The 1083142-nt window shown below is 39.3% G+C and overlaps 4 protein-coding genes, 3 long non-coding RNA genes, 2 other non-coding genes and 3 pseudogenes across 33 annotated transcripts; 7 read left to right on the top strand and 5 right to left on the bottom strand.

Annotated features, from left to right (window-relative positions):
* The first annotated feature begins 100303 nt into the window (after positions 1 to 100303).
* Positions 100304 to 100375, top strand: TRNAS-GGA (transfer RNA serine (anticodon GGA)). The gene has a single exon. It is a non-coding gene; the product is annotated as a tRNA-Ser (tRNA).
* Positions 100376 to 129015: 28640 nt separating this feature from the next.
* Positions 129016 to 129162, top strand: LOC139183341 (small nucleolar RNA SNORA62/SNORA6 family). Its single transcript, XR_011566936.1, has one exon. It is a non-coding gene; the product is annotated as a small nucleolar RNA SNORA62/SNORA6 family (small nucleolar RNA).
* A 45803-nt stretch (positions 129163 to 174965) lies between these two features.
* Positions 174966 to 319985, bottom strand: LOC109559204 (uncharacterized). The gene is made up of 4 exons (XR_011566596.1): positions 314245 to 319985; positions 194891 to 195037; positions 179202 to 179354; positions 174966 to 179002 (listed from the first exon to the last, which is right to left on the bottom strand). It is a non-coding gene; the product is annotated as an uncharacterized lncRNA (long non-coding RNA).
* On the top strand, positions 207102 to 270701 carry LOC109558387 (NADH dehydrogenase [ubiquinone] 1 alpha subcomplex subunit 12 pseudogene; annotated as a pseudogene).
* An 18711-nt stretch (positions 319986 to 338696) lies between the features above and the next one.
* Positions 338697 to 573771, bottom strand: LOC139183114 (uncharacterized). The gene is made up of 3 exons (XR_011566597.1): positions 572995 to 573771; positions 571107 to 571250; positions 338697 to 347499 (listed from the first exon to the last, which is right to left on the bottom strand). It is a non-coding gene; the product is annotated as an uncharacterized lncRNA (long non-coding RNA).
* Positions 573772 to 595292: 21521 nt separating this feature from the next.
* On the top strand, positions 595293 to 595972 carry LOC139182988 (actin-related protein 2/3 complex subunit 3 pseudogene; annotated as a pseudogene).
* Positions 595973 to 600334: 4362 nt separating this feature from the next.
* On the top strand, positions 600335 to 713152 carry PRICKLE1 (prickle planar cell polarity protein 1). 6 transcript variants are annotated; one of them, XM_070789246.1, is made up of 9 exons: positions 600335 to 600554; positions 605240 to 605362; positions 701387 to 701571; positions 703252 to 703365; positions 704154 to 704291; positions 704877 to 705080; positions 706335 to 706521; positions 707420 to 708283; positions 710850 to 713152. In XM_070789246.1, exons 3-9 carry the CDS (start codon positions 701437 to 701439, stop codon positions 711710 to 711712), a joined length of 2505 nt encoding a protein of 834 aa, XP_070645347.1. In that variant the 5' UTR covers positions 600335 to 600554; positions 605240 to 605362; positions 701387 to 701436; the 3' UTR covers positions 711713 to 713152. The 6 variants fall into 6 exon arrangements, with proteins under 6 accessions (XP_070645347.1, XP_070645348.1, XP_070645346.1 ...); XM_070789247.1 differs by having other exon boundaries at positions 701390 to 701571; XM_070789245.1 differs by lacking the exons at positions 600335 to 600554; positions 605240 to 605362 and adding an exon at positions 689042 to 690921.
* Positions 633227 to 647693, bottom strand: LOC139183116 (uncharacterized). Its single transcript, XR_011566598.1, has 2 exons — positions 647175 to 647693; positions 633227 to 633476 (listed from the first exon to the last, which is right to left on the bottom strand). It is a non-coding gene; the product is annotated as an uncharacterized lncRNA (long non-coding RNA).
* A 7730-nt stretch (positions 713153 to 720882) lies between the features above and the next one.
* Positions 720883 to 892764, bottom strand: PPHLN1 (periphilin 1). Of its 12 annotated transcripts, XM_019960772.2 has the most exons (11): positions 892641 to 892764; positions 876847 to 876938; positions 854687 to 854851; positions 852025 to 852086; positions 820574 to 820782; positions 812641 to 812697; positions 810082 to 810161; positions 795023 to 795142; positions 781003 to 781143; positions 777915 to 778031; positions 723106 to 723236 (listed from the first exon to the last, which is right to left on the bottom strand). In XM_019960772.2, coding segments are annotated over exons 1-10 (1011 nt in total). In that variant the 5' UTR covers positions 892642 to 892764; the 3' UTR covers positions 723106 to 723236; positions 777915 to 777947. The 12 variants fall into 12 exon arrangements, with proteins under 12 accessions (XP_019816330.1, XP_019816325.1, XP_019816326.1 ...); XM_019960771.2 differs by lacking the exon at positions 777915 to 778031 and having other exon boundaries at positions 720883 to 723236; positions 820574 to 820692; XM_019960766.2 differs by lacking the exon at positions 777915 to 778031 and having other exon boundaries at positions 720883 to 723236.
* On the bottom strand, positions 795149 to 810075 carry LOC139183115 (sorting nexin-4-like; annotated as a pseudogene).
* On the top strand, positions 892732 to 910785 carry ZCRB1 (zinc finger CCHC-type and RNA binding motif containing 1). Of its 4 annotated transcripts, XM_019960778.2 has the most exons (8): positions 892732 to 892941; positions 894520 to 894605; positions 899604 to 899632; positions 905375 to 905486; positions 905831 to 905938; positions 909019 to 909131; positions 909217 to 909292; positions 910022 to 910785. In XM_019960778.2, exons 2-8 carry the CDS (start codon positions 894522 to 894524, stop codon positions 910151 to 910153), a joined length of 654 nt encoding a protein of 217 aa, XP_019816337.1. In that variant the 5' UTR covers positions 892732 to 892941; positions 894520 to 894521; the 3' UTR covers positions 910154 to 910785. The 4 variants fall into 4 exon arrangements, with proteins under 4 accessions (XP_019816337.1, XP_070645356.1, XP_070645355.1 ...); XM_070789255.1 differs by lacking the exon at positions 899604 to 899632 and having other exon boundaries at positions 892733 to 892941; XM_070789254.1 differs by lacking the exons at positions 892732 to 892941; positions 894520 to 894605; positions 899604 to 899632 and adding an exon at positions 900589 to 901947.
* An 83368-nt stretch (positions 910786 to 994153) lies between these two features.
* On the top strand, positions 994154 to 1081102 carry YAF2 (YY1 associated factor 2). 6 transcript variants are annotated; one of them, XR_011566599.1, is made up of 5 exons: positions 994154 to 994336; positions 994782 to 994907; positions 996448 to 996826; positions 1019733 to 1019865; positions 1019959 to 1020063. XR_011566599.1 is itself a non-coding variant. In XM_070789260.1 (5 exons), the coding sequence occupies exons 1-5, from the start codon at positions 994311 to 994313 to the stop codon at positions 1072907 to 1072909; spliced, it is 615 nt and encodes a 204-aa protein (XP_070645361.1). In that variant the 5' UTR covers positions 994179 to 994310; the 3' UTR covers positions 1072910 to 1081102. The 6 variants fall into 6 exon arrangements, 3 of the variants coding, with proteins under 3 accessions (XP_070645360.1, XP_070645361.1, XP_070645359.1); XR_011566601.1 differs by having other exon boundaries at positions 1019794 to 1019865; XM_070789260.1 differs by lacking the exons at positions 996448 to 996826; positions 1019959 to 1020063 and adding exons at positions 1071723 to 1071875; positions 1072672 to 1081102 and having other exon boundaries at positions 994179 to 994336; positions 1019794 to 1019865.
* The last annotated feature ends 2040 nt before the right edge of the window (positions 1081103 to 1083142 follow it).

The following is a 1083142-nucleotide window of genomic DNA, read 5'->3' on the forward strand; positions in this document are numbered from 1 at the left end:
TCACGTCCATCGAGTCAGTGAAGCCATCCAGCCATCTCATCCTCTGTCGTCCCCTTCTCCTCCTGCCCCCAATCCCTCCCAGCATCAGGGTCTTTTCCAATGAGTCAACTCTTTGCATGAGGTGGCCAAAGTACTGGAGTTTCAGCTTTAGCATCATTCCTTCCAAAGAACACCCAGACTGATCTCCTTCAGAATGGACTGGTTGGATCTCCTTGCAGTCCAAGGGACTCTCAAGTGTCTTCTCCAACACCACAGTTCAAAAGCATCAATTCTTCAGTGCTCAGCCTTCTTCACAGTCCGACTCTCACATCCATACATGACCACAGGAAAAACAATAGCCTTGACTAGATGGACCTTTGTTGGCAAAGTAATGTCTCTGCTTTTGAATATGCTATCTAGGTTGGTCATAACTTTCCTTCCAAGGAGTAAGTGTCTTTTAATTTCATGGCTGCAGTCACCATCTGCAGTGATCTTGGAGCCCCAAAAAATAAAGTCTGACACTGTTTCCACTGTTTCCCCAGGAAGTGATGGGACCGGATGGCATGATCTTCGTTTTCTAAATGTTGAGCTTTAAGCCAACTTTTTCACTCTCCACTTTCACTTTCATCAAGAGGCTTTTTAGTTCCTCTTCACTTTCTGCCATAAGGGTGGTGTCATCTGCATATCTGAGGTTATTGAGATTTCTCCCAGAAATCTTGATTCTAGCCTGTGTTTCTTCCAGTCCAGCGTTTCTCATGATGTACTCTGCATATAACTTAAATAAGCAGGGTGACAATATACAGCCTTGACGTACTCCTTTTCCTATTTGGAACCAGTCTTTTGTTCCATGTCCAGTTCTAACTGTTGCTTCCTGACCTGCATACAAATTTCTCAAGAGGCAGGTCAGGTGGTCTGGTATTCCCATCTCTTTCAGAATTTTCCACAGTTTATTGTGATCCACACAGTCAAAGGCTTTGGCATAGGCAATAAAGCAGAAATAGATGTTTTTCTGGAACTCTCTTGCTTTTTCCATGATCCAGCAGATGTTGACAATTTGATCTCTTGTTCCTCTGCCTTTTCTAAAACCAGCTTGAACATCAGGAAGTTCACGGTTCACATATTGCTGAAGCCTGGCTTGGAGAATTTTGAGCATTACTTTACTAGCGTGTGAGATGAGTGCAATTGTGCGGTAGTTTGAGCATTCTTTGGCATTGCCTTTCTTTGGGATTGGAATGAAAACCAACCTTTTCCAGTCCTGTGCCCGCTGCTGAGTTTTCCAAATTTGCTGCCATATTGAGTGCAGCACTTTCACAGCATCATCTTTCAGGATTTGAAATAGCTCAACTGGAATTCCATCACCTCCACTAGCTTATTCATAGTGATGCTTTCTAAGGCCCACATGACTTCACATTCCAGGATGTCTGGCTCTACGTGAGTGATCACACCATTGTGATTAGCTGGGTGTGAAGATCTTTTTTGTACAGTTCTTCTGTGTATTCTTGCCACCTCTTCTTAACATCTTCTGCTTCTGTTAGGTCCATACCATTTCTGTCAAGCCCATCTTTGCATGAAAGGTTCCCTTGGTATCTCTCATTTTCTTGGAGAGATCTCTAGTCTTTCCCATTCTGTTGTTTTCCCCTATTTCTTTGCATTGATCACTGAAGAAGGCTTTCTTATCTCTTCTTGCTATTCTTTGGAACTCTACATTCAGATGCTTATATCTTTCCTTTTCTCTTTGCTTTTCACTTCTCTTCTTTTCACAGCTATTTATAAGGCCTCCCCAGACAGCCATTTTGCTTTTTTGCATGTCTTTTCCGTGGGCATGGTCTTGATCCCTGTCTCCTGGACAATGTCATGAACCTCATTCCATAGTTCATCAGGCACTCTATCTATCAGATCTAGGCCTTTAAATCTATTTCTCACTTCCACTATATAATCATAAAGGATTTTATTTAGGTCATACCTGAATGGTCTAGTGGTTTTCCCTACTTTCTTCAATTTCAGTCTGAATTTGGCAATAAGGAGTTCATGGTCTGAGCCACAGTCAGCTCCTGGTCTTGTTTTTGCTGACTGTATAGAGCTTCTCCATCTTTGGCTGCAAAGAATATAATCAATCTGATTTCGGTGTTGACCATCTGGTGATGTCCATGTGTAGAGTCTTCTCTTGTGTTGTTGGAAGAGGGTGTTTGCTATGGTCAGTGCATTTTCTTGGCAAAACTCTATTAGTCTTTGCCCTGCTTCATTCTGTATTCCAAGGCCAAATTTGCCTGTTACTCCAGGTGTTTCTTAACTTCCTACTTTTGCATCCCAGTCCCCTATAATGAAAAGGACCTCTTTTTGGGGTGTTAGTTCTAAAAGGTCTTGTAGGTCTTCATAGAACCGTTCAACTTCAGCTTCTTCAGCATTACTGGTTGGGGCATAGACTTGGATTACTGTGATATTGAATGGTTTGCCTTGGAAACGAACAGAGATCATTCTGTTGTTTTTGAGATTGCATCCAAGTACTGCATTTCGGACTCAAACAAATTGGACCTAATTAAAATTAAAAGCTTCTGCACAACAAAGGAAACTGTAAGCAAGGTGAAAAGACAGCCTTCAGAATGGGAGAAAATTATAGCAAATGAAGAAACTGACGAAGAAGTAATTCCAAAACATATACAAGCAACTCCTGCAGCTCAATTCTAGAAAAATAAATGAACCAATCAAAAAATGGGACAAAGAACTAAACAGACATTTCTCCAAAGAAGACATCCAGATGGCTAACAAATACATGAAAAGATGCTCAACATCACTTATTGTCAGAGAAATGCAAATCAAAACCACTATGAGGTACCATTTCACGCCAGTCAGAATGGCTGCGATCCAAAAGTCTACAAGCAATAAATGCTGGAGAGGGTGCGGAGAAAAGGGAACCCTCTTACACTGTTGGTGGGAATGCAAACTAGTATAGCCTCTATGGAGAACAGTGTGGAGATTCCTTACAAAACTAGAAATAGAACTGCCTTATGATCCAGCAATCCCACTGCTGGGCATACACACTGAGGAAACCAGAATTGAAAGAGACACATGTACCGCAATGTTCATCATAGCACTGTTTATAATAGCCAGGACATGGAAGCAACCTAGACGTCCTAGACGTCAGCACATGAATGGATAAGAAAGCTGTGGTATATATACACACAATGGAGTATTACTCAGCTATTAGAAAGAATACATTTGAATCAGTTCTAATGAGGTGGATGAAACTGGAGCCTATTATACAGAGTGAAGTAAGCCAGAAAGAAAAACACTAATACAGTATACTAATGCGTATATATGGAATTTAGAAAGATGGTAACGATAACCCTGTATGAGAGACAGCTAAAGAGACACAGATGTATAGAACAGTCATTTGGACTCTGTGGGAAAGGGAGAGGGTGGGATGATTTGGGAGAATGGCATTGAAACATGTATAATATCATATGTGAAACGAATCACCAGTCCAGGTTCTATGCATGATACAGGATGCTCAGGGCTGGTGCACTGGGATTACCCAGAGGGATGGAATGGGGAGGGAGGTGGGAGGGGGGTTCAGGATGCGGAACACGTGTGCACCCGTGGTGGATTCATGTTGATGTATGGCAAAACCAATACAATACTGTAAAGTAATTAACCTCCAATTAAAATAAATAAATTTATATTAAAAATAAATAAATAAAATGTATATTTCTTTCTATTGTTAGCTGTAATCCTGTCATCTTAAAATTTAAATTGTGGGAGTGGGCCTAGTAAATCTTGACAACCTTGAGACATTCTTTTGATTTATTGTAATAACCAATTAAAAAAACATATAACTCCTTTGCTTAGACTAGCGTGGGGGCACTCTCCATCCCCCTTCTGATGTCTGTGTCAGACACTTTCTCTGTTCCTTTTCATACTTTAATAAAACTCTGCTACACAAAAGCTCTTGAGTGAACAAGCCTGGTCCCTGGTCCTGAAGCTAAATCTTCTTCAGAGATCAAGAATCTGATCAAGAATTGCTGTGAGAATGTTTATTTATTACCACTTTAAAAGATTATTATTTTAGAGAAAAATTGAGCAGGTAGTGCAGAGTTACCACATAGCTCTGTCCATACTCATATAGCATCATCCACTAACAACATTCACCCTAGTCGTACCTTTGTAACAGTGGATATATTGACACATTATTATCAACCAAAATCTATAGTTCATTTTGGTGTTGTACATCCTTTGAGTTTAACAAAGGGGTAATGATATATATCAACATGAATCTGAGCAAACTCCAGGAGATAGTGAAGGACAGGGAAGCCTGGCATACTGCAGTCCATGGTGTTGCAAAGAGTCGTATATGACTTAGAGTATGAACAGCAAATAATGATACATGTATCCACTGGTATAAAATCATAGTTTTATTGCCCTAAAAGTCCTCTGTGCTCTATTCATCTCTCCCCCGATCCTTAACCCTTGACAATCACTGACTTTTTTATCATTTTCATTGCCTTTTGCAGATGTCACATAGTTGGAATCATATAGGATGTAGATTTTTCATCCTCTTTGTTCACTTACAAGCATATATTAATGTTTCCCCATTTCTTTTATTTTTTCTTAGCTTTAATGAGGTATGACTGATAAAAATTGTACATATTTAGGTTCTACAATGTGATGATTTAATACACATATACACTGGGAAACAATTACCACAATTGAATTAATTAACTCTACTCATTTATTTTTAATTAACTTTTAATTATCTCTTTAATTAAGTTAATTCTACGTCATACACTATCTTTGTTATATGTGTAGGGAGAAATTAAGATCTACCGTCTTAGCAAATTTCAAGCTGTCAATACAGTATTATTATTTTTTAACTTTATTTTTAAAAAGTCTTTATCAAATTTGTTACAGCATTGCTTGTTTTATGTTTTGTCTCCTAGACCCCAAGGCATATGGGATCCAGATTCCAAAACAAGAATCAAACCTGCACCTCCTTCACTGACTTGCAGGATCTTAGTTCTCTGACCAGGGATCAAACCTGTGCCTTTGTCAGTGAAAGTACAGACTCATAACCACCAGGAATTCGCTCTTCTATTCTGTAAGTTATCCTTTCATTTTGTTGATTATTTCTCTGGCTGTCCAGGAGGTTTTTAGTTTGATATAGTCCCATTTGTGGTTTCTTTTCTTTTTTTTTTTTGCTTTTGTAACCTGTGTTTTGGTGTCATATTTAAAAACATCACTTTCTCGAAAAGTTTCAAGAAGCTTTCCCACTTGTTTCTATTAGAGTTTTATAGTTTCAGGTGTGGTGTTTAAGTCATTAGCCCCCTTTGAGTTAATTTCTTAATGTGTGGTGTAAGATAAGGGTCCAATTGCCTTCTTTTGTATATGAATATCTAATTTTCCCAACACTACTTATTGAAGAGACTAAACTTTCCCCCATTGTATACTCTTGTCAAATTCATCAAAGATTAGTTGACCATTTGCACGAATTTATTTCTGAGCTCCTAACTGTGTTCCATTGGTTTATGTGCCTGTTTTTATGCCAATACCATACTGCTTTGCTTACTACAGATTTAAAGTGTCATTTAAATCCAAATGGGTGATGGGAATGAGACATCTTGCTTGCTTCCAAGTTTTGCAATTATAAAGAAAGCATACTATAAGCATCTATGTGCAGGAATATTTGTAGATATAAGTTTTCACCTTGTTTTTGTAAATACCAAGGAACAATATTACTGGATTATATAGTAAGAGTATATATAGTTTTTCTAGAGACTGCCAACCTGTCTTTTGGATTGACTGTGTCATATTTTATTTCCACCAGCGATTAATGAAGGTTCCTATTAATTAATTAATGAAGGTAGAACCACACCTTCACCAGCATTGGGTGTTGTCAGAGTTTTGGACTTCTCCCATTTTAACAGATTTGTAGTTATATCTCATCATTTTTAATATTTTTTAAATTTTATTGAAGTGTAGTTGATTTACAATGTTGTTAGTTTCATGTGTACAGCCAAGTGATTCAGTTATATATACATAAATCTTCATTCTTTTTCAGACTCTTTTCTCATATAGGTTATCACAGAATATTCAATAGATTTCCCTGTCCTATACAGTAAGTCCTCATTGGTTATCTATTTTATATATAGTAGTGTGTTTATGTTCATCCTAAATTCCTTATTTATCCCTACCCCTACTCCCATGTTTCTCCTTTGGTATCCATAAGTTTGTTTTCAATATCTGTAAGTCTGTTTCTGTTTTGTAAACCAGATAATTTGTATCACTTTTTAAAATTAGATCATATGATCAAGTGGGATTTATCTTAGGGATGCAGTGATTTTTCAATATCCACAAATCAGTTAGTGTGATATACCACATTAACGAACTGTAGAAGAAAAAGTATGATCCTATCAATAAATGCAGAAAAACCCTGTGACAAAATTCACACCCATTTATGATAAAACTCTCCAGAAAGTGGGAATGTAGGGAACTTGCTTCAGCATTAATAGATGTCATGTATGGCAAAACTACAGCTAACAGTATTTTCAATGATGAAAATCTGAAAGAGTCCCTCTAAGGTCAGAAGCTGGAAGCATTCCCCCTAAGATCAGGAATGAGACAAGGGTGTCCATTTTCAGCACTTTTATTCAACATAGCTTCGGAAGTCCTAGCCATGGATATCAGAGAAAAGAAATAAATAAATGGAATCCAAATTGGAAAACAAGTAAAAATGTCACTGTTTGCAGATTATACGAGTCTAGTATATAGAAAACCCTAAAGATGCTACCAGAATATCACTAGAGTTCATGAACACATTCCATAAAATTGCAGGATACAACATTAATATACAGAAATCTCTTCCATTCCTATACACTAACAACAAAAGATCAGAAGGATAACTTAAAGAAACAATTCCATTTACCATTGTATCAAGAATAATAAAATACCTAAGGAGACAAAAGACTGTACTCTGAAAACTATAAGATTCTAAAGAAAGAAATCAAAGATGATACAAACATATGGAAAGATATAACATGTTTTGGAATTGGAAGAATAAACATTATGAAAATGACTATACTACCCAAGGCAATCTACAGAGTCAATGCATTCTTTATCAAATAACTATTGACATTTATCACAGAATTAGGATTTTTTAAATTTATATGGAAACACAAAAGACTCCTGAAAAGCCAAAGCATTTCTGAGAAAGAAAAATGACACTGGAGGAATCAAACTCCCTGACTTCAGACTATACTACAAAACAGTATGGTGTTGGCACTAAAATAGAAATATAAATCAATGAAACAGGATAGACAACCCAGAAATAAACTCATGTAGCTGTGATCAATTAATCTACAACAAAGATGTTAAGAATACTCAGATAAAAAACAGTCTCTTCGACAAGGGATGGATTTCATCATTTTAATTTACAACTTCCTTATTATTTATGATGTTGAGCATAGTCAATGAAGCAGAAGTAGATGTTTCTGTGGAGTTTTATTGCTTTTTCTATGATCCATTGGATATTGGTAATTTGATCTCTGGTTCCTCTGCCTGTTCTAAATCCAGCTTGTACATCTGGAAGTTCCCAGATCATGTATTGTTGAAGGCTGGCTTAAAAGATTTTGAGCATGACCTTGCTAGCATGTGAAAGGAGCACAATGTATGGTAGTTTGAACATTCTTTGGCATTGCCCTTCTTTGGGATTGGAAGGAAGACTGATTTTTTCCAGTCCTGTGACCACTGCTGTTTTTTTGCAGATTTGCTGGCATACTGAGTGCAGCACTTTAATGGCATCATCTTTTAGGATTTGAAATAGTTCAGCTACAATTCCATCACCTCCACTAGCTTTGTTCATAGTAATGCTTCTTAAGGCCCACTTGACTTCATAGTCCAGGATGTCTGGCTGTAGGTGGGTGATCATAACATGGTGGTTATCTGGCTCTACATGGGTGATCACAACAGGTCATTAAGACCTTTTTTGCATAGCTCTTCTGGGTATTCTTGCCACCTCCTCTTAATCTCTTCTGATTCTATTAGGTCTTTGCTGTTTCTGACCTTTATTGTGCATATCTTTGCATGAAATGTTCCTTTGGTATCTCTAATTTTCTTGAAGAGATCTCTTGCCTTTCCCATTCTATTGTTTTCCTCTATTTTTTTGCATTGTTTACTTAAGGTTTTCTTATCTCTCCTTACTGATATTTGGAATTCTTCATTCAATTGGGTGTATCTTTCCCATTTTCCTTTGCCTTTCACTTCTCTTCTTTGCTCAGCTATTTGTAAGGCCTCTCAGACAACTATTTTCTCTTGTTGTATTTCTTTTTCTAGGGGATGGTTTTGGTCACCACCTTCTGTACAATGTTACAAACCTTTCTGTCCATAGTTCTCCAGACACTCTATCAGATCTAATCCCTTGAGTCTATTTGTCACTTATACTATTTAATCATAAAGGATTTGATTTAGGTCATACCTGAATGGCCTAGTGACTTTCCCTACTTTCTTCAATTTAAGTCTGAACTTTGCAATAAGGAGCTTATGATCTGAGCCACAGTCAGCTCCAGGTCTTATTTTTGCTGACTGTATATAGTTTCTCCAACTTCAGCTGCAAAGAATATAATCAATCTGATTTTGGTATTGGCCATCTAATGATATTCATATGTAGAGTTGTCTCTTGTGCTGTTAGAAGAGGGTGTTTTCTATGACCAGTGTGTTCTCTTGGCAAAACTCTATTAGGTTTTGCCTTGCTTCATTTTGTACTCCAAGGCCAAACTTTCCTGATACTGCAGGTATCTCTTGCTTCTTACTTTCACATTCTAATCCCTTATAATGAAAATGACGTTGTTTTTGGCATTAGTTCTAGAAGGTCTTGTAGGTCATCATAGAACCATTTGACTTCAGCTTCTTCAGCATTAATAGTTGGGGCATAGACTTGGATTGATGTTGAATGGTTTGCCTTGGAAACTAATGGAAATCATTCTGTCGTTTTTGAGATTTCACCCAAGTACCACATTTCAGAGCCTTTTGTTGACTATGAGAGCTACTTTATTTCTTCTAAGGATTCTTGCCCATAGTATTAGATACATAAATGTTCATCTGAATTAAATTCACCCATTCCCATCCATTTTAGTTCACTGATTCCTAAAATGTCAATGTTCACGCTTGCCATCTACTGTTTGACTATTTCCAGTTTACCTTGATTCATGGACATAACATTTCAGGTTCCTATGTAATATTGTTCTTTACAGCACTGGACTTAACTTTCACCACCAGACACATCCACAACTGAGCGTAGTTTCCACTTTGGCTCACCCTCTTCATTCTTTTTGGAGTTATTTCTCCATTTTCCCCAGTATCATATTGGACAGCTAGCAACCTCAGAAGCTCATCTTCCAGTGCCAAGGCAAGAATACTGAAGTGGTTTGTCAATCCACTGTCCAGAGGACCACAATGAAATTTAGCTTATCAATTATTTATTTCAAGAATTGTGCCTTTGGTAATTTGTCTTCTCAAAGCCTGTTTAAGTCTTATTTCCTTTTGACTTGAGTCTAAAAATAGTAATGTTTTTCTCACTTTCAGAGGTTCCATATTTCAGGACTTTCTCTACTTCTTTCACTTACTGCTTGTATAATGATTCTTTCTTGTCTGACCACATCTTTTTCCACTCATAACTTGTTAAAGTTAACCAGTAACAATCAACAATTGGTACTAACATTCTGTTTTCCAGTCTTTGCTCCTACAACTACAGAGAGGAGCCTTGGATGCCTTCCAAGTTAGTACAAGAAATACTTCCAAATATTTTACTACTGTGTGATTTTGTCAACATCTTACTATACTCTGATATTGATTTCCTATTGCCTGCTACCCAAATACTAAACGAGTTCCACATATTCCAAGTTTTTCAATTATAACACTACACTTCAAGTTTCTAACATATATTAGAATAACATTAGCTACTGCAATAAATAAATCCCCAAATTTAAGTGGCTTAATACCATGTAAATTTATTTCTGAGTTACATAAATGTCAAACATAAATGTCCCTAGCTGGTGTTTAGTTACATGCTGATTATGAATTCCATGTTATTTCAGTGTATGGTTCCATTTTCTCCCAGGAAAACAGGAAAGCCAGAAGAGGTTTTGTTTGTTTGTTTTTAGTTTCCTTGGCCTAGAAATGACTTATTATTTCTCTTCATAGTCTATTGTCATGAATTGGTCTTTTGCCCTCTCTGGGATTTAAGGGGGCTTGGTCTGAGAAATATGATTATTAAATGGAAAATCTCTCTGGATTATGGTAGAGAGATTTTGTAGGACATATATTAATAAGTTATTAGTATAAAAGTGTCATAGAGTGAAAGATTTCAGCCAGGAGAAATTTGAGAACAGAAATAAGTGAAAAAGCCAAAGATGAATTCCTAGAGCATACCAACATTTAAGAGACTGGCTAGGGAAGAGACCATTGGGAAGAAGACAGAAAAAATCATTAGCCAGAAAGCAAAATCAAGCAGACTAAGCAAAGAGAACTGTTTCAGGGAAAAAGAAATCAAGATCTAAATGAAGAAGATGTGAAAGGTAATAGAGGGACTCAAAAGAATTTGTTGTATTTGGTATTAATAGCACATGCACTCACACTCAAAATCAGTATGGATGGTGACTGCAGCCATGAAATTAAAAGATGCTTGCTCCTTGTAAGAATAGCTATGACTAACCTAGATAGTGTATTAAAAAACAGAGACATCACTCTGCAACAAAGGTCCGTATAGTCAAGGCTATGGTTTTTCCAGTAGTCATGTATAGGTGTGAGAGTTGGACCAATAAAGAAGGCTGAAAGCCAAAGAATTAATGCGTTTGAACTGTGGTGCTGGAGAAGACTCTGGAGAGTCCCTTGGACTGCAAGGAGATCCAACCAGTCAATCCTAAGGGAAATGAACCCTGAATATTCATTGGAAGGACTGGTGCTGAAGCTGAAGCTCCAATTCTTTGGCCACCTGATGCAAAGAGCCAACTCATTGGAAAAGATCCTGAAGCTGGGAAAGATTGAAGGCAGGAGGAGAAGGGGATGACAGAGGATGAGATGGTTGGATGGCATCACCGACTCAATGGACATGAGTTTGAGCAAATTCATGGAGATGGTGAAGGAGAGGGAAGCCTGGCATGCTTCTGTTCATGGGATCGCAAAGAGACTCAACTTAGTGACTGAACAACAACAAAGTGAAGTGGTAGACATAGAAGTCAGTTTGAACATGATTGTGAAGTCGATGAATTTTGAACAAGAATTTGGGAAAAGGAACTAAAACTCTTTCTTTTAAGAACTTTGCATTTGAGGAGGATAAGAAATCTAGAAAAATTCCTCCAGAGAGACAGAGGGAAAAGGAAAGAGTTTGTTTTTGGATTTGTTGTAAAAAGTTTTGTAATAAAAAGACTAAGTTTTGTTGCAAAATATTATTGTATTTTGAGATGGGAGAGACTTAACCATGGTCATGTGCTTAAAAGAGCATTTATTTCCTGCTAATATTAAAAAAAAAATCCCTTCTCTGAACACCCTATCAATATTTAACTCTATCACAGTAATATGCACAGGTGTTGACACATTTCCCCTACCAGACTGTAACATTCCTGTGACAGAGTCCAATTCTAATTTATATTTGCATTTGCAGATGTGTTTTAGGAATATTCAGTGTCTACTTTCTGTATATACAATAGGTGTTGAGAAATATTCTCTGCATAAATGTTGTAAGAAATCTTCCAATTCCAGAATTATTTGTTTATTGAAGTGCGGAGAAGGCAATGGCACCCCACTCCAGTACTCTTGCCTGGAAAATCCTATGGATGGAGGAGCCTGGAAGGCTGCAGTCCATGGGGTCGCTAAGAGTTGGGCACGACTGAGCGACTTCACTTTCACTTTTCTCTTTCATGCATTGGAGAAGGAAATGGCAACCCACTCCAGTATTCTTGCCTGGAGAATCCCAGGGATGGCGGAGCCTGGTGGGCTGCCATCTATGGGGTCACACAGAGTCGGACATGACTGAAGTGACTTAGCATTAGCATTAGCATTGCTTCATGGAAAGATAGATGACGGTCCTATGACTACCCACCTTCTGTGTGCTCCATAATTTTCTTCTCTTCTTTTCATATTCTTACTTCGTTTTCTCCCATGTACTGTTAAAGAACAGACACAGCCATCACAATTACAAAAAAAATCCAACATGAACTACTTCATAAAGAAACATTATTTGTGTTTAATATAAAGAGATTAAAGAATCATAATGCCCTTTGGAGCCATCCAACCTTATTTTCTGTGATATTTGCATAATATATCAATCATATCTGTAATACTTTATTCTCTTTGGTGGGTGAACTCCCTATTCCCTTTCATTAAATCGTTAATGGCTTCCCCAGTGATTTGTCATTTGCTTTTGCCTCGATGATTTTAGATATTTGTTTAGAGCTTTTTATTTAGTTTCCTAAATTGATAACTTCATAGGAATATTGACTATGAACAGGAATTCATTTGAAAAATCATTTACTAATACATCTAAGTTCTCAAATTCAGTGTACTGTCTAAATCTAATCTTGCTTACTCACACAATATTTATAAATCAAAATATAATACAGTTTTGTCTTCTAGACTTAATCAGAGACCTGAGATTTCACTTGCCTTGTGGTATATGTATATATCACATCTTCTTTATTCATTCATCACCAGTGGGAACAAATTGTTTCCATATCTTGGCTGTTGTAAATAATACTGCAATGAATATGAGTGTGGTGGTGGTGAGATATGTGTGTTTTTTCAAATTAGTGTTTTAATTTTCTTTGAATAATATCCAGAAGTGGAATTGCTGGATCATGTAGTCCTATTTTTAAATTTTTGAGGAATTTCAATACTGTTTCCATAGTGTCTGCACCAATTTACATTGCCACCAACAGCAATGATTGTTCCCTTTTACCACATCCTCACCAACACTTATTTGTTTTTTCTTTGAAAATAGACATTATGGCAGATGAGAGGTGTTACTAGTGCAATTTTGATCTGCACTTCTCAGATAATTAATGGTGTAGAGCATCTTCTCATGTACCTACTGACCATTTGTATGTCTCCTTTGGAAAAATTCAGATCTTATGCCCATTTGTTAATCAGATTGTTCACTTTTCCACTATTGAGTTGTCTGAGTTATTTTTATATTTTGAATATTGACCTTTTGTCAAATATATGATATGCTATTATCTTTTACAATTTAGTAGGTTACCTTTTTGTTTTGTTAGTTAATGGTTGCCAATTCTGTGCTGAAGCCTTTTAGTTTAAAGTAACCCTTCTTATTTATTTTTTTCTTTTGCTTCTGGTATCAGATTCAAAAAGTTTTGCAAAGACCTATGCCATGGAGCTTACCACCTATGTTTTCTTCCCTGGTTGTATGGCTTGGGGTCTTACATTCAAGTCTTTAATTCATTTTGAGTTAATTTTTTGTGTATGGTGTAAGATAATGTTCAGTTTCATCCTTTTGCATGTGGTTGTCATATTTTCTCCATACCATTTATTGAAGAAACTATCTCTTCTCCCATTGTATATCCTTTGCTCTTTTGTTATAAATTAACCAACCACATGCTTGTTGGTTTATTTCTGCATTCTAACTATTTCATTGATCTCTGAATCTGTTTTTATGCCAGTACATATTGTTTCAAATACTATAGCTTTGTAATATAATCTGAAATCAAAAAATGTGATGCCTCTGACTTTGTTCTTTTCTTCAAAATTGCTTTGACTACTCAGAGTCTATTGTTGTTCCTTGCAAATTTTAGGATTGTTTGTTCTGTTTCTGTGGAAAATATTGTTAACATTTTGATAGTGATTGCATTGAATCTGTAGATTTCTTTGGGTAGTACAAATATTTTAAAAATATAAATTCTTCCAATCCATAAGCAAGGAATATTGCTCTACTTCTGTGTATCCTCTTCAATTTTTTTCATTAATGTCTTATAGTTTTTATTAAACAAGTCTTTTGCCATCTTGGTTAGATTTATTCCTTGGTATTTTATTCTTTTTGATGCCATTATATATGGGGTTATTTTCTTAATTGCTCTTTCTGGTTATTTTCTTTCTGCTTTTTCATTACTAGTTTAAGGAAATGAAACAGGTTTTTGTGAATTGATTTTGTATCCTGGAAATTTGCTCAATTCACTTATTAGTTTTAATAGTTTTTTAATGAAGTCTTCAGGGTTTTCTATATATTATATCTTGTCATCTATGAATAGTGACAATTTTACTTCTTCATTTCCAATTTGGATACCTTTCATTTCTTTTTCTTGCCTAATTGTTCTGGCTAAGATTTCAATATTATGCTGAATAAAAGTGATGAGAGTAGACATCCTTGTCTTCTTCCAGATCTTAGAGGAAATATTTTCAGCTTTTCACTATTGAGTTTGATATTTGCTTCAAGCTTGTTACATTTAGCCCTTATTATGTTGAGATGTTTTCCTACTTTACCTGCTTTGTTGAGGGTTTTTAACAGAAATGAATGTTGAATTGTGTCACATTGACTGATTTGCAGATGTTTAACCATCCTTTCCAGAGAAGGCAATGGCACCCCACTCCAGTACTCTTGCCTGGAAAATCCCATGGACAGAGGAGCCTGGTGGGCTGCAGTCCATGGTGTCACTAAGAGTTGGACGGGACTGAACGACTTCACTTTCACTTTTCACTTTCATGCATTGGAGAAGGAAATGGCAACCCACTCCAGTGTTCTTGCCTGGAAAATCCCAGGGATGGTGGAACCTGGTGGGCTGCTGTCTATGGGGTCGTACAGAGTCGGACACAACTGAAACGACTTAGCAGCAGCAGCAGCAGCAACCATCCTTTCATTCCTGGAATAAATCCACTTGATCATGATGGATGATCCTTTTAATATATTGTTGAATTCAGCTTACTAATATTTTGTTGAGGATTTTCTCACCAAGGTCATCAAGAATATCGGCCTGTAACTTTCTTCTGTGGCATACTTGTCTGGTTTTGGTACAGGGTCATACTGACCTCATAAGGTGTGTTTGGAAGAGCTCCCCCTGATTATCTAACTTTTCACATGGGTCTCTCTCTCTCTCTCTCTGAAAAACAGTGACTGTATATTTTGCTTCTTTGAATATTTACACATAATAGATTCTCACTGATAAAATGTATTGGTGATAAATAATTTCAAATAGAGATGAAATATTCTAGTAATAAGTATTCAAGATAAGAAAGAAATAAAGGGATTGTTGTGTCATATCTTCATGGGGGGATTGTATGGGATGCTTGTTAACAACAGCAGATTTTCAGAAGAGGGAAAATAGGCAAAGAGATTGAGCTGTTGATGTGAGGTAGAGTGAAGACCTTTTCACAAATTCAAGGGTAAAGTGTGCATCAAGAGGATAGACTGGCAACTGTGGTAAGTGCTGGTGAGCAGTCAAATGATAATTATGTTTGACAAGACAGAAATCTTTGCAGAAATTGATGAGAGCTATTTCAGCAGAGTGCTGGGTCCAGGAACCTGTGTCTTTAACAAGAGCCTCAGATGAGTTGTGTGCAGGATGACTCCAGACAACACTGAGCAACATTATCTTATATTATTTTTACAAACTAGACACAAAATCAAATGACTTGATTATTTGCCTAAACAGATTATTTATTTAGATTATTCTAGATTATTCTGCCTACGTAAATGGTCTCATTGTAACTGGAAATAACCTGAGATTTAGGTGTTTTCTGTTTAGTGAAAGGAACTTCAATTAAAGCATTAGTAATAAACATTCTAAGTTCCAAAATGTGTCTTTCTATACTCATTTCATGAATGCCAGATGTAAGAGAGTTTTTATTCTTGTTGAACAAAAGGATTATAATAAAATAAAAACTTCTCATGTTTTCCATATAAGACAAGGAATAAAATATTTTAAGTACAAGAGTAGAAAGAAATGTCAGGTATATGCACAAGAATGGATTTCCAAAGGATAAGCATTATAAGAAGAAAATTTTATGCATATCTCACTGTGTTGAAAAATTATATATATATATATATATATGTACATATATATATATGTTCAACTAGAAATTATGCTTAAAAGGTGTTTTACAAAGATTTAATGCAAAAGTAAGGATATTAAAATAATCTCAAAAAATGTTGTAATATTTATTTGACACTTTCCACAGGAAATAGAGTTTTAGTAATAATTAAATACAAATAGCATCAACTAAAAGAGGCTTATAAGTGGTTTTATGTAATACCAGATTTAAAATTGGAAGCTTCCTGCTCTCAGCTCTACTTTTGAGAATAATAGTAAAATAAAAATATAACAAGAGACTATTACTTAAGAAAGATAATTGTGTTTCTGTGTGCATTCACACGGATTACAGAGAGACTTACTGTATAGGAATATAATTTTTATTATGTAAGATAATGGGTTCAAGAAAGTCAGTTGGTAATTAATAACCCTCAGGGGGTTTAATTGTTATTTTCCATTTTTATGAACTTGTTTCAGATGCCCAATAAATATCTGATGAATCATGCAGAAGCTAATGGGGAAAAAAACTATATGAATCAGTGCCCTTTGTACAGAGTTGGGTTTTTATTGTGACACTGATGTTTCCTGACACCAGGAAACAGTACCCAAAGCAATTCTAACATAATTTACTAATGGAAATGAATATATTCAGCAGACTAAAGTGTGATTTTGGAACTCTCAAAGGGAAAGTAGATGATTATTTTAGAACAGGTCATCAAGAAAAACATCCTAGTATTTAAAACTATTCAGTGATAAATGCTTCAATTAAGTGTGTTTCATTTTTAAAGACACAAGGAATGGAATTATTTAACAATGTGTACAGTAACTGGATTTCTGAATTCATTTAAAGAATTACACATCACAATTTCCAAAGAACGATTTATATAGTTTACACAGAATAGTACACATGCATTCATCTTCTTCCCTTCTCCTTTTAATTTTCCAAATCTCATGTTCTGGTTGTAATGTGTTCTAGCCATTTGCTGTATGTACCCTTTCACAAAAAACATAGTTGACTTAAAAGAGTGAAAAATTGCACTGTCTGGTTTTCAAATTTAACATGAAATCAAGGCCATCAGGCCTGGAAAGTCTAGGTTATGAAGGCAGAATCATTATAATTGGTGAGACGAGCCCATCACTTATGGCAACTCAGGATCTGAACTTTCAAAGGTTTACAAGCAAACTTCCCTACCCACGGAGGTCTAGCTTCACTGTGAAGTGATCTTTAGACCTTTGAGTCTTTAAAGTGAAGGTTTTTTGTTGTTGTTATTGTTTTGTTGTTGTTTTTACTTCTTTACCATTTTGAATTTGACCCTTCAGAGAGTCAAAAGGCACAAACTCAGTGTCCCATGGTGAATATCTTTCCACAGAGCTAACTCAGTGCCACAGCCAAAGTCAGTAGTATTGGGCAGAATTCATTCAGAGCTCTCAAGGTCTGTCAGAGTTCTCTCAAAAGTATATTTTCATATATAAGATCAAAATGAAATTTTGTGTGGGAGAATAGCTCAGAGAAGAAGTGATAAAGTCATTGCCTTTTGAGGGAGGAACTCATGAGGAAGTAGCTATAACCTGGAAGTTCAGGTATCTCCATTCTGTGTGTGGTCATTAATTTGGAGGTAACTACTTAAGTCTTACAACTGCCAGATCCCAACTCCATACATAGACTTTCTAAAAACTTATATATTTTAAAATATACTACATTTTAAAGCAGTTTTAAGTTCATAACAAAACTGAGCAGAAAGTATACCCATATATCCCCTCTTCCCACACGTCTGTAGCCTCCTGACATCTACATCCCCCACCACAGTGGCACATTTGCTACAAGGGATAATGTACATTGACACATCATTATCACCCAAAGTCCAATTTCTTTCTTTTTTTCTCTCTTCCTGCTTTTTAAGAAATCTTTTCTGTTCCCTTGAGGACTAAATTTATTTCAATGTTTCAGAAGTTTCCAGTTATTTAAAGGATAGGTTTTGACAGCAGGATGAAATATTATACATCCCTTAGCCTTGATATCATCACCCACATTTCTTCAAACTGACAAATGCAGAGAATTATGGGTACATTAGTTCAATATATAGAAATGCCTGTTAATCTGCTGCTTCCCAACCAATGTGATTGGCCAAGAAACAGAGTACAATCAATATATATCTATGATCTTTATATCCTTTGGTGAAAAAAATATATTAATGCATTTCAAGTGTCAGAATTGCATGCTAAAGGGCCCACTTCTTCCCTCTGCCAATTAACTAAACTGAAAGCCCAGTACTACTGACATTGGCCATGGCACCGAGTTAGCTCTGTGGAAAGATATTCACCATGGGACACTGAGTTTGTGCCTTTTGACTCTCTGAGGGGTCAAATTCAAAATGGTAAAGAAATAAAAAACACTATTTCTCCATAAGCAAAAAAACACCAACAAGAAAGATTGCCAAATGCTAATAGTGTGCTTTACAACTGAATTATCTTTGTAATAGTTTAAATTTCAGAGAAGGCAATGGCAACCCACTCCAGTACTCTTGCCTGGAAAATCCCATGGATGGAGGAGCCTGGTAGGCTGCAGACCATGGTGTCGCTAAGAGTCAGGCACGACTGAGCGACTTCACTTTCACTTTTCACTTTCATACATTGGAGAAGGAAATGGCAACCCACTCCAGTGTTCTTGCCTGGAGAATCCCAGGGACAGGGGAGCCTGGTGGGCTGCCGTCTGTGGGGTCGCACAGAGTTGGACACGACTGAAGCGACTTAGCAGCAGCAGCAGCAGTTTAAATTTCTGCTCCTCTCCTTTTTCCTCTGCCTTCTCTCCTTCTCTGACAATGCCATCTTAGTGAGACCAGCCCTAACCTTTCAAGTGCTGTATAGAGGGCTTCCCTGGTAGCTCAGCTGGTAAAGAATCTGCCTTTAATGTAGGAGACCTTGGCTCGATTCCTGGATTGGGAAAATCTGGATAAGGGAACGGCTACCCACTCCAGTATTCTGGCCTGGAGAATTCCATGGACTATATAGTCCATGGAGTCGCAAAGAGTCAGACATAACTGAGCCAATTTCACTTTCATAGAAGATTCAAAAAATAAGGAAAAATGAAATGTAGCACATTCATTGTCCTATAGTATAAGTCTAATAAATGAAAGTGGCTTCAGTAGCAAATTTGCCTGTTGGATTTTTGTTGTTGTTATTTGTGTTTCATCACTCAACCAGCAGTCACCAATGGGTGCAGAATTCCACATTCAATATGCTGAGGTTCCATCAGAAGTGACCCAAGTGAATTCCACTGCTGGAACCTCATTCTACTCTTCTTCCTTAGTCATTAAATCATATCCACTCACTCAGTCATTAATTCCATCTCCAGATGGAAGCTCATCTCCAGACTGTGCTTAATCACTCAGTCCTGTCTGACTCTTTGCCACCCCATAGCGTGTAGCCCTCCAGGCTCTTCTGTTCATGGGATTCCCCAGGCAAGAATACTTGAGTGGGTTGCCATTCCCTCCTCCAGGGGATCTTCCCAACCCAGGAATTGAACCCAGGTCTCCCACATTGCAGGTGGGTTCTTTATTGACTGAGCCACCAGGGAAGCCAGATGGAAGCACCCACTGTGTGCCAAACACTGAACCATGATCACTGAGCAAACACTGGTAAATACAGCAGACATGATCCCTGCCTTTGAAGAGATTTTATTCTTTTGGGGTAAAATGTAATCAAAGTATTAAAAAATAAACAAAATAGCTACCAGAGCAAATAGGTTAATCTTTATAAGCTGGTCAAGAAAAGACTTTTTCAAGAGGATAGTGTTAATCCTACATACCGTCAGAAGGGCTGAAAGGCCTTTCAAGAAAGTACACCCACAGAAGAGAGAACTACACACTTTCAAACAGAAGAAAAACACTTTAGGAGCATGGGGATCATGGTTTCTTATAAATAACTTGCTTCTGAATTTATTTGAATATTCACTAATAGCAGAAATTGTTATGAAAATGACATGGTTTAGCAAACTTGCTTCCCTAAAAGTATACATTATAAATGGTAAAAAGGAAGAAAGCTTTAGACACTGGTTACTTAAAATATTGAAAAACTCCCTTTACTTTTCTTGTCCTCAAATCCTTCTAAAAATAACAAAGACAATAAAAATATCTACCACATCAAGCCCTAGGGTTATCATTACAATGAAACTATGGGATGCTAGTCGAAAATATCTAATAATAGATTCAAAAAACACTTTGTGAAAAATATCTACCCTAGTGATGTTAACCTGATAATAATAGAATTTAAAATATTAAAGTCCCAAAGACTAAAAGTCTCAGAGCATTTTAGTTTATGGTAACATATTACTCAATAAAAATTGAGATGCAAGTTAGGTTCCAATCGTACATCAATACAATCTTACACTCTCTGCCTACAAAGAGGACACAGAAGAAAGGAAGTGTATTGCTACCCATTAGTTGGACACCAAAATGTGTGGATGTGACTGGTGATGGAAGCAACGTCCAATGCTGTAAAGAGCAATTGCATAGGTACCTGGAAAGTTAAGTCCATGAATCAAGGCAAATTGGAAGTGGTCAAACAGGAGATGGCAAGAGTGAACGTCGACATTCTAGGAATCAGTGAACTAAAATGGACTGCAATGGGTGAATTTAACTCAGATGACCATTATATCTACTACTGTGGGCAGGAATCCCTTAGAAGAAATGGAGTAGCCATCATGGTCAACAAAAGAGTCTGAAATGCAGTACTTGGATGCAATCTCAAAACCTACAGAATGATCTCTGTTCGTTTCCAAGGCAAACCATTCAATATCACTGTAATCCAAGCCTATGCTCCAACCAGTAACACTGAAGAAGCTGAACTTGAACAGTTCTATGAAGACCTTCAAGACCTTTTAGAACTAACATCCAAAAAATATGTCCTTTTCATTATAGGGGACTGGAATGCAAAAGTAGGAAGTCAAGAAACACCTGGAGTAACAGGCAAATTTGGCCTTGGAGTACAGAATGAAGCAGGGCAAAGGCTAATAGAGTTTTGCCAAGAGAACACACTGACCATAGCAAACACCCTCTTCTAACAATACGAGAAGACTCTACACATGGACATCACCAGATGGTCAACACCAAAATCAGATTGATTATATTCTTTGCAGCCAAAGATGGAGAAGCTCTATACAGTCAGCAAAAACAAGACTGTGGCTCAGACCATGAACTCCTTATTGCCAAATTCAGACTGAAATTGAAGAAAGTAGGGAAAGCCACTAGACCATTCAGGTATGACCTAAATCAAATCCCTTATGATTATACAGTGGAAGTGAGAAATAGATTTAAGGGACTAGATCTGTTAGAGAGAGTGCCTGATGAACTATGGATGGAGGTTCGTGACATTGTACATGAGACAGGGATCAAGACCATCCCCATGGAAAAGAAATACAAAAAAATGAAATGGATCTCTGAGGAGGCCTTACAAATAGCTGTGAAAAGACGAGAAGTGAAAAGCAAAGGAGAAAAGAAAAGATATAAGCATCTGAATGCAGAGTTCCAAAGAAAAGCAAGGAGAGATAAGAAAGCCTTCCTCAGTGATCAATGCAAAGAAATAGAGGAAAATACCAGAATGGGAAAGACTAGAGATCTCTTCAAGAAAATTAGAGAGAGGGTGGGATGATTTGGGAGAATGGCATTGAAACATGTATAATACCATATATGAAACGAGTCACCAGTCCAGGTTTGATGCATGATACTGGATGCTTGGGGCTGGTGCACTGGGACAACCCAGAAGGATGGTATGGGGAGGGAGGAAGGAGGAGGGTTCAGGATGGGGAACACATGTATACATGTGGTGAATTCATTTTGATATATGGCAAAACTAATACAATATTGTAAAGTTAAAAAAATTAAATTAAATTTAAAAAGAAAATTAGAGATACCGCGGGAACATTTCATGCAAAGATGGGCTCAATAAAAGACAGAAATGGTATGGACCAGATAGAAGCAGAAGATATTAAGAAGAGGTGGCAAGAATACACAGAAGAACTGTACAAAAAAGATCTTCACAACTCAGATAATCACAACGGTGTGATCACTCACCTAGAGCCAGACATCCTGGAATGTGAAGTCAAGTGGGCCTTAGAAAGCATCACTACGAGCAAAGCTAGTGGAGGTGATGGCATTCCAGTTGAGCTATTTCAAATCCTGAAAGATGATGCTGTGAAAGTGCTGCACTCAATATGCCAGCAAATTTGGAAAACTCAGCAGTGGCCACAGGACTGGAAAAGGTCAGTTTTCATTCCAATCCCAAAGAAAGGCAATGCCAAAGAATGCTCAAACTACCGCACAATTGCACTAATCTCATGCTAGTAAAGTAATGCTCAAAATTCTCCAAGCCAGGGTTCAGCAATACATGAACCATGAACTTCCAGATGTTCAAGCTGGATTTGGAGAAGACAGCGGAATGAGGGATCAAATTGCCAACATCCACTGGATCATGGAAAAAGCAAGAGAGTTCCAGAAAAACATCTATTTCTGCTTTATTGTCTATGCCAAAGCCTTTGACTGTGTGGATCACAATAAACTGTGGAAAATTCTAAAAGAGATGGGAATACCAGACCACCTGACCTGACTCTTGAGAAACCTGTATGCAGGTCAGGAAGCAACAGTTAGAACTGGACATGGAACAACAGACTGGTTCCAAAAAGGAAAAGGAGTCCATCAAGGCTGTATATTGTCACCCTGCTTATTTAACTTCTATGCAGAGTACATCATGAGAAACGCTGGGCTGGATGAAGCACAAGCTGGAATCAAGATTGCCGGGAGAAATCTCAATAACCTCAGATATGCAGATGACACCACCCTTATGGCAGAAAGTGAAGAGGAACTAAAAAGCCTCTTGATGAAAGTGAAAGTGGAGAGTGAAAAAGTTGGCTGAAATCTCAACATTCAGCAAACTAAGATCATGGCATCTGGTCCCATCACTTCATGGCAAATAGATGGGGAAACAGTGAAAACAGTGTCAGACTTTATTTGGGGGGGCTCCAAAATCACTGCAGATGGTGATTGCAGCCTTGAAATTAAAAGACACTTACTCCTTGGAAGGAAAGTTATGACCAACCTAGATACCATATTGAAAAGCAGAGACATTACTTTGCCAACAAAGGTCCATCTAGTCAAGGCTATGGTTTTTTCCAGTAGTCATGTATGGATGTGAGAGTTGGACTGTGAATAAAGCTGAGCACTGAAGAATTGATGCTTTTGAACTGTGGTGCTGGAGAAGACTCTTGAGAGTCCCTTGGACTGCAATGAGATCCAACCAGTCCATTTTAAAGGAGATCAGTCCTGGGTATTCATTGGAAGGATGCTGAAGCTGAAACTCCAATACTTTGGCCACCTCATGTGAAAAGTTGACTCATTGGAAAAGACCCTGATGCTGGGAGGGATTAGGGGCAGGAGGAGAAGGGGACGACAGAGGATGAGATGGCTGAATGGCATCACTGACTCGATGGACATGGGTTTGAGTAAGCTCCAGGCGTTGGTGATGGACAGGGAGGCCTGGCATGCTGCAATTCATGGGGTCGCAAAGAATCGGACACGACTGAGCGACTGAACTGAACTGAACTGAAAACTTCTCTCTACGAATATATTTTGAAAAATTTTGGAAATTAGCAAAATCAAGATACACTTGTAGGAAACGATATTAATATGTACCGATATGAACAGTACACATGGTTTTAATGCTGCTAATACTATTTGTTTTCACTGACACCAGGAAAGAGCAAAACAAAGAGAGAACAAACACTTTTCCAAGATAGGTCCCTGTGTATTGCTGGTCATTGTGAGCCGCCCTAAGCAATATTCTGGTTTGCCTTTTTTTTCTTTCTTTTTCTTTTTTTTTTTTTTTACCATGATCGTATGTCACTGGTCAAGAGGTTAATTTCTAGCACAAGGTTTAATCAAGAGTTAATAATGAGGTTTTTCTTTCCTGTGATAAGGAATATTTTAAATGTAGTGAATACTGGCAAAATGCTGCTGAACCTTAATTGATAAATACCCAAGAGTACATGATAGCACTGCAGGCCATCTGCCCTGAACTTTGAATGACTACAAATTTCAGGTCTACAGGATACTCAAATTGATTCTGGGTTCTTTCTTAAAGTACCTCTCATTTCCATTATCAGAAAACTCTATTTCATCTTTGTAAATCTGACACTATGACAAGAATTCAAATGCTCTGATGACCTGTTTTTGAAAGCCAGTGAAATAGTAAATGTCTCCTAGAACTGATCAGTATAATTGTCATCTATTTTTTATGGAACAAATCATAAACAAGTTGGGTAAGTAAGTTCAAAATGTTCAAGACTGGTTTCAGTCATGAAAATAATAACAAAAGTCCAACATAAACAAAGCAGGGTTTGAAAACACAGCCAGATTCCAACTCTACATCAGAACTTCAAAAGTCTTGGACAAGTAATTCTTCAACCAATTGTCTTATTGTGAAATAGGAACAATAAGCTTACCTTGCAGATTTGTCAGGAGATCTGTGACTTAGCTGGTAAAGAATCTGTCTGCAATGTGGGAAACCTGGGTTCAGTTCCTGGGTTGGGAAGGTCCGCTGGAGAAGGGAAAGGCTACCCACTCCAGTATTCTGGCCTAGAGAATTCCATGGACTTCATAGCCTATGGGTTCGCAAGGAATCGGACACGACTGAAAGACTTTCACTATACTGCTAAAAGAGGACCATAAAGAAGACTGAGCACCAAAGAATTGATACTTTCAAATTATGGTATTGGAGAAGACTCTTGAGAGCCCCTTGGACTGTAAGGAGATCAAACCAATCAATCTTAAAGGAAATCAACCCTAAATATTCATTGGAAGGACTGACACTGCCACTGGAGCTCCAATACTTAGGCTACCTGATGCAAAGAGCCAACACATTGGAAAAGACTCTGATGCTGGGAAAGATAGAAGGCAGAAGGAGAAGGAGAGGACAGAAGCAGAAGCAGGAGGACAGAGGACAAGGTGATTGGATGGCATCACTGACTTAACAGACATGAGTTTGAGCAAGCTCTGGGAGATAGTGAAGGACAGGGAAGCCTGGTGTGCTGCAGTCCATGGGGTCACAAAGAGTTGGACTTAACTGAGCGACTGAAGAACTGCTGAAAGCATGTGTGTCCTATGGCCTGGCATGTGATGGAATGTGCAGTTAATTAATATCATTATCTCTCCAGGTTAGCAGAGGTTGAGAGAATCCTGTGGAAGGAGGAGCCTGGTAGGCTGCTGTCCATAGGGTTGCACAGAGTCAGACACGACTGAAGCAACTTAGCATGCATGCATGGCAACCCACTCCAGTGTTCTTGCCTGGAGAATCCCAGGGACGGAGGAGCCTGGTGGGCTGCTGTCTATGGGGTCGCACAGAGTCAGACACGACTGAAGCGACTTAGCGGCAGCAGCCCAACCACACCTTCTGTACAATCTGCTCTGGCCTCTGAGTCCAGCGTTAGCTGATTCACTCACTGTGCCTCAGTGCTGATTCTGAGTAGTCACAAGAATGCTAAGGAATGGGGTGTTTAGTACTGTTGTCTACATTAAAAACTGTGAAAGTAAAAAAGGGCCATGTTTTTTTGACCACAGCAAAGTAGAAAAGTGAAGATTAAATAGGCCAAATACTAACAGCACATTTTACGCTTGATTTACTGAAGTAACAGCCCATATCTACCCTTCTTTTGGGCCATGACTCAAATTCATCTCTAATATCTAAGAACCACAATGCTTCAGTTTGCTCAGGGGACCCAAGCCCTGGGCACAGGGGACTTCACAGATCAGCACTGAGGTTCCAAGTTAAAGTGCTTCAGGAAATCATTTCCTGATTCAAAAATGTCTACCACTAGGATTCTCTGCAATGTTACACACATGAAGTCTCTGTGTTCAAAATATAATAATACTAAGCATCTGTAGAAGAGTAAATTGATACTAACATCAAATGTAAACATGTTCCAGAATTTTATAAGATTTGCTTTTTGCATTTTCTTTTTCATATTCTATGAAAAAATATAGGATAAGCAAAATGGTTGTCTCCATCTAACTGCAGATACAGTTTTAGCTCTTTTAACTGCATTAATCCTTCAAGATCCTCTCTCATAGTTTAAAATATCATCCAAATTTTACTCCAGACATTTACCCTTTCCATATGTTCCAAGCAGGAAATGTAACTGAAAACAGAAATTCAGGAAGACATTTTATATTCAACAATATAAAACATTTTTTAAGAAGAACAAAAGGGACACTCTAATGAAAATACTTGTTGGATTTGGTTTTATTCCAATGTTATCCAAGTATCATTGCTTTGGTAATCATTGTTTTAAGAGTTCATTTTTCTGAGATTTTTTGAATACTCTTCTATGAAGATGTTTTTATAACAGAGGTTGTTATTTTAAGTCTTATTTCAAATATCTTCTAACTAAAAAGTGTAGCTGAAGCCACTTCTCAAATGAAACTTTCCCCTATCGTTTTCTGAAGCTGTGGGCATTACTCAGTACAATAGTACAGTTGTTTGGGCTGCAGCACATCGCTTTAGATGAGACACTGATGAAGTCGTCAGAAGTTAAGATGCGTCACATCATTTAAAGGATTAAAACTAATATAATAGATTAAGGAAATCCATTAATGACGATTAAATATTTTTTGACAGTTGCATTTTAATCTAGGCACTGTAAGTGGTGATTAGTTTCTGAAAAATCCAGACAGTAATTTCTCTAAGTAAAAGATCTCTTTAAAGCATACATGGGTGAGTAAGGGATGCATAGTGAATGTGGTCTGAAATTTTGAATTATATAATGGGATGGAACAAGATAGGAAGGATTTTACACACCTTCTTAGAGAACCATGCAGCAGTAAAGCAAAATGTACACTTATTGAAATCTCTGGGCTTCCCTCATGGCTCAGCTAGTAAAGAATCCACCTGCAAGGTGGGAGACCTAGGTTCGATCCCTGGGTTGGGAAGATTTCCTGGAGAAGGGAAAGGCTACCCACTCCAGTATTCTGGCCTGGAGATTTCCATGGACTATAATCCACGGGGTCACAAAGTCAGACACAACTGAATGACTTTCACTTTCTTTCACCTTTCTCTTCATGAAATACAAAGTTTATGTCTTTCTGTCTTTCAAATTAAAAAATCTTTATAAATAGTTATTTCATTTTATCCAATAATATTCTTGAAGTTTTGCCAATAAAAGGGATTTTCTTATACTAAAGGAACATTTAGATAAAACCAGGATAAGGATGGCAAACGCATGGCAGGAATAAGTGCCAAAACTCTTGGCTCTCATTCAACATGCTACAAGCTTGCATTGCATTCTTCCTCAGGGTGATAGTTAATTTCATGTGTCAACTTAGCTAGGCTAAAGCACCCAGTCATTTGGTCATACAGTCTAGATGTCACTGTGAAGAAATTGCTTAGAAATGATCAATTTTTACAAGCAGTACACTTTTGAGTAAAGCAGATTACCCTCCATAGTATGAGTAGGGCTTACCCAATGAGTTGAATGCTTTAAGAGGAAAATCTGACATTTCTTAAAGAAGAAACAATTCTGTGTCAAGACCGTACCATCCAATGTTATCTGAATTTCAACCTACTGGCCAGGACTATAGATTCTACTCTTTGCCAGCTTCCATAATTGCAAGAGCCAATTCCTTAAAATGAATCTCTTTCTGTATTTAAATATACACATTGGTTCTGGAGATCTATAACTAATATGCCCAGTAAGTCCAGGCATGGTTTTTCCTCTCAAAGCTTGCTCTAGGCAGCCACTGCCAATTAGAGGTGACATACGTAATTAAGCTTCTTTGCATTTCTATACTAGGAGATCTTACTTATAAGGAAATGGAAAATTTTTTACTTTTTTATATAAAGTAAAAAAAAATCCTTTTGCAATATATTTAATTATTTTTGTCATTTGAGTATAGTTTATTTGTTCTTTAATCAGCTTGCTTAAATCAAAACATATTTCACAACTTTTTATTATTTGTATTGTAGAAAAATTTTTCTCACAGCCTAATTGTTGAATTACACAGCACAGAGATGTTTTAAAAATCAAAGCTTATGTTATAAAGCAATCTATTTGGGCTTTTCTAAACCATGCAAGCTAAACCTGATGTCTTAAAATGTGTATTTCTAATATAGCATAAAGCCATCCCTGGAGACATGTTATCTAAATGTGCCTTAGTTTTGAGGACCCGGCTGAGACTGAACAAGCCCTTCAGCATCTCTGAGAGTCAGTTTCTCCATCAGAAAATGATGTGATGGATTAGATGTCTTTACAACCCCTTCCTGCCTTGGGATCAATGGCTCACAGCAAATGGAGAATGTGACTCGAAGACAGTTTCATTTCAGAGACTTGCCTTTTAAGGTCACTTTAAAATGTCTCCAGTAGTGACCTACATACTATGCTTTATTACCCATATCATTTACATTACAAGATCCTCAGCATTCTGTTCAATTTCAACATTTATAGTCATAATTTATTAGCCATTAACTAATAAAGAAATAAGTGAGTTTGTGAAGTTTATATTACCTCATGCTATGTTATGAATGGGCTTCCCTGGAGGCTCAGACGGTAAAGAATCTGCCTGCAATGTGGGAGACCTTGGTTCGATCCCTGGTTTGGAAAGATCCTCTGGAGGAGGACATGGCAACCCACTCCAGTATTGTTGCCTGGAGAATCCCCATGGAAAGAGGAACCTGGTGGGCTACAGTCCATAGGGTCTCAAAGAGTTGGACATGACTGAGGGACTAAGCACAGGACATGTTGTGAATGACTTTTGCAAAACATTCCATAGTTTTAAATGTTTTAAGTCAGGCAGTATTTTAAGCATAGTAAAAAACTCTAGAATAGGGGCTTCCCTAGTGACTCAGATGGTAAAGAATCTACATGTAATGCAGGAGACCCAGGTTCAATCCCTGCGTTGGGAAAATCCCCTGAAAATTGGAATGACAACCCATTCTCCAGTATTCTTGCCTGGAGAGAGTAACCTGGCGGGTTACACTCCATGGGGTTGCAAAGAGTCAGACAGGCTAAGTGACTACACCTTCACTTTCACTTTCATAGACTATACTAAAACAGAAACTATGTATCTGTCATTCTGATTCACCAGTGCATTTTGTAAATTTTGCTCAAGACATTTTAGAGATAAAATACTACCCATAAAGCTAGTTTCAAGTGTCGAATCTCCTTTGTGAACATCTCCATCTCCACTCAACCTTTAAATGTGCTTGTTCCTGACTTTGATCTTAAAATGACCTTTCCTCTTTTTCTACTTTTTCTCTGTAAATGATTTCATCTATTCCCTAAGATTTAAAGGCATCATTAAGATGAAGGCACACACTTTGCCAGAAGGTCTTAGTCACAGAGCCTTTCCCCAGCACTGAAACGACCTACCAGCCAGACTTACTGCTAAATATTAGCAATTATATACTGAGAAAAATATATTAAAGTTATACTATTTATCTTACTTACATTTATATTCAATGTATTTATAAGGATTGCTTTTAAATTTAATATTAATTTTGGTTAATTAGGTTTGTTTTAATATTTATGAGATTAATTCTCACCTATGTCTTTCCTCATTATTACAGTCAATACAAATATTTTTGCTTATAATATTTCATTGTGACATCATATGTTATCATACCTGTGCATATTATATATGTTTCATTTCAATACAAATTAATATAGTACATTGTTGTTGTTCAGTCACTCAGTCATGTCTGACTTTTTGCAACCCCGTGGATTGTCCTTCACTGTCTCCAAGAGTTTTCCCCAATTCATGTCCACGGAGTTGGTGAGGCTATCCAACCATCTCATACTCTGCTGCCCTCTTCTCCTTTTGCCTACAATCTTTCCCAGCACCAGGGTCTTTTCCAATTAGCCGGCTCTTCGCATCAGGTGACCAAAGTACTAGAGCTTGAGCTTCAACACCAGTCCTTCCAATGAATATTCAAAATTTATTTCCTTTAGGATTGACTGGTTTGATCTCTTTGCAGTCCAAGTGACTCTCAAGAATCTCTTCCAGTACCATGAACTGTAGCTTACTGGTGTCCTGTATTCATGGGATTTTCTAGGCAAGAATACTGAAGAGGGTTGCTATTTCCATCTTCAGGGGTCTTCCCAACCCAAGAGCTGAACCTGAGTCTCTGGCATTGGCAGATGAGTTCTTTCCCACTGAGCCAACATAGGTGTGGATTTATCATGATACAGTGACAAATAATTTACTGTTGATTATTACAAATTGCTTTGAACAGTAATGTATCTGGAGCCATAAACAAGAGATGATTCTTTAAGAAAAACGGGAGACAGTAGAGCAGTTTTAGGCAAATTAAGTAGGCATTACTTTCTGTAAACATTGTTGATGTTTAGGCATTTGGTATTTAACCTAGTCAAAAAAAAAAATACAGAGCGAGACACGAAATAAAAGCCTTTCAGTTTGGATCCCTTCACTCAAGCCATAAAGATAATAAATGTTTATTTCTTTGAAGTAAAATATTTATTCCCTTGAGTTAGTAGGAAAATAATGATATTTTCATTTGAAACATACATAAAGACCATCAGCTTATTTTATTAATATGTTTCACTATTTAAGACAAACACTCTTCTGTGAAAGGTATTGCATCACCCACTGGGTCCCAAATACGGTGAAGAGCCAGCCAGCCCACCTTCATTAAAAAACCATAGCAGATAGTACATCATTGACATAGGTGCCCCCAGGTCCTGTAGCCTAGGGCAAAGGGGGCACATGGGAAGGCACATTGATTCCTTCAGTTAAGAGTCCTTTGGGGAAGATGACGTTCATATTGGCATTTGAAGGATGGATAGAGTTTCACCAAATTGAGAATAGAAGGAAAGTGCAATCAACATTGAAATCAGGGTAAGTAAAGGCATGGGAAGCACAATTTTTAAAATCTTTAATATACAGAGCTGACTCGTCCTTCAATAAAAATTCAGTAGTTCATTTTTTCAGTTACACACATTTCATAGGGGGAAATAAACCAAATGTACTATCTTTGTTATAAAATCCATATTCTTTGACCAAAAACTCCAAAGCAAATATATAAGTGGAAGAGATAATCACACACATATATTGAGAGAAAAATAATTCACTAGTATATAATGAAATTTTAAAAATATATACATGTTAGGTTAGTGGCAATTCATATCTCACTCACAGAGTGGCGTAAAACTGTTTTTGGAGTTATTTTTAAAATCTAATTTTAGCAGATTAATTTCCATACAAGTATCTGACTTGTTTTCCTTTTTAAATGCCAATGCTATTATTATAGGAGACAATAAATGTTAGTGAACAATATAAGTAACTTCAATACAGAATAACATCTGCCACAAGGTAGTCAAAGCCACCTATAACAAAGCTTCCATATCTAAATTATAAATACATGCCTTTTGTTATACTCTCTCTTACAGAATATGGAAGAATCAAAGAAATTAAAGGCCTTTTTATTTGGTGCCTTGAAATGGACAACATGAAAGACACATGTGAAATTCACAGCCATTAACAAGTTCACAGAACACTTTAGACAAACACATTTATCAAAAAATGTTTATAGTTTTGGGAAACCATAGAAGAAATTTCACTGGCCAATCATTATCTCTTTTGTACTGTGCCTACTGCACATGGCCAACCCAGTGTCAGGCATTCCTGAGTCATCAGGCCACGCTGTGCAAGGGCAAATACCACCACGTTCCCAGGCAGTGTTCCATGCTTCGTTTACACAGAGCACCTAGTACATGTGTGTTTTTTATTTTAAGTTTTGCCTCCTTGAAAGCTATTTTCTCTCTTTTGGCTTTCACCAAGGTCAAAGGAATCTCTAGCAAAAAAAAAAAAAAAAAAATCTGGTACTGGAAATCTGTCCACCCAGGGTCTAAACAACCATAACTTCGAAGTTCACAAGTTCATTAAGTACACTACCAAATCAACATCAATATTCTAATAGTTAGGGGCAATAACAAGACCTATTGAAGGCTGACTGTGATGACTTTATCTAATATTTCTCCTTTTAGTTCAGTCTCTGAGGATGTATACAAGCGTCAATCATCACAAGGGTGATCAATTCTAAACGCCAGTCTCTAAACAGCATCCAGGCTAAAGAGTCTCTAATTCACCTTCCAACACGTCCTACCATCCCCTTACTATAGAGCATCTCAAGCATCAAGTTCATCCCAACAGGCAGACTAGAACCTCCATGAGTCTCATGGAGGGGGAAATCTAGACAGGCCAGTATGTGAGCACAGCCTCTAGAAGCAACTCTACTCTTCCACACAGGACCTTTCATAAGTAATCTTTTCTTCTTCTCCTTCCTTAAAGGCCTGTAGTGTTTGATGGCCGGAAGACTGAATACGAGATGTGAATGCTGCATTGCAGAAGCTTTCAGCAAGATCTTTAAAACTAATGCCCTGGGAAAGTGAAGCATCCAGTTACTAATTACAGATAAAGGAATTACCAGGATTCAATTTTCAACAGAGCTACCTAATTATCCACACTCATTGCTGCCTCATTATGAACACATGTATGTTGAACAATTAGAATTTTATCGCTAAACTAAAGCTGAACCTTTATAAATTAAAATACATTAAAGAGACTCTCTCATGGTGAATTTTATAAGAAGGTTTCAAAGATGTTTAGAAACATAGTTCTTGCAACCCCAAATGAAAAGAATATATGAAATTTCATTGCAGCAAACTTCAGTTTATATACTGCTTCCATTTGATGCTTTTTTATTTTAAATGCTCATATGTTAAACCTCATCCAAAGGCTCTTTTGAGTAAATTACTCACTGTGTAACATTTTCTCACATAAAATGTGGAGAAGTAGCCTCCTGGAAGTCATTAAAAATATATTTCTAAGTATACATTTTTGACATAGATGTTCCAAAAAATCAATTCAGTTCAAAAAATATGGGTCTCACTTGGCTTGTAAAAATAAGTTGTATGCTAATAACATGAAGGATATTTTTTAAATCTATAACTTCAGTTATTGCTTAATGTTTCTCAATTTTATGGAATTAATTTAATTATTCAAGATATATTTTGACATTTTCTATGTCTCTCAGTGTTTGGGGCTTCCCTGGCGTCTCAGGTGGAAAGGGATCTGCCTGCAATGCAGGAGACTTGAGTTCAATCCTTGGGTAGAGAAGTTCCCCAGGAGAAGGAAATGGTTATCCATTCCAATGTTCTTGCTTGGAGAATTCTTTGGACAGAGCAGCCTGGGGAGCTACAGTCCATGGGGTTGCAAAGGGCTGAGCAACTAACACACTCCGTGCTTGGGGTTGGCAAAAGGCTATCTGGTGGTATTCTCAAAAGGTGAAAAAAAAAAAAAAAAGAACAGGTCCAGGAGAGAAGGACCAAGATGGAAAGCTGTTGAGTGTGATCTACTTGCAAGATAGCTAGATATCCATGACTAATAGGCAACAAAAGGTGAGAATTATCAAGTTAGAGATATAAATTGTTATGAATGAGACTGTGCAGGCTGTGTGTGCAGGAGGAAAAGAGGGAGGAGAACCAAATCCTGTGAAACATTAACTTTTAAGGGAAAGATGGAATTAGAGGAGCTTGAAGAGGAAGCTGAGAAGGAGGAGCCAGAAAGAAAGAAAAAATTTCAGCAGCATGTGGTGCCAGGAACTTCATGGGAGCAGCACATTCTGAGAAAGAGAAAGTGAGAACTAAGTTCAGAGCTGAGAAGTATGGCTTTGGTTGACCATTGGCTTAGGTTGACCATTGAAGAAATCAGGCTGACTGTCAAGGGGACCTCTTCAAGTGTGGGGAAGGGAAAGGGAAGAAGAGGAGATGGTGATTGCAGGATTCTCTCAACTTGTAGGTCTGGAGTTTTTGTTTTAAAACTCTATAGAAAGGATTTTAGTTTTGTAAGAAAGCTAAGGCTTGAAATCGTTTAGTAGCTCTTGGAAGGGGACCTGTGGCAAAGAAGATAGAGATAAAGCCTGATCTCACAGTGAGATCTCACTGATCTCACAGGAAAAAGATATACTTTCAGCAATAACCTGAATAAGATGTAATTATAAATAAATAAATGAAAAGTTTTCCCTAAATCTGTGTTTATTATTTACTAAGCTTTCATTATTTACTGTAGTTATTATTTATTATTTCCTAAATCTCTGTTGATTATTTACTAAGACACTTAAGTACTATCTCCTTAGTACTTGAGGTACTTGAGGTCCTTAGTACCTCAAAGGCCTTGAGGGACTTGAGGTCAATAACAGCAAAGCAATAACAAAAACTGAAACTGTATTACAAAATTGCAGACTTGATTTGGGGCTTTGGCTTAAAATGATGTAAGAAAATGCAATAAACATACTAATAAAAACATAAGTAACGTTACGAATAGCTTTGAAAAGAAGAGAAGTGAAAAGCAAAGGAGAAAATGAAAGATATAAGCATCTGAATGCAGAGTTCCAAAGAATAGCAAGAAGAGATAAGAAAGCCTTCCTCAGTGATCAGTGCAAAGAAATAGAGGAAAACAAGAGAATGGGAAAGACTAGGAATCTCTTCAAGAAAATTAGAGATACAAAGGGAACATTTCATGCAAAGATGGGCTCAATAAAGGACAGAAATGGTATGGACCTAACAGAAGCAGAAGATATTAAGAAGAGGTGGCAAGAATACACAGAAGAACTGTACAAAAAAGATCTTCATGACCCAGATAATCACGATGGTGTGATCACTGACCTATAGCCAGACATCCTGGAATGTGAAGTCATGTGGGCCTTAGAAAGCATCACTACGAACAAAGCTAGTGGAGGTGATGGAATTCCAGTTGAGCTATTTCAAATCCTGAAAGATGATGCTGTGAAAGTGCTGCACTCAATATGCCAGCAAAAGGGGAAAACTCAGCAGTGGCCACAGGACTGGAAAAGGTCAGTTTTCCTTCCAATCCCAAAGAAAGGCAATGCCAAAGAATGCTCAAACTACCGCACAATTGCACTCATCTCACATGCTAGTAAACTAATGCTCAAAATTCTCCAAGCCAGGCCTCAGCAATACGTGAACCGTGAACTTCCTGATGTTCAAGCTGGTTTTAGAAAAGGCAGAGGAACAAGAGATCAAATTGTCAACATCTGCTGGATCATGGAAAAAGCAAGAGAGTTCCAGAAAAAGATCTATTTCTGCTTTATTGACTATACCAAAGCCTTTGACTGTGTGGATCACAATAAACTGTGGAAAATTCTGAAAGAGATGGAAATACCAGACCACCTGACCTGCCTGTTGAGAAATCTGCATGCAAGTCAGGAAGCAACAGTTAGAACTGGACATGGAACAACAGACTGGTTCCAAATAGGAAAAGGAGTACATCAAGGCTGTATACTGTCACCCTGCTTATTTAACGTATATGCAGAGTACATCATGAGAAACACTGGACTGGAAGAAACACAAGCTGGAATCAAGATTGCTGGGAGAAACATCAATAACCTCAGATATGCAGATGACACCACCCTTATGGCAGAAAGTGAAGAGGAACTCAAAAGCCTCTTGATGAAAGTGAAAGTGGAGAGTGAAAAAGTTGGCTGAAAGCTCAAGATTCAGAAAACAAAGATCATGGCATCTGGTCCCATCACTTCATGGGAAATAGATGGGGAAACAGTGGAAACCATGTCAGACTTTATTTTGGGGGGCTCCAAAATCACTGCAGATGGTGACTGCAGACATGAAATTAAAAGACACTTACTCCTTGGAAGGAAAGTTATGACCAACCTAGGTAGCATATTGAAAAGCAGAGACATTACTTTGCCAACAAAGGTTCGTCTAGTCAAGGCTATGGTTTTTCCTGTGGTCATGTATGGATGTGAGAGTTGGACTGTGAAGAAGGCTGAGCACTGAAGAATGGATGCTTTTGAACTGTGGTGTTGGAGAAGACTCTTGAGAGTCTCTTGGACTGCAAGGAGATCCAACCAGTCCATTCTGAAGGAGATCAGCCCTGGGATTTCTTTGGAAGGACTGATGCTAAAGCTGAAACTCCAGTACTTTGGCCACCTCATGCAAAGTGTTGACTCATTGGAAAAGACTCTGATGCTGGGAGGGATTGGGGGCAGAAGGAGAAGGGGACGACAGAGGATGAGATGGCTGGATGGCATCACCGACTCGATGGACATGAGTCTGGGTGAACTCCGGGAGTTGGTGATGGACAGGGAGGCCTGGTGTGCTGCGATTCATGGGGTCGCAAAGAGTCAGACACGACTGAGTGACTGAACTGAACTGACTGATATATAATTAAATGTATGAATTATAAAATAAACATAAAGTCTTTAGAATGATCATCACTTAACTTAACAGTGCCTTGTCTGAGGAATTTATTAAGCAAATAATCTGCTACATGCTAAAAAAAATATGTACATAGATATTCATCAAAGAATTATTCTCAACAACAAAAAACGCAAATAATCTAATTTTCCAGTTATATGAAATAGATTAAATTGCTTATGATATACCCAAATGATTGAATAATACTGGGATATTAAAAGTCATGGTCTTAAATGATACAGAATGTAATACATAAAACAGTATATAGCCTTTAAATTAAATTTGTAAACATAATTACACTCATAAATAAGTGATATTTTCAAAATAAAAAGTGGTTACCTATGGATTGTAAGATCATGAGACTTTTGTATTTCTTCATATTTTATGTTGTTCACAGTCTCCAAAGTTTATATAATAATTAATATGTTACTTTTGTAGTCAGAAATATATTATCATTATTATCAAAGACTGATAATTTGTGTTTTTCAAAATATTTACCTAAAGTTTAGTATGCATTAATATTGCCTAAGATGCTGTGTATCTTAAAACTGAAATAAACTGATTTTCTTGGTCATTATTCAACACAGAAGTGGTTTAATATCCTTATTCAGCTTTTCTTGATGTTTAAAGATATTCAAATCAATACAATATTGTAAAGTTAAATAAAATTAAGAAAATAAAAAATAAAAGTTCTAATTGGTCACTTTTGTAGACTTAGAAATGCTGACTGTTGAAAAAGAAAATTTAAAAAAAAGATATTCAGTGAAGTTTTCTAACACTTATACATTATTAGTGAATTTTTGGGACTAGATTAGCAACTTAGTGAATATCTTTGGTGACTTAACATTTGGCAGATTGCTATTGCCAAAAAAAAGTCTATCGCTATGACTTCTCTGAAACACTAAAGTAACAAAAATATACATTTATGGATGGAGTTGATTTATATTAAATTCTATTCCCTACACACTGTATTAATATTTGCATTTTTAGAGTATTTTTTGCTGCTGTTTATTTGCTAACTCATGTCTGACTCTTTGTAACCCCATGGACTGTCACCTGTCAGGCTCCTCTGTTCAAGAATACTGGAATGGGTTGCCATTTCCGTAAAATTTTGTAGCAAGACCTTAAGTATTCTGTTGCTAACATCATTAAATAGTACCTGATTAGATTATGTTAAATGTAATTTATTAAACTGATTACCTGAAATTACTTATTTCTTTAATTCAATAGATGAATGTTAAAATTTATTCCAACCCTGAGACTCTGTGATCACATGAATTATCATATTTGGCATATGATAAATCTCCTTTTAACCAGAATATTCATACAATAGAAATCTTTCTGTAGAAATCTATTTTTATTGAATATATATATGAGCACAGTTCCAGAAATCACAGTAATCACAATAATTTACAGAGGCAAATTGTGAAGATTTGATTTTAAAAAGTTCAAAGATACCTCAAACAGATCTATTCATTATCAAATTATTCTTCCAACGTAGTTTAAAATGTTTGTCATTGAGGCTTTCCCCACACATTTTTTTAAAGTCTAAAACTTAACAGAATTAGCATAATTCTTAGGAATTTTAGAATTGATGTTTTGTGAAATACTAAATCTCCCATTCAAGAGATGGGAATACCAGACCACTTGACCTGCCTCTTGAGAAATCTGTAGGCAGGTCAGGAAGCAACAGTTAGAACTGGACATGGAACAACAGACTGATTCCAAATAGGAAAAGGAGTCCGTCAAGGCTGTATATTGTCACTGTGCTTATTTAACTAATATACAGAGTACATCATGAGAAATGCTGGGCTGGAAGAAGCACAAGCTGGAATCAAGATTGCTGGGAGAAATATCAATAACCTCAGATATGCAGATGACACCACCCTTATGGCAGAAAGTGAAGAAGAACTGAAGAGCCTCTTGATGAAAGTGAAAGAGGAGAGTGAAAAAGTTGGCTTAAAGCTCAATATTCAGAAAACAAAGATCATGGCATCTGGTCCCATTGCTGCTGCTGCTGCTGCTAAGTTGCTTCAGTCCTGTCCGACTCGGTGCGACCCCATAGACGGCAGCCCACCAGGCCCCGCCGTCCCATTACTTCACGGCAAATAGATGGAGAAACAGTGGAAACCATGTCAGACTTTATTTTGGGGGGCTCCAAAATCACTGCAGATGGTGACTGCAGCCATGAAATTAAGCCACTTGCTCCTTGGAAGAAAAACTATGACCAACCTAGACAGCATATTAAAAAGCAGAGACATTACTTGGCCATCAAAGGTCCGTCTAGTCAAGGCTATGGTTTTTCCAGTAGTCATGTATGGATGTGAGAGTTGGACTATAAAGAAATCTGAGGGCAGAAGAATTGATGCTTTTGAACTGTGATGTTGGAGAAGACTCTTGAGAGTCCCTTGGACTGCAAGGAGATCCAACCAGTCCATCCTAAAGGAAATCTGTCCTGAATGTTTATTGGAAGGACTGATGTTGAAGCTGAAACTCCAATACTTTAGCCGCCTGATGCGAAGAGCTGACTCATTTGGAAAGACCCTGATGCTGCGAAAGATTGAAGGCAAAAGGAGAAGGGGATGACAGAGGATAAGATGGTTGGGTGGCATCATCGACTCAAAGGATATGAGTTTGAGTAAACTCCGGGAGTTGGTGATGGACAGGGAGGCCTGGCGTGCTGCAGTCCATGGGGTCACAAAGAGTCAGACACGATTGAGCAACTGAACTAAACTGAACTGAAATACTAAATATCTTCATTGTTAAGCCAGGGTTCAATTAGATATGCAGTCACTTAAATCTAAAATTATCTTAACTGACACACTAGACATATTTAGCAAATTCAGTGTTTTCTTGGTTGATTTAGAAGAGTTTGTGTTTGAGAACATGTTTGTTTATGTTTGATTACCAACTCACACCTAAATAACCTACAAAACTGCAATGGGAAATTGTTCATGTTTAATTACATTTTAACCAGTCATTCTCTTGCCACTGAAATTCATGAAGCTGGCACTAAACCAAGTGATTTGATGTGAGTCCAGAAACATTAAGAGCATTTGATGAAATTGCCTGAATTATAGAGCTAGTGCTTAAATCAGTGGCTCAGCATTTAGACAATTTAATTAGATTCCTCTTGCATTAATGTGGAAATCAGAACAATTAGCACTTATAGGTTTTTCCCATTCTACTCTAAAAGCACTATGACAAACACCTGCATAAAAAGTTAAGTTTCATGAATCACTGTTTTTAATTTTATCTACAAAATATCAAAACTCTAAAATATTGAAAGTTTCAAAATGTTAAATGCTATGTACTCAACTATCAGGTGATGGTTGATTTCATCAGTATTTATCTAGATGTTTTGGTGACATCATGAGCAGGATTATCTCCTACTAAATATCATCTTACCTAGAAACAAACTGTGACTATAAAATATTGCTATGTGTCCCATTATCATTTTTTATAGCTCATTCAGAGTGATAAAGAGTTAAATGTCAATATCAGTTTAACCAGTTTGATTCAAAATATTTACAGGTTAATACGCTAACAACCTAAAAATGTATTCATCTAATTATTTACAAATATGGCATTAATAAGTTATAAGAATAATGATTACAGTAAAATATTATGTCCCAAGATTTATGGCAATTAAAGTTGAAGGAATTAAATTAAGGAAATAATAATGAGTTATATAGTCCAATTATCTCTTGATCACATATCTGGGTTTGCCTGGGTCAGTTAAGGAAATTGAAATACCACATGTGTTCAAAATAAAGTGACAAATAATGTAAGAATTAAGTCTTGTGAATGTGGGAAGAACTGGGCAGCAAACACCTGAAAGTCTGCAACTAGAACATCAAGGCGGAGAAGGCGATGGCACCCCACTCCAGTACTCTTGCCTGGAAAATCCCAGGGACGGGGAAGCCTGGTGGGCTGCTGTCTATGGGGTCACACAGAGTCGGACATGACTTAAGTGACTTAGCAGCAGCAGCAGAACATCAGGGAGGCAATTACTCATGACCTCAGCCCACAGCACTGGAGAAGGTGGCCAAGCCAGAGTCACCAAGAAGGTCAAGAAGCCACCACATCTGACTGCCATGACTGTGGAGGAAGGGCATATGGAAAGATCTGTGATGCTACCATGTCTGGCTGTGAAATGAGACTCCCAGAGACTAGCACATCTGCCTCAACATGCTCCCACTACGTCCTCCCGACTAGTGACTTCTTTTTTATTTCCAAATTCCAAATCTCCCAGTAGTTCTTCTAACTGGCAAACTCTAAGGCCACAACCATACAGGCAAGCAAATTCTTAGAAATATACTTATCATTGTTAAAAGTTTTGATGAATGGGTCAACTCAGCATCCATAAACATCTCTTTCAGTTCAGTTCAGTTCAGTTGCTCAGTTGTGTCCAAATCTTTGTGACGCCATGAATCGCAGCACACCAGGCCTCCCTGTCTATCACCAACTCCTGGAGTCCACTCAAACTCACGTCCATCGAGTTGGTGATGCCATCCAGCCATCTCATCCTCTGTCGTCCCCTTCTCCTCTTGCCGCCAATCTCTCCCAGCATCAGAGTCTTTTCCAATGAGTCAACTCTTCACATGAGGTAGCCAAAGTACTGGAGTTTCAGCTTTAGCATCATTCCTTCCAAAGAACACCCAGGGCCGATCCCCTTCAGAATGGACTGGTTGGATCTCCTTGCAGTCCAAGGGACTCTCAAGCATCTTCTCCAACACCACAGTTCAAAAGCATCAATTCTTAGGTGCTCTGCTTTCTTCACAGTCCATCTCTCACATCCATACATGACTACTGGAAAAACCATAGCCTTGACTAGACGGACCTTTGTTGGCAAAGTAATGTCTCTGCTTTCCAATATGCTATCTAGGTTGGTAATAACTTTCCTTCCATGGAGTAAGCGTCTTTTAATTTCATGGCTGCAGTCACCATCTGCAGTGATTTTGGAGCCCCCCAAAATAGTCTGACACTGTTTCCCCATCTATTTCCCATAAAGCAATGGGACCAGATGCCATAATCTTCATTTTCTGCATGTTGAGCTTTCAGCCAACTTTTTCACTCTCCTCGTTCACTTTCATCAAGAGGCTCTTTAGTTGTTCTTCACTTTCTGCCATAAGGGTGGTGTCATCTGCATATCTGAGGTTATTGATATTTCTCCCAGCAATCTTGATTCCAGTTTGTGCTTCTTCCAGTCCAGCGTTTCTCATGATGTACTCTGCATATAAGTTAAATAAGCAGGGTGACAGTATACAGCCTTGACGGACTCCTTTTCCTATTTGGAACCAGTCTGTTGTTCCATGTCCAGTTCTAACTGTTGCTTCCTGACCTGCATACTGGTTTCTCAAGAGGCAGGTTTGTGAAAGTGCTGCACTCAATATGCCGGCAAATTTGGAAAACTCAGGAGTGGCCACAGAATGGGAAAAGGTCAGTTTTCATTCCAATCCCAAAGAAAGGCAATGCCAAAGAATGCTCAAACTACTACACAATTGCACTCATCTCACACGCTAGGAAAGTAATGCTCAAAATTCTCCAAGCCAGGCTTCAGCAATACATGAACCGTGAACTTCCAGATGTTCAAGCTGGATTTAGAAAAGCAGAGGAACAAGAGATAAAATTGCCAACATCCACTGGATCATTGAAAAAGCAAGAGAGTTCCAGAAAAACATCTATTTCTGCTTTATTGTCTATGCCAAAGCCTTTGACTGTGTGGATCACAATAAACTGTGGAAACATCTCTTTACCCACATTTAATTTCTAAATAAAGACAAAAACATATTTCCACCTGATATATTGCAACTATTCTTCATTCAATTGAAGGCAAGCTTACCTCCACAAAAGATGAAACACAAAGTCCCATATCATTTTATGCTTCTCTGGGTGATTTTTATTTCTTTCCTAATAATTCACAATCCCTTTTTGATACTATGTAGTTTCATATTGAGATTAATCATTGCAACACACCTTATATTATAAGAGAATTGAGCAGAGGAAAAGACTGATGTAAAGGAATATATTAATAGCAAAGCAAGGAAAAAATACATATGACTTCTGCAGCTCTTGTTTGTGAAAACACTCATGGGGCTGCAGTTGGTATTTATAATGTCCTTCTTCCATTACTGCTCTAAATTTTCTCCAGCCTCATCAAGCACCTGATTTGTCTTGGTTCTTTCCCTGATGTGGTAATTCATATCTTTGTTCCTAGAGTGTTTGTGTCGTTAGCAGTTATGCCTACTTCATTTTACCACTGAACATGGAAAAACTGAGTGGCACATTGAGAGAATCATCAAGTTCCAAGCAGATTCATCTTCAGTGCCACTGTGTCAGATCAACTCCATTCCCCCATAATAATCAGGATTAATCTTCAGTCAAAAGATATCCATTTCTCCTTGTGGTTTCAGCGTCGTGAAGTACCCTAAGTGGCCTGGTGGCAGTCTCAAATTCTAGTTCAGTGGCACTATTGCAGTGTCCCCTGGTGGGACTATCCCTCTCTTGTGAGCTAAAATCTGGAAACAGGTGGAGATAAAGAACAGGAAAAGTGCTTTGATAGTAGATCAGTAAGATACACATTAAGGGGAGTCACTCTCATTTTCCCTACATTTTGTTCTTTTGGGTTATTAACACATTCACCTTGGCAATGCCTCCAACCCCATGGTGAGAGTATATTTCTCTGGATGGGATCCTCCCAACTGAGAGACTTCGTGCAGGACTTGGACTGCTTCAGTTTAGTTCCACCACTGCTACCTGCACGCTGCACTGACTCCATGTAAAGTGCTGGTGAACCAATGGCATCTTTTCCATTGACCCTTCTGCTCCACTATGCTTTATTTTACTTTTGGTTTCAAATTTTAAAGTGGAAAACTAACTAAGTCAGCAGCAGCAAAATAACAAACCGTTGATTCAGTTCAGTTGCTCAGTCATGTCTGACTCTTTGTGACTCCATGGACTGCAGCACGCCAGGCTTCCCTGTCCATCACCAACTCCCGGGGCCTACTCAAACTCATGTTCATTGAGTCGGTGTTGCCATCCAGCCATCTCATCCTCTGTCATCCCCTTCTTCTCTCGCCTTCAATCTTTCCCAGCATCAGGGTCTTTTCAGATGAGTCAGTTCTTCCCATCAAGTGGCCAAAGTATTGGAGTTTCAGCTTCAACATCAGTCCTTCCAATGAACATTCAGGATTGATTTCCTTTAGGATGGACTGGTTGGATCTCCTCGTAGTTCAAGGGACTATCAAGAGTCTTCTCCAACACCACAGTTCAAAAGCATGAATTCTTTGGTGCTCAGCTTTCTTTATAGTCCAGCTCTCACATTCATACATGACTACTGGTAAAACCAAAACTTTGACTAGACGGACCTTTGTTGGTAAAGTAATGTCTCTGCTTTTTAATATGCTGTCTAGGTTGGTCATAGCTTTCCTTCCAAGGACCAAGTGTCTTTTAATTTCATGACTGCAGTCACCATCTACAGTGATTTTGAAGCCCAGAAAAATAGAGTCTGTCACTGTTTCCATTGTTTCCACATCTATTTGCGATGAAGTGATGGGACCAGATGGCATGATCTTAGTTTTCTGAATGTTGAGGTTTAAGCCAACTTTTTCATTCTCCTCTTCCACTTTCATTAAGAGGCTCTTTAGTTCTTCACTTTCTGCCATAAACGTCTTGTCAGTGTGTATCTGAGGTTATTGATATTTCTCCCGGCAATCTTGATTCCAGCTTGTGCTTCATCCAGCCTGGCATTTCACATGATGTACTCTGCATATAAGCTAAATAAGCAGGGTGACAATAAATGTCTTTGACGTACTCCTTTTCCTATTTGGAACCGGTCTGTTTTTCCATGTCCAGTTCTAACTGTTGCTTCTTGACCTGCATACAGATTTCTCAGGAGGCAGGTCAGGTGGTCTGGTATTCCCATCTCTTTCAGAATTTTCCACAGTTTGTTGTGATCCACACAGTCAAAGGCTTTGGCATAGTCAATAAAGCAAAAGTAGATGTTTTTCTGGAACTCTCTTGCTTTTTCGGTGATCCAACAGATATTGGCAATTTGATCTCTGGTTCCTCTGCCTTTTCTAAATGCAGCTTGAACATCTGGAAGTTCACGGTTCACATATTGCTGAAGTCCTGGCTTGGAGAATTTTGAGCATTACTTTCCTAGCGTGTGAGATGAGTGCAACTGTGCAGTAGTTTGAGCATTCTTTGGCATTGCCTTTCTCTGGGATTGGAATGAAAGCTGACCTTTTCCAGTCCTGTGGCCACTCCTGAGTTTTCCAGATTTGCTGACACATTGAGTGCAGCACTTTCACAGCATCATCTTTTAGGATTTGAAAAAGCTCAATTGGAATTCCATCACCTTCACTGGTTTTGTTCACAGTGATGCTTCCTAAGGCCCACTTTACTTCACATTCCAGGATGTCTAGCTCTAGGTGAGTGATCCCACCATCATGATTAACTGGGTCATGAAGATCTTTTATGTACAGTTCTTCTGTGTATTCTTGCCACTTCTTCTTAATATCTTCTGCTTCTGTTAGGTCCATACCACTTCTGTCATTCTTTTGGAGTCTAGTCTAAGCAAGAAAATAACTACTAACTTTAGAGGAGGTTTTTCTAAAATAATAGCAACATCACTCTATCTTTAATCAGAACTGTTGTATACTTAATAAAGAATAATGTATTGGATGAAAATTCATGTGAATGAATTTCAGGAGATAGCAATGAATAAGAAGAGAAGAGTTAAAGAGAAGTTGAAGGCCTATAACATTACTTAGTCTAGGGAAGAGAAAGTTATTGGGTGACAATAATCTTCCAGTATCTAAAGTAATTAATGAGGAAAATTTAGCTTAGCAAATGGGAAAAAAGACTCCATGAGTAAAAAGATCAAAGGGCTGGACTGGATTATTGAAAGGAGACTTCATGAGTCTTGCCTGTGGTTCTAGAAAACCAGTCCAATGTTAGGAGAGGGATGAAATAAAGTGACCATAAGATCCTCATAAATTCTAGGTTTTTCATATTGTATCTTATTTACAAAGAGGAAAAGTGGTCCAGAAAGTCTGGCAATACAATGTAAATGTAGCAGAACCAGGGATAACAACAATTATGTCATGTCCATTTCAGGGATAGGAGGAGGGTTTGGGAAGGTTGTCTGGCAAGTTTGTATTTTACAAAGTACTATCTCCCAAACAAACTTCTCTTAGCCCCTTAGCAGCACTAGGAGATTTGTATCATTAAATACATGCTCTGAAGTGGCTTTTTAAGGTTATACAACTGGAAGAGAAAGTAGAGGGTATATGGAATATTTATTGACCTCTTATGAATAAGCTCCTATGAATAAATATTGTCCTATATACTTTAATCAATATTAAAATAATTTGACAAATAGACACTTAGACAAGTATAAGTCTTAAATAAAGACAGTTTTGATTACTAAAAGAAGTATCTCCAAAATCAATATTTGCTGTTTGATTTTCTCAAAAGTTCTCGCTGGAGGAAAAGTATTATAATGAGGATAAAGAGTTTGTGCTTTGGTGCTTGTTTTGAATCTTGATAGGCAAGAACTGGAATAGTTTTGGAAAAGTTACCTAACCTCTCTGAGCTACTGATTCTTCTTCTATGAAAACAGAGAAAATAACATACATCCACACAGGTGTTTTGAGTAAAAATTCCCCAATACAGTGTTTTATTTTCCTTTCTTTTATTCCCATCTGTCTTTATTTGTTCATCTTCTGTCTAATTTGGTCCCTTCAGCTTTTATAAAGACCAAGAAGAAGTCAGCTGGCACTAGCATAAATTATAAATATAAATAAAGATAAAACTATATAACAATCAGTTCCCATGAACAGTCAATTTATATATAACAACCAAAGGGTGTTCAACAAAGTAATCCAGAATTACCAAAGGCTTTGAACCTAGGAGAATCTGTGAGAAGAGTGGCAACCTTCTGGAGCAGGACATTCCAATAAACTACAATAGGAGCCACATAAGTAATCTACATTATCTGTAGCCACATTAGAATAAGTAAAAAAGAAGCCAGTGAAATCAATTTTATATTATCATTTCAAAATATAATCAATATAGAAATATTGAGATGCTTTCGTTGTTTTTTATACTAAGCCTCTGAAATCTGGTGTGTGTTTTACTTCATAGCACATGTCAATTGTAGCCACGTTTCAAGTGCTTAGCAGCCACATGTGGCTTGTGGCTCCCACATTGAATAGAGCAGCCCTAGCCCTCAGTCTTCTGGGAAATATTGAACATACAAAACAGAAGCCACTGGAAGGAAGCCAACTCGCTACTCTTGTAGGTAATGACAGGTTGCTAAGAGTCACTCCAGCCCTGATTTCAGGTCTGCACTGAGTTTCTGGGCCAGAAACCAAATGCTTTTTGGGCAGCCTCTGACCTCTTCATGAGCTTCTTTGTAACCTTTTAGAGGTATGGGTCATTGACTGTGAAACAAACAAATAAAAAAAATGTTAGTCTTGGGACAAACAGGATATAGTACCAAATACGTAAAGCTCTGATGGGAACAAAGGGACTTGGTGAATATCCTTAGAGCTGCTAAAGCATTTTATGGTCCAGCTGTGAGGTCTTAAGCTTTCAGTTGGCTGGGAACACCCAAATCAGTCCTGTAACCTAGCTTTGAAAAAAGGGCATTTGGGGCAATTTATTGTCTTTTATTTGTTTGCAAAAATCCGTGGAGCCTCATTAAGGAAAGGAAGGGGTTGGTCTTTCCGTTAGCTCATTTGATCTTTGTTGTTGTTTGAACAGGTGTGAAGGCTAGAATTATCTGGTGTATTTATATAATTTTTTTACTTGTACAAACCATTGTAAATTTGGTCATCAAACTTTTAAAACCTAACCACTCAACAGGGAGAAGCTTAAATTTGGAGACTATTAAAAATCACACATTTCACATTTTATTTCTCACCTATTGAAGGTTTTAAAATGCTTGAACCCTGACTTTTCCAGAGTTGATACCCCAAGTCAAGACCTCACTGTACCTCACTCAAACCTCTTGCCTAATAAGCTCCAGTTTGTTTTCTGAGTTTCAACTTGACTCCTTTCCCTAAGTATTCTACCCCTTTTGCCCCCACCTCGGCCTGTTGTCAGACTGCACCAGAGTCTTCCTGAGGTGCAGCTCTAATCACATCCTAGCTGAGACTAGTAATTACTTTCAATTGCTATGTTTCAGGCATGTGCACTTTGCCATTTAAAGCCTCACAGCCACTCTTAAAAGTAATGACTCCTACACAGATTTTGCTATTAAGGACACTAAGGTTTAGATAAAGCCCAATATCAAACAATTTATAAGTGTTTCGAACTGAGATTTAAATCACAGTAGACTTGAGTCTCATTGCATAAACAAGAAACCATCTCAAAAATATTTGGTGGCTCCCTATCCTCATGAATCTAAAGTAAGGCTTTCTACCATCCCACATCCTAATTTTCATAAATCCATGCTCTTATTTAACATCATTTCTACTGTCAGAAACTTCAAACCTTTGTACTTTAAACCATTTTCAAGGCTCATGTTATTTTCCCCAGATAAAACTGGTACCTTCATTTCATAAATTAGAACTGGTCTTTTTTTTTTTAAGGATCCCCATCCCCATAAAAACCCTTTACAGCATTATTAATTTATTTGAGACATTGCGCTTGGTGCCTTCAACTTGAACTAAGAAATCAAGGACTTTCTTAAACAAAAAACTTGGCTTTACCAGTGAGGGATTTGTGGGCCAGTAAGAGTGCCCCAGGATGTATTCTCTTAGCTTCACACAGAACATACATGCTCCTGATCATTTTCTTATTCCTTTCAATATAATTATACAAAACAAATATAATTTTGAAAACAAATATAATTAATACTTATTGCTAGACTTCCCTGGTGGCTCAGAGAGTAAAGAATATGCCTGCTAATGCAGGACACCGGGATTTGATCCTTGGGTCAGAAATATCCCCTGGAGAAGGGAATGGCTACCCACTCCAGTATTCCTGGCTGGAGAATCCCATGAACAGAAGAGCCGGGCAGGCTACAGGCGCTGGGGTCACAAAGAATTGGACACAACTGAATGACCAAGCACACAACTACATATTGCTGGTATAGTCTTCTGTTTCTTATATATTCTTCTTTTGCGCATAAGATTTTATAAGGTTGAGAAAAAAGCAAGATGCAAATGAAATGCCTACCTACTGAAGAAGTTCAATTGATCCCCTGACCCAGACTTTACAGAAAGAATCAAAAAGGAAATTTGGGCTTAATATACAGGATTAAAATCTCATTTCTGATTCCCTAAATAAATAAAACAAAAACAGGATGATTGGAAGCAGTTAATGCCTTCGATTTATATAAGGCATTTTTTTCCTAAAGTGCTTAATTTTTGGTTCAGATTTCAAATGTTTCTCTATAAACGAAAAGTGAGACTAATAAATAAAATCTGCATTTGACCAGCTTTAATATTTTCTAGAGGTTTGCACAACTGATCTGTCACCAATCTGTGAGGTAGCTACTTCCTCTACAGATACAAAATTGACAACAGAGTGTATAAATGGTTCCTTTTAAAGGATAGTGCAAATTTGCAAGTGAAATATAGATTCCACGTATCTTGTCTTTCAGATTCTTTTGATTTAACTGTTCTGCTTTCCTTGACATTTTAATCTATTCATTGGGGTTTCATGACAAGTTCAATAACACTAAAAGAAAAGATACTGTAGTCACTAAGATTGACTCTTTGAAATAAAAAGCTCAAAGATAAAAGGAGCCCAAGTCACAGTCTACACAATTTGTGCTTATTACATGCTTCTGATAAAAGAACAAGTGAGAGAGAAAAAAAACTACTCTATATTATCTGGATTTAACCTGTTCATTTTATGGGACTATTTTTCTTGGTTGTCATAAAAATGGATGCATGCATTCAGTTCAGTTCAGTCGCTCAGTCATGTCCGACTCTTTGCAACCCCATGAATCACAGCATGCCAGGCCTCCCTGTCCATCACCAACTCCCAGGCAGAGATAATTTTTAAAAGAAAAGTAGAAAAAATATTAAACCAGAATATAAATTTTATCATTATTCATTGAATGGTATTGACCTAAAACAAACAAACACCAACTATTTCTCCAGCAAAAATGAGTTTATTCAGCATCAGCAGCGAATTGCAATTTGGGGTCTATTATGCAATCATGATGAGCCACATGCAAGTCTCCACATAGAAGAGAAGAAGAATTCATTTATTGAAGGGAAAAGAAAGTTGAGAGGGTAATAGTAAACCAAGAGTCTGTGGCTGAACATTGGCTGAGTTGTTGCCAAAAAAGAGAGTTGATCTTTGTTCCCTTAGAGACCAGATAGATAGGAAGGACATGAAAGCTTCCCTTTCTGGTCACCTGACTCTAATATTTAATTGATATTTCTGTTTATTAATCTTTTTGACATTTTCCCCTTCTGATCAAGACCTTTCTCTGAAATCATTGATCAAGAGTCACATTTACCACTTTTGAGGGACTGTTTCCCCTCAATGCCAAGAAAGATCAGTGTCCCACATTGGGAAGAAAATGTACAGATTGGAAACCTATTGATATCATTGCCTCCCTGGTGGCTCAGACAGTGAAAACATCTGCCTACAATGTGGGATACCAAAGTTCGATCCCTGGGTTGGGAAGATCCCCTGGAGAAGGAAATGATAACTCACTCCAGTACTCTTGCCTTAAAAATCCCATGGATGGAGGAGCCTGGTAGGCTATAGGCCATGGGGAGGCAAAGAGTCGGACATGACTGAGCCACTTCACTTTCACTTTCAAGTAACAAGGAGGAGCAGAAGGGAGAACTCTGAGACACATTTTATACAATTATGTAAAGTTTAAAAATAAAATAAAATTAAAAAAAAAAGTCAATATGTTATCAAGGTCATAGACAATGGTGTTCATTTGAAGTGTTGTTCAGCAGTACGTGTACCGTGACCTTCCAGATGTTGAAGCTGGTTTTAGAAAAGGCAGAGGAACAAGAGATCAAATTGTCAACATCCGCTGGATCATGGAAAAAGCAAGAGAGTTCCAGAAAAACATCTACTTCTGCTTTATTGACTATGCCAAAGCCTTTGACTGTGTGGATCACAATAAACTGTGGAAAATTCTGAAAGAGATGGAAATACCAGACCACCTGACCTGCCTCTTGAGAAATCTGTATGCAGGTCAGGAAGCAACAGTTAGAACTGGACATGGAACAATAGACTGGTTCCAAATAGGAAAAGGAGTACATCAAGGCTGTATATTGTCACCCTGCTTATTTAGCTTATATGCAGAGTACATCATAAGAAATTCTGGGCTGGAGGAAGCACAAGCTGGAATCAAGATTGCCGGGAGAAATATCAGTAACCTCAGATATGCAGATGACACCACCCTTATGGCAGAAAGTGAAGAGGAACTAAAAAGCCTCTTGATGAAAGTGAAAGAGGAGAGTGAAAAAGTTGGCTTAAAGCTCAAGATTCAGAAAACGAAGATCATGGCATCTGGTCCCATCACTTCATGGGAAATACATGGGGAAAGAGTGGAAACAGTGTCAGACTTTATTTTTTTGTGCCGTAGAATTGATGCTTTTGAACTGTGGTGTTGAAGACTCTTGAGAGTCCCTTGGACTGCAAGGAGATCCAACCAGTCCATTCTAAAGGAGATCAGTCCTGTGTGTTCATTGGAAGGACTGATGCTGAAGCTGAAACTCCAGTACTCTGGCCACCTCATGCGAAGAGTTGACTCATTGGAAAAGACCCTGATGCTGGGAGGGATTGGGGGCAGGAGGAGAAGGGGACAACAGAGGATGAGATGGCTGGATGGCATCACCGACTCGATGGACATGAGTTTAGGTAAACTCCAGGAGTTGGTGATGGACAGGGAGGCCTGGCGTGCTGATTCATGGGGTAGCAAAGAGTCGGACATGACTGAGTGACTGAACTGAACTGAACTGAACTGATCATCATCAAAGATTTTAAGAGAAGCTTCCAACAGGTCTAACTGCACTATCTTGGGAAATATGCTTCATCAGATGTTTTCTGCTTCAATTTTGGGAGATTTTTACCTTTAGATCACCAGATGATATGCAGGTCCAGTCAGGTCTAGGTGTGTCATGTGGATCAAGAATCAGTTCCCTGAAGTTTGGCAGCACAAGTGTTTGTTAGCAGTACTTAATAGGGGCTTTTCAAGTGAGGTTGACAAGAGTTATTCTGGAGATGAATTTTCCAGTAGATGAAATCTCAAGTTTTCAAGTTTTGATGCTTAAAATTTTTGTCTCCTAAGGGTGCTCTGTGAAAAGATTGTTCTACCAAAACATGGTTATTTTTAATTGAGGCAATTAGAGTTTTTCAATATTGCAGTATCTTTTCCTTTGTCTGCTCTGGTCAAACGAAACAGAAGCCAAGTACATTGGGTATCTTGCGACTATTTAAAAAGATGAGAGTTTATGAGTTCCTAACACAGTGGATCTATGATTTAGGACAAACAGCAAAGCTTTTGCCCAAGGTATTTGGAGGGCCTTTGCAAATTTTAATTGAATTTTAATATTGCTGTTAGTGTATTCAACTGAACAGAAAGATTGAGGGTGGCAAGCACGGTGAAATTTATGTTGCTATTTTTCAGTCACTCTGTTATGTCTGACTCTTTGCAACCCCATGGACTGCAGCACACCAGGTTTCTCTGTCAATCAACATCTCCTGGTGTAATTTCTGTAAAACTGGCCAAAGTATCTGACCAGCAAAATGAGTTTATTAATTGCTGTGAGGTTTAAGAGGAGTTGTTCAAGTGTGGATACTCTTTTCTAAAAGGATTTTAGCCACATAAGAGACAGTAGTCTGTCAGTAATGAAAGGCTTCAGTCCAGTGTCAAAACATACATACTATGGCTAAAGCATATTTATACCATGATATGGAGGAAGTTGTAAGAAACCTAATTTCTAGATCTTACATGACCCATTAGGTAGTTTAAAATGCCCAGTAGCAGTACAAACAGGCTTCCCTGGGTTGTATTTCAAACAAGTGGGACAGTGAAGCAGGTACTTTTTACAGCTTTGCTACTGTTTCCCCCAATATTGATTCATTAATGGTATAATTTTTAAGAATGCTGCTGCTGCTGCTAAGTCACTTCAGTCGTGTCTGACTCTGTGAGACTCCATAGGCGGCAGCCCACCAGGCTCCACCATCCCTGGGATTCTCCAGGCAAGAACACTGGAGTGGGTTGCCATTTCCTTCTCCAATGCATGAAAGTGAAAAGTGAAAGTGAAGTAGCTCAGTCGTGTCCGACTCTTCGCGACCCCATGGACTGCAGCCTACCAGGCTCCTCCCTCCATGGGATTTTCCAGGCAAGAGTACTGCCAATAGTTTAATGCCTGTACTGTGGTGAGGAATGATGATTTTAGAACCTCCAGTAAGACTGGTTTGTGACTTGGTGGAAACTAAAGTTCTCTCTTTATCAGGCCAATAATTATTGAATTTCCCGTCTCATTTTTCCTTGTTTGAGGCTAATTGTTGGGCATCTCTGGCCAGCTTTTATAAGTTATCATTTGGGGAAATATCCTTTTGGACCTGACAGAAGTTTATCTGCTCTTAGCTTCTTTAAGGGCATCATTCTCTGTGGAAATGTCGGCAGGGTGATTTTCCTTAGCTTTAGACAGTCAAGTTTAGAACATACAGAAACCTTAATAACTAAAGTAACAGATAATAATTGCATCCAATAATTCTTAAACATAAAGCCATTTTTTTATTTCCATCAGAAGTAAGAAAGCCACATTGCTTCCAAGACATTCCGAAAGCAAAACAGTATAAATATTGACAGTTTTGCCCATGGCCAAAGTACAAACCTGTGTAGTAGTGGTAGTGTTAATTGCTCAGTCATGTCCAACATTTTGCAACCCCATGGACTATAGCCCCTCTGTCCATGGAATTCTCCAGGCAAGAATACTGGAGTGGGTAGCCCTTCCCTTCTCCAGGGGATCTTCCCAACCCAGGGATCAAACCCAGGTTTCCCACACTGCATGCAGATTCTTTACCATCTGAGCCTGTGTAAGAGCATATACGGAGAAGACAATGGCACCCCACTCCAGTACTCTTGCCTGGAAAATCCCATGGATGGAGGAGCCTGGTAGGCTACAGTCCATGGGGTCACAAAGAGTCAGACATGACTGAGTGACTTCACTTTCACTTTTCACTTTCATGCATTGGAGAAGGAAATGGCAACCCACTCCAGTGTGCTTGCCTGGAGAATCCCAGGGATGGCAGAGCTTGATGGGCTGCCGTCTATGGGGTCACACAGAGTCGGACACGACTGAAGCGACTTAGCAGCAGCAGCAGCAAGAGCATATAATTCAGCCTGTTGAGCTGAAGTAGCCATAGGTAAACATCAACAACATCAAAAGAAGTTGCAATAAATTCAATATCAGAAAAAACAAAAAGCCCAATAAAAATGGGCAAAAGACCTAAACAGACATTTCTCCAAAGAATACATGCAGATGGCTAATAATAATGAAAAAATGCTCAACACTGCTTATTATCAGAGAAATGCAAATCAAAGCTACAATAAGATATCACCTAAACTGATCAGAATGGTCATGATCAGAAAAAATCTACAAATAATAAATGCTGGAGAGGATGTGGAAAAAAGGGAACCATCTTGCACTGTTGGGAATGTAAATTGATGCACCACTATGGAGAATAGTGTGGAGATTTCTTTAAAAACTAGGAATAAAACTACCATATGACAACAATCCAACTAGTGGGCTATACCCTGAAGAAACCACAATTCTAAAAGACACATGTACCTCAATATTCATTACAGCACTGTTTACAATAATCAGGACATGGAAGCAACCTAGATATCCATCAACAATGAATGGATAAAGAAATTAGGGTACATATATACAATGGAATATTGTTGTTCAGTCACCCAGTTGTGTCCGACTCTTTGAGACCCCAGGGACTGTAGCGCTGAGTAATGGGATATTACTCAGCTATAAAAAGGAATGAATTTGAGTCGGTTATAGTGAGGTGGATGAGCCTGTTGTACAGAGTGAAGTAAGTCAGAAAGAGAAAAGCAGATATCATTAATGCATATATATGGAATTTAGAAGAATGATACTGATGAACCTATTTGTTGGGCAGCAATAGAGAGGCAGACATAGAGAAGAGACATGTGGACACAGTGGGGCAAGGAGAGGGTGGGACTGACTGAGAGAGTAGCATTGAAACATGTACATTACCATGTATAAAACAGATAACCACTGGGAACTTGCTGTATATTGCAGGGAGCTCAACCCTGTACTTTGTGACAACCTAAAGGGATTGAATGGGGTGGAAGGTGGGAGGGAGGTTAAAGAGCGAGGGGACATATGTATACCTATGACTGATTCAGGTTGATGTTTGACAAAAACCAACACAACACTGGAAAACAATTTTCTTCCAATTAATGTTAAGTAAATTTAAAAAAGAAAAAAAGGGCTTGCAATAGCATTGTTGTTCTGTCACTCAGCCATGTCCATCTCTTGTTACCCCATGAAATGCATCATGCCAGGCTTCCCTGTCCTTCACTGTTTCCCAGAGTTTACTCAAACTCATGTCCATTCAGTCAGTGACGGCATCCAACCATCTTGCCCTCTGTCATCTCCATCTCCTCCTGCCTTCAATCTTTCCAGGCATCAGTGACTTTTCCAATGAGTCAGTTCTTCACATCAGGTGGCCAAAGTATTGGAGCTTCAGCTTCAGCATCAGTCCTTACAATGAATCTTCAGGGTTGATTTCCTTTAGGATTGACTGGTTTGATCTCCTTGCTGTCCAAGCAACTCTCAAGAGTCTTCTCGAGACTTCTCAAGAGTCTTCAACAGCACCACAGCTTGGTGACCTCCTCCAAAAGGACTTATGCCAGCACACAGCACCTCCCAGGACTGTCGTAATCAGTACCCCTGACCCCACGGCAAGCCACGATCAACCCATGCCTCTGCCAGAGACTCCCAGACGCACACAGGCAAGTCTGGCTCAGTCTCTTGTGGGGTCACTGTGCCTTTCTCCTGGGTCCTGGTGCACACACAGTTTTGTTTGTTCTCTCCCAGGGTCTGTTTCCCCAGTCCTGTGGAAGCTCTATAATCAAATCCCACTGATATATAAAGTCAGATTCCCTGGGGATACTTAGTCCTTTTGCTGGATGCCCAGGTTGGGAAGTCTGTTGTGGAGCCTAGAACTTTCACAGCAGTGTGAGAACTTCTTTGGTATAATTGTTCTCCAGTTTGTGATTCACCTGCCTAGCAGCTCTATGGTGGGGCTAATGGTCACCTCCTTCAAGAGGACTTGTGCCACATACTGCGCCTCCCAGGACTGCTACTGCCAGAGCTCCTAGCCTCCACAGGAAACTGTCAAACACTCAAAGGCAGGTCTGGCTCAGTCTCTTGTGGGGGCTGCTGCTCCTTTCCCTTGGTCTGGTGCCCACAAGGACCCTTTCTTTGTGCCCTCCAAGTGTCTCTGGTAGGTATGAGGTTTGATTTTTAAATGCAATAGCATGCCCAGCACAATATTTGCCATTGTCAGTTTTTAAATAAGAACCATCAGTGAACCATGAGAAATCAACATTACCTAAAAAAAATTTCCTGTAAATCATCATGAGGACTGAGTAAGTGATCTGTGAGCATTAAGACGTCATGAGGGAATCTGTAAGGATGAGAAGAGTAGCAGGGCTCAGGTTATTACAATGTAAAAGAGCCATGTGAAGAGTAGTTAACAAAAAGATTTCATAGTATGTAAGGAGGCTGACTGAGAAATGTTGAGTGTGAGAATTCAGGACTGACTTTATTGCACAAGGTACAAAATGCTAAGGAGGAGCCCACAGTTATTTTCTCAGTGGCTTTAACCAAAAGGTTACCATGTGTTTATGTGCCATGGAAACATTGTCAGCCTACTTGCAGACTAGTAGAAATTGGACAATTTAATCTACCTCTAAATTTGCATTCATTGTCTCTAATGGGCTAGGAAATTTACAGGGCTATTGTGAGTACTAAATATCTCCCAAGGAACTAAGGTCATGCCAGGCACAGGACAGTCACTTGATCCATGGAGCTGCCTCCCCCAGGACCCAACTCAATGTCAGGCCCATGACAGGTATTCCTGGGTAGGATGGATTGTTCAGTTGATAGACTGGAGATGGTGGCAGTATAACCATAATCATGTTTTCAGTGTTTCCATATTAGAGAATAATATGATTGATGGAGGTTGACAAAGGGAAAGGAAATGAGCAGTAATTTGAGGGAAGTAGTAAGAGAGATAGGACAATGTCACGCACAGAAATGCATGCATACAGTGACTGCCTTCTTAAAGAAACAGGATAATATAGACATTGCTTCCTGGTCACAACTATAGGCTCTGAAGGCTGAAAAGGAGTGCTGGAGACCCTAGACCTACTCCCTCATTGCAGAGGTAAGGCAGTCAAGACCTAGGGAGAGGACTGTAGAGATAGGAATAAAATTGGGTTCTGGGAAGAGGCTATACAATCCCAGGAGCAGCAGGGGCCCAAAGTCTCACCTTAGGCCTGATTGCCCCTTTCCTTCCCAAAGCCACTCTAGCCCAATTCCTGTCCTTGTACATGGGGAAGATTACTTCACAGATTTTGAAGATTCGTTCTGTAGATCAACAATTTGGATATAATGCATTTCTTCTTTTTTTTCTTTTTATTCTTTCTTGTTCGTAAGCTTTTCTTTCTCTTTTCCTCTTTTTTATGATTCTCTTGCTGAAGGACTTGGTCTCATCCAAGCAGATGAGGCCATTGGATCTTAAATGTCCAGAAATCCCTCTTCAGCCCTGCTCACCTATTTTCTTAGCATTGACCCAGTTTCTGACCCCCTAGTTACAATGAAAGATTGAATATGCAAATGGACCATAGCTGACTGTGTGTAAAAATAGGATTCAGGATGTACCTGAAATATGTAGCAACCAACCCAGGAATCAACACATTATCTACAGTTTCAGTCCAGAAAGCAGGCCTACCAAGTGTAAGTCAGACCTATTGGAAGTTTGACCATTGTATCTAGCAACCAGCTCAGGAATCTAAACAATAACCTGACAATAGTTGGCCTAAAATAGCCATATTTATAACTAAGAGTTTTCCTAATTATTGTACTTTCTTCCAACTTAAGACTAACCGGAGAAAGCCAAATATGTACCCTTGACAATCACACAGGATATCCCACTTCTAGATAGATTCTTAGAGCTTCCTCATGCCTACACACTCTAACTGGGACATAGCTGAAGCCTTCCCTTCTCCCAGTGTAAAGATTGCCACTCCTCTGCCTGATTTTGAGTCTCTGTCAGAATGCAAGCGATAGTGGCTCTAGACACCCTGAATAGTAGTCCTTGTTTGTTCTCATTTGGTTGGCCTTTGTTTGTTGGACAGTTAATTGTGGAGAATCCTCTGAGGCCCAGTATGATGAGCATCCTGTTGCTCCAGACCCCAGTGGAAGCAGGCATGGTACCCAGAGAGGCCACTGCTTTGCTGCTTGCAGCTTGTAGAGTCCATGATGATGCGGTAAGTCCTCTGGGTCTGAACTTCACTCTTTTTGTGTGAGTTCCTGCTTATTCTCAGTTTGGTGCCCTTTGTTTAGCTCCTTGGTGAAATGAAGCCATTCCTTTTCATCCCTTTGTGTTGTATTCTGTGGTACTGTTTTGTTTGGTGCTGTATGAAAGTATTGTGTCATAAGAAGGATAATCAAAGGATAAAACCAAGAATAGGTCTTATGAGTCTTCTTTGAGCCAGCCTTACAGAGTGGGTTTGACATTCCCACAGGACAGGTATCATTCTGGAAGAATTTTGCTGAAAGTCACCAATCATGCCAGATGAGGTTCTCTTTCTATCTGGATTTTTATTTCCTAAGAGAATCTTTTCTTTGGTTTTCCGCTGGCTGGCAGTACAAAAAGTTCAGTCTGTGATCAGAGCACAAGCAGTGTATTTGTAGCAACTGTCACCTTGGGATATTTAAGTCTAAATCCTCTCCTCTACCAGAAAAAAAAAAAAAAAAAGCTTGATTCTTATATACACGCTCATTAAATCCTGATTCTGTTTCCCTTTCTAAATGGTACAACTTCAGCAAGAAAGATTTGGGTCTTCAGTGCCCACCCTGGAGAAGACTTAATTAGAACAAAACTGTTCATTTAAGATGGGCCTTAGAAAATGAAGGAAGTAAGGTTTCACAAGCTCAGTGGGCTGCACTTTTTGATAGATATGATGAGGCCTCCAAAGAAAATTCTCAATTCAAAACTGCTTCCTAAATCAACTCAGTGCTCTGTGGTGACTAAATGGGAAGGAATCCAAAAAAGAGGGAATATATGTATACATATAGCTGACTCACTTTGCTGTACAGTAGAAATCAACACAACATTGTAAACCAACTCTATGCCAATAAAATTAACTTAAAAACACAAACTCCTGGATTTTGCCTAAAGAACAACAGCAATCACCTTGTTTTTTTCTAGAAATTCATTATCTACAAAATGAAACACAAAAGCTATAGAAATCTTGTTTGTACCTTTGCTACTACATGCACTTTCTTTTAAAAATGTATTTATTTATTTTAATTGGAGGATAATTGTTTTACAATATTGTGATGGTTTTTGCCATATATCAACATGAATCGGCCATAGGTATACATTTGTCCCCCTTATCCTGAAACCCCATCCCACCTCCCTCTCTATCCTGTCCCTCTAGTTTGTCCCAGATCACCAGCTTTGGATGCGCTGCTTCATGCATTGAACTCACACTGGTCATCTATTTTACATATGGTAATATACATAATTCAGTGCTATTCTCTTAAATCATCCCACCCTTGCCTTCTCCCACTGAGTTCAAAAGTCTATTCTTTGCATCTGTGTCTCCTTTGCTGCCCTGCATATTTTATCGCTGTTCATTTCAGTTCAGTTCAGTTGCTCAGTCGGGTCCAACTCTTTGCGACCCCATGAGTCGCAGCATGCCAGGCCTCCCTATCCATCACCATCTCCTGGAGTTCACTCAAACTCAAGTCCATCGAGTCAGTGATGCCATCCAGCCATGTCATCCTCTGTCGTCCCCTTCTCCTTCTGCCCCCAATCCCTCCCAGCATCAGGGTCTTTTCCAATGAGTCAACACTTCGCATGAGGTGACCAAAGTACTGGAGTTTCAGCTTTAGCATCATTCCTTGCAAAGAAATCCCAAGGCTGATCTCCTTTAGAATGGACTGGTTGGATCTCCTTGCAGTCCAAGGGACTCTCAAGAGTCTTCTCCAACACCACAGTTCAAAATCATCAATTCTTCGGCACTCAGCTTTCTTCACACTCCAACTCTCACATCCATCCACGACTACTGGAAAAACCATAGCCTTGATTAGACGGACCTTTGTTGGCAAAGAAATGTCTCTGCTTTTGAATATGCTATATAGGTTGGTCATAACTTTTCTTCCAAGGAGTAAGCGTCTTTTCATTTCATGGCTGCAATCACCATCTGCAATGATTTTGGAGCCCCAAAAAATAAAGTCTGACACTGTTTCCACTGTTTCCCCATCTATTTCCCATGAAGTGATGGGACCAGATGCCATGATCTTTGTTTTCTGAATCTTGAGCTTTAAGCCAACCTTTCACTCTCCTCTTTCACTTTCATCAAGAGGCTTTTTAGTTCCTCTTCACTTTCTGCCATGACACCAAGTGTGGTGTCATCTGCATATCTGAGGTTATTGATATTTCTCCCGGCAATCTTGATTCCAGTCTGTGCTTCTTCCAGTCCAGCGTTTCTCATGACGTACTCTGCATATAAGTTAAATAAGCAGGGTGACAATATACAGCCTTGATGTACTCCTTTTCCTATTTGGAACCAGTCTGTTGTTCCATGTCCAGTTCTAACTGTTGCTTCCTAACCTGCATATAGGTTTCTCAAGAGGCAGGTCAGGTGGTCTGGTATTCCCATCTCTTTCAGAATTTTCCACAGTTTATTGTGATCCACATAATCAAAGGCTTTGGCATAGTCAGTAAAGCAGAAGTAGATGTTTTTCTGGAACTGTCTTGCTTTTTCCATGGTCCAGCAGATGTTGGCAATTTGATCTCTGGTTCCTCTGCCTTTTCTAAAACCAGCTTGAACATCTGGAAGTTCACAGTTCATGTATTGCTGAAGCCTGGCTTGGAGAATTTTGAACATTACTTTACTAGCATGTGAGATGAGTGCAATTGTGCGGTAGTTTGAGCATTCTTTGGCATTACCTTTCTTTGGGATTGGAATGAAAACTGACCTTTTCCAGTCCTGTGGCCACTGCTGAGTTTTCCAAATTTGCTGTCATATTGAGTGCAGCACTTTCACAGCATCATCTTTCAGGATTTGAAATAGCTCAACTGGAATTCCATCACCTCCACTAGCTTTGTTCGTAGTGATGCTTTCTAAGGCCCACCTGACTTCACATTCCAGGATGTCTGGCTCTAGGTGAGTAATTATACCATCATGATTATCTTGGTCGTGAAGATCTTTTTTGTACAGTTCTATGTATTCTTGCCACCTCTTCTTAATATCTGCTGCTTCTGTCAGCTTTCTGTCCTTTATCAAGTCCATCTTTGCATGAAATGTTCCCTTGGTATCTCTAATTTTCTTGAAGAGATCTCTAGTCTTTCCCATTCTGTTGTTTTCCTCTATTTCTTTGCATTGATCGCCGAGGAAGGCCTTCTTATCTCTTCTTGCTATTCTTTGGAACTCTGCATTCAGATGTTTATATCTTTCCTTTTCTCCTTTGCTTTTCACTTCTCGTCTTTTCACAGCTATTTGTAAGTCCTCCCCAGACAGCCATTTTGCTTTTTTGCATTTCTTTTCCATCTTTCTAAATTCCGTACATATGTGTTAATATATAGTATTTGTCTTTCTCTTTCTGATTTACTTCACTCAGTATAATAGGCTCCAGGTTCATCTACCTCATTAGAACTGACTCAGATGCATTTCTTTTTAGAGTAAATGTACTTTCAAGAGGGCTTCCCACATGATGCTAGTGGTAAAGAACAAAACTGCCAATGCAGAAGATGTAAGAGACATTGGTTAGATCCCTGGATCAGGAAGATCCCCTGGAGGAGGTATGGCAACCCACTCCAGTATTCTTGCCTGGAGAATCCCATGGACAGAGGAGCCTGGCAGGCTATGGTCCATAGGGTTGCAAAGAGTTGGAACCTTTGAACCTTTCAAAGACTGAAGCAACTTCACACATGTACTTTCAAGAATAAGTTTCTCACAAGTAAAAATAATATTAAACATGTTATTTAATATCAAAAGAAAAGAAAATCGCTTCCTAAGAGAAGACCTCCTAAGGACTTACTAAGAGAGGACCTGTAAAAACTGGATACAGAAACCCAATTGGAATATAAGGGGTGGCCATACCTGAAAGCCATATCTGAAAACCATACCTAAAACATTTCTAATAAAAAGTGATTGGATCATCATCAGTCATGGAAACAGAAAAAATTCCAGACAGACTAGAAAATACCTTCTGACAACATTCATGAATTTAAAAAAAGGATGGGGGTGCTGATTCAATAGCACCCCTTCCATCTCATTTTGTCAGTGGAGTCACATTGAAATTGAAGATCTAATTTGAAAATATAACTAAAATGGAAGATAGCCCCTTTAGCAGAAATACATACCTGGCAGGACATTGTGAAAGGGTTTTAGAACAAAAATGTGGCAGGATACAAAATTGGCCCCACACATCAAACAGCTAGGTGACCTATTCCCCAACCAATGTTCTACTGACAAGGACATTTGCAGGTATTGTAAATAGAAGGGACACTGGAAAAAGCATTATCTTTTCTTGTGAAAGGAAACCGTAGACCAAGCAAAATTCAGATAAATGAGGGTGCTCTGAAGAACAAAAGCACCCAATATCTTGCCCTACCCTTAAGGATACAAGATGAATTAATCATAAATTTTGACATCATCCTCATGAAATCCTGGTACGTATTGATGCTTCTCCTTCTACATTATACGTTGCCACCTTTGCTCATCCTCTTCATTACAGTAAACATGCCACACCCCATACATGTGATAGGTATGTCAAATAACCATACGTTTTAACTGTCTCTCAGCCCCTGACCACAACCTTTGAGTCCTTGACTGAAAAGAAGTATCTTGGTTTTCTGTGGTACCATCCTGTAGATTTAATTGGAAGAAACTTATTTAGCAAATGAAATTGTAGTATTGAACACACACTGAAGAGAGTATTTCTTGAGTATCCCAGAGGACTTTTCTATCATAACTAAGTTGTATCTTCTCTGGATAAACCTTTGCCTCTTTCATTAAATTTAATGCACACTCCACATAAAGATCTTGGTGCTGTACCTGATAGTCTATAAACTATTAATAAAAATTTCACTGGCATAGGCAAAATAATTGAATCAGAACCCATAAAATTTCAGATAGAGCCTACTAAACCACTGTCTATACTTCCCCAATATCCCTTAGAAGCAAAGGAAAGAATCAAACCTGTAGATAAAAGCTTTATATCCCAAAGTCTTTACACACTCTCCACTAGCCCTGGTAACACTCATATCTTGCCAATGAAGACACCAGAGGGATGAGGATTTTTTTTTAAGACTTCAGCATCATCAACAAAATCATCAGCCCTTACTTCGTTGCAGTACTTAATCCAAATACCATCCTGTTAAAGCCACGTGCTTTACTGCAGTGGGTCTTTGCTCTGCCTTCTCCAATGTGCCTCTAGACCAGGAAGGTCAATACAATTTTGCCTTCTCTTAGGAAAATAGTAAACCTGGACAATCATGCCCCTGGAAGTTCACTGAAGCCCCTCCACTTTTCCCAGGTGCTCCATCAAGACTTTAAAAAAATCTAAATTTCTCTTGCAATTCAGTTCTGACACAATATGTAAATTATCTCCTACTTTGTTCAGAGAACAAAAGCCTGTAGGAAGGATTCCATTTACTTGTTCTCAACTTTAGCTAAAAGAAAAAAGGAGCATAATGTTTCAAAAGAAATTACAATTTTGCCAGACACTGTTCATTATTTAAGTCATAACCTAGCAAAAGAGAGCAAAACACTCTCATCCTTAAAACTATCAAGACTTTCAAAAACCTTTGTGCTCTCTTGGTGTGAATACGCATGTCTTGCCTATCCTGTTCATGACGCCGATTGTCTCCCTGTGTCACACTGCCTGCACTGTTTGCTGTCCTAGAGCTTCTCCTCTCCTGCACATTAGTGTCACTATCTGAGGACCAGCTACCTGAAAGATGCCTTGCTAAATGCCCAAATTAAATTGCTTTGCTGGGACAGTTGTAAACACACTTAATAGGTAGCAGTCATCCTCTGCAGAGAGTAGCAAAATGTCTTCAGTGCACTGCAAACCTGACCCCCATGGCCACTTCTGCAGGGCCTGAGGGGCTCCTGGATTCTGTAAACTCCTACCATCGGATCACCTCCTCTACCTCTCTCTCCTTCTCCCAAGTGATTCTAGCACCTGTGTTTATGTGGAAGATTCTAGCATGGAAGCCTCAAACTGAGTCTCAGAGAGGGTTGAGTTGGCAGTGTCCAGAAGCTTAAATTAAGCCAAGGAACAGGATCCTCTTCATTGCTCCTCCTCTCCCAAATCAGTTTATTTAGTGCTAGTTAATTTGTTTCTGAATTGTACAGATTCAGAATTAAAATTAGATCTGTGATTTATGTTTATTGTTGAAGGTTTTTACATAAATCAGTTTATCTACTATGTCTCATTTTTAAAATATTTTATGTAAAATAAAACCCATAAATAGAAAAGCATCCCATAGATCTTGCTGAATTATTATAGACAATAACCCTAATGGTCACCAGCAAGGTCACTACTTCTCTTATGTAACTTTCATTGAGTCTCAAATGCAAAAATGTTTAGTACTTACATCAATATCTTTCTAAGAATTGTATTTTCTGAATTTTTTTTCTTCCCTCTGGAAAAGGATCATGGGAAGTGTATTATCCGAGGTCTTGCTTGATGACTTAAAGGTCAGTGCAATTTATCCCTGCAAGTTACTTTTGCTGAGTATGAAATTCATGGCTCACACTGCTTTCTGTCAATAATGTACTCACTTGCTTTTTTTCCTAGGTGACCAAACAATTTTTCTTTCTTGAAAGCCTAGTAATTTCAGTAGTATATGCTCTGTCATTGGAGGTTCGAAGTTCAATATTCAGTGTGTTCTTTTAATATGCAGTTTGGAAGCATTTTTTTTTAATTTCCAGAAATAATTGCAAGGCATATTGGACAGCTTCCCAATTCCCTGCATCTGAGAGATTATTCTTATTTATTTCCTCACTGAGTTCCCTGTTGAGAGACATTTAGTCTATTTCCCAACACTTCTTATTTAGGCAAAGGTGCAATTATGCGAGATCTTAGAACTCAAGGGCCGGTAAATCTACAGAAAACAGATCAGTAAGCCCATGGGAGTTTGTAGATGCACTGTTAGTAACAGGTGAAAAGTCAGGAGGCCCAGTGAAACAAATTTGGTAATATACTGATAACTGCTGAAGCTGGGTAATATGTAGTATGGACTTATTATGCAGTTCTTTCTATTTTGTGTATGCCTGAAATTTCTCATAAATAAAAAGATTTTTTAAGAGTGTGCTCTGTATGACTAAAATATTACAAGAAAAAAGCTAATTTACTCTCAAGAAAAAGACAATTTAGTAGAAAGGGTAAAATACATTTAAAAAAATAGCTCCAGTACAAAATAGAGACTACTAGAAAAAAAGAACTTTGAAAACAGAAAGAAAGCAGGATAAAATCTTCCTTGTGTACATGACATTTAAGTTCAGTCTTGGCAAGAGGATAACATTGATGCTAGCCTGGAATGGAGATTTATGTGGAAGGACAGAAGGTGGAAAGTTTGAGAGCACAGTTGAGGGCTGCAGAGTGAGTTTTAACTGTATATTATGATGCTTAGAAATAACAAGAATAAGGTCAGTTCAGTAACTCTACACGTATTTCCTAAAAATGCGTGATGTCCAGGTATGGCCTTACTGGGGAAATAACTGTGAAAACAACAGCAACACCTTCTGCAGTTTTTATTCAACTGAAAGGATTCAATCAGATAGTAAACAAATAAATCGATAAGTATAACTGCAATTTAGGAGGAAAATAAATCAGGGAAGGAGATCAGGGTGAAGGGAAGGGTTTTCACATGAAACAGGCTTTATTTCTTGAGAAGCTGACATTTTTACAAAGAAGTGAGGACATGAGCCAGATATATCTAGGAAAGAGAATTCCAGGTAGAGGAACAGCATGTGCAAAGCCTGAGAGTGGGGACATGCCTGGAATGTCTCAGCAGAAACCAGGAGGTCGTGTGCTATGCAGGAGTGAAGTGAGAGGGAGAAGAATGATAGAAGAGTCTGGTGAAGTGGGGCTCAACAGTGTAGGGCTTCAGTGGACACTGTGTGAGATGCCCTCCTTTGGAGGGTCCTCAGTAGAAAAGTGACATGATCTGATTAAAGTTATCGAGGAGTCACTGAGGTAGCTGTGCTGACAGTAGCCTTTCTAGGGTGGGGAGGGGAAACAAGAGCTGGTGAAGGGGGCTAGTTAGAAGAATATTGTAATAATTCAAGCAAGAAATAAGGAGGCTTGAGACCAGACTGGAGGTGGTGATAAGAATTATGATGCTGGACATATTTTGATGAAAGAACTGATGAAGTTTGATGAAACAACTGGTCAACCAGCATGATTCCAAGGTAACTCCTGTCAGAAAGGATGGAGTTGCTAGTAGCAGACAGAGAAAAAAATGTAGATGGAGCATATGTGAGTAGATTTTCAGCTTTGGAAATGTTAAGACTGGGCTTTCTAGTGGACAGCCTTGTGATAATGTTAAGAATTTGGTGATCTAGATAAAGATTTGAGTTGGAGAAAGAAGTATAAGAGTTTAAATCGGGCCATACTAGACCAGAAAGATGGAAAACTATCAGCATAGATGTTGCCTGAATCAGATAGAGGGAAAAATAGGATAGATTCAGTGATCCACTTCAAACTACCTTTCAAACCTTTGTTTCAAAGGGTGGAGGACACTGGGGTTGAGTTTGAATCCTTGGCGTGCTTCCTAGGTGCACCTTCTACAGAAGCCGCATGCTTCAAAGAAAAGCAGAAATGACTTCCTTGGAGAAGCAGTGTCTGGGTTCTATGGACAGTGTATGGGTTCTGGTTCTCTACTAGACACACAATTCACATACCCTAACATGACTTTTCTGCCTTGGCCCCTGAAACCCTCACAACACATCAGTGCCCAGTGCACTTTAATAAGCCTCTCTTTTTGAAACACCTTGAGTGATTTCAAATAGTCTCATCAGTCACAAATGAGTAGCACTAATGGATAAATTATGCTGAGAAAACTGATGGATTATCATGTAAATTATAGCTAGATCTCAGTGTAATAGGTCATCATAACATTGATTATTATATCACTTTCTTTTCTCCATTCTAGTTAATCCTTTTATTTTAAGGACTTCCTTCAGTCTATGTATCTAAAAATGAGACATGGAACCTCATTACTGTCTCATCTTTCAACTCTCTCACCCTATCCAACCACTCAGATTTTTTCTCTTCCAACCTCTCCACATTGCTCTGTCCTTGACACCTCTTCTCAATAGTTTTATTGTGTTTCACATAAACTCTGAAAACAGTACTCTTGCTGGGCCCCCCTCTGACTCACTCTCCCATCTGCACCTCCAAATGTGCCCCACTGGGTCTCATCTGGCTATTCTCCTACTCAGATTTTTCAGAACTTGCTGTTGCCTGAAGTACACATGTATATTTTAGAAACTGAGATGGAAAGACCCCAGTCTGGTCCATGTGCCCCTCTCCCAAGTTCAGTTCAGTCACTCAATCGTGTCCTACTCTTTGCAGCCCCATGGACTGCAGCACGCCAGGCTTCCCTGTCCATCACCAACTCCCAGAGCTTGCTCAAACTCATGTCCATTGAGTCGGTGATGCCATCCAACCAACTTATCCTCTGTCATCCCCTTCTCTTCCTGTCTTCAATCTTTCCCAGCATCAGGGTCTTTTCCAATGAGTCAGTTCTTTGCATCAGGTGGCCCAAAGTTTTGGAGTTTCAGCTTCAGCAGCAGTCCTTCCAATGAATATTCAGGACTGATTTCCTTTAAGACTGACGGGGTTTGATCTCCTTGCAGTCCAAGGGTCTCTCAAGAGTTTTCTCCAGCACCTAAAGGGAAGAGGAAATAGGGTACACATCCCCTACATCACACAATACACCCAACCAGGTTTGAGGCCAACTTTGCAATTCAAAAAGGTTGATATTCCTGTAGCAAAATGTTTAGAAATTCATGTCAAAGGAGAGTATAAAAAGTGTAAATGGATTCTGTTCAGTCGTGATCACGTGTGCTGCTGTTTCAGTTTTGGTGCCAATTTGAAGAAGAAAGCCTTTCACTGGCAAGAGCTTTATGGATTTAGTATTGCGAGGAATGTCTGTCAACTAGTGCCTGAAGAAAGTGATGTGCTATTTTCAGCATGACCCTATCAGACTTCAAGTGAGCCAAGAGCTGGTAGGAACAAACAGCCTTGACCTCCTTCATCACAGGGCTTCAAGGCTGAAAGGGGAAGTGACCACGATGCACATGGCACACAAATCCATGAATACTTACAAGTATTCTTTTTCTCATTGTTTTGAAAGACAGAAGAGCAGGGAGCGGTGGGGAATTTAAGTCACACACCTTGACTCAAGAATGGAAGAAAGGGCTCCTTGGTAGAGCAACATTTAAGGCAGATACTATGCTTTAGTATCCCATAACTGTTCTACAAGAGTCCCTCAATGTTTTTGTTTATTGTCAAATAGCTCAGGTTGGTGTGGTGAAGGCAGGCGTCCAGGCCACATTTACCTTGCACTTGGCTCTATTCCAAAAGGCAATATTTCCTGCCTATGTATGTTGGAGTAATATCCCTGTGACAGAGTATTTTTAAAACTGGTCTATGCATGTGGAAATTTTAGAACCTGCAATTTTTTGGACATTCCTCCCATTGAGCAAGGGGGTCTAGCCCCCTCCGTGTGACCAGAGCTGACATGGTGCTTACTTGTCACTGACAGATGTCCTGGAAATAACACTGTGTAGTGCCCAAGGTTATGGTAGAAAAGGCCATAGTCTCTGCCTGGACACTTGGGTTGCTCCCTTGTAGCATCTTCAGGTGCTGTGGAAGAGAGCTGCATGCCCTGGGCCTGCCCTGCTTCAAGGAAGCCTGGCCACATGGGGAGGTCTTATGGAGCCAAACCCAGCTTCAACTGAAGACGTGGGAGTAAAGTCACCCAGAGGATTCCAGTCCCTGGATGTGGAGTCAGCCCCAGTCCATGAGTCTTCTCTGCTGAGGCCCTGCCACCATAGAGCAGATGTGCTCTGTCTGAGTTCCTCACCCTGTGACCATGAGCCAAATAAAGTGGGTATCTAATGCTACTGTTATGGGGTGTTCAATTTTTAAAATAAATTTTATAGTAAGAACAACAAGGATGACACACTTGTACAAAATTCAAAAAGAGGAACAGAATGCACATTAGTATCTGGATTTTCTTCACTCCCTGTTCTGCAGTTTTCCAGGTTCTGTTTCCAGAAGGAACCATTGCTGAGTTTCTGTGTTCCTTCCAGATTTATTCCTCGAACTTTCATATGGCACTGATACTGTCACAAGCATTTTTTTAAAGGGCTTTACTTATATTTACTCATTCTTTCTTATTTACCATGGACATTCAGGTGACAGCAGGAAGAGAAGTCCTGTGCTTCATTCTGAGTATTCTTCATAAGTGGGGCTGTAAATTGCTCTTTGTTATAAGCTTTTGAAAGCTGTTCCTCCAATCTGATGGCTATATTTTTATTGTTATATCCCCTAATTCTTTTCTCCCCCAATTTCTATGTCTAAACATATACACTTTTTCTATCAAGTTGGGAATCATAGCAATTCTTTACCAATGCCGCCGTCGCTGCTGCTGCTAAGTCGCTTCAGTTGTGTCCGACTCTGTGCGACCCCATAGACGGCAGCCCACCAGGCTTCCCCGTCCCTGGGATTCTCCAGGCAAGAACACTGGAGTGGGTTGCCATTTCCTTCTCCAATGCATGAAAGTGAAAAGTGAAAGTGAAATCACTCAGTCATGTCCAACTCTTAGCGACCCCATGGACTGCAGCCTCCCTCCATGGATTTTCCAGGCAAGAGTACTGGAGTGGGGTGCCATTGCCTTCTCCATCTTTACCAATAGCGATGTAATATTACCTGATTTTTTCCACCCTCACTTCATCATTCCTTTCATCCTTAGAGAAAATATGTCATCATTCATATTTTTATGCCTTATCAATAATCCACTTGATATATTAGTTCTAGATATTTGGAGTGAATGAGCAGTGATAGAAATAGGTACCATAGCATTCCATACCTTGAAGGGTACCTACATGATTTTAAGTATGGCAACTCTGTCATCTTTCTCCTAAAATTTCACTATTCATGTTTTGGGGGCCTAATTACTTACCTTTCAATAGCTAGCTTTATAACATTATCATAAAAATGAGAGTAATTAGGTGTTAAATTATGAACCAGAACATGTGTTTAATCCCAGAGTTTAGGGTTATCTAAACATCTTCACTTAGAAAACTGTTGATTATATGTTTTCACCCAACCCACTGGTGATTCTCTTTTCTTAATTGCTTAGTGAATAGCCAATCTTTTATATAAACAATGACAGGGAAAATGTTCAATGAATTCACAGAGGTTGTGAAATAATTAAGTATATACATTTAGTCACATACAGAGAAAAAGGAAGTAACTTACACAGAGAATAGTGTTAGTCACTCAGTCGTGTCCAACTCTTTGTGACCCCATGGACTGTAGCCCACCAAGCTCCTCTGTCCATGGAATTCTCCAGGCAGGAATATTGGAGTGAGTTGCCATTCCCTTCTCCAGGGGATCTTTCCAACCCAAGGATTGAACCTGGGTCTCCTGCATTAGCAGGCAGATTCTTAGCAGTCTGAGCCACCAGGGAAGCCCACTTTAGGTCATGGTCGATAAGTTGTGTCCGACTCTTGTGACCCCATGCACAGTAGCCTGCCAGGCTTTTCTGTCCATGGGATTCTCTAGGCAAGAATACTGGGATGGGTTGCCATTTACTTCTCCACACAGAGAATGAGAAAAGGATTTACATAATTTGATAAGTATATGGTTAAAGAGAGAAAGATGACTTTTCAAAATTGAATTTCTATTGATATTCCTTTCTATTTCATGTGGAACAAACAGTTTGGTCTAGAATATCTGGTGACTCAGGAATAGTAGGAATAGGTGGAGATGGGATTTTGGTCAAGAGTGAAACCTCTTTGTTGTTCAACATGTTAGTTCTGTCCCTCTTTACTCAGAAATTTTCACTATAAACTATATTTGGAGGCAGGCCATTTTTCTTCTACAATTTGTTTTCATTAAAAGAGAGTAATGTATGGGGCCAGGGTTCAATTTTTGAACCAAAACCTGTGTTCTGAAATGCTGCATTCATCCATGGAAACACACACCTGTCTAGACAGCAGCAGTTGGACCCAGAGTGTGCAGAGTCCTGTTTACTCGGAAAGTTCTATGATGATTCATTGCCATGGCAATTTGATGATACACATCTTTCCTTCTGTTCCAACTAATGCTGTGAGCTGAGAGATTTAAACTTGGTAACAGGTGAGAAGCTCACAGCTTCACACCTCAAGTATTTGAAAATGGGAAGTCGGAATTGTTATTCTGGAGGTGTGTTCATATGGATCTTCTGAATGCTGTTCCTTAAAATGGGCTGGTTGACTTTTGCTGAAAATGTCTTCCTCGTTTCTTTCCATTCCCACTACTCTAATTTGTCTACAGAGTTATAAATGTATTTTACAGTTTTCTGTATTATTTGTTAATCTTTTTTATTCTTCTATCAAGCTGACTCACAAATATTTTTTAAATATAGAAAATGTACTGTTTTTAATGCCAGTTTTCACATACTGTTACAGAGAGCAGACACAGGGAACATACCCACACTGCTTTCAGATCAGTAGACTCTTCATGCCACCCCACCAATAGACATTACAGGAAAGGGGAATTACAGTTAACTCTTCTGAATGTAGACGTCAAAACCTGAAACCAAATATTGGCAGTTTAAATCCAGAGACTTCTTTTCTTTCATTTTGGCCACGCTGCCCAGCTTCTGGGACCTTAGTTCCCTGACAAGGGATTGAACCCAGGCCCTCAGCTCTGAGAGCACAGAATCTTAACTACCAGACCTCCAGGGAATTCCCAGAGATTTTTTTTTCAAGAGGAAAAACCTGAGATTTCCTGGTGGGATTTCCATGGTCTGATGTGGACAGGACTGGTTGTTTCCTGAGAGTGTGGCAAGAAGGGTCAGTGCCATCAGGTTAGTGGAATGAACATTTTATGACAGAGGGAAGGAGGGTCCATCTAGTGGTCCTCATGGAGGGTCCTGGGATGGAGTCTCTAGGCTGGGGGTATGGAGTGGACCCTCAAAGAAGAGACAGGATTATGTCCCCTCCTGTTACAGAGTCTAGAGAAGAATGAGAAGTAGTGACTGCTGCTGCCTATTCTCAGTCAGGCTTTGCTACCAGCTCTCAAAAAGTTGTCCAGTTCAATAGTGAATAAGACACAGAGCATCACAAAGTCAATTTATTAAGCCACTGAAGCCACCAGCCCAGATGGTTATTTTCCCAGTTAACTCATTAACTGCTCAACCAGTGTTGGTCAGTAGAAGGGAAGCGAATTCTCAGCAGGATGGTCATATGACCTGGTTTACAAGGTTGGCTTTACAAAGTTGTGAGCTCTAAGTCAGCCCAAGAATCAAACACACCACTGGTCACTCAGTGGTCAATTGGTCATCAGGAAGGCTGATGACACTGAGACAGCTGACAGTGTGAAGATGGCACAGGAAGTTGACCACAAATGGACTTCCCCTGGTCCTTCAGACGGGCTTTGTAGGAAACTATTGCATTTGGGTCAGGAATCAAAACACAGAGGCAAAGGCTAGGTTAGGATTTGGACTCTTCTCTTGGCTTGGACACCTCCTCCAGGGCATCAACGTGCTTCTTCTGAATGAGATTTGAAGCCAGGCTATCAGGCATGGTCACTGTGCTTTGTTTCATTTGTTTGTTTCTATAGTGCCTCAGCTGATTAAAAGTAATTACCTACAATACCTGTCTGTTAGGTGTTTTAAGCACACACCAACACACCAAACTAAGATCTTCCTAAGTCCAACTTTAATTCAGGAGTCTCTTCTGGTCTTTTGGTAAATAAGGACATCAAAAGATTAAACTTGAATTAATTATTACTGATTTCCCTAGTATCTTCTGCCAGGAAACTGCCAGAAGTTCTCTCTATTGTCATGAATGTCCCAGGAACTTGTTTCAAAGATAAGAAAAGTTTATCTGAGATCAAGAACAACAACTGCTGGCTCCAAGCAATAGTTTAGAAGAATCTGTGTCTGGAGACCATGACCCAGTCAGTGGTAGATCTGTGGAAAGGTACTCATTAAGTTGATTCAAGAATAATGATACTAGTTTATTTAGTGTCCCATATATAAGAAAAAAGTTATAAAAGTGCTAAGCCATATTCTTCTTTTATTTCATGCATGTACATTTTTTCAATTAATTTATTTTAATTGGAAGATAATTACTTTACAATCTTGTGATGATTTTGCCATGCATTAACATGAATTGGCCACAGGTATACACGTATTTCCTCCACCCCCATCCTGAATCCCCTTCCCACCTCCCTCCCCACCATATCCCTCTGGGATATCCCAGAGCACTGGCTTTGGGTACCCTGCTTCTTGTATCAAACTTGCACTGTTCATCTATTTTACATATGGTAACATACATATTTCAATGCTATTCTCAAATTTAAATTTATTAAATCAGCAGTGCTATAATTACTGAAGTAAAGGTGCATTTACAACTCAAAACTTGTTTAATAGTGAACAATGTAGAAACATTAGCTGTTTTTTGAACAATAGCTAAAATAGATGTTTCCCTGAAACAGTGTTTCCTATTTTTATAAAATTATTAGGTATTATTTAGAATAGCTTTAAATTAACATACATGTTGGACAGATAATAAATGAAGTTCCCATATTCCCCTTTTTCAGTTTTTCCTATTAATAATATCTTACACTAGTATGGTACATTTTTCACAATTAGGAAAACAATCGATATATTTTTATTCATTAAAAGTCCATAGTTTACATAAAAAAAAAAACTGTGCTGTGACATTCTATGAGTTTTGACAACTGCATAATGGCATGTATTACGTATACAGTATTATACAGAAGTTTGTGCCAATGTTCATAGTAGTATTATCTCCAGTAGACAAGAGACGGAAACAACCCCAATATCCATCAAGTGATGAATGGATAAAGTGTAATATATACACACAGTGGAATACTATTCAACCATAAGTACAAATTAATATTTGAAATATGCTACAACATGGATGGACCATAATAATAAAAATGTTATTATTAGTGACATAAATCAGGCACACAAAGACAAATATTGGGTTATCCTACTTATATAGGATTCTCAGAATATCCAAATTCATAGAAGCAACAAGTAGAAATTAACAAGGGTTGGATATGGGGGGGAAATTAAGTTAATTCCTTAATGGGTAAAGAGATTATTTGGATATGATGAAAAAGATTTGGGTGTAGATAGCAATTGTGAGCACACAGCATTGAGAATATAATTAATGCCACTTGAACTGTATACGTATAAATTATTAAAAGGATAATGAATATATATATTTCATCACAATCAGTCAGTTCAGTTCAGTCGCTCAGTCGTGTCTGACTTTTTGTGACCCTATGAATTGCAGCACGCCAGGCCTCCCAGTCCATCACCAACTCCCAGAGTTCACCCAAACTCATGTCCATCAAGTCAGTGATGCCATCCAGCCATCTCATCATCTGTCAGTCCCTTCTCCTCTTGCTCCCAATCCCTCCCAGCATCAGGGTCTTTTCCAGTGGGTCAACTCTTCACATGAGGTGGCCAAAGTACTGGAGTTTCAGCTTTAGCACCAGTCCTTCCAATGAACACCCAGGACTGATCTTTAGAATGGACTGGTTGGATCTCCTTGCAGTCCAAGGGACTCTCAAGAGTCTTCTCCAATGTGACAGTTCAAAAGCATCAATTCTTCAGCACTCAGCTTTCTTCATAGTCCAACTCTCACATCCATACATGACTACTGGAAAAACCATAGCCTTGACTAGACAGACCTTTGTTGGCAAAGTAATGTCTCTGCTTTTCAATATACTATCTAGGTTGGTCATAACTTTTCTTCCAAGGAGTAAGCGTCTTTTAATTTCATGGCTGCAATCACTATCTGCAGTGATTTTGGAGCCCAAAAAGATAAAGTCTGACACTGTTTCCACTGTTTCCCCATCTATTTCCCATGAAGTGATGGGGCCAGATGCAATGATCTTAGTTTTCTGAATGTTGAGCTTTAAGCTAACTTTTTCACTCTCCTCTTTCACTTTCATCAAAAGGCTTTTTAGTTCTCTTCACTTTCTGCCGTAAGGGTGGTGTCATCTGCATATCTGAGGTGATATTTCATCACAACAGAAAGTTTAAAATCCAATAGAATAGATGATGGATACAGTAGCAACATATACACCTTCATGGAAACTGAAATGGTCTTGTAACATTTCAAAAGTGGGAATTTGGCTGAGTTTGAAAACGCCGTGGAGGAGTCATGGGTCTCTGTCATTGAAATAGGATGCATATCACTGTTTACCCTGTTTCAGACTGACTATTTCCTACCTTTAGATTCTTCTTAACTAGAAAACTAAAGGCTCAGTTTCTTATTTCTTTCCTGATCATCTCCTTTGCCTTCTTTCATACACCAAAGAGGATAGCCCAGGAGCATTTCAGTCCATACTTATTAACCACATGCATCCATGCACTCTTGCCTCGAATCCACCTCAGGCAAAGTTCCCTGAATAATTCCTGAGCTCACCACCATGTCCTGACAGTTACTCTGTATCACCCTAGCTCTTGCCAAGGACCTATTGGAAGACCTTCCTAGTACCAGGGCAGAGGAAGAGGCCCCATTTACCCCCAAGGTAAGCTCACCTTTCTTTACCTAAAATAGAAATATTGCTTCATTTAGTCTTTTTCAATTGCATTCAGATATGAAAATCTGGCAATATACATTTTGTTTTTTTGTTTGTTTGTTTGTTTATATTGTTTTACTTTACAATATTGTATTGGTTTTGCCATACATCAACATGAATCTGCCACGGGTGTACACGTGTTCCCAATCCTGAACCCCCTTCCCACCTCCCTCCCCATACCATCCCTCTGGGTCATCCCAGTGCACCAGCCCCAAGCTTGCTATATCCTGCATTGAACCTGGACTGGCGATTCGTTTCTTGTATGATATTATACATGTTTTAAGGGCATTCTCCCAAATCATATCCACCCCCGCTCCCTGCCACAGAGTCCAAAAGACTGTTCTATACATCTGTGTCTCTTTTGCTGTCTCACATACAGGGTTATCATTACCGTCTTTCTAAATTCCATATATATGCCTTAGTATACTGTATTGGTGTTCTTCTTTCTGGCTTACTTCACTCTGTATAATAGGCTCCAGTTTCATCCACCTCATTAGAACTGATTCAAATGCATTCTTTTTAATGGCTGAGTAATACTCCATTGTGTATATGTACCACAGCTTTCTTATCCATTCATCTGCGGATGGACATCTAGGTTGCTTTATCACCCCAAAATGTGACAGAGATGCCACAAAAAAAGAAAACTACAGGCCAATATCACTGATGAACATACATACAAAAATTCTTAACAAAATTCTAGCAATCAGAATCCAGCAACACATTAAAAAGATCATACATCATGACCAAGTGGGCTTTATCCCAGGGATGCAAGGATTTTTCAATATCCACAAATGAATCAATGTAATACACCACATTAACAAATTGAAAAATAAAAGCCATATGATTATCTCAATAGATGCAGAGAAAGCCTTTGACAAAATTCAACATCCATTTATGATAAAAACCCTCCAGAAAGCAGGAATAGAAGGAACATACCTCAACATAATAAAAGCTATTGATGACAAACCCACAGCAAACATTATCCTCAAAGATGATGTCTTGTTTCCCCTAAAGTCAGGAACAAGACAAGCGTGCCCACTCTCACCACTACTATTCAACATAGTTTTGGAAGTTTTGGCCACAGCCATCAGAGCAGAAAAAGAAATAAAAGGAATCCAAATTGGAAAAGAAGAAGTAAAACTCTCACTATTTGCAGGTGACATGATCCTCTACATAGAAAACCCTAAAGACTCCACCAGAAAATTACTAGAGTTAATCAATGAATATAGTAAAGTTGTAGGATATAAAATCAACACACACAAATCCCTTGCATTCCTATACATTAATAATGAGAAACAGAAAGAGAAATTAAGGAAACAATTCTATTCACCATTGTAACGAAAAGAATAAAATACTTAGGAATATATCTACCTAAAGAAACTAAAGACCTATATATAGAAAACTATAAAACAATGATGAAAGAAATCAAAGAGGACACTAATAGATGGAGAAATATACCATGTTCATGGATGGGAAAAATCAATATAGTGAAAATGAGTATACTACCCAAAGCAATCTATAGATTCAATGCAATCTCTATCAAGCTACCAATGGTATCTTTCACAGAGCTAGAACAAATAATTTCACAATTTATATGGAAATACAAAAAACCTCGAATAGCCAAAGCAATCTTGAGAAAGAAGAATGGAACTGGAGGAATCAACCTGCCTGACTTCAGGCTCTACTACAAAGCCACAGTCATCAAGACACTATGGTACTGGCACCAAGACAGAAATATAGATCAATGGAACAAAATAGAAAGCCCAGAGATAAACCCATGCACCTATGGACACCTTATCTTTGACAAAGGAGACAAGAATATACAATGGAGAAAAGACGACCTCTTTAACAAGTGGTGCTGGGAAAAGTGGTCAACCACTTATAAAAGAATGAAACTAGAATGCTTTCTAACACCATACACAAAAATAAACTCAAAATGGATTAAAGATCTCAATGTAAGACCAGAAACTATAAAACTCCTAGAGGAGAACATAAGCAAAACACTCTCCGACATACATCACAGCAGAATCCTCTATGACCCACCTCCCAGAATATTGGAAATAAAAGCAAAAATAAACAAATGGGACCTAATTAAACTTAAAAGCTTCTGCACAAGATAAGAAACTATAAGCAAGGTGAAAAGACAGCCTTCAGAATGGGAGAAAATAATAGCAAATGAAGCAACTGACAAATAACTAATCTCAAAAATATACAAGTAACTCCTGCAGCTCAATTCAAGAAAAATAAACAACCCAATCAAAAAATGGGCCAAAGAACTAAATAGACATTTCTCCAAAGAAGACATACAGATGGCTAACAAACACATGAAAAGATGCTCAACATCACTCATTATCAGAGAAATGAAAATCAAATCCACAATGAGGTACCATTTCAAGCCAGTCAGAATGGCTGCTATCCAAAAGTCTACAAGCAATAAATGCTGGAGAGGGTGTGGAGAAAAGGGAAGCCTCTTACACTGTTGGTGGGAATGCAAACTAGTACAGCCACTATGGAGAACAGTGTGGAGATACCTTAGAAAACTGGAAATAGAACTGCCATATGACCCAGCAATCCCACTGCTGGGCATACACACCGAGGAAACCAGAATTGGCAATGTACATTTTGGATAATTATGATTTCTTTAGTTGGGGGAAATATTGAGTGAAAGTCTACTATCAACTGACACTTAATTGAAGGAGGCATTTTAAAATGACAGCATCAGTTATAAACTAGGGCAGTGAGCTTTTTCCTCAGCAGAAAAATTTCCTTCCTGAAAAAACAACTTTGTATTGGCCAGTCAAAATGGAACTGAGAGATCTCCTATGAACCGCTGGAGACTTTGGCATAATGCCCTCTGTGTTTTCTTTGGGGGCATTGACTCAATCACTCTTTCCCAACTGTTTCCTAAATTCGCCAAGAGAACAAAAAAACTGTGCCACCCCAGTGTCTCACCACACATGATGATTTCCTGTAGACGCTTCCTGCTGACTTTGGGGGGGGTGGGGTTGGGAGACAGGACTGGGTATTGTGGAGGGACCTGTTAAATCCTTCCAGTGATATTCTTTACAAAGCACACAGTGTGAACTGTCCCTCTTGTTGTCAAGCACATGGTGGCCCTCCAGGCTCCTCCCAGCCTCTCCTCCAAACCTAAGATCTAATGGAAGACACAGCTTAGCAGCCTCAGAGGCTTGTAAGAAACGGTATCTGTTCCCTAGGAAGCTGTGCTCAGGGCATCCTCCACCGGCCTGCATGTATTATTACCATACTCTTATCTCTATCTTTGTGGTCTCATGCAATAGCAGCCGCCCCATTGTTTTTGCTGCTTTTGCTGAAATGTCAACAAGTAAGTTGGTGATGTGATGGAGAAACATGAGTACTTGTCTGCCTTATCTTCTCATCCTTATCCCTTCACATTAACCTTTTCTTTTCCAGGTCATATTCAGCCCAAATGGCTTCTCCTACTCCTTCTCTTGGAGAGACTTTTCTATACAGTTAGAGGGAAAGGAACAATCAAATTGTGGGTGTCCAGAGCCACCCAGGGCAGAACATCCATGTGGGAAGCCTCAAGGAAGAACCATGCTTTGTTAAGTAGGGAACATATAGGATCCCAGTCTGACTAAGAGTTGCCCAAACCCTTGGGGTTCCCTCAGCCACTGTGAAGCCCTGGGAAGGGCCAGGGTCACCTCATAGCTTGGCTTCTCAACTTGAAACTCGAGATTCTATAGATTCTTTTGTATGTATGTCAAATTCAAACAGAACAAGCACCTGAAGGCAGTTCCATGCAATACTCACTTTGAATGAGTGCAGCAGGAGACCCGAGTTTGAGCCCTGGATCGGAAAGATCCCCTAGAGAAGGGAATGGCAACCCACTCCACTATTCTTGCTTGTAGAACTCCATGGACAGAGGAGCCTGGCAGGTTGCAGTCCATGGAGTAACAAAGGGTCAGACACACGTGAGCTACTAACACTTTAACTTTTTCTTTCAGGATTCAAATTACTTATGTTCCTTTTATTTACTTTCCAATTTTGTCATGAAATAACATAAATATAACTGGTTTTAATACATTTTATAATGAAGTGTCTTCTGCAAACTTTTCATGTTAGAATATACTGAAAAGATAAAACGTACTATTTTGTTACCACTGCATGATTTGTTTAAAGTGAAAAGTACAGGCAAGTTTGGTTGAGATGTTAGAAAGAAAAATGATTATTACAGAGAAAAGGGGGCACACCAGGTCTCTGTCTATTTCTATTGTGTGGGTCTCAGAATGGGTCACTGTGACTGTGGCAGTGAGTGGAGTGGCAGGGTCACCATTCTCACCTGGGCCATCAGACTTCCTGCTCCTTGTAGTCCCAGGTGAGAAGAACTTGGCCATTTCATCTAGGAGTCTCAGAGCCTCCCCTGTCCACTGTCCAGGGACCAGTCACTTAAAGGCTGCCTGGCCAAATGCCCAGGTAAATAGCTCCTGTAGGACATTTATAAACACTCTCTGCTAATAGACAGCACCATCAGCAAAGAGCTGCCAACAGATCCCAGTGCCCTGGGGACCTGACCCCTGGGGATGTCAGGTCCAAAGCTTACCTCCTACAACTAACATACCTCCTCCAGGGAGCCCTTCTCCCACTGTCTCTGCACCTCCCCAGTGATTACAGCACCTGTATTTGTGTTGTAAGTTCTGATTTAAAAGCTATGAGGGTCATGACATGGATGCCTCAGTCTGAAACTCAAAGGGGATAGAGTTTAAACAGTGTCAGGAGGCTCCATCTGGAAGAATAAGATGAGACTCACTGGTCATATCCCAAGAAGACACCTAATTCAGTACAAATTTAGTTTCCCTGTGGCCAGACATTCTGGAATGAGAAATCAGGTGAGCCTTAGGAAGCATCACTACAAACAAAGTCAATGGAGGTGATCGAATTCCAGTTGAGCTACTTCAAATTCTAAAAGATGTTGAGCATCTTTTCATGTGTTTGTTAGCCATCTGTATGTCTTCTTTGGAGAAATGTCTGTTTAGTTCTTTGGCCCATTTTTAGATTGGGTCGTTTATTTTTCTGGAATTGAACTGCAGGAGTTGCTTGTTTAGTTGTTCGTCAGTTGCTTCATTTGCTATTATTTTCTCCCATTCTGAAGGCTTATAGTTTATAGTTTCCTTTGCTTGTAGTTTCCTTTGTGGTGCAGAAGCTTTTAATTTTAATTAGGTCCCATTTGTTTATTTTTGCTTTTATTTCCAATATTCTGGGAGGTGGGTCATAGAGGATCCTGCTGTGATGTATGTCAGAGAGTGTTTTGCTTATGTTCTCCTCTAGGAGTTTTATAGTTTCTGGTCTTACATTTAGGTCTTTAATCCATTTTGAGTTTATTTTTGTGTGTGGTGTTAGAAAGTGTTCTAGTTTCATTCTTTTACAAGTGGTTGACCAGTTTTCCCAGCACCACTTGTTAAAAAGATTGTCTTTTCTCCATTGTATATTCTTGCCTCCTTCATCAAAGATAAGGTGTCCACAGGTGCGTGGGTTTATCTCTGGGCTTTCTATTTTGTTCCATTGATCTATATTTCTGTCTTGGTGCCAGTACCATACTGTCTTGATGACTGTGGCTTTGTAGTAGAGCTTGAAGTCAGGCAGGTTGATTCCTCCAGTTCCATTCTTCTTTCTCAAGATTGCTTTGGCTATTCAAGGATTTTTGTATTTCCATACAAATTGTGAAATTGTTCTAGCTCTGTGAAAAATACCATTGGTAGCTTGATAGGGATTGCATTGAATCTATAGATTGCTTTGGGTAGTATACTCATTTTTACTGTATTGATTCTTCCGATCCATGAACATGGTATATTTCTCCATCTGTTAGTGTCCTCTTTGATTTCTTTCACCAGTATTTATAGTTTTCTATATATAGGTCTTTTGTTTCTTTAGGTAGATATATTTCTAAGTATTTTATTCTTTTCATTGTAATGGTGAATGGAATTGTTTCCTTAATTTCTCTTATTATTTTCTCATTATTAGTGTATAGGAATGCAAATGATTTGTGTGTGTTGATTTTATATCCTACAACTTTACTATATTCATTGATTAGCTCTAGTAATTTTCTGGTGGATCACTCATTATCAGAGAAATACAAATCAAAACCACAATGAGGTACCATTTCACTCCAGTCAGAATGGCTGCTATCCAAAAGTCTACAAGCAATAAATGCTGGAAAGGATATGGAGAAAAGGGAACCCTGTTACACTGTTGGTGGGAATGCAAACTAGTATCGCCACTATGGAGAACAGTGTGGAGATGCCGTAAAAAAACTGAAAGTAGAACTGCCATACGACCCAGCAATCCCACTGCTGGGCATACACACTGAAGAAACCAGAGTTGAAAGAGACACGTGTACCCCAATGTTCATTGCAGCACTGTTTATAATAACTAGGACATGGATGCAACCTAGATGTCCATCAGCAGATGAATGGATAAGAAAGCTGTGGTACATATACACAACGGAGTATTACTCAGCCATTAAAAAGAATACATTTGAATCAGTTCTAATGAGGTGGATGAAACTGGAGCCTATTATACAGAGTGAAGTAAGCCAGAAAGAAGAACACCAATACAGTATACTAACACATATATATGGAATTTAGAAAGATGGTAACGATAACCCTGTATGGGAAACAGCAAAAAAGACACAGATGTATAGAACAGTCTTTTGGACTCTGTGGGAGAGGGCGAGGGTGGGATGATTTGGGAGAATGGCATTGAAACATGTATAATATCATATGTGAAATGAATCACCAGTCCAGATTCGATGCGTGATAGAGGATGCTCGGGGCTGGTGAACTGGAATGATCCAGAGGGATGGTATGGGTAAGGAGGTGGGAGGGGGGTTCAGGATGGGGAACATGTGTACATCCATGGCGGATTCATGTTGATGTATGGCAAAACCAACACAATATTGTTAAGTAAAAAAATAAATAAATAAAAATAAAAGCTTTGCAGAGTGCTGAGCACAGTAAATGAAAAAAATAATAAATAAAAGCATTATTTGTAATAGAAAAAATTAAAAAAATAAAAACTATATAAATGAAGCCTCATAAAAAAATGTGCCCAAGGAAAAAAAAAATAAAAAATAAATAAAAGATGATGCTGTTAAAGTGCTACACTCAATATGCTAGCAAATTTGGAAAATTCAGCAGTGGTCACAGGACTGGAAAAGGTCAGTTTTCATTCCAATCCCAAAGAAAGGCAATGCCAAAGAATGCTCAAACTACCACACAATTGCACTCATCTCACACACTAGCAAAGTAATACTCAAAATTCTCCAAGCCAGGCTTCAACAGTATGTGAACCGTGAACTTCCAGATGTTCAAGCTGGATTTAGAAAAGGCAGGGAACCAGAGATCAAATTGCCAACATCCACTGCATAATCAAAAAAGTGAGCGAGTTTGAGAAAAACATCTACTTCTGCTTTATTGAATACACCAAAGCCTTTTACTCTGTGGATCACAAAAAACTGAGGAAAATTCTCCAAGAGATGGGAATACCAGATCACCTGATGTGCCTCCTCGGAAATCTGTATGCAGGTCAAGAAGCAACAGTTAGAACTGGACATGGAACAACAGACTGGTTCCAAATTGGGAAAGGAGTACGTCAAGGCTGTACATTGTCATCATGCTTGTTTAACTTATATGCAGAGTACATCATGAGAAACACTGGACTGGATGAAGCACAAGCTGAACTCAAGATTACTGGGAGAAATAAATAACTTCAGATATGCAGATGATATCACCCTTATGGCAGAAAGTGAAGAAGAAATAAAGAGCCGCTTGATTACAGTGAAAGAGAAGAGTGAAAAAGTTGGCTTAAAGCTCAACATTCAGAAAACTAAGATCATGGCGTTTGGTCCCATCACTTCATGGAAAATAGATAGGGAAACAATGGAAATAGTGAGAGACTATTTTGGGGGGCTCCAAAGTCACTGCAGATGGTGACTGCAGCCATGAAATTAAAAGACGCTTGCTCCTTGGAAGAAAAGCTATGACCAACCTAGACAGCACAATAAAAAGCAGAGACATTACTTTTCCAGCAAAGGTCCATCTAGTCAAAGCTATGGTTTTTCCAGTAGTCATGTATGGATGTGAGAGTTGAACTGTGAAGAAGGCTGAGCACTGAAGAATTGATGCTTTTGAACTGTGGTGTTTGGAGAAGACTCTTGAGAGTCCCTCAGACAGCAAGGAGATCCAACCAGTCCATCCTAAAGGAAATCAGCCCTGATCATTCATTGGAAGCACTAATGCTGAAGCTGAAGCTCCAATACTTTGGTCACATGATGCAAAGAACTGACTCTTTGGAAAAGACCCTGATGCTGGGAAAGATTGAAGGTAGGAAGAGAACGGGACAACAGATGATGAGATGGTTGGATGGCATCACTGACTCAATGGACATGAGTTTGAGTAAGCTCTGGGAGTTGGTGGTGGACAGAGAAGCCTGTCATGCTGTGGTCCATGGGGTCACAAAGAGTCGGACACAACTGAGTGACTGAACTGAACTGAATGCATGGATTTAATATTAATTATAAATATATGATCTATATTTAATATGGAAGGTTTTATATTAAACCATATTTATCTACTTCTAAAATATTTTTAATAAATTGACATTGTAAATCAACTATACTTCAGTAGAAGAGAAGAGGAAAGACATGTATAGAAAAGCATCTTAAACAGAGATAGAACGTAACGAATGACAGCCACTCTAGTGACCACCATCAAGATCACTTCCTGTCTCATATGACACTCTTTTAGTCTTAGCAAAATAGCTGCAAACAGTACTCAGCATCTGTATTTGTGTCAGTGTCTTTCTAAGGATCATTTTGTTTATAGTCTCTTCATCCCATTATTCCTGGAAAAGTATTATCCTAGACCTTTCATGATGACTTGGATGTCCAGGGCCTTTGCCATCTAAGTAAGTTGGCTGCTATAAAATCCGTGACTCATCATTTCTATCATTCTCTGTCTTGACTATGTTGCTCTGGCACAGAGTATATCTCTTAAAAAAGAAAAAGTTGGTAAAATTCTAAATTTTGTTCTCCTTTATGTCTTTTTCTCTCTTATTCTAGATGCCCAAAAGATTTTTCTTTTTCTTTAAAGCCCAGTATCTTTACTACAATATCTCTTACTCATAGTCATTCCAAGGGAATTCTCAGTGTTCTCTTTTAAAAGCAATATCAAAGCTTTTTATTTCCAGGAAAAAATAAATCATAATGTTTCATATTTGCTTTGTATCTTTGCTTTGATTTTTCTCTTTCAAGCATCATTTACATATCAGATATCTCATGATTATTTTTCACTTATGTCAAATATTTTACAATCTTTTCCTTAATTTCTTTCTTAAGAGTTGCTTCAAAAGTTTTCAAGAGTTTCCCCCTTCTCACCTACTGATTCTTAGAAGTCATTATTTGTCATCATATTTCTCTATCTCTAATTTTATTTATGAAGTGATTGCTCAGTTTTTTTTTTTATCCTCTTTTACTGAGTTCTGTCCCTTCATTTTTGAGTTTGTCTAATTTGATTTAAGATTTGCTTTCATATTTTGTATTACTTTCTTAATGACTTTGACCTCGTTCTTGAAAATGCACCTTTATATAGTTGGTAAAATATTCTTCATGTTTTGCAGTGGCATCACTCTATGCTTGCTCTTTTCCCCCACTGTAGTAAGTAGCTTTGTTTTAATATTGGTATGTCAATAGTTTTCAGTTAGTCTTTTATATGACATTTGTGATCTTGAAATTATAGTCAGCAGCATGATCCCAGAAAAGCTTTTTCAACTTAACAAAGCCTCTCTTTGATATTTCTGGAATATGCTCACAAATACGGCACCGCATTTCCTGATACTTCCTGGATCTTTTCTCTCCCACTCTCTCCTATTGGTCCTCCTTCCCATTATCTCTATTGCACTTGACCTTCTCTAGTCTGATTATTCTTCCACATTGTGAGACTTGTCTTGAAAGAAAACAACCACCACCATGCTCCCAAATCTACAGTGAGACATGTTTTTTAAATGGTTGTGTATTTTCAGGATTATCTGAATGATAGAATCATTTTCCATTACATATTTTAAAACATTTCCTTTTGGAACTATTTAACTTATCTGTATCAGCATTTTATTCTTAAAATTAGTAATTAGCTTCTTCGGTTTATTTCAGTCATTGCATTTCTTTGTTTTTTTTTTTTTTTTTTGTATTTATATTAAAGTAATTTGATTTTAGAGGTATCATTTTTCAGTATATTTATATTTAGATGGATCCATTTTCAGAACAACGTGGTTTTGGCTATGATGCTTATTTTTCAGTTAGTAAACAGCCTTTATTTCTAGTTTTTACCTCCCAGATGTGTGCATGCAGGTTCATTTCTCACTAGGCCACAGTTCTACCTGCAAATAGCTTTTGCTATTTACTGGCATGTACAGCAGGCTTGCCATGGTGACTACTGTATGTCACAGGATCCCTGAGGAGGGTCCTTAAATACCCCATGTTATATTTAAAGCACTGTTTTAAAAATAACTTCTCAAAAGAATCTTTTTTCTAATTTTTTTTTTTGCTGAATTTTAAAATGTTTCAAGTCCACACATAAAAACATGCCAGCCATTATGTGAATCTTATCAATTTGGAAACATATACATATACAAACTAAGGATTGTTTTGCCTGAAAGCAAAATGTTTTTGTCCCCTACAAATGGGGTCACATTTCAGGATTCTAGAAATGCACTTTAGGCTTCCTGTACCCAAGGGACTGTCTGCTGCCCACTAGCATGGACTGTCATTGACACAAGTCATTGAACTGTATTCAAGGACACATCTGAAACATACTCCTGTGGCACCTCTCTTTAACAAAAGGAAAAAGTCTTTGATGCCTGTAGCTCTGGACAGGCTACTAATCCCTGAATGGTAAAGACTAGCTCAATGCATGGATGATGTGGTATATACCTGTGGCCTCAAATGTGTAGGCACAGCAGGCAGTAAGCAGCATGCAGCTGAGGAGTTGGCCTGGCTGTCAGGTGTACATGTGCATGGTGGGGTCAGTCAGTCCAGGGTGCCCAAGTGATGATGGCAGCAGAGGCAGCAGCAGTTACAGCCTTAGGCAGAGGAGGGTGCCTCTGCTGTTGCGCTAGGACTCATGGCAGCAGGCTGGGCTGGTCTGTTTATACCTGGAGCCTGTCCCTACAACATCTGCACAAATTCAGAGGTCTAGCCTAAATGTTAGGATGTAAACTGCAGAACTCATGCAGCAAACTTGATCAGAAAATTCCTGCAAAAATAACTGGATGTATGGACATTTCAGTAAGTCATATCTCAGGGAGAATTGAAAAGCAATAGAATTCTTCAAAGAATTTAGTATTCTGGCTTGAAAGCATGATGCATGTGGGTATTACAAAATGAATACCCACAAACTTAGAATGGCAAATTAAATTTAAAGATCACTACAGTCCGCAGAGGAACCAGAGATCAAATTGCCAATATCCGCTGGATCATCAAAAAAGAAAGCGAGTTCCAGAAAAACATCTATTTCTCCTTTATTGACTATGCCAAAGCCTTTGACTGTGTGTATCACAATAAACTGTGGGAAATTCTAAAAGAGATGGGAATACCAGACCACCTAACCTGCCTCTTGAGAAATCTGTATGCAGGTCAGGAAGCAACAGTTAGAACTGGACATGGAACAACAGACTGGTTCCAAATAGGAAAAGGAATATGTCAAGGCTGTATATTGTCACCCTGTTTATTTAACTTCTATGCATAGTACATCATGAGAAACGCTGGACTGGAAGAAACACAAGCTGGAATCAAGATTGCTGGGAGAAATCTCAATAACCTCAGATATGCAGATGACACCACCCTTATGGCAGAAAGTGAAGAGGAACTAAAAAGCTTCTTGATGAAAGTGAAAGAGGAGAGTGAAAAAGTTGACTTAAAGCTTAACATTCAGAAAACGAAGATCATGGCATCTGGTCCCATCACTTCATGGGAAATAGATGGGAAACAGTGGAAACAGTGTCAGACTTTATTTTTTTGGGCTCCAAAGTCACTGCAGATGGTGACTGCAGCCATGAAATTAAAAGACGCTTACTCCTTAGAAGGAAAGTTATGACCAACCTAGATAGCATATTCAAAAGCAGAGACATTACTTTGCCAACAAAGGTCCGTCTAGTCAAGGCTATGGTTTTTCCTGTGGTCATGTATGGATGTGAGAGTTGGACTGTGAAGATGGCTGGGTGCCGAAGAATTGATGCTTTTGAACTGTGGTGTTGGAGAAGACTCTTGAGAGTCCCTTGGACTGCAAAGAGATCCAACCTGTCCATTCTGAAGGAGATCAGCCCTGGGATTTCTTTGGAAGGAATGATGCTAAAGCTGAAACTCCAGTACTTTGGCCACCTCATGCGAAGAGTTGACTTATTGGAAAAGACTCTGATGCTAGGAGGGATTGGGGGCAGGAGGAGAAGGGGACAACAGAGGATGAGATGGCTGGATGGCATCACTGACTCGATGGGCGTGAGTCTGAGTGAACTCTGGGAGTTGGTGATGGACAGGGAGGCCTGGCATGCTGAGATTCATGGGGTTGCAAGGAGTCAGACACAACTGAGCGACTGATCTGATCTGATCTGCTCTGATCTAGGTTGGTCATAACTTTCCTTCCAAGGAGTAAGCGTCTTTTCATTTCATGGCTGCAGTCACCATCTGCAGTGATTTTGGAGCCCAAAAAATAAAGTCTGACACTGTTTCCACTGTTTCCCATCTATTTCCCATGAAGTGATGGGACCGGATGCCATGATCTTCCTTTTCTGAATGTTAAGCTTTAAGCCAACTTTTTAACTCTCCTCTTTCACTTTCATCAAGAGAGTTTTAGTTCCTCTTCACTTTCTGCCATAAAGGTGGTGTCATCTGCATATCTGAGGTTATTGATATTTCTCCCAGCATCTTGATTCTAGCTTGTGCTTCTTCCAGTCCAGCGTTTCTCATGAAGTACTCTGCATATAAGTTAAATAAACAGGGTGACAATATACAGCCTTGACGTATTCCTTTTCCTATTTGGAACCAGTCTGTTGTTCCATGTCCAGTTCTAACTGTTGCTTCCTGACCTGCATATAGGTTTCTCAAGAGGCAGGTCAGATGGTATGGTATTCCCATCTCTTTCAGAAATTTCCACAGTTTCTTGTGATCCACACAGTCAAAGGCTTTGGCATAGTCAATAAAGCAGAATTATATGTTTTTCTGGAACTCTCTTGCTTTTTCGAAGATCCAGCAGATGTTGGCAATTTGATCTCTGGTTCCTCTGCCTTTTCTAAAACCAGCTTGAACATCTGGAAGTTCATGGTTCACGTATTGCTGAAGCCTGGCTTGGAGAATTTTGAGCATTACTTTATTACTCATCCATAAAAAGGAACGCATTTGAGTCAGTGATGAGGTGGATGAACCTAGAACCTATTATACAGAATGAAGTGAATCAGAAAGAGAAAGATAAATATTGTATTCTAACACATATATATGGAATCTAGAAGAATGGTACTGAGGAACTTATGTACAGGTCTGCAATGGAGAAAGAGACATAGAGACAGACATATGGACATGGGTAGACGGGAGGAGAGGGTGAGATGTATGGAAAGAGTAACATGGAAACTTACTTTACAATATGTAAAATAGATAGCCAACGGGAATTTGCTGTGTGTCTCAGGAAACTCAAACAGGGGCTCTGTATCCACCTAGAGGGGTTGGGATGGGGAGGGAGATGGGAGGGAGGTTCAAAAGGGCGGGGATATATGTATACCTATGGCTGACTCATGTTGAGATTTGAAAGAAAACAACAATTCTGTAAAGCAATTATCCCTCAATAAAAAAATAAATTAAAAAGAAAAAAGTTCTAATTTCCATGTTATTTGAATTTCTGGAGGAAGGAAGTTGGGACTATAAAATATATAAGAGCTAAATGGTTGAAAACATCACTAATTTGTGAAAAACAGATCCAACAACAGCACAAAAATGTCACTGAAGGAATTGCTCACCCACACGCAATAAGTCCGTAAAATGCAGGATCTCTTTGCTGCCACACAAGTGAGAAGGTCCTAGGTCTTCCATCACCCTCTGAGATGGGTTTCCGAGTCACTCCTGAAGACCTAGTTTCGGAAAAGAAAGCAGTGCTCTGGTGCATCAACAATTCATTGAGGGTGAGATGAGCCATTTCTGATTATGGAACCACTCAGCCTTCCTGTTCTTCCCCACTCTCTGCACAGGGACTCCTCCTCCACCAGCTGTCCCTCCAGCCCCCAGCATGAATCCACAGCTGGAGATGTGGGAAGATGAGAGAGTCCTTAGGCCCAAAGGCTGTCCTGGAATGGCTACCTCTGTGCATCTTTTGTCTAGGAAAGAGGACAGTTCACTCAGCTGCCTCCTCTCCCTGTCAGAGCCCTTTCCAAGTACTCTTCACATTTGCTGCCCTCAGCACCATTCAGAGGTGGGAATAGGAGGTGGGTGGGTTCACAGCTGTACCTTCCCAGAACTCTGAGAGCTTCTAAAGACCCAGAAGCTCAGAAGATGCTAGCATTTTGACTTCTCACCATTTGGGGATTGGGGGTAGCAGACCAAACTTCCAAAACCACAGAAATCATTGTGTGTCCCTGGATTATCTCTTCTTTCATTCAACAAACAGATCTGGGGCAGGCATATAGACCTTTCTTCCCACTGCTGTGTGCTTTGAGCAAGTAACCATCTCTCTGAGACTCAGTTTCCTCATCTTTAAAATGGGGACGACAATAATATTGCTTTGATAGCTTTTTCAGGTTTTGATGAGAAAACACACAAGGCCCTCAATAAAGAGGCCTGTTATTATTGATGCACCCCTCTACCCACCCACCATACCCCCTCAGCCCTAAAGAGACCCCTGTGTGGTCTACCCAGAAGTCCAGCCCTGTTGGTTATTTTGAGATGCAGCCAGGAAAATGGCCAAGGGAACCAGCAAGATAAAATCTCTGTGACCTTGGAAGAGTCACTGATCTTCCCTGAACCTGTTTTCCCATTGCTAGAGGATAGGAGCTGTACTGTAAAGACAGAGACATCAATGCCTGGTGTATTTATGAAGCACTGATTGTATGCTCCACACTTCTGCTTCCCAAGAACCCTCAGAGCTACCAGTGTCATCAACAGCCCCATTGTACAGAAGGCCAGGCTCAGGGAGGTGGGGTGACAGGTCCACAATCACACAGCTAGGAGTAGTGGTTCTGGGCTTGAACCTTGGCTCCCATGTCTGAGGAGCTTGGTCCCCTTGGTGTGCTGGCCTAGCTTTGGAGGGGCTTCCGCTCCCCCTCCACCCCTAACCATCTCCTTTTCAGCTTCCACTGGAAGACGGTCCCCTGGAGGAGCGGCTCAGCACAACAGGCAGTGATAGAGCTGGTGTTATCTCCACCTAGTCAGAAAATGAGCTGAAAAAACACAAGAGAGTTGATTTGGGAAGGGAGAGTGTTTGGGAGCCTTTTCTGGCTCTCTGGATCTACAGCTCAACTGCCGCAGAAGCAAGATTCAGATCCTTAAGCAATCTGAGCACCTACTCTTTGCCTGGCACTGAGTGAGGCCCAGAGGGTGGAGAGAAGTGGGACTCATCCCCGCCCTCTAAGGGTTCACCCTCAAGCTTGTGTTTGATAGAAGGCTAACTATGCTCCATAAATCTCATTACAATGGAGCTGGGTACTCTTATTATACCCAAGTGACATATCTGGAAAATGAGGTCCAGAGAAAGAAAGCGACTTGTCCGAGGTCACATAGCCAGTTAGTGTTGGATCTGGGAATTAGAATTCTTTTCTTTGAATCAGATGATTTATTATTAGATATTGACCTTTTAAAGACAAATAATGCATTTTCCTCCAAGCGTAGTTTGCTATTTATTAATGTAGCTTCTGTTATTGTTGTTTTTTTCACCAGTATTTGCCTAGTGTTGATCTTCCCAACATCTTAATTGAAAACATTTATATGTGCTTACATTTAGGGATGCCTTATATAGCTTATCAAATCTGGATAAAATTTTTCAACTCTCATGTTAAGTCCATTTAAATTTAGTATGAGTGTTGATATATTTTTTTTATTTTTACTTTTGCCATTTGCTCTGATAGTTTTATGATTCTTCTACTTTGGAATATACTCACTATAATTATTATTTTGTAACCTTTACTGCTGTGTTATTATGGAATTCATAGACTCTACTATTTTAAAGTTACTCGTAAAATTTTAACAAGCAAAATTAACTTAAAATGCAAAGTAATCAATACGCTTCCTTCACTCTGCATAAAAGAAAACACTTCAAATCTGATTGCCATACTTCCAATCCTGTGTGTTTCTTTTATTTTGTAGTTTGCTTCCAACTTTTTTAACCTTCAATTTGGAAAATATCATTATTTTATTTGGTGACTATTTCATTTCTCTTTACCAATATTTGCTGAACATTCTGACAATGAAAGCTTTCATTCTCAGATCATTCTCCCTTTAACTACCTCAGTTTGTCTTGAAAAATCATCTTTATTTTCACTGTTATTTGAATAAAAGCTTACGTCTATAATTATACACAAGAGTTCCTTTAAATCTTAGCATAGTAAGGTGTTTTTTAGTTTATTTTGTTTCTACTTTTGCTGATTATTCTTCTGCAGTATTATAGTATGTCTTTCTCATCTTTTTTCTTTTGTTTTTCTTGAGGTGAACTTTAATATACCTCTATGTGGATTTTTCATTTAATCACACATCATGGTTTTCATCCTGTTTCCTAAAACTGGGAATTCTTATATTTTATCAAATCTATAGACATGCTCCGGAGAAGGCAATGGCACCCCACTGCAGTACTCTTGCCTGGAAAATCCCATGGATGGAGGAGCCTGGTAGGCTGTGGTCCATAGGGTCGCTAAGGGTCAGACACGACTGAACGACTTTACTTTCACTTTTCACTTTCATGCATTGGAGAAGGAAATGGCAACCCACTCCAGTGTTCTTGCCTGGAGAATCCCAGGGACGGGGGAGGAGCCTGGTGGGCTGCCGTCTATGAGATCACACAGAGTCGGACACAACTGAAGTGACTTAGCAGCAGCAGCATAGACATGCTCAGCTGTATTACTTCAGATGTTTTCTGTCTTCCATTCTTTTTATTTTCTTCTTGGAATAAACTGAGACAATTTTCAGACATTCTCATTTTGTTCTTCTTAATATTTAACCTCTTATTTGAGTATTACATATCTTTGAATACCTGAGTTTTAAAAATATGCCAGATCTAACTTCTATTTCTATGTTTCTTTTTTATCTATTTCTTGTATTCTAGAATAGCCCATTAAGTGAGTTTTTAATTTTACTTTTTGTGTTTTTTCATTCCTAGTAGTTCCATGATCCTTGACCATGTTTTTAGTTCTACATTTACTTTTTTACATATTTTAAGACAGTTATGATTCTGACAGCTTTAGAGTTTCAAGCCCCCAGATATCTAAATTGGTGGGGAAATATAGGTGAATTTCTAATTATCTGAAAATTCACAGGTCTATCCTCTCCAGTTATCTGGATCTTACATTTAGTTGTTTCTAATTCTCCTCTCTTTCCTTTTATTACTGTTGTGTTATAAACTAGCATGAAATTTTAAATGTACATTTTGTGTGTTTGATTGCTCATATTTGGATATATTTATGTAGAAAGGAAAAACAAACAAGTTATTTGCTCTTGACATCATAAGCAGACTAAATTAACCAGAACCCTTAATCAACTTAGTCATGTGTCAGTTCTTATTTTAGATGAGCATATCATTGACCTAAAATAAATTGGGATCAGGATCCTCTTATTAGGGAAGAAGGGGGAATAGAGGAAGGGTAAGCAATCTGTATAATCTCCATCACCTCATGATTGACTCCTCATTCTCTGTATGCATGAGATTTCCTAAAAAATGCAGTATGCATTTTTGCAAACAATATCCTCAATAAAAGTGGGTTAAATCATGGAAAATTACAATCTAACAGGTGGATAAAGAGAGTTCATAAAGAAATAGAATTCACTGTGTGTGAGTGGGTGTGTGTGTGTGTGTGTGTGTGTATATATATATATATATATATTTTTTTTTTTTTTTTAAGCCACAAGATTGAAGTGCTCTGCATGTGTAGGAGACTCTCCCTCCTGTATCCAAGGTTCATGAAGAGATGAGTGATAGACAGTGCTGCTATGGGGTGGTCCTGGCTGTGATGTTAAATGGGTGTCTATGTTCCAGGCTCCTGCTGCAATCCAGGACCTTTTGCTGCCGCCAAATTCTTACTCTAAATATCCCCAGGTAATTGTTGCCCTTGGGCAGAGAGGTGTGATTTGGGCTTTGTGATATTAAATTATTCAAAATACCCTGTCTGCAATTATGTATGACTGCTGAGATTTTCATAACATGTTTGAAATATTATTATTTTTTTACTTTTAATTGAAACATTACATATATACTGAAAAACCTTTCATATTGTGGTTGTATATATAACACAATGAATTTTAGCAAACTGTATATCAATTCTCTAGATTAAAAAACAAAGACAAAGTATTAAAAACTTCAGTGGAACCCAGCACCCAAAAAGTCATCTAGGCTTCTTTTCCATCATGACCCTCTCTCCAAGGGTCACTACTGTCAACCACTTGCAAATAAAGGAAATCACAATTCCTCTTGTGTCTGGCTTCATTCAATCTATATTTTGTAAGATTCACTCATGGAACTGTGTATCTTTGAGGATCATTCTTTTTCATGAAGATAAAGCATACAGTTGTTGGAATATATGGGAATGTGTTGACATGTTCTACTGTTATGATGTTTTCAGTAGAGTACAACTATGGACAATTAAGAACAATGCTGCTATGTGCATTCCTGTAAATGTCTTCTGGAGAGCACATGCAGGCATTTTTGTCAAGTATTTCTCTACCAGAAGAATCACTGGGACATGGGGGATGTCTCTATTTGCCTTTAGTGGATATGACCAAGTGTTTCACATATAGAGTGTGCACTTGATGGTCACACCCTATATGGAAGAGTTTGGTTGCTGCCTGACATCACCCACAATTGGTTCAGTTCAGTTCAGTAGTTCAGCTGTGACACTTTGCGACCCCATGGATTGCAGCACGCCATACCTCCCTGTCCATCACCAACTTCTAGAGTTTACTCAAACTCATGTCCATTGAATCAGTGGTGCCATCCAACCATCTCATCCTCTGTCATCCCCTTCTCTTACGGCCTTCAATTTTGCCCAGCATCAGGGTCTTTTCAAATGAGTCAGTTCTTCTCATCAGGTGGCCAAAGTATTGGAATTTCAGCTTCAACATCAGTCTTTCCAATGAATATTCAGAATTGATTTACTTTAGGATGGGCTGGTTGGATCACCTTGCTGTCGAAGGGACTCTCATGAGTCTTCTCCAACACCACAGTTGGAACATCAATTCTTCGGAGCTCAGCTTTCTTTATAGTCCAATTCTCACATCCATACTTGACTGCTGGAAAAACCATAGCCTTGACTAGATAGACCTTTGTTGGTAAATTAATGTCTCTGCTTTTTAATATGCTGTCTTGGTTGGTAATAACTTTTCTTCCAAGGAAGTAAGTGTCTTTTAATTTCATGGCTGTAGTCACCATCAGTGATTTTGAAGCCCCCCCAAAAAAAGTCTGCCACTGTCTCCACTGTGCCTCATCTATTTGCCACGAAGTGATGGGACTGGATGTCATGATCTTAGTTTTCTGAATGTTGAGCTTTAAGCCAACTTTTTCACTCTCCTCTTTCAATTTCATCAAGAGGCTCTTTAGTTCTTCTTTATTATCTGCCGTAAAGGTGGTGTCATCTGCATTTCTGAGGTTATTGAGATTTCTCCCAGCAATCTTGGTTCCAGCTTGTGCTTCATCCAGTCCAGCATTTCTCATGATGTACTCTGCATATAAGTTAAATAAGCAGGGTGACAATATACAGCCTTTTCCTATTTGGAACCAGTCTGTTGTTCCATGTCCAGGTCTAACTGTTTCTTCCTGATCTGCATACAGATTTTTCAAGAAGCAGGTCAGGTGGTCTGGTATTCTTATCTCTTTCAGAATTTTCCACAGTTTGTGGTGATCCACACCGTCAAAGGCTTTGGCATAGTCAATAAAGCAGAATTAGATGTATTTTGGAACTCTCTCACTTTTTTGATGATCCAACAGATGTTAGAAATTTGATCTCCGGCTTTTCTGCCTTTTCTAAAACTAGCTTGAATATCTGGAATTTCACGGTTCATGTACTGTTGAAGCCTGGCTTGGAGAATTTTGAGCATTACTTTACTAGCGTGTAACATGAGTGCAATTGTGCAGTAGTTTGAGCATTCTTTGGCATTGCCTTTCTTTGGGATTGGAATGAAAACCGACCTTTTCCAGTCTTGTGGCCACTGCTGAGTTTTCCAAATTTGCTGGCATACTAAGAGCAGCATTTTCACAGCATTATCTTTTAGGATTTGAAATAGTTCAACTGGAATTCCATCACCTCCACTAGCTTTGTTCATAGTGATGCTTCCTAAGGCCCACACTTGACTTTGCATCCCAGGATGTCTGGCTCTAGGTGAGTGATCACACCATCGTGATTATCTGGGTGGTGAAGATCTTCTTTGAAGTTTTTCTGTGTATTCTTGTCACCTCTTAATATCTTCTGCTTCTGTTAGATCCATACCATTTCTGTCCTTTATTGAGCCCTTCTTTGCATGAAATGTTCCCTTGGTATCTCTAATTTTCTTGAAGAGATCTCTAGTCTTTCCCTTTCTATCGTTTTCCTACATTTCTTTGCACTGATCACTCAGGAAGGCTTTATTATCTCCTCTTGCTATTCTTTGGAACTCTGCATTCACACAGGCATATTTTTCCTTTTCTCTTCTGCTTTTTGCTTCTCTTCCTTTTACAGCCATTTTTAAGGCCTCCTCAGACAACCGTTTTGAATTTTTGCATTTCTTTCTCTTGGTGATGGTCTTGATTTCTGTCTCTTGTACCATGTCATGAACCTCCATATATAGTTCATCAGACACTCTGTCTATCAGATCTAGTCACTTGAATCTATTTCTCACTTCCACTGTATAATCATAAGGGATTTGATTTAGGTCATACATGAATGGTCTAGTGGTTTTCCCTACTTTCTTCAACTTAAATCTGAATTTGACAATAAAGAGTTCATGATCTGAGCCATAGTCAGCTCCTGGTCTTGTTTTTGTTAACTGTATAGAGCTTCTCCACCTTTGGCTGCAAAGAATATAATCATTCTGGTTTTGCTGTTGACCATCTAGTGATGTCCATGTGTAGAGTCTTCTCTTGTGTTGTTTGAAAAGGGTGTTTCCTTTGACCAGTGCTTTCTCTTGGCAAAACTCTATTAGCCTTTGCCCTGCTTCATTCTGTACTCCAAGGCCAAATTTGCTTGTTACTCCAGGTGTTTCTTGACTTCCTACTTTTGCATTCCAGTCCCCTCTAATGAAAAGGACATCTTTTTGGGGTGTTAGTTCTAGAAGGTCTTGAAGACAGAACTGTTCAACTTCAGCTTCTTCAGCGTTACTGGTCAGGGCATAGACTTGAACTACCGTGGTATTGAATGGTTTGCCTTGGAAATGAACAGAGATCATTTTGTTGTTTTTGAGATTGCATCAAAGTACTACATTTCAGACTCTTTTTTTTACCATGATGCTTACTCCATTTCTTCTAAGGGATTCTTTCCCACAGTAGTAGATATAATGGTCATCTGAGTTAAATTCACCCATTCCAGTCCATTTTAGTTCGTTAATTCCTAAAATATCGACGTTCACTCTTGCCATCTCGTTTGACCACTTCCAATTTGCCTTGATTCATGGGACCTAACATTCCAGGTTCCTATGCAATATTGCTCTTTACAGCATCAGACCTTCCTTCTATCACTAATCACATCCACAACTGGGTATTGTTTTTGCTTTGGCTCCATCCCTTCTTTCTTTCTGGAGTTATTTCTCCACTGATCTCCAGTAGCATATTGGGCACCTACTGACCTGGGGAGTTCATCTTCCAATGTCCTATCTTTTTGCCTTTTCACATTGTTCATGGGGTTCTCAATGCAAGAATACTGAAGTGGTTTGCTATTCCCTTCTCCAGTGGACCACATTTTGTCAGTTTAGCCATTTTGAGACATGTGTAAAAGGCACATAGAAAGATCAGATGCTTCTGGTCAGCTGGCAGATTCTAAGAGTTTGGAGGCAAGAAGAAGGGTAACCTAGTCAATTTCTGACATGGTTTGGATTGTTCCTTAGAATTGACCTAACAAACAAGAACAGAGGAGACATTTTAGTGGTATTTGATATCACAACCCTAGAAATACTCAAATTCTAGAAGAGTCATAACTTAGGGACAGAAACAAATAAAAGCTCATAGTACCAGATGGTTATTAGCTTGGTGGTGTCCAATACTGTTTTTACAATATTCATACATAACTGGATTACAGAAATGCATAAGGAGTCCTAGCAATGTTCTTAAAAATTGATCTACATCCCCTAGTCCTCCAGACAACCTGTTGGCAGGGTAGATGAGCAAGCCCATCTAACGCCAAGTTAAGATGGTCTTTGAGATAGAAATATTGCTTTCTTGATATTTTTCTTAGTCTAGTTCAGGTATGAAAACTTATCATGTACATTATAGAGGTTAGTTACTGTTTCCATGGAGGGCTGAAAGGATAATCACTGATGAACTGTTGGCTGATTCAAGAGGCACTCAAGTACAGGAGCATCAGGTTATAAACTGTTGGTAGGTGACATTTCTTCAGCACAGATTTTTCCTCTTCAATTAAGAGGAAAAATTATAGTTTTGAACCAAGATAGACTTAAGAGACACATTCTTCAAGGGAAGGTCATGTCTTTGGTATGTGCAGGTGTTCTCTGCTCTTGCTTATAGGTTATTTTGTCATGACCACTGTTTCCCATGCAGCTTTGTAAAGTCAACAAGAGAACAAAAGGTCTATGCAAACAGGACAAAGAATGACCTGATCTTTATAGTGTTTTCTTTTCTGTAACTGCAGATGACCTCATGAGAAAAAAAATCTGTGTTTATTCTGGGTCAGTCATTTCCTGGGAGTGTGGGGAAAACAGATGATAAGAAAGGTGGGCCATCTGGTATGGAGATTCCTTAAAAAAACTATGAATAAAATCACCATATGACCCAGCAATCTCACTCCTAGGCATATACCCTGAGGAAACCAAAACTGAAAAAGATATGTACCCCAATGTTTATTGCAGGACTACTTAACAATAGCTAGAAAATGGAAGCAACATAGATGTCCATCGACAGATAAATGAATAAAGAAGCTGTGGTACATATATGCAGTGGAATATTACTCAGCTATAAAAAGGAATGCATTTGAGACAGTTCTAATGAGGTGGATGAACCTAGAGCCTATATGGAGAGTGAAATAAGTCAGAGAGAGAAAAATAAATATCATATACTAATGCATATATATGGAATCTAGAAAGATGGAAAGAATGAATTTACTTGCAGGGCAACAGGGGAGAAACAGACATAGAGAACAGAATTATGGACACGAAGGGGTAGAGAGGGGAGAGGGTGAGATGTATGGAGAGAGTAACGTGGAAACGTACATTACCATATGCAAAATAGATAACCAATGAGAATTTGCTCTGTGACTCAGGGAACTCAAACAGGGGATCTATATCAATCTAGAGGGGTGATCAGTGCAAAGAAATATAGGAAAACAATAGAATGGGAAAGACTAGAGATCTCTTCAAGAAAATGAGAGATACCAAAGGAAGATTTCATGCAAAGATGGGCACAATCAAGGACAGAAATGGTATGGACCTAACAGAAGTAGAAGATATTAAGAAGAGGTGGAAAGACTATACAGATGAACTGTACAAAAAAGATCTTCATGACAGTCACTCACCTAAAGCCAGACATCCTGGAATGCGAAGTCAAGTGTGGGCCTTAAGAAGCATCACTATGAATAAAGCTAGTGGAGGTGATGGAATTCCAGTTGAGCTATTTCAAATTCTAAAAGATGATGCTGTGAAAACGCTACACTCAATATGCCAGCAAATTTGGAAAACTCAGCAGTGACTACAGGACTGGAAAAGGTCAGTTTTCATTCCAATCCCAAAGAAAGGCAATGCCAAAGAATGCTCAAACTACTGCACAGTTGCACTCATGTCACATGCTAGTAAAGTAATGCTTAAAATTCTCCAAACCAGGCTTCAACAGTACGTGAACCGTGAACTTCCAGATGTTCAAGCTGGTTTTAGAAAAGGCAGAGGAACCAGAGATCAAATTGCCAACATCTGTCAGATCATCAAAAAAGCAAGAGAGTTCCAGAAAAACATCTAATTCTGCTTTATTGACTACGCCAAAGCCTTTGACTGAGTGGATCACAATAAACTGTGGAAAATTCTGAAAGAGATGGGAATACCAGACCACCTCACCTGCCTCTTAAGAAATCTGTAGGCAGGTCAAGGAGCAACAGTATTGGACATGGACCAACAGACTGGTTCCAAATAGGAAAAGGAGTACATCAAGGCTGTATATTGTCACCCTGCTTATTTAGCTTATATGCAGAGTACATCATGAGAAACACTGGGCTGGACGAAGCACAAGCTGGAATTGAGATGCTAGGGAAAATATCAATAACCTCAGAAATCCAGATGACACCACCTTTATGGCAGAAAGCGAAGAACTAAAGAGCCTCTTGATGACAGTGAAAGAGGAGAATGAAAAAGCTGGCTTAAAACTCAACATTCAGAAAACTATGATCATGGCATCTGTTCCCATCACCTCAAGTCAAATAGATGGAAACAGTGGAAACAGTGACAAACATTTTTGGGGGGCTCCAAAATCACTGCTTCCCTGGTGGCTCAGAGGTTAAAGCATCTGTCTGGAATACAGAAGACCCGGGTTCGATCCCTGGGTCGGGAAGATCCCCTGGAGAAGGAAATGGCAACCCACTCCAGTACTCTTGCCTGGAGAATCCCATGGAGGGAAGAGCCTTGTAGGCTACAGTCCATGGGGTCGCAAAGAGTCGGACACAACTGAGCAACACACCACCAAAATCACTGCAGATGGTGACTTCAGCTATGAAATTAAAAGACACTTACTCCTTGGAAAAAGCTATGGCCATCTTAGACAGCATACTAAAAAGCAGAGATGTTACCTTGCCAACAAAGTTCCGCCTAGTCAAAGCTGTGGTTTTTCCAGTAGTCATGTATGGATGTGGGAGTTGGACTACAAAGAAAGCTGAGCACTGAAGAATTGATGCTTTTGAAGTGTGGTGTTGGAGAACACTCTTGAGAGTCCCTTGGACAGCAAGGAGATCCAAGCAGTTCATCCTAAAGGAAAGCAGTCATGAATATTCATTGGAAGGTACTGATCCTGAAGCTGATACTCCAATACTTTCACCACCTGATGCGAAGAGATGACTCATTTGAAAAGACCCTGATGCTGGGAAAGATTGAAGGCAGGAGAAGAAGGGGACAACAGAGGATGAGATGATTGGATGGCATCACTGACTTAATGAACATGAATTTGAGTAAACTCTGGGACTTGGTGATGGACAGGGAGGCCTGGCGTGCTGCAGTCCATGGGGTTGCAAAGAGTCAGACATGACTGAGTAACTGAACTGAACTGAGAGGGGTGGGATGGAGAGCGAGTTGGAAGGGAAGTTCAAGAGGGAGGGGACATATGTATACCTATGGCTGATTCATGTTGATGTTTAACAGAAAACAACAAAATTCTGTAAAGCAATTGTCTTTCAATTAAAAAAATAAATATATTTTTTTTAATGTGAGTCTTCCTTGATGGCTTTTGTTTAGAGAATTAACGTGATTCTCGCTTTCTGCTGGGAATGAAGATTGAGGGTGGTGAGAAAGAAAATTATTTTCTAGGTAAAAAACCATGGCTTTGTTCCCATAAGCAGTTGTATTCCTTGGAGATGTATGGATATATGCCATGGGGGTTGGGGTGTGCCTATATGTGAGTTTTGTGGTAAATAATGTGGGCATGTCTGTGTCTTTCCCTTGGAATTCTACCTGCCTTGTACAGCAAACTGCAAGAGTCAATTTTTACGTTTCTCATCAAAAAAATCCCACTTTACCATTGCTTCCTGGGTATATGCGTGTCCTCTGTCCACCTTAGTTGGATGTACTACAATGCCATTCTGACACTAAGCACCCAGAGTTACTGTCAGATCCCAAAGTTAAGGACAAAATCTTCCATAAGCTGCCTTATTTCTCAGACACCAGCCACTGGCCAGGGTTCTCCAGGACACCCACACTTCCAAAAAACTGGCTATAGATTCAAGGGTTACTGTGACCCATCAGGTCTGATATGGTTCACTTGAAATGAGTCACAGAACTCAGAAATGTACTATCCTTATTATTACATTTTCATTATGAAAAATACACATAGGGCAGGATCTGAGAGGGTCCTGGAAGCAGAGCTCCTAATATTTGGAGGAGCAAGTGTGGGGTAAAGATGATACCTCAAATGTATTTCCCTAATTGACTATCAAATTTAATATCATATATTTACCAACAATGCCAGTGTTAGACTGTATTGCAATATAAGAGATGTAATCTGCAAGTAAATGTTAGAAGGTACTGGCACTGTACTGAGTTCCTTTCAAGCATTTAAAATTAGTCCAACCCATCATCAAATTTTATGACCAAAATGTTTCCTGGGGCAAGGTCACACAGGTTTGCAGACTTCTTGAAGTTGTCAGGTTCTAAAAGAAGGAGTGGTCTCAGCTGTACATGGTTTCACCCTTTCAAACATCTGACATAATTGAACTAAGAGATTTTTCTTGAAGGATATTGGATTTCCCTCATTGTATGACCCATGTGTTTATTCCTTTAACCTCAACTATTATTTCCCCATCTCTCCATGTGTACAGAGCTAATGGACTATTCTTACCAGTAAGCAATACAGGCGCATTCACTGTTAACCCCCTTTGGCCAGGTAGAGTGAAAGCGTATTTGGGCATCCTTCTAACAGATGGGTTTCCCTTTGCCCTCCTGCCTGACCATATGGCCAGGTCACCATCCATGCATCAGTAAAAACCTAAACATAGGATCAGAAAGCATGCAAGTTAGCCCATTGAGCTAATTTATGTTTACCTTCCTTAATCAGAGTGGTAGACTTCCAAACAGTCCACTTTGGAACTGATAACCAAAAGTTGAGCAGCTCTGCGTTGGTCAATCAAGAGCTAATAATAGGGCACTGTCCGAGTGGCAATAGAATCAGGCAGCTCCTTGTGTGTTCCAAAGTCAGATCTAGGGGGAAAGAATGTACCTACTTATGATTATGCTGAGAAGTCCTTTGCATTACCTTCATAGCACACTCTTGACAAAACTATTTCCATTTTATTATGGAACTCATCCGGGCATTGCCTTCCACATTAGAGTGTCACTCTACTATCACCCAAGGTATTATGGGTTTCAATATTATTTTATGTCCTTCAGTCACAGGGACAGGGTGAATTAATGTCTAAAAGCAAGGTAGTAGTTTCTCCTCAAATGGAAATTTTCTAGTCCATGATCCCAGCAGTTGTCACTGGGAGAAAAGCTCATAGGATTTTGCCACAAACCCGAGTCTACACTCTATACAAAGTTATTGCACAGAGAATTGGGTTTGTACCAACATTCCACTTCTATTTTGTATTGTATGGGCTCTGGCATTCCTATGCATTCCCATATATCGTGTCCAATATTGCTGAACGGTGGTGTTATGTGTGCCTTTTGTTTTATAATGAAATGTAGAGGAAGCACTCCTCAGCCAGACACAATATCCATCTCTATAATAAATTTGGTAAAACAGATTCAACTATTTTACACTGGGCATATGTAAAAATTCCAAGTTTCCATCCAAAGTTTTCACCTTAATCCTGTCAACTCTTGAATTTCTATGATTTTTCAATTTAATTGTAGGCTCCATTAAGTTCTCACCAACAGATTCTGGTACTAAACAGTTCGTGAAGTTCCCTTGTCAAGAAGTCTGAGAAATTTCTCTTCTCCACTTCCTAGTCGTTCCACTTAGTCATAAGCATAAGGCTTCAGGTCCCCAAGCAGAGGGTTGAGCCAAGATACACTGGACATTTTGTCAATATTTAGCTTGATAAATCTGCTTGAAATCCACTTGGCTGTGGTCCAAAGTAATTCAGGTTGTGTTTCTCAATGTAGTCTTTGTCTTCTGACTTTTTAATATTCCTCCAAACTGAGTCACATAGGGTGGACAGACATATTTAAGGACCTTTAGTGTTGAGGATCAAAAAGAGATATCACTGGTCTACTCATCCTTTGATAGTGCTCCATGAGGACCTTTGCTTCAACCCTATTAATGTCTACTTTACTCACCCCATTCCTTAAACACATGTAAAGATTTCCATTCTATCAGGATGAGTCCCTTGCATATCTGTCCTGCTTTTTCTCATTTTTGTGTTAATTAATCTATTTCTATTAGCATCTATAAGACCCATAAGGGGAAACTGAGACAGAAAAATCCAGTAAGTCATTTTGGACAGCTGTTCAATTTTGCAGCAGTGAGGTTATATGGTCTCCCAGACCAAAAGAGTATTTTAATTACAGCACTTACCGTGACTTGGAAAAGGGGCATGTTTCATGGATTAGTATCTTGATCATCATAAAGTCAACTTTCTAGGTGGCTCAGTGGTAAAGAATCTGCCTACCAATGCAAGAGACATGGGTTTGATTCTTGGGTTGGGAAGATTCCCTGGAGAAGGAAATGGCAACCCACTCCAGTATTCTTGCCTGGGAAACCCTTTGAACAGAGGAACCTGGTGGGCTACAGTCCATGGGCTTGCAAAGAGTTGGACTCTACTTAATGACTAAGTACACATGCATGCACCATAAAGCCAGTTTAGCATGACTTGCATGCAAAGCATATTAGCTACTTCTTCTGAGATGTACCACTTGGCATTTATGTACAGGGAGACAGACAGTTCCCCTTCTCAGAGTAAACAAACTCTATAATGCCTTTTACCTAGTCCACTAGGATAGATGTTAACTTGAGGATAACCTGCAATGTGTCTGAATTATTTGTTTTTGTTGTTTAGTCACTCTGCTGTGTCCGATTCTGCATCCCCATGGACTGCAACATGCCAGGCTTCCCTATCCTTCACTATCTCATGGAGTTTGCTCAAACTCATGTCCATTGAGTCAATGATGCCATCCAACCATCTCATCCTCTGTTGACCCCTTCTCCTCTGGCCCTCAATCTTTCCCAGAATCAGAGTCTTTTCCAATGAGTTGGCTCTTCACATAAGGTAGCCAAAATACTGGAGCTTCAGCTTCAGTGTCAGTCCTTCCAATGAATAGTCAGAGTTGATTTCATTTAGGATTGACTGGTTTGATCTCCTTGCTGTCCAAGGGATTCTTAAGAGTCTTCTCTGGCACCACAGTTCAAAATCATCAATCCTTCAGTGCTCAACCTTCTTTATGGCACTCACATCCATACATGACTACTGGAAAAACCATAGCTTTGACTATATGGACCTTTGTTTATTCATAGCCATCTATGATTGCTCTATAATGCCCAAACATACTCTTTCACTCTGTAATATTTAAAACCAAAGACACGGTCCCCAAATTAGACCCTCACACATTCCATTTCAGTAAAAGTTCTTCAGGAAGTTGATGATACCAATCCAAAAAAAATGAGAAAAGTCCTTCATACTGTAACTCCTGGTTTTGGTAATTTCATGGTCTTACCATGTTCCCAGTTTGGATGACCTTTTTGATGACCAGAGATCTCAGAAGTACTCTCTATTGTCTAAACATAACTCTTCCCTTTGGGGAAAGCTTTGAGGCCAGTGACGATAGCTCAGATTGACCATATTCTGAACTTGGTCAGCACCAAGATCTGACTCAGTACTGTTTTAACTTCACTTTAGCTGTTAAAGATAACAATAACCATGGAATTTAATATTTAATCTTTTTCTTATTATTTTACTTATGCATCCAGTGAGCCAGCTCCTCAGGAGTTGGGTGAATCATCTCTAAATTCTATTAAGTTTTAATTTGAGTAAATGATAGGAGCACAGCTGCTATTTCATAGCACAGGTAATATTTTGGCCACCCAGGAATCAAAAGATTCTTATCCCCTACCCTTTTATCCTCTCTCTTTCCAAATCATATGTCTCAGTGAGTCAGGGTCCTTCTAATGAATCCTATCTTTCTGACACCAAATGCTCTGTCTCCCTCCTAACTAAGAGTACAGCAGAAGCATTCTGCTAACCACTCAAGTTGGCATCATACCCTACAAGTTAGGACAAAGTCACCCACAAAACTGTCAGACAGGAGACACAGTTGGGGTATCTCTAGGCCTCCCACACTTTTCACAGTCTGGCTATATATTTAGGGATCCCCTCAGGCTCAGTAATTCCCTGGAAACAATTAATACAACTAAGGAAACACTATACTTACAGTTACAGTTTTATTATAAAGGATACACCTAGGTGAAGCCTACAAGAGTTCTGGGGGCAAAGCTTCCATATCCTCTCCCTGTGGAGTCCTGGACAGATTTTCTACATCACCTTCCTGGCACATCAATGTGCTCACCAACCTGGAAGTTCTACTGAGCACCAGTGTCCAAAGTTTTTATTGAGGTTTCATTGTGCAGGCATGATTAAATCACTGGCCAAGTGACTGAAGTCAGTCTCCACCCCCTTCCCCTCCCTGGAGTGTGGCTCAAGGTTACAACCATCTGACCAGGCAATTGGTCTTTCATTACCCCCCTGAAGCTACTTAAGACCCCACAACAGCCACATCATGGCATAACAAAGGCAATCTTACCACTCAGGAAATTTTAAAGATTTTTGAAGCTCTATGCCAAGGACCAGAGACAGAGACCAGATATAATTTTTATTATATTGTAATATTCATGCCAAAATTTATCAAATCGTAGGCCTTAAATATGTGCAGAATGCTATATACTAACTATACCTCAACAAGGCAGGAAAAAATCACCATTGACATTCAGGAAAATTTTCAATGGAGTTCTAAGTGGACAAAACTGGGTTTCACAATCCCTATTACTGGGATAATAATCACTTCATTTAATAATAAACCTTCAATTCTGAGTAGGTCTTTATATTCAGCTCATGACATTTTGATTGATTATACACAAGAAAAGAATCTACAACTGTATTTATTTAACTTATGAGAAAAAAGAGGGGGATAAATTATGCAGAATTGCACAACCAGCAAATGGGGAACCAGGCACTGTAGATTAACCCTTCAGTTCCAAACACAATGCCCTTCCTCTCACACCCCGCCTCCTGGAGAGACTCTAAACTTCTACTATGAGTTTGGCATCAATTACGATTTTAATCCTTTTTCCCGATCCTCCTGTGTAGGCCACTTGCCAGGCCTGAGATTTCAGTAATCCCAGCCCTTGTTCCCTCAGAAACATCAGCATTAAAGGGGTACTTTCTCAAATGTAGCTTCCTTCCTGTCCTCCACATATCCGAAGCTCTCTCTTTGTAGGGGCCTTAGATTCAGTCCTTCCCCCATCTTAGCTGGAGTGCTGAGGCAAAGCACCTAGCTTTTGTTAGTACGCCCTGGTGGATCTACATGCTTCAGCCAATACTGAAGGAATCTGAGAAAGAAGGAGCCTCCAGGCAGAGTTGGGACAATTTCACTCCAAGGTTCACCAACTGAGGCCTAATGTTTTGCTTCAGAAAATATTGCCAAGAATAGGATTGTCTTTGTCTCGTGGAAAGTCTGTTTTCCACCAGTTATGACAGTCCCAGTTTCTTTGTGCTGGGCAAGAAACCCTGTACAAAATGAAGAGAGCAGCTAGAGGTCTTCTTTAGGGTGAGTGTTAAACATCAGGGTGGGCACTAAGCTCCCTTTTTATTAGGATGAAGTGGAGGTTGTGTGTTGCAAGGTGGGGAAAAAGAAACTTGGCAGTGTGACAGGAGTGTGCCCACTTGTGTCATGTGGAACCTGCCAGAGGAAATAGGACCTTAGTTTCTTCTACCAGCTTCCCCAAGCAACAAATCAAAGAAGTTGCTTTAAGTCAGTATAAATATAAAAATGTGGCAAATTATGGCTTGAGGATCCTTTTGGATCTTGAATCCTAAATACGTATATCTCAATTGAATTTGACTGCCTTATAGGTGTTGATATTTTTTTCCCACAAGACAAAAATGAGACTGCTTATTTAAAAAGATCTCTTCTCTCCCATAGAAACAAGCTTCACAAAACAGGATTGTTCTAGAAATCCTTTGTCCGTAGGTCACAGTTTCCCAGTGATATTTGAAGGAATCTTAGCTGTGTGCAGCTGAATGCTAAAATGAGTGCACCAGGAGCAAGGGCACTAGAAATCCACAGAGACCAGTGGTGGATTCCATGGGAAAAAGCAGGACCAAGAGCCTTGGGCAAGGCATTAATAGGGAAAAGGTATAGAGAAGCAGAAGGAAGAAACAAAAGGTAACCAGGCCATGGGAAGGTAGAGGAATGATGGATTCCTAAGTCTTAAGATGAGGAGAATCAGTACTGCATCACCACCTGCATCCAACCATGGCCATCTGTACAATAAAAATCTGTGCTCCTTCTAAGTGGATGCAAGCATAAAGGCTTGAGAGAGAATGGCATTGATACTGTTCTAAATGTCCACAGAGAGTAGCTTTCTTCGTTTGGTTGCCATCTCCATCTATTGTGACACACCAGGCAGTTTCCTTCATGAAAACTGGTGAGAGGCGGAGAACAGGAATCAAGTCAGACATGGGTCAGTGGGAACTGCCTTGGACCCCATAAATGTCTGATAAATACACCTCTGGGCTGAGATCTAGTTCAGATGTGGAAACTAGCTGATTCAGGCCTTGTTGGGTCCTCCACTAATCTATGTGCCTTTCAGGCTCTAATCTGGATCAGGAGTGAGAATGGTGAGCTCATGAAGATGGTGTTTCTTCCTTCACTCTATCTCTGCTGCTCTGATGATGTCTAGCACATGTGTACCAGGCCAAGCTCTTCACCTCTTTTTACAAGTGAATCCCACTCTGGGAATTCTCCAGGACTTGGATGTTGATCATACTGTGTGAGTGTCCCCAGGGCCTCATGCAGTCTCTGGCATATGCGTATGAGCCCAGGAAGAATCTACAAGTAAATCATCAGAGGAGGCCACCAAGCTACTCTGCAAGGAACAAGCAGGGAGGGGAGCCTACAAATGGATAAGTGCAGAGGAGCTAAGGAGGAAAGGGTATATATCTCACAAAGGGCCTAAGAAAATGGAACAGGTTCAGAAACAGGATTTCATGAGAAAGCCCCTCTATTTGAACTGTTTTAGTGATCTGAGGCAGAGGCTATTTTACTGTAGTGGAGTTGGGCACCTTGAGTGTGGCACTGCTGTTAGGACTAGAATTCATCCCCAATCTGGAGGGATTTTTCTCCAATTAAGGAGGATCTGGAAGAGCCTCTGTAGTTCCTTAGAGCCTCATCATTAAGAAATGGGAAGATGCTGGAAAGGTTGGTTAGAGATCTGAAGGCACCTGGTGTGCTTGAATTTGTAATAATCTTTCTTCCAATGTCCTGGCTATTTGCATAATAGCAGGGAGTAGAAGGTTTCATTTATAAACCTCCAACCGCTACAGTTTAAGACTAACAATTTTAGTGGTCTTCCTTTCAGGTGACTCACCTAGAGTACAGGAAAGCTGGATTGCTAGATTGATTAAATCTGGATTAGACATAGTTTCCTATGCCATCCTGGTCATTTTTACTACAAGGTAAAGGTCCCAGTTCAGCTCATTAATAAACACAGAGTTAAAAGTCTACTCAGGTGGAATCAACATCTGAAGGAAGACAAGAATTTTCTCTAAAAACAATCTGAAGTCAACTGTAATAGTCATGAATAGGTTCATTAGAATTTTTTTACAAGTTGGAATTTTGTTCCAATCAACAGGCTTTGGGAAAGCCTTAGGAATTTCTTGATGAGGTAACCTAGAAATTACAGAATCTGGATCATATAAACCTAAAAATAGCAGGATGGTCTCCCAGCTGTAATTCTAAAATCCTCTTAGAATTTTCCAAACTAGCCATTTTCATCCAAAGCTGGGCCTAGTCTTCATTGACAAACCTATGAGCCAGCTGATATAAGTCAGAAAAATGAAGTTGATCATTTGAATGATTATATTAAATTTTTCAGCTAATCTGGGATGATCTTTTATTACTTTGGGAAAATCTTTGACTATGCTTGCAATTCGGCTTTCTCCAAGGAATATAAAAAATAAGGGTTTAACCCTATAGATCGTCAGAAGGCTTAAGTTTAAATGGATAGTTTCTCAGAAGTTCAAGACAAAGGGGGTGGAGAGAGTTTTAGAGAAGAATGAAGGTTCAGTGACAGAATTAGTATGGGGGAGTTGAGGGTACAGTGGAGATATAGGAGACATTGAAGGGAAAAAGGAGGATGGCACCAGAGGCAGAGCCTGAGAAAAAATGCCAAGGAAGAAGAGCCTGAAGATTCAGAATCTATTTCTTCTTTGTTTGTTTTTTTGCCTCAGTTCAGCTTAAAACGTTATTTCAGAAAAGCAATGTTAGGCTCCTGATAACATTTGGAAGCCTAAAATTACCAATTGAAATAGTCATTTTATTCAGTTCTGGAATTTTTGAGCTATGGTGGTTCAAATCAATTTTAAGAAGACTAAGTCTAGGGGTTTCAAAAGTTCCCCATAATTGCCATTGATATTCTAAATTGCCTTTGGTCAAAAGAACTATGGGTTTTAAATATAAAATCAGCCAGAGTTCCTGTGAGTGGGTGAGTGGTGCCCTCATAATATTTAAATAACTGGGATCCTATTTCTCAGAGGTTTTTCTCTAAAATAAGAGAATAATTTTCAGATAGCCTAAACCAATTACACCTCAAACATCCTACAACACACACAGTTCAAACAACCTGTAAACTTAATACCAACCAGTAGCAGGGGGACAAATTTGTCATGGAGGAGCCAGGCCAAGGGCTTTTAAGGCAATTCCCATAGAACAGCCCCTATTCTTAAGGAATAGACCAATGACTGAAAAGAGCACAGTTTCAATGAAACAGCCCCTATTCCTGAGGGAATAGGTCAAAAATCTAACCAATTTCAGCTGAAACAGTCTAATCTCAAAATCAGCCCCAAATGCCTTAACCAGAAAGGGCAAAACCTTAACGTAGACCCAAACACAGCCAGGAGAGCTTCGGACACAAAGAGGGTGGAAGCTCAGATTCAAGAGAAAGACAAGACTTCAAACTCTAGGATCTGTGAGAACAGCAGTAGGCAACTACGGCTCAATTGTGAGTAGCTCATCTTTTCGCTCACCATCCCTGGAGCCATCAGAAGTCTCCTCTCATCCCTTATGGGCCACAAAATGTTGATCTAAAACAAACAGGCTGCCAGTTAGTTATTTCTCTAGAAAAAGAAAAAAAAATGGGTTTATTCAGAATTAGCAGAGAATTGAAATTTGAGGTGAGCAACTATGGTGAACTTATATGCAAGTTCCCACAAGGCCAGAGAAGAACACTTTTTCAGAGGGAAAAAGGAAGTTGAGAGGGCTACAAAAACAGAATCTGTGGCTTTTCATTAGTTGAGTTGTTGGCCAGGGAAGAGGGAGGTCTTTTCCCTGTTGGCTTCTGCCAAGGTCACAGGACATGAGAGCTCCCCCTGCTGGTTTGTAAACTCTATTTAATTTGAGTTTTCTGTTTGTTAATTTTTTACAATACTATTTCTAAATCTTGCAATTATAAAGAACGGAGCAGTTGGAAAGAATTCCACAGCCTAAGTCTTCATTCCCAAGCTTAATATATCTCTTTAAATAAGTTATAGTGTTATGTAGAATCAAGTAATAAAAAGAAATATACTAATGTCTTTGTTATTCAGTTATAATGATTACATTTGCATATACTCTGACTTTTTTAAACTACACTGCTAGTTTTACCAGAATTGTGTAAATCTTATTATCCCAAATGAGTTGTCTGTCATTGAAACAGATCTCTTGGTCATGGTAGGTATTTAAATGAGAAATAGCCAATTTAACAGGGACTCCTTATGATTATACAGTGGAAGTGAGAAATAGATTTAAGGGCCTAGATCTGATAGATACAGTGCCTGATGAACTATGGAATGAGGTTCGTGACATTGTACAGGAGACAGGGATTAAGACCATTCCCATAGAAAAGAAATGCAAAAAAGTAAAATGGATGTCTGGGGAGGCCTTACAAATAGCTGTGAAAAGAAGAGAAGCGAAAAGCAAAGGAGAAAAGGAAAGAGATAAACATCTGAATGCAGAGTTCCAAAGAATAGCAAGAAGAGAAAAGAAAGCCTTCTTCAGCAATCAATGCAAAGAAATAGAGGAAAACAACAGAATGGGAAAGACTAGGGATCTCTTCAAGAAAACCAGAGATACCAAAGGAACATTTCATGCAAAGATGAGCTCAATAAAGGACAGAAATGGTATGGACCTAACAGAAGCAGAAGATATTAAGAAGAGGTGGCAAGAATACACAGAAGAACTGTACAAAAAAGATCTTCACGACCCAGATAATCACGATGATGTGATCACTGACCTAGAGCCAGACATCCTGGAATGTGAAGTCAAGTGGGCCTTAGGAAGCATCACTACAAACAAAGCTAGCGGAGGTGATGGAATTCCAGTTGAGCTATTTCAAATCCTGAAAGATGATGCTGTGAAAGTGCTGCACTCAATATGCCAGCACATTTGGAAAACTCAGCAGTGGCCACAGGACTGGAAAAGGTCAGTTTTCATTCCAATCCCAAAGAAAGGCAATGCCAAAGAATGCTCAATCTACCACACAATTGCACTCATCTCACACACTAGTAAAGTAATGCTCAAAATTCTCCAAGCCAGGCTTCAGCAATATGTGAACCGTGAACTTCCTGATGTTCAAGCTGGTTTTAGAAAAGGCAGAGGAACCAGAGATCAAATTGCCAACATCTGCTGGATCATAGAAAAAGCAAGAGAGTTCCAGAAAAACATCTATTTCTGCTTTATTAACTATACCAAAGCCTTTGACTGTGTGGATCACAATAAACTGTGGAAAATTCTGAAAGAGATGGGAATACCAGACCACCTGATCTACCTCTTGAGAAATCTGTATGCAGGTCAGGAAGCAACAGTTAGAACTAGACATGGAACAACAGACTGGTTCCAAATAGGAAAAGGAGTTCATCAAGGCTGTATATTGTCACCCTGCTTAGTTAACTTATATGCAGAGTACATCATGAGAAACGCTGGACTGGAAGAAACACAGACTGGAATCAAAATTGCTGGGAGAAATATCAGTAACCTCAGATATGCAAATGACACCACCCTTATGGCAGAAAGTGAAGAGGAACTCAAAAGCCTCTTGATGAAAGTGAAAGTGGAGAGTGAAAAAGTTGGCTTAAAGCTCAACATTCAGAAAACGAAGATCACGGCATCCGGTCCCACCACTTCATGGGAAATAGATGGGGAAACAGTGGAAACAGCGTCAGACTTTATTTTTCTGGGCTCCAAAATCACTACAGATGGTGACTGCAGCCATGAAATTAAAAGACGCTTACTCCTTGGAAGGAAAGTTATGACCAACTTAGATAGCATATTCAAGAACAGAGACATTACTTTGCCAACAAAGGTTCATCTAGTCAAGGCTATGGTTTTTCCTGTGGTCATGTATGGATGTGAGAGTTGGACTGTGAAGAAGGCTGAGCACCGAAGAATTGATGCTTTTGAACTGTGGTGTTGGAGAAGACTCTTGAGAGTCCCTCGGACTGCAAGGAGATCCAACCAGTCCATTCTGAAGGAGATCGGCCCTGGGATTTCTTGGGAAGGAATGATGCTAAAGCTGAAACTCCAGTACTTTGGCCACCTCATGCGAAGAGTTGACTCATTGGAAAATACTCTGATGGTGGGAGGGATTAGGGGCAGGAGGAGAAGGGGACAACAGAGGATGAGACGGCTGGATGGCATCACTGACTCGATGGACATGAGTCTGAGTGAACTCCGGGAGTTGGTGATGGACAGGGAGGCCTGGCGTGCTGCGATTCATGGGGTCGCAAAGAGTCGGACACGACTGAGCTACTGATCTGATCCGATCTGATCTAAATACTAGAAATAATTTAGTCATGTTTAATGACAAATTTTTGAAAACTTAATTTTTTCTGTTAATATATAAACAGCTCTGCTGCTGCTGCTGCTAAGTCGCTTCAGTTGTGTCCGACTCTGTGCAACGACATAGACGGCAGTCCACCAGGCTCCACTGTCCCTGGGATTCTCCAGGCAAGAACACTGGAGTGGGTATAAACAGCTCAAGATAGTCAATACAGAATAACAAGCATAGAAATTTAAAAACTAAACACAATTAGAAAAAATAACACCAAAAACTACAAGTGACTAATAAATATGTTGAAAGACTTTTCAATCTCATGAGCAAGCTTATGTAATCTCACATAAGGGAACATGAGACAGCAGCACAGCCTAACTCTTCTAATTACTGACGAGTGAATAAGCAGAAAAAATCAACATAAAGATGAATAAATTCTTCAGCATAAGTTGGTGGGGGAGGGGCAATATCCTAAAAGTTAGGTGGAAAAGTTTTCCTCTAAATTAGATTTACATGGGAAAAAAGAAATCAAACAGAATCCCTGTTCTGTTTTTGGCGGAAAAAAAAAGCACACTATCAAGGACAAAAGAGGTGCTCTGATCATAACCTGTTAGTGTTGTTATCAACACACTTGCCAAGCCTGTTAGCATAATTGGAGCCCCTCCCCTCTCCACCTTCCCTCACCAGCTTGGCTTCCCACCATCCTTCCCCACCATTTTCTTCCAGCCCAGCACAGCTGCACACTCCCTGTCTCAGCAATTTTTATCCATTTGAAGTTCACCACACACTGTCCATATATGGAAGATGCTTTACTCTTTGCATTACCTCAATTGTTCAGTTTCTTAAATCATTTTGTTCACTTATTCAAAAACACTTATTTTTATTGACTACCAGCTTAGTAACTGGCACTCTGCTAGGCGCTGGATTTGAAAAGATAAATAGAACGTAGTTCCTGTTCTCTAGAAGCCTGCATTCTAATCAGGAAGAATTGGACAAAATAGTTGTTAAGTTTGTAACCAAGATAGGGCTTCCCTGGTGATTCAGATGGTAAAGAATCCACCTGCAACGTGGAAGACCTGGATTCGATCCCTGGGTTGAGAAGATCTCCTGGAGGAGAGTATGGCAACCCACTCCAGTATTTTTTGCCTGGAGAATCCCCATGGACAGAGGAGCCTGTCAGTCCATGGGGTCACAAAGAGTTGGACACGACTCAATGACCAAGCACAGCCGACACAGCACATAACTAAGATAAGCATGAGATTTACTAGAGCAGGGGGCACCCAGAGAAGGTGATGCCTCCATGGAATATAATATCACCTGTGGGAGTGAGCCTGACAAGTAGTGGGTAATGGGACATTCTGAAAAGATCAACAGGTGGAAAAAAAAGTGAATGATAACACATGATCCCAAAACATGAGTACAAAATAAGCTGCAATTATCCACACCCTCCCTCAAAAAAAAAAAAAAAAAAAAACCCACAAACCACAGACTCTTCTATTTCAATGAAAGGTAATTTCGTTCATCCAGACACTCAACAGGAAACCTTAGACATATCTTCAAGTTTCTCATTCTCTCACATTCCACATGCAATCAATAGTCAGATTTTATCATCCCTGCCTTTGGTAAATATCCAGAATGCAATATAGTCTTGGAGGATTCATGTATGCCTACTTTAGGACTTTATATAGGATTTTCGTCTACCTGGAACATGTTTCCCCTGGAAGCTGAGTGACTCTCTCTCTCTCTCTCCTTTGGAGTTGCTGTTCAAATATCAACTTCTCAGGGAGTAATGTTCTGACCACACCCAAAATAGAATAGTGACCCAGAATCCCACTCTGACACTCCTTGCTCCCATTACTGTATTTGCCTCCAGAACATTCATCAGTATGTAACATATGTTACATTTGCAACCTCTGTCTCCACTTTCTACAACATAAACTGCACCAACAGAAGGGTTTTGTGTGTTTCATACACTGCTTTCTTCCTATGCCTAACTCAGTAACTGGAACATAGCAGTCACTCTGTAAGTACTTATTGAATCAATTAATTAAGTAACAAACCACCAGTTTACTGGCTGAGGAATAGGTTTTGTCTCAAAAAATGAGAATGGGAAATGAAGTCAGCCAGCCTTATTGTGGCAAAGACTGGTTAACCTTTTACCAAAGCTGTTTCCTGACATGTTGGGGGAAAGATGGTAACTCTGATGCTGTTGGCAGGAATCGGTTCCTCATGGAGTGTTGGACTCAGGGCCTCAGTTTCTTGATGACTGCTGGCTCAATTTTTTGCCACTGAGCATATCCAAGGGAAGCTTACATGGCAGCTGGCTTCCCCCAGAGCCAGCCAGTCAGAGTACAACAGAAGTAACATGGCATCAAAAATGGCTCCCAAAGATTTGTATTCATTAGAAGCAAGTCAATAGTCCAGCCCATCCTCAAAGGATTATTCTAGGGCATGAAACCAGGAGGTAAGGAATCATTGGCGCCCATCTCAAAGCTTCCTATCATTAAACAAATTAACACAAGTAAATATAAATGTATAAATTACCATGAGAGGAAATACAGATGGAGAGTGTGAAGCATATAGTACACAATGGCATTAGGAAAGGCTTCTCTGAGGAAGTGACAGGTGACCTGAGAACTGCAGGTAGAAGAAAGCATGATTTTCATGAAGCATATAGGAAGAACATTCCAGGTAGAGGGCACAGTGTGGAAGAATCCTATGAAAGAACTCAGGTTATTGAAGAAACTAAAAGGAGATCATGAAAGCAAAATGAAATATGGTACAAGATAACAAAGTGGGGAAGACTGAAGATCTAGTCAAGAAAATTGGAGCTATCGAGGGAACATTTCATGCAAGGATGCGTATGATGAAGGACAGAAATGGAAAAGACATAAAAGAAGCAGAACAGATTAAGAAAAGATGGAAAGGATACACAGAAAAACTATACAAAAAACAAAAACAAAAAAACTTAATGATCCAGATAACCACAAGGCATGGTCACTCACCTAGAATTGGACATCATGGAGTTTGAAGTCATGTGAGCTTTAGGAAGCTACAACCAAAGCTAGTGGAGGTGATGGAATTCCAGCTGGGCTATTTAAAATCGTAAAAGGTGATGTGAAAGTGTTGCACTCAATATGCCAGCAAATTTGGAAAATGCAGCAGTGGCCACAGGACTGGGAAAGGTCAGTTTTCATTCCAATCCCAAAGAAAGGCAATGCCAAAGAATGTTCAAACTACTGCACAATGGCACTCATCTCACGCACTAGCAAAGTAATGCTCAAAATTCTCTAAACTAGGTTTCAATAGTACATGAACCTAGAACTTCCAGATGTTCAAGCTAGATTTAGAAAAGGCAGAAGAGTTCAAATTGCCAACATCCATTGGATAATAGAAAAAGCAAGAGAATTCCAGAAAAACATCTACTTCTGCTTTATTGACCAAAATAAGCCAAAGCCTTTGACTATGTGGATCACAACAAATTGTGGAAAATTCTTAAAAAGATGGGAATACCAGACCACTTTACCTTCCTCCTGAGAAATCTGTATGCAAGAGGAAATGAGGTATGAAGAAATCCTCTTGGACTTCCTGAGATGATTTAGAAATGACTACATATAAATGTTATTTGATGGCACAAGATGGGATGAAATCATTGCCGCACAATTTGTGAGACTAACTCCTACCTACATTTCAGAGCTCAACTCATCTGTCACTTCTTACAGAGGAAGGATCTCAGACTGAGCCCTTAAGAACTCCACTTGCTTCAAGGTTCTGGAGAGGGGAAGATGCTGGCATAGGAAACTCAGAAGAAATGAAACTAGGGTTAGAAAATTGCCCAGTGATGAGCACGCAACTAGCTAGGCAAGCAGTTTTATCTTACTTGTAAATGATCATGAATTAAATGTTAAAATGTTTCTGAACTGAATGTTAAAGTTCTTCTATTTTCATGTTCAAGTGCCAAAGTTTTATGAATCGCAAATACACTAAAATAGTTAAAAACTAATGCTGTTTTGTAAATTTTTGAAGATAAAAGTCAATAAAACACATTCTGTATATTAAAGGATAGATACAAGGTGAAAGAAATGTAAAGACAGACAGTTGAAAGTTAAAGGATTAGCAAACATAAGTGAATGTGTAAAATACATATAAAAAAAGCAAGAGTGGCTGGAGAAATACTAGATAAGGAAGCACTTATAGGGGAAAAATGTTAAATGAGATAAAATCATTATAGAGAGGTAGAATGTACAAAAAAAGCATATTCAAGGAGAATGGTAAAGTACCAATAATATGTCAAACATGCTTGAAAGACAATAAGGAACTGACAAATCAAAACTGTAGACAGTTCAGCTTGTTATTAGTAGATTTATGGTAGAATAAGAGACAAAATCAATGACTTAAAGATATAGAAAATGTTTAAAATTTATTTAATCTAAAATTTGATGTACCAGATGTATCAAAGATTATCAATTTAATTAAAAAAAACCATCATCTTCAACATTTAAAATCGAGCTTATATTTATGAACAACTAGAATTCCAAAAACGAGAAATATTTGCTCTGTAATTTTTTGGACCACAACACAAGGAAAACTCAAAATTATAAATAAAAATTCAAGCCAATAATAATAAAAGTGCCAATCAAAACTATGGAAAAGATTTAATTAATCATTGATCAAGTAAGAAATAAAAAATGAAATAGCACACAACTTAAAGAACAATCAAAATACAAAAATAATCTTTTATCTCAGAAGAGATAAAGAAAGAATAAATGGAATAAACATTTAACTCAAGCTGTTGGTATTAACAGTCCTAAGGAGAACAGATAAAAATAAGTGACAGTGTATAAAATAGAAATTACTGCATTGAAACAAGCAAATGTGGAATAAATAAAATAAGCAAATAAGCTTTTTTCAAATAATATGTTAGCAAATTTAATGGATAAAGTTAAAAAGTAAGTAAATAAGATTTAAATATATATATAAAGCAGACCCTAATGCTGGGAAAGATTGAAGGCAGGAGAAGGGGATGATGGGGGATGAGATGGTTGGATGGCATCACCGACTCAATGGACATGAGTTTGAGCAAGCTCCAGGAGATGGTAAAGGACAGGGAAGCTTGGCGTGCTTTCATGCATCCATGGGGTCACAAAGAGTCAGACACGACTGAGTGATTGAACAATAACAACAATAAAGCAGACAACAATTAAAACATTAAGCATGTGAAACTTTTATATAAAGAATTTATTTAATGAATTTTAAGAAAACTAAGGCTCAGCTGGTAAAGAATCTGCCCGCAATGCGAGAGACCTGAGTTCAATCCCTGGGATGGAAAGATCCCCTGGAGAAGGGAAAGGCTACCCACTCCAGTACTCTGGCCTGGAGAATTCCATGGACTGTATAGTCCATGTGGTCGCAAAAGTCAGACATTACTGAGCAAATAGAAAGAGAAAGAAGAAAACTAAACTGTAATTTTTGGGAAAAAATAAATCACAAATAAAAACAGAAAATATAAAGTACGCAGAGAGCAATAGGGCTTCCCCTGTGGCTTAGCTGGTAGAGAATCTGCCTGCAATGTGGGAAACCTGGGTTCAATCCCTGGGTTGGGAAGATCCCTTGGAGAAGCAAACAGCTACCCACTTCAGTATTCTGGCCTGGAGAATTCCATGGACTGTATAGTCCATGGGATCGCAAAGAGTCAGACAGGACTGAGCAACTTTCACTTTCACTTTCTTTCAGAGAGCAATAACATATAGAAATTGAAAACAACATAAAAAAAAAAAAAAAAAAATACTTGCCCCAAATGGCTTCAGGTCGAGATGCTTTTGAGAATAAAATTATTTCAAGTTGTCAGAGAAAAGTTCTATGCCACATAAATATTTCCTGGAAACACAAAGATGAAATGCTTTCCCCTAAATTTTCTAAGCAAATGTTTTTCTGAAATCAAATCTCTGCCAAAAATAAACACCAAATAAAATTATAAACGAAGCCCTTATTAATAAGATGTGAAAAAGTCTCAGCAAAATATTCAGTATATGGTTAAAAATATAGTTTGTCAAAGCCAAGAAATATTTATTTTAGGAATTCATAAGTGAATGAAAACCAGGATGAATAAGACATACCTTCACATCTGTAGGTCATTCTGAAACATTTACAAAAATTATCTGATAAAACTTCAAATCTAAACTTAACTCAAAAATTCTTTTTAAAAAATCAGGATATTTTATTTTAATGATAAGCAATATTTAATTTAACCAATAGTTAATAAAATACTGGTAACAAAATCTAGTCCATTTTACTAAAATTAGAAACAAAGTAATGTTAAATATGATTGCCATTTTTAATACAATATGCCTAAAAATGCTATTAGATGCAAAGAAAAGAAAGGAAAAGACAAAATTAAATGCTCTGAGGACATTAGGTTAAAAATCTAGAAATATATATATACAGATTTTCACTTTACTTCATATACTAGAATAAAATCCCGTATGTTATCTGTAAAAATATTAAACCATAAGATCTTAGAAGATAATATGGAATTGTACAACACTAAATGTTTGGGTGAGTGGAGGAGCAGACCAAGAGTGAGAACTATATTTAAAATTTAATGAAAGTACAAATTGAAAATATAGACAGACTTAACTACATTAAAAATTTTAAATCATAGGTAAAACATGTATAATATAAATTACCAAAGGAAAAACAAATTTGCAGCAAATATGACAGTTAACTTCTTTATTAAATAACAAGCTATAAGAAATTTAAGCACAAAATCCCAAATACATTAATGATTAAAGGACATGAAGAGAAATTCACAGCAAAAACACACAATATAAACATTTGGAAAAAGGTTAAGCTTCTCTAGGAATAAAAAAAAAAATAGTTTCATAATTGATGTATGAAATTAGGGAGAAAATTCAAATGTATAAGCACTGCCTGGCAAGAATGAACGCAATGGCCACTCTCACATCCCCAGTTACACTAAATTGCTACATGTTTGGAAAACAATGGAGCAAATGAACTAGGATCTTTGGTGATATTTACTCATGTTTAACCAGTAATTTCACTTTGGGATGTAAATCTTAAGGGGAGAGATCTAAATAGAGACAAGATGTTAGATGCACAGAGGTTTTTCTCAGGGTTTTCTTTCTTCCACGTGCTTAAATCACATTTATTCAGTTATTTTTCGCAGTGACAATGAAATTAACTTAACCATGTAAGCTGAGGAGAATAATTATTTTCTGGGATATCCACTTAGTGAAATATTATGCAAAATAGACTTTACCAGTGCTAAGTGAAAATCAAAAATATAAAATGATATGCACGAAAAGAATGTGTCAAAATTAACTTTTTACACATGGATAAAAAGACTGAAAGGAAATATATCAAAATCGTAATGGCAGTGGTGATTGGTTGGTGAAACTACGTGCTGCGAGGTTTTTCTTTTTCTCTAATTTTCTCTATTTTTGTCAATTTTCTCTATTGTCCATTTTCTCTATTTTTGATGAAACGAAATAAAACAACAAAAAAAGCCAAGACAACTAACTTACTTCTCTGACTAGGATGAGGTCAGCTGTTTCCCAAGGCCCCAGGGAGAGGGGCAGCCCCACCCCACCACCCGGGCAGCATGGAGCCAGGCCCCCACTTCTCCCAGCACAGCCACTCCTGTGAGAAGCAGGCAAGGCGCCGCTCTGATGCTCTGAGGCAGGCGTGCTTTAGGAATGAAAGAATTAGGAACAGCTGTGGCAGATTCAGACCCATGACAGGCCTGCCCCTTCAAAGGCAGCTCAAAGGCAGGCAAGGTGAGTGAAAGTTCAGAGCAGAGTCAGAGCTTGCAAATGGGTGGATTAAGCTAAAAATGCACAGGAGGCTTTTCCAGGGCACTACTAGTGTTGGGAGAGAGCAAAGCGCAGTATATGGCATTTGACACCTGTGGACTAACCAGCAGCTGAGTGCAAGCTGAAGGAGAAGAGTTCAAAGCTACAAATGTGACAGTATTAGCCCATGAAAAGGCAGAGAAAGCAAGGCCATGGTTAGAAGAAAAAAAAAACATATAAAACCAGTAGCAAGGGATAGTATTCACAACTAAGCCTTTCTTGGTTTTTGTCATTTGTAATTTTGTGCATAATTTACAAGTGATATTGTCTAACAATTATGATTTAATTTTATGTAATGCAAGTTGTTTCCCTTTTTTTTAAGGGAATATAAAGGAATGGAAAAGACATTAGAAAAGTAAGTCCCTGGTTTGCATTTGCTTGGCCAAATGGGTTAATTACTGTGAGCCTTGGTTTTCTTTTTATGTGGACTGGGTTATTCATTTAGGTATTATTTGTTGCCCCTCTCTACTCCAGACACTTTAGTTGGCACTGGAGATCCATGGTAAATAAGATGGATGAGCTTCTCAAATTTCAGAGGACCACTAGGGAAAACAGAATTACCAGGCAGTGGGATGAGTATCATGGGGTGCAAAGAAGCCTTCCTGGGATGAGTGTCCAGAGGGTGCATAGCACACATGAAGGGCTAAAGACAGGGTTTTCTGTTTGGCCTGAGCATAGAGGAGCCTGTCAAGCTGAGCCTTGCTGCCCATTATGGACTTCATCCTGCAATGTTTGGGAAGACATTGCAAGCTTTTAAGCAAGAGAGTCACACAAGCAAATTTATGTTTCCAAGTACACTCGAGGGCATCTGAAGGAGGAAATGAGCTCCTGTACTCCAGCAGAAAGTCAGAGTGGAGATGCCAGCACAGGGGTCTAGAGCTTTGTCTATGAGGACTAATAGGCTATATTCAGGCTGTGAGAGGAAGGATGAAGGATGACTCCCAGGCTTCTGACTTTATTAACTGGGAGAAAGATGATGCTGTGATGCGGGGAGAGAGGAGGAGGAGATCCGAGAGAGAAAAAATGGTGATTTCTGTTTTGATCATCCTGATTTCGAAGGACCTGTGATGCAAGTAATTTGAGAAGTCTCACTTAAATTATGGGGCTGATAACAAGTCTGAAACTGAGGAGAGAGATCTGGCCTGAAGACAGACTTGGTAAACATGAGAGAATAGATACATGTGAATGAAACTTCCAGAGTACATAGATGGAGAAGCGGATCCAGGGCAGAATCCTGACAAATACTAACATTTAAGGGACAACAAAAAAGAAAGTGAAAAAGTACCTCAGTCGTGGCCAATTCTTTGGGACCCCATGAACTATACAGTCCATGGAATTTTCTAGGCCAGAATAATGGAGTAGCCTTTCCCTTCTCCAGGGGATCTTTCCAACCCAGGGATCAAACCCAAGTCTCCCGCATTGCGGGCAGATTCTTTACCAGCTCAGCCACAAGAGAAGCCCAACAAAAATAAGAGGAACTCAAATAATAACTGAAACAGAGTGGCCACAAAAATAATGAGAAAATTTTGTGGATGCAGTCAACAAATTCAGAGGAAATGGTAAAAGGAAATAATGAATAATGAAATAACGCAAAAGCTGAGAAGAATATGGCCAAAAGGAGCTCTTGATAAATCTGGTGAAAGCAATTTCTGTGAAATGATGAGGAGGGTAGACCCCAGACTGCAGCGGATAAGGTGTGAATGTCACTCGATTAAAAAAAAAAACACACACAGCAATTGTAGGTGATTCCTTCAATAAATTCAACTGTGAAGTGGAGAAGATGGGGAAAAGTTTGGGAGGTTGTGTTTGTTTTCTAGGCTGCCATAACAAATTACTTCAAACTAGATGACTTAAAACAGCAACCAATTATTCTCTCACAGTTCTGGAGGCCAGAAGTCTGAAATCAGGTGTCATTAAGGCCAGTGACCCTCTGAAGTGTCTAGAAGAGAATTCCTCCTTGGTTTGAGCTTCTGAGGGTTCCTGGCAATAATGAGTGTTCCTTAGCTTGTGGCTGAAGCACTTGATCTCCATCTTCACATGGCCTTCTTCCCTCTATATCTGTGTCTCTATGTCTGGATCTTTTTTTTCCTTTCTTTTCTAAAAACACCAGTCATTGGATTTAGGATCCACCCTAATCCAGTAAGTATCTTACTCAGCTCAGGCTACATGACAAAATACCATAAATTGGGTGGCCTAAACAAAGAACTGAATTTCTCACAGTTCTGGAGGCTAGACATCTGGGATCAGGGTGCCAGTATGGTCGGGTCCTGGTAAGAGCCCTCTTCCAGATTGCAGAAGGACAACTTCTTAAAGGAGGGCAGAGAAAGTAGGAAAAAAGGGCAAGCTAGCTCTTTGGATTCTTCATCCTATTCATGAGGGCTCACAGTTCTGGAGGCTAGACATCTGAGATCAGGGTGCCAGCATGGTTGAGTCCTGGTAAGTGATTCTCATTTTTGTTGATTCTAATACCCATGTTCTCTAAAGATGACAATTATTTCATAAGAGATTCTTATAAAATTTTATGAGATTTTACACCAGATCTGAGACTCACAGAGAAAATTGTCCCTGAAGGGTAAAAATGGTAAGGTCATAATAACTTAGTATAGTTTCTTATGGGTCTCAACAACTGTTTTAAATCTTCTGAAATTATAGTAGTATAGACAAGACATCTGGGATAGAATAGAACAAGATTTGTATTTTATTCCCTACTAGATTTTTTCTAGGATGGTGTGATTTTAGAGTAATCCATTTCCATGAGGAATATTTTGGCTACTTGTTTACAAATCACCAAAAAAAAAAACAAACCTTGTTTATATTCTGTTTAAGTAAATTGGCCAGTTGAGAAGCATATCATATAATTACAGTCTGTTATCATTTTATTTGGATTAAAATAATTAACTTATATACCTTGTTTCCTCATGGCATGACTAAAGAAAATAAACAGAACAAAACCAGATCCCTTACCTTGAAAAAGAAAACAGACAAAATTTCAAGGCCAGTGACACAAAAGCTGTTTGAAATGCTGGAGTCCATTCTCTCTTTACTGTTTCTGTTAGAAGAATTAGAATTCTGAATTCAATTGGTGACAGCTATTCAGATAACTAGAAAATGCAGAAAGGATAATTTCATGTCATATTTTCATTCCTGCATTCATCCTTATTGTTTTAACTGAATTTCAGCAATCTAGAAATACATACGTGTTATTCTGGTGCCAATGGAATAACCATATTTTTGTTTACTTTTAGTTTCTTCCTAAGGCGGGGGTGTGGAGAAGACAATGGCACCCCACTCCAGTACTCTTGCCTGGAAAACCCCATGGACGGAGGAGCCTGGTAGGACACAACTAAGAGTCGGACACAACTGAGCGACTTCACTTTCACTTTTCACTTTCATGCATTGGAGAAGGAAATGGCAACCCACTCCAGTATTCTTGCCTAGAGAATCCCAGGGATGGGGGATCCTGGTGGGCTGCCACCTATGGGGTCGTGCAGAGTCAGACAGGACTGAAGTGACTTAGCAGCAGCAGCAGTAAGGCAGCGGTGGGGAACAAATTCTGAAAGGAAACACCTGCAGGCTCCAGCCTTTAGCCTCTGACTTTTTTGGCGATAGGATCCATAAACTGGCACATGGACATTCTATATGCTTCATTTCAGGTTGGAACAAGAAATAATTGTGAAGTGTTTGTCAATAATCATCTGCTCTTTTCCCCTCGTGACAAAAACTCAGCATCCCAGCACATACCAGCACATGCTTTCTCAAAGCCTCCTCTGAAGGCTCTGCATGGGCCTCTCAGGGTCACATGTGGGGTCCACCATCACCTTTTTGTGATGGTCAGTGGAACTGGGAGCTGAATACTGCCCACTTTGCCCAAGCTTGTCATCATCATACTCTAGTCACTGCTCTTGTCCATCATTCACTGATCTTCTGAACTACAAGAAAGAAACAATAATAGTTATAAATAACAGTCAATTTTCCAAAGATCTCAGAAAAAAATCTACTTCTAACTCCAAGGACATTCTAGGCTGAATGTTATATAGGTTTAAAGTCTTCTTTTTTCACAGGGTTAAATTATTTTGGTGCCTTCCTTAACAAGTTCATAAATTTATGAATTTATATGTCTATAGAGACTTGTAGTCTCTAAAATAAAGACCACTTGTGGTCTCTAAACTAATTAACTAAAGTTAATTTTAAGTTAACTAAAATTAACTCATTTTTCTTTTGCATGAGTCAGAAACAAGCACAGAAATAGTCTCTCCATTGGTTCAACAAGTAACATACCAATTATGTGCCAGGCACTATGATTAGCATTAGGTACAGAATGATCAGCAGAAAAGCAATGGGTTCTGGCCCCATGGAGCTTGCAGTTTGGTGAGGAAGACACATAACAAGTAAATGAGTTCATCAATAGAGAGTTGTAAATTCTGGCAAGTTCTGCAAAGGTAAATAACAGGGATTTTTGAGAGCATAGAATACTGTAGACAACATGAAGTTTCCATGAGACTATGATGATAGAGATGAAATCTGATGGCAGAGTAGAAATCTTCAGTAAAGTGCAGACGGAAAAGTATTTCAGGTAGGAGGATGGGTACATGCGAAAGTGAGAAGAGAACATAATACATTCAAAGTAATTAACAAGTTTAATATTTGCATCACAGGAAGGGTAAGAAGGTGGTGAGAGAGTGTCAGGAGAAAAGACTTTATTCTAATAATGATGGGAAGTCATTCAAAGGCTTTGAGCAGGATATTGATGTGATAAAATTTACATTTTTAAATGTATTTGGGTGGCAATGAAAATGTCCAAAGACTGAATGTTTGAAATATTCTTTAGGAGGCAACAGCATTAGTCAGAGCAAGTGGTGAAGATAGCTTTGACCACAGTGATAACAGTAAGGAGAACAGAGAATTAGATCTGGTCAAGAATTATGCCTAGATTTCTGGCTTTTGAACTTCTGTGAATGATGACACCACTTATTATGGTAGGGTTTACTGAAGGAGGTTGCAGGTACCATCATGAGCTGGGTTTGGGACATGTCATCTTGGAGTCTTTGTGAGACCTCCTAGTATCAAGCAGGCCAAATACATAGATCTGAGACTCTGGAGAGACTCATTCAAACTGAAAATATGAATTTGAGAGTCAGTGACACATAGATGATCAGTCTAACAATGAGTCTGAATATCGGATGAGAAGAGAAAGAATTCCAGAAACAAGCCTTAAGGAACTTCAATATTTAAAGACTGGGTAGAGTAAAATGAGCTAGCAAAAGAAGTCTGAAAAGGGCAAGAGGGAAAAAGACCCCAGGAGAATGGCTTTGTTTCAGAAGACAAGGAAAAGGATTGTTTTAAGGACAGAATGATTTGCTGTTGTGAAATCAGCTGAGGAATCAAGTAAAATGAAGGCTGAACAGTATCCTTTAAATTCCAGGTCCTAAGAATGATTGGTGGCCTTAGCAAGAGCTATTTCAGGAATGATGGGGGTGGAAGCCAGATCGAAGGGAGTGAGGAGTGTGTAGGAAGTGTGTTGTTCAACAAAAATTTGCTATTTTATGAGCCTTTCATATGTATGCTCATTATCTAACAGGATGTGGCAATTATGTATGAATAATATTCAGTTGCCTGGTTATTCTGTAGGTTTGTTGTTGATGAAAGAAAGAGAAAAAGGAGGAAGGAAGAAGGAAAGAAGGGAGGGAGAGAAAGACAAACATTAAATTAAGTCAGTTTTACTAAGTAATAACTGCAAATGAGATGCTGGCCAGTGATCTAAATGTACCAGCATCACCTTCTGTTTAAGACTCAGGGGTAAGATTTCACCTAAAACACTGGTAACATGAAATATTTCACTGCATTTGAAGAGCAGACGTTTACCTGACACTAATTGTGTCTAGTGAAACATTTTGTGGCTTGTTTAATATTCTGTTCCAAGGCTTCTCTGCTCAGCACGGCCAATTGAAGAAAAGAAGAAAAGGCCTCTTACAATTAAAAGATATACTCGCCTGCAGAATTCTTTTGCTTTTATCACACTGACTGAACAAACATTATACTAGACTTACAGTCACCTAGGAAAAGGCTTTTATGAGTAGAATTTTACTTATTTATATTCATTGCACACAAGTTCAGCATGTGATTTAAAAGAAAATATTCACATTTTTAAAAACCTATATTGTGTCCATTATAATTTCTCCTTCAATTCATGTTCCAAGGTGCATCAGTCCTTCCATCCATGCCTCATGTCCTCCACTGACTTAACCCTGCTTTCAATCACTAGGTCTTCTGCTACTCTTGAGGTTTGTCCAATATCGTTTTTCTCTGGGACACTCTCCAACTCTCAGAAGTCTCCATTTCCTGTCTCCTCCTCTACCAGTTGGAGGAATGATCCACACTTTCCCAACACCTTGAAGCCCTAGAGTGGAGAGTGAAAATTTTAGTCGTATGTTTCATGGGAGAAAGGAGTGGAACCCTGGTGCCAGGAAGATCAGTGACAAGAACGTGTCCTGAATGTCCCACACACAGCCTAATATCTTCAGGTTACTCAATTGGTCTACAAATACGTAACTTTCATTCATCTCCACCCACTTTCTATTAGAATTTCTCTCTTTTATACCTTTTAAATATTCTTATAAAGGCCCACTTGAGCAGAGGTCCATCAGATTAAAATCTACAAGTTAGTGCCAAAGGAGGAACTGAGTTTCCATGGTCTAGACCGTTACAAATTTTAGACTTTTTGAACTTCTCACAAGGAAGAGAAAGGACTTTCAGAAGACAGTTCCTCTTTCACCAGTAGTGTTAAGAAGTAGTAGTGCTGGGAGATTACCTGGAGGAGAAGGGAAACAAAACAGAAAGAGTCGGAAGTGACTGCAGTGTCTGCTCCAGTTTGCCTGCCTCCTAGCCCCACTGCTCTTCATTGAAACAGAAGAACCAAAAAAGGCTGAAACAACTAGTTTGTTTCTAAAGGTAAAAATAAGAACATTCTAAATTTTATTTGAGCATTTACTATTTTCTCAATCCCAAACTATTGTGTATTAGATGTGTTGCATTTGCTCACATACAAAAATTTCAATTCATCTATAGACCACTCTTTGGAGCCAATTAAAGGAAAAATTAAATCTGTGACTCACCACCAAGATTCTCTTTAGTCTTCTTTCAGCTACAAGGACCCAGTTCCTATAAATAATCTTTTCCCTGATCCTGAGGACCCCCTGCTGCTTAACATGATAAATATGTGGTACTTTATGTAGTAATTATTCTCAACTTTTCCATGCTCCAACCCTTATTTTTCAGCACCAGATCTTTACCTTAAATGAACTCATCTTGCTGATGTACATATTTTTGTGGCTTCATTTCCCCCTATTATTCAGATCAAAATCTTACCATATACTGTGATTCATCCAACCAGTTATCAAGTCTTCTACTAACAGCAACTATCTTGTGACTTCTGTTTTATATCAATACTGACTCTCTGCTCAGATATTTTCTGTGGCCCCTCCATGGGTGTCTGGGACTTTCTGGTTCCAGTTCACAGCACACAAAAATCAAAAATAGCTCAGAAATTGTCAACTCTGGCTTTCCTTCTACCTAAACAGGCTACAAAGATGGAGGCACTTGGCTGCCCATTGTTAGAGCTTGAAGTTGAAGCCACTGGCTGGTGAACTCACAAGTGTAGGTAGGGTGCTATGTGAGGGGCAGGCTTTTCACTAACACCACAAGGGTCTCTGGCCCAAGTGGAGTTTGATAGTAGCATTTGCTATGAAAGAAAAGAGAAGAAAATACGGAGTTACTTTGACTGAGCACCACCTATCCTCTTAGACTCCACAGAATCAATCATGCATTCAGGGGAGAGAAGTCCACCCAAGTGTCCCCTCCCTCAGCCCTCCTGCTTCCCTGCATTTTCCTCTTCTCAAACCTCTGGAACTGCAGAGACCAAGTCCCCTCCCCACTTTTCTTCCTGGGTGTATAGGGCATCCCTTGTGGAAAACTCCAATTCAGCTATGCCTGCCTCTTGATTTGTTAATGTGGAAATTCAACAAATATTTCACCTCCCCAGCACCAAATCATTCTCTATAAATACAGTCTTACTACAAAATATTATTTTAGATATCAGATTTTGGAGTAATACTTGCTTTTGCTTTCATTCCTGCTATAAGTACCTGTCCCTACCCACATACACTGGCGCATGCATGCACACACACACACACACACACACCACACACACCCCCCCCCCACACACACACACAGGAAATGCATGATATGAACTGTCCAAAGAGGCTCTCAGATGCTAAAAAATACATAAAGGACAGGCACATTTGTATTTGTATTTTTTGAATTGTAGTTGCTGCTACTTGATCTTCTCCCTCTAGTCTCTAACCCTAAATCTATCACTATGGATGCCATGTCTCTTAAATGACTCCCTGGTTACTTTCCCCGCAGCTCAGTCCCAGATATGGCAGTTATCTGCTCAAAACACTTTTACTGCCTCCCTCCCTGCAAAATAAATTCAGAACTCTTAACAATGTGTGGAAGATGGTTTACAAAAAATGGTCACAACTTTTCCCATCCCTGTATGCATACTCTGTGCCATATGACTTTGCTACTCCCGCCAACAAGAGATGGAATCCATTTTTCCACCCTTAGAATCTGGCCTTGGTCATATGACTTGCTTTGGTCAATGGAGCATTAGAAAAATGTGACGTATCTGAGACTTACAGAGTGTTTGTGCACTGGGACTTGCCTTCTCTTGCTACCTTTGGTCTCCTGAGTCAACCCACGTGAAGAAGCCCATGCTTCCATCCTGGAGAATGAGGCCTACTAGAGAGTGGAGCAGAGCCATGGCCTCTAGAACCAAGGTCAGCAAACTCCAGTCACAGACCAAATTCAACCTGCCCTGTGTTTTGGTGCAGCCTGAGCTAAGAATGTTTTTATAGAAAAACATTAACAATTGATTTGAAGATAAGGAGCCCTACCTTTGAACCTAATTATGATATTACCCCTTCCCCCGAAAAAAGTTCAATTCTCCTTATTAGAAGACCTGTATCACAAAATAAATTACTCAATTTTTATTTTACTTTAATTCTGTCCATTAAAAAAATCTATGGAGATAGTTTCATCTCTTTTTATATATATACATATGTAATATCATCATTATTTTAACCTGCAAAGTCTGACCTTTTTACTGCCTGATCCCATATAGAGGAATTTTGCTGACCCTGCTCTGGAACACCCAGCCTACCAACTACCAGTCATTTATGAAAGCCATTCTAGAACCCCACTCAGCCACACTGCTCATGTGCTGCAGGAATCAGCTGACTCTGCCCAAACCAGCCAACCTACAGAGCCATGAGAAGTAACAGATTCTTGCTACTTAAGACACTAAACTTAGGGGTGGATTGTTATACAGCAAAACCTAACTAATTCATAACATATGCAGAGGATGAGGTGGTTAGATAGAATCACCGACTCAATGGACATGAATTTGAGCAAACTCCATGAGATAGTGAAGGACAGGGAAGTCTGGCATGCTGCAGTCCATGGGGTTGCAAAGAGCTGGACATGACTTAGTGACTGAACGACAACATACGCAAACTGCTTTATGATCTGACCTGGGACCCTGTATCCATGTCACCTCACCTCTAAACTAGATTCAGAAACCTCAGTGCTATTCAGTTTCACAAACCTACCCTGTCTGCTTAACCTCCAGCCCTCCTTCAGTCTAGAATGTGCTCTTCCCCCAACCACTTCTTCTGGACTCTTACTCATAAATGGTGACCTTCACAGGTCTCCTGGTCACACTCAATTTCATGCTACTCTGATATCTAGAGCAATTTTTCCTACATGATAGGTTCCATGTTGTTTTCATCATTGTGTCCCATCTACTTGACCATAAAAAATGTATCGTTGCTCAGTCGTGTCCGACTCTTTGTGACCTCATGGACTGTAGCCTATGAGGCTCCTCCATCCATGGGATTTTCCGGGAAAGAGTACTGGAGTGGGTCGCCATTTCTTTCTCCAAGGAATCTTCCCAACCCAGGGATCAAACCTGGGTCTCCTGCATTGCAGGCAGACACTTTACCCTCTAAGCCATATTTATTAAATCATGTCTCCATTCTACTTACACAACTTTCTTGCCCGTTAGCCCTGACATATACATACTTGAATCACTCTTGAAGATATCTGTGATTTTTGCCAACCCTCCAAAAAATTACACTCTAAACAGTGATACCTTGACATTATTCTTCAGGAGAAGATATTCTTACCAATTTACTTGATAAATTTCTGGTTTGAGTCTATCAAAGGAAATAGATTTGACTTATGCACTATATTTTGATGAACACAAAGCATATTGTTTGTGAGTGGGAGAGAGAGGCAGATTTTACTCTTCACTCTTTTGTGCTCATTGTACTATTTCCTTATGTCCCAAAACATGCTTAACTTTAACTTTTATTTTGGCCTGAAGATGTGTCTCTGTGCTATTTATTTTTAAATGTGGTTTTAGTACAGAGTAACCATGAGTCACAAACAGGTTTCCTGCCAAGAATGGATCACCTGACTCTCTACCACCTTCCAACGAATGACTCTTCATACTCCATCCCACTAATACCCCAACTATCTCTTCCTCTCTTCTTCCTTTGTCAGGTACAATAAACTCCTTCATTACATTGAATTTTATATCCCAAAGTAAAAAAATTAGAGTTAATTGGTATATTTTTATATCTGTGAAAATGTTTTTGGATATTTCAGTATAAGATGAAGTTCATCACAATTTTTCCATAAAATTTTAAAAAATCTTATTTATTTAAATGGTTTTTTACTTAGTTACAGTTTTGGGGGGAAATATATTCTATCCTTTCATCTTTTTTCCTCTTTCTTTCTTCTCAACCTTTCCTTTCTTCTTTATTTTTAACAAACATTTAGGATTGACTAATGTATATACTCATTGGAAAAGACTCTGATGCTGGGAGGGGATTGGGGGCAGGAGGAGAAGGGGATGACAGAGGATGAGATTGCTGGATGGCATCACCAACTCTATGGACATGAGTTTGAGTGAACTCTGGGAGTTGGTGATGGACAGGGAGGCCCGGCGTGCTGCAATTCATGGAGTTGCAAAGAGTCGGACATGACTGAGCGACTGAACTGAACTGAACTGAATGTATATACAGTGACAAAGACCCTTCTTTAAGGCTCTCTCTTGCTTTAATGCAGTGGAACTCAGGGGAACAATTTCTACCACCTTCCCCAGGGCACCTGACAAACTCTGGAAATAGTTGGGTTGTCAGAATTCAGGAGTGTTGGGGTGGGAGTACTATTGGCAATATAATGGGTAGGGCATAGGGATGTTGCTAAATTTTCTATAGTGCACAGGGTAGCCCCCAAACAATAAGGAACTATCTGCCCCCAAATATCAATAGGGTTGAGGTTGAAAAAGCTTGCTCTAAGGTATCCAATGTTTTTTTTTTGTCACAAGATCATTGTTCACAGTAGAATAATTTCCCTTTTTCATTCCTCTTGACTTCCATCTCAAACATTGAGAATTCTAAATTCCCATTTTTTTTTAAGCTATGGGAATTATCACTCTCTTTATGATGTCCTTTTTATTCCTACTGAATGTAATATCTCCTTTCTCTTGAATCTCACAGTATTTTGTCTGTACCTTTCTCCTTGATGATGTCAAGCAACTAAGCACTGATCATGTTACTTTTTCTATGAACCTAGTGATCTTTATTGGAAACTTGGGAAATCTCTCAATCTCATTGGACCTCAACTTTGTCACCTGCATAATAAAGGTGACGGTGTGATACCTCTAATACTCTTTCCAGCTCCTCTCTTTTGATTCTCTCCTTGTCAATCATATGTGATCCTTGTCCCCACATATGCAAATGAAGTCATACCTCCGAAGGACTCTTGTTCTAACTTGTCACACTAGCACCTGACATCATCCATTAAAATTCTTTTTGTACTAATTATAGAGCTCTGGCTCAGTTTTGGGGGGGAATTGAAAAACACTCAAAGCAATGACTAAGAAGTTATTGATAGACACATAGAGATTACAGTGATTTAAATATGAAATATCCCAAGTGGTTACAAATATCAAGAGAAGAGGGCTACATCTCTATTTCATCCTATGTTTTTAGTCCCTTAATCCAAGTGGAATTTAAAACACTGTCCTACCACTTATCCCTATAATCTGTCTTCTCAGAATGGTTTTCTGAACCTTGGAAACAACCTACATGTTATGTAAATAATGAGGTGTCATATCATAAAAAGTGAGATAATTATATACTATTTTAAAGACATAACTAAATTGTTTACATTTTTTTAATCAAAGTAGCAACATATTTCAGCTCTATGTTTAGTCAAAATAGAGATTTGGGAAATAGGGGCTTTTTATAGCTTGTCAGTCTATTTTTATTTTTTTAATAAATCATTCCATGATTAACCATATAGTCTGTTTCAATTAACTTCACCTCACAGTGTTCTTTAGAAACTCTAATTACAACTTAGATTACCATTCAGAACACCTGCTCTTGTGGGTTTCAGTAATTTCAGCCTTGAATATTTTGACACAAAGAGCTATAATCATTGAGAATTTTATGGTTTTTTAAAAGTATTCTGTGCCCCACCTTACTAGCTAACTACAACCTACTTTATATGCCATGACTTTTTGCTTCCTGAAGCTACTGTCTTTTATTTTTCATCTTGAGTCACTAATTTAGGGAAATGTGGATACTTAGCATGAAAACCATGAGCGTCTAGGGTCCCCACTCTCCGCTTATATGACATATAATAGATCACTTCTGCTGCTGCTGCTGCTGCTGCTAAGTCGCTTCAGTCCTGTCTGACTCTGTGCTACCCCATAGACGGCAGCCAACCAGGCTCCCCTGTCCCAGGGATTCTCTAGGCAAGAACACTGGAGTGGGTTGCCATTTCCTTCTCCAATGCATGAAAGTGAAACGTGAAAGCGAAGTCGTTCAGTCATGTCTGACTCTTCGCAACCCCATGGACTGCAGCCTACCAGGCTCCTCCATCCATGGGATTTTCCAGGCAAGAGTACTGGAGTGCGGTGTCATTGCCTTCTCCATATTGGAAAACAAAAAAGAGAGATCTGAGCATTAAATTCCTAGAGAGCCCATTCTCTTATCTAATGACATCATTAGGCAAGATGTGTCAAGCTTTCAATGAGATAAAGAATACCACACACACAATGACGTTTTTATTCCAATGTAAGTAATTTAAATGTCTATAGTTTGCACACACAGCCTAATGGTCAGTGGTAACAATCAGGAGTTAACTGCACATACAATTCTCTATTATGATTAAATTTCCCCTATCAAATCTCTTTCATAACTGACATATGCTAAGCTTCACATTTTTAACTCTCATTATTAGCATGTGGAAGACAAATTAGAAATGTGGGATATGGCAGTATTAATTTCCTTCGGTGGCTCGGAACAAGTTTGGTGGGCATATATCTTGCTGTGCTGTGCTTAGTTGTTCAATCATGTCCAACTCTTTGTGACACTATGCACTGTAGCCCACCAGGCTCCCCCATCAATGGGGATTCTCCAGGCAAGAATACTGGAATGGGTTGTCATGCCCTCCTCCAGAGGATCTTCCCAACCCAGAGATCAAACCCAGGTCTCCCACACTGCAGCCAGATTCCTTAGCATCTGAGCCACCAGGGAAGCCCAAGAACACTGGAGTGGGGCCTATCCCTTCTTCGGGGTTTATTCCCAGCCCAGGGTTTATTCCCAACCAAGGAATTGAATTGGGGTCTCCTGCATTGAGGGCAGATTCTTTACCAAGGAAGATACCAGGGCATATTCCCTGAGCTACCAGGGAAGCCTGGACATACATCTTAAGCCATCTTATTTCACCTGGAAAGCTATACTCACCATTCTGGGCTCGAAGAAAATAGGCCTAACTTCAAACGGACAAGGTGTTTATCAGAACTGATGATTTATTGCTCTTTTTGTAATTAATCAGATGTGAATATATTTAACATCACTCCTACCTATCCCACCAATACTCCAACTTTCTTGTCCCCAATTATTTTTATTATAAAGTCCAATATATATCTGCTGCTGCTGCTGCTAAGTCGCTTCAGCCATGTCCGACTCTGTGCGATCCCATAGACGGCAGCCCACCAGGGTCCCCCGCCCCTGGGATTCTCCAGGCAAGAACACTGGAGTGGGTTGCCATTCCCTTCTCCAGTGCGTGAAAGTGAAAAGTGAAAGTGAAGTCGCTCAGTCATGTCTGACTCTTATCGACCCCATGGACTGCAGCCTACCAGGCTCCTCCGTCCATGGGATTTTCCAGGCAAGAGTACTGGACTGGGGTGCCATTGCCTTCTCCCAATATATATCTAACCACTACAAATTCCAGTTGATAAACTAGGATATTTGCTTATGCTAGTCTTAAAACTGAAATTATGCAAGTAGTATAATGAAAAGAAAAGGTTTTGAATTTTATGTCCAAGTGCAATATGAAAACAGCCAACACTAAAAGTGATATCAGATGGGAAATTATGCAGGCACTGTAGGACATGAATCCAAAACTTGAAATTTCCATTACAGCAACTTCTATATCAGTAGATTACGTCTTGTAAAACTACTTGGTATGATCTAATAGCACATTAGAAGTATGTGCTACCACTTGACCTAGATTTTACTACTGAGGGCAGCAAATGTTAAATGAAATGCCTTCTCTTCTCTGCATTCTCTCTCCTCCCCTGCCACAGACAGCATCAAAACAGACTGTTTTTATTTTACTTCTCTTTGACTAGGTCTACATCTTTTTGGCCTAACTAGTAAACATTTACTTTATTTTTATATTTTGAGATACAAGCTGTATTTCAACCCAGAAGCCATCCATTTCAGTGCTAAAAGCAGCATTAACAGCATTTACTACAATTAAATCCCAATAGTACTCAAGCTTTGAATTAAGATGCTACCCTTGACCTTTGGGAGAGGTGATTTGCCATTAGGTTTATTAGAGTAGCTCTGAAGCATGTTAGAAAGCTGTTTTTTCTTAAATGCAAGATGGATGGAAGTTCAGATGTAATCAAGGTAGGTTCATTTAGCCCAGCTGTACCACTGAGATTTTGACCCAAGACTGAAGAGCCAGAGATTCATCATATTTAAGAGCCAGAACAAACATTGAGAGGATCTCCTCCTCGCTGAAAAATAAATAAATAACTTCCATAAAGATGAAGCAGATGAGAAGAATTGGTTGCTATAAGGAAACTCATCCTACACCCAAAAAGCCAACAATGTTTGGTATTAACAAAAGGGGATCAGAGAGAAAACGATACAAACCACTGCTTTCTGTGCTGCCTCCATCTTTGTCAAAGGCAATAATCTCAAGAGAGAAACTGTGCCTAGCAGATACTTTCCGGGAAAAAATAATTTCTCTAGTGTTTCAGTTTCAAGATTTCTTTATTACTCACTCACATCCCCACCACAATAGTCATTTCTCAAGGGAGGACTAAGTAATAAAGTGAAGCCTCCTTTAGGCTGCTGTCAGAACCAGAATGGTGTTTGTGTCACTTGGCAGAAACAAGTGGAATAATCACCAGGTTTTGAACCATTTGAAGGGAGCCTTCCTAGGAGATGGTGAAAATAACATAGTAACTAACTCTCCATGTCTATTACTGCTGGTGGGCACAGGCTCCAGTCCAATAACAGTGAAAATGATCTGTATCCTTGAAGACATAACCTCAATAACACCCTTTTCTCCCCACCTGTCCTTCTCTTCCATGTACACCTCAAAAATGGAGTCACTTTCGCATCTTCCACTGATAAAACATTTTCATTTTTAGTGCTTAGTCGCTCAGTCATGTCTGACTCTTTGTGACCCTTTGGACTGTAGCCTACCAGACTCTTCTGTCCGTGGGATTTTTCCAGGCAAGAATACTGGAGTGGGTTGCCATTTCCTCCTCCAGGGGATCTTCCTGACCCAGGGATTGACTGATGACTAGACTAGGGTTAATATCTGGATTGGTAGGAAAGGGAAAGAAAACAGATAGCTTGCAGTATCTCCCAGATTAGCTGCAAATGGGCTGGACGTCTGAAAGTAGGGGACGGATTTTTTTTTTTTTTTTTTTAAAAACCAGAGAAAGGTGGACCCCTGTGGTCTTAGTTCTATTGTCCTATCACAAGTCAAAAAGTACCAGAGTTTTGGGGACCAAGTCCACGTTTTATTCATATGCTTATTTTAAATTTCAAAACAAAAAGATTGCTAAAGAAAAAAATGTCTATGTAATCTTTTAATTCTTTCAAAATATGAAGTCAACTTAGTATATTTCATCACACATCTGTCCAGGACAAACAATGGGCAAGGAGACAAGATGTTGTGGTTGAAAGGGCCAATCACTGGCTATTTATACTTGGGTTCTCACATATAGTTTGGAGTTTCTCTTTCATTATCTTTGAAATGAAAACAAGTCTTCCCTGGTGGCTCAGAGGTAAAGAATCTGCCTGCAAAGAGGGAGACCCAGGTTCAATCCCTGGGTCAGGAAGATCCCCTGGAGAAGGAAATGGCAACCCACCACAGTACTGTTGCCTGGAAAATTTCATGGACAGAGGAGCCTGGTGGGCTACAGGCCATGGGGTCACAAAGAGTCAGCTATAACTGAGCAACTTCACTTTCATACTTGGGTTCTCATATATACCTTGGAGCATCTGTTTCATTACCTTTAAAAAGAAAACAGTGACCTGGATTATGGAATTGTTCTAAACATCAAATGAGGTGAATATGTGAAGAGATCCCAAGAATGTCAGTTATGATCATTTTACTCACAGTTATATCTTCTCACCCCACCCAAGAGCAATACTGAATTGGGCAGGTACAGCTTGATTGAGAAGCATTTTAAATGAGCACCATTCCCTAATGATTTCAGAGAAAGGTATATGTGAAGATGTTTTCTTAAGTTAGCCCCTACATTCTCCAGTAAGCCTTCACTTTATTTCAAGTGTTTTTTAATCTTTAATCCTCTTATATAGGCAACTGGTGTTCCAACCATGGATAGGGATAGGACCTTATGAGTTTTTCCTGACCTGGAATGAAAATGTGCATTAAGGAGAAAAAATTCCAACCAGTATATCATATTTATGATTTAATTTGCCAGGGAAAACAGAATGATTTGTATTTTCTCAGTGGATCCAACTGCTTCTTGTTACTCACTATTAATTTTTTTATGAGTAGGAAGCTGACATTTAGATACATTCTGAACATTGGCTGACATTATTCAAGAGTTTTCAACAGACTAAAACCTTCTACTTTGTTTAATTATATGCTTATCTTATTACTCTCAAACCTATTTCTAGATGATAAATTGTCCTGAAACCATTGTTGTTATGGGGGAGGAGGTGAGTGGGAGTTGGGAGGTGGGGCAGGGGATGTGATTAAGAAAACAGAGCTACCAAACAGTTATTGGTCATGAGCACGTGGACCAGCATGCCTATTCTTGTAAATAACAACTTTTTGAGTTCAGAGACTTGACTGGAAATCTCTTTTATCTTTAAGGACAAAGATTGCAGGTTCTATGTCTATTTTGCTTCCCATTGGATCATTGGCTTAGTTTAATTTGTTTTTGTTTTCACATCTTTTACTATAGCGAACACAAGACCAGGAGTGACTGTGGCTCAGATCATGAACTCCTTATTGCCAAATTCAGACTTAAATTGAAGAAAGTAGGGAAAACCACTAGACCATTCAGGTATGACCTAAATCAAATCCCTTATGATTATACAGTGGAAGTGAGAAATAGATTGAAGGGATTAGATTTGGTAGACAGAGTGCCTGAAGAACTATGGACTGAAGTTCGTGACATTGTACAGGAGACAGGGATCAAGACCATTCCCAAAAAAAGAAATGCAAAAACATAAATGGTTGTCTGAGGAGGCCTTACAAATAGCTGAGAAAAGAAAAGATGCAAAAGGCAAAGGAGAAAAGGAAAGATATACCCGTTTGAATGCAGAGTTTCAAAGAATAGCAAGGAGAAATAAGAAAGCCTTCCTCAGCGATCAATGCAAAGAAAGAGGAAAACAATAGAATGGGAAAGATTAAAGATCTTTTCAAAAAAATTAAAGATACCAAGGTAATATTTCATGCAAAGATGGGCTCAATAAAGGAGAGAAATAGTATGGATCTAACAGAAGTAGAAGATATTAAGAAGAGGTGGCAAGAATACACAGAAGAACTGTACAAAAAAGATCTTCATGACCCAGATAACCATGATGGTATGATCATTCACCTAGAGCCAGACATCTTAGAATGATAAGTCAAGTGTGGACCTTAGGAAGCATCACTAAGAACAAAGTCAGTGGAGGTGATGGAATTCCAGTGGAGCTATTCCAGATCCTTAAAAATGATGCTGTGAAAGTGCTTCACTCAATATGCCAGCAAATTTGGAAAACTCAGCAGCAGCCAGGACTGGAAAAGGTCAGTTTTTGTTCTAATTCCAAAGAAAGGCAATACCAAAGAATGCTCAAACAACCACACAATTTCAGACATCTCTCACACTAACAAAGTAATGCTCAAAATTCTCCTAGCCAGGCTTCAATAGTACATGATCCATGAACTTCCAAATGTTCAAGCTGGATTTATAAAAGGCAAGGGAACCAGAGATAAAATTGCCAACATCCATTGGATCATCAAAAAAGCAGTGAGTTCCAGAAAAAAATATGCTTCTGCTTCATTGACTATGCCAAAGCCTTTGACTGTGTGGATCACAACAAACTGTGGAAATTTCTTCAAGACATGGGAATACCGGACCACCTGACCTGCCTCCTGAGAAATCTGTATGCAGGTCAAGAAGCAATAGTTAGAACTGGACATGGCACAACAGACTGGTTCCAAATTGGGAAAGGAGTACATCAAGCTGTATACCACCACCCTCCTTTTTTAACTTACATGCAGAGTTCATCATGAGAAATGCTGGGCTGGATGAAGCACAAACTAGAATCATGATTCCTGGGATAAATTTCAATAACCTCAGATATGCAGATGACACCACCCTTATGGCAGAAAGTGAAGAAGAAATAAAGAGCTTCTTGATGAAAGTGAAAGAGGAGAGTGAAAAAGTTGGGTTAAAGTGCAACATTCAGAAAACTAAGATCATGGTATCCAGTCCCATCACTTCATGGCAAATAGATGGGGAAACAGTGGAAGCAGTGGCTGACTTTATTTATTTGGGCTCCAAAATCACTGCAGATTGTGACTGCAGCCATGAAATTAAAAGATGCTTACTCCTTAGAAGAAAATTATGACCAACCTAGACAGCATGTTAAAAAGCAGAGACATTACTTTGCCAAGAAAGCTCCGTCTAGTCAAAGCTATGGGTTTTCCAGTTGTCATGTTTGGATGTGAGAATTGGACTATAAAGAAAGCTGAGCACTGAAGAATTGATGCTTTTGAACTGTGGTGTTGGAGAAGACTCTTGAGAGTCCCTTGAACTGTAAGGAGATCCAACTAGTCCATCCTAAAGGAAATCAGTCTTGAATATTCATGGGAAGGACTGATGCTGAAGCTGAAACTCCAATACTTTGGCCACCTGATGCGAAGAACTGACTCATTTGAAAAGACCTTAATGCTGGGAAAGATTGAAGGCAGGAGAAGAAGGAGATGACAGAGGATGAGATAATTGAATGGTATCACTGACTCAATGGACTGAGTTTGAGTAAGTTCCGGAAATTGGTGATGGACAGGGAAGCCTGGCATGCTGCCTTCCATGGGGTGGCAAAGAGTCAGACATGACTGAGAAACTGAACTGAACTGTAGTGAAATACAATTGTAAATCTTTGGGAACTTAATCATAATTCCTATTTTAAAATATTCTTGAAAGAAAAGTAATTCTAAAAAGGTGTTTGCCTTGATATCTGCTATGCATATCCTAAAGCTATTTCTACAGCTTCATTTCTCCTTGCTGCTATAGGTTTTAAATGGGAACTGGATTGAGTCTATTCCCTACTGACTATATTCTGGTGTATTAATTAAAAAACAGAGGGTGTATTAATCATATTTTTAAATGTTTATATATTTTATAATGCTTTGACATCTTGGTGGTTTATGGACTTGGGAAGGAACTGACCCTACAAAGGTCAGCTGATTCCTAGAGATAGCAAACAACTCACCTTGAGCAAGACCTTGATGCACTTAACCATCAAAGTGATGGACAGGAAGGCCTGGCGGGTTGCAGTTCATGGGGTCGCAAAGAGTCGGACACGACTGAGCAACTCAACTGACTGACTGACACACCCTAATCTTGTCAGCAACTGTTACTGCCTTGATCCTTATCCATACCTCCCCGCTTCTGCTATCTATCTGTCCCCCAGGGAGGGGGTCAAGTTCTTGAAACTTGGCCTACTGTGTTCCCCTTTTGCCTGGCAAAGAAATAAAGCCACTCTTTCCTTTTCCATAACTCTGTCTCCATATTTCTGTTTAGCATCAGTGCACAGAGAGCCAATATTTTGGCAACAAATTGAAATGTGTGTGTGTGCTTAGTCTCTCAGTCATGTCTGACATTTGTGACCCAGGGACTGCAGCCCGCTAGGCTCCTCTGTCCATGGAATTCTCCAAGCAAGAAGACTGGAAAGAAAGTGAAAGTGAAGTTGCTCAGTCATGTCCAGCTCTTTGCAACCCCATGGACTGTAGTCTACCAGGCTTCTCCCTCCATGGGATTTTCCAGGCAAGAGTACTGGAGTGTGTTGCCATTTCCTTCTCCAGGGGATCTTCCCCTCCCAGGGATCGAACCCGGGTCTCCCACATTGTAGGCAGACGCTTTACCCTCTGATCCACCAGAGGAACCCTTAAGTGAATAAATTACAAACTAAATCAACCATATATTCTGACTTATATATAAAAAAAGAGGAGGAGGATGGAAGCAACACAAATTACTGTAAGTGAGCGGCCCTTCACTGTGTGGGTACCACATAAGTTCTCCAGTTGACTCCACCATTAGACTTGGCTGCAGACACCATCCAGGAACCAGAGCTGCTCTTTCCATCACACCAGGAGGGAACCTTCTTTGTCACCGGGGCATGGAGAGAACCCAAGTCTGCACCTTCAGGCACCTCTTCTGCCAGGCTCCAAGCAGAGGGCTTAGCCTGAGTTGTGTTCTTCATCTTCTTCTCCTTCAGGTTAATGGTGGTAAAATGAGACAAAGGAAGAGCCTAGAACTTGGGTACCTCCACTTTCTGTAGTTGTTTTATTTTCTTCTCCTTCTGTAAGTGACTTTTTTGAATCAAAAGAGAAAGGGCCTATTTCCACAGCTCTCCTCAGTGGGATTTTGGGCTTAAAAGGTTTTCCATCATGGGACAGTTGTTGAGCTCTTATCATTCCTAACTGCTCCTCATCCTCACCCTCTTGGGTGGTTTTGAGTTCTCTTCTTCCAAACAAAGGCAGGAGGATTCAGGAGGGAAAGAGCTCCATGTGGAAAATGTAGGTCATCCAGAGGACCCAAGATGTGGTGGCTACGAATAGATTCTTCCCACAGTGCTTCTTCATAAATGTGGACTCCTACAAGGGCAGTGAACATCACATCTTCCCTTGAACTTGATTTGGGTTCTTCTTCCCATACACAGAAGATCCTAAAAAGTGCTGAGAAGCAAGAGTCAGAAAATGCAGCAAGAGGTGTTGGAAACGAATGCAAAATTCAAGAAATGTAATCCTATAGATGCGGGGCTCTACAAATTTAAAGCATGGAAACTGGATTCTTGAATTCTTTATAGTGGATGCATTTTGCCTAAGAAACTGCCAGAGAAGCCACCCACCATGCCTATTGGCTTTGATTTTGAAATGGAGAAAATAATCAAACAGAGAGAAGCAAAGAGGGTATTGGAAGATAAACACTTTAAATTTATGGAAAGCCTTGCCTTTATCATATCTTGTTAGGTGTTGTGGGTGTTCCCCCCCCCCCAAAAAAAAGAATACTGGAGTGGGTTGCAATCTCCTTCTTCAACTTGAAAAATGAAGGTCCAATTTCCCCATCTTTAAATAAAGAAAATCAGTGCAATCACACCTGCACTGCCCAGTCATTGTGAAGACTAAGATCACTTACGCAAGCAACAAAGACAGTGCCCGAAATGTAAAGTTTAAAACCATGTGATTTTCTCTTCTATTTCTATCAATGTCTCTCAATTGAGTTCAGTCACTCAGTCATGTCTGACTCTTTGCGACTCCACAGACTGCAGCACGACAGGCTTCCCTGTACATGACCAACTTACAGAGCTTACTCAAACTTATGTCCATTGAGCCAGTGATGTCATCCAACCATCTCATCTTCTGTCGTTCCCTTCTCCTCCTCCCCTCAATCTTTCCCAGAATCAGGGTCTTTTCAAATGAGTCAGTTCTTTGCATCAGGTAGCCAAAGTATTGGAGTTTCAGCCTCAGCATCAGTACTTGCAATGAATATTTAGGACTGATTTCCTTTAGGATGGACTGGTTGAATCTCCTTACAGGCCAAGAGACTCTCAAGAGTCTTCTCCAACACCACAGTTCAAAAGCATCCATTCTTCAGTGCTCAGCTTTCTTCATAGTCCAGCTCTCACATCCATACATGACTACTGGAAAATCCATAGCTTGGACTAGACGGACCTTTCTTGGCAAAGTAATGTCTCTGCTTTTTAACATGCTGTCTAGGTTGGTCATAATTTTCTTCTAAGGAGTAAGCATCTTTTAATTTCATGGCTGCAATCGCCATCTGCAGTGATTTTGGAGTCCCCCAAAATAGTCTTTCACTGTTTCCATTGTTTTCCCATCTATTTTCCATGAGGTGATGGGACTGGATGCCATAATCTTAGTTTTCTGAATGTTGAGTTTTAAGCCAACTTTTTCACTCTCATCTTTCACTTTCATCAAGAGGCTCTTTAGTTCTTCTTCATTTTTTGCCATAAGGGTGGTGTCATCTGCATATTGGAGATTATTGATATTTCTCCCGGCAATCTGATTCCAGTTTGTGCTTCATCCAGCCCAGCGTTTCTCATGATGAACTCTCTGCATGTAAGTTAAATAAGCAGCGTGACAATATAGCCTTGACATACGCTTTTCCCGATTTGGAACCAGTCTGTTGTTCCATGTTCTAACTGTTGCTTCCTGACCTGCATAGAGGTTTCTAAAGAGGCCAGTCAGGTGGTCTGGTATTCCCATCTCTTGAAGAATTTTCCACAGTTTGTTGTGATCCACACAGTCAAAGCCTTTGGCATAGTCAATAAAGCAGAATTAGATGTTTTTTCTGGAACTCTCTTACTTTTTTGATGATCCAATGGACACTGGCAATTTGATCTCTGGTTCCTCTGCCTTTTCTAAATCCAGCTTGAACATCTGGAAGTTCATGGATCATGTACTATTGATGCCTGGCTTACAGACTTTTGAGCATTACTTTACTAGCGTGTGAGATGAGTACAATTTTTCAGTAATTTGAGCACTCTTGGGAATTGCCTTTCTTTGGAACTGGAACAAAAACTGACCTTTTCCAGTCCTGTGGTCACTGCTGAGTTTTCCAAATTTGCTGGCATATTGAGTGAAGCACTTTCACAGCATCATCTTCTAGGATTTGAAATAGCTCAATTGGAATTTAATCATCTCTACTAACTTTGTTCATAGTGATGCTTCCTAAGGCCCACTTGACTTCACATTCCAGAATGTCTGGCTCTAAGCGTGTTATCACACCATCATGATTATCTGGGTCATGAAGATCTTTTTTATACAGTTCTTCTATGTATTCTTGCCATCTCTTCTTAATATCTTTTGCTTCTGTTAGGTCTATACCATTTCTATTCTTTATTGTCCTATCTTTGCATGAAATATTACCTTGGTATCTCTAATTTTCTTGAAGAGATCTTTAATCTTTCCCATTCTATTGTTTTCCTCTATTTCTTTGCATTGATCGCTGAGGAAGTCTTTCTTATTTCTCTTTGCTATTCTTTGAAACTCTGCATTCAAACGGGTGTATCTTTCTGTTTCTCCTTTGCTTTTTGCTTCTTTACTTTTCTCAGCTATTTGTAAGGCCTCCTCAGACAACCATTTCGCATTTTTGCATTTCTTTTTCTTGCTGATGGTCTTAATCACTGCACCTTGTACAATGTCATGAACCTCGGTCCATAGTTCATCAGGCACTCTATCAAATATAATCCCTTGAATCTATTTCTCACTTCCACTGTATAATCATAAGGAATTTGATTTAGGTCATACCTGAATGGTCTAGTGGTTTTCCCTACTTTCTTCAATTTAAGTCTGAATGTGGCAATAAGGAGTTCATGATCTGAGCCACAGTCAGCTCCTGGTCTTATTTTTGCTGACTGAATAGAGCTTCTCCACCTTTGGCTGCAAAGATAAAATCAATCTGGTTTCAGTGTTGACCATCTGGTGATGTCCATGTGTAGAATCTTCTCTTGTGTTGTTGGAAGAGGGAGTTTGCTATGACCAGTGCTTTCTCTTGGCAAAACTCTATTAGGCTTTGCCCTATTTCATTCTGTACTCCAAGGCCAAATTTGCCTGTTACTCCAGGTGTTTCTTGATCCTACTTTTGCATTCCAGTCCCCTATAACGAAAAGGATATCTTTGTAGGTCTTCATAGAACCGTTCAACTTCAGCTTCTTCAGCGTTACTGGTCAGAGCATAGACTTGGATTACCGTGATATTGCCTGGTTTGCCTTGGAGACAAACAGAGATCATTGTTGTTTTTGAGATTGCATCCAAGTACTGCATTGGATTCTTTTTGACTATGATGGTGACTCCATTTTTTCTAAGGGATTCTTGCCCACAGTAGTAGATATAATGGTCTTCTGAGTTGAATTCACCCATTCCAGTCCATTTTATTTCACTGATTCCTAAAATGTCAATGTTCAAGCTTGCCATCTCCTGTTGACCACTTACAGTTTACCTTGATTAATGGACCTAACATTTCAGGTTCCTAGGCAATACTGCTCTTTACCACATCAGACTTTACTTCCATCACCAGTCACATCCACAAGTGGGTGTTGATTTTGCTTTGGCTCTGTCTGTTCAGTCTTTCTGGAGTTATTTCTCCACTGGTCTCCAGTAGCATATTGGGCACCTATTGACCTGGGGATTCCATCTTTTAGGGTTCTATCTTTTTGCCTTTTCATACTGTTCACTAAATTAAGTGTATCATGTAAAAGGGACTTCTATGTCATTCAGTAGTAAGGTGATAAGAGGATACTGAAGGATTTTCAAGGAAACAGATTACATATTCTCTACCAGTAGTGAATATCAGGATTAATCTTAGAGTCTCATCAAAAAGATCTTAGAGATTATAAATTACAAGGCTGGATTGTCATAGGTACTACATATTTTTTTCAAAAGATTTACAATTGATTCTTATATGAATGTTTGTTAAGAATCCTTGAAGTACTTTTTTTAGCAGGTATATTTGTTGTATGAGATTATGATGCTGCCATATTTCTAATTCTTCTCTCTTTTTTTGTACATTCAATGAAATTTTATTTCATTCAAGATGCCATGAACTAAGGGGCTTCCCTGGTGGCTCAGTGGTAAAGAATCTGACTCACAAATGCAGGAGATGTGGATTTGATCCCTGGGTAGGGAATATCCCCTGAAGAAGGAAATGGCAACCAACTCCAGTATTCTTGCCTTGGACATCCCATGGACAGAGGATCCTAGTGGGCTACAATCCAGGAATCACAAAAGAGTCAGACAGAATTTAGTGACTAAACAACCATGAACTGAGCCAGGCACCAAGGATACAAAAAAAAAAAAAAAAAAAATGAGCTGCAATTCATGATCTCAGAGATGTCTTTAGTGAAAGACATGTACGTCAAAGAAATAACTATTAGGAGATAGAGATGCTATTATATTAGCATATTTACCATTCAATAGAAGCTCAAAGGAAGGAACTCTGCCATGACCCATCTCTGGCTTCAATTGTAGCTAGGTTTTTTACTGCCAAAAATAAGAAGCATTTTAGTACAAGCTATGAATCCTTTGCTTTCAAGCAGCTGATCTGTACTAGCAGTTCCCAGGTCCTAATAGGTCCCAGTGCATAATACCATTGCCAAGAGGCCTGGTACAAATCTCTGAGCAGAGCCTCTCAGACTGGAGGATGTCTGAGTTCTAATTATGAATTCTCCTTTACCCTTAGTTACACTGTCCCCAGTGGGCAGTTACTTAATACTTAATACCCATGACCTACTTCCCCAGTCTATAAAACTGGCACAATAATACTTATCTGCTTTTTATGATTTGGCATTCAGCAGTTAGATAGCATTTTTATTTTAAAGGAATCTTATAGTCATTAGCTAGTTTTTTCCTAACTAGCAGTGCCTGCCTCACAGGGATGGCATGAAGGTGAATGAGTTAATGTTGGCTAATGCTTTGAAGTTGCGAAGACATTTCCACCATTGTACAAGAGCTGACTTTGGCATCATGAGGTTTCCCAGACTTGCTTGCTGCCAGGGTCAGTGCTTGGGGTGGGGGTGGGGTTGATGTGCAATGCTCTCTTCCCTCACCTCTCTTAAACAGTTCACCAGCAGAATCCAGCATGGATTCAGAGGCAACATTTTAAACATACTTATGTCATGTAAGAACATCCCTTCCAGTGATAAGTACAAACTAGATGGGCAAAGCAGAACTACACTCCCAGGTATCCAAATGTTTCACCTCCAAGTTCTTCCTAACAACAGTGAAATGGCTGGTTGGAGCCAAGGGAGTTCAATACTCACCAAGTCAACAGGTAACACAGAATTAAAGGGTTTGTATTACAACATGGGAAAAGTACATTTTCCTAATTATGTAGCTGGTGAAAATATCTATCTCTATTGATTTATGCCTTCACATACTAAGTAAATTGGTATTTTTTAGAAGATATGTACTATACAGCAGTTTGGGGTTTTGTTTTTCTTTAAACACAATCAAACCTTTGACTAAGATTGTAATTTTGTGGTATCCATCCTAGGGAAATAATAAAAAATTGGACATTATTACTTATGATTTTGAAAAAAGGAGTGGCATAAATATCCAATTAGAGAATAATTGTTAAGATTATATAAAATTCATAAAAGGAAACATTTTAGGCACTTAAAATTATTTTTTAAAAATGTTTACTTGAAAAAGAGAAATTTTCCAAATAAGTAAAAAAATACAAGAGAGAATATGCCTTATGATCTCATTTATATGCATCAAAATTGGTTAGCTCTGGATGGTAGGATTATCAGTGAGTTTCAATTTCCTCATTTGATATTTTGACCTTGCTCAATTTTGCAATTTTACATAATAAGCAGTCCTGCTTAACTAATCAGAAAAATTATGGTAGTTTAATGCCAATTCTGAGACAAGCACTCTTTCATTCAGCTCCTCTCCTACTTCTAATGGCATTATTATGAAGACTTGCTATTATTTATAATGGTTACCATTTACTTAGCATTGGGTTGTATGATTACAGGTATCATCTCATTTTTGTAAGGCTTTAAAAGTGACCATTCCACCACAGTATATCTATGTGAACCTTGAAAAAGTTACTTGATTATAGCACCTACCAACACTCAGCTTGTATTACATCTGTTTTCAGAAATATTTTCTTTCTTAATTTGATTTCTATATTTTTAGGAGCAAAGACTAAGTTCTGTACATCTAGTATACCATATTTCCTAGTACTAAATAAACATTACTACAAAGAATTGTTCCCATATAGTGTCATCTTATCTAACTGCACCTGAATCCTCCTATTTTATGCCTATATCTACCCAAAAGGCCAAAATGAACTTCTTGTTAACTGGTAGTCTTCAAACCAACTTACCTCCTCTCCCATTAATTCATTCATCCAACAAATTCTCGGTGATCACCTACTACATGCCAGGCACATTTCTAGGCACTGTATAAAGAGCAATGGGAAAAAAAAAAAAAAAGAAAGCATAACCTCTCTTTAATGGAACTTACACTCTTATAAGAAAAACTGATAATATACAAGACAAGGTATGTGCATGGTCAATGGTAGTAAGATCAGGGGGAAAACCTAAAGCAGAGAAGACGTACAAGAAAAGTCAGGAGAGAGGACTGAATTTCAGTATGGCCAGCAAAGGTCTCACTGAGAAAGTGGGACTTTCAGTAAAACCTGAAGGTAGTGCAGGAACAAATTATGTGACTATCTGGGGAAAACATTCCAGGCAGAGAGACTAACCAGTGCAAAGGCCTTGAGGTAGGTCTGTGACTGGTGTGTTTGAGAGCAAGGCCAATCTGGCTAAAAGTAAAGGGTCAAACTGTAAAAGATACAGTCAAACATTGGAAAAGGGCCAAGTTGTTTAGGGCCTTGCTGGCCATGGTAAGGAGTTTGGTTTTTATTCTGAAAGAAAAGAAGAGTAGCTGGTATATTATGAGCAAAGGAGTGACATGAATTGTGTTATCAGTAAAACTTCAACTTCTGTGCTACAAGCAGACAGGCAGGGAAAGGAGAGGAGCACTGGAACTCTTACACTCCAGGTGAGAAATGATGGTTTACACAAGAGTGAGAATCATGTAGGTGCTAAGAATTGGATTTTGCAGAGAACTTGCTGATATATTATATATTATTTACAATAAGAGGAACCTGAACATTTCTAGAGTTTGGACATAAGCAACTCAAATGATACAGTTACCATTGACTGAGATGAGAAAGATTATGAGTGGAGAAGGTTTGGGGAAAACATCATGAGATCAGATTTGCTGTTATTCAGTCACTAGGTCATGTCCAACTCTTTGTGACCTATGGACTGCAGCATGCCAGGCTCCTCTGTCCTCCACTATCCCCTGGAATTTGCTCAAATTCATATCCATTGAGTCAGGGATGCTATCTAACCATCACATCCTCTGCTTTCCTCTTCTTCTTTTACCTTCAATCTTTCCCAGCATCAGGGTCTTTTCTAATGAGTCAACTCTTCACCTAAAGTGGCCAAAGTATTGAAGCTAAAGCTTCAGCATCAAGCCTTCCAATGAATCTTCAGGGTCGATTTCCTTTAGGATTGACTGGTTTGATCTCCCTGCTGTCCAAGGGACTCTCTCAAGAGTCTTCTCCAGCACCACAGTTCAAAAGCATCAATTCTTTGGCTTTCAGCCTTCTTTATTGGTCCAGCTCTCACATCCATATGTGACTACTAGAAAAACCATGGCTTTCACTATGTGGACTTCTGTTGGTAAAGTGATATCTCTTCTTTTTAATACACTGTCTAGGTCTGTCATAGCTTTCCTTCCAAGTAGCAAGCATCCATTGGTTTAATGGCTGCAGTCATTGTCTCCAGTGACTTTGAAGCCAGAGATCAAGTTGGGTTGTGTTAAGTGTAAAATGAGACTTCCAAGTGAAAATGTTGAGTTGATGGTTAGATATGTTAAGTTCATGGGTCAGGGATAAGTTCTCGAATGGACAAAGAAAAGTAAGGATCAACAGTGTATAGATATTGCCTGAAGTCATGAGATCATCCAGCATTGCCAATCATACTTAGAAGCTTATGAAATAATAAGTAAAATGTTGTAAGAAGGCCCTCTTCCCTAAAGGTAGAAAGAAATAATGGTCACACTTCTATTTACAGCAGGAGGTTCACCACCCTAAAATCCTAGGAACACCAGTGTTCTCCAGATTTCCAGCTGGATCTTTCACCACTAATACAGTTAGAGTTCTTATTTATTCCCCACTACTCTGGCCTCATCACTGATGGCAGAAAGTAGTAAAGTTAAAAGTAGATTTGGCCTGTATCAGCTAGTTCACAAGATCACAAACTTTGCCACCAGTAAGAGCTTACTAGAAACATAAAATCCCAGGTCCTATTCTAGACTTACTTCTTAAGTATATTAAAGCTTGAGAAGTGCTGTACTAAAGAACATTAGGACATAGGAAGTTTATAGGAGCCTCTGAGAGGCCTAGAAAATCATCTTGGAGACTCTGCATGCAAAAATTATCTAAGTATCAGGATGCTCGTGGGTGTGAGATATTGTGGGGACAGGCAGCACACCTCTCAGAACAGAACACACCCACAGAAAGTTCTGCTATCGCTGCATCCAGAAAGTTAATGCCAATCTGAGGCCATGAAGGTGAGCTTGATTTGCAGAACTTGGATCACTGGAGGCAGGAAAATGAGATGCAGCTTATGTTTTTTGATGGAAGAACTCATAACGTTCAAGAGATGCTGGTGGCCACAAATATAATAAATGTTCTAAAGACTGCTGGGAAAATGTAGATAAAATAAGAAAGCCAAGTATCCTAGAGACTGAAGTTAGATACTCAGAAAATATGCATTAAAATAAGAAAGCCCAATATTTTTGGTGAAATCAAAGATAAGGACATACCAAATTCAGATACTTGGTATGGACAAAGAGTAGATCTAATACTCTTAGTAGCATAATAACAATAGTAGGGGGAAAAAAAGTAGTAGACAAGTCTGAGCAAGAATGAATGAGAAAATCTAAGTCTAAAGATAGATTCCAAGTCAGCAAATGGGGCCAAGAACAAGAAGGTGTGGTGGTTTTGTTTTGCATCAGCTTGGCAAAGCTAGAACTTTGTTTCCCAGAACCTTCTTTTCTATGGGGTTCTAGGTGGGAACTGGCCAAAAGAGAAACTGGCAAGATACAAGGGTCAGAAATGACGCAGGGGTGATTACTCTTTGAGAGTCGGTGGTTGGATGCAGTAAGAGACAATGCACAGGTGCTGTGGGGTCCAGCTTCTGGTCCCTTTCTCCCACTCCAGATCCAGCTCTTCCTGCTGAGAGCTGGTCTGATGATGCTGGAGACTGCAGGTCCATCCCCATATGAAGAGTCTTCCCTATTCTTCCCACCAGCTCTCCTGTGTGTTCACTCCTATCAGTGAATGAACCTGGCTTTAGGAGAGCTGCTTAACAAAAATACTTTCTGATCTTCCAACTCCCCTTTCCAGACTCTATGTCTCCAGCTTCTCCTACAAAACATAGACTAAATTCTAGTCCCTGTTTCATAATACTTATATTGCTTCTGCTTCCCCAGTTGAATCCCAACAGTTACTGCCACCAGAATTAGCTCCAGAGAACAGACATTCACATAACAGTGGGAATCTCAGGAACTACTGCTCTGATAAAGCTGGACTTAAAGGCATCAGTGACCCTGTGCTCGTTAGTCAAGAGGACATTGGTTGGCCTTGGCATGCTACTGCAAGACAGTTATTTAAATATCATATATTATCACATAATCAGATAATTATAGTACATAAGGTTTCAAGTGAACAAGAAATTGCAACCAGATAATATTAGTATTTTAGTGAAAATTAAAAAATACACTGGTTGGTTTGCCACTCAGTGCACTGCAGAGCATGGACAAAGAAAATCATGAACACAGCCTATTAACTCCCAACTCCAGGTCTGGGGAAGGGACTATATAACTCTTGGATTTATGTCTTCTTGGCTAAGTAATAATTATGTTTCTCAGCAGGGGAGAGTTGATGCATCAGAGGAAACCCACTCATTAGCTCTCCTGAAGCAAGGTGCAGGTGGCCAAGGGAGTCTGCAGGTAAATCTGGGGCTCTAGGCTGCCCAGCTACCAGAGTGGACCCGTAAAGGGCGAAGCTGGTGGAGAAACCCAAGGAAAACTGTTGCCTCGGCACTGCCACTGTTTCTGAAGCCTCAGAACCAAAACTCAAACTCAAAGTTTAATCCCCCAGGTGGCTGAATTACAGTGCAAATTGAAATTCACAGTCTCACAGGGTCTGTCTTATAAGTATATATCAATAGAAAGATGGATGGGAAGAAATCAAGTCATATCCTTAGGAATAGGAATCTTTTTTTTTTTTCATTTTTAAAACTTCCAAGGGTAATTGTAATAATAGAGTAATAATAATATACTCAATCAAATAAAACTGCAATGAATAAATGCAATTTACTTAAAGGAATGGCAAGCTTGGATTGGATTTCAAACTTGTCATTTGCTTTTGTGTTAACAAATTGGCTGATTCACTGTGTTTCCCACATTTTATAGAATCATGAAATTTTAAAGTGGAGAGACTGTAAAGTTCTCTATTTTTTAGCCATATACATAGTTTCCATGTATTTTTATTCTACTCTTCCATGTGCGTTGACTTAGGTTGCTAAATTTGTTCTGAAGGTTTAGCATGCTAAAATATAAAGTCACAGTAGAAACGATCAGCATTGAGTTTTGGACAATCATTATCTGTGGGTTAGGTGTAAAAGTGGAGAAGGCACAGAGGATGTTTCCACTCCTTTTATAATGTTTCGTTTCTTAACTAAGTGCTAGAAACAGTTATTTGTTCTCTTACTTTATACCATAATTTTGTATGACTGAAACCTTTTGCCAAAATAAGATGGTAAAAATAGATTTTGTTTGGGCCTCATAAATAGATTTTTCTTTATTTTATCTTTGGTACAAAGATTTTAATGAAAGCCATTTTATGTTGGATGAAAGGCTTCCTCACAGCCAGCCAATGAATTATAGAAAGCAACTGTCAGGAAATCTGGTTTCTGCTGAAATGCCTTTTCAAAATTTGCATTAAGTTTTATAGATAGAAAATGTTGAAAAAGATATTATTTGAACAGATTCAAAATAAAGACTTCTTCTGGATGCAAGCAATGCATGAAATTGTCTGCCTTTTCCTACCCACTCCAGAGAAGAAACAACAGTGAGTTTGAGTGATAAGAACTGGATTCTTGCCAGAACTCTGGCCTCTGCAAACTGGAAGGCCCCAGCTCAGGGAGGGCTCTGAAAGGCTTCTGCTGACTCCAGAAGTGCCAAAGGGGAGGGGAGGAGCCTGGCACTAACACAAAAGAAAAAAAAATCAAAGTCACCATTGTTCCCTCTTATCTTGAAGTATCCTTAAGGAAGAAAGAATAAGAGAGGAAAATGGTTCTCAGGAATAGTGAGAGCATCTTTATATATATATATATATATACACATATATATATATATATATATATATATATAGTTCTAGTTTTCAGAAATGATGATATTTGGGTCACTTTTTAGCTCTGCCTTTAGAAACTTCCAAAGACAGCATCTCCTAAGCATGTCTCAAATAGCTTGCTCGATACACATGGCTTTTGTTTATTCTTATTCACCTTGGTTTTCACATTTTTCTACATGGCCTCCAGGAATGACTTTGATGCTGAATTTTTCTGGGAAAAAAATAAATAAGTAAATACAGAAGTCATATACACACGAAATGCAAAAATAGAAATCAATGGGATCAAGTGTTTTTTCAGAAACCTATGTTTCCCTGATAATTTTTCAAGCAAGATTCTATTTCTATAGCAGTTTCATGTCTCTTGACTACTGATGTATGCTAATTTCTGGACTCATGAATTAGTCAGGTGTTGGTTACATTGTGAAATGCTATAACTATAGAGACAAAATGACTAAGAGTTGCAAAACCATTTTAATAGCATTCTATCTTTTCCTAGGAGAATATGACAGAGTCTTTATCAATTCTATGGCACATCTTTCTCAAGATGGCTAATTCATTACCTTTTACTCTGGAAAATTCACTTGTCCAAAAGACCTTTGCTCTGTTTTACTCTTGACTAGGCAGCTTTCTTTTTTTTTTTTTTTTTACTTTCCAAATTTTTCTAGTTCTTCAAGGAATTGTTTTATAGATCGAATAAATTCATTAAATGGGGGAACTGAAAATGTCAGAATGCAGACAAAGGGCAATGATATATTACTTTTAGGTGAATAAATTCAGTTCACATCAGAACCTTTTGAGCCACCATTATTTCTACATTTTGCAGATGAAGAAACTGAGGCTCCAATGTGCAAGGTCACACAGCTAGTATGTGAAACAAGAATTCAACCCAGTCTGGGGTCTTCAATGCCATACTCCAGAGTGTGTTCATGGAACTCTTACTTATAAGAAAAATAGATCAGAAATAGTAGCAAAATAGTTACGTGGTCTGCTGCTGCTGCTGCTAAGTCACTTCAGTCATGTCCGACTCTGTGCAATCCCATAGACGGCAGCCCAAGAGGCTCCCCCTTCCCTGGGATTCTCCAGGTAAGAACACTGGAGTGGGTTGCCACTCCAATGCAGGAAAGTCAAAAGTGAGAGTGAAGTCATTCAGTTGTGTCCGACTCTTAGCGACCCCATGGACTGCAGCCCACCAGGCTCCTCCATCCATGGGATTTTCTAGGCAAGAGTACTGGAGTGGGGTGCCATTGCCGTCTCCAGTTACATGGTCTACTGTTCATCTGCTCAATGTATGTGGTAATTGAAATGGACAGACAACATTTTATCTTACAGATGGGAAAATAAATAGATACAACCATTTCTGAAAGCTATTTCACAATATGAATAAAGTGTCTTTTCAAAGTTCATACTCTTGGGCCCATACTCCCGGGCCCATTGACTAGAACCTTATCTTAAGGTAATAAGTAAAACTTCTGAAAAATGCTATTTGAAAAAGAACTTATTGAAATAGTACTTAATTTTTTTTAAACTGAAAGACATTTTTCTCTGACTTTTTTCTTCTGCTTGGACCACTTGTACACCATGGTGGGTGGGCACTGGGTTTCAAAATATTCTTTTCAAGAAATATATATATACACACACACACACACACACACACATGTATACATGGTTTAAAGCAGGATTTCACTTAGCTGCCAAGCTTAAAGAAAGTTGTAAGCAATGACTGAATAAATACTCTTCATATAATTTATGGTCATCAGGTGTTACTCTAATGAATATATCATGTATTCTAAACATTTAGAAAATTTTCTAACAGAAAGGACTATAATAAATGCAGGATGAATTCTGTCCTGACACTTCTTCCCTCCTTTCCCTTATGCTTAGCAACTTTTCCCTTAAACTCCCAGTAAGAGTTTCACCAAACAAAATGCTGATTCAGATTTACCAAAATTTACAGTGTTTGTGGGTAAAATATATGTCTCATAAAATAGTGCTGACAAAATAAAAACAATTTTAGGTTTCAAACTCTTTTTAAGCTAGATCTTCATATTAATAAGAATCATTAAGAATACTAAAGATTTCGATGTACAAAGAGAGAAGTGTGAGGGCAGAAATTGTTACCAAGTCAAACAGGTTTAGTCTGAGAAACATCTGCTTCTCCTCCTGCCTTTTCCCCAGAACCCAGTGCACTTTTCTGATATACAGTTTGGCTGTAATTCCTTAGCCACTAACACATATTCAGCAAGAAATCTAGTAAACTTTCTTTTAATCTCTTTGAAGAAAATTTTTCAGCTGAGAAATGAGAAATGGAGCAGTGTATGGAAAGGAAAGTAGTTTAAGTGTTTTGTTCTGTTTTAGCTGACAGACATTACAGCGTGTTTGTATCTTTATGAAATTGTGTAACCATAGAAGGCAAAGTTTATAGATTCCAGGAAAGAGGGGGAATTGCTGCAGTGGAGTCCTTGGGAAAAGGGAAAGAGAAGGTATCTAGTGCACAGTCAGAAAAATTAGGCAAGAGGAGTGTGGATATTTCTTCCACAGTAATACGTAGACACAAAAGCTTATGGATACAGGTGCTAGTAGGTTGGTAGATATGGTGGTGAGAATATACAATACAATTTTAGGGATGCAGAAAGTAATCAATTGAGGGTAGAGATGTAGAAAGAGGTTTTAGAGACTTAGGGAGAAAAGGAATGAGATAACCATTTAGAAGAACCACGGAATCAGGGACAGGAGGTGGGATTGCCTGGCATCTCTGAGAACCCACCTTAGGGTGGCAGTCATGAATTGAAAAGGAGACTGGGTAGTATGGTAGGGTTTTTTCTCCAGCCACATTCAGCCATGTGGATGCAGGGTTGAATTTGTGCACGGTTAGGATTTTCCAGATAAGCAAGATGAAGGGAAAGTGGAGTAAGGTGACGGAGGTCGTGACTGTTAGGATAGTGATAACGGTGATGGTGAAGAAAGACTATGGAGTGGAAGTTGGGTAAAGAGCAAAATAAAGACCAGAGGGAATAGGAAACAATGAAACAGTAGGGAAATCAAATAGGGTTAGGGTTAGGATGCGGACTGTTCCTCCCAGTTGGTCCAGAGAACAGTTTGAGCCAAGTTCTAGAAGGATTAAGTTGGAAAGAAAGGAGGAAGGAGTCAGAAAGTGTGACACTTAAAATTACTAGGATAAAGGAGATGCCATTATTGATAAAGAGCCTGTGTATGGTATGCATGACAATAGAAATCAATAATGTAAGTGGGATGCAGGACAAGAAAATTAGAAGAGAGAAAATTTGAGGACAGGTTATTATTAATAGAAGGATTATCTATGTGAAAAGTGAAATACCCATGAGTTGTGAATGGAGAGCCACTAAACAAGAGTCATAAGTCATGAGGGAGCATGGCCAGAGTTCTCAGGCTGACTTCTACAAGAAGAACATGTAAGTGGTAGTACAGGGCTACAAGCCAAAAATGTGAAGGAGTAGGCAATGGAGAAACAGAGACAGTGAGAACACGGACTTCAGCCCCAACCCCCTGGCATAATGGGTTTAGAGAGGGAGAAAAAGAGAAAAAATTGAGAATCTTCCTTGAATTTCTAGAATTTTTACATTCACGTTGCTAATATGGCCTGATATGTGAATTTTTATCATTGTTTTCTTTTTCCAGGTTTAATATTTTCTTCCTTTTTCCTTAATTGTGTATTGTTTACAATTGCATCATCTCCCAATACTCATTAGATTATGAGAGCTGGGGTTGGGGAATCCAAGACCTGAATCAACCAACAAATTCACATGATCAAAATTGAGATTTTTGTGTTTGGTTCTTGTTTTTTTTTTTTTTTTTTTTTTTAATTGCTTTAACTTTCAGTATTCTTGGCACCAAGGGGTGGCTTGGATATGGGGAGGAGGCTTGAGTCCCACACACAAAGGCAATCTATCAATTGCCTTAAGAAAAATGAAATAATATTTTCCAAAATAGTCACTTGACATGTCTCACTGTTAATAAGGTGTGAACAAAGGCGTCTGGAAGTAGAAGGCTGCTATTTTGATTGATTTGTAACATAAAAATCATTTTAGAAACAAAGCAAATTTATTTAGAAAAATGTGCTTGCCATGCAAATGCAGCTCCCCACCACAAGCTCCAGCTTTCCAGCCCAAATCCGCTATACAAAACTCTGTAGTCACTATTCACTGTTACATGCTTTCACTAGTAGGTGGCATGGGTGTAGACACAGCTCACATTTGGGGTATAACAATTCAATTTGTGACTATAAACTTGATCTATCTTGAAATTCATCCAAGTAAATTTAGTTACAAAAAGTACTGAAAGATTTTGTGTTTGCATTTGTGTGAATTGAACCCTAAAATGATGTTATAATGAGATTTCAGAACACTGTGTGTTTTAATAAATATTGCAAAGTGAGTCCTTTTGAAACATTTTTTCTTCACTAAAGCCTTGTGTAATAAGCTTAGATCAAATGCAACATAAATCCTATTCTCAGAATCCAGGGGGTCGACAGGATCAGCAAAGTCTCTCTAAAACTGAAATTCCTGATACTCCTTATAAGACCCAGGATAGTCCAAAGCAAGCGAAAATGCACTGTCCTAAAATGTATTTGACTTGGCTTTGGAAACAGGAATTTAGAAAAACTCTTGGCCATCCTACTCCTAGCTGCTTAATAGGAGGAGGGGGTGATGGCAGGCGTGGGAGAAATGTGGTAGAGGGGATTGAGATAGAAACAAACAGGGGGATAAAGGTGGGAGGGAAAACTAACTCCACGGGACACTCACCCATGGTGCACAGCAATGTCAACCTCCCCAAGCCCCAGGTCTGGGATTCGTTCAAGCGTGTGTTTGGAAAATGGCAGCTCAAGACAACACGTAGACTTCCCTGGTGAGTGAATATGATAGACTGCCCTGGGAGTTTCATTTAGGAATTTAGAGAAGGAAGTCATTTGATTTCTTTGTAGATCATTAGGTGGGTCATTAAGTCATTTATGGCTCAATTTCCATGTCAGACCCTCAATTTTACTCACACACACACACACAAACGCGCGCGCGTGCACGCACAAAGATTACAGAACAGATTTAATTTCTCACAGGTGTTTTGGCCAAAAACCTCCTAAGTGGTTAAAACATCGAGAACATATGTAAACTCTGCTTTAGAATATATTGTGAGGGTAAAGAATTGATTTTTAATTCATTTTGTGGGTCTCAGAAGTCGAGTATGTAACACAAAGGGAATATAAATAACATACCATAACATACCACCAACAAGGTAATGACTAAATGCTGAACTAATTTAACAAAATCTAATATTGAAATATATATATTGCATGTAAATTCCATATTTATGATCACAATAAATTTATAATAAAATCCCAGGGCATGCCTCAAGTCTTATTATTATTTCATTTCCATCTCCAACTGCCTACTTTTAGAAATATGTAATATTACCTTGAGCCATTCGGTTTTTATGTGGCAACTGCATTTACCTTAACTCTTCCCTGGAGAAAGATTCAAGTATTTATTTCACTCTGAAGGAAATGGATTTTTGCATCAGAATGAAATAAAAATGATTAAATGTGAATTGAATCACTTAATCCTTTTTCTTGGGTCAAAGGGCATAATTATCAACCCTACTAAGTGCTTTATGTGCAATCATGCACCAGAACTTAAACTTATAAAGGGCTATAAAGTGATGCATTGTGAGAAAAGAGTGGCAAGACCCCAAATCTATAACCAGAGCAAGGACTTCAGGTGCTAAGTTAGAGGTAACATCACCAAACCTGTGTTGGTTAACAACACATTTGAGGGTGGGCTCAAATCCAACATGATGAGTCTTCATAAAAATGAGACATTTGAACACAAACAGGCAGAGAATGGACCATGGATGTGCAGACCCAAGGAGAAGGCAGCCACCCACAAGCCCAGGAGAGAGGCCTGGGGCAACTCCTTCCTGCCCAGCCTGCAGAAACCCAACCCTGCCAACACCTTGATTGTAGATCTTGAGTCTCCACAACTGTGGGAAAATTAATGTTCCGCTTTTTGAGCTCCCTGGCGCATGGTACCTACCCTGAGACACTAGCCCTGGCAAACGAACTCAGGATCCAAGGCAGGGGAACGTAGCTCACACCCTCTTTTGGTTCCTGAGCTTCCATTCCCAGAAAAATACCACTCCCTCCCAGACTCTGAAACCATGATGCTTTCTACTGACAATCCTCTAGGCCAGTTGCCTGTAGCCACGTCTCATAGGAACTCTGGAGAGGGAACTTTAAAACTCGCACTATGAATAATGACACAAATGCTCAATTAGCAATGACGACAAATATCAGAGTTGAGGTTCCAGTCCCTGAAAACACCTCAGGCTCACCCCTCAAACTGCCTGGGAGTTATAAATTATTAACACATTTATCTAGAAAGCATAACAACTCGCTATTATAAGGAAACTGTGTCCATGGAATTTATCGGTCATTTGGAGGCCTGATAATTTACTCTTTGTTCTCTAAAGTAAATATATGCAAGTTACATAAATCAAACCCAGTTTGAGAGCAATATTTTTCCTCAAAGAAAAAGCAGCACGTTTCTCCCAGCACCCCACTCTGTCTCCCACATATATATCCACACAGACAGAAAGACGCTAGAGCCAACAATTTAGTTTTTGTATACATTTTGTAAAATTTTATCTTCTACGTTTTGGTTAAATTCTAGGTCATGGCAGTGTACATCTATGTACAGAAACAAACAGAGCATTTGTCATTTACACTTTTCCCTTGGAAATAAAATATCTTAATATTGTATTTAATATATCACAAATGCTTCAGCAAGTTGGTTTTAATTTATGTCAGAGAGTCTGTAGACAGATACATTGGAAAGTTTTGAAACAAAGAATGTAGTTGAAAACAAGCTTGATTTTTCCATCTCACAATTTATCTGCCACATATTGTTAACACTTTCAGATAATCTACCGGTAGGTGGCTGTAAAATTGGGAAGTTTGGTTCCTTTCTTCCCAAAGCATTTAACTACGCCATTATTGCCTAAACAGTACATTACCTAAATTTAGAAAGTCTAAATTCATGTTTACATCATATTTTCAACTCGATCCAATGTAGACCAAAAAAAAAAAAAAAAATCACTAAGAAGGGAAAAATGACTTCTATTGTGTGGGAGTGGGACTTTCTCATTTCTCAACTGTGAACATATATTTATTCCAGTTAAAATAATCCCTTATAATTTGCTAATTACCATAGCATGTTAAACCTAGTTCTATTAAACACAATTTTCCCCTTTTCCCATATAATCTAATATAAAAATGTCATATAATGGAAGGAGTGTGGGCTTTGGAGTAACACAGAACTGGGTACAATCCTGGCTTTATCACTGTGTGGCCTGAGGCGAGTCTCCAAGCTTCCTTGGGCCTCAGTTTCTTTAGCTCAGAAATTAGGGTAATGTTTACCTTGCAGGGTGGCTGAGACCACTGGAGACCATGTGTGGAGACAGAACATGGGCTGAACTAATAAGGAGCAACATTGTAAAGTGCTGTCTGTGGCTGGCGGTGCTTTCCCAGCAGGACACACGGTTAACCCCTTCCTACAGTGTGACCAGGAAGCTCCTCCATCAAGAGTGGGATTCCTTCCTCTCTTGAATTCGCCTGGCCTCGTGGCTCCCTTGTAACACACAGGGTGCAGCAACAGTGAGGCTGCCTGCCCTTCCAGACCAAAGTCCCGCAGTCCCTCTGGTTCTTGTGAAACACTCCCTCCCCTGACCCTTTTGGACACCTCCTCTCTGACCCCAGCTATTGTGTTATGAGGAAGCCCAAGACCCCTGGAGAGGTGACAGGTAGGTATTCAGGTGAACAATCTCAACTGAGCCTGCTCTGAGTAATTCTAGTCCAGGTGCCAGGTATGTGACTGAAGACATATCCAGGAGATTCTAGTCCCAGTCCTGTGGGTCACCCTCAATCACTGGTGTCTTCCCAGCTGAAGCCCCACATGTCATGGAGCTGTGCCCTTTGTGACTCTCACCAATAGAATCATGAGTACACCAAATCCCCTATACACTGCTGCTGCTGCTGCTAAGTCACTTCAGTCATGTCCAACTCTGTGTGACCCCATAGACGGCAGCCCATCAGGCTCCCTCATCCCTGGGATTCTCCAGGCAAGACACTGGAGTGGGTTGCCATTTCCTTCTCCAATGCATGAAAGTGAAAAGTGAAAGTGAAGATGCTCAGTCGTGTCCGACTCTTCGCGACCCCACGGACTGCAGCCTACCAGGCTCCTCCGTCCATGGGATTTTCCAGGCAAGAGTACTGGAGTGGGGTGCCATTGCCTTCTCCCCTGCTATATACAGATGAGTTCCATTCTGAGAGGGTGTTTGCAAGTCCAATTTGGTCATACATCCAACAAAGTTAGCCTGGGTACCCGACTAACACAATTGGCTGTATAGTACTTTATTGTAATAGATCATAATACTTTTCACACAAATGATACATAAAAAAAACACACAAAAACTAAGTAAAAACTTTTTAATCTCCCAGTACAGTACCTTGAAAAGTACAGTAATAAGTACAACAGCTGGTATACAGAAACTGGTATCAAGTGAACAGGCAAGAAGAGTTACTGACTGGAGGAGGGAGAGGAGGTGGTAGATGGTAGAGTTGAAGGATCCTCCACAACAGGAGACAGAGGGCAAGTTGCAATTTCACTTATGCCTGACACTGACCTGAGGGAATGCACATTTGCAACTTAAAGGTTTATTTGTAGGGAACTTACTGTATTGTAAAATGGTTGCTGTTTTACACCTCCTAGTTTGCAGCATTTTATGTAGTAATAGGTGGCTGGAACAGAGCTGGTAATGTTCTTAGAACTGTGCTGCAAGAGAATTCAAAGAGGACCCCACTTGGTGGGAACCTAAATTTCTAATGTTTGTGATACACTGGCAACAGATACTCTCTCACTGAACAGCAGCTCTTTCTTCTGAGCTCCTGGACAAGTTTGGACAAGTGAAAGAAAGTGGCAGCTAAAACACCCATTTCTCCAAAGCTGACTCCACACGTGGTAGTCCTTGGAAAGAAGAGCAGGCAAGCAGCTCCCAACCCAGAACTACGTTCCCTGTGCTGTCACCCAGCACCACACCAGTTTCATGGTCACCAGATCACTGTGTGTTTGTCTTTAAAATGCAATACCTTTCAGAGGTGCCCTGAGACTCATTCACTCCTGGGCAGGAATGGTCAAGATCATTTCCTTAGAGAAAGGTAGTTTTGATTTGTAGTACAAGGGAAGGCATTCTGGAGACCCCTGGTAGCATGATAATAGGGGTTATACCAAAGTAAGAAGTGGGGGAGGAGGCTTCAGGAAAGTAGCTGGGAGAGGAACCCTGAAATTTTCCTGCCTACACATTGCTTAAATCAGGAGAGATGGATGTCTTCCACACACTGGAATTTCACCCATTTCCTGGCCTGCAAAAAAATGTTGCAGGTTTCCCTATGTCCAGATCACCTCTAAGCCACTGAAGCTTCCATCAGAATTTGAACTGTTCCCAAACCACATGACCTGCCTCCTGAGAAATTTGTATGCAGGTCAAGAAGCAACAGTTAGAACTGGACATGAAACAACAGACTGGTTCCAAATTGGGAAAGGAGTACGTCAAACCTGTATATTGTCACCCTGCTTTTTTAACTTATATTTCTCTTATCGTGAGAAATGGGGGACTGGATAAAGCACAAGCTGGAATGAAGTTTGCCGGAGAAATATCAATAACCTCAGATATGCAGATAACACCACCCTTATGGCAGAAAGTGAAGAGGAACTAAGGAGCCTCTTGATGAAAGTGAAAGATGAGAGTGAAAAATTTGGCTTAAAACTCAACATTCAGAAAATGAAGATCACGGTATCTAGTCCCATCTCTTCTTTCCCTCAAATAGATGGGGAAACAATGGAAACAGTGACAGACATTTTTTTTTTTTTTTTTTTGCTCCAAAATCACTGCAGATGGTGACTGTAGCTGTGAAATTAAAAGATGCTTGTTCCTTGGAAGAAAAGTTATGACCAACCTAGACAGCATATTAAAAAGCAGAGACATTACTTTGCCAAGAAAGGTCCATCTAATCAAAGCTATGGTTTTTCCAGTAGTCATGTATGGATGTGAGAGCTGGACTATGAAGAAAGCTGAGCACCGAAGAATTGATGCTTTTGAACTGTGATGTTGGAGGAGACTCTTGAGAGTTCCTTGGACTGCAAGGAGATCCAACCAGTCCATCCTAAAGGAAATCGGTCCTGAATATTCATTGGAAGGACTGAGGCTGAAGCTGAAACTCCAATACTTTGGCCACCTGATGCGAAGAACTGACTCATTTGAAAAGACCCTGATGCTGGGAGGGATTGGGGGCAGGAGGAAAAGGGGACAACAGAGGATGAGATGTTTGGATGGCATCACTGACTCAGTGGAGATGAGTTTGAGTAAGCTCCAGAAGTTGATGATGGACAGGGAAGCCTGGCATGCTACAGTCCATGGGGTTGCAAAGAGTCAGACATGACTGAGCAACTGAACTTAACTGAACTAAAACTACCCGTGACTCTTGAGTTTGAATTTCCTTATTCAGTTTGTCAGTGGGAAAAAGGAGGAAAAGAAATATGAGGAAGAGAATAGAAGAGAAGTGAAAATACCTAAGTCTTCTACCTGCTTTCTATCCCTCAGAATGAAAACCTCTTAATTATAGGGCTGGGTCTTAGACCAGCATAATTAATACACATAAATGATGGCTAATAAATTGTTGATTAAGTGGGATTGGACAAAATCAGTGCAATATTTTGCAGAATCTCATATCCACAAGAATTTTTAGAATATTGCACAAGAATGCCAAGGGTGGGATAAGGAAGACTCACTTTCAACCCACGTAAGTTTGCACTACTAACGTACCTTTTAAATGTTCATTTAGAAATATTCATATATGATGTACAAGTAAAATCCTTCAAAAAGAGACAGAAAATCCCTAATGTTGGAGTAAAAATAAAATAAAGCAAAATTCTAACTGGTCACCAATGTCACTTTCAAGGCCATATGAAGCTATTTCCCCTTCCTCAAATCTACCCACCCACCATGTGGCCCCCAGGATTCAAAATCTACATTATTTCAATTGGATCCCATTGTGGAATAATTCTCAAGATGGCAATTATCATAGACTGGTAGATTCTTAGCATTGCACATAACAAGTCCCACAAAGCATGGGCAATGGCCAGTTTCTCATCTAAGAGGGATGCCTCCTCCCCAGGGGAGCTTCAACCAACTTTGGGGGCCTCTTCCACTTTTCAAGGCTACTGCTCCCACCTTTGAAGAGCTCTCTATTTTTAAACATTCTTTGAGCTGAAATCTCTCTTCCTTCTGTCTTGAATACTTTATGAAACTATTATTAATGGAATCATTGAACATTTGATTTATTTCAACAGAAATTTATTGCAGAAGTAGAGATATTGAGTAAAAATCAATCTTGATTTATATTGTTTATGTAAGTTCTATAGGTGCTAGACACTATGACTTTTTAAAGAAAGAGGAAGAGTGTAGGGAGGATTTAACCATTAGTGAATGGTCTTATTAAATTGGCAGTTATAAGCTATGTAAGTTACAGTAATGAAATAGAATAACTATAAAGAAAAGTCCCCAAAAGGTACAATAACATTGATACAATGAAACATGAAACATATCTAATAAATGCAAACATTAATATAAATTTTTTATAAAAACATAATTCTAAGCACAAAACTTTGATATACATACAAGTACAAAACTAAAAATCTTCCAAACAAGTCTATGTAAACTTTTACAATGCAAGTTTTTATAAAAATAAACTTGTAAATAAAAATCTCAGAACAAAGAAATATTGTTTGCATTCTGTTAGTAATACTGAATAAAGAGGCCATTTTTATACTCTGAGCATGTTTAGAGGTTAAGTTTAATTTATAAATAATTTTGAAACATTAAAAGGGACGTGGGGGGAATTTGTTCTGTAAGTTAAACAGCAATTTGATCTCAACATCATTAAAAATAAACTTTCACCTGTTACTAATTTTCTTCTTAGTTACAAAGCCATTGTTTGTTTGAATGAAAGGCAAAAAGCATCTTGATGCTGTTTATACAGTCCAAATAAGAGAACAAATTGCAAAGGCCCATGAATGCTAAAAAGCAAATAAAGGAACTTTTCCAAGAATATGTTGAAAACACAGCCAGGGCTACAGACAATTGTAAGTACTGCATGGTGAACCTCAAACAGCACCCCAGATACTGCATATTTGAGTTGCAAACAGTACTGCAATCCTACATCTGAGAATACTTCTTTTGTGTGTACTATCTTTAATTGTCGACTTGTAATAAACTCTGAAAATTGAGCCCAGTATCACAAAAAGCCTTCCACAACCTCTGCCAGCAAAGCAAAAGAGTATTTTGTGTGATGTCTTTGGTTTCAGTTTTATTATTATAGGGGGTGTGTCGGTTTGTGTATCTATAATTGTGTGTTTGTTTATAGTTTATGAATATGCATGTAATTTTGGCATTGGCTTCCATTTTCAAAAGCAGCTCAAGTCCATGCCAAGAGACAAGCAGAAATAACCCTTAAAAAGGACAAAATAACTCGATGGGTCCATTCTAATCTGAGCCATTCACATGAATAAATGAATAAGTTATAGCAATACTTCAACAGTAAGTTTTTATACTTTGGAACCAAAAGTCTGTTTCCAAACTGGCAGACCAGGTACAGTCCAGGGACACTCCAAACAATAAATGATAAGAAATCATAGGAAAAATATCTGCAAAAACACAACTGGGGCCTTGGCAAAAGCAGAGTTCAGGTAAACACTCCATAGTCAATAGCTAATCTGACATCTCCTATTTACTAAGCCCTGTTTTCCAAGCTCTATTGGAAAGAATCAGAAAAACTGTCCAATGATTCCATAATATTTCCAAATGCTCCATCAATTTTCTCTCTGTTCCTGCCTCCCTCCCTCCCCCTCATCTCCTTCCATTTCCCCCCTCTTTCTCTTTCTCCTCCTCCTTCCATCCTTCCATTCATAACAGGAAACACAAGCCAGTCCCACCCATAAGATTGTTCCCAATTCCTTTAGCTCTCAGACAAGGCACTATACATCTCTTTGCACTTAACCTCCAAACTTCCAGAATTAGTGAATTGTAGCACTGCTTCACTTTTAACACTGTGCACTCCCTCCAGTGTCTCTCATGAACTTTTCATCAACAGAGTATTATCTCATCTTGTATCCTCACTTTCCTACCTCATTAAAGGCTGTGAACACTCACTTCTCGAAATCCTCTCCCATGGTTTCCATAATACATGCTCCTCACCCTCTATGTCTCTGATCATCTTTCCTCCACATTTTCTCCACTTAATTATCTTCATAAATTTAGGTGCTCCTAAATTCCCTGTTCATTTGACTCTGACTCACTGGGTGCCTGGCTCAATTTTACAGTCTCAACCAACAGCTCTATAAAAATGGCTTCCAAGTGTTTTCCTTATCCTCTTTCTCTCCCAAGTTGTGCTCTCACAACTCCAACTCTACACCAGTTAGACCTGGCTACTCCTTCAGCACCTAAAACCCTCCTTCTGTGATGCCTCCCATGGCACCTGCTTGTTTCACCCTCATTATCACACCTTGGTTCAAATGCTCATGGCTTTTTGCCTGGGCCCTGAGAAGGGCTCCCTAGCTGCCTCTAGCCTCAGTTTCCTGGAATTTATCTCCTCTCCTGCTGCCTACGGCATTTTTTCAGTTCAACCCTAGCCACATCTCTCCTTTTCAAAAACTCGGTGTCTCTCCATCCTGCAGAATAAAGCCCAAATTCATTTCTATGGTATTTACACTCCTTTCTGGGATCAATCCAACCAATTTATCCTGACTCACATTCCCCACCTTACCTCCCATGATCCTCCACCTTATAGCTTTCACTTTAGCTAAAATTAACTACTCAAGTTCCCTACACTTTCTCAAATATCCTCATTCGTGCATTTTTGGGGGCCTGGAATACTTTTTTCTCTATCCCTGCCATTCCCAAACCCCACCCCATCTTACAGAGCCTAAATAGACTAAAACTGATCTTATGGACTCTTCCTTTATCAGCCCCACTTCCCAACCACAAGGAAGGCTCCATCCACCCTGTAAACTCATTGAGTATGATCTCCTCTGATGCCATTTTCTCCCTTGTGTTTGGTTATTTATAAATATGTCCTAAATCTTGCAATAAACCTCTTGAAAGTTGGAGCTTTCATGTCCAGCATAGTGCCTGGTACATAAGAGTTTCCTTTCTATTTCTTTCACTTAATAAATATTTATGAGGTACTATCCTGCCCTGTGCATTAGGAATTCAATGGTGAATGAAACCCAGTCCTTGCCTTTATGGGATTTATATTTTAGATTCAAAAGAAATGTTTATTGCAAAAAAACTCTTACGAAAAATATTTTAAGTAAACATTTAGTTCTCTAAATGTCAATATTTCATAGAAGCAAAGTTCTTATGTATAAAAGTTCTATGCATATCCAAAGCATTATTATTCTGTCACAGAAGGCAAGTTGACTTCTCCTCAAGAAGGAGAGAAGAAAGGCATCAGTGTGGCTTCCCTGGCATCCTGCCCTGTGATCCCCTCTGTGACCTTTCTTCGCTTCCAACTTTGACCTTGATATTTCCCATTTTTGACCTTATTCCCATTCTGTCTAGCATGTAACCTAGCATTCTAAGACCTGACCTTGTCTTCCTAGCCCTGACGCTAATTCCCTTATAACTAGGCTGTTCGTCTGGACTAGATATAAGTCCTAACCATTTTATGAGCTTAATTATGCTTTGTTTCTAAACAATAGATAAATGGATGACCCTGGTGACCGAATGACACAGAGGACAACTCTGTGAGCACCTGGTCAGGGACCTTGGACTCCCATATCGGCCTAATCAACAATGTCAAAAAATAAATAGATAAGCAAACTCCAGCACTGAGTGCAACATAATGACAGTCTCTGCAATACTGTGCTGAACACTGCCCTGTGCTGGGGTCTGGCTGCTGCCTTAAGAGCCAAGGAAATCATGCCTCCAGTTTAAGGCTCCTTCTTTTTGCTTCTTTCCTCTGAATAAATGTCACTTCCCTGGAAACAAGAACTTTATTCATCAACTGAGAATTGTGGTCATTCCTCAGTCTAACAGAGTCTCTTTTTCTCTGGTTCTCCATTCCTCCTTTCTCAAAATACTTCTTTGCTTCTCAAGTTCATTTAGGGACTACCAAATGGCTAGGCTTATAGGCTATCAGCAATATTCCTAGGTGCTAATTAAGAACATCTGCCTTTTGCCATGAATTTTTACATCACGTCTCAATAAAGAAAAGCAGAAGCATCTTCTAGGAATTCTGAAATGCAGAAGATGGATGGTGTGTCTTGATTTCATTTGTTCTCTAAGATCAACAGAAAGCTCTTATACCTATTTTGAGTAAACTGTCTTTGGAGCTTCAGATATAATTTAGTCAATGATGCTGCAGACAGCAAGAATCTGCTTCGAATAACTAACCCTGTTACCTGTTGTTTCCTGTGCAGATTCCTCCATGAAGGACAAAAGCAGGGCTTCTTGTTCCTTTTAAGGAAATGGAGTTTTTAAAAAGCTTACAAGCTCGAGATGGAATTCAAAGTCAGCTGTCTTAGAAGTATTATATCAGACTATAGATGGTAAGCTAAATGGGTGCTAAATTCAGGGCCTAATTAAATAACTTTATAATGTCTTCAAATCTTTTACCACAGAGATGGTTTTATTGTGTTTGTAAACTAAATTTGGAGATAACTTCTCTTGAGACTATGTCATTTCCTAGGACTATATCAAGAATCTGGGGAAGTTATCTTAACTCTTTCTGACTATATTGGGGCCCCTTTGCATGCATGAGTGCTCAGCCATTCAGTCACGTTTGACTCTTTGCAACCCTACAGACTGAGCCCACCAGGTTTCTCTGTCCATGGAATTCTCCAGGCAAGAATACTGGAGTGGGCTGCTATGCCCTCCTCCAGGGGCGGGGCCCCTTTAAGATTTGGAAAGACTTTTTTTACTTAACAATCCTTGAAAAAGACAAAAATAGTTTCCAAGACCACTCATCTTATTATCCTAGGAACCATCACCCATGATAGAAATCTCAGCAAATATATAAGTGGGTTCTTTTCATTTTCTTGATCCATCCTACCCAGGGTAAATATGAGATGAGAAAGAAACACTGAGGGCCAGGTTAGCGTCTACCTTGAAAATCGCTGTCCCTCAACTCACTTCCCTCCTACCTAACTCAGAATAATCTTGAAAAAGTCTCACAAGCATTCACGAATAATGGGTCTTTTGGTCTCATACAACATGCTGGTTAACATTTTATATAACATGATTTGTATGTTGGCAAATGTACAGCTCCATGCAACTTCTAATAGCCATTCATTCGACAGCTTTTTTATATATATAACTATGGATCAAGCAAATTGCTGAGTACTGAGGATTAAGAGAATGAGCAAGGAAGACTTAGTGTCTGACCCTTGAGACTTTTGTAGTCTTGACTCTGTTGCTATCCTCTCTCCTTGCTTGTGAAAGCCCAGTGGCTCCTTTGCAAAGCCCAGTGACCTCATCAGTTTGAGAGGAAAGTGGGTAGTCTCACCCACTACCCCCTGGGGGCTTTGTTCTTCACTTGGCCCTCAGGGTGCCACGTGGCCCGTTGAGTACTGGGTCTTGTTCTCTCAACCTGGCTCAGGTTCCCCTGAGATGGACCTCAGTTCCAGGGACATTATATTAAACTGCACTCAAAATTATTCCTTCCCTAGAAATAGTGACTTCTTTGCTCTCAGGATGACCTGGAGTTCAATATCTGCTTAATCTGTCAGATAAAACATCCAAGGAAATCAGAACATCATGTCTCCTATTTGCCACTGGTATTTTAAATAAATTAATTAATTGCCCCCAACATTTCTTTAATTCATCCTTGTTTTAAAATGCATTAAAATGACAGGGAGAAATTTAAGGACCTTTAGTCCAATGGTGGAGAAGGAAATGGCAGCCCACTCCAGTGTTCTTGCCTGGAGAATCCCAGGGACGGGGGAGCCTGGTGGGCTGCCATCTATGGGGTCTCGCAGAGTCGGACACGACTGAAGTGACGTAGCAGCAGCAGCAGCAGCACAGTCCAATGGATCAGTTTTTCCTATCATTTTATCCTATCACTAAACTCTATACTGTTAAAATGACATGTCATTAATTAACCACAATGTCAAATACAAAACTCATTCCTTTTTCTTTAATGTCATCTTTAACCACTTCAAACAGAATACAATGTTTACAAAGTCAAATGTCAAATGATTAGTGAAAACTGCTAATTAAATCAATGATTTATGTAATAGTCTCTGGAGAGGATAAAAATGATTTCCTATCTCTGCTCTGAGAGCATCAGTATAAAATATTTGGAAGACTATGGTCTGTGCAGTCATCCACACCTGAATCAAAATCCCCTCCCTCCCCCATATCACCTCTGGGACTCCACCAGGCCCCTTCAGCTCTCTGGGCCTCATTTTTAAAATGAGTTTCTTCTTTTAAAAAATGAGGACCATAATGCCTAGATTAGAAATCTCTTACCAGGATTAAAAGAGATTACATACAAACAGTGATTAAAACACTACCTGCCACTTATGGATTTTCTCTCCACTAAGTAATTATAAATCCAATAGAAGGACTAAGATAAATACAAAAATAACTGCACTAGAATGGTATAGGGAGTAAATGTTATGTGGTGTTACAATCAATCCACAGGGATTTCAGAAGGAGAAATCAGTCCTTGTCAAGGTGATCAGCAAAAATGTCAGGAAACAACATTGAGCTAAGCTAATTGGAATGGTCAAGGTTTGGCTAAGCAGAGCTGGAGGAATATTGAGACAGAGAAAATGCAAGCACACTGTCTTAGAGGCAGAAAACGTGGAGGCGGAGTCCTGGTGGATTTGTCCAATCAGGTGTGCAGGGAGCAAGAGGAAGTCAGTGCTGTGGACACAGATTATGATCTTTCCATAGCCCATAAGAAGAATTGTAAGAAACAAGTCCAAACTACCATTTTTTTTGGCCACAAAACACTCTTTTCCTAAACTGGTTCCACCCCAGCAATCTGCTTCTGAAAACAGAACTGTTGAATTAAATCTATGTCAGCCCCCTTTTCACATTCCTGTTTCTTGTGACCAACACAGACACCTGTACATGTAAAACCTCTGCTACCACCAAGAAGCTGGGGTCTGTCTCTATGACTCAGACATTGCAGAAATCTTCCTGCAATGCGGGAGATGTGGGTTCCATCCCTGAGTTGAGAAGATCCCCTGGAGAAGGGAATGGCTACCCACCCCAGTATTCTTGCCTGGAGAATTCCAAGGACAGAGGAGCCTGATGGGTTACAGTTCATGGGGTCACAAACAGTCAGACATGACCGAGTGGCTAACACACACACACTCCTGCTATAAGCAATTAAGCTTTCACTTTTCTCACCTATTTTTCAGGGGCCTTATTCTAGAATACTCAACACTATTACGGAGAAGGCAATGGCACCCCACTCCAGTACTCTTGCCTGGAAAATCCCATGGACGGAGGAGCCTGGTAGGCTGTAGTCCATGGGGCCGAGAAGAGTCCGACATGACTGAGCGACTTCACTTTCACTTTTCACTTTCATGCATTGGAGAAGGAAATAGCAACCCACTCTAGTGTTCTTGCCTGGAGAATCCCAGGGACAGGGGAGCCTGGTGGGCTGCCGTCTATGGGGTCACACAGAGTCGGACACGACTGAAGTGACTAAGCAGCAGCAGCAGCAACACTATTAAGAAAAAAGTAATTGTCCCATGACATGGTTCCTTTGCTGAAAGCATTTCCAAGGTCCTGGATGAGGAGGAGACATTTTTTTCCCCAGCTATCTCCTTCAAAAGTTACCATTGCTCCTTCTTCACTTTGACTTCTTAACTGTTTCAGGTAACGGTCACAGAGGAAAGCCCTAAACTGGGTTCACATTGTGAACCCAAGCATCATGGGTGACATTTATTTTCACAGAGGTTCCAGGCACCTCATGGGGAGGACCCAGGAAGTGTTACTCAGAAATGTTTTCAACAACTTGAGAATGGGAAGAGGTGGTCAGGAACCAATGGGTCGCAAAGAACAGAATCAGTCATTTAACTGGTTCCAGAGAAAGAGAGACCCTCACAGCAAAGGTGGGTCGGCAAATGAGGGCAGAATGTGCAAAAGCAGGCCAAAAGATACTGCCCTGAAAAAGGCAGAACCGGGCCACATATGTATGGAAGACCTACTTGCAAACTGTTCTCCGCTCTAAACCTGCCACTCCAGTCATGGTGAATGTAAAACAAATTCAGACAAATCATTAAAACTGTAGTAGTACTAAAGAACACGTGAAATGGTTTACTGCAGGTCCTTATTTAAATTGCTTTGTACAAAATAAGTCTTTTGCTGGCACACTGGAACAGTAAAAAGTTATTGTGATCATCTTTTATTAAGAAGGAGGACCATTTTGTTTATATATATATATATATACACACACACACACACACACACACACACACACATCTATATATTCTTATAGAAGAAATGGACTTAAATTGCAGAAAGATAAGTTTATTAAAATTCATTGCAATTCCCACACTATTATATTTTTTAATAACCATCCTGCTTTCTGCCATGGGCCCCCTGCCAATACACAGATGCATTTGGCTTCACCCAGGTCAAAAGTGATGCTTCAGTGCTTCTTTGGGATTAGGTCTATACTCAAACACAATTCATCTTCAGCATAAAATTTGATTGAACCATGTGAGTAAAACTACATTAGAATTTTTGTATGTAAGATCTAACCTTTGAGCTCATTCCTGAATTATCACTAAAGTGTGAAGGAAAGTGAAAGTGTTAGTCGCTCAGTTTCCGTCCAACTCTTTGCAAGTCCATGGACTGTAGCCCACCAGGCTCCTCTGTCCATGGGATTCTCCAGGCAAGAATACTGGAGTGGGTTGCCATGCCCTCCTCCAGGGAATCTTCCCAACCCAGGGATCAAACCCAGGTCTCCCACATTGCAGGCATATTCTTTACTGTCTGAGCCACCAGGGAAGCCCAAATGACTAAAATAGATAAGGTCAAAAAAGAGAAGCTGCTGCTGCTGCTAAGTCACTTCAGTTATGTCCAACTCTGTGCGACCCCGTAGATGGCAGCCCACTAGGCTCCTCTGTCCCTGGGATTCTGCAGGCAAGAATACTGGAGTGGGTTGCCGTTTCCTTCTCCAATGCATGAAAGTGAAAAGTGAAAGTGAAGTTGCTGAAAAAGAGAAGAGGAACCCCAAAACATGAAAAGATGGGTGAATGATGGTCCAACTGGAGGTGCCCTGAAATGTAATGTCCTCCTCTGTCCCTGGGGCAGGACTTTAACTCTGTAGGTACCAGTTCAGTCTGTGTTTAGAAAGAAAGATTATTTCTGATGGCACGATAACCAAGTTTTTAAAAAAATAATAGAGTAATAAAAATTTAAATAAAGGTAAAATTAATCCCATAGTTTGATAACACTTTTCTTGTGAGAGTTTAAAGTAATAGTGTAAAAATACTCTTATAATATAAAGTAATACTATATATATATATATTTATATTTATTTATATTTCTTTTAGGAATGTTTTAAATCAAATTATGTCTAAGTGAAATAGATCAGATGAGTTATTATTTTATCCTACATAATTTTTTCATCAAATCTGTCATTTCCAACTTTCAAAAAATATTCCTTCTCTCTTGGTTGATTCTACAGATTGAGTGACAATAAGACTGTGAATAGCTAAAACATGCTCTTAGTATTTATTTTAATTTACAAGATTTTGGTGTTTTTCAGCAGTTTTTAAAACCATATATTGGATGATCAAAGTTCCTAAGTCTGCCTGTATTAAGAAATGCCAAGGACATAAGGATTTGAATTGATTGTTCTTGGGATAGCATTTTAGAAATGAAATGCAACATTATTCTCAAGCTTTTGTGATCAATTTTCTAGCCTAGAAAAACAGGTGGTTTAAAAACCTTCTGGAACTTTCTTACTGCCAGGTGTTGACATCCAGGAAAGAACACACCGTATTTTCACTCTGTTTAAATCTGAATTAAATCATTAAATACTAAATTGTGAATACCAAAAATCTTTGAAAAAGGCATTAAAAAGCCAATCAGTTTTACACAAAGAAAGCTATGTACTTTACCTAAAATTAGGAGTTTGGGATTAACATATACACACTACTATATATAAAATATACAATCAACAAGGACCTACTGTATAGCACTGGGAACATACTCAACATTTTGTAAAAACCTGTAAGTGAAAAGAATCTGAAAAAGGATATTATATATACACACACACACACACACACACACACACACACACACATACAACTGAATCCCTTTGCTGTATACCTAAAAATAACACAACATTGTAAATCAACTAAACTTCAGTAAAATAAATAAATAAATACGTAAATTTTTTAAAGTGTCATACAGAGGAGAAAAAAAACCTGCCTTTTAAAAAAATTATCATGACTTGTAGCAGTGGACAACATAACCCAGATGGAGAAAGCAAACTTCCAGCACTCAGCTGGCTTTTCCTAAACTCCATTTTATACACGCACCTTATTAAATCTCTCTAATGTGGCAGTTGTCTGGAGCCTGGGCTATAACCAAGTCAAACCTAGGGTGATGGAGGTAACAGTAACCGCTGGCCCCAGCCTTCTGAGGAGTTATCGTGTTTGAGAAAGAAAACATTGTCGGGGTGGTAGCATAACCCCAAGAGTAATAAAGTGGCCAGACACCTGGAAGCAATTACGTGCATGGTCGAGATTATCCATCATGCTTTGCTCACTGTCTCTCTTGCAAAGACCTTTGTTTTTACACTCACAGTAGCTAACTTCTGGGCTGAAAAGCCTGTTTCACAAACGATGTTTTCCACCGAGGCCCTTCCACTTACTGCCATTCCCACATGATGTCGATCATTTGTTTGCACAGCCCAGCGACAAACCTCAGAGCTGCTGTAATAATAAGTTGGTTAGCAGGCTTGCAGGAGCAGCTGCATCAATCACACTCCTGCCACAGCCCAAAGAAATGCCCTTTGCCCACCAACACTGCTTAGCAGAATGCAGTCTGGATCTCTCAGATGGAACTGTTCAAGCACCATTTTCCATTTAGGCCTAATTTAATATTTTTCTAAATCAGATTATTGCTTGTAGGTCATTATCATTAAGTTCCTTCTGACATGTATTTATTGCTCAGATACCATTATTCATTAGGCTATTGTGCTGCTGGCTATGAAGTTAGCCTAAGACCTGGGATCAGATGCTTTTTTCCTTCAGGTCAGGGGGTATCAGGACTATAGAAAATTATTGGATCTTCCATTACTGTTCTGGTGCCTTGAAAACTGTGTCAGCTTTCCAGATATTCCTCAAACACTTGCTTAATTGTGTTTAATAGAGTTCTTGCAATGAATAAAAATCCATGTGATTTGGAGTCACATCCTTTGCCATAGCCCATACATGTATCCTGTGAGAGAATTTAAATGCTAGTTAAACTGGCTTTATTAATGTGATGTTTATAACTGTTCATTTTATATATTAACTCTGTGTAAATACCCAGCAAAAGAAAACCTAAGTTCATTTAGATAAAGTGTTTTCCAGCTTGGTACTAGCGTATCTAAGAAGTTTCTCAGATACCCACCAGATTCTCTTCCAAGAAATCTTATAAATTAGAATGTTTTTAAAGCACAGATTTAGGGAGATAAATAAAATTTGAAGCTTGCTGGGCCATAGGGGGCTGTGGGGGCACCACCTCCCACCAGTGCTCACTGTATTGGGAAATATACATGAAAGCATTTAAATGAAACATTCCTTGTTCCTTTAGGATCTTACATTTGAAAGTTGACAGTATTAAAAAGCAAACAAACAAGCATCCATAATTTGGAGAGGAGGGGAAGGGGATAAGGGTTCAGTTCAGTTCAGTCACTCAGTTGTATCCAACTCTTTGCGACCCCATGAATCACAGCACGCCAAGCCTCCCTGTCCATCACCAACTCCCAGAGTTCACTCAAACTCATGTCCATCGAGTCGGTGATGCCATCCAGCCATCTCATCCTCTGTCATCCCCTTCTCCTCCTGCCCCCAATCCCTCCCAGCATCAGAGTCTTTTAGCAGGGTTCAAATTAGGGCTAATTTTGTCCCTAATTTGGAATCTGTCCTGGCCCAGCTGCTCTCTATCTCTTCATCACCACTTATCTCTTCAGTCAATGACACAACTTTAACGGGACTTGGAGATCACAGAGCAGGGCTCTGGTCCTTCTGCTACTGCAAACTAAGGCTTCCCAACAGTTTGATCCTCACCATTTAGAAAACCAGTTTCAGTTACTTCCTACCCAGTTTCTGCAGGAGATACAATGGTTCTCCAGCTATGAGATCTGTGGGCCTCTTCTGATGAAGAGAACTTTACATAATACAAGTCAGGCTCCTTTCTGCTGGTCTGAAGTTCCCAAGAGGATTTTTGTAACTAAGGAATCAAGATTTGTACACCTACCCTTTCTAAAACAAAAATTTTACAATTCTAATGTCAACCGGGTTATTATATTCTTAAAGTGGGACATGAGCTAGAGCTTGCACTATTGTTCCAACAGGCTTACAAAACCTGGGTGCAACAGAACCATCCTATCCTATAAAAATCTGTTCTGCTCAAGCTTTATCAGACTATGCAGTGATTTTTTTTTTTTAACTGGAGTATAGCTGCTTTACAATATTGTGTTAGTCTCTGCCTTACAGGAAAGTGAATCAGTCATAAATATATATACATATATATATATATATATCTCATCTCTTTTTGTATTTCCTTCCCACTTAGGTCATCACAGAGCATTAAGTAAACTCCCCTGTGCTATTAATAGATTCTCATTGGGTTATCTATTTTATATATATTTTATAATAGCAGTGTATATATGTCAATCCCAGTCTCCCAATCCATCCCACTTCCCCTCTTCCCACTTGGTGTCCACACGTTTTATCCTCTACATCTGTTTCTTTATTTCTACACAGTGATATTTAACCCTTGTTTCCTCCCAAATTTCTCAGCTTCTTCCTACCCCTCTCCCACCAACCTCATACATACCCCTGGAAGTTCATTCTGCAAGTTCATTCTGCCAATCTCAAGTAACTACTTAAACACTTAAATAGTCAGTACTCTGTTGCAGTCTTTCTCAAGGCAGAGTCACCACAGAGAGCACAACACAATAATCCTGAAAATAACTTAGCAGCTAGATCAATGCTTCCCCTTGTTCGTCCACACAACTGCCCACAGATCAGATAGCCAGTTTTCATCAACTTCACTTCTTTCCTCTGTCAGCCTTGTACCTCAGAGTAACTTCTGAATTAAAGTTCATTTCTGGAACTTTCATACAAAAAAAGAGTCAGAAAAATATATACGCTTCCATTTGCCACTGCTGCTATTAACAAAGTAAGTATTTCTGATTCTCAATAAAAAATTCCAACTTTGATAAAACAATTTGTAAGTACAATTCTGATCCAGTGAAAATAGTCTTCATCAAACCTCAACTTTGAATCCTCCATGAGTCTCTCCCTTCATGTCAGGTGGCCTTTTTGTCCTTAAAAATGTTATTCTCATTACATTCATGTCTTCTCTCCTCTAGGATAGTTGTCTCCAAACCTGTCAGGACATCAGAATCAGCTGGTGCCCCAGAATCATGGGGCAGATTTTTCAAAAAACAGACAACCATGTCCTGCCCCACCACCACTGCTTCAAGATTCTTATTGCTCAGGGCTAGAGTGGGGCCTGGATATTTATATTTTGATAAAGCTCTCCAGGTGATCCTGGAAACCTGAGATTTTAGGAAACATTGACTTACCAAAAGCAGTGATTCTTGATCAGCAGGACAGTGGCTAATCACATGGCCAGACTTCACCAGCCTTACTCTCTCCGACCATAGCACCAAGAATCCGGTTCGGCCACAATGAAGTTGCTTTGCAAAAATGATCCAGATGACTCATTAGTTGCAAACCTAAATATAGAGATTTAATCAGAAATAAATAACCCCTAAATATAGCATTGCATATTTTTAACTCTATAATCTAGCCTGCCTCTCTACACATATCGGTTGTTTGCAAGTGAACCCAAGAGACAAAATCATGAAACAAGCACTAAGAGACCATTTTTTTTCTTCACCTATCATCACACACAAATGTTTAATAAACTAGTCCCCAGACAGTAGTTAGTTTCCAGTTTAAGTTGAAAACCCCGAAGGCACATAAACTCTCTTTAGGATAAGGAAGGTACATAAACTCTCTTAGGCCTCCAGTGTGGGATATTACAACCGTGTTTCCTAGATGTCCTTTCCTCAGAATCACAAAGCGTATCCTTCCTATTGCCAACTAGGTCTTGCTCACCCACCCTCAGCAGAGATGGAGAAGAACAGATGGTGGCAAAGGCAGGAATCTGGTAATGGATGTATGATCCGTTTGAATCTTGTATGGCTGTGATCAACGCCACCACTAAATCCCCCTTTTGCCCTCTATGGTAAGATCAGAATGACAGCCCAATTTATCATCTGTGGATATTGGTGTAAACAACTTCAAGGCCAGGGTATTTTTCATACCCCCTTGCAAACTGTCATCAGTTCTGTAGAATAGTAAGGAAACCACTGATCCATTTAAGAAACTGTCAGCAGGTGTACGAAGAAGTGAAAGATGGATGCTTTCAAAAGGTCTTAGGAAGGAAGGCTCCAGCTGCCAGAACACATGACTTCTGATGCATAGTCTAGACTGGCCACAGAACAAGGGAAATTGTGGGGCAGAGTGTGACTCTCAACACCACAGTTATCAGCAGAAAGAACAATTCACTTCAGAAGAAATTTCCAGACATGCATTCCTTAGTTGGGAAGTACTTGAGTCATAGCAATGTCTCTGCCACTGTTCTCCCGAGTGCCAACTCTGGAATTATAAACCTGTGTCTCAGAGATTCTAAATGGAATCTCCCCTACCCTATGCAACCACCACCACCACTTACTGAAAATAATTAAAATCCACTTCTTGGAAGCAAATACTGAGTTTAAATCTTGAAAATTTCTTTTTCAAAAAATCATATTTTTATATATTAATATATATATATATATACACACATATAACTGAATCACTTTGCTGAACACCAGAAATTAATACAACATTATAAATCAACTGCTTCAATAAAAAGTGAACAATCAAAGTTAATTTTAAGAAATCGTAGATCATCATGATGTCCATCTTAAAAATTAACAGATCATCTGGAGTTTCAAACTTCACATATGTCATTTACCATCAGTTCAGTTCAGTTCAGTCACTCAGTCGTGTCCGACTCTTTGCGACCCCATGAATCGCAGCACGCCAGGCCTCCCTGTCCATCACTATCCCCTGGAGTTCACTCAGACTCATGTCCATCGAGTCAGTGATGCCATCCAGCCATCTCATCCTCTGTTGTCCCCTTCTCCTCCTGCCCCTAATCCCTCCCAGCATCAGAGTCTTTTCCAATGAGTCAACTCTTCGCATGAGGTGGCCAAGCTACTGGAGTTTCAGCTTTAGCATCATTCCTTCCAAAGAACACCCAGGACTGATCTCCTTTAGAGTGGATTGGTTGGATCTCCTTGCAGTCCAAGGGACTCTCAAGAGTCTTCTCCAACACCACAGTTCAAAAGCATCAATTCTTCGGCGCTCAGCTTTCTTCACAGTCCAACTCTCGCATCCATACATAACCACTGGAAAAACCATAGCCTTGACTAGACGGACCTTTGTTGGCAAAGTAATGTCTCTGCTTTTGAATATGCTATCTAGATTGGTCATAACTTTCCTTCCAAGGAGTAAGCATCTTTTAACTTTATGGCTGCAATCACCATCTGCAGTGATTTTGGAGCCCCCCAAAATAAAGTCTGACACTGTTTCCACTGTTTCTTTCCCTTGAAGTGATGGGACCAGATGCCATGATCTTCGTTTTCTGAATGTTGAGCTTTAAGCCAACTTTTTCACTCTCCACTTCCACTTTCATCAAGAGGTTTTTTAGTTCCTCTTCACTTTCTGCCATGAGGGTGCTGTCATCTGCATATCTGAGGTTATTGATATTTCTCCTGGCAATCTTAATTCCAGCTTGTCATATACTGAAAAAAAATCATTTTTTCCTTTTAAGTCTAGCTTTTCTTTTGTATACAAAGTGATTTTGGTAATCTAGTGGTTTTACTTTAATATATTCTATTCAGTCTCTAGGTTGTATCCAATTCTTTGTGACCCCCATGGACTGTAGCATGCCAGGCTTCCCTGTCCTTCACTATCTCCCAGAGTTTGCTCAAATTCATGTCCATTGAGTCAGTGATGCTTTCTAACCATCTCATCCCCTGTCATCCCCTTCTCCTCCTGCCCTCAATCTTTCCCAACATCAGGGTCTTTTCCAATGAGCTGAGTCTTCACATCAGGTGTCCAAAGTATTGGAGCTCCAGCATCAGTCTTTCCAATGAATATTCAGGGTTGATTTCCTTTAAGACTGACTGGTTTGATTGCAGTCCAAGGGGATCTCAAGAATCTTCTCCAGCACAATTTGAAAGGATTATTTCTTCAGCACTCAGTCTTCTTTATGGTCCAGTTCTCACATCTGTACATAACTACTTGAAAAACTGTAGCTTTGATTATACAGACCTTTGTCAGCAAAGTGATGTCTCTGCTTTTAAACTTGCTTTCTAGGTTTGCCACAGATTTCCTTCAAAGGAGCAAGCATCTTTTAATTTCATGGCTGCAGTCACCATCCACAGTGATTTTGGAGCTCAAGAAAAGAAAATCTGTCACTGTTTCCACTTTTCCCCATCTATCTGCCCTGAAGTGATGGGACTGGATACCATGACCTTAGTTTTTTGAATGTCAAGTTTCAAGCCAGCTTTTTCACTCTCCTCTTTCATCTTCATCAAGGGGGTCTTTAGTTCCTCTTTGCTTTCTGCCGTTAGAGTACCTATCTGAGGTTGTTGATATTTCTCCCAGCAATCTTGATTCCAGCTTGTGCTTCATCCAGCCCAGCATTTCCCATGATGGACCCTGTATTTAAGTTAAATAAGCAGGGTGACAACATATAGTCTTGTTATACTCCTTTTCCAATTTTGAATCAGTCCATTTTTCCATGTCTGGTTCTAACTGTTGCTTCTTGATCTGCATACAGGTTTCTCAGGAGACAGGTAAAGTGGTCTGCTATTCCCATCTCTTTAAGAATTTTCCCCAATTTCTTGTGATCTACACAGTCAAAAAATTTACTGTAGTCAATGAAGCAGAAGTAAATGTTTTCCTGGAATTCCCTTCCTTTCTATATGACCGAGTGAACATTGGCAATTTGATCCCTGGCTCCTCTGCCTTTTATAAACCCAGCTTGTATATCTGGAAGTTCTCTGTTCATGTATTGCTGAAGCCTATATTGAAGGATTTTGAGCATAACCTTGCTAGTATATGAAATGAGCACATTTGTACAGTAGTTTGAACATCCTTTGGCATAGCCCTTATTTGGGGTCAGAATGAAAACTGTCCTTTTCCAGTCCCATGGCCACTGTGAGTTTTCCAAATTTGCTTTAATAGTACCATCTTTGAGGATTTGCAAACGCTCAGCTGGAATTCTATCACCTCCACTAGCTTTGTTTATAGTAATGCTTCCTAAGGCCCACTTCACTTCCACTGCAGGGGACCTGGGTTCCAACTCTGATTGGGGAACTAAAATCTTGCATGCCTCAGAGTCAAAAATGAACAAATTAATTAAACAGTAAACTTTGGGAAAAAAACAAACAGACAACACACACCATGAGCAATTCAATAGTACTCTCAAAATTTGCATTCAATTACATCAAGTTTATGAAAACTATTCTTTCTTTTACATCACTTTGACTAACATAACACAAACTTACATTAACAACAAATTTAGGATTTCCTCATAAATGGTAGTTTCCATGAGAATAAAACAAAAGGAATAAAGCAAAAAGAGGGGGGGAAAGTATGTGAAATTACTATTAGATCCCAAACCCAAGTTTCTTGAGTGTAGTCCTTATTTATCCAAGTGTGAAGAACACTACTAGGTTCCACAACTGCACTGAAAGAGCCCTGAATCCTTGGGAATTGATTTGATTGTTGGATCTGAAAAGTCTACTCAAAAGTCTTGGCCAACTGGTCCACCATAGACTCAAGCTCATTATGTTGAAATGGAATCCTGGCTTGATTCAGTGCTGTTTCAGATGGGTTCATTTATCTGCACACAAAGAGTAGGCTTCCTAAGACATCTCATGCATGTTCTGATTTTGTTATTTTATGGGTGATTCCATGGTTTGTTTATTTATTTGGAGCTAGTCATTGCCACTGCACAAGCAACAAATAATATGTTAAACAGTGCCCCACTTATCTGTAAAAAAAAAAAAATTTTTTTAAACCTCTCCTAATTTAAATCACAGCATATTATCAACAAGAATAACTTCTTTTCAACCTTTAGGGTCAGAACATAAAAGAGAGTTAGCCCAGCATGTTCTCTTTGCCTTTCCTTCACTTAACTTAGAGAGAGAGATTAATACATCAACATTAAGAATGTGCAAAGAACCACTTTGAAAACTTCCTGAATGGAGAAGTGTTGCCATGTGTTATTTGCTGAAACCTAAAATTTCTGGGTTCCCCTGGTGGCTCAGATGGTAAAGAATCCACCTGCAATATAGGTGAGTCAGGTTCCATCCCTGGCTCAGGAAGATCCCGTGGAGAGGGAAATGGCTACCCATTCTGGTATTCTTGCCTGGAGAATTCCATGGACAGAGCAGCTTGGTGGGCTACAGTTCATGAGGTCACAAAGAGTCAGACACAACTAAGAGACTAACACTGAAAAAATTATACTTGTTCTTACAATCTGTGGGATTATTTTTAAAGGATAGATTACAGTTTTTATAATAAAATACCCATTTTGAAAATTACTTATTTAATTACTCATGCTAAAGACCTTATGTCAGGAAAAGAAAATATTGTTGCATGTTACAGACGGTCAAGACTGCAATATTCATTAGCTGTAGACAAGAAAGGAAATAGCCAGTCCACCAAAGCCCCAGTGTGATCATCACAATGATCCAGCATTTCTGCCAAAGCCCTTAGAATTGTCTGTGATCGTTTCTTAAAACAGACCTAAGGAGATGCAGAAAGAAGATTAACTTCCTTTTCTTAATTAGCAATGAATCTTCAGCCTATCCCATAGTATTTTCCTAAAGCAGTTATCAACATCACTTTGTTGATCTTTAAAACAATTTAGATAGGAAATGAGAAAACCAAAGTGAATCAGCTTTAATCTCAAATCTCCACCTATCTGAGGGATCTAATTTAGAAGAACTTTCAAAATGAAGTTATTTCTCAATTGCTAGTTCTAAGCCAAATCAGCATTAAAAAAAAGTGCGCCTTGATTGAAATCTAGGCCAGAGATCTGAGCAGACTTCTAGCCTCCATACTATAGAACATGGTCTCTTTTTAGTGGACACTCCAGTTCTCCAACTAAAACATGTTTTTACGTAATAGAGACAAGTCTGTGTAGAATAAGGATTTGCTTAGCACTAGTGGTAAAGAACCCACCTGCCAATGCAGGCAGATGTTAAGAGGCAAGGGTTAGATCCCTGGGTTAGGAAGATCCCCTGGAAGAGGGCATTGTAAGCAATTCCAGTATTCTTGCCTGGAGAATCCGGTGGACAGAGGAACATGAAGGGCTACAGTCCTTAGGGTCACACAGAATCAGACACAATTGAAGTGACTTAGCAGTTGGCATACACGTAATTTTGTGTAACTGGCTCCCTTCACCAGTGTCTAACAGTTTTTTGAACCCAGTTAAGTGGAGTTCCAGCAGTGGTTTGTCCAGCAGTCGTGTATGGATATGAGAGTTGGACTATAAAAAAGCTGAGCACCGAAGAATTGATACTTTTGAACTGTGGTGTTGGAGAAGACTCTTGAGAGTCCCTTGGACTGCAAGGAGATCCAACCAGTCCATCCTAAAGGAAACCAGTACTGAAGTCATTGGAAGGACTGATGCTGAAGCCGACACTCCAATACTTTGGCCACCTGATGCAAAGAACTGACTCCTTGGAAAAGACCCTGATGCTGGGAAAGATTGAAGGCAGGAGAAGAAGGGAAGCAGAGGATGAGACGGTTGGATGGCATCACCAACTTGATGGACATGAGTTTGAGCAAGCTCTTGTAGTTGGGGATAGACAGGGAGGCCTGGCGTGCTGTGATTCATGGGGTCGCAAAGAGTCAGACATGACTGAGCGACTGAACTGAACTGAACTGAAGTGGAGTTCTATCCATCATGCTTCAGTTTCCCTCTTTAGAAAAATTCAATCTGTAGCAACTAATATCATTAAGTTAAAATATACAAGAGGAAATATAAGAACATATGCTATTTTTAAAAGAGAGAATAAGAAAGGCAGGAACAATAAGTATTAGAAATGTTTCACTTCAAATTCCTTGCCCAAAGTCAACCCCAGTGGGGCGAAATTTTAGTAGACAACCTGCCCTGCACTCTGCAGGTGCCAGGGATGTCCCCTGCAGAACCCGAGTCAGCTTTGACCGAATGTCACTGTTTCAGAGTGGCTCTCTCTCAAAGCCATGCTCTGTGCAACTGCAGGTGGCACCTTCGTGGTTGAAGGGCTGCTCCAGGAAACCCTTGGGCTCTGTTACCTGTGCAGTTCCAAGCGCTGGCTTGCTTAACTCACAGTCCTAGAAGGAAAAGGGCAGTTGGGGCAAAAGCCAAAGTCATCGCTAAGATTAAGCTCAGGGGCCTTCTTCAGGTTCACTCTGAGGATTGAGATGGATGTAGAGATTGGACAGGGGGTCAAAATGAAGTGTCTTTCCAGTTGAATTATGAAATGGCAAATGCCTCTCTTTGTGGTCTCATATTTTTTTCAGGTGTCTCATTGCCTTTTGGTTTTGCCACAGCTGTGACTTAGAAAGAATTATTCATACCTTGGCTTCCAGAGACCCAAGTTACCTGAATATAGACCAGTCTTCACCATCTTATGTGGTTTATGCTGTGTTTTTCGCCATAGCTAACTAACTATTGAAATTGTTACTACATAACCTTAATCTTTTGGGCTTCCCTGGTGACTCAGGTGGGAAAGAATCCAGCTGCAATGGGTTCTATCCCTGGGTTGGGAAGATTCCCCAGAGAAGGGAATGGCACCCCACTCCAGTATTCTTGCCTGGAAAATTCCATGGACAGAGGAGCCTGGCAGGCTACAGTTCATGGGGTCGCAAAGAGTCGGACACGACTGTGTGACTAATACTTCCACTTCACTTTCAACCTTAATCTTTAACACTTGATTCCATCATCTAAGGAAAATCAAAATCAGATGGCAAGGCTACTATAACTATTCCAGCTCCAATAGTATGACCTAGGATATTCTCTTGTGTTTCTTCTGCTATAAACATAGCATGTTGATTTTCAGGCAAAGGTATTTTGTGTTTGCATTCTATGGGGATTGTTTTTTCTCACTTTCTCTTTTTCTTTTTCTCTTTTCCCTAGAGTAAAATACCATATGTAGACATGCATCTACACTGTTTGGTAGATTAACGAATTCCCACTGAGATCACGTATTCTCCTCCTCTGGGGGTTTTTCTGCCTGTATTCCTCATTTCAGATTTTATACAGCTCTTTCTTGATAATACGGCTCACAAAACATATGTTTACATATCTCTGTAGATTGTGTGCAACAGAGACCCTTGAAGTCCATGCTGACAGCATCTACTATGAAAATCATTCAATACCATTATCAGCACCCCCCTCCATACTCTAACCCAACAAACAAGCAAGACCTATGTACAGCCTGTTGTAAAAGTTGGGATAACACTAAATCTGTTTGATTCATGGCTCACATTTTTATTTCTCAACATAAATATTTTTTATATGAATGAACCAACATTTTTTTCCCTAGATACAAAGGGCTATTTTTTAATCCCCATTTAAAGGAGTTGGGGGGCAGTTAACGCATGTAGACAGTGGTAACAGAACCACAGCCCCGCTGCATTTGCAGACTCACTGACCTTTTAGCCTTCTGGAGTTTAACCATTTCCTGATGTCCTTTAACAGTAATTTTCTTGTTGGAAAAGCCCTCTCTAAACTGATAGCATCTAAACAAGCTTCTACCTTAATTGGAAAAATTCTCCCATAAATATTTATGCTGCAGTGATTAGGGCATTTACTGAACTCAACTGCCCATTATGGGTTAAAACAGGGAGCATTGTTTGGGGTTGCCTAAAGCCTGACATGGTTTATTGAAAGGGACTTGAAGCTGTAATTTATTTAATCAAGCCTCTGACCCCAGCCCTCTGGAGTAGCCAGTAATTGTGAAGGAGAACTAACCACATTGACTAGAATCAGTTTTCAGGGTTGTAAATTCTGAAAGTCTAATTCAGAAGGAAAAAAAAAAAAAATAGAGTAAAGTTGGTAGACATGTCTTTGTACATTATACTGTGGAAAAGATAGGTGATAGATAGGTAGATAGAAAGCTAGATCAAATTTTGAAAAGAAAAAAAACTTCAAAGCAGAGAAGAACCATTTATCCCCCTGCTGGTTCAGTGTTCCTCTGTGGCTTCTGCCCTCTTATAGCTTTGAGAATCTACCACATAAGAACTCACATGGCATTGAATTTAACTCCTACTCTTGGAAATGTATCAGATTTGGGGTATGAATAGGGGTGAGGAAAGCCTTTTGTATTGAAATCTGTTTAGAAGACTCCAACTTAAGCACAAATTCTAGGTGAACTGAGCCCAAAGTAGAAATAGGAATGCTGGATTTTCTTCCCACTTTTCAACCCACTATTGCTTCTACTTTTTAGGTTATGATTTTCAAGAACTAGCTGGTGAGTATCAGAACGTATTTATACTGTGTGTGTGTTTATACAAATAAATAAATTAAAACATTTTTTTCCTTTTATTTCCTTTTCCAGCTGCAAGTTTTCTTCCAATTCCATTTTTGAGTCATGATTAATTCACATGTTTACAATAAAAAAGAGCCTCTTCTCCACTGGCCTTTTGACCTCCCAGCTGCAGACCCAAACATCCATTCCTTATTTCCAGGCATGATTTAAAAGAGATACTGAAACCAAAAACATATTTTCTTCTTTAAAGTCTACTACCACTACTTGGCTACTGCTCTCCAAATTTCTAGTTCAAAAAGAAATTTTACAGTAAAAAATTATAATCATTTATTAAACTATGCATCATCTTTCCTCTTCATTTCAACTTGCATTTCATAGAGGCCCCAAATTTTCCTTAACACCTCTGGAGCTTGGCAATACCAATATTTAAGACTTTGCCTATCCTATTTTCCATTAAGAAACACTGGCAAACACTGTTGGTATATAAGAAAAACGTATCACAAGACTGGTTTCTGCCCCATCCTAACTTTAAGAGCATGCAGTGCTGGAGTCTCATCAGAGTTAGTTTCTAAACCTCATGTAAGGAATCAAAGCAGCTTGGTTTTCCAATCAATAAGAGTCAGGGTTGATGTGACCACAGAGAGTTCTAGAATCGAGCTCTATGTGTGAAAGACATTTTTTAAAACTAGACTGGTAGACAGGTTGTTGCACTAACCATTCAGAGGACTTTGCATACAACAAGAATATCTTGCATGAATGATCTTTTATATATATATGTTTTTGTTTTTCAGTCGCTCAGTTGTGTCCAACTCTGTGACCCCATGGACAGTAGCCTGCCAGATTCCTCTGTCCATGGGATTCTCCAGGCAAAAATACTGGAGTGGGTTGCCTCTTTCCTGTTCCAGGAGATACTCCTGACTCAGGGATCAAACCCACATCTCCTGTGTCTGTTGCACTGGCAGGGAGATTCTTCACCACTGAGCTACCTGGGAATAGCTAATACCTAATTGTTTTAACGTCACTCTTATAAGATATGAACAATCCTCCAAGAAGTTCTGCACACAAAAGAAAGGGTTCATTTATTCTACACCAAACAGATTATCTCACCTTCCATTCAGAAAAATCTTTTTAAAGAAGCTTATATTGAGATTCTAATTTTTCCTGTTAAATTATTCATTCCTTGGGTGCCATTATCTCTGTCACAGTGATGGTTGTTACAGAAACAGTCATCAGGTTGCAAACTATACAGATCTTTTTTTTTTAAGTTAAAACTATGACCAAAAAACAAACAATAGGTGCAATTGTACAGGTCTCCCTGTATGGGTAATCCAGGAGTTGGGAATAGACTTACTCTATAGGGATGAAAAAACCTCCAGAAAAACAGAGTGGGGAAGAGCTCTGTCTGTCACCATGGTGGTGAAGAAAAGGTGCCTGCAGATGGTAACATTTCGCAGTCGTACTGATCACGGGGTTTCCAAGCTTACAGGCACAGACTAAACCCTTCATCCCACCCAGGGTCATTCCCTTGACAGAGCACAGTGTGTGCTCCACTGCTACAGATGGCCCTTTTAATCCCAACCAGCAAACTCCAAAGTACCCAGCATTGATTAAAAGCAGACTAGACAATGAAACTAGAACCAGCTCCACCCCAAAAGCTCAATGAGCTTTATCTCATTTTCATAATAAAATAACAACTCACTTATTAAGCATTTTCTGAGAGCTCATCAGAGTTTACCATGTGTTGCTCACATATGCCTCTCAGTAGCCACTTTGACTCTCCTTTCACAAATGGGAAAACTGAGGGACAGAGAGGTTAGTCCTCTTGACCAAGGCCACACAGCTGGTCAGCAGAAGAGCCAGCAATTGATTTTAGAAGATATGGTTCAACCCCCGTGCTCTTGGTTCCAGATCAAATGGAACCACATGTGATGCTGCTGTTCTTCAAAATAAAGAGGTTCTCATGATGCTCAGAGAAACGTCCTGAGCACACAGTTCAAATCAGACTTTTGGACCGGAAGCGTTCTCTTGTCTTTGACTACCCCAAGTTTGTGAAAGGCAGTCCTGAGGAAGGAAGGCTCCAGGTCAGAGAGGATGGTCTCCAGACGCTATCTCTGACCTCCCCTGAAGATCACTAAAGCATGCCACCCAAATATGACACTTAATTGTTAATTAAGCATATTAGTTATTTTGAACTGAAGGCAATTGAGAAATAGCAGGTGCAGGGTCCTGTGCCCTCTCCCTTTGTACCTAAAAGCAGGGCTTAAGAGTTCCAGTGAAAAAGTTTCTTTCCTTGTACGAGGAAGAAGAGAACATTCTTATCACCAGAGACAGGGAGTGGATGCCAACATGAGGCTGAAAATAACCTATGTACTAAAATAACACTTATCAACATTTAACTTCCCCCATCTATTTCCTAGTCTCTTTCCCACACTTTACTGGCCCCGGCCCAAACTCCTTTTTCTTTTGTCTTATCACATCTCCACAATTTATTGCTCTTTATTAAATAGGAAAACCCCCAGGTCTAAATGCTTCTTTGGGGTTCTCATTTCTTCCTATGAAACCCCAGTGCCACATAAAATATTAATATCAAATAAAATTTGTAATTTTTCTTTTCTTTTAACCTGTCTTTTGTAACTCAAAATGTGGGCCCCAGGCACAGAACCTAAGATATTAGAGGAAAAGTCTTTCTTCCCCTACACCATCACCTCCCAAACTTTAATTCTTTTCTTTTCTCATCCTGATTGATCTTGCATTTAAAACTCATTGTGACTTTCAGTTCCTGATTCTCTTTTCATTTCTCTCAGTGTATTAGCTTCTCCCACTTCTCTGTAAACATCCAAGGTAGTCTCCTAAGGCAACTATTTTCAATACTTTCTCCTATCAGTGCTTTGATGCCATTCAGTTCAGTTCAGTTCAGTTCAGTCACTCGGTCGTGTCCGACTCTTTGCGACCCCATGAACTGCAGCACGCCAGGCCTCCCTGTCTATCATCAACTGCCGGAGTTTACCCAAACTCATGTCCCTTGAGTCGGTGATGCCATCCAACCATCTCATCCTATGTTGTCCCCTTCTCCTCCTGCCTTCAATCTTTCCCAGCATCAAGGTCTTTTCAAATGAGTCAGCTCTTTGCATCACGTGGCCAAAGTATTGAAGTTTCAGCTTCAACATCAGTCCTTCCAATGAACACCCAGGACTGATCGCCTTTAGAATGGACTGGTTGCATCTCCTTGCAGTCCAAGGGACTCTCAAGAGTCTTCTCCAACACCACAGTTCAAAAGCATCAATTCTTTGGGACTCAGCTTTCTTTATAGTCCAATTCTCACATCCACACATGACTACTGGAAAAACCATAGCCTTGACTATATGGACCTTTGTTGGCAAAGTAATGTCTCTGCTTTTCAATATGCTGTCTAGGTTGGTCATAACTTTCCTTCCAAGGAGTAAGCATCTTTTAATTTCATGGCTGCAATCACCATCTGCAGTGATTTTGGAGCCCCCAAAAATAAAGTCTGACACTGTTTCCCCATCTATTTCTCATGAAGTGATGGGACCAGATGCCATGATCTTCGTTTTCTGAATGTTGAGCTTTAAACCAACTTTTTCACTCTCTTCTTCCACTTTCATCAAAAAGGCTTTTTAGTTCCTCTTCACTTTTTGTCATAAGGGTGGTGTCACCTGCATATCTGAGGTTATTGATGTTTCTCCCAGCAGTCTTGATTCCAGCTTGTACTTCTTCCAGCCCAGCGTTTCTCATGATGTACTCTGCATATAAGTTAAATAAGCAGGGTGACAACATACAGCCTTGATGGACTCCTTTTCCTTTTTGGAACCAATCTGTTGTTCCATGTTCAGTTCTAACTGTCGCTTCCTGATCTGCATACAGGTTTCTCAAGAGGCAGGACAGGTGGTCTGATATTCCCATCTCTTTCAGAATTTTCCACAGTTTATTGTGATCCACACAGTCAAAGGCTTTGGCATAGTTAATAAAGCAGAAATAGATGTTTTTCTGGAACTCTCTTGCTTTTTCCATGACCCAGTAGATGTTGGCAATTTGATCTCTGGTTCCTCTGCCTTTTCTAAAACCAGCTTGAACATCTGGAAGTTCGTGGTTCATGTATTGCTGAAGCCTGGCTTGGAGAATTTTGAGCATTTCTTTACTAGCATGTAAGATGAGTGCAATTGTGCAGTAGTCTGAGCATTCTTTGGCATTGCCTTTCTTTGGGATTGGAATGAAAACTGACCTTTTCCAGTCCTGTGGCCACTGCTGAGTTTTCCAAATTTGCTGGCATATTGAGTGCAGCACTTTCACAGCATCATCTTTCAGGATTTGAAATAGCTCAACTGGAATTCCATCATCTCCTCTAGCTTTGTTCTTAGTGACGCTTCCTAAGGCCCACTTGACTTCACATTCCAGGATGTCTGGCTCTAGGTGAGTGGTCATGCCATTGTGATTATCTGGGTCATGAAGATCTTTTTTGTACAGTTCTTCTGTGTGTTCTTGCCACCTCTTCTTAATATCTTCTGCTTCTGTTAGGTCCCTACCATTTCTGTCCTTTATTGAGCCCATATTTGCATGAAATGTTCCCTTGGTATCTCTAATTTTCTTGATGAGATCTCTAGTCTTTCCCATTCTATTGTTTTCCTCTATTATTTTGCACTGATCACTGAGGAAGGCTTTCTTATCTCTCCTTGATATTCTTTGGAACTCTGCATTCAAATGGGTATATCTTTCCTTGGTGCCATTACTCTTGACCTTACATGGGGCTGTCCAACAAAGCATTAACACTGACCCTCAATTCTGGGTAAACTCAACCATGTGGTTTCTCATCTAGGTTCCATCCTCCTTTACTTGTCCACACCAGTTGATTTTACTGTTTAGCTTTATGTTTTCTCATTCTCTGTTCATGAGCATCTAATCTATGCCAGGTCCCAAGCTAATCAATTTTACAAAATAAAAATCTGAGAATGAAAAAATCTGGTAAAGGATTTTTAAACATCTGCTAACATTGCTCACTATCACACAGCTAACAGCTCAGACCAGGATTCACACCCTGGTCTATGTACACAGGCTCTCCTTGTAACCCCTCCATGCACAGTACAGTCTTATCCTGCATGGATTTTTTTTTTTTTTTTTGTCATCCAAAGAGCCAGTGAAAGCCAACTCATTTTTCTGGGGCTCATGCAAAGAAATAACCATCTGTTTCATCTCTAGGGGCAAAGCCTGCTCTGTCAGACTTCCTGAGACAGGACAGTGTGCACAAAACTGTATATACTGTACTTTACAAGAGACTTCAGGAATCTTTCAAAAGTAACTTTGATTATATGTGATTTTTACTTTATATACTGACATTAGACCTCATGTAATGTGCTTCTCACTGCACTGCCACTGTTTCAGCCTCTCTGGCCCCCAGTTGTTTGAAACCAGAGCTACTGCTCAGTGCCACAAAGCTGCCCTGGTCTCTCTTTACCTCAACAGATGATTTCCAGAACTAAACCATGAGACCAAATCACCCAAAATGGACCCCTATGATTTCCCGGCACCCACATGCCAATACCTCCATCCCCCCTCCTTTCCTCTAGTCCCAAAGGAAAACATTTTTGATACCCCTACCTCTGCTCTTAGTTCATCCCAGGACTTGCCCTTTTCTGCTGGACCTTGACCTCTTTTTCCACAATCCTTCTCCTCATTCCATTCCCTTGATTCTACCAGCATGCTGAAATACCATCTACTGCTGAAAACCCTGCTGTGTTTTCATTATCATGTTTAAAAAGTATATTCTAGTCATTCTGACTTTGCATAAATACTGCTGTGTGGTCCCAGTCTCTCTGTGTCTCAGTTTTCTCATCTGTGAAATGCAGGTACTCATCTCAGAGTTTCAAGGGTTCATTTAGATGGTTTACCATTTTCTCCTTCCCTTTCTCTCACCACCCAGCTTCTTAAAAGATCAGCAGACACTGGATGTCTGCATGTCCCCATTACTTCCCTCCTCTAGCCTTTTCCATCTGGGATTAGATATCCCTCCTCTGAGGAAATGTCTCTCAGTAGCTGCCCACGTTGCATCATCACCACAGAGAATGATGCCCAAGCCTGCATCTCTAGCCCTTCCTTTCTTGCTGATTTTGTTTCCTAATCCAGCCCACATTTCCAGCGTCAGCAATGGACCTCTATGTATTTCCATCTCATAGATGCCTTAGAATCAGTACATTCAACCTAGGACTTCATCTTCCCCACATACTAGTCCTTCATTCTCATTCCTTATCTTGGTTCATGATGTCATCCTCTTCCCAAATGCAGAAATTTCAAATCACTCTTTACATCTCATCATGTATCAAGTATCAACTCTGCTCAGAAAAGCACCTTCCTCTTCTATGTCTCTTCTATCCAAACTTCTCTGGCTCAGGTCCTTTCTAATTTCTGCTGAAATACCTTGCTTGCCTCATGCTCTAAATGTTCCTCCTCCATGAAAACAGACAGATTCTCCTAAAATATAGATTATGTCATTTATCTGTCCATAAACTTCAGTATCACCCTAGTACACACAGAATTATTCCAATTTATCATTCAGAGTTTGCTCTATTTCCCTTCCCAGATACTTTTTCATCTTTGTCACAAATATTTCCCAAAGTCTACTGTACATGATCGTATGTCCCCCCCAAACCTACCTTGCATCTCCAGGCTTCTCCATCTTTGCTGTTCCCAGCCAGCTTAGCCAAGTGGTTAAAGACAATCTCTGGAGTCAAACAGCCTGGGTTTGGATACTATCTCCACCACTTTCCAACTGTGTGATTTGGGGCAAGTTAGTTGGTTTCCTTAAGGGGAAAATAAAATATATTAATGGTGTCATTATCTATGTATTCTTTTGTGTATTTCTTTTTTAGTTCAATATGATAACATTTGCTATTTTGCATGGCTGTTTCCTTCATTTTCTTGCTGCATAGTATGCCGTTTTATGAATATACCACATTTATTCATTGTTTTAATCAGGAACATTTGGGTTTTTTCTAGTTTAGGATATTACAAGCAGTGCTGTTGCAAACATTCTTGTGCATGTATCCAGCAGCATATAAACATCCTTAGTACTCACATCCTTGCCAAATATGAATTTTTTAGTTTTTTATATATGGAGGCTTCCATTATTTTTATTCCTTTGATAGCAGGAGTTTGAATATTTCTGTATGTCTATTGCTCTGTTCTTTCACTTCCAACTTTTCCAAATTCTCTTGTTTTAGGTGTGTCTCTTGAATTCATTCTATATCTGAATTTTGTTTCTTCCTCAGCCTGGCAATTTTGTTCTTTCAAGAAAATTTAGCCATTATGCATTTGTTATGACTATTGATATATTTCCATTCATCTTTAGTTTCTTATTTTGTGCTTTCTAAATTTTCTAGTTGTTTTTTTTTTTCCTGTATCTTTTAACCTTCTTTTACAATTTTGTGTAATTTTTTTGTCATTCTTGTTTCTGCCCCAGATTCACTTGGAATTACAAATTCTTCCTTTTTCTTTTAATTATTAACCTAGAATTAACATCTGTACAAATCAAAGAAGTTCTAATTACCATATTATCTTGATTTTATCACTGTTCTCCCCACAATATTAGGTAAATTATTACAGTAGTGCTATTGTTTATATAATTTTTCATGTTCTTTTGCCCTTCTTGCATATATAGGGTGTATTATCAATCCCCAAAGTTCTCTGTGTTGTTTATCTGAAAAAATCTTTTACGTTATTCTCAAGTTTGAAAGATAATTTTACTAAGTACACAACTCTTGGTTGACAAGTATTTTCTCTACACTGTGAAGATGGTTGTCGATTTTTTTTTAGTTTACATTGTTGTTTCTAAGAAGTTAGATGTCAACTTTTTTTACTATAGGTAATCTGATTTTTCTCTTTGGATGTTTTTAAGAGGTTGTTTTTGTTTTGTTTGTTTTTGGTATTCTGAAAGTCCACTACAAAATGTCTTAAAGCGGATTTCTCTTTACTTACCTTGCTTGGAACTTTCTGGACTCCATGCTTCCAAGGATTCATGGTTCTTTTATCATTTCTGGGTAATTCTCAGACTTTATCACTACAAATAGTGCCTCTGCATTATCTTTGTTTTTCTTCTGCAAGTCCAATCAGACATTTGTTAAATTGTCTCACTACATCTATGTTTCTTAAGTCTTGGATTTCTTAAGATATCTTCCTGTTTATTGATTCTCTCTTCAGCTTTGTTTAATGCATTGGTTAACCTATTCCTTATGCTTTTCCTTTGAAGTATATGAAGAATAGTTGTTATTAATAACTATATTTCATATCAATAATAATATAGTTATTATTATTCTTCAATTTCTATTTGAGTCTTTTCAAATCTGCCTATTCATTTTTTAAAAATCTCTTGTTCTGTACTCATACTTTGAGTCCTCTTTTTATTTAGACACATTAAATATAGTAATTCAATAATTACAGTATGTAATAGTTTTGTGCATCTGAGGCTGCTGTCTTTAATTTTTAATTTGTTTGGCTTTTTGTTTCTTTGGGGTTTTTTTTTTTCTGATTCATGTTCTTTATTGTTTCTTTCCTTGAATTTTATAGTTTTGTTATCATAAGCATATGTTCCATAAACCTCATCAGTGGGAATTTTTGAGGCCTAGAGTTAAAAGGTGCATTCCTCCAGAAAGAATTTATATTTGCTTCTTCCAGGCATCTTGGGACACTGCCAACATGGGGTCACTTTATAATAAATTCTCAGCTTAAGGTATCTCAAACACAAAAATATCAAGAATGTGGGCCCCAAACTCCTTTGATTACTAAGTCAGGGGAGAATTTTTTCCTTCCACACAGAGTCAAGCATAAAGAAGGAATTTTTCTAGTTGATCATTTCACTGACTGTAATTTTGGATGTCTGGGGTTTTTAAATGTCTAATGTGATATCCGTTATGGTATGGTGCCATCTTTTTTCATGATTCACATTTTAGCAACAGAACCAAAACTTTGAGTCATGGGAAATGGTAGCTGGAACAGCTAAGTTTCATGACTGGCTTTCCTTTATAGATTTCTAGTTTTGCTTTTATTTTTCTTAGAATTCTTTTTTCCTTGTTTCCAGCTCAGCAATGCATTTTAAAATATACATTAAAATATCTTGCTGAGCATTTTTTGTTATGGGAGGATTTTAGCCTTTCTATATCATTTGCCATAATGTGTGAAATGGGCATATTCCCAGACACAGAGTACTTTTTCACAGTTAAAGAACTTATAACAAATTTCATTATATGTAATTTGAGCTACTTATCTGTGTTTGCCTCTCATAGGACCATGTGGAGTTCCTGGAGGAAAAGAGACTTTTTTTCTCAGTGTTTATCCTCCTCAGCTACAGGACAAGGCTTTGCCTTAAGTGGACTCTCCACAAATTAATGATTTAATAGCCTTACTCTCTCTTGCACTTCCATAGAAAGTATGCTCATCATGGAGTACTCATCACACTGCAACAAATTGTTGACATTTCTCCCTACTCACTAGAGGTTCTCATAGGAAATGATCTTGTTTTATTGTCTTTGCATTCTTAGAGTTTGGCCTATAACAAACACTAAGTAAATATTGACTCAAAGGAGTCATAGCCCAAGACTGGCATGTCAGTCAAGAGAAAGCAACTGTAATCATTTTAAGAATGACACTGAATCTGGTAATTCAGATGAGCTAATACAAGCTTTCCAAAGCTGAGCCAGAAGAAACTGAGGAGTTAGGCTTGATAGCCTCTATTGTCATCTCGTCTGAAAGTTATTACTTTAGGGACCACAGACCAAGGGAGAATTAAAATAGAAAAAAAAAAAAAGAAAAACTTTTCTTAAACAGAAATCAGAGTCTTTTTCTTCCTGCTATAAACTTTGATGAGTTTCCCAAAAAGAAGATCTAATCCTTCTGCCTTCCACTCATTTTACAGAAAACAGATGTTAAAGACTTCAGCATTTTTGGTTATTTTAAATGACTTACATGAGCTTAGGTTGGAAAGATTGAAATATTAAAATATGTGGTAGAATGATGTGCTAAGTCACTACAGTCATGTCCCACTTTTTGCAATCCCATGGATTGTATCCTGCCAAGTTCCCGTGTTCATGGGATTTTCCAGGCAAGAATACTGGAGTGAGTTGCCATTTCCTTCTCAGGTGATCTTCCCCATGCAGGGATTGAAACTGTGTCTCTTCTGCCTCCTGCACTGGCATTGGCAGGCAGGTTCTTTACCTATAGCACCACCTGGGAAGTGTCTCCTACAAAGTTCCAACAATAGGCATTCAAACTGAAATCTTCAGTATTTTCTGAGAAAAGAAAACATTTCTAAGTGAAGACCATGAGCACCTTGCAACTCTTCAGACTCTGCGTCTCATTTTAACCTACTGGAGGTTATTTCAGTCCACAGAATCAAGGCCAAGGCCCACCAAGGCTGAAACATCCTGATTCCTAATGAGGCCCTAGTGAGTTTCACTTGGGGGGGTCAGACTGCTAGAATGTGGACCGCTCCCCTTTCCTACATGCCATTTGTGGGCAGATCAGTTCCAGCAGATAGTCTATGGCTGCCAAATGTGTAATATACTGGGAATTCAGTAGTAGTCTCGACCTGTAGGCTTTAAAGTTTGTTTTCTTGCTTTCAGACTTTTAGCCCTTCATCACATAGCCTGATTTAACTTAAGATTTTTGTTAAGTAATTCTCTACCTCCCATATAGTCAAAGCTATGGTTTTTCCAATAGTCATGTACAGATGTGAGAGTTGGACTGTAAATAAGGCTGAGAACTGAAGATTTGGTGTTTTTGAATTGTGGTGCTGGAGAAGATTCCTGAGAGTCCTTTGGACAGCAAGGAGATCAAACCAGTTATTAAAGAAAAACAACCCTGAATATTCACTGGAAGGACTGATGCTGAAGCTGAAGCTCCAATACTTTGGCCACCTGATGCAAAGAGCTGACTCACTGGAAAAGCCCCTGATGCTGGTAAAGATTGAGGGCAGGAGGAGAAGTGGGCAACAGAGAATGAGAAGGTTGGAAGGCATCATCAACTCAATGGACATGAGTTTAAACAAATTCCAGGAGATAGTGAAGGACAGGGAAGTCTGGTGTACTGAGGTTCGATGGGGTCACAAAGAGTTGGCTACAACTGAGCAACTGCACAACAACAACATGAATTACAAATTATGACAAGTTTTGTGTAGAAAACAATAGGCAGCTAGGAGAGAAGTGAATGGAACTGATGTATACTTCAATATCAGAAAAGACATTTGGGCTGAAATCTCAGAGATAAGTCATAATCAGCATGGTGAATTGGGATGTTAGACCATCTGAGTCATAAACCCCAGAATGTGCTGAGGTCCTGAGGCAGAGGAAGCCTGGTGCACAACCAGGACCTATAGGAAGTGTGGCTGACATGAATGGTGTGAGGAAGAGGGTGGGAAATATGACTTTGATGAGAGATTCTGCTGGAACTTAACACAATGCTAAAGAGTTTCTATTTTACTCTAAGTGATTTCATCATAGATATGTCTCATCAAGTCTTCACAGTACTTTTGAAATAAATACTACTACCAACTTCACTTTACAGATGAAGAACTTGAGGCTCTGAGAGACAATGTAATTATACATCTAGTGAGGGACATAAGCGGATTAAAAAATTTAAATACAGACTTCAAAATCCAAGTTTAAGCTGTTAAAATGGCACTTATCTGGTTCCCTATATTGTCGGAGGACCTGTGCAAATCATCATGATAGCACTTACATCACAATATTCCAGCAATTGCATCCCCCAATAGCACTATATTTTAACTGATGGTTTATATGTTCATTTTATGGTTGACTGAAAAAGATCTTCATGACCAAGATAATCACCATGGTGTGATCACTCACCTAGAGCCAGACATCCTGGAATGTGAAGTCAAGTGGGCCTTAGAAAGCATCACTACGAACAAAGCTAGTGGAGGTGATGGAATTCCAGTTGAGCTATTTCAAATCCTGAAAGATGATGCTGTGAAAGTGCTGCACTCAATATGCCAGCAAATTTGGAAAACTCAGCAGTGGCCACAGGACTGGAAAAGGTCAGTTTTCATTCCAATCCCAAAGAAAGGCAGTGACAAAGAATGCTCAAACTACCGCACAATTGCACTTATCTCACACGTTAGTAGAGTAATGCTCAAAATTCTCCAAGCCAGGCTTCAGCAATACGTGAACCGTGAACTTCCTGATGTTCAAGCTGGTTTTAGAAAAGGCAGAGGAACCAGAGATCAAATTGCCAACATCCACTGATCATGGCAAAAGCAAAGAGTTCCAGAAAAACATGTATTTCTGCTTTATTGACTATGCCAAAGCCTTTGACTGTGTGGATCACAATAAACTGTGGAAAATTCTGAAAGAGATGGGAATACCAGACCACCTGACCTGCCTCTTGAGAAACCTGTATGCAGATCAGAAAGCGACAGTTAGAACTGAACATGGAACAACAGATTGGTTCCAAATAGGAAAGGGAGTACGTCAAGGCTGTATATTGTCACCCTGCTTATTTAACTTATATGCAGAGTACATCATGAGAAACGCTGGGCTGGAAGAAACATAAGCTTGAATCAAGATTGCCGGGAGAAATGTCAATAACCTCAGATATGCAGATAACACCACCCTTATGGCAGAAAGTGAAGAGGAACTCAAAAGCCTCTTGATGAAAGTGAAAGAGGAGAGTAAAAAAGCTGGCTTAAAGCTCAACATTCAGAAAACTAAGATCATGGCATCTGGTCCCATCACTTCATGGGAAGCAGATAGGGAAACAGTGGAAACAGTGTCAGACTTTATTTTGGGGGGCTCCAAAATCACTGCAAATGGTGACTGCAGCCATGAAATGAAAAGACGCTTACTCCTTGGAAGGAAAGTTATGACCAACCTAAACAGCATATTCAAAAGCAGAGACACTACTTTGCCAACAAAGGTTCGTCTAGTCAAGGCTATGGTTTTTCCAGTGGTCATGTATGGATGTGAGAGTTGGACTGTGAAGAAAGCTGAGTGCCAAAGAATTGATGCTTTTGAACTGTGGTGTTGGAGAAGACTCTTGAGAGTCCCTTGGACTGCAAGGAGATCCAACCAGTCCATTCTGAAGGCGATCAGTCCTGGGTGTTCATTGGAAGGACTGATGCTGAAGCTGAAACTCCAATACTTTAGCCACCTCATGGGAAGAGTTGACTCATTGGAAAAAACTCTGATGCTGGGAGGGATTGGGGGCAGGAGGAAAAGGGGATGACAGAGGATGAGATGGTTGGATGGTATCACCAACTCGATGAACATGAGTTTGAGTGAACTCCGAGAGTTGGTGATGGACAGGGAGGCCTGGTGTGCTGCATGGGGTTGCAAAGAGTCAGCCACAACTGAGCGAATGATCTGAACTGAACTGAACTGAAAGCTCCTTGAGGGTAGGAATCAGATCTTATTTAACTGATTGCTTTGAACATCATTGTTGAATGAATGATCAGTACCATCAGATATACAAAGATGGAAACACTTTGAGCTCATCAAACAAAAGCTATTTGTGGGAACAAAGAAGAAAGTCTAAATTAAAAAAGATCTCCAACCATATCAATTTAATTTGTTTGGGGGAATTCTTTGGTCGGAGAAGGAATGATTTTATCTTCATAAATTGCAGATTTGAGCAAAGTGATATGATTCCAAGCATTTTAACAGGAAATCAATATATTTTAAAGCAACCATTGCTGTTATTTCTCCAAAGTACTTTTTCACTGCATGGTCCATTCATGGCAGTTGCAACTAAATAGTAGAAAATAAAAACTCAAATTGTACATTTACAAGCTAGTTTTTGTAGTACTATCAATAGATAAATAAGTAAACATACTATAAGTATATTGCCATTTACTGGAGCCACCTCAAAACTATCTAGATTCATTCATTTAACTGAATTAAAATTTTTAATTATATTTTCATAGATTGCTTACTATGTGCCAGGTACCCTTAGCCCTAACCTAAACACAGCTAACAAGAACTTATATCCACAAGATGTCATGTTGTCCTCTATTAAGCTGTAGGAACTAGTCCATAGGCCATTCATTTTCAAGTCACAAAGGCCTATAAAATGGGCTCTGAGTATCTTAGAATGGAAACGTTCCAGAAAGTTTGTGCCACAAGCAACTCTATGGTTCTCAGCCAGTATCTCAGGAGATGCTTTTCTAAGACTTCAGCCTTGGCTCTGTGTTCTGTTACTGTTTGTCTTCCCCAGTGACCTGGCTCAGCAAGGGCTATGGAACTAAGCCCAAGCCCAGGGAGGTGGTGAGGGTGGAGAATTTATTTTATTATATGTCATGAAATGTAAGTATACAGATTCATTATTCAGTTCAACTTGGAACAACATATTACTAGCTATAGTATTTCCTTTCTAATCCTGACTTCCTTACTGTCCCAAATATGAATTGGAGATTTCTCTCTCTCTTGATTGTTCTCCCTCTTCTGTCCTGACAGTGAGGAGGTCAAGTCATTTCTTTTCAGTTTCCTCCATCTGTTGACCTCAAGGTTAGGTGACCGCCCCCTTACCCAGTCAGTTTCCTAACTTCTTGAGTGAAAGCACCCTCCAAATCTCCTACTTATAGACATTTCTTTCCTGTACAATCTCTCCACCTAGTGAGTTTCCTTCCGTAGCTATCCCTTTGATCACATGTCTTAGCTGATTTGCCTCTTCTCTGCAGTCATATTCCTTTATGAAGCCTGTTTCATTGACTTCAATATGCAACAAATCATTTTGTTTTTGTGATTTTTTTTTGCTTTTTGCCAGCCCTGAATCCCAGCCACCAATTCACTGGGCTGAGGTAAACATCATATTCACATCCCTGACCTCTACATATATACTAAGATTTACTGCTACTTATGATAAGTAGCTATGTTTTCTTCACAATAAAATGTATATGTTTGAATACATATGAATGTGTTGGAGGGATATACTTATATATATATAAAATCAGATCAGTTGCTCAGTCATGTCCAACTCTTTGCAACCCCATGGATTGCAGCAAGCCAGGCTTCCCTGTCCATCACCAACTCCCGGAGCTTGCTCAAACTCATGTCCATCAAGTCGGTGATGCCATCCAAGCATTGCATCCTCTGTCGTCCCCTTTTCCTTCTGCCTTCAATCTTTCCCAGCATCAGGGTCTTTTCCAAGGAGTCTGCTCTTCACATCAGGTGGCCTTTCCCTTCTCCAGGGGATCTTTGCAATCCAGGGGTCGAACTCAGGTCTCCCACATTGCAGGCCGATTCTTTACCAGCTGAGCCACAGGAAAGCCAGGCAGATTCTTTACCTACTGAGCTATGAGGGAAGCCCACATATATACATATGTGTGTGTCTGTGTCTGTGTGCACATGCGTGTGCATGCTAAGTCACTTTGGTCATGTGAGACTCTATATAACCCCATGGACTATATCCTGCCAGTCTCTTCTGTCCATGGGATTCTCCAGGCAAGAACACTGGGTTCCTTACTATCTTTCTTCCTGCTATTTGACTGCCTGAAGCACAGGTAGTAATATAACCAAACACTCATTCTGTGACCATGAGCATGAAAGCCTTCTACCTAGGGTTTTGGGCAGGACAGAAAGACAGAAAGAGTGGGAGCCCTGGTAGCCTCATGGGACAACCACAAGGGCCCTGGACTTCTTATCACAGCACACTGTTACTTATTCAAGTCAACGTAGTCAAGGTTTAAATGAAATTCTTGACTTCCTGACTGGTGTGTGTGCGTGTGTGTGTGTGTGTGTGTGAGAGACATTCTTAACTGATACATATATGTGCTCATACACACACACACACACACACACATATGATATACACACATACTATATGGTCTAAGCATTTTGCATACATTATAAGTATTATATCAAAAAAATCAAGGTAGAACATTTAACACAGAATGTGACACAGAGCAAACAAGCAGTCTATAAATGTAAAGTATTATTTCCTTTTATTCTCTTGTGAGGTTGGTTTATTTCTCTCCCTCAGTTCTTGTCTTGTAGATACAAAGATTTAAAACGATGGACTAATTACAGCTCAAGCAGACAGGATTTCTCAACTCTTATCTTGTCATAACAATGGTTTGAAACAAGAGACTAGTTACAGCTCAAGCAAGCAAAACGTTATTAAATAGACAACAGATAGTACTGACTGACCCTGAAGGAGTGACCTTGACCCCTCTTGGCTTCCCTTTTTGTACTTGCTGTCTCCTCCTCTGGTTCACCATTATCCAAAATAGGGCTGGTACCTGCCACCAAGCAGGGAAGGAATGAAAATGGTCATACGCTCAAGGGCAACCAGAGAAGGGGGTGTGTTTTCCTGACAAAGGTTCTCACTCTGGTCCTCTGCTTCTTTCTTCTCTCTGTTTGTCCCCCTCCCCCTGCATGATGTTTCTAGTCACTGCTTTCTTTAGCCACCATCTTGGACTCCGTTTTCTATTCTATCTACCTAATGCTCTCAACAAATACAGAAGGCCTGAAATACAAACCACTTGTTAACAAATGAGGAGACTGGGCCTTAAAGAAGGTAAGCAATGGAACTTGAATCACACAGACAGCAAGTGGCAGGGCTGAGGTTTGGACCCAGGTCTACCTGATTTCAGAACACAAAGCCTCATCCAGCATGGCATGGAATCCCCTGCTTGGAAAGAAGCCAAGCAGTCTCTCTGTGTGCCATTAAAGAGTTTCCCTTCCATCACCTGGATTCAAAGGAGGGGACCTAAGCTGAGCATGAAGTTTCCCATGGCAGAGTCCCAGACCTGCCACTTCTGGCTTTGTGACTTCATATAAGTCAATCCTGCTCCCTGCTCCCACTTCTTTCATCCTTACAGTAAAGGCTTTTTGGCTTGATTACCTCTGTGCTTTTTTTAGCTCTAAAATGCTATGATTTTCAAAAGTCAACGATTCTTTTTGTCTAGTTTATTTGAAGAGAACAGAAAAACCAAACTTGGCTGCAAGGTTTGAATGATATATTTTGGTCTCTCTACTTTCTGTCTTTCATTTAGCTATCTTTTGTGTTCCCTTTGTGTTGCAGATTTTGGTGAGCACTTAGAAAGAATGACCCATTTTAGTACATAGTGGGAATAAGCAGTACAGAAAACAAAGGAAGCAAACGGTATAGAGGTAAGAAGAAAGGGAAAAAGAGAAGGTAGAAAAGGCTTCACCTTCAGGGGGTGGAGTTAAAAGAGAAAAGCAGCATATTGCTAGAGAATTGCCCAGGGTTTCTGGGTCTTGGTTTCCATCCCTACTGTCTTCTCTATGAGTTCTACACTCTCCCAGGGCAGACACCTAAAAGAGGAGTCCTCGACTGAAGTAAGCCAGATGGGATTTTGAATTAGAGAGACTCACATGCTTGTCATTTGCTAGCTCAGTGACCTTAGACTTGGGGCATCTATTTGCTACATGACTTTAAATGAATTATTCAGCTTCCATTCCTCCTTTACCACATGAGGTTAGTAATAATCCTCCCCTCTCGGGACTGTTATCTGGAGTAAGAGGCGATATAGATAGAAGCTTAGCCTAATAGTGTGCAAAGATTTAAATTATATGAGCATATGTCCTATTTGGTGGTTGAGCAATTCCACAGAGTACAGGTTTTAAGAATTTGCTGTTGTATTTTATGTGTCCACAGGAGACTTCGCAAACATTTCATACATGCTCTTTACTGAATTAATTATAACTTCTTCCATGAGTAACAAGAGGTCCAGAGATTTGTAGAGTCTAGTCTTGTAGTAGATTTGTGGTTCTTTTTAATGATTGTTTTAGTAGTATTTTGTTGTTTGCTTAGTTCTGAAAAGTAAGCTCTCTCAAAAACTCAAATTTTTAGACCATTCAAATTTATTTTAATGTGATTTGTAGGCAGACATGAGTTGGGAATTTGTCGAAGAATTCGTATTCTGGGCAGTGGCACTTCACTTGGAAAACAAGAGCCAATAAACCAGCTGGCCTCAAGTTCAAATTGTAACCAACTTTTTTTTTTTTTTTTTTGCTTTTGTAGCCTTTAAATATCTAAATATTTAGATTAAATACATTAGGATAATCATAAACACAAAACATTGATATATCATGCTACATGGGGAAAATTGTTGTCATTCCTATATCTTTCTTGTTACATAATTTAAATGTAATTAAAGATAAAGTTTTAGAAATTAGCCTTTTCATAAAGGAATCTGCAGGAAAATTTCACCTAGGCTATTTCTCTTAATGTGCTACTGGGCAGCTGTTAGTTTCAAATAAACTCAACACTAAATTTGCAACAGATGTTCCTAAAACAGAACAAAGAAAAGAACTGCTGAATTCTTTGCAAAGAAAAATAAAACCTGAAAAAATAATTGAAATTTAGCAGGGCAGTCATCAACATGAGGGATGAAATTAAGCATGTTATAAGACTAATTCAAATGTGTCTTAAGTCAGGGGCAAGATGGGAGAGCTCTGTAGCCAAATTTGCTTTTCTTCATTCATCCATTCAATTGAATTTCATTTGGTGCTATTCCAATTTGCTGCCATCCTCTTAGATATATACCTCAGGATGTTAGAACTACAGATTTCCCCCATAAATACTTTTTATTATGTAAAATATCACTATGCCAGAGAAACATCACTGCAAATTTTCATAGACCGACAGCCACAGTTTCTTTAAATTTATCTTCTATTTGCATTAGTGGAGATTTTTTAATGCAAAATTTTAACTTTAATAGCAAAAGCTCAAGATAACTAGGTGTCTGTGCATAGAAAAGACTGAAATATCTCTTTGATTTCATCCAACTGTATTTACATTTCTTATTTACTTGTCTATAACTTTGACAAGGAGTATGTCAAGGCTGTGTACTGTCACCCTGTTTATTTAACTTACATGCAGAGTACATCATGCGCAATGGCCTACTGGATGAAGCGTAAGCTGGAATCAAGATTGCCAGGAGAAATATCAATAAACCTCAGATATGCAGATGACACCACCCTTATGGCAGAAAGTGAAGAGGAACTAAAGAGCCTCTTGATGAAAGTGAAAGAGGAGAGTTTAAAAGCTGGCTTAAAACTCAACATGAAAAAAATGAAGATGATGGCATCTGGTCCCATCACTTCATGACAAATAGATGGGGAAACAATGGAAACAGTGACAGACTTTATTTTCTTGAGCTCCAAAATCACTGCAGATGGTCACTGCAGCCATGAAACTAAAAGATGCTTGCTCCTTGGAAGAAAATCTGTGACCAACCTAGACAGCATATTAAAAAGCAGCAACATCACTTTGTCAACAAGGTCTGTCTAGTCAAAGCTATGGTTATTCCAGTAGTCATGTATGGATATAAGAAATGGACCATAAAGAAAGCTGAGTGCCAAAGAATTGATGCTTTTCAATTGTGGTGTTAGACTCTTGAGAATCCCTTGGACTGCAAGGAGATCAAACCAGTCAATCCTAAAGGAAATCAACCCTGAATATTTCACTGGAAGGACGAACTGACTCATTGGAAAAGACCCTGATGTGGGAAAGATTGAAGGCAAGAAGAGAAGGGGATGACAGAGATGAGATGGTTGGATGGCATCACCAACTCGATAGACATGAGTTTGAGCAAGCTCCAGGAGTTGGTGATGAACAGGGAAGCCTGGTGTGCTGTAGTCCCGGGGTTTGCAAAGAGTCAGACATGACTGAATGATTGAACTGAATTGAACCTTGAACAGATTTTAAAACCACATAGACCTTGTTCATCTTGTCTAATATTGTAATCCTGAATCCTAACATAAAAACTGCACATAAAAAATATTTAAAAGCAAAAGAAACTTTTGTTGAATATTACGGTTGAACAGGGGCTTCCCAGGTTGCCCAGTGGTAAAGAATCTGCCTATAATGCAAGGTGACATAGGAGACTCCAGTTCAATCCCTGGGTCAGGAAGACTCCCTGGAGGAGGAAATGGCAACCCACACCAGTATTCTTGCTTAGAGAATCCCATGGACAGAGGTTCCTGGAGGGTTACAGTCCAGGGGGTCACAAAGAGTTGGACACAACAGAGTCACTGAGCACACACCCAAACACACAGAGTTGAATAAGGTTAGACATAAAGCAAGGAAATAAACTCTTTTTCTTCTTCAATCTTCTATCAAATGAGAGATACCCAATGCACAAAAATGATTGGAAAGGATCTGAAGATTGCAGTTTAATTGAATTTAGTTATGTTCATAGCTGATATTATTCCCAACCTTTGTCTTAAACACAAAAAGAACACAACTTGATCTTTCTAGCCACCTCTAAAACAGAAAACCAAAACTATTAATTCACAACATAAATGTACAAAAAGACCTTGGTGTAATGAATCACCTATCTAATGAATATAGATAGGAGTTCATGAAATGTGTGTGTGTGTGTGTGCTCAGTCGTGTGTGTGTGTGCTAAGTTGTTTACCTCCTTTCAAATATCCAAGTGGATGACCCTATGTAGGCCATAGAGTTAGACATCTCAAGTGATTCATGAGATGCAGCAGAGATTTAGAACACGGACTCAAGGCTAGGATCCTCTCTGTTCCATCTGCATGACCTTATGCAAGGTGTGTTTCCCAGGTGGTTCAACTGGTAAAGAATCCTGCCAATGCAAGAGACATGTGTCTGATTCTTGTGTTGGGAAGATTCCCTGGAGAAGGAAATGGCAACCCACTCCGGTTATTCTTGCCTGCGAAAATTCCATGGACAGAGGAGCTTGGCAGGCTACAGTCCATGGGATCACAAAGAGTTGGACATGACTTAGCAACTGAGCACAAACACACATGAACAATGTAAAATGGAGAAAATCATGCTACCTCTCTTGCAGAGTTGTGGTAAGCATAAAATGCTTAAAGCAAATACTTAAAGCTTGACAGATCATAAGCACTGATATAAGTAGTTCGTCATCACCAACCTCATCATCATCATTTCTTTACCTTCACTGATCCCACTGGCTATTCTAATTATACCCCAACTCTACCTCTGGCCCTAGTAACGATATACCAACTCATGCCTCACTATGACACTTACTTTCAAGTTCTTGCATGAGGCCAATCCAGCTGATAAGGCTGCCTAGAGACAGAAGACAAAAGAGGCCTGACCTACTGTTGCTCTTTCAGAGGAAGACCAGGTCACATTTTCACATTTCCTACTCCCCAAGAATGACTCAGCTGTGGGGTGTGTGGTACGGAAATGGGGAAGATGGTGCTGCAGAAAGTATAATAGATAACCTGACAAAATTTAGTGTTCTAATGATATCAATGAATAGACTGCAGTACCTCATTAATTCACTGCAGGGACAGTTTTATGGGTAAAACATGAGCTAAAACTGAAAGGAATGAGGTAAAATCATATACATTTACTCCACTTCCTTTCTCTATAGTTTCTAGACAGAACTTCTACTTTGAAGAGGATGGTAAACTAGGTACGTTGAAAAGCTCTTCATCAATACAAATCTAAATTCTAAATAAAAGACAGTTGTTTTAAATGCATTGTTGAGAGTATATGAAAATAAGAAAAATTCCCTAGCCCTCACCCTCTCCCTCCCATGAAAAAAATAATAATAAATAAACAATGAAGAAGAAAACAAACAAAGTGTATCCCTGAAAAACAATGTCATCCCTAGACACCAGAGACAGGGTCCTCCTTGCTTGGCAATGCATTCCAAACTAGAGCCTATTTAGAGGCACAGATTAGGAAAGACATATCAGACTAACAAATGACACAATTCACTAAAAAGCGTTCACATGTTCTTTTCCTCCACAAGTCTCCCAATACTTATTGCATCATTTAATACTCTGAAAGTTAAGAATATGTGTTGAGTAGATTAACTATTGGTACTCAGTTTAGTGGAATGCTTGAGGAATGACGGTGGTGACTACAGGTGTGGTTGAAGACAAGAAAACTTAGAGGTTAGGAACTCAGAATTCTCGGGAGCCCTTTTTCTGCCAAGGAATGTGGGTGCAGTATGGAGAATTGCCAAGTTTTAGAACAGAAAGGTCTGAGGTTGACTTCTAGTTTGATGAGATAATATCCCTACAATAAAATCCCAAAGGGAAGTGTGAAGTTTTATTTACACTATTTGGAAATGCTTCAGATCAGATCAGTTGCTCAGTCGTGTCCAACTCTTTGTGACCCCATGAATCACAGCATGCCAGGCCCCCCTGTCCATCACCAAGTCCCGGAGTTCACTCAGACTCACGTCCATCGAGTCAGTGATGCCATCCAGCCATTTCATCCTCTGTCATCCCCTTCTCCTCCTGCCCCCAATCCCTCCCAGCATCAGAGTCTTTTCCAATGAGTCAACTCTTCGCATGAGGTGGCCAAAGGACTGGAGTTTCAGCTTTAGCATCATTCGTTCCAAAGAAATCCCAGGGCTGATCTCCTTCAGAATGGACTGGTTGGATCTCTTTGCAGTCCAAGGGACTCTCAAGAGTCTTCTCCCACACCACAGTTCAAAAGCATCAATTCTTCGGTGCTCAGCCTTCTTCACAGTCCAACTCTCACATCCATACATGACCACAGGAAAAACCATAGCCTTGACTAGACGAACCTTTGTTGGCCAAGTAATGTCTCTGCTTTTGAATATGCTATCTAGGTTGGTCATAACTTTCCTTCCAAGGAGTAAGTGTCTTTTAATTTTATGGCTGCAGTCACCATCTACAGTGATTTTGGAGCCCAGAAAAATAAAGTCTGACACTGTTTCCACTGTTTCCCCATCTATTTCCCATGAAGTGGTGGGACCGGATGCCGTGATCTTGGTTTTCTGAATGTTGAGCTTTAAGCCAACTTTTCACTCTCCACTTTCACTTTCATCAAGAGACTTTTGAGTTCCTCTTCACTTTCTGCCATAAGGGTGGTGTTATCTGCATATCTGAGGTTATTGATATTTCTCCCGGCAATCTTGAGTCCAGCTTGTGTTTCTTCCAGTCCAGCGTTTCTCATGATGTACTCTGCATATAAGTTAAATAAACAGGGTGACAATATACAGCCTGACAAACTCCTTTTCCTATTTGGAACCAGTCTGTTGTTCCATGTCCAGTTTTAACTGTTGCTTCCTGACCTGCACATAGGTTTCTCAAGAGGCAGGTCAGGTGGTCTGGTATTCCCATCTCTTGAAGAATTTTCCACAGTTTATCATGATCCACACAGTCAAAGGCTTTGGCATAGTCAATAAAGCAGAAATAGATGTTTTTCTGGAACTCTCTTGCTTTTTCCATCATCCAGCAGATGTTGGCAATTTGATCTCTGGTTCCTCTGCCTTTTCTAAAACCAGCTTGAACATCAGGAAGTTCACGGTTCACATATTGCTGAAGCCTGGCTTGGAGAATTTTGAGCATTACTTTACTAGCGTGTGAGATGAATGCAATTGCGTGGTAGTTTGAGCATTCTTTGGCATTGCCTTTCTTTGGGATTGGAATGAAAACTGACCTTTTCCAGTCCTGTGGCCACTGCTGAGTTTTCCAAATTTGCTGGCAGATAGAGTGCAGCACTTTCACAGCATCATCGTTCAGGATTTGGAATAGCTCAACTGAATTCCATCACCTCCACTAGCTTTGTTCGTAGTGATGCTTTCTAAGGCCCACTTGACTTCACATTCCAGGATGTCTGGCTCTAGGTCAGTGGTCACACCATTGTGATTATCTGGGTCGTGAAGCTCTTTTTTGTACAGTTCTGTGTATTCTTGCCATCTCTTCTTAATATCTTCTGCTTCTGTTAGGTCCATACTATTTCTGTCCTTTATCGAGCCCATCTTTGCATGAAATGTTCCCTTGGTATCTCTAATTTTCTTGAAGAGATCTTTAGTCTTTCCCATTCTGTTGTTTTCCTCTATTTCTTTGCATTGATCACTGAAGAAGGCTTTCTTATCTCTTCTTGCTATTCTTTGGAACTCTGCATTCAGATGTTTATATCTTTCCTTTTCTCCTTTGCTTTTCACTTCTCTTCTTTTCACAGCTTTTTGTAAGGCCTCCCCAGACAGCCATTTTGCTTTTTTGCATTTCTTTTCTATGAGAATGGGCTTGATCCCTGTCTCCTGTACAATGTCACAAACCTCATTCCATAGTTCATCAGGCACTCTATCTATCAGATCTAGGCCCTTAAATCTATTTCTCACTTCCACTGTATAATCAAATTGAAGAAAGTAGGGAAAACCACTAGACCATTCAGGTATGATCTAAATCAAATCCCTTATGATTATACAGTGGAAATGCTTATGGATGACCAAATCACAAGCCACATCACCCTCGCACATCTTTACTTCTTAACAAAATGAAATGTCCATCCAGTCTACATAGCTCTCTATATTTTAACAAAGTAAACAGCTTCATAAAATTTATTACTGTATTTTTAGTTTTTTTTTTTAATTTAATATTCTGGATTTGATTATTGGTTGAGTACAGATTTGATCTTATTCTCCTTGTTACCCTTTTACATCTAACAAATGATTTGCACATAAAAGGCAGTCAAAAAGAGTTATTGAACTAGAAAAAGACACTTTTGAAGTTATAGTTCAAGTCAACTCTCGTGGTCAAAATAACTTTAATCCAGAAATTTTCTTTACTATCTACCTACACTTGCATCACACTTTCTGAGTCACAAGCATTTCTTGATTGCATTGTGACCGCAAATGCACTAAATTGCATCCCAAGACAGAAAGTAAAGAATAAATAGCCGATAAAGTTTCAACAGTTTCTTGAGGCACAATGAGCCCAATTCAAGATTGAAGCTGTATAACTTAAAGACCTTGTTGGGCGTAAAGTGTTCATTCAGGTGCCAAACCCTGGCCAAGGGAACAACCCCTTCTAGACAAGCACTCTAGCCCCACAAGCTACTTTACTCACCCCAATTTGATGCAACTTTGGATAAGCTCCAATTTAAATGTTCCCACAAAGCATTAAGTCAAGTGATACATCTCAATCTTTTTTAGAATAAAGTGGTCTAACTCAGATTTATGGTTCTTTATTTTTGTGCATCAGCTCATAGCACCCTGCCCCGTGATTACTCTCCAGTGCCTCACTCGGGGTAACCACCAAAGGGAGCCCCACTACTGCTTCCACACTACCTCCTGGATTACCTGCCAAAACTTATTTTTGGAGGTCCCAAAAGTCCTTATTTAATGTGTTGATGACATCACATTTGAGGGTGGTATGGCTGGCAGGACATTACATAAATTATATTTTATAAGGTGCCTAATGTGCTAATACCAGGAAAGCTAAATTGGGCTTTATGCCATCAAAGTTCCTATCTGGATCTCAGAAATGAAACAAGAACCTTAGAGAAAGCCCTTCCTTATAAATGTACCCAGCTTATTTCACCATGGTTCTTCATATAGAGAAAACAAGATTCAGCTACAAAAAATAATATTCATTACATATAAGACCATACACAAAAATATACATATCCCATTTTCTATAATTTTAGTGAAAAGCAAGAAGCCTTCATTTCTGAATTTAGGAACGAGAGACTGATATCTTCTATGTCCAGTCAGAAGATAGGAAGTATTATTGTGGCAAATACTACAGAAGTATTACATAGTAACAATAATTTGGTACAAACAACTTCAGTTTAATGTCACTAGTGATTTCATGCAGCTATCATGTTTCTTCTTAATATCATGTGATGAAAAGATCATTTCACCTCTGTGGTATGATTTCCAAACCCCATGATCCCAGTACAATCATGAGAAAAACATCAGACAAATCTAGATTTGGGGACATTATACAGGAGAGTTTGCCAGTATTCCTCGAGGTCATGTAGAATAAGGAAAAAACTGGGAGACATAATGTACTCTGAATAGAAGTTAAATAAGTAGGTCTTTAGTTGGGACTGCCCCAAAACAATCGGAAATAAACAAGAGAGGCGTACATATAAAATATTTAAGGGAGGAAATGCAATATTCCTTTTATAATCCACTTCAGTGATCAGTTCACTTATCATGAGAAGCTCAGCTGCTTTATCTACTTACTCATCTAGCCATTCATTCATTCATTTAACAAAATAAATACTGAGTATCTTCCATGAGCCAGACTCTTCTGCATCTTCCAATGATATAGTTATCAAACAAAACAAATAAGATCCCTGCCCTCTTTTGTAGCCTGTCTCCTTTTTGGAGCTAATTTCTCTTCTTTTATTATCAGTACAAACAGGAATACTGTATTAGTCTTCTTGGGCTGCCATAGCAAAATAACATAAACTGGTAGTCCAAGATCAAGTTTTTGGCCTATTTAGTGTCTCAGAGATGCCCTCTTCCCAACTTGCAGGCAGCTGCCTGTGGCACTGTGTCGTCATGTGGTCTTTCCTTGGTGCATGGGCAGTTGGGAGGGATGGTGGGAGTTGGGGGAAGCTCTCTGGTGTCTCTTCTTATGAGACACTAATTCTACTGGATCAAGGCTTCACTCCTTATGATCACATTTAAATTTAATCACTTCCTTACTCCAAGCACCACCATACTTGGGTGAGAGGGAAGTTAAGGCTTCAACATGTGACTCTGAGGGTAACACATACATTCAGTCCATAACAAATTTTAAAATATGATGAACTGTTGAACAAGCCAAGCCTCACATTAGGTGAGACCAGGGTAACTCAGAAGGCAGAAAATTTTAGATACCATCTTCCTTCTGGGCTTTTTTTTTACATCCTGGAGGGTTATGAGAAGTATAGCAAAATCTGTGTATCACACAATTTATAGGAACTTCTGTTCCTGCTATAGGCTGGAGCCAGAGAGCAGAATTGCATGAAAATAGAGGACACGAGACACCCAAGCATTTTTTAGTGCACAAAAACAATATTAAGTCAGAATAATCTTCTAACTTGAGGTTTGCTTCAATTGCCTCACTTTAAGCTACACACATATTTCATTTCTCAAAATTCATTTCTATTTCTGATGCTGCTTTAATTCACTGAGAAGAGATCTAAATGAGGATATGGCAAATGCAGCTTATAAAGATTTGGCTTATAAAAGGCTTTTAAAACCCATGTAAAAATTAAAAGGAAAACAGAAGTCAACAGGAGAAAATAGAAATATAAGCCTTAGCTCCAAATCTAAAATGGTCTAAGATCTATAATATTGCTAGAAAATTATAAAGATTTAAAAAAATTTAGGGAGGCCAAGTGTGACAATGAAAAGCATTTATACTGCATTTGCTCTGAGGGGCCCTGGTACTTCCTGATAAATAATAGAATTTTAATATGAATTAGTGCTATAATCATAATAGTTCTAATTAGAACATTTTTTAATATAAAAACACTGTTTATTTGGAAGAGGGTTGCCATTTACCTCATTCTTTTACATTGCTCTCCTGTTAAAAAAGCAGGCACAGATAGCAAATTGTGGCAAATATTTTTTTTTCCAGTAGCATCTGGTGTTTTGGCAGAAAACTCATTGGAATAATCTTAACTATGGTAAGTTTTACTTCCCAATCTTTTTTTTTTTTTTCTCCCTCAAACACTGGGAGAAGCTAAATTTTCATAATTTTCAGAACTGAGTAAAGAAATACTCAAGACGCATTTTTAAAGATGATAATGGACTTAAACTCAGGAAAGAGTCACTCAAGGGGAGAACATGGAAGAGAGTTCCATCTTCATTCTGGTTAAAACAAAAATCAGATTTTCCCAGAAGTACATCATATACACATGAATTTCAGTTTTCTATTTCTTTTCTTTCTCTTTCCCTCTTTCCATCTCTCCATCTCTCTCTGTCTCTTTTTGTCACACTCTCTTTGATTTCTCTGGGAACCAGAAACTAAAACAAATATCAATTAACTTTGCCTTTTAAAAATGGAATAAAGAATTCCTTTTTTTCTGAATTAATTCTAAATCTTATGATCAGACTCTGAACTTCAAAATACTTAACCTCCAGATATCTTGGGGTTTAGCATAAATAAGGCAGAAGATAGTTGAATTTTAAGTACTAACATAGAAGATCTCTAACTCATTTGAAAAAACAAACATTAAAGTCAGAGTTTACAAGGCCTTTTGAGAGTTTAATAATTTAAATGATAAGCACAGAAGGTTTTCATGCAATATAATTCCATGACCAAATGGAGTTTTCAGATTAGTCTGGTTGCAGGGTGGGGAGAGCTGGAAGGGGAAAGTCTTGGGGCAGGAGCCAATTTAAATATCACTGGGGAGCTGCTGAAGGTCAAGGCTGGCAGTGGCAGTGGGGATGGAACATGGACAGCAAGTGAGAGGGAATCTTTAAAAGATGGGGGAAGAGGGTGCTTCCCCAGGAAGTTTCCAGAAGCCAGACTAGCTCCTACTATGCCATCTTCTCCACAGCAGCCTGGGGTAAACAGCTTCTGCCCTCTGCCCTGCTACCCCAGGTCCAAAGACAGCCAATGCAGCCTCCACTCAGCCCCTTCCTCTCCCACAGGGAAGGCCTGGCTGCCCTGAGAATTTTCCTACACACTCCATTTCCTTTAAACAGCGGTTTTTGGTTTGGGGGTTTTGTTTGTTTGTTTGCTTTCTGCTAATTACTTTTTAAAAATAGTTCCCTTAATCCACTTTATTCTTTGAATTTAATTTGATTTTAATTTTTAAATTTTCATTCTTTTGCATTTTTAACTCTGATTTCCTGTTCCAAAACCTTAATCCCAAGGAATGGTCTGTTTTTAGTTTTTCATTTCACAGGCTTTAGCCTTCTAGCCTAAACCATTATAGCTTTTACTCATGTTTTAACCTTTTATCTCATTGGCTTATAGTATTTTATCTTTTATTTTTAAATCTCTTGTGTTTTATATTTTTAAACTCTTAACCTTTTACCTTGGTAGGGATTTTAAATCTTCTATTTTAGCTCCCACTTCATTCCCTTTTAGCTTAATATTCCTTACTTTAGTCTCTCTTTTCAAAATTTAACTTCTACCTAACCAATTGTCCCTTTTAATTTTTTGAAATTCCCATCATTTTTATTCTTCTATGTTGTTTCTTGATTTTAGCATATTTTTATAATGAACATCAGGGGTGGTAGGTAAATGTAAACCGTCATTAGGGAAGTTTGGGTACTCCCGTCCCACCTTTACCTGTCCCCTGACCTCCCACACCTGCAGCTATCCAAAGGCTGCCTTCCTGGTGACCCACATGCATCCTCTCATCTCTGTAAGGCTTAAAACCATAAAAAATAACCATAATGAAAAGAGAAACTTTTTTCAAATCCATGATCTCTGACATATAGCCTATAAACTTTTAGCAAAAAGCATCAATATTATACAAGTCAAGGAGAAATGATAACTATGGGATCAAACAAAAATTCACCTTTGTATAGTGTACCTTGGCCAGGCTATCACGAGGAGGCAGATAACTCTGAAACTCCTCAAAAGAGTTTCTCTTCCTCAGAAGAGAAAGCAAAGTAGATGGCCATACACAAAATTATTTCTACCACTTATAAACCAATATGCTTCTAATGTATTTAATTCCACATCAATCATTCTCCTTCTCAGTAGATTCAGAGAAGCATGTTCTTGGAGTAGCTTTTTTTCCCTTACTGTAAAAGATGAGATAAGCTGGTCAAAGTGGACGTGATAAAAAAATTGGACTTTTAAAAATCCTATGAACAGGAAGAAGACAACATTACCTCCATATCATAATGGGCATAAGTTTCTCTCAGAGAGTCTTAGGAATATCAGTGATGTTCATTTCTCTAGTTTTTGTGTATTTTTTTTTCCTGTCTTCTTAAGGAAGAAAAGAAGAAAAGGAAAGAGTTAAGTGTTCAAAGAATGGTTCAGTCATAATGGCCATGCCCCACCACACACACTGTCATCCCATCGCGCTTCTATCAGGGCTTCACTTAAGAGGTTCTCTCTTTAAGAACCAATCTTGCCCTATTATTTTACAACTTGCTAGCCTATAACTCCTTCCCCACCTCAGGAAGTGATATGTCTTCCAATTCTTCCTGCTTATAGAATAAGACAGGAGTCACTCTCCTCACAATTTCACTTGAGAATATTCCTTCTTTTGCTGACTACCAAGTCTCAGACTACTATGCTGACCTGGTACAAAAAGCCAACTTCAACTGCTGCAGGAACTGGCTACTCACACTCTACCTCAAACAAGATACTTTTCAATAAGTACAACCGTGGTGACTCAGATGGTCAAGAATCTGCCAGCAATGCAGGAGGCCCAGGTTTGATCCCTGGTCAGGAAGATCCTCTGGAGAAGGGAATGGCTACCCACTACAGTGTTCTTGCCTGGAGAATTCCATGGACAGAGGAGCCTGGCAGGCTACAGTCCATGGGGTTGCAAAGAGTTGGACATGGCTGAAAGACTAACATTAAAACCCCTAACACTTACTGATGGCATTTTAGCCATTCATTCCTTCAGAAAAATATATTGACACCATTGTGTGCCGGACACTGTCCTCAACACTTGCAAGATATGAACAAAACAATGTCCCAGCCCTCAGGGAGCTTACAACCTAAAGGAAAAGATTAACAATAAGCAAACCAACAAAGTTATGTCAGCTGGTGAGCAGAAAAATAAAGCAGAGAAAAGAAACGTAAGGAAACAAGAGCAGGAGCTATTTTATATGTCGTCATTGTCTGAGAAGACGACAACTAAAAAGAGGCCGGAGTGAAGTGAGAGAGTGGGACAGGCAGCAACCCGGAAGAAGAATCCTGTGATATGTGCTGCTGGGTTATGGTCAAATGTTATTGAAAATTTTCACAGTGCTCCCAGGAAGATGTCTGCTGAGTTGCCCTTCTAGAATATGCTTGTTCCTCTTAAACAACCAATTTGTTTTTATCTTAAGGACACTGTGATTCAAGTAAACAATTGTGAAAACATTTAATGTAGTGTAGGGAACCTTAGATGCAAATCTGTGGCCCAACTCTAGCAAATGTTCCAAATGAGATGTGACACTTTGTGTATTATCTCACCCACGATCTTCTTGTTATCTGTCTTCCCTTTGTTGGTTTTCCTCATCAGATTTTGTTTTTACATAATTTTGTTTTATTATAGACATGTGTTCCTTTCTAAAGCAGGACAGGACAGACAGAAAGGGAAAAGAGTAAAGGAGAAGAGACTGAGAGACCTACAGTAGAGAACGAGAGAGAGAAAGAGCAGAGTGTGAAAGCAAGAGAATGAGAGAGAGGAATGTGTTTGAGTGCTGCAGACAATTCAGAGACAAAGAACTGAGCAAAGGCCATCAGATACTAAATCGTTAGTATTTGGCGGGGGTAGGTCATTTCTAATCTCACAGAAAGTAAATTTAGTTAAACACTAGAAGTGAAAGCCAGATTTCTGAATGTACAGTTAAAAACCACAGAAGTGGCTAGTATGAACCTAGCTCTTGCTAAGCTCAACTTAGCTCTCTGACTACATGACTACATGTCCAAAGCAGCTCTCTTGCCCAGGAAGACACAAGTCTGCATGTGGCCCTCTGCTCCTAAGCCAGCAATGCTGCCTCTGAGTAGCTCATGAGTCTTTTCAGTACTAATTTCATGCCTGGGGAGCCAAATAAGACTGAGTCTGATGATAGATTGCCTGTGTCCAAATTCTGCCTCTCATTCTCACTAGCTTTGTGATTTGGGCCAACACTCTTAACCTCTCTATGCCTCTTATTTTCTCAGTTGTAAAATAAATACAATGAGTTAGACCTATCTCAGAAAATGATCAAAACAATTACAAGAGATGAGAGAAAGAAAATAGGACCTGGAACAGTTACTTGTATAAAAAGCACAGGTAGGTGCATACCACATGATAGCTAGTAGATTACTACTAACTCTGCTTAGGAGAATGCATTGGTACAAAGAAAGGAAACTTAAGTATCAGAGTCCCAACCACCCATCAGACTTCATCCCTAGATTTTAGAGGTAGCTTTAAACCTTCATTTATCTTGAATCCTGAACAACAACACAGTCTAAGACTTGGATTATCCAGAAGTTTTGCAAGAGAATTCTCTTCAACTTTATATTACTTACCTGGCTTTCTTATGTGTATGCAAGTTCCACCAGGAGCCAACACCACAAATTCTTACTCAATTAAAAAACCTAAGCTCTTATTTAGAGCAGCTAGTTTTCTTTTTATAAAACCTTATGGGGTTCTGGTTCAAGATGGCAGAGTAAAAGGATATGCACCCATCTCCTCCTGTAAGAGCACCAAAATTGCAACTAGCTGTTGAACACCCATTGATAGGAGAACACCAGAACTCACCAAAAAAAGATACCCCACATTCAAAGACAAAGAAGTCACAGCAAGACAGTAGGAGGGGCACAATCCTGATTAAATCAAACGCATACCCAGTGGGTGGGCGACCCACAGACTGGAGAACAATAATACCAAAGAAGTTCTTGCATCACTGGAAAGGTTCTGAACTGCACATCAGGCTTCCCAGCCTGATGATCTGACAAAGGGACTGGGAATTCCCAGGGAATCTAGCCCTGAGGGCCAGCAGGATTTGATTATAGGACTTCCAGAGGACTGGGAGAAATAAGACTCTAGTCTTAGAGGGCACAAACAAAATTTTGTGTGCACCAAGGCCCAGAGGAGAGGAGCAATGACCCTATAGGAGACTGAACCAAAACTACCAGCTAGTGTTGGAGGACCTCTTATGGAGGCATGGGTTGTCAGGGGCTCACCATAGGGATGGGGGCAATGGAAGGTCCCCCTTGGTGTATACCCTCTTGGGAGTTCACCATTAACCCTTACATAGAGCCCTTAGACCCCAGGGCTGGGTCACCTCAGGCCAAACAGCTGCCAGGGAGGGAGAGCAACCCCACCCATCAGCAGATAATTGGATTAAAGCTTTACAGAGCAAGGCACTGCCCACCAGAGTAAGACCTAGTTTTTCCCATCACCAGTCCCTCCCATCAACAAGGCCTCTTAACCTTATCCATCAGAAGGCAGACAGAAGAAGCAAGATGAAGCACAGTCTCACTGTTGCTAACACAAAAACCATATTACAGAAAGTTAATCTTGATGAAAAGGCAGAAAGTTATATCCCAGATGAAGACACAAGATAAAACCCCAGAAAAACAACTAAATGAAGTGGATATAGGCAATCTTCCAGAAAAAGAATTCAAAATAATGATGGTGAGGATGATCCAGGATCTTGGGGAAAGAATGGAGGCAAAGATTGAGAAGATGCAAGAAATGTTTACCAAAGACCTAGAATAACTGAAGAGCAAACAAACAGAGATGAATAATACACTAGAAGGAATCAACTGCAGAATAACTGAGGCAGAAGAATGGATAAATGATCTGAAGGACAGAATGGTGGAAATCACTGCCACAGAACAGAATGCAGAAAAAGAAAAAGAATGAAAAGAAATGACAGTCTAAGACCTCTGGGACATTAGACACACCAACATTTGCATCACAGGGGTCCTAGAAGGAGAAGAGAGAAAGAAAGGACCTGAAAAAATATTTGAAGAGATAATACTTTAAAACTTCCTGAACATGGAAAAGGAAATAGTCAACCAAGTTCAGGAAGCACAGAGAGTCCCAGGAAGGATAATCCCAAGTAGGAACGCACTGAGACACATCATAATCAAACTGACAAAGATGAAAGACAGAGATAAAATATTAAAAGTAACAAGAGAAAAATGACAAATAATATAAAGGGAATTCCCATCAGGCTATCAGCTGATTTCTCAAGAGAAACTCTACAAGCCAGAATGGAATGGCATGGTACATTTAAAGTGATGAAAGGGAAGAAATTACAATGAAGAATACTCTATCCAGCAACCTTCAGACTTGATGGAAAAATCAAAATATTTTCAGACAGGCAAAAGTTAAGAGAATTCAGCACCACTCAACCAGTTTTACAACAAATACTAAAGGAACTTCTCTAGGTAGGAAACACAGAGAAGGAAAGATATACAGAAAATAAACCCAAAACAATTAAGTAGATGGTAATAGGATCATCAGTTCAGTTGCTCAGTCATGTCCAACTCTTTGCGACCCCGTGGACTGCAGCAAGCCAGGTTTCCCTGTCCATCACCAACTCCCAGAGCTTACTCAAACTCATGTCCATTGAGTCAGTAATGTCATCCAATCATCTCATCTTCTGTTATCCCCTTCTCCTGCCTTCAATCTTTCCCAGCATCAGGGTCTTTTCAAATGAGTCATTTATTCACATCAGGTGGCCAAAGTATTGGAGTTTCAGCTTCAGCATCAGTCCTTCTAATGAATATTCAGGACTGATTTCCTTTAGGATGGACTAGTTAGATCTCCTTGCAGCCCAAGGGACTCTCAAGAGTCTTCTCCAACACCACAGTTCAAAAGCATCAATTCTTCGGTGCTCAGCTTTCTTTATAGTTCAATTCTCACATTCATACATGACTACTGGAAAAACCATAGCTTTGACTAGATGGACCTTTGTTGGCAAAGTAATGTCTCTGCTTTTCAATATGCTGTCTAGGTTGGTCATAACTTTCCTTCCAAGGAGCAAGCTTCTTTTAATTTCATGGTTGCAGTCACCATCTGCCATGATTTTGGTGCCCAAAAAGTAAAGTCAGCCACTGTATCCCCATCTATTTGCCATGAAGTGATGGGACCAGATGCCATAATTTCGATTTCTGAATGTTGAGCTTTAAGCCAACTTTTTCACTCTTCTCTTTCACTTTCATCAAGAGGCTCTTTAGTTCTTTGCTTTCTGCCATAAGGGTGGTGTCATCGCATATCTGAGATTATTATTATTTCTCCCAGAAATCTTGATTCCAGCTTGTGCTTCATCCAGTCCACCATTTCTCATACATATAGATAATAACCTTCAATGTAAATGAACTAAAGGCACCAACAAAGAGACTTACACTGGCTGGGTGGGTGAAAACATGTGCATGTATGCAGTTCCACTTACCACATTACTCTGCTTGATTTCTTCCCCCTACCCCTCGCAAGTTGTATGTAATTATTTTACATTGTTAATTATGTTTCCATTATGGCTTGCAATTGTAATTATCTATTTTTTGTCTGGCTATTGATTGTGAAAACTGATAAATATCTTTCACTATTGTGATTATATAACTATTCAGTTCAGTTCAGTTCAGTTGCTCAGTTGTGTCCGACCCTTTGCGACCCCATGAATTGCAGCACACCAGGCCTCCCTGTCCATCACCAACTCCCAGAGTTCACTCAAACTCACATCCATCGAGTCGGTGATACCATCCAGCCAGCTCATCCTCTGTCGTCCCCTTCTCCTCCTGCCCCCAATCCCTCCCAGCATCAGAGTCTTTTCCAATAAGTCAACTCTTCGCATGACGTGGCCAAAGTACTGGAGTTTCAGCTTTAGCATCATTCTTTCCAAAGAAATCCCATGGCTGATCTCCTTCAGAATGGACTGGTTGGATCTCCTTGCAGTCCAAGGGACTCTCAAGAGTCTTCTCCAACACCACAGTTCAAAAGCATCAATTCTTCGGTGCTCAGCCTTCTTCACAGTCCAACTCTCACATCCATACATGACCACAGGAAAAACCATAGCCTTGACTAGACGGACCTTTGTTGGCAAAGTAGTGTCTCTGCTTTTCAATATGCTATCTAGGTTGGTCATAACTTTCCTTCCAAGGAGTAAACATTTTTTAATTTCATGGCTGCCGTCACCATCTGCAGTGATTTTGGAGCCCCCAAAAATAAAGTCTGACACTGTTTCCTCATCTATTTCCCGTGAAGTGATGGGACCAGATACCATGATCTTCGTTTTCTGAATGTTGAGCTTTAGGGTGAGGTAAACTAAAACCGGGTTTATTGCAAAACAACAGGAATCCAAATGATGTTAAAAGAAAAAAGATCAACACTATCAGAATTCCACCTCAGCCAAAATCAATTAAAGTAGAATAAAGATATTTTCAGATATTGAATATCTATGAAAATTTCATGTGGACAGTTTTTTGAAAACTACTAGAGCAAATGTTATTCCAAAACAAGAAAGTAAACCAAGAAAGGGCTACAAAGAATCCATGAAGTAGGAAAGAACCCAGGAAAAAAGTGAAAGGAATCCCCAGAATGTTGGTCCAAAAGGATTTAATGATAGCAACTGGGCAGCAGACCCAGAGAGTCAGAGGCTCAGACTAGGGCAGAATAGCAGAGTATCCCAGGAGGCACATCTTCAAAAGACAAGAAACTGATAGAATTCCTGATGGATTTGGAGACGTTAAGAGAACACTAACACCTCTGACAAAGATTTTTGGAAAGAATTAACAATGAAAACATGAAAAAAGGAAGCAAGGATGAGACAATTGTATCTAGAAAGGACAAAAACTTTTCACAAAGAAATTAAACTTACTATAGAAATACACATGACATCTGTGAGTTGCATTTACATGAGTAAAATAATGTAAGTACTGAATATTGATCTAACCAAAAATGATGATTTAACTACACAATAGCAGGAATTCAATGGATCATTCCAAATGACAATCTAAGCCTGTTATTGTACAAGCACAACTGAAAACACAAAAAGAAACAACTAAAATAGTTTAAAATGCTGCCCTGTGGAATAAGAATCTAGTACATGATGTAGAGAGGGAAGGAAGTCTATTATTTTGTTTCAAATGAGGTAATAATGATATTTAGTGGAATATCTGGAATATAGGAAGAGCAATCTTAGTGTTTGACGAATGAATGAATGAAATTTTGCAGAAAGTCTAGTAGAACTATTTCTCTTTTTAATTTGAATATGTGTATATATTTACATACAAAATTTTGATTGAATTAAACAGTTAATTGTAAAAAGTGTCTGAGAAATGAATACAATATGGTAATAATGTCTTGAAGCTATTATACAATGTTTTTCAAGATCTGAAAACAATCCACTTTTGTAGCTTCATCTTGTCAGTCCATCTGCAAACATCTTACTCTACTAACCCTACAAAACACCCACCCGTTCCCTAACATCCTACTCACTTTTATATTTCTCTACTCTCCCCATACCATTTTTGATACCTAGAATGTTCTCCTCAAACCTCATCCCACACTCCAGTCTGTAATCTTTACCTTCAAAAGCCTGGAAAACTCCTGTAAGGAGTTTATACAAGTCAAAGGTCACATCAGCCTCCAGAACTTCCCCTCTCTCTTCCAAGTAGAATCAGTCCCTCTTCCCATCCTGTGAAACTGTAGTTAACTTCTTTAAGTGTTTCTACTGAATGAGTGAAGGCATTTTTCATAAGCAGTATCTCCATCTCAGGTGACTTTATACACCAGAGATAACCTGGCACTTCCTATGTGTTCAGTAAGTATTGAATGAATGAACGAGGAGCACTAAACAAGTCATGGTATAAGTAAATTGATAGGAAATATACTGAAGAAATAACGAACCAAGCTGGCTGACAACAATTATCAAACCGATCAGTGATGTTTTCCTGGGATTTCCACCATCAAAGTCTCTTTTATCTGCTATCAAAACCTTGAAAATTTATGGGATTATAAACATTTTCCTACATTTTAAAAATTGACTTCTGTAAGTCGACTGTGGATATGAATTTTTTTCAAATAGATTATTTAACTTTTTTGAACTTAAAAAAGTATCCATACAACAGACTGTTGAAGGTAATTCAACTCAATGTGTATGTGTGTGTGTATGTGTATCTGTATGTGTGTGTGTGTGTGTGTGTGTGTGTATGAGTGTGGTTTCTTCTTTACTAATCTTCCTGGTTTTTCCAGAGAAGTTTCATGAATTATACCTAGACTTGAAACTAAGCAAAGGTGATGAGAGTAGATAATGATCACTGACTTTCAACACCTTTGAATGAGGTCATCCATACAGGAATTGGAATATGTAAATTTTGTCCTCAGCAGTAACCTAAGGCAAGAAGGTTGGTATTATTTCTCTATCTGTGCAAACTTTTCTCAGACTTTTTATGATTTAAGGTCAAAATACTTCCTAATTAAATAATCTCCTTTGTCTTAAATTCATAATTTGCTCAAGCCATAAGAAGATATACAAAGTCTCTCCTATTTTCACTTCTTTACCATTATTTTAATTGGCAGTGACCAAGACAATACATGCCCTTCATGTGTACCGGAAGGTCAAGCTACACACTCCAGACCCTTTTCACTGCTAATTAGACTAGACTGACTTTTTCACCCTTTGTAAGTAAACAGATAAAGATCTGAATGAAGTAGGTAAGTATTTTTAAATGCTCAAGGTATCTGAGTTCAAACAAATGTCAATACTGTATGAGTTAGGAAGAGTTCTGTCTGAGTAGATCTTCAGAGTAGTTGCAAATTACCCAGTGTATTTATGTAGCTATGTATTGACCATTATTTGTTCAGTTAACAAACATTTCTTGAGCAACTTCTGTGTCCAGACACTGTGTCAGAACCTAGGATTATAATCGTGAATAAGATCTAGCCTTGTACCAGTGGAAGTCACAGTCCAGTGAGAGAGATAAACACAAATTAGATCACCCCCAATGCTGGTGGTAAGAATCATAATAGATGTTTTTGTGGGTCACTTAGGAGGAGCAGTTGGCTCGGAGAATAAAGACATTCTTCCAAAAGAGATCATGTTTAAGTTAAGAACTGAAAGATGAGTAGGAAGTTGAAGGTGGGAATGAGGAGGTAGGCGGGAGGTTCTAGAAAAAGAAAACATTATGTTCAAAAACCTGAAGGCAAAAAAATGTAACTTTGGGGGAAAAAAGCAAGTAATTCAGTATGGCTAAAGCACAGGGCTGGGGGGACTGGGCAGTGAGTGGAGCTCAGCTAGAGAAGGAAGCAGGCAAATCAGAATGAAGGGTCGATTCTGAAGGTGATGGAAAGACAGACAGCTTTATGCAGGGCCAATGCATGATCAGATTTGCTTTTCAGGAAAAAAAAAAAATCCCAATTTGCATTGTAGAGAACAGATGATGGGAGGAGACAAAATAAACCAGAGCTGTTTTCAGTTATGGAGAAGAGCAAAATGGGGACCCCTGATGGAGAGCTATGATCCTGGAACAAAGAAGACAAATTTGCAACATTATAAATGAGGGAGAATTGGTGGGAGTTGGTGATTATTGAATGTGGGAGCAAAAGGGAGAGCAGTGTTATGAATAATTCCCAGGTTGTTGCTTAGGCATCTAGGTACCATTCATTCTTTGCAAATGTGGGGAGGGGGAGGATTTGGGGGCCCTGGCACGTATGCAAGCAGCACATTTAATAGGTACTCTGGGTATGGTGTTTCCTCCAGAGAGCTCTCTGGGCAACAGTTAAAGTCTGGAATCATCTGCATATATTTAAGCCCCTGATTTCCTGAGCATCAGAGCTGAAAAATTGTGCCAAATCCAAGACATTTAGTTATGTTCATAAAGTAGATAATTTGTCAGGTTCCTTTCAGTAGCTCCCAGTCGCGTTCAAATTCCTTCCCTAAAGACACACCACAGATAATAATACCTCTCCCCAAACACTGACAACAATTCCAGAAGATTTCAGGAGGCTTTCAGGAACAACATCAAAAAATTCTCATTAAGCACCTTTATGTGCAAAGCACTGTGCTGGTTTGAGAGCTACAGATATGAATATAACTTAGTCACTGCCTTGGAAGGACTCAGTGCAGCCAGGATGATATAAAAAATCACTAGAGCCATGTGATTAGGGTAATCAAGGTACTAAAAGAACAAGGAGAAGGAAGCCCAGAACAATAAGTAAAGGCTTCATGAAAGTGGAGACTTTTAATCTGAGTCTTAGGAGAGAGTTCATAGGGCAGCTCAGATAAGAGACTTGAAGCAGAGAAGAGAAGAGCATTCAGGAATGCAAAACAGTCTTGTACATAACATTCAGCAAACAGCAGGTAGTTCAGCATGCCGGGGAGGAAGCAAGATATAAGAGGTCACATCATAGAGGATCTCCTCTGCCATAGTAAAGAGCAGAAGACAGAAAGCCTATCAGGAAACTACAAAGTTCCATTTGAAAAATTCTAAGAGCCTGCACTAACATAGGGACAGAGAAAATAGATGCAAAATGAAGAATGATGAGACAGTAGAAGTGGAAAAATTGGATATAAGAATTTTAGATGTATACCAAAATTATAACTGCCCAGCAGTCAGGAAAAAAATGGTTTACATTTATGTTAATTGCAGTAAATTTACTCTTATAAGAAGTTAGAAATGCTTAGAATGTGGTCAAACTTTTGAAATTGATGCCAACGAGGTCAACTACCCTCTACTACCCAAACTCCCTTGACCTTTCTTCTGTAATAATGGAGAAAGTCGGAACTAATGTACAAAGATCTTACAATGCAGCATGGTGGAGTAAAATTACCTAGGATCCTTGTGGCTGGAGGACCTGATCTTGAAAGCTGCCCCCACTATTGACTTTTGGACCTTAAACTCCTACAGGTGTGTTGATGATCTTTACTCATTGTGTATCACCAGGAAGAAGGAAAGGATGTGTATGTGTGTGTGTTGTGTGTGTGTGTGCATACATGATCATGTATGTGTACATGTAAGCTGGTTAAATGCACGCAGAAGAGAGTTGATTTTATTTTTACAGGAACTATTACTATAGAGAACCCAATTCAAGAGTCCATAATTGGAAAATGACTTATAACTCCTTTCCCGTCATGCCCAGGTGCTTTGTGTTACTCAAAACCAATATCCTTAAGCACTTCATAGATGGTTTCAAACACTGGATGTTTTAATCACCTTAAAAACTGGGGGGGATATAGAATAATTCCTTAACAAAAGAGAAACCAAAGTTGAGTGTAGTGGATGAAAATTGCCATGAGGAGAATTAAAAGAGCTTTTCTGAGTCTATGATTATGGCTGTACTCCCAAAGGAGGCAGTTGGGAAATCTCACTCAAGCTATCCACAGACCAGGTTTTACAGTTCTTTCTACAAATAGCATCAACTGCCTTTACCAGTACTTGCATATGTAATGTTATCTGATAGTCTTACCTTTCCCAAGAATGTAGTATCACCCTGTCTTTAAGATTCTGAAAGTCACCAATGTTGAAAATGCACACATTCACTCATGCACACATATATTCTTCCCAATTCAGAAACAGATGTGCCTCTTTCTTTTGCTGCGACCAGGAAGCTTCTCCTCCCAGGCTTTACGCTTTCTTGGCCTTTCATCACGGGAGGTGGTGTTTACCCTCGAGCTGACATTTCAACGTCAACCCACCAGGGGTCCACAGTCCTCTCTCCCGTGACGCTCCTGTAGCAGATGGTGCAAATGGCCTGGCACACACATTCTGATTCATTGCAAAAACCAAACCGCCAGACTCTGACGAGTTTAGCAAGAAAAGGAGAAGGTTGCTGCTTAAAAAACTATTATGAATTATTCTTCATGTGGTGACTTTGGACTCCTCCCTGCTTAAAGATCATTAGTATTTTATTTAGCCATATTAAATAAAAAGCTTTTAGAGAAGTTCCCTCTTTGCAAAGATGGCCATAGATGGCGGGAACTTGCCTATACAGAACAAGAGGCAAAAAATAGGAAGTCAAAACAAAATTTTAACAAGTGCAAAATTTGAAAAGAGTTTTTTAATTGACTGCTTTTGTTGTTGTTGCTTAGTCACTAAGTAGTGTCTGATTCTTTTCGACCCCATGGACTCTAACCCGCCAGGCTCCTCTGTCCATGGGATTTCCCAGGCAAGAATGCTGGTGTGGGTTGCCATTTCCTTCTCCGAGGGCAAGGGAACAGTAAAAGTTGTTTTCTGTTTGGGGGGAGGGGGCAGAATCGGTCTTTTTTACTTCCTGATACTATTGTAAAATGTCTAACACAAAATTAGTTTTTAATAACATTATTAGTCTATAATATTAAAAAATATTTTCTAAAAAATTTTTATAAGATAGTTATTTCATACAAAGTGTTTCTTTACTTTTTGCCCACTTGGAAAGGGCAACTTTGGAAATGTAATGGAATTCTACTAGGCAAACACACACACACACACCCTAAATGATTAGTTTCCTCAGTTAAAGCCTTAGAATATAATTTCCTTTATCACTTACATCATTTTTCTCTCATCTTACTCTGAGTTACTTTGAGGTCTGTCATCTCCCAGTCCTCCTGGTAGGAGGCATAGCTAATAAGATAGCAAATGATATAAAATGGAACCTTAAAAATTTTCAGTTAATTCAAAATGCAGAAAAGAAAGACAAAGGAAACAAAGAACAAATGAAACAAGAAAAAAGATGTAGACCTAATCATATTAATAATTGCATTAAATACAAATGGTCTCACTATCTCAATTAAAGGACAAAAACTATCAAATTAGATAAAAAGCAGGACCCAATTTTATGTCCATATAAGAAATGTACTTTCAATATAAAGACACATACAGGTTAAAAATAAAAGATTGGAAAATGCTATCTCAAATCAATAGAAAGATTTCAGAGCAAAGAATATTACTTGTAAAGAAGTTGCTTCATAATAAATATTTAAACATCTAATAGCAGAGCTTCAGCATGAAACTGGAGAAGGCCATGGCACCCCACTCTAGTACTCTTGCCTGGAAAATCCCATGGACGGAGGAGCCTGGCAGGCTACAGTCCATGGGGTCGCGAAGAGTCGGACACAACTCAGCGACTTCCCTTTCACTTTTCACTTTCACGCACTGGAGAAGGAAATGGCAACCCATTCCAGTGTTATTGCCTGGAGAATCCCAGGGACGGGGGAGCCTGGGGAGCCTGGTGGGCTGCCGTCTATGGGGTCACACAGAGTCGGACACGACTGAAGTGACTTAGCAGCAGCATGAAACAAAAACCGATAGAATTTCAGTGAGAAATAGATTGGTGATTGGAGAGATTTCAATACATATCTCTCAGTAATTGATAAAAACAAGTAGACAGAACAAATTTGATCTAATTGATGTTTACAAAAAATGAAGTCGCTCAGTCGTGTCTGACTCTTTGCGACCCCATGGACTGTAGCCTACCAGGCTCCTCCGTCCATGGGATTCTCCAGGCAAGAGTACTGGAGTGGGGTGCCATTTTCCTTCTCCAGGGGATCTTCCCAACCCAGGGATCGAACCCGGGTGTCCCGCATTCCAGGCAGATGTTTACAAAGCACTCCACAAAACAGCATCAGTATATAAATTCTCTTTAAGTGCCTAGGAAAATTTTCTAAGATAGATTATCTTCTGGACCATAAGATGTCTCAATCAATGAATAAATTTTAATTAATACAAAATGTATTCTCTGACCATAATGGAAAAAAATTTGAAATCAATAACAAAAAATTATATGAAAAACTCTCAACCATTAAGAAACTAATACATTTCCAAATAGCCAGTAGGTTATAGAAGAAATCAAAAGGGAAATCAAAAGTATTGTCAACTGAATGAAAATGAGGACATATCAATATTTGTGGCATGAAGCAGGATTCATAGGGAAATTTATAGCGCTAAACATACAACATTAAAAGCACTTCTGTAAAAGAAAATGTTGACAAATTCAACTTCATCAAAATTAAAGTCTGCTCTTTTAAAGATACTGTTAGGGAAATAAAAAACAAGCCACAGAATGGAAAAAATATTTGCAAATCATGCAAATAATTTATGCCAAGAATACACAAATAACTCTCAAAACCTGATGGTAAAAAAGGAATCCAATTTTTTTAAATAGGCACTATTTGAACAGACACTTCACAGGAGAAGTTTTGTATATAGCAAATAAGCTCCTAAAAAGATGCTCTACTTTAAGAGTTACTAAGAAAATATAAAAATGCCATGATGAAACAGTACTACACATTGGGTAGAATGACTAAAATTAGTAAGTCTGACCATAGCAAGTGCTTAAAGGAGCAACTGCAACTCTCTCAACAGAGGAATGGCAACTCTCTCAATTGCCAGTTGGAAAGCAAAATTGTACACTCACTGTGACAATTTCATAGAACATTAAACACACCCACCATATGACCCAACCATTCCACTCCAGGTATTTATCCAAGAGAAAAGAAAATATATCCCCATACAAAGACCTCCGCATGAATGTTTATAGCAGATTTATTTTAATATGCTATAAAATATTCATTTTAATAGCCAAAAACTGGAAATATTCAAGCTGTCCACCAAAATGAATGGATAAGCAAACTGGTATATTCATAAAATGGAATATCACTCAGCAACAAAAAAGGAACTACAAATAGACACTCCATGGATGAATCTTAACTATGCTGAGTGAAAGAAGCCAAGCATAAAAGAATATGTTTTCTATTAATCCAATTATATAAAACTTCAGTAATGCAAACTACCCCATGGTGGCAAAACCAGGTCAGTGGTTGCTTGGCAATGTGGCAAAGTATAGGTAGGCTCTCATGAAAGTCTTAAGGGTGACAGATGTGCTCGTTATCTTGATTGTAGTGATGTTTTCATGTGTGTGATTATAGGTCAAGTGTCATCAAATTGCACACTTTAAATATATGCCGTTTATTATCTGTTGATAATGCCTGAAACTTTTAGAAAATGAAATACCACGAAAGCTTTGATCAAGGTCTTTCCAGGCAATACTAAAATCACTATTAGAGATCATCCAATTTAACTGTTTTCAAGCTGGACTCTGAGGAGTTTCCTCAGGGCCTGCAGATGGATAGCTGTGATGTTGCACATCTTCATCCTTTGTATTTTTTTAATCTAGAAATGAATCACTGGGACTCAGTGTATGTTCAACGTTAGGAGTTACTAGCAAGCTGCTTTCCCAAGTGGTTGCACTGATTATACCAACAATATGTACACCCAGTTGTGTTGGTATTACTAGATACTAAATTTGAGTATAAAGTTTGAGTATAATTGAGTTGAGTTGAGTTGAGTTGAATTGAGTAATTTGAGTATAAAGTTTAAATTTGAGTTTTCCATTTGAGCATAAAGTTGTCACTAGGTGAAATACTGATTTGTATTTCCTTGATCACTAATGATGCTGAGTATTTTCCTCAAGTCTTAAGGTCTAAAACATATTCACTTATATTTTCTACTAAGGATTTGAAAACTTTGTTTTTGACATTTAGGGTGATAATCTATCATTTTTCTCCACATTAAGCTCTAAAGCAGATTTACCTAGAATTTCTACTAAATATTTTAAAGTGTTTTTGGTTGGTTTGTTTGTTTTTGGACATTTAAATCTGTAATCTGGAGTTGATTTTTTTTTTCTTTTTGATCATGGTCACTGTCATCCTTTCATCATATCAATGATCATTTGTCAAACACTTGGTGCCAAACACTGCACTAAAATGCTTTTAATAGTTTAAAAGAATGACGCTAATAGCAGTTAACATCTATTGAGTCCTTATTATGTGTCAGGCACTGTCCTAATCATCTTACAAAAATACCCTAATCATTCTTCACCATGTTGCTATGAAATAGAGCCTATTCATAACCCTATTTTAAAGAGGAGAAAAGTGAGGTTTCGACAGGCCAATTTACTTCCAAAGTCACAGCTAGTGAGTAGCAGAGCTGGAGTGGGACCTCACTCTGACCCCAGAACCTGTATTGCCTCCCACATCAGGGATTTCTGTCTCTTCTTTTTTTTTTTTCCATTTTGGGAGCACTGTCTGCTATTGGTTATTTTTTGATCGTTACTTTATAATCAAAGACGGAAGATATGATTTATGGCAGCCAACCTAAACACATTTTAATTTTTTTCCCTTTCTCAGTCATCAAAACCAGAAGTTTATATGAGGGATGGTTGGGAATCTACACACACCATCCTTCTTTTTAAACCATGCATCTTGTCTTTAACCTATCATATTGGACTTCCTTTTCACCTGTCATCAGAAGGAAGAAAGCTGTTGCTTCAAAAAGTTTGGAAATTACTGATCTAATATAAACCTCTCATTTCATGGAAAAGGATCTGTGGCCCACAAGGGCAAAGTGACTTGCTTAAAGGCACACAGAGCAAGAGCTTGACTAGACTCAGGGCTTCCAAATCCCCTATCTCACGTGCTTACATGTGCAAGCCATTGCCTTTCTTTGGCACTCCAATAGTAAGGTTAGCAAATGAAGATGTTTCCAGCTAAACAACCTCAAAATGAGGCTCTTGACTCATTTGTATAAGTAGAAACATTGTCTTGAACCAGCTCAAATGATGAAAGATTTCCAGTATGTCATAGAAAGTCCCTTTTACTAAATGAGGTATTAAAAAAGGGTTAGGGCTATGTTAAATTGTATTCCTTTGTTCATTTTTTCAACTCTACAGAATGTTAGATGAATGCTCCAGAATACTTCAAAAAATTTCTTTGACTTGTTTAAATAAATCATGAAAAATATGTGTCTAGTGGTTGAGTATAAGCATTGAAATTAATCAGGCCCAAATTCCAGCTCCTGTTTGTCAATGGACATTCATTTGAGTCATCTTCGCCTCTTCGTTTATCTTCAGAGTGGAACTATAAGGCATTTCTTGCAGTGAGTTACTGTAAGAATTGGATAACACAGGATAGGTGTTGCATTTACTGTGGTGACTAGGACAAGATGAGAGAAAAAGAGGCATAAGATGAAGCTGGGTATTACATAGGGGAGCATATCTCTACTTGATTCAAAGTAGAGAGTTACTAATATTCTCCACCACAAAAGGGAAAAGTAAAGAATAAGAACAAGGACAGATATGTGTCTTAACTATAAGCACATAAAATAAAAACTGAAATGAAAATTTTGATATCTTAGGAATAAGAACCCTGCCAAGCTGAACACCTGACAAGTAACATCACACCTAAGATTTAGCAGATTTTTTTGTCGATGAACAAAGCATCTAGAGCTGAGAGTCCCTGTGAAATATGCCAATATGATCATATGCTCACATTTCCACTACCTACTACAGTTCTTCACCTGTTGTCCCACAACACCCCCAGATGCAGAGTGCCTAGCTCCAAACATTTTATTCCTTGTGCGTTCTCAGTCACCGCTCCATTATACAACTCAAAAATCCTGCTTCCCCTCATGTATTCTCTCCATCCTTTGTGGCTTCACTGTGGCGATGACTACTCCCCCATGACAGAAATTTGTGGGTCATCCAGAACCCCCTCTCGCCGCTCCGCCTTCAGCCATATCTCCAAATTCTTCCCGTTTCCCATCTGTCTCTGTCATCTCTGTTTCATCCTGTCTTCAATCTTCTTAGTTAAGAAAGGTGTCTGAAATATGAGTGATAGTTTCCTAATTGGTCTCCCTCTGTCCAATCTTGTCCTCTTCTAAATCACCTCTAAAAGTCTCACAAGTATCTCTCTAAATTATAAGGACAACCAAGTCACCCTTCTGATTAAATCCTTTAGTGCTTCCCTATTATCTGCAAGATAAACACAAGCTCCTTAATGGCCTAAAAAGTGCTTCCCGATATGGCTTTTACTTGACTCTCCAGCCACTCAACTGTCCTACATTCACCTTCTCATCTTCATGCTCCAGAAACAATAAACTGTAAACTTCTATTACTGTAACATACTATACCTCTGTGCCTAAGACATGCAATTATTTCTGCCTAAAATGCCCCTTTCCACCTCCTTTCCTCCAGCCAAATGGAGTCTTCCATGACACACACCGTGTACTGGTCCCCACACAAAGTTAATTACCCTAGTGTTGATATGTATACTGCTGCTCATATCAGGCTGTACTATCATCATTTTCTGATAAGGACGTTTCACACACTTACTGACAACTCCTCAAGCTTAGGGGTAATGGTTTATTCATCTATACAGCCTCAGTCCCTAACCCAGTGCCTGGCATGTGGTGAGAGCTTAATCTGTCTTAATTCAATGGGACTGTTTACTGACCCTTGATTCTCTTCACGTTTATAAAGAACATTTTTCAGAATCTATTCTGGGAATTTCTACACATCCTGGTTATAATGCCTAATGGAAGTCAACTTTGAAATAAAATGCTATCTTTCATTTCAAAACAAAAGAATTGAGGGGCTGAGAATTTGGAAGGCAGGGCATTGCATCAAACATCAGCGTAAAAGCCTTCCAGGGCTGAAGGTGATGGGATGGAACAGGCTGATGCCCATTCTGGCATTGTGAACGCGGCAGGCAGTGTGAGAGAATCCAGAATTCGTTGGTGTCCATGCTGTAGGGACTATAAATCAGTCTTTGGCACATCCTCTGCCAGGTGGTGCCCTTCATCATGAAAAGAGGCTCTGTCAGGATGAGTCAAATGTTTACTGCATTGAGTCAGCAGCACCAGCTCGTCCATGTCAGTACTCACTAAATGCTAACAACACATCATTAACAAACTGTACAACCCATGTGTCTTCTCGTGACATCCAGCACCAAACTGGAAAATGTTCAAAGCCCACTCTACTAAATCCAGAAGAATTGGAAAAGTCTCCCTAATCTGCTCCACTACACACCATGCCTATATGATTCTTTTAAGCATCCCCAAACTGAACACCCTCATACAAACATTAAGCATCACTTTTATGTCTGTTTTGCCTTTCATGTGAAGCTACTATTCTTCTCTCACTATTAATTCTAAAGGAGAAATAAAATGCTGTTGTTTACCAACAAAAGAAAAAAAGCTAAAATTAAATAGCATAGAACTGTCCTTTATGGCAAAACAGCACCCAGTATGCCAAAGCCCAATGCCCTGTGAATGGCAGGCAAATTCCTCACGTGATGAGGGCTGACTTCCAGAAATTTTCTTTCAATGGGAAGCTTTCTCTCTACCAAAAAATTCAGTCTATGTGTACAGAAAATCCAGTATGCTGTGGCTGAATAGTAAGTTCCGTCCTCACTACCAAACATATTCCAAATATTTAGAGAACCCAGTAGAAAGGGATTCCCTCGTGACAATGAGGAAATTCCCAGAATGGAGGACATACTCTGTAATGGAAAACTCAGTCCTGTTTTACCAAGAAAAATGATGTGGCCTAATTCATTCAACTATCACTGGGGCAGGTAGCTGTTTATTTAAGTCCCTTTTTGTCCCACAATGCACAAACCACTACTGTTTCTTCCATTTCAGCAGAATGCTTTACTTGAAATTGAATACCTGCATCCAGACAATAGAATATTATTCAGCATTAAAAAGAAATGAGCTATCCAGCTGTGAAAAGACACAGAGAAACCATAAAACCATATTTCTTAGTGAAAGAAGACACCCTAAAAAGACTATACATTGTATGATTCCAACTATATGACCTTATGGAAAAGCACTGTATGACTTATGGAGACAGTAAAAACATTGGTAGTTGAGGGGGGGGTGGTAAGAGGGGGAGGAATGAAAAGGTAGAACACAGAGTATTTTCAGTTCAGTCACTCAGTCGTGTCTGACTCTTTGCAACCCCGTGGACTGCAGCACGCCAGGCTTCCCTGTCCATCACCAACTCCCGGAGCTTGCTCAAACTCATGTCCATCAAGTCAGTGATGCCATCCAACCATCTCATCCTCGGTCGTCCCCTTCTCCTGCCCTCAATCTTTCCCAGCATCAGGGTCTTTTCCAATGAGTCAGTTCTTAGCATCAGGCCAAAGTATTGGAGTATTTTAGGTCAGTAAAACGATTCTGTAGGATACGACAATAGTGGATTTATGTCATCATAGATTTGCCTAAACCCTCAGAATTTACAGCACCAAGAATGATCCCTAACATAAACTACGGACTTTGATTGATAATGATGGGTCAGTGTGGGTTCAACCATTGTATCAGATGTACCCTCTGGTGAGGGACACTATCGAGTGTGGGAGGCTGCATGTGTGGCAGGCCAGGCATTGTATAGGAAACTCTGTACTTTCTGCTCAGTTTTGCAATAAAACTAAAACTGCTCTAAAAAATTATTAAGTTAAAAATTTGAATATCTGAGGAAGAGGACTGTCCAGCACTTATGCAGAAGGATATCTTTTTTTTTTTTTTTCCTTCTGTTTTATTGGGTCATTCCAAAGGTCTGTCTGTATAGAAGTAGAGTCTTAAAATATTTCTTCAGATTTTAATTTTTTAATCACAATAATCTCTCTCATATCTGGGCCCAGGCAACTCAAATAAGAGCTAACACTGAACTAAGAATGGTATAGTCATTGTGTACCTTGTATGCCTTGCTGGATTTGCCCCCCTTAATCAGAGGATGCCGGGTTTCCAAAGAGAATAAACCTAATGGGATCCGATATTATTCAGTGTAATTGTTGCTGCCTTGGTACTGAACTGTTACATTTTATTCACAAATACCAATTTCATGGAAAATAAATTGCAGTGAGTGAACACCACAATAGACACTCTTAGGCCACGGCACACTATGCGTTGGTTGCCATAGACAGCCCTACTTAGAGTATATGTGGTCCTCTCAAATCCAGTCATGCTTCACATCAAGATGAATTTCGTAGACAAGACAGCGTCTTGCTTCCTTTCTGCCTCCAGCTTCCTGCAGTATGGTCAGCCAGATTGTTCCTTTCTCCAACACTCAATCTCAGCCTACGCTTACTTGTATTATAAAACTTTAGACTTTTAATAAACTATAAAATTAACCAGAAAGCTTTTAGATAAATTGCTATTGAAAGCATGAGATGGTTTAAAAATATAATGATCTTCCAAACAGTTCTGGGTAGAAGCAAAGGCAAACCAAATTTTCAAGATTTTGAAAGAGTTTGCAAAATGTTTGCTTTTCCGGCACAGTGAACTCAATGCTGCTTGTCTCTCAGAACTGCAAGGGTGGGGGGCTGTCCATGAAAGATAGCAGGGAGCACCCATGCTGTTTCTGCGTTGTAGGCAAGATTTCCTAATGATTTCTCCACTTGTCCTTTGCTTTTGCAGCTTTCATTTGCACAATGAGGGTGGAGCCTTGGCAGTGAGTTATACAGTTCTCAGGCAATAAAACCTTGGACCTCCCTGACTGAGGAGCCCCCTCTGCATTTGACAGCCCTCTCAGCTTTCCACTCTTAATCAGTCCCACCTCCACTCCCCACCCTTTAGCACACACACGTACATCTTATATTACATGTTCTTTCTTGTAAAAACAGACGTAAAGTGCTGTCCTACAACAGATTAAACCAACCTGTCTCCTCCCTACCTCCATCCACAAAGATTCTCACAGCCTGGTACTCCATAAACAGAAAAACAGAAATGTTCAGAAGCAGACCCTTGTACATTAGCTTCAGGCTGAGTGCTTTGGTTTGAGCAGTTGTTTTATAATTAATTTGTTTCTCTGGCACCAACCCAAGTGCTTATGAAAAGTAAATTATATTAACATTTTATCTTCATGTTGCTATGCTATCTGCTGCATGATTTGGCACCTTGGAGGAAGCCCACGCTGGTTTCATACTGACAGGAAGCTTTCTGAGCTGGTACCGTAGGTGGTCTCACACCTGCTTTTTGAGCCAGAGCACCAGCAGCTGCTATTCCAAGACCTGATTTCAGTAGGTCGAATTTTGTTGACAGATTTCCATGGTGCCATTTATGAGGTAATGTTTGTGGCTTGAGACCATGAGAATGGCTGTGAACCTGATTGAAGAAATCAAAATTTCATAGCACCACCAAATAAATTTTTTTCACATAGAAACAGAAACACACACCCACAAGATCCTCCCACATTTAACTTCAGTCACAAAACTAAAGCCAAAGTATCAGTACATTAAAAATACGATGCACAGCCATGTCCTTGCCTCTACCTCATATATTTTTAGCCTAAATATTCCTGGCAGTCAACAGCCTGTCTGTGCCAGCCCCCTTCCCTGCTCCCACCAAGCTGTTCACATGCCCTGGGTCTTTTACCTTCTAAGATAGCACATTTATCTGATATGCATGTAGCAAGAATAGAATAAATGGCCTCTCCAAAACCAAAATGATCCATAAATCAAAATCAATAAATCAAAACTGCAACCATCCTGACTAATGTCTGAAGTAAATGCCTAATATGAATGAATATGTAATCATACAGAAGACTGACAATGGGTTCCCAAACAAGCAGTCAAAAGTCTCCCAATGCCAGATATTTTTAACCCAAGCCACATAATGGGGACTGCACTGTAAATTCTTTTATTTGTTTGCAAGCCACTTGTGGGCCCACCAAGGGTCCATAGATCTAAGACTTACTAAATCCTATGCATATGATATGAAAAATATATTGGTCAAAATGTGTGTTTCTCCAAAGCTCAGTAATCTTGATTATACTAAAAAATCCTAAGGACAAAACGCCTTGGAACAGATCATAGGACATTTGTTCGTGGATCAAAGACTTTTCAACATAACATGAAATAAGTCATGACAAAGTGTTACTAAGAGCCATGTGTTTATTCGATATCTACACCAATTGGCTCTTACCATGGAAGTTTTTCAGTCCATAACGATTCCTCTTCCAGACTCTGGTAACTCAATTTCCTTGCATTGGTGTGCATTTTTATAAAGAATCAGTCCTCTCTTCTGTCTCCCTTCATCCTCCTCACTAGCATTATAGCACATGCACACATGGCTTATATTTTGTATTGTGTGTAAGAAAAAAGCAAGGTATTGCATGAACATGGAAACAGTTAATGGGACTAACAATGACTACTACATAGATACAATTACCCAAGTATAGATCCGATTGTCTTCATTTCAGGAAGGATTCTACTACTGACTAGCATTTTTGGTAAATCTTCCATTTTCAGCAAAGAAGGATCATTAAGACCTTGATCCACTACTTCTTTTAGGCTTCTCTGTGGGTAAATGTCCCACATTAGAAAACATAGAACCAAGTATTTGAAAAGTTTTTCTTTCTCTCGAGGACAGAGAAACAACCTTTAGAAACAACTTTGTTGTTGTTGTTGTTTAGTCGCCCAGTCATGTCCAGCTCTGTGACCCCATAGACTGCAGCACACCAGGCCCCTCTGTCCCTCACAGTATAGGGGTATAGTCAGATGGTCTGGGTGTGAAACCTAGCTCCACCAATTACTAGCTATATGCTTGTAGATAAACTACTAACCTCTCAATACCTCTTTCTCCTCAACTGCAATAAGGGTTGTTGTGGGGGGTCATATGGGATAGACATGTAAGCACTTGGAACAGTATTTATCTCATAGCAGCTGTTCATTTTTGTTGTTTGTGAACAATAAGAACTATGTGACTGCCCCTGTTTACCTTCTCATTTTGACCACCAAGAAATTCAGGTCAAGTTTTCATCCCAATTACAGCAACTGATTATGCTTCGCAACCCTAGTGATATTTTGGACGTGAGTCTGAGTGAACTCCGGGAGTTGGTGATGGACAGGGAGGCCTGGCGTGCTGTGATTCATGGGGTCGCAAAGAGTCAGACACGACTGAGCGACTGATCTGATCTGATCTGATCTGACTTTTTCAAGTTTACATTTTTTGCCTGCTTGACTTTTTATGATTGTCTGTATTAACATAATTTAAATTCTTTATGTAAGAGTGAAGAGAAAAATAAGTAAAACTAACTCTAGAAATTGTCATTGTTTGTAGCTACAAATGTATATAGATTTGGAAGTTCCCAAGGAATTATGTGTAACTAGGATGATTATGTGCTTTAAAGGAAGAAACTGAGGCACTGCTTTGTGGCCTGACATACAAAAGCATTCAACAATAAAGTTACTTTACTCCTCTAAGCATAAACTCCATCATCTGTGAATGCTGGGCTTAAATGATCTCTACCTCTCAAAGTACTTTTGAAGATTAAAGGACATAATATTTTTAAAGCATCAGATCAGATCAGTCACTCAGTCGTGTCTGACTCTTTGCAACCCCATGAATCGCAGCACGCCAGGCCTCCCTCTCCATCACCCGGAGTTCACTCAAACTCATGTCCATCGAGTCAGTAATGCCATCCAGCCATCTCATCCTCTGTCATCCCCTTCTCCTCCTGCCCCCAATCCCTCCCAGCATCAGAGTCTTTTCCAATGAGTCAACTCTTCGCATGAGGTGGTCAAAGTACTGGAGTTTCAGCTTTAGCATCATTCCTTCCAAAGAAATCCCAGGGCTGATCTCCTTCAGAATGGACTGGTTGGATCTCCTTGCAGTCCAAGGGACTCTCAAGAGACTTCTCCCACACCACAGTTCAAAAGCATCAATTCTTTGGCGCTCAGCCTTCTTCACAGTCCAACTCTCACATCCATACACGACCACAGGAAAAACCATAGCCTTGACTAGACGAATCTTTGTTGGCAAAGTAATGTCTCTGCTTTTCAATATGCTATCTAGGTTGGTCATAACTTTCCTTCCAAGGAGTAAGCGTCTTTTAATTTCATGGCTGCAGTCACCATCTGCAGTGATTTGGGAGCCCCCAAAAATAAAGTCTGACACTGTTTCCAGTCTTTCCCCATCTATTTCCCATGAAGTGATGGGACCAGATGCCATCATCTTCGTTTTCTGAATGTTGAGCTTTAAGCCAACTTTTTCACTCTCCACTTTCACCTTCATCGAGAGGCTTTTGAGTTCCTCTTCACTTTCTGCCACAAGGGTGGCGTCATCTGCATATCTGAGGTTATTGATATTTCTCCTGGCAATCTTGATTCCAGCTTGTGCTTCTTCCAGTCCAGCGTTTCTCATGATGTACTCTGCATAGAAGTTAAATAAACAGGGTGACAATATACAGCCTTGATGTACTCCTTTTCCTATTTGGAACCAGTCTGTTGTTCCATGACCAGTTCTAACTGTTGCTTCCTGACCCGCATTCAGATTTCTCAAGGATAGTTAGCTTAAAATGTGGTGCTAGTTTCAGGCATACAGCAAAGTGATGCTGTTTATATAAATATATTCTTTTTAAATGTTTTCCTTTATAGGTTATTATAAAGTATTGAGTATAGTTCCCTGTGCTATACAGTAAGTACTTGTCATTGTTGTTTAGTCACTAAGCTTTGTCCAACTCTTTGCAAACCCATGGACTGTAACCCATCAGGCTCCTCTGTCCATGGGATTTCCCAGGCAAGCATACTGGAGTGGGTTGCCATTTCCTTCTCCTATTTTCTCCTATACACACATATACATTAGTGTGTATATGTTAATTCCAAACTCCTGGTTTATCCCTCCTTTATTCTAGGTCTTTGGTAACTGTAAGTTTGTTTCTATGTTTGTGGGTCCACTTCTGTTATGTATATAAGATCATTTGTATCTCTTGTTTTAGATTTCACCTATAAGTGATAGCATCTGATACTTGTCGTTGGCTCATTTCTCTTAGTAAGATAATCTCTAGTTGCATCCATGTTGCTGCAAATGATATTATATTTTTTTTAAGCTGAGTAATATTCCATTGTACATATGAAGCACATCTTTATCCATTCATCTGCCGATGGATATTTAGGTTCTGTCCGTGTCCTGGCTGTTGTACATAGTGCTGCAATGAACACTGGGGTATGTGTATTTTTTTGAATCATGGTTTCCTCTGGATATACCCCCAGGGGTGGGATTGTAGGGCCATAATATAGCTCTGTTTTCAGTTTTTTAAGGAATCTCCATACCATTCTTAAAGGAGATACTTTTTGTTAAAATCTCAAACACAATATCCAGCACATCATAAATGCTTCTAATGATTATCGACTGTTTGTTTCTTCAGGTTCATTCTCAGCCCTTTCCTGTACTTCTGAGTGTCCAAGAGAATGATCTTGATGGAATATAAGCCTGTGCCCCTCAACTTTCCAGTTAAGTCAGCAGTTTGGAGACTGGGAGGAGGGAGAGGATGAGATATTGATTTCCTAAGTTTTTCCACCTCCTTCTCTCCACCTCCCCTATATCCAGCCCCCTCTCTGCTCATTATTGGTGTTTACTCACTAAGTCGTGTCCAACTCTTTGCAACCTCATAGACTGCAACCCACCAGACTCCTCTGTCCATGAGATTCCCCAGGCAAGAATACTGTAGTGGGTAGCCATTTTCTCCTCCAGAGGATCTTCCTGACCCAGGGATTGAACCCACATCTCCTGCATTGGCAGACGAATGCTTTACCACTGAGCTGCCAGAGAAGCCCCACTCTCTCTCTGCTGCTGCTGCTGCTGCTAAGTCACTTTAGTCATGTCCGACTCTGTGCAACCCCATGGATGGCAGCCCACCAGGGTCCCCTGTCCCTGGGGTTCTCCAGGCAAGAACACTGGAGTGGGTTGCCACCTCCTTCTCCAATGCATGAAAGTGAAAAGTGAAAGTGAAGTCACTCAGTCGTGTCTGACTCTTCTCGACCCCATGGACTGAAGCTTACCAGGCTCCTCCGTCCATGGGATTTTCCAGGCAAGAGTACTGGAGTGGGGTGCCATTGCCTTCTCCGCTAGGCCCTGGCTAATCACTGGCTATTCTGCATCTGTGCTACCACCCTGTCCCTGAATCACAGGTCTTGTTGGTTCCCTATAATAATTCCCTCCTCTAACTACAGTAATCAAGTTGTCTCAGTTTGCTGAAGGATTTTCCCTGCCTTATCACTAAAGTCATGTCCCAGGAACCCTTCCAGGCCTGAGCCAACAGGAAACAGTTGACTACCCTACCTCCCTTTGATCCCAAAGTAGAATAACTAACCTCTCTAGCCCTCCATCAGGTTATTTTCTAAAGTTACAGGCTTATGAATGATTTTTACTTTTATGGGGAGATTTCTATATTTTCCAAAAGTAAATAAATCTGAGCAGAGCTCTGGAAGATGAAAATCTAGGCTGAACTCCAGTGATATGACCTTGGGCAAATGACCTAACCTTTCTGGTCCTCTGCTAGATCATTTGTAAACTAGATGATTTTGCCTGCTGAAGTACTGATGTTGCCTTCTTCTAGAGGGAAAGCTATACCCATCATTACCTGTAGATCTACTAAGTCATGAGCTGAACAAGCAGCTTGAAATTCCTCTCCTGGAATTGCTCTGATTCAAGTCATCAATAACTTTCTTCTTGTCAATCTAATGTCCAATCTTCCTTCCTCTGACATTTGGTATGACTTCTGTAGTGAACTGTGTTTCACAGAAACCTGTATCCTAGTCCCAACCTCCAGTAGCTGGGAATGTAAACTTATTTGGAAATGGAGTCTTTGCAGATGCAATTAAATGAAAGATCTCAACATGAGAGCATCCTAGATTTAGAATGGGTTTTTAATTCAGATTGGTGGTATCCTTATAATGAAAAGAAGAGGGAGATTGAGACACAGAAGCAAAAGGATGAAGGTCATGTGAAGAGAAAAGCTGAGGCTGGAGTTGTGCTGCCCAAGCCAAGAAACACCAGGAGCCACCACATGCTGGAAGAGGAAAGCAAAGATTCCCCTGCTTCAGTAAGAGTATGAGTCTACTGGGCTCTTGATTTCAGACTTCTTGTCTTCAGAACTGTGACTGAATAAATTTTTGTTTTAAGGCAAGCTTGTGGTAATTTTTATGGCTGCCTTAGAAAGCTAGTATACCAGATCTTCCTTGATTTTCAAGAGAGCCTTCATTTTTGTTCTCCTCTGACCCATATGTATATATGAGCCATTGGCTCATTGGTGAAGCCAATGACCCTTCATTGACTCACCTCACCCTTGTTTCTTATTATGACCTTTCCCTGCAAATTTTGTTCTTGGCTGTCTTCTGCATACTTTAGACAATTGTCCTTCAATGGAGAGTTCCCCATCAAGGTATCAGACTCCACCATGGGTGGTGATACCCAGTAACCTATACTTTGGAAGATTTCAGACACCTCTTTCTGGATTTCAAATCAAATATGACCAATTTCAACTCATTATCCTCTCTCAAAACCTTACTCCTACCCCCCACACCATATTCTCTAATTCAATCAATGACATCAACATCTACTGCTGCTGCTGCTAAGTCGATTCAGTCGTGTCCGACTCTGTGTGACCCGTAGTCATAGACTGAAGTGCTAAGTCACTTCAGTCGTGTCCGACTCTGTGCGACCCCATAGACATCAGCCCACCAGGCTCGCCCGTCCCTGGGATTCTCCAGGCAAGAACACTGGAGTGGGTTGCCATTTCCTTCTCCAAGTCATAGACTAGTAATTTCTATCTCAGAAAGATCTCTTAAAAACTGCCCGTCTCATTTTACCATCCCCAAAGCCACTAAGATCATGATTTCTACTGATCCTGGTCATGACTACGACCACCAGCTCTCCAGAACAAACATCTTTCCATTTCTTTCCCCTTCTCAGCATCACCTTCAAAGTTATCCTGAGAAGTCAAAATCATGTTCTCACTGTTCTACTTCAAAGTCTCTGTTGGATTTCTACCATCCAAAGCAGTGAGATTCTTTTCTGCCACACACACAACAGGTGTTCACATTCATCAGTGGTACCAGTTATACACGGTTGTCTAAATACTTGTCACAGCTCTGCCCCTTTCCCTCCCAGTGAAGAAATACATCAAAATACGAGCAAGGATGGCTTATTTACCTGGATAATTTCAAATCCCACTAGTTGAAAACAAAACTAATTATTTTAGAAAACTTCAGCATTTTATTATTCATAGTAAATTACTCACAATGTATCTCACAGGCACATTGTATTATGACAGAGAAATTGAGGACAAATCCCCAGAGAAAGTCTAGTTCTCTAATGTGCCATATAAAACCGTCACAATTTTGCTCATTTTTCTTATTGTTTCTCATTCCCCACATCACTCCCTGTGCTCCAGCTACACTGATGATATAGCATTTTCTGAAGACACATTTGTTAACATTGAACTCGCTGTAAGGCTCCCTCTGCCTATAATGTCTTTTACCCCACTGAGCAACTGGTGAACTGATCTCCTTTCAAGATTCTGCTTAAGTTGGTACATCTCTGAGAAGCCCTCCCTGAGCTTTTAGACACAACTGTTCTCTGATTCTTCTTTTAAACATATCTGTAATCATTTCCTAAGGCGGTCATAACAAATTAGCATACACAGGGTTGAAAACAACAGAAATGTATTCTGTCACAACTCTGGAGCCCAGAAGTTCAAAATCAAGAGTGCGCCAGGGTTGACTCCCCATGGAGGCTCTGAGACGTGATCCTTCCTCACCTTTTCCTGGCTTCTCCTGGTTGTTGGAAACCATGGCACCCTTCAGCTGTGCTGTGCTTATCGCTCAGTCTTTCAACCCCACAGACTGTAGCCCACCAGGCACCTCTGTCCCTGGAATTCTCCAGCAAGAATACTAAAATGGGTTGCTACGCCCTCCTCTAGGAGGTCTGGGAGACCTAGGGGGTCTTCCCAGCCCAGGGATCGAACCCAGGTCTCCCACATTGCAAGTAGATCCTTCACCATCTGAGCCACCAGGGAAGCCCCACCCTTGGGCTGATGTTGTTTAAATCCAATCTCTGCTTCAGTAATCACCTGGCATTCTCCCTGTGTGTCTCTGCATCTCAAGTGCTCCTCTCATTTCTCTTATAAGGACACCAGTCGATAATTCAGGGCCCAGTCTTAGTCCAGGGTGATCTTACCTCAAGACCTTTAACTTAGCTACATGTGCAAAGACTCTATTTCCAAATAAGTTTGCATTCCAGGCAGCAGGAGTGAGGGCTTGAACCTAGCTTTCTATGGAACACAACTCAGTTCACTACAGTTCCTCTGCCAGAATCATATAGTAATGATTCCTTCACATCTTATGCCTCCTCCATCACACTCTGGGCTCCTTGAAGGCAAGGGCCATCACCTACTCTTTTTTTTTAATTCCCACAGCTTATCACAGGTCCTAGTACCTAGTAGGTACTTAACAAATATGTTTTTTTTTTTTAATTTAATTTTATTTTTAAACTTTACAAAATGTATTAGTTTTGCCAAATATCAAAATGAATCTGCCACAGGTATACATGTGTGCCCCATCCTGAACCCTCCTCCCTCCTCCCTCCCCATACCATGCCTCTGGGTCGTCCGTGTGCACTAGCCCCAAGCATCCAGTTTCGTGCATCGAACCTGGACTGGCAACCCGTTTCATACATGAGATTATACATGTTTCAATGCCATTCTCCCGAATCTTCCCACCCTCTCCCTCTGCAACAGAGTCCATAAGACTATTCTATACATCAGTGTCTCTTTTGCTGTCTTGTACACATTAAAGAAGGAAAGGAAAAGCAAGTGAAACTGACTCTCTTTTCCTCACTCACAGCTTCTCTCAAGCCTTAGGTTTCCAAGAATCTTCCATGCCTAAGACATTTACATTTATTTATTTATTTAAAAATTCTACAGTGCTTTACAATGTTCAAAAATTTCACACATGATTTCCTACAACCCCATAAGAACCTTTTCTTTTTTAAAATCCCTTGCCCCTATCTTGCCCACCCCCCTTTCTTCTCCCCACTGGGAGTCAATAGCTTTTTCTCTATGTTCTCTATATCTGTGAATCTGCTTCCTTTTCTTTTTATTCACTAGTTTGTTGTACCTTTTTAGATTCCATATATAAATGATATTGTACAGTATTTGTTTTTCTCTGTCTGATTTACCTCACTTAGCATCAGATCAGATCAGATCAGTCGCTCAGTCGTGTCCGACTTTTTGCAACCCCATGAATCGCAGCACGCCAGGCCTCCCTGTCCATCACCAACTCCCGGAGTTCACTCAGACTCACGTCCATCGAGTCAGCGATGCCATCCAGCCATCTCATCCTCTGTTGTCCCCTTTTCCTCCTGCCCCCAATCCCTCCCAGCATCAGAGTCTTTTCCAATGAGTCAACCCTTCACATGAGGTGGCCAAAGTACTGGAGTTTCAGCTTTAGCATCATTCCTTCCAAAGAAATCCCAGGGCTGATCTCCTTCAGAATGGACTGGTTGGATCTCCTTGCACTTAGCATAGTGCCCTCCAAATCCATCCATGTTGCCGCAAATCATGCCTAAAACCCTTAAAGGCTGTGACCAAGGACCAGCCCCAGAGGGCTAAGCAACACTGAGGGTTTTCCTGTCTCTTTACAGAATTGCAGATCTGAAAGCATTTGGAGTTCATTTGGTCTCTGCCTTGAGGCACATCTGCACAGTTGGATTGTCCTAGCATCTGATAAACTAGACTGAAGAGAATCAATCCTGTTTTTAAAACTCAACAGAGAGGTGTTTTTGAAAACCCTTTGTGACACTGTTCCCACTTGTACTCAGTTAAAAAAAACAAAGCAATGTAGTGTCTCCTTACAGGTCCTGTTGCATTTCCCAGGTTCCCCTCCCTCTGCCACCGCATAGAAGCTCACATTTTGAGACCAGCAGAAACACTTTTCAAAAGCTTCCGTACCCTTGAAAACTGAGCACAGCTCAAGAGCCAGAAAATCTAGAGCTCTTGGCCTAAGGAAGACCACTGAGACTTCCAAAGGCTCTTTGGTGTACCTAGAAAATTCAGATAAGCATTACAGTACCCCTTAGAAATAGAGTAGTGGATCATGCAATTAATTATTCCAAAAATCTCCATCTGCAACTATACACTAATTATCCATTTCTTTCCCTCTTAACCCTGGGCTTTCAAGCTGCCTATAAAGCCAAGAATATTGTGTCTTGCTATTGCAAGATTAAGTTTCATATTTGCCCCAGAAAGAAGTCAAAGCAAAAAGGAAAGGGGGAGAGGGAAACACCTCTAAGCCATGCATAGTTAAGGATTTGGTTTCAGATCAACGTTAAAAAGCAGAGATAATTAGAAACATCATATGATTTGTGTACAACACAAGATCTGCATTGCTAACTAAAACCATAACTGACCTAATTTCACTGAATGTTCTAACAAAAATGACAGACATGTGAAGAAAGAAATATAATACAAGCAGTGGATGATCCATGTTTTCCTCTTGAGTTTCAAACATATTCCTTACCCAGCAGACAATACTGATGTGTTACTGACAAGAACACAGACCCTCGCACAGCCAGCAAAAGGGTGTGTGCACATCCCCAAACCCACAAGATTACAGCTGCTTGACCCCAATAAGATTAAGGTGTTTTTCTTTTTTTTAATTAAATTCCAGTGTACTCAGAGAATGGGACAGAAAGCTAATCAAAATCCAATCCATTACAAAATCTGTCTCTTTTTATCAAATCCATTAAGAAAATGTAAAGGAAACTATAATGGGAATTCATTTCTCTCTTTCAATATAGGACAAAATTAACAAAGTCTCTACCCTCTCCTAAATGATTCAAGAGTCTCCAACTGTACCCGGGGGTATCAAGACACAAGAGACACCTCAAGGTCTAATCTCTCTTGCAGACAGTTTCCTCTCTTCTCACTGTAGCTCTTCCCTTACACAAGCATGCTTGGGAAAAGGTCACATTGTGTAAGTTATTTCTGGTCTTCTGGCAGGATTTAAGCTCTAAGCTGGCATTTTATTTGCCTCACTCTACTTGGAAATCCCTTGCATCAATTCTGCTTTCACAAAGAAATCGGGCGGTGCCGCTTTCTCTTAAATGTTCTTTGCTATATATTTCCTGTTGGGTAAATGCTCATGGAATGTACCCAATAAAGTGTCAAAGGGAGAACAATGTCAGCAAGAACAAGATTTAGGAGACTCAGGGAAAATTCTTGTCCATACTAAATATGGGTGAGAGCACCAGGAAATCAGAAAGTCCCATCTCTGTGACTTCTTATCCCAATCTGACATGTGCTGCCTTGTCTAAGGCTGCTTATCTGTCTCCCTGCTTTTAAGTAAGCCTCACTTTTGCATTCTCAACTCCCATAGCTTTAGCTGTGAAAGATAGGAGACTCTCCTGCAGAGGTGACTGTGTTCTCTCCATTATTTAGAGCAAGCTCCTCTATTAGACAGGTTTTCTCACAGCAACTACATACAATAATATTCGTTCGCTGTTAATATGCTGATGTAGTACTATGTGTTGAAGATTCAGGTAAAGATAGCCCAGGCTCGTGGCTACACACTGAATGCTACCATTGCCAATATTCTCAAAATGGAATCAGTAGGGACCGCAGAACCTGGGCTTCTAAGTATGGCTAAGAGTTGTTCCCTTTCCCCTGGAAGGCAACTATCTCTTTCACATGAATACAGCCTTGTGCTGATTTTCTAGAAATTATTCTGCAGGCTGTTCACTCATTCAAGGGAGACTGATTGAGCCTGAGATAGTGCTTGATGCTCGAGAGCATCACAGTGAACAGAAAACTCTCCCTTGCAGTGTGGCACATGGAGAACGATTCAAAGGGAGATCATCATAATCTACAAAGACTAAGGCTAGAATGGATACAGGGTTCTGCTGTGGAAAGAGTCAGACAGAACCAGGGTCAGATTCCAATTCTTCAGTGTTTCCCTGTGGGATCTTCAATAATCTTGGGTAATTCCCAGCTCCAACCTCCTGGTCAATGTAATGAGAATATCTTTTTTATAGATTTGTTTTGCAAGATCAGTGAGAAAATGTATGTAAAAGGCCAAGTACTGTGCCTAATACACAGGAGACAGTCAACCAAAAGTGACTGCTATGACTGCTTTGGACAGAGGAACATGGGAGAAGTTGGGGGAGATTAAATCTGTCCCCCAAATATGACACTTACTGCCCATGATCTTGAAGGATATTGTTTCAGGTGTTTAGTACTATGTAACAAACTACACAAAAACCTACTGCCTTAAAGCACTCATCTTATTTTGCTCATGACTTTGCTGGTCAGGAATTCAAGAAGAGCTCAGGTGAGTGGTTCATCTCTCACCCATGGGTGTTAGTTGACGCAGCTAGGGCAGAGCATCCACTACATGAGGCTCCCTCCCTTGTCTCCCTGGTACCTCAGTGTCCCTTGGCCTCTCCCTTTCTTCACATGACATCTCACCCTCGATGGCCTCTCCACAGGGCATGGGCTTCTCACAGGCATGGCAGTCTCAGGGGAGCCAGACCTATCACGTGACAGCTAGTTTCCTCCAGAGCCCGCATTCCAAGAGATAGGAAGTGGAAGCTGCCAGTCTCCGAGGCTTAGGATCATCACAGTCTATCAGTCAAGTAGTCACAGAGTCAAACCAGATTCAAAGTGAAGGGATACAGACTCCATCTCTCAATGAGAGGATTAGCAGCCATCTTTAACCTATCACAGATGTGTGGGAAATCATCAGACAGAAAAGTGGAGGGAAGCATTTCCAGACCTAGAGAACAGGCTGAGTGGACAGAATTTGGAGGTGAGCCCTGCATTTATCTCCTCCCCCTCTGGAGTATCAGGCACATGGTTGGAACTGGGAGCAAGGTGGGGCTATTGCCTACTGTTGAATGTTTTAAATCCTGACTACAAGTTGCACCTGTGTGGAACTATGAAACATCATCACCTCACTGGAAACAAGGGAACTGATTCTCTAATTCAGCATTTCTTATCTCTAGTTTCAGCAGTATCTAGTGGTAATAGGAAAAGTCAAATATTCAGTGATTATAAGTCAAGTTACTCGGTGACCACACTCTCTCCTCCTTCTGCCTTTACAACCAAATAATTTATGACCTATTGTCCCCTGGGTCACATATAAATTTAGGATTTATTGCCATATATTGACATCATAGACATTTTTCACTCCAGAGACCCCCACTGAACCATAAGCATCTACGTTTGGACTTCCATCTACCCATCACCACCCTAGCACCATGCCTGATCCACTGGCTCAGAAGCCATAGGCAGTTTGAGTTCTGGGAAAACATAAGATGGAATTTGTGTCCTCAAGGGACTTTTCTTGTTGGGCAGTGAAAAGAAGACAGACCACCACAGTGTACTGTAACAAGCACAGACCTGGAGGAAATGAGATGTGCTTCAGCCCACAGGCAGACTTCTTTGGGGCCATTATAGGCTTCCAGGTGACTTTATAAAAAAATAAACACACACGTGCATGCACACATACATGCACACAGTCAAAGAATACCTAGGAATCAAATTTAGAACAGAAAAAACATTCTCTGAGTAGCATTTTAAGGAGAAGCATATGTTTTAGGGGTGTGACATACATTGACCACACAAATGATATAACTAAACGTTTTGTTAATTCTGGAAATTTTTGCCTCAAATGACATTATGGGGCATTTGGGATTAGCAGTCATTTTTGTCTGTTTTTAACTACTGCCCCTCTGACCTAATGTTCCACTATTTTAACTATCACTTAAGAAACTTTGTGAACAAAGGTCCTTCTAAGCAAGGCTATGGTTTTTCCAATAGTCATGTATGGATGTGAGAGTTGGACTATGAAGAAAGCTGAGCACAGAAGAATTGATGCTTTTGAACTGTTGTGTTGGAGAAGACTCTTGAGAGTCCCTTGGACTGCAAGGAGATCCAACCAGTCCTTCCTAAAGGAAATCAGTCCTGGGTGTTCATTGGAAGGACTGATGTTGAAGCTGAAACTCCAATACTTTGGCCACCTGATGTGAAGAGGTGACTGACTCTTTTCAAAAGACCTTGGTGCTGGGAAAGATTGAGGGCAGGAGGAGAAGGGGATGACAGGGGATGAGATGGTTGGATGGCATCACTGACTCAATGGACATGGGTTTGGGTGGACTCCGGGAGTTGGTGATGGACAGGGAGGCCTGGTGTGCTGCAGTTCATGGGGTCGAAAAGAGTTGGATACGACTGAGCAAGTGAACTGAACTGAACTAAGGAACTAATGAATTTCAGACTAAGCCTGTCATTTTCAACCAGTAAAACTCACTGCCTTCCTTTTCAACACACACCCAGACTTTCCTTGTGGTGTGAGATCATTCAAGGTATCGTGGAGAAAGCTATCGGAAACAGAGGGAGGAACGAGAGCCAGGCTGCTAGCCACGAAGAGCCACCCTCACATCATCCCACATGTTCTCCACTTTTTGGGTTTTCTTCCTCTGCTGTTTTGCTGCCTTTCTCTCTATCATCTGTTTCATAGAACCCAGCTTAATCAGCTTTTTACAATTTCTATATAATTTAAAGGGAAGTCAAAGAACATTCCATTTAATGTCTCACTTTGCAGGGAGAGAGCTGAAGCTCAAATATACTGACTTGCCCAGCATCACAGGGTCAGAATTTCTCACTCCACTGAAGCCAGTTGCCTTTCAAGCCATGTCCAAGAAATAGAGAATGAAATTCATCATCTTTCCTACAAAGCATTGTGAACACGGATTACAGGAAAGTTATTATTTCAAAAACATTATCTGTTCTGCCTATTTCATTACATATGGCTTGAGATATCTCAAATATCTGAAATATCTCAAATTTAACCCAATTCAAGATAACAGACTTTCTAAAGCAGGTCAAGACTTCTACTGCAGGTTAAGAAACTGTCAGAAATACATACTCCGTAAAAAAAAAAAAAAAAAAAAAAAAAACACTATACATTCCAACATCTTTTCTAACCGGAAAGAACCTTGGTTAATTATTTGGTATTGAAATTAGTTCTTAAGAAAAATTCACTCTAAGAATAAGGCAAGACTATGTTTTACTGCAAATGTAAAATTCTTACCTTCCATAGAGAGGTAATGATAATGTTGAGTAAAATTTTGTGAGTATAAGATGATGGATGAATCCTGAATGATACAAATAGTGTTTTATTAACCAGTGACATTGTTGAACTGTATAAAACAGTCTCTTCTTTAACCAGAAGAAAGGAAATCAGTTTACATAATGGCAATTATATAATTAGGAGGAACTACAATAACATTTGGCTATCCTGACTTAATAACTGTGTTATGATAGAAACAAAATATTATTTATGTTATCCTCTCATTGAAGCCAATAAAAATTACAAGGCAGCTGATTTTATTTATGGATGTCTATTTATTACAGATTTCTTTTAGATTTAGCTACCACAAAAATGACTCTTTGGCAATGAATATGGATGATTGGATAATTTAATACCATACTATCTCAGCCAAATTAAATGAAAACATATTGGACTTTTATCTTCCACCCAAGTAATTTTTCTTTAACTGTCCTTTTTTCCAAATACCCTTGACATGTCCTGACTTGCTTATTGTCTAACTTTCAGTTAGTGACCACAGCCATCCACAAAGACAATGTGCAGAACATTTAGGAATCAATCTTGCAGACAGGTGTCAGTCCCATGCTGGGAAGTGGTTCTCTGCAGGATAACGAGCTACAGCGCAGATGGTCCGGAGCAGCAAGACTTGGGGAGGAGGGGAAAAAGTTAAAAGAAGATCCTTGTTGACCAGAGTTCAGAGCTCGACTAGGTTGGCAGAAGTAGACTCTCTGATCCAGGAACACAGGGAATCACATTATTTGTCAAGCGGGCACCTTTCAGCCTCTGCCTCCACAGGGAGGCCTGTGTGTTCATGTACAGAGTCCTGACCCTTCAGTTATGGTCAAGACTGATGGAGACTATTGGTGGGAGTATCCTGAGATGTGATAAGTAGTGAAATGAGCAAAGTTCCACAGTCTATCCCACCCAGGAGTCAATTTTTGAGATGGAGAAATGGATATAAATAAGTGAAATATGAAAAATAAGTGAATGATCTAGAGAACAAGGGAGAAGGCAATGGCACCCCACTCCAGTACTCTTGCCTGGAAAATCCCATGGATGGAGGAGCCTGGTAGGCTGCAGTCCATGGGGTCTCGAAGAGTCAGACATGACTGAGCGACTTCACTTTCACTTTTCACTTTCATGCATTGGAGAAGGAAATGGCAACCCACTGCAGTGTTCTTGCCTGGAGAATCCCAGGGACGGGGGAGCCTGGTGGGCTGCATCTATGGGGTCGCACAGAGTCGGACATGACTGAAGTGACTTAGCAGCAGCAGCAGCTAGAGAACAAAGAGCAATATACCTAAATACAAGGAATGGTAACTTCATGAGCCATTAAAGTGAGACATAGGGACTTCCCTGGTGGTTCAGTGGTTAAGAATATGCCTTCCAATGCAGGAGACATGAGTTCAATCCCTGCTTGGCGAACTAAGATCCCACATGCCACAAGGCAACTAAGTCTGCATGCCACAACTAAAGAAGCCTGTGCACCACAACAAAACCCCGCACAGCCAGCAAATAAATACATGTGTGTGTGAAGTCGCTCAGTCGTGTCTGACTCTTTGTGACCCCGTGGACTGTAGCTGCCAGGCCCCTCTGTCCACGGGATTCTCCAGGCAAGAATACTGGAGTGGGTTGCCATTTCCTTCTCCAGGGGATCTTTCCAACCCAGGGGTCGAATCCGGGTCTCCTGCTTTGCAGGCAAACACTTTATCCTCTGAGCCACCAGGGAAGCCTCAAAACAGAGGGGATTTATATATACCTATGACTGATTCATGTTGAGATTTGACAGAAAACAACAAAATTCTGTAAAGCAATTATCCTTCAATAAAAAAAAATTAATTAAAAAAAAGAAAAGAAGAATATCATCAAGCATACAAGAACCCAGAAATTTTGTTCTTCTTCTTACTCCTTATATAAAAGGTAACTTCTTTGTGAGTTACTTGAAGAAATGAGATTTTAAAAAATTAAAATGAAGTGGAATATTGAAGCTCCTGCCTAAAAGACATGGCTGGGTTTTTTTTTCCATTGAAAGATCATTAAAATAACTAGATCAAGCTTTGGATCTCTTTTGGTCATTAGAACACACTTTTTCTAGATTTTACTATTTTCTTATCTTCACAGTGTTAAGATGAATGCCAAGCTCATTTTCTATTCAGTATGGCTTAAAATAAGAATGTCAGTTGTGTGAGGACATGAAAAAAATATACTATTTCATATCTCACAAGATAGTTAACAAGGTACTGAGTGTTTAATTGGCTGTTTCTGATACCCAAATGTTTTAATCCCAAGAGGAAATGAAATGACTTATCTTAAACAAATTATTTTATATCTTATCATTCCAAGATAGCATTTACACATCAGTGCTTTTATTCAAGAGTGAGTAATGGGAATGGTTAGCACAATGGCTGATTGAGGTGGGAGTCAAGGACTGAGATGTTATGAAGCACAGAACTTTTGGAGAAAGCTTAAATCTCAAAAGAGAGGTGTGTGCCTCTTCCATGGCTCCTAAGGCCAGACATGGCTCTGTTTCTGGTATGAAACAGCCAAACCAAATATTTGGTTAAAATTATATGTTCACCATCAAAACGATTGCCTTTCTATTGCATAATGTCATTTCATATCAAAAGATACAATAGTCCAAAAACCTTTATCCTAAATAATGTTTAGTCGATATCAATCAGGATACAAAGATTATAAGAAGTTTCTGTGTAACAAAGGACTCTCACAAAATTAATCCTGTTTTGTCTCTAATTGAAAGCATTTTCAAGCTATTCTGAGTTTTTACATTATCCCATTCCAGTGCGACACTGGAGTTGTCATACGAAGACTCTTCCTCCTCTGGGATAACAATCAACAAAGAGGGGAAAAAACTACCTTTGCTAGTAGGATACTGTTTTATATGATCCTATATTTAACTGCACATTTTATTACCTTTTTAATATTTACGTGGATATGTATTTAAAAGACATTGAAATATTAAATACTTGTCAAGTGTATATTGTCTCCTTGATAATAGCTTCTTTGCTTTTTTTTTTTTTTTTTTGATGCATTATAGTCACTTGAATTGCTTTGAAATATTGAAAGATCCTGGTTGGAAAGATATATAGAGTTAGACACTTTGTAGTCTAGTCTAAGTAATGAGATTCAGGGACAACAATAAAAAAAATTTTAGAAGTGCAATTGTTCTTAGGATTTTATTCTTATACCATCAATTATGTGCCAGCATTAGGGGAAAAAAACTAGTGTTTTTACTATAACTTTCTTTCTCTATTCCTGCCTAGTCCTTGATGGAAGTGCTAAATGCAAAGAAATGACAAAAATAATAGAAAGAAGAAATCAGAAGTAGAGTAACAGATAATTCACAACCAGCTTCGGACTCAACTCAGTAACTGAGTATCTGTAGCTGTGTCAAAGAACTAAGCTTTGGGGGCCGTAATAGCCTTGGTAGTCTCAGTTTTTTAACTATTGTTTGACACAGAAGAAATTTTGGTCTTGTTTGATTAATTGATGAATTAACTAACGATTCTACAGTCTGTTTATCTATAACTTGTCTCTCTTATTGAAACAGTCTCATTCCTAGCACTGGACTATTTCCAGTTCTCATATTCAGTCACCTGGATTTTTTCCAGGTTGTCTGCAATTATTAGCCTACTACTTATTTTTCTCCTTTGCAAATTAATCATTATCTAGTCATTAGGCCCTCTTATCTTTTCATTCATTTTATAGGAGCTTTAAACAATACCCATAGTTTTACTTACCTGTATGTAAATAACACAAAATACGTCTTTCTAGCCCAGAACTCTCCCTGAATTCTAGCCATATATCCATCTCCCTTTGGACATCTAATAAATAGTCATGATTTGCCCCACCCCATGCCAACCAAATATGCTCTTTCTAGTGTCCTTATCTCAGTAGATGACACTACTACCCATGCATAATTCTTGACAACTTCCACATCTTTGAATGCACATTAAGTATCTTAAAAACTACTTATTCTTTTCCTCTGCCTCTTCTAGTACCACCTAGCCTAAGCTGCCATCATCTTTCACCTTCACTACTAACTACTTTGTCATTACTGCATCCACTGATACATTAAGAAAAGTCAAGATTAAGTGGAGCTATTTCCTGCAAGTTCAAGACCATGGCAATTGCTCAGTACTCCAGGATAGCAAGAGTAACAGGGAAAACCTTCAACATGCATGGCTCCCAGCATTTGCACCAATGTACATACAAATTACATACAAGGGGCTTCTCTTGTGGCTCAGCTGGTAAAGAATCGGCCTGCAATGCGGGAGACCTGGGTTCTGTCCCTGGGTTTGGAAGATCTCCTGGAGAAGGGAAAGGCTACCCACTCTAGTAGTCTGACCTGGAGAATTCCATGGACTGTATTGTTCATGGTGTTGCCAAGAGTCAGACATGACTGAATGACTTTTACTTTCACATACAAATTAAGATCCACAAAACAGCACGTTTGCCAACTATGAAAACTTTAGTACTTTTTAAATTAAATTATAGCTGATTAACAATATTGTGTTAATTTCAAGTAAACAAAGTGATTTTGTACAAATAGATATGTATATATCTATATTCTTTTTTGTGATTTTTCCCCATTATAGTTTATTACAAGATATTGAATATAGTTCTTTGTGCTATACAGTAAATCCTTGTTATTTATCTATCTTATATATGGTACTATTAAGTTCATACTCCTAATCTATCCCTCTTCTATTCCCTTTTGGTAACCATAAGTTTGTTTTCTATGTCTGTGAGTTTGCTTTGTAAATAAGTTTCTTTGTATCATTTTTTTTTAGATTCCACATATAAGTTATCACACAATATCTATCTTTCTCTCTTACTTCACTTAGTATGATAGTCTCTAGGTCCATCCATGTTCCTGGAAATGGCAATACTTCATTCTTTTTTATTGCTGAGTATATATATACACAACAATACCATATCTTTTTTATTTATTCATCTGCTAATGGACACAAGTTGCTTCAATGTCTTCCCTATTGTAAATAGTGAAGTTTCTATGTTTTCACTGTTTATTTTTCTTTCTGTTTGTATATACTAGTCTTGCAAACTTCCTAATGCATATTTTAATCACAAGGTCCAGATCTACAGTTGCTTTATCTGATTGAGTACTCACTCAGATGAATGCCAGAGACTTTTAAAGCCCAGAGCTGAGTTGATTTAGTCTGATGGCTGGGTATTAGATTTTACATCTTTATTTTCACTTTTTCAGAACAGGCCTAAAATAATGAAATGCATCTGGGTAATCTACACACCGCAGTATTTTGGAAGACAAGCTGGTGTGGTGGACTTCAGCCTGCAGAAACCAGGGTCTGAGCCCAGCTCCACCACTTACTAGCTGGCTAATCTAGGGCAAGTACAATTCTATACAGTCCCAGTTAAACTCCTTTTAGACGTTCAAGCACTGGGTTTGAAATCTGAAAAATTTGGCTTCAAGGCCAAGTCTTTCACTTACAAAAATTTAGGAAAGTTTCTTAACCTTCTCTGGATCCCAATTTCATCATCTATAAAACGGAGATATTCTACTTACTTCACAGAGTTGTTTTCTTTTTTTCTTTTTTTGACCATAAAGCATAGCTTGCAAGATCTTAGTTCCCCAAGCAAGGACCAGATCCAGCGCTTGGACAGTGGAAGTGCCAAGTCCTATCCACTGGACTACCAGGGAAGTCCCGCCTCAGTGTTGGTTTAATGATCAAATTAGTTCAGGGACAAGTGCTTATGACAGTGACTGGCACCAGGAGCTGCAATGGGGAAAATAAACTAGAAGCAGGTGAGACACATGCTTAGCAGGTCCCTGACCAGGAAAAGGTGAGAGGTTCATGGGGCAGGTTGCCAGCAGCCAAGTCAAAAAGCAGAGCGAGAAGAGAAGAGTGAAATCAGAAAACGGAGTTATTGAGCATCAGGAATCTATCATCAGTTAGTAAAAAAAACAGAGAGAGAAAGAGAGAATGAAGAAAACACTCAGAGTAAAGGGAATGGGAGAGCCTATAGTCCCAAAGAGAAAATATCAGTAGCTTCCTGACAATTTTCAATTCCTGAGGACGCAGCTAGAATTCACTTTGTGAGGTTTCTCTGAATTATTTCAACAACAACAAAAATTTGTTATGAGTAATTTTAAAGTGGGAAAACCCGACAACATTACCTCTGCCAGGCAGTCAAAGTCAACATCAACAGTGAAAAGTCATATTGATAGCACATAACCTTGGCATGATGTAATAATGACAATGCTTTATGTCTGTGTTCCTCCTCCCCAAACATATAACCCCAGTCAAAGTATGAGAAAACCACTGGCAAGCCTTGGTTGAGGGACCATCTACAAAATACCTGACCAGTATGCCTGAAAACTGTCAAGGCCAGCAAAAACAAGGGAAGTCTGTGAAACTATCACAGCTAAGATGAGCACCAGGAGACAAGATCACTAAATTTCATATAGTATCCTGGCTGGGATCCTGGAATAGAAAAAAGACTCTGAATTAAAACCAAGGAAATCTGAATGAGCAATAGAGCTTAGTTCACAATAATGTATAAATATGAACTTTTTCATTATGACAAAAACTATTCAATATGTTAACAATTATTTTTAATTATGACCAAGAAACTATACAATTATGTTAACAAGTGAAAGTAAGTGTTATGTATAAGGGAACTCTGTACTCACCTCACAATTTTTTGTGTGACATATTCTAAAATAAATTAAAAAAAATAATAATAAAGTAAAACGCTCTTTTGTTCCTTGAGCTAGACTGAGATAAGGGCTGACCCTGCAACCAAACCAAATTCTGGCTTAGGTACTAATCGAGACCTTGAACAAGTTACTTAAAATCACCAGCTTCTTTATTCCTCTGTAAAGCAGACAGAGTACGTTTAAAGTTTGCTGGAAGAATTAAAAGGCTAAATGTGTGGACAGAGCAAGAGCTTATTAAAAATAAAATTATTTTTGCTATCATCATCCATCATTGCTGTTTTTGTGTGCTGTGCACAGTCATGTCTGACTCTTTGCAACCCCATGGACTGTAGCCCATCAGGCTCTTCTCTCCATGGAATTTTCCAGGCAAGAATACTGAAATGGGTTGCCATTTCATACTCCAGGGAAACTTTCCCACCCAGGGATTGAACCCATGTCTCTGGTGTCTACTGCATTTCCTGCATTGGCAGGCAGATTCTTTACCACAGTGCCACTTGGGAAGACCCATCATTGTTATCATTATTTAGGTAAGGTACATTACCTAAAACATGGAAGGTGCTCAGCAAATATCGTCTCCTTTATCCATTCCCCCTTGTTGGTTCTTTATAATACACACACACACTACCCTAGAGCATCAATACATCTCAAATGTCTGTATAAACTCTTTATTAACATGAGCCAAATATACGCAATTGACCACAGAAAATGTCACTCTAAACTAGGGTGATTCATCCACTGAAGGAATCTTCTGTGGAGAGCTTGTCCTGTATCTGCTTGCTCTTGACCAGGGCCGCCAGGCTGACAGTGGGCCAGGGACTGGCCTTTGTCCCTTTAACCTTTTTCTCACTCTAGGCTGGCTGGCCTCAGCCTTGTCTACTCATAAAATATGCCAGTGTTTCCCACAGGGTCTGGCCCTCTATTCCACCACACAATATGGAGAATTTTTAAAAGGCAACAGGGTAAACGGGCTATCAACCCTGTGCAGGGAACTTCAATAATAATATAACATTTTATGAAGATTTTTTAAAAGACAACTTTCTAACACAGGTCATTAAGGTGGCCTGTGTGTTATTTAGGATCATATAAGCATAGAAAAGGAAGAAAGTAATATTTCGGTCTTTTTGCTATTTTCCTAAGGAAACATACTTTCTTTTAAGCCTAAAACACAATGTAGTTAACTCATTTTTGACAATATAAAATAATCATATCATAGAAAATACACTATGAACAGAAGAGAAAATCTTCTCCAAGATTGAAAAGCAATTGTTACCCTATCTTAAGTCTGATGTTTAAAATGTTCAGAATTTCTTTTGTTTCCTTTATCAGCAGACTGTTTTTCAGGCTTTCTCCCAACCCTGCCCTATCAGTTAACATGTAATTCAGTTTCCCTTAGAGCAAAAACATTTGGAGGATATGGGATATGTACTTGGCATGGTGTTAGGCCTTGTGAGGACACAGTGGAGAAAAGACACAATCCCTGCCTTCAGGTGGCTTATTATACAGCAGAGGAAATAAAACATGATGATAATTATAATATATGCTTGGCTAGAATCTTATGAAGCCTATAAAGGATGCCTATTCAAATCCCCGTCAGAGGCAATCAAGGTGAGGGGAGCTATTTCCAACCAAGAGGGATCAAGAAACATATGAATAAGAATTGTCCCTGAAAAACAAGGACTATTTTGACTCCTGGAGAAAAGGCAGAAGGATCCAGAAATGAACCTCACATATATGAGGATGTTCATGGAGCCAGTAAAGTGGAGTTCACAATACAGTTTACTTTTAACTAAGTAGTTAAATTCCATACCTACAGCAGTTTGTTGCTTATTAATGATAATACTCCACTTTCGTTGAGTTCACCAGACATGATTCTTCTTTATCAGTCGTTGTAAGTGGGTGAAGCTCAGTATTCAATTTTGCCCTAATTTCTGCAGAAACTTCCTTTCTGGGCCTCTCTCTAGCCTTTTATAGAAGAGACACATGATGTCACTGTGTTTGTCCCTATTATTCCATTTGTCAGGTTTTGTTTGTGTGAATAATTCAACATGACTCAGAAACCTGACTTTTAAAGAATCAGTACTATTGTGAAACAGGCAGCACATGCTCTCCAGAGTTATTTAGTATGACTCTTATAAACTGAAAAATATATAAAAAGAGACATCAACACAAATGTGAAACTCAGAAAAACTGGCCCTGTCTTTCTTGCCATCAAATGTCCTAATGTATTCCAGTTCATATATAGGTCCAACATCTTAGAATTGGAGAATGTTTCAGTTGGACAATATATGACCTTAGGAAAATTTGTTTAAATCTCCCTGAACTTCAGTTTTTCATGGGTAAAATAAGTCTGAGATATCAATGTGGAATCAGAACATCAATGGATCAAAACTCTAGAATCTGTTGAGAAGTATGCTTGCTGCTGCTGCTGCTAAGTCACATCAGTCGTGTCCGACTCTTAGCGACCCCATGGACTGTAGCCTACCAGGCTTGAGGGTATAGTTAAAATCTGATCATTTTAAGACCTGTGTCTTGAGACCTTGTTGTTGTTGTTGTTTAGTTGCTAAGTCTTGTCTGACTCTGCAACTCCATGAACTATAGCTCTCCAGGTTCTTCTGTCTGAGGGATTTCCTAGGCAAGAATACTGGAGTGGGCTGCCATGTCCTTCTCCAGGGGATCTTCCTGACCCAGGGATCAAACCTGTATCTACCACATTGGCATGCAGTTTCTTTACCACTGAGCCACCTAGAAGCCCATCCTGGGAACTTGGCTAATTCTAAATTTCTCAAAACCACTTAATGAGACATGGATGATGAAACAGCTCACCTAGGAGCTAACTGACTCTCTGTGAAGCAATGTTGTGGTCTTTAGGGTGGCCTAGAACAGGACTGTCACTGCTGAGAATGCCTGAGGTCTGTCCAGGGTGGGTCCTAAGGGCTCTCCTTTCCTTTCCTTTCTTGTCTAATTAGCTCCTCAGAATAGAAATGCTCTCCCCTAGACTGTGGTATCACCAAGAAAAATCCAGCTGAATTTGTATAATTGTATTTTGGGGGTTGGATCACAGGGGTCATGGTGCACTCAAATATTACACAATAAATCAATTAAATATCTTGATAATTATATTCAAGGTGCACATCACAGGAGGGAGAGCAAGGGGGTCAAGTTGAGTCTGGTAGGAATTATCAACGTCCTCTACCTTAGTTGAGAAAGGCTTTCTGAAGAAACAGGATTCACTTTAATAACCACTGGGACTCCATCGGCACCTGGTATGTCTGGTTAAACCCAGTCTGGCCAGGACTCACAATCAGACTCAAGTGGGCTGGGACACAGGAATTCCAAGCTTTGAGGGCTTGACATATGCCACCTCACCTAGAATTAGTTGTGCGTGTCTTGTTCCTCTACTGGAGTGCATGCTTCCTGAAGGCAAGAATCTTGACATTACTGAAACCTTTGTGAGCCCCTAGACAGTGTCTGGTACCTGGTACTTGGTAGCTGATAGGTGTCAAATAATTGAAGTAATTCATTTAACCCCAGAGCTGGCATGGTTTGAAATCAGAGTTACTATTCTTTGAACCTTTTAGAATGGCTAGACTCTCTTCCCAGCCATGACCCAGGGAAGAAGAAGAATCCTTTTCGATGAGGAAGGAAAAGTCTAGAACTGAAGCTTTCCTTGTTCCTCCCTGGTGCAAATGTGCCTTAAAAGAAAGCAGGAAGGTGAGCAGACAGGCTGGGCCTCTCACGGGATGCACACGAAGTGTACTTTTCCCCTACCCCATCCCCATCACATCCCACTTCACCCCTTCTTCATGTCTGCAAAGTCTGGAGTATAGAGTTAAATAATGATGTTAAAGTAAATTCCGTTCACATATCCTGGGTGTACGGGAGATTTGGTACTATTGTTCAAAACATGTGCTGCTCTTCCTTGTGAGAGAATTCTATTTCCTTTCCTCACTGAAGCAGACTTGGCTGCCTCACTGGCTTTGCAATGGAAAGCAAGTGAAGGTAACTCTCCCTCTGAGCAGAAGCTTTAAGACCCAGCTTGTGACTCAACATCTCTCTTCTCTCTTCCATGAGACCTGCCACATTCCAGATTTTAAAAATGCTCATTTGTCTAGGTTCCAGATTAAACAGGAGGTGGGACAGTGCCCAAGCTGACCAACTCTGGATATGTGGTGCAAAAAATAAAAACTCTTTTTCTTACAAACCACCAAAATTTGAGGGTGGGGGTGGTTTATTACTGCACCATCATAACAGCCTATACTGTTGATCCAAGTATACTTTCCAGCTGCCGGGAACTGTGCCATGTGCTGGTATATAAAGGTAAATGGCATGGACCATCATCTTTAAGAGACTCTAATCTGTGATGGAGACAGAAATATACTCAGCAAAGTATTATATAAGTCAGATATGTGAGGAAAACAGACTCGTAGAGTCTCTCTTGATAAACTATCTTGAGAAAAAGCCTCAAGGAAGAACAGTTCAGGGCATATATGCAGCTAATCAGGTAATTTGGTTACTGTGCCCAAAGAGTGGCATTTGGAGATCACAGTGTACAGGGGACCCCAGGGGATGTTTATTATTCACAGTATATCCCAGTTTGAATTTATGCCATTTGTCTTACGGCACAAGACATAAGTGTCTTGCGGGACTATGAATTTAATCATTCATTCTCCTTACTGCATCAAGTATCTCAATTTAGATAATAAATTATATAATCACCTTAACATTGATGTGCTAGATCTTATTGGTTGTTCATGCTCTAAGGCTGGCATCCTGGACAGGCCATGCTTCTCAGACAGGCTGACTGCACAGGTCAAGTTCCATGATGAGCCATGCCTACTGACAGGATGAAATATCAGATTGCCTACTACACCTACAGATCCCTACTGAGAAAGTAGCCCAGGGGTCTCTTTCAGAAAAATACTCTTGTGCTATTGCACTGAGACCCTAATTTATGGCCCTGATACTTCAGCCACAGCCAATTAAACCTGAGAATATGCAGCCAAAGTTGGCTGTGGACAGGCTGGAAGAAAGGAAATCAACCACTTGGGAGGTGACACATTTTAGAACTGATTTGTTCATTCATTCAAGAAATATTTACTGAGCACCTGTTCTGTAGCAGGTCATCCATACTGAACAGAGACAAACTAGCCCAGCCACATGCTTTCTTGGGAAATATGACAGCAAGATGCACGGGGAGCAGGGATGGGGGGAAGAAAAGCAGCACCCAGTGGGCTCCCCTTCTGAGAAGGTAACAAAAGGGCACTCGGACTGCTGATAAATCAGAACCCAGTGGTTCTAGCACTCCTTCTCCCCACGGAGCACCCCGATGCTGAGGTGGGTTAACCTACCTCCTGATTCTCACCTGCACCCTGAAAAATCAACGACCACCTAGGGTTGCCAAATTTGGCAAATAAAAGCACAGAATGCCAGTTACACTTGAATTTCAAATAAACGATGAATACTTTTTAAATCTAAGTACATCCATACAATATCTGGGACATAATTATACTAAAGATTATTTGTTGTTTATCTAAAATTCAAATGAACCGGGTGTCCTAGATTCTGTCTGGCAACTTTACCCTTATGGCATTGGCAGGGATGGGCAGGGAGGGAGGGTGGGCCCAGGGAGTGGGATTGGCAGAATCTTAGTGGCTCAGGGATTTTATACTAAGTCAGCCCTAGTGCTGTTTCCACCTTCACCATCCCCAGAACTTCCGATCTGAAAAATTCCCCACATAGTACCTGCGGAATCTGGGGCCTCTCCTGTCTCATCATCTCTCTGACACTCACAGGAAATGGGAATAATGATACCTCACAGGGTTGTTGAAAAATGTACGCTCACTCACTCAATCAACAAACATTTACCAAAGGTTTATATGCCAGGTACCCTGTTCAGTAATCAAGGCATATACAAACCTTTCTCTCCAGGAACTCGCTATCCTGTGACATGCACGCGAGTGAATAAACAGATGACGTGCATTATGACAAGAGCAGTGACGGGTGTACAGAACATTGCAGCCCAGTGCCTGCCTCTGTTGCTCCATAAATGCTGGCTGATATGACGAGTCTGTAGGGATAGAGCTCTGGGCTCTCCTTCTTCCCACTCCATCTTTGGACTCCTTCAAGAGTTGAAGATTTGCTCTGGTTTTCAGCCCTGGAGTGAGGTTCCCCTCTGGCAAGGGTCCCTGACATCATGGGCTGACTTTCCAACTTCCACCTCTAATGCTCTGTCCACGTCTCCTGCCAGGACCTCCTGCTGCCTCCCTCTAGGCCTCCTTGATACTGACCTCCCACTCTGTCGGCTGGCCCTCACCCAGCAGTTCCATTAATCTGACTTCCAGGCATCAGGCATCTGCAGGAGAGCTTGTCCAAGTGAGAAAGAGTCCTGCTGTACCCTTTCACTTAGGCAAAAAAAAAAAAAAAATGCCTGTGTCATAAAGCAATTCCCTGTATGACCTTGTAAGTGTGGGCAATCACTGTGATGAGCCTAGTGTCGATGTTAAAGGTTTGTAAGACTTTCGGGATGGAAATGAAACACGATCCAGGTTTTCCAACCCAGAAGAGAGTCTCTTCAAGGAGCTACATCTTTCACGCCACTTCAACTTTCTAGTTTCTGGGTTGGCTCAAGCCATGTCAAACCTGTGACGCAGAGCCGGCAGCTTGAGTGTGGGAGTGTCAGCGCAGATCTATTTCTGTGGCAAGTTCAGTACAGGCTGAATTTAAAATATGAAAAACAAAAGTGAGGCTCATAACTATGTTACCCAAAGAGGGGGAGGGGATAAAAACACAAGACTTCTACAGAAGCACCACTGCCCCTCTCCCAACTGCAATTTATTACAAATGTGTCTCTATTCCAGCTCCTAACATGATGTGCCAAGCTGAAAAAGAGGCAAATCATTGTGAGGTTTCACTGTGCCTGCTTTTAGTAGCCAGCTCTAGTCCTGCCAACCCTTCTATCCTCTAGCCAAATAGAAAGTTGCAACACAGAGGAAATTGTCTTTTGCTCAGTGGAGGAATGGCAAAGTCCCCACAAACTAGGTCTTACTGTTTGCTTGGGGTCCAAATGGAAAAGAGAGGGGATGCTACTGCTGTGTTTCAAGCTGACACAGATTCTCCAACATCCCGGGCAGGGGAGGGAGGAGGGGGAATGACCTAGGGGCAGTTGTGTGTGTGTGTTTTAGCCTAACTACCTAGAGGTACCTCCATCAATAGCTGGAGTCTAACATCAGTGAATAAGACTGAAATGATCCAGTTATAACATTAGCATTTCTCGTGTTAGGCAGTCTTGTTTTGTGGCAGTTGCTTCCTGATGGGAGGCTAATATAGCCTCTCATACACCCATATAGGACTAAAACTAACAGAAATGCAGCTAACTGAAGTGCTATTGACCTGGCCTGCTCTCTCCTGGCATTTTCATCCATGGACGTTAGCTGGGCCTCCACAGTGACCTGACAGCATGATCATTTTACACCACAACTAGTTTTGAGGGGCTCGAACAAAACTGGTCATTTTTACTCATAATGAACAAGGAGTTTGTGAAAAAAGTCTTATAAAGGGAGAGGGAGAGAGGAAGGGAGAAAGGCAGGGAAATGTTCGAACTAGCCCCCATCTGTTCCCTGAGGTCTACCCTTGGATTTGCATCATCTTTTCTCTGGATCTCATGAGTCTTCATTGTTTTGAGTAGTGATTTGTGGTGCAGGGCTGCTGACTAATTTTCCTTTCTCTTTAAATTCCTGTGTCTGCTTTCTTGGCATTTTTGTCTTTCCATTTCTTCTTCATGGAATGTACTTCAAACAGAAATGGAAAAAAAAGGGATCTTCAACACAAGAACTCTTGCATTCCCAGCTTTTGCAACAGAACTCTTATTTGCAACATAAATTCTTTCATCACTAGACTGGAAGAGATACGTAAATTCCTCTAACCAGTATATCATTGACTCAGATTGTCTCCCATTTTTTTTAGTATAACTTCTCAATTATATAAGGAAATTTCCAAAATTGAAAATATATTTTCAAATTTGCACATAATGATATTAGCTGTAGGCCATGTAATTTTAATTCACTCATTAACCCAGTCAATAAAATGTTTATTGAATACAATGTGCCAGACCCAAAACTAACTATTCTAAGTTTAACAGTGAACAAGACAAGCACGGTCCCTGCCTTCAAGGAATCAGACTTCATTCTTCCATTCATTCTTTATTTCATAAGTATTTGAGTCTAATAATCTACAAGACATTTTGCCAAACCTGCTGACAGAGGAGCCTGGTAGGCTGCAGTCCATGGGGTCGCTAAGAGTCAGACATGACCGAGCGACTTCACTTTCACTTTTCACTTTCATGCACTGGAGAAGGAAATGGCAACCCACTCCAGTGTTCTTGCCTGGAGAATCCCAGGGATGGCGGAGCCTGGTGGGCTGCCATCTATGGGGTCGCACAGAGTCGGACACAACTGAAGCGACTTAGCAGCAGCAGCAGCAGGGGATATAAAACAATTTCCTGGTCCTCATGGTATCTCAGTGTTCTTGATTTTTTCCCTCAGTTCTAATAGCATATTTTTCATATAAACTTTTGGTTCTACAACTGAAAAACAATTGTCATTACAATTACCAGTAGCCCAGGACAGTGTATTTCAAAAATTTCAAACTCTATTAATTTTCAGCAGTTTTTTTCATATAATTAAATCTGCTGAAGGTGAAACTCCAATACTTTGGCTACGTGATGCCAAGAACTGACTCACTGGAAAAGACCCTGATGTTGAGAAAGATTGAAGGCAGGAGGAGAAGGGGACAACAGAGGATGAAATGGTTGGATGGCATCACTGACTCGATGGACGTGAGTCTCAGTGAGCTGGTGATGGACAGAGAAGCCTGGCATGCTGTAGTCCATGGGGTCGCAAAGAGTCAGACACGACTGAGCGACTGAACTGAACTAAACTGAAACCCAAGTCAGACTTGTCCCGTTTGAGACTTCATTAAAACTGAAGTATTTGCTGTTTGAATGCTACTTTGTAAAGTAAACATAGCCAGAAAGAATAAGAATTGTCAGAATGTGCTTTGTCAAAATGTGCTTCATTTTCCAGAAGGTTCTGCTTCCCTGCTCTGCTCATTCTAAGTTTTAGAATTTTGCTATAAAATATACATTTGTATATTCATCCTAATGTGTTTCCTAAATTAAATTTTTATTATGACAATGAAAAGAATTAGTTTTAAATGCATAAAACCCAACTTCTAATTCTTACAAAAGAAGACATAACCTGGTGGCTTCCCCAAATGGGTTTTTGTGTGGTGCACCCTGGAAGCTGGCCCCATAGGACATGACAGAGCTCCTGTGAGCCCTAAATGCAGGCTGCAGCAGGTCAGAGGCCATGGCGACCTCAGCAGCAACATATGAATTTTCCTCAGGGCAAATGATGTGAGGACTGGTACATAGTGGGGAAGACAAATACGGAAATAAATACTCTGAAGACAATAAACAGTTTTTTGACCATCACTGAGGGGTCATACACACTATCGAAATAAATGGCAAAACCATATCATGGGATGTGAAAAGAAGCATGGCGCTACCAGCATGGCTTCCTTGGCTTCTCTGTACAACCAATGACCCTCCAACAATAAGACCACAACTGCTGGTAAGTTTATTTGGACAAACCATAAAAGCATCAAACTGGCACTCTCAGAACAGTGTGTAGTTTATTCTACCAGAAAGAAGAGTCAGGACTGGGCTCCTGCTTCAACACCTTACAAGTAAAGACAATGAAAAACAATTTAAACACATAAAATATAGGACTTTTCATGTAATTGCACTTTAACTGCTTACTATTAACTTGATTAAAATTTTTTGACTATGGGAAAATAGTGTCAAATTAGAGTCAAATAAAAAAGTGGAACTAAAGTATACTGATGTTATTCAAATGCAAACTACGTAGATTCCTCATAAATTACAAGGATCAAGGTAGGAAGGAAAGAGATGCAACATTGATGGAAATATTCCTAAAGTAACAGGCCAAATAAGTTTAAAAAATTAAAAGTTTGACTCTTAAGGCATTGGGCATCAGGCAACACATGGGAGTGATTTGTGAGAAGAGACCCTATGATTGTCCCAAATTGCGGCCTTGGGAGCCTTTCCGGGTTGCAGTACAGGGACAAGGGAGGAAACCAGGCTGAGTCCCAGAGCTGCCCTGAGTTGAGGAGACAGAGTTGATTGTCCACAGAGGTCCAAGCAGCTAGAATTCACAAGGCAAATGATGGTAGAATGAATGAATATCCACTGCTTCAGTCGTGTCTGAATCTCTGCAACCCTATGGACTGTAGTCCACCAGATTACTCTGTCCTTGCTATTCTCCAGGCAAGAATACTGGAGTGGATTGCCATGTCTTCCTCCAGAGAATCTTCCCAATCCAGGGATCGAACCCATATCTCTTATGTTTGCTACATTGGTAGGCAGATTCTTTACCACTAGCACCATCTGGGAAGCCCTAAGGACAGTAGAGGAGAGAGATATTGTTTAGGTAAAGAAGAAAGCACCTTTTAGTTTGCATAAGAACTACAAATATTTCTTCAGCCGTTCAGAGGTAGTTGGCTCTAGGGTCTTATCCTGTATAAAAGAAACAGCTCTGTCATCCCTTTGCCTGAAACAAAACAGTATTACAGCTTGATAGGTAGGGCCTAGATTCTCAAATTAATTGCATTTGAAGGAAACCTCCTTCCTCTTGCCACTTTTATTCAACATAGGTTTGGAAGTCCTAGCCACTGTAATCAGAGGGAAAGAAATAACAGGAATACAAATAGAAAAGGAAAAGTAAAACTGTTTGCAGAAGACAAGATATTTTACATTAGAAATCCTAAAGATACCACCAGAAAACTACTAGAGCTTATCAATGAATTCAGTAAATTGTAGGATATAAAATTAATATATAAAGTCTGTTGCATTTCTATACACTAACAACAAAGTATCAGAAAGAGAAATTAAGGAAACAATTCCATTTAACATCAAATCAAAAAGAAATAACTACGAATAAATCTACCTCAGGAGGTAAAAACCTGCACTCTGAAAACTATAAGATGAAAAAAATTAAAGACAACATAAATAGATGGAAAGATATACTATGTTCTTGGATTGGAAGAATCAATATTGTTAAAATGACCATATCACTCAAGGCAATTTACAGATTCAATACAATCCTTATCAAAATACCAAAGGCATTTTTCATAAGACTAGGACAAATAATTTTAAATTTTGTATGGAAACACAAAGGCTTACAAATAGTCAAAGCAATCTTGAGAAAGAAGAACAGACTTGGGAATGCACATGGTCTGACTTCAGACTATACTACAAAGCTACAGCAATCAAAATAGTATGGTATTGGCACAAAAAACAGACACATAGATCAATGGAACAGGATAGAGTCCAAAAATAAATCCACACACTCAATTAATCTATGACAAAGAAGGCAAGAATATACAACAGAGAAAAGACAATCTCTTTAATTAGTGATGCTAGGAAAACTGAATCACTACATGTAAACAAAGAATGAAATTAGAATATATGTATATGTAACACCATATACAAAAACAAACTCAAAATGGATTGCAGACATAAATGCAAGGTTGGAAACCATAAAACTCCTTGAGGAAAACATAGGCAAAATGCTCTTTTACATAAACTGCAGCAATATATTTTTTGAGTGTCTCCTAAAGTAAAGAAAAGAAGAGAAAAAATAAACAAATGAGACCTAATTAAAGCTTTTGCACAGCAAAGTAAACTATCAACAAAATGAAAAGACAACCTAGTAAATGGGGAAAAAAGATATTTTCAAGTGAAATAATCAATAAGGGATTAATATACAACATCCATAAATAGTTCATGTAACTCAACATCAATAAAACAAAGAATCTGATTTTAAAATGGGCAGAAGAACGGAACAAACATTTTTTCAAAGAAAAATACAGATGGCCAACAGGCACATGAAACTATATTCAATACTACTAATCATCAGAGAAATACAAATCAAAACCACAGTGGATATCACCTCACACCTATCAGAATGGGTATCATCAAAAAGAACACAAATAACAAATGTTGGCAAGGATGTGGAAGGAAAGGGAACCTTCGTTCACTGCTGGAGGGAATGTAAATTGGTGCAGCCACTGTAGAAAACAGTATGGAGGTCTTTCAAAAACTAAAAATAGAACTACCATGAGATGATTATGATTTTTATTTTTCGTTTTGTTAAAGTGGTAGATCAGCATTACATTGATTTGAGTTTGTTGAAACATTCTTATGACCCTGGAGTAAATCCAACTTAATAGTGGTGTATGATGCTTTTTACATATTGTTGGATTCAGTTTGCTAATATTTTATTGAGGACTTTTGCATCTATTGCTTATTTATAAAATATTGGCCTGTTATTTCATTTCTGGTAGTGTCTTTGTCTATTTCTGGTATCAGAGTAATGACAGTCTTGTTAAATAAACTTGGGAGTATTCCCTCTTCAATGTTTTGGAATAGTTTGAGAAGAATGGGTTCATATAGGTTGATCCATAGTTTTATCTACTTTATTTAAACTGATAGTCATTTAGTTCAAAAACATTCTAAAATATTCCATATTTTACTCCCCTCCTCCACATTTTGTTTTTTTGATGTCATATTTTACACCTCATGCTTATCCTTTTACTAGTTATTGTAGTTATAGCTGCTTTTACACTTTTTATCTTTTAATCTATGTGGATTATTTAAGTGATCTTCAACCCTTACTGTGGATTTCCCTGGTGGCTCAGATGGTAAGAATCCACCTGTAATGCAGGGGCCCCAGACTCAATTCCTGGGTGGGGAAGATCCCCTGGAGAAGGGAATGGCTACCCACTCAGTATTCTTGCCTAAAGAATTCCATGGACAGAGGAGCCTGATGGGCTACAGTCCATGGGACCACAAAAAGTGAACACAACTGACTAATACACACACACACACACACACACACACCCCTTATTATACATTATCTGTTCCTATTGGGAGTTTCTCTTTCCTATAGATTCTTACTTCCTTTCCACTTACATAAGACCCTTTAACATTTCTTTTAGGGTAAGTTTACTACTGCTGACTTCTTTTAGTTTTGCTTCTCTGAGAAATTCTGTTCTAAATGATTATCTTGCTGGGTAGAGTATCCTAGGTTGCTTTTTTTTCCCTTTTAAGACTTTGAATATATTATGCCACTCCCTTCTTGCTTGCAAGGATTCTGCAGAGAAATCAGTTGGCAGCCTTATGAGGATTCCCATGTATATATGATTCTTTGTTTTTTTCTTTTCTACCTTTAGAATTCTCTCTTTAGATTTAACTTTGGTCATTTTAATTATGATATATATTGGTGTGAGGCCTTTTCTATTTATCTTGTTTGGGACCCTATCTGCTTCCTTTATCTGGATATCTGTTTCCTTATTTAGGCGTGGGAAGTTTTCAGCCATAACTTCTTCAAATACATTTTTATCTCATTCTTTCACTCTTCTCCTTTGGCTTCTACAACGTGAATGTTGTCCTGTCTTATGTTATCCCATAGATCCCTTATATTGCTTATTTTTGTTATTCATGTTTCTGTCTGCTATTCTGATTGGATGATTTCCATTATTCTATTTTCCAGATCTCTAACACCTTCTTCTGTGTCATTTAGTCTATCACTTAGTCTGGATATTTGTTTTTGACTGAGTCTTCTCTATATTCTCTAGCTCCTCATCAAAATGACTTGTGCTTCAGTTCAGTTCAGTCGCTCAGTCATGTCCGACTCTTTGCGACCCCATGGACTGCAGCACACCAGGCCTCCCTGTCCATCACCATCTCCCGGAGTTCACTCAAACTCACATCCATCGAGTCAGTGATGCCATCCAGCCATCTCATCCTCTGTCGTCCCCTTCTCCTCCTGCTCCTAATCCCTCCCAGCATCAGAGTCTTCTCCAATGAGTCAACTCTTCGCATGAGGTGGCCAAAGTACTGGAGTTTCAGCTTTAGCATCATTCCTTCCAAATAATACCCAGGGATGATCTCCTTTAGAATGGACTGGTTAGATCTACTTGCAGTCCAAGGGACTCTCAAACATCTTCTCCAACACCACAGTTCAAAAGCATCAATTCTTTGGCCCTCAGCTTTCTTCACAGTGTAACTCTCACATCCATACATGATGCAAGAAAAACCATAGCCTTGACTAGATGAACTTTTGTTGGCAAAGTAATGTCTCTGCTTTTCAATATGCTATCTAGGTTGGTCATAATTTTCCTTCCAAGAAGTAAGCGTCTTTTAATTTCATGGCTGCAGTCACCATCTGCAGTGATTTTGGAGCCCAAAAAATAAAGTCTGACATGGTTTCCACTGTTTCCTCATCTATTTCCCATGAAGTGATGGGACCAGATGCCATGATCTTCGTTTTCTGAATGTTGAGCTTTAAACCAACTTTTTCACTCTCCTCTTTCACTTTCATCAAGAGGCTTTTTAGTTCCTCTTCACTTTCTGCCATAAGGGTGGTGTCATCTGCATAAACATGGTTATTGATATTTCTCCCGGCAATCTTGATTCCAGCTTGTGTTTCTTCCAGTTCAGCGTTTCTCATGATGTACTCTGCATAAAAGTTAAATAAGCAGGGTGCCAATATACAGCCTTGATGTACTCCTTTTCCTATTTGGAACCAGTCTGTTGTTCCATGTCCAGTTCTAACTGTTGCTTCCTGACCTGCATATAGGTTTCTCAAGAGGCAGCTCAGGTGCTCTGGTATTCCCATCTCTTTCAGAATTTTCCACAGTTTATTATGATCCATACAGTCAAAGGCTTTGGCATAGTCAATAAAGCAGAAATAGATGTTTTTCTGGAACTCTCTTGCTTTTTTGATGATCCAGTGGATGTTGGCAGTTTGATCACTGGTTCCTCCGCCTTTTCTAAAACCGGCTTGAACATCAGGAAGTTCACGGTTCACATATTGCTGAAGCCTGGCTTGGAGAATTTTGAGCATTACTTTACTAGTGTGTGAGATGAGTGCAATTGTGCAGTAGTTTGAGCATTCTTTGGGATTGGAATGAAAACTGACCTTTTCCAGTCCTGTGGCCACTGCTGAGTTTTCCAAATTTGCTGGCATATTGAGTGCAGCACTTTCACAGCATCATCTTTCAGGATTTGAAATAGCTCAATTGGAATTCCATCACCTCCACTAGCTTTGTTCTGTGCTTAGATCAGTTCTTTTCCTAATTCAATTAGCAATTTTACTCCCAATATTTTGAATTCATTGTCTGGTAGGCACTTTTTCCCCAGGAGTTTTCTCCTGCTCTTACAATTGAAAGTAGTTCCTTTGCCTTTTCATTTTACTTAACTGTCTTTGTCTGTCTGAATTTAGATGAAGAACTTAGGTGTCTTCCTAAGCTCCCCAGCATGGGCTGAGTAAATGCCACAGCCTTGCTCACCCCATGCCACAACTTGGCACTGGATCTAGGATGGCCAGGACTTAGGAAAAGAATCAACCTAGTAATTCAGAAGTGATCTGTGGGGCTGGGGTGTGGTCTAGATGGAGTGGCAGTGGTGTGTGGTCTAGGTGTTGGTGTTCACTCAAACAATGCCTCAGAAGCAGCCCAGACTCTGATGGTAGTGCAGCTGCTTGAATTCCACAACCACCACGCCATGTTCCCATGAACGGTGAATTTGTGGTCTTAAAGGGGTGTTCTTAAGTGGCAATGTCCCTATGTAGACTGCATGTATCCCATTTCTTTGGTGGGAGGGCTGGGTTTGATGTAGATGCCAGTCACATTCTTTCTCAGGGTGTGCTGGCTGCTATCACCTTGGTAGGAGGTATGGCTTATGATGGAGAAACTAGAGCCTGCACAGAGTATGAGGTGCCACCCTATCAGGGGCACAATCTGCTCACAAGTTGCTGGAGTGGAAGCCCTGAAGGTTGTGTTCAGTTGACTCTATTCCCTTTAAGTGTGTGCTTTTCCTTCTCCCCACACTGAGGCATTTGCCCTAAAGGAGGGGAATGCTGAAGCAAGTGGGACTCATACACTTACAGAGGTCCAATGCACTGTCTTTGTAGGCATGTGTAGCTCTGCTCAGATGCAGCCCACTTTGCATCTTTTCCTCTGTCGTGGTCACTTCAGATCTAAAGTTAGACTGTGGTGTGGATTAGGCAGGGCTGAAGCGTCTGCTTTGCTGGGACTAGAGAACATGGCATGGTGGTTGTGGAATTCAAGCAGCTGCACTACCATCAGAGTCTGGGCTGCTTCTGAGGCATTGTTTGAGTGAACACCAAAAGTGGCCACTGCCACTCCATCTAGACCACACCCCAGCCCCACAGATCACTTCTGAATTACTAGGTTGATTCTTTTCCTAAGTCCTGGCCATCCTAGATCCAGTGCCAAGTTGTGGCATGGGGTGAGCAAGGCCATGACATTTACTCATCCCATACTGGGGAGCTTAGGAAGACAGCAGTTGCTAGGTAAGATTTCTCTCTGCCCTGTTTGGGGGCAAGATAGAGCCCAGGCTTTCCTCTTGAGTGGAGTCTAGGCTTCTCTAGCCTTTTCATCTGTCCCAGTGGTTCTGCCATCAGACAAGGGGGCTTGTCTCCTACACATGGGACCTTAGGGCCTGGATGCCCAGTTTGTGGCTCTACTCTCTCTCTCCATGGCAAGTATCTACTTGTGCAATCTCATTTTTTTTTCTTGGTTTCCTCCCAGGGGCACATGTCCTGACCTAATACTCTTCTTCCCATCCTACCCACTTACATGTGTTTCTTTCTTACAGTTTTGGCTGTATAGGAGTCCTTCTGCCAATTTCCAGTTAGTTTTCTGTGAGAATTTCTCCACATATAGATGTATTTTTAAAGTTTTTTGGGGGGGAGATGAACTCCATACCCTCTTACTCTGCCATCTTGATCTCCCCAATACAACAAAAATCTTAATAGTGACCAGAGAAGAAAGACCGATAACCAAAAAAGGAACCATAGTTAGCGCAGTAGCAGAATTCTCACCGACCATAATAGAACCTAGAAGATAATGAAAAATAAACTTTAATGTTAATGGAAAAATAACAATTATAACCAGGAAAAGTGACATAATTCAACTCAATAATTGAAGAAATTTCAGTGAAGGAACTAGCTACAAAAGTAAGGGTAGGATTTAGAAAAAAACATCAAGGAATGTTATAGCATCACAGGCTTAGGCTTAATAACATCTGGAAATTATACACCTCTTAAACCTGAAGAAATAGGGAGAAAAGCAATTATTGGAACCTGTAGAAAGTTGGTGGGGAAGTTCACCTAATGGTAGCTTTGGCCTTTGGTCAAGGGAAGCAGTCAACCTATAGTAACTCCATCAGAGAAGAGTGGAGGAAATAAATATCCAATCATCCTCCTCCTCCCTCCAATGAGAGACTCCAATGCCAGACCCATCCATTGCTTTAATCAATTTGAAGTCAGAGATATTGATTCAGTTTCTATAGCTCAGCTTCTTGATCAGTGAGAATGATGTCGAATAGTGGAGAGTGAGTCTGCTTAGACGAAAGGGTGATATCCAGTCCAACTGTCATCCCGAATGTTGTACAAACTAAACTTTCAAATATGAGGTCAAAATAAAGATTTTTCCAGATGAAGACTAGTGATCTTTATGTACCAGATACCTGAAATAGCTGGCAAAGAGTATATGTATTTTAAAATAAATAAAATAATCCCAAAAGAAAATTATAGGTTAAAGATAATTTACCAAGCAACAAAAATCTAAACCCTTTAGTAAACTTACACAAGCATAGGTTGTTATTATAATAATAGTAATATTATTAATAAAATAATGGGAAAGGGGTAAAAACAATGCCAAACAATTATTTGGAATCCAAAAGGCAATAATAACTAATGATAAAGTACCTATATTGGAGAGAAGGGTAGAGATACAGACTAGTTTTTTACTTAACACTTGATGTTAAAAAATTTAATGCTAGCTACAAAAAGAACAGAAATAGAATGTTTAACTTCCAGATAAGTAAAGAGAAAGCAGATAATGATGAAAATGTAATCCGTCCAGTAAAAAATAGCAAAATAGGAGGGCGGTGGGGCATGGAAACCACTGCAAAAAAAAAAAAAACATAATAAAATACTAGAAACAAATTCAAATAAAAAAAATAGGGAAAAAGATTGTATATGTACAAGAAGGTAATTTAAATGTAAATGAAGTCATCTTTCTGGTTAAAAGACAAAATATGTATCCTGCCATGCCTCCTTGGTATCTGTCCAAACACTTTTGCAACGATACACTCACCAGACTCTGTCTGGCTCAAAATTTTACAGGATTCTTTTGACTGTAAATTACAGAAATCCAACTGAAACTTGCTGTAGCAGAAAAGGAAGTGGAATTATTTGCAAAACTGGAAAGAGAGAGCCAAACCACCCTGAGAAGATTCTCTTTATTTCCAGGGTGCCAGGACTGACTCTTCTTTGCAGAGTTTAGCACTTCTTTATATAAATATATAATAGCAATTATGCATTGTTCCAATCGTTCATCTACATATCTGGGCCCTGTCCCAGTTACCCAATCTTTTGGGAACAAATACTGTGTTCTCATCTTCATATTCTTATCCCCTAGCATATTTCCTGACACAGAGTAGTCGGCTAATAAAAGCTTAATGAAAAATAAATGAATGAATGTCTCAGATGGTTATTTCTATACATGATCTCTCTTCCCTATTAGAATGTCAGCTTCTGGAGGTGCTCTCATTCCATCTGTTTATACATTCAATTCTACTGCTTTTCATGCAGTAGGTAGCCAAGTTATATTGGGTGATTGTGTGAAGAAAAAAATTAAACACTTTCTTCTTTTTAAAGATAAGTGGCCTGTACATATTAAATGCTATAATGTGTATGTTCAGCTTTAAATTTTCAGATGTACTTCTCAAGTAATTACAAGGGTGCTTGTACCAAACACTGTGGTCAGGAAGTGGTGACTCAGCCAAAACAACTGGATGGAGCCATGTCCTCCTTCTGCACTCCAGATCCAAGGCTGTCTGTACAAATAGAAGCTCATCCTCCACGGGGCCTTTTGTACCACAGTTCAGCACTTCGTAGGCATTCTTTACAAAGACACTTTCAAGCTTCATCAGTAATGTTGAATATCCTCACATCAATCAACAAGAGTATTACCCATTTACTCTAATACGCAGTCAAAAGAGGATATTGATTTGGATTTAAGAACCTTAATTTAGGTAGAACCTTAATTTGTAGAATTAGCAAAAGAAATGAATTTTAAAAGCCATCAATTAGTAGAAATGTAGGTAATCATATGAAAGATTAACAGAGGTGCAGATTGGATGGGGCAAGAAATGAGTGCGGGCAGGGCGAAACTTGTCTGGTTGAGCAAATTCTCACCCTCCTGGTTCCTCCACCTTCCTAACAGACATTAAAAGCACTTAATTAAAACCAGTAAAGAAATTATAGCAAGGAAAAAATGGAAGGCACCAGATATAATTAGCATTTTAAGTACCTTAGAAAGCTTGCCTAGAATAGTCTTTTCCAAGCTTGTCACGTTTCAGAGCTCACAAATCTTGTCCCCAGGCTCAGCTCAGTTCCTGGTCACCCATCCCCTCTACTGTTCTTCTTAGCCTCCTGAGAAGGCATGTACATCCATATGCTTATTGTGTGTCTCATAAAATGCATTGCTTCTATATGAAAAATGTATGAGACATATAATACTGTGCAAAACAATGTCTCCAAATTGACCAATTATATTTTGTGCAAGTTCAGAATTGTTCATGATGTCTCTAAACCTCAGTCAACTCCTAGCTGTGAGAACTGTGCTCTGCATAGTTAAAACAGAGGACTTAATAGCTTAATTGTGTCTAATGAATGAAAAGGTGTTTAAAAATAACATGGAAAGTGATGCCAGTGTTTTTTTAAAGGTGTGCTTTAGTATTTACAAATTACACAATCCTTTTGAGAAAGTGGGAAGTATGTAATTTTTAAATTAATGTAGTAGTTCTTTTTCCCTGCCCCCCTCCCGTCTTTCCAAAAGAGGAAGCAAATCCCCCATCCAATATTTCCATTCCTTCTTATCTACTGCTATATATATCCCAGGTGGCTGTTCCTCTCTTCTGATCCATCCTGCTGTCTGGTGTCCATATGTTAATCTCAGCCATCCACTTATCCCATGGACCTGCTTCCTATGTGTCTTTTTTTCTATCTTCTTTTATTACTTAAATACATATGTCCTGTTAGCTCTTTTCTTTCTGATTCTTTCACCAAATTGCCTTTGTTAGATTCCACCTTGGCTTTTACTTATTTCTTATCATAATTCTTCGCGTTTTCCCAGCTGTTCTCTGAAGTCATCTCACATTTCAAATGCTATCACTGAATTGCAAATCTGTATATTGTCTGTGTACAGATCTATAGGTTTTGTAAAGCCCTCTGATAACAAGAGAGAATTACAATGATCTTTTCCTGAAGATGTTCTAATAGCAATGCTGTTCTTTTATTCAGAGATGCCCTTTCTCTATTCCCACTGAAGCCTCACCAAGAGAAATTTATATGAACTACAGCAATAAATGGGCTTCCCTTGTGGCTCAGCTGGTAAAGAATCTGCCTGCAATGAGGGAGACCTGGGTTCTATCCCTGAGTTGGGAAGATGTCCTGGAGAAGGGAAAGGCTACCCACTCCAGTATTCTAGCCTAGAGAATTCCACGGACTGTATAGTCCATGGGGTCACAAAGAGTCAGACACGACTGAGCAACTTTCACTTTCACAACAATAAATACCTCTTTCTTTAAGCAGAAAAAAATTCCATGGTTATTCTCTTGCAAAAATGGTTACCAAAACAAATTAAAACTCCTTTCTGAGGAGTTCTTAAAAATTGAAAACCTTCTCTAACTCCATTCACAGGGATAACCTCCTTCTTTCCACTCCAGGGTATTTATAACTTAAGCTACTCAGCTCAACAACTAGTTACATAATTCCTTATATCATTATCTGATTATTTCGTGGATATACATGTTTTCTCTGTGGTTAAATTATAAGCTCTTTGGTGTAACAGTTTTGTCTCCAATTATATCACTTGTAGATATGTGTGTGTGCTCAGTTATGTCCAACCCCATGGACTGTAGCCCACCAGGCTCCTCTGTCCATGGAATTTTGCAGGCAAGAATACTGGAGTGGGTTGTCATTTCCTTCTCCAGGGGATCTTCCTAATCCAGGGATGGAACTCTAGTCTCTTGCTTCTCCTGCACTGGCAGGTAGATTCTTTACCACTGAGCTTCCTATCCTTTAAATAATTTATGTAAATGCTCTAACTTTATCAAATACATTCATGATGACTGATTGGTTTTGGGTGGGTTTTTGTTTTTGTTTTGTTTTTTTGGTTTTGTGTTTTTTTTAATTGAAATACAGTTGATTAGTTTCAGGTATACAGTAAAGTGATTCAGTTATACATACATATATATTTTTTTCCACATTCTTTTCCCTTATCGGTTATGATATAATATTGAGCATAGTTTCCTGTGCTATACAATAGGTCCTTGGTGGTTATCTATTTTATATTATCAGTTCAGTTCAGTTGCTCAGTCGTGTCCGACTCTTTGCAACCCCATTAATCACAACACGTCAGGTCTCCCTGTCCATCACCAACTCCCGGAGTTCACTGAGACTCACGTCCATCGAGTCAGTGATGCCATCCAGCCATCTCATCCTCTGTTGTCCCCTTCTCCTCCTGCCCCCAATCCCTCCCAGCATCAGAGTCTTTTCCAATGAGTCAACTCTTCCCAAGAGGTGGCCAAAGTACTGGAGTTTCAGCTTTAGCATCAGTCCTTCCAAAGAACACCCAGGGCTGATCTCCTTTAGAGTGGACTGGTTGGATCTACTTGCAGTCCAAGGGACTCTCAAGAGTCTTTTCCAACACCACAGTTTAAAAGCATCAATTCTTCGATGCTCAGCTTTCTTCACAGTCCAACTCTCACATCGATACATGACCACTGGAAGTGAAAGTGTTAGTTGCTCAGTCATGAGAAGGCAATAGCACCCCACTCCAGTACTCTTGCCTGGAAAATCCCATGGACAGAGGAGCCTGGAAGGCTGCAGCCCATGGGGTCACTGAGGGTCGGACACGACTGAGCAGCTTCACTTTCACTTTTCACTTTCATGCATTGGAGAAGGAAATGGCAACCCACTCCAGTGTTCTTGCCTGGAGAATCCCAGGGATGGGGGACCCTGGTGGGCTGCCATCTCTGGGGTCACACAGAGTTGGACACGACTGAAGTGACTTAGTAGCAGCAGCAGCAGTCCAACTCTGCAACCCCATGGACTGTAGTCCACCAGTCTCTTCTGTACATGGGATTTCCCAGACAAGAATACTGAAGTGGGTAGCCATTTCCTTCTCCAATGTATATGTTAATCCAATCTCCTAATTTTGCCCTGGGGCTTCCCTCATGGCTCAAATGGTAAAGAACTTGCCTGCAGTTCAGGAGACCTGGGTTTGACCCCTCGGTCAGGAAGATCCCCTGGAGAAGGAAATGGCAACCCACTCCAGTGTTCTTGCCTGGAGAATTCCATGGACAGAGGAGCCTAGTGGGCTACAGTCCATGGAGTCACAAAGAGTCAGACACAACTGAGTGACTAACACACACAATTTTCCCCTCCCATTCTTTTCCCTTTGGTAACCATAAATTTGTTTTCTATGTCTGTGGATCTACTTCTGTTTTGTGAATAAGCCCATTTGTGTCTTTTTTTTTAACTCCACATATAAGTTATGCAATATATTTGTCTCTGTCTGGCTTACTTCACTTAGTATGATTATCTCTAAGTCTACCCATGTTGCTGCAAATTATATTATTTCATTCTTTTTATGGCTGAGTAATATCCTATTGTATATTTACAGTAAATTCCCTCTGTAGGAACAAATTCCATTCCAAGAGCATGTTCTTAAGTCCAATTTGTTTGTAAGTCAAACAAAGTTAGCCTAGGTACCCAACTAACACAATTAGCTGTATAGTACTGTACTATAATAGGTTTATAATACTTTTCACACAAGCAATACATTAAAAAAAAATACAAAAAATAAAGACAACATTTTTAATCTCACAGTACAGTACCCTGAAAAGTACAGTACAACAGCTGGCACACAGGGACTGGTATCGAGTGAACAGGAAAGAGGAGTTAATGAGCGGAGAAGGGAGAGGAGGTGGGAGATGGTAGAGCTGAAGGATCGTCAGCAATAGGAGACAGAGGGCAAGCTGCATGATTGGACTGACATGATTGGACATGTGAACACACATTCGCATCTTTGAAAGTTCACAACTTAAAGGTTCATATGTAGGGGACTTACAGTATACCACATCTTATGTGATGGATGATTGTTTAAGAAATACTGTCCTAATTAAAGAAAATACACAGAATACAACCAAAAATCACCCAGGATTCTTGCCAGTTTTATGATATTCCTGTCTGCTAGCTCTTTCATGAATTTCCCCCCAAATCACATGCTGCCACACTTTACTGGTTTCCTCTCTTACATAGACCTCTCAGTTCCCTTCTCATGGGGTTTTGTGATAAATCTTCTGCGGAAATAGGACTCAAGTTCAGATGCCAATCTTTCAATAAGAACCATTTTTCATTTAAAATGGCTATAGTCACATTGAAATTTTTGGAATACAAAGTCCAGTCAACTCTGTGGTTCAGTGTTTTAAGTCAGTGTTTTACCAAATATGTGCAGCAAAAAAAGGCAATGAATTTACACACAAAATTTTCCATAGCAAAACAAAGTTTGGAAAAGCTGATTGAAACAATGTTAAAGGAGTTTCCTGTAGGATTGACCAGAATCTTTTAGGTGAAAATTATTACAGAGAATCTCAAGGGGCAACATAGTGTGTAGAGTTTACCTAACAACAGAAAGCTTTTCTCAGCAGAATGGGCCCCAGAACACATTTTGAGAAATATTTCAAGACTAAATGGATGAATAAAATAATTTTTGAATGAGTTAGTTCACTGGCATCTGTCCTTTATTACTGGGACATTTATGTCTGGGCAGCACATGTTGCCAAATTTTCACTGCCACTTAGAATTCATCAGGCCCCTTAAACTGATTTTACTTTTTAGAATTCCTCTTTTGTAGCTCTTAACTTGTCACACCTCTTGGGCATAACAATACACAATAAGCATTGGGGGAAAAATCAATATTTCATAAGTACTTTAATGATATGAAACACATTTAATGTTTCTTCCTTCTCTCTGTTTTCAAGATAGACGATAGCAATCAGTTCTATATCTAGAAAGATAATCAGGATTTTGAGGGGAGAGGGAGCATGTCATATAATGAAAACTTAAAGGGTAATGAGGGTTACACAGCTATCTTCGAAACCTGAAATGGATGAGGATTATTCTGTTTCATTCCAAAAAATACTGAACTACAATGGATGAATATAGCAGAGAGATAACTAAGTTCAGTATAAAGAAGAATCTATAGCCCCACAACTGTCCAAAAATTGCATAAAGGTGATAACTTTTCAATGATTCCCTTTTGACAATGCTATTGATTGTAGAAAACACAATTTTGGGGAAACACTGATATGCTGTATCTGAAAAGAAATAGAACATTATTCATGTCAATAATGACTATATTACCTATTATATAGGATCAACTTTACCAAAAAAAAGAAGAATTAATTTGAAAAAATAATCCAGTTTGCTCTACAGTAGTTCTTTGTTGGTTATCTATTTTATATATAGTAATGTGTATATGTTAAATCCAACCTGCTAATTTAGCCATCCCCCATCTCCCTTTGGTAACCATAAGCTTATTTTCTATGTCTGTGGGACTATTTATGTTTTGTAAATAAGTTCATTTGTGTCTCTTTTTAAAGTTCCACATATAAGTGATAACATGTGATAATTGTCTTTCTCTGTCTGGCTTACTCCACTTTGCACGATAATCTTTAGTTCCATCCATGTTGCTGTAAACGGTGTTACTAATATTTCATTCCTTTTTATTGTTGAATAATATTCAATTGTGTATATTTATACACCACATCTTCTTTATCCATCATCTGTCAATGGACACTTAGGCTGCATCCATGTCTTGTAAAATAGCATTGCTATGAAAACTGAGGTGCATGTATCTTTTCAAATTAGAGCCTTCTCTGGAATATGCCCAGGAGTGGGATTATAATATCATATGGTAACTCTATTTTTAGCTTTTGAAGTAACCTCCATATTGTTCTTCATAGTAGCTTCATCAGTTTCTATCCCCACAACAGTGTAAGGAAGTTCCTTTTTCTCCACACACTCTCCAGCATTTATTATTTTGCAGATCTTTTTAATGATGGCCATTCTGAGCAGAATGAGGTAATACTTCATTGTAGTTTTGATTTGCATTTCAATAATTAGTGATGTTGAGCATTTTTTCATACGTGGGTTCAACCCCTGGATTGGGAAGATCCCCTGGAAGAGGAAATGGCAACCCACTCCAGTATTCTTGCCTGGAAAATTCCATGGACAGAGGAACCTGGTGGGCTACAGTCCATGGGATGGCAAAGAGTTAGACAGGACTGAGCACCACAATGATGAGATAGAATTGAATCACTGTGCTGTACACCTGAAACTAACACAACATTGTAAATCAACTATACCTCAGCTTTTAAAAATTGAAAAAAATACTGTAATTATAACGTAAACATAGCAAATAAACTTTCATATAGTATGGGCTCAACAAATGGGGCTGTTCTTGGATTGCTAGCTTCTTATACTAATTGTTCCACTACAATTCTTGTAATCACTACTCTCACGGGTTTAAATTACTTTTATCTGGCAGACTTCAAGGTTTACTCCAGCTTTAAAATTCCATGGGTTCTCTGTCTCCTAACTGTATTTCCAGGTAAAGCATTTCCCCTGAGAAATCTCTGGCAAAGTGAATATTACAAGAAATGAGTCTTGATTCTATATGGCTCCCCTGTCTCCTCTGTAGAAATGTCCTTCCTTCCTTACATATCTATTCTCTACTTCCCTCTTTGCTAACAGCAACTTATCTTAATATTCTTCCTCACTCAGCGTCAGTTGGGAGTGAAAGCTCTACCACAGGAACAGGAATTAAAATGAAAAACTATCAACAAGGAGTGAACGAGACAAAAAGCCTCCACACTGACACGTGGCTCACCCCGGTCTCATCTGAAGTCAAACACTGATTAGTGGTAAATGAATGCAAGGATCCAGTAACTTACAGAAGCAGTATCATTACTTCATTACTGTAGTTACACTTCAACATACACATGTCAAAAAATAATCAAGCAGGAGGAAATCATTTTCTACCCTCTATTGAACTCTTACATTCCAGAACCTGTTCTAAACACTTTATAGGTACTAACTCAGAAATGTTTCAAGCCAAGCTGATTTCAAACTGAAATTACTTTATAATTCTTGATGTATAATGTATCAGTTTAATTGATATCTTATTGTATCTTATCCATACATTTTGCACAAAATATATGAAACAAACAAAAAAAAAAACATGTAAATTTTACAACTAAATTCAAATAAAAGGGAAAGTTACTCAGTCGTGTCCAACTCTTGGATTCTCCAGGCCAGAATATTGAAATGGGTAGCCTTTCCCTTCTCCAAGGGATCTTTCCAACCCAGTGATTGAACCCAGGTTCCCACAGTGCAGGCAGATTCTTTACCAACTGAGCCACCAGGGAAGCCCCAAATTCACATAGCCCATTATTAAAGATCAAAACTCAGTTCACGGTATATACACTTAACAAGCTATAGGGCATGCCTCATACTATTTTCCATTTCATATATATTAAAAATGTCCTGAAATACCCTAAAGTGATGTCAAATTAATAAATGTGTTTCATTTCTAGTGTTATCAGCAAATTTTATAAATCAAAGACAATGTGTTAAAGTAAATTATAAAAGAAATATATCTAAAAGAGATTGATGCTTTAAATAAGATGCCTGAAACATAATCAGGCTTGATTTTTCAATCTAGATATTTTGATTCTTATGTAAGTTGTTTTTACATTTAGTATTCTCAAATAATACACAGGTGTATTATTCATACTTCAACAGTTATTACAGTTGTTACAGATCATTTTGGGGAAAGCTTGAAAATTATATGAAGTCTCTATCTTAATAAAAGTAAATATCTGACAGTAGACCCAGTCTAGAATAATTTAGTATCCAGTTGCAAGATAACATACTTCTTTTGCTACCTTATTATTTCAGGACATTTTTCTTGAAATATTTCCTAAAATTAGCACTTTAAAATGAATTTATTATCTTGCACTTCTGACCAAAATGAATTAAAAAGAACTGGATGCACCCTCTTGCCTAAAAAAAAAAAACAAAAAAACTGAAACAGCAGTTGTCAAGACACTGGACATTGGGGCAGAGATGGAAAACAAAAGAGGGGAGCACTGTGATTGCACTAACTTACTTCCCTGAGAAAGATTTCAAGAAGTGGAACAGAAAAATGCATAACACTAGGCAGAGGCTGGTGGACTATCTGACTTGAGAAAACAAAATAAATAGTCCATGGAGACCAAGGTGTTCAGAGTCCTGGAGAGAAGAGAGTTGTACAGGAAGGAACTCCAGAGATCTCCAGAGGTCACCTTGAGTCAGTACCATACTAATCAGGGCAAATTCATGGGAAAGAAAAAAGAACTTGAGGCCAGGAAAAGTACTACCCAAAGGATTAGAGGAAACACTACCCAGCATCACCCAGGGCAAGAAAAAGTGTCTGTTCCCATTAGTTAGACTGAAATACATTATTTTTGCCAGTGATTGAGTACTCAGAAGGGACTCGCATCAGCTGTGAGAAATATCTAGCCCTAGATTAAACAGTGCTCTGGTCATACCTAACGACTCTCAAAAACAAAACCCATGAAGACTAACTGATTACAAGTAACCTAATAACACCCCAGATCAAAGCCCAAGATGATAGATCTACAAAAGTATCTAGTACGCAAAGGTAAAAAATATAATGTTTGGAATCCAATAAATAATCCCCCGGCATGCAACACAGCAGAAAAATGTGACTCATAATAAGGGAAAGTATGACTCCTAAGGAGGGAAAAAAAACCATCAGAAAACTCACTGGGAACTGATACAGATGTTAGAATGGGTACATGAAAACATTTTAAACGTTATGTTCAAAAAATTAAGTCAAAACATAGAAGAGATATTTAAAAGAGCAGATGGTGATTGCATCCATGAAATTAAAAGACGCTTACTCCTTGGAAGGAAAGTTATGACCAACCTAGTTAGCATATTCAAAAGCAGAGACATTACTTTGCCAACAAAGGTTCGTCTAGTCAAGGCTATGATTTTTTCCAGTGGTCATGTATGGATGTGAGAGTTGGACTGTGAAGAAAGCTGAGCACCAAAGAATTGATGCTTTTGAACTGTGGTGTTGGAGAAGACTCTTGAGAGTCCCTTGAACTGCAAGGAGATCCAACCAGTCCATTCTGAAGGAGATCAGCCCTGGGTATTATTTGGAAGGAATGATGCTAAAGCTGAAACTCCAATACTTTGGCAACCTCATGTGAAGAGTTGACTCATTGGAAAAGACTCTGATGCTGGGAGGGATTGGGGGCAGGAGGAGAAGGGGACGACAGAGGATGAGATGGCTGAATGGCATCACCAACTCGACAGATGTGAGTTTGAGTGAACTCTGGGAGTTGTGATGGACAGGGAGGCCTGGAGTGCTGCAAATCATAGAATCTCAAAGAGTTGGACATGACTGAGCCACTGAACTTAACTGAACTGAAAGGTTTACAAGAATATCCAGCCTTCAAGGATCTAAATTCCACAATATCTGGCATCCAATCAAAAATGATCAGGCATGGGAAGAAGCAGGAAAATGTAACCCATGACGAAGAGAAGAGTTGATATCAACAATACCTGACCTACATATAGAGTTAGCAGACAAGAACAATAACAATTTAGTTCAGTGCTCAGTCATGTCTGACTCTTTGTGACCCCATGGACTGCAGCACACAAGGCTTTCCTGTCCATCACCAACTGCCAAAGCTTGCTCAAACTCATGTCCATTAAGTGGTGATGCCATCTAACCATCTCATCCTCTGTCGTCCCCTTCTCTTCCTGACTTCAATTTTTCCCAGCATCAGGGTCTTTTCCAATAAGTCAGTTCTTTACATCAGGTGGCCAAAGTATTGGAGCTTCAGCTTCAGCATCAGTCCTTCCAGTGAATATTCAGGGTTGATTTCCTTTAGGATTGACTGGTTTTATCTCCTTGCAGTCCAAGGGACTCTCAAGAGTCTTCTCCAACACCACAGTTCAAGAGCATCAATTCTTCAGCTCTCAGCTTTCTTTATGGTCTCTCAATATCCATACATGACTACTTGAAAAACCATGGGTTTGACTATAAGGACTGTGCCCGAACAGACCTTTGTTAGCAAAGCACTGTCTCTGCTTTTTAATATTCTGTCTAGGTTTGTCGTAGTCTTTCTTCCAAGGAGCATCTTTTAATTTCAGGCTGTAGTTACCATTTGCAGTGATTTTGGAGCCCAAGAAAGTAAAGTCTGTCACTGTTTCCATTGTTTCCCCATCTATTTGCCATAACGTGATGGGACCGGATGCCATGATCTTAGTTTTTTGAATATTAAGTTTAAGCCAGCTTTTTCACTCTCTTCTTTCACTTTCATCAAAAGGCTCTTTAGTTCTTCTTTGCTTTCTGCCATAAGGGTGGTGTCATCAACATATCTGAGATTATTGATATCTCTCATATCAATCTTGATTTCAGCTTGTGCTTCATCCAGTCTGGCATTTCACATGACATACTCTGCATAGAAATTAAATAAGCAGGGTGACAATATACAGTGTTGACATACTCCTTTCCCAATTTGGAACCAGTCTGTTGTTCCATGTCCTGTTCTAACTGTTGCTTCTTGACCTGCATACAGATTTCTCAGGAGGCAAGTAAGGTGGTCTGATACTCCCATTTATTTAAGAACTTTCCACAGTTTGTTGTGATCCACATAATAAAAGGCTTTAGCATGGACAATAACAACAAATATAACTCTATTCCATACATTCAAAAGTTAAGTCAAGACATAGAAGATACACAAAAGACACAATTCAAACTTCTAAAGATTTAAACAACTATGTTTGATGTGAATAATACACTGAATGTAATGAATAACAAGCTAGACACTGAAGAAGAAAACATTAGTGAACATGAACATACAGTAATAGAAATTATCTGATTTCCTGAACAAAGTTCAAGAATATTTGTAGGAATACAAAAATACAAAAGGAATACAAAACTACACCAATGTATATCATAATTAGTTAATCCAGAACTGTGATAAATAGAACACCTTAAAAGTGGTCAGAGAAAAAACAGGACATATTATACACAGAGGGACCTAGATAAGGAGTTCAGAAGATTTCTCACTGGCAACAATGCAAAGAAGAAAACAGTTGATAAATACCTTGAAAGAACTAAGAGCAAGCAACTGCCAACCTAGCATTGTGTATCTTGTGAAAATGTCTTTCAAACATGAAGGTTAAATAATGTATCTGTCAGACATCCAAAAGCTTGAAAAATGGGTTTGATGACTAATAAACCCCTATTAGGAGAAGGCAATGGCACCCCACTACAGTACTCTTGCCAGGAAAGTCCCATGGATGGAGGAGCCTGGTAGGCTGCAGTCCATGGGGTCACTAAGAGTCAGATATGAATGAGTGACTTCACTTTCACTTTTTACTTTCATGCATTGGAGAAGGAAATGGCAACCCACTCCAGTGTTCTTGCCTGGGAAATCCCATGGACAGAGGAGCCTGGTGGGCTGCCATCAATGGGGTCGCACAGAGTCGGACATGACTGAAGCGACTTAGCAGCAGCAGCAGCAGCAAACCCCTATCATGGGGCTTCCCAGTTGGCACTAGTGGTAAAGAACCCACCTGTCAATGTAGGAGAGACATAAGAGAACCAGGTTCAGTCCCTGGGTCAGGAAGATTCCTTGGGGATTGCATGGCAATCCTCTCCAGCATTCTTCCCTAGAGAATCCTGTGGACAGAGGAAACTGGTGGGCTCTGGTTCATAGGGTTGCAAAGAGTTGGACACAACTGAAGCAACTTAGCACACGTGCAAACCCCCATCATAAGAAATGTTGAAGTCCTTGAGGTAGAATGAAAATCATATATTATGTAGGTTAGGACATTTACATAAGTAAATAAATAAGATGTTTGTATTAGCCTCAAACTAAAAACAATTCAGATGCCCATTAACTAGTGAATAGAGCTATTTACTCCAGTACTCTTGCCTGGAAAATCCCATGGATGGAGGAGCCTGGAAGGCTGCAGTCCATGGGGTCACTGAGGGTTGGACACAACTGAGCGACTTCACTTTCACTTTTCATTTTCATGCATTGGAGAAGGAAATGGCAACCCACTCCAGTGTTCTTGCCTGGAGAATCCCAGGGACAGGGGAACCTGGTGGGCTGCCGTCTGTGGGATCACACAGAGTCGGACATGACTGAAGTGACTTAGCAATAGCAATAGCAATGCGGTAATATAACCAGTAACGGCACAGTACAGCTGCTCTATGCAAAGATGTGTTTGTCACTTCTGAAGAGTACAATACATTTAGTTTTGATTTCCTCTTTAGCTGAAGAAATTATGAATGTATTCACTTTCCATCTTTAGTACTTTTAATTTCTTAAATATTCATTCCTGTCATTATAATTGATATCTTTATGCTATGTGCATTTGTCTATCCACTTATTTTAAACTGTTTTTATAATAAAAGAAAGACTTTACACAATAAGTTAAAAAAATCAGAGTACAGAATTGTACCAGTTAAAAGAAAAAATCTCTCTCCCCTTGGCACTCCCACTCCCACTTTTCTAAGAAAACCACTCAGTGGTTTCTAGCCTTGGTTCTTCTAAGGAGCTTCCATTACTACATTAGATAAAATGCTTTAATCTCTACTCCTTGGTTTACAAAACTCCATCTATTTTTTTCTCTTTTATGAAAAACAACACACACTGGGACCTACCTCCTATACTTACTCTAAATCACTATTTGCTTTTTATATTATTGTTGACAGTTCTCTTATTCATCATTTGAGGTGGCCTTTATAACTCTGAATAACTAATTGAAACTTTCGTATAACTCTTTACTTAAGAAAATATATTAACTCAATCTAGACTAATACACCATGTTCTTTATAGTTATTTATATGATCTGCTTTTAAAAATAGGTAAGATTTATTTGGAAATGTCTTTTTACTTCAGAATGAGATACAGTGATTGGTGTGAAAGGAATGCTAATTCCCAACCTTTTGTCTTTGAAAATTTCTAATGAAAAGCTTGAGCTCAGAGAGGAGTTAGGACTATTAGGGAATAGGGAAGAAGGGAAGAAGAGTAAGTGGAGGGTTTCCAACAGTGAAATCCCTGAGCAAGCCTGGAGAGCAAGGAATGACAGAGTGAGTGAGTGAGAGGTCAGTGCCATTCCTCACTGAAATCCTTGCCCAGCAGGTCTGGGAGGAAGAGATATATTGGTAGCGCCTATCTTGGATTTCTATTTATAATAGCATTCCACTACCATCAACATCAGTAGGATCATAGAAAAAGCAAGAGAATTCCAAAAAAAATCTACTTCTGATTCAATGACTACGCTAAAGCCTTTGACTGTGTTGATCACAACAAACTGTGGAATATTCTTAAAGAGATAGGAATACCAGACCACCTTACCTGCCTCCTGAGAAATCTGTATGCAGGACCAGAAGCAATAGTTAGAACTGGACATGGAACAACAGACTGGCTGGAAATTGGGAAAACACTATGTCAAGGCTGTATGTTGTCACCCTGCTTATTTAACTTATATGCAGAGCACATCATATGAAATGCTGGGCTGGATGACTCACAAGCTGGAGTCAAGATTGCTGGGAGAAATATCAACCACCTCAGATATGTAGATGATACCACCTTAGTTGCAGAAAGTGCAGAGCAATGAAGGAGCCTCTTGATGAAGATGAAAGAGGAAAATTAAAACTCAACATTCAAAAAACTAAGATCATGGTATCCGGTCCCATCACTTGATGACAAATAGATGGGGGGAAAAGTGAAAACAGTGTCAAATTTCATTTTCTTGGGCTCCAAAATCACTGTGGATGGTAACTGCAGCCACGAAATTAAAAGACGCTTGCTCCTTGGAAGAAAAGCTGTGACAAACCTAGACAGCATATTAAAAAGCAGAGACATCACTTTGCTGATAAAGTTCCATCTAGTCAAAGCTATGGTTTTGCCAGTAGTCATGTATGGATGTAAGAGTTTGACCATAAAGAAAGCTGAACAAGGAAGAATTGATGCCTTTGAATTGTGGTACTGGAAAAGACTCTTGAGAGCTCCTTGGACAACAAGATCAAACTAGTCAATCCTAAAGGAAATAAACCCTGAATACTCATTGGAAGGACTGATGCTGAAGCTGAATACTTTGGCCACCTGATACACAGAGCCAACTGATCGGAAAAGACTCTGATGCTGGGAAAGACTGAGCGCAAGAGAAGGGGGCAACATAAAATGAAATGGCTGGATGGTATCACTTATTCAATGGACATGAGTTTGAGCAAAATCCGGGAGAGAGTGAAGGACAGGGAATCCTGACGTGCTGCAGTTCATGGGGTCGCAAAGATTTGGACACAACTCAATGACTGAACAATAATAAGCAACAACCACCACCATTAACAGATTCTATGGATTCAAAAACAACAAACCAATAACAATGGTAACTATCATAATGAAAACAACATATTTTCAATATTAAGCAGAAAGTATATCATGTTGATTTTTTTAAATTAAACTGATAGACCATTTCAAACTGGCATACTGACCTTCTGTTCATTTTCACACATCTTCCTTTACATATCTTTACTACAGCACACCACCAATATTCAGAGCCATGCATAATAATATTCAATGCATTTCAATAGGGTATAATATTGCTGTCACACACCCCAATCTCTAACTTGGGTATAAGAAAATAGCATAAAAGAAATATTTCTAGTGGACACCTTGAGGAGATGTAAAATTAAAAGCCCATAAAATTACAACAGGTTGTAAATTACAGATCCCATAGAGTTTCGTTTAGTCTCATAACCACATCTGATGAAATGTACCAGATTCACTCTAGTACCTCTCATTGCTCATTATCTATGTCACCTGCCCACTTCCTTCCTTTCTATCCTGGATCGCCCCAGCTTCTGACTTTATTACCCATGCTAGTGACCTGCTGCTCATTCTCACTGATGGGATTTGATATGTGGGACTAAGGGCCTCTTGAGGCATGACCTCTACCTTTGGGTTTCCATGGGGGAATACATAGCTCAGTTTTACCAGGCATAGGGACCCCTACGTCTATACCATCCAACTTCTACATTGAGTAGAACCTTTACTAGATTGACCCAAGTCAATCTTCTTAATATGGATTAAGAAAATCCATATTTTTAAAAATAACAACCCTGTATACGAGACAGCAAAAGAGACACTGATGTATAGAACAGTCTTATGTACTCTGTGGGAGAGGGAGAGGGTGGGAAGATTTGGGAGAATGGCATTGAAACATGTGAAACGTCATGTATGAAACGAGATGCCAGTCCAGGTTCAATGCACGATGCTGGATGCTTGGGGCTGGTGCACTGGGACGACCCAGAGGGATGGTGTGGGGAGGGAGGAGGGAGGAGGGTTCAGGATGGGGAACACATGTATACTAATTAAATAATTTTCTATTAAAGAAAAAAGAAAAAAAAAAGAAATTATTAATCCTTCTCTGCCATACTGCTAAAGGTTTCAAAGAGATCATGTTCTATACTAGGATAATAATGATACTTGATATTTGCATAGAGCTTTTCAGTTTGCTCAGTGCTTTCCCATGATGATCTAATTTGAGTCTCACAATAATCTTTAGCATTATTATACCATCTTACAGATACACATGATGTATAAGAATCATATAGATAATAATTTCTTTCCATATTAATGGACAAGTGTGTTGCAGACCACTTATGATGAAAAGCAAGAAAAGCCAAACTATGTATATATACATATATACAGATATTGTTTCTTTGAAGACATGAGAGGTTTCAAAAGCCATGAGGATCAAGGGGTCAAGATTCCAAAAGAAGGGAAACTTAGGGGGGCAACAACAACATTTGGTTTTTGCCAAATGTTGCCCTTTTGCCCTTAAACCATTTTGGGGGGGTTCCCTAGGTGATGACTTTGATATCAGGAAGCTGAGCAAAAAGTGGCAACTTGGGGCTTCCCTGGTGGTTTCAGTGGCTAAGAATCCACTTTGCAATGCAAGGGACACCAGTTCTATCCCAATCCCACATGCCACAGAGCAACTAACCCCATGTGCCACAACCACTGAGCCTGCACCCTAGAGCCAGGCAGCTGCAGCTAGTGAGCGCCCATGAGCCACAACTGCTGAAACCACATGCCTGGAGCCTGTGCTCTGCAACAGAAGAAGCTGATGAATAGCAACAAAGACCCCAGCACAGCCAAAAATAAAATAAATAAATCTTCTTCTTTTAAGTGGCAACAAATGAGGCTAAAAATCTGAGCAAATTCCTCAGTTTTATGACTGAGGGACAAAAGTTGGAGTTCAAAAGGAAAAGTCCATATTAAGCTATGCAGACACAGAAGCCTTTTACCTTAAACCAAAATTAAACCAGTGCTTGCAAAGAGTGAATACCAGACTTGAATTAACTCAATCTTTGATTGGATTAAGGTGATTGACCCTCAGTGCCTGACAGATGCAAAACTAAATTCTCCAGTGATGCAGAAAGCACCATTCAAAGGCTCAATTTATCTCCACAATTGTTCATATCTGATGTCCTACAGTCAATTAAACATTACAAGGCACATCAAAAAATAAGACTACATAACCAAAACCAAAGATAAATAAAAGAGAAACAGACTCATAAAAGAGAAGATATGAAGTTATCAAATAAGTATTTTAATATATATTTATTATTGACAATATGCTGAATAAATTCATATAAAAATTCTAAAACTGAGGGATACATTAGCTAAACTTAAAACTGTAATATATAAGTTAACAACAGAAATAGACACAAAGAAATTAATAGTGAAATTAAATGTTAAAAGAAAATATTCAGACAGGTGCATACTAAATAAAAGGACATATGATATCCCAAGATAATGTTTGGGATCCCAAAGGGAGAATAAGGAGAATTTAGTTCAAAAGTAATTTTGAAAAAGTAACAGACTTAAGGTTTGCTACACTGAAAGAAGTTATCAAGCCACAAAATTGCAAAGTGCTTACAAGTCCTAATCAGAACAAGTTTGAGGAAAACTATACCTAAGAATGTAGAGGAGGAAATGGCACCCCACTCCAGTTTTCTTGCCTGGGAAATCCCATGGACAGAGGGGCCTGGTGGGCTATATAGCCCATGGGGTCACACTGAGTTGGACATGACTTGGGGACAGAGCATGAAAATGCACATACCTAAGAATAATAGTAAACTACTGAAAACCAAAAACAAAAGAATTCTGAAGTAACAAGTTGGTGGAAAAGGGAAATATTTCCTTTAAAAAAATAACACTGAGGACTGACTAAACTATTATATATAGAGAATAGATAAATAACAACGTTGGCTTCCCTGGTGGCTCAGACGGTAAAGCATCTGTCTACAATGCGGGACACCCGGGTTCGATCCCCGGGTTGGGAAGATACCCTGGAGAAGGAAATGGCAATCCACTCCAGGACTACTGCCTGGAAAATCCCATGGACAGAGGAGCCTAGTAGGCTATAGGCCATGGGGTTACAAAGAGTCGGACACGACTAAGCAACTTCACTTTCACTCACTTTCACTGTATAGCACAGGGAAGTATACTCAATATCCTGTGATAAACCAGAGTGGATAGGAATATGAAAAAGAATATATATGGATAACTGAATCACTTTGTTGTACTACAGATATTAACACATTATAAATCAGCTATGCTTCAATTAAACATTTTAAAAAGACAGGGCTGACTAGTCAGCAGAAACAATAGAATCCAGATGACAATATGAATATTACAACTGCTGAAAGAAAATAACTAATTACTAAATGCCAATCTAGAATCTGTTTCCAACAATGCTGCTGCTGCTGCTAAGTCGCTTCGGTCGTGTCCGACTCTGTGCAACCCCATAGACAGAAGCCCACCAGGCTCTCCCGTCCCTGGGATTCTCCAGGCAAGAACACTGGAGTGGGTTGCCATTTCCTTCTCCAATGCATGAAAATGAAAAGTGAAAGGGAAGTCACTCAGTCGTGTCCGACTCTTAGCGACCCCATGGACTGCAGCCTACCAGGCTCCGCCGTCCATGGGATTTTCCAGGCAAGAGTACTGGAGTGGGGTGCCATTGCCTTCTCCATTTCCAACAATAGTATTTATCAAAGCAAAAGCAAAAAGGACATTCTCAGGAAAATAAAATTAGATCCATATTAAAAGAATCATTAAAGCAAGTACTTCAAGAAGAAGGAACAAGATAATAGTATGGTGCAGGAAGGAATAAAAAACAATATAAAGGGTAGAAATATACATACATCTAAATTAATATTGACTGTACAAAATGACAATAATGTCTGTGTGCTTAAAAATCTATGGAATAAAAATACATGACAACAATACTATAAGATGTGAGAGGAAAAGTGGAATTAAAGTACTCTAAGACCATTTCATTATCTGGGAAATTGTAAAAGTACTAATTTACATTAGGCATTAATGACTCAAGACTATGGTCATAGCAAACACCCTCTTCCAACAACACAAGAGAAGACTCTACACATGGACATCACCAGATGGTCAACACTGAAATCAGATTGATTATATTTTTGCAGCCAAAGATGGAGAAGCTCTATACAGTCAACAACAACAAAAAAGACCGGGAGCTGACTGTGGCTCAGATAATAAGCTCCTTATTGCCAAATTCAGACTTAAATTGAAGAAAGTAGGGAAAACCACTAGACAATTCAGGTATGACCTAAATCAAATCGCTTATGATTATACAGTGGAAGTGAGAAATAGATTTAAGGGACTAGATCTGATAGATAGAGTGCCTGATGAACTATGGACTGAGATTCCTGACATTGTACAGGAGACAGGGATCAAGACCATCCTCATGGAAAAGAAATGCAAAAAAGCAAAATGGCTGTCTGGGGAGGCCTTACGAACAGCTGTGAAAAGAAGAGAAGTGAAAAGCAAAGAAGAAAAGGAAAGATATAAGCATCTGAATGCAGAGTTCCAAAGAATAGCAAGAAGAGATGAGAAAGCCTTCTTCAGCAATCAGTGTAAAGAAATAGAGGAAAACAACAGAATGGGGAAGACTAGAGATCTCTTCAAGAAAATTAGAGATACCAAGGGAACATTTCATGCAAAGGACAGAAATGGTATGGACCTAAAGAAGCAGAAGATATTAAGAAGAGGTGGCAAGAATACACAGAAGAACTGTACAAAAAAGATCTTCATGACCAAGATAATCACAATGGTATGATCACTCACCTAGAGCCAGACATCCTGGAATGTGAAGTCAAGTGGGCATTGGAAAGCACCACTACAAACAAAGCTAGTGGGGGTCATGGAATTCCAGTTGAGCTATTCCAAATCCTGAAAAATGATGCTGTGAAAGTGCTGCACTCAATATGCCAGCAAATTTGGAAAACTCAGCAGTGGCCACAGGACTGGAAAAGGTCAGTTTTCATTCCGATCCCAAAGAAAGGCAATGCCAAAGAATGCTGAAACTACCGCACAATTGCACTCATCTCACACACTGGTAAAGTAATGCTCAAAATTCTCCAAGCCAGGCTTCAGCAATACGAACCATGAACTTCCAGATGTTCAAGCTGGTTTCAGAAAAGGCAGAGGAACCAAAGATCAAATTGCCAACATCTGCTGGATCATCGAAAAAGCAAGAGAGTTCCAGAAAAACATGTATTTCTGCTTTATTGACTATGCCAAAGCCTTTGACTGTGTGAATCACAATAAACTGTGGAAAATTCTGAAAGAGATGGGAATACCAGACCACCTGACTTTCCTCTTGAGAAACCTATATGCAAGTCAGGAAGCAACAGTTAGAACTGGATATGGAAAAACAGACTGGTTCCAAATAGGAAAAGGAGTACTTCAAGGCTATATATTGTCACCCTGCTTGTTTAACTTCTATGCAGAGTACATCATGAGAAACGCTGTGCTGGAAGAAGCACAGTGGGAATCAAGATTGCCGGGAGAAATATCAATAACCTCAGACATGCAGATGACACCACCCTTATGGCAGAAAGTGAAAAGGAACTAAAAAGCCTCTTGATGAAAGTGAAAGTGGAGAGTGAAAAAGTTGGCTTAAAGCTCAACATTCAGAAAACAAAGATCATGGCATCCGGTCCCATCATGGAATAATTTTCCATTATTCATGGAAAATAGATGGGGAAACAGTGGAAACAGTGTCAGACTTTATTTTGGGGGGTTCCAAAATCACTGAAGATGGTGACTGCAGCCATGAAATTAAAGATGCTTACTCCTTGGAAGGAAAGTTAAGATCAACCTAGACAGCATATTCAAAAGCAGAGACATTACTTTGCCAACAAAGGTCCATATAGTCAAGGCTATGGTTTTTCCAGTGGTCATGTATGGATATGAGAGTCTGACTGTGAAGAAAGCTGAGTGCCAAAGAATTGATGCTTTTGAACTGTGGTATTGGAGAAGACTCTTGAGAGTCCCTTGGACTGCAATGAGATCCAACCAGTCCATTCTGAAGGAGATCAGCTGTGGGTGTTCTTTGGAAGGAATGATGCTAAAGCTGAAACTCCAGTACTTTGGCAACCTCATGTGAAGAGTTGACTCATTGGAAAAGACTCTGATGCTGGGAGGGATTGGGAGCAGGAGGAGAAGGGGACGACAGAGGATGAGATGGCTGGATGGCATCACTGACTCGGATGTGAGTCTGAGTGACCTCCAGGAGTTGGTGATGGATAGGGAGGCCTGGCACGCTTCAATTCATGGGGTCGCAAAGAGTCAGACACGACTGAGTGACTGAACTAAACTGATATATAAAACTAACCAGTCAACAAAGAGAAGAAATAAAATAATACAAAAGTTTTAATTCAAAAGAAGTTAAGAAAGGATTAAAAACAAAGAAGCATAGAAAAGTTGGAATAAATAGAAAACAAATCATAATTTTAAATATAAATATGAGCTTCCCAGGTGTCATTAGTGGTAAAGAATCTACCAACTAATGGAGGAGACATAAGAGATGCAGTTTCAATCTCTGGGTGGGGAGGGCATGGCAACCCACTCCAGTATTCTTGCCTGGGGAATCCCATGGACAAAAGATCCTGGCAGGCTACAGTCCATAGGGTCGCATAGAGTTGGACACAACTGAAGCAGTTTAGCATGCACAAACACAAATTTGTATGTAACTCATCATTGGATAGAGGCTAAATACTCCAGTTAAATATAAGTGAAGCATTGCATTAAAAAGTAAACATTGTGCTGCTTTAGGAGACATACCATAAATACTAGAATACAGAAATTTTGAAAAATATATATGTATACACACAAATGCACAGTTGACCCTTGTACAACATGGGTTTGAACTATGCAGGTCCACTTCTATGCAGATTTTTTTTTTCAATAGTAAGTAAGTACTACACAATTCATGGTTGGTTGAAACTGCAGATGCAGAACTGGGGGAAAGGATGGAGGGAAGAGATAGTTAGGGAGTTTGGGATCAACATGTATACACTGCTGAATTTAAAATAGATAACCGGGATTTCTCTGGTGGCGCAAAGGATAAGAATCTGTCTGCCAGTGGAGTGGACACAGGTCTGATCCCTGGTCTGAGGAGATTCTACATGCTGCGGAACAGCTAAGCCCGTGTGCCACAACCACTGAGCTGGTGTTCTGCAACTATTGAAGCCCGCCAGGCTGATGGCACCCCACTCCAGTACTCTTGCCTGGAAAATCCCATGGATGGAGGAGCCTGGTAGGCTGCAGTCTATGGGGTCGCTAAGAGTTGGACATGACTGAGCGACTTCACTTTCACTTTTCACTTTCAGGGCTTGGAGAAGGAAATGGCAACCCACTCCAGTGTTCTTGCCTGGAAAATCCCAGGGACAGGGGAGCCTGGTGGGCTGCCGTCTATGGGGTCGCACAGAGTCGGACACGACTGAAGCGACTTAGCAGCAGCAGCAGGCCCTACAGCCTGCACTCTGCAACAAGAAAAACCACCACAGTGAGAAGTCCATGCACCCCACTCACTGCAACTAGAGAGAGCATGCACAAAACAATGATCAAGTGTAGCCAAAAAAATAAATGAATTTTTTAAAGGTGTAAAAAATATTTTTTTAATAAATAAAATGTATAACCAACAAGGTCTTATTGCACAGCACAGGGAGCTCTGCTCAATGTTATGCTGCATCCTGGACAGGAGAGGAGTCTGGGGAAGAATGGATACATGTATATGTATTGCTGAGTCCTTTTGCTGTCCACCTGAAACTATCACAACAATGTATTAGTCTGCTATACTCCAATACAAAAGTTTTTAAACTACACTCCAAAATAAAACGTTAAAAATAAATAAATAAATAAATTAACAGTATAATATAAACAAAATATACAATAGGTTCAATAAAGCCAACAGTATAATATAAACCAAATATACAATAGAATCAATAAAGGTGTATTCAAAAGTCTAATAAAATTAATCTCTAGTAAGACTATCCAAGAAAAAGATAGGAATCACAACTTACCAATATATTAAAAACTAAAATTTAGACATCACTATTTACCCTACAGACATTAATAAAAGATTACAAAAAGCTTCATACTAATAAATGTGACTATAAGAACAAGTACATAGAGTTAACATACGTTTATACTCATTTTCTGACTCTAATCCAGTACTATCAGGTTCATTTTAGTCTTCCTTGCTGCTGTTGATGCTAAGTCTCTTCAGTCGCGTCTGACTCTGTGCAACCCCATAGATGGCAGCCCACCAGGCTCCCCCGTCCCTGGGATTCTCCAGGCAAGAACACTGGAGTGGGTTGCCATTTCCTTCTCCAATGCATGAAAGTGAAAAGTGAAAGTGAAGTCGCTCAGTCATGTCCAACTCTTAGCGACCCCATGGACTGCAGCCTACCAGGCTCCTCCATCCATGGGATTTTCCAGGCAAGAGTACTGGAATGGGGTGCCATTGCCTTCTCTGAGTCTTCCTTGCTAGTTTGTCTATAATTCTTCACTGATGAGAAACCTGGCACTTACCATCTATTATTTATTTACTTATTTGTTTAATAAGTATACACCTAAAAGCAGTTTTAGAATTGTTTGCTTTATCTAATAAACTACTCTACCTCCATAAGAAAGAAATTCACCAACTAGAATACAGTGTTTATGTACAGTTCCTTTTGTGTACAGCCTTATAATTTTTAATCAAAACATCAATTTTCAAATGCATGAATTGGTTTGCACACATTAGACAACAATTGCTTAGAGGCATGTCCATCACTCCCCAATAGTTCTTTCACCATAAAGTTCCCTGTAATTCTCTGTGGAGTCAACAATTCCCCTACTCCTAAGCTCTGCTGCTGCTGCTGCTGCTGCTAAGTCACTTCAGTCGTGTCCGACTCTGTGCGACCCCATAGAGGGCAGCCCACCAGGCTCTGCCGTCCCTGGGATTCTCCAGGCAAGAACACTGGAGTGGATTACCATTTCCTTCTCCAATGCATGAAAGTGAAAAGTGAAAGTGAAGTCTCTCAGTCGTGTCCGACTCTTAGAGACCTCATGGACTGCAGCCTACCAGGCTCCTCCGTCCATGGGATTTTCCAGGCAAGAGAACTGGAGTGGGGTGCCATTGCCTTCTCCGACTCCTAAGCTCTGGTAACCACTAATCTATTTTCATTTCCTGTAGTTTTATCTCTTCCAGAATGTCACATGAATAAAATCATACACTATGTGGTCTTTTGAGTACAATGTCTTTCTCTTAATACAAAGCATTAAAGATTCATTTCTGTCAATGTGTGAATCAATAGCTCATTCATTTCTGTAGCCGAATAGTATTTCAGAGTATGGTTGTATCACAGTTCATCTGTTCCCTTGTTAAAGGACATGTTGGATGTTTTCGTTTTTTTGCAATTAGGAATAAAGTTGTTAGAAACATTCAGCAGCCTTTGTTGGGACATAAATTTTCAAGTCATTTTGGTAAATTCCTAAGAGTGTGATTGTTGAGTGGTATGATGGGTCTGGGTTTAACTTTTTAAGAACTGCCAAATGTTTTCCAAAGTAGTTGTACTATTTTTATTATCATCACCATTTAATGAGAGTTCCTGTTGATCTGCAACCTTGCCAACATCTATTTTCAGTTTTTTAGAATTTAATAAGTCAGAAATATCAATATAAACTCATACTTAGCCTATATATGTGTGTATATACATGGATAGATGCAGAACAATTATAAATGTGTATATGCATGGATTAGTATTCATAGACAAATGCATACACATACACATATACGTACACACATTTGTGTTTATATGTGTGTGTATGCATGTGTGTCTACATATATAAATATATTATATACAATACTATTCACTGAGAGGGCCTAGAAGCAATGGTAACAATGAGCACACCAAATGCCCAGATCTTGGTTTCTAAATATCGTTCTCCAATAAAAGAAACAAGGGCTCATTGGAGAAATCACTGATTCTAGGTCTACAGTGGGGCATATAAAAGATAGGCCTGGAGTATCTTATAGCACCAAGAAGTAAGGAAATGCTTCAAAACAAAATTATAGAGATATTAAGTGGACACAGGAACCAATCTGAAAAATTTCCCTATTTACTAAGAATAGCCTTGCCCACCAGAGCAAGACCCAGTTTTTCCCACACCCATTTCCTCCCATCAGGATGCTTCCACAGGCCTCTTATCTTCATCCATCAGAGGGCACAATCACAGAAAACTAACCAAACTGATCACATCAATCACAGCCTTGTCTAACTCAATGAAACTATAAGCCATGCCATGTAGGGCCACCCAAGACAGACGGGTCATAGTGGAGAGTTCTGATAAAATATGGTCCACTGGCGAAAGGAATGTTAAGCCACTTCAGCATTCTTGCCTTGAGAACCCCATGAACAGTACGAAAAGGCAAAAAGATATGACACTTAGAGATGAAATCCCCAGGTCATTAGGTGCCCAATATGCTATTGGAGAAGAGTGGAGAAATAGCTCTAGAAGGAGCGAAGAGGCCGAGCCAAAGCAGAAACAATGCCAAGTTGTGGATGTGTCTGATGGTGAAAGTAAAGTCCGATACTTTAAAGAACAATATTGCATAGAAACCTGGAATGTTAGGTCCATGAATCAGGGTAAATTGCAAGTGGTCAAACAGGAGATGGCAAGAGTGAGCACAGACATTTTAGGAATCCGTGAACTAAAATGGACTGGAATGGGTGAATTTAATTCAGATGAACTGTGGTGTTAGAGAAGACTTTTGAGAGTCCTTGGACTACAAGGAGATCAAACCAGTCAATCCTAAAGAAAATCAACCCTGAATATTCATTGGAAGGACTGATGATGAAGCTGAAGCTCCAATACTTTGGCCACCTGATGGGAAGGGCTGACTCATTGGAAAAAGACCCTGGTGCTGTGGAAGATTGAGGGCAGGAGAAGAAGGGGTGACAGAGGATGAAATGGTTTGATGGCATCACTGATTCAATGGACATGAGTTTACAGAGACAGTGAAGGATAGGGAAGCCTGGCATGCTGCAGTCCATGGTGTCGCAAAGAGTCAGACAAGACTGAGCAACTGAACAAAGCCAACAAAAGCTGGGACAATTTGAGCAACAAAATAAAGTGGTATTGGGTTATAACCGAAAATATAACATAAACATAATGAATGATTGGATGAAAGAATGAATGAATGATTGAATAAACAGAAAAGAAACATTCTTATGGAAGAATTCCAAATAATATATGAAGATAGTGCATCCTACCCAAGATGGAGGTTAATACCACCCCTTCATCACCACCTCTAGGGTGGGCCAGTCTTAATGACTCACTTCCAAAGAATGAAGAAAGAAAAGAAAAATATAGCTTTAAATTGAGCAACTCTGGCAAACAGTACTTTAACTACATGATGAAGGTTGACATCACCAGTAATTTCACTTGGGTATCATGTATTCCCTGATATAATGTGATAAGACGTGTACTCAGCTGTGTTGTATTCTTTTTTAAATTATTTTTTATTTATTTGTGGCTGTACTAGGTTTTTCATTGCTGCAAGAGGGCTTTCTCTGGTTGTGGTGCATGAGCTTCTCATTGCAGTGGCTTCTTGATGCAGAGCACCAGCTCTAGGTGAGCGGGCTTCAGTAGTTGCAGTATACCAGCTCAGTAGTTGCAGTGCATGGGCTTAGTTGCTCCAAGGCACATGAAATCTTCCTGAACCAGAGACTGAACCCATGTTCCCTGCACTGGCAGGCAGATTCCCATCTACTATAACACCAGGGAAGTCCATCTGCTATATTCTTTACTAAAACCCCAGAAGTATCATAAGAAAAATGATAGAATACCCGAGATGAGAAACATTCTACAGATGAATTAATCAGTACTCCTTACGACTACCAAAATCATGATGAAAAATAAAGGCTGAGAAACTGTCCCGTATCTGAGGAGACTAGACACACATGACAACTAAATGCAACTAAATGTGGGGACTAAATGTGGGGACTTCCCTGGCAGTCCAGTGCTTAAGACTTCACCTTCCACTGCAGGAGGTGTGGGTTCAATCCCTGGCTGGGGAGCTAAGATCCCACATGCCTTGCAACCAAAAAAATCAAAACATAAAAAAAAGAAGCAATATTGTGACAAATTCAATAAAGACTTTAAACATGGTCCACATCAAAAATATATTTTTTTAAAAAGTGCAATGTGGTATATGGAATTGAATCCTAGAAAGGAAGAGGACATTAATAGAAAAACCTAGTTAAATCCAAGTAAAGTCTGAAGTTCAGCTAAGAGTAATACATCACTGTCAGTTTCTTAGTTTTGATAAATGTACCACAGTAATATAAGATGTTATTTTGAGAAAATGGATGAGGGGCATATGAGAATTCTATTATCTATGCAACTTTTCTGTAAGTATAAAATTATCCCAAAATTTTTAAAATATGCCAACAGCTTTTTTGTTGTTGTTGCAGAAATTGTCAAGATAACTCTAAAATTTACATGGAAACTCCATGGACTAAGAACAGCCAAGATCTTGAAGAAAAACTGGAAGACTTATGCCACAAGACATCAAAACATTGCAAATCTACAGCTTTAAAACATTGTGGTAATTAAGAATAGATCAACAGAACAATGGAATATAATAGTAAGTCCGGAAACAAATCTCTTTATATAGACTATTGATTTATGACAAAGGGTGACCAATGAACAAGGGGGAAATTTTAAGGATGTTCCTTTCAATAGAGAGTCCTGTTCAACTTGTTATCAAAAAAAAAAAAAAAAAAAAAGAACCTAGACCCTATCTCATACCATACACAGAATATCAATACTAGCAGTAGTGTAGATAGATGTACATGTAAAAGAGGGAGGGGAGACTTCCAGGAGGTAACAGATACATATATTTTAATGACAAAACAGCCAACAATTTATTAATTGAACACCCAAAAGCACTAATTGTAAAGAAAATAGGTTCTAATTAGATCAAAAATTAATAATAAAATTTTAATTAAATAAAACAGATGAAAATCATGAATGAGAATTTCATCATGATAGAATGACATGGCATAAAAAGTTATGATAAATATTTCCTTAATGTTATTAGTCATCAGGTAAATGTAAACCCAAACCACAATGAGCTATCACTACATGCTCAACAGAGTAGCTAATACTCAGAAGCCTGAGATAACCCAGTGTTGATAACGATATGAAGCAATAGAATAGTCTAACAATCCCAGTGGGAATGTAAATAGGTACAATCAGCTTGAAAAATTACTCTTGCATTATCTACTAAAGCTAAATACATACTTACAGTGTGTCCCAGCAATCTCCCTCTTATGTACTCAAGATAAATATCCAAAAAGTGTTCAGGAACCTTCATTGCAATTTTATCCATAATAGCAGAATATTGGAAACAATCCAAATGTCAATTAACAATGGATCAATAGATAAATGATAATACACTTATACAATAGAAAATGACATAGCGAATAAAAGTGAACATGCTACATTTATACAAAAGGTAGTAAATACATCTCATATACATAACCTGAACAGATAAGACCACAAACATATATACTTCAAAAACAGACAAAATTAATATAAGTATTAGCAATGAAGCTAATGCTACCTCTGGAAGGGGATTCAGAGGGGAATTTTAGCATGCAGGTTGTGTTCCATTGCTTTATCAAGGTAATGGCTACACAAGTAAATTATTTATCATAATCTTCAAGCATAATTCCTCAATATATATGATTTTTGTACATTTCTGTATGTATATTTATACTTAAAATTAGAAGTTATTTTTAAGTAAAAGAGGAAAATAAATTGTATAGACCTACAATGTCTAAAGATCATATGGTAAAAGAAGTATACAAATTCTGGAGATAAATTCAATACCTAATGTTAATGAAACAAATGAGATTTGTTTGTAACTCAATTCAACAAACATCAAATGATAACCTGCATATTAAAGTACTATACTTAGTGCTATAAAGAGCACTAAAGAAAGCAAGAAGCTCTATTTCTAGCATGAAGGTAAATTTAAAACTAGGTATTTTTATAAGTGAATATTTATTCCCAACTTCTACTCTACTCCAAAGAAAAGAAAAGTATATAACTTGCACTAGCAGCTTCTTCATCAGTCTCTTGCAGAAGCGGGAGAAGCTTGACGGATTAATGAATGAGAAAAGTACAACTAGCATTTTAAGTCCATCTGTCCATATGTATCTTCCAAGGTTTGGAATTTGGAAATGAGGAAATGATTACTTAACAGGCCTCCCTCCCACCCCAACATGCATCATTATAGATAATTTACAGATAAGGAGAGTGAGATTCAGAGAAGTTTAGCAACTATCAACACCAAGGTAAGACCTAAAAGAAAAAAAAGTGGAGTCGTTCAGTCGTGTCCAACTCTTTGTGACCCCGTGGACTGTAGCCTACCAGGCTCCTCAGTCCATGGAATTTTCCAGGCAAGAATACTGGAGTGGGTTGCCATTTTCTTTTCCAGGGGATCTTCCCGACCCAGAGATTGAACCCTGGTCTCCCGCACTGCAGGCTTTACCATCAGACCACTTTACCGTCTGAGCCACCAGGGAAGCCTTAGGACCCATGACTACCTAACTCTAAAATCCAGGCTCTTTCTAACGTATCACACAGCTTTCAAAATAAATAATATAAGAATAAATGGTGAGTAGAGATTAGTTCCCAGAGAAGGCAATGGCACCCAACTCCAGTACTCTTGCGTGGAAAATCCCATGGACGGAGAAGCCTGGTGGGCTGCAGTCCATGGGGTCGCTAAGAGTCGGACACGACTGAACTTCACTTTCACTTTTCACTTTCATGCATTGGAGAAGGCAATGGCAACCCACTCCAGTGTTCTTGCTTGGAGAATCCCAGGGACGGTGGAGCCTGTGGGCTGCCGTCTATGGGGTCGCACAGAGTTGAACACGACTGAAGCGACTTAGCAGCAGCAGCAGAGATTAGTTCCAACTGGCAAGATCTGAGAAGGCTTCTTGGAAGAGCTGGGATTGGTTTCACCTGGGTTTTGAAAAATAAACTTGTCTTTAAGAGTGATGATAAACAGCCACCTTTTTCCTAACTGGAAAAATAGCCTCCTTTTCTTTAAAACCACACAGTTTTCTAAATTTATATGTGGGTAAGGACATCTGTTTATGTGGGAAAATGCAAGATGAAACACTCATTTACCCAGTTCAGGCTTAATCAAGGTAGAACTAAATGGTAGACATAGTGGTGGGTTGGCAATCTGTGCAACCCAAGCTCCAGGTGGCCTTCTCCCTTTCCCTCAACAACCCAGAAACAGAAAATAACTATAATGTTATTATTTGTTCATTGCACAAAGCTCTATCTGCCATAGATAGAGAATATTATCCAGCTGCCTTTATATAGGTCATGCAATTCCATGCCTTGGTTATAGGTCTAAATCCCCTGAATTCCAGTGTGCAGACATAAGACAAAATTTAATTTGGAAATTCATCTTCCTAATAAATATTTTGGAGCATCTTCTGCATTTCAAGCTCTGTATTGTGAGCCATGAAAAACACAGACATGAGTCGGATTTTTGTCCCTACTCCCGAAGAATTTTAACTCTTTCATTTCCATGTATTTCACTATATGTTAATTATTCCTAACTTCTGCTTTAATTTCACATGTGAAGTCATGTTCATAAACACAAATGCCTACTAAAAACCTCCTCTTGAAAGCACTGTAGGCACCTCAAATCCATTATGTCCAAAACTAAAATTACTTCCCTTCTTCAAAACTACACAAATATTCATCCCAACATCCTTTCTGGAATTATGGGAATCACCCTCTCTGTCTCTCTATGCCTTTTCATCTACAACCACTCAATAACCAAGTTTTTTTCCTTTCTTATTTCTTTCCGATTCTTATTTCTCTACCTTTTAGATTCCTGGTCTGATTCAGGTCCTCATTATTATTGGCAAAGACCACCTAAAATTGTTTTTCATACTCCACTTGCCACACTAAATATAGCTTAAAATGCAAATCAGACCAACTCTTCCATCTTAAAATATATCATAGAATCCCTCACATGACATAATAAAGAACAAGTTCCTTCCATGACATTTAAAGTCTCCCAAGTTCCAGCTACTACTTATTTTCTTAGCCTCCTTTGCCACCAAGACTTTAAACTTAATATTCTAGTTAAGTTCTTAGCATTTCATCAGAGAAGGCAATGGCACCCAACTCCAGTACTCTTGCCTGGAAAATCCATGGACAGAGGAGGCTGGTAGGCTGCAGTCCATGGGGTCGCTAAGAGTCGGACACGACTGAGCGACTTCACTTTCACTTTTCTCTTTCATGTATTGGAGAAGGAAATGGCAACCCACTCCAGTATTCTTGCCTGGAGAATCCCAGGGATGGCGGAGCCTGGTGGGCTGCCATCTATGGGGTCACACAGAGTCGGACATGACTGAAGTGACTTAGCATTAGCATAGCATTTCATATGTTATTATCTGTCTTCATGTTAATTCCTCTCTGTTCTGCATTCTTTCATTTTTTTTTCTATGCTGATTTTTATTCTCTTGAAAGGCTCAGTTTATCCTAAATGTCCCTTCTCTATACTCATGAATATACCTCTCCCTGTCCTAGCCTTATTATATTAACTTCATCTGTTTATATAAATATCTCATCAGAACTATGTCTTAATTAGCACTTTTACCCTCAGCACCCATGACAGCAAAGCATAAGGTAAATGGCCACCATATGTCTATAGGTGACAAGGTTTTTAGTGAAGATAAATAACACTATAATTATGGTAGAGTCATAGAATACTGCTGCTGCTGCTGCTGCTAAGTCACCTCAGTCGTGTTCGACTCTGTGCGACCCCATGGACTGCAGCCCACCATGCCCCTCTGTCCATGGGATTTTCCAGGCAAGAGTACTGGAATGGGGTGCCATTGGCTTCTCCCAAAATAGAATACTACACAACAATAAAAATTGAATTTTGGACCCATGAAATAACGTGGATGAAAAGAAACCAGACAAAAAAGACTAAAAATACTATAAACTGCATGACTCTATTTCTAAGACATTCAAGACAAAATTATATAGAGACAGATCCATTCTGTTAATATACAGGATCATACAGGATCTATGCAATGCTTCCTTCCTAAGACACTTAAACAACAACAACAAAAAATTTTTTTAATCTGTGAAGACTGAAAAAAGATCACTTATTGCTGGAATCTTGAGGTAGACAGAGGTGATTGGCTATAAAGGGACTTGAGGGAATGATGGAAATATTCTGTATGCTGACTGTAATAATACCTACATAACTGTATACATTTGCAGCAAACTATACACTTAAAAGTCTCCCATGGCTCAGTGGTAAAGAACCTATTTGCAATGCAGAAGATGTTAGTTCCATCCCTGAGTCAAGAGGATCCCCTGGAGAAGGCAGTGGCAACCCACTCCAGTATTCTTGCCTGGGAAATCCCACAGACAAAGAAGCCTGGCAGGCTACAGTTCATAAGGTCTCAAAGAGTCAGACATGACTGAAGGACCAAACAACAATACACTTAAAAAGGGTGACATTGTACGTGAATTACAATTTACATACAATGCTTCATTATTCCTTCATAAAATGTTACAATGGGTATATTAAGCAACATCCTGTGGGAAGTTAAATGAAAAAACAAAAAACTCTGATTTGAGGACTCCAAGGAAAATGAATAGTATTCTAGATAGTTATGGGAGATAGGACACTCCATGCTAATATTCCAAATATTATATTTAGTTGAATAACAGTTAGATGATAATAGACCTGGTTTAGAAATATTTTTTGCATACAGTCTCAGAGGTTTTCTACCACTAATTGTTACAGACACTAAACGTGGCAAATTTTTCAGAAACCAACTCAGTGGCCTGATATCTTTCTTCACTTGTGTTCCTTAAGATCAATTAAGAACTTCTCCCTTGGGATTCCCTGATGGTCCAGTGGTTAAAAAAAAAAAAATCCACCTTCTAATTCAGGGTTTAATCCCTGGTCAGGGAACTAAGATGCCACATGCTGTGGGGCAACGAAGTCTGTGTGCCGTAAACTATAGCGTTCATGCACTCTGGAAGCCAAGCACCGCAGCTACTGAGCCCCCACACCACAACTAGAGAGAAGCCCTCGTGCCACAACTAGTACAAAACACAGTAAATAAATATTTTTTAAAACTCCTAAAAACCATGGAGTTAAAAAAAAAAAAAAAAAAACTCTCCCAGGCCTGCACTTCCTTACACACACAAACACCCACTCACTACATTAACTGATACTTCCGGATTCTTCTTTTTGCTTTCACTCCAGATGAGGCAAGCTCTGGTTCCTTTCCAAAACAATGTTCTTAGATCATTTTTTAACCTTCTCAGTAAACAGAGAACTGGTAGGGCAACTATCTATGGTCATAGTTTCACCACAGATCTTATTAGCTGATTAAAGAGACGCCTATAAAATCAGGGGGAAAAGGAGTAGAATTTTTCTGTAGTTTTACAAGAAATAGTTCAGGCATACCTAAATAAAGCACAGATGGTTCCAAATCATGACTCTTTCATGAGTAGGTAGAATTTGGCATAAGAATTACATCTATGTGAAGTTAAAATCCTAATAATTGGAATTTAAACAAAACGTTCTGTGGAAGTAATATTGCCTCTGCATACCATAAATCCTATATTCGAGAACATTTCCTAAAGTGCACACAAGAGTGAGAAAGGTGTACTTCTTCTTAGAATTTTCCAAAGAACTAATGGAAACAGAGAACTACAATAGATGCTGTTTAGTCCAGAATTTACTTCATTCTTGGGAACCAGAACTGCATTCCTGGCCATAAAATGAAATCTAAACTCTGAATTGTAGGATTTGTGGAGCAAGTTTACCTGGTCTCTACACTATATCCAACTTCATTGTGCTCCAGTGGGTTATTCTGAGTTGCTAATTATGCAGTGGCAAGAAAACACAGAAGAATTGTACAAAAAAAGATGTTAATGACTCAGACAACCACAATGGTGTGGTCACTGACATTGAGTCAGACATTCTGGAGTGTGAAGTCAAGTGGGCCTTAGAAAGCATTACTATGAACAAAGCTAGTGGAGGTGATGGAATTCCAGCTGAGCTATTTCAGATCCTAAAAGACGATGCTGTTAAAGTGTTGCACTCAATATGTCAGCAAATTTGGAAAACTCAGCAGTGGTCACAGAACTAGAAAAGGTCAGTTTTCATTCCAATCCCAAAGAAAGGCAATGTTCAAGAATGCTCAAGCTACCGCACAATTGGGCTCATTTCATATCCTAGCAAAGTAATGTTCAAAATCCTTCAAGCTAGGCTTCAACAGTTCATTAACTGAGAACTTCCAGTTGTACAAATTGGATTTAGATAAGGCAGAGGAGCCAGAGATTAAATTGCCAATATCCATTGGATCACAGAAAAAGCAAGAAAATTCCAGCAAAACATCTGCTTCTGCTTCATTGACTATACTAAAGCTTTTGATTGTGTGGATCACAACAAACTGTGGAAAATTCTGAAAGAGATGGGAATACCAGACCACCTTACCTGTCTCCTGTATGCAGGTCAAAAAGTAACAGTTAGAACTGGACACTGAAAGGTGAATTGACTCCAGATTGGGAAAGGCTGTATATTGTCTCCCTGATTATTCAACTTCTATGCAGAGCACATCATGTGAATTGCAGGGCTGGAAGACTCACAAGTTGGAATCAGGACTGCTGGGAGAAATATCAACCTCCGATATGCAGATGACAACACCCTAAGGGCAGAAAGCAAAGAGGAACTAAAGAGCCTCTTGATGAGAGTGAAAGAGGAGAGTAAAAAAGCTGGTTTAAAACTCAACATTCAAAAAACTAAGATCATGGCAACTAGTCCCATCACTTCATGGCAAATAGATAGGGAAAAAAGAGAAACAGTGGCAGATTTACTTTCTCAGGCTCCAAAATCACTGCAGATGGTGACTACAGACATTAAATTAAAATATACTTGTTCCTTGGAATAAAAGCTCTGACAAACCTGGCAGCATATTAAAAAGCAGAGACATCACTTTGTCAGCAAAGGTCCATCTAGTCAAAGCTATGGTTTTTCCAGTAGTCATGTATGGATGTGAGAGTTGGACCATAAACAAAGCTGAGTGCTGAAGAATTGATGCTTCCAAGCCATGGTGCTGGAGAAGATTCTTAAGAGTCCCTTGGACAGCAAGGAGATCAAACCAGTCAATCCTAAAGGAAATCAGTCTTGAATATTCACTGGAAGGACTGATGTTGAAGCTGAAGCTCCAGTACTTTGACCACCTGATGTGAAGAGCCAACTCATTGGAAAAGATGCTGAGGCTGGGAAAGATTGAAGGCAGGAGGAGAAGGGGTGACAAAGGATGAGATGGTTGGATGTCATCATCGTCAGTGGATATGCATTTGGGCAAACTTCAGGAAATAGTAAAGGACAGCGAAGACTGGTATGCTGCAATCCATGGGGTCACAAAGAGTTGTACATGACTGAGCGACTGAACAACAAAACAACAAAGTGGTTTATTCTGAGTTGCTAATTATTCATCATGGAATAGACCCCATTTCTGCTCACCTTGGATCAGGTTTCACTGAGACCTGCTTGCATAAAGCATCTTAGTTGAAAACCTACACAGGTTTGGAGGGTGAACTCCCTGAGGCACCTCTCTCTGGCGGCCCTACTGATATAGTTAACTTTAGGCAGGTTGATAATGAGTCCAAGACCCCTTAAGAAGGACGTATACTTTCTTTGCCTAGAAGGAAATAGCAACCCACTCCAATACTCTTGGCTGGAAAATTCCGTGGACTGAGGAGCCTGGTAGGCTACAGTCCATGGGGTCACAAAGAGTCGGACACAACTGAGCGACTTCACTTCACTTCAAACAACAATACATCTCACTCAAGGATTTGTTTTTCCTTAGGCTCTGTGTTAATGATTATATAGCAATAATATATCTTGCCTGAAGACATGTTTTTCCTTAGGTCCTGTGCTAATGATTATATAACAACAATGTATCTTGCTTGAGGACGTTATTGCTTCTTAACAGGAACCCATTCCTTCTGGCTAATCTTGTGTCCATGTTATCTCAAGGTATATGTTGTAGGAGAGGGTCTGGTAGAACTTTTACAACCTTGATACACTCTTTTAATCCATTCTTAGTAACTAATCAACAGGTATATAATGCTCAAGCTAATGATGCAGGTATTCTCTTTTATCCCTTTCTGATGTCTATGTCAGAAATCTTCTCTGTTTCATTTCAATAAACTCTGTCCTCGCCACAAGCCTTGTGTGGTCTCTATTATCTGCCTGACTTGGTGAGGGAATTCCTATCTCCACAAGAGCCCTCACCTTGGGTACAGCCCACACTCCATGGCTTCATCATATCAGGACAAGTTTCACTACCACATGGCCTCTATTTTAAATCAGACCATGCCAAATGAACCAAGATACCTGAAAATATGATCAGCCATTTCAACCTAAAACAGTAATTAAATGTTTAATTTTATTCCTAATAGCTGCTACTGCTACTGCTGCTAAGTTGCTTCAGTCATGTCTGACTCTGTGTGACCCCATAGACGGCAGCCCACCAGGCTCCCCTGTCCCTGGGATTCTCCAGGCAAGAACATTGGAATGGGTTGCCATTTCCTTCTCCAATGCATGAAAGTGAAAAGTGAAAGTGAAGTCGCTCAGTTGTGTCCAACTCCTAGCGACCCCATGGACTGCAGGCCACCAGACCCCTCCGTCCATAGGATTTTCCAGGCAAGAGTACTGGAGTGGGTTGCCAAATTAGCCCCTCTGTTCTAGATACTTAATATAGTGTTTTTTTTTTTTTCACTTCTAACTCTAATATTGTTTACAAACAACTTCAATCTTTATATTATATCCTCTTGTGCTTTTCTCCATTTTGCTCTGATATGGATTGCTTTAAGATCTAATAACTCAAAAATTTTTAAGAAAAATTGATGTGATAGTATTTTCAAACAACCATGAAATTTTCATATGCTGCTATTAAAGAATATTGATTATCTCAGATGCAGAGAAAGCCTTTGACAAAATTCAACATCCATTTATGATAAAAAAAAAACCCTCCAGAAATCAGGCATAGAAGGAACATACCTCAACATAATAAAAGCCATATGTGATAAACCCACAGCAAACTTTATCCTCAATGGTGAAAAATTGAAAGCATTTCCCCTAAAGTCAGGAACAAGACAAGGATGCCCAGTCTCACCACTGTTATTCAACATAGTTTTGGAAGTTTTGGCCACAGCAATCAGAGCAGAAAAAGAAATAAAAGGAATCCAGATTGGAAAAAAAGAAGTAAAACTCTCACTGTTTGCAGATGACATGATCCTCTACATAGAAAACCCTAAAGACTGCACTAGAAAATTACTAGAGCTAATTAATGAATACAGTAAAGTTGCAGGATATAAAATTAACACAGAGAAATCTTACATTCCCATACACTAACAATGAGAAAACAGAAAGAGAAATTAAGGAAACAATTCCATTCACCATTGCAACAAAAAGAATAAAATACTTAGAAATAAATCTATCTAAAGAAACAAAAGACCTATATATAGAAAACTATAAAACACTGGTGAAGGAAATCAAAGATGACACAAACAGATGGAGAAATATACCATGTTAATGGATCGGAAGAATCAATATAGTGAAAATGAGTATACTACCCAAAGCAATCTATAGATTCAGTGCAATCCCTATCAAGCTACCAAGACTATTTTTCAGAGAATTAGAACAAATAATTTCACAATTTGTATGGAAATACAAAAAACCTCGAATAGCCAAACCAATCTTGAGAAAGAAGAATGGAACTGGAGGAATCAACCTGCCTGACTTCATATACTACATAGCAATAGTCATCAAGACAGTATGGTACTGGCACAAAGACAGAAACATAGATCAATGGAACAAAATAGAAAGCCCAGAGGTAAATCCATGCATCTATGGACACCTTATCTTTGACAAAGGAGGCAAGAATATTCAATGGAAAAAGACAATCTCTTTAACAAATGGTGCTGGGAAAACTGGTCAACCATTTGTAAAAGAATGAAACTAGAACACTTTCTAACACCATATATAAAAATAAACTCAAAATGGATTAAAGATCTAAATGTAAGACCAGAAACCATAAAACTCCTCAAGGAAAACATAGGCAAAACACTCTCTGACATAAATCACAGCAGGATCCTCTATGACCCACCTCCCAGAGTAATGGAAATAAAAGCAAAAATAAACAAATGGGACCTAATTAAACTTAAAAGCTTTTGCACAAGGAAGGAAACTATAAGCAAGGTGAAAAGACAGCCTTCAGAATGGGAGAAAATAATAGCAAACGAAGCAACGGACAAAGAATTAATCCCCAAAATATACAAACAGCTCCTACAACTCAATTTCAGAAAAATAAGCAACCCAATCAAAAAATGGGCCAAAAAACTAAACAGACTTTTCTCCAAAGAAGACATACAAATGGCTAACAAACACATGAAAAGATGCTCAACATCACTTGTTATCAGAGAAATGCAAATCAAAACCACAATGCGGTATCATCTCACGATGGTCAGAATGGCTGTTATCAAAAAGTCTACAAACAATAAATGCTGGAGAGGGTGCAGAGAAAAAGGAATCTTCTTACACTGTTAGTGGGAATGCAAACTAGTACAGCCATTATTGAGAACAGTGTGGAGATTCCTTAAAAAGCTGGAAATAGAACTGCCATATGACCCAGCAATCCCACTGCTGGGCATACACACTGAGGAAACCAGAATTGAAAGAGACACATGTACTCCAATGTTCATCGCAGCACTGTTTACAATAGCCAGGACATGGAAGCAACCTAGATGTCCATCAGCAGACAAATGGATGAGAAAGCTGTGGTACATATACACAATGGAATATTATGTAGCTATTAAAAAGATGCATTTGAATCAGTTCTAATGAGGTGGATGAAACTGGAGCTTATTATATAGAGCAAAGTAAGTCAGAAAGAAAAACACCAATACAGTATATTAACGCATATATATAGAATTTAGAAAGATGGTAACAATGACCCTATATGCAAGACAGCAAACAAGACACAGACATAAAGAACAGACTGTTGGACTCTGTGGGAGAAGGCAAGGGTGGGATGATTTGAGAGAATAACATTGAAACATGTATATTAACATATGTGAAATGGATGGCCAGTCCAGGTTCGATGCATGAGGCAGGGTGCTCAGGGCTGGTACACTGGGATGACCTGAGAGATAGGATGGGGAGGGAGGAGGGTGGGAAGGTCAGGATAGGGAACACATGTACACTCATGGCTGATTCATGTGACTGTATGGCAAAACCACCACAATATTGTAAAGTAATTAGCCTCCAATTAAAATTTTAAAAAAAATAAAGATAGGAGGAATAAAAAAAAAGAAAAGAAAAAGTGATGTGATAGCATTTTCAAACAACCATGAAATTTTCATACGCTGCTATCAAAGAATAAGCATATACTGTTCATTCTTTATGTTGATAGATAAATATAGGTTGAAATGTGTTATTTTTAAGATAACCAACTGTTAAATAAATATGAAGCTAACTTCCAAAGTAGTAAAGAAAAAAAGAAACTAAGAAAAATGTAATCAATACAGCAAAGATAGGAAAAGAACAAAAGAATAAAAACATGCAGGCATAAAACAAGATGCAAAAGTAAAGTTAAACATATGTCATCCTGAGAAAAGTAAATTAATCAAATGCCTCTCTTTAGTCAAGCAAAATAAATAACAAACAACCTCTAATAAACAAAACCACAATTGTGCATGCTATTTGGAAGATACAACAAATTAAAATGGCATTAAAAATATTCAAAAAAGAAAGAAGTAGCTCTCTCTATTAACATCAGACAGAGTAGAATTCAAGTCAGAAGTATTAAATGAAGAAAAGAGAACTATTTTATGTCAATGAAAGTTACGTTCTACCATGATGATATTATAGAACTAAATATAGACATACCAAACATTAAATATTAAAATAATATAAAACAAAAGCTATTAGGAGCACAATAAATAATTTTTAAGATTGTAGTTGTCAGTGGGCTTATCTCTGACTGATAAATAGACAAAAAAGGATATAAAAGTTTTGGATAACATAAGAAGCCTTAGTTATAGATACCTGCCAAAATCTGCAAACTGTAAACATCCTTGGAATATTTACCAAAACATAAAATGAAATGCTATAAGAAAAAACCTTAAAAAATTTGCCATAATATGGACTTAATTATGCAACTTTTTAGAAATGTTTTTTACTTTAATTTCAACTAAGAACAACTACATAGAAATTTTAAAATACTCATAAAAACTTGAACTAAAAATTATAATTATCAATATAAACTATTTACAGAATAATAACAGTTGGAACTATCAAAAGAAATGATAAAACTAAGCGACTTAGCAGCAGCAGCAGCAGCATGCTCACAGGAAAACTTGTAGCTGAAATGCTTTATTGTAAAAAAAATAAAAATAAATAAGTAAATGAAAATAAGTGAAGTATTTGCTTTAAAAACCTTAGAAAATTAAATTAGGTGTCTAAACTTTCACCTCTGCTATTAACAAATATTGGAAAGAATTTGAATACTTATCATTGACAAGTATTTGAGGGAAAAAAACAATACTGGTAACCATGTAAATTGGTACAATCCTGCTGGATTGCAGATTGTCAACAAGCATCAGAATCCTCAGCAGTTTCACTTCTACAAATTTACTCTAATAATGGATTTGCACAAAGATCTGGCTTGGTATTTAAACCATAAAGCCTATGCCTATGAAGAGTTAAATGGCTTTAACTTGAGTTAAATGAGTTAATATGGCCTAATAGACACTTGTCTGGAGAAATGTCATGCCGGTTACATTAGTTTCAGGTAAACTTTGACGCCATCAAGTTTTGTGAATTCAAAGCAGAAATTAAGTCAATAGACAGATAGATAGATAGGCTTCAGCATTCAACAGGGAATGAAAAATCTAAGACCAAGAACAAAAATAAGGCAATACTCTTAAATGATTCAGGAAACTGTTATTACAGTTATTATGTACCATGGTTACACTGACATTTCTCTAGAACCAGGATTGCAGAAGGGAAGTTTTTGCTCTTTATACCCATAAGATTTTTAAGGTTAGTTTCTGCTTCCTGCATACCATACATACCAACCTCAGTCTCTCTCATGGTGACAAAAACAAAAGACAAAACATTGCTACTTAATACAAACACCTACCAATCTTAAAACCATGGCTCCTCTTAGCAAGTTCAGTTCAGTTCAGTCACTCAGTCGTGTCCGACTCTTTGCGACCCCGTGAATCGCAGTGCACCAGGCCTCCCTGTCCATCACCAACTCCCGGAGTTCACTCAGACTCACGTCCATCGAGTCAGTCATGCTATCCAGCCATCTCATCCTCTGTCGTCCCCTTCTCCTCCTGCCCCCAATCCCTCCCAGCATCAGAGTCTTTTCCAGTGAGTCAACTCTTCGCATGAGGTGGCCAAAGTACTGGAGTTTCAGCTTTAGCATCAGTCCTTCCAAAGAACACCCAGGGCTGATCTCCTTTAGAATGGACTGGTTGGATCTCCTTGCAGTCCAAGGGACTCTCAAGCGTCTTCTCCAACACCACAGTTCAAAAGCATCAATTCTTTGGCACTCAGCTTTCTTCACAGTCCAACTCTCACATCCATACATGACTACTGGAAAAACCATAGCCTTGACTAGACGGACCTTTGTTGGCAAAGTAATGTCTCTGCTTTTGAATATGCCATCTAGGTTGGTCATAACTTTTCTTTCAAGAAGTGAGCGTCTTTTACTTTCATGGCTGCAGTCACCATCTGCAGTGATTTTGGAGCCCAGAAAAATAAAGTCTGACACTGTTTCCACTGTTTCCCCATCTATTTCCCATGAAGTGATGGGACCAGATGCCATGATCTTCGTTTTCTGAATGTTGAGCTTTAAGCCAACTTTTTCACTCTCCTCTTTCACTTTCATCAAGAGGCTTTTGAGTTCCTCTTCACTTTCTGCCATAAGGGTGGTGTCATCTGCATATCTCTTAGCAAAGAGATCTCCAAAAACCACATGAATCAGTGGTTATCCATGTTCCACTGAATGTACTCCCTCACACATCAGTAGTATGAGGAGGCACGTAAAAACACCCATCATTTAATTTCTTTCTTTACTCTCCTCTAGGATAACTATAGCAATAGCTATAGACAAAACTATGAAGTTAGATATTCTAAGGCCTCAGTTTTCATCTTATTTACTCTTTCATCCCTTGCAGCAATTTTCTGTTCTTCTCATTTTCAATCCTGTTCTCTGGAAGGTCCTTGATAAGTTTATTTCTAATAAGCAAAAATAATGAAGCTTATTTATTAGAACAGTGATCAGAGTGACTATTAGCATTTTAAGAGAGGAGGGGAAAACTGTCTAGCATGCCTGAAAACCCAAAACATAAAATATGGCCTAATAGACACTTGTTTGGAGAAATGTTATGCCAGTTACATTAGTTTCAGGATAACTTTGACACCATCAAGTATTTTGTGAATTAAAAGCAGAAATTAAATCAATAGATAGAAGATAGAGAAATCTTCTATAAGACAACAAATTTGAACACTATTTATTTTTTCTCCTCAGATGCTCTGGCAGATTCTGTTATCGTTCTAAAATGAAAGTGTGATTGAATAGGCTTGACAATTCTAGATGAGCTTTCAAAATGGCCTAATGGTTCTGGTTTATTTATAGAGTTTCTGCCTGAGGATATAGGCAGATGCCTGAAAAGCTCCACTGCATTCAGACATATTCACTTGCATTGTGTAAAATCATCTTTTTACTTTGATGTCACCTAATTCTATGTTGTTGGTTTTTCTTTCTTTTTTTTTGGCTTCAGCAGTGGGCTTCCTAGCTATCCAAAACCATCTTTTTATCTGCTGTGTCATGCACTACTGAAAGGAAAACCCTAAGCAAAGTTTTTAGCTATTCTTCCTGCACATGTTTTATTTTGAGTGGAATGAAGTTTCCCAGTCAATGGCTGTTCATGATTCCACTCTCAATACACTGATTTTACTATCATTTTGCTTCCCCAGGAAGTGGTGGTAGGGGGAGAAGCTAGTTGCTTCCACATTGCTCCCTGTCTTACTAATATCCTTCATAGGGAAACCCATGATAACCCTCGATTATTTGGAAGGTGTTAAGAAAACCCAGCAGAGCTGACCACATGAAGGAAGGTGTCTACTCATTTGTTGGTGGCAGGGGAAAAAGAAATAAGAATAATTGCCCTGAATTCTTCCTTCCCTCCCTAAATTACCTAATTTTATCCAAAGATTCCAGGGCAATGAATTAATGAAAGAATCACTACCATAAACTCATAAACTCTTTCTGAAGGAGGTAGAAAAGGAAAAAAGAAGAGGGGGAGGAAGGAAAGGGAAAGAAGGGAGGAATGAAAAGATAGATCCCCTCTGGCTCCCCCTTGGCCAGCGCCAGGTGGCCCTCTGCAAGTAATGAAGGGAGTAACTCCAGGGCAGGAATTTTACCTTCATGAAAAAGTAATTACTGGAGTGAAGAAAAGGAGAGGTTGCTGAGTGAAAGGAATGGTAAAGTGTGGGCAGGCATTTTGGAACCAGACAGCCCTGGAAGAAAAGCTATGACAAACCTAGACAACACATTAAAAAGCAGACACCACTTTGCTGACAAAGGTCTGTATACTCAAAGCTACGGCTTTTTCAGTAATCATGCATACAGATGAGAGTTAGACCATAAAGAAGGCTGAGTGCCGAAGAATTGATGCTTTCAAACTGTGGTGCTGGAGAAGGCTTTCAAGAGTCCCTTGGATGACAAGGAGATCAAACCAGTCAGTCCTAAAGGAAATCAACCTTGAATATTCATCAGAAGGACTGATGTTGAAACTGAAGCTCCAATACTTTGGCCAGATGAAAAGACCTGACTCTTTGGGAAAGACTGTGATGCTGGGAAATACTGAGAGCAAGAAGAGAAGGGGGTGACAGAGGATGAGATGGTTGGATGTCATCACTGACTCAATGGACATGAGTTTGAGAAAACTCCAGGAGATAGTGAAAGAGAGGGAAGCCTGGCGTGCTGCAATCCATGGGGTAACAAAGAGTCAGACACCACTTAGTGGCTGGAAAACAATAAGGCTTTGTGATCCTTCCCAAGCCATTGTCTCTGAACACTACCAACTTGACCACTGACTGGATACTCATGGCATCACATGGCTTTCTGAGCTCTTCCAAGATCTCTATCTACCTCCTCAAAGAAAACTAAACAATAATGTGAAGTATACAAGAAAACATAAGATTTATGTTATCGTAAATCATTTTGTATTATCATATTCTCAAAGAGCTTAGAGTCTAATTTGTCTAATTTCCCATGGTAGAAATCTCACCCTTTGAAATCTATCTGATATACCAAAATTTTTATTAAAAAGTCCTTTTTCAGTAAAACAGCAGAAAATCAATTTGTTGGCTCTAGTATTTTGTTTTCTCCCACCTTTTAAAAAATTAAACACCTGCCCAACCCAAAGGTAAGGGTAAAATAAGCCCTCAATCTTCAGTCCAATGTTTGGGAATCTGACTCGTCCAAGCTTTTATAAAAAGTAATGGAAGCAGAACCTCAAATCATACACAAGGCACTTGAGGTCTCCGCCTCTGTCTTTAAATCAACTGTAACTAGTACTTAGGTAAGTATCTGAACAGCAGAAGTTTCAAAACAATGGGTCATTTAATTTCCAGTGTATATGTTCTGTGATACGAAACCCTAACATTTAAAAAGTTACCATGTATTATAATATACAACTCAGCTTTTTTTATGTTTAAAACATTCTCCACATTCCAGAGTGCTAATTTGAGGCCAAATGCCTGGAAAATGTCTATTTAACTCCTTCATTGACATAAGCCCATTTGATATTTCTGTTGTACTTCACTGCAAAGTTTTGATCAGTACATGAGTAGTCCTAGGATGTAAATAAAATCTTGAAAAAGTAAAGGAATGGAACAAAGGAAAGATAGAAAGCAGTCAGTCAGAAATGTACACATAAGCCTTTTTCCAAGTGGATACGACCCAGTCAGCTCTCGCTGGGTGAGGCTGGAGAAGGGGAAAGAAGAGGTTTGAGAGGCAAGTCCAAGCCAGTGGAATTAATGTAAAACTAGCAGAAAGCCTTTGAGAGCTGAAGATTATAGCATCAGCTAAAAGGATAAAGACCAAGCCATCAGGTTCAGGGGATGCGGGATCATCCCAGTTGAGGAGAACATTTTAAGTAATTCATTTGAGGTTATACGGTTAGATTTTCTGGTTATTCTTTTCAAAACTTAACGATGTTACCTTTCATTTTTAACAAGCATTTTAAAATTACAACATAGTGGTCTTTGGAAGAAAGTGTTTAGTCTTTTTCACTTTATGAAGTTAGAGAGAAATAGTAGCCTACTCAGGGAAATTTACTTTTAAAGTCAATGCACTCTTCTATAAGACTACTCCCTAAGTTAATTTAAGCAACTTGTTATATGAAAACTGCATTATATTTTTGGAGGGGTAGTATTGCTTTTTTTAGTCCTCTATTGAGAGAAATTTAAGTGTGCAAACATAATTGCCCTTCTTCTTCCCTCATCCCAAAGTAGATGTTCCTTTGTACTATAAAGGAAATCACTAAATACTCAAAACAGTTTGAATAGCTTCTTGCAATCCCCCATATAAACGCCACAGTGCTGGCTTGCACGTTGTCAGCCTAGGGTAAATAATACTTAAACGAATATTCACTTTCTCAGCCAAGAGGACTATTGCTATACTAGAATCTCCTTCCGACTTGACTTAATTATGCTCTAAGAAGCTATCAGCAACGTTAAGTGTGCTGTAAAATTGGAATTGTATTATAGTTTGTGTTCATTAGTATTCCTCTTTTGCTTTCGGTAAAGCTTTGGAGAGATTTCACACTCTTGCAGTTTAAAGAAATACTTCACTACAGCTTCTGGAATAATCCTGAAGCCAGGAGTGTGTTGGGAGTCTCCCCTCCCCAACAATGTCAGTGTTCTAACTTGTTTCAAGAGAGCTCGTTAAATCATACTTTCTCTTTACATTAACATTTCCTTCTGTTAAGTCATTCTCACATATTTTACTCAATAGACTGCTTTAACTGCCCAATCATGTGTGATGTCCCTGGAGATAGGCTTTCAAAAAAATAGAAATTAGAAAATCCTGAGTGTTTAAATCTTATCACTGGGGAAAAAATACACCATAGATTGATGGAGCTGAGATGAGTTTTCTAAGGCAAAGACAGGTTAGAAAGCCCAACGGAGAACGAATGTTTATTCATAAATCCAAATGAAATTAATTGAACCAATTTAGTGGCTGTTTAAAAACAATGGCATCCATCAGCAGAGCTACAACTGTCTTTCACAGTGGATTCATTAGCCAGGACTGAATTTTGATTACTCTTCTTTAGGGACCAGCTTTAGTCAATTAAAAATGATTTATGATTCTGGGTCTAAAATGCAGTTGTTTGGGGGAAGGTTCATCCATCCACATAGCAACATATCTACCTAACTTTGGACTGAAGTTTTTTTCAAAAATTCCATAATCTGATTGGTTGACATCAAGAGGTGAAAGAGATTTAAGAGCTTGACACAATCGACATAAATGTTCTATTGATTCTTAAAACCAGGAGTACGTTCCTTGAAGTCAGGTCTGCGGAACCAAACCCTGCCACTCAATCTCTGTGGGTCTGGTACTGCCCTATCAATCTCTTGTTTGTTTGCTATCAGGGAGTAGTGACACACCATTCTGAGATTTAAATTAATCGTGAGCTTTTTAGTTAATGCCTGAGTGCTTACAGATTACAACATGTTCTATATATCCTGCTCTTAAATCTGTCTTTTAAAATGAAATATGGAAGGAAAACATTCAAAAAAAATTAACTAAAAAAGTGTTTTGAACTAAGGAAAAAAAAATGCTCTAAAAGAAAATGAATTAAATGAAAGAACTAAAAAAAATAAAAATCAGCAAAAAAAATTTTTTTTACCATGACTATGTTAAGACTATGACTCTTGACAGTTTTTTTTTTATTTAAAAAATATTCTTTTCTTAAGTCAGTCTCCCAAGGCAATAGAATAAAAGCAAAAATAAACAAAAGTGGTCTAATTAAATTTATAAGCTCTTGCACAGCAAATGAAACCATTAAAAAAGGAAAAAGTATTCCTGGATGAAATATTTGCCTTCTCAACTTTTGTAATTCTCCTCTATCAGCAACGTATTCTCTACTTAATTCTTCCTTCACATCCACCTCTTGCTTTGTTTTTACCACTTAGAATAGGCCTTCATCAAATCAGCTCTGGACCCCCACAGTGGCCCCCTGAATGGTTGTCATCTGCCCCTCTCCATCTTCTTATCATTTCACATATCAGTTCTAAAAAGACCCTATTGTATTCTTTATTCTAGAGAATAGAATATGCTGCTCTATTAAAAAACCCCAGCATTCCCCTTGCACACGGCCATTCTAGTCAACCTGATCCCTGAGAGAGTCACAGATGAGTATTCCGGACAGGACAGAGTGCAGTGGGTAGATGGAGTCCATGTATTGCCCACTTCAACCAGAGCATGTACCCTTGATCTGACAATGCTGATACACCATGTCCCTGCTTAGTATACAAGCATGTCATTTTTATCTGTTTCATACATGGGTAAAATGTCATTTGAAAGAGCATTCCACGATCTTTAAAATGTTTACAAATCATTGGTCTGCAAACAGAATAAAGAGTAAATAAATAATAAGTATAATGTTCAAGGCTGTCCGTGGTCTGATCTCATACTACTGTAGAGGCAATGGGAGTATGGCAGTTGAGTTCAGCCCAGGTGGGATCACTTGTGCTAAGTTACAGGGTCCGCCCTTGCCATGGCCTTTGTGTGACCTTTTACCTATCCTGTCTGGGCCTTTAAAATGCTGACAGGTACTATAACCCATTCCAGTATTCTTTCCTGGAGAATTCCATGGCAGAGGAAACTGCCGGGCTACAGTCTATGGGTAGCAGAGTCGGACACAACTGAGCCACTAATACGGCACACAAGGTATCTGACTAATAAGCTTATTATAAGAATTAAATAAAATTACATAAGCCGAGCACTTAGAACAGCAGCAGACACAAAGTCAAGGACTCTTTCTAAGCCTTCAATCTCACTAATCCCTCATGGGAGCTCACTGTTAGAAATGAGCAGCCCTGTCACCACTCCATAGACATCCCTTGGCTCTACACCTCACCTCTCCCAAGCCTAGTTCTCCAAACTGGAAATGCCACCACTCCAGGAACCTCTGCTTTACAGGCAAGAGTGGGAAGGAAGGGCAGAGGTTATTGAGGAAATGTCCACTAATGCGTCTTATAAGTACAGTCTGTTCTCCCTCTAGTCACTGTTCACTGAAGTGTAATATTGAGAAATCAGTGCTTTGCTGCAATGGTGGGCTGGGGAGAAAACAAAACTGTAAGATATTCCTGTTTACTGATAAAATCCTAGTTCAGAAACCCTGAGCATGTATTACCGGACACCATCCTGAAGTTAAGTGCTCACAAAGATATGCTGATCTGGAATATAATTTACAAGTTAAAATGAAAGCTCCTTTTGGCCTGTTTAAACACTAACTATCCCCTGGCCCCATTCACAGAACTGGAGTCATGTTTCATCTTCTGAGCCAACTTTCTTCCCCCTGCTTTGTTCTACCGTGTTGGTTTCCTTCATAAGGTAATGTGTTTTAATATTTTTATATGCTTCCCAGAGCACTTTGAGAAGGAAGGTGTCTTATGAGCAAACTAATAATAATAATAATAATATTCCAACAAAGACATTCTGCTTGTAATTATACCCATGCAGCTTTCTTTACCTTGTGCAGAGCATTCTGAATCTTGGTCACTAGAAGTATGGTGAAGCACATGACATTATGGAAATTTCCTTATCTAGGAGATTGTATTAGGAATGATTTGGGGTGGGGGGAATCTTGTCAAGTTACAAGTGCCACACTTAATGCATTTCTGTTTCAATATGTTGATTAGTTTTATGAAAGTCTCGATCCTACTTGTCATGCCAGCTTTTTTATTAGATTTTCAATTTTTGCACCATTTGTGGTTAATCAGATAATTATAACCCTAGATTTAATATTTTTCTAGTTTTCCATTCTTTACTAACCATAGACATGCCCTATTAAGTGTCTGCCAATTCCCAATTTCAGTGCTTAGAGGGAAGGGAGGGATCTTTTGCTTTGGCTCCTAGAGTTGTAATAAGAGCACCATGGATTTCCTTCAAATACACATCTGGCTTTTTGCCTTTGTTGTTCAGGACAAATCAGTTCCAGGAGACTATCCATCTCCTTGAAATCTTTGGCTGCATACAGCACACCAACTGGGTTGGAGTCTACTTAGCCCATTCTATTCTCTGGCAACAGATCACTGTAGGACACACTGCTATATTTGTCTTTAGGTCTTTCCTGTGACCTCATGCAACTGAAGGGAGAAAAAGGGTTATGGGGTTGACTGATCACCTGCAACTGTGTACCAGACACTGTGCTACATGCTGGGAAGGCAAAAGCACAAAGGTCTTTTTTCTAAGGGAATTCACCATCTACTGAGGGAGACACCCTCAAAAACAAACAAACTCCCCATTCTCTCATTCTCAGCCACCAACTGAGGCAGCAAAAAAACTAGAGGAGACAGCCCAGAAGTTCATTCAGGTTTTTCTGTAACATATTGTGGAAAACCTGAACAAACTTTTAGGCCAATCCAATACATGGCTAGCCATCTTATCAGAAGGAGTTAGGCACCCCGAAGACACACAGCAAGGATGTCCAGGCACAATGTATGTTTGATTTCATGGATCCAGGGGGAAAATAAAACTCAGCATTCATAATTTACCAGGTTATCTGAACCAGTCCTAGAGGTAATGTCAAGCCTATGAATGAGTATAGAGTCTGAGATGTCCCACCCCAAGAAAACCAAGTGAAGAAATGTTCCTTGACACCCAGGGGTTACATTCCAAAAGAAGGCACTGTGAGCTCCATTTTGTGAAATGTGATATGAGTACTACGGACATAAAAGTCATGTCACAGCTGGCGATAACAGGCCACAGCCAAAGAAGACTTACAGTGTGTCTTTAACTTTGCTAAAAGGCATACCAAGTGCTTCCTAGATAGAGAAATAGATAGGCAAAACATAGACAGATAGAAAATTAAACCTCCCCTTCACTTTCATGAACACTTTCCATTTAGTTGCGGTCTCTTCACATGTGGGTTTAGAGATAAAGTCAAGAATACTTTAAACTTCAACTGCAAAACCTGCCTACTCTATCTGATTCTTTAAATGTCTCCTGATGATAATGAGTCTGTCTGTGGCTGAGCATCATCGGTCACTGCTAGATACTCCCAAAAGAGCAGAGAACTGCTCAGGGAGGGTCCCAAACCCACTCACAGCTCTTATTTCCCATTTTTCACTGGACTCTGTGGATTTGCTTAAAGATGTGTAAAATTTCATGTAGTTTGACAGTCCCCTGAGGGTTCTCATGTGTATTGTTTATTTCATTCTGTATGCGATAGAACATTCACTCAATTTTCTTCCTGGACAGCTTTAGAGCCTTGGAGAAACTGTAAATATTTAGTTCTTAAAGTCAAAACTATTCACTTTTGTTCAAAATACCTCTGTTTGGGAAATTCTCAAACATCTGTTTAGAAAATCTTATAGCCAGTTTCTAACCTAACAAAAACTAAGGGAAAACACAAAGTGATATCACATATGAGGGGATAAAATGTGGAAGATATGGAAGGGGGATGTCTGGAACCCAGATGTATCAATTAGAATGTTCTGAGTTACAAAAAAAGAAACTCAGCTTAGCATGGCTTAATCAGTTGGGCATACTTATTTTCTCAAAACTAAAAAGTTAGAGGCAAAGAGATTCTAGGATTAATTAAAGCAGCAACTTAACAACATCTGCAAGCACTCAAGTTCTTTCCGCCATCTTCAATGGGCTTTTTTCTTCAGTCTTATGTCTTCATGGTCGCAAGCTGGCTGCAGCTGCTCCAAGCTTCACATCCCACTCATCAATCTTAGGAAGCAGGGACAAAGTACATCTCTTTCTTAACCATTTTTAGAGCAAAATTCACTTTTCCAGATGCCATCATGTAGAGTTATCTTTAGGTCTTATTGATAAAAATTCTGTCACAAGACCATTCCTAAACCAATTAAAAGAAAAATAATGGATTTACCAGTCTTGACTTAGTCACTATTTAATTCCTGAGATTGGAACAGTGCTTGAGGTTCTTGGCCGCCCAACACCTGAATAAAATTGGAGGGAAGTGAAAAAATTGTTGTATAAACAACCAAGTTTATACCAGAGTATACAAGTGTTTTGACTTTGCTTTGAGTCAAGTCTCTCTAACTATTGCTTGATTGGGCAGGAAAGAAGGCACTATAAAGCTATAGTTAAGACCATGGCTCTGCTTAGGTTCCTTATGAGTGCATATGTGCTAAGTCGCTTCACTAGTGTCCGACTCTGTGCGACACCATGGGCTATAGTCCTCTGGGCTCCTCTGTCCATGGGATTCTCCAAGCAAGAATATTGGAGTGGGTTGCCATGCCCTCCTCCAGGGGATCTTCCCAACCCAAGAATCGAAACTGTATCTCCTATGTCCCCTGCTTTGGCAATTGGGTTCTTTACCACTAGCACCACCTGGGAAGTCCCAGGCTCATTATGACCGAGTTCAAATTCCAGTTCTGCCCTTTACTAGCTGCATGACTTTAAGCAAGTTACTTAACGTTTCGTTCCTAAATTTTCTCATGTGTACAAGATTCAGTTCAGTTCAGTTCAGTTCAGTCGCTCGGTCATGTCCAACTCTTTGCGACCCCATGATTCGAGGCATGCCAGGCCTCCCTGTCCATCACCAACTCCCAGAGTTCACTGAGACTCACGTCCATCGAGTCATTGATGCCACCCAGCCATCTCATCCTCTGTTGTCCCCTTCTCCTCCTGCCCCCAATCCCTCCCAGCATCAGAGTCTTTTCCAATGAGTCAGCTCTTCACATGAGGTGGCCAAAGTACTGGAATTTCAGCATCATTCCTTCCAAAGAAATCCCAGGGTTGATTGCCTTCAGAATGGACTGGTTGGATCTCCTTGCGGTCCAAGGGACTCTCAAGAATCTTCTCCAACACCACAGTTCAAAAGCATCAATTCTTCGGCGCTAGCTTTCTCCACAGTCCAACTCTCACATCCATACATGACCACTGGAAAAACCACAGCCTTGACTAGATGGCTTTTGTTGGCAAAGTAATGTCTCTGCTTTTGAATATGCTATCTAGGTTGGTCATAACTTTCCTTCCAAGGAGTAAGCGTCTTTTCATTTCATGGCTGCAGTCACCATCTGCAGCGATTTTGGAGCCCCAGAAAATAAAGTCTGACACTGTTTCCACTGTTTCCCCATCTATTTCCCATGAAGTGATGGGACCAGATGCCATGATCTTCGTTTTCTGAATGTTGAGCTTTAAGCCAACTTTTTCACTCTCCTCTTTCACTTTCATCAAGAGGCTTTAGAGTTCCTCTTCACTTTCTGCCATAAGGGTGGTGTCCTCTGCATATCTGAGGTTATTGATATTTCTCCCAGCAATCTTGATTCCAGCTTGTGTTTCTTCCAGGCCAGCGTTTCTCATGATGTACTCTGCATATAAGTTAAATAAGCAGGGTGACAATATACAGCCTTGACGTACTCCTTTTCCTATTTGGAACCAGTCTGTTGTGCCATGTCCAGTTCTAACTGTTGCTTCCTGACCTGCATATAGGTTTCTCAAGAGGCAGGTCAGGTGGTCTGGTATTCCCATCTCTTTCAGAATTTTCCACAGTTTATTGTGATCCACACAGTCAAAGGCTTTGGCATAGTTAATAAAGCATAAGTAGATGTTTTTCTGGAACTCTCTTGCTTTTTCAATGATCCAGCGGATGTTGGCAATTTAATCTCTGGTTCCTCTGCCTTTTCTAAAACAAGCTTGAACATCTGGTTCAAGTTGGTAACGTGAACTGTAAGTTCACAGTTCATGTATTGCTGAAGCCTGGCTTGGAGAACTTTGAGCACTACTTGACCAGCGTGTGAGATGAGTGCAATTGTGCGGTAGTTTGAGCATTCTTTGGCATTGCCTTTCTTTGGGATTGGAATGAAAACTGCCCTTTTCCAGTGGCCACTGCTGAGTTTTCCAAATTTGCTGGCAGATTGAGTGCAGCACTTTCACAGCATCATCTTTCAGAAGTTGAAAGAGCTCAACTGGAATGCCATCACCTCCACTAGCTTTGTTCGTAGTGATGCTTTCTAAGGCCCACTTGACTTCACATTCCAGGATGTCTGGCACTAGGTGAGTGATCACACCGTGATTATCTTGGTCATGAAGATCTTTTTTGTACAGTTCTTTGTATATTCTTGCCACCTCTTCTTAATATCTTCTGCTTCTGTTAGGTCCATACCATTTCTGTCCCTTATCGAGCCCATCTTTGCCTGAAATGTCCCCTGGTATCTCTAATTTTCTTGAAGAGATCTCTAGTCTTTCCCATTCTGTTGTTTTCCTCTATTTCTTTGCATTGATCGCTGAGGAAGGCTTTCTTATCTCTTCTTGCTATTGTTTAGAACTCTGTATTCAGATGCTTATATCTTTCCTTTTCTCCTTTGCTTTTCGCTTCTCTTCTTTTCACAGCTATTTGTAAGGCCTCCTCGGAGAAACATTTTGCTTTTTTGCATTTCTTTTCCATGGGAATGGTCTTGATCCCTGTCTCCTGTACAATGCCACGAACTTCATTCCATAGTTCATCAGGCATTCTATCTATCAGATCTAGTCCCTTAAATCTATTTCTCACTTCCACTATATAATCATAAGGGATTTGATTTAGGTCATACCTGAATGGTCTAGTGGTTTTCCCTACTTTCTTCAATTTAAGTCTGAATTTGGCAATAAGGAGTTTATGATCTGAGCCACAGTCAGCTCCCAGTCTTGTTTTTGCTGACTGTATAGAGCTTCTCCATCTTTGGCTGCAAAGAATATAATCAATCTGATTTCGGTGTTGACCATCTGGTGATGTCCATGTATAGAGTCTTCTCTTGTGTTATTGGAAGAAGGTGTTTGCTATGACCAGTGCATTTTCTTGGCAAAACTCTATTAGTCTTTGCCCTGCTTCATTCCGTATTCCAAGGCCAAATTTGCCTGTTCCTCCAGGTGTTTCTTGACTTCCTACTTTTGCATTCCAGTCCCCTATAATGAAAAGGACATCTTTTTTGGGTGTTAGTTCTAAAAGGTCTTGTAGGTCTTCATAGAACCATTCAACTTCAGCTTCTTCAGCATTACTGGTTGGGGCATAGACTTGGATTACTGTAATATTGAATGTTTTGCCTTGGAAATGAACAGAGATCATCCTGTCATTTTTGAGATTGCATCCAAGTACTGCATTTTGGACTCTTTTGTTGACCATGATGGCTACTCCATTTCTTCTAAGGGATTCCTGCCTGCAGTAGTAGATATAATGGTCATCTGAGTTAAATTCACCCATTCCAGTCCATTTTAGTTCACTGATTCCTAGAATGTCAATGTTCACTCTTGCCATCTCCTGTGTTGCCACTTCCAATTTGCCTTGATTCATGGACCTGACATTCCAGGTTCCTATGCAATATTGCTCTTTACAGTATCAGACCTTGCTTCTATCACCAGTCACATCCACAGCTGGGTATTGTTTTTGCTTTGGCTCCATCCCTTCATTCTTTCTGGAGTTATTTCTCCACTAATCTCCAGTAGCATATTGGGCACCTACTGACCTGGGGAGTTCCTCTTTCAATATCCTATCATTTTGCCTTTTCATACTGTTCATGGGGTTCTCAAGGCAAGAATACTGAAGTGGTTTGCTGTTCCCTTCTCCAGTGGACCACATTCTGTCAGACCTCTCCACCATGCCCGCCCGCCTTGGGTGGCCCCACAGGGCATGGCTTAGTTTCATTGAGTTAGACAAGGCTGTGGTCCTAGTGTGATTAGATTGACTCGTTTTCTATGATTATGGTTTCAGTGTGTCTGCCCTCTTATGCCCTCTTGCAACACCTATCGTTTTACTTGGGTTTCTCTTACCTTCGACGTGGGGTATCTCTTCACGGCTGCTCCAGCAAAGCACAGCCACTGCTCCTTACCTTGGACGAGGGGTATCTCCTCACTGCCACCCCTTCTGACCTTGAACGTGGAATAGCTCCTCTAGTACAAGATTAGAACAAATAATATCTACCCCATAAAGTAGCTCTATTGATTTAATTAAATGATGTTTAAACAACGGTTAGCAGACTATCTAGCAACCTAGTATCAATAAAGATTAGTAATTATTATTAACATAACCTCACTCCAGAAATTAGATCTCAGTGCCTCAAAGGATTTAAGAATCCTCCTTTTCTCCTTTTTTATACTGCATTTTTTTAATTTGCATTTAAATTTTTTAAAACTGCATTTAAAAAAAAAACTCAAAAATGCAAGGCTACCAAAAATCTCCAGCAGTAGGGAAGAGGGCATAGTTTAATTGTCACTAAAAGCACACCAGTGCCTAAACAAACACTTAACTTTTAAGTTGACCCTTGGGCACATAAGCATTTCATTTATTTCAAGGGACAAAATAAAAGCGTATTTAGAAATTCTAAAATATTATGTATAAATTTAAGAACAAGATAGCTATATCTTCAGAAAATATAAGGGCAAGATCACTTGTTTAAAATCACATGCATGCACTGAGTTCACAGTCCATCTCTCCACCATACTGTTTATCTGGCTATAATTTCTCTTTATTCACTGGGTGACTACACCCTATAAAAATGCTTAAAACCAAAATCCTTGTGTCTCCCCCTCTTTCCTTCTCACAAACACATTTGCCAAGAGACTTAAACAAGTGAGCAGGAATTTATGAACTCAGCTCTAAAATCAGTTACACCTAAGTAAGACACCCAGGCACCCAGACATTGTCTTCAAACCTCACCTTTATTAATTCTCAAAGGAAGGTTTCCCTGAGATACAATCAGGTGGCTTTAGACCATCATCTTCCCTATCTTTGCCAGATACTAGATGTCATTATTTATTATGAAGCATGTCCAGCTTACTTGCCTGGATGTTTTTGTTTTGATTGTAAATGGATTTGGCACACTGGGAAAGAGAGCTAAAGTGGTCAGCCAATCAAAACTAAAAGGTGAACAGCTGCAATAAGTACTATTCACCAGTTACTCTCTACTCTACAACCAGTACTCTGTCACCTCTGCACTGTGTGACTAATACAAATTAGAATTTGGAATGACACTTATACATTTTGTTTCCCTATTTGAAATCTGCTTTGAGAAACTTTCAGTCCAACATTAAGCTAGTAGAACTTCAGTGTGTTTCTGGTTTGAATATGACAAATGAAATAGCAAATCTCCTCTCACATTTTTATAAATCCCTGATGCAATTTTTGAAGCTTGAAAAATGATTTTGGAGTTTTTCATAAGCTCCTTATGAGACTCATTCTACAACTTTCCATAGTACCAAAAGAGGCTCTTAAGCCAGATGGATAGAAAGAAAATCTAGAAAGAAAGCATACAAAATCTAAAACAAAAGTACAAATCTCTGAATCATATAATACAACATCCAGTTTTCTTTTGAGTTGTGAGTTCACCATATGGAGATAATAAGGGGAAAATTCCAAATACAATCTCCATGAATTCTTTGTCTCTGGGGGCCTAAGATGTTAGTACATCCTTTCAAAAAGAAAAACTCAAAGGATAACTAATATCATACATAAAGTTAGTTGTTAAACGCAGAAGAACACAATACAATATTTTGTATATAAGCAGTTAAGAAACCTTAGTTGTTCCATGTAGAGGTAGTATTTACCAAACACACAAACAAAATTGGGCAAAAATTCAGGGCAATCTGAAAATACAAATCAAACAATACCAGTTAGGGCAAGAATTAAACATGATACCAACTAGGCCTGTTCTTGTTTAGGAATGTCAAAAGAAAGGATCTATAATAATTTTTTGGCTTTTCTTTAAAAGAAATTTTTTCTTCTTTGTTCTGTAAGGGGGAAAAAAACAATAATTAGCAAACCACAGATGAGAGTGACTTCTTTCATTTAACACAGGATATGCCACCCAAGACCACAATAGCATGCCCAATTTTTCCCCTTGGTTTTTTAAAACTCCAAACCACAAGGAAGGTGCAGTGAGTGGTCACTTAAAGTGCCTTAGGAAGCTCACTAAATAGGATGAAATATGACTTTGAGGGATATTATCAAGTTACCGCACCCAAAGAGACAACAAATACTTACAGAGCATCAATTCTGTGCAATACTCCTGGCTATGCTCAAGAGAATGAAAAGTATATGAGCTAAGTGCTTGCTTCTGTGGGAATTTGCAAACAAGTAGAAGAATAATGACCACAAATAAAAATAAATTGTGTACATAAATACTATCCAAAGTTGTAAAGAAGTGCAAAGCTTCAGCAAGGTTGTTTTTTGTTTTTAATGAAAACAGTTCATTTCCATTTGGATTTAACTCTCCACTCTCCCAAACACTGACCTCAGAGGTGAGGGCAAATGCTGCCTGGGGGATAGATGGGGACCTGAAGATTTGGAGACTCCCAGCACCAACAGGAACCCCTGGAAATGTGGAGGAATTCCCCTTCCATGCTGGACTCCCTGCAGAATATAAGCTTGTTGAGGGTAGATAGCATGTCAGCAATATTCACCACTCTTTCCCTAGAGCATAGTCAAATGCCTAGAACCTAGCAAGTGCTCAAGTAAAATTGTTACCACTCGTTAAACCATTTTGTGGAGGTGTTTGTGAAAACCACATAAGGTGACATAGGGCTAGTCAGGGTCACCATTGCACTTTCAATCGTCTAACCCACTTGGAGGGGAGAACAGGGCTCTGAAGAACTGAGGCTGGCAGAGGGATCATGTCATACTTGGATCCAAGATGCACTGAAGGTGCGATTAGGATACTTGTTTCTAATGGGTTACGTAAACAAACTAGTTCACAGGAACCAGGATGCGGATAAAGCAGAGAAGCATGAGAAAGAAAGAGTGCAGGGAAACAGAAAGAGGACTGGAAAAATGTCTGCGATGGGGTTGCAGCTGTGTGTGTGATGTGTGGGTGTACCACTATTATGAGAGAGCCAGAGATCATGAGGAAATTGACAGTTATTTTGTAACTCATCTCACATCAGACCGAGATGCATTCTGTAAGAATCAAAAGGCTTGAAAAGCATAATCTGAAAAATGTTAAGAAAACTGGAGGTGTAGTAAGGTGACTGATTACAATAAAAATATAGAAAAATCAACAGCATTCATTGGAATAAACAGTTAGAAAGTGTATTTGAAAAGATCCAAAAACAATAGCAACAAAAATTATAAAGCTAATAAAAATAGCTGATACATATTTCAAGGAAACTCCATTAAGTTAAAAGACAAGAATAAATGAAGAGAGATAGCATATTCCTGGTTAAGAAAACTTAACATTTTTAAATTATCAATTACTTCAAGGTAACCAATAATTTTGAAATAGTTTTAATCTATAATCAACCAAATATTTTTCATACTTGACAAACTCTAACATTCATCTGGAAAACAAAAGATAGAAAAGAGCTGAGAAATAATTTTAAAAAGAACAGTGAGTGGGAAATGTAATAAAATTTAAATCAATTAAAATACTTTATTTGTATAAATTTAAATAAATGAACAAATACAGAGTACAGAAGTTCACCAATTATATATAGAAATTTACAAATGACAATGTTGGATATGAGCTCAATAAGGAAATAGTTATTTTAAAAATGGTCTTAAAAAAATAAACTGTATATTTAGGAAAAATATTCAGATTCTAACCATATGCAGAAGTAATATCTTTTAAAAGTTTAATATAAAATGCTATTTTAAAAGAATACTTTTAAAATATTATAAAGTGCTTCACTCAATATGTCAGCAAATTTGGAAAACTCAGCAGGGCCCACAGACTAGAAAATTTCAGTTTTCATTCCAATCCCAAAGAAGGGCAATGCCAAAGAATGTTCAAACTACTGCATAACTGTGCTCATTTCACAAGCTACTAAAGCTAGCTCAAAATCCTAAGGCTAGCTCAAAATTCAAGCTAGGCTTCAGCAGTACATGAACTGAGAACTTCTGTATGTACAATCTGGGTTTCAAAGAGGCAGATGAACAAGAAATCAAATTGCCAGCATTCACTGGATCACAGAGAAAGGAAGGCAATTCCAGAAAAACATATACTTCTGCTTCATTGACTACACTAAAACCTTTGATTGTGTGTATCACAACAAACTTCATTCTTAAAGAGATGGGAAATTCTTAAAGAGACAGGAATTCTAGACCACCTTACCTACCTCCTGAGAAACCTGTATGGGGGTCAAGAAGGAACAGTCAGAACTGGACATAGAACAACTGACTGGTTCCAAATAGGAAAAGAAGTATTGTCACCTTGTTTATTTAACTCCTCTGCAGAGTACATAATGGGAAATGCCAGGCTGGATGAATCACAAGCTGGAATCAAGATTGCAGAGAATATCAACAAGCTCAGATATGCAGATGAAAATGAAAGTGAGTGTCACTCAGTTGTGTCCAACTTTTTGCAACTCCATGGACAGTAGCCTGCCAGATTCCTCTGTCCTTGGAATTCTCCAGGCAAGAATACTGGAGTGGATAACCATTCCCTTCTCCAAGGGATCATCCCTTCTCAGGGATTGAACCTAGGTCTCCTGCACTGCAGGCAGATTCTTTACCATCTGAGCCACCAGGAAAGCCCAAGATATGCAAATGATACCACTCTAATGGCAGAAAGTGAAGAACTATGGAGCCTCTTGATAAGAGGAGAGTGAAAAAGCTGGCTTAAAACTCAGCATTCAAAAAACCAAGATCATGGCATCTGGTCTCATCACTTCATGGCGAATAGAAGGGGGAAAAGTGGAAGCAGTGACAGATTTTATTTTCTTGAACTCCAAAATGTGGACAGTGACTGCAACTATGAAATTAAAGACACTTGCTCCTCAAAAGGAAAGTTATGACAAACCTAGACAGCGTATTAAAAAGCAGAGACATCACTCTGCCGACAAAGGTCTGTATACTCAAAGCTATGGTTTTTCCCATAGCCATGTACACATGTGAGAATTGGACCATAAAGAAGCCTGAGGGCCAAAGAATTGATGCTTTCAAACTGTGGTGCTGGAGAAGACTCTTGAAAGTCCCTTGGACTGCAAGGAGATTAAACCAGTCAACCCTAAAGGAAATCAGTCCTGAATATTCATTGGAAGGACAGATGCTGAAGCTGAAGCTCCAATATTTCAGCTACCTGATCCAAAGAGACAACTCACTGAAAAGACCCTGATGCTGGGAAAGAGGATCGCAAAAGGAGGGAGGGGGTGCAGAGGATGACATCATCAGATAGCATCACTGACTCAATGGACATGAATTTGAGCAAACTCCTGAAGATAGTGAAGGACAGGGAAGCCTAGCATGCTGCAGTACATGGGGTCACAAAGAGTGGGACATGAATTAGTGACTAAACAACAACAGCAACTATAGTGAAGAACGCCTTCCCAAGCAAAACACAATACCCTTAAGTCAGATAAGAAAAGAATAAGAGATTTGAGTATCTAAATATTTACTTCCATACAATTGAAGAAACCATAAATTTAAAAGGTGAACTACAGACTGTAATGCAATATATATAACACAAGCAACTAGAATAAAAGTGTTCAGGAAGTAATTTCTAAAAAATCAATATGAAAAGTTAAGCAGCCAGGAAGAATGAAATGAACCAAGTATGTGAAAAAGCAATTCACAGCAGAAATATAAATGCCTAGTAAATTTTGAAAAGACAATAAATGTCACCTCTGATCAGGAAAATGCTTTTGAACTGTGGTGTTGGAGAAGACTCTTGAGAGTCCCTAGGACTGCAAGGAGATCCAACTAGTCCATTCTAAAGGAGATCAGTCCTGGGTGTTCATCGGAAGGACTGATGCTAAAGCTGAAACTCCAATACTTTGGCCACCTTATGCGAAGAGTTGACTCATTGGAAAAGACTGTGATGCTGGGAGGGATTGGGGGCAGGAGGAGAAGGGGACAATAGAGGATGAGATGGCTGGATGGCATTACTGACTCTATGGACATGAGTTTGAATGAACTCCGGGAGTTGGTGATGGACAGGGAGGCCTGGCGTGCTGCAATTCATGGGGTCACAAAGAGTCGAACATGACTGAGCAACTAAACTGAACTGAACTGATCAGGAAAGTTAAATGAAAGAAACAAAATATCATCTTTCACCTACTTGATTAGCATAAATTAGATTGATTATGAATAACCAGTTTTATCAGGATGTTGGTATAGGAAAGACTCATCTCATTGGTAGAATTTTTAATTAAATCCCTCTTTAAGAATGGTAACTTAGTAGTTTTTATTTCTTAAAACATATACACCTTAGATCCTTAAGTTCTACTTCTCAGAATCTAGTCTAAAGGAGGACTGAGTCTCTATAGGGAAAGTTTTTGTTGAATTATTTGAATAATAAATTTTGTGAGACTACATTATCAGATAAGACTTCAAATTATGAATAGGTTGGATTTATGGCAGGATGAAAATAGTCTTCAGCTGTTTCATAAGATTTTTGCCTTTCCCACTGATTTGGGAAGTTACCTAATTCCCACAGAATGTGTAGTTCCAGCTGTATCAAAGGCAAAAGTTTAAATACAAGCAAGGATCAAAGTAGAGAGTTAATCTGTGCTGATTCAAGAGTGGTAGCCCTCAGGGAGACAAAGGCTACATCAGAACAGAGTCCCTTCCACTCATGTAATATGGATAGAACAAACTTAAAGAGATGAGACAGGACAGATGGAGGTGGTGATGACAGTCAGAGGACGTCCATTCAGAGTTAAACACAGAATCAAAGAACACAGTGCATATGCTTAGTCGCTCAGTCATGTCTGACTCTTTGTGACCCCATGGACTGTAACCTGCCAGGCTCCTTTGTCTATGGGGATTCTCCAGGCAAAAGACTGAAGTGGATTGCCATGCCCTCCTCCAAGGGATCTTCCCAACCCAGGGATCGAACCCAGGTCTCCCGTACTGGAGGTAGATTCTTTACCACCTGAGCCAACAGGGAAACCCAAAGAACACAGTAACTAGTGAAAATTTGTCATCAAGTTAGGTGGCTGATGATAGATGGACCACTTGTGTCCCAAGGACAGGTAAATGGTGATGGGGCATTCAGACCCAGAAAATATGCAGGGATTCCAGCAAGCAGCTGACCTCGGGGGGCTGTGATATTCAGAGGGCCCATGCACAGGACCAACACTCTGGGATAGGATCCCAACAAGACAGTCAATCATAGTCTGAGAAGGACAAAAAAGGTCATCAGTAGACCACCCAGTCAGGGGCATGGCTGTAAGGCAGAGATTTCCCACTGAGAGCAATTTCCCGCACTGGGAACGTTAAGCAGTGGTTGGAGACACTTTAGTTGTCATACTTGAAGAGGGTACCAGTGCATCTAATGGGTAGAGTCCAGGCAAGCTGCCACACACCCTACAATCTACAGGCAGCAGAGAATTTTCTTCCCAGAATAATGCCATCACTGAGAAACCCTAGTATAGGGAACAGGAAAAACACCTATAGGAACTAAGACACAAAATCAAAGACTGGGAGTTAATCATAGAACAAAGCAGAAATGTGGACCTGAAACAGGACTAATTCAACAAAAATGAGTTGATCATCAAACTAGGTTCTTTAGTTTCCTCCTGATTAGGGAGCATGTAGGTCTTAGGATTTTAAGTGGAAAACAATCTGGGGGCTTATTCTTGTTTTACCACTTACTAGCTTGAGAGACTTGGGCAATTGATTTAATCTTTCACACCTCAACGTCCTTTTCTATAAAATAGGGATAATAGTACCATCAGAGGCATTACTTTGCCAACAAAGTAGTCATAGTCAAGGCTATGGTTTTTCCTGTGGTCATGTATGGATGTGAGAGTTGGACTGTGAAGAAGGCTGAGACCCGAAGAATTGATGCTTTTGAACTGTGGTGTTGGAGAAGACTCTTGAGAGTCCCTTGGACTGCAACGAGATCCAACCAGTCCATTCTGCAGGAGATCAGCCCTGAGATTTCTTTGCAAGGAATGATGTTAAAGCTGAAACTCCAGTACTTTGGCCACCTCATGCGAAGAGTTGACTCATTGGAAAAGACTCTGATGCTGGGAGGGATTGGGGGCAGGAGGAGAAGGGGACGACAGAGGATGAGATGGCTGGATGGCATGACTGACTCGATGGACGTGAGTCTGAGCGAACTCCGGGAGTTGGTGATGGACAGGGAGGCCTGGTGCACTGCGATTCACGGGGTCGCAAAGAGTGGGATACAACTGAGCGACTGAACTGAACTGAACACTCAGAATTACTACAAAAGGAAAATAGGATTATGCATAAGTGTTCCTAACACTTTGGCCAATTTATATTACATGGGTGATAATTAATAGTTGTAGAAGGGGGCCAAACAGCTAAACTTGGTGGGAATTTTTTTTTTAAGGGAAAAAAACAGAAAAGAAGTGAAGGAGGGCATTATTAGCCCAAGCCACCCCCAAATTATCTGGCAGAGGGTTTTCAAAAAAAAATTTTTTTTCAGGAATTAGATTTACTTAACACCAAAGTTTTTTCATGGGTTCACCAAGAAATGTGAACACCAGAAACAATGTTCTTTGATAAATTTGTTTAAAGTGTTCAATCTTTAGATACCTATAAGAAGGCTAAACCACCTCTTTCCTAAAGTGACTAGTCGCAGTATTCTGTTCTCAGCCCTGTATTCTGAAACATTCTGAGCCTGATAGTTTTCCTTACTAAATCAAACCTATCCTGGTGTATACTCAATCTCCCTTCTCAAGACATTACCATACAATACTGGACTATATGCTTGAGTATCAACCACAGAAGAATTAAGGACTGTGAACCAAAAAGACCCTGCTTGTCTTATTCTAATGCATGATTAATTTTCTGGAATTTACATAATGAGAAACAAAAAGGAAAACAAAATGAGAGGAAGTGGAAAGTCATTGTATTATATATTTGTCCCTAAAAGTAGTTTGGCTGGGACTTCCAACCCTCTGTTAATTCCTCAGATTAAAAAAAAAAAAAAACCCATCACCATGTGCTGAAACCTCATCATTGTACAGATGCCAAAAGAGAAAAAATTACAACAAGATCCAGCACCTAGGATACCATCTGGGCAAGAAGACTCAGTAGGATTCCTTTCTACAAAATGTTTTACTTCCCTTCAGCCTGGACCCTAAAGACAGAACTTAGAAAAGCTCCCAAGTGGTGTCTCCTGAGTTAGAGAAAAGAAATATTGACATCACCAAAGATGGAAGTTTTTATATATGTGAGTAGATGTGGGTATTTGGGAAAATGTGCCAGTTCACCCAATCGCATTTATGTGTATTCTTAAGCATGACAATTTAAGATTCAGGGAAACAGGGCCATATCTGAGCATCATGATCACCTCATGAGCTCAATTGCTTCAGGTGTCCTGTTTACCATCCTTGGAATGTTAAGGGAATGAAAGGTAACAAGCTTCTTGGCCTGCTGATTATTTTCCAGGAAAAGAGAAAATGAGTCTAATATTGGATGACATCTTTGATAATGATAATTGGGATCTGTAGCTTTACCACCTGGTTTCATAAATATTAATCTCATCTGAGCTCAATGAGCACTTAACAACTTTCATAAAACTAAGGCTCAGAGAATTTAAGCAACTCATTCAAGGTCACACAGGTAGAAAATAATGAAGAAAAGACTCATACCCCGATCCAAATGATTTTCACATCCCATTCTTGTGATTCCATACATCATACTACTTCCTGGCATGTTCTCCTCCAGTCAAGAAATTAAGAAGAAGAGGGAAAAGAGGCCTGTCTACCTAAAACCTTGTCCTCCACCCTTTCTACTGCAGCTTCAGGAGGGGGCATTTCCCAGCTTGCCACATTTTACCACCACCACAGAAGGACTTCATGATGTAATCCCGGCTCTTGTTCACACAGGGAATGCTGCTTTCTGAGGGTTAGCTTAACTGTGAAATAATTTATATCACTATACCATACCCAGTTCATAATTTGTACCCCAAAATGAAATGACTTAGATTTCCTTATTACTGTTTCTTGTTGTTTCAGTCACTAAGTCATGTCTGACTCATTTGCAACTCTATAGGCTGTAACCCACCAGGCTCCTCTGTCCATGGGATTTCCCAGGTAAGAATATTAGAGTAGGTTGCCATTTCCTTCTCCAGAGTATCTTCCTCACCCAAGGATTGAACCCACATCTCCTGCATTGGCAGGCGGATTCTTTTACCACTGAACCACCAGGGAAGCCCCATCTTATTATTTTTAGTCTTCATCTCTACACTTAGAAAAAATTTGAAGAAGGAAAACTTTGAATTGTGTCCAGATAGTTATTTTATTTTGAAAAATAACTCTTTAATAGTGTATGTATATTGTATACATATATAAAGAATTCAACATTTGGGAGAAACATCTGTGTGGGCATCTTCAAATTTGTGTGTATGTGTGTGTCTATGTCTGTGTGTGTATGCAGAGAATCAATTCAACCTACTTTCACAGTGCAAAAATATTTCAGAATATAAATACAAATCCCAAAGTTCAAAGTGAAAAATCACTTGTTTTTAATCAGAGTAGTAATGACAAACCTTTGACATATGAAATATCACAGATAATTGTTTAAGAAGTTGCCATTAAACTATATACTTATTTAGAACAATTTCTCTTTATGGAAATTATATTTAACTCTTCAAGGAATCTTCTCAGTTTCCTTTGGTGCCAAATTATGAAATAAATGAGTGATTATAGGCAATAGCAGAGTTGCAAATTATAATTGTTATGGTAATGACAGATTCATAATCTTTGACATAATAATAACTTCTGTAACTTATAGGGTAATATTCATCTTCAAAGCATTAGCTAATTAATGCTTAAAAGTATCCTTCCAATCGTATGAATAAGCAGAATCTTCAGGCCCTATTGACTCTCTATATACTTTCTATTCACTGATTAATTTCTACTTAAATAACTTGAAAAATAACTGACAAATCATCTAACATGATAATAAAATCTGAAAATCATTTTTTCTGGCTTTAGGAAGACAAAATGTTTCTAAGTTATCTTTGTTTCAGTTACCTCTATTATTTGGAGAGTATACTATCCAGACCCATCCTTAATTCTTCTCATTGTCTGGGCTTATATTCTGTAAAGGGAGAGACATTAGCCTTCAACAGCCAAAGTGAGAGCTGAATTGCCTTAGCTACACAGGACACAAGCTACTGGTCTAACTACTCTCAAACCCACATCCACACAAAATGTGCCATGTAGGTTTAAAGGAATAAGAAATCATTGTTATCATATCAGGATCAATTCAAAATGCCCCATCCACTTCTCCCTTTTTTATTTTTATGAATATGACAGTAATTATTTATTAAACATTTATCAGTCACTAGAAAAATGTCTTAAGGACTCCATGTACATTAGCTTACTTCATAATTATAAAAACCCTAAGATGTTGATACTATCACTATATTTATTATTTTTATAATATCATCATCATCAATACATACATACATGTAAGCAAATAAAGTATTGAGTCTCAGGGAAGTTTAATAATTTCCAAAAGAAGAGACAGAGCTGAGAGAGAAAGCCAGACCCACCTGATCCCAAAGCCCAGTATCCTAACCAGTGCACCAGTGGTTCTCAAACATATGCAGGCATCAGAATCACTGATTAAAACAGAGATTCCTGCATGGCCCCTTTCCACCATTTCTGATTGAGTAGCTCTGGGGGAGGAGGTCCCAAGAATTTGCATTTCTAATGAGTTCCCAGGTAACAATGATCACACTATAATCCACTAATTAATGCTAAAATAGTGGTACTTCTTCCCATGGATGGCCCTGTCAAATAATTTGAAAAAGGAGTGTTCAGTGGTGTTGGCCATTGCTTACAGAAAAGTAAAAATCAGGTGCTAGTACTCAAATAGACATGTTTATCATAAAAAAATACCAGTCCTGTGTAAGTGTTTTTAAGAGAGCCTCCTTCCCTCATTTATCAAATCCATAGGGCAGAGACTTCCCCAAATTATGCCATTCTTTTCTCTGAAATGTCTTTAGCCACTTGTTCACTCCCCTGAAGGCAAGAGCATCACAGTTCTTCCATTTTCTGAATCCCACTTTGGACATCCCCAGTCAGGACTACTGCTGATTTTGCACAGCTTGCGCATAAAACTGGAACAGCAAGGATTCTGCCACCCTTTCCAAACCTGGGGGCCCTTTTCCCTGTCACTTAACATGAGTTTGCTCTTCATCCCATAGGTTCAAGAACTGAGCTCATGATTTATTGCCATGGTAAATTTGCTTATGCTAAAATCTATGCCAAGTCTAAGCTTGGAATAAGACTTTATGGGCCAAGTAGTAAATCCCATAAAATCAGAGTTTAAAATGGAAAATGTTATTCAGACTAATTATGGGTCATGCAATTGGGCATTACTATAGCACATTTCTCTTAAACATTATCCCAAATGAGGCCATCAGAAGAACATATGTGCTGCATACCTAGTCCAAATTCTTGGTCAGTAAGTGGAACAAGCTTTCAGTGGCAAAGGGGAGTAGCTGTCACCACCATCCCCGGGAGGTTCCTCATTAGACAGCCATGCGGTGAGCCTTCTCATGCTGCAAACAAAGGACAGAGGATAACAAGCTTTCCTTTTAAAGTATGGGGGCAAAGAAAAAGAGAATGGGACAAAACAGAAGAAATGACTCGTAAGTCAGGAAAAAACTTCTCGTAGGAAATCTTTTAAAAACCATTTTGAATAAAAATAAACTTTCTATGAATTCAAGAGTTGAAAAGATTTAATTTCTGGGATCCAAACATATTAAATGTATGAGAACTGTTTACTATAATGGTTACAATTGGTATAATTGTATTGACAGGCTATTATTTGTGTTCAATTTTACCTCAGGTGAAACAATAGCTTCATGAACAAATCCTAAAGTCCAAGATGACTGATTATACTCTGAGTGATGAAATGAGTTCTAAGTTTGAAATGTTCTTTCCTGCACCCAAAATGTATGGATGGGATCTTCACTGATAATTCTTGTTACTCATAACAAATCAGTCTACATTTCCAAGTAAACTTATTTTCATTCTATGGTTTTATTAAAAAGATGCATTGAACAGGGGGAGAGAAAAAAAAAAAAAAACCTTTGTTTAAAAATCTTTAAGGAGAGGATCAAAATGGCAGAGTAGGAGAACACACCTCCCCACACAAATACATCAAAAATACATACATATGTGGAACTGGAAACTGTCAGAAAGGTCCTATACAACCAAAGCTATGAGATCCACACATAATTAAGTAGGAAGGGAAGAAGTAATCAGGTCAAGACCTAGGCCCCTGGGAGGGGACCTACTCTCAGGAGTAAGCAGTCAAGAGACAGCTTAGGCACCTCAGTCCTGGGCTTCTACACAGGAGAGATGAGCTCCCTTGGCTGGTTGGAGGAACCCCCGAACTAACAGGAGGGCTGTGGGAAGACTGAATCTCACTTACAAGGAGCACACGTGCTGGCTTATGCCTGAGGAGGGGTGGAGAGGAATATTTAAGGACTTTTGCAGTAGCTGCCAGGTTTCTAATGAATGCCCCAGCTGGTGCCCCAGTCCAAGCCAAGCGAACACTCCAGACCAACTTACTGCACATCACACAACAGCATTGGATCTAGGACTACCATGACCAAGGAGAAAGATCAACTGCAGAAGGCAAGGGCAGCTCAATCCTAGGGCAGCGTCTAGGAGGGGTGACAGCCACCATTGTTGATGCTCACTCAAGAGGAACATCAAAAGCAACCCAGATCTATGGCACTGGCCACTCCATCACAGCTCACACTCCGATATATGCTGAGAGTCCATAGGGGACCCACCTGCCCTGTGGTGTGGTTCCAAACAAGGCAGAGGTGGCAGAAGTTGGGGGCAACAATAGGCTGTGAGGGACAAAAGGAACTGAGACCCACTGTATCTGAGCCTGTACAGCCAGTGCATAGTAGACAGCTTGGTACTCTGTTGAGACCAATGTGAGCTGAGAGCCCAAAGAGGCGCCCCTTGCCTCTGCACTATTCCCCTCTGGGGCAAGGGTCCTGGTTCTGGGAGGGAAGAAAGCACACAGTTAAAGGGAACAGAGCCCGCATGGGCTCAGTGCTCAGAGCTTCTGCTCCAGCAACTTGGGATGAGAACCCACACCCAACTGGGTGGTGACAGCCACTGGGCAAGGGAAAACCCTGCCTCACACTGACCTCCAACTCTACCTACTTGACCTCCAGTTCCAGCTCCTACCAAGATGATAGCTGCCAGCACACTCTGAGGAAAGACATAACTTGCATCCATGTCATATCCAGTTCTCTCACCAAAGGCACTGGAAAACAGTATAGGAACACTGCCACATAAGAACACCCCTTCAAGACCACAATAGGTAACCTGTTTCACCTAAACTCAAAGACGTAAAGAGAGTTAAGCAAGATGAAAAGACACAGGAACCGGTCTCAATTGAAAGAGCAAGAGAAAACCTTTGAAAAACAAATAATGAAACAGAAATAAACAATTTGACAGATAAAGAATTCAAAGCTTTAGACATAAGAACACTAACTGAATTTCAGAAAGGAATAGATAAACTCAGTGAGCATTTCAACATGTTAAGCATTTCAGCAACATGTCATAATTAAAATGACAAAAGTTAAAGATACGACAGTTCTAAAGCAGCAAGAGAAAAATCAAGTCATATACAAGAGAATCCTCATAAGACTATCAGCTGATTTCTCTGCAGAAACTTTGCATGCCAGAAGGGAGTAGCATGATATATTCAAAGTTCTGGGGGAAAAAAAAGCACAACAAGGATACTCTGCCCAACAAGATTATCATTTAGAATAGAAAGAGAGATGAAGAACTTCTCAGACAAGGAAAAATTAAATGAGTTCAGCAATACCAAACCTGCCTTAAAATAAAGGTTAAAGGATCTTCTCTAAATTGAAAAAGAAAGGGAAAATCCCACTAAGAAAGGATATATAATAATATAATAAAGACTGAGGATCAACCACTTAAATAAGCTAGTATGAAGAATAAAAGACAAAAAAATTATAATAGCAACTCTGAAGAGTCAAGAAAAAACACAATGATGTAAAATATGACATCAAATTGAAATATGAAATAAGATGCAGGGAAGGGGAGTCAAAATTGTAGACTTTTTAGAATGCATTTAAACTTTTTAAAACACTACCAATTTAAGACAAATAGATACAGTTTTATGTCAACATATATGAACCCCATGGTCCACAATTCACAAACCTACAACATATACACAAAAAAAGAAAAAAAAAGGAACCTAAACATACTACTAAGAAAATTATAAAATTTCAAGGGAAGAAACAAAAAGAACAGAAAATTATGAAAAAAACAGAAAAAAAAAATAAAATATACATGCTATGCTATGCTAAGTCACTTCAGTCATGTCCGACTCTGTGTGATCCCATAAACGACAGCCCACCAGTCTCCCTGTCCCTGGGATTCTCCAGGCAAGAACACTGGAGTGGGTTGCCATTTCCTTCTCCAATGCATGAGAGTGAAAAGTGAAAGTGAAGTCGCTCAGTCATGTCCGACTCCTAGCAACCCCATGTACTGCAGCCTACCAGGCTCCTCCGTCCATGGGATAAAATATACATATGTATTGATAAATAAAAATAATAAAATATGTACATACATATCAATCATCACTTTAAATGGCAATTAACTCATTGGTCCAGTCAAAAGATATAGAGTGACTGACTGGATACAAAAAAAAAAAAATGACCCATTGAGATGTTGCCTACAAGAGGCTCACTTTAGGACTAAAAACACACACAATCTGAAACTGAGGGTATGGCAAAAGGTATTTCATGCAAATGAAAACAATAAGAAAATGGAGTAGCAAAATTCATGTCAGACAAAATAGGCTTTCAAACAAAGGCTATAACAAAACACAAAGAAAAGCATTATATAACTATAAAGGGATCAATATAAGAAGAGGATAATACATTTGTTAACATATGTGTACCTCAAATAGGAGCACCTAAATATAGAAAGCAAATATCAACAGACAGAGAAAAATTGACGATAATACAATTATACTAGGAGGCCTGAACATCCTACTGACATGAATGGACAGAGCATACAGATAGAAAATTAACAAGGAAAAAGTGGTTTTAAGTGACACATAAACCCATTAGACAATAACTACAGGATATTCCATCCAAAAATAGCAGAATACACATTCTTTTCAAGTGTACATGGAATGTTCTCCAGGATAGATCATATGCTGTGCACAAAACAAATCCCAACAAATCTAAGAGGATAGAAATTACATCAAGCCTTTTTTCCAACCACCACAGTATGAAACTAGAAATCAATCACAGAAAGATAAAAGGGAAAAGTACAACCACATGAAGAGTAAACAGCACACTATTTAAAAAAATCAATAAGTCAATGCAAAAAATCAAAGAGCAAGTCAGAAAAAAAAAACCTCAAGACAAATAAAAATGAAAACACAACTTTTCAAAATCTATGGAATATAGTAAAAGCAGTTCTAAAAGGGAAGTTTATAGCAATATAGGCCTTCCTCAAGAAACAAAAATCATCTCAAATAAACAATCTAACCTACCATTTAAGTGAATTAGAAAAATACAAACAAGCAAAGCCCAAAGTTAGCAGGAGGAAATATCAGAGAGGAAATAAATAAAATAGAGACCAAAAAACAATAGTGAAGCTCAGTGAAACTAAGAGCTGGTGTTTTTTTTTTTTGAAAAGGTAAATAAAACTGATAAACCTTTAGCCAGGCTCACCAAGAAAAAAGAGAGAGAGGACCCAAAAAAACAAGAAATAAAAGAGAAGAAATAACAACTGATACCACAGAGACACAAAAAAATCATAAGAGAACACTATGAATGATTATATATCAGCAAAGTAGACAACCTAGAAGAAACAGACAAATTTTTATAAACTTACAACAAGACTGAATCAAGAAAAAGTAATTTGAACAGACTGATCACTAGTAATGAACTTAAATTTGTGATTTAAAAAGCTCCCAGCAAACAAAAGCCCAGGACCAAATGACCTCAAAGGAAAATTCTACCAAACTTATAAAGAACAGCTAATACCTCCTCTTCTCAAACTACTCCAAAAAACTGACAAAGAGGGAACACTCCCAAAATCATTCTACAAGACCATAATTACTTTAATGCCAAACTAGACTCTACAAAAATAAATAAATAAGAGGCCAATATATTTGATGAATATAGCTGCAAAAATCCTCAACAAAATATTTGCAAACTAAATTCAACAATATATAAAAATGTTCCTAAACCATTAGATCAAGTTTGAGTTATTCTAGGAATGCAAAGACAGTTCACTACTCACAAATTAATCAACATGACACACTGCATTAACAACAGGAAGGATTAAAATCACAAGATCATCCCAATAGACATATATAAAGCATTTGATAAAATTCAACATCCATTCAAAATAAAAACTCTAATCAGAGTGGGTATAGAGGGAACGTATCTCAATATCAGTTCAGTTCAGTTCAGTCACTCAGTCATGTCCAACTCCTTGCAACCCCATGAACCACAGCACGCTAGGCGTCCCTGTCCATCACCAACTCCCAGAGTCCACCCAAACCCGTGTCCACCGAGTCAGTGATGCCATCCAACCATCTCATCCTATGTCATCCCCTTCTCCTCCTGCCCTCAATCTTTCCCAGCATTAGGGTCTTTTCAAATGAGTCAGCTCTTTGCATCAGGTAGCCAAAGTATTGGAATTTCAGCCTCAACATCAGTCCTTCCAATGAATACCCAGGACTGATATCCTTTAGGATGGACTGGTTGGATCTCCTTGCAGTGCAAGGGACTCTCAGGAGTCTTCTCCAACACCACAGTTCAAAAGCATCAATTCTTCGGCACTCAGCTTTCTTCACAAGTCCAACTCTCACATCCATACATGACCACTGGAAATACCACAGCCTTGACTAGATGGACCTTTGTTGGCAAAGTAATGTCTCTGCTTTTTAATATGCTATCTAGGTTGGTCATAACTTTCCTTCCAAGGAGTAAGCGTCTTTTCATTTCATGGCTGCAGTCACCATCTGCAGAGATTTTGGAGCCCCAGAAAATAAAGTCTGACACTGTTTCCACTCTTTCCCCATCTATTTCCCATGAAGTGATGGGACCAGATGCCATGATCTTAGTTTTCTGAATGTTGAGCTTTAAGCCAACTTTTTCACTCTCCACTTTCACTTTCATCAAGAGGCTTTTGAGTTCCTCTTCACTTTCTGCCATAAGGGTGGTGTCCTCTGCATATCTGAGGTTATTGATATTTCTCCCAGCAATCTTGATTCCAGCTTGTGTTTCTTCCAGGCCAGCGTTTCTCATGATGTACTCTGCATATAAGTTAAATAAGCAGGGTGACAATATACAGCCTTGATGTACTCCTTTTCCTATTTGGAACCAGTCTGTTGTGCCATGTCCAGTTCTAACTGTTGCTTCCTGACCTGCATATAGATTTCTCAAGAGGCAGGTCAGGTGCTCTGGTATTCCCATCTCTTTCAGAATTTTCCACAGTTTATTGTGATCCACACAGTCAAAGGCTTTGGCATAGTTAATAAAGCAGAAGTAGATGTTTTTCTGGAACTCTCTTGCTTTTTTAATGATCCAGCGGATGTTGGCAATTTAATCTCTGGTTCCTCTGCCTTTTCTAAAACAAGCTTGAACATCTGGTTCAAGTTGGTAACGTGAACTGTAAGTTCACAGTTCATGTATTGCTGAAGCCTGGCTTGGAGAACTTTGAGCACTACTTGACCAGCGTGTGAGATGAGTGCAATTGTGCGGTAGTTTGAGCATTCTTTGCCATTGCCTTTCTTTGGGATTGGAATGAAAACTGCCCTTTTCCAGTGGCCACTGCTGAGTTTTCCAAATTTGCTGGCATATTGAGTGCAGCACTTTCACAGCATCATTTCAGGCTTTGAAAGAGCTCAACTGGAATGCCATCACCTCCACTAGCTTTGTTCGTAGTGATGCTACCTCAGGCCCACTTGACTTCACATTCCAGGATGTCTGGCTCTAGGTGAGTGATCACATCATCGTGATTATCTGTGTTGTGAAGATCTTTTTTGTACAGTTCTTCTGTGTATTCTTGCCACCTCTTCTTAATATCTTGTGCTTCTGTTAGGTCCATACCATTTCTGTCCTTTATTAAGTTCATCTTTGCATGAAATGTTCCCTTGGTATCTGTAATTTTCTTGAAGAGATCTCTAATCTTTCCCATTCTATTTTTTCCCTCTATTTCTTTGCATTGATCACTGAGGAAGGCTTTCTTATCTCTCCTTGCTATTCTTTGGAACTCTGCATTCAAATGGGAATATCTTTCCTTTTCTCCTTTGTTTTTCACTTCTCTTCTTTTCATAGCTATTTGTAAGGCCTCCTCAGAGAGACATTTTGATTTTTTTTTTTTGCATTTCTTTTTCTTGGGGATGGTATTGATCCCTGTCTCCTGTACAATGTCATGAACCTCCATCCATAGTTCATCAGGTACTCTATCAGATCTAGTCCCTTAAATGTATTTCTCACTTCCAGTGTATAGTCATAAGGGATTTGATTTAGGTCATACCTGAATGGTCTAGTAATTTTCTCCAATATAATAATATCTCAATATAATAAAGGCCATTTGTGACAACACAGCTAACACCATACTCAACAGTATAAAGCTGAAAACCTCTCCTCTAAATTAAGAACCAAAACAAGGATGCTCACTCTCACCCACCACTTCTATTTAACATTGTGTTGAAAAGCCTAGCCACAACAATCAGATAAGAAAGGAAATAAAAGTCATCAAAATTGAAGGAAAGGGCTCACCAAGTGGTGGTAATGGTAAAGAACCTGCCGGCTAATGCAAGAAATGTAAGAGATACAGATCCGTCCCTGGGTTGGGAGGATCCCCTGGAGGAGAACATGGCAACCCACTTCAGAATTCTTACTGGAAGAATCCCGAGGACAGAGAAGCCTGGTGGGCTATAGTCCATGGGGCTGCACAGAGTCAGACACGACTGAAGAGACTTAACATGCACAAACTGAAAGGGAAAATAAAGCTACCACTATTTGCACATGACATTATTCCATGTATAGAAAACCCTAAAGTCTCCACTGAAAAATAATTAGAACCAATAAATGAACTCAGCAAAATTGCAGAATACAAAATTAATATGCATAAATCTTTTAATTTTACGTACACTACTAATGAACTATCATAAAGAGAAAGCAAAAAGTAATCTCATTTAAAATAGCATCAAAGAAAAATAAATAAAATACCAAGGAATTAACCAATGAGGTGAAAAACCTATCCTCTGAAAACTATAAAACATTGATGAAGGAAATTAATGATACAACAAATGGAAAGATATTCCACACTCTTGGGTTGGAAAAATGAATATTGCTAAAATGCCCTTACTATACAAGGCAATCTACAGATTTAATGCAATCAAAATATTATGACATTTTTCATAGAACTAGAACAAATAATCCTAAAATTTATGTAAAACCACAAAAGACCCCAAATTGCCAAAGAAATCTTTAAAAGAAAAGAACAAAATGACATATCATGGGCCCTGATCAGACTATACTACAAAGCTTTAGTAATCAAAACAGTATGGTAGGTACTGACATAAAAACAGACACACAGATAGTGGAACAGACTAGAGATCCCAGAAACAAACCACACACCTGTCATCAATTAATCTATGACAAAGGAGGTGAGAATATACAATGGAGAAAAGACAGTCTCTTCAATAAATGGTGCTGGGAAACTGGAGAGCCACATGTAAAACAATATTAGAACATTTTCTCACACTACATACAAAAAATAAACTCCTAAATGTAAGACCTGAAACCATATGGTTTCTAGAAGAGAATATATGCAGGACATTTTTTGACATCAGATCAGTCACTCGGTCATGTCCGACTCTTTGTGACCCCATGAATCACAGCACGCCAGGCCTCCCTGTCCATCACTAACTCCTGGAGTTCACCCAGACTCACATCCATCGAGTCAGTGATGCCATCCAGCCAACTCATCCTCTGTCATCCCCTTCTCCTTCTGCCCTCAATCCCTCCCAGCATCAGAGTCTTTTCCAATGAGTCAACTCTTCGCATGAGGTGGCCAAAGTACTGGAGTTTCAGCTTTAGCATCATTCCTTCCAAAGAACTCCCAGGGCTGATCTCCTTCAGAATGGACTGGTTGGATCTCCTTGCAGTCCAAGGGACTCTCAAGAGTCTTCTCCAACACCACAGTTCAAAAGCATCAATTCTTTGGTGCTCAGCCTTCTTCACAGTCCAACTCACACATCCATACATGACCACAGGAAAAACCATAGCCTTGACTAGATGGACCTTTGTTGGCAAAGTAATGTCTCTGCTTTCCAATATGCTATCTAGGTTGGTCATAACTTTCCTTCCAAGGAGTAAGCATCTTTTAATTTCATGGCTGCAATCACCATCTGCAGTGATTTTGGAGCCCAGAAAAATAAAGTCTGACACTGTTTCCACTGTTTCCCCATCTATTTCCCATGAAGTGATGGGATCGGATGCCATGATCTTCATTTTCTGAATGTTGAGCTTTAAGCCAACTTTTTCACTCTCCACTTTCACTTTCATCAAGAGGCTTTTTAGTTCCTCTTCACTTTCTGCCATAAGGGTGGTGTCATCTGCATATCTGAGGTTATTGATATAACATACAATTTTTTGACATAAATTGTAGCAATATTTTTTTTAATCTGTCTACTAAGGCAAAAGAAATAAAGCAAAACTAAACAAATGGGACAAAGTAAAAGCTTTTTCACAGCAAGGGAAACCATCAACAAAATGAAAAGATAATTCACTGAATGAGAGAAAACATTTGCAAATGATGTGACCAACAAGGGCTTAATATCCAAAAAATGTAAACAACCCATAATTCAACATCAAAATAAAAAACAACCTTATTTTTAAAAGGTCAGATGACCTGAAAGGACATTTTCCATAGAAGACATACAGGTAACAAAACTTGAAAAATGCTCAACATCACTATTGTTAGAGAAATGCAAGTCAAGACAACACTGAGATATCCTCATACCTGTCAGAATGGCTAGCACTGAAAAGTCTACAAACGACAAATGTTGGAGAGGATGTGGAGAAAAGGAAACACTTGTACACTGTTGCTGGGAATGTAAATTGGTGCAATCCCCATGAAAAACAATATGGCAGTTTCTCAAAAAACAGAAATAGAACTACTATATAATCTAGCAATTCCACTCCTAGGTATATATCTAGAAAAAAAATAACACTAATTTAAAAAGATACATGCTCCCCAGTGTTCACAGCAGCAATATATACAATAGCTAAGATATGAAAATAATCCAAGTATTCATTGAGAAGAAATGATAAAGATGTGGTATACACACACACACGTAGTGGAATATTACTGAGCCTTTAAAAATGAAATTCTGCCATTTGCAGCAAAGTGCATGGAACTAGAGAATATTATGATTAGTGAAGTAAGTCATATGGAGAATGACAAATACTGAATGATGTCAGTTATTTGTAGAATCTAAAAATAAAACAAACCAATGTATACAGCAAAACAGAAACAGACTCACAGATACAGAAAACAAGCTAAGGATTACCAGTGTGCAGAGAGAAGTGAGGAGAAGCAAAACAGGATTGTGGGACTAGGAAATACAAACTTCTATGTATAAAATAGATAAGAAACAGGATATATTGTTGAGCACATGTGACTATAGCCATTATTTTGTAATAATTAATTTAAAGGAGTATAATCTAAAAATACAGCATCTGAAACTAATAAAGTATTGTAAATCAACTATACTTTAATTTTAAAAATAAAAATGAAGAAAAAATTTTGAGAAAACCTTTAAGGGCCAAGGCAATATCGTGATGTGAAAAGTAAACTAAAGGAACAAAGCTTGTATTATCAACATACATATATTATCCAACTTTGCTTATTTCTTTCTATATCCCTTAATTAGAAAAAAAAATTTGTATGGATCTCAATCTTCATCTTCTCATTTCACACCTTAAAAACATAAACGAATATATACCAAAAAAGAAAGTTAAAGTGGACTTGGAAAAAATGAAGTTAAAGTTATCACAATATTCTACCTCAGTATATAATAATATATGCTTAATAGAAAATCGGAACAGCATCCAGAAAGCACAATCTAGCACCAATACATTCAAGGTTCAAATAAGAACTCAAAATATTGAGCATTTGGCTAAATTGTTGGCTCAAAACCTCCTCAGGGTCTTCTTTTGTGAAATGTGAAACTGGCTGCCATACATGGATGGCAAGAAGAGACCAAAGAAAGAGACAGATTGGGTTTAGTAAGCAAGCGAACTTACAAGTCTTGTCTTGGGCAGTCACAGGATAGTGGACCTCCTCATTTGTATATCAGAATCAAATCTTTACACAGAGGTCTTAAATGGGTTCAGTCACATATGCAGCCCAAAGGTCTCAACACCACATTACTGTCTCAAAGCTACATCCTGGAAATAACTGCTAACATGGTAATAGTAGGGGAAACATTCCACATACAGGGTAGGAGTAAAAAGGCTATGGTTGCCCAAGACCAGCTCCAGGATCAATCAGTGGTCAAGTCTTCTCAATAACCTCCTCCAATACTCCATCCCTTGTGACCAGCTCTTATAATCTTATATATCCCCCTCTCCCATAATGTGTCTGAGCAGACAGCAAAGGGTTTTATTAGTGTGGAGCTGTCTCATTTGGTGGCTATCTGACTGCACTGAAAGCAGATGCCACAACAACAGTATAACCACATGCAAGAGAAAACACAGATTAAAGTAGTGATTCCCAATATAAAGTGACAGTTTTTTCCACCAAGAGCCCCACAATCCAAACCATCGGTTTACCAATTCCAGCTCTCTAAGCTGGAGACCCCTAAACTACTGCACAATTGCACTCATCTCACATGCTATTAAAGTAATGCTCCAAATTCTCCAAGCCAGGCTTCAACAGTACGTGAACTGTGAACTTCCAGATGTTCAAGCTGGTTTTAGAAAAGGCAGAGGAACCAGAGATCAAATTGCCAAAATCCGTTGGATCGTCAAAAAAGCAAGAGAGTTCCAGAAAAACATCTACTTCTGATTTATTGACTATGCCAAAGCCTTTGACTGTGTGGATCACAATAAACTGTGAAAAATTCTGAAAGAGGTGGGAATACCAGACCACCTGACCTACCTCTTGAGAAATCTGTATGCAGGTCAAGGAGCAACAGTTAGAACTGGACATGGAACAACAGACTGATTCTAAATAGGGAAAGGACTACGTCAAGGCTGTATATTGTCACCCTGCTTATTTAACTTATATGCAGAGTACATCATGAGAAACGCTGGACTGGAAGAAGCACAAGCTGGAATCAGGATTGCCAGGAGAAATATCAATAACCTCAGATATGTAGATGACACCAACCTTATGGCAGAAAGTGAAGAAGAACTAAAGAGCCTCTTGATAAAAGTGAAAGAGGAGAGTGAAAAAGTTGGCTTAAAGCTCAACATTCAGAAAACTAAGATCATGGCATCTGGTCCCATCACTTCATGGGAAATAGATAGGGAAACAGTGGAAACAGTGAAAGACTATTTTTCTGGGCTCCAAAATCACTGCAGATGGTGACTGCAGCCATGAAATTAAAAGACGCTTACTCCTTGGAAGGAAAGTTATGACCAACTTATACAGCATATTAAAAAGCAGAGACATTACTTTGCCAACAAAGGTCTGTCTAGTCAAGGCTGCAGTTTTTCCAGTAGTCATGTATGAATATGAGACTTGGACTATAAAGAAAGCTGAGCGCTGAAGAATTGATGCTTTTGAACTGTGGTGTTGGAGAAGACTCTTGAGAGTCCCTTGGACTGCAAGGAGATCCAACCAGTCCATTCTAAAGGAAATCAGTCCTGAATATTCATTGGAAAGACTGGTGCTGAAGCTGAAACTCCAATACTTTGGTCACCTATTGCAAAGAACTGATTCATTGGAAAAGACCCTGATGCTGGGAAAGATTGAGGGCAGGAGGAGAAGGGGATGACAGAGGATGAGATGGTTGGATGGCATCACCGACTCAATGGACATGAGTTTGAGTAAACTCTGGGAGTTGGTGATGGACAGAGAAGCCTGGTGTGCTGCAGTCCATGGGGTCGCCAAGAGTCAAACATGACTGAGGAACTGAACAGAAGCTGGGGGTTGAATTATCCAGGGTTTTCACTTATGTCCACATGTGATTTAATACAAATGACACATTAACAGACTCATCAGTTATATACACACTACATTCTGTTTGGATAATGACAGAGGTGAGTTCTAGCCAGGAAGTCATAACATCCAAGTCCATTCTGTTTTAAAGGATAGTTTTTCTCACTAGAGACATATCAGTGTTCAGTGAGGACACGCTTTGCTGCCTGTCGTTTGTTCACTGGGTGAGTTTGTGTATCCTACAATATCTACAGGCAATGGAGGGAATGAAGATGGCAGCCAAATGATTGTACCATGGAAAACAGATGTTCCCAGCTAGCCTTGAGGAGAGGGAAGTTGGCAGCTGTAGGAACTTGACCTTATGGTGCATACCACACATGTTGACCAAGGGAGGAAGCACTGTCAGGCATGAGAAAACAAACTACGGAAAAACATGCCAGGCCAGACCCGGCTTCCTCTCCTCTTTTCGATGGTGCATGTTCCCATTCCAGGCATAGAATGTTTTAACAGTCCCATATTGGTGCAGGACAATAGAATCCTGGTGGAAACTGCACCCTTACACAGGGGTGCATTGTAAGTCACTCATCCCAGTAGGAAGTCCAATGCAAATTCCAATAGATAACACCTTGCCCAGGTATAACAGAGCTTGGTATTCTCAAAAGCATAACATGTTGATTTACCATCCAAGTGTAGGCAATGGCAGCCCCTAATAACTTCCACACCTTTGTGTTAGGAGTCAGATGGCTTTTGGCAACTCGTCTGCTTCGCTATTACCACAACACCCTCCCCTTTATTCTCCTCACTTTCCTAAGGAATTCACCTCTTAGCGTCCTAATCAAGCTTCTTCATAAGCACCCAGATCTTAATCCAAGCAAAATGGCAGACTAAATTCTCTGATGACTTATCCTGCTTTCCCACCTTGTCACCATCCCTAAAGCTAGCAGAGTAGCGCACAACCACATGTCCTCTAATCTCAGCTCTTCTTCCAACTTTCTAATTGGAGATTCAACCTCTAGTTGGGCATCAGTGGCCACTATACTGCCCCAGAATAGATGCCAGCCCACCATAGCAGGCATTCATTTCCCTTCTTTGCCACAGTGCTTTGTGTGCAGTTTCTCAGATAAATGCATCAAACCAGCCAGTGTTTGCAGGGTGTCCCTGAATTCACATGGTGATCCACAAGCATCTAATATAAGATGGTCCACCCCTCCCTACACAAACATCGGCACCCAACTTTGGATTTCCTAGTGGATGCCTCTTTCCCAAGACCCACTTCTTCCATCTCCTGGCTGGCTCAGGAGTCATTGGTTCAAAACCTCAAGAATTTACAAGGTGAAATCTGCAACAAGTCCTCACATGGACGGCAAGGAGAAACCAAAGAAAGAGGCAAACCACTCTAAGTTGGTAGGGGGCAGGTTTAATAAGCAAGAGAACTTAAACTTGGGCAGTCATAAGACGAGTAGATCTCTGCCTCCACCCAAGAGAATCTAGAAAGTTGACGTGGGTTCAGTCACCTATTCAGTCCAGATGTAATGAGAATTCTCATCAATCTTACACTAGGTATGCGACAAATTTACTCTATTTTTTAGAGAAATATGTGTGATCACTACTAGACACTGAACACCATGCAAGACAAATAAGGCATGATGCCTGCTCTTCAGAAACTTATGTCTGATAAAGGGATACAGTGACACACACAAATAGAAGAAACAAAGTGATATAGCCACTATTATAGATGTTTGTGCAGTGAAAATGTAAAAGAGTGAGTAGTTCTTCCAGTTGAAGAATGAGGAAGGTAAGGAAATGTTTCAGGAATGTTCAGCTTCACAAAGAAGGTAATCATTGAGCTTAGCAAGGAAATATGTCTCTGGGTAAGCAGGGGTGTTCTCCAGGTAAAGAGGGAGACGAGGGTTGATGTGGAGCCCAAACAAAGGCAGAAAGGATTGAAATGGTAAGATTTATTCAAGTTATTATGAATAGTTCAATTCAACTACTTCATGTGTCTACAAGAAAGAAAGAACACAGCAGGAGACTGAAGAGGTAAATTGGGGCCAGATTATAAAGTGTTCTGTGATAAGGATTTGGGTATTTATCTTAAGAAATTGTCATCAAAGGCTTTAAGCAAGGGAGACACATGATCAGATTTGGGTTTTAGAAAGATTCTCCCAGTAACTTGTCAAGAATGGGTTGGAGGGATCAAACCTAGAGGCAAGGAGGTAAGAGGATTGAATAATCCATGTTGATGATAAGAGCCAACCCAGGATAGTAGCTCATGAACAGGAACTGGAAGAAGCCAGTAGCAATCAACTTTAGGGCTCGAGTGACTGAAAGAATGAAGGAAAAGGAAAGGCACAAATCATCCATGGCTCCCAGATTCCTGGGATAATAGTAGTTTTGTTCTCTAAGATGGATAATTCATCCATAAACTTTGGAGTAAAACACAGTGGATTTAGCTTGACCATTCTGAGCTTGAGGAACCCGTGGAGGACCCCAGTGAACATGGTAGATGGGTTGGGGGCAGGGACACCAACATGGTATGGAGCAGAGGCTGAGCATCAGCACCCATCAAATTTCAGGTGCAATCATTTCACGACTGAGATGTCAGAGCACAGATTCACACCCCTGTTAACACCAAAGCTGCCTCTATGTTAAGATTTAAAGAAGAGGGATAGCAAAGTTCTTTGAAACTAAACAGGTAGGTGGTCTTGCTTACTCTTGCAGGTGAGGCAGAATGGAAAATGTGGCAGAAACATTCTGAGAATAGACCCCCACTCCCATATTCCTCCCTTCTTGATGTAGCCACTTGTTTTAAGTCAGTTGAAGGCCAAGTTCATCTTATACCACGAGTCTAGACCACACTGGATCCCAGTAAAGTCAGACTTTGCTTCAATATTTGGTTCACACTATAATATTCAGATTAAAGGAAACTTGACTTATCCTTTCACATCTATTTCTAGTTTGGATCCAGTACCCATCTTCTCATATGGGGGTGTCTCTAACCCACTGAATAAACCATCTTAGTTCCCTACCCCAAGCTCTAGCCAGGTAACCTGACTTTCCTAAACCAGTCATCTGCTCTGTAAGCACCACCTACAAGCTTAACATAACCAGCACATTTTATACTTAAAAACACATCTTAAATAGCCATAGACAGTTCTCAGTCTATAAAAAAGCAAGCTAATTCTGATACTGTCCCTTAGAAGTTTGTCAGCTGACACAGAACACACAAACAAGTGCACTAACTGACCAAATATATACATTAAATGTGTAAAAGAAAAATTACTAGAGACCACCTATATTCAAAGACCACCTTCTGAAATAGCTAAGGGCTCTGAACATGTAGTTTATTTCCCATCAGAGTAATGTGTTTTGAACCTACCTTAAAAGACCACCTGCCTAACATGAATGCAGGCCCTTTCCCCAGTACATTAGGCTATTAAAAAACATTTCTTTTTTTGAGAAAAGAAGTTAAACAAAATGCATTGCCTAGCCAGCTCTAGCTCAGCATATACCTCTCTCCATAAGCAATGCTTTTCTTAAAACCAGCCCACATGGGGCTTTAAGCTTCCCTGCTGAGTTCTCAGACTCTGATGCCAAGCAATGGCCCTATGTAATGGTTAATGGTTCACAGCAATGATCAAACTTGCTGTAGATTTCCTGAGGTCCATTATGGGAGCCTATCTCCACACAAAATCACCCAGAAAATCCTTGGGATAATTTGGATGATGTTCAGGGCCATCTACATTGACTCTAACATAATTATTGGTTACAAAGCCCTGAAGGATCATTCTATGTGTGTTAGAAGCATAAGCTGTAGGGAGCATTGTTAAACAGACAACCACTTGCCAGAAAGACCACTTAATTTTAGAACCCAGGGTGGTCTCCATATGTAGATTTCATAGTTTTATATTATGAGCAATAGTAGGTTACTCATTGTACCAGGTGGTAAGTGGAGAGTCAGCTTGTTGAGTATAGGCAGCGCTGGGAAAAAAATTACCACCTTTCACCAAATCATTTAGGAAAGACTTCCAACAATGTATAGCAGCAAATGAAAGCAGTGAATTTTTGTCTACCATCGAAAATCACAGTTGCTATGTGCATGTGTTAGTCATTTCAGTCGTGTCCAACTCCTTGCAACCCTCTGGACTGTATAGCCCACCAGGCTCGTCTGTCCATGAGATTCTCCAGGCAAGAATGTTGCAGTGGGTTGCATTCCCTTCTCCAGGGGATCTTCCCTACCCAGAGATTGAACCCCGATCTCCTGTAGCTCCTGCATTGCAGGCAGGTTCTTTACCCACTGAGTCATAAGGGTAGCTCCACAGTTGCTATAGAGGGGCTGCTGCTGCTGCTAAGTCGCTTCAGTCGTGTCCAACTCTATGGGACCCCATAGACTGCAGCCCACCAGGCTCCCATGTCCTTGGGATTCTCCAGGCAAGAACACTGGAGTGGGTTGCCATTTCCTTCTCCAATGCCTGAAAGTGAAAAGGGAAAGTGAAGTCACTCAGTCGTGTCCGACTCTTAGCGACCCCATGGACTGCAGCCCACCAGGCTCCTCCATCTGTGGGATTTTCCAGGCAAGAGTACTGGAGTGGGGTGCCATTGCCTTCTACGATAGAGGGGCTGAATTATGGGGAAAAGGGGGTGCAAATACTTCGCCAATAAACATGGCAGGCCTTCAGTATTCAAGGGCTACTGTTTGAAAAGCCAAACTTTACATGAGAAGGAGATCAGTCCAGTAACCCTTTCAACAATTTTCTCTCAGGGACTAGTGGCCAGTGGATTGCCATGGAAATGCATAGGTAAATGCTTAACAGGCTATAACCTTCAAAGACAAAGATAAATATGACCACAAATACATATATACAACCATAAACCATAAAAGCAAAACTAAATTAATAACAGGCAAGTGGGAAGCGGGGTAACTGCTGGTGGCCCTCTTGAATTTGGAATGTGTACACCTATAAAAAAAAACTGAATAATCTCACTATGTCTTCAACAAAGCTTGTTTTCCTAGTTTCTTTCTCCAGTTATTCAAGCTTAAATAAAGTCTCTACCAAAGGAATTAAGAAAGCCATTTCTGCCAGGCTGCCGGCAAAAAAGGAGCAGAATTTTCCACTACAGGTTGCTGGAAGGTTGGTTTATCCTTATTCCTTTATGCACACTGCAGGCAGGCTCTGTAATGAGCATATGGTAAAAAATGTTTCATCAGGGCTGGGATGTCATACCAACTTGGTCCAACACATTAGGTTTTATAGCTGATCTTTGCACATTGTTAACAACTATGAGATCCAGGAACCCTGCTTTTAAACAGCTGTGGGAATTCACCGACTTCTAAGATCTCATCCTGAAAGAGAATAGTTAATGGGATCCAATCTGAGCACTTTCTGAAAATTTAATTTTGAAGTTATGGGCCCTAATAAAGACATATTAGCACCTAGTTGATACAGTCTCTAAATTTTACTTTCAACAGTTGAAATCATGCATCTTACTTTCAGCCTGCAACCAGGTGGCTTCTGTTGGTAAATTGATGTTTTCAAAGAGTTTTAAAACATACCATAGCTTTTTTGTTTGGTTTGGGATGTTCTTTGTTCAGTGTTAATTGGCTCAACCTTTTGAATTCACTTTTTAAAAACAGCTTTATAGCACAGTGTTCCATAGCCATGAGGCATTCTAACTTTTGTTCTTTCCAAAAACAATAAAACAAAATTTAAAAACCAAGCACACACACACACACACACACACACACACACACAAAACCTGAATCGCCTGCAAAGTGTATCCTAGTGATCATGGTCCCAAACATTGGAAGGCAAAAGGCATATGTAGGGTCTATGAAACCAATGATGCTGAAATTAACAGTTTCTAAAGCATCACAATTATTTCATACAACTTCCTGACAGTGGTTTGACTTTTTAGAAATCCCCTCAACATATTTAATCAAATTTCGGAGTCTGTAAAATTTGGCTCAGTTTAATGCTCTCATATCAGGGATAAGAAAAACCAAGATCTAGCTAATCACTTGCCTAAAATCAAACTAATACTGTTAAGTTACTAATATCTGCTTCATTTACTGTGTGCCAGGTGCTATGCTAACTATTTCACACACATTATGTCATTGTTATTGTTCAGTCATTAATTGTGTCTGACTCTTTGCAACCCCAAGGACTGCAGCACGCCAGGCTTCCCTGTCCTTCACTATCTCAAACTCATGTCCATGGAGTCGGTGATGCCATCCAACCATCTCATCCTCTGTTGCCCTCTCTTGCTCCTGCCCTAAATCTTTTCCACCATCAGGGTCTTTTCCAGAGTCAGCTATTTGTATCAGGTCGCCAAAGTGTTGGAGTTTCAGCTTCAGCATCAGTCCTTCCAATGAGTATTCAGGGTTGATTTCCTTTAGGATAGACTGGTTTGATCTTCTTGGTGTTCAAGGGACTCTCAAGAGTCTTCTCCAGCACCACAGTTCAAAAGCATCAATTCTTCGGCACTCTGCCTTCTTTATGGTCCAACTCTCACATCTGTACATGACTACTGGAAAGACCACAACCTTGACTATATGAACGTTTGTTGCCAAAGTGATATCTTTGCTTTTTTAACACACTAAGTTTGTTATAGTTTGCCTGACAAGAAGCAATCATCTTCTAATTTCATGGCTGTAGTCACCAGTGATTTTAGAGCCCAATAAGAGGAAATCTGTCACTGCTTCCACCTTTTCCCCTTCTATTTGCCATGAAGTGATAGGACCGGATGCCACCATCTTGGTTTTTTTAATATTGAGTTCTAAGCCAGCTTCTTCACTCTCCAGTGCTTCCTAAGGCCCATTTGACTTCACACTTCAGGATGTCTGGCTCTAGGTGAGTGACCACACCATTGTGGTTATCCAGGGCCATTAAGACCTATTTGGTACAGTTCTTCTGTGTATTTTTGCCACCTCTTCTTCATCTCTTCTGCTTCTGTTAGGTCTTTTCCATTTCATTATCTCATGTGTACTTCAAAATACCCCTGAGGAATCATTTGGTATGAACTTTCCACCACTGCATAACAAATCATCACAAACTTATCACAAATTTATTATCTCAAAGTTTACATGGGTCAGGGATCTGGCACATTTTGGCTGAATTCTCTGTTCAAGATTCCAGAAGGCTGAAATCAAAGTGTCAGCTGGCTGCCTTCTCATCTGGACTACAGAAACAATCTGCTTCCAAGCATGTGTGATTAAGGTCCTGTTTTCTTGCTAGCTGTTTTCACCTTGGGTAGGAACTGGGAATTTTTGCAAGTCTGAATTTTGTTTTCATTCTTTAGAAATTCAAGGAATTATAGCTCACGCAAACTCAAAGTAAAAGCATTTATCTGTGAATTTGTAAGTCTGTTGCTTTGTTAAACATCCACTTTTCATGTGTAAGTTATTTCTGCTTCCTATTTGTGCTCCTATTGTTTAGGTGCACATATTTTTATGTTGTAATAGAAAGTTTTCTGCCTCATCATTTAGTGCGTGCCTGTCACTTCAGTCATGTCCAGCTCTTTGCCATCCTGTGGACCGTAGCCAACCAGGCTCCCCTGTCCATGAGATTTCCCAAGCAAGAATACTGGAGTGGGTTGCCATTTTCTTCTTCAGCAGATCTTCCCAACCCAGGGATCGAACCTGAGTCTCTTACATCTCTGGAAGGCAGTCTCTTACGTCTCTGCACTGGAAGGCAGGTTCTCTGCCACTAGGGCCACCTGGGAAGTTAGCACCCAAGTTTACATTTTCTGAAGAAAGAGAAAGGCTAGATCCCCAAGAGTTTCTGAATGTATAGAATATACATTTAATAAACAGAAGAATAAAGTTGTTAAGTCATCATATGAATTAATACAATGCATATGTTTAATTATGTAGGGACAAGTCTAAAAGCATTTTAAGGATAAGAAGCAAAGAAAGTAAACCAAAGGGTTAGGATATACTTTATTTTCCTTATTCTGGAATATGCTTGCCTACTCCTTACCCCTGACCCCAAACCCTGCAACCACTCTATTCATCTTTCAGATTCCAGCTTAGATATTAATCTCTTCCATGAAGACTTTCCTTAGCCTAATTCTGGGTTAAATGCCCCTCCTAAGTAACTATAGTTTAGTATCATAGTACTTACTATATTGTGTCATAATTACCTATTGCCAAATATACTTTCAAATTTTCCAAATATATAGACTACAAAAAGTCCTTCTTGGAGCAGCAAGGAGATGGCGCCTGTATCTCATTCTCCATTTTATCCTTGGTACCTAGTACCACATCTGACATCTAGTAGACACAAATTAAATGTGGTTAAATAACTGAATTAAGTTGAGCCTGATACCCAAGAGGATAACCAGACAGAGCTAAAAGGAAATACTCAGTTCTTTGATCAACCCAGAAACTTCTAAGGGTAAAGATGGAGTTCCAGAAATAGGAATGTTGTTTATCCAATCTGTGTATGACAGTTTGCATCTGCTACTCCCAAACTCCCAATCCATTGCACCCCCTTCCTTCCCACTTGGCAACCATAAGTCTGTTCTCTATGTCTGTGACGACTACAAATTTTAAATGAGTCCTCAGTACTACCTGCAATCCCCTCATATGCTGTGCTTAGTCACTCAGTCATGTCTGACTCTTTGCAACGCCATGGACGGTACCCCTCCAGGCTCCTCTGTCCATGGGGGTTCTCCAGGCAAGAATATTGGAGTAGGTTGCCATGCCATCCTCCAGGAGGTCTTCCCAAGCCAGGGACTGAACCCAGTTCTCTCACATTGAAGGGGGATTCTTTACCATTTGAGCCACCAGAGAAGCCCAAGAGTACTGGAGTGGGTAACCTATCCCTTTTCCAGAGGATTTTCCAACCCCAGGAACCTAACCAGGGTCTCCTGCATTGAAAGCAGATTCTTTACCAGCTCCGCTACCAGGGAAGCCCACAATTCTCTCATATTCACTTAGTAATTTCCATTCTCTGAGATTAGTATTTCACATTCCTATCCCACAGTCCCCTGCCTCCTCACCCCATTGCACCATCTCACCCCACTCCAGTCATATTAACCTTGTTTTTGTTTCTTGAACTCACGGAAAATATTTCACCTCTGTCTTTTACTTGCTGTTCCTTACCCATAATGCTCCTTCTCAAAACAATTACATGACCACTGGCACCAATATTTTGTCTCAAATGTTACCTCTTCCAGTAGAAGACCTACCTTAACCACACCAGCTATAGGAGTCCCCTACACACCAGTTCACTCCATCACAGTATCCTGTTTTCCTGTTTTTAGACCACTATCTGAAATTATTTGTTTAATTTCTATAGTGTATCTGCAGCCCATCAAAATAAATCTTAAGACATTTTTCAACATTTCATTGCAAGAGGCCAAAACAATTCCAAGTAAATAATAGGTACACAATAAATATTTGGTGAGTTAATGACTAGGAATTAATTTTGACATTGAAAAAAGAGACACTGGGAATTCTAAGTATTTGCCAATCACATCAAGGTAATACCAGCTCTTCGATTTTTATTTTTTGAAGACTTTAACTTCAAAGGTTTTGATCATTTACACACTAAGAGAACTTTGTTTAAGCCAACTATTAATTCAGTTCAGTTCAGTCGCTCAATCGTGTCCGACTCTTTGTGACCCCATGAATTGCAGCACGCCAGGCCTCCCTGTCCATCACCAACTTCCGGAGTTCACTCAAACTCATGTTCATAGAGTCGGTGATGCCATCCAGCCATCTCATCTTCTGTCAGCCCCTTCTCCTCCTGCCCCCAATCCCTCCCAGCATCAGGGACTTTTCCAATGAGTCAACTCTTCGCATCAGGTGGCCAAAGTACTGGAGCTTCAGCTTTAGCATCAGTCCTTCCAGTGAACACCCAGGACTGATCTCCTTTAGGATGGACTGGTTGGACCTCCTTGCAGTCCAACGGACTCTCAAGAGTCTTCTCCAACACCACAGTTCAAAAGCATCAATTCGGTGGGAGGAGCCAAGATGGCGGAGGAGTAGGACGGGGAGAACACTTTCTCCCCCACAAATTCATCAAAAGAGCATTTAAACATCAAGTAAATTCCACAAAACAACTTCTGAATGCCGGCAGAGGACATCAGGCACCCAGAAAAGCAATCCAACTCTTCGAAAGGAGGTAGGAAAAAATATAAAAGACAAAAAAAGAGACAAAAGAGGGAGGGACGGAGTTCCGTCCCAGGAAGGGAGTCTTAAAAAGAGAGAAGTTTCCAAACACCAGGAAACCTTCTCACTGCCGAATCTGTGCTGAGCTTTGGAAGCACAGAGGGCAGCATAACAGGAAGAAAAAATAAATAAACAATTAAAACTCGAAGATTGCGAGTCCTACGGTAACTCCCCCAGCGGAGAAGCAGCGCAGACGCCTGCACACGCCATTAGCAAGCGGGGGCTGGGCAGGGAGGCGCAGCGCAGGCTGCATCGCTTAGAGTAAGAATCTGGCCTGAATACCCTGAGCACTATCTGAGCGAAATAATTTGGGCTAGCATACCAGACTGTGGGATATCTACCACGCGAAAAGCCAGCCCTAACTTAAGACCACCAGGCCCGCGCACGGAACAAAGAATTGAACAGAGATAGCCGGCTGCAGACCTTCCCCCTCTGGTGACAGGCAGCCAGAGCTGGAAGGGGGCAATCGCAGCCCCAGAGAGACATTATCTATAAAACTGTAAGCAGGCTTCTTTGCTAACTAAAACTTTTTGGGGGTCTGGACGGTTAACATCTGCCTGAGAAGGTGCGCCGGTTTTACACCCAGATAACCGAGTGGCGGGGAGGCGATAAGTCGCAGCATTGGCGCTCGCCAAACACCTCATCACTTGAGCTGCTTGGACCTGGGAAGAGCACAAAACTCAGGCCCAACTGAGTCTGCGCCTCTGAGGACTACCCGAGTGCCTGAACCTGAGCGGCTTGGACCTGGGAGGTACATGCAACCCAGGGCCAGCCTCGGATTGTTCCCAGCGGAACAACCTAGAGCCCGAGCAGTGTGGGCAGGGAGGCTACACGCGCCGTGAGCGGGGGCAGACCCAGTGTGGCTGAGGCACTGCGAGCGCACGCCAGTGTTATTTGTTTGCAGCATCCCTCCCTCCCTCCCCACAGCGCGACTGAACAAAGAGAAGAAATACAGCTCCACCCATCAGAACACCGACACAAGCTTCCCTAAACAGGAAACCTTGACAAGCCACCTGTACAAACCCACACACAGCGAGGAAAAGCCACAATAAAGAGAACTCCACAAACTGCCAGAATACAGAAAGGACACCCCAAACACAGCAATTTAAACAAGACGAAGAGACAGAGGAATAGCCAGCAGATAAAGGAACAGGATAAATGCCCACCAAACCAAACAAAAGAGGAAGAGATAGGGAATCTACCTGATAAAGAATTCCGAATAATGATAGTGAAATTGATCCAAAATCTTGAAATTAAAATGGAATCACAGATAAATAGCTTGGAGACAAGGATTGAGAAGATGCAAGGAAGGTTTAACAAGGACCTAGAAGAAATAAAAAAGAGTCAATATATAATGAATAATGCAATAAATGAAATTAAAAACACTCTGGAGGCAACAAATAGTAGAATAACAGAGGCAGAAGATCGGATTAGTGAATTAGAAGATAGAATGGTAGAAATAAATGAATCAGAAAGAATAAAAGAAAAACGAATTAAAAGAAATGAGGACAATCTCAGAGACCTCCAGGACAATATTAAACACTACAACATTCGAATCATAGGGGTTCCAGAAGAAGAAGACAAAAAGAAAGACCATGAGAAAATACTTGAGGAGATAATAGTTGAAAACTTCCCTAAACTGGGGAAGGAAATAATCACCCAAGTCCAAGAAACCCAGAGAATCCCAAACAGGATAAACCCAAGGCGAAACACCCCAAGACACATATTAATCAAATTCACAAAGATCAAACACAAAGAACAAATATTAAAAGCAGCAAGGGAAAAACAACAAATAACACACAAGGGAATTCCCATAAGGATAACAGCTGATCTTTCAATAGAAACTCTTCAAGCCAGGAGGGAATGGCAAGACATACTTAAAATGATGAAAGAAAATAACCTACAGCCCAGATTATTGTACCCAGCAAGGATTTCATTCAAGTATGAAGGAGAAATCAAAAGCTTCTCAGACAAGCAAAAGCTGAGAGAATTCTGCACCACCAAACCAGCTCTCCAACAAATACTAAAGGATATTCTCTAGACAGGAAACACAAAAATGGTGTATAAATTCAAACCCCAAACAATAAAGTAAATGGCAACGGGATCATACTTATCAGTAATTACCTTAAACGTAAATGGGTTGAATGCCCCAACCAAAAGACAAAGACTGGCTGAATGGATACAAAAACAAGACCCCTACATATGTTGTCTACAGGAGACCCACCTCAAAACAGGGGACACATACAGACTGAAAGTGAAGGGCTGGAAAAAGATTTTCCATGCAAATAGGGACCAAAAGAAAGCAAGAGTAGCAATACTCATATCAGATAAAATAGACTTTAAAACAAAGGCTGTGAAAAGAGACAAAGAAGGTCACTACGTAATGATCAAAGGATCAATCCAAGAAGAAGATATAACAATTATAAATATATATGCACCCAACACGGGAGCACCGCAGTATGTAAGACAAATGCTAACAAGTATGAAAGGAGAAATTAACAATAACACAATAATAGTGGGAGACTTTAATACCCCACTCACACCTATGGATAGATCAACTAAACAGAAAATTAACAAGGAAACACAAACTTTAAACGATACAATAGACCAGTTAGACCTAATTGATATCTATAGGACATTTCATCCCAAAACAATGAATTTCACCTTTTTCTCAAGCGCACATGGAACCTTCTCCAGGATAGATCACATCCTGGGCCATAAAGCTAGCCTTGGTAAATTCAAAAAAATAGAAATCATTCCAAGCATCTTTTCTGACCACAATGCAGTAAGATTAGATCTCAATTACAGGAGAAAAACTATTAAAAATTCCAACATATGGAGGATAAACAACACCCTGCTGAATAACCAACAAATCACAGAAGAAATCAAAAAAGAAATCAAAATTTGCATAAAAACAAATGAAAATGAAAACACAACAACCCAAAACTTGTGGGACACAGTAAAAGCAGTCCTAAGGGGAAAGTTCATAGCAATACAGGCACACCTCAAGAAACAAGAAAAAAGTCAAATAAATAACCTAACTCTACACCTAAAGCAACTAGAAAAGGAAGAAATGAAGAACCCCAGGGTTAGTAGAAGGAAAGAAATCTTAAAAATTAGAGCAGAAATAAATGCAAAAGAAACAAAAGAGACCATAGCAAAAATCAACAAAACCAAAAGCTGGTTCTTTGAAAGGATAAATAAAATTGATAAACCATTAGCCAGACTCATCAAGAAACAAAGGGAGAAAAATCAAATCAATAAAATTAGAAACGAAAATGGAGAGATCACAACAAACAACACAGAAATACAAAGGATCATAAGAGACTATTATCAACAATTATATGCCAATAAAATGGACAACGAGGAAGAAATGGACAAATTCTTAGAAAAGTACAACTTTCCAAAACTCGACCAGGAAGAAATAGAAAACCTTAACAGACCCATCACAAGCACGGAAATTGAAACTGTAATTAAAAATCTTCCAGCAAACAAAAGCCCAGGTCCAGACAGCTTCACAGCTGAATTCTACCAAAAATTTAGAGAAGAGCTAACACCTATCCTGCTCAAACTCTTCCAGAAAATTGCAGAGGAAGGTAAACTTCCAAACTCATTCTATGAGGCCACCATCACCCTAATACCAAAATCTGACAAAGATCCCACAAAAAAAGAAAACTACAGGCCAATATCACTGATGAATATAGATGCAAAAATCCTAAACAAAATTCTAGCAATCAGAATCCAACAACACATTAAAAAGATCATACACCATGACCAAGTGGGCTTTATCCCAGGGATGCAAGGATTCTTCAATATCCGCAAATCAATCAATGTAATACACCACATTAACAAATTGAAAAACAAAAACCATATGATTATCTCAATAGATGCAGAGAAAGCCTTTGACAAAATTCAACACCCATTTATGATAAAAACTCTCCAGAAAGCAGGAATAGAAGGAACATACCTCAACATAATAAAAGCTATATATGACAAACCCACAGCAAACATTATCCTCAATGGTGAAAAATTGAAAGCATTTCCTCTAAAGTCAGGAACAAGACAAGGGTGCCCACTTTCACCATTACTATTCAACATAGTTTTGGAAGTTTTGGCCACAGCAATCAGAGCAGAAAAAGAAATAAAAGGAATCCAAATTGGAAAAGAAGAAGTAAAACTCTCACTATTTGCAGATGACATGATCCTCTACATAGAAAACCCTAAAGACTCCACCAGAAAATTACTAGAACTAATCAATGATTATAGTAAAGTTGCAGGATATAAAATCAACACACAGAAATCCCTTGCATCCCTATACACTAATAATGAGAAAACAGAAAGAGAAATTAAGGAAACAATTCCATTCACCATTGCAATGAAAAGACTAAAATACTTAGGAATATATCTACCTAAAGAAACTAAAGACCTATATATAGAAAACTATAAAACACTGGTGAAAGAAATCAAAGAGGACACTAATAGATGGAGAAATATACCATGTTCATGGATTGGAAGAATCAATATAGTGAAAATGAGTATACTACCCAAAGCAATTTATAGATTCAATGCAATCCCTATCAAGCTACCAACAGTATTCTTCACAGAGCTAGAACAAATAATTTCACAATTTGTATGGAAATACAAAAAACCTCGAATAGCCAAAGCGATCTTGAGAAAGAAAAATGGAACTGGAGGAATCAACCTACCTGACTTCAGGCTCTACTACAAAGCCACAGTTATCAAGACAGTATGGTACTGGCACAAAGACAGAAATATAGATCAATGGAACAAAATAGAAAGCCCAGAGATAAATCCATGCACATATGGACACCTTATCTTTGACAAAGGAGGCAAGAATATACAATGGATTAAAGACAATCTCTTTAACAAGTGGTGCTGGGAAATCTGGTCACACTTGTAAAAGAATGAAACTAGAACACTTTCTAACACCATATACAAAAATAAACTCAAAATGGATTAAAGATCTCAACGTAAGACCAGAAACTATAAAACTCCTAGAGGAGAACATAGGCAAAACACTCTCTGACATACATCACAGCAGGATCCTCTATGACCCACCTCCCAGAATATTGGAAATAAAAGCAAAAATAAACAAATGGGACCTAATTAAACTTAAAAGCTTCTGCACATCAAAGGAAACTATTAGCAAGGTGAAAAGACAGCCTTCAGAATGGGAGAAAATAATAGCAAATGAAGCAACGGACAAACAACTAATCTCAAAAATATACAAGCAACTCCTACAGCTCAACTCCAGAAAAATAAATGACCCAATCAAAAAATGGGCCAAAGATCTAAATAGACATTTCTCCAAAGAAGACATACAGATGGCTAACAAACACATGAAAAGATGCTCAACATCACTCATTATCAGAGAAATGCAAATCAAAACCACTATGAGATACCATTTCACACCAGTCAGAATGGCTGCGATCCAAAAGTCTACAAATAATAAATGCTGGAGAGGGTGTGGAGAAAAGGGAACCCTCTTACACTGTTGGTGGGAATGCAAACTAGTACAGCCACTATGGAGAACAGTGTGGAGATTCCTTAAAAAACTGGAAATAGAACTGCCTTATGATCCAGCAATCCCACTGCTGCGCATACACACTGAGGAAACCAGAAGGGAAAGAGACACATGTACCCCAATGTTCATCGCAGCACTGTTTATAATAGCCAGGACATGGAAGCAACCTAGATGTCCATCAGCAGATGAATGGATAAGAAAGCTGTGGTACATATACACAATGGAGTATTACTCAGCCATTAAAAAGAATACATTTGAATCAGTTCTAATGAGGTGGATGAAACTGGAGCCTATTATACAGAGTGAAGTAAGCCAGAAGGAAAAACACCAATACAGTATACTAACGCATATATATGGAATTTAGAAAGATGGTAACGATAACCCTGTATACGAGACAGCAAAAGAGACACTGATGTATAGAACAGGCTTATGGACTCTGTGGGAGAGGGAGAGGGTGGGAAGATTTGGGAGAATGGCATTGAAACGTGTGAAATGTCATGTATGAAACGAGATGCCAGTCCAGGTTCAATGCACGATGCTGGATGCTTGGGGCTGGTGCACTGGGACGACCCAGAGGGATGGTATGGGGAGGGAGGAGGGATGAGGGTTCAGGATGGGGAACACATGAGAAATAAAGGTTTTTTAAAAAAAAAAAAAAAAAAGCATCAATTCTTTGGTGCTCAGCTTTCTTCACAGTCCAACTCTCACATCCATACATGACCACTGGAAAAACCATGACCTTGACTAGATGGACTTTTGTTGGCAAAGTAATGTCTCTGCTTTTGAATATGTTATCTAGGTTGGTCATAACTTTCCTTCCGATAAACCACTAATCATTTATGTCTCTCTAATAGACACAAGTCTTCCAGAACCATTATACACATTATTGAAGGTGAAAACCTAATCAAGAATTTGAATCTAGACCTTAATCAATGTCAATAAATCCATGTATGTCTTATCTGTTCAGTCATGTTTATTATGCTGATTTGGCTTAGAGATGATTGGCATATGTGCAGTAAGAGAAAGTAATTAAAGTTTTCTAATATAAATTAGTTTCCTTTAAGATTCTGATCTCATGTATTACCTGGAAACAGTATTCTCAGGTGCCTAGATTCCTTACACATATATAGTCCCTTATATTCCACTCAAATTCATGATATGTGATGAAATGTAAGGAGGATTTTGTGGCAGGAAACAGTATTTAAAACGCATTTAATTCCTTGACTATTTCATGGTGCCAGGCACTGGGCCAGGTGTTACAGGAGATTCAAAGAAGAGTGAAGTGCAGCATTTGCTCTCAAAATACAGCCCTCAGAAGACCCGGTTTGAGAGAGAAAGGACAACATTGAACGAAATGTTTCATTGGGGTTATTGGATCAACTAAAAACATCAACAGTTTGATTTAAAAGCTATGTATCTGATGACAGAAACTTGTAACAGCCAAAGGTTAAGTGTAGCTTGACACTCATAATTTACAAACTGAAATTATCTTGTCTTTTCATATTTTCTTTTAAAGAACTTCAAGGGAGTAATAGTTGGCTTCAGATTAAACCCTGGCTAACTCTGAAAATTGTTCTACAGTATTTATAACTTGTTCTAATGTTATTTTTCTACCTTATGTTCTCCTAGACAGATGACAATATAAACAAAACCAAATAAAATCAATTTTTTCAATAAAATTTGGTCCAAATTTTAGTGAATCTAATAATTCAAGTTACCTCTGGAAGCTGGTTATCAGCAGAGCATAGTATACAGATTTGTATCATGTCAGATTCTTCCAAAAGCTCAACAGCTATTAGTAGCTAAAAGTGTTTTGTAAACATTCTTTAAATATTTTGTTAATATTGAATAATTTGAGAAGAGAGAACAGTTTTCTAGAGGGCTAGTTCAGGAAATCCACAAGGAAAAAAATCCAAGGCTTTAATTTTGTGATGGAATATCCTGCATAAATTTAGATGGTTGGGTCAGGAATCCTACACATCAGCTAGATCTTGGTCTAGCTGTTGGTCTAGATCTTGGTCTAGATGTTGCAAGCCAGTTTGTTTTGGACATATGGTCCTGCTTATGAAAAATGTGTAGAAGAGTGGAACCCATTGGCCCACCAACAATGCAGATTTTAACTTTAGGATGCTTCAGAGAATTAAGATAGAGATTATGTATTACTTAGCACAACCTATGGAGAAGGAAATGGCAACCCACTCCAGTATTCTTGCCTAGAGAATCCCATGGACAGAGGGGCCTGGTGGGCTGCTGTCCATAGGGTGGCACAGAGTGGGACAAGACTGAAGCGACTTAGCATGCATGCATGCATGCATTGGAGAAGGAAATGGCAACCCACTCCAGTATTCTTGCCTGGAGAATCCCATGGACAAAAGGGCCTGGTGGGCTGCCGTCTATGGGGTCGCACAGAGTCAGGCACGACTGAAGCAATTTAGCAGCAGCAACAGCAGCACAACCTAGGTGTTTATTTAAAGCTAGATTTATTTCTCATTATTTTCCTTAATAGGAGTAGAGAAAGAAAAGAACTAAAAGAGCAAGGGGATGGATCTTTTACAAAGAGAGAGGAGTTGGCTTATGTTGCCCACACACATAAATCTCTACAGTTGTGGTCTTAGAGGAAGTATCCAAAGAAGTCAACAAATAAATTTCAACTCTTATTTTAAAACATTGGCAGTGGGTATACCAAACAACATGCTGAGAAATATGTGTGGCATCTATTTGCCATTGCAGAACCAAGCCTCAGGCTTCCCTAAACTCATACTATCTTTCAAACAAGTCAACATTTGAAAACGGAAATCACCTTGGCCCCACCAGACAGGAGGAAACTTCTGGATCCCATAGTCTCACTCTTGGTGTTCTTTCCTCTTCTTTCTGCCTATCTGTGTTAAATCGTGTGCTCAGTCACTCTGTCATGTCTGACTCTTTGCAACTCCATGGACTGTAGCCAGGTTCCTCTGCCCATGGAATTTTCCAGGCAAGAATACTGAAGGGCATTGCCATGTCCTACTCCAGGGGATCTTCCCAATCCAGGGATTGAACCCATGTCTCTCGAATCTCCTGCACTGGCAGGCAGATTCTTTACCACTGGTGCCACCTGAGAAGCCCTTCTGCCTTCATAGTGAAAGTCCCTCAGTCGAGTCCAACTCTGTGAAGCCGTGGACTATACAGTCCATGAAATTCTCCAGGGCAGAATACTGGAGTAGGTAGCCATTCCTTCCTCCAGGGGATCTTCCTAACCTGGGGATCAAACCCAGGTCTCCCACGTTGCAGGCAGATTCTTCATCATCTGAGCTACCAGGGAAGCCCATTCTGCCTGTATAGTCTCTGTTTATCCTTTAAGACCCAACCCAGACTCTAACTTCCTCAAAAGCTTCCTCACTTCAGCCCATACACATTCTCTCTGCACAAGCTTTATTACCTATACAATGCATGTCACACAAGTTTGCATTTTATTAGGTCTTGTATTATTTTCTAGCAAAACCTAACTTCAGTAAAACGACAAGAGTTTCTTTCATTATACATTATAAAGCTCAGTTCAGTTCAGTCACTCAGTCATGTCCGACTCTTTGAGACCCCATGAACCTCAGCATGTCAGGCCTCCCTATCCATCACCAACTCCCGGAGTTTACCCAAACTTATATCCATTGAGTTGGTAATGCCATCTAACCATCTCATCCTCTGTCATCCCCTTCTTCTCCTGCCATCAATCTTTCCCAACATCAGGGTCTTTTCAAATGAGTCAACTCTTCGCATTAGGTGGCCAAAGTATAGGAGTTTCAGCTTCAACATCAGTCCTTCCAATGAACAGCCAGGACTGATCTCCTTTAGGATAGACTGGTTGGATCTCCTTGCTGTCCAAGGGACTCTCAAGAGTCTTCTCTAACACCACAGTTCAAAAGCATCGATTCTTCTGCACTCAGCTTTTTCACTCACATCCACACATGACTACTGGAAAAACCATACCCTTGACCAGACGGACCTTTGTTGACAAAGTAAAGTCTCTGCTTTTTAATAGGCTATCTAGGTTGGTCATAACTTTCCTTCCAAGGAGTAAGCGTCTTTTAATTTCATGGCTGCAGTCACCATCTGCAGTGATCTTGGAGCCCAAAAAAATAAAGTCTGACACTGTTTCCACTGTTTCCCCATCTATCTGCCATGAAGTGATGGGACCAGATGCCATGATCTTAGTTTTCTGAATGTTGAGCTTTAAGCCAACTCTCCTCTTTCACTTTCATCAAGAGGCTCTTTAGTTCTTCTTTACTTTCTGCCATAAGGGTGGTGTCATCTGCATATCTGAGGTTATTGATATTTCTCCTGGCAATCTTGATTCCAGCTTGTGCTTCATCCAGCCCAGCGTTTCTCATGATGTACTCTGCATATAAGTTAAATAAGCAGGATGACAATATTCATCCTTAACATACTCCTTTTCCTATTTGGAACCAGTCTGTTGTTCCAGTACCCTGTTAATCCCATAATATGTGCCTTGAAGTTTGTGAATGCGAAGCTGTTGTCAAGCTGCTCTCAGAATTATCAAGATCTAGTTTATCTTATGGCAACCCACTCCAGTACTCTTGCCTGGAAACTCCCATGGATGGAGGAGCCTAGTAGGCTGCAGTCCATGGGGTAGTGAAGAGTCAGACATGACTGAGAGACTTCACTTTCACTTTCATGCATTGGAGAAGGAAATGGAAACGCACTCCAGCGTTCTTGCCTGGAGAATCCCAGGGATGGAGGAGCCTGGTGGGCTGCCGTCTGTGGGGTCACACAGAGTCGGACACGACTGAAGTGACTTAGCAGTAGCAGTTTATCTTAATATGGTCATTCATAACCTACAGACAAGTTACAAGTACAAGAGGCTTGGAAAGTGTCTATTGTTACCAATTATCTATATAATCATTCCTCAGATCTGTGGGGTATTAGGATAGTAAGTCCTTTATATAAAATGGCATGGCATTTGCATATAACCTACACACATCCTTCCATATACTTTAAAACATCTTTGGATTACTTACAATGCCTAATACAATGTAAAAGAATACAATAAAAAGTAACATGTAATACTCTCTTCTCAAAGGAGCTGACTTGGCAAAGCAATGATAAAAGTAAAGCAACCTCACTTTTAAGTTGCTGCTAAGTCGCTTCAGTCATGTCCGACTCTGTGGGACCCCATAGACGGCAGCCCACCAGGCTCCCCCGACCCTGAGATTCTCCAGGCAAGAACACTGGAGTGGGTTGCCATTTCCTTCTCCAATGCGTGAAAGTGAAAAGTGAAAGTGAAGTCGCTCAGTCGTGTCTGACTCTTAGCGACCCCATGGACTGCAGCCCACCAGGCTCCTCCGTCCATGGGATTTTCCAGGCAAGAGTACTGGAGTGGGGTGCCATTGCCTTCTCCGTTTAAGTTAGGACCATATTTTCCAAATGATATCAAAGACTTTGGTTACAGAATCTTCCTTTTTCTCCTAATACCTCTGGTCTCACAGAGATCCCCACAGCCTGCCGATCACATTCTTTGAGACAAGGTTCAGTCCTGAATATGCCCAGTTGTTATTGATGGATATAAACAATACTTGCCTTAAGGCTTATAGAATCCAGGTGTTAGTGCAGAAGTTTATCCCAACTGGAAGGGGGCAAGTCTTTCCCAGGACTGGAATTCTATGCACAGCGTGTAGAGTTAGATCTATCCCATAGGGCTAATTTTAGAGGCTTAACCATGGTGAAGGGTATGTGTCCCTAGTTTGGCCTCTAATACCATTTGGTAACACACAATAAACAGAGAAAGTGTGACTGCTGTTATCATCTTGATTTATTTGCCAGCCTTAGCATTGACATCTTAGGAATCCAATTTGTTCAGTTGGTTTTTATCACTATTCATTACAGAGTTTTTCCTTGTCAGTGCCATTCCTCAACCCTTCTCCAGCTGATTTGGTGTCCATCCAATCAGTCATCCAGGGCTGAGCTCAAGGAATACAGTTACCATGACTGACCTATCCCCAGTAAACCAGTTCACATCTAACAGAGGCCACTATTAGATAATGTGAAATTTTCACATCCTTATTTGGCCTTCTTTCTGGCAAGCTGCTTTTGTGTCTTTTGTAGCTTTTAAAAAAAATACATCAGCTTGAAAAAAAGAACTAAAAATCAAAGCAATATTTATGAGCTGTTTGCCGTAATTCTGTGTAAAATCAGATGGAATGGAGGCAGATATTAAAATTAGTGGATGAAACAAAGTAATAAGGTTTGGAAAGTGTCTGTTGTTACCGATTATCTATATAATCATTCCTCAGATCTGTGGGGTATTAGGATAGTAAGTCCTTTATGTAAAATGGCATGGGATTTGCATAAAACCTACACACATCCTTCTATATACTTTAAAACATCTTTGGATTACTTACAATGCCTAATACAATGTAAGTGCTATGTAAATAGTTTTAAATACAATGTAAGTTCTATGTAAATAGTTGCAAACAATGTAAATGCTTATATAAATCGCTGCCTGTGCACAGCAAATTCAGGCTTCGCTTTTTGGAACTTCCCCAAAATCTTTGTCCAGAGTATTTCCAATCCAGGTTGGTTAAATTTGAGGATGCCATACCCAAGGATACAGAGGGCCAACTATATTCTCTCATATTCTCCTCCTCACTCATTTTTCTTTTCCTATCACCATGAACTCTTAAGAAATGAAATATGCAAATTCAGCATTTCTACTTTGAAAAAGAAGAGTTGTACTACAGAGTTACTTTACGACAAGCAGGGAAAATGTCCTAAAGGCATTATTTTCTCATTCTAGAATATCATCATTTCTTATCCAAATACTCCATCAAGAAAGACATTTTTTTTTTTCTTGTGTCTGACTTCTGTCTCAATCCATGTGCCACTTACAGATGAAGGGACATTTATTCAAGGCCCAGTTTATGTCTAATTTTAATATTAACTTTTTCTGATACCAAATAAAAAGCAGAACTTCAACTTAAAAAAAAAGTAAAACTGTTCTATCTTGGAATTAAGTCAAGTAGGATTTTAATTCTCACAGTTTGTTCCACTTTCTAAGATTTGTATAGTTTTCATATTCCTCACATAATTCTCTAGACTGTCCTACTTTATCTCTCCTCTCTCCTTTTATTTACCTAATAATCTGAGGAAAATTATATTCTGAACTGCCATTAAACACACTGCTGCTGCTGCTAAGTTGCTTCAGTCGTGTCCAACTCTGTGCAACCCCATAGACGGCAGCCCACGAGGCTCCCCCGTTCCTGGGATTCTCCAGGCAAGAACACTGGAGTGGGTTAAATACACTATCTTCTCCTAAAAATGTCTTTTATTATGTTGGGTTTGGCCTTCTCCAGAGAATCAAACAAACACTGTTGGTAATCGGGACTTCACTAAGATTTGTTTATGCTTGCTTCGTGATTTCTTCTTAGTCCCTCTCTCCATTCAGTTGCCTTCAGCAAGAATCTGTGAGCTCCTACTCTGCCTCAGCATATGTAAACATAATACTTCACCATAAGGAGCAGAGAGTCTAGTTGGGATTTATTTAGTTTCTTTCCTGTGCAGAGCACTATATTAAGGTGCGTTCACATAGTAACAGTTACATAACAGTCCACAACAGAATCCTAGGGCTTAAGAGAAATGACTTTGGATTCAGTCCTGTTTATGTTCAATTCCAGCCATCAGTCACTTTGTCTGCCAGGTCTATCCTCTTCTAATTTTCTAATTTAACTGACTCCATCCATGTCCTATGAAAGGCACAGCCCTACTTTATAGCATGACCCTAACTGCCCCCAACAGGAGTTGCTTGGGTCCACTACCTAATTCCCTGTGTACTTGTCTCTTCTTTCTCAACCTCTCCCTGTTTCTGTCTGTCTCTCTCTCTCTCACACACACACACATATGCGTGCATGTGTACACACATATTTTTGAACTAAGAGATAAGGAAACCATAGTCGAGTTGCAGTGGGCATTGGATATATGAAATCAATTACAGACTAGCAAAGCTACATGTGAGGAGAAGGTGAAGAGAAAGGCGCACTGTGGTAGATTGCACAGATGCCCCAGATTCTTGCCACCCCTCTGGGCATGCACCTCTGAAACGTGATTTTGCAGCTCCTCACATCAAGGTGAAGTTTACCTCTCCAGACTTTGAATCTAGACGTGGTCATGCAGCTTGCTTTGGCCACATGGCACAAGCAGAGGCTTAGCAAGTACTTCTGCATTAGTGAGTGCCATCTCTCTCACTGGCCTCTGGAACCCTGAGACCACTAGGTGAAGAAGCCTAGAATAGGATACTGGAGGATGTGAGAGCAAGGAGAGCAGAGGTGTGCAGCCAGTAGAATCACACCACACTATATAACCAGCCTGCCAATTGCCAGGTATGTGAATGAGACCAGGCCAGGCCATTGAGCCCAGCTGAGCCACCAGCTGTATCCAAAATCAGCAGAGTCGGTCCAAACCTAAAGAATCTCCCAGCTGACCCACAAAATCAGGAGAGATGAGAGTTTGTTGTTTTAAGCCAGTTGGCTTAGGGGTTTTGCTTGTTTTGCTCAGATTATGTGGCATGGACACTTGTCCTTTCCGTATTTTTTCCATCCAGAAATGGCACTACTACAGTGACTCCTACTCTCCCACCTCAGAGGTGAACATGTGACACAGGCTGGACTAACAAGCACCCTAAACCATGAAATCAGCAATGGCCTGTGACCCAGGTAAGGACGATGAGAATCCTTTTTCTGACTTTGCTCTGGTAACTAACAAAAAAAAAGACTACATCTTTCTGTGGTTCTTTCCTTCTGAGAACCTGAAGCTGTATTTGTTACCAACTGATAAGAGACTGCTAAGAATGAAAACAACACAGAGAAAGCAAAACCAAGAGATAGAGGGGAAAAAATAGATTAATTTTTCATAACATCATGTGAATCCCTGGATCTAACCACACTGTAAGTTCTTGAACTTCACAATTCCTTTTTCGTCCAAACTGTTTTAAGTTGGGTTTCCAACTCTCTCAACTCAGCGTCCTAGCACACTACTTCTTCTCAATCTGTTTAAAGTGCCCAGTACGTGTGGTCTCTACTCCCTCTATCTGATGATGGGTAAAGATGTGGCTTTTTGCATTTCTCTCTTAAAAGAAAAAGGCACCAAAGACAATATCATGATGACACCCAGATAACCATGGAAAGAGGCGTTTCATGGGTGGAGTGCCCCTGCTCGATGATAACGATACATGTTATCTATGAAGAACAGCAATAAGAAAGGGAATATATGGTGCCAATTATAAAAGCAGTTATTATATTGTCTGATTCTGCAGAGGTCTGTCATGCTTTCAAAGACTTTACAGTTTCCAATCTGCTCTCCTTTATACTTCATAAACAATAATCTTCATGAGGTAGAAATTAGTTTTATTTTCTTTCTTAACTCAAAGTTGGCATCAGCTGTGAAAGATGGTGAGTGAATGTTTGTTGTTGCGGCTGTTCATTCATTCCATTTCTTTTTGTTACTGAATATCCTTTCCCTCTGAGTAGTTACCTCTGGACACAGTCTGAGGAGCCAGAAAAAGACCCAAGCTAAGCCAGTCACATATTCCTCCTGAGAATTTGAACACTGAACAGGAAGATTTTAAAAAGAGGTTTGTTTATTTTGGCAGCCTCATCTTGACAAAACCTTCAGATAGTTTCTACAATTTTACCCCAAAAGTGTTCCTATTGGTTTTTGAGCTGCCTAATATCCTCCTAACAAATTTATCTTCTTACAAAACATCATCAGTTAGTTTCTGTTGCTTGCACTAAAGAGTGCTGTATCAGTACATGGAAACTCCCCATCTGTGTTCTCCTTCCAAAGTACAAAGTTGTCTCTGGGAGATGTTACCAGCCTGGACTCCAAGCGTCCTGCCACTTCTGTGTGTTCACATAACAAGCTCTCATTTACAGAATGTGAATGACAGTGATTTGTGTCATTTTCACATCTAAGCAGTTCAGAAATAGGTGTGCTCTTTCTTCTTTATTTCCTCTTCTTTCTTTCTTCTGCTATTTTTCTTTCTTCCTGTGTGGGTAGACTAAGTGTTGACACTGAAGGCCGCCTTGCGTATCACGTGTTAAAATGGCAGAGTCTCCATCACCGTGGATCCCTGAATGACTGTGTGGACCAGAACACGACATTCTCCCTCTCCTTCCCATGACCCTTCCCTCTGAGAAGGTACCTCCTCACTGTCTTGGACTTCCTGAGACACTGCCATTGTGTTAAGCCATGGAAATTTCAAATTTTATCTATCATAGCAGCTGCCAGTACTTTAACTAATACAAGCCCCAGCCAATACAAATGAAAATGTTTAAGTATTTTTATTAGCATTTTGAAGACTCCAAAACAACTGGGGAACTCCTATTTGGCAGGGACGAGAGTCATCTAACATTCTCGCAAGGATCCAGCTGTCAGGAAGCCAGATACTGACTCTCTCCCTCTCTCTGCCCCCATTCCATTCTCTCCAACAGAAAATGACATTTTCTCTCCTCAGTGACAAGCTGTTCAAGATGAATTAAGTTCTGAGGTCAGTGCTGCCTTATTAATGACATCATGAAGAAAACACTCCTGCCTTCTGACCACTCTTAGACTCTGATGCAGATTAAATAGACCTGATGAAGGGGCCAAATATCCTCCAAGAGAAAGAGCCTAGAAAGAGGCTGAGGCACTCTGATTTCTATTAGTTTGTATGCCTGCATAAGACTAAGAACTCTGGGATATATTCTTCAAAAACATTAACTATGTTAAGTGAAATGTTTATCTTCATGTTGAGGGGGCCTGTTGCTCTTTCAAGAAAATTAATTACTCTACAGTAATTTGTAGCCTTGCGCGCGCACGTGTGTGTGTGTGTGTGTGTGTGTGTGTACACAGAATCCAAATGAGTAAGAAATGCTTATCTAAAGACCTCTGCGTGTTGTCTGGACACCTGGTCAGTAACCCTCCCTCAGTCTGATCCTCAGATCCTGGCCTCCCTACTTGGCATTCTTTGGGGGTTTTCTGTGTTTTCCTTTTTTTGAGGCCCAGAAAATGTCTGTATTTATATGACTACATGTGATAGGTATTGCTATACAAAGGCTTACTCATACAACATATAGAACACATTTCTTTTCTTAGTTATAGAAAAGTAAAACAAAAATACTAAAGCATTTTTAATCTGATCAAATCGAGAATACTTCAGACAGTCCCTAGAGAACACATTCCTAAAACAGCCTGAACTAATTTAAGACTACTCTTCTCATATTTAGAAATGTAGAGATCAACCATATAAAAAGAAAAACCAACTAGTAACTGTTAGTTCCATTCACTAATGAAATGGTCATTTTCCTTAACCTCTATGATTCATGTTCTTCTGAAAATGTACAATCAATGTATACAAAGTAAATATTGAAAGGAAGGTATGATACTGGGGAAGATTAGTTCTTTTTGTTCAATAATTTTTTGTTTAAATATAGTTTGTTTACAATGTTGGATTAGTTTCGGGTGAACAGCAAAGTGACTCAGATATATAGATATAGATAGATAGATAGATAGATAGATACTTTTTCAAATTCTTTTCCATGATAGATTCATTTCAAGACATTGAATATAGTTCCCTGTGCTATATAGTAGATCTTCGTTGTTTATTTATTGTATATATAGTAGTATGTGTATGTTAATTCCAAACTCCTAATTTATTTCCCCCCACCCCCACTAGCTATTCCCTCTGGGAATCATAAGTTTATTTTCTATGTCCACAAGTCTATTTCTCTTTTGTAAATAAGTTCCTGTATATCACTTTTTAGATTTCACATAGTGATATCGTATTTTTCTTTGACTTACTTCACTGAAGGTAATCTTTAGGTCCATAATCTTTAGGTCCATAATCTTTAGGTCCATCCGTGTTGTGACAAATGGCACTGTTTCATCCTTTTTTATGGTTGAGTAATAATCTATTGCATATATGTACCACATCTTCTGTATCCACTCATCTGTAGCTGGACATTTATGTTGCTTCCATGTCTTGGCTATTGTAAATACTGCTGCTATGAAAACTGGGATGCATGTATGTTTTCAAATTAGAGTTTTGTCTAGATATATGCCCAGGAGTGGAATTGCAGGATCATATGGTACCTCTATTTTTAGTTTTTTAAGACAACTCCATACTGTGCTCCATAGCAGCCTAAGAATTTACATTCTCACCAACAGTGTATGGAGGTTCTGTCTCCTTCACACCCTCTCTAGCGTTTATTATTTGTATAGACTTTTTAATGATGATCATTCTAACTAGTGTAAAGTGGTACCTCACTGTAGTTTTTATTTGCATTTCTCTAGTAATTTGAGATATTGAGCATCTTCCCATGTGGCCATTGGCCATCTGTATGTCTTCTTTGAAGAAAGAAGTCTGTTTAAGTCTCCTGTCTATTTTTTGATTGAGTGGTTGATTGTTTTACATATAAAGAGCTGTTTTTATAATTTTCAAATGAACCCCTTGCCAGTAGCATTATTTTCAAATATTTTCTCCCAGTACATAGTCTTTTTATCTGGTTTATGATTTCCCTTGCTATGCAGAAGCTTTTAAGTTTAATTAGATCCCATTTGTTTATTTTTGTTTTTACTTCCACTACTCTAGGAGATGGAGTTTGTTTGAAGGAAGGCAGTGAGATCTGTGTTAGCACAACCCCATTTGAAACACAGCTCTGCTACTGTATGAATCCATAACCTCCCTATGACCACGTCCCTGGCTGAAAAAATGGAGCTGAGATACCTTTCCAGCTTCCCTCAAGAGAATGAAGAAAGAGATGAAGATGAATATTCAGAGATGAAGAAAGAGATGAAGAAAGAATATTCTGAAATGCAGACATGAAAGCTCATACTGCCCCTGATGTCAGAGTTGTGCAGAGCTCAGGGTCAGGGTGCTCTAATTCCTCTCACTTTGTATGGCCCTGTAGTCATTACCCTAAAGCTTCTGTTTTCTTACTGACATTTAGCTGAGGAGTAAGTCAAAAAAGTGAGTCTACATCTCCCAGTTTCCTAAACTATAAAACAAGGAAAATAGTACACCCTGGCTGGTTTGTTGTGTTCACTCTATTCAAGGTATTTAGTGCCAAGAAATATATATATATATATATATATATATATATACACACACACACACACACACACACACACATATGAATATATAGCCTCAGTACTGGAACAATTGCAAATATTATGCTTCAGCTGAGAACAAGCAACTTCTTCATGAAGTCTCAATGCAAAGGATGGCCATACTTTTGACAAGGATTTTTACTCTGCTTTCATCTATCAACCCTCACACCTCAAAGTTTTGTGGGGTTCTCTAAGAACTCATTGAGGGGATTACAAACTCAGCCCCATTATCTTCCTTCCAGAGAGTGCCCTGAAAAACACTCTCTGATAAGTCCAAATAAACCAATTCAACCCCCATTGGATTGCTGGTATGACCACTTCATGATCATAATTATTCTCTCTCAAGTATGATTTACCTTTATAATTTTTCTGCAAATATCTTTCTCTTTAGAGTATAGTAATCTACAATAGTTTGCGGGCGGGGGGGGTTGCACTGATTTTTCCTAATTTTTCCATAATGTGGACCTGAACTATTCACAGCAAATTTTATATTCCAATACTAGGGATTTTCAAGTTTCTACTTTGTCATATATGTGTGTGTGTGTGTGTGTGTGTGTGTATATATATATATATATATATATATATATATATATATATAAGTTTCCATTTATATCAGTATGGAAAATGGTATTTGCAGAATTCTTTCTTGAGAGATTGGTATTTAGAGATTTACAGTTAAGGCTTTTGGGGAAATGATCGTTAACAACATAGAAAAGTAAAGTAACTTACATGAACTATGTATGATTATGTGTTTGATTTTATATTTGATGTTAAGATACCAGATTCTTAAAAGAGCTTAAGAAATATTATCTGATGATAACTTTGATGATTTTGAGGGAAATTATACATTCTAGGAACAAAATATAAATTCTTGTCCCCTGGATGCCATAATGTCTCCTTTTAAGCTACCTTGTCAAGATCCATTCATAACCTTCTTAGTGGGTTCATAACTCTTTGTTCTTACTTAGAGATTTCCTACCCATTAGAGACCATAAATTAAAGCACACCAAGATAACTGTTTGAGGAGCATAGTTCCATTATGAAAGCTTCTTGGATAATACCCAGTATCCTTGTTTCCAATTTTTATAAAGAGTTCTTTTCTTTTTCCAAAACCTCAAAGCCCCAGTTCACCTAATTGGTCAATGCCCCATACATTTTCCATTTTCTAACACAAATCTCCTTTGAAGTGATAAGATTAAAAGCCACATATACATTTTCCCCTTCCAACTAAAGAGTTACAGTTCTATATGAAGTTTAATACTGTATACGGTTTTAACACAAATCATCACTAAACTGTAAAATCAATACCTTGAAAGGGCCAAGGTTTAACCTTAAAGAATTTACTTTGAATTTCAGTTACAAATCTCAGAAGAAAAATACTTTGAAAGAATGCTGCAACATATATACCATATATACCCTGTTTAGTCTAATCTTTATGTCTTATCTCTATTAGTAGTGTGTGGAAAAGTGCTTAGAAGGAGGAAAGAGGAAGGGAGGCAGGGAGGGAAGGAAAGCAATGAGGTGGAGGGAAGAAGGAGGAAGGAGGAAAGGGAAAGAGAAAAGAGAAAGAAGGAAGAGAAGGAAGGGGAAAAGAAAAGGAAGGTAAAGAAGGAAGAGTGAGAAGGAGGGAGAGGAAGGGAGAGAGGAAGATAAGACTGATGTCTAAGTTGTCAGAAAGTTGACTTATTTCTCTTTCCTTAGGTGAGGAGGCAAGCTCCCTGCCCTTCCCATGATTTCCCAGTGCTACTCAGCTCCTTGAAGCCCATGGAGTAATATTTCTACAGGAGAAATGTCCCAGCCACAAACAGTCACTTCTGAAATGTATGTCACATTTCTGCATTTTGCAGAAGAAAAAAATTAACTTGTTTGTTCTATAATGAAAAAAAAACACATGCTATGGGTATCCACAAGCCTAGTCTTTCCTCCACATATATGGAACATGACTCTCCCAGCCCAGATTGGAGATTCTGGATGCTCTGATCCCACAATATAAAATATATGGAACTTGCTAAATTATGCTCTAGAATTGAGCAGCCAATGTTCTACCATTTTTGTGCTTTTACCTACCTACCTACAGTTGACACTCTGTATCCACGAGTTTTGATCCAAGGCTCATTGAATCCCCCGACATAGGACTCACGGACATGCAAGGCCTACTCTACTTAGTCATTCCATGTAAGGCTTGAGCATCTGTGGTTTGGGGTATCTACTGGTGTCCTGGAACCAATCCCCCATGTATACAGAGGGAGAACTATACACAATCTAGTTTTAAGTTACACCCACACAGTGGAATTTAGTTAAAAATCTTCATTTTTGGGGGCTGTGATAATGCAATAAACTCAATTTTCATAAACCAGGAAAGAAAACGAATATTACAGTTTGGTAGTTCTATTACATGTAAGCTTCCCTGGTGGCTCAGACGGTAAAGAATCTGCCTGCAGTGCAGGAGACCTGGGTTCAATCCCCGGGTCATGAAGAGCCCCTGGAGAAGGGAATGGCTACCCACTCCAGTAATTTTGCCCAGAGAATTCCACGGACAGAGGAGCCTGGCAGGCTACAATCCGTGGGGTTATAAAGAGTTAGACAAAACTGAATGACTAACCCTTTTTACTTTCATGTATATTAATATATGGTTAGCTTGAATTTTACACTTTTGAACTTCTAACAGAGCCCTTATAATTCTGCCTGGAGTCCCTTTGTTCCTATGTGTAAACACAGTGAGGACATACACATTTCTTCATGGAGAAGACTCTTTGCACACCACTGAATTCTTCACACCCCTGGACAAAAGGGAAATGGGAGGCCCCACAAATGGGCTAATATTGTTTATCAGGGTGTGTAGGAGGGGATTTGCTAAGAGGTCACTGACTTTTCCATTCCTACTTGCCAGACTGACTAAAACAATGAATTTCTCTCCTTCAAATTCATTCCTCCTGTTGCCTGGACTTTGAAAAGTCACTGGATATTAATATGTTTGGCTCTCTTTTTCTGGCAAAATAGACTCTCTGAGCTCAACTCCGGAAGAAACCTTTTTTCTTGCCTTCTGGCAGTCTGTAAATAGGTTAAATCAACTCATACATTTTTTAAAAGTCAATGTTCAGTTCATATACAGAGATTCTGAGTTTCAGAGCTGCTGTGGAACATGTACTGACTTTTGAATTCAATAATAGGTAATTTTGTTTTACATTTTTTAAAAATTCTTTTCAAATATAGTTCAAGATAGTTTCTGCTATGCTTCTTTAGCTTTCAGCTACATTACTTTAATGAGAAATGAAATTTAAGAGCTTAATCAAAGCAGAGAATTAATTTTTAATGGGAAGAAAAAGAGTACAGTAATCTGAGAATATACATAGGTTCTATAAACATCAATCATTGCAAGCACTATAAGAAGAAACATTTTTAATCACTAAAAAAGTAATCATGCAATGTCTTCAAAATTATTTTTTTTCTTTTCCTATCTATAACCTAGCATCACATCTATTCCTTTCCTCCCAGTGTATATTTTCTATCTGTCCTCTGAGTTATGATGCCAATCTCTTCCACAGAGAAGCAACTACATCTTGAAACTGGCTGAGTATAAATTGAGCCTTGCATCTAAGCTTGCAGAGAATGCAGGAAGTGCGAGCCACGGGGGCTCAGTTTATGATCACTATGAGCATCACTGGGGCTGGAAGAGAAAATTCATTGATAAAATAAGGTCGGGTACACGATTAATTACTCTCCCATGGGCCTTTCAATGCAAAACACTGTAGACCTTGGGCCAAACAGGCCAGATGCTTATTCCCCCCTACCCCATTGGGAAAACAATTAAAAAGAGCACAGGAGTCGAAGAGGGGCAGGTAAAGAGCAACTGTAGGAAACAGAGATGCCATACTAACTACGCCTTTTTTGCTCACAATCTAATAATTACCTTTCTACTCTAGATGTGTACTTTTTTGCTCTAGATCAGTGGTGCAATTTCAATGTTTGGTTTGAAGCATTTCCCCCAACCTTCAACACCTGGTCCCATTTCCCCTAAGTTCTCCTTTGCATTCCTTAAGGCTCAATCTTGATGTCTCTTCCTCTAAAAAGCTTTCCTGATTTTTCAAAACTAGACTAATTTTCCCACTGAGTGCTCCCAAGGCCTTTATCCCTCCTTCTTTTGATTGCCTGCCTGGACTATCCTTGAGGACTGAGACATGGGCAGATGTGGGGAGTGGGGAGCAGAGGAAGAGCATTTGATATTTAGCTACTAAGTGAATGAATAAATCACAGTTTCACCTCCCTATTTTCTTCCACTCGTCTCTCATCATCCATTCCTTGTCTTTCCCAACTACCTTCATGATAGATAAGGCAAGAGAAATATAGAGAAAAAAACACTAGATTTGATTTCAGTAGCCCCAGAAGTCTTAACTTTGCTATTATACTGTGTATGCTATCTTGGACTCAGTTTCCCCTTCAGCATCTTTCAGATTTGTTGTGCAGGCAAAAAAATACTAGAAAACAGTTTGCATATTTTAAAGTATCATTCAAGTGTAAAGCACTGTTAAAAATGTTATTTTCCCATACCCTTAAAAATATTATTTTCCTATACCCACCAGTTGAATATAATACCTGCTACTGTTGGACTGTGAAGAAAGCTGAGCGCCGAAGAACTGATGCTTTTGAACTGTGGTGTTGGAGAAGACTCTTGAGAGTCCCTTGGACTGCAAGGAAATCCAACTAGTCCATTCTAAAGGAGATCAGTCCTGGGATTTCTTTGGAAGGGATGGTGCTAAAGCTGAAACTCCAGTACTTTGGCCACCTCATGCAAAGAGTTGACTCGTTAGAAAAGACTCTGATGCTGGGAGGGATTAGGGGCAGGAGGAGAAGGGGACAACAGAGGATGAGATGGCTGGATGGCATCACCGACTCGATGGACGTGAGTCTCAGTGAACTCCAGGAGTTGGTGATGGACAGGGAGGCCTGGCGTGCTGCGATGGGGTCGCAAAGAGTCGGACACAACTGAACGACTGAACCAAACAGAACTGAACTCTTGGATGAAAGTCATCACCAAAATCTTTTATAGTATGACATTCATCCTACTGAATGCATTGGTCAAGAACACAGAAACAGATGGAAGAAAGCATGAGATGGTGCCACAAATATCTGAATATCTGAAATGCAATTCAAAAACCAAAAAATGTGACTCACCTTCACTAGGCCCAAGGCCACGTTCCTCAGTCCAACAATCAAAGCCTTCTGGCCTCTAAATCTACCTCGTAGTCTTGCCTTCTCTGGTCTATGCACATCATTCCTGTGTCCTTCCCAATGGACTATCCTTCATCTAATATCTTTAAACCCAAGTACACATTTTAAGCTTCTTCCACTGAGCTATACATAAAGTCTATTCACTTTGGAGAGTATATACATATAATTCATTCATTCATTCCATATGCATCTTCTGGTCTCCTACTGTGTGCAGAGCACTGCTCTGGACATTGTAGGGATACCCAAAATGAATGAGACAAGCTCTTTACTTGAAGGATCTTACATTCAAGGTGCAAGACACAGACTAAACAAAGAACTATTGGTTGATATTGGAGGAGGCAGGGGGAAAAGGGAAAATTACTCTAAAGTGGTTCAATCAGTGTACTATGGCACCATGAGAGGAGTAAATAGTAATAGTTTCTAATTAGTCCGGTGAGGGAAGCTTTCACAGAGCCTTAGAGAAGTAAAATAGAGATTGTTATTCTAGGCAAAAGGAAAGTCAGAGTAAAGGAACAGGACCCCCTTTGGAAAACTAGGAGTGGTTTAGCATAGGGTACGTGGAGGGATATAGTAACCCTTTAACCTGGAAAAGTTAAATTGAAGTCAAGCAGAAGATTCTTGTGGTTTTGAGATATACACAATTGTTTTAAACATAGTAAACATAGCCCTAAAGTAAAGTAAAAGTGTTAGTCGCTCAGGCACGTCTGACTCTTTGCAACCCCGTGAACTGTAGCCCACTATGCTCCTCTGTCCATGGAATTCTCCAGGCAAGAATACTGGAGTGGGTACCTTCCCGACCCAGGGATTGAACCCAGGTCTCCTGCATTGCAAGACGACTTTTGTTTTTACCATCTGAGCCACAGGTGATCCTAAAAAGTAAACGGAAGGGATAGTAAGTGAATATTCATTCATCCAATAAGTATATAAAGAACAACTCTAGTTGGGACTGTGCCAGGGTCTGAAAACAGAGCAGGAAGCCTAAAAGAGGTTCTATACCCTTAAGTGGATCAGCAGCCTGGTGAAGAGACTGGTTGATAAACAGATAATTACTAAAAAAAATCCAGTGAAGCAGTGGAAATACAGAGTGCTAGACCAGGGGAGCTTGGTGGTGACGGAGGGTTGTAGTTCAGATATTTCCCAAAAGAGAAGAGCTGGTGTGTGTTGTTCATCCCTCTATTGCTAGTGATTAAACAGGACCTGGTTCACAATCGATATTTGATAATTATGTTGACTGAACAATTAATTAATATGTAGTTCCACCTAATCCCAAATAATAAGAATGAATGGGAATAGCCTGTTGTGATATTACAAAAAGATAGCCTATCTAAAACTTTCAGAAATACAGACAAAAATGACTTTTTCATCCTAAATTCTTTGATTTCCTATTTACCCAGACAAATTTATTCCTGTAACTTGCTAAACTTCCTTTGTTGTCAATGTGGCTAATTTGATGCCTTTTCTTCCATAAAACATAGCTCCTAGCACTAGACTTAGTACAAAGTAGGTATTCAATAAAAATGTATTGGATGAATGGCTGAGTGGGTGGATGGATGAATGGATGAATGGATAGGTGAAAGACTAAGTGAGTCATTCATCTGTAAGAAGCCTTGAATTACCTCTACAAAATCTTACCTCACTATGTGTATTTTTCTGGTCCATTGAGGTGACTGGGGAAAATGTCAAAAAAAAGTTAAACACCATTTTAAACAAAGATGTATGTTTTAATGATGTAGAATTATTGCTCTCATTAAAAGAAAAGAGTTAAAATTCAAATTCCACAATTAAAATACAACCCTATATATCATATGATAGTTCCATAAAGGGAGAGTGTTAAATAATTCAAGTACCATTAGGAAAGAAAACTCCACTAAAAATTTTTTAATAACTATTAAAACTATGTGAGGGTTTTTTTCTCTTAAACATATGCTTCCTTGCTAAAAAAAAAAAATCCACATATTCTCAAAGATATTAATCTTATCCTCATGGTTCAACATTCTAAATGTAAACCTTAGCTGTTATTAATACAAAGCATCTGCTTTCCACATATACTAATTTTTTTTCAAAATTTTTTCAGATATCTTATTTTAATGATACCTAAACTTGCTTAATGCTCTTGACTTAGAAAGACCTGCAATCAATGAATTTGCATGACATTCATTAGACCTCTAAAAAATTTTAGCCCTCAATGGTAATAACTGTATTAATAATAATATATATCATGTGTTAATATTTTAATCTAAGCTAACCATATAAGAAATGCCACTTCTAACATTCACAATTTTCAGTGCAGTCACAGTGGTCACCAAAAATAATTCTTCAGACTTTCTGAGCTAACCTTGCCTTATAGATACCAATAATCATGGTGTAAACTGGTAAACCTCTCTGGAGGGCACTATAGACTGTCTGATATGTCTCCAATTCTGCATTCTCTTTAATCCAGAAACTATAAAAATAATAACTCAACCTAAGAAGATAATTAGGAGATGGTTCAAAGTTTTCCTAAAAGGAAGTTATCCAGGGGTTTTTATAGAAGCAAAATATCAAAAACAGTCTTAAATATCCAACTACAGACATGGAAAATCATGTCATATAAAAACATTTATGGATATCAACATTATAATCATGGTTTGAAGTGGAAGTAGTTTTTATTAAATAATATATATTAAAATGATCCAAATGTATGCTTAATTGGACACAGTTATGGAGGATCTGCAAAGATAAACCCCAAGGTATTAACATTGGCTATTCTAGGTGATATATGGTAACTCTTATTTCTTCCCTTTCACTTATCTGTACTTTCTATTTTATTTTTTGAGAATGAACGTTGTTTTTACAACCTTTTAAAAAGTTATTTTAATAGCTTTTAAAATTATAGTTTTAGCTTTTAAGAAATGTGCTCACACCTCCAAAAAGGTAGCGTACAGTAGAGCTCTGCTGCCAGAGGTGGTGGGATGCATTAGCCAGTGTGGCCCTGAGTTTCCACCTCAACATTTTATATCCTTTCTAGTTAGTTTATAGTGTTTGTTGTTGTAAAAAGCTCAAAATTCCATATCTTGAAAAATTACAACCTGCCCCTCTCATTCTTTTCACTTCTCTCTTGGTCCCTTCCCTCTTGCATTTGTAATTGATTTGATGAGAGTTGGGTTAACTGCACTCTGAAGTCTACTAATGCTCCGAAGTCTCTCTCACACACATAAATTTTCCCAATACATTATTTAAAAAATAATTTCTTACTAAAGCTTTTAACTCAGTTTACAATGTCTTCTTTTTGGTTTCTAAGGTGACATTTTGCCACCTAAAACAATAAAAATTATAAGACTTAAGTTGTACTTTTCTTATTCATCTGCAATTATTATGTCCCTTTCAAAAGAAATAGATGCTTTTCCAATGAACCTACATAAAAGTCCATTTCTAGGAGAAAAGTTTTTAAGCAACAAAAAGTTTTATAGATGTCCATTCCACTATCTTTTTCTAGTTTAATGAGTCATGTTTTCCAGAAAATGAAGACTATTGGAAGAAATCCAAGACTGGGGAAGGGTCACCATACACCATGAACTTTCAAATAGCATTCCACTTTCCAATATTTTGATTTTTGGCCTTTTAGCTTGGAAAAAGTTATTTTCTGAAGAATACAACTAAGATCTCCAAACAACACCCAATGAAGAGAGACAATTTTGATCTGTTTGGAGGGAGGACAATCAACTGCACTATTAAAATCTCACATTTTTTTTTTAAGTCAGAACATTTGCCTAAAGCTACAGTGAAAATTATAGCCACACATAGGCTATAAAATAGATTGAGAGGAAAATGTCAATATGATTGTATAGGAATTTTATGTCACAGAGTGGCCTTCTAGCAGTGTCAGTGTGGATTTAGTGCTTAATCCCTGAAAATCCTCAACAACCTCATTGGTAAAAAAGAACTCAATAAGGTCATGGTGGGGATCAAATGAGATGATCCATGTAAAACTCTTCATGGAGTAGCTGACACATAGCAAACTCGCCATAAACACAGGTCATCCTTATTTCCAAGACATCACCCTCTGTTCTATAGATTGGTTACTGGGAATATATACTGAATGTAGATCCTAAGACACCAAAAAGATGGCAACTCCTATGAACTACATAATGATATTCAGTAGTAAATGAAGTGCTGTTCTGCCCTCTATATAACCACAGTCTGACCTTGAACGTGTTCTCAGACTCCTGTGAAAGTCACAGGAGCTCAGATACGCAGTCACAAAAGGAATGTGGCTCTTAAAAGCTTATACAGACCACAGATACGTAGTAGTTAACTTATCAAGAGGAAATGGGCTCTGGTTTTCTTTGCAGGCCTCAGATCCAGGAGCTGCAACGTTGAGTCACCAGCTTGCTATCTGACCCCAGACTGGCCACTTAACCTCTCCCTGACCCCATTTCCTTACTTAAAATCAACTCTCTGCTCATGTTCCATTCAAGGCATTATCTCTACCCACAAATATCGGCAGTCACTGAGGTGTCCTATAGATTTCAAAAATTAATTATTCAGTGCATTGGGTTTACAAAATAAAATTGTGGGACATTTGAGGAGGAATAATTCCCAGCTCTACTTTTTGGTGTTTTAGTGTTATTTTAAGAGCTCTCTTCCTGGAATAAAAATCACTAACCCAGACAATAAGCTTTGTCTGACACCGTGACCTTCATTGCTGATGAAGCTTTCTTCTGCTGGTATTACTGGGAGTGACAAAAAGGAAGAGAATAGGAGCCCCTTTGTTAGAAGGTACTCAAGAGGGGAATAATTGTAGTTATTTAAAGAGGGTTTAGGACAAGCTAGGCAGTGTCATTTATTAGAGAACCAAACCAGGAGCTTGGATTATTGTTTCACACTCAGCCACCATCTCCCCACTTGACCAAGGCAACTTATACAACTATGGGTAGCCAGAGAAGGATTCTCTGAACTAATAAGCTGTCTTGACTACCCACTTACACAAAATAAATGTACATCCACATTCTGGAAGATGCACTCAGCGTCTCACCTTTCCAGGATCTATAGTGAATGGCTTGAATGCAGAGTTACATTGTTTTTTATTTCTGTCCCCATTCACATAATGACTAGCTCCATCAATGCTGTTGACGAAAAGGGTGATGAGGGAAAGCAAGCATCTAAAGTATAAGATCTAAAAGTAACTGATAGTTTTTAAATATCAACTATTTTCAGTAAAAAAAAACTTTATGAAACATCCCACACCTTTTTCCTGCCTTCTTCCTGTATTGACGTCAGCCACATCTCCATTAATTGGCTTCCTGGCCTATAATAATTTTTCTGTTTCCTCACTTGCTTCTGGAAGCAGCCCTTCCTGCTTCTAATTTGGTCCTTGTAAGCTACTGAGAAATCAAATTAACAAGGCGTATCATTTAAAGTTAGGTTCAGCTGTGAGTAACAGAAACCTGACTGTAGTGGCTGAAATGCAAATGTTACTCACTAGTATAAAGGGAGTGCAGAGGTAAGCAACTCAGATAGAAGGTCTTCACAATGCTGTTAGAGGCCTGTCTTTTCTCTGCTCTATGTGACTTGTCATACTCTAAAAGGGTTATGGAATTCTAACCATTATAGCCATATTCCAAGCAGCAGAGAGAAGGAAGGGAGGAATAATCAGATGATATGACACTCTTCTTTTTACAGAACCGTTCTGAAAGTCCAAACAACATTTCTGTTACAGTTTTGTGGACCAAAACTTAGCCACTTGACTATACATAACTAAAATGGAGGCATGATTTTTCTAGACCAGCATTATTACATACAAACTGAAAGTCTCTAAGGGCTTCTGTTTATTTTATTGTTTCCTTATTCTTAAGATATTATTGTTGTTGTTCAGTTGCTAAGTCTGACTCTTTATGACCTCTTGGACTGCAGCATGCCAGGCTTCCCTGTCCTTCATCATCTCCAGGCACTTGCTTGTTGAGCTCCTTTAATGGACCAGAACCTGATGGTCTGGAGTTGACCGATAAGAAAGTAAAGGAGAGAGAAAGAGGCTGATATTCCTTGGTTTACGCAGAAAGCCAATAAAGCCCCTGCACAGGGCTTGCTCTGTTCACGAAGGCCTCAGGTGCCCTCTCGATGGGGTGAAGGCACAGCGCACCTTCTTGAGAGTGTCTTAGAAGCCCTGGCAGGAAAGTGAACACAGAGGAGCTCTGCGCTCCAGGGGATCAGCCTGAAAAAGAGAGGGAGAGAGAAAGCAAGAAACGGGGACCAAAGCACTGATGGAGCAAAGGTGTTTTAATCAACATGGTGTGGGCATATATACTGTAGTTATTCTCAGCAAATATAAAGATTAAAATTCCAGACTTACAAAACATAGGTGATCCATATTAAAGAGAGAGTTGTAAATAATAACTTTTACCATTTGGTTCATAAAAAGGAAGAGGGTACTTATCACCGTATAGAAAAACTAACGAAGGAAATGCCTGGATTTCTCAGCCCCCCGGGAGAGCCTTGCCTCTCCTCTTAATTCCTGAACATTCAGGAATTAATAAGGAACAGAGAATTCCTGGCAGATCCAAAACAGCACACAGGAAGCCTCCTGTTAAATGCTTCCTGACAATTCAAACTCATGTCCATTGAGTTGATGATGCCATCCAACCATCTCGTCCTCTATTGTTCCCTTCTCCTCCTTCCTCTATCTTTCCCAGCATCAGGGTCTTTTCCAAGGAGTCAGTTCTTCACATCAGGTGGCCAAAGTACTGGAACTTCAGCATTAGTCCTTCCAATGAGTATTCAGGACTGATTTCCCTTAGGATGGACTGGTTGGATCTCCTTGCAATCCAAGGGACTCTCAAGAGTCTTCTCCAACATCACAGTTCAAAAGCATCAATTCTTCAGTGCGAAGCCTTCTTTATGGTCTTAAGATGCAGAGATTGCTAGAAATCTGACCTTCTGATAAGCCACAGTTACCCTGAATTCTCAGGAATGTAGCATTACAAGCAGAGTGTTATCACTGTGTGTGGTGCTGGGTCAGATCTAGAAAGTTGGCAAAAGCTCATCCTTTCTGTAAATTCCAAGGGCATGCTTTACAATCTCTTAAAACCCATGCCTTCTTTTAAAAACATGAAATCTTCTGCCTTCCTTTATTGTTGTTTGAAAAAATATAAATTGTGTATTAAGATTTTGGGGAAGAAATAAGATCTGAAATAACTCAGGTCATGATAATTTTAGAATATACTTTGAACTATATAAATACATATACTAATGGAGATCCTAAATTCACACCTGCCACATTACCACCGCCTGCACTAAGAATCACTATTCAAAGGCAAAGTCAAGCAAATGATAGGCACACAGTGTTCATTTATTTGGTAGATGAATTTACAAGAGGCTTGAGAAGACTGAGAAGATAAATGGGCTCATATCTCTGTGCCCAAATCTGGTTATTCAGCCTGCTAATTTAACCAGGCACCAAATTGGTAAGGGATCTGCTCTAAATTGACTATAGAGGTTTATTGATTCAGTCTGATTAAAAACAGAGACATTAAGGCTAATGAACCCTCGTTAAATAGATAATGCATTGAAACCAAAGGCAAGGAGATGTCATATTAATAGAGAAGGTTATGTGAAAGTATGTTTAGCACATCCAATTACATACAGATGGCTCCTTGCATTTCAGGAATCCAGCAACTCTGTTGAATAAATGAGTGAACTTGATATACTGGTGGGCAGAGATCAGAAGATAATGAGAATGAGGTAATCAGATGAAGAAACTTCAACTATTTTGGTGGTTTACAACTGGTAGACAGAAAATCCCAGAGAGGACCTAGTAACTATTGCAAATGTCTTCTACTCCTTATGTGAAATAAGCACTTTGCTATAAATTGAACAAAGAAAAATACAATCACTCTCATGACAGAGTGGTAGGGAATACCAGAATACACTCAAGAGTCCATAAAGCTACCACAAAGAGATCTCACAAAAGAGACTTCTCAATCTCCCAGGCAAATGTTCAGACTCTGGTAGGGAGAGGATAGCTTCAGGTTTTCAGCTCTTTGGAGCATTTCCCACACACAAAGCTTTCCAATGTTTTCCACAAAAGTAGCCCTTACAGACAGAGAAGACAGACTGTCAGAGCCTGGAAGCCTCTTAATACATCCTAAAGCAGTGCCCAGCATCAAACTTGGAATTCCCTTGAAATTTTCACTTAAATATGCATAAAAATTGTATTCTATCTAATAGACAGCATTTGTTTTCAGTTTCTAATTTTCATTGACATTAAAGCACAATCGTCAATATCCTCCATTTTCCTAACATCCTGAGAGGACACATAGACCATTTTAAAACCTGAAAATCCAACCTGCAAATAACCCAGAGTGTTATTGTGCTTAACACTGCTTGAATGTTTTTATGTGCCATTTAGATAATTGTTAATGGGCTTAAAAAACTCTCAGCCCTTGGGGTATTTCTAAATTATATTCTGCCATCACATATAGCTGGTCCTCCCCTTCTTCAGCAACTGAGGGTGAAAATAGGAACAATTGTAAGCTGACAGATAATAGTTATCACCCACTTAAAGGTAATGAAGAAAAAGGATTCTATGGACTACATCCCTGAAAGATCACCAACATAGAATTAGAATGAAGGTTTCTCAACTCTAGTAATGTATGAACTCCTTTCAAAGGAAAATTACCCTATAATTTTCAGTGCAGACCTATCCATTTTTATTTATATGGTATCTCTCAGAATGCTACTAAATGTTAGTAATAAAAGCATAAAACATGGCATTAACTATTTCTGCTTATGTTCTTATACAAATACAAAATCAAAGATATTACATGTTAAGTAAAAACAAACCCAACAAATTATAATTAACAGATTTCATTTTATATAACCAATGATGTTATACATAAATCTTTTAATGTGAATACAATGTTTATTACAACCGATTTTTGAATAATTAAATATACACTTGAGCACAAAAAAATGTAGAATATCACTGCTACAAATTAATCATCCAGATGATGAAGAATTTGTTTAATTTTTTTTAATTATCATCAAAGTGAACTTAAATTTTTTTTTAATTATCATAAAAAATAGATAAACTTCTAGGTGTATATTCATGGACTACCGCTCCCCCACCCCAAAGTTTAGATGCTTTGATCCAACCAGAAGAATAAATAAATATCAATATGATGAGGGTTACAGGCTGTTGCCCCAGAATCAGACACCTACCCATCCTTCAAATGGAAACCAACTGCTCTTATCTGAGTTTCAACATCAACCACAAAGGGAGGAAGCTCCAAAAAGAAAAACAAGAACTGATTAGAACCAGGTAGGCCCAAGACAGGGAAAGACCTGGTTTCCAGTACATCTGGAACCTCATTATATCTCATTGTAAACATTAGCATATGCTAAATGGCACAATCATCAGCATCACGATGGTCAACAATTACCATGACAACAACCTGAATAGCCCATACAAGGGCTGAAAAAGAATGTTCTCTCGATTCCAGATCCAAGCAACACCACTGTTCTTGGATAAGTCATGAATTCAAGAATATTCCTTCCTCTCTTTACTCGGTTCCCTCCCTTTTACCTTGACCTTCCTATATACATAGTGTTTTAGTGCAAATGGTGTTGAGAAGTTGATTTGCAAACTAAGTTTCCACTTCTCCATAATCTGACTGTTGAGTGAGGCTTGTGCTGTTTCAATCTCAGCATTGGCCCATTGACTGCTGGTCAAATATGGGAAAAGAATATCCCCAGTCAAGCCAAGGGGTCTTGGCTCTGGTTAGGACTCCAGGGATGGGTGGTGGTCTTGTTGTTCAGTTGCTAAGTCCTGTCCAACTCTTGGCAACCCCAAGGACTGCAATATATCAGGTTTTCCTGTCCCTCATCATCTCCTGGAGTTTGCCCAAGTTCATGTCCATTGAATTGGTGATGCCATCCAACTATCTCTTCCTCTATCACCCTCTTCACCTGCCTTCAATCTTTCCCAGCATCAGGGTATTTTCCAATGAGTCAGCTGTTTGCATCAGGTGGCCAAAGTATTAGAGCTTCAGCTTCAACATCACTTATTCCAAAGAGTATTCAAGGTTGATTTCCTTAAAGATTGACTGATTTGATCTTGCTTTCCAAGGAACTCTCAAGAGTCTTCTCAAGCAGCACAGTTCAAAAGCATCAATTCCTCAGTGCTCTGCATTCTTTATTGCCCAGCTCTCATATCTATACATGGCTACTGGGAAGACTTGACTATACAGACCTTTGTTGGCAAAGTGACATCTTTGCTTTTTAATACACTCTCTAGGTTTGTCATAACTTTTCTGCTAAGAATCAATCACCTTCTGATTTTATGGCTACAGTTATCATCCGCAGTGATCTTAGAGCCCAAGAAGAGGAAATCTGTCACTGTTTCCACCCTTTCCCCTTCTATTTGCCATGAAGTGATGGAACCAGATGCCATGATCTTAGCTTTTAATATTGAGTTTTAAGCCTGTTTTTTCACTCTCCTCCTTCACCCTCATCAAGAGGCTCTTTAGTTCCTCTTTGCTTTTCAGCTACTAGAGTGGTATCATCTGCATGTCTGAGATTGTTGATATTTCTCCTGGAAATCTTGATTCCAGCTTGCAACTCATCCAGCCTGGCATTTCGCATGACATGCTCTGCGTTTAAGTCAAATAAACCAGGTGACAATAAACAGCCTTGTTGTACTCCTTTCTCAGTCTTGAACCAGTCATTGTTCCATACAGGGTTCTAACTGTTGCTTCTTGACCCAAATACAGGTTTCTCAGGCAACAGGCAACATGGTCTGATATTCCCTTTTTAAGAATTTTCCAGTTTGTTATGATCCACACAGTCAAAGGCTTTAGTGTAGTCAATGAAACAGAGGTAGATGTTTTTCTGGAATTCCCTTGCTTTCTCTATGATCCAGGTGGGCCCAGGTGACCAATTCAGTAACAAGAATTTCTATCATGCTGTGTTGTTCTATTTACCTATATTTACTAACAAGAATGTCCCATAAAGAAATGTAGTCTGGTTCAACATTGTATTCCTAGGTCTCAGTGTCCTATCTGACACACAGAAGGCTCTAAAATTATATTTAATGAATTAATGAACAAATTTCATAGAATTTTATGAAAGGGTTTCATTCTTGGTGTTGATCAACAGAGTAAGGGAAGTGGAAGTGTTAGTCACTCAATCACATCCTGTCTGACTCCTTGAGACCAAATGGATTGTAGCTTGCCAGGCTCCTCTGCCCATGGATTTCTCCAGGCAAGAATATTGGAGTGGGTTGCTACTTCCTTCTCCAGGGGATCTTCCTGACCCCAGGACCAAACCCATGTCTCCTGCATTGCAGGCAGATTCTTTACCATCTGAGCCACCAGAGACACCCCAAGAATACTGGAGTGAGTAGCCATTCCCTTTTCCAGGGGATCTTCCCAATCCAGAGATCAAACCAGGGTATCCCACACTGCAGGCAGATTGTTTATCATTTGAGCCACCAGGGAAGCCTAGAGAATGAATGAACAAATTTCATAGAATTCTATGAAAGGGTTTCATTCTAGGTACTGATCAGTAGAGTAAAGAAAAGTTACCATAAAAATCAAGGGAAAATGTGCAATGATAGAACCTTGGGTATCATCAAGAAAGACATCTCTTATCTAGAAGGATGACATATCACTAGATGATCACAGCAGTTGTTGGGATGTAGGAAAGGTCTAGGAAATGACTGGAGTTAATTGTGTTGCCAGAAACTTTGGAGGAAATTGCAGTCCTAAATCTTGAGGTAATCAGTGACTTCACTCCAGTTCAGTTCAGTCACTCAGTCGTGTCCAACTCTTTGCGACCCCATGAATCACAGCATGCCAGGCCTCCCTGTCCATCACCAACTCCTGGAGTTCACTCAAACTTATGTCCATCGAGTCGGTGATACTGGCTTATTTTCTTAAAGGGCTTCTTCCTGGAACTCAAGGAGATATACGGGTATGTTTTCTATTTATATAAATACTAAACTTAAAAAGGAGATGGCACTAGTCATTTAAATCTTTTAAGTATTAATAGTGGCATAATTGTGAAATATGATGATAACATAGGGTTTATTATACAAATTTCATTTTCCTACTAGTTGAAGAGAAGTTGGAAAAGGCATTAGTTAACCTGGATAGCCAGATTTTTTTTTCTTTTTGGTCAAAATTCCTTGAACCTAAAAATAATCTTACATTTTCCTAGGTGTAAATTATAAAAATAAGTAAGTGAAATAAAAAAGCCAATCCCCTTTTAAAAGAGGCAGAAAATAAGTTTTCATGTATACAAAAAAAAATAGAATTCAACATGTATTTTGTAGTCTTTTCTCCATCTCTGAAGAAGGTAAATAGTAATATATTCTCTATTCTCTAAGGTCTAACAACTGACAATATTACTTGTTTTATCTGTCCTGAGGGACAAAGAGAAACAGATCATACGGTCTGATAAGGATGGAGGAAATTACATAAAAATAACTTCTTTTTCTGTGTAAATTAAGATACAAAGGAGAATTTAACTAAAAGCTTTCCATGGTGAGCATTTATGATTTATGTATTACTTTCTTTTCATGTTAGCTTACTCAAATTTTCTTTTATATCTTAAAATATAGCCTAATTGCAGAGGTAGATTCCTAAAGGGTAAATCCAGAGCTCTAAACTGGAGTCTATGAGCATAATTTTATGCTGGGTTACTATTAAATCAATCAAAAATTGGGACATTCACCATGTGAATACATGTGTACTTACCTATATTCTTTGATTCTGATAGTTTCACTTTAACTTTAATGTTTCAATAGAGCATTACCTATTAAATTCTCTGACATCCTTGACGGAATAATGTGGAAGAAGAATGGATGGATAATGGATGCATGCATGCACAGATAAACAGATGGACAGATGAATAAATGGGTGGATGGATATATAGAGAGAAATAAAAGCTATTAGCATATAAAACAGTAAAGAATATAAGACATCTATGTTCATCAAAGTTATTGACTGTAATTTTCTTTTTTGTGATATCTTCATCTGGTTTTGGTATCAGAGTGATATTGGCCTCATAAAATGAGTTTGAAATTGCTCCTTTCTCTGCAAATTTTTAGATTCATTTGAGTAGGATAGGTGTTAACTCTTCTCTAAATATTTGGTAGGATTCACCTATGAAGCCATCTGCCCCGGGCTTCTGTCTGGTAAGTTTTTAAATTACTGATTCAATTTCATTACTGGTCATTGGTCTGCTCATATTTTCTATTTCTTCCTGATTCAGTCTTGAAAGATTGTACCCTTCTAAGAATTTTTCCATTTCCTCTAGGTTGTCCATTTTATTAGCATATAGTTTGGCATAGTAGGTCTCTTATAATCCTTTGTATTTCTGTGATATCACTTTCTCCTTTTTCATTTCTCATTTTATTGATTTGAGCCCTCTTCCTTTTCTTCTTGATGAGTCTGGCTAACGGTTTATCAATTTTGTCTTTTCAAAGAACCAGGTTTTAGTGTCATTGTCCTTTTCTATTTCTACTCCATTATTTCTGCTCTCATTTTTTAAGATTTCTTTCTTTACAATAACTTTGGTCATCTTATTTGTTCTTCTTTCTCTACTATCTTCAGGTGTAAAGTTAGGTTGTTTTTTTGAGATTTTTCTTGTCTCCTGAGGTAGGTTTGTATCACTATAAACTTCTCCCTTAGACTGCTTTTGCTGTATCCCATAGGTTTTAAATTGTTGAGTTTTCATTTTCATTTGTCTCTAGGTGTTTGTTATATTCTTTTTGATTTTTTTTTTTTTCAGTGATCCACTGGTTGTTTAATAGCATGTAGGTGAATGGTTGGCTACTTGAAAATACAAATATAGCAAATGTAAAAAAAAAAAAAAATAGCATGTTTTCAGCCTCTACATGTTTGTATTTTTGCAATTTTTTAAAAAATTTATTTATTAATTTATTTTATTCTTGGTTGCCCTGGTCTTCATTGTCGCAGGCAGGCTTTCTCTAGTTGCATTGAGCTGGGTTACTCTCTAGTTGCAGTGCAATTGTGGTGGCTTCTCTTGCTGCAGAGCAGATGCTCTAAGGCACACAGACTTAAGTATTTGTGGCGTGTGGGCTCAGTGGTTGCATCTCACAGGCTCTAGAGCACAGGCTCAGTAGTTGTCATGCACAGGCTTAGTTGCCCTGTGGCGTACAGAATCTTCCCAGACCACGGATCGAAACTGTGTCCCCTGAATTGGTAGGTGGATTCCTAACCACTGGACCAACAGGGAAGTCCTGCAGTTTTTTTCCTGTAGTTGATTCTAGTTTCATAGCTTTGTGGTCAGAAAAGATTTTTGATATGATTTTACATTTTTAAATGTACCAAGGCATCAATTTAAAAAAATAAAAATAAAATGTACCAAGGCATGTTTTGGGGCCTACCAGGCAGAAGAAGCTGAAATTGATCAATTCTATGAGGACCTAGAAGACCTCCTAGAACTAACACCTAAAAAAGATGTCCTATTCATCGTTGGGGATTGGAATGCAAAAGTAGGAAATCAAGATATATCTGGAGTAACAGGCACGTTTGGCATTAGAGAACAAAATGAAGCAGGGCAAAGGTTAATTGAATTCTGCCGAGAGAATGAATGCATGAATCATAGCGAATATCCTTTTCCAACAACACAAGAGACAACGTTACACATAGACATCACCAAATGGTCAATACCGAAATCAAATGGATTACATTCTTTGTAGCTGAAGATTGAGAGCTGTATACAGTCAGCAAAAACAAGACCTGGAGCTCACTGTGCCTCAAATGATCAGCTCCTCATAGCAAAATTTAGGCTCAACCACTAATCATAGCAAATATCCTTTTTCAACAACACAAGAGACAACTGTACACATGGATATCACCAGATGGTCAACACAGAAACCAGAATGATTATATTCTTTGCAGCCAAAGATGGAGAAGCTCTATACAGTCAGCAAACTCAAGACCGAGAGCTGACCGTGGCTCAGATCACGAACTCCTTATTGCCAAATTCAGACTTAAATTGAAGAAAGTAGGGAAAACCACTAGACCATTCAGGTATGACCTAAATCAAATCCCTTATGATTATACAGTGGAAGTGAGAAATAGATTTAAGGGACTAGATCTGATAGACAGAGTGCCCGATGAACTATGGACGGAGGTTCGTGACATTGTACAAGAGACAAGGATCAAGACCATCCCCAAGAAAAACAAATGCAAAAAAGCAAAATGGCTGTCAGGGGAGGCCTTACAAATAGCTGTGAAAAAAAGAGAAGCAAAAAGCAAAGGAGAAAAGGAAAGATATAAGCATCTGAATGCAGAGTTCCAAAGAATACCAAGGAGAGATAAGAAAGCCTTCCTCAGTGATCAATGCAAAGAAATAGAGGAAAACAACAGAATGGGAAAGACAGAGATCTCTTCAATAAAATTAGAGATACCAAGGGAACATTTCATGCAAAGTTGGGCTCGATAAAGGACAGAAATTGTATGGACCTAACAGAAGCAGAAGATATTGAGAAGAGGTGGCAAGAATACACAGAAGAACTGTACAAAAAAGAGCTTCATGACCCAGATAATCATGATGGTGTGATCACTCACCTAAAGCCAGACATCATGGAGTGTGAAGTCAAGTGGGCCTTAGGAAGCATCACTACAAACAAAGCTAGTGGTGGTGATGGCATTCCAGTTGAGCTATTTCAAATCCTGAATGATGATGCTGTGAAAGTGCTGCACTCAATATGCCAGCAAATTTGGAAAACTCAGCAGTGGCCACAGGACTAAAAAAGGTCAGTTTTCATTCCAATTCCAAAGAAAGGCAATGCCAAAGAATGCTCAAACCACTGCACAACACTCATCTCACATGATAGTAAAGTAATGCTCAAAAGTCTCCAAGCCAGGCTTCAGCAATACGTGAACCGTGAACTTCCAGATGGTCAAGCTGGATTTAGAAAAGGCAGAGGAACCAGCAATCAAATTGCCAACATCCACTGGATGATCGAAAAAGCAAGAGAGTTCCAGAAAAACATCTATTTCTGCTTTGTTGACTATACCAAAGCCTTTGACTGTGTGGATCACAATAAACTGTGGAAAATTCTGAAAGAGATGGGAATACCAGACCGCCTGACCTGTCTCTTGAGAAACCTATATGCAGGTCAGGAAGCAACAGTTAAAACTGGACATGGAACAACAGACTGGTTCCAAACAGGAAAAGGAGTATGTCAAGGCTGTATATTGTCACCCTGCTTATTTAACTTATATGCAGAGTACATCATGAGAAATGCTGGACTGGAAGAAGCACAAGCTGGAATCAAGATTGCTGGGAGAAATATCAATAACCTCAAATATGCATATGACACCACCCTTATGGCAGAAAGTGAAGAGAAACTAAAAAGCCTCTTGATGAAAGTGAAAGAGAAAAGTGAAAAAGTTGGCTTGAAGCTCAACATTCAGAAAATGAAGATATGACATCTGGCCCCATCACTTCATGGGAAATAGATGGGGAAACAGTGTCAGACTTTATTTTTGGGGGCTCCAAAATCACAGCAAATGGTGATTGCAGCCATGAAATTAAAAGATGCTTACTCCTTGGAAGGAAAGTTATGACTAACCTAGATAGCATATTGAAAAGCAGAGACATTACTTTGCCAACAAAGGTCCATCTAGTCAAGGCTATGGTTTTCCAGTGATCATGTATGGATGTGAGAGTTGGACTGTAAAGAAAGCTGAGTGCCAAAGAATTGATGCTTTTGAACTGTGGTGTTGGAGAAGACTCTTGAGAGTCCCTTGGACTGCAAGGAGATCCAACCAGTCCATTCTAAAGGAGATCAGCCCTGGGTGTTCTTTGGAAGGACTGATGCTAAAGCTGAAACTCCAATACTTTGGCCACCTCATGTGAAGAGTTGACTCATTAGAAAAGACTCTGATGCTGGGAGGGATTGGGGGCAGGAGGAGAAGGGGACGACAGAGGATGAGATGGCTGGATAGCATCACCGACTTGATGGACATGAGTTTGAGTGAACTCCGGGAGTTGGTGATGGAGAGGGAGGCCTGGCGTGCTGCAGTTCATGGGGTTGCAAAGAGTCGGACACGACTGAGTGACTGAACTGAACTGAACTGAACTGAAAGAAAACTGGGAAAAACACTAAGCCACCCAGGTATGACTTAAATCAAATCCCATATGAATTCACAGTAGAGGTAACAAATAAATTCAAGGGACTAGATCTAGTTAACATTGCTCCTGAAGAACTATAGGCAAAAGTTTGTAATATTGTACAGCAAGTGGCGAACAAAATCATCACAAAGAAAAAGAAAAGCTAGAAGGCAAAGTGGTTATCTGAGGAGGCTTTACAAACAGTGGAAGAACAAAGAGAAGCAAACAGCAAAGGAGAGAGGGTAAGTTATATCCAATTAAATGCAAATTTCCAAAAAATAGCTAGAAGAGACAAGAAGGTCTTTTTCAATGAATAATGCTTAATAATAGGGGCTTCCCTGGTAGGTCAGCTGGTAAAGAATCCTTCTGCAATGCAGAAGACCCCGGTTCAATTCCTGAGTCAGGAAAATCACCTGGAGAGGGGATAGGATACTCACTCCTGTATTCTTGGACTTCCTTGGTGGCTCAGCTGGTAAAGAATCTGCCTGCCATGCGGGAGACCTGGGTTCAATTCCTGAGTTGGGAAGATCCCCTGGAGAAGGGCAGGGCTACCCACTCCAGTATTCTGGCATGGAGAATTCCATGGAACCCAGTCCCTGGGGTCACAAAGAGTCAGACATGACTAAGCGACTTTCACTTTCACTTAATAATAGAAGAAAACAACAAAAGTTCTCTTCAGGAAAACTGGGAACATCAAGGGAGAATTCTGCCCAAAGATGGGCACAATAAAGTATAAAAATGGTAGAGCCCTAGTAGACACTAAAGAGATCAAGAAGAGATGAAAAGAATACATGGAGGAACTGTATAAAAAGATATTAATGAACCAGATTACTATGATGGTGTGGTCACTCACCCAGAGCCAGACATTCTGGAGTGTGAAGTCAAATGGGCCTTAAGAAGGACTGCTGTTAATAAAGCTAGTGGCTGCAATGAAATTCCAGCAGAATTGTTCAAATCCCTAAAGGATGGTGCCATCAAGGTTTTGCATTCATTATGTTAGCAAATCTGGAAGACCCAGCAGTAGCCACAGGACAGGAAAAGGTCAATCCTCATCCCAATCCCCAAATTGGGTAATACCAAAGAATGTGCTAACCATCAGACAATTGCACTCATCTCGCTAGCAAGGTAATATTTAAAATTGTGCATGCTAGGCTTCAGCATTATGCAAATCAAGAACTTCCAGATATTCAAGCTGGGTTTAAAAAGGAAGAGAAACTATAGATCAAATTGCCAAAATTCGCTGGATTATAGAGAAAGCAAGGGAATTTCAGAAAAGCATTTATCTCTGTTTGATCAACTACACTAAAGCTTTTGACTGTGTGGATCATGACAAACTGTGGAAAGCTCTTAGAGAAATGGAAACACCAAACCATCTTACTTGTCTCTTGAGAAACCTGTATTGGGTGAAGAAGCAACAGTTAGAACCCTGTATGGAGCAACTGACTGGTTCAATATCGAGAAAGGGGTACAACAGAGCTGAGTGCTGTCACCCTGTTTGTTTAACCTATACACTGAGCACATCATGAGAAATGCCAGGCTGGGTGAGTTATAAGCTGGAATCAAGATAGGCAGGAGAAACATCAATAGACACATGGATGATACCACTCTAATGCCAGAAAGTGAGGAGAAACTAAAGAGCCTCTTAATGAGGGTGAAGAAGGAGAGTGAAAGAGTCGGCTTAAGACTAAATATTAAAAACTAAGATCATGACATCCAGCCCCATTACTTCATGGCAAATAGAAGGGGAAAAGGTAGTAGTGACAGATTTCCTCTTCTTGGGCTCCAAAATCACTGCAGACAGTGACTGCAGCCATGAAATCAGAAGTCAATTGCTTCCTGGCAGGAAAGCGATGACAAACCTAGACAGTGTGTTGAAAAACAGAGACATTACCCTGTCGACAAAGGTCCATATAGTCAAGGCTATGGTCATCCCAGGGGTCATGTACAGTTGTGAGAGCTGACCTGTAAAGAAGGCAGAACATCAAAGAATCAATGCCTTCGAACTGTGGTGCTGGAGAAGACTCCTGAAAGTCCCTTGGACAGCAAGGCAATCAAACCAGTCAATCTGAAGGGAGACCAACCCTGAATATTCACTGGAAGGACTTCACTTCCTGAATATTAAGGAAGGACTGATACTGAAGCTGAAGCTCCAGAAGTTGGTCATCTGATGGGAACAGATGACTCATTGAAAAAGTCCCTGATGCTGGGAAAGATTGAGGGCAGAATGAGAAGAGGGCATCAGAGGATGAGATGGCTAGACAGCATCACTGATGCAATGAACAGATGGTGAAGGATAGGGAGGCCTGGAGTGCTGCAGTCCATGGGGTCGCAGAGTCAGACATGACTGGGCGACTGAACAACAACAACAACAATGTGATCTATCCAGGAGAATATACCTTGTACACTTAAAAAGAATATATGTTCTGTTGCTTTCAGATGGAGTGCTCTCTGTATACAATTTAAGACCTTCTGGTCATTTAAGGCCAATGTTTCATTACTGGGCTTCCCTTGTGGCTCAGCTGGTAAAGAATCAGCCTGTAATTCAGAAGACCTGGCTTCAATCTCTGGGTTGGAAAGATCCCCTAGAGAAGGGAAAGTCTACCCACTCCAGTATTCTGGCCTAGAGAACTCCATGGACTGTATAGCCCACGGGGTCACAAAGAGTCAAACATGACTGAGTGATTTTCACTTTCATTATTAATTTTAAGTCTGAATGATCTGTCCATTAATGTAAATGGGATGTTACAGTCCCCTCCTATTATTGTGTTACTATTATTTCTACTTTATATCCATTAATATTTGTCTTATGTATTTAGGTGTTTCTATATTGGTTGTATGTATATTTACAATTGTTACCTCTTCTTCTTGCTTTGATCCCTTAACAATAATGTAGTGCTTTTCTTTGTCTCTTATAACAGTCTTTATTTTAAAGTCTATTTTGTGTGGTTTCTTTTGATTTCCATTTGCATAGAATACTTTTTATCATCCCCTTATTTTCAATCTGTGTGAGTCTGGTTCTGAAGTGAGTCTTTGTAGTCAGCATTTATATATATATCTTGTTTTTATATCCATTTAGCCACTCTATGTCTTTTAATTGGAGCATTTAGTCCATATACATTTAATGTAATTATTATGTATGTTCTTATTACTATTTTATAACTTGTTTTCAGATTACTTTTATAGGTCTTTTTTTCCATTCTTCTTTTGTTTTCTTCTGTTGTGGTTTGATGACTACTTTTAGTGCTGTTTGGATTCCTTTTTCTTTGTATGTGAGTATATCCATTATAGATTTGGGGGTTGTGGTTACTATGAGGTTTTTCCATATAGTCATGTATGGGTGTGAGAGTTGGACCACAAAGAAAGCTGAGCACAGAAGAATCGATGCTTTTGAATTATGGTGTTGGAAGAGATGCTTGAGAGTCCCTTGGACTGCAAGGAAATCAAACCAGACAATTCTAAAGGAAATCAGTCCTGAATATTCATTGGAAGGACTGATGCTGAAGCTGATACTCCAATACTTTGGCCACTTGATGCAAACAGCCACCTCATTGGAAAAGACTCTGATGCTGGTAAAGATTAAGGACGAAGGAGAAGAGGGTGACAGAGGATGAGATGGTTGGATGGCATCACTGACTCAGTGGACATGAATCTGAGCAAACTCTAGGAGATAGCGAAGGACAGGGAAGCCTGGCATGTTGCAGTCCGTGGAACTGCAAAGAATCAGACTGGACTTAACAACTGAATAACAGTAAATTTAACAGCCAAAAAGAAATAGACTCATAGAGAACACATTATTGATTGCCAGTGGGGAGAGGGAAGGGGAAAGGGGTAATATAAGAGTAAGGGACTAAGAGGGATAAACTTAGTTTATATTTATATAAACTTAGTTTATATGCATAACTTACATTATGCATAAAATAAGCTATAAGAATATATTGTACAATGAAGGGAATACAGCTAATGTTGTATAACAATGATAGAGTATAACCTTTAAAAATTGTGAATCACTGTATTGTAACCTACAATGTGTATAATATTGTACACTGACTATACCTCAATAAAAATAAATAATAAATAAAATAAAATTATATATTAAATACATACACATATATATTATGGCAACAAATAGAAAAGTACAAAAGTGTACAATACAGATTCTATTGCTGCAAGAATTCAGGAGAGTTAATTATAGATGGGATTGATGGGAAATTTTCTGTGTCTTTTAGTCTCACATACCCCAAAAACTCCAACATCCTATCAATCCCTTAGATTTTTCTTATATCAAGCCTGCAGTCATTGCTAGAGAAAAATCACATGGTCTCTTTTTCCACTACCTCTCAGTGAATTTTCAAGCTTTTATCACTTTCTGCCAGGTCTCTAGTCTTCTCTCTCACTTTTAGAAGATTGCATCTCCTACTTCATGAGAAATAAGACATGAATTTCATCAATCTTTGTTCTCAAATCCAAGGAACACAATTTGGTCCTTGATATTTGACTTCTCTGAGGCATTTGACACCAGTCACTGTTTTTTTCCTTGTTGAAATACTCTCTTCTTGGCAACCATGATGCTTCTCTCACCTGAATTCTGCCTTATCTCTCTGGCTCTTCCTTCTCAGATCCTTGCATAAGTTCTTCCTCCTCAATTTACAGTTGTTATGAATATTAGTCAGCAATTGCTACAATAATGCTACCTAACAAATCTCAGGGCCTATAATAACAGGCATTTATTTTCACATTTTCAAATCTGCAGATGGAATGTTTTTTGGTCTAACTGGGGTGGGCTCAGTTTCAGAAAGTACATCAGCTGGTCTTGAACCCATGTTGTAAGTTGTGTTCAGTCTACTCTGCCTCTTTGCACTTGGGGCCCAGCCTGAAGTGTCAACAGGAAGCATTTTTCTCTCATAGCAGATGATCAGAACATAAAAGTGGAAACCCAAGTGTATAAGTACATTTCATGCATCTGCTCACATCATATACATCAGCCAAAGGAAGTAATAAAACCTAGTCCAATGTCAAGGTATGGCTGTATCATTCACCCACCATGAAGCCACTGCAAGGGTGGCTATTATATGTTAAATATCTCCAAATCTACATAGCTTCAGTCCAGACTTTTCTGCTGATCTCCAGATTAATATAACCAAATCTCTAGTTGGAAGTCCCGTAGGTATCTGAAATGCAAGATAAAATCAAAACTTAAGGAACTGTTTATCTTATATATAAAAAGATAAAAAGCCCATATAGATAAAAAGCCCAAACTTTTGATTCTCATCCAACTAATATTTAGTAAAGGATTATTATGTGTCAAGCACTATGCTAGGGATACGAGTCAGAGCAGTGGGAAAAAAAAATTTTTTTTAAAGAGCTAATTTCATGTGGCTCACTTTCCACATGCTTATTTAAAAAAATCTAAATTTTTATGTATTAGGGTTGCATCACTATATCAGTCCAAATAATATAAAAAGAGGTTTATTATAGGGGTTAGGGCATGTTCAGTTGTGGGAGTAGTCTATGCAGACTGATGGAGGAGTCTATGCATGATATTCCCTTTATAACTAGTTAACCATAGTTAATTCACTAGAGGCCAGCCAAACTGACAGCTGGGAAGAAAAGCTGAATATAAATAAGAAAGACACTAGGAAGCCATGATAATGACCTGGGAATCGAAACTCTCACAATCTCAACCTTGACGGCCTAGGTAACCTGCCGGTAGTGCACATTCAGTTGACTTAGCACTTGAGCAAGCTGATGGAGAGGGTATCTGATGAAAACTGGAGGGGACACAGGACTTGGAACTGCCCTGCACCAACCAAGTGAGCCAACAGACCTGCACCAACATGCATGAGTCACCACAGTGTCCAATGCCCAGAACCCGCCTTCGGAATTCATTATGGCTACCACTTCACTTCAACTTTCCAACACCTCCTACGGTGGACACTAACCAAAAAATATACAGGGAAGGGAGTTCTGGAAAATTACCAGAGTAGGTAACCAGACACAGCCCAAATACATCACAGTTTGTGTGTGTGTGTGTGTATGTGTGTGTGTATAAAGTATGATATGACTTAAATGTGACCTGGAAGTCTGTAAAATTTGTGTAACTGTAGAGGTAAGAGAATTCACCCAAAAAGCAAAAATAAGTGTAATATTTTCTTATGGTAAGCAGTTTGGCCTAGTTTCAAAGGCTTACCTTTTAGAAAAATTTAATAAAAATTGCCTGCTTAAAGACCTTACAAACATTTTATGGAAAATGGCTAAAAGATGCTGGTAAATCAATATACAAATCCCAAGTGTTAAGCATTTTTAATTATTTGGAGAAAAGATGTTACACAGAGACAAGAGACCCCATTCCACACATGTACAAGGACTTCAGGCCACACTGGGTCCATTTACTACTCTACAGAAGTAATTTATTGGTGACCTAAAAAAGTGAATGCACCAACCCCATAGCTAACTTACATGCAGGGAGTAATTTTCTCTCCTGGAAGCATCTGGCTCATCACTTTTACTGTAGTTTCCACACATATTCCAAAGAAGGTGTCAATCACTTGACTATCTAGGTACAATTGACATAATTTAAAACAGATGTCACATCTCAAGAATGGAAAGATGGTTCTGTTTGGAGAACTGCTGAAGGGCACAGGAAATAGTGGCAGCTGGCAGGCCCTGTGGCAGAGCCCACAGGCACGACCATTCCTTGGCAAAGTTTTCAAGTAGAGGTTGATCTACAGTACACCCAGGCATCCACTTTCTTACCCTTTTTCCCTTTGCCCTCTCTCTCTCTCATCATCTACTCATCATTCTCTCTAGATCTAAGGAAAGAGGCCAATAAACTAATTTGCACTTAAGGTGTAAACACCTGACAAGGCAGCTATGGGATATTAGCAAGGTCATAAGCCAGAGAAAAACATCCTAGCAATGAGATTTGAGGGAATCTTGAGCCAATAAGGGAGGAAATAATCTAGTCCAGATTCCTTCAGATTAATCCATCTACTCATTTTGAGACTGGCTTTGCCCCTGTCTATTACAGAGGACTCACAGACGGTAAGAATGAGGACTGGTTTTCCTCAGCCTAGTGTGTCCCATGGGCTCCAGATGCAGGGGAAACTGCAGCCCACCGTTTGTGCTGGTTTCTTATGAGCAATTTAGGTGCTCTAATAACAGGCCAGCACTATCCCCTCCTGTGTGCTGCTTTTTCCACTGACTGAAACTCATAAGCAGTATGCTCAAAATAGCTTTCTCAACATCTTTCTCTCACTACTGAAATCTCTCTCCGAAACTAACTGATAGAATTAATAAACAGATAGATGGATAGATAGATTAAAAGCCTATCATAAAGGGGAAATATGAATTTTCAAGCAAGAGGGCAAAAGGAAATGAAATACAAAGCAACCTGAAAAGATCTCCTTTACTAAGAGTATCGGAAAGGCTTTCACATCAGTCCTCACATTCACACACTGCAGAACTCTGTTGGTAGCCCTAGAGATTCCTAAAGAAGCATCCTTAATGCTCTAGTCTTGAGTGGTCCTATCTTGTTGTCGGTCCTCCCCAGTGTGCCAACCCTCCATCTCCCCAGTCCTTAAGCAGCTCAAATCCATTTTAACGCCAAGAGCACACTGCATGGGGGCCCCAATTTACTAGAGCCGAGGGCAAAAATAAACCTATGAGATTGTTTGTGAGAGCTTAAAATAACTAGTCTGGCAATGCTAAGCTACACTTTGAGAGTGACAGCAGAGCAGCAGAAGAGAGAATTCTAACCATCTCTCTGCCCAAAAAATGACCTTCCTGCTCTGCCCAGCTGTGCACTTCCTCCCTGTGAGAACATCTTCCCCAAGGCAGTGACCATCATTCAGCTTTTTATCTTTCACCCACATATCATCTTTCTAAATGTCTAGTGAATACTAAAAGACCAGTGGCAATGAGAGAAGGGCTCTTAATGTAATTTAATATGACTTCAGAAACCACGGCCAGGAGACAAATACATCAGTAGATGTATTTTTCTTTTTGAACGACCAAAATTTACTCATCATGAAATCCTCTGTTGTAAGCCTGTCCCAAAGGATTGCAAAACAAAAGCTAGATTCACTGGCTTCTTCCTTGCTTAACAAGACTCACCCTGTCCCTGGGGGCAACCAGCAACCAAAAAGAATTTGCACCCTGCCCCACAGGGCAAACAACTGAGGGAAGAAGCCTAAAAAGAGGAAGGGGAGGCAGGGGAGGTCCCAGCCCCACCTGCACCATCCAGGCCCCTGAACCATATTACTTGGATGGGGGTCCAACGATTGCATGCATATTAATCAACAGCAACCTTGGAGCATTCTCTGCAGCAGGCACAGAGCCAACACGATGCACCAGCAGGCGCACAGACACTCACCTTCTTGCCAAACCCTCGGGTAAGCTGGATCCGGTCTCCATTATCTAATTTGATTCTAGGCCCCTGGCTACAATGGTGGATAAGGTCCAAGCCCTAGTAAATCCTCATGCCCTGAATGGTTCCCAGGAACTCAGGTCAGCCCTGGCGCCTCCTCAAGGGTGATGCTCAGATGACGTACCCTCCCTTTCTCCTCTACTAGCAAACAAGCAGCTTCCCTGGAGACTTGCAAACTGGAGGGAGCCAGAAATTAGAAAGGATATTCTTAAGCAAATAAGAGCAGAAACTGGCATAGCACCAAGCCCAGATTTCTGAAGAGCAAGGAATCCCAGCATTTCCCTGAATATGCTGACTCTCAGACTGATGATTGACATTTCATAGTTTTATATCTTCCTCAAATATCATATTAAGGACTAAACTTATCCTAAATACATAAATTTCATCTGTAGCTATCACCCATTAAAAGACATTTTTTTATCATAACTCTGGCTATCTGGTAAATGAAGAAGGGCTTAGAATCAATTTTCGGTTCATATTGATATCTCCAGAACCCAGCTTTAAGTCTGGCACACAATGTGTAAGCAGCAAAACTTGACTGAAGTAAATTATAGTGGCTGGTAATATAGTACATACCACAGATTACATACTCCCTTGTATTCAGGTTGCTTGTATATTACATTGAATTTACTTGTATATCACATTATAAGCTTGTAGAGGATTGGAGGCATCATAACTGACCAATAAATATGTGTTCATCAAATAAATAAAATCAGAGAAATCATTAATTTCTCAAAACCATGAAATTAAAAAAAAAATAGAAAATTGATTTGGGGTTCTTATTTCAAAACTATTAACCACCAATTTTTTTAACCACCATTGCTCAGACATTGCAGTATGACATCAATTGGCCTTAGCCACTTCTTATGAGTATTCTAATGGGCACAGAGGGGAAGGAGAGACATCCCTTAAAAGTCAAAGGTTTAGCAAAAGAGCAGAAGAATTATTGCCTGGTGAATTGAGTATTTTATGCACTATCAGAGCTACTTGTTAGCTCGCTGCAATGGGAAAGGTTTTGGTGGTTTTGGTGGTCGCTGCGTGTCAGCACCTGGTCTCTGGGCTTGCTGCCCAGTAGTCTGAAGCTGGGGGCAGACACATCTCAAAGCAACTTTTTCTCTCTCAAATACATCAGACATTTAGCTAGCTGGGCTAAATGGTTCCCATGGATACTCCTCATATCAAGAACTATATGAGATTTGTATGTTATTTGATTAATGCATTTTCAGTGTTAATAAATTCAAATTGGCAAATCTTACTAAAACAGGAAATTCCTAACTAAAGGTGAAATTTTAATGCAAATCAACTTCCTATATGTTACAGATTACGATGTAATTTATTAAATGAAACAGTGTATTCCAGAAGGTCTTGAAAAATAGAACCTGGATGACATCTTAAATATATACCATTCTAATTTTACCCAAGCTAAATAATTGTATGTTATTATAATAATACACACTATTACTGGGTAATAATAGGGTTGCATTCATATACTAAGCACTTTACAAACTACAAGTACAATGGTATTTGCAGTAATGGTTACCATTGTTTGCAAAAACTTGCACTCTCCATTTTCACATGCTCACGTGTACAACTGAATTTTCCAAAATCCTTAGAAAAGTGAAGAGATGTGATAACTGAGAAGAAGAGAAATGTGAGAAAGTTTTGCCCTTTGCAAAAGGATGGTGGTTTATGAAAAACAGCATGGATTTAGGCATCAGACTAATCTGGATTTGAATCCTGGCTCTTATTTATGAGTTGTGTGACCTTGGGCAAGCAATTCAACCACTCTTTACTAATCACTAAGAACAGTGATAATAATACCCTTCAGAAAACTGATGCAAAGCTTAAGCCAGAATAATATATATGAAAATACCTCACATCATGCTCAGAAAATAGTACTTGCTCATAAATATTTAGTCTTTTTATTTATGTGGAGTGAATTCTTTGCTCAAAGTTCACAGCTGACACTAGGAAGCTCGGATTGGTTTGCATTCCTCCCCCATTTTCCCTACATTCTCCAGGTAACCAGGCCCCATCCTCGTATTGAGGCCCTCCATCCTTCCCTTATTCTTCAGGTCCAATAAATGTTTGATCTCAGATAACAGAGATTTCGGGAGTTAAAAGGGTACCTTCCCACAGACAGGCCATGTAGAGTCTAGATTTTTGGCTCACCTTGCTACTCTAAAGCAATATCAGGTAGAGGAAGTGGTCTGTGAGATCTTTAATCCAGAAAAAGTAAAAAATAAGCTGAAAAAATCTGTTTCTCTGCTCTGGAGACAGGTGTGGTAATATGCTCAAGGGAGAGAGCAAGGAAAATGCTGTCTGTTAACCTAACTGCATAATTGCCTTGCAGGAAACTCACAACCCTTTAATATCAAAAGTTCCAGTTGTGCTGAGAACATATGTGCCCTACTTTAGAAGCTCTGGAACTCTCTCAGGCCACTAAAAAGAACAAAATTGTTAAAACTGAAAGCTCTTCATGTGGTTTCCCTTTCGGATATATTTAGTTCAACAAATGAAATGAAATTTATCTGGTAGACTTATTATATATTTCCAAAATGCAGATATATTTACTCTCTCCTCAAATGTATCAGGATTAGATACAATTTTATGTCATTAACCTTCCAAACATTCCTTTTGGATGGTGGTGAATTTCCTAATAACCGTTATGGTCAAGCTGAGGTCAGAGGTAAACAAAAGGTTAAGTATCACAGAGTCTAGGGTCATATAACTTCAGAGACAAAAACCATGATTGGAATCTAGGTTCTCCAGCTAATTACCTCACTACCATCCAGCTGGTGTGTCTCTTCTGATGCCTACAGAGACCTTTAGTTTCTGATGTTCCCAGATTGAGAGGAAAACTCAAAAAAGATGAAAATATGGTCAAGCGATCATGGACAGAAGGAAAGCCTCCTTAGCCTGTTTCATCATGGTTATGGTTTGTCTATTAGGGAAACAGCCAGAGCTTTATTTAAAAAAATCTAGATCAAATGAGTGGGTGTATTCAACATAGTAACCAATGTGAAGCCAAGCAGCATCAACCAATGCAGAGAAAAAGGGCATTTTTGTGGCTGAACTTTTCCCTGCTCTTTACCCAAGAAATGAGCATAAAATTCCTTTCCTCTTATGTGAATTATCCCATTTACAGCTCAGATCCTAAGTTTACAGAATTAAAATAACTGAATTTTTCTGGGATTTTATCGCATGTGATATACTGTACTATGTTGGACATTTTATATCCCTTTTTAAATTAATCTTTGTATTAAATAAAATAATCACACCATTCCTCTCCCTGATCCTCTAGACCATCCTCCTACAACTTCTGACAGCCACCTTCCCATAGGACTGATTTTTTTGAAGTGAAATCATTTCAATCTTGGGAATTAGTTTGCCTCTTTTTATGTATGTCAAGGAAAGACTGTAACCAGATAATTGACCACAATAGCTGGTTGATTGCAGGATCTCCTGAATATACTCAAATAATATACTGTTGTTCAGTCACTGAGTCATTTCTGACTCTACAACCCACTGGACTGCAGCATGGCCGCTTCCTCTCTCCACCACTATCTCCCAGAGTTTGCTCAGATTCATGTTCATTGAGTCAGTGAGGCTATCTAACCACCTCATCCTCTGCTGCACCCTTCTCCTTTTGCCTTCAATCTTTCCCAGCATCAAGGTCTTTTCCAATGAGTCGGCTGTTCCCATCAGGTAGCCAAAGTATTAGAGCTTCAGTATTAGTTCTTCCAATGAATATTCAGGGTTGATTACCTTTAGAATTGTCTGGTTTGATCTCCTTGCACTCCAAAGGATTCTCAAGAGTCTTCTCCAGCACCACAATTTGAAGGTATCAATTCGTTGGTGCTCAGCCTTCTTCATGGTCCAATTCTCACACCCATACATGACTACTGGAAAAACCATAGCTTTGACTATACAGACCTTTGTCTGCAAGGTGGTATCTCTGCTTTTTAATACACTCTCTGGGTTTGTCATAGCTTTCCTTCCAAGGAGTAAGCGTCTTTCAATTTCATGACTGCAGTCACCATCCGCAGTGATTTTGGAGCCCAAGAAAATAAAATCTCTCACTGTGTTCACTTTTTCCCCTTTTATTTGCCATAAAGTGATGGGACCAGATGCCATGATCTTAGTCATTTAATGCTAGTTTCAGGCCAGCTTTTTCACTCTCCTCTCTCACCCTCATCAAAAGGCTCTTTAGTTCTTCACTTTCTGCCGTTACAGTGGTATCATCTGTATATCTGAGATTGTTGCTATTTCTCCCGGCAATCTTGATTCCAGCTTATGATTCATCCAGCCCGAGATTTCATACTGTGTACTCTGCATAGAAGTTAAATAAACAGGGTGACAATACACAACCTTGTAGTACTCTGTCCCAGTTTTGAACCAGTCAGTTTTCCATATCCAGTTCTTAATTGTTGCTCTTGACCTGCATACAGGTTTCTCAAGAGACAGGTAATGTGATCTGGTATTCTAATCTCTTTAAGAATTTTCCACAATTTATTGTGATCCACACAGTCAATGACTTTAGTGTAGACAGTAAAGCAGATGTTCTTCTGAAACTCACAAATTATAAACTTCCATAAAAGGAAAATGACAGGTTATAGAGCTGCCTGGAATGGCCATAGATTCCAATGCCTCCTAGGACAGTAGTATTTAATGTTATACTGGCTAGAAACATAGCATAAAGTATAAAAGCTAATCTTGAAAATAAACATGACCCCTGTCATGACCTCCTCTTAATGCTTTTATTCCTCCACCCCTGTTTTGGGACCCTCCTCTTCTCTCTAGAGCTTAATCTAGAGCAGGGCTTCTCAACCTCTGCACTATTGACATTTAGGGCTGGATAATTCTTTCTTGGGATAAAGGGGGACTGTCCTGTCTGTTGTGAAATATTTGGCTGCAACTCTGCCTCCACATAAGAAATGCAGTAGCCGTGTCCTTCCCCAATCATGAAAATCAAAATGTCTCCAGATGTTGTTGAATGTCCCTTGGAGGACAAAATTTCCCCTGATTAAGAATCACTGGTCTCCATTATTAATGACCAAAATGTTCAAGAAAACTCTAAATAGTGTTACTGTACATCCTGAGATCATTTTCACGAAACTACAATGTTTGCTATTCTTCAACACTGATATTCTAGACTCACAAGAAAAGTGTCATCTGCAGAAGGAGACCAAAGAGATTTAAGAATAGAGAGCTCTATAGGAAGCAGCCATCCATCTATTTCCTATGTAAGTAAGAGGACCAAGAACCAAAAACAAAAAATAAAGCAAAACTCTAGGATGAAAAAGATCATCCTGTACATTAAAATGTGTGCTTGAGTATATACATTTTCATTTGAATCTTAACAAAGAATAAGCTATGAGAATGAGAAAAACACAATTTCCTATTTCTACCCATAAGGGCTATTTTTGGTGCAAATAAATCAGACAAAAAAACTTGAAGATATGTTTTCAGATGGCTTCCCATCTCAATATACTTAGTACCAATACATAAGAAACAATTTTCTGGAAAAGTGTGAAGGAACCATCTATTGGTAAATTATACTTGAGTCTTAAAGAACTGTTTTAATTCTGCAAAGTTTTTGCCTTTATTCTTTGGCTTTAATAAGATCATTAAATGAAGAAATAGTTGCAGAATATAGCAATACTGATTTAGGTATGTTTAATCTTATTTTTCACCTTTGTCCTTTTTAATTTTTTTTAATCTATCTTGAGTCAGTTATAGCAGGAATTAATCAATGAAGGCTTTGTTTGGCTGTTAGATTTATCTGTAACTAAATATGATGTTATAGGTGAAGTACAGCAAATATCTTCAAGCATTTTAATACAGAGCCAGAGATGGGAGATTTGGATTGGGAGGGACTAGGAATGGGATGATTTAAGCTAATAAGACAAATAAAATATCTAATCACCAAAGGAGTCATTCCATATTGTTAAAATGGAGACAGAATGTTCTAAACTTTTGGAGAGGGTTCAAAGGAGAACAATGTGTATAGATATAAATATACATATACATTTAATTCTCACAGCAATGCCAAGGTAGATACTGTGATTGTCCATATTTTTCTGATGAGAAACAGAGGCACAAAAAGATTAAGTAACTAGTTCAAAGACAGTTAATAAGTGTGAGAGCTGGGATTGGAACCCTGGTAGTTTGACTTACAAACTCAACGCTTAACTGTTGCACAGAAGTGCCTCTTTAAGAGATTAAAAGCAGGAATCTAGAAAAGAAATAGGATTTGTTCCAAAGAGATGATAGATCATTTAAACACTTTCACATTGAAGGACGAGCTGGCAATTATTCTGTTAGTTTTTCTATAGAAAAAAATCCTTTGGGGTTGAAGAGAGAGGGGCCTGAAATGTCCCCTTCTACTATCTATATTCATCAATTTAACCATATAATTGTCGAATGCCAAATCCATCTTGGTAGATACAGCCATAAAGTTATTCTTTAAAGATAAACAGTTTTGTAAACAAGCATCTTCCCACTCCCACTGAAGACTGAAAAGTACCTCTGCGTGGGAGGCTGAATAATGACCTCAGATCTGAAGCAGGGACTCCAAACCCACAAGGAGACTCATCATGGTTATCTCAGAAATACTACTGGGCATTGGAAAAGCCCCGCCCTCCTCCCTACTGCTACCACTTCTCCTTCCTCTAATCTTAGGAATGCCCATGCATCCCCCACTTTCTCCTCAGTCTCCCTTCTTCCATCTGCTCCACCCTCATGGACATTTCCAAGGTTCTGGTTCTCAGCCACCATCATGGATCCAGCCATCTCTCATAAAGTAATTCTAAGCATAAGCCGCCAGCCCAACCCCTCTCCTGACTTCCACACCCCCGTTTCTAACTTTCTACTGGACAGTTCATTCATTTATCTGAAACAGGACTCATACACTTCTGGTCAAAGAAAGAAAAATTCCCACATCAGTGATTGTAGCTAACAGCCATAATCGCTGTCACTCAGCTCTCTCCACCTCTTCCTAGCGTATCCCAACAGTCACCTAATGTTGATTTCAAGGTCTGCCACTTTTGTTCCCTTCACCCCTTCTATTGCAGCCCACTTAGATTTCCAGCTTTCAGCAAATCACCCTCCTTCTAGAACTGTACTGCCCAACACTGCAGCCACGAGCCATACATGGAGATGGGGTCCTAGAACTGTGTCTCATCTGAAATGAGACATGCTGTAAGTACCAAGTCCTGCTGTATTCAAGATTCAGTATTAAAAAGAGAATATAATTAACAACTTGTATAATGACTACATGTTCAAATTATCATGTTTTTAATATATTGGGTTGAAATACTAAATATTTCACTAGTTTCATTTTATGTATTTTAATGTGGCTGAATAATGGCCTCCCAACAACATCAAAATCCAAATCCCTAGAAGCTAGGAGTATTTATCTAGCAGGGCAAAAGGGACTTTGAAGATATGATAGAGTTAAAGATCTTGAGGTGGGAAGATTGTCCTGGATTATTCAGTTAAGCCTAGTGTAATCACAAGGGTTCTTACTAGAGGGAGACAGAGGGAGAGTTGACTACAGAAGATGCTAAACTACTAGCTCTGAAGATAGAGGAAGGGGTTGTGACCAAAAAAATATAGGAGCTCCCTTAAAGTCAGAGTTGTCAGGGAAACAGATTCTAGTCTGAAGAATCCCAAAGGAAAGCAGTCCAGTCAACAGCTTGATTTTAGAATTCTGACCTCCAGAACTTTAAGAGATTTAAGTTTGTATTGTTTAGACCACTAAATTTATGGTAACTTGTTAGAGTAGAAATACAAAACTAATACATGTGGCTATACAAGTGGTTACTGCTGCTAAGTCACTTCAGTCGTGTCCGACCCTGTGCGACCCCATAGACGGCAGCCCACCAGGCTCGCCGTCCCTGGGATTCTCCAGGCAAGAACGCTGGAGTGGGTTGCCATTTCCTTCTCCAGTGCATGAAAGTGAAAAGTGAAAGTGAAGTCACTCAGTCGTGTCCAACTCTTAGCGACCCCATGGACTGCAGCCTAGCAGGCTCCTCCATCCATGGGATTTTCCAGGCAAGAGTACTGGAGTGGGGTGCCATTGCCTTCTCCCCAAGTGGCTACTAGGAAATGTAAAATTACAGGTGGCTCCACTTTGTAGCTCACATTGTATTTCCATACCTCTGCTATAGAATCTTCTCCCTGTCAGTCCCCTCCCCTGCTAGAGTGATCCTGTGCAGATCACTCCTCTGCAGAACTGCTGTCAATGGCAACACAGGTGAATAAAATGAAGCCCAAATTCTTGTTTGACTTTCAAGTATCTCTCCTTCACTCGACATTTTCCAAACTTTTCAGTACTACACCCCTTGAACCCCTGACATTTCAACCAATCTGGCCTACTTCTGTTGCAATAAATTTTGCTTATTTTCATGTTTTTGTCTCGTTTTCCTATATGTTCCCTTTACCCTAAATGCATTTTATTTTCATTTAGCCCATCAAAATCATGTCCATCCTTCAAAATTTGGTTTGAATGGCTTCCTTAGTGGCTCAGATGGTAAAGAATCTGCCTACAATGCAGGATACTGAGGCTCAATCCCTGAGTTGGGAAGATGACCCAGAAAAGGGAATGGCAACCCCCTCCAGTATTCTTGCCTGGAGAATTCAATAGACAGAGGAACCTGGCAGGCTTCAGTCCATGGGGTTGCCAAGAGTCGGACACAACTGAGCGACTAACACTTTCTTACTTCCAATTCTTCTATATAGCCAGCTTTGCACACCTCCCAGCAGGAGGTAATTTAGCTCTGCTGTTTGTCTCCTATCATGTGTTATCACTTGTAACACAGCAGGATTGAAATCTGACTTAGAGTAGAGATGGTCCAGCACTGAGGCACTTCCCAGGGCAGGGGCCAGCCTGAGCCATTCCCGCTCTGTGCTCACCACTGATGTCCTTTCTGTGCCAATGACATCAGTGCAGAAGTTTCAGGATCAGGGCTTGAGGGGCAAATCTGGGTTTCTGATCCACTGCTAGCTTAGGATTAATGACTGATTTGTGGGCACCATGGAACTATTTGAACAGGGCCTCCCAGGGGAAAAAAAAAAATTCAGACTTTCTTTGTGAATTAGTGGAGGTTCAACAGTGGTGAGATGTGAAATGAATGCCTCATTAGTATTCAAAGGCTGGTGAAAGCTGAGACAAACTGCAGATGGAGATAGCCAAAAGAACATGTGACACCAAATAAAACATCAAACAGAAAAGATGTGCTTCCTGAGGGCTTGCATATTATTTATGCCAACCTCCTCATTGATAACCGAACCCCAACCAGAGTGAGGTCTTAAGACTCCTTATCCATCATCCATTTCTATAGTCTATCTTCCACATTCATTTTTCCCAGTGAGGCCTTTGAAGAGATTTTTCTCCATGAAAAAATATTTTAATAAGCATTAGTTTCAAAGTTTATTCACTTAAAAATATATACTGGGGTAAAGGGCCACAGGAAAATTATTTTGCAATTCCAATGTTAAAGGGCCCTTGATTGTATTTGTAGGTTATGACAGATCTCTATTCTTAGTTCCCCAGGTGATACCACTTGTCCACCATGAGATTCTGAAACATTTCCCCAAAGAGCAAGGCATTAAATTATGCCACTTTCACCACCTGGTGAGAATCACAGCCCAGTGCACCTGACCTAGAATGTCTGCCTTCAGATTTATCATGTTGAAATTGTACATGAACTTAAGAGAAGCATCTTACATTTATAGGGTGATATTTGGGCTATATTATTTTGATCCACACAGTAACTTCAGAATGTGGGTAAAACATATATTTTTATTTCTATATTATAGCAGAGGAAGTTTAAAGCTAGGATGTGGTGGAGGAGAAATTCAAACTCATGTTCTCACACATGATCAGAAAATATATCTTCTGCTGCTGCTGCTGCTGCTGCTAAGTCACTTCAGTCGTGTCCGACTCTCTGCAACCCCATAGACGGCAGCCCACCAGGCTCCTCCATCCATGGGATTCTCCAGGCAAGAGCACTGGAGTGGGTTGCCATTTCCTTCTCCAATGCATGAAAGTGAAAAGTGAAAGTGAAGTCACTCAATCATGTCTGACTCCTAGCGACCCCATGGACTGCAGCCCACCAGGCTCCTCCGTCCATGGGATGTTCCAGGCAAGAGTGCTGGAGTGGGTTGCCATTGCCTTCTCTGAATGTATCTCCAAATGTATTCAAATAAACAACTCATAGACTGTTAGGTTGAAAAAGAAATAAAAGAATTGCCTTGTTCAAAACTCTGGTTTTACTGGTAGAGGTAAGATTGAGAAATGCTTGCCTCCTCTCATCACTGAGCTTTTGGCCTTGCTGATCCCACTTTATAAAACATTCTGCCAGCTGCCTCCATCCCCAATTGAAATCCTTACATAGAGCATTATTCTCATCCAGGAAGCCTTGTTTAACCTCCCTGACTAAGCTACATTCCCCTGTTCAAGGCTCTGCCCAAACTATTAACTTCATAGCACTTACCACTCAAATAATTTTACATATATTCTGTAGTTTTTTTTTAATTTTACAAGATTGTACAATTGATTTTAATGTGCATCTTCCTCACTAGTTTATAAGCTTCATTAAGGCACCATCACATCCCCAGCATCCTGCAGAATAATAAATTTAAGTAAATATTCACTTCTTGTTGTTGTTGTTTTTTTTTTTTTTTTTTTTTAGTCACTAAGGTCATGTTTAACTGTTTGCAACCCCATGGACTGTAATCTCCATGAGATTTCCCAGGCAAGAGTACTGGAGTGGATGGCCATTTCCCTCTCCAAGGGATCTCCCTGACCTAGGGATTGAACCTGCATCTCTCTCCTACTTGGCAGGTGGATTCTTTACTGCTGAGCCACTAGGGAAGCCCCAAATATTCACTAGATAGATTTATTTATCTTTTACTCATGTCTCCTGACTCTACTCCAATTCTTTTTATCTATTCCGCTATGGAAGCCTAAGTTAATTCTACTTATATGCACAAATTGATCAGAACCTTAAGAGAGGATTGTGTTCAAAATAGAGTCTCTTAATTAAGAAAAGGTGAAAATTCCACAGACAAATAAAAGGTAATGTATCCCCTCTCCTACAGCCCTAAGCCCTTATGCCTCATAGAACATGCCTGTTGAGAGAATCTGCCTCATTAATCTTATTATTCCAGATGGAGCCCAAGTATCTCAGGCATCACTAAACAGTGACTACAGATAGACACAGGGCTTCCCAGATGGCGCTAGTGGTAAAGAACCACCTGCTAAAGCAGGAAACATAAGAGATGTGAGTTCAATCCCTGGGTCAGGAAGGTCCCCTGGAGAAGGAAATGGCAACCTGCTCCAGTATTCTTGCCCATGGACAGACAGGTTTGGCAGGCTACAGTCCACAGGGTCACAAAGAGTCAGAAACGACTGAGCAACTGAGCACAACAGATAGTTCCACACCAGTGTTAATAGTAATTGTCTTCGATCCCCAAAGATGTGGAAACTTAATCTCCCTTCAGCCACAAATCTGTGAAGGAATCCTCAGAACAAATACACCTGGCCAGAGTCCTCCATCACTATCAGGTAACGCAGGACCACACAAAATCTCAGAAGACAACTCGGGTCAGAGACTCTGCCTCTGTGACGCCGCTCCCTGAAAATTCTGACAGTGAAACTGGCATATCATAGGACAGCTGAGTGAGAGACTCTTCTTTCTGTATCACCTTTAGCTCGAGTTCGAGAGCGTGACTTGTCTTCCTATCGACAGGCTGACCCTCTCCCTGGGTGCTTGAGTTGAGATGGATTCCATGACAGTCAACTGTTGTACTTCCAGCCTCTGACCTCCAGGCAGGGCTGGGTCTGCTCTGTGAGCCAGCCTCCTCTTCCACTTTGGTGAGCCCTCTCCGGAGGTCTTCTGGTCTCCAAATAACCCAACAACAAACTACTAAGTTAACCTAGTCCCACATATTTTTATCAGTCTGGTTGAGTTCACATTTCTGTCCAGTGGGTTGTCAGACCCTTTGTAAAGTGAGGTAGGAAATTGTAACCATGAGAAGAATTGAATCCCAACTCCAGTCACCCCAGCTTCTACCCTGTTTGGATTAGAGAGGACAACTAACCCTCCAGGTGTTAGAGACACTTGTAAAGCTAGCTATTCTAGTTAGAATAGTGGAAACTATCACAAGATCTGCAATAAGAGAGACTTTTACTTAAATTTCAACTCCATCATTTACTATCTAAATTACCTGAGTCAATTTCTTAACCTCCCAGGGCCTCAATTTCTTTATCTATTCAATGGAGATCAAAATACCAATCTCAAATGGTTCATGAGAATATTAAAAACAAAATACTATACACAACATGGTCTAGCACAGAGAAAGGGAAACAGACACTAGTGTCGTAACTTTCCTTTCAAAGGCATTGAGACTAGAGTGAAGAGAGAAAGGACAGACATAAAAGAATGGGAGGAAGAGTCTAGGGTCCAATACAGTCATAGTTTTACACAGTACAAGAATTATTTCCCAAAGTATATCTGCATCTCACAATCAGTTTGGCATTCATGCTTTCCTAGGGATTGGTTGATGCAACCGCTGATATCAATCAACCCATTCTTGGGAAACTGAGGCACCAAGGATGTGACCTTCCAGGTTTGTCCAGGAATTTATTAGAACTGTGAAGTAAAGTGAACCATAAAGTCAAAGATAAATCCATCCATAGAAGCTAAATTTTCTTGGTAACTCAGAAGACCAGTCTAATAGCTGCTCTTTACTTAGAGACTACTGCATACCAGCCATTCTGCTGGGTGCTTGATGCAATATTTTTATTCGACAAATATTTGTGGACCGCTACCCATGAACCAGGCACTTTACTAGACACTGACAATATAAATGATAAGCAAAAGAAACATGGTCTCTATTCTCATGCAGTCCTTGATAGGAGCCAAGCACCAATCAAATAGATATACAAGTAAGGGAATAATTACACACTGCTCCAGGCAACTATGAAAGAAAGTTATACAGTATAACTAGAGTGTACAATGGTGTATAAGGAACAGTTTCCTAGCAGAAGTGGCATCTGAGCCAAAATCTAGAGGATGAGTAATAGTGAACTAGGGCTTCCCTGGTACCTCAGCTGGTAAAGAATCTGCCTGCAATGTGGCAGACCTGTGTTTGATCTCTGGGTTGGGAAGATCCCCTGGAGAAGGGCAGGGCTACCCACTCCAGTATCCTGGCCTGGAGAATTCCATGGACTATATAGTCCATGGGGTTGCAAACCGTCAGACAGGACTGAGTGACTTTCATTTTCAGGGGACCAAGAGGAAGAGAAGTTTTCAACCAGAGGAAATAGCAAGTGCAAATCCTAGGGCAGGATAGAGCATACAACACTCGAGAAACGAAGTCTATTACAGCTCTAAGTCTATCGCAGCTTGTACACAGACAGAGAGGGAAGAATGAGGTCAAATGAGTCTAGAGAGACTTGCAAAGACTAGTATATTACTTGGAAACTATAGGCTTTACCCTAAAAACCACAAGAAGTCATTTAATTAAGCAACTAATTAATCAACTCAATGTATCAGGATTTTTCTGGGATATCATCCACCATAAAAATCTACACAATATATGGTATAGAATTCAAATCCACTAGACCACTAAACAAATATTTTCTACATCTGATTCACGATCCAACAGCCTTTGTGATTTAACAGCTGCCAGATAGGCCTAAGTGTTTTTATCCACAGACTCTGGTGCAGACTTTTAGAATCAAACAGGCATGATGTTACACATGCTACGCCGCTCAACACATGGGTTCAGTGGTGATGGAAAACTTGTCCATGATGCTAAGACAGATCACTGCTTCTCATATATGTTATTATAAAAGTAAGATGTTTTGAGATAAAAGCTGGATTTTGGCTTCAAAGGTTCTCAAGACAGCTACATCTGCACTATTCAACATAAGCAATCTGGAAGTTCACATGGTGAGAATTAGGCATTTCTCACTCTATAACTGTGAAATGCACTTGAAAATAGAGTTTTCTATTAAAACTAGCATGTTTTTTCATACTTGGCCAGCAACCGCCATCTTGTTACAAAATCACATTATTTACAGCAAGAAAATTATTGAAATGGGCTGGTGCTCTGACCTCCGTTAACAGTCACAGGTTTAGGAAGGCCCATCAAGTTCTTCTCTGCTCTCAGGACAATGATGAGATGGTGTAACAACAGACACAGTTCAGAAGACTGCGTTAAGGCAAAGTGGGGGAAAGTAGAGTAGAAATTTAGGTTAAGCAAAGCCTCCAGATGCAAGAAATGTCATCACGAGTCCATAATTGCTTAAAGCTTTTCATCTCCCACCCCATATGTCAGGGGTTGTAAACATTTTCAACATTTCCAAGCCAAGTTATCACTTGTTGCATTTAAGAATATTTTTCTTTTTCTCTTAAGTTCACTTAATTTCTCCTATATTCACTTCATGAGGGACAAGCCACTTTTCAAATTAAAATCAGCTTAATTTAAAAGTTTTCCATTTCAAGAATTTTTAGATATCTTTAAGGTAAGCAAAAATACCCTAGGTTTTTTGCCAAAGTAAAGTAATCTCTGCCCCGCTTCTTTATCTTGGTCAGACGAAGGACTCTGGACAAAATACACAAAGCTTATAAAAGATGGGGGACAAAAAAAAATTCTGTGTTAAATATGTGGAAACAATTGTTTCCAAGATCATAAATATATGAGTTCTCATACTCATCGTTGTTTAGTTAATTCCTAATTTCTGAACTGTCAACTTAGCCATATCTTTATTTTTTCCTGTCTACCTTTTGCCCATTATGATTATTATTACTGTTTCTTTCAGAATTTTGATAATAGAAAGGAAAGCAATAAAATGGAAACAAATCTCTATGGTATCTTGTTACCAAAGCTTGCAACAGTTCAGTCAGATAGATACAAACTCTCCAATTCAAAGAAATTTTTGCTTAATCTGAACAGGTCTATTTTCAAGCTCGCCCCATTTGTCAAGGTCTAACTAAGACCTTGAGCTGAATCTCCTTGAGGTTTGGAGCAGACACAACAGCAGAAGAAATGTTAACACCTGAACTTCCAGCACACTCATAACCTATACAACCCAATTCAACCTGAAACGCTATGTGGTGTCATACAAAGAGCACTGACTCTGAATCAGGAGAGCTGGGTCTGCAGCTCTGCCTCCATTAGGAAACTGACTCATGATCTTTGGTAAGTGAAGATTCATGACAAATTCCTGCCATCTTTCACAACTATCCCAAGTAGAATGACATTGTCTAGGTACTTCTGAAGCACTGTTCCCATCTCTACCGTTGGGTCTATAGTAATGACTTGAAAACGTATAGATGTTTCCTATCTCACCTCCAAGCCTTATGCCACCACCACCCCCCACCACTGTTAGTTTCCTTAGGAACATAAATGTTCACTTTTATCTTCTTAGTGACTTGAACGGGGCTTGAAATAGTGAAGGCCTTCAACAAGTGTTCACTGCACGTATGGAGGGTATTGAGTCTCACTTCTGTCTTATCAGACTATGACTTCTTTCTCTTCTCTAAACACCCCTTCAGGACTTATTTTGCTATAGATTTTGTTCTGGTTGTTACGGGGTGATAATTTGCCTTATTATGCTTATCTTAAATGAGTAGAAAATTTTGCACTAACTTTGAGATATCAAATTCCTTTTGATCATTTAATGAAGACAGCTTCTTAAATGAACTTGGCTAAATGAATTCTTGCTCCCCAGCATAATAAGTGTGGCAAGCAGCCACACTGTATTTTTCACCCCATCTGCTGTTCTAGATGCCCCCCATCAAACAGCAGAAGCTATGCTTTTCCCCCTTGAAGCTGGGCAGGACTTTGTGACTACTCTGAATATTAATAACAGAGCACAAGTGACGTGAGGCTCTGTGATTTCCAAGTCAGTATAGAAGAGGCAATATAGCGTCCAACAGGCTCTCTCTTAGCACACCTGCTATTAGAACCCAGCCGCCATTCTGTGAGGAAGCCCAAACCACATGGAGAAAGCCATTTAGGGGTGAAGCTAAGTGCCCCACTCTCAATGCCAGCCAAGCTCCCAGCCAACAAACCAATAGCGGCTTGCCAGATATCTGCATCATCTTAGCAGCAGCCCCTTCTGCCTTCAGTCAAGCTGACACGGCATGGAGCCGAGACAAGCCTTCCTCACCAAGCTCTGCCCAAATCACAAATTCAGGAGCAAAATAAATGCTTGCTGTTCTAAGTCACTAGGTTTTAGAGTGGTTTCTTGTATAACAGAAAGTAACTGGAACAGTAGTGCTATGGAGAGCCAACCAGGATGGCTCATCTTGCTTTCTGACTAATTCCCAAAGGAACTCAATTTCCACACATTCAAACACTTCCCATCTTAAAAATGTTTGTGATGATAAAAATAAACAAACCCAACTGAGCCTTTGGCATGCAAAAGCTTTTCCTGTTTTCTTTCCGACTATTTGGGATCCTACAGTAGTAAATTATTCCAATTTTACAAATGTTTACATTTTTACCTCTATTTTTATTTACAAACAAGTCTCAGTCTGAGTTCATCTTATGTTTTAATACTTTTTAGTCACAGCCGGTAATAAACAGTACACATTACTTACCATTATGTTTTCCAACCACTTCTCCAAGAGGTAGTGACTGCAAGGACACTGAGTCTGCCTTCTGAGTTACTGCAGATAATGGTTTTACCAAATGCTTTGCCACTACATAAAATGAGTTGCTGCTTTTCCAGTCTCTGATATCCATTTCGTTGATGCCCATTTCCTGCCAACCTCCACCCAACCATCAAACCAATTTCACGTCTTTTGTGCATGCATGCTCAGTCATTTCCAACTCTTTGTGGCCCCATAGACTATAGCCCGCCAGGCTCCTCTGACCATGGAATTTTCCAGACAAGAATACTAGAGTGGGTTGCCATTTCCTACTCCAGGGGATCTTCCTGACCCAGGGATTGAATCTAGGTCTCTTGTGTCTCCTGAATTGACAGGTGGATTCTTTACCACTGCATCACCTAAAAGGTTTTGTAAAAGAACATCACTTTGAGTAGCAGTATATATATTGATTATAAGAATGCTACTTGTGTACAAATAAAATCTCAGTGGCTTAGCCAGTGGTATGTTAGTAAAATGACTCCAAAATAAAGCTCTGATTTGTGGCATTGGCCAGTTTCTGTGTTGTAAACTATGCAATTTGAAGCCTTCAACTTGATATCGACCAGCTACAAAACAATCAGCTCTTGCCAGCCAGTATAAGCCAGAAACAGCACACCAATGGACTTAACCCAATGCATAAAATCCAGTCAAGAGTGAGAAAGGCTGAGAAGAGGAGTTTGCTTCATAGGGACCCAAGGAGATGAAGTCTCTGCCAGCTTCAGTGAAGCTGGGATGTTGGCATCTGAAGGTCATCTTGATGCCAACATCCAGGCAGCAGACAGAGCAAGATGAGAGTACAGGATCCCAAGGAGGATTTTGTGGGTCAGGCCTAGAAGGGATATATTCACTTCCAGTCACAATTCATCAGTCAAAATTCAGTTCACAGTTACACCTAACTGTAGGGATGCTGGGGGATGTTTTCTAGCTGTATGTACTGCTGGAAAACAGTTTTGGTAAACAGCTAGCCAATCTCTGGCACTTTTTCCTAGACCCAATTTCCAGCCCATCAGTAGTATCCTAATATCTTATCACAGTCACTTGACAGTTCTGCTTTATTAGCCACAGAGAAGAAAATCGTGGTGAACTCAGTGTGAAGTACGGTCTAATATTGTCAGAAATTATTCAGGAATTGTTGCCCCAGGCACTGAGCAAATGTATCTCTGATTGGCAGAGGAGGGAGAGGTTCACAGTATACCCTATGTGGCCAGTGTTCTACCAGGTTCATGGTAGAGCTTACTTGTCCAAGTTACAGTAACTGGACCACTAGTTTTTTTATCGGTTCATGTAACCTTGGATACCCAGGGTGAAAAGAAAAACAATGAACTTAAAATGCAGGGGAAGCTTCATTATGAGTCCACATCTTTAAAAAGAGAAAGGGTTCAAATGGTCTGGGATTCCCATCACACCTTTTTCACTGTCAGCTCTCTCTCTCTGAATCCAGTTCTTCAAGTGAAGATGGAATAATTACACCTAATACACAGAATAATGATGACTAATTTAAATAATCTTTACAAAACACTGGCATATAATAGGTACAGTATTCAAATGTTATTTCCTCCCCCCCTCCCTATACAACAGGGGGCCCACTTGGCCACATTCTCCAAGGCAAACTGGTTGCCTGTGCTCTTTTTAGCACCTCTGCCTCTTGACATGATCTATCACAGGCTCTGAAGTTTCCCTCTCTTCTCATTCCCCAAGAAAATCTCTGTGATTTTTCATGGCTCTCTACTGACCTGGCTAATGTGTGCAGCAATTCTTGAACATTTTGGAGATATTCTTATTGCCAAAATAGCTGGGAAGGGAGAGTCAGGGACACCAAACATCCTGCAATATTCAGGAAATTCCACACAATAAGAAATGGTCCTCGCATCATGTCAATAGGGCCTCTCATTGTAAGGAGTTCTTTAAGAGCAGAAATTTCAAAATGCCTTATGGTGGGAACACAGAAAGGACTTTTCTGAGATGGCTTGAGATGGCCACTCTTCCGCCCCTGTGTAGTCTTAAACTGGTCCATCTCCCTGAAGTGTTTCTGAAAAAGAGAAAGCCTTGTATTTCCAACTTCTCCCAAGTAACCGGATCACACTCCACCCCCTCTCTGTCCTCAGAGTTCTCTGCCCACTCCAGCTTTACATCTGACCTCATGGTCTAACTACATATCATAAACTGTGGGAATCATCCCATGGGTAAAGGCCATTTCTTTCCACTTGAAATGGCAATGATTGACCTGGGAAACAATAATTAAGTCCGGGTATAGATAAACAATAGGCAAACTTGAACAACCAAATTCCTCACTATAACCCGGTCAAAGTTAAAACTAATGACAAGTTGTGTTGAAAATAATGACACACAAAACCCCCTCACTCAAGTGTATTTAGTACAAAGACAGTTCTAAGCACAAAACAGGGCTCCTATTCATTTGGATGTCAGGAAATCATAAAGTTTTTGCTGCCTAATTTGGAAAACTGTTAGTTGATGCATATTTATATTTCTGTTTAAAAATGAGAGTGTTAAATCTTTTCCCCTAAAGAGACGTTGAGTTGATCAAAGATACAGGATTGTCCTAATTCTTTTCAAATGTAGACCATCTTTAAAAAGTTATAGCAGGAAATGTGTCTATGATTAAATAAAATCAAAACTTACAATGCTGGCAATTTAAGATTTTTATCTTTTTGCTGGGACTAAATCTCAAAATATTTTATTACTGGGTCAAGTGACTTTTCTCATAGCATGGGTTCTGTGTCCAGGACCCAGTGGGTCACAGGTTTGCCTTTCAAAATATACAAGTTATGGAATAAAACTCCTCCAAGACTGAGCTAAAAGCACAGAAGGTTCTCAAGTGCAGCAGTCTGCCTTAAATCCTCTGTGTTCACAGGCACTGGGCATCTGGCCCTCTGGCTCCAAACGAAGGAAGTTGCTTCAGAGCGAGCTGGTTCATCCCTGGAGTCATTTAACCTTCCCTCCTCAGCCAGAACTTGTTTAAGTGTTTGGCTCCTCAGATTCAGTTTTTGGCCCCCTTGTTCTTGAGGGGCTTTCTAAACTCTTATTTCTTGTCTTATGACCCACAGAGGACCTCTCTGATTAGAATGGAAGAACAGACAAAGCCGCACCTAAGCACTTTTCCATGAGCCTGAAATCTCCACTGACACCTCCTCTGCCAGGACATTCTGAATCAGCCAAAACTGATGTGATTTTTCTCATTTGATGAGATTACCTGAACACAGTGCATGAGGTGGACTAGACAAGATGTACTGGATGGTTGTAAACTAAAATCCCTTACTCTTTAAGATGAAAAGACCTACACTAATTCTGCTTCCCAAGGCATCAACTTTCTCTCAATGCAGACTTGCCTCAAACTGGAAAGGAACTGTCATTAAAAACCTTACTGAAGATATTCTATTTCCAAGGGGAGCCCAAAAACCCCTAAGTCAGATGCAGTTGCTTTCCTGCTTTCTGGAGATCTGTTTTTTGGAGTCTAGACAGCATCTCAGGGAACAGAACATCCCTGGTCGTATTCTCACAGGGTCCTCTCCCAATACAAATCCCCATGGTGATGCTGCCCAGGAAATGACTGACAAACATCAATTGACTCGGTACCAACGAACTGATTGTGGGGAGACAGTCTCAGACTTTATCTCCCATGTACATCACAACCATCTATGAGGTCCAGGTCACTTCCTTCACTTTACACGTGAAAAAAAATTGTAGTCTGGCTTCTGTAAGTGACCAGGGGACCAAGGGACAAGAGAGAACTAAGACTAGGACCCAGGTTCTGTGGCTCCAAGACCATTGCTTTCACATGGCCCTTCAGCTGGCTCCTCTCCTGCCTCCCTTTCTGGCAGCAGCAAAGAGCACCCACTCAGCCTGAGTTCTTGTTTACTGAGTGGAGCTGGTGAATTGACTGCAAGAAGCCAGCAAGCATTAACTTGCAACTAAAGCGGGTCTCATCAGCTTTGTATATGTTTTTAATCGGACAAATCTAAATAGGACACTACTGTGGGTTTTTATTTTAATTCAGCCTCCAGACCACAACTGGAGAGCATGTTGCTGCTGGTTCTTAGCAGGTCAATTAGTGGGTGAATGCTGGCATCCTCCAGGAGCCATATCCTGCTTGACAATATTTAGTCTACACATATGCCTTGAAATTATAGGAATTGAAATATATTAAATACCCAGGTCAACACAATCAAAGGGAACTATCCAAATAATGTTCTGTCAAAAATAGCTCAACTAGGTCCTGAATTGTTTAGGTAATTAAGAGCAAACCAAAGCTGCTTGTCAGAATAACCCAGTCACATGTGATTTTCTGTGCTCTGTACATAAGCTCTATAAACCTATGTCATTCTTTTGTATATTTTTTATATTCTTGTATATACTTGCATATATGTTTATCTTTACAGTCTTATGTGCATTTTCCTATTTTACAGGCTCAGCTATTTCCCTGGCTATCTCTATTCTTGAATAAAGTGGTTATTTCACAAACCATAATTTCAACAGTTAGAAGATAGATTCCCTAAGACAGGAGGGGGCCTGCTTGAAAACAAGTTGACATTTCGCTCTTCTGCTTGATATTAACAAGACACGGTCAACAGCCTGCTGCAGCAGAGTAAGAGCAGCAGAGAGGGGAGACTCTAATGGTTGTCTCAGTGGCCTCCGTTGTTTATCTCATGTCATTATTCTTGCCGCCACGTTCGATTTCTTACTTTCCCTACAACTAAATCATACTAAAGAAATCATGTTATTCTCTTACCATTCACCCCCATTGGCGGGAAGACTATAATAAGCTAAAAGTGAGTGGATCTGTTCTCCTCTTCTATACGAAAGTAACAATGGGATGTGTTCGATATTATTCTCTGACTCTTTTTATTGTAATGTTTTCCTGCATCTAATCACTTTTCCTTCTGCTGTCTGCAGCTGAATAGACAGCTGGAAGTCAGCTGCATAGTGTCTAGTTTAATACTTTTTAAATGTTTCCCTGGCCGTTAATTGTGACATTGTCCCTCATTCTATTTTGTGAATGGACTGTGCTGTATGCCGGAGCCAGGCAGACAGCTCAGCAATTTGCCACCACTGCTTTTCTAGACCAGCGAACTGTCCCTGTTACCCCCGCAGTCAAGGTTAAAAAACCAGGAAGTAGAGAGCTGGGAAAATCCAAACTTCAAGGATGTCCCAAAGCTGAAGTTCTGACTGGGGCGCCATTATCCCCAAACCAATGTCCACTCTTATCCTCGTTAATAGTTTTGATCACCCACATGGTCTTTTTATTGCCGCGGGCGGGGGGCGGGGCGGGGAAGGGCTCCGTTTTTATGATTTTATAACCCTGTCATTAGAAATGTTTGAAACAGCATTCCGCCCTCAGGTTGCATTGTGTGGTTATGAACTTCATTTGATCACTGCTCCATCAATTTGACGTTAACTGCTGCAATTTACAACTGCTCCAGTTTTCTATCTTCAATCGTACCTTCTGCGGGTGGAAAAAAAAGGGGGGAAGGGGGAGGGGAAGACCTCTGCTGCCCAGGGGAAGTTTGAAAGAATGTGATGTCTTGTTAAAACCTGAAGGGGCAACGGAAGGGGGAAGGGGGATATCTGAAGACTACAAACCCAAGCTTGGTAATGAATAACGCCTCGCTCCCGCTGTGAGCATCCGTGACCCTGCATGGCCGGGAGTGAATAATTCACCGCGCGAGTCATAGGCTTCCTGGTCGGCCGCAGCCTTGCTTTGTCTTACAAATATGTTCTCCCACAGAATCAGCCTTGACAGGCGGGTTCGCTGCTTGAGAAATGTTTAAACAAAAGCCTTGTGTGACGGAGAGAGCACCTTGCGATTTTGGCACCGGGCTCCCCAGCCGCTGAAGTTCCCGGGGGAGCGCTTGGCTGGTTAATAAATCCGCGAGCATCAAAGCAAAGGTAATCAAAAACGAGCAGGGCAGAAGAAGCCAGACCGTGTTCGTGTCTGATGCAAGTGTGATGGAGTCAGACAAAAATCCGTTTTCACCGCACATGCAAATTGAAGGCACATTCATTGTCTCACTTGGAGCCACAAAGTGAGGAAAGTGCAGTGGGGAATCCCAGGTGACTTGTTGACCTTGACTCTTGCAATTTAATTTACTTGAAGGGAAACAAACAACAAAAAAAAAGATGTTTCCCTTTGAATGAAGAACCAGAGAGTGATCTGGAATGTTTGGTCAAATTTGCTCTTTTTGGTGGCTGGAAAGTAGACACAGAGGGTTATTTGACGGCCTGGGTAATTGGTTGGTTTTCTTGGATTCTAGAATAAGGTGATCTCAGTCCAAGGCCAAAGGATAACAAAGATCCCAGTACCTCTTCCTATAAGGGACCAGGCAGTAGCCCTGAAGAGATGAATGAAACAAGTTAGAGCTGGCCTCCAGAAAGATTTCAAAGACTGACCTCATTCACTGTGTGAGCCTTTCTGCTGGTCTGAGGAAATGAAGTCATAGAGACCTAGAAAAATACAGGGAGGCTGCCCCAGCAGGCATCTGAGACCCCCTTCCTATAGATTAAGATTTCTGTAACTTAGCTGACTTCTAAGTCCAGGGCTGGGGCCATATGTTTGAACAAAGTTTTACTCAGTTCTGAACTAACATTTAACCATAACTAAATTAGATAAATATGGTACACTGCAACCTAAGTTAAACCAGCTTTGAAACAGACTCCCTAAGTAAAGTTCCCATAAGTTTAAGCAGAGACTCAGACCCAGGCCCACCTCCTGGGAAGGTTCTAAAATTCTAGGAGTAGTTACCCCTCTCCACCTCCCCAAATAGGCTCCAGTATGAGTGTCATGAATGAGCCACGAGGCTCTTCTGGGAAGGATTTTAAGTTAGTACTCTCTCCCATCCTGGCCAACCATTGGCATTGCCAATTCTGGTACATGATGGTGTCTCACTGGGATTGAAATTGGTATTCCCTTGGTATAAGTAGGGCAACCACAAGATGTATCATTTAAACCAAAAGTGAAAGGAGATGTTTTTAAATTTTTAGGGAGTTTTAAATTTTTAGCAGAGTAAACTGGGACTATTCCCAGGATATATGGTCCTCTGGCAGACTAGCAGTGTTAAAGACTTTTTCATGTGTTTATTGGCCATTTGGGCATCCTCTAAAAATTTTTCTATTGAGTTCTTTCTCTTACTGATAATAGGAGTTCTTAATCTATACTCCTTGCATTCTAGTGAATGTATATTCATTTTTGTAGATTTATACATATATATTTCATAAGGATATATAATGAAATAAATTACCTTAGTAAACTAGAACTACTGTGTTTCATATAGTGGAGTTTGGTGTAATACATTTCTAAATGCTTGAAAATCAGTGCTCTAGACCGTTCCAGTTAAAAGGCACTGTACTGTGCTTTTATCCAGATCAAGTGGTAAACCTATCAGTCCACTATGACGTATTAAGACTTTTGCTCAAAGTCCATTTTTCTCATTGAAAGACTTTCTTCTAAACAAGTGTTGTGATTTGTTTTTAACTATGAAATGTTTCCGTTGAAACTGAAAATTTTCCTATTGACATTATAGAAAATAACAATGATCATTCTTGAACATTTTGCCATATTTGCCTGTTTTATTATGCTTTGCTTTGTTTGGAAATAAAACATTACAGATACAGTTGAAAATTCAAGCTTATCATTTCCTGATACCATTCCATTCTTTCTGCTCCAGTGAAAATTCTCTTTAATATAGTCTGTTTTTTATTTTATATAGCTTTAATAGTCATGTTTATATATAATAATGTCTTACTTTACTTTGCATATACATATATATATAATAACCATCCTGTTCTCTTGTGGGGGGTTTTTGCTAAGCAATTTTTTTTTGAGATTTGTCCATATTGATACACCACCTGGTTGTAATTAATTCATTTTAAACTGGTAAGTTATTTGTCACTATTGCATGACAATATCACTGTATACTGATTCTCATATCAATAGATATTGAGGCCTTGAGAGACTATTTTCTTGGGCTCTAAAATCACTGCAGATGGTGACTGCAGCCATGAAATTAAAAGACGCTTGCTCCTTGGAAGAAGAGCTATGACCAACCTAGACTGCATTTTAAAAAGCAGAGACATTCCTCTACTGACAAAGGTTCATATAGTCAAAGCTGTGGTTTTTCCAGTAGTCATGTATGGATGTGAGAGTTGGACCATAAAGAAAGCTGAGTGCCGAAGAATTGATGCTTTTGAACTGTGGTGTTGGAGAAGACTCTTGAGAGTCCCTTGGACTGCTAGGAGATCCAACCAGTCCATCCTAAAGAAAATCAATCCTGAATATTCATTAGAAGGACTGATGTTGAAGCTGAAACTCCAATACTTTGGCCACCTGATGCAAAGAACTGACTCATTGGGAAAGACCCTGATTGCAGGGGAAGATTGAAGGCGAGAGGAGAAGGGGACAACAGAGGATAAGATGATTGGATGACATTACCAATTCAATGGACATGAGTTTGCGCAAGCTCCAGGAGCTGGTGATGGACAGGGAAGCCTGGCGTGCTGCAGTCCATGGGGTCGCAAAGAGTTGGACACGACTGAGTGACTGAACTAACTGAACTGAGGCCATGAACCTCTTCTGTTAATAGCATCACAATCAATGAGACTCCTTGGTCACAAGTATAAGGTTTCTCTAAGGCTATACCTAAATGCAGAATAGCTGTTTCATAGAGAACACTTAGATACAAAATCACAAGGTATTGCCAAAGTACTCTCCAAAGTGTTCTCCCTAACTGCTCTATGTCCTTCACAGCACTTGATATTGTTCATTTATGCCTCTCTGATGAGCATGATATTATAGTTCATTTTTCTTTTAATTTTTATTTCCCAAATTATTTGTTAATTTGTGCATCTTTTCATATGTTTATTGTCCATTTTAATTCCCCTATTTTAGAATTTTTTTTGTTTGTTTCTTTTGCCAATTTTCTCTTGGGTTGTTCTTTTCTTCTTAGTTTATAAGATTACTTCATATAAAGCTTTATATAAGGAGTCTCTTCAATATTTTTTGTCAGTTACACACATAACAAATATCTGTTTCTGTTTTGTGACTTCTCTTTTGACTCTTATAGTGCTTTTTGTTGAACATTTAGTTCAAGTGTTAATGTAAGCAAATATATCAATGTATTCTTTCATACTTTGTGCTTTTTGTGGCATTTCTACCGATTTCATTCTTTATATTTTCATCTAAAATATTATTTTTGCTTTCATTTCATATTTATGCCTTGAATATACATGGAATGGTTTTTGTATAGGTTCCAGGGAGAATTTGCTTTTTTATAAATGGTTAACTGATTGGTCCAGGAAAAAAATTATTGAATATTCTCTCCTTTCTTTTACATGACATTTTAGATGTGAAATGTCACCCCTGTCATATGCACACGCGTGTCTGTTTCTGGACTCTTTTCTGACTGTTTGAATTATTAATTGTTACAGTATAATAGACCTTGAGATATGAGAAGACAAGTCTCCCTATATTGTTAACCTTCACAGTTTTCTTATTTTTCATAATTTGCTGTTTAATGTTAATTTTAGGATTGAGTACCATAAAATACCCTTATAACATTTGATTAGAGTTACATTAAATACGTGGATTAATTTGAGGAGAACTGCCATCTTTACAACACTGATTTGTGTTAGTCACGTGTATTATCTATCTGTTTCTTCAGTTTTCTTTTGTGTCTTTCTGTGTTTAGGAATTTTCTTCATGAAGATTCTGTACATCTTTGTTAGATTTATTTCTATACTTTCTATTTTTGGTTCTTATTATAAAAGGATCATTCAACTTCATTTTCTATTTGTACAGAATCCTTTTGATATTTTTAAGCTGCTCTTATAGCCAGCAATCAATGTTGCTAAACTTACTACTATTTCTAAGAATTTACTTGTAAACTCTTTTTTATTTTCTAGGGTTGAATCCTATCACCTGCAAATAAGAATAGTTTGATCTCTCCCTTTTTAATCTTTTTTCTTTGACTTGTCTTATTCATTGGCTAGAATCTCAAGTACCAAGTTCAAAAGAAATATTGACTCAGGACATCCTTGAGTTCTTCTTGACCTTAATGAGATGATTTTAAGGTCTCATTGTTACTTGATATTACTGTGGAAATCAAGTAGACATACTTTATTAGGGAAAGGAAATTTCCTTCTATCCACATTTTATAATTGTTATAATTGAGAATTATTAAGTTTCATCAAATGCTTTTTTTGCATCATTTAAGAAATTTTTAAATTTAATCTATTAATTTATATACCTTTTAATAGATTTTTAATGATAAATAGCTTATTTAAGCATTTTTTTATTTGAAATATTCTGTATAAGTAAAAATGATTGATAACATTTTTTTTTATGCCACTCTTCTTCTGGCTTAAGTGTCAAAATTCTCCTAGTGTTCTAACACAAGCTAAGTGGGTTTCTTGGGTATCTTTTTAATTCTTTGAAACTGTTTATATAACATAAAAAAGTATCTATTTTGAACATGTTATTGAAAATAGCCAGTAAAACTGTGTGGGCCTGTTTACTTCATAGAAGAGAAGATTTTTGACTTGGCATTAAATATTTGTAGAAATTGAAATTTAATCAGGTTTTCTATTTCCTTTGTGTCAATGTTAAGAAGAGAAGCAAAAACCAAGGGAGAAAGGGAAAGATATACCCAACTGAATGCTGAGTTCCAGAGAATAGCAAAGAGATAAGAAGGACTTCTTAAATGAACAATGTAAAGAAATAGAAGAAAACAACAGAATGGGCAAGACTAGAGGTCTCTTCAAGAAAATTGGAAATATCAAGGGAACATTTCATGCAGGGGTGGGCAAAATAAAGTACAGAAACAGTAAGGACCTAACAGAAGCATATGAAATTAAGGAGGTGGCAAGAATACACAAAACTATACAAAAAAGGTCTTGATGACCTAGATAACCACAATGGTGTGGTCACTCACCTAGAGCTGGACATCCCAGAGTATGAAGTCAAGTGGGTCTTAGGAAGCATTATTATGAACAAAGCTTGTTCATAAATGGAGGTGATGGAAGTCCAGATGAACTATTTCAAATCCCAAAAGATAATGCTGTTAAAGTGCTGCACTCAGTATGTCAGCAAATTTGGAAAACTCATCAGTGGCCACAGGATTGGAAAAGGTCAGTTTTCATTCTAAAACCAAAGAAGGGCAAGGCCAAAGAATGTTCAAACTACCACACAATTGTGCTCATTTCACATGGTTACAATGTTATTTCTAAAATCCTTCAAGACAGGCTTCAGCAATATGTGAACCAAGAATTTCCAGATGTACAAGTGAGGTTTAGGAAAGACCAAGGAACCAGAGATCAAATTGCCAACATTTGTTGAATCATAGAATAAGCAAAGGAAATCCAGAAAAGCATCTGCTTCATTGACTCTGCTAAAGCCTTTGGCTATGTGAATCACAACAAACTGTGGAAAATGCTTAAAGAGATGGAAGTACCAGACCACCTTACCTGTCTCCTGAGAAACCTGTATGTAGGTCAAGAAGTAACAGAATCAGACATAAAACAACTGACTGGTTCCCAACTAGGAATGGAGTACGACAAGTCTGTGTATCATCACCCTCCTTATTTAACTTCTATGCAGAGTACCTCATGTGAAATGCCAGGCTGGATGAATCATAAGCTGGAATCAAGGTTGCAGGGAGAAATATCAACAATCTCAGATATGCAGATGACACCACTCTAATGGCAGAAAGTAAAGATGCACTAAAGAGACTCTTGATAAGGGTGAAAGAGGAGAGTGAAAAAACTGGCTTGAAACTCAGCATTCAAAAAACTAAGATCATGGCATCCAGTCCCATCCCTTCATGGCAAATAGAAGGGGGAAAAGTAGAAGCAGTGACAGGTTTTATTTCCTTGGGCTCCAAGATCACTGAGACAATAACTGCAGTCACAAAATTAAAAGATGCTTGCTCTTTGGAAGGAAAGCTATGACAAACCTAGGCAGTGTACTGAAAAGCAGAGATACCACTTTGCTGACAAAGGTCTGTATAGTCAAAGCTATGGTTTTTCCAGTAGTCATGTACAGATGTGAGAGTTGGACCATAAAATAGACTGAGCACCAACAAATTGATGCTTTCAAACTGTGGTGCTAGAAAAGATTCTTGAGAGTCCTTTGGAGTCCAAAGAGCTCAAACCAGTCTATCCTAAACAAAATCAACCCAAATATTCATTGGAAGAACTGATGCTGAAGCTGAATCTCTAATACTTTGGCCACCTGATACACAGAGATGACTCACTGGAAAAGATCCTGCAGCTGGGAAAGATTGAACGAAAAAAGAAAAGAGGGCAGCAGAGGATGAGATGGTTAGATAGCATCACCACCTCAATGGACATGAATTTGAACAAACTCTGGGAGATAGTGGAGGACAGAGGAACCTGGTGTGCTACAGTACATGGGGTATCAAAGAGTCAGACATGAGTTAGTGACTGAAAAACAGCATTAATAATTTACATTTTTCAAAAAGTACAGAGTTTACCTAAGTTTTCAAATTTATTAACACCAATTGTTCATGATATTTCCTTGTTATTTTTTAAATAATAATTTTTTTGTTCCTTGTAGTAGCCAAATGATTGAAAATATAGGCTGGGAGTGTCAGACTGCTTAAAATCAGAGCCTAATCCTCTCACTTATTAGTATTGCAGCCTTGACAAAATTATCTACTTAACTGTGCTTCATTTTAACAATATTTTAGCTTCTTTTAAAATCCAGATATATAACTGCTATCCCTTCTCAGTAAATGGAAGCTCATGCTCCCTTAGGCTGCAGTCAAGTCTGATGGCCATTCCTTTGTAAGAAGAGTCTTTTTCATTGGCAGTCCTAAGATTTTATTCCTAACTTTTATGTTACAGGCAGAGCTATATGCTCCTCAAAATTCATGTTGTTGAAGCTCAACATTTCAGAATGTGACTGTATTTGCACACAGAGCCAGTAATGAAGTGATAAGGTTGAAATGAGGCCACTAGAGTGGACCTAATCCAACCTTTCTGGTTTCCTTGTAAGAAGGAGATTGGGACACAGACAGGCACTAAGCTAAGACTCAGTGAAGACACAGTGAGAAGATGACCATTTGCAAGCCAAGGAGAGAGGCCTTCAGAAGAAACCAACCCTGCCAACCCTGTTGGCGCCTTGGTCTTGGATTTCTAGCCTCCAGAATGGTGAGAAAATACATTTCTCTTGTTAGGTCACCTAAATTGTGATGTTTTGTTATGGCAGCCCTAGCAAGCACCTTGATAGTCTGCAATTTCACCATCATCTATCTACTTATGAATTTATTTTATCCATTCTGGGATTGGTCCTCAGAGTACTCAAAGACCTATGTCTTTTTTCAATTCTGGTTCATTGTTTACCACCTTTCAAAATATTAATTCTCCACCATTACCACTAGTTTATTCTTCATGAATTCCTATTAAAGATATTTTGGGCATTGCAATTGATTATCCACTTTCTTAATTGCTTTTTGTCTCCCTAAATTTTTTTTCATTTTTAGCAGATCTTGTTTCATAATTTCTTGACTTTTTTTAATGAAAATCACTCTTTTATTTATCTCTTTGAGCATTTTCCAGTAATGTCTTATTCAGACTACTTCATGGAGAAAACTGTATGCCGCCTTTAAACTATTAGGGTTTTTATAACTGTTTTACTGAACTTTTGATTTCTTTTGAAAATTTAGTTTGAAGCTTCCTTTTCAGTAAAGTTATCGCCCCTCAACCTTCTTTTGTTATATATCCATTAAAGATAGTATGTAGCAAAGCTTCACTACATTTGAGCTCATAAAATAAAATTATGCAAATAGAATATAATTTTTGTAGTTTACATATTAGCGTTTCATAGGTTTTATGCCTAAAAGTATCCCTTCGCAGAAAAGAAAGTTTGAAAATGACTGTATGCTATGCTATGCTATGCTAAGTCACTTCAGTCGTGTCCGACTCTGTGTGACCCCATAGACAGCAGCCCACCAGGCTCCCCTGTCCCTAGGATTCTCTAGGCAAGAACACTGGAGTGGGTTGCCATTTCCTTCTCCAATGCATGAAAGTGAAAAGTGAAAGTGAAGTCGCTCAGTCGTGTCCGACTCTTAACGACCCCATGGACTGCAGCCTACCAGGCTCCTCCATCTATGGGAACACAGTTTTACTTAGAGAACTCCCTCTAAGATTGCTGTAATGCGTGTTTTAGGCACACTTCAGCTACTGGGAAAAGCTGAAGGTTGCTCCCACATGATCTCACGATTTCCTGAGAAGGGAGCACGCCAGGACCATGCTTGGGATGACACAAAACGAAGTCCAGCACAGAAGCTGGAGATGCCTGTAAGGCCAGTCTCATACTCTTTCTCATTCACGCGCATAGCATTCTCTCATTCATATATAACTTTAGGATTATGTTTTATTGGCTCTTATTCCTATATAGACTTAATTTACCTTGAACTTATCTTTCAGCTTTTCATCTTCCACCTGAACCTAGAGAGGCAAAGGGCAGGTTCACTGCTAACACAAGCTCCAACCTAGCTCATCTCAACCACTGGGATTTGAGACCAAAGCCCCATAACAACAAAGAGGTTGCATTTGCCCAGACAGTTTCCTCTACTCTCTTCCCTTTAGAACCTATAGTAGCAATGTTAAAGGCTCAAACATTGGAGTTTAGAATCAAGTCTTGTATTTTCCTCTCCAGCTCTCTAACAGAAATCTTAGTTATAGTCACTCAATCATGTTTGACTCTTTGCAACTCATGGACTATAGCCTGCCAGGCTCCTCTGTCCATGGAATTCTCTAGTCAAGAATACTGGATTGGGTTACCATTCCTTTCCCCAGGGGATCTTTCCGACCCAGGTGTTGAACCCAGGTCTCCTGCATTGCAGATGGACTTTTTACCATCTGAGTCACCAGGGAAGCACAACAGAGGTCTTTTTTTTTTATTTTTTCATTAGTCTTAATACTTAGCAAATGCACATGCACTGGAAGTAGAGGCAAAAGTCTCCCCAGGGTTCCCTACCTTGTCACTCCCTTCATAAGAGACACAGCAGGGTGCCTGAAGGATGCCTTGGTCCAGACCTTGCTCCTGCCCCGGAGGATCCACCATGCAGGTTCTGGCAGGGCTGCTGCAGAGAATTGACAATGGACAGGTCTTGGGGCTCCCTGCCACTCAGTTCCTCACTCTCAGATCAAGGCATTGCTAGGAGCTTCTAGTCCTTTTCAAATAATCCTCAATGATTCATCTCAAGAACAGAAGTAAGCAAGTTATTTTCACAAAATGTTTCTACTTTTTAATTAACATTATCCCACAATTCTACCATTCCCTAATCTCTCTCAGTACTCAAGAGATCTTTTTTTCCACAAAGTATCCAGGAGATATACACACTTCTGTAACCAGAAGGCCCTCCACTTCTCTAAAACATTGAAAGTCTCTTATAGCATCCCCAAAGACTGCCCCTGCTCCTGTTCACTGATCTCCTCTCATGTGGAAACCCACAAGACACCCTGCAAACTGCATGGGCACCTCAAGCAAGCACAAAGGTGGATAGGACACATTCAGAAATCTGATCTCTAAGAAGCAAGGGAGGAACAATACTTCCTGAAGGCCAGACTAGTCATTATCCCAGACCTGTAATGATGTGATGGCACTGGCCTCTTTGGTGACTGTTGGAAGGACTGAGTGAAATAATGCAAGTGCTTAGCAAGAGAAGGTGCTCTAAAAATAGTATTATTTTCATTCTACCCACAACTGGAGCCCTTGCCCATATGGTAGAGTGGGAGATGGGACAATTCCTAAATCAGAGCTACCTGTCTGTAATGGAGAGAACACTTAGCCGTCTTGTATTAAACATTTCCTACATGCCTGCCACTCTTTTCAGTACTTTGCATGAGTGGTTATTATCTGCCTCCTCAAAGACAGTGTCTCAGAGGCAGAGAATGGCTTATCCAGGTCACCCAAAGTCACCTGACTAGAAACTGCAGAGACAGGTCAAGGTTAAAAGAATGGGATGTGGATGCCAGAGTAAATAAAACTACGTGTAGAAGGTTAGCAAAAGTATAAATATATAAGAAACTGAGGTTTGTTTGGGGACAGAGAGGAATTAGGTATGGGGAATGGCCTAAATGGTATGGGACTGATATAGATGACTTAGATATTTTGGTCAAAAATCAAGCATTGTAAGAATATATGAAGATACAGAAAGGCAGATGGGAATGTGGATACAGGAGTACACATAAGTACAATCTGACGAGAGCATCAATAATGAACAGAGAGCTCAGTTTCAAGTGGTTCTGAGCTAAATGTACTGTGAAAGTCAAGGGATGCATTTTTACCATATCTACTCTGAGAAAAGTACAAGTTCTACAGACTGATTAACATTTTTATCATATAATCAATTTTGAAAAATGTATGAGGTTATCCCTGAATATTTATGAATGATATCTTTATGAAGATCTTTATAAAGATTTATGAAGTTGTGTTCCTGAATTTCAAAAGTTACATCAGAGGTTTAATTTTTTTCCTAAAATGCAAATAAACTACTCATTTAATGTTGTGGGTTTTTTTTTCTCTGTACAGTCTCAACGTTGGTCTCAAGTCAAACCCCCATCTGTTTTCCCACCATCCAGTTGAGTCACCAGCAAACTGAGTATCACACCAGGGACATGGCTGAATCAACAGTAGCAGAACAGGGAAGACTGAGTGGGGCTGGACTGAAACTGGCCCTGGCTGGGGAGGCGGGCATATTAATATTGTCTACTTTATAAATTTAATATTATCAATTTATAAATTTACCTTATAAATTGTCCATAAAAATTAAGAAGGATGATGCATGTAGAGCAATAAGCATGGTACCTAATATTGTTTATTATTATTAACATAATATTCTATATAACAATATATTCATCATCATCAGGGCTTCTGTCATTTGTTCTGTGAGAGTAAAGGCTCCAGGCACTAGAAAGGAAACCAGCAGGAGCAGAAGACTCAACTTTAAAAGGACCAGGGCCCTAGGTGACTTTGATCAGGAGTCAGGGACATGGGAACAAGACAGATCAGAAATGCAGTTTTCAGAGCTGGGACCCAGGGCGAAGCCAGACACAAAGCCAGACCAGCAGAAACACTGATTTGCCACAGCATCTCAGGGTCTGGGTGGAACTCCTTCAGGCTTCTGCCTGGGGTCAGGTTGGTTGTAGAGACCAGGACTGAGCTGAACTGGCAGAGAGAGTTCAGGAGGACACCAAGCAAGGTATGCTCTGGGGTTCTTGCTTCCTCTTCTTCACAATGCAACTGAATTAGATTATCCACAATTGATAGAACAATGGAGTTCAGTATTTTTTCCCCCAGGAGACATATATCACAGGATTTCAGGTCAAATTTTACAATAATGAAGCAACTATGAACATGTGTTTGTCACAGATCTCTGCTCTCCAAAAATGTTATGTCTTCCAGACATAATACATTTATGACTGGACATCAGAAATTCATTTTAAATGTATATTTACTTGATTCTGTGCCCACAGGAAAGCCTGCTATTAGCTTAAAGTGAAAAGTTTTGAGCAGTTCCAAGCACATAGCCTTTCCCTTAGAAGGGCCTGTGTCTTTAATAGAGTAGGTTTGCAAACCGCCCCAGGCAAATGCTAAGTATGCCAGCATCACAAGACTTTCCTTATGAAGTGTCAGCCTGGTTGGGTCAAGTCCTCAAGACAGACATAATTATCTCTAGCATGATTCTGTTTCATACCAATACCATATATAGCTTTGGGTTTAGACTCAGGAGAGAGCACACAACTCATTTGGAGCTCAAGAGGAGTGTATGATTACAAAGACCACTCCCTTACACCTTTTAATTTTTTTATGATTCCCCAGAACAAATATATAGTGGTTTTTCTGGCTGTCTAGCAAGAAACTTGGTGCCCCCTAAGCTATCCTGGCACACCCTCTTAAAATTCTTAAGATGAGCTAAAGTCAAGGAAAAACCGATCTGGGTAATTAAAAGACACATAAACAAAAGATTACGTACCAAGATGACTTGAAACCCTTTAGTAAAACCATTGTAAATTGTGCTTTGGGGGAGAACAAAACCATAAAGTATTATAGCAAGTAAACACATTATTGTATTAAATGTAATCTCAGAGCCATGGACTTTCCCATTCTGCTTCTATAATTTTCTATCTTTGTGTTGTTTTTTTTTTTTTTCGGTTAACAAAAGAAACCAGTCTTTGAAACAATGATCTTGCTACAGTATGCGGCAGTGACATAACACAAGCTTGAATGCGACCCACTGCAAAATCCAAGAAAGGACCCCTCTTTGTTGTATACCATGTACCCACCCCCACCCCTACACACACACGCACAACCTTCCCACCTTTCTCCACTGAGCAGAGTCCATTGGTTGGACTAACAGGGGTATCTGCAGGAATACCTGCTACCATCAACTTAAAAAAACCAGACTTCCTAGATGGAATTCTAATAGGTCCTTACATTTGCATTATGCCCTATGGTCTTTCAATAACGTTTACTGAGAGGGATACAAAAGGCAGCAAGACATTCCTCTCCCCACTCCCAAATAGCTTGATGTGGATACTCACAGACAAGCAAGCAGGCGACAACAGTTCAACAAAGGAAGGAGAGGCAGCCTGCTAGGAAAGACATCAGGGAGTACCCAACACACCTTCCTAAAGGGCTCCCTCTGAACTTCCAGACACCCTCTGGCACCAGGTGTCATTGTCAATTTTATAGATGAGGAAACCAAGAATTAGAAAGGCTGAGTGCCTTGCCCAAGTTAAACATATATATTCAGAAGGGGAGTTTTGATCATATGACACTATTCAACATCTAGACATAGCATTTTTTATCCCTAACGCAATAATTTATCAAACAGTACATAGATTTACTGGATTGGGCTGATGTAGCTTTCATAGTCAGTTTTAGAACTAGAAGAATCTGATGCAATATTTTTAAGTCTTTATTTTAGTCTTACCTTTTAACCCCACAAATTCGTGAGACTGGTTTAGATTCCTTTGGGAGAAACCACTGAAGACTCTACCTCCTTATCTGAATATCATTTCTATTAATACAAACTACAGTTGACCCTTAACATTCACAAAGACTAACAGCATGAGAAAATGTGAATACTCATATTTGCAAATGCTTCTACAACATATAATTTTCTCCATAAAATGGTAGTCTTTCATTCATTCCTTCATTTAAGAAGCATCTTATTGAAATCTTGCTACAGGCAGACAATAAAGTAAAACCAAACAATCTAAACGACCCCTTTAGAGCAGAAAACAGCACAACCAAGTTGAAATTAGCTACCAGTCAGCGAGGCTCTGCTGCTGCTGCTGCTAAGTCGCTTCAGTCGTGTCCGACTCTGTGTGACCCCATAGACGGCCTCCTACCAGGCTCCTTTGTCCCTGGGATTCTCCAGGCAAGAACACTGGAGTGGGTTGCCATTTCCTTCTCCAATGCATGAAAGTGAAAAGTGAACATGAAGTCGCTCAGTCCTGTCCAACTCTTAGCGACCCCATGGACTGCAGCCCACCAGGCTCCTCCGTCCATGGGATTTTCCAGGCAAGAGGACTGGAGTGGGTTCACTGGTAAAGTGAGTCATTTCAGTGCACTCGTATCACTATGCATGCGTGCATGCAAATCTCTGCTTCAGCAAAATTATAAACACTACATGTCATGGATTTTAGATCATTGGTATGTAATTGAAACTACAAGTATTAAAACTATAAATGTGCTGGATTCCTGTACCTGGTGCTGGAGACTTAGACTGTTTGTCTGTGACTTGACTTCTCTGTGCATCCTAGACTTGAAGTAGATCATCTGTAAGATTGTTCTTAGTCCTAAATACTGATGCTATCAAGTATTCTATTAAGGAAGGGCAGCTTTGGAGTTGTGAATTTTAATTATAAGGGCTGTCTTAGTCTGTTCTGATTTCTGTAGCAAAACACCATAGACTACTAGTTGGCATATAAACAACAGACATTTATTTCTCACGGTTCTGGAGACTGGGAAGTACACGTGCGAGGCATAAATTTGTTATCTGATGAGGTTCTTTTTTCGTGTTCACAGACGGCCATCTTTTCACTGTGTCCTCACATGGTAGAAGGGTTAGGGGAGCTCTTTGGGGTTTCTTGTATAAAGCCACTAATTCTACTTATGAGGGCTGCATTCTCATGACCTAATCACCTCCCAGAGGCCCCACCTCCAAATGCCATTATATGATTTGGAGAAAATACAAACTCTCAGTCTATATCAAGGGTATTTATTTGTTAGGAGCAATGTACACACTGTCACCTCATTTTCATAAAAAACGTATCTTTTATTCTCTCCAGGGACTGATCTCTTAAATTTTGTCTCTACAGTTGTAAAATCTGGAAGGTAAGTGCTTATGATTATAATAATGGAGAAGAAGCAGCTACAGCCGTCATACCAATCAAGCAAATGAACATTTTATGGTTTCCATGAAACCAAGTTGCATATATATACTAAATCTTCATGGAAGGCAAGGTACTCTGTTCTTCAATCCATAGAAATTATTTTAAAACACCTCAGCCTTTGGGCCATTGCATTATCATATTTCTCTCACGGCTCATAATTGCTTTTAAATGTGTGAGTGAGATCTATTTCTGGATCATCATTTTCCAAAGCAGTCCCACAATGACTGTTGCAGGGTTGCTACTAACTGCTTTACAATGGCTTTCTCAAGCTTGCATAACAGTGGTGATGAAACTGCTGCAGGTGATTAATATTCATTGGCTGCCCACAATATGTCCACAAAACCATATGTGCAGCGCAAGCTTTCCAGCATCACAGCCTCAGAGACAATATGTTTCCCGTAGCAGGACAGTCGACTACAAATGCGGGGATCACCTTCAAAGGTGAGTTTAAAGCATTAGTCACAAACTGGGCTTTCTGGGAACAAGAGAACAGCTCATAGATGTGGGCTTTTACCTTTTTTTTTTTTTTTTTACTAAGTTGCCAATGTTTAAAAACTAGTATAGGCAACATTTTAAAAGTCTGGATTCCTAACTTCATATAATTTAGATGATATGGCAACAACAAAGCCTATGTTTCCAGTTGACAATGATGGGTTGGAATTGACTGACCACTTAGGTAGGTTTTGCCAGTTCCTTACTCCATTCATTTACAATATTATTCTGATGGACATTAAGCTTATACCCATCAGTCTGTCAATCCCGTTTAAACCTATTTTTAAATAATCTATTGGAAAGAAATATAGATATCCTGGCCCAAGTTAACACAGAATCCTTCACATGAGGTTCACGGCCCATGACTGGCACAGAGTATATGGAGATGGTTGCTGGACCACACTGAACCGAGTGTAGTGCACAGAAAGGAAACAGGATGTCGAGTTTCCTGAGGTGAACTCTGAAAACTTAGAACAAACAATTTTGATCAGATTGTAAGGAAGCCATGGCTATAGGCTTCTTTACCACACCCGCTTCCAGTGACCATGTCCTGTTGGCCCTCCCACCGACATGCTGTGCACTCAAGGGCCTGGGTGCCACACCCAGAACAGAACATTCTCATTAAATTAATGACCTCTCCCAAACATCCAAAGGTCTTCAATCAACACCAATATCAAAGCCACATTAGTGGCAATGGGGCCCAAGGGATTTGAGATTGGATTTACAATCTGATTCCTACAGAAAGTGGCGCCTGCCATATTGTGAGAAAAATTAGGAAGTGTTCCAAGCACTGTTCCCTCAGCTACTGAGGGGACCAGACTGATCCCCAAGTTCTGCAGACTTGTTGCATTAATGGCTCCACAACCTAATTCAAGCAGCATATGCGTCCCCACATGCCCCCCCATACATGCGCACGTGCTGAGGGTGTTTGTTGCAACAGTGGAACAATCCCAGAAATGGGCCATTATAAACATCTTGTTCATGGCTTTCCAGCTAAGAAGTTTCCATCAAAATGATACATGGTACTGGCTATGCAAGAATTTCCAGCCTAGGTAAAATCTCTATTTGCAAGTTACATTGAATTAACACCCAGCATAAATCTGGACCTCTGTTTTCTTACTTGTACAAAGATAGGCTCAGTGGTTCTCAAATAGGTTAGTGCGGAAAATGGCAGAGAACTTCTTCCCTGAAGAAATACTACTCAGAAGCACAATATATAAAACAATAGTTAGCTTGCTCTTGTTGAAAAGGCCTGAGCCTTCCTTTCTGACCCCTTCCGCAACATTCATACTTTGGGAAACTCTGAAACCCACTGCCCAAAATGATCTCAAAATCTCCTTCCAGCCCTGATCTTCTATGACTCTAAGTCTGTATCTTCTAAGTCCTGTATATGGTTATGTATACCTATAACCCATGTAATATAGGATATGATAGGACTATTATAGGGAAGAACAATATCTGACTCCATATTAGATCCATTTTTTAACTTTTGTATTCTGTTACTACTGCTTCAAGTTAATAATGTTGCCTATAGCCTGAAATATATAGGATAGCCCATTCCCAAGGCTCTGACCTCTAAGGGTAACACTTTTCTACTCATATAGCAATAAAAAGTTACAGAATGAGAATATCATTTTTCTCTTTATAGGGTTACAGGAACATTGTGACCTGACCTGTGTGGAAAGCTGCAAGAATAAAGGATTACTGCACCAAGAAGTTTACAACACCCAACTTTGCCCTTTCTTCATCTTATCTTTAAAAATGCCTTGTTGAAACCCTTCAGGGGCTTCAGAGGTTTTGAGGCATGAGCCACCCGGTCTCCCTGCAATAAGCCTTTTTCTACTCCAACTCTGACATTTTGGATATGTTTGTCCTCTCTGTGCATTGGGCACATGAACTTGTGTTTGGTAACAGGACTACACAGTAGTACCTTTTAGCTGCTTTAGTCAGGTATTGGCAGGAGACTTAACGGCTTACCACAGAGAGCAGTACATCTTTTAAGCTCTGGCTCAATGGAAGATATGTTTCAGCTCAGTTAACCTTATGCCAAAAGTAGTAGCTCACAAACCTTCCTACCACCAGAGCCCAGAGAGGAGAGAGAGCTCAGAAACCAGGAATCCCAGCCTGACCAAGCACAGGAGATGGAACTAGAGAAGAGAGGGCAGGATGAGTCGTGCAGAGACAACACTCCACGCCAAACGGTACTTTACCAAGACATTTCTGCCTTTGTCCACAACCCTCACACATTCACCTCTTTTCTGTGAAAACTAAGATACTGTGAGGGGATTCCATGGTGTATACTTGATGTTCAACAAAATCTGAATTTCCAACCTTGGAGTCTTGATAGATGTGACAGACTTTCGTTTTCATAGGAAAACCTAAAAATTATGCCATATATTTACTTAACCATAGAAAGAATCAAAGGTCAGCTGAGCATACCACATTAGCATAAAGATGTTAATTCATCTTTTCTGCAAATGGAAAAATTACTTTTGGAATATCACCAAACTCCCTTCTTCTGACAGTAGCTTGGACATGAAAACAATGGGTGACTGAATGTATTCTTTTTGAGAATACATTTGGGTAGAGACTTAAATATAAAACCATCTTCAAGTCAAAAGTAGATTTTGCATAAAATAGTCATTCCACATTCTGAAATGTATTATAAATGCAAAAATGGAACATTTTTAAGTAATTGTATTCCAGATATTTCTTTTTATACTCAGATACACTTTTTTTGAGATCCCATTTAATCAGAAAAAAAAAACAAAATTGGAATTCTAAAGGTGAAAATCCTGGAGTGTAATTTTTGCTGTCATTTAAAATAATGCTTTGTTTAAACTCTAAAAATGAAGAAAAATGTAAACTGTATTTTATTTTGCAGTGGCCCAACAATTGAAACAATTTAACTGAAAATATTGTAATTAAAGTAACAACAGATTATCCTATCTAGAAAATGCCCTGTCTTCTTTGCAGTGTTGCCCTGCTTATCTCCTTAATAAGAATTCCTATTCATTCACTCTGAAAATGCTAGCATTTTAAAGAATAACAAATAGGGACTATCATTAATGGTTAGAAGAAAATAGGGAAATTTTGAAGATGTTGCCTGGCTTTGAAGTATAATTGTTTTAAGTGAGTTTTTCTGGTTTTGCCAAGGTGATGGATCACACAGACCTTCCTGTCAACAGTCTGTATAACTTTCTTGACTCAGACACATGTTGTGGCGAGACCTGCCTTTTCACAGGATAATATTAGAGAGGTTTATGAATTTGCACTTCCCTGGAGAAGGAAATGACAACCCACTCCAGTATTCTTTCCTGGGAAATCCCATGCACAGAGGAGCCTGGTGGGCTACAGTCCATGGGGTCACAAAGAGTCAGACATGACTGAGCAACTAACACACACACACACATAAATTTGTTCTACTTCTAATGACTGACTTATAAGAAACCATTTGGGGGGAATTCATGATCCTTAAAAAAAGAAAAAGGAAAATTTCAGAAAGAACAAGTTAAGACTTTTCCAAGATGCCTGAAAACAAATCAAATATTGTTTTACCTCAGAAAACTTGACAGCTGCTACTCTGTAATTTTAAAAATATTTACTATAAACAGCTTTAAGAACAGACTCCTCTTCTTTTTCCTCTGAGGCACTTGGTGTTTTTGGTAAATGTCACTAGCAACCAGCAGCAGATTCTCTTACTAATGTGGCTTAGGTGCTGGGGGGTAGGGTTTGAGAATACGAAGAAGATAGACTTCCAGGAAACAAAAACAAAAAAAAAAAGGTTCAGAAAAAAATGACCATCACAGCATCCTTAGAGTTTATTTCATTAAGGAACCACTTGGAAACACCCACTCACTACTAATTCCTATGCAGACTTCACTACCTTATTCTCACTGGGTTAGATCTGTCTTGTCTGATACAATTCTACCTTGCCCAAATCTAGAAAATAAATCATGGCCTTGTTTCATATAAATCCTTTATTTTTTATTTCTATGCACATTTATTTGTATATTAAATAGGTCTGTGTGTTTCTTTTGTTTTCTAAATGCTTCCTCATCCTGATTCTCCCCTTTGCCAAAGAGGGAAGGAGGAGATAGTCTCCATAGCGCTCTCCTAAACCCATACAAGGAAGAACAGCTTTCCCTGAGGAGCCAGGCAGCCCACAGCATTACCAGGGAAAAGATTGTCCTTCTGAAATGTCCTCAGAAGAGTCCCAATGGGAAGCCCAGCAACAGCCTCATTTTCATGAATGCACCCTAGTGAGAATTCCCCAGCACCTTGTCCAGCCCTTCTACACAAAAGGACTGGCTACCAGGAGAGGAAGCCAGTCAGAACTGTCAGCGAATGGCGGGGAACTGAGCCCCAGAATAAACCCACTGCTGACGAGCTGCTTTGGTCGCAGGCCAGCTTCCTCTGCCACAGCACGTGCTGGGGCTGACTGTCACATGGGGGAGAGAGCTGTTCTGTTCAGAGAGCATTTTTGGAGAAACTGTAGCCCAGAGGTAACGTCAAAATACCTTCCTAAAATAGATGGTGCTTCTGCTGAGGATAAATGCTTACAAAACTGAGGCTGCAGCACTGGGGCTTCAGATAACTGGTGGAAGCATCTGCTTGCCTCTCGAAGAACAGCAATCCTGCACGGTGTGAATGTTCTGGTGAGTCAACCTATGACAGGCGCATACAAGTTAATTATAGTTATCAGAGATTATTCCATATTAGCACGGCAGCAAACCTGTTAGCCTGGTCTTTAGCTCTTCTATTAACTGGGAAAGTAGTCCCCTTGTGTATGAGGGTGAGGCAAGCACAGTGAAGCTTGCCAAAAAGATTTTAAAGAAAAAAAAGTCAGTGCATAAAGCTGGCTGATTTTTTGATATCTGCTGCCTAAGGCTTCAACAAAGCCTGGGCTAAGAAGAACAGATTATGTTCAAAGTTGCAATTTGGAAACCCATGTTCTACAATTTAAAAGAATCAGTGGAAACCTTTTCACCCAAGTGCCACACCAAAGCAATCAGAGCCTGTGAAGCCAGGCTGGCATGTGAATTCACTGCAAAGATTTCCATCATGATTTTAAAATAAGGATAGAAACCATATGTTGGTGTGCTAAAATATAAGCACATTCAAGTCAAGTCACTGCCTCTGACAGTAACACAAAGGGACGGTTTATAGAAGTCAAAGGTCACTTTCATGAAAAAATAATCATAGTTGGAAGGATGCATAGGAGTCAGCTAGTGCAGCCTTCCCGTCCTCCACCCTTCACCTGTGGCCTTGCTTTGCAAATGTGGAGGCTGAGACATAAAAAGACAAGGGCATTGGCCCACCATCACAAAGCTAGTTGGAGCCAAAGCAAGAACTGGAGACCAGGTAAGTGATCCCTTGGTTTCCTGCTCTTTCCAACTCTACACATTAGAGATGCCACCTACACATACACATTCAGAGCTTTTTCAAAAAGTTCTAATAATAAAACTGTACTGTAAAATATTGTACAAACCTACTTTTAATCCTTTTTGGGCAATGAACAGTTTTAAATGCATGTCATATGAATAGCTAATTATATACAATTAGCCTGGACAGAAAAGAAGATGGAACACCAATTATAAATACATTTCATACCAAAGTCCAAGATTAACATGAAGATAAAACCACTCTTTGAATGCGTAAGATCCCATCATCTTTCTAGATTTGTTTGACAAAATAATAGGAACTCCGAAATGTGCGACCAGCTGGCCAATTTTGAAATTGCACTGGTAGGGACCTGAAAATTTAGGGTTGGTGGATTGAGAATGAGCCCTAGTTTTCCCCCAAACCCAACCCTGCTCAACCCCAAATCACAGGGAATGAAGCCATATCCCACTAATCCCAACCCAGAGTAACTAAAAGGGTGAAGAGAATGGGCCAGGTCATCCTCCACATGTAACCCATCCAAGCCACAGAACAGCCTAAGCAGAACAGGTCAAAAACTCTCAAAGTAGTGGATTTGCCAGGAATGAGATAAGTCTCATAATTTAATTGATATTGAAAAGCAAATCAACAACTTGGAATCACAAACCAGATATACACTGCCATTCGATGCCATCATTGCTGTTGTACAGAGACACATAATAAAGACTGGAGCTATTGTGGTGCTATTGTTGATTCAGTATGAGCCAGCAGAAAGGACCACACTAGGAAAAATGCTGATGTTTACTTTTTGTTTCTCCATCTACCTTCCATTCCAAGGAGCTTCAAGCCCCCCTGGGGGAAATCACAACCCTGGGAGATTCCACCTTCCTCTCCAGCCTAGTTTTCTGAGTCTTCGCTACAACTTCACTCCTCGAGCCTCTCAACCAGGCAGGCAGCCTCCTCCTAGCACAACTCACTCCTCTGCACCCGGCTTTCAGCAGTCCCTTCCCTATGGAAAGATGGTGACAGACAAACCCATGCTGGCTTGTTAATGATTGAAGGCAATTTAATGCTGGATTGACAGCATTCATTCTAAAGAAAGAAAACTGTGGCAAATTCTCCTGTGACATGCCCAGGTACTTGCCAATAATAGTCATTTCTCATAAATCATCACAGGAGAGGAAAAGCATTGTGATTCTGAAGCAAGTGTCCCAAAGTGACGAGAGAGGAGGTCGCAGGCACTAGGAGCCAGGCCAGAAGAAAAACAGCTATGGCGGATTTGGGGGGAGTTGATTATTTTGAGCTTTCCTCTGTGTGTGTGCTAAGACAACCGTGTTAGTCCTCACGTGTTTCTCCTCAAGTGTCCAATTCTTTGTGCCCGTATGGACTATAACCTGCTCCTCTGTCCATGGGATTCTCCATGCAAGAATACTGGAGTAGGTTGCCATGCCCTCCTCTAGGGGATCTTCTCAACCCAGGGACTGAGCCCGAGTCCCCCATACATCTCCTGCATTGGCAGGCTGGTTCTTTACCACTAGTGCTGCCAGGGAAGCTCTGTGTTTAAGTGTGTCCAAGGCCCTTACACAGACCCCAGCTCCTTTTACGAGGAAGCAGAGGGGAGAGAGTCAATATTCAGGATCAGACCTTGTTAAATGTGACTCTGGTTCTACCACTTATTAGTTGAGAGGCTTTGGCCAAGTTGCTTAACCTCTCTAAACCCCAATTTTGTCACCTGTATCTCAAAGGATTGTTCTGAGGATCGCACAAGTTAATAAATACAAGGTGTTTTGCTCAGTGTCTTGTGCAGAGTAGATGTGCAACAGTGTTAAATTATCCCTATTAAATGTTTTTAATATTAGCCATCATCATCATCATAAGAAGCCTGTGAACTTCCTGTTTCATCATGCTCCTCTGCAGTCAGCATCAGCAGCCTCATACCACCAAAAAGGAAAAAGGTGTAGTGCCAAAGAGTGCAGGCTTTGCCATCACACAGAGCTAAGTTGTTCCATCTGCCACTTAATAGCTGTTTGACCCAAACAACACAGTTAACATCTCCGGGCTTCCTCAGTTTCTTCATCGGAAAGTGGGAGTAATAACACCTATCTCTAGGCTTCCTGCCAAGACTGAATACAATAGAGCACATAAAATGTTTAATACACAGTCTGATGCACAGGAAATGCTCAACAAGTAATAGCTGTCATTATTATCAACATCATCACTCCGTCTTAGGCCTGTGTGCTTCAAATGACTCATCAGTCTGCCCCAGTTTGCAGTCATGACCCAAAGACCTTCATCCATCAATTCTCAACTCAAATGCGACCTCATCCTTTAAAGTCAGTCTCTCCACACTTTACTTTGTTTATTTACGTCTTTGTGATTATCACGATCTGTGATTGACTTGGGGGGTTGGGTTTACTTGTTTATTTTCCTTTTCTCCTTTCTAAAATGTAAACTCTGTAAGAGGGGAAGGCTCTTTATCTGTCATGTTCATAATAGAACACAGTCTGACTAATAGAAGATACCTATAAAGCATATGAGGAATCAAAAAGAGAAAATACTGAGGAAGGGACTATTTCCAGGTTCTGAAGTTATACATCCACTGGGGCAGAGACTGTTTCTATCTAACTCCCCATCATATACCCATAACCAGCCTAGTAAGCTCATGATTGTTAAACGAATGCATGTACAAATTCTACTCTTAGGCCCAGCCTGCTGATCCCTCTGGCCTTCAAAGACATCTTGAGAGTATCCGAGGAGTGTCAGTGAAGCCAGTCAGCAAATATCTGCCTCGTGCCTATGAGGCTGTGGTTCTCAGAGTTTGCCATGCTTAGGTATGACCTGGGGATGCTGTTAAAACCTGTATTTTTATTCCTCACTACAGCCAATACTGGATTAGGAAGTTGGGTGGGGCCTTAGAATCTGCATTTTTAGTTAGACTTTCCAGATGTTCCTGACATAAGATATTAAGGATGACACTTTGAGAAACTCTCATTAAAGTACCTACCTTGAAAGAAGATGGTTAAGAGTTAGTATCTTCCATAGACTTGCAGTTGCCAAGGGGGAGGGGTAGTAAGGGGTGGGGAAGGGAAGGATTGGGAGTTTGGGATTAGCAGATGCAAGCTGTTATATATAGGTTGGATAAGCAATAAAGTCCTATTGTATAGCACAGGGAGCTCTATTCAACATCCCATGATATACCATAATGGAAAAGAATATGAAAAAAAAATACATATATATATATATATATACACACACACACACACATATATATGTATGCATCCAAGTCATTTTGCTGTACAGCAGAAATTAACACAACTTTGTAAATAAACTATAGTTAGTGCTAATGTTAGTTGCTATCGTGTCCAGTTCTTTGCGACCCCATAGATTGTAGCCCACCAGGCTCCTCTGTCTAAGGAATTCTCCAGGCAAGAGTACTGGAGTGGGTAGCCATTCCCTTCTCTAAGGTATCTTCCTGGCTCAGGAATTGAACCTGGGTCTCCTGCATTGCAGGCAGATTCTTTACCATCTGAGCCACCAGAGAAGCCCACTTGAAGAAAAAAAATAAAGTTTTTTTTTTAAAGTAAGTCTCTTCCCACAAGGTGAGATATGATGATCTGGTTTAGGAGATAAGACAAGTAAATCCTGAGGGGTCCAGATCAAGATGGCAAAGGAAGATCTTGTGCTCACCTCCTTCCATGGACACACCAAAACTACAACTAAATATAAAACAACAATTTCTGAGGAAGACCTGAAGACTAACAGATTTCTAAAACTAAGGATGTAAAGAAAAGGTCACATCAAGATAGGTAGGAGGATCAAAGATGTAATCTAGTCAGAACCAACACCCTGGTACAGCACCCCACAGATGGGAGGGATATCACAGCCATGAAGCTACCCCACACTCAGAAATGAAGGGCGAGCCCCACGTAGTCTCCCCAGTCTGGGAGATCTACACTAGGAAGATAACCCTCCATGGCGTTTGCATCTGAAAACCAGTGGGGCTTACATTCAGGAGAGCAAGAGGGCTACAGGAAACTAAGACTCTGCTTTCAGTGGGCATGTGCACAAACTCACGCATTCCGAGTCCCAGCACAGAGGCAGCAGGCTGAAAAGAGCCTGGATCATATGAGAAAGAAGTTTATTAACTAATTTTAAGGCATGTACCCGAAAGCAGGTATCTAGTGGATCTTTCTCCTGGAAAAAAGAGCACCGGAGCATGCTGTTTACTTTACTCTCCTTTCATCTAGGTGGCACATCACTGGTGTGTACATTTCTGTCACTCTCCATCAATCTACTTGATGGCATGGCCCCCACCCTGGCATTAATTTCCTGAGGACCAACTCCCCCCAGCCCACTGGCCATGGGTGGCCCCATCAAAGCAGTTCCTGCCCCACTTTACCTGGCAGGAACCATATCAACCTGGACTGGTATCCCTCTAAAGTGGCTCCCATTCCATGCAGTCAGCCCTAAATGCTAGCCTGCCTGTAAGAGGTGCAGCCTGGATTTATAACCAGATATACTGAGAACAAACCTCACACATTAGCATGCCTGCTAGAGTCACAGCCAGTTTTCTCAGCCAGCTGGCCTGAGAGCAAACCATGCCCATGAGTGCACCTGCAACAAACAAACCCAGCCACAAGATACGGGTACCCCAAACCCATATGGGGATACCCTCAGAACACCCAGCTCCACTGATCAGAGGAGCTGCTCCACTGGGCCCCACATAACAGTTTCTACATAAGGTCATTCTTTCAAAACTAGGAGATATAACTGATGTACCTAATACATAGAAAGAAACACAGAAAGTTAGGCAAAATGAGGAGGAAATTAATGCTTTCCAAATGAACAAATAAGACAAAACCTCAGAAAAAGGACTGAAAAAAAAACCAGATAATAGTTCAAAGGAATAGTCATAAAGGTGCTAACCAAACTGGGGAGAGGAATGGAGGAATTCAATAAGACATTCAAAAAAGAGATAGAAAATATAAAAAAACAATCAATCTTAAGGAAGAATACCAAAACTGAAATGAAAAATATACTAAATAAAATCAACAGCATATTAAATGAAATAGAAGAACAATCAGCAATTTGGAAGACACGGTAGTAGAAATCACCCAATCAGAACAGCAAAAAAATATATATATTTTTTTTAAATGAAAATAATTTAAGAGACCTCTGAAACTATATCTAGCATATTAACATTTGCATTGTAGAGGACCCCAGAAGGAGAGAGAGATAGAAAAAAGAGAATCTTAAAAGCATTGAGAGAAAATAGCAAGTTATATACAAAGGAATCCCCATAAGACTATCAGCTGCTTTTTCAGCAGAAATTTTATAAGACAGAAGGGAGTGGCATGGCATTTTCAAAGTACTAAAAGTACAACTGAGAATACCCACCAAGCAAGGTTATCATTCAGAATTGAAAAAGAAATAAAAAATTTCCCAAACAGAAGTGAAAGGAGTTCGTTACCACTAAATCACCTTTAGAAAAAATGTAACAGGTTTCTTTAAATGGAAAAGGAAAGGTCAGTACTAGAAATAAGAAAAAAATTTCACTGGTTCAGTTCAGTTCAGTTCAGTCGCTCAGTCGTGTCCGACTCTTTGTGACCCCATGAACCGCAGCACACCAGGCCTCCCTGTCCATCACCAACTCCCAGAGTTCACCCAAACTCATGTCCATCGAGTCAATGATGCCATCCAACCATGTCATCTTCTGTCGTCCTCTTCTCCTCCTGTCCTCAACCTTTCCCAGCATCACAGTCTTTTCCATTGAGTCAGTTCTTCACATCAGGTGGCCAAAGTATTGGAGTTTCAGCTTCAACATCAGTCCTACCAATGAACACCCAGGACTGATCTCCTTTAGGATGGACTTGTTGGATCTCCTTGCAGTCCAAGGGATCTCAAGAGTCTTCTCCAACATCACAATTCAAAAGCATCAATTCTTCAGCACTCAGCTTTCTTTATAGTCCAACTCTCACATCCATACATGACCACTGGAAAAACCGTAGCCTTGACTAGACGGATCTTTTTGACAAAGTAATGTCTCTGCTTTTTAAAATGCTGTCTAGGTTGGTCATAACTTTCCTTCCATGGAGTAAGCATCTTTTAAATTCATGGCTGCAATCACCATCTGCAGTGATTTTGGAGCCCAGAAAAATAAAGTCTGACACTGTTTCCACTGTTTCCCCATCTATCTGCCATGAAGGGATGGGACCAGATGCCATGATCTTAGTTTTCTGAATGCTGAGCTTTAAGCCAACTTTTTCACTCTCCTCTTTCACTTTCATCAAGAGGCTCTTTAGTTCTTCTTCACTTTCTGCCATAAGTAAAGGCAAATGTATGATAAAGGTACTAGATCAATCACTTGCAAAGCTAGTATAAAAAACAAAATAATAAAATTATCTCTATGTACAATAAAGTAATTAAGAAATATACCTAAATTAAAAGGTATAGAATATGATGCAAAAACATAAAACATGGAGGTGGGAATAAAATGTAGAATGCATTTGGGATTAAGATATCATCTACTTAAAATAGACATTTATATACACAGGTTATTGTATATGAACCTCATAGTAACCAAAAGCCTATAATTTATACACAAAAAATAAAGAGAAAATAACACAAACATAACACTAAAAATAGTCAAATTACAGGTGAAGAGAAGAGAGAAGAAGAAAGGAACAGAAAACTATCAAAACAACTAGAAAACAATTAACAAAGTGGCAGGAAGTACACATCTATTGATAATTATTTTAAATGTAATAAACTAAATGTTCCAATCAAAAGGCTTAGAATGGCTGACTGGATGGAAAAACTGAGAACTGTGTACATGCTGTCTACAAGAGACTCACATCACATCTCAAGACACAAACAAGCTGAGAGTGAGGGAATGGGAAAAGGTATTCCACGCAAATGGGAAAAAAAGAAAGCTGAGGTAGCAACACTCACATCAGACAAAATGAACTTTAAAACAAAGCCTGTAAAAAGAGACAAAGTAGGACATGACATAATGATAAAATGGATCAGTCCAACAAAAGAATAAGTCGCTTGTAAATATCTGTGTACCCAACTAAAATGTGCCTAAATTTGTGAAGCAAATATTAACTGACATAAAGGGAAAAATGACGGTACAATAATAGTGGGAAATCTTAACATCCCACTACCATCAGTGAATAGATCATTCAGGTCAAAAATCAATAAGGAAACATTGGCATTAAATGACACATTAGACCAGATAAAATTAATAGATTCATATAGAATATTCCATCCAAAACCAAGAGAATACACATTCTTTTCAAATGCAGATGGAACATTCTTCAGGATAGATCACATGTTAGACCACAAAACAAGTGTTAATAAATTTAAGAAGATTGAAATCATATCAAGTATCCTTTCAATCACAATGTTATGAAACTAGAAATCAACTACAAGAATGAAATTGGGAAAACCACAAACATGTGGAGGCTAAATAAAATGTTTCTAAACAATCAATGGGTCAATGAAGACATCAAAGGAAAAATTTTAAATACCTAGAAACAAATCAATATAGAAACACACAATGTTCTAAAATCTATGGACACAGCAAAGCAGTTTTAATAGGAAAGTTTATAACCACACAGACTCAGGAAACAAGAAACAAGAAAAATCTCAAATAAAAAAATCTAACCTTACACTTAAAGGAACCAGAAAAAAAAAAAAAAAAAGAACAAAGCCCAAAATTAGTAAAATGTAAGGAAATAAAGCTAAGATCATAGAGACTAAAAAACAATAGAAAATATTAATGACACTAAAAGCTACTTCTTTGAATAGATAAACAAAATTGATAAACCTTTAACCAGATTTCGGGGGCAGGGAGGCCAAATAAATAATTAAAATTAGAAATAAAAGAGAAGTTATTAAGTGATACCACAGAAATACAAAGGCTCATAAGAGATTACTATGAACAAATATATGCCAACTAATAAGACAACCTAGAAGAAATGAATAAATTCCTACAGACATACAATAGAAAATCCAAACTAGCCAATCACTATCAATGAAACAGAATCAGTAATTTAAAGAAAACTCTCAACAAATGAAAATTCAGGACCGGACAACTTCATAGACAAATTTTATTAAACATTTAAAGAAGTATTAACACCCATCCCTCTCAAACTATTTCAAAAAATTGAAGAAGGAACACGTCTAAACTTGTTTGATAAAGGAAGCATTAACGTGATACCAAAACCAGATAAAAACACTACAAAAAAGAAAGCTACAAGCCAATATTCCTGATGAACATAGATGCAAAAATTCTCAATACAAATTAGCAAATTGAATTTTAAATTATGTTGAAAGAATCATACACCATGAGTAAGTGAGATTTAACCCTTAGGATTATCCCAGGAATGCAAAAATGATTCAATAGCCACAATCAGTGTGATACACCACCATAACAAAACAAAGGATAAAAATCATATGATCATCTCAATAGATGCAGAAAAAATATTAGACAAAATTCAGCATCCATTTATGATTTTAAAAAAAAAAACCTCTCAACAAAGCTGATATAGAGGGAAAATGCCTCAACATAGTGAGGGCCACATATAACAAACCCACAGTTGACATAGTACTCAATTTCTGAAAATCTGAGATCTTTTCCTCTGAGATCAGAAGCATGACAGGGATGCTCACTTGCCTCTTTTCTTCAACATAATATTGGAAATCCTAGCCACAGCAATCAGTCAAGAAAAAGATATAAAAGTCATCCAAATTTGAAAAGAAGCAGCAAAACTTATTATTTGTAGATGACATGATACTGTAGAAAATCCTAAAGATGCAATCAAAAAAACTACTAGAACTGATAAGTGAATTCAGTTAAGTTGCAGGATACAAAATCAACATATAGAAATCAGTTGTGTTTCTGTACACTAAAAATGAACTAATAGAAAGAAATTAAGAAAATTATCCTTTTTGCAATGACATAAAAACTGAACCAAGAAAATGAAAGACCTGTACTCTGAAATCTATAAGACATCGATGAAAGAAATTGAAGATGACACAAATAAATGGAAAGATACACTGTTTTCATAGAATGGGAGGATTATTATTGTTAAAATGTCCATGCTACCCAAAGTAATCTACAGATTCAGTGAAATCACTATTGAAATATCAATGAAAATTTTCACAGAACTGAACAAATAATCCTAAAAGATGTGTGGAAACATAAAAGACCCTTAATAACCAATTCAATCTAAGAAAGAACAAAGCTGAAAGTATTATGATCCTTGACTTCAGATTGCTGCTACTGCTGCTAAGTCGCTTCAGTCATGTCCGACTCTGCGACCCCATAGATGGCAGCCCACTAGGCTCCTCTGTCCCTGGGATTCTTCAGGCAAGAATACTAGAGTGGGTTGCCATTTCCTTCTCCAATGCATGAAAATGAAAAGTGAAAGTGAAGTCACTCAGACGTGTCCGACTCTTAGCGACCCCATGCAGCCTACCAGGCTCCTCTGCCCATGGGATTTTCCAGGCAAGAGTACTGGAGTGGGTTGCCATTGCCTTCTCTGTTACATTTGACTATACTACAAACTTTAGTAATCAAAACTCTATGGAACTGGCACAAAAACAGACACATATATCAATGGAAGAGAACAGAGATTGCAGAGATAAACCCACATTTATATGGTCAATTAATTTATGACAAAGGATCTATGAATATATCATGGGGAAAAGACAGTCTCTACAATAAACGATTTTGAGAAAACTGAACAGTTACATGCAAAAGAATAAGACTGGATGATTTTTTAACCACATACAAAAGTAAGCCTAAAATGGACTAAAGACTTAAATCTAAGACCTGAAATCATAAAACTCCTAGGAGAAAATATAGACAGTACACTCTTTGACACTGATTTTAGCAATATTTTTGAATGTCTCTCCTGAGGCAAGGGCAACAAAAGCAAAATAAACAAATGGAACTACATCAAACTAGAAGGCTTTTGCACAGTGAAAGAAACCATCAACAAAATGAAAAGGCCACCTACAGAATGGGAAAGATATTGCAAATGATATAGCCAACATAAGATTAATATCCAAACTATACGTTTTAAAAACTCAAACAATTCAATATTAAAAAACAAATAATCCAATTAAAATTGAGCAAAGGACCTGAATAAACATTTTTCCAAGGGAAGCATACAGATGGCCCACAGACACAAGAATAGATGTTCAGCATCACTAACCAACAGGGATAGTCAAATCAAAACCACAGTGACACCACTTTACATCTGTCAGAATGGTTATTATCAAACAGACAACAGACAACAAGAGTTGGTGAGTATGTAGAGAAAAGGGAAACCGCATGCATTGGTTGATGTGAATGTAAACTGAGGCAGCCACCATGGAAAACAGTATAGAGGTTTCTCAAAAATTAACAACCATATGATCCAACGACTCCACTTTCTTTCATTTAAAGAAAATGAACTAACTTGAAAAGATATATGCTCTCCACTCCTATGTTCACTGAAGCATTATTTACAATAGACAAGATATGGAAGCAATGTAAGTATCCATCAATAGGCAAATGGATAAAGAAGTTATATATATATATACATATGCATATATGCGTATACATACCTACAGATAATGGAATATTATTGAGTCATAAAACGAGTGAAACTTTCCCATCTTGGACAACATGGATGGACCTAGAAGGCAGTATGCTAAATGAAATAAGTCAGAAAAAGAAAGCTAAATATCACATAATTTCACTTATACATGGAACCTAAAATAAATCAATAAATATAACAAAAACCAAAACAGATCCATAGATACAGAGAAGAAACTGGTGGTTGCCAAGGTAGGGGGTTGTAAGGAGGTAAGTGAAATGGGTGAAGCAGACTAGAGGTACAAACTTTCACTTGTAATATAAATGTGTCACTGGGATGTAATGTACAACACAGGGAATACAGTCAATAATATTGCAATAACTTTGTGTGATGACAGATGGTTACTAGACTTAACCTGGCGATCAACTTTCCGTGTATAAAACTGTCAAATCACTATGCTGTACACCTGAGGCTAATACAATCAGATCGGATCAGATCAGTCGCTCAGTCGTGTCTGACTGTTTGCAACCCCATGAATTGCAGCACGCCAGGCCTCCCTGTCCATCACCAACTCCCGGAGTTCACTCAGACCCATGTCCATCGAGTCAGTGATGCCATCCAGCCATCTCATCCTCTGTCATCCCCTTCTCCTCCTGCCCCCAATCCCTCCCAGCATCAGAGTCTTTTCCAATGAGTCAACTCTTCGCATGAGGTGGCCAAAGTACTGGAGTTTCAGCTTTAGCACCATTCCTTCCAAAGAAATCCCCAAGGCTGATCTCCTTCAGAATGGACTGGTTGGATCTCCTTGCAGTCCAAGGGAAGGAAGGCTAATACAATACTGTATGTCAACTATACCTCTATTTAAACAATTTAAAAGTTTTTTTAAAAAAAATACAGTAAATTCTGAGAGAACAGAGCAAGATCCATCTAGGGCTTAAAGTGAATACTTTGGGCGTGCATTGAATGAGGTTCTGGAGCTGTTGTAGTTCATTTTTGAGCTTGAGATGAAGAGAGGAAAAGGCCATTTGTCTGTTGGTGCCAAAACGCTGTAACTAAAAACATTTCCCTGTGTATCAAGCCATTTGACTGAGCAGCGAGTTGCCAACACTGTTGACATTCTCAACATCTCAGAAAAAAATGTGTCCTGATTTCAAAAGTCTGACCTCTTCTCATGGCACAACTCACCCCATGCAGGCACTGCTAGAAGAAGTTTCTGAAGAAATGAATTGATTTTTAAAGCTGTTCTTTAAGAACAAATGTGATAGAGCAAAACCACTTCAATAATCCCATCTCTATTTTTTTGGCTTGTTTTCAAGAGCTGCATGAATGTGGGAGAAATGGAATCAAGATGGATAATTATGAATTACATAAAAAGTAAATGACAGATTTGAGGGGGAGATGTTAACAAGTTCTTACTTCATTAAAAGAAAAACTGTCAATTCAATTAGTATTTTATTTCACTTCTGTGCATGGAAGGACACTTATCTATGCAACAAAACACTGAAAAAATTTTTATTTCATAAATAAATTCAAATTAATTAGCAATAATGTTCAGTTTCTTCTAAAACTGTATCATACTATGGCACAAAATATATGACTAAATATGCAATATTCCACAATTTGAAAGCCCTTTATTGGCTCTAAGAATTATGTTACCTACCACCCAATCTCAACATTTTGACTTAGGGGAAAATTCATTTTAAAAATTGTGTTCAAATTTTTTCTCTGTACTTAGCCATTTTTCTTCATTTTGCCTACTCACTGAAAACTAGAGCCATGAACTGTTTTGCAATAGCCAAGACAGGGAAGCAAGCTAAATGTCCATCAACAGATAAGTGGATGAAGAATACGTGCTGTGTTTATATACTGGAACATTATGTGGTCATAAAAAGGAATGAAATACTGTCATTTGCAGCAACGTGGATAGACCTAGAGATCATGATCCTAAGTGAAGGAAGTCAGACAGAGAAAGGCAAATATCAAATGGTATCATTTATATGTGGAATTTTTTTTAATGATACAAATAAATACACACACAAAACAGAAATAGACCCACAAACATCAAATTTATGGTTACCGATGGGGAAAAGGAAGGGGGAGGTATAAATTAGGGCCTTGGGTTTGGCTCAGGTGGTAAAGAATCTGCCTGAAATGCAGGAGACCTGGGTTCAATTCTTGGATTGGGAAGATCCCCTGGAGAAGAGAATGGCTACCCACTCCAGTATGCTTACCTGGAGAATTCCACAGAAGAGCCTGGTGGGCTACAGTCCATGGGGTTGCAAAGAGTCAGACACAACTGAGTGACTAACACACACACACACATGGGATTAATATAAATACATACTATATGTAAAATAGATAACCAACAAGGACCTGCTGTATAGCACAAGAAACTGCATTTAACATTTTGTAATAACCTACAAGGGAAAAGGATCTGAAAAAAATAGACATATGGATGTATAACAGAATCACTTTGCTATAACCTGAAACTAACACAACATTGTAAATCAACTATACTTCAATTTTAAAAAATTAGAGCATGACTAGGATGAGGGGAGTCTGTCTCTGCCAAAGCTTCTGAGCAGGTTTTTCTAAAGATAGTTAATCCTTGTAAGAGAAAGGAAATAGACCATGTTGAAAGTTTGCCTGGTCAATGTGAAGGGTTGGCAGAATTCCACTTTCTGCTGTGAAGGATTCTAAAAGGATGAGCTCATGTATTTAGTGTAGGATTTAACTCTCACTCTTGTCCCCTAAGGGATTCTTCCATTCATGGAGTTCCTCCTGAAACAGGACAGCAGATGAGTTTGGGCAACAATACCAAAGGATGTTTCTGGGTGAAAGTGGGTGGTATTGAATAATCAGCTTGCCTGGTATTCTCAGAATTGTACTAAACATGGTTAAGTCTGGCTTGAGGGAACATTAGTTTAAAGCAGGTCAGTGTAGACATCTTCATGCTCTATAATCTATAAATCATGTCAGTCTCATTGCTGGATGCTTAAATAGAAGAGGCAGGAACAAGTGGATTTGCTGCTGTCTGTGATTCCAATAACAAGGAAGGACTGGTTAGTGATACAGAAGTGACTGGAACCTTGGAAGAGAATGACAGTGTTCCCTGAAGCTGAACAAAAACAAAGAAAGAAGGAATGTTTTTTCCCTAGACTTTATATAGGATGTTTAAAAATCAGAGAAAAGAGCTTATGGAGGAAAGAAACTATTAAAAGAAACACATCTAAAGAAACTTAAAAATCACAGTCCCTGGTTTAAAAAGAACAACTTGGAGTGATCTCGATGAGAAAAAGGAAGAACTGAATTAAAGACTCTGACTGCACAGGCTGCTCTCAGAGAAGTTCCAAGTTTAGAAGAACCTGAATGTGACAGTCCAGCAGGCTCCACAGCCTGGCACGTGCTTCCCCAGCCAGAATGCCTCTTCCCTGTGGTGGGCACTCCCACAACACAGTTAACAGCTATGATTTAGTGAGCATTTATTATGTGTCAGGGAAAGATACCAAACTGCTCTTGACACAGTGTTTAAACCTCACCGTAACTCTGCAAAGTGTTATCTCTAGTCTAAAGGTGAGACCATTGAAGTTCAGAAAATTTAACTACACGTTGACTTAAATCACACAGTTAATGAGCAGCAGAGCTGGGATCCTTATGAATGCATTTATTTGTACTTTTAAAGAACTTAGGAGGAAAGTGTTAGGGGAAGATGGGAAGGTGACATGATGTTCACAGAGGACAACAGTAATGGTGAGATTGAAAATCTACTGTGCACATACTCTGCAAGTGTCATCTCTGCAGAACTAATTTCCATGGATTTCCCTGCATATATTATCTACTTAGTCTTACTATCAACCACTGTAGGAACACATATTACCCCATTTTACAAAGGAGAAATCAGATAAAGTAACCTAACCAAGGTTACACAGTGGGATTTTGAACCCCCACTCTTTAGCAGTAGCTTATAATTCCTTCAAAAAAAGAAGCAGTACTGGTCAATTCCTCTTTACCATCAATTAGGTACCGACAAAGGTTTGTTACCTATCTGCTGGGGGGCTGACACTTTTCTAAGCACTGGAGATTCTGAAGTAAGCAAAACAAATACAAACAAATGAAAAGCTTTGCTTCTGTGGAACTTATTTTTTTTTTTAGAAATTAAGTCTTTATTGAATTTGTTACAATATTGCTTATGTTGTTTATGTCCTGGTTTCTTGGCCATAGAGCATATGGGATCTTAGCTCCCCGACCAGGAATCGAACCTGCACCCTCTTCATTGGAAGGCGAAGTGTTAACCACTGGACCAGCAAGGAAGTCCCAGAACTTAAATTCTTATAGGAGAGCCAGATAATATAAAATATCCATTAAGTCAGATAGTAATAAGTATTGACAGTACTAAGAAATTAAGCAAAGAGAGACAAGCAGGGAAGAGATTGAAAGTATGCACAGGAGAATGAAATTTTAGATAGGGGATCTGCAAAAGGTTTCACTGAGACATTTAGATGCAGAAAGAAGTAAGGGCATAAGTCATGTCGTCACCTGGATGAGGAGCACTTGGGGCACAGGAACAGCAAGTGCAAAAGTCCTGAGACAGTAGGGTGGCTGGGGTATTCAAGGAGGAAGTGTGGCTGAAAGTGAGAGAGGAAAACTAGCAGGACGGGAGGCCAGAGAGTAATTGGGCACAGACGTACCTGGGCGCCAGATCACATAGTTATGCACACGATTTTGGCTTTTATTCTGAGTGAGCTGGGGAGCCATTGCAGAGTTATAAGTAGGGGAATGAAAGGACTGGTTAGTGATACAGAAGTGTATCAGAAGGATACAGATCCTTCTCAAAACAGGATTTTGAGAAGGATCAACCTGGCTGCTCTGTGGAAAACAGAAATGGAGCAAGGGCGAAAGCAGAGAGACTAGCTAGGAGGCTGTTAAAAATACCCAATAAGAGACAAGGGATGCTCAGCCAGGGTGGAAGAAGTAAAGGAGGTGAGGAGTGATTAGATTCTGAGTATACTTTAAAAGCTGAGCCAGTAAGGTTTGTTGATGTTCTGAGAAAAAATTTAAATCAACGACTCCAAAGTTTGGGGACTAATCAAATAAATATATGGCATTGTCATCATAGAGGTAAGGGAGCAGATTTGGGGATGGGGAAGGGAGGCATATTGAGTGCTCAGTTTGAGTTTGTTCCATTCATGATTCCTATTTGATATCCAAGTAGAGATGCTAAGTAGGCAATTGAAGTGTGAAGTACAAGTTTAAAGTTCTGGGGAGCATCTGGGCTAAAGCCACAGATTTCAAAATCATCAACATAAAAATGTTACTTGAGGCTGGAAGACCAGCTAAGATCAAATGGAACAACAGAAAAGAGGACAAAGGACTAGCCCTAGGACATTCCAATATTTAGAGGATTCAGTTCAGTTCAGTTCAGTTCAGTGGCTCAGTCGTGTCCAACTCTTTTCGACCCCATGAATCACAGCACGCCAGGCCTCCCTGTCCATCACCAACTCCCGGAGTTCACTCAAACTCACTTTCATCAAGTTGGTGATGCCATCCAACCATCTCATCCTCTGTCGTCCCCTTCTCCTCCTGCCCCCAATCCCTCCCAGCATGAGTCTTTTCCAATGAGTCAACTCTTCATATGAGGTGGCCAAAGTACTGGAGTTTCAGCTTGAGCATCATTCCTTCCAAAGAACACCCAGGGCTGATCTCCTTTAGGATGGACTGGTTGGATCTCCTTGCAGTCCAAGGGACTCTCAAGAGTCTTCTCCAACACCACAGTTCAAAAGCATCAATTTTTCAGCACTCAGTTTTCTTCACAGTCCAACTCTCACATCCATACATGATCACTGGAAAAACCATAGCCTTGACTAGACGGACCTTTGTTGGCAAAGTAATGTCTCTGTTTTTCAATATGCTGTCTAGGTTGGTCATAACTTTCCTTCCAAGGAGTAAGCATCTTTTAATTTCATAGCTGCAGTCACCATCTGCAGTGATTTTGGAGCCCCAAAAAATAAAGTCTGACACTGTTTCCACTGTTTCCCCATCTATTTCCCATGAAGTGATGGGACCAGATGCCATGATCTTCGTTAGAGGGGAGGAAAAACCAGTCAAGGCTAAGTCTCTCTGTGTGGAGAAAAGTGGGTCAGAAGAAACCAGAAGAGCAGGCATTCTAGAATCTAAGTGAAAAAAAATATTCCAAGAAAGAAACACCTACTTACTATGTTGTGCTAAGTCACTTTAGTTGTGTCTGACTCTTTGCAACCCTATGGACTGTAGCCTACCAGGCTCGTCTGTCCATGAGATTCTCCAGGCAAGAATACTGGAATAGGTTTCCATTTCCTTCTCCAGGTGATCTTCCCAACCCAGGGATCAAACCCAAGCCTCCCACCCCTCCTGCATTGCAAGTGGATTCTTTATGCCTGAGCCACCAGGGAAGTTCCACTTACTATGGTAAATGACTCTAATAGGCCAAGGAGAAGGTGCATGATCATTGAGCACAGGATTTAGCAATGTGGGTGATGCTGGGGACCTCAACAAAAGTACCAGTGGAGTGGGAAAGGGAAAGCCTGACCAGAGTCATGGAGAGCTCAAGTACAGACCACACACTCAGGGATTTTTCCTGTGAAATGAAATAAAAAAGTGGAGCCATAACTGAAGAGGAAATGGGGTCTCTGGATGGATATGTTTAAGAGGAAGGAAATCAAGTCTATATTCTGGTAGCAATGATCCAGTGGAAAGGCATTATTTGATCACAGAAGAGAACGAGGAGCATCCCTGAGTAGGACAGAGCAGGGAAACCTGGTACACAAGTAAAGGGAGCACACAGAAGGGCAGGCCTCCCTTGTGGAGACAAGCACAGGAGGGAGGGCAGGTGGGCTGGGATGAACTTGTGGAAGCACCTTCTGACATCTTCAATTTCCTCAGTGAGGTGGAAAGCCAGGTTACCAGCTGCAACTCAGTGAGGAAGGAGGCGTTAAAATCTTGAGGAGGAAAATAAAACCAAAGAATTGTCTAGGAAAATAGAAAATTATGTTAAGTAAGAAAATAGAGTACAATTGATAAAGTTAGGACCCACTTAAGGTTGTTAGTTGCTTAGTCATGTCCGACTCTTTGTAACCCCATGAACTGTAGCCCACCAGGCTCCTCTGTCTGTGGAATTCTCCAGGCAAGAATACTGGAGTGGATTGACATTTCCTTCTCCAAGGGATCTTCCTGACTCAGGGACTGAACCTGGGTCTCCTGCATTGCAGGCAGATTCTTTAGGATCTGAGTCACAGTGTATGCCAGGCAAGCACAGTTAAATGTTTTTCCTTAGCCATGTTAATGGCAGAACTTAGGCATGAAGGGAAATAATGAGCTGGATTTAACCAGGGCTAGAGTTCAGCCAAGAGAGTACAATAAAGCAAAGGAGAGTCATGGGAGTCGAGGGTGTACAACGCAGGGATAATAATGATTCATCATGGAATTTAAACAAGGTAAAGAGGGAAATGAGACCTAGGAATACTGGTGAGGAACAGTTAAAATGTGACAAAATGAGTAGACTGAAACAGGGCTTTCATGTATACTTGTGAAGCTTGTACACTGCACAGAAGAGCCTGGCTGAAAAGAGTTAAGGGGGACTGAAATCTAGCCTGTGTCTCAAATCATGGGCTGTGTCACCCAGTGAGGACACCTCTTTCTAATTCATCCACTCAGAAGGGCTGCCTTTGGGGTTTGACTAGTGGAGACCCTAGGTTAGAAATCCCATTGCAGTCATGGGGCCACAGGAAGTGGGTTTTATTTAAAGATGAAAAATGTGGTCAGAGAGTATAATATTTGAAATTAAGATTCTGGCAAGATCCAGGCCTAAGATAAGAGCAAGGTCTACTGGACTGTGACTGACTAAGAGAGGGAGTTGCTGACAAAGGACAGAGAACAAGATAATTAGAGGAGAGAAAGTAGAGAATCCTCTACCTGTCTATTCGAATTCCCAAGAGTAAAGAAAGAGTGATGAGGAAACGGCAGTGAGCCAAAGGTAATGTCTTCAAGAAAGCAGGTTGAGTGGTCCAGGTTGTACCAACTGACCACAGTGAGGGAGTGAGGACCAGTGGGTGAATTAAGCTGAGCACAGAGATTCATTCATAGCTGAGTATGGAGAGAAATAGAGAAAGTACGGTCCAGAGGAGGAAGTGAGTAAAAGAATTTACCTCCTCACCTCCAGGTCCAGCAGTGCAACAAGGAAGTAAGAGAAAACAGCAATCTCCCAAGAGGACTGCAGGGAAGTGGTATCTTGGGAGAGCAAGAAGGTAAAGAGAAGATTCAGTGAAGCCTTGAGATTATGGGGGTTACGCTGGCAACTGACCTTAAATTCCAATGGGCTCATGAAATCCTTTAAAGAGGAGATGTAGAATCATGGGGGAATTGGTGTCCAAGGATGAAGATGACTGGGCAGTCCTGGGCTTCTTATGATAAATGACATGATGAGAATAGTCCTGGTGGTCCCAAGGCCACAGAGGAGGTAAAGAGGGTATGTGTTGACAGGGAGGTGGGGAGGGGTGGAACCTGAAGAATTCTACAGCACTCTTGACTTTTATTGATGAAGACCTCCAAGCCAGCAGAGGGTGGTCTTACTCTTTTGCCCTTCTAACCTGGTGTTGTTCCATAGAGCTTTTTGTGATGGTGGAAATATTTTGTATCTTCCCCATCCAAGATGGTAGCCACTAGTCACATGTACCATATTGGAAAGCACAGTTCTAACCCCATCTATGTCTCCAACTTTTTTGACCATTCTCTTTACTACGAACAGGAAACTTATTCCTTATTTGTCCACCAAAGAAAAAGTTCTTCAAATTATAAAGCATAGAGTGAACCACACAAAACAGACCAGAAGCCCAAGGGAACAAGTATTTTCCCTTTGAATAAATTGAAGTCTACAGTTATGGAGAAATTATTAGAGGTGATAATCAGAAATGTATACACTATCATAAAGCTTAAGCCTAACAAAGTTCTATTATAGAATAGATTGTTACAGAACTGATTTCTGACACCTACTAAAGGATGCTCACCAGAAGCCAGTATTGGCTCAGTAAGAAAATGTCATGGGACCTTCTCCAGGGACCATTGTCCAATCACTTAGTAAATATTCTCTGTTGATAATGGCAGCACACTTTCAGCCCACCCATGCATTTCTATTCCAGAAACAGCCTAGATTCCAAGGGGCTCACAAGAGAATAAGGATGAACTGCACCTGGGGAACTAGCAGAAGAACAGCATATAAATTAGGTAGCTCCAGACTCAGTAAGAAAAAAAATAGAAGCACATCAGAATAGATTCAGAATAATTCAGTTGAGAACATCAAATGGAATCATTTCCATTTCCATCACTGTATACATGGGACACCAGAGAGAGAAAAAGAGAGAAATAAAACCAGTTACTTTAAATGCTTCACTGAAAGAGAGAATAACATCGTTTTTCCCTCCTTTCCCAGTGGGTTTCATTACATTCCCAGCAGTGGCCACAGCACTCTGCCTCTCAGACGCTCACCGTTGTAGATGTTGGATGCGAGTGGTCCTCCTTAGCAAATAGATTAAAGGCAGAGAGAGAACAAGGGATTGAATTTTGAGATCTCCTGCCGATAAGCTACACAGAAAAAAAGCAAAGCCTTTTCTTTTTTAATCCTATAAGAAAACACGTATTTTTTTCCCCTCATCTCCAGGAAACCACAGCCATCTGAGGATGGCGTGTGTGTTGTATCACCTGTCTTTCTCCCAAATGCAACATCTCCCTTCTTAAAGCTCCAGTGAAGGCTGCTTATCAAGGTTAACACAAGCTAGGCCACCACTGACCCCCAGATGGACATGGCTTAATGAGTCAATAAGGGTTAACCTTCAACAGCTATTAAGTCCCAGAAAGGGGAAGCCGAGAAACATCTGTCTCCTCTGCTTGACAATGGTGTCATGTGTGGGACACGGTTTCTTGGCTCTTGGAGCTGGCCATGCAGCTTATAAGCTGAATTCCAGTGAAAGAGAAATCTGGGCGCTGCTGATAGAAAGCACTCTCATTTGGTCACAGGTTATGCAATTGATCAGAAAAAAAGCAAGTATTCTGGAAAAGTCACCAGCTATAGTTTTCAGTTGCAAATCAGTGGTGTTCTGTGGGCACTTCCTTTGTGAAATTTTTTCTCTCAGCATAATTAAAATCATGGCTACCATTTACTGAGTACTGACTATGGACTCAGTAGGAACCAACACAAGCACTTTAGATGCCCTGTCTCTCATCCTCCTCAAACCACCTTATATTCTTTTTCTTATAATTATAGATAGTTTATTCTCAATGCTCCAGTGCTACAGAATATGTATATATCATAACTCTACATAGATTCTATTGTTATAGTCTTTTCTATAATTTCCAGTTCAGCACCACCACAAATACCATTGCTTTGAACATTCTATTACATGCCTTTTTAGGCATACATGTGCAGAGTTCTGCTGGGATCAAACTTATATTCTTAACATCATTCAGATGATAAACTAACTGAGATTCAGTACAAGGTTTCAGCTTTGATGTTAGCCAAGGGAATAAACGGTAGGGTTAGGGCAGTCTGACCCTAAAAGCGCTCAATCATGATCATCCTATTGGATAAAGTGTCCAGGATGAAAGTAGCAATCAGCCACTATACTCTGAGCAGCAACCCCTGAGTCCTGCTGAATGTTCTGTAATCTAAGCTAATAAAAATTACCCTGTATTGTCTTTGATTTCTGTATAACTAATTTTTTTTAAATAAAACCTATTGTCTGACTTCTTGGTCTGACTCTCACCTCTTGGAATCAAATTGGCTTTCTGTCTCCTCCACACATAACTAATGATAATATTTGTATTTGTCAGTAGGCTGATTTAGGGCTTTATAGGAAGTCATAATTGCTCTCAGTTGCTACTTCAAACAATTCTCTAGGCTCATTTCAAGACCATTGCCAATTAATCCTTTAAAAGTCTTCAAAATGATGAAGTGCCATAAAAGTAAAGATAAGAAAATATTATAACTATGACAATGAAATTTCAGTCTTTGTGATATTTAATAGATATGATGGAGAAAAGAAATAACATGTTAAATAACTGACATTTAAATGCTTACCATTTGTTTGACACTGATAATCCCATTACCTAATACATCTTACCCTCACTGCAACTCTATTAGATAGATACTTACCCACTTTCCAGTTAACAAAACTGAGGTTTGGTGAGGTCCCATAGTTTCTCCAGTGTTGGTCTGCTAATCAATGAAGAGTTTCAGATTGTGGAGTGACTCCAATTTGTAGGAAGAATCAACTGGTTAAATCCAAAAGCCAAAGAGTGTTGATTATTAGCTGGGTAAAACCTCAGAATAAATTTGTGGTGGGGTCCTGGAGTGTGCTGGTTTTGCCCTTTTCTTATTCAGTCTATGCTCATCAAAATTATAGATGGCACAAATACCTCTAACTGACAAATTCAGAATTACATCAAAGGATAGGTGAGATGAAGTTATTTCAAATAAATTCATGTAAAAAAATAATAAAATCATGTAAATAGTTGCGTTCAGGCTCACAAAACCAATCACCCAACTATAGAGTGGAAGAAAGTTGAGTGGACAATGGTTTTTACACACATTTTTCTTTAAAATTAAAACAGTCTTAGGTTACATTAGCAGATGTAGAGCAACAAGGTAACTCAGTGTATAAGAGGTATGCTGAAACTAAATCATCATGCCAAATTTTAAAAAGGAGATTCCCAGACTGAGATTCTTCTCAAGGAAAGCAATCAGAATGGCAGAGCATGGGGAGCTCATCTCATGCCGTATCTATTGAATGATCTGATTATGGCAAGATGAGTCCAAAAACGAAAAGATTTAGAAAGAAAATGTGTGCCATTAAACATATAAAATGGAAATTTGACTTGTTTTTTACAAAACCAGAGTAAGAACTACCAGGTGGAAGTTGCATGGGTGGATTTCTGGTGCTGTCTGACAGGACAGGTAAAGAAGTCCCCATAACGCTCCTTGTCCAGCGAGTGGCTGAGTGAATGAATAAATGAAAGAAATATTCCAGCAAGAGTTCAATAGCTATCTCTAAGGTATAGAGTCCAGAGAATCCTAAATCTGGATGAAAGGCTGGATTTTCTGCGAAATACATAGGTTTGTTCTAGCAAATGTGCAGTTCTCAGAGGCTAGGGCTCCTTTCACTCCTTCTAAGGACAGGGACATTGGGGACCCCATACTCATGCCTGCATTCTGAGCTAAGGCTCATTCCTTCCTGGGCCAGATGCTTTGACCGTCATAGTCCCAGCATATCAGGAAAAGACCATTTCTTAGAATTCTCTGTCTCCCACAGCACTTAGCCTAGCTCTGCTTCAACCCCCAGATGAGGGACAGACTAGTAACTAACACGAAAGGCCAAGGTCAGAAAGGCACAAAGAGGTGGAAGCTAGAAAGTCCCTGCCCATACAGAGGACTCACACTAATGCCCCCCATTACCCTCCACCCCCACCCCTCCAGGAGAGGAGTTGGAGTAACAACGTGGATGTCCCGATCCCAAGCAGTGTTCCATACACATCGCAAAGGTAATTCATTGACTTCTCCCACCAATTCTGGAGAATCTTACACCCCTTCTACAGACTAGGAAACAGGCCAAAAGAGAGCAGACAACATCCCCAGGAACTCACAGTACATAAACAATAGAACCAAGATTAGAAGCCAGGCAGCCCAGCCTTCGGCTTCTCACCAAGCTCTTTACCATTTACTGAGTTGGGAATTGTACTGCCATCCCCCTATTATGAAGGTAAAACTCCCTTGAGACAGCATCTGGCACTGAACACATAATAGGTGCGCATTTAAAAATTACTGAATTCAATGTGTACTTGAAATCATCTGGAATATGCTTCTGGTGACAAGGGTATTCAGGACCAGATGTGTCCGGATACATCCTAGGGCTGCAAGTTAAGCCCTGGCATAAAATTACTTGTTCTCCACATTCTACTTTGCCTTTGTGGTTATTGGCATGTTATTGTTACTAGATTGGGTTGCACAGGGATGTATTTGGGCTTACAAAAATCAAAGATAAACGTGGAGACCAAGGTGCTAGTCTTATGTGGCTATCTCACCTTAAAAAACAAACAGAAAAAAGCTAAGCTTGTCAACTGAAAACAATAAAGAAAGTATGCTCCTTTACCAGAAAGGACAAATTTCTTTCATCTACTCAAACCTTTCTTTGCGATCAGGTTTAACCCTCAAAGTAGTGTATTGTTTGAGTTTTGTCGAAAGCCCCCAATTTTAAAAATCTCAGTTTTCAAAAGTTCAGGGCTGAGGAGAACAGAGAACTCCATCACAAGGATCTGGCCCAGAAGAACCCACCCCCACCCCCTGCCTTCGTCCAGCTGAGGTTAGCCTGAGACTTGGCACAGCACAGTTACAACATTTTTAGCAGAGCAGCCAGAGGCTGTCCTGGGGGGAGCAGAAGTGGACTTCACAGGAATCCACGCAGCCTTGGCTTTCATTCTCAGTCTAGCTGGTTCCCAGTTGCAACAAGGCAAATTCCACCAGCTGAATGACCCCCAGCAGCTGTGGTAGCCTAGAGACTCCATCCTGTACAATTCATCAGACAGCTGGCCAGTTCTGAGCCAACTGCTTTCTGTGTGATGAATCAGCCCTGGCCCTCAAAGGGAAATACGTCAAGACATATGGGATCTCTGGATTGTGTTGTTTAGTCACTAAGTCATGTCCAACTCTTTGTGACCTCATGGACTGCAGCACACCAAGCTCCCCTGTCTTTCACTATCTCCCAGAGTTTGCTCAGAAAATTATGTCCACTTAGTCGGTGATGCTATCTAACCAATTCACTGTCTGCTGGCCCCTTTTCCTTTTGCCTTCAATCTCTCGCATATTGCACATGTCCCTTAGTATCCTTTAATGCATCATCTTACTTCAATCACACCAAGAATGCCCACTATCATGAAGGAATTGAGAATGCATTATTGGACAAACCAGACAAAACCCCTGTTCTCATAGGAGTTACACTTTAATCTATCCTAAAGAAACAATCAGAAACAGAAGCCAAAAGTTAGCATAGAGTATTATTACAGTAGCAAAATATTGGAAGCTATCTAAATAACCAACAATGGCTAAATACATCCATTATTCCAGTACATCCATTTGAAGTCACATGAATAACTATTTAAAAATCATATTTTATAAGAACACCTAATGAATGAGACAACTGTTTTCAATATTTTAAATGGAAAGATAGAGATGATCACAGAGAATACAGTATGACTCCAAAGCTGTGAAAGAAAAAAGTGTGTACATGCTGTGAAAATAAACTGGAAGGATACACATCAAAATGTTAACCATATGTACCTTTGAATAGTGGGGTTAGTGGTAACTTCATATTCTTTGTTGTATTTTCTACAAAATTCTCCTTTGGCCAAATTTCTACAATAAACATATGTCCCAGTCAGGATCCAAATAGGAAAACAGTCCATAGCAGCTAGTTCAATATTAAGAATTTAATATGGGAAGTAGCTCCAAAGGCTTTGTAAGAAATGAAAAGTACATAAGAACCAGTGAGTCCAGCAATTAGCAGCACCAGGAGGTGAAAAGAGGGACTTTCCTGGCAGTCCAGTGGTTAAGACTTCACCCTCCAATGCAGGAGGTACAGGAGGATTTAAAGAGGTCAGAGCTAAAAATGGAATCTGACAACAAAATGAGAGACACGTCCACACCAACAGGAACCAGGGGTTTTTTCTCTCCCCTTGGGGGTTCTCAGGACCGTTAACCATCTGTGTCATCAAAAGGCATTCTTCCAGGTTTCATATCAGATGGAAGCAAGTTGATAGGGAACTTATCTGGCCTGGGTGCATTCCTTGTAAGTCAGGTTAAAGCTCAGTCTCACAGAAAGGGCAGGAGTAAGACAGCAGGCCTAGATGGAGCTGACAAGATAGATCCACTGTGGTTCAGCCATCTGTTCTAAATCTTTTAGTGATTTCCCATCTCACTCCTAATAAAGGGCCAAAATCTTTAAAATGATCAAAAAATGCCCTAAGCAACATGCCACCGCACGCTACCATTACCTCTCAGATATTACCTCCTTCTACTGGCCACTCCACAACTCAGAGAAGCCAGGCCCACCCCTCCCTCTGCAAAGAGAAACTTTGCAGTTGAGCCTCAGCCTGGAATATTCTTCTTCCCACTCCAGTTTTTATATATATATATATATAAAACACTTAGAACAGTTCCTAACACATACCAATACTGTACACATGGCAGTAATTGTTATTATTAATATTTATTCATCTGGTTATCTATTATTTGCCACAGCCTCTAGAAAGATTTTCCTGAGCCCTTAGGTCTAGGTCAGGGGCTTCCAAACTAACTCATACTTTCCTCTATCAGAGCAAGTCTCACACTGTACTATTTATGTGTCTGTCTCTCCCACAGAATTGAGTCCCATCGTGGCAGGAATCAGGAACTCTTTCTGACAAGTCTTATTGTCTGGCACTATTTCAATGCTGAACAAATAGTTCATGCAGAGTAACTGTCTGTGGAAAGATGGAGGGAAGGAAAGAAGGAAGAGTGGGTTATGGCATGTCATTAACATTTGCTCACAGATTTATGGTACTCAAAACACCTTCACATATTTCTCCTGTTTATTCCTCACATCAGCCTTGTACAGTTGGCAAGGCAGGTTTGATTATGATCACCATTTTAAATTAAGATGTTCAAGTTCAACTATATGAAGTGACTTGCTCAAGGTTACAAAGTTAATAAATGAGGAAGCCCAAGCTGGAAGCTAGGTCTTCTGACTTCAAACTCCATGTCTTCTTTTCTCCAGAGAATGAAAAAAACTATCTGATCCAGCTCCCTCACTGAATTAGTCAGGAATTGTTCTTAGCTGCTGATAAAAGAGGCCTGAATACCGTGGATTCAATAAACCGAGGATATGTTTCTTATCTAAAAGAAGTCCATTTAAAAGAAGAATAGTCTATAGCTGGTGGAGGCACCAAGGTCATTAAGAAGCAGGATCTCTGCATACCAATACTCTGTGAGTGTGTGCTAAGTCACTTCAGTCATGTCCGCCTCTGTGCGACCCTATAGACTGTAGCCTGCCAGTCTCCACTCTCCATGGAGATTTTCCTGGCAAGAATACTGAAGTGGATTGCCACTTCTTCCCCCAGATGATCTTCCCAACCCAAGGATCGAACATGCCTGTCTTACGTCTCCTGCATTGGCAGGCAGGTTCTTTACCACTAGCATCGCCTGGGAAGCCCTGTACATGGTGGTAATTGTTGGATGGATCTCCACTGTCTTCTTTGTGGTGGGCAGAACTCCAAGATGGGTCCAAGATTCCTGCCCCTAGTGTACATGCCCAGAACAACCCCCTCACTGTGAGCATGGGCAGTGTTATGAATCTGATGGCTCTCACCATCACGATTAGGTTATGTTATATGACAAAGGTGAAGAGATTTTGCAGATACAGTTAAAGTCCCAAATCAGTTGCCTTTGACTTAATCAAAAAGGAGATTAGCCTGGGGTGCTTGACCTAGTTAGGTGAACCTTTAAGAGGTGCTGAGATCTTCTTAAAGGAAAATATTCAAAGCTAGCTTTTACAAATATGAAAGGTATTAAAAAAAAAAAAAAAAGCTAGCTTTTAAACCTTCTTGAGTGAGATTTGCAGGCTACCCTTCAAAAAGAACGCTGCCTTGTATGAGAGGGCCAAGTGGCTAGAACCTGCAAGTGGCCTCTAGGCGCCAGGCAGGAAAGAAAGACCTCAGTCCTACCACTGCAAGGAATTGAATCCTGCCAAAAATTGAATGAGCTTGGAAGAGGAGCCGGAGTTCCAGATGAAAACACAGCTGAATGACTTCAACCTCATGAGACCTTGAGCAGAAAATCTAACTAGCTCCTACCCAGACCTCAGACCCAGAGAAACTGTAAGACAATAAACTTGCGTTGCTTTGAACCACTACATCTGTAGTAATTTATTACCCCGCAGTAGAAAACTAATACATTAGGCATGCTTTCTATTCCCAAGCACCTCAGGGTGCAAGTTGGCTATTGAAATTCCAATAGCTGCACAAAAGGTAGCAGGAAAGAAGGGAGGAAAGGCCAAAAGGGAGCCCTTCCCCACTCAGTTACCTCCTACTTTAAACTCACATGGAACTGCCTGAGATCTCATGCCAGACACGTGTGGCTATACTTCTTGCCGAGGAGGCTGGGAAATGCACGCGTTTGGTGAGGCACTCTGTCACTTCCAATAATACAAGGAAGGGAGACTGGCCACCAGGGAGACCTCTCCTGTAGAGGGACTGAAGTCCCCAGATGTTAGTGACTAGGTTGCCCAAGTCTTCAAGCCCTCTCTTGGCCAGGGCTGCATGTCCCAGCCCTGACATCACGTGCCAGGTTCCCAGGAGCAGGCAGCCAGGGGACTTTGCCCAACACCTGGAACCAGCCCTCCACAAGTCTACTGGTGTCCTTTCCAATTTCTTTGTCTTTCCTTCATCTCCTGCAGCCCCAAGCACAAGGACTGGTCACACCAGGCCCATTTACACTATTTCACACTGACTTTAGAAGGGAAAGGATCACTTTACCAGTCTGTAATAGAATTTTTTTTTATTTTAACTTTCAGAGGTTAAGCGATCAAGGGTGGAGGAGAACCACTGCTTGTGTGGGACAGGGGATCATAATCCTGTAGAAAAGGAGAGTGTGGGAAGAGACTTTAGAAATGCCGTGCAGGTACAAGTCATGAGATCAGGCAGTGACCGGAAGACAGAGCACAAATGGCTAAGAGCCTAAATGACCTTACAGCAAAGTACCCATCAGATGAACGCAAAGGTGTTCTGCCCACAAAGACTAGGAAACTGGGAGCTCGAAACACCTGAGGGGAAAACCAGCCGTGCTCAGCAGAAGCCAAGAGCCATTCCAGCTGGCAGAGGCGTTACTGAGGCAAGCTAGAAATGATGAACTGATGGGGAAACTGGGGGTAAAAAAGTCAATCTGGGAGTCATTCTCATACAGAAACAGATATGATGTCTGGGGTGCCATGGTGCTAAGTGCTCCATCATGCTAGGGGGTGAAACATTTTGCAAATGGAAATAGGTTATCATGGTTCTATCTATGCAATTACAGAGCAGCATTTCCCACCCCACTAATGAGAACTCTGGGTGAGTTACCACAAGATGTGTTCCGTTTTCTGGTCTTTGGTGATCTTATAACACCAGCTCTTCCTTCAACTCCAGGCATTTCTTTCAGAAAGCAAGCTCTTTTCATATAACAGTCTGTCCTGGTATGTATGACAGAATAAAAAGATGCCGCTGTGGCATAAATCTGGAGTGGCACGCTGCAAATTGCAAAAATTAAATAGCCTGATGATGTCTCCATGGCCTGTTTTCATAAAGATTATTATACTAAAGAGTGTACACCTCACTTGCCAGCCATCAGTGAGAGAAAGGGATTATATACACTAATAAAGTCAATATTTTTAAGAACCATATGACAACTCCCTGAAATATGAGCATATCTCCTACTACACAAGTGAAAACTAAGAGAGAAGCAGCTAGCGGGGTGTAGAAATACAGGTTCTGGAGTCAGAGAACTTAGGTTTGATCAGTCCCAGTGCTTAGTAACCTAGTTTAGCAACCCGATTCATTGTTTAACCTCTCTAAGCCACAGCTTCTTCATCTATAAAATGCGGGGGGAGGGGAGGGGGTAATAATAGGACCTGCCTCATTAAGGGTATCATGAGGATCAAATGAGAATGCATTTCAAGCCCTTAGCAAAAGGCCTAGATTAATGAATGTTAGCTATTAGCATTTAGAAAGTTAATTCAACTCTGTTTTGCTATGTCTCAGAAGTATTAACCTGTGATCCCAATCTGCTCGCTTCCTTCCATCCAACTGTATAAGCCACAGCAACATCCAAAAACCCATGTTTATTTCTGGAAGCAGAAGGCATCTTATAAGTCATGTATCCAGTCAAGGAAGTATAACCAAGGATGAAGACCCGTGTTGAGAAAGCATACCTAGTTGAGAATGTCTGATCTACTCTAAAACTTTTGTTTCCCAGAGGAGCAGACTGAGGCCCAGAAAGGTGAAGACTCTTCAAGGGTCACAACCCCAATTTCAGGATCTGCTTATTGACAAACCTGGCTCAGGCCTGAGACTGGGAGCCAAGTCTCTTGACTCTGATTGCACAATTTTGGCACCACCTCAGGCTGCCTTATGGAATTCAACAAGCATTTCCTGAGAAACCACAGTAGGGGTCATGAAGGAGAACAAGATGGTGACCCTGCCAAGAATGGCATTGAAATCTAATCAGGGAAACAAGCATTGGCGGTGTTAAGAATTCTAAGGGAAGTGCCAACAAAGTGCTAAGAAGGTTTAAGGTGCCTCTAACTCATGAAACTTTCATGAAGAAAGTAAATTTCTACTAGACTTTAAAGTAAAGGGAGTCATTTGTACTAGAATAAATCATTTGAGCAAAGGCCCACAGGTTTAGAGAGAGCTTTTAATTTTCTTAAACAGATGAAGGAGGTGAACTATATAGAACTGAGACATCTGGGATCAGGAAAAGCCTATTGTCCAAAGTATCTTATCAAGCCGCAAAGAGAATAAAGAGCCGCAAAGAGCTTCTCTGCTCTTCCCAATTATTCACAGAGTGTCTGCTTTCTGCTTGCCACTTATTCTGAAAGATGAAATGCCAGAGTTGGTAGCACCAAAAACATTTTTGTTGGATTCCACCTCAAGAGATTCAAGGGGATGGAGACGCTCACTTTTCATTCCTTGGAAAACTGAAAAGAAGCAAACAGGAGTACCCTAGCCCTCCACTGAGAAGTTAAGGAAGTGGTCTTGCAGGTAACTATTGGCAACTACCATCATTATATTTGGTCCCACTTGAGAAAAGATAAGAACTCTCTAAGTGTGGCTTAGGTTTAATTTTTAAATCTCTGTTCCACTCTGGAGTTCCAGCAAGTAATACTTATAGCTTTCTATCACAGAGTAGAGCTATTAAAATTAAAGAGGTAAGGCAGTTTCAGTTTTCTTTACAACCATATTAAAATATTAAGAATAGGTTTAGAATAGATAAATCCTCTTATCTTGTCCTGGTTAGCTATTCAGTTCAGCTCAGTCAGTTCAGTCGCTCAGTCATATCCGTCTCTTTGCAACTCCATGAACTGCAGCACGCCAGGCCTCCCTGTCCATCACCAACCCCTGGAATTTACTCAAACTCATGTCTATTGAGTTGGTGATGCCATCCAGCCATCTCATCCTGTCGTACCCTTCTCCTCCTGCCTTCAATCTTTCCCAGCATCAAGGTCTTTTTCAAGGAGTCAGTTCTTTGCATCACATGGCCAAAATATTGGAGTTTCAGCTTCAGCATCAGTCCTTCCAATGAATATTCAGCATTGATTTCCTTTATGATGGACTGGTTGGATTTCCTTGCAGTCCAAGGGACTCTCAAGAGTCTTCTCCAACACCACAGTTCAAAAGCATCAAATTCTTCAGTGCTCAGCTTTCTTTATGGTCCAACTCTCACATCCATACATGACTACTGGAAAAACCGTAGCTTTGAAAGGACATACCTTTGTTGGCCAAGTAATGTCTCTGTTTTTTAATATGCTGTTTAGATTGGTCATAATTTTCTTCCAAGGAGAAAGCATCTTTTAATTTCATGGCTGCAGTCACCATCTGCAGAGATTTTGGAGCCCCAAAAAATAAATTCTGTCACTGTTTTCTACTGTCTTCCCATCTATTTGCCATGAAGTGATGGGACCAGATGCCATGATCTTAGTTTTCTGAATATTGAGCCTCAAGCCAACTTTTTTACTCTCCTCTTTCACTTTCATCAAGAGGCTTTTTAGTTCTTCTTCACTTTCTGCCATAAGGGTGGTGTCCTCTGCATATCTGAGGTTATTGATATTTCTCCCAGCAATCTTGATTCCAGCTTGTGCTTCACCCAGCTCAGCGTTTCTCATGATGTATTCTGCATATAAGTTAAATAAGCAGGGTGACAATATACAGCCTTGATGTACTCCTTTTCCTATTTGGAACCAATCTGTTGTTCCATGTCCACTTCTAACTGTTTCTTCCTGACCTGCACACAGATTTCTCAAGAGGCAGGTCAGATGATCTGGTATTCCCATTTTTTAAAGAATTTTCCAGAGTTTGTCGTGGTCCACACAGTCAAAGGCTTTGGCATAGTCAATAAATCAGAAGGAGATGTTTTTCTGGAACTCTCTTGCTTTTTCCATGATCCAACAGATGTTGGCAATTTGATCTCTGGTTCCTCTGCCTTTTCTAAATCCAGCTTGAACATCTGAAAGTTCACGGTTCACATACTGTTGAAGCCTGGCTTGGAGAATTTTGAGCATTACTTTACTAGCATGTGAGATGAGTACAATTGTGCAGTAGTTTGGGCATTCTTTGGCATTGCCTTTCTTTGGGATTGGAATGAAAACTGACCTTTTCCAGTGCTGTGACCACTGCTGAGTTTCCCAAATTTGCTGGCATATTGAGTGCAGCACTCTCACAGCATCATCTTTCAGGATTTGAAATAGCTCAACTGGAATGCCATCACCTCCACTAGCTTTGTTCATAGTGATGCTTCCTAAGGCCCACTTGACTTCACATTCCAGGATGTCTGGCTCTAGGTGAGTGATCACACCATCGTGATTATCTGGGTCATGAAGATATTTTTTGTACAGTTCTTCTGTGTATTCTTGCCACCTCTTCTTAATATCTTCTGCTTCTGTTAGGTCCATACCATTTCTGTCCTTTATTGAGCCCATCTTTGCATGAAATATTCCCTTGGTATCTCTAATTTTCTTGAAGAGAGCTCTGGTCTTTCCCATTCTGTTGATTTCCTCTATTTCTTTGCATTGATCACCGAGGAAGATTTTCTTATCTCTCCTTGCTATTCTTTGGAACTCTGCATTCAGATGCTTATATCTCTCCTTTTCTCCTTTGCTTTTTGCTTCTCTTCTATTCACAGCTATTTGTAAGGCTATTTGTTAGATATTGCTGTGTAACAAATCACCTCAAAACTTGATGGTGTGAAACAATTATTTTACTCTGCTCAAGGATTATGGTAGGTTAGATATTTGGAGAGGGCACAGCATAGATGGTATATGTCTACTCTCTGAGGAGACTCAAAGGCCCAAGGAAGGCTGGACTCATCTGGAGGCCTCTTCAGTCACTGCTGGTTGATACTGGCTGTCAATTTGGACCTCAGCTAGTCTGTCCCCCAGTACACCTACATGTGGCTTCTCCATGTGTGTAAACAGGGGCTTCCTCACAGCAGTGAGGTTGGGTTCCAAACGTGAATGTCCCAAGAAAGCAAGATAGAAGTGCATGGCATTGCATAATCTAGCCTCAGAAGTCATATAATGTCAGTCTTGCCATACTTGCTTGGTTGAGGTAGTCACAACGTCTCCATGTCCAACAGGAGACATAGACCACATCTCTCAATGGGAGGTGTGTCAAGATCACATTGTAAGAAGAAAACCGGATTGGAGTATTACTGCAGCCATCTTTAGAGCATATCCATCTGCCACACATCCCAGTCTATCCTGCATCTGCCTGCCTATGTGCCTAAAACATACACAATCAAAAGAGTGTCTTGTGCTGATCAAGTGTTCTCTCAGCAAGAGTTATTAATTTTTAAAAATATCATTCATGTTGCACTTTACAGTTTGCACTCTCCTTTACGGTATTCACAGAAACCCCATGTGGTGGGAATTTTTCTCATACCATTCTACAGATGAGTCCCTCATAGTTCAGTTGGTTAAGAATCAGCCTGCAATGCTGAAGACCTGGTTCAATTCCCAGGTCAGGAAGATCAGCTGAAAAAGAGATAGGCTACCCACTCTAGTATTCCGGAATGGAGAATTCCAGAACTATACAGTCCATGGGGTCACAAAGAGTCGGACACGACTGAGGCACTTTCACTTCACTTCTACAGATGAGAGAACTGAAGTTCAGGGAAGTTACATGAGTTTAGCTGAGACATCCGAGCAGTTAAGGGTAAACTCAGAATTTCACCTCAGAACTTTGAACTCTAAAGTCTTTATTATTTTCACACTTCCTTTTAAGTAAGTGAAAAAGTATTTATGATAGATGACGATAAATACATTCACAGAAATCAATAAATACTAAATGAACAAATGAATAAACACTAGATTCAAACTGGCAATCATTTATCAGAGTGCTAAGGAAATGGCTAAGCTTAGTTTTGATAAAACAAGAAAATTCCTTTGGAAGGTAAGCCTGAAAAAAATACCACAGTAGAAAACTCCTAAAGCCAATCTGGACTCTGAAATGGGGGAGGAATAGGTAACGGTGAACAATAAAATTGTGAGTGCTTCCAAACTTTCCTCTACAAAGCTTTTGAAGGAAGGAGTTTTTATTTTGGTTTTTCTTTTCAATAATAACTTGAATATTTAATAGACAATTTAAATAATTCTCAGTCGAGGTATAGGTAAACCTCTCTAAGAGAATTAACTATCCTTGGAACACTGAAAGAGTTGGTTTTCATGTTTTATTTTTTGGATGATTTTTCCTTCCACTACAGTCTACTAATTAGAGCATTGCTTGCCTAACCTAGAATTTGAAACAATTTCTTGTCATCTTCTCCCAACACTACATCCCAGTATTATTTCAGGAGACATTGGATTAAACTTTTGAGGAAAACGATCTTCTGTCATTTTTAGAACTAATTAAACATTTCTTGAAAATTAATTATCTGAATTTTAGTTCTTCCGCAATGAACTGTGCAATGAAAAGTGATAAAACAATTTAAGATCTCACTGTTTCTTATAAAATATATTTAGGGACAAATAAAGGAGTATGTAAATTCTTAATTCCTCAAGTGTTATAAGAATTGGCAGAGTAGGCAGAAAGCTACAAATCTTCAAATACTGGTTAGACATAAGTGAACACAGATGAAAATAAGAATAACCTTAAGATTTCCAGACTACAGCTGTTTTTCCCTAAAACTTTCTCTTTCAGTACCCTTGATTTAACATTAAAAGCTTTTTTTTTAACATTAAAGGAGCTGAATGATGGTCATTTATATCATTTTATATTTATAAATCTGTCCTAGATAAGTACTGGAGCACAGAGACCAATTCATATTTCACATAATTCAATACGCTTCTTTTTATTTCTCTGTTGAACAGAAAAATAGTAACTCTCACAACTGTAATCTCTTTTTTAAATGGGCCATTAATGATTTACAAGGGTGGGGGCTTTTTTCCAAAGGAAAGGAAGTAAAACTTTGCATGCATTCTCTTCCAAGATGGCTTTTTCAGAACACTGATATGAAAAAATTTTTAAGTATTGAAAATAATTAGAACCAAACCCACCTCTCTTCTTGGCATCCAGAGCCCTTTATAATTTACTTTTTTCTTGCCTTTCCGAACACTTCTTTCTCCCTCACCCGTTACCCTTTCTGTCTATAAGCTCAAGAGACTCCATCTCTAAACCTTTCTGGGCCCACGTCTGGGTCATTCTCTGCTTCTTCATTTATAACACTCCTCATCTTCTTCCAGGGTTCAGATCAAATGCTGTCCTTGACTGAAGCTTCTCATCCTCCCAGGGAGCCTTCACCACTCTAGCTTCCCCTCATCTTGTAAAAATAACACAACATTTATTTCATTCTGGTTGAGTTATAAGTGCTAGCTCTTAACAGATCTGCCATTCCAAATAGATTGCAAATTGCAAACTCCCTGAGGAAGTTATGTAGTATTTCATCATTCTATTTCTGCACAATGCCTTAAAGTAAGCTCTTAATTTTGTTAATGTTTACTATACATAGTATTTATTGATTACATATTATATATCAGTTTTAGTTAAGTATTTTAAGATATTATTTCTATTAATTTTCAAAAGAACCCTTTAAAAAGTACTGAAAAGATCATTCCTACTTTGTAAAGGAGGAAATGAGGTCATAGTATTTAAGTGCCTTTAGAAAAGTCACAGTTAGTGACTCTAGGAGTTGATCCTAAGTAGTCAAATTCCACAGCCTAAACTCCTATTCTCTAATTTTACTTCCCACTTGACAGTTTCTAAATTGATTTTAATGAAAGTTAAGAAACACATAGACTTTACTTATTCACTGAAAATGAAACTTCAAGATGGGCAAAAGAAATAGCTGCATTTTCCTATCTTTGCTGTCTACAGAATAAACAACAACTAGTCTCATCAGGTATTTGATCTCATAAGCCAACACCTAGATTTTCTTAAGACTTTTTTTATCCATTAATCAAAGTAAATCCATCTTCCCATAATATGACACCACCCAGAACATTGGTGAAGCCTCCACTAATCATTTTAGTCAGATATACAATTACGTGACATAAAAGAGAACACATACTTCCTTTTAAATTCCTTATATCCACTAAGCAATTAAAAAAAAAGGTCAAACAAGGTTCAGGCTATGTTGTGGCCAAGTCACTGAGTCAAGCTCCAATAGACTGATTGGTATGTTTTTAAAATACTTTACTACTCAGTCAAATCCTTCACGTATGCTAGCAATCCCTGTGTTGGAAATGCTTTTTCTACATACCTACTTATTATGGACAACTTGTCCTGGAACAGTAAGAGAGAAATTAATTGAGAAATTTTCTACCCAATCTTTTCTTGTCCCTCACCATATTTTCCACACTGTTTCAGAGTAAGCTTTCTAAAATGCAGCCTTGACTGAGAAGAAATGAACTTCATATTCATAGTAGATTTATTCATAGTTGCCAAAATTTGAAGCAGCAAAGATGTTCTTCAGTAGGTGAATGCATAATAAACTATGGCACATCCAGATGACGGAATATTATTCAGTAATAAAAAGAAATGAGGTAGCAAGCCATGAAAAAACATAGTGAGAGTGTAAATGCATATCTCCAAGTAAAAGAAGCCAATCTGAAAAGGCTACATGTTATACAATTCCACTATATCGCATTCTGCAAAGGCTAAAAGTATGGAGACAGTAGAAGAATCAACGGAGAAGGCAATGGCACCCCACTCCAGTACTCTTGCCTGGAAAATCCCATGGACGGAGGAGCCTGGTGGGCTGCAGTCCATGGGGTTTCTAAAAGTCAGACACGGACTGAGCGACTTTACTTTCATTTTTCACTTTCATGCATTGGAGAAGGAAATAACAACCCACTCCAGTGTTCTTGCCTGGAGAATCCCAGGGACGGTGGAGCCTGGTGGGCTGCTGTCTCTGGGGTTTCAGAGAGTCAGATACGACTGAAGCGACTTAGCAGAAGCAGCAGCAGCAGAAAAATCAAAGCTTGCTAGAGTTGGGCAGGGCAAGGTAGAGAAATGAAGCAGGGCACAGAGGGTTTTTAGGGCACTGAAACTACTCTGTATAATATTAATGGTAGATACAAATCATTGTATATTTGTCCAAACCCACAGAATGTATAGCACTAAGAGTGAACCCTGATGTAAAATATGGGCTTTACGTGATTACAATGTGTCACTGTATGCTCATCAATTATAAAAAAAAAAAATGCACCATTCTGAAGGGGGATGTTGATAATAAGAGAGGCTATGCATGAGAAATAGATTTAAGGGACTAGATCTGATACACAGAGTGCCTGATGAACTATGGACGGAGGTTCATGACATTGTACACGAGACAGGGATCAAGACCATCCCAAGAAAAAGAAATGCAAAAAGGCAAAATGGTTGTCTGAGGAGGCCTTACAAATAGCTGGGAAAAGAAGAGAAGCGAAAAGCAAAGGAGAAAAGGAAAGATATAAGCATCTGAATGCAGAGTTCCAAAGAATAGCAAGGAGAGATAAGAAAGCCTTCTTCAGTGATCAATGCAAACAAAGAGAGGAAAACAACAGAATGGGAAAGACTAGAAATCTCTTCAAGAAAATTAGAGATACCAAGGGAAAATTTCATGCAAAGATGGGCTCAATAAAGGACAGAAATGGTATGGACCTAACAGAAGCAGAAGATATTAAGAAGAGGTGGCAAGAATACACAGAAGAACTGTACAAAAAAGAGCTTCATGACCCAGATAATCATGATGGTGTGATCACTGACCTAGAGCCAGACATCCTAGAATGTGAAGTCAAGTGGGCCTTAGAAAGCGTCACTACGAACAAAGCTAGTGGAGGTGATAGAATTCCAGTTGAGCTACTCCAAATCCTGAAAGATGATGCTGTGAAAGTGCTGCATTCAATATGCCAGCAAATTTGGAAAACTCAGCAGTGGCCACAGCACTGGAAAAGGTCAGTTTTCATTCCAATCCCAAAGAAAGACAATGCCAAAGAATGCTCAAACTACCGCACAATTGCACTCATCTCACAGGCTAGTAAAGTAACGCTCAAAATTCTCCAAGCCAGGCTTCAGCAATATGTGAACCATGAACTTCCTGATGTTCAAGCTGGTTTTAGAAAAGGCAGAGGAACCAGAGATCAAATTGCCAACATCTGCTGGATCATTGAAAAAGCAAGAGAGTTCCAGAAAAACATCTACTTCTGATTTATTGACTATACCAAAGCCTTTGACTGAGTGGATCACAATAAACGGTGGAAAATTCTGAAAGAGATGGAGATACCAGACCACCTGACCTGCCTCTTGAGAAACCTATATGCAGGTCAGGAAGCAGCAGTTCGAACTGGACATGGAACAACAGACTGGTTCCAAATAGGAAAAGGAGTACATCAAGGCTGTATATTGTCACCCTGTTTATTTAACTTATATGCAGAATACATCATGAGAAACACTGGGCTAGAAGAAGCACAAGCCAGAATCAAGATTGCTGGGAGAAATATCAATAACCTCACATACACAGATGACACCACCCTTATGGCAGAAAGTGAAGAACTAAAGAGCCTCTTGATAAAAGTGAAAGAGGAGAGTGAAAATGTTGGCTTAAAGCTCAACATTCAGAAAATGAAGATCATGGCATCTGGTCCCATCACTTCATGGCAGATAGATGGGGAAACAGAGGAAACAGTGTCAGACTTTATTTTTGGGGGCTGCAAAATCGCTGCAGATGGTGATTGCAGCCATGAAATTAAAAGCCACTTACTCCTTGGAAGGAAAGTTATGACCACCCTAGATAGCATATTGAAAAGCAGAGACATTACTTTGCCAACAAAGGTCCATCTAGTCAAGGCTATGGTTTCTCCAGTGGTCATGTATGGATGTGAGAGTTGGACTGTGAAGAAAGCTGAGCACTGAAGAATTGATGCTTTTGAATTGTGGTGTTGAAGAAGGCTCTTGAGAGTCTCTTGGACTGCAAAGAGATCCAACCAGTCCATTCTAAAGGAGATCGGTCCTGGGTGTTCATTGGAAGGACTGATGCTAAAGCTGAAACTCCAATACTTTGGCCACCTCATGTGAAGAGTTGACTCATTGGAAAAGACCCTGATGCTGGGAGGGATTGGGGGCAGGAGGAGAAGAGGACGACAGAGGATGAGATGGCTGGATGGTATCACCGACTCAATGGACGTGAGTCTGAGTGAACTCCGGGAGTTGGTGATGGCCAGGGAGGCCTGGCGTGCTGTGATTCATGGGGTCGCAAAGAGTCGGACACGACCGAGTGACTGAACTGAACTGAACTGAACTGTGTATGTATGTGGGAAAGATGCTGGGAAAGATTGAAGGCAGGAGAAGAAGGGGATGAGAGGATGAGATAGCTGGATTATATCATCAACCATTCATCAATGGACATGAATTTGAGCAAGGTCCAGGAGTTGATGAAGGAGAGGGAAGCCTGGAGCGCTGCAGTCCATGGGGTCTCAAAGAGTCGTTCAGACAAGACTGAGTGACTCAACAAAAACACATGTGTCAGGGGCAGGGGTATAGGGGAAATCTCTGTACCTTCCTTTCAATTTTGCTGTGAACTTTAAACTGCTCTTAAAAAATTGTCTTGTCTTCAAAAAGAATGAAAAAAAGAAATGAACCTCTACCTGTAACTCTTACACCATACACGGATTAACCCAAAATAGATTATAGACCTAAAAGTGAAACCTAAACTATAATTTTTTTAAATAAAATATAGAAGAAAATTCTTAAAGCTTTGCTTAAGCAAAGATTTCTTAGAAAATCTACCAAGTAGGTTTCCCTAAAAGAGAAAATTGATAAACTAGACTCATCAAAATGAAAAGTTTCTTATCTTCCAAAGACATCTTTGAAAGAATAAAAAGACAAACTACAAACTGGGAGAAAATATTTGTAAAACACATATCAGATAAATAAGTTGTACCCGGAATATATAAAGAACTCTCCAGTAATAAGAAAACAAGCAACCCAATAAAATAAATTTGGCAATAGATTTGAAGATACATTTCAACAAACAACACATACAGATGGCAAAAAGCAAATGAAAAATACTCAACATCACTAGTCAATTGGGGAAAAGCATATGAAAAATATTCAAATCACTAGTCATTTGGAGAATGTGAAAACACACACACACACACAATGAGATACCATTACTCACCTAGAAAATGACCAAAATTAAGAAAAAAAAAAAAAAACTGACAACATCAAGAGTTGGTAAGGATGCAGAGCAACTGGAACTCTCATACACTGCCAATGAATCAAAGACTATGAGCACCTTGGAAAACAGTTTGGCAGTTACTTACAAATTTATATATATATTCTCCACATGACATAGTAATTCCACTCCCAGGTATTTACCAAGAGCAATGAAAGCATGTTCATACAAAAAATCTGCATCTGAATATTTATAGAAGCTTTACTCATAATTGCCAAAAAATTAAAGTAACCCAAATGTCCCCCAACCGTTCCACGGATAAACAATCTACAGAACATATATATGTATATACATGGAAGACCACCTGGCAATAAAGGAATGGCCTGCTGACACCTACACCAAATGGATTAATCTCAGATGCATTATAATAAGTGGAAGAAGCCAGCCATATATATTATCTGATTCTGTTTATACGATGCTTTTGAAAAGGCAAACTTACAGGAATAGAAACCAACGATCAGTGGTTGCCTGGGACGGGGAGAGTGGACTCCAAAGCAGCAGTCTGGGGGACTCCACTGGGGGTGATGGAACTATTCCACGTTTGTCCATGAGGGCTGATACAGGACTTTACACATTTGTCAGAATTTATAGAACTGTTTGCCAAGAAAAGCAGATTTTATTACATGTAAATTTTTACAAATGAAAATTTTTTAACAATTATTTTTTTGACGTATCCCTGGCTCCTCACCACTGACAAGGAAAAGTTCCATTTGCTTTAGGCCAGGATTGCATGCCCTTTTCTCCTTTAATCTCTTCTCCTTCCCTTCCTTCAGACAAGCCAAATCACTTAGGGTCTCGAAACAACCTCCCTGTGCCTAACCTTTCTACTAGTGTGTGGTCCTCCAGTAAAGGCCCTGTGCCCCATCTCACTTCACTTCCATCCCTGGGCCCCAAAATAAACAGCTGAAGTTCCAAACAGGTTGAATTCCTTGCAGTTCTGAAAAATGTGTAAGTTCCTTCAAGCCTCCTTGCTCTTGTGCATGCTCTGCCTGGAAAATTCTCTTTCCCTCACACTCTTTCATATAGCCTGGGAACCCATCCTCTATCTATTAACATTCTCCTCAATCATTACTGCCTTTATAAAATTTTCCTGAAACCTCTCCCAAGAGAAATTAGCTCTCCCCTTGTCCCCTTATTGTGCATGTCCAGGCTTCTATCATAGTACCTAAAAATATCTCTGGTATTTGACCGTTCTTATTCACCTTGTATGACTACTATCTAGAACATATCTGGCACATAATAAGTATAGAAAGAAAAGAAAGAGGGAAGGAAATAAGGGAAGTAGGGAAGAGGGAAGGGAGGGGAAGAGAGAGAGAATAGAAAAAAGAAGGAAGAAAGGAAGAAGGAAAGAAAGAGAAAGGAAAAAAACTAATGACCTAATTAATCACCTTATCTGGAATGCCCTATTGGTCCACTTAGAAAACTCAAAGTTATCCTTCAAAAGAGTGCTCAGCATCACCCAACATGTGAGCAGCTCACTCCAAGTACATACTCTGTGCTTTTCTGATATCTGATATATCTATCTATATCTATATCAGATATATATACCTGATATAACTAGTGTTATAATTGTTGTTGTTGTTCTTCAGCCACTAAATTGTGTCCAACTCTTTGTGACCCCATGGACTGCAGCACATCAGGCTTCCCTGTCCTTCCCTATCTCCCTGATTGTACTCAAAGTGATGTCCATTGAGTCAGTGAAACCATCCAACCATCTCATCCTTTGTCATCCCCTTCTCCTCCTGCCTTCAGTCTTTCCCAGCATCAGGGTCTTTTCCAATTAGCCAGCTCTTCACAGCAGGTGAAAGCAGGCTGAAGTACTGGAGCTTCAGTTCCAGCATCAGTGTTATCATTACCTCTCTACTATAGACATTTATGTAAAGAGGTAATTACATTAGATTGTGAGTTCTTCCAGGGATGCATGAAACTCTAGATCCCCAGCTCCCAGGAGACAATGCCTGGCTCAAGGAGTTACTCTATAAACCTGAGTTAGCCTGAGCTTTTCAGATGAGCAGAATCCAAGCTTTCCTCAGTCCCCTCTGAGTCCTGGGCCTCATTAGGCTGCAGTGAGGCCTGAAATAGGAAGTGTGTGTAAAGAAGAAAAGTTATGTGCATAAAATTTCTCATAGAAGGGGAGGAAAAAGGTATACGTAGAGTAAAAAGACATTAATAGCCCAACAGTAACAAATACAGGGAATTAGAAATGAATGACCTTGAACAACATTTTCCTCTGGAAAAACAATCCCTCAAAGAATCAAAAGGAAAAATGAACAATGATAGGATGAGCAAAGCTGGTTGTATCAAAAGAATACTTGGAAAACAAAGCATGAAGTGAGCAGACACACATTCAGTTCAGTTCAGTCGCTCAGTCGCGTCTGACTCTTTGCGACCCCATGAATCGCAACATGCCAGGCCTCCCTGTTCATCACCAACTCCCGGAGTTCACTCAGACTCACATCCATTGAGTCGGTGATGCCATCCAGCCATCTCAACCTCTGTCGACCCCTTCTCCTCCTGCCCCCAATCCCTCCCAGCATCAGAGTCTTCCAATGAGTCAACTCTTTGCATGAGGTGGCCAAAGTATTGGAGTTTCAGCTTTAGCATCAGTCCTTCCAATGAACACCCAGGACTGATCTTTAGAATGGACTGGTTGGATCTCCTTGCAGTCCAAGGGACTCTCAAGTCTTCTCCAACACCGCAGTTGAAAAGCACCAATTCTTCGGCGCTCAGCCTTCTTCACAGTCCAACTCTCACATCCATACATGACCACAGGAAAAACCATAGCCTTGACTAGATGGACCTTTGTTGGCAAAGTAATGTCTCTGCTTTTGAATATGCTGTCTAGGTTGGTCATATCACACACTGTCTCTTCCAAAAGTACAGATTGGCTTCAGGTCTGTTGCTCGGCACCACCTCCACCTGTGCATCTGCAAGTCATGTAGTTTCACCTCAGCTACCATCTTCAGTGTCCCAAGGATGTTTTAGAACCTGTAAGGGGTAATGAGTCCACTGATGAAGGGAGACTCTCAGTTCAACTTGGCCATGGTACATTCTGAATCCTACTGCAGTAACACCTGTTCTTTGAATCACTGAAGGAGGGAGTTTCTAAGAATTTGACCAAAACAGGTATTTGTGTTACAGAAGAGCACTTTGTACATAGTAAAATTTTCCAAAATTCCCCTGCTGGAGTGGCACTCTCAGTGCCTCCTGGGCTCAGCACTGCTTTTCTCTCTCTCTTTTTCAGAAGCTATCACTGCCTTTTATCCACCTGGAGCTGATTAGTTCATCCCTGAACAGGTACTAAAACATTACAAGTGTAAGGAGACAGCTGACCCCACAGTGTTACCCCAGCCTTGTACCTTACTTAGCAAGTCCCAACCGGGAATGTAAGAGCCAGTTCTCCTGCTACCTTTCAAAAAATTCCCATTAGTTCCGTTTTAAAACATCATAATTTTTAAGAATGCTTTGCTTTGACTTTTTCCTAGGTATGTGTGTCTGTGTGAGTCTGTCTGTATCAGTTCTTACATTTTATTAATTGAGTCTTAAACTTGATAAGAAGTCACGCATCAGACCTAAATGTGGAAATTCACAGCAGGGCTAGGACTAGGGTGAGGGAGGGATGCCAAAGATGCAAAACTTAGACAACCATCGCCAGGCAGCATGCCCGCTGCACAGCATCTTCACTGCCAGTCCTACTCATCTGAGGCTCCAGAAAGGGCAGCCCACGCCGAGGTACTGGGTGGAAAACTACTCACCAGGGCTTCCCTGGTGGCTCAGAGGGTAAAGCATCTGCCTGCAGCCCAGGAGACCCAGGTTTGATCCCTGGGTAAGGAAGATCCCCTGGAGAAGGAAATGGCAACCCACTCCAGTATTCTTGCCTGGAGAATCCCATGGCTGAAGGAGCCTGGTGGGCTACAGTCCAGTGGGTTGCAAAGAGTCAGACACAACTGAGCGACTTCATTTTCACTTTCCCCAAAACATGCTAAGAGTTCCCTTCACATAAGTGGCTACTCCTCAACATTCAGGCTCTAGCTCAAACATCTCCTCCCTGGAGAGAACTTTCCTGGCTACCTTCTCTAGAGTAAGCATTCCCTGATGTAAACTATCAGAGCATGCTCTTATATTTCTTCTCTGCAGTTTTCAAAGTTAATAATTACTTCTTGCTTGTTGCTGGTTTCTCATTGGAATGCAAGCTCCTTGAAAGCAAGAACTATTGCTTTCATGCTTCCCGTTATAGTCCGATTGCCTGGCCCAGTGCTTGGCACATAGATGAAACACAATAAAGTATTTGTTGAATGAACTTTATTGAATGGCTTTTGGGATGTTTCGTATCCAAGTGTGATTTTGCTTACCTTGTAACTTTAATTTGCTTAATCTCTCGATGGCTCGGTTTTCTCACCTTAAAATGGGGGTATGCATTGATTCAGTCATTCAACACATTGCTTACAAGGTATCTAATATAGAGTAAAGACTAAAAGAAAAAAAGATCAATATCTATGTTCCCATTTGGAAATGTAAGTTATAAACTCTAAGTATGCATGGCTAGCATTCTGACTAGCTATGACTCTACAACAAATCAGCCCCAAATTTAGTTTCTGTGAGTCAGGTATTTTGGAAGGATTCTTCTGTGCAACTCTAGCCCAGGATTTCTCATCCAGTCAGAAGCAGGGGGCAGGTGCTAGTACAGGAACAGCAGAAGGTCTGGGGCAACAAGGGATTGGCCAGGCACCTCTCTAAAGTCAACCCTCTGTATCCACAGATTCAACCAACCATGGATCAAAAATATCCCCCTCCAAAAAAAAATTCTAAAAAGTTCCAAAAGCAAAATTTGAATTTGCCATGCACCTCAACTATTTACATAGCATTTATGTTGTATTTAAGTAATCTAGAGATAATTTAAAGTATATGGGAAGATGTACAAATATGCAAATATTATTCCATTTTATAAAGGAACTTGAACATTCCTAGATTTTGGTATCTGTGGGGAGTCCTGGAACGAATACCCTGAGGATACCAAGGGATCACTGTGTATATGTAGATAGATAGATAGATAAACAGATGATAGATAAAAATACAGAAACAGAGGTGTATAGACAGAAATATTGCTTCAGGGCTCCTTTATATAATCTCCACAGGTGGGCCATTTGGGTTTCCTCACAGTCTGGGGGCCCCAGGGCAGTCAGGTGGCTTACCCTACCAGCACAAGGCCCCACCGCAATGTTCCAGCAAAGAAGACAGAAGTTGCATTACCATTTATGATCTACCTTAGAAATCACACAGCATCCCTCTTCCTTATTCTATTGGTGAAAACAATTTCTAAAATCCTCTGGACAGAAGGCTTGCCAAAGTGATTTCAGATGTGTTTTTAAACCACGGCAGTTCACTTTCTGGGCACAATTATACAAGCAAAATTCATTTACTCCCTTCCCAAGACCCCTCAGGTTTCATTACATTATGGTATCAGGCTTGAAGTTCAGGATCTTCTCATCTAAATCAAATCCAAGTGTGATATTTTTTGGGTCCAGTTCTTTGGACATAGGTTTCTGGGTACAGTCTCTTTCTATGTGCAAAAACTTTTCTCAACGATGATGTAGAGTGGCAATTTGTCTGTCCCACATACCTAACACACAGTGGTGGGACAGGTATAGGATAACCATTGTAGATGCTCCTGTTTATAAAGGGGAAAACAAGAAGCACGACATAGTCACTGGTCCATGCGGTTCTGAAATTCAGTTAGGCATGTGTTGCCAATTCCTAGCTGAGGCCCAGTCCTTCTATCAAGGAGTGTTTCTCTGTGGTTCTTGGCTTCACTCCCTACACTCTTGGTTTTACCCTCTAAGTCATTTTTACTTTACCATAAAAACCAGCCTGTTTGCATCAGAGTAGTTTTCTCAGCCTCCTTCTTGGTCATACTAGTTTGAACAAAGGCCTCTTTTCATTTGTTTTGTCTTTGTCTTTTTCAGTTCAGGCTGATACAATTCCTTTAAAATATTTGTGGGATTTTTGTATATGAATGTATAAACCACTCCACTGAACAAAATCTATACAAATCTCTTTAAGATAAGCCACCTTCTCTACCTTGGGTTTCCTGTGAAGTTGCTGTTGGAAAACTCCCTTAAGGTTTTTTTTTTGTTTGTTTGTTTAATTTGGCCTTATTTTCTCTCTTTTTTAAAAAAAATTTTGTTGGAGTAAAGGTTGTGTTAGTTTCAGGTATAAGTGAATCACTTACACATATACATTATATCCATTCTCTTTTTTTAGATTCTTTTACCATATAGGCCACTACAGAGTACTGAGCAGAATCTCCAGGGCTATATAGCAGGTTCTTACTAGTTGTCTGTTTTATATATAGTAGTGTGTCTATGTCAGTCCCAATCTCCCAACGTATCCCTCCCCCAAACATATCCCCTGGTAACCATAAGTTTCTTTTCTATGTCTGTGACTCTACTTCTGTTTTGTAAATAAGTTCATTTGTACTCCCTTCTTTTAGATTTCACATATAAGCAATATCACATGATATTTGTCTTTCTGTGTCTGACTGACTTCACTCAGTACAACTCTAGGTCCATCCATGTTGCTGCAAATGGCATTATTTTGTTCATTTTTGTGGCTGAGTGATATCCCATTGTATATGGGATAATATATGTATACTACTGGAGAAGGCAATGGCACCCCACTCCAGTACTCTTGCTTGGAAAATCCCATGGACGGAGGAGCCTGGTGGGCTGCAGTCCATGGGATCTCGAAGAGTCAGATACGACTGAGAGACTTCACTTTCACTTTTCACTCTCATGCATTGGAGAAGGAAATGGAAACCCACTCCAGCTTTCTTGCCTGGAGAATCCCAGGAACAGAAGAGCCTGGTAAGCTGCCATCTCTGGGATCGCACAGAGTCGGACATGACTGAAGCAACTTAGCAGCAGCAGCAGCACGTATACTACATCTTCTTTATCCGTTCCTCTGTTGATGGGCATTTAGACTGATTCCACGTCCTGGCTACAGTAAATAGTGCTGCATAGACACTGAGGCACATTTATCGCTTTGAATTACAGTTTTCTCTGGGTATATGCCCAGGTGTGGGATTTTAAAAAGCCCTATTGTTAAACAATAGGGGAGAAGGAAATGGCAACCCACTCCAGTATTCTTGCCTAGAGAATCCTGTGGATGGAGGAGCCTGGTGGGCTGCTGTCCATAAGGACACAGTTGGACACGACTGAAGCGACTTAGCATAGCATGCATTGTTAAACAGAGGGAGCCTGTGATGCATGCCCTTAAGATCCTTAAAAGATGTTTTGTCTATTTGAAAGGATTGAGTTATTCCAAATCCTGAAAGATGATGCTGTGAAAGTGCTGCACTCAATATGCCAGCAAATTTGGAAAACTCAGCAGTGGCCACAGGACTGGAAAAGGGCAGTTTTCATTCCAATCCCAAAGAAAGGCAATGCCAAAGAATGCTCAAACTACCGCACAATTGCACTCATCTCACAAACTTGTAAAGTAATGTTCAAATTTCTCCAAGCCAGGTTTCAGCAATATGTGAAGCATGAACTTCCCAATGTTCAAGCTGGTTTTAGAAAAGGCAGAGGAACCAGAGATCAAATTGCCAACATCTGTTGGATCATGGAAAAAGCAAGAGAGTTCCAGAAAAGCATCTATTTCTGCTTTATTGACTATGCCAAAGCCTTTGACTGTGTGGATCACAATAAACTGTGGAAAATTCTGAAAGAGATGGGAATACCAGAACACCTGATCTGCCTCTTGAGAAATTTGTATGCAGGTCAGGAAGCAACAGTTAGAACTGGACATGGAACAACAGACTGGTTCCAAATAGGGAAAGGAGTTCGTCAAGGCTGTATATTGTCATCCTGTTTATTTAACTTATATGCAGAGTACATCATGAGAAACGCTGGACTGGAAGAAACACAAACTGGAATCAAGATTGCCGGGAGAAATATCAATAACCTCAGATATGTAGATGACACCACCCTTATGGAAGAAAGTGAAGAGGAACTCAAAAGCCTCTTGATGAAAGTGAAAGTGGAGAGTGAAGAAGTTGGCTTAAAGCTCAACATTCAGAAAACGAAGATCATGGCATCTGGTCCCATCACTTCATGGGAAATAGATGGGGAAACAGTGGAAACAGTGTCAGACTTTATTTTTCTGGGCTCCCAAATCACTGCAGATAGTGACTGCAGCCATGAAATTAAAAGACGCTTACTCCTTGGAAGAAAAGTTATGACCAACCTAGATAGCATATTGAAAAGCAGAGACATTACTTTGCCAACTAAGGTCCATCTAGTCAAGGCTATGGTTTTTCCTGTAGTCATGTATGGATGTGAGAGTTGAACTGTGAAGAAGGCTGAGCACTGAAGAATTGATGCTTTTGAACTGTGGTGTTGGAGAAGACTCTTGAGAGTCCTCGGACTGCAAGGAGATCCAACCAGTCCATTCTGAAGGAGATCAGCCCTGGGATTTCTTTGGAAGAAATGATGCTCAAGCTGAAACTCCAGTACTTTGGCCACCTCATGCGAAGAGTTGACTCATTGGAAAAGACTCTGATGCTGGGAGGGATTGGGGGCAGGAGGAGAAGGGGTGGACAGAGGATGAGATGGCTGGATAGCATCACTGACTCAATGGACGTGAGTCTGAGTGGACTCCGCGAGTTGGTGATGGATAGGGAGGCCTCGCGTGCTGCGATTCATGGGGTCGCAAAGAGTCAGACACGACTGAGTGACTGATCTGATCTGATCTGACGAGGTAGCACCTGACATTTTTCTCAGGTCTTAACCAAAGACATTATAGAACTGCCATGAATTTGATCTTTACTCTAAAGCTATTACTAACTTTGAGAGTTTCTTGTCAGCTAGTTAAATTAAAAATAACAGTTTTATTTTCCAGCCTAGAGAATCTTGACATCTTAATATTTTCTCTAAATTTTTATTGAAAACTGCCCAGTTGCATTTTGTTCTTAACTCTTTCTATTCGTATCTTAGCCCCTGCATCTGAAGGAAAGCATTTGGCCTTTTTGACATTCTCCCTGAAAATTTTCTCAGCCAGCTCCATCAGTTCATTTGGTACGTCTTCTTTCCCACACGATCTAGGTGACAATTCTTCCCATCACCATCTATCAAAGATCTGCTTTCCTCCAGTTTTCACTAAAGTTTTTCTCATTTTCCTTTAAACTTTTATAACAGATTCCTCAAGGTCCAGCAAGCTTCTGCTACAATTTCTTCAAGGCTCCTCTAGCATCTGTCTGTTGCCTAGGCCCAAAGCTAATGCCATATGTTTGAAGTTTGCGTTACTGCAGAACCTCACTACAATTTTTTTTTTAAAAGACATAAACAAAAATCTGCTCCATTTACCTATTGTTGTATAATAAATCTCCCCAATACTTCGTGTCTTTAAACAATAGCAAGCATTTTATTATGTCTCATGGTTTCTGCAGGTCAGGAATCTGAGAAGGGCTTCACTGGGTAATTCTGGCTTGGGGTCTCCCAAGTGATTGCTGTCAAATAGTGCTAAAGCTGGAATAATAGTGCTGTTGGAAAAACTGGGGGCTGGCCAAGCATCTCTCTCCCTCTCTCTCTCTCTCTGTCTCTCGGCCCTAGGGCTTTACCATAAAGTCTCCATGCAAGGGCTAACTTGGGCTTCCTCTAGGATGGCAGCTGGGGCTCCAGCATGAGTGTTCCAGCAAGCAAGGCTGCTCCTGCATCCTCCTTGCATCTTCTCTTTGGAAGCCACATAGCATCACTTCCATCACAAATAGTCAAAAATCCTGTCCAGCTTCAAGAGAAAGAGTGTTAAGGCCCATCCCTTGATAAAGAGAATAATAAAAAAAAGTTAAAAAAAAAAACAACTGCAGACTTAGTTTCAAACTGCCGCATCCAGTAAGTAACAAATTGAATTACTTGCTTTCTATTACATTAAAGGAACTAGATTCATTGACTTACTCCATTATTCATTTATTCATTCTCTGTAAGCCCCTGTGTATACCCTGTTTATAGAATCATGCTATTTTCAGATGACCTCTTTTTCTGTCTCTTCTTTTACACTGTTACATCCCTGTGGGTGGGAACCATATTATTCGTCTTTATATCTCCATTACTTAGTGCAAAATCTGCATCATAAAAGATGCTCAACTCATATATTCTAACTAAATGAATGAATTAATGAAGAAACTGCAGTTTAAGTTTGTTTACAAATATTGAAATGGAACATTTTCTATTAAGTAATGAGTCTCCAGAAACTAAATTTATGTTTCTACTCCCTGCTGCCAGAAAATTTTGTTCCTATTAAGAAAAGTCAATGACATAATTCATATTTATATTGGCTTTACTTTCCAAATGTGCATTTTCACATCATTTTTTGTACCACTTTTTGACACAGTCATTTACCTACATAGACCACAGAGGGGGTTCATCTGGGCCCAGAATCCAAACAACTAAGGCAAATGTCAAAATACCTCCTAAGAGAAGGTTGACCTCCTCACAGCACAGCACTAACTGCCTAACACAGGGAAAGTGACAAGAGAACAGCCTGGTGAGAGGGCAGCAGAATCAGGAGAAACTACCCAAGCTGAGATACAGCCCTCATGAGGAAAGAAACAAAGTTCTGCCAAAGCCCCGCAGTAATTCTGGAGACACATCCACCTCAAGGAGACTGAACTAAGGAAGCCTCTGAATAACAGATTTAGGTGATGGACCAAATGGGGAGAAAGGAGAGGCTAATTATGCTAGGGTGGTATGGGAGTAGTGTCAAGGAGAGACAAAACTTGGAAAGAAAATAACTAAAAGACCCAGATAAAGATTTTAGCAGAGGGAGACCAAATATTCCATCTCTGAACCTTCAGACCCCACAACACCCGCAATTTCCTCCCCAAATAAGGATTGGTTCAGGAAGCTGTCACATGGGCAGGAAAGGTATGGCTGACCTCCAGACACTGCAGCCCTAGAGTTTAAATGCAAAAGTGGTTGGTTATTGTTGTTTTTAACCATTATTTGGGCTTCCCAGGTGGCTCAGTGGTAAAGAATCTGCCTGCCAATGCAGGAGACTAAGGAGATGTGGGTTCAGTCCCCGGGTCAAGAAGATCCCCTGGTAAAGGAAACAGCAACCCACTCCAGTATTCTTGCCTGGAAGACCTCATGGATACAGGAGCCTGGCAGACTATAGTCCATAGTGTCGCAAAGAGTTGGACATGACTAAGCATGCACGCAATGATCCATTAAGGCAGATGAGTCAGTTTGACTAGTCACTCACTTAACTGGTTGGTTTTTTTATAGCAGCTCCCTTATTTGACCCTGAAGAATGGTATGAAACAACTGTTTAAGGAATAACACTTATAGGAGAAGATGCTTTCCAAACTGCTCTCATTAACAGGCAGAGGACACCTTGTGTTTCCCGAGGAGTTGTACAAGTTCTGGGGTGGGGTGGGTAGATGGAAGAGGTAGTAGGTGAGCCAGTAAGTAGATGGAAAAGCTGAGAATGAGCTAGGAGTGTAAAGAGATAAACAACTATAAAATCAACATGCATTTTTTTCACAACAAATTCTGATTTGTTGAGAACTGTTTAATGCTCATCCTTGAGAAAACCACATATATTCTCCTCATTCAAAAGTTACATGGAAAAATTATCAAAATTCTAAAAACAAAAATGTATTTTGGAAAATTGAATATTTTGTCAAGTGACATGAAATGTTGATACAATGAACAATGATTCTATTTGTCATGAGCATGACTAAGGTGAGGTTAGCAGATCTCCTCACTCTACAATGAGATGAAGTCACACAGGACAGAGTTACTGGAGGACATTGTAATGACTGAGCACTCACATAATGTGATTTCAGTCTCTGATCAAAATGGTGCTTCAATCAAGTTTCCTGTTTTTCCACCCTGTTACACAATGATCCATTAAGGCAGGTGGATCAATTTGATCAGCCATCCATGCAACTGTTTGAGAACAAAATTTACAGTTCACTTGTAAAACTTGGCATCATGTAGACACAATGCCTGAGAGTCAGTTTAGAATCTCCATTTACTAAACTATTAATCTCTTCTAGTGAACAAAGAGGAAAAAACATCAAGCCTTTAATTGCATTGAAATGAGGATATTTTCCATTCCCTCATACATACTCTTCAATCAAAGAACTTAAAGTCCCTAATACCAAGTGAATCCTTTCATGCCTGCTTTTGCAAACAACTCAGTTTTTAACTAAATTTTGGAACCAGAAAACTTTGAGACACTTCAAAGTTTCCCTTTATATTTAGTCAAGATGTGCCAGACAACTGCAGAGATGGAGTTATTTCTTATCCAACACAGGATAGATGCCATGTGATTCACAGTGACTTTTACTATAGCAACAAGCTTCAGGAAGTGAAACAAAGAAGAAATACTGAATTTATGAAAAAATGATGCTAGAGCTCATCAAATCCCTTTTTGATCACTTGATAATTTGATAATTATGAGTTGGAAAGCAGTCAAGTTCCAGTATTTTGAACTGTGAAATGGAGTTAAGTTTAAAAGCAGACTTTTAAATTTTATGTCTCAGTAAGTTTCCCGTCAAGAATAATAATTAGAAACTTTACAGATAATTCAAAATTAAAATACCTAGATTGAAATGATATTTAGCCAAAATTAAAAAAAAAAAAAAAAAAAAGCAGCAAGAGTCAGGTGAAAGGGCATAGTATTTCTGGCAGGAATAGAGGAATAGCGTATGGGTAAAATCATTTTTGAGGGTAGTTCAGTAATAGCTCTCATGATTCACGATACAAAAACAAAAGGTATTTATACTGTTTGGCACAGATTTTGTAACTTGGATAATCAATCCTAAGGAAATAATTTTAAAATATGTGGGGAAATATGCTTTCCATAATATTATTCATAGAAACAAGAATTGGAAACAATTTAAATGTCTCCAAATTAATAGAATAATTATATGATTGGTGGAACAGCCAACGATGTGGAAATGCTTAAGTAAACTTTGGTACTGTTAGGACAATAAACACAAAGACATATTTTTCCTTTCTGGTTACAGACTTGCTATAAAGTGGTTTGATATACTTATACCTTGCATGCAGAGTTCCAAAGAATAGCAAGGAGAGATAAGAAAGCCTTCCTCAGGGATCAATGCAAAGAAGTAGAGGAAAACAATAGAATGGGAAAGACTAGAGATCTCTTCAAGAAAATTAGAGATATCAAGGGAACATTTCATGCAAAGATGGGCTCAATAAAGGACAGAAATGGTATGGACCTAAGAGAAGCAGAAGATATTAAGAAAATACACAGAACTATACAAAAAAGATCTTCATGACCCAGATAACCACAATGGTATGATCACTCACCTAGAGACAGACATCCTGGAATGCGAAGTCAAGTGGGCCTTAGGAAGCATCACTACGAACAAAGCTAGTGGAAGTGATGGAATTCCAGTTGAGCTATTTCAAATCCTAAAAGATGTTGCTGTGAAAGTGCTGCACTCAATATGCCAGCAAACTTGGAAAACTCAGCAGTGGCCACAGGACAGGAAAAGGTCAGTTTTCATTCCAATCCCAAAGAAAGGAAATACCAAAGAATGTTCCAAAACACTACACAATTGCACTCATCTCACATGCTAGCAAAGTAATGCTCAAAATTCTCCAAGCCAGGCTTCAGTAGTATGTGAATTGTGAACTTCCAGATGTTCAAGCTGGATTTTAAAAAGGCAGAGGAACCAGAGATCAAATTGCCAACATCCATTGGATCATAGAAAAAGCAAGAGAGTTCCAGAAAAACAACTACTTCTGCTTCATTGACTACGCCAACACTTTTGACTGTGTAGATCACAATAAACTGTGACAAATTCTTCAAGAAATGGGAATACCAGACCACCTGACCTGAGAAATCTGTATGCAGGTCAATTCTGAGAAATCTGTATGCAGGTCAAGAAGGAACAGTTAGAACTGGACATGGAACAAGAGACTGGTTCCAAACTGGGAAAGGAGTACGAAGAACTGACTCATTGGAAAAGACCCTGATGCTGGGAAAGATTGAAGGCAGGCGGAGAAGGGGATGACAGAGGATGAGATGGTTGGATGGCATCACCCATTCGATGGACATGAGTTTGAGCAAGCTCCGAGAGTTGATGATGGACAGGGAAGCCAGGCGTGCCATAGTCGATGGGGTTCCAGAGAGTTGGACTTGCCTGAGTGACTGAACTGAACTGAACTTTATCTTTAACTGGAGGATAATTGCCTTACAATGTTTTTTTTGGTTTTTGCCATACATCAGCATGATTCAGCTATAGGTATACATATGTCCCCACCCTCATGAAGCTCCTTCCCCAGTTATACTTTTAAAATAACATTTTAAAGTCCTCAAAACACCACCAATGCCTTAGAGTGTCCTGAGAGCTTCAACACAGGCAGTTCTACAAATTGCTAAAGAAGTAGCTCCATCCATACCTTTTGACACTTTGATTTCTTCCATAGGAAATGTGTTTCTGAACAGGAAGGCAGCATTTGAACATATTTCATGAAAATAGCATACCATCATACAGTTTGTCAAATAATTACAGCCACTGGGTACTTGGCACATGCCTCCAACTACAGTAGGCACAGGGAAGAAAGAGAGGCAAGATGCCCAAGCCCTTAATCACCACTGACAAAGAATCACAAGGAAGGAGTAGACACTGAGGATGAGCACACCCCAGATCATGGGGTGCACGAGGGGCCAGATGCAGCTAGAAGAGACGAACAGACTCTCTCTGTGACCTTTCCCCAAGGACATTACTTCCGAGCTGAGTCTGAAGGCATGAATACAATTTCATCAGGTAAGCAAGTCAAGAAACTACACGTCAGGCAAGAACTATCAGGCAAAGACATGACAGCAAGAAAACCTCAGCATAGTCAAGGAGTGTCAAGTAGTTTGGAAGCAGAGAGGATCAGGACATGGGGTTGGAATGTTAGGAAGAAACCATATCATAAAGACCTTGTGTGTCCTTCTAAGGAGCTTGATTCCAAAAGTTTGAGTTTTTTTTTAATCTTTCCATTCTAATTAGATTATGAGGAAATCCAAAGAATAAGTCCTTCATACAGAAAATTAGAATGGATTTTATATGTTCAAATTCAGTTTAAGGTCAAACAGTGGTAAAAATTAGGCTGTTTGGGTAAACATATGGTATAAATAGAAATACACATATAAAGGGCTTCTCCAGTGGCTCAATGGTAAAAGAATCTGCCTGTACCCTCAGGAGATCCAGGTTTGATCCATGGATTGGGAAGATCCCACCTGGAGAAGGAAATGGCAACCCACTCCGGTATTCTTGCCTGGAGAATTCCATAGACAGAGGAGCCTGGCAGGCTACAGTCCATAGGGTTACAAAGAATCCGATATGACTGAGTGACCAAACAGCAAACAAATATAAAAGTATAAGTACACAGTTTAAAACAGAGATTGATAGGTAACAGTTGTAATCATATAGCAGCTTCAGTACCCAGTTTATTTCTGTATTCTAGTTTGTGCAGAATCAAAAAAAATTCTGGTTCAAACAACTTAGGAACTTCAAATCATAGCAGGGTTGTTTTTGTTTGGGATTTGGTTTGGTTTGCCCCCAAGACTTTACTTTGCAATCTCAGGCTTATCTTGAGATAAATGGATTCTCAAAGCACTGTAATAAGGAAGAACAAATACTGACTCCATATCTGTCTCTTTTATTTTAAACTTCCTATTCTATTGCTTTTGCTTAGAGTTAATAATGTTGCCTATAGCCTAAAATATCGGAGAAGGCAATGGCACCCCACTCCAGTACTCTTGCCTGGAAAATACCATGGACGGAGGAGCCTGGTGGGCTGCAGTCCACGGGGTCGCTAAGAGTCGGACACAACTGAGCGACTTCACTTTCACTTTCCACTTTCACGCATTGGAGAAGGAAATGGCAACCCACTCCAGTGTTCTTGCCTGGAGAATCTCAGGGACAGGGGAGCCTGGTGAGCTGCCGTCTCTGGGGTCGCACAGAGTCAGACACAACTTAAGTGACTTAGCAGCACCAGCAGCAGCATAGCCTAAAATATACAGGACAGCCCATTCTCAAAGCTCTGACCTTTCAGAGTATAGCATTTTTCCATTCAGGAGAGATAAAAGTTGCAAAACAGAGAACAACACGTGTCTTCTTAGAGGTTTATAGGAACACCCCCGACCTGATCCAAGTGGACAAAGGATTCCTACACCAAGAATCTTGCAACAGCTAAACCTGAACCCCTCCCTCACCTTGTTTTTAAAAATCCTTTCCTGAAACAACCCTTCAGGGAATTCGGGGGTTTTAAAGCATGAGCAGTGGAGGTGAGAAATAAATTTAAGGGACTAGGTCTGATAGACAGAGTCCTTGATGAACTATGGATGGAGGTTCGTGACATTGTCCAGGAGACAGGGATCAAGACCATCCCAAGAAAAAGAAATGCAAAAAGGCAAAATGGCTGTCTGAGGAGGCCTTACAAATAGCTGTGAAAAGAAGAGAAGTGAAAAGCAAAGGAGAAAAGGAAAGATATAAGCATCTGAATGCAGAGTTCCAAAGAATAGCAAGGAGAGATAAGAAAGCCTTCCTCAATGATCAATGCAAAGAAATAGAGGGAAACAACAGAATGGGAAAGACCAGAGCTCTCTTCAAGAAAATTAGAGATATCAAGGGAATATTTCACGCAAAGATGGGCTCAATAAAGGACAGAAATGGTATGGACCTAAGAGAAGCAGAAGATATTAAGAAGAGGTGGCAAGAATACACAGAAGAACTGTACAAAAAAGGTCTTCACGACCCAGATAATCACAATGGTGTGATCACTGACCTAGAGCCAGACATCCTGGAATATGAAGTCAAGTGGGCCTTAGGAAGCATCACCACAAACAAAGCTAGTGGAGGTGATGGAATTCCAGTTGAGCTATTTCAAATCCTGAAAGATGATGCTGTGAGAGTGCTGCATTCAATATGCCAGCAAATTTGGAAAACCCAGCAGTAGCCATAGGACTGGAAAAGGTCAGTTTTCATTCCAGTCCCAAAGAAGGGCAATCCCAAAGAATGTTCCAAAACACTGCACAATTGCACTCATCTCATACGCTAGCAAAGTAATGCTCAAAATTCTCCAAGCCAGACTTCAACAGTATGTGAACTGTGAACTTCCAGATGTTCAAGCTGGATTTGAAAAAGGCAGAGGAACCAGAGATCAAACTGCCAACATCTGTTGGATCATAGAAAAAGCAAGAGAGTTCCAGAAAAACAACTACTTCTGCTTCATTGGCTACGTCAACACTTTTGACTGTGTAGATCACAATAAACTGTGGCAAATTCTTCAAGAAATGGGAATACCAGACCACCTGACCTGCCTTCTGAGAAATCTGTATGCAGGTCAAGAAGGAACATTTAGCACTGGACATGGAACAAGAGACTGGTTCCAAATTGGGAAAGGAGTATGTCAAGGCTGTATATTGCCACCCTGCTTATTTAACTTATATGCAGAGTACATCATGCAAACTGCTAGGCTGGATAAAGCACGAACTGGAATCAAGATTGCCAGGAGAAATATCAGTAACCTCAGATATGCAGATGACACCACCCGTATGGCTGACAATGAAGAGCAACTGAAAAGCCTCTTGATGAAGGTGAAAGAGGAAAGTGAAAAAGTTGGCTTAAAGCTCAATATCCAGAAAACTAAGATCATGGCATCTGGTCCCGTCACTTCGTGGCAAATAGATGGGGAAACAGTGGACACGGTGGCTGACTTTACTTTTGGGGGCTCCAAAATCACTGCAGATGGTGACTGCAGCCATGAAATTAAAAGATGCTTACTCCTTGGAAGAAAAGTTATGACCAATCTAGACAGCATATAGGTCCGTCTAGTCAAGGCTATGGTTTTTCCAGTAGTCATGTATGAATGTGAGAGTTGGACTATAAAGACAGCTGAGCACTGAAGAATCTGATGCTTTTGAAGTGTGGTGTTGGAGAAGACTCTTGAGAGTCCCTTGGACTGCAAGGAGATCCAACCAGTCCATCCTAAAGGAGATCAGTCCTGGGTGTTCATTGGAAGGACTGATGCTGAAGCTGAAATCCAATACTTTTGCCACCTGATGCAAACAGCTACCTCATTTGAAAAGACCCTGATGCTGGGAAAGATTGAAGGCAGAGGAGAAGGGGATGACAGAGCATGAGATGGTTGGATGGCATCATAGACTCAATGGACATGAGTTTGGGTGAACTCCAGGAGTTGATGATGGATAGGGGGGCCTGGTGTGCTGTGGTTCATGGGGTCTCAAAGAATTGGACACGACTGAGCAACTGAACCGAACTGAACTGAAGGCATGAGCCACCCATCTCCTTCTTTCATTGTTGTTCATTCGCTCAGTAAGTCCAACTCTCTGTGACCCATGGACGCCAGGCTTCCCTGTCCTTCACCATCTCCCAGAGCTTGCTCAGACTCATGTCCATTGAGTCAGTGACCCCATCCATCCACCTCGTCCTCTGTCATCCCCTTCTCCTCCTGCCTTCAATCTTTCCCAGCATCAGGGTCTTTTCTAATGAGTCGGCTCTTGGCATCAGGTGGCCAAAGTACTGGAGCTTCAGCCTCAGCATCAGTCATTCCAATGAATATTCAGGACTGATTTCCTTTAGGATTGACTGGTTTGATCTCCTTGCTGTCCAAGGGACTCTCAAGAGTGTTCTCCAACACCACAGTTCAAAAGCATCAGCTCTTCAGCGATCAGCTTTCTTTATAGTTCAACTCTCACACCATACATGACTACTGGAAAAACCATAGCTTTGAGCAAACAGACCTTTGTTGGAAAAGTGATATCTCTTTTTAATAAGCTAGATAATAAGATATTTAATAATATCTGCTTTTTAATAAGCTATCTAGGTTTGTCATAGTTTTTCTTCCAAGGAGAAAATGTCTTTTAATTTCATGGCTGTGGTCACCATCTGCAGATATTTTGGAGCCCAAGAAAATAAAGCCTGTCACTGTTTCCATTGTTTCCCTATCTATTTGCCATGAAGTAATGGGACCAGATGCCATGATCTTAGCTTTTTGAATGTTGAGCTTAAAGCCAGGTTTTTCACTCTCCTCTTTCACCTTCATCAAGAGGCTTTTTTTCATCAGAGATCTCTTAACTTTCTGCCATAAGGGTGGTGTTATCTGCATATCTGAGGTTATGGATATTTCTCCCAGCGAACTTGATTCCAGCTTGTGCTTCATCTAGCCCAGCATTTCCCATGATGTACTCTGCATATAAGTTAAATAAGCAAGGTGAAAATATACAGCCTTGACATACTCCTTTCCCAATTTGGAGCCAGTCTGTTGTTCCCTGTCCCATTCTAACTGTTGCATCTTGACCAGCATAAAGGTTTCTCAGGAGGCAGGTAAGGTGGTCTGGTATTATCATCTTTTTAAGAATTTGCTACAGTTTGTTGTGATTCACACAGTCAAAGACTTTAGCGTAGTCAATGAAGCAGAAGTAGAAATTTTTCTGGAATTCTCTTGCTTTTTCTATGATCCAACAGATGGTAAATCTTATGCTACCTTCTGATTATATGCAGAGATTAAAGGCACATCTATGATAAAATTTCCTTTTTAAGCTATGTCTTTCGGACTTCTCTTGTGGCTCTTTGGATAAGAAAACACCTGCCAGTGCAGGGGACATGAATTTGATCCCTCGTCCAGAAAGTTTCCACATGCCTCAGAGCAACTAAACCCATTGCCACACTACTGAGCTCACGTGCTTCCACTACTGTAGCTCTCAAGTCTAGAGCCTGCTCCACAGCAAGAGAAGCCCCTGCAGTGAGAAACCTGTGCACTCCAGCAAAAAGTAGCCGCTGCTCAGCTCGGACAGAAACCCCATGCAAAGCTGTGAAGACCCAGGCAACCAAAAATTAATGAATTAATTTTTTTTTTATTCTTCATCTATCCCTTTAAACTGTGTGTGTGTGTGATGCACATAGATATGGTGGTGTGTCTAAAGCAGACTGGTTGCCCTCACCTCCATCCCTCTAACCTGACACCTCTGAAAGTGAGCAGCAGCCCTTCACGTAGATTGGCTCTCAGACTGGGGAGAGGACAGAGGGACAATGAAGGGTAGGGGTGGCTAATGGAAGAGGCAAGTGGGAGGAGGGCTCTTCCTTTTTGGTGAAATGTCAGTTAATAAAAGTGGAGGGTGTGATGGATGTGGAAAATCACCATTTTTGTAACCATCATAGTAAAGATTGGCTTAATAAAAACTCATCAATGGATGTTCAATCTAGGGGAGAAAGTTTGATGAGGACCCAGATATGCACATATTCTTACAGTGTCTTTCCAAGGACTACAAGGGAAAAATAGTAACTGTACACTCAAGGAAGAAACTGGACAATAGCAAAGTCAGATGACCAGAATTACTATCATAAGCCTCCAATATGATGCCCTGAGAAGGATACATTACCCCCTTAGTAGTATCCATGCTGGAAATGTACAACTGAATCCAATCATGACAAAATATCATAAAACTCACATCAAGAAACATTCTGTAAAACTAAGGACCTATAATTCTTTTTTCTTAATCCAATGTCATGAAAAACAAAGAAAATCTGAAGAATTATTCCAAATTATAGACTAAAGAAATGTAATCCCCCTGCCGCCGGCCACAAGATACAATCTGTGGTTCTGCATCCTATACTGGAGGGAAAAAAAAAAAGAGTCTGCAAGATACACTACTATGACAATTGATAAAAATGGAAAATGGACTACAAATTAGATTATACAAATGTGCAGTTTCCTAGATTTGATAACTGTACTGTGATTACATAAGAGAGCATCCTTGTTCTTAAGAAATACACTGAAGTATTAAAGAATAAGAGAGCAGGATATTTACAGCCAGTTCTCAAATGGCTCAGGGCAAAAAAAGAATAGTCCTGTGTCTTTGTGTCTGGGTATGCTGAAAGTCAACAGATACAGTAAAAACATTGATAAATCAAATACTATTGTAAGCATAGTATTTATGTAGAACCCAAAGAGAAAATGAAGAGCTAAGAGAATTTAAAGTGGTTTTTTCTGAGGAGCAGGACTGGGGAAGGAAGAAGTAAGGAAAAGGTTTGTTGCTTTTCTGTACCATTTGCTGTTTTCAACCGTTTAACAAGAAGTTAAGAGTTTCAGGAAAATGACAATTACTGCTCTAAGTATTGAGACAGAGGAACTACAAGTAAGGGTAACATGTGAGTAGACTGTGTTTTAGGAATAAACCCCAAATGAGTCTGGAGAATGGATTAGAAGGAACTGATGGAAACAGTTTGTTGGAGTTAGAAAGCTTTAATGATTATTCTTCACATTTGTGTTATACTTTATAACATACTCTCACTCCATTATCTAATCTGAACCCTCACCATTTAAAAAGGCAATAATTAAACATCAGATCTCAGTAGAAATGAGCATGTAAGTGAGGCATCACACAAAGAAAACATCACAAACCCGACCCCCACTTAAAATCTACAATAAAAATACCAACAGTCTGCAGCTGCCAGGAAGCTCTGAGGCGTTTGCTGTTTATCACAGGATCTGCACTGAATTGTATTTTACATGTATCTACTCCGTCTTCTTTCCTCAAGGTCTTTTGAGACTTTATTCTTATTGGAACAAGCTTATTGCTGTCCCCAAATGTCTATCGGATGTCCCACATTTATCTTCAAGCTACCACACCCCAACACTCCCACCTCCTCTATTTTTACCCAAAAAAGACCAAATGGTCACTGCTGGCTTGTTCTCTGTTCCCCAGGATCTTTGTTAATCCTTGCCCATTTACCACACTGCAGAAAAAGAATTGGCAAACTTTCCTCAATCCAGAATATTGGTCCCACTCAGGCTACACCCAGTAGCCCTACGCACCCCTCCTGAGCTCAGAGGAGATGCCATGATTACAATCACCTCCATCTGGCCTTGGGCATGCTCCCCACACACCTGTGGGGCAGGAACTATTGTCCTCTCCACTTAGCTGTGAAGGAAACAAAATTCAGAGAGATCTGGTGGCCAGCTAAGGCCACACAGCTGCTCATTAACAAAGCTAGGTTCAAACCTAGAGTGTGTAGCTCCAAAAGTTTTGCTTTCATGTGGCGGTAAATGTGACACTCTTCTTGGGTGGTCTCCCAGGCCACGTGTCCTTCATTCCCATAGCTTTCACTTAAGGCTGAGTAGAGAGGGAGGTATTTGTCAAGTCACAGAAGGCACCAGGCTTAAGGAGCCTTTGCTTCCAGTTAAACCCAGGAGTAATATACTGATTTTATCTTAGCAGTGGCTTGAAGGTACTAACTCAACTCCTGGATTTTAACTAGTGTATAAAAGCAGACCTATTCTTGAAATGCTATGGTATGAAGCATCTGAGTCAAATTAAACCAGAGCATGTGCTGGGCTATTTTTAGAACAGGGCTGTATATAGGACATAGTTTTCTGGTTATGTCACATTTTTGCAGGTGTGCCTTCTATTCACATTTTGGATAAAAATAGATATGTGTATTGGTGATAGAAAGATAAATGCAATACAGTTTCTGCCCTTGAAGAGTTCCAAGACTAGGTCTAAGGACAGAAAAAGTAGAAAGCAGACCAAAAAATATACAAAAAAGGGCATCATGGAGGCAGAGGGACACAGATAGTGGGAACTTAAAACACCTTCACAGCCTGCCTCATTGGTGCAACAGACTTCATCAGGTACGGGCACTGCAAAGACAGAAACACACAAATGGACAGTCCCTGCTCTCAGGATACTTCCACACAGCCCAAGAGCACAGTGAGATGCCGAGAGCAGTCAAAAGGAAAACCATGCTCTCATGGAAGACACATGACAAAGCACTTGACCTGGACAGGAGCCGGGACAAGCTGCCCTGACTGGGAGATGATTCCTGAGCTGAGCGGTGAGAACAGAGGAGGCAGAGGGTGGAGACCATTGTAGACACGGGCAACCACAGCCCTGGGATAAGAGAAAGCACAACCTTTCCAAAACAAGGAAAGAAACTCATGAAACAGATGTGCAGAGAGCAAGCGGGAAGGGGGACAACATGATTGGGGTGAAGCTGCAGGACGTGGCCAGTGATGGTAAGGATATGGGTTGAGGAGCTGTAGCAGTCAGTAAGACTCTCACTTCCCCATTTACCTCATGGGTACCATGTCACTTAGGTAGCTGCCTTTCAATAGCCATGATGGGTAGCAAAAGTATCACAGACAAATGTTCAGACAGGTCATGCAAACTCTTAGTTTCTTCAATTAACAGAAATCAACATTTTGGCCAAGGTAAATGTTTTAAAATCTGTTCAGTGCTGTGATGAACACTGGGGTACACGTGTCTCTTTCAAATCTGGTTTCTTCGGTGTGTATGTTTATAATAGCCAGGACATGGAAGCAACCTAGATGTCCATCAGCAGACGAATGGATAAGAAAGCTGTGGTACATATACACAATGGAGTATTACTCAGCCATTAAAAAGAATACATTTGAATCAGTTTTAATGAGGTGGACGAAACTGGAGCCTATTATACAGAGTGAAGTAAGCCAGAAAGAAAAACATCAATACAGTATACTAACACATATATATGGAGTTTAGAAAGATGGTATTGATAACACTGTATGTGAGACAGCAAAAGAGACACAGATGTATAGAACAGTCTTTTGGACTCTGTGGGAGAGGGCGAGGGTGGGATGATTTGGGAGAATGACATTGAAACATGTATAATATCATATGTGAAACAAATCACCAGTCTAGGTTCAATGCATGATACAGGATGCTTGGGGCTGGTGCACTGGGATGACCCAGAGGTATGGTACGGGAAGGGAGGTGGGAGGGGGGTTCAGGAAGGGGAACACGTGTACACCCGTGGTGGATTCATGTTGATGTATGGCAAAACCAATACAATACTGTAAAGTAATTAGCCTCCAATTAAATAAATTTATATTTAAAAATAATAATTAAAAATATATATGTATATAAAAAATAAAATAAAATATTTTCAATTACATGAAATTTTAGTGTTGAAAAATCTTCTGACCCTCCTCCTTACTGAATGTTAGTGATGTGTTTACTCAATCCTGATTGAGAAAATATAATGATAGATGATTACTACACTTTCAGTCCATACTTAAGTTTATCTTAGCAGAATGAATCATAGTAGCATCTACGTACATCTGAAAAAGTATAATTCATGTATGCATGTCAGATTTGTGCTTTGTTTCACCTACAGGGCAAAAAATATGATGTATATGGGTTCAAGGACCACTTGTAAAAAAGACTACATGGCCCATAGCTTGGAAACCACCAGTCTAGATAAACTCTAAGGTCACTCCTTTTCAGCTTTGAAATTCTGATTTTATCATAACTTCAATGAAAGTGACCCTAACCCTTCCATATAATGGAGCAAATGGCAGGAATAACTTCTCCTTTGGCCAACACTGAATCTAAAGTCTTCTTTTGGATCTAAAAACCAATTGAGAAAATCTGCTTAAGTTGACCATGATTTAGCAAGATTCTAAACATGTGTGCTCTGCAGCTGATTAACAACTCTCTTTAATATGCTTTTTAAGCTTCCCGAACCTCTTAACCTCAGCTGTTCTGAACCTTGATGTCATCAGTCTTGATCTCTCCATGTTCAAATTTTCTGTGTGGGTTTTGCTTCCAGACAGGCCCTTTTCACATAATGGCCCCAAGAGCTCTGGGCTGGCAACCTCCGGTATTGTAATTCTAAAGAAAATCTAGTTTCATATTTCCAATAGTTCCCATTAAAATCCCCAAATTGAGTCTCTCCAACATGGATTATGCCTTGTGCCAATTCCTGAACCAATCATTGAGCCAAGAAGATGGAATTCACTGATTGTTCAAGCCAAGCGCCACAACCCAGGACTTAAGAGTGGAGAGGCGCATGGGTTCCCAAAGGAAAACCAGAGAAGGGTAATTAAATGAATACTCAGTAACAAAAACAGCATCTTTTATGTCTTTCTGGACTTAGTTTTCTGCTGCAAATGACAGAAACCCAATTTATCTAGTTTTACTAAAAGAGAGTCCTAATTGGCTCATATAACTAAAACCTCTAATAGTAGTTTGACTTCTGGCATGGCTAAATCAGAGATTTAATAATAATAGATTCCCAGTCTCTCTCTCCCCTTCCTTCCCCTGCTTTCTCCAAATGGAAGTCTATGTTCTCCCCCACTAAGACCTGAGGTGCATGATCTTAGCTCCTGAACTTTCCAGAGGAGAGTGGTCCTCTCTTTCCTTCCATATCAGACTTCAGGAAGGGCTCATAATAGCACCCCTGATGTCATATGTCCACCCAGTGACAAGTCACCTTGACCAGGCCATACATGAGCTACTCTGCCTGAAAAGCTTTGAGTTCTTACGGCAATAATCTGAGTAAATACAGCACTTACCACCATCAGACACTATTCTAAACAGTTCATGTGTGTTGTCTCAGTAGAAACCTTAGCACACAAGATAGGTGTTCTCACTATCCCTAGTTGACAAGTGAGAAATCAAGGCACAGAGAGGCTGTTAATTTCCCAAGGTCACACAGGAAGTGGTGATGCTTGGATTCAGAGCAGGCATTACATTCCAGAATCACTGCACTCGAACGACACTCTAAACAAATAACCAAATAATTATAGAGAGTGACCAGACAATGAAGAAAATCCAAGAGGGTCATGTGAGCATGCCTTGGTGTGCAGAGGCTGCATCAGTCAGGAGGTCAGGAAAGGCCTTTGGGAAGAGATAACACTAGAATTGATACTGGAAGGATAAGGTTTGTGGGAGCAGTATTCAGGCAGGCGAAACAAGAAGTGCAAAACTCCTGAGGTGGGATTGAGCATGGTGTATTCAAGGACCAGCAGGACAGTCAGACAGACTAAATAATAGACAAGGGGGGCCAGGCACCAAATCTAAGAGTCAGACAGGCGGCAGGCCAGGTAGGACCCCAAAGGCTGTGAGACACAGTTTTGGGTTTTGTTGCAAGTGGACAGGAAGTTGCTGGGGTCCTTGGAAAGAGTCACTTCAGTCATCGCATAATCATTGAGAATGGACCTGAGGCAGGGACTGGGAACTTCCAGGGTGTCCTACTGGGGCGCTGATGGGCAGAATCTGCTTTCTAACATTTATAAACAAACTGTGCATAAGTGAGGACCCCTTCCAAGGTTAGCATATTTCTAGAAAGCAGTTTCAACAATTCGTTTCCAATAGCTAGAATTTCTTGACCTGTGAGTTGGGGCTTATTGTAAGGTTGACTGACTTGGTATTTATGTCTACGGAAAAGGAATTGTGCTGACATGGCTGCTTTGCCCCCATGAGAGGGAGCAAAATGAGGGCTGGTGGTGGCAGTCTTTGTGGCCTCTACTCCTGTCCCTAGGTCTCCCTTATTTGGGAGCCTCCCTTGTTCCAGCCTCCTTCTCCCTGTCCTTCTAACAAACACAGCAGCTTTGTGCACTGTTTTCTCAGAATTCTCTGAGTTGACTTCATCCAAGGAACCTCTTGCTAAGGCGTTAATGGATTCTTTTTCCTAGATAATATTGGGAATAACACAGTGAAGGCAATGTACTTTAAGCCCAGGGATGCGGGGTGCTCTAATGCTAATAATTTCAAGAATTATGGCAGGATAAGGGCTGGTGGGGGGCAAGCATTGAAGCCACCTTTACTAGCAGTCACACGCATGGCCTCTGTTTGTGTCCATGGCACACAATCTGTTCCAGACACCCCTGGAGAGCTTGCAGGTCATGCTGGGATCCATTGACCCCTGCATTTCAGGTTCCTTCCGGGGGCTTCTGCTGATGCTGCTGTGTATGAGCGTGTGTTTATTTAAATTCAGAAATAGTAAAATTTACTTTTTGGGGGTTTACTATCCTATGAGTTTTAACACTTAGTTTTTAAATTTTTTATTTTACTAAAGTATTTACAATGTTGATTTAAGTATTTACAAACTTGGTTTATAATGTTATGTTAATTCCTGCTGTTCAGCAAAGTGATTCATTATACATATATATGTGCATTATTTTTCATATTCTTTTCCATTATGGTTTATCACAGGATATTGAATGTAGTTCCCTGTGCTGCATGTAGAATCTTTGTTTCTACATCCTGTGTATAACAGTCTGCATCTGCTAATCCCCAGCTCCCAATCCATTCCTCCCCCAGCCCTTTTGCCCTTGGCAACCAACCACAAGTCTGTTCTGTATGTCTGCAACAGTGTGTTTTGACACCACAGTAAGAATATGACTAGTTCCATCACTCTCAGTCAATCCGCATCCCTCACACCCAGCCCCTGACAAGGATCCATTTTCTGTTGCTATAGTTAACAATACATATTTTTGAAAACATATGAATGGAATCATAAATTATGCAACTATGAGACTGGCTTCTATCACTCGGCATAATGCCTTTGGGATTCACCCAAGTGGCTGCATATATTAATAGTTTGTTCCTTTTTATTGCTAAGTAGCATTCCAGCAGAGACATTACTTTGCCAACAAAGGTTCGTCTAGTCAAGGCTATGGTTTTTCCTGTGGTCATGTATGGATGTGAGAGTTGGACTGTGAAGAAGGCTGAGCACCGAAGAATTGATGCTTTTGAACTGTGGTGTTGGAGAAGACTCTTGAGAGTCCCTTGGACTGCAAGGAGATCCAACCAGTCCATTCTGAAGGAGATCAGCCCTGGGATTTCTTTGGAAGGAATGATGCTCAAGCTGAAACTCCAGTACTTTGGCCACCTCATGCGAAGAGTTGAGTCATTGGAAAAGACTCTGATGCTGGGAGGAATTGGGGGCAAGAGAAGGGAATGACAGAGGATGAGATGGCTGGATGGCATCACTGACTTGATAGACGTGAGTCTGAGTGAACTCCGGGAGTTGGTGATAGGGAGGCCTGGCGTGCTGCAATTCATGGGGTCGCAAAGAGTCGGACACGACTGAGCGACTGAACTGATCTGATCTGAGTATTCCATTGAAGGCTTACTCATTCACCCATGGAAGGGCATTTAAGTGTCTCCCATGATGGGTGATTATGAATAGAGGTGTCCCCTATTTTGTGTGAACATAGAATGGCAACCCACTCCAGTACTCTTGCCTGGAAAATTCCATGGACAGAGGAGCCTGGTAGGCTACAGTCTATGGGGTCACAAAGAGTCGGACACGATTGAGCAACTTCATTTTCTCAAGTCTTATCACCTAACAGAGGGATAGCGAGTCCAGTGATAAATGTATCAAATAATATAAAATAAAAATAATTGTAAGAAATTGCCAAACTATTTTCCATTACTCCAAAACAAGTGATGCTATGGAAATGGCTCTTCTAGTGCCTCAGAGCTCACCCATCTAAAAGCAAAGCCAGAGCATTCTTTTCTGAAAGAAGCAGCCATTAATAATTTATTTTACTCAATGTTTGTGCCTTCTCACAGCTGTGAGAATTCACCCTGGGGGAAAGCAAGTACTCTGTGCCTTTTTATATCAAAGTTGGGCTGGCTTTGTATTGAGCTTAGACGGCTAAGGTTGGAGCACTATCTGGGTTCACAGCATCAAGCGAAGCCTAGAATGGTGCAGTGGGAGACTGGCAGGCTTTCTGCCTAAGCCCAGAGGAAGAAAACAAGCCTGAGGTTCTGCAGCATAGCACTGCATATGCATGATTAGCAGGGACAACACCTGAATTGACCTTCCAAACAGTATCATGAAAAAAAGAAGCCGATAAAGTGTGACAATCCTCTAGTACTTCTGCTTGTTGGTTGTCTTTTCTTCTGATGGGTCTGAGCACCTGAAACAATCCCTCCAGTCTGAATCTTCGAGAAAATTAGCGAGCATCCAACCCACCCTCTTATGAAACCCATCAGCGATTGCACACAATAAGAGTTTGACCAAATCCTAGGAAAAACTTTTCACTAATCACAGAAAAAGTCACACTTTACTTACAGTATTTTAACACATCCCACTGTGTTAAACCCAGTGGAATGATAGTTATATAAAGGATACATGTATATTTCAGAGGTAACATTTTATAACTTGTCTAAATTTATTTTTTCCTATTTAAATTCTATAATAGCATAGCTTTAAATCACTCCTAGGACAATTATAAAATAGAAAAATTGATATATATGTAAAGGGCATAATGGATCAAGGATCATATCAGACAAACCAATAATTATAAGAATTATGGTGAATGATAAGTAGCAATTGGAGAACCTCAGAGGGCTTTCCAGCTTATCTTGGATGACCACCCAAAAGTTTCATTGCTCCGGCAAACATTTTGTCTCTGCAGTCTGGAAAAACTGAACTGGAACTCTTAGGACAACATGATTTCCTCCTTCTCTCAGGATATTTAGCACTCTGGGGCAGTCCCTTCCAGAAGTCAGAAGTTTAGAGATCCTACAACAGCTAAAACCCAGCAATGAAGTGGCCACTCCTATCATCGAGTGGCATCTGTCTAGTCCCTTACCCCTCCCATAAATGTCTAGACACAGCTGCCTAGCCTTCCTGAAGTTTCTCCCTACTTCTGCTTTCACCTTTCCCTTCTCTGAAAAGGAACCAGGGCTAGGAGTTCCATTCTTTTCTTTCAAGTTATCTAGAATGCAAATAGTAGGTGGGTATTTGTGGTCACCTTCATTTGAAATGCTCTCTCCTTCCCCTGAAGCTACTATACAGTATAAGAAATTGAGGAGTAATAAAGGATACATATTTTTCTATTTACCAAGTTTGTATTATTCAAAGTGTCCTAGTCAAAAACCACAAATAGCTCCACCTGAGTACTTTTGTAGATTTTTATTCTATCTTTAGGTCTCTGTGACTTCTTATGTATCCAAAATTGATGTGAATTACTCATTGAAATTTGAAATGGTAATTTTTAGTCACCAAATAGGAATGAAAAATAAAAATGATTGCTTCAAGATTCTACAAGATGTTTTGCTGTAATTACATACCAGGTTTAATAACGGTCAAGTCTGACACATCCATTCCAACATCCTGTTCAAATTAATTGAGGCAAAATATTTGTGGGTTTTTTCCCTCTTTTCGCCTCTGGAAATTTATAATTCAAAAGAATGAAAGAAGCCTGATTGTTAACTAAAGAGAGTTCACTAGGTTGCCTCTTTAGAGTGTTTTCGTTGTTAAAGCTGCACAGCCACAAATTACTGTTACTTGTTACCTGTCTCTACCTTTAGTAATGTTTCCTGGTGATCAAGCTGCACTGAGAGATGCTATTTTTATATAATGCCATAGGGCATATGCATAGAAGTTTTCCACTTCTGATATTATGTGACAGAAAGCCATTAGAACTAGTTCCAAATGAATCCTTTTGTTTAACCAATTTCTAAAGAACTCATCTTTTAAATGTACCAGCTGTCTTGTACAGTTGAACAATTATGATTCTCAGAGGTCACTGTGTGAACCACAAAAATAGCAGTGTGATGGTCGAGAGCAGTTCGATTTCTTATTTTCCTTATATGCCTTCTTTCTGGTGTAAAAGCATTAAGGAATTTTGACATAATGATAAGCTGCTATTTAAAGTCTCCACTTGTGAGATTGGAATGCAGTGCATTCAGAAGAAATGCACACACTATACATTCACTCTGGGTGAGATCCCACAACAGAGAGCCCACTTTTGTTCATAAGTGGGAAGCAATTCATGTTTAAGATTTCTGTGACCTTGATTACATTGACTGTGGAGGTGATTATCAGAAAAATTTGATAATATCTTTGAGACTCTTATAGGGTCTTATAGGAAGCAAAATATGCTGGTGATAACTAAAAACATTTTATTGCTATCCAGATGTTTTGTTCTGGTAATGCCAAACATCTGGATGTTAAGAAACATTTGGACAATTGAATGCATTTTTAAAGTTGGGGTTTTTTTTTAATGTGAATTTATGTTTGCTATCGTGGCCATGGCTGCCTAGTCAACATCAGAACATGACTGTTTTGTAGTTTTATATCATAATACTAGAACATAATCTCAAAGGTATATCTGGAAGAGATTTCTTTCCCAGGTAGAATCTTCCTGGATTTCTGAAGAAATTGCATCCAGTTGTATAAGGGATGTTTATAAGAAAACTACATGGATGAGTGATCATTATCCAATTAAGCTGATGTTTTACAGGAGGGACCTTGCAAAGCCAAGGTTACACATCAAGATGGAATTGAGGGAAACTTAATCTCAATTCAAGGAACTGGAAAGTGATCTAAGCATTATAAAGATTCATAGGATAACCCTATCACCTAAAACAAGCAAAACACATACAATGAAATTGTCACTAAGGGAAATCACTATAAAAATTGATGAAAAATATTGATCTCCTTGGAATTACAGTTATGGAAGTAAAGCTGTATTTGATCTAAAGATATACTGAACAAACAGAATCAAACAGAAATTTGAAGCAATTAAAAGATGTTAGAGCTATGTTAGAAGATAATATTTCTTATGTTTAAAGAAAACAGTTGATGAGAATAGGAGAACATTACCCCATTTGTGTCCTTCCTTAGTTCTCTGGAGAAATTTTTGTGCCTCCTATATACTTAATTAAATGCTCGTTTCTTCTAAAAATATCCCAAAACTAAGCAGCCAAGATCTTAGCATTGTGATTGTTGACAACGAAAGATAAAACATCTCCATTCTGCAGTCTAAGTGCCTTCAGGCACTTTTTTCTAAGTTTGTCTATCTAGACCAAAAAGTTATACAAATTATTTTTAATACAAAAGCCTCCAACAGTTCCTATATGAGTTACTCATTTACTTAACGTACACTTAGTAAACATATACTATAAGTAAATCATCTTGCTAAAGGAAAAGGGAAGGGAAGGGATGAGATACAATGAGAATATGAGATACAATGTCCCAAGGACTGTGCCAGACATTTTATATCTGTGTGGCTACTTGAAGAGGTGATTACTACCTTCAACAAGTTTGCAATATAGTAAAAAGGAGATACAAGTACTCTACCCACAATCCAAGGCAGAATGTGAGCAGCGCTCCAACACAAACACCAACCAAATTGCCTATGACAGCAGTGAGGAGAAAACCATTTTCAACTGGGGAGATCAAGAAATACTACTCATTGAAGAATAGCTAGCATTTCAATAGGAGTAGATAATATTGGTGGGCAGAAGTCGAGGGAGCTAGAGGTTAGCAAGTAAAGCTATGGGATGTAAAGTATAGAACAGGAGAGGAATGGCAAGTGAGCACAAACAAACACAGCTGAACTGACGCATTGGGTACATCAGTGCCTCCCAAACATGTCAGAGCAGAAGAACCACTTGTGTGTATGTGCATGTACCTGCGGAGAACAAACACTGATTCCTCAGCACCATGTATTTTTTTTAATATAAATTTATTTATTTAAATTGGAGGCTAATTACTTTACAGTATTGTATTGGTTTTGCCATACATCAACATGAATCCACCACGGGTGTACACGCGTTCCCCTTCCTGAACCCCCCTCCCACCTCCCTTCCCGTATCATCCCTCTGGGTCATCCCAGTGCACCAGCCCCAAGCACCCTGTATCATGCATCGAACATGGACTGGCGATTCGTTTCACATATGATATTATACATGTTTCAATGTCATTCTCCCAAATCATCCCACCCTCGCCCTCTCCCACAGAGTCCAAAAGACTGTTCTATACATCTGTGTCTCTTTTGCTGTCTCCCATACAGGGTTATCATTACCATCTTTCTAAATTCCATATATATGTGTTAGTATACTGTATTGGTGTTCTTCTTTCTGGCTTACTTCACTCTGTATAATAGGCTCCAGTTTCATCCACCTCATTAGAACTGATTCAAATGTATTCTTTTTAATGGCTGAGTAATACTCCATTGTGTATATGTACCACAGCTTTCTTATCCATTCGTCTGCTGATGGACATCTAGGTTGCTTCCATGTCCTGGGTATTATAAACAGTGCTGTGATGAACATTGGGGTACACGTGTCTCTTTCAATTCTGGTTTCCTCTGTGTGTATGCCCAGCGGTGGGATTGCTGGGTCGTATGGCAGTTCTATTTGAGTTTTTTAAGGACTCTCCACACTGTTCTCCATAGTGGCTGTACTAGTTTGCATTCCCACCAACAGTGTAAGAGGCTTCCCTTTTCTCCACACCCTCTCCAGCATTTATTGTTTGTAGACTTTTGGATAGCAGCCATTCTGACTGGCGTGAAATGGTACCTCATTGTGGTTTTGATTTGCATTTCTCTGATAATGAGTGATGTTGAGCATCTTTTCATGTGTTTGTTAGCCATGTGTATGTCTTCTTTGGAAAAATGTCTATTTAGTTCTTTGCCCATTTTTTGATTGGGTTGTTTATTTTTCTGGAATTGAGCTGCAGGAGTTGCTTGTATATTTTTGAGGTGAATTCTATGTCACTTGCTTCATTTGCTATTATTTTCTCCCATTCTGAAGGCTGTCTTTTCACCTTGCTTGTAGTTTCTTTTGTTGTGCAGAAGCTTTTAAGTTTAATTAGGTCCCATTTGTTTATTTTTGCTTTTATTTCCAATATTCTGGGAGGTGGGTCATAGAGGATCCTGCTGTGATTTATGTCAGAGAGTTGTTTTGCCTATGTTCTCCTCTAGGAGTTTTATAGTTTCAGGTCTTATGTTTAGATCTTTAACCCATTTTGAGTTTATTTTTGTGTATGGTGTTAGAATGTGTTCTAGTTTCATTCTTTTACAAGTGGTTGACCAGTTTTCCCAGCACCACTTGTTAAAGAGATTGTCTTTTCTCCATTGTATGTTCTTGCCTCCTTTGTCAAAGATAAGGTGTCCATAGGTGCGTGGATTTATCTCTGGGCTTTCTATTTTCTTCCATTGATCTATATTTCTGTCTTTGTGCCAGTACCATACTGTCTTGATGACTGTGGCTTTGTAGTAGAGCCTGAAGTCAGGCAGGTTGATTCCTCCAGTTCCATTCTTCTTTCTCAAGAATGCTTTGGCTATTCGAGGTTTTTTGTATTTCCATACAAATTGTGAAATTATTTGTTCTAGCCCTGTGAAGAATACTGTTGGTAGCTTGATAGGGATTGCATTGCATCTATAGATTGCTTCCTCAGCACCATTTAAACTTTTTTATTCAGAAGTTCCAGAATACATTTTTGGCAAACATTTTTCTTCTTTAAATAAGCACTCGAAGTGGTTGTTGATATCAGGTAAGTTTGGGGAACATTGGAATGTGAGGCATAGAATTGAGGATGACCTTGCATTTGGCTCTTATTTAGAAGACAATCCGTTGACAAGTGAGACTTCTCACTTCTCGGTTCAATAAGCAAAATATTTCTGAATTTTTTTGTCTTTATCCTTCTGACTCTTAAATCACATTTTTATAATTGAAGTATAATTGAAAGGCAATGCTGTGTTAATAATGGCTGTACAGCAAAGTGACTCAGTTGTACATATGTATATGCACTTCTTAATGTTCTTTTACATTGTTGATATTGAATCTAGTTCCCTGTGCTATACAGTAGGCCCTTGCTGTTTATCCACCCTACATATAAAAGCTTACATCTCCTAACCCTAACCTCCCTCTCCACTCCTCCTCCAGCCTGCTCCACCTCAGCAAGCACCAGTCTGTTCTATACGTCCCTGTTAAATCACATTTTTAAAGAACCCAGGCTTATCAGATAGATGCGACGCCAGGCCCCCACATGCCTGCGTTGAGCAGCTAAGGGAAGTGTGAAGTGTGAGTGCCCACAGCCCAGACAGGAGGCTGCTGCCGCATTACGTGCTATTACTGTGTTGAACTGGGCTGTGTTCTCAGTAGAAGGTTTATATGTCCTCTGAAGGCAATTTAAAACAGTATTCTATAACTCACACCCTCCTCTGGGTTGCCCCCCCAGCAGGGATGGGACTTGTTTTGAGTGGTCAGGGAATGCCAATCTTGGCCTCTTGTGTCTCTGATATTTAAGTAGGAAAAGCACACAAAGCTGTGGGAGAGTGGAGAGACAAAATGAAAAGACATTGCTTTGGGATTCCAGTCTTTCTGATTTTAGTAAAGAATGCTCTCCTGTCTGTGCTATGATGCTGATACCAAGCTCTTTATTAAAATCTTAGTGGGGGAGAGTCTGGAGACCCCTCCTCTCATGGGCCTCAATTCTTGGTAAGGACGCAAAGAAGAATCTGAGGTCTTACCCACTGCAAGAAAGTTTATTGAAGATAAGGAAAGAAAGAACACGGAGAGAATACCTCAAGGGAGACGTGTCCCAGGCCAAGGGAGGCCAAGAGTTTTTTAGGCAAGGTCATTTGCATAAGCCAGGAGGCCACTGATAGACTGTCTTGATTGGCAGCTGCAGGTGATATAACAAGATGTTCTATTGCACATATCTTTCCCATAATTCAGTCTATTATAATTAGATGTAGATATTTATGGAATATTTATGAGAAGTTCATGAGCCCAGTGGCTGCCAAAGGTTACTTTAGTACAAGATAGTGAGGCATGCACATGTGCCAAGATAGGGAAAATCCCCCGTCAGTGGGGGATTTTTCTGGCCCCTTAACTATTTTGGAGTAGTAATAGGGACATATTTGGAGCAGGACTGGTAAATAGTTTGGTGGGATTAGATAGCCATTGGATGTTTAGCTGAAGGGGTCATCTCTCATTGCTCTCAGCTAACTTCCTGCCTAACAAAATGATGCTTTTATTGCGCCCTAGCAGAGGACCATGGAGCACCATGGCATTTTGAATGCCCCAGGAAAGGATTGAAGAATGGTTAGAAGCAGAGGTTAAGGCAGAGGATGGAGGTTAAGAACTGAGATTCTTGGTCTCTACTCGCTGGCTTCACATCCAGACTGTGTGATCTTTAGCAAGATCGTGCCTTTCAGGGCCTCATCCTCATCTTCAAAATGGGCCTGCTGGCAGCACGTAACTCACAGGGCCATTGTGAGTACTGAGTAAATTCATACCTCAAGTACTTAGGACCTGGCACGTAAATATCATGTGTGTTACTTGCTCAGTCCTATCTGACTCTTTGCAACCCCATGAACTGTAGCCTGCCAGGCTCCTCTATCCATAGAATTCACCAGGAAAGAATACTGGGGTGAGTAGCCATTCCTTTCTTCAGGAGATCTTCCCAACCCAGGGATCGAACCTGGGTCTCCCACATTACAGGTGGTTTCTTTACCTTCTGAGCCACCAGGGAAGCTCTAAATATTAATATCGTGTAAAAGTATCCATTATTATTTATTTTCTATTGGTTTCTTTGCTCTTGACTTGCAACTGATGTCTTTTTCCTTCACATTTAACATGTTCTCTGCACATTTGCCAAGTTAAAGCATTAACATGTTATTTGCAGAAAAACGCATATTTTAAAAACTATTATCCTTTAATTTCAGATGGAAAAGTTTGATGTTTGAATTCTACAATATTTGCATGTGTCTCTGTGTATGTGTGAGACAGTGTACAACAAAGATTGTGCAATCCCTTTCCCTATTACATGTCTGCTCAAATAAATGACTGATTCATTTTTGTGAGCAGGCAGGTCACAAGCTGAAGTTTGGATTGATTCATGTGACTTCTCCTAAGAACTTGCAAGCTGTTCTTTATCTTTTTCTTTTTTCTAGCTATGTTCATTGACCTGCACCTTGACAGTTTGTGTGATGCTCATGGGCTACAGATCAAAATTACAGAAAATAAGGAAGAAGTAATAGAAAGAAAAGATTAGAAAGGAATCATCTTACAAATTGCTAAAAGACTTGTTGCTGTTGTTTATTCGCTAAGTCGTGTCCAACTCTTTTGCAATCCCAAGGACTGTAGCCCACCAGGCTCCTCTGTCCATGGGATTTCCCAGGCAAGAATACTGGAGTGGATTGCCGTTCCCTTCTCCAGGGGATTTTCCCAACCCAGAGATTCAGTCTGCATCTTCTGCATTGGTAGGCAGATTCTTTACCATTGAGCCACCAGGGAAGCTGAGAGTATTACTCAGCCATTAAAAAAGAATGAAATCATGCCTTTTGCAGCAACATGCTTAGACCTAGAGAATATCATTGTTGTTCTTCTTCATGTTGTTGTTCAATCGCTAAGTCGTGTCCAACTCTTCACTACCCTATGGACTGTAGCACACCAGACTCATCTCTCTTTCTCTATTTCCCTGAGATTACTCAAATTCGTGTCCATTGAGTTGCTGATGGTGTCTAACCATCTCATCATCTGCCACCCACTTCTTTTGCCTTCTATCTTTTCCAATATCAGGGTCTTTTCCAATGAGTAAGTTCTTCACATCAGGGGGCCAATGTATCGGCACCTTATTTTAAAAGAATAATGGATCACCAAGATGGGTAGGATCCATCACCCTCTAGGACGAAAGGCCTGAAAAATATCCTGCATCAGATTCATCTGGGGGATTCTATCCACAGGATTTCTGACAAGTGCAGAGTTTTAAACAAACTCCAAGTGATGCCGATGCTGTGGTCCCTGGGCCTATGCTCTGAGAAACACTGCAGTGGACTTTTCTCCCCATACCTTTCCTTCATGTCACTTTATTCATTCTTTTCTTCTATTAAAAATAATAGTATTCCCTTAATTTCGTCCTGCTTTAAGCTGATTTAGCTTTCATTGGATTACTGCCACTTACCATACTTTGTCAACTCTATTTGTAAAGTTGTCCTCACCCCTTTACAATGGATTCTTCCCTTCCCCAGCCCCATCTCCACTCACCCTGCTGCTGTCATGCCCACGCCTTGCCTCCTGGTTCTCAGGTACACATCCTGCCCTAATAGCCAGGACACCCTGGAGCAGAGACTGGTCACTGGGTCAGGGTACAGAAAAGAGAGATCTTGGGGTTGGGTTAAAGCAACAAGGCTGTTATCCAGGAGTGCACTGGGCCAGGAAGAAGTGAACAGCAGGGTCTGAAGTCAAGTGCTGGGTGACAGACAAGAGATGTGTCAGGCTGAGTATTAGGTGAGGACTGTGCCAGACATCTGTCACTTCTGCTTTCCCATCACCCCTTCCCTCTTTCTGATAAACATCTGACTTTTCCTTTAAAAAGCTGTTTCTCTTATACTCTGTGTGCTGATCATTTGGGGCCTCACATCATTATTCCTTGGAGAATGAAATGGCAACCCACTTCAGCATACTTGCCTGGAGAAACCCATGGACTGAAGAGCTTGGTGGCCTATAGTCCATAGGTCACAAAGAGCCTGACACACCTGAAGTGACTTAGGACACATGCATGCATCATTACCCCAGACTTCCTTGGGGGTTCAAATGCTAGAGAATCTGCTTCCAATGCAAAGGATCTGGGTTTGATCCTTGCATCAGGAAGATCCCCTGGAGAAGGGAATGGCTACCTAATCCAGTATTCTGGCCTGGAGAATTCCATGGACAGAAGAGCCTGGTGGGCTATAGTCAATGGGGTCACAAAGAGTTGGACATGATTGAGCAACTTTCACTCACATCATTATTCCATCACGAGAATAAAGGCTTAGCAGGTATAAATGCTGAACTGTTCATTCACTCTGCCCAGTGTCTAGAGCTGTACCAGACCATAGTCAGCAGGTATTTAATGAGAGGGTGTAGGAAACATTCGATGAATATGTGAATATTCAGGTTGCAGTGGAACTCTACAGCAATGCCAGCATTACATGGAATAGCCTGCTGACTGCTGGAGCCTGAGTATTATAGGATCAAAATAAAAACCACCCCTCCCACCCCCCAAAATATTAATTAAATAATTGAATAAAATGAGCTGCAGGGCATATAGACTATGCCTAACTGGTACCATAATTTAAACCTAGTCTTAAATTCCTCAGGGGAGGGACCTTTTTGTTTTGGTGTTACTATTCTTTCTAATGCTCCCAGAAAGCGCCTAATAGTTTTTTTGTTTGTTTGTTTGTTTTTTAATGAACAGAATGCATGAATGAAAAAAATGCAAATATGTAAGGGTTTATTAAGAAGTTCAGACTGATGATAAGAACACTTTAACCAACTGCCCCTCCAAGTTTCTCATTCCCATTTTCCTGCCTGAAACTCCTTGGTCCATAAACCAAATCCATATACTTTGTCAGAGTAGAAATGCTGCCTGAGAACCACATAAACATCTTCTCAGTTTACAGAGACAGATTAAGTAAACCAGAAAGTATCATATATTTTCTCTCTGTGGTTGAGGCCATTTTTAACGCACTTCCTTTTACTCTCTTTAATGTCCGTTTCCAGCATACCTACCCTCTCCCAGTCACCTCTTCATTCCACCATATGGAAATCTACCTAACTCTTTTCAAAACACATTTCTCTCCATTGGAGAATAGCCAGGTCAGGGACTACATTTCTAGAATTTTCTCTGACTCAGATACTATCTACATGTGTTGACTGCCTAAAGGTTGAGGTGGGTAGTTGGACATAGGTTTCCTTTTCTCTCTTCTGGAATTAGTATTTTTTTAAACTTCACAACCACACATTAGTCTTCTCTTTTTCCCTCTTTTTTTAACACTGACATCAAAATATTCACTTTTGTTATTACACAAATGAACCAATCACATCATAAACAACCTTCTCTCAAATAGTTTAGAACAAGAAGTAACTGTATAGAATATTTCAAAAATGCACTATCTGGGTGATTTTTATTATTGAAGAACTATGAATTTTTATTAAAATTACATTTTGTCATGAATGTATGTATACACACATGAACTTGTGATTCTGTTTGAAGGCTTAAATGCTACACAGAAGCATGAAAACATTAAACAGCCATCACTAGTGCTGGCTCCAGGCACATAGTATCTCTTTTCATTAAAACAGGACCTTTTTTCAGCAGTGAGAGCACGGCAAGACCTGAAGGAGGTCCAGCCTTTTGGCACAGGAGTGCAGACACAGCTCTACTGTTTGACGCTGAAATGCTATTTATTAGATAAACATTACATTGAAATAGCCAAAGAACACAAGGCCATTACATGAGCAGACTTTTTTTGCCACCACTTACTTCTTTTCATGTTATCTCCTTAAAGAGGACTTTCATACCAGAGCAACCTTGGGGAAAATGAGACCACAAAAAAGGCATTCATGATGGCGATTTTCTAGACCCTCCATTCTATTATTTTGGATATTTCCTTTTGAACATGGGCTCTCTTTCCCACAGCTATGCTTGGCCTCCTGGTTTGCAATGACGTTATGTCTGTGTTGGGGACTTCCCAAACAGCTACTAGAAAAATTAGTGCCACAAATGTAACATAAAGAGCTGAATTCTAGCCTCTGTTGTTTCGCTCTAATTCAAGGATTCTTTGACTATACATGGAGTCTTGATATGGGGATTTTTTTTTTTTTATCACTTACGGGGATGTAAGAGAAAATAAAGGTAAAAGTAAAACCCATATGCCGGATACATGTCACCAACACTGCATCCAATTCTTCTCAGTTCTTTCAATTAATATTTACCAAGCATCTTCTGTTTAAAAGATAAAATTTTCCAGGGGCTACTATGATAAACAAGAAAAAAAATGTTATCTTCAAAGAACTCACAGTCTAGTAGGAATACAAGGGAGAAAATATCTGCCATACACACTTGTAGATTTAAACCAAAAGAAAAATACAAATAAATGAAAATTTAAAAAGAAGAAAGTATCTTGGGAAGAGAATGAAGAAGATAAATTAGAGATGCTTTAATGAAGGAAAATTATTTGAGTTATATCTTAGGGAGTGGTTAAAAGTTCAAAGTGCTGAAATTGAAAACAGCAGACAAAAAGGCATGTGCCAACCTCAGAAGCAAGCACACCAGGTGCCTAATTAAAGAACAGTGAATAGTCCAGTTGTGGAGCCATGACCTGCGTGGGCAGCTTCTGGTTTAGTTTGGGATGGCAGCACCACCCACACGCCGCTTCTCCGTGGTTCTTTCTCTCCTCTGCATGGCTCACCAGCATCAGCTCATGCTAGTCAGTGTCCCATCGCAGCTGGCTTCAATTATAATTGACAAGGTCCCAAGAGAGCCAGGATCAGAAAGAAATTAGGTTGGACCTAATCCTAATCTGAAGGATTAGAAGATAAATTGATTGTATATTCCTAAATATGAATGAGAAACTTCAGGCCCTTAATGCTTACTGCCATTAGCAATAGAACTAAGAGAAGGGCTTCCCAGGTGGCACTAGTGGTAAGGAATCCACCTGCCAGTGCAGGAGGCACACAGGATGCGGGTTCAATGCCTGGGTTTGGAGGATCCCCTGAAATAGGGGCTGGCACCCCACTCCAGTACTCATGCCTGGAGAATCCCATGGACAGAGGAGTCTGGCAGGCTATAGCCCATGGGGCTGCAAAGAATCAGACATGACTAAGTGACTGAGCACATAGAACTGAGTGAAGCTCAACAAATATTTTTTTGAAGTAATGAATGCATGATGGGAAGAATAAGAAAGTCTATCAAATTTTTGCAAGTAGCTAAAATTATGAGCAAACAGATATTTGGTCAGTCTGCCTGGAAAGGCAATTCTTTCAAATTTGCCATATTTTTATTAACATAAGTGTATTTAAAACATGATCTATTTATTCAAAGATTGCTAATATTTAAATTTCTAAATTCCCTTGAGCATATATGTTTTCTGTTCGGTTGTGCTTCTATAGTTCAAAATGGGGAGAAATTCTTGCAGTAGCCCCACATTTGATTTCAAAGTTGTTGAAAATCAACATATCCTTTTTTTCTAACTCTCTTCTCAAACCTCCACTTTTCAAACTGAAATGCTATGACAGTATTTATGTTTTTAATTTTCTAACATGACCAAGAAAGATAGAAAATGTGTGACGGGGAAGATCAATTGCTACTGAAAATGCAGCCCCATCACAATTTATTTTAAAAGCCCAGGACTAATGAGAAAGAGTTAAATCTATTTGTTTTTAAGGGAAAGCTTTCCTCAGTTCAACTTTAAGAGATGATTAATTGCAGTGATTTTCTCATGTGTTCACTGATCTCACTGGGCTGCCTGCATTGAATTCAAGTGGCAGTTGGGGCTGAATAGCTTTACATCTTCTATATCACATGTCCTGCTTCCAATGTAATTACAAGTTTCTAGAAGCTGAATATAAAGAACTCATTTAGGACGGCTATTTAGGTTGTTTACTATACACCATACATACAGGTATTCAGAACTGTAAACTCATTCAGTTCCTAATAGGCTTTTTTTTTTTTTTTTTTAATGAATAAACCTCTTGAAACAGGGAGGTTTTGCTTTAATCAGTACCTCGATGTTAAATTTTGCCTTTAGACCAAAGTCCAAAAATGAGTTTTGATTTTGTGCCATTGCACTGTAAATCTGTGTTCACATCAGGGACCTGGTTCCCTGGTGCTCCCTGAGCAAGCTCAACATCTGAAAACCAGGGGGAAAAAGCGCCTCTTTCTGCTATGGGAAGATGACAGTGGTCAATCTGGAACTATGAGCCATGAAGAGGAGAAGCTCACGGTTCTGTCTATAGATTTAAAGCAACAATAATTTCAGAAAATTTTCAGTTAGCAAATTGGTACCCTCAGTGTTTTGAGTTTGGTCTTTGTCATTTTGTGCTTTATTTGTATGGTCAACATCCTGTCCCTTGCTTTGCCTTCTGCTTCCTTTTATCCAAAAAAAAGGGCATATTTTAATATTTTCTGCCCTGTTTCAGGAGTTGAAAATTCCCATGACACATTTAATAAGTGTAAAAATTAACCTGTCATATAGTGGAGTGCTTCTGTTTCTGTAAAGCAATAATAATAATATTAAATAAATTAAACACCATTGCAATTTTCATGAAATTGTATTCATTCTCAATAAGATCTTTTTTTGAAATGTTAGCAGGCCGATCTGTCCTTTTGCACCAGCTTCATTTTTCTCCCCAAGAATAAAATAGATTATCACGGGTCTTTATTTTATCTAGTCACTCTCAGATTACTGTTTGTCCATGCTAGCAACTAAATTATGAAAGACCATCAATCTTTAAATATAATATATCCATCTGAAATTGTGAGACCAGCTAACCTGACCAGTAAATGATTGGCAAGATCCATCCATTTAGTTACACAATAAATGGACTTCCCACCATTTCTAACACTCTATCATACATATATTCCCATGGATATGTAGTCATCACCATAATGTTCAAATAATAATATCCCTGAGCTACTGCTACTTGGGGTGGGGGCATCCAAACTGCTGCCCAATGAAGAAATCTATTTTCAGTTCTGACTCTAAACATACAGCAGCTCTCACTGTCTAAGGGGGATTCCTACTCCTCTCCCAGTACCATGACACACAGAATGTTGAGTCCATTAGGACAACACGCAATCAAAAGCATAAGGAAAGCCAGACGCAGACAGGAAAGTCTAAGAGGGTGAGGGTGTCCTGCGGTTACCAGGCAGCCATAGTGGCTGATGGGGAAGCAGACAGCTGGCGATTGCAGATGTCATGGGAGGAAAGACAGTAGATACCATAATGCCCTGGACTTTACACAAACGGATTCAGGGGGACCGGAAACATTCCCTTTTCCAAGTGTTAGTTGTTAGAAAGGAGTAAGAAATTGCCTTTGAGGAGCTTAAATTCTACAAAGGATCGGGGAGAGGAAATGAACACTTGGACAGGGGAGAATCCCAGGTGCTAGTCAAGGTAAAAAAAACTCAGAACAGGCTCAGGTGCTTGGAGTTCACTGTGAAGGCTGAGAGCACTGATTTTACTAACTACAGATGGGGACAACCTCTGTGAGGGGGGAATACTTGAACTGAACTTGGGGGCAGAGAATTCAACCAGAAGGTATGGAACACAAAGTTCCTGGGACATAAAGAAGACTTTCCATTCATTTGCTAGGGCTGCCATAACAAACACCACAGTCTGTTGGGCTTAAACAACAGAAACATGTTTCCTCACAGTTCTGGAGGCCAGAAGTCTGAGATCAAGGTGTCAGCAAGTTTGGTTGTTTTTTCTGAGACCCCTTCCTGGGCTGGTGAATGCTGCCTTGTCTTTATACCTTTACATGGCCCTCCCTCTGTGGGCATTTATGCCCTAATCTCTTCTCATAAGGACACCAGTCACATTGGATTAGAGCCCACCCTAATGACCTCATGCTCAGTGGCTAAGTCGTGCCCGACTCTGCAACCCCATGGACTATAGCCCGCCAGGCTCCTCTGTCCATGGGATTCTCCAGGCAAGAATACTTGGTGGGCAGATTCTTTACCGCTGTGCCACCTGGGAAGTTGCCAAATGACCTATTTTACCTTAACTAAGGACCTTCTTAAAAATCCTCTTTCCAAATACAGTCCCATTCTGAGGTGCTGGGATGAGGAGACTTCAACATATGAATTTGGGCACACTGTTCAGCTCATTACAAGCTCGGTGTGTTCAGGAGACAGAAAGAGTGCTGGAGGGGCCATAGAAGCCGAGCAAAAGCCAGTCAAGGAGCAGCAGCATGGGGAGAGGTCAGACCCCACATTTTATTTTAGGGCGCAGGAGGGTCTAGAGGAGCTATCCCACATTGAAGGTCAGGAAGGGCGGCGGTGAGGAGATACCCCTCGTCCAAGGTAAGGAGCAATGGCTGTGCTTTGCTGGAGCAGCCATGAAGAGATACCCCATGCCCAAGGTAAGAGAAACCCATGTAAGACAGTACGTGTTGCAAGAGGGCATCAGAGGGCAAACACACTGAAACCATACTCACAGAAAACTAATCAATCTAATCACACTAGGACCACAGCCTTGTCTAATTCAATGAAACTAAGCCACGCCCGTGGGGCAACCCAAGATAGGCGGGTCATGGTGGAGAGATCTGACAGAATGTGGTCCACTGGAGAAGGGAATGGCAAACCACTTCAGTATTCTTGCCTTGAGAACCCCATGAACAGTACGAAAAGGCAAAATAATAGGGTACTGAAAGAGGAACTCCCCAGGTCGGTAGGTGCCCAATATGCTACTGGAGATCAGTGGAGAAATAACTCCAGAAAGAACAAAGGGATGGAGCCAAAGCAAAAACAATACCCAGCTGTAGATGTGACTGGTGATAGAAGCAAGGTCCGATGCTGTAAAGAGCAATATTGCATAGGAACCTGGAATGTCAGGTCCATGAATCAAGGCAAATTGGAAGTGGTCAAACAAGAGATGGCAAGAGTGAATGTCGACATTCTAGGAATCAGCGAACTGAAATGGACTGGAATGGATGAATTTAACTCAGATGACCATTATATCTACTACTGCAGGCAGGAATCCCTCAGAAGAAAAGGAGTGGCCATCATGGTCAACAAAAGAGTCCAAAATGTAGTACTTGGATGCAATCTCAAAAACGACAGAATGATCTCTGTTCATTTCCAAGGCAAACCATTCAATATCACAGTAATCCAAGTCTATGCCCCAACCAGTAATGCTGAAGAAGCTGAAGTTGAACGGTTCTATGAAGACCTACAAGACCTTTTAGAACTAACACCCAACAAAGATGTCCTTTTCATTATAGGGGACTGGAATGCAAAAGTAGGAAGTCAAGAAACACCTGGAGTAACAGGCAAATTTGGCCTTGGAATACGGAATGAAGCAGGGCAAAGACTAATAGAGTTTTGCCAAGAAAATGCACTGGTCATAACAAACACCCTCTTCCAACAACACAAGAGAAGACTCTATACATGGACATCACCAGATGGTCAACACCGAAATCAGACTGATTATACTCTTTGCAGCCAAAGATGGAGAAGCTCTATACAGTCAGCAAAAACAAGACCAGGGGCTGACTGTGGCTCAGACCATGAACTCCTTATTGCCAAATTCAGACTGAAATTGAAGAAAGTAGGGAAAACCACTAGACCATTCAGGTATGACCTAAGTCAAATCCCTTATGATTATATAGTGGAAGTGAGAAATAGATTTAAGGGCCTAGATCTGATAGATAGAGTGCCTGATGAACTATGGAATGAGGTTCGTGACATTGTACAGGAGACAGGGATCAAGACCATCCCCATGGAAAAGAAATGCAAAAAAGCAAAATGGCTGTCTGGAGAGGCCTTACAAATAGCTGTGAAAAGAAGAGAAGCAAAAAGCAAAGGAGAAAAGGAAAGATATAAACCTCTGAATGCAGAGTTCCAAAGAATAGCAAGAAGAGATAAGAAAGGCTTCTTCAGCTATCAATGCAAAGAAATAGAGGAAAACAACAGAATGGGAAAGACTAGGGATCTCTTCAAGAAAATCAGAGATACCAAAGGAATATTTCATGCAAAGATGAGCTCGATAAAGGACAGAAATGGTATGGACCTAACAGAAGCAGAAGATATTAAGAAGAGGTGGCAAGAATACACAGAAGAACTCTACAAAAAAGATCTTCATGACCCAGATAATCACAATGGTGTGATCACTGACCTAGAACCAGACATCCTGGAATGTGAAGTCAAGTGGGCCTTAGAAAGCATCACTACGAACAAAGCTAGGGGAGGTGACAGAATTCCAGTTGAGCTATTTCAAATCCTGAAAGATGATGCTGTGAAAGTGCTGCACTCAATATGCCAGCAAATGTGGAAAACTCAGCAGTGGCCACAGGACTGGAAAATGGCAGTTTTCATTCCAATCCCAAAGAAAGGCAATGCCAAAGAATGCTCAAACTACCGCACAATTGCACTCATCTCACATGCTAGTAAAGTAATGCTCAAAATTCTCCAAGCCAGGCTTCAGCAATATGTGAACCATGAACTTCCTGATGTTCAAGCTGGTTTTAGAAAAGGCAGAGGAACCAGAGATCAAATTGCCAACATCCGCTGGATCATGGAAAAAGCAAGAGAGTTCCAGAAAAACATGTATTTCTGCTTTATTGACTATGCCAAAGCCTTTGACTGTGTGGATCACAATAAACTGTGGAAAATTCTGAAAGAGATGGGAATAGCAGACCACCTGACCTGCCTCTTGAGAAACCTATATGCATGTCAGGAAGCAACAGTTAGAACTGGACATGGAACAACAGACTGGTTCCAAATAGGAAAAGGAGTACGTCAAGGCTGTATATTGTCACCCTGCTTATTTAACTTATATGCAGAGTACATCATGAGAAACACTGGACTGGAAGAAACACAAGCCGGAATCAAGATTGCCGGGAGAAATATCAGTAACCTCAGATATGCAGATGACACCACCCTTATGGCAGAGAGTGAAGAGCCTCTTGATGAAAGTGAAAGAGGAGAGTGGAAAAGTTGGCTTAAAGCTCAACATTCAGAAAACTAAGATCATGGTATCTGATCCCATCACTTCATGGCAAATAGATGGGGAAACAGTTGAAACAGTGTCAGATTTTATTTTTCTGGGCTCCAAAATCACTACAGATGGTGACTGCAGCCATGAAATTAAAAGACGCTTACTCCTTGGATGGAAAGTTATGACCAACCTAGATAGCCTATTCAAAAGCAGAGACATTACTTTGCCAACAAAGGTTCGTCTAGTCAAGGCTATGGTTTTTCCTGTGGTCATGTATGGATGTGAGAGTTGGACTGTGAAGAAGGCTGAGCACTGAAGAATTGATGCTTTTGAACTGCGGTGCTGGAGAAGATTCTTGAGAGTCCCTTGGACTGCAAGGAGATCCAACCAGTCCATTCTGAAGGAGATCAGCCCTGGGATTTCTTTGGAACGAATGATGCTAAAGCTGAAACTCCAGTACTTTGGCCACCTCATGCGAAGAGTTGACTCATTGAAAAAGACCCTGATGCTGGGAGGGATTGGGGGCAGGAGGAGAAGGGGACAACAGAGGATGAGATGGCTGGATGGCATCACTGACTCGATGGACGTGAGTCTGAGTGAACTCTGGGAGTTGGTGATGGACAGGGAGGCCTGGCGTGCTGCGATTCATGGGGTGGCAAAGAGTTGGATACGACTGGGTGACTGATCTGATATGATTCTATGCCTGGCACAGCCAAGCTAAGCTCTTTCCATGACTTCAGTGCTTTATTCAGTGTATCTTATTCCCAATGATTTTTGAGTGGCTTCTGTATTGTACCAGTTTAGTACACAATTTTAAATGTTTTCCTGTGTGATTTTGAAGTCATTGACACATGATAATGATAAATTAGTTTATGTCACAGCATTACAGTAAGGATTTTCCTAGACAATGCATGTAGACGCTAGCATTCAAAGCAACCACTGCTTGCATCATCACCATCATCACTGGGAAGTGAGCCCTAGATCCCATTCAGGAGCCATGTTCACTTAACTCCCCTCAAAAGAAGAAACTTCTCCAAAACAAACCTCCAGACACTCCTGCAGCAAACTGCAAAGAAGCTCAGGAAGTGAGATGACAATGAATTCACCGACTGCAAAGGCTGTGAGGAGACACACTTGCTCTGCTGGTCAGGATCATGTGGGGCCGCAGTAGCCAACCGGGGCTTTCCCCTCACACCCGCCCTGTGAAGGGAAGGCAGCCCTGTCCTGCCTCAGATCCACTGCAGAGCCTTCCTGTGTTCCTCACCTTCCAAGGCCATCCTTCATGAGCACCTATGTGTGTGATCCCCACATGAGTAAAAATAAATAGAAGGGAGCAGGGGAGAGGGCTTCTTTTCTCCCCTAGTTACTGGAAACAAAAGCCCTCAGAAAACTCCAGAAGGGCTTTGCCTTGTGTGAACAATCACACATTTTATTCCACGGTGAGCAAGTAAGGAGAGAAACTTTGTTGAAACTAGTGGAGGCAGCTAAGAAAAAGTACGTAAGCCAAGGCCCCTGGGAGAGCTAAAGGAGAGACCCAGAATCCTCATAGGGTAACCCTAGAGATTTAATTTACATCAGGAAAAGCTCCGTCAGCTACCTTCCCTCAGAGTCACCTAGTTCTTCAGCTGTCCCTCACTTCCCCACCCCGACTCTGCTCAAGTCCATGCCACAGACCATGGCAGCCACCACCAAAGCTTAGAACTTGAGTCCCCTACTTACACTTTCCAAACAGACGAGGACAGGAGAGAGGCAATGATAAGGATATGTGGGGGAAATGCTGAGAAGACAGGGGAAGGGGTATCCTCTTGAGAACTCTGAACACATTTTTTTCTCAAAAAAAAAAGTCATTCATGGTTTTGTGTCAAATAGTCTCAGTAGTGTGCTTATACTGCAGTACTTAAAAGAGCAAAGCATCTTCTAACGCAGGTCATGTAAGTTCTGATGGCTGACCAGGGAGCATGTCCTCATGCATGCCATTACTTCTACTGCAAAGTGTAGTATAAGTTCAGTAAGCATTCAGTGCATTTTTTTACAGACTCATTTTTATCCTAATCACTTGAGGTAGGCAGAATTGTTGTTCAGTCGCTAAGTGGTGCCCAGCTGTTTATGACCCTATAGACTGCAGCACAGCAGGCTTCCCTGTCCTTCACTGTCTCCCAAAGTTTGCTCAAGGCAGAATCAGTTCAGTTCAGTTCAGTTGCTCAGTCGTGTCTGACTCTTTGCGACCCCATGAATCGCAGCACGCCAGGCCTCCCTGTCCATCACCAACTCCCAGAGTTCACTCAAACTCATGTCCATAGCGTCGGTGATGCCATCCAGCCATCTCATCCTGTCGTACCCTTCTCCTCCTGCCCCCAATCCCTCCCAGCATCAGGGTCTTTTCCAATGAGTCAACTCTTTGCATGAGGTGGCCAAAGTACTGGAGTTTCAGCTTTAGCATCAGTCCTTCCAATGAACACCCAGGACTGATCTTCTTTAAAATGGACTGGTTAGATCTCTTTGCAGTCCAAGGGACTCTCAAGAGTCTTCTCCAACACCACAGTTCAAAAGCATCAATTCTTCGGCGCTCAGCTTTCTTCACGGTCCAACTTTCACATCCATACATGACCACTGGAAAAATCATAGCCTTGACTAGACAGACCTTTGCCCCTCAAATATATTCATGGCCTAATTTCTGGAATCAGTGAATATGTTACCTCACCTGGCAAAAGGGACTTTGCAGATGTGATTCGGGTTAAGGACCCTGAGATGAAGAGATTACCCTGGATTATTCAAGTAAAGCCAAGCTAATCATGAGGATCCTGAAAAGCAGAGAACATTTTCCAACTAAAGCCAGTCTTTAGTTGTGGAAGGTGTGATTCTGGAAGAATGTCAGAGAGATGTAACTCTACTGTCTTTGCAGATAAAGGAAGGGGCCACAAGCCAAGAAATGCAAGTAGTCTCTTAAAGCTGGAACAGGTGAGGAAAGGAATTTCCCCCAGAGCCTTCAGAAGGGAAAGCAGCTCTGTTGACATCTTGATTTTAACCCAGTGAGACTCATGTTTGACTCCTAACCCACAAAACCATAAAATAATACATTTGGGTTTTTTTAAGCCATTAAATCTGTCATAATTTGTTTTGGCAGCAATCCAGAACTAATTCACCACCAAAGTAACGTGTGTTTATCTTAAAGATTTTGGAAATTAGGGGAAACATTATAAAAAGCAACAAAAATCACCCAGAATTCTACTATCCTGCGGTATCCACTATTAACTGTTCAGAGTATATTCTTCTAGTCTTTTCTTACAAAATTAAAGCACACCTTTAACCAATCTGTTTTTAAAAGCACAAATATAGGCATTTCCTGATCAAATGAAATCATGTGTTATTTTTATAATCTGCTTTTCTTCTGTATTGTGTGAATATTTTCCTGTTACATATTTTCCATAGCAGTGTTATTCAGGTTACATAATATTCCATCTCATAATTGTAAGATCAAAATTACATTTAAAATCTTTTAAAATTATGTTGCATTCACATAAAGTTGTAACTACAGATTATATATGAATACATGTATATGTTATAATGCAACTGTATTGTATTTACTTATAAACCTGTGCCAGCATATATTACCACTAGTTATTTTTCCATCACCTTAGAAATATCAAGTTTATCTTTCCATCACCTTGCCTTTTCAGTTGCCATTCAAAGACCTTCCTATTCAGATGTTGAGATATATCACCCTGACCTATGATTTGTCATGTGCTGGCCAGTAGGTGTCAAAATAGAAAAGGTCAAAAGGTCTGTGGACTACCTCAATACAAGCTCACATATTGTACTGCATAGCTTAGTTATATCTAGCTTACCAGAGCCTTCCTCTGAAAAGCAGAGTTAGTTCAATTTTCCATCTAAGATAGGATTCCACTGAACTTCATCTCTTGCAGAGGGTAATCCAGCCTTTGCCTACATTGTTCCAGTAACTAAAAGCATTCAATAGCATTAGACAGCTTATTCACGTGAGGGAAGCTCTTATTAATAGAAAATATAACCTCCTATCAAACCCTCCTGTCCCCCCTTTAGTCTTTCCCCACTGATCTTGTTGACCCTCAGAAGCAATACACAATAACCCTACACCCTCTTCTCCAAAGTAGCTCTTCAAATATTTGAATATAGCATTTATAATGTTGACATGTATGAATCTCCTAAAAGAATGTTGGGACTTTGAGATCATGGCTGAATGGTAGTGAAGTGTGGTTTTGCTTAAAGATGAGTTGTTTGAACATTCTGTTGCCAATATTCAGAGAAATGTCCATCAAGTAATTCACTTATAATTTAGAAGGAAACAAACAGAGCAATTTCTTTCTCTCTCTCTCTCTCTCTCTCAGAGCTTCATTTGCTGCCGCTGCTGCTGCTGCTAAATCACGTCAGTCGTGTCCGACTCTGTGCGACCCCATAGACGACAGCCCACCAGGCTCCTCTGTCCCTGGGATTCTCCAGGCAAGAACACTGGAGTGGGTTGCCATTTCCTTCTCCAATGCATGGAAGTGAAAAGTGAAAGTGAAGCCGCTCAGTCGTGTCTGACTCTTAGCGACCCCATGGACTGCAGCCCACCAGGCTCCTCCATCCATGGGATTTTCCAGGCAAGAGTACTGGAGTGGGGTGCCATTGCCTTCTCCTCAGAGCTTCATTTACTTGGGTCTAAATTTTGAAATCCTGAAGACACAAAAAATATTCCCAGAAAGCTGGAGTTAAAAATGATTTCCCTTCATGGAAGACCAGACACTATGCAGGGATGAATCTTTCTAGGGGATCATGTGCTAGGAATGGGTAGAGGAAAATGGACAAGACTGTCTGGTTTTATGTTACTCTGTTCCCACTCTGTTACTCACCTAGCCTTGATTGCAGTTCTAGTAAAATATTCCAATCTTGTCTCAACTGTTTTCTAGGTGTTCAAATAAGGATCATAAAGCCTCTTCAGTGGTTGAAAGGCAGAATTATCCTCCTGGCAGCAGTACTTAGCAAGAGAGCTTTAAGGTAAGGATTGCAAATAAGCGTCATCTTTAATGCCAACAGCAATCAATTAGTAGTGGCTGTCTGGAGTACTGTTGAGAAAGACTCTGAGGCTATGTCCAGATTCAACCGAAAAGAATGCTTATCAATCACTGCTATAGATCATGAACAGGAAGAGGGAGCAGCAACACAGATGAATGATGAGTACCATCCTTGCCCTAAAGGAAGTTGCACTTCAAAGAACAAGGGTTGCAACCTTGAAGGATCTAAGTTTTCTTTGATTAAGAAAGAAAACTTTCATTAAGAAAGCAAATATACTAAGGAAGCCATCACCTTACAATTTTACACTATAATTTTTCTAAGACATTTGCCAGTATTTCCTTCAAATGCTCATCACTCAGCATGGTCTTCGGGCTTCCCTTGTAGCACAGTTGGTAAAGAATCTGCCTGCAATGCAGGAGACCTGGGTTCAGTTCCTGGGTCAGGAAGTTCCCTCAGAAAAGGAAATGGCAACCAACTCATTCCAGTATTCTTGCATGGAGAATACCATGGACAGAGGAGCTTGGTGGGCTATAGTCCATGGGGTTGCAAGAGTCGGACACAACTTAGTGACTAAACCACCAGCATGGTCTTCAGGTCTTTTGACATCTAGATTATCTTCCATAGGCATACCTTCTAAAATGTTATACCCAGAACTCTCTAGAAAGTGGTGGAGTTGGAAACAACACAGCGGAATATACCCCCCAAGTAACACTGAAAACAAGGAAAGAGAATTAATACCACAAAGCATAAAAATTAGCCTCAAACACTTCTATCAAATGCATGGAAAATCTAACAAGTATGGCACTTCTAAAAAGGAGAAGCAGGAAAAAGCTTAAAATTGCCCCAATGGCAGAAGCTCTGGTGTGAGGATAAACATATTTTTATTCTGGTTTTTTTTTTAATTTATAATTGTTTTATTTACTCATTTTGCCTCCTAGATTGGAGTAACCTGAGAAACATAGTTTGCTTACCAAAGAGTGACTTCATTTCTGAACACCAACATCTTTCTTTAAGTTATTCACTACACATTTTATTCCTATACATTATAAAAGAGAGATATTAAACATTAGATCAAGCTTGTTACTTCTGTTAGATTATTTATATCTTTAGTGATTCTTAATACACTATTTTAATTTTTAAAATTTATTTTTATTATTTATTTTTGGCTGCACTGGGTCTTTGTTGGTGCCCATGGACTGTCTTTAGTTGCCGCGAATGGGGGCTTCTCCTCGTTGCAGTGTGCAGGTATCTCATTGTGGTGACTTATCCTGTTGTGGAGCACAGACTGTAGGCATGTGGGCTCAGTAGCTGTAGCACACAGATTTAGCTACTCCAAGCCATGTGAAATCTTCTCTGACCGGGGATCGAACCAGTGTCCCCTGCATTGGCAGGCAAAATCTCATCCACTGTGCCACCAGGTATTCTGGTTTTTTTTTTAAGATTGATAATTTAACAACCATTGCAGAAAAAAATAGGCAAAATACTTTATTAAGTAATATTTAAGAAATAAGACTTATTTGGGGGCTTCCCTGGTAACTCAAGGGTAGAGCATCCGCCTGTAATGCAGGAGACCATCTACAATGCAGGAGAGCTGGATTGATCCCTGGGTCAGGAAGATCCCCTGGAGAAGGATGTGGCAATCCACTCTAGTATTCTTGCCTGGAAAATCACATGGACAGAGGAGCCTGGTGGGCTATAGTCCGTGGGGTCACAAGAGTTGGACACGACTCAACGACAAAACCGTCACCACCAAGAAATAAGATTTATTTGTAAAGAAATGTAATAGAGTTTTGTATATATTAAATAACCTTAAACACAATTATAAATGTTCAACATATTCTTGGACTATTCTATTTTTCTACCTGTCCAATTATTTTTCCAGTGTGCTTGAAACCAAAAGATGTAGAACAGAATGAAGTTCAGAAGTGTCCAGTCTTCCTTTGGAGAACTATATGGTGTCTAATTAAAAGCTGTGCTGTTCGAAGACCTCTTGTGGTCCCAGCAGATACTTGGAAAGTCATGGGGTTTTGTGCTTGATGTTTTGTTTTGTTTTGACTTGTTTGTTGTTTTTATTGAAGTTTGGCTGATTAAATTAAGCTCTCCAAATAAAACTGCCTCTCTAGAAGATTCTAATAAGAAGCCATATTGAGTCCTAGCTAAATTCTAATAGTTTAGCCTGCCACCTGACCGCTACTCAGCCTAGCATACCAGCTGGTAGGTGAAAATTGACTGTGAGCTGGGGAAATTAAATTCTTCCTGCACTTTTTTATCAGATAACTTCTCTCTCTCCCCAACTCAGCCATCACCCAGTACTATCTTATTTATGCAAATTGTAGATGACGTGTCTAAACTAGGAGGATGTAAGAGAAACGAGGTGCCAAATAAAGACTAGGAGGTCAAACGTGTCAGTAATAAAAGCATTTCTTCAGTCCTGCTCATCAGTCCAAAACTGTGAAGCCTTGGTTTCAAGAGTGCAGATGTTTTTCAACAAAGTAAGAGCATTTGGTACATTTTTGGCAGATGGCAAGATAAAGTCCATTTGCTTAAGAAGCCACTCCTTCTTTGATGTGGGTAATTATGACCTCTTGGGGCGCATACCAGCCTTATCAAAATCCATCTGGGTTGTGCTTTCTCTTGTAAAAATGCCTCCTGTTGCTTTACTATTAGTGTTGCTTTCATGCCAACAGTGTTCCTGACACTGTATGATCCCTGGAAGACAGAGTTCTGCATCAGTGACTTGAAACTTAAATAAGACAGATTCAGAAATTGAGTCATAAAACTACAGGTGAGAATGGGAAGATTTGAAGATTGCAAGTTTTGCTTTCCTGTTTCTTCATCTTTCCTTGCATTATCCATTAATCCATACAGTTAATTTTTTTCTCCTTACTTTTTTCCTGTGTTACAGGATAAAACTTGCTGACTGAAAGGGGGAAATTTTTTCCAAAAATACCAAAGTACATAAAGAAGAAATAGAAATTTCCTTTTAACAGTCTAGTGCTAATGATGAGGTGTGTGTTATTCCAGATTTTTTTCATATGTATAACTATACATGACTTTCAGTGTTGGTATTTAAAAAAAAAAAAAAAAAGGCAGCTTTACACAGAGACAGTTACACAAAACAGCTTTTATAAAAATTTTTAGTAGAGAAGCTTTAAGTCAGCCTGATAGATTCAGAGAAAAAGAACCAAAGCATTAGTATGGGCAATAAGAATAGAGAACATGGAACTAGAAGAAGGGAGATATGTCTAAAGCGATCAAAAAATGAAGAATTAAAAGAGGACTTCACTGTAGTCCAGAAAATTAAACAGAGGTTCAGTCAATTCAGTTCAGTTGCTCACTCAAGTCCGACTCTTTGCGACCCCATGGACTGCAGCACACCAGGCTTCCCTATCCATCACCAACTCCTGAAGCTTGCTCAAACTCATGTCCATCTAGTGAGTGATGCCATCCATCTCATCCTCTGTCATCCCCTTCTCCTCCCACCTTCAATCTTTCCCAGCATCAGGGTCTTTTCCAATGAGTCAGTTCTTCACATCAGGTGGCACAAAGTATTGGAGTTTCAGCTTCAGCATCAGTTCTTCCAATGACTATTCGGGACTGATTTCCTTTAGAATTGATTGGTTGGATCGCCTTGCAGTCCAAGGAGTCTTCTCCCACACCACAGTTCAAAAGCATCAATTTTTCAACACTCAGCTTTCTTTATGAGCCAACTCTCACATCCATACATGACTACCATACATGACTACATGGCTTTGACTAGACAGACCTTTGTTAGCAAAGTAATATCTCTGCTTTTTAATATGTTGTCTAGGTTTGTCATAGCTTTTTTTCCAAGAAGCAAGCGTCTTTTAATTTCTGTATACAGAATTTCTGTATACTGTATAATTTCTATACAGTCAGCAAAAACAAGTCCGGGAGCTGACTGTGGCTCAGACCACGAACTCCTTATTGCAAAATTCAGACTTAAATTGAAGAAAGTAGGGAAAATCACTAGAACATTCAGGTATGACCTAAATCAAATCCCTTACGATTATACAGTAGAAATGACAAATAGATTCAAGGGATTAGATCTAATAGAGTGCCTGAAGAACTATGCATGGAGGTTCGTGAATTATACAGGAGGCAGTGATCAAGAGCATCCCCAAGAAAAAGAAATGCAAAAAGGCAAAATGGTTTTCTGAAGAGGCCTTACAAATAGCTGAGAAAAGAAGAAACGCTAAAGGCAAAGGAGAAAAGGAAAGATATATCCATATGAATGCAGAGTTCCAAAGAAAAGCAAGGAGAGATAAGAAAGCCTTCCCCTTAGTGATCAATGCAAAGAAATAGAGGAAAACAATAGAATATGAAACAGAGGCTACAAAAACAATAGAAAGAAAGGAAAGATGTCTACTTTATTCACAGTGGTATACCCAGGGCCTAACACAGTAGATGTTCAATAAATACTTACCTACTAAAGTGAATACCCCAAATCTCACTTCCATTGTGTAGCTTAGATCAAATGAGAACCCAGGAAGGAAGGGACACATTTACAGTCATTAAAGAGACAAGAAATTAGCTCAAGGAAAGCATTTGATAATGAAAAAGAATTCACATTCGATACTGACTTTTACACGTGGAAGAAAAAGCGTATAAAGTATATGAAAAAGGCAATCTGGAGCAAATGCAGTTGGTGATTTTGTCAGACACAGAGGGAAACTCTTAAGTATTTGTTAGGGAAGACAGTCAGACAAGCTGAACTTGGAAGACAGGAAACAAAGGGACATGTTTAGAGTCTCAGCCTAGGCCAGACTTTTCCTATTGGGTTATCTTACTCATTTTCAACCGTAAGAGGGAAGGATTCACTATATCCATTCAAGATATGGAAAGTGAAGTTCAGAAATGTTTAGTGTCCCAAATCTCTCAACTATTAATAATATGTAATTATTCATCAATTTTCAAACCAAGGCCTTAGTTCTCTAAGCCCAAGCCTCATTCTAAGAGATCAAAACTTACTCCAGAGCAGTAGGTGGGAATGAACCTATCAGACTGATAGATAGTAGCATAATGTCTCAAGCTTCCCAGGTAGCACAGTGGTAAAGAATCTGCCTGCCAAGCAGAGATTGCAGTTGGATCCCTGAGTCAGTAAGATCCTCTGGGGTAGGAAATGGCAACCCACTCCAGTATGCTTGCCTGGGAAATTCCCTGGACAGAGGAGCCTGGCGAGCTACAGTCAATGGGGCCGCAAAGGGTCAGGCACAACCGAGCACATCACATAGCAGCAGCATAGCATCTTGCTGCTTGTATGAGGACATAGGGACCATTATCACTGGCATCACCTGGAGTCATAACCCTGGGCCCCGCTCCAGAATTACTGAGCCCGCATCTGCATGTTAACAGATCCCGGGTTGTCTGTATGCATCTTAAAGTTTGAGAAGCACTCTTACAGACCATCGTATTACCTGGAACTCGGCACCACCTATGTGGGGGAATTTTAAGAATTTTCTAGGTTTCCCTGGTGGCTCAGATGGTAAAGAATCTGCCTGTAATGCAGGAGACCCAGGTTTAATCCTTGGGTCAGGAAGATCCCCTGGAGAAGGGAATGGCTACCCACTCCAGTATTTTCTACAACTGAAAAGCCTGTAAATAGTGAGAAGCTATGTTCCACCTGGTCCCTAGAAAATTGCATATGGGGCCCTCTTTAATTACTTCATCCTTGTTATGTACATATTGGTAAGTTCATAGGGTGGAACAGAATAAAACCAGTCCAAGGCCACAATTGCTCCAGTCTGGCATAGAGTGAGCAACGCTTCTCAGCAGCATCAAATGAAAAGGCAATTTCCCACCCAAGTTCACTCTGCTCCTTTCTATCCAAACATGTACAACAGCCAATTTTAGTTCCATCTCTACTGCTTAGACCTCAAAAACAACCCCTCACAGACTGCACGTCATGTGGGAATGGTAAAGTGTTTGCTTTGGAAACCCGCCCTGCGTTTCTATGAACTGCTGAGGCTTAGGTAACCAAGATCCAGAAGAGCAAGGGTTTCATTCTAGTGTGGTCCCTCCCACGCTCTCACCCACAAGATGCAGCTGGCTCTGGACACCTGAACAGTATAGAGTTCTCCAGGCTTCTGTCATCAACTACCCAATGGCCTTGTGAAAGCCTCTTGCCCTTCCTCCTTCCTGTGCCTCAATTGCTTCATCTGTAAAATGGACCTCACCTAGTTCACAGGGACACTAGGAGAATTAATTAGTGTTTGTAAAGCATTGAGTTTCCCTAGATGAAAGTAGCTATATAAGTGTAAATGATTATCATTATCATTATTATTGTTATTACATAAAGTATGGATGAAAGATTAAGGATGGGATTATATGTCAACCTCCTGGGGATGGTTGATTTCTGGATAAACAGAAAGGGTTGTAGACTGTTATTATCTACCCTCTTTTCCCATGTCTGTTCAGGGATTCACTACCATGTTTGCTAGGCTAATAATGCAGAAAGAATTCCTTTCACCATTGAATTCAATAAGATGGAAATGACTGAAGACTAGAAAATCCTGTGAGCTATATATCTGCAGGATCAAGTGGATCCTGCTACCCATGGGAATTGTGATCATCCAGTGAATAAATATAGACACAATTCTAAACCTAATCTACCACTGAGCCAAAAGACCAAGTCAGTGCAAATAAAAGTTTGCATTTTCCTTTCAGACATACTATAAAGGAAAGTATGAATAAATGCTAAGAGAAGTCTAAATCTCCCCCAGATGATCTCACCATACAACAAAGTTAAGGAAATCTGTGGGGGATTAAGGCCACTTCTGTTCACTCTGAATAAAATTGAATCAGCCTCATAGCATATGTTCAGTCCTTTCCATTTGCTAGGACTTGGCCCTGTAGGGTGTGTGTGTGTGTGTGTGTGTGTGTGTGTAACTGGACTGGAAGTCCCAGATGCCAGCCAGGCAGAGCTGCCCATGAAGAAACTAGGGACTTTGCGGGGAATAGCTAAGTAAGAGGCCCTTCGTGTGGGGTCCCACATTCCTGGGTGTCTATGGGTCTATGAACTCCCTGAAATAATAGCCCGAAGGCTTTTATGTCTCTGTGAATTTTTCCAGGGAGAAGGATCACTGCTTTTAGAAATTTTCAACAGATTCTGTGACCTAAAAGGATTACAATCCAAATGCCTTCCTCCCACTTATCTCACTATTCTTGGACATACTCAATTTCAGTTCCCCTGAAGCCCTAACTCACACCACTGCCTGATATGGAAGTGATATAGCTGCATCTGATTTCCCCAGCAATTCTTCTTGTATGCTGATCATTCTTAGAAATCAGTTTGATAAAGTCGACATGAGCCCTATAACCTGAATCTGGTTCTGATTTCTGTTTAGTTAGGGACACTTTGTTGTTCCACACCTTTCTCCATTTGGAATAACATTTGTGTTCTGCTCTCAAGTTTTTGACTAAACATCTAATGCTTATACAGTTGATTTAACTGCCCTTTCACCTTATTAAAATGACCAGACTGTCACTGAAATTTGGTGGAGAGGGAGCTCAGTCTGAGAAAGTATGAATCTTTTATTTTATTTCAGATAAGCTCCTGGAAAATGTACATATTTTCCAAAGCAATCAATCAGAATTCACTTGGCAACTAAGCAATCCCACAGGCCCAGTTCCCTTACGTGATTTATGAGATCTTCTCTTTCCAATAAAGCTGAAAGTACCTGGAGAATAGCTTCTCACCCAGCAGTTTTTAACTGTAACATCCAAGTGAAGCCAAGAATCCAAAGGAGCACAATGGGATGCAAAAATCCAAGGAGTGAGAAAAATAGATGGAACAAATTCTATTTGCAGGTGGAATATCCTCCTCAATTCACTTTCAAGCTCAGTGATTCTGCATTTTTAACTCATGCAAATATTAATTTAAATGCTGGTTTATACCATAATTCAGAAAATATCCTGCCACCATTGGGTAGTATAAGAAATTTTTTCTTTAATGACACAGACTACCTTGGAATAGTCAAAATAACATTGCCCTGGGAGCTTGAGTCCTGAGTCACTACCTGTTTCCTGTGTAAACTCTCAATTTCTTATTTGTAAAATGATGAGAGTCTACTAGACAGCCTTCAGTTCTAAAATTCTGCATCCGTGGAACTCCAGACAAATACTCACGGCACTGCTTGGGGGCACCCAGTTCAGGGTTCTGATGTCCCGGCTATCACCAAGAAACATGTACTGAAATGCTTCTTTATGCCAGGAGCTGTGCCTAGTGCAAGATATTTAAAATAAAGAAGACAATATTCCTGCCCTCAAAGAGCTCCTAATTCAACCATATACCATTAGTATAATATTATGGGATTAAACTAGCAGAAATCAGCAAAGTTCCATGAATACATAGTAGGAGAGAAAAAGGCATTTGAAACAAAGGAGACAGCAAGTGCAAAGGCACTGGGGTATGAGTACCTGTCAGGGGGCAGAAGCAGGGACAAAATGTGCTCAAGACCTCGCCTCCCCCCACCCCAGTGAGCCAGCCCAAGCAATCTGAAAGGAAACCCCAAGGTCTCTTTATCCTTCTCCCTATAGCTAATGTCTCCCCTACTTCCTTTGTCTGTAATCATCTTGGCACCCTCTATTTCTATAGCCAAGCAAAAGGCAGCCCCACCCAGAGAGAAGGCTACTGAAGGCTCCCCAGTTCATCCTCATTTACCATTTCTTTACCCACTGCACCTCTCCAGTCTCTGTGTTGTTTGCGGCTAATAAAAAAGAGGAAGGGTGGGACGGAAGACTGGGGTCGCCTTTCTCCCTTGCTGCTACAGGATAAAGAATTTTTTCACTTCCTCTCAATTTCCTGTTCAAATGTATTTCTTTTTTCTCTTTGTTCAATTTGATTGGCATCTCTAGAATAGCTCCTTTTCCTCTCTCCATATCTTCCATTGTAAAATAGTAACCAGATCTCTTCCCAGGGGTGTATAATGAGGAAGTAGAATGTCTGGGCAAAGTATATTCCCATAAGTAATAATGGGTTGCTCTTATAAAAGATGACATTACCAAAGAAGGAGCTTTCTGTATAAATTAATTTTCTAGCAATGTTCTGTGTTGATACTAACTCATGTTTTTATCCCATCTTCCTTGGAATGAAGGGAACATTACTGGTCAGCAGCTGAGCCAACAGTACAAAATCCAGGATTCACACCTCCTATCCAAAGTTCATACAAAGATATGACATTACTTCTTTAGTATCAAACTAGAAAGCACCTGAAACAATCTCCAATTCTTCTGAGATTAGTTAGAGACAACTTTCCCAATAGTATTTGGTCAAATAACAGATATTCCCCCAAAAAAGACTTTTTGTAATTAAATAATTTGGGGAAATCCTGGGTTTAAAAAGTTAGGCAGTCTCTCTACTACAGGACTTTCCAGTGCCTTTACTGTGCTGCTTTGGTTTGTAAATCTTCAAGAAAAGTGGTTCACAAATTTATTAGATCCTTATTCCCAGAGGATGTATGAATCACCCTGAGGAACTATTAAAAAAATCTAGAATATCAACTCCACTCCCAGAAGATGGGAGTCCACAACAGCCCTAAAGTCTCTTTTTTAACAGACACCCCAGGTGGTTCAGATGCAGAAGACCAGCATGTTGAGAAACTCTGACCTGGCCTATTTCCCTAACTAGGCTCCTCAGAATACACTTTAAGTTCAGTTCAGTTCAGTTCAGTCGCTCAGTCATGTCCAACTCTTTGTGACCCCATGAACCACAGAACACCAGGCCTCCCTGTCCATCACCAACTCCCGGAGTTTACCCAAACTTGTGTCCATTGAGTCAGTGATGGCATCTAACCATCTCATCCTCTGTCGTCCCCTTCTCCTGCTTTCGATCTTTCCCAACATCAGAATACACTTTAGGAAAAGCAAATGCTATTGTAGGGAACTAACTCAAAGTTAGTCAAAGAGAGGGTTGATTTGTTCCACTTCACTATGGTTCTCCGTCATATTAATTTGAATCATTTTTGTTATAGTTGCACGATATGACCTCATTAATGAAAAGTAATGGGCAAACTAGCAATAGACTTGAGAGGGCAGCCAGCTATTAGCAACAAGACATTCAGAAGTTCTGACATCCAGAAGTAATTCGAGCAGAGCTAATAGTATCAGTGTCAAGGTTTTCTTTGTTGAGTTTATTTTTTGGGTGATCCAAATCTAAACACTTTCTTCAACATCTTTTTAAAGGCAGAGAAAAAGGAGAACACTGTATTTGCAGGGGTGAGTGGTAAATTTAAACCATCTTAGCATTTGGCAAATTATCAGGTTTGGTCCCAGGGTTTTTGTGAATGGTGACAATTAACCACTAACACCTCTGAGTTATCAACAGTCAAGTACCAGAAAGTAAACATACCAATGGGATTTTGATTCTTTTGAATCAACAATATGTGAAATGGGTCATAGCTGCAGTGAGCCAGGAATTAAGTGTTAAATATACACTGAAGCAGTGTCAAATTGGAGAGTATTCCTACTACCTCGGTAGGACCTACTTTGGACTCAGTCTCTAATTAAGAAACAGTACCTCGGGGTACACATTGGCAGGAAGCGCTTCATAAAATGAAATCAATAATTCAAAGAGGGAAAGTTCAGTGTTATTAAAATGCAGAGTAACTCTATTCTAATTGGTTTCCTGGAAACAGTGCTAAGATTGAATATAGGTAAGATTAATTATCTGAAGATAATTAAAAGTACGTTTTTAAAATCTTTGAAAGAGTATCAATTTAAAATAAACACATTACACTTTAAAGGAAGGAGAAAATTCTGGTAAAATGAACTGCAATTATTAACATAAGTTTATTTCATTTATCTTATGAGTTTAACATTGTTATAAGACTTAATGCTAACATTAATGCTAATGTTAATTAATAACTTAGTCAACATTAAGTTATTAGCTAGCTTAATGCTACTCTGAGTGAGGACAGATTGTGTGAGTTCACTAGAGACTATTTTTATTTGACTTTTTTCAAAGATAGTAACTATGGGCACTCAAAATCTAGCTAAGGAGTTATCCTTTCATATAGTTTTAGAATCTTATATTATGAACTGTGTTATTAAAGCTATGAGGCAGTTGCAGGGATCATGGTATCTGTATTATCAAAAGACTTTCATTTGTAAGGTATAGAAACCTAATGTGGTTTGAACCTGTTTCTCATTCAACTAAAATATCAAATGCTTACCTCCTTAAGAATCTGGTCTCTCTGTACCCCTCAGCTCTGCTTTCCTGGGCATTATTCTTGGGACAATTCTTGGAACAAACTCTCCACAGATGACCAAATCAACTATTTGGCTACTCCAGAATTATATTTCACTAGCATAGCAACAAAGTAAAAAAGCAAAATGTCCCCTTCCAATAGAGTCAGCCAATGAAATAAAGTAAATGTTTGACAACTAGCTTCCCAGAGAAAAAAATGCTGGTTTGTGGCATTCGCTGATTTTTATTGTGTAAGTACTTCTACCCTGGTCAGTTTCCGCCTACTTACTTGACATCACTAAACATGGAGTTAGGAAGGGATGTGCACTAGTCCATTTTACAGCCAGCCAGCCCTTGGTATCCCTGGGGGGTTGGTTCCAAGACCACCTTCTCAGATACCAAAATGCATGGATGCCCAAGTCCCTTATGTAAAATGGTGTAGCATAGTTGGCCCTCCTATTCAGGGTTATCCAGTTTCAATTTCAGTCATCTGTTAGTTGAATCTGAGAATATGGAACCCTCCAATACAGAGGGCAGATCGTTTAGTATTTCCACCATACATACAGGTACAACACACATAAATAACTTTAAAACAATAGATAATAATAAAATACAATAATTAGAAAGCTTTGAACCTTGAGTATTCAGTAGCTGTATTTTAATATAACTTAATTGTAAATTTATATAATTTTTAATAATGACTATATTTAACAGCTGATTTGCAAAATTCCTAGAAATTAGGAATTGCAGGCCATGTGAGCCATCAGAAATCCAGGATCGTTCACAGGAGTGTAGCTTGGGCGACATGCCCACATTTAGATCCATCTCTGAGGCAGAGGGAGGTGGTGCTCTGACTGGCCAAGCCTGTTCATGTGCCTAAGGATGAAGTTAGATTGCAAGGTGTAGGCTGCAAAAGAGTCTATGATGTGGGAAAGAGTGGTTTTACAAAACATAATGAGAGAAACAGGAGAGGCAGCCAAAACAAAAGACATCCACGTCAACAGGTGAAATACCTCCCAAATAGGTAAGTAGTGAAAGTATAGGATTTATGGTCCACTTTGAGAGTAAAGTAAGATGCTATTAATTATTGTGCTGGAACCACAAATAAAGAATCTAAGGCCCTGGCAGGCTAACTGGGCTGGCTTGGAGTCACACACATCAGTAAGTAGCAAGGCCAGGACTAGAGACCAAATTTCCTGACTGCCCTCTCAGCAGGCTCCACAGAGCTTCTCAATTATAATAGTGTTCCTGTTTTTTCCTTTAGGAAGGTCTTCCAATAGAAAATCTCCAAAAAATAAAGAATTGGAATGTATTTAGTTGTTGAAATTATCTAAAATCTACTTTTTAAATTTGCATATTGTACTTTATACATTTTAAAGTTTCTTATTCAACATTTTAGCTCACCATTTATTACTAGTAGAAATAAAGAGTTTTGAGAAAAATCTGACAAAACTAGCAAAGCCTTAAAAGAATCTTATATACCCTTTGATCTAATGACTTCTGTGAATTAGTTTAAGGAACTTAAATATTTTACTTTAAGAATATTTATTATAGCCTTATTAATAAGAGTGAAAAATAGAAATAACTTAAATAGTAGCAGGCAAATAGAGAAATTATATCAGTCCATTAAAGAGCCATAAAAATGAAGCTGACCAAAAACAAAAAAAATTGACACAGAAGAAGTCCATAATATATGATTACAAATTTTGTAGGAGGAAAATGTGGTCAAAATGATAGACCATACCAGTAATGTATGTAATAATCTCTACATTGAACAAAAGTTGCTCTTGTATTTTTAAAGTGTATTTTGTCTTTTTAAAGATTATCAATTATACAAGCTGCTCAATTATTTTTTTAAATTGCCGTGCTCTGTCCACTGCAATGTCCTGACTTTCTTCATATACTCAATGCTATGCTCATTCTGGTATAAAATCAGTTGAAAACTTTTTACTGAAGATGGATCCATCACATGGCAAAAAAAAAAAAGGAATGAGAAGAAGGTTAAAAACACAAATCAAGGAAAATTCCTGTGTAAACAGTCAGTAAAAGAAGTCTGGTTTCTCTGGCCTGTAAATACTACAATTTGCAACTCTGTGCTGACTTTTCCACAACTGTTCTAATTTTATTTTAAACTGCCTACTTCAGGAAACTTTTGTAATGCAGTAGAAATAGACTTCAACTCAGATTATTTCCCAAAATTTCTCCTGTTTCCCAGGTAAAGGATGAATTCAGAAAGCCATGGGCTTTTAAGAATTCAGCAAAAAATGAGGTTTGAAAGACTTTCCAAATATAGTTTAGAAAAGAGTCAAAAGATCGAACTTTGAATTTATTTAACCAGAGGAAATTGAAGAAAGAAAATTAACTAAAGACTATGAAACAGGGAGGGGAAGATTATAGTAAGTGAATTTCTTTAAACTCACTTAAAGGAAAGTTTATAAATGCAAATTTTAAAACACACAAACATACTTTTCATTTGCAAGTCATAATGAACTTTTAGGTTACCAAATTCATCCATTGAAGATAAAATATCCAGCAGCACCCAGGGCAAGGAACCCCTGAAGGTAGAAATGCATTTCTCTAGAAACATGTTTATTTTGCCATTAAGTAGTAAGTGAAGGAGTGAAAGAAGAAACAAGGACGCTTCTATTGAAATATTTGCTTCAAGGCCCAGATTTTAAAATTACAGCTATTGCATCAGAAAGAGGACTTGAAAACTGAAATTGTGAGTTTGGATCCTGGCTTTGCAATTTACCAGCTCCGTTACCTTAGAAATATAACTCCACCTCAGTATTTCAGTCTTAAAATTTGGGTAATATTTTAACAATTATGTAGTTGCAACAAGCACAGTGACTGGTACATATTAGATGCTCAATAAATATTGGTTAAACGAATGAAGGGTGTTTGCAAGATTACCTTGCAAACTGTGTAACCAACAGTACTTCCATATCACCTAACAGCCCTTGACACAATAACATATGTTAACTTATTTATTTTTTGTTTTCTGTCCTCCTCAACTAGAGGCAAGCTGTATGAAAGCAGGATTTTTTTTTTCTTTCTTTCTTTTCTGGTGTTGCTTCTCAATTGCTTTCACCTTTAAATTTAAAACAAGGATCTCAGGGCAGAGTTTGTCTTTCAGGCCCTCTGTTCTCATATGATCTTGGTGACCAGAATAATACACCTATAGCAGAAAACAAATGATCTTGGTTCTGAATTACCAAAGGCTTCATACAGTAAAGGGGCTTCCCTGGTGGCTCAGACAGTAAAGCATCCACCTGCAATGCAGGAGACCATGTTTCCATCCCTGGGCCAGGAAGATCACCTGGAGTACAGAATTGCAGCCCACTCCAGTATTCTGCCGGAGAAGGCAATGGCACCCCACTCCAGTACTCTTGCCTGGAAAATCCCATGGACAGAGGAGCCTGGTGGGCTACAGTCCATGGGGTCGCGAAGAGTCAGACACGACTGACGCGACTTAGCAGCAGCAGCAGCCAGTATTCTGCAATGCAGGAGAGCTGGGTTCCATCCCTGGGTTGGGAAGATCCACTGGAGAGAAGAATGGCTACCCACTCCAGTATTCTGGCCTGGAGCATTCCATGGACTATACAGCCCATGGGGTCACAAGGAGTCCGACACAACTGAGCAACTTTCACTTTCACTTTTTATTTCCCGCATTCTTGCTTGGAGAAGTCCATGGACAGAGGGGCCTGGCAGGCTACAGTCCATGGGGTCACAAAGAGTCTAACACAACCGAGCAACCAGCATACTAACACAGTGCATACAATTTTCTCTTAATAAGAGTTCTGTCCTGACCTTGGTAAAATGTGTTTAAGTGAGCCAATACACATCTTGGGATGAGAAAGCTCCAGAAGATATAAGGTCAGCTTACACTATATAAATATCAGCCGACTGTCAATAAGAAACTGATCTCCCTTTCCCTTAAGCATAAGCTCTGAGGGCAGGGATCTTTCTCCACTGGGTTTGCCACCGTACTCCAGCACCTGGTATACTGTCCCTCAAAAAACCTTGTGAAAAGAAATATTTTGAAAGTGAACTTTCTCTCTGATGACACTTCAGAGTACAAAGCTGCTGTTAGACAGTGAAAGGCAAGTCTATGCATTGGGCCTGATGTCCAAAAGACAATTATCATAATCTTAACAGAGTTAAGATAGAGACGGAGGCTGAATGCAAGGAAAGAGAACAGTGGTATGTAACTGAGGAGAAGAAAACTCCTGTCTTTCTGGACTGATCATTCCTAGAAACAGAAGCCTGAAGATGATGGAGCCGTGTTAGGCTATAGCTCCCAACCCAAGGTGAACACGCATAAAAATAAATCTGCCAGTAAGAATGAACTTGGTTTCTGTATTTTAAAAGGGAGTTATGCATAATTGTCACCCTCTCTTTAAAGAATTTGTTCTTGGTCACCTAGAAAAACTACAACAGAGAGAAAATGAACTGAAATCAATTTTCCCCACTTAATGCCTTAAAGCAGCTTAAATTTTAGCTGTTTCACCAGAAAGTGATTTCTTTTATCCTCTCAGACAAGCTGAGCTATCTCAGTGCTTTCTTCCTGTGTGTTCTAACTGACAGATAATTAAACAACGGTTGGGAGACTGCATTCACAAAAGTGGTAAGGTGCCTTTTTGAACCTCTTAGTATTACCTGAAAAGCCCCTGTCATATCAGAAATTGTGACTTCCTCAGTTTCCCTAGTTGTTGACACCTCAAGCAAATAATTAAAGTTAGGAATGTTCCATGTGGTGTTCCCAAAATACAGTATTCCTCTCAGACTTGTGAGCGTAAATAAAGCAGAAAGTTGCATTTCCTCTTAGATGGAGTGCACAGACTCTTAGAAAAGGCCTATAGAGATTTCCTGTAAAGCAAGGAGCCATGAAAAGGCCCAGTTTCCCACCACAAACAGTGACAGATATTAAAATGAAGACTTACATGATGCCCCTTGAAAACTAATGTGTGTGACAATTCTTGATCAACACCATGGAAATTGGAATGTTTCTTTTATCCTTCTGAACCTTCTTGCAGTGACTCCGCAGTTCCCTTCATACACAGGCAGGAATGCTCTTGGCAAGCTTTCTAGACAGAAAAGAAAAGAAAGAGTTCAGCTTTGAAATTCTCGACATGATTTAATGGACGCTTCAGACAGAGAAAATGGAAACTGTTGGCCAAAGCTCAGGCTGCATCATTACGAAGCAGACCTACCTGGATACCATGGGGGCATCATCTCCAACCATCATGGGTGGAACAAACAGATTAGCAATAACTGTAAGTAACAAGTCTGCATGGCAATGTCTGCAAAAGCAGAGCCAGGGCATGAACTAGGATCTTTCCCAACAAGCATTCCCACTGAGGCTCTCAAAAGCCAGCTACACAATCCAAGCCAAAGCCCTACTCTCCAAACTACTTATAGCAGCGTTTTAATAGTCGACAAAACTCAGACACTGGTTTTGAAAGGCTGAGTCAAAAAAAATTCTCACACAATAAAACATAGGCTTTATCCCTAAGATTGTGTTATAAATTTAAAATGTTTTCTGCGGAACTCCTTTTAACCATTAGATATTCTATCAATTAGAGAGTCTATCAAAATATACAGAATACTAGCTGTATGTGATCTTTGCAAGGAAAAGAAAAAGACCATAATTACTGAAATATACTTGGGTTTTGACAGGAGTCATGGCTACAGAAAAAGAGCCAGTATGGAGTGTTGGCTTCACTGTCTGGGACCAGGATTCTGCAGATGAACACTGTGCAATCAGTTCGTTCACATTTTAATTGCACTGTGGTGGAATTGTAAAACTCATAATTTTAAAGGGAATTGTATGTATGAAACCCAACAGTATTTCTCTTAACAATTTTATTTTATTCTGTCCATATACTATTCTCTCACAATTAAAATAAGTAACTGATTTCTTGACCTGTCACAAGTCTCTGATGAATAATCAATTGACTTAGTGATTCTGCAATTTATATTTAAATAAAAAGGGAAGAGGGATTTCTTCCAAGAAGTTTTTTTTTTTTTTTTTTTGATGAACCTTACTTAAATGATGCTTAAAATAAAACACAAAAGTACTAAAAACAATTCAAAATTACATTTTCTACTCCATCTTCACTCATGACATTTCAAAGACTCAGGAGAAGGGAAACTAATGACATGAAAAATAGTGTGGGAAAACAAAGAAGCAGGAATTTGATAGGACAGGTTATTTCTATACTTGGATTTAGCCCAGTTCATCTGCCTAATATTCTGACCTGTGTGTTTATCCAAAGATTTTCTTAGAGACAGATTAGGTATACTGAAAGGAACTTTGTAAGCAGAATTCTTTTTTTAAGCATGAATTTAGCTACTGATGATCAGTGTGATCAAGTTACAACCTCTCTAACTCTCATGTGTAATATGGGGTTGATCATTCAAACTTCACAATGGCAGGTTGAGGAGTCAATAAAGTAATGCATGTGAAAATTTTTGGTTAAGTACAGTCTGTGGTTGGATGTGAAATTCTAATTGAGTATCCCATTCAGAGGGAGACAGGCTGGACCACAGGAGTTAATGGAGCACTCTGATCCTCTCAGGAAGTGGGGGTTCTGTTGGCTACAGGTTGGGTGAACAGCAATGCTGAACAAGGAACCCAGGGCACTGTCCTAGGGTTGACATAAACCCAAAACCTACCAGGTATTAACCACATGTCACACATTTTTAAAAGCATTTTGAATATGTTAACCAATTTATACCTGACAACAACCATCTAGAGGTACCATCATGATCACCCTCATTTTACAGGTTGAAGAACTGAGACAAAGAGGAAAATACAAAAAGACTCACCTCCCGAGGCTCAGGAGCTTGGATTCTTAATGCCTCTCCCATCCCCTCCAGCAGAGAACAAAGCTCGAAGCCTGAATAGGGCTGAGAAGACCAAAGAGACCAGGGGTCTGAACAGAGAGCTGCAGGCTGCTGGGCTTGGGGTCCTGGGGTATGGGGCAGTGGGGAGGCCAATGGTCATCAGCAGGGGTGACCAGGTTCCAGTGCAGAAGAGGAGAACAGGATCAGGATACATTGCATTTACTTCAGCAGGCAGAGCAAGAACAGAGGCTGAGCCACAAGGATGCAGCAGAACCAGACATTTCTCTCCACTGGAAGTGAGCACCGTGCTGTGTGAGCAAAACTGGAGGAGCCCCTGGAAAAGGGCAAGGAGGAACCACCTACACAGACATTACTGAAAGCAGAAGAGACTCCAACATCTTTCATCAGCAATTGTTTCGTTCCCCAGGGGAGCGTGGAGCCTGGAGACCAAGATCAGGTCATGTGGGAAGATACATCTGCAGTCGTGTATCCACATGAGGTCTTCAGCTCACTGTTCCCTCTACTTGGAATGCTCTTCCCCACATTCCTGCAGCCTTTCACTGGCTTTGTTTGGGTGTCTGTTCAAAGTCACTCTGGGGAGCTCTCTGCATCCTGACCTGGCTTTCACACATCAAGCACCAGCTGTAATCATTTCATTCATCATCTTTCCTTCAACTGGAACGTTGAAGGACTTTGTCTCCTTTCCTGCTGTACTCCCAAAGCCTTTAACTGTGCCTAGTCCATAATAGAGGCTTTGTGATGTTTGTTGACTGACTGAATGTGTCAGAATGTGTTCACATCAATAGCAAGGTAAACGCATTTAGGATAACAACTAGAAGGAAGCTAAGAGTTCAACCTGGTGAATCCCAGATCTTTTTTTTTCTTTTAATCTATAGAATGCCTTCTTGAAGGACTAAGATATAAGCAAGAAAAGCCTTATTAACTGTGAACCCTGGAAGTGAGGGAGAGGCACTCTCTAGGAAGAAATGTAGAGAATTGTTTGGAGAGCACTTCTCTAGACCAACTGCTTCGTTTTCAGTAGAGGAACTTGAAGCTCAGAGAGGTTACATAATTTGCTGGAAGTCACTAAGTCCAAAAGTTAGTTCTCATGAACTCCAGTCTCACTGAAGACCATATTTGCTAGTTACCTGTTTTGAACTGGGCAGAATGAAGGTTCTGGCCCCTTGATTAGATTTTATGTAATAGTTACTCTGTCTGCAGAGTCCTCAGTTTTGCAATTTCTGAATATTATAAACTCAAGCTCTAGGTAAAGAGTTTCATTTCTTCTTTGTTGTAGTTCTGACTAAAATTTGGCAAACACAGGAAATGGCCCAACATGAGTTTGTCCAACCTTCTTAATACCGTTTCCCTCACGAAGCCCTCCCGTGCACACCCAGGATCTTAGCCTCATCTCTTTTGGCAGCTCAGCAGTGTTCCTCTCTCCCCCAGTCCTCCCCTCCTCTGTACAAAGTTGAGCCACACATGTTCCACATCTGTGAAAATGCCCTCCAGCAGCTACACACTCCAAAACACTTACATACACAATTCCTCCTGCGTATATGCACGTGCTTTGCCCTCTCTCTCTTAATCTCTCTCCCTCCTTCCTTCCTTTCCCTCTTCCTCCCTTTTATTCTGTCTCCCTTTCTCCTCCCTACAACCCCACTCAGCTCCTGCTGTGATAGGCTCTTCCTTCACCTCTTGCAATCCAAGCCTCCCTCTCCTTGGTGCCTCTCTCCTCCAGCTCTGCCAGGCTTGACTCATTTGCCACTTCCCTCCATTCCATGGCTCTTGCATATGGCAGGGGGGAGTGGGACCATTGGCCATGAGTAGCAAGTGATATGTTATGATGGAAAATTCTTCTCTAAATGAAACTCAGCCATCTGGCAAAATGTGCAACCAGGGGAAACCAAAGCAAGAAGGAAAAATCCATGCAACGTTTGCTCATTTCAGGTTGGGGAGGAATATAAAAATAGAAGATGGTCTACTCTAAGCCATCTAGTTAGCATGGAACAGAAAGTAGAACCACCTGAATTAGTAAGAGAAACACCCATATTCCAGTCTGTGTACATAATACTGAAATTCAATATCTGAAATCAAGTTTTGCAAAGAGAAGTTTGTGGTAGACAACATTTTTAATGAAGTTGGTTGGGGACAAAATTTACACTTCTGCTTGATATAACCTATAAATAACACTGCTTTGATCTTCCTGAGTAAAAGTAAAAACTATCCCATGGGAGATTTTTCCTTAAGTTTTTTAACCTTATAAAATATTTTAATGTCAAAATTAAAAAATTACCTAACATTTCTCTTTTGTATCCATATTCTAAGTCTTTCTGATTTTTAAATATTCTACTCATGTAACCTTAAATCAGAACAGAAGGTCAAAGTTTAGAGTAAGAATCATAATATATCCCTTCTCATAAAAAAGCTATACATCAACCACAATGAAGATTTTTCCACTTTATTTTCAACTGAGACAGAATTTTGGCATGAAGCAGAGAAAGAATGTGCTTTATGAAAAACAGACAATGCTGACTTTTCCATAACTTGGCTCTATCAAGTAGAAAGTTCTTTTCTAACAATGAAAATGCAAGACTATTTATGTTTGAATAATAATCATATTTGAATTAGTCACATCATATTGGATATGAATTATCTATGTGCAATGTGGGGAAAGGGAGTGGTAATTATCAGAACAACTTCAAGGCCCTCTTAGTTCCCCCAAAATGCGAATAAGATGACAATATGCAAATTTCAAAACATTGTAATCAGTCCTTCAAGAACAACTCATTCCTGGCTCTTGCCAATGGTATGTGTCCTGTGAAGGGATCCAAGAGGCAACATTTGATCTGCCCCAGAGGACCAGGATCTTTCTGTCGGGCACACATTCCACACATGTGAAACTATAAACTTGGACCCTGTCTTTCAAAACGTTATTTCTTTCCTGCTCTGTGCTATTGTTACTTTGGGCTCTGGGTGCCAACCTCTCACGTATTCCACAAAGCTCCCCTCAAGGAGGGCGTCTGTGGCTGAGATGAAGAAAGGAAGAAAGCCTCCCATCTCCCAGCTTGACGGTGAACTATTTGTTTTCACTGTTTCTCTCTTCCTCTACCTTAATCTACTTCTTGGAGTTGTGGCAGTGCCAAAGGAAATATTGATTGGTAAATCCGGAGTAGTTAAGACTCTTTGGATTAGAAGTGACAGAAGAAAACTTCACACTAACTAAAGCAAGAAAAAAAAAATAGGTGAGTTATTATAATGATATAGAGGTGATCACACACCCCAAGACAGGACTGCAGCTGGGCTTCAGGAAGACAAGAACAGGAAAGAAAGAAAAGGGGTCAAGAATTTCTCCACCTCTCCTTCAGACTCTTCTGTCTCATCTTTCCAAACATGATACTACTTTGTTCAACCAAGTGAATATAAAATGGACACTCATTGCTCTTGAGTTCAAACATTAAAGTTCTAGTCTGTCAGAGAGACAGACTCAGAATCCTGCAAAAAAGGTTGTGACTGGCTCCACCACACACCCTTGGCCTAATTAGTGGTCCTGGGGAGGGTGGAGTCGTCTCCCCAGGAACTGCTGTAGGCCCACCCTTCAGAAGGCCTAAGAGGTCAGTGATTTTCTGGACAGACACAAGATAAGCAATTACTTGGTGATCGAATCAAGAAAACTTGCCAAGAAGTGGAGTCAGAGTGATAAGAAAGAAAAACTATTTTAGCCATCAGAAAAAATATATACATTTGTGATGGACAAGCCTTGCTGCTGCTGCTGCTACTAAGTCGCTTCAGTCATGTCTGACTCTGTGCAACCCTATAGACGGCAGCCCACCAGGCTCCCCCATCCCTGGGATTGTCCAGGCAAGAACACTGGAGTGGGTTGCCATTTCCTTCTCCAATGCATGAAAGTGAAAGGAGAAAGTGAAGTCGCTCAGTCATGTCTGACTCTTAGTGACCCCATGGACTGCAGCCTACCAGGCTCCTCTGCCCATGGGATTTTCCAGGCAAGAGTACTGGAGTGGGGAGACAAGCCTTGCTGCTGCTGCTGCTAAGTCGCTTCAGTTGTGTCCGACTCTGTGCAACCCCATAGATGGCAGCCCACCAGACTCCCCTGTCCCTGGATTTTCCAGGCAAGAACACTGGAGTGGGTTGCCATTTCCTTCTCCAATGTATGAAAGTGAAAAGTGAAAGGGAAGTCACTCAGTCGTGTCCGACTCTTCGCGACACCATGGACTGCAGCCTACCAGGCTCCTCCATCCATGGGATTTTCCAGGCAAGAGTACTGGAGTGGGGTGCCATTGCCTTCTCCAAGATAAGCCTTAAATAAGTGTAAATCAGATAGAATCCAACATAATGGAAAGAAGAAATGTGTAACTTGGGTGACTTATGAGGAAGCATTTCTCAGCCCTTCTCAGAAATCCCCAGGAAAATGATCCCCCTGAATTGTAGTTGACATAGGGTGAGGCTTCTTAAACTCTGACAGTTTTCTTTTTAAACTTTGTGGGAGAGTTGGGGTTGGTGGAGAGGAGGCTGAGTGCACAGAGGGACAGCTTGAGAAGAAATCGTTTGGCTAGGGTGTCACAGAGCTCCACTCCACTCTGCCCGGGAGACCACAGGAGCAGGAGCTTCTCCATGGAGCCATGGAAAAGCCCGTGACCTCTGCAATCAGTTCCACCTCCATCTGCTTCTTTGACTGTGGTTCCTTCCGTCTATAAAGCAAAGAACAGTTTGAAACCAGGCTCTGGTATAGACAGCTCCACCATCAACATCTCCCAGACCCAGAACTGGGCACAATGAGTGCTGTCAAATTCCTGCATGTCAATTACACATTATCATGGCAGCAGCGTCTCCCCAAGATAAACGGAATGTTGAGAACATGAAGTGCCTTTGTAAACGGGAAGGATGCACAATGTATTACACAAGGCAATCAACTCACATTCACATCCCCTAAGGGACCCTCCCAGACTTGCACCCAAAGGCGGGAACCCAATTGTTAACAAGGGCAAGGCCTTGTGGGTAGGGTTTTTTTTTTTTTAAGGTATGAAAGGCCTTAGAATGAACGAGCATGGAATCTAACAATGAACATTTGACTTGTATTAAAGGGAGTCCATCCTAGAATACCAGCATTTGAATCAGAGCAATGAACATGAAGGCAGCAACCAGCCGGCTGCATTAAGAGCTTAACAGTGAGCAGGCTGCCGGTGCGCCCACATCAACTGCAGCCCACTCACGGGAAGCAGAAACCCATGTGTTGCCTTCCTCCCAGCTGCCCCAGCAGAACACTCATCCTCCAGGAGAAAGATACAGATCTCAACAAAGCCTTGCCCTCTCTGCCTCGCTTCTCCCCTCCTGGAAGCTTCAATCCCATGGAAAGTGTTACTTGAGACAACAGGAGAGAAAGAATGAGAAATCCACAGGAACAGGGCAAACACGAGCCCATTCAAATAAAAGAAGGTGTTGCTGACTGTTAATTCCCAAAAGTTCACAAATAACATTACCAGTCAACTTGGTAATGAGAGACATGCTATAGAGTTATAAATTTCATCTGAAAGAAGATGAATTTTGAGGGCTTATTTGACTCCTCGCCAAAGAGTTTTCCAAAGACCCTAGGACCATTTATCTCCAAGCGGGGAAAGGCTTTGTTACAAACCTACAAAATTTTAGCTTCTGTCACCTCCACCCTTCTGAGGACTGTCACTGATACTGAAACCCAAATGAGCTCTTTGTCCAAAAAGACTCACTCCTTCCATCTATCCATCCGTCAGTCGTCTTTCATTAATTTATCAAATACTTTGCCCCACCACCACCATTTCTACTATATCCCAGGCACTGTACTAGTTCCTGGAGATGAAACAATGAATAAGACATCAGCACCACTCTTAAGAGGGCTTTCCCGGTGGTGGCTCAGCAGTGAAGAACTGGCCTGCAGTGCAGGAGACACAGGAGATGTGGGTCTGATCTTTGGGTCGGGAAGATCCCCTGGAGAAGGGCATGGCAACCCACTCCATGCTCTCCACTATTCTTCCCTGGAGAGTCCTATGGACAGAGGAGCCTGGTGGGCTACAGTCCAAGGGGTCACAAAGAGTTGAACACAACTGAAGTGACTTGGCATGCACGCATGCTACTCTTAAGGGGTTTTCAGTGGGTGGAGGAAAAACCGTGAGAGAAACAACATGTAATATTCTTGCCTGCAATCTCCTAGAAATTTGGCAATCTTGCCTGAAAGTTCTAACCCTATTCAAGCAGGGTATGGCACATTTTCCACCTATTCTCCACAGTCAAAGGGTTTCAGTGCTGGAAATGATTACTTTTTCTGATCAAGGAAGAACCAAATATCAAAATAAAGTATCATCCATCATTTGAAGAAAATCTAGTGGAAAAAGCAAATAAATTACAATCTTCAGAAAGAAGGGCCAGTTTACAGGGGTATTAAAAAATGAAACAAAATGTCTTTAAATGAAATGTGTAAGATAGAAAAAGTAAGTTTCAGCAATTACACATGTGCCTAAGAGGCTGAATGCCAGGACAAGGGTGGAGTTAAATCAAACATGTAGTCCTAAATCGTAAATCGGATCCTGCTACTCTTTTATTTAAAAACCTTCCTTGGATGGTGATAATCATTTTGAAGTATATAAATGTATCAAATCAATATGTTATACACCTTAAAATTATAGCTCAGCTGGTAAAGAATCTGCCTACAATGCAGGAGACATGGGTTCGATCCTTGGGTCAGGAAGATCCCCTGGAGGAGGGCATGGCAACCCACTCCAGTATTCTTGCCTGGAGAATCCCATGGACAGAGGAGCCTGGCAGACTACAGTCCATAGGGTTGCAAACAGTTGGACACAACTGAGCAACTAACACTTATGTCTTACATCTTAACAAAGCCGGAGGAAAAAAAAATAGAGATCTCACTTGGCACCCTGTTGCTCATATAACAAAATCTGAATACACATTCTCACACAAACAGTTGGTTCATTGGTTCATTCATTCAGCAAAGTCTACAACATGCTGTGTAACGTTCTAGGCCATGGGAACACAGGCCATGACCACTGCATTAAAGAATTTCAGTCCAAATGAGGACACAGATTTTTTAAAAAACTGATACAAAGCCCTCGGAGCTGTATCACACTCTATACAAGGTGTCATGGGAGCACCAAGAACAGAGAGCTGAATTCCTTCCCACGGCAAAGGGAAAACAAGAGAAGGCTTTAGACAGAATAGATTTTCACATGAAGATTCAAAGGATAAATGGGAATTCTTTAAGAGACAGAAGAAAAAAGGCAACACAGCCTATTAATCAGAACAAAAGGACTGAAGCATAACTTTTTTTAAATTTTCCACTTTTTTTTAGTTTTTTTAATTAATTAATTTTAATTGGAGGATAACTTCTTTACAATAGGGTGGTGGTTTTTAACCTACATTGACATGAATCACCCATTGGTGCACATGTGTCTTTCCATCCTGAACCCCCCTCCCACACCCCCCACCCTATTCCTCTGGGTTGTCCCAAAGCACTGGCTTTGAGTACCCTGTGAAACATAATTTTTTACTTATTCTTCTCTGTGGAATTATCCAGTTGTTTGGATGGATCAGTCCAGCAAGACAAGGAGATTATGCCTGTATATACAGCCCGTACCAGGCAAATTTAACTCTGGGCTTTAAGAAATGAGAGCGTTCCTAGGACTGTTTTCATATCTGAGCCCTTTATCTGCTTGAAGATTTTGCAGAAGTGTTTTGTATGAGAGCAGAAGTTTACCATTTTCAGTCAAGTTTTATAAACCTATTAAGATTTTTTTCAATGTATTTATTATTTGGTTGCTTTTTAATCTAAAAATCAATGATGCTTTTAGTAAAAAGTGAAAGGAAAGTTGAGAATGATCCAGATAATTTGATACATATAAACTTTATTGCATCAGTTCAGTTCAGTCACTCAGTCGTTTCCAAGTCTTTGCGACCCCATGAATCGCAGCACGCCAGGCCTCCCTGTCCATCACTCCATCACCATCTCCCGGAGTTCACTCAAACTCACGTCCATCGAGCCCGTGATGCCATCCAGCCATCTCATCCTCTGTCGTCCCCTTCTCCTCCTGCCCCTAATCCCTCCCAGCATCAGAGTCTTTTCCAATGAGTCAACTCTTCGCATGAGGTGGCCAAAGTACTGGAGTTTCAGCTTTAGCATCATTCCTTCCAAAGAAATCCCAGGACTGATCTCCTTCAGAATGGACTGGTTGGATCTCCTTGCAGTCCAAGGGACTCTCAAGAGTCTTCTCCAACACCACAGTTCAAAAGCATCAATTCTTCGGCGCTCAGCTTTCTTCACAGTCCAACTCATATCCATACATGACCATTGGAAAAACCATAGCCTTGACTAGATGGACCTTAGTTGGCAAAGTAATATCTCTGCTTTTGAATAGGCTATCTAGGTTGGTCATAACTTTCCTTCCAAGGAGTAATTGTCTTTTAATTTCATAGCTGCAATCACCATCTGCAGTGATTTTGGAGCCCAAAAAAAAGAAAGTCTGACACTGTTTCCACTGTTTCCCCATCTATTTCCCATGAAGTAATGGGACCAGATGCATGATCTTTGTTTTCTGAATGTGAGCTTTAAGCCAACTTTTTCACTCTCCTCTTTTACTTTCATCAAGAGGCATTTTAGTTCCTCTTCACTTTCTGCCATAAGGGTGGTGTCATCTGCATATCTAAGGTTATTGATATTTCTCCCGGCAATCCTGATTCCAGCTTGTGCTTCTTCCAGCCCAGCATTTCTCATAATGTACTCTGCATAGAAGTAAAAGAAGCAGGATGACAGTATACAGCCTCGACGTACTCCTTCTAAGCATTAGAAAATAATTTAGTAATAATGTGGTAATTTAGGTTATGTCACATCTGAATGATAAGATGCATTTATCAAAGAAAGTCTTCTTGGTACCAGACTTGGTGCTGCATCGTTGAAAAGACATAGCTCACCCTCAGCATACATTCTAGCAGGAAAGACAATAAATGGGAAATTGAGTTTAAGAGATCATGAGAGTTGTGACACAGGCTTGAAGGAAACACAGAGTGATGTGATGGGCAGCTCCTCTTCTCTGGGGCTGTGATACTTTGGCAGAGACTGAATGGAAACCTGAAAATCAATCTGTACTCTAGAGTTAATGTTTCATTATTATCTCTACATGGACTAAATTAATTATTGTTTAAAAGGGAATAGAATGTACTTTGGAGCTGGACGCACAGAATCTGGCTTTGGGTGAGTTGCTTCTCTTTTCTGGGCATCTGCTTCCTCCTCTGCAATTTGGCCATAATGATATCCATCTAACCAAGCAATGAATGGAACTACAGAAGGAAAATACAATAATGTATCAGATACATGCTTCTGTATTAGTCATTTATATTACCCAGCAACCTTAGAACATAGGCACCATTATTACCCTCATTTTGTAGATGAGGAAACTGAGCATCCATAAGGTAGAAATGGGATTTAAATGAGGGCAATTTGACTGCAAATCCCCATGCTTTTAAAATACTGTTCCCCAGTATTAGCACTTGACAGTCAGGGCTCAGTCATCTTCCCTTCACTTTGGGTGAACACAATTTTAGAAAACAGAAATCCTTTTACAAGTTTATCCTATGAAAATAATGAATGAGCACAAAGAGTTACCTAAAGAACGCCCATCACCTGTTAAATAACATTTATTTAAAATTATTTTAATGTTAATGTCCAACAAATATATCATAGAGCCATAAAATAATGGTTGTAAAATATCAAATGACACGAAGAAATGTTCATTATATGTCAACTGAAAAGCAAGTTAAACTTGTCCAGTGTGATCAATTTCTGTATATATGTATGCCCCAAAGGAAAAAAAGTCCAGAAAATACATTTTCTTTGTGCTTTTCTATATTTTTCAAAATTTTGGTAATAAGCATGTTCTTTCAGTACAAGAGAAACCAGAGGATGAGAGTTATCCAAACACTACTCCTTTTTAAGCACACTGTTCATCTTTTCGTATTTATATAATATTTTTCCTTGTGGAATAATATTCTGTTAACAAAGATAAAGTATTCCAACAATATGTTGTATTCTCGGAAGTTTGGAAGCCAAGAGTAGGCAAATAGACTCAGCCCTAACATTGGCACTGTCTCCCAGTTTGCATGCAGCAGAGCACCTCCTCTGGGAAGCTCCTCTCTCCAAGTTCATCGCCTCACTGCAAAGGACCTTTACCTGCCACTCCGGGCAACTAGGGGCTTCCCTGGTGGCTCAGCGGATAAAGAATACGCCTGTAATGCAGGAGACACAGGAGACTCGGTTCAGTACCTGGGTTGGAAAGATCCCCTGGAAGAGGACATGGCAACCTGCTCCAGTATTCTTGCTTGGAGAATCCCATGGACTGAGGAGTCTGCCAAGAGCAACTAGGTACCAGACAACAAAAGGAGCAGGAGGAATATTCATCTCCCTGGTGGAGAGGAGGCGCATCTCTTTTCTGCTACTCAAAATAATTAAAACACTGATCTTTAATGTAGAACAGGCTAAAGAATGGGTTGTTGGAATGAGACATTTTAATGTAACAGCCATTGTCCCACTGTAAAGAAATCAGACTTCATTTTATCTGAATTTAACTGTAAACTTCATCAGCATCCTTAGAATTCTGACTACAACTACAAATGATACCTTCACGGTTGGAGACCCCTATGGTGCACTAACCTATAAAACAAATGAATTAGAAGAAGCTTTTCTGCATCGCAAAAGAAGATGCTTTGCTTCACAAAAAGATTCACCTCAGGGCTTTTTAAATATCTGGATCCTTCTGAACAGCTGTTTGTTTGTTTACAGGTCATTAACTATTTGGCTGAAAGATGAGACGAGGCCAGGGTGAGCCAAAGAGCAGTGCCACCGTGAACTAGAGATCAATTAAACCTGGAAATAGAGCTCTCCGGTGGAGAATCCAACCCCTTTGTTTCTCTACCCTGAGTCTGCGAAGGAACCATTAGGGCGCCAAGAAAAGCTAGGCAAACTAGCAAGAAAGTACATAGTTTTCCTGTATTTCTGAGAAGGCTGCTATGGGTTCAGCCGTGGCCAAGGAGGTTGGGGGAGGGGCTCCCACAGGCCTCAGTGGGAGGCCTGGCCCTTAGACTACTTGGTGGCTAGAACTTTGTTGTCACACGATTGTGATGGGAGGAACCCGTCCAGGTCCTGCTCTGCTGCTGCAGCTTTGGGACAAGGGCTATTGTTGTGGCTCCAGAACACTCTCTGACATAAGTCTTAAGCCAGAGAAGGGTCCCAAAGGTATCCTGCCCCGGCGTTCTTTAACCTACTGCAATTAACAGGTCTGACTTTGGGCTTTCCTGGTGGCTTAGATGGTAAAGAATCTGCCTGCAGTGCAGGAGACCCGGGTTCATTCCCTGGGTTGAGAAGATCCCTGCAGAAGGGAATGGCTACCTACTCCAGTATTCTTGCCTAGAGAACTCCATGAACAGCGGAGCCTGACTGGCTACAGTCCGTGGGGTCGCAAAGAGCTGGACATGACTGAGTCTGTGAATTGAATTGTACCTCTGTTAACTAGATGGACCCAAACACCAATAAAAACAAGAATTAGACCCAGTTTATCCCCTCTCATTTCCTTAGAATTCTATGCTACTTCTTCCCAACAAAGTCCAGGCCTGGGTCATGCCATCTCTTTTCCCACCTGAAAAGCAGACTGGTTTGAGGTTTTACTGTTCAACCGTTGCTTTCTGTTTCACTTAATGAAAATTTTAATTTTTCTGGCAATTATTGATCTGGTGTCAGTCTTTTATTCTACAGGCAATGATTTATGGCCAAATTACATAATGTGCATTGATCCGAGATCTAACCCCTTTACTGCATTTATTTTCCTACTAGTCTGGGAATCAGAGCTGACAGCACTCAGTTTCTGACAACTTAGCCAAAATTTAGAATCATTTAAATTTAGCCAAAATTTAGCATCATTTCAGTGGCACATGCAGGAGTCACCCACACTCCCCTCTCAGTTTAACTTATACCTGGAATGGTGTGTTCATATTCGCTCAGTCACGTCTGACTCATTGTAATCCTTTGGATCATAACATGCCAGGCACCACTGTCCAGGGGATTTCCTGGAGTGGGTTGCCATTTACCTCGTCCAGGGGATCTTCCTGACCCAGGAATCGAACCTGCACCTCCTGTGTCTCCTGCATTGCAAGCGGACTCTTTACCCACTGAGCCAAGCCATGGACTATTGGGTACTGGCTCCAAATCCAGGGTACCTATGTTGGCCAACAAAAGGACCCTTCTAATGCTGATCACATGGTACCACTTTCACATTCCAGGAGTGGCCTCTAAAAGCAGTTGAACCTATTGACCAATTCCTGCCTGGGAGAACAGCTAAATAATAATGATGTCAAACCAAATTCCTTTGTCAATTGCATTGTCACGTATAAATGGACAACACTAAACAATTTTAGCCAAAAGTTTTCCCCAGTCAGTTATACAGGACTTCATTTGGGGACTGAATTACCTTGGAATCAAATCAGGTGGTAGTCCTTTTCAAAATTAAACATAATTCAGGAGTTAAGACACCTCAAGGGCAGAAATAAATGAGCTTTTAGTAAATTCTTCCCTCAAAATACTCCAGGTCAAAGTCTGTTCCTCTTGACTTTTTAATGGGACAGAATGTAGGAAATTCAACAAAGTATTTCTTTAAATTCTGAAACAGCTCAGAAATGAAATCCTCTACACTGCCATAGATATTATTGAGTTTATTTTCTGTGATTTTACTCAAGAGCCTTTATTGTGTAGGTATCCTTTTGAGAAATTTCTTTAAGAGCTTAAAATTCTCCTCCCTCAAAAAAAAAAAAAAAAGTGTCTTTCTTTTGTAATAAATTCTGATCCTTAAGAGCTTTGCAAATCATTCTATTTCCTACCTTATCTTGGCAGCTAAAAGAGTATAGTGCCTGCCTGGTGAGAGCAAGCCTGGGTGGCTAGGAGAAGGGACAAGAGGGAAAATTTTATTGTATGTATGTTTTACCTTTTAAATTGTGAAACTTATGCATGTATTATCTATCTGAAAAATTAATAAAATGTAAGATGGCATGATGATGGCAACTCAGAAGGCTGTTCTTTATTCTGCTATTATTCCTTCTCTGGTTTTGGTGAGAATCAGTAGGCTATTTTATTTTGCTTTGTTTATTTTCATGACAGCCTTAAGAGTTTGACTCGTTGAATCAGTGCCTTTTATTCTCAATTGCCTCATATTCTTATTGGAATTAGGCTAGATATAAATATACCAATACACACAGAAACACATGCATACACACATTACACACTTCAATCCTAATGCTAAAAGGTCCCTGGAGAGCGCCTGTTCCCATCCCCTGACCTGATGAACGAAAAAGACCCAGCATAGGGGATTCCCACACCCTCTGTTAATGGGGGTCCTAGATCCAGAACCCAGGTCTCAGGACAATTCCCAGGCCATTGCCCTTTCCATTAACTTTGAAAATACATTTTAAGTCCATGAAAAACATGATTTGCTTATTGCATACCACTTGGAAAAGCTTAATAATTGCAAAAGCAAAAGGTATCTCCAAGAACTAATTTTCATCTTTATAGGAAAATGAAATGAGCCCAGTCTATTTTTTCTTTAGCAGAGCTATTTATATTCAGCAATGTGCGTTACTTTGAGGAAAAGGACATTAGTATAGTCGGTTTCTGCCCTGCTGTTTCTTTCCTCCCCATTACCTTGAGCTAAAATATAAACTCCTTAGCACAGCATCCAGTGTCCTCTGGATTTCTACTTTCCTGCCTGGGCTTTCAGCTCCACCCCACCCCCACATACACACAACTCCTCACTTTCTACCACTCCAAACTGTTTCTGGGTTCCCAAATTGTGGGTTTCTCACATTTTCCTGTGTCTGCACTGGCTGTCTCCTCTGCCAGGTTTCCGTCTTCCACCAAAACCACCCAACCGGATAACTCTTCCGTAAAGACTCAATGCCACTGCCTCGAAAACACTCTCCTGGCCCCACAGATGTCCTTAGTCGCCTCTTCCTTTGTGCTCCCACTTTGTAGATGCCTCTTCAGTGTTTATCTCACTGTCAGGAGAATAATGATGACATTCGTCTCCCTAGTAAACCCTGCTTTCCAGAACAAGATAGTTGATTTTTTCATAACTGTCTCCATATCGTCTGCCCAGCTCTGTGCTCAGTGCATAGTAGGTGATCAACAAATGTTCTCAGGAGGAAAAGAGGGAGAGAGGGGAGGAAAAGAGGCCATTATTTGGGATGCCAACAGAAAAAAAAAAAAAAAAAAAGCCCTCCTATATGCTTGCCTTTGGACTGCGGTCAAAGAAAAGAATGTTTTGCCCGCAGCCAGTGGCCCCAAAATAGCTGCTTAAAAAGAACCTTTACAGAAAATCAGGCAGCCCAGGCCTGGGGTAAGAAAGCCAGCAGGCACTCTATTGGCTGCCACATTCCTTCTTTCTCTCTAGACTCATGCCTGGGAGCTACTGCTTAGTGGAACATTCTCTTTGCCCTGCGTCAAGACAGAGAAGCATTTGCAAAAGCCCTGGGTCCTGAGCAACGTGCAGAACTCCCTGTGCTCTACTTACAAAACAGCATCACGCTCAAGGCTGAGAATGATGTCGTAGCAGCCCAGGCTGTGTGCCACGAATTTGTTTTCCTACTCACCCTGGTCTCTTGCACTTTACTTACTGAAACCAGTTTCTCCAACTGGGAAGGAACAAAAGAAACACACACAGGTCTGACAGCTGAGTTCTAATCCCCACTGGACCCTGTGCTGTGAGTACATTTTTCTCTTTTTTCTCAGTTTCCTCTTCCATAAAATGAGTCTCCCACAGCTCTTTTGTAATTCTGTGTTCAGAGCGCACCGAGGATGTAGAAATACACACTTAATCAATACGAGTCATCGACCAACACATGGTCGATGTGAAGACACAGTTCCACATGCATAGATGTATGTGAGGGATAGAAAGAAACCTTGGAGACAAGCCTTGCCCTCCAAGGGCCAACAGTCTAGTTGGTGGAGCTTTAATGCACACAATTCATGCCAAATAAGAGGAAAGCAGTGTGCAAAGCACCAGGTGATAGGGAGAAATGGTAAAAACTTTGCCACCACCTAGCTGCTATGTCAGCAGCCTCACTCATAAACAGAATAGGAAGAGAATGAACCACTTAACTACTGATAACAACACAACTCACATCCCCATCCTTATGGTGATGCTCATAAGTCACTGAATAAGCTAAGGTTTCATTTAGACATTTTAAAACAATTTCAGCATCAAATCAGAAAAGCGAGAAGAAAAGAAAACTTCACCCTCCTGTATTAACCTGCAAGACTCTAATACAAATAATGTCAGTGAGAGTAACAACAGCAACTTGCCCAGCACTGGTCACTGAGTCCACTGATGGGTATCTGCACTATGAAAAATCAAATGACTTGGATCTGTTTTGGAGGACTTTGCTCCCATGGAGAGTGCTTCCCTGACACTTGCATCCACCTCAATTGTGGAGGAAAAATAGTATCAGTATATCCCCACCATGGTTGTGACAAGAGCTTCATTTCCTTTGGCGGTATTTTGAGAGTTGCCCCTCCTTTCTCCTGCTTTCCTCCTTCCTCTTGTCACCCACACACTTTTGCTGATTCTTGCAAAGAAAATCAATGTGCAAAGACAACTTCCCGCTGTATTCACATTTCTCCCAGGCCCTGCTCACAGGACTGCCTGCCTGCTTTAACCTATTTAATGAGACAGTAAGAGAATTATAGCTGCTTCCAGGCAAACTCCAGTTTCATAGAGGAGATTGCACAAAACTTGCAAATATTGAAGTTCAGGCACCATGCAGAATCACGGGCTGGGATCTCAGCATCATGAGTCATTCATTTGGGAAAATTCATTGATTTCATTTTCAGCTTTTTTTTCTGTGAGGTTTGAGTTTTCTTCCCTTTTTCTCATATTGATTTATTCTGCTGTGGTGGCTGGAATAGTACTTTTTAGCAAGAGTGGGTTGTAACTCTGAACCTCTATAAAGAAGATTAAGCCTGTTGATTTGCTTGGCACCCTCATTTCCTCTGTTCCTCTATTAAGCTCCTTAAACTTCATCATTTCGCCATATAGAACACTAAATTAAAAGAGAAATGCCCTGTCAGATAACTAATTCTGAAAATTAAAATACTACCATTTGATTATTGGTTCAGTCTCCCATTTGCCTTTTAACCTAATGGAGTTAGTAAACTCATTTCCTTTGTACATTTCTCTCAATCACATCTCGAGTGACAGGTTATTTTGCTAATGCTTTCAGACAGTAATGGAGAATCATATGGTCAGCACACTAACATAAAAGACTAATTTCCAAGTCCATCAGTGGCTCTCACTCACCAGAAAACCACATCCTGGTGGAGGCACCGGCCTGGCAGCCAGTTCGCAAGGGATCAGAAACGCTGCCCGCGCCCTCTTTCTACCCCATGGCTGTCTCTGGATTTTCAGGGTTGACAAGCAATGCCAACAGCTTCCTTTTTTTTCTCATGAAATGGCATGCAGCCAGCACCCCACAATTACACCCTTCCCATCTTAAACTCTAGAAGAAAATGGATGTAAATCTAGCAATCTCTATTTGAAAGTTGCTCCTTTTTTACATGTAGAGCCCATAACTGTACTATTGAGTATGTCATTTTTTTTCTTTATGTTTGCTTGAGCTTCATATTATTTTAATACCCCACATATGCTGTGCTCAGGGTGGGAGCTGGGGCATGGGATGGAAGTATGACCAGGAGTTGTGGAATTATTAATGAATAAACTCCAACATCTACGAACTTCTGTCCCAGCCAAAGCTCTGATGAGGGGAAAAGCTAATTCAGACATTGCAGGTCATACTTGAAGATATTTATGGAATGCCATGTGCTATCTTTGGAGATCTTTAAACCTGGGAGCCAAAAGCAGAAGCAACATTCTGAAGCAGGAATTGCCACTTTTTATAAAAAGGAGAGAATAGGTAGTAAAATCTAAGATCTAGAGAAGCCAATCCATCAGTGATTCAACTACAATTTCCACAGTTCCTTTTAGACAAAATAAAAAAGAGAGAGAGAAAATAAAGCAGCATTCAACCCAGGGTATTTCCAGAAAGGTCATTAGAAGCCATTATGCCACTGTCTTAAGCTTTGTAGACGTGAAAGTGAAAGAATTAGTCTTGGTACCGCTGAAATAAAATAGATAGGGTCACCAGCTATAAGTGAAAGGACATTTATATTTCTTCTTTGCGATTTTTTTCTCAAACTCACAGGTATGTGAAATCAATAGGGTCATCTGGTTTGAAGGATAACTAACGAAGCCAGAATCCTAGAGCCAAAACACCAATCTGTTCTCCAGACCAGCCCCCACATTTTGACTGTGGAGGTCTGCCGTTCATCTTGTTCTCCAAAGTTGGGGGTCTGCTATGGGGCTTCTCCAAGTAGCAGCTGCACCCCTATCACATACAGACCACACTGGACTTCACCTGATGTCTAATGTGGCCACTGGGATTCAGGTCCACCTCAGATCCTTTGGTTGAACACTGTTAGACCTTGCCCCTAAACCCCGATGGCTGCTTCACCTAACACATGCCTCCCCATCAACGGAGTCTCTACTGCCCAAAGGCATGGCGCTGAACTCCTGCAGACCACTCCTGTGATCCTGTGGACCACACCAGCCTTGGCTGGATCACCTTAGGGCTTGGCAGATGAGCCCTACGTGCCCCCACCTCACTCCCTCCTCCCCAGCAGCTCTCCATTGGGTCCCAGTATTCACTCATCATACTGTGTATATTAAGCACCTACTCTGTTTCAGTCATTGTGCAAAGCACTGCAGTCACAACATTGAAATAGGCCATACTCTGCCTTCTGGGCTCAGACTAGTGGAAGGGACAGCAAATCAGAGACCACGAAGATTGCTATGACAGAGGAGGAACCCTGACCCGGCATCCTCCTCCCACTCACCTTTGAAATGGCCTTATATTCTCATACACAATTTTTACAAGAGATGATCAACTGGGATCAGCTGACTGTTGAAATATATGAGGAGGTGAGGTGTTAGATGCTCAGTCATGTCTGACTCTTTGAGACCCCATGGACTGTAGCCCACCAGGCTCCTCTGTCCATGGGATTTTCCAGGCAACAATACTACAGTAGATTGCCATGCCTTCCTCCAGGGGATCTTCCCAACCCAGGGATGGAACCCACATCTCTTCCATCTCTTGCATTGGCAAGTGAGTTCTTTGCCACTAGAGCCCACCTGGGAAGCCCAATTCCAATTGAAATATATAATTCCTGTTAAAATGAGCAATGTGGAGTAGTTCAGTATTTCCCCACAGATTATAATTTCAGGATCACTGCTGGCCAAACTCCTCAAGGCCTGGTGCACATTCATTTAAGGAAGACTCATTGGAAAAGACCCTGATGCTGGGAAAGATTGAAGGCAGGAGGAGAAGGGGACAACAGAGGATGAGATGGTTGGATGGCATCACCGACTTGATTGACATGAGTTTGAGCAAGCTCCGGGAATTGGTGATGGACAGGGAAGCCTGGTGTGCTGCAGTCCATGGGGGTGCAAAGTCCATGGAGGGGTATGACTGAGTGACTGAACTGAACCAAACTGAACTGCCTGAAGGATACACAGATTAGCTGGTCGACTTTGAGGATGTAAATAAACTGCTCAACTCTCTCTGAAGACCTCCATCAAACCTGTTAATTTTGGGGTTTGAGAGAACTCTTAGGGCTCCATGGGACATACCTTGCTCTGCACAGTCTAAAATTTAGCAGAAGAGGGTAGGTACTCCTCTCTTCTTGGAATACTCTCTTCTTTTGAATTCCTTGCACACCATTTTCTCCCTAACTCCTTTCTACTTAACTTCTTAGTCAATATGAAGGTTATTTGCTCTTGTCATCCAAAATTGAATCGTCCCCATCAAACTTGTTCCTGCTTTTAGGTTCATTCGTGACCCAGCCTCTGTACATCTCTCAAGGCTCATCCAAACCTCCACCACTGCCCTCCCCCTGCATCTCAGACTGCAGCCAGATGGGGCATGTTTCAGTTTCTCAGGCTTGCCATATTTACATTCACCAGCTCACTTCCCAGGTGACTCAGTGGTAAAGAATCTGCCTGCCAAAGCAGGAGATGCAGGAGACACAGCCTTGATCCCTGGGTTGGAAAGACCCCCTGGAGGAGGAAATGGCAACCCACTACAGTATTTTTGCTTGGGAAATCCCATGGACAGAGGGGGATGGTGGGCTACAGTCCATGGGGTCACAAAGAGTCAGACACTACTGAGCATGCACACACCTCACTTTTACACGTGATGTTCCCTCTGCCTAAAATGCTTGAATACCTGTACACACACGCACATACTCACAAACACACACACACATCTTTCCCTAGGTTAGCTCATCTTTCAGGTGCCTCTTCTTCCAGGAAAACTTCCATGCTCTGCCTCTGTCTCCTGCAGCTGTGTCGCTTACTCCTGCTATGTAATACCAGAACACTCTGGACCTCTCACTTTAATGTAATTGCTATACACTCTGTGAAGTGTCTGACACAAAATGAAGTGAATTAAATTGCTCCTTCTGAAACATGGATTTTCTGAAGAATGAGTTGAGGGATACTCTGATAAACAGCCTCAAGAGACATACTGTTGTATGCTTCTGTGAAGATTTTCTTGAGGACATTGTTTATCGTTTTTCTAGAGCCTTTTTCATGAAGATCTGGGGGTGAGGGTGCCACTTTCTGCTCTTGATTTAGCAATAGTAGTATTTCTCTTGATACAATTCTTTAATCTTAAATATATTATTAATCGTGTAAGGATTATGTAACCTTTGTTATACTGGCTGCTATAAACCTAAACAATAAATTGTGCCCCATTCTTTATGGGGTGAATTTTATGAATTTTTCTCATTTCTGTTTCATATTTCATACCTATTTTCAAATTACAATTTCATGTTAGCTTGCTGCATGTTACTGTTGCATAATTGTAAGTGAACAAAACTTTGATGGCATAAGGTCAGATTTAATCAAATAAACAAATGAAGTGATAAAGGAGTAGAAAGTTGAACAAAGTAGAATCTATATGAGAGAAGAATGTATCAGTTAGTATTCTTTAATTTCAAGTCATTTCAACCCCTAACTGGCTTAAACAACAACAAGATATTGATTTAATTTGACAAGCTCAGTGGCAGTTGTTTTCAGATGGGGTTTGATCCAGAGGCTCAAGGAAGATCCATAGGGGTAGAGACTCTGTCTGTTTGGTTTACTGTTGAATTTCCAGCAAAAAAGGTAGCTGGTACAACAGTGCTCAGTACAGATTTGCTGAATTTGTTGTTGTAGAATTCCTACAATCTTGCACAAAAATCCCAGGACCTGGACTTGGAACACATGCCCTTCCCTGAACCAATTTTTTGATCAGGAAGATCTAGCGCTCTGTTTCCAGGCCTGAGTCCCATGATCCCAACAGCAAACCAGGGAGGAGTCTCCAGTGAAACCTTGTGTACTCACAGTGAAGGAAGGTGGTTCCCCAAAAGAAATCTGGGCATTACTAAGGAGAAAGAAATCCTGGATGGGCAGAAAAACAAATATGCACACCAATGGACTATCAAGAAGATGATATCTGAGTTGAATTTTAAAAGATAAGCAAGAGTTAGTAAAAGAGGACCTTTATCAGTGGGTAACCTTCTAGGTGTGTTCAAAGCACAGAGGTGTAAAATAGCTTGATGCTTTCGAGGAACTGTAAATAACTTAATACGGTATGAGCAAACAAGGATTGGGAGTGGTAGGAAAAGAAACCAGAAAGATTAGCAGAGTATAAATATGAAAGACCTTTTAGGATAACCAAATAGGGTGCAATGTGTCCGGAAACTGCTGGGAAGCCTATGTAGGATTCCTCAGCAGGCAAACATGCCTTACGGCTAAGTCCATGCAGGTCATTACAGGGGCAGGATGACTCATTCTGGAAACACTCAGTAGGGCTGAGTCTGCAGGTCAGCAAAGAGTCCCAAATGTGGGCAAACGAGACAGAAGGAACAGGGACCAAGCAAAACCTAGGAACCCAGCAGACCTGGGAATCCAACAGAGCCTGCCAACATCATCAGGCTCTTGCTTTTTTAAAATACCAAGCTTGTGGCCTAGTGAATTATTCATCTTCATGTGAAAATATTCTTCAATGAGCCAAGGCCTTCATAACATGACTTGGTTGGGAATTGTATGTTAGCTGGGGCTTCCATAACAAAGTACACAAATTGGATGCCTTAAGCAAGAGTAATGTATTGTCTCACAGCCCTAGAGGCTAGAAGGCTGAGATCAAGGTGTCAGCAAGGTTGGTTCCTTCTAAGTGTTGCAGGAAGGGGCACCCCTCCAGGGCCCGAAAGGGAGCTCTTGTCTAACACTCAGAAATGAATTGTCTGAGGAGACACACATGCTGACAAAGCAAAAGGCTTTACTGGGAACGGGTGCCCTGGCGGAGAGTATGAAGGTAAGGGAACCCAGGGGAACTGCTCTGCCACATGGTTCGCAGTCTCAGGTTTTATGGTGATGGGATTAGTTTCCGGGTTTTCTCCGGCCAATCACTCTATTCTCTGGTCCTTCTGGTGGCACATGCATTGCTCAGCCAAAATGGATGCCAGCAAGAAGGAATCTGGGAGGTGGTCGGACACGTGGCGTCTCCATTTGACCTTTCCTGAACTCTTCGGGTTGGTGATGGCTTATTAGTTCTGTGTTCCTTAGTAGGACTCCCTGTTGTAAAATGACTTAGCGCGAATGGTTACTATGGTAGCTGCACAGGGTGGGTGGCTTCAGTCAGTGTGCTTCTCCTAACATAAGGACCATGAGGAAAATCTATGCTCAAGTCTCGTGCTGAGATTCTGGTGGTTCCTTGGCTTATCTATAAGACATATCACCTTGACCTCTGCCTTCTTCACGTGGTATTCTTCCTATGTGCATGTCTGTTTGCTCTTTCTAGAAGAACACCAGTCATACTGGACTAGGGCTCACCCAAAGACCTCATTTTAACCTGATTACGTCTGTAAAGATTCTATTTCCAAATAAATTGCATTCTGAGATACTGGAAGTGAAGACCCCCAACTCATGAATGTTTGAAGGACACACTTCAGTGTAAAGATATCATTTACAAAAATATGCATTTGTTATCAAAGCTTTAGAAGAAAAATAGACATTCCCTAAGTGAATTGATTTATTTACAAAAGATTTGGAGATTCTCTTCGCTGAGGTTGAGACCTGGGCGCCTCCAAGATGCTGGCTTACCGCTCTTCCCTCATAGACCCTGACACCAGACTCATTGGAAACGCGGCACTGTTGCCTATCAGAAGTCAGTTCAAAGGACCTGCCCCTAGAGAGACAAAAGATACAGATATTGTGGATGAAGCTATCTATTACTTCAAGGCCAATATCCTCTTCAAAAACTATGAAATTAAGAATGAAGCCTATAGGACCTTGATATATATATAACTCTCTACTTTTCTAAGTGTCAACAGAAACCCCAAAAGTGCAGTTCTAAAAGCCAAGGCGAGAAAGAAATGTATACACTGGGAATCACTAATTTTCCCATTTCCAGAGAGCCTTTGGTTTTGCACTTAATGCCATTTACGCCAAACCTGCAAACAGGAGGATGAAGTGATGAGAGCCTACTTACAACAGCTGAGGTAAGAGGCTGGACTGAGACTTTATGAGAAAGTTTTGACCCTCAGAATGATAAACCCAGCAAGTGGTGGACTTGCTTTGTGAAGAGACAACTCATGAACAAGAGTCTTTCAGGACCTGTACAGCAAAGACAGCCTTGGACAGACACGGTCTCCACAGCTGTGGGCAGCGTTTACAGCAAGATGTGCACAGTTCTTTGCCGTTATTTCGTAAAGTTTTATACAGAGGAGAGAACAGAGTGTGTCTTTACTTGAAGAGCTCTTTATCAAGAATTTGGGGTGGGTTGGGTGTGGAAGAATGAGTTTGGTAATTCGAAATGTCTTCAGTATTAAGCTGGTGCTTAATAAATAATAATAAAGAAATATCTAAAAAAAAAAAAAAAAGATTTGGTACCATGTAGTTTTGTGTAGACAAAGAAATAACACCATTAGGATAAAAGACCCAGAAGAAACTGAATAGTCCACAATAAAGAATACTTTTTCAGATTAAGTCCAAAATGGTTCTTTCCTAACTTACAGTACTTCGCTCGGAGATTGGTGTAGAGAAGGGTGGTGTGAGACAACGCCTTATACACCAGCACTGTATAAACTTTCCACCTGCTGAGTCTTTTCTGCATGCCTAGCATTCAATCCTCCCAGCAGCTCTCTGGGGGTGGATATTATTATCCTCAGTTACAAATGAAGAACCTAAGCACCACTTTAATCCTAACTACATTATTCTAGGCTGCATTTGGTAAGCAGCTGGGCTGAGATTTGAACTCAAATTTCTCTAACCACAAATTATCACATGTACCATCCAAAGTCTCTCAGTCATGTCTGACTCTTTGTTATACAGTCCATGGAACCATGAACTTCCTGAAGTTCAAGCTGGTTTTAGAAAAGGCAGAGGAACCAGAGATTAAATTGCCAACATCCGCTGGATCATGGAAAAAGCAAGAGAGTTCCAGAAAAACATCTATTTCTGCTTTATTGACTATGCCAAAGCCTTTGACTGTGTGGATCACAATAAACTGTGGAAAATTCTGAAAGAGATGGGAATGCCAGACCACCTGACCTGCCTCTTGAGAAATCTGTATGCAGGTCAGGAAGCAACAGTTAGAACTGGACATGAAACAACAGACTGGTTCCAAACAGGAAAAGGAGTACGTCAAGGCTGTATATTGTCACCCTGCTTGTTTAACTTATATGCAGAGTACATCATGAGAAACACTGGGCTGGAAGAAGCACAAGCTGGAATCAAGATTGCCAGGAGAAACATCAATAACCTCAGATATGCAGATGACACCACCCTTATGGCAGAAAGTGAAGAGAAACTCAAAAGCCTCTTGATGAAAGTGAAAGTGGAGAGTGAAGAAGTTGGCTTAAAGCTCAACATTCAGAAAACTAAGATCATGGCATCCGACCCCATCACTTCATGGGAAATAGATGATAAAACAGTGGAAACAGTGTCAGACTTTCTTCTTATGGGCTCCAAAATCACTGCAGATGATGACTGCAGCCATGAAATTAAAAGATGCTTACTCCTTGGAAGGAAAGTTATGACCAACCTAGATAGCATATTGAAAAGCAGAGACATTACTTTGCCAACAAAGGTCTGTCTAGTCAAGGCTATGGTTTTTCCTGTAGTCATGTATGGATGTGAGAGTTGGACTGTGAAGAAGGCTGAGCGCCAAAGAATTGATGCTTTTGAACTGTGGTGTTGGAGAAGACTCTTGAGAGTCCCTTGGACTGCAAGGAGATCCAACCAGTCCATTCTGAAGGAGATCAGCCCTGGGATATCTTTGGAGGGAATGATGCTGAAGCTGAAACTCCAGTAATTTGGCCACCTCATGCAAAGAGTTGACTCATTGGAAAAGACTCTGATGCTGGGAGGGATTGGGGGCAGGAGGAGAAGGGGACAACAGAGGATGAGATGGCTGGATGGCATCACTAACTCGATGGACATGAGTCTGAGTGAACTCCGGGAATTGGTGATGGACAGGGAGGCCTGGCGTGCAGCGATTCATGGGGTCGCGAAGAGTCAGACATGGCTGAGCGACTGAACTGAACTGAACCATCCAAAGTAATTTTGGGAGTCCTGGTTGAAGATCAAGTGTTCACCTTTGCAATAGGTCCAAAAGATGCTGCTCAGTGCATTGTCTAAACAGACAGTAATCCCCTTAACTGGCAACTGTGAACACACTACAGTGCCCAACATGTTTGCTACCAAACAATAGGTGCTCAACAAATGAAACTTGTGAGGTCACCACAGAGCTGTAAGTCCTCTGATATCAGATTGATTTATTGATTTATTTCTCATCATAAGAAAGTAGCATTGTCTCCAATTAATAGGGAGATCCAACTGCACCTTCCATAAATATCCTTCTCTTGAGCTTCTCCATACCCAACTCTGCTGGCCACAAGTGCCTACTGGTCCATCAGAGAGGATTTTCTCATGAAGATGCAGCTGCAGTTCAATGATGCTTTCCTCCACTCCATCCTCCACTGATTCTGTTCCACTGTGTCATTCAGTTTGTTGGAAAACTATTTTCACTTGAAGGTCTCCACTGAAACGATAGACAGGCACCCACAGATGGAGAGTGGACTCTTTGCCCTTATAAGTACTGATTTTCACAACCTCTATGTGTGGAATAAATCATTTTGTCAGTCTCCTTGGCAGTTCTGGAGTTTAGGTAGAAGCTAAAAGGCTATAGCTTAATAGAAGCATTTGTAACCCTGTTAAGATAAACACACACAATTCCAAAAGAAATGCTGAGAAGCAAGACAGCCTAGGTTGTTTTCCCCCAGATTCCCATCAGGTACAAACACCAGGAACAAGTGGAGTTACTTCAAAACCAACAGTCTTGTTTCCTGAAAGATCTGTGCTCAAGGTTTAGAAACTCAGGGGTGAATCTAGAGGTGAGAGTTTTCACAGTGCAGAGAGATCTAAATCAGATTTGGAATTGCAGAGCACAGGGCTGGGGCCAAACGTTTCCTTAGATTTGTACTGTTTCCCCTTCATTTTGTCTTAAATGTTATTGCTTTGTATCCTTTTTTCATCAACTCAGAATTTGTTCAGTATTCCCTTATTTTACTCCCAGTTAAAATAGAAGAGATTTGGTGCTCTGAAAATTTCTGAAATTGGCTGTTTTGATTTTCCTTAAAGAGAAGGCAATGGCACCCCATTCCAGTACTCTTGCCTGGAAAATCCCATGGATGGAGGAGCCTGGTAGGCTGCAGTCCATGGGGTCGCGAAGACGCGAAGAGTCGGACACGACTGAGCGACTTCACTTTCATTTTTCACTTTCATGCATTGGAGAAGGAAATGGCAACCCACTCCAGTGTTCTTGCCTGGAAAATCCCAGGGACGGGGGAGCCTGGTGGGCTGCCATCTATGGGGTCGCACAGAGTCGGACACGACTGAAGCGACTTAGCACCAGCACCAAAGAAATTTAAAAATGCATTGATTAACACCTCCCCCCCCCCCCACGCATGCACATATCCTCATCTTTCAGGAAGATGTTACAGTGTCCCAGTGGGTTGTAGAAGGGATTGAGAGGTCAAAGAATCCCTAGATTTACAGAGACACCTGTCAAGTTGGGCTCAACACCTGCTGTCGGATCCACCCTCTGCAACCCCGGGGAAACAGTACTCCCGTGGAATGAAACTCCACTGATTTGGAACTGGAACGAGTGAGGGGGGTTAAGGTTCTAAGGCGACCCAGATGTCAGGGCAGAACTTTCAAACAGGCTGAGCTCCACTTCATCTGAGAAAATGCGCCTGAGAGCCCAGCCCTGGAAACTGGGCAAACTGAAAACATGGAGAGTAGCTTGGCCAATGGAAAATGATCATCGTGATGAAATTAATATTTTGAATACGACTTTAAGTGCGACACGCTAACTTGGCCCAGGCCAGGACATTGCGATGAGCTGAGGTTTTCACATGCACTCCTCGGACTTTTGAGTTTTTATTGAGATGACCAGGGTGGCAGGGGAGGGGAGGGAACGGACTTGAGGCTGAAGCTGTGGCTTCTTGCTCGGAGGTGAGACAGCCCAGCCTGTGGGATTACACGAGATAGGATCGAGTACAATCGGGTCCCCAGCGAGGCGAGGCGCGCCGGAAGGAATCGAAGTAAGAGTTTAATTAACTATCCCGCCCCGACTACGCCAAAGGAAAAGAAACCCAAATAGGCAACCCCGAAACCGTTTGATCAGAGGAAATTGGGTTTGTCTTTTTTGCTCCTTCACTCTTCCTGTCTTTCCATCCATCAAAATGCTTGGTTTAAAAAAAAAAAAAAGGGCGTAAAATTGGGGGCGGGACAGAGAAGACCCGACTGCACTTGAGAACCCCGGCTGCGCCCAGGCGAACTTCATCCCGCAGATTGCCCGTACTCAGCTCAGCCCTCCCGCGGCGCCGAGCCGGTCCAACCAGCCCGGTCTCCCGGCGCCCTCGGCCGCCGGAATCCGGCGCCGACCCGCCAGCCTTTCGCAGCCGAGCCGGGGGCGCGTGGGCGCGCGCGGCCCGGATCCCGCGGCGGTTTCCGCGTTCCGCGTTTTCGCTCGCGCCGGGCGGGCGGCCGAGGGCGGGGTGCGCGGCGGCGCGGAGAGGGCTGGGGAGCCGGGCGCACTCCGCCTGCAGCCCCGCGAGCGCCGCCTCCCGCGGCCGCCGCGCCAGACAGCGCGCTCCGGAGCGTGCCCGCCTCGCGCCGCCAGCGCTGACCTCCGCGAGGGGCGCCGCGGCCGCAACGGCCACGTCCCGGGTTCCGGATGGTTCCTGTGCTGCCCGCCCTTGCCCGTCGCTGACACCGCGGAGCGCGGGTCCGCAGACCCGCCGCAGAGCCGACGACCGTCCAGCCGAGTCCCGCTCCCTCTCTGAGGTGAGTGGGCTCTGCAGAGGGGCTGCGGGTGCGGCGGTGGGGGGCTATCGCCGCGGGGTAAGGGCCGAAAAGGTCCGCGTCACTGCGGGGCATCTGACACTCAGAGTGGTTCGGTGTCGCAGAAGATGCGGGAGATGGGCATAACCGGTTTGTTGGGCTGTGTAGACAGTGAAAGCAGATACTGGGGCTGCGGCACCAGAGGGCTTCAGATAGGCTGCCCGCACCGCTCCTGTTGGCTGCAGCACAACCAACTCTTCCTTTGATTCTTTCCTGCGTGGAAACCCGTTCAGGGGCCCCAGAGTTGGGGCGCTGCGGGGCGCAGGGAGACCAGGGCGCATTGGTCAGTGTCCGCCGCTTAGGATCGCCTGTCACCTACCGGCGTCCAGAGGCAGGGTGCCGACTCTCCCCTAACGCTCCGGGGAAAGGGTTGATTGCTTTTTTCCTGGGGTGCATCAGCCCCCTACCTCCCGCCCTAGCAGTGGTGTTTTCTGCATGTAACACGAATATGGGAAAGAATGGGAGCGTCGACTTCCTTTTAGGCAGAAAAAGTTAAAGAAACTGGGCATGTTAATAATTAGCAGGACCCGGACTCAGGATGCAGCAGAAAGCTGTTAAATTTTCATTGCCCTCTAAGAAAAACAAACGGCATCGCCAGTGACTATTGGCAGTGCCGTGTTATTTGGGGGACTTTGGGGAAATTGTCCACGGATTGTCTTCAGGAGGCTGAAGAAGGAGGTGGGGGTGGGGGAAGGACGGCTGGCACGGCTCTGCGTTCCAGCTTGCCTAAGGAGGGTTCAGAATCACAAGCCAAACACGTTTGGTTGCTGATTTCTTGAAGAGTATGGGAGGCAGAGCCGCTGCGGCCCTGAGCAAGGTGAAGAACACAGCATGGGAACTGCCTAAAGGAAAATAACATGTAAGGATCTTGCCTCTCCCAAGCAATTCAGCTGCATTTGTGCTATAAAAAGCATGCATATATATGTGGCTTTTAGGATGGGTTTTATGAAGAAGAGGTTGTATGTAATGAAATTGTGTGTACCTGCGGTACAGTTTTGTCTACCTCCCAATTTTAACCAGTACTTCAGAAGGGTGTTTGCTGCTGATGTTATGTAATCAATGTGGTTCACTGTCAGATATTTTTTAATGTGTTTTTGGAGTAAAAGGAACTTCCATCTGTTACTTCAGACAAACCCAAGGTGTAGACGGGTGAGGGTTGCTGAATATTTGCCCTGGTCTGGCTCCAGATGTGTGAGCTCAGCTGTTGCCTGTCACTTAGGTGACAACTGGCCTTTTCCCACTAAGCCTTTGCTGTCTCCATTATCCTCAGTGGAGTATTCAGTCGCCTTCTATTATCAGAGTGGACTCGAGCCGCTTGGGAGGCGGTAGCCTTGTTTGACCATTCCCAACAATATGTCTGTTTTCAGACTTTAGGAAGGGGGAAAAAAAATCCCATGACAGCAAGATAGATACATTCTGAATTGAGCACCAACTTAATCCAAAGATCCTGCTTTAATCAAGACAGCTCTGGAAGGATGATGCAATATTTGTCAAGCCTTTTTCTCTGGAACAATATTTACTCCCACCAGGGGATTTTAAACTTAAACAGCAGCCATTTATCTTGCTGTCTGGTGGGGCCCGGTTCAGTTTGCCTCCATGTGGTCCCAGCCTAGGTGGCTGGGCCGGGCCTGGGACAGGAATCTGTCATTGTAGCCCAGCTGGAACCTGAAGAAAGCAAAATACAGCACCTGCTGGTACCAGGGAGTTCCTAAATGCAACTGGCAAGTCAGGAAATACAGAGGAGATGTTTTAAAGCCCTTCCAGAAATGTTTATACAAAGGATTTAAAGGTTAACAATGCATGTGCTCTACATATTAAAACTAAAAGGTGCTAGAAATAAATGGACATTACCCACAGTTGGAAGTTAGCACACTGCTGATGAACTTGAAAATCTCTGTTTTAATAAACCATGGCTAACGACAGTGACTTCTCATGACTAAGCCTAGGAAGGAAGGAAAGGGAGGGACTTCTGAAGGGCTAAAGGACTGATGGAACATAGGGGGAGCCATATTGATATAAGCAAATGGGTTTTGTAAGTTAATTTTTCCATTCTTAATTTGCTACTAATTTGTGATTTATCACTGAATGACCCTGTTAGTTCACAGGTTTTTAAGGAAAAGTGATGTATTTTACTCATGTGACAGATTCAAGCAGTTCTGCCAGTAATACCACTGAACCTTTAAAAGTTTATCATGTTTTTAAAATCAGGATCTATGGAACCACCATTTGTCTTTCTAATTAAGGAGGTTGTAATGAGTCAGCTTGGGTCACCCAAGTAAAAGCTAATATCAGCTGAATGAAGAAAAGACGCTTATAAGAGTTTATAGCTAAACTATAAAGTTTAGAGTCAGATGTAGGTAAAAGTCTGGTTACTCCTAATAACCTCTCCTATGATAACTCTGAAAAGACACAAAAGAAAAGAGGTAACAACTTAAAATTTCTTAAGTCAGAATTTTAGAAAGCTGAAATCTAAGTTTTAAAAAGTGACATTGTGAGATAATTTCTATAAAACCTTTTATAATTACTTGAAAATCAAACAAAAGGAAGTTGAGCATTATGACTGACTCTTCATAATACTCATGAAACGGAACAGGAATTTTTTAAATGATTCTCCAGTAATTAAGTGTACCTGTTTTAATGGTATATACGTAGTAGTTGAGAATGCTTATATTACAGGAAACAATTTTCAGAAAAGATTAGTTACTGCAGTTAATTTTCTGGTTAAAGTAGTTTATAAAGAGTAAATTTTTCCTTTTAAAGAAGGAAAGTAATTTTAAAAGTCAAAGTGATCCTCATCTATGCATAAAAATGTTAGATGCCAATGGGCTAGGGTAGAGGCCTTCCACTTGGGAGAAAAATAGCTCTTTTTTTCCCTCCAGCTTACATAAAATAGTACTAATTGTTTAGCTCATTCAAGTGAGAATATTCAGTTTGCTTAAATGCAGGTCTAATTATTTCACAATAAAGAGAGTTAGGAAAGGGAATGAGTTTTGTTTCTAGGTTGGTTGGTTGGTATTTTGAGGGTTCACTCCTGCTTTGCTGTTTGGTCTCAGAACAAAGCAGTAGTGTGTTGTGCCCTGGTCTATAGAAGGTCTCTGTGAGCACATGAGCTGCGAGAGGAAAGGACGATAGTCTGGGTGCCAAGTCCTGCTTCGATGATGTTCCTCGAAACCTCAGGTGGCACATGGAGCCAGAGCCAAGTGCCAGGACCCAGCCGGCCCCACTTCTGGATTCTTCCGTCTCTGGACACAAGCAAGCATAGCCCCCAGCGCTGCCAGGAACCAGTATCCAACCTTCTTGTCTACTGCCGTGCAGAACTGAAGTCGCAGAGGTTAATGTGTGTGTTGGTGGAGGAACATTTATGAACAGTGGAAAAGGCCTGGCCCAAAATTGCACTGGGATCCACCTCACTCCCCACTTCCTTCACTCCCCTCTTTCCTGAAGGCAAGATGGTGGGAAGAGACAGGTTTTACAAGTTGGTGCAAGCTGATGTCATGACACTCCTGGCACGGAGACACGACAGAATAATCGGACCCTTTCCCGTGTGCCAGAATGACATGATTTTTCCAACAACGATTCCTGAGCCAGTGGTCCACTGGCTCTGACTATTTCCAGTCCCCTGGGGGTTCAGACCTCTCAAAGAGAATGTAAAATCCTTCCTGTGTCTCTGTTTTGTACGCTTGTTTAGACTAAACTCTAAAATGCTTTTTGGTCAGTTTTGAAGAGACCTCTGCAGAACAAGAGTGATTGCCCAGCCTGAACTGATTAGACCTTTCCAGATTCATTTCCCTATGAAGAGAGATTTTAAATATAAAATAAAAATAAAAATGTCAGCAGAGCAGAAGCCAGTGTAAACATTCTAAAACTTAGAGCTGTAAACTAACAAGCAGCTGTCATTTACCTGGACTTAACGTTTTTTCCTCCTGTCGGTAACTTGGTCCTAAGCGACCCTAAGAAACAACTGACCGATTTGACTGCAGTTGCATTTTTCTCACTGGTAAGTTTGGATTCAACTCTTGGGAGAGAAGCCTTTTATTTCTAGTGGATTACACTTCAGGAAAAAAAAAAAGTGAAGGCTGTGTTATTTCAGTTGTTCAAGTACTGAAGTCATGTACTTCTTTCTAAGAGTTTTGTCCTGACCACTGATTTATAGCACCTACCAGTTTTTGCTTTGTGTACACTTCTCTGTGTTTCCTTCTTGTCTCATTGGGGATCTGGAAAGAAAGAGACATCGATAATACAGTGAAAATATTGTAGTCAGACGCTGCCAGTAAGGAGACCCCTGGGTGCAGCATGCTCTCCCTGAGCTGCCCTGCTTTTATCTGCAACGCAGATCCCACGGCTTGCAATTATGGTCTTTGACTTTGGTAACAATTCTGTTTGAAATGTTTCCAATTACACACAATATTGGCGGCATGTAGCAGCTGCATGCCAAAAAGCATTTCCAAGTATGTTCCAAGAATCAGCCTGTGATTGCTTTTAATTTAAATAAAGGCTATTTGGTTTCCTGTGAAGTTTTTTTATAACCACCTTCTCCCCACCAACCCCATTTTTGTCACCTTTAAAAAAAAGTCTGATATAAAGTAGCCAGCACTTAAAGTGATACGATATTGGCCCTGGTTTTCTAGGATGGCTCTTGGTTTTGCGCAAGCATGAGGACTGTTCAGTAAAGGAAAACTTAAAGAAACGTTGTACAGCTGTTTGGATTTCCCCAAAGAAGAAAAGAAGGAAAGATTATCTGACCTTGTATTGTAAGTAGCCAATGTTTCGAATTTTTCTGCCTCCTTCTTTAGGGATCTGTCATTGTAATTATCTATTTAGGTCACTGAAGATTCTTTGGTCCAGTGTCTTTCCTTCAGATTCTTCTAGTTTTCTTTTTGTGAACCCATGAACATGAGTTAAAGACACATTAAAAGGGTAGAGAAAGGTCAATAAGAACATTCTTTAAACAGTGGGCTGGTGGGGGAAGGGGGCACAGGAAGAGAACCAGGGAAATAATCTCACCATTCTACAGCAACCAAACCTGCCACATTGCCCCCTCTATGGGCTTGAAATCTCTGAATACTGAAACCTTTTAAAACAGCAGTGGCTTAAATCTTTTAATAGCTACCAGCTACACTTGCCTTATTAAATCTGAAAATAAGAAAATATACACTCTCAAGACTTGGAGTGAAGGGATTAGTTACAGGACTGGGAGGTTCTGTTTCTAGGATGGTTTGTTGGCCCATTTGAAACGTAACACCTAGAGCCAGAGGGTATCCAATAGCTGAGGTGCTAAGATGGTCCCAATTAGGGTGTTTTCACACAGGCTCTTTCAATCCTGGCAAAAGCATCCTATAGAATATAGTGCTTCTTTGGGCTGAACAGTAGTTGACTTGCATAAGTGCCAACATCTCTTCTGGCATTTTTGGAAATCTTCCATCATGTAATAAATAGTGCTATATAATCCAAATTTGTAAATGCCATGTTTCATGTAGCCCTTTTAGAGACAGCTGAAATTAACCCAGGCTGCTAGGGATTGTTAGATCCTGGAGGTTAGGTTACTGCCTGCATCCAGAGTGCTACCATGAATGAATGATGGTGGAGGCCTTTGATCAAAGCTGGAAGAAGGTACAAGGTTAGCCTTAGTGTAAGGAGTGCCCACCAACCAACACTTAGACTTGTCCTTTCTCCTTGAAAACTCTTTCAATTAAGCAAACCATCTCAGAGGAAATTTATTCAACTCAAGGTAAAATGAGGTTTATGTTGCTTTACCAGCTGAGCACCCCAGGCTGCCAGATACTCAGCCCACCCCGGCCCCTGTGGTTTTGTAGGGACAAAACCTAATATAGTTACTATGGTTGAACTGGAAAGTCTGTTAAAACCTATTTATACATTGGCCAGTTCCTCTGCCCTCATTACACTGCTGTATTCTGGATGCACACACATATACAACCAACCCTCTTTCAATCTAATAATAGTAAACTGATTTAGATCATGGTATAGTTTCACCAAAGGCATTTGTACTTCCCTTTTTCTGTCTTTTATCTCAGTGATAAGTAAATAATATGATATGCTTCTGAAGAAACTCATAACTTGTTAACTGTAATTGATGTTTCCAACTCTGTTATTTACATGCTTGAATAATCTAAATTCCGTCATTAGGAACTGGAAAAGACTTAGATGGTGTGGCATTTTGTTTTGCTTCAAAATATCTGCCAAACAATTTAAGGAACTGTTAGATTTTATGTCAGAAGACTCCTCAGTGCTCTAGTGTTGGAATACTTGTTATAATGTATGTCAAAAGGAGACTGCATTTTAAATTCTTCTGTGACTATGTAATTAATAAGTATGTTCAGTGCTTGAAGTATGCACATGTTACATAATTTTTAGAAAGAGATAAAGTTAGGTCTGAAGTGCATTAGGATATCACAGATGTTTCTTGTAAGAAAATACATATGCTTCATCGGAATTTTGAACTCCTTTCTGGTGCTGAGCTTTGTTCCTCACAAGGGTCATATGAATAATTTCATTGAGTTGCTTCAGTTCTTATTTACACAAGCCTTGAGAAGAGAGCTGAAGTGATAAATAACTTGCCCCCTCACCCAGTTCTGAAATGCCTTAGCCTTTTATGTTTTTGTGAATATGAAGGGAGGGAATAAAATATACAGAGAAGATGTTTGTGTTTAACTAACTTAATCATATAAGTTCCCTTTGTGGGTCTTCTATAAGCTTAAACAGCTTGTCAGGCTAATAGCCAAAAACATGTCCTCAAGTACTGCCAAACGTGTTAAAAGCAGACCAGGCTTTCTTTATATTGAGGTACTGGAAACATATTTTTTTAACCTTCTAAATTTTAGAAATAAACCAGAAAAGAAATCACTCTCTTCTTCTCCTTACCCACAAAAACCAAAAGTATTATTCATTGCAGTGCCGAAATGGAAACTGATGGGAATAATGATATTTGTGTGGGAGTGTTTTAAACTGGCTTGACTTGGCTGTTTAAACAGGGAGCAACCAGGTTACCATGGTACTTGATGGGTCTTATTTTTTATATATTTATGTTGCCTGTACACATTGGCTTTTTTACTTTGGTTCAGGAGCTTTTGGTCAAGTACTTGTTCAGTTCAGTTGCTCAGTTGTGGCCGATTCTTTGCGACCCCATGGACTACAGCACGCCAGGCTTCCCTGTCCATCACCAACTCCCAGAGATTGCTCAAACTCATGTCAATCAAGTCAGTGATGCCATCCAGCCATCTCATCCTCTTTTGTCCCCTTCTCATCCTGCCCTCAATCTTTCCCAGCATCAGGGTCTTTTCCAGCGAGTCAGTTCTTCACATCAGGTGGCCAAAGTATTGGAGTTTCAGCTTCAGCATCAGTCCTTCCAATGAATATTCAGGACTGATTTCCTTTAGGATGGGCTGGTTGGATCTCTTTGCAGTCCAAGGGACTCTCAAGAGTCTTCTCCAACACCACAGTTCACATGTACAGTACTTGTACATTTATCCTGATTTCTTCTTGAGCGGAGATTCAAGAACAGACAGTGGTGATGTGGTATAATAGTGCAAAAGTTTTTTTACCTTCATTTTTTAAAATCAGAAAATTTGGACTGTGGTACAATAGCTGTGTGATTTCTAGTCAGCCCACTCAGCCTCTCTGGGCCTCAGTTTCCTCATATGTGGAGTAAGGGACTTAGTCCAGGTCAGTGCATGTTAACCAGAGATGTGAGCCATAAACACCTGTGAAGCAAGCGCACAGAGGGTTTTCAAGGGAGTGGGTTTGGGGTGGGGTTTTGCACATTTAACTTGAAAAAGCTCCTCAAGTAATTTGATGCCCAGCTGTGGTTAAGAACCACTAAATTAGATGGTCTCTAAGATTTCCTTCCAGTTCTAAAATTTTATGTTTCTAATCCTACTGGACTGAACGTTTTTCCTTCCTTCCTTTCTCTTTTGTTCATTTGTTCATTCATTCTTAACAGCTATGTTCATTCCTAATGTCACTGACAAAATGTGGATATTTTAACCCAGTTCCTGGAAGATCTATGTTCTGCTCCTGTGAGTAGATGGTAATTGATGTAACGGAGGAACCATAATAGCTCCCCATTGCATACCCAACGCCTAACACAGTACCTGGCACATAGCACTCGACAGCTACAGAGAGCCCCAAAAGTCAGGAAACTTAGAAAATGTGATGTTAGTGATTTTAAAATAATATGGTCATTATTCTGTAGTGTACACAGTAGTATAAATATAATGTACACATTAAACTTAATGTTAAAAGCCAGTGTTACCTCAATAAAAGATAAATTAAAATGAAATAATATGTCCAATATTATGCCAAAATAAAATGGCCATATAATATGCCAAGTCAAATATAATGCCCAATCTGTTTTTGTCAGCCTCCAAATACCTTTCAGGTAAAGTGTCTCCAAATTTAAAGCAATGGATATAATTGTTCCTCTGAAAAATATCATAATCAGTTCAGTTCAGTCGCTCAGTCATGTCCGACTCTTTGTGACCCCATGAATCGCAGCACTCCAGGCCTCCCTGTCCATCATCAGCTCCTGGAGTTCACTCAGACTCATGTCCATTGCGTCAGCGATGCCATCCAGCCATCTCATCCTCTGTAGTCCCCTTCTCCTCCTGCCCCCAATCGCTCCAGATCTTTTCCAATCAGAAAAGATTGGAGTCTTTTCCAATGAGTCAACTCTTCGCATGAGGTGGCCAAAGTACTGGAGTTTCAGCTTTAGCATCATTCCTTCCAAAGAAATCCCAGGACTGATCTCCTTCAGAATGGACTGGTTGGATCTCCTTGCAGTCCAAGGGACTCTCAAGAGTCTTCTCCAACACCACAGTTCAAAAGCATCAATTCTTTGGCGCTCAGCCTTCTTCACAGTCCAACTCTCACATCCATACATGACCACTGGAAAAACCATAGCCTTGACTAGATGGACCTTAGTTAGCAAAGTAATGTCTCTGCTTTTGAATATGCTATCTAGGTTGGTCATAATTTTTCTTCCAAGGAGTAAGCGTCTTTTAATTTCATGGCTGCAGTCACCATCTGCAGTGATTTTGGAGCCCAGAAAAATAAAGTCTGACACTGTTTCCACCGTTTACCCATCTATTTACCATGAAGTGGTGGGACCAGATGCCATGCTCTTCATTTTCTGAATGTTGAGCTTTAAGCCAACTTTTTCACTCTCCACTTTCACTTTCATCAAGAGGCTTTTGAGTTCCTCTTCACTTTCTGCCATAAGGGTGGTGTCATCTGCATATCTGAGGTTATTGATATTTCTCCCGGCAATCTTGATTCCAGCTTTTGTTTCTTCCAGTCCAGCATTTCTCATGATGTACTCTGCATATAAGTTAAAGAAACAGGGTGACAATATACAGCCTTGACGTACTCCTTTTCCTATTTGGAAGCAGTCTGTTGTTCCATGTCCAGTTCTAACTGTTGCTTCCTGACCTGCATACAAATTTCTCAAGAGGCAGGTTAGGTGTTCTGACATTCCCATCTCTTTCAGAATTTTCCACAGTTTATTGTGATCCACACAATCAAAGGCTTTGGCATAGTCAATAAAGCAGAAATAGATGTTTTTCTGGAACTCTCTTGCTTTTTCGATGATCCAGCAGATGTTGGCAATTTGATCTCTGATTCCTCTGCCTTTTCTAAAACCAGCTTGAACATCAGGAAGTTCACAGTTCACGTATTGCTGAAGCCTGGCTTGGAGAATTTTGAGCATTACTTTACTAGCATGTGAGATGAGTGCAATTGTGCAGTAGTTTGAGCATTCTTTGGCATTGCCTTTCTTTGGGATTGAATGAAAGCTGCCCTTTTCCAGTCCTGTTGCCACTGCTGAGTTTTCCAAATTTGCTGGCATATTGAATGCAGCACTTTCACAGCATCATCTTTCAGAAGATGATAAGAAAGAAGATGATAAGAGAAGAGATAAGAAAGCCTTCCTCAGCAATCAATGTAAAGAAATAGAGGAAAACAACAGAATGGGAAAGACTAGAGATCTCTTCAAGAAAATTAGAGATACCAAGGAAACATTTCATGCAGAGATGGACTTGATAAAGGACAGAAATGGTAGGGACCTAACAGAAGCAGAAGATATTAAGAAGAGGTGGCAAGAATACACAGAAGAACTGTACAAAAAAGATCTTCACGACCCAGATAATCACGATGGTGTGATCACTGACTTAGAGCCAGACATCCTGGAATGTGAAGTCAAATGGGCCTTAGAAAGCATCACTATGAACAAAGCTAGTGGAGGTGATAGAATTCCAGTTGAGCTATTTCAAATCCTGAAAGAGGATACTGAGAAAAATATCATAATAAATACATTATTTCCCTTATGTTTCCAGACTTTGGGGATACTCTGTAGCATACTGACTATATTCTTCCCAGATTAGCAGTTGGTCTCATTGCTTTAAATAAGGAGGTGCTTCATCTATAAAGGTATCTGGAAGCTGACAGAAAAAGATACCAAGCACATTACTTGAAAGTGTAATTAATGCATTATGTAAAACAGTTTATCCTGTGAAAACCATAGTTTGCCTTATGTTTCCTGATCTCTTGGACTCCTCCTTGAATGAATGATTTTCCAATTTTCTGCCATCACCTGTGTGTGTCATTTTAAGTATTACACAATCAAATCACTATAAAGTTTTCACAGTTTATATGACAAATTTAAAACCTTATTATAATTTGAAGTCTTATTTTAAAATATTTTAGATTACAGAGGTCAAAATTTTTAAATAGATTTCTAATTACTGTTATTTTATAGCCAGCAATTATGTTGTATCCTTTTACAGACATGATTCCACATCATGTATTTCTTAATCTATAAACTGCTTTAAAACTGTCCATATCCACAGCATGTGTATACATATATATGTATATGTACACACATGTATATATTGTTTTAGATCAAATAAATCAGAAATCTCAATAAAATATGAGACTCACACTCAGTTTTTCTCATAATGACTGTGATGCATCTGAAAGTTTTGCTATCAAGCAGGGGAAAATTCTTGGTTGCATAGTTTTGTGGAAATGGATTAAAAGAGTTTGTTGCCCATTTTGTTTCTTTGCTCTTTTCTTCAGTCTATAAAAAAAAAATGGGTTATTTCCTATCATTATACATTATTACCATTACCGTAGAACATAGATAAAAAGAACTTAAAGCAATCCGTTGGGGCTTCACAGGTGGCAACTAGTAGTAAAGACCCTGCCTGCCAACACAGGAGACTTAAGAGACACAGGTTCGATCCCTAGGTCGGGAAGATTCCCTGGAGCGGGTATGGCAACTCACTCTAGTATTCTTGCCTGGAAAATCCAATGGACAGAGGAGCTTGGTGGGCTACAGTCCATCCATAGGGTCACAAAGCATCAAACAGGACTGAAGTGACTTAGCGCACACGCAGGCAAGTCTATCGGTATAATTGCTGTTCACATTTACTTAGGAACAAAAGGAGACATTTGACCCCTACCTTGTTTATTGATTTTGTTGTTGCTGCTGTATGTCACCGTTCTTGAGGGGAGGGAGGGTATTGTTTTGTTTTTTAATTAAAAGAACTTTAAAAATTGACCTTTCTAAAACCTGGATAATTGTCCAGTTTCCTTTGAATTTTCTTACTGTGAAAGCATGGCCAGTAACAAAATCAGCCAGTGTCAGCTCTTTTTCCCTAGTGTACGCCCATCGACAAATCAACTAATCAGGGCCTCAGAGTAGACACTGACACCTGAGTTATCTGCTTGGGTTGTTTGTACGACTTAACTGGAAAATTCTCTTAGTATGTGAAGAGATACTACTGTAAGGCATTTGAGTTAGGAAAAGATTAAGTAGTCACTAAACAGGGTTTCAGAATCATTGCAGATAAATTGAGGGCTGGTTCAAAGTATTGTATAAGCCTTATTATTTGTAGGTTTCACTTTCCTGAAGTTTCACAGCTTATCTCCTTGTTTGTTCTGGACTTCAAGCTAGTATAAAAGTACATGTGTAGGGTTTTTCCAGGTGGCATCATGGGTCATTCCATCATTTCAGGTCTCAACTTAAAAAGTCATCTGATACTGGGGAGGCCTTTCCTGTTCACCCTACATGAAATAGCAGAGCCCTCGCCATCCCCCAGCCACTCTGGAAACCCTTAACCTGCTTCACTTTTCTCCATAGCCCTTGTCACTACTGGACAGATATTTCCTTATTATAGCTGTTCGTTCCAAAAGGAAATCTCTGTGCTGTCTGGTCTGTGACTTTACCCACAATCAGTGTACTGCCTGGCACATAGTCGGTACTTAACAAAATACCTGCAGAATGAATGACTGCAAATATTTAGGGAGCTTCAGGTTCGAGCATCCTCTCCCGAGTCTAATAATATGTAGTAATATATACTTATATTGTTAATACTAATATATAAGCAAGTTAGAGAGTTTACTCTTATATTCTCCATCTTATAATAGGATCATAAAGTTAGCAAATGGTCATCGTTGTTTTAAAGGGTAGGCATTTGGGGACCATTTTAATGTGAAAGGTAAAGGTATAACAGAAACCAAGATTTCTTGGTTAATTAATTTCTGTTACTATGATAGATAAAGGAAAAACAGAAGCCTAGATAAAGGAAAAACAGAAAATAAGTTGAAAATTTCCAGAACTGAGTCTTTTGGTGGGGAGTGGTTATTTTATTTATTTTTTTGGCAGGGGGCAGTTGGCAACTACAGTGGAGTTTCTGAGCTGTTTCCTCCCTTATCTGAATAAAGCCAGAGAAATGTGATGGACTATGAGGAAAGAGACTGATCAAATACCCCTCCTCCCTTCTCTCCATCACAAAGTGATCAACGATATGTAAGCACATAACAAACCAATGCCATGTTAATAGAAACAAGAGGAAATATTGGTAACAAGGAAGCTGTAGGACATCCCCCTTCATAATGCTTCTCTGTAACCTTAAAACAAAAGTAGAGGCAGTATCTGCAGACAGACTTGTGCTATTGCCTCATATGTTAAAATAAGGGTGATGGGCCATCTTTCACTCAAGAAATCCTGACTTAAACTCCAGAGGTGAAAAGCTAATCCTCTAAGTGATTTCAGCCAGCTTAGTAGGAAACATAGCTGCTCGAAATTATTATTTTAATGTCTCAGGTTCCAGGGCTAAATTGGCAGTGAGTCAGCTTTCCTATTAAGGCACTGTGCCAACTTATTTGTCCAGAAATTATCCTGTTTTAACTTGGGGGTTCTTTACTGCTAATAAGGCTAATACCTCTGAAGTACACAAAGCACTTTCAGATTCATCTCATTTACCTTCACTGCATCTTTGCGTAGAGGTCTAACCAAGGTTATCCCCAATTTATTGATGAAGAAGCTGTCTTTTAGTTCAGGATGCACCTTCCTAAGGAGTTTGGTTTGGGTTTTTAGAAACAAACAAAAGAAAGAGGAAAAATGAGCAAGCAGTTATGATCTGTCTAAAATTGTTTGACAATATTTTATTGTTTTATAAGTATTTCTGTGTGTATATTGTTCTACATTAAATGCTTTGATATAACTATAGCCTCTACTACTGCTAACTTGCATGTAATCTTGGACAGGTCACTTAATTTTCTGGACTTCTTACCCACTCTATGCCTTAGTTTCCTGAATGATAAAGTGAGAGGCCTGATGACCTTTTAGGCTCAACATTTTCTTGATTCTAAAACACTGGGTTTGGAGGCTGTAACTTTAGGAGAGTAGTTAATAGATAGGAGCTGAGGGACTTCGCTGGTGATCCAGTGGTTAAGAATCCGCTTTGCAGTGCCGGGGACACGGATTTGGTCCCTGGTCGGGGAACTAACATCCCATGTGCCTCTGAGCAAGAAAGAGTGTGCACCGCAGCTAGAGAGCCGGTGTCCTACAACTACTGAAGCCCAGGTGCCACAACTGGAGGGAGTCTGTGTGCCACCACAAAAGATCCCGTGTGATGCAGTGAAGAGCCCACATGCCGAAACTAAGACCCGTTGCAGCCAAATAGATGAATATTTAAATAAATAGCTGATATTATTATTATTAATTGTCATCATTACCTAAATCCCTGATTAGAATTATTTAGCAGTCTACTCAGAATTATTCATGTTAACCAGGTGCATCTTTTAAAGATGGTCTTTTTATTCATGTTACAGTGCGGCCATTTCAAAATTCAACAGTAGCTGTATTTTAAAGACCTAAGAGAATGTCCGGTTTGGCTTCCCCTTACCAAAAGTCTGGTTTAATAGGTTACATTGTAATTTAATATGAGGAGCTTAAAATGCCTTAATATTCAGAGAGCAAATTATTAATCTGATGTAGTTACAGCCATGGCATACTTATATTCACACTGAAAGTTACAAATGTGAGCACTGTGTTTATAAATGGGAAATGTGGAAAATGCATAAAGGAGAACTCAAAGTAGTATGTTCACTTACTTATGTAATCACAGTGATTATAATTTTGTTAAAATGTTCATTGACCAAATTGGAATTAATTGGGAGAAGTTTGAAGAGGGTTTGCTGGAAAATAAGAGTAGCCCAGGATCCATTTTAGTTGCATTCCTAATATTTTTTAAGCCATAATAAAATTCTTATCTCCCGACTCTCCCAGTAAAAGCTGGTGTAAATATGCAGTCAGTGGTGAAACTGTTTCTGTATTAATCTTAATATATGTTGGCCTGTGTGGCCATACGTACTGCCCTGGTTAGTCCATTTTTCTAGCACTGTGATTAATTAAATCACTGATCTTTAAGCAAATTCTCAGGCTCTTGGATCTTATTCACATTCTAATTAGGCTGAAGTTACAGACGGCCCACCGGGAGGCAGGGTACCACTTATATTATATCTCTGAAGATGGAGTTTGTGAGTTGTTGGGATGAACACAGCAATGAGCCATGGCCCAGATCGCAGCAGATTCACAAGTGACTGTTAAGTGCTGTTCCAATAAGAAGGCCTATAGAAATGTGACATTAATAATCACCAGTTTGAATCTGGGTCACTTCAGCCATGACTCAAAGATCAAACAGTATCAGCTGGTAATGAGTGTGTGAAAGTGCTGCAGGAAAGTGTTCCATCTCTTAATGACACCTTTGTGAGCCTTCTCAGGAGACAGCTAAAGGGAGGGATAGATATAAAGTCGCATCTGCTCCTTGGTCTGGAGGCCAGCCCTCCAGGTTACGGTCGGCACACTTTTGCAAAGATGTTTTCTGAACGTTTCACAGAAGTTTGTTGTTCCAGCTTCTTAAATGGATATGTAGAACCTTTCATCTTCTGCCTCTTTTCCTGACCATTTATTCACTTCAAAGTGATGTAGCTGTTTTGAATATTCTCCACTGCCTTTTCGCTCCTCTGAAGAGTAAGAAACAATTTCACTTACGAACTCATGTTTTCTGTTTAATGTGAAAGTTTCCATTTTTATTTCAGTTTAGGGGCATCATTTTCACTTCAGCATAGCTTCATTGAGCCCTGTGCTTTGTCAGGCACTGTGTTAGGCTCTGGGACTACAGACATCAATTGAGGGTGGTTCCGGTGTTTGAAAAGCTCACCATTGTATAGGGGAGGAAGGCATTTAAGCACTTGTGAAATACAGTGGTGGAGGCACGAACACAGAAATGTGCCAGACACAGTAGTGGCACAAAGCCAAGTAGGAGTCGTTTGTTCTGTGTGACTTGTTACGGAAGGCTCCAGGGACGGAGAGATAGTTGAGTTGGGTCTTGATGACCGAACGATGACTCATTTTAGGCAGAAAGCAAAATTTGTGCAAAAGCAGGAAACAAGACAAGCATGATGCTTAGTGAATTACAAATCTTTATATTTGGCTCTAAGATTAATTATGCGGTGGACTTATTGCCACCTTTTTAACACCTCAGTTTCGATCAGAAAATAAGAGATGAATTTTGACAACTTGAATTGTAACCCTGTCTTTCTTCTCTGTAATTGACTTTAAGCTTCTGAATCAGAGCTCTCTCTTCTTCTCCTTAAATGTTGCATTAGCCTGGCCAACCCACCAGGTATTTATTTACACTTGTGTCTTTTCATTGTTATGTTGGTACAATCTAAATTTATTTACTCTTCAGTTTCACTGCCAGGTTTCAATTTCAGCCTCAAGTGTTTAGACAACATTATATAGTAAGTGTTATACTTTTATGACATTTGCTTTAGTACTGTAAGAGCTTTCCATGAAAGCTAATGGTTGGGAAAAAAAGAAGCCTGAATGTCAACAAGTGGCCTCCAGATGTGTTTTATTGTGTTGGTATCTCTGTTTTGTTTTCATGAAAACTTTTTTTAAGTTTAAAAAACCTTACCAAGCAGAAATAGCAGACAATAGACTTGTAGAAGATGAACTGTTTTCATTTCCTGATTGTTATTTCTTGATCTCCTGTTTGAAAAGCTATGATTCAGCTGAAAAAAATCTGTAACGATATAATTTAGAGTACTGTACTGTTTAAAAGCAAGTCATGTTATGTTTGTTTTTCAAAGATAAGTTCACTTCTCAGGTTGGAAGGCCCTCTGTGTTTCAATATGTTGTTCTTAAGTGTGGTGAGATTAAGATGTGATTTAACATCTTTCAGAATTTCTGCCATCTAATTGTTCACTGAGCAATCAGTATGTTTTCAGGCAGTCTGGCATGTGATAAATATTTTGTAGCATATGGGGCTGAACATGCCAATTGCAAAAGGTTTTATAAGCTTTAATTAATTTTCACAACAACCAGATACACTCTACTTTATTGATGAGAAGTCCTCAGACAGTGGAGTTCAGAGCGTTGCCCAGATTCATTGAGCAATGTGATTGACAAACTTTTTGGATAGCTGAACACGGTTCTCAAACACCAGGTTATCCAGAACTCCAGCCTATCAAGTAGGAACTGCTCTTGTTGAGAGGAACAAAGGGAGTTTGTGATAGGGCTTCCAGATTTATCAAAATAAAAAAGGCACGCAAGATGCTTGGTAAATTTGAATTTCAGATAAACAATTAAGAATTTTTTTTTTATGTTGCCTCACAGACTGTGAGAGAACAGACTGTGGTTCTGCCAAGAGGGAGGGGGTGGGTGAAGGAAGGATGAGAATTTGGGATTAGCAGAGGTAAACTGTTATATATAGGATGGATAACCAACAAGGTCCTATGAACTATATTCAATATCCTGTGATAAACCATAATGGAAAAGAATATTTTAAAAAAAGAATGTAAAAAAATAATTTTTAGTGTGAGTGCATCTCAAATATTGCATGTCCCTGAAAAAAAGAGATGATTGGTAGTTTGTCTGAAATTCAGTTTTAACCGTGCATCCTATATTTTACCTGACAACTCAAAGTTCCTATTTCTAGCTCCACCCTTTGAATGCCCCTGTGTCCTGCTCAGCCAGGTGAGAGTCCTGGCTCCTTGCACACAGTTTAGGAAGAAAAAGAAGAGACAGAGGAAATGTGTACAAATGCTCTGAGAGAATTAATAATACATTTTTCTTCTCAGTCCAATTTAGGAAGTATCATCACTTCCTTGGCTTTGTTAGAGAATTTACATGACCATGTGGCCACTGCTACACACAGTGAGTGAAAGTTACTTAGTTGTGTCCAACTCTTTGCAACCCCATGGACTGTAGCCCACCAGGCTCCTTTGTCCATGGGATTTTCCAGGCCAGAATACTGGAGTAGGTAGCCATTCCCTTCTCCAGGAGATCTTTCCAACCCAGGGATCAAACCCAGGTCTCCTGCTTTGCAGGATGGATTCTTTTCCATCTGAGCCACCAGTTGTAAAGAATTATGGCCTTTGCTTTGCCTTTCTTGTTTTTTAGGGTAAAATACTTAAGTCTCCCAGTCTTTGGAAACAATGTTTGTCAAGTCAGCTATTTGTAGAAGTCAGCAGTTAAAAAGCAGCAGAACTGATGGTAAATCAGAATTACAGGTTGACCAAATAGCATCCACACATAAAAGGAGAAGAATGGATGGGACCTTGTGAGCCTGATTGTCAGGCAGCCCCCCAAGGGAGCAGTACCTGGCATGGGCCCATCCTTGGCTTTTGGTCTAGTTGACATGTACATGCTTTAGTGGTCCTGGCTTGAGGATATTACATGTTAACGTAATTCAGTTATTTTGCTCCAATATTTTAAACCAGCCTTCGGATTATTACTCTCATTTTTCAAGCTGACTCCTTTGTGGAATATTCTTATGTATTCAGCCGTTTATATTTCCCAGTGTAACTGAGTAGAGTCTCATTAGTGATCAGAAGGCACTAAATTTCTTTAGGATGAAACAATCCTTTAATGCTTGAGGGACTCCCTGGGTTAACTGATGAGAAATCTTTTAAAAATATACAAAAAACTAAGGACCTTTTCCCAGAACTGAGGGTCCCCAGGTGCTTTGGATTTGAAGCCCTGCATGAGTGGCCTTCTAACTCTAGTGACACTTTTGTATCAGTAAAATATTAGTAATGGTTTATTCCTTGGTGGGTAGATTAGGAATGGATATGATTTTGTGTCCCCTTTTCATTTTTTTCATAATTTGTGCTGTAGGTGTGTTACTTTTTCAATAAGGAAAATAAGTATTAGTGATATATTTTAAATATTTTGTGGAGGGGGACGCCAATAACTATTTCCGTGTTTAAATGTTCTAAAGTATAGATGAAGACCATCTGGTATATAGTTTTTATTTGCAAATACTTATGTATCTTTGAGGGGCTTCCCAAGTGGTGCTAGTGGTAAAGAACCTGCCTGTCAATGTAGGAGACATAAGAGACATGGGTTTGATCGCTCAGTCCGGAAGATCCCCTGGAGGAGGGCATGGCAACCCACTCCAGTATTCTTGCCTGGAGAATCCCATGGACAAAGGAGCCTGGTGGGTTATAGTCCATAAGGTTGCAAAGAGTCGGACACAACTGAAGCAACTCAGCATGCATGTATCTTTGAAGGTTAATTATAATATGAGTCAGTGAGTGATTGAAGTCACTCAGTCGTGTCCGACTCTGCAACCCCATGGACTGTAGCCTACTAGGCTCCTCTGTCCATGGGATTTTCCAGGCAAGAGTACTGGAGTGGATTGCCATTTCCTTCTCCAGGGGATCTTCCCAACCTAGGAATTGAACCTGGGTCTCCTGCATTGTAGACAGACACTTTACTGTCTGAGCCACCAGGGAAATCTATCCAAATTGTTCACACTTAAAATTTCTCTCTCATTCATCCATCTGTTTTATTCATTCAACATATACTTGCTGAAGAAACAGAGACATATTCCTATACAATACAAGAAAGGGGGTGATTAATGGAAGCAAAAGAGAAGAAAGATCCAAAGATGTGACCTATCCACAGCATCCTTCAGGGCTCTGCGATGTGGAGGGCTGGGCTGGGGAATGCACTCATGCAGAAGGAAACATGCTTGCCCTCAGTTAGCAAATGAGCCCTCTGATGCAGAGTGAGCAAAAGTGACTTTCACATCAATACCTAAAGGCCCAGGTCACTCAAATACTGCTGGGGGTTCGTTGTCTTGGACCGTAAAAACAAACACAAGCTCCCATCCCAGGAGCTGGGTCTGAAAAGCCACCAGAACCCCTGCTTGTTTCCAAACACAAGGCCTGAGACTCCGGCATTCCTCTGCTTCTCACCACTGACTTTAACTGCAGACTCGGTTTATACTGGATGGTTTCATACCCCACCCCACCAAGCTGCTTCCAAGGGTTTTGTTTTTGATCAACTATATAAGTTACAGGGACATTTTCTTTTTCCAATCAGCTTCTTTTTGAATTCTCTTGGAAAAGGAAATAGCCTCTTCATAAAATTCCCTTTTACTGGTCTTTTTTGTTGACTTTGAAACTCATACCAAGTTTATAAGATGGAGAAACCTTAAATTTTTGTATTTCTTTCTTTTCTGATATTAACATGTGCAAAAAATTACCTATTCGTGATGTTTATACTTACTTTCACATTTCAAATAGGCTACATTTTGCTGTACATTTTTCAGTGGCTAGATGAAGGTACAATTTGACAGGTGATTTGAGGGGATTTGCTTGATAAACCTAGGAAATTAAAGATTTTATATTTGCTAAGACAGCTTTTGGGATTAAAGTTAAATATGCAACACAGACTATTGCATATTACATTAAATTAGTTATTGTTGACCCTAACATGTGAAAATAATCTCCCCAATATATAAAATAGTTGCTTCAAAATAAAGCTAAATATTTTCTTCTTTGTTTTGACTATATATTTTAAAGTTTATATAATACTTTTCAAGAACTCACTGAATATGGAACTTAACTTATTAAGGTTGCACATTTGTATTTGTAAAGCCACTGAAATAAATATAAAGGGGCTTCTTTAAAGATTTATTTTACTTATGAGTAAACTAGATGTTTTCTAGAAAATATGGGTGCCATTCATAACTGCCTAATTATAATTCTGTGAACTGTTAAAATCAAATCAATGTCTTGATCAGTTGGGCTGCCAGATGGAATTTTATCAAAAACCCATACACTTCATTCATACTTGAGGACTCCAGTGAATTTTGTCACAAAAATCACCTCATACTCCATCTGGAAGGCAGGCATTTCAACATGGAATATGACAATTGTTTAACAATGCATAATAAAATAAATAATCTGTGACTCACAGAAGGAACTGTATCCAATTGAAACTTTCAGGGTAATTCAGGTAGGTGGACATAACCACCCAGGTGTCTTGAAACTATTCCAGTTCCAATTGGCTAATGAGCTCATAAAGCTGAGATCGCTTTGCTGTGTCTCCCTGACTAGTTTACTTGTCCATTAGCGTGATTCCACCTAACATCATGCTGGGACATTGATTTCACATTGATTCACAGAGGAGTACTTTGGGTCACACAGCGACCGTCTAGTCTACAGCAGGTGTTTCTGTGGGACTCTGATTTCAGAATCTGTGCAGTTCAGCTGCTGACATAATCTTTCAGCTGTACCGGCCAGAGCAGAGTTTCACACACAGCAGTAGTACCACACTACTCATGTTAAATATGAACCTTGGTGGGGTTACATGTTTCCATCATCGATCCATCTGCTCTAGGGATTACATCACCACAGAGGAGTTAATTTGTCTTGTTTTGAGGGTCATGTCTAATTGCATAGGTCAGCAAAGAATAATAGATGACTGTTTTTTACTTTGCTTCATGTCTGTGCCTCACTTTTTCTCTAAGGCTGCCAAGCAGGACAATCAGTTTCTGCACAGCTGGTACCATAAGAATGACATCCAAGCTGGAAAAGGTTACTGCTATCTATTGAAAACCTGAGTTAACCAGTCCGGAAAGTTAAATATAGACCTTCTCCAAACTGACTTGCTCACAGAAAATTCTGCATCCAGTAGGGAGAAAGGAGGCACTAGATGGCAGTCTTAAACAAACTTGAAATCACGTTTCCTCTCTTAAATGCATTACCTGAAAGCAGTCACTTCTGTTCCAAATGAATGTGCAAATCCAGGGGCATTATGAAGTTTACTATCCCACTATAAAATTTTGCTTTTGATATGGAAAAGTATTCCATATATAAATCTTGCTCAATCTACAGGTTAGTTATCCCAATAAACGCATTATAAGTTGACAGTATCATAGTTGAAAATGCATTTAGTTCACCGACCTTGCTGGACGTGATAGCTTACCTTGGCCTACCCTAAATATGCTCAGAGCACTTACATTAGTTTGTTGGTGATGCTGTTCAATTGCTAAGTTGTGTCCGACTCTTTGTGACCCCATGGACTGCAGCACGCCAGGCTCCTTTGTCCTCCACTATCTCCCGGAGTTTGCTCAAACATGTCCGTTGACTAGGTGATGCTAGTCACCTAGTCTAACCACCTCATCCTCTGCTGCCCCCTTCCACTTTTGCTTTCAATCCTTCCCAGCGTCAGGGTCTTTTCCAGTGAGTCCACTCTTCACATCAGGTGGCCAAAGTATTAGAGCTTCAGCTTCAGCATCAGTCCTTTCAGTAAATATTTAGGGTTGATTTCCTTTAGGATTGACTGGTTTGATCTCCTCACTGTCCAAGGGACTCTCAAGAGTCTTCTCTAGCACCACAATTTGAAAGTATCAATTCTTCAGCACTCATCCTTCTCTATGGACCAACACACATCTATACATGATTGCTTATAAAACCGTAGCTTTCACTATATAAACCTTTATCAGCAAAGTGATTTCTCTGCTTTTTAATGTGCAGTTTAGGTTTATCATAGCTTTCCTTCCAAAGAGCATGTGTCTTTTAATTTCATGGCTGCAGTCACTGTCTGCAGTGATTTTGGAGCCCAAGCAAATAAAATCTCTCACTGCTTTCATTTTTTCCCCTTCTGTTTGCCATGAAGTAATGGGATCGAATGCCATGAGCATTACAATAGTTTAAAAATGCACACAGTGGACACAGTGGAGTAAAATTGCTTCCCTAAGCTAAGATGAGCTTCTTGAAAATACTACTTAACTGTCATTTCACTTTTTCTGGAAGTATATTTTCCACCTTACCTTGTGTGCTTTTCCCTGTTGTAAGGTTAGTAGTATTAGGTTGATGCAAAAACAGTAGGAGTTTCTGACCCTGAGTTTTAAATCATTATAACTAGGCTCAAACACATCTTTATTAATCAAAATAGGAACCATTACAATCAATACATTTTTCCCAACGAGAAATAAGTTTATTTCTGTAGCATAAAAATCTGTGCTTCAGGATTGAACAAACTCTTAGAAAGCATTTTCTACATACTGCTGATTGTGGAAGCATTTTTGCTGCAAAAAGTTGTCAAGAAGCTTGAAAAAGTGGTAGCCAGTTGGCAAGAGGTCAGATGAATATGGTGGATAATGCAAAATTTTATGTGCAGTCACGCATTATCTCGGAGAATAATTGGGCCTTTTCTGTTGACCAGTGCTGGCTGCAGGCCCTGCAGTTTTCCATGCAGCTCATCAATCTGCTGAACATACTTCTCAGATGTAATGGTTTTGCCAGGATTCAGAAAGCTGTAGTGGATCAGATGGGCAGCAGATCACCTGTGACCATGACCTTTTTTTGGTTTAAGTTTGGCTTTGGAAAGTGCTTTGGAGCTTCTTCTCTGTCCAACCACTGACCTGGTCATTGCTGGTTCTCATATAAAATCCACTTTTCATCACACATCACAATCTGATCAAGAAATGGTTCGTGGTTGTTGCATAGAATAAGAGAAGACAGCACTTCAAAACGACAATTTTTTTGATTTGTGGTCAGCTCATGAGGTCCCCACTTATCAAGCTTTTTCACCTTTCCAATTTGTTTCAAACGCCAAATGACAGTAGAATGGTTGACAATGAGTTCTTGGACAACTTCTTGCATAGTTGTAAGAGGATCAGCTTTGATGATGCTCTCAGATGGTTGTTGTCAACTTCCGATGGCCAGCCACTATGCCCCTCATCTTCAGGGCTCTCATCTCCTTTGCAAAACTTCTTGAACCACCGCTATACTGTACGCACATTAGCAGTTCCTGTGCCAAATGTGTTGTTAATGTTGCAAGTTGTCTTTACTGCTTTATGACCCATTTTGAACTCAAATAAGAAGATCGCTCAAATTTGCTTTTTGTCTACCATCATTTCCATAGTCTAAAATAAACATATATTTATTTATGTTTATTATTATTTATTATGTTAATATAAACATATATTTATATATACATATAAAATAAACAATTAAAATTCATTAGCAAAAAACATAAAGCAAGAAATTCACATTAAAATGATGTATAACATAACCACATTTAAGAATGTATTCCAGTATCAAATGGTAAAGTTCAACAGTGCAAACTGCAATTACTTTTGCACCAACCTAATATTTATACTGTGAGATTTTCATTGTTAAAGATAATACCAAAAAAATGTTTCCATTTCCAAGGTATAGTGAAAATTGTGCTATACTTATTAGCAAACTTTACACAGATCTGAAGGACAGTTTCTGTGTTTATATTGGGCCAGATTGCATTCACAATGAATACAACTGATTAAGCTCCAAAGATCCACACATCAAGTATTATTAGAAATTGCCATCATTGGGTTATAAGGTTGGAGGTAAAGCTTTGCAGGGGTTGTAATAAGTTTCTTTTTGTGCTATTCCTTGTGTGTGTGTGTGTGTGTGTGTGTGTATGTGTGTGTATTTAAAGAGGAATGTGTATCCCACCTAAAGATGATAACACTTATACTTCTCACCTTTTTGTCTTGGATAATGATGTCATTAGAAGTTAATTGTCCGTTATGAGGTGAAGAAAAGTGTGATTAAAAAATAGTTGAAGTATTTTTTAAAAAATAAAAATGTCCCCAAATGTTTCTCTTTGAGAAATACCCCGGAAAGAGTCTGGCAAGACTGAAATTTTCTATACCAGATTGTCTTCTAAACAGCTTTTTAAAAATAGGCTCACAAAGTACAATTCCATTCAGAAGGGGTCAGTTTAGACCAGGGGCCCCCAACCCCTGGGCCATAGACCAGTACCAGTTGATGGTTGGTCGGGAACCAGGCTGCACAGCAGGAGGTGAGTGGCTAAGGAGTGAGTGAAACCTCATCGGTATTTACAGCTGCTCCCCACTGGTCACATTACCACCTGAGCTCCGCCTCCTGTCAAATCAGCAGCGGCATTAGATTCTCATAGGAGCGTGAACTGCACATGCGAGGGATGTATGTTGCTGACTCCTTATGACAATTATTCCAAAACCATCCCTCCCCCCTCTGTCCTTGGAAAAAATTTTTTCCATGAAACTGGTCCCTGGTGTCCAAACAGTTGGAGACTGCTGGTTTAGACTTTAGGGAGACGTTGTTGTTGTTCAGTCACTAAGTCATGTCCAACTCTTTATGACCCCATGGACTGCAGCACCCCAGGCTTCTCTGTCCATCACTATCTCCCTGAGTTTGCTCAAACTCATTCCACTGAGTCAGAGATGCCACCCAACCATCTCATCCTCTCTTGCCCCCTTCTCCTCTTGCCCTCAATTTTTCCCAGCATCAGGGCCTTTTCCAGTGAGTCCACTCTGCATCAGGTGGCCAAAGTATTGAAGCTTCAGCTTTAGCATCAGTTCTTCCAGTGAATATTCAGGGCTGATTTCCTTTAGAATTCACTGGTTTGATCTCCTTGCTGTCCAAAGGACTCTCAAGAGTCTTCCCCAGCACCACAGTTCAAAAGTGTCAGTTCAACGCTCAGCCTTCTTTATGGCTCTCACATCCATACATGACTACTGGGAAAACCATAGCTTTGAGTATATGGACATTGGTCAGCAGAGTGATGTCTCTGCTTTTTAAAACACTGTCTAGGTTTGACATAGCTAACATAGCTATTCTTCCAGGAAGCAAGTGTCTTTTAATTTCATGACTGCAGTCACCATTTGCATTACAGATTATTAAAAAGTCTTCCTTGCACTTAATAGAATGTCTAACACAGAATGTGTATTCCATACATATTTGTTCATCAATTGACTATGTCTATCAAGGACATTTTTAGCACACAACAGATTATTTGGATCGGTAATTTCTTCCATATTATTACTGTTTTAGTATTTTAAATTATATTTGCAATGAAGCTAACTGGCTTGTAGGCATCAACATAATGAAATGTCCAGCAGATTTAGACCTCACCAGAACATTTATCTAAAGACTTTTTTATTAAGTATATAGTCTCTAAGCACTCCAGTACTCTTGCCTGGAAAATCCCATGGATGGGGGAGCCTGGAAGGCTGCAGTCCATGGGGTCGCTAAGAGTCTGACACGACTGAGTGACTTCACTTTCACTTTTCACTTTCATGCATTGGCGAAGGAAATGGCAACCCACTCCAGTGTTCTTGCCTGGAGAATCCCAGGGACGAGGGAGCCTGGTGGGCTGCCGTCTATGGGGTCACACAGAGTCGGACACAAGTGAAGCGACTTAGCAGCAGCAGCAGCAGCACAGTCTCTAAGAGGGTTTCCAAGGTGGCGCTAGTGGCAAAGAATCCACCTACCAGTGCAAGAGTCATAAGAGATACGAGTTCAATCCCTGGTTGATTGTAAATCAACTATACTTCAATCACAAATTAAAATAGTAACAGTAATCCTTTTGCCCCTCATATACAGAAATTTGAATTGGCAAAGACAGTGTGCAAATACCTCCAGTTGATTCAGCCTCAGACCTTTATTACACAGTGCTGAGCACATATTGTGCTCATCTCTTTATAGTTTATCTTCTGCACCCTGAAGTTTGGGGGCCTTAAGGAAAACAATTGATACTCGTGTTTTTGTTTTTAGAATAAGCTAAAAGGAGGGGCTCAAAATATTTTTACTTGATCAATAAATAAATGTTTCTCAAGTGAAAAGCCAAGGTTGGGACCCCAGGTCCTAATGACTGTGTCAGCCCCGTGAGATCACTGTCCATTTCTGTACCTCTGGTGCCTGGCTGAACATAATACCAAACGTTTGATGAATTTGGGGGGCTGTGGAGAGTTGGAAGAGTTCTTAGATTTAATTAAAGCTTCGGTATTGAAAATACTTCTACATATATTCTCATTTAATCCTGGTAGCAAACTGTGGGTCAGTTGTCTCATTTGATAAATGCAGAATCAGGTTCCAGATGATTGAGAGAATCACTGTGAGTGGTACAGTTACTAAATGTTAGCACCAGACGAGAATCCAGAGATCCTACATGATCCAGTACACTCTGCCCTAGTTTGCTGGAGACCAGCTCGCAGACTACCTGAGCTGAGACTCCACTGTCACCTCCCGGCCAGCTGCTTTGCTTGCCACTGTGCATCCTCAGACCTTTTCCACCATCTATATATGTGCTAACTTAGTAACTTCAAAAATCACCTAGTTGTCCAAGTTAGAAACCTGGATGTTATCCTTGATTCCTCTTTTTCACATTCCTTCAACTGCAAGTCCCATCTAATTTATCTCCCAGACCTTTCTGGGATAGCCATCATCCTCTTGTCTCAAAGATTCAATCGTTCATCTTCATACACTAATCCATCATCAGGCTTCTGGACTCCAGTCCTGCTCCCTTCACACTGCAGAGTGATCTTTTTTTCCTTTTTTGGACACACCGTGAGCAGTTTGTGGGATCTTAGTTCTCTGACTAGGCACTGAATCTGTGCCCTTGGTAGTAAAAGTGTGAAGTCCTGACTACTGGACCGCCAGGAAATTGCCAGAGTGATCCTCTTCATTCAGATGGTGCTTCTCCTGTGAGTCCCCCATGGGCTGGCTCTTGAGCCCACCCTGTCAAACATCACTGTGGAGTTTCTCCTTTGGCTTTAGCCATCTAGCAACACAGGTGGTCTCTTTCCAGGGTAGAGCCACATTTTTCCACCTTCCACCCCCAGATCCTCATTCTGGCCCATTGTGGGTAAGTATAGTAGCCATGGAATCAGGCCTCAAAGCCAGAGACCTGGAGGAAAGCTCCTTGGAGGGGAGTTGTAGTTCTTCCATCAGTTCCTTTAGCCCAGTACTTCTCCAGTGCCCTCCTCTCCCCAGCCTCTGGGATCATGAGGTTGGTGCTGGTTTAACAAAGAAAAAAGGAAGCTAGGGAAACTGGCTGTGGGTGAAAAGCAATTAGCCAAAAAAAGCAGATGCAAACAAATATACAGAACAAATGGATAAAACTGCAGGTTTGGGGAATTCCCATGGCCAAGCCCTGTGGCCAAAGGAAAAAAAAAAAAAAGAGCCTCCACAACACTGGCCAAGCTCTACCACTAAGGATGAGGTGCTGCTTTGGCTATGGTGGGGAGGAAACCCATAGAAAGAACTCCCTTTTTGTTTACCTTTTCTCTGTCCTTGTGTCCCTGAAGGATCCCAGCCTACATTCTGTGCTGCTTTATTAAATGCCAAGTCCAGGGTCTTTATAAATGGCATCTGCAAAAGTACCACTTTGGGGGTCTGGCCTGGGGGGAGGTTGAGGTGGGACAGGTGCTCCCCATGCCCCTCCTCTGTCCACGCTTAGAACACACCCCTTCTGGAGAGAAGTACTTCCCAGAGTCTCTGGCTCTCGAGGCAACCCCACCGGCTGGTTTCCTTCCCTGCTCTGCTCTCACCTCTCCAGCTTGCTTGGCTGATGAGAGTCTGGAAGGAAGGATCCCATTTTAAAACTTGCTGCGCTGAAGGCCTCTCCCCTCAGTCCTGCTGTGCACCCTGAATGTTCCTCAGTGCCAAGAGAGGGCTGTTCCCAGAAAGCTGGTGATATCCAGTGGCAACCCAGATGTCCCTGAATCTGGCAACCCCAACTGAGATAGTAGTATTTGTATTTGACCTTGAGCGCGCTGACTCAGATATTTATGAATGATATTTTCAAGCATGTGGTATCAACTGTTAACTCCTTTTGGGATTCTTTGTTTACTTTCATCTTTCTAGTGTTCGTTTTCTTCCCCCAAATAAAATGTATTTAAATAAATGCAAACTAAATACAAGCTAATCCTTTCTGTAATAATTGAATCATGACTCTTCATTACCAGTGACATGGGGCTCTACATCTGGATGCATTACAGCAAATGTATCCTTCTGCTTTTGTTTACATTCCACTAGGACTTTGGAATCCAAATGATTTTGAAACTGACAAAAATTAAATTAAATCCTTTTACAGCCAACCCTTCCAAGGATATTTCTTTGAGTTCTGCTGTGAAGTTTGGGAAATGTTATTCCTACATTTTTAAAATATGACCTCCAGAAAAATTTTGATAGCATTTTGGAAAGGTACATTTTTCCCTTTCCAAAAGTGGAAGTTGGGAGAAGGGTGAGGTGATGAGTTCAAGATTTTTTTATGTTGATTCGGCTGATCTGGCTGGCTAGGCGGGTGTCCCCTTCCTCCCTCACCGCTCCATGTGCGGCCCTCCCGAAGCTGCGCGCTCGGTCGAAGAGGACGACCATCCCCGCTAGAGGAGGACCGGTCTTCGGTCAAGGGTATACGAGTAGCTTCGCTCCCCTGCTAGAACCTCCAAACAAGCTCTCAAGATTTTTTTATGTTATTTCACTTTAGAATTGTGCTGTATTTAGGGTGACTGTACATCCTGGTTTATATCTGTTGTGCCAACATAGTTATTAATTGCATGGGAAAAGTGTCCTGATTTGCATGATAAATCATAGGTTCTCCTAACTGTATTTAATTATCAAACGATTGGGATTTTTGTTTGTCTGTAATTAAATCTTTCAGAAAAATTAAAAACAAAATACTGGGCTTTAAAAAACCCCGATATTTAAATGTAGTTTGAGAAAGAAGCAGTCAGTATTCTTACTCACCCTGCTTGAATTTGGCTTCTCACAGGCAAGTTTCTAGTTGTGGCAGTAATTTAGTTCTGTATCTTCCAGAGCTGTGAAATTGTCTGGATCGCAATTTTAAAATTGTAATTAAATCTGCTAAAATTGGAATGCAAGTCACATCTTTGTTGGTGATCCAGTGTTTCTGGCCAGTGACTTCCACCAGCTGTCTCAGCAGCCAAGTTTCTTCCCCCTTTATATCATTCATTTTTTTCTGTTTTCTGTCTGTGATTTAGGGTACTAAAGTCACTCTTCACTTAAGGAGACTGTTGCCATCTCTTTTCCACATCGTGAAGTTGATATTTAAGTTTTATGTGCAGGTCTTTGCCTTGCTTTGGTTCTTTCTCATCTGTTTCATGGTGAATCCCTATACCTTTGGTTTTTCTTACATATATTCATTCATTTATTCACTTCTAATTTTTTTCATTGCTAGTTCTATCTTTTTTTTCTGTTTCTAAAATTATTTTGAAGGTATCTTCCAGAGGTGCTTTATTTTTCGGAATTCACTTCAGCTGATTTCAGGAACATTTCAAGTACATTAGCAACTTTTCTTAATTTCCTTTAGCTCTATTATGTGTATAATACACTTTGAGTCTGCTATCAACATCTTTTACATCTTCAAACTGGGTTTCACTCTTTTAGACAATCTCTAGTGAGGTTTGCTTCCCCCTCTTAATCTTTCCCTTTGTAGTCTTAACCCTGTTAGCACATATATTTTAATTTTCTAATACAATAAATGAGATAAGATATCTTTGCCTTTTGATTGATTTAAAAATGGGGAGTGAGACATTACATTTTCACCTATTTGTCTGAGAGCAGCCATAAGATGACAGTTTAATGACTGACAAATTTCCCACAGTGATTTTGAATTAGCAATATATCTTGGCCATTCTTAGTTATTTTACATACATGTTTTACATACATTTTCATAGTTATTCTACATACATGTTGAATCATTTTCTCTAAAAAGATATCTAAAATGGAAAATAAGATGAATTTCATTATGTATCCTGATAAAATCTCTAGTGAGGATTTGCAACATATGTATTTACCTGCAATTCAAAAGCATTTGTGGACTTCTAAGGTATGATCTTTTAATTTAAACCAAATTATATCATCAATTCTTAGACAGAACAGAGTTAATTTTCTACTGTAAATAATGCACTTGAAACACATATTCACCAAAGATATTAATAGATGCCAGCAGTAAGCTATTCTATGAGTGTTAGATGGGGTAGGGGAAAAAAAAATAGTATTCAGGAGAAAAATCTGGGTGGAGTAACAGGAAAGTTTAGTAGAAAAAAGAAGGTCAGAGAAGTGACTGGGAGTGGTTAAAAAGGGTTTTCATAATGAAAAATGCCTTTGGCTACTGGAGACTTTTCTATTGTGTTATTATTTTTTTAATAGATCTTTCCCTCACAAACACACACAAAGGAAAACAGAATAAAGGTTATTACTAAATATATAGCTGCCTTGTTGCCTCAGTGACCACCATCTTGCTGCAGCAGATGACACTCTATTATTAGTAGGAGGCATTTGAAGGATGTTGGTTTGATAAAGTATAACCTCTAAGCCACTTCCCTAACGTGATCTTTCTAATATCTTCAAAAAGTGTCTGAGGCTTATCTGGTTCTAATCTTGTCTGGCAACGTGACAAATGCCTCAGGGAAGTGGGAAGGATATAACCTGTCTTCAGAGATTTATAGCATTTCAGGCATCACAGATCCTGGAAGACAATTTTTGTTCTTCTAAGGGGACAGGATTCTATTTAATATTGTTTTACTATTAACACAAGTTAGCAATATTATTACTGATTTTCGGAACTGCCAATGTTACATGTGTTTCTTGCATAAAGATGGTGCCTTTGACTTACCAAGATGAAGGGGTATTTTTTCCAGAATCAGATGCACATTCATTCTTGCCTGTCATTCCTTGTGAACAGTAGTGGCCTTGTCTGAAATGACTGTCCGGGGTTAGGGCTGCTGGCTTTAGCCAAGGTAAAGGGCAGATGTAACTAAATAACTGCCTAGTTCAAATAAAATATAGAAATAACAAATGCTTGCTTTTAATGGAAAATTGGATCAGTTATTGTCTCCCACACTTTCTGTCTCTGACATTTTTTCCCGCACTCTTCAACAAATAGTCTCAGATAATAGAAATGGTATTAAATAAGTTTAAATATTGAGTCAAAGACTAAGAATATCCAAATGTTGAATGATATCCTGTTTTATCTGTGGTATCTAAAATTTTACTTCTCTACTTTGTTTGAAGAACTTGTGCCTATTTATTTCTTTTCCAGAGTATATAGAACTCTTGGTTAGCACACTAATTTTGCGAAGCAGTGTTTAGGGAGCATGGATACAGTTGTTTTACTTGCCAGTGTTTGGTGTTTGTAAGAATGCCTTCAGCACAGGTTCCAGACTGCACCTGGAATGTACTTCCCTTGCTGTGAAAATGGAGTAAAAATCTGTTTAATTATCACTCAAATCAGGTAGGGGCTTTCCTGGTGGCTCAGAGGTTAAAGCATCTGCTTGCAATGTAGGAGATCTGAGTTCGATCCCTGGGTGGGGAAGATCCCCTGGAGAAGGAAATGGCAACCCATGCCAGTATTCTTGCCTGGAGAATCCCTTGGATGGAGGAGCCTGGTTGGCTACAGTCCACAAGGTCGCAAAGAGTCGGACAGGACTGAGCGACTTCACTTTCACATTCAAATCAGGTAGAATCAATACTGGAGCCAAAGGCAGGTTGGTAGCCTGTATCTGAGGGAAGAGAGATCAAGATCTTTCCCTTCACATGGAAAATGTTAACTAGGTTTTATTTTGGTGCATTTTGATTAGGAAGGAGCATTTAAACATCTTGACATCAAAATAACTCTTCAGGTTAAAAGATCTCTGACAGCTAAATGGATTATGTAGGTTAATGTTATTTTCTAAAAGCCACCAGGAAGCAGAGTGGATGTTGAAATGAGAGATATTAGTGACAAAGAAGAAAAAGTGTTTTTTTTTGTAGGAGTTTCAGTGCATGTCTAGCACTTCACAGAGGCCTGAACTCATTGTCCTTTGATTTTCTTTCTTTTGTTTTTTTCAGACTCTACTGTGCACAATTTCTCAATTTTCTGTAGAAATGTACCCTCTACATTGCAACCTAATAGCTAGGACATCTCACAAATGGGGAGAAAAAAAAAATGTATAAAATAAATCATGCAATTCAGTATGCCAGGTTAGGTATCAGATTAAAAAAAAAAAAGAAATCCTGTCTATTTGGTAGCTATTTGACTGCTAAGAAAATTAACTATTTCAATATACTTGCACTGCCAGCAGAGTATTCTCCCTTCTCAGCATGGCATCCCTTGGCTGTGGTTCATACCATATCAACCATATACATCAACTCTGGCTCCTCTATGGGAAAATGAAGTTCTTTAAAAGAATATAAGGTCATAAAAGCCAAGAAATAGCACTTTATTACTTTCCATAAGAAGACTTTTAAAACAGAGTGTTTCTTTGTAGCTTAGTGACCCAAAGGCAACAATGATGCTCGTTCTGTGAGCCTGTGGTCCAGCTCCCACTCCCGGCTGGCATCTGCTGGCCCCAGGAGAGCTGCTGGGGACCCAGACAAGCCGCGTCCTGTTGGAGACTGTCACTGCATTTTCCACAACAGCATTGGAATTTTCCTAAGGCACTTTCACATCTGGAATTTTAAAGAAAGTTTGCCCTTCAATAAAATGGTAGTAAATCTTAGGAAACATTGTGCCTTTTTTGTTTTAATTAATCTGGCATTTCTCTAGTAAACCATTAACAAATTATTGGTTGTTGCCTCCCTTTTTCACGCTTAATGGTAATAATGGACAAAGAGAAGAATTATGAAATGATCTTTTGTATGTTACCTTTTTAATTTTTTTATTCATTTAAAAAAAATTTTTGCTGAGCTCTGCAGCATGTGGGATCCTAGTTCCCTGACCAGGAATCAAACCTGCATCCTCTGCATTGGAAGCATGGAGGCTTAACCACTGGACCACTGGGGAATTCCTTGTATGTTACTTTTGAATGAAAGTGGTAAAGAGATTTTGCAGAATATCTTTCCATTTCTTACATAAAAATATGTGTGCACTACAGTATAAATATTAGGGGCTTCCCTGGTGGCTCAACAGCGCAGGAGAAGTAGGTTTGATCCCAGGGTTGGGAAGATCTCCTGGAGGAGGAAATGGCCACCCACTCCAGTGTTCTTGCCTAGAGAATCCCATGGACAGAGGAACCTGGCAGGCTACAGTCCATGGGGTCGCAAAAGAGTCAGACACAACTTAGCAACTAAACAGCAACAAAAGTATAAACATTTTATTTATGTAAAACACCATTGCTTTATTATGGACATATAGCATTTGTCTGATTAAACAAGATTGAAACATAACTTGTAATGAGTAGCTTGTGTGTGACCTGCCTTTATCCAGTCTTCAGAGACACTGTGTTACTTGGAAGCTTGATTTGGAGACTGTCATCACTATAGTATGCCAGTTACTAAGCATGTGAAGTGTCTCTCTAAAAGCCAATTTTAATGATTCCAGCCTGCTATTAGAATAGTTTAATCAAATTCTGAAAGTGACAGTTTCTTATTTTAAAATGTCAAAGCTGTTCACTTTTTGATTGAAAAAAATCGTGATGGTTTTGGAATGAGTAATTTAGTGTGTAAGAGGAGCCTTTTTTATATGGGGAGAAAAACTTTGCATGGTTACATAAAACAGTCATGAAACCTAGAATTCTGACTTGCTAGTTTTTATAAAAACAAAATGACTCCCACAGAAAGCTCAGAATTGTAATACTCAAGTATTATACAAATTGTGTGTCATAGATGATATTAGGAGGGATCTAGCCCTTCTAGTTCCTAAATGGGTAGTCTATCCCTTCTCCAAGGGATCTTCCCAACCCAGGGATCGAACCCAGGTCTCCCACATTGCAGGTGAACTCTTTACCACTGAGCCACAAGGGAATCCCAAGAATACTGAAGTGGGTAGCCTATCCCTTCTCCAGGGGATCTCCCTGACCCAGGACTCGAACTGGGGCCTCCTGCATTGCAGGCAGATTCTTTACCAACTGAGCTATGATTGAGCTATGATGGAAGCCCCTTCCAGTTCCTAAAGCATCTTTTAAACAAACATCAACATCTTTAAAAATAGAGCATTTGAGGGATCCCCTGGTGGTCCAGTAGGAGTTGGCACATTCACTGCTGTCTGGGTTCATCCCTCGTCAGGGAACTAAGATCCTGAAAGCTGTTCAGCATGGGAAAAAAAAAAAGCATTTGCAGAAAGGAAGAGAGGGTGGTATGTGAATAGGTGATATAAAATCTGGAGTCTGTTTGCCATTTTGAATATTGATTTAACCTCCCCCCCATTTTTAGCGGGGGCAGGAACTTGCAAACTCTAGCTCCTCTCCTACTCTGATGTAACAAAAGACCTAAACTACATGAGTTTGCAAGTTTAGTTAGACTCTGAAACACATTTTCCAGGACAAATTATGTGACCTGTCACAGCTGGCTTGCTTCCTTCATTTGTCCCTTTCTTCATCCATTTAACAAACAGCAGCTGCATTGCTCCTCAGCCCCGGCGCTGTCCTGGGCCAGCTCACAGAAGGTTAAAGCAGAATGAATATGTGTTGAATAAACTGACTTTATTTATAGAACATTCACTGTTGTCTTGTACTCTTCCCAAGGCTTAGCTCTGTGCAGCTTGGACAAGATTTTCTGTGTCTGTTTAGCACCCAGCAGTCACCACTCTGGGAAATATTAGTGCACTATTCTTGGTCTGTGTCCTGTACTGGGCTGTCAGCCCTTTGGGGATAGTGTCTCCTTCTAGCCTGGGGGTCTGGCACGTTGTAGGTGTTCTGAAATATTTGTTGAAAAAATTTCTGTGTTATCCATTTAAATCCTTTGAAACCCATAATGCAGTTGTGTGTAGATATTAAGAAGTTAAGATTGCCTGTATAGACTTCTTGCCTAATTGTAGAAGTCATTTGTCCAATCATTTATGCTAAGTCCCTTCAGTCGTGTCTGACTCTGTGCGACCCCATAAATGGCAGCCCACCAGGCTCCCCCGTCCCTGGGATTCTCCAGGCAAGAACACTGGAGTGGGTTGCCATTGCCTTCTCCATTGTGTGAAAGTGAAAAGGGGAAGTGAAGTCGCTCAGTCGTGTCCGACTCTTAGCGACCCCATGGATTGCAGCCTAACAGGCTCCTCCGTCCATAGGATTTTCCAGGCAAGAGTACTGGAGTGGGGTGCCATTGCCTTCTCCGGTCCAATCATTTAATAAAGGTTTATTGAGGTCCTACTTTGTGCCAGACTTTATCTCTGAATCAGGATCCAGATGGGAGAACTCAGACCTGAGCCACACTGTGCTTGTCTGAATCTGGGCTGCCGCACTTACTAGCTGGATGATCTCAGGCCATTTAACCTCTTCTGAAAGTGGGGATAATAATAGTCCCTCCACTAAAAGGTTGTTGTAAGGATTAAATTAATTGCTTTGTATCCAATGCTTAGATCCTGTGTGGGTAGTTATTACTGTTAGTGGTTATTAGAAAGACCAAAGACGAGTATGTTGTGAGATGAAGTTGGACAGGTCAGAGGACCAGGTTTCCCAGTTTGGGGCTTCATTCTCCTCCCTGGGAAGCCATCAAAACCTTTAAAGCTGGGGAAGGGTGGTAATGAAGTCTATCTGTAGTTTCTGCCTCTGCCAAGGCCAGAGAACCTCCTTCAGTGAATTCAACAAGCACTTGCTTAAGGCACCATTGTAAGTAGCCACTTGAATATAATCAATAGGGCTTTATGTCTGAACCACAGAAAAGAATACTGATTGTATCCAGGAACCAAGTGGGGTGGTAAGTGTTTGCTTACCTTCCAAGTGGAATTAAGAGATACATAATATTACAGACTTACCTTCAGGCTATTTGTAAAGAAAATCAAATTTGGTGATTAAATGCTAAAAGGTGTAATTCCTTTTACTTCCTGGGCTCCCAAGAACAATGAAAGGTTTATATGCACTAGGAATAAGAGTGAGATTGTTGCTAATTGTGAGTAACCAAGTAACAGAGAAAGAAAATACTGTATAGATATTTCTATTATTCTAGAAAAATTCTAGAGGGATGGTTTTAAAAAGCTGTTCTTTAATAAGTAAGCTTTATTTCCTCTTATTAAAATATTTGGACTGTATTATAACTTACATATATCCATTTGTCATATTTAAAAATGTGTTAAACCATTAAAAAAAACCATAAGAAAAATTTCAACCCTGAGCTCTTAAGTCATTTGAAACTTAAAAATACATTGGAAATAATTATATTTAGAAAATAATTATATGTATGTAGTACTGTCACTGGAGAAGGCGATGGCACCCCACTCCAGTCCTCTTGCCTGGAAAATCCCATGGACGGAGGAGCCTGGTAGGCTGCAGTCCATGGGGTCGCTGAGGGTCAGACACAAGTGAGCGACTTCACTCTCACTTTTCACTTTCATGCATTGGAGAAGGAAATGGCAACCCATTCCAGTGTTCTTGCCTGGAGAATCGGGGATGGGGGAGCCTGGTGGGCTGCCGTCTATATGGGGTCACACAGAGTCGGACACGACTGAAGCGACTTAGCAGCAGCAGTATGGTGCATGCATGCTAAGTCACTTTAGTCATGTCTGACTCTTGCGACCCCATGGACTGTAGTCTGCCAGACTCCTTTGTCCATGGGATTCTCCAGGCAAGAATATTAGAGTGGGGCTTGGGGAAGGTGTTACCTTCTCTGTGGATCAGAAAAAGCAGAGGCCAAACCTGGGATAATCTTTGTTGTTAAAGCTGATGGAAATGTCTAACACTCTGTGTATTTATGTGTCATGATATCTGGCCTCTCCCTGCCCACCTCCTTCACAGAACCCGTCTCCTCCCAGCCTGGCGCACCTGACCAGTGAGGTGTGTTTTTTGCCTTCTGTTTTTCTTTCTGCAAGACATAGCTAGGAAAGTGAACGATAAGAGGAGAAAAGTTCTCAGGGAATTGACGTGTGTTGCTATGGTGAGGTCCTTTGCTGTGAATAAAGAGGCTCTTTGGGGCAAAAACAAAAAAAGAATACTAGAGTGGGTTGCCATGGCCTCCAGGGGATCTTCCCAACTCAGGGATCAAACCCATGTCTCTTATTTCTCCTGTATTGGCAGGCAGGTTCTGTACCATTAGCGCCACCTGGGAACCCCATCTAGTATGGTGAAAGTGAAGTCGCTCGGTCGTGTCCGACTCTTTGCCACCCCATGGACACCAGGCTCCTCCGTCCATGGGATTTTCTAGGCAAGAGTACTGGAGTGGGTTGCCTTTTCCTTTTCCAGGGAACTTCCCGACTCAGGGATCGAACCCAGGTCTCCTGCATTGTAGACAGACGCTTTACCATCTGAGCCACCAGGGAAGTCTATCAGGTTCAAGTTCCCTTCATGAACTCTTTCCCTAAGGCACTGAACAATTATGGGTATTAATATGAAAGTTCCTCTAGTCTGAGTCACATAGAATGGAGAATGGACCTAGACCTTCCCTGGGTTAAAAAAAGTCTAGGTCCATTCAGACTAGAGGAACTTTCATATTAATACCCATAATTGTTCAGTGCCTTAGGGAAAGAGTTCATAAAGGGAGCTTGAACCTGAGTTTTAAGGGAAAAATTCCTTGTTTTAAAATCTCCACCCTGAATAGAAGTTGGATTTGTTGGCATTAATAAATGCATTCCTCCTCTTCTCTTCTTCTTCTCTTGGGTCTTGAACTTAAAACTTCCCCTTTTTAATAGGTACTCGCCTCACCTTGTGTGATGCTTTTTCTGTCTTACAGGTTTCTAGTCCCTCTGTTGAACAACTTGTGAACTGTTAATATGTCTAAAAGGGAAATATGTCATCCACCACCTTTGGAATGTCCTAGTCAAGACTCCTTTTTAATAGATAATTAGGGAAATAAATTTCCATAGTTTTCTTAGAAAAAGTGTCTTTATTCAGCCACAATTCTGGTCATTTTTTACTGTTTAATTCTAAAAGTTTCCATTTAAAAATTGAGTTCTTTCTACTTTTTTGCTCATTTGTATCTTCTAATTTCTTTATGGTAAGAATGATAGCTACTGAGGTAATGAGCGCTTAATACATACAAGGCTTACATGCATTATCTCTTTTAACCTTTACAATAGTAAGTAAAATGAATTCGGTTCTAGGACCCATTGTAGTATCAACTTGTTTAATGTTTACATAACTTGATGAGTATTTTTATTATCATTTTTCAAAGGAGGAAACTGAAGCAAACATTCATGGGATTTGCCCCAGGTCCCCTAGGGTAAGTGGCAGAGCCAGGCTTAAACCCAGGTGGTCCAACTGTGTAGCCCATTCTCTTTAACATATGTGGGAAGATACCTTTCCTTCTGTCCCATTCAGATTGCCTGATCTTCTCTCTGCTTCACCGATGAAGCTGGAGCTGACAGAGGTTAAGTAACCTGCTCAAGGTGACAAAGCTGGTAGATGACAGCGTGAGGAGGCACTCTGATTCTTCTGATTCTAGAGCCTGTGTACCTTTCAATAGCATAATGCAATGGACATACTTGTTTGAAAATTTTTTAAAAAGAAACCGAAGGTGGCATACAAACACTCATATTCTAGAATACCACTTCCCTCTTTGCCAGAAGACTTGTGTTTGCTCAACTTTAAAACCGGGGTGCACATTTCTGAGAGAATGGCTGCTCACAGTACTGCTCACAGTTACCCAAGCCCAACTCTTAATTTCCTCCCTGGCTGGGTTCCTTTTCAAGAGAAAAGAAAGGATGCCTTCTTCCTGGCAACGGTGCCCCCTGGCAGTGGTGATCCCTCAGGAATATTCATGATTCCTGAGTCTCCCTTCTAGTTTCTACTATGAGGCTGGCCATAATAATAAGAATGAAAATAACAAGGATAACTCACATTTATGGAGCACTTTCTCTGTTCCAGGCCCCGGACTAAACACTTCTACACATTGTCTTATTTGATTTTCACAGCCCTCTATGGTAGACACTATTACTTTTTCCATTTTACAGAAATAGCTATAATGACATTAAGTACCTTTCTAATACAGGTAGTGAATGGTTAATAGAGATTTCAATCAGTATCTCTCACATTTTGCAAAACCCATCTTCTTACCCTCTCTGTTCTTCTGTAGGTTAAGGTCCATAGTGATTACTATTTAAATGGGCTTCCCTGGTGGCTCAGCCGTAAAGAACCCGCCTGCCAATGCAAGAGACATGAGTTCAGTCCTTGGGTCAGGAACATTCCCTGGAGAAGGGAGTGGCAACTCACTCCAATATTCTTGCTGGGAAATCCCATGGCCAGAGGATCCTGGCAGGCTACATTCACAGGGTTACAAAGAGTTGGACACGACTGAGTGACTGAACAACAATAACTACATTGTTATTGTAGTTCTACAAGTTCAACATTGTAGAAGCAAAGTGGGAGTTTTGGTGGGCTGGGGTGGTGAGGATCAGCTGCTTCTTACCAACTCGCTTTAAAAATTCAAATGCTTCATAACAGTGGTTTAAAACTGGATGGCCTCTGCTTATGAAATTATTAGTAACTGGACTCCAGCATCATACTCATACAAAAGCAGACAGTCAGCTGGCTTCTTTTCGGAAGGGAGGATGTCCAAATAAACATCTCCTCCTCCCTCGGGCCACACACGCAGAGAAGAAAGAGGCTGGAAGCTGTTGGCCCAACGTGTGTCCTCTCCCTGCTTTATTTATTTGCCACCATACAGAGATGGCACCCTTATTCTTCACAGGTGGATCAATATTTACAGCCATTCAGAGGACTCTACCCATTCTGTAGGCTGCCGTGTAACAAAAGTTGCCTGTTTTTCTTCACATCTGCTAGCAGGACTGTAGTTAGAATTAGCAGGAGCTTTGAGAGATGGCCAGTTCAAAGGCATTTTGTTGGAGCACTCCCAGCCATTTTTCTATTTGCTGGGAGAGGAAAGTATCCCCCGCGGCATACAGGTATGAGACCCAGAGCCGGATATGTGGCTCAGAGTGGACATTTATTTCTCATCTCTATTTTTTCTCATGATCGCCTCAACTTTCTGGTGTGTGATAGCAGCCATCTGTACAATAATGCTTATTTAACCTACTGTAAGTTTGAAATTGAAGGTCGCATAGGTGTATATTAATGAGGGCGGTGCTGATAAATAAAAATTTTTTAATTAATGAATGAGATTGGCTTTAATTATTGAAAAGAAATATGTATGTCTAGCAGGCTTCCTCAGTAAGACTCTCTTATGCTGACTGTGGCACATTTTTCCTCAAATAATTGCAGAGCTCAGCTTTATCATTAAGCAGATGGTTTCTGTTAATTCCCAGGGAAAGTAAATGATTGCAATTAACCAAATATTCAAAACTTGAGGATTTTAGAGTTCAGTCCTGTGACCTCTGGCATAAGTCTGTGTGTCACCCTTTCCTTCAGGGAATGCAGACAATTTTATAACATCTCCCATTTTATAGGGAGGCTTGGAAAGTAATTTTGAGAGTTCTCAAAGCTAAGTTGATGCTAAATCTCTATTGACTGGCTGGTTCTAAATTTTTGTGGTATTCTTTTTGATCTATTTTTGTTGTTTTGGTAGTGGAGAAAGGGTTGAAAATATTCTAAATAAATTTGAGTATTGGAGGGGAGGAAAAGAGTTCCCAAACTCTGTAAATTCAGGTGGTACCGCAGAAGTCATTTCTTTTAAATTAATGCTTCTTTGCTTCCTTGCCCTGTTGTACAACATGTGAGAGGCTATTTCATTGGCTTGGTAGTTTCAAAAAAAAGATAAAACTGATACAAAGAATATTCCCATGCAAGCCCACCACCCACCACTCAGTTAAGTTGAGTAATGTTTGCAGTAAATTGCAGTAAATCAAACTTGTTGATTTTATTCTCTTTCATTTAAAATTTAGTCATTTGCTTAACAAAGTTTTGTTTGGGTGGGCTGCTGTGTACAAGATGCTAGGGCTGGCAGGAAAAAGGCTTTTGATCAATTTCAAGGAGCTTACAGAGCAAGTATGAAGATACTGTGAAATATCATTCTCCTAGCAGATACATGGATAGGGAGCACTTCAGCATGTGGGCAGGTGTCAGGAAACAGAGCAGAGAAAGGACTTGAGCCAAGGCTAGAAGGTTGAATAGAAATGTTCCAAGTTGTCAGCATAGTGGGAGGGAAGGGTGTGTGCAACTCAGGGAGGCCCCAGAGCAGAATGGATTCTGGGCTTTCCAGTAATTAGATGTTGCCAGGATGCAAATTTCAAGGGACGTGTTGGAAGCTCAGGTCAGACTGGTTGGCTGGGGCCAGATAATGATGCCCTTTTTCTGCCTTGCTAAAGAAGAGTTGAGATTTTTATCCTACAGCTGATACTCTTGGTGGCAGCAGTCTAGAGCACGGACAGATTAGATGAGCTGAGACCAGCCTGGGGAGATGGTGACCCATCCATTACAGAGTCTGGGAAGAGACAGAAGTCCATGAGGAGGTTCAGGTTTCTGGTCCACAGCACTGTTGGGAGAAGGTGTGCCCATCCTAGGAGAGAGGAACTGTGAAAGGAGAAGGGAAAGGGTGCCTTGAGCCCCCAAGAGGAGATGGTGGAGAGGGCATTTCATGGTCCCAGTGCACAAAGGAGACTTTGAGACTCTGTAGACTCATGAAACTATGATAAGCTTAACCACACTAGATACTTTAACCCCTTGTGTTTCTTACACTCTTCATTTTGTGTTCTCATGAAGCCCAATTTAGTGCGGATGCTGCTGTGGCCTGTTGGATGTATGTTCTTACCCTGACCCAACTTCAGGAGGACCACCTGATGCAACTGGGGCCTGCGAACCCTGGGGGATGAGGAACGCTGACCTGGGTACCAATTGTTGCCTAACATTACTCCTCATACCTTTATTCTAACTTTCAGTGGGGAAAGGCGACCTTATCTACAAAGTTATAAGTGGTCCAAGTTCCCTCACTTCTTCTCACTCCAAATCATGGAACTTTCTGAGACTGGTTTGCAGCTTTATCATTAGTTTAAATTGTAGGTGGGGGTTGGACAGGACAGCACATTCTTTCTGTCTGAAATAACAACCTTCATCTTCCATGCCTCCTCTCTGAATAAGGACCTTTAAGGACCAGCTCGAATTCCCTCTCCTCCCTCTTTGCGCCTCCTGAAAGGGCTCCAGCCCTTGCTCCTTGGAATTTATGATTTGGACCCCTTAGTCACCATTCAGCTTATATGGTCTTGTGTACTTAGTTATTTGGTGTGCTTGGCTGTCGTGTGCTTCTTGATGGATTGTCTTTGGGGCAGCACCCTGGATTGTGCTCTCTTTGTTTCTTATATATTATGCTTGATGCTTGCAAATTATTGGCTGGAGAAGACTCCTGAGAATCCCTTTACTGCAAGGAGATCAAACCAGTCAATCCTAAAGGAAATCAATCCTGAGTATTAAACGGAAAGACTGATGCTGAAGCTCCAATACTTTGACCACCTGATGCAAAGAGATGACTCATTGGAAAAGACCCTGATTCTGGGAAAGATTGAAGGCGAAAGAAGGAGGCAGCAGAGGATGAGATGGTTAGATAGCATCACCAACTTAGTGGACATGAATTTGAGCAAACTCTGGGAGACAGTTGAGGACAGAGGAGCCTGGTGTGCTGTAGTCCATAGGGTTGCAAAGAGTCAGACACAACTTAGTGACTGAACAATAACAATATTATGCTTATGCTTAGAAACCACCATACATATGTTTGTGTTAATATATACAAAATATTTTTTCTACTACATGTACTATGAAAATTTACTTTCATATTCTTCTCTCATGAATTAAAACTGTCAGTTATAAACAAAGTTGCCTTCTTTAGGTACATAATACTGTTAATCTGAGAACCTTGAAGGTAGGTTTATCTAGTTCCCAGTTTTTAATCTAAAGTGTCCTAATAATGGTAGCTCATGCAGTTTATCCCATTTGGTTTTGAAAAGTAACGTTGTGAAGTAGGTGTATTATTTTCTCCATTTGACAGACGGGGAAACTGGGCCTTAGAGAAGATAGGCAACCTGTCCCGAGACACACACGTTGAAGAGACAAAACTCCACCTGCAGATCCTGGGGTTCTGTCCATTGCACTGTGCTACTGACTCTTGTGTGTGTTATGTTACATAACTGCCCAAGTACTTCCTGGATATCTGTCATTAGACTTGGTTAGAAATGGTTAAAACTGACTCCCAGTCCCTTGCTCTTTTGCCCACCATGCAGCACTTCCTGTTATAAGCACTTGCTAGGAAGATGCTTCAGATGGAGTTTTGAAAGTAGCTCTTTCTAAGACCTTCCCAGTCTAAGATTTAATGTTGTAAAAGCTAGACATATAAGGGAAGTAATATTACAGGGGGTAGACATTATTGCAGCTACAGAAAATGAAATCTTCTCCAAATTGCTCCTGTTAATAATAATACATGAATATTTGACACCCGCAGCTAGTTACAGAAAAACAACTCAGGGAATATTTTGTGAGAACTGTTAACAAGTAGTCAAAATGGCTGGTTTTAATTTATTTCTTTCTTTTCCCTTCTTGCAAAATAGTTGAAATGCAGTAAAAGTGAATGGTCCGTAGACACACAACAACAGAACACAGAGAGTTCTTGGCAAATTCACAAAGCTACGTAATTCAGCCAGTAAATTTAAGGGTTTTATTTCATTGTTATAAAATCTGATGCTCATTGAAGTCAGCTTGAGAAACTCTCCTAGAGTACTAAATGGAAGATTTACCACTTTAAAGGGTTCCAGGTGAAGAAGAATATTTAATTAAGAAGAATATTTAATTGTTTCATCAATTTGCCTCAGATATTCCTGAAAGCTGGACAATACAAAGAGGCAGCAGCAAGTCAGGTGGAAACTTCCTTCCATTGTATGAATCTGTTTTCATTTAACTTATATTAATGTCCACTCACTACACCCATTTTGTCTCTGTATAACATAATTTTGCCTGTGATTGATTACCCGTTCACTTCAAAATTATGCGTACTGTGATTTAATTAACTTTAGCCTTAAGCAACATGTTTGGAGACATATTAATGAGGTGGGAGTCTTTTCAGAATATTCATAACTTAGACCTTTTTTTTTTTCCGGCTTAGCATCAAACTGTAAATTCTGTGAGGCAAAGGGCTGAGTTCTGAGTCCACATGACTCCAGAGAAGGTCTCTCATATATTTTCAAGAGTGTTTGCTCATCATTGTTCAGAAAAGATTACTTTCTCACATATGAAGTAAGAAAGAGATTATTTTCTCTACTGCCAATTAAGAATATCTAGAAAAAAAAAAATGTTTGGGGTCCAGAGATTATTTTTTACTGAGTCCTTTGAATTAGTTTCATGATGACCTCCTTTAAAATTATTTTAATGGTTAAATTTTAATATTTTCTAAGAACATACTAAAAGAGATATAGATAAACAACTTGATGTATGTGATTTGGGGAGATTAGGTATTTCTCCTACGTTCTGTTCAATGCATACTTGCTATGAGAGACTGCAGACTGCATCCTGACTTTATGCTGGATATCTGTAATTCATCCAATGACATGCAACAGTATTCTTAAGGCCCACTTACCATGTGCTACTTGCTATCAAAATTCAGTGTAGCAGCCCTAGGAGTTCATGTTTACTTCTCTTCCAGAGCTTGAAATAGGAAAAGCAGCTAATCCTCACCTTATGTAAGAAGTAGTCAGAGATAATGACTACAATTTTTAAATTAAGTGTAACAGTTCTACATATTATATAGAAATACAGAGATCAAAAGTAGTAAAAGAAATAACTGCAAGAGTTAAAAGTGGATGACTCTGTTGGCCAAGGGTAGCCAAACGACTACTGTTGCTGTTGTAAGCCGTTTAGCACTATTTTGCTTTTAAAAAAAATCTGTGTGTGTATATACATATATATATATATATATTTATATATATAAAATGTCGATAAAAAACATTTTCAGAATGATAACAAATTTTACCTGATGGTTAGCATTGTGCTTAGAGTTTTGGGTGGTGATTGAATTTTGTCTGTATCCTGATGGAATCTCCTGTCCTGCAGAGGGTGAAGCCCACCATCTTCACTTGGCAGGTAGAGAAAAAGGCCTGCATCTGGGGTTGGTTCATCAATGTAACTGAGTAATGGGAGTGGGGAAGATCTGGCCTCACCAGATTCCCAACTCAAAAACTGAATGTTGCCAGGGGAATTTTAATTAGTAAAACATGATAGATTTATAGCATAAAAAATAGCTACAAAAATTGAGAAGTTATTGAGGAATATACTATACATATAGACACAGTACCAAAAAATTACATATACTAACCATCACTAAAAACAAAACAAAACCCACTTTTATAATGGAGAAATCTGGTGCTCACCAACTTAACTAAGTAATCACTCTGAAATTCAGTAACAGGGGGCAAGCTGATGTTTTTTGATGTGAAACAATATGAAGCACACACCACCACCAGTGAAATCTTCTTTCCAAGGATAATTAACCTGAATCCAAGCAAACCTAACACAGGTTACAGGAAATTGAGGGGCTGACAGAATATGTTAAAAGACAATATAAGCAAACAACCAAATCCAGAATGTGGTCCTTTTACAAGACAGCAGCTGTGATGCTTTAAAAAGCCAGTGTGATTTTAAAAAATAGTAAGGACACTGCTGCTGCTGCTGCTGCTAAGTCGCTTCAGTCGTGTCCGACTCTGTGCGGCCCCATAGACAGCAGCCCACCAGGCCCCCCATCCCTGGGATTCTCCAGGCAAGAACACTGGAGTGGGTTGCCGTTTCCTTCTCCAATGCATGGAAGTGAAAAGGGAAAGTGAAGTCGCTCAGTCGTGTCCGACTCTTAGCGACCCCATGGACTGCAGCCCACCAGGCTCCTCCGTCCATGGGATTTTCCAGGCAAGAGTACTGGAGTGGGGTGCCATCACCTTCTCCGAGTAAGGACACTATTATTGGCTAAAAAGACTAAAGGAACCTAGTGATCAAAAGGAATGTACCACTTTGATTGGATCCTGGTCAGGTGGAGAAAAAGCTGCTTTTAAAACGTTTTAGGGACTTCCCTGGCAGTCCAGTGGTTAGACCTTGGCGCTTTCAGTGTCATGGCCTGGGTTTAATCCCTGGTCAGAGAATTGACATCCCACAAGCTATGCAGCTCAGCCAAAAAAAAAAAAAAAATCCCTCCCGCCCTCACCAAAAAAAAAAAAAAAAAGGCAAAAGCATTTAAAAAACAAATTAAAATTTTTGAATAGGGATTAAATACTTGATGATATTGTGAAAAATTATGTTCATAAAAACCTGAGTTTTATTGCCTTACTTACTTTGACAATATAGAAAATAAAACCAAAGGCCACAGGAACCATACCTTGGTGAAGTCTAGCACTTCAAAGCTGAGTTCTCAGTGATCTTTCTCCACCACTCTTTTCTCTCTGCCCATGAATGACATGGATGGAGTTCTCACCTCTGCCATGTTGCTGATTTTCCTGGGCACGCCATCTTCCCTTCAGAGCTTTGTTTCTTGATAAGATAAAACAACTGTACAGCCTCATGAGGACTGTGGTCCAGCGCGTTCTGTTGTGACCTTGTGGATGGGACAGTGCTCTGTGCGCGTGCAGTCTCAGCCTGTTTCTCTTCCTCGCTCCACCCCCACCCCCACACACCCCTTGTGACCGGAGGGAGCCTGGATTCTGTTGCTGGTGAGTACTGTCATAGACATCTTAAGTGGGAATGTCTCCACCGCTGTCCATTCAGAGGAAGGTCAGCCTGCTGCAGAGACTGTACACATCAGGCTCCTTCTCCTGGACTGTGCCGATACATAAGCCCTTTGGGCCGATGGGAGCTTCAGCCTGGGTGATTGTTACTGGCACCACTGTCTCTTGTTCCTAATGAGGAGAACGGTTCTTGTTCTTCCTTAGTCAGTTCTGCGCTTAGTAAGAGAACAGAGGAGTTGGCATGGTTTTTGTGTAGATAACAATCAAACTAGATAATGAAGGACCAAAACAGTCTTCTTTATGAAGTGAGTAAGTCAGATTTTCCTCCTATGCAATATAAATTACATATTCAGCTGTCTACTTCTTTGTTCTGAGCTACTTGGACCTCCCTTCAGTAACCCCATGACTGAAAGTTTCCTTCTGGAAAAGTGTATCTAATGTTACTGATTCAATATTATATTTCTTGAGATTGTATTTCAGTGTCTTTGAGTCATTTTATTTCTAAATGGGGGCTGTCGAGCATTTCCAGGTGAGCAGATAACATACTTGTTTTTCAAAAACAAATCCCCAAATATCTCTTTTATTTTTCTCATAAATAGATATTTTTATGTTTTAAAGGAAGATTTCTAAATACAAACACAAAGTAAGGGGCCTTAAAGGAGCTTGATGAAAGTAAAGGAAACTATTTCATGGCCACTGAGCTATGATAAATCCTTTTCAAATCTAATACAAATAATTGACATTCATTTAAAGCATACTTTGTGCTAAATGCTTAGTTACTATGTCAAGTGACATATGATCAGTATTGCATTAAATGCTCCCAACAATCTTGTTCTTATTCCCATTTTACAGATGAAGAAACTGAGTCTTAGAGTGATAGCTAGTTTTCGTAAGGCTCACACGATGCGGAGGCTGAGTGGAGAGTCTGTGTGCAGCCAGTGACTCCAGACTCGGGCTCTGAGCCATCATACTGTTGCCATCTTCCTGTCAGAGCGGTCTACTGTCCTGGGAGAGAAAAATGCTCATTTATGCACCCTCTCCAAAGTGAAGTGGAGTTTGAGGAATCTTAGAACAAACCTTTATTGGCTTAGGTTGTGTCGAGTAAATACATTTATTGATTTAACTCTTGAAACATTTCCATCTTTTAATGTGTCCAAGAAGGTCTTAAACAAAACCAGGGAGGTTTATGACATACGATGTAATTCCTTATTAACTTGACGAGGTGGGATGGTTTTATGTTGTGCTCATTGTAGTTGATTTTCTTACCCCGGCTCGACTGCCAACTGGAAGAGATATCAAATATTCTTCTCTAGGACATTGGATTGTAATTAAAGGGCTCTTCTGTTCCACTGCTTCTTTTACTTTCTCTGAAGTCCAAAATCAAAACCAGAACTCTAGCATACTTGACATTTCTTTCAGTCTTGTGCATTAATAAAACTTTTTTTTTCTTATTGTTTTGTAAGGAATACATTTAGAAAGGCACAAAGGACTCTTATTTCTTTAAAAGCATAATGTATAAATATGTGACTTTCAGATGCAAAAGTGACTGATCTCTTAAACCTAATGCAAAGTTCTTAATAACTGACTACATACATTAATCACTGAAATTTCTAGGAAAATGGAAATTGCTGATGGAAGACTATGATAAGGATTATAGAGGTGCCTGCTCATACCAAGACAGCTGTCAGCTGTCCCATTAAGAAAGGGTGCGCTCTGTTTCCAGGGCAGGAAATAAGACCACAGTAATATAAAGATACAGATAAAAATTTCTGATTGTATTATTTTTGGAAACATTTTAGTCATTTTCTAATGATAGAATTTGAATATTCAAATAGTTGTACTCTCAGGAGACTATTTAGCATCCATTCAAGCTATCAAAATACCTTATTTTTTTCTTAACTATTTAAATATTATTTTAAGTATGTATCCTTTAGTAAAATTCACAATTTATTTTAAAACCATAAAGTACAACTAATTGCCATGTGTTTTCTTGAAGTTGACATAGTACAGCTACCAGTATCTCACTTTTGAGAAATCAGAGAGAATGAATGGTTAGGTCAAAGCTCTGGTGTCTTATAACAAGAAAAGGAGGGAATTCCCTGGTCATCCAGTGGTTAGGACTCCATTGTCTCACTGCCGAAGGCCAGATTCAATTCCTGGTCAGGGCATTAAGATTTCACAAGCTGCATGGTGTGGCTTTAAAAAAAAGGTGGGGGGCGGGGGGAAGGTGAAAAACTCTTTAAGTGTAGCATTGCAGTGCATACTCAAATCACAAATGGGTTGCCATTTCCTACTCCAGGCATCTTCCCAACCCAGGGATTGAACCTGTGTCTCTTAAGTCCCCTGCACTGGACACTTTACCATAGACTTTACCACTAGCGCCCCCTGGAAGCCCCATCACAGTCCAGTCAGTTCAGTCACTCAGTCATGTCTGACTGTGTGGCCCCATGGACAGCAGCACGCCAGGCTTCCGTGTCCATCACCGACGAGCCTGCTCAAACTCGTGTCCATCGAGTTGGTGATGCCGTAACAGTAAACACTATAAATTTGTTGTATGAGTGAATCAGTGTGACGGTTAAATGTCTTCTCAAATTACCAAATTGGTATCAAGTCCATTTACTTGGTCCATGTTGCTGGGTCTTGTTTCCTTTGTTCTTTGGTGCATTTATTCAAGAATAGTCTCCCCTCAGGCCCTATGTAACATAAAACATAATTCAGGGGACATATTTGTGTTGAGTGAGGTGCTTTGATTTAGTAACACCCAAGTGGGATATTTATGTTGAGATTTTATAAATATAGGAGTGGTGTGTATATAACGAATATGTATACAAGAATGGAGAAGGACCAAAATAGCTCTTTAGGTGAACTATATGTAGTTTTACCAAACAGTTAATTTAAGAGCGTTCATCCCCAATAAGTATGAGTTAAATCCATGATTTGGGGCATGAAACTTAATGAGTCTTCATAGCAAATGGGATGGAAAACCTACACACCTGCACTTCACGTTGGGGAGAGGCCCCTTTTGAAGGCTGGAGACACCGGAACGTGGGAAACCAGATGCCGGGAGCACTGGGTTAGTTCTGGGGCCCTGGATCCTGTGTTCAGGAGGGCAGTCCATGTCCAGCCTCACTGAGGAGGGAGCCAGATGTGAAACTGATCAAGGAAATATAGCAATTGGTCAGAGCAGAGATGAGCTAGGCTGGTAAGTTCAATTCAGTTCAGCTGCTCAGTCATGTCTGACTCTTTGTGACCCCACAGACTGCAGCACTCCAGGCTTGCCTGTCCATCACCAAGTCCCGGAGTTTACCCAACTCATGTCCATCGAGTCGGTGATGCCATCCAACCATCTCATCCTCTGTCATCCCCTTCTTCTCTTGCCTTCAGTCTTTCCCAGCATCAGGGTCTTTTCCAGTAAGTCAGTTCTTTGCATCAGGTGGCCAAAGTATTGGAGCTTCAGCTTCAGCATCAGTCCTTCCAATGAATATTCAGGACTGATTTCCGACTGGTTTGACCTCCTTGTAGTACAAGGGACTCTCAAGAGTCTTCTCCAACACCACAGTTCAAAGCATCAGTTCCTCGGCACTTAGCTTTCTTTGTGGTCCAACTCTCACATCCATACATGACTATGGAAAAAGCCATAGCTTTGACTAGAATGACCTTTGTCGGCAAAGTAATGTCTCTGCTTTTTAATATGCTATCTAGATTGGTCATAACTTTTCATCCAAAGAGCAAGCATCTTTTAATTTCATGGATGCAGTCACCATCTGCAGTGACTTTGGAGCCCAAGAAAATAAAGTCTGTCACTGTTTCCATTGTTTCCCCATCTATTTCCCATGAAGTGATGGGACTAGATGCCATGATCTTAGCTTTTTGAATGTTGAGTTTTAAGTCAGCTTTTTCACTCTCCTCTTCACTTTCATCAAGAGGCTCTTTAGTTCCTTTACCCTTTCTTCCATAAAGGTGGTGTCATCTGCATATCTGAGGTTATTGATATTTCTCCCGGCAATTTTGATTCCAGCTTGTGCTTCATCCAGCCTGGCATTTTGCATAATGTACTCTGAAGTTAAATAAGCAGGTTGACAATATAGAGCCTTGACGTACTCCTTTCCCAATTTGGAACCAGTCCGTTGTTCCATGTCCAGTTCTAACTAGATGTGTTTCTTGACCTACAAACAGTTTCTCAGGAGGCAGGTAAGGTGGTCTGGTATTTCCATCTCTTTAAGAATTTTTCACAGTTTTTTGTCAAACTGTACTCAATAAATCAGAAGTAGATGTTTTTCTGGAATTCTCTTGCTTTTTCTATGATCCAGCAGATGTTGACAATTTGATATCTGGTTCCTCTGCCTTTTCTAAATCCAGCTTGAACATTTGGAAGTTCTCGGTTCATGTACTATTGAAGCCTAGCTTGGAGAATTTTGAGCATGACTTTGCTAGTGAAAGGTTGTTGTTGAATCACACGAAGACACTGGGATTCTTGGCCCCGAGAGGAGAAGAATTCAATCTGGGGCCAGAGACAAAGCTTGATCGCTCAGAGCTTTTGTGTAATAAAGTTTTATTAAAGTATAAAGGAGATAGAGAAAGCTTCTGACATAGGCATCAGAAGGGGGCAGAAAGAGTACCCACTTGCTAGTGTTAGCAATGAAGTTATATACTCTCCAATGAATCCAAAGAATGTCTGGAGGTTGTAAAGACTTCACCAGACCTACTCCCATAATTTACATTTTAAGATAACAGAATTAGCCAGAAGGTTTAATCCAGTGACTGTCCTCAGGCAGGATACATCCTTGTAAAGACCAGGTCTACTCCCATAATTTATATTTTAAGATTACAGAATTAGCCAGGTTTAATCCAGAGACTATCCTCAGGCAGGATACATTATTGTTATATAATCCTAAGGAATGTAAAGAAGAAAAAAAAAAAGTTTGTCCTTTCTTCCTCCTTGAGAATTCCAGACCCCTCTCTCCTTGGGGACCCCTAGACTCCTTATCAACCTGCCTAGGAAATGACTCTCTCACTAGCGTGTGAGATGAGTGCAATTGTGCGGTAGTTTGAATATTCTTTTGCATTGCCTTTCTTTGGGATTGGAATGAAAACTGACCTTTTCTAGTCCTGTGGCCACTGCTGAGTTTTCCAAATTGCTGGCATATTGAGTGCAGCACTTTCACAGCATCATCTTTTAGGTTGGTAAAGGCCAGGAAAATTTTGCAGGGCTCTGTCGCTTGTAGCAGCTGGAGGCATTTTTCACCTTGGCTCTTTGTGGTGAGTGCCACCCACCACCAACATTCTTTTCTCAATTCCTAGTTTGATTTCTTTCTTTACCATCTTTATTTCTGGAAACAGACCAGAGTCCACTTAGATTCCCACAGCTCTGATTCTGTGCCTTTCTGCCCATAGCTGCTACTCCTCCCGATGCTGGTCTCTTATCGTCCAGGTCTCCCTGTCTTTTGGCCTCTGCACATTTGAACCTTTCATTATATAGTTCAGTGGAAGATGTTTATGTCTAGACCGAGACTCTTTTTAATCAGGTACTGCTTTTACTCCCTGTGTTCAGTTTGTAGGTAAATTATGATGTGGATATGCTAACCTGTGCTTCCTTCCTTTGCCCTCTGGAGTAGCTGTGAATGCGAAGGCAGAAAGGTACTGTGTCTTGGTAATCAGCATATTCCTGCACCCAGCACCAAGTCTGGTGCACCTCAAGCAGCCCATAACTCTTTATTGACTGCTGACTCTCTTCACCTACATCTCAAAGTTGTGCTTTCCACTTTGTTGGCTGCCTGCTGCCAGGAAGGAGGGGCAGTTTTCCTCCAGCCATCTGAATGTCTCAGTTTTCTCAGTGGTCATGTAATGACCACTTTCTTGCCATTATGGCTAATATTGACCTTATTCTGGCCCTCATTTCTCTCCAGTCTCTTTAGACTCTGATCCATACTAGGTCTTTGTTGGTTGAAAAATCCAGCTCAAAATAGCTTCTCTGAGAAAGAGAACTTGTTGGTTCATTCAGCTAGAAAGTCTAGGAGTAAATCTGCAGTCTTGCTTGTTTCTAGTTTGTTTGAACACTTGTGCTCAGTGGTTCCTAAGGACTCCACTTCTTCATCTCTTGGCATATTTTTCTCCTTACTGGGTTCATTCCCATACAGTATCGTCCAATATGGAAGCAGTATGCACACCAACAACTGTAACTTTACATCTTTCTCATTTAGAAAAGTCCCAGATGGAGCTTATATGCCATCAGTCATATACCATCTCTAAGCCAGAAGCTGGCCAAGGAAATGAAATATTCCAGTTGCCAAGGTGTGAAAGGGTCTTATGCTCGGTCCGAAACTCCAGTACTTTGGCCACCTCATGCAAAGAGTTGACTCATTGGAAAAGACTCTGATGCTGGGAGGGATTGGGGGCAGGAAGAAAAGGGGACAACAGAGGATGAGATGGCCGGATGGCATCACCGACTTGATGGACGTGAGTTTGAGTGAACTCTGGGAAATGGTGATGGACAGGGAGGCCTGACATGCTGCGATTCATGGGGTCGCAAAGAGTCAGACACGACTGAGCAACTGAACTGAACTGAACTGAAAGCCAGGAGTAGTGTCTGTCCTACCAAAACCACTGTAGACTGAGGGGAGGGGAGGGAGAGCTTCCTAAAGAAAATAGTTTTTATAAGAAAAATTCTTTGGAAGGAATGATCCTAAAGCTGAAACTCCAGTACTTTGGCCACCTCATGCAAAGAGTTGACTCATTGGAAAAGACTCTGATGCTGGGAGGGATTGGGGGCAGGAGGAGAAGGGGACGACAGAGGATGAGATGGCTGGATGGCATCACTGACTCGATGGACGTGAGTCTGGGTGAACTCCAGGAGTTGGTGATGGACAGGGAGGCCTGGCATGCTGCGATTCATGGGGTTGCAAAGAGTCGGACCCGACTGAGCGACTGATCTGATCTGATCTGATCTGATGTCTCAGGAAGACAAAACCTGTAGGTATCTACCATAGTGTGCTGTATATACTTTTCTTTGTCCTTCCTCCATGGTTTAGACGTGAGTGAATTTGGTCTTTTGTGTCCATAAGATAGTTTTATCCTTCTAGGAACAGAAATCTGTTTCTTTTTTTTTTTTTCCAGTATACTCTTTGAAAATACTGTGCCTTTGCCCGTAACTCTGGGGGCAGTGGACATCCGGGTACAAAACATGGAAGGAGAGGCAGTTCATCAAAGAGGGTGCTGTGTCCACAGACCCTGCTCTGGGCTTTATAAGTCATGTCACTTCATACAGGTTTAACCTCTCAAGTGCTTAATTGTCCACACCTCACAGGACTGCTGTGAGGAGTCAGTCCCTGATTGTATGCAGAGCTCTTAGCATGGACCTGGCTCATCAAAAATGCTTAATACATTTTATTGCTAATAATCCATTGCTATTTATCTATCAATAATAATCATGACCATGCTGACACACTGTTCCTGGCCCCTCTGCTAGCCTCCCATGAGTTAGGGAAGGGAAGCTTCCCTAACCCTAACCCTAACCCTGCCAACTTTGGATTCCTGAATTCACCTGATCCCCCATCCACCGGGGGCCAGGATAGGCACAGCTGCAGGAAGGCACTTCTTCCCACTTTCTCTCTCTCATCCATCAGATCTCAGAATCAATGAATTTGTCCTTCATCATTGGAGAGGCCTTTCTTGACCACCACCCCTTCCTGCTCCAATCCCCAATTATTATTTTCTTTCATAGCACTCTCTTCCTTTATTTTTCTTACCACCATTTTAAATTATTTTTTTATTTTTATGTTTTTGTGTATTTCTTCTAACTGATGTAAGCCCCACTTTAGACAGTAAGTAGGAGCTCAATAAATATTTCTCAGTAAAATAGATTAATGTCAGATGTTTTCTGGAGCTACTTAAGGGTCATAGGAATTTTGTTGAGGATACAATGAGGAATACCAGAGAGCTAGACAGTATGGAGCTAGTGATGGGGAATATTGAGAGAGATGGTTGAAAAGGAATCATAGGCTGGTTTGTCATAAGACCCTTTTGTGGGGAGTCAGGGGTACAGTGATGAAGAGGGTCAGCAGAAAAAGCTGTCTGCTCCATGAAGGTGGATGCCAAGCATGCGACATTCATTTCAGTTTAGTCTCACTTTTTCAAAGTGGATTTTGTCTGTATTTAGCATCTTTATCAATTTTATATATTCTCTCTCTTTCTTTTTGTGGTGTGATTTGGAGGTACGAGGAGGTGCTGGTCACACTGTCTATATACTGTACAATCCCCTGAGTACTTTGAATGGAAACTTTATAAGTAATGGCTATTTATGATTGTTATCTAGACTTAACAAATGGTTATTTAATAGACAATGAAATAATTCACTCACAGTTATTATAATGTAATTACACATACCACATTTAAGGGGCAAATGTTAGAGTTCATGTTCAAAATATAAGTCCTATTTGTAATGTGAATTATTCTCTATGGACAATAAAATTTGTATTCACTAGTATGAAATACGAAACAAAGGCAAACACAGTTACTTTTCAGGGATCAAATTCTTAGAAATAATTGAATGTCTAAGGTCATCACAGATCTAATCAGTGCTAATTGGAGCATATTAACAGAATCATTTATTTAACTTCAAAACAATACAGGTTTATTTTCAAACATTTAGAAAATACAGAAAAGAAAAATGAAATAAAACATCTATAATCCTGTTTCCTAGAATAGCATTGTAAACATTTTGTCATGTATCTTCCTTTGTTTTTTTCTCCCATTCATGAATTTTTAAAGCATACAATTAGAATCATACTGTACATATGTCATATAATCTGTTTTTAAATTTTCATACATTATTAACTACTTTCTAAATCTAAATATTATCTGTAACTGCACTGTTCAGTACTGTCACCACAGCAGCATGGGCTGTTGAGCACTAAAATTGTGGCTAGTTAGAATTAAAATATCCTGTAACCACAAAAAACTCATCAAATTTCAGAGGCATTACCAAACAAAAAGGGGTAGGGGAGTTCCTCATTATTGATTTTTATATTGATTACCTAATGAAATACTGGGTTAAATAAGATGTATTAATAAAATTAATTTCACTTTTTAAAAAGCTTTTTTTTCATGCATCTACTTTTAAAGTTACAGAAATCACTTGTGGTCTTATTTCTGTTGGACAGCAGTGGCTCTATAGCCTCGTTTAATAGCTGCATGGTTTTATACCACACGATTTTGTAATTATTTAACCAATTCTTGATCCCATCATGTTGAATCTTCAAGGTGCTTCTTGTTTTTCAGTATTAAAAATTACTTTGGATACCCTGTATATAAATCTTTTTGCACATCTGTGATTGTTTCCTTAGGACTTACTGATAGAAGTAGAAATCCTGGGAGAACAGAACTTTTTAAATGAGAAATGATATTATAAATAAGTGAAGAAGTAAAAAATAATGCTTTTGCTTCTCACTGTGTTATCATTCTCTTTATAGAGAAAGATACGCTTCTGATTATTAACCATTGCCATTTTGCCTTGAATCTAAAACACCTTGTCAGCTATATTCAAATAAATCAGAATTAGCTATGACTAAATTGTCTTCGAAAAGTCACCTCTGAATTTTCATGTTTTATGTGAAATGCAAAGGGTTAAGGGTTAGACTCGCATTATTCTTCTTCCTAAATTAAAACACACACACTTTCTCAGCTGTTGATTGTAGACAATCATGAAATGGAAAAAGTTAACAATATATAGATTTTTAAGCCTCTCTGATTAATATTTGTAAAACTACATGGTGTGAAGGGGGAAGGGGATATGAGCCTAAGAGATCCTTTATCAGAGACCCAGAGTATTTGATCTATCATTGGTGGAAAGGTACCATTATTTAACACTATTTGTTATCCCAATGAATGCCAAGTTGCTTCAATCGTGTTCTGATTCTGCGACCCTATGGATTGTAGCCTGCAAGGCTCCTCTATTCATGGGATTTTCCAGGCAAGAATACTGAAGTGGGTAGCCATTCCCTTCTCCATGGAGTCTTCCCAAACCAGGGATTGAACCCACATCTCTTATGTCTCCTGCATAAGAAAAGGGTTCTTTACCACTAGTGCCACCTGGGAAGCCTTAACACTATTTATTGTACGTTGAAAACAAAGCCTTAGGATATTTAGCAATACGACATATATTCAATGAACACAGTTGTGCTTTTCTTGTAATAGTAAGTGGACAACATACACTGAATTTTTTTCCACCCCGTGGCCAGTAGATCCTCTGTGAAGCCTTCCTTCCTTAGGATCTTTGCATGTTGTATTTTTTTCTCTAGTGTCTCAGGGATTATTAGGGAAAATGTCAGGAATCCTCAGGAGCTACTGAACTCTTGTTTTGTTTCCCCAGAGGAATAGTAAAGAAAATGCCAATTCAAGAAAGAGAACTTATGCTTGTCTAGGCAAGTTAGCATTATTGAGGATTTATTGGACTAAACAGTGACTTGAATATAATTTCGGGAATGATTCATGGTGTTTCTGAAGTATAAAATAATGACTTTCAGGTTCTCTGTCAGTGTTTCATTTAAAATAATGAATTACATTGTCTACCAACTGAAGAAGCAGAAATAAAAACCCGTAATTTAATCCAGCTTAGCAAATTCTTTCTTTTTCATAAATTTGGAGCTAATGAATTTAAAGATGCAACTCTACCTCCATGAAGCAGAACTCCCAAGCTGGAGTTTTCTCCTTATGAGTGAGAGAAGAAGAAAAGACAGACTTTCATTAGAACAGTATTCAGAACCACAAAAAAAATTTTTTTTTACTTCCTGAAGATGATTTTATATAAGACTCTACTATTTGTACATTTTGAATTGTTACTTAGTCGCTTTGTCTTCTTTCCAGAGGAGGTGATCATCCAAGATAAAGTATTTACATAACTCTTATTTCTAACTTGCAGTGAACACTTTCCATCTTGCCATCTGACTGCAAAAGAGAGGTTCTCCATTTATGTACTTTAAAATGAGTCTTCAGTGAAGACCATCTTTTAGAGACTTCAGTGTCTGCCTCTCATTGAGCATACATGAAAATACACCATGTACTAGTTTGGGATAGTTTTCAATTTTTGATCAGATATATTAGCAAAAGATCTGAAATGACCTGACTTCTCTAAGAGTCACATTTTTATCCCGTGGTGGCATTTTAAATAAAAGGTTAGTATTTTATTTCATAAAAACAAGTAGCAAAGTATAAGTGCTTCATCCTTGACTGGATTAACTCCTGTGTCTCCCAGTTAAGTAGGAAAGCAGCTGCCATTCTGCCCATTAGAAGTATGAAAAACATTTTTAAAGGTCATTCATTTAAATTTCTTTTAACTTGTGTATATAATTAATAGCTTAGTTTAATTCCACATTAAATCTTTGCCATCTGCAGGATTATCATGCAGTGGTGATATAAAAGTCCCACAGGAAGATGTTTAATTAAGTAATTAAGACTACAGAAAATGCTTCCAGAGAAATATTTTGATTACAAATAAAATCAAAGTAAAATATCTAGTTTTGAAGGACTAGAAATGTTTCCTAATTAAAAAAAAAAAAAAAAGCTGCCATTTTTTAGTGTAATTTCGTAAATGTTCCCATGTGTTTCTAACCCCAGAGCAGAAAGTCTAAATCTGACACACCCATTCACTTAATTCTGTGCAGAGGGAGAGGGGCTGTCTTCAAGGGAAGTTGCCTTTAGTGGTGGTACTTTAGAGGCAAAGAGCCATCTTTGGGTTTCCACATGAAGATTTTAGATTCTACAAGGACTGTTTTCTGTGAGAGAGAAGAGGCTGTGCAATCCTTTTAAAAAATTAGCACAGCTCATTCACACATCCATCATATGGATTTCACATCCACATTAGGTATATGATTATTATTTCTTGATTTTAATCATGCTCAGTGGATTAAAACAATTTTTTTAGAACAGTTTTAGGTTCACAGTAAAAGTAAAATGAGAGGAAGGTACACAAATTTTCAACATACCTTCTGCCCCCACACATCCGTGGCCTCCCCCACTATCAACATTCCTCACAAGAATGATCCATTAATTGCAAGTGATGAACCTACATTAGCATATCATAATCACCCTAAGCCCATAGTTCACATTACGGTTCATTCTTGGTGTCGTACATTGTGTGGGATATAGCCATACGTCGTTGTCGTATGCAGAGTATTTTCTCTGCCCTAAAGATCTTCTGTGCTCCATCTTCCCCCAGCTCTTGGCAACCGCTCACCTTATTACTGTCTCCAAAGGTTTGTCTTTCCCAGAATGTCATATGGTTGAAATCATACAGTATGTAGACTTTTCTGATTGACTTTTTTAGTAATATTCATTTATGTTTCCTCCATATCTGTTAATGGCCCCATGGCTCCTTTCTTTTAGTATTGAATAATATTCCATTATCTGGATGTACCACAGTTTATTTACCCATTTACCTATTGAAGGATATCTTAGTTGCTTTCAAATTTTTGCACTTATGAATAAAGCTGTTATAAACATCCGTGGGCTTTCCTGGTGGCTCAGAGGGTAAAGAGTCTGCCTGCAATGCAGGAGATCCGGTTTGACCACATCCGTATTTGTGTAAACATAAGAGGAGAAAGGGAATGACAGAAGATGAGATGGTTGAATGGCATCACCGACTCAATGGACGTGGGTCTGAGCAAACTCTGGGAGATGGCAGAGGACAGGGAAGCCTGGCATGCTGCAGTCCATAGGGTCACAAAGAGTCAGACGCAACTGAGCGACTGAATAACAACAAGTTTTCAATTCCTTTGGGTAAATTCCAAAAGAAGGTAATTGCTAGATCCTATGGTAAGAGTATGATTAGTTCTATAAGAAACTGCCAAACTGTGTCTCAAAGTCGCTGTGCCATTTTGTATTCCTACCAACAAGGATTGAGCTTTCCTGTTGTTCCACATCCTCAGTGGCATTTAGTGTTGTTAGTATTCTGAATTTTGGCCATTCTAATAAGTATGTCAGTGGATTTGAGCAACTGTGAGAATATCAAATAGAGTCTCACTGTCATATTCCTAATTATATCAAATCCTGCCTGACTGATAGAATATAAACATTTCCAGCAATTCAAATTCAATACATTTAACTTTTGCATAATACCTGCAATTTTTAAAATAGTAATATTTTATTATGAAATGGCATTTAAAGATAGATGTAAAACCAGGCTTAAGTGTTATGTCCTTGCCTTTATAAATATGAAGACTTCTTGCAAATGTTTACTTTTTCTCAAAACTGAAGAAGAGTTCTTCTTTTGGTGACCTTTTTAAGTTTTATATAGAAGTGTAGTTGATTAACAATGTTGCATTAGTTTCAGGTCTACGGTAAGGTGACTGACTCAGTTATACATATATATGTAACTTTTCTTTTTCAAATTCTTTTCCCATTTAGGTTATTACAGGATATTGAGCAGCATTCGTTGTGCTACATAGTAGGTCCTTGTCGGTTATCCATTTTAAATACAGCAGTGTGTACAACACGTCAATCTCAGCTTCCCAGGTGGCTCATTGGTAAAGAATCCACCTGCCAAGCAGGAGACGGTTTCAATCCTTGGGTTGGGAAGAGCCCCTCGAGAAGGAAATGGCAGCCCACTCCAGTATTCTTGCCTGGGAAATCCCAAGGACAGAAGAATCTGGTGGGCTACAGTCCTTGGCGTCACAAAAGAGCTGGACACGGTTTAGCAGCTAAACAACAACAATACGCCAATCCCAAACTCCTTACCTGTCCTTCCCCCATCCCTTCTCTCTAGTAACCGTAAGTTTGTGAAGAAGAACTTTGCTTAAATAGAATTTTTTTCTTGCCACAGTGAGACTTTCACACAAATGTAGCTTTCTCATGTAAATTTGAGAACACTTACACTTCATTTTATTTGTTTAATTGCTTTATGGCAAAAAAAGATAGACAATAACATTTTAGATAGATATTAAAGAATATAGAGTATATATAAATTTTTTTAGTTGTATTTATCCACATATTTACCATGTTTCATATTCTGTTCCTTTTTATAGATCCAGATTTCTTTTCTTACTGTAACTTTATTTATTTTTGGCTGTGCTGAGTCTTCACTGCTGTGCAGGCTTTCCTCTAGTTGTGGAGAGAGAGGGCCACTCCCTCGTTGCAGTGCTCAGGCTTCTCACTGCGGTAGCCTTTTCTGTTGTGGAGCGTGGTTCTAGGAGTGCAGGCTTTAACAGTTGTGGCACAGGAGCTTAGCTGCCCTACAGCATGTGGGATCTTCCCGAATCAGGGATCCAACCCATGTTTCCTGCGATGGCAGGCAGATTCTCTACCACCGAGCCACCAAGGAAGCCTCTAAAATTAATAGATTATATTTATCATCATCATGGAACTTCGGTAGTTATTCTTTCTCAACATCACTACTTCTTGATCATGCCTTACTTATTTTAAGAATTTTCTTTGTTGAATTTTTAACATTTTCATTTCCATTTTATAAATGAGAAAATCAAAACACAAGAGTTAAGAAGATTTGGGTAATTTTGAGACCCAGCCCACTGTTTTATTCACTTCTGCTTATGAAATTCAATGGACGTACCTTTATTAAATCCCCTTTGCATGCCAGACACCAGCCATGTCTTCATGGGCTTCCAGTAAAGTCTTTTCATGACAAGTTGTCCTGGGCATGAGATGGGCCCTCCTGGAGTGCTTGTTGCCTGCTTAATGAATCTTTAGAGTTGCATCTCGAGTTTGGAAGAAGGAGAGGAGGTGGTTTTCCTTAAGGAAAACAAACCCTTAGATTCTGCGTTTTCCCAATAACCCAATCTGACTTCCTCACTTCTCCTTTCTTAACCATTTAGTCATCTGAATCTGTAGAGATGATGGTGCTGGTCCATGTTTGATGTTGGACACATCATCCTTGACAAGATCATCTCACAATGGCTCCTGTAAAAAGCAGCACCATAAACTGTTGGGTCTACCTGGGAGCTCACCCTCAAATCCAAGCCTTCCTCTCATTCTCTTCCCCACTCATAAGGCACCGTGACTACAGAACAGCTTCCCAGCTGCTCTTTCTGCCTCAGCCTCTGTCTGCATCCCTTAGAGCCATTTTCTACACTGCAGCCACGGCCACTGTTCTACAAGGCAATTCTGATCATGGTCTGGCCCTGCAGAAATATGCCAATGGATCACTCCTCACAAGAGTTCACATGCAAAGCCCTTACAAAGCGGCCCCAGCCCACCCTGCAGACCTCTCTGTCCATGAGTTTGCACTTGCACTCTCTGCCTCTGTACCCCAGAACTTCTCACTGCCCTCTAGACAGGAAAACGCCCGGATTTCTTTGTGGGAGGCATTCATCCCTTGACTGTCCTTTGTGATGGACTTTGGTCCATTGGTGACATTTAACGTCTACTGAGCACCTGTGTCTCAGGCATGGCGCTTTATATGAATTATCACTTTCATTGGTGCTTTTGATGTAGGTGCATTATTGTCCCAGGTTTAGAGAACAGGGAGTGGAGGCCAGGGAGGCAGCTCAGTAGTGAGTGGCAGAGCTGCCATATGAACCAAGTCATGATGATTCTAGAACCTGTATTCTTAACTTCTGTGCCTCACTGTCTTCCAAACATCTCTTCTAAAAAGGATCATAATTGATGTAGGTGAACTTTAAGATAAATATAAAAATTTTGACAGGAATTATTACCAATGATTTTTATTCAATAATTTAACTTTGATCTTTCTTTTATTTTAGGAAAACTTTAAATCTACTGTTGGGTTAGTAGGGAAAAAATTAAAAAGGATTACATAACTAAACTTTAGGTGCTGGTCCTTTGTTTTTCTATAATTTGCAGTGTTTCAGAATAGCCTTGATTTTCATAATCAAACATTTTATACAAAACAACATTTTGTAGAGCTGCAGTATTATAGATATACTTGCTGTTTCAAATTACCTGTGTTGCATAGGCCATTTTAATGGAAATAAAATTAGCTTAAGGTTAGGAAGTGCCTTTTATTAGCTCAACGAAGCCATGGTCAATTCAATTAAAGTGTTAAAATATATTTCAGAGGAAAGAATGTTTAGGGTCACAAATTAACTCAACACAGTTGTTCCTTGGCACTTACTGTTTACCTGGAAATGGGTATTGTGTTTGGTACTTTGAAGATAAATGTTATTTACAAAATGCATAGTTAATAAAAACTTGCTTCAGAATGTAGTGGTTGACATCAAAGATCTTTATCCTGATATTTGTGGTTGACAGGGTTTAATTTCATTTAAGTACAGGATAGGAGAGTACTACTGGTTAAGTTTGCATGTAGATAAAAGTTTCAGGTTTATACAAATCACCTGTTTTGACATTGTTTGTAGATGTATTTCCACCTGTGCTAGGTAATGTAACGCCCATATTCTTACACTTTAAAATACCAGCAGCGTTCATATTTATAATTGGAAATTCCTTGAGCCATCTGAGGATGTGAAAGACATGCATGTGAAGCCCATTATTTCTCCCCATCTTTTTTCTTTCCTTTCTTGGTTGTTTGAAGACTCAATAAAGGTGATTAGTATCAATCTATCATTCTAAATAAAGTTGGGAACAGACGCACTTGTGTGAAAAAGTTTATTGAAATATTTACCCAGTGACTTCTTTGTAAAGTAGCCATTAAAAGACCTAGTTCCCTACGTCTTGTTCACAATTCAAGGGATGCCCCCCCACCAGCTGTGCTAGAGGAAAATTCCGAAAATGGGGGTCTTGATTAACCTTTAAATGCCTACTCCACGTTTCAAGGGGACTTAAAAAAAAAATCTTTTTTTTAGAATCACCTTTCAGCTAACATGAACTGCTATGGGACACTGGCAGTCTTTATATCAAGGAGGCTAAAGGGAAAAATGGATGGAGTATCACAAAGCTTGCTTTCTTTATGAGAGAGCACTGAAAATTCCTAGATTCCTTAAGGTCAAATTTATGTAACATATCCACTTTAAAAATAACTTTGCCAGTATCTTGCTTTAAATAAAGATTCTTTTTGTTAATGGAAGAAAACAAAACTTTGCCTGGTCACCAAAGTAATAAAACCTACTTGGTGCAGTGGTGGGCTTCCCATGGCAAAGTGCCACATGGTGTGCTAAGGAAAGGAGCATTGCTGTAGCTAAGACCTAAACCCCACCAGATGGACACTGCTCTCATTTCCAGATATTTAGGGTATTTTTCTTTTTTTTTTTTACTGTTTGCTACATTTATTAAAACAAGATACATTGTCAGATACATATACTTTCTCATGTCGCAATTAGGTGGTAATTCTGTGGACTTGCTGTGGTATAATTTAGAAACCAGGGTTTACTGTACCAAACTGGCAAATCGCAAAGCCAAAATACAGCCTGAATTATCTGAGTAAAACTCAGTAAAACTTATCTACTTTGATCTGGTTCTATTACCAATGGACTGTAGTCATTTAATTCCACGTTATTCTAGTTGTACAGCAAAGCAGAAAATGGCAGTACAAGATAAAAAATCCCTGATTTCACTTGAAATATTTATATAACTAAAACCAAATCAGGTTGTGCTGAGGGTAGTTGTCTCACTCCACTGTTGGTTTATACAGGTAGTATCTTCATAGGAGACATTCTCAGTGCTGGGAGAAATGGAACACCTTGCACGAGGCAGTTTCTTTTGAATTTTGACTGGTTGGTTAATTTCTACTGTTAATCACTTTTAGCTGTATATTCCATTCACAACCATTTTGAAATTGAATTACACTGTGATTTTAAAAGTGTTTCTCTTCATCCATTAATTGTGTAATTATTAAAGAAATATAATGTTCCTCAAAAGAAGGTTTTAAAGTTTTTTTGCCATCACTATTTTGACTTTCGATTATATAATCAACATTTGTATTAATGCAATATGAATTGCCTTGATTAACTCATTTATCCTTCTATCAGGAGAGGTACACATACACTACCCACATCATGATACCACGATACTGCATCTGACTCAAATTGTGCTGCTAAGTCTCGTCAGTCGTGTCCAACTCTGTGCAATCCCATAGATGGCAACCCACCAGGCTCCGCCGTCCCTGGGATTCTCCAGGCAAGAGTACTGGAGTGGGGTGCCATTGCCTTCTCCTCAAATTATGCACGTAGTGAAATTTCTTTGAAGCTTACATTCTGATTTGCAACGCCTCTCTGTGGGTATTGTTAACCAGCTGAATTCAGTCAACAATTTGAGGCTCTGCCTAAATTAAACAACTTTTTTTTAAAAGTTAAAAACCTTTTGAATTAAAAGCATATTGTTAGGTTGTATAGACAACACATAAAATGAAACCTTAATCAAATTAAAACAGTATAAAGGACTATTTGGCATGGATCTTAGTCACAGTATCTCCTCACTGTGCTAAGCACTTTTCATGCATCATCTCATTTAATCTCCATCACAACTTGATGAAGGAAATTTTACATTTCCATTGTATAGTGGAAGAAAATGAAGTTAAGAGAGCATGAAATGACTTGCCCCCATCTCAAAATGGGAGAGGCGGCAGTCCGATTCAGGGCTATCCTTTGGCAGAGCCCACTGTCTGTTAATATCCTTCTTCGTGTACAGTGTCCACCCTGTGTCCTCCTTGGCCACATGTTAGGTTGGTTATGTTGGAAGAGCATGGTGAGAGGTTTAGTTGCCAGGCTGTACTGGCAACTCTGTTCACTTGTGCAGATTCCATGTCACTCTCTTATTTCCAGGGCTCCACATTCACTATAGATCTGGGAACCCATAGATATATCATTTTTCATTTAAACCCAAACACTTAAGAGGATTAAAGAGTTGCTGTCAATAACTGTACATGGAAAAGAAGCATGAACTAAGATTTTCCAAATCAAAATGGGGCCTGTGGTTCTGGTACATAAGAGCAGCATTGCAGGGTGTGTGTGTGTGTGTGCGTGTGTGTGTGTGTTGTATCAGGAGTGTGGGGAAGCAATGTTGTAGGTTGAAGTACACCATCTCAGGACAAAGAAGATTGAGAAATTCTGGTTTTGAGGAGTATTTCTCAACTATTTTTAAAATTACATGCCTATGCTGTGAAACACAGAGGTCTTCCTTTAATGTTATTTTAATTTGCTAAGTAAACACTGGATTAAAATACTCAAAGCCATGGGTTTGCTTTGTTTTCAAACTGCCCAACTCTCCACTCCTTTTAGCCAATTCAGAGGTGGTTTCTTACCTACCCCATCACTGGTCTAGAATTCTGAAAAGCACTCTTTTGTAAACGGTCATCCAGCTGTGGGTTAATCAAAAGAATAGGCCATTTTACTAAGTGTCAGAATGCTGTTCTGGTGCCATCACGAGCATTGATCAGTATTCACTCACCAAGAGAAGAGGTCAGAGATGATCAGGTACATTAAGCCACAAAAGTCTGAAGTATTCCTGCTCTTTGGTAAAAGTCTAAAGCTAGAGCTAAAAAATTCAGAAAATGCCTATTAATAACACAGTGGAGGGACTTCCCTGGCGGTCCAGTGGTTCAGATTCTGCGTTTCCACTGCAGTGGCCATGGGTTCAATCCCTGGTCAGGGAACTTTGAGCCCTCATGCCACATGGTATAGCTAAAAAACAAAAAACAAACAAAAAAAACAGAATGGAGGTAGTAGTTTAGTTCCCTGAGTGCTATTTAAGAATTGTTCGTGTTGAAGACATTTTTTCAGTATTAAAGATGACAGTGATTACTTCTGAGGGTTGTGTATATGAGAGAGAAATAAGGTAACTATTCTTTTCAACATTTCAGGTCTGACTGACTTTCCTAAATAAAGCAGAGGTTTATCAATTATGATGCCATGGTGCATCTCATGGAAGGCCTGGTATTTAACATGGATTATTTTCATTGCCCACATCTACACCATTGTGCTGTAGGTGCTATTATTGCTCCCATTTTAGAGACTAGGAAATAGAGGCAAAGAGAGGCAGCACAATCAGTGAGTGGCAGAGCTGCCACAGGAACCAAAGCTCCAAGATTATCTCGTTAAAAGTGCATTTTATAGTCTATACGAAGACTGTAGGGATATTATTGCTAGGTTTTTGGGGGAAATATAAGATGTATTTTTCCTTTTTCAACAAGTAGATATTGCCAAATAAGTTTCAGGATCGTTTAACTGGATGCTAATACTGAATACAGTTCAGTTTTAAATAAAAATGGGATTAAAATTCATCTTATAACTTTTACATGAGTGAATTTAGTTGGGCCTTTGTTTTAAAATTAGAAGACAGATGCAGGACAAATATAGAAAAATTAAGGACCCCTGAAGCTATTTTTAACATTTTAAAATTAACTTGACAGCTGTTGTTTTGTCAGAACTTAAATAACTTTGCTTCATTAAAAAATAAATCCATAACATATGGATTTCAGCATATTGTATATTTATTATTTGTGCTTATTAGGGAAAGGCACATGAGTTGAAAAAAAATGAGACATTCTCCAGGTGTATAAAAAGTTGTTATTAGCAGGCAAGCAATCATAGTGTTAAACAAGATACCTATCCTTGAATGTTTTTGATGCTTTTTATTTAGCTAAATTTTACAATAAGCTTTCTTGCTAATGGAATGAAAGCATTGAATTAGGCTGGGTTTTTAATTCTCTTACTTTTAGAATTATAAACTCACACCTAAAAGAGACATCCTGAGACCTTTTAGTTTCCCCTTCGTGCTCCAGAAATTCTTATCTTTCTGGTGTGCAGAAAGAAACCCATCTATTATGTAGAGAAAAACATCTTTCAGACTCCTAAAGTCCCCACTTTTCTTGTTAAGTGTCCAGTTAAGTATTTAAGGATACATTTGTCTTTTATCAACTGAAATTCCTCTCCTTTGGCTTAAACTCAGACCTCAGGAGCTGCAAGGTGACCTTGAGTTGGGGGAGGAGACAGTGAGGCTGGTATTTGAGGATGACCTTAAAAATAAGCCCATGGCAAAAATGAGATAGGGACCTCTAGTTAAAGATGGTGGATGCACATTTAGCTTTATCCTCTTTCAAAATTTCACTAAGATGACGGTGAATAAATTACTTTTTAAAAGAAAACCCATGAAGATGAGAATGGAAAATAAGAAAATAACATATTTTGGAGGCAGGATTGCAATCACCCTCCATATCCATGAGTTCTGCATCCTTGCATACAGAGGGCTGACGATGAGGGACTTGAGCATCCTTGAATGTTGGTTCTGTGGAGGGGTCCTGGAACCAGTCCCCCACGGACACCAAGGATGACAGTAATTGGTGGCTGACTTCGAGGACCCAAGTAGGCAGATCCTAATCTAGAAGAAGAGAAAGTTGAGATGCAGCCTGAGTTGTACCATAGACCTCCCAAAAGGCTCAAGAAGGTTTATCCTGGGATGAGAGTAGAGGAGAGGCTCTAGCTATGAAGCACCAGGCACGACTGAGGGAAGGGTTGTTGAGCTGCACCCAACAGGCCCACTAGGCCTGAAAAAAGAGCTGGGAGTCAGCAACAGAAACATCAGCAGTTTAGTGGGCAGTGGCAGCTTATCCGTCTGGAACAAGACCCCACTGTGTGCAGTGGGCAATGGACAGACCTTGTCAGCTGTCTTTGCTACTGAGGAGAGGGGGCAATTACCAGTTATCAGGGAATTGACATCAGGTTGTCTCACTGGTTGCCAGGGAAACTAGCAGAGGGGCACAGCCCTTACTGCCCCTTTGATAAGGACAGTCACCAGCTGGGTCGGGGACAAGTATGTTGGAAGGTTAGTCGGGTGAGTAGGGTGCAGCTAAAGCAGGTACTGGTGGAGCAGGGTCTGTAGAGAAAGCAAGGGAACAGCCATTTTGGATAGCCTGACCATACAGGGGTCCCTGACCAGAACCAGAGGAATCAGATAACATGCCTCAACTTGCCTTCCACATCATTTAGCCAGGTGTCACCCTGTAAGCAGATGGGAAGTGTTCTTTGGAGAATGTAGTTAGCCAAAAGGAGGCAAACGATAAAAACAAAACTAGAGATAACTCGTTTGACTTTGTATTATCTTAGTCTAGAGTAAAGACAGAGTCAAAAAGCTTCCTTCCCTTGGCCTCATTCTCCCAAATATAGACAGCAACCAATCAGCTTTTTAGTTTCTCATCTGAAAAATGAACAGATAGCTGACAATCAGACATTGAAGAAATATCTAATATGAAGTGAACATAGAGAGGGCAAATAGAATAGGGAGATGATATATATATATATGTATGTATAATTAGTGTTGTCTAAGAAAGGAGAAGTTAGTGTACCAAGTAAACAAGAACAGAATGCTACAAAAAAAAGGAACTTTCATGAGCAAACAAAGCAGCTCTTGGAAATTAAAAAGAAGAAATGAAAAACCATTCACTAGAAGCCTTGAAAGTTGTAGTAATAGAAAATCTCCTAGAATGTAAACTTTAAAACACTAAGAAATGTAAAATATGAGAGAGAAGATGAGGAAATGGGAAATCAGGTCCAGGGAGCCAACATCTAAATAGGAAGAGAAAACAGAAGGAAGAATATCATCAAACAAATTATTCCACAAATTTTCCCAAACTGAAGGACATGAATTTCTGGATTTAAAGACCCACCAAATTCCCTGTGCAGTGTTATAAAGTAGAGTCAATATGAAGGACATCATCAGGTAATTTTGAATGCTAGAAATATAAAAGGTCCTACAGCTTTTCAGAGAGGAAGAAAAACAGGTTTCATGACAACAGCTATTAAAAAAAAAAAAAAAACCCTTTTAGAATTGTTTGATTTTTAAACTATATACTGTATATTTTCCATGAAATGAAATTTTAAAAAATAAAATTTTGGAAAGTGGAATAGGCCAGGATGGGTAAAAAAACTTTGTTTCCATTTTAGTTTGATAATGTTGATCTTTAAGTTTCAGTATCTATTATTCATTTGACAATGGATAATAGATAAACGGTTCAGATTTAATAGCTCATTAGCCCATGAGTTTCCCAAGGCATTTCTGTTGGTCTGCATGCAGTTGTTCTTTCATAACAAAAACTAAGCTGTATTTGGATATTACTTCTTATAAGAACACTGGCAAGAAATTCAGAAAAAAAAAAAAAGATGATCATTCTTCCCCCAAATAACCATAAGATAAGAAATATGGTAGGGGGTTTAATAGCTTGCCAGCACACACAGAGGAAAATATGAAATGCAGAAAATAAAAGGATCTGAAATCCCAAAACAGAAGACATAGTTTCAGTTGCTACAACCTGAAACGAACTGCTTTTATTAGATCATTAATGTTTCATGATTTGGGGATATATTTGTATACCATACAACTGTTGGACCGTTTTATTGCAGTGAAGACACCTCAAAGGATTTGTAAAGGCAACAAATGTATATTGGAATAGTCTTGGGGCTCCCGTGTATACTAAATTGAACCTCTTCCTAATATACAATGAAATTATATCCATTTTTATTGTGTAATAATTTTTGTTAATAATTTTACTTATTTATTTAATTTTGGCTGTGCAGGGTCTTCACTGCTGTGTGGGCTTTTCTTTAGCTGCTGAGAGTTGGGGCTTGTCTTCCTTGTGGTGCACGGGCTTCTCATTGTGGGGCTTCTCCTGTGGAGCACAGGCCTTAGGGCACATGGGCTCAGTAGCTGTGGCTCCTGGGCTCTAGAGCCCAGGCTCAGTAGTTGTGGGACATGGGCTTAGTCCTTCTGTGGCATGTGGGATCTTCAAAGGATCGAACCCATGTCTCCTGCATTGGCAGGCGAATTCACCACTGAGTCAGCAGGAAGCCCCTTATTGTATAATATTATAATTTTAAAAAAGAGACACACTTAAGCTTTAAGAGAGACTTAAAAAATGAGGAAAGAATTGAGGGTGTGTGTATATATATAAATACAAGGAATAGATAGTGAGTTGCTTCAGGGCAAAGAGCAGCTGTTGTTCCCCTTTATAGCCCAGTATCCAGCACAATTGTCCACCCAGTTGAAGCAAAGACAGGAACCTGAAAAGAACTCCGGAGAGGTTGCCCTAGTGAGGGGTGGAGCGATTACAAAGGAGGATCAGATTCAGATCTTGGCTGCCCGGACTCCACGGTCTGGTTGTCTTTAGCAAGGCCACCAGGCTCACTGCAAAGTACACAGGGTTCCCAATAATAATGGGAGGTTATTTGCTTGTTTTTAAAACATCCTTGATATCCTAGGATATATAAAGCACAGGCTCTGAGAAATAAAGAAAACTTTATAACTTACTGTTTGATGTCAATAAAATCAAGCTGTTCCTAATAAGGCCTCCTGCTTCCAGTATCTAAGTGTCTGGATTTCTTTGAAATAACACTATTTATACATGTCTCTAATGCACAGCTATAAGAAAGGGCTGGAGAACCTCAAAGGTAAATTTTACAATCATTTCCATACCCATTTTCCTGTGGAACTTGATTTGGGAAAGTTGGTGTTTGATTTTCACCGAAGTTAAACAAACAAGGCCAACAGATCAGAGCCCCCATCACAAGTCAGACCTTCAGAGGGAATTCAGTAATTTTTTTTTTTTCCTATTAACTTCATACCTGTAAGTCTTTCTCTTTGCATCCTGCAGAGCCGTTATGGGCTTTTATTCTTATTTTTATCCTCATCTGCAAATTTCATGTGGATGCCTGCAGATGATCCTGGGTTCTCTGCAGACACACTTCTTTCTCTTTCTCTCTCTTTCTCTCCTTCTGTCTCTCTAATTATTTGCTGAGGCCACAGATGCCATCCCTTGGCAGCTTCCTCACTCCAGAAGAATAATGAGACCCTGGCTTTTGAGAACTCGGTACTGGGAGTAAATGGTGTTTAAACTGAAGTTTTCCCCACTTTACTGGTAAAACACAATCCTTGACTACTCTGCGGGTGCGATGCCCTTGACTATCCGCCTGTCCGGTACTGTGGGATGAGGCATTAGAATCTGTGTGTAAACATCGCAGTGAGGGGTAAGCTTAGGGCATCTTCTGAGCAGTGCCTGCTCCTTTTGAAGTGTCTGCTGGATTGTACCATTGTCATGCCCGTTGGAGGAATTCTTTGTTTTACAATGGCAGGGCTCTGAAGAGCCAGCTGATAAGACTTGGGACCCTGGTGTGAAACTGACCCTTTGAACTAGGAAGAATCTTTCAAGATAAGGAAGCCTTGGCGTTTTTATCACACTTTTTATTAGTGCTCTGAATGGAGCAGGTTAGTGTCCTTGCTAGGCAGGTAAATAAAAGTTTTTCAGGCTCTTCAGTAATGGCACAAACTAGGACCCAGGCTCCTTTTTGACAACGAAGCAGACCTTCCAATTGCCTATCTCAATGAAGATTTTTGAGAAATAGCATCAATTTGGGGGATTTACTCAGAACAAAAAGATTAATTGTACCAGGAGTAAAATGCAAATGAAACTCAAAAGACTTTTTCAAGAAAAATGTTAAGTTTCTGACTAAGAAGTGATCTTGATTATCTTTCAGACCAAATGGCATGCATAATTTTTCTTCATAAAGGTCATTGGTAGAACAGAAAGTAGAAAAATTGGCTCCATGGTAATCGTTTTTGAATTTACATTTTAATATCCTGAATGTTCCACATCTCAGATATTCTCCTGAAATGAACGGTACTCATCATTCTGGCATTAAGTCACTCAACAAACCTTTGTCAGTCCTGATGGTGTGACAGGCCTGTTTTTTGGGGCAGCATTGAGCAAGGCAGTCTTGCTTTCCATCTACACGAGTCTTCCAGCCCAACAGAGACCCCATCATCACACAAATGACTGAAGAGTGAACTGAAGGTTGTAGGGAACTGACAGGTGCTGTGGCAATTCTTCTTCGGTCCTTCCTTTAGCACTTTATTTTGGGGGATGCTTTAAAGGAAGAATCTCATTTCCCCTTTTTAACAGTTCTTTGAGAGTTTGTGTTTCATGTCTGAGTTTGCTTTCCAACTTTTCCTTCAAGTTAGCCTGAATGCATCTCAGATGGTTTCCCAGAATAGAACTTTCCATTCAGACTAAGGAGCTGCAGATGAGATGGCGAATTCAGGGTACGTGCCTGGGAACTTTCATTGGAAGCTTTATACTGCCTAAACCCCAGAGAGATGAGGGTCTGTGTGGCTGCCCAGGTGATCAGGCTCATCAATGTGCATGGGCTCCTCTGTCTGGCTGCTATCCTCCCCAGGACAACAAGTCTACTCCACCACCCTGGGGTGTGGCAACAAATGTTAAGACAGCCTTTGGTTAAAATGGCCCTTGTGTATACAGCCGACCTCTATTCCTGGACGGTTTCCTAGACGGAAGAAATCAAAGAGTTAGAGGATTTCACAGCTATGAGACCTTAAAGATCATCTACCATTTTGTGGATGAGAAACTGAGGCCCAGAGAGTAAAGGTCTTCCAGCCAGTTACTGGCAGAAGCAGGACCACTATGACAAGCTCTGCCCTCCCCTCCATCCGATACCCAGAGTGCAGCTCCACCGCACCACCCCCCAGGACCCCGAGAGTGCACTCCATCCATCTCCATCTCGCCTTTTCATTCTCACCACTTCCAGGACCTTTCTGCCCATCTGTGTTTGAAGTCATGCAGTTGTGAGCTATTTCCCACATTTGACCTAACCCAAATGTCTCTCCATGTTGTTTTTCCTTTAAACAAGCAACTAACTAATAATGCTATTTATATAGCTCTCTAAGTAATAAACGAAACTCTAAAGAATAAAGCCATTTATGCAACAGTTCTTTATCAATGAATTCCGTTGATGAATTTCTAATTTGGTATATGTTATATACCCGTGTATAAAACTGTTTAGACCAGACCAATAAAGGTTATCCTAAAAACTGCAGTACGGATTTACAGATTTATTACCACTTGCCTTTTTTTCCCTCTCAAACAGTAGCTCATTTGTGGGAATTACATTACATATAATGTTCAGGCATACTTCAGTTTTTAGCCGAAAAAGTCCATGGTACAGGATAATCTAACAGGAAAGTACATTGTGCTAAGATTATTGCCATATAATAAAGTTCTTAGTGCCCTTAAGCTGCATGAGTGTGGAGGATCCTTTATAAAAATACTTACTCTAGGAGAAATATTCCGCCCCCTTCCCCTTTTCCTGTTCCCTGCTTCCTCTACAGAGCCACTTCTTCATGCTTTTCATTTTCTGCTCTAACCATTACAAAACGAGGATGAGTATCTTTTCATGATTTTTGAAAAAAATGTAAAAGCAGTGTTCTCAAGTTGTCATTAAAATATATTTTCACTTTTGTTTATTTATACAGTTAACTTTTGTAAAACCCCAAAGTGACAAATTGATAGATGAATTCAAATAAGATTGACGTAATTGCATTTCACATCCTGATAAAAATCACAGAGGAACAGGAGTTGTAATCCTATCCTACTCTATGTCCTCAGATATGTATTTATCTTGTTCTCTGGCTAATGAGGAAAAATTAATCCTGTCAATACTGTGATTCAGCCTGGTGATAAGCTTCTATGTCATCTGTCACATGACTAGCTGTGGTCATCTTCTGTTTCCCTGCATTAAGTCAACACAGATGTTTTGGCTTTGGAAATGTCCATCAACTTCATTTAGGTTCTGCTGTCTGCTCAGTGCAGTGCAGCCTTCATTGATGGTGTAATGGGGATTGGAGGTTAGTTCCTCCCCAAGAGTTCTTTCTTACCATAATAATAACTGGAGGGGAAAAAATCTTCCATGCAATAAAACAAATTAGAAGACTAAACAGGAAAAAACCTGGTGTGAGAAGGAAAAGAAAATATTAATACTATAACAGAGAAGAGCAAGTGATATAGTTGTCATTTATTGTCATTTATTGTCATTTTGGAACAACAGCAAGTTGTGGGCTCAGTTCAGTTCAGTTCAGTCGCTCAGTCGTGTCTGACTCTTTGCGACCCCATGAATTGCAGCACACCAGGCCTCCCGGTCCATAACCAACTCCTGGAGTTCACTCAGACTCATGTCCATTGAGTCGGTGATGCCATCCAGCCATCTCATCCTCTGTCATCCCCTCTTCCTCCTGCCCCCACTCCCTCCCAGCATCAGAGTCTTTTCCAATGAGTCAACTCTTCGCATGAGGTGGCCAAAGTACTGGAGTTTCAGCTTTAGCATCATTCCTTCCAAAGAACACCCAGGGCTGATCTCCTTTAGAATGGACTGGTTGGATCTCCTTGCAGTCCAAGGGACTCTCAAGAGTCTTCTCCAACACCACAGTTCAAAAGCATCAATTCTTTGGCGCTCAGCTTTCTTCACAGTCCAACTCTCACATCCATACATGACTACTGGAAAAACCATAGCCTTGACTAGACGGACCTTTGTTGGCAAAGTCATATCTCTGCTTTTGAATATGCTATCTAGATTGGTCATAACTTTTCTTCCAAGGAGTAAGCGTGTTTTAATTTCATGGCTGCAGTCACCATCTGCAGTGATTTTGGAGCCCCAAAAAACAACGTCTGACACTGTTTCCACTGTTTCCCAATCTATTTGCCATGAAATGATGGGACCAAATGTCATGATCTTAGTTTTCTGAATGTTGAGCTTTAAGCCAACTTTTTCACTCTCCTCTTTCACTTTCATCAAGAGGCTTTTTAGTTCCTCTTCACTTTCTGCCATAAGTTGTAGGCTAGGGGAAGCCTTTTCTATCCTCTGGTTCAAACACCTTCTGGCTTATGTCTATGAAAGTCACGTGATTTATTGTTTTTCTGCTTTGTCTACACACACCTTGATCTTTTTTCTTTTCCCCTGGCTGTGCTGGATCTTCGTTGCTGCTCTTGGGCTTTCTTAAGCTGTGGCATGCAGGGCTACTCTGTAGCTGCAGTTGTGCGTGCTTCTCATTGTGGTGCGTTCTCTCGTTGCAGAGCATGGGCTCCGGGTGCACAGGCTTCAGTAGTTGCTCCGCTGAATGTGGGATCTTCCCAGAACAGGGATCCAACCTGTGTCCCCTACATTGGCAGGCAGATTCGTAACCACTGGACCAGGGGAAGTCCCACCTTGATCTTCTTAGTATTTTCAGTAAATATCCCCTGACCCCTGAAATGACATGTCATCTGCTTGCTTTGTGTCCACAATTCTGGGAAGCTAAAGAACACTCAGAACCCAGGGCAACAGCAGATGCCCAGCAGCCTTCAAGTTTCAGCAATCTTACCCAGCAGGACAGCCATTACTTTAAATCAGTGGGAGCAGCACTTGCCTCAGAAGCATCCTGTAAATGGAGCCTTTGCAGAGGAAATGTGCTGAAATGACAGAAACTGTGCATAATTAAAATTAAGCAGTGCATGGCCCCCAATTTAATTTAAATTTAAATTTAATGGGTTTAAATGTTAGGTATTCAATGGCTCTAATTTCTACAGTTCTCATTTCATGCTTTTTTAAAAACCTATTCTAACAATTCATGAGAAAACTTTGAAAACTATGTTTTAATGATGTTGTGGATTAAAACCAGCACCACAAAGCCACATCCAAAGAATAATTTCACCTAATATGACAAAAGAGAAGTTCACTTTCACTTGAGCAAGATATCTTAACCAAGAGAGTTCAGATCCCCAAAATGACATCTATCCCTTTAGAACTTTTCATGAAAGAGATCTGGGATTTACTTATGAGCATGCATGCTTCATAAGCAATATTGAAGACCTTGGAGTGTCTGGGTAGAATTTTGCTTTGACCAGCTACTCAATGAAAACTTGAAGTAGCTCTTCTTTCTCCTCACACAAATTTATCACTGTCTTAGGAGAGCTAGTAACCAAAGTGAATTGTGTCTATAGACCAATGCACGGTTCCTAAACCCAGTTAGAAATTGCAGTTATCTAGGAAAACTGCATGAAATGTAAATTTCTGGCTCCTAACTCAGACTTCTTTTTAAAATTTTATTTCTTGTTGGCCTTGGTGGGTCTTCTTTGCTGCACAGGCATTCTCTAGTTGCAGCCAGCGGGGGCTACTCTCCACTTGCGGTGTCCATGGGCTTCTGATTGCAGTGGCTTCTGTTGTTGCAGAGCACAGCTCCAGGGCACTTGGGCTTCTGCGGCATGAGGGCTCAGTAATTGCAGCTCCCAGGCTCAACAGTTGTGGTGCAAGGGCTTAGTTGCTCCGTGACACGTGGGATGTTTCCAGACCAGGGATTGAACCCATCTCCTGCATTGGCAGGAGGGCTCCTTAGCACTGAGCCACCAGGGACGCCCTTAACTCAGACTTATTGAATTAAAATCTATGGGGATGTGGTTCAGGCATCTATATGTTTTTAGACTTTCCAGGTGATTCTTTTCTTTTGACTGCACGGGGTCTTTGTTGCAGTGTGTTGTGGAATGTCGCAGCGTGGCTTCTCTTGTTGGGGAGCACAGGTTCTAGAGCACGCGGACTCAGTAGTTGTGGAGTGTTAGCTACTCTAGTTGTGGCAGCTCCAAGGTTTAGTTGTCCCAAGGCATGTGGGATCTTAGTTCCCCAGTCAGGAACTGAACCTGAGTCCGCCGCATTGAAAGGCAGAATCGTAACCACTGGACCGCTGGATAAGTCCCTCTCTGGTGGGAGGGAATCAGTGTAAGTGATTCTTACACTGACAACCGGTGCAGCATCAGTTGCTCTTGGCTAACTGTTATTAGGGACAGTGCCCATCCATAATATCTAAGAGCAACTTCTTACCCCATTGTACAACTAGAATTTTTAAATTTCATTTAATAGACACTTTTGGAGTATCTCTGCAGGACAAAACAATTTTGCCTTCACTGGGAATTACTGGCCCGTAGCCTGTAAAACACAGAAGCCCTCATCCATCTGACTGAGTGGATACATGGTCAAGGAGTGGGCCCTTGGTGGTCGTGTTGGATTTCAACCCCAGCCCTGGGAGGGGGCCATTTTTTAACCTCACAGACTGAGGAGCCACAAAGCCCTGTCTGCAGGAGGGTAAGCACAAAGTGTTAAACCAGAAAGAAGCAGACAGAAGACTAGAGGAAGAAAGGATTCTGTCTCAGTTTCTGAGTGTTTCTCTTTCTGAACTGTGGTCATTTTCTGAAGCTCAGCTACAGTCCTGCTGTGTGTTGCCTGAGACACAGGCCTATGTCTCCGTCTGTTAAATGATCACTCCCCACCCTTTTTCTCCTTAAATTAGTCTGGTTTCTGTTACTTACAAAATAGTCCTGTTACAAACCTCATTATTTCAACTCAACCCAGTTTGCATAACACAGTTCCCTGATGTATTTAGCACGCTTGGATGCCACCACAAGGGAGAAGAAGGAGCCCACCTGTGGAATCAGTCCAGGGTGACCCCATTCAGGTTTTCTGCCCAGATGTGCCCATTTTGGAGGCAAATACACTTTTGTTCATTGTCAGGACATTCTCTTTTCAAGACCCTTGAATTATATAGCTAATAGTTCCCTGTACTCTGCCCACCAGATTTCCCTGAACAAGAGGTTTCCTTCCTGGCTCCACTCCCAGGACTCCTGTCCAGGAGACACACCCCTGAGCTTTCTCTGGCTCTATTTTCAGAAAACTGCCTTTAGCTTCTAACATGCCCTGCTTTTTAAGCACCCTCGTTATTTTTTTTTCCTTGGACCCCACTTTTCTTCACCTCTCATTTCCCCTTTTTAAAAACCATCAGCAGATTTTAATTCGTGTGTGATTTTTGTGAGGAAATGGGATTTTGTTTGTTTTTGCCACAGATGCAAAATTTAAACTAAATATTTGTCTCAAACCTCTTTTCCCCAAGAATCTCTTTTGTCACTTAATTAAATAACCAAGACCCCTTTTTGAATTGCATGCAGCTTGATGATGGGAGGACCACAGGGAGGGACTTTGGAGGCTATAGGAACCTCACACTTGACCTAGGCTTCGTCCCTTTATCATGCGAATTGAGTTAGGGAAGGAAGAAGGTGTGGGGATAAAGATTTCCACAGCTGAGAATTACCCCAGAGGCAGGGAATATTCTGATGAGAATTTATTTGGGACATTTGTGTTTCCTATGACAGTAAGACCTAGAAGAAAAACCAGCTTCATAATTTGTTACTTTTTTTTTTTTTCGGTTGGATGGTGCTTTCCTTACAACAGATATTGAAGTCTGTGGTCCTTAATTGTGTTTTGTGTTCAAGTTCCATGGAAGAGCTCTAAATGGAACATCTCATGATTTTGTAAGGTCTGTGCTCTTTTCCATGGTTACTTTAGTTAAGATCTGTATCATGATAGTCCATTTGGGAAAATTCCAGGGATTTTAGTGTGTGTCTTAATTTCTTTACTACCCAGAATGGCAAAGAATCCATCCCCTTGTGTAAAATGAGTGTGAGGAACGTCTGGGCATGCTCATCCAGGTGGGAGTCACTAAGCCCGAGACTGTTCTAGATAAGTAACAGGTGTGAGGTGTTGTCACAAGGCTCTTCTCTTTGACAGCTGAATTGAGCCATAAAATTTTTGAATAATTTATGCAAGTTTCCAGGATTCAGAAAGAGCTAGTGTCGATTTCACAAGGAAATCCTTACAGTTAATTTTGTGTGTGTGTGTCGCTTATCTTTGGCTGAGGTGAAAATATTCAGATTTCCCTATAAGTCAAAATTAATTTTGTAAACTATTATCCATGGTCTTAGCATCTTCTTTTCGCTTTTCAGTAAAATCAGAGTTTATCACAATCATATGTTTTAATTTATATTTTAAAATATTACAAGATGGCCAAGACTTAGTTTAAGAAACCTTTAAAACATCTTTAATTTTGGTGAACTGGTAAGTTTGAATACTCTTTTTTTTTGTAAGCTGAATTTTTCCTCCTCCTCCTCAAAAAAAAAAGGAAAGCAAGGCAACATGTGGTTTGTTACATTCATGGCTCTTCTTAGCCTGTTTTGCATTAGGAGGTTATGGAAACCCAAGACTGAAAGCTCCATAAAGCAAACCTTACAGTGAAGAAAAGAAATAGAGAAAAGAGACATCTGAAACTTGGCCGTTTTTCCCCATCTGCCCTAGAAATACATTCCAGTATGAAATGTGGGTCCCTGATAGTTGGCAGTATAAAGGAGCAGAAAGGCAAATACTTAAAAAAAAAAATCATACCTATTCAGTACCTTGAGTAAGTAGCCTCTATATTTTCCCTTTAAGAACTATCTAAAACAAAACTATCTGGGAAAGAACAGATCTGTAAATGTCCAGTCACTCCCCAGCCATTCTTTAACTATCAGTTCCTCCCCTACTCAAAACAAAAACTGCCACCAAGAGTCTACCCAGTGAGTGTCATAGCTGCCACTCTTGCCGGCTGGCCTCTGAGAGTGACATGGCAGAGGCCCTAGCCCACTTTTCCTACTTTGTCCCAGTGCTGTTAATGGTGACAGTAAATGTTTTTCCTCACAGTGCACAGAAAATTTGCTGCCTAGTTAACACACTAGAGGTCGCTTTAAATTATTTTTCCCCTAATAATTTCACTACAAGTGAAATTGCTTATTACGCAGCATCAGCAACAAAATGCCCAGATGTTCCTATTACAGGCTTTCAAGGATCCCAAATATTTATGTATATGAACGTCATATTTATTCTCCCTAAGAATTCTCTTAATTAGGCATGAGAAATATTTTCCTATAGAGTGACAAGCATTTTTTTGTAGATTTTAATTGTCTGTGAAAAAACCATGCTGCGCTTCATAAAAGGTGTTCTTAGGAATCAGATAGTTGTATGTTCAGAAAAGTCATTATAAAATAGATTCTTGGAAAGACAAGAAGATGATTAGAAATGTTACTTGTGTAGGAACTGGCCCTCCTCTTCTATCTTTTGAATGGTGACTCCATTTGAAGAGGTTATCTACCCATGTCACTGGATTATTTCCAAAAATTTTTGACTCTTTAGATCCTAAAAGCATGATAAGTCATAAAACTATTTTTCTAATGATATTTTCAGTCTTCACTAAGTTGCTCCCCGCTCCCAAACATACCTTTCCAAAAGGTGGAGAGAAGCATTTCAGAGATTCCTGGAATCTTGTTAGAACCTATTGAAAGAGAAGCTAAAGACTTTAGAAATGGTCAGTAATGGAAATGAGGTTTGGTCTATTGTGTTAGCAGCAATGCAGTCAGTAATCTTAGTCTGTGTTAAGTAAAAAATGTGTGTCCTTCTGTAAGAAGCAGATTGTCTGTACAAGCCTGCTTATATTATATGGTATTATATGAGTGATATTATATGAGTCTTAATAGTTTCTATTATTTGAGCTCATCTGCAACAAATTTTTGTTGGGGGACATTTTGGCAATTACAATCACCAAGAAATGCTGCCAGACTATTAATTCTATTGTCTTTTTTTTTTTTTTTTCCTTTTTATTCATTTGCTGTAACTGAACTGAAGGACCTTAGTAAAACAACAATAATAATGTATTATGGTCCTGGGAGTTGAGCTGTAATCAATTTTGTCTGACAGGCTTATTAATGGCTGCATTATTACTGCAGTGCCTTTTTGCCTTCAGGATGTCATGTGAGATGCGTTCAGATGAATGGGTCACACATAAGCTACAAACCAAACCATTCTCGTGGTTTTGCCCTTTGTTCAGCATAATCTGCCTCTAAATCGAGGAGCTGATGGTTGGGCTCCATCTGAGAGTGATACCCTTACTTGAGTAAGAGCTTAGCACACCCTGATACTCTAATGATGAATAGTTGCATCAGAGCAACTGTTATATGAATGATCTTCAGATACAGGCCAGTTTTGTTGTATTTGGACAATAAATGACTTTGTATCTATAGAAGTTAAAAATGCAGTGAAACTGCTTCCAAAAGCTCAGTGTCTCAGTTTTCTGAGGACCCCCAGGATTGGGGGCTGTGGGTGATGCCCCTCCTTTGAACTGTGCAGCATTTCTGTCCTAGAGGTCAGGGTAGCCAGTGTGTTGTCACTGAGTGCATTGCTTCATTTCTAGATGAAATAATGTGGCATGAACCTTCTAGAATTATCCTTCCTACTTCCTGGTGATATCGCTGAGTCACCAGTTGGGGCAAGCAAAGCATGTTATTTTGCCATTTGTAAGAAGCTCTGCTTTAAAAGCAAATAACCTAGTGGTTGAAGACCATGGGCTTCGATGTCAGACCTGGTTCTGAATCCAGGCTCTTGCACTAATTAGCTGATGATTAGATGATGGAGCAACTTACATGTCTCATTTGTAAAATGAGGAATATAAGGAATATAAAATAAGGAATATAACATGCCTTATCATGTTATTAGAATTTTTTTTTAATGTACAGGATTTAACACAAGGCCTAGCCTACAAGTACTCCAGATATTATAGCTACATGATAGTAATAATGATAGTGATGGAGTTTCACTTGGCATTATTATATTCTTAGCGTGTCACCAAATAAAATGCAGTAACATGCTATATGTTCAAGATGATGCACAATTCTAATGCATACTTGACCCCTCATTCTGTGCTGATGCCACCCCTGTCTTTAGGTCACTGCATGTTCAGTGAAAGGAAGGCCATGTGTCAGGTACACGATGGCTTGCTGTGAGACAGCGTCCTCTTTCCTCAAAGGATACTAGGATGCTCGTTACATCCAGATCCACCCAGACTGCACTTTTATCCTCACAGACAGCTTCCTCACCATGATCATCATGGGATCATATCACTGCATTTTGTTTGAGAAAGCTCTTTTAAGGAACCAGAAATACCAGAAGGTCTGTTTCTCAAAATACGTCTTTTCCAATCACTAATATTAAGCAAAATAGTGACTGTAGCCCATCCTTATTGGTGTAACTGCCAAGTGGAAAGTTTGAGTTTCTGGGTTGTCCCAAAGCTCTGTGCACAGAGGAAGAGAAGCTATCTGTTGAGTTAAAAGAAAAAAAAATTCTATTTGAGAAAGAAAATAGGCGGTAATTTTGGTGGAGGGACTGGTCTAAATAAGATGGGGGTCCTGGGGCTAATGGAGAGTCTTGGAGGAATGGAAATGCAGCATAGAAACCTCTGGTGTAATGGGACCTCAGGGAACATTCCTGGACCCATCCCAAATGAAGTCCTGAAGTAAGAGTCAGCCAGGCAGATAAAAATGTGTGGCTAGACAGTTGCACATAGAGGAAACAGCAGGATTAGACAAAGGGTCATGAAACAACATGATATGCTTGGAAACCACAAGTTCTGGAGCCAGAGGTGAGATATGACAAGTGATAGAGATACAGTTGGAGGGATCAATGGGGGCTGGAAATGAAGGACCTTCATTTATCCCATGGAGGTGCCAGGAAAACTGAAGAAGGGATTTTTAAAGTAGAAGAATGATATAGGTTTATAGTGCTCAAGTGAGGGAAAATGGGTATGTAGGGAAGAGAAGCCCTCGAGGCTTGGCTGCTGTAGCATCCTAGGATGGGGGACAGGGTGAGATAGAAAATGAAAAAGATGCAAAGATCCAGTAAGTCCCTGAATGAGGGCAGGCAAGAAGAAGGGCACTTGGTGAAGGAGGCGCCTGTGATGGTCAGGTGTCTGGCTTACTGGGGGTACTGGCGGTAGGTACCATAAACAGACCAGGAAGAGAGGAGGAAGGAGGATTATTGGTCTGGAGGTGGGTGGAGCATATCATTTAGTAATTTGAGCTTGCTAAAGAGATTTCACTTTAGCCAATTGGTTTAAGTTCATTTCAGATCCTATATGCTAAAAAGAATAACGTAAAAGATAAATTTTATGAGGTTCCTTTAAATATTAAAACTAGAGAGTTGAACACTAAATTAGTTGACTCACTTTTTTCCAAATAAAAATAGAGAAAACAAAATCAATGGATTGTTAATTGAGATAATATAAGAGTGCTTAACAAGGTCTGGAACCAGTCACTGAGCATTCAGCAAATATTCACAGAGAAAACTCTATGTAGCAGGCAAAGTACCTAAGGGGGTAGGCCTGAGTATCTAAGCACTTGGGATAGATTCATTGCTAAACAAAATAGGCAATATCGCTTCCCTTAGCCCGTCTATAATTCAATGCAGGTACAATGCTGAAGAGATGAGTACTCCAAGCATAAAAGACAAAGGAAATATTAAAAGTAACTTTCATCAAAAGATAGTTACTTACCTAGAGCTATGTGATTTGATCCAATATAACAATTGGAATTCCAACTCCTGGCCCTGGCCCAACCTGGGATAGCTGGTAAACCAGTCCCCACTACAAAATCACCTTGTGTAAATTCCCACAGTTCCAGAAGGGGACTTGGTATCTTAGATAAGATAAAGAAACTACAGAAAGCTTGGCTGACCTTTTGTTTTTGGCAAGAGGCTGCTTGAAATAATTCTTTGCGGACACCTCTGTAAGAACGTTATTGTACATGGCAGTTGTTAAAAGCTGGCCCACCCTCATTGGCCCAGATATTTCCTTGTGGAGAATCAACCGTCTTAGGTAGTGGAGAGTTTAAATAGCATGAAAAATACAAAGGTGAGCTAAATAGCTTTGAGTGTGTAGTTCATGAAGCAAAGCAGCAAATACTCTATAATTTTAATTTTTAAGACAAAGCAGTATTTATTATTTACATGTTTTGCACAGAATACAAACTGCAAGATTGCAGAGCTCACCTAACACACCAAGTTTCCACTTTTTGTTTCATCTCTGCAGCAGGCTTGGCTGGGTTATTCTACATAATCTTCCAACCTTAGAGTCATGTACCTGTTTCCTTCCATAATGAATGACCCTGAGCTCTAACACTGGAGGATGCCAATGCTGTATTTTAAGAATGGATTCCAACAGGAAGATAAAGTTTGAACTTAGAAACGTAAATATCAACACTTTGGGTTACCTTGAGATTATCTTCCATGGACAGTGAAAAATATCTGCAGTTTCAAGCTGGAGCTCTCATATCAGGGCTAACTTGTTGATTGTCTTTCCAGGAAACCATGGGAATGCTGACTTAAGAAATGGTGGCCCCCATCTGCCAGTTCTCAAAGTCCATGCTGGGCCATCACAGCCCAGTCTCTCCGCCCTCAGACACACTGCCCTTGACTCCTGGAAAGGCTTTCAGGCTCTTTCCATCTGGTTTCCCTGCACTGCTGTCTCTGCCCTCCCTCTAATGAGGGCAAAGACACAGTCATTTCGCTCTTCTTGAAGCCTCTGTGACTCCCTGTAGCCCTTGGAATAGCTGAACAGCCCTGGCACACGCAGCCATTTAGAGTCTGGACCTACCTCCCGGCTGTGCTCTGCCACATCACTGTGGGTTTTCTAAGGGCAGCTCACTCTTTTGGCCCTCAAGCTTTGACGGGCCCAACTGGGCCTTGGTTCCTACTCCCAACTCCACTGATTACCCTGATCAACTACTTCAAATCCTTTCAGGCCCAGCTCAGATGTCACCCCACTTTCCTAGATTCTCACCTTCTAACCAGAATTGATCGATCAACGTTTCCTCTTACTCTTATATTAGAATTTTAACCATACCTCAACTTTAGTATAATCACAACATACCATGGTTTCTTATGTGTTTTGGAAAATTAGAACAATTGGTAATTTTCCCTACTCATCTTGTGTGTTTTCCTATGCCTTCTATTTTATCAAGATATAAATAGAATATGAAATTTAAATTAGACCTAAACCCTCCCCTTAAGGACTTCATATTTAAATATCATATTCTATGAAGTCCTTAAGGGGAGGGTTTAGGTCTAACAGAGCTGCGCTGAATTAAATATCTTTTGATTCAACCAAAGAATCTATCAATAAATCAATGGATGAATTTATGAAGCATCGGCCTGGAACAACAGGCAGCTCTTGTTCCAGTATGTCTGGCTCCATGGAAATTTGGGACTGATGACTGCAGCAGAGGTTTCACCCTTGAAGTTTGTGACTGAGCAGAAGATAGCACAGGGAGGAATTATGTATTCATATATCTTTCTGTATCAACTAATAACAATTCAAGAAATCATTTTATGCTTGTGAGCGTTTCTTCCTTATATTAATATTGTAGAATATTTTCTTTAAGTTTCTTAAACCATTTTTATAAAGGTTTTATATGAGCATTTTGAAAAAAAAAAAGGTTGTAAATAGTGTGAAGATACAAAGGTACAATTATTTTACAAATAGACAGTTGACCCTTGAACAACACAGGTTTGAACTACACAGGTCCACTTACCCTTGACAGTTTTTCAGTAGTAAATGCTAAGTGCTGCACTGTCTGTGAATCTTCGGATGCAGAGGAACCAAGGAGAGGGGGTTATACACAGATTCACCCCACCTTGCTCAAGGGTCAACTGTAAGTTCAAAAGTCAAAGTTTCCATCTGCCTTTCTCTAGAAATCATATCAATGGTTCAGTAATTATATTCCTCTAAATAGTTTTGCTATGCATACCTTAGCCAATATATTATTAGCTATAATAATGTGATCATACTATGTATTGGGATTTGCATCTCAATATTATCCTGAATAACTTTCCGTGTATAGATCTCTCAGTATTTGTTTGAATAACTTTGTTTATAGCTGTGCTGGGTCTTCATTGCTGCGACGGCTTCTCTCTAGTTGTGGCGGGCCAGCGCCTCTGTTTAGTTTCGGTGCTCAGGCTTCTCGCTTCGATGGCTTCTCGTATTGTGGAACATGCATGGGCTGTAGGGCACTCATGCTCCGGTAGTTGCGGCTTCCGGGGTCTTGAACACAGGTTTAGTCATGGCACGTGGCTTAGTTGCCCTCCGACACGTGGGAGCCTCCCACACCAGGAACAGAACCTGTTCTCCTGCACTGGTAGGCAGATTCTTCACCACTTAGCCACCAGGGAAGCCCCCTAGATGTCTCAATATTGATTGGAGGATTTATTCTTTATTTCTTAACATGTTGGCGGTTTTTCAGCAATGAAATCTTAAGTATGTTGTATTAAACCACAGATCTATAGGAATAGAGAAAGTTGAAAAACTTAAGGAAGGTTTAAGTTCTTAAGGAATACAGGTTTAATTATCTGTCCATGGAAAGAGACATTTCCTGGACTGGGAAAGGGCTGTTTCAGAGCAGTAGAGAGTGAGTGGTGGGTTTTTACTAGAAGTCATAACTCTGAGCGAGAGTCAAATGGAAGGACCTGATCCTATTATATTCTTCCACCCAGCCTGGGCTATAGACTCAAGACACCTGCCTGTTATTAGTGTCACAACCAGCTATCAAATTTTAAGAGACTCAAAAAATATTAGAACTGGTGGAGTCTCTGGAAGCATCTAGTTTGAGATGGTGAAGCCTGAGTTCTAATACCTCAGGCTAATACCTTAGAGAAGTGATTTGTCCCTGAGCCTAGTAACTGACGGAGAATAGACTTTAAATTCTCCTAACATCAAACCCAGTGCATCGAGATATTTTGCAGGGAGGATTTACCTTACTCTCAAAGGAGTTAGGAGTTGGGGGAGGGGATGGCTGGCTAGGAGGATTGGAGTAGTAAATCTAAAGAGGGACTGGGTGTAGAAAATGTTAAAGAACCAGTGCTCTCTAATCACATTGCTTTAAATATAATCAAAGGCGGAAAGAAAGTAATTGGAGACCTAGAGAAACTGCAACCTATTATAAAACAACATCCAGCCTATTAACTCTCGGAAGAGCTGATACTGCCTTCAGGCCCTTCCCTGGGGCTGTTGAGGACTCAGCTGACCCTAGAATTTGCAGGTGTTCAGTTAGCCATCAGGATATACTGCCCAATCAGAGATACAACACAAATGTTAGAGTTAAAAAGAAGGTAAAACACTTTACATAAACATTTAGTGGTAACAACTTTGGTAACAGACTTGAAGAATTACGATTATAATTGTTTTTCTGGATCTCGGTTTTTTTTCTGGACAAGATGTGGGATCCTACGGATTGTTGTCAACTCTAGCATTGTCTGACTCTATGATTTATTTTTTGAGCTATTTTCATTAGAAATTGCATCCAACATTACAGGTGTTGTGATTCTTTTAGTTACCTATCTCTACACTGTCAGAACTACCCAATTGTTGTCCTGAAAACTATCACCCTACTGAACATTTCCTATGCCAACCGCCCCTTAAATTTAGTGAGTGAAATGTCATTTGATGAATTTCAGAGTCCTTGATCTCTCTTTTCTGTTCAGAAACATAGACATTCAATCATTTAAATAGACTCTTCCTAGATGACTGACTTTTAGTTACAAATCCTTCCACATAGCTGTGACCAAGAGCAACTCTTACTCTTAAATAAAGTAGGTCTGTTTTACAAATGGAAAAATAGAAGCAAGGAGCAGAAAAGACCTCAAGGTCACCATATACAAATCATAGGAGAACCAAGGAATAGAACTCAGTTGTGCTTTCTATTTTGTACGTTTATCTCCTTCTCCCAGACCCAATAAAGCTGACATTTGACAACCAAAATGCTCCCTCTTTATTTCTCTGCCCTTGGCGGTTTTCTTTCTGTCTGTCTTAGTCTCCTCCATTAAGACACTGGAATTCAGTCTGGCTTTAGGTTAGAAACAAAAGTTCCTTGTTCAGGTATGGTATGCCAATGAAGGCCTGAGAAGAATGTCCCCAACCCATTCATTCATTTACCTCCTGCTTATTGAACTTGTCTACTAAGTGTGGGGCATGAATCTTAGTGCTGAGAGTATAGTAACGAACCTGCAAAGGCTAGGGAAGAAGACAGGCAGCAAACATGAACAAATAGGATGTCAAGCAAGAGTGCTGTGAAGACAGCACAAATAAGGGGGGTGGGGGGGTGATATTTGGGATGGGCAGCTGGAAAAGGCCACTCTGAGTGAGAGTAGGGCAGAGACCTGTTGGCTAGAGGGAACCAGGTCCTGTGAATTTCTGGGCTTCCTTTCTCAGCCTTCTGGCAAGTGTGATTTCCAGGCAATGAATATTCCTCCCCGCTAAAACAAAAGGATGCTGGTTGGGGGCCTTGCTCTCCATCCTGCATAAGTTCACCCTTGACAATAACAATGCCTTTCAGACCGGACTAAGGTCTGTTGCATTCAGATTGAACTTTAGTAGGAAGTTTTTAACTGTCTCCAAACCCACTTCATCACTGAAAACACTTAAAATAGGCAATAAAGCTGACCGTAACTGTTGAAAATGTAACAAACAGTATTTACCAGTAACTATGTGAGAAGAAGCACACTTAGAATGGCAGACATTTAATACTAGTAAGTGTTGCTATGGCTTGTAGTTGGGAGGGTTCTGGGGCCTTGGCTAAGGTGTAGCTCTCCATTAAAAGCTTTCAAAAAGGATCCACCTGGCATAGCATTGGCCTGCTGATACTCCCTGTATTATGATAGTTTGGGTTTGATTTAAGTCAGTAATGGACTGCACACTGTCAGTTGATGACTTCCCTGACAAAGTCCAAACAGAAATGAAATAGGAAATAGGAAATCTGACCTAGGTATTCATGACTCATTTCACAGCTCCCCAGAGGAAAGTGGTCATCTTTGAAGTCCATCTCTGCCCTCTCACCAATCTCCATACAACCTGAAGGCAGAGGAGATCTACATTAGAACTGTTTGGGAACCATCTTCACAACTTGTGTTCTAGATTTACCAACATAGAGTATGTTTCAATAACAGATCCTGTTGCCTAAATCAGTGTTTCCAAGCTAGTCTACCAGCAGAGCCATTACCTTTTTGGGGGGCCTCTGCCACTTTAAAAAAGTAACTTAAAAAAAGCAGCTTCTCAGCTGCCTTGCTTTGCAGCAGAGATAACAGAAATTGGCCACAGAGTTATTTACTTGACTGCTCTATTTATAGCAACTTGCTTGTGTATTTTTAAATCACAGTTACAATGGGCTATTGTTCCGTTGTATACTGTAGAAACATATATGTTGCAAATCACTCCCAAAGAATCCTGAGGGTTTAAGGATTTTTTTTTTCCGAATATAACTTGAAAAAGAGGTAGGATACCCAAGGAACTGGTGACCATTTTAAGTTGCATTTTATAAACTGATAAAGCTCTTAAATATTGCATCCTTTTCTCTCCCTTCTTTTGGCATATCGCCTTGTGATAAGGAGGCTATTGTAGAAATTAAAATTTGTAGTTTTGAAGCGACTCAGTCTTCTGCTGCGGATTGTAGTTTCTTTCTGGGCTTGCCTTGAGGTCCTGTTTTTGCTTCTCTTGGTCCTATCGGTAGGCAACTAATGCCAAGCTTCACTTTCTCTTAATGTACCTAGAAATACTAACAGCTCAGAAACAAGGTTAGCCATGAGTATGAGCATAGTCCTTGTGTTTGAATAATTATATTCACTTAACAACTCTTATTCATGTACTTGATTGAGTGCATCCCGTGACCTGGTTCCGTTTCTTTGGATGTTATTTACTGATAAAAATAAATCTGCGCTAAAAGCAGTAGGAATCTCTCCGAAATGCAAGGAAGGTCCTAAGAGGAGAATTCATATGTTAATGAGCCCTTCCAAGTGAGAACTTGGTTAAACGTGCCATTTGCTGACATCATTGTTATGGGCAGAGAGGAGATGATTTCTCTAAGAGGTGTCCTTGCATATGCTCCCAGCGTTTTCTGGCCCGCGCGTGCACCTGCGGGAGGGGGAAGTTTACATAAGCGCCCTGGGGTATTTGCATCTCGGCTTTAACACTCACTAGGGCTCCCGGGAATGGAGCGGGCGGACCGAGGTAGGTGCTCGAGCCACGAGGCTGGCCAAGTGGGTGGGTAACTTTTCGAGGAATAGTTCGTGCGCGGGACCTGTGGAGACCTGCCAGGGGCACGGTCAGCAGTGACAGTTCCTGGAAAGCGGGGGCAGCGGGATCTGGCCGGGTAGGCTCCTACTGCGGACGGGAGCGGGGAGCGGAGTTGGGCGGGGATCGCCAGCCCGGCGGCCGGCCCGCAGCGAGGCAAGGAGGGTGGGACCGTCAGGAAGCGAAATGGTTACTTTTTTTTTTTTTTTTTAATGCGGGCTCTGGTTACTTTTGAAGATCGCGGGCCCAAGAGCAGAGGGGAGACGGGTTTTTTCTTTCCGCGGTGGCGGATCCTGGAGAGACGCGGAGCTGAGGCGTGGGGGATGCGGTGGCCTGGGCGAGGCGACTCCAACACGGGAGAGCAGAGTCGGCGACGCCGGCGGGGACGAAGGATCTCTGGAAATCTGGGGGACTTCTTGCCGGCCCCCTCACGGCAGGTTAGACGGCAGCTGCGGCTGAGGATCACCGCGTTGTACTGAAAGGGGACTCACAGGACCCGCCGGCGGACCGCGCGTCACGGCAGGGCGGGGGCGACCCCTCGCTGGCCGGGCGGGGCTGACACTGCGCGGCGACGGGGCCCCCACGCTCGCTGCCCTGCCCCTCGGCCCGCGCCCTGCTGGGGTCTCCTCCGGAAAGAGGTGGGCGCGGATGACCCTAAGGACATCCAGCCCTGTTTTCCTGCGGGAGCACCCGCGCCGGGCCGCCAGCCTCGGCCGGTCGCAGAGCGGGGGACGGCGAGTGCGCGCCAAGGGCTCCACGGAGGGGCTGCAGGCCGCGTTCGGCCCCGCGGCCGCAGGTGGGGAGCCGCCGTCTGGGTTCCGGGGCTCGATGGCGATGGGCGGCGGGGCTGAATGCTGAGGCTACGCGGAGGGTTTCGCGTCGGAGGCTGGGGATAGACGCGGGGACCCGCGGTCACTCGGTGCCGCCGTCCAGCGGTGGAACGAGTGCGGACCCCGGTGAGGAGGTCACGCTGCCCCGAGGGCGGCGCGGGGGCCTCGAAGGCTCCGGGCGTCGAGGAGCTGCCCTCACGGGGCTCTCGCCGGCGCCGAGAAGGGCTCGTCTCCTCGCCTCGGGATGTGGAGCTGGGCGTCTAAGTGCGGGAGGCCGCGGAGGCGGAGGAGCCCGGGCCCGAGTCGGACCCGCGGCCCGGGCGCCCCCTGGCGGCCCGAGCAGCCGGCGCCGCGCGGAGGGTGGGCTTGCGGGCTCCGGCTCCGGGCGTTCCTGAGGCGGACGTGGAGGGCCCGGCGGAGCCCCGCAGCCCGTCCCCCGCGGCCCACCTCGAATTAGCCCCCTGGGTTTTAACGAAGGACGGGGTGATATCCCCTCCTCGACTCCTCTCCCGCGGCCTTTTTAAAAACCTCGGGTTTTCACATTAATCTGTGTCAGTATAAGTCAGGCTATGTGTGGAATTTGTTTTTACAACTCGAGTCTTGTGACTTCTCAAACACTTTCTTGAAGTGTTTTCTCTGGAAACTTGTTTCAAATGAGGGCTGTGAGTTTCACAAAGAGGAGTGTTGTTCGGGAGCCAACAGGTGACGGGGTGAAACCCGAGTCTGTGTGTACATTGGAGTCAAGTCTGGCTGCCGTTTCCTTGGGCCGCCGTTGAAAATGGAAATTCAAAAAGTCAATAGGAGACTTGAATACGATTTTGAGAAAATATCTGCGACTCCCATTATGGAAAATAATGAATTCATTGGACAGCGCCTCGCGCCGCCCGCCTCACACCGTGGCCTGCCCTTTGGATTTTGCCTTACAGGCCGGCTTACAGCCAAATAACCTGACCCCCGAAGCGCCGCTCTGGCAAAGGACCGTGCTTTGTCATCAGGTTTCCTCCTTTTGTTAAGCAGTCTGTCTTACTGTCGTGGAATGTATTTGTGCATGAAATTAGCCTGCTTTGAAACCCTGCAGAGTGCCACATTTCCTCTTGGAAAAATAGATAGCTTCTTGGCACTGGTGTGGTGCCTGTCGGGCCACTCAGCTGTCGGAAAATGTACAAGTTGAATGGAGGTTTACCTGGAAAATACAGAAAAGGCCAAAGGGCTCATGGCCTGATGTCACTAATTGCTGGTATGAAGTCCTTTTAGTCAAGGAATGTTTCATAAGCAATATCTTCGGATACCTTCGTTTTTATTTTACAGTTATTGTGATTCATTTCAGAATAAGTGCAATTGGGTTGGGCTCTGTTGGCCAGGACTTTCTTATTGTCTTTAGCAGACAATAGGCTTGAGTGCTCTTTATGTGAAAACTTAAAAGAGATTACAGTTTAGTAATGTTTGCTATGAAATTCAAATCTTGATTGTAATAGTTTTGAGACCTATGGCTTTTGTAGATTTCTGACTTTTTTTTTTTTTAAGCTAAGGACACCATAAAACTAGGGTATATATATCTGTGTGTGTGCACACGAGCATGAGTGTGCTTGGATGTGTGTGTGTGTGTTGTAAACAATGGAAGTGTTACAGGATTCCCTACTACCAAATGAGTCTGTAGTTAAATTTAACTCACCTGCATATTTAGCCTGGCTGAATTAGAGCAGATCTTGAGTGGGTGTGTGTGACCCGAATCTTCTATGTACCAAGGCCTTGTTAACAAGCAGTTAAACAAAGAAGTTGTTAAGCAGCTTGTGGCCCACAGGATGACACTTAGCAGCAGGGGACACTTAGGGAATGTTAGCCCAACTGACTTCACAAATCAGTATCTGTTCTGGTTTCTGGTGATCAAAGGACTTTTAGCTTTCCTGGGCATGTCCACACCAGAAATAACTTTTTCCTAAGGATCCTGCAATGCTGCGGGTAGTCTTCTCATAGGAACTAAGGTGGAATTTCATTAGAAAAAGTATTTGTAATTAAGGGTATGACCTTAGACTTCATTAGTCAATGGCCAGCACTGAAAATTATTCTGTTTTCTATTTGCATGATTTTGATTTGATTCGGTGACTTGGTCCAAGAAAATGATGAATAATAAGAACCATACCAGCACTGATGCACAGTTATAACCTCGATGTGAATCTGATTGAACTCATTCATCTCAATGCTCTCAAATCCTCACTCCCTGCTGACTTGCCTAGACAATATTTCCATATTGGTGCATTGTTTTTCAATCACCTAGGACTCAGAACCCTCTTTGACCCAGTTTTCCTCTTTCTTATTGGTTCCTTTTACTTTCTCTTCGCATGCTACTACCTTTAGGCTCTCTTGATGACGGTGGGCTAGTAGGCCCCTTCCAGGTTCCTTTTCTCTTCTCTGACCATCACTGTCATATTAATTGTAAGACCAAGAAGGGAAACTTCCTACTTATCTGCCTTTTGTCCTTTTCCTTGTCTATAGGGTTTAGTCCAAAGTCTTCTGCTTGAGATGTGCAGTTATTCAGTGGTACCATTGTCATCTAGGAAGAATGTGTCTTTCAGCAAAACATTGACCATTTACTGCCTCTAGACTTTCATATGCTATGTTGACTTGTTAAGATTTTTAGGGAAAAATAGTAAAGGCTCACTTATGTATATGCCAAGGTCAATCAAAATAATAATCCTTAACTATCCTAGAGGCAGCATATAGCTCAGTAGAAAATAAATGATCTCCAAGTGGCCAAAATAGCATAGCAAAATAATAAGGCAGTTTTTTAGTTTGAATAACACCTTCACATACTGTATTTTATCTTAAACAGTGATTGCTGTGCTTATGGGAGGAACGCTAAGCCCTTGTCCATATAATAATGGACAGCATAATAACAATAATTGACAGCATAATTATTCTATGTACTTGTGGACAAACTTTTCAAACTGTAATTGCCTAATTTATAGAACATTGAAAGCAACAAATTAAAGTCATGTGTCTGCTGCTACTGCTAAGTCACTTCAGTCGTGTCCGACTCTGTGCGACCCCATAGACGGCAGCCCACCAGGCTCCCCCATCCCTGGGATTCTCCAGGCAAGAACACTGGAGTGGGTTGCCATTTCCTTCTCCAATGCATGAAAGTGAAAAGGGAAAGTGAAGTCACTCAGTCGTGTCCGACCCTCAGCGACCCCATGGACTGCAGCCTTCCAGGCTCCTCCATCCATGGGATTTTCCAGGCAAGAGTACTGGAGTGGGGTGCCATTGCCTTCTCCGAGTCATGTGTCTGGAGCCATGCAATTCTGGACATCAGCTCTGCATTGTGAGATAGTCCTCAGCTCATCCTTGAGGATGGTTCCCAGGCTGTTCCCAGCTGGATGGCTGACTTAGAGCTCCTTTTGTTTAAACTCCTAAAACCAGTGTTCTTTACACTGTTCATCTTCTACTCAAAATGAAAACAAATGATCAGCCAAAGGCTAAATCATGTATAGTTTACACACACCACCAGTATTAAAGAAAGCAAGGAGATTCCAAATGAAATTTGAAAACATTCTTATCACAGCAGGTACTTAAAAAAAAGTTCCAGCTTTTAATGGAATGAATGTCAGTTGCCTTGTTTTTTGATGTTTCTCAGAACGATTCAGTAATGGTCCTTAAATATAAGGATGAATAAATGAGTGGAGTAGGTGAATCTGGAAAATAAATTTCATAAAGGACTCCTCCTTAAATGATTGAATTTGGGGAACAAGTGCCAGCTCACAGCCTCATAGCACCAGTAGGGACTCCTGATTTCTGCTCTGTGTCAGACACCTGGAAAGATCCTGCCATGCTCCATAGACCGTTTACACATGCAGTGTGTGTGTCTCTGTCTTAGTGTCTGTCTGCCAGAGATTTTATGTAGATAACTAGATTTTATCTAGTTATTCTGACCTCACTCCGAGGGAGCTAGGAATTGTGGCCAATAATTTATCAATACTGTTTGCCCTTCAGGAGGCTGGAGTGTCCTGAACTCAAAAAGAAGATGAAGCTCCCCTGTCAGTGTTCAGTCTTTGTTACTAACGAGTTCTCATTTTGGATGTCACTGGTCAGCTTCCAGATGTATGTAATCAGAGTGAAAGGAACAGTGCCAATTGGTACAACTCATTGATAACTTCAATTCTTTATGTTTGTTTATTTTATTCTTTAAAAACTGTCACATCCTTAGGCCATCTTTGGAAGGAAAATAGTTGCTGTTTGAGAGAACCAGGCCCCACAATAGCCTGAGGACTTGGGGGCGGAGCTATCTGAATGCCCAGGGCAACAAGTTGCCTTCCCTCAGCTCTGCTCCTTTCCCCCAGGTCAGGTGTTCTTTTGACAGGTATATGATGATTGAGAAGCCACACATCTGTGAGCTGTTTGTCTCTGAATCTTTTTAAATGGTGAGAAGTAGCTATTTAACTATCTTGAAGGAAAAAGGAAAAGAAAGGACAAAGCAGGGGAAATGGGATTCTTCCACTTTAGAATCCTCATCTTTCTAGGAATAAGCATCTCATCTCTCCTTACCCAGCCTCGGGCCTCTTTGACATGTTATTAGCTTTAAGATATTGCTTCCCCTGCACATTTCCTTCATGGTCAGACTCAAACTGTTTTACTTCTTTTCTCTGCCTTATCAGACTTATTTACATCCAGAATCATAAAGACATTGGAGAGGTAGGGCCACTCCTGGTTCATTTCTTTAAGGGGCAAACCTTGTGTAGAATTGGTTAATGCATGATTGCTGTTCACTTGTGATTGAGTTCATTCCATTTATTGCCGCATTTCAAGACCAGGACAAGAAACCTGCCTCAGAATAAGCACAGAATATGATGATTTGAGCTATTCTGGCTTTTTATTCAATTTATTTTTGGCATCTAACATGGTATCTTGCACATAGTTTTATTTTTTTAAAATAAACTTTAAGATACCATGTTTAATTGTGGTTAAGTAAGAGAATGTAAAAAATATTTTCAAATGGTTCCCACAAAAGCGTGTGTGTATGTGTGTGGAGGAGGAGGATAAAGCAGATGAAGCATAATGTAAACAATTGATGAGTCTGGGTAAAAGGCTGCCTAAGTTTGTTCCTTACTCTTCTTACAACTTCTCTGAAGTTTGAAATTACAGCAAAATAAAAATTTACAACAGTAAATAATATACAAAATAAATATGAGACACAGGACAGGGCCAGCTTTGTCTGTGTAACTGTGGTTCTGCCAAAAAAAAGTTTTGTTTTATATCAAACCCCAAAATTCAATTTTTTAAAAATATTTATTTATTCATTTACTTGGCTGTGTCCAGTCTTAGTTGTTGGGTCTTCTGGTGCAGCTCAGCATGTGGGATCTTAGTTCCCCTACCAGCGATCGAACCTACATCCCCTTCATTGGGAGGTGGGTTCTGAACTACTTAACCACGAGGGAAGTCCTATTTCAATTATTATTCAACTTACTTGCAGACTTGGTTTGTTGATCTGTTTCACATGATCAGTCTTGAGAGACAATACCTGGAAATAGAATGAATAGGATTTTCCTATTAGATCTAATTCAGCAATGGTTTCATGTTTGGCCTAAAAGATATTTAATAGTATTTTGGCAAAGAGCAAATGCAGCCACATGAAGATGTCATTAGGAAGACCCTTTCTCATCACCCAGAGCATAAGCAATGGCCAGGCTTCCCTCTTTTCTCTTGTGCTACAAAGTAAATACCATGTAGCCATGTAAATGTCTACATAGGGGATATTTATGAGATCAAGAACCCTCCTCAGCAGTCAGTTTCTTGCATATGATGTAGTCTGAGACAGTGATATACTTAACAGTATACTTTCTGGGTCTGCTGACAAGCACAGGTAATTTATAAAAGAAAAATCTGACTTAAAGTTGTTATGCTGTCAAGTAGAGAAAAAGTAGCTGTGGCAATACAGCATCTCTACCACTGTCTGGTAAGTAGGAGGTCACCGTGACTAAGCTGTACTTTTTTAATATTTGTTTTTGGACAGCTCTTAGACCTTACTAGTACATGTAATATTTTGTCATTTCAAGTAATTATCCTCTGATATAAAGGAAAAAGACATTCTCCAAATTAAAAGCTCTGAAACAACCCTTGGACTGCAAGGAGATCCAACCAGTCCATTCTAAAGGAGATCAGCCCTGGGTGTTCTTCAGGAGGAATGATGCTAAAGCTGAAACTCCAGTACTTTGGCCACCTCATGTGAAGAGTTGACTCATTGGAAAAGACTCTGATGCTGGGAGGGATTGGAGGCAGGAGGAAAAGGGGACGACAGAGGATAAGATGGTTAGATGGCATCACTGACTCGATGGACGTGAGTTTGAGTGAACTCCAGGAGTTGGTGATGGACAGGGAGGCCTGGAGTGCTTCGATTCATGGGGTCACAGAGTCGGACATGACTGAGCGACTGAACTGAACTGAACTGAAGCAACAGTTCATGAGGCTGTTGAATTTTTATGATCCTTTTGACTATATGAAAGTCTCCTTGAAATGCCCTCTCTGGGGGAGGTGGATGGGCCCGATCTGGTTGTGTCATCAGGCATGTCTGTGCTCCAGCAGTCTGACTACTTCACAAATGAAAAAGCTCCACCCAGGAGGCAGCGTGGAGTTGCAGGGGTTTAAGGTCACAAATGAACCGTGTTCTAAGGCAGCTGCCCTTGGGCAGGTGACCCATGGCCGATCACTCTGAGCCTCGGTTTCCTCCTCAGTTTTAAGCAGATACGCCCTCGTGGGGTTGTTTGATGTGGTAATCGGCTGTCACATCACTGATTATGCCAGGCTGGGCACAGAGGAGTGAGTGAGCTGTCAGAGTGCCAACAAAGGACACTGAGAGCCGCACCCATCTCACTCGTGCTCTTCAGCTCATCGCTTCACCATGAGTGCTGAATGACAGTTTGCAGCACAGTTTGAGGCGAGGCTGGTATGGCTGTGGGAGTTGCCGGCTGGAGACGCGGCTGGCACACCCAGGTGATTGGGAGCACGGGGACCGTGGCATCGAGTGCTGATTGCTTAGTATAGTATTTACTGTACAGTTGCCACCAAAGGCTGATCAGGAATGTAGCCATAAGAATAATTCAGCTCTTTGGCAATCTGCATCTTTGTGCTAGCATGGAAAATTCATTTGTCTTAATTTGTGGTGTTTTCTCTTGTTTTAAAATACAATGACATTTAATTTTTAGGTTCTGCTTAATATTTATGTTCTTGGTAAGTCTGTGCAGAGCACGTACCTTCAAGTCTCCCTTTTCAGCCATATTTGGCAAAGGACAGACATGCATAGTTCATGATTTGGGTTCAATAGCATTGAAGGCATCCTTTCTCCTAGTGGGGTGTTTTGAGTTATGAATTAAATTCTTAACCTCTGTTCTTCTCCCTTTGATATGCAGTTGTTATTTTTTTCAAAACAAAAGGGAAAGAGTAGATCCAAGAAGTGCTCTGACTTTCATTAACACATCCTTTTTTATTGAATGGTAAGAGGAATGTGTCGATGTTTAGAAAGCCTCCCCTCAGTTGAGCCATGAATGAAGTGCACCTGCGTGAAATGATGTCTTGTATAAAAGGTCAGTTCCCCCCAGTGGTGGGGCAGGAAATGAGGTCAGCTTTACTTTTTGTTCAGGGTGAAGGAAAGTTAAGTTTATTAGTTGGAATACTGTCTTCTGTGTGGCATTACTCCTTTTTCTAATAAAGATTGTACCTTTTGGGTGCTTGGTGCCCCCCCCCTTTTGTGAACTGTTAGAATTTTAAAATTTTAGTGTCCTTTGATTCATCAAAGAAAAGTCGTAAGCTTTCGTACTCATAGGATTTAATAGGTAACATGTTCTAACACTTGTAAGTAAGTAGCGTTGCACTGAGAGTGTCACTGACAAATGACTGTCAGGCTGACAGTGTTTTTCCTACCTGTTGAAGCAAATGAGAGGATCATTTAAAGCAGAAGAATTTTCAGAAGTCCCATGTATTAGACTTGCTGCAGTGTGACTAGACTCTGGCTTTTAGCTGTGTGACCTTGGGCAGGTCATTTCCTAGAAATATTCATTGAAAGGACTGATGCTGAAGCTGAAACTCCAATACTTTGGTCACCTGATGCAAAGAACTGACTCGTTGGAAAAGACCCTGATGCTGGGAAAGATTGAAGGCAGGAGGAGAAGGGGTCAACAGAGGATGAGATGGTTGGATGGCATCACTGACTCGATGGACATGAGTTTGAGCAAGGTCTGGGAGTTGGTGATGGACAGGGAAGCCTGGCATGCTGCAGTCCATGGGGTCACAAAGAGTCGGACACGACTAAGCAACTGAACTGAATTACCTGTAAATTTCTTTTTTTTGTTGCTGTTGTTGGAGAGAAGTATAAAAGGCTGCATCTGATCCTGAAAGTCTTCTATCTTTTTTTCATCTTAGTGACTGGGAATAGGGGATGATTTTTAAGAACCAGAAGTAACTTAGAAGGGACATGCATGGTGATAACAAAGTTCTTAGGCTGTAGGTCAGGACTGCTGTCTAAACACTTATAGGCCTTCATCTGAGGAGACTTTTCAGAGCTGGGTTTATACCTCATGTGTCCAGCAGCAGGTTGAGAGCATGTCACACACAGTAGGTGGGTGGTGGTGTGGTAGTTTAGTCACTAAGTTATGTCCCACTTTTTTGCAACTCCATGGACTGTAGCCCACCAGGTTCCTCTGTTCATAGAATTTTCCAGGCAGGAATACTGGAGTGGGTTGCCATTTCCTTCTCCAGGGCGTCTTCCTGATCCAGGGATTGAACCTGGGTCTCCCTGCATTGGCAGGCAGATTCTTTACCGACTGAGCCACCAGGTACTACAGAGCTTTTCATTTGAAAGCCTGCCATTAACACAGTTCAATGCTTATAGTCACCGCGCTGGATTTTATTTTAACCTAGTGCTCAGATTCAGTGACTTTCTTATGAAGGAACTCATTAATGAATGTCTGGCTGACTGTAGCCCATGGATATAAAGGCTTGTGAATTTAATGTGCTGTGTAAGAATTTAACTGTGCTGTTTCTTCTCCCTGAGTAAACGAAGTTCAGTGCCTCTCAGACTTTATTGGAAACTTGAAACCTAAGCAGTGTGGCCCAGCCGACCCACTCTGTACTGGCAGGCAGCATGCCTCCGCTGGGAAGATGGGTCAGGAGATGCTGGGAAGCAACTTGGGTGGCTGGAGCAATCCTTTCACAGCGCATAGGAGCGGACAAGGCGGGAGGCTCGAACCCAGCTTCTTCCTACAACTCCTGGGCTCCGCAGGGATTCATTTGTGGGAAGTTAGTTAGCAGTGCAATTTTCTTGAGAACTTTTTAAATGAACAGTGTGTAGAGAAGTACCTTTTAAAGGCATCTGAAGATAAACTAGTTTGGCTGAGCTGCTAACGGGCCTCTTTCCGCATCGTGCAGCCGTAGTTTTTAAGATCTGGGGGCCTGAGGGCGGTGACACTGGTCATTTGGTCCCTTTCTCTGGGCCCCAATGTGTGTACGTATGTGTTCAATAAAAGCTCTTGGAGGGTAAGAGTCATGACTTCAGATTCATCTCTTTGATTGTCTTATATTGCTCACAGCAGCCACGGTCTGGTGTCCTGTGACTGAGAAGCCAGCTGTTGACTCTGTTATGATGCCTTTGGAGATGGAGCCCAAAATGAGCAAACTTGCCTTTGGATGCCAGCGGAGCTCCACATCGGATGATGACTCGGGCTGCGCACTGGAGGAGTACGCCTGGGTACCCCCAGGCCTCAGACCCGAGCAGGTGGGAACCACATCGTCCACTTTTCTGGTTTTCAGTGTGATTTAAGGTCTTTGGTGTTCTGTTTTTTAGTGATCAGACGTCACTGCCTCCGTGACATGCTGTGTCCTCGGGCCTTACTCTTTTTTCTGATGGTTTTGCTTTTTTAAGTCACACTTAGTTTCTCAATGAAAGTCTCCAATCCCTTTCATACTCTTGGGTCCAGAAGGATGCTGTTTTTGCCCTGATGAGTGAAACCCAGAGTGCTGCCTTTGCCTTTGTTATGTGGATTTCTGACTTAGGTGTCCCTTTGGAGAGAGTGGGAGGAATTTACTAACCTTTTGAAAAACTTCAGTAACAACAAAAAGGTAATGAAAGAAAAGGGGCAAGTTTCTCTGGCAGTTCTCTGCAGTGCCTGGGCTTTGGAAGAGAGGAGACAGAGCTGTGAGACCATTTCAGAGTCACTGCTTAAATAGACCTTTGATAACCTTGCACAGGAAAGATTCTGTCACCACACCATGTGAATCGGAAAAAAAATTAAAGAGCTAATTTTGTGCTTTGTTGTATTGTTATTTTAAGGAAGATGAGAACATTATGTGTACCTGTTTTTATCTTCCCAATATCCTTATAATGATGAACTTGTTAAAAAATTGCTGGTGACGGACACAGGGGCCAAGGTAGTTTGAAACAAGGGGAGGCAGTTGGGCTCCTGAGTTACGGTTGTGTTTCCCGTTTGGTGGGCACCCCCTTGAGAAGAGGGGTTTCCGATTCATCCTGGGCCTCACACAGTGCCTGGTACACACATAGCTGGTGTTTAGCATTTACAGCCCTACAAGCTCTGGTGGCTGATACACTGGGACATGGGGGAGAGCTGGACTCCAGGTAGGAACGCAGTGTTTATACAGACCTTTAAGAGAGAGCCCTTTCTGCAGCTTCGGAGGGTAGGTTTGTGAGATCTTGAAATATTGAAGCAGACAGGCTCCAAATTCCTTAGTCTTCTCATTTCTTGAATCATTTTCATTCTTCCTCAGCACTGCAGCATCCTTTGCAGCATTCATTAAGGGGTTTCCTTTAGATACAACAGAAAGAAAAAAAAATTCAAACAAAAATTGAGTTCTTTCAAAATGAACTAAGTACAGCTCATTATAGCTTCCCTCCAGTTGTTTGGGGGAAATTGACTCCAGGTATTTAGAAAACAGCACCCATGGAAGCAAAGAAAGCTGAAGCTTGAGAGAACCTGATAAGGGAGAGTTTACAAAGTTTAACAGAACAGCTTTTGTCTTTGCAACCTGTGAAATTCAGAGAGCAAATCCAGTGTGTTTGTGTAGTGGCTGGATTGTGGACAGTGTCACACAGCCTGTGTGGTCACTGCCAGTGTTCACTCAGCACTCTCTTGGCTGACCCTAGGGAGATCACTCAGGAATGGTAGCATTAAATGTGCATATTTTATGGTGTGTAATTTATAATACCCCTGATTGTTACTACAAATTACATTCCTGAAGAGCCCTTTAGCAGCTGGGTGCTAGCTAACTGGGGGTTTGCACGTCTTCTGGCCTGGCTCAGCTGGTCTTCTCATTAGCGGCCAGCAGCCACATCCTGTCAGAGGCTGGAGCTCTACCTAAAGGGCAGGGTAACTTCTCGGGGTGGACTGAGCTGAAGTGTTCGCTTCCTGTGTGCTGACGTCCTCCTCCCTCTCTCCCTCAGATCCAGCTCTATTTTGCTTGCTTACCAGAGGAAAAGGTTCCTTATGTTAACAGCCCTGGAGAGAAGCACCGAATTAAACAGCTTTTGTACCAGTTGCCACCACATGATAATGAGGTAAAAGAACAGGAAGAAGGCTAATTAGGAAAAAAAAAAATCCACCCTCAGCGTTGTGATGCCTCCCATAAACTTTAGACTGTTTTGCCTTTCTTCAGATAAAATTGGGCTGGAGAATACAGCTCTCCATTCTTCAAGAGAGAAAAGAGTGTCAGTGCAATAAACTTAACACAAGTTTGTTTTTTATAGTGTTTGCAGCCACCCACCAGTTATCAGGAACCTACAGATTCCTGCAATTTCTCCACCCCTTCGCCCAGTCAGAGCTGAATGGGGCTTTGGGCCTGCAGTGGGCTTGAGTGCCTGTAGAATGTATAATGAAGGTGGCAGGTAACCAGTTTAAACCTTTTGAAGAAAGCTTAATGCCTTAGGTTTTTTTTTTTTTTAGCATCTCTGCTGATAAAAGTTTAAATTAAACTTTTCATCCTTTTTTTTTTAAAACAAATAAAGGACTTCTGCAGCAGTCCAGTGGTTAAGACTCCATGCTTCCAATGCAAGGGGTGTGGGTTCAGTCCCTGGTCGAGGAACTAAGATCCCACGTGCTGCATGGTGTGGCCAAAAAAAAAAAAAAGACAGACAGACTATTCCTTCAGATTGCATTTCACTTTTGCTAGAGAAGCTGCAAGATTTGTTGTCGTTTTAAAGGTATGGGGTCATTTTTAAAACTAGGGATTCATGAGGGCAGACCAGCTACACTTGCTGTTTTATTTCCTGAGACTCAATTCTGGAAATAAAAAATTGGTGAGGGAGGCTGTGTACATCAGAGGGTGCTTCTGTTTCCTTCTGTGAAGGTGCGGTACTGCCAGACTTTGAGTGAGGAGGAGAAAAAAGAACTTCAAGTGTTCAGTGCTCAGCGGAAGAAAGAAGCACTAGGAAGAGGAACAATTAAACTTCTGTCCAGAGCAGTAATGCACGCCGTGTGCGAGCAGGTAGCGAGTTCTGGGTGGAGGGGTGGTGACGTCTTGGATCAGCTGCGGGGAGAGGTGGGAGGAAGCAGATAGCCAGGCCAGCATCGGTATGAGCCCTAAAAACCCAAAAACTATGAGAAAGAAAAGTAACGTAGCTTAATATTAAATGGGGATTCATGTTTGCAACTGGCCACACTGCTGTGTGTATGGGGGAGGCAGCCCCTTAAGTAAACATGGGGTGAAATCCTAAGGTCCTGGCATGGAGGGCGGGGCTGGGGTGTGCCTCGTGTTCACAGGGACATAATATAGACGTTCAGGGCCTTTACTGTGCATTCTTAGAGCAAGAATATATCCAATAGGAGGCCACCCCTGGAAAACCACTGCGAGTGTTCTCGGTGAGCAGTCCAGCGCGGTAGGTAGTAAAGCCGAGGCATGTTCACTCCAGTGGAGAGTGAGAGTTCTGCAGTGAAGAGCTGTTTAACCGCTAGAAGGAGGGAACAGAAATGAGTTTCCCTGAGAGATTTGGGATTGAGTGTTAAGTGGAAAAGGCAGAGACTGCAGTCATTGAAGAAGCATCGTTTTAAATTGAAATCCATTTGTTTTTAGTGTGGGTTGAAGATAAACGGAGGTGAGATTGCAGTGTTTGCCTCTCGAGCGGGCCCGGGAGTGTGCTGGCACCCATCCTGCTTTGTCTGCTTCACGTGCAGTGAGCTGCTGGTCGACCTCATCTATTTTTATCAGGATGGAAAAATTCACTGTGGCCGGCACCATGCTGAGCTGCTCAAACCCCGGTGCTCAGCATGTGATGAGGTAAAAAAGTTCATCCCTTAACACTGGGAAAAATAAGCTTCTAGTCAGCCAATATTCCACTGTTCACACCTCAGCCAAATAGAAGTCTCTGCTGCGTATGCTGTGTGTATATAGTTTTAAGATAACCCTGTACGGTGGTATAATGGAAACACATGCGGCTGATGGAGAGAAGGCAGCAGGTGTCTTTGTCCACTGACAAGAATGTCCTTGATGGATTGTGAGAAAAAAGCAAGTTGCAAGAAGAGTGTGTAACTATTGATCTTATTTTTGTCAAAGAGGGGAAGAACAAGACTGTATACATATTTGTAAACACTCAGAAACAGCGTGTAAAGACATACACTGAGTTCACAGTGGTTAACCCCTGGAGCATGTGTGGGAAGGGCTGGTGGTGTAAAATGAAGTTTTTCTACCTTAGGCTTTTTATTTTTAAGTAATTTTAGATTTACAGAAGAGTTGCAAAAATACCATGAAGAGTCCCTGTATACCCTTCTCCTAGCTTGTTAATTATCTTATGTAATCATGGTATATGCATCAAAACTAAGAAATTAACATTGTATAATATTTTAACTAAATCATAGACTTTATTTGGATTTCTTCAGTTTTTCTACTCGTGTCTGTGTTTTATTCTGACACCCCATCCAGGGAACCTCATTGCATTTATTCGTTATATCTCCCTAGTCTGCTTCAATCAGTAATAGTAAACTTCTTATTTTTATTTTCGTATATTTAAGTTTCTTCTATGATGTGCTATTTGAAAAGTTTTTGAAACCAAAAATATGGAAAAATCAAAAAGTCCTTAATCTGGAGATGGCCACCAGGTCCGAGGAAGCGTTATCTGCATCAGTGCTGTTCACTCGTCCAGCACCCAGATCACTGTAACTGGTGGCTCACAGCCACTTTAGTGAGTTTTGTTTTTTTTTTTCTATTAAAAGGTACACAGGCCACTAAATTATTTCAGTGTTAATGTGTTCTTTGCCAGATTATGCCTGCAAAGTGTGCTTGAGGAGCAAAAATATGACCAAGTGTATTACTCCAATGTAGAATTCTGTAAGCATGCACTTGGTTTCTCTTTTTCAATGTTTTCAATTTCTGTTCTTGTTTTGTAGCTACATCGAGTTACATGTAAGCTTGGGGCTGTAAGAAACAAAAGATCCAGTGCCTGTCAGTTGCCCAGAAAACATGCATTTAACCTGGCCTTTAAAATCATTCAAAATGAATTTCTTTCATCCTGTGGTTTCTTGTTTCTCTTTAAAGATAATTTTTGCTGATGAGTGCACAGAGGCTGAGGGTCGGCATTGGCACATGAAACACTTCTGCTGCCTGGAGTGCGAGACGGTCCTGGGCGGGCAGAGGTACATCATGAAGGACGGCCGCCCATTCTGCTGCGGCTGCTTCGAGTCCCTGTATGCAGAGTACTGCGAGACGTGCGGGGAGCATATTGGTGCGTCTGTGGCCCAGCCTGCTTTGCCACTTACCCATCACTCTGTCTCTGATTATCCAGTGTTTTTTTCTTTCTTTTTGTTTTTGATGGAGGTACAGTTTATGTACAGTGAAATCTGAAAGATTTAAGTGTTTCGGTTTGATGAATTTTGATAAATGGGTGTAGACTGGATTCTCGTCTCCCCAGGCAGTTGTGATCTGTTAAGTCCCCATGAACATGATTATCTAATATCTAGCCACTGCTCCTGGAGATACAGTGAGTTAGTTCCTATGAGCCTGTGGTTGAACCATTGTCATAAACCAGTCAAACAGATAATCTTGTTTCCTGTGTATTTTGGTTTAAAGACACCTTATTTAATATATGTTGTTGATTCATTAAATCGAACTCACAGTCAACAGCCCTGTACCACCTGCTTGGACAAAGCTCATCTGACCCGGGGATTGCCTCTGTGAGGCATGTCACAGCCTTCTGTGCTGAGCCACACTAGACAGCACTTCAGCTCTGTGCTGGGGCCATTTCAAACAAAATCACTAAGAGGAAGTGCAAACGTGGGAAAGAAAATGGGCCTGTGTGAGGTGTGAGCGCTGACACGAGAGGCAGCGCCCTCTCTCCTCAGCTGGGAGGCAGCAGCATCCCTTGACTCAAAGTTTCTGCCACTTTGCACATGTCTGCAAGTGACCTGGGAGACTCTGCAAGGATTCTGGAACTAAAAAGACATTTAGCACAGAGATCAATTTATAAATGAGAATTAACTACACCTGTGTAAGTCCCAGCTCTATCAAGATCCAGGACAGCCTCATCACCCTCAAAGGTGCCCTCATGCCCACAGACTGTCTTTTCTTCTTCCTCTGTGTCAGGGCGGAACCATAACTTGTGATTCTTTCCTTTCTCGAAACAGGTGTGGACCACGCACAGATGACCTATGATGGGCAGCACTGGCATGCCACGGAGGCCTGCTTTTCCTGTGCCCAGTGCAAAACCTCTCTGTTGGGATGCCCCTTCCTCCCCAAACAAGGCCAGATTTATTGCTCGAAGACATGCAGCCTCGGTGAAGACGTGCATGCCTCTGATTCCTCTGACTCGGCATTCCAGTCAGCTCGATCAAGAGACTCCAGAAGAAGTGTGCGGATGGGCAAGAGCAGCCGGTCAGCAGATCAGTGTCGTCAGTCCCTCCTTTTGTCTCCTGCTCTGAACTATAAGTTTCCTGGCCTGTCAGGCAATGCTGACGACACCCTCTCTCGGAAGCTGGACGATCTGAGCCTTTCCAGGCAAGGAGCAAATTTTGTCAGTGAAGAATTTTGGAAAGGCAGAGTAGAGCACGAAACCCCCGAAGACCCTGAAGAATGGGCCGAGCATGAAGATTATATGACACAGCTCCTCCTCAAGTTTGGTGATAAAAGTCTCTTTCAGCAGCAGCCCAGTGAGATGGACATTCGAGCCAGTGAGCACTGGATAGCTGATAACATGGTTAAAAATAAGACTGAGTTGAAGCAAAACAACCAGAGCCTTGCAAGTAAAAAATACCAATCTGATATGTATTGGGCACAGTCACAAGATGGACTAGGAGATTCAGCTTATGGCAGCCACCCGGGCCCTGCGAGCAGTCGAAGACTCCAGGAATTGGATCTGGACCATGGGGCTTCAGGATACAATCACGATCAAACACAGTGGTATGAAGATTCCCTGGAGTGCTTGTCAGACCTCAAACCAGAGCAAAGTGTTCGGGATTCTATGGATTCTTTGGCTTTGTCTAATATCACAGGTATGTAATTTGGGGATTATGGGGTATTTGAAAAAGGAGCCACTAAAAAGTTTATGCCAAAAGTTACAGTTCAGCAACCAGTAGGGGCTATGTTTTTTAAAACGGTAGACCATGGGAAGGAAGGTGTTTCAGTTAAATGCTACACACTGTAGCAAAACAACAGTCTATTAAACAACAGAGACACCACTTTGCTGACAAAAGTCTGTAGAGTCAAAGCTATGGTTTTTCCAGTAGTCATGTATGGATGTGAGAGCTGGATCATAGAGAAGGCTGAGCGCTAAAGAACTGATGCTTTCAAATTGTGGTACTGGAAGAGACTCTTGAGAGTCCCCTGGACAGCAAGGAAATCAAACCAGTCAATCCTAATGGAAATCAATCCTGAATATTCATTGGCAGGATTAATGCTGAAGCTGAAGCTCCATACTTTGGCCATCTGACGCGAAGAGCTGACTGGTTGGAAAAGACACTTATGCTGGGGAAGATTGAAGGCAGGAGGAGAAGGGGGCAGCAGAGGATGAGATGGTCAAATGGCGTCATTGACTCAATGGACATGAGTTTGAGCGAACTCCAGAAGATGGTGACAGACAGGGAAGCCTGGCATGCTGCAGTCTGTGGGCTTACAAAGAGTTGGACACAATTTAGCAACCGAACAGAACAGATAGCAAAGCAAACACTCACATACGTGTATGCGTACATATAAAATACATTTTCAGTACAGTCTCTGGGGACAGGTATTGTTATCCCTGTTTTGAAGAGAAGAGATGAATTTATTGGGATGATGGAGTCTACATCTGTACTTGAAAGATATTGGACTCTTTGGATCATTCTGTATGAATTAAAGATACTAAAATCAATATGCATACTCCATAAGCACAGAACTTTTTTTTTTTCCTGAATTGCCCTGTGGCAATAGATAGCTCAAAATTAGCTAAGTCTTTTTTTTTTTTTAACCCAGATTATAAAATAATTTCACTTTAATGTTTTCAAAACACTTTTGTATCAGTTATCTACATTTCATCCTTACAATGACCCTGAGAGAGTGGATATTATTGCATTTTACAAATGTGGAAAGTTGAATTACCAAGAGACTAGAGAATTCCCTGGCGTTCCAATGGGTAGGACTCAGTGCTTTCATTTCCATGACCCGGGTTCAATCCCTAGTTGAGGAACTAAGATCCTGCAAGCCACGTGGCGTGATCAAAAATACAAAAACAGAACACCAAAGAAACCAAGATGCTAAACGCCCAACTTTATATAAGTATTTAAAGATAAGGTTGATCCTAGACCCCAGTCCTCCTGAATCTTACACTTGCCGCAAGTTTTGGGTGCGGTTGTTGCTTGGTGAGTTTCATAGTTCAGCGAATGACACTAATCCTTTCATAAAGCTTACGTTACATTATAACATAGGCAGGAAAGGTTTGAGCAGCTGCCAGGAGGGCCCCAGGCCACGTGCTGGGCACAGAGGGTTAAGACAGCTACCCTCCTGACTTCAGCTGGGCTTGTCAACATTAAAGCCTATAATTAAGGGGACTTAAGGAATGGTGGGTAAGACTAAATACTAAGCACCTCCTGTTTGCTAGACCATATGATAGGTGTTTCAACATTTAAATATCAAAAATAGGCAACATTTGGTATACATTGTTTTGTTGCTGACTTTTCTTGACAATGATAGGCTCAAAAACAGGCTTTATTTAGAAACTGGGAGGCTATGTAGCCACCAGTTGACAACAGTTCACAGCATTCCCTGTTGTTGCTTACCGTCAGCTGGGTTATGTCCATTTTGCTTAACTTGCCTGAGCCCTGTTATAACAAGGAGCACATCATCAGTTTTGAGCAAAGTTTTAAAATGAAATTAACCTGGAAGTGGAATATTAGTTTATGGATTGATGGAGCAGAAGATTGGATAAAGGCCTGGGTCAGGGGTTTGGCAAACTTTTTTCCATAAAAGGCTAGCTAGGACTTTCGGGACATCATAGTCTTTGTTGCAACTACTCAACTCTACATTGTGGAAAAAAACCATAGGCAGCAGAGAAGCAAACAGATTTATCTGGCCCAGTGAAACTCGATCCACACATAGGCTGTAAGCTGGATCTGGCCCTTAGGCTGTTCGACTCCCAGTCCAGGTATAAGAGAAGACTAGCGTGGGCGTAAGAAGAGGGCCATAATAGTGGCCATGTGCATGCAAAGGGAAGGACTGCTTTGAGAGAGATTCAGATCAACAGCTGCGTTAATGGATTGAGAGACAGAAGCTTCTATGTGTCATGTTAATAAATTAATGACAGAACTGTTATGAAGAGATTTTAGTTTGGCTGCTCATCCCATGGGCTGTAACTCATGTTTGGCCCCCAAATGGCTGGGGCTCATAAGAGATGCCGGGCCACTTGTTTCAATGATAAAATTCATACCTCTTCTCGTTAAAGTATATATGTCTCTTGGTTTTGCCTAGTGATTATTCATCAGATATTGAAATTCAAGAGACTGCACTTCAAAATGCTTCTAAAGCTTGTTGGTAATCACTGTCAGAGTGTTAGGATTATTGATGGTCACGTCTTGGCTTTTTTTTTAGGGGCTTCAGTGGATGGAGAAAGCAAGCCGAGGCCATCGTTGTATTCTCTGCAAAACTTTGAGGAAATAGAGACAGAAGATTGTGAGAAAATGAGCAATATGGGGACTCTGAACTCTTCCATGCTGCACAGGAGCACGGAGTCCTTGAAGAGTCTCAGTTCAGAGCTGTGTCCAGAAAAAGTCCTGCCCGAGGAGAAGCCGGTTCACCTGCCAGTGCTCCGAAGGTCCAAGTCTCAGTCCAGGCCACAGCAGGTCAAGTTTTCAGATGATGTCATCGACAACGGAAGCTATGAGAACATCGAAATCCGGCAGCCGCCCATGAGTGAGCGAACTCGGAGACGGGTGTACCATTTTGAAGAGAGGGGACCCAGGTCACACCACCATCGCCGCAGGAGAAGTAGGAAGTCCCGCTCAGACAATGCCCTGAACCTTGTCACAGAAAGAAAATACTCTCCCAAGGACAGGCTGCGGCTCTACACCCCCGATAACTACGAAAAGTTTATCCAGAATAAGAGTGCCCGGGAGATCCAGGCCTACATCCAGAATGCTGACCTCTATGGGCAGTACACCCACGCCACTTCTGACTACGCCCTGCAGAACCCGGGGGGGCCACGATTTCTAGGCCTCTATGGGGAGGACGACGACTCCTGGTGCTCCTCCTCCACCTCCTCCTCCTCTGACTCGGAAGAAGAAGGGTATTTTCTTGGACAACCAATTCCTCAGCCCCGGCCGCAGAGATACGCCTACTACACAGACGACCTTTCTAGTCCAACTTCTGCACTCCCCACTCCTCAGTTTGGTCAGAGGACAACTAAATCCAAGAAGAAAAAGGGACACAAGGGCAAAAACTGTATTATTTCTTAATGTAGTAGCTGCGGAGATTGTATTTAAACTTAGCCATTAACCATCTTAAATCATATCTTTTTTCTTCCATAGGAAAGTTGCTAAAATAGATTCAAGTGCTTTGCCCATGTAAGTGAGACCCCGACTGCTGTTTACAGTGTCAGATTCACCTTTGGAAGGTGTGATTTCTCCACTTACCCTCCTTGGATGGTGCCAGGTAGACATGACCTTTTGTGTCTGTTGGGTGCATCACAATTTGATACAGCTGCTTTGGTCTCCAAACCTCAAGAGATCCGTAAGAAGCTGTTGAGAGGTGATTGGATGGGGTGTTGATTTTTAGACGGTGGAGAACTTGAGCCACCTTTGTCAAGCAATAGTGTTTGTCATTTGTCTGCACCAGGTTGACCCAGGTCCTGACGGTCTGTCCAGTTGTGTGGCATGCACGTAGTCATGTGACCCAGCCAACACTGTGCATCCCCTTGTGCAAGGCCACCTCCTCCCCTTCCAGCCCTTATTAGCCAGGTAAACATTATATTAGCTCCAGCTACAGATCGGAAAGAACATTGCTATTTATAATGTAGTATTTCATAGACTTAAGTGTATTCCTAATTTAACGGTGCAAATATTAATGTACATACTGTACAGTTCAGATTTTAAAGCTGATATTTTTATATCCCTGAAATGTAAGATGTTTGTTACACTGCAGTGCTAGATTTGTTAGGGAACCAGAAACAGCATTTATGGATGAAATGATTGCTTGTATCTTAGTCAGGGTTTATAAGTTTAGATGGTCAAATTTATATTGCCTAGTGATGGAAAGTTCTTTTTTTTTTTTTTTTTTCCCAATTTTTCAATATGAAAAAGGCTCTGTATGCATGGTGGGGCTATGTAAATACTCTTTAAAACTACGGCCCTATTACTCTTACAAGTGTTATTTATGGGTCAAGCAATGTAAACTGTATAAATGTAAAAACAAACAAAAAAATCTTCCCACACATACCCCTGGAATATATGGTTAAAAACAAGGAGAAGCTGTTTGGGTGAATATTTTTTTCTCCTTGGGGATGGCAGGGGGTGCCTTTCCCGTTTTCAGCAAGGTAGTGATTATCTCAAGGAAAGAGACCAAAAAACTACAAGCATCTGCTCTCTATGGCAGAGTGCTTTGTAGGTTGATTCCTTTTCACCCCTCCCTTCCAGCTAATTCGTTGGCCTTTAACAGTAGTTTTGAAAACCAGGCCTTCTGGTTATGTTTTTCTTTTAAAATCTTTAAATTAGAGGATTCTGTGCTGCTGGCTGCTTAATCTGGGGTTCTGTTTCAAGGGGGAATTACATTGGATTTGAACTGACGAGCTAATACTTCAATGTGGGTCATTCTTGCACATGTTTCGGTCCTAACTTAGTGTCCTAGTGGTATCTCAGACCTTTAGGAAGGTATTTAATAAATGCTTAATCAATAACAAATGACCTTTCTGAACAAGATCTCTTCAAACACATCCAGATCATGTTCATTTTGCTCCTTTGAGTAGCCTTGCTGTTCTACCATTAGCAGACCAGCGTTTGACTCCTGCACGTCCACTTGCCCTGCTAGCTTGTATGAAATAGTAATTGAGGCACAGAGGCAGAGCTGCCCACGTGTACTGGTGTGGGAAAAGCTGCTGGGCCCTGGGAGGGCAGCCCTGAATCCAGTAGGAAAACCAGCGGTCAACAGCATCCCCTGTACTCACCCCTAGATAGGGCAAGGCTTGGTATTCAGACTAGACAGAGCCCTTCAGAAACACGCCAGTGGGGGAGAGCTCTTTTCTCAATAACTTCATTATCATCTCCCTGTTCTGATTCATTTTAAAAACAGCATTGCAAAGAATGCACGCACATGGTTTAAAACAAGCGAAAGACATGGAGTGCCTCCTTTCCACTCCGCTTCCCTTGGTTCCCCTCCCTGGAGGTAACCACTGTTACCCATTAGTTGTGCATCCTTCAGCTGTTCAAAGCATATTTACATTACTGTAGCTTTTTAAAATGGCAGGAAACTAGACCAGCTAAGACCTGCTTTTCTCACTTCACACGTGGCTATTCCCCCTTAGTGTGTATAGGTCTACCTCACTGTGTTCTTGCAATGACTTCATAGTAGTCTACCTTTTGGATATACTGTAATTTATTTCACCAGTCCCTTGGTGATGGGCTTCAGTGTTCTCATAGACACTTTATCCTTCATTGGCACATATGCACATAAATTCTGAGTAGCATGGTTACTGGGAGAAGGGTGATGCACTTATAACTTTGATGGCCCTCACCAGTTTTCCTCAAGAAGGCCATCTTCTGATCCTTATTTACAATGCAGGTGCTTGTTCCCTCATGATCTCACATGACAGAGGAGCAAGTTTCCAGATTTTAAAGATGTTTTCAGAACCTTTGCTGCAAACAGTGGGCCTCCTTTTAGAAAAGACCTTTGCCTTGAAAGGATGGATAATGAAATGCTCAGCCTTACTTGGCCTGGAGAAAGGCAGGTGTAAGCTGCAGTCACTGTCCTCAGTGGTTTTCAAGTCCTAGTTGCTTTTGCTCCTCGTAGTAATCACCCCATTCATTTCTTCATTTCCTTACATAAGGGTTATATAGACTGCTGAAGATTTAAGGAAATGCAGAAATATTTATTCACAATAATAATGTAAGCTTTAAAGCTTTTAAATCTTGGTTGATAGCAATAACAAAGAAGACTGTCTACAAAGGAAGAAAGAAAGGCAGCCGCCCTGCAGTCCTGTAAAGAATTAGGCTAGAAAACTAGGCCTACCTTTGCTAAAAGGTGTTCATAGATTTCATTAACAAAATGTTTGGTCCATCACAAAACTCTTAAAATTTAGCCCCAAGATAAGTATCAAATACTAAAACACTGCCTCTAGTCTCTACATGGGTGAAACAGAACCCCAATGATTGCATTTTTCCTCACTTCAGACCAAACTGGAGCACACACAGCCCGTGGAGGGATGCTGATAAAAGTCAATGGGAACTGCTTTCAGTACTCATAAGAGAGAATGACTCACCTTGTGTATGCACTTGATATTCTCGACACTCGGCTTTCTAGTTCCTGAGTTAAATAAGTATCAGAAGTGCAAGGAGAGATTTGCTGTCTGGCGGTGCTTGTGGTAAAGGACCCACCCGCCAGTGCAGGAGATGTGGGTTCGATCCCTGGGTCAGGAAGATCCCCTGGAGGGGGAAATGGCTACCCACTCTAGTATTCTTGCCTGGAGAATTCCGTGGACAGAGGAACTTGGTGGGCCCCAGTCCATAGGGTCGGAAAGAGTTGTGCACAACTGAGCACAGCACTCACTTTAGATACAAAGCATAAGCCACGGTAAGACAGAAGTAAAATGGGGATGAGCACCAAAGACTGCTGGATGTCCACGTGTGGCATGTGGCCTGCCCTCTGTGGTCCTTGGGTGACGGGCCAGGCAAGTAAGAGCAGGCGTGGAGGCGCTGTGGGAGTGCAGAGGGTGCAGGGCACGGCACCGTCCACGTGGTGTGGGCAGGCTTCGGCTGACCGCCGCGCTCTCCTGTGGCACGCTCAACTGCCATGGACGAGAGAAGCAGCGCTAGAACCTCAGTCTTTCCAAAAGCAACCAAGAACTTGAACTTTGGTAAAACGTCTCCCACCTTCTCAATGCTAGCAACTAATTCAAACATTTCTGAAGCCCTTTGAACAAAATGAACCTGCCGTCAGCACATGGGTTATAAATTTAAGCACTTGAAGTCATCGCTTAGAGCTGTCTAAAGGAGGCACAACTAATTACTATTTACAGAAAGATGTGACTTTTTTTTTTTTGATGTTCAAGGAAGAAAAATTACTGAGATTTAAAAAAATTCCACTACAAGCCTTATTATCAAATTTAATGTTAGCAACACAATTATAAAAAAGGCCTTTTTAATTTGTCAAATGAAAAAATTGCCTAGTTAGATTCTCTAGCTGTGCTTTGGAACGTTCTAACAAGGCATGCTCCTGAACAGTCACATGGGTTTTCTGCTCGCTCTCAAAGCACACGAGGAAGGCTTCCAGGCTCACTGGAGAAATAAGCAGGAACAATTGAATTTTGCATCTCTGAGCTCTGGCATTTCTATGCCAAAATCATAGCAGTGACTTTACTAGGGGAAGAAAGGTGAAGGGTGGCTTTCACAGCTTACAAAGGAAGTGTAGAGGAAAGGGAAGATGGGGTATGTGTATAGAGACTTGCTCCCAGGATTACAGCCAGTCTTGTTTGAACAGACCAAGCTAGCTGGTCAGATTCCCATTTGAGAGATCAATTTTAACCTCAACTCTTCTTTTTACAAAAGAAATTTCACATCCCTGCTGCCGTATGTGCAAGGTGCTGTTAGGGCAACTTGAGAAGGAACTTGCATTCTCCAGAAGCACTTGATTCCAGACAACATAAACAGTACCATCGAGAACATGAAAGTAGTTCTCCTAAGTGCTAATACTTGTTTTCACATTTTTAGGTCAAGAAACTAAAAGCACCTGATGTTGGAAAAAGTGATTACTAGGCTAATATAAAGCTGCCACGAAGTTGATGATGGAGAGATGCAAAGCACACTGGACTCTAGAATTCAGGGGATGTGGGTTAGGAGACTCCCCTCTCTCATTATCTCAGGCGGGTTGAGTGCTGTGGCCAAGTTTCCATTTCTGTAAAATGAGAGGTGCTCAACCATCTCAAAGGCTTCCTTCCAGCGTTGGTATTCTGTGAAGACCAAACTGAATTTATTGGGTCAGCCAGCAGGCAAGTCACCCCACTCAGCATAAAGTGTCATTTCCCTTTTTGACTCTTCATTTACCAACATACTTGGCAAAGATTGCTGACAGGATGGTCCTTCAGAGACCATGGCTCATGGGAGTTGGTAACTTTAAAGACGGTTGGTGCTTTTCTACATTTTAATGCTTGCGACTCTGAGTGGGCATGAAGTTTGGCAGTGCTTACCTCCCTCTAGGTGCATATGCTGCAAGTTGGCTTTTTCCTTTAAGTAGGCAATCTGAAATGGCATACAGAATATGGAAAACAAGACATTTTCCTCCCTTGTGTTTTATTTTTCCCCCAATTACCAAGATAAAAGATTTTTTTTTCTACAATGCAGTTAGTAGCAGTCTGGAATCTCTGAACATGTTGTAAGCAAAGCTGAAAAAGTGTTAACTTTGTTTAATTAATGTTGGCTCCCAGTATAGGAGAGCTGAATTACCAGGTTTATTCCACTTAAATGACACTTCTCAAATCACTATGGGTCCAGGTACCACACCAAAGAGCTGAGTTCCAGGCCATGTGGTAACTGTGGGGGCTGTAACCCTACCTTCCCCTTAACAACCATGTCTTATGAACCTGTAAGATGTTTTCTAAATTAACTCCAAAGCAGAAGTCATAGAAACCAACATAGATGGTAGTAGTGACTGAGTATAGGTGAAAATCTACTGAGCAAGGATTTTATCAGAAGTTTTTTGTAAGTTATTTTTATATATAACAAACATATTATAAACATCACAAACATATTACACCATAAGTGTACATACCAACAGCTAGCGTGTCCTGGAGTCAGCATTGGAACCTAGTTCTGAATGACCACTGAACTTCCACTTCTTTCAAGAACACCAAGTTTAAAAGTTGAAAGATATGGGTAAAACACTGACTCTGCCCCTTCCAGCTATATGACCTTAGGCAAGCCCTTAATTGTAAAGTGAGAGAAAAATACTCATTGGCTTACAACATGTGAAAGTGTTGTTTGTGAATCTAAAAACACTAGAATGGGCCTTCTAATGTGGTTCAGATAGTGAAATAAATGAAAAACAGTGCTTCTCTGAATCCTAAATTTAATATATTAAACCTGGAATGTACTTTAAGCTACATCTGATGTTACACTTGATTCTACTCTACAGAAGTAACGGAATACCAAGTTTTTAAAATGTGAAGTTCCTACAAGGTGGGGACCAATTCCACGCCCTACCCACACTTGCAGGGCGTCACCCCTTCACTCAACATTCGCACCTCAGGATGGGGGCAAGCCCTGTAGGCTTTGTAGAGGTCAAGCTGCCCCAGGGAATGAGATGTTGAAAAAAACGGTGCCTCTTCTTGGCCCCTGGGGTGTTGGAAAGGAAAGGTGACTTTCACACATGACTCCCCTCTCTTAGTTGAGGAAGCCCTGCAGTGTTGAGGAGCCACACCCCATCCCCACCCTCTGTGGTGGTGGAAGGCCACCCTGGTTGAGCCCACATCACAGCTGAGGTTCAGTCCTGGCCAGTAAAGGAAAGGGAAATTGAACACTTGACCACAAAACATGCCTTGGCCTGCTGAGCTGTGGTTCAGCTGGACTGTTGCCTCTCTCCCCCCGACCCCGACCCCAGCCCTCCACACTCGCTCACATATACAAACGTTCCCACATAGCCCCATCCTCTGGGGGCTGACCCGGGTCTGGCCTCAGCAGCCTCAGGCAAGCAGAGGGTGTGGTCATGCCAGGCGCTGGCGCCGGGTCTGCTTGAGGGCACTGAAGCCATTTGGCCAGTGTGTCTTCCTGAGAGCTTGGTCATGAAGGGTGGCCTCTTCCCATCAGACGGATGCAGGGACAGCACACTGTTTCTGGCTGCTGGATCCTCACCCTCTCAGTGAACCCTCGCTGCCCTCAAGGACAACAGCAGGGATTCAGCCAGAAAGCCTGAGAGGGGGCACCAGCAGGAGCCCAGGAACAGAGTCCTGGGCCAGGAGCAGGCTTCCCAGAGAGTGTAGCCCTGAAGGTCACATGCCAGCTGGCCAGGATCACTCTGTCCTTTCCTCCTCCCCGCCTCACACCTGTTCTAACCAGAAAAAAATGACCATACAGGAGCAGCCTAGGCAGTGGAGAAAGACCTCAGGTGTCCTCTTCTAGCAAGTGTCTATAAGCGTGGTTATTTTCTATTTTGTACTGTGTTAAGTCACTCATGTCCAACTCTTCACGACCCCATGGACTGTAGCCCGCCAGGCTCCTCTGTCCATGGAATTCTCCAGGCAAGAATACTGGAGTGGCCATGCTCTCCTCGAGGGGATCTTCCTGACCTAGGGATCGAACCCAGGTCTCCCACATTGTAGGTACTTTACCAGCTGAGCTACCAGGGCAGGCCACTGTATTACTGTGTGGTAATGGATGGAAACGAACGCTTTGGTGGTGAGCACACTGTGGAGTACACGGAAGCAGGGACAGAAGGTTGCACACACGAAACATATGTTATACGTCAGTTATCTCTAAAAAGATAATTTAAAAAACATCCCCCCACCAAAAGTTAAAACTTCAGTGACAATGGTCTAACGTTAGAACACTCATTCATCTATGGGGGGCAGAGCTCAAAAAACAACATGCTAGAAAAAGCAGGGTGTCCCTACTGCTATACAAATGTGCATGCAGCCTTAGCAATATGTCACCAACTGACATTTTAAATACAACTTGAAGTAAACTCAGTCCCCATTACTCCACGATTATTATATTGTATTATATTATTATATATTATTACTGTAGGATGGAAACACAGAACTGGTACAGCCTTCTGAAGGCAAACTTCAGCAAAGCCAATCCTCAAATATCATTTCTATTAGTTTGAGCAAAAGGTGACTGCTAACCCAAAACCAGTAATGTGGCTTAAATAATAGACATTAACTCCTTTTTTACATGACAGTCCAGTACTCCATGTGGTCACCCAGGGATCCAGGCATCTCCTGTCTGTGGCTCTGCAACAAATTAAGGCTGGGCTGCTAAACCTGTTACTTTAGGGAGGGGTAAGAGAGAACATGAAGGAGTTACATCCACTGTCCTAACGGTCCCAGCCCAGGAGAGAAGTCACTTGATTACACCTGTGACAAGAGGGACACAGAAAACATAGTCCTAATTAGGCAGTCATCTGAGTGAATTTCAATTCCATTACCATGGGAAAAGGGAAGAACAGATTCTGCTAACTATAGTTACCAGCCGCTCTTGCCCCACCCTTTTTCTTTCTGAATTGGGTGACATCAGTGCTCTCGAGAGAACTGGCAGGAAGGAAATGCTAACCCACAATCCTTAGTCTGACAAGAAGAGTGGCCGTTACTCACTGGAGTTCCAGGTGCCAGCCTGAGCAATGTGACAGATGTAATGCTGCGTGGGTGGCTGGCTGAATATTGCCTACCATGAATACTTCAGGAATGACCAGATCACCATCTTCAAAGTTGTTGCCAAAAAACTGTCAGAGCTTTCCTTTGACTTTAGGATCCCTTTAGAAGGTGTGAAGTGAAGCTGAAAGTACTACAGAATATTTAGGCACTATAGCATGAGTCCCTTCTTCAGGGGATCTGGCCTGCCCTTGAGGGGATGAGGTTATGGGTCTATGAACTGGCTCATGGCTGGCAAGCGGCGGAGGGGCTATGAGAAATCAATGGTTATGGCAAGAATAAATATTGATACAAAGGTAATTATTTAAAAATCTTAAGTAGGAAAGAAAAGATTCAAAGCACTTCATATTCCTGCTCTCAATCTACCATTTCTTACATTCATCCCCTATCGTCTTCCCCAACCTGAACTTCCAATACTTTCCCTTCTCTCCCTGAATAAGACCCAGAGATCAAATGTCACTTGCTTTGTAAAGCACAGAAAGTAGGAGGACCTACAACTTTCCAAGCTATGCTAGGAACCAGGGTCACAAAGACAACACGTTTCCTGTACTCCAGAGGTTACTCTAAGGCTGTCGGATTTTATCCTGTAATTCTCTGAAACTCAAGATTCATAATTACACAATTATTGAGCACTACTGTATGCTCAATGGGGTTCCCAGGTGGCACAGTGGTAAAGAACCCACTTGCCAAAGCAGGAGATGGAAGAGACACAGATTTGATCCCTATGAGAAACCTATGGACAGAGGGGTCTGATTGATGGGTTCCAGTCCTTAGGGCTGCACAGAGTTGGACATGATTGGAGCGACTTAGCACACAGGCATGTGACTCAGTGCTCAATCTTACCTCACTTAACTGCTTTCTCAGACACGGAGATTCCCAAGTCACCAAAGTTAATATTATAGCTCCTCAACCCTCAAACATCCTCCATCCTGATGAGTAGTGTTGAGTAGGTGAACTGAACACTCAGAAGCAATCTTGCAGTAGAGAGCAATAAAAATCTACATTTAAGCAAAACACTTTACGCCAGTTTTTTTTTTTTTTAAAGAAACGATCTAATTATTTAAAACTGGTTGCTTTATTTTGTACTTTTAAAGTTCACAAAAGCTTCACAATATCTGCTTTCCCCCTGTTGATCATCAAGGCTTTATGGTAAGACAAAACTTTATCACATCAATTGGGCATACTCAAAAACAATGGATAATTTACAAACAAATTTCTTTAATCAAGAACATTTTGCAACATACATACCCTGGCATGTATCTGAATTCATCTATCCTAAAATAAAACTTTAAAAAGCTTTAAAAATAAAACAAACAGATTTAACACTGACAAGCGCACCAGAATAATGCTGATGGCAAGTTATAAACAGCTGTGAAATGTTGAATGTAATTTGGGGAGAGGGGAAAAGAAAGTATCCACTGAACCTATATTTAAATGCATCTGTGAGTAAAATTTCTCTAGTTTAGTGAAGTTCAACAAAGTAAACAACTCCTTTGTCTCAAGGTAGTTGAGTCTCAGGTTTTATTTTTAAACTTGTGACATCTTGACTTGAGGAAATGAATCCTGGAATTAGAATATTTAAGAAGAAAAAATGGGTGTTAGAAACAAATCAGTACTTTCTTAATCTTTCTAATGTAGGTAACAGATAAAACTACTTTTCACATTAGGGAAGAATACCAAAGATGATACATAGGGTTTAGTTTTGACTTATGTACAATATCTAAATTCAAGGTGATCTCATATAGGAAACTTAATAAATTGTTGCCTTCAACTAGTTTTTTAACTTGTGAAATGGCATAATGCATATTTTGAGGCACACAGTACAGGATCCACTAAAATTATTTATACCGCTATTTCTACTTTTAATAGAATTTTTATCTACTCTGGTATAGCTCTTTAGATATAGTCAATAGAGGCCACTAAAAATAATGCCAAAATTCAACTGAGGAGAGAGTGGAATGGAAAAAGAATGGAAGGATAATGAAATTGGGTAGTAATAACAAATATTTTTAAAAGTTTCCAAACACATGCCACGAAATTACATATTTGGCTAAATGCCACCGGGCAGCTGGAAGTGATCAGGAAATGAGCGGAATCCCCTAATTGTCCCAGTTAGATTCTTAACTAACCCGTGATGTGGATGGCTCGCTCATGGATTGTTTACACAGGCTGCTTGGTGAAGGGTAGATGTGCTAGGCTTACAGCCTACTCTTTGTTTCATTCAAAAACACTTGTAGAGGGCTATGAGCCCCTAGAAGGGACAGCAGAACAAGAGTCTGTTGGATTACAAACAGAGATTAACAAAGGCATAATGTGTTTAATTATGGATATGTTACCAATCACTTTCTTTCTTGAGATGGGGAATATGCGCCTACAGATAAAATGAACTCCACTACTTCCCCCATATTCTAAATTTTTCTCTTTTGGTTAGAAATTTTTAAAGAAATCCAACTTTAAAATAGGCCTCATCTTTCATCTCCAATTTCCCAGTCTGTTAGTCTTTTGTGTGATAATATTTAAGACTCACACATCAGTGAGACTAGTCAGGCGTTTCAGGATTATTTTAACAGAAGACATTGAGTTCATTTACTTGGAAAACAGGATTTTATTATGAGGTGTCTTTTAGAGATTTAAATGCTCTATTTTATCACAATGAGAATTATCCTCAAAGCAAATATTTCCCAAGATACCAAAGTATTCAGTTTATTTGAATATACTTAAACATACTGAAAGTTACAAAGCCTAAGGTAAGCAAGCAACAAGTCAATAAAACACAACTCAGAATTGTAACATTTTCACATGGTATCACTGACTATGAAATGCAAAAAGTCTACAAATGTTTAAGTGGAATGTACTCTAACCTATAAATTACACTAGTGTGACCAAACAGATGATCACCTAACAATGGAAGACTGCAGGACATGTCCTGTAAGTACAGAAATCTTGGACTGCATTTTCAAGAAAGCTTGAAAAATTAACTGACCCATTGTTTTAGGATAGGGAAAAAAAAGATAAGTATGGATTAGAAGGCTCTACATGTAGATAAAAAAGATTCTAATTAAAATATCTTAAACAGACTATTTTAGATGTTTGATATTGGAAATATGGTCAACTATCATAAAGTATTTCTCTTCACAAAAATTCCATATATTAAGGATTTACACAATCCAGGGGGAAAAAATCTAGAAATTTTTTTTTTTGCCTGAGAAAGCAATCTAAAACGGCTCTCCAAAATCTTGACTAGAGGTGTCATACTCCGCAATAAAATGCTTGAGTTCTTCAACGCACCGCTCACCGATTTCATGTAAATTCTGTCTCAATGCAAACTGTATAGACTTTTCTAATGAAGGATCTTTTTCAATCAGCATTTTCACAACCATCCCAAAAGTTTCACAGTCTTGTCGGTAAACCTAGAAAGATAAATACACTGTGGTTACTAAGAATAATTAGCCAAACACTGAGCTGATTCAGTAGACAGAATTATGATACTGAAATCTAAAAGGGAGACACAAAACCTCTCACTCTGAGTAAACACTACTGCCAAAGGCCATTTAAACCACTCTCTCTCGAGATTTGCTGGCAAGTTGAATGAGCAGAAAAGCACTGATAGACCACATCACTGACTACAGAAGTCAGGCATAGCATTTGTCAAGCATAATGCAGTCTACCAATAGGACATAAGACTAGAAATGAGGACTAAGAACAAATACCAGCTAGGTAAGACATGCTGATAGCTTTATTCATTTACTTGTTTGGAAGAAATATGATTACAAGCCCCTAACTTCCGATTATTTGTTTGAATCATGACCGGGTGATAGATTCAACATTCTGTTTAGTATACAACAAACAACTATAAGAAGGCTGAAAGTATTTATCTGAAAAAAGCTTTTCAAGTTATAAATATTTGATATTTAAAATCACCAAGGCAGAGTTCAGATCAAAACAGTATGTTATACACACACGTTCATACATACACATGTGTACACACAGATGTATATATAGTATATGCATGTATACATGTCTATATATTTTCTACTTTAATGTATATATTTTAATATTTTATTTCAATGTGTATATATAATTTGTACCAATGGCAATCAAATATTATTTCCTGTCTAAAAACTGCTAATTTTTTTCCACATTAAACCTTAGTTTGCAGTCACAAAATGCATTTTAGATTTCTATGCTATTTTTCATACTCTGTAAATTCATATATTTAAAGAAAAATTAGTTAAGTCTCCATGAAAATTAAATACAAATTATCTGATTTAAAAGTACTGTTTTAATTTTAATTTTTCCAAATTTAACAAAAACAATCAACATGTTCATTCTCTGAAAAAGAATTTTATTCACTTTTTAAAACTGTAGAAGTGATCTGAGACATTGCTTCATTCATGACAGTTCTCATTCCTCAAACGATCACTGCTAGTCACGGTGATTGCTGCTGTATTTTTTAATGTCTGCAATATTTTTTTAATCCCTTAAAATAGCTATTTAAAGAAGAATATTTGTTTCTGCCTCTCAGTACTAGGTTGCCAAATTATACTAAATTCACTTCCGTGCTCTTGAAAATAATTCATAAGCCCCAAAGAATAAGTTCTTCAAATGACCCAGAAATTAAAATATATAAAATCCTCAGTTTGCCTTCTCCATCTCAATACTAAAACACACACACATTTTTTCTGAATAGTGAACGAAATTTACCCCTAATAGGCATTAAATTTAATTCGAATATTTAAACCAAATGTTTATTCCAGTTTATCTCAAGGTTTACATGACCCAGAATTAATATTACTGACTACTCTAATAAACCAACTTAGGAAACAGTATACCATCCGCATAATATTACATAGGATGTCAAGGCAATGGAGCACAGTAACTGGTCTAACAAACACAGAGGATCTAACCTAAGTCAAGCCAATGCAGTCCCCATGGGGGAAGTCAGAACCATGATGTGTTTTACAGTCTTAGTGGAGGTAAATTCCTTACCAAACCAGTCAACCCATATAATAACAGCATTCTAACATCAACCATTGGCCTCAGCAGACCACTTTGTGGGTGGCCTAAATTTTATAGGCGTCTTTATAGCAGATGTACTAGATGAGGATAAGGTTACACTGTGAATTAACCTGCAAATTCTTTAATGTAAATCTGCTGTTTTACCTATAACTGTAACTTTTCATTTAGCATATTTACAGAATATAAATGTAGTACAGATTTGCATATCAAAAGTAAAACCGTATTTAAAATGTGTTCATGCATTTATTTAAACTGCAAACTATTCTCACTCTGGAGACAATAAAAGCATTTAAAGGCTGTGTTTTATTTTTTGATTGTAAATCCTTTTTGAATTATTCGTTGAAAAGACAAATTTTTGTACATTAGCTGACAAGAACAATCAGAACTTCCCAAAGCAATGTAATTCTGTACCACAGGGTAAATTTTCTAAAAAGACTGCTTAAAATGCACTGGTTGGGCATTAGACAGGAAATCATTAGTTTTTTGTTAAAGGAAGGACCTCACCCTCCAAAGTTTTATAAATAAAATTCACAACGGTCAGAAACATATTTCCGAAATCTGTTCCACAGTAAACTCAGTCCCAAACAGGAAGGGTGTAGTTATCTGTGGAAGAGTTTGTTTGCTTGTGGTCCCAAGCTGGAAATGTATTAATAATCTTCAGACTTGATATCTACAGGCCACACAGGAAGATTTTTTGTTGTTGCTTTTTCTCTTGATTGGACCTCATCAAAATGGAAACAGGTTCAAGTTTGGGTGGGGCTCACATACACCGCACAGAAATGTAGTTAAATTTGCCAGCATAATGAAAACACTATCTAAATGTGGTTTCACACAGTATCTGACTATAGTTGTGTTAATAGCTGAAGGCTCATAAAGTGCTTCCAGGAATAAAAGGACATGATAAACTACCAAAACTTTTTACTATTAATTATGCTGTCCAGTGACTGAAGCAAGACTATTTGGCATAACAAACTCTGATATAAAACTTCTCTAAAATGTACAGCATTCTAGTCCTTACCTCTGTTCCCACAAAAAGAGAAACCAAAACTTAAGGCAAAATGAGTTGTTCGAATTTTCATCTCAGACAAACATCTTTAGGATATATATTACAGTTCCATAATAGTAGTTTGGTGGAATCATAGCAATTACACAGCCATTAGCCACAGGAAACTACTTGAATTTAGGTAAATATGTGTATACTTATCTTAGCACTTAATTTATAATTTATATTAATATTAGGAGGTAAATGAATAAACTGCAAAAGTCAGACACACACACAGCCTTAAAAGACTGAGGAATCAAAAACAATTCTTTTCTCTGTTGCTGATACCTCAAGATTCCACGTAATTTCCTTGATCTGAATTCATTTGGTTTAAAAGGATGTGTCCTGTTTCAGGAGAGACACATCCTAATGGTAAAGGTAAACACAGACTAGTAAAATACACCATAGAGGAGCTACTAGATGTGGAAGGTGACAGGGAAGCCAGAAAGAGCACAGAAGTGGCTCCAAGAGCAGGTATATCAAGTTCAAATCCAGACTCTACTACCGTGGTGAACTGAAGAACATCCTCCAACCCCACAGCCAAGATGTTCACATCCTAATTCCTGGAACCACGGATATGTTACCTCACATGGTACAGGAGACCTTACAGGTGTGTTTATATTAAGGATTTTGAGAAGGAGAGATTATCCTGGATTATCCAGGTAAATGCAATCACATACGTTCTTAAAAACAAAATGCAGAAAAAGAGGAAATGTGATCACAGAAACAGAAGTTGAGTGATGGCTTTTAAAGATAGTCGTAGGGTACAAGGAGGGAGCTACCCTACCAGCCAAAGAGTACAGGTAGCCTCCAGAAACTGGAAAAGGCCAAGAAAGAGATTCTCCCTTGGAGTGTCCACAGTAAGTTCAGCCCTTGCAGAAATCTTAATGTGAATCTGATTGTACAGATTGTACAATTTGTACACAAATTGAATGTGTACAATGTGAAACTTGTACACATTCTTCTTAAGCTCACATGGAGCATGCATCAAGACAGACCACATTTCAGGCCATAAAACATGCCTTAGCAAATTTAAAAGAAGTATGCTCTCAGCCCACAGAGGAATTAAGCTAAAATTGCAAAGAAAGATAGCTAGAAAAATCCCCAAATATTTGGAGATTAAACAACGTATGTGCGTGCATGTTAAGACGTTTCAGTTGTGTCCAACTCTGCAATCCTATGGACTGTAGCCTGTCAGGCTCCTCTGTCCATGGGATTCTCCAGGCAAGAACACTGGAGTGGGTTGCCATACTCTCCTTCAGGGGATCTTCCCGACCCAGGGATTGAACTCGCATCACTTACATCTCCTGCGTTGGCAAGCAGGTTCTTTACCACTAGCGCTATCTGGGAAGCTCCATTAAACAACATACTGCTATTGATAAATAACACCCAAATCAAAGAAGTTGTCTCAACAGAAATTTAAAAATATGTTCAAAATATAACATCAGAATTTGTGAGATGTATCAAAAACAGTGCTCAGAGAAAATTTATAGCATTAAATGAATGTTAGCAAAGAAGATATAGAATAAATAATGTAATAAGCTAGGATACTAGAAAAAGAAGAGCAAATTAAATGCAGAGTAGGAGAAATAATAAAAATTATAGCAGAGATCAATGAAATTAAGAAAAGAAAATTAGAAAATCAACAAAACCAAAAACTGGTTCTTTGAAAAGATTAATAGAATTGATAAACTTCTAGCCAGGCTAATTAAGAAAAAAAGAGCAAAGACACAAATTATTAATATCAAATTGAAATGGGGTCACCACTATTCACCTTTCAAGCATTTATAATAAAGGAATATTATGATAACTCTATGCCCACTAATTTGATAAATCAGATGAAATGAACCAATTTCTCGAAAAATAGTCTAGCAAAACTCAAACAAGAAAAAATACATAATCTAAATAGGCTTTTACTATGAAAGAAATTCAATTAACGATTAATAACTTCCAAAACAGAAAGCACTAAGCCCAACTGGTTTTGCTGATAAATTCAGTTCAGTTCAGTTCAGTCGCTCAGTCATGTCCGACTCTTTGTGACCCCATGAATCGCAGCACGCCAGGCCTCCCTGTCCATCACCAACTCCCGGAGTTCACTCAGACTCACGTCCATCAAGTCAGTGGTGCCATCCAGCCATCTCATCCTCTGTCGTCCCCTTCTCCTCCTGCCTCCAATCCCTCCCAGCATCAGAGTCTTTTCCAATGAGTCAACTCTTCGCATGAGGTGGCCAAAGTACTGGAGTTTCAGCTTTAGCATCATTCCTTCCAAAGAAATCTCAGGGCTGATCTCTTTCAGAATGGACTGGTTAGATCTCCTTGCAATCCAAGGGACTCTCAAGAGTCTTCTCCAACAGCACAGTTCAAAGGCATTAATTCTTTGGCGCTCAGCTTTCTTCACAGTCCAACTCTCACATCCATACATGACCACAGGAAAAACCATAGCCTTGACTAGACGGACCTTTGTTGGCAAAATAATGTCTCTACTTTTCAATATGCTATCTAAGTTGGTCATAACTTTTCCAAGGAGTAAGTCTTTTAATTTCATGGCTGCAGTCACCATCTGCAGTGATTTTGGAGCTCCCCAAAAAATAAAGTCTGACACTGTTTCCCCATCTATTTCCCATGAAGTGATGGGACCAGATGCCATGATCTTCGTTTTCTGAATGCTGAGTTTTAAGCCAACTTTTTCACTCTCCTCTTTCACTTTCATCAAGAGGCTTTTTAGTTCCTCTTCACTTTCTGCCATAAGGGTGGTGTCATATCTGAGGTTATTGATATTTCTCCCGGCAATCTTGATTCCAGCTTGTGCTTCTTCAGCCCAGCATTTCTCATGATGTACTCTGCATATAAGTTAAATAAACAGGGTGACAATATACAGCCTTGACGAACTCCTTTTCCAATTTGGAACTACTCTGTTGTTCCATGTCCAGTTCTAACTGTTGCTTCCTGACCTGCATACAAATTTCTCAAGAGGCAGGTCAGGTGGTCTGGTATTCCCATCTCTTTCAGAATTTTCCACAGTTTATTGTGATCCACAAAGTCAAAGGCTTTGGCATAGTCAATAAAGCAGAAATAGATGTTTTTCTGGAACTCTCTTGCTTTTTCGATGATCCAGCGGATGTTGGCAATTTGGTCTCTGGTTCCTCTGCCTTTTCTAAAACCAGCTTGAACATCTGGAAGTTCATGGTTGACGTATTGCTGAAGCCTGGCTTGGAGAATTTTGAGCATTACTTTACTAGCGTGTGAGATGAATGCAATTGTGTGGTAGTTTGAGCATTCTTTGGCATTGCCTTTCTTTGGGATTGGAATGAAAACTGACCTTTTCCAGTCCTGTGGCCACTGCTGAGTTTTCCAAATTTGCTGGCAAATTGAGTGCAGCACTTTCACAGCATCATCTTTCAGGATTTGAAAGAGCTCAACCAGAATTCCATCACCTCCACTAGCTTTGTTCGTAGTGATGCTTTCTAAGGCCCACTTGACTTCACACTCCAGGATGTCTGGCTCTAGGTGAGTGATCACACCATCATGATTATCTGGGTTGTGAAGATCATACAGTTTTTCTGTGTATTCTTGCCACCTCTTCTTAATATCTTCTGCTTCAGTTAGGTCAATACCATTTCTGTCCTTTATTGAGCCCATCTTTGCATGAAATGTCCCCTTGGTATCTCTAATTTTCTTGAAGAGATCTCTAGTCTTTCCCATTCTGTTGTTTTCCTCTATTTCTTTGCATTGATCGCTGAGGAAGGCTTTCTTATCTCTCCTTGCTGTTCTTTGGAACTCTGCATTCAGATGCTTATTACCAAACATTAAAAGAGTGATGCCAATTCTTTATAATCAGTGCTAGTAAACAGAAGCAGAGGGAGCATTTCCTGGTGTTCTGTGAGGTCAGCATACCCTACTACCAAAACCAAAGCCATTACTAGAAGAAAAGTTACAAACCTGTATCTTTCATAAACATAGATACCAAAAAATTCTCAAACCCAAAATACAATGAAAAGAATTATACTTAACAACTGGGGCTTCCCTCATAGCTCAGTCAGTAAAGAATCATCCTGCAAAGCAGTAGGCCCAGGTATTCAATTCCTGGGTTGGGAAGATACCCTGAAGAAAGAAATGGCAACCCACTCCAGTATTCTTGCCTGGAAAATCCCCTGGGCAGAGGAGCCTGTCAGGCTACAGTCCATGGGGTCACAGGAGTTAGACATGATTTAGCAATTAAATCACCACCACCACCATACATAACACCCAAGTGGGATTTACTCCAGTTATGCAAGGTTGTTTCAACACCTGAAAATCAATTAATACAATCCATATTATGCTAGACAATGAAAAATATGCTAGAAAAGAAAAACCACATGATCATATCAATAGACGCAGAGAAGCATTTGAAAAAAATCCAACATTCATTTATAACAAAACTCTCTGTCCAACTAGGGATAAAGAACTTCCTCAACTTGATTTAAAAAAATATCTACAATAACCTTATTGCTAAATCATGGTAAGAAAATATAGTCCCTTCTCCCAAGACAGGAAATGAGGGTATCCCCTTTAAAAACTATTCAACAGTGCACCGAACACAGCTAATGCAATAAGACAAGAAAAGGTGTACCAATTATGAACAGAAAAATAAAACTCTCCTTGTTTGCAGGTGACACTGCTGTGTAGAAAATCCCAAACTGATCAAAAAATTAGTGGAACTAATAAGTAATTAGAGCAAAATTGTAGGACATAAGGTTAATACACAAATGTCAATTGCTTCCTATATACTAAAAATGAATGATTGTAATTTGAAATTAAAAACAACACAGCACTGAAAAAAGTTAGTATAAATCTAACAAAACAGATACATGATCTATATGAGAAAAACTATAAAGCACTAATGACATAAATCAAAGAAGATATAAATTTCAGCATACGTCATGTTATTGCACTTTGCTTTACTGTGCTTTGTTTGCAGTGTTTTTTAATAAACTGAATGTTTATGGCAGCCTTGCACCAAGCAGGGCTACTGGCTCCTCTTTCCAAGAGCATTTGCTCACTGTGTCACATTTTAGTAATTCATACAATATTTCAAATCCTTCACCAACAAAAAGATTTAGGCTCACCAAAGGCTAGCATTTTTTAGCAATAAAGTATTTTTAATTAGCTAGGCACACTGTTTTTTATAGACATACGGCCACTGCACACTTAATAGACTATAACTTTTATATGCATTGGGAAACCAAAAAATTCATGTGACTTGCTTTATTATGATATCTGCTTTATTACAGCGGTTTGGAACTGAACCTGTGATATCTATGTAAATGTTTGTAAATGGAGATATAGTCTACATTCATGGATAAGAAAACTCACTATTGTTAAGATATCGGTTCTTCCCAACTTGATCTACAAATTCAACAGTCACTACACCAAAATCGCAACAAGTAATCTTGTGGATTATTAACAAACTGCTTCTAAAGTCTATATGGAAAGGCAAAAGATCCAGAATGGTCGACACAGTATTAAAGAAAAACAACAAAGTCACAGAACTGACGCTCAACTTACTATAAAGCCACAGTAATCAAGACTGTACGGTATTATCAAAAGAACAAAGAGATCCGTTGTACAGAATAAAGAGGCCAGAAATAGATTCATACAAATTGCAACTGATCTTTGATAAGGGAGCAAAGGCAATTCAAAAAGAAAGACTAGTCATCTAATGGTGCTGGAGGAACTGACCGTTTATGTGCAAAATCTAGACAGAGATTAACTCACAATGGACTATAGACCTAAATGTAAAATACGGAACTATAATTCTTCTAGAAGATAAACAGAAGAAAAAATCTGGGTGATAACACCAAAAGTATATTCCAAGAAAGAAAAAATGGATTTCATTAAAATTAAAAATATCACTGGGATAGACAATGTTAAAAGAGCAAACAGACAAGTTACACACTGGGAGAAAAATCACTGCAAAGCATATATCCGACAAAATACTGGTATCCAAGATACACAAACAAATTCTTAAAACTCAATAATAAAAACAAGTCCAATTTTAAAAATGGGCAAAAGAGCCAAACCTAACCAAAGAAAACATTTAGATAGCAAATAAGCAAATGAAAAGATGTTCAAACATCGTATGTCATTAAGGGTACTGAAAATTAAAATAATGATGAAAGGAGATACCACTACACACCCATTAGAATTGTTAAAATCCCAAACAATGACAACCCCAATTTCTAGTGAGAATGCAGAGCAGTAGGAACTCTCATTCATTGCTGGTGGGAATGCAAAATGATACAAGCCACTTTGATTGACTACGAGACAATCACACAACTGAAAAACAAGCAAGGGAAAGTTACGACCTCCTGTGCCACAGCTTCAGTACGTACAGACCTAACTATGCTGTTGTAAGGACTGAGGTAATAAGGAGCACTCAGTATAGTGCCTGCTCTACAGGAAGCATTTAATGTATGTTAAAAATAGTGATGCTGATGATGGAAAAAGAAAAAACATTCTAGCTTTGTCTAGAGAAGGGAGTATTAGAAAATGGTATTATAACTTCTTTAATGTTTAACATCCAATTATATTTCTAACATCAATGACTATATTTAAAATTATATCATTAATGCTTTTATTTTGGTTTTAGTTTTATCTCAAGTCATCCTCCACTTTCTACTGACATTAACTATGTACACATTGAAAAAAAATCAACATGAAGACCACATTCACCATCTCAAGAACCAATTCTTTAAACATGAGGAGTTCGTGTTAGGAAAATATGGAGGAGGAAAATGAAACAGCATTTTGGAGAAATTCAATTGGCTTGGCATAGCTTAAAGCATGCTCACTCTCAAAGTAGGCCATGAAAAGCTTTCTTTTAAGGAGCTTAGATCTCAACCTGTAAACAGTTAGCAAACACATAAAAATCTACGAGCAGGAAAAGGTGAGAAGAAAGTGAAAGTTGCTCAGTCATATCTGACTCTTTGTGACCCCATGGACTATAAAGTCCATGGAATTCTCCAGGCCAGAATACTGGAGTGGGTAGCCTTTCCCTTCTCCAGTGAATCTTCCCAACCCAGGGATGGAACCCAAGTCTCCCACATTGCAGGTGGATTCTTTACCAGCTGAGCCTCAAGGGAAGCCCAAGAATACTGGAGTGGGTAGCTTATCCCTTCTTCAGTGTATCTTCCTGACCCAGGAATCAAACTGGGGTCTCTTGCATTGCAGGCGGAGTCTTTGTCAACTGAGCTATGAGGGAAGCTGGAAGTGGATCCTTTTGATACATCAAGGAAAGAATGGTTAGGAATCAATGCTATGGGGTTCCTGAGAACTGGAACTATGAATGTCACATGATGTGTTAAAAAAAGATGAGATTAGAGGCTTCATTAAGAGTAATTAAGAAGCAATATGGATATAATAACATAAAAACTCATGGGTAGAAGGTTTTATTTCAACGGGGAGGGAACTAGGAATGGGAGATAAGGTCAGTACCTAATATGTAATTCAATTAAAGTGAAACTCACTTTAATTGAGTGCGTTAAAGTGAAACTCACTCATTCGCCTAGGACAACTCTTTGCGACCCCATGGACTATATAGTCCATGGAATCCTCCAGGCCAGAATACTAGAGTGGGCAGCCCTTCCCTTCTCCAAGGGATCTTCCTGACCCAGGAATCCAACCGGGATCTCCTGCATTGCAGGTGGATTCTTTATCAACTGAGCTATCAGGGAAGCCCAATATGTAATTTGAGGCACCTGTCAAAAGGAAGTGACGTACTGAGTCTAGCCCTTAGGAGAAGGAAACAGAGGAGGAAGAGAGATCTTATCTTCAGCACTAAAGCGAGCTGAGGCAAGGGAAGGACCTAGAAGAAAGGGTAAGTTCTTTCCTGCTCCAGTATCTGATCGAGTAGATATTCAGTAAATGTTGAATGAATAGTTAAGAGTCAGTTCTGAGAGAATGTATAATGCAAGAATGAAAAGACAGTCCAAAGTAGACACCTAAAAACATCAATATCAGTCATAAAGTGACAATAAGGAAGACTATGAATCAGGAGAGAATGAAGGAAAAGGTTTGCAAAATAAGGACAATCAATCAAATGTCAGAGAAAGATTGAAGAGGCTAACAGACAAAACATATTGATGGGACTTGGAAACGTGTGGAAATAGGTAACTGCAAGAGCAGTTTACTGGGATGGTAGAGATTATAGAGCTGTGCTGACTAATACAGTAGCCTCTAGCCATATGTGACTAAATTTTAATTAATTAAGTTAAAAATTCAGTTCCTCAGTTGCACTTTAATGGCTTTCATATCAGATAGTGCAAATATAAAACACTCCCATCATCACAGAAAATTCTACTAAGGAGTGTTATTACAGAGGACTGGGAAGTGAAAAAAGGGTAAGGTGACAAGTGTTGACCTGGTAAATTAATTAGTATATATTTGCAACTATTTTATCATTAAGGTGGAAATAAACAGTTACCACTTTTAAAGAAGAACTGTGAAATATAATTAGTACCTGTGAAATGTTGCATAATTTTTTATGAAATTCATATAAAAATATAAATTAAAAAAATAACTCCAATTGAGGCTTAATATACAAGGAAAATTCATAATGTCTAACGTGTTGGTGAGATTGGGAAAAACTGTTGACAGCATAATGATGTTAAATACTGGAGCAAATGTAAACCCTTTAATTTGGGTCTGTAGTAATGTAGAAAGTGTCAAAACTATTGCAATCTATGTTACTTCTTGTGCTATATTAATAGAAAAAGATATCTTTAAACATTCTCCTCAATGCTGCACTGGCTCTTAAAAACACAGCTCCAAAAAGAACACTGATGGTTGCTAAGAAATGCATTATGAACACATGGATTAGATCTTAACCACCTACATTCAATATGTGGGTACAATTATTACAGCCACATAAAAAAAAGTCCAAAATTAATGATAAAGTGGTTAAATGCTAAAAAACCTCAGCAATGAATGTTTGTTAATTCTCATCCATACATACAGATCAATTTATAAATTTATAGGGTTCAATCAAAGATTAATACTTAAATGATTTTTGTGTTACCCTTTCCAACTTATTGGTTCTTCCAATCATAATATACTCAACAGACAAAAATAAACAAAACAATTCCAGAGTCTACATCTTTCACTGATGCCAAATGCCAAAACCAGGTAGCGCTGAAAGTAAATACAGGAACTAGATAAATCTCAAATCAATAGATGTTTTTCTGGAACTCTTCCTTTTTCCATGACCCAGCAGATGCTGGCAATTTGATCTCTGGTTCCTCTGCCTTTTCTAAAACCAGCTTGAACATTTGGAAGTTCACAGGTCACGTATTGCTGAAGCCTGGCTTGGAGAATTTTGAGCATTACTTTACTAGCATGTGAGATGAGTGTAATTGTGCGGTAGTTTGAGCATTCTTTGGCATTGCCTTTATTTGGGATTGGAATGAAAACTGACCTTTCTGGTCCTGTGGCCACTGCTGAGTTTTCCAAATTTGCTGGCATATTGAACGCAGCACTTTTCACAGCATCGTCTTCCAGGATTTGAAATAGCTCAACTGGAATTCCATCACCTCCACTAGCTTTGTTCGTAGTGATGCTTTCTAAGGCCCACTTGATTTCACATTCCAGGATGTCTGGCTCTAGGCAAGTGATCACACCATCGTGATTATCTGGGTCGTGAAGATCTTTTTTGTACAGTTCTTCTGTGTATTCTTGCCACCTCTTCTTAATATCTTCTGCTTCTGTTAGGTCCCTACCATTTCTGTCCTTTATCGAGCCCATCTTTGCATGAAATGTTCCCTTGGTATCTCTAATCTCCTTGAAGAGATCTCTAGTCTTTCCCATTCTGTTTTTTTCCTCTATTTCTTTGCATTGATCGCTGAGGAAGGCTTTCTTATCTCTTCTTGGTATTCTTTGGAACTCTGCATTCAGATGCTTATATCTTTCCTTTTCTCCTTTACTTTTTGCTTCTCTTCTTTTCACAGCTATTTGTAAGGCCTCCCCAGACAGCCATTTTGCTTTTTTGCATTTCTTTTCCATGGGGATGGTCTTGATCCCTGTCTCCTGTACAATGTCACGAACCTCCGTCCATAGTTCATCAAGCACTCTTATCTATCAGATATAGTACCTTAAATCTATTTATCACTTCCACTGTATAATCATAAGGAATTTGATTTAGGTCATACCTGAATGGTCTAGTGGTTTTCCCTACTTTCTTCAATTTAAGTCTGAACTTGGCAATAAAGAGTTCATGATCTGAGCCACAATCAGCTCCCAGTCTTGTTTTTGCTCATTGTATAGAGCTCCATCTTTGACCGCGCAGAAGCACGCCAGCTGTGACAGACTGCACAGAAGCATGGCTGAGAGGAGCTTCCCCTCACCCAAGGTCAGGGGCTGCGGCTGAGAGGAGCTACCCCACGCCCGAGGTCAGGGGAGGCAGCCGAGAGGAGCAACCCCACGTCTAAGGAGTGGCGGCTGTGTGGGCGCAGGAGGGCTGAGAGGAGCTACTCCACGTTCAAGGTCAGGAGGGGCAGCGTGAGGAGATACCCCTCATCCAAGGTAAAAGACCAGTACGTGCGCTTTGCTGGAGTGGCTGTGAAGAGATACTCCACGTACAAGGTAAGAGAAACCCAAGTAAGACCGTAGATGTTGAGAGAGGCATCAGAGGGCAGACACACTGAAACCATAATCACAGAAAACTAGTCAATCTAATCACACGGACCACAGCCTTGTCTAACTCAATGAAACTAAGCCAATGTTCACAGCAGCACTATTTACAATAGACAAGACACAGAAGCAATGTCCATTCAACAGATGACTGGATAAAGAAGATGTGATAGATATCCACAATGGAATACTACTCAGCCATAAAAAATCATGAAATATCGCCATTTGCAGCAACATGGATGGACCTAGAGATTATCAATCATACCGAGAGAAGTAAATCACACAAAGACAGATGTGGTATTACTTACATGTGGAATCTAAAAAGTAATACAAATGAAGTTACTTACAAAACAGAAACAGACTCACAGACATAGAAAACAAGCTTATGGTTTCCAAACGTGATGGAGAAGCTGGTGAGGGATAAATTATTAGTTTGAGGTTAACACACCACGATATATAAAGTAGATAAACAATAAGGATTTACTCTATTGCATAGGAAACTACATTCAATCTTGTAATAATCTACAATGGAAAAGAATCTGAAAAAATACATGTATATACCTGAATCACTTTGCTGTATATCTGAAACTGATTTAAAATATTATATTTTAAATCAATTATACTTCAGAAAAAGAGCTGGTTATGCTGTACTATAGTCTATTAAGTGTGCAATAGTATTATGTTTAAAAAAATGTATATATTAATTTAAAAATGTTGTTTCTAAAAAATGCTAACCCTCACCTGAGCTTTCAGTAAGTCATCTTTTTGCCACAGTGACAACAAAAATCACAAATCACCATAGCAAATTCAATAATAATAAAAAGTTTGAAATACTGTGAGAATTACTAAAATGTGGCACAGAGATATAATGCGACCAAATGTTGGAAAAATGGTGCCAGTGGGCTTGCTAGATGCAGGGTTGCCACAAATCTTTAATTCATAAAAAACACAGTATCTGCAAAATCCAATACAGCAAAGCACAATAAAAAGGTATGTCTTTATCAGATCAGATCAGATCAGATCAGTCGCTCAGCTGTGTCCGACTCTTTGCGACCCCATGAATCGCAGCACGCCAGGCCTCCCTGTCCATCACCAACTACTGGAGTTCACTCAGACTCATGTCCATCGAGTCAGTGATGCCATCCAGCCATCTCATCCTCTGTCTTTATCGTAAATGCCAAAAGACAAATACGAAATGTTATTTATAACAATTCTAAAGAAAAAATAATAATGAGTGGAGAAGGGGTGGATTAATGGCGCTTAGAATGCTGGCTATTTCAGGAATTTTGGAAGACTGCAAACAAAAAAGCATAGTAAGGTTAAAGAAGACTGAATCTTGGAAGATGGTAAAGATTTGGAAAAGACAGCTCCTGGATAGGCTGGAATCAAATGAAGCTAGATCTAAACAGATTGGACTTTTAATAGCTTATGACTGGCCAATGGTTTAGCTCCTCCTTGGACTTAAAATAACTTATATTGGTGACGTTTTCTTCTTAATCAACAGACAACAAACCAACCTCTGAAGACTGCTGATCAGAGAAAAATGATGGATTCATTACTAATGTCCCCTTCAAACCTGATTCAGTAGACCAGGAAAAGTCATTTGGTGCTCAATGTCAGTAACAGTTTGAGAAAAATTCTAAGATTCAAAACATTTTATAAAAAGGTTAAATCTAAAGAAAATTAGTCATAATGAAGATAAAAGGCAATCAAATAAAATAGGTTTAAAAATTCCAGTTGCTGGGAAAATGTTAACAATAAGCATTTTGCAAAATGACAAAACTGGTAGCTTTTAATATTTTCATGTCTAAAAACAATAAAAACTCTTTAATAAAGGCAGGGAGAGATAGGTTCAATGCACACATTTTCCCAAGTTGATGTTTAAAACATTCATCACAATGAAACAGATCAGAGGTTAAAATGACAAGTCAGCTCCTTACAAGAAACCTGTCACTTATTATTTCCCTTGTATTTACCTTGAATGAAAAAAGAAAAATCAGGTTAAAGTGTAAAATTTCTCATGTACATACTGAGATAATTATTTTTAACACATAGCTATTTGTTATAAAAAATTATTATATTGCTGAAAATTAAATGAAGCTAATGAGTATACAACCAAAAGAAAAATCTGACATATAGTTTAAGTTGGTGTTATCAAAGAAGATTTATTTTCATTAAGATTACTTTCAAATAAATCTTTTTAGAAATCAATAGATTTAAAATTTTTCATGAGGTTAGTCTAATTCTCAAATGATTTAACATTATCAATCAGAAAAGTATGAAGTCCTGCCCTACAAAAGGTCATATTTAGATTTGAATAAGGCTATAAAGAAAACTGAGTGCCAAAGAATTGATGCTTTTGAACTGTGGTGCTGGAGAAGACTCTTGAGAGTCCCTTGGACTGCAAGGAGATCCAACCAGTCCATCCTAAAGGTGATCAAAGAGTATTCACTGGAAGGACTGATGCTGAAGTTGAAACTCCAATACTTTGGCCACCTGATGCAAAGAACTGACTCAATTAGAAAAGACCCTGATGCTGGGAAAGACTGAAGGCGGGAGAAAAGGGGATGACAGAGGATGAGATGGCTGGATGGCATCACCGACTCAAGGGATATAATTTTGAGTAGGCTCCAGGAAATGATGATGGACTGGGAAGCCTGGCATGCTGCAGTCCATGGGGTTGCAAAGAGTTGGGCACGACTGAGCGAATGAACTGAACTAAACTGAAAAGAAAGTAAACAGCAGTAGCCTGTTCCATAAATGAAAAATCTTACATTGGTTTGAGATATAAGAGGAGCAACCTCCATCCACCCAATAACCCTCTGACAGGAGAAACTGTCAGGAGTGACTAAGCAGGAAGCAGCTTAGCTACTTCATGACCCATCTTCCTCACTCCATTCCTCCTGATTCCTGTCTTATAAAGGAGATTGGAGAGAATCCAAAAGTAAGGTTGTTTTAACCTTGTAAAAATATGGAAGAATGGCTCAGAACCTAAAAGTATTAAGTTACTGAGCCCATCACTGAGTCATCAGGAAGGGCTCTTGCTACACTGCAGGAAGAATTTTAAGAAAATGAGGAGGAAATGTAAGTAAAGGTCTCCAAGGCTAGAAATAGTGATGGGTTACAATTCTAAAGGATATTTTTGTTTGTTTAAATGTAATAGCATTTGGAAATTACTGGCACATTAGAAACATTAAGTCACTAACATCTTCATATAGGTTTTTACATTATTTTATGTACCAGCACTATCCTCATATCCTCATTTTACAAAAATATTGAAGCAGAGAAACTGAAGTTCAGCTGCAAGAAGTGTGATTAACATTCACAGCCTAGTTTTCTAACTTAACCCTTACAATACAGCTGCTATAACCCCCGAGAATTATTTAAATCCAAAAATAGAAATAAAGTCATGACTGAGACTAAATCTTTGGCAAAGACAAATTAATTCACTTGATTTTGAAGAGTGGTGTAAAGAAAGATGATCAGCCTTCCAAGGCCATGATCCTAACTATTATACTTAAGGAAGTGAGATGTTATTCCTATGTGTGTGCTTCATGTCTAATGCTCTAGAAGTCATTCCCCTGGAGCAATCTGAAACTTGGGTGATTTCTCCATGACAGCTTCAAAGATGTCCCTGAGATAAACTTAGGAAAAGTAAACAAGTCAGATCAGCCACCTTCCCCGTGGTGAGAAAAAGCACGACTGTTCTGTAAACTACTTATGCTGTTGGCGTAAAGAGCACTTTATGGCTGAAATGGGACATTTTCAATGAATTCTACAGGGGAGGCTAGTTCTTCTCTAGCTTCTTTGCCAGGTGATTCAGTGAATCTTTTTTGCTAGATGATTCACTCTACCATTCCATTTCTTTCAACATTAAAATTCTATATTGTGAAGTTGATTTTAAGGGAAATTAATTTTTCCTACTATGAAATTTCCCCATGCCTCACACTGAAAAATTAAGTTATGCTTCAGTATACATGTGCTATTGTGCTACTTTTTCTTTTCCTCTGCTTTCTGTGATATTAGTTTAAACATTTTGTATGTAATGCAGTTTAGAAAGCTTTCATTTTTGTTAGAGTATCAAGGTATCGTGAATTGTCAACTCAAGACAAGAAGTCCTTGCTACTAATTTTGGGAGACTTAAAATGCCAAAGTCGCTTTTTAGTGAAGATGATGGGAGTGGAGTTATTAAGAGGTCACTGAGCCAGAAAGTGCCAGTGAAAGGGTAGGAAACAATAAAGGTGGTCAGGATTAACTGTAACTCCAGTACATAGGCAGCTTCAGCAGTTTCTGCTTAGCTGTGCCTTCCCCACCCCGACTCTGAGAGAGGCCTCTGACAGCTATATTTATATTATATTCCAATTGAAAAATACATATTTATAAAATAGAATTTAAGAGATTTTGGTGATAAAGACAAATCCCAGGGTTTACTAGATTATGAATCAGGTTTAGGAGGCTGCACTGCCAAGGAATACAGGAAAAGTGGATAGCTGGTGGGGAGAAAGGAATGAGGAGAAAGAAGGGAAATTAAGGAAGACATTACCTGTGGCCTTCCAGTTCCAGGCTCTAAAACCTGGTTTTGCCCTCTTTCATGAGAAATCCTCATAAACTTTCAATACTTCTCCTTTACTTGCTAAAGGTAGTTCTGAGTGGGTTTTATATTGTAACCAAAAGGAACTTCCTCCAACTATCTAGCATGATAGCCTGCTACAATGTAGTAGATGTCAGCGGGCCTCTGGGCTGGGGTGACAAGCAGGGAGCAGCAAAGACCTGCAGTGCTTTCACACTGGCAAGAGTGCCAAGGTGATGGCAGAAATCTACCTTTCCTTTAATGCAATCGCAAACCTCTCTAAGGGGCTTGCTTCACAAGGCTTTAACCAACATAGCTGAAAATAGGCTATACTGTTTCATGGTGAAAGCTAAAACAACTTTCATCAATCCTTGGAGTTTCCAGTGAAAATAAAACTTTTTGTTTCTCCTACTTTTTAGTATCTGCTTTCAACTCATCATATGCAAATGTAAGAAACAGAATATTATCCGTCTACTTAATTGTACTTCTACCAGAAACTTTTACAATTAGATCACATATAGTACCACCCTGAATACTTCTAAGATGTGGGGCTTTCTTCCCTTTCTACTAGAAAGGAATTTTTCATAACTAACACAAATAGCACAGCTTCATTTTAAAAATAGGAATTATAATATCAGGTATATTAAAAAGTAAGTTAAAATCATTGAGTGTTTAAAACAACTCATTATTTTACTATTATCTCTGAAGGTATCTATGTTATGTACAGTGGGAAAAGTCCATAAATCTCATTACATATGGATGGAAATACATATTTTAACAGTCTTTCTAAAAATATTTTATACTCCATACATTTAATAGCAAAGTTTACAGAATAATTGGCATATAATTCAAAATTAGTCTTGATGTGTCTATTTGATATTATAAATAAAACTACTAATGTCTTCTTAAATGATACTGAAATACTTTCCAAGAATGAGACATACTTACAACAATACTGTGCACAAAAATGAACACATACATACTAGAACAATGATGCAGTCATCATTGTATCAACCAATTAGACTGCTACTTCCATTTTATGCCGATAAAGACCATGTGTTAATCACTAAGTATGATGTTATTAAATTTTTTAAAATGAGATGTAAATCTGATCCTCAAAAAGCCTTTTTGAAGATGTAACAGCTACAGCCAAGGATTTGAGTTAGGAATCCATTCAAATGAATCTTCTAATTTTCACGGATACTTTAAGGTAAGTTGCTATTACAGAGGCTTCCCTGGTAGCTCAGACAGTGAAGAATCTGCCTGTAATGCAGGAGACCTGGTTTCAATCCCTGGGTTGGGAAGATCCCCTGGAGAAGGGAACAGCTGCCCACTACAGAATTCTGGTAGTCCATGGGGGTGCACATATTTCTATTTATTTGAAACTATGAGGAGGTCATAGCAAACACCCTCTTCCAACAACACAAGAGAAGACTCTACAGATGGACATCACCAAATGGTCTATACCAAACTCAGATCGATTATATTCTTTGCAGCCGAAGATGGAGAAGCTCTATACAGTCAGCAAAAATAAGACCAGGAGTTGACTGTGACTCATATCATGAACTCCTTATTGCAAAATTCAAACTAAATTGAAGAAAGTAGGAAAACCACTAGACCATTCAGGTATGACATAAATCAAATCCCTTATGGCTGTACAGTAGAAGTGACAAATAGATTCAAGGGATTACATCTGATAGAGTGCCTAAAGAAATATGGACAGAGGTTCATAATACTGTACAGAAGGTGGGGATCAAAACCATCCCTAAGAAGAAACGCAAAAAGGCAAAATGGTTGTCTGAGGAGGCCTTACAAATAGTTGAGAAAAGAAGAGAAATGAAAGGCAAAGGAGAAAAGGAAAGCTATAGCCATCTGAATGCAGAGTTCCAAAGAATAGCAAGGAGAGATAAGAAAGCCTTCCTAAGTGATCAATGCAAAGAAACAGCGGAAAACAACAGAATGGAAAGACTCCAGATCTCTTTAAAAAAATCAGAGATACCAAGGTAACATTTCATGCAAAGATGGGCACAATTAAGGACAGAAATGGTATGGACCTAACAGAACCAGAAGAAGAGGTAGCAAGAATACACAGAAGAACTATACAAAAAAGATCTTCATGACCCAGATAACCACAATGATGTGATCACTCAACTAGAGCCAGACATCCTGGAATGAAAAATCAAGTGGGCCTTGGGAAGCATCACTATGAACAAAGCTAGTGGAGATGATGCAATTCCAGTTGAGCTATTTCAAATCCTGAAAGATGGTGCTGTGAAAGTGCCATCAAATTTGCCAACAATATGCCAACAAATTTGGAAAACTTAGCAGCGGCCTCAGGGCTGGAAAAGGTCAGTTTTCATTCCAATCTCAAAGAAAGGCAAAATTACACTCATCTCACACACTAGCAAAGTAATACTCAAAATTCTCCAAGCGAGGCTCCAACAGTATGTACACTGACAACTTGCAGATGTTCAAGCTGGATTTAGAAAAGGCAGAGGAACCAGAGATCAAATTGTCAACATCCACCGGATCCTACAAAAGCAAGAGAATTCCAGAAAAACATCTACTTCTGCTTCACTGACTACACCAAAGCCTTTGACTGTGAGGATCACAACAAATTGTGGGAAATTCTTTAAGAGATGGGAATACCAGACCACCTTACCTGCCTCCTGAGGAATCTGCATGCAGGTCAAGAAGCAACAGTTAGAACCGGACATGGAACAACAGACGGGTTCCAAATTGGGAAAGGAGTATGTCAAGTTTGTATATTGTCACCCTGCTTACTTAACTTCTGTGCAGAGTACATCATGCGAAATGCCAGGCTGGATGAAGCACAAGCTGGAATCAAGATTGCTGGGAGAAATATCAATAACCTCAGACATGCAGATGACACTACCCTTATGGCAGAAAGCAAAGAGGAACTAAAGAGCTTCTTGAGGAAAGTGAAAGAGGACAGTGAAAAACTTGGCTTAAAGCTCAACATTCAAAGAGAAAGGTAATGGCATCCAGTCCCATTACTTCAAGGCAAACGGGAAAACAATGGAAACAGTGACAGACTTAATTTTCTTGGGCTCCAGAATCACTGCAGATGGTGACTGCAGCCACGAAATTAAAAGACACTTGCTCCTTGAAAGAAAAGCTATGACCAACCTAGACAGCATATTAAAAAGCAGAGACATTACTTTGCCAACAAAGGTCCATCTAGTCAAAGCTATGGTTTTTCCAGTAGTCATGTATGGACGTGAGAGTTAGACCATAAAAAAAGCTAACTGCCAAAGAACTCATGCTTTTGAACTGTGGTTTGAAACAGACTCTTGAGAGTCTCTTGGACTGCAAGGAGATCAAACCAGTTAATCGTAAAGGAAATCAGTCCTGAATATTCATTGGAAGGATTGATGCTGAAACTGAATCTCCAATACTTTGGCCATCTGATGTGAAGAAATGACTCATTAGAAATGACCCGGATGCTGGAAAAGATTGAAGGCAGGAGGAGAAGGGGACGACAGAAGATGAGATGGTTGGACTCAGAGAGTAGTTTAAGCAAGCTCCGGGATGTGGCGATGGACAGGGAAGCCTGCTGTGCCGTAGTCCATAGGGTTGCACAGAGTCGGACATGTCAGTGACTGAACTGAACTGATGAAGATAAAAATGAAGCACTGTAACTGTACTTTCAAATTAATAATGTTTTTTTAGCTGCCCAAATCACTAAGATAGGAGTGATCAGTATATTTTAGGGAAGAACAACAGGAAAAACCAGAAATTAAATCTTTGTTTGGATTAGCAGCATTGAATACTTAATTGCTTCAGATAAAATAATGGTCAAATGGCTGGCTACCTTACCACAAGAGCCAAAAGAAACAGGAGGCTGTGGTTTCCCCTTTATCCTTACTTCATTCAAGATTATCATGTGCTCATGTAGATACAACATAGACAGAACATTTTCATATAAACACATCCAAGAAAAATTCATTAAACCATTTCTTTCCTTGCACATATTTTCAGTGTCCTATTGTCAATAAAAAGCATAAACATCAAAATGTGGCTTCACTCTCTCAGGGTTCAGTGTACACACTTCATGTTATAGTAATTAATAGGCCAGAAATTATTTTTGATGGTTAGGACTTGGTTTTCTGAGAAAACACAAAATCATCTGTGAAAATTAATTGCTAAAATAGTCTACTGTTAAAAAGGACTGCTTACATGCTTTCAGAGGTACCATAATCCCGAAATCTAACTCTGTTATACATCTCCTTATTTCTTGGTTTTGCTGTTTCTATTTATTGTAAACTTTCTTGCTCACAGAAGTGATCATCCTATTGGCTTCCAAGACCTGATTCAAATAAATTCTTTAATAAAATCTTAGCTACTAAAATATTCTTATCATTTACCAAAAATACCATCCACCATACATTTTTCAGGATTTTATCTGTTCTCATATGCCACTTGGATTTCCTTGGCTGCTTTTCTACTTTAATTTATTCAAAATTTTGTTCAAGGTATATTTCACAAAACTTTTCCAGCTATTTGAAATATTTAAGAAGCATACATTTATTTCTGGCCATCCTACCTCCATTATATTGAGGGCAAATACAATTTATTTTGCTTCCTCTATAACCGTCTCCCATTAGGTATAAGGCTGGGAACAAAATGGATCTTTAAATTCTTTCTGATTGATTCAAAGACTTAACATCATATATTTTGGCCTTGGTTCAAACTTTAATGAAACATTCTGTCCATCCTTCCAACTGATCCTACATGCATATTTTGAGATTAGTAAATGAGCTGTTCCTAATTGTTCTCAATGAATACTGTTCCTTGATCAAGTAAATACAAAAATTAAACTTGTAGTTGATTGAACATGACAAGGAAGGTGTGACCAAACCCTCTCACACCCTCCAGTCTGTAGGAATCAGTACTATCAGGCCAAGCAACTAACTGGGCAGGGACACAGCGCCACTGATCAACAGATGGGCTGACCCCAAGCCCACAGTCGCCCTTGGACATGGCTCTGCCCACCAGAGGGCCCCAGAACTGGTCCCATGCATCAGTGTGCAGGCACAAGACCCAAGATGCCCAAGACCTGCCGCAAGAGTACCAGGATGTGCTGAGAGGCAGGGACTAAGCCCAGAAATCGCTGGGATCTGGTTCCACTCACTAGCAAGCCAGGTCTAGTCTTGGGAAAAGTCTCATTCACCATAAAGTATGACACCAGATCCAGGACCACTGCAGCCCCACACCCTACCTTCAGGCTAGTAGCAGCCCTAGGATGGCATGGGCCATAGCCCTGCCAACCAGCAAGCCAACACAAGCTTCAGGACACCCCAGACCATGCAGTCAGCTGTGCCTGAACTGGTGATACACACCAGCAATCCAACACCAGATTTGGGACCCCTTGGCCTTGCATCCAGACCCCAACACCCAGCACTGCCTATCAGTGGGCCGGCACTAGTCTAAGGACCTTGCTTTACCTAGCCATGGATGGGCAGGCACCAGCCATATGATCTTCTAGATCCCAAATCCGCCCACCAGTGAACCAGCACTAACCCCAGGGCCCACAAGGGTCCTATAACTGGTCGCCTCATGATACAGCCCACCCAGCCAGCAGAGGGCAATCTCTGGAAAACAGAACCTGGCAAACAAACTGTGCTTACCAGACTGCCAAGAGTAGTCAGCCCACCATAGCCCACATAGAAGGTATCCCCAGAGCATATAACTCTGGTTTCCTAGAGCATATAAAGAAGAGTGTATTGCCGGGACTCACAGGATGTCTCCTACAAAAGGTCATTCCTTCAAGGTCAGAAAATATAAACAACCTACCAGATACATAGAAACAAAAACACTAATTATGCAAAATGAGGCAACAGAGGAACTTGTTACAAATGAAGAAACAAGATAAAATCCCAGAAGAACAACCAAGTGAAGCGGAGACAGGCAATCTACCTGAGAAAGAGTACAAGGTAACAGTTGTAAAAATGATCAAAGAACCAGGGAGAAGAATGAATGAACCAAGTGAGAAACTAGAAGTTTCTAACAAAGAGAAAATATTACGAAGAACTAAACATAGATGAACACCACACCTGAAAGGAAAAATACACTAGAAGGAACAGAAGACTAAATGATACAGAAAACAGATTAGTGAGCTGGAAGACAGAGCAGTGGAAATCACTAAAGCTGAACAGAAACAAAAGAAAATAAAAAGAAATTAGGAAGTTTAAGACACCACTGAAACAGCATCAAGTGTACTGATATTAACGTTATATGGGTCCCAGAAAGAGAAGAGACAGACAGAAAGAAGCAGGGAACATATTTGTAGACACAGCCTGGGAAAAGAAACAAACATCCAAGTCCAGGAAGCACAGAGAATTCTAAACAGGATAAACCACAAAAGGACCACACCAAGACACACTACAGTTAAAATGGAAAAACGGAAAAGAAAATATTAAAAGCAACAAAGGGGAGGGTCAATACAGCTGTGGAGGAGTGGCAGGCACAAACTTCTAGGTATAATACAGCTTTAAGAATGTATTGTACAACACAGAAAGAAAAGTAAAGTGAAGTCGCTCAGTCATGTCTGACTCTTCGCAACCCCAGGGACTGTAGCCTACCAAGCTCCTCCATCCATGGGGATTTGCCAGGCAAGGGTACTGGACTGGGTTGCCATTTCCTTCTCCAGGGGATCTTCCTGACCCAGGGATTGAACCCAGGTCTCCCACATTGTGGGCAGACGCTTTACCATCTGAGCCACTAGGGAAGCCCCGTACAACACAGGGAATATAACAAATATTTTGTAATAACTGTAAATGGAAAGTAACCTTTAAAATATTGTATAGAAGATTAAAAATATTTTTAATAAATTAATTTTTAAAAAAACAATAAAATAAAAGCAGCAAGTGAAAGAAACAAAAACACACAAGGGACCTCCCATAAGTATATCAGCTAACTTTTCAGCTGAAATTCTGCATGCCAGAAAGGAGTGGCATCATATATCTAAAGTACGAAAGGGAAAAACATACAACAAAGAATATTCAACCTGAGGAGACTTTCATTCAGATTTGAGGAAGCGATCAAATGTTTCACAGACAAGCAAAAGGGAAGAGTTCAGCACCACCAAACAAGCTTTACAAGAAATGTTAAAGGGATTTCTGTAATCAAAAAAGAATATAGCCCAACTAGGGGGAAAAGACACATTTGAAATGAAAATTACGAAAGGAAAAACCTCATCAATAAGGGCAAATATATACAATAAGGGTAGTAAATCAACTGTGGACAAAGGAAGAAGGAAGGTTTAAAGACAAAAGTAACAATATCACCTATGTCCACAATAAACATTTAAGGGATTCACAAATCAAACATGAAAAATATGGTGTCAAAAACAATAATCATGAGGGAAGGAAAGTAAAAATGAAGGGCTGTTAAAATGTGCTTGAAATCAAGAGATCAACAAATTAAAATAATCACATATATAGAATCTGCTACAGAGAAACTTATGCTACCCATAAACCAAAGATCTAATAGAGACACACACACAAAGACAAGAAGTCAAACGGAACACTAAAGACAGTCATCAAATCACAAGAGAATAGAATAAAAGGAACAAAAAAGCTACAAAACAACCCCAAAACAGTGAACAAAATAGCAGAAAGTACATAGATATCAATAATTACTTTAAATGTAAGTGGATTAAATGCTCCAATCAAAAGATAGGCTGAATGGATACAAAAACAATACCTGTATATATGCTGTGTGTAAGAGATTCATTTCAGACCTAAACATATGCAGCCTGAAAGTGAGGAGATGGAGAAAGGTAACCTACACAAACAGAAATCAAAACAAAGCTGGGGTAGCAATAGCTGTATCAGACAAAATAGACTTTAAACCAAAGACTGAAACAAGAGATAAAAAAGGAAAATACATAACAATCAAGGAAACAATCCAAGAGGATATATCAATATGCAGCCAACAAAGCAATACCTAAATACATAAACCAAATATTTACAAATATAAAAGGAGGCATGGACAATAGCAGTAGGGTACTTTAGCACTCTATTTACATCAATGGACAGATCAGACAGACAGAAAATCAATAAGGGAAACACTGACCTTAAATGGCACTTTAGACTAGGTGAACTTCCTGGATATATAGAGAGCATTTCATCCAAAAGAAACAGAATACACATGCATGTGCACAAGGAACATTCTCCAGGACAGACTAAAGGCAAGGCCACAAAAGAAACCTCAGTAAATTTTAAAAATCTGAAATCACATCAGGCTTTCTTTCCTGACCCCCAACAATGAGACTAGAAACTACAAAAAAAAAATTGCAAAAACACAAACATGTGTAGGCTATTAAAAAATATGCTACTGAAAAACCAATAGATCACTGAAGAAATCAAAGAGGAGATAAGAAAATACCTAAAGGCAAATGAAAACAAAAATACAATGATCTAAAACCTTTGAGTGAGTGAGTGAAGTCGCTCAGTAGTGTCAGACTCTTTGCGACCTCATGGACTGTAGCCCACCAGGTTCCACCACCCATGGGATTTTCCAGGCAAGAATACTGGAGTGAGTTGCCATTTCCTTCTCCAGGAGATCTTCCCGACCCAGGGATTGAACCCACGTCTCCCACATGGTAAGCATTGTAGGCAGACGCTTTACCGTCTGAGCCATGAGGGAAGATCCAAAACCTTTGGGATGCAGCAAAAACAGTTCTAAGAGGGAAGTCTATAGTGATACAGCCTACCTCAAGAAACAAGAAAAATATCAAATAAACAACCTAACCTTAAAGCTAAACAAACTAGAGAAAGAACAAACAAACTCAAAAATTAGAAGAAGGAACGTAATCATAAAGATCAGAGCAGAAATAAACAAAAAGACACTTAAAAAAAAACAAAAAGGCAAAGAATCAATCAAACTAAAAACTAGTTCTTTCAAAGGATTAATAAATGTGATAAACCTTTATCCAGACTCCACAAGAAAAAAAAAGGAAGGGGGCCCAAATCAGTAAAATCAGAAACAAAAAAGAAGTTAAAAGTGACACCACCAACAAGGCAAAGAAAAGTAAGTAACTACAATGAACAATTATATGCCTCAAAATGGACAATCTAGAAGAAAGGGACAAACTCCTGGAAATGTACAATTCCCTAAGACTGAACCATGAGGAAAGAGATGAACAGACCAATTACTACAAAATTTGAATCAGTAATTTAAAAAAATTCCAGCAAACTATAAAGTCCAGGATCAAATGGTTTCAGAGAATTCTACCGAACATTCAGAGGGTGAGTTAACACCTGTCCTTCTCAATCTTCTCCAAAAGACCACAGAAGAAGGAATGCTTCTAAACTCATTCTATGAAGCCAGCATTACCTAGATACCAAAACCAAAAATATCACAAACAAAAGAAAACTACAGATATTCCTGATGAACATATTAGAGAGTTAAGCAGGCAGTCCAAGACTTTAAAGGAGGAGGCAGCAAGCATTCTTTTATACATTCTTTTGCCTTAGTCAGGTAGCATGTGTTTCTTTTAAGCCCTGTACTGGTATTGCAACAATATATCCTGCCTGAGACAACTGGCTACACAGCAGTAACACATCTTACTCATGGAAAATGCTTTTCTAAGACATCCTTATGCTTTTCTTAGGCTCTATGCTAATGATTTTAATTGTAACAAATCTCAACTGGGAACCTGTTTCTCAAGACTCCTACCGGGGATCACACAGCAACAGTGTATCTTGCCCAGAGAGGTTGTCCAGAACCAGTTCTCCCAGTATAATCTTGTGCCCAAGTTATCTCAGGATGTATGCCTTGGGAAAGGGCCTGGTGGAACTCTTAGAACCTTGAAGTATTCTTTTTATCTATTCTCAGCAGCCAGTTGAGAAGTATATAAGGCCCTGCTTAAACTAGTAGGGGTGGGTACTCATTCTACCCCTTTCTGATGTCACATTCACTTTAAATAAAAATCTACACAAAGCTCTTAGTGACTGAGACTGTAGTTGGTCCCAGAGTTAAATCTTCTCCTTTGGAGACCATGAAACTGGCAGTACCATACACCGTAAGCTATCACATAGATGCAAAAATATTCAACCAAATATCAGCAAAATGAGTCCAACTATACATTAAAAGGATCACACATCATGATCAAGTGAAGTTTATCCCAGGGATGCAAGGGATGGTTCAATATCCACAAAATAATGTGATACACCTACTACATTAACAAACTGAAAAATAAAAACCATACAATCACCTCAGTAGATAAAGAAAAAACTTTTGATAAAAGTCAATATCCATTTATGATTTAAAAACCTCCCCAGAAAGTGGGTATATAAAAGGAAAATTTCTCAAAATAATAAAAGTCATATATGAGAAGTCAACAGCCAACATTCATATTCAATGGTGAAAAGTGAAATGCACTTCCTCTAAGATTAAGAACAAGACAAGGATGTTTCCTTTGTGTTTTATTCAACATAGTATTGGCAGTCCTAGTTAAAGCAATTAGACAACAACCAGAAATAAGAGAATTCCAAATTGGAAAGAAAGATGCAAAACTAATACTATTGGCAAAGAACATGATAGTATTCACAGAAATTCCTAAAGACACCACCAAAAAACTACTAGAGATGATGAATATAGTCAGTAAATCTGAAGGATACAAAATTAATATACAAAATCTATTGCATTTCTACCTACTAACAATGAACTGTAAGAAAGGAAGGAAACCAACCTACATTTACAATCACACCAGAAAGAATAAAATATCTAGGAATAAACCTAAGGAGGTAAAAAACATGTATTTAAAAACTAAGAGACAGTGATGAAAGAAATTGAAGATGACACATGTGGAGGGAAAGATATATTATGTTCATGTGATAGTGAAATTGTTAGTTGCTCAGTCTTGTCCAACCCTTTACAACCCCATGGATTGTAGCCTGTCAAGCTCCTCTGTCCCTGGAATTCTTCAGAATATTGGAGTGGACAGCCATTCCCTTTCTCCAAGGGAATCTTCCAGACCCAGGGATCAAACCTGGGTCTTCTGCAATGCAGGCAGATACTTTACCATCTGAGCCACCAGGGAAGCCCTATGTGTTCATCAATGATAAGAATTAATAATATAAAAATGACCAAACTATTTAAGGCAATTTAGACTCAATGCAGGCCCTATCAAAATACCAATGGCATCTTTCACAGAACTAAAATAATTTAAAACTTCGTATGGAAACACAAAAGACCATGAAGAGCCAAAACAATCTTAATAAAGAAGAACAGAGCTAGAGGTATCATGCTCCCTGACTTCAGACTATATTACAAAGCTACAGTAGTAAAAAAAGTTCAGTACTGGCACAAAAACAAAAAATCAACAAATTTACAGTCAGTTAAGATGGAGAAACAGTAGAAACACTGTCAGACTTTATTTTTGTGGGCTCCAAAATCACTGCATATGGTGACTGCAGCCATGAAATTAAAAGACACTTACTCCTTGGAAGGAAAGTTATGACCAACCTAGATAGCATATTCAAAGGCAGAGACATTAGTTTGCCAACAAAGGTCCGTCTAGTCAAGGCTATGGTTTTTCCTGTGGTCATGTATGGATGTGAGAGTTGGACTGTGAAGAAGGCTGAGACCCGAAGAATTGATGCTTTTGAACTGTGGTATTGGAGAAGACTCTTGAGAGTCCCTTGGCCTGCAAGGAGATCCAACCAGTCCATTCTGAAGGAGATCAGCCCTGGGATTCCTTTGGAAGGAATGATGCTAAAGCTGAACCTCCAGTACTTTGGCCACCTCATGCGAAGAGTTGACTCATTGGAAAAGACCCTGATGCTGGGAGGGATTGGGGGCAGGAGGAGAAGGGGATGACAGAGGATGAGATGGCTGGATGGCATTACTGACTCGATGGACGTGAGTCTCAGTGAACTCCGGGAGTTGGAGATGGACTGGGAGGCCTGGTGTGCTGCGATTCATGGGGTTGCAAAGAGTCGGACACGACTGAGCGACTCAACTGAACTGAACTGAACGTATGACAGAGGCAAGAATATCCAGTGGGGAAAGATAATCACTTTAATGTGGTGCTAGGCATTCTAGACAACTACATAAAAAAGAATGAACTTAGAACATTTTCTCCCACCACATACAAAAATAAACTTAAAATGGATTAAAGACCTAAAAGTAAAACCGTAAACTATAAAACTCATAGAGAAAAACATGGGTAGAAGATTTTGTCTGTCTCTCTAGGCAAAGGCAACAAAAGCAAAAACAAACACATGGCACCTAATAAAATTTAACAGTTTTGCACAGCAAAGGAAACCACTGACAAAACAAAAAGACAACCTAGAGAAAGGAAAAAAATACTTGCAAATGATATGACCAAAAAGGGGTTATTATGCAAAGTACAGCTCCTACAAGTCAATATCAAAAAATAAACAAACCAATTTTTTAAAAGTTGGACAAAATATATAAATAGACATTTTTCCAAAAAAGACATGCAAATGTTAACAGGCACATGCAAAGTTGCTCCATATCACTAATTATCAGAGAATGAGTGAGTGAGTGAAAGTCACTCAGTCGTGTCCAGCTCTTTGCAACCCCATGGACGATACAGTCCATGGATTTCTCCAGGCCAGAATACTGGAGTGGGTAGCCTTTCCCTTCTCCAGGGGACATTCCCAACCCAGGGATCGAACCCAGGTCTCCAACATTGCAGGCGGATTCTTTACCAGCTGAGCCACAAGGGAAGCCCAATCATCAGAGAAATGCGTATCAAAACCAGAATGAGATACTACCTCATATCTCACACCTATCACATCTTTGGCTATCATCACAAAGACTATAAATAATAAATATTGGCAAGGATGTGGAGAAAAGGGAACTCATGTACACTGTGGATGGGAATGTAAATTGGTACAGCCACTATGAAAAACAGTGGTGGTTGGTAAAAAAACAAACAGAAAATAGAATTACCAAATGATCCCTTTTCCACTCCTGGGTATATATCTGAAGGAAATAAAAACACTAATTCAAAAAGGTACATGCATCCCAATGTTCATAGCAGCCATTAGTTACAACAGCCAAGATATGGAAGTAACCTAAGTGTTCATCAGTAGACGAAAGGATAAAGAAGATGTAGTGCATATATATGCAAGAGAATACTACTCAGCCATAAATAAGGAAATTTTGCCATCTGCAACAATACGGATGGAGTTGGAGGGTATTATGCTAAGTGAAAGTAGTCTGACAGAGAAAGACAAATACTATATGGTATTACTTATATGTGGAATCTGAAAGCTACACAAACTGGAGAGTATATATATAAAAAAATAGACTCAGATACAGAAAACAAACTAGTGATTACCATGAGGAAAGCGAAGTAGGGAGAGGCATGATAAAAGTAGGGGATTCAGAGGTATACTACTATGTATAAAATAAATAAGCTACAGGATATACTGTATAACAGAAGGAATACAGATAATATTTTATAACTATAAATGGAATATAATCTTAAAAAATTGTGACTCCTTATTTGTACACCTGAAACTTAGCAATAATACTGTATATCTATTATGCCTCAATTTAAAAAAATTCAGTCTAAAGTTTTTTCCCTGTAAGACAATCTCTGTAGAAAGATAACAAAATTCAACTAGAAATAATGTGCTTCACTGTACATTCATATAAAGACAACTATACAAAGAGACAAACTGCAAAATGTCTAAAAATGTATTTATATTGTCTTTTACAAAACACATACACACATAAAACAACAAGAACTTCTTCAAAATTTAAAGCAAAACTCATCCAGAAATGTTTCCATTCAGGATGACAATATTTAAGATGTCAAGAGGATTGCATATTACTAAGATGAAGCAATAATTAAAATGTAAACATATTGTATGTAAAACAAAGGAAAAACTTCCAGTTCTGCCTCTATCTGTAGTGTGTAGGTGTGACAGGAAAGCACCACATTTTTTCCTCAAATGCTGAATCATCTCCAGTGATTCAAGCCAGTATTTATCTCATATGACTCTTGTGTAACAGCTGCATTCTGTATTTTTCTTTAAATGCCACTATTTCAGTTATAGAGACAAAAGAAACCACAATAAATTGGAACAACCAAATACAACTTTAAAAGTCAAATTTTGACTATAACATCCTGTATTTCTGTCCAAAAAAAAAAAGAATATACCATTCTCCTTACATACTGAACATATTGTGAATTATCCATATGAAAATTAGATTAACTATGTTTTCTTAGCCTTCAAGTCATCATATGTGGATATAACTGCACAGGAAAAGCTTCAAATTGAAATCCTCCACACAATAAAAATTAACTTGTTACGACCTGAAAGAGTAAGTCACAGATATTCCAAAAGAGAAAGGAAAAAAATGTAAAAAATTACTATAGGTATCATTTATCACTTTATTTCTATAAAAAAAAGTTTTCATTCACATTGAACATAAATATAATCTGAACACAATTCAGTATTCAAAATTGAAAAGAAATCTTAAGTCTCCAACTCTTGAAAAAGTTCCCACAGATGCCACTATTATACAAAGATAGGCCATTAGCATTTTAAATGTCCATTTTTACTTTGTCTTATAAAAATGTGTGTGAAAGAAATTAAATTGTTAATAGGATGGAAGGGCAATATGGCAGAGTGATGGAGATGATGGGTTTTAAGGTCACGGAGTCCCTAGGTTTGGGTTGCTATGTGTCTCTGGGTGCGTTACATAATTCTGTAAGCCCCACTTGCCTTATCTATAATGTGGGAACTATAACAGGATCTTACAGGGCTTTTGTACAAGTATCAAAGAACAAAAAAGATACTTAATACTCAGAAACCATTCACTCAATAAATATTTGAGGCCTACTAGCCAACAAATTTTTGAGGACCTACTATATACAAGCCCCGTACAACTGGCAAAGAAACAAAAGAAAACGCACAGTCCTATCCTTAGAAAGCTTTCTTTTTAGTGGGAAAGATATACAACAATATGTATAAAAACATATAAACGTATGTATACTCGCAGGAAGTGTTATAAAGGTTCAGTGATGGAGAAACTACTTTGATTATTCAGGGGAATAAAAAAATGTTTTAGTTAAAGGGTAGTAGTTTTATAATGGCACCCCACTCTAGTACTCTTGCCTAGAAAACTCCATGGATGGAGGAGCCTGATAGGCTGTAGTCCATGGGGTTGCTAAGAGTCGGACACAACTGAGCGACTTCCCTTTCACTTTTCATTTTCATGCATTGGAGAAGGAAATGGCAACCCACTCCAGTGTTCTTGCCTGGAGAATCCCAGGGATGGGGGAGCCTGGTGGGCTTCCGTCTATGGGGTCACACAGTCGGACACGACTGAAGCGACTTAGCAGCAGCAGCAGCAGTATTCAAGTAGGGTCCTGAAAGATGAAAAGCCAGCAACAGCATTCTAGGCAAACCTAACAGCATTAACAAAGGCCACCCAAGGTGGGGAAAGCATGTTCTATAAGAGGTAGTACAGGGCCTCACAGATGGCGCAGTGCTGCCACCTGCCAATGCAGGTGAATCCATTGCCAATGCAAAGAATCTACCTGCCAATGCAGGAGATGCAAGAGATGCAGATTCAATCCCTGGGTTGGGAAGATATCCTGGAGTAGGAATTGCAACATATTCCAGTATTCCTGCTTGGAAAATTCCATGAACAGAGAAGCCCAGTGGGCTACAGTCCATGGAGTTGCAAACAGTCAGACATAACTGAAAACACATACACAAACACACACACACAAAGACATGACTGCAGTACAGTCATAAAGGTAATATGCACAAAGGTGATATGAAAGAAATACGAAGAGAGAGGTAGTGGGAAGAACCAGCAGATCTCGATAGCCACAGTGAAGACTTCACATTTTTACTTTGAAATACTACAATGGGAAGGAAACCATTATATTGAACAGGTTTATATATCGGGGAAAGAACCACAGCAACATGTTATTTGGCTAAAAGATTGGAATTCAAAGCATTCTGGGGCATTGAAACTTGTTTTTGTTTGAAATACTATTGTTTGTTCCTTTCAGGTGGAAAATTCTAAAATACCTTAGCTGTTTCCTGCCTAAGGCTTATATATATATATACTTAGGTCTTTAATTCAGAATGCTTTGATTTTCAACATTGCTAATTTATCAGAGAAATGAAAATCAAAACGACAATGAGGTAGTGCCATAATTATACTAGTCAAAATGGCTATCATCAAAAAATCCATAAATAATAAATGGAGAGGGTGTGGCGAGAATGAAACCCTCCTACACCATTGGCTGGGAGGTAAGTTGGTGAACCACTATGGAGAACAGTATGGAGGGTCCTTTAAAAACTATTATAAAAATATAGCTACCATATGATCCTGCAATCCTACTCCTGGGCATATATCTAGGTAAAAACATAGTTCAAAAGAATACATGCACGCAAATGTTCATTGCAGCACTAGTTACAATAGCCAAGACATGGAAGCAACCTAACTGTCCATCAACAGAGGAATGGATAAAGAAGATGTGGTACATATATACAATGGAATATTACTAAGCCGTTAAAAAGAACGAAATAATGCCATTTCAGCAACATCAGTGGACCTAGAGATTGTCATACTGAGAAAAGTCAGTCAGACAGAGAAGGAGAAATATCTGATGATATCACTTACATATGGAAACTAACAAACTCACAGACTTAGAGAATGAACTTATGGTTAGGAGTGGGGAGAGTGATACTTAGGGAGTTTGGATTGACATGTACACACATGACATGTATTTAAAATAAACTGAAAAAGAACAAATACATGTTTATGTATAACTGAATCACTTTGCTATACTCCAGAAACTCTCATACAACACTGTTAATCACCTATATTCCAATATAAAGTTAAAAAAAAAAAAAAAGACATCTCAAAAATACTAAAAAACTAAAGTACTTTTTTCTTTTCCTCCCTTTTAAACACATCATGATTAGGACTTCCCTGGTGGTCCAGTGATTAGAAACTGCCTATCAATGCAGAGGACACAGGTCCAATCCCTGGGCCAGGAAGACTGCGTGTGCCGTGAGGCAACTAAGCCTGTGTGCCACAGCTACTGAGCCCATGCCCCCTAGAGCCCATGCTCTGCAACAAGAGAAGCCACTGTGATGAGAAGCCCACGCACTGCACTGAGAGGAGCCTCCACTCACTGCAGCTAGAGCCTGTGCACAGCAACAAAGACTCAGCACAGCCAAAAGTAAATGAGTAAATTAATAAGTAAGTGCTCTCTTAAAAGAAAAAAATCACGATCAACAGCCATGCTAAGTTTAGCCATGCTGCTAAACTTATGACAGTAAGTTTACTGTTTTTCACTTGCCTCTTCTATGTTGTTGAGCTAACAATATGTAATTGTTCAAAATCCTGGGCAACAGAACTGATAAAACTTCCTGGCATATAAATAAATGAGTCAAACCATGAAGAGATTAAATTTCCTTTTTTTTCCCCAATAAAATCATCCACCTTCACCATCTATCAGTGATTGTTTAGAAATATCTAAGGTGTCCTTACTTGGTTAACTATGGATAAACAATCTAGTTTGGTTTTCCACTCTTACTCAAAGGACACTGTAAATTTTTGGAAAAATTCCAAAACTGCAGTTATTTGATCCATCACAAACTCTTTAATCTCCCTGTTGAGTTCCATATCAAAACACACCATTCGATGTACTCTACGCCCTCTCCTTGCCTGACTCAGCAACTCCACTGCTCATGGGATTATTCTCCATATCCCTCTTCCCCTTACTCGAAGCAAAAATGCCTCTCAAATTCCAGTTGAGCTATTTCAAATCCTAAAAGATGATGCTGTGAAAGTGCTGCACTCTATATGCCAGCAAATTTGGAAAACTCAGCAGTGGCCACAGGACTGGAAAAGGTCAGTTTTCATTTCAATCCCAAAGAAAGGCAATCCCAAAGAATGCTCAAACTACAGCACAATTGCACTCATCTCACACGCTAGCAAAATCATGCTCAAAATTCTCCAAGCCAGGTTTCAACAGTACGTGAACTGTGAACTTCCAGATGTTCAAGCTGGATTTAGAAAAGGCAGAGGAACCAGAGATCAAATTGCCAACATGCACTGGATCATCGAAAAAGCGAAGAGAGTTCCAGAAAAACATCTACTTCTGCCTTATTGACTATATCAAAGCCTTTGACTGTGTGGATCACAACAAACTGTGGAAAATTCTTCAAGAAATGGGAATACTAGACCAGCTGACCTGCCTCCCGAGAAATCTGTATACAGGTCAAGAAGCAACAGTTAGAACTGGACATGGAACAACAGACTGGTTCCAAATACGGAAAGGAGTACATCAAAGCTGTATATTGTCACCCTGCTTACTTAACTTCTATGCAGAGTATATCATGCGAAATGCCAGACTGGATGAAGCACAAGCTGGAATCAAGATTGCCGGGAGAAATATCAATAATCTCAGACACGCAGATGACACCACCCTTATGACAGAAGTGAAGAAGCAAAAGTGAAGAACAACTAAACAGCCTCTTCATGAAAGTGAAAGTAGAGAGTGAAAAAGCTGGCTTAAAACTCAACATTCAGAAAACTAAGATCATGGCATCTGGTCCCATCACTTCATGGCAAATAGATGGGGAAACAATGGAAACAGTGAGAGATTTTATTTTAGGAGTTCGAAAATCACTGCAGACGATGACTGAAGCCATGAAAATAAAAGACACTTGCTCCTTGGAAGAAAAGCTATAACCAACCTAGACAGCATATTAAAAAGCACAGACATTACTTTGCCAACAAAGGTCCATCTAGCCAAAGCTATGGTTTTCCCAGTAGTCGTATATGGATGTGAGAGTTGGACTATAAAGAAAGTTGAGTGCCAAAGAATTGATGCTTTTGAACTGTGGTGTTGGAGAAGACTCTTGAGAGTCCCTTGGACAGTAAGGAGATCCAACCAGTCCATCCTAAAGGAAATCAGTCCTGAATATTCATTGGAAGGACTGATGCTGAAGCTGACACTTCAACACTTTGGCCACCTGATGTGAAGAACTGACTCGGAAAAGACCGTGATGCTGGGAAAGACTGAAGTTGGGAGAAGGGGACAACAGAGGATGAGATGGTTGGATGGTATCACTGACTCAACGGACATTAGTTTGAGTAAACTCCAGGTGTTGGTGATGGACAGGGAGGCCTGGCGTGCTGCAGTCCATAGGGTCACAAAGAGTCAGACACGACTGAGTGACTAAACTGAACTGAAACTCATTTTCTTTCCACCTCAAAAATGCTGCCACTTTATTTTCCTTTGCCCTAGTCCCAGGAAAAAAGGTTTCTCTAAATTTTGAAGGTTAAGTCCTTCTGTCTCTGCTATTGATAGCCTCTCATGCTTTATCAATTATTTCATCTGTTTTTTATCTCACTCTCTCTATCACCTTTACCCTTTCACAACTGGTTAAAAGTAAGTAAGTAAATAAATAAATAGGGGACTAAGTTGTGTTTGTTCTCCTGCCACCTGCTCTTACACACTAGTTCTCCATTGCTGGCTCCACCAATCTAAATCAGGCTCTCACCATCCCCTACCTAAAGAGTAGCCAAACAGTTGTCCACAGCCAAACCCATCTTCAAAAAAAAAAAAAAAATCATGATCCTAATTCTCATGAATTTGAAATTCATTCATAAACCATACTGCCTATCAATAGAATTCAAACTCTTTTTTTTCCTGGTCCTTAAATTTTTCAACAATCTGGCTAAATTTTCAACCTGGTTGAAAATATTTTTCCTGGTTAAATTTTTCAACCATCTCTCCTAGAAAACTATCTTGGGCTTGCTATCTTTTCCCTACCAAGAAATTTCTATAAAATACAGTCTATAATCACACCCTTTCTCCTGCTACCTTAGTCTGCTGTCTTCTACTTGGAGACTGTGCCCTTTAACTTGTGGGATCTACACTAACTCTGAATGGTTAACTGCAGTACAGAATTGGATTGCAGCTCATCAGTAGCCAACTGAAAAGATACTTTATTCATGATTTGTATCCTTTATAACAAAACTCTAATCAGAAGTTTAGCACTTTTCTGAGTTCTCTCAGTTGTTTTAGCATATAACTGAACTCAGTGAGATTAGGGAACACCTAAATTTGCAGCCAATTTGTAACAAAGTGACTGGGGATCAGTTTGTTACCAGCCACCCAAAGTACAGCCAGCTGATATCTAAAGTAAGGACAGTCTTATTGGACCCTTTAACTCTTGGAGTCTGCACTAACTCTGGGTGGTAAGTGACAGAACTGCATTGCAGTACACCAGGTGGGACTGAATACAAAATACTTCCTTCCAAAGTCTTTCCATCAAATCAAGACAAAGTTCTTAAGCCCATTACTCAAGACTATTCAAAATACTTCTAATACACCACAGGAAATAAAATTCTATCAACACCTATTCTATGAAATCATTGCAATAAATGCTGTGACTGGGAAAGTGAACAGGAAAATGAAGGGTATGGGGGAGAGATAAAAAAATATTCATGTAGAGATGGCCAACAGGGACATAAAAAATGCTCATCATTGCTATTAGAGAAAAGCAAATCAAAAGCATAATGAGGTACCACCTCACATTGGTCAGAATGGCCATCGTTCAAAAGTCTACAAATCATAAATGTGGAGACTGTGTGGAGAGAAGGGAAGCCTCTTACACTGTTGGTGGGAATGTAAATTGGTGCAGTCACTTCAGAGAACTATACAAAGGTTCCTTAAAAAATTAAAAATAGGGCTACCACATGATCCTGCAATCCCACTCCTTGGCACGTATCTAGAGAAAAACATGGTCTGAAAGGATACACGCATCTCAACGTTCACTGCAGCACTGTTCACAACAGCCAGACATGGAAGCAACCTAAATGTCCATCGAAAGAGGAATGGGTAAGGAAGATGTGGTACAGAAATAAATGGAATACTACTCAGCCATTAGAAAGAATGAAGTGCCATTTGCAGCAACACTTGGAGATTATCATACTAAGCGAAGTAAGTCAGAAAGAGAAAGACAAACACCAAATGGTATTACTTATAAGTGGAATCTAAGATATGACACAAATAAACTTATCTACAAAACAGAAACACACTCACAGACACAGAACAGACTGTGGTTGCCAATGGGGGTGGGGAAGGAGGGAAGGACTGGGAGTTTGGGATTAGTAGATGCAAACTGTTATATGAAAAACAACACACGTGTGTGTGTGTGTGTGTGTGTGTGTGTGTGTGTGTGTGTGTGTATAACTGAGTCAATCTACTGTACAGCAGAAATTAATACTGTCAATAAATTTTTTTAAGAAATACATCAGCTATATGTCAGTAGAAATTTTTTAAAAAGCAGAAACCTAAAAAAAATTCATTTAAAAGCATAGCTAAACTCTTAAAATAAGTAAGAGGAATTGCCAGAAGTCATAAATGAAGAAAGAAAAGCAGCAAGAAACCAGAGTGCTGTACTAGTATCATGAGCCATGGCTGCCCCGAAGAGTCAAGAACTCAAAGCCTGGCAGGGAATGAGAAACACAACTTCTGGCTCATTCAAGACAGAACTGGATTTAAGCCCTCTGTATAAAGCTAAGATTTTTGTGAAAAGGTTGAACTAGAAAAAAAAACAAAAATCACTCGTCAGTAAAAGAAAATGACAGGGCAACTTCTCTGCCCTGGTCTGGTCTCTTGAGGTGAAGAGATGCAGTTTCCTCTGAAAATTCATAAGTGCAGTCTCCCTTCATATGCATTTGAAGTTCTAAATATAATCTCACAACTCCAAAATACATATTACATGAGAGAACATGCTACCATAAGCAAGAGTCAGCAGAAACAACAGCTGGATTAAAGACCTGAGACTTCAGATATTAAAACTACCAGTTATAGAAAATAAGATGTTTAAGGAAATGGAATGAAAACATAAGCAATAAACAATCTAATTCTAGGAAAATATATAAAAAAAAATCAAATTGAACTTCTAAAAGTAGAAAATATTAACTGAAATTAAGAACTCAATGGATAGATTGAATGACAAATTAGATACAACTGAAGACTTAGAGGTTGTAAGTAATAACCTATATTATTAACTGAACAAAATACCCATAATAGCTACTAGAAAAAGATAGACAAGATGAAGGAAAAATTTAAGAGAAATAAAATATGGGATGAAAAAAGTCTACCTACGTCCAACTGCAGTACATAAAAATAGAAACAGAGGATACTCAAAATTCAAAGAGTTAACAATTTATAATTTTCTAGCTCTAATGAAAAATGTAAATCCTCAGAAAGCATAAATTATCTTACACAGAACAAATTTTTAAAACATCCATATCTAGACACATTACAGTGAAACTGTACTTAAATAAATTTTAGGATAAAAATCTCTTCCTCGTCCCTTCACAGACTGTTGTAAAGATCTATTTTTTCACATTAATAATAGTTTTTATATCAATCTTCTAGTATATATATTTTAGTCACGAGTAATAAATGTATAAGAAATCCTCTCATAGAGGATTATAGTATATGAAAACCAACGAAATCTGTCTGTATTTTTTCAACAAAATGAATGAAGATGGTTTTCTTTCTTCCTTTAGCTCCCAATCTCTTGAAGTGAAAGACTCCTGAAGCTAAAATGGCAGAAAAAAACTATATGGCAATGCTTCTAGTTTCATTCATTCAACTATTAAATTACTGTGAATCTACTGTAGGCAAGGAACTCTGGATGTTACAAAGGTGATTAATTGCTAACTATCCTTTTAGCCTATTTAAAAGATAAACAGCACCCTGGTTGAACATATGCTAACTGTGAGTAGGAGGAAAAGATGTTACTAACTTTTGGCTGTGTAACATTCACAGGCAAACAACAGTTGGCTGTGCAACTGATGAATTCAGTGAATAAAGTTTTAGCATAAATAAAACAAAACTGAGAAACATAAACATGCTGCAAACAACCTGCCCTCCCTTAATACCTGGTTTCAACTAAAAAGCCGATGAATTTAATATTTTTTATACTTTTGCTTTACACGACACTCCAGCCTCTTTCACAATTACAATCATTAAAAAAAATGGAATGGAAAATATTTTTATGTAAGAACAAATTCTAGTAAGAGAGACTCACTAGATGAAAGCGACAGGAGGGGTCATTTTTGTCCTCCTTGACTTCAATGCCATTAATTATAATTTCAACCCATCCACAAAGGTTATAATTTAATATACAAGACTACCAAAGGAACAGATTATTTTTCAGTGTGATTTATAAGTTACCTGGTCAGAGTCTGGGTATGTATCCTCAATTTCTATTTTTATGTACTCCAGTTGGACATAGGTAGACTTTCTTCATCTCTTTCATTTTCTTAATTTTTCTTTCATCTTTTTCTATTTGAAATTATGGGTATTTTGTTCTTGTAAGCACACAAGATTAAGATTTAACACTTTTTTCATCTACCATAAAGAATGGTACAAAGCAACAACAGCAGTCATGTTGATACTGACAATACACTAAGCAACTTAAATAAATATGCTCATTTAATTCTACCTTTACTATGAAGTGGGAATATCACCATCCCCAAGAAAGTATTGAGGAAAAAAAGCTGACTTTTCCAAATAAGCACAGCAATTGGATCGACTGGGATTCAAGCCAAATCCCCTAATTCACAGTTCCTACACTACTCTGACTTCTAAAATACTGCAGCTGCACTGCAGTAATGCTCCACAAATCCTTCTACTAAGTATACAGAAGTGTGAGCACTAGAAACTATTGAGTCATTGTTCTTCAGGTAGAAGAAAATGATCCTTGATGGAAGTTGGAGATGTAAGAAGCAATGAAAATAACAAAAGGGTAAATACTAAATGAATATTAACCGCATAAAATACTATTAAGTATCTGGTGGGATTTAAAATACTTATGGGAGTAAGATACTAACTAAGTCAAATCAATCAAGAGGAAGTTCAATGGAGTTCAAGTACTCTAAGATGCCTTCACTGATCATGAAGAAGTAAACAGTACTATTTTATATTAGACTTCAATAAGTCAAGGATGTATGGTGTAAAAGAATGTACAACTACAAATAAAATGGGAGGTGAATAAATTTAAACATTCCAAAGAAAGGAAAAAGGACTATGAAATAAGAACTACTAAACATAAATATATCAGCAACTACAGTAAATGGAAATGATTCAAGTAAAAAACATATATCAAAATGAATTTTTAAAAACTCAACTATATATGTTTCGGAGAAGGCAATGGCACCCCACTCCAGTACTCTTGCTTGGAAAATCCCATGGACGGAGGAGCCTGTTAGGCTGCAGTCCATGGGGTCGCTAGGAGTCGGATACGACTGAGCGACTTCACTTTGACTTTTCACTTTCATGCATTGGAGAAGGAAATGGCAGCCCACTCCATTGTTCTTGTCTGGAGAATCCCAGGGACGGGGGAGCCTGGTGGGCTGCCGTCTATGGGGTCGCACAGAGTCGGACACGACTGAAGTGACTTAGCATATATGTTGCTTATAAGAGAAAGTTATTTCTCTTGAATACAAGATAAAAGTAACATGATAAAAAAAGATTACATACCAAAACTAACGTAGATAAACATGAGACGTTCGAAATTAAGGGCACTACTTCATAAAGATTTAAAGTAATTCTAAACTTACATGCAATTTGCCTTCTCTGAATTTACATCATAGCCTTAATATATAAAAGGAATAGAAACATTTAAAAGAGATATGAGAATCCACAAACGTATTGAAGGTTTGACACAACTCTTTCAGAAACTGTTAAGACAAGCAAAATCAATAAGGATATATGATTGACATAATGATAAACTAGCTAACTGACATACTAATAAAACAATGAACTCAACAAAGAAAAAATACACCTTCTTTTCAAGTACACAGAACATTCAGAAAAACTGACTATGTGTATAGACACACTGTAAGTTACAACAAATTTCACAGGACCAAAATCCTAAAGAATATGTTTTCTGACTACTGACTACAGTGGTTTTGAATTTGAAATGTTTTTTTGTTTTTTTTTAAATCCACAAAATTGCCATAAGTTCAGAAACTAAGAAATAGTCTAAATAACTCTAAATAAGAAAACTCCACGGAACATTAGGAAAACATTCTAAACTGCATGACAATAAACATCAAACTTTGGAAGGTGAGTTAATGTCATGTTGAGAGGGAATTCATAGGCTAAAAGAAAAGCTACAAATCAGTAAGTATCTAGTTAAAAATTTTTTCAATACCAATCTAACCAAAAAATATAGAAGAAAAAAACCAATAAAGGCAGAACATAATGAAATATAAATCAAAACAAGAAAAAAAATGAACAAAACCAAAAGCTGGTTCTTTGAAAAAGACTAGTGACTCAACTTCCAATCAACAGAACAAAGTAGAAGTGACAGACAGTATGTGAACAGAACAAAGAAGGTAGCAAAGTATTACTTTTCTTCTCTCACTCTTGGGTCACTAGCTCTAGGGGAGGCCATAATTCCACATAAGGAACTGAAACTCATGCCAAGCCTACATGAGTGAACTTGGAAGTGGATCTTCCTACTCCAGTCACATCTTGAGAAACTACACTGTTTGTTATCAGTTTGACTGCAACCTCTTGAGAAATGCTGAGTGTGGATCCCAACAGGCTTTGTCTTTTATACCTGAGAACTTAAGAAACCAATTCTAAAGTTTCTACAGAAATTCACAGTTCCAAGTACAGGTACCCATGAGGAAAAACAAACAAACAAAACAGGGAGAATTAGCTCTACTGGATATCAAAACTTATAATTCTCCAGTAATGACACAGTGGTACTGTTGCAAGCATCAACAGACCAATGGAATAAAAAAGAGACCATAAACAGATTCACACATATATGGACACCTGACTTACTACACAGGTGTCAGTGCAGAACAGTGAGGAACATACGGTCTGTCCAAGAGATACTTCAGGGTCAAATGGATATCCACGTGGAAAGCAATGAAACTTGACCCCAGCTACACTTAACATACACTATACATAAAACCACTTTCAGATGGATTGTAACTCAATGTAAAGGACAAAACAGAAAAGCTTCTAGAAGGTAATAAAAGAGAAACATATCTTAAATAGCAGACAAAAGATACTGCTTTTATTTAGTTTTAGAAAAAGACTAAAAAGTCTGGACTAGATTAAAAGTAAGAATTTTTATTCCTCCAAAGACATCAAAAGAATGAAAAAGCAAGCCACAAAATGGGAAAAGATATCTGCAACACATGTAACTAACAAAAGGCTTGTATTCAGAATATATAAAGAACTTCTACAAATTAGTCAAAAAAAAAAAAAAAAAAAGAATTCAATAGGAAAACAGCAAGAATCTCAACAGGTACTTTAAAAAAGAGGAAATCCACGGGCCAATAACTATATGAAAATATCCTCACCATCATCTGTAATCAGGGAAATGCAAATCAAAACCAAAAGGAGCTACATTACAAATAATAATATCAATGAAACTCACAAACACAATGCTGAACAAGACATTAAGCACAAAATAACATATACTGTAGAATTCTATTTATGTAAAGCTCAGAAACAGATAAAACTATACTACAGTGTTAGCAATCAATATACTGGTTACTTTGGGAAGGAGGGGGTAGTGATTAGGGAGGATGTACGAAGGAACTCCTGGGGTGCTGGTAATCTCTATTTCTTTCCTTAAATGGCAGTTTTCACTAGTGTCTGCTTTGTGAGAAGTCATTTAGGCTAACAATTGTTTCGAACACTCTTTCTGTACATGTGTTATACATCATTAAAGTAGAGCACATTAGGAATCATAGCAAGAGTTTAACATAACTGAACATCAGCTAACCAGAAAATTGAATGATGCCAAACTACTCATTTCTCCCCCATTTCAGATAACTGAGGGATTCAGTTCTGAGGTAGACAAAAAAAATCTCTAAATATTTGGAGAAACTCTTCTGGCAAATTCAAATAAATAAATAGAAATAAAATAGAAATGATATACAATGTATTATCCAATTTCCTGTACTATTTTCTTTAAAAGCAAAATTTTAAAAAGAGGAAGAATAAGGGGAAAACCAAGATAACAATGTAAGTGACTCCCAACATCGGCTCATTTCTAATGCTTATTTTCAAATTATCTTTAAGTAGAAATGTAAGGTTATCTTAGCGCAACTTTTAAAACACCTTCTCTAAATGAATTGAAAATATCAATTAACTAATATTGTACTCAGCAAATGAATGTTTAAAACAGACAAATTTGTTATCTCCTTGCACAATACCTGAATTAAACAACAGTTAAGAGAAGACAGCAGATGTTATAGGAGGGATCACGTCTTAAAAATAAGGGATGACAAATGAAGGAGGAAATATAAGAACAATTTATGTTTTAGAAATGGGGAGGGAAAGCAGGGAATTCTAAGAAGGAAACATTAATCTTTTATGGTACTTCTTATGTCTAGAAAAATAGATAAGGTTAGTGAGATTTTAAAAAAGCCAGCCAAATGGAAAATGTGAAAGGAAAATTAAAAAGCCCTCCAAAATAAACAAAATATTTCATATTAAAGTTTTCACATTTCATTTTTAACAAATAAAGGGGAAAGCTCCCCAAAACAAAACAGAATAAAAGGGCAAAAGGTAAACAGCCCAAATCCTCACACCGATGAGAAAACAGCCTCTCGGAGTTAAAGTTATACAGGAAACTTGCTATAAAATATTCCTAAGAGGTAATGTGAAAGTAGTCAGTATTTCAAGGTTGCAAAAGGACAAAGTAATACTAAACAACAATAACCATTTGTGATTTCCAACACATAAAGGGCTTTCACATGGAAAGTGACATGGAAAGTCATGCAGTCCTGTCTGACTCTTTGTGACCCCATGCACTATACAGTCCATGGAATTCTCCAGGCCACAATACTGGAGTGGGTAGCTCTTCCCTCCTCCAGGCGATCTTCCCAACCCAGGTCTCTCGCACTGCAGGCAGATTCTTTACCAGCTGAGCCACAAAAACTTATTAATTCAGCAGGAAAACAAGAAACTAATCTCATTTAACAAATGAGGAAAAGGCTCTAAGATGTTAAAGCACTAAATGGAAGCATCCAGCATTTTCTGTCACGTTGGAAATGTGCCTAATGTGAAGTACTCAGAGACTAAGTAAAATTGTCAACTTACAAGAGAGGAACTGAAGAGCAAGTGACACTAATTTGGAACCACTAGCAAAAATCCTTATCTAACACTGGGTGACAGGAAACAAGGGAGGTAAGAGAAGGAAGCTCATGCATGGGCTTATGCCATGGGGAATACTTGTATTGGGTACTTTTGTTTAAATGATGACAATCCCAGGGATACGGTCCAGGATGGTCACATCTCCTCTGGTACTTACAATATTTTATATGGGTTTTATAAGACTTGGTATCTGTATTGTCCAAATTTTATATTTTATATAAAAATAGTACCTTAACAGACCCCATCTCTATATTTACAGATTTATATCAGGTATAAATACCTTACTTTTCATTAAACATAGAGGTGGAGACACTTGGCTTTGACATATCAAACATGATACAAATTACCTTCTGAGACAGCTTTCAGATAAAACTCCCTCATGGCGTAGATAGTACAGTAAAGCATTTGCCTGCAATGCAGGAGACCTGGGTTTGATCCCTGGGTTGGGAAGATTCCATGGAGATGGAAATGGCAACCCACTCCGATATTCTTGCCTGGAGATCCCATGGACAAAGGAGTCTGGCAGGCTACAGTCCATGGGGTCCCAAAGACTCAGATACGACTGAGCAACTAACATACCTACACCCTTTAAGTGAAAACTTTACACTTAATGTTTCAGCAACAAGTGTCTACAGTAAGCAGATGAACATAATCTGACTGATAAACTAACTTTCCAAAAGCTCTGAAATTTAGCCAAAATAAACAATTTATTTTCAATGTGTTTTGGGAATAAGAAATTTTTCAGAGGTAGATCTCAAATGAGTGTATGTTACTAAATCTATATATATGTTAAGTCCGAATAAGTGGTTGGTAATAACAGACTGTTAAATACAGTAGGGTAGACTTGATGTCTAGACAAGATAGTGACGAGAGCTGCACTTTTACAAAGTTCATTACTTGCTCTGAAAAAAAAAACAAAAACAAAAACAAAGAATGTTTCTGTTATGTAGGGTATAAAATGCTTAGATCATGCATACACAAGATAGAGTTGCCTCTGTTTGAAACAATTAAATTTTAACCCATCAAGTGTTAAAAAGTGACTCTTTTCCATGTCTCCCAATCTAGTGAACCTTTTAGAAAGATGGTACATTTGATTAATTTTCAAGCCTTTTCACTTTAAAAGTGAAACAAAAATATCCTATTTTATACTGAGAGCACAAGAGCAAGAGCTGGTGAGAGGACTGTGAAGAATCAGCTATACAGAGAGATGGTGCCTGAAACGAGACACTCTAAGTAAAAAGAAGATGGCCATAGGCAGACAGTGATTAAATGGAGTATGTTATTTACAAAGAAAACACTAACTGCACAATTCATTATCTCAACATGTACCAATTGATCACTGACTGATGCATAGCAATGACAAATATTTGAGTTTTTGGAAAGCATTTTAATGTAAGTACTCTATGTCCTCTGTCATTAAGAGGCTTAAAAAACAATCAACACCTAAATTTTCTAGGGTTAAATCTGAAATTAGCTTTTTTACGTACTCACATAATAGTATGTACAAAAGAAGCACTATTTAGCCTTTAATTTTAATACAATTTAGATTAGGAAGAGACCAAATATAAGAGGCCAGGGGCGGCAGCCGAGAGGAGCAACCCCACGTCCAGGAAGTGGCGGCTGCACGGGCGCAGGAGGGCCAAGAGGAGCTACTCCACGTTCAAGGTGAGGAGGGGCAGCCGTGAGGAGATGCCCCTCGTCCAAGGTAAGGAGCAGCAGCTGCGCTTTGCTGGAGCAGCCGTGAAGAGATACCCCACGCCCAAATAAGAGAAACCCAAGTAAGACGGTAGGTGTTGCGAGAGGGCATCAGAGGTTAGACACACTGAAACCATACTCACAGAAAACTAGTCAATCTGATCACACTAGGACCACAGCCTTGTCTAACTCAATGAACCTAAGCCATGCCCTGTGGGGCAATCCAAGATGGGCGGGTCATGGTGGAGAAGTCTGACAGAATGTGGTCCACTGGAGAAGGGAATGGCAAACCACTTCAGTATTCTTGCCTTGAGAACCCCATGAACAGTATGAAAAGGCAAAATGATAGGATACTGAAAGAGGAACTCCTCAGGTCAGTAGGTGCCCAATATGCTACTGGAGATCAGTGGAGAAATAACTCCAGAAAGAATGAAGGGATGGAGCCAAAGCAAAAACAACACCCAGCTGTGGATGGGACTGGGAATAGAAGCAAGGTCCGATGCTGTAAAGAGCAATATTGCACAGGAATCTGGAATGTCAGGTCCATGAATCAAGGCAAATTGGAAGTGGTCAAACAGGAGATGGCAGGAGTGAACATCGACATTCTAGGAATTAGCAAACTAAAATGGACTGGAATGGGTGATTTAACTCAGATGATCATTATATCTACTACTGTGGGCAGGAATCCCTCAGAAGACATGGAGTACCGATTACGGTCAACAAAAGAGTCTAAAATGCAGTACTTGGATGCAATCTCAAAAACGACAGAATGATCTCTGTTCGTTTCCAAGGCAAACCATTCAGTATCACGGTAATCCAAGCCTATGCCCCAATCAGTAACACTGAAGAAGCTGAAGCTGAATGGTTCTATGAAGACCTACAAGACCCTTTAGAACTAACACCCAAAAAAGATGTCCTTTTCATTATAGGGGACTGGAATGCAAAAGTAGGAAGTCAAGAAACACCTGGAGTAACAGGCAAATTTGGCCTTGGAGTACGGAAAGAAGCAGGGCAAAGACTAATAGAGTTTCGCAAAGAGAACGCCCTGGTCATAGCAAACACCCTCTTCCAACAACACAAGAGAAGACTCTATACATGGACATCACCAGATGGTCAACACCAAAATCAGACTGATTATATTCTTTGCAGCCAAAGATGGAGAAGCTCTATACAGTCAGCAAAAACAAGACCAGAGGCTGATGTGGCTCAGATCATGAACTCCTTATTGCCAAATTCAGACTTAAATTGAAGAAAATGCAGAAAACTACTAGACCATTCGGGTATGACCTAAATCAAATCCCTTATGATTTTACAGTGGAAGTGAGAAATAGATTTAAGGGACTAGATCTGACAGATAGAGTGCCTGATGAACTATGGACTGAGGTTCATGACATTGTACAGGAGACATGGATCAAGACCAGCCCCATGGAAAAGAAATGCAAAAAAGAAAAATGGCTGTCTGGGGAGGCCTTACAAATAGCTGTGAAAAGAAGAGAACCGAAAAGCAAAGGAGAAAAGGAAAGATATAAGCATCTGAATGCAGACTTCCAAAGAATAGCAAGGAGAGATAAAGTCTTCCTCAGCGACCAATGCAAAGAAATAGAGGAAAACAATAGAATGGGAAAGACTAGAGATCTCTTCAAGAAAATTAGAGATACCAAGGGGACATTTTGTGCAAAGATGGGCTCAATAAAGAAGAGAAATGGTATGGACCTAACAGAAGCAGAAGATATTAAGAAGATGTGGCAAGAATACACAGAAGAACGATACAAAAAAGATCTTCACAACCAAGATAATCACAATGATGTGATCACTCACCTAGAGCCAGACATCCTGGAATGTGAAGTCAAGTGGGCCTTAGGAAGCATCACTACAAACAAAGCTAGTGGAGGTGATGGAATTCCAATTAAGCTATTTCAAATCCTGAAAGATGATGCTGTGAAAGTGCTGCACTCTATATGCCAGCAAATTTGGAAAACTCAGCAGTGGCCACAGGACTGGAAAAGGTCAGTTTTCATTCCAATCCCAAAGAAAGGCAATGCCAATGAATGCTCAAACTACTGCATAATTGCACTCATCTCACACGCTAGTAAAGTAATGCTCAAAATTCTTCAAGCCAGGCTTCCGCAGTACGTAAACCGTGAACTTCCAGATGTTCAAGCTGGATTTAGAAAAGGCAGAGGAACCAGAGATCAAATTGCCAACATCCGCTGGATCATGGAAAAAGCAAGAGAGTTCCAGAAAAACATCTATTTCTGCTTTATTGACTACACCAAAGCCTTTGACTGTGTGGATCACAATAAACTGTGGAAAATTCTGAAAGAGATGGGAACACCAGACCACCTGACCTGCCTCTTGAGAAACCTATATGCAGGTCAGGAAGCAACAGTTAGAACTGGACATGGAACAACAGACTGGTTTCAAATAGGAAAAGGAGTCCATCAAGGCTGTATATTGTCACCCTGTTTATTTCACTTATATGCAGAGTACATCATGAGAAACGCTGGGCTGGAAGAAGCACAAGCTGGAATCAAGATTGCCAGGAGAAATATCAATAACCTCAGACATGCAGATGACACCACCCTTATGGCACAAAGTGAAGAGGAACTAAAAAGCCTCTTGATGAAAGTGAAAAAGGAGAGTGAAAAAGTTGGCTTAAAGCTCAACATTCAGAAAACGAAGATCATGGCATCTGGTCCCATCACTTCATGGGAAATAGATGGGGAAACAGTGGAAACAGTGTCAGACTTGGTTTTTTTGAGCTCCAAAATCACTGCAGATGGCGACTGCAGCCATGAAATTAAAAGATGCTTACTCCTTGGAAGGAAAGTTATGATCAGCCTAGACAGAATATTAAAAAGCAGAGATATTACTTTGCCAACAAAGGTCTGTCTAGTCAAGGCTATGGTTTTTCCTGTGGTCATGTATGGATGTGAGAGTTGGACTGTGAAGAAAGCTGAGCGCCGAAGAACTGATGCTTTTGAACTGTGGTGTTGGAGAAGACTCTTGAGAGTCCCTTGGACTGCAAGGAGATCCAACCAGTCCATTCTAAAGATCAGCCATGGGTGTTCTTTGGAAGGAATGATGCTGAAGCTGAAACTCCAGTACTTTGGCCATCTCACGTGAAGAGTTGACTCACTGGAAAAGACCCTGATGCTGGGAGGGATTGGGGGCAGGAGAAGGGGACGACAGAGGATGAGATGGCTAGATGGCATCACTGATTCGATGGACGTGAGTTTGAGTGAACTCCAGGAGTTGGTAATGGACAGGGAGGCCTGGCATGCTGCGATTCATGGGTCACAAAGAGTCAGACATGACTGAGCGACTGAACTGAATTGAACTAAGATTATTCAGTCTAACTACTTATTTTGAGGAAGAAAATGAAGGAAAGCTAGTGAGCTGCCCATACGTTCAAAAAATGGTTGACATGTAGAATTTAAATTAAAATAAAAACCATATATTAAGTAGATTGATCTAGACTAAGAGTAAAATTGTATTAACCTGTAACACTAATGACCTACATAGGCAACAAAATGATTTCTGAACTTGATTTTTATTAAAGTGGCTCCTACATGGCTAAGAAATAACATTTCCTCCATATAACAAGGTTGGCATAGATATGACTGAGTATAAAAAATAATATTTTTACTAAAACAAATATTTTAAGTCTTTGAAAGTTAAAAGAAGGAAAGAAGAAAAATAAGCAATCCCCTCTATCAATAGTCTCTGAGTACTCTCTGCTTTAGAACATTAGATTGGTACCCTCTCTGGATCTTAAATTATTCATGTGTACATTTTAACTGTAAGTTATCAAATAAATATATAATCAACCATTCTGTTAATAGAAAGACTTACTTACAGGTAGGAATAATCAGCTTTTTCATAAAACAGCTTTATATTATTAAGTAGTATCCTGAAATAGCCAGAGATCTTAAAAATGAATTTGCTTTCATGTACTTGTTCTCTTTTTAAATTATCCAACAAACAAGCAGAAAGATGAGATAGCCTTGTCCCCCTTACAAATGGTGATTTTCTGCAAACTGAGGAATATCATGAATAATGCATTTAAAGAATATTATCAATATTCTTTATACATCCCCACAATTAGACTGGCTTAGATATTATTAATTGCATCTACTAACATATTTTAAGAAAGGCTGACAAAGGTTGGTACAAGGAAGAAGTTCAGATTCTCTGCAAACTCACATATTACAGTTATTCTCAAACTTGGCAAGCCAACAGAACCACGAGAATTAAACAGATATGCTACTGATCTCCTATGCAATTATTAAAACCTGCACAGCACCCCACAAGACCTAAACACAGAATATGATACTCACAGTATTAATGCAACTGTTCCACACCCCAAACTGTTCATTTTAAATGTAGTACTGTTTATTTTAAACATACACATATATACTTTTTAATGTGTAGAAACCAGAGGATCTATACTTTGTAACATGGTTTCCAAGGGATTATAAATGTCTGTTAATAAGGGACTAGTTATATATATATACTGATATAGAATAGTCACTAAAAAATACTGAACAGGGTGGACAGTATGCTATGGTATTTAAAGAAAAAGTATAGAGACACACACACCAACTTTTATCTCCACTCATCTGAATCAAACATGTTCCAGTTGTGTGTGTGTATGTATATACATATGTGCATACACACCGGGTATGTATACATGTACACACACATACACAAATACTGTATATAAACTCTGTATACACATATACATATATATCACTTACCAATTTATCTATACACTGAGAAAAGAAACTGGGCGGCTAAAAATTACAGGTGAAAAGGAAACTTGTTTTTCACTGCATAATCTCTTGTGCCTTTTGAATTTTATCCTTGTGTATTTTATCACTTAAAATACATTTTTCAATAGATGGGTTGGACAATATTTAAACTAAGCCAAAGGACATGCTTTTGATATATAACCATAACTTTAGTTCCTAATTAAACCTTATTGCTGTCAATATAATCAACTGCATATCTGAATAGAAAAAACTTTCATTAGTATTTGTTTTGGGTGATATTAAGAAAGTGTTACAACTTATCTAACTGAATACTTAAGGTCTACACATTATATTGCATGTTAATTATACCACAATTGAAAAACAGTATAAAACATCTTACATAAAAGGTGGTAATTAATCATTTTCAGCACATTAGAAGCTATGTGTGCATGCTAAGTTGCTGCAGTCATGTCTGACTCTTTGCAACCCTATGAACTGTAGCCCACCAGGCTCCTCTGTCCATGGGATTTTCCAGGCAAGAAAACAAGATCTCCTGCAGGAGATCTTCCCAATCCAGGATCGAACGTGCATCTCCTGAATTGCAGGGAGATTCTTTACCACTGAGCCATCAGAGACGCCCAGAAACTATGAAAGAACTTACGAAAATACAGTCACTTCCTTTCAATTCCTTATTAGTAAAATCAGCATCACCTGGGAGAATGTCAGACATTGAGTCTCAAGCCCCATTCCAGAACTACTGAATGAAAACCTGTATCTTAACAAGATCCCCCAGTGATTTACAATACATTGAAGTCTGAGAAGCTCTGACAACTTATTAACCAGAATATTTATGGCTGAAATCCATGAAACTCTTCTTTGTAAAAGCCCCCTACGTGTACAATAAAGGCAGAGAATCACGATATAAGCGCTGTGCCTTGAGAGTGAAGAGATGAAACGTTCTTTTTTTTAAGACTAGTTGGCATGGCAAAAGAACTCAATAATCTTCAGCTTCCAATAGCTCAGCTGGTAAAGAATCTGCTTGCAATGCGGGAAACCTGGGTTCAATCCCTAGATTGGGAATCCCCCGGAGAAGGGAAAGGCTACCCACTCCAGTATCGTGGCCTGGAGAATTTCATGGACTATACAGTCCATGGGGTCTCAACGAGTCAGACACCACTGACTTTCACTTTCACTTCATACACCCACTATCCTTATACTGCTTCATTAAGTACCTATTTCTCTATAACCTTCTGTGTCCTTAGGAGGATTTTAGCCACCCAGACACTCTCAGTCATATGATCTGCTAGGTCAACCATGTACATGCACACTCTTTGTCTGTATGCATGTATATACACACGTGTGTATACTCACTGGATTCCATCTGAAGAAAGAGGAAGATAGAAGAAACTAAGTCCGATCTTGCCAGTGGGATTACAAGTAGACTTAAATATTATATGCCAGGATCCCAAGAAAACAGAGGATCTCACTGAGAGGCTATGTCTAAGCACAATTTTATCAAAATATGAGGGATTTTGTAAATCTAAAATAAGACAATTCCAAAGAGTTAAGAGTAAATATTGTTTTATCCCTCAAGGTACAGTAGAGCAAATAAGTTATGTAATAATAGGGGATTTCAATTTGTGTGCTTCATTCAAAATAACAATTTGTTAAAAGACAAGATTCCTCACTAGTAATAAAGCAAGGAGTAGGATGCACTTTCTGGAGAAGGTGATGGCATCCCACTCCAGTACTCTTGCCTGGAAAATCCCATGGACGGAGGAGCCTGGTAGGCTGCAGTCCACGGGGTCGCAAAGAGTCGGACACGACTGAGCGACTTCACTTTCACTTTTATGCACTGGAGAAGGAAATGGCAACCCACTCCAGTGTTCTTGCCTGGAGAATCCCAGGGACGGGGGAGCCTAGTGGGCTGGCATCTAGGGGGTCACACAGAGTCGGACATGACTGAAGTGACTTAGCAGCAGCAGCAGGATGCACTTTCAAACCAAATAGTTCAGTTAATAGTAGGTATGTGAGGGCTTGTGGGATATACTACAATTAAGAGGTTAATGAAATTGTAAACACCTGAACCAGAATATGAATCACCTATAATTTTGTAGGTTAGATCTCTCTAGGAATTACCATAATGACTGAAGAAGTTCTGAAGTTTGCCCCTCAAAGCTCAGAAGCCAGGAAGCCTAGGAAAGTACTTCGGCAATTGAATGTAAACAGTGGCCCAAATTGGTTAAAAGGAGATATCTGGGGAAATAAAAATAAGGGGGAAAAGATACACCACAGAATCCAAAGCATCAGGATGATAAATGTGCTGGAGCAAGAGAATGAATCATATTCACTAAAAGATATTCATTCACGTGAAAGTGAGATGATTCAAATGATCTCTAGCAACACAATATTCAGAGACGCAATCTGAGGTCTTCTGGCTCAAAGATTTTAGACCAGTGATTCTCTGCCATATGATTACAAGCTGTAAGCTTTTTAAAAAGACACCTGTACCTCTATCCTACTGAATTATTATATGCCCAAGAATGAGATGGCAATAAAATGGCAAAGAACATAAATCCACTCTTATTGAAGTGATTCTGATCCAATCTGTTTCCATATACATGACTTTAAACAGTAAATAAGCCACATTTGTAGGCCATTTGAATTAAATTTTAGCCTGAAGATTTAGCTTATTATATATTGCAACACTGCCTCAAGTGAATGACTTTCTTGGGATTCAAGGGCTGAAGGACCTAATTTATAGCCTTCAAAAAATTATACGTGGATATTTATCTTTATATGAGAATATACTGTACTAGACATACAAGGAGAAAAAGCAACTCTGCTATAACACCAACATTTACATTCCTACATTATTCTAAGCTTGATTTGTTGGCCTCATCTATGCAGGCCCTTTTGGGGGAGGCTATTATTCATACTGTAAATCATGCAGTATTTCAAGCATATGGAAAAATATAAAACCTTTATAATATTCCTATCCATCTGTTCTTTAATCTCTAAAAATAAATGCACGAAACTTGGAAATGGAAAAAACGGGAAGCAAACCCCCTTAAAACTAACTTTTTCATTTTCACTATAATGTTAAGATAATTATTTGTAAAATAATTATGTATTATTATTTCCTAGCTTTGTGACATTTTTGAGGAATTCTGGATTGATTTTCTTGTCAATATATGAAAACTAAAGTACCCTAGCCAAAACATGGTAGCTACATTCCAATATCTAATATCATTAAATTCTTTATTTTATAATGGTTTTACTTCTCTAATGATCAGAATATAGTAATGACCTTTTTCTTTCTTTAGGTCATCTCTCCTTGCACAATATGCTTCAGTATCAGATTTTTCATGTGTTTGAACAATAGGCAGATGAAAACAGAAATAGTCATACTTACATGTCAACCATATATGGGTATCTATAAAGTATATACTGGTTTCATACTAAATTTTGTGTGCTGCCAAGCTGGGCTCTACCTCTGAGTAGTCAAGATCAAACAGATCAACTATGATTAATAACAAGAGAAGATAGCACAAAGATTAAAAAACAACAACCCAATACTCCCTTCTAACAGGGAGGTCAGTCAAGTTTTTCTACCAGTAATATTCTTAAGAAAAATCTCCTTTAAAGAACTGCAATTCAGGTGGAAAAGAAAAATAAGAAAGTAATTAATTCATTTAACAATCATTTATCAAGCACTTACTACTAGTGCTGGGCATAGGTACACTGTTAAGTGGTCAGTTTAAGATACAGTCTCGTTTCAAGTAACTAAGAGACTATCCATACAACAAATATTTCTTGTGAGTCCACTATGTGTCAATCACTGTCGTGGGTAATGATGGAAGATAAAGCAGTGAACAAAACAAAGCCCTCGCTTTCATGAAGTTTCCATATGGTAAAGGAGACAAGCAAACATATGTCAAATGGCAGAGGGGGGAAAAAGCTAAAAAGAAAAGTAAGTGAAAGTAAAAAGACAATAATAATGATATACATATTTATGCTGGAAGATACACCTAGTGAGAAAACTATTTTACTCTCATTTAATTGATATCTTTAAAGGTGCTAAACTACCTTTCATATAGCCAAGTTAAACAGGATTTTCTCAGTCTCCATTTTCCTATACTCCTCCAAGCATCTGACATTGCTAACTAACTCTGTTTTGAAACTCTGTTGGCTTACTGACAAATTTCCTATCTGGGTTCTTATCTTTTGCACTAGATTGGCATCAATATACGCTACAAATCATATCTAGGATTTAAATAAGATCTTGTATTTAACCAAAGGAAATAGATTCTAATTGATGTGGAAATAGACAGCACCTTGCAAAAAGGTTTAATTTTGTTCTTAATTGCCAATAGTTTTTAGAAGATTCTATAACAATATAACATTTATTCAAGCCATTAGAGAGTAACAACATCAAAAACAAACAGTTGTACAACATTACATTTTATAAAGTCCTTTTATATTTACTACATTTAATTCTCATAAAGTGATAATACCCTATAAGGTAGGTAATATTTCCATATTGAAACACTTTCAACTTTTATATGTATAATGAGCATATGTGAGGAGGATTAAAGAGGAAAGGGCTGCTACATTTTAAATCTTAGGAAAGACAAAGCCTCTAGGCTTATTCCATTCCAAAATTATATTTCACACTGTATTAAGACATAGACGGAAGGTTTTATCCTATGATGATTCCTTAAGCAATCTATTCAATCTATTAAAAATAAGATCCTGAGTTTTCAAAATGATATCATTAAAAATTAGATTTAAATGCCTATCCTTTACTTTTTATTTAATATTTGAAAAACGATTAAAGGTATAATGAAAACCATTAAGAAACATCTGTATTTCCAGTATTCAAAAATAACATTCACTAACATTCTGGTATATTTAGTATTTCTTTCAACTCATCTCTATTAAGTTCAGTAGTTTTTTAATTGCTCCACACTAATTAGAATACTCTCTAAAACAGAAGCTTGCTTTTTATTAAAAGAAAAAAAAGCAAGCAGGAGTGGGAGACAAAATTGATCACAATTACTGTGAAATCAAATTGAACACTTTTTAGAATTTTTTAAATGGTAATTTCAGGGTCATAAATGAAAAAAGATAAAATGAAACATATTTATTCAATAAATATTTACTGTTAACTACTGTGTACAAAATGAACAAAAGATTTTGTACTTTAAGCAGACTGGATTCTCACCTGTTCAATCTCTTTGGTTTTTGTTGCTATTGCTTTAGAGCGACTGGTTAGCTGACTGTCTTCGAACAATTCTATGCCATCTGTTGCATTTGACTCAGGTTCTACTGGATGGTCAATGAACAATGGTGCTGTGGATCCCGCCTTTAGAAGAAATTAGAAATCTTTCATTACTTTCTTAAAGGACATATACAGCATTTTAGATGACTACATATAAGCACTAACCAGCAGATTATCTCAAAAAAAACCCACTAAATTTGATCTGTTATAAGAAAAGAAACACTTTTAATTTTGTTATGCATAATGAACATACGAGAGCTTTCCAGGTGGTGCAGAGGTAAAAAAATCCGCCTGCCAATGCTAAAGATGCAAGAGATGTGGGTTCAATCCCTGGCTCAGGAAGATTCCCTGGAGTAGGAAATGATAACCCATTCCATTACTCTTGCTGGGAAAATTCCATGGACAAGGAGCCTGGCAGCCTACAGGCCATGGGGTCACAAAGAGTTGGACCCGACTGAGCACACATACACATAATGAAGATATGTGAGGAGGATTAAAGAGGAAATTCTGGCTACTTTTTAAATTTTACATAGGACAAAGATTCTAGGCTTATTCCATTCCAAAATTATATTTCATACTATATTAAGACAGAGCTAGAAGGTTTTGTTCTCTATTTCTTAAGCAACTTATTTAAGAAACACAGAAGAACAAAGTTCAACTGGAAGAGAGAAGTATGAACAAACATAAACAAATAACAAACATGGAAAAGGGCTCTACTTCCAGAAGTTAAAAACACCATTCTTCCTATAGCCTATGAATTACTGAAATAACTGAAAACAACTCCAACCAGCAGTAATAATTACTTCAACAATACTGCAACAGTTCATTAATGAGTAAATAATCCCACAAAAAGCCCAAGGTCAATTATTTTATTGTCTAAAAATACTTTTGTTGAAAAGAGAAAAACTAAATAAATGAAGGAAAACTATTAGGGAATGAATAAAGTAATGAATAGAGAAACTATTCATTAGTTTACTCAAAAATTTATTCTATGATAAATGCCAAGCACAGCTCAATGAACACTGGATATATCAATGAATGGAACAGACAAAAGTTCTTGCCTTCATGGAGGTTGCAGTAAGCAGTAGTTTGGAAAGAGTAAAGTTTGAGTTAATATAATTTAGTTGGGTGGGAGGTGAGGGAGAAAAGAAACTTGTACTTATTACAATTTATGGCTGTTGTAACTGAAGTAGCAACAAACAGCAGTAGGTTTAAAAAGTCACAAGATATATACTAATTAGCGGTATTTTTCATCAGTAAGAGCAGTCACATTTCAATGCCTAGTGTGTTGTACACTGCCACAACCTTTTTAGAGATTAATTTGGCAGTATTTATCAGAATGTTCCACATATCCTTTGCACTCAGCACTTCACCTTTAAGAACTTAATTTACAGATACAACATGTGCAATAAATACTGCAATATAGCTGCCATCAATAGCAAGTGGTTGAAAACAATCTAAATGTTCATCAAATAAATTATGCACTGTCTAGAACCAAGGAATACTAAGAAATCATTAAAAAAAAAAAAAAAAAAAAAAACACCAGTCTACATATACTACCTAATGTATCCAAACTTTCCTCCTGGCAAGGCCTAAAGGTCATTCCCCATAAATACACAGCCAATTGTGTCAAAAACAAAAGGGAAGAAAGAAATATGGGTGTTAATGCATTTATGCATTTATATGAACAAACTATTTCCATAAGGATATTATCTCTGGGGAAAAAAATGATAAAAGAGACAGTCTCAATAGGAATAACTTAGAAGAAACTGTACCTATTCCAATGCCATTTGAATTTCTGACACATGTATGCATAATCTACTTTTTTAAAAAACCTGGTTTTTACAAGTCTGAGTTACATATCTTAAGGGATTTAAATTTGAAGTATATGAATCATTTAAGGGGAGAGGATTCTGAGAAGATAGCAGAGTAGAAAGCACTAGCAATCTGTCTCCCAACCTACACAAAAACTAAATTGGCATTATTTGTCTGATTTAAGTACTATGAAACTCTGGACTCTGCTGAAGCCTTGTCCCATGCAGAGGAAGATAAACTGAGATTACATTCAGCTCTCAGCACAGTAGCAGCTGGCCATGTCCCACTCTGAGCCACTTGGCAGTGAGCTGTGTACATGTTCCTAGAGCAGCTTAACACATAGCCTATGGGAGTCAGGTTGGGCAAAAAGCACCCCATCCTCCAAAGAACGAGGAACTAACTGTCCTCCAATCACTGATTCCTGCTTCTGATCAAGAGGTGAAAAGAGGTGAACAGCCATTGTTACTGTACCTCCCCCATTGTTGCAAGCCCCACTTACTTTGGCTGAAGTGCCTTCCAGGGTGTACAAAGGCCAAGCACCCTACCACCCACCTCCCTCCATTTTTCATGTTTCTTCTTTTGGGAGCCAGACATTAAAGATAAGTTTGTTCATTTAAAAATAAGTGTATACAAGGGTGAAGACAGAAAGTAACTGGGTTATACCAAGGGAAAAGCTCAGAAAGAACTGAGAAGCCTTTAAAAGTTTTCAGCTCAGGCTGATCCTCAGTACAGCAACAGTGGCCAACAATAAAAAATGGTAACAAATAACAACTGAAAAAAACCCAGCAAGCCCTAGAAAAGAGGGAGAATATGACTTGTCAGAGTTACCTGAATCAAACACCCAAAGCGCACCAAAAAAAATTATACAAAGAATCAGCAAAGTATGGTTTATTCAAAGAATTAATCATCAGAAACTACTCAAGAAAAAGACCTAATGGAAGATCTACTGGACAAAAACTTTTTTCAGAGCTAAGAAGATCAATAATTACAACAAAAATGCACTAGAACGATTCAAAGGAAGAAAGAATCAGTGAACTTGAAAATTAGGACAACAGAAATTATCATCTGAATGACAGGGAGAAAAAACATTGAAGAAAACTGAACAGAGCCTAAGGGATTTGTGGGGCACCATTAAGTGGATCAATATATTAGATTGGTACAAAACTAACTGCATTTTCAGACCATGAATTTTAAATAATTATAACTAGACTCAAATACATCTTTGTTAATCAAAATAGGAACCACTACAATCAACACATTTTTTCCAACAAGAAATAAGTTTGTTTCCTGTAGCATAAAAAACGAAGCTTTAGGATTTGATGAACTCTTGGAAAGTATTTTCTTTTTTTGGTTTTTTTTGTTTTATTTTTATTTTTTATTTATTTTTTAAATTAATTAATTTATTTTACTTTACAATATTGTGGAAAGTATTTTCTGCCTCCTGCTAGTAGTAGAGGCATTTTCTCTGCCAAAAGTTGTCGAGATGGTTGAAGGAATGGTAGTCAGTTGGCAAGAGATAGGTAAATATGGCAGATGAGGCAAAACTTTGTAGCCCAATTTGTTCAACTTTTGAAGCATTGGGAATGCAATGTGCGGTCAGGTGTTGTCATAGAGGAGAATGGGGCCCATTCTGGTGACCGATGCTGGTGGCAGGCATTGCAGTTTTGGGTGCATCTCACTGATTTGCCAAGCATACTTCTCAGATGTAATGGTTTCACCAGAATTTAGAAACCTGTGGTGGATCAGACAAGCAGCAGACCATCAAACAGTGACCATGACCTTTTTTGGGTGCAAGCTTGCCTTTGGGAAGTGCTTTGGAGCTTCTTTTCGGTCCAGCCACTAAGCTGGTCATTGCTGGTTGTTGTACAAAATCCACTTTTCATCACAAGTCACAATCCGATTGAGAAATGGTTCGTTGTTGTTGTGTAGAGTAAGAGAAGACAACATCTTGAAATGACAATTTTTTTGGTTTGTGGTCAGCTCATGAGACACCCACTTACTGAGCTTTTTCACCTTTCCAATTTGCTTCAAATACCAAATGACAGTAGAATGGTCAACACTGAGTTCTTTGGCGACTTCTCGTGTAGTTATAAGAGTATCAGCTTTGATGAATGCCCTCAGTTGGTCACTGTCAACTTCTGGTGGCTGGCCATTATGTTCATCTTCAAGGCTCTTGTCTCCTTTGCAGAATTTTTTTTTTTTTAATTTTAATTGGAGGCTAATTTCTTTACAATATTGTGGTGGTTTTTGCCATACATTCACATGAATCAGCCATGGGTATACATGTGTTCCCCATCCCATCCCTCAAGGTCATCCCAGTGCACCAGCCCTGAGCACCCTGTCTCATTCTTTGCAGAATTTCTTCAATCAACACTGCACTGTATCTTTGTTAGCAATTCCTGGGCCACAAGCATTGCTGATGTTGCAAATTGTCTCTGCTGCTTTATGACCCATTTTAAACTCAAATAAGAAAATCGCTCAAAATTGCTTTTTGTCTAACATCATTTCCCTAATCTAAAATAAATACAAAATAAACAGCAAGTAATATGTCTTTAGCAAAAAATATAAAGTGATAAATGTGTATTAAAATGATGTATAAGATAACCACATTTATTTAAGAAGGTATTCCAATACCAAATAGCAAAGTTCAACAATGCAAAACAGCAATTACTTTTGCAACAATCTAATACACTTAAATACATACAATCTTCTGGGAGTCCAACAGAGGAGACAGAGAGAAAGACACAGAGAAAATATTTGAATAAATAATGACTGAAAACTTCCAAATCTGATCAAAGACATGAATTCAAACATCTAAGAAGCTCAAAGAACCCAAGTAAGATGAACTCAAAAAAGCTCAAAGGACATATTACAATCAAACTTTCAGGACAAAGACAAAGGGAAAATCTTAAAAGCAACGAGAAACAAAATCATTAATACAAGAAGTCATCACTAAAATTAAGTAGCTTTCTCATCAGAAACTTTGGAGGCCAGAAGACAATGGACTGACATGTCCAAAGTGTTAAAAGAAAAAACTGCCAACAATGATTACTATATCCAGTAAAACTGTCCTTCGAAAGTGATGGCGAAATTAAGACATCCAGGTAAATAAAAGCTGAGAGAGATCATGACACTAGATCTATCATGCAAGAAATGCTCGAGGGAGTCTTAAAAGGTGAAAGGAAAGGACACTAGATAGTATCTTGAAGCTGTGTGGAAGAATAAAGAGCTCACTATACTGAAATGCATGGTCAATTATAATGGCTAATATAAACTGTACTTTTTATTTGCAACATGATTTAGGAGCCTATGACATTTAAAGAAAAAAAATTATAGGTGTAAAAGTTGGTATCACTGCAATGTTGGTTTATAACTCCAAATCTTGAGAGTCCCTCGGACAGCAAGGAGATCAAACCAGTCAACCCTAAAAGAATAAATCCTGAATATTCATTGGAATATTCACTGATGCTGAAGCTCAAACTCCAATATTTTGGCCACCTGATGTGAAGAGTTGACTCACTGGAAAAGACCCTGAAGCTGGGAAAGACTGAGGGCAGAAGGAGAAGGGTGCAACAGAGGATGAGATGGTTGGATGGCATCATCGACTCAATGGACGTGAGTTTGAGCAGACTCCAGAAATAGTGAAGGATAGGGAAGCCTGGCATGCTGCAGTTCACAGAGTCACAATCAGATATGACTGAGCGACTGAACAATGACAACAAGGAGCTCCTTGTTCCAAGGAGCGTCTTTTAATTTCTTGTCTGCAGTCATCATCTGCAGTGATTTTGGAGCCCAAGAAAATAAACTCTCTCACTGTTTACACTGCTTCCCCAACTATTTGCCACGAAGTGATGGGACTGGATGCCATTATCTTTCTCTTTGAATGTTAAGTTTTAAGCCAGCTTTTTCACTCTCATCTTTTACTGTCATCAATAGGTTCTTTAGTTCTTCTTCACTTTCTGCCATGCAGGTGGTGTCATCTGCATATCTGAGGTTATTGATATTTCTCCCGGCAATCTTGATTCCAGCTTGTGCTTCATCCAGCCTTGTATTTCACATGATATACTCTACATATAAGTTAAATAAGCAGGGTGGCAATATACAGCCTTGATGTACTCCTTTCCCTGTTTGGAACCAGTCTATTGTTCCATGTCGACTTCTAACTGTTGCTTCTTGACCTGCATACAGATTTCTCAGGAGACAGGTAAGGTGGTCTGGTATTCCCATCTCTTTAAGAATTTTCCACAGTTTGTGCTGATCCACACGTGTAGTCAATAAAGCAAAAGCATATGTTTTTCTGTAACTCTCCTGCATTTTTGATGATCCAACAGATGTTGGCAATTTGATCTCTGGTTCCTCTGCCTTTTCTAAATCCAGCTTGAACATTTGGAAGTTCACGGTTCACATACTATTGAAGCCTGGATTGGAGAATTTTGAACATTACATTGAGATGAGTGAAATGAGTGCAATTGTGTGGTAGTTCAATGCCAAACTGAACATTCTTTAGCATTGCCTTTCTTTGGGACTGGAATGAAAACTGACCTTTTCCAGTCCTGTGGCCACTGCTGAGTTTTCTAAATTTGCTGGCATATTGAGTTCAGCACTTTCACAGCATGATCTTTTAGGATTTGAAATAGCTCAACTGTAATTTCATCACCTCCACTAGCTTTGTTCGTAGTAATGCTTTCTAAGGCCAACTTGACTTTGCATTCCAGGATGTCTGGCTCCAGGTGAGTATCATACCATTGTGATTATCTGGGTCATGAAGATCTTTTTTGTGTAGTTTTTCTGTGTATTCTTGTCACCTCTTCTTAATATCTTCTGCTTCTGTTAGGTCCATACCATTTCTGTCCTTTATTGTGCCCATCTTTGCATGAAATGTTTCCTTGGTATCACTAATTTTCCTGAAGAGATCTCTAGTCTTTCCCATTCTATTGTTTTCCTCTATTTCTTTGCCTTGGTCACAGAGGAAGGCTTTCTTATCTCTCTGTGCTATTCTTTGGAACTCTGCATTCAAATGGTTGTATCTTTTCTTTTCTCCTTGCCTTTAGCTTCTCTTCTTTTCTCAGCTATTTGTAAGACCTCCTCAGACAACCATTTCACTTTTTTGCATTATAAAACTATGAGCCATGCCATGTAGGACCACCCAAGAGAGACGGGTCATGATGGAGAGTTCTGACAAAATGCGGTCCACTGGAGAAGGGAATGGCAAACCACTTCAATATTCTTACCTTGAGAACCCCATGAACAGTATGAAAAGGCAAAAAGATAGGACACTGAAAGATGAACTCCCCAGGTCAGCAGGTGTCCAATATGCTACTGGAGAAGAGTGGAGAAATAACACCAGAAAGAATGAAGGGATGGAACCAAAGCGAAAACAACACCCAGTTGTGGATGTGACTGGTGATGGAAGTAAAGTAAATGCTGTAAAGAACAATATTGCATAGAAACCTGGAAAGTTAGGGCCATGAATCAAGGTAAATTGGAAGTGGTTAAACAGGAGATCGCAAGAGTGAACACCGACATTTTAGGAATCAGTGAACTAAAACGGACTGGAATGGGCAAATTTAACTCAGATTAGCATTATATCTACTATTATGGGCAAGAATCCCCTGGAAGAAATGGAGTAGGCATCATAGTCAACAAAAGAGTCCAAAATGCAGTATTTGGGTGCAACCTCAAAAATGACAGTGTGATCTCTGTTTGTTTCCAAGCAAACCATGCAATATCACAGTAATCCAAGTCTATGTTCCGACCAATAATGCTGAAGAAGCTGAAGTTGAATGGTTCTATGAAGACCTACGAGAACTAACCTATGAGAAGACCTTCTAGAACAAACACCCAAAAAAGATGTCCTTTTCATTATAGCGGACTGGAAGCAAAAGTATGAAGTCAAGAGATACCTGGAGTTACAGGTAAATTTGGCCTTGGTGTACAGAATGAAGCAGGGCAAAGGATAACAAGAGTTTTGCCAAGAGAATGCACTGGTCATAGCCAACATCCTCTTCCAACAACACAAAGGAAGACTCTACACCTGGATATCACCAGATGGTCAATACCAAAATCAGACTGATTATATTTTTTGCAGATGAAGGTGGAGAAGCTCTATACAGTCAGCAAAAACAAGACCAGGAGCTGACTGCTGCTCAGATCATGAACTCCTTATTGGAAAATTCAGACTTAAATTGAAGAAAGTAGGGAAAACCACTAGACCATTCAAATATGACCTAAATCAAATTCCTTTAGACTATACAGTGGAAGTGACAAAATAGATTCAATAAATTAGATCTGACAGAGTGCCTGAAGAACTATAGATGGAGGTTTGTGACATTGTACAGAAGAGTAAATATTAAGTGTTCTCAAAACAAGGAAAAATCTTTTTTTCTTTTTTGTGGTGTTTATGAGACAATAGATATTAATTGAACTTACTGTAGTAATCATTTCACAATATATGTAAGTCATTATGCTATATGTCTTAAACGTACAGAGTGCTATCAGTAAAACTGGGGGGAAAAAGTGCTTATTAGTAATTATATTTAGTTTAGTCCATTAGATATATATTTTTCAAGGTACTAGAGGGAAAACAAGACATGAGGTATATTCTACCTATGTATCTAGATAACCAGACTGGTAAAAGAAAAAAAAAAATTTTTAATAAAGGCAATATAAGTTCATCGGTGAAATAGTGGCAAAAAAGTTTACAATAGTAAGGGAAGAATGGGGTTCCAAGGTGACACAGTGGTACAAAAAACCCGCCTGCCAAAGCTTGAGACAGAAGAAATGCTACAGTCCACAGGGTTACAAAGAGTCAGACACAACTCAGCACAGACAGCAGGGAAGAAAATCGGAATCAAGAAAGATATTGCGTCTTATTATCTCAAGCACTACTGATTCCACTGACCAGATCTGAATTTGAAAGACAGCCATGGAAGTTGGGCATACTTTAGGGACAGGGTAAGTGGAAAGTAACACCTGACATGTGGAAACAACACAATTCACACTTTCATATTTAAGTAAGAAACATGTTAAAATTTTCTTCTGCGGCAAGAAGCAACTTGTTCTACTGTGACATTCTAATAACCTTTGAATAATTTGATTTTCATTTTGATAACCAAAAGGAAACTCTCATGGCCACATGCTTATGGACAGTAAATTATATCTCTACCAAATTTGACTGAAAGCTCTTTGAAAGCCAGGATGGTGCCTCTAATGCAGTGTTTGACACAAACAGATGCAGAATGACTAGTGAATTTAAATAAACTATGAGAAAGCCAGTATAGTATTATTTTGTATATTTTGTATATATAGTTTGTATATATAATAGTATATCTGAACATACATGCCTTAAAACATAATCCTAAAATGTGCACTCTGAATAAATTTGAAGTCAAAATTTTGATAAATTATGCAAACTTTATCATTTATTCTTTTCTCACAGATAACCGATGAGCACATTAACATACTAAAATCTCTTAAAAGTACTAAAATGCCAAAATCAACCTACTTCTTTTAAATCTAGCATTTCCTCAATGTAGTGGGGCTAACGGGCTTCCCTGGTGGCTCAGTGGTAAAGGATCTGCTTGCCAATTTAGGAGACACAGGTTCAATCCCTGGGCCCAGAAGATCCCCTGGAAAAGGAAAACAGCAACCCACTCTAGTATTCTTGCCTGAAAAATACCATGGACAAGGAGCCTGGTGGGCCAAAGTCCATGAGATGGCAAAAGAATCAGATACGACTTAGCAACTAAACAATGACAACATTGGCACCAACAGAATCTTTTTTGTTCTTCCTCAGGTCACTAAGACTGTTCAGAACTATCATTCTATCAAATGCTTTCAGAAATTCCCTATTAGAGTCCAAAAGGTAAAAGTAAAAACCTGAACAGAATAGTGAACACTAATATTCCTGATATTTAAGCATAGCACTGAATTTATCTTCAACTTCACCAACTACCTATATATAAACTACATGGTCTCCCAACCAACTTGTTTAAAACTATATTGATGACAGCAAGAGAAGACAAACTGGAAACCTAAATATTTAATCTCCTCTCTTGACAGTTAATAGACTGTCACTAAACACATGAACAGAGAGGACCATGCAAAACTCTTCCCTGGCATCAAGGTCTTTCCACCTCAAATCAGATAGGAGTTTATAGAACCAAGGCTAACATTCTTAAAAAGTCTATATCTCAAAAAAAAAAAAAAAAAAAAGAATCACTGAAATGAGCAACTATTTAACAACTGCCTAAAAACAAATGTGACTATCCTTGCCCAAAAGACAGAGTATCCTACGAATTTCCCATATGCCTTTTCTCCAGTATGGAAAAGTATCAACAAAACTTGAAGAACTTTTCAGACAATGCTACAAGACTGATGCTGTACAACACTAATGACATATGCCAACTACAAACATACGATAGTAATTTCAACAGTACTCTTACCTTGCCTTTGCTCCAACAGAAAATCACCTCTGACCTATGGCTCCACACACAGATTTTAGGATTCCTGACTTCTCATTAATTCAAAAGTCTAGCAAATTCTGGGCACATTATAGAGAAAAAACAAGAGCACTAGAAAAACATCTTTCAAGACCCAATGTCACTGACTATTCAGAGTCGAGATCCAGTCAAGAAATGAAAAAAGACTATAAACAAAATAATCAAAAACTGGAAAAGATGGATAGTAAGATTTTTTTAAATTTCAGTTCAGTTCAGTTGCTCAGTCGTGTTCAACTCTTTGCGACCCCATGGACTGCAGCACGCCAGGCTTCTCCTGGAGCTTGCTCAAACTCATGTCCACTGAGTCGGTGATGCCATTCAACCATCTCATCCTCTGTCGTCCCCTTCTCCTCCTGCCTTCAATCTTTCCTAGCATCAAGGTCTTTTCCAATGAGTCAGTTCTTCCTATCAAGTGGCCAAAGTATTGGAGCTTCAGCTTCAGCATCAGTCCTTCCAATGAATATTCAGGACTGATCTCCTTTAGGGTTCACTGGTTTGATCTCCTTGCTGTCCAAGGGACTCTCAAGAGTCCAACACCACAGTTCAAAAGCATCAATTCATTGTGCAGCCTTGTTTATGGTCCAACTCTCACAGCATACATGACTACTGGAAAAACCATAGCTTTGACTGTATGGATTTTTGTCAGTAAAGTAATGTCTCTGCTTTTTAATATGCTGTCTAGGTTTGTCAAAGTTTTTCTTCCAAGGAGCAAATGTCTTTTAATTTCATGGCTGCAGTCACCATCTGCAGTGATTTTGGACCCCACAAAAGACCCAGCCAGACCTGCCTTTGTGTGTTTGGGTGTCTCCTGCAGAGGCACGGGTCATCTGTGGCCTGCTGTGGGGACAGGGGCTCTGGCTACAGCAGATCTGGGAGGTGCGGCATGTGAACCCCACCAAAGAGCCACCAAGCAGACAACCCACAAACTGGAGAACAATTCTGCCAAAGAATTTCTCACACTGTTGTGAAAGCTCTAGGGCCCACAACAGATTTCCCAAACTGGGGATCCAGCAAAGGGACTGAGAACCCCCAGGGAATTTGACTTTGAACACCAGTGGGATTTGATTTTTTAAATTAAGAGATATCAAAATGACAAGGAGGGAGAATGAATATATCTTAATAATAGCTTTGCTAACTGAAGATATGTGGGCTTTCCTGGTGACTCAGTGGTAAAGAATCTGCTTGCCAATGCAGGAGACGTGGGTTTGATCCCAATGAGAAGATCCCATAAAGAAGGAAATGGCCATACACTCTAGTATTTTCACCTGGAAAATGTCACACACTGAGGAGCCTTGTGTGCTATAGTCCATGGGATCACAGAAGAGTCATATATGACTTAGTGACTAAACAACAACAACAGTTGAAGATACAATATTTAGAAAACAAATAACTAAGTATTTTTTGGAAGTTTTGGTTTAATTACTCTGAGAAAAATTATCAGACATCCAAATCAGCAACTTTAAAGTACATATTTCTATTATTAATATAAAAACGATTACTCTAAATTCTTAAGGAAAATAGTAAATGACCCTATTAAATGTAACACTCTTCATACTTTGAAATAGTGCTAGACAGCTCATGTAGCTCAATTCCAGAAAAATAAACAACCCAATAAAAAAATGGGCCAAAGAACTAAACAGACATTTCTCCGAAGAAGACATACAGATGGCTAACAAACACATGAAAAGATGCTCAACATTACTCATTATCAGAGAAACGCAAATCAAAACCACAATGAGGTACCATCTCACGCTGGTCAGAATGGCTGCTATCAAAAAGTCTACAAACAATAAATGCTGGAGAGGGTGCAGAGAAAAGGGAACCCTCTTACACTGTTGGTGGGAATGCAAACTAGTACAGCCACTATGGAGAACAGTGTAGAGAGTCCTTAAAAAACTGGAAATAGAACTGCCATATGACCCAGAAATCCCACTGCTGGGCATACACAGCAAGGAAACCAGAATTCAAAGAGACACGTGTACCCTGATGTTCATCGCAGCACTGTTTACAATAGCAAGGACATGGAAGCAACCAAGATGTCCATTGGCAGACGAATGGGTAAGAAAGCTGTGGTACATATACACAATGGAGTATTACTCAGCTATTAAAAAGAATACATTTGAATCAGTTCTAATGAGGTGGATGAAACTGGAGCCTATTAAACAGAGTGAAGTAAGCCAGAAAGAAAAACACCAATACAGTATATTAACACATACATATGGAATTTAGAAAGATGGTAATGATGAATCTGTATGTGAGACAGCAAAAGCGACACAGATGTAAAGAACAGACTTTTGGACTCTGTGGGAGAAGGCAAGGGTGGGATGATTTGAGAGAATAGCAGTGAAACATGTATATTACTATATGTGAAATAGATCAACAGTCCAGGTTCGATGGATAAGACAGGGCACTCAAGGCCATGGCACTGGGACGACCCTGAGGGATGGGACGGGGAGGGAGGTGGGAGGGAGGTTCAGGATGGGGGACACACGTACATCCATGGCTGATTCATGTCAATGTATGGCAAAAACCATTACAATATTGTAAAGTAATCAGTCTCCAATTAAAATAAATAAATAAATTTAAAAAAATAGCGCTAGAGACATACCAAAGAGACACAGCTTGATATTTTTGATACTAACTTGAAAATATGCATAAATATCTATTATTATCTCTACAGTAACAAGGAAACTTTGGCCTATGTAAGAAAAACTGATAGCTAAATGACAGTGACACATCAGCATTTTAAAAAAGAAAGGTTCTATTTCTATAAGCACTGATAGGGTTTGTACTGGTTTGTACTTTCTATGATCAGTGTATATTAGTTACTTTGGAAAGGTCTTTCCACAGTGTATTAAGATGCACATAGGTACAGAATTTATACATTGAATTCCAACGTTTCATCTCTTTTTTCAGAGGACCTGTCTTAAAAGGCATTCAAAAATATAAAGTCAGAAATCTCTTCCAAATATAATCTATCACAGTACAGAGATTTTTATATTCTCTGCCATGTCAAAATAATTCCTCTAGTAACAAATCCTGAATCTAGACGGTTAACTGTGCCCACAAAATATCTGTATTTCTTTTACAGGTTACAAAAAAATTTTTCAGTACATTTCCAATATTTTAATGCAAACATTTTATAAAGCATATTCTGTGGACCCAAAAATGTTCTCATTTTTTGGTACTCAGGATTCATCAAAAATCACAGGTAGACCAAACAATGCATAATTGCATTTCTTGGGATATATATGAAAAAATTTGCATAGAGTATAACATGCAATATAAATATAACCCAGATCCAAGGTTTAATTATATTTTTGTTCTGAATTCACTGTTTTATGACTGGTGGCTTAGCATGTCTAGAAATACTTTTAAAAGCTCATAAAAGCAGCATGTATAAATACTACATTTTCCTAATAATACTCCACATTTATACCATTCTTACACTTTTAAACTACTAGAGACATTCAGACATAGTATAATTACTGAATTCAGAGTAATTCATATTCATATTGTTATTATGTGTGGTAAAATTTAGTAATCATGAGGACATTTTCCCCAAACATATTTTAAAACACTAGAAGAAACCAAAATTTCATCTATAATTTCAAATCTAGACAAATACAGAAGAAATTATGCCTTACCTCATACTCAGAAATTTCAGGTAAGTTACTTTCATCTGCCTTCTCTAGCTTTTCAGCGGCCCACTTGCTTGCAGCTTCAGCAAGTTCCTTTTCAGTTAGCCTACTGGGTTTGTCTAATACCTAATAAAAACAAAAGAAAGGTTCTGTTACAATTCTCAAGGGTTTTTAAATTTCAAATACATCAGCAAGTATATCCCACTTAATGCTTAAAATCATATAAGCATTCAAATTTATGTAATGAACACGTATATTCTTTACTTTTTCAAAAATAAACAGAACTTCTTTAAGTTGCCTTTTGTCTGGGACATATAGACTAGACGTGACTTCTAATTTCATTTATATAAAGCTTTAGAAATTCATCTAATGAATGAAACAAAAGACACTGACAATTAACTAATACACTATACAATTTATAGAATATATAGACATTATAGTGAGTCCAACTTTATATGTTTAATTATATTCAATGAAATAAATAATGACAAAATTTCATCAAGGTAAATTCCTAATTAATGCAACAAAAAAGTCCAGATATGCTATGGCTGGGTTTGAATAGCAGTTTCATCATTAGGGAGGGTAGATGATTTTATATACATATCTTATGATACTGTGAGCCTTGGTTTTCTCATTTACAAAATAGGGGTTACTAACATTATATTCATGCTCAAATAAAGCAGTTGTGAGAATCAAGAGAGGTAACAGACCTGAAAGCATCTAGTGTAATGCTTGGGAGTTTAATTTCACCTTCATCTCTTCTGTAAAGTTGTATCACTCTTCCTAAACATACCTCCTCCATATGACAGTGGCAGTAAAAGTCCCCATGTTGGCTAGCAGTGCCAAAAAGACAAACCCTTAAAGGTTTAATAGAGCTTTGGGTAAAGACACACCAACCCAAGCTCTGAGAAAGGAAGTTGGAAGCTGAGTTCAACCATATGGGCAACAATACAACAAATAATGTTCATGGAATGAAGTCTCAATAAAAATTCTAGAGACTGAAGCTCAGGCAAGCTACCAAGTTGGAAATACATTTTGAGTGTGTTGCCGGGGGAGGTAACGGGTCTGGACTCCACAGAGAAAGGACAACTAGAAGCTCCATTTATGGGACATTCCAAATCTTGCCCTGTGTGTATCTTCCTTTTTTTTCTTCTAATCTGTATTCTTTTGCTATAGTAAAACTATAAGTAGAAAAAAAAATTTAAAAACCCAAGTTATCGTATACTACTATTTATAAAGTACATATACGCAAACCAAAAATAAGGTATTTTAATTAAATGGAATTCCATGAAAGTAGCTCAGTCGACTTTATCATCACAAACTTATAAACCAAAAAACTGAATGTCAATATGTTACTGATTTATACACAGTTACCAATAAACGCTAAACTGGAACTTAAAACCAGGTCTTCTAGATATGCAAGGCCCTGACCTCCTTTAATACCTTATTCAATTCACCAAAAAACTGGACTGCCATCTGTAATATTTACTGGAAAATAATCACAATGTGTCTACATTGAGTGTTTCCATGGCCACTGGGTGAGACTAAATATCTTACTCCAAAGCCCTACCCATACATAAAATTAAAAAGATATAAGTAATACCTTTATTATAATATTACTTATTAATAACACTAAAAAGCTTTTTAAACAATTAGATACACATATATTTTTTAAGGTACACCTCTTTTTGGTACCTGTTTTGGAGAGAAAGTTATAGAGCAAAAACAAAACAAAATAAAACATTATAAGCTATCTCTAGTGAAGAAGGAAGCAAAATCTTTCAAATGAATCCTTCTATTCAACCATTATTAAATCTATACACTTGAAAAACTCATTTGAAAGTAACTTAAAACAGCAGAAAATAAACTCTGAAGAATTATTCCTACATGACAGCAACCATAATGTTTAAAAGCAAAAGTCTTCCACCATATCAGAAAATCTAGGTAATAAAGCTAGCATGTAAAAAATTAATAGAAAATAAAATTAGCCTGTAACCCTGGGAAAAGGACACAGGAAGTTGTTCTTTTCCAATTCATAAGGAAAAGAAAAGAAAACATCTAAAATCCATTAGAGTTGGATTTTTTTTTAAATCAACATAATACTTCATTTATTTATTTCATAAGTTTGGCAAACAGCAAAAAATTCAGCAACATTGCAAACGTAAAAAAGTCAAATGCTAAACCACTGAAAAATTTTTTTTACATAATTAGTAATAATAAGTACACACATAGGGTTTTACAAAGCTAGCAACATACCAAGGATGCTTGTCTTCTGAATATATACCACAAACACACACACACACAAAAGCAATATAATTTATCTTTATAAAAATTATAGCCAAGCAATAAAAAAGGATGTTCATAATAAAGATCTTAACACATATGTTCACTACATGTATCTTATACATTGAAATGCTATATATACCATGTATAGAGGGCCAAGCAGAGTAAATTTAGGCTCATCAATGAGGCTAAGAATTATTTGAGAATTTAATGCTTATACTTCACATACTCAAAACTTTCTATATAGCAATTCCTAGATCATAACAATGTATTCCACTATACATCTAAGAAGTTGAGTCTTCTTTGTTGGGAGCATAAATTTTTGACCAGTCCCAAAATTCTGGTAAAATTCACATTGAAGGCATTGTCTAGTGCATGTAATGTTTGGAGGCATTAATGAATGTGGGAGAAATAACTTAGATTTTACACTAAGTTTCAGCTGAGCTTTATCAAATCAAACAGCTCAACTATAAGGCAAGAAAAACTAACCCCTTATGAGAGATTAGTGGGTCTTACCAAATCAAGATAAGAATTTAATCTTAGGGAAAAAACTCCCCACATGAGCAGATCTGAAGCAGCAGGCACTGAAACGAACATCTGGAAATGACCTAATACCTTGATATTCAGTCACTGGTTCAGAAGCGACAATCTGTTGGCTATTTTATCTAATTAACATTTTAGAATCCGCACCAGTCCCCAAAACCTCAAATTAGAATATTTAATCTTCATTAAAACACATCCTTTTGTGCTATATTAATACAACTACAACCAAATCAAACAAAGTTGAATTTCTCAACTTACTGTGTATTTTTGTGTATGCTCGGTAACAACTTGATTTTTTTTTAATTTACTTGGGCTTCTGTTTTGGGGTACTTCAATTGAAGAGAAATTCATTTCACAGGATTACATCTTGCTAAAGCATTCTTTAGCATTGGTCCAAACTTGAATTCCCTTTTTGCACATACTGATCTGCATGACTGCATAGCTTATGAGGGCCTCCTTTAAATCACAGTTCTTTTGTTCTTTGAAGCATTAAATATCAGCCCAAGCATTAAATATCAACCCAAGACAAATTCTCTGCCTTCCAGATTTTTAGACTGAAGTTGTTGTTCTCCTTCACTTATTCGTTCTTCTAGCATCTTTATTCTGGCTTCTCTTTGCTCTGGAGTTTCTTGACCAAAGAGTTTGGTAGTCATTCCTTTCAAAGAAAATGTTCTCACGGTCCCGGTAGCGGGTTCCTCATGTTGCTGCTTCTTGGATGCTAAGTCCTTAGCAGCCATCTCCAAGTCATACTATGTTAAGTCATGTTTTCTGCACACACCTGCAGTACTTCTGTATGAAAAGGATACTCCTTTAACTGATCTGCATAAAGTTCTTTATCTTCCAAAATATCATCAACAGAACATGCATGCACATCCATGTGAGGACCAGCACTCTGCAGTCCATCACCCATTTCTTTTACTGTGGCACTTCACTCACTGAAAACTTGCCCATAATTTCCATGCACTTTATATAAACCATGCAGTCAATCTACTACTCTAGCCCTGACTCAAAGAAGATATGAGATGACAGACTGTAGTTCATCACTGCAGTGTTTTAATTCAGTAAATCTCGTCTGGGTTTTTCACTCTGAATGTGGCATTAAAGCATTTTCAACCTGAGTCTGCTTTCAGCTGAAATCCAGTTACATATACAGTCTCCTTCCAGTTACATTCCTCTGTTAAAAACAGAAGAGCCTGTCTCTATAAAGGATGGGATGTGAACCAATTCTCAAGAGGAAGTTTTCTAAATCGATTCCATGTCTGTCCACAAAATTCAGGTCCATTTTGTCAGCAGAGAGTATATGCCAAACAAATTCCACCCTTTTTTCTGGTAGACATGGCACAACAATATGTGAATAGTAAACTAAAAGGTAGTTTCTCAACAACTCAAATTCACTAGGCTGCCTCCATAGTGAGTCCGTTAGAACCCCCTGATGATCACTATGTTCAACCAATCTTGGTTCAGTGAGGTAAGCAGTTTACGTTTCTTGCATGTTCGTGGCATTTCTTCCAGCTCACTTTTCTGCTTCAAAAACACTAATTTCTATCTTCGTGAACCAAAACCAAATTTGTGTTACCCTGCCATCCCCAGGGCCCTCATTCCTTCTGCTTCCTCATCCACCACAGACTCTAGCCCAGTGTCGGTTGGAGTGGTCCAAGGGCTCTAGGTGTGCATGTTGCAAAAGTTGCCCAGGGTCAGGAGCTGCTTGCTCCATGGCTACAGTTCGGCACAACAGACACAGTGCGACTATGCTGCCATGCTAGGGATGGATTTCATGGTTAAAGTATATTTTGTCACATACAAAGTCTTATGCTGTAACTTATATTCACATCACATTCAGCTCAGTTCAGTCGCTCAGTCGTGTCTGCCTCTTTGCGGCCCCATGGACTGCAGCACGCCAGGCTTCTCTGTCCATCAACAGCTCCTAGAGCTTGCTCAAACTGATGTCCACTGAGTCAGTGACGCCATCCAACCATCTCATCCTCTGTCGTCCCCTTCTTCTGTTTTCAATCATTCCCAGCATTAGGGTCTTTTCCAGTGAGTCAGCTGTTCCCATTAGGTGGCCAAAGTACTAGAGCTTCAGCTTCAGCATCAGTCCTTCCAATGAATATTCAGGACTGATTTCCTTTAGGATGGACTGGTTGCATCTCCTTGCTATCCAAGGGACTCTCCAGAGTCTTCTCCAACACCACAGCTCAAAAGCATCTATTCTTCAGCACTCAGCTTTCTTTACGGTCCAATTCTCACATCCATACACGAGTACTAGAAAAACCACAGCTCTGACTAGATGGACCTTTGTCTGCAAGGTAATATCTCTGCTTTTTAATACGCTTTCTAGATTTGTCATAGCTTTTCTTCTAAGAAACAAGTGTCTTTTAATTTCATGGCTGCAGTCACCATCTAGAGTGATTTTGAAGCCCAGGTAAATAAACTCTGTCACTGTTTCCATTGTTTCCCCATCTATTTGCCATGAAGTGATGAGACCAGATGCCATTATCTTCTGTTTTCTGAACACTGAGTTTTTAATCCAGCATTTTGACTCTCCTCTTTAACTTTCATCAAGAGGCTCTTTAGTTCTTATTCATTTTCTGCCATAAAGTTGGTATCATCTGCATATCTGAGGTTACTGATATGCAGCAATCTTTCTCCCAGAAATCTTGATTCCAGCTTGTGCTTCATTCAGCCTGGCATTTCACATGATGTATTTTGCATATAAGTTAAATAAGCAGAGTGACAAGATACCACCTTGACGTACTCCTTTCCCAATTTGGACCCAGTCCATTGTTCCATGTCTGGTTCTAACTGTTGCTTTTTGACCTGCATACAGATTTCTCAGGAGGCAGGTAAGGTGGTCTGGTATTCCCATCTCCTGAAGAACTTCCCACAGTGTGTTGTGATCCACACAGTCAAAGGCTTTAGCGTAGTCAATGAAGCAGAAGCAGATGTTTTTCTGGAATTTCTTGCTTTTTCTAGGATCCAACAGATGTTGGCAATTTGATCTTTGGTTCCTCTGCCTTTTCTAAATTCAGCTTGAACATCTTGAAGTTCTCGGTTCAGTTAACATACTGTTGAAGCCTGGCTTGGAGAATTTTGAGCATGACTTCACTAGCATGTGAGATGAGTGCAATTGTGTGGTAGTTTGAACATTCTTTGGCATTGCCTTTCTTTGGGATTGGAATGAAAACTGACCTTTTCCAGTCCTGTGGCCACTGCTGAGTCTTCCAAATTTGCTGACATATTGGGTGCAGCACTTTAACAGCATCAACTTTTAGGATTTGAAACACCATATTATAGTTAAAGGGAAATAAATATCTCAAATATCATAATATTTAAATTATGGGAAGTACTATTTTTACTCTTCATTCTTTCCTATATAACCAAACACACACACACACACACAAAACAAGCCAGTGTTTCAGATGGGTAAAGAACCCTTGATATGGTTAAAAAAAACAAACAATCTTTTCTATTCAAAATCCACCATTCTAACATCCTCAGAGTTCTGGGAAAGCTCCAAAGACACAAGTCGCCACAAAAACACATTTTTCTTTTATTTGAGGCAGAGAAGCAGATGCCCTGTGAACACCAGCATAGCCCACCAGATGATATCTATTCTTACAGAAAAGCCAGACATACTAAAGACAGAAACCAAAAAGAAGTGGAGAAAAAAGAGAAGAAAAGTAACAACACTCATGGAAAGAGAAAGAATGTGGGAGGCTGGTGGAGAGAATCTCAGCAACACCACAAATTTAAAATTTTGAGGATCAGAACCATGAATCATCTTTTCAACACGTTTAGGAATGCTGGGAAGGAAGGCCTGTGAAGAATGATGCAGTGAAGACTAGTCATGTCCTTGAGAAAATTATTTAACACCTAAGCCTTGCCATAATTGGAGATATATACCTACTTTTTTCATTGCAACATAATCACAGCCATAGTGTTAATATGCTAATACTTGCATGATGACACAATTGGTATTTCTTCTTTGTAGTTAGAACATTAAAAACCTATTAGCAAATTTCAATTATAACAAGAGTATTGTTAACTACAAAACTATGTTATACATTAGATACCCAGAACTGATACACATTGTAGCTTCAAGCTTATAATCTCTGACAACAGTTTCCCTTGCCTATCATCCTCCAGAGGCTGGTAACCACCCTTCTTTCTGTGAATTTGCCTTCTTTAGATTCCACATATAAATGAGATCATGCAATACTCATGTTTCTCCATCTGGCTTCTTTTACTTAGCATAATGCCCTCAAAGTCCATCCATGCTGTCACAAATGGTAAGATGCCCTCCTTTTTCATGGTTGAATAATATTCATATATATATATAAATAAATTACGCGCACGCGCGCGCACACACACACACACACACACACACACACACACATCATACTTCCTTTATCCATTCATTCATTGAGGGCCAGTTAGACTGTTTCCACATTTTGGCTATAGCGAATAACAAACACTACAATGAACACAGAAATGCAAGGGAGTTCCCTGGTGGCCTAGTGGTTAGGATTTCAGGCTTTCACTTTTGTGGCATGAATTCAATCCCTAGTCAGGGAACTGAGATTCTGCAAGCCATGCAGCACAGTCCAAAAAAAAAAAAGCAGATCTCTACCTGAGATACTGCTTTAATTTCCTTTGATTTCTTCAATGATCCATTGGCCCTTTAATGGCTTATTGTTTCGCCTCCAATGTGTCTGTGTTTTTTGTAGGTTTTTTTTTCTTGTAGTTGATTTCTACTCTCATATCCTTGTGGTCAGAAAGGATGCTTGATATGATTTCAATGTTCTTAAATTTACTAAGGCTTGTTTTGTGGCCTAGCTAGCAATCCATTTTGGAGAATGTGCCATTTACACTTGAAAACAATGTGTATTCTGGTGCTTTCAGATTGAATGCTCTGTAAATATCAATCAAGTCCTTTTTGTCTAATGTATTATATTTAAGGTCTGTGTTCCCTTACTGATTTTCTGTCTAGATGATCTGTCAATTGATGTATTAAAGTTGGTGCAAAAGTAATTTTGGTTTTGCACTGTTGAACTCTGCAATTTGATACTGGAATACATTCTTAAGTGTGGTTATGTTATACATTATTTTAATGTGCATTTCTTGCTTTATGCTTTATTACTAATGACTTATTGCTGTTTATTTTATGTTTATTTTATATTTATTTTAGACTAGGGAAATGATGTTAGACAAAAAGCATATTCAAGCAGTTTTCTTATTTGAGTTCAAAGGAAAGCATTGGAGACAACTTGCAGTATCAACAACACATCTGGCCCAGGAACTAACAAACATACAGTGCAGCGGTGGTTCAAGGAGTTCTGCAAAGGAGACAAGAGTTCTGAAGATGAGGAGTGCAGTGGCCAGTCATTGGAAGTTGACAACAACCAACTGAAAGGATCATCAAAGTTGATCCTCTTACAACTACATGAGAAGTTGCCAAAGAACTTAACATCAACCACTATATGGTCATTCAGCATTTGAAGCAAATTGGAAAGGTGAAAAAGTTCAATAAGTGGGTGTCTCATAAGCTGACAGAAAAGCAAAAAAAAAAAAAGTCATTTTGAAGTGTCATCTTCTCTTATTCTGTGAAACAACCATTAACTATTTCTAGATCAGATTGTGATGTGAAACAAGTGGATTTCACACAATCGGTGATGACCAGCTCACTGGTTAGACCAAGCAGCAGCTCCAAAGCCTCCAGAACAAAGAAGGAAAGTGCTTTCCAAGAATTTGTTGAATCCTGAGACATGGATTTTGTGCTCCAGGAATTAACAAACTTATCTCTTGCTGGCAAAAATGGGTTGATTGTAATGGTTTCTATTTTGATTAATAAAAATGTGTTTGAGCCTCATTATAACAATTTAAAATTCATGGTCCAAAATCACAATTACTTTTTCACCAACCTAATAAGTAGGGTGTTAAACTCCCCTACAGTAATTGTCAATTTTTCCTTTCGTGTCTGTTAATATTTGCCTTATACACTCAGTTCCTCGAATGTTGGGTACATACATATTTATAATTGTTATATCTTCTTCTTGGATTGGCCCTTTGATCCCTATATAGTGTCCTTCTTTGTCTCCTGTTAGTCTTCATTAAAGTCTATTTTGTCTGAGATAAGAATTTGCTACTCCAGCTTTCTTTTAATTTCCATTTGCATGGAATACCTTCCTCCATCCCCTCCCTTTCAGTCTATATATAACTCTACACCTGAAGTTAGTCTTTTTTTTTTAATTCTATTTTTTTTAATTTAATTTTTAAACTTTACATAATTGTATTAGTTTTGCCAAATATCAAAATGAATCCGCCACAGGTATACATGTGCTCCCCATCCTGAACCTTCCTCCCTCCTCCCTCCCCATACCATCCCTCTGGGTCGTCCCAGTGCACTAGCCCCAAGCATCCAGTATCAGGCATCGAACCTGGACTGGTATCTCGTTTCATACATGATATTTTACATGTTTCAATGCTATTCTCCCAAATCTTACCACCCTCTCCCTCTCCCACAGAGTCCATAAGACTGATCTATACATCAGTGTCTCTTTTGCTGTCTCATACACAGGGTTATTGTTACCATCTTTCTAAATTCCATATATATGTGTTAGTATACTGCATTGGTGTTTTTCCTTTTGGCTTACTTCACTCTGTATAATAGGCTCCAGTTTCATCCACCTCATTAGAACTGATTCAAATGTATTCTTTTTAATGGCTGAGTAATACTCCATGGTGTATACATACCACAGCTTTCTTATCCATTCATGTGATGATGGACATCTAGGTTGCTTCCATGTCCTGGCTATTATAAACAGTGCTGCGATGAACACTGGGGTACACGTGTCTCTTTCCCTTTTGGTTTCCTCAGTGTGTATGCCCAGCAGTGGGGTTGCTGTATCATAAGGCAGTTCTATTTCCAGTTTTTTAAGGAATCGCCACACTGTTCTCCTTAGTGGCTGTACTAGTTTGCATTCCCACCAACAGTGTAAGAGGGTTCCCTTTTCTCCACACCCTCTCCAGCATTTATTACCTGTAGACTTTTGGATCGCAGCCATTCTGACTGGTGTGAAATGGTACCTCATTGTGGTTTTGATTTGCATTTCTCTGATAATGAGTGATGTTGAGCATCTTTTCATGTGTTTGTTAGCCATCTGTATGTCTTCTTTGGAGAATGTCTATTTAGTTCTTTGGCCCATTTTTTGATTGGGTCATTTATTTTTCTGGAGTCGAGCTGTAGGAGTTGCTTGTATATTTTTGAGATTAGTTGTTTGTCAGTTGCTTCATTTGCTATTATTTTCTCCCATTCTGAAGGCTGTCTTTTCACCTTGCTAATAGTTTCCTTTGATGTGCAGAAGCTTAAAGTTAGTCTTTTGTACATAGCATATATATGAGTCTTATTGTATCTATGCAGCCACCTATGTCTTTGGGTGGAACATTTAGTTTATTTACATTTAAGATAGTTATCAATATATATATTCTTATTGCAATTTTGCTGTTTTAGGTCTTTTTTCCCCCTTTCTTCTTTTGTTCTCTTCTCTTGTGATTTGATAACGATCGTTAGTATTATGTTTGGATTTCTTTTTCTTGTCTGTACATATTTTATAGATTTTTTTGGTTTGTGGTTATAATGAGATTTCTTTATAGCAATATATCAAGTTGCTGATCTCTTAATTTCAAATGCATTTTTAAGGCCCTATGTTTGTACTCTCCTCACTTCATGATTACTGTCTTTAATTTTATATCTAATTGTTTTGTGTATACCTTAATTGCTTATTGCGGATACAAATGATTTCACTACTGTGTCTTTTAACCTCCCTACTAGCTTTGTGTGTAGGTGATTTTCTACCTTTATAGTATGTTTGCCTTTACTGGTTAGCTTTTTCATTTCATAATTTTCTTGTATTCCTGTGGTGGTCGTTTTTTTCCCCACCTAGAGAAGTTCCTTTAACATTTGTTTTAAAGCTGGTTTAGTGATGCTGAATTCCTTTAGTTTTGGCTTGCCTGTAAAGCTTTTGATTTCACCATCAGATCTGAATGAGAGCCTTAATGGGTAAAGTATTCTTATTGTTGTTTAGTCACTAAGTTATGTCCAACTCTTTTGTGACCTCATTGACTATAGCCCACCAGATTCCTCTGTCCATGGAATTTCCCAGGTAAGAATACTGGAGTGGGTTGCAATTTCCTTCTCCAGGGAATCTTTCTGACCCAGGGATCGAACCACGTCTCCTGCATTGGCAGGTAGATTCTGTGCCACTGAGCCACCAGGGAAGCCCAAAGTATTCTTGGTTGCAGGTTTTTCCCTTCCTTTAAATATATCATGCCACTCCCTTCTGGCCTGCAGAATTTCTGTTGAAAAATCAGCTCCCATCGTCTTATGGGAGGTCCCTTGTATGCTATTTGCTGTATTTCCCTTGCTGCTTTTAATATTTTCACTTATCTTTAATTTTCTCAGGTCCTTTCCCTCTCTTTTCCTTCTAAGGCCCCTATAATGTGAATATTAATGTGCTTCATGTGGTCCCAGAGGTCTCTTTTTGTCTTTGTTCTATTCATTGGCAGTCATTTCCACTATTTTCTCTTCCAGCTCATTGACTTATTCTTCTCTATCATTTAATCTAATATTCTTTCTAGTCTATTTTTCATTTCAGCTATTGTATTCTTCATCTCTGGTTGTTCTTTATATTTTCTGTTTTTTTTAAAAAAAACCTTCTAACTTCTCACTCTATGCATCTACTCTCCTCCCAAGTTCTTTGATCATCTTTACGATCATTATTCTGAACTCTTTTTCAGGTAGACTGCCAATCTTCATTTAAATTCTTCTTCTGAGGTTATATCTTATTTGTCTAGAACATATTCCTATGATGCTTCATTTTGTCTAATTTGCTATTTGTGTTTTTATCTATGTGAGATGTCAGTGATGTTTCTCCACCTTGGAAAAGTGGTGTTCTCTAGGAGATGTCCTATGCGTCCTAGCAGTGTCATCACCTAAGCTATATGCTCTGAGCATTCCCCTTAAGAAGGCTGCATGGGTCCTTCTGTTATGGTGGGCTGATTATGTGGGAAGTCTAGTAGACTTGGTTGGCCCCTAATCCAGTTGGTTGCCAGGCCCTGTCTTGTGCAGATGCTGCTGGCTACTGTGTAGTGGTACCTGGTCACAAGGTAGCTGGCTGCAGAATCCTAGGGGGCCGTGGAGCTAGTGCTGGCTCACTACTGAGCAGGGTTAGAGTTTTGAAGACTCTGGAGCTGTTGCCCACCCACTGGTGGGTGAGGTCAGATCCTAGGGATAATGCCAGACTACTGGCAGGCAGAACCAATTTCTGGAGTCTGGCTGTAGCATTCAGGGATCTCAGAGCTCATTTCTGATCACTGAGGTGGGGAGGCCAGTTCCTAAAACAGTTGTATATGGGGTCTAGGGTGTCCAGAAGGCTGTGCTGGCCTGCTGTGGTCAAGACAAGGGTACAACTGGTCCCAGAGTAGGCCTGGCTTGCTTTTGCTGTCTTTCCCCTCTTGGGTGAGGTTAGTCTAGAGGCTAGTACAGGATTCCTGGTGGGAAGAGTTGGTGCCTACCCACTGGTAGTTAGAGCTGGTTCTTGACCCTTTGCTGGATAGGGACATTTTTCAGGGGCATGTCTAGAGGTGGATATAGGGTCAAGAAGTCTTTAGAGAACCTGTCTGTTGGTGGGTGGGGTTGTGTTCCCACCCAGTTTGTTGTTTGGCCTGAGGAATCCCAGCACTGACCCCTTTGGCTGCTGAATGGGGCCAGATCTTGGTTCCAGTGAGCCAAGATGGTAGCAGCCAGAAACAGTGTTCGTGTCTTTGAAGGTTCCCCAATATGTCTGCCACCAGTGTCCACGTCTCCAGGGTGAGCCGCAGCTGCTCCCTGCCTCTCCAGGAGATTCTCCAGGACCAGCAGGTACGTCTTATACAGGCAACTATCAAATTACTTCTTTTGCTCTGCATCCTGGTATGCATGCGGTTTTGTGTGCCTCCTTTAAGAGTGAAGTGTCTATTTCCACCACTTCTGTGGGCCTCTTGCAATTAAGTACTGCTGGCCTTCAAAGCCAAATGCTCTAGGAGCTTGTCTTCCTGGTGCCAGAACCCTGGGCTTGGGAGCCTGATGTAGGACTCAGAACTCTTACTCCTGTGGGAGGACTTCTGCAATGTAATTATCCTCCATGGGTTGCCGACCTGAAGGGTGTGGGATTTTATTATATTTTGAGTCCATTCTTCCTACCTCTCTTGCTGTGGTTCCTTCTTTATGTCTTTAGTTGCAGAAGATCTTTGCTGGTAGGTCCCACTCTTTCTCATCAATGACTGTTCTACAGAAAATTGTGATTTTGCTATTCTTACAAGGAGATGGGTTTAGGGTCTTTCTACTCTGCCATCTTGGCCTTTCCTTAGTATGAGCAAGTAGCCATATGGGCAAATGAAAGCATCCTGACAGACAGATGCTGAACTCCTTCCAGTGTTGACATATGGGCTGAATTTTATGCCTAATGGGAAGCAGTTTATGATAAAAAGATTCTTAAGCAAGGCTAAACAAAGGGGTGCAGAGCTTCCTTGCACTCTTGGAGTTGCCATGTGTTCACCCTGTTTTCATTTACTTTGCTTATATACATGGAAGTAGACTGCTAGATGATATGATAGTTATTGTTTTGTTTTTTGTTTTTAGGAATCCCTATACTGTTTTCCAATTTACATTCTCACCAATTGCACAGAGTTTCCTTTTCTCCATATATTCTCAAACATTTGTTATTTGTATACTTTTTGATGACAGCTATTTTAAATGGTGCAAGGCAATAGCTCATTGTGGTTATGATTTGCATTTGTCTAATAATTAGCAATGTTGAGCATCTTTTCATGTACCTATTAGCCTGTATGTCTTCTTTGGAAAAATTCATATTCAGGTCTTCTGTCTGTTTTTTGATATTGAGGTGTATGAACTATTTATATACTTTGTATATTAAGTCCTTATTGGTCATACCATTTGCAAATATTTTCTCCCATTTTGTAGGTTGTCTTTTTATTTTCTTAATGGTTTCCTTTGTTCTGCAAAAGCTTTTAAGCTTAATTAGGTCCCACTTGCTTGTTTGATTTTCTTTTTTAGTGTCTTCTATATGTAATATCATGTAATCCAAAAATAGTGACAGTTTTACTTCTTCCTTTCTAATTTGGATGCTTTTTATTTCTATTCCTTGCCTAATTGCTCTGGCTAGGACTTCCAATATTATGTTGAATAAAACTGGTGAGACTGGGCATCCTTATCTTGTTCCTGATCCTAGAGTAAATGCTTTGACAATGATGTTGGCTATTGGCTTGACAAATATAGCCTTTATTTTGTTGAGGGATGTTCCCTCATGCCCCCTTTGTTGACTTTTTATCAAACTATATTAAATTTTATCAAATACTTTTTCTGCATCTAGTAAGATGCTACTATGATTTTTATCCTTCATTTTATTAATGTAGTGTATCACACTACACTATCAATCAGCATCACACTGATTGATCTGCAGATACCAAACCATCCTAGCATGCCTAGGATAAATCCCACTTGATCATGTGCTGATGAATTTGATTTGATAAATTCTGACTAAGAGACTTTGCAGAGATATTGGCCTGTAATTTTCTTTCCTTGTAATGTTCTTGTCTGGTTTTGGTACCAGGATAATGCTAGTCTCATAAAACAATGTTGGAAGTGTTTGACCCTCTTTTATTTTTTGGAAGAGTTTGAGAAGTATAGGTATTCTTAAATGTTGGGGATAACTCATCAGTGAAATAATTTGAGAAAATTATTTAACTTCGAATGGAAACATACTTACCTACATCATAGAATTTTTATATGAATTAATAACAGAAAAAAATATATGATATATTATCAAGAATCAAGTAATTATACAATAAATGTTAGGTCACTGTTAGGTCATTTCCAAAATAAAGGCATATTCTCTCAAATACACACCATCTGAATATTCTTTCCCACTCAGGTATTGTCAAGATGAGAAGGCATACAGTAAGTACTAATTTTAGCATAACCTCTGGAAATAATTCCGTAAGAAAACTGCTCATTTACTCTAGTGGCTATTTTCAAATTATGGTTACTTAAAACTCAAGATTTTAATGTAGCAAATTACCCCCATTAGGTGTGATAGTAAAGAATAAAAGCACTGTACTAGACAGTCTATCTCATCTACTTTGTAATCCTTCTTTAAATTAATTTTAGAAATACAACAAACCTTTGATGAAGCAACTGCTGAAGAACTTGAGGGTGAAGTGTCTCTTGATGTTTTCAAAGGCTGAACAGGTCTTTCTTTACCTATATAAGAAAATATAAAATACAATTTTCTAGCTCATTTGTTTTCAACTAGACTGATTCTGTAAGTGAATAAACAAAGGACAGAGGTCATATATTTTAGTACTGAAATCTTTATTACATTATTAAATTTGTTAATATCTAAATCTCTCTTATAGGCTGGGCACCATTGAAAATTTCAAATAATCTAGAACCAAAAGACTGTACACATGATGGCAGTCTAGGTCATATCAGTGCCAGTTAGCAAACATGGAACAACAGAGAAGACTTGAGGAAAGGCAAAACCATTTTAAAATCATAAATGCTTCCTCTTCCAAATTCTGAAAAGCTAACTTTTAATGCATCACACACAATAAAAATCCAATGCAGGTTATTATATAAATACTACAAAAGAGAATTAGCTAAATATTAGCTAATTATGCAGAAGCTCAAGAGAAAGACACGTAAGGAATTTAGCAGGTATTCATGAAATGTTTAAAAAATAAAAACTGGAACACTGTAATACAGTACTAATCCAGTACCTGATATAAGTGCTCAAATATATATTGAATAATTAAAAATAAATCCATATGAGATAAAGTCACTAGCTTTTATCTTTAGTCACTTCAGACACTCCCAAAGTGCTCTATGTATATATTATTGCTTTTATGGAAATTTAAGCCAGAAAATAAATTTAAATATTACTTTAACCAGTTCAACAGCAACAACAACAAAAAAAACAACAAAAAAGGTTTAGCTAAACATAATTTTTTAAATAACAGTGAGCTGTTACTAATAGAAAAACATTTCATTAAATTGACTATATGTCAAAGGTAATATGTATCCTCTGCTTTCAAGGGCTAGGAAACTTTAACTATGGAGAGAAGAAAAAGTGGCACCAAGTTTGGAGTGGCACAGAAATTGGTCAAGGCTGGATAGTGGGTTAAGGCCAGGAAAGCAGTCAAGAGCAAAAGCAGAGACAAATGACCTTTAAACTGAAGCAAAGCCAGCTTCAGTCAAAAAGCCTCCTAAGTTCTTCCTGCTGTGGTCACAATAGCTAAGTAAGGACCTGGAGGCTCAAGGGCTTCCAACTACCTGAAGAAGTAGTAAATAACATCTCTTTCCAATGTCCTGAAGACCTGCCTTTCTCAAGACACCCCCACACCTCTCCCCACCCACAATATGTGCATATGTGTGAAGATATTTTTGATTGTCTCAAATGGGTGAGTGCCATTGGCACATGACAAATAGAGGTTAGGGATGCTGCTAAACATCCTACAAATGCACAGAACAGACCTCCACAATAAAGAATTATGCAGCCTCAAATGTTAATAGTGCTGAGGTTGAAGACTCCCCTGCTACAGGTACAGTACTCCAACTCTGAAGCTCCAATAGTCTTTATAAAGACAGAATTCTAGAATCTTTTAACTTGTGATACCATTAAGAGACTTTCATACTAAGCAAGTTTAAAAGTTCTTATAGACCTTAAAAATCAAAAGTAAAAGGATACCAATCATCACTATATCCCCAAATAACTAAGAACATGGTTTATCCAGTCATTCCCTACTGAATTTCCACTGTACATGGCAAATCCCACATCATAATGTGACAGTGTCAGTCTATCCCATCGCATCTAAAACTCCTAGAGAAGCTTATTTTTTTTCTGAATACCCAAGGCCTGCCTTTAAGAAAAGAGTAGGTGCTCAAAAATTGGTGAAGAGATGAATTATTTTTCTACCCTTAGGACACAATGACCTCTTTAGTGTATTCTGATAAATATTTCCTTCAAAGATGAAGAACTGGACCAATCAGTACAGCACACTATGTTAATTAAAGGCATAATTACAGGCTCAATTCTGGCACACAGCAGCTAAATATAGCAACAACAACAACAAAAAATTTTCACAAGCAGCTGTTAATTTCTTATTTAGCATTTCCTTTACAAATAAAACATCAGCAGTACAGGTATGCCAAGTATGATGTCAAAGTGTTGTCTTAGGATCTCTCATCATTTTAGCTGCATAAGGCTAATTTAAGCAGATTTCAACCAATCTCACTGTGCAGAAGCAAAGGAACACTGAAGGATAGGGCAGTGGTTGATCAAATATCAACATATATTCACATACACCAGTTACATGAAGGGGAAGGACAGGCAAAAAGCAAAGGATAAACGAAAAAGGATGATACAGATGGCAGCAGAAAGAGCACAAAAACAAAAAATAGAAATGCCCTGACCCTACTGCTGTTAGATTCTATCTGCCAATGTCTCTTCTACAGATCTCAACCTCCTCTTAGGTAGCTGTTTCTAACCAGGAATGGGCTAGCTTATACAACAAACCCACTTATCTACCCAAATCCTACTATGTGAGCCTGCTGTTGTTCAACTCTGGTTCCCACAGCAGACTAACGGAAGAGTTTATACACTTTCCCATTTCTATAACCTCTATCAATTATAACCCTCCACCCTTCACAATCCCAAATCAAAATCTAGCTGAAAACTCACCTCTTTCTGGCCTTCCTTCATTCTGCCGTTTGTAGCAGGCACCAGCACGCACGGACTCTAGGGAAAGGTGGGCAGGGAGGAATTAACACCAGCACCTCTGCGCCCAGAAGGAACAAGAGAAGAACCCAGAAGTAGGAATAACGAGAACAGGAACTTCTGAGCATTTGCTGGTAACCCTAACATCTTTCCTACCCTGTCTTCAAGTTGGGCTGCCTGAGCAAATACCACTAAAGAGAAATAAATAACAAAGTAGGAGAAAAACTCTGTTAAGATTCGGTCCAACAATGGTGAATGAGAACGAGGCTAACCAAGGAGAGCATGGCCAGAAAGTCATGAAAAAAGGACCCTATAATAAGACACCAAAGGTTAAAGACAGGTATCACACATCTTACTCATCAGTATAAGCATCTAATCTAACCTCCTCCATAAAGTAAATATATAAAGGATTAAAGAATGACACCAAAAAATCAAGAGTGAAAGATGAATCACCCCTAGAAATAAAAAAAGACACCTGAGAAAGTTTTCATGCTCCATCATACCAGTTCCCTGGTCATACGATGACTACCTGCAAGTAGTCGTTCTGCCTTGTTCTCAACAGGTAGCCTATTACAAGTTCTTAATATTTTGCCATTTGCTTTCATGCCTTTATACTTTTCTGTCTGTCATCCTATATCTTCTTACCTTTCTCTCTCTTCTTTGTTGGTTATTGTTCCTTAAATATGAATGTTCCTCCTATCCTCAGTCTTTTTTGTTCTGTTCTTATTTGGCTCCAATCAATACTAGGAAAACAAGACAAATGTCTCTCAACTCTTTTCACTCATAAGTCTATATTTCTAATGGACATAATGCTACTCTGTAGGTACTTGGCCATTACCTCAAATTCATCTTATATGTGATCTTAGTAAGCACAACTAACTCCTACTTGACCATGTTGGCAACAGGACTCAATACATTCCTGTATTTGCTGTGACTTGCAAAAAAAAAAAAAAAAGGTTCTAAAGTAGGATGAAAGAAAGAAAATTCTAAAGTTGGCAATATGGAAATCAAAATCCCAGTTAATATATTAGTGAGTGAAAGAATAAATGGTGAGGAAGAAAATGAACAAGAATTTCAAATACTGGTTCCACAGACTAGTTCTTCCCATGCAGATGAAATAAAAAGCCAAAGAAGCAGCTCAATGTTCCAACAAACACCTAAAAGTCTGTAAGAATTTAATAATATTCACTGTCTCTTTGAATATAGTAGCTGTAAATCTGATATGATCTTTCAGAAACATACTTTCTTGCTCATGTGTTCTGATGAAAGCAATGATAAATTTAACCAGATTCATCCAATCAAGCATTATTAATTATTGATAACCCATATAGGAACAAAATACTTTGCTAGGGAAAAAAATTTTTAAGTATCGCTGGAGAGATAATAAAGTTAGGGCTATATCTTGCAAACTATTAAATGCTTTGTACAGTGCCTGATATGAGTAAAATTAGATATTTCTGAAAGTCTTATCAATTAAAAATAAACAAGAGCACTGGTAGTACATTCATCTCTCCTTTGATACCTGAAGCTTTAAAAGAGAAATTAAGATATGAACAAATGAAGATGTGATGACTATGAAGATGCTAAAGAAATCATTTTTCTGAATCATGGATGAAGATGTGCAAATTTGGGGCTCTCGGTTAGAAAGAACATGATTTCTCAGCGATCTACTTGTTTATTCAAGAAATTATGAAACAAGGAATTCCCTGGCAGTTCAGTGATTAGGACTCTGTGCTTCCACTGCAAGGGGCAAAGGTGTGATCCTTGGTTAGGATCCCGCATGCCACGTGGCATGGCCACAAAAAGGCCATGAAACAAAAACGGAAGAGACACAAGAAAAATGATCCTTGTGGTAAAGATACCGAAAGACTACAGAAAAAACAACCAAACAACCACAGAGGTAGAAAAAGCTCTACACCACTACTGCTTCCCCAAAATAACCAACTTTTGGAGGTAAGAGATCCAACCAGTTAAAATTAAGACATATTAACTATGAACACATGGAAGTGAATTTCTGAAAAGTATGGAAGTGTGCTACTGGTAGAACATACAAGCCCTAAAACAGGGATGCTATATATGTCTACACACATGAAAATGCCATTACTTGACTACTGTTTCAGAACCTCCATCATTCAGGAAGGTGCCAGGAAAGCTACAGCTGACCCCCTAGGATTCACCCAGAAAACTCACAGCCAAAGCTCTCTTGTGATTAAACCACAGGTTCTCAGACAAAAAGAATATACTGTGGAATCTAATTCAACAGCACATTTACAGCTTGGATCAGTTAAAGAGTCCAAGATTAAATTCCACGTGAAACAGCTCATCCCAATAATACTTTTCTACTTTCATCCTCCCAGCAACTTCTGCTCACTCTTGAGGTATCACCTAAAATGCCTAGTCCCATGAAATGACCTGTCTCCGTCTCTAAATATAAACTCAGAGGGCAAGGACTGGATCTGTCTTGCTTGGCAAATCTTTTGTGTAATTTTTGTTGAATGATTTTATGAGTTTTGTTGTTCAGTTGCCAAGTTGGGTCCAACTCTTTGTGACCCTATGGACTGCAGCACGCCAGGCTCCTCTGTCCTCCACTATCTCTGAGTTTACTCAAATTCATATTCACTAAATCAATGATGCTATCCAACCATCTTATCCTCTGCTGCTCCCTTCTCCTTTTGCCTTCAATTATTTCCAACATGAGGATATTTTCCAATAAGCCAGCTCTTCACATCAGGTGGCCAAAATATTTATGAGTACTGAACACAAATAAAGTAACTTTCAAGCTAAGAAACACTATTATATTCAGCATATAAGAAAATAGGTTTCTACTGTGTAATAAACATGATCTGATGGTAAAGCCTACTTCCATGTTCCCACTATTACTCTACAACTGCACAGAAAAGCCTTCTTTCTAAAGGCAGAATTAAATCTCTAAATTTTACTGGAATTTCAGCTATTATCCAAAAATTCGCATGGACTTCCAAATTCATTCACAGCAAAAGGTCTTAAGACATGTTTTCTTTCTTGTTAAACTGAAGTTTAATAATAGAGTCTAATTTCCAAAGATACTCTTCTCAAAATAGTATTTTTAATTCCTGTACATTTTCAGTTATCATGAAAGATGTGCTTTCAAAATTAAACACTGATTAATATTGTCTTTCTTTAAAATATCTTCCATTCTTAATAATGGCTGCTGATTTCAAGAAAATAAGGGGAGACTAGACCCAAAGTCGGAGCTATATAAAATCAGATACAGACCAATGAAAGCAATAAACCTGTCAATCTTCCACAGTAAGGACCTCTAAAAAATTCAACCAAAATGTCACACAGTGGTGGTGGCTTAGTCGAGTCGTTAACTCGTGTTCGACTCTTGAGACCCCATAGTGTGTAGCCCACCAGGCTCCTCTGTCCATGGGATTTTCCAGGCAAGAATACTGGAGTGGGTTGCCATTTCCTTCTCCAGGGGATCTTCCTGACCTAGGAATCAAACCCGGGTCTCCTGCATTGCACGCAGATGATTTACCAACTGAGCTATGAGGGAAGCCCCAAAGTGTCACAGAGCCTGATTCTATGTGATGGTAAAGGCCGATTCTTTACCATCTGAGCCACAAGGGAAGTCCAAAAATACTGGAGTGGGTAGCCTATCCCTTCTCCAGGGGATCTTCCTGACCCAGGAATCAAACTAGGGTCTCCTGCATTGCCGGTGGATTCTTTACCAACTGAGCTATGAGGGAAGCCTGATTTATATATGAGCATCACTGGTAAATTTGACATTAACCTGCAGCCAATGTTTAGAACAAATTAACAAAGAGTTTGTAAGTACATACAGGATCATCCCTAGGAATCACAACAGATTTTACACAACAAAGCAAAGCAATCTTTATGTTATTGTTTCCAAAGAGGAAATGCTTTGTGATTCTCAAGTGGAAAAGAAAAAAATATGGGGAATCACAACTGGTTGAGTAATAGCAAATGATTTAGATACATGGTCCACAGAGGGACGTACCTAGAGGTTTCTATATTAGGACTTATGCTACTCAAATTAATTATTAATGACTAATACAAAACATAAAGTATACTTCATTTATGGATAAAACAAAACTGCTTTTATCTGCTGTTGTACATAGAGTCACTAAAGAGATTTTAAGACCTTTATGGAAGAGAATTGTAAGCCAAAGTTAATTAAATGAAATACAGCATTCCTAGATTATTTTTTAATGTATTAACCACAAACAAACAACTGTACCTGAAAAAAGTATAAGCTGCAGGGTTTTTCTTTTTCTTCGTATTATTATAATATATGTGAAAATGGCCTAGATTGCAGTTGCCTGCAGTTTCAATAAAGGCCGGTAACACAATATGGTTGACAAAAGTTCACTTCTGGCATCACAACTTAAAAGGAATAGAAAGAAAATTAGGAAAGTAAAAGGTATGAAAACCATGTCAAATAAAAGGAAGCACTGAAGGAAGTAAATATATATTTAAATCTGGAAAAAAAAAAAATCAAAGAGATTATGATGGTACTTTTCAAATTTTCAAAAGATTCCAACATAAATAGAAATATCTTTATGGCTCTAAGAAAAATAATTAGTATTAAGTAGCTGTTACAAGAAGAGGTTTTAAATTATTATTTTTTTAATGAGTTATATAAAAACGGAAAGACTGGCCTGTGATGTAGAAAACTTCATGGAAAGTACTTTACAAAAAGTCTCCCATACCGATATGGGAGACTCTGGTGTTTTTATTAACACTGTTATCCTAAACAGAAGGTAAGTAGCAAGAGTATAAGATAGGAAAACAATGGGATTCATCAGAGAGAGGGGAAAGAAAAAGAAATAAATATCTAAGAGAGAGCTGACAAACAGCGAATGTCTGGTTATATTACTCAGAATAAAAATAAACTTCAAGTAAAAATATAAATGGTATATATAACAAAACAATTTTAACTATAACAGTATAATAACAAGGGAAAAGGAAATGAGGCTAACCAGGACAACCTATACTGTTAACATGTAAATATGAACGATAATAAGGAAAAAAAATATTATCATATATCATAGTCACAGCTATGATCAGGTTAGTCCACTTAAGTTATGGGCAGAAAATTCTTAAATGTGAACACAAGATGCAGACAGTTTGATTTACAAAGATAATCAGCCTATGGTAGTATAAAGTTCCATAGGATTTAACTCAAAACACTAAGAAAAAATTTAATTAAATAACATGTATGGACATGTGTGCACAAAACAGGAAATAAGCAACTGAGATGAAAAAGTAACAATCATTGTGACTTATAATTAAGCACATAAGAGATACAGTAAATGCACAGAATTATGAATAAATAGTCATAAAATGATTGCCATGGACAAACTATTAATGATCATTAAAATCAGTAAAATTTCTCTAAAAAGTATGAAAAGAAGCAAAACATTATATGTTAAAAAATTAACAAAATGAGAGCATACGGAATAAGAAAATTATTTTTACCTGTTACTTACAGAAACATTTAAAATCTTTGTCAAAATGTCAATTTCCATTGGAAAACTAAATTAACCTACTACTGGTAAATTAGCCCAAAACGTGACTGATAATTGAAGGACCACATTTCTCAGCTCTTTTTTTAATTTTTTGAATAAACGCAAGGTACAATCAATATTTGGGAGATGTATATTTAAAGCAAAAACCAGTACCACAAATATGTAAAATAACAATTGCTTTTTCCATTTATTGTTTAAAGTAAGACTTCATTAACTTTTTGGAAGATTATCTCATGTAACTGTTCTGAAAACTGTTTAATGAAAGGAGTAAAGAAAAACATTGTAACAGTTCAGCCCCAATAGCTGAGGAATCAACCAAAGCAATCTGTAAAGAGAACTTTCCCAGGGGAAAAAAAAAACAACTTTTTTCTTGACTGAAGAACTTCACTTTCAAAGTTAAATGACTTAAGAAAATATACATGAAGGCATTAACAAAGTTGTACACTCTATTTCATTCAATTCACACCAGATTTTAGTCTCCCAATTTTCTGTTATCTTTCCGTCATTGCAAGATATTAAACCTATTAGACCTGTAAGGATGGGGAAAGCATATTAGAGACACACAGACTGGAGCATCACATTGTGGCTTCATATTGCATCTCAAGATTTTAGAGTTTTGGCCACTACCTACCAGACCAAATGCAGATTGAAGATATCATCCTAGAAATCTGTTTTAGAGGAAAAATGGAAGAAACAAGGCTAATTCACCAATAATTTAAACAACTTAACAGCTTCACTACAAGATCTAAGGAAGGATCTCCAGCTTCCACTTTACTAGTTTTGTTTAAAAGGCTTCAAATCTGTGTCTAAAGACACTGTCTTCCTCTTAATCAAATTACTAATAGATCTGGATTTAAGTCATACACATCTAAAAACATATGTCCCTAGAAGGTACCTGGCTAATTTTGGATATTTATGTCTGTGCATGTGAGCATACATTAGACTTAGAGGCTGTTTATCTCCTTGAAGGGTGAGGGGAGAGGAAGGAAGTGAAGGAAAGGAGAAGTTACCAAACTTTTAACACTGAACTCCATAGTAAAACTTTCAATTACCTGGAACTAGTCCAAGAATATTTTAAGCAATCAGGCATGTGTTGAGTCACTATAGTTGTTTTAAAACCTTCAAGTGGGATTCTTACCTTCTGCAAGGCCATTCATACACATATATCCAAAATATGTTTTTTGGAAGCCCCACTCTAACTATCTCTGGAAATAGCAGACAAGTGATAAACGTTTATTAAATACAGGAATCCAACAACAGCTACAATGGAGACAATCTAATGATTTTAAGCAAAGATTGTTAAACTAAAAATCTTATTATTTGAAAAAAAAGAGTTAAAAGGAAGGAAAAGAAAGAATAAATTTCTGATTTCTATATGTTGGTTTATAATTCCTTCTACCTAGAAGATACTTCTCTAGTCGTACAAGTCTGAAATAAAAGATGAGTCCAAATGCCATTTCCTCCATGGCATGTTCTTCCATCCCCAGAGTGAGAATCTCTTACTTAGACCTGCTTATGTCATGTTAACTCATTTACAAAGTATCAAGTCTTACATCAAAATTATACTTTACATGTCACATTTATATATTGATAAACTTGCTATTAGTTGTGGGAAAATACATATCCATTCTAATTGCTGGGTGACAGGGACACTGTTCTAACATAACATTCTGGATACAGAAGGCATGAGGAACTGTATTGTGAATGAGCACAACTGCAGATGGTAGAGTCCAGAATGGTAATACAGGAACATTTTACCTAGGAAAGTTGCTTCATTTATTTATTCCAACCAATACTGAGCAACTGGGCCAGGGTGACATGCACTGAATGCCATGCATGTCTGGGGACTTCAAATTAAAAAAAAAAAACAAAAACAAATTGGAGGTTGGCAAAGAATGAATCGAAGGTAGGTTTTAGCTCGAAATTCTGTAAGGCTAAAAAAAATAAATAAATAAATTCTGTAAGGCTATACGTTATATTCAGGGGAAACACTAATATTTTTCATGAAAAATATAAATTATCTCCCCTAGTGACAAAGGTTAAAGGAGGTTGGATCAACCCAGGAATTAGCAGAACATACAGGAGTGTATAACTCACCAACATGATTACAAACATACCTCCTCTACACAGATACTTCACTGAAGAAGTGAAATATCATGTGGACTGCAACTTGAAATGGTTCCAAGACATGTTATGACATTCGTTATACTATTCTACTTTTCTGTAAGTTTGAAAACTTTCAAATAAAGAGTTAAAAATAATATGTATATCTAATAACACATATAATGCTATCTGACTCGGTATATTCTGACTGTTGGAGGCTGCAAAAAAAAACAAAAAGGAGAACTCTTAAAAATACATACTTCTATGTTGAGACTGATGGAAAGAATAAGTTTTGCTTCTTTCTGGAGAGTAACTTCTACTGCTGACACTGGAGCCAGATCTGCTGTGTGGAGAATCCTTTCGGCCTACAGGCGATTCTCTGAAAAAAGGAGTGTTTCTTTTATGAGGTGACCGCTCTCTCACATAATAGGAGTTGAAACTTTTTCTTCTAAAGTTGTCTCTCATGTCCCTTTGAAGTAAAAATAAATAAGTTAATTATATCTTGTATTCTCTATACATAAGAACAAATAGCAAAAGATCTGATTATAAGCCACTCTTTATGTTGTAATTTTTGTTCCCTTTTTCTACAATCACCTACCTTCTGAAATCAGTCAATAAATGAAGCTTTATTAGTAACATATTTGGAATGCAGCATTTTTTTAGTTTGGTTAACCACATGGTTATGTGCAAAAGTTACTTCTTTTAAGCAAGCACAAAAATTTATACATGTGCAAAACATAGTCATATAGTTTCTACTTCTGTTTGCTACTAACAACACACCACACCACTACTACTCTCTCAAAGACTCCTAGAAAATGCCAGAGATTGCCCCAGTGAGACAGTTCTTGGCCTATTATCCTCATCTAAGCATAGCATTCAACACTTTTCATCTGGTGCAATTCCCCACTAGCCTGCCCCATGGTAATCTGGCAGCGTTTATAGACACTTTTGTTGTTACAATTGGAGAGGAGGGAATGCAACTGGTACCAGGATGCTACCAAAATGCTATGATGCCCAGAACAGCTCCCAAACATACAGAGTAAAAAATGATGCAATCCAAAGCGTTAACAATGCCAAGGTTGAGAAACCATGGTATATACTTATTAAATCCTTGCTCTCTGAGTTTATAACAGAGTGTTGCCCATCTCTAAATACCAACTTTTTGTATCACCTTTACTTATACAAGTTAAATTGCCTTATTAAGCAATATCATCAACTCAAAGCAGAAAGCAAGCCCAAGTAATAAAGATTTATAAAGCAAAACTATCATTAAAATATCAAAACAAATTAAAATTAATAAAACTATTGAGACACAAGTTTCTATTTAAAAGAACACTTGGAGTCAAACAGGTTTTAACTGAAGATTTAGCAAATACACCTCCATACTGAAATTAAAGAACATTACACTCTAGACAGAAGAATGATAAAAAGATGAGCCAACTGCCATGAAATTTCAAATGCTCAGAAAATAATTTCAGCATATTGACTGGTAGTCCTTAATATGTAACCAGATTGTTGTCATTAACTATTAATACCCAAACTATATTGTCTTTACAGATATAATGAAGCTCCTCTGTGCAGAAGTAGAAAATAGTTAAAACTCATTACAATAAATGAACTCAGACAAAATATTAATACTGAAATAAGCCACTAAAACTATAGGAGTCATAGCAAAATCACTGAGAGCTGAAGTAAATAGCTATATATGTATTACACAGATTTTAGGAACTACCAGGGGCTGGGGACCCAAAGGTGAAGCACATACATGTAGCCCCTACCACTATGGAACTCTCAGGCGAGTGGGAGAGGCTGATACTAAATGTACAGATGAAATGTGCAGCCAACAGTGTGTGCTGGGAGACCAGTTAGGAGCATTCTTAGTCCAGGCAAGAGGCAGTGGTGATTTGGATCAGGTGGAAGCAGGGGAAGCATCACAAATTCAACACGCGCAAGAAAGCAGTGTTGTAGACTCAATGGGACAAGGTACATGTTTGACTTTTGTGTGTGAGAGATGGTGGATGCCAAGATGATATCAAATTCTGGCACAGTGGGTTACTGAAATGAGAAAGCAGACCTGAGAAATAGGTACAGAGCAGGAGAGCCACATTTAGATTCAATCATGCTACCTTTCAGATGCTCATGTTAACAGTCTGGTAAGCAACTACAGACACTGGTGACAAGACCAGAAGAGGTTTCTGGTTATAATTATAAATTTGTCTGTAAATAGGCAGTATTTAAAGCCTTTGGTATAGATGAAATCAAACGATAAAAAGCAGAAGGCCGAGAATCCAAGGCTAGAAAACTACCACACTGAGAAGGAAATGGGCTGTCTGAGAAGAATGAGAGTGAGAGGCCACAGGAACACGAGGGACAGGAGAGTAAGTGATCAGGGAAGGAAATGAAGAATGCTCCAAGAAGGAGAATAAAGATTTCCTACAGTGAGAGTCAATGAGCTCTTCCCGACAACTTACTCAAGAAATGGACAAGAACAAGGCAACATTCAGAGGAAAGACAGCCTGTTTTCTCTGGAGGGAAAGGAAAGACAAAACGCTGAATTACAGTTTCCTAATCCTGACACCAGATGGCAGTAAAATCCCAACAGCACAATTCAGAGCCATCATCAGTGGCTTGGGGTGGCCCAAGATACACATGGGCGAAGTACATGTCAGATTTTAAAATCTCAGAGCCGAATAACATCTCTCCTCTCCTTCACACCAACCTCTCCTATTGATCATCAGATTAAACAAAAACATCACAGTAGGCATCATCTACCAGAAGTACACGGTACTACTTTACCCAAGTCATTTATTCACATGCATTTTTATACATATTTTTTCTTATCTATATATCTATGTCCCAATATATAAAAGGCACTATGGAGAATTATTCTGGCTCTAAAAAAGCTTAGTATCTAACTGTGGGGATGGGGAGAAAATGTTTCATTAAGTTGTACTATTGTTCAGAAAAGACGTATATATTAACAGATGAAAAACTGACCAAGAAGTCTTTAAGAAAAGTTAAAATTTAGATCAACAATGTCTAAGAGAAACATAATCAAGCCACAGATGATGTAGTAAGAGTTCAAAAGTAAAGAGAAACAGGTGAATTTCAGCAATATTTTACTTAACCCAATATCCTCAAAATATTATCTACATATAATCAATATTCTAAAATTTAGTGAGATATTTTATATTCTTTTTCATCTTACATCTTGAAAATCAAGTGTGTATTTTACATTTACACAATATCCCAGTCTGAACTGGCCACATTTCAAGTGCTCAACAGGCACATTTAGCTAGTGGCTCCCATACTAAACAGCACAAATTTAGATGTTTGGGAAAAGCAGTCCAAGTTTCAAGAAAAAGCAGAGAAGGATTAAAGGATATGCAAACAAGAACAGTGAAAAGTTTAAAAGGCTATAACTGAAAAACAAAGGAAGAAACTTTCAAAAAGAGAAAAGATAGTTTATATCAAATATTGCAGAAACTGGAAGAGATCTTTGAATTTAAAACCTAAGAGTCACATGACCAGTGAGTGAGCTGACCAGTGGAACTCTGGAAACCAAATCAGACTATAAGAAACTCTATCTACTAAAGGGATTAAACTATCACTTTTCTTCCAAAAAAAAAAGTTTGGCAGAGGAAAGAAGGAAGAGAATTGGGACAATGCTCTGAGAAAAGGGGCTTCTCTGGATACATTTGGAAAGTCAAAGTGAAAGTCGCTCAGTACAGTCCATGGAATTCTCCACGCCAGAAATACTGGAGCAGGTAGCCTTTCCCTTTTCCAGGGGATCTTCCCAACCCAGGGATTGAACCCAGGTCTTCCGGATTGCAGGCAGATTCTTTACCAACTGAGCTATGAGGGACTCTTGGATATATTTGGAAGCTGAAGGGAAAACACTAATTTCTTATAGAAGGAGAAACTGATAATCCAAGACCATTTTAGGTAACTGATAAAGAAGGAGCCAAAAATCACCAGGAAAAAATGGGACAAGGGAACTAAGTAGATGAGAACAGCATAAAGGAAAGAAGAGAGAACATGAAAGGACACAGAGGAAAATTCTCATTTCAAGAGAAGGCATGAGAAATCTCTCTTCAGAAGTTCTTTAACTCAGTGACACATTTCTGTTGTTTATGCCACAAAGGTGAAAGTCACTCAGTAGTGTTTGACTCTTTGCGACCCCATGGACTTCACAATCCATGGAATTCTCCAGGCCAGAATACTGGAGCGGGTAGCCTTTTGCTTCTCAAGGGGATCTTCCCAACCCAGGGATCAAACCCACATCTCCCACATTGCAGGTGGATTCTTTACCAGCTGAGCCACAAGGGAAGCCCGAGAATACTGGAGTGGGTAGCCTATCCCTTCTCCAGCGGATCTTCCTGACCCAAGAATCGAACTGGGGTTTCCTGCACTGTAGGTGGACTCTTTATCAACTGAGCTATCAGAGAAGCCCTAACATATTTCTAGAAGTCATCAATACAAAGTAAAAAGAAAGTAAGGACATGAACAGATGCTTAAGGCAGAATGGAAATCATTTGTCCTTTGGGGAAAAGTATTAATTTGAGCACTGTTTCTCAAAGTGCACGTCCCCAGACCTGCATTGCAACCTTGAGGTGACAGAAGTGCAAATTCAGGGCATCACACCACCCACTGAAGTGTGCAGACCAAGCGTTCAGGGCTTTAACAAGGCCCTCCAGATGAATCTGAGGCACACAAAACGTTGAGAAGGACTGAACTAGACAACCTCACTGACACGTCAGAGTTGTTTACATACAGCTATGGTATCTAAGTCAAGGACGCATCACTACGAACAAAGCTAGTGGTGTGATGGTATTCCAGTTGAGCTACTTAAAATCCTAAATGATGACACTGTTAAACTGCTGGACTCAATGTCAACAAATCTGGAAAAGTCAGCAGTGGCCACAGGACTGGAAAAGGTCGGTTTTCATTCCAGTCCCAAAGAAGGGCAATGCCAAAGAATGCTCAATCTACTGCATGCATTTCACATGCTAGCAAGGTTATGCTCAAAATCCTTCAATCTAGACTTCAGCAGTATGTGAACAGAGAATGCCAGATGTACAAGCTGGGTTAAGAAAAGGCAGAGTAACCAGAGATCAAACTGCCACCATCCACTGGATCATGGAGAACACAAAGGAATTCCAGAAAAACATCTACATCTACTTCTGCTTCATTGACTATGCTAGCGCCTATGACCGTGTGGATCACAAAATGGTGAGAAATTCTTGGAAAAAGATGGGAGTACCAGACCACCTTACCTGTCTCCTGAGAAACTTGTACGCAGCTCAAGAAGTAACAGTTAGACTGGGACATGGAAAAGAGGACAGGTTCAAAATTGGGCAAGGAGTACAACAAGGCTGTATATTGTCATCCTGATTATTTACCCTCTCTGCAGAGTACATCACGTGAAATGCCAGGCTGGATGAATCATTAGCTGGGATCAAGACTGCTGGGAGAAATATCAACAACCTCAGATATGCAGATGATACCACTCTAATGGCAGAAAATGAAGAGGAACTCAAGAGCCTCTTGATGAGAGTGAAAAGGAGAGTGAAAAAGCTGGCCTGAAACTCAACATAAAAAAAAAAGAAGATCATGGCATCCAGTCCCATTACTTTATGGCAAATAGATGGGGAAAAACTGGAAGCAGTGACAGAATTTATTTTCCTGGGCTCCAAAATCATGGCAGATGGTGGCTGCAACCATGAATTAAAGGACATCAGCTCCTTGGAAGGAAAGTTATGACAAACCTGGACAGCATATTAAAAAGCAGAGACATCAGTTTTCCAACAAAGGTCCATATAGTCAAATCTATGATTTTTCCAGTAGTCATGTATATGGATATGAGAGTTGAACCATAAAGAAGGCTGAGCACTGAAGAACTGATGTTTTCAAATTGTGGTGCTGGAGAAGACTCTTGAGAGTCTCCTGGACTACAAGGAGATCAAACCAGTCAATCCTAAAAGGAATCAACCCTGAATATTCATTGGAAGGACTGTTGCTGAAGGTGAAGTTCTAATACTTTGGCCACCTGATGTGAAGAGCCGACTCATTGGAAAAGACCCTGATGCTCGGAAAGACTGAAGGCAGAAGGGGGCGGCAGATGAGATGGTTAGACAGCATCACCGAGTCAATGAACATGAATTTGAGCAAAGTCTGGGAGACAGCAAAGGACAGAGGAGCTGGGCGTGCTGCCGTCCACGGGGCTGCAAAGAATCGGACACAACTTAGTGACTGAACAACGATAACAAGTCAAAAACAGTAAATCAGAACTCATGACAGAGGCACAACATTTTTCAATGATGACGATTCTAGGGTTTTGACCATACCAGTGGACAGCTACACAGAAGAGTTGAAAAACACAAGACTGATGTTAGTTAAAAGTATCACCAAATCAAAACAGAGAGGGATGGAGAAGACTGTGTGCCAGAAACTATAATAATCCAGAAACAAAGAATTTGCTGTTGTTCAGTCAGTAAGTTGTGCCCAACTGTTTTGCGACCCCATGGACTGTAGCCCACCAGGGCCCTCCCTCTGTCCATGGGATTTCCCAGGCAAGAATACTGGAGTGGGTTGCCATTTCCTTCTCCAGAGGATCATCCCAACCTAACGATTGAACCCATGTCTCCTGCATTAGCAGGTAGATTCTTTACCACTGAGCCACCAGGGAAGCCATGGGATCCTGAAAATTCATCAAAGAGTACGGAGACAAGGACAAGTGGTACAAATGGAGAAGTTCACAGATGACATTGGAACTGTGGCTTGGAGGAGGTAATAAGAAGCAAGAAGTATGCCCAGAACTCATCTCAAGAACCAATGAATTAGGAGGGAAGTGGTTTCAACTTGTGAAAGGTAGGTTTCTATTGCAGAAAACAGATGGAAAGAACAGTAAAAAATATATCAGGTATCTCATTTTTAATCTTGCCTCAAACACATGGACTATTAAGTTATAAAATATTTTACCAAACTTTGAGACAACATGGAGAAGAGAGTGACTGATTCCCTTTCTTTTAACATATGCCATGACAAATTCGGATTGATTAAAAAGCTAAATGTTTGGAAGGAAGGGATAGGAAAAAAAGACCTGTCTGTCTGTCTCTGTCCATATATATATATATATAAAATAAATTATAAGTCTATAAGAAGAAACTACTGTGTATCAAAATACTAAGTTTATATTACATCCAAAAAAGGTACCTAAAGTTGAAATTTAATTAGATTTAAAGTGACTTTCCAATTAAGGGTGAAAACGTCAACATCAGATGGCAGTATCTTAAATATTGGTCTTTAATAATTTAATGAATGCTGACAAACCATTGAAAAGTTTTCTGAAAACTACAATAAGAAATAGATGAAGGATATGAAGCTAAATCAATGGAAGACAAATATGTCATTTAAGTAAATATTTAATGTAACTCAAGTTATTTTAACTTTTTCTATCAAATATGCAAATGATCCTGACCAGTTGTGAAAATTCGGGTAATGTAGATAAACCTCATCATGAATAAAATACAATTTGGGTTGGGGTGGAAATTACTAGGGACTTAATGGTCCTAAAAGAAAAATACTAATCCAGTCCACAAAAGTTAAGACTTCAAGATACATACAGAGAGCAAATACTAGATAGAGCTGAAATAGCAAACATTTCTGTCAGAATGCTTTTCTCATCTTTAACAATAAATCTCCTTTCTTTTCCTCTATTTATACATCTATAAAAATCTTTGTCTAGGCTCAACCCAATGTGACCAAATGCTGCAAAATACTTTTAATTTCTTCTTTTTCTTGTCATAACACCTGGTTAATTTAGTTTGCACTTGGTTTCAAATGTCAGCCCAAAGAGTTTCTATCTGAGAAAAAAAAGTCATGACTATCAAAACGATCCACTTATCCATAAATAATACCGATGTCTTCATGTGTGTCACCAGTGCACATGACATTAGTTTTATGAAACAACTGAGTCCTAATTTTCTTAGGATTTTGGTCACCCACTATAATTTATGACAAATTTATGAGGTTAAAAATGGATATACAAAGGCTTGGTTTGTTTTTTTAATTATGATAATATGGCAAGGACAAATTGAGCAACCTTGTATCTTTTACCTTATACTGAAACAAAACCCTTTCATAGATTTATTTCTATTTCTTTGATGTGAGAATGTAATGAGTCTTTAAAGCATGTAGTTCAACAGAAAAATCAACAATGCTTTCATCTATAAACCTATTCCTAATAAAATCAAGGAATTTTTCCTTTACAAATGATTTCTATAATGTGACTGTAGTATTTTCATAATTTAAGGTTTTAAATTTTTATTTTTAATTAGAAATTAGTTAAGCTTTTTTATTCTTTCATTTCATTGATACTTCCTATTCATCATGTGGGAGAGCAAAATATTTCCCAATTATTTAGTAAATCAATTTAACTACTATTAACAACTTATATAAGTAAATATGTTCCAATGTCAATATTCCCTGGTTCCCTATTTTAGATTTCTAAAACTGATCTTCCACTATTTAATGCCACCACCTCCAACACCAACCTTTCCAATCCAAAAAGAAACCCTTAGCTCATCTTTTACAGAGTAATTAAGTTGCTGTAATTATACTTTAGAGAGGAAAAGCAACCTATAGAAACAGTTTCCTGATGCTTAATGTACTCATGTGACTAGTAACAGCTATCATTATTGCTCTGAAAATCCAATACTGTAAATGCAGAAAAACCTATTTATCCAGGTTATGAATATGAAAAATACTCAAATATATGCAAGAATAAAAAAGGATTTTATTAGTGAGGCTCCTTAGTATACACTAATGGTTCTCAAGTGATGGTGCTTTTGCTCCTACTAGGACAGGTGGCGATATCTGAAGACACGATATTTCTGACTCACAACTGGGGATAGTACTAGCATCTAATGGGTAAAGCTCAGGGGTGCTGCTAAACATCCTACAAAGCACAGGACAGACCCCCTACAATAAAAAACTGCCCAGTATCAAATGTCAATAGCGACAAAGTTCAGCAGTCCTGAGTCAGACAGACACATGTACAAACACACTCACTCCCTTATAAATTTATCAGTCGACGAAACAAGAAAAAATATTCAAGAGCTTCTTGGAACCAATGAACAATTCTAAAATGTTGCTTTATAATACACATAACATCAAGCACTAAAGTTTCTTCAATTCTCCTATTCAAATTATGTTACATTTTCAAGTAAAATATTTCCTACTCTATTTTCAATCTTTTAATTTATATACAGTCCCATAGATAAGAGCACAGGCTCTGGAACAAGCCTGTCAGGATTCAATTCTGGTTCCGTCATTTGGTTACCATGGGAAAGGTTTGAAGTTACTTAACCTCTCTGTGCCTGTATCCTCATCTATAAAATGGAAATGATGGGACTAAAAGGAATAATGCCTACAAGCATACATAACATGTATCATATGTATTAACTCTCTAACTCAAATTAAAGAAAAAACAAATACTGACAATACCAAGCACTGACAACGATGTGAAACAACTGGATTTCACATACAGGAATATAAACAGGCACACAGCTGCTAGCTCTCGGTCCACAAATCACCACATGACTAACAAATGCACATCATCATCAGTGACCAATCACACTGCATTTTTCAAAGGCTTTTGGATTGGTCACCATGTATGTGTTATTCAGTTCACAGGCAAACAACAAAGATGGAGTTTTGTTGCCTTCTTGTGCCAAAAAACAGAAGAAGTGTAATGGTAGGAATGGAATTCAAACTGAATATAAATGGAGTTATGGAAGAAATAAGTGACCAAGGGAACGACGGCAATGTTGCTTTCAAGACATGCACTGGTGTGTTCACAACTACTGTATATAAAACAGATAACTGATGGGAACATACTGAATAGCACAGGGAAGCCTACTGGGTGCTCTGTAATGACCTATAGAGGAAAGGAGTCTGGCAGTGAGTGGACATATGTATATGTATGGCCGATTCACTTTGCTATACACCAGAAACTCACACAACACTGTAGATTAACTGTACTCCAATAAAATTAGCATTAACAAGGATGTGGAGCAACTGGAATTCTCATACACTGCTCGAAGTAATGTGAAATAGCCACTTTAGCAAATAATGTAACAACTTTCTATAATGTCCAACACATACCTACCATACAACCCAGAAATCTCACTATGAGTTTACACAAGATAAATAAAATTCTGTGTTCACTCAAAAGAAAAAAAAAAAGATACGCAGCCTGAGGAAAAATGGTAAAGGCAAACTTACTGAAGGCAAACAAGGAAAGGCACTATGACAAAAAGGATAAAGATGTCCCAGAGGAAGGGAGGCTAATAAAAAATCCACAGTAAAGGAACTCTCAGAGATATTTCCAACAATGAAAATGCCAAGGATAAAGTACTGGAAACTGACTCAAACTCAGAACGCAGTATAACAATTCATCAAGGCATAAAAAAGATGCTTGCTTCGAGGAGACAAACAAACACATGTTCAAACTACTCATGATAAGTTTTTGACAAAGGTTTCTAATGTTTTAAATTACAGTGTATTAAATGAATATTAGTTTTACTTTGACAAAAAGTTTTTACAAGTTACAACAACTGTAATTATTGTCACTGACTATTAAGATTGCTTTAGGTCAGAATAACAATCACCTTTGAAGAGGAAGAAGAAAGCAACTGAATAGAAGCATGAAAAAGCTTCTGAGATGCAAGTAAAATTCTCTCTCTTAACCTGGATTGTGGTTACACTTACAGTTCACACTGAGCTATATACCTTGATTTATGTACTTTGTATACGTTATATGCTCTAGTGTCTTTTTTTTTTAAAGATGTTTATTGTCCTTTAAAAATATGAAATATAAAGATATAGCTCTTTGTCACTTACAATGGTATGAAAGGATTTTTTTGGAAAGCAAACAGAACTTTTATCTTTCAAAAAAGAATTTCCATTATTAATGTTTATTTTAAGGGAAAACAAATTGTAAGATCAACTACTGTCTAAAAATCCTTATTACATCTTAAGGATTTCTTCTGAACACTCATACAGCATAGCTTACTCGCCCAAGAGAAGACAGCCTTGTCAACCACCACCACCAACTTGGTGTCAGGTAACCATCTCAGGATCACCAAGAAATCCGGGCAACAAGAGTAGCTTCCTCCACCTCAGATACTCTCTGCAAACGCAAAACTTTCCAAACATCTTGGCTGGGAAATCATCATCCAACTTATATTTTGTTGTGATCTACTTTTTCATTATTCAGAAAAATGCTGTTCTTTAACAAAGCAACTCAACTTTTAACATTGTTTCCAAATACAACTCTCTTTAGGGGACCTGCAGGAAAGTCAGTGAACAGATTCAAACAAAATCTCATAAAAAAACATTTTTAAAAATCCTTTGTAATAAAATGTAAAGTGTTTTTTTTCTCCCACAGTTTTTCTTAAATCTTTAGTGCCTGTTATTATATGTATGCAACCAAATGCTATCAAATGACTAGTGAATAAGCAAACACAAAATAATTATCATTAGGAAAATTTTAAGTGTTCCATTGCCCTTGGTTTAACAGCTTGTATTTCAGTAAACTCACTCCTGGCTTTAATTCTGTACCATATATTTAACAGATATTTTCTACTAATAAAATCTTTGATATATTTTAAAAAATATTTCTATTTCATAGAGTTTGACCTAAAGATAACATTACTTCAAGGCTTACCTCAGTTTTTGCTACTTCAACAAAATACCACTACTACTTTAAGAAACACTAAAAAAAAAAAAAGAAAGAAACACTTTAAGGTTCAAAAATGAAGAACTAAATTCTAAATTGACTTTTGAAAAAAATCTAGAAAAACTGAACCAAAAAACTTGATTTTTAGCTATCTGCTCAGTCATCAGAGAGCTAAGAATGAAGCAGAATTATGGATCTACAAGACAAGAAACCCAGAGAGCTAGGTCTGTCTTTTGGGGGTTGCTTTTGCTTTTATGCATCTGCCAATTTCAAATGCATCAGTTGAAAGGATGAAAAGCTAAGAAATAATGTTGACTGCTTCAAAGGATTAGGATAGTACATAAAAACAGAGTCCAGACTGTACTAAAGAGGGCTGAAACTACTAAGGCCTACACAATGAGCCCAGGTGAACTGGAAACAGACTAGCCTGGCTCATATAACCTAAACTCCCTAAGGCAACCCTGAACCACCCCACGTCCGAGGTCAGGGGCAGAAGCCGGGAGGACCCCATGCCCGAAGGGCGGCGGCCAAGAGGAGTTACCCGACGTCCGAGGTCAGAGGCAGTGGCCTCGAGTACCAGACTGCGACGGCGCAGGACCGGCCGAGAGGAGCTACCCCGCGTCCTAGGTCAGGCGGGCCTGCCGAGAGGAGACACCCAGTGTCCGAGGTCAGGGGCGGCGACAAGAGGAGTTACCCCGTGTCCGAGGTCAGGGGCAGCAGCTGGGAGGAGCTACCCCACGCCCCTAAGCCTGAGGCCTGGGGCGGCGGGCGGGAGGAGCTACCCCACACCCCTACGCCAGAGGCCAAGGGCGGCAGCCGGGAGGAGCAACCCCATGCCGGAGGCCAGAGGCAGTGGCCGGGAGGACCAAGCCCAAGCCGTGGCTGCACGGGTGCAGGAGGGCCTAGAGGAGCTATCCCACATTGAAGGTCAGGAAGGGCGGTGGTGAGAAGATACCCCTCCTCCAAGGTAAGGAGCAATGGCTGCTCTTTGCTGGAGCAGCTGTGAAGAGATACCCCACACCCAAGCTAAGAGAAACCCAAGTAAGACCGTAGGTGTTGCAAGAGGGCAGACACACTGAAACCATACTCACAGAAAACTAGTCAATCTAATCGCACTAGGACCACAGCCTTGTCTAACTCAATGAAACTAAGCCACGCCCGTGGGGCAACCCAAGATGGGCGGGTCATGGTGGAGAGATCTGACAGAATGTGGTCCACTGGAGAAGGGAATGGCAAACCACTTCAGTATTCTTGCCTTGAGAACCACATGAACAGTATGAAAAGGCAAAATGATAGGATACTGAAAGAGGAACTCCCCAGGTCAGTAGGTGCCCAATATGCTACTGGAGACGAATGGAGAAATAACTTCAGAAAGAATGAAGGGATGGAGCCAAAGCAAAAACAATACCCAGCTGTGGATGTGACTGGTGATAGAAGCAAAGTCCGATGCTGTAAAGAGCAATATTGCATAGGAACCTGGAATGTCAGGTCCATGAATCAAGGCAAATTGGAAGTGGTCAAACAAGAGATGGCAAGAGTGAATGTTGACATTCTAGGAATCAGCGAACTGAAATGGACTGGGATGGGTGAATTTAACTTAGATGACCATTATATCTACTACTGCAGGCAGGAGTCCCTCAGAAGAAATGGAGTGGCCATCATGATCAACAAAAGAGTCCGAAATGCAGTACTTGGATGCAATCTCAAAAACGACAGAATGATCTCTGTTTGTTTCCAAGGCAAACCATTCAATATCACAGTAATCCAAGTCTATGCCCCAACCAGTAACGCTGAAGAAGCTGAAGTTGAACGGTTCTATGAAGACCTACAAGACCTTTTAGAACTAACACGCAAAAAAGATGTCCTTTTCATTATAGGGGACTGGAATGCAAAAGTAGGAAGTCAAGAAACACCTGGAGTAACAGGCAAATTTGGCCTTGGAATACGGAATGAAGCAGGGCAAAGACTAATAGAGTTTTGCCAAGAGAATGCACTGGTCATAGCAAACACCCTCTTCCAACAACACAAGAGAAGACTCTATACATGGACATCACCAGATGGTCAACACCGAAATCAGATTGATTATATTCTTTGCAGCCAAAGATGGAGAAGCTCTATACAGTCAGCAAAAACAAGACCAGGAGCTGACTGTGGCTCAGACCATGAACTCCTTATTGCCAAATTCAGACTGAAATTGAAGAAAAGTAGGGAAAACCACTAAACCATTCAGGTATAACCTAGATCAAATCCCTTATGATTAGACAGTGGAAGTGAGAAATAGATTTAAGGGACTAGATCTGATAGATAGAGTGCCTGATGAACTATGGAATGAGGTTCGTGACACTGTCCAGGAGACAGGGATCAAGACCATCCCCATGGAAAAGAAATGCAAAAAAGCAAAATGGCTGTCTGGGGAGGCCTTACAAATAGCTGTGAAAAGAAGAGAAGCAAAAAGCAAAGGAGAAAAGGAAAGATATAAATATCTGAATGCAGAGTTCCAAAGAATAGCAAGAAGAGATAAGAAAGTCTTCAGTGATCAATGCAAAGAAAGAGAGGAAAACAACAGAATGGGAAAGACTAGACATCTCTTCAAGAAAATCAGAGATACCAAAGGAACATTTCATGCAAAGATGGGCTCGATAAAGGACAGAAATGGTATGGACCTAACAGAAGCAGAAGATATTAAGAAGAGGTGGCAAGAATACACAGAAGAACTGTACAAAAAAGATCTTCACAACCCAGATAATCACGACGGTGTGATCACTGACATAGAGCCAGACATCCTGGAATGTGAAGTCAAGTGGGCCTTAGAAAAGCATCACTATGAACAAAGCTAGTGGGGGTGATGGAATTCCAGTTGAGCTATTCCAAATCCTGAAAGATGATGCTGTGAAAGTGCTGCACTCAATATGCCAGCAAATTTGGAAAACTCAGCAGTGGCCACAGGACTGGAAAAGGTCAGTTTTCATTCCAATCCCAAAGAAAGGCAATGCCAAAGAATGCTCAAACTACCACACAATTGCACTCATCTCACACGCTAGTAAAGTAATGCTCAAAATTCTCCAAGCCAGGCTTCAGCAATATGTGAACCGTGAACTTCCTGATGTTCAAGCTGGTTTTAGAAAAGGCAGAGGAACCAGAGATCAAATTGCCAGCATCTGCTGGATCATGGAAAAAGCAAGAGAGTTCCAGAAAAGCATCTACTTCTGCTTTATTGACTATGTCAAAGTCTTTGACTGTGTGGATCACGATAAACTGTGGAAAATTCTGAAAGAGATGGGAATACCAGACCACCTGATCTGCCTCTTGAGAAATTTGTATGCAGGTCAGGAAGCAACAGTTAGAACTGGACATAGAACAACAGACTGGTTCCAAATAGGAAAAGGAGTCCGTCAACGCTGTCTATTGTCACCCTGTTTATTTAACTTATATGCAGAGTACATCATGAGAAATGCTGGACTGGAAGAAATACAAGCTGGAATCAAGATTGCCGGGAGAAATATCAATCACCTCAGATATGCAGATGACACCACCCTTATGGCAGAAAGTGAAGAGGAACTAAAAAGCCTCTTGATGAAAGTGAAAGTGGAGAGTGAAAAAGTTGGCTTAAAGCTCAACATTCAGAAAATGAAGATCATGGCATCCAGTCCCATCACTTCATGGGAAATAGATGGGGAAACAGTGGAAACAGTGTCAGACTTTATTTTGGGGGGCTCCAAAATCACTGCATATGGTGACTGCAGCCATGAAATTAAAAGACACTTACTCCTTGGAAGGAAAGTTATGACCAACCTAGATAGCATATTCAAAAGCAGAGACATTACTTTGCCAACAAAGGTTCGTCTAGTCAAGGCTATGGTTTTTCCTGTGGTCATGTATGGATGTGAGAGTTGGACTGTGAAGAAGGCTGAGCGCCGAAGAATTGATGCTTTTGAACTGTGGTGTTGGAGAAGACTCTTGAGAGTCCCTTGGACTACAAGGAGATCCAACCAGTCCATTCTGAAGGAGATCAGCCCTGGGATTTCTTTGGAAGGAATGATGCTCAAACTGAAACTCCAGTACTTTGGCCACCTCATGCAAAGAGTTGACTCACTGGAAAAGACTCTGATGCTGGGAGGGATTGGGGGCAAGAGGAGAAGGGGACGACAGAGGATGAGATGGCTGGATGGCATCACTGACTTGTTGGACGTGAGTTTCAGTGAACTCCGGGAGTTGGTGATGGACAGGGAGGCCTGGCGTGCTGCGATTCATGGGGGTCACGGAAAGTCGGACACGACTGAGCGACTGATCTGATCTGATCTGAATGATCCTTATCTGAAATATAAGATTTCTGTTTTCTTGAATATTAATTAAAATTCCTTAAAATCATTTTAGATGGGACTTTCAGGGTGGGACAGTAGATGGGAGTCCACCCACCAATGCGAGGAACACAGGTTCCATCCCTGATCCGGGAGGATTCCACATACTGTGGAGTAGCTAGGTCCATGCACCGCAACCGCTGAGCTCGTGTTCTGGAGGCAGGATGCCACAACCACTGAGTCCACATGCTACAACTACTGAAGCTCATGTGCATAGTGCCTCCCTGTTTTCTCCATCCCAGCATCTGCCTGCTGGATGTTGAGACCAGGGTAACCTTGGAAATGCTACATGCAGAAAATGACAGAGGTCCTTCGACCCTGGGTCCCTGAGTCACTGTGTGGAGCAGAGCTCTTCCTGGCTGTTGACTGCACTTATGAGTGAAGTAGTGAAGTGAAAGTTGGTCAGTGGTGTCTGACTCTTTGCGACCCCATGGACTATACAGCACACCACAAGCAGAGATTAGCCTCTGCTCAACCAACTGGAGAAGACCCATGTACAGCAACGAAGACCCATGTACAGCAACGAAGACCCAATGTAGTCAAAAATAATAAATATTTTTTAAAAACTATTTCAGATATAAAAATCCCATTTTAACAAGAAAATCTAAGTACTTAAAATCACACAAGCAAAATAAATCTAAGATGGACATTCTTAAACACAGAACTATTTCCTGAAGCACTGTATGAATTAAATTCACATATACAACTGTCATTTAGGATACAGAATGCAAAACAAAATCTCTATAGATTGTCATTAGTTCACCCCCAAAAATTAAAAGCAAAGAACAGACTGATTGACAGAAATATCACCGTTCTATTTATACTTTTTTTCTATCAAAATGTGTTAGTTCCAGTACTCATTCATAAAATTCATCTATAGGGTGGACTTTCCTGGTGGTCCAGTGGTTAAGACTCTATGTTTCCAATGCAGGGGCACAGGTTTGATCTCTGTTCAAGGAACTAAGATCCCACATGCTGAGAAGCATAGCCAAAACAAATTTTTTTTAATTACTCAATATCAGTACAATATAATCATTTTTATGCAAGTATCATCCTGATTTTAAGAAAGAATTCTTAACAATTCTTTAATAATGAGCCTGAAGCATGCTGAACACAACAAGATACTGGGAACTTGAGCATGTTTTAATTGAGAGTTCATAATTCACAGGGCAAAACTTTGTACTTAAGACAAACTCCCATTTACTGCAGAAAGAAAACTTATATCAAAAGCTTTCAAACTATAGTTTTAGTGAAAGTGAAAATGTTAGTTGCTCAGTCCCACCCGACTCTTTGTGACCCCATGAACAGTAGTCCACCAGGTTCCTCTGTCCATGGAATTCTCCAGGCAAAAATACTGGGGTGGGTAGCCATTCTCTTCTCCGGGGGATCTTTCTGACCCAGAGATCAAACCTGAGTCTCCTGCATTGCAGATGGATTCTTTACTGTCTGAGCCATCAAGGAAGCCCTTATAAAGTTTCTAGTTACATTAAAAATGATATCAACACATATAATGAGTGCAATAAAAAAGAGCCCTTGAAGAAATAAATACAAGTATAGCTAGAATGCTTACTATGAAGTCTCCCCCTGCCCAAAATCATATATTTAAAGGAACTGATGCTTTTTATTATCGAAAAAGTATATAACTTGAGAGTTAGGAAAGATCTTTGGCTGCATCACAAACATTTCAGCCGCAATGCTGGAAAAGTACAGGAGGCAAAGTCACCTAGAGAATGTAAGATGGGAAGAACAGACACCCTATAACACTGTTACTCAAAATGTGAACCTGGAACCATCTGCCCTATTTATTACTTTGAATGCTGGTTTCAAAAGCAGGTTTATAAAGTTCAGGATTCTCATCTGTTAACATAATTCCAACCCCTCACACCAAACCAAACAAATTGTGATCAACCTCTCAGTTTCAGCAGATGTATGTTTACCGGTTAAGAGCAAAAATCAGGCAAATCAAGAGGCAAAGATACAAGGGGAGGGGAGAAGAGGGAGAAAGAAAGCAAGTTATCTCTTATTCAGGACCTCACCTTTCCTTCCCACATTCAACACTCAAATATTTCACACAAAATACTGGCTACTTCTAGTGAGCAGGATCTTCAAAAAGGAATTAAAAATTCAGGAATCATTTTGAGAAAGCATCTGGGTAACTGCTTAAGCAAAGTTAAGAAAAGTTAAGTGTGCAGACCTCAAATATCTGTTTTTAAACGTGGAACAAGAGAACGAGGGGGTACTGTAACTTGAGCATATTACTTTTTACTCAGAAAGCGAAGAGGAACTAAAGAGTCTCTTGATGAAGGTGAAAGAGGAGAGTGAAAAGCTGGCTTAAAACTCAACATTCAAAAAGCTAAGATCATGGCATCCAGTCCCATCACTTCACAGCAAATAGACGGGGGGAAAAAATGGCAACAGTGACAGACTTTATTTTCTTGGGCTCCAAAATCACTGCAGATGGTGACTGCAGCCATAAAATTAAGACACTTGCTCCTTGGAAGGAAAGCTATGATTAACCTAGACAGCATATTAAAAAACAGAGACATCACTTTGCCAACAAAGGTTCATATAGTCAAAGCCATGGTTTTACCACTAGTTATGTACAGATGTGAGAGTTGGACCACGAAGAAGGCTGAGCACCGAAGAATTGATGTTTTCTAACTGTGGTGCTAGAGAAGACTTTTGAGAGTCCCTTGGACATCAAGGAGAGCAAACCAGTCAATTCTAAAGGAAATAAACCCTGAATATTCATTGGAAGGACTGATACTGAAACTCCAATACTTTGGCCACCTGATACAAAGAGCTGACTCACTGGAAAAGACCCTAATGCTGGGAAGGACTGAGGGCAGGAGGAGAAGGGGACAAGAGAGGATGAAGCGGTTGGATAGCATCACTGACTCAATGGACATGAGTCTGAGCAACCAGGAGACAGTAAAGGACAGGGAAGCCTGGTCTGCTACAGTCCACGGGGTCACGGAGAGTCAGACACGACTGACTGAGTGAACAACAACAAAATCAAGTAACTGTCTTGTACCAGAGCTGAGATTAGATGTTTAGAGACCCAGTCTAGACAAAACCATATCTTTACAGTTAAAAAGTATTCAAAGCATGAGATATGGACAGAGATCCCCCAGTTAGAATATAGATTTTTTTGTTTTAGTCATAATTTGATCTCTAATACCTAAAACAATACCTAATGTTACTAAGGAAAAAACGTGCCTAACTTGATGTAACAAAAATACCAAAAAATGTAATGTTGATTCATTACACACATAAAAGTCTATCTAACCACCATCAAACAGTCTAGGGCAGGCATTCCAAGGTGAGAAATTCTGCTCCAAGAACCCAGGCTGACCACACTGCTATTTCAACGCGTGGCTTCCAAGGTCACATGCTTGATGCCACTGCCTTCCAGGGCCCACCCTGCAACACGGGAAAAGGTAAATGTGTGTGAAAGAATGTGTGTAGAGACAGAACTCCTACTCACATTATACTGGAGATAGTCACAAGGCCGCACGTAACTAGTAGGAAGGCTAGGAAAAGTAGTCCATCTGTGTGCCTAAGATATGTGAAGAAGAGGTAGAAGTCTTTGAAGAATGATGAAATGAAAAGTTTTCAATGAAAAGTTTGGTATTTCCATGTGAAAAATGTGTCTAATAGGCAGTTGGATGTAAAAAATGTAGAGTTCAGAAGAGAAGCCAAAGCCAGAGATTTGTTTACCATCAGTAGCAAACATCGGAGAAGGCAATGGCACCCCACTCCAGTACTCTTGCTTGGAAAATCCCATGGACGGAGGAGCCTGTTAGGCTGCAATCCATGGGGTCGCTAAGAGTCGGACACAACTGAGTGACTTCACTTTCACTTTTATGCATTGGAGAAGGAAATGGCAACCCACTCCAGTGTTCTTGCCTGGAGAATCCCAGGGACGGGGGAGCCTGGTGGGCTGCTGTCTATGGGGTCGCACAGAGTCGGACATGACTGAAGTGACTTAGCATAGCAAACATACAAGCCAGAGTTTCTCAAACTCTGCATCACAATCAAATTCCAAGGTTCCACTTACTGAATCAGAATCTCTTGAGATAAAGCCTGGCAAACTTCATTTTTAATGAGCTTCTAAGCAATTCTTACCAACACAAGTTTTAGAAATATGGGCAAAGGGAATAACTACCATCAAGAACAAAGGTTCAAGGCACTTCCCTGGGGGTCCAGTAGTTCAGAATTTACTTGCCAATGCAGGGGACACGGGTTCGATTCCTAGTACAGGAAGACCCCACATGCCTTAGAGCAACTAAGCACCACACTTACTGTGCCAGCGCTCTGCAACAAGAGTGCCATGCTGGGCTAAGTGGCTTAAGTCGTGTCAGACTCTGTGCAACCCTATGGGCTGTATCCTACCCGGCTCCTCTGTCCATGGAATTCTCCAAGCAAGAGTACTGGAGTGGGTTGCCATGCCCTCCTCCAGGGGATCTTCCTGACACATGGATTGAACGTGGGTTTCTTGCATTGCAAGCAGATTCTTTACCATCTGAGCCACGAGGGAAGCTTCCACAACAAGAGAATCTACCACAGTCAGAAAACCACGCCCGCGCACTGCAACAAAAGGTAGCCCCTGCTCGTCACAACTAAAGAAATCCCGCACACAACAATAAAGACCCACTGCAGCCAAAAACATATAAATGAAAATTTTAAAAAATAAAGATTCAAGATAAAGGTACCACAAATGAGAGAAGGTGCCAAGAAGTTAACACTGTTAACACGATCCTGTGGTTTCTGGGCTGTTGTCACACTGTACTACCTATTAGATCAATAGTTCTCAAGTCTAGCTTCACATTAGAACATCTGATGAGCTTTTAAAAAATATTAATATTGAGGTTCCACCCACCAATTATTACATCATATCTCCAAGAGTGAGTAGGAATTACAGAGTACTCTTTCTTAAGCTTTACACCTAATTCAGAGTACAGCCAGGACTGAGAAACACCATTATGAGACAGCTGCTATTACATGTTCTTCATTTCAGAGTCCCAGGTTAATGTCCTACTTTAAAGACAACAAATCTTCATTTTAATTAATTGTGAACACTGAAAAATCAAGAAATTAAACATTGTTTAAAAATCTGGATTTCTGAGTTCTTTCAAGGTCAGAAGTAAATAGATTGCTAAACAGCACGGATCAGCTGCTACCAGGTAGCAGCTGCTCCAATCTGACCCTTAGCATTTGTTTATATTCCCTCACATGGTCACTGTAAGCACATGAGTTACTGCCATTAATAGACATGGGCCTTATTACTACAGATAAATATGTTAACTACTCACCTGTAAGTATTACAAGTATCCTTTATGTCTAATAGCTGTATTTGTATATACTCATGTAACAAAATAAAGAAATGAGTCAATCTTGTAAATGTTTTCACATCAGCCTCTTCATAAACCAATCCCTCCAACTTCTTTAACTGAAACTTTGGCAGTGGAACACAAATACTAGCTCCCTTCAATCTGCTGAGTAATAAGTGCACACTGATGACTTTACCTCAAAGTCCTGAGGTACATGGGGCACAGGATTATGTTCTAAACCCTCCATCTTCCAAGAAGAGGGAGAAAGAGACTGACAAACTTCTCATTTAAATTCATGCATACCCACCATAACCCCACACTGCCTATATTTTCAACCTTCTGGGAATGCTCCCACATTTCCGAAAGCCTGCACTCAGTGACACAGTCTGCACTGTAACATAACCTATCCACATCACGAGTGACTTTCAGAATTCAGGGGATCATCTGTGCAGTTTGGGAGCAATTTCCTGGCCAGGTACCTCTTACCTCTCCACAATACTTAGCCACTCCCCTAAATCCAACACCTTGCCACTTATTACCCAGACGTGCTCTTCATCAGAATCTAATACAGCCTTCTTATAACAATGTCTTATCCTTCAGTTTTCTCACTCCTACAATAACTCCACTTCCACTTTACAGATACCTGTAAGTCTCCTATAGTATCTAGTAACTCATGAACACCATTCTCATTGTGCTTCCAGCCTAAATTACAGTATTTGAAACACTATGAAAACTACTAACGTTCCTTCCTGTCAATTCTGATACAACATGTAAGCCAAGACAAAGCCTACATTAATTCCAATATCTGTGATTTCTTCATTAATACACTTAGAGCTGCCATATCCTAGAGAGAAATTATAAGAGCCTACAGATTGATCCCCTACAGGTACATAGTCTCTGATTTCCGCTGTGCCTTCAACTGCACTAATAAAATTTTTACTTATCATTAGTGAGCTCAATCTCTCATTCATGTCAGCAAGTATTCTGTATCTTGATAATTCTGCCCAAGTCCTTTAACCTAGTACCAAATCTTTTACTCTCAATGAGTTACCTCCCAGAATGAAAAATATAGCAATCTCCAGACATGAAATGAGTACCTCAACTACCAGTCCGGATTCCTCTCTCATAATGTGTCTTCATCTGCCTGTCCCTAATTCTGTCCTTTCTTTCTTGATATATGATTGTCTCCTCCCAGCCATCAAAAGTTAGCTCTTCTATCAATAGTCTTCATCCTTGTCCTCATTTAAGTGCTTCATCAGTTAGCCCTTTTCTTTCTTATACCCTCAGCCTCTCTTTTCTCTTCAATCTGTAAGTATGCTCGTTACTGATCAGCTAAAAATGTTTTAAGTGATGTCCATTTGGCCAGTTCCAGTCTCCAAGTAACAATACTGCCTACTTTTTATCTCAATTATTTTTCTTTTAAAGTTATCCACCCATGTTGAATCTATCCCCTTCACATGTCATTCATCCTGACACCGCCAAACCCAGGAGATATTTTACTTTTTATCACTGAAACACTCAATTGCAAGAGACATCGGTGACCTTTAATGCTGTTTAAAGACCTTTATCTTCCATCACTTCCATAAAAGTGTTTTAGGGGTTCTGACCTTAGTCCATTGCTCTTGTCTAAATATACCTTCTCGTTGGACAAGCTCGATTTTGAATGCAGTTTGTCCCTTGAAACCATTCCTTCTGTACTGCCAATCTCAGATAATGACATTTTTATACACACAGTAAACAAAATGAAAAATCCAGGCATTTCCCTCTTCTTTCTTATCATATCCAACGACCACATTTTGCTGATTTTTCAGCATTTATCCAATTTAACCCTTTTCCTCCAACCCAATTCGCCTTTTCCAATTCAGATACTCATGGCTTCTTGTTCTATCTCTAGAGCCATTTTTAAAAGTAACCCCCTACACTGAAGACCAACCACAATCTGAGTTACCATAGCCCCTCTCTTCCTATGAAGCTAAAATAGAAACTAGAATGTTGGCTGCCAGGTGCTAGGGGTAAAGGAGAATAACAAGCTATTGCTTAACAGGTACCGCAGTTCTGTTTGGGATGATGAAAAGTTTTGGAAATAGTTGAGATGGTTGCACAACACTCTAAATATAATTAATGCCAATGAATTGTATACCTGAAAACTGTTACAATGGCATATTTTATGTCATGTGTATTTTACCACAAAATATTTTTTAAAAGAACACACAGAAGCTACTTTGAAGGGATTTGATGGCCAAATTCGGGCATCAAAATAATGATACCAACAGATTATACCACACTGAACAAAACAGGAATCTGCTGATACTGGGTAGGTCAAAAAGTTTTTTCAGGTTTTCCATAAGATCTTCCAGAAAAACCCAAATGAACTTTTTGGCCAACCCAATATAAACAAAGTTTTGTTTCTTATTTAAAGAGGGTAGCAGAGAGAAAGAAAGCTCTTCCTCAAAACATAATGTCTATAATGTCTACACAATATAGAAAGAAACATCTAATTATGAAATCACTCATTTAGAAGCATCTCATTACTAATTAATTCAGGCAAGAAACATCAATGGATACTAAAAGTAGGAAGGGAGTGAAATGGGATGTAGAATGGCATAATCACATAGTTTCAAAGTATCTCCCCACAAAACACTAACTTTAAGGAAGAAAGCTGAATTCACAGTGAAGAAATTTTGCAGACCCCAATCTTACTAAGACAACACCACCAAAAAAGGAAATCAACATTTGCAGTCTAACAAAACACAATAAAAAGACAGGATCACTTCAGAAACTGCAGCAGAAAAAAATAAAATGCGTAACTTGGATCTAATCATGAACACCAGACAAACCTAAATTGAGAAATATTCTATAAAATGTCTGTCCTGTATTCATTTTGCCAAAAACAGCCATAAAAATCAAGGGAAGACTGAGGAACTGTTCCAGATTAAAGAAGTCTACAAAAATAGGACCTATGAGATCAAATTAGATCTTTTTGCTATAAAGTGCATTACTGGGGCACTGCTGGAGACAAAAACAAAAATACTGACAAGTACGGTTCTCCAAATTGCTCAGAATTGTTTTCTTACAAAAATATACAACTACTCCTGTATGGTTTATGATGCAATGATTTTTTTCCCCCTAGAACAATAGCTACTTTCCACTCACAAAGTCTTTTAGTAGGAACTCTTCAATGAGTCCATCTGATAGGGAACAACTTAAAGATAACCAGGAAGACGCCAGCCACTAAAAGCTGTAACTTCTGTGATAGTGTAAAATGTGAAATATTACTGAAGATGTCCAGACGTCAAGTGAAGGTGTTGAAATAGAAGCATTTTCTAGTTTACTATGCTGCTTCATTTTTCTTCATAAAAACTGCTTTGTTTTACACCTGTTTACTATCTATAATCTATACTAAAATGTAGGTTTCATGAAAGGAGTTTATTATCTCCAGAGGCTAGAAGAGTATCTGATATATACAAAGTACACAGTAAATACTTAACAAATGAATGAATATAACATACAAAATTAACTCTCTGTTCTGAAAAGAGAATATACCTTGCTTTTTTCCCCACCATAGTTAACTTTTAAAATTATTTTTTAATCATTAAAAATATTTTTTAAATGATTACTATGTAACCGGCATGGTAAAATATGTGTTGCATGTGTTGAATCATGTAATCCTTTTTTTTAATTGAAGTATAGTTGATTTACAATATTATGCTAGTTTCATGTATACAACATAATGATTCAGAATTTTTTCAGTTTATATTTCATTACAGGTTACTTTAAGATAACAGGTGTAATTTCCTGTACTATACAGTATACAGTTGTTGCTTATCTATTTTGTACACAGTAGTTTGTATCTGTGAATCCCATACCCCTAACCTATCCCTCTAACCTTCCGTCTCCTTTTTGGTAACCAGTTTGTTTTGCATATCTGTGAATCTGTTTCTGTATTACATACACAGCCACTTCTATTATTTGTTACATTCCACATATAAGTGACATAGTATTTGTCACTTATCCCTTATTTCACTTAGCATAATATTTTCTCGATCCATCCACATTGCTGCAAATGGCAGTATTTCATTCTTTGTTACAGCTGAGTAATATTGTGTGTGTGTGTGTGTATACACCACATCTTCTTAATTCATTGTCTACTGATGGGCAAGGGGTTGCTTCCATGTCTTGGCTATTGTAAATAGTGCTTGTATGAGGTACATGCATATACCCAGAAAAAATCTGAAAACAATACACTTGTTTAATGTCCATGGTATAGATAAGAAAACTGATCAACTAATGATCAACAGGAACCACTCTGGTGGTTCAGTGGTTAAGACTCCATCCTTCCACTGTAAGGAGCATGGGTCTGATCCCTGGTCAGGAAACTAAAAGTCCCACATGCTGTGTGACATGGCTAAAAATGTTTTTTAATTTTAAAAAGTTTAAAAATAGAGAAATTAAAAAAAAAAAAACCCACTACTGAATCAATGAATTTCAAACAACAGAATAAGAGTACAGGCAACATTCTCTGATCACAAATAACTAGGATTACTACATCAGAATCAGTATTAAATTACTATTAGTTACAATAGTGCTTAAAGGAAATTTTAAAACTATACTTGTTAATAGATAAGAAAAACAATTAAATGTCCAAGTTAAAATTTTAGATTTTTAAATGAAGCGTATTTGTTTTAGGTTATTAGAAGGCAAACTGAAAACACCTATTAAAATTTAAAATATACATGCCCTTTGACCCAGAAACTCCACTTTTGGCAATCTATCCCATGGGTACCAAAGTACTGTTTCTTAAAGATATTATGTACTCAGATTTATTGCAATATTGTTTTGTACTGGAAACTGCATGAATATTCATCAACAGGTAAACAACTGAAATATCTGGTTTATCCACATAATGGAATATTACTTGGAAATTCAAAAAATGTTAAACCAAATAACTTGGAGGGATCTGCACAAGCCTCTAGAGAAAATCAACTTAGAAAGAAGTGTGTTTAAGTGTTAATTGCTCAGTTGTGTCTGACTCTTTGCAACCCCAGAGACTGGGGCCCACCAGGCTCCTCTGTCCATGGGATTTCCCAAGCAAGAATACTGGAGTGGGTTGGCATTTCCTACTCCAGGAGATCTTTCCGACCCAGAGATGGAACACGGGTCTCGTGCATTGCACGGTTCTCCTGCATTGCAGGCAGATTCTTTACCATCTGAGTCACCAGGGAAGCTGACCTCATTAACAAAAATCAAATACCCCAAGTGTCTGTGAATACAGACAAAATATTAGGTTGGTGCAAAAGTAACTGTGGTTTTGTGTTGTTGAAGTTTGCCATTTGATATTAGAATACACTCAAATAAATGTGGTTATGCTATAAATGATTTTAACATGCATTTCTTACTTTATGTTTTTTTGCTAATGACTTTATTACTTGCTGTTTATTTTAACTACGGAAATGATACTACACAAAAAGAAAATTTGAGCAATTTTCTTAGTCGAGTTCAGAACTAGTCAGAAAGCAGAGACGACTCACAACATCAACAATGCATCTGGCCAGGATGATTTAAGAAATTTTGCAAATGAGAGGAGAGCCTTGAAGATAGTGAGTCCAGTGGCTGGCCATCACAAGTTGACAATGACCAACTAAGAGGAACATCAAAGCTGATCCTCTAAAACTACACAAGATGTTGTCCAAGAACTCAGTGTCAACCATTCTATGGTCATTTGGCATTGTAAGCATATGGTCATCGAAGCAAGTTGGAAAAGTGAAAAAGCTAGGTACGTGGGTACCTTGTGAGCTCACCAAAAATTTTAAAAAAAGCATTTTGAAGTGTCATCTTCTCTTATTCTACACAATAACAACAAACCGTTTTTGGATTGGGACGTATGACAAAAAGTAGATTGTATATGACAACCAGTGATGACCAGCTCAGTGACTGGACCAAGAAGAAGCTCCAAAGCACTTCCAAAAACCAAACTTGCACCAAAAAAGGTCATCATCACTGTCTGGTGGTCTGATGCCCATCTGATCCACCAAAGCTTTCTGAATCCTGGTGAAACCATTATATCTGAGAAGTATGCTCAGCAAATCAACGAGATGCATAGAAAACGGCAATGCCTGCATCCAGCTCTGGTCAACAGTAAGAGCCCTACTCTTCTCCACAACGCCACCTGATCGCACGTTGCACAACCAACACTTCAAAAGTTGAACAAATTGGGCTATGAGATTTTGTTTGCCTCATCTGCCATATTCACCTGATCTCTCACCAACCAAGTACCATGTCTTTAAGCATCTCCACAACTTTTTGCAGGGAAAACACTTCCATAACCATCAGGAGGCAGAAAATGCTTTCCAAGAGTCTGCTGAATCCCAAAGTATGGATTTTTATGCTACAGGAATAAATAAACTTATTTCTCATTGACAATAACATGTTGATTATAATGGTTTCTATTTTCCTTAATAAAGATGTGTTTGAGCCTAGATATAATGACTTAAAATTCACAGTCCAAAACCACAATTATATTTGCACCAACCTAACAGAACATATACCAAGCTACTAACACTGCTACAAAGATTGAGGAGTAACATATATAATTTTGTTTCATTTATGTAAAATTATCCACAGGTACAGGGGGGAAAATGCTAAAAAAAGAAAAGAAAGAATAAAGACAGAAATAGCTCAGGTGGTAAAAAATATGCCTGCCATGCAGGAGATGCAGGTTAGATTCCTGGATTGGGAAGATCTCCTAGAGATGGAAACGGCAACCCACTCCAGTATTCTTGCCTGGGAAATCCCATGGTCAGAGGAGCCTGGTGGTCTACAGTCCATGTGGTCACAAAGAGTAGGACATGACTGAGAGACTAAGCATAGTACCATAGTACACAGTACAATAATCCAAGAGCTGGTTCTTTGGGGAGAAATAAACCATTATAAACCATTAGTTAGCCTAATCAAAACTTGTATGTTTTTTTAAATTTTGATTTTTATATTTAGGTCTTTATTATATCAGATTATTTATGTTCACATGCCAGGGTTCCAATTTTATGTTTTTCTCTCCTGAATGGAGAGTAAGTTTCCCAGTACTATTTATTTAAAAGTTCATTCTTTCTGCATTTGATTTGTAATACTACTATTGCTATACCCTAAACTCCTAGACATATCTAGGTTTGCTTCCAGACTCCCTACTGTTTCACTGTTCACATTACTACAACTTTGTTCTGATACATGATCTATTGAGTGTTCACATCTTTTCAATACTATTTTTGTTATTTGGCCTCTTCCTGTTAATTTTAGAATCATTTACCAACTCCTAATTGCACTCATCTCACACGCTAGTAAAGTAATGCTCAAAATTCTCCAAGCCAGGCTTCAGCAATACGTGAACTGTGAACTTCCAGATGTTCAAGCTGGATGTAGAAAAGGCAGAGGAACCAGAGATCAAATTGCCAACATCCACTGGATCATCGAAAAAGCAAGAGAGTTCCAGAAAAACATCTATTTCTGCTTTATTGACTATGCCAAAGCCTTTGACTTTGTGAATCACAATAAACTGTGGAAAATTCTGAAAGAGATGGGAATACCAGACCACCTGACCTGCCTCTTGAGAAACCTATATGCAGATCAGGAAGCAACAGGGAGAACTGGACATGGAACAACAGACTGGTTCCAAATAGGAAAAGAAGTACGTCAAGGCTGTATATTGTCACCCTGCTTATTTAACTTCTATGCAGAGTACATCATGAGAAATGCTGGACTGGAAGAAGCACAAGCTGGAATCAAGATTGCCCGGAGAAATATCAATAACCTCAGATATGCAGATGACACCACCCTTATGGCAGAAAGTGAAGAGGAACTCAAAAGCCTCTTGATGAAAGTGAAAGAGTTGAGTGAAAAAGTTGGCTTAAAACTCAACATTCAGAAAACTAAGATCATGGCATCTGGTCCCATCACTGCATGGGAAATAGATGGAGAAACAGTGGAAACAGTGTCAGACTTTATTTTTTTGGGCTCCAAAATCACTGCAGATGGTGACTGCAGCCATGAAATTAAAAGACACTTACTCCTTGGAAGGAAAGTTATGACCAACCCAGATAGCATATTCAAAAGCAGAGACATTACTTTGCCAACAAAGGTCCATCTAGTCAAGGCTATGTATGGATGTGAGAGTTGAACTGTGAAGAAAGCTGAGCGCCAAAGAATTGATGCTTTTGAACTGTGGTGTTAGAGAAGATTCTTGAGAGTCCCTTGGACTGCAAGGAGATCCAACCAGTCCATTCTGAAGGAGATCAGTCCTGGGTGTTCTTTGGAAGGAATGATGCGAAAGCTGAAACTCCAGTACTTTGGCCATCTCATGCAAAGAGTTGACTCACTGGAAAAGACTCTGATGCTGGGAGGGATTGGGGACAGGAGGAAAAGGGGAAGACAGAGGATGAGATGGCTGGATGGCATCACCGACTCGATGGACATGGGTTTGTGTGAACTCCGGGAGTTGGTGATGGACAGGGAGGCCTGGCGTGCTGCAATTCATGGGGTCGCAAAGAGTCGGACACAACTGAGTGACTGAACTGAACTGATGCAGCAAACAAACAAAAAACTGGAATTTAGACTGGAACTATATATTCACACCTGAATTTGAAGAGAACTGATACATTTGTGATGTCTGTCTCTTCCCATCCAATGATGTTGCATTGCTCCTTTTTTAATTGAGGACCTTAAAAATGTTCTTTAGAAATGACTTGTAATTTCATCCAACTAGGTCTCACACACTTTCATTAAATTTCATTTTTATTACTCCTTGATAGTTTTTATGCTATAGTGTTTTTAAATTACGTTGTCTAATTTATTCTGTTCATACTTGACTTTATTATACTGAACTTTGCTAATTTCCCAATAATTCTAATCGTTTATAGACTTGGATCTTCTGCATGGGTAATTATATAATCTGCAAATAAATTCTGTTTCTTTCATTGTAACCCTTAACCTTCATTTTCCTTGTCTCAGTTAGAGTGGGGCTGAAACCATTATTACCATGATGAATAGACGCAGTGAGAACAGGCATTATTGCTCTGCTCTGGTTTTAAGGCGAATGCCTCTAACTTTACCAGTCAGTATAGCAAATGCCTGTTTATTAAATACACAGAATTTTCTCTTCCTGGCTGAAGTTGTATACTAAGTGTTAAATTTTATCAAAGTATTTTTCAACATCTGTTATCTCTGTTGCTTCTTTTGAGAGAAGCAGTCTGCCATGAACTCTGAACCCCGCCATAGGTATGAAACTAAAAGGCCTAACCATCCACTGCTACAGAAGAGTTTTTGTAACTGGTCAACAGATAGTTCAACAGGTCAAGCTGACTGCAGTTTAACTCCCATGTGACTGCTTACTCCCCAGGAAAGGACTGGCTTGCTTCCTGACTGCAACAAAAGCTATCTAGCTTAACTCTGGGTTTCTCAGTTACAGTGCATCCCACTGTGTGCAGAGCCACCAATCTGCCCATCACATCACCCTGTGGGACTTGGGGACAGGGACCCAACACTGCCATGCTGATGCTTCTGCTGACTACTGGGCTGTAACAACCGCCCACTGAATCCAGCTGTCTACTTCTAGCACCTATGACGTTGTGGCAGTTACTCCTTGCCATTCTCCATGAGTTTGTGATTCTTCTCCAACAGGCTATAAGAGATCTTTAAAAGGATCCTTTACAACCTCCAACACTATCAAAGTCAAGTTATACAAGAAAGCAACTATCAACCCAGTTAAATCTATCTGTTCTTTTTTTCTAACTATTCTATCAAATGTCTCTATATAAGTAACCAAAGCTAACAATGATCGAGGTCCTTCCAAAATATGTTTTCCCAACAGAACTTAATTGATCAAAATAAAGCAACTAAGAGATGCTTTATAATAGAAGATAATTTGTAATGACTCAAATATTTTCAAGAAGGATACTTCTGGGAAAAAAATGCCTTACTTTCTAATTAAGTAAATAGATACCTTATAATCCACATGACTCATTAAGAACAATTTAATAAACAGAAAAGAATAAACAATAGTTTAAATATTTTTATTATCTATTATGAAATGCCAAGAGATAAGAATGCTAGCTTACTAGTGCCATTAATAGTATATTACACAGTCACAAAAAGATTATAATACTAGCTGCTTCTGAAATTTTAAACCCTATTTAATATTTCATCTATGTGCCTTAAGGTGAGATTTCAATAGGAGACATTTCAATGAGGCAAACATCAAAGTAATTATATTATTATTTTTATCTTTTTACCTGTATTCAGGCTGTCGGCTTGCAGAATGATCATCTCTCGTCCACCTATAGCCAGATTCATCCTGTAACAGAAAAATGTTACTTAAAATATTCATTTACATTATTTTGGTCAAATAGAGTATCTATTTGTATCTAACAACATTACTGGAAACTAGTCTCAAAACCAAAATAATATGAGGGAAAAAATACTTTTCTAAGTTTCTCTGTGCTTCAAAGGCATGAGAAAGAAAACAAGATACAAGTCATCCATTTCAAACCACTAATTTGGTAGACTCAGAACCTGTGGTACTTATTTATCTCTATTAAAATACTTAAAAGTATTTCTTTGGTGGGCCCAAACAACTTTATTGTCAAAAACACATGCCATCATTCACAATAGAGAAAGTCTGTTCAAGAACAAAAGTTCAATTTAAATTCAAACACATATTTCTCAATCTTTCATTTTATTTTCTTTCTCTGTGAAGTTTGCTCAGCAATTTTCATCTTGAAGCCTAATGAGGAAACCGTCACTTTCCCAGTTTTCTTATTGGTTTCCTTTTCTCATCCTACCTCCCATTAAAAACTATAATTGGAAACAATATAATAAGAGATCAACACTATATTAGATAAACCATATTAGACCAAGATGTTTAAAATCTTGTCTAAAATTAAGGTAAGCTTAAGATTTTAAAAAGTAACACACTTTGTCCTCTGAAACAGACAAGTTGGAAGAGGTACATATGAAGGAACCACATAGTAATCCACACTCCATTACTTAACATTACACATACAAGAAGGGACAATCAGTCCTCCATATCCACAGGTTCCACATTAGCAGATTCAACCAATCACATTTAAAAATATGGGGAAAGGGTGGAATTCAGAAAATTTCAGAAAGCAAAGCTTGAATTTGCCTCATGCTAGCAACTACTTACATAGCACCATGCTGTATTAAGTATCACAAATAATCTAGAGATGATTTAAAATACATGGAAGATGTACATAGTAAACACTATGCCTTTTTATGTAAGAGATTTGAGCATCCTTGGGATTTGGTATACTGGGGGTCCTGGAACCAATCCCCTGATATCAATGGACAACTGTAACATGTGCATTACCTACAATCAGAAACAATGATTCAGCTAAAATAAAAATATTATCTTCATTTTCCTCTTTAGCATCACATACCATACTTACAGAAATAAAATGCATTCATCATTTTTCTTCCCAACATTAAACTGAAGAAAAAAGTCAACAGCTATAATATCACACTGGATCTAGTAAGTAGTTTGCTTTATATTAACTGAAGGTAAGAATTAGTATCATGAGAATCCTAAGGATCTCAAGTGGGTTTATTTGTTTGAAGAATATTACATGAGAAAATGTGTAAAGAATGAACAATTCAATTTATAACAATAAGAGTAAAAAATACTATCAAGTCACTATTACGTTTCAAATACAGTTCAGTCCACTGAATCCAAAATTCCCTGTCTACACTAAGCAGCCACAGGGTTTTCATGAGGTAACAACTGTTTAACCAAAGGCTAAACTGTTTCTCCTTCAGACTACCTGAAAGAATGACTCTGGTGGCAAAATTCAGTATTTCTAAAATAAAGATAATGCATAATGTTTACTTTTCAATATTGAACCCTTCCTCCTAAAGGAAAAGCATGACATTTAAAAGTGAACAAAATAAAAATGAATTCTATTGAGACGTAAGAAAGCTTTCATCAAATTTTATTTAAGCAATGACTGAATATCTCATTAATTACGATATTGCATGGTAGGAAAGGGGAAAAAGCAGAAAATATAGGAAAATGGTTCAGCAGAAGAATGATGTAAACATGCAAGCTATGTCAAAGGAAGTGCATCAAGGAATAGTTTAATCAAGTTCAATAACAGATTACTGCAACATTAAATATGTTTCTAGATTATTAAAGATGATTAAGAAAAGAACATAATAAAGCAATAGTAGCTAAGATTTTAAAAATGCTTATTATAGGAAAGGCAATGTTTGGAGAGCTTTCTGAGGTAAGAAGTAGACTTTATTAATAATTATAACAAAATGAGACTGAGTGTCAACAACCTTAACCCAACCTCACCCACAGCATTTCATCATGATGAAAATAACGTAATTTTAACTGGGCACATTCAGTAACAGAAGATAACTACATGCTGATCACTTGAAAGTGAAAGTGAAAGTCACTCAGTTGTGTCCGACTCTTTGCGACCCCATTGACTATACATTCCATGGAATTCTCCAGGCCAGAATACTGGAGTGGGTCGCCTTTCCCTTCTCCAGGGGATCGTCCAACCCAGGGATCGATCCCAGGTCTCCCGCACTGCAGGCGGATTCTTACTGAATACGAAAGCAATAGGTAAGATTACCTTTATCTGGTTCTACAAACCCTCGCCAACTGAGGGAATAAAAAAGCAGGCGAGTTGGAATCAATGTTATTAAATCTAAGACAGAGCTATCTAGAGCGCTTACCCACTTTGTCCAGCACCCCAAGATTCTTGACTACCAGTTCCCATTTGACAGGTCCAGCAGGCAATTCAACAGAGCATCAAGCAGGAAGTGTTTATTCAACTGCCTCCATGGCCAGTCACATAAATTCCAAAAATTACATGATTCTTAAACTTATAAAAAACAACAATTAGTACATGGGGGAAATTTACATACTCCTCTGTGAGGTGGACCACTTCTTCGATCATGAGAAAAACTGCGGCCCTCGTCACAGTCTCGGTAATCAACATGACTGTAATATCTATTGTAGCTTCCTTCACCAGGTCTGTCTAGCAGTGGTGGTTTCTTTGGCACAACATTAACTACTCTACGGTAGCCATCCTAAAACAGACAAAAAGAAATACATAAAAATCACTAACTTCGCTATTTGGTTTTGGAAACGTTTTTTTAAAAGCATAGGAGTTATCCTTAATCAAATAGAGTAAATGTATAAACAAACAAAAATGCATTAATGAAATAACATGAATAATAACTAATAGTAAGGTCTTCACATGAATTAAAGGAAATGAAACCGTTCAATGAGAAAGCCAGGTGTTTAAAAGTAACATGCAGCAATGCAAAAAACCAATCATAAGTAAAAAAAAAATACAACATTATTAATAAAAAATAAACCATGAAAAGGAGAATGTCACAGTAGCTCTAATCCCTAGTTGTCCAGGTATTTTAGAAGTAAAATCATTTAAGATAGCACACATCTTTTGTTCACTGTGTCTGAAGTTTACTGTCCAGAAAAAAATAAAAGATTTTTATACATAACCAACAGCAAATAAGGAGATAATACTGAGCTAGAAAGATCTAGAGGATACATTTTGCTATTTCTAAAACAGCACATAAGAGAAGAGCCTGTGACATCATAAGTTTGGAAACAAAATAAAACTCGATATAAAAGCTGAACTAATTTTCAAAGTAATATGTTAATGTTTTAAAGTTTAGCTCAACGGATTCTTAGTGGGAGTTGGGAAACTGAATAGAGGGAAAATAACACCTATCTTAGACTAGAAGCTGCTGTAAAATAAAAATGATTATCAACAAGAAGAACCAGAGAGCTACAGAACATGCATCTCTAAATAATCTGGTCTTGAGCACTCATGCTATGTCTATCAATATCAGATGAGGCCTATGTGAAAGAAATTGGCAGGCTACCCAAGTGTAAGATATGATCATTATGAATTAACTAATTCGACAAAATGAAAAACTCATAATGCCTAACATTTGGGAGTGGTAATTTTACTATTTAAGTCTCAGTTTCATTATCTGAACAATGACATTAATAACAGTAACTACATCATGAAGTTGTGAGGACTAAAGAAAAACCAGACTGTAAAACAGTACAGCAGGATACACTAAGTACACAAAAAATGTTTGCTATTATGATTACTATTTTTGCAAGTCTAAGTGAAACACTAAATTCCTCAAAATGGCTACTTCCTTAAATTGCTTCTTATCATTAATAACTACAACTATTCAATAACTATTAAATAGCTATAAAATAGCTATTTAAATATATTAAAAAATATTTTAGTAGCTATTAAATAACTACACCAATGCCAAATTTCCCAATGAGTAGGAAATTTGTCAGTGTGCCACAAAAAAACAGTTAATATCCATTTCAGAGTTAAAATGACCTATGTAATTTTTTCCCATGGGGATATAAGGTGGTTTCCTTTAGTATGTAACATACTAAATTGTAATATATATTCTGTATGATCACATAAAATATAGTACACAAATGAATTTAGTGACTTTTTCTTCTTAACACTATCTTTCATAGAGATTTCAATTAAATCTAAGCAAATACTGAGCTTAAAAAAAACTGTCACTAAGCCAAAATTTACAGCATCTTCTAATTCAAAATTTGTTGCACATAAAATTCAAACCACTGACTTCTCCAATTGTGGGAAACCATAAAATTCAATTACACAATACCCATTTGTTCCTACCAAATAATAAATGAAAATAATCAATCCAAAGTTGTTAATAAGCAAAAGAAAAAATCTGCTAATGATAGCTCTTGTATCTAGCAATGAAGATGAAACTGCCATTTCCTTTATGTTTTGAGAAAGTGTACAAATATATACATTATACCATCCCTCTGGTGGTGTTGCACTGAGTAATTCTCACAAACACACAGGATTACAAGAGCCACAAGGAGAAAAACCTGAGTGCTTATTTACCTGTAATTTATCTTGTAATCTTTAAGAGCAGTAAAGCAAGACAACGACCAGAACTCATAAAGATGCTACCTCCTGGAGGTCTAGAGGAAATCACATGAGAGTCCTAAAGAAAGGTCTTTGAAGAGAAGGGGGATTGTTCTGCATGCAGAACAGTGTCCTCCTAATGCTGACATGTCAGCTAGATCCGTTAACTCAAGAGCAGGAGAAAGACCAAGCAAGGAAGACAGAATGAGTAAGATTAAATTCCAAGAGACATTTCTGAGAAAGCAGTAAAACATGGTTCCCATAAATCCCCTCTTCTTGTTTTAATGAATGTTTCTTTGATCTTCTTGTCAGAAGAACAGTGTTAGCATCGCCTCAGTGCAGGTGAGTCAAGAAAATAAGGCAATCAATGTTCTAAACATAAGAAAACATGCTATCACAGTCTGTGATCGAGTCCAAAGAGCACGCTGATTTTCACCGAGCCATAAAGTGCAGCTTCCAAAGCTGCAAGTCGAGATAAACTCATGTGATCAATTTCCACTGTTCAGTAAAATCAGAAGTTATATTAGTCTGTACTTGGCAGTTTTTAAGGAAATAGAAAGGGCTGCTGTAATAGCAGCTGCCATGGTAACAGCCATTATGGAAACTATTAGAGTACCTAAAAGACGTTTTTTACCCCAAACTAGATTGGATTGAGCTAGGTGAGAATCACCACACCAGGGTTAATTTAATAGAAAGGGTAAAGTTATAAGCAAGTGCAAAGATGTATGGTCTGGTAGTGCAGATATTAACATGGGCATTCATGTCTGTAAAGTTCCAAACAAAATGATTACTGTTAAAGATTTGAAGGCCCTGTTGCAAAACCTGTGAAAAAAAAGGACGTGCAAGATGATGCCACATGAGGATCTTAGTAGGAGAGTATTGTAATGGTGCTGGTGCAAATTTTAAATGGAGTACAAGTTTTGTAAATCCGGGATTCCATAAAGGATCAGATTTATTATAGTGAAAGAGAAAAGACCAAATCTGATCATGCCAAGTTCTGTTACTGTCTTGAACCAATAATCCTTGGAGACCCCAATTTTCTATTGTATAATTATTGATCATGAGAGCTGTGTGGAAAAATTGTGAGATCTGCAAACATGCCAATTAAATCCATCAAACAGTCGCATATCAATCCACGCATGAATACATAATGGAATTAATGGTTTAGCGTGAGACATTCCAGACGCTGTTTCCTTGGAAACCAAAAGTAAACACAAAGGTCTGATGTTTAATGGTAACAATTCGAGATCGTTTTGGGGGGTTTTATTATATTATTCATATACCACTGAGTGCTGGTATAAGCACATATCTGTGCATTTGTTCAGTTAGTTATGCAGAAGGGTAGATGTGAACCATTAATGGTCCAAGGAGAATCTAAGGTATTGCATAGGTAAAAGAGATGGGAGGAGAAAGCCATTGTCCCCTAGTAATGGTAGAATCATTGATAGAAATAGGAATTTCTGGATCTTCCCATGGGACAACAGACAACAAAGGGGGGTTCAGGAAGTGAGCCCAGTATGTATAGTTATTGTTAAGTAGCACACAAGCAGGAACCCAGGTGAAAAACAGAAGTAAAAAACTAACCCGAAAGAGCCATACCTTATGGGCAGAGTTAGCAGTTACAATGGCTAAAAGGGAAAGCAACATATTTTCAGGAGTAATAGGTGTGCCACTATTAACAACAGCTATTTCAGCTCTTAAAGTAAGACGTTTAATATCACCCCACATAATGTCAGCGGCTGGAGAATGATTGGTTATTTCTCAGTCTTTTTGGAAGAGGCATGCCAGGAAGAGTCATCTGGGTGGTCAATAGATGAAACTCCAGTAATGGATCCTTAAGTCCTTGGTGCCAACTCATGATAAAGTTTCACACAATGGGCAGGGATACAAAGTGGACCTGATGGAGACAAAACAGCAGCATATTCCCTTCCCCATGTTACTAATTTAACAGGTCCTTGCCAAATAGGAGAGAGGGTGGTTGTTTAAAAAGTACCAGAGGGAATTCTTATGAATGTGGAGTAGCAAAATGTCTAGTAACAGCAGCTGATTGTGAAGAATTTTTGGAAACTGACAAGTGATTAGGAGTGAATAATGGTTTTTCCAGTGGTCATGTATGGATGTGAGAGTTGGACTGTGAAGAAAGCTGAGCACCGAAGAATTGATGCTTTTGAACTGTGGTGTTGGAGAAGACTCTTGAGAGTCCCTTGGACTGCAAGGAGATCCAACCAGTCCATTCTAAAGGAGATCAGCCCTTGGTGTTCTTTGGAAGAAATGATGCTAAAGCTGAAACTCCAGTACTTTGGCCACCTTATGTGAAGAGTTGACTCACTGGAAAAGACTCTGATGCTGGGAGGGATTAGGTGCAGGAGGAAAAGGGGACGCCAGAGGATGAGATGGCTGAATGGCATCACCGACTCAATGGACTTGAGTTTGAGTGAACTCCGGGAGTTGGTGAGGGACAGGGAGGCCTGGCGTGCTATGATTCATGAGGTTGCAGAGAGTCGGACACAACTGAGCGACTGAACTGAACTGAAGGCAATATATAATCATGCCCTGCTGCTGCTGCTGCTGCTGCTAAGTCGCTTCAGTCGTGTCCAACTCTGTGGGACCCCACAGACGGCAGCCCATCAGGCTCCCCTGTCCCTGGGATGCTCCAGGCAAGAACACTGGAGTGGGTTGCCATTTCCTTCTCCAATGCATGTAAGTGAAAAGTGAAAGTGAAGTCACTCACTAGTGTCCAACTCTTCACGACCCCATGGACTGCAGCCTTCCAGGCTCCTCCATCCATGGGATTTTCCAGGCAAGAGTACTGGAGTGGGGTGCCATCGCCTTCTCCAATCATTCCCTAGGAGGGATTAATTCTTTCCTTTTCAGTTTATTTAAAATTAATTTCGGTAGCCCATTCATGCATTCAATAATGCCTGTCCAGTAAGGTTGTGAGGAATACCTGTGATGTGTTTAATATCCTATAGACGAAAGAAATCCCTAAGTTTGTGTGATGTATATGCTGCAGCATTAGCAGTTTTAGTGGCTTGAGGGTGTCCTAGAATAGTAAAACATTCAAGGTGAGCTTGCACATGATGTGCTTATTCTCCATGCTGTGTGGTAGCCCATAAAAAGCCTGAAAAAGTATCGACAGTTACATGCACAAAGTGAAATGGTTTCAATGGAGGATAATGAGTCACATCCATCTACCATAACTCATTAGAACAAAGACCACAAGGGTTATAATGCCAGCTTCTGGGAGAGAAGGAGTTAATAACTGACATGTGGGACAGGTACTAATAATCTTTTGGCTTCCTGTATGGTTAGAGCAAATTGTTTATGTAGCGCCTTGGCACTCTGGTGGAAGAACTGATGTGACTGAAAGGCAGCAGTAAACGATGATCCTATAAGGTGAAGACATGAGTCAGCTTGTTGATTTCCGAAAGTGAGAGCTCCGAAAATTGTCTATGTCCTCCAATATGAGCTATGAAAAAACGATGATGTCGTTTAGTTAAAAGAGTTTGAACAGAAACAAAGAGGGAAAGTAATGGTTTATCCATTGAAGTATTTTAAATAGAATCAGGCACTTGTTGAATGATATTAACAACATAAAAGGAATCTGTTAAGAGAGTAAAGTTTGCAAGGTTTGCAATGCAAGCAAGACAGCAGCTAATTCAGAATGTTGTAGGGAAGTTTGGGGGCTGGTAAAGATCTTTATCCATCCTGATGTTTCCTTCCAGGTCACTATCCCTCAAGTTTTGACTGCCATCTGTATAGTGGGTAAGGAAGTTAGGAACAGGATTTCTAGAGACAAGAGGATGTAAAGAAAAGGGCACTAATTGTAAAAGAGAAGTTATTTTATCCATCAGTAAGTTGTAAATAATTCCCCTGTAAAATCTGATATGGCGATTTGAAATTGTTCATTAGTTTGATATAATGATTCCACGTTTTCTTTAGATATTCCCACAAAATTGTTTGTGGATCTGAGCCAGTAAGGCAACAGAGGCCTAAGTGTCCTTGCTGTAATAGATGTAGTCTCTCCTGTAAGCAGGGAAGAATAATATATTTTGGTTGATTAGGATCATGTAGCCATTCAATGTTTTTTATCTCTTTAGGTAAGATGTGGGCAAATATTGCTGTAGGAGTATGTTTGATAGAAAGAAGAATCAGTGAAAAAGGATGTGAAGAAACATACAGTCAAGAAAATGTTTAACATAAGCAGCACTGAATTGTGGTAATAAAGCATAATGTTAAGGAGAAAAACAGCAGGGTGAGTGAGGTAGGATCTTCATTTCCCTGTAATAATTGAAAGAAAGTGAACGTGAAAGTCGCTCAGTTGTGTCCGACTCTCTGTGACCCCATGGACTATACAGTCCATGGGATTCTCTAGGCCAGAATATTGGAGTGGGTGGCCTTTCACTTCTCCAGCGGATCTTCCCAACCCAGGGATCGAACCCAGGTCTCCCACACTGCAGGAGATTTTTTACCAGCTGAGCCACAAGGGAAAGGAAGCTCTGCAATATGTTGGGATGCCTAACGTAGGTCGTATACAATTTAAGTGACTCAAGAATTGCTGTAAAGAAAGAAGAGTTAATGGTTCTGGAACCTTGAAGGAAAATTGTAAAAGAGTAATTGCTTTTTGTAAAATTTGAAAACCAAGATATTTCCATGGGGGCATATGTTGGATTTTCTCTGGAGCTATTATTAACCCCTGTGAATTCAAATATGTCTGCAAGGAAGAGAGAATTTCTGCTAATTTTTGTGGTGAAGAGTGTGCTAAAAGAATATCATCCATATAATGATAAATACAGGCATCAGGAAATTGTTGTCATAACAGGTACAGACTTAGATCTACAAATCTTTGACACGTGGTAGGGCTATTCTTCATACCCTGAGGTAAGTATTTCCACTGATATCATTGTAAAGGATGATGATTATTTATATTAGGAACTAAAACTGTAAATTTCTGTTTATCTTCAGAATGTAAAGGTATGGTAGAAAAAAAAATTTTAAGATCTATAATTATTAGTGTGATCATCTGGAATTAGAGAGGGGTTTGGAATAGCTGGTTGTAATGAACCCATCGGCTGCATTTGAGCATTATTTACTCTTAAATAATGAATTAAATGCCATCTTCCTGATTTTGGGGGGATAATAAGGATGGGAGTATTTTAAGGAAGGTTGTCTATGTCCTGCATCTAATTATTCTTTAACCAATTGTTCTATAAGCCCAATTTCTTCTTTAGTCATAGGTCACTGCTCTATCCAGATCCAGGGGGTGGGGGTGGGGGAGGGTTCATCAATCTAGATGATTTGTAATGGTATATAATAGCAGTGGCCCTGAGGATAAATTTGTCTGTAGTTTTAGTTGATATTGTTATAATATATCTCACCCCCATAAAGCTGTAGGAATATTCATGATGTAAGGACAGATAATAGCTACATGCCCTTCTGAATCTGTACAGATTTTTGGAAAGGTGCTTTGATATGCTTCTTGGAATCCCCCAACAACTAACATCTGTCCATGGACGCTTTTTAAAGGCCAGATGGAAGGCCATTCTTGTTTTGTGATAATAGCTATATAAGTTCCTAATCTATTAAACCCTTGAATGAAAGGTCTTGAATTTTTAGAGTTTATGTGGGGTGGTTAGTCAATTAGCATTGTCTAGTAAGCCACATTCGAAGATCCAAAGCCTCCTTTCCTAATTTCTTTCTCTGCTGAGGGTACAAAATAAGGCAAGAGTAACAGCTGTGCAAGTTTTGTCCCTTTCTCTACTGTATGATAAGTATGTGAGAGCCATAATTTGAATACTGCCTGAGTAAACAGAATCAATTACCCTTGGTAAAATATGAATACCTTTCATAGTTATGCTCGACCGGCCTAAAATAATTCCAACGGTGTCTTCAGATAAAGGGCCATAAACTTCTGTAGGAATACATTTAACTTCTTCGACACTATGAACAGAGGTTAGCAATATTGTACAGGAGGTGGTGATCAAAACCATCCCCGAGAAAAAGAAATGCAAAAAGGCAAAATGGTTGTCAGAGGAGGCCTTACAAATAGCTGAGAAAAGAAGAGAAGTAAAAGACAAAGGAGAAAAGGAAAGAAAAGAAAAGAAAAAGAGTTCCAAAAATAGCAAGGAGAGATAAGAAAGCCTGCCTAAGTGATCAATGCAAAGAAATAGAGGAAAACGATAGACTAGAAAAGACTAGAGATTGTTTCAAGAAAATTAGAGATACCAAGGAATATTTCATGCAAAGATGGGCACAATGAAGACAGAAACGGTATGGACCTAACAGGAACAGAAGATATTAAGAAGAGGTGGCAAAAACACACAGAAGAACTACACAAAAAAAGTCTTAATGAAACATATAACCACGATGGTGTGATCACTCACCTAGAGCCAGATATCCTGGAGTCCAAAGTCAAGTGGGCCTTAGGAAGCATCACTATGAACAAAGCTAGTAGAGGTGATGGAATCCCAGAAGAGCAACTTAAAATCCTAAACAATGATGCTGTTAAAGTGCTATACTCAATATTCCAGCAAATTTGAAAAACTCAGCAGTGGCCACAGGACTGGAAAAGGTCAGTTTTCATTCCAATCCCAAAGAAGGCAATGCCAAAGAACGTTCAAACTACCGCACAATTGCACTCATCTCACACACTAGCAAACTCATGCTCAAAGTTCTCCAACTTAGGCTTCAACAGTACGTGAACCGAAAACATCCAGATGTGTAAGCTGGATTTAGAAAAGGCAGAGGAACCAGAGATCAAACTGCCAACATCCAGTGGATCACAGAAAAGCAAGACAGTTCCAGAAAAACATCTGCATCACTGACTACACTAACGCCTTTGACTGTGTAGATCACAACAAACTGTGGAAAATTCTAAAAGACAAGGGAATACGAGACCACTTCACTTGCCTCCTGAGAAACCTGTATGTAGGTCAAGAAGCAACAGCTAGAACCAGACATGGAACAACAAACTGGTTCCAAATTGGGAAAGGAGTACGTTAAGGCTGTATATTGTCACCCTGCTTATTTAACTTATATGCAGAATACATCATGCAAAATGCTGGGCAGGATGAAGCATAAGCCGGAATGGAGGGAAAAATATCAATTATCTTAGATATGTAGATGACACTACCCTTATGGCAGAAAGTGAAGAGGACCTAAAGAGCCTCTTGATGAAAGTGAATGAGGAGAGTGAAAAAGCTGGCTTAAAACTCAACATTCAGAAAACTAAGATCACGTCATTCAGTTCAGTTCAGTTCAGTTGCTCAGTCGTGTCTGACTCTTTGCAACCCCATGAATTGCAGCACGCCAGGCCTCCCTATCCATCACCAACTCCCGGAGTTCACCCAGACTCACGTCCATCGAGTCAGTGATGCCATCCAGCCATCTCATCCTCTGTCGTCCCCTTCTCCTCCTGCCCCCAATCCCTCCCAGCATCAGAGTCTTTTCCAATAAGTCAACTCTTCGCATGAGGTGGCCAAAGTACTGGAGTTTCAGCTTCAGCATCATTCCTTCCAAAGAAATCCCAGGGCTGATCTCCTTCAGAATGGACTGGTTGGATCTCCTTGCAGTCCAAGGGACTCTCAAGAGTCTTCTCCAACACCACAGTTCAAAAGCATCAATTCTTTAGCACTCAGCCTTCTTCACAGTCCAACTCTCACATCCATACATGACCACAGGAAAAACCATAGCCTTGACTAGACGGACCTTTTCTGGCAAAGTAATGTCTCTGCTTTTGAATATGCTGTCTAGGTTGGTCATAACTTTCCTTCCAAGGAGTAAGTGTCTTTTAATTTCATGGCTGCAGTCACCATATGCAGTGATTTTGGAGCCCCCCAAAATAAAGTCTGACACTGTTTCCACTGTTTCCCCATCTACTTCCCATGAAGTGATGAGACTGGATGCCATGATCTTCGTTTTCTGAATGTTGAGTTTTAAGCCAACTTTTTCACTCTCCACTTTCACTTTCATCAAGAGGCTTTTGAGTTCCTCTTCACTTTCTGCCATAAGGGTGATGTCATCTGCATATCTGAGGTTATTGGTATTTCTCCCGGCAATCTTGATTCCAGCTTGTGCTTCTTCCAGCCCAGCGTTTCTCATGACCTACTCTGCATAAAAGTTATATGCAATATATATTTTATATATATATATATAAAATATATATATTTTATATATATATATAATATATATTTTTTATATATATATAATCATGGCAAATAGATGGGGGGAAAAAGTGCTCACTGAAGATGGTGACTGGAGCCATGAAACTAAAACATGCTTGCTCCTCAGAATAAAAGCTATGACAAACCTAGACATCATATTAAAAAGAAGAGACATTAGTTTGCCAACAAAGGTCCATCTAGTCAAGGCTATGGTTTTTACAGTAGTCATGTATGGATGGAAGAGCTGGACCATAAAGAAAGCTGAGCACCAAAGAACCAACGCTTTTGATCTGTGGTGCTGAAGAAGACTTTTGAGAGTCCCTTGGACTGCAAGGAGATCAAAGCAGTCAATCCTAAAGGAAATCAGTCCTGAATATTCATTGGAAGGACTGATGCTGAAGTGGAAGCTCCAATATTTTGGCTACCTGATGTGAAGAACTGACTCATTGGAAAAGACCCCGAAGCTAGGAAAGATTGAAGGCAGGAAGAGAAGGGGACGACAGAGGACGAGATGATTGAATGGCATCACCGACTCAATGGACATGAGTTTGAGTAAGTTTGAGTAAGCTCCGGGAGTTGGTGATGGATAGGGAAGCATGCAAGCAGGCATGCAGTCACAAAGAGTGGGACACGACTGAGCAACTGAACTGTCTGAACTGAACTGAAGGAATTTCTCACTCTTCTATGGCAAAAACCACAATTATGACATAAATTCCAAGTATTTAGATGCTGTACATTAACAACACCTATACCATTTTTCAACCAATGACCTACTGGTTCCCAATCAGACACTTTCAAAGAAACTTCTTGTGGATACCAAGGACAAGTATAAATCACCATAAGAAGTTTAGTTAAGTCTGAATCAGAAAACTTACAACCACTAATGGCAAGCAGAAAAGAAAGCTGATGCTTATGAGCAAGCTGTCGAGGAGAAAGTTACCCAGAGTGGAAAGCGAAAGTACCGCACATCTAGAAGGCTTCATTCTGTCATTAGTCTTAAAGGCCATAGTTTCTACCTGGAAGAGCAGATGTCCTTTTCCCTTGCTCAGGCTTGAGCAAGCAAACCTTCACATGGTCCCTGTTTGGCCACCAAATGTGGCAGAGTCACACTGGGTTAGTTCTCACAAACACATAGGATTATAAGAGAGTGCGGGGAGAGCTCAGAGAAAAAGCTGAGAGCTTATTTACTGGTAATTTATCTTGTAATCTTTAACTAAGAACAGTAAATCAAGACAAAGACCAGAACTCTGGGATTAAGGAAGTTACCTCCCAGAGGTCTGGAGGAAATCACATGAGAGTCCTAAAGAAAGGTCTCTGAAGATAAGTGGGATTGCTCTACAAGGAGAACAGTGTCTTGCTAATGCTGACATGTCAGCCAGACCATCTAACTTAAGGGCAGGGGAAAGACCAAGCAAGGAAGAGAGAATGAGTAAGATTAAATTCCAAGAGACATTTCTGAGAAAGCAGTAAAATATGGTTCCCAAATAAACTTAACTACTTCTTTTAAGTTATAGTATTATGATTTTTAACACTTTCATATTTGTCATTATCTTAGAGACAAGACAATTTCTTCCACATGGCTCTCTGCATTTCTGGAATAAGGACTATTCAGTTTGCCTGTGCTAACAGAAATCTGACCAAGATACATATCAAATGATTTTTCCAATTTTAAATCTGAAATGGTGATTGTGTTTTGTTAGAAAACCAATTATTCCTTCACTTTCTATAAATTCCAATTCACTATAAATACCTGTTATGAAAAACACTTTGATTTTAGTTTAAGTAAAAGCACCAAGTTTGATGTTTTGTTTGATTCAATATATAAATGTATATCAAATTCTCCACACTAATGTTCATTCTTATTACTAATTGGGTACAAATTATCAAGATTACAGTTCTTTAAAAACATTTCTTTTCCATTGTCATTAAAATATACTTTGTATTCATTTTAACACAAAAACATTTTATTTTAATACATAAGCACCTCTTCTTAAGCATCTTTCTTTTTTGAGACATAATGAAATATTTCCATTTGAAATAAAGTATCTTGAATTTACTTGAAACTAATCCAAGAAAGAGCAAAGTGGTGAAAGCATAGACTAAAGAAGATGACCTTGAGTTGATAAATACCATTTGAATAATTTGTCTGTGGGGAGTTCATTACGTCATTTTGCCTACTTTTAAATACTTAATTTTCACCGTTATAAATAAAAAGTCAAAAACAACTAAAACACATTAACCTACCACCAAAGTAACTAAGTACAATGGTATATGTAACTACTCAACTGCCAGATTTCCTGACACAATCAACTTGGTATGAATGGAAGTTTCATGGCACAGAAACCTTGATCTTATTCACTGCCCTATTCCCAGCACTTGGAGTATTACTTGGCACATAGCAAGTACCACATACATAATATACATTCCAGTTTGCATCTCAGTTTTATACTACTGTTGGCATCACATGCTTTTTACCAGAAAAATACAACACCTAACTAAAAAATTCGATTACCCACAAGTCTAGAGGACTTCTGCTTTCAAAAGCTTGAGGTTTCCTCACTCCGATCCTTCATGCTTTAGACACATATCTGTATTGTAGGGCTTGCCTGGTGGCTCAGTGGTAAAGAATCTGCCTGCCAAAGCAGGAGACACAGGTTTGATCCCTCTATCAGGAAAATCCCCTGGAGAAGGAAACAGCAACCCACTCCAGAATTCCTGCCTGCGAAATCCCATGAACAGAAGAGCCCGGCGAGCTACAGTCCATGGAGTAGCAAAGAGGCAGACATGACTTAGGGACTAAGCAACACAACATCTGCATTGTAGCACTTACTGGTTTAATTCACTCACTGAATTTTCAATGAAATATTGATATCTCTGGGTCATTTCAACGGCTTTTGGGAATAATATGTCAAATATCCGAAGCTGGAACTGTCCCCAGAAAACTAGAACACATTACAGGATGTAGCTGAGAACTGATCCTGTCTCTCTGGAAACAGTGACAACGAAACGAAAGCTCATGTAATTCTCTCCGCCAAAAAAATTAAACACCTCCTAGGGCAGCTCTACACAAAGGAACATTTCTAAATCAAAACTCAGCAAATGCACACTTAAGATTTTGCATCTAATGTATGTAATTTTTACAGTTACACTCAAAACAAATTGCACTTCAGCTGATGATATGCATGTTTAAGTAGCTAATGGAAAGTCTAGTGCTGTCCACAGTTTACTTCGAAATGCATCCCTCAAATCTGATGGACTCGGTGTACTTATAAAGGACAGACAGATGGATAAAGACATGATAAAGAAAGTTTAGTAAAATGTTAATAGTTGAATCTAAATCATGAATAAATGGATGTTCACTATAAAATTCAACTTTGCTGTAGGTCTGAAAATTTTCATAAGGTAATGATAAAAGTTGTATTTACATGAACACTTACTAGATGATAAAATGTAAGGTATGAAAAGAATTAAAATTATGCAAGTGCACACTTTAAAAGTGTTTCATGAAATAAGAGTGGGGAGAAGAGGAATATTTCCACATTAACATACTTTTAGCAATATTATCTAGAATATGTAAATAACTGAATTACTAAGTTTAGTAGACTTGATTACTTATTTCAAGTTGGATAAAAAAAAGATCTCAATGTTATTTGGAGTAAATTTAAATTTGAGAATATATGGAACAAATATATGTACCATATATTATCTACAAGATCTTAGAAATTAACAAACTCATGTTCTGAATTCACTAAAAAATTTATTTCCAACTCACTATAGTCTCCAGGAGAGAAATAACCAATGAAATGAACAGTACAAACATTCAACTAACTCAAGGAAAGAAATATTGTTATGTAACTATTTAATTATAAAACCTAATTATATAACTCAAAACTAACTAAATATGATAGAAAAAAATCTTTTAAATTTTTTTTTCCCCTTGGCTGTACCCTACAGTACATGGGATCTTAGCCTTCTGACCAAGGTTTGACCCCAGTAATGGCAGTGAAAGCACCAAGTCCTAACCTCTGGACTGGCAGAGAACTCCCCCAAAATAAAAATTTTTTAAAATGTTGCTGCTCAATCCCATGGACGGAGGAGCCTGGTTGGCTGCAGTCCATGGGGTCGCTAGGAGTCGGACAGGACTGAGCGACTTCACTTTCACTTTTCACTTTCATGAATTGGAGGAGGAAATGGCAACCCACTCCAGTGTTCTTGCCTGGAGAATCCCAGGGACGGGGGAGCCTGGTGGGCTGCTGTCTATGGGGTCGCACGGAGTCGGACACGACTGACACGACTTAGCAGCAGCAGCAGCTCATCACTACCCTCAATCTTTATAATGTTCACTGCCACCAAGATTAGAAAATCCTTTACTTGACATACATTTGTTAACAGAAGAAGCCAAGTAGAAATAGACAGGACTACTTCAGTTTCAGTTACATTACAGTGCCCAGAATATAAACCACTAGTGTTTTGATCCTAGTTTCCAAACTTTATAACCCCTGCTGCTGCTAAGTCACTTCAGTCGTGTCTGACTCCGTGCGACCCCATGGACTGCAGCCCACCAGGCTCCTCCGTCCATGGGATTTGCCAGGCAAGAGTACTGGGGTGGGTTGCCATTGCTTTCTCCTAAAAATCTGAAATAAGCCAACAGAAAATGGACACTTTATGTTGCAACTTCATTACAATGTTCCACATTTTCTATCTGTTCCCTATCAGGCTAACAAGGTGGACTTCCACAACCGGAAACTTACTGGTATCTAAAAGCCATTGTCACAAAACTTTTATCAAGGCTACAAAGTCAGATAAGCTCATAGAAATTACAGATTAAACAGAAAGCATATTTTTAAAAATAAAGGTCTTATGGACATCTAAAAGTTAAATGTGGATGTCCTGTCATAATCAATGGCCTTCCAATAAAAGAATGTGCAGATTGTGTGTAAAATACTTCTTTGGACTTAAGTCTCCTATTTATCTACTCAAATTTAAAACCAAATAAAAATTTATGTGAACTACCTTACAAGTAACTTATTATCAATACAGAGGAATTTTTAAGTGCTCTAAAGTACTAAATAATAACTGGTATATTTGTCAAGTTACAACTGAAGATAAGCTTTCCAATACTCAAATAAAGTGTAATTTAATATCAGCACCAAGATATATGTGTCCAGTTGCCTTCTAGGTTAATCAAACCCAGAAGTTCACAAAATAGATACTTTACAACTGAAGTCATACTAGTGTAATAGGTACCATCTCAAGTCCCTATTTGATGTCATACTTTATGTCACAGCAATAGTTTTTCAAACATATTTCTGGTGTATCAGACTTGAGAATGAATGGGACAATGGGACAAAGGAAAGTAATAAAAAAGAGAGAGAGAGAAATGCAATAAAATAATTTTGTTAGAGCAGAGAACCCAAACATACAAAATAAAATAGAACATTAACTTTCTCTATCTCAGACACTAGTGAGAGTGGGTTCTCAATTGTTGAAGGATCTGCTAAAGCTTTATATTTAGGAAAAAAATATATTCTGTCCTTTCAACCACAACTGGGTGCCATTTCTGCTTTGGCTCAGCCTCTTCATTCTTTCTGTAACTATTTCTCTGCTCTTCCCCAGTAGTATATTGGACACCTACTGACCTGGGGGCGGCGCTCATCTTTCAAATTTTTACATGAAGTTTTATTGAGGTATGACATTCATCTAAAAAAGTATACTAACTGTAAATGTTATTTTTGGATAAATTTTCACAAGGTTATCACACTGCATAACTACCACCCAGATCAAGAAACAACATTCCTAGCATGGCAAAAGCCTTTCTGTGCACTCTCCCAGTCACCACCTCTGTCTCCCAAAAGTCATCTCTTTCCTGGCTAGTTCTGCCTATCTTGAAACTTTATATAAAAGGAAACACATACGATATACACTTTTGTTTCAGTATTGTTTGTGAGGTTCACACATGTTGCTGCATTTGACAGCAGTCCATTCTTTCTCATTGCTGTATAACTGCACAATTAATTTATCCACACTGTTGGATATCTGGATTGTTGCCAGTTTGTAACTCTTATGCACAATGCTGCTAGGGAATGATCTTGTACATGTCAATATTACACAACAATACAGTTTTTAAAATATAATTAAATGATTTTGTAACCAAATATTTATAAATTTTTAATATGATTTTATTAGGTCCAAGTAACAATTACAACTCTATGTACATTTCCAGTTTGTATCACTGAAACATTTTAACCTAAGAATTCTGCCAGCCCATGAAATTAGATGTGAATAGAAAACTACTTTTCCACCTAAATGGAGAAGGCAATGGCAACCCACTCCAATACTCTTGCCTGGAGAATCCCATGGATGCAGAAGCCTGGTGGGCTGCAGTCCATGAGGTCGCTAAGAGTCGGACACGACTGAGCGACTTCCCTTTCACTTTTCACTTTCATGCGTTGGAGAAGGAAATGGCAACCCACTCCAGTGTTCTTCCCTGGAGAATCCCAGAGATGGGGGAGCCTAGTGGGCTGCCGTCTATGGGGTCGCACAGAGTCGGACACGACTGAAGCAACTTAGCAGCAGCAGTTTCCATCTAAAAGCAGGCAACAAACAACACAACAGCAGGAGGACTATCTGTGGCTTTGCCACTAACAGAAATCACAGATATTTTTATATCATGTTCCAGCTGTTTGCAGATACCTCAAGAGTATCATTTACACTCATCACTCCTTTGAAACCATAGCAATGAAATCCCTACCATTACATCTTGCTTGACATCTAACGACCTACTAAAGAAGTATATACTACTATATCACAAGTATGATTTTTAATAGTTTAGGCTGTAATAATAACTGTAAGTAATAGGCTTCACCAGATTGCTAAAGGGTTCCATGTCATAGAGAAAGATAAAAGCCTCCATTTTTTTCTTTAAACTGAAATGCAGGTATAACATAAAAGGCAAAGGGATAATTTTCCAAGAGCCATCAGAGTACAACATATTGAGGGGAAAAGAAGGCTTTAAATTAATAACCATAATAAGTGTTCACCAGAAAATCTGTAATGTCTGATTCTTACGAGAGAGGATGTGAGAATACAGACTTTATAGAGTAAGACAAACTGATTGGGGGAATGGAGAGATCAATCTAACGGAATTAAAATAGGAGAGGAATGAACTTGGACAAGGTCTGTGCATGTTCTGTGCTCCAAAAGGAGAAAAGCAGTCTGGATTCCTCCCCATCTAGGAGGAGACTAGTAGCCAGAGAACTTAACAAAGTAAGATTTACCTTTAGACTTACAGTTGAATACATATAATCTGATTTCACAGACACTTATGTAAAAACATATCTCCCTATCTGCATACAGCTGATGAAATTATTTTACAAAGGAAAAAATACCTCTGTTTCACTTGACACACACAAAAATGGCATAAAATGAAAATGTTTGGCTTTGTTTAGATTTTACTAAAACATCCTCATTCACTGAGGACTTCCCTCTCCTGAAACACAGGAGACCCCGGTTCGATTCCTGGGTAGGGAAGACCCGCTGGAGAAGGGATAGACTACCCACTTCAGTATTCTTGGGCTTCCCTTGTGGCTCAGCTGGTAAAGAATCTGCCTGCAATGTGGGAGATCTGGGTTCGATCCCTGGGTTGGGAAGATCCCCTGAGAAGGGAAAGGCTACCCACTCCAGTATTCTGGCCTGGAGAATTCCATGGACTGTGTAGTATATGAGGTCTGTGACATGGGTCAGACATGACTAAGCAACTTTCACTTTCCCTCACCTGACATCTTTAACTCAACTGTCATCATCAGTGACATCAGTGCTCAGCCACAATCTGACTTTGACTCTGCAAACAGGAATCACCTGATGAACTTTTAAACAACACTGACATCCAGATTCTATCCACAGAGATCATGACTTCATTAGCTAGGGAGGACCCATTCACTGGTGCTTAAGAGTTCTCCAGCTGAATCTAATGTACAGTGAGGACTGACAGCTCTAATTTATATCACTGATCCAAAATCTAACCTCAAAGTTCTGTTAATCTCAACTCCAATAACCTTCACCTATCCTCATTCCTACCACATACCCTGAACTTCAGTACCCAGAACTGCTCCATTTTGGAAACTCTACATTCCAAAGTATTCATTGCTTATCTTCCCGCCATACCTGGTCTTCAACCTCACAGAGACTCTCCTGTCCTTCAGCCTCCAACCGCTTTCAATTTAGTGTCTGTCTCACAGCCTTATCCCCTTCCTAATCGGTCCATTCCACATAACACAGCACCTCAACAATTCTGTCCTCCCTGGGTCCATCACTCATCTTGCAATCTCAAATCAATACAACTTGCTTTCGCTACTCCCAAATTGGTGCCCCTACAAAATTTAAGCTTATAGACCTTCAGCAGCAGCGTCTCTAAACGTCTCTGGTCAGGAGAGCCCTACGATGGCCATGCCAAAACCCCAATCCTGGCCCCAATCTCCCTCTACCTCCTCCGCTTTCAACAAATCATCTTGCCACCTCTTACTTTACATAAAAATAAAGGCCTCGACATATGAACTTTCTCAAGTTGATTCTCACACAGACAATGACCTTACTAGAGATTAGAGGGTCCTACCCATTGGTCTTTTGTTGTTGTCTAGTCACCAAGTCATGTCCGACTCCCTGCAACCCCACAAGCTGCAGCACGCCAGGCCTCCTTGTCCCACACCATCTCCCAGAATTTGCCCAAGTTCATGTCCATCCAGCCATCTCATCCTCTGACACCCTCTTCTTTTTGCCCTCAATCTTTCCCAGCAACAGGGACTTTTCCAAAGAGTTGTCTGTTCACATCAGGTGACCAAAATACTGGAGCTTCAGCTTCAGCATCAGTCCTTCCAATGAGTATTCAGGGTTCATTTCCTTTAAGATTGACTGCCTTGATCTCCATGATGTTCAAAGGACTTTTAGGAATCTTCTCCAGCACAACAGTTTAAAGGCATCAATTTTTTGGTGCTCTGCCTTCTTTATGATCCAGCTCTCACAACCATACATGACCAGTGGGAAGGCCATAAACTTGACTATATGAACCTTTGTTGGCAGAATGTCTCTGCTTTTCAACATACTGTCTAGGTTTATCATAGCTTTCATGCCAAGAAGCAATTGTCTTCTGATTTCATGGCTGCAGTCACCATCCGCAGTGATTTTAGAGCCCAAGAAGAGGAAATCAGTCACTGCTTCCACCTTTTCCCCTTCTATTTCCCATGAAGTGACGGGTTCAGATGCCATGATCTTAGTTTTTTTAATATTTAGTTTTAATCCAGCTTTCTCACTCTCCTCCTTCACCCGCGTCACCTGTTTGCTTTCTGCCATTAGAGTGGTATCATCTGCATATCTGAGGTTGTTGATATTCCTCCTGCCTATCTTGATTTCAGCTTGTAACTCATCCAGCCTGACATTTCTCCTGATGTGCTCAGCATATAGGTTAAACAAACATGGTGACAACAGACAGCCCTGCTGTGCTCCTTTCTAAACCCTAAACCAATCAGTTGTTCCACACCAGGTTCTAACTGTTGCTTCTTGACCCGGGTGCAGACAGGTAAGATCATCTGGTATTTCCATCTCCTTAAGAGCTTTCCACAGTTTGTTATGGTCCACAAGTCAAAGGCTTTAGTGTAGTCAGTGAAGCAGAGGTAGATGTTTTTCTTGAATTCCCTTGCTTTCTCCATGATCCAGCAAATGTTGGCAATTTGATCTCTGGTTCCTCTGCCTTTTCCCTTGTGGCTCAGCTGGTAAAGAATCCGCTCGCCAATGTAGGCGACCTGGTTTCAATCCCTGGGCTGGGAAGATCCCCTGGAGAAGGGAAAGGCTACCCACTCCAGTATTTTGGCCTGGAGAACTCCATGGACTGTATAGTCTGTGGGGTTGCAAAGAGTTGGACACAACTGAGTGACTTTCACTTTCACTTTCCTCTGCCTTTTCTAAATACAACTTGGATGTCTGGAAGTTCATGGTTTGTGTAACACTGAAGCCTAGCATGCAAAATTTTAAGGGTGAACTTACTAGCATAGGAGATGAGTGCAGCTGTCTGATGGTTTGAACGTTCTTTAGTACTGCCCTTCTTGGGAACTGAAATGAAGATTGACCTTCTCCAGTCCTGTGGCCACTGCTGGATCTTCCAGATTTGCTGACATATTCAAGTTATGACACTAATAAACTGATTCCTATCTTAAAATTCACTCCTCTCCATCTTATTTAAACCAGCTTCTTTGCTTAGCAATAGCCTCTGGGCAGGTCTCTTGGCTTTCAATTTTAACAGCTCTTTAAGCCAACTCCCACTGCAGTGTGTTCTATCATTAAAATACTCGTAGCATGTATACACAGTGCAGAATAGTGTCATGAAGGTTTTATGTCGTAACTTTCTCCATGATTTTATCATGGGTATTTCCCATTGTTATATGAAACTGTATTTCCACATATAAATTTCTGTCTACATTTTAAGGCTCTACTAAGCTCTATAAATGTTATACTATTCAACACTTAAAATTGTTTTGAAGATTAGGAAGTTTATACCTCACTTACAGTAAGCAGGCACTAGCTAAATAGATAATCACAATAAATTATCATTTAAAGTAAGTCATCTTCTCTCTAAATATACCTTACTTTATAATCTGAAGCCATGTAAATGTGTTACAGAAGCTTTCATAGTGGCTCAGCAGTAGAGACTCCAGTATTTCTGCCTGGCAAATCCCACAGACTAAGAAGCCTGGTGAGCTTCATTCCATGGGGTCACAAAGAGTCGCACATGACTCAGTGACTAAACAACAACAAATGTGTTACATTAAAAAAAATCTAACTAGAAAAGAAAAAAAACAAAGTAAAACAAACCCAGCGATACATATTCAGTTAATGGCATAACCACACAGAAAACCCTGTTAAGTATCCCAAATTTCTAATAGGATCTATCCATAGGAGAGTAAGGGAACTAAAAACAATCATTTTTAAAAAAATAATTCATACCTTTTCCCATTGCTGCATTAATCCTACATTTTGTTTATCACTTGTTTGTTCTAGGTAAACTATAAAATAATCCTATCAAGCTGAAAATATTTTTAAATTGAGATATGTACTAGAAACATCAAGTCTGTAAGCTAACCTGGAAAAAATGACATTTGGTAATAATTAAATCTGCCCCTTCTGAAATATGGTAGGCCTCTTCATTTTTCCACCTTAAATGACGTTAGATCAGCCCCAAAGTAAGCTGTAACCTAGCAGAAATGACAATCAGGAAGGTGGTATCACCCACCTAAGAGGGTTAGAGGATTGACTTATAGAAGTAAAAAACAATTAACATATAAACAAATATTTGTGCCTTTTGATGGTGTATAATGAATCCATAATATACTCATATACCATCACCGTGAGCCCAATCCCCCTAAGCAAAACTTTAAGACTGACCGCTTCTTGACCTTCCCCAGATCCTCCCTTGGATCTCTACGGAGGATTTTGAGGAGAGAGAAAGAACATACACCATCCAATAAACATTAGTGCCTACTATGTGCCAGGTTATAAACACAGTGCTGGGAATAAAAAGCAAAACAGCAAGCTCCTTGAGCAAAGAAAAGAACTGGCTCAAACTACTAACTCCCAGAGCAACCAAGAGAAAAGCAGCAGAAGAGCACACCAGAAGCTGCCTGCCTGTCCCTGAAGTGCCCCTTGCTGAAATACTTCTTTGTTAACTGATGGTCTGAGTTTTATCAAACCTCGAATTTTCTTCACAAATTACAATCAATACAAGCCCTCCCTTTTAGAAATTTAAACAAGAGATATAAACTATAGCTTTTCTACATAAATAAAATGTTATCTTTTATTTTCAAACTTTTGACTTTTAAAAGCTTGATCTACCTCCATTTCAGTTAGCTTTGACAGAGAAAATTCACTTGGACACTAGGTTTTGAATTATTCTAATGTAAGAACAACTTACACTGGCGTGACTTCGAGGAGATACTCTTTCTCTTGGAAGTCTTTCATAGTCATATCGTCCCTCAGAGCACATTTCATTTCCTCTGTAAGCCACTAAAGGATAAAAAAAGAAACCAGAGAATAATGGGTTTTAGGTTACTAGGAAATAAGTAAGAAAAGGAAAAGGTAAGTTATTACATTCTGATCCAAATATTTTCTAGAGACACTTAAGGGGGAATAAATGTAAGTGATCAAAAGGAAAAAAGAATGATTACAACAATTCTTCAAAAATAATTCTGAAATTTTCTTTAAAAGAAAAATGTAATAAAAAGTCCCACCTTTCTTCAATTTCCAAGGCTATGAAAAGCTTCAAAGACTATATGCCCATCAACTATGGGAAGGTTCATACGACCACAAGTTTTCCATTCTCATAGAGTAAAAATTAGAAAAGATTCATTTTAATGAGTAGTATGAGAGACTGATCAGCAAAGCTGAATGATGTGTACAACTGCAGCTTCATCTTTTCTACATCCTTAAGAGCTTACTGTCTCTCTGCACATCCAATGAAGTGGTTTTACCTGGAAAAAATACTAAGTAAACAATCCTGTAAAAACACACTCAACAAACCCTGAAAGAAACCACTCTTGATTTTTTTTCAAATCTATAATCTCATTTTAATGCCAAGGCACCTTTGTAAAATTTGAAATTAAAAGTTCTGCCAGGATTCTTCACATGTGGGAGGCAGAGAGAGACTCCAACTTTGACAGAGAGCTGACACATTCTGGGTAGAGAGCTAATGTAGTGTGATACAGAGTCCTGATGAAAGAGCATCTGCGAACAAATTAACAATGCAAACAAGAAAGAAGATGAGAATAGGGTGCAGGAAACAGCCCAAAAGTCATTTACATAAAACACTTAGTTGAGGAGTTGGCAAATGTTTCTGTAAAGGACCAGACAAATATTTTTGGCACTGCAGGTCACAGGTCTCTGTTACAACTGCTCAATTCTGCTATTTCATAACATGAAAGCAGTCACAGGCAATATATATAAATGTATGGGTGTGGCCATGCTCCAAAAACATTCTATCTACAAAAACAGGCAGGTAGCCCCAGAGTAGATGACAAATGTTTAACAGGATAGAACTGAAAGAGGGTAAAGTACTCATGGAGCAGTATAGATCTGTGAACCATACTGATGAGTAGACAGATGATCTTGAGCAAGAAGCAAAAATGGGACAGGTACCAAGTTAGGGCCTTTTAGTTCACGGAAAACAAGGCAACAAGTCCACATGCGTAGTCCACAGATCTGTGAAGAAGAGAAATATTTCAAAGACACACATTAAGAGATTTTTGGTGATTCTTTATGATGGAATACTAAGGGGGAGAAAAAAGAATGAACATCCCGGTTTGGCAGCACAGAACTGTAATATTCTAGGTTAGTTTAGGCTAAGGGAAAAATAAAGCCTGGAAGATGAGAGCAATATTTTTTAACACTATCATAGTATAATCAACCTTAATTTTCTCTTTAAAAAAAAAAAAACTATAATGTGTTCTAATACAAACAGACCAAATAAAACTAACTAACTAACCAAAGGTGCCAGGGGAAATCTTAAGTTATAAATTAGCTTTTACTATTATGAATAAATTAACCTGAATTCCAACTCTATAATCAGACATTATTAACAATGTTATTTCAAAGTAAACAGTCTTTCAGGTAGAAGAATTGATGGAAGCTTAAAAGGAACTGTCAACATTACTTCTCCTCTCCTACCTTTACTGAATCCAGGTTTCAGTAAAAAAAGTTTCAATCTAAACAATGAGTTAGGTTTTATCCTACTTAAGATATAGTACACAGCAACAAACTGAAATCAAATCGCAGGGAAAAAAAAAAACCCAACCACCCTAAAGAAAAACAGATATATGACACAGTTTACAAAAAAAAGGAATGCAACTGCTCAATCTTTTGAAAAGATGCTCACCTTTCTGCAAAATAAAGATGAAAACTAAAACTTTAATGGTGCAAAGCTCTGCAAAATCTAACTGTTTTGATGAGAATAAGAAAAGTGAAAGGGAAAGTCACTCAGTGGTGTCCAACTCTTTGTGACCCCATGTTTTACACAGTCCATGGAATTCTCCAGATCAGAACACTGGAGTGGCAGCCATTCCCTTCTCCCAGGCATCAAACCCATGTTTCCCGCGTTGCAGGTGGATTCTTTACCAGCTGAGCCACCCAGGAAACCCAAGAATACTGGAGTGGGTAGCCGTTCCCTTCTCCAGAGGATCTTTCGGACCCAGGAATCAAACCGGGGTCTCCTGCATTGCAGGCAGATTCTTTACCAGTTCAGCTACCAGGGAAGCCCAGGGTAAGGAAAGCAACATTCATACATTAATGAAATATAATTTGGAACAGATGGGAAACAATTTGACAGTATCTATTAAAAATGTTAAATACACATACGCTTTGACCTGGCAATTCCCATCTACATTATACTTGTACATGTGCATGGCAAAGACTGAAAGCCACCTAAAATGTCCCTCAGGAGGGTACAGATTAAATGAAATATTATACATTCATATAAAGTAATTCTATGCAAACCATGTCAAGGAAAAGTAATATACATAACAACATAGAAAGACTGTCACAATAGACTGCTAAGCAAAAAAAAGCTAGGGAAGACTAACATGCAGAGTATGCAGACACCTTGGAAGTATGAAAGCAGGATGTGAATAGACACAGACTTATGCATCGACTACTCCTGGGAGTGTAAACAAGAGAGCCTAACCGTGCCTGCCTCTGGTGAAAATGAGATGGCCGAAGTACAGGAGGGTAAATATTTTCACTGCATGTGTTACACACCTTATTATTATAAAAACAGATCATTGTTTTTAAGGGTCCTGAAAATCATTCAATAAATAAAACATGTCAAGTGATGGCAAAAACTATGAATATAAATTAATGAACTAAAGGAGAACATAAGGAAAAGTAAGATTTTATAATTAATGAGAAAGAAAAACTATAAGAGCTCTAAAGAAATACTATATAGTTTCTTAACAAGATGCAATACTAAATTGCTGAAATCTACTGGCTTCCCACACCAACAAAAATGTATGAATAATTACTATTCTACTTACTTGAGTCCTTTCAGGAATCAAATTTAAAGTTGTCAACAATTTCCTGTAGGTGGGGGGGAATTCAGACGCAAGGATTTGTGTCTGTACATACCAATGGAGAAATATGATTAAACTTTCATTCATTTGTACAAGCTCTCAAAATAAAAAATTATGTGCCTTAATAAGCAAAACTCCCTTCAAACACACCTTTGAAAACAGAATATATTATTTTGACCACCAGAGGCCACTCAAGTTTCATAAGAACAACAACATTTTGTTGTCAAGAAGATTTCTAGTCCTAATTTTCTAGTCCTAATTTTGCCAACTGAGAGGTGGACAGGGTATCTCTCTTATCCTTTCTCTGAAAGGACTGCACTAGATGCTGAAGGTCATTTTCACCTAGAAAACTGGCCTTAAAGCATTTCACATATTGAAAGAAAATCTGACATCCTTAGTCTGGAACACCCTACATTTTTATATTGGTAATAAATGGTCCCGTGTTCAAAAGTAATCCCAGTATCAAACCAATAATCATCAGCTCATCAAAGAACACTCAATTTATTAGGTGTTAAGTATGAAGGAAAACTTTTAAAGACTTTCCTTCAAAATATACAAAGTACACTGAGCAACCTTACATAAATGAAAAAAGAAAAAAGGCATGTATGACTCATGATGAAATTTGTAAATATCTCAAATATTCTTAACTTTTAAAAAAAGTAACTAACTCTACTCAAGGCTCTAGCTCTATCTACCACTTTGCATGAAATACAAAGGACAGAGGAGTGGCTCACCTAATTTCCATACAGAAATTCTGAGAAGTGCCTCACTCGCTGAGTGAAGATATAAAACTGTATTTATAGTCTTAAATTTATAGGTCACTCTTGATCTAGTTCCCTTTTATTGCCTGGCAGGTTGGAAGACAACAAAAACTTTATTGCAATTACCTCACAGTATTTCTACTTTAATTAATCAATCCACAACTTACAGAAGCTAAGGATGAAAAGTAGCAAAGAAAGTGAAAGTAATTAACTTTGATGAAGCCCAACAACTGGAAATAAAGCAGCTACTGCTGCTGCTACTAAATCGCATCAGTCGTGTCCGACTCTGTGACCCCATAGAGGGCAGCCCACCAGGCTCCCTGGTCCCTGGGATTCTCCAGGCCAGAACACTGGAGTGGGTTGCCATTTTCTTCTCCAATGGATAAAAGTGAAAACTGAAAGTGAAGTCGCTCAGTCGTGTCTGAGTCTTAGAGACCCCATGGACTGCAGCCCACGAGGCTCCTCCATCCATGGGATTTTCCAGGCAAGAGTACTGGAGTGGGGTGCCATTGCCTTCTCCGAATAAAGCAGCTAAAACAAAGCAAAAATTAAGAAACATAATCATAAAGAAAGTCAAAATAGCACTATCTAGAATATACATCATCAAGAGACAAGAGACCAATTAAATTCATTTGTGGAAGAGCTAAGTGTAAAGAAATGAACCACAGAGTTAAAATCCAGAGACAAGAAACGAACTTAAATAAAAGCAAATTTATTAGGTAGGGAGTTACTGTTAACAGGTACGTTATTTCACTTTGGGGAGACGACGAGCCCTGGGTAGTGGTGATGGCTGCACAACGTGATGAACCTAATGCCACCGAATCCTGTGCTCAAGTGGCTAAAACGGAAAATTTTATGTGTATTTTATCACAATTCTGTAAAAAACTTTAACATGAATTTATCCAGCATCAAACTCTCAACTGAATTTGCTGAATATATCTTCTGTAAGGCATCAAACTGTATTCTGAACTTAAATTCTACAACAAACAGCATCCACAAAACAGCTAGATACTACACTACTATTACCAAAACTTCAACTCCTAGTTAAATCTATGACAATTTTGCATGTTTGACTCCATACCTAATGATGCCCCAATATTCACCTTATCAGGAGCTATAAAAATCACAGTTTCAAGTAAAACTGTTTGGTAAATAAAGTAAATTCTCTTTACTTTAAAAAGTTGACATTTTTTAAAGATCTTAATTTAAAATTTCAGTTACTGTAATTATAGCAATGATTTTATAAAAGAAAATTAGTTTCCTTTGGATCTTCCCGACCTAGGGATCAAACCCAGGTCTCCTGCATTCCAGGCAGACGCTTTAACCTCTGAGCCACCAGGGAAGCCCCTTCCTTTACAAATAAAAATACATATTTAATTGTCTATATCACTGTGATTAAATATAAACATTAGGCTATAAAGCAATCTCTTATAATCATTTCACTTTTTTAAGTTATTTCTTACTAGTGAATACACCAAAATATTAATATTTTTAGTGAATTTGTAAATTTGGTGAATTTAGTAAATTTAGTGAATTTTTAGTGAATTTGCAGGTATCTAGCTTTTAAACATTCTCTTCCCATACCTATTGCTTTTATAAAACGGCAAAAACAAAATATAATCTTTATTATCTAAATTACTATGTATTTTCAGAATAAGTATATAAAATAGTAGAGCACAAGATAGTGGTGAAATTAAATAGAGCTTCGTGTAGCAAAATAATTAGCATCCACTAGTAGAAAACACCCCTTTCATTCTTAAGAAACCTATATAAGTGGGAAATGTAGAAATATAAATAGACAACTCCGTATGCAACCATGTACTGTTAGTAAAACAAAACAGAAGACATAGTTTGATGATTACCTGCAAAAGAAAGGAAAAAACAATGGACATAAAGAAAATGGACTTTAGCTAGATTTTAAAATAACAGCAAAGGGAAAAGGTATTAGAGCAGGAGGATATGATGAAGCTAGTGTAGGGCAATGAGGGAAGAATATGCCAGTATCATCTTGAATTCAAAGAGTTTGTGTGTAATTTTTGAAGCATTTAAGAATAAGTGATCAGCACAGCAATTTTCAGAACAGAGGCACATGTTTATGACATTACCCAATTTAGGCTATTGACCCCTTCTGTAATTGAAGCTCATCAGCTAAATTAAACCAAGGAGCTCAGACTCCCAGCAAAGTGAAGTGATGATGTTTGTTTACCTGTCATCACTTCACTAACCTCCAACCATTAGAGGAGTATCAGAAGTAAACTAGTAAAGTTCTCTAGTCCAACACCACATGAAAACTGAAGAATACAACAGAAAAATGGAAGGACCCTCTACATCACAGTTAGGCAGAGAACAGAATTAGAATTCAGTGTTGGGTAGGCTTCAGAAGTTTGCTAATAACCGATACTCCCTTTCATGGATCACAGCCTTGTCATGGGGAAGGGGCTTCGGTAACTCAACGAAGATATGAGCCACGCCATGCAGGGCCACCCAAGATGGACGGGTCAAGTGAAGAGTTCTGACAAAACATGGCCCACTGTAGGAGGAAATGGCAAATCACTCCAGTAATCTTGTTGCGAGAACCATACAAACAGCACAAAAAGGCAAAAAGATATGAAACCGAAAGATGAGTCCCCCAGAAAGGAAGGTGTCCAACACAGAGGAGAGCAGAGGGCAATTACTAACAGCTCCAGAAAGAATGAAGCTGCTGGGCCAAAGTGGAAACAACGCTCAGTTGGGATGTGTTTGGTGGTAAAAATGATGTCTGATGCTATAAAGAAGAATACTGCATGGGAACTTGGAACGTTAGGTCCATGAATCAAGGTAAATTGGATGTGGTCAAGGAAATGGCAAAGAGACATCAAGTGTGAACATCAACATCTTGTGGAATCAGTGAACTAAAATGGACAGGAATGGGTGAATTTAATTTAGATGACCATTATATCTACTACTGTGAGCAAGAATCCCTTTAGAAGAAATGGAGTAGCCCTCATGGTCCACAAGAGAGTCAGGAATGCAGTACTTAGGTACAGTCTCAAAAATGACCAAATGAGCTCAGTTCATTTCCAAGGCAAACCATTCAATATCACAGTAATCCAAGCCTATGCCCCAACCAGTAATGCTAAAGAAGCTGAGGTTGAACAGTTCTGTGAAGACCTACAAGACCTTCTAGAACTAACACCAAAAAAAAGATGTTAGTTCTTTTCATCATAGGGGATGGAATGCAAAAGTAGGAAATCAAGAGATCCCTGAAGTAACAGGCAAATTTGGCCATGTAGTACAAAACGGAGCAGGGCAAAGGCTAACAGAATTTCGCCAAGAGGACACACTGATCAAGCAAGCACCCTTTTCCAACAACATAAGAGACGATTTTACACATGGGTATCACCAATGGTCAATATCAAAATCAGACTGATTATATTCTTTGCAGCTGAAGATGGAGAAGTTCTATATAGCCAGCAAAAACAAGACCTGGAGCTGACTGTGCCTTCAATCATCAGCTCCTTACTGCAAAATTCAGGCTTAAATTGAAAAAAGTAGGGAAAACCACTAAGCCATTCAGGCACGACCTAAATCAAATCCCTTATGATTATACAATGGAGGTGACGAATATATTCAAGGGATTAGATCAGGTATACAGAGTGCCTGAAGAACTGTGGACAGAGGTTCGTAACACTGTATAGGAGGCAGTGACCAAAACCATCCCAAAGAAAAAGAAATGCAAGAAGGCAAAGTGGTTGTCTGAGGAGGCTTTACAAAATAGCTGAGGAAAGAAAAGAAACAAAAGCAGGGAGAAAGAGGAAGATATACCCAACTGAATTGATAGTTCCAGAGAATACTGAGAGATGAGGACTTCTTCAATGAACAATGCAAAAAAAAAAAAAAAAAAAAAAAAAAAAACCAGAGGAAAACAGTAGAATGGCAAAGACTAGAGATCTCTTCAAGAAAACTGGAGATATCAAGGGACTATTTCATGCAAGGATGGGCACAATACACAACAGAAATGGTAAGGCTCTAACAGAGGCAGAAGAGTTTAAGAAGAGGTGGCAAGAATACACAGAAGAACTATGCAAAGAAGATCTTAATGAAACATATAACCATGCTGGTGTGCTCACTGACGTAGAGCCATACTCCTGGAGTGTGAAGTCAAGTGGCCCTCAGGAAGTATTACCATGAACAAAGCTAGTGGAGATGATGGAATCCCATCAGAGCAATTTAAAATCCTAAATGATAATGCTGTTAAAGTGTTGCACTCAATATGCCAGCAAATTTGAAAAACTCAGCAGTGGCCACAGGACCGGAAAAGGTCAGTTTTCATTCCAATCTCAAAGTAGGGCAGTTCAAACTACTGCACGATTGCACTCATTTTCCATGCTAGTAAGGTGATGCTCAAAGTCCTTCAAGCTAGGCTTCAATAGTATGTGTACCAAGAACTTCCAGATGTACAAAGTGGGTTTAGAAAAGGCAGAGGAACCAGAGATCAAATTGCCTACATCCACTGAATCATAGGAAAAGCAAGAGAATTCCAGAAAAACATCGACCTCTGATTCACTGAGTACACTAAAACCTTTGACCATGTGGACCGCAATTTTCCACAAATTGTGGAAAATTCTTGAAGAGATAGGAATACCTGACCACCTTACTTGTCTCCTGAGAAACCTACATACAAGTGGGTCAGAATCAACAGTAGAGCCTTACATGGAACAACTGACTGGTTCAAAACTGGGAAAGGAGTACTTCGAGATTGTATTTTGTCACCCAGCTTATTTAACTTATATGCAAAGTACATCATGCAAAATGCCAGGCTGGATGACTCACAAGCTGGAATCAACATTGACAGTAGAAATATTAACAACCTCAGATATGTAGATGATACCACTTGCCGAGGTCCAGCCCCGGCTGATCCAGGGTATTCGAAGGAGAGACGGCCTAGGCGACCTATTCAAATGTTAATTAGAGATATAAAGAGTAATAGAATGAGGATAGCTCAGTAGGAAAATTCAGTGGAGAAAAGAGGCTGAGTAGCTTGGTTTACGCGGAAAATCAATATAACCCGTGACACCAGGTTAGCTCTGACCACGGAGGCCGCAGGCACCCTCTCGAATAGCGGAAGGTGCCCCACCTTAAGATACCTTCTCGAGTGGGTCTTAGAAGCCCAGGCAAATAAATGGTCGCAGAGGATATCTGCGCTCCAGATGGAGACTTCAGCCCGAATGTGAAAAGAATGACAAGGGGAGACCAAGCGTTGGTGAGCAAGACCCGTAGCTTTATTTTCAACAGGGGCTTATATACCCTAAGTTACCCATAGAGGATAATAGGGGATGCAAAGTCAGCAGTCTTGGACCCTTATCAAAAACCAGGGTTTTTTTCCTGCAAATTTATCGTATACAAATGGTTTAGGTGATTTACATCATCTTCTGGCCAGAAGGCCTATTAACATTTTATGACTCTTGACAAGGACTTATCAACAAAGACTTATTTTCTCTAAGAGTAATTATTTTAAGGTTTGGCGCCATCTTCCGAAGATAAAATTGCATTCCTATAGAGCGGATGTGTAATGGGTTTACAACAAAGGAAAGAATTTATTACCTTAAGGGTCTAAAGTTACTAACACCAAGGCCACTACTTATTTTTTCTACATACCAACTATATTAATTAATACACATTCAAGGATACAATTCAGGGGATGTGGAAACTTGGCAACAAACATTGGCTCATCAATGAAATCCTTTACTAGTTTATTCTGACAGTTTCTAACTCTCTGAGAGGCTCTAAGCTATTTGAATATCTTAAGCTTCCCGTGCCTCTAGAGGCTGGGAGACTGTAAACAATCGTATGCATAGCTGTAGGAGTCCGGGTAAACTTGTCAGGCGAGTTAGAGAGCCATGTGAGGGGTTTGGATTTAAACACTCCTAGTTGCCCAGGAACTTTATTAATTGGAGCTGTAAGTCAACTCTTTGTCAGAGAGAGCGAGATGGTGGTAGGGGACAGCCCCCAGTAAAATCAGAGGTGAGCGCACAAAGCAGTAAAGTAGGCAGACTCTGGTTTTTTGGGGGGTAGATGCTCGAGAATATCCAGGGGGACTCCTGAGGCTCGATCCCGCCTTTGCGTATGCCCAGCCTCCTTCCTCATGACCTTTGTCACGAGTGGAATGTCTCTCGCCGGCTCCCGGCAACCACTCTGATGATACCACTCTTTGCTTAGAGGAACTAATGAGCCTCTTGATGAAAATGAAAGAGAAGAGTGAAAAAGTTGGCTTAAAACATTCAAAAAATTAAGATTATGGCATCCAGTCCCATCACTTCACAGCAAATAGATGGGGAAACAATGGAAACAGTGGCAGACTTATTTTCCTGGGCTCAAAGATCACTGCAGGTGGTGACTGCAGCCATGAAATTAGAAGATGTTTGCTCCTTGGAAGGAAACCTATGACAAACCTAGACAGTGTATTAAAAAACAAAGACATCATTTCATCGACAAAGGTCCGTACAGTCAAAGCTACTGTTTTTCCAGTAGTCATGTACAGATATGAGAGCTGGACCATAAAAAATGCTGAGCACAATATCCTCCTGTCAAACTATTTATGCTTTGATTCCACAGGTAAGGCATTAAGAGGAAGATCTCTCTAGTCAACTTCCAGTATTAAACACACTCAGGATAAATAGCTTTCCCTCCTTCCCCAATGCATTCCTTTCACTCTTTATATTCATTCAATAACTGATTTGATAGCAAACCACGGTGAGCAATTAGGTAACATTTCAGGCCTCTGCACTAGCAATTCCCCACCCAGAATGCTTTTCTCCAGGTATTTGCATGGTTAACCCTCAATGTCACTTCCAAAATCATCTTAATGTCATTTTTCTACCAGATTCCCCTAATTTAGCTATTTTTTTTTCATAGCACTAATCATCTAAGATACTAGATAACTCTGATGTACATTACTGGTCCCTTGCTACTAGGAATATGAACTATATGAACTACATTGTTAATTTATTAAAATTAAGCACTTAGAACAATCCATACAATGTATGTGTTCAGTATCCATGGAAAATATCTGTTAATGCTAATAACATGCCCTCTTTAGATAAATGATTCCCACACCTCCACTTCCTTTCAAGAGGATATCTCACAGCACCTCCAATTCAGTGTGCCTTCACAATACTCAGAAACCTGCTTCATCTCCTGTCTTCCCCATCTTGGTCAGTGATACCATATCGGATAACCAAAGGCCCAAATCAGAAACCTGAGTCACACAAGAACCAAAACTTACCATATCTCAGTTAACTAAAGCCAATTATTTCTATCACCTCAATATATAAGGCACATGTGTCTCCACTCCCCTATCCCAGCTATCAAGGTCTTTGTTCATAGCCTTTTAATCTAGTCATTGGACGCCCCCCCCCCGCCCCCGCAAAAGTAAAACACTGGTCTCCTTGCTTCTGATGTCACCTCCTACAGCCAACAACTATAGCAAGAGTTCTCATAAGACAACTAGTTTAAAAATCTCTCAGTGACTCCCCATTTCCTAAGAATGAAGTCTCCGCCTAAACTTGAAAAAGGCTTATTTTTGACTTTTCTCCTATCTCTCCAGTTTCACCTCCTACCAATTTCCAGACAGTCTCCAGAACCTCCAGACATACCAAACTACACTTTGTTCTGCAAGTATGCCACTATTTCTCATCACCCTATCATGGCAACCTTTCTCCTGCCTAGAATATCTTTCTTCAACTTATCTGCCTTAACTCTCTACTCTTCCTTCAGGATTCAGCTAAAATGTAAGATTTTCTTATATTCTCCAGAAAGAGTGAAGTTTCTTCTTCAGGCCTCTTAAAGCACCCTGCTATATTAGAACTATATAGCATAATATTCAATATACTTTCCTTCCTCTCCTCCCTCCCAAACTAAACACCACTGCAAAGGCAATGACTGTGTACCTCTCTTACTTCTGTTGTTTAGCAGAGTAAAGGTACTTATTAAACATAGGCCAAAGAAACGTATTATTCATATGCCCACTACATGAGCTATTCTGGAGAACCTAAATATTGGTTTTTACCTTTTGGTTATTCAGAAAACTTCCAATGAGCACTATTAGATTATGAGTCTTCTCACACTTCTCATGATACTAATGCCACTTCATTTTTGAGCAAACGGTACCAATGAGAATCCTTTAGCTCCAGCACCTAAAGCTGTGATTCTCAACCCTGTCTTCACATGAGGATCATCTAGAGAGCTTCAAAAAATACTAATACTTAGATCTTATTCTCTAAAATTTCTATATAGTTGCCTGGGACATTTCTTTTAAATCTTAAACTTATTTCACCTTAGGATATGATCCATTGACGTTAAAGCAAGGTAAACATATTCCTGATATTCTAAATTAAAATAAGTTTTTAATTGTTGGCCTGAGCCTAAAAATTACATAATACTATTTCTAATTGAAAAATGTTTAAAATTCCAGACATCTAAAACAAAAATAAATTTTACAATATAAAGTGTATGAGGAAAATAAAAACATTGGATGTCAACTAAAATGGTCAAAATAGAGCAAAAGAATCCACAGAAATTAATCACTGTTCAGTGCTCAGAGATAAATACAAGCAATGGCAGTTTAAAAAAGCCAAGAAAATTCAAATATAATCAAATATAAGATCACTTAAATGTGGATGAACAACAGTAAATGGTAGAATCCAAGAAACTGAATGGAAATGTGCCTAAGAAAGATACAAATAATGAGAGCAGAAGATTCGCTTTGCAAATGAGCGGAAATGAGCCTGCACAGGGACTTAACAAGCTTTCATTTCTTCCCCTGAAGTAGATATTATCCCTCCCATTGCAGAAAAAAACACAGAGGCTCTGAAAAGCTCAAATCTCAGAGGCTTAGGGAGCCTAGAATCAGACTCAGGCCTCTGTGACTTTAAAAGCAAAGCCTTTTCCACCATATCCCGTTGCTTCACAGAGCAAACAGGCAAGGGCAGAGAGAACAAATTCAAAGGCATTAAATGGCACAACAAAGCAAAAAACTAGAGGAGGAGTTCCCTGTAGGCTTTTAAACCTAGAAACAAAGTGAGAGGAAAATGCCATTCCAGAAGATTAACCTGAAACTACACAGGATGGATTGAAGGCGAAGAAGCTAGAGGAAAGACCGTGCTTGCTTCATAACGAACTCTATAACTCGGTACTGTTAAAGTGCTGCATTCTCCACTAGTGCCACATGTTACTTGACTTTTCACTGTTTTAAGAAAACTTCTTTAAGTGTTAAATACTCAGTAGCAGCTTCTTGACTGTTCATTGTAAGTGAACAAGTAACGGAAATTAATAGGCAAAATTATCAGATGTTTGACTGAGTATAAAATTTTCAAATCTAAACCTCATTTCACATATGGATAAAGGTTACAGTCTTAACTGGTCAGCCTCCTTCCTGTCTTTTACCCTCCATTCCACCCTTATGACAGACACTCAATTAACCATGCTAAAATTCATAGCTGAAGTCTCCCTGAACAAGAACCCTAATAGCTTATGAATTAACTGTAACAAATCCAAACGTCTCTGCCCTTCATATGCCCCCCTTCTGTCATTTCACCTAACCTGTTCTCTCCATGCCTTCCTCCTCACTGTGTCACAAAGTAATGAACACTACCCTTGAGTTATAACACTACCCTAGAGTAAGAACACTTACTTCTCCAACTGGAATACTTCTTTTCGTTCTCTCACTCAATTTCCAAACATCAATCAAGGCCCAGTTCAAAATCTATTATTCTCCAGAAAGCCCATTTCTGAACCCTACAACACTTAAAACAGATTCCAAACCAATGACTAAGAAGCCACATGTGACTTGTTTGGCCCAGGCTTCTTTTTTCTTAATAAAACATTTTTCCATTGTCCACACTTACAAACTAGGAGATAGCCTCTTTAAGAAACTTTATTTCCAACTTTGCTTGAAAAGAACTGGACACTCTGGCAACACTGGGAGCAGTCACATAGCCAAAGCAGCTATAGCTGAGAAGCAGCTGATGCCTTTTGAAAGATTTTTACATTTTAAAATCAGAAGATGACATCAACTACCTGAATTCTGAGACTGTATCTGCAGCAACTGCAATGATTCAAAAAAGTCTTGACTGCCTATTAGGCACTAGAGTTACGAAAGTAAACAAGACAAATACAGTTCCTCCTCAAAAGCCTAGCATCGTAGCAAAGACAAAGAGATAAGCAATCAGGATACATCTGATAAATGCTACTAAAAGGCAAGTAGAGAGCACTTAGCACATGGCAAGGGTACTTAACTCTGTCTATGGGAGGTTAGGAATACCACACAGAGAAAGTGACTAAAACTGAGATTTTTAGCAGATGTAGGAATCAACCAGAAAGAGGTAGGCTTGGGATAAGGAAAATCAAATGTCTCAGAGAAAAAAGAACTTTGCAAAGACACTGACAGAAGAAAAAAGCATTAGAAATAGAAATAAGTTGAATATGTCTATAGAGCCATGAAAGAAAGTGTTAGTTGCTCAGTCGTGGCCGACTCTTTGTGACTCCATGGACTGTAGCCCTCCAGGCCTCTCTGTCCATGGGATTTTCCAGGCAAGAATACTGGAGTGAGTTGCCATTTCCATCTCCAGTGTATCTTCCCGACCCAGGGATCGAACCCGGTTCTCCCACATTGCAGGCAGATTTTTTACCGCATAAGCCAGGGAAGCAAGAGCCATGATCCACCCATAAATAGGGTCAGCGAAAGGGCTCAACTGACTTGACTGGAGGGAAAAAACAAGTATTAGAGTCAGGAGATGTAAGAAAATTTCCATAAAGAGGTTGAATCTGTAAAAGAGTTTGTTAAGCACAGAAGGTTTCAGAGAGCACAGTTCCTGTGTTGAGGAATGAAATGTGGGAAGAAAAGGAGGGAGAAGCAGTGATAGCCTAAATAAAGGGAGAGGGAGCGAGCACAAAGCAGCACAGGGATGAGGGTGTAGCATAGAAGACCAAAAGGGCTTACATCTCGGGCGGTAACCAAGGATTAACAGGGATGTGAAGCATGGCAGTTTTGGCTGGCCACAAGTTTGTCAAAAGAATTAGTCCCTGCGGTCCCCTGGCGGACACACAGAGGCCTTCGGGCTTCTCAAAATTCTGCTGCGCCCTGGCTGGATTGCACTTCCGTCTCTCTAGAAGACACCAGCTTCGATTTAGATTGATCGTGCAGGCTCCACGAGAGACTCTGTTCCAGGCTGCTGGCACGCAGGCTCCCAGGGAGTGGTTAGAGGGCTGGTCTGCGTGTGCCGGTGGATAGAAGTTAAGTATAAACTACCCTACATTAAATTTTCTAGTGTTTCTGTAGGAATGATGGGCCTGTTTACAGCCACTTAGAGAAAAAGCAGTGTTTGCCCATTACAGATTTATAGGGAGAAAAAAGGTGCCAGGAAGTTTTACAGTTGTCCATACCAATACTCAGGATGAGTCTTTGTGTGAATTCGAGTGTCCCCAAATTGACCTTGTCTCCCCAACAAGACTGAGGGATCCTCCAGAAAAAGGCCGCTTTACACTTTTTTGTAACTCCTGAAGTGCCTATAACCGAACTGGGCACGTAGAACACATTCAGTAAATTTATCGACTTACTAACTGACCTTGGGTCACCGATGCCACCTAGTTCAGCCCTTTTTTTGCCTATTATGGTGCTAAAGAGAAGTGAACCTATATCACAGACTCAACACTTTCATTTATGCCAAACTCCGCTGCGTCTCTCCGCCTTAACCTCAGGAGCAGAATCCCTGCACAGTTCAAATTCAGCGGGAGACTCCAGGTCCCACCGCGGAAACGCCCGCCCGCCCGCTCGCTGCCCCCTCCCGGGTGCAGGAGGCCGCGTGCCCGTCCCCATCCACCTCTCGTAAAGGTAAAAAGCGCTCACTGACTCTGGGCCGCCTGGAGATCCCGTAAATGTAGTCGTCCGCTCGTCGCCGCGCTCCCGGGGAGGCACTTCCGGCGCACACTAAGACGTCAGCAAAAGTGCCCGCCCCTAAACCCACCTCCGGGGTTTGGGTCAAAGGAAAGCCGGGAAGAGACACAGCAGCTACCTTCTCGTCTCCTGCGCCTGACCCCTCCCGGGACCCGTGATGCCAGCTGCAAGGAGCGACGAACGCTCGGGGTTGAGCCCCAAGTGAGCTGAGGGCTCGCGCTCTTCTGGCCCTCCCCCCGGGCCCGCCCCAGTTGAAGGTAAACGCCTCCCCCGTTGCGGCCTTGCTCCCTGCGGGCTCCTTTCCAGAACAAGCTTCCGGAACCATTTTCCCCTCTCTCCTGCCACCCTTTTTATCTCTGGACCTTTACCTGCCCTCACTGTTCTCACCGGAACGGCTAACATATGAAAAGCTTCAGTAGGAAGCTTTTAAAAAGCGACCTATCGTGCTAGGTTCCTGAAGTTGTCGCCCAGAACATTCCAATCACCAAGCGATTTTCCTATCACAGCGCTAATAAGGATGCCTTAGAATCATTATTTTGCAATTTGTGATCTTCAGTACACACCACACACGCTTTTTAAATCGAAAATTTGAACGTGGTTGAATCTGATATAATTTTCACAGGTATGAATATACGATATGAAAATAAATTACAGATTTTACTTGTAAACTTAAAAATACATCTACAGGCCAGTACCCTTCAGGGCACTGAAAATTATTCAAATGATAAAATGTATCATTTCATAATTTAGCGATAACATGCAAAATTAGTGATTTGAGAGAACTTTGATTACATCATAATGTGAGGCTAAAATTTCTTCTTAGCACTGCTCCAGACAAAAATATTAAGACAATCAAAAAGGCACCCAACCAAATTAGTGAATATCAGTGGCTAAGGTTCTTCCTGCCCTCCCAGGCTCTTTCTCACATGGGTAGGTAAGGTATTAGGCATATCTGAAAGCACTTTCTTGCTCTTAGCCTTATGAGAGGTTAAGAGTAGCCTCAGAGTTTTTCCCTCATTTGTTTGAAACTCACCTTTTCCTTCACACCATATGCCATCACTGAAAGGGTTAGTGTAAAGAATCTTTTAAGTGGTGTCTGGAGCAAAGCAATTCCTTAATTCACCCAGCCAGAGTCATTGTTCCTGAGTGAGTGCCGATTCTTAGGTAGGTTAAGGAGTCTCAGGGCTCTTGAAGAGGAGAAAAAGACTAACTTTTTTCTACATGTTTTGTCTTAGTCATATAAAACTTTTTTCCTTAAATTATTGAGTTTTTATGACAACCGTCTTTAAGACTTAACTTTTTTTAAGCCCAGAGTTAATGCTTACACAACAAACAATTCATTTTTATGCTTTTCCTTAAGCTCTGTACTAATGATGTAACATTAGTGTAGTGATGTAACATTACATGTAACAACAATGTGTCTTGCTCGAGGACATGTTTCTCCTTCTTAACAAGAACCTTCTGACTAATCTTGTCAACTTAAGATATAAGTTGTGAAAGTGGGTCTGATAAAAGTATATGAGGCTTTGATAAAACTAGCAAGGGGGGCGTTCTTCCCTCATCTAATGTCTATGTCAGAAGCTTTCTATGTACTTTTACACTGTAATAAAATTTCTGTGACACAAAAGCTCTAAGTGATCAACCCTTGTCCCTGATCCCGAAGCTAAATCTTTGGAGATCATGAATCTGACATGGTTCACCATAAGCTATCACTGATTATTACTAAGAAGTAAGAAAAATTGTATAAATTTGTCATTTCCCTATAGTATTGGTTTTACTAGCAAGGAAGAATACCTGTTTTAGATTGCTTCTGGGTTTGTTTGTTTGTTTTTTAGAAATGAGTGGTGGATTGGCCCCAAGTAAAAGCACAGTGTATGTATCCAATCTGCCCTTTTCCCTGACCAACAATGACTTATATCGGGTAAGTTGCTATATTAGTACTATTATCTACTGAATTCTGTATTTGACATACAAATATCACTTGAGCAAGCAGTTCTCTTAGACAATATTCTTAATAAATATATTAAAATGCACTTAAATCATTAATACCAAAAACCTCTATTGCAAACATAAGTGAAAAAAATTAGACACTTGTCATTTCCAAAGAAAATTTCCAGTGCTTTATAGAGAATAACAAGTTTGTTTTTTTTTTTTTTAAACAAAAAATGCAGAAGACACTACTAGCATAATGAAGCTGATTTTTCCTGCTTGCTTACTTGGCTTTTGAAACTGGTAGTGGAGTGGAGGTTTTGGAGGAAAGAGCTGATGGAAGCAAAACAGATCCCTTTCCTAACCCTCCAATTCTGAAAGTATATCTTAATTTAATATGTGACAAAAACATAACAGTTTAATAAAGTTTGGTTTCAATTCAGAATAGGGTGAGTAAAAGATAAAAAGAAATCCTTTCCAACATATTCTTTATGCTCCTTACCTTACAGAGAACAAAATTTCCTGCTTTGTCTATTCTGCAGATTGATGGTTGAGAGGGACTTCCAGGGATGACATGAATCCTATCTTCCAAGTGTGCCCTCTTTTCTCTGCTACTTTGGGTAGATGTTAAGTACAGTGGAGAGATGCTGCATAGGTGATACATCAGTTCAGTTCAGTTCAGTTGCTCAGTCGTGTCTGACTGTTGGCGACCCCATGGACTGCAGCCCTCCAGGCCTCCCTGTCCATCACCAACACCTGGAGTTTACTCAAACTCACGTCTATTGAGTCGGTGACGCCATCCAACCATCTCATCCTCTGTCATCCCCTTCTCCTCCCACCTTCAGTCTTTTCCTAGCATCAGAGTCTTTTTAAATGAGTCAGTTCTTTGCATCAGGTGGCCAAAGTATTGGAGTTTCAGCTTCAGCATCAGTCTTTCCAATGAATATTCAGGACTGATTTCCTTTAGGATGAACTGGTTGGATATCCTTGCAGTCCAAGGGACTCTCAAGAGTCTTCTCCAACACCACAGTTCAAAAGCATCAATTCTTTAGTGCTCAGCTTTCTTTATAGTCCAACTCTCACATCCATACATGACTACCGGAAAAACCATAGCCTTGACTAGACAGACCTTTGTTGGCAAAGTAATGTCTCTGCTTTTTAATATGCTGTCTAGGTTGATCATAACTTTCCTTCCAAGGAGCAAGCATCTTTTAATTTCATGGCTGTGGTCACCATCTGCAGTGATTTTGGAGCCCCCCAAAATAAAGTCTGCCACTGTTTCCCCATCTATTTGCCTTGAAGTGGTGGGATCAGATGCCATGATCTTCGTTTTCTGAATGTTGAGCTTTAAGCCAACTTTTTCACTCCCCTCTTCACTTTCATCAAGAAATAGAGGAAAACAATAGAGTGGGAAAGACTGAAGATCTCTTCAAAATAATTAGAGATACCAGGGGAACATATCATGCAAAGTTGGGCTCAATAAAGGACAGAAATGGTGTGGACCTAACAGAAGCAGAAGATGTTAAGAAGAGGTGGCAAGAATACACATAAGAACTGTACAAAAAAGATCTTCATGACCCAGATAATCACAATGGTTTGATCACTCACCTAGAGCCAGACATCCTGGAATGTGAATTCAGGTGGGCCTTAGGAAACATCACTACGAACAAAACTATTGGAGGTGATGGAATTCCAATTGAGCTGTTTCAAATCCAAAAAGATGATGCTGTGAAAGTGATGCACTCACTATGCCAGCAAATTTGGAAAACTCAGCAGTGGCCACAGGACTGGCAAAGGTCAGTTTTCATTCCAATCCCCAAGAAAGGCAGTGCCAAAGAATGTTTAGTTTGATATTGAACTACCACACAATTTCACTCATTTCACTCATCTCAATGTAATGTTCAAAATTCTCCAATCTAGGCTTCAACAGTATGTGAACCATGAACTTCCAGATGTTCAAGCTGGATTTAGGAAAGGCAGAGGAACCAGAGATCAAATTGCCAACATCTGCTGGATCATCAAAAATGCAGGAGAGTTCCAGAAAAACATATGCTTTTGCTTTATTGACTACACCAAAGCCTTTGACTGTGTGGATCAGCACAAACTGTGGAAAATTCTTAAAGAGATGGGAATACCAGACCACCTTACCTGTCTCCTGAGAAATCTGTGTGCAGGTCAAGAAGCAACAGTTAGAACTGGACATGGAACAACAGACTGGTTCCAAATAGGAAAAGGAGTACATCAAGGCTGTATATCGTCACCCTGCTTGTTTAACTTATATGCAGAGTACATCATGAGAAACGCCTTGCTAGATGAAGCACAAGCTTGAATCAAGATTGCCGGGAGAAATATCAATAAACTCAGATATGCAGATGACACCACCCTTATGGCAGAAAATGAAGAAGGACTAAAGAGCCTCTTGATGAAAGTGAAAGATTTGATTACATAGTACTTGATGAATTAAGACAACTTGAGTCTCGAAGAACAGAGAAAATGAACTTTAGTTTCCTTCCTTGTATCAGAATAGAGACGTCTCTCTTTTCATTGAATACTTACTGTGTGCCACAGAACATTGTTCCAGGTACAAGGAACACATCAGTGAACAAAAAGATGAAAATCTCTTCTGGCACTCACAATACAGCAAGATAGAGAAACAATTTGAAATATAAAAAATTCAAATGATGTTTGTCAATACTAGATACTAAGTTAATGCTAAGGGGAAAAATAAAGCAGGAATGGAGGGTTACTAAATGTTCGTTTAGGGGTGAAATTTTACTTTAGGAGGGTGACTTTTGATTAAGACATGAAGGAAGTAAGAGGCAGCTGTGCAGATGGCTAAGGGGGACAAGAATTTCAGTCAGACAGTAAATAAAGTGGAGAGAAGCAGGCAGTCAGAGGCAAGCACATTCAGGGGTGCCTTATAGGACTTGCATAATGGTAAGATAATGACTAATGATAAGGACTCAGTGAAGTGAGATGCCATTAGAAAATGTTGTACAGAAAATAGTCATTCATACAGATGGCCTATAGGCACATGAATGAAAAGATATAAACATTGATAGTTATTAGAGAAATGAAAATAACTACAATGAAACACCACCTCACACCAGTCAGGATGACCATCATTAAAAAGTCTACAAACAGTACATGCTAGAGAGAGTGTAGGAAAAAAAGAATCCTCCTACATCATTGGTGGGAACGTAAATTGGTGTAGCTACTACGGAAAACAGTATGAAAGTTCCTGAAAAAACTAAATTAGAGTTGCCATAGGGATCCCACAATCCCACTGCTGGGCATACATCCAAACAGGACTATAGTTTGAAAAAATACATGCACCTCTATGTTCATAGCAGTACTATTCACTATAGCCAAGACATGGAAACAATCTACATGTCTATCAGCATAAATAGATGAAGATGTGAGGTGTGTGTGTTTGTGTGGAATACTACTCAACCATAAAAAAGAATAAAATAATGCCATTTGCAGCAACATGGATGACCCTAGAGATGGTACTAAGTGAAGTAAACCAGAAAGAGAAAGACAGATACCATAAAATATCCCTTACATGTAGAATCTAAATATGTCACAAATGAACTTAACCTACAAAACAGAAGCAGGCTCACAGACATAGAGAACAAACTTAATGGTTGCCAAAGGGAAGAAAGGATGGACTGGTAATTTGAGGTTAGCAGATACAAACTACTATATATAGAATGGATAAACAATAAGGTCTTAACTGTACAGCATAGAAAACTATATTCAATATCCTGTAATAAACCGAAATGGAGAAGAATGTGTGTACACACACACACATATATATATACATCACTTTGCTATACACCAGATACTTGACATAACGTTGTAAATCAACTATCCTTTAATAATTTTCTTTTTAAGAAAGCAAATGAAAAGCAGGCCACAACAAAGAGAGAGAGAACTGTCTTTACTGATCTCCAGTATTACTAACACTGCAATCTAGTTATACTGTGTTCCAGGGTTGAAGTGAAAGTTTTAGTCACTCAGTCTTGTCCAACTCTTTGCAACCCCATGGACTATAGCCCACCAGGTTCCTCTGTCCATGGAATTCTCCAGGCAGGCAAGAATACTGGAGTGGGTAGCCAGCTATTCCTTTCTTCAGGGGATCTTCCTGACCCAGGGATCAAACCTGGGTCTCCTATATTGCAAGCGGGTTCTTCACCTGAGCCACTAGGGAAGCCCCAGGGTTACACAACTTAATTATAGAACTCAAACATTTATTATTGTTATTTCTTACACATATTAATGTATCATAAAAGACTCTTCTACAAAGTGTTACATGATAAACAGGAACTATCAGTATATAGGTACTGGTTGAAGCAATAGAAATAGATGAGATTGCCTAGAGTGAAGATGTAGATGTAAAAGGGAAGAAAGGGCCAACTGTAAAGTGCCACCAACATATTAGGGTGGGCAGAAGAAGTAGGCTGATAGGAATCGATTTTTTCAATATAGAAGCTTATTTTATAAGCAGTCTAAGTAAGGATCTGTCTTCTGAAATAGTGATTGCTTGATGGGGTGGAGGGGAGTAAGTTAGGAACAGTGCTATTCTACAACATTGATAATTAAAGCACAAGGTTTCTCCGGAGCTCTGGTGGGGTTGACAGTTGTCGTGGATAAACCGTACGAACTATAGCTGTGCAGTGTGTGTGCCTTCAACCTACCACACTTGAAGAGTGTTTTTTTTTTTTTTTCCCCTGTACTCTTTGTCAGGGAATTTGTCAGAAATTTAAGAATTAAGGTAAATAAATACCTGTGATACAAATAGACAAAAAAGAGTATTATTCAAGTCACTAAAAAAATATATCTTCTGTGGTCTGCCTTACTGACTAAATGCTAAAACTTTTCGTAAACTACAATAAAAAATGTGGTCAGTATATACAGCCTGAAAACTTAATGTGTTTTTTATGATTTTAAATCAAATTGCAAATCATTATGTGGTCTTTTGTTTCAGATATTTTCCAAGTATGGCAAAGTTGTAAAGTAAGTATATCAGATCCTGAAACTTCATTTGAAAGTCTATCTTAATTTTCTTCTCCATTATTTTCTTAATGAAAGTAGATTTACTATATTTTTATAAAACAGATATTTGATATAAAAAAGAATAAAAATACTGCTGTTAACATTTTATGTGTATTTAATTTTTTAATATACATAAATATCTATAGACAAGTTTAAAAAGACTCCTTTCTATGCATGCAATTTTGTTGTCTTTTTTTAACTTGACTTATTGTAAATAGCTTTCCATGTACTGTATAGATACATCCTTATATTTAATGATTTCATGGTAGTCCTTTGTGTTATTATTTACTTGTTTTATACCACATTATTAAGAATTAAAACTGATTCTGTTATCCAATATAAGACATAAAAGCTGATTAAATATAAATATCAGGTAGTAGAAGGTATGTTAGCAAGTATACTATAAATGGATTATTATTTGTCAAACAATGTAAAAACAAACACCACTGACTCTTGAACTATGCAGGGTTAATGAGAGTATAAAGTAAAAACAAGATAGTGTTACTGTATCTTATAACTAATATATGTTTTAGTATAAATTTAAAGTCATTTAAAATCCCAGGAATTTAGAGCATATTTATCTTAACTAGTTGTTTTTCTTTAGCTTTTGATAAATGGACATTAAACAGTTGAAGTTCATCTGCATCCTGAAGTTCACATCTTTTAAAATTACTTCTCCATTAAAAAAAACAACAGAAATACTACTAAATCAATTTTGAGGTCTTCAGAATTTCAAACAGTGATCATTATCAATCAGAACACTAATAATAATGATATGAAACAATGAGCACATGCTAGGCATTGTTCTAATGTGTGTGTGTGTGCACGTGCGCGCGTGTGTGCGTGCTCAGTCATGTCTGACTCTTTGGCGACCCCATGGACTAGCCCACCAGGCTCCTCTGTCCATGGAATTTTCCAGGCAAAAATAGTGGAATGGGTTGCCATTTCGTATTCCAAGGGATCTTCCCAAGCCAGGGATTGAACCCACGTCTCCTGCATTGGCAGGTGAATTCTTTACCACTCTGCCACCTGGGAAGCCTTATTGTTCTAATATCTTTACATAAATTATCTCATTAAAGTCTCACAACTGTCTTTGAAGGTAAACACTGCTATTATCCTGATGTTGTAATTGACAAAACTGAAGCCTGTAAACCTAAAATCATATTGCCAGTCAGCAGTGAAGACAAGGTTTGATTCCAGCCTATTCCCTTACCTTCCCATTACCTTTTCTTGATTTTTCCCTGTCAGAATCACTGAATAAATTTCCATATCAATACATAATTGTTAGCCATGAGAATGCTATGAAGTTAGACACAGAGTTATAAGCACCTATAAGCAAGGAAGACATGATCTAGTCTAGAGAGTCAGAGTAGCTTTACAAAGGCAGTATTCTTTGAGTTGAAACCTAGAGGCTGAGTACAAGTAGGTAAAAAGAATGAGAAGAACATTTCAGTTAGAGGGAATGCTTATACAAAGGCCCGCAAAGACCCTCTGGCAAGAGAAAATAAAGTGAGATCAAGAAACAGCCAGTGTGCCTTGAGATGAGTAAGCAAGAGGGGAAAAGCACAAGATGGGTCCAGAAACAGATTCCTCTAAGAAGACCAGGAATCTGTTAAATAATTTTAATTAGAGTACCATGATTTGAATTTTTAGAACCTTGTTCCATCCAACTTCAGTGTAGAGACTGGATTGGAGGGGAACATGAGCAGATGCAGGGACACCAGTTAAAAGATATAACAGTAGCCCTGGAAAGAAATCTAGACTAAAATGATACAGGTAGAGAGGTAGAAACTGGTCAGATTTGAGAAATCATTAGGCAGAAGAATGGATAATACTTAGTGCTGTACTTATTTTGTATATAATGGTTGGGTGAATGAGAAGGAGGTGTTACAGATGACACTGAGGTTTCCCAGAATAGTGTCTACTTTATGTGCTTAAATGAGTACATCATCTGCCTTATATCAGGAAATGGTGCCACCATCCACCTTTTCTCCCATGCCAGAGACATGGGAATAAATCCTAGGTTTGTCCTCTCAAATCCTTGATATAATTACTTTTCTGTTATCATAGAAGGTAATTCTGTCAAAATAATGTATTTTAATTGGTTTATAGGTCTCTCTCTACCTCTAGACGGTCAGTTTTTTCCTGAGGGTAAAAACCTTGTCCTGCTGCCAGTGCTTAGTACTTGTACTTGAGGCTAATGGAAGGACTGAATGGCCTCATGAACAAACAAATGGATACATGCTTCTGAGAAACTATTTTCTCAATCAAAATAGGTGAGCTGAAAGGAGCGTTTTATAGATAAAGCTTAAAGAAGTAGCTGACAAATTAATAAAGTGAAAATGCCATCACGTGTATCCAAACATAAAGACTTGTCATTACTGCAAAAATAAACTTCAGTAGGGAAGATGAGGCAGTGTTTATACAGATTTCAGCAGAGACAAGCAGTTAAAGAAATGTAAGAACTCATACATTCTGAACCCTGAAGAGTGAGTAAAATTTTATGGGCAAAAATTGAGAATTTAAAGAGGATAGAAGGCATGTGAACAGAGGTGCCAGTTTAGGGAGGTTCAGGCCATGCTGCATAAACACTGAATGCCTTCTTGTGGCTAAAGCTTACAGTGTGCGAGTGCGGGGCAGCGAGAGATGGGGAGGGCACAATAAAGGCCATTGACTGCTGCACTGGAGAGTAGGCAGTTTGGAGAACCAAGACCTTTTAAGCGAGGGAGTAAGTGATTTTATTTATTCCTTAAGTAGAAGACTCTTCCACTGTGTTAATTCCAGCATATGAGCAGGAATTAACATCAAGGGAACCAGTAAGAATAGACTATGGAAACAGTAATGCCACTATGGACAAGAAAAAGCAATGGGAACAGAAAAGAGAGCACGGAGGAGAGAGATCATTAATAGAGGATGATTTAGAAAGCGAACACTTCCAAAATAGTACTTTCAAAAATTAATGTATGACTTTAACTGACCTCCAGAAACATTATGAGTTTTTTAAAAGTTAAAGCAATGTCTCACTTCACACTTTTTTTTAAAATGGGTTAAAAACTTTGTTATGTTCAATAACTGGTGTGTCTTTGCAGAAAATTAGTCTAAACTTGAGCATCATTGAGTACTTGACTTCTTTCCTTATAAACCCAATGAATAAACACATGCTGCCTTTGAGAAAGTAAACCATTTTAGTTGTCCACTTTCCCCTAAGTTATTGTAACTTATTTTTTTAATGGAATAAGACATCGCTTTTCTTAATATAGAGGTATCTTTTTACCAGTTTCATTCCAGAGACTATAGGTACCTAAAAACCCAAACCTAAATAAAATAAAATTTAATATGTGAAATATAATATTAAATAAAATTTCTGTTTATTCATTCATATCCTCTTGTCTGTTTTCCTGTTAATTTAGTTTTTAGAAAATTATTAAGCTTTGTCTTAAATATTGTCTCTTTTTTGCTATTTGGAAATAATCCCAAATTTATAAGTTACAAAAATAGTACAAAGAACATCAAAATATCCCTTACCCAAATTCACGTACTGTTAACATTTTACCCTATTTATTTTATCATTTGTACTCTCTCCCCAATGTGTGTTCATGTGTGGGTATATGTGTGTGTGTGTGTATGTGTATATATACGTTTGTGTGTATGTGTATGGCTTCCCAGGTTGAAGCAGTGGTAAAGAACCCACCTGCCAGTGCAAAAGATGCCAGACTTGATCCCAAGTTTGATCCCTGGGTCAGGAAGATCCCCTGAAATAGGAAATGACAACCCATTCCAGTATTCTTGCCTGGAAGATTCCATGGAGAGAGGAGCCTGGCAGACTACAGTCCATGGGGTCACAAAGCTTCAGACACAACCAAGCACACATATATGTGCCTATGTGTGTGTGTCTTTATGTGTATACATACACACAAACACAGTTTGCTTTTGTGAGTCATTTGAGGGTGTTATAAATGTCATCACCCTTTACTCCTAAATATAGTACTTCATCGGACAAGGCAATGGCAACCTATTCCAGTACTCTTGCCTGGAAAATCCCATGGACAGAGGAGCCTGGTAGGCTGCAGTCCATGGGGTTGTGAAGAGTCAGACACGACTGAGTGACTTCACTTTCACTTTTCACTTTCATGCATTGGAGAAGGAAATGGCAACCCACTCCAGTGTTCTTGCCTGGAGAATCCCAGGGACGGGGCAGCCTGGTGGGCTGCCGTCTATGGGGCCACACAGAGTCGGACACGACTGAAGTGACTTAGCAGCAGCAGCATAGTACTTCATTGTGTATTTCCTAAAAATACATTAGGGTTATATATTATATAGCCACAGCACAGTTAACCAAACTCATAAATTTATCCTGATGCAGTACTTTTGTTAAATCAATTGTCCGTGTTCCAGTTTTGTCAGTTGACCTAATAATATCCCACGTAGAATTTTTCACCTGTAGTGCAGAATGCAGTCTAGAGTTAAGTGTTGATTTTTACTGTCAAATCTTTTTAGCCTCCCTTAGTCTGAAACATTTATAAATAATACAACTCTAACCCATGTGTTTTCCTGATGTTGCCTCATGATTATATGGGGGTTATATAGTCTTGGCAGGAATGCTCTATAGATGATTTATTCTCAAGGTGTCACTCTGGATTCATACAGCATCCATCTATCTCATTAGTGATACTAATTTTGATCACTCAGTCAAGGTTTAACCAACTTCTCTGCTGTATAATTATTTTTCCCTTGTGCAACTAACAAGCAATCAATGGGAGACAGTTAAGACTATGCAAGCATCCTGTTCCACATAAAAATTTCATTTGAGACATAGCATTTGTTATAATTCTTGCCTGTCCCAGTCTTTACCGTGATCGTTTCAAATGGTGATTTTCTGGCCCTCCCTGTTTGTGCTATAAGCAGTAGCCCTCCTTTCTCCCCCATTTATTTATTTATTATCAGCATGGACTTAAGAATTCCTTTCTTATGTGGTTTGTAATTCATTAATGTATTTAATTATTTTGGTACTCAGATTGTCCTAGATTCGGCCAATGGGCTCTCCCTTCAGCTGGCTTCTCTGTTCTTGTGCCATGCCCCATCATTACACTTTTTTTCAAGTGCTTCCTTTCTAGCATAACAAGATGTTCCAAGTTCATCTTGGATGTAGCCTCTCCCAGCCTTCAAATCAGCCATTTCTCCAAAGAGCCCTGTTGAATATTGTTTCCTAAAATGTGTTTAATGACATACGATGAGCAAGGACCAACAGGACTAGGGATGGGTGAAGGACGAGGAGAAAGAGCAGGCTCGGTGGTCTTGTCACCATCCATACCATTCAGGTTCTTTGGGTAGTATGGCTGAGAAGCACAGAACTGGAGATTCTTTAAAATAATATTAAGAATATAGTTTTATTCTAAAACTAGAAAAAAAAAATTGAGTAAATCACTTTACTTTTTGTGCAGAAAAGAATACCTCAGTTTTGTTTTTTTCCTGCAGAGAGGGAGTCAATAGAGAAGAGGAATTATGCTTAATCTTCACGATTCCATTGTCTCTTGTAATCTCTACTTCATCCTCAACTTCTGATTAATGTTTGATTTATCAGATACTCCTAATTATAGCTGTGTTCACTTGTGTTAGTATCACAGTTTCTCATTTCAAGAATTTATTCGTATGTTTTATTTATTGCTGCCTCATTTTTAACTGGCTATTTGTTTATGCTTTAAGGGTTACTATAATGAAAGATAAAGATACCAGAAGGAGTAAAGGGGTTGCATTTATTTTATTTTTGGATAAAGACTCTGCACAAAACTGTACCCGGGCAATAAACAACAAACAGGTAAGCCATTCGTTCCCAGCAAGGTTTTTAACCAAAAGTCTGTGTTCAAACCAGGCTAAAAATGTGGCGATGCAGTGGATGATCATGTCTGGATATCAGTAGTTCCTGGGGGTATTTTACTTATAGAAAAGAGGTCAAAACTGTACTGGGTTCCCAAAACACTGGTAGAATATAAGGAATAAAAATCTGTTCTACAGGAAAGAATTTGTCACACCTACGTGGGCATTTACTAAAATAATATAAAAAAATAGAATTGAAAACTTGAAGAAATGGAATCCAATAACTGTAGTTTTAGGTTTCAATGAGATAACATCCTTCTGCATTTACATTTTTCTCTGGTCCAGTTATTTGGTAGAGTGATAAAAGCAAGCATTGCTATTGACAATGGAAGAGCAGCTGAGTTCATCCGAAGACGAAACTACTTTGATAAATCTAAGTGTTATGAATGTGGGGTGAGTATACCTAAAGCAATATAATTTTCCATTATTTACTTGAAGGTGTTTTTCACATCAGTGTTTTATTTGTGTTCTCCAGAACTTCTGGACGGATAAAGTCAAGTTATAAAAGTTTCACTTTGGGAATGTAGACTCATTTAAGTAAATTCAGTTGAAATATACTATGATGTAAAGACAGTCTGAGTTGGGTAATCTAGAAAGGTATTTTCTGCAGTTTCTAAATCTTTGAAAGTTGTTAGGTTAAAAAATGTTAAGACTAATTACTTACATTATTGTCTGAAAGATTTTCAGTTCAGTTCAGTCACTCAGTCGTGTCCGACTCTTTGCAACCCCATGAATCACAGCATGCCAGGCCTCCCTGTCCATCACCAACTCCCAGAATTCACTCAAACTTACGTCTGTGATATGAGTCGGTGATGCCATCCAGCCATCTCATCCTCTGTCATCCCCTTCTCCTCCTGCCCCCAATCCCTCCCAGCATCAGAGTCTTTTCCAATGAGTCAACTCTGCATGAGGTGGCCAAAGTACTGGAGTTTCAGCTTTAGCATCATTCCTTCCAAAGAACACCCAGATTTTAGTGACCCATAAATTTTTGCATTTCTATAGTAGTTTGACAATGATTAAGTATCACAGATCAGTAAAAACACTGTCATATGACCTATCCTCTATGGGATATTGTTTTGAAAAGTTTTCCCACCTATTGGTACTGCTAATAGTTCAGGAGCTGAACTATACCCAGATTTTCTTACCTAGTTCTCATCATCTATTAATATTGTTATCCATTTAAACTTTGGGTGATTAGGAGACATACATAGCCGCAGAGCAATTTTGCCCAAGGCCCATAATGATATCAAGGGAATTTCAGTCTGGGTCTCATTGCTTTCTGTTTCTAAAATGTCTCCATATATATGATCCAGAGATTAATGGGGAGCGTTTACTGAAGGGAAAATTACTGAGAGACATTGTTCTGACTACATGATTATATGGAAAATAGAAGGAAATGGTTTTGGGAGTTCTTTCTCCAATGTCACTCACTCCCTCTCAAAAATATTTACATATACAGACAGGTAAGTGAGTGGATAGATGGATGGATAGACGGAAAGAGAGAGCGAGCAAGGTCCTGGGTAAGTTCTGTCGAATTTTGTGATTCTAACACTTAAGTTAATGTTTCAAAAACTGTGTTCCAGACTCCTAAGTTTTGTTAAAAAAAAAAAAAGGAAGAGAGGGTGGAGTTATTATGGTCAGATAGATGAGTATATATATTCACAGTAGATATTATCTGAGAACTTCTGGGTAAATCTGTTAATCTGTTTTGGTTCATGAGTCCATAAATGTGTTATGTTATACTTTGTACATTATAGTATTTCTTAAAACTCTTCCCCACCCCAAATCTGTTTATTTTAGCCTGGTTTTTCCAAAAGCTGTTGCATTGTTAAACCCCTTTTTTGGTATGGGATATGTTAACGGTTTTTGGTATATCGTTATTCCAGAACACTTTGCAAAATGGTTCTCTAAGTGCATGCTCTCAGCAGTTCCTTAATAATAACACCTTTTGGGTGCAGCCATGTCCCCAGGTATAAAAAGTACATAGTTGGTTTGATGCTTTATAAAATAATACTTGAAGAGCATGATTCATTTTCTCTTCTGCTGTTTTAATCCTGGCTCAGTCTCTGCCCACACCCTCATTCTCACATAAATCTTCTTAAAGTTATTTTGGTAAGCTAATATACAGATTCACTGTCTTCTTTTAAACTCAGACAATGTTATATCTCCTTTTAATGTTACAGTTAGTCCAGCACTGTCAAATACAAATGTATGCAAGCTGCAAATGCAATTTTAAATGTTCTAATAGCCACATTAAAAATAATAAACAGGGTAAGAGTTAAATACATTTTATGTAATTCAAAGTATTATCATTTGAATTATGTAATTCCTCTCACCCCTGAACCTCTACCACCAACTTCTTTGCTGAGACAGCCAGTGCTTTCAATTTTTTATGTACCTTTTCAGAAATATTTTATGAAAGCAAATGAATATATGTATGTATATATACCGATGTGTGTATATATGTGATGTACATACATATATATATATATAGATGTATATATGTATATCACACAATATACACCTAATTTTATATAGTATATATACATATATCTTTCTCTCACTTTTTAAAACTCAAGAGCACACAATAACGCTTGCCTTTTTCAGTTAATAAGCTCATTTTTATCAACATAATGTTCTTCACGGGGCTTCACTGGTGGCTCAGTGGTAAAGAATCTACCTGCCAAGCAGGAGAGGTGGGTTTGATCCCTGGGTCAGGAAGATCCCCTGGAGAAGGAAATGGCAACACATTCCAATATTCTTGCCTGGGAAGAAAAAAAAAAAAAAAAAAATTTTTAAAGGATAATATTTTTTTTTAATTTTATTTTATTTTTAAACTTTACAATATTGTATTAGTTTTGCCAAATATCGAAATGAATCCGCCACAGGTATACCCGCGTTCCCCATCCTGAACCCTCCTCCCTCCTCCCTCCCCTACCCTCCCTCTGGGTCGTCCCTGTGCACCAGCCCCAAGCATCCAGTACCCTGCATTTTATATAATTTTTTCCTGCTGTCTTCACAATCCAGTATGTATCAATTCAAACAACTGATTCACAATCCAGTATGTATCAGTTCAAACAAATCAATTCTCAGTAACCACAAGAGAATTGTAACAAATGGCTATCATAAGTGGGCAATGCTAGTGTAGTCTAGGTATGAAATAAGCAAAATGAAATTAATTGCAAGGAAAAGTGAGGAAGACTTTAAATTTTCCACGTGTTTTTAAAAGAGATTGTTAACATCTTTGAAGTTAGGAGTAGTTTTGTCCCCATTTTATCATACTAACTTAAAATTTTAACATTTAAGGTAGATGGTCCATTTAAATTTTGAATTTTTATATCCTGAATCTTGACATTTAATCTTAAGGAACCACCAAGTTTCTGTTAATAATACATAATGTATATATTTTCATATTTTGTGTTACTAACACAAATGCTCTATTTCTTCCTTTCCTTCTTAATGGGAAACAAAAGGAAAGTGGACACTTAAGTTATGCCTGTCCTAAAAATATGCTTGGAGAACGGGAACCTCCAAAGAAGAAAGAGAAAAAGAAAAAAAAGAAAATTCCTGAGCCAGAAGAAGAAATGTATGTATATCCACTCTCACCAAATACATTAAATGTATGCTGTCTTTTTACTATTGAGTGCATTTTGATTTTTTTAATAATTTAGTGAAGAAGTAGAAGAAAGTGAAGATGAAGGGGAAGATCCTGCTCTTGACAGCCTCAGTCAGGCCATAGCTTTCCAGGTATTCAACAGTTCTTTTTCCAAGGCACCTGCCATAGCTCCCTTGAGTTAATAGTTTTATATTCCTTGCTTGCTTTATTAATCGTCTCCTCATGACATCCTCTGTCTTTCCCCTTTGTCCCTAAACTTTAGGAGATGGGCTCTTTCTTTAAGATCTTTATAATAGTGTGATGGAAAAGTTCCTATTGGTTCTTTCTAGATTTTAAGGGCCCCACAACACTTTTAATATCATAATCTGTTTTCAGTATAGAATTGAATAGAACTAATTGATTAAAATGAGTTTAGCCCCCAACAGAAAAGATTTTATTAAATCAAAGATACTGTTTTAAAGGAAGCTTCATTTTAAAACAAAAAACATTTTTGATCATTAAAAGTTCTAATACAAGTATATGAAACATTTTTTGAAGAAAATGTATAACTTCCTGATTTTATATAACCAGTTATTTTGTTTTAATGTAGTTGATAAATTATAAATGCATACATCAATTCATTTTTCCTTTTAGTTAGTTAATTCAGTATTTTATGTAATGTACCCACGTCCAACAGCAATGGCAAGTAAGCTTCATTTCATATGCCTGTTAATTAATAGAAATTACCCAGACTAATTCTGAGTAACATGGTAAGACTGGGAGAAAACTTGGGGGTAGGACAAATAATATTATTTTAATATTATTAATATTAAGCAGATTCCTGATTTTTGTTTTGTTTATTTTCCAAATAACCTTTACAGCAAGCCAAAATTGAAGAAGAACAAAAAAAATGGAAACCCAGTTCAGGAGGTCCTTCAACATCAGATGATTCAAGACGCCCAAGGATAAAGAAAAGCACATACTTCAGTGATGAGGAGGAACTTAGTGATTAAAAATATATATGTTATGTAAATATCATTAAAAAATTTTTTTTAAGTCTTGGAGTACCAAGTTCCCTTGGGACTAAAAATTACTTTTAGAATTTGAACATAAGAACACTTAGTACCAAATACTTTTTTACTTTAGATAGTTGATAGGAAATGGTAATTTTATAGTATCATGTTTATCTTGCATCAAGATTTGCTAATAATCATTTATCTTGAAAACAGTTGATTTGAATAAAAAAGGAAATGTAATAGTATTATAACAAAGCTATCCCAAGAAGAAAGTCAAAGTCACGCAGTCGTGTCTGCCTCTTTGTGACCCCATGGACTATACAGTCCATGGAATTCTCCAGGCCAGAAATACTGGAGTGGGTAGCCTTTCCCTTCTCCAGGGGATCTTCCCAACCCAGGGATCGAACCCAAGTCTCCCACATTGCAGGCGTATTCTTTACCAGCTGAGCCAGAAAGGTAGATAGTAAAAAGATTTGAGAAGTTCATTATAAAAGCTTATTCATGATTGGTTTATATAAGAACTTTTGAAATAAATTTCATCTTTAAAATTAAAACTTCGTAAAGACTATGGAAAGTTTGGAGTGATTTATTGTTATTCATGTTAATAAAGTTTTCTCAAGAGAACTTTATTTTTCAGTGTAGGTGTTCTGTTATCACTTCTTTTATCTTTATCCCTATCTGGATACATTGCAGTCACCCATAAAATATAAAGTAAAGTAGCTCTCAGAAGCTTGTAGCCAAACAGCAGTAATTTGTCCTGCCTTTGGCGTCAAGTTCCATTCCTCAGAAGCAGCCAGCCAGCTTCTTTATTTCTTTTCACATGTAAATACATGTTGCTAAATAAAATGCATACAGTTCTGCCACTTAATCCATAAAGGAATGAAGGAGGACTTTTCAATCTATACTCCCCTCTGCCCTCCTCCACTTTCACAATATGACTGTTAAAATTTTTGGTTAAATCCATATCTTTGCTTTTATTTTATGATCATTGAAATACTTTTCACTTTAAGTGCTTCACATTCAAATATGAACAGACACATAAGCATCAACAAATGTTTGAGGAAAGCCTCAAACAGCAGAATCCAAATGACTAGACCAAAAAAATGGAGCTTACAGGAGCTGAGGAATTCTGGCTTTAAAAGTCTTGACTCCTGGGTTTCAGAGAAAAGGACTGAGGCCTATAATATACTGGTTGTTTCTAATGTGAAAACATTCAATCAAAGAATGCCTGTCTTACCAGATACATTTTATTTCCATCTGCAATCATTTATTCATTTGGAGTTTTTGCTAGGTGTCTATTTTGGAGCTGCTGTTTACAATTTTCAGATTATCATAAAGATGGCCACATATAATAGGAATGCATGCTTCAGTTGTGTCTGACTCTGCGACCCCGTGGACTATAGCCTATCAGGCTCCTCTGTCCATGGCATTCTCTAGATACGAATGCTGGAGTGGGTTGCCATGCCCTCCTCCAGGGGAACTTTCCAACCCAGGGATCGAACCCGCATCTCCTGCATTGGTAGGCAGATTCTTTACACTAGCACCATGTGGGAAGCCCTTATTTATAAGTATTAAATGTTAATACATTTCTTTGTTTTATATTCCATAGGTGTAATATGTGATACACAACAATGATCATGAAGTATTTAGGGATTAACGTGTAATAGTAAAACCCTGGCTAGAGTAGTACTTGAAAGTTTTACATAGAATATTCCAGAGCTAGATCAGTAATTTAGATGCAATTATTTATAGAGGAGCAAAACATGATTATAAAAGGTGGGATGGAGAGTCACTGGATCACAAAACTGGGACAGTTCAGCTTCAGAAATGGATGAAGGGGTTAAAATGTCATTAGAAATCTTTTCCTTGTCCCATAACCACTGCTTTCCTCTATCAGTTCAGTCGCTCAGTCATGTCCGACTCTGCGATGCCATGAACCACAGCACGCCAGGCCTCCCTGTCCATCACCAACTCCCAGAGTTCACTCAAACTTACGTCCATCGAATTGGTGATGCCATCCCGCCATCTCATCCTCTGTCGTCCCCTTCTCCTCCTGCCCCCAATCCCTCCCAGCATCAAAGTCTTTTCCAGTGAGTCAGCTCTTCGCAACAGGTGCCCAAAGTATTGGAGTTTCAGCTTCAACATCAGTCCTTCCAATGAACACCCAGGACTGATCTCCTTTAGGATGGACTGATTGGATCTCCTTGCAGTCCAAGGAACTCTCAAGAGTCTTCAACACCACAGTTCAAAAGCATTAATTCTTCTGCGCTCAGCTTTCTTTATAGTCCAACTCTCACATCCATACATGACCACTGGAAAAACCATAGCCTTGACTAGACGGACCTTTGTTGGCAAAGTAATGTCTGTGCTTTTTAATATGCTGTCTAGGTTGGTCATAACTTTCCTTCCAAGGAGTAAGTGTCTTTTGATTTCATGGCTGCAATCACCACGTGCAGTGATTTTGGGGCCCAGAAAAATAAAGTCTGACACTGTTTCCCCATCTATTTGCCATGAAGTAATGGGACTGGATGCCATGATCTTCGTTTTCTTAATGTTGAGCTTTAAGCCAATATTTTCACTCTCCTCTTTCACTTTCATCAAGAGGCTCTTGAGTTCTTCTTCACTTTCTGCCATAAGGGTGGTGTCATCTGCATATCTGAGGTTATTTTTGTTTCTCCCAGGAATCTGGATTCCAGCTTGTGCTTCCTCCAGCCCAGTGTTTCTCATGATTTACTCTGCATAGAAGTTAAATAAGCAGGGTGACAGTATACAGCCTTGACGTACTCCTTTTCCCATTTGGAACCAATCTGTTGTTTCATGTCCAGTTCTAACTGTTGCTTCCTGACCTGCATACAGATTTCTCAGGAGGCAGGTCAGGTGGTCTGGTATTCTACCTTTGTTTTCCAATAACATTTCTTTATGAGATTCCAGAGATGAACACCAGTATCTCTAAAGCTAGGAATCCTAATAATTAGAACTCCTCTCCAACTGATGGGTCCAGCAAAAGTCCCAAAAAAGCCCTGAGGGGGCAGGCCTGTGTCACAGTCCCCACTTCTGAAGATGAGTAGATTAGTCCCACCCAACTCACATACACTAAGTGTGTTCATATGCAATGTAGTAGTTTAAGTTTGGAATCAATGTGTAAGTTACTTACCTCGCAAGACTCTTCAGCTCTCCTTTTCATCAAAACAGAATACTGAGGCAGCTGAGCAGGATGCTCAAAGGAAACAGAGATGCAGCACCAAACAAAAAGAAGCCATTTCCTGGAGTAAGCATTGGAAGCAACAATGCAAGTAAACAACGGAAGCAACTCTGTGTGTGTGTGTGTGTGTGTGTGTGTGTGTGTGTGTGTGTGTGTGCGCGCGCGCGCATGCTCAGTCATGTCTGACTCTTTGCAGCCCCATGGACTGCAGCCTTCCAGGCTTCTCTGCCCATGGAATTTTCTGGGCAAGAATACTGGAGTGTTGTGCCATATCCTACACCAGGGGATCTTCCTCATCCAGGGGTTGAACTCACGTCTCTTGGGTCTCCTGCATTGGCAGGGAGGTTCTGTACCACTAGTGCCTCCTGGGAAGCCCATAAGCAATTGCAGTCAGAGACTAAACCCAAGTCCACTGTATGGGTTTAGTCATTATTATTTTTAAAATTGCTTTTGTAAAATCCAAATTTTAAGAATCCTTAGGTACTGTTACAGATAGAACTGATTAATAATTTTAGTTAAGATCTGGTACCTAGAAGGCTCAGGGGTAAAGAATCCACTCACCAGTGTGGGAGACACAGGTTCAATCCCTGATCCAGGATTTCCCACCTGCTGCTGAGCAACTAAGCCCCTGCACCCTGTGCCACAACACTTCAGCATGTGCTCCAGAGCCCAGGAAACACAACTCCTGAGCCTGTGTGCTGCAACCACTGAGCCCAGAAATAGCTACTGAACCCAGGAACCACAACTCCTGAGGAACTGCAACCACAACTACTGAGCCGGGGAACCTCAACTGCTGACCCCAGAAATAACAACTGAGCCCAGAAACAGCAACTGCTGAGCCGAGTGCCACAACTACTGAGCCCAGGAACCACAAGTCCTCAGCCTGTATACCACCACTACTGAGCCCCAAAATAGCAACTACTGAGCCCAGGAATAGCAACTACTGAGCCCCAGAACCACAACTACTGAGCCCCAGAACCACAACTACTGAGCCCCGGAACCACAACTACTGAGCCCAGGAACCACAAGTCCTCAGCCTGTGTACCACAACTACTGAGCCCCAAAATAGCAACTACTGAGCCTGTGTGCCACAACTAATGAGCCAAGGAATCAAAACTACTGAGCCTGTGTGCTGCAACCCCTGAGCCCAGGAACCACAACTCCTGAGCTCACAAGCCACAACTCCTGAGCCTGCGTGCCACAACTACAGAGCCCAGAAACCACAACTCCTGAGCCCACATGCCACAACTACTGAGCTTAGGAACTGCAACTGCTGAGCCAGGGAGCCACAACTGCAGACCCCAGGAGCCACGACTAATGAACCCTGGGGCCACAACTCCTGAGCCCAGAAATGGCAAGTACTGAGATCAGGAACCACAACACCCAAGCCAGTGTGCCACGACTCCTGAGCCCGCATGCTGCAACTACTGAGCCCGTGCCACAACTGCCAAGCCTGCTTGCTGAGACCCCATGACCCACAGCAAGAGAAGCCACCCGCCACAATGAGAAGCCTGCACACCACAACTAGAGAATATATCCCACTTGCCAAAACTAGAGTAAAGCCCACACAGCAACAAAGACCCAACACAGCCAAAAATAAATTAGTAAAAAAGATCTGGTACCTAGAATAAGCAGATCAAAAATGCAACACCTTTCATAGAATGCAGTCTTAAGCAGATTCCTTCCTGGGAGTGTTGTATCTTTTATCACTACATCTTTCCAAATGCATGGTTTTTTTCTTTTTTCTCATTTTCTCAGATTGTATTTTTTTCCATTATGGTTTATTAGTAGATATTGAATATAGTTCCCTATGCTATGCAATAGGATCTTTTTGTTTATCCATCCTACATATTATGTGCTAGTTACAAATTCCCAATCCAGCCCTCCCCTACTCCCTCATGGCAACCACAAATCTGTTGTCTATGTCTGTGAGTTCATTTCTATTTCATAGATGATTTTATTTGTGTCATATTTTAAATCCATACAAAAGTGATATCTTTCTGACTTCACTTAGCATTGATAATCTCTAGGTCCAACTACATAGCTGCAAATGGCATTATTTCATTCTTTTTTATAGCTGAGTAATATTCCACATCTTCTCTATCCATTCTTCTGTCAATAGGTATTTAGATTGTTTTTCATGTCTTGACTATTGTAAATAGTGTTGCTGTGAACACAGCAGCTGCATTTGTCTTTTTGAAGTATAGTTTTGTCCATATATATGCCCAGAAGTAGGATTCTTGGATCACATGGCAATTCTACCTTTAGTTTTTTAAGGAGTCACCATACTGTTATTCATAGAGGCTACAATGATTTACATTTCCACCAACAGTGTAGGAGGATTCTCCACACCCTCTCCAGCACCAAATGCATGGCTTTATGTGAAACACATAATCTTTTATAAAGATATGACATACTTTGGTGGGAATTATTCCAGGATAATTCAATAGCCACAAATCAAAACACCACATTTAACAAAACAAAGGATAAAAATCATATGATCATGTCAATAGATGTAGAAAAAAAGCACTGGACAAAATCTGGTATCTAGGTATGATAAAAAACTCTCAAAAAATTTGATATAAGGAGAACATACTTCAAAATAATAAAGGCTATATGAGACAAATCCACAACTAATATAACTCAATGGTAAAAAGTTGAAAGCCTTACCTCTAAGATAAGGAACAAGACAGAAGTGCCCATTATCACCACTTTTATTCAACATAATATTAGAATTCCTATCCATGGCAATAAGAGAAAAGAAAGAAATAAATGAAAACTGGAAAGGAAGAAGTAAAACTCACTGATAGTGTATATAGAAAACATGATATAATGACAGATGACATGATAGTATATCAGTAAAGTTTCAGAATACAAAATTAATATATAGAAATCTGTTGCATTTCTATATACTAATAATGAACTATAAGAAAAATTTAGAAAGCTGTCCTATTTACAAATGCATCAAAAAGAAAAAATCCATAGGAGTAAAATAACCAAGAAGGCAAAAGGCCTGTACTCTGAAAACTATACACCACTGAAGAAAGAAATTGAAGAAAACACAAATAAATGTAAAGGTAATACCATGCTCACAGATTGGAAGAACTAATATTGTTAAAATCTCCATACTTCCTAGAGCATCTACAGAGTCAGTGCTAACCCAATCAAAATATCCAAGGCATTTTTCGCAGAACTGGAAAAAATAACTCTAAAATTTGTGTGGGACCCAAAAGACCCAAATAGAACAATCTAAAGAAAGAAGAACAAAACTGAAGCATCATGCTCCCCGACTTCAAACTATACCACAAAGCTACAGTAGTCAAAATGTATGCTGGCTTCAGTCCCTGGTTAGGGAACTGAAGTCCCAGAAGCCACGTGGAAAAAAAGAAAAAAAAAAAGTGTATGGTACTGGCACAAAAACATATACATAAATGGAAAAGAATAGACAGCCCAGAAATAAAACCATGCTTATGTGGTCAGTTAATTTACAACCAAGGAGCCAAGTATATACAATGGAGAAAAGACAGTCTTTTTAAAAAATAGTGTTGGGAACACTGGAAAACTACATGCAAAAGAAACATGATCCCTTTCTTATACCACATATAAAAATAAAAATGGATAAAAGACTTAAATGCAGATCTGAAACCATAAAACTCCTAGAAGAAAACACAGGCAGTATGCTCTTTGATATGAGTCTTAGCAATGTTTCTTCAGATACGTCTACTCAGACAAGGGAAACAAAAACAAATTTTTTTTAAAATGGGACTACATTAAAACACTTCAGCACAGCAGATATTAATAAAGCAATCAATAAAAGGTAAAGGCAACCTACTCAATGAAGAAGAAATTTCTCAATGATATATCCAATAAGAGGTTAATATCCAAAATATATAAAGAGCTCATACAATTTAGTATTTTTAAAAATCTAGTTAAAAAATGGTCAGAATATCTGAACAGTTTTCTAAAGGAGACATCCAGATGGCCAAGAGACAAATGAAAAAATGCTCAGCATCACTGAGCATGAGGGGAATGCAAATCAAAGCCACAATAAGATCACCTTACACCTGTCAGAATGGCAATTATTAAAAAGATAACAAAACCCAAGTGCTGGCAACAATCTAGAAAAAAGGGAACTCTTGTGCACTATCGGTGGGAGTGCAAATTGATTTCACCACCATTGAAAACAGTATGAAGATTCTTCAAAAAGTTAAAAGTAGAACTACCATTGTTGTTGCTGTTCAGTCACTCAGTCGTGTCCAATTCTTTGCAACCCCCTGGACTGCAGCATACCAGTCTTCCCTGTCCTTCATCATTTCCTGGAGCTTGCTAAAACTCACGTCCATTGATTCAGTGATGCCATCCAGCCATCTTGTCCTCTGTTATCCCCTTATCCTCCTGCCTTAAATTTTTCCCAGCATCAGGGTCTTTTCTAATGAGTCGGCTCTTTGTATCAGGAGGCCAAAGTGCTGGCGCTTCAATTTCAGCATCAGTCCTTCCAGCAAATATTTAGCGTTGATTTCGGATCCAGAAATTCTACTTCTGGGTATTTATCTGAAAGAAAATGAAAACACTTATTTGAAAAGACATATGTACCCCTACATTCATTACAGCATTATTTACAATAACCGAGGTACAAAAGCAACTTGAATATCCATAATAGATAAATGGATAAAGAAGATATTGTGTGTGTGTGTGTGTATATATATATATATATATATATATATATAACATTTATGTATGTCCACAATGAAATATTAAAGATGTTTTATATACATACCCACAATGGAATAATGGAATATTGGAATAATGGAATAATTATATATATATATAACATTTATGTATGTTTATGTTTATATTATGTATATTTATATACATATATAACATTTATGTATGCCCACAATGGAATATTAAAGATGTTTTATATACATACCCACAATGGAATAATGGAATATTACTCAGCCAATCTTGTCATTTACGATAACAGAGATGGACTTAGAAGGTGTTATGCTAAGTGAAATAAGTCAGATAGAAAAACAAATACTATATTATTATACTTACTGTTTTTGTTGTTCAGTCACTATGTCATGTACGACTCTTTGTGACCCAATAGACTGCAGTATTCCAGACTTCTCTGTCCTTCACCATCTCCCAGAGTTTGCTCAAACTCATGTCCATTGAGTCCTTTGAGGATGGTGATGCTATCCAACTATCTCATCCTCTGTCACTACCTTCTTATCCTCTTTCCCACAATCTTTCCCAGCATCAGGGTCTTTTCCAATGAGTTGGCTCTTCACATCAGGTGGCCAAGTTATTGGGGCTTCAGCTTCAACATGAGTCCTTCCAATGAATATTCAGGGTTGATTTCCTTTAGGATTGACAGGTTTGATCTTCTTGCAGTCCAAGGGACTCTTCTCCAGCACCACATTTTGAAAATATCAATTCTTTGGCACTCAGCCTTCTTTATGGTCTAACTCTCACATCTGTATACATGACTACTGGAAAAACATTAGCTTTGACTGTACAGACCTTTGTCAGCAAAGTAATGTCTTTGCTTTTTAGTATGCTGTCTAGGTTTGTTATAGCTTTCCTTCCAAGGAGCAAGCATCTTTTAATTTCATAGCTGCAGTCACCATTCAGTGATTTTGGAGCCCAAGAAAATAAAATTTGTTTCTGATTTCACTTATATGTGAATCTAAAGAACAAAATAAAGCAGAAACAGTTTCATAGAAACAGTGAACAAACATAGTCATCAAAGGGGAGGAGTGGGAGGTTGAGTGAATAGGTGAAGGGGATCAAGATGTACAAACTTGCAATTATAAAATAAGTGTAATAGGGATATAACGTACAAAGTAGGGAGTACAATCAATAATATTGCAATAACTTTGTATGGTGACAGATGGTTAGCAGACTTCTCATGGTGATCAATTCGTAATATATATAAAAGTTGAATCACTCTGTTGTACACCTGAAACTAACACAATATTGTATCTCAACTATACTTTAATGCATAAATCATATAATGTATTAATAAGTAATACATATAATAACAATAGCACAATAGATGGTAGAGAAATGGAACTATATTGGAAGAATGAAATAAAATAGATGGTAACTCAAATCCACAGGAAGAAATAAAGTACTTGAAATGGTAAATTTCTAGTTTGAAAAAAAGCTATATTTTTTCTCCTTTCTTTTCCTAATTTCTTTACAAGACATATAAAGCAATAATTACACACTGTATTGTTGAGTTTGCAATATATAGATGTAATACCTATGAAAATAATAGCACAAATATATAGATGTAACACCTATGAAAATAATAGCACAAATGTCAGTGCAAAGATTCTATATTTATTGGAATTAAGGAAGAATCTGATGTTGGTTGTGATAAATTAAGAAGCAAAGCATAAATCAACCACCAAGAATGTATCTTTAAAAAAAAAAAGCAAAAACTAACAAAGGAATTAAATAGTATTCAGAAAATACCTATTTAACACAAAAGAATATAGTAAAGAAAGAAGAGAGCAACAAAAAATGAGTAATTCAGAAAACCAATAGCAAAATGGTGGCTATAAATCCAACCATATTGATAACAATATTGACTGTGGGTGGATTATACACTCCAATGAAAATTCAGAGATTGTTATACTGAATGAAAAACAAGATCCAACTCTTCACTGTCAACAAAGACAAACTTTAAAGGCTCAAGTATACTGAAAGTAAAAGCATGGAAAATATATACTGTACAAACAGTAACTAAAAGACAGCTGGAGTCTGTCTAATACTAAGATTAGACAAATTAGATTTTAGGATAAAAACATTGCTAAGAAAAAGTTGGAAATTTTATAATAATAAAAGAATCAATTTATCAGGAAGATACAACAATTGGAGACATACACATACCTAACAATAGAACCCAAAATAAACCTGACAACTGAAGGAAGAAATAGACAATTCAACAATAATGTTGGCTACTTCAACCCATTCTCAAAAATAGTACATTAGACAAAATAGTGATTAATAGCAAGCATATAGAAGAATCAATGCTATCATCCAACTTGATCTGGTGGTGGTGATTGTTTAGTCGATAAGTTGTGTCTGACTCTTGTGACTCCATGGACTGTAGCCCACCAGACTCTTCTGTCCATGGGATTTCCAAGACAAGAATACCGGAGTGGGCTCCCATTTCCTTCTCCAGAAGATCTTCCTGACCGAGAGATTGAAGCCAGGTCTCCTGCATTGCACATGGATTCTTTACTGAACCACCAGAGAAACCCAACTTGACCTAACTGATATCAGTAAAACACCCCATACAAATTTAGGAGAATCTACATCTTTCCAAAGAAACATGCATCATTCTCCAAAATAAATAAGATGGTAGGCTCTTAAAAAGTCTCAGTAAATTTACAGGATTCAAAATTATTCAAAGGATGTTCTCCAACCAAAATGGAAACCTGAGAAATCCACAAATATTTGAAAATTAAACAATACACTTCTATATAACTCATGTAAAAACAAGGAAATCAAGGAAGTTAAAAAATATTTTGACCTGAATGATAATGTAATAAATCATCTCAAAATGTATGGGCTGTAACTAACTAGTGCTTTGGAGGCAAAGTCAATTTTAAATGAATATTTAATAAAAATATTTTATTTTTTATTAGAAAAAATGAAAGATATAAAATAAACAACCTATGCTTCCACCATAAGTAACTGGAAATAAAAGGAATCCAAATTAGAAAAGAAGTTAAACTGTCACTGTTTGCAGGTGATATGATACCATACACAGCAGAAGATCCTAAAGACAATACTAGAAAACTACTAGAGCTCATCAATGAACTTGGTAAAGTTTCAGGTTACAAAATTAATACACAAAAATCTGTTGCATTTTATGTACGCTAAAAACAAAAGATCAGAAAGAGATATTCAATAAACAATTCCATTTACCATTGCTTCAAAAAGAATAAAATACCTAGCAATAAACCCACCTAAAGAGACAAAAGACCTGTACTCCAAAAACTATCAGATGCTGGTGAAAGAAATCAAAGAAAATAAAAACAGATGAAAAGATATACCATGTTTGTGGATTAGAAGAATCAATATTGTCACAATGACTATACTACCCAAGGCAGTCTACAGATTCAATGCAGTCCCTATCAAATTACCAATAGAATTTTTCACAGAGCTAGAACAAAAAACCTTAAAATTTGTATGGAGACACAAAAGACTCTGAATAGCCAAAGCAATCTTGAGAAAGAAAAATGGAGCTACAGGAATCAGGCTCCCTGACTTCAGACTATACTACAAAGGTACAGTCATCAAAACAATATGGTACTGGCACAAAAAAAAGTGGAAACGGAGATCAATGGAACAGGATAGAAAGCCTAGAAATAAGCTCATGCACCTATGGTCATTTAATCTATGACAAAGGAGGCAAGACTACACAACATTAGACAAACTCTTCAATAAATGCTGTTGGGAAAACTAGACAGCCACATGTAAAAAAAATGAAATTGGATCATTCTTTAACACCACACACAAAAATAAGCTCAAAATGGATTGAAGACCTAACTATGAGACTGGTCACTAAAAAATTCCTAGAGGAAAACACTCTCTGACAAATCTCAGCAATATCTTTTTCAATTTGTCTCCAGACTAATGAACATAAAAACAAAAATAAACAAATGGGACCTACTTAAACTTAAAAGGTTTTGCATATCAAAGGAAACAATAAACAGAACAAAAAGACAACCTACAGATTGGGAGAAAATATTTGCAAATGATGTGAGCAACAAGGGATTATTCTCCAAAATTTACAAATAGCTCATCAGGCTTAACACCATCAAAACAAACAACTCAATCAAAATATGAGCAGAAGCCCTAAATAGACATCTCTCCAAAGAAGACATACAGATGACCAAAAGGCACATTAAAAAGTGCTAAACATCACTACTTATTAAAGAAATGAAATCAAAATTACAATATGATATCACCTCATACCAGTCAAAGTGGCTGCCATCAAAAAATCCACTATCAGTAAATGCTGGAGAGGGTGTGGAGAGAAAATAACCCTCCTACACTGTAAGTGAAGAGGTAAATTGGTACAGCCACTAAGGAGAACAATATTGAGGTTCCTTAAAAAACTAAAAATAGAGCTAATGAACCATATGATCCTACAATCCCTGGGCATATACCCACAGAAAAATGTGGTTCAAAAGGATACATGCACCCCAATGTTCACTGCAGCACTGCTTAAAATAGCCAAGACATGGAAGCAACCTAAGTCCACTGACAGGTAAATAGATAAAGATGTGGTACATACATACAATGGAATATTGCTCAGCCATTAAAATGAATGAAATAATTCCACTTGCAGCAACATTGATGCAATCTCTCTCGGTAGAGATTGTCATGCTGATGACAGAGTCAGACAGAGAAGAAATATCATATGATGTCCCTTATGTGCAAAATTTAAAAATAAATGATACAAGTGAACTTGTGTATGAAAAAAGATTCACACATTCAGAGAACAAACTTATGGTTGCAGGAGGAAGAATGGAGAGGAAGAGGCAGGGAGTTTGGAATCAACAGGTACACACTGCTATATTTATAATGGATAACCAACATGGACCTATTATATAGCACATGGAACTCTGCTCAATGTTATGTGGCAGCCTGAATGGGAGGAAATTTGGGGGAGAATAGACTGCTTCCCCAAATGTATATATGGCTGAGTCTCTCTGCTGTTCACCTTAAACTATCACAACATTGTTAATAGGCTATACCTCAATACAAAATAAAAAATTTTTAAAAATAAAATTGATAACCAGCAAATTCCTACTGAACAGCACAGGTAACTCTGCTCAATGCTATGCAGCAGCCTGGATGGGAGGGGAATTTGGGGGAAAATGGATACATGTGTGTGTATGGCTGAGTCCCTTTGGTGAAATAATCACAACATTGTTAGCAGGCTATACTCCTATAAAATTAAAAGTCTAAAGAAAGAAACCAGAAAAATTAGAGCAAACTAAATCCAAAGCAAGTAGAGGAAAAGCAATAATAAAAGTCAGAGTCAGTCAATGAAATAGAAAATGGAAAGTGAGTAGGAAAAAAAATCAATGGAACATACATTGGTTCTTTGAATAGGTCAACAACACTGAGGAGTCTATAGACATACAGACCAAGGCAGAGACAGAGAGAGAGAAATGTGAAAGAAGACAGAGATAAAAATAGAGAGACAGGGAGAGAGCGAAGGATGGAGGGAGGGAAGGACATGAGGAGGGAGAGAGAGAAAGAGGATATGAGAGAGAATGTACAAATTACCAAAATCATGAACAAAAGAGAGGATTTCTCTACCTACCTTAAAGAGATTAAATAGATTGTTATGAAATACTGTGAACAACTTTGTGTCAACTAATTAGACAAATTAGATGAAATAGACAAACTCCTTGAAAGACACAAGGTAACAAAAGTAACTCAAGAAGAAATAAAAAATATGAATAGTCTAGATAGTTTCATTTTCTATTCCTGCTGTAAATCACCTCAAATTTAGCAACTTAAAAACCCACAGATTTTTACAGGTCAGAAGTTCAACTCCCTGTGTTAGTCGCTCAAGCGTGTCCAACTCTTTGCGACCCCATTAACTGGAGCCTACTAGGCTCCTCTGTCCACGGGATTCTCCAGGCAAGAATATTGGAGTGGGTAGCCATTCAACTCCCCGAGGAAAGGTTATAAATCTCACTGCGCTAAAATCCAAGTAACAGCAGGACTACATTCCCTTCTGGAGGTTCTAGGGGACAATCTGTTTCTTTGAATTTTGCAGTTTCTGGAGGACACTGTACTCCTTGCCTTATGGACACCTTCCTCTGTCTTCAAAGCAAGCAATGTCAGGCGTGCTTTGCACATCACATCATTCTGAGTCGTCTCTGTTTCTCTTTTACTTTTAAAAACCCTCATCATTACATTGCGCTCAACTGAACAGTCCAAGCTATTTCTCTCCATCTCAAAGTCCTTAACTTAATCACATTTGCAAAGTCTCTTTGGCCATGTAAAATAATGCATTTACATGGGATTAGGAGATGAATATCTTTGGGAGATCCTATAAAAAGAAAATGAAGTAGTGCTTAAAAATCTTCCTACAAAGAAAATTCAATGCTCAGATTGCTTCACTGGTAAATTCTTCCAAAAATTTAATGAAGAAATAATAGCAATCCTTCACAAATCCTTCCAGAAAATGGAGACGGGAACACTTATAAACTCATTCAATGAAGTTAGTATTACTCTAATATCAAAGCCATACAGAAATATCATAAAAAATAAAACTGACAAGCATTGCTTATGCATATAGGCACAAAAATCCTCAGTAATACACCAGTAAACCAAGTCCAATAAAACATAAAAAAGATTATATACAATGACCAAGTATTCCAGTGTGTAAAGTTAGTTTAACATGTAAAAATAATATAATACAACATTTTAATAGGGCAAAACATAAGATTATCTTAACACATTCAGAAAAATATTTAACAATATCCAACATCCATCTATGATAAAATCTCTCTGCAAACTTAGAACTTGGAATGGAAAGTAACTTTCTCAACCTGATAAAGGCCATCTACACAAACCCTACAACCAGCATATACTTAATGGAGAAATGCTGAAGGCTTTCCTTGCAATATTGGGAATAAGGCAGAGATCTCTGCTCTCACCTCTCCAGTGTTGTACTAGATATTCGAGCCAGTGTGATTTAACAAGAAAAATAAATTAAAAGTCTCCAGATTGGAAAGAAAAAAATAAAATTAGCTTTGTTTGTAGACAATATAATCCTATATTGTCTTGGGGTAGAAAACCCCAAGAAACTCACCAAAAAAGTATTAGAACTAAAAAAAAAAATGCAGCAAATTCACATAACTCAAGATCAATATACAATAATCAACTGCATTCCTCTAGCAAAAAACTACAAAAAAGAAGAAAATTCTACTCACAATATAATCAGAAAGAACAATATGCTTAGGAATAAATGTAAGAGAGAAGTACATGATTTTGTATATTGAAAAGTACAAAACATTGAGAGGGAAATTTTACAAGATTTGAATAAACAGGAAGATATTTCACATTCATAGACTGGAAGATTCAACATCATTAAGATGGTAATTCTTCCTAAGTTGATATATAAATTCGATGCAATCCCTATAAAGTGCTAGCAAGCTTATTTTGTATGAAATTGTCAAGCAGACCCTAAAATGTGTATAGAAATATAAAGAACCTAGAAGAGCCAAACAACCTTGAAAAGAAGATCAGAATTAAAGGGTTTATGCTACCTGATTTCAATACATAATATAAACCTATAAAAATTTAAGAGACTTGACATAAGGATAAGCAAATGGAAAAAAATGGAAAAGAATTTTGAATCTGAAAATAAACTCTTACATTCAACTTGAGTTGATCTTTGACAAAGGTCCCATGGCAACCTAATAGGGAAGTAGCCTTTTCCACAGATATTGCTGGAAAATTGGATATCCATATACAAAATCATTAATTTAGACACCTCACACCATAAGATTAGTCACTGATGTCAAGAAGAGCCAGGCCTTATGAATAAAAACAAAGTTCCTAGAGAAGAACAGGCTCTAGGACAAAACCTAAACAGATTCATACTAAACAAACTAAACAATTATTATTCTCCAATAATATAATTATCTGCTAGGACTAAACTCAACGCTCTTCAGAGGAAGATATTAGAATTCCCAGTCTTGTCATCTTATCATCCACCTTGTTGGTGTATGATAAAAAAAATAGCTAGACATGTGAAGAAATAAATTACATTGCCTACACTATTCTTTTATTACTGAATCTGACTGAAAGAAAAAAGGGTGAACAAATTGCTAAGACTAGTCACTAACTCTTTGGCTTCTTTGTCATCAAACAGAGGCCAATATTAATTTTTCAATGTTTAGGATAAAAAGCAGAACATTCAAGAATGAACTCCAAAAAACAAGTTGTCTGAATAAAAAACAATTACTCAGATTTCATGGAGTCTTCTGTAGTTTGGCTCTGGATGCAGTTACCAAAATGAATCTCATGGAAATTTTTACTTCTACTTAAACTGGAAGGAATAAATAGAAAATTGTGTAATTAATTGATTCTTTCCAACTGTGGCCCTGGAGAGGACTCCTGAGTGTCCGTTGGACAGCACAGAGATTAAACCAGTCAGTCCTAAAGGAAATCAACCCTGAATATTCATTGGAAGGGCTGATGCTGAAGATGAAGCTCCAGTACTTTGGCCATCTGATTCAAAGAACCAACTCATTGGAAAAGACCCTGATGCTGAGAAAGCTGTGGTACATATACACAATGGAGTATTACTCAGCCATTAAAAAGAATACATTTGAATCAGTTCTAATGAGGTGGATGAAACTGGAGCCTATTATACAGAGTGAAGTAAGCCAGAAGGAAAAACATCAATACAGTATACTAACGCATATATATGGAATTTAGAAAGATGGTAACAATAACCCTGTGTACGAGACAGCAAAAGAGACACTGATGTATAGAACAGTCTTATGGACTCTGTGGGAGAGGGAGAGGGTGGGAAGATTTGGGAGAATGACATTGAAACATGTAAAATATCATGTAAGAAACGAGTTGCCAGTCCAGGTTCGATGCACGATACTGGATGCTTGGGGCTAGTGCACTGGGACGACCCAGAGGGATGGTATGGGGAGGGAGGAGGGAGGAGGGTTCAGGATGGGGAACACATGTATACCTGTGGTGGATTCATTTTGATATTTGGCAAAACTAATACAATTATGTAAAATTTAAAAATTAAAAAAAAAAAAAGACCCTGATGCTGGGAAAGATTGAGGGCAGGAGGAAAAGGGAGCAACAAAAGACAAAATGGTTGGATGGCATCATCAACTCAACGGGCGTGAGTTTGAGAAAACCCTGGGAGATGGTGAAGGACAGGGAAGCCTGGAGTGTTGCAGACCATGCATTCACAAAGAGTCATACATGACTTAGTGAATCAACAACAACATTTTTATATGGGACTTTCCTGGTGGTCCAGTAGTTAAGACTTCCTCTTCTAATGCAGAGGATTCAAGTTCAGTCACTGGTTTGGTGCAATCATCCCACATGCCTCTCAGTCAAAAAATCAAAACACAAAACAGAAACAATATTATAACAACTTAAAAAAATTTTAAATGGTCCACATCAAAAAAATCTTAAAAAACCCATAATATTGATAAAGCCATTATACTAATAAAATGAGGGTAGTATTTTCCAGAATCTGTCAAGAGTATATCAGTTGCCTATTAGTAATTCCTTGACTTCTGGAAACTCAAAAAGATTCTAAATTAATATAAAACTGTTGGAATGACCACAGAAATTTATAGTAATAAACTTCAAAAACTGTGTGGATCACAACAAAATGTGGAAAATTCTTAAAGAGATGGGAATACCAGACCACCTTACCTGACTCCTGAGAAATCTGTATGTAGGTCAAGAAGCAACAGTTAGAACTTGACATGGAACAACAGACTGGTTCCAAATTGAGAAAGGAGTATGTCAAGGCTGTATATTGTCATCCTGCTTATTTAACTTATATGCAGAGTACATCCATGCCAGGTTGGATGAAGCACAAGCTGGAATCAAGATTGCTGGGAGAAATATCAATAACCTCAGATTATTATGACACCACCCTTATGGCAGAAAGCAAAGAACTAAAGAGCCTCTTGATGAAAGTGAAAGAGGAGAGTGAAAAAGTTGGCTTAAAACTCAACATTCAGAAAACTGAGATCATGGTACCCGGTCCCATCACTTCATGGCAAATAGATGGGGAAACAATGGAAACAGTGATAGAGTTTATTTTCTTGGGCTCCAAAATCCCTGCAGATGGTGACTGCAGCCATGAAATTAAATGATGCTTGCTTCTTGGAAGAAAAAGCTATGACCAACCTAGTCAGAATATTAAAAAGCAGAAACATTACTTTGCCTACAAAGAAACCCACTATGGTTTCTCCAGTAGTCATGTATAGATGTAAGAGCTGGATCGTAAAGAAAGTTGAGCTCCGAAGAAATGATACTTTTGAACTGTGGTGTTGGAAAAGACTCTTGAGAGTCCCTTGGACTGCAAGGAGATTAAACCAGTTAATCCTAAAGGAAATTAGTCCTGAATATTCATTGGAAGGACTGATGCTGAAGCTGAAACTCCAACACTTTGGCCACCTGATGCGAAGAACTGACTCCTTGGAAAAGACTCTGATGCTGGGAAGGATTGAAGGCAGGAGAAGGGGACAACAGAAGACGAGATGGTTGGATGGCATCACTGACTTGATGGGCATGAGTTTGAGCAAAGCTCCAAGAGTTAGTGATGGACAGGGAAGCCTAACTGTGAAGGACTAACTGAAGCCTGCCATGCTTCAGTTCATGGCGTTGGAAAAGTCAGACACAACTGAGCAACTGAACTAACTAACTAAACATCATTTTAATGAGCATTTCTTGCTTTATGTTTTTTGCTAATGACTTATTGTTGTTGTTCAGTTGCTAAGTCGTGTCTGACTCTGCGACTCCATGGACTACAATATGCCAGTCTTCCCTGTCTGTCACTATCTCCCAGAGTTTGCTCAAACTCATGTCCATTGAATTGGTGATGCCATCCAACCATCTCATCCTCTGTCACCTCCTTCCCCTCCTGCCTTCCATCTTTCCCAGCATCAGGGTCTTTTCCAATGAGTTGGTTCTTGGCATCTGGTGGCCAAATTATTACTTGCTGTTTATTGTTTATGTACTTTAGACTATGGAAATGATGTTAGACAAAAAGTAGATTTGAGGGATTTTCTTATTCTAGTTCAAAATGGGTCATAAAGCAGCAGAGACAACTCGCAACATCAACAATGCACTTGACCCAGGAACTGCAAACAAACGTACAGTGCTGTGATGGTTCAAGAAGCTTTGCAAAGGAGACAAGAGCCTTGAAGATAAGGAGTGTAGTGGCTGGCCATTAGAAGTTGGCAACGACCAACTGAGAGCATCATCGAAGCTGATCCTCTTACAACTGCACATGAAGTTGACAAAGAACTCAACATTGACCACTCTATTGTTGGCATCTGAAGCAAGTTGGAAAGGTGAAAAAGCTCGATAAGTAGGTACCTCATGAGCTGACCACAAATCAAAAAAATCATCATTTTGAAATGTCATCTTCTCTTAATCTATGCAACAACAATACTGTTTCTCAATCGGATTGTGACATATGACCAAAGGGGACTTTAAATGACAATTCAATGATGGACCAGCTCAGTGGTTGGACCAAGAAGCTCCAAAGCACTTTCTAAAGCCAAACCTGCACCAAAAGAAGGTCATGGTCGCTCTTTGGTGGTCTGCTGCCAGTCTAATCCACTACAGCTTTCTGAATCCCAGAGAAACCATTGCATCTGAGAAGTATGTTCAGGAAATCAATGAGAGGCACTGAAAACTGCAATGCCTGCAAAAAGCATTGGTCAAAGAAAAGGCCCAGTTCTTTCTCAGGACAATGCCCGAACACACTTCACACAACCAACGCTTCAGAAGTTGAATGAATTGGGCTAGGAAGTTTTGCCTCATTCACCATATTCGCCTGACTTCTCGTGAACTTACTACCACGTCTTCAAGTATCTCAACAACTTTTTGCAGCAAAAACACTTTCACAACAGCAGGATGCAGAAAATGCTTTCCAAGAGTTTGTGCTTTCCGAGAGTTTGTCAAATCCCAAAGCATAGATTTTTATGCTACAGAAATAAACAAACATTTTTGATCACCAAAAATGTGTCGATTGTAATGGCTCCTGTTTTGATTAATAAAGATGTGTTTGAGCTGTTATAATGATTGAAAATCCAGTTTCCAAAACTGCAATTACTTTCGTACCAACCTAATAATTCAAGGCACATAGGCAGAAATGTGGTCAGGGTATACCTGAAAGAGCATGGTCACAATTCTGTATTCAGATCAGAATTTTAGGAAAAAGTCTGTATTCAGAGTTCATACATGTAGAGTGACTTCCCTGGTGGTCCAGTGGTTAAGAATCCACCTGTCAATGCAGGCGACTCATGTTTGGTCCCTGGGCTGAGAAGATCCCACGTGCCAAGGACAACTGAACTCATGTGCCACATCAACTGAGCCTGCCCTCTAGAGCCCAAGAGCTGCAACCACTGACTGTGTGCTGCAACTCCTGAATCCCGTGCCCCCAGAGCTTGTGCTCCGCAACAAGAGAAGCCACCACAATGAGAAGCCCATGCACTATAACTAGAGAGAAGCCCCCACTTGCTGCAAATAGAGAAAACCTGGGGCAGCAGTGAAGACCCTGCTGCTGCTGCTAAGTCGCTTCAGTCATGTCTGACTCTGTGCGACCCCATAGACGGCAGCCCACCAGGCTCCCCCATCCCTGGGATTCTCCAGGTAAGAACACTGGAGTGGGTTGCCATTTCCTTCTCCAATGCATGAAAGTGAAAAGTGAAAGTGAAGTCGCTCAGTCATGTCCGACTCTTCGCGACCCCATGAACTGCAGCCTACCAGGCTCCTCCGTCCATAGGATTTTCCAGGCAAGAGTACTGGAGTGGGGTGCCATTGCCTTCTCCAGTGAAGACCCAGCCAAGCGAAAAAGAAACAAAGTTCGTATATGGATAAAAGATAAAATCAGAAGCAAACTATTAACTTCACAGACAGAGGCTGAGGTTTGGGATTTAAGCCCATTGCAAAGAAATAGTTCAAACCCAGGCAGGAAACATCTCTGGGAACAAAGCAGAGAAATGAGGTCACACACTAGTGCAAGCCACGGCTCTCTCAGTGATGTAACAGACTGAACAGATTAGTCCCAACAAGTGCAAATTATTCCACAGAGCAAAATATGTTTCAGGAGGTTGCAGTTGATGTGTCTTTGTGTAATTTCAAAAGAAGTAATGACAGATATAGAAGATAAACTTTTGATTATGAAAGGGGAAGGCAGAGAGAGGGATAAATTAGGAAGTTAGGGTGAACATATGCACACTATATAAAACAGATAACTAACAGAACTGTGTCTCACGGGCAACTTTACTCAAAATTTTGTAATAACCTATAAGGGAAAAGAATGTGAAAAAGAACACACACACACACATATAGAGATGATAAACTTATGATTATGAAAGGGGAAGCAGGGGAGGGATAAATTAGGCATATATATATATGGGCTTCTCTGGTGGCTCAGTGGTAAAGAACTTGCCTGCAATGCAGAAGACCCAGGTTCGATCCTGGGTTGGGAAGATCCCCTGGAGGAGGATATGGCAACCCACTCCAGTACTCTTGCCTAGACAATCCCATGGACAGAGGAGCCTGCTAAGCTGCAGTCTGTAGCGTTACAGAGAGTCAGACATGACTTAACTGACTAAGCCATATACACACACACACACACGCACACACACATATACAGTGACAGATTTTATTTTCTTGGGCTTCAAAAATCACTGTGGACAGTGACTGCAGCCATAAAATTTAAAGACGCTTGCTCCTTAGAAGGAAAGTAATGACAAACCTAAACAGTCCATTCTGAAGGAGATCAGCCCTGGGATTTCTTTGGAAGGAATGATGCTAAAGCTGAAACTCCAGTACTTTGGCCACCTCATGTGAAGAGTTGACTCATTGGAAAAGACTCTGATGCTGGGAGGGATTGGGGGCAGGAGGAGAAGAGGACGACAGAGGATGAGATGGCTGGATGGCATCACTGACTCGATGGACGTGAGTCTGAGTGAACTCCAGGAGTTGGTAATGGACAGGGAGGGCCTGACGTGCTGCAATTCATGGGGTCATAGAGTTGGACACGACTGAGCAACTGAACTGAACTGAACTGAACTGAACTGAAACAGTGTATTAAAAGGCAGAGACATCACTTTGCCGACAAAGGTCCATCTAGTCAAAGTTATGGTTTTTTCCAGTAGTCATGTATACAGATGTGAGAGCTGGACCATAAAGAAGGCTGAGCACCGAATAATTGATGCTTTCATATTGTGGTGCTGGAGAAGACTCCTGAAAATCTCTTAGACAGGAAGGAGATGAATCCATCCAATACTAAAGGAAATCAACCCTGAATATAAATTGGAAGGACTGATGTTGAAGTTGAAGCTCCAATACTTTGGCCACCTGATGTGAAAAGCCAACTCATTGGAAAAGACTGATGCTGGAAAAGATTGATGGGAGGAGCAGAAGGGGATGACAAAGGATTAATTGGTTAGAGAGCATCACTGACTCAGTGGGCATGAATTTGAGCAAACTCAGGCAGACAGTGAAGGACAGATGAGCTTGGCAAGCTGCAGTCCATAGAGTTGCAAAGAGTCAGACATAATTTAGTGACCAAACAATAACAAACACCACCAGAAACTATCACAATATTGTAAATAGACTATCAGTTCAGTTCAGTTCAGTTCAGTTCAGTTGCTCAGTCGTGTCCAAGTCTTGGCCACCTCATGGACTGCAGCATACCAGGCCTCCCTGTCCATCACCAACTCCTGGAGTTCACCCAAACTCATGTCCATTGAGTCGGTGATGCCATCCAACCATCTCATCCTCTGTCATCCCCTTCTCTTCCTGCCTTCAATCTTTCCCAACATCAGGGTATTTTCAAACGAGTCAGCTCTTTGCATCAGGTGGCCAAAGTATTGGAGTTTCAGCTTCAATATCAGTCCTTCCAATGAACACCCAGGACTGATCTCCTTTAGGATGGACTGGTTGGATCTCCTTGCAGTCCAAGGGACTCTCAAGAGTCTTCTCCAACACCACAGTTCAAAAGCATCAATTCTTTGGTGCTCAGCTTTCTCTATAGTCCAACTCTCGCATCCATACATGACTACTGGAAAAACCATAAGCTTGACTAGATGGACCTTTGTTGGCAAAGAAATGTCTCTGCTTTTTAATATGCTAGGTTGGTCATAACTTTCCTTCCAGGGAAAGACTAGAGATCTCTTCAAGAAAATTAGAGATACCAAGGGAATATTTCATGCAAAGATGCCCTCAATAAAGGACAGAAAATAGACTATACTTCAATTTTAAAAAAGAAGTTAAAAAAAGAAGTGATGAGGATCTTTTAAAACTTTTTTACATCTAATTCTCTTTATCTCAAATAATACTGAAAATAAGAATTCAAAGGTTTCTTCTAAATTGTCATTTTCTACAAGCTGTTTATTCTCCAGAGAACTATGGTTCAGAAACATACAACCACAGAACGAACATATGACCCAGCAATTCCATTCCTGGAGTCCTTTAGAGCCTCCTACATGCAGAGCTTATACAGCTAACAAAGAAATGTGGCTAGTAGAGTCCCAGACCAATGTCACCAAGGGGAATTCAAGCTCAGAGACATGGCTCAATAACCAGCACACTTTCTAATTCTTATATCTTATATTTCCTTTTATTGCCTTACTGTCCCAGCTAGGGCCTCCACTACAACACTGAATTGAGGTGGTGACAGCAGCATCCTTGTCTTATTCCTCACATCAAAAGAAAATCTGTCACAATCTCACAATTAAATATGATGCATATCATCACTTATTGGTAGATTAAGAAAATTCCCTTCAATTCATAGTTTTCTAGGAAATGTTAAATTTTATCAGTTAATAGATATTGAACTGTATCAAATGCTGATTTTCAGCATCTATTGAAAGAAGCTTATCACTTTTCTTTTATTCTGTAATGTGTGAATTATACTCCATTCCTTGAATAAATCCCATTTGGCCATGATGCATGTTATGACCTGAGTATTATCCCTCCTCAAAATTCATATGTTAAAGTCCTAACCCCTGGTGTACCCGTATTTGGAGAGGGGGCCTTTAAAGAAGTAATTCAGGGTAAGTGAAGTCATAGAGTGGGGCCCTGATCCCACAGAACTAGTCTTTGTAAGAAAAGATATCAGAGATTTCCTGCTCTCTCTTCAAGGGCACTCAGAAGAAAGGCTTGTGAGGACAAAGCGGCCATACCCAGGCCAGGAAGAGAACTCTCACCAGAAACTCAATCCTGCCAGAACCTTGATCTTGGACTTTCCAGCCTCCAAAATGGTGAGAAAATAAAATTCTGTTGTTTAAGCCGTGTAGTCTGTGGTGTTTCATTGCGGCAGTCTGAGCAGATGAACATGATGCACCATGTTATTTAAATATTGCTAGATATAGTGTGAGAATATTTTGTGTAGAATTTCTTTATCTATACTCTTGGGGGGGCAGTATTTCTCATTATATTCCTGTAAGTTTAATTTCTCATTATATCCTTGTTGAGTATCGATATCAAGATTATGTTTGCCTTGTATTCTCTAGCTGAGTGTTTTGAACTGCCATTTCTTTATTAAATGTTCCATGAGAGTATGCAGGGGAGCTATTTGGGCATGCAGGTTTCTCTATGGTAATTAATTATAGACTCAATTCCCTTAATGGCTATAAAACTATTTTTATTTTCTAGTTTTCTTGTATTATATTAGGTAAGCCATATTTTTCTAGGAATTTGATGACTTTTTCCTGAAATTTATAAAGTATTAACGTAAAGTTGTTTACAATAGCTTCTATTAACTTTTAAAAGTTAAATTAATTGGATGATAATTATTTTACAATACAGTGATGGCTTTTGCCATACATCAACATGAGTCAGCCACAGTATATACATGTGTCCCCCCATCCTGAACCCCCTCCCTCCTCCTTCCCCACCCTATCCCTCTGGGTTGTCCCAGAGCACCAGCTTTGGATGCCCTGCTTCATGCATCGAACTTGCACTGGTCATCTATTTTACATATGGTAATGTGCATGTTTCAATGCTATTCTTTCATCATCCCACACTTGCCTGATCCCGCTGAGTCCAAAAGTCTGTTCTTTACATCTGTGTCTTCTTTGCATCCCTGCATGTAGGATCATAATTACCATCTTTCTAAATTCCATATATCATTAGTATACAGTATTTGTCTTTCTCTTTCTGACTTGCTTCACTCTGTATAATAGGTTCCATTTTTATCCATTTCATTAGAACTGGCTCAAATGTTTTCTTTTATAGCTGAGTAATATTCCATTGTGTTATATTCCATTTCAAAGTAATATTCCATTCCACAAATTCTTTATCCATTTATCTGCTAATGGGCATCTAGGCTGCTTCCATGTCCTAGCTATTGCAAACAGTACTGCAATGAATATTGGAATATCTGCGTCTCTTTCAATTCTGGTTTCCTTGGGCTGTATGTACAGTAGTGGAATGGCTGGGTTGTATGGCAGTTCTATTCCCAGTTACTTAAGGAATGTTAACACTGTTCTCCATAGTGGCTATACCACTGTGCATTCCCATCAAGAGTGTAAGAGGGTTCCCTTTTCTGCACACCCTCTCCAGCAATTATTGTTTGTAGACTTTTTAATCATGGCCATTGTTTGTAGACCAACATGAGAAGATACCTCATTGTGATTTTGATTTGTATTTCTCTAATAATGAGTGTGATCACTCGCCTAGAACCAGAAAACCTGGAATGTGAAGACAAGTGGGCCTTAGGAAGCATCACTATGAACAAAGCTAGTGGAGGTGATGGAATTCCAGTTGAGCTATTTCAAATCTAAAAGGTGACGCTGTTAAATTGCTGCACTCAATATGCCAGCAAATTTGAGAAACTTAGCAGTGGCCACAGGACTGGAAAAGGTCAGTTTTCATTCCAATCCCAAAGAAAGGTAGTGCCATAGAATGTTCAAACTATTGCACAATTGCACTCATCTCACACACTAGCAAAGTCATGCTGAAAATTCTCCAAACTAAGTTCCAAAAGTATGTGAACTGAGAACTTCCTGATGTTCAAACTGGATTTATAAAAGGCTGCAGAACCAGAGATCAAATTGCCAACATCTGTTGGATCATCGAAAAAGCAAGAGAATTCCAGAAAAACATCTACTTCTGCCTCAATGACTATGCTAAAGCCTTGACTGTGTGGATCACAACAAACTGGAAAATTCTTCAAGAGATGAGAATACCAGACCACCTTACTTGCCTCCTGAGAAACCTGTATACAGATCAAGAAACAACCGTTAGAATCGGACATGGAACAATGAACTGGATCAAAATTGGGAGAGGAGTACATCAAGGCTGTATATTGTCACCCTGCTTATTTAACTCGTATACAGAGTACATCATGCAAAATGCCAGGCTAGATGTAGCACAAGCTGGAATCAAGATTTCTGGGAGAAATATCAATAATATCAGATATGCAGATGACACCACCCTTATGGCAGAAAATGAATAAGAACTAAAGAGCCTCTTGATGAAAGTGAAAGAGGAGAGTGAAAACACTGGCTTAAAACTCAACATTTAAAAAACTAAGATCATGGCATCTGGTTCCATCACTTCATGGCAAATAGATGGAAACAATGGAAACAGTGAGAGATTTTATTTTCTTGGGCTCCAAAATCACTGCAGATGGTGATTGCAGAAATGAAGTGAAAAGATGCTTGCTCCTTGAAATAAAAGGTATGACCAATCTAGACAGCATATTAAAAAGTGGAGACATCACTTTGCCAACAAAGGTCCATCTAGTCAAAGCTATGGTTTTTCCAGTAGTCGTGTATGGATGTGAGAGTTGGACCGTAAAGAAAGCTGAGTGCTGAAGAATTGATGCTTTTGAACTGTGGTGTTGGAGAAGACTCTTGAGAGTCCCCTGGACTGCAAGGAGATTCAACTAGTCCATCCTAAAGGAAATCAGTCCTGAATATTCATTGGAAGGACTGATGCTTAAGCTGAAGCTTCAGTACTTTGTTCACCTGATACAAAAATCTGACTCATCTGAAAAGACCCTGATACTGGGAAAGATTGAGGGCAGGAGGAGAAGGGGATGACAGAGGATGAGATGGTTAGATGGGATTACTGATTCAGTGGACATGAATTTGAGCAAGCTCTGGGAGATGGTGATGGACAGGGAAGCCTGGCATGCTGCAGTCCATGGGGTCTCAAAGAGTTGGACTGGACCGAGCAACTGGACAACAATAAATAATAAGTGATGTTGAGCATCTTTTCACGTGTTTATTCAGTTCAGTTCAGTTCAGTTGCTTGGTCGTGTCTGACTCTGTGGAACCCCATGAACCGCTGCACGCCAGGCCTCCCTCTCCATCACCAACTCCCGATGTTCACCCAAACTCATGTCCATTGAGTTGGTGATACAATCCAGCCATCTCATCCTCTGTTGTCCCCTTCTCCTCTTGCCCTCAATCATTCCCAGCATCAGAGTATTTTCAAACAAGTCAGCTCTTCGCATCAGGTGGCCAAAGAACTGGAGTCTCAGCTTCAATATCAGTCCTTCCAATGAACACCCAGGACTGATCTCCTTTAGGATGGACTGGTTGGATCTCCTTGCAGTCCAAGGGACTCTCAAGAGTCTTCTCCAACACCACAGTTCAAAAGCATCAATTCTTCTGTGCTCAGCTTTCTTTATAGTCCAACCCTCATATCCATACATGACTACTGGAAAAACCATAGGCTTGACTAGACGGACCTTTGTTGACAAAGTGATGTCTCTGTTTTTTAATATGCTGTCTAGGTTGGCCATAACTTTCTTTCCAAGAAGTAAACGTCTTTTAATTTCATGGCTGCAGTCACCATCTGCAGTGATTTTTGGAGACCCCAAAATAAAGTCACCCACTGTTTCCACTCTTTCCCCATCTATTTGCCATGAAGTGATGGGACTGGATGCCATGATGTTAGTTCTCTGAATGTTGAGCTTTAAGCCACCTTTAAACCACTTTCAGTTTAGTTCAGTTGCTCAGTTGTGTCCGACTCCTTGCAACCCCATGAACCTCTACCCCAACTTTAAGTCACGTGTTTATTAGCTATCTGTATGTCTTCTTTGGAGAAATGTCAGTTTAGGTCTTTTTCCCACTTTTTGATTGCATTGTTCATTTTTCTGGTTTTGAGCCTCAAGAGCTGCTTGTATATTTTGGAGATTAATTCTTTGTCAGTTGTTCCATTTGCTATTGTTTTCTCTCATTCTGAGGGCTGTTTTTTCACCTTGCTTACAGTTTCCTTCATTGTGCAAAACCTTTTAAGTTTAATTATGTCCCTTTTGTTTATTTTTGTTTTTATTTGCATTACTCTGAGAGGTGAGTCATAGAGGATCTTGCTGTGATTTATGTCAGCGTGTTCTGCCTATGTTTTCCTCTAAGAGTTTTACAGTTCCTGGTCTTATATTTTGGTTTTTAATCCATTTTAAATTTATCTTTGTATGTTGTCAGGAATTTCAACATGTTTGTATATGTTGTCAAGAATTTCACTCTTTTACATGTAGTTGACTGGTTTTCCCAGCACCACTTGTTGAAGAGATTGTCTTTTCTCCATTGTATATTTTTGCCTCCTTTGTCAAAGATAAGGTGTCCATAGGTGCATAGATTTATCTCTGAACTTTCTATTTTGTTCCATAGATCTATATTTCTGTCTTTGTGTTGGTACCATACTGTCATGATCACTGTAGCTTTGTAGTATAATCTGAAGTCAGAAAGGTTGATTCCTCCAATTCTATTCTTATTTCTCAAGATTGCTTTGGCTGTTGGAGGTCTTTTGTGTTTCCATACAAGCTGTGGAATTATTTGTCCTGGTTCTATGAGAAATATCATTGGTAGTTTGATAGTAGTAGCATTGATTCTATAGATTTCTTTGGGGAGTATGCTCATTTTCACTATATTGATTCTTCCAATCCAACAACATGGTATATTTCTCCGTTTATTTGTGTCATCTTTGATTTCTTTCCTCAGTGTTTTATAGATTTCTGTATACAGGTCTTTTGTTTCTTTAGGTAAATTTATTCCTAAGAATTTTATCCTTTTCATTGCAGTGGTGAATGGGATTGTTTCCCTAATTTCTCTTTCTGATTTTTCATTGTTAGTGTATAGAAATGCAAGGGATTTCTTTGTATTAATTTTATATCCTGCAACGTTACTATATTCAATGATAAGCTGTAGTAATTTTCTGGTGGCATCTTTAGGGTTTTCTATGTAGAAGATTATGTCATCTGCAAACAATGAAAGTTTTACTTCTTCTTTTCTAATCTGGATTCCTTTTATTTCTTTTTCTTCTCTGATTGCTGTGCCTAGAACTTCCAAAGCTATGTTGAATAGTAGTGGTGAGAGTGAGCACCCTTGAGTTCCTGATTTTAGAGGAAATGCTTTCAACTTTTGCCACTAAGGATAATGTTTGCTATGGGTTTGTCATATATGTCTTTTACTATGTTGAGGTATGTTTCTTCTATGCCTGCTTTCTGGAGGGTTTTTATCATAAATGAGTATTGAATTTTGTCAAAGGTTTTCTCTGCATCTGTTGAAATAAAAATCTATAAAAAACAAACATATGGAGGCTAAACAATATGGTTCTGAATAACCAACAGACCACTGAAGAAATCAAAAAGGAAATCAAAATAGGCATAGAAACATAGATAATGAAAACATGACCACCCAAAACATATGGGTTTCAGTAAAAGCAGTACTGAGGGAAGTTCATAGCAATACAAGCCTACCTCAAAAAATAAGAGAAACTTTAAATAAATAACCTAACCTTATACCTAAAGCACCTAGAAAAAGAAGAACAAACCCCAGAGTTAGTAGAAGAAAGGAAATCATAAAAATCAGAGCATAAATAAATGAAAAAGAAATGAAGGAGACTATACAAAGATCAACTGGAGAAGGCAATGGCACCCAATTCCAGTACTCTTGCCTGGAAAATCCCATGGACGGAGGAGCCTTGTAGGCTGCAGTCCATGGGGTCGCGAAGAGTCGGACACGACTGAGCGACTTCACTTTCACTTTTCCCTTTCATTCATTGGAGACGGAAATGGCAACCCACTCCAGTGTTCTTGCCTGGAGCATCCCAGGGACTGGGGAGCCTGGTGGGCTGCCGTCTATGGGGTTGCACAGAGTCAGACACGACTGAAGTGACTTAGCAGTAGCAGCAGCAGCAGCATACAAAGATCAATAAAACTAAAAACTGGTTCTTTGAGAAGATAAACAAAATAGACAAACTGTTAGCTAGACTCACCAAGAAAAAAAGGGATAAGACTCAGATCAATAAAATTAGAAATGAAAATGGAGAAATTACAACAGACAACACATAAATATAAATGATCATAAAAGACTACTATGAGCAATTATATGCCAATAAAATGGACAAGGTGGAAGAAATGGACAAATTCTTAGAAAAGTATAACCTTTTGAAACTGAACCAGGAAGAGATAGAAAATGTGAAGAGACCAATCACAAGCATGGAAATTGAAACTATAATCAAAAATTTCCAACAAACTAAAGTCTATGACCAGATGGCTTCACAGGTGAATTCTACCAAATATTTAGAGAAGAGCTAACACCTATCTTATTCAAACTCTTTTAGAAAATTTCAGAGGAAGGAAAACTCCCAAACTCATTCTACAAGGCTGCCATTACCCTGATGTCAAAACCAGACAAAGATGCCACAAATTGAATGATAAAAACCATATGATTACTTCAATAGATGAAGAGAAAGCTTTTAAAGTAGCTTAGAACAATTATGTGTGCCCTCTCTCCTTTTAAATTTATGTATTACCAGAGGTTTATCAATTTAATATTAGCTTTTTAAAAAAATTTCTATTCTTATCTTCATTAGTTTGTACTTTGACCTTTTAAAGTTCATTTTTTTTGTACTTAGAATGCTTAGCTCATTGATACTCAAACTTCTTCATTTCCTAACATATACACATTTATATAGAAATTAACCTCTAAGTACTATTTAGCTGCATCACACAAGTTTTACTAAGTTAAATTTTTATTATCATTCAGTTCAAAATACTGTCAAATTTTCATTGTGATTTCTCCTTTGGAACATGAGTTATTTGGTAATGTATTTACAAATTTCCACAATGTATGAATACTTTCTACTTTTATAATAAAATTTTAAGTTTAACTTCCTTTTGATCAGAAAGTGTATTAGGCAGAAATTTGTATTTCAATCTTCTGAAATGTGTTTATATTATATTATACAACAACTGGTCAGTTTTTATTAATGTTCTTTTTCTTTTTGAAAAAATATAGATTCTACAGGTGGTAAATGCAATAAAATTGTTTGTTAATTATATTGTTCAAAGCTAGGACTGGATTTTGTTTTTTATTTTTCCCTGAGAGGAATGTTAAAGTCCCCCACTATAATTATCAACTTACTATTTATTCTTATAGTTTTGTCCATATTTGCTTTTGATGGGTGGAGCTGTTATTAGTCACCATAGCAATTTAGAATTTTTCTATACTTCCCTCTAAATTAAACTTTTATTGTTATGAAGTACTCTTTTTTTATCTCTGCTAATTGTTTTTGCCTTAATAGCTGTGTCACCTTCCCTTTGGCCAGTTATTTTGCAGTATATATTTTTTGCCATATTTTTATTTTCCATCTTTTTTCTCTATGCTAAATTTTTATTTCCATGTTATGCAGTTGCTGCTGCTGCTTAGTTGCTTCAATGCTATCTGCCTCTGTGTGAACCTATGGACTGTAGCCTGCCAGGCTCCTCTGACCATGGGGTTCTACAGGCAGGAGTACTGGAATGGGTTGCATGCCCTCCTCCAAGGGTTTTCCCAACACAGGGATCAAACCCAGTTCTCCTGCATTGCAGGCACATTTTTTTACCACTGAGCCACCAGGGAAGCCCATGTTATGCAACTGCATAAGTACAAACATTTGTTCAATATTTACTTTCAACCTTATGCGTGTATTCCTAAATTTTAACAAAATGTATTTTGGTGTTTTTTAACTTCAAAATTTTGTCTTTTAATTAGAGAATTTAATCCATGTATCTGTCTAGGTCCACTCAGAAGAGAGAAACCACATGGTAATTTGAAGGGAAAACGTAACATAAAGAGTTATTAACTATATCAGAGAGTTGGATAATGGATTAACTAGTATTAATTAAAAACAGAGCACTCTAATAAATACAGCAGATATAAGTAAGACCTGATACTCTAGGCCTGAGACCTAGTGTCCAAGTAAAAGTACTCCTTCCCCCACTTCCATCCCCATGTCAGGGCTGAGAGATCACAGCCAGGCCTCAGGATGGCAGAGAATTCTTTGGTGCCACGTGGGTGGAACTTTTTGGAAGTTTGCCAACTGGAACTTAGTAGAAATACAAACTCCAGGAGGCTGGGGAAAGCTGTTCGTGGAGAAGCATCTCACAGAGCCACCAGAGAAATGAAAATGTGCTCGCTACTGGGGGCTTCTCACCATGCATGCAGGAACTCTGTGCTGGTGAAAACTCAAGTGCCATGAAGGCCATGTGCTTTGCAGAAGCTCGGTGCCAGAAAGCTGTGCATGCTGCAGGAGGCTAAAGAGTGAGTGCAGTGGAACCAGGAAGTAAAAACCTTTTCTTTCTGTAATGTCTCTGGAGCACCTTCTACTGACAAAGCATCAGTGCTATCTGGCAAGGGAAAAATATTTAACAGGTCCAGAACCATTTTCCTAGACTAGGAAAAAGGGTGAATTTGGAGCTGAGGCAATAAATCAAAACAGGGCCCACAGTCCATTGATATTTTAATGTTACTACTTATATATCTGAGTTTAAATCTACCATCTCACAATGTGTTTGTTATTTGTCCACCTGTTTTATGTTCTTCACTGTCCCCTATCTAGCGTTTTTTGGTTTTGGGGTTTTTTTTTTGGTTAGCTATTTCTATTGTTCTATTTCACCTCCTGTATCAGTTTGAAAAATATGCATTATTTCACTACTGTTTTAGAGATAATTCTGATTTATAAAAAATGTGATTTTATTTATTTTTTTAACATGTCTTTTTACATAACAGTTTTTAACAGCTTTATTGAGGTAAATTACATACCATAAAATTCATTTTAAGTGTACAATTAAATTATTTTTTAGTAATTTTATGGAGTTGTGAAATCATCACCACAGTTTAATTTTAGGACATTTCTTCTCCCCTGCAAAGGAAGCTTGTGGCCAATTAGCAATTTGCCAATTCTAATTCTAGGCAAGCACTGATCTATCTCTATAATTTTGCCTTTTCTAGAAATTTCTTATAAATGAAAGCATACATGAAAGCATACAAAATACTGACTTCTGGAGGCTCATTCATATTGTGGTAGGTATTATTACTTCATTTCTTTTTATTGACAAACAGTAGTCTATTTTATGTCTGCAGTAAATTTTGTTCATCCATTCACCAGTTGATGGACATTTGAATTATTTCCACGTTTTTGGCCATTATGAATAATGCCTGTATGATCATTTGTATACAAGTTGTGTGGGCTTACATTTTCATTTTGAGGAGGTAAATACCTAAGAGAAGAATTGCTTGGGTTATGTGGGAAATTTATGTTTAACATTTTAAGAAACAGTCAACCTGTTTTCCAGAGTGATTATCATTTTACATTCCTGCGAACAACACATGAAGGTTCCAGTTTCTCTACATCCTCACCAACATCTGTTATTGTTGCTTTTATTAAAGTCATTTTTGTGGCTGCAAAGTGTCATCTCATTATCATTTTAATTTGCATTTCCTTAATAACTAATGATATTGAGCATATTTTCATGTCCTTATTGGTCATTCACATATTCTTTTTGCTCAAGTCTCTATTCAAAAATTTTCCCCAATATTTGTCTTATCATTGGTTGTAAGAGCTCTTTATGTATCATGACACAAGTCCCTTATCAGATATATGATTTACAAATAGTTTACATTCTGTGGCTTGCCTTTTTAAAATATTTATTTATTTATTTGGCTGTGCCAGGTCTTATTCGAAGCCCTCGGGTCTTTGATCTTGGTTGCAGTATGTGGAATCCTTAGTTGTAGCATGCAAGATCTTTATTTGAGGCATGCAGAGTCTTAGCTGTGGCATGCGGCATCCCTGACCAGGGATGGAGTCTGGACCCTCCGCCTTGGGAGCTCCAAGTCTTAGCCATTGGACCACCAGGGAAGTCCCTAGCGCTTGTCTTTTCACTTTCTTATTATGTCTTCTGAAAGACAAAAGTCTTTCATTTTAATGAAGTCTATCAATGTTTTTCTTTCATTGTGCTTGCACTTTTCATGTTATTTCTAAGAAAACTTTGCCTAACGGACAACCATGAAGGTTTACTCCTGTGTGTTCTTTTAGGATTTTCATAGTTCTAGCTCTTAGATTTCTATCTGTGATCCATTTTGAGTTTATTTTTGTGTATGATATGAGACAAGAGTCTAAATTCATCATTTTATAGATATCTAATTATTCCTGTGCTATTTGTTGAAGAAAAAAATCATCCTTTTCCTCACTGAATTGCCTTGGAACTTTTGTTGTAAATCAACTTATAATAAATACGAGGATTTATGTCTGGATTCAAAAATGTGTTTGTGATTTGTCAAATTCTAATGATAACTAGTTTACTTTTTCCCCAGTGTACGTTTACTCTACCTAACTCCTCTATTGGTTTATATGCTAGCATTACCATGTTTCAATTTTCTATATACATTTTTGAACCCCACAAGTGAGTGAAGTCACTCAGTCGTGTCCGACTCTTTGCGACCCCATGGACTGTAGCCAACCAGGTTCCACCACCCATGGGATTTTCCAGGCAAGAGTACTGGAGTGGGTTGCCATTTCCTTCTCCAGGAGATCTTCCCGACCCAGGGATTGAACCCGGTCTCCCACTTGGTAGGCATTGTAGGCAGGCGCTTTACCGTCTGAGCCACCAGGGAAGATCCGATTTTCTCTGAGCTACCAGGGAAGATCCGATTTTCTATATATATCTTTGAACCCCACAAATCCTAGTTTAATTATTCGATAGTCTTTGTTTATTCAAATTTACCCATAACTTTACTATTTTTGTATACTTCATTCCTTCTTGTATCTGGGAACTTCTACCTAGGGCCATTCTCATTTTTTTGCCAAGAAACTCTCATTAGTATTTCCTTTAATACAACTGTTCAGGTGATGGATTATCTTAGTTTTTATTAGCGTAAAACATTCCTGAAGAATATTTTCACTTGGTACAGAATTTTAGGTTGTTAAAAAGTGTGTTTCAGCTTATTAAAAAGTGTGTTTCATGATTTTCTTTTCAAAAATATATTTTCAGGGGACTTCCCTGGTACTTCAGTAGCTAAGCCTCCAAGCTTCCACTGCAGGAGACACAGGTTCCATTCTTGGTCAGGGAACTAAGATCCCATATGTCATGCAGTGTAGTCAAAATTACAATATAAATAATTACTATCTTTGACATTTTTTATCCTGAATATTCTCTTCCAGTTTTATCATTATTATTTCTTAAACTTTGTCAAAAATTCTGTAAAACCTATATGCTAAATTCTTAATTTTTTTCATAAAGATTTTCATTTCTAGAATTATTTTTCAAATTGGCAGTTGTTTAAGGATAGCCACAAATTCTTTGTTATACTTTCTATTGAGATGTGAAGTGCAATTCCTCTTTCCGACTCTGAGCTGACTTTAATGATTTGCTTGGAATAGATGCTTTAGAAGTGATGTCCTGGGACTTCCAAGATTAGATCACAAGAAGTTCTGCAGCCACCACCTGAAATGCTTAGTCTGGGGACCCTTAGCATTCACAATGCTCCCTTTGGGAGCCCAGTTGTCATGCTGGAAAAATAAGCCTCATGGAGAATGTGTCAGTACTGGTCAGAAGTTTCCAGCAGACAGCATCAATTTGTCTGCTGATATTCATGCAAATGGGTTGTCTTGGAAAGTCGTCCAATAACTGTAGCTCTAAAATATAATTTCTGAGTTTACAGTTAGACCTGGGCACAGATTAGGGTAGGTACCAGATTAGGCTCAGTGTTTCTCTTTCACCTCTATTTTTCATGCCATTCCTTCTCCACCTTTTTCTTATTAATCTTCAGTTTTGGAAACTCTGTTTTTCTATTCCTTTTCCTGCCCTTCTCATTCTTCTTTCTCTGGACATCCTTTTTCGACCACAAAGAGTATAAAGAGGTGATAGAAAATGGAGCTGTAACAATACAGTTGGAATGCAGAATATTGAAAAGGTTTTATTTTTTAAGACAAAATTTTATGAAGTTATTCTATAAAGTTAGTAATTAATGAGTCAGAACTTGTACAAATTTGGGGAAATAATTACACCAATTACACTGCCATGGTATGTTGGGAATTTCTTGCCTTACTAAACACAAATATACAGAAATCACAGTGTTGGTGAGGAAAATTAATGTCTTTTTAGCCTAATATTATAATATTTCTTTTTCAGGAAAACATTATTTGACCTACTACTTTAAATAATAAATTAATGAGATTTTGTTTTAGACAAGGTATACCTTCAGTGGAAATGATTTGACATAGCACACAAATCTAGGTACTAAACAAGCTGGGTTATAAAAGGATTTTAACATAGTGATAATCTACAATGGAAGATTTTTCTAGGGAACATCTAAATTCAGGGAAATTTTTTTAAACCATAAAGTATATGATGATAACAAGCCCTATTTTATGTATTATGTATAACATTTTAAGTTTATTTTGTTTCTTTTGCTTAAGGGATAGTAATTATATATTACTGAATGCTCACTAAATATTAATTGTGCATTAGGTATTTTTAAGAAGTTTTTTATTGATTAGGAAATATTAAAAATTTTGTCCAAATTTTAGGTGGATAAATTCTAAAACAATATGTCCTTTAGTTATTTTCATATTGCAATATTTTAAGCCATCATTTTCCTTATGCAACTGCTGCTACTGATAACATATATCCTATGTTGAATGCTTACTATGTGCCAAGAGCTACTTTAAGCTCTTGAAATGTATTTTCTAATTTAATCCTCCTAAGAATGGAAGGAGAAATGCCCATTTTACAGAGGAAGAAACTAAGCCACAGAGAAATTAAGTAATCGGCACATGTTATGGCTGTAATACCAGGTGACACTTAAGTTTATGCAGAATCAGCCTAAATAACACATCTTGCTTAAATTATATAATTTTTGAATACCTTTTTTAAAAAAATGATTGTTAAGGACACTACACTTAACTTCAATAGAATGCTGGATGCTAATACCTAAAGGTTATGATACATTTAAAGGATAAAGATTAAATTGACTTGTGAAAGCTTAGCCAACCAAAAATTCCAGAATAAATGAGAAAATACATCTTACTGAACTAGTCTTTTAAAACCCACATTTTCATCTCCATAGCAAATGTCACGAATTCTAAGGTTGGACTTAAATGTTTTATAGCTGCAGTGTTAGATGATGGTGATCTCTGTGTGGGCTCTTCCAATATTCTGCATTTCTCTTATACTATCAAAACAATGATAATTGGTCTTTAAAGTTCTTGCTTAGAAAGACATCTGTATTTTTATAAAAGTTCTAAGCTCTATAACAATAGTTTAGCCTGGAAAATGTTGATTCTTTTTAAACAGAACCTCTAGCTCATTTTAAAAAATGTCCTTGCATTCCTTTATTTAGTCCTCATCTGTTAAATCCAAACATAAATCCTTCAGATAATGTATGCCCTTCACCATACCATCTGAAATTAAAGAATCAAATTGTAGAAACACATACATCAGATTATGAACTGTGTCTTTAAAATATCCCCTAAAAAATATCTTTAGTTGCATAAGCTGGAGAGATGATGATTCACGCCATAATTTTATCTCATGAAACTATAGCAAATCTCTTTTGGCTAACATCCCAGCCAAACTCTAAATGTGACTTAAAATCTAGATGGAACATAGTTGTCAGATTCTGTACTCATTTTAAGTTTCTTAACTCTATAACCCAAAATTGCATTTGACCACCTGTAGCCACTAATTACAAAGACTGAAAATAAAGCTACACTACAGATTTTAAGCCCTAAGTATAGCTCTGGGAGATGCAACAGTTATATTAAGCACTACATAATTTTTGCATTTTCATTCAGTTTTGTGTGTTTCTGTATCTATCATAGTGTCTTAAATAATCATAATAGCAAAATGAAGCAAAAGAGCTACAATTTGTGGATCTATTATGCACAATGTACATTACATACAATATTGCCAACCAGCATTACGATCCTGGAAGATAGGTGGTGCTCATAGGCAAAGTGGTGCTCATTGCTCGTCTTGTTCTCTGACTCAGTCTACAAAGAAGAGTTTCCGTGGTTTGATTGGTTTGGTTTAAGGAACGCTGCATTGGCTATGGTTAGAGACCATTTACCAAATGCCCTACCAAGATTGGGATAGCAGTAAGAGGTAAGATCTGGTACTACACCTTTAAAAAGGAAGTGGCTCTTTCTCTTTTGATTTTATCCTCAAAAGAAACACATTACATTGGAAATAAAATCATCCCTTTAGAGTTGGAAACTCCTTTATTCTGCATGTTGGTAGTAAGGAGTTAAAATATATGAAATGGCAACTTGTGGGAGTACAACCCTCTTTAGTGCTGGTATGAACAGTTTCAGCTAATAGCTGAGACTCAATCTAAAAATTACAAAAATCACTTAGATTCACATATGATGTCATTAATTACTCAAGGGAAAAATACTGAGATCTTTCTCCCCTAGATTTCGATTAATTAATGGGGCTATTAATCTGCATTCCTTTGGGGGCATAATAGCTCCAAGTTATTTCTAAAGGCAAGCGTAACACTTTCTCCTAGGGAGGCTCAGCGTTCATGTTATAAACAAAAGGATGGGAATTAAGAGAAGAAATGTTACTTTCTATCCATCCTCGTCATAAGATTCTTACTTACAGGTCATCATACAAGACTGTACACCAGCTTTAACTAAAAAGCCTACAAATAAAATCATTTTAGAAGATGGGAGGTCGTAGCGGCTGATACCTTCACACTGTTTGATGTAGCTCTCCAGGGCATCCCAGGTGGCGCTAGTGGTAAAGAACCTGCCTGCCAATGCAGGAGACATGAGCTACGGTTGCTGCTGCTAAGTCGCTTCACTCGTGTCCGACTCTGTGAGACCCCATAGACAGCAGCTCACCAGGCTCCCCCGTCCCTGGGATTCTCCAGGCAAGAACACTGAAGTGGGTTGCCATTTCCTTCTCCAATGCATGAAAGGGAAAGTCGTGTCCGACTCTTTGCGACCCCATGGACTGCAGCCTACCAGGTTCCTCCATCCATGGGCAAGAGTACTGGAGTGGGGTGCCATTGCCTTCTCTGAGACGTAAGAGATGGGGGTTCGATTCCAGGGTCAGGAAGAACCTCTTGAGGAGAGCAGGGCAACCCACTCCAGTATTCTTGTGTGGAGAATCCCATGGACAGAGGAACCTGGCAGGCTACGGTCCATGGGATCACAAAGAGTCAGACACGATTGAAGTGACTTAGCACACATGCACAATGCTCTTCATGTCTTGTGTGGCAAGACAGATCAAAGTCTCTGCAGACTTTTAGGGGAAAACCAAAGCGAAAGTAGCCAGAGGTTGAAACCAGATACAGGGGAGGGCAAAAGCAGGTCAATGAGTCATAGTGAAATAAAGGAAAAGCAGAATCAGATATTGGCCAAGGACAGAAAGCAAGCTGCCCAAACAAAACAATGAAAACTAGTAGAGACAGAAAGAGGAGAGATCCAGGGTGTCCCTGACTCAGTGGTAAAAAATCTGCCTGCTAATGCAAGAGACACTGGTTCGATCCCTGGTCTGGGAAGATCCCACATGCCTCAGAGAAACCAAGTCCATGTGCCACAGCTATTGAGCCTGTGCTCTAGAGCTCAGGAGCCACAACTACTGAGCCCACACGCTTTAGAGCCCGTGCTCTATAACAAGAGAAGCCATTGCAATGAAAAGTATGTGCACCGCAACTAGAGAGTAGCCCCTGCTCGCCACAACTAGAGAAAAGCCCGAGCAGCAACAAAGACTCAGCACAACCAAAAATACATAAGATTTAAAACAAAATTTTTTTTAAAGAAAGAGCAAAGATCTAAAAGATATTTAGGATTTAGACTGCTGGGCTAAAAGAATCAAATCAAAGGAGCACACACACAAAGAAAATTGTCTTTGTGGAATCCATCAAAGATGAACTGTAACAGCTGGAGCCAGAGAACATGAGAATGAGTGTGAGTCTCTCTGCTTATAAGAAACAACCAAGGCACCTGACCACCAGAATGAAATCAGAAGAGCCCTAATCTGTATCATGTTACTAGAAGAAGTGGCGCATTTGCAAAGGGTCTGCCAAATGGCTCTTCCTAAATGTGGAAACAATACTTAACGCCATTCTCGGGCTCCTTGGGATTATTGGCTCTGACTTCAGAGAAGCAGGATAAACAAACCTCAGCTCAAAGGGAAGCTTCTTCTCTTGCATTCCTTCACTCCAGGCTCTTACAGCTAATTCTAATTGAGAACTGCCAAAGGAATACCCATATTTGTTCATTTGCTCCTCTCAGTTATCTGCATCTTCACATATACCTGATCTAGTGGACAGCTGGTGAGAGTGTTGTCATTTCATGCATTTCCTGATAACTAAATATTCACCCTGTTTTGGCAGAACTAATCAGCTCACCTGCAGATAGCATTGTCCAGTGGATTTAGTTTTTGCTTTTATTTTGGGCAAGGAGTCAAATAGCTTATGATGGGCCCCTTTTTATCTTTTTAAATTTATTATTAATTGAAGGATAATAGCTTTACAATGTTGTGTTGGTCTTTGCCATACATCAACATGAATCAGTGATAGGTATATATAAGGCCCCTTTTTAAAAAGAAGCATCAGTAATATGTTAATTTAAATAATAATTTTCAATTAAGTTGCCTTATATGGGGACAGGAGGTATAAGGTATCAGTCTGCCAGTGAATAGTGATTTCTCATGATCTCTCCACCAAAAATTATGAAATAGGAGATGAAAAGCATTAAGATTTTTCTAGAATTCTCTTTTATGGTCATGTACATTGCCCTACACCTACCATTTTATGCTTGAGATTGCTATGAGAGAAAAGTAGGATGGTAAAAAAGAACTGAGGGTAAAGTGCAAGAAAATGGAGTGAATGAGCCACTTTTTTTTTTAAACTTTATATAATTGTATTAGTTTTGCCAAATATCAAAATGAATCTGCCACAGGTATACATGTGTTCCCCATCCTAGACCCTCCTCCCTCCTCCCTCCCCATACCATCCCTCTGGGTCGTCCCAGTGCACTAGCCCCAAGCAACCAGTATCGTGCATCGAACCTGGACTGGCATCTCGTTTCTTACATGATATTTTACGTGTTTCAATGTCATTCTCCCAAATCTTCCCACCCTCTCCCTCTCCCACAGAGTCCATAAGACTGTTCTATACATCAGTGTCTCTTTTGCTGTCTCGTACACTGGGTTATTGTTACCATCTTTCTAAATTCCATATATATGCGTTAGTATACTGTATTGATGTTTTTCCTTCTGGCTGACTTCACTCTGTATAATAGGCTCCAGTTTCATCCACCTCATTAGAACTGATTCAAATGTATTCTTTTTAATGGCTGAGTAATACTCCATTGTGTATATGTACCACAGCTTTCTTATCCATGCATCTGCTGATGGACATCTAGGTTGCTTCCATGTCCTGGCTATTATAAACAGTGCTGCGATGAACATTGGGGTACACGTGTCTCTTTCCCTTCTGGTTCCCTCAGTGTGTATGCCCAGCAGTGGGATTGCTGGATCATAAGGCAGTTCTATTTCCAGGTTTTTAAGGAATCTCCACACTGTTCTCCATAGTGGCTGTACTAGTTTGCATTCCCACCAACAGTGTAAGAGGGTTCCCTTTTCTCCACACCCTCTCCAGCATTTATTATTTGTAGACTTTTGGATCGCAGCCATTCTGACTGGTGTGAAATGGTACCTCATAGTGGTTTTGATTTGCATTTCTCTGATAATGAGTGATGTTGAGCACTCATTATCAATTATAACATTGATGTTATAATTCAGATTTAAGTACTGGATTATTGATTTGCTAACAGAAAGGTTCTCCCACATAGAAAACATATGTAGAACTGACATATAATTTTTTTAATTGCTATGTATTACTATGCCTTACTTATCTAAAAGACATTCAGTCCACAATCTCTCATCTCTCTAATACAACCAAGAAGTAGGAAATAGGGGGAAAGCTGTGATAAGCCAAGTGAGAAATTATAATTTTTGTTCACAAGTGCTCATGAACTTCACAAAAAGACAACCCTTTGGATTTTCAGACAGTCTCTGTTTTCCCTGCCTGTGGCAGCATACTGCTGCTGCTGCTAAGTCACTTCAGTTGTGTCCAACTCTATGCGACCCCATAGATGGCAGCCCACCAGGCTCCCCCGTCCCTGGGATGCTCCAGGCAAGAACACTGGAGTGGGTTGCCATTTCCTTCTCCAATGCATGAAAGTGAAAAGTGAAAGTGAAGTCACTCAGTCGTGTCCGACTCTTAGCTACCCCATAGACTGCAGCCTACCAGGCTCCTCCATCCATGGGATTTTCCAGGCAAGAATACTGGAGTGGGTTGCCATTGCCTTCTCTGTGGCAGCATAGAAGCAACCAATTGGAAAGGAAGATAAGACAGTTAACAGCAAGCATAATAATAGCATAAGAAGCAATAGCAGTGGACAGCTGAATGATGAAGGAAGTGACAGAAAAAAAATGCAAAAGCAGATTGAAAAACCTTAAAACAGGCATCCGAGTGTATCTATTAAATGTGTAAACAAATCTATACATCTGAATAGGGGAATATCTTTTATATGATATTAAAGAATTTAGATAAGTAATTATAAGTCATTAAAGACTTATAAGTATTACAATAGCACAGTCAGAGTTAAATTTTAGTTTTAATCAACTAGACAAGGAATATTTAGCAAGAGCAATACTCCCTGGGCTGGTGGTAAGATCATGGAGGTGAACAAGCTACACTCCCTATCCTCATGGGGTTTACAATGTGGAAGAAGGAGTCAAAAATGCTAGACCCAGTAGATGAATGGCTAGAACACAGAAGATGATAAAAGCAACAAGACTTAGATGTGGATGTGAAAGGTGACAGGGAGCCAAGGTTCTAAGAGGGGCCCAGATTTCCAATATGGGCAGTTGGGTAGATTGTCATGACATTGAGTAGGATATGAGAAACAAGATAAGTGTATTTGGGGGAAAGGATGAGTTCATGATTGTGATGTTTATGGGACAAGCAGAAGTCAGAAATACTGTTCTGGAGTTCTAAAGAAAATTCCTTGGCATTATCATTGATGGTTAATTTTACGTGTTCAACTTGACTGAGCTAAGGGCTGCTCAGATTGCTGGTGAAACATTATTTCTGGGTGTGTCTATGAAGATGTTTTTGGATGAGATTAGCATTTGAATCAGTAGATGGAGTAAAGCTCAGGGTGGGCAGGCATCTTCCAATCTATCGAGTGCCAGGCAGTATGTGCTAAGTCGTTTCAGTCGTGTCTGATTCTTCGCAATGCTATGGACTGTAGCCCACCAGTTTCCTCTGTCCATGGGCTTCTATAAGCAAGAATACTGGAGTGGGTTGCCATGCGCTTTTCTAGGAGACCTTCCTCACCCAGGGTTTGAAACCATGCATTGGCAAGCAGGTTCTTTACCACTAACATCACCTGTGAAGCCCACAGAAAGGCAGAGACAGAAAGCAAATTCTCTCTCTTCTGGAGCTGTAATATCCACCTCATTCTGCCCTCAGATGTCAAAACTCCTGTTTCTCAGGCTGCTGGGCTCTGGCACTTGCACCAGTGGCCTCTAGGTTCTCAGGCAGGGAGTTACACCATTGTCTCTCTTGGTTCTCAGACCTTCCAACTCAGTCTGAGTTATACCACTGGCTTTGTGGGTTTGCTAGCTTGCAGATGGCATGCTGTGGCTTATCTGAGCCTCCATGATCACATGAGCCAATTCCCATAATAAATCTCACATATATGGCTCCTACTGGTTCTGTTTCACTGGAGAACCCTAATACTATCATGAATATGTGATGAAGAAAGCTGGAGGTGAAGATCAGAGTACTATATACAGAGTGAAAAGAATATAAAGCACAGGAACTTGAAACACCTACATTTAAAATATGCATAGGAACTTTCCTCGTGGTCCAGTGGTTAAGACTCCACACTTCCAAAGCAGACGGTGTGGGTTCAACCCCTGGTCAGGAAACTAAGATCTCACATGCCAAGCAGTGCAGCCAAAGGATAAAAAATTAAAACATAAAAATATATGCATCGATGAAGAGTATTTAGGAAAGATATTGAGAAGGATTTAGTTCAAGGAATAAGGAGGTGACTCAGAAGTTAAAGCGTCTGCCTGCAGTGTGGGAGACCGGGGTTCGATCCCTGGGTTGGAAAGATCCCCTGGAAAAGGAAATGGCAACCCACTCCAGTATTCTTGCCTGGAGAATCCCATGGACAGAGGAGCCTGGTAGGCTGCAGTCCATGGGGTCACAAAGAGTCGGACACGACTAAGTGACTTCACTTTCATTTAGGAGAGAACAGTGTTATAGAAGCTAAGTAAAAGATCAAGTCAGGTGGGTCCTGAGAAATAATTTTTGGATTTGACAACTAGGATCTCTCTCTAGTAAGCACTGAAAGGGGGAACCCAAATCTAAAGGTTTGAAAAATGAAAGAAAGTGTGGTGGTCCAGGTGTGGTCTGTGGCCCAGCAACATCAGCATCACCTGGAAGGTGGTTGTTGTTGTTGTATGGTTGCTCAGTAATGTCTGACTCTTTGCAACCCCATGGACTGTAGCCCGCCAAGCCCCTCTGTCCATGGAAATTCCCAGGCAAGAATAATGGAGTGGGTTGCCATTCCCTTCTCCTTTCTGACCCAGGGAATCAAACCCACATCTCCTGCACTGGTAGACAGATTCTTTACCTCTGAGCCACCAGTTAGAACCCCACAGTTTCTGGTCTCATCCCAGACCTGCTGAATCATTTTAAAAAGATCCCCTGACTGTTCATGTGCACTGACCCAGAACACAAGGAAACAAAATAAATGAAGTCAGTAGGAAGGTAATCTCCACCTGACACTAGAGGGACTAGAGGAAGACATGGAAATATAAATACATTTTTAGGTGGAATTGAGGAAGTGAGAACTTGATCATTAACACTGCTTTGGTATTTTATAAATATAAATAAAACATGAATTTATAAATAAAACATAAGTTTATTAATAAAACATGAATTTATTCAGAGCACAGAGCTCTAAATGAGTGACAAAGAATTATAAAAACTACAAAAATGGGCGGAAAAGGAAATTGGCCCTGAAAAATGTATAAATATTTTGCAAAGTAGTACTAGGAACCCAGCTGAGTTGGGAGAATAGGAATTTGCTGAATGTGGGTTTAAATAATTTCTGTAGTATTGCTCAGCAGCCTGTGTATGGAACCAGAAAAGTCAGATAGCAGGATCAGTGCAAAGATGAGGTGGATGACGGGAATTCCCAGGTGGTCCAGAGTTCAGGACTCCACACTTTCGCTGCAGGAGGCATGGGTTCGACCCCTGGTTGGGGAACTAAGATCCTGCATACCACACAGCATGGCCACATAAAGGAAAAAAAGATGAGGTCGTAGAAGTGGGATGGCAAGTTGAAATAATGCATTAGACCATCTTGGCTGGAAAAGAAAGGAAGCTGAGTCCAAGCTGGGAAACACAAGGTTTAATTGACTAGTGCCTAGAACTAATATGAAGAAACAATAAGATTCCTGGGAAAATAGTTATATTTGGAAAACAATCATAAAAGAATACAAGATTTCAGAGGTTAAAAAAAATTTGGACTATGAAAGCACTTCAACTTCCCCCACCACTCTAAGTCCATTACACAGACATAAAAATTGTAACCATATTGTTTAGCAAGCCCAATGAAAGGTTATAATTGATGAGCTAACTATGTGGTTGACTATCGTCCCTTTAAAATGTAATAAGTGAGGGAAGTGTTCTGCTGCCACATTGAAATCTCCAGAAGGTCCCCATAACTTTCTTAATCTCTCTTTGGAAATAGACTTTTATGTTCACTTTAAGCCACAAACATAATTTGAAAATGAAAATTAGTATGGTCAACTCTGCAGGAATCATAATTCTAAAGTTGATTTGCAGTGAAATTATCCTCTCTTGCAGTTAGGACCAACTTCAGGCAGGCCTCCTGACCTCTGAAAGAGGAGATGTCAAGACTTTCTTTTCCCTCTGATGTGTCCTCCTTCAGCATGCTACTCATAACTTATGGTCCCTTGGAGGTTGGGCCACAAAGAGAGAGGAAAAGAAAGGAACACAGAAAGAGAATGTTCTCATTTGACTAAAACTGTTATAAATGACCTTCTCTCTAGGCCTTGCAGGTGTTCAAGTGGACTCTCTCACAGTACTCTGTAGGTTCTTTGCTGTGTTTACCCAGTTGCAAGGGCTGTAATGAATTCACATCCCTAGTGAACCCTGCTGTGTCTCCTCTCGAGTCTCAGCCCACTTGCACAGACCCCCTCTTGGGGTTTCCTTTTCCTTCGGCAGAAGCACTGGAATACTTTTAAAGTGACTCCTGGCTGATATTCCGCCCAAGAGTTCCACACGTCATCCCTGATGGTCACACACCTTTGGCTTGTGTCAGAAAAGAATGCAATTCCTTCTCAAGGCAGAAGCGCCTCTGTGTCTCTTCCCTGACTTCTCAGCCCAATGGCAGACATCAGACCAATGTGCTCCCCAAACTCCAGGGAAGAGATATCAAGCTCGCCAGTGGTTCCTTGACGTCTACTCTGGGCTTGAGGGGAAGGAGGAAGTGGAGGTGCTAGGACGGCAGTGAATTATCATAATGGCAGCAGCTCTCCACACATTTCTCCCTCCTCCACTTTCCTAACCTGTTTTATCTTCATTGTGGGTCAGTTTTCTAACTGCTTGCCAATCTCCTGTTTTGAAAACCTGTCTGTCACTTCACTTTGAGACCTGATTATCTACTATCTTTTGGTTTTGGTCAGAACTTCCAATTTCACAACCAATCACACTGTAGACAAATTTATGACAGTGTTGAAAAGCAAGTAAAGGTGCTCCTGTTGGCCAAAAATTATGAGGCATCCCTCAAGGCAAAAAGTAGCTGGACTCAGTCAGAGGGAAGAACTAAAACCCAAAACAAAGGAAAAAAGAGGAGGGTTAAAAATATGGGAAGGCTTTTGGGGATGCTGAAGGTTCAGAAGGAATGTACAAAGGGAGCAAGGAAGAGCCCAGTGAAAGTGTCAGGAACATTGGTTAGAGCACAAGTAGCCAGAGAGCTTAGGCCCTTCCTCTTCTTGGTTTATGCCAAGCAGTGAATAGTGGAAACATACAGTTCTCATATAGCCTAGCATTCTGCTCCTACATATTTACCCAAGAGAACTGAAAATATATGTCTATATGAAGACTTGTATGTGAACATTAATAGCAACATTACTGATAAAGGCCCAAAACTGGAAACAATACAAACATTCATCAACTCATGATGAATAGATAAAAAATGGTATATCCATACAAAGAATATTGTCCAGTTCAGTTCAGCTGCTCAGTCGTGTCCGACTCTTTGCGACCCCATGGACTGTAGAACGCCAAGCCTCCCTGTCCATCACCAATGCTCAGAGTTTTCACAAATTCATGCCCATTGAGTTGGTGATGCCATCCAACCATCTCATCATCTGTTGTCACCTTCTCCTCCTGCCTTCAACCTTTCCCAGCATCAGGGTCTTTTCCAATGAATCAGTTCTTCGCATCAGGTGGCCCAAGTATTGGAGTTTCAGCTTCAACATCAGTCCTTCCAATGAACACTCAGGACTGATCTCCTTTAGGATGGACTGGTTGGATCTCCTTGCAGTCCAAAGGAAAGTTATGACCAACCTATACAGCATATTAAAACGCAGAGAGACATTACTTTGCCAGTAAAAGTCTGTCTAGTCAAGGTTATGGTTTTTCCAGTAGTCATGTATGGATGTGAGAGTTGGACTATAAAGAAAGCTGAGCACCGAAGAATTGATGCTTTTGAATTATGGTGTTGGAGAAGACTTTTGAGAGTCCCAGTTACTCAGCAATTAACAGGAATTAGCAACTGATACATGCAGCAACATGTATGAACCTAAAATTATGCAAAGTGAAGGAAGTCAGACACAAAGATTACATACTGTATGATTGCATTTATATGACATTTCTTGAAAAGGCAAAACTATGGAGATAGAAACTATTGGAGAAGGAAATGGCAACCCACTCCAGTGTTCTTGCCTGGAGAATCCCAGGGACGGGGAGCCTGGTGGGCTGCCATCTCTGGGGTTGCACAGAGTCGGACACGACTGAAGCAACTTAGCAGCAACTTAGCAGCAGCGTGGAGATAGAAAATCAATGTGTGCCTGAAGCTGACTGAGAGAGGAGACTGACTACAAAAGGACATAATGAAATTTTATAGAATGATGAAAGAGTTCTAAAACTGAATTATATTGATGGCTGCACAGTTGCATAAATTTGTAAAAAATCACTGAAAAATCATCTGCTTACAAAGTGTTTATTGGGCTTCCCTGGCTCAGACAGTAAAGTATTTGCCTGCATTGGAGGAGACCTGGGTTCGATCTCTGGGTCAGGAAGATCCCCTGGGGAATGAAATGGCTACCAATACTAGTATTCTTGACTGGAGAATTCCATGGACAGAGGAGCCTGGCAGTATACAGTCCATTGGGTTCCAAAGAGTTGGACACAACTGAACAACTAACACTTTCATTTTATTGTATAGCATATAAATTATATACCTCAATAAAACTCTGAAACAATACCTTTTGGTACTACCAAAATAGAGTGTATAACTCCTAAACAGTTAAAAATAAAATTAATAAAATCTAATTGCTCTAATAAAAAGTAAAATATGGGGGAATGTAAAGACAACCCACTCCAGGATTCTTGCCTGGGAAATCCCATGGACAGAGGAGCCTGGTGGACCACAGTCCAGGGGGGTTACAAAAGAGTTGGATGTAACATAGTGACTGAGTCTGCACAGACAGTTCAATTGCTCAGTTGTGTCCGACTCTTTGGGATCCCATGAACTGCAGCATGCCAGGCCTCCCTGTCCATCATCAACTCCCAGAGTTTACTCAAACTCTTGTTCATTGAGTTGGTGATGCCATCCAACCATCTCATCCTCTGTCATCCCCTTCTCCTCCCACCTTCAGTCTTTCCTAGCAATAGAGTCTTTTCACATGAGTCAGTTCTTCACATCAGGTGGCCAAAGTATTGGAGTTTCAGCTTCAGCATCAGTCCTTCCAATGAATATTCATGACTGATTTCCTTTAGGGTGGATTGGTTGGATCTCCTTGCAGTCCAAGGGACTCTCAAGAGTCTTCTCCAATACCACAGTTCAAAAGAATCAGTTCTTCAGCACTTAGCTTTTTTTATAGTCCAACTCTCACATCCATACGTGACCACTGGGAAAACCATAGCTTTGACCAGACGGACCTTTGTTGGCAAAGTAATGTCTCCGCTTTTTAATATGCTATCTAGGTTGGACATAACTTTTCTTCCAAGTAGCAAGCGTCTTTTAATTTCATGGCTGCAGTTACCATATGCAGTGATTTTGGAGCCCCCAAAAATAAAGTCTGACACTGTTTCCACTGTTTCCCCGTCTATTTCCCATGAAGTGATGGGACCAGATGCCATGATCTTAGTTTTATGAATGTTGAGTTTTAAGCCAACTTTTTCACTTTCCTCTTTCACTTTCATCAAGAGGCTTTTTAGTTCTTCTTCACTTTCTGCCATAATGGTTGTGTCACCTGCATATCTGAGGTTATTGATATTTCTCCCAGCAATCTTGATTCCAGCTTGTGCTTCACCCAGCTCAGCGTTTCTCATGATGTACTCTGCATATAAGTTAAACAAGCAGGGTGACAATATACAGCCTTGACATACTCCTTTCCCTATTTGGAACCAATCTGCTGTTCCATGTCCAGTTCTAACTGTTGCTTCCTGACCTACATACAGATTTCTCAGGAGGCAGGTAAGGTGCTCTGGTACTCCCATCTTGTGAAGAATTTTCCACAGTTTGTTGTGATCCACATAGTTGAAGGCTTTGGCATAGTCAGTAAAGCAGAAATAGATGTTTTTCTGGAACTCTCTTGCTTTTTTGATGATCCAACGGATGTTGGCAATTTGATCTCTGGTTCCTCTGCCTTTTTAAATCCAGCTTGAATATCTGGAAATTCATGGTTCATGTATTGTTTGAAACCTGGCTTGGAGAATTTTGAGCATTACTTTACTAGCATATGTTTTCCTCTATTTCTTCTTACTGATCACTGAGGAAGGCTTTCTTATCTGTCCTTGCTTTTCTTTGGAACTCTGCATTCAGATGTTTATAGCTTTCCTTTTCTCCTTTGCTTTTTACTTCTCTTCTTTTCACAGGTATTTGTAAGGCCCCCTCAGACAGCCATTTTGCTTTTCTGCATTTCTTTTTCTTGGGGATGGTCTTGATCCCTGTCTCCTGTACAATAGTTCTTCAGGCACTCTGTCCATAGTTCTTCAGGCACTCTGTCTATCAGATCTAATCCCTTGAATCTATTTGTCACTTCCACTGTATAATCGTAAGGGATTTGATTTAGGTCATACCTGAATGGTCTAGTGGCTTTCCCTACTTTCTTCAATTTAAGTCTGAATCTGGCAATAAGGAGTTCATGATCTGAGCCACAATTAGCTCCTGTTCTTGTTTTTGCTGACTGTATAGAGCTTCTCCATCTTCATCTGCAAAAAATATAATCAATCTGATTTTGGTATTTATTGACCATCCGGTGATGTCCATGTGTAGTCTCCTCTTGTGTTTTTGGAAGGCGGTGTTTGCTATGACTTGTGCGTTCCCTTAGCAAAACTCTATTAGCCTTTGCCCTGCTTCATTCCGTATTCTAAGGCCAAATTTGCCTGTTACTCCAGGTGTTTCTTGACTTCCTACTTTTGCATTTCAGTCCCCTATAATGAAAAGGACATCTTTTTTGGATGTTAGTTCTAGAAGGTCTTGTAGGCCTTTATAGAACCATTCAACTTCAGCTTCTTCATCATTACTAGTCGGAGCATAGACTTGGATTACTGTGATATTGAATGGTTTGCCTTGGAAACGAACAGAGATCATTCTGTCATTTTTGAGATTGCATCCAAGTACTGCATTTTGGACTCTTGTTGACTATGATGGCTACTCCATTTCTTCTAAGGGATTCTTGCCCACAGTAGTAGATACAATGGTCATCTGAGTTAAATTCACTCATTTCAGTCCATTTTAGTTCACTGATTCCTAAAATGTCAATGTTCACTCTTGCCATCTCCTGTTTGACCACTTCCAATTTGCCTTGATTCAGGGACCTAACATTCCAGGTTCCTATGCAATATTGCTCTTTACAGCATCGGACTTTGCTTCTATCACCAGTCACATCCACAACGGGGTGTTGTTTTTGCTTTGGCTCTATCTCTTCATTCTTTCTGGAGTTATTTCTTCATTGATCTCCAGCAGCATATTGAGCATCTACCGACCTGGGGAGTTCATCTTTCAGTGTCATATCTTTTTGCTTTTTCATACTGTTCATGGGGTTCTCAAGGCAAGAATACTGAAGTGGTTTGCCATTCCCTTATCCAGTGGACCACATTTTGTCAGAACTCTTCACCATGATCCGTCTGTCTTGGGTGGCCCTACATGGCATGGCTCATAGTTTCATTGAATTAGACAAGGCTGTGGTCCATGTGATCAGATTGGTTAGTTTTCTGTGATTGTGGTTTTCAGTCTGTCTGTCCTCTGATAGAAAAGGGTAAGAGGCTTATGGGAGCTTCCTGATGGGAGAAACTGACAGAGGGAAACTGGGTCTTGAACTGACGGGCAGGGCCATGCTCGGTAAATCTTTAATCCAGTTTTTTGTTGATGGGTGGCGCTGTGTTCCCTCCTAGTTATTTACCTGGGGCCATACTGTGGTGCTAGCAGGGGTTCCCTGGTGGCTCAAACGGTAAAGTGTCTGCCTGCAATGCGGGAGACCTGGGTTCGATTCTTGGGTCGGGAAGATCCCCTGGAGAAGGAATTGGCAACCTACTCCAGCACTCTTGCCTGGAAAATCCCATGGACGGAGGAGTCTGATAGGCTACAGGGGGTCGCAAAGAGTCGGACACGAATGAACGACTTCACTTCACTATACTGTGGTGGAGATAATGAAGATAATGGCGACCTACACTCAGTGTCCCCAACCCTGCAGCAGGCCACCAACAACCCACATCTCCACTGGAGACTCCTGGACACTCCCAGGCAAGTCTGGGTCAGTCTCTTGTGGGGTCACTGCTCCTTTCTCCTGGGTCCTGGTGCACACAAGATTCTTTTTTGCCCTTCAAGATTCTATTTCCTAGTCCTGTGTACGTTCTGGCAGCCCTAATGGCGACCTCTTCCAAGAGAGCTTATGCCATACCCAAGCCTGCTGCATCCAGAGCCGTTGCCGCTGCGGCAGTCCACTGCTGACTCGTACCTCCACAGGAGATGCTCAAACACAGTTCTGTCTCAGTCTCTGTGGGGTCTCTGGGTCCTGGTGTGCACAAGGTTTGTTTTAGCCCTCTGAGCATCGCTGGTGGGAATGGTGTTTGATTTAAACGCAAATTTGATCCTCCTCCCGTCTTGCTGGGACTTCTCCTTTGCCCTTGGATGTGGGGTAACTCCTCACAGTCGCTCCAGCACCGCGCTGCCACTGCTCCAGTGCCTACCATCTTGCTGGAGCTTCTCTGACCTTGGACATGGGAAATCTCCTCATCGATGCTCTGGCGCCGCGCAGCTGCCGCACATACCCAATATATAATACATATTTTTTACTGCTGTGTAAAGAAAATAAAGATCTTTCTCAAAAAAAAAAAATCAAAATAAGGAAAAATGAAACAAGAGAATATGTACATGATAAATATAAGATGGTAAAATTTGTCCAAACTATAGTAACTGTGAACATGGAAAATAGATTAATTTGCTAATTTAAAAAGACTATCCTTTAAAAAATTAAGTATAAGTTAAAATTCTTAGAGGTCAGTTCAGTTCAGTCGCTCAGTCATGTCCGAGTCTTTGCAACCCCATGAATCGCAGCACACCAGGCCTCCCTGTCCATCACCAACTCCCGGAGTTCACTCTGACCCACGTCCATTGAGTCAGTGATGCCATCCAGCCATCTCATCCTCTGTCGTCCCCTTCTCCTCCTGCCCCCAATCCCTCCCAGCATCAGAGTCTTTTCCAATGAGTCAGCTCTTCGCTTGAGGTAGCCAAAGTACTAGAGTTTCAGCTTTAGCATCAGTCCTTCCAAAGAAATCCCAGGGCTGATCTCCTTCAGAATGGACTGGTTGGATCTCCTTGCAGTCCAAGGGACTCTCAAGAGTCTTCTCCAACACCACAGTTCAAAAGTATCAATTCTTCAGTGCTCAGCCTTCTTCACAGTCCAACTCTCACATCCATACATGACCACAGGAAAAACCATAGCCTTGACTAGATGGACCTTTGTTGGCAAAGTAATGTCCCTGCTTTTCAATATGCTATCTAGGTTGGTCATAACTTTCCTTCCAAGGAGTAAGCGTCTTTTAATTTCATGGCTGCAGTCACCATCTGGAGTGATTTTGGAGCCCCAAAAAATAAAGTCTGACACTGTTTCCACTGTTTCCCTATCTATTTGCCATGAAGTGATGGTACCAGATGCCATGATCTTCATTTTCTGAATGTTGAGCTTTAAGCCAACTTTTTCACTCTCCTCTTTCACTTTCATCAAGAGGCTTTTTAGTTCCTCTTCACTTTACAAAACAACCCATAGAGGAGCTCAAGGAGATAACATAGTCTGACTGTGGCCTTGGGAATGGGCTGTTGGAATAACTCAAAGAAGTCAAGAAACTTCAAGATCAGGATGTTGAGTAGTGATACAGGCATACTTCAGAGATAACACAGGTTTAGTTCCAGATCACTGTAATAAAGTAAATATCACAATAAAGTGAGTCCCACAAATCTTTTGGTTTTCCAATGCATATACAGGTTATGCTTACCCTATAATGTAGTCTATTAATACTTTATAACTTAAAAATGTTAACCATCATCTGAGCCTTCAGTGAGTCCTAATCTTTTTGCTGGTGAAGGATCTTGCCTTAATTTTGATGGCTGCTGACTGATCAGGATGGTGGTTGTTGTTCAAGGTTGGAGTGACTGTCCGATTTCTTAAAACAACAATGAAGTTTGCTACATCAATTGACTCTTCTTTTCATGAACAATTCCTCTGTATATGTAACACTGTTTGATAGCATTTTACCTACAGTAGAAAGAAAGAAAGATAGAAAGAAAGTGAAGTTGCTCAGTCGTGTCCGACTCCTTGCGACCCCATGGACTGTAGCCTACCAGGTTCCTCCATCCCTGGGGTTTTCCAGGCAAGAATACTGGACTGGGTTGCCATTTCCTTTGCCACTTCTTTTAAAATTAGAGTCAATCCTCTCAAGCTCAGCTGCTGTTTTATCAACCAAGTTTATGTAATTGTCTAAGTATTTTGTTTTCATGTCAACAGTTTTCACAGCATCTTCACCAGGAGTAGATTTCATCTCAAAAAACCACTTTCTTTGCTTATCCATAAGAAGCAACTCCTCATCCACTAAACTTTCACCATGAGATTGCTGGAATTCAGTCATATCTTCGGGCCTCACTTCTAACTCCTGTTCTCTTGTTATTTTCACACAGCTGCAGTTACTTCCTCCACTGAAGTCTTGAACCCCTCCAAGCCATCTGTTAGGGTTGGAAGCAACTTCTTCCAAACTCCTGTTAATGTTCACATTTGGACCTCTTCCCACGAATCATGAATGTTCTGAATGGCATCTAGAATGGTGAATTCTTTCCAGAAGTTTTCAATTAACTTTGTCTAGATTCAGCAGATAAATCGCTATCCATGGCAGCTATAGTCTTATGAAGTGTATTTCTTGAAAGTCTAAATTACTCCTTGATCTGTGGGTTGCAGAATGGATTTTGTGTTAACAGGCATGAAAACAACATTAACCTTATTGCACATTTCCATCAGAGCTCTTGGGTGACCAGGCGTATTCTTAACAAACAGTACTGTTGTGAAAGGAACCTGTTTTCCTGAGCAGTAAGTCTCAACAATGGGTTTAAAATATTTAGTAAACATGTTTTAAACACAAGTGCAATCATCCAACCTTTATTGTTCCACTTACATAGCATAGGCAGAGTAGATTTAGAATGCTTAAAAGCCTAGGATTTTCAGAATGGTAAATGAGCATTGGTTTCAACTGAAAGTCACCAGCTGCATTAGCCCCTAATGAGACAGTCAGCCTGTCCTTTGAAGCTATGAAGCCAGGTGTTGACTTCTTCTCTCTAGTCATGAAAGTGCTATATGGCATCTTCTTCCAATAAAAAGTTGTTTCATTTATACTGAAAAATCTGTTGTATCATGTAGCCACCTTCATTAATTATCTTAGCTAGATCTTGACAACTGCAGAAGCAACAGTTTCTCTACCAGCACTTGCTCTTTGTCTGTACGTTTATGTTATGGACAACTCCTTTGCTTAAACTTCATCAATCAACCTCTTTTAGCTTAAGATTTTTCTTCCACAGCTTCCTCACCTGTCTCAGCCTTCAAAGAATTGAAGAGAGTCAGGGACTTTGTTTGGATTAGACTTTGGCTTACAGGAATGTCATCTGGTTTGACCCTTTACCAAGACCACCAAAACTTTCTCCATGTCAGTAATAAGGCTGTATCGCTTTTTTTTAAAAAATCATTCCTATATTCACTGAAGTAGCACTAATGTGTATATTTGTTGCAAGAAGCCTAGGCTTCAATCTATCTTGGCTATCCACATGCCTACTTCACTAAGCTTAATTATTTCTACTTTTTGATTTAAAGTGGGAAATAAAAAACTTCCTTTCACTCAAATACTTAGAGGCCATTGTAGGGTTATTAATTGGTCTTATTTAAATATTGCTGTTTCTAAGGGAATAGGGAAGCCCAAGGAAAGGGTGAGAAATGAGGGAATGGCTCATCAGTACATTTATCAATTATGTTTACTATCTTTATGTGGGCGCGGTTTGTGGTACTTCAAAACAATTACAATAGTAAAATGAAAACTCACTGATCACAGATCACCATAACAAATATAATAATAATGACCAAGTTAGAAATGTGAGAATTACCAAAATGTGTCACAGAGACACAAAGTGAGGAAATGCTATTGCAAAAATGGGGCTGATAGACTTGGGTTGCCACAAACTTTCAAGTTGTGAAAAAACACAGTATCTGCAAAGTGCAAACAAAGCAAAGAGCAACAAAATGAGGTATGTTTGCACTGAAACTGTCTATAATGGTTATGGAATTCTGGTTGGAGAGTGAGATTGAGGGGGATTCTCTGGGAGGTAGGATAATGACAGCAGAGTGGAGTGTTAAAGGGAGAAATCAGTGGTGTGTCTCTGGAATAAGGAAGTGTTTTTACATTAGAGTGGAAAAATAATGGTTAAAATTGGGAAAGAGAGAGGCAGAAAAAGATGATTTCTCCTCTTAGGCCTTTGCTTTGTGGGGTATGAAAGGATGGATAGCCTGCTCTCAATGGAGTTCTAGTGAAAATGGTATGATAAGAAGGCAACTCATGAAAGTAGATGGTATCACTCTAATGGCAGAAAGTGAAGAAGAACTAAAGAGCCTCTTGATGAAGATAAAAGAGGAGAGTGAAAAAGCTGGCTTAAAACTCAACAGTCAAAAAATTAAGATCATGGCATCTGCTCCCATCACTTCATGGCAAATAGAAGGGGAATAAGTGGAAGCAGTGACAAATTTTATTTTCTTGGGCTCCAAAATTACTGTGGATGGTGACTGCAGCCATGAAATTAAAAGGCACTTGCTCCTTGGAAGGAAAGCTATGACAAAACTAGAAAGCATATTAAAAAGCAGAGACGATTACTTTGCTGACAAAGGTCCATACAGTCAAAGCTCTGATTTTTCCAGTAGTCACATACGGATGACAGAACTAGAGCATAATAAGGCTGAGCGCTGAAGAACTGATGCATTTGAACTGTGGTGCTGGAAAAACTCTTGAGAGTCCCTTGGACTACAAGGAGATCAAACCAGTCAATCCTAAAGGAAATCAATCCTGAATATTCACTGGAAGGACTGATGCTGAAGCTCCAATACTTTGGCCACCTGATGTAAAGAGCTGACTCATTGGAAAAGATCTTGATGCTGGGAAGGATTGAAAGCAAGAGGGCAGCAGAGGATGAGATGGTTAGATAGCATCACTGACTCAATGGACATGAGTTGGAACAAACTCCCCGGAGATGGTGAAGGCTGAGGAGCCTGGCAGGCTACAGCCCACGGGATCACAAAGAGTCAGACATGACTTAGCAACTGAACAGCAACAACGAAAGAGAAGGCAGAGGTTGGGAGAAGCAACATCCACTGGAGAACACAGAAATAGAGAGGGTCTGTAGAGCTAGGTTTGGATTTGGTAGTATTAATAGAATCTTGAGCTACTTTAATCAAATAAGGAATTTCTTGATCGTATGAAATAAAAAGTCTAAGAAAAAGCATTCCAGGGGTGGTAAGGTGGTTTTGAGTCTGAGTGAACTCCGGGAGTTGGTGATGGACAGGGAGGCCTGGTGTGCTGCGATTCATCGGGTCTCAAAGAGTCAGACACGACTGAGTGACTGAACTGAACTGAACTGAAGGTGGTTTTAAGAGATCATCAGGAAAGAATCATATTTCCTTCTTGAGACATTGTTCTTCGCATGTGGCTTTTGAATTTATGGTGCTAAGATGTCTTCTGTAATGCCAGACATCATGTTCTTGTTACAGAAGGAAGGAAAGAAGAAAGGCAAAAGTTGTGACAGCCTGAGTCACTCTCTTTTAATAGCAAAACGATAATTTTTCTGGAAATTCTGAAGTAAAATTGTTACTTGAAATAAACATCTTATTAGCTAAAATTATGTCAAATGACCACTCCTAGCTTTAAAAGAAGACTGAAAAAATCAAAACTGGGAGGCACATTGATATTCCAAGTAAAATTGATATTCTGTTAATAAGGAATGAGAGGTAACAGAATTTTGAATATGTAATAAGTGAATGCCAGAGTATTCATGTATTACTGTCTCATGTTCTAAAAGGTACTAAAGGAGGTTTTACAAAGATGTTAAAACCTTAGTGAAGTTTTTAAAACATCTTAGAGATAAAGCAAACGAGAAATACAAATAAGATCATATGATGGAGATGTAAGTGGGGTCCATTCACAAAACTGACTTCAAGTGTTCTAGCAGCCAATTCAAAAAGGAAAGCACTTTAAAAAGAAAAATCTTTAGAAAAAGATTTGTTTGGTTGGTTGGTGGGGGGAGCACTTCAAAAGGCATGGTAAAAGGGCTTGGATGAGTGGGCAACCTCCAGAGAGAGAGCGATTTATTTGTGGAGAAAGTACTAAGCAGTAGCGTTACAGCAATGCTTTAAAAGACAGAGTGTAAATATTGGTGGGGGAGGGAGACTGTGGTTTGCAATTGTGAGACAGATCGACAATGACAAGATAAGCAACATTCTAGGATTAATCAGCTTTGAGGTTCAGAACTGCCCCAGGCTAAGTCCTCTAATGGTGTCAGACTTGATGAGGCTATACTCTTTCAAGTCTGCGGTCTTTGCTCATATTCTCATTAGAACAGTGCATGGTCTGTGTTTGGAGCTCCTCAGGGAAGATTCAGCTGGATGAGAGTGACATGGTTCCTAACGTGTTCTCTTGGTAAGTGAGATGGAGGTGGAAAGCTGTGTCACTTCCAAGGATCTCACCATATAGTTTGGGCCCAGTGTGACTTGAAAGCTATTGTTGGCATTTAAAGAAATTAGAAACTCTCTTCAATGCACAAGTAGCACTCACATCCCTGAAGCTGCTTCTCCTCAAAGTGGGTCCTCAGCATCACTTCCATATGTGGAAATAACAGAGGAATGATTGATGCTAAGACATGATTGTGGTTAGATCATTCATGTGTGTGTATTTTTTCAACATCTGCTGTATATTCTAAATGAATAAGGATCTTGTTTCTTAAACTCCTAGCATCTAGGACAATACCTAGTTAAAAAAATAATAAACACAACTTAACAAATAAAACATTTAGTTCTTTGTAACTTTTGTATCTTTTATTTGCTTCTCATAGTATTTTAAAAACATCATTATGGGAAATTCTGGATGAAGCCATAGAATAGCTTATTATAGAAATTAATTTTCAAAACACCTGGTGCAAAGGCTGTTTCCATAGCTAAGTAATTTGGAATGTCAGATTTTCTTTTTGCAAACAAATAAAATTTTAAAATCTACATTTTGTATATACCTCTGATATTAGAATTTCAGAAAACAAATAATTCTGTGAACGTCCTGCTGATCTAGTTGTTATGTAAGTACTGGGAGACATTAGAAATTCTTTGCTGAAGTGTCTTTCTTTTCAGAAGGTCTTTCCTGACTCTCCATACTAGCCATGCTATTGTCCATTGCATCTGAAATCCATTTTCTTTTCTAAATATTCCTCATAAATTCAGCAGTAATATATGAAAAGCAATGTTAATTATATGCTGTGCTTAGTCAATCAGTTGTGTTCGACTCTTTGCGACCCCATGGCCTATAGCCCACCTGGCTCCTCTGTTCATGGGAATTCTCCAGGCAAGAATACTTGCCTACAATGCATTGCCATGCCCTCCTCTAATTAAGTATATCATTCTTTTAAGACTTTAGCTCAATGGTGTGGGGGTTCCTAAAAAAATTAAACATAGAATCACCATGATTCAACAATTTCATTTCTGGGGATATTCCCAAATGACTAAAAGTAGCGATTTGAACAGATATTTGTACATTCAGGTTCCCAGCAGCATTATCTGCAACAGCCAAAAGGAGGAAGTAATTTGAATATCTGTCAACAGACAAATGGAATTTTAAAATGTAATATATATGTGTGTGTGCGTGTGTGCTCAGTTGTCTGACTCTGTGACCCCATGGACTGTAGTCCACCATGTTCCTCTATCCTTGGGATTTTCCAGGCAAGAATGCTGGAGTAGGCTGCCATTCTCTCCTCCAGGGGCTCTTCCCAACCCAGGGATCAAACCCATGTCTCCTGCACTGGCAAGCAGATTCTTTACCACTGAGCCACCTGGGAAGCCAGTAATATATATATTGCAGTCTTAAAAAGGACTTCCCTGGTGGTCCAGTGATAGGAATCAGCCTGCCAGTGAAGGGGTCATGGAGTCAATCCCTGGTCCAGGAAGATTCCATGGGGCAACTAAGCCCATGGGCCACAACTGCTGAAGCCCAGCTCTAGAGCCCACGCTCTGCAACGAGAAGCCAGCACAATAAGAAGCCTGTACCCCACAACAAAGAGCAGCTTCTGCTAGTCCCAAGTAGAGAAAAGCTGGTGAGAAGAAACAAAGCCCCAGCACAGCCAAAAATAAACAAATTGATTACTTTAAAGGGGTGAAAAGGGAAGGAAATTCTGACATATGCTATAACAAGGATGAGCCTTGAAAACATTACGCTAAGTAAAATAAGCCACAAAAGGGCACACTGCCCTCACAAAAGGGCAGTTAGAGAGTGTGATTCCACTTATATGTGGTACCTAGAGTAGTCAAACGCAGAGACAGAAAGTGGAACGGTGGTTGCCAGAGGCTGGATGGGAGGCAGGGGGGAAGGGGGAGTTATTATTTAATGGTACAGAAAATGATAGAAAAATGATAGAAAATGATAAAGTTCTGGAGGTGGATGGTAGTGATGGTCACACAAGATTGTGAATGTACCTAATGTTACTGAACTTAAAAATGATTAAAATGGTAAATTTTATGTTATGTATATTTTACCACAATAAATCAATAAGACTTCACCTGATGTAAAAATTTAAATGGTTACAAAAATCAAAGGAAAAAAAATCACCATTTTAATAATAATAGGATAACTAAAACAATAAATAAAAAGTGACCATAGCTTTGTGTCAGTAAGCGTAATAGCTGAGAGTAATCTATTACAACATAAAATCACCTGGAAACAATTGCTACAGAAAAAGCTTCACTTTAAATATCTGTATTAGGTTAGCTAAGATAAGACAAAGTCAGATTTTATTTAAAAGACATGAAAGATTTGTTGCAGAAATTTAGAATCAGATATTTGCATCCCAAATTAACCACACATGTTAAGATGTCAGGGCTTGCCAATTAATCTGTAGATTCACCCTCATCCCAATAAAAATCTCAGCAGGATTTCTTGTAGATATGAGCAAGTTGATTCCAGAATTTTTATATAAAGGCAAAGGAGCTAGGATAGCCAAACCAATTTTGAAAAAGAAGCTGGAGGACTCACACTACCTGATTTCAAGATTTACTATATACCTATAGTAATCAAGATGGCATGGTTTTGGCCAAAGGATAGACATATAGATCAATGAAATATAAAGAGTACAGAATTAAATTCTCAAAGATATGGTCAATTAATTTTTGAAAGTGGTACAAAGGCAATTCAATGGAGAAAGGTTAGTTTTTTCAACAAATTGTGCTAGAAAAGTTGAATCCACATGTAAAATATAAATTTGATTCATACCTCACACTTTATATAAAATTTTGCTTAAAATGGATCATAGTCCAAAAGTAAAAATTTAAACCATTAGAGGAATGCATAGGAGGAAATCTTTGTGACACTGGGTTAGACAAACTGTTCTTAGGTATAACATTCAAGTCATAGTCCTTAAAAATTTTATATGTTGTATTTCAACAAAATTAAAAATTCTTTTCCTCTGAAAAACCTCAAAGAAAATGAAAGATAAACAACAGACTGGAAGAAAATATTTGCAATTTACATATCTGACAAAGAACTTGTAAACAGAACTCTTTAAACCCAATGTACATGAGTGCTCAGTTGTGTCTGACTCTGTGACCTCATCAACTGTAGTGTGCCAGGATCCTCTGTCCATAGCATTTTTCAGGCAAGAATACTGGAGTGGGCCGCCATGTCCTCTTCCAGGGGATCTTCCCAACCCAGGGATCAAACCTGCACTTCTGTGTCTCCAGCATTGTCAGGCGGATTCTTTACCACTGTGCCACCTGAGAAATCTAAAAAATATATATCTGTTATATATTGTAGGTATACTTATGCTTTACACATAGAATAAGATTTTTGCCACCAAGAACAAATTTTGATCAAAAAAAAAAAAAGTGTCCATGCAATGAAAGGTTTACAGTATTAAAACTTAAAAAAATAGTGGGGAGAAAAAAATAATATCCTTAGCACTTCTTTATGGAGATTATTTCCAAAATAGCTCAACTACTCAGTTGTATCAAAATTAATTTTTCCTGAAGTAGGTACTATTCTCCCTTATAGGCAGTCCTTGCCTTGCATGGGTGGTAGTGTCAATTAAATAACCTTCATAATTAATGGAGAAAATTATTATTGTTCTGTGACCCTGGAAAAATTTTGTCAAAATATTTAAAAGTCTCAGTTATAAATGTTAAAGGAAATGAAAAAAATTGTACCTTAGCACACTGTAGTTTAAATATTACAAACACTGAAAGTTAAAGTGTTATTTCATTGTAAAAAACTAATCAAGAGTAATAGTACTTGCCTTTTTGTCAAGGAACTTACAACACTGGATAAGCACTTTTATATCCCGCTGCAAATTGTCATACATTAAGTTTAGATTAGCTTCCACTTAAAGACATTATTATTCAACAGAATATTATTCAGTCATAAAAAGGAATGAAATTTGATATATGGTACAACATGGATGGACTTTAAAACACTATGCTTAGAGAAATAAGCCAGACATGGAAGGACAAACATTCATTTATACGAAGCCCTTAGAATAAGAAAATTAACAGAGACAAAAAGAAGAATAAAGGTTACTAGGGGCTAGGGGGAGGAAGGAGAACAGGGGTGTTAGTGTTTAATGGATACACAACTTTTGTTGGGGATGTCAGGTTGGTTTGTTTCTCTTCCTTGGTTCTTGTCTCAACACTACAAAAATTTGGAATGATAGACTACAAGGTTTAAAACAACACACAAGTTATAGCTCAGTTCAGTTCAAGCACACAGATCTTTTCTTAGACAGACATTCCCAAGACACGGGAGCAGGCTGACCCCAAAGAAGTTGTCCTGCTCCCAATCCCTCTTGGCTTTCACCCTTTTATACTTTCCATCTCCTTTTTCTGGTTGTGCCCTGCGCACAATAGGGCTTGTACCCACCACCAGTCAAGAAAAGGGATGCAAATGGGCATATGTTTAAGGGCAATTGACAATTGCAAGTTATATAACAGGCTCTGTGTGTATGTCTTCCCATGATTCAATCTGTTATAATCAGATCTACATATGTGTAGAATATTTATGAACGTTTAATGTATGCAAGTCAGGAAGCAACAGTTAGAACTGGACATGGAACAAGAGACTGGTTCCAAATAGGAAAAGGAATACGTCAAGGCTGCATATTGTCATTCTGCTTATTTAACTTATATGCAGAGTATATCATGAGAAACGCTGGGCTGGATGAAGCACAAGCTGGAATCAAGATTGCTGGGAGAAATATCAATAACCTCAGATATGCAGATGACACCACCCTTACGGCAAAAAGTGAAAAACTAAAGAGCCTCTTGATGAAAGTGAAAGAGGAGAGTGGAAAAGTTGGCTTGAAGCTCAACATTCAGAAAACGAAGATCATGGCATCTGGTCCCAACACTTCATGGCAAATAGATGGGGAAACAGTGGAAACAGAGGCTGACTTTATTTGGGGGGGGGGGGGGCTCCAAAATCACTGCAGATGGTGACTGCAGCCATAAAATTAAAAGACGCTTACTCCTTGGAAGGAAAGTTATGACCAACCTAGACAACACATTAAAAAGCAGAGACATTACTTTGCCAACAAAGGTCCGTCTAGTCAAGGCCATGGTTTTCCAGTAGTCATGTATGGATGTGAGAGTTAGAGTATAAAGAAAGCTGAGCACAGAAGAATTGATGCTTTTGAACTGTGGTGTTGGAGAAGACTCTTGAGAGTCCCTTGGACTGCAAGGAGATCCAACCAGTCCATCCTAAAGGAGATCAGTCCTGGGTGTTCATTGGAAAGACTGATGATGAAGCTGAAACTCCAGACTTTGGCCACCTGATGCGAAGAGCTGAGTCGTTTGAAAAGACACTGATGCTGGGAAAGATTGAGGGCAGGAGGAGAAGGGGATGACAGAGGATGAGATGGTTGGATGGCATCACCTACTCAATATATATATTGAGTTTGAGTAATTGACATGAGTTTGAGTAAACTCCAGGAGTTGGTGATGGACAGGGAGGCCTGGCGAGCTGCAGTCCATGGGGGTCACAAAGAGTCAGGACATGACTGAGGGACTGAACTGAACTGAATTGGCTCTTAGCTGCCTAAGACACTTGATGAAATCCCTGTGGTTAGTTTGTATCCACTGTGTGCTTAGAATGTATGTGCTAGAGTTAGAGAAGACCCTGTGGTTAGTTTGCAGCATATCTGTGAGCTCTCCTGGGTATGTCTTGGGACTTAAAGATCAGCTTGCCTCCCTTTCAGATAGACCACAATTCCTTGGCCATGCCTAACTTTCTACTAACAGGGATAATGAAAAACTTCTGGATATGATAATGGTGATGGTTATACAACATTGTGATTGTATTTAATACCAGTAAATTATATAATGGTGAATGGCTTAAAAAGTTAAATATTATATATATTTAACAAAAAATTTGAAAAGCTTAATAATAAGAAACAACTGCATTAAAAAAATGAGCAAAATTTCTAACAGACACTTCACCAAAGAAGTGTAAATGCCTAATAAGTCCATGAAAAAAGTGCTCAACATTGTTTATCATAAAGGAAATACAAATTGAAAACAATGAGATTCTATTGTATACTCAAAAGAATGGCTGTAGTTAAAAAAAAAAAAAAAAAAGACTGATAATACCAAGTGCTGATGTATATTTGGAGCACCTAGAACTCTCATACATAGCTGGTGAGAATGTAAAATGGTACAGAACATTGAGAAGATGTTTGGCAGTTTCTTATAAATTTGAACATAAAATGCCATGTGACCCAGCAATCCCAGTCTTAAGTATTTACCCAAGAGAAATAAAAATTTATACTCACATAAAACCTTGTATGCAAATGTTTATAGCAGGATTATTCATAATCACCAGACTTGGAAATAACTCAATTTCCTTATACTGGAGAATGGATAAACAACAACAATTCTACTCAGCAAAACAAGGAACAAAAACTATTGACACAAAGAACAGCACTGATGAATCTCAAACTCATTGTTCTAAGTGAAAGAAGCTGGACTGAAAAAGCTACATTCGTCTGTCTGTATGATTCCATCTCTACAACATGCTAGAAAAGGTTAGAAAAGGTGGAGAACAGGTCAGCAATTGCCAGGAGTTAGAGGATGAGGACAAGTTTGATTATTATACAGGGACTGTGTGAAGGAAAGTTTTCGGCCATGAAACTGTTCTACATCTTGCCTCCTAGGGGAGTTAGGTGACTCTATGTATTAGTCAAAACTCAAAATAGAGTGAATTTTATTGTATAAAACTGAAATACAAATTTTAAAAAAACCCAACACATATTTAATAATGAAAAGTGTAGTTAATTTAATAATCCTGGAGGGGAGAGAATGGCCAAGATGGCAGAGTCCTGATCTCTGATCAGGAAGACCCTGATCTCAGGTCCTCCCACAGCACACCAAAATTACATCTATTTCCAGAGCAACTACGGCTCATAAAAATTGGAAGACTATCAGAAAAAGTCTTCTACAACTAAACATATAAAGAAGGAACAAAAGTGAGATGAATGGGAGGAGTGGAGATACAGCACCATCAAATTCATACCCCCAGGTATACAACCCACAAATTGGAGGATAATTACAACTTCAGGGGTTCTCCCCAAGGAGAAAGAGGTCAGAGCCCCACATCAATCTCCCTAGCCTGGGATTCTGCACCATGAAGATAAGCTCCCAGAACTTTGAAGGCAAGCTGGACTTACATTCAATAGAGATAGAGGGTTGTGGGAAATAAAGACTCCACTCTTAAAGGGTATGCACAAATTCACATGCTCTGAGATGTAGAGCAGAGGCAGTAATTTGAAAGGAACCTGGGTCAGATATACTTGCTGATATTGGAGATACTGATATTGATAGTGGAGAGTATCACAGATGCTGGGAGCAGCCATTGTGAGAAACTCGTCCTACCACTGGGCTTCCCAGGTGGTGCCGTGGTAAAGAAGCCATCTGCCAAAGCAGGACACTCAGGAGATGGGGGTTCGATCCTAGGTCAGGAAGATGCCCTAGAGAAGGAAGAGTTACCCACTCCAGTATTCTCGCCTGGAAAATTCCATGGACAGAGGACTCTGGCAAGTTACAGTCCAGCGGACTGCAAAGAGCCAGACACGACTGACCACACACACACATCCTACCATCAGGACACGGTGGTGGGAAGAGTCATTTTGGAATTAACTCTCCAGCTTATTAGCACTGGAACCTGGCCCTAGCTAGTCAGCACTAGTCTTGGAACACCCACAAGCCAAGCAGCTAGTGGGGGAGGGACACAGCCATACTCACCAGCAGGCCAGCTTCCTTAGGACCTTCTGAGTCCCCAGTTGCCTTGGGCACCTGATCTTATCTCCCAGAGGGCCCAGGATCTGATGCCACCCACCAGTAGGCTAGCACTAGCCCTTGGACCGAGGCATCATAACCAGCCATCTAACAGAGCACTGCCCACCTGAGGGATAACACCAGGTCTAGGAGCCCCAGGCCCCATAGCCAGAGACCCTGGGACCCAGCTGCACCCATAAGTGGGCCAACATTAGTCCTGGGATCTTACCACCCCAGCCAAGGAGTGGGCACTAGTTTCAGGACCGCTGTGGCCTCACAGTCAGACATGTCAGGACTCAGCTCACCCACCAGCAGGCCACAGCCAGCCTCAGGATCTTCTAAGCCCCAACCCCACCCACAGGGGAACCAACGCCTGTCCTGGGATAACTGCAGTCCTAGAGCCAGGAACATCAAGACCCAGCACCCTACCAGGAGGCTGGCACAACTCTGGGATTGCATGGACCCCACTTCCCCTTCCAGTAGGCTGACATCAGTTCTAAGACACCTCGGGATCCTGAGATAGCTGCTCCAGTATGTGGTTCCATCTACCAGAGGCCAACTTTAGCTCCACAATCCCTGGCCCTAAAACCAGCTACCTTGTGACCTGGCCTTGCCCACCAGTGGGCTGGCACCAGAACCAGGATTCCCCTGGTCATGTAGCAGCCATGATAGGACATGGCCTTGTCCATGAGTGGCCTGTAGCATCTGCACAAGTTAGGCCCTGGTAACCAAAGAGGCTGGGGACTGGCTATGCCTACCAGCAGGCCCACGGTAGTCAGCTCACAACAGAAGGTACATGCAGTCCACATAGAGGGCAGCCATCAGATTTGGTTACCAATGGGGAGTACACTTCTGGGCATGATAGGACATCTCCTACATATGGCTACTTCTCCAAGACTGGGAAATATAACCAACCTGCCAAAAATATAAAAATAAAATTAGGCAAAATGAGGTAACAAAGGAAGATGTTTAAATGAAGGAACAAGATAAAACTCCAGAAGAACTAAGGAAAGTGGAAGTAGGCTGTCTACCCACAGAAGAGTTCAAGGTAATGATCATAAAGATGCTCAAAGAACTCAGGAGAAGAATGGATAAAGACACTGATAAATTAAAAGTTTCTAACAAACAGATAATACAAAAAAGAACCAAACAGAGCTGAAGAATACAGTAACTGAATTAAAAGATACACTAAGGGGAGTCAGCAGTAGATTAAAATGAAACAGAGGAATAGATCAGTGACCTGGAAGAGAGAACAGTAGAAGGCACTCAAGATGAACAAGAAAAGAATTTAAAAAGTGAGGACAGTTTAAGAAACCTTTCAGACAACATCAAGCATAACATTCATATTATAGGGGTCCCAGAAAGAGAAGAGAGGGAGAAAGCAACAGAGATCATATTTGAGGACATAACAGCTGAAAATGTCTCTAACCTAGGAAAGGTATTAGACATCCAGGTCCAGGAAACACAGAGAGTCCCAAAGAGGATACAGCTAAAGAGGACCACACCAAGACATGTTTCAATTAAAATCGTAAAAATGAAAAATAAAGAGAGAATTAAAATTTGCAAGGGAAAAGCAGGTACTTCCCAAGTGGTGCAGCAGTAAAGAATCCGCCTGTCAATACAGGAAATGAAAGAGACCTGGGTTCCATCCTTAGGTCAAGAAGATCTCCTGAAGTAGGAAAAGTCTGCCTATTCCAGTATTTTTGCCTGGAAAATTCCATGGAGAGAGCAGCCTGGTGAGCTATAGTTCATGTGGTCACAAAGTGTCAGACATGATCGCGTATGGATCCAAACAAGGGAAAAGCAACAAGTTATGTACATGGAAATCCCCATAAAGCTATGGGGTTTTTTCCAGCAAAAAATCTGCAGGCCAGAAGGGAGTGGCATAATATATCTAAAGTGATGAAAGGTAAAAATCTACAACCAAAAATACTCTACCCAGCAAGGTTATAATTTAGATTTGAAGGAGAGATGAAAAGTTTTACAAACAAGCAAAAGCTAAAAGAGTTTGGCACCACAAATCTGGCTTTATGAAAAATGTTAAAGGAATCTCTCTAAGTGGAAAATAAAAGGCCACACTAGAAATATGAAAATTAGGAAAGGAAAAAACCTCACTGGTAAAGGCAAATACACAGTAAAGGTAGTAGATCAACCATGTATAAAACTGGAAGGATGGTAAAAAGACAAAATTAGTAAAAATCATCTATATCTACTATAAGTAGTTAAGAGATACACAAACCAAAAAGATGTAAAATATGTTAAAAGCAGTTGAAAACAGTTAACACCTGTCTTTCTCAAAGTATTTCAAAATTTTAAGAGGAATAAATGCTTCCAAACTCATTCTATGTGGACAGCATCACCCTAATACCAAAACCACACAAAGATAACACACAAAAAAGAAAATACAGACCAGTAAGACTGATGAACATAGATGTAAAAATTCTCAGCAAAGTCTTAACAAACTGTTTTCAATATACAGCATAAGAATCATATACTAAAATCAAGTGGGGTTTATCCAAGGGTTGCAAGGATGGATCAATATCTGCCAATCAATCATGTGATATAGCATATTAACAAATTGAGGAGTAAAAATGATATGATCATCTCAATACATGTGGAGGAAGCATTTGACAAAATTCAGTACCCATTTATGATAAAAACTCTCAACAAAGTGGGAACATACTTCAACATAATAAAGATCATTTAAGACAAACCCCCAGCTGACATATACTTAATGGTGAAAGCTGAAAGCATTTCCTCTGAGACCAGGAATAAGACAAGGATGCTTACTCTCACTACTTTTATTCAATATAGTTTTGTAAGTCCTAGCCATGACAGTCAGACAAGAAAAATAAAAGGAATCTAAATTGGAAAGGAAGAAGTAAAACTGTCACTGTTTGAAATGATACTATACATGGAAAATTCTAGTGATGCCATCAAAAACTGCTGGAACTCCTCAAGGAATCTGGTAAAGTTTCAGGGTACAAAGTCAATATATAGAAATGTGTTGTGTTTCTATGCACTAACAATGAACTATCAGAAAGAGAAATTAAGAAAATCATTTAATTTACAACTACATTGAAAAAATAAAATACTTAGGATTAAATCTATCTAAAGAGGTAAAAGACTTGCACTCAGAAAACTATAAGAAGCTGATGAAGGTTGACACATCAACTGTGTCAAACTGAAGATGACACAAACAGATAGGAAGATATACTGTGTTCATGGACTGCAAGAATTAATATTGTTAAAATATTAACTATACTACTCGGAGCAATCTACAGATTCAATGCAATCTCTATCAAAATATTTTTGGCATATTTTGTAGAACTAGAAAAAATAATTCTAAAACTTGTACAGAAACACAAAAGACCCTGAATAGGCAAAACAATCTTGAGAAAGAAAAAGCTGGAGACAGTATGCTCCTGGATTTCAAAATATACTATAAAGCCAAAGTAAACAAAACAGTATGGTACTGGCACAAAACAAACACTGGCACAAAAACAAACAAACAAACAAAAACAAGCTCATTAGAGCTCAGAAATTAACCCACATTTATACGGACAATTAATCTACAACAAAGGAGCAAGTATGTACAATGGAGAAAAGACACCCTCTTTAGTAAATAGTGCTGCGAAAACTGCACAGCTACATGCAAAAGAATCAGTCTGGATTGCTTTTTCACACCACACACAAGAGTTCACTCCGAATGAATTAGAGACTTAAAGGTAAGACCTGAAGCCTTTAGATTTCTAGAGGGAAATATAGGGAGCAAAATATTTGATATTGGTCTTAGCAAAAATATTTTTTGAATATGCCTTCTGAGACAAGGGAACAAAAGCAAAAATAAACAAATGGGACTGCATCAAACTCAAAAGCTTGTTGCACAGCAAAGGAAACTATTCACAAAACAGAAAGGCCACCTACTGCATGGAAGAAGATATTTGCAAATGATACATTTGATAAAGGGTTAATATCCAAAATACACAAAGAACACATACAACTCAACATCAAAAAGCCAACCCAACTAAAAAACAGTCAGAGGACATGAATAAACCTTTTTTCCAAAGAAGACATAAAAATGGTTAACAAACACATGGAAAGATACTCAATATCATTCATCAGGGAAATGCAAATCAAAACCACAAATATCACCGCATACCTATCAGAATGACTATTATCAAAAAGACAATAAATAGTGTTATCAAGGATGTAGAAAAAAGGATATCCTTGTGCACAGTTGGTGGAAATGTAAATTAGTGTAGCCATTATGAAAAATACTAAAGATATTCCTCAAAAGATTAAAAATAGAATTACTATATGATCCAGAAATTCCATGTCTGGCTATTTATCCAGAAACAGACAAACAAACAAAAAAACTAATTCAAAAAGGTACATCATCCCAATATTCATAGCAGCATTATTTATATTAGTCAAGATGTGGAAGAAAACTAAGTGTCCACAACAAATGAATGGATAAATAATATGTAAGATATCTATCTACACACACATACACACACACACATATACACACATACACACAATGGACTGTTAGTCACTCGGTCATTTCAAACTCTTTGTGACCTCATGGACTGCAGCATGCCAGGCTTCCTTGTTCTTCACTGTCTCCTGGAGTTTGCTCAGACTTATGTCCATTGAGTTGGTGATGCCATCCAACCATCTCATCCTCTCTCACCCCCTTCTCTTTCTGCCCTCTATCTTTCCCAGCATTGGGGTCTTTTGCAAAGAGTTGGCTTTTCGCATCAGGGTGCCAAAGTATTGGAGCTTCAGCTTCAGCATCAGTCCCTCCAATGAATATTCAGGGTTGATTTCCTTTAGGATTGACTGGTTTGATCTTCCTGTCCCAGGGACTCTCAAGAGTCTTCTCCAGCTCTACAGTTCACAAGCATCAGTTCTTCAGCACTCAGCCTTCTGTATGGTCCAACTCTCACATTCATACGTGACTACTGGAAGAACCATAGCTTTGACCATAATCTGCCATAAAAAGAAGCCTAGCCATTTATAACAACGTGGATGGACCTGTAGGGTGGGTATTAGGCTAAGTGAAATAAGTCAGACAGAGAAAGAAAAATACTATATGATTTCACTTATATGTGGAATCTAAAAAACAAAACGGATGAACAAACATAACCAAATAGCAACAGACTCTGATACAGAGAACAAACAGGTGGTTGCCAGAGAAGAGGGCAGTGGAGGGAGAAGAAGAATAGGTGAGAGAGACTGAGAGGTACAAACTTTCATATATAAAATAAATAAAATGTACAGACTTCCTTGGTGACTCAGATGGTAAAGAGTCTGCATGCAACACAGGAGATCCAGGTTCAATCCCTGGGTCAGGAAGATCCCTTGGAGAAGGAAATGGCAACCCATTCCAGGATTCTTGCCTGGAAAATCCTATGGACAGAGGAGCCTGGTGGGCTATATTTCACGGGGTCACAAAGAGTCAGACACGACTGAGTGACTAAACACACACAGGTATGCAATGTACAGTGTGGGGAATATAGTGAATAATTAAATAACATTTTTGTTTGGCGATAGATGTTAACTAGACTTATCATGCTGTTAATTTTGAAATGTATAGAAATATCAAATCACTAAGTTGTATACCAGTATCTAACAGTGTTGTAGGTCAGTTATAGTTGTAAAACAAACAAGCAAACAAACTCATAGGAAAAAAGATCATATTTGTGTTTACCAGAGGTTGGAGGGGTAGGAGGAGGCAGAATTGGAAAGCTGTCAAAAGGTACAAACAATCAGTTACAAGATAAATAATACTGGGAATGTAATGACTGAGCGACTGAACTGAACTGAACTGAATGTACAACATGATTAACCCTGTTGTACATTTACATGAAAGTTGTTAAGAGCGTAAATCCTAAGAGTTCTCATTACAAGGAATAAAGCTTTTCTATTTGTTTAATTTTGCATCTATATAACATGATGAATGTTCACTTAATTTATTGAGATAGTCATTTCATGATACATGTAAGTCAAATCATTTGGCTGCACACCTTAAACTTATAGTGCTGTATGTCAATTATGTTTCAATAAAACTTGAGGAAAAAATAATCCTGCAGATCAATTGAAGTGATTAGTGAAACATTGAATATATGATCAAGAAACATAAAAATATCAACACAAATACTGCACCATTTGTGAGATGTGCTAATTAATGTAAACCTTTTACCAGGCATGATAATGACAAAGTGATTTTGCAGTATTTTGCACCAAAAATTGTCTTTCAAACATACGTTGGTAAATGGATCACTATATTTTACTGTGATGATAAACCCAAGCCATATTTTAAAGAATACTATAGAATTAACTCCTATATTACATGTTGATAGACAATAACAGATGAAAAAATTTTGCCAACAGATGAGTCATTCTGCTATCTGATAAAACTGAAAAGGCAGTGGGAAAAAAGCCTTGCTATCTAAAAACATCAGAGACATTTATCTGGGGGAGGGGTTCCTCTACCAGGGGAGCTAAAAGCAAATGTGGAAACTCAAAACCATCAAAGTAAAGCTGCTTATCCTCCTAGCAACTGGCATGACATCATATACAATGAACTCTTACTTGGACATCTTATCACACAGAAATGCTTTGATGTCAGTTTAGAATCAAGGACTTGTATATGCTTCTTAAATAATCAGAGGTTTCTATCTTTATAAACTGTTACAAAGTTCTTGTGTTAAAACAAGTTAAGACAAGACTGCTTTTTTAAAATGATGACATCTAGCATTTGTAAATGTATTAACTGTATGAAGAACATATATGTGTGTTTGAAATGAGGATATAACTGAGGATATATATATACATATATATATACAGATATACATATACATATCCTCAGTTAAACTTAGTATTTATGCTTGGAAGGACTTTAGAAACTTTCAAACCTATAAAATTCTGTTATTTCAAAATAGTTCATGAGTTTTATAGCAATTTAGTCATGGAAATACATATCATGATAAACATTCCAGTTAACTTTGGTAATTTTTCTCCATAATAATAAGAAATTATAGGATTTGTAGAGACCAAGTGTTTAGGCAGCTGCTACCAACGAGAGGTATTTGAGCTATGGACTTGATTCAAATAGCAACTAAGACTCCATGTGTGGATGGAATGCTAGAATTTTAGAATTTTATACCTGGAAGGGACACGAGAGATTTTTGAGTACAATCCTCTCATTTTACAAGAAAACTGAGGACCAGAGAAGCCTAATGATAAATAATTTGACTTATATTTAGATACCAAAAATCAACTAGATAAAAAGCAGTTCCAGAGTAGGAAATCCACAACCAAGTCAAATATCTTACAACCTTCAACTGATTGTATACTTCTCTCCTTGTTTTAATCCAAAAGATGGATAATTTTTATTATCTATCAACTTCTAGTTGCTTGGAAGGGCATAGGGAACCCTGAACAGAAGAAATCCTGGTGTTTGACCTGGTTACCACACAGGGGTCTTCAGTGAGTCCAGGGAGGATGGACTGCCTAAAATTCACCAAGTTGTTAGGGCTTTCAAGCCTCACTGGCTTTCAGGGCAAGGGCTGATGATAAAAGGAAATGTTCATATTGAGTCTACTGTGTACTCACCACAGAACTTTACATATATCAACCCACAGTAATTCTATGAGGCAAGTATTAGCATAATTCCCATTTTATAGATGAGGAAACTCAGGTACAAAAAGGTTAAATAACTTGTCCAATGTTATGCAGGCAGCAGTAAATTGTAGAGCTGGGATTAGCAACTGTTAGTCTGGCTCTAGCCATTCTGCTAAGCTACCTCAAAAGAATATTAATAGCATTCTTTCTAAGAGGGTTTCCCTGGTGGCTCAGACAGTGAAGAATCTGCCTGCAATGCGGAGACCTGAGGTCAATCCTTGAGTCAGGAAGATCGCCTGGAGAAAGGAATGGCTACTCACTCCAGTATTTTTGCCTGCAGAATTCCATGGACAGAGGAGCCTGGTGGGCTACAGTCCATGGGGTTGCAAAGACCTGGACACAACTGAGTGACTAACATACACACATACATCCTTTCTAAGGGACTCTAAACAATCGACTTGTGTAATCTGCATTATAATCCTATAAATACCTAATATTATTAACTCCACTTCATAAATGTAAAAACTGGGGGACAGGTTAGGTAAATTTAAGGTAACACAGCTACTGAGTTTCAGAGCCAGAATTTGAATCCAAGCAAACTGGCTGTATAGATATTGTTATTAACCGTTGGTTAAGCAAACGGTTTTGTTTTGCTTATTGGCAACATTTATTCACATTAAACTTTGAAAATATATTTAATCTTTACTTCCCTGGTGGTACAGTGGTTAAGAATCCATCTGCCAATGCAGGAGACATGGGTTTGATCGCTGGTCTGGGAAGATCCCACATGCCACGGAGCAACTAAGCCCACGTCACAGCTACTGAGGCAGTGTGCCGCAACTGCCGAAGCTCACACGCCTAAAGCCTGTGCTCTAAAACGAGAGAAGCCGCCACAGTGAGAAGCATGCACGCCACAAAGAAGAGTGGCCCCTGCTCGCTGCAATGAGAGAAAGCCTACAGCAATGAAGACTTGGTGTAACCAAAAAAATATTTTAAAAATATGCATTTAATCTGAGAAACGTCAAGCAATAGATAACTTCTAAAATATGTTACTTAAATATATTACCAACATACTTTTTTTAAAGAATATAATGTGCTAATGAAATGTACTGTTTAAGTGGCAATGTGTTTGCTTCAAGAAATCCTTGCAAGAATGGCTGGACTTTTATTCATATTATTGCAAAAACTAATGCTAATTCATTTTCTTATGAAGATATATGTGACAACAGATTGAAAATTCTCCTTAAACATCTGTCTCTAAGGTGATATCTCAGGGAAATATTACTTTGACTAGTAATGTTTGAGTTATGTTTATGTTATTGGCAGAAAGATTTGGGGTACTTAATAAAATTTTCATATACGTTACAGTAGACTTCTCTGGGTCAAATATGTTAATAAAACATGACTAAAATATATTTGACTTTATATTAGAGTTTCTAAGTGTAGCTCTATAATTACTGTATTTTATATGGAAATTCTATAAAATTATGTAATATATAATTGAGGATGAAATCTTTACAACTGTGGAGTTTATTACCATGATCCTTTTTATAATAAATGGAATGCCATTAATTTGCTTGGCTATAGGATATGCACATGGAGTTGCTTTCCTTGCACTCCTCTCATATTGAAGGTGAAGACGTGTGAGGGCACCTAACAGAGTTAGTGATGTAGTATGACTGCAATTGCTGCTGCGATTCACGGGGTCGCAAAGAGTCGGACACGACTGAGCGACTTATCTGATCTGATCTGATCTGATGGCTTAGACGGTAAAGAATCTGCCTGCAAATGTGGGAGGCCCAGGTTTGATCCCCTGGAGAAGTGAATGGCTACCCACTCCAGTACTTTTGTCTGGAGAATCCCATGGACAGGGGAGCCTGGTGGGTTACAGTCCATGGGGTTGCAAAGAGTTGGACACAACTGAGCAACTAAGCATGCATGCACATATGACTGCAGTTAACAAAGATGATGTCAGTTTTGAACCCTCTGGTTTCTAGGAATATCAAATTTACGGTCTTCTCAACAACTAATCCAACCATACCATATTAAATATTCTCATAGACTGTGAAAGTGAAAAGTAAAAGTCACTCAGTCGTGTCCGACTCTTTGTGACCCCATGGACTGTATAGTCCATGGAATTCTCCAGGCCAGAATACTGGTGTGGGTAGCTTTTCCCTTCTCCAGGGGATCTTCCCAACCCAGGGATCGAACCCAGGTCTCCTGCATTGGAGGCATATTCTTTACCAGCTGAGACACAAGTGAAGCCCAAGAATACTGGAGTGGATAATCTATCCCTTCTCCAGTGGATCTTCCTGACCCAGGAATCGAACTGGGGTCACCTGCATTGTAGGTGGATTCTTTACCAGCTGAGCTATCAGGGAAATTTTTCATAGGCTGTAAATTTTTCCAAAAAATTTCAGTAAGACCAATAAGGATAAATATAAAAACCTATCCCAGAGTCTTGTGTTAAAAACTTAAATGGCACTAATAAAACAGAATTGATAAGAAAATACAGAGATAAAAGTGGAGTTGGTTTAGGAGAAGAAAGTATGTCAATAGAAAACTGAAATAAAAAAGGAAAACTTGAAAAAGGTCAATTGAAAAGGCAATATCTGCAGAAAACAAAAGAAGGAAAACAAAAAGAAAAAACACAACAGGAATGTGAAGGAAAAATGAACATAAATTAATGAGAATAATAGAAACCAAAAGAGAAAACTGAAGAAGACCAGAAGACCAAAGCACACATTTTTAACAAAAAAATTTTGTGCCACACCACACGGCTTGTGGGATCTTAATTCCCTGATGAGGATTTGCACACACACCTTCTGCAATGGAAGCATTGAATTCTAACTACTGGACTGCCAGGGAAGTCCCCAAACAAAAAGATTTTTAACAAAAAATCTGTAAGAACGGTAATATTAATATTTAATACTCAAATAGCTGTACATATTAAAATTGACCCTATTATGAGGTAAGCAGATATTCTTTGCACCAAAAGGAAGTCACAGTGCAGATCGGTAGGGCTTTGGAAAAAAATCCATGTTCTCTATTTCAGATAATTATTCTTTTTAAAAAGAGCTCCTATCTTGCCATGTAGTTGTGGGTAGAGACTGAATGCCTAACCATGGAACATCAAGTGACCATAATAACTGAGCTTCCTTTTATGAAATGAGTGTTATTTGGACCACCAAATGATGAGGTTGAGTGTGCTTGGCAGAAATCTATTATCATATAAGATATTGGATTTGAACAAAGATGAAAGACATAAGTAATTGCATGAGGAGTTCTTCAACAATGATTCTTCCTCTCCTTCAACCTATACTTATGGCCTTGTGGGAGTTTCTTATCACTGGTTTATCCAGTAGGAAGATAACAAATCCAGGACTGGTTTCCAAATGGTTCTTCATGATTTGCTGGCATCCAGGCACATGGTTGCATCATTATAGTTCCAGTGGAGAGATAGTTCTGGAGAGCAGTAATAGAGGGGAAATTCTTTTAATGAGCATAATTGAGAGCAACACATTTGAATGCCCACGTTATCTGAACTGAAACACGATCAGAAATATGGAGCTTCAGTGATTCACCAGCACTTGCTAACATTTGGATTGGATTGTCAGGGACTCGGAGAAGACAAGATTGGAATATTGATACAAGAAGGTCTGGGGAAGAGGTATATGAATGGCTCTCGCAGAACACAGACAGGGTGTAAAGATATTTGTTCCATGCAAATATTTATCAAAGGGTATCACTTGAAGAGGAGGCTTTCAATAATCAGGGGGACAAAGTGATGCTCTCTTGATGTCTGTAAGCCACTGTCCACAGCCACCCCAATGCTTTCTTAATGGACCCATGTGTAAAGTGGTCATATGTCTTGAAATGAGGCTCTGCACAGGCTCAGCAATATTATCTATTTAGGAAGGCAGACCTTGTAGCCTTACTACAAATTAGCTGAATTACCAAATTACCACTGAGTGCTTAACTAGTTAACAGCATAAACCAACACTTGGTCTTCTATTTGATATCCTTCTTGGAGGGACAAGCCAGCTATCTGTTGAGTACACTGGACTACTTCCCTCATGGAAGAGGACAGAAATTTTTTCACTGGGTTATACATACAGACACACACATACATATTATAGATTTGCCCTACCTGCTTTTGCTGGCATCACCATCCATGGACTCATAAAACGTCTTACTCATTTTCATTCTATTCTGTACAACACTGGTTCTGATTAAGTACCTGGCCTGACAGAACAGTGGAGTGGCTTACTCAAGATTCAATCAGTTTGAAGACAACATCCAAAATGTGGTTTATCTCCCATCTTTTATTATCCACATCTTACATCTTAAAATGCAGCACATGCTCTGAATCGGAGCCCAGGACGTGGTACAGTCCTTCCCATAGCCAGACTAAAGAGTGGAATAAAAAGGATGGAAGGGGAGTGGCTCTTCTCACTATTATACCTAAAATCCTGATTGCAGAGTTTCTGCTTTTCATCCCCCTAACATCAAACTCTAAAGATCTGGAGATCTTGATTCTTGGGATAGGAATGCTTCTATCAGGGACCACAACAATCGTTCTTTTACTGGACTGGAAGATGAAACTGCCAGAATGGATGTTCAGTGCTCTCCATGCTTCTGAACCAGCAGATTAGCTTTTTTTGGATGGAGAGATGGATCCTGATTATGAAGGGAAAGTTGTATTGCTGGAACACTGTGAGGGTAGGAAGGACTATGTCTTCAACCGAGAATGCTATTGAGTTCACCTCTTAGTACTTCAATGTTCAAAAGTAAAATTTAATGCAAATTTCAGCAACCAAATCAAGGCAGGACCACTGAGCATTTAGGAATGAAAGAATGAGTCACCTTTTCAATCTGAATTCATCTGCAAATTCTTACAGATCCACATTCCTTTGTCCACAATTCTGTAATCAAAAAGCATTGAAAATTGAGAGCATTTTCACATTTTGCCTGATCTGTAATCATTCAGCAGTAAAACCTGAGTAGAACTGATGTGAGGTAACTTATAGACTTTATTTTCCCACTTAGTGTGAATATTTATGTTTTGCAGAAACATTAATGCATCTGATTATAGGTTACTGCTTCAGAACTCACGTGGAGTATTAGGTAATTATGCAGTATTTGGAACATACTTTTGAAAATCCCAAATATATTATTTATGAAACATATCCAGGCTTTAAGGGTTTCAGATGAGGATTGTGAGGCTGTACCAGCAGTGTTACAAGAATGTGCTGGATATGTTAATTAAAAAAATCTTTGCTGAACTTTTTCACTGGTGTTATGGGGTGAATTCTGCCCCCACCTCTGCCATTCACATTGAAGTACTCCTAGTACCTCAGAATGTGACTGTTTTTGAAGACAGGGTCTTCAAAGAGGTAATTAAGATAAAACGAGGTCCTTAGTTTAGGTCCTATTCCAATATAACTGGTGTCCTTACAAGAAGACGAGGTTAGGACACATACACAGAGGGAAGATCACATGAAGAAACAGAGAGAAGGCAGCCATCTGAAAGCCAAGGAGAGAGACCTCAGAAGAAACCAACCTTGCTGACACCGGGACTTCCAGCCTCCACAATTGTGAAAAGATACCTTTCTGCTGCTGAAGCCACCTAGTCTGTGGTATTTTATCTTGGCACCCTAGAAGCTAATGCAACTGATAACATATAATTTTTATAACCAACAAAATACCAAAAAAACACCAACAACTAAACAAAAACCTATCAACCTTTTTTTTTTTTTTTGAGTTTTACACATCATTTATTTGTTTAATTCAAAAGTTTTAAATTTTATTTTATTTTTAAACTGTACAATATTGTATTAGTTTTGCCAAATATTGAAATGAATCCGCCACAGGTATACCTGTGTTCCCCATCCTGAACCCTCCTCCCTCCTCCCTCCCCATACCATCCCTCTGGGTCTTCCCAGTGCACCAGCCCCAAGCATCCAGTATCATGCATCAAACCTGGACTGGCGACTCGTTTCATACATGATATTATACAGGTTTCAATGCCATTCTCCCAAATCTCCCCACCCTCTCCCTCTCCCACAGAGTCCATAAGACTGATCTATACATCAGTGTCTCTTTTGCTGTCTCGTACACCGGGTTATTGTTACCATCTTTCTAAATTCCATATATGTGCGTTAGTATACTGTATTGGTGTTTTCCTTTCTGGCTTACTTCACTCTGTATAATAGGTTCCAGTTTCATCCATCTCATTAGAACTGATTCAAATGTATTCTTTTTAATGGCTGAGTAATACTCCATTGTGTATATGTACCACAGCTTTCTTTTCCATTCATCTGCTGATGGGCATCTAGGTTGCTTCCATGTCCTGGCTATTATAAACAGTGCTGCGATGAACATTGGGGTACACGTGTCTCTTTCCCTTCTGGTTTCAACCTTTTAAAGTATGATTGGTTTTACAGTTGTAGCTTATTATTGTTATACTTTGAGTTCTTTCGGGAAGGGTTTCTAGCTTATTTCTGCCTAATTTATACAATTTTTTCCCTCAAATTCCAGTTGATAAGCAAGATGGCATTCATTTCAGTTATTAGCTCCTGTTGCCTAATAACTATATACAAAACCTTAATACATATTTTGTATTGTCATTGTTATGCTTGTCTTATGGTATAAGCTCAAAATTCATCAGAACATCCTGGGGGCTCTGGGATCCAAGGTCAAGTTTCTGATCGAAAGCCAGTGCACTCAATCTTTTTTATCCACCTCCGCAGAGAACAGAATCCTGTGTGCAGGATCCCACACAGAGTTTCAGTAACTTCTCCAGTCTTCACCATTCTTGGAAGCATAACAGAATGGAAATTAATATTATTATATCAATGATCCAGGGATATTTTAATTTTTTGGCTGTGCCATGTGGCTTTCGGAATCTTAGTTCTTTGAGCAGGGATTGAACCTGGGCCACCTGCAGTGGAAGCATGGAGTCCTAATCACTGGACCACACCAGGGAATCCAGGGATCACTTTAATTTTAAAAAGGTATATCATTAGTAAACTTCAACAATTTGGTCCTCCCCAGAAAATGAATTTCTGGTTATTTTATAAGGACTACTTGGCAAAGTTGTAAAGTACAGTTTGAAGGGCTGCTGTAAATTTCAGCATAACAGGCTATAAGTCTTGGTATGAAAAAATACCTCATTGTAGAATTGTGACACAGGTGAATGTATTTGTTCTGAGAATATTTATGACTGCCTACTACGTGTCAGACTATCCTAGATGCAATGATAAAGACAATAAATAAATGTTCCTACACTTCTTGAGTTTATGAATCAGAGATGAAGTTTATTTCATAGTGTGTGTGTGAGTCGTTCAGTCGTGTCCAGCTCTTTGCGACCCCATGGATTGTGGCCTGCCAGGTTCCTCTGTCCATGGGATTCTCCATGCAAGAACACTGGAGTGAGTTGCCATGCCTTTCTCAGGTGATCTTCCCGATCCAGGGATTGAATCCAGGTTTCTTGCATTGCAGGAAGATTCTTTACCGTTTCAGCCACCGGGGGAAGTACGGTTTCATAGTGGTGGATGCTATATTCTAGCAAAATGGTGATTTGCAGCACTGGGGATTTTTTGCTCCATTTGCTTTTCTTTTGATTTAAAAATACTTTGTTGCCATCTTGCCATCTTTTGCAAGTAGGCCAGTTTTTGTTAAGCTCATTGATAATCCATCCAGTTGAGGAACTTAAAAAATCACAATACCTTAGAGCTGAAGGAACCTGAATTGAGATAATAATTTTAACCCCTTTATTTCACAGAGGGGAAAAAAGGAAATGACTTACCTAAATCTACCCATTGTATTACCAAGAGATTGAAGACTAGGCCTTAGATCTCTTGTGTGCCTTCCTCATAGTTCCTGGGTTTCTGCATCGAGGTGGGAATTTTAAGCGATGCTTGCCAAAAATACAGGTGGTGCAATAAGTTCAGAAATGGCTGTAAACTGTAAACCTCATTTGGTTAACCAAAAAGTAACAGACACACAAAAAATAAACTTGTGGTTACCTAAGGGGAGAGGGAAGCAGGGAGGGGCAAATTAGGGATTAACAAACTAATATGTATAAAATAGATAAGCAACAAAGATATATTGTATAGTACCCAAAATTATAACCATTATCTTGTAACAATTTATAGAGTATAATCTGTAACAATATTGAATCACTATGCTGCAGCCTGAAATTGATACTGTTAGTCAACTATACTTCAATTGAAAAAGGAAAGAAAACATGACTTGGTGAAAGACTGACAGGATATTTGAGCTCTAACCTGGCCAGTTCATTAAAGAAAACATTTAACCTGGTCCCTAAATTCCTTGTCTTTCAAATGTAGTTAGGCTAGTTGATGAGAACATTTGCATAGTCACAAATGTGTAAATTTCCAGACCTTTAAAACACGAATTTGTGTAAAGAGATTTACAAAGTGCCTGCACATAGTGCTAAAGAGTGTTTGTTCTTTTTAATTAGGCCAAGTCTGAGAGCCTAAGCAAAGTTCTTGATCAGCGAGGTGACACAATGTTACCAAAATTTTATTTTTAAACTGGTTGTGAATTACTGAATAGATTGAGGAGGTGGGGCTGAAGCTCAGAGACTAGTTGGATGGCAACTGCCAGAGTCCAGGAGGGCATCCAGTACGTTGAAGTAAAATCAGACCTGGGAGGACAGTGTTTTTTTTTTTTTTTTGATTTATTATTAATTGAAGGATAGTTACAATATTGTGTTGGTTTCTGCCATACATCAACATGGATCAGCCACAGGTATACATATGTCCCCTCCTTCTTGAGCCTCCCTCTCTCCTTCCACTCCACCCACGCCACCCTCCTGGGTTGTCACAGACCCCCGGTTTGAGTTCCCTGAGTCATACAGCAAATTCCCACTGGGTCTCTATTTTACAGATGTTAGTGCGTATGTTTCCATGCTACTCTCTCCATTCATCCCACCCTCTGAAAGTGTTCTTTCCTTAACAACGTTCAGGGCATATCAAGCTCATTATTTAAAAAGAAGAAAAAAGGTCTTATGAGTGTTTTCTTCATTGTTTTTTTTTTTTTTTTTTTTTTTGAAGCAGTTACTGTAGAGGCCTCGGAGTCGAGAAGAGCGCATCTGCAATTAAACCAGGGTTAGAGTCCTAGCTTTATCCTTTTCTAATTATGTAATATAGAGGAAATCACCTAACCTCTCCTGAGCCTCAGTTTCTTTTCCTCCGGAGTAAGGGCAACAATCCTTACTTGGTAGAGCATTCGTGTGCACAAAACCAAGTGGCTCAAAGCACCTAGCAATGGCGCTCACTGGCTCCCGCCTGTCCCCGGGGATCCTTCGGGCTGGGCAGACGCGCCGAGACGCGCCAGGCCCGGAAAGCGGTTCTACCTGGAGACCGCGGCCGCGCTCTCTGGTCCGGAGCTGAGATGACCTCCGAACGCCGGCCCACCTCGGCCCAGGCTTCCGGCGGGATGGCACAAGATAACCCCGACAGAGCGGCTCGGGGGACGCCCAAGGGAAGCAGGCGGCTCGGGGCAGAGAGGTGGCGACGGCGTTGGAGGCTGCGGCGGCCACCCCTACGCCGCCGCCAGCGAACTCCCCGCGAGTGCTGGGCCGCGCTGGCCGCGTTTGAAGTCTCCGGCGCGGCCGCTGGTTGGCTGGCGCGGGTCACGTGGCCCAGGCAGGAGTTTCCCCGACAGCTGGAGGCTGCGTGGGATCCGGCGGCGGCTCCGGAGCTCGGCGGTGCGGCCTTCCCCACCCCCTCCCTCCCTCTTCCCCCGCCCGCTTCCGCCCGGCTTATTATCCTCCTTATTGACAAACAGAGCGGCTGCGGCGGCGACTCTCGGCGTGCGTTTGTAGCCAAGTCATGGGAGACAAGAAGAGCCCCACCAGGTAACAGCGCCCGGGCCCCGGGGCCCGGACTGTGCAGGCGGCGGGGCCCTTGCGCCGGGCTTCGGGCGGCCGCCTCGCTCGCCGCCGGGGCAGCGGGACGAGAACGGGGGCGGTGCCGCCGCTGTGCGAGCGCTGCCGCGTGAAGGGCCGGCGCCGGCCGCCCCACAATGGAGCCGCGATGGCGGCGGCCCCGGGTGTCCAGCGGCAGCCCTGGGTGTCCAGCGGCGGCCCCGGGTGTCCAGCGGCGGCGGCTACTGCTGCGGCCGTGCTCGCGCCCCCGCCTTCCTGACTCCCCTCCCCCTCCGAGCGAGAGCCTGGCGCGCCGGGGACCGGCGGGGCGGGGGTCGCGGCACTGGGGCTGGGGGCGGGGCGGGGGCGGCTGCGGGGCCCGGGCGCGGCCCGCTGGTGACCCCGCGCCGCGTCGTGTCCGGGTTATGTCCTGCAGGCCGAAGCGGCAGCCGAAGCCGTCCTCGGATGAGGGTTACTGGGACTGTAGCGTCTGCACCTTCCGGAACAGCGCCGAGGCCTTCAAGTGCATGATGTGCGATGTGCGGAAGGGCACCTCCACCCGGTGAGTCCCGGGCCTGCCCCGCGCGCCGCCAGCCCCCGGGGTCCCGGCGCCGAGGACGCCCCTGCGGCCGCCGTCCCCTCCCAGGATATTGGCAGACCCGGCGGGCCGAGGCGAGACTGAGGTGGTGGCCGCGATAGGAACTGGGTCAGATTGATCACGACCCGAGCAATGCTTTGCGGTGAGGGTAATTGAAGAGGCTGTAATGTTTTTTGCTGCCAAGAGAGACTAAATTATTTAAGGGAGGCATTAGCTCTGCCGCGATTAATTTGTGTCGCTGGATGTAATGCCACCCCCACCCCCCCATCCGCACCACATTCTCTGGATGAAATAACGTTGGCTGCATTGTTGTGATAGTGTGTAGGAATCAGAAAAATCATGAAAACCTCTTTAGGAGCAAACGATGTAATTTAATTTCGTTCCTCAAAAAAAGTATCTGATTAGAGAATACACAATAGATTAAGCTTCCTTTTTAAATATAGACTCTGGAAAGGTCAAATCAGGGATTTGTGTAGTGTTTTAAATCTCAGTTCTTTAATGTTTTATAAATAGTTGGAGGTGAGCCCAAGTCACAGGGACACATTTTTCCTGAAAGTATCTGAATATCTTTAGTTTGATTAAATGGCAATTTATTTTACTATACAAATGAGATAAAATGATCTCTGCCTATTTTCAGTCTTTATTTCATTGTCAGCTTACAGCATGATAACAGTCTTTTAAAAAACCACTTAGGTGTATTAAGTGGATAAAGACGATCATTCAGGAGATTCAAAGTCAGTGACGTTCTTGAACTGCCAGCACTTGGTTGCTGTGATTTGTGGCCTGATATTTAGAGGGCATATATTTTTGATTAAAGTTTCTTGGAAAGTGAATTATCATGAGTATACGAATGCAATATACTGTTGCTTTTGAAAAGGGCTATATGATATTAACCTTGGGGGAATATATTCAGTAGAAGTTATGATTCTAAAAACGAGATACCTTGATTCTAATTAAATTTTAAATGTAAAGACATAAATGGTTATAAAAACTTTAAATTTTAAGATTTGCTTATTGAAGCTAGCTGCTTTTGACATACTTGTCTTTTTGTAAACCATAATATACTGTTTGTATAGTCTCATTAAATTCAATAAATTGTTAAATATTTTTCTGATATCTTTTAAAAAGCAAACTTTCGAACAACTACTAAATTCAAGGGAATGTAACAACATACGAAAAAGGAAAAAGCACCATTTGCTGAAATGAATGTGGTAGCTATTTTTGGACCCGTGATTTAAGTATTTTGAAAAGCAAAGTATCTTTATACCTTTTAGTTTATATAAGGTTTGATTTGGTTTAGATTGTATTTGTTTATCTATGCAGTACTTTGTACTGTTTTAAATGCTCAATAAGCAATGTTAAGAAAAGGCAGGAACTTTAATGTGGAGACAGTTATAATCTTAACCTCTGGTACAGTATTGTTGCTTTTTGTTGTTCCCTTTCTATGTTCTTGTAGCCATTAGAAAAATACTGAAACTAGAAGAGCCTATATGTTTATTTGCAGGGACAGCAAGGAAGGGGGGAAGCTGGTGTCCTACTCCACAGCCAGTCTTGGGGTTAGAGGAACCCTGAGAAATAGAGTAGGTGGTGGCAGCTCAGAAGAGAAGAAACAGGCCGAATACCTGGCACCTGGAAGAAGAAGGAATATAGTGCACAGGGGAGTTGGCCCGGGACAGAGAAGTGGGCCTAGTTTAAAAGAGGTTTGAGGCCCACGTTGGGGGCCCCTGACATTTTTTACCAGTACATCTGAGCTCTTATAGATCCAATTTTTAGTGGTGGAAACATTTCTTGAGAAGGACTCAGAGAAGCATTGTCATTTGGATTGAAACTGAAGAGGCTCTGGGCAACTCACCAGAAGTCTAAGGGACACTCTGTTCCTAAAAGTAAGTGTTCTACACTACGACCCTCTCAGCTTCTTCCTTCCTCTCTCTGAATTTGTCTCTTCTCTTTTGATTTTGGCCCTAAGTTAAACCTAAGAGCTCTAATTTCTCTGTTATTTGTTACTTTTCTCCCACTGTTTCTGAAATGCAGAGTGGAATCCATGTTTGGAGAGAACAATGGAACAGGGCATTGTTAATAGGGCAGATATTGATTGCACCACAAAATATTTGCCTCTCTGGTGGTGTTAGAAATACAGAATTAAAGGACTATATAATACTCAGGAGCAGAAGTTTCAGTAGTTGGAAGAAATAATTCTCTACGACTGACATGTTAATTAGCAGTTAGGGTAATTTCAAGAATGAGGTTGGCGATTACCAAGGCAGGGACTGGATAGCTGCAAAGCAGAAGGAGGCAGTTTCCTAATGACTTGTTTGTGAGACTGACAGACGGGACTTCAGTCCCTTGGGTCAGACTGATCTTTGAACTGATTCTGTCTTAGTTGCCAAATGTGAGGCCATGTCTAAGCCAATCCCAGACATTTGAAAAACTTTTCTTTTTAAACCTCCAGAGAAGATGGAGTCTGTGGTCTCCCTTTAAAGTCTTTCTGGCAAGTCTTTTTTGTTTAAAGGATATCTAGTTCAAATCCTTTTATATTGCAACAGAAGATCTTTTCCTTTGACAATATCCCTGGTAAGTCATGTTTTTTTGCAGAGTAGCTGTATGAAATAAAATGGGGTTATATTCATAGCAGAGTTTTAAGATGAAATGTGATTTGAAGTAACTTCAATTCCTAAATTGTTAGCTTCTTTAAATGTATGCCATTTCCCCAATTGAATTGCAATTTTGTACTTGCTGGCCTTAGTTAGTTTAAATTTGATTAATTTTTTAAAAAAAATCTAAACTCTAAATAACTAGATAGTTCCAGTACTGAAAGTTTTATACATTGTGCTTTTGTAAGAAAATCAATGACAAATGTCAGTCTGACAGGAAAAATCGAAGAAGTTACAGTGACAATTACTATTAAAAGTGCTACACATTTTCCTTTATCTTTATATTTCATTCTTTTAAGGCAATAGTGTCTCAGATATAAGTCTAAGAAACTTTAAAAAATCAAGAACAATTCTGAATTATCAGAGAAAAAGAAGTAGCATAGCGTGTGTGAGGTAGTACAATCAATATGTTGAGTTAGAGTGGTATCTTATTGTCACTTCATATAGGAATGGAAATTAATGCTTAATTCAGATTGTAGATATTTGAAAATGAAAGTTGATAGAGCTATTTGGTTTTGAACTGTGATCTAAATGAATACTTAAAAACACCTAGCCCAGAGCAGGCTTTCAAATGTAATTTCGAGTATAATAGGTAGTGTTGTATTTTCTGAGGGTAAATTGTATTAGTTCCTTTGGGTTTCTCAGAGATGTTACAAGAATGATGAGAAAGGTTTCATGTATTAGCAAGAGCACTAGGTGTTATACTAGGAGTTTAACCATGAATTCTTATTTTTAACCACTTCAACATTCAGCAATGTTTACTGAACATCTTATTTTGTCCTGGGGTTGAGCTAGGTACTAGACTTACAGTGGTGAACAAAATAGATACTTGTTTCTTCTATAAAACTTTATGATTTGCTGTCAGTTCAGAAACACTTTGAATTGTACCCAATTCTATACATGAGGTCGTATTAGTAATTCTTAATGTGTAAGCAGAAGAGGTGAAATTTTCTTATTTAAAAAAACAGTGTTTATAATTAAATACAGCATTATGGTTAGGATTTGACTGTTGGTAAAAAGAGTGATTTAGTTTCTATAAAATGGAAGTAAATGATAAAATTCACATTTTTTTGAAGAAACCTTAAACCAGTTATCATCTGATAAAAATCTTTTCAGTGTCATTGTTGTCATGCTTGCTTTCTGTCTTCTAATTTGAGGCTTGGCACAGATTTCATCTAGACTCTTGTGTGAGAATGTGGAGAAAAACACTGAGGACCATCTCAGGCAGTGTGTTTTTCAGAAATGCAGAGTTGTGAGCCTCCCTTACCTGAGGAACCTTTCCCACCACACAGTTATATTGTTCATAGACTTCTGATTCTAAGAGGTTGGCTTATTTTCTCTACATCTTGGGTTAGAGTAGCCACATGGTTCTTTGTTTACAGAGAAATTTAAAAAAGTGATTAGTGTTTGGATAGTAATGGTTTTCAAAGTGTGAACCAAGAGTCCCTAAAGACTTCTTAGGGAGTCTGTAAACTCCAAACAATTTTCATAATCATTCTAAGATGTTACTTGCCTTTTTCACTGTGTTGACACTTGAGGTGGTGGTACAGAGTTAATGCTGGGTAACGTTGTTGGCTTGGGGCTTTGCTGGTGGCTCGGTGATTAAGAATCTGCCTGCCAGTTCAGGAGACGCGGGTTCAGTCACTGATTTGGGAAGATTCCACGTGTCTTGGAACAACTAAACCCATATGCCACAACTACTGAGTACTAGAGCTCTTTAGAGCCCAGGAGCCACCACAAGAGGCGCCACCACCGTGAGAGGCCCCTGCTTGCCACAACTAGAGAAAAGCCTGTACAGCAGTGAAGACCCAGCACAGCCAAGAATAAATAAATAAAATTATAAAAAAAAACCCAAACCTGCTAGCTCTTCAGTGGCACCACATTGCTGTATTCATCGTAATTTCACCACCATGCACATGTTGTAAAAATCATGCTAGTTTCACTTTAGAATATCCTTCATGAAGCAATGAAAATGATTAATTTTAGAAAGTCTCGTGTCTTTTAAAATATTCTGTCTGATGAACTGGGAAGTACAAGTAAGGCATTCCTGCTGCATACCAAAATCATGTGGTTGATTCACGGGAAAGCATTTTTGTAGTTGTTTGAGTTTTGAGCAGAACTAGCTTTTTTGATAGAATATTGTTTTTATTTGAGAGAATACCTAGCAAACTGTGGTTATTCAGACTTGGATACTCATTAGATATTTTCTCAAAAATGAACATAGTCTGTCACTTCAAGGAAAACAATTGATGGTATTTGTTGCCAATGAAGAAAACTGAGCTTTCAAGTGAAAATTTTTGAAAACTTGTAACCTCTATATTGAGTTTAAGAGCTTCCTAGTACTTTAAAGATGAGATTGGATGGTTATATCAACAAATATAATTTCTGATACTTTATCATAAAGTTTGTTATCATTTGGAAGATTTGTATAACTCACTAAACCAGTATTTCCCAATTACCAGTGTATTATGTTATAAAACCATACATAGATAATCCATTCAAAGTATAAAAGAACCAGTGGATTTTAAGGGAACCCTGTGAAAACTTCCCTGATGTGGTTCCAGATTTCATATGCAACTAACCTTTGAGAAACAACTCCTTTTTGTGTTTTTATGTACGTATGGAAGAATATCCACAATTATCTGAAAAGGCTATTAAAATATGCCTCCCTTTCTCAACTACAAATTTGTGGGAGTCAAGATTTTCTTCATATTCTTAAAAAAACACATTGCACAAAATTGAATGCAAGAGGCATTATGACAATCCAGATGTCTTATGTTAAGCTGAATAGTTGAGTACATTAAAAATACACAAGTACACAAAGTTATATTTGTTTTGGAAAATATAGTTTTTTTTCATAAAAATATATTAAAATATTTTAAAATGAAGTAATATATAAATTTTTCTGTTTTTATTTTCAGTGTAGTAATTTATTTCTTGGTTTAGATAAGAGCTAGATAAACAAAAGCTCTTTTAGCTTTTGAGAGTATAATGAGATCCTGGGACCAAAATATTTATGCACTGCTGGCGTAGAGTTTTACTACCTTGGGTTTCTGTATGCGGTAGATGTCCTTCATTAAGCATTCTTTCCTTTTCTTTTGTCCTTAGTTAAGTGACAGCTCTCAGATATAACCTAGTGACCCCTAGTGACCTAGTGTTAAACTCAGAAGCCTAATTCTCAAGTCTTTTTCATGACACCTCAGCAGTATTTGATGTTGGCAGCCTTTCCTAAAAATTTAAGTTCCCCTTCCTTGACATCTCTAACACTCCTTTTTCTTAGTTTTCCTAATACATTTTGAAATTAACTTCTGCTTACCCCAAATTGACTTCTCTCTATTCCTTATTTTGTATGGGACATAAGCTTTATGGAATTTCATTGTCTCAACTTTGATTTCAATTCATCATCCTCCCTCATGTCCGGTCTTCTTTTGGCTTTTTCTCAAATCTGTCCTTTTTACAGTTTTTGTTGTTAGAGTTAAGAAGCCAGTTATCATTTCTCTCATGAGTTATTGGACAAATGGATTTCTTCTCCAGAACACTGCTAATGTTACTACCTTCAGCACTTTTTTGACACCTGTGGGATTATTTTGATTGCTCTGTATTAAAAAAAAAAATTGAGATCTTTCTAGTGACTGCTGAATAAAGGTTGAGCTCTTGAGCATGGTATTCAAGGCCATGACAACCTATGTCTAGATTGCCTTGCTGGTTTCAGTTCTTGCAATGTATCCCAGCCAGGCCTGTGCTGCATCAGCACTCAAGTATTCCTATCAGATGGTGCTTCTAAAAAGAAGTCCTGTGGGATTGCAGCCCTCCCTGCACCCACTCCCACTCTCATATTGATGCAGTGTATCTTTTTATGTGTATGTGTGTATAGTTACTTCCGCAGCAGAACACAGTACTGTGTAGGTGTTTGCTCTCCCCAACAAGGACTATCTTACTTTGCTATCTCTGAAGCTAGTACTTGGAACATTTTAGGCATTTAAACCTTGTCTGTTAATGTTCTTTTAAATTTGTTACTATTTGCCACCTGGCATTGCTTTTCCAATAACTTTAGAGATTGTCTTTGTAAAAATATGATTGGATTATTTTGTCTTAATTTGTTAAGTATATACTAATCCTTCGTGCATTTAAAAATTTTTTTGCAATTTTGCCAAATAGTAAAAGCACTATTTTTACAGTTGGATTAGTAACTGAGATGAGTAATTCTGAGTACTTTTTTAAAACATGGAAATAGTATTTTTATAATACAATATTTGTTTATTTCAAAGATCAGATAAAAACAAAGAGCTTAGCACATGTCTTATTTCTATTACCATATTTTATTTCTTATACACATTCTTAAAAGCATGTATGTGTACAAGAGAAAAAACAACTTTTATCTCAGTTTTAGTACATTTTTGGCTGTATCATTTTTTGTATTGACATATAACATGTTTCATGTTTTAACATTATTTCAAGGATGATATTGTACATGAATACCTTAACATTTTTAAGGTTTAACTTTGGAAAATTCTATGTTTATTATCTCACACCCTTTTGTTAGGTCTTGTTATTTACATTACTGAAGTTTGCATAGTATAGAAGTACTTCCTGACTATACTGAAATCATAAAAGAGTACAACATATTGTCAAGTATTTTTTATTACTCGATTAAATTGTAAGTTCTCCATTGAATATTCAAAGTTAAAATAGTTGATGTCAAGAGCCTATCAGAAACTAAAATATACTGGACATAAATTTGTAATATTTGAGATTGTTTAATTGAAAAATAATTTAGAATTCAGATTTTTGCAATTGTTTGAACTGTACTGACTTTAAAATTAACCAATGGAATGAATTAAATTTAATTATAATTAAAATGGCACTAATTTTTACCTTATGATTGAGGTAGCATTGTTTTATCTATCAACACGTTACTTTTAAAGATAAATCAGTTGTACAAATTAGCAGACACCTGTGTAACTGTAGAAATTAGCTGTTTTTCAGCGACTAAATCATGTCCAACTCTTGCTACTCCACGGACTAGCACACCAGGTTCCTCTGTCCTCCTCTGTCTCCCGGAGTTTGCTCAAATTCACGTCCATTGAGTCAGTGATGCTATCTAACCATCTCATCTTCTCCCACTTCTCCTTTCCTGATAGAGATTAGGCAGACATTAAAAAGAAAAAAGAAATTTCCCTCATCTTGTGCTTCTTTACTATTTCTAATTTTTGTGAATCAAGCTAAAAGAACTAGTCATTGATATCTTTCTAGAATTGGTTATTTTGCCTGCATTGTTAACTGCTGCTTCAAGATCCAGCTCACATGCATAGTCTCTGTGCCGTTCTCCTAAGTCCATCCAAAGCTTGCCTGCCTTTGTGTCTTTGTTCATACCTCTCATTGTGATCTCTAACTTGAGCATTTCCTCATAAACCCAGAATTGGTTTTGTCTTTCTCATGAAGCTGAGTATTTGAAAAAGGTGGAATTCTGATACAGTTTAAGTCAATACTTGGAAAAGAAACCTTCTGTATACATGTATGAATTATTGGAAATAAATGATCAGAAGTGAACAGAATCTAGATTCTGAAATCTTCAATTGCATAGCAAACATCTTCTTCTTGTTTGTTGGGCAACATGTTGTCATTGGACATGTACCATATGCCAGAAATTATGTTGCTGCTGCTACTGCTACATCAGTCCTGTCCGACTCTGTGCGACCCCATAGACAACAGCCCACCAGGCTCCTGTCCCTGGGATTCTCCAGGCAAGAATACTGGAGTGGGTTGCCATTTCCTTCTCCAGGGCATGAAAGTGAAAAGTGCAAGTGAAGTTGCTCAATGGTGTCCGACTCTAGCGACCCCATGGACTGTAGCCCACCAGGCTCCTCCGTCCATGGAATTAGGCCTGTAGAATTGTAGACACCAGTTCCAGCTTCTAAGAGTTTGAAATCTAGCAAAGAAGATTGATAGTATTTGCTAATGAGTAAACAAAAGAAGGAATTTAAAATTTTACAATATTGTCTAGTTTTTGGACCTATAGTTTTTATATTCAAGTTGAGTATAAAAACAGTTACTGTAGTGGCCAGTAGTAAAGTGCTTTTGGTACAAAGTGTGCTTTAACATTGTGGCCAATTTCCAGTTTGATTGATTACCTTTCTCCTAAGAAATTTCAGCCAAATGAAGCTGCCACTTCATTGTTGGGTAAAACCCTCTTTCTCTTTATATGTGTGTATATATGTATGTGGGTATATATATATATGTATATATGCATATATGTATAAATATGTATGTTTTTAAAAGGGATTGCTGTTTTTAACAAGATGTTTAAGGAGGAGGAGAAGGGGTTGACAGAGGATGAGATGGCTGGATGGCATCACTGACTCAATGGACATGAATTTGAGTAAACTCCAGGAGATGGTGAAGGACAAGGAAACCTCGTGTGCTGCAGTCCATGGGGTCACAAAGAGTCAGGCATGACTTAGTGACTAAACGATGAACAACAGGAGGATGTTTCCTATGTAATTGAAGATTTCAGAAGACTAAGATGATTACTATCAAGACTATGACAAATTTACATAGGATGGATTGAATGAGGTTTATGTATATTTTGTACTTATCCCAGGAGCCATTTTTTTCTCAGCTGTCTTACTGGTTATATTGGCAGTGATCTTCATTATGCCACTCAGGTTTTGTTTTTCTAGTTTGTTTTTCCTTTAAAAGTATTGAGAAAATTAAATGAGTTAATTTCTGTAAAGCCTTTACCATTGTGGCTGGTACAAGTAAGTACTCACTAAATATTTTTAAAAAATATTTATAACTTATTGCTACCAAATTAATTCTTAGTTATTATAGGTTGTTTCTGTGGGTAGGGATTCAATAAAAGCAATATCATTAAATTATTTATAATTCATATAGTGCTTTACTGTGTTCAGAATGCTTTTGTTTATTCTTCCATTTGCTCATCAAGCCACCCTGCATTCAGGAGAGGGAGATGGTCATCTAATCATAGTTTTATTGCTAGAAGCATAGTTTTTTTTTTTTTTAATTCTAAATAAACCAAAGAAACACAGGTTTGTTTGACTCACCCTTCTGTCTCTGATAAAGAGGTTTATGAAACTATTTTATTTGGGTGAAAGATTTCATTGCTGTTCCTCTTTCCTTCGAGGTTAGATATCTGGCCCACATACTTTGGTACAAGATTGGCATTCTTTGGGGTATCAAGTTTTCATTCAGTGAAACCTGAGATGTTTCCTTTTTTTAAAAGACACATTTTCCTTAAATAGTGATTTTAATAAGTTGTAAAATATTATGTAATTGTGACTTTGAAAATAAATTATTCATTTAACAAATATTTACTGAACACTTAGCTGTGTTTTGTTTATCGGCTTTTATTCCTGCTAAAATCTCTACCTTTTGTTACATGATATGTGATCTATGATTGATCAGTTTTAAAAGATTCAGTAGAGATTTCATTCCTTAATATTGTTTATTATGGCAATTTACAGAATTACTGAGACTTTTAAGAGCTGCCATAGTGTTTAGTCATTTCCTGAGAGAGGCTGTTTTTTATTTCTTGAAACCTTAATGGTAGAGGGCTTCCCAGATGGCTCAGCAGTAAAGAGTCCATCTGTAATCCAGGAGATGCAGGAGACTGGGTTTGATCCGTGCGTCGGAGCTGTCCCTTGGAGGAGGAAATGGCAACCCACTTCAGTATTCTTGCCTGGAAAGTCTCATGGACAGAGGGGCCTGGTGGGCTACAGTCCACGAGGACACAAAGAGTTGGGCACGACTGAGCGCACGGGCACCTCATGGTAGAGAGAGAAGGTGGTCTCCAGAGGGAAGTTTTGAGGTGTATGGGGCGGAGATGTTGGTATTAAAACTTCTGAAATTGTCGAGGCCGTTATTGTTTCCAGATCCTTTTGTTTGACGTTTTCAGCTCAGTTTAGAGGATTCTTGTTGCACTGAAGTCTTAGAGAACTGCCAGATAACACATAGCAATATGCTGGGTGAGGTCTTTTCTATGTGTTGGAACTCATGGCTCTAGCTTAGTTTCTTGACAAGTAAGAAAACAGGCCTGGAAAGATTGTGACCTGTTCAAGGTCAGTAGCTGGTTAATGCCAGGTTCAAATGTTTGGATTTCTTTAAGTCTTTTTTATTACCTTGCTGTGGTAGCTTTAAATTTGCTGCTGCTGAGTCACTTCAGTCGTGTCCGACTCTGTGCAACCCCACAGATGGCAGCCCACCAGGCTCCCCCGTCCCTGGGATTCTCCAGGCAAGAACACTGGAGTGGGTTGCCATTTCCTTCTCTAATTTAAATTTGCTAGCAAGTAGTTTCTTAAGGATTTCTTCTGGTGAATTTCCTATGCCTGTAGCTAGTGTTGTACACCTTGAAAACTTCTAACATTAAACCTACTACTTATAACTAATACATGAACTTATGTTAAAATTTGGGCTAGCATTATACTGAATGAAGAACAAAATGACTGTTGTTTTCCTTATTTTAGGTAATATTTTTGAAGTTAAAATGTTAAACTTCATTTTGATGTCTTTTATGGTAATGGTTATTGTGCTATATATTCTGACTTCTTTGATACCATAGTATTTCTTAGGAGAAAAATCCCAGTAAATATTATTTCCTTCTTTTATTTGTGATACAAATACTAAGAATCTCTAATAGTATAACTAATAACAAATATGAATGTGTGTGTATGATAAAAAAATTTGTACAGTTCTCTGATAATTTTTAGGCATGAGTTGAGAGTCACTTCATCTTTGCATATTTTATAGTCTGATCACAGCTTTTTTATACAATATCATCCTTTATAGGATATACTAATGATGATAAACCTACAACAGCAGCAAGTAGGTAATATTCTATGCCAGAGAAATAGTTGCTCAGGAAGTAGACCTCTTATGTGTGTTTTCAGAGTAGGCAGAGTTGTTTTAGTCGTTTTTCATCTTTTTCCATCCTTGTTCTTTATTTACTTTTTGTCTACCCAAGGCCCAGCATCTGCTTGATAATAATTTATAGCCTACTTTCTGAAATGTTCTGATTCCTTTATGTTGTTACTCCACCAGCAGTTATTCCTTTATTAGAACTTTCCTGTTTTAGGTAAATCTAAATAAAATAATACTTTCAACTATGAATGTAAATAACCTGAGCATGGGGGATAGAATTATTTTTTTTCTTTAAGACAGTAACTCTTTTTGGTAATAAAAGCACTACATATTTATTGAAGATACTAAAGTATAAGGAGGAAAATAGGAATGCGCACCCATTATGACATCTCTCCAGCCAGAGAGATGTTAGTACAGCATTGAATGCACAGCCGTCCATTCTTTCAGCTGTACTGCTTGTTCAGGGCTAGCTCTGGGAAGCCTCCTTCCTGCAAGTTGCAGGAAATAAGAAGTAAGGAGGAGACGGGTTTACCGCTTAGAGTCAAGTAACATGTTTCTTGGCGTAGAGAGAGCTGTTTTTTCCTTTAGAAGGGTGCAGAGGTTTTGAATTGTGCTGTTTGGAGCCCTGAGATCTCCTGAAGTTGTCTCAGTGGCTGCCAATAGAGCAAACACGTGGGGCTTTGTGTTCCCCCTACTCTACTTCAGCCAGATCATCTGTGCTCTTAGACATTTTGTTGTTCAGTTGCCCATTCGTGTGTGACTCTTTGTGACCCCATGCATTGCAGCACGCCAAGCCTTTCTGATCCTCACCATTCAGGAAGTTTACCCAAGTTCATGTCCATTGCATCAGTGATGCCATCCAGCCATCTCATCCTCTGTCATCCCGTTCTCCTGCCTTCAATCTTTCCCAGCATTGGGGACTTGTCCAACGAGTCAGCTGTTCGCATCAGATGACCAAAATACTGAAGCTTCAACTTCAGCATCAGTCCTTCCAATGAGTATTCAGGGTTCATTTCCCTTAAGATTTACTTGATCTTGCTGTCCAAGGGACTTTGAGGAGTATTCTCCAGTACCACAATTTGAAGGCATCAATTCTTCGGCTTTCTCCCTTCTTTACAGTTCAGCTCTCACAACCATACGTGACCACTGGGAAGACCGTAGCCTTGACTTACACATTTTACTTACTAGGATTTCTCTTAATTTTTATTTACTAAACGTGTGGTGCTATCAAAACTTTTTGAAGATCATTGTCCTGTTCTATCCATTCTACCACTCAAATTCTGTTCAGCACAGGCTGGGTTAATTGTGCCTAGACTTCTTAGGCTCACATTTCAAAGGGAAGAGCTAATACTGACTTTTGTACAGTGGTGGGGGAATTTGAAGCTTTTCCCTTTGAAAAGCCTTTTTCTTTCTCCCTCCTTCCCTGTTCCTTTCCTTTTTGTTCACCCATCTTAGACTTTTATTTTTTGCTCTTTTTATTTTTTTAAAGACATTTTTGCTTTTTGTTTTTTAAGACCAAGGCTGGTAAGGCCCAGAGCTCTATAATCATTGATTAGATACATAATGAGCAGTACAACTTACAGGTGAAAAATACGTTAAGTTCGTAATGTCATCAAGTTGTACTTTATGATAAAACTTAGTAAGACTATTTCCTCATCTATATGAACGTGGTTATCAGATTTGCTCAGTATGCTAGTTTTTTGTAACCTTCATGTCTCTGGTTCACACAGCACTTTTTTGGTTCCTTGGTAGTGTGCATTTTAATTGTAATCTTGCCATCTTCCACTTGTGTAGAGTTTCATTATACTTGTTTTTAGTCCAGGAAAATATATTTAGTTTTATTTTTTCAAATGTGTATTTGTTTTTAATTTTTATGTACACTCATTATGATAACAAAAAGCAAAACAAAGAAAAGAATGTTGATATTTATGAGTTGCTTGTAATTATGTAGTATAGTGGTGAAGAGTTTTGATTCTGTAACTCATCTTCTTGGACTTACATATTAGTCTCCACTTACTGACTATGTGAACTTAGGAAAGTTACTATGAACCTGTTTTTTCATTTGTAAACGGAGATGATAATAACAACCAAGGGTGGTTGTAAGGATTAAATGAGATAATTTTTGTAAAGTACTTGGCACAGTGCCTGGCATACAATAAGTCCTCAGAAAATATTAGTTGAAACAGTCAAATACCTGAGTGGTGATATCATAGTAGATTTGTATTTAGGGGTATGACATTCTCTATTGTCAAATGTGTGGGTTCCAGTGGGGTGAGTGACAAAACCAGAACATAAGGGTAAGTGTCTTCTACTGAAAAATAATATTTCATCAGATTGCCTCAGGGATGTTTTCTCCTCTTACCTCCTTCCATCTCTCCCTCTTTCTTCTCTTCCTTGTGTGTGTGTGTGTGCATGTGTATGTGTGTGTGTGAAGCTGATGTGGACTGTCATAGAAACATTTGGACCTCACCAGTAAAAGTTTTAACCTCTAGGAAGTACTTTGATAGTATAATAGTGGTAAGCAGTTTATATAGACTTAATTGAATAGTTAAAAACAGCCTTTTTTTAAACTAAGAGTAAGTGTATTTTCATGTATTTGAGCAAACTCCAGGAGATAGTGGAGGACAGGGGCGCCTGATGTGCTTCAGTCCATGGGGTTGCAAGGAGTCCAACATGACTTAGTGACTGCACAACAGCAACAAGTCTGTTTTCAAGGTTGGATTGACAGACAGCTTGGTCATGGTCTTTTTTAGGCCACTGTGTCTTCTTGTTTATTATATTATTTCCTCTGCTTCATACTCTCCTATTCGTGACAGTTTCTTTCTTATTCTTTATGACTGCTCAAAGCATCATCTCTCTCAAGAAGCATTTCTTTATCTATTAGGCTAGAATGAATACCCTTTCAATTAGTCTTAAAGTGTTCTGTGCAAAATGTGATGATCGTATTTACAGTGTACTGAAAATATTTTATTTTGCTTCCCTGAACTGTATTTCCTTGAGAATAGTGCCACTGATACTGGAATCACATTTTAGTTTAAATCCCTAACATGCCATTTATGGTCATATAACCATAGGACTCTGTGTTGATGATTAAATTTGATAATTGATATAAGAAACTTAACATAATTTTTAGTTAATAACAATGATAATAATTGTAAATGACATTAATAAAGGATCCCAATGTCTATCATTGTGTCTTGCATGAAAGCGAAAGTCGCTTAGCCATGTCCAACTTTTTGCGACCCCATGAACTACACAATCCATGGAATTTTCCAGGCCAGAATACTGGAGTGGGTGGCCGTTCCCTTCTCCAGGGGATCTTCCCAACCCAGGGATCGAACCCAGGTCTCCTGCATTGCAGACAGATTCTTTACCAGCTGAGCCATCAGGGAAGCCCATAGGTACTGACAATGCTTAACTGAATTGCAAAGGCTCTTTATCATTTATCTGGTTCTATTGTTCCTTTAAACTGTTTGCCACTTGTTTTTAAGGAACACTTACATCATTTCATTTCATTTTTTGAACTTTTGAGTTGGGTAGAGTATTTACTTCATAAGAGAACTTGTGTTAACCTAAATTATCTTCATACTCAACTTTTGCAGGAGTTTAAAATGTTTTCTTTTGCCATCAAAATAATGCATAGTAGAAACGAGAGCAGGCAGCATTTTATTCTGCTTAAATCATGCTTACCGTTTGTTGAATCTTAACTAGAGGTAGAGAAACCATTTGGTGGAATTCATTGCATAATGCTAGGCAAGAGACAGTAGTGGCCTAAACAAAGTTAGTGCCAATAGGAGAGAGAAATGAATGGATTCTAGATATGGTTAGGAGAAAATATATAGGCCTTGATGGATGGTTGAATATGGTTGTGGAAGATAGGAAGTTGGGTTTTAGAGAGGAAAATTTAGAGAGTATTTAGAGAGAAATTGAGGATAAATCCCCGGATTCTGGCTTAGTTATACAGCTAGGTCAATGGAGATACTTTTCACTGAAAGGGAACAGAAGAAAGGACAGGTTTTGGGGAAGGTAATATTCATTGGAAGGACTGATGCTGATGCTGAAGCTCCAGTGCTTTGGCCACCTGAGGCGAAGAGCTGACTCATTGGAAAAGGCCCTGATGCTGGGAAAGATTGAAGGCAAAAGGAGAAGGGGGCAGCAGAGGTGGAGACCCATATAGCATCACTGACTCAATGAACATGCATTTGAGCAAACTCTGGGAGATAGTGAAGGACAAGGAATCCTGGCATACTACAGTTCATGGGGTGAGGAGTCAGACGTGACTTGGCGACTGAATAGCAACAAATGGGTCACTTTTAGATTTGTTGAATTTCAAGCATCTGAGAGAAATATGAGAGGGTAGATATATGAGGCAGTTGGATATGTGGTGCTTAAGCTTAGGAAGGAAATCAGAGCTTTAAATGTATGTTCAGTAGTCATCAGCACATATGACCAATTGAGGCCATGAGAGTGAGACAGATCAAGGAGAGAATAGATTGAATAGCATGAGAAACGGAGAAGGCAGTGGCACCCCACTCCAGTACTCTTGCCTGGAAAATCCCATGGATGGAGGAGCCTGGTAGGCTGCAGTCCATGGGGCCTCGAAGAGTCGGACATGACTGAGCGACTTCACTTTGACTTTTCACTTTCCTGCATTGGAGAAGGAAATGGCAACCCACTCCAGTGTTCTTGCCTGGAGAATCCCAGGGACGGCGGAGCCTGGGGTCGCACAGAGTCGGACATGACTGAAGTGACTTAGCAGCAGCAGCAGCATGAGAAAAGAGAACCCAGGACAGAAACTGAGAAACATCATCACTTCCTTAAGGTAGAAGAAAAGCACCATATAAAGAAGAAGAAAGAAATGGAGGAGAAAGAAAAATTAACTAGGGTATAAAAAGCCTAGGAGAGAGTAATGTTATAGGAATAGAAGGAAAAGAATGTTTTCAAAAGGAGAGGATGTGGTTGGCCATGGCAGAGGGCTTTTACTTTTGTCAGAATCTTAATTTTTCCTTTGCATTCTGTGTAGTGTTTATTTTTAACAAGTGTTGCATTAACATTTATATTTCAAATTGTAACAATAATATAATCCTGCATAGTTCTTGGGCTAAGCTTTCCATGATAGTTTCAACAATTCTGAATTAAATCTATAGATCACATAAAGGAGGTTATGGATGTGAGAGTTGGACTAGAAAGAAAGCTGAGCACTGAAGAATTGACGCTTTTGAACTGTGGTGTTGGAGAAGACTCTTGAGAGTCCCTTGGACTGCAAGGAGATCCAACCAGTCCATTCTAAAGGAGATCAGTCCTGGGTGCTTTTTGGAAGGACTGCTGTTGAGGCTGAAACTCCAGTACTTTGGCCACCTGATGCGGAGAGCTGACTCATTGGAAAAGAAAAGACCCTGATGCTGGGAAAGATTGAGGGCAGGAGGAGAAGGGGACGACAGAGGATGAGATGGTTGGATGGCATCATCGACTTGATGGACATGGGTTTGGGTGGACTCTGGGAGTTGGTGATGGACAGGGAGGCCTGGCATGCTGTGGTTTATGAGGTCACAAAGAGTCAGACACGACTGAGCGACTGAACTGAACTGAATGATGGTAGATCAGGAGACGAGTAAAATTATGTTACTCTTTCAAGGAATAATGCTCTAATTATCTAGTTAAGTCTGTAACTAAGCCTCTGTGTTTACAGGTAACTCCTGATTGTAGCTATAGAAATGAATAGAATTAATTTGAAAATTGGGTCCAGGTTAGTATCAAAAATATTTTAAGTGGTAAGTATATTAACTTGGAACACTGTTTTGGAAAATTGCATTGTTAATTGTGGGGGAGCTTGTATAGTTTGAAGAAGTCCTTATCTTCTGTTTTTAGAAGGAAAGAATAATAGTTTTAGATTAGCTTAGTAAGCAAATCACAATACTTTTCATACAGTTCTACAGTTTGGTCTCTAAAGTGATAGCCATTGTGGGGTATGTTGACTTTGATGTGATCCATGATTCAGATTTTTTTTTTAGGCAAAATAATTTTGTGACCTTTTAAGCCCTAGAGAAGGAAACAGCAACCCACTCCAGTATTCTTGCATGGGAAATCACATAGACAGAGGAGCCTGGAGGGCTACAGTCTGTTGGGTCAAAAAAGGGTCAGTCATGACTTAGGGACTAAACAACAAGCAGATGTATGCTAGCTAGATATAAACAAACAGATATATAGCTAGATATAGATAAGCTCTAATAAGCCCATTTGTGGGGTATCTCTTTTGAGAATGTATGTTCATTACACTATGATTCAGATTTTATGAGTGCTGAATTAACAATATTTAGAATATAGTCAGTAGGTTGCAAACTGTTACTGTTGACCTCAGACCATTTGAGATTTATTGTTAGAAAAGTTTGCCATTATTTTATAAAAATCAATTTTACACTGAAAATATGCACTTATATTTTAGAGATGGTTATTAAAAATTGAACTGAAAATGAATACAGGGCTTAGAATCTCCTCAGATTAATTTTAATATTATAGTCAGAAAAGGTGAGAAAAAAGGTGAAGTTGCAGAGTAGAAGTTAGACTTCTTTATCATGTTGACATTCAAAATAGTTAGCTGTTTGTTATTTTTGTGTATTTAACTTGGATACTGACTATAATTAGCATATAAAGGACTAATGCTCCTGATACTTTGAACTAGGATCAGGAAAATATTTCCTTGAACTAGAAACTATTAAGGATAGAGGAGTGAGTGAGTGAGCGGGTGAAAGTTGCTCAGTCCGATTCTTTGGGACCCCATAGACTATAGAGTCCATGGAATTCTCCAGGCGACACTACTGAAGTGGGCAGCCCTTCCCTTCTTCAGGGGATCTTCCCAACTCAGGCATCTTCCCAACCCAGGGATTGAACGGGGGACTCCTGCGTTGCAGGCAGATTCTTTACCAGCTGAGCCACAAGGAAAGTCCAAGAATACTGAGTGGGTAGTCTCTCCCTTCTCCAGTGGATCTTCCTGACTCAGGAATCGAATTGGGGTCTCCTGCATTGCAGGCAGATTCTTTACCAACTGAGCTACCAGGGAAGCCCCAAGAATAGAGGATATTAAAAGACCCCAATGCTGGGAAAGATTGAAGGCAAAAGGAGAAAGGGGCAGCAGAGGATGAAATGGTTAGACAGCATCACTTACTCAATGGACAGGAATTTGAGCAAATTCCCAGGAGATAGTGGAGGACAGAAGGGCCTGGCATGCTGCAGTTCATGGGTTGCAAAGCATCAGACATGACTTAGTGATTGAACAACAACATATTAACTTTCTACAGAAGTACCTCATTTTAAGATAGAGTTTTTAAAATGTGTTGTTTAGTTAAAGGACTAGGGTATTTGTCAAATTAGATCAAAATATTGTTGAAGATCAATTAATGTGATTAAGGTGTCCTTAGGAAGAATGACTAGAACATAAAATGATATAAAATGCAAAACCATATAGCATTATGACACAGGGTAATTGGTCATGTTTAGCATAGTACAGGGGGCGGTAGGAAGTGAGAGATGTTATTTGGCACTTGCTAGAATGGTGCTTTATTCTGGAGTTGTAGTGATGTAAGCTTCTTTATATTAAGTTAACCACATCTTAAACTTAAAAATTAAAAAACGTAGCTTGTAGATAACAGCAGCCAGTTTTCAGGGCCGCACGCCTAGACTGTGTGCACTGTGCAGGTCTTTGTAGTGCTTTGGCTCTGTCCAGAGGGTTGATGTGGGGCAGGAAACAGACCTGGAAGATGACGTCTGGTTTATTCGCAGTTTGAGGAGGTTTGTAGGTATAATTGAGTTGGGTCTTATCTGCTTTAGCCCTAGGTTGAATTTTTGAACCTAAAACCCAAAAATTCAGAATTGGGCCTCCACCAATTGGGACTCATGTTTTCCTGTGAGTTCCTTTTTAGGCACCAAATTGATACTCACTTTGCAACTTTTAGCTTAATACTAATTACTTTGTAACGCTTTCCATATTAGTTACCTATTGCTGTATAACAAACTACCCCAAAATTTAGTGGTAGAAAACAATCAGCATTTATTATACTCCCTCCCTCTCCCCCATCCTTTCAGTTTAGCAGGTGGTTCTGGCTCAGGATCTCTCAGGCCCAACTATGGAGGGATCCATGTCCAAGCTCTCATGGTTTTCAGTGGCCTTAGAATACCTGCTCCCAGGTTACTCACACAGCTGTTAGCAGGCCTCTGTCGGAACTCTGGCTGTCACAACATGACAGCTTACTTACCCCAAGGCACCATATCTGGTGAGAGTCATGAAAACAAGAGCCACTGTCCTTTTATAATCTAATTTTGGGAGTGACATCCATTACTTTGGCAGCTTCCCTGGTGGCTCAGATGGTAAAGAATCTGCTGCAATGCAGGAGACCTGGGTTCAAGCCTTGAGTTGAGAAGAACCCCTGGAGAAAGAAATGGCTACACACTCCAGTATTCCTCCCTGGAGAATTCCATGAACAGAGGAGCCTGGTGGGCTACCGTCCATGGGGTCGCAGAGTGGGACATGACTGAGCGACTAACGCATTCCGTTACTTCTGCTAAATTCCGTTCCCTAGAAGTGGGTCACTAAATTCACCCCATACTCGGGAGGAGATTACAGAAGGGCATGTATACCAGGAGGTGGGATCATTGTGGACCATCTTAAAGGCTGCCCACCACAATGTCCTTTAAAGTTGAAAACGTTTTTTTTGTTGTTGTTACAGAATTCGTTATTGAAAGGAAAGTTTATAGAGGAAACCCAGAATATAAAATGGATAAATAGAGAGCTGTTCTGTACAGAGCAGGGGTTTTAGGAAGCTAGAGCTGACCTACTAGCATCATCCCCTTCAGCTTTTCTGAACAGTTTGAGTATTAGTATGTTTACCATCTAATGTCCATCAGGAACATGAATATATACTATTTTCCTCAACCTTTCCTTTTATAATTTGTTAGCAGTTGCAGTTCTAAGATTCTAGCTTATAACAGTCAGGTTTTAGAACATGAAAAAATGATTTGTGTAAATGTTTCTGGCAATTTTAATAGTCTGGGGAGCTTTCTTTACTAGTAAACCTAATGGAATACCTGATTTTGTAATATTAGCAGATATAATTCATACATTGATAGGATAGTGATAGTGATTTACTTAGTAACTACTGTCTAGAATGTTTTCTTAACTATTTCCAAATTGTATGTATTTTTTAAAAAATCACAGGTATATCAATGATATTTGTACTTCAATTTCAATATTAACTTGTTTCGTATCTCTTTCATACTGCAAATCGTGATTCTTAAGTGAAGTGAAAGCCACTCAGTCATGTCCGACTCTTTGGGAACCCATGGACTATACAGTCCATGGAATTCTCCAGGCCAGAATAATGGAGTGGGCAGCCTTTCCCTTCCCCAGGGGGTCGTCCCAACCCAAGGGTCGAACGTCTGCCGCATTGCAGGCAGATTCTTTACCAGCTGAGCCACAAGGGAAGCCCAAGAATACTGGAGTGGGTAATCTATCCCTCTCCAGCAGATCTTCCTGACCCAGGAATCAAACTGGGGTCTCCTGCATTGCAGGCAGATTCTTTACCAACTGAGCTATCAGGGAAGACCAATTCATGATTCCTAATGAATACCATAAATTACTTATTTTCTTTCTCTTGCAATATAAAGAATATAATATCAAAATAATAGTAGAGTCATCCTTGTGTACCCATGGGGGATTGGTTCTGGGACCTTCTCCGTTACCAAAATCTGAATATGCCACAGTCACTTATATGTAGGTTTAGGATTATTAACAGCATATTCCACAAACCTACACATCCTCTTGTATATTTTAAATAATCCCTGGGATACTTATAATTCCTAATACAATATAAATGCTCTGTAAATAGTTGTTAGCATGAGAAATTCATGTTCTGCTTTTTGAAACTTAGTGGAAATTTTTTCTGAATATTTTTGACGTGTGGTTGGTAGAATCTGTGGATCCTGAGCCCGTGATACAGAGAGCCAACAGTTAATACAAACAATAAATCTCTAAACTTAGAATTTTTTTAGTAGTTCTTTGCAGATACGTAAAATCATTTGAAAATAATTCCATTTCTAGGTGAATATGTTACAATTTGATAACATGGTTAGATTCCAGGCATGGTTTTTAAATGCATTACTTAACTCTAGTACTTTGGCCACCTCATGCGAAGAGTTGACTCATTGGAAAAGACTCTGATGCTGGGACGGATTTGGGGGCAGGAGAAGGGAACGACAGAGGATGAGATGGCTGAATGGCATCACTGACTCGATGGACGTGAGTCTGAGTGAACTCCAGGAGTTGGTGATGGACAGGGAGGCCTGGCGTGCTGCAGTTCATGGGGTCGCAAAGAGCAACACGACTGAGCAACTGAACTGAACTGAACTGAACTTACATTTTTATTAACTTAATCCTCATAACTGTTCTGTGAAGTAGGTTCTGTTTTTACCCCTATTTTACAGATAAGTATAGTTTTTTCATCTTGATTTTAGGTTATTTATGTTAACAAGAAAATAATGCTGTTTTTGTTTGTTTCTTTATGAGTTCATGTAGAGCTAAAGGATAAAGCTGAAGGAAAGGAAAATTTAATTAACAGATTATCTGATGAGCTTGTTAAGGAACAAAGAAAGATGACAGTTTCCTTAAATAACATTATTTAATAAGTAAGTTTACAGCTCACTTTTGACCTTACTTTACTTACTTGACTACACACCTCCCCCTATATTTATGAACCATTATGATGTCACTTAAGTATATGTGAATATATGTATAATATTAAATTTTATTACCTGCTAAAAGATTTCACATCCCGGATTTACCATGAACAACTTTCTACAACTATAGTACCCTACGTTAGAATTGCAAACCTTATTTGAAAATTTGAACATGTACTTGGAATCACAGAACCAGTTGTAATTTAAGTTGCTTCCAGCCAAAACATCATATCTAGCAGTAGTGGAAGTGAAAGTTAGCTAACTTATTTTTTTTTCTGAGCAGTTTTTTCAAAAGTTCAGATTGATTTTTTAGAGTAGATTCTCATTAGTGAAATGCTTTATTAGGTTCTTAATTACTTGTTAACCTTTTTGTGAACCAGCATTATAATTGTTAGAACTTACAAAGGATATTTTTGAGTAGAGTATTCTAATTTCTGGAATTTCTTTTCTAAGCTATTCTAATAAAATCCATTTTAGTTAAACCTATGGCATAATAACAGCAACAAATACCTTTTAGGTTACCTTAAAATATTTTCAAGATATTTTAATTTCAAATTATTTTAAAAAGTGCATTTGATTTTATTTTAAATTCACAAGATCTTAGTCTAAATGAAGACTGTATGTGTTGCTATTAATTAAAATTGGAAATTATTGTTTCCAATTTCATTAGTTCTTAATGAAAAGTTTTATACTAGCTTTTACTGTAGGATAAAATATTTGGATTATTGCTCCTGTATTGGTTGTGTCAATCCAAACACATAGGACCTTCATGCCATGTACTGCTTCACACTTCAGGAAATATAAGTTAACTAGGAATCTAATTTAAACTAGATGATCCTTTTGGAATTTATCTCTATATTGCAGTTAGAAATTGAGGTCTATGTAGTGCTCCTGTTTGCCTGAATGAGTCATTTAAAAACTAATGCACTAATTGCTATTATTTTTTAAAACTCAGATTTATATAAAATGGATATAGCTTATCCAAAACAAATTGTATCCTTAAGTGAGAATCTAGGAAAAGTCTTGACATGGTGCTGTCCACCTTTACTAAATATAAATATTACCTCATAACAAGATTGAAATGCTAGATTTTCATTAGAGTTACATTTTAAGAATTTTTTTTGAATTACATTTTGTTTTTGATGAATTAATGATTTTATATACCATCTTACCCTGTTTACTCTTAAAGTAGAAGCTATGTATTTAATTTTTTCCATAAAAAGAAGAACCATGAAACCATATTTTTTGAAGGTAGGAAATAACTATTAAATAGCAGCATAATGAGAAAAGGAAGACTGTTACTGAAATATATCTGTATCTTCAATAGGAGCTAGTGTTTGAAGTCATCACTACTATAGCACATCAAAATGGACATGTACCTGATGAATATGTATTGCTGCTGCTGCTGCTAAGTCACTTCAGTCGTGTCCGACTCTGTGCGACCCCATAGATGGCAGCCCACCAGGTTCCGCTGTCCCTGGGATTCTCCAGGCGAGAATACTAGAGTGGGTTGCCATTTCTTTCTCTAATGCATGAAAGTGAAAAGTGAAAGTGAAGTCTCTCAGTCGTGTCCGACTTCTTTGAATATGTATTGAGTTAAAGGTAAAAGCAATCTTCATGTGTCCCTGAAGATAAATTTCTATTGAGGATACCTTTCTATTGTTAGAAATAGTTTTCTTTTTGTTTTGTTTTGTAATGACAGGTCCAATTTAAAAAGTATAACAGTTAATTGAAAATATTACTGTACTACTTTTATAAGTGTTTACATTAAAATCAGCATTTTTATTTATCAGTGGCCTGGCATTCTTAAGGGCTTCACAGGTGGTGAAGTGGTAAAGAATCCGCCTGCCAATGCAGGAGATGTGGGTTTGATCCCTGGGTCAGGAAGATCCCCTGGAGAAAGAAATGGCAACCCACTCCAGTATTCTTGCCTGGAGAATCCCCATGGACAGAGGGGCCTGGTGGGCTACAATCCATGGGGTCACAAAGAGTCAGACATGAACATAGCACAGTGACATACTTACATATATATATGTGGTTGGTTTGTTATAGGTAACAAATGGTTATTTTAAAGACTTATTGAGTGATGAATGGGACTTGCATTGCTGCTGTTTATCTGAAGTGTTATAGATTGTTAATTGACTGTAGTGGCCTCTACACCCAAATTCAGCCTATGTTAATGACAGTGTCTAGAAAGAAACGGTAGATTTTGATCAATTAATTACCCTTTACGGATATTAAAAAATGATGGTAGTACTTTAGTGAGACAAAATAGTCTGATAGCTGATATTTTTATAAATTAAAATGTTGCTGTTGTTACAGTAGAGATTTTAAAATGAAACTATTCAAATCATTTTCTTTTTCTTGTGTTTCTAATAGTGCCAGAAGTTTCTGTTGACTATATAGTTAGCACATTGTTTCTGTATTTACTTTGGTGTGTTCATGTATAGTTATCTAATTAATTTGCAGCCCTTTCCCCTGTAGTTCTTTATGTATTAATCTCAAATAAATTTAAATAATTTTCTTATTCTGATAGAGAAGAAAAAGCTGGATCACTTACCAGTAACTGGAGTTCTCCTATTGGGTAATCTCCACAGATCCACATTCTTTGAAGTTATTGTGAATGCCTCGTGGACCATGGGACTGTTGAAATTTCCAATTTCAGGAAGGTAAGCAAGCACACTGAAGCATGTCTCTAGCATCTCCCAAATCCCCTTCCCTCCACTTTCTTACATATGCATCTGTCCTGCATGCCCCCTCAGTTCCAGTGGATGCCCGTCAGGAAGATTCCCATGCTGGACAGAAGGGCAGGAGAGGTGGATCTGTGAGGGAAAAGACCCAATAGGATAACTCAAGTTACCGGTAAGTAGTCTAGTTTTCACAGACTTGAGATTCTTTTTGCCCATTTCTTCTCTTGAGGAGTTCATTTAATTGCAAAGAGAGGAAATGGTTTGGGATAGTTTCTTTTTGTAAGTTTTATGTGGATTATAGTATTTATTGTATAGACAATAAATACCTAGTTCTTAATGGACATATGAATGAATGTGACATTAAGGTACAGCATTTACATAATAGTTTATAAAAATTATGTATTTACTACCTTTTGGTAAATAGTGTAATAGTTCTAAAGCAATATGAGGAGCTATGTGTTGAATTACTTTAGTTCTTTTATTTGTGATACTGCTTTTATTGAAGTAGATGCTCATACTGTAAAATTTCTGCTTGTGTCTAATTTAGCCAAATTATTTTGACATTGTACTGAACAGCAAGAATAGTTTTACATTAATTGACCAACACTTCTTACTGATATAATTTTCAGTGTACCTCAAATTTCATTGAATGTATGTTTGGAAATAATTTAAGGTATCTTGCAATTATATTTACTACTTTGTTGTTTATAATGGATAGCCTTATTAATGTGAAGGGTAACACAGTTGGTTCAGTGTGAGCTCTGCCTCAGTTACTAACCCTATTTATTTGTATAAATGTTAGAATTGTATAGAGTTCCTTGCTTCCCATTTCTCTCTTACTCATTCTGTATTGTTACCAGTTACCGTTTCTAAAAGGCCACTTACATTACATAAAGAGCCATAGTGATGCCATGCTCTTGCTGTTTTATAAAATTTCATCCATAGCTCAGTACTTAGGGCCTCTCATAATGCAGTCCTATTTATCCAGCCTTAATTTCTTTTTATCCAGCCTTAATTTCTTCAATTTGAAACTTTTGTTTTGGTGTTACCTCAGCATTTATGCTTTAGCTTGTGCTTTTCCATTTTCTTGAAATGACCTTGGAAGATCCATTCTGCTTCTCTATATTTTAAAGTTGAAGTTAAGTCCTATCCCTTACGTATATCCTTTTATGCTGACATCTCTGTTCGTCTCTTTCTTCAGTGAAAAAATGAGATTACTATGAGGCTTGAATTAATTAATTAATGAAATGTACTTAGAATAGTGACTAGCAGCACATACTAACTTCTCTTATTAACTATTATTTGACCATAGATTTATCTTAAATATTTTTGTGATTGTACATATAATTCTTATCTGTATGACACAATTTAGCTTTAAATATTGGTATCAGATTGTACCAATAGATATTTCTTCTGATACAAAACTGTTACTCTGACTTTATTGTCTTTGACAGCAAGTATAGGCTTTTATTGGGCTTCCCTTGTGGCTCAGAGAATAAAGAATATGCCTGGGATGGGAAGATCCCCTGGAGAAGGTAAAGGCTACCCACTCCAGTATTTTGGCCTAGAAAATTCCATGGACCGTATAGTCCATTGGGTTGGAAAGAGTTGGACACGACTGAGAGACTTTTTTTTTTTAATAGGCTTTTTTTTTTTTTTTGTCTGTAACCTTACTTCTTAAGGTTAGTGACTGAGATTAAATCATGCCCATTGAAAAGTTAGTTTTCATGTAGAATGACATACATACTTACCAGTTTTTTCATTTGTAAAATAGGTTTTCATTTGGCTAATCAATCCTGTTTGTACTGTATGTTTTTCTTAAGAACAGCTTTCCTTCAAAGCTGATATACATTGTTAATTTCCATTGCACTCGAGAAAAGACTGTATAGTATTGAGAGAGTTAATTAGATTGTATTCACTTTAAGACTGTGTATTATTGGAAAACAATCTGGAAACTTAATGTACTTGATTTTTGAGGCCTGAATATCTTAGGAGATAATTGGTTGATTTTTTTTCAGAAATGCTTGAATTTAAAATACCTGTCTGATGAAACAGTATATAGAATCTGATTTCAAGGCCATTGAAGGAAGGAAATGCTCTTTGACAGATTGGGTGTCACTTTATTTTATTTTGTGGCTGTCCCATGCGCCGTGTGGGATCTTAGTTCTCTGACAAGGGATCAAACCTGTGCCCCCTGCATTGAAAGTGTGGAGTCTTCACTGGGCCTCCAGTGAAGTCCCAAGTGTCGCTTCTAAATAATCACCAGAGAACCACTTCAGGTCCAGTTAGATGAGCCAAACTGAAGAATGTTTAGTCAAATGACAGCAGTGTTTGATTTGAATCTGCTGACTGTTCAGTCTCCTGATTTTTTAGTGTGATTGTGGTATGGTGGTTACATTGAGAATGGCCTTATTCTTTAGAGGTACATGCTGAAATACTTAGAAGTGAAATGTCATGGTGAGTTCAGAAAAATCACGTGTGGGTATCTGAATGTGGTATATGTTATGTGTATGTAAAGAGAGATAAAGGGAGAGAGAAAGCAAATCTGGCAAGTTTTAACAGTTTTGGGTCTAGGGGAAGGGTATAGTGGTACACATTGTACTTTAAGCTTTCCTGTGGCTCTGATATTTTTCGAAGAAAAGTTGTGTGTGGGGGAGAGTACTTTAAAAAGAACTTTATTGTGCTTCAGTTTCTCTAATTCTAAAATGACAATAATAGAACTTATTCTTTCTATGCCCTGATGCAGGTAGGCACAGTGGGATAACATTTGGTAGAATAGCAGCCAGGAGAGCTTTTAAGAAGTAATTTTCTTTTTACGTTAAAAAAGAATTTTATAGTGGAGAACTGTTCAAAGAACATTTCACTTAAAAGTATATTAGATTAAAATATATCTGTTCCCTTTTTTATTATTCAGAGCACATTCCATTATAATTGAATAAAAGCAATCAAGTAACAGTAAATACATGTAGATATATAAATTAACCAATTGAAAGCTTGAAAATGAAAATATCTAGTTATAAAATAATCATGGGCAAAACAGAAGATTAGACATAGATAAAGAGAAACGTTGTTAATTCCAAGATAAAACCAATAACTCATCCAGGACCAGAGCCCAGGGAGATGAAGAATGAAAAATAGAAAAGAAAAACTAAGACACTTTAGGGCTAGCTTGCAAAGCTCCAATGTAATGTACAGAAGACAGAATATGGAGAATGGTAGAGAAGCAATATTGAAGAAAAATGAGTAAGGATTTTTCAAATATTAAAAAGAAATAATGGAAATTAAGAAATAACTAGAGTGGAATCACAAAAACGTTGTATCAAAACTAGAAGGATGTAAGAAAAGTGGTACTTAGGGGTAAATTTATAACCTTAAATGGCTGTGTTAGATTGAAAAAAAGTAAGTGAGCCATATATACAACTCAAGAAACAAAAATAAAAAGTAAAACCAAAGACAGGAGAAAAGAGAAAATAAAAATGGAATTAGATGAAATAGAAATAATCAACAATAGAAATGACAGCAATCATCTTTCAAATCAAAGCTGTTTCTCTTCAGCTGACTAAGTACTGGAAATACCAAGAAGCACATGACATAATAAAATTATAAAATGGGATATAATTACAAATAATAATTGTAATTTAAAAAATCATAAGAAATCACTATTAATTTATGTTATAAATTTTTAAAAACCTGATGAAATTGTCTGTTTTCTAGGCAAAATATCAGTTAGAAATTGACTGTAAAAGAAAAAGATAGTCATAGAAACTAAAAACCATTAAAAAATTGAAGCTGTAGTAAATTTCCCCAAGAAGTTTTTAAAAATATCAGCTTAATTGCCGTATAGTTCATAAACCATACCACCTACCCACCTAAAATGTACAATTTAATGGTTTTTAATATTTTTACATAATTGTTGAATCATCATCATAGCTAATTTTTAGAATATTTTCATCACCTCAGAAAGAAACGGTGTACCTGTTAGCAGTCAGTTCCAATTCTCTGAAACCCTCCAGCCTTAGACAATCACTAATCTACTCTCTTGTTTCTATAGGTTTGCCTGTTCTAGATCTTTCACATAAATAGAATCATTTAATAAGTGGCCTTTTGTGGTTTGCTTCTTTCATTTAGCATATTTTTAAGGTCCAGCCATGTTGAAACATGTATCATATACCTCATTCCTTTTTATGGCCATATAATATTTCATTGTATGGATATACCACATCAGTTGATGGATATTTGGATTTTTTTCCCATTATGAATAGTCCTTATACTGGCATTTGTGTATAAGATTTTGTGTAAACATAGTTATATGTTTTCATTTCTCTTGGATGTATACCTAGGGGTAGAATTGATGGGTCTTGTGGAAACCATGGAACAACAACAAATAGGGAAAGGAGTACATCAGGGCTGTATATTGTCACCCTGCTTATTTAACTTCTATGCAGAGTACATCATGAGAAACACTGGGTTGGAGGAAGTACAAGCTGGAATCAAGATTGCTGGGAGAAATATCAATAACCTCACATATGCAGATTACACCACTTTTATGGCAGAAAGCAAAGAATTAAAGAGCCTCTTGATGAAAGTGAAAGAGGAGCTTGAAAAAGTTGGCTTAAAACTCAACATTCAGAAAACTAAGATCATGGCATCTGGTCCCATCACTTCATGGCAAATAGATGGGAAAACAGTGTCAGACTTTATTTTTTGGGGCTCCAAAATCACTGCAGATGGTGACTGCAGCCATGAAATTAAAAGACGCTTGCTGTTTGGAAGAAAAATTATGACCAACCTAGACAGCATATTAAAAAGCAGAGACATTACTTTCCCAACAAAGGTCCATATAGTCAAAGCTATGGTTTTTCCAGTAGTCATGTATGGATGTGAGAGTTGGACTATAAAGAAAGCTGAGTGCCGAAGAATTGATGCTTTTGAACTGTGGTGTTGGAGAAGACTCTTGAGAGTCCCCTGGACTGCAAGGAGATCCAACCAGTCCATCTTAAAGGAAATCAGTCCTGAATATTCATTGGAAGGACTGATGCTGAAGCTGAAAGTCCAATACTTTGGCCACGTGATGCAAAGAACTGACTCATTTGAAAGGACCCTGACGCTGGGAAAGATTGAAGGCAGGAGGAGAAGAGGGTGACAGAGGATGAGATGGTTGGATGGCATCACCGACTCAATGGACATGAGTTTGAGTAAACTCCGGGAGTTGATGATGGAGAGGGAGGCCTGGCGTGGTGCAGTCCCTGGGGTCACAAAGAGTCGGACACGATGGAGCGACTGAACTGAACTGTGGTAACCATGGAAGCTTTTAAGGGACTATCAAACTATTTTACAGAGTAGCTGTACCATTTTACTTTTCAACCAACAGTGTATGAAGGTTCTAGTTTTTCTGCACCCTCATCAGCATTTTCATTATATGTTTTTTTTTTAATTAAAGCATTCCTAATGGGTGTGAAGCAGTATCATAAAGAATAGTTTTAATTGTGATTTTGTTATCATAATTTCAGACATATTTTTTGGGAACAGGTAATCCCAATTTTATACAAACTGACCTAGATAGTAGAAAAAGAGGGAGAGCTGTTCTGTTGTTTATCAGAGAAACTTACCCTGGAAACCTAAACTGAAAAGAATATGCAAGGAAAAATAATGGTACATTCAATCTCATTTACAAACAGAGACAAAATTTTTAATTAGGATAAGAATGTAAACATAGTTCAATATTTGAAAATTATTAAGACGATCTTGAAAGATTTGATAAAATTCTTATAGAACTCAATACTCATTAGTTTTGTTTTTTTTTTAAAGTAACCTTTAAACCGTGACGAGAAACATGTTTCTTCCAATAGACGCTCTCTTTAAAACTTAACTGTCTAAATCTTAGAAACATACCCATTAATATCAAGAACAGGACAAATATACCTCTACTAGTAAGATTAAAAAAAAAAAAAAGGAAATAAATTACAAAAGGACTAGAAAGGAAGAAAAATGAGATGAATGTATCCATAGGAAATTAAAAACAAAAAATAACAGACTATGGTACTTCCTTGTGGTTCGGTGGTCAAGACTCGACATTCCCAATGCAGGAGACACAGGTTCAATCCCTGCTCAGTAAACTAAGATCCCACGTGCCATGTGATGTGGCCAAAAAAAAAAAAAAAAAAAAAATTTTTTTTAAATCAACAGAATAGGGAATTCCCTGGCAGTGCAGTGGTTAACATTCAGCACTTCCATTGCTATAAGCCTGGGTTCCATCCCTGATCAGGAAACTAAGATCCCTCAAGTCATGTGGCTTGGTCAAAAAAACCCTCAAAAAGCCATCAACAGACTGACTATATTCATAAGAGAATTCAGTGTTGCTGGATACAAGATCAACATTCAAATTGACAGTAGCTAATTAGGAAATAAAAATACCTCTTTTACAGCAAATTCTATGAAGTACCCAAAGTTTTATTGAAGGACATAAAATTAGACATGAACAAAAGACAAGATATAATTATTAGTGGGAAGTATAAATATTGCTAAAAAATTAACTTCTGTATGACTTATATGTAGTTTCAGACAAAAACCTGATAGAATTTGTTTTCTTTTTTGGAGGAAAATGATCTTCATATACAAAAGTAAAGAACCAAGACAGTTGTGAAAGAAGAATAAGAATGAGGAGGAAGGAGTTGACTGTTGGATATCTAGATTAATCTTAAATTTTGGTATTTAGAATAGAATCCGACACAGTAATGAAAAATAGTAAACTGCTACACACAACATGTGTGTGGCTTTCCTAGTGGCTCAGACAGTAAAGAATTCACCTGCAATGTGGGAGACCTGGGTTTGAGCTCTGGGTTGGGAAGATCCCCTGGAAGAGGACATGGCAACCCACTCCAGTATTGTTGTCTGAGAAATCCCATGGACAGAGGAGCCTAACGGGCTACAGTCCATGGGGTCACGAAACATCGGCACACACAACATGAAATGAATCTTCCAGACTTAGCATTGAGCAAAAGAAGTGGGACAGAAAAGAGTTCATATGGTATGAGTTCATTTTTAGGAAGCTCAAAAACATAACTAATCTATGATGATTGAGATCAGAATAGTAGTTCTCTTGGAAGCATGGTACTAACTGAGAATGTGTATGAGGGAGATTCTGAAGCATTGAAAAAAGTTAAATCTTAGTCTGAGTTGGATCACACAGGGGTATACATACTTAAAAATCAGGTTGTACACAGTACTTGTATTTAAAGTAGTATAGTCTTAATAATACAAAAAAACAGATTCGTATAACAGAATAGAGTTAAGAAATGGATCCATATATATTTGAGAAGTTGGTTGGTGCTCAAGATGGCATTTTCTGTCATCAGGGAAAGGAAATATGAACTGTTGGATTGGTTTTTCTATATGGGGGAAAACTAGATTTCTACTTCAGGACATATGCAGAAATAAATTCCAGTTGAATTAAATACTAATCATGAAACCCATTTTTTTTTAAAAAAGGAAAATATCTTTTTAAAAAAGTAAAGTATAGGTATCTTCAGAATATGTAAGGCCTTTTTTAACAAGTCAAGAAAAAAAGAAGAAACCATCAGGGATGAAAAACCATCAAGGATTTGACTACCTAAAAAAAAAAAGAAAAAACAACCTTAGGTTTAATGTAAGTTCCCATAAACCCAAATAAAACATAATGTCACAACTGGGAGATATATATAATGTCTGTACTATCCAGTGTTTTTGTGTCCAGAATATGTAAAGATCAAAAGAGGTAAGATAGGTAATACAAATAAAATGAACAATGGATAGTAAGACAATTCACGGCAAAGACTGGAAATTGTACTGAGAGGATGGTTAGTCTGTTTGTAGGGATTTTATTTGAAAGTGTTAGTTGCTCAGTCATGTCTGACTCTTTGTGACCCCATAGATTGTAGCCTGCCAGGGTCCTCTGTCTGTGGAATTCTCCAGGCAAGAATACCAGAGTGGGTAGCCATTCCCTTCTCCAGGGGATCTTCTCAACCCAGGGGTTGAACCTGGGTCTCCTACATTGCAGGCAAATTCTTTATTGTCTGAGCCACCAGGGACATCCCATTTTTAGGGTAGATGCAGTTAAAAACTTACGAGTCATCAGTGTTTACCCATTAAGTTGCAAGGCTCAGGATCAGGTAAGTGTTACACACATAAGATAAGTGTTACACAATTAGAAATGTGCATACACAGTTATCCAACAATTTCTATTTAAGATATTGTCTAGAGAAGCTTGCACATTTGCCCAGGGTGATTTGTGCAGGGATGTTCATCTGGAAAACAGTCTAAATGGCTGCAATAAGAGTCACGGATATATAGGATATAATAGTTATTTAATTAAGAATTCCCTGAGTCTATGATTAGGTTACAGGCTTCCCTGTTGGCTCAGATGGTAAAGAGTCTGCCTGAAGAGTCTGCCTGCATTTCGATCCTTGGGTTTGGAAGATCCCCTGGAGAATGAAATGGCGACTAACTATAGTATCCTTGAGTGGAAAATCTCATGGACAGAGAAGCCTAGTGGGCTATGGTCCATAGGGTCGCAAAGAGTCAGACATGACTGAGCCACTACATTTTCACTTTTCATGATTAGGTTATTATCAGTGGTTTAATTTACTTATTTATGGCTACACTGGGTCTTCATTGTTGTACACAGGCTTTCTCTAGTTACCGAGAGTTGGGGCTCTTCTTTGTTGTGGTGTTTGGGCTTCTCATTTTGTGGCTTCTCTTGTTGCAGAGCACAGGCTCTAGAGCGGGGGCTCAGTAGTTTTGCCTCGTGGGCTTAGTTGCCCCGTGGCATGTGGAATCTTCCCAGATCAGGGATCAAATCCGTGTCCTCTGCATTGGTAGGCTGCTTCTTTACTTCCGAGCCACCAGAGAAGTCCAGTGATTTTTTTTTTTTTTAATATAATAAAGTGGTACTGTCTATAACCATGATTGTTTTAAGCATTTTATAAACATTAAATATTTTAGTCCTCATGAGAACTTAGAAGTAAGTACTGTCATTGTCTGCACTTTTTAGATGGAATACTAAAGCATAGAGGAGTAAATACCCCTGCCTACTCTCATGGGTAGTAAATAGCAGAGCTGGGATTCACAGTTGCCTTGCTTGAGTCCACTATGCCATGTTGCCTTTTGATGTTTAAAAATATGGAGAGGCCTCCTAAATATAAGGAAAAGTTAATTCCTTACATAAATGTAAGGAAGAGTCTCATTTACACCAGTTCATGGTAGTTGTTACCACTGAATGGGATTGGGAGGTGAGGGAGATCCAGTGATGGTGGTAAAATAAAACTAGCATCGGGAACTTTCCTTCAAGATGATGTATATTACTATATAGCTTTTAAATACTTGCACTTATTGTTTATATATGCTTATTCTGTTAAAAGAAACACTGAAAAGATTGGCCTTTATTTTAATCTTTATTTTTCTTTTTTTTTTAATTTTATTTTATTTTTAAACTTTACAGTATTGTATTGGTTCTGCCATATATCGAATTTATTTTTCTTGATATTGGTTATATAGAAAAAGAAAAAAGCAGTGGCCCTAGAACAATGGCTATAATTTAGTCTAGTTCTGAGATAGTGAGCAGCACATAAGTGCCAGACCGTGGATTAGGGTGCTGGAGATAGGGTGGTTTCATCCTCAATGGCTCAGCAGGTAAAGAATCTGCCTGCAATGCAGGAGATGCAGGTTCGATCCCTGGGTTGAGAAGATCCCCTGGGGGAGGAAATGGCAACCGACTCCAGTATTCTTGCCTGGAAAATCCCACGGACAGAGGAGCTTGGAAGGCTGCAGTCCACGGAGTGAACAAAAGAGTCGGACACAACTGAGGGGCTAACACTTTTATCCTCTTTAAGGAGTTCAGAGTTGTACAAGGAAAGAGATTAAAAAAATAGTTTTAATTCAGTATGTTATATCCGGATCTCTTCTTCTTCCCTATTTCTCTGTCCCCATCCTTTCCCCTCCATATGCAGCTGGAGAAGGGGGAAATGTCTTGAGCTGAGGCAAGAGAAACAGGCAGTGAAATATTGATTGTGATTCTACTGCCTATTCTTTTAAAAACTACCGGGGAGTAAATTCTATAATGGTCGGTGATTGTGGCTTGTTTACCGTCTCCGAAACTTGGTATAATGCCCTGTGCTTAACAGACCCCTGGATGTTGGAATGAATAACTAATGCACTTTGACATTTTACTCTCAAATGACTTAGCACCTCAACCCAAAGTTCTTAAGCCATCTAGGGTATCTTCCATTGACTAATAAAGTTTAAAGCAATTTACCTGAGAACTTTATATGAAGTATGTAAAATTGTTTTGTGCCAAAGAATTCTGACTTGAGAAATATTTTCATCTGTAGGAAATTTTGGATCTCTAAAATCTAATATAATTTTCTTTGTGCTGAGTCCATGGACTATTTCCAGGTGGTATTAGTATTTATAATCTGAGAATTCTAGTGTCTTTTAAAATTTATCTTTTAAAGTGACTACCACTTTTCAGTCCCACCAATGATGAATGAGAATTCCTGTTGCTTCACATCTCTCCAGTGTTTGGTGGTATCAGTGTTCTGGATTTTGACCATTCCAAGTAGGGCAACCAAGTAATTTTTGTTTTAACTTTAGTAAGATCATGTTATTCCCCATTTAGAATCTTCACATCCTACTTCATTTCCCATCCTACTTAGAATAAAATCCCAAGTTATTTCCAACTGTATGAGAGGAAGGCTTTGTATGATCTGGTCCATGGCCACCTCTTCAAACTAGTTTTACCATTTTCTCTCTTTTTCATTGCAATTCAGACATGTTGGTCACCCTAGTGTTCTTTGAACATGCCAGCCTTCTGCTTCAGGGCCTTTGCAGTTGGTCTTGCCTTTCCTGGAATGTTTCACATCTAGATACCTTCAGGGCTTACTCCTGTATTTCACTGAGGACTCTGCTTAAGTGTAACCTTGTCAGAGATGCTTCTCTGATTTTCCTGCCAAAAAATAGCACTTCTGTGCTTCTTCCTATACCCTGCTTTATTTTTCTTCTACTGCTACCTCATAATGTATATATGTATACTTGTTTATAATAATATATATAAATTATATATATAATATATATGTAGCCTATCTTTATGAAAATGTGCGCTTCATGAAGGGATATTTCTGTATACCTCTAGAGTAGAACTGGTACACAGATGGTGTTTAATAAATATCCGTTGAGTGGATGAATGATTGTATTACATCAAAAAATGCTTTAATGTTAGTGATTTAGAATATTATGGTAGGACATAATCAGACACATAAGGCAGGCTTAAAACTTAATAAATAGTTAATAATTAAATGTTTAATTTCACAACATGTAATCTATCCAAGGCTAGGAATTTTTTCTTCCTTGCTATATTCCCATGCCTAGAATGTTTCATGGCAGTAATACACATTTGATTAAGTATTTGCTGAATGAATGAGTTTATGTAGCATATCTTTTAAATAAACAACCAAATTATGCTATATGTAAAAGTAATATTGAATAGAACTAAAAGTAGACCACAGAACTCCAGAATTGGGAGAAAGGGGACGGGGATGAGCGATAAGTACTATGTAAATTTTTGGATCCAGCTTCACCATTTGCCAACTGCTCCAAGCCAGCACTGCTGCTTGTCAGGCCTACTCTAATACTGTACCATTTGTTCTTCAGTTCCGTATGTGTCATGTTTCATTCTCTGTGTTTAAAATTTAAAAGTATTTCAGGATCTTTCCGTTCAGTTCAGTTCAGTCACTCAGTCGTGTCCGACTCTTTGTGACCCCATGAATCGCCAGGCCTCCCTGTCCATCACCAACTCCTGGAGGTCACTCAGACTCACGTCTATCGAGTCAGTGATGCCATCCAGCCATCTCATCCTCTGTCGTCCCCTTCTCCTCCTGCCCCCAATCCTTCCCAGCATCAGTCTTTTCCAATGAGTACTGTACCTAAAATAAAACTGAGATTCTCTCTTTAACTTGGAGACCTGATGTGGCCTTTTTACCTCTTAATCTCATTTAGTTCATCCCTCTTGCTCAATATCCTTCAGCTTTTCCTTCTGTTTCTATAGGCCATCAAGTTCTCAGACACACTTATACACTTACTGCTTACTTTCTGCCCATTATAACCTTTCTTTCACTGTGTCATTGAAGCACCTTCTTTGTGTTATTTAAGTCTGAGTGTGTTGGATCTTGTGAGCAGTCTTCCTTGAAAACCTTATCTACCCCTGCTCATATTAGAATTGCTTCTGATATTTGCATGGGGTGGGGAAGAACAAAACCACAGTTTGTAATTATGTATAGTGTCAGTCGCTCAGTTGCCTCCGACTCTTTGTGACCCCATGAACTGTAGCCCGCCAGTCTCCTCTGTCCATGGGATCCTCCAGGCAAGAATACTGGATTGGATTGCCACTCCTTTCTCCATTATTATGTATATGTGCTAACTTTTTTTTCATTTACCATTGTGTTCTTAATGCTAAGTATGGTACTTGGCACATAATAGGTGCTCAGTAAATTTTAAAAGATGCTTACTCCTTGAAAGGAAAGTTATGACCAACCTAGACAGCATATTAAAAAGCAGAGACATTACTTTGCCAACAAAGGTCCGTCTAGTCAAGGCTGTGGTTTTTCCAGTGGTCATGTATGGATGTGAGAGTTCGACTGTGAAGAAAGCTGAGCGCTGAAGAATTGATGCTTTTGAACTGTGGTGTTGGAGAAGACTCTTGAGAGTCCCTTGGACTGCAAGGAGATCCAACCAGTCCATCCTAAAGGAGATCAGCCCTGGGATTTCCTTGGAAGGAATGATGCTAAAGCTGAAACTCCAATACTTTGGCCACCTCATGCGAAGAGCTGACTCATTGGAAAAGACTGTGATGCTGGGAGGGATTGGGGGCAGGAGGAGAAGGGGACAACAGAGGATGAGATGGCTGGATGGCATCACTGACTCGATGGACGTGAGTTTAAGTCAACTCCAGGAGTTGGTGATGGACAGGGAGGCCTGGCCTGCTGCAGTTCATGGGGTCATAAAGAGTTGGACATGACTGAGCGATTGAATTGAACTGAACTGTTTAACATGTGAATAACTGTATAGCAAAAGATGGAATATAAAAATGAGCGTGAAAGGAAAAAAAGACCCTCAAAACCAGAAAAAAGATCATATGTGCTTATTAAAACAACAGAAATCCATGACATAAGCTCAGCTGTTAAGCAAGACTCTGATAAATCACAAAACCCAACTACATGCTTGATGTTAGAAACATTTAGAACAAAACTTCTGAGGGAGTTGTGGGTAAATGTATAATCAAAACAAGATACTAGGCAAATAAAAACAAAAAATTAATTGTTGCATGGTATTGCTAAACAAAGGTGAATTAAAAGTAAATTAACATTAGGTGAAAAAAGATGCACAGTGTAGTATGTATGTACATACATACCTGGCTTATCTATTTCTCTCTATATTCACACACACATATATATAAAATCAAGCATATAGTTACCAATATGAAGAGAACCACAAATCTTTATTTCTTGAAGATGAAGCATTGAAATGTTTAAAATAAAAATTATAAATTCAAGAAGGAAGAGAAAGAAGTCTAACGGTAACAGACTTTAAAACATCTTTCAGTTCTAGCCACGTCAGAAAAATTAAAAATAGAATCTGGAGATCTGAATTATGTAATTAATAAATCCATATAATATACTTTGTTATTATAAAAAGAATAGCATATTTTTAATTCCCCATGGGACATTGTCAAAAATAAATACTAGAAAGAAAGTTGGGGGAAAAAAGGTATTAACTACATGCTCTACAATGAAATTTTAAGTTAATAGAAAAGTTAGAACCAGAAACCAACCACAAAATCTTCCCAACCTCAAAACAAAAACCTCAGCTAATTGAGTTTAAAAATGTAAAAACATTCTCCTAAAAAATTTTAGATCAAAGGTCTAAAGGTACCTCAAACCAGCAATTGTGGTCTCTCTAGAAAATAATTACAATAAAAATTAAATACAAGGACTTCCCTGGCAGTTCAGCAGTTAACACTCTACTCCCAAGGCAGGGGGCGCAGGTTCAATCCCTAGTTAAGGAATAAAGATCCCACGTACCACATGGTATGGCTTAAAAAAATAAACTAAATAAATACATAAATTTATTTAAAAAAATTAAATATATAAATATAAGACATAAGTAATTTCTAAAAGTTTCATTACTAAATGAAAATAAACAAGTTAACATTCAAAGAATTTATTAAAAGAACAATAACACAAACCTAAGGAAAGATGGAAAAAAATAATAAAGCACAACACAGCAAGTAATAAATAAGAAAACAAAACAGGTAGTTAAGATAAATACAACCAAGAACTGATTCTTTGTTTAAAACAAAAATAAGACTAGCTAACTTTTTTTTTGTAAACAAAAGGATAAAGTACAAAACTTAAAATTTAGATTATGAAGAAGAAAGCAACCGTAGATGTAAATAATACAAACATAAGAGAATGGTTGGCACAATAAATAAATTAGAAAGCATTGGGAAAACATATCATTTTCTAGGAAAATAGACATTATTCTATATTCAAAACTGATCTAAGAAGAGACTGAAAATCTGAACCTACCAAGCCCAAATGGTTTTACAAGTGGTTTCTTTCAAGCCTTCATGGAACAGATAATTTCACATATATTTAAATTGACCTAGAGAAAATAAGGAAGAATCGAGGCTTTCCTATTATTTTTAAAAAAACTTCAGCATAAGTCCTTCCAATAACCAGGGCTGATTTTATTTAGGATTGACTTGTTTGATCTTGTAGTCCAAGGGGCTCTCAAGAATCTTCTCCAGCACCACAGTTTGAAAGCATCAATTCTTTGGTGCTCAGCCTTCTTTATGGTCCAGCTCTCATATCTGTACATGACTACTGGAAAAACCATAACTTTGACTATATGGGACCTTTGTCAGCAAAGTGATGTCTCTGCCTTTTTATACACTGTCTAGATTTTTCCATTGCTTTCCTTCCAGGGAGCAAACATCTTTTAATTTTGTGGCCTTAGTCACCATCCACAGTGATTTTGGAGCCCAAGAAAATAAAATCTATCACTGCTTCCACCTTTCCCCCTTCTATTTTTCATAAAGTAATGGGACTGGATACCATGATCTTCATTTTTTTAGTGTTGAGTTTCAAGCCAGCTCGTTCACCTTTGTCAGGAAGGTCTTTAGTTTCTCTTCACTTTCTGCCATAAGGGTGAACTCGGCTATCTTGATTCCAGATTATGTTTCATCCAGCCTGGCATTTCACATGATGTTAATCTGCATAGCAGTTAAATAAACAGGGTGAAAATATATAGCCTTGTACTTCTTTCTCAGTTTTGAACCAGTCAGTTGTTCCATATCCAATTCTAACTGTTGAAGCAAAAGGCAAGGGAGAAAGGGAAAGGTATACCCAACTGAGTGGAGATTTCCAGAGAACAGAAAGAGCGATAAGAAAGCCTTCTTCAATGAACAATGCAAAGGAATAGAGGAAAACAATAGAATAGGAAAAACTAGAAATCCCTTCAAGAAAATTGGAGATATCAAGGGAACATTTCATGCAAGAATGGGTATGAAAAAAGACAGAAATGACAAGGACCTGACAGACAGAAGAGGTGGTAAGAATACACAGAAGAACTATACAAGAAAGGTTTTAATGACCCAGATAACCACGATGGTGTGGTCACTTTCCTAGAACTGGACATCCTGGAGTGTAAAGTTAAGTGGGGCTTAGGAAGAATTATTGTGAACAAAACTAGGGAGGTTATGGAATTCCAGCTGAGCTATTTAAAATCCTGAAACATAATGCTGTTAAAGTGCTTCGCTCAATATGCCAGCAAATTTCCAAAACTCAGCAGTCGCCACAGGACTGGAAAGGTCAGTATTCATAACAGTACCATACAGTTACACTCATTTCACATGCTACCAAGGTTATGTTCAAAATCCTTCAATCTAGCATTCAGTAGTATGTGAACTGAGAACTTCCAGATACTTAAGTGTATTAGTAGATAAAAGGAAAAAAGCTATGTGATTATCTCAATAGATCTTGAAATACAGTTAATAAAGTCAGACATTTATTCCTGGAAGCAGTCTTTAGTAATAACATGATTAAAATATGTACCTCAAAATCATACTCAGGAAAGTGCTTCAGGGAGATATATTAGAAATTAAGTGATATTAATATTAGAAACAAGGCAAGGCAGTTCTCATCACTATTATTTAACTTTGTTCTAGATGTGCTAACAGTAAAAGAAATTAGAGAAGCATGATATCGAAGTAATCCCCAAACACTTTGGATAACATTCAAGTGCTTTGTTCTGGGCATTTAGTTACCATGTTCAAGAGCTAAACTTTCAGCCACATTTCAGTTATTTCCACAAATGCAGTCTCACAGTGTTTTTGATTAGCTTATTTTAGTGGTTTTCCCATTAAAAAATCTCAAAAAATTTTGTTTGGAGCGCTAATGAATAAAGTGAAAGCAGAACTACTTTTGTTGCAGAGGGATTAGGGAGCACTGTAGTCACCTCTTCGTCATCCATGACTCCTCCATTAGCTTCTGGGAATGCTGTGTGCAACTTTAAGAATTACAACTCTATTCTGTTTCATGGAATTTTTTTTGTGTCACAGTTGTTAATAGTGATATAAAACAATTTTTGTATAAAATATGACCACCAATTTGATAAGATCTTATTACTCTTGGCAATTTTCAGTCCTTCTTTGGTTATGGTAGATATTAAATTAGAAGCAGCTCGGGGCTTGGAGTTGTGATTGAGATGACTAAGGTTGCCTAAAGCAGTTATACAGAGAAGTGGTAACTGATGCCAAGATGGGACACAATAAAAACACCAACTAGAATGAGGCAGCAGTCTGGAACTGCCATTTCAGATAAAGGCAGACTTTGCAAAACATCTTAATGGCTCCAGAATACCATGCTGCATGAAGTTCTAAAAGATGGTTCTGAGTAGAAAAGACAGCACAGCCTTGTGACATGTGGGAAGTATGGGCTGTGGAAAGACAGATACTACATAATGTGGAACATATGTGGAATCTAAAAAAGTTGAACTCATAAAAGCAGGGTGAATGGTTGCTTCCAGGGGCTGGGGATGAAAGAAATGGGGAAATGTTGGTAAAATGGTACAAAGTATCAGTTATGCAGAATAAGTAAATTCTGGGGAATCTAATGTATTAATCCATGTATTCAGTTCAGTTCAGTCGCTCAGTTGTGTCTGACACTTTGCAACCCCATGGACTCCAGCATGCCAGGTCTCTCTATTCATCAGCAGCTCCAAGAGCCTACTCGGTCTTATGTCCATTGAGTCGATGATGCCATCCAACCATCTCATCCTCTGTTGTCCCCTTCTCCTCCCGCCTTCAATGTTTCCCAGCATCAGAGTCTTTTCAAATGAGTTGGTTCTTTGCATCACGTGGCCAAAGTATTGGAGTTTCAGCTTCAGGATCAGTCCTTCAGTAAATATTTAGGACTGATTTCCTTTAGGATGGACTGGTTGGATCTCCTTGCAGTCCAAGGGACTCTCAAGAGTCTTCTCCAACACCACAGTTCAAAAGCATCAGTACTTCGGTGCTCAGCTTTCTTTGTAGTACAACTCTCACACCATACATGACTACTGGAACAACCATAGCTTTGACTAGATGGGCTGCAGTCACCATCTGCAGTGATTTTGGATTAATCCAAGTTAATACATGGTTAACTATAGTAACCATGTACAGCATGGTTGCTGTAGTTAGTAATATTATATACTGGAAAATTGTCAGAAGATTACATCTTTAATATTCTCTACATCTTTAATGTTTTCACCACCGCAAAAAGGTGATATTATGTGATGGATATGTTAATTAGTCTGTGTAACCATTTCATAGTATATATGTATATCAAAACATTACATTGTACAGCTTAAATTGTATATAGTTTTGTCAGTTGTGCTTTTTTTGGTTTATTTTTAATTGGAGGATAATTGCTTTCCAATAGTGTTGGTTTCTGCCATACATCAGCTTGAATCAGCCATAGGTATACATATGTCCCCTCCCTTTTGAACCTCCCTTCTACCTCCCACCCTATCGCACCCTACTGGGTTGTCACGGAGCACTGGATTTGAGCTCCCTGCTTCATACAGCAAATTCCCACTGGCTCTCTGTTTTATATCTGGTAAGGTATATGTTTCAACGCTACTCTCAGTTCGTCCCACCCTCTCCTTGCCCCACTGTGTCCACAAGTCTGTTGTCTGTGTCTGTGTCTCCATTGCTGCCTTGCAAATAGGTTCATCAGTACCGTCTTGCTAGGTTCCAATATATGCGTTGATATATGATACTCATTTTTCTCTTTGTGACTGACTTTGCTGTATAATAAGCTCTAGGTGCATATACTTCATTAGAACTGACTTGAATGCTTTCCTTTTTATGGCTGAGTAATATTTCATTGTATATATGTACCACAACTTCATTCATCTGTCAGTGGACATCTAGGTTGCTTCCATATCCTACCTATTGTAAATGTTGCTGTGATGAACATTGGGGTACATGGCGTCTTTTTTCAGTTATGGTTTCCTCAGAGTATATGACCAGAAATGGGATTGTTAGGTCATATGGTAGTTTTATTCCTAATTTTTTAAGGAATCCCCATACTGTTCTCCATAGAGGCTGTCTCAATTTATATTCCCGCCAACAGTGCAAGAGGGTTCTTTTTTATCTACACGCTTTCCAGCATTTATTATTTGTAGATCTTTTGATGATGGCCATTCTGACTGGTGTGAGGTGATACCTCATTGTAGTTTTGATTTGCATTTCTATAATAATGAATGATGTTGAGCATCTTTTCATGTATTTATTAGCCATCTGTGCGTCTTTTTTGGAGAAATACCTGTTTAGGTCTTCTGCCTACTGTTAGATTGGGTTGTTTGTTTTTCTGGTTTTGAACAACATAAGCTGGTTGTATATTTTGGAGATTAATCCTTTGTTAGTTGTTTCATTTGCTGTTGTTTTCTCCCATTTTTGAGTTTTGTCTCTTTACCTTGTTTATAGTTTCCTTACAAAAGCCTTTAAGTTTAATTAGGTCCCATTTTTTTATTTTTGTTTTTATTTCCATTACTCTAGAGCTGAGTCATAAAGAATTTTGCTGTGATTTATGTCAGAGTGTTCTGCCTATGTTTTATAGTTTCTGGTCTTACATTTGGTCTTTAATCCAGTTTGAGTTTATCTTTGCCTATGGTATTAGGAAGTGTTCTAATTTCATTCTATATACGTACCTGTTCAGTTTTCCCAGCACCCCTATTGAAGAGACTTTTTTCTCCAAAGTTCTCATAGATGTGTGGGTTTATCTCTGGGCTTTCACCTTGCTCTGGTGGTTTATATTTCTGTTTTTTGTGCCAATACCATACTGTCTTTATGACTGTAGCTTTGTAGTATAGTCTGAAGTCAGGAAGATTGATTTCTCCAGCTCCATTCTTCTTTCTCAAGATGGCTTTAACTATTCAGGGTCTTTTGTGTTTCCATACAAATGGTGAAATTTTGGGGGCTAGCTCTGTGAAAAATACCTTTGGTAGTTTGGTAAGGATTGTATTGAATCTCTAGATTGCCTTGGGTCATGTAGTCATTTTTATAATATTGATTCTTCCAACCCAAGAACATGGTCTATCTCTCCATCTGCTGTGTCGTCTTTGATTTCGTTCATCAGTGTCTTATAGTTTTCTGCATACAAGTTTTTTGTCTCTTTAGGTAGGTTTATTCCTAGGTATTTTATTCTTTTCATTGCAATGGTGAATTGGATTGTTTCCTTAACTTCTCTTTTTGATTTTTCATTGTTAGTTTATAAGACTGAAACGGATTTCTGTCTATTAACTTTATATCCTCCAACTTTACTATATTCATTGATTAGCTCTAGTAATTTTCTGGTGGCATCTTTAGGGTTTTCTGTGGATAGCATTAATGTCATCTGCAAACAGTGAGAGTTTTAGTTCTTCCTTTCCAATCTGGATTCCTTTTATTTCTTTTTCTTCTCTGTTTGCAGTGGCTGGGACTTCCAAAACTACGTTGACTAATAGTGGCCAGAGTGTGCTCCCTTGTGTTTGTCAATTGCACCTTAATAAAGCTGGCAGAAAATAAAAGTGCAGACTTTAGAATCAGGCAAACCTGGAGTTCAGTATAACTTGGAATATGATCATTACAGATTCATTAAGAATCACAGATTCTTAAACATACTGAACCTTGGTTTACCTGTCATATAAAAAGGAATATGAAATTAAATAAGTTAGTGAATGTATAAAGCTTAGTATGACCTTTGGCACTTGTAAGGTGTCTTGAAAAGATTAATAGCTTTTATATGTACTGTGTACTAAGGCAGTGAAGCCTGTACTACATTTGGGGAACAAAATAAAAGATTAGTTTTTTTATGTGTGTGTATATATATATGTATATATATTTAAAATATATTTTATTGAAATATAGTTGACTTACAATGTTTCAGGTGCACAACAAGGTGAATCAGTTATTCAAATACACATAAATTATTTTTGAAATTATTTTCCATCATAGGTTATTGGACGATTTTGACTATGGTTCCCTGTGCTATACAGTAAACTTTTGTTGCTTGTTGCATATCTATTTTTAAATTAGAAATCTAGCCTCTGTTCATACTAAGTCAAACAAGTGGAATCAAAATGTCATGATTTTTTTTAGTTTAGTTTAGTTCAGTTGCTCAGTCGTGTCCGACTCTTTACGACCCCATGAATTGCAGCACACCAGGCCTCCCTGTCCATCACCAACTCCTGGAGTTCACGCAAACTCACGTCCATCGAGTTGGTGATGCCATCCAGCCATCTCATCCTCTGTCGTCCCCTTCTCCTCCTGCCCCCAATCCCTCCCAGCATCACAGTCTTTTCCAATGAGTCAACTCTTCGCATGAGACGGCCAAAGTACTGGAGCTTCAGCTCTAGCATCATTCCCTCCAAAGAACACCCAAGGATGATCTCCTTCAGAATGGACTGGTTGGATCTCCTTGCAGTCCAAGGGACTCTCAAGTCGTCTCCAACACCACAGTTCAAAAGCATCAATTCTTCAGCGCTCAGCCTTCTTCACAGTCCAACTCTCACATCCATACATGACCACTGGAAAAACCATAGCCTTGACTAGACGGACCTTTGTTGGCAAAGTAATGTCTCTGCTTTTCAATATGCTATCTAGGTTGGACATAACCTTCCTTCCAAGGAGTAAGCATCTTTTAATTTCATGGCTGCAGTCACCATCTACAGTGATTTTGGAGCCCAAAAAAATAAAGTCTGACACTGTTTCCACTGTTTCCCCATCTATTTCCCTTGAAGTGATGGGACCAGATGCCATAGTTAGGCAAAAACTCATAAGTTTTCTAAAATATATACATTATGCATGTTTATATATATGTATAAAAAAGCTTTTCTGCCACACTTGATAAAGGCTGGAGTAAGAACATCAGAAAAAAAAAGAGTTGGAGAAATTGGAGAAGATAAACTAAATGAAAGGGGAGCATTGAATATGAAATAGAAAAAGTGAAACAAACTAGATGTAAGTAAAAGAGTATCGTATAGTCCAGTTGTTTTTAAACATGACTACTCATTAGAAACATATATGGAGCTCTGGAGAAAAAAGCAATACCTGAGCATTTATATTATATATTTCAAGATAATTCTGATATGCATCTGGATTTTAAGGAGTGATTACAGATTTTTCTATCAGATCTTCATTTTGCTGATACAAATTTCTATTATTTTTCTGTTGACCAACATGATACAGTGGTATTAAGTGAGTAATATTTACTCAATCACAATGATGAAAGATCTTTATCAGTTTTCACCATCAATAGCTAGACAAAAATAAAAGATAATTACAGTTTGCAAGCCATAATGGAACATGATTAACTTAACAATATAAAATCAGTTCAGTTCAGTTGCTCAGTTGTGTCTGATTCTGCGACCCCATGGACTGCAGCACGCCAGGCTTCCCTGTCCATCATCAATTCCCAGAGCTTGCTCAAACTCATGTCCATCAAGTTGGTGATGCCATCCAACCATCTCTTTCTCTGTCACCCCCTTCTCCTCCTGCCTTCAATCTTTCCCAGCATCATGGTTTTTCAAATGAGTCAGCTCTTCACATCAGGTGGCCAAAGCATTGGAATTTCAGCTTCAGCATCAGTCCTTCCAATGAATATTCAGGACTGATTTCCTTTAGGATGAACTGGTTGGATCTCCTTGCGGTCCAAGGGACTCTCAGAAGTCTTCTCTAACACCACAATTCAAAAGCATCAATTCTTTGGCACTCAGCTTTCTTTATAATCCAACTCTCACTTCCATATGTGACTACTGGAAAAACCATAGCTTTGACTAGATGGACCTTTGTTAGTAAAGGAATGTCTCTGCTTTTTAATAGGCCATTTAGGTTGGTCATAGCTTTTCTTCCAAGGAGTAAGCGTCTTTTAATTTCATGGCTGCAGTCACCATCTGCAGTGATTTTGGAGCCCCCAAAAATAAAGTCTGACATTGGTTCCATTGTTTCCCCATCTGTTTGCCATGAAGTAATGGAACCAGATGCCATGATCTTAGTTTTCTGAATGTTGAGTTTTAAGCCAACTTTATTACTCTCCTCTTTTACTTTCATCAAGAGGCTCTTTAGTTCTTCGCTTTCTACCATAAGGGTGGTGTCATCTGCATACCTGAGGTTATTGATATTTCTCCCAGCAATATTGATTCTAGCTTGTGCTTTATCCAGCCTGACATTTTATATGATGTACTCTGTATGTAAGTTAAATAAGCAGGGTGATGACATACAGCCTTGATGTACTCTTTTCCCAATTTCAAACCAGTCTGTTGTTCCATGTCTAGTTCCAACTGTTGCTTCCTGACCTGTATACAGATTTCTCAGGAGGTAGGTCAGGTGCTCTGATATTCCCGTCTTTTGAAGAATTTTCCACAGTTTGTGGTTATCCACCCAGTCAAAGGCTTTGGAGTAGTCAATAAAGCAGAAGTAGATGTTTTTCTGGAACTCTCTTGCTTTTTCAGTGATCCAACAGATGTTGGCAATTTGATCTCTGGTTCTTCTGGCTTTTCTAAATCCAGCTTGAACATCTGGAAGTCCACAGTTCACACACTGTTGAAGCCTGGCTTGGAGAATTTTGAGCATTACATTGCTAGTGTGGGAGATGAGTGCAGTCGTGCTCAAAATGTGTTTGAACATTCTTTGGCATTACCTTTCTTTGGGATTGGAATGAAAACTGACCTTTTCCAGTCCTGTGGCCACTGCTGAGTTTTCCAAATTTGCTGGTATATTGAGTGCAGCACTTTCATAACTGGATTTGAAATAGCTCAACTGGAATTCCATCACCTCCACTAGCTTTGTCCGTGGAGGTGCTTCCTAAGGCCAACTTGACTTTGGACTCCAGGATGTCTGGCTCTAGGTGAGTGATCACACCATCGTGATTATCTGTGTCATTAACATCTTTCTTGTATAGTTTTTCTGTGTATTTTGCCACCTCTTCTTAATATTTTCAGCTTCTGTTAGGTCCATGCCATTTCTTTCCTTAATTGTGCCCATCTTTGCATGAAATGTTCCCTTGGTATCTCTAATTTTCTTGACTTGATCTCTAGTCTTTCTCATTCTTTTGTTTTCCTCTATTTCTTTGCATTTATCACTGAGGAAGGCTTTCTTATTGCTCCTTGCTATTCTTTGGAACTCTGCATTCAGATGAATATATCTTTCCTTTTCTCCTTTGTCTTTTGCTTCTCTTCTTTTCTCACCTATTTTAAGCTCTCCTCAGACAACCATTTAGCATTTTTGCATTTCTTTTTCTTGGGAATGGTTTTGATCACCACCTCCTGTATATCAGGACCATACAGTGTACACCTCCGACCATAGTTATTCAGGCACTCTGTCTATCAGCTCTAATCCCTTGAATCTGTTTGTCACTTCCACTGACAAATTAAGGGATTTGATTTAAGTCATGCCTGAATGGTCTAGTGGTTTTCCCTACTTTCTTCAATTTAAGTCTGAATTTGGCAATAAGGAGTTCATGATCTGAGCCACAGTCAGCTCCCAGTCTTGTTTTTGCTGACTGTGTAGAGCTTTTCCATCTGTGGCTGCAAAGAGTATAATCAGTCTGATTTCGGTATTGACCATCTGGTGATGTCCATGTGTAGAGTGGTCTCTTGTGTTGTTGGAAAGAGGGTGTTTGCTATGACCAGTGCGTTCTCTTGGCAAAACTCTGTTAGCCTTTGCCCTACTTCATTTTGTACTCCAAGGCCAAACTTGTCTGTTACTCCAGGTATCTCTTGACTTCCTACTTTTGCATTCCAGTCTCCTATGTGAAAAGGACATCTTTTTTGGGTGTTAGTTCCAGAAAGTCTTGCAGGTCATCATAGAACCATTCAGCTTCAGCTTCTTTGGCATTGGTGGTTAGGGCATAGACTTGGATTCCTGTGATATTGAATGGTGGAGTAAAAGATGTGTGCTCATCTTCTCCTGTGAGAACTCCAGAATTGCAACTTCCTGCTGAACAACCATAACAGGAGAATGTTGGATCCCACAAAAAAAAAAAAAAAAACAAAAAAAAGAAACAAGATATATAGCCATTAATCCAAATTTTTGGAGAACTTTATGAAGGCTGAGTTAAATCTTCTGTTAGCAGACAGAAAATAATAATCATCTGTTGATATCTTGTGTCTCTGTGAAGAATTCATATGTAATGTAATCAAAGGGAAACAGACTTAACAGTGATTAGTATTACTAGGCTCAGTGTTTTAAAATCTTTCTGATTACAGGACACTATCTTTTGAAAGAATACTCTTTAAATTAGAAATCTCTGTGATTGTAGAGATCCTGAATTAAATAGAACAAACCATATGAAGAATACAACAAAAGTTGATTTTATGGCATTTATATTTTAAAAAGACAATTTTGATCAAATTTGTGATTAATGTTTTAAAAATCAAGTGTATACACACGTCTAATACATATATACATGTGTGTGTCATTTCAGTTGTGTCCGATTCTTTGTGACCCCATGGATTATAGCCTGCCAGGCTCCTGGGTACATGGGATTCTCCAGGCAAGAATATTGGAGTGGATTGCCATGCCCTCCTTCATGGGATCTTCCCAACCCGGGGATCGAATTCTGGTCTCCTGTCTTGCTGGTGGACTCTTTACCATCTGAGCCAAGGGAAGCACATATATACATACACAAGACCAAATAATAAAGTTGAAGCACATCTCTGCTTTGTGGTGTCACCGTGCTCTTATGCTTCAGTTGTAAATTGTGACATCATTGTTCATTCCTCCCCTCTGTCTCAACACCTCCAAATAAAAATAGATTTCTGATTATTTTCCCTACATATGCTCTCGCATGTAGCCCATCTAATCCCTGAAGCTCTATTTTAAACACTTCTATGGTAACAATTTCTTAATGATTTTCTTTGCTTTCAGTCTAACCCTGAGCCTCTTGCATGGTCAGCAATGAGGATTCAAAAACAGTTTCAACTTTTAAACTTTTATTTATATGTTGTTGTTATTCAGTAGCTAAGTTGTTTCCCACTTTTTGTGACCCATGGAATGCAGCATGCCAGGCTTCCCTGTCCTCCACTATGTCCTGGAATTTGCTCAAGTTCATGTCCATTGAGTCAGTGGTGCTATCTAACTTTTTCATCATCTGCTGCCCTCTTTCTTTTGCCTTCAATCTTTTTCAGCATCACTCTGTTTTCCAGTGAGTTGGCTCTTCACATTGGGTGGCCAAAGTATTGGAGATTCAGCTTCAGCATCAGTCCTTCCATTGAATATTCAGGGTTGATTTCCTTTAGCATTGACTGGTTTGATCTCCTTGCTATTCAAAGGATTCTCAAGAGTCTTCCCAGGACCACAATTTGAAAGCATCTATTCTTTGCTTTGAAAGCCTTCTTTATGGTCCTACTCTCACACCTGTCCATGACTACTGGAAAAACCATAGCTTTGACTATGTGGACCTTTGTCAGCAAAGTGATTTCTTTGCTTTGTAATATGCTGTCTATGTTGGTCATAGATTTCCTTCCAAGAAGCCAGTGTCTTCTAGGTGCAGTCACCAGCTATGGTGACTTTATATAACATTATATGAAGTTTCAAACATATGATAGAAAGAATATTATATGGATTGAACTTGATAGCTCCTTATTCTTTCAGAATGAAATCCAGACTCCAGACCACTGAATATATATCAGTCAGAACTGTCCATAGCCTGGCTTCAACTTGCCTTTCCACCTTTATCTCTACACACGAGGCTAAGTTTAAGTACCGTCTCCTTAGCGGGGCTTCCCTGACATGTTTCTTTTCGACTCTGACTCTCCTAGCTGCAGGTATGCTCTTTGAGTGTATCCTACTCCTCATATTTTTTTCAACAAATATTTATTAAGACTATACCAAGTTCTAGGTCATTATTGAATTCCTCCTGACAGTTTCTTCTACTAAATTGAGCCTCCATGACATTAGGAACCACGTCATCTTCATCGTTTGGTCTCTTCTTCCATTTAGCACAGTGTCTTGCATATAGATGAAGCTTTGAAGTCAGTAGTGATCTCAACAGTTGACCTTCAGTTATTTTCAAATAGATCATTACCTAATAAAATTATACACATGAAATTTAGAAAGTCTTTAGAATTAAAAATTAAAAAGTTTTTAGGATTACAAATTTCTGTTTTAACTTTTTAATTTTTTTCTGTTTTTATTTTTAAAGTATAATAGATTGTTAAAAGTCTGGAAAATACAGATAAGAGCAAAAAAGAAGATTAAAATGACTTTTGAAACCTAGAGATAACAACCTAAAACATTTTAAAAACTTTGCATTGATGTATTCTGTTCACTTGATTCAGTCTCTTCCCCACTCCCACCCCCTTCTGTATTCCTCTTTCCCACACCAGAAACCACTTTCTTTTCACCTGGATTTTTGGCAAACAGATTTATATATTTCTGTGTAACAGAGTATTCCAAAACATTTGTTTTCTTACAGCTTTTGTGAAGGAGTAGTTTGGGAACAGCTTAGCTTGATAGTTCTGGCCTTGGGTTTATCATGAGGTTGCAATTAAGATGTTAACTGAGGCTACAGTTGTTTGAAGGCCAGACCCAGCTGCAGCATCTGCTTCCAAGATGGTGCACTCACACTGGCTTTTGTTGGCGGGACGTCTCAGTGTCTTGCCATGTGTACTTCCCCATAGGCCCTGCATGAATGTTCTGATGACATAACAGCTGGCTTCCCCAGTGTGAGTGATCAAGGGTGAGCAAGATAGAAGGCAAGTGTTGTTTATGACATAGCCTCGAAAGTCCCACTTAAATCCACTTCTGCAGTTTCCTTCTGTTGGTAGAAATCAGCACTATTCATCTTAGGAGGAGCCTGTGTAAGGGTGTGAATGCCAAGAGATGTGAAACTGTCTTGGAGGCCAGCAACAGTTGTCTAATCTAGCTCCAGAACTGCGAAACAGAGGGGAAATGAATAAGCCAAATAGCTTTTAGTTTTTTCCAAATTGGGATTTTGTAGTGTAGAAGTGATTTTTTTTTTTAAGATGACAAAGTATGAAAAACTTAAAGTCTTATAAAAGTATGTGTTCCTAAATCATATTTTAATTCTACCTTCACATATCAGCTTTCAGATTTCTTACACAATTATAGGTTGCTGAAATGATAGCAAGCAATAGCTTGCTCAGATAATTCTGAATGTTCAAACTGAACATACCTCCAAGATTATAGATAGTTCCTTAAACTGTTTCTTGCACTCTCAAACTCTTGATCAACTTTGTCTTACTAAAATGCTGAAAGTTTGCATTTTTTCAAATTGAGGCAGTGGTGAGTGTAGTATTAATTAGCTTCCTGGTTATTTTTTAGTGGGAAAATCAATCTCTAGGTGATCAACCCACCATATCTGACTTTTCTTAAACTAAAATAAAATTTATTATTTTGTACCCTAAATCACCATATTTCATGCTACTCAAGATTTTAAACATATTGCTCAGGTATTTATATTACTTGAACAAGTCTCTAGAAGTCATAGAAATGATCATTTCACATGTTATCAGTGTTTTAAAGAAACATAAACATTTTTTACTGCAACAGATTATATTGATGTGCAAAATTCAGTATATTCAATGTTTTCTTTGTATAGAAAAACATTATGACCATTCTGATCACATTGAATCAAAACAGGGAGGTGTATTTTTGATTGCCAGGTATATACTGAACAGTAAAGCAATGTGAAGGTTAGGCAATCAACTGCAACCTCTTTTGTAAGTTGGTATCTATACAAATGGGCTTCCCAGGTGGCACTAGTGGTAAAGAACCTGCCTGCCAGTGCAGGAGACATAAGAGACGTGGGTTCGATCCCTGGGTCAGGAAGCATGGTAACCCACTCCAGTATCTTTGCCTGGAGAATCCCATGGACAGAGGAGCCTGGTGGGCTATAGTCCAAAGGGTCGCAGAGAGTTGGACACGACTGAAGCGACTTAGCATACATACATGCATCTATATAAATATCTGGTGTTCTATCAATACTGACCCTGACCCACCTTTTGCAACTGATACTGTGGTTCACAGTTTTCAATATAGTGTCACTCTACTGGAAATAACTTTTCTGTAGCTTGGGATGTCAGTGATAAATCAAACAAAATCATTGATCATTTCTCTTTCAAATAGATTGCTTATAATGACATAAGAACTGCTTGGGTTTTTTTCACATTTATTTTTTTCCAACTGTAAAACAGAAATATCTGCTAGCAGGCACATGTACAATACATAGTATTGTATGCTATTAACATTATATGATGTCCAACTATATCATATTACAGGAATTTTATGCCTTCTACTTTCCCTTTAAACATATCATTGACTTTGTGAATTTTTTAAAAAAGCTTCTAGTTTATGATGTTTTTGGTAATTGCCAACCTCCGCTGGATCATGGAAAAAGCAAGAGAGTTCCAGAAAAACATCTATTTCTGCTTTATTGACTATGCCAAAGCCTTTGACTATGTGGATCACAATAAACTGTGGGAAATTCTGAAAGAAATGGGAATACCAGACCACCTGACCTGCCTCTTGAGAAATCTGTATGCAGGTCAGGAAGCAACAGTTAGAACTGGACATGGGACAACAGACTGGTTCCAAATAGGAAAAGGAGTCCGTCAAGGCTGTGTTTTGTCACCCTGCTTATTTAACTTATATGCAGAGTACATCATGAGAAACGCTGGGCTGGAAGAAACGCAAGCTGGAATCAAGATTGCCGGGAGAAATCTCAATAACCTCAGATATGCAGATGATACCACCCTTATGGCAGAAAGTGAAGAGGAACTCAAAAGCCTCTTGATGAAAGTGAAAGTGGAGAGTGAAAAAGTTGGCTTGAAGCTCAACATTCAGAAAACAAAGATCATGGCATCTGGTCCCATCACTTCATGGGAAACGGATGGGGAAACAGTGGAAACAGTGTCAGGCTTTATTTTTTTGGGCTCCAAAATCACTGCAGATGGTGACTGCAGCCATGAAATTAAAAGATGCTTACTCCTTGGAAGGAAGGTTATGTCCAACCTAGATAGCATATTGAAAAGCAGAGACATTACTTTGCCAACAAAGGTCCGTCTAGTCAAGGCTATGGTTTTTCCAGTGGTCATGTATGGATGTGAGAGTTGGACTGTGAAGAAGGCTGAGCGCTGAAGAATTGATGCTTTTGAACTGTGGTGTTGGAGACGACTTGAGAGTCCCTTGGACTGCAAGGAGATCCAACCAGTCCATTCTGAAGGAGATCAGCCCTGGGATTTCTTTGGAAGGAATGATGCTAAAGCTGAAACTCCAGTCCTTTGGCCACCTCGTGCGAAGAGTTGACTCATTGGAAAAGACTGTGATGCTGGGAGGGATTGAGAGCAGGAGGAGAAGGGGACGACAGAGGATGAGATGGCTGGATGGCATCACTGACTCGATGGACGTGAGTCTGAGTGAACTCTGGGAGTTGGTGATGGCCAGGGATGCCTGGTGTGCTGCAATTCATGGGGTCGCAAAAGAGTTGGACACGACTGAGCGACTGATCTGATCTGATTGATCTGAAAACTATGAATGCTACCTTTATAGTTTTAGACTTAGCTGTTTTTGATGACAGAGTTCATTGATTTCACACCAAAGACCGTATTTTGCCTTCATTTTGTAAAAGCATACTTGGTTTGACAGAAAAGTACTACATTTTAAAAAATAATTCAGAAGCTTCAATGCTCATGCCACTGTTTGAAAAAAGATTATACCGTGATCATGTGAGATGACAGGATGCTAGTTTATTAAAAAACAGTTTTCAGATATTTATCAGATATTTTTCCATTCACACTTTTCTTTTCCAGGTATTTGTGCATACACATGATGTAGATTCATTTACCTGTCATAATGACTGATGCTCTGTATTCTCTTGAAGCCCTATTCAGTGAATTCTGGTATTTTTTCACTTCTACTCTTATGAGTTTGAGTTACACATTATAAAATAATAAGGTTTTTGTGGAAATTTGTAATTGACCTTCCTTTTAAATTTATAATTATACCAGGCTGCCTGTAGATACTTAATAGATGACAGGGACACTGGTGGTACACAAGCCAAACTTTGAAAGTATTGCACTGAGTTGTTCCAGGAGCAGTTGTTAAAATAGCCACAGATCTGATTATTACATAAGTAATAGGTCTGGCAGGTAAAAAATAAAGGAGAGATAAAAATGAAAGTAGAAGTTATTAATGCCTTGTGATGACTCTGAAAAACCATTGTCTTAACCCACACCAGGCCAGGAAGCAGAGGAGAAGCAGTAGAGCAAGGAGTAGGATAGACAACACAAAGGAAACTTCATAACAAGAAGAACTGAGAGTACAGACTAAAGGTGAACAGTACAAAGGAGTGAAAAGAAATACCAGTTGGAACTTGTGCGAACATTAAGTGAAGAAGAAAGCAAGTATTTACTTGAGTAACTTCAAGCACAGGACAGCTTGTCCCATGCTGAAGGTGCTGTATCTGATAGATGATTTGTTATAGTCCAGTGGTGACCTGAGTCCATACCATAACCTCTGTGTAATATATAAAGATTCAGTGGATCAGAGCTAGGTGTATCAAAGAGGCCATTATCATCCAATATGGGTATCAGATTTTCTGTAATGAAGGATGATGTCATAATACCTGGAATCTGAATTGGTTTTAATAAGTATATTATCTATTTCTGCATAATAAATTATCTCAACATTTAGCTGCTTAAAAACACAAACATTAATTGCCTCACTGGTTCTTTGGGTTAGGAATCTGGGGATAGCTTAGCTGGGGCTTCTGACTTGGGCTGCAGTCATCTCAAGGCATCGGTGAGGGAGGAATTGCTTCCAGGCTTGCTTAGGTGGCTGTTGGCAGCCCTCCTTTCCTCACTGGGTGCTGAACAGGCTTCTTTGTCATGTGGACCACTTTATATAGAGGCACTCACAACAAGGCAGAAAGATGTGAACAAGGTGGAAGATAGAGTCCTTTGGTCTCCTAATTTTGGAAGTGGCATCAATCAATTTTGCTGTAGTCTGTTAGAAGCACTTTATAAGATCCAGTCACTCCCAGGGACATGAGATAGGGCATGAATACCAGTGAGTGGGATTACTGGGGACATCCTAGAAGAAGGCTGCCACAATAAACATGTTCATGAATGAGTAGATGAATGAAGGAAAGAAGAAAAACTTAAGAAAAATAGCTTGTACTAGTAAGTCCTCTACAAATATGGATTACTAGAAAAGAAGCTGAGCCATAGAACAGAAAATTAATCTCCGGATAAGACTTGTTTTAGCTTAAAATAGACATCTTGATCAATAAGTACACTAGGAGTTCTTCAATATCATAAAAGAAAGACTTTGAAAATATAAGTGCTATTTTCTGCAGACTGTAACTCAACATCTTTTTTTTTTTTAAGATTTACTTACTTAATTTTTTGACTGTGGTGGGTCTTCATTGCTGTACTCGAGCTTGCTGTAGTTGCAGTCAGCGGGGTTGCCTTTTCATTGTGGTGCGTGTTCTTCTCATTGTGGTGGCTTTTCTTGTTGCTGAACACAGGCTGAGGTGTGCGGGCTTCAGTAGTGGGCTCAGTAGTTTCGACGTGCCTGTGGACTAAGTAGTTGTGGCTCATAGGCTTAGTTTTTCTCACCATCTTTTAAATGTTATCAGTTTCTATGTTTACAAAAGTTAATGACTTTTGATGTGTTTCAGTCATTGGTTTCCAGCTCTCCTGCACATTGGGATCCCTTTAGGAACTAGAAAACCAAACTAAAAAAGAATACCAGACTCTATTCCAGGCTAAATAAATCACAGCTCCAAAAGGTGGGGCCCAGACAAGGAAATAGTGTCGTAAAAGCTCCTCAGGTGTTAGCAGTTTGTCATCAGGGTTTGGGACCACTGATTTAAGTGGTTCTATTTTTTGGGGGAGAGGGATTGTGTTGCATTGATAGGTCAGATGAGAGGGATTGGTATTTTTAAGAAACTACTTACTTTTGTCTGTGCTGGGTCTTCGCGGCTGCGTGGGCTTTTCTCTAGTTGTTGATGGTGTGATGGTGAGCAGGGGCCACTCTCTAGTTGTGGTGTGAGGCCTTCTCATTGCGGTGGCTCCTCGTGTTGTGGAACCTGGGCTCTAGGACACGCAGGCTTCAGTAGTTTCGGCTCCCGGACTCTAGAGCACAGGCTCAGTTGCTCTGCGGCATGTGGGATCTTCTGGATGGGTGATCAAACAAACCTGTGTCTGCTGCATGGGCAGGCAGATTCTTTACCACTGAACCACCAGGGAACCCCTAAGTGGTTCTTAAAGGAAAGATTTGAGCATATACCCTTTCTCAGGTGTAGTACAAATTGAAAAAGGAAATAATTTTATTAACAAGCTTTCTTTATTCAACATGTTTATTGTGTCTAGTATGTGCATAGCACATGTGGGGGATTAAAATACATATACGTAGTTTAAAAATGGGACTAAGCTTTACTTCGTGGTATATATGTATTTACTATGATTACCTGATAGTCCTCATGGGCTGTGGGATTTTCGAGAGGGGAGAGATACATACAGGCTCCAGTAAGAAGGCTGTTTGGAAGAGGTGGGATCTGGGTGCGTTAGAGAAGTAAAGGTGCAAGGCAGTAATTTGCTTCACTTGACAGATCCTAGAATCTGACTTGGAGAAATTTGACAGTTTAGTTAGCACTTTGATCTTACTCTGTAGTGGCTATATAAGAAGAGCAATGGAGGAGCTATGAAAAATACCAAGTTTCACTGCTGGAGAATTTTATTCAGTTGGTCTGAGTGGGGCCTAAGTATTGTGATTTGTAAAAGACTTCCTGTGTTGGCTGCTGTGCAACCAGCGTTCAAAAACTGCTATAGGACTGCCTAAGGTCCCTGGAAATCTTTGAGGAGGAGGGTTTCAATTTACCCTTCTATTAAAAACACATTAGGGTGGCTTTTTGTTTTGTTTTGTTTTTTATGCCATAGAAAGAGGACAAACAGCAGTGAACAAAATAAAACAGGAAAAAGTCCTTGTTTACACTTATAGGGGTGGAAGGCAGCTTAAATTCTTTTCTGGTAGAGGAAGACAGGCAATAAACTAATAATACAGGATGTGATAAGCAAAAACAAATGTTTTGAAGGAAATAAAGCATAATGAGGGAAACAGGAATGGGCACAGAAGGGGGAGTAGGATCAGAGAAGAGAGTGCTATTTTATGTCAAGTTAGGAGAGACTTCTCTGATGGTTGGCATGTGAGCAGAGACATGGAAGAAGTGAGGGAGTGAGTAGACAGAGGAAGTCATAAGGGAAACTTCCAGGCAGCCATAGGCCAGTGAGGTTGGATGTTGTGGACTGCATTGTGCAAAACACATACCTATACCCATTTATATATCCAAACCTTAATCCCCAGCATGACTGTTTGGAGATAGGGCTTCCAGGAGGTCATGAAAGTTAAATAAGTTGTAAGTGAAGTGAAAGTTGCTCAGTTGTGTCCGACTCTTTGCCATCCCATGGGCTACATGGTCCATGGAATTATCCAGGCCAGAATACTGGAATGGGTAGCTCCTCCCTTCTCCAGGGGATCTTCCCAATCCAGGGATCAAACTCAGGTCTCCCACATTGCAGGCAGATTCTTTACCAGCTGAACCAGCAGGGAAGGCCAAGGTCATAAGTATGAAATCCTAATGGGATGGGATTGGTGACCTTTTAAGAAGAGGAAAAAGAAATCACTCTCCCTGTTTGCCATGAGAGAAACAGCAAGGAGGCCTCTGCAAGCAAGGAGGGGGAGCACTCACCAGAAGCTGAATCCTCGACTTGATGTTGGACTTTCTGTCTCCCAAACTTTGAGAAAATAAATTTCTGTTCTTTCAGCTACCCAGTCTCCAGTATTTGTTATGGCAGCCCTAGCCAACTAAGACAGCATATTAAAAAGCAGAGACATTACTTTGCCATCAAAGATCCATATAGTCAAAGTATGGTTTTTCGAGTAGTCATGTATGGATGTGAGTATTGGACCGTAAAGAAAGCTGAGTGCTGAAGAATTGATGCTTTTGAACTGTGGTGTTGGAGAAGACTCCTGAGAGTCCTTGGACTGCAAGGAGATCCAACCAATCAATCCTAAAAGAAATCAGTCCTGAGTATTCATTGAAAGGACTGATGGCTGAAGCAGAACCTTTAATACTTTGGCCACCTGATGTGAAGAACTGACTCATTAGAAAAGACCCTGATTCTGGGAAGGATTGAAGGCAGGAGGACAAGGTGATGACAGAGGACAAGATGGTTGAATGACATCACCCACTCGATGGACTTGAGTTTGAGCAAGCTCCGGGAGTTGGTGATGGACAGAGAAGCCTGGAGTCCATGGGGTCGCAGAGAGTCAGACACAGCTAAGTGACTGAACTGAACCAACTGAGACTCCGGAAACAGAGGATTTCAGAGGGGAGAGTATAGGAGATGAAGTAGAAGAGGAACTAAATCATGTAGGGCTGCAGTCTAGGGCAAGAATTTTGGATTTTCTTGTCAGTTGCCATGTATTCTTTTTGCCTGGGGAAGGAGTTGGGTAGGGAGGAGGAATCCATTGAATTGTTTCAGGAATAGGAGTGGTATACTTTGATTTACACCTAGAAGGATCAGCTGGCTGCTTTGAGGGAGCATAGTCTTCCTTCCAGGGACATCAGTTATCTTGATAACTGTTGCACATATAGTATCAGTGGGAACAGTGTGAAATCATCCAATTCTAGATATAGTTTGAAGGTAGAGTGGAAAGAAATTGCTTGTGAATTAGATGTGGGTGTGAGAGAAAGTGGGGCATGAATACTGTGTCTAAGTGTCTGGTCAGAGAAACTGAAAAAATGGAGTGCTATTTACTAAGATAGAAAGACTGTCAAAGAATGGAAGAATGGGAGGAGGGAGCAATCAAAAGTATAAGTTATTTTGAGTTGCTGCTAAACATCCAAATGAAGATTTAAGTAGGTAGTTGATTTATAAGAGTTTAGAGGGGACACTGGGGCTGGTGATAGAAATTTTGGAGTATCATTGTATAGATCAGTAGTTTTCAACCTTGGATGCCCTTTATAATCAGCTTGGGAATTTTCAGAACATTTCTAAATCTGGTCCCACCCCTGTATATTCTCATTTAATGTGGGAGTGGGGCTCAGGTATTCCTGTTTTAATTTGGCTAGTGGTTAAACATTTTTTTCAACAACTTTTATTGAGGTATATTTGATGCCCCATGTACTATACACAAAGTGTGCAGTTTGATAAGTTTTGGCAGATGAATACACCTGTGAAACCATCACCACAATTATGGTAGTGAAACATATCCATCACCAGCAGAAGTTTCTTTATATCCTATTTCAGTTCTTCCCTATTATGCCTCCCTCCCATCTTCAGTCACTGAGCAACTGCTGATCTGCTTTCTGTGTAGATTAGCTTACATTTTCTGGGATTCTATAAATGAAATCTTAACAGTATATACTCTTCTGTGTGTCTTCTGTAACTGTTTTGAGTGTAACTCCTTTAAGTATAATTCCTTTTTGTTACTGAGTAGTATTCCATGGTATGAATCTCTTTTTTTATTCAGCTGTTAATGAACATTTGGGTTGTTTTCAGTTTGGGGCCACCACAAATAAAGCTACTGTGAACGTTTGTGTTTAAGTCTTTGTGTGGACATATATTTCCTTTAGATAAATATATTAGAATGGAATAGCTGGCTTGTATGGATCACATTTTTTAATATATTTCAGCATGAGGGATTTTGTGTGTGCATGGATGTATGTGTGTCCTTGAGGAAACCTTTTATGCCCAGAAGTTTTTCAGACACTATTTTCATTATTAAAATTAATACTCAGTATATTAATTTCAGTTTAAATCTATAATTTTTTTCTTAAATATTCATTTTGACAGATCTTACTCAATTTAGAAAATTTAGCAAAATTTAACTTATTTTTTCCTAGGTGCAGTTATTTTTAAGAAGCATCACAGGTTAATTCTGATGTGGAGCCAGGGCTGAGAACCATGGCACAGATAGTATTTAAAGCAAATATTGAATGAGGTCACCTAGGATAGTCATTTTTCAAGCTTTTGTTTGCAAGCAAATACACATATTCCTGGGGCAAATTCTGAGAATTTGTATTTCTGCGAGGCTCCCAGATGCTGATACCCTCAGTTGAGCCTATGGATCATACTTTGAATAGCCCATCCTAGAAGGTTAATGTAGATAGAAGAGATAACCTCAAGGCTGATTCCTGGCCCCTCCAAAGTTTAGAATTTGGAAAGAGGAGTAGAAAATGAGGCCAAAAAAAAAAAAAAAAAAAAAGAGGGTGGTGTTCTAGAGGCTTCTGAAGATAATTATAGTTCTGTCAGGAGGTAAAGTGTGATAAACTCTAAAATATGGCTTGAAGAAACGGAGTGAAATTTGAGCTGTAGTTGACTAATGGACATGGTAAAGTGCTCATTGAAATACTTTACTTGAAAGAAGTGCTTTTGGTGGAGTGATAGGGACAAAAGCCTGATTGATGTGAGCTCATGAGAGAAGGGAGGAAAGTAAGTACAGACAAATCATTTAATGCTTACTGTGGAAAAGAGAACAAAGAAATGGGGCAAGTGACTAGAAGGGGATGTGGAAGTAGGGATGGGCTTTCTTTTTTTTTCTTTTTCAGGTAAGAACTATCATAATGTATTTGTATGCTGACAGGAATAACAGTAGAGAGGGAAATATGGTTGGAGCAGGAGTTGTGTCCTGGGAGAAGGAATCTTGTTGGCAGATAGAGGCATGACTAAATAGGAATATGGAGAGGGAAAATTAGACTATCAAATAGCATCTGTTGTCTTTCTGAAATGAGAATCAAGGTCACTCCATGATAAGTAAAGAGAACACAGTAAGTTTTGTTCAGCACTCTATCCTCAGTACTTAGAATGGTAATTTGAACATGTGAGGGCTTAGTTAATATTTGTTAACTGAATGAATGTAAGGAAGAGTGACCTTGGATTGGAGGGGAGGAGGTAAGGAGTCAAGTCAGGTAGTACAGAAGGTGGCTGTTGGCTTAGGCCAGAGTAGTGCTTATGGGGATGATGAGAGCTGTTCCAATAATATTGAAAGAAAAGTGAAAGGACTTGATTTTAATTTGACTAAGGGGATGGAAAAGTTGAGGATGACTTGTCTATAGCTCTGGAGCATGTCTTTAGTCTTTCAAATGAAGTGGACTGTGATGTTCTTTAATTATTTGAGTGATTTTTCAAAGACTTAACTGCTGAACACTAGCATAGTTTTTATAAAGTTGATGTAGTCATCTATCTTGTCTATACTTACCAGAGAGTGTTTCAGTAGCTCCCAAGGAATCAAGTCTCTCCTGCCACCATCTCTCAGGAATTTAGGGAAAATTGTGTCCTGGGCCTCTGAGGAAATGTTTGATGTTGAAAATTAAATGTATGTAAACCCTGGAATAAAAATTCTTCAAAATACTCAGCATAGATTCTTAAAATGATGACAGATACTGTACATTGCATTCTATAAGCAAATTAAGGCAAGTGACAAGACAAAGTGCATTGAACCTGAGGTGTCACTTGGTTTGGTGTGAATACCTTGGATCAGCAGACAGAATTGTTTTCCTCACAGCCATACCTCAGGGTCAACTGGGAGATGCAAGGATGAGCACTGAACAGGTGGGGGCTGTGGAGTCTCCATGTTAACTTCAGTAGAAGTTAGTTTGCTTTTGAGATTGATTCAAGATGGTGGCGTAGAAGGACATGTGTTCATCTCCTCCTGGGAGAGCACCAAAATCGAAATTGGCTGTTAAACAGCCATCGACAGGAGGATGCTGGAACCCCCCCAAAGAAGATACCCCATGTCCAAAGACAAGGAAAAAGCCACAACGAGACAGTAGGAGGAACACAATCACAATAAAATCAAATGACATACTCGCCAGGTGGGTGACCACAAAGTGGAGCACAGTAATACCAAAGAAGTTCTCTTCCATTTGGGAAGGTTCTGAACCCCACATCACGCTTCCCAGCCTGGGGATCTGACAAAGGGACTGGGAATCCCCAGGGAATCTGACTTTGAAGACCAATGAGATTTTATTATAGGACTTCCATCAGACTAGGGGGAACAGAAATTCTACTCTTAGAGGGCACAGACAAAATCCTGTGTGCATCAAGTGTCAGGGGAAAGGAACAGTGACTCTATAGGAGACTGAACCAGACCTCCTGCTAGTGTTGGAGGGTCTCCTGTGGAGGCGTGAGTCACTGGTGGCTCACCATTGGCATGGGGGCACTGGCAGCAGCAATCCTGGAAGGTGCTCCTTGGCATAAGCCCTCTTCGAGAGTTAGCCCTACCACAGAGCGCATAGACCCCAGGGCTGAGACGCCTCAGGCCAAACAAGTAACAAGAAGGCAGTGCAACCCCACTTATCAGCAGATAACTGGATTAAAGTTTTACTGAGCATGGCCCTGCCTGCCAGACCAAGACCCACTTTTCCCCACCACTAGTCCCTCCCATCAGGAAACTTACACAGGCCTCTTAGCCTTATCCACCAGAGGGCAGACAGAAGAAGCAAGAAGAACCACAATCCCACAGTGGCTAGAACAAAAACCACGTCACAGAAAGTTAATCAGAATGAAAAAGTAGCAGGTTATGTCTCAGATGTAGGGACAAGATAAAACCTCAGAAAAGCAACTAAATGAAGTGGAGATAGGCAACTGTCCAGAAAAAGAATTCAGGATAATGATAGTGAAGATGATCCAGGATCTTGGAAAAAGAATGGGGAAGATGCAAGAAATGCTTACCAAAGACCTAGAAGAACTAAAGAACAAACAGACAGAGATGAATGATACAGTAGAAGGAATCATAGCAGAATAACTGAGGCAGAAGAATGGATAAGTGACCTGGAGGACAGAATATAGAAAAAAGAAAGAAAATGAAGACAGTCTGAGACCTCTGGGACAACATTAAATGCACCAACATTTGCATTTTAGGGGTCCCAGAAGGAGAAGAGAGAGAGAAAGGATCCAAGAAAATATTTGAAGAGATAATAGCTGAAAAGTTCCCTAACATGGGAAAGGAAATAATCAGCCAAGTCCAGGAATTCCACACACAGAGTCCCAGGCAGGATAAACCCAAGGAGGAACACACTGAGACACATCATAATCAAACTGATGAAAACTAAAGACAGAGATAAAATATGAAAAACAACAAGGGAAAATGACAAATAACATACAAGGGTACAAGCCAGAAGGGAATGGCAAGATTATTTGAAGTGATGAAAGGGAAGAACTTACAACCAAGAATACTCTACTCAGCAGGACTCTCATTGAGATTTGATGGAGAAATCAAAAGCTTTCCAGACAAGCACAAGTTAAGAGAATTTAGCAGCACCAAATCAGCTTTACAGCAAATGCTAAGGGAACTTCTCTGGCAGGAAACACAAGAGAAGGAAAAGACCTACACAAAATAAACCCAAAACAATTAAGATAATTACCTTAAGTGTAAATGGATTAAATACACCAACCAAAAGATGTAGACTGGCTAGGCAGATGAAAACATGTATGCACTTCCACTTAGCACATCATTCTACTTAACCCCCCAAATTGTATGTAATTATTTTATATTGTTAGGTTAATCATATTTCCATTATGTTTGAAGTTGTAATTATCTTTTATTTTTTTGTCTAGCTATTGAGTGTAAAAACTGATAAACATCTTTTATTATTGTGATTATGTAACTATTATTTGCTTAATATTGTATCATGATTGGTCAACAAAAATTAGACTTCTATATCACGAAAACTATCATTTAATAGAAAAACCTGTTTAAAATTTAGGTGCATATCCGAATTATCTTGAAATTTTTTGAGAAATACAAATGCCCAAGTATTGCTTTTTTTCTCCAAAGCTCCAGATGTGTTTCTAATGAGCACCTATGTTTAAAAACAATTGGACTATATGATGGTCTTTTACTTTTATCTAGTATGTTTCACTTTTTCTATTTCATATTCAGTGCTCCCTTTTCATTTAGTTTGTTTTCCAATTTCTCCATCTCTTTTTTCTTGTTCTTTCTCAATCCTTTATCAAGCATAGTAGAAAAGCTTTAGTATACATATGTAAATATAATAGTATGTATATATAAAGAGTATGTATAATATATATATTTTAGAAATTTTAGGAATTTTTGCCTAGCTAAATAATTTATGACATTTTGATTCCACTTATTTGACTTAATATGAACAGAATGATAGATTTCTGATTTATATTTACTCAGAACTTTGGTATAGTTCCATGGATTTTGGCACCTAGTATTACTGCTAAAAGTTTAGAAAGTTTATTAATGATTTTTGAAAAAGAGAATTTGAATGAGGCTTGAAACCTCTAATCCAATTCTGAGAATATAAAGAAATACTATATCATAAAAAAACAGGAAGTTAAATGTGATACAGTATTGTTAAAGTACAGATTTTGTTCAAATTACAAAAAAATCTTATGCTAGTGTCCATTATTTATTTTCATACCTTATTCAAGATTCCACATTGTATTTAGTTGCATTGAGCATCTCCAGTGCATGCAACAGATTCTGGTAAGTTCTTTTTTTATTTTTATTCTAGTACAAATATTTTCTGATTTTCTTTGTTGTATCTTCTTAGATATACCCATCATTTAAAAGTGGACATTTAATTTTCAAATATATGGGATTTTAAGTTATCTTAGTTACCTTAAATTTCTCATTTTAATATTGATTGCTCATTAAATGCTTTCTTCTCTATAGTCACCCTCTGTTTTTTCAGTCTCCTAACTTGATTGAGGCTTTCAGTGGCTAAATCAAAGATCTCTCTTGGTAAATGTCACATTGCACTTGAAAATATGTTGGTTATTTTCAAATAGCGTTTGATACTGATTTTTAACAAAATTCCATAGTGATAAGAGAACACAGTCTGTATGATTTCAGTACCTTTGCTGTTGTTCAGTCACCTAGTTGTGTCCGACTTTGCAGTGCCCCAGGCTTCCCTGTCCCTCACCATCTCCTGGAATTTGCCCAAGTTCATTTCCATTACATTGGTGATGCCATCCAGCCATCTCATCCTCTGTCACCCTCTTTTCCTTCTGCCTTCAATCTTTCCTAGCATCATGGTCTTTTCCAGTGAGTTGGCTATTCTCATCACGTGGCCAAAGTATTCGAGCTTTAGCTTCAACATCAGTCCTTTCAGTGATTATTCTGGGTTGATTTCCTTTAAGATTGACTGGTTTGATCTCCTTGCTGTCCAAGGAGCACCACAGTTTCAAAGCATCAATTCTTTGTCACTCTACCTTCTTTATGTCAAGGTCTCAACCATATGTGACTACTGGAAAGACCATAGCCTTGACTATACAGACTTTTGTTGTCAAAGTGATGTCTTTGCTTTTTTAACAGACTGTCTAGGTTTGCAATAGCTTTCCTGTCAAGAAGCAATCGTCTACTAATTCCATGGCTGCAGTCACCATCCACAGTGATTATAGAGCCCAAGAAGAGGAAATCAGTCACCGCTTCTACCTTTCCCCCTTCTATTTGGCTTGAAGTGATGGGGCTGGATGCCATGATCTTAGTTTTTTTAATATTGAGTTTTAAGCCGGCCTTTTCACTCTCCTCCTTCACATCAAGAGTCTGTTGAGTTCCTCTTTGCTTTCTGCCATTAGAGTGATACCATCCACATATCTAAGGTTGTTGGTATTTCTCCCAGCATTCTTGATTCCAGCTTATAACTCATCCAGCCTGGCATTTCTCATGATGTCCTCAGCGTATAAGTTTAATAAACAGGGTGACAATAAACAGCCTTGTCGTACTAGTTTGTCAGTCCTGAACTGGTCAGTTCTCTCTAGGATTCTTCTGTTGTTTCTTGACCAGTATACAGGTTTCTCAGCAGACAGGTAAGATGGTCTGGTATTCCCATCTCTTTAGAGTTTTCCACTGTTATGATCCACACAATCAAAGGCTTTAGCGTTGTCAATGAAACAGGTAGATTTTTTCTGGAATTCCCTTGCTTTCTCTGTGATCCAGAAAATATTGGCAATTTGATTTCTGATTTCTCTGCCTTTTCTAAACCCAGCTTGAACATCTGGAAGTTCTCTGTTCATGTAATGCTGAAGCCTAGCATGCAGGAGTTTGAGCATAACCTTACTAGCATGGGAGATGATTGCAATTGTCTGGTGGTTTGAACATTCTTTAGTACTGCTCTTCTTGGGAATTGGGATTTGGATTGATCTTTTGCAGTCCTGTGGCCACTACTAGACCATGAAACTTTTGTACTTTGTTTTATGTCCCTGGATGCGTTCCAGTGTCTCCTAGTTGATAGTCTATGGGAACTTAAACAGAATTTGTATTCTACTGTTGTGTGAAAATTGTATAAATCTTAATTATATTAAGTTGATTCATGGTGCTTTTCAGGTCTACTGTACCCTTCTACTTTTCTATCCATGCTATTAATTTTTTAAAGTTTAATATTGAAACTCCAACTAAAAATCTTAATTTACTTAAAATTAATTGTAATATATAGTGGAAATATATGTAACTTTGTTCTGTATTTTCTAAGTCTCCTGTGTTACCATACTTATAATTTAAAAAATAAAGAAAGATATATAAAAGACTTTAGTTTGCTTTCAGTTTTATATATTGTGATTCTTTGTAAAGATTTTATTTGCATGATTATCTACTGTAGAAATAGTAACAGAAAATATTTGTATATCTCTAGGGTAGGTAGCATTGAGTTTTGCTGAGAAGTTAGTGCTGGTATTAGCAGAGTAGATTATTTCATTGTTTGGAGGTGGGGAAAGCCACATAGAAAGGACTCTTTAATCCTTTGATTTAATAGTCACTATTTATGCAAAGCAGTCATACTTTAAACCTTTAATTCGTTTTCATGAAAAAGGAAGTAAATGGCTCAGAAGCAAAATGGCATCAGCAAATTTTTCAAGAAAGTGAATTCTTGGAAGTTGGCACCTAGTTAAATCAGTGTTTACAAAATTAATTTATAGTTGTATTTATGCATCATATTTAACAGGTTTTTATGATTGGTACTGTTGAGATATTTATTGAGCATCTAATACTGTAAGATCTACTGTATATGTATTTGTTGGGGATAGAAAAACAGGCAATATGTGATCTTTTCCCACGTAGGAATTAGAGTCCCATTGGTGAGGAGATAGAATGCAGCCATAAAAGGATCAACAGCATTGCAGAAGAGTGTAAAAGACCACCACTCCACAGAGCTGCTGCAGGGGTTCCACAGACATGTGATGTACATTTCTTTTTAAAAATTTCAGTAACCTGTTATATAAATGTGATCTATGTACTAAATAGGGCTTCCCAGGTGGATAGTGGTACAAAATCCGCCTACAGTGCAGGAGACACACTGGAGATATGGGTTCAATCCCTGGGTTGGGAAGATTCCCCTGGAGGAGGAAATGGCAACCCACTCTAGTATTCTTGCCTGGGGAAATCCCATGGACAGAGGAGCCTGGCAGGCTACAGTCCATGGAGCTGCATAGAGTCTGACATGACTGATCGACTAAGCAGCAGGATCAGTGTGCATCAAATATTCACGTGCACAAAAGGAAGATGATAAAGCTTACTAATTTATTTTGCTTATTAGTTCACTTTTTTTTTTTTTACCACTTCAAAATATAGTAGCAAATCCTTCATTTGTATTTCTCCAACATAGTGAAAACATTCACATGGCCTTAGCAACATTATTTAGTCATCATTTTCTCTCTTCTACCTCTGCTCTCACATAATAGTTTTGCTCCCAAGCTACACTCATCAAAACCTCTGTAGCCTCAAAAACTGATCTGTCGAAAATAAGATCTGACCTAGAAAGCCTGGGAAAGGAAGACACACTGAGCAGGCCAGGCCACGGAATGTACTTCCCTGGGCCCTGGGGGGAGAAATCCAGGGAATTTCAACGGAGTAACTTGCCTACCTTCATGCTTGTTAGGCTGCACGGTGTTTGGGCTCTCTGACTCCAAGTCATCGTATGACAGTAATCCTGGATGAGTTTTTCTGCAGATTTAAGCAGACCACCTGATCTGCCTCTTGAGAAACCTATATGCAGGTCAGGAAGCAACAGTTAGAACTGGACATGGAACAACAGACTGGTTCCAAATAGGAAAAGGAGTAGGTCAAGGCTGTATATTGTCGCCCTGCTTATTTAACTTCTATGCAGAGTACATCATGAGAAACGCTGGGCTGGAAGAAGCACAAGCTGGAATCAAGATTGCTGGGAGAAATATCAATCACCTTCTGAGGTGCTATGCAGATGACACCACCGTTAGGGCAGAAAGTAAAGAGGAACTAAAAAGCCTCTTGATGAAAGTGAAAGAGGAGAGTGAAAAAGCTGGCTTAAAGCTCAACATTCAGAAAACGAAGATCATGGCATCTGGTCCCATTACTTCATGGGAAATAGATGAGGAAACAGTGGAAACAGTGTCAGACTTTATTTTTTTGAGCTCCAAAATCACTGTATATGGTGACTGCAGCCATGAAATTAAAAGACGCTTAACTCCTTGAAAGCAAAGTTATGACCAACCTAGATAGCAGAGACATTACTTTGCCAACAAAGGTCCATTTAGTCAAGGCTATGGTTTTTCCAGTGGTCATGTATGGATGTGAGAGTTGGATTGTGAAGAAGGCTGAGTGTCAAAGAATTGATGCTTTTGAACTGTGGTTTTGGAGAAGACTCTTGAGAGTCCCTTGGACTGCAAGGAGATCCAACCAGTCCATTCTAAAGGAGATCAGCCCTGGGTGTTCTTTGGAAGGAATGATGCTAAAGCTGAAACTCCAGTACTTTGGCCACCACATGCGAAGAGTTGACTCATTGGAAAAGACTTTGATGCTGGGAGGGATTGCGGGCAGGAGGAAGAGGGGATGACAGAGGATGAGATGGCTGGATGGCATCACCGACTCGATGAACGTGAGTTTTAGTGAACTCTGGGAGTTGGTGATGGGCAGGGATGCCTTGCGTGCTGCGATTCATGGGGTGGCAAAGAGTCAGACACGACTGAGCAACTGAACTGAACTGAAGAATTATAACATGAATAGTCTTTTAAGAACAGAAAGGGATATGGTTTCTCACACAAGTAGTCATTCAACCCAAAAGACTCTGTCATGAAATATTTCACAATAGTGAACCTGAATCATCTTGTTTTGCTGTAGGACATGTGATAGTATTCTTTCTTCATCTTTGATATTTGGCACTGAAATTTGTTTGATATGATTGATAAGTGGACAGCTGCTGAAGGGTTGGAGTGTATACCTAGTCTAGAAATGACAATGTGTAATATTTTGGGAGCAAAGAAAATGGCTGTCCTCTTCAAAAAATTGTGAGCTGTCAGGCTTTCAGATTAAAAGTGTTTTGATGATGCAATGCAAGACGTGGAAGCAAAGAGAAGCCAGAGTCTATTAGAGATGTATTTGAGATCAGGAGTCACTATTTACAAGGTAGATATGTTCCTAGGATTAGGCCTATCAAGCTGATGAGGAATTAGTTACATTAGTCTATATCAGGTCTGCTGCTGCTGCTGCTGCTGCTGCTAAGTCACTTCAGTCGTGTCCGACTCTGTGCGATCCCATAGACGGCAGCCCACCAGGCTCCTCTGTCCCTGGGATTCTCCAGGCAAGAACACTGGAGTGGGTTGCCATTTCCTTCTCCAATTCATGAAAGTGAAAAGTGAAAGTGAAGTCACTCAGTCATGTCCGACTCTTAGTGACCCCATGGACTGCAGCCTACCAAGCTCCTCCATCCGTGGGATTTTCCAGGCAAGAGCACCGGAGTGGGGTGCCATTGCCTTCACTATATCAGGTCTATATACCTTCAAATAGAATAAAAATTTGGGTTTACTACATTTTAAAGTCTTATAAAATTTTTAGTAATATTAAAATTTTTAATATTAACTGTTCCTTTGTTTTTTACTTCTGTAAATTATTCATAAAATGATTTTAAAGAGGAGGGTGGCAGTCCATGGTGATGGCTGTTTTTCTTGGTGTACTGATGGTTTAAACATGAACTAAAGTTCCTTCCATCATGGAGTAAATCCTCTGTCTGATTTTTGAAATCACAGCACATCCTTTTTTCCTTCTTGGTGCTTTTGACAAAAGTTACTTTTATTTATTTAGTTATCCTTTGTGTGGCTTCTCTCCCATATATTAAGGAAACACTTTGAGGGTGAGAACTGTGTCTGTCTCATTCACAGTGAATCTCCAGCACCGTGTCTAGTGTCTGACACGTGTGGATGTGCAATATATTTGTCAAACAGTGGGGCTTCTTTATAAAATCTTCCTTGGTTATATTTTTGGACTTTTGTTAGCAGTGTATCAACAGACTTACAACAAGTTTAAATTTTTGGTTTAGTTTTTTAACTCACTTAAATTTATTATATTGCTTCAATTTACAATATACGTATTTTAGTGTTTTGCAACAGATTGTATCTTTCTCAGCTATGAATAATGTTGCCTCCTTTAGAAAGGAATGAATAATTGCTTTATATCTTATTTATTGCCTATCCAGTTCGACAAAACTAATTTGTGATGAGGTTAATCAAGCTTAAAATATTTATTTCGTAATATTCAGCACATAGAATTTTTGTTGCAGGGTGGTTGGGGTAGAGGGCAGAGACATAGTTAGAAACGGTATGTATCAAGCCACCATTAACCAGTCTCCTACCCACATGAAAAGTCAAACAGCTCCTAAAAGTACTTTGTTCTGATGAGTAGGAGATATCCATAAATGTTTGTTGAAATGTTCCCTCCTCTTTTTTTTAATGTTACAGGAAATCAATTTTTAGGTTACAGGAAAGCAAAAGAGACCTGTCAAACTAAAGTCTCTTTGACCTATTTGTGATGGATACATAGGGAGACATGGAGATCCCAAAATTTTGGAATGCCATATTTTACAAGTTACATCAAATCATGACATATGTGAATAATAGAGTACAGTTGAGATATGTCTGGATAGCACTTGTTTTTCTAACTGGGTGACCTTTTTGTCCTCCTGATCACAGAACCTTCAGGATTGTAGGTTTATTGTCAAAAATCATGAATGATAAATTGCTGAACATAAAAAAGGCATACCATATACATACCCTTCCCCTAGTATCCTAACTATCTCCCATATCCTATCTCCCACCTCTAAAATCCCCTGCTCTCCTCTAGATTTTTCTCACTAAGTAGAAAATGGATCACAGTTAAACCTAAGACTCTAGAGATAGGAGAGCTTTCTTTTGAATAGAGCATGGTGAAGGTGAGTCAGTTTATGATAGGCTGAAAAGATGGTCAGAAGCTGTGTTCCTCCTGCCTTCATTGAAGGCTCTTTAAAACTCATTCAGCCATTAGAGAGCAGCGGAAAGCTTGTTCAGTAGTTAAGCTACGTGTATACACATGTTTTGTGCTTCTTTCATCCATAGTTGTACCACATCAAATAATCCTACAAAAGAGGAGCAAAGATGTAATTTTTAAGTGAAAATCAACCATCTAATTAAAATAAGAATAAAAGAATGAATTAATAGGAAAATCTAGGATTAAAAGAGAAAGAGATGTAACTACTGAAAAACAAAAACAATATTTTTTGAGGCAGAAGAGAGCAATATAGAAAGTTTGTTGGTGCTTAAAAACTAACAAAAAATTAACAACAGACAGACAGTGCCAAGTACACAGATTACTGGTTGCTTGTGCGACACTGGTCTCACATTTCCACTTGCCCCAGGGACACCTTTTCTTAAATTTTATAAAATCCACAAGCCCAGCATGACCAGCACCATCATTTCTAGTTTGTTGTGATGGTCTTCGAGCTTGTCCCCCGATTCCAGTCTTTCACCTGACCAGGCCAGCTAGTCTTTCTTTCTGTGTTGTGTTCACCTTGTAGGAGAATATACCTTTATTATTTTTATTCTTACCTCTGAGAATATGACACTTAGAAGAAATCTAGATTCATAACTTGTTTTAAAATATTGATTTATTTAACTCAACCTCATGGTTTTATGGAGAAAATCATTCTCTACTGACTGATATGCTTTCCTTTTCAGATTTATGGGCCATATAAAAAGGGGAAATGGTTCTAGAAAAATTCTGGAGCGAGAACTTGTTAACTATGAAAAACACTTGGCAGCAGTTTTATTGTAAGGTTCATGAAGTTGGGAATGAGTTTTCTAATTTCTTTCTTACGTAAACGTGGGAGTGACTGAGGAACTGTGTCTCGTAAGCAACATGTACCAAGTTGGAGACAGATACTGATGGGGAAGGGGAGTGGTTGATAGTGTTGTAAAAATATTAAGTACCTAACCACAACACAGCAGTTACATTCCTAAAAACTTAGTGATCAGAGAATCCATGATTGAGACAGTTTCGTCTTAAGGGAAATACTGTATTGAGGTTAATAATGAATCCAGAAAAACCTAGAAAAATATTCAGTTTTGCTTAAAAACAGCACTAAATAAAGAGAATATACATGATTATATATCTGAAGTTATTGATAATGGCCTATAAATAACTAAAGTCAATTTATTGATTGATGGAAACATCAGGATTTCTACTCTAGAATGTGAATTTTTAAAATTTTCCAGTTTATTGTAATTCAGTTTAAAGTTTTTATAAATTTATTTTGTATTCAGTTTTAGGTTTAAGGGAGTAAGAGTACAAACTGTAATAAAGGAAGTTGTGAAATTCAGACACCCATAATACCTTGGGAGAGAAACGATGACTACACCTCAGTTGCATTATATAGCTTGGAGTGACTCTCAATTTTAGGTGACTCACTGTTCACCAGGCACTAGTCTAACCAAATCTTTATACAACCTGCCACACCTTTGAACTCTTTCTTTTCATACCCTAGAATAATTAAAAGAGAAATTAATTCCTGCTGCTTTTGCCTTTCACTACTTGCTTGCTTCTATGTAGTGAGTGAGTGGTTGAGCCTGTGAGTATGCATAGAGACAGTATTCCTTTCCTTAAAAAACATCTTTGTGGGTGAAGGGTGGGAGGGAGGTTCAAGAGGGAGGGAACATATGTATACTAATCGCTGATTGTAAAGCAGTTGTCTTCCAATTAAAATTTTTTAATAAATGCAAAAACCTTTCCTCGTTAAACCTGATTTTATCATTCATTCATTTTTCAACAAATATTAGGTATCTAGTATTTTCCAATACTATGCTAGGTACTAGTTATCCAGTGGTATATAAAACTGATATTGTCTCTTTCTTTGTAGAGTTTATACTCTAGATGAAGAAAGAGACGGTGAAATTAAAATTGCAATTCCTTCCTTAAAACTCCCTGAGTTCCTTACCTTTTTTTCTTCCATAGCATTTATCCACATCTAAGACTTTATTTTTTGTTAAATTTCATCCACAGAATACTGGTTACATGAGAACAAGCAAGAATTTCTGTACGTTTTGCTAAGGGACTGTGTTGGTTGAGAAGTGGGAAAGGCACGTTTAATTAGTCACCATGTCCCCTGATTCTCTGTTTCTTCATTCTGTCTTTAAATAACCCCACGGCTGCTTCCTTTTAGTTCAAGCCCTTTGTATTTTAGCCTGATCTATTAAAGTGGCTTTCCCTGCCTCTGTAATACCTTTCTCTTCCACATTGCTGCCAGTAATTTTTGTAAAATTCAAGTCTGAATTTCTTCAGTGAGCTCCCATCTTTAAAGAGTAAATCAGACTCCTTAGTTTTGCATTATCAGGTTCCTTCATATCTTTTTTCATTTCTCTGCTGCTCCCTGCTCTCCATCTTAAAGTCTTTGTTGCAGTAATGTTAATATATTACACTCCTTCAAGCTTCTTTGCAAAGTGTGGTGGCTGGACCAGAGGCTTCTGCTTAACTGGGAAGCTATTAAAAATGCAGATTTTAGGGTCCGTCTGAGACCTACTGAATCAGAACCCGGGGAGCAGAGCTAAGCAAGCTAAACAAGACTTTCTAGTAATCCTGATGTACCTTAAATTTGAGAACAGTGCTTTAGTTCTTTTTCTTTTAAAGTTTATTTCCTGAACAAGCTCAGCCAATAATATTTTCATCTATGTAACTCTTGATATGTATCATTAACCCTGGTATCTGGGTTAGCCCTACTTTTTTTTTTAAAATTGAATTTATTATTTATTTATTTATTTTTTACTTTACAATACTGTATTGGTTTTGCTGTATTCTGGACATCTTTCCTGGATATCCTACCTTTACTTCAAACTCTGTTGGTTCTAAACAAAATTCAGTATCCATCTATTAAGATGTTTTATATACTGCATTTCCTGTTTCCTCCTTCAAAGGATTCCTTCCTCCTTACAGCTTTGAAAGCTAGATTGTGCAGTATTTTCTCTTTGGTTTCTATTTTGTCTTGCTTTAGAAGAACAGAGGAAAAAAAATGTTTTTAATAGCTGTGCTGACCAAAAGAGGGTCAGGATTTTCCAGGCAATAGATTACTGTTGTTTGTAGACCATCTGTTATGATTTATTTTTATCTTACTTTTCCCTGTTTTGTTCTCCCATCTTTTTTCCCCTCTTTAGTAGTCTTTCTCATTTTAAGAGACTTAACTTTGAATCTTGACCTCAGCCTCCCACACTGTACCATAAAGTTGGAGGGATCCTTGACCCTGGGCTAATAGAGTGACAATTGGTACCAAAGGCTGTAGTCAGGCAACATTTCATCTCTCTTGGTACAGTTTTGCAGTAGGTTCTCAATACATTTATTTATTTATTTTTAATAAGTAAGCTAGGCAAGTCTCAAAAGACTGGGAAGATCTCCAACGTTAAAAAAGCACAGTGAAATTGTGGCTAGATAGGTAAGGAAACTTAAAGACTTTAACAATAAGGAGAAAATTTACTGAATGAATAAACGAATGATTTTTAAAGAAAAGAATAGCCACTGTCACAGATGGTGAGCTATTTCCTTCTCTGAAAGAGGAGGGATACATTTAGATTTTATTTCAGTGTAAACTTTCAAATTTAATTTAAAAGTTTCATGTTTGTTTATATGTTTGCTTCCCCATGAGCACAGTTTGATATACATTTTTAATAATTTTCATGTCAATTTATGTGACAGTTACATTTTAATTGTTCGACTATATATCTTGGGTGATAACTTTGAACTGTTATTATAGTTCTATTTTTGTTGACTAGGAAAGAAATTATGTGTGTGTGTATATACATATATAGATCTGTTAAATTGCACATCTGAATTACCTTAGATATGAAAATTTTTATATGTGAAAATCACAATATATATCTATTCTCATAATTTGAGGTAGTCTCATAAAAAATCATGTTCTTAAATTATAGTAAGAAAAAAACCTTTGTTTTTAACATGCACACAGGAAACCTCGACCTGTCTCCCAGTTGGTTGCACAGCAGGTTACTCAGCAGTTTGTACCCCCTACACAGTCAAAGAAAGAGAAAAAAGATAAAGTAGAAAAAGAAAAAAGTGAAAAGGAAACAACTAGCAAAAAGAACAGTCATAAGAAAACCAGGTAAATTTGAAGAGTGTTTTAATGGTACTTTTGAAATAATAAAATTAACCATTTAATATTGTCTTTTAACACTGATATATAAAGTAGAATATGAAATATATAATATAGAAATAAAAGATTTCATCTGTTTTACTATGTCATGAAAGTATTTTTTCAAGTTGAAGATATATTAGAAATTAAATATGGAGGCCACAAATACAGGCTTAAGTGTGCGGACACTTTCTGCTTTTTGTTTTTGTTTTACTAGATTAAAAGACATTTGTGTTTGAACTATTTCTTTTTCACTCATAAAGCCAGGAGTGATATTCACAATACTGAACAGATATTTGCATGAATTCTAACCAATCGGAATGGTTTTGGGTCCTGGCAGAGCAGACAGTCACGATGCCCTTATCGTAAGTGCACATCACTGGAGTGGCAGCCCTCCATCTGACTCAGCCTTAGCTGCTGTCAGCTTCCTCTGTGATGCAGCTGTGACTGCTGTTCTAAAATCTTTACTGTAGTAAATTGATAAGCTGTTTGCCAAACTGAGATAAAGTTATAAAAGCACAAGTAGGAGACCATTACTCCCAGTATTTTTTGTCATGTTGAGGAAGATTCATGAATGATTGGCTTGATTAATGTTAATGATTTCAAGCATTTAATTATATTTTTGCATTTAGTTACACATGAATAGAGAGCTTTAAATATAGATGTACTTATTTTGTCATTTTTACTTAATTTAATATGCACTGCATGCTCAGAGACTTGGTAGAGAGAAAAGCTAGTTAAACATTTTATCATCTTTTGTGTTTAGGCCAAGATTGAAAAATGTGGATCGGAGTAGTGCTCAACATTTGGAAGTTACCGTTGGAGATCTGACAGTCATTATTACAGACTTTAAGGAGAAAACGAAGTCCCCGCCTGCGTCTAGTGCTGCCTCTGCAGATCAACACAGTCAGAGTGGCTCCAGCTCTGATAACACAGAGAGGGGAATGTCCAGGTCGTCTTCACCCAGAGGAGAAGCCTCATCACTGAATGGAGAATCTCATTAAAGTCTATTTTCTCCAGTTTCCATCACTTCTGTCATACCATGCAAATACACAGATTATGCCAAGAAGTACCACATTTTCATGACAAACATATTCGTGCACAATCCATGATTTGCGTTTTAATTAAAATAGAAATTTGTTAGAATTCGTTAGGTTTTAATTGCAATCTGTGCCTACCAAACATTTCCAGACTTAATGTTTTGGTCTCCACAGTTAAGCTGCCATGAAAATGTGGTTGAGTTATTCATTATGCAGTGTTATTGGTAAGTCTATTTTCACTTTTAGTTTAGTGAATTCTAACACATAATTCTTGAATTCTCTACTATTGGCATGTAACGAATTTAAATTTTTATAACATAGTGCAAGCTGCCTAAATATGTATTATTTGAGAATTGTGAAACAAATAGTTATATGTATACAAGTCAAAGATCAACTTAATCAACTATTGCTGCAACAGAATTTTCTTAATGGATATCCTCTTAAATACACCTGCTGGTACTTGGTGTGGTTAAATAGGAAGATTGTTATTAAATAAAGAATTTGTATGAACCATTGCCAATGTTTTTGACACATTTTACTAAATTATTGTTTCTGAATTATGTTTTAGGTTTTATCTGTTTTGGGGGGATTTGCTTATCTTTCAAAACATTCATTTATTGTAATGTTTACTAGCAGACTAGTAAACAATAAAACATTGATTACGTAGCTTTATAATTCAGGTTTAGTGCTATTGTCATTGAACACTGGTATTTTCTGTATTGTATAGAACATTAAAATTCAAGTAATTATAAGCATTTGACGAAAACAGAAAAGAAAAGCTGTAATTTTAAGAGCTGCGATTTTGGAAAAGCTTTAATTTAATAATAGTTTTATCACTGTTTCCTTGCCCCAGACTTATCCAGGGTCATAGGAGTATGAATCTAATTAATACACAAATGGGAACTGTTGCACAGAACCAGGAAATAACTAATATTTAATCAGCTTAATTGGCCTCTTTATAAATATAACAATTCTTATAAAAATTATAGTACCCTATTTTCAGAGACACTTGCCAGTTTATGCATTTATCAATATCCTAAAATTAAAAAAATATTTACAGCCCCACTTACTATTATGTAAATTTACCAATAAAATATTTTTATGACTACAGATTTTGCATTTTTGTTTGCAACTAATAAAAGTGTTTCATGTTGTCTTTAAAAATCAAACTTAGAAACCACACAGTACTTCTTAAATTCTAGGGTCTCCTGCTTTCTCTTAGCCATTTGTTTAATACATATTTACCTGTAGGAGACTTTTGAACTATAAATGAACTTTAAATCATAATGTGGATACAAAATATCACATAAAAACATCATGATCGCATTTGAAGAAAGGAAACTGTAGACTCTGACAGTTGTGATATTTGGTGGTTTCATGTGGTAATGTAACTTTTTGTTTAATTGCAGTACTTTTTACAGGCACTATGGTACTGTCTTTTTGTAAGATGCAAGTTGTGAAATACAGTTAATTGCATACAGTAAAAGTCTGTGATTAAAACATTTATATACCTCATTCTTTAGTGTTGTTAAGTGGAAGAATTTTGTTTTTAAGATACTTCCAGTGGAACCCCAAATAACTGGTATGTTCTTTTAAAACATGAAATTTTAAAATTTTATTCTTTTTCACATGTTTCAAATGTTTTATATATATGCATATATATTCATTTTTTAGACATAGTAAAAATTGCAAGTATTAACTGTAATAGGGAAAATATTATAATATTTAAGTTAGAACTACTCTTTGGAGGTACCGGGTCTTCTGATGATGATCAAATACTTTCTAGATGTATTTTAAATGGACTGCAAGAGAGAATAATCGGACAGAAGATGGGATTTTACCTGAACGGAGCATAGTCATCTGTGTGAATAGTAAGGAGACCCTGCAGCATGGAAATGAAGAGTGCTAACTGGCGTCTGGCATTTTAATCTCTTGTAGAACCTAAGGTAGCTTGAGTTAGTCACTCCAGGTCATTTCCTCTTTGGTATACAGGGATAATGATAATCATGTCTAGCTCGTAGTGTTGTTGGATTAAATGTCAATCCATATGCAATTCTTAATAATTACCTGATCCATACCCAATGCTCAGTAAAGGTGAGCCGTTAACTGTCTTTATAGGTAAAATCCCATTTACAGAAACATAATGCTTTTTGGGTTTTTTTTGATAACAAAAATTATTTCCATGCCTTCTTGGATGACTGAAAGGAATTGTGTTCTACAGGTTAAACTGAATTTTTACACCAGATGTTTGCTCTGATCCCAGATGAGCTGTCTTTCTATAATTAACTTGATGATATGTATTATGAGACAAGAGAAATGAGTTGAGTTGGCTACTTTGACATTTTGTTTTCCTTTCGTTAATTATAGTTACGTTTATCTGCCTTTGTTTCACCCTACCTCAAATACACTTCCAAACCAGGAGACAGACCCCAATTCTATAAATACTTATCTCTAATGTTCAAGTATGCAAAAAGATTCAGAGCCTGGGCTTAAGGTATATATTTAGCTCTGTTTCATCAATTTACCTTGTGGTTTTAATAGTGGATTCTTTTAGCCAAATTCTACACAAAAAGAGCATTTGGATGTTTTTCAGAGTTTATTAGCTTATTTTGATATAAGTAAGAGTGAAGATATAATTTGAGGCGTACAAGAATACATATTCTTAAAACCTTTTATATTACACAGAAATAGTTGACTTAATAACTTAAAGGTTTTATTTTTATTAAATGCTTCCTAAAATTATAGTGATTATAGACAAAGTGAAACCATTTAAAAAGAAAAGACCTCAGCTTTTCTAAGTTGACATATTTATTACCATTTTTTTAGACAAAAGTCCTCATTGCCTGACAATATTGTAGTTTATTCATAGTATATGCATTTATGCTGAGTGGTCCAGAATTTTTAGTTTCCACTGACAGTCTTATTTTACCTGTTTCCTTGGTCTGCCACTTATCTCTTTCCTTAAATCTTTTAAAGACTTGAAGTAGGAACTGGGCCATTAATAGAAACTTCTGTACTGTACTTTGAAAATTAAGTGAAAACAGTGAATGTGTATGTTAAGAATAATCACAGAGTAATACTTTGACTTAGCACTGGCTCCCCTCTTCAACCACAGGCACCTTCAGGTGTCTGGAACAACAACGGAAATGTAGAAAAACTGTAGAAATGTCATCAGTGACAAAATAGCCGAGCAGAATCAGGAGACAGCGGAGGTTACAGAATACACGACGTGACTGATCATTTTGTGAAAGCAGAAGGAAAAAAACATTCCCTGGCTATTGAGGGTGATGAAAAAGAAGGTCCCCTAATAACAGAGGCAAGAAAAAATGAGGGAGGCAGAGAAAAAGCAATAATAGTAGGAGAAATTAGAAAATGGCACATTGGAATGCAGTTGATGACAGCAGAGAAGAACCACTAGGAAGGGAGAAAGAGAACAAATAGAAGAATTTGTCTTGGAAAGTCTCTTGTCTTGGAAAAAATTTTAAAACATGATAAATCATCTTCATAATGATGCATTGTTCCAGTTGTGTTTACTAGAGCAGCAATATGTGAAATAGCTATAAAATGATTTTCTTCAAAACCAGTTCACTTTTAGAAGCGTCATAGAGAAGATTTACCTTGAATTATATGAACACTTTGCTGTCTTGAATCACAGCCCTGCTAGCCTGGATAATCTAAATGTTAAACTTTTTAATACAGATTTGTATTTAGCCAGTGCAGGTATTCCTGCCTGTGCAGAATGGGCCAATTCTGGAGCATATGAAATGTCATGATAAGACCAGGTCCATATGTACTAGAAAAATCAAGTAGAGCTCTGGAAGCTTTCAGTTCTCTGGGACATGTTTCATGTTCTGAATTGCTTTTTGGTGGTGATTTCTCTCCCCTCCTTCAGTGAAAGTTGTAGACTATAGTTGCTGTTTGATCACTACTTCCAGTGTTTTCCTGATCTTGATTTTCTTTATGTTGGTATTCAGTGAACATTTATTGAGTATATTTGTGTGCTAGGCACTGGTCTGGGGGTTGATTTCAAAGAGGACTAAGATGTGGAACTCTCATACTAGAGGAGAGATCTGTAAATATAATGCCATTACTTCAACACTAAAAATACATATATAGAAGTAACAGAGAAGAGGGAGTGCTTGCCACTTTCCTTTCCTTCCTAGAAAATTCAGGCTTGGCCTGAGTGCCCACTGTGAGTCCACATTGATATTAGGATCTCACCTTGATAACTTGCAGCTGATAATGTTGGATGTTAACCAGTAACTTTAGCCAGCTACCATTTCATCACCCTAGCTTGAATTTTCAAAAGTTAGACCGTAAGCCATGTAATGTGAGATTATTATTTTCCTGTTCTAATGTTTAAAAGTCAGTAAACCATTGAATGAGATCTCCTGTTGCCTTTTTGTGAGGATATTGAGGAAACATTACATCTCTCAGAATCTAAATGAGAAATTTTGTTCAGACCTGTTTCAGGAAGAGCTTTACTTCAACCTGAGAAATCAATTTGCGTGTTTCTTATGAACAATGCAAATCACTGACTGTTTTCAGTGTTTGCTTTAGTTGTGAGAAATCTCAGATTAAAATCAGGCCTACTTTTAATATTTAGGTAGAACTCAATCATCTGTGTATTTGTATTCTGACTTGTTATTTTTGATCCAACTATATTTTTTTAGATTCCAATTTTTATCTACTTAACCTTTTTCCTTGTGTTCTAAAGTTCCTCAAATCTCTTCCGTAAATAAGGCTAAATAGTAATACTTAAAAAAAAATATCAAAAAAGCTGCTTAATTTTAGTTGTAAGGATAAGCCCCAATGTGAAATTTTCAGGGCAAGTATCCAGTAAAATGCATCCAACTGAAATTCCTGTAGAGTGGAAATAATACACAAGTTTGGTAGGTCTTCAGTAAACATCCAGGGAAACCTGGATCTGCTGATTTACCTAGAAGTAGGGAATGTGAATGAAAGTTACTATTTCATCTTCATATTTTCATCAACTCTTACAAGAGAATTCAGAAGCTAAACTGGGTACCAAGATTTATTAATTTAAACTTTTTCATGTGTATTATTTTCACTGTTTTAATTCAGACTAATAGAAACAATGAGGTTAGCCTGTGTTTAGAGTTGGGATACTCTTATAAAACCAGTTGGGGAGAAGACTCCTAAAGAACCAAAATGTAGTGAGAGCATTAAAAAGGAAAGTAGGTTGGTTTCAAAATTAAAGAACTGAGTGATCTGGCCTTTGGTCGGAGAGAGAGCTTTTGGTCTTTAATAAGAGATATATGAAAGACTATGATGTTTTCAATATACGATAAGTAAATAATGTAAGGGACACTTAATTAGAACAAAAAGAATTTTTTAACTTTATTTAAAATACAGAAATGAGAAAAAAATTTCAACATATGAAACCTATTTAAAAAAAAAACATACGACTGTTTAGGATGTAATTTCTATATAGAAAGGCATATAGATAACAAGAATTCTGACTTTATTTTTCAACTAAGCACTGTACTTCTGAAGTGTAATGGTATCAGAATTCTTTATTTTCATCTTTCAATTTGGAGGAATCTGGGTCCAGATGGCATGAATGTTTTAATTCTTATTTTCCCCATGACTAAATTTCCCTACAAATCTAGACTTTTAATTTCACTGACACTAAATAATAATAGATTGTAATCTGTTAATGGGAATGGAGAGTTCCTGTAGATTTAACCAGGGAGGATTATAAGGATGGCCCATAGGATATTCCTTTCTCCCATCCCCACTCTGCCTCTTCATACTCTCCCTCCTTTGTGGGCAGAAATAAACCAGCTGAATTCTGGGATTATTTGGGAGTGAAAAATGAAAGTGAGAGCCGCTCAGTTGTGTCCGACTCTTTGCGACCCCATGGACTATACAGTACATGGAATTCTCCAGGCCACAATTCTGGAGTGGGTACCTGTTCCCTTCTCCAGGGGATCTTCCCAACCCAGGAATCGAACTGGGGTCTCCTGCATTAAAGTGTCACCATTTATTAGTTTTCCACTGCCGCTTTTTTCCTAATCTTTTTGCCTACAGCTGAGTTTTTTGAGCATGAAAATAATCACTTTACTCTTTCATCTTCCCCCTTACCCTACCCTTTTTCCATATTTGCTGGTCTGAATGAACACAAAATGAAATTTTTTGCTCCAACTGACAACATAGTCTTCCAACTTTTTCCTCCAGTCCAACAAGGTCTCTAGGAAGTGGCTTGTGAAAAAAGTAATTTCACTAGAGGCCAAGAAGAGGAGAGAGTGGTTTTCACTTTCAGTGTGAATTTCTGATTCTTTGTGCTCTGCAACTAATCTGATTTCTGTTTCTTTGGTTGTAAATTTAATTTGTCTTATACCTTAAGACCGATCTCACAGATTTCCATGTAATATCTTTTTTTTTCCTTTTTGCTTTTCCTTTTAATCTGCATAACTTAGTTTAGCATTTATTTGTTCATAGTGAGATAGCTTGGAGAAGGCAATGGCACCCCACTCCAGTACTCTTGCCTGGAAAATCCCATGTACGGAGGAGCCTGGTAGGCTGAAGTCCACGGGATCCCTGAGGGTCAGACATGACTAAGCGACTTCACTTTCACTTTTCACTTTCCTGCATTGGAGAAGGAAATGGCAACCCACCCCAGTGTTCTTGCCTGGAGAATCCCAGGGACAGGGGAGCCTTGTGGGCTGCCGTCTATGGTGTCGCACAGAGTTGGACACGACTGAAGTGACTTAGCAGCAGCAGCAGCATGGTATAAGGGAAAAAAACAAATACACAGTTTGGATCCTCAAATGTTCCCATTTGAATTATGGATCTTCATTATTAGCCATGTGGTTAATGAACTTCTCTAAATTTCAGGTTCCTTGTTTTTATTAAAGAATAAAATAACATCTATTTCATATAGCTGTTATCAGGATTAAGTTAGATTATGCAGACCTTTATAAAGTGAAAGTTATATAAAAAAAGTCTTTGAGCTTTACTCTGAAAAGGTGTAGAATTTACCTTGTTCCTCATAGGATATCTTTTTTAAAAGAAGTACTGAAATGTAGAATTGGAAAAGAAATGTTGAGCAGAACCTAAATTTGCTCTAGAATGACTTGGGAAAGATTTTTAAAATTTCATTAACTTGAGTGTCTATTATATATCCAACATGTACCAGGAGCTGCATGAAAAATCAAGATTAATCTTTTGAATATAAGATTGTTGATACTGGGATTATCCTGAATCTGAGAGTTTTCCAGGTCTGGAGAAGGTCTCTATCTCCATAATTTAACCAACAACCAATGTTGCTGTTTTTAAATTTCTTTTCATCCACCTAAACTTAACCTTTTTGACAGAATGAAGGGAAAATCCAAATTGATTAAAAATGTGAATATAGCCAGCCTGTCATTAGAGAATCAAGAGGGTGGTCTAGAGATGCCAAAATAGACTTAAGAACATGTACATACACAGAGTAAATGACATAAATGCCTAACCGTCATGACATAATATTTTAAATCACTTGCAGTAATTTACAGTTGATTTTAGAAATATCAATATGTATGAATCCTGGAAATGATCACAAGTATTCACACAGCTCCTTATACTCCAGGATAACCAGTTAGGACAGTGGGTGGGTAACACAAAAGTCCTATCTAGTTTTGGAATGCCATATATACTTTTTCAACAATTTCCTTTTTAATTACAGGATTAAAAGGGATCTAAAGGTCTAGAATCCTGATGTCAAGTAAAAGGATGATTGTGCTTCTCGATATGCTCTTCCCATATATTGTGCAGAAATGAATACTGCCATTCCAGTATTTTAACATTCTCTGGGTCATTAAATTATTCTTTATTATATTTAGTTTGTTGCAATAGAAACAATCGTAGTTAGCATCTCTTTAAACATACTTTGAGTACTAGCTCGTACTCTAGTTTCTTGTTACAATATCCTTTAGTTGTCTTTCAAAGTCTATTTTCTGTTCTTACAGATGCTTTTATTATCCATCTTTGTATCTCATTAAGTTTCTATTTATTTCTCTAAGAATTGTAAGGTGTAGTGAAAGGATTATTGTTGCTGTTTTTACTTGCCTGTCTCCCCTTTTGGGGGCAGTACAGAATAGCCCCTTGTCTGGCATGTAGAACATATTCAATAAATGTTTATTGAATGAATAAGTGTATGTTTTCATTCTATTCATACATCTTATCAGCATGCTAGTTTTACTTTTTTGTTAAGTAAGGCAAAAAATTTAATCCTTATAGGGGGAGAAACTGAGGCTTAAATGTGTTAGTAAGTAGTTCCCATGGTCACAGAAGCAGCACTTATTTGGTGTAGGGATTCCAAATGAAGAAGTACTACTAATTACACAGCATTTCCCGGTCTTGTTTTGCATGGCCAAACTCTTCCAAGCTTCAACTGCAATTTGAACAGTTTAACAGCGTGATTTTTCTCCATGGAGAGAGAGAGAGAGAGAGGGAGTGTGTGTGTGTGTGTGTGTGTGTGTGTGTGTTTAAAGCCTCCTTCCTTTCCCTCACTTTCTGGCACTGTAGCTGCTTTCTGGCTCGCTTGCTCTCTCTCCCAGCCTCCACACAGTAGCCAGAATCTGCCCTCCAAAAGGCAGATGTTACCATGTTACTTCATAACTTAAAACACTCTCAGTGGTTCACCGTTGTCTGCCAGATTACCTTCAAACTCCTTGGTGTGCTGAACAAGGAATTCAGATATCTGGCCCCTTCAACCTCCAGTCTTATCGCTCATCATATTTTCTCTTGCGTTTGCTTAACTGATGGTATCACACTTCTCCCAGCTCCCTGAACACAAGAGCCTGTTTCACTGATTCCTCAGCCTGGAATGACTTCCATTACCCCATCCAAGACTCTGGGGCCAGTTTTGCTATACTCAAAGATTGACAAAAAACAGAAGTAAAACCTATGAATCACTGAAGTATTTACCAGTAAAAGTGTGTCGTGCACACAACCAAAAGACAGCAAACTGGTAACACTCAAACCAAAATATGCAATGAGGCTTAGGGGTATATTGTTATCAAGCAGTGTATATAGTGTGAAGGCAGTGAGTGTGTTGTCTTTTCAGTGATTGGTTAAAACATTACAATTTTTTCTTTTTTTTTTTTTTCAGTTTAAACTTCAAACATTGAATATTTTATTCAACTGCTTTTCTTTCTTATTTCTAAATTCTTTTTATTATACAAGTTTCAGGTGTATAGCATTATAGGTTGCACTAGTAGTAAAGAACCTGCCTGCCAATGCAGGAGATATAAGAGACCTAGGTTCAGTCCCTGGGTTGGGAAGATCCCCTGGAGGAGAACTTGGCAATCCACTCCAGTATTGCCTGGAGAAGCCCACGCACAGAGGAGCCAGGTGGGCTATATTTCATGGGGTCGAAGAATCCCTCACGACTGAAGCAATTTAGTAGACATTCTGCAAAGGCATCACTACCATAAGTCTAGTTATTAACCATCACCATACAATTGACTCCCTTCATCTATTTGCCTATGCCCCCGGGAGAATTTACTTAAATGAAAAGGGAATTGGTTAGTGGTTACCTCATACCAGTTTTGGGGACTTAAATATTTAAGTTATACTTATTATTTTCAGATGTATAGGCAAGAAGTGACGCAGATCAAGTTAAACTCTTATCCTGCAAAATATGCTAAATTAACCTTTGCTTGTATGACCCGGTTTTGTCTGGTCAAGGAATTTGCAAGTCTGGTCTCTGTTTCATTTGACATTATGAAGTATCTCCTGACCATGCCCGCAGGTAGAACTGGTGCTCCTTTCTCTGTGTACCCACACCTTTACAGGCTTCTATCCTAACGTCTGTATGGTTGTATTGCACTTACAAATATTCACTGTCCCACCCCCATGCCCCAACTAGGGGTTTTTGTGCTCCAAGATACTCACAGTGCTTGGCACATAGTGATCATCTATAAATGTTCAATAGATGAATGGCGTGAAAATAGGGCTGAAGAAGAGGGAGAAGGACTGGAAAGCTCTCTTTAGGGGGATATTATTGCAAATGGTGAGTTGTGAGCTGGTTCATAAAGGAGTAAAAGCTTGGACCTTAGTCTTACAGGAACTTACAACCTCGATGGGAGGCGGAATATGCATCCTCAACAGCATTAGGCATCTGCACTCGATTTCTGCGTGAGAACGGCTCGAACCAACTCTATTACAGGATACTGGAGGCTAGGGAAG

Source organism: Bos indicus, chromosome 5, assembly GCF_029378745.1.
Source record: "Bos indicus isolate NIAB-ARS_2022 breed Sahiwal x Tharparkar chromosome 5, NIAB-ARS_B.indTharparkar_mat_pri_1.0, whole genome shotgun sequence".
NCBI classification, from domain to species: domain Eukaryota; kingdom Metazoa; phylum Chordata; class Mammalia; order Artiodactyla; family Bovidae; genus Bos; species Bos indicus.

Coding starts and splice junctions, on each gene's coding strand:
- ZCRB1 (XM_019960778.2), top strand. CDS start 894,522: ATGAGTGGTGGATTGGCCCCAAGTAAAAGCACAGTGTATGTATCCAAT. Junction 894,606..899,603: donor CCAACAATGACTTATATCGG/GTAAGTTGCTAT, acceptor CTTTTGTTTCAG/ATATTTTCCAAGTATGGCAA. Junction 909,293..910,021: donor GTCAGGCCATAGCTTTCCAG/GTATTCAACAGT, acceptor TAACCTTTACAG/CAAGCCAAAATTGAAGAAGA.
- PPHLN1 (XM_019960766.2), bottom strand. Junction 820,783..852,024: donor AGCCGACAGCCTGAATACAG/GTAAAAAGATAA, acceptor TTTACTTCAAAG/GGACATGAGAGACAACTTTA. Junction 812,698..820,573: donor CCATCAGTCTCAACATAGAA/GTATGTATTTTT, acceptor ACCTTTCCCTAG/AGTCCGTGCGTGCTGGTGCC.
- PRICKLE1 (XM_070789245.1), top strand. Junction 704,292..704,876: donor TGCACGCCGTGTGCGAGCAG/GTAGCGAGTTCT, acceptor ATTTGTTTTTAG/TGTGGGTTGAAGATAAACGG. Junction 706,522..707,419: donor GACGTGCGGGGAGCATATTG/GTGCGTCTGTGG, acceptor TTCTCGAAACAG/GTGTGGACCACGCACAGATG.
- YAF2 (XM_070789260.1), top strand. CDS start 994,311: ATGGGAGACAAGAAGAGCCCCACCAG. Junction 994,337..994,781: donor GACAAGAAGAGCCCCACCAG/GTAACAGCGCCC, acceptor TATGTCCTGCAG/GCCGAAGCGGCAGCCGAAGC. Junction 994,908..1,019,793: donor CGGAAGGGCACCTCCACCCG/GTGAGTCCCGGG, acceptor TAATCTCCACAG/ATCCACATTCTTTGAAGTTA.